Raw genomic sequence first — 1113677 nt, forward strand, 5'->3', positions numbered from 1 at the left:
CAAACAAATGCGGTATTGAAAAGAAAAAAATAATCTTACTCTTCTAGATCACTAACTCCATGGTGGCAATATTTTGTTTGAGTAAAGAATTATATCGTATGTTTTCACGCATATGTGGAACTTGAGAAACTTAACAGAAGACCATGGGGGAAGGGAAGGAGAAAAAATATTTACAAACAGACAGGGAGGGAGGCAAACCATAAGAGACTCTTAAATATAGAGAACAAACTGGGGGTTCATGGGGGAGAGGGGTGGAGGAGAGGGGAAAGTGGGTGATGGGCATTGAGGAGGGGACTTGCTGGGAGGAGCACTGGGTGTTGTATGTAAGGAATGAATCATGGGAATCTACCCCAAAACCAAGAGCACACTGTATACACTGTATGTTACCCAACTTGATAATAAATTACATAAAATAAAATAAAATAAAATAAAATAAAATAAAATAAAATAAGATTACAATAATGTTACTCTTGAGGAAAAAAAAAAAAAGAATTATACAGACAAGTGAATGACGGTTTTGGAGCCAGAAAAACCTGAGCTCAAATCCAGCCTCTCTCATTAGCCTACTGTGTGCTCTTGGGCAAGTTGATTGACTTCTTCGATTTTCAATACTCTCATCTGTAATATGGAGATAATCCTTTACTGTGATTTCTTAGAAGATTAAATAGATGTCTGCATATTAGGATCCAGATTAGTGATTATCAAGTAGTTTTTGCTTAATACATATGAGTTTCTTTCCACCACCTTCCAACAATTAGGGTGGGATTTGTTTTTGTTTTATTATTCAAAAACATTTTTAGGACATAAGGACAAGGGGACAACGACAGTATCACCCAGGAAATAAAAGAAACACTGCAAAAGTATCAATTGATTTCTGTATACTCAGTCATGTTTGAATACCATATATGTGTGTATGTATATGCATATACGGGGTATATATGTGTATGTGGAAAGAAAGAGAGAGAGAGAAAGAGACTAGGAGAGAGAAGAACGAGGAGAAAGGATAGGAGAAGTTATTTCTGTATATTTTAAATGATTTTTAAAAAGGAAACTCAAATTTTAGGACACTATCAAGGTATAGTCACCACAAAATACACTAACCTGTCATTATAAACCTCTAAAGGAATATAGTCATCATAATCATCTTAAAATTGACTCTATGCCTAATTGCAATTGGAGTGTATAAATAATCCAGATAATCCATCATGCCCAGATTCTGTCTGATCTTTCAAGCCTGCCATAATCCTGGTTTCATTTTACTGATGATGATTCCTCAGGTCCTCTAATCAGCATTTTGTACTTTTTACTTCAATGGTTCGACATTCATCATGTGTTAGATTCTTCCTGAATTCTATTTCTTCAAAGATTTCATTCCCCCAACCCAACATGTCTTCTAATCCTTCCTGTTCCCCAAAATCCACTTGGCTTAAGCAATCCAGCTTATTGTATCTATAAACTTATTTTGCGTTACTTCCAAGACCAGTTTTTCAAATGTTGATCCATGAAAAATTTTTCACTAACATACTGAGTGTTAAAGTCCTGAGGAGTAAAATTCCAGTTTTTGTCATTCTTGGTTGCGTTTGAATTTCCAAAATACATTTATATCATGGGTTTTGAGGGACAAATCTAATTTCAAATATGTTTGTTCTCCCCATAAACTCTTAAAACATCCTGAAAATTCCATTATTGTAGCACTTAAACTACTTTTTCCAGACAGTTCCTTATACTCAGTAATGAAACAAAAATAATTTATTGGAACAAGGGTACTGATTTTGGTTTTGTAACATATGGTCATATATTTATACCACACAATACAACACTTAAAAATAGATAGAGCTTGCATAATTTGCATAAACTATCTCACATGTTTGCCAAGGTCTTCAGGATCTTTTTGTACTGTCTCTCTTATATATTAAAATTGTACTGGTTAGGAATCATACCAAGAGTTCATCTGGTGCAGAACAGACATCCAGTAGCTGCGTGCTGTTTAGGTGGGATGCCCCTTCATCTGACTGAATAGAAAAACAAAATGAGATTCCCACTAGAGGAAAGCTTCATAAAGACAATGATGATGAACAGAGAGTTAATAACATGGACCATTCTGAAAACATTGAGCTAAAGTAACAAAATAAAAAGAGATGAAACACCCATTTCTGATGGAAATATTTCCTGAAGATTTATGAGTTACTGAACATCTCTATCAATGTTGAAAACAGTGCTTCTCTGTACAGACTTAGGTGCACTTACTCTCCTTTGCACTAAGAAGTGACCCCTTCGGTTTCTCCAAACGCACATCAAGCTGACAATACACTATATTCCTGGGGAAAAAAAAAAAAACAATCATCCTGCTTTTAGGGTACATCAGAAATCTTTCCTTTTCATTTCAAGAATGGTAAAGACATAGCCTAGAAAACTGCCATAGAGGTGAAATAGCAGGACCTTTGTTTATGAAGAAACAGACCAAGTGTATAACCCTCTTGCCTTGCCCTGGGCCAAACATGTTTAATGTGCTGAAAAGAAAGGGATTTTCTCCTTCTTCGTACATAAAATGTAAGCCTTTGTACATGTGCCCTATTTACTTTCCTCTTGGGTTAGAGCTGCCTGCAAACAGTCAATGTGACTGTTTTTACTCAACTGCCTCCCTTTATTTATATCCTTTTTAACAAAGCTAAACTAAACTAAACTAAAATGCTAATATGTGCACAATGTTAAAGTCTAAGGCAGTATTCATTCTTTTTTTTTACTTGTTTCTTTTTTTAATATGAAACTTATTGTCAAATTGGTTTCCATACAACACCCAGTGCTCATCCCAAAAGATGCCTCTTCAATACCCATCACCCACCCTCCCCTCCCTCCCACCCCCCATCAGCCCTCAGTTTGTTCTCAGTTTTTAAGAGTGTCTTATGCTTTGGCTCTCTCCCACTCTAACCTCTTTTTTTTTCCTTCCCCTCCCCCATGGACTTCTGTTAAGTTCTCAGGATCCATATAAGAGTGAAAACATATGGTATCTGTCTTTCTCTGTATGATTTATTTCACTCATTCTTTATATAATTATAGAAAGATATTTATTGTTTCCTTTATATCAACACTATATTTGTCTAATCATAATTCCCCAAATTTCCAAGAAATCCTCATCTTTATTGAAAAGGAAACTGTTGGACTGACCTAAGACCAGGATGTGAAAGAAAGATCCTTCTGTGGGAAATATTTTGGGAAAGCAGCTTGGCAAATGTTATATCAGGGATGATTCTGTAATGACATTTTCTCTTTAAGATCTATAGTAGCACTTGTCATTTATTTACACTAAGAAAATGATTACTTGACTGCAGCAAAGCTTAAATCTTGCTTATTAAGTTCATGTTTCATATAAATATTACAATTTATACTGTTTCCTTGCGGAGTTTAATAAGAGCTTTATGATTAATATAACAAGGATAGAAGTTAAGTTGTAAACAATATCAATCAATTAAATTGAAGCAATTTATTATGAAAATTTTAATGATCTCTTTCCTTCCTATTGAAGAAACAAAAACTTTGTGAAGTTGTATACTAAGAGAAACAAGCTGTTCCATGTCTTGCCTGACATATAAAGAAGATTCGCATGAAATAATTATTCTCAGTAGATCCAAGTGAAGCACATAGTTTCTAAACTTGGAGGCAAATCTTGAAATACATGATTCATGACATTCAATGGTTGAATTTCACCCTAATTTTATCTGATTTTTTTTAAATGACAATACCAATGAGTTGAAAAGATAACTTCTTATGAAATTATCAATAAATCATGATAGTCAGATTGTCCCAAAATTTAACACAGCAGAAGCAATGATAAAATGCAAGGTTTGAGCTCAATGGACACAAATGACAAGGAAGCAAAAGTGGTGAACTTCAAGAGGTCCCAAGGCTTACAAGATAAAGCTTCTTCAGGAAGCAAAAGAAGGCAACTTCTAATTCTTTTTGCAAAAACAATTTAAGAATAAACTGAGAATATAAAAGAATTAAATTCAACTCTCTTAAAATTAAATCAGCATTTACTTAATATCTACAATGTGCATCTATTAGCTAAACAAAGGGAGTTAAATGATTAGATGGAAGACGAGTAAATTTTATAATGGTATTCAGGGCCTTTTTATCCTCACCCTAAAAATGAGGAAGCTTAATCTTGATTGGCCTTTTCCCAAATAGATAAAAATTGGAACTAGGTGTTCAGAAGTGTTAAAGGAGGAAAAACAAATGCTAGAAATGTTATGGGTTTTTCTTTTTTCTTTCTTTTTTCCTTTCTTCTGTCTTCTATACCTTTTGGGGCTCTAGAAGTTGCCCAAAGATTTTCATTGCCCCACCTAATAAACAACCAATGTTAACAGTGGAATAAAGATATTACCACTACATTTCCCCAGAGTGTGAGATTGATAACATTACTAATACAGACATTTGCAGTTATCTGGACAATATAATCATGTTCCTCAACTGTATCTGAGTAACCCCGTAACAAAAGAAAAATGTTACTAGGGTTACAGAACAAAATATGTTACTAATGTTACAGAATGTAAATTAATGTTAAAGTCGTTTGCATTGGAATTAATTTTCTTGTAAAGTTCTAATTGTATGAACATAGGCTTAGAAAGAAATCCCCAACAAATTACCCACAAGTATAATGAAAATCAACAGAGGTTACATCAAAAATGTATTTGTGAAGGCAGAGAAACTATATTTTACGACCAATGTACGATTGCTCCCTAAAGTGTACAGGGGACAGTGTTTCATTTTATCATTATACCACAAACCAAAATATTCCTCTGAGCTTTTCTGAGATGTAAGGGACATCGCTTGAAGATTTTATTAAAAACAAGTCCAGACAAAAACCTATTCCAATACATACTTCATACCACTGGTCCGTGAGGTCACTGAATATTTTTCAGAACATTTTGAAATAGAAATTCAAAAACAGTCTGCTGGATGCCAAGAAAAATCATGAGTTGCTCACATAGCTTAATAGCTAGAATTGCTATATTCAAAAATTAAATTAAGTCGGTAACACACAAAATTTCTAACCATTTTCCTTGCGTACGTTCACAGTGTCGAAAGTAGCCAAGATTCATGAAATCTATTTTAATATTATTTCATTATTTAGTTATTTTAATTTTTTTATTTGACTATAGTTGACATACATTGTTACATTAGTTTCTGATTACATTACATAGCACAACATAGTTGTTCACCATCTCTATATGTCATGCTACACTCACAAGTATAGCTACCATCGGTCAACATACAATGCTATTACAATGGCATTGACTATATTCCCTAAGTCATACTTTTTATTCCTGTGACTTATTCATTCTATAACTGAAAGCCTGTTTCTTACTCCTTTTCACTCATTTTGCCCATTACCCCACTCCCCTTCCCTCTGTTGACCATCAGTTTTTTTTCTCTTGATTCTGCTTTTTGTCTGTTTATTCCTTTGTTTTTTTCTTAGATTCCATATATGAGTAAAATCATATGGTATTTGTCTTTCTCAGTCTGACTTAATCAAATCTATTTTTAATATGTCTTATTCTTAGAACCCAGATATGTAGGTGCCCATAAGATAATTCCATGAAGTAACATATATGAGGTTGGAATCAAATGGTTCAACATATTTTATTCTCCCTATATGTAAGTGTATCCTCTTTTTAGCCTATATTTTTGCATGCATCAAGTATTACATAATTTTTAAAAATTAAGAATAAATAAATTACATCTAATTCCACTACTTTCAGGTAGGGAAATATTACAGATACTTTATATTCTCAAGAGACCCCAAACCAAATAGTAGAGTAAAATAAAATAAAGCCATAAAACTCCTAGAGAAAAACATAGGAGCAAAGCTTCTGGATACTGGTCTGGGCAGTGATTTCTTGGATATAACACCAAAACCATAGGCAACAAAAGCAAACATAAACAAATGAGACTACATCAAAGTAAAAATCTTCTGCACGGCAAAGGAAACAATCAACACAATGAAAAGGCAACCTGTGGAATGGAGGAAAATACTTACAAACTACATATCTAATAAAGAGTTAATATCCAAAATATAAGAAATTCATACAACCCAACAAATCACCACCACCATCATCATCATCATCATCATCATCATCATCATCATCATCATCTTATTGTAAAGTGATCAAAGGAACTGAAGACATCTCTCCAAAGACATATAAATGGCCAACAGGTAGATGAAAATGTGCTCAACATCACTAATCATCAGAAAAATGCAAATCAAAACCACAATGAGATATCACCTCACACCTGTTGGGATGACTATTGTCAAAAAAAAATCCCTCGAAAGATAATAAATATTGCTGAGGATGTGGAGAAAAAGGAACCCTTGCTAGGAATGTAAATTCATGCAACTATTATGAAAAACAGTATGGAGGTTTCCCTCAAAATTAAAAATAGAACTACCATGTGATCAAGCAACTCTACTTCTTTTTTTTTTTTTTTAATTTCAGTTAACATACAGTACAATATTGGTTTGAGGAGTAGAATTCAGTGATTCGCTTACATACAACACCTAGTGCTCATCATAACAAGTCCCCTCCTTAATACCCATCACCCATCTAGCCCATCCCCCATCCACCTCCCTCCATCAACCCTCAGTTTGTTCTCTATCATTAAGTCTCTTGTGGTTTGTTTTCCTCTTTCTTCTACTCACCTCCCACCCACCATATGTTCATCTGTTTCATTTCTTAAATTCCACATATGAGTAAAATCATATGGTATCTGTCTTTCTCTGATCAACTTATTTCACTTAGCATAATACATTGTAGCTCCATCTGTGTCATTGCAAATGGCAAGATTTCAACCTCTTTGACAGCCCAGTAATATTCCATTATATATATGTGTGTGTGTGTGTGTGTGTGTGTGTGTGTGTGTATCACATCTTTATCCATTCATCAGTCAATGGACATTTGGGCTCTCTCCATAGTTTGGTTATTGTTGATAATGCCAGCAATTCCACTTCTGAGTGTCATTGCCAAAGGAACTGAAATCAGGATCTCGAGCAGATGTCTGCATTACTGTGTTTACTGCGATAGTATTCATGATAGTCATGACATAAAAACAACGTAAATGTTCATCAAAGGATGAATGGATCAAATGTGGTACATGCAATGGAATATTATTCAGCCTTGAAAAAAAGGGAAATTCTGTCACTTGTGACACATGGATGAATTTGAAGGACACTATGGTAAGTGAGATAAGATTTGCACAGAAGGGCAAATGCTACATGATACCACTTACAAGAGGACTCTAAACTAGTCATACAGAAGCAGAGTAGAATGGTGGCTTCCAGGGGCTGGGAAAGGATGGAAATGGGAGATATTAGTCAGATTTTAAAATTTTAGTTATACAACATAAATAGTCATAGATCTACTCTAAAGCATAGAAGCTTCAGGTAAAAATAGCGTATTACGTACTTGAAAATTTGCTAGAGGGTAGATCTACTGCTAAGTGTTAGTAATAATAATAGTAATAAAGTAAAAATTATGGGAGAAAAATTTAAAAATGATGGATATATTAATGGAATAGATTATAATGATGGTTTTGCAGGCATGCACTTATCTTAAAACTCACTAAATTATGTGCATTAAACATTCATACCTTTTTGTATGTCAATCAAACCTCAATAAAGTGGTTTAAAAAAATAACAAACTACACAAACCCCTATTTAAGATCATCACACTGTATATACCTCTTAATCAAATATTATATTTTTATTGGAAGGAACATTTAGTGGTCAAGTTCAAGAGGGGTTTGAGAGGAACAGCTGTGGGTACTGAGGGCATGCAGGGGACAGAGTGGGAAACTTTTAATCCTTCCAGGTCTCTTTCAATTTAAGTATTATAACCCTATTAAGTATAAGTATTTATTGCTTCCATTATATTTGTTTTAAATTATATTTTTATTCTTAAGTCTTTAATAGACTACTACAATCTAGTCAGAAATTTTGATTTCTTATTGGATTTTATTTTTACAGTTTATTGTAATTAAATTAATAATTTTATTATAAACATACTTTTAACTCACCCTGATGGAAAGTTATTTTTTCCCAAAATAATATTTTTATAAAATTGATATGCATTTTATCTATGTCATACACATTAGCAAATTATAGTAGTCAGCTGATACAAAAAAAAATAGGAGTAGTGTGTGTAGAAATTGCACTGTAAGAGCTCAATTATGTGGGTAGTGTGGGGGTATCTGGTTGGCTCAGTCAGTATAGAGGATGTGACTCTTGATCTCAGGGTTGTGAGTTTGAGCCCCATGTTGGGCATAGAACCTACTTAAAAAAGATAAAATGTGGGTAGTGAGGAAGTGGGGGCTGTGTGTAGACATTTATGTTAAGATGTCTGGTGGAGAAGGGAAAAGAGCAGTAACTTAAAGGATCAAATAGGAATGTATTTGTAGAGGGGAGGAGTTTGTTCATATTAGGTGAAAGTGAAAAAAAAGATTGAAAGATTTTTTTGGAGTAATGTCTCATCAGATGTAGGAAGTGATAAGAGCAAGAACATAGACTAAAAATGAAGCAAGCATGTCAGATAAGCTTCATTTCTCAGGAATGCTGTAAGTAATACTATTTGCTAAGGGGGGGGGAAGGGAGAGAATCTTCGGAAAATTGAGGGAATGGAGATTAGCAACAGATGTCCTTAAGAGTCCTCTTGGGAGTCTCACTAGCTCAAGCTGCGCAATGACTGCCAGCTCTGTTAAATCGAGAGCTGATTGAAGTAGACAGTAGGAACCTTTTTATAGTCTAGGAAAATAGTGTGCCAAGCAAATTAATAGTAGTCTAAGCATGAAAACCTCAAACTTGTGAAAGTGAGCTCAAATAGACATTGCAATAGACAATTATACTCATTTCATTTGATTCTTATGTGTTTTAAAATCTATGCAAGTTCCTCAAGATCGTAAGAGATGTGGGAATAGTTCTATCTCCCCCCTATTTCTCTCAAGAGAAAGGCTACATTTCTTGCATGCTTGACAGCTCCCACATACCATTATGCCACATTATTTCCGACCAAACACACTCATGCACACGTGCACACACACACTGATATCTATTATATCTTGGCTTTTGTTTGATAAATGTAAATGGTACAACCTGGTGCATTATGGCTGAGTATGTGTACATCCATTCAGGACAACATATTTAGTAATGCTCTAAAAGCTGAGACAGGGATATTATTCATGAATGTCATAAATACTAGAATGAACAATATCTTACTAAAATTATGAATAGCAGAATACTCGGTTATAAATATAGTGCCAATAGAACACAGAAATATGATTCAATGTAATCACGGTTAATTTTGGAAGTAGTCAAAGTAAAAAAGAATATTTTTCAGAAGAAACAACTATGATGAGAGACTGCCACACATACAGAGAAGAAAATTTGGGGGGAGAGGTGCAAAGCAGATGTGAAATGATTACACCTCATATAAAGTTCTGAGACGCAGAGCTCTTCTTCAGACACTGGGATGAGAAAGAGTAGTGGACTTCCTTTATGGTATCAACATAGCTCATTATGACCCTGTAATTTACCTCCTCAAAAACATGATAGGGAAGCAACTAGGGAATCATGTTTATACTACATAACTTTACCTCTATGTCCAAACTTTATTGAACTCTTGTTGCATACTTGACCCAAACGTCTTCCTCCTGAGTTTCTCTCCCCCTGAGAACATAGATTTTTAAAAAATAAAGAATTCTAGTTCAATGTAAGCTGATTTTCTTCTTTTTATCCTTTAAACATGAATAAGCAAATATAAGCCAGCCATTTTCCACAAAACACATAGGAAAAAGAAAGAAAGAAAGAAAGAAAGAAAGAAAGAAAGAAAGAAAGAAAGAAAGAAAGAAAGAAAGAAAGAAAGAAAGAAAGACAAAAGAAATAGCCTTTAAGGCTAAAATAATACAACAGGTATAGAGAGGTAGGCTATAAGAGTTCTAAAGGTTATCTAATTCCTAATTGCAATCCCTCTTTTTGAAACTTCAGTACTTTTCCACCTTTGGGTTCATGAAGTGTCTCTGTCCTATCTTTCTCATAATAAATTTCTTCCATTAATAATCTTGTTGAAGTTCATTTCTCATATTTGTAATCAACAGCCCTGGCCAATTTAGGGAGAACTGAAAATCTAGAATAGTAGGACGTTTTATCCCATTAAAGACAGCCTTTCAGATAAGTCTCTCCATATGTGTAGGCAATTAAATACAGAAAAGTATGGGATTTGTTTAATATGGTGGCACATAGGTAAAATGCATTATGCTATTTGACTAAATGGTAAACTTATACAATTCTACAAACACATGGCTATGCCATGAGAAGACTCCACTTCAGACCTGTGAAAGATTCAGACTTGGCATTCTCAACGTACACACATACATGTGCACGCGTGCTCACACACACAAAACCATTCTGACTATAAATGTATAAATCTTTCCACAGAGAAATGTGAAACGAATGGGTCACTAAAATGTTTTGAAGGGTGAATCTAATTTCTTGATGATATGATCACCATTTATTGCTTCCACTGAATGTCAAATTGTAGAGACAGAAGCTCAGCAGGCTTAAACACCAAGATAGTCTTCAAGTGAATTTCCTGACATCTCTCTCCTTGGAGGCCATTAAGAAGACTGACAAGTACTTACTTTTGGAAGAAGTTTTCAAAGCTTATGAATAATCAGGGAAGTGGGTAAAGTAGAGCTTTTGCATTTGAGATAATGCAAAAAAGTTAAAAATTTTTTTTTTGCCACAGTTCCTTACAGTTTGTGGTAACTTTCATCTATGAAGTTATTAATAGTATTAGAATTGTCCTCCCTTATCTGTGTCTTTGCTTTCTATGGTCTCAGTTATGCACTGTCAACCACAGTCCGAAGCACATGATCCTCCTTTGACATATCATCAGAAGGTCAGTAGCAGCCTAACGCAACATCACAATACCTACATCATTCACTTACTTCATCTCATCACACAGGCACTTTATCGTCTCATATCATCACAAGAAGAATAAGCACAGCACAGTAAGATATTTTGAGAAACAGACCACATTCACATAACTTTTATTAGAGTATATTGTCATAATCATTCTATTTTATTATTGTTAATTGCTGACTGTGCCTAATATATAAATTAAACTGATCATAGGTATATATATGTATAGGAAAAACATAGTTATACATATATATAATATATATGTATAATATAATATATTTACAATATAATATATAATAGATATATGTATAACATAATATACACATAATATATATGTATAATATATATACATATATAACTATGTTTTTCCTATACATATATATACCCACATATATACCTATCATATATACCTATATATATACCTATATATACACATACCTATATATATACCTCTATATATCTATATATACCTATATCTATCAATATACCTATATATACCTATATCTATATATATATACACACACACCCACACACCTATATATAGGTGTGTATATATATATATATATATATATATATATATATATATATATATATGGTTTGGTACAATCCGTTGTTTTCAGGCATCCACTGGGGGTCTCAAACATAGCCCCCACAGGTAGGAGGAGCCTACTTTAATTTACTATAAAAAATTGGAAAAGTTGAAAATCAGAATTTGCCTACTTCCTATATAACAATCTTTTTGTCTTATAATAATAATAAAAAGTAGCATCTACTAAGAACTTAATATATGCGTGCCAGACATTGCACTGAGTTCTTTCATTTTACTTAATTTTTTAAGTTTTTTTTTTTAATGTTTTGTTTATTTTTCAGAAAGAGAGAGAGAGAGAGACAGAGTATGAGTGGGGGGAGGGGCAAAGAGAGAGGGAGACACAGAATCCATGAAGCAGACTCCAGGCTCTGAGCTGTCAGCACAGAGCCTGCTGCAGGGCTCGAACCCGTGAACTGCGAGATCATGAATTGAGCTGAAGTCTGATGCTTAACCAACTGAGCCACCCAGGCACCCCGAATTTTAATTAATTTTGATGATACCTTATGTACTTCTCACTCTTCATATAATAAGCAATTATCCTGTGACACAGACAAATGTGGGACATAAGACTTAGATTAAGTAATTTGCCAGTACTTAACTAGCAATTGACAGAGTTGGGATTTGAAGCCAGTTTCAGTCTGACCACAAAGCTCATTCTCTTCTAACCACTGTGCTATATTGCCAGGATTCACTTTCATACAGCTGAACAATTAGAATTCATTTTGATAAAAACACATACCACTTTGACCTCTATGCACAGTAGAGTCCCACAAACTTCTACTTCATTGTAACTTAATAAAATGGAACAAATCAGGTTATCCATGTGTTCTATTCAGGATTCATGGCATTCACTTCAGTATCTTAGCTTTGTTTACTCTCTGCTCTTATTGAAATGGCTTCTCATCTTCAGACAGTTTTCGGTAGCAGTAAAATCAGTCCTTCTGAGGTCATTCATAAAGAAACAATTGGGAGTTAAGATACAGAAAGATATATTTAAGTCACATAATATTTTCCATCTTGTCTGTCTGCCTTCAAAGACTCCAACCTTATAGGGATTTTCACCATTTGAAAAAAAAAATCCATTCTGACACAGTTTATGCCAAAGAAATCTTCTTCTAAAATATCCATTCTCCTCTTCTAAAATGTTACTTTGAAATGCCAGCCCATAATTTCCAAGCAGCATAAAGTATTGTAAAAATCAAAGGAAAATGTGGTGTTTTTTATCTGAACAATACATTTAATGTGCAATTTTAGTGCTTCAGTTTTGGATGTTGAGAGTTGGATATTCTTCATATTTCTTCCCTGTAATTCAATACAACATGTCTCACAGCACAAATATTCTCTGTTTTGGATGGAGAGACAAGATGTGGGGGTGGGTGACAATGGTTCTAGTGACAAAGACTATGTGCGGTTAAGAACATTGTGCATAATAGGGGCGCCTGGGTGGCGCAGTCGGTTAAGCGTCCGACTTCAGCCAGGTCACGATCTCGCGGTCCGTGAGTTCGAGCCCCGCGTCAGGCTCTGGGCTGATGGCTCGGAGCCTGGAGCCTGTTTCCGATTCTGTGTCTCCCTCTCTCTCTGCCCCTCCCCCGTTCATGCTCTGTCTCTCTCTGTCCCAAAAAAAAAAAAAACAAAAAAAAAAAACAAAACGTTGAAAAAAAAAAAAAGAAAAGAACATTGTGCATAATAATTCATGAATTCCGGTTTTACTCCGTAAATGTGCCACAAAGTTCCAGTCGGGTATTCATCAGTGCGGGGGGGGGGGGGGGGGGAAGGAAAGGACAAAAAGCTTCAAGATGTATTTTTAATTTTCAAAGAATTCCATTTCAGATCTCTTAAAGCTACATCAATATCTACTTTATTTATTAATGCAGGTCCTATAAAATGCTTCCATTCAGTCAATTGCTTTGGTTGGCTTTAACACTGATTTGACTTTAGGCCTAATTTCCATTTCTTTTTCTTGATGTCCACGATAAAACTCATGCTTTTGCCCTACTCACAGAGCTGACAGGCCATTTATCAATATCATTTCATGCAGCTTCATGTTAAAGAAGTCTTTCACTCTGAGAATAATGCTGTTTATTTAAACTACTGAAAAAAAATGGAGACTCATGTGTTTCAGACAACAATACACATAGGAAACATGGAAAACAAAGAAAAAAATATTTTTTTGGAAATTAGTGAATCATTCCTTATTCCCTCTCCCCAAAACAATGTGATACACAAATAAATACAGGCAAACAATTTAAACAAATGAACTAATGGAGACTGGAAGGATCCGAGTGGACAGGTAGACAAGACAGATGCTCTGGGGGTGAGGAGGAGATCTGTGAACAAATGATAGAATCAAATCCAGATAATGGGAAGAAAATGGTTGCTCAATTTAAAACAAAGGCTCAAGCTAGCGAGAAGCAGTGCACAGGGAACCCAAGAAACAGGTGAGAGCCCTACCCTGAAATGTAAAGCTGTGTCATTTGTGCCAGTGAGGCGTGGAGACAAGACATGTAAGAGACACTGGTTGGCCAAAGGTGAGTGATGCTGAGGAAAAGTCTTGTTAGGATGGCTTGCCTGGCAGGCAGTAGGCTGAGTCAGAACTACCACTTTTCTGAGGGGAGATATATGAGGATAATTAGTGGCAGCAGGAGAAAGCATTCTGCTCCCAAACAACATCAAGTTTGTCAGTTCACTGAGGCTCGCTTCTGGGGTCTAAATCCCCTTCCAAAGAGGAGATGCTTCTTGATGAGGTAGTGTTACCTTGGACCTAAGGATAGTCGCAGTGGTAAAAATATTACCTACACAGGTCAGGCAATATGTGGTTTTCTTGGAAACCACCTGGATTCCCTGAATGGTACATGAATTACTGAGAAAAGCCAGGAAAAACCAATTTAGTCACTTGAGAGCTAGAGATTATACAGGATGGACTGAAAGGAAACGGAAGTTGTGAGACGTCCCTGGTCCTCTCTATACACCTCCACCCACACACATACTTAAAACACACTGCTCTTGAAACAACAGGAGGAAGCTTGAGGAGTCCAGGTTCAAAATAATCTTGTGTTATCAATTTAGGTCTGTACTTTCCCCCCAGGTTAGCACTCATAAGAAATCGCATTATCGTTTCTCCACCTGCACAGAATCTAACATGTTCTAACGACTCAGAAAGTAAACACCCAACTTCTGTATGTAGTGCACAACAGAGAAGCCCTGTCAATTCCTTTCAATGACTCCCAAACCTTCTGGTTGCACATCCAGTTCCTCTAAAGGGGCATTTTAATGTAGCTTGGCCCACTCTTGATGCAGCCAGCCAATCATGCCCTAGGTTAAAAAAAGATGGGTTGTTTTCCAGGCTTTTTTAATTGTCACGGAATCTTGACAAGGGTCAAGGAATCTTGGTGGCCTGATTTTCAAATTTTCAGAGAGATATTCATTCCCAGGCTAATGTCCAATGGAGAGACCATACCTCACCTGCTCTGAGGTTTTTCATCTAAATATCTTTCAACTCTCTCACTGGCAATGGTGTGGGAAGCAACGGGTAGAACTGAAAGTGGAAAGGGCTATTAACAAAATTTTCCAGAGTTCTCGGGGTTAAATCCCTTCTAAACCCACAGGGTTTCAGAAGAATGAGGCAGCATTGATTTGTCTCTTAATGTATAGAGGATTGGGCGTTAGGTTGCAGCTTGTTGAGTCCAAGATGACTCAGGAACCCAATGGTTAACTGTCTCTGTCACAATCGAGAGAAATCATAGGAAGAACAAATAGACTAAAGCAGACTTTTCAGCAGGAAGAATAGAGGGCAGAAGAGAATGGGATACTGATACACACTTCTGAACTGTTCAGAACTGTTAATTTAGAATGATGTATGATCATAAACTTACACCTGGAAAGGAGGTGAAGCGATGACATTTCAGAAAAACAAAAACTGAGCATTTACCACCAATAGACCTTCAATAAGGGAACTTCTGGAAGAAACTGAACCAAAAGGGGAAAAGTACAATGAAAGAAGTAATGGTGATCAAAGAAAATCATAAATGTGTGGGTGAATCTAAGCAAATGATGACTGCTTAATGCAACAACATTAATAACAATCTGGGAGGTGGAAAACAAGATTGATCTAGTGGAACTAAATACTGGAAAATAATACTACGTAAATTGGAAGGAAGTAATGGAAGTCAAAGCATACTGAATTGCTCAGAAGCAGTATAGAGATATTCATTAACTTTAGATTGTGTTAAATATGCATGTTAAATTAAATGTTTAAGGGTGACTGCTAAAGAAAAGAATTGAGGTAAAACTTCCAAATAAACACAGGAACACATATCTGAAATGTTCCAAAGAAAGGCACTCTAATACTTAAAAAAAGGAGAAAAAAGCAGGACAAATTGAAAGCTAGAAGTCACTAATAGAAATAAGGGCAAGTATATTCATAAATACAATAAATATAAAATAATGAAATTTATCAGTGAAAAAATAGGTATGTTCAGTTTGTTAAAATATTCTAGCTATATTGTTTAAAGAGACATATCTAAAACATAAAGACCTATAAATATATTAAAAATTAAAGTTTGTGGGGCGCCTGGGCAGCTCAGTCAGTTGGGTGTCCGACTTTGGCTCAGGTCATGTTCTCACAGTTCATGGTTCGAGCCCTGCGTTGGGCTCTGTGCTGACAGCTCGGAGACTGGAGCCTGCTTCTGATTCTGTATCTCCCTCTCTCTGGCCCTCCCCCGCTCACACTCTGTCTCACTCTCTCTCTCAAAAATAAACAAACATTAAAAATTTTTTTTTTATTTGAAGTTTGTGAAAATTAAGTATAGCTATATTACTATCAAATAAAATAAAGGTAAATAGAAGAAAGGCGTGGTAAAGATAAAGGGGGATACAATATAATGATTAAGAAGTTAAATTCCCCAGGAAGACATAATACCATAATTCTAAATTATTTTACACCTAATAACACAGACTATGAAGGATATAAAGCAAAAATGAAAGAATTACAAGAAGAAATTGACAAAGCTAAGTTAAAGTGAGGAAATTATAAGTATTTGGATGCAGAAAATTTTCAAACATCTCTCTTAGTTGAGAGATCACCAAACAGAATAAATGTGTGGATTTATTTGAACCAAAAGGATAAAAACATGCCCATGTATCATAGGCATGTAGAAAACAGCATTCAAAAATTGGAAAATAGTTGTGTTTCAGGAACAAATGGGACATTTATCCTAATTAATGATATATTAGGTTGAACAATCCACCCTTAACCAGTCAAAGACTTCCACATCAGGAAACTGAGTTTGTCAGTCGCCCCAAATTTTTGTTTGTTTGTTTGTTTGATCGTGGTGGCCTTGAAAGCATTAATATAGAACTCACAGACACATCACGGAGGGGGAAAATTGTAGGACAGATAAACACATATAGTGTCATACCATTCACATAAAACATTAAGTAAAAGTAAAATATATAAAAATATATAAAGACCTGTAAATATATAAAAACCTGTATTTTAACTTTTGAAATTCAAGATGCCCACCTCTTAGACATAGTAGATATGGAGCAGGAGGAGTCTAAGGAAACATTTCTTGTAATGTTTTATTTTTTGGAGCTGCTTACACAACTATTCACGATTTAGTTCTTTATGGTTCTTTACTTGAAAATTTTATAATCAAAAATAAACTAACAAATGAATAAATTCTCTAGATTTCTTATTGTAACAGAATACAATTCATAACAACAAATCTTTCTCGTAAAAAAAGATATATTGGTTCCATCTCTCAAAAATAAAAAGAAAGCAATGCAAGATCATTTTGCATTTGAGGATAGAGATAAATTATGAAAGGTGAACAAAACAATGTGAATGTGAAATTAGAGATAACCAAACACTGAAGAGCATTATGTCCCACTTGAATGTAGCAGCAGACATCTGCCATCATGTTTTTCCCAAAACTGTATTATGCCATGTGTTAATGGGAATTCTTGGTGAGGGTTTAGGAAACATTACAAGTTGTGTCTCCTCCTGGAGAAGCACAAAGCACATTATTACATGAAATGGCTCTGAGAAACTATCTGTAAAATAAGGCTGTTTAATTTTGTTGGAGTTAATTTCCCAGACCAATTGGATTATAAAACCCTTGTTCTAAGGAATGCCTATGAGCAAATTTTCAAGATATTAATGTTTCATTGAACAAGTTTAGGAAATGTTTACCTGAACATTTATTTTCTAGAGTCATAACTAAGTGGGAAATACTTTAGCCATTTATATTTAATTGATATAAAGAGTAAAGGGTACTCAATCATTTTTCAGGTGAAATGCCCCAATGATACTTTTTTCCATCCTAAGCCTGTATGTTGTCATTTCTGTGGCTAAAACTAAAAGAGAGTATTCTAAATACAGGAAAGAACTTGTTAGCTCTCAGGCAGTTATTCTTAACTATTTACCAAACATTAGTTTGTTTTTATTCACGTATTTTTAATTCAATTTTGTTCTTTACTGATTGTAAAAGAAAAACATAGAAAAAAGTTAAATATAAAAATAAAAGGAAAGAAAATAAGAATTCAATAAGAATTCAATAAGCAAACAAGAAAAAAGAATTCAAACCTATTTGAAATCTGGATATAATCACAGTTATGGTCATATAGGTATGGCAGACCTAGATATATATACTGTAATTTTTTTCTTAATATACTTTTCCAAATACCTTGTTCAACGGAAGTATCCTCTTTATCCCCCACCCCCACTTCACTCTCTCAAATAACCTGATTTCTCTTCTAAAAATAATTTATTATCTTCTCTGAAAGCCAGCATTTTCATGACTTAACACATAGCATCCTAGATTTAATCAATTTAAGTTCATCATGTGGGCTCAATATCAAGGCAGAGTTCAAGGGATACATCTTAAGCCAGGCTTTCAGCACCAGGGTTAAATTTTTCCCTTACCAAAAGAGCAATTGAAGAGCTACATTGATCAGTACTGTAGTCCTTTTGTTGACTGTCATAAAAGAATATCCAGCAGTATTTCCATGATTGCTGTATAACCTTCATTCCATTCATGTGTTTATATACTCATTTACTTATCCACTTAACTAGATATGCCATCTACTTAACTAGAAAATGAAGATGTACGTTCCCTCTTCAAACTGAACTGGATTATATAGGCCAGAATATACATGGCAAATACGTAGGGAAAACAAGGAGAGAGAGAGAATTCACTATCCCATGTTGGCATTGGGTCTCAAGTAAAACTTACAGCAATTAGAACCACATACTATTTCATTAATGCTGTATTTAGTCCAGTGAAGTGTTATTTTGTGGAAATAAAGAATATCATTGAATTATACTAAACCACTACAGTCTATGAGCGGTCCTGCTGGCATGGGACTGGTGGGAGACACTCTCTTCTGGGCTAAAGATCTGAAAGAGCTCTACTCCAGCCCTTCCTGGCCCCAGGTCAGGAACGGGTCTGCCAGCCCCAGACGCAGACTTCAGCAACTTCCAGTGTTGCAAAGCCCTCCCAGATACCTGACACGAGCCACATATCTGGTGACAGGTCTGCTGTATAAGGACCCAACTGCAGACTCTGAAGTGGATCCTTGTGCTAGCACCGCCCTATTGTACAAGGTCCTGGAGGTAGTCCCTCCCACCTAGGGGCCAGGCAGGATCCATGTATACCCAACAGCCTAGTAATAAGCCTGCCAAACATTGACCCCACTGCAGACCCAGCAATAGCTTTATATAAGGCAAATATCAATAGAACTGAAGGGAGAAATAAGTAGCAATATAATAATAATAATAATAATAATAATAATAATAGGATTTATTACCCCACTTTTAAAATTAGATATATCATCCAGACAGAAAATCAATAAGGGAATAGCAGACTTGATTAACACTACAGACCAAATGGACCTAATAGACATATACAGAACATTTCATTCCTAAGCATCAGGATACACATTCTTCCCTAGTACATATGGAACATTTTCCAGGATAAATCAGATGTTGGGCCACAAAAAAAGTCTTAACATGTTTAAGAAAATTGATTTTATATCAAGCATCTGCTCAGAACACAATGGCATGAAACCAAAAATCAAGAACAGGAAGAAAATTAGAAATTTCACAAATATGTGAAAATTAAACAACATACTCCTAAATATACAGTGAGCCAAAGAAGAAATCAGAAAATAAATCAGAAAGTATATTGAGACATACAAAAATGGAAACACACCATATCAAACCTTAAGAGATACATAGCAAAAGCAATTTTAAGAAGGAAGTTTACAGCAGTAAATACCTACATTTAAAAAATGAAAAGAAAACTTCAAACAACTTAACTTTACATTTCAAGAAACTAGAAAAAGAAGAAAAAAACGGAGTCTGACATAGCAGAAAAAAGGAAATAACAAAAACCAAAGCAAAATAAATTAGAGAGGAAAAAGACAGTTAAAAAAAACTCAGTGAAACTAGTTGTTTTTTTTTTGAAAAGATAAAACTGACAGAACTATAGATAAACTATCCAACAAAAAAGAGAGAGGAGTCAAGTAAAATGATAAATGAAAGAAAAGACATTACAATTGATGCCATTAAAATATTTGCAAATCATATGTAACTGGTTAAAATCCAAAATATATAAAGAACTCCTACAACTCAATAGGGAAAAAAATAAGAGAGAGAGAGAGAGCAAAGGATCTGAATAGACATTTCTACAAAGAAGACATACACATGTCCAAAAGACATATGAAAAGGTGATCAATATCACTAATCATCAGGGAAATGCAAATCAAAACCACAGTGAGATATCACCTCACAGCTATTAGAATGGCTATTATCAGAGATACAAGAGATAACAAGTGTTGGCAAGGATGCAGAAAAAAGGAAACACTCGTGTACCATGCAAGGGAATGTAAAGTGGTACAGCCATATGGAAAAAAGTATGGAAATTCCTCAAAACATTAAAAACAGAACTACCATATAATCCAGCAATCCCACTTCTAGGATTATTTCCAAAAGAACTGAAATCACTATATCAAAGAGATATGTACACCCCCGTGTTTACTACATTATTATTAATAATAGCCAAGACATGTAAACAACCTAAGTGTTGAATGAATGAATGGATAAAGAATATGGGGATATATATAGATAATGGAACATCACTTGGTTATTAAAAGAAAGGAATATGCCCTTTTGTTGCTGTTTGCAACAAAAAAGGTAGACATTGAGCAGATTATGCTAAGTGTAACAAGTAAGACAGAGAAAGACAAAAACTACATGATCTTACTTACATGTGGAATCTCAAAAAGCTGAAATCATAGATTCAAAGAGTAGAATGGCGGTAGCCAGGAACTAAGGACTGAGGAAAATGGGGAGATGTTGGGCAAAGAGCATACATTTTCAGTTATAAGATGAATAATTTCTGGAGAGCTAATGTGTAACATGGTGACTACAGTTAACAATACTGCATTATATACTTAGAGTTTGCTAGGAGAGTAAATCTCAAATGCTCTTACCACATACACACCAAGTAATTATGTGAGGTGATGGATGTAACTGGTCTTATTGTAATCATTTCATCATATATATGTATCTCAAATAATCATGTTGCCTAGTTTAGACTTACACAATGCTATATGTCAATTACATCCCAGTAAAGTAGGGGGGAGAAATTTATATGAAACAACTATAATTTGGGGTAAAGGAATGCTGGGTTAAAAGCAGTTTAATCTGCAATTTAGAGCTTTTCTTACTACTTAAATATATATCACAAATCAATAATTCTAGCTTCAGAAAGTATTATGTCAGTAATCTTATTAGATAAGCACAGTTTCCAATTACTCTAATACTTTTATAATAAAATACTAATTTAAAATCATTTAAATGGGTATAACGGTGAGTATAAACGAAAATAAGCTGGTGTGGGGCATCTACGTCCCCAAATAGCCTATATTTTTTCAGTATATGTTTATTTAATATATCCTTTTGTTCTCAATTGCTATCTTCATAAGTCATAATGCACATAGTCTACTGCCATCCATAATTAGCAATAATTAATTGCTTAGAATTTGTCTTTTAATTCCTCAAACTCGCAGTCATGAAAAATTTTATGAATTAGAAAAGAATATTTATTTCTCCCTCAAAAGATAACTAAGTCAATCATGATATTGCTTTTAATGGTAGAGATCTACAGATGGGAGAGTTCACATTTGCTTTTGCCAGCATTTCTATAGCAGGGTTGTGTTCAGGCAATTTCAGAAATGTTTTAAAGAGACAAAAAACACCAGATACACATAAATGAAAATCCAAGGAAGAAAAGTACTAAGTGCAGAAGTAATAAACATGCCACTTAAAGCCTTCAGGAAAAAGAAATTGATCTATTTTTAGCAGTTGGGCATTATTTCGTAGCCATTTGCAGAACTAATGAGCTTAAAAATTAATCCTCCAGTTTCTTCCAAATGTTAGCACATTTAACCTAATTCATGAAATGTTCTCAGGTCTGAAGCTATCAACAGATTATTAGAGACTCAGTGACTTTTCTTTCTGCCACTCTGATAGCATTCCTGTAACCTCTGATGTCTTTTATAACACAGAGATTCCATTTTATAGATGAAGTGAAATAAAAAAAAAAAAAAGAACATCAAAGGTTCTCTCTACTGATGAAATATGTGATCAGCTCGGTTTATAATGTATAGGAAACACTGGTAAACAAATTAACTAAAATGATCATTAAGCTACTTCTCTAAACCCAACCACACAATAATCATGTTATATTTTGAAAATTTATGAAAGAGGACTATTTTTGGCAAAATAAAAAAGCAATTTAAGGTGGAAAAATGAGACGCAAGCCACGGTCTATCTTTGACACCAATGGCACTTTGTCCTCTCCACCCTCACTTCCTCATGGCTCCTTCTTTCCCTCCAAGGGCCAAGTGTGGAGTCTCTGCAACCCTTCCTTGACTCCAAGTCAATTTATGTTTCAAGATTTTCTTCATCCTCCCTACTCCACCATCTAAACTTCTGAACTTATTTTTGTTTGAAGTTTGTTTGTTTGTTTGTTCGTTTATTTATTTATCTATTTACTTTTTGAGAGAGGGAGAGAGAGCACAAGCTGGGGCAGGGCAGAGAGAGGAAACAGAGAATCCCTAGCAGGGTCTGCACACTGAAGGCAGTGAGCCCAATGCTGGGCTCAAACTCAGGAAATGAACCGTGAGATCATGACCTGGGCTGAAATCAAGAGTTCATCCTGTAACTGAGCAAGCCACCCAGGTGCCCCAAAGCTTCTCAATTTAAAGTGCCATGTTCTACATGTATTAGTACATGTCTGAGAATCAGTATCATCTCGGTATCTTTAAAAATATACACATTTCTGGGCTCCACCCTAGGTAAATGAATCCAGATGACTGAGATTAAGGTACAATGTTTAAATTTGCCTTCCTGATGATTCTGATTGATAATCAGTTTCGGGAAAGCCTAGGGCTCTAGTGAACCAGCTGAGATAGCTGACAAATTTTTAAAATAAATCCAAAAGACTATGGATTGTTAAATTTGTATTCTTCAGGTTCTTGTTTGCATTTTCACGGGATATTCAGTGGCAAAACTCCTAAAGTGAAGTGGTAGTTTTGGATATTTTGGACATTTACTTATACATACCCATCAAATACAGAAGACCATACCAGGTTTTCCCAGTTACTGTACCAGAAAGTAGAGATAGAAAAATGAATGAGCTGCTGCTTTTGCAATAATGGAGCGGTAAGGAGGGAAGAATAACAAGAAACAGGAATTTTAAGCACAGTGATAGAACTATGAGCAAAAACCTTTGGGAATCAAAGAGAGTAGATAATTCCTCCTTGGAGCATTAGGGAAAATGTTGTTAGAAAAGGTAATATTTGAGCAGGTCAAAAGATGAGTAGTATACCAAGTACACAAAGGGAAACATTATTAAAGGATGGGAAAATGGTAAACAGTGCAGTCTTCCTGAGCGCTGGATGGTACAGCTATTAAGCACAGAGGTGGTCCTGAAAGAGTGATTGGAGCCCCACTGTGAAGGAATTTGACTATTCTGCTAACTTGTTAACACCTCAGCCTAAGGATAGAGCAGTTAGGATCCATTTGGTTGCAAGGGACAGAAACCTCAAATAAAACTGTCTCATGGGAGTAGTTTCAGGGGCTGGCTGAACTAGGAGTTCACACCCTGTCCCCAGGACTCACTCGCTGACATCTTTGCTCTCCTCCATGTTGCTTTTATCTCAGGCTCCATCTGGTGGCAATAAAACTGCCAGAGAGTTAGAGCTACATTCTTGCCAAGTACTAATCCAAAAGAAAACAATGTCAATTTTCCATAGCTCTCTTCTGAATCACAAACAGATCTGTCAGGTGTCCAAACAGCTACCAACTGCACCCGGGCCCCATCGTCCCAGGCTCTAGAGAGTGTTTCTTCTCTAGCTCGACCACATATTCTAAGAACTGATCCGATTGTACCAACTTGGCTTATGGTCCGCCCCTGAACAAATAAATCACTGTGCTGGGGGCTGAGAGGGGATGACAGGCAGAAGTTGACTGGTCAGGAGTGGCTAAATAGCCATCAAAAGCAATCCTGTAGGTAGGGGAATTTGGTGCCCTCATTGAAAAGGAAAAAAAAATGTATATATATATATACATATATATATATATATACATACATATATAGTATTGAATGCTGAGTATCAGAAACAAAAATATATATAACAGAAGTAATTCTGGTAGCAGACTAAAGAATCGAGTGAAAAGAAACTGACAGCAGTCAAAACCAAAGATAATAACCGAAATTAAATTAGATAGAGTTCAGGAGGAGGAACAAAATGTGAAATCATTTATTTAGTAGAATCTATTAGGCCTCTGAATGATTGGGTCTGTGTATGGTGGGGAGACAGAGGAGATGATGCCAACTCGGAAGTTTCTACCTTCCTCGGCCCCTAAAATCACCATTTATACGCACAACTGAGCCTGATGTTAGAGATAGTTTCACACTTTCTCCGGAGAGTCTCTGTATTCATAAGATCCAAGTAAGTAGATGCTAAATCTCTCTGAAATAATTAAAACAACGAACACATTGAGAAACTTGCACTAATATACCCTCATCCAAAGACACAGGCATACATTTTCTTGGACTTTAATCTATGTGCTGTTAATTAATGCAATGTTAATTAAAATTGTGAGTCTGCGATACTGTTATTGCCTTTACAGCTGACTTTTCGGCAGAAACTTTTAAAAAGGTATTCCTAGGAGTCCATGGAAAGGAACATAACTCTGAAATGTTTGTGTTATTTGATTTTAACTGTTCAAAAATACCCTTAATTAAAGCTTGAAAAGAGTTTCGGCAAAAGGCATTTGAAACACATTAGAAGTGTTACATTAGAACTAATGAGAAAACTTTGTTTACTTTTAAGGATACTAAATATAAAAGGTAAATTTCAGATAAGGCTAATCAAAGGATCCCTTGGAAATGAACAGTTTTCAGTCTTGCCTCCTCCATTAGTCTTTCAACTTGTTGCTCACTATTAAAGAAGATAGAATGTTTTATACACAATATGCAAGCAATTTAAATTACCTAAATGGATCCCTTTAAGTAGCTGTCATCTGTACCTGAACATTCCTTGACAGAGTAATTCCAGATCCCATTTAACTATGCTCTTCAGTATTTTACTGACACACCACTTTCATGATTGTCTATACACTTAAAACTTCCGACATCTAGACTTCATCAAACAGCATGGACAACAAAGTCTGCTTTGTACTATTTGTTACATAAAATGTATTATCTTATATTATCTTAAAGAGACCACGTGTTTAAAATGTGTTTTGTGCTACTTTGAGGGCAGCTATAAGGAGTCAGAACAAGGTAGAACAAAGAAGGCAGGTTTTAGTCATATTCTTCAGATTCAGTGACTTAAAAACTAAAGTAAGAAGATGAAACAGCCGGGATTCAGGAAGTCTCTACAAGTCTACACAGAAATAGCCAATACCCATGATATTTTCATGGGGAGTTCCAACTGTTAAGAACCGCTGGTCTATTAAATGGACACTCATTCAGGAGGTAAAGGTGATGGAGGCCACGATCTCCAGAAACAGAGTTCTTGACTCTCAGTAAACAAATGTCTTCTCTTCCATTTGGAATCGGAGAAACAGAGAAGGAAGCTGAGGGAAGCTTTTGTGCTTTAATCGCGTAAATGTCCAGCCAGTTCACAATCAGCTAAAAGAATTATAAGTTGCGTGACCTTGGACTTTCAGTCTTTGAGCCTCATTTTTCTTGCTTGTCAAATGTGACCAATAATGTCTATCTTCAAGGGTGATATTAAAACAGTTAATAAGGCACAAGTTCCAGCCAATCAGCACAGAAGTGTGACCAATAAGGACAGACATAGATAGTGAATGCCACCTTAATATCTGCCCTGCGTCTCCCCACCAAGTTCATGTGGGGATTAAATGAGATGGCTGTAAAAGCTGTAACAACACAGTATCAATAGGAGCTCAAATTATTTATCTTGGTTTTTTCTATTACTTGCCCTTGACTCAGTGCACAAAACTGACTCCATGTACAATCTTTTGTTCGCATGGGCACCATTTCCAGAAAGTTCTTAGATGACGGCTTAATAGGTGTTTGCCCAACTCTAGGAGCTAGAGATAATTTGTTATCTATAAAAAAAGATATGTTACCTCAAAAGTCTGTCATTCAGTCTTATGACTTCTTTCTATGCTCATTCTTTTTAAATTCCTTTAATTTACAACCCGAATACTGGTGATTTCCAATACTGTTTCCAAACCAAATTTCTCCAACTCTATCTCTAATGGTTCTATTTCATTCATTTATTCATTTATTCATTCATCCATGCATGCATTCATTCATTTGTTCATTCAACAAATACTTGTTTAGCAGCTGCTAGGTGCCAGGTCTCTGCTAAGCATTGGTTATTTAGTAGTGAACAAAACAGATATCTCAGACAGAACATGCCCCAGAAAAGCTTACTCTTTCACCAGAATCCATTCATTTTTCTGTCTTTCCTAATTCACTGAATGGCATTGCCAATTAACCGATTGACCAAATCAGTCTTGCCTCACATACTTAATTCTTCCTCCTTATTCTCCAATACCCCACACAAAGTCAACCTCATCAGTCATGAAAGTTGATTCCCTAAAACAGACTGTTTCCATACACTACAAAGCTGTAGTAACCAAAACAGTATGGCAGAGGCACCAAAAGAGACACACAGGTCAATGAAACAGAATAGAAACCCTAGAAATAAATCCACATTTATATAGTCAATTAATCTTCAACAAAGAAGGCAAGAATAATGCTAAGTGAAATAAGTCAGTCAGAGATAGACAAATACTGTGTGATTTCACTCATACGTAGAATTTACAAAACAATACAAAGAAAGAAAAAAGGGACATGCCCCTCAAAAACAAAACAACAACAACAAAAAAACCCAAAGAAATGAAATACCATACTCTTAAATATAGAGAACCGATGGTTACCAGAAGGGAGATGCAGGGGGGAGTAGGGGAAATAGGTGATAGTGATTAAGGAGTGTACTTATTATGGTGAAAACTGACTAATGAATAAAATTGTTGAATTACTATATTGTACACCTGAAACTAATATAAAACACTGTATGTTAACTATACTGGAATTAAGGGTTTTTTAAAATAAAATAAAATAAAATAAAATAAAATAAAATAAAATAAAATAAAATAAAATAAAATAAAATAAAATAAAATAAAATAAAATAGAAAGTTTCCTAATGACTGTTTGTTAGGAACATACTACTTGATAAAAAAAAAAAAGAGTATTTGTATTTCTATACCCATTTTAATAATTTTTATTAAAAAACTTTTTGCAACTGTTAGAGTGTGATGTTTTACATTTGAGGATATTTAAAACAAAAACAAAAACAAAAACAAAAACAAAATAAAAGCACATTTACCTGACCGACAGAAAGCTTTTCCTGCCTCGCCTTTTTTCAGAGTCCTGAAGCATTATTGTTCTGGCCTTCTGTGCCCTCCACAGTACATTTAGTGATCATTTTGATATTGATTCTATCATGAGATGTGTTCCACAGCAATTGTGACCTCTGACTTCCCATTTTCTCATTGAAATGTATATGTTTCATTCCTGCTAAGAAACAACCTCTATGTTTTGTCTTTTGAAGCTCAAGTCTCAGCCTAAAATTTTCTTTGCTATTATACTTTATATTCTACCAGCAAGAGGCAAGGTTCAGGAAAAGAACACTGCTCTTTTGGTCGTGTTATATTCCATCCAAGTTTCCACAACATCTGAAATTGCAGGCTGAAACAGTGGGTCAAATACATAGTAGCAACTGCTGGGCTTTGAAAAGCCTTTTTTCACTTTACTAAAAAATTCTGCAAGGCCCATGCTGTCCTATCACAGTTATGGTCTTTCTTTGAATAACTTATATTCAAACTTTTGCTTTATTTTATGGCTAAGAGAATTTCACACATCAAAGAACTTTCAGACAGGTCAATAGAAGTACCTGAATAAGTGCTAAGATTGTCTTTACAAGGCAAAGAACAGTATGAAAACTAACATAAGCCCCATGATAGCTGGTGAATTTTTTTTAACCCATTATAACACTTCGCAGTTTTTTGCTTTTCAGAGCTTTAAATCAATACATAATCCTATCAGGATTTGGTCATGCATTTAACAAATGTTTACCAAGACTATCCTGTGAGGCTTGAGCCAAGCCCTTTTTTAAGAAAGGGGGAATTGAGGGGTTCCCGGATGGCTCAGTGGGTTTGAGCGTCCAGCTTCGGCTCCTGCTCATGATCTTGTGGTTTGTGGGTTCAATCCCTAGGTCAGGCTTTGTGGTTAAGGGCTCAGAGCCTGGAGCCTGCTTCGGATTCTGTGTCTCCCTCTCTCTCTGCCCCTCCTCCACTCATGCTCTGCCTCTGTTTCTCAGAAATAAACATTTCTTTCTTTTTTTTTTTTTATAAATAAATGTTTAAAAATTAAAAAAAGAAGAAGAAGAAGAGGGGGCTTGAAATGAAGGAGTCAAGCTCATGGTGCCAAATTAAACATGTATTTAAATATACACATAAAGGGCTTCTTAAATTTGTTTCTAGAGAGACTATTACTCACCATCCTTGAATTACAATTTACTCTCAATTTTCTTCAGGCCACTGCCTTGGATATCATAGAACATTCGAAAAGGAATCATACGTGGTCTTCCTTCATAAGGAAAGGCAACACCAGAGAAAGGCAGAGTCATACCGCCTCAAGAGATGCAAGTGAATTTTGCCGTAGTCTTTTGTTTACTCACTGATTTATTCAATAAACATGACCTAAGTGCTTGAAACGTATCAGTCACTGTGTTGCAGGCTAAGGTATTAATGGTAGCTAAAGCAGAAAAAGAGCCTGTCTTCAGACATGTTAAGTTCTGGTAGAAGAGGCAGAAATTAATAAAACAATGCTACAAATATTCCATTGGCAAAATGAGAAGAGTTATATGAAGAGATGACGTACCTAATTTTGAGCTGCATAGCCCATGCTATGCCCTTCAGTTTTTGTCTAGCTGACTATTGCTTTATTCTTCAAAGTAAATATCCATTGAGAAGTTGGGAAACACTCACTTCAGTCAGGAGGCACATCCATATAGAAAACCCAGGAATGACCCACCTTTATTCTATATACCCCTGCATGGACTCACACTCTGAATACATTCCCATGGGAATGGGTGAGCGTTCCCCAAACTTGGAACTTGAATGTTCTTTCTGGTCATCACATTTCATTTCATCCCCGGCTGTACCCCATAACTGCTACTTTCCTTCACTGTTGAGAAGATTATTAAGTGTCATGATGGAAGCCAATTTTATGATGACGAATTCGCCACTCGATAATTATTAATCTTGCTGCATCTCAGGTTCCCTGTTTGTAACATGAGGATATTACTTTCCTTTACAGGGTTATGATGGGGATTAAATAATATAATTCAAGTACGAGTCCATTCTGGTACTTAATAGACTTAAAACACATTACCCTCCTGGGGTGGGGGAGAGTGTGCTCTTTTACCATTACACTCTCTAATTGATCTCCTTTGTCTAGAATTTCATCTCCAAAGCATATACAACTCCATAGCTGACAGGAATGCTGGATTATCCAATATGTATTTCAAACTTAACATATAAAAAAACTGAACTTTGAAATTGTCTCACTACCATTGGGTTGCCCCTACCCCACAGCTGCCCCATTTCCCATCCTGACCCCCACATTCACCTCACTTTGAAATTATACTCATCTTTTTTTCTCTTAGATGCCACATTTAATTGTCAGTAAACCCTGTCAGGTTTACTTTAAAGATATATCTAGAATCTTATTACTTTCCATGATGAACATCTTGATATGTTATTATTGTAGCTTATCATCTCACTGACCTCTGTGCTTCTACTTTTGAGTCTATTGACAGTAGGCAAAGTGATCCTTCTCAAATAGAAAACTCACATGTTCCAAACACTCCAGTGGTTTCCCATCACAATTAGAATAAAAAGCCAAGTCCCAACCACAACTTATGAGCTCTTCTATGATCTGGCGCATCTGGAAGACCTCCATAATTTTTATTTCCCAGAAATTTTATCTTTAATGACTTTGTTTCAGCCACTTCACCCACCCTGCAGTTTCCTAACTGTACTTCCTGTTTCCTCTGCTTAAAATGCTATTCCCAAGATATCCACTTGGTTTATTCCAACTCATTCAGTGCAAACTGCACTCCATCACTTTGTCCTTTTGCCAGCATAACCACTGAATTCTATTTAAAACCTTCTGCTAATCCTTCCCTGACTTCAGAATACAGGTAAATATTTTAGGAACACTGGCATAATCAACTGACATTGGCATAACTCTTTAAACTCACCTTCCACCATCCATCTCACTCAACATTGCTTTTTCTTCTTCCTGTGATAGTTTTCCCATGAAGACTACAAGAAATTCTTCTGGGTTGCAATCACAATGCCTGAATTCAAGACAACTTAATGCCTGTGGTTCTGCCTCTTTTCATCCATTTTTGGACACTTTGATACAAAAAAATAAAGAAAGATTGTGCTCACACTGATCATGTATATTGGCTTACTGAGTACCCTGTTGTTCTCCTCAGAAGATTTCACAGCTATGCTGCATTGCCTCAAGTTATGCCCCTGGATGTCCTAAGGACTGTTTTCCCCCTTCTTATGTATTAGTAACTTCTTCCTGTCATCTGTTCTTTGCCCATATCTAGTTCAGTGAAGTTCAAGGGCAGCAGGCTGGCTTCCCTGATGGTAGACATTGCCATCCAGGAGTCTATCATTGCTGTTCCAGTTTTGCCATATAATGAACCATAGATGACTCTAATGTAACTCATCCAGAAGCCTATTTGCATTCTCTGGCAGTGAACTAAGAAATGTAGATGCAAGAAAACTGATAAAATCATCATGGAAGAATGCATTTCTTTAATTTAGGTTTATTCTTTTTTTAAATGTTTATGTATTTATTTTTGGGAGAGAGAGAGAGTGCAAGCAGGGGAGGAGCAGAAAAAGAAGGATACAGAGAATACAAAGCAGGCTCACACTGTCAGTGCAGAGCCCAACGTGGGGCTCAAACTGGACAACTGTGAGATCATGACCTGAGCCTGACTCAGCCACCCAGGTGCCCCTGGATTTATTCTTTCTACTCAATTTCATGCTGATACTTGGCTATTTCCTCTACATTTATGGCTTCTATTTATTTCATCAACTTGGTTGCCGACAAAATATTTATTATCAATTTCTGTTCAGACACTGCTTGTGCCTGGGGATAAAAAAAAAAAAAAGCATTAATGAAGCACAGTGGTTGATATGTAGTGGGCACTCAACGGAATGCCTGTTGGAAAAAAAAAAAAAAAACCTGATGACTGACACAGTAAATATCTACATGGACATTCTATTTAGCAGAAAAGATAGGAAGGCAAATACAATAGAAGGACATTGCCATCAAAGAAGGTACAAAATGCACCTGTGATATGGTAGGCTACAAATATTTGTGGAACGCGTGAATCTGAGCAAGTAAGGAGGTGCTAATTACTGTGAGTTGACAGAAAATGAAACACCTAATTTCTATCTCTAAGAGATACAAAAGGACTCATTGCACAGGTGACATCCGAGACAGATTTGGAGTTTGCTTAGCTGTTTGCCAGGTATGCCAGGGAAGCCTGGTGTGTTGACCATAGGAACAGTATGTGCTAAGCAGAGCTACGTAATTTATGGAGCCCAGCACAACATGAAAACACGAGATCAGACCTTTGTTCAAAAAGTGGGGAGGAAAGTGGTGTTAAAAGGCATTAAAATACACACCTTTTCCTGTCTCCCATGGCCTTTCCTCCACTTCTTATCATGTTTCTTGTTTGCTACTTAATGTTGCTCTAAGAAAACCATTAAAATTTTAAATTATAGGCATCAATTGTGCCATTCATCTTGAACTTTTTTGCCATATGAGTTTTAAACGAAAATATAAGAGCATTCAACTTGAGTGTGGAATCACAGAATCACACGATTCATATTTCATGGTTCATATGTGTGTATATATTGTTCTTACCAAACTATAAAAGTGCTTCAAAAACCTGTCAATTCTAGCTCACTTTTTTTAACATTTTGTTAAATGTTTATTTATTTTTGAGAGCAAGACAGAGACAGGGGGAGGGGCAGAGAGAGAGGGGGACACAGAATCTGAAGCAGGCTCCAGGTTCTGAGCTGTCAGCACAGGGCCCGGTGCAAGGCTCGAACCCACAAACCACGAGATCATAACCTGAGCCAAAGTCGGATGCTTAACCAATCAAGCCATCCAGGCACCCCTAGTTCACTCTTTGATACCAACACATTCCACCACTCTCTACTTTGCTTACAGAAGAGAAGAACTGAAAGAAAAAGGACCTATGGGCTGTCCCTAACTTTCCCTTTCTTTCTATGTCATTGTTTCCAGTATTAGTAGTTGGCTAATATACAGGGAAATAATACAAGTAACAAGAGATATGATAGTATTCCTTGGTATTTTGAGTTTCCTACAATGCCATTTTCTTCCTTTTGCATTTAAAGCCAGTTCAGTTTCAATAGGAAAGTGAGGCCTTTCCGATTGCCTGCCTGTGCCCCTTCTGCCTCAGTTGTAGACTTAATACATGTACCTTGTTTGGAGTTGCACTGACCTTCAATACACTGTGGGTCCACCATACTTGCTGTACTCATGGGGCATCTCTTGAGCAAATAGAGCAGCAAGCAAAGTCAGACACAGATGATATTTATTCTCTTTCTTCATGTTCATGCTCCCTTGTTCCTTGGAACTTCACCAAATGAACACAAGTTCAAAGATAAAATCATGAAGACTTCTTAGACCACAATGGCACAGCATTCAGTGAAGCAGGGGGCCCTTCTGTGTGTGGCATCCTGTGCAACCACACAGGTTACGTGCTCATGGAGCATGTCCTCGTTCACAGGCACAGAAGCATGAGCAAGAGGTGTGCCTAGGGAAGCTGGCGTGGTCTTGCTGTGAGGGAGCCTAGACTGGGAGGGAGTATAAGTGAAGTCGTAGCCACAAAGGTAGGCAGGGTCAGGCTTTCCTCTTTGCCTTTCGTTCAGGAATTTTTCCCAATTCAGGTCTGTGGGGACAAAGGACAGAGGTCCCAGCTCAGTGCAGGCTGCTGAGTCAGGTGAGACCTGGGGAAAATTACTTATATTCTCTGTGCCTCAGTCTCCTCATTTATAAGAAGTAGAAAATAAGAGTTGCAAAACCATTTCGTACAGTGATGGACCTTTAGTGAGCATACAATACATGTTGAGTATTATTACCTAACCTCTAGAATCATTCATTCAAACACTTACTTTATCACCAGGGACACAATTATTCACCAGGGACTCAGCTAATAGACATTGCAAGAATAGGACTTATATAGAAACTTGAATTGTGGCAATAAAGGACTGCCAGAGTAACTTTAATTGTGGCAAGAGAAGGATCTTAAACCGCACTAAAGTGACACTCATCACAGCAAAAGACACTATTGGAAATGGACCATTAATTACAGCAGGCCAGCCAAATGTTTCATTTATCAAGAAAAGAAATTGGGGGATTTGCCAGCAACATGGACAATAGCGGTGCACTCATAAGGGTTACATAAGCACTGTGAAAATCTGATTCTTTAAGGTTGGCTCCCTGGGCAGTAGATCACACTCTTAAGGGTGGGAATTATATCAGTTTCATATTCTTCCTGGCCCAAACAAAGTGCTTTGCCCAAAGAAGACATCCAACAAATATTTTTAAGTCAGATTTTGACTAGAATCTTGGTGATAGGCTCCAATAAACACTTCACTGAGGTTTCGGTTATGACACACGTAGGTCCACCTCCTGGTACATGTTAATGGCCCAAATGTGCAAATTGGTCCATTTGCCAATATGCAAATTTGTTTGCCAATTGACCAATTCTCTGTACCCCAAAATTCAAGAAAACATTTAGACTCATTTGGAAACATAAAAATCATTACCATTCTTACCCCAGTCATTTGGCACAAAGATTCTACCCATAATAAGAACTAATAATCAACTGCACTAGACTTTTACCTTTGCCCAACTACATTTCATGTTCTACATAACAGCAGAGTTTACAAATTACAAATCAAATATCACTTCACTGCGTGAAACCCTTTAATAAATTCCCAGTGCAATGAGAATGGAGATAAAACTATTAAAAATAATGTTTGTTAAAGATTTATATTTCCTTCTTCCTCAGTTCATAACCATCTCCTCTTTTAGTAAGTATATTCCATTAAGCAAGACTTCTTCCTGATTCTAGAACATACCACCAAGCTCCTTCTCTTATATTTGATATGACCTTAGCCCAGAATTCTCTGGCTCCAAGTTTTCCCATAGCTGACTTCTAATATACATTGAAATCTCAGTGGAAATATCATTTCCTCAGAACAGCCTTCTCTGGCTGTCCTCTTAAAAGTGTTCCTCTCCTAATCTACTCCAAAAGCCAAGGGCACACTATACATACTGTATGTTAGCCAATTTGACAACAAATTATATTTAAAAAAAGAAAGTGTTCCTCTCCTAGTTCACTTACTGTTCCATTACAATAGTTTTGTTTTTTTTTTTATGTTCAGTGCACTTTTATTCTTTAAATTCTTATTTTGTGTTTATGTGTTCTATGTCTTATCTTAGATGTAAGCTCCGGTAATCAAGGATTTCTTAAATTTATTCACTGCTATATCTCCATCATCCAAAACTGTCACTGGCTTCTAATGGAAACTTACCATAAATATTTGCCTGAATAAATGATCAAATGGATGAAGAAACTGCCTCTGGTATTTTATTTTTAGCCCTCTTGTTCTTTCCATTATAGTTTATGATGCTTTTCAGAAGTATAAGCAATTACTCACTTGGTGTTCTAATTGATTTCTGCCAAAGAGAGTTAATACGTTATTTGGTTTGGAAAGCTTTTGGTGTTTTATCTTATTTGGGCAGAAAACATTAGCTTATTCTCTAAAATGCACATCCAGAAAACAATCCAATTCTCACAGAAGAATTGGAACAAATATTACAGCTCCAAACGCTGCCTTAACTAGGGAATATTAGGAACTACAGCTATAAACATATCAGTCTAGGAAGCAGAAATCATTCATTCATGCTTCAGTCCTACAAGGTCCTGGTCAATCTCACAAAACTGTGCCAAATATATCCAGAGTCCTCCATTCTCCTCAGTTAAATTAATCACTACTGGATCTAAATTTCTGTATCTACTTTTTATACCTACCTTTGCTAGAGTGGGGGATTATATTTTACTGTTTAGGTATCTGTCTCTTCTGCCAGACTAAAACTTTTTTGATAATAGGAGTTATATTTATTTATCAGTGTAACCCCAGCGCCTATTGCATAGTAGAAATCAAAAACTTTAATGAATGCATATGGTCAATCAGTCTGAGGCTCACCAGAGTCCTTAGAGACCCATAGATTTGCTAATACTGTACTAATGTCTATAGGAAAAAATATAGCATAAATATGGCTTTGGAAAGTAGAAAGCCCTGTTTCATAATCCAGATCTACCCCTTGCCAGCAGTGTGGCTTTGAGTATGTTATACAACCCATGTAAGACAGTTTCATCACCTCTAAACTGAGAATTGTAAAAGCATTTCTAAAGAGTTTTTGAAAGGATTTTTAAAAAATGACATTTCTGAAGAATTTACCATACTGCCTAGGACAAAGAAAGCACTAAATAGTGAAGACAAGTGTTAGAGGTGGTGAAGGAACTTATGCTTGAAATGAGGGGCATGAATATAAGAAACTGGATATAATTCTCTTTACCTCCTGTAAGAAACATTTACCTCCTGTAAGAAAAGTTGTTAAATGTAGAGAGGAAGAATGTTCCTCTGTACATTAATAGCTAATTCCATGGTCATCAGTGATTAAAGTAATCCACAAAAGGCCAGTTTCGTCTTACCATTGTTTCTATTGGGCCACTAAAAGTTTTAACTTTTGTCAGATTGTCAATAACATAGACTATCCATTCTGCACTTGACTTTTATAAAACACAACAAATATCCAGTTGAGTTTAAAAATGTATCAGATCCAGGGATGCCTGGGTGGTTCAGTCAATTAAGTATCTGACTTCCGCTCAGGTCTTGATATTGTGGTTTATGAGTTCGAGCCCTGCGTCAGGCTCTGTGCTGACAGTTCAGAGCCTGGAGCCTGCTTTGGATTCTGTGTCTCCTCTCTCTCTGCCCCTCCCCCTCTCACGTTCTGTCTCTCTCAAAAATGAATAAACATTAAAAATATGTTTAAAAAATGTATCGGATCCTTTACTAGTTTTTACATGTATCAGTTGTTGCCCTGAGATAGAAGTCAACAACCCATGGCTCATCTTGTGGCCGAATCCTGGGTTTTACACAACCCATGAGCTAAGAATGGGTTGTTCAGTGTTGAATGGCTGAAAAAAAAGGGAGACTTTCTCATGACACCTGAGAATTATATATAAAATACAAGTTTCAATGTCCATAAATGTTTTTTAAATGTTTATTTATTTTGAGAGAGAGAGAGACAGAGAGCAAGCAGGGGAATGGTTAGAGAGAGCAGAGAGAAAGAGAATCCCAAGCAATCTCTGTGTTGTTAGCACAGAATCCAACAAGGGGCTTGATCCCACGAAACGAGAAATCATGACCTGAGCTGAAATCAAGAGTTGGACACTTAACCGACTGAGCTACCCAGGCTCACCAGTCCGTAAATAATGTTCTGTTGAAACACAGCCTTCACAGTATAGTGTTGATAGAGTTGAGTAATTGTGACAGACTCCATGGCCAGCAAAGCTTAAAATATTTACTATTTAACCCCCTACAAAAATAGTTTTACAGCTCTTATTTAAAAACCAAGGACTGTCCTTTTGTTTTCATGTACTAGGAGTAAGAATTGCTCTCCCCAAAACTCCTCCACCTGCCCCACCCTATGCTACCAATCTCATGAGTGTGCAGTCACTTTGTATGCACATACCAGGTGCTCCCACAGGAACGTGAATTTGTTAGCTCAGCACATCAGTCTTATTCTCCAAAGTAACGTCATGTTCTAGGGGCCAAATCCAAAAGTCTACTAACTTACTATACTTGCAGAAACTGCTTCAGATCCACTATAGTTGACTTTAAAATTGAGGACATTCTCTTTATTATTTGACTAACTTCACCTGATTTTTCAAGAAATGGGCTATGCTGTGAAATAGCTTGAAAGAGTGCACTTACTGTTTGTCTCAAACAGTACACTGTTACTCCACTTGATATACATCTTGAAATAAAGTCAATTTTCCTTTTTGCTTTGCCGAGAGAGAGAGAGAGAGATGTTATTTGTTCTTAGGCTTCATGAAACACTGGAATGAGTAAGCTGTTGTTTCCTTTACTCGATGATAAACTTCAAGGAGAATAAAAATGTAATACTCAGAGAAAAAATTAGCATGTCACTTATTGTACCAGATAGTCCTCCTGAGACATGCCTCTGCCTTTAAAAAAAAAAAAAAAAAAATCTTTGACTTCCTTACCTCCACTTACAGTGCCCAACACAAATCTGAAAAAATGCAAGTGCTTATCCACAAACACACCTTCCCAATTCTCATTTTCCAAGTAAATCAACAAATTTGAACAGTTGACAGAGCCAGAGAATTGCTACACAATACCATTGCCCTCAATTAACATTTCCTCTGGGAGATCCACACTGAAATAAAGTTCCCTTTGTCTCCATTCAACATCTTAAGGAAGCAAGGTAGAAGTTGATGAAAGAGGAATCTTTTGGATGGGCTTGTTAGGATAACACCTAAGTGACTATCTTTTTTTTTTTTTCTCTCAGAGCCAACACTTAAAAGAAGAAGCAGAGTCTTTAAAATATTTCCCATTTGTTTTGAAGTAATCATTGTCCAGGATTTCCAATTGGAAATGCCACTCTGTGATGGTTAGTAGACCTTGGATATTTCATAATATGTAAGAAGTGAAGCACATCTCTCTGAACGTAGTTTATACCCTTTCAGGATGAAAACAGCCAAAATGCTCATCCAGGCACTGAAACAATCACTAAGGTCCTAAATGACCAATTCACCAAACATAGGTAGACACACACACACACACACACACACACACACACACACAAACCAAAAGCATTTACACATAACTGTCTAACTGGAGAAAGCTAGGTATTTGCAAACTAGTCCCATGAATGAAGACAATCATTTTAAGTTACTGAAAAATGTAAAAATTAGAATGCCGCATGTGGGTTTCTCCATAGCTTGCTCACTCTATTTTCAGAGGAATAGCATTTAGATACTGTTTTCCTCAGACTTGTAGCCAGAGGAAAAAAACATTTTACAATTTCAAAGCTGAAAAGAAGAGTGACAGTATAGAGATATATCAGCTGATAAAAGTAATGCTGACCAGGAAGCTTTTAAATTATTTTCAAAATCTTTTATCAAACTATATTCTATTATGGAATATGGTGGCTCTTTAAATTGGATTTCCCTCAAGCTGCAAAAGTGAGCTTTTTGCTCTGCTACAATCTCCTTTGAGGGAGCTCAGGGTTATTACCCCTCTAACTTAAGAAATGCAGGCAATATCCCAAAGCCTACTTCTGAGGGGAGGCGGTATCTGCAAACATATAGAGAGCCTGGCAGAGTGTGTGTTCACTTTTTCAACCGTTATTTATTGAGCCCAGTAAATGCCGTGGATATGTGGGGGCCAAGGGCATGCTGCCCCCAAAGGTGCTGCTTTGGCATACAGATTATTTTGAGTTAAAACTACTTAAGAAGAAGCTAGTACAAAAAGAACACTCTGACCCCCTTTGCATCCAGAAAGTAGGAAATAAATCTGCCATGTGAAAGGTGGGTTCCCTGTACCAGGGGGAGAGAGACATCCTTATTGTCAGACATACGAAATTCAGAGCTAAAAGTATGTATAAACAAACCTTGTTTCTTGTTGTTGTTGCTGTTGTTTTTATTTTGGTGGGTTTTTTTGTTTGTTTGTTTAATTTACTACCTCAGCCCAAATTCTAGAATTCCTTTCTAATTGAAGCTCTCAGACATTCATATTTTTCTTTTTCTTGTCAATTGCTCACAGATTTATGTGTCTTTGTCTAAAACGTGTAAAACTGCCTGCATTCATCATTGCTTCGGATCTCAATTTCAATCTTGGGTCTCCATGTGCACATAATAAACTTTGTTTGTTTGTTTCCTTGTTTTCTCCTGTTAATCCATCTTAGGTCAATTTAACTGTTAGACCTGCTAGAAGAATATTGAAGAGTAGAGAAAATCTTTCCTTTCCAACAGATACAGCAACAGACAAAAGAGACCGAAGTCCCCACCAATAGCTTACCTTCCAGTTGAGGGATACAGATAACACACAATACATGTATCACATACGTATATTAAAAATGGTCAGTACGAGGGAAGAAAATAAAGCATGCTAAGAAGGATGGAAGGAGGGAGGGGGGTTACCATTCTGAAAGAAATGGTAAACAATGCAGGCCTCACTGAAAAGGAAACATTTGAATATCTGAGTGGTTCATACCTCAGAGAAGAATGATTCCGGGAGAGGGAATAGCCAGTACAATAGCCCACTGAGTTTAAAAAATATCAAGAAGGCCAGTATGGGAGGGTATGCATAGAATCAGTGAGGATAAAAGCAGTAGGCAATGTGGAAATTAAGGGAGGAAGGAGCAGGTCATGTAAGCATGTAGACTAATAATCTGAACAAAAATGAGAACTCACTGGCTGGTTGGGGAAGATGCATATTGTGCTGTTGAAGTTGTACAGCATATTGCCTTGAGATGGCATGAACATTTTAGCACCTGAAATGTATTCTCAAACACTTGAAGCATGACTGGTCTCATATGAGCTGGGGCACTACAAAGACAGTCCATGGAAAACCTCTTGCTTGGAACACAGGAGAACTGACTAGAACCAGGTTTTTGGTGTGATACGTGAGTCATTTAATTTCTCTATGCCTCCAAAAAGTTGTAAAGAATAACGTTACCTGCCATGGATAGCTCTCAGAATGGTTTGAGGAACTAGGGAGATAATGGAAGAAAGATAAAGTGTCAGATCAATATGGGGTGTCTTATATCTCAAGAGTTGATGACGATCTTGTGTACCTTCTGGTTGTCACAGCGATTATAGTCGTTTCTATCAGGAGTGAGAGCATCTATGCTGAGGCTAAAAAGTCAGATTTTTAGAAGATCGTTATAGTTGTGAGAATGACAGGATGTAAAGTATGTATAAGAGCTTTACAGGGATAATGTAGTGGAGGAACTGACAGGAGGCCACTATGATAGATGTCAGATCAATCCATCAGATGGAAAACACAGAAGTGAATGTAAAATATGGGAGGAGAAGCTCAATTTCAAGTCAAGAATGTCGCCAGCGTTAAGTGACAATCCTTGCTACTAGGAAAGCTAAGAAAGAAAATAATATTTGCCAGTATGAAAATGTCTGACTTGTCTTTTTCCATACCTGCTCAGGCATGAAAGTAGATTTTTGTTAGCTGAAAAATTAAATTGAGTCAGATATTTTTTAATGTCAAAAATGCAAGTGACATGCTTTCTAAGATAACTACATAGGAAAAATACATCAATAGATATAAATAAAAGTGGTAGAATAACACTAGACTCTTGTATAATGTGAGAGAAGATAATGCCTATCCAATCAAAATCTTGCAGGTCCTATGACATAAAATACTGATCGTGGAAAACAAGTTTGCTCCATTAATATATTTCCTCTATGATTTAGAGATTATCAAAAAGTGGTTTTTGATTCATGATTTTTAAAAATCTACTAAGTTAACTGCACCTAGAAACATTAGCTCCCCCATTAGAATAAAATGAATAGGTTTATCAAATATCTTTTCCTAAAAGAAGATACGGTAGGATAGATACATAAAAACGTCAAGATGCCAGAGGAAAAGAGACAGAGGAAAACATTTCCCCAAGTGACTTGCTGATAGATTTTGCTGAAAGGGGTAGCAGGATCTGTAGTCAAATTGATTTGGGAAATACTCGCCAAGAGCATATAATGCTTCAAAACAAGGGAAACTAAATAGGTTAAAATGGTAAGGCACTTTGAAGGAGGGATGTCAGAACAGCAAGAAATCCAATGAGAGCCACAATGAAGAGGGGCATGAAATCTCCAAGAGGAAGTTTCTTACTTTATAGTTTTGCTGAATACATAACTGTCACAGCCTATGAAAAAAAATTATTTTGCGTTCATAGTATTTTTAGAGCCACTGGTTTCCTCTTTTACAGCTATATAAACTGAGTCTCCAAGAGGTTAAGTGATTTACCTCAGGCCATACAGTTGAGATTGGGTCTTAAATTCAAGTCTTCAATCAAAGTAACATTCTTTGACTTCTAAACTTCTAAATATCATGAAAAAATGGAAGATTCTTACAATAAACTAATGATACTCTCTCCTTCTCTTTGGTGGATTATTTCTAATGGCTTTTTGCCATGGGAGCTGAATTTTCCTGTTTTGGAAGACAATCTCCCAGTTCCTATCAAAACAACTTTGTACCTATCAAGTGTTCTATAAATACAGGTGGGCTTCACTTTATTTATGAGAAAATATTTAGTCTATGTTTAAATTTTTTTTTTTGCTTTCTCCTATCTTTCTATCAGTGTTTGTAGATCTGAAATAGTTATAGAGATGATGTTAGAAAGGTACTATGATAATATGTGGCATAAGACATAGATGTATGATAAATTTTGATCTGATATGAGAAATATAGTATGAGGCAATAAATTCAAAGTCAACAATCCTGACAAAAAGATGATACATCTACAGAGATAGACGCATATACATACAAAATTAATTGCATGCGAAAAGCCTATGACAATTGAGTAAATTGTATGATCTAGTTAACATTGTACCAATGTCAGTTTCCTGGTTTTTATATTGTGCTGCAGTCATAAAAGTTGTTGCCACTGTGGAAAGCTGGATGAAACATATACAGATTCCATGCATTATTTTTGGAACTTCCTGATTATTCCTGATTCCTGATTATAATTATTCCAAAATGTAAAGTCAAAAACAGACAAAACACAAAACTAAAAAGAACATAACTCAGAAGAGGGGTCCTTAAGTTTCCTCCAACTACCAAAGGGCTATGTGGCACAAGATAGGTCAAGAACCACTCGCCTAATCCTTGGTAACCACAAGAAGAGGGCAGGCCCAAGGGCAGGCCAAGGCATCCTCTGTAGAACTCCTGCAAATTGACAAGATTCAAACAGATTCATTTGCAGGAATCTTTGAGAGTATTTGTTTCTTCATCTGTACAATGGTTCACTCACAAAGCCTCCTCTGATCCAGAAGGAGAACAAGAGAACCTTTGTAGTGTTTTTGCTGAGTGTCTCCTCACTAACATTTTGGATCGCCCCCCTACTTCCTTCTCTAATTTAGTACGGGGCTAAAAATAAACGGTATCAGGTCAGCAAGAGCTATCTATCCACGTTCAAAAGAAAAAGAAAACAAAAAATGTGATTCATAAAAGAGCTGATCCCCTTTTACTTTTTCCACCTAATTTATTATTATTATTATTATTATTATTATTATTATTATTATTTTGTAAGAGTAAAGACAGAATCAGGAGCATGGCTTGTTATGGAAGATGTAAAAATATTTTTCCTTCACTTTATGAGAAAATATAAGTATTATATTAAAAAAATGAACAGGCTATACATTTTACTCATTACTATGTATCAAATGTTTTGACAATTAAATGTTAAATCTCTTGAAAATTACATTTAATAATTAAGTCTATTACTAAGATAATTGATCCAAAGAATATATTTTTCAAAATTATTTTTGCCAATAAAATAGTCCCAAGTAAATAAAACAAACACAATATTTGGGATAGCTATGCATATCAAAACTGAAACTCTAAAGATATTGACTGTTACTTTATAAGAGGTTGAAAAGGTACTGAAATTTCTTCAAATAATTTTTGCCTAAACTGCAATGAGATATAACTTTGCACCTCAAATATGAAATATAAATTTGCACCTCAAATAAGAACTGAAACTTAACCTACTTGATTTTTGAAAGAAAGAGAACACATTTCAGTATATTCACAATGCGATCTTTCTAGTCTAACAGGTTCATAACCGTTAGTGCAAGTGTTGAATGTAGTTTGAAAAGCATCTTGGAATTTTTCCCCCTAATTATCATTAATGTTGAAGGCAGAATACATTTAGTAAGCTCAGAAAGAGTCTAGGGTGGTTACTCTAGAAATGCCCTAATGCAATGGTATTAGTTTGCTAGAGCTGCTGTAACAAATTACCACAAAGTGGGTAATATGTTTAAAATAACAGAAACTTATTCTGTCACAGTTTTGGATGCCTGAAGCTCAAAATTAAGGTGAGTGAAGAGTTAGCTTCTTTTGAGGCTCTGAGGAAAAGTCTGTTCCATGCTCCGGTTCTAGCTTCTGGCACCTGTCAACAATCCTTGGCGTGTCTTGGTTTGCCACTATGGAACTCCAATCCCTGCTTCCGTATTTCACTTTGTCCTTGTGTGTATCTTTATTTCCAATCTCCCTCCATCTTTCTTTTATAAGGACACCTGTCACTGGATGTAGAGCCCAAACCCAATTCAGGATGATTTCATCTCAAGACCCTTAATTATTTCTAAGAAGACCCTTTTCTAAATAAATTCACATTCATGAATTTTAAAGATTAGGACCTAGACTTACATCTTTTGGGGTGCCTTAGTCAACCCACTATAGCAAGGATCCATTTTAAAAGTAAACAAGAAAAAAAAAAAAGATGGGCAATCACAAATAATATGGGCTTAAGTTTTGGCCATTTGGTAACATAATATCACCCTACACATCTGTAGGTTGTTTGTTTGGTTTTTTTTAATGGTTTAAAAAGAGGTTTCACCTTTACTTCCTCTTCTATATTTATAACCACTATTAAAGATAGTTTTATACTTATTCTCACTTTACAGATGACAAAGCTGAAGCTCAGAACAATTAATGATTTATCAACATTAAAATCAAGAGAAGGTGTTAGGACATGTCAGAATTTAACTCAACTTTGAAACCCAGGTTGCCTGATTACAGGATAAATGCTCTAACCAATGAGAACTTACTCCTTAGCATCTGACATAAAGACAAGACATAAAAAGAAGCTAGTGTCTTAATGAATCAAATACAGTCAAGAAAGTGTTACCAATAATAGAGTTTGAGCAAGATAGACAAAAATCATTCAGACCAACAACAAGATAATATCATGAAAAGGAATTGTTGATTCATGTCAACAAAATTGTTGATAAAGACTCAGTAAAAAGGCTTATTTTATTATTTTCCTTCTTTTTTCTTTTTAATTTTAATGTATACCTAATAGAGCAAATGATCAGTGTCTGGATAATTTAGTTCATAAAGGTTGGATTATACTTTCTCAGAGAAAAGCAGGTCTGTTGACCTCTATTTCTGCCTTTCTGTTATGCTTTGCTGCAGGATTCCTTCCCTACCTCCTGGACAAGGCCAATGCTATATTTATCATGTAAGATTCTGAAAAGAACCACAGATAACATGTATTTGACACCTTACAAGAAGATGTCGGCAGGATAAGATTTCAGTTCTTTGATGTTTTTGGAAATCCTGCATTCTCCATTGCAATCAAAATAATGGCCATGGTGCCTTCTTTATGTTAGGAGTTTTAACGATAAGGGACCTAGAATACCTGATTTCTTAAAGTCTCCTTTTATCTCCCTAGAAATAGTGCCTTACCATCTCCGACTATCTATAAAGTCATATGAACATAAATTGTTCAAATCTTAAATTTGGAGCTCTCTGAATTAGAACATTCCAAATGTAATGAATCTATCTAAACCTGCATTCATCTTGCACACAGCAGGCTGACTGGATGAAAACACCAAAGTGCCTATTAGGTTCTGGTCTAGAAGCATTCTACAATGAAGCGAGTTCACTGGAGTTGATTTCCACAGTCAGCTACATTAATCACTAGGTTCTCAGCTGTTATGTTCTACATGTTTGCTGCCTAATATGTAAAAGAGGCTGGGTAAATCTTACCAACTCTTTGACAAGCAGCTGTAGTTTTTTTATTCTTTATTACAGAATAAGAATCCCACTGGGAAATGATTTTTTTTTTTGAGCACTCAATGTCAAGCAAGTCAGAAAGTATTATTTCATAATGTACCTTTCACTGTTTAACCATTAAAAATGGGGAGGTACAAAGCAATATTGTATACAGAGGATAATGTGGGGAACTTAAAAGGATATAGGTAGAAAATTCGCCTCAACAGCAATGAGAAATTTGCTTTCCTTCCTTTTTCCCTCTTTTCCTTGGAGGGGAATGAGAAATAATTTTCCTTCTACCCTTCTAGGTTCTTGGCTAAGATCCACCCCTCTCTTGTCCCCTGTAATAAAGAGAGATTAACAGGAGAAAAACAAACAAGTTTAATAACATGTATACCTCCTGTATACATGCGAAATACTCAGGAAACAGTAATTCCCCCAAATGGCCCAAATTTAATGAGCTTAAATAACAAGCTCAGTTAATGACAAAAGATGTTGTGGGGGGTGGGAGGCTTGATCATCTGAGGTTATTGGGCAAAGCACTGCAAACAAGGTATGATCATCATGCAAATTTAAGCCAGCAGTCTTCTCCATTGATAGAATTTCTAGAGATTTAGTCATTCTTCTCTTCCTGGTACAGAAAGGGGGACACCCTTACAAAGGAAGATTCTCTTATAAATGTAAATGTCTCTTACAAAAGGGTCACTTCTACCTAGTTTTCAGAGTTTCTCCCATATCCTAGTTTAAAATAACCCTTATATGCTACAGAGATATATTTTGGAGTGGGAAATTCTGCTCTCCTTCACCTCCCTCCCTTTCTCCCTCATTTCCTCCCTCCTTCCCTCCATTCCTTTCTCACTCCTTTTTTTCTTTCTTTCTCTTCTCCCTTTCTTTCTTCTTCCTTTTTTCTTTCATTATTTTTTTCTTCTTCAGAAGTAATGGAAATGCCATGATTTACCTTACACATCTGACTCTAGCCAGGAGACATATGGAAATAAACCTGGATGATTCACATTAGATTGGATGAACCTTTCTAGTTGTAAGAGTGTTATGATAACAGGACACTTTTGATTCTTTTATGCACTCAAGAATGTCTATGAGTACTTACTATGCGTCAAACAGTGAATTAGACACTAAGGATTTAACAGTGAATAAGATATTTAAGGAGATAGGGCTGTATAGAAGACCCAGAAAATAAAGAAGGAAAATAACAAATTAAAAAATCAAATCCACGTATGATTAAACAGTTTGCTATGATAAAGAAACAGTTCATGATCACATAGAATAACAGGATAGAGTAGAATGACCTGAGCTGTATACTACAGTCAAACATATAGAAAATGCAATTTTATAGTCAATTTTATGCTATTTGGCATAAGAGAATAATGAGTCCAGAATAATAAGATATTCTAATAGATGAAATAATTCTTTGAATGTCAGACAATATCAGTATCACTTGCCGAAAGGAATGTAAAACTGTGTTCTGACAAATGTGGATTGAGTATCATTTATATGCAAAGTACTGGCTTCTCACTATAAGTGATACAAAGCTGAGTAAGACCTAGACTCTTTCATTTGTGAATTCCTAATTTGGAAGAGAAGACTTACACACAAATAACCACACTGCAAAAAAAAAATCAGCAATGGTAAATGTCCTATGAACAATAAAGGCTACCAAAGATCAAAGGAACAATTCTTTTATAACATGAGTCAGATTATGTCACTCCTCTGCTGAGCTTTTCTAATGACTTCCCGTCTCACTGAATATAAATGTCAAAGTCCTTGCAATGAGCTTCAAGGTCCTACACAATCTGGCTGCTATTATATCTTTGACCTCATCTACTACAATCCTCCAGCTTGCTCTCTTCAGCCGCAAAGGATCCTTACTGTTTCACAAATCACCAAACTCTATCCCATATTAAGCCTTGGGAACTGGTTCTTTCCTCCATATATCCACATGCCTAACTTTCTCACCTCTCCCAAGACTTACTCAAATCTTACCTTCTAAAGGAGGCCTAATGGCTTTTGTATTTAAAATTAAGGTACTATCTCCAATACATCTTTTTCAAATTCTTTTATCCTACTCTCTTGTTTTCTTTATGGTATTATGCTTATTATCTTCTAGTGTACTGTGAAAGGTACTCAGGTATCATGTCCATTTCTACCAAATAGAATATAAACCCCATCTGGATAGGGACTTTTACCAGTTTAATTCCTTGATTCATTCTAAGCATCACATCAATATCTGAAACATAGTATTCACTCAATAAATACCTACTGAATAAATTGATAAGCGATCAGATTCGAATGGAGAGTAAGGCAGTGGAAGAAAAGCACTCATGACTTAATGCATGAGGTGATAACTTGATGATAAAGAAGAACTTTGACAGGAAGAGATGGTCTTCCTGATTCATCTATCCTACTTCAGATTATTACTCTTCAGCATGTGGAAGATATTTCTCAAACACAGCTAAGTTCATAAAATTTCTCTATGTAACCATATAGTGGGTAAGTATGACTCATAAGATGTGATCATAAAACAAGTTTATTTTTGTTTCACATTGTCCTTGTATTTAGTTGTTTTCTTTCCACTGGATGAAAAATCGGACAGTCTCATGATTTTTTTTGGTCATTCTAAGGAAATGGCCACTTTTAAACAAAGTTACTATCCCAGTTTTATAAGTAAAATACTAAGTACAACTTGATTTAACATAGACATGTATCCTTCCACTGAGGGGGTAAGGGGTGGGGGATTGGTGCAGAGAGGAGAAGGGAGCTCACAATAAAGAGAGGGAGATGGTTGAGTTTATCCTTTCCTCGTTCCAGCTTGAAAACATTAGTTTCTGAACACCACAGAGTTAAGTCCAGGAAGGACAGAGCAGAATGGACGGCATAGCAGAACTTATTGTCCTGAGCTGCATTCAGTGGGCCTGGCAGCTGTTCAGAACAGACTCTCTCCCTCATTAGTGCTTTCATGGGCTCTCTGGAGATTGCTCAATCACTGATGATCTCTCCCTGGCAGTTCCCTAAATCCAAACAAAAGCATCTTTATACTGAGTGCTCAATTATTCCTTCTACATCCCACATAATCCAGATTCCAGAAAGTGATGTCTGTTTGCTCCTGCAGGCAGCCCTTTACACAAGATCTAAGATAATACCCATAGGCTTCCTTTAGTCCCTGACCTATCTGGGGCCCCTGGAAAACACTCAAGCATTCAATCATTTTTGCTACAACAAGAAACAGCTTCTCCTTTAGCTATTAGATTACTTATCCAGTTGTTTTTCTGCTTTTAGAATTTGAAAGTGGGAGTCAGCTATCTGCCCACTCTGTCTATGACCTCTCTCCACATTGCAGAAAGTGCCTATGAAATACTGGAGTGGTCTTAAAACACAACTTTTTGACTTGAGGTGAAGGAAAAGCAACCCCCCCCAACTCTCCTTATCATGGACGGAACGGAGACTCACATAACAGTCTCCACTCAATGAAACTTATGTTTACTTGATATCCTTTCGACCAACTCAAGAGTGGCTAAGCTGGCTTGTGGCCAATTCCTGTTTTTGAAAATTCTATAGGATGGTCTGTCTTACTGCTTAGTTCAGTACCTGGTATGGTACATATATTGTTAAAATGATGGCTGAAACTTTCACTTTAACATTCAATTCCATGTGCAAAAGTCTCTGATTCCCAATTACTCCTAAGATAAAGCCCAAACTTCTGAGCTAGCATTCACCCATTTACAATACAGCTTCATATTTTGTTTCCAATCCTATCTTCCATTATGTACCTTTAATACTTTCGTCTGGCAGTCTTTCATCCATTTATTCAACAAATACCTATTTGAGCACATAATACATTCCTGATCATGTTCTAAACCTTGTAAATACTTCAAAGATGAGTATGCTAGAGTATATATCTTGTCCCAAATATATCATAAATTATACTTTCTTTTTTTTGTTACTCTTCTCACATTATATCTACTTTATGGAATACCATTTAACTCTTCTCTGAATAGTAAACTCAAATTCATGTTTCCTATTACTGCTCTAAAATCACCTTCTCTGTGAAGCCTATCCGAATTCCCTGGAAGCATTCTTCCTTTTATTCTGTGCTCTCGCTGCACTTGATTTGGGCTATCATTATGTTACAGTATGAGCTATATATGTCAGAATTGTCTGTTAGTTAAGATACATTATATTTACGTTTTAATTTCGAATAACTTACCTAGGCCTTCTTACCTCATAATAGAACCTCAATAAGTTCATAGAATAAAATATGAACTGGGAAAGGAATGCCTTTTTTGAGAATGTAGGTGGGTAGCCACAGACATTCTTGCAGACCAGTAGATCAATCTAGAATGTAGTACACATTAACTGGTGGAAGATAGGTCTTTACATGTAGATTGGATCAATATTGACAAGTCTTGACTGCATGGGGAGGAAGGGGTACTTAATTCAGTAAGCAAAAAGAGTTATAAAAAGCTTCTAAAGAATGCACGATTCAAGTTGAATAATTTGATAATATTACACAGGTTGCTTTGAATCAGGACAAAACCAAATAGTTATTAAAATAGTTGTTAATTTGTGACATGAGAAAGAACAGCACAAATATGAAGGAAACACCACACGAACCATTGTAATACAGGAAACCGTCCTTACGAAAGGGCCAAAAAGAAAAGTAAAAGATACTCCAATTAAACCTGAATGACTGGCAGAATGATAGCATAGTTGCTGTGGGAGTTCAGAAGGGGAAGAAGGTGATTCTTAGTCTAGTCTGGGCATGTTAATTTTGTGTGAAAAGTGAGACATTCTATTAAGATTTTCAGGAGGCAGATTAAAACACTGGCAACTTGATGGGGTCCTTTGTGAAGGATTTAGATAGAGAATTGTGAGAATTTGTAATGAAACACAGAGCAATTTATAATTATAAAACTATCTTAAATGTACATTTATTTTTTAAAACAAGAAACCAAAAAGATAAAAAAGAAGAAAAATAACAAAAAGCGTGTAAGAAAGGGTTTCAATGGAAGAAAAGGACAACAGTGCCTGATTCAGTAGGTTCACATTCTTCTTAAGGAGTAGAAAGAAAAACAGAAACAAACAAATCAGTGAAACAATGCCCATATGAAATAGAAACAGATGACAAAGATGAGGAAAAACTGTTGATAAACAGTACACTTATTGAATTAAAAAACACTTTAGTCTGAATCAATAATTAGCAGACTTGACATCACAGAAAACTTAATTAACAATTTACTGGACAAGACTGAGAAGAAACTGAGGAATCCAGAAGAAAAGGGCAGAGAGTACACTGACAGAGAAAATGAGAATAATGGCGAGTCAAATGGAAATGCAGCTAATATAAGATAGAGTTCCAAAAGAAAGCAGAGTAAGTCCGTTGTAACAATAATCAAAGAGGAATTCTAGAAAATTATCCAGTTTTAAAAAATAATCAATATTTGGAGATTGAGAGACTAGTCATGTTCCAAGCAAATTAATAACAGCATTTACACAACAAAAAATAGCTTGCTGACATTAGCGAATTCTAAGCATAAAGAATGCTCCAAACACAAAAAAAGCAAAATGTAAGACTGGCCCAACATTCTTTTCAAACACCAAATGCCAGAGCACAAGGGAACAACACCCCTAGAGGTTGAAAGGAAAGATTGTGACCCATAATTTCCACATTCTGCCTAGGTGCCCTCCAAATGTGAAGACAAGAGCTAGACAAGGTCTCATAAAATAAACTATTTTGAAAAAGTGTGTCTAAAGCAAGTCATAGGTAATTGACAGATGAAACAAACAAGATCAATGATGGTAAATTTGGGGAGGAAAACTAGTGATAGGCATTGAAAAGAGTTAAATGTACAGAAAATACAGAGATATAACTAAAAGTGTGGCAAATGTGTTTGCGAAATATTAACCTTACAGAGTTTTTATTGAATGATATTTTTTAACATTTTTAAAAGCTGGGCGTATAATCTTAAACCAGGCAGAGGATGATGTAGAAGATAACAGAAGCTTTATTCATTCAACATGGAGAATGATAGATGATAGATAGATAGATAGATAGAATTAAGATTATTTTTACAATCTGAATTACAAATAGGATACTAATTTCAAAATATATGCATAATATAAAAAACAAATGAGGGGTGCCTGGGTGGCTCAGTCAGTTGAGCTTTGGCTTAGGTCATGACCTTGTGGGTTGTGAGTTCCAGACCTGCGTTGGGCTCTGTGCGGACAGCTCAGAGCCTACGGCCTGTTTCAGATTCTGTCTCCCTCTTTCCCTGCCCCTTCCCCCCCGCCCCCGCCATGTTCTGTCTTTCTCTGTCTCTCGAAAATAAATAAACATTAAAAAAATAAAAAAAACAAGTGAGTCTTCATAAAGCAAAGATATATAAAAGGAAGTAAAAAATAAAAGGAAGCAATAAAATATAAAATATAGATGGGTGCCTGGGTGGCTCAGTCAGTTAAGCCTCCGACTTCTTCTTGGGTCATGAACTCACAGTTCCTGGGTTCGAACCCCATGGCTGGCTCTGTGCTGACAGATCACAGCCTGGACCCTGCTTTGGATTCTGTCTCTGTCTCTCTCTGCCCCTCCCCCATTCATGCTCTGTCTCTCTCTCTCTCTCTGTCTCTCTCGAAAATAAACATTAAAAAAAATTTAAAAATATATATATTTACTATAGAAAGGGTAAAAATAAAAAATAATAACATTTTTAACATAGAGAGTATTATGTGCCCTGCTTTCTATGTATGTGGCTTATCTTATTTAATCCTCAAATTATCATATGAAATATATAGTAGTAGTATTTTCCTTATTTCATTATCACAGATGAAGAAGCAAAGTTTAAGGAAATGAGGTATCTTGCCCAAAGTCACAAACCTAGTAATAGTGAAGCCAGGATTAGAAACGCATGATCTTATTTATTTATTTTTATTTATTCTTAACTTTCAAGCTATCTGGAACCTACAGACATTTACACATGCAAACACAAGTATATATATTTCTGCCACACACATACATACACCATCATGGATACTTTCATAAATACATTTGTTTATACAGACACAAATGCTCATACATATATGTAAACATATATATACATGGTGGTCCCTCCTTATTTATGGGAGATACGTTCCAAGACCCCTAGTGGATGCCTGAAATCACATATAATACTGAACTCTGTATGTACTATGTTTATTTCCTATACATATATGCCTGTGATAAAGTTTAATTTATAAATTAGGCACAGTAAGATATTAACAGCAATAGCTAATAATGAAATAGAACAATTATAACAATATGCTGTAATAAAAGTTACGTGAATGTGGTCTTTCTCTCTCAAAATATTTTATTGTACTGTACTCATTCTCCATCTTGTGATGATGTGAGATGATAAAATTCCTATATCATGATATGAAGTGAGATGAATGATTTAGGCATTGTGACTACGGCTTAGGCTACTATTGACCTTGTGAGGATTTATAAGAAGGATGATCATTTGCTTCCAGACCCTGGTTGACCTTGAGTAACTGAAACTGCAGATAAGGGGGACTACCTAAATAAAATTAAGACAACATAACAGGTTTGAGAACAATGAAAAATATTTTAAATTTCTCTATAAAAAGGTGGAATCTCTAAGATAAAATGGAAGAGTGAAATTTAATTGCATACATTTTTTATTATTATTTTAGAGAGAGAGCATGTGCTTAGGAGCACACGCGAGTTGGGGAGAGGCAGAGAGAATCTCAAGCAGGCTCCAAACTTAGTGTGGAGCCCAACATGGGGCTCGATCTCAGGATGCTGAGATCATGACCTGAGCTAAAATCAAGAGTCAGACGTTTAACTGACTGAGCCACCCAGGCCCCCCTAATTCTAAACTTTTTGTCACCAAACCTAAAACCCACATATAACTTGATCGCTTTTTTTTCTTCCCTCCAGTTACAGTGAAAGACATGTTACAATTTTTGTCTACAGACAATGCTCATATGTGCTGAGATTCCTTTTCTTCTTTCACAGTGACTTGTTTTATAGATTATACTTTATTTCCCTCTAGTGAATATTTCTCTTCAGTAGTTACATACTCAGGTATTTCCATTTCTGGGATGCACCTCCCTGATTCAATCCTGCCTCGCCTCTCAGCTACCTCATTACCACTCTCCTCTTTTCACAGCCAAATTCTGCCCTCAAATATTTAATCATCTCCCATTAGCTACTCACTCCTTCACTCTCTTCTCCAAACTTCTCTGGCTAAGTTTGTTCTATTGCCTAGCTCTTTAAAACCTACCTACCTCCTGTGTTTAGCCTAAAATTTTCACTTATTATTTTCACTTATTATTTTTAAGAATAATGTTTGAAATGTCAAAAATAAATGAAATATGACTGGAAAGAAGACAAAGGAATAATGTGTTGTTTATTTTAAAACTATAGATTCTCTACTCTTTCCCTGGGCATTCTCTTATCCCTGAGAACCCCCAACTCACCTCACCACTGCCATTCTTTTCTCTGCCTTGAGAATCACTGTCTTAAATCCTGAAATGCTGCCATTCTCTGGGATTTTGTCTTGGAGACTTTATTCTACACACCTTCCTTGGATGAGCTTATCCATCCATCCAGTTAATATCTATCACACAGGTTTATGACTCAAATCTTGATCTCCTACTTAGATCTGTGTCCTGAGCTCCAGACTCATACATTTAGACTCCTCATTTAGATGAAACTTTCCCTCCTAGATGTCTCTCAAATGCTTCAGTTCTCTCTATTCCCAGAGCTACCACCTAACTTAGGTGATAATTACCTCTCTCCTAGATTACTTAAATAGCCTCCTATAGTTTTCCTGACTGCTCCTCTTCCATTTCTTCAAGTCGAACTCCACATTGAGACTAGAATGATCTCTCCTAAAGTGCTGTTTTCATAATTTCATTTATTTGAATGAATCCGTTGATTCATGGTTTTTTGTGTGTTTTTTTGTGGTGTGTGTGTGTGTGTGTGTGTGTGTGTGTGTGTTTAGGATAAAGCCCAACCTTTTCCATACAATTGTAAGGGTCATTTCAACCTGTCTAGTGTTCACTGTTTTATTCCTTACCTGTTGCACTGAGTTCTTCCCCTTGTAACCATTCCAGAAATCTTTCATTAGTCTTTCACTTCTTTTTTTTTTAAGTGTATGTATTTATTTTGAGAAAAACAGAGACAGTGTGAGAGGTGGAGGGGCAGAAAGAGAAGGAGAGAGAAGATCCTAAGAGTCTGATGTGGGGCTCGAACACATGTAACCATGAAACCATGACTAGAGCTGAAACCAAGAGTCGGGTGCTTAACCTACTGAGCCACCCAGGCAGCCCAGTCTTTTACTTCTTTTACTTCTAATTCAGAGACACATTGTATGGTTTCACAGCACACAGCATTTCCCGATTACCATGCTTATCAATTGTGTTATAATCACCCATTTACTTGTTTGTATCACCCACTATGCTATAAGTCCTGTAAAGGCAAGCACAGGGCCTGTCCTATACACAATGATATCTTTAGCGCAACACACAAAATTGACGCAAGAATAAATATTATATAAGGGAATTAATGTATAAGTGGATGAAAGGAAACAATCGAAAATGGCATGTAAAAAGTTAGAATAATGGGAAAATCCACATAAGCAAACAGAATTTTGAAACACCAGGGTAACACCATTCACAATAAACAATGTATAATTTATGATAAGATGCACTAAATGAACAAAGTATTTTATAAATGAAGCATAACATAAATGAAGACAATATGAAAGAATATCCTGTCCTCTTTAAATGACAACAAAATACATAAAATAATATCTGTAGTAGCTCAATGTTACTTTACAGATGTACCATATCATGGGCAGATTTAACACACATTATTATTTCTTATATTAAATAAAAAATGATATGAAGTATTCTAACAATGTACTTGGTAGGATTGAGCTTATATATTTTTACCTTAAAAATAAAAAAAAAAACACAAAATTTTTATAACCAGGGAAACATTTCTGAAAATAGATCATATAAGAGATCACTAAGAAAACCTAAACAATTCATAATAACCTTATCAGTGGTTGTTTTGAAAGTTATGAGTCACTCTAATGACTTTATGTGCATTCCCAAGTTTTTATAGTTAGTAGATACTGTTTCTGTCAATAGGGAAATTAAGCCTACTTTTTAAAAATCTAGGCAAAAAGAATAATGTAAGAAGAATGTGGAATGGCTAAGGCAGATGACGTCTATGCAGATCAGAGCACTTGGGGATTCGATCAGTGGTGATTTTCGGGGAGAGAATGTTGGAAAAGATGCCAGGACACATGGCACTATGTGGAACAGTAAGACAAAAGAAAGTGTTGGAGAAAAGCAGAAGAAACAAAAATGGAGCTACAGAGTAAGGAGGACAAGAGAATTTCCCACCTGAAATGTGATAAAGTAACATTTATTATCTTTTGCTTTCTCTTCCCCTACATTTCCAGCTCTCTAGAATTAACATCATTTGTGTCTCCTTATTCCTCCAAGTAAATCCTCAGAGTATACGCACCACACCCCCGAGCTTTCTACGTCCATCTACAACCTTCCTATAACAGGCACATCTCATCTTACTTGACTTTTCAGTAGCATATGACATTGGCAAATACCTCCTGCTTCTTCTTCTTCTTCTTCTTCTTTTTTTTTTTTCCAAACAGATGCTCCCTTTTTCCTCCTTGACTATTCTTTTGGCATCTTAAATTGGCATCCAGGTAGATAAAGAAGCAAGTCAGTCTACACTAAGCGAGTCTGAGCAGACCGTGCTTGGAAGTATGTTAGAGTATACAAAGACCAATGTGCATAGAAGATCAGAACCAGAGAAGAGATTTTGATATTTTACTTCTTGGAGTACAGAGAATGCTAAGATATGTAGGTGGCTGAGACAGAAAAAGAAATGGTAGTCTTTGGACAGAGGGAATATGCTCTCAGAGATTTCAGCATTATCTTCAAAATGTTTTGTTAGGTTGTGTACAGGCTAAGCTGCTTTTCCAACACATCCCAAAATATACTTGTACAAACAAGTATACTGCTCCCTAAAGTTACAGTTCAAATGTAGGCAGGTGTGGGTAGGCAGTTAGCTCCACAAAGTAATCCAGAAATTCTGCTTCTCTCTGTTTTGTTCTTCTACCATCCCTAGGCTGTTTTCCTTTTCTAAATAGTCTTCAAGAAGTAGTAAAAGGGAAGCGTAGGGTAAGCAGTTGATCTGGAAGCAGTACAGTTCTTATCTCATAGCCCATTGGCCAGACCTTGGTCACATGGCACATTGAGGAAGATGGCAGAAAGGAACAGTTGCAAAGAAGGTTAGATATGTAGTCCCTGGCTGGTTGACAATGCACTATAAATATAATGGGATTCTTTATTCAAAAGAGGAAATGAAGAGTGCATATTGGAAATCTACATAATTGTAAGGTAATTAGTAGTTTCAGATACAGGGTCAAAGTACAGGCTAGAGTAAAGGATTATGAAGCAAAGGTTGAAATCAGTGAGGAAAGAATTAAAACCTTCTCTGGGCAGTAGGCAGGTGACTTCAACATAGCAAAGGAAGTGCTATGAGTCAAGGGCATGAATTTTATTAAAGGAAAGTTCCTAGGTTCTTTCCTGAGAATTGTGAACTCTTTTTATGAGATTGTGAGTTGTAGTGACTTTGTGAAAAGGAAAAGTAAAGAGATACACTTTCTGTGGAGAGTAATGGCACTTATATATATTCATGGAAGAATGTGGACTCCCAGATTTAAAAAGAAGATGTACAGAGGAAATTAGAAGTAAACAGAATTAGGGGCGCCTGGGTGGCTTAGTCCTCTAAGTGTCAGATTCTTGGTTTCAGCTCAGGTCATGATCTTACAGTTTGTGGGTTTGAACCTTGTGTCAGGCTCTGCACTGACAGCATGGAGCCTGCTTGTGATTCTCTCTCTCTCCTTCTTTCTCTTGCCCCTCCCCCACTTGCTCTGTCCCTGTCTCCAAATAAATAAACTTTAAAAAAAATGAAGTAAATAGTAATAAAATACAAACAGATGCCAATCCTAAAGACAAAAATTAGGGGAAATGAGAAGGAAAAAATATCCTTGAAGAAGTCATGTTAATACACAGGATAGGTGAAACAGGGAGGAGTCCATGTATATCGACAAAAAGGTAACTGAAATGACATCTTCTTTTTCACATTTGGTTTATCTTTCATTATGTCTTCATTTTAATAGTTATTTGTAAATTATTATGTGCAAACTTAACTCTTCCTGAATTTGAGTAGAAATTATAAATAAATATAAGCGCATAAGATATAAAAATAACACATTGGGCAAAATTTCAACTATACTGTGCATTTTTAAAACTAACCAGCTTAATCTGGACTCTTGGTATAACAAACGTGCCCTAGAAACTGCTACCCCCCAACTGCTATCCCACATGGTTGGTTCCACCACATCTCTCGTTTGGGGGGGCAGGGGGGGGCAGTGTAGAGGCCAGTGTGGGAGCTAGCATACATTCACTGCCTGCTCATCCAAGTAATTTGCCCTATTCAGTTCACAGCTTCTGGTGTTGGATTTAGCCTCATGGTAATAGTGTTGATAGAAGGATTTGAAGCAGTAGGTGACATGATTTGGATTGCATTTTAAAGAGTGTACTGTGGTGACAGAGAGGAAAATTAATGAAAATGGAATCAAGCTAAAAAAGAGGGGGAACGCTTCAGAAATTAGCACTATAAAACCAAATGAGAGAAGACACAAAAGGAATTACTCTGTCTTGTGGGCTGTTAGGACATTTTGTCAATATACTACAAATGTACAGAAATACAACTTGAATGATAAGGAATAAAGCACATACCTTGTTTCACTGTGGGTGTGCATGAACCTAGAATCACTGAACATCATGGCCCATGCCACCAAGTTTTTTTCTAGATGGTAATGTTTTTTGTAAGCTCAGGGTTTTTTTTGAAACGTCTACAGCGTTGGTTAACTTTTACTAGAAGATGGAGGAACCATGACCACAATAATATGTTCATAAGAATGTATTTTGTTAGTCTTATTTCTGTTAGTGGAGCTTCAATGCTGTGCTCTTAGAAATGTAGTACTTTGGTATGTCCCATCAAATTTTGCATCAGATCACTTGAAAAGTTGGATTTCTGTTATTCAGTGACCTCTTGACTACTAATACTAGTAGATTTCCAATCCACCAAGAAGCAAACCCTCACAGACAATTTTTAGACTTTCAAAGCTATGGTTAAATGTGCCTTTACATCAAAAATCAGTCTTTTTTAAAGCATGCCAGGGATTTTCTCTGCAGCGCAGAGACTAACATGCTAGACAGCCTCTCCCAGACTCAAAATATCCATCTTTCCCCTTGTAGGAAGTCATTGTTCCTGGGGCTGTTAATAGAGGCACATTTTCAAAGGCCCCCAAGCCTCAATTAAAATCATATTAGCTTAAGTACATGCTCTCATTTGTTACAGGATATTCTTGAATTATACAAAAGTTATATACTAAAAATGTAACAATCAGCAATTAGTAGATATACTTTCTTGATACTTTGGTTAGTTACCTAAACAGCATATTATCTTTACTTTTTAGAAACTTTCATGTAATACATATGAGATTTTTTTCAAAAGTTGTTCTATTTCCATAAAGCAAATAAACGTTTGCTCTTTAGAATTGCTGTAATAATAAAATAAAATGTTACAGATGAATTTAGCTAGCATTTATTGAATTCTCCATATATAAGATACATAGATAATTGATTCTATTTAATTTTTTTTTTATTTTAATGGTTTCCTGTGCTCGTTAACCTTTCCTCTCCTAAAAGATATGTAAGCTCCCTTGGGACAGGGGTTCCATCTTCTAATTTTCTTAATTTCCTACCGCATTTAGCATAGTACCAGATGTTCATAGGTAATCCTCAATAGGTACTAACAATGACCCTTTAATACTAGAGCAAGTTGAATAATTCATTTTTACTTTGTGAGGTACAAATATAACCCCAGTCAGTTCAATAAGCAAAACAGTAAGTAGATTGAGATTAACAGGTTCTATTGTCATTGATCTGACATTATTAAATTGTTCACGGGTTTTTGTTGTGGCCAAACTACAATATTGAAGCAGTCAACAAAACCTTTACACCAATTGTCCCAAATGTCATAGTGACTTCTTACAGGCTTTGTGGTATCATTGTCTATTACATTTGCTTCAGTTGTATCATTTTCTTATTTCCTAAACTTTAATTTGTACTATTACTTCTTTATTAAATATCAAGCCTGCATGTGGTTTCCCACCATGTTTTCATGCGGTTTCAATGTTTAATTATTTTGTTAATTTGCTAAATAAAAAAAAAAGTGGAACTGAATTAGCGAAAGAGGTATGCACATGACCACACATTACTTGGCAGAGGCTGACACAATACATGTCAAAGGAGGACAGGTCATTTATCAGTTTGCAAGGAGTAGGTCCTGAAATTTACAGATACTCCGTACAAACACAGAGTAAAAATCCAGAAGAAAGTGACAGTGATTCACATTTCCAATAGAATGATCCAGAGTAACTCAAACTCAACTGAAACTGAACACCACATCTTCTATCTCAAACCTGTTGCGTTCCCAGATTGGTGAACACACCATACATTCTATTCCTCCACACCAGCAACATGACTTCTTTCATTTTCTCACACTCCACATTTCGTCGTTGAATACTATTGATTCTGTCTTCTTGAAGTCTTTCAAATCTCTTTACTTCTTTCCACCTCCCCAAAGGACACCAGTATATGTTGTACCTACCGTTATTCTTTTCCTAGTGTACTTCAAAAGCCTCTTGACACAATTGCCTGCCTCTAGGCTTGCTGTATAATTTCATTCACTGCACTGCCACCACCATTTGCTTTCCAAACTCCACTGTGGTCAAGTTCCTCTTAGGTTAAACATTCCCCAGATTCCCCATGGCCTCCAAGATAAAATCCAAGTTTTCTCGAAGGGCAATCATACCTCTATACAATCTGACATATTATGATATTTCCCCATCTCTCATACGTTACTCTCTTACTTTGTTCCAGTGATCTTCCACTTTGAGCATTTTGTGTATTGGATTATGTTGTGGCACCTGGCTGCCTTGACTCTACTCTGTTTCCCTCCCCTTTATACCTAGATAACGTATACCTTAAAATCTTCCACAGTCTTTATGTTTCACCTCCTCTAAGCTTCACTCCATCTAAAGAGCCCTTGGTAGCCATACCTTCTATTGCCTTTGGCTAAAATAAAATTTGGAAGCCTAAATGTCAAGGAAGACTGAGTTGTTTTGTTTTGTTTTGTTTTGTTTTGCTAATGGCAAGTAAAATGAGCACTGGAATTTGTTAGGATCAAAAAGAAAAAAAAAATACAAGTTCTCTACTTGAAAGTGTCAAGGAGAGGGAAAATTGTGAAAGAGGAATAGTATCAATATCATATGTCAATTGAGACATCAATAAAGCATAATTTTCAAACTGGAAACAGGAAATAAGAGATAATAAAAAGTCAAACAGATGTATTAGTTTCCCATTGCTGCTACAATAAATTGCCACAGGCTTTGTGGCTTAAAGTAATTCAGAAGTATTATCTTACAGTTCTGAAGTTCAGAAGTCCAGAAATGGGTCTCATTGGGCTAAATCAAGGTGTCAACAGGGCTCTGCTCCTTTCTGGAGACTCTAGAGAAGATTCTATTGTCTCATGTTTTCCATCTTCTTGAGGCTGCCTGCATTCCTTGGTTCATATCTTCCTCCAATTTTCAAAGCTAGTAATGGCCAATCAAGTGTTGCTTACATAGAATCACTCTTACATTGACTCCTTTTCTCTCCTTCTTCCTAAAAGACCCTATTAATTACATTGAGCCTACTGAATAATCAAGGATAATCTCTCTATTTTAGGGCCAGTTGATTAGCAAATAATTCCTTCTATGAGCTTAATTTCCCTTTGTCCTGTAATCTTACCCATAGGTTCCTGGAACTAGGATATAGACATCTTGGGGCATAGGGTAGACAGTATTCTAGGTACCACAACAGATACTATCATAAAGGTATACATCTTTTTTTTTTTCTTTTTTAAGGAATCCAGGATTGTTTGTAGTGAGGTCTCATGATTAATTTGGGAGATTCTGTAGCCAGAAATACTTGGCTGTCCTACTTACAAGAGAAATTATGGAACTCCATATCATATATAGGAGTTCCCCACTCTTGAAACCTGGGGACAATTAATGTTTTCTCCAGTAGTGTTAAGATACACATGTTTTTAAAGCATATAGCCTCTTCTCACAATCACTGTATTTTAAAATTTTTTTTTTTCAACATTTTTTATTTAATTTTTGGGACAGAGAGAGACAGAGCATGAACGGGGGAGGGGCAGAGAGAGAGGGAGACACAGAATCGGAAGCAGGCTCCAGGCTCCGAGCCATCAGCCCAGAGCCTGACGCGGGGCTCGAACTCACGGACCGCGAGATCGTGACCTGGCTGAAGTCGGACGCTTAACCGACTGCGCCACCCAGGCGCCCCACAATCACTGTATTTTAAAATGGAATAATAAGGGAGTTATTTTGAAACTTAAATGACTCAAAATATGTAGAGTGTGAAATACATAAAGTGGTCCATAGCATGATTAAAGAGTTCAATAAATAATATTTATCAGCATTTTATGTCTCAATGAAGGGTAGTGGTTATCATTACAAAGCTGGAGGGAAAATTCTAGATAAGAATTACTCTTATCTAGAAAAACATCTAACCAGTGCTTTTAGAATTATGAAAGCTAAGGCCTTGTGGATGTGTTTTAGGAGGATAGCTGAGTGCTGTGCATAATAATAATAATAATAATAATAATAATAAAACATGTCTGGATGCAGGAGAAAATTTTGCAGAGATGGGCAAGGCCACAGAGTGGAGGCCCAGCATCATGACAAAGACCAGAGGCCAGATAAGAATCCTGGTCAAGGATATATTCTCCAACAGAGAGAAAGCTAGTAAGACTCATAAAAACCCTGATTATAACAATGGACATAAGTTGTTCTTTGTTCAGTACTGGGCTACAGACCCCTCTAAAATTTTAGTAGAAGGTGGTTCCTACAGCAGTCTTGGTTTAGCAGTATCATGGGGAATAAGGCAAAAGGGGCCAGTGATCAGCTGGGTGCAAAGCAGCCTGAAAATTCAGTATGCATGGTTAGATCAGGCAACACACAGAAGCAAGGGCCATATGGAGAGTGACTCATCAGGGATATGAGACAAATCTCTTTTTTTCCAAATGTACTAGAGGAAGGAAAACCTTTCTTTTTTCTTTTTTGGGAAAAAGAAAAGCAGAAGGAGTTGTTCATTTCTGAACTCCACATTTTCTGTTAAAGAGATTAGAGCTATTCAGATACCAATTATTATTTTTGTGAATTATTAATGTTATAATGATGATGATAGTTTTTGTTTTATTATTTCCAGGTGATCTACATTATTTCAACATTAATAAATATTTGAAAATGTTTCTCAGAGGCCCCATAAGGAATATTTAGGAAATCTTGGAGTACCCAAGAGGTATAAGAGGAATGAAAAATGTCACATCATAATTTTCTAAAAAGGAAATATTTTATAGTATATAAAGATAAGTTAAAAATCCAAATCTTCACAAAAACCTAAAATTTAGGACTTGACTGATGAATTGTACTTTGAATATTTACTAGGTCACCAGGAACTTGAATAGATTCACTCTACAAAAAGAAAATGATAATAATTTGGAATATTTTTTTCTATTTTGAAGAGATTTCTAGGCTTCTTAAGACAACTGAATTTTCTAAAAAGACAATTTTGTTTAAAGATTTTATTTTTAAGTAATCTGTACACCCAACATGAGGCTTGAATTTACAATCCTGAGATCATTCACCAAAGGAGCCAGCCAGGCACCCCTAAAATGGACAGTATTTGCTACAAAGGTAAGCTGTGGTAGAAAAGTTTATTCCAAAGGATAAACCTTTTCCATGTGATAATGTTTTTTTTGGGAATACAACGTTAACTTGTCCAGATTACGAAGTTACAAACATAGCAACATAACAAGTTCTCTATAAGTCTAAAAGAGGTACCAAAAGCTACAAATATCCAATGTAATTAAGATGCAGTATTTCCCAGCCTGCTTTTATACATTTTATTTCCTATGATAAAAATATTTTAGCCTCCTTCAGTTCCACACTCTACTGTAGATGTTCTAAATGTAGAACATAGGTGGTAATACTTTAAATCATCCTGTACAGTTGCCAAGTACTTAAGAAGTAAGAAACACATTCCCAATTACATCAAAACCTATGATTTTTGGTCCTATGCAGTCCTATGCAGGACTCTAAGATAGTTCCAATCATCCCTGTCTTCTGGTATTCATAACCTTGTACAATCACCTCTCCTTCAGTGTGATGATACTGTAAATTATTTCTAACCAATAGAATATAGCAAAGGGGATGGAAGGTCACTTCTATGATTATCTTACATTAAGTTATGACACCTGTCCAGCTAAGAGTTACCCTCTCTCACTGGCTTTAATAAAGCAAGTGGCCATATTGGCAAGGAACTGAAAGTGGCCTCTAACTGCCAACAAGAAACTGAAGACTTCAGCCTAACAATCCACAAAAAGTGAATGTTGCCAATTACTACCTGAGTTTGAAAGCACATTTATCAATCTTTTATATAAGAATGCAGCCGTGCCTGACAGTTTGACTACGGCCTTGTAGAGGACCAACTTAAGCTATATATAGAGCTCTAACCCACAGAAAATGTAAGATAATTAATGCAAATATTTTTATTAAACTTTCAATTTTGAGACGGTTGTGGATTCCCATGCAGTTGTATGAAGTGCTACAGAGACATCCTTTCCTCAGTTTTCCCTAATGGAAATTTTTGCAAAAACTACAGTATAATATCAAACAGGATACTGACATTGATCAGTCAAGGTACAAAAACTCGCATCACTATAAGGAACCTTATGTTGTCGTCTTGTCCTAGAGTTATATATTAAGTCTTAAAATCTTGTAGGCTGATTCCTCCTCATTATTCACCTTTTACAAAACTGATCACCTGTTTTAGGTCCATTGCCTTTTATATAAATTTAGAATAATCTTGTCTATTTCTATGAAATGTCACTATGGGATTTTTGTAAGTATCACATTAAATCTGTATATCAATTTGGAGAGAACTGACATCTTTATTATGTGAACCTTCTAATCTATGAAGACAATATGCTTCTCCATTTGTTTAGATTCTATGATTTTTTTAATCAGCATTGTGTCATTTTCATCATGAGTCCTGTACATGATTTACACCTAAGTCATTCTTTTTGTTTGTTTGTTTTAGGAATTCTGTCCCTGTGTTTGCTAGCATTTAGAAATAAAATAGAGTTTTGTACATTTATCCTGTATCCTATGGTGTTGATTAAATTGTTGTTGTTTAAGAATTCTTGGAATAATGTATGTAGACTTTGATGTCATTTATAAGGTAAGACAGTTTTAGTTCTTTTTTTTTTTTTTTAATATGCACGTTTTTTAATTTCCTTCTCTTCTTGTACTGGCTAAAATTTCCTGTACTGTGCTAAATAAGAGTGATGAGAACAGACATCTTTGCTTCATTCTTGAAATTAAGAAGAAAGCATTCAGTCTTTCTTTGTGAAGTATAATTTTAGTGCAGGATTTTTGTAGATGTTGTTTATCAAGTTGCGGAAGTTCTCCTTTATTGTTAGTTTTCTGAAAGATTTTATCATAAATTAGTGCTGAATTTTGTCAAATTTTTTTTCTGAAATGACTGATGTGGTCATGTGGCTTTTCCTTTAGCTTGGTAATATGCAGGATTATATTTATTTATTTCCAAGTATTGTAACAGCCTTGCATCCTGTAATAAAGCCAAATGATCATGATGGATAATTATTTATGACTAAATACTACCTGCCAATACTTTCTCAAGGAATTGTATATCTAATTCATGAGGGATATCAGTTTATAATTCCCTTTTCTTATGTGTCATTGTCCAATTTGGTAGCAAAGTAACATTAGCTCACACAATGAATTGGGAATGATCCCTCTTTTTCTATTTTCTGGAAGTTGTTTTGAACTGGTGTTAATTCCTCTTCAATAGTTTGGTAGAATTCTCCAGTGAAACCATTTGGGACTAGATTTTCTTTTTATTTTAAATTGTGAACTAAATTTCCTTAATATTTTTTTTTTAACATTTATTCACTTTTGAGACACAGAGAGAGACAGAGCATGAGTGGGGAAGGGGCAGAGAGAGAGGGAGACACAGAATCCGAAGCAGGCTCCAGGCTCGGAGCTGTCAGCACAGAGCCCCACACGGGGCTCGAACTCATGAACTGCGAGATCGTGACCTGAGCCAAAGTTGAATGATCAACCGACTGAGCCACCCAGGCACTCGATTTTCTTAACATTTATAGGGCTGTTCTAGTTCCATATTTCCTATTGAGTGAATTGTGGCAGTTTTTTTTTTTTTTTAATGTGTCTATTTTCAAATATGTATGTATGGAGTTGTTCGTGGCATTCCCCTATTATTTGTTTAATGTCTTCAGGATCTATAGTGATATACCCTGTTTCATTCCTGATGCCAGTAATTTGTGTCTTCTTTGGTTCCTTGTTTTTTTTTTGTTTTTTGTTTTTTGCTTTTGTTTTGTTTTTGGTTTTTTGTCAGTTTTGCTCAAGATTTGCCTATCTTATTGATCTTTTTAAAGAACCAGTCCTTTGTGTTGTTGATTTTTTCTATTGTTTTGCTCTTTTCAATCCGTTCTATTGATTTCTACTCTCATCTTTATTTCCTTCCTTATGCTTACTTCTGGGTTTATTTTTCTTTTCTTATTTTAGGTTCTATAGGAGGGAAGTTTACCTTCTTGGTTTGGAACTTCTACTCTTTTCTAATATATTTCCTTAATGCTGTAGGTTTCCCTGTTGGCACTGATTTAACTGCACTTTACAAATTTTAATATGCTGTCTTTTCATTTCATTCAGTTCAGTGTATATTTTTAGATTTTCCTTGCGACATTCTCTTCGATCAAAGGATTATTTAGAAATGTGCTATTCAGTTTTTCAGGTGTTGGAAATTTTCCTGTTATTTTTCTGTTGTCAATTTCCAGTTTGATTCCAAATAACATATCCAGTGAAATTCTAGTATTCAGACACATGAAGAACTCTTACAACACAACAAACAAGACAAACAACCAAGTTACAAAAATAGACAAAGAACCTGATTAAAAGTTTTCCCACATATATAGTAATGGGACAACAGGCACATAAAGAATGTTCATCATCAATCATCAGGGAAATAAATATGAAACCAATAAGATAGCACTCACACCAACTAATATAGCTGTAGGAATAATAATACTAACAATAACAGGTAAAAACAAGTGTTGGTGATGATGTGGAGAAGTGGAGCCATAAGTTGTTAGTGAGGATATAAAGTGTATGCTTGCTAGTTCCTCAAAAAAAAATTAAACATCAAATTAGCCTATGACCCAGAAATTCTACTCCTAGGCATATACCACACCCCCCAATTTAAAACATGTGTTCAAATGAAAGCTAATATATGAATGTTCCCAGTAGTCCTGCTCATGTTAGCCAAAGGTGGAAACAATCCAAATGTTAGTCAACAAACAGATGGATAAACATATCCATACAAGGGAATACAATTCAGCCATAAAAAAGAATGAAGTCATGATACATGCCACAACATATATGAACCTTGACAATACAATGCTAAGTGAAGGAAGCCAGGGAAAAAAGTCACTTGTTATATGATTTCATTTATATGAAATACTCAAGCTAGGTAAGTCTGTAGATAAAGAGAGTATAATAATGGTTTCTTAGAACTTAAGAGGTAGGGAAGTTGCGGATGACAGTTAAATTACAATATGGTGTTTCTCTTTGTGGCAATGAAAGTGTTCTAAAATTGTGGTGATGGGTGCCCTTAACTGTGATTATAGTTAAAACCAATGAATTTTACATTTTAAATGGATGAATTGTATGGTAAGTTATATCTCAATAAACTGTTTTTTAAAAATATAAATATGATTAAATTATAAATTTTCATATTAGAAAATAAGTAAGGGCATCTTTAAAAGAGAGAGAGAGGAAAAAAACCCAGAAAAGTCACAACCGTGTCAATTTTTAGGTCCTGAGTTCCCTAGCCAGTCTACCTTCTTCTTTCCATCTTTCAGTTTTCTTCTGTCTGCTTTATATACAATATCCATGATTTTACTTTTACTTAGCAGAAGGGATAGGAAAAGTTACATCTACTCTATCTTCCTGGAAGTAGAATTCCCCAGATGTGTTGTGTTAAGCTGATACATTTGTAGTAAGATTGTTAGACAACAATAAATAATGGGACATGAATTGTATGTGTGTCCATTAACCACCCGGTGGTAAATACTTATAGAGCATCAGTGTCAACATTAAGTTACACAGTGTCAATAAACTGATAATAACATACAAACATGACCTATATCTCAGCTTCACACCATGGTAGAGCATAGATACACGAGAGTTCAAATCCCTACTCCTCCATCTATTAAGTGCCCACTAGTCAGTATTTCCAAACCCTAGTGGCTTGTTAGAATCACCTGAGAAAGTTAAAAAAATTCTAAATACCTCAGGAAAGACTGATTAAATAAGAATATCTAGGCATGGATCCCTTGAGTCAAGTTTTAAAAATGTGCCATTTAATTCTGATGAGTCCGTGAATTTTGGGAACCAGTCCTCAAAACATCTCTGAAATTGTCTCCATTTCTGGAAAGTGATTATTAGAATGGGATAATAATAAGACAGTGATGTCAGTGTCACAACTTGCTGTAAGACATAAATAACGTAATCTAACTCAAGTTCCAAGCACAGTACCAGCATTTTGAAGTTGCCAAAGTACAAGCTTTATAACCAGGTTCATGGTTACCTGAACCACTTCTTCTGTCACTGGCAAAGCCACATGACACTTGAACCTCAGTTTCTTCATTTCTAAGCTGGAGGAAATTGTACTTAACTCATGGAGTTTATGTGTGGTGAAATTAGGTAACATATATAAGAGCACTTCACACATTATAGGTGCATTAGTTCCCATACTTTTTTTCTTACGTGTCTGCAAAGCACAAATAAAATCATTTTTATCATGATATAAAGTTTCATTTGGAGTTTTAAACACTGGGAAGGAAAAACACATCTTATATTGGTCCAGGCATCTGGATGCTACTAATGGTTCTTTGACCTCTTCTAGACTGGCCTCTGGAATAGTATGGTTTTCAATAGTATGGGTAAGAGGTTGCTTAAGTGTGCCTCCCTAAGAAAACTTTAGGCTTATTTTTCAGTCATCAATTTTTGGACTTTGCTTATTACTTCTTCCACACTGCCTATTTTTTCTTCCTTTAACAAGATTTCTGCATATCATCCTTGTCCCAGGAGTTACTGAGTTCAAAGAGCCAAAATATCATCCCCAAGATATCTCCTCTGACATTCTAGAATTGCTGTGCATTTGAAAGAGGTCCTATTGTGTCTGTGGAATTGAGATTGACTCCCTAAAGTTAGCTGCCTTGAAAGATTTCCAGGACATGCAAAGAAGGAATTCCAAGATATTTCTCTGCATCATCTATCCTTCCTCCTAATCTCATGAAATCTGTTCAGAATCCACACAAGTGGGTAATATTGCAGAACATGTGAAACAGACTTCCGGGGATCTGAGAGATGTAATGCAAACCCCAGAACTGCCCTGTTCCAGCTATGTATCGGGATTCACAGATTCAAAATTTTGACTTAATAAACACAATGGTTACTCATACTCCCACCATTGTGAGGGTTTCATTGATTGCAGAAAATCAATCATTTTTTGGAACTTTACAAAATTGTTCTGTCTCTGTTGTAATTAATTAAACTATAAAATATTACTTGACCTGCTGTTGTATCTTTAGACAATTAGGCCAGTGAAAGCATGATTAGATTCTAGAGTCTAACATTTGGGATTATGCTGTACACCACATCAGAAGTTGAAATTACCCATTAAACTCATTACAAGAGCTCTAAAGACAAACCCCTCATTCTGCAATAAATAGACTTAATATAAAATGACAAAAGAAAATATAATGCCCAAAGGAAAACAATTACATTTTCCACTTATGAGTACCATTAGAATAACTATGTCATATTGTGAAAGTAAGATAGTAAAATGGCTTGTTTTTAATAAACTACTGCCAAGGTATTTTAAGAAAAGAATATTTTGCAACAACAGAACTGAGTCATCCATAAGTACACATTATATTTTCTAAACAGATTCTTTTGATCAGGGTCTGGGTTTAATTTCTGGCCAATTTTTAAATGCTTTTGTACAAAAGAGCTATTTTTACCTGAGTCATGATATTCTGTTTATTCTCAGAAGTAGTTTTGAGGAATCAGGGCTGGGGAGGCAGAAAATAGATAGACACTAACTAACAAAAGCATGCACAGTTAGACAAAAATGGCTAGCACTTAGAGCAGTGATTTAGGGTTCCTGGACTTCTGTTGACTTCTTTACTCTGAAAAAGTCAAAGCCTTTTCATTTTCTTGAATCTAAACAGAAGTAAAATGGACTCTCAATGATTCCAGTCCAAACTAAGGTGCTATTTTCCTACTAGAAAGTACTATTAACTTTCTCCTGAGAAAGATAGGTTACATAAGAGCCAAATAAATAAGACTCCTTTTAGAGGACCCTAAGAGTGCATATAATGAACCTAAAAATCAATGTGAGCCCCTTTGACAGCTGAAATTAGATGTCTCATAATATTTTGCCAGCTTCATAGAGCATTGTATATTTTAAAGGTACCCTCTCTGCTTCTGTGATTCTCTATCTTCTTTTGCCTCTCGTTAAAAACACAATTTTGCCCTTTTGCTAGCATTTCATGGGCTTAGGTACTTTCTTTTAAGACCTAGCCACAAAACCGTGAATTGGTGACATCAGCACTGCTAACAGCAAATTAACCTGGGAGAATATGCACCTTGGGGTTTTCCAATAACACATTACCATTGATAATTTTTATTTTGAAGGTTGGCCTTCTTTCCCTTTCATGTCACACAGCATCTAGACAAAAATGAATAAAGACTACAGAGAGTTGCCTGGAAGAAACAAATGCCTTGTGATGTTGCAGTATCAGTGGCATTCTCACATCTAAAGATATGGAACTGAAATGTGAGGCACAGGTTTAAAGTTCGGAGAAGGGAATGGGAAACTAGTTAGCTAGCTAGTTCAAACCAGGTTTCTTAGGGACAATGGAAAACTACAGAAGTAAAGCATTACCATTTATTAAACAGAGGAAGACACACACTATTTAGTAAAATATCTTAAACACTAGACATACTTTGCAAAATTTTTCATACCTTACTCTGAAAGTTGATTCTGTCTTTAAGGATGGAGACTTAATAAAATGATTTGTTTCAGGCACTATTTTTTTCTATCAGAAAATGATCTGACTTACAATAACCTTTGAGTCCTTATCCTGACCACCCATTTAAAATTCAAACCCTCATCCCCAACACAACATCCTGTTAACCTTAACTTTCTCTTCTTTTTCCTTATTGTACGTTCTAAAATAACTATGTAATTTATATATCTTTTTATGTTTGTTTATTGCAGATATTCTCCTACAAAAATATAAAATCTGCAATGATAAAGGTCTTTGTTTTATTCATTGGTGTATCCTAAGAATATAGAATAATGCCTAGCACAACATATTTGGTGAACAATTGAACAGAACCCGTATTAACCAGGATCTTTTTTCCTGTCACATAGAAATGAGCCCACAGGGAGCTGACTTGGTTTTCATTGTTGGTTCTAACATTTTGTCTCTGTATTAGCTATTTGCCATAATTTACAATCCCTGCCTTCATTTTACAAACATAAATTGCATGGTTTGAAAAATACTGCATTTTCTTGTAGTCTCAAAGGAATTATGCAATAAAGCCAGAAACAGACTTAGGACCATACAGCACTATTATGTATAATTTCTTGTGGCAGCATAGTGTTAAATACTGAAAGTATTTATTCACCCACAAGTCTCTGTTCTTTAAGTAAAGAACAAATAAAAGAAGAAAAGGGGGGGAAAGTAGTAGGCTATATCATTTTGCATTGGTTTAATGGATCAGCAGAAAAAAATATTTATTAAAATGCTAAAAATATTATATTTAAATTCAACCCCACAGATTTAGAAAAAAACTTGTGTCTCATTGTGAAGTTCTGAACTTCAATATAGAGAAATGGCAAATTTCTGTTTAGAAAATGATTCTTTGTGACATTTCAGTGAGTTGTCAAATCTATAACCTCCATATTCTGAACTGTTGCTGGAGGACAGATGCCTTTCCTGTGGGGGTTACATCTCTGTGAGTGGTTAAAAAAGGAAGGGCATGCTTTCTGCACACGGTACCACTATTCACTGAAGAAGGTTATTTTTGTGCTAAATCATCTGCGCAAAACCATATGGTTAGAAGAAAATAGACTGCAAGCCAATATAGAGCATCTCCAGAGGGCACTAGACTGGCATTAGATGCCTGCTGATATGTTTGCTATTTGAATAGACACCTTTCTTTCCTTGGATCATTGAAGGAACCTATTTTGTAACAATAATTCCACTTCACCATGTAGAACACAACAGAATATTTTCAAGTAAGAAATATACATATATATGTATATATATATTCATATTTTAATCTGATTTCTAGATCTTATCTAATGCCGTCTGCCGATCTTTGCCACAGAAATTATATAAATTTCTCTCAATCCATCATAATACATGCTATGGGCTGAATTGTGTCCCCTTCCTCAAAAATTATGTGTTGAAGACCTAATCCCAGTGCTTCAGAATGTAACTGTATTTGGAGATAGTGTCTTTAATACCATGATTAATTTAAAATGAGGTCATTGTGGTAGGCTCTTATCCAATTTAGTGTCCTTGTAAGAAGAGAAAATGTGGACATGGATATGTAAGGAGCGAAAACCATGTGAAGACACAGGGAGAAGTTGGCCGTCTACAAGCCATTGAGAGACTCCTTAAATAGATTCTTTCTTCCCAACCCTCAGAAGGAACCAACCCTGCAGACAATTTGATCATGAGAAAATAAAACTTCTGGTAATAAAAATATTACCTAGTCTCCGGTAGTCTGTTATAACAGCCCTAGTAAACTAATATAATACATGAGAATCTAAAAACTGTCTCTTCCAGAGGTAATTGAGAATAACCAGCAAACTGGAGGAGGACAGGTGATTTCTCTCCTGTAAAGAAGACAATACTCAGAGGCCATTACCCATTTGAAAAGTAGACTCCATTTAGGGATAAAAATAAACATAATATTAAATGTACAATAATTTCAGAGAAATAATAATGATAAATACAAAACAACCGATGGTTGCTATGTCCTTTTCTCAACTCTCTTTTGGTTAATGCTGTCAACCTTGTGAACTAGGTTTGTAGATTTCATTGTGCTGATTGACTTGTCTACTGCACACAGTGGGGACTTGAACCCAAGTGCTTTCACTTTAATTCCTACTCTATCACAAATTCACTTCTGTGTGCTAATTTTATTTAGGTTTAATTTCTTTTATGTTAATTGTCCTTAGTGAAGGAAGTTCAAAGAAAAAATTTTTTTCCCCTTGGTAAATACCATGTTCCCTGAAAGCAATGGAAATACTGGCAATCAATATGTGTATTAAGTTATTTTTAATTGACAATAATTTCAAATTATTAATTATTTTGTTCTTATAATGATAAATAATTCAGGTCCTCAAAACACTAAGACCCACTCAAATTTGTGATCTTATTATATTGTCTTAAAATTGAATGGGAAATGTGTTATTTATTATTTTAGAGTACCTAAGATACAATATAGAAATACCTCAATTATCTAAGCAGAACCTAGTTACTCTCGGCATGATTATTGCTACATGTATTGTTATACGGTTACAAATAATTCATTTCACTTTTGTTGCTTTCTATATTGTTGTGTAATGAGGAGTGATATTTAGGAAGAGGAATTGTAAATTTTCCAACGTCAAATAGCCAATAATGTTTAGCAAGGTTTATTTACAAGTCAAGAAAATCTAGCTAATATGTTTTCATCAAAGTTTTGACCAAATACATTGGAATAAGTAGCACTTTGTGTTTTTATATGGTATATATCATTTTATACTTTGTCTATAGTTCGTACGTACATATTTTATCCTCTACTGATTTGTAAATTCTTGAGATCAAGATTCACGTCTAATCCATCTTTGCAACCTCACTGTTTTCTTTATAGTATGTGTTCAGTAAGTAATGATTCACAGATGAATCAATTCAAACCAAAATAGTTTTTTTGTGTATCACTCAGATATTTAAAATATGAATTAAATCAGAAGAATCCACTAATTATTTCATATCGAAGAAAACTTGTGCATCAAAATATGAGTATTTATACCTCAGATTCTAAACACTAACATATGGTAGAGTCCTTTCATCTGGGTTGAACAGATTTTTAATATTTATTTATGAATGGTGTTTATTAAATTTTTATGATATGAAAAAGCATTATTCCTTAAAATTTCTGTAGTCGACCTATGGCTTAAGAAACCAAAGTCCATTGGTCTAGCTTATTCATGTCATTACCTTGGCACACAGGACTCCCCTGGGATATTTGGAAAGTAACCATTCTCTCCTGCTGTTTCAATTAGCGCTCTAGAACACTCATTATCTTCAGTAGAAAGTTTCTTTGAAACCGTAACACTTTTCAGAGTGGAATATGTTTTTTGACTGTTCAGAGGTAAAAGGTTTAGGATTTTTATTAAGAGACTCACATAGGGATGAAAATTACAAGTCGGTGGAAGACCTTAGCCAAGACATTCGAAGAAAGTCATCACCAGTCCCTCCTGCTGCTTAGCAAAATAACGAAGTCCATATATTAGGGCACAGTTGAGGTTAAAATGCTAGGAATACATTTTGTCAGCTCTCCAAATGAAAGAGCCTTTGATTCCTGCCATCTTCCTCATCAGCTAGATTACAAGACCTACCTTCTCACTTTGCCTGCCCTTGAGTTGAGAAGGTAAGAACATTTCTTTAATCTTTCCTCATTTGACTATGTGCCTCCAGTCACCAAATAACAAGATTTATTGAGCTCCTTTTCTAGGGAGAGGCTGTGTTGCCCTGCTGTTTATCAATACAGAAGAATTGGGGGGGTGTGCTTGGGGGTTGGGGGGGTGGGGATTATCTTTACCTTTGAAGATCTCTAAAGGCAAGAAACCTAAGCAAGCTAATTCCTATATCACTTACTTCTTTTATTGGACTATACAGAGAATGACACAGAAATTAATATGAATAAGTGATGACAAAGCCACTTTCTTCCTCTGATTTGGTAATACTGAAATAAGAAAGACAGGTGAGATAATATAAGGATCCTTAGTTCACACCAATTGGCCTTATTTTTAGGCAAGTACCCCCACATGAATTTGAGAACACATGCCATTTACTGAAGGGTGACCTTATTAGGAAAATTAGCAACTACATGCTGTAAAGGCATGAAATGTATGATAAAATGGTTCTAAAAATATCCTAGTACAGCCTTCACTTTTTCAGACAGAGGCTACTTGATTAATGCGGTGAAATCAAGGTTTATCAAGGTTTATCAAAATCTCATCTTCTTTTAAACAAACCATTGTCTTAATATAAAGATTTAGAGGAATTCTTATCAAAGTATTTTATTTCCCATTTAAAGGTTCTTGGGGATGTGTGTGTGTGTGTGTGTGTGTGTGTGTGTGTGTGTGTGTGTTGTATGTACGTGTGTGTGTTTTTTTTTTCTATTTCCTACAATATTATCTGTATTTGGAAGCAGTGTTTCGATAAATGGATAAAGACAATGTACAGCAACTCAAGAGAGCGAAGCCAATTTCTAGAACTATTTGGTGATAACTTTAATCTCTCCTAATATCTTTTTCCTTGCAATGTTCCTTATGATCAATAAATAAGTTTCTCAATGTTCCTGAGATTGATTGGTTTCATCACAGGCAAGGAATTTATTCTACCTAAGATCACTGAGTGCTATGCCCAACACAATTTTTCCTGTCTTCCCCATGCCCCACTCTGTATTTCTCTCTCTCTTTTTCATAAAACATTTTGGTGGAAAGGGAAAAAAACTAAACTAAAGGTGATTAGCTACTACGACAGATAATTCTTTACCAAGTGTTGACCTCTGGAAAATAGGGATATAGTTAAAGTTGAGTTTCTGGCTACACAAAAGTGAAGACCCTTTATAAAAGTGAAAGGTCCATACCTAATATATCTATAGAGTATCAAATAATCAATACACACTATTTAAACTAATTATAAATAGGTCATAATTTTACAAGTTTCTATTTAACAAAGAAAACTCTTGAACTTTTGTCCTTTCTATGTGGAATTATGAGAGGTTAAAATAGCAATGGCTTCCCACTGGCAAGATATTTCTTCTTAATATTCTACAATAGTGTTGCCTGGAACATTTTCTCTTGAAATATTCAGCTAATGCAAACAAAGAGGGTTGGGAATCGAAGTAGATCAGGGAGATGTAGCTTGCAAGGAAGGGAGTGGGTGGTAATTTGATTAGGAAGTCAGGACAGCCAGTTCTGAAACAAAAGTTATTTCACAAAAGACTCATTTTAATGGGCCAAAAGTAAAAGGAGGAAAACAATTATAGGTTCTGTAGTTAATATTAATGGAAGTCTTATTACTTTGAAGGCAAGGTTAACTAACTTTATAAAACATACTCTGATGTCTTTTTTTTTTTTTAGCATGCAAATCTGAATTATCTTAGGACTCTATGTATGTGCAGGCTCAGATGCTGACTTAGGTGCTACATGAATTCCATTATAGTTTCTTCTGAAGGAAAAGGAAATATTTTATTTCTTGAATTTGAATTTTATGTCTTTCATAAAGGACTTACAGTAAGTGCTCACTATAGGATAATATAGATGTATACACATGCTTAGAAAATTAGAGATTTATTTCTGCCTAGGAATGGAGTTGACCAGAATCATTCAGTAATTCCACAAATATATATTCAGGTTCTTCTGGGTTTTAAGCAAACTCAAACCCAAGGAAAATAGCCTAAGATAAATTAAGGGATACACATATATCCTTTTTGTTAAATAAAATATATTCAAAATTATGAGAGGTTACAAAGTGCTATGAAATTGAGAGAATTAAAAAAAAGAAAAAAATAGTTCTTCACAGAGAAATTAGAAAAGGTTTTATTGAGGTAGGAGCCCTTGAATTGGGCCTTAACATGTGGGCAAAATATAGGTAAGAGAAATTGGCAGGATGGATTTTGGACATGGTGGATGCATTAACAAGAACCCAGAGGAGTGAGAAGGCAGATATGGTCCTTGTGATTGAACAATCCAGTCTGACTAGAGAACAGAGTGTGGGAAAAGGAAGCCAGAAAAGGGGGTTTGATAAACATCCTGCATGTTCTTGAATACCAAGCTGAGGAATTTGGAATTTATTCCCCAGGCAATGAATGACATTGAGAACGACTCTGGATTGTGTGTATCATACACCTTCCAAAACCAGTTCTTTACTTATGTTGTATCATCTAATTTCCTCATTGGCCCCATAAGGTAAGCAACCTAAATGCAAGAATCTGCAAATGGCAAATCAGCCCTAAAGTAAGCAACTTACATGCAAGAACCTGCAAATAGGATCCAAACAGTTTTTATGCCAAAGCACTTTCCTCTACAAGACTTCTTCATGGTCATGAACGATTTTGTGAATCTCAACAAAGTTACAAACTTCTTCCCAGAAAAATGCATATTACATATGTGTACAAAATCTTTCTGCACTTTCGTGGTATCCACTAAGACCTGTTTTTATTATCTATTAGAAACTCTTGAACTATCCAAAGATACAATCTAGTGAAGGAATATATTGTCTTCTAATTCCATAATCCAGTAATATTTCACCGTGGGAACATGTCAGAAAATATTAAGGAAGTAAGTTGTTAAATAAATAATTGTTTCTTCCTCTATAAAAATGAAGGGAGTATATAAACAATTAACTAAAACAATGTAATAATTTCACCCCAAATTTAGAAGTGTTCCTCTTTGAAAACAACAGATTGATCTAAATCCATACCACTTTGCCATTTAAATCTCTTTAGTTTTTGTTCTATTTGTCATAATATTTTATCTGATGCTCTCTTATTTTAAGGAACCTAAAAACCATTTAAACTTTACCCATATTTTCCAATTCAAATATGAATATTTTTATCAATTGAGAGCTCTTATATTTCAGTTACTCAGAGGAAAAGGCCTGAGAGACAGAATGTATAAATCTGAGTCCCAAATCTGCACTTCCTAACCATATGAACCTAGATGCAGTACACCTTGGTGAAGCCCATAAAATTCTCTCACATTCTTCATCTGTAAAATGGAGCTAATAATAATTATATTTTGTCCCTGAAAGGTTATTATATCTAGAAAATTGCTAAATTATAGAAGCAGTATCGGTATCGTTTACTATTCAATTCATCAACCACTTTTAAGAACCTGGCTGGTGTAACAGCACTAAATTTGGGAATAATGAATTTTAAAGAGGAAAAAGTTCAAAATAAGAACAAGCTCGCAACACACTAAAAGAGAAAGACACACAAGTAATAAACAGTATAGATAATATAATAAATGCATACATAAAATGCCAGTAGAACACACATGAAAAAACAATAAATTATGGCCAGAGCAATACAGTGATGAGGGAATGTTTGAGCGAAGGCTTCCAGGACAGGTTTTCTACATTAACCGAGCTTATTGTTCAATCAGTTCTCAATGTAAAACTGCAGCTTCCCATTCTCATATAACCTATCAGTCTATGGAACTGTGCTCATGCTTCAGGATAAAAATTTGTAAGCTGGGGTGCCTGGTGGCTCAGTAGGTTAAGCATTCGACTCTTGATTTCGGCTCAGGTCATGATCTCATGGTTTGTGAGTTCGAGCCCTGCATCAGGCCCCATGCTAATAGTGCAGAGCCTGCTTAGGATTCTCTCTCTCTCCCCCCCCTTCTGCTGCTCATGTGCGCATGCTCTCTCTCTCTCTCTGTCTCGCTCTCTCTCTCTCTCTCTCTCAAAAACAAACTTACAAATATATACATTATGTAAGCAAGAGAGAAATGTTAAATCTCAGTTTAAATACTACTTTCTGGTCTATATATTACGATTGTAAAAGTATAATACCTTTTCAGTTATGTGGGGAAATATATTGCCTGCATAAAATTCAGGGAGAGGAAAAAGACATATCATATAAATTGATGCTCATAAAGCAACAAAACAAATGTGAATTCATTTTTTTTTCAAGAATTAGATATTTCTTTACTCATAAGGAAGAGTCAACTGTTCATGTCAACTCATCAACCCATGTTAATCAATTTCCTTTTTTGGGGGTGCCTGGGTGGCTCAGTTGGTTAAGGGTCTGAATCTAGGTTTCTGTTCAAGTCATGATCACACAGTTTTGTGACCATGAAACCCACATTGGGCTCTCTGCTGTTGGTGCAGAGGCTGCTTAGGATTCTCTCTCTGCCCCTCCCCTATTCACACTGTCCCTGTCTCTCTCAAAAATAAAAATAAACTTTAAAAATATATTTATAATTAATTTCCTTTTCTTGAAAAAAATAAACAATTTCAGGACTTTTGTGTTTTACTATCCTTCGGGAAATATTTTTTTCTCTTGTTAATCATGAAGTGATCGCATTTTTGAGTATATTCAAAGACAATTTATATACTCTCTACTGGAAATATAAATGCCTGTACTCTCACATGTGGACATTTCTGTGGGATAGAAAGCATTTGAGTCTACGTAAACTAATATCTTTGCCAGCAATATTTTCCTGAGTCAGTCAAAATACTTTTGTCAGTTTCTGCAACTAGGTGTGCAGTTGTGAAATTCTGCACTCAGTGCTATTATGGGCAGGGCTACAATGCACAGCCACCCAGACCGAGCACTGCCAACTCTGGAAAGGCATCGTTTGCTCGATCCGTAACATGAATGGTGTCTCCTGAAATTATGCAGAGCTAATGCTCTGGCACAGGCACAGTGTGGGAGACCAAGTACCTTCTGTATCATCAGTTTGGAAATTCTTATGACTTAGAGTGATTAACACTAAACCATACAAATGCCATTATTTCTAACTATGTATTCTGACTGAGAATAGGTATCTCTCCCTCAAATGACCTATATCTTATTTTCCTACTTTTCCTGGAATCAGGACCGTATAGCTAACATTTGTTACATCTTTAATCTGTACTAGTCACTGTGTTAAGTAACTGGAAACTTTTACTTTTATTTTCTACCATTTTACAGATGAAAAAAAAAAAAAACAAAAAACAATCTAAGGTTACCAGAAATGAAGAGGCTTGTCCAAAATCACACACCTGGTTAAAAAACAGAACTGGAATTTGAAAGGAGGATATACTGCACTTCCAATTTTTATCCAGGAAATAAATCCTTGGATGCCTACTGGTAAAAGAGTGAGGCATATACAAGGGATCCAATCCAAGTTCTATACATTCCTATGGAAGCCCAAGCTATCTTATATTAATAAATAAATCAGCAAGAATAGCCCCCTCAACCCCATACTAAGCTAGTAAACAGTTTTTTTATGTAGGAGAGAAAGATAATGTGCCTTAGCCAGTTAGAACTAAGGATTAGATTTTAAAGTTCTCTTATCCCTGGGTAGGCTTGAACAGTTAGTGCAGCATCCAGGGTCCAGCCAGTTCAGAGGAGCATCAAATAGCTTCCATCTTAAATTTTTATCATTTTTTTTAATTATTCTTGAAAAGTAACATCGTCACCATGATAATCAATTAACAAGTGCCCTAACGATCAGTTACCTGAAGCCAACAGGATGGTTTTTCTCAATGTGCAATTTCCACAAATGTCACAGGAAATAGGATTTTGCATCCCAGAGTTTTCAAACAGAAAGGTTTTCCACATTACATAAAATCTTTCTAGTCTAGGGTCTTTTTTGCTAGGCAGACCTGGCCATGACCTACTGAAAGTTTCCTTGAGCTTAAACCTAGGATTAGAGGTACAGATCAAAAGTACTAAAATATTACTTGTTTAATGAAAGAATGAATGAATCAGTAGGGTCAAATTCAATATACATCAATGATCACCTATTATAGCATGACTTAAGGTCAAAAATCACATCTAATTTACTTATTCTTGTGTCTCCTAAACCTAAAAGAGTAACATCATACAGCAAGTACTCAATCCACAGTTGTGGGAGAATTCTTAGGCCATTATTCATACAGCATGACCTTGTTTAGACTTCACAATAAAGCTTTGAGACATGCTATTATTATCTTCATATTTTAAATGAGGTGGTTACATCTTTTTCCCAAGAAAATGAAACTGGCAAGTGACCGAGTTGAAATACAAAACCAGAACTTCTGACCCTCAATCTAGTTTTGAAAACGAGTTGAATAACTCAAAAATTCATAACCGATGACAACAGATTTAACGTAATACCTACAAACTGTGAGAAACATCACTAGGCATTGTCAATAGTCATTTAATCCTGATAGCAATCTTGAGAAGTGACCATTAATCCAATTTAATAGATATAAAAAGGAAAGCTCAGAGATGCCAAAACAGTTGCTCAATGACATCACTAGTAAGTGGCTACTTATTATATGTCAAGTGTTTTATACATATTAATTTCTCTGATTAAACCGCTGACTCTTGATTTTGGCTCAGGTCATGATCTCATGGTCCTGAGATCAAGCTCCACATTGGGCTTTGAGCTGGGAATGGAACCTGCTTAGGATTCTCTCTCTGTCTCTCCTTTGCCCATGTGCATGCTCTCTCTCTCTCTCTCAAAAACAAAAAAAAAATTTTTTGGGGGGGACAGCTGGGCAGCTAAGTCAGTTAAACATCAGACTTTGGTTCAGGTCATTATCTCACAGTTCAGGAGTTCAAGCCCTGCATCGAGACTGGAGCCTGCTTCGTAATCTGTGTCCCTTCTCTTTCTCTGCCCCTCCCCTGCCGGGCCTGGAGCATACCTAGGATTCTCTCTCTGTCTCTCCCTCACCCATGTGCATGCTCGCTCTCTCTCTCTCTCTCTCTCTCTCTCTCTCTCTTTCTCTCTCTCTCTCTCACTCTCTCTCAAAAAAAAAAAAATTAGGGGCACATGGGCTGCTAAGTCAGTTAAGCGTCAAACTTCAGGTCAGGTCATGATCTCACGGTTCAAGAGTTTGAGCCCCATATCACAGACCTTGGAGCCTGCTTCAGATTCTGTGTCCCCTCTCTTTCTCTGCTCCTTCCTGCTTGTTCTCTCTCACGCATGCATGCTCTCTCTCAAATTTAAAAAATTTGTCATTACATATATTAACTATTAACTTCTCAAAGAACTAAGGAAGTATTTGAACCTCAAAACTCACACTCATGTCCATACTACATTATGCTTCACATACTTATACAGTGAGATTCATTTTTCATTTCCTGAATTTGATAGTAAAAAATTGGTTTCAAACACAAAGACAAAATACTAATATGCATAACATGAAAATTCCCAAGTCCCTCTGGTAGAGTTAGGGTGGTATCCATAATACTTTATTGCACTCCACAGTCTGAAATCTGTTCTTCATCCTTATCTGCAAGGCCTTCCTCTTTACTTAGCCTGTTTTGAATATTCAACTCTAAACCTTGATTGTGGCATCTCATTTGATCTTGCATTCATATATGAAATGACACAATTCAAACCAAAACACTGAAGATAGCAAAATATTTGCCCATTATATTAAAGACACATTAGCTACTGCAGGTGAGATATTTGTAAACTGGCATGACGGTTTAAAAACTCAGAGTTTTATTTCATGCAAAAGAAGATAAGCAGTAACTGTTCTAATAAAAGTCAATTTCTAAATCTAATATTGAGGATAACAAGATGAGGTCGTGCTTTGATAACCTTGAACATTGTGGAGAAAAGAAACAGTTATCTGTCCTTTCCACAACTCTGCAGTGAAGATAAGCCAGAAAGAAAGCATGACAGCGTATATTTTGCACAGAGATGATTTAATAGAGATTTAAAAGTTAAAAGTAAATAAATACGGGCACCGTTTTCCTCCTACGATACTGCATATTTGCTGGTGTGTTTTGTTTTTAGGAGTTTTTATAGTTTTTGGTTTTTGGTTTCTGAGCTCTTGAGAGTAAAGATTTGTGTTTCATCTATGCTGTTATAAATCACCAAACATCCTAGCCATGCTCCATAAATACATAATAAGATACACAGGAACACAAACATTACAGCCAGAGAATGAAGTCCATGTGATGCAACTTGTCAATTTATGTGTACTCTTCAATTTTTTTTTTTTTTTTGGCTCTGATTCAAATTCTCAGAACCTCTGAGCTTCTCCCCAGGGAGGTGCTCTTTCCATACACCTAAGGAATGACTTTAACCTTCAAGTCTAGCACTTACAAACATTGGCTAATTCTTACCAAGTAATTATGAAATTACCTTTTAATAGTGCTGAATTTCTGAACAAAAGTCCCTACTTCATCAAGTAGTAAAAAATGATTACCTATAGCTAAACTTTAACATGATGCTCTGATTCCAAGAAGATAAAGAAATGAGTGATGATTTAATGAATCCAGAACTAAGGAGGGAGTTTCCCAGGAGTATCCTCATACAGATTGCCTGGGATAAGAATATTAATGCCAAATTACATAACATGATCTCCAGATGCAGAAATAGAGAGTATATGAATATGTTCCTCCAATTGTGAGTAAATTTCTCTAAAAGTTCCCAATGTTGGGCATTGCTGTGTCAAAACATACTGGTGATTTATTAAGAAATGTCTATTAAAGTGTATAAATTCTTCATAGAGCCTTTCACAATTGTTAAACCAAATATTAAGGGCAAAGGATTAGAAACTCCTATGAATTTGTTTCCCTATTTATAGCTCTTCAAAATAAATGTTATTAAATAAATTATCCATATTTTAACCCAAAAGAATATTGAACTACGGCACAGTTCATTAAAAATGAATAATTGTGCCAAACTTTTAGTTTCTCTGGCACAGAAATGTGCCAAGTTTTTATTTGGTAAATTGGCCAATAACAATCTTATTTTAGTTTTAATCCTAATGGAGGGACAGTCAGATCCCATCCCTCCCTTTACCTTACAACTTGCCTTTTTCCTACTCTAAGCATTTGGATATTATGTACACTTTTGTTCTAATTTAGGTTTTACAAATATAAACATGCTGATTTCCTATTGGTACATGCAATTGAGGCAATTAGGTATGTAAGGTGAAAAATTACAAGATAAATTAGTTTGTAAAACCATAAAGGAACCAGCTATTTTTTTTTAATTCCCATTCCCCTCTTTGAGGAAGATATGTAATCTCTGAGGTAGATTTTATTTCTGTCCACACATATTTGGTGCCTCCTCCCAGAACTCTTTCTTGCAGAAGGATGTTCTATCCCCACCCTGCTTAACAAATTGGCCATGTGATTCGTTGGGGCCAATGAAATGTGAGTGGGGTGATGGGTGTCACTTCTGAACCAAACTTTAAGGGTGAGTGCGTGGTTTGTGTGTTCTCTAATGTCTTTGTCAACTCAGTCAGTGGGCAGTGTTCCAAGGAGGGGCTACCTCATCATGGATCCTATAATAAAGACAATATGGAGTGTAGCCACAGCGGTCCTGCAACAGATATGTAGCATGAAAAAGATATACATCTTTTTTGTTTTTTTAAGTCACTAATACTTTGTAATTGTTGCTAGTGCAGAATCACCTAACCTATGCTGTCTGATGTGCCCTCCATTAATATGCCTTGAAAATAGGTGACAATTTATTTCAAGGGAGTAACTAGCCATTTTTCACACATTAGAACCTCTAGAAGAATTTCTTCAATAAGCTAATTTATTATAAGGGATTAATTATAAACAGTGAACAAATCATTGGTATTGTGGTCACGCAACAAGACCTAGAAATCGTTTTGCTTTAAAAATTCCCTTTGTTAGCCAGATTTTATCCAAGGCTGTTAAATAAAATGATCACACCCAAGTTTAAGCCATGACTCTGTAATAACGTGAGCTTTCTCCTTTTAGAATATTTTCATACAGGGAACCAAGAGTGAAGACCATAATTGGTGAAACCACATATAATTATTCCACTTTCTGTAAGAAGCACGTACATTTAATTTTTTTTTCCTACCAACAAAAAAAGCACTGCTCCCCGGTCCAATGAAAAACATTAAACGCAGGCAAAATGTTCTTTGGTTCAAAGCCCAAATTTTCCCACTTCACTTCTCATTTTGTACTTGAAGTGCTGGTACTGAGGCGTGATTTTACAGTGTAAATAGCTGAGTATTCCTTTCATTTCCAGTAGTTGCTAATGGGCTTTTATTGTGACTTATGAGAATTATTTGTTTTATTTATTGCTATATAACATGTCTGATAGATCATATCTAAACTAAAAGGAGGTGACAAGGTACATATGCACAAAGTATGGGAAAGAAATAATATTAGCATCAGTAATCCTGAGAGAGCGGAGGGAAGGAGAGAGGGAGAAAAAAAAAGGAGAGGGAGAGAGAAAGAAAGAGAGAGAGGGAAAGAAGGAGAGAGGAGGGGAGGGGAGGGGAAGGGAGGGGAGGGGGGAGGGGAGGGGAGAGGAGAGGAGAGGAGAGGAGAGGAGAGGAGAGGAGAGGAGAGGAGAGGAGAGGAGAGGAGAGGAGAGGAGAGGAGAGATAATAGTCATAGCAATAAACTTCACAGTAGCCTCAGAAGAGAATTGACATGTTTTACTCTATCACCTTTCCTCTTAAAAATATTATGAATAACTTCAGAATGCACTTTCTGAGAATGATTCAGAGTTAAAAAAATAAGTATTTTTTTAAATAAAATATGGATGGATTTTCCTGCTCACTAGGTGTTAGAAAATGTCAGACAGTAAACCGGCAAATTATACCAGATTAAGAAAATTAAAATATCAAGATATTTTCTCCATTTGAGCCACACTATGGAAGCCTTAATTGTATGCTATGTCTAAAAAGATGGTCTGTCCCACCAATAATTTTTCATCTTCTATTTTTAGATGAAAGATGACCAGCTTTCAAGAAGACTGGTAGATACTCTGCTAACTCGACACCTAATTGTGGCTGCGGGTAGGCTTTGGTTTTCATATCTGTATCAACACAACATCTTTATTTGCAAGGTCTGTCATTCTGACTTGCCTGTGAAAAATGATTTCCTCTTCAAGAGATAGTCCGTGCTCAAATGCCTCAGACAGAAGTCAGCAGCAAATAGAGGAGAGTCCTAACGTCGTGGATACACAAACATCTTGTCCTAGAAAAAGATATTTTTAGTAATTATCATTCTTAGAAGGGGAGGGGGTAGAAATTAGAAAACACTCTCAGTTCAATGAACCATTTCCTACCTTTTCTCCTTCCAGAAAAATAAAATATACATGAATAAAAGATATAAAAGCAGTCAGGTATAACAATGCCGTCCCACTGTTGAGTGATTAACCTTCAGAAGCTCTTCAAAAGCAGGTAGGGTGAAGGAAATCTCTTGGTCTTTGAGGAACTTAGTTGAAATTACAATGATTAGAAGTAAGAAATAGATGCGGAAAAGAAGCTAGGCTTCTCTCCCTCAAAAAACCAGATAAAGACAAAACAGAGAGCTTTGAAGGATGCTGATTAGATACTATTCGGGGGCAGCCACAGAATCCTAAAAGTCCCAGTTTTTTTCAGCATGAAGATGAAACAAAAAAATAAAATAAGAAAGTAGTCTCAACCTTCAAAAATAGAGTATACTATTCTGAACGAAAGGGGCAAAGCTTCCAATTTGGATGATCAATTATAAGATGTCTGGAATACGGATGTTTTCTGAGGGCAAACTTCTAGGTGGCCAAGAAAATATTTTCATATGGCAGTATTATCTTCAATAATATCTGAATTGATAAGTATAACCATTTGATAAGCATGCCTGATTTCAGCCTCGATATCAATCTCAGCTATTCTGGAAAGCTACAGCCCACGTGGAACCATCTGTCTAAATGCATTTTCTTCTGTACTATCTTTAGGGCATCATGACATGCGGATCTTAATCCCTCACCATGAATATGGCATCCAGAAGAAGATGGCCAATGAAACTTGGAACTGGCAGCTTTCGCCTCTGAGATGGGCTGGATGGCCCTGGCCTTTAAATGTCAGAGGCTGCGCAGAAAAGGTCGAGACACTCCTCTTGAAGACCCAGCAGCACCAGGATCCTCCCTGCTGATGAATAAAAAGCAGATCTATCTTTTTTTTCAAAATCCAGAAAACTTATGCTCCCCAAATTACGAGAATGGGCCAACCTTCGTCGCTTTTTTTTCCTTCAACTAAGAGAGGACTATTACACTTAGCAACTCTCCTGAATGTAGTCTTGAATCTCTAAAAGATGTGTCGGAAGCATGTTCCTAAAAGGAGAGAAGTAAAATCTGAGATAAGTGTCCCTCGCGGTGGTTCAGAGGAGACCTTGATTAACGGTAAATGTAAAGAGCTTATATTACTTTTAAATTTTTTTTAATGTTTATTTTTGAGAGAGAGAGAGAGAGAGGAAGAGTGAGCAAGCAAAGGAGGGGCAGAGAGAGAGGGAGACATAGAATCCAAAGCAGGCTCCAGGCTCTGAGCTGTCAGTACAGAGCCCGACATGGGGCTCGAACTCATGAACCATGAGATCATGACCTGAGCCCAAGTTGGACGCTTAACCAACTGAGCCACCCAGGTGCCCCAAAGAGTTTATATTCCTAAGGAAAGTGATATTTTTACTCCTGTTCATCTAACATATGGGTTTCCTTTCATGAAAACTGCTTTGATGTTTAAAGTGGAAAAAATGAAAAAAAATCTACATTTATAGAAAGGAGAACAAATATAGCTCATTAATATTTTTATGGAACAGATATAGCCATTTTTATGAATGTCCATGAAAGTAGGATACAAATGGAAATTATTCCTCTAGAACAACACTGTCCAAAAGAACTTAGAGAGCCACATTGGCAATTTTAACATTTCTAACAGCCATCTTAAAGAAAAAGTCAAAAGAAACAGGAGAAATGAATTTTAATACAATATTTAAACAGGTTTTATTTTAATAAGTAATCAATATTCAAACAGATTTATGCTGCATTTGTTTTGAAATTTGAATTTAAATGAATTAAAATTAAATACAATTTAAAAGGTAGTCTCTCAGTAACTACATGTGAAGAGCTCAAGATACACACGTGGTGGGCGGTTCCAATACCACACCACACAGCCTGGGAACACATCAGGTTCAATTCCCACTCACGGAAAAAGGGAAACAGGCTTTGATGGGGAAAATGAACGCCCCAAGGCTACCTACCTACAGAGTAATGTAACCTCAACTAGAAGCTTTTTTTTTTTTTTTTGCCCCTGGGCTTATTATATTTCTTCTATGTCAAGTTTTGTTGATCTCAAATGAGCAAGGTTTAAATTTTACATACCAAAGTGGAAAACTCTGAGGACTATCTCTAGTTTTTATTATGTAATCACTCTGATACATGAAAATCTCTTCATCGATCATGCTCTATGAAAACTCATTCATTGGTTACGCCATAAAACTCAGAAGTTTCCCAAAGGGGCTCTTTCTGACATATTCGACAGCTCTACAGTCCAGTTAGGAGAAATGAGCACTTTTCAGGCTCACATTTTGCTCTTTTCCGGAATTCAGTCGAATGTCCAAAGATCGTCACAGGTCACCTCCTCATGGTTTTGTTTCTTATTTTAGTTTGCCACTTGGTTACGGGTTTTTACTTCGGTTTACTTAAGGTCTTTATTGGGGGTCAGCCACATTCCAGAAATAAAGTACATGTCACGCCACATCCAGGTTCTTTTTTAAAGTGTGCTTTCAGACAACTGGCCACAGGCAGAGTCACTTCAATTAACTCAAGTGTAGCGGATGATGGATCTCCTTCACTGTGGGACCTCTCATCCATCATCAGGCACACCAGGCCCTCAGCAGAAATGATGCATCATTATAGGGCTCAGGGCCATAAGAGCAAAGAACCACAAAGAATAATATACAAAAGAATGTGTTTTGTCAGCACAGAATAGGGCCACATCAAACAAACAAAAACCTCAAATCCTCTTCAGGTGTGAGCACATTTTCCTTACGAAAATCCTTTTGTCTGATGCCCATTTTTGCCTGCTGCAAACATGTTTTGTTGCTGTGTAAAATCAGGAGCTATCCTTTGCTTCTCAGACCTTATATCTCTTTCATTGAATTATCTTCTACTGCCCTGCCCTGAACTGGGAACTGTCCCAGCGCCTTGTCAAATCCTCTTATTTTTGTTATGAAGCAGGTTTTACCTGAAGGAGATGCCCATTTGTTGCCAAACTTAATTAAGGGAGGTTAGATCTCTTGGAGCAGGGAAGCATATGAGTTGCTAAATAGCAAAGGACATTTTCTGTTTTTCTACCATACTAACACCATGTTCTTTTCCTCTAGGCAAACACTTCTAACCCCTGCTTCCACAGTGCCCCTCATTCGATCATCATTACCCCCATTTAACAGGTGGGTAAATTGAGACAGTGAAAGGTAATTGGAGCTACCTAGTGCTAGGAAACAGAAGCCTCGCTGGAAGTCATTACCTTTGTCAATTTCCACAGCACAGCTGAGGCCCTGTGGTTCTGAAAAAGAACAGATGGTAAGTGAAGGAAGGATGAAGGCGGAGACCTTCCTTTAGTAGCTGGGAACGCTGTCAGGTGCTGTTCTGCGTGCTAAATAGCAAAGAAATTCCAGACATTGAAAGCAAGCCACACTGCCTTATAGGAGGCTGTAAAAATAGTTTTCTTTGTAAAGGGTGGCCTATATTTAAAATACCCTCCGTGTCCTATTTTCAAGGGGTTCAATTCAAACATTTTTTTTAATAGCAGGTGGGCTTCTCAGTGGTCTATTTAAAATGGATTACCCTAAGCAATAGGCTACAACTGCACTTTTTAGATGATTTCTCTCTCTTCTCTCTCTCTCTCTCTCTCTCTCTTTCTCTCTACCACTCATTTCTACAGAGCATTCAGAAAACTCTAAACCACAGATTAAGTCTATCTCCTTTTCCCCTGGCAAAGAGATTCTATCCTACCAAAATTTTATGCCACACTACAGAAACTTTAGGGAAAAAATTCTCTTCTGTTATGCAAACTTGAGAATCAGGTAATCTGGATACTTCGCTTTTAGGATGCTATTTACCATGGGCCCATGATGTTTTGCCTCCCTGATAGGTTAGAGTAGTGCTGCGTTAAGCTATGATGTATGAACTTTGCCTACCATATATATATCAATGATATTTAATTTTAATATTATAATAATTTTTAATCCTGTCCTATAATTAAGGTAAATGATTCAACTTTTAACTACATACTCTAGGGCTGCAAATATGGTAGCCTCCAGCCATATGGGCCTATTAGCACTTGTAATGTGGTGAGGTTCAAATTATGCTGTCCCAGAAGTGGTGAGTTAGAATTATGCTGTCCCAGAAGTATAAAATATGCACTGATTTTTCAGACTTAGCACAAAAAAGGATTGTAAAATATCTCAATAATTTTAATATCGATCATATATTGAGATGATAATGATTGGGATATATGTGACTAAAATATATTTTTAAAATTAATTTTACCTTTTTAAAAACATTTTAAGGTACTTATCATAAAAATTTAAATGACACAGGTGGCTTATTATATTTCCACTGGACAATAGTATGATAGAGCAGAAGTTGGCAATTTTTTTCTTGTGAAGGCCCAGATAGTAAATATTTTAGGTTTTGCAGCCATATGGTCTCTGTTTCAATTACTCATCTTTGTCACTATAGCATGAAAGCAGCCCTAAGACAATATGCAAATGAATGAGCATGGCTGTGTTCCAATAAAACTTTATTTATGGACACTGAAATTTGAATTTCATATAATTTTCACGTGTCATGAAATATTACTCTTCTTCTGATTTTTTCCAACAATTTAAAAGTATGAAAAAGAGTCACTGGTCACATAAAACTGGACGGGGAATGACAGCCTGTCAGAATTTGCCCATGGGACAAAGTTTGCCAACTCCTATGAAGTATGGGTTACAGAAGGTACAATGTAGGGGCAACCCTATCAGCCACCAAAGCCTACTGCCCACGCTAAAGAGATAGGTTACAAAACTAGAATAGAAAAGAAACTCTTAGATGAGATTTGTAGGGATGAACAAAGAGGCAAGACTACCAGATTGATTTTGCATGTAACACAAACCACAGAAGTCCTTTTTTTTTATCCACAGCAATTAACACCATCATTTTTTATTGCAAATGTTCTTATGCTACTAATTTTTTAAGCATATTTACCTTTTAGCAATCTTTACACCCAACATGGGGCTCGAACTCACAACCCCAAGATCAAGAGCCGCATGCTCTTCCCACAGAGCCAGCCAGACACCCTGCTAGTAAATTTTTTCTCATGCAAGTTTTAAAAATGCAAGAGATGATGGAGCTGCGACAGAAGGTGGGAAAGAACTCACAAGTGTTAGCTGATTCTCCTGCAAAGGTTTCAGTTGCCCTGCCTGTTGGGCAATAAGTGAATTAGCCAGCGAGAATGAAAAGAGACGTCTGGGCAGAGCCAAGTCTGTGCCTTGTTAGAGCTGAATAACAGATTAAGTTTGTTACTGACATTTCCCTATCTCATCCATCTTTGCCCACTCATCCCTGACTTCATACAGCTTCTAGTCTAGTGGGCCAAACAGGCTTTAAGCATTAAACAGATGTTACTTAAACATGTGAAAATAGTCCAAAATAAAGGGCAAGTACACCAGAAAAGTATTTCTCAAACTGAAACATCCAGATGTTTGTGTACTCCGAGCATCTCGTTAAAAGGTGGAATATAATCCAGTAGGTCTGGGAAATATCCACATTCTATACTTCATACAAGTTTCCAGGTGACGTCGGCATTCCTGGTCCTTGGAACACACATCACTAAGATGCGAAGTTCACAAGGGTGGTTATGTGTGTCTGTTTTTGTCTCTGATTAAATGATGTATCCAAAGTACCTTGAACAGTGCTTAGCACATAACAGGAACTCGATAAATACATCTTCATTGAATGAAAGTTGATACAAGAGAGAATCCCATGGAGAGACATATCATTTAGATGGAGGTATCTGAGATAATCTCTGATGGAGAAATATTTTAGCTGAGACTAAATAAATAATAATATCCAGAGCCTCTTACCTTCCGAATGTTACCACACTATCCCTATCCACTCTACTGCTTACTCTCAACTCTAAGAATGGGTCACCATAAAATAAATCAAATAAAGATAAAAATTATGGATAATAGTTAAATATGTTGCCTCTCCTTGTGACATTTGCATTCTTAGTGTTGGTGCCTGGAGAAGGAACATTTTCTAACGAATGACTCTCTAATGGTGAAGTCTGATGACTAATGACAACCAAATAGGGAAATATTTGTCCTTTTGTCAATGTCCTTTTGATTATGCCAAGTAACACCCCTTACTACCAGTCTCTACATAAAACTAGTAACACCATCATTCACAAGTATGAGTTACATTGTTTTAAAAAATTAAGGCTAGCACTTATGATTAACATAATTGTTAATGTTGCAAAGGATCTGAGAGATTATCTACTTCAAATACTTTCTTAAGATAGGAATTTTTTATTCCATATCCTGCCTTTGAACAGTCATACAATCTGAACTTCCTCACAAAACAACCCATTCCATGACTACTACCTGGCAAATGATACTGAGTGACTACTTTAATGATTTCTCTCTTCCTAAAACTTTTACATACTAGTTTTGGTTCATCTAGTCAACAGATATTTTGGCTCCAACAAAATGCTAGGATATAGTGGTATAGTCATTCATGGGCCCTGCTTGTATCTTTCTGCCCTCTGGAGCCCATCAGAATACATCTGATTTATCTTCCCCATGACAGCCTCTCATAATTTTGGAAGACAGTTATTCTTAAGGATGTGGAAAGCTGCCCATTCATCTTTTTGAGAAGGTATTTTATTTGGTTGCTCTTTCACAACTGCCATGTGCCAGTTGCTGTCCTAAGCACTAGGGATACTGCTCTGCACAAGACAGACATGGTCCTTGTCCCCATGGAAATTAAAGTTTATTTGGAAGTCTATGTATTCAACAAGTTGATACAATATTGAGAATTATGACAAAGCAAGAAATGATGCTATGACCTAGGTGGTCTGAGGGTAGGGTTCCTACTAAACTGACATTTAAATTGAATTCTAAAGGACTGAGGTTGACCAGTGTGAGGGAAAAGAATATCCCAGACTAGGGAACAGCAAGTGCAAAGACCCCATTAGAGAAAGAGAAGGCCATATTTGGAACAAAGATGGCTACAGTGTAGTATGTGAAGGGAAGGTGTTATTGAGATGAAGCTGGGGTCAGGATGGGAGGAATAATCAGGATCTAGGTCATGAGGGGCTTTATAATTCAATTTGAAGGTTTTGTATTTTAGTCAAAGGACAAGGAGAAGAAATTGAAGGGTTTTAACAAGATACTGACATGATCATATTTAAGTTTTATAATGATTGCTCTGGCTTTGGTATTCAGAATGGAATGAAGATAAATAAAGTCAGAGGAATGAAGATATGTCAGTGTTTCTTAAAATGCACATAGGGGCACTTTGGTGGCTCAGTCAATTAAGCGTCAGACTTGGGCTTGCATCATGATCTCACGGTTTGTGAGTTCAAGCCCCATGTGGGGCTCTGTGCTGACAGCTCAGAGCCTGGAGCCTGCTACGGATTCTGTGTCTCCCTCCCTCTCTGCCCCTCCCTTGCTCTCTCTCTCTCTCTCTCTCTCAAAAATAAATAAGCATTAAAAAATTTAAAAACTTTAAAAAATGTAGCATGCATATAGACTATTTTGGGACTATGCCGAAATGCAGTTAATACATAGGTTCTGGTGGGGGCTGAGATTTCTTATATCTATGCCCCTGAGTGATGCTGAAGCTAATGAACTGAGGTCCTCACTTTGAGTAGCAAGTAGAAGGCTCTTGGGTAAGAAATGTTGGAGACTGGATGAGGTGATAGCAGGACAACTGGAAGAAAAGGTGATTTGTTCAGGTGAGTTTTAGAAAGTAGACTTCGGTAGGCCTTCATAATTGATTGGTAGGGGAGATGAGAAAAGGATGTCTCCCAGGTTCCTGGTTTAGTGAATGGGGAGGTAGGATGTGTGGTGCCTTTAAACATATTGTTTATAATTCCAAACAAACTCGTAATATCAATTTTCAGCCTTGCATCAATGTAACAAGTTGTCTCTAGTCAGGTGTCTCTGGTCTATAAAATCTGATATATTTATTCTAAAATGTGTTAAGTGTCTTAGAAAATGCATAAGCTTAGGCATATTGCCTTGATGTGGAATTTGGATTCTTTAAAGACAATCTAGGGATTAGCTTTCTGTCTACATAGCAACATGTGCATTCAGTAGCTTTAGGCTCACAAGTGTGCAGTTCTATATGCTTCTACAGTGCACTCTGGACTTCAAGAGATTGCATACCATTGGGACCTCTTTTTGGCTTTAGCAGCAGAGATGGGTAACTAGAGACAAAAAGGTTCATTTCCTAAATTTTTACTACTGGTGTGGTAGTAATAGTGAAAATCACATTTCTGCAACATGGTTCTTAACAGCTAGGATTCCTTCTACACTCCCACAGTGCATTCCCTGGCAGATCTGTGTTAAACAGAAGAGGTAATTTAAAGGTTTGATTGTTATAGATTTCTTGAAGTTTAGCACACATAGCAATTGGAGCCAGCCTTGCTAGATTAGTTGGGGGTTGGGAGGGAATCTGATATATTGAAACAACGGAACCTCATTTTGCGAGACAGCTCTGTTCCCTCTGGTCTGAAATATCATACCCATTTTGTGTTCTATGAACAAAGTGTTTGTTGAACTATTCAGGCACAGGATTGATGAGCACTAGGTCCTAAGCTTGTCAGCTGACTTAGAGAGCTGAAATATTCCTGGTTGCAAAGCCTTAAAAAAAAAAGATTGTTGTTTATGGTATATATTCCATAGTTTTCCATCTACGTAAATTGAAGCTGACAGAAATTCAAAGTCAATGCCTTCCTTATAAAGTGATCCTTTGTGATGTAATTACAGAATGAAATCTCTTGGCTGAAATAGGATTTTCTCCCCTCGAGATGACATTAAAAAGAAATAGAGATTACCAATAAACAATCTGAGAACCTAGATGAGTAGCGGTGAAAGGAAGTAAAGTCATTTTTTTAATTCTCTTGAATGCTGTAAGAAAATAACATCATTCGGTTGAAACAAGTAATTCAGACAAGGCTACAGAAACTGAGCAGGCTGACTGAAGCATTGCTGTAGCCCCAGGAAAAGCCAGACAATTGTCTCATAATAGAAGACATCTTTGGGGTATCTGCCCAGCACTGTTTTTCTGACAACTTCCCTGCTGACCAACGAAGATGGGTCCCTGTGGGAAAGATAATTCCATTTCCTTTACTCCTAGACTCATGGTAGACTGAATTTCCCAGCCTCCCTTGCACTTAGATGGGTCCTGTGACTGAGCTCTGGCAATGAAAAGGAGGTGGAAGTGATAAATGTCACTTCCAAGCCTCCGGCCTAAAAGCCCTTCCAGGGGATCCTCTACCTGCTCTCTGTCTTCACTTACTGGTTTTCCCATTGCAGAAGACCCACGGGAGAGCTCTGATACCAGAAAAGAGGCTGACGTCACCAAATCCCTTGATTTATTTTTATGTTTTTTATCATGGCAGTATCACACCATAACTAATATAGTCTCTATGAGCCATGTCTTATGACTCCAGGACCCAAGTTAATTGGCCCAAGGGTGACAGTACCTCACTCTTGTTTAACCAGTTTCCCACCTCTTGCTGCTGACCTCCGGAACTGAGGACATGTCGATTTAGGAACTTGGAGCATACTCCTTTGTTCACATGCAGGTGGAAGTAAATAGAGCCAGTTTGTTGAAGTGGGTAAGCAGACAGATGTCCCAGGAGAGTAACCAAGAGACCACAGAGATAGATCGTGAGCTTGGTTTCCAGAAGGTCTGCTATTTCCTGGTTCTTTTCTCATTGAATAAAACTTTTCTTGTAACTACAGTCTTCTGATCAAAGCTGGGAGTTGGAAAAATTCCTACAGAGAGCTTCATGTGGAGGCCATTTGTGGCTTTTCTTCTTGAGACTTATAATTGAATTCATTCTAGTGAAGATTCAGGAGTTCAAATTATACTGTTTCTACTCAGTAAGTCAGGCAATTCTTCCACGATTGCAACAGGGAGCAAGAACCACTATCCCATCTGGACTGCCTGTTGCTTTATTTCAGATCACAATTTTTGTTCAGAACAATGAGACCCATTAGCCAAATGAAGACCCCTCTGGTCTTAGTGGTGAGAAGAGGGAAAGAGAGGAAAGTTTTCAAATATTTTGATTCAATTTAGGAAGAAGGAAGGGAGGAAAAAAGAAGTTGACGATGGAGGGAAAGAAACAAATCAGAGGCAGGTGGAAAGGGAAAACAAGGCAGAAAAAAATGGGCAAGGCAGACACTGTACGCTCTCCATCTAACACGCCCTCTGCTGGCTGCTCAAGTTTATCAATGATGGCGGCATCAAAAACAATTAAAGGGAGAAAAAAACGTTTGCTCTTATAAGCCTCAACCAGTTCAATCTTCCTGCAAACAAACTGCAATTATGAAGAAAAGATAAGGTTTCTCCTGCGTTTGGGTATAAAGTGTTGGTGGGGCAGGAAGGAGACACCTGTTGATAAATATAGCTAATTCTGCGTACAATTTTTTTTTAATGCTAATTTATTCTAGAGAGACAGAGCACATGTCGGGGAGGGGCAGAGAGAGAGGGAGATACAGAATCTGAAGCAGGCTCCAGGCTCTGAGCTGTCAACACAGAGCCCCACACAGGGCTCGAACCCACCAACTGTGAGATCATAACCTGAGCTGAATTCCAATGCTTAACCAACAGGCTCCAGGCTCTGAGCTGTCAACACAGAGCAGGACAAGAGTCTCCAACCCACAGGCCTTACGTTCATGACCAGCCGGAGCCAAAGTCAGTCGCTTAACTGACTGAGCCACCCAGGGGCCTCTCTATGTAGAATATTTAAACCTGGCATCTGAATGCTATGTGGACAGGAGAAGGGGAGGGAATCTGCATCCTGATGGGAAAAACATGTAAAAATTTGCAGGCTACTAAAGGGCCTTTGTGTAGATCATGCAATTTTTAAATTTGTTGGCAAGCCAACTAATCATTATTTGCAAGCTATGATGATGGCTGCTCCTATTATTCTGGACTGTGTTTCCTTGCTCATCTCTGATCTCCCTGTCTCTAGTTCCTTCTACATTCAACTTCTCTTTCATAGTGCTACCAGAACCCTGTGTTTATAGAATAAATCTGACTGTCCCTGTCTTGTGTAAAAACTCTTCAGTGACATTGCATATTGTTTGATTAAGCAGTATTTCCTAACTAGCCCAGTGTGAAACGTCTTTAACATACATGTTTGGGCCTACATTTTCCTTTTTTCTTGCTTCCCTTCTATTTGGAAAGAAGCCTTCATTGAACCTAAAGGTAAAGGAATCTCCAAAACATACAAATAGGATCATGTTTTACAGCCCATCAAAATGAAATATTTCTTATTTTCAAGATGGTCCTCTATAGCCTTTTTACACTTTGTTTTCCCATCTTTATTTATGCTACTTTCATGGTGTTACCAATGAGCATTGTTTTAGTATTACGAATGTATAATGTTTAATTTCCTCCCTATATACTGGAAACTTAAAGGATTCATGCTAATCTCTTTGGCCATCAGACAAAGGACCAGATATTGTTTCAATCCAATTGATTCCACCAGCTTTTGAATCATAAAACAGAGATAGGGATCTTCCCCTGACTTCTTTCATGCTCACCTTGTGAAGCTATATTGTTTGTTTCTATCTGTCTCCTAAGCAAGTCTTAGCAACTGTCATAGCATAAGCAGCTTGCAGCCGAGGTGATAGAGGATCCTATCCATTTCAATTGTGTCCTTTAAAAGTGATGGCTGAGCAGTTATTTAATCCTATTACATTTAGTAAATATGTTCAAACTCTGATAAAATAACATGTAAAGAAAAATTAAAAATTCAGGTCATTTCTTCAACCTAATATATATATATATATTTTTAACTCCCATCATTTCATTAGTTTACTTTGTGTGATTGTCTTCCGTACTGTTTATCAGAAGTGGAACTACACGAACATGCAATTGGATAGGTGCTGTGTTTGCTTCAAAATGAGCTATTTGTCTCTGATCACTCAAGTCTCCTAACATCAGAATCGTAGCATATTTCCTCCAAAAGGAAGAAACGTGGCACATAAATGTGCCAGAGACAAGCTTGTATTGCCTTTTGCCAGAGCCCTGGACCAGACCATTCTAAACTTAGAATGCTGTGCTGCCATCTGGGGGATAAAATTTTAACAGTCATATGCTGTTGAGTCAAGATGGAGGTGAGACTCCACAACAATCTGAAGAAATCGAGAGCCATGAGAATGTTTCTAAGAGACAATGTGAAGTCCTGTGCTATACTTGGGGTTAACACACATAAAATAAATACATCTAAATCCATTCCTTTCCTTCAAAATCAGTTCTGTTATTATGATGTGTCACTTTCTTTTTTTAATTACATTTTATTTCCTTTAAGTCATAATTTGAACGCAAAGGAGTTGTAGGGCTCATCTAGCATAAGCTCCTCATTGCAGAGATGATGAAATGGAGGTCCAAATATTGCGACAATTTGCCCTTTTATATAACTTAATAGTGGTAGATCCAAGAGACACAAGTCCCTATCTCCCAATGGAATGACTTCATGTTTGCAAGATCCTGTTCCCAATAATATAGCAGAACATACATGGCTTCCCAATCTTGTAAATAGTCACTTAGCCAGTCTCCCAGGAGTAAAACACAAGTACAAGTGAGTCAACAGTATTGACTTTAAGATTCTACATCTCTTTTGTTGTTGGTGGAAGGTAAGTAAATATTAAGGAAAAAGAGTAAGTGAACTGATTGATTTTTGTGCTTATTTTATAAACTACTATACTTATCCTTTATTAGTCTTTGATATCTATCTCCAAAAAGGTCCAGAGCCGCTGCCTTTTAAAAAAAGGAAATTTAAAAAAATATTGGTTGATGTATTGTTAACATTATAATTAAAAAAAGAAAAAGAAAACCTAAACCACATTAATTTGACCTCTGTTTAGTAAGACAGCTAATCATCTGGGTTATATGAGAAATAGAAATAAATCATAAATTATCAAAAAACATAACTTCATGTAGTCACATATTTTTCTTTTTTTCCTGTTGATTTTTACCTTACTTTCTCTTTATATGCATCAGTAACACTGCTCATTTAATTCGTTCATCAATTTTTACATTATTCCTATTCAAAAAGGACTGGGCACTTTATTGATATGAACAAAAATTAAAATTCAAGGGGCACCTGGGTGGCTCAGTCGGTTAAGCATCTGACTTTGGCTCAGGTCATGGTCTCATGGTTTGTGGGTTCAAGCCCTTCACTGGACTCTGCTGACAGCTCAGAGCCCACTACGTATTGTGCATCTCCCTCTCTTTCTGCTCCTCCCCTACTCGCACTCTGTATCTCTCTCTCTCTCAAAAATGAACAAACATTAAAAAAATTTAAATAAATACATAAAATTAAAATTCAAAAGTCCTAAACCTTATTTTTCAATCAACAAGATTCCCAGGATAGGAAACAGCTGAGTCATCCTGTGAATCTTCCCATGGCTCCCTATATCTGTCTAATCTGTCCAATTCTTAGGCATAATAGATAGGATACCTAACTCCCTTAGCCAAACCTTTGGAAATCTGCATACCAGAGAGCTCAAAGCATTTTGCATTTGGAGAAATTGATAAAAGGGAGCAAAATTTACCATGTCAAAATATGCCACTTAGGCATAAGGATTATTTTGAGCTGGTTATTTTTGAGAAACTACAGATACAAGAAAAGCTCCGAAAACTAAGATACCTTTTTGTAAGAGACATTAACGTTTATAAGGGAAATCACCATTTGCAAGGCCTACTTCCTCTCTCAACAAGGAAAAGGAGGACCAAATCTCTAGAAATGCTTTTAATGGAAAAGGCAACTACTTAAATCTGCATAACAACCATACCTTTGTTTACTATGCGTTTCCTGGCAACTCCCCAAAACTGCCCGCTCAGCCCTCACAAAACATCCTCTTTTGTCTGCTGGAGAGGACATATAAGGTGGTGGCTTGGGCCATTTCAGGGAGTTACTCGGTCTTCCTGGGTCTCTCCCATTTATACAGGACGTATACATGTTATTAAACTCCTGTTTTTCTGTTAATCTGCTTTTCATTACAGAGGGTCTCAGCCACGAACCTAGAAGGTTTAAGGAGAAATTATTTTACCTCTCCTACATGACTACAAATGTCATTTCTAGGGGAGGTTGACAGCACAATTACCATAGAGAGGCACTGGGTTTATGAGCCCTTTAACTACTGAGGCGCCATAAAGAAGAGAGGCATAGGAGAAATAAATGGACATCAGATTAAAAGAGTATTCATGTAATTATTAATACAATGGAACAATGTAAATTTTTTAAAACTGCAACCTGCAAAAATAAGTTTTATTGTCAATCATACACATGTATATGCATAAGGTAAGCTATCTGTTCATATGCTGTAGCAGAGAGCCTTCTCATATAACAATGATTTAAATAAGAGAAAAGTTCCTCTCTCATGTGAAATTCCAAACAGGCAACCTAGGCCTACACTGTTTTATCTTGGTGTCCTATCTTCCTGTGTATGATGGGTATTTCACTTCTTTTTAAAATGTTTTCTTTCTTTCTTTCTTTCTTTCTTTCTTTCTTTCTTTCTTTCTTTCTTTCTTTCTTTCTTTCTTTCTTTCTTCCTTTCTTTTAATGTTTATTTATTTTGAGAGAGACAGTGTAAGTGAGGGAGGGGCAGAGAGAAAGGGAGAGAGAGAATCCCAAGCAGGCTCCACACTGTCAGCACAGAGCTCAACACAGTGCTAGATCTCATGAACCATAAGATCATGACCTGAGCCAAAATCAAGGGGCAGATACTTAACAGACTGAACCACCCAGGGGCTCCTGGGTGTTTCACTTCCCATCAGCATGCCCAGACTCTATTAGGGGAAAGAAAAAAATAAAAAGGAAGATATACTTCTTCTCTTAAAGGACATGCCACAGAAGTTACATATACCACTTTAGCTCATGTCCGACTGGCAGAACTTAGTCATGTAGTCACATCCAGATGCAAAAAAGACTGGAAAATACAGACTTGAGCTGGATGGCCATGTGCCGAAGTACTATTACTATTACTATTTTACTACATGTAAAAAGGTATCTTAGGGTAAGACTAGCTGCTACTTAAAAACAAAAAAAGACAGGCCTCTCTAAATGCAAAATAGGTCAAACACAATAAAAATTTCTTCCTCATGTTGTGTTTAGCATTTGTTCAGAAACTCAGGCTGATGCTCTGTCATCTTCAATACATGGATTCTATGGCTGGGGGTGAGGGAAGGATTGTCCTTTCCTTTCCAGTCATGAGATAGTGCATGAGACAGAAGTATTCCTGTGTCTTAAACAACCTGATCAAGAAAGGACAGACTCCACAAGTCAAGTGGACTTGCATTCTTTGGCAAGTAGTTATGTGATCCCATCGGGTATCAGAGGGGCTAGAAAATGTAATCCCTAAATGGACATCCCTTTCCCAAGACCAAGTGTGTACTATGAATGGGAACATGAATTTTGGTGGAAAGTGACTTTTCTCTGCAACAGAAAAGAACAGATAGTGAGTCTACTTCAGTCTTGGCCATCCTAGTCGATCCAGGTCACATTTCCCTTCCCATTCATCTTAGAACATCCTCCTTCCCTTCCACTCTCCAAGACAGACAACCCCAAAGTCTCGTGTAGGTCCTGCATCCTGTTCTAAGTCTGGCATCTCTGGGTGATGTGCACTCCCATCAAAACTGGGAGTGGCTTTGCATGAACTGACAATCTATTAGTCAAAATTGAGTTTCTGCCCCACTTGCCAGACTAATACACAATAGTAAATAGGAACAAGATCAACATACTGAACTCAGTTCTGAAAAGGGAAGAGTAAGGAGAACACCACAGTAACTGAACTCACTATCATGGCAGTAATTTCCTGTGTTAAGCTATCCGGCAGTCTTTGGTTCCATTTTCTGGGGCATACCCTCTTGGTCATTATCTTGCCAATGTTTGACTTGGCTTGTCCATTATTTTCATGGCCACATGAGAGGTACACATCACAGAGTATTCCCAACTTAGGAACTTCAAAATGTCAGAAGGCTGCTTCCTGCCAGTTGGACAGGTTTAGGGAGATAAAGTTTGTTTTAAGGGGTGAACGCTAATAGAATTTCGCAAGCTTGGTCCACAATTCCTTTGGTAACACAACGCAATGAAAAACTTTTAGAAGGTCAACAGATTCTTTATTTCTAGCAGTTCCGGTTGCAAGTAAATAAAGACAAAGTTCTCATCAGTACACTGCTTTTTAGCCTGACAATTCTGGTCTTTTGTTTACTTGCTTCTGTGCCCTGTCAATCACTCTCTTGCTCAATTTAATAGTGACTACCTTCAGGCCAAATAAAACAATTGGCTTCAGTAGGAAGGCAACATCTTTAATCTAATGTTTCCCACTGGGCTGGCTCCCACTGTCTGATAGTCTTAACGGTTTGTCCAGTCTTATCTCCTGCAAAGACTGTTTTCTTGATTTAGAGACTCATTTTATCACTGCCTCAGTTTGGGCACAAATGGCATTGTTTCCTGTCAGAACTGATTTATAAGGCCCTGTATTATAAGACTCTCAATTTAGATTGCAGGCCAAAGAAACAGAAAACCTACCTTCCCAGAGCTTCTTTCTCTTCTTTTTCTCTTTGTAAGTGGCCAATTATAACTTGAGTTCACCTCTCTGGTAGGACCTGTCAAGTGATGAAAAAAAATTTTTTTTAATTTAAAAAATATAAACAGTTATTGGGGAGAAAGACCTTCCTCTGCCCTACAAGGTCCTTCTAGCTGGACTTAGAATTAAATTGACATGATACAGATTAACGGGATAAAATAAAATTTAATAAGAGTACCTGCAGGCAATCTGCACAAACATGAAATTCCAAAGACAATGAGGCAACAGGAAGCTGATATGAGCTAAAGAAGGGGAAAGGGTTTGAGGATACATAAGGGAGAAGGTCCATTAGCAGGAAGGTAAAAGGAGACATTATGAAAAACAAAGTTTGCCCTTTTAGCAGATATGTTTCTCAGGTAAAGGAAAGTCTCTGTTGATTGCCTGGTACAGGCTGTCCTTGCCAATGTAAATTTAGGCAGTTGAGGACCAGGAAAAGAGCTCTTCCTGCATCTACTGGGTTTTTATTACTTTTAGCTCAAAATAATATCCATGCCAAAGTGACCCATGTTGGGGCAGCCTGCCCTTGGGCGCCTACACAGCCTATAAGTAATAAAAGTATTAATGGTTTGGTTGGCACATAGTCTTACATCCAGGATCTCTCCAAGTAATTTGGCAAATGTTTTATTACAATATAGGTATTGTCAACAGCTTTCTAGCCCAACATTTGCATCTTCCCTCCATCCCTCCTAATCACTGAGCCAGTATAATATTTTTAGGTGTTGTTTCTACAGCTCCACTCCCAGACACCATGGTCTGTACTAATTGATACATCAATTCAATCATGGTTAGAATCCAAAATAATAAAAGCTTCAACAAGAGAATTGTTTATCTCTTAATTAGAAGTTAGCTAGAGTCACGGACTGATGTAAAGGCTCCATAATAATCAGGGATCCAGGCTCATTCGATCTTCTTGTCTGGCCATTCTCAGTGTGAGATTTCTATCTAGTGGTTTGGCTTCTCCAGCTGGCATCAATATGTGTGCACTGTAGCTAAAGTGGAGAGAAAGGAGGAGGTTGCTTTTCCTTCCCTCAAAGACACAACCTAAAAGTGGCACACCTCACTTCCATTTATATCCTGTTAGCCACAATTAAGTTGTAGGAGAGGAAAATAATCTTTTTCCTCTATCCACCTTGGGTTTTCCAACTGAAAACCTGTAAATTAGACTGGCCAAAGACAGATGAAGAAAAGAAAGACAAACAGAAGTTTATTAACATACACATTAATGCACATGGAAGCACCCATCAATGTGCAACCCAAGGGGCTGGTTAGAACTCAGGCTTATGCACCACCTTAGCCTAAACAAAGGAAAAGATGTTTGGGGCAGCAGGGGGTTTAAGTTATGGGAAGGTGACAGATAAGCATGGTAAACAAATGATTTATTAAGATTTGGCATACACATTTAAGTGGGCACCTTTTCCATTGATAAATTGTTAACAGTCCTCCACTTCCTGGTATGGGAGAGGGAGACAACTTTTATGAATATAAATACCCTTACAGGGAGAAAATGTGTGCCCCATTTTTAGAGCTTTTCCTGCCTATGCTGATGTTCAATGGCTCTCAGCCCAAAATGCATCCATATGCCAAAGAGTCAATTTTGCAGTGGCTTATTATGGCCTTCAAAACTTTAAGCCCATACAGCTACAGGGTAGCTGGGAAATGCAGTTGAAATGTAGTTTTTTATTATTTAAGAAGAGAAGAATAGGTATCTAGGGAGAATCTAGAAATCTTTTCCATTCGTTTGTATGTATAACTGAAACAGAAATTGAATAACATGAAACCCACCCTATTTGTGTTGCCAGGGGAGCACCTTGAGTCTGAGGCCTCAAACCAGCCCATCTAAAAGATATGGCTAAAGGCTCTTGGTCTTATCATGAGAATGAATTCAAGGGCAGACATAACACAGGGACAAGCAATACAAAAAGGAATGTTGATTAAAGAGAAATTATTCTCTCAAGATGTGAGACCTGGTGAGCTCAAGAAAGAGCTGCCCCCCCTGGAGCTTATCTTTTATTGACAGTTGTTAATAAGCAGATGGAACAGTCATTACTTGAGGCGGGGATTTCTCTGAAGCAGGGGTACAGGTGTTTCTTCCTTATTTGGTCAGGGGTTTCCTGTCAGGGCACCTTAGGGACATAATTTTAGCATGTTAATGTAGTGTAATGAAGGAATAATGTGAACTCTGGCCTACTTTGTCAGCCATCTTGGGTCTGTCTGGTCTGATCCAGTTTCTTGTGGTTTTGTTTCAAAGTGCTGCCAGGACAGGCCTCTCTGACTTCCTTATAGCTGGCCAGGATTTCCTCTTCACTGGCCTCCAGACATCCTTCCAGAACATAACTAACTGCCTACTTTAACATTTGTATTACCCTCTGGTATTTTCTACTAGAGTCCATTCTAGAAAAATGCTAGTCAAACCCACAAAGTTAATTTCTCGATTCATTAATGCATCAAAACCACCAGTTGGAAATCTGGGTCTAGAAGGCAAAGTTAAGCTTCAGACTTTGCATTCTTGATTATTAAAGGAAGCTTACATGTAATAACAGGTGTAGGATGATTTCAGGAACAAAACACAAGCCTACCTCCAGATACAAGATAAAACAACAAGCCCAAAAGAGAAGAAAGGGAAAATGAATCTCTCCCATCAGCCTCTAACTGGAAACTAAGTCTTTCACACTTGAATATAAAAAGCTTAGAAGTGCAAGTACCTGGACATGTAAACACATGGCTGTGAATGAGTTTCTATGGGTTTCACACTCTGCAGGCTAACTACAGTCTACTACATTTGCTATTCAAAATAAATAATACCCCTATTACCATACCTCAAATTCTTAGGATCCCTCTGAGTTCACAATCTCATCCTTTTCAAAATGCATTTATCCCTAGCACATGACTAGGACAGGAAAAAGCAGCTGTTTTGTTTTGTTTTTTTTTTCTTAGAACAGATCTGAGGGTGTACTCCATATGGCTTCACAATACAAAAAATATATATATAAATGTATAATTTTAAAAAGTAATTATTTTCCTTTTGATTTTTTTTAATTTCAATTTTGGATTTATATGAAATCTGGAGGAAAATAAACACTTATTCTGAGTAGATGAAAATTTCAACAGTGAACAAGCTTTTGCAAGTTCAAACATGAATTTTAGGCGAATGAATGAATGAATGGATTTTAGACAAAATTTTGTTTTAAAAATGCAATTTGAAGTAATATATTTACTCTTCAGAGAAGGTGGTAGTACTGAACATTGATGCTTCATTTTTTTTAAATTATTATTGTTATGGTTATTTAAATGAAATTGCTTTTAAAGTAGCATATGTCAAAAAATAAAAATAAAATAGCATATGCCATTAAGATTTTTAGTCAAAGAAGTAACAAATTCAATATCTCATAAGTATTTCCAAAGCAGATCTAAAATAGCAAATCCATTTCAGAGTAATAAGGTGTTATTTTGCCTATCATAACAAGCTAACAAAGAATCTTGGCTTCTCCTCCAGCGGCTCCCACTGTAATGAAGCAGCCCCCCTTCATAGTCATGAAGACTGTATCTTAACATATTTATTGCTTTTCATTCTTCTTCAGTTCAGCCATACTCTGTAATCGACTCTCACCTCTGTACTATTTTCAGTATTTTGGCATAATAAGGTATTATATCTAGAAACTAATTTACCATTGACCATTAGAAGATGCCATTTCATAAAGTGCACATTTTTCTTCTAACACATATAAGAAGACAAGCAGTAATTCGTAACAGATGGCATTTAAGTGATTATATTTCAGAATCACTACTCGTTTATGTTCACTCTCTCCTTTACCCCTAACCCAACTCCCCTTTGGCCACTGAAGAGAGGAGTTAAGCTGACCTGCGTAGTGCGTACACAACCTGCGTAGTGACCCACATTAGTTCCATCTATGCACACAAATGTTACCTTCAAATCCCATCCCTCTTTACCTTGTACTTGAAACTTGAACAATGAGCAATCAACCTAAACATTATAGAGCTCTAGCTCAAACTTTTGTTCACAGCATCTGCTTTAATTGTAATTCGTTTCCTGCTTTCAGTAACCCCACTGCTACTTCCTTCCTGTAAGCGCCCTTAAAATCTCATGCTTCCCTGCAGTTTGCACTTAATGCGCACACTGTAATTGTTTGGGTTCATAACTGCCTTTTTTTTTAAGACCATGAATGAGTTAAGAATGTTGCCTGTACCTAGTTCATCTCATTTATGCCAGCGTCTAGAATAGCACCATACATAATAATGCCTTGATGAAGCCTTCTCCAATGAGCTCATAAACATAAGAATATGAAAGTGCTTGTAACAGACAGAACACACAGTCTCCTGGAGTGGGAAAGGAAGGAGCAGAAGGGGGTGGAGTATGAAGGGGGAGAATGTTTAATACACTGTGTTACAGGAAAGTCACCTTTAAACATTCACATCTCATATTTCTGACTCATAGGCATTTTCTAAACTAAGTTGATTTGGATACAATTACAACCAGATTTATAAAATACAGAAGGGCTGAATTGGGTAAACATGTTTATTAACTTGTAAAGACTGAGATTTTGCCCAAGCCAAGTAACAGGCATCTTTAAGTATCAGATTCTGACGCTAAACCAAGTTTTATCACCTGACATTCCTGGGCTGGCAGCTAGCAGAAAACAGAAGATTTCTGGTGATTAGCATCTATCTTCCAAGCCATCAAAAATCCTTCCAGAAGAGTCTAGAATTGGCCATTATAAAGCTGTGTGGAGAAGTCATCGGAATGGTCCTATGAGTCTTGACAAGGATGTAATGATATAATATTTGGTTGAGTATTGAGTTTACTAATAAAATACATAATAGAGGAAACAATAGGTAAATGAATCAGTTTTTAAAATTTCAATAGAGTTTTACATTTATTTTTATAGCTTCTTTGGCTACAGCTATCATTCATACACAGTTTCCCCTCAGATAGGCTTTAATCCATAAAAACTAAGACTTCTAATGTTTACAATGAAACGGCATATGTCATAGCACATAGCAAAAGTCACTCACATCATTATACATTATATACCAATAATAATAACAGTAATAAGGAACAATAATGGAAAACAATGAAAACTGTTTTGTTCCTGGGAAGATTTGCCTAAGGCCTTCTCTGAACCAGACTGATAAGAGGTAGCATTTCTCTCTTCTGCTATAATATGTCTGATTTCTTTTCCTAATATTAAAGACAGATAATTTGGAACAAACAAACAAACAAACAAACCACGATCCCTTGAGAAAGAACCTGGATTTTAAAATTATTCCACAAAGGGTACCTGGAGGAATTGACTCAGCTACAAAGCTCCTGCCAGGTCTGTATGATGTAAGAAGCCCTAAGGAACTCAGTCCTCCTCATAACCAGTTGCTTTTTCCTGCACCTTGCATTTCCCTACACTATCCTGCAAGGTAGACTCAAACAGAAAGAAGAAAAAAAAAAAAAAAAAAAAGCAAAAACAAAAAACAAAACAGGCTATAATGATCTATCTTAGGATTAATCAGCCAGCAAGATCGAATTGTATTGCTATTTATTTACTTGTTCAGAAAATATTACTATTTGGTATGTACATCACAAAGTACTAACATCTGAGGCCACAGTCCGTCAAAACAAGTTGCCCATAGTCCAGCAGGGGGAAAACATGTGAGGCAATAGATGTAATCCATTTTTTTTTATGTTTATTTATTTTTGAGCGACACACACACACACACACAGAGAAAGAGAGAGAGAGAGAGAGAGAGAGAGAGAGAGAGAGAGAGAGAGAAACAAAGAATCTGAAGCAGGCTCTAGGCTCTGAGCTGTCTGCACAGAGCCCGACGTGGGGCTCGAACTCCCAAACCATGAGTTCATGACCTGAGCGGAAGTCAGTTGCTTAACTGACTGAGCCACCCAGGCGCCCCAGATATAATCCATTTTAAACACTCCCCAATCTCTCGGCATACAGTGGGGACACAAAGAACTCCATCAGCTTATCAAGGAAAGTCTTCATAGAACAAATAATGCATAGAGAAATGTGAAAAAGGCAGAGAAAGGAAAGAGATGGGGGTCAGGAAATAGAAAAGGACATCTGAGGAACTACAAATGTGTTGATATAGCTGGAAGATGTAAGGATGGGCTGAAAGGATTTAAGGTAGGAAAGATGGTAAAGGATGATATCACAAATGCCTCTGCAAATCACACTAGGTGTTGGACTATCATCTTAAAGTCAACAAAGAGCCAGAAAATAAATTGTGAATAGATACAAGAGGGAGACCCCTCAGAGAACTATTCCAGCAGTATAGGAAAAAATAGTAAAGGCTTGAATGAATCAGTGATGGTAAAAATAGATAGGAAGTGGTTAAGTCAAGAGATGTTAATGAGAAAATATATAAAAACACAAGCTTGGGGCCTTGCAAATAGAAATTATTAAATATATATTTGCTATATGTGTTGTATTTATTATCAACAAGCAGATTACTTTTAATAAAGTGGTGGGCTCAGAAAAAGCTCCTGATTGTTTAAGGTCTTGATAAGGATGCTTCTATTTTCCAGGAATAATGGCTCTAGGTCTATGCATGAGAGGCCTATGCCCGAGTACAGCACTTTGAAGAGCCTGAAATGGTTCTTTTTCTGCCACACCCATCTTCAAAGTGTAGGGAATATGGATTCAAGGAGACCTGCCCAGTTGGAGTCTCTCATCCTTTTCTTCTAGATCATCCTCCGGGTACACAGGAACCCAAATTCCATGTCTATGTGGCTTTAACCTGTCCCACACTTTGTGTTGATCATCCTAAGAGCAGATTTAGCAACTGGTATTCATATCACTAGGCTGGAGGGGTGTCTAAGGGAGAGCTGTGAATAGGGTCAGGGATGGAGCCTGGATGCATGGATGCCATGTCAACACATGCCTGAGGGGATTCCCCCATATTATGGGATGGATGCAATTATGGACAGAGAAGGAGAGCAGGACACAGGCCGGGGGCCCTAGGGCCAGAAGATGGCTTTCTTTGTAGCACAGAAAATGAAGAGTCCAAGCATTCTAAATTCAAAACTTGGCCTTTCACATTATTATGAAGGTTTATTTGTTACGACTGGAAGATAGAACTTATTTTATTTAATGACCTATAGTGTTTAAATATGTAGAGGTATAATATATAGGTTTCTATTTGCACACTTGTCTTGAGCCCTGCAAAGATGAACGTTTATGTAAAACTGAATTTTCTTAAAAAACCTTAGCAAACAAATCTGTACCTTAGATACAATTCAACACATACTTACAAATACAGAAATACATTCACAAAAAAAACTAAGAAATATTTTCAAAAATCACAGAAAAATAGAGAGAGATATAAAACAAAGAAGAAAAAACATGAGAGAGAGGATGAGACATGTCTTCCAGTTTAAAGAGCAGAATACAAAGAAACAAGGAAAAACAAAATCTCAAAGAAATAATGTGTGAACACTTTTAGAATTTAAAGAGATATGATTCCTAAGGTACAGGAAGCTCAACCAATCCCAGGCTGAATGCATAAAAATGAATCGAAACCTAAACTTGTTACACTCAAAATTCATTTTAAAAAGGGAAGGATTTCAGGGGCACCGTGGGTGGGTCAGCTGCTTAAGTGTTTGACTTTGGCTCAGGTCATGATCTCACAGTTCATAAGTTCAGTCCCAGCATCCGGCTGGGCGCTGACAGTGCAGAGCCTGCTTCAGATCCTCTATCTCCCCACCTCTCTCTCTCTCTGCCCTTCCCCCATGGTGTCTCTCTCTCTCCCTCCCTTCTTCTCTCTTTCTCTCTCTCTATATATATATATAATAAATATAATATACATAGATAATATATATATTATATAGATAATATATACAGATAATATAGATAATATAGATAATATATAGAAATATATATAATAAACATTTAATTTTTTTTTATTTATTTTTTATTTTTTATTTTTTAATATATGAAATTTACTGTCAAATTGGTTTCCATACAACACCCAGTGCTCATCCCACAAGGTGCCCTCCTCAATACCCATCACCCACCCTGCCCTCCCTCCCACCCCCCATCAACCCTCAGTTTGTTCTCAGTTTTTAACAGTCTCTTATGCTTTGGCTCTCTCCCACTCTAACCTCTTTTTTTTTTTTTTTCCCTTCCCCTCCCCCATGGGTTTCTGTTTAGTTTCTCAGGATCCACATAAGAGTGAAACCATATGGTATCTGTCTTTCTCTGTATGGCTTATTTCACTTAGCATCACACTCTCCAGTTCCATCCACGCTGCTACAAAAGGCCATATTTCATTTTTTCTCATTGCCACGTAGTATTCCATTGTGTATATAAACCACAATTTCTTTATCCATTCATCAGTTGATGGACATTTAGGCTCTTTCCATAATTTGGCTATTGTTGAGAGTGCTGCTATAAACATTGGGGTACAAGTGCCCCTATGCATCAGTACTCCTGTATCCCTTGGATAAATTCCTAGCAGTGCTATTGCTGGGTTATAGGGTAGGTCTATTTTTAATTTTCTGAGGAACCTCCACACTGCTTTCCAGAGCGGCTGCACCAATTTGCATTCCCACCAACAGTGCAAGAGGGTTCCCGTCTCTCCACATCCTCTCCAGCATCTATAGTCTCCTGATTTCTTCATTTTGGCCACTCTGACTGGCGTGAGGTGGTATCTGAGTGTGGTTTTGATTTGTATTTCCCTGATGAGGAGCGACGTTGAACATCTTTTCATGTGCCTGTTGGCCATCCGGATGTCTTCTTTAGAGAAGTGTCTATTCATGTTTTCTGCCCATTTCTTCACTGGGTTATTTGTTTTTCGGGTGTGGAGTTTGATGAGCTCTTTATAGATTTTGGATACTAGCCCTTTGTCCGATGTGTCATTTGCAAATATCTTTTCCCATTCCGTTGGTTGCCTTTTAGTTTTGTTGGTTGTTTCCCTCGCTGTGCAGAAGCTTTTTATCTTCATAAGGTCCCAGTAATTCACTTTTGCTTTTAATTCCCTTGCCTTTGGGGATGTGCCGAGTAAGAGATTGCTACGGCTGAGGTCAGAGAGGTCTTTTCCTGCTTTCTCCTCTAAGGTTTTGATGGTTTCCTGTCTCACATTCAGGTCCTTTATCCATTTTGAGTTTATTTTTGTGAATGGTGTGAGAAAGTGGTCTAGTTTCAACCTTCTGCATGTTGCTGTCCAGTTCTCCCAGCACCATTTGTTAAAGAGACTGTCTTTTTTCCATTGGATGTTCTTTCCTGCTTTGTCAAAAATGAGTTGGCCATACGTTTGTGGGTCTAGTTCTGGGGTTTCTATTCGATTCCATTGGTCTATGTGTCTGTTTTTATGCCAATACCATGCTGTCTTGATGATGACAGCTTTGTAGTAGAGGCTAAAGTCTGGGATTGTGATGCCTCCTGCTTTGGTCTTCTTCTTCAAAATTACTTTGGCTATTCGGGGCCTTTTGTGGTTCCATATGAATTTTAGGATTGCTTGTTCTAGTTTCAAGAAGAATGCTGGTGCAATTTTGATTGGGATTGCATTGAATGTGTAGATAGCTTTGGGTAGTATTGACATTTTGACAATATTTATTCTTCCAATCCATGAGCAGGGAATATCTTTCCATTTCTTTATATCTTCTTCAATTACCTGCATAAGCTTTCTATAGTTTTCAGCATACAGATCTTTTACATCTTTGGTTAGATTTATTCCTAGGTATTTTATGCTTCTTGGTGCAATTGTGAATGGGATCAGTTTCTTTATTTGTCTTTCTGTTGCTTCATTGTTAGTGTATAAGAATGCAACTGATTTCTGTACATTGATTTTGTATCCTGCAACTTTGCTGAATTCATGTATCAGTTCTAGCAGACTTTTGGTGGAGTCTATCGGATTTTCCATGTATAATATCATGTCATCTGCAAAAAGCGAAAGCTTGACTTCATCTTTGCCAATTTTGATGCCTTTGATTTCCTTTTGTTGTCTGATTGCTGATGCTAGAACTTCCAGCACTATATTAAACAACAGCGGTGAGAGTGGGCATCCCTGTCGTGTTCCTGATCTCAGGGAAAAAGCTCTCAGTTTTTCCCCATTGAGGATGATGTTAGCTGTGGGCTTTTCATAAATGGCTTTTATGATCTTTAAGTATGTTCCTTCTATCCCGACTTTCTCAAGGGTTTTTATTAAGAAAGGGTGCTGGATTTTGTCAAAGCCCTTTTCTGCATCGATTGACAGGATCATATGGTTCTTCTCTTTTTTTTTGTTAATGTGATGTATCACGTTGATCGATTTGCGAATGTTGAACCAGCCCTGCATCCCAGGAATGAATCCCACTTGATCATGGTGAATAATTCTTTTTATATGCTGTTGAATTCGATGTGCTAGTATCTTATTGAGAATTTTTGCATCCATATTCATCAGAGATATTGGCCTGTAGTTCTCTTTTTTTACTGGGTCTCTGTCTGGTTTAGGAATCAAAGTAATACTGGCTTCATAGAATGAGTCTGGAAGTTTTCCTTCCCTTTCTATTTCTTGGAATAGCTTGAGAAGGATAGGTATTATCTCTGCTTTAAACGTCTGGTAGAACTCCCCTGGGAAGCCATCTGGTCCTGGACTCTTATTTGTTGGGAGATTTTTGATAACCGATTCAATTTCTTCGCTGGTTATGGGTCTGTTCAAGCTTTCTATTTCCTCCTGATTGAGTTTTGGAACAGTGTGGGTGTTTAGGAATTTGTCCATTTCTTCAAGGTTGTCCAATTTGTTGGCATATAACTTTTCATAGTATTCCCTGATAATTGTTTGTATCTCTGAGGGATTGGTTGTAATCATTCCATTTTCATTCATGATTTTATCTATTTGGGTCATCTCCCTTTTCTTTTTGAGAAGCCTGGCTAGAGGTTTGTCAATTTTGTTTATTTTTTCAAAAAACCAACTCTTGGTGTCGTTGATCTGCTCTACAGTTTTTTTAGATTCTATATTGTTTATTTCTGCTCTGATCTTTATTATTTCTCTTCTTCTGCTGGGTTTAGGCTGCCTTTGCTGTTCTGCTTCTATTTCCTTTAGGTGTGCTGTTAGATTTTGTATTTGGGATTTTTCTTGTTTCTTGAGATAGGCCTGGATTGCAATGTATTTTCCTCTCAGGACTGCCTTCGCTGCGTCCCAAAGCGTTTGGATTTTTGTATTTTCATTTTCGTTTGTTTCCATATATTTTTTAATTTCTTCTCTAATTGCCTGGTTGACCCACTCATTCGTTAGTAGGGTGTTCTTTAACCTCCATGCTTTTGGAGGTTTTCCAGACTTTTTCCTGTGGTTGATTTCAAGCTTCATAGCATTGTGGTCTGAAAGTATGCATGGTATAATTTCAATTCTTGTAAACTTATGAAGGGCTGTTTTGTGACCCAGTATATGATCTATCTTGGAGAATGTTCCATGTGCACTCGAGAAGAAAGTATATTCTGTTGCTTTGGGATGCAGAGTTCTAAATATATCTGTCAAGTCCATCTGATCCAATGTATCATTCAGGGCCCTTGTTTCTTTATTGACTGTGTGTCTAGATGATCTATCCATTTCTGTAAGTGGGGTGTTAAAGTCCCCTGCAATGACCACATTCTTATCAATAAGGTTGCTTATGTTTATGAGTAACTGTTTTATATATCTGGGGGCTCCGGTATTTGGTGCATAGACATTTATAATTGTTAGCTCTTCCTGATGGATAGACCCTGTAATTATTATATAATGCCCTTCTTCATCTCTTGTTACAGCCTTTAATTTAAAGTCTAGTTTGTCTGATATAAGTATGGCTACTCCAGCTTTCTTTTGGCTTCCAGTAGCATGATAAATAGTTCTCCATCCCCTCACTCTCAATCTAAAGGTGTCCTCAGATCTAAAATGAGTCTCTTGTAGACAGCAAATAGATGGGTCTTGTTTTTTTATCCATTCTGATACCCTATGTCTTTTGGTTGGTGCATTTAATCCATTTACATTCAGTGTTATTATAGAAAGATACAGGTTTAGAGTCATTGTGATGTCTGTATGTTTTATGCTTGTAGTGATGACTCTGGTACTTTGTCTCACAGGATCCCCCTTAGGATCTCTTGTAGGGCTGGTTTCGTGGTGACAAATTCTTTCAGTTTTTGTTTGTTTGGGAAGACCTTTATCTCTCCTTCTATTCTAAATGACAGACTTGCTGGATAAAGGATTCTCGGCTGCATATTTTTTCTGTTTAGCACACTGAAGATATCGTGCCAAGCCTTTCTGGCCTGCCAAGTTTCAAAGGAGAGATCAGTCACGAGTCTTATAGGTCTCCCTTTATATGTGAGGGCACGTTTATCCCTTGCTGCTTTCAGAATTTTCTCTTTATCCTTGTATTTTGCCAGTTTCACTATGATATGTCGTGCAGAAGATCGATTCAAGTTACGTCTGAAGGGAGTTCTCTGTGCCTCTTGGATTTCAATGCCTTTTTCCTTCCCCAGTTCAGGGAAGTTCTCAGCTATAATTTCTTCAAGTACCCCTTCAGCACCTTTCCCTCTCTCTTCCTCCTCTGGGATACCAATTATGCGTATATTATTTCTTTTTAGTGTATCACTTAGTTCTCTAATTTTCCCCTCATACTCCTGGATTTTTTTATCTCTCTTTCTTTCAGCTTCCTCTTTCTCCATAACTTTATCTTCTAGTTCACCTATTCTCTCCTCTGCCTCTTCAATCCGAGCCGTCGTGGTTTCCATTTTGTTTTGCATTTCGTTTAAAGCGTTTTTCAGCTCCTCGTGACTGTTCCTTAGTCCCTTGATCTCTGTAGCAAGAGATTCTCTGCTGTCCTGTATACTGTTTTCAAGCCCAGCGATTAATTTTATGACTATTATTCTAAATTCACTTTCTGTTATATTATTTAAATCCTTTTTGATCAGTTCATTAGCTGTTGTTATTTCCTGGAGATTCTTCTGAGGGGAATTCTTCCGTTTGGTCATTTTGGATAGTCCCTGGAGCGGTGAGGACCTGCAGGGCACTTCCCCCATGCTGTGGTGTATAACTGGAGTTGGTGGGCGGGGCCGCAGTCCGACCTGATGTCTGCCCCCAGCCCACCGCTGGGGCCACAGTCAGACTGGTGTGTGCCTTCTCTTCCCCTCTCCTAGGGGCGGGATTCACTGTGGGGTGGTGTGGCCCGTCTGGTCTACTTGCACACTGCCAGGCTTGTGGTGCTGGGGAGCTGGCGTATTAGCTGGGGTGGGTAGGCAAGGTGCACGGGGCGGGAGGGGCAGGCTTAGCTCGCTTCTCCTTAGGTGATCCACTTCAGGAGGGGCCCTGTGGCAGCGGGAGGGAGTCAGATCCACTGCCGGAGGTTTGGCTCCGCAGAAGCACAGAGTTGGGTGTTTGCGCTGAGCGAGCAAGTTCCCTGGCAGGAACTGGTTCTCTTTGGGATTTTGGCTGGGGGATGGGCGGGGGAGATGGCGCTGGCGAGCGCCTTTGTTCCCCGCCAAGCTGAGCTCTGCCGTCCGGGGGCTCAGCAGCTCTCCCTCCCTTTGTCCTCCAGCCTTCCCGCTTTCTGAGCAGAGCTGTTAACTTCTGACCTCCCAGACGCTAAGTCGCGCTTGCTGTCGGAACACAGTCCGTCCGGCCCCTCCGCTTTTGCCAGCCCGACTCGGGGGCTCTGCTTGGCCGGCGAGCCGCCCCTCCGCCCCGGCTCCCTCCCGCCAGTCCGTGGAGTGCGCACCGCCTCGCCGCCCTTCCTACCCTCTTCTGTGGGCCTCTCGTCTGCACTTGGCTCCGGAGACTCCGTTCTGCTAATCCTCTGGCGGTTTTCTGGGTTCTTTAGGCAGGTGTAGGTGGAATCTAAGTGATCAGCAGGACGCGCGGTGAGCCCAGCGTCCTCCTACGCCGCCATCTTCCAGAACTCCCTAAACATTTAATTTTTTAAAAAACATGATAAAAATGGGGGGATTTCCAAGTAATTATGGGGAAAAGATGTAATATGCACATAAGAATAAAAAAGACTTCCCATAGCAACAAAGGAAGCCAAAAGACAAAACAAAACCTTCAAACTTCCAAAATAAATTAACTGTCAACACGGAATCAAGTCCACAAATAAACAATCATTCAAGAGCTAGGGCAAAATACAGACATTTTCAGATAAAGGTGAGTACTTTATTACAAATAAAACCTCATTAAAACCACTTGTTTGGGGGAAAGCAAGGAAACAGATCCAGAAACATCTTAGAATCTAACATTTCATTTTAGAGCAAAGAAAATGACCATGAATAAATTTAAAGAAACATTAACAACAAAAGTTGATCGTTATCATCATGATAATGTCAAATTTGGGTAGTGTTATGGGTTGAACTATGTCCACTAGCATTCACATGTTAAAGTCATTAACCTCTAGTCACTCAGAACTTGACACTACTTTGACATAAGGTCTTTACAGACATAATCAAGGTCATAACGAGCTCATGGGGTGGGCCCTAATCTGACTGGAGTCTTTATAAAAGGGGGAAATTTGGACACAATGACATGCATAGAGGGAAGGTGATACAAAGAAACATAGGGAAAGGATGACCTCTACAAGCCAAGCAGAGTGGCTGAAACAGATCCTCCTCTCCCAGCCCTCAGGAAGAACCAATCCGACCAAGCCCTTGATTCTGGATATCTAGAATCCAAAACTTTGAGACAACAAATTTCTGTTATTTAAGTCACTTAGACTGTGGTAAGAAATGGAAGTTAGGATTATAGTTTTGTAATTAATGATATGTAAGACTGGGGTGACTGTAAAATTTTCTAAGGTCCAAGAATATCATGGAGGTATTAACAGCAGATTTTAAGCATGCATGTGAAAATCAGGATGAATAAATAACAGAAATAGGAAGTGTTTTCCCAAAATTAATTAGGGGGCAAAATAGAATTTAAAACTAAAACCTTGGGGTGCCTGGGTGGCTCAGTCGGCTAAGCATCTGCTTGCAGCTCAGGTCATGATCTCATGGTTTGTCAGTTCGAATCCCGCATTGGGCTCTCTGCTGTCAGCACAGAGCCCGCTTCAGATCCTGTCTACCTCTCTTTCTGCTCCTCTCTTGTTAGTAAGGGTGCACAGTCTTTCTCTGTCTCTCTCTCAAAAATTGTAAATAAACATGAAAAAAAAAATAAAAACAAAAATCTTAATTAAAAAAAAAAGGAAGCAATAAATAAGGAGGGAATGCCTAAATAAAGGGAAAACACACAAGAAGAATCTACACAATGAGATGGAAGAAGTGGTTGCAGGTATTAATATACCATTTATTTTAAAATAAACTAAATTCAGCAGTTGAAAGAGAAAGATAGGATAAGAAAGTAAAATGTAGCAATATCATTTACAAAAGACATATCTAAAATATAAGAGCATGCTCGCATATAACCACATGTCTAAAGCATCAGTCTGGGAAAAGAATTACAAGAAAATCATAAGAGTGGTTATAAGAGTAAAATATCCTTCGGGTAGGTCTTTAAATTCATGGCATATTTTTATAAATTATTTTTTAAGTATCTTACGTAACAGTATTCCCATCCCCGCTAAAAGGTGACATATATTATTTATACAATAATAGGTAGTAAGGGAGAGAATATTAGTTCTTCTTTTCCTTTTGTTTTAATATCTGAAAAACATATTGGTTTTTTAAATAAGAAATTTATCTTCTAAATTAAATCTTTAAGACGCCACAAAGACAAGAAGCTGCTTTCTTAACAGTACATTTTCTGTGCTAATCATAAATGAAAATTATACTGTTATTATAAGAGATAACTGAAGCAACTTTGATAGTCTTTAAATGATTAGTATAGTATTTGTCTAGAGATTGCAAAATGAAATAAAGCTCCAACTAGAAACATCTAAAATACACATTTTCACACTTTTGATAAATCATGTCCTAGGTCAGCTGAAAATCAATATAGTAATTACCTATAACTTGGACAGATAAAAAATTACTACTTATAACTCATCAAGCGAGCAAAGATTAGTGACTCCAAATGTGTGAAAAGATATAATTTTAAAGGTAGCAAATAGCAGTTTTTGATTTGCTAGAAAAATAATCATTATTGACTATCTTCTTCAGGGTTACAGTTTATCTGTTTTCCAAACTTAATTAAAACAAAAAATAGATTTTTTTTCTATATTTTCATGTATGATGTACATAATGTATGTAGTGATTGACACATTAAGAGGTGTTAAAATAAATGAAGAAATTCGAGGAGTGTCTGGCTGCTTCACATTTAAAGTAATATCACTTAACTAGTGAGTTTGAACTGGGTAATTCTTGGTTGTATGTGGGGGCAGGGAAAGAGGCTGTCCTGTACATTGCAGGATGTTTAGCAGCATCCTGTCCTTTATCCATTAGATACCAGTAGCGCCCCCCCACCCCACCCCTTCCCTGTTTCTTCCCACTCATTCCCCAAAGTTGTGATGATCAAAAATGTCTACAGACATTGCAAAATGTCTCCTGGTGGGCAAAGTCATCCTTGGTTGAGAATCACTGATTTGAGTATTTCTAGCTTTTTCTTTTTCTCTTAGTGATGCTCCAATAGTCTCAATTTTATTTAATTCCATTTTAGATTATAAATATGCCCAATATGTATCTAAGACTATGATTGACACTTTAATGGAAACAGTGATATTTATATAAAGCATTACTTTTTGTAGAGTATTTTTAAAATAGAGTGAAACATTTTTTAACTGTTTATTCATTTTTGAGAGAGAGAGAGAGAGCATGAGCAGGGAAGGGGCAGAGGGAGAGGGGGAGGGTAACAGTATTCCCTGTATAGGGGTATAGAGGATCCAAAGCGGGCTCTGTTCTGACAGCAGACAGGCTGATGTGGGACTAGAACTCACAAACCACAAGATCATGACCTGAGCTGAAGTCGGCCGCCTAACCTGTTGAGCCACCCAGGTGCTCCTGGACTGAAACATTTTTAGTTCTCTAATATGATTACTAAGGAAGCTCATGAGCATTCTTTTTGGCTGGCTCAATGTATTCATTAGGGATTCACCAAGGCAAAGAGAACCTGGGTGCAAATTTAATTTCAAGAGACACATTTGAGGATATCTCATGCAACGCAAGGGCAGGAGGCTATCTGGGATATTGTGAAGTCCAGAAATATTCTCACTCCTCTTCTCTTTATATGCCTACTTTGTGTGTTTATTTTAAACTTTTTACTATGAAAATTTTCAAATCTATACAAAATTCGAGGGAACAGTATAATTAGTAACAATTGACCCATAGTTCATCTTCTTCAATTATCATGTTCTGTATTCTTCTCTCCTCTTTTACTTCCCTTTTTCATTCTACACTGTTGGAGCATACAAAGGCATATTCTAAACAATGTAACATTCATTAGTAAATATTTCTGTATGTACTGCTGAAAAATGTACACCTTTTCATAATATAACAATAAACCATTTATATTATTACATGTAAATTCAAAACAAAATTGATTTGTTGATACTATCAAATATCCCATCAGTGTTCAACTGTCCTCAATTGTCTCATAAATGTCTTTTAATAGTTGATTTGTTTAAATTTAGTGTCCACACAAGTTCAACTAAATTTAGCACTTGTTTGATCTGTCACTTAAATTTCTTTCAATCTCTCACAATTCCTAGGTCCTCTTTCTTTTTCCCTACTCCTTTTGATTAGTCAAAGAAAATGGATTATTTGTCCTATAGAATTATCTGAATTGTGGATTTTGCTAACTGTATCTCCTCCTTACCATTTAATATTTCTTTCTCTTGTGTTTCTCCTCTAATTCGGTATTTAGAGCTAGACGCTGATCAGACTCAGGTTCAAACTCGCGGTGAGAATATTTCATAGGTTGTATTGTATAGTTAGTTCTTACTGCATCATGTCAGAAGACCAAAAAAAAAAAAAAAAGTCAAATAGTCTCTTTTATTGTGAAGTTCCCGATCTCTACTTCATTCTTCATTAAATTTCTAATTGTCCAGAATTATGTATTTAGCATTATGTAGCTTTAATGTGTACAATTATGCCATACAGACAACTAGTTTTGTTTAAAGTTGCCGTGGGACCACTATCAATGACTCTCTATTTTTGAACGGATTCTACATCATGTTTGAGGAATAACAGCATCGTTGCAGTAAGTGAATACCTTCCTAAATATTATTTGAAGAGGCAAAAACTCATTGAGATGTATAAGTGCTAGTAAATTTGTTCCAAACAAAAAAGGCCCAGCCATATAATCACCCTACAAAGCTGATGACAGCAGTAATAATAATGATCCCCTAGATGTGGCGAGTGTGTTAGGCCTTACTAAACCGTTTCCCATCCATAATTTCCATCAGTTCTCAAGACGGATGAGAGGCGATTCTGGCAAGCTGGCTCGCTCATTCAGGATGGGTGTGGAGCTGTGTGCCCACCCGAGAGTCCGTCTGTTGTCCTCCAGCAAAAGGGGCTGGATAGTTAATACTGTGATCATTGTTTTAATGAAAACGATGTTTCTATCATGATTGTTTACTCCGTTTTTAATCAACTTTGGAATATGAAAATAAAAGTGGCAAAACTGAACCAGGTCTGGACAGACAATACTACTCGAGCAGGACGCACAGGTTGGAAGGGATCACCTATGTCATATTTCGGAAGAGGAAACTGAGGCCACAATAAGAGACATAAAAAAAATGAGGCAATCATCTGTGGGGAGTGTGTTTACATTTATCAATTTACCTGGCAATTTACTAAGTAATTAATTATTATTAATCACCGATTCTTATGATCCCTGCATTTAAAAATGTAGTATTACTCAATACTACACTAGACTGAGACATTAAAAATTCAAAATGAGATCTCTCTGAGAAAATGTTGACAGAAGGCCTGTCAGTGAGATGTATGTGCTAGTTCCTAGCCAGGCTGCTTCAAAGACAGGAAAAGAGTAAAAAATAAATCAAACATATGGATGCTCATGAAGACAGGAAAGATTATTTAACTTCATTATATTAAATATAACTATATCCTTTCTGATTTGATAAATATTTAAGGGTCTTTTATATTCAAGGATCAAAACTGGCTACGGATGGAAAATAGTCTGGCTTCAAACATGTAGTTTAATGTGAAATGTGATAAGCAATTGAAACAAGCAGTTAAAATGAAATGATGAATGTTGTAAGTGCTATGAAAACACTACAGGTAAAAATTACAGAAAGCTAATTCTAACTAGTGGTAGGGAGGAAGACTGCATGAAAGAGGTGGCCGTTTTATTTATTTATTTTTTAATTTTTTTTTAACATTTATTTATTTTTGAGACAGAGACAGACAGGGCATGAACGGGGGAGGGTCAGAGAGAGAGGGAGACACAGAATCTGAAGCAGGCTCCGGGCTCCGAGCTGTCAGCACAGAGCCCGACAGGGGGCTTGGACTCATGGACCATGAGATCATGACCTGAGCCGAAGTCGGACCTCAACCGACTGAGCCACCCAGGCACCCCTTTAAAAGAGGTGGCCATTTTAAAAGAAGAACAGCATCCACACCTTTTAGTCAGAGAAAACAGCTTGAGCAAAACACCGAGGTTTTCTAAAAAAGTTCAGATCATGTAGAAAGTTCAACACACATCATGATTTGAGGAAAGAGCTAATGCAGAGGAAGGATAAAAGCAAGAGATTAAAGCTCCAGGGAGTGAAACTGGGAGGGCCTGGGTTCCATACCAGGGAATGGGCTTTATTTTACTGACAATGGGGCACCTTCAGAGGATTTTTAGTAGGAACATACATGTTTAGTACACTGATGTAGAAATATTCTCCTATTAGCTATATTAAAGAGTATTAAAAAAGAAAAATGGCAGAGATGGTTGAGAAGAGAGCCAACCAATCTCAAAATTAGGAAGTGAAAGTAGGGAATGAAAAACAAACAAGACAGTTGAAGGGAGAAATAGCTTGGCTGCAACCACCTGTCACACTAATTTGATGTTTCTACTTGACAATCAGTCATTTGTGTTCATACTTGTATTTGAGTTTCTAAGTGATGTAGTTTTATAACACTAACAACCATATCAATTGGATAACAGTATAGATGTACATGGTTTTATTCTTTCTTCCATAAAAGGTTACCTAAAGGAGTGCCTGGGTGGCTCAGTCACTGAAGCACCCAACTCTTGATTTTGGCTCAGGTCATGATCTCAGGGTCTATGAGACCAAGCCCTGCTTCAGGCTCCACATGCTGACAGCAAGATCCTGCTTGGGATTCTCTCTTCCTCTCTCTGCCCCTCCCCTGCTTGTACGCATGCATACTCTCTCTCTCTCTCTGTGTCTCTCTCAAAATAAAATAAACATTTTTAAAAAATGGTATCTAACAAGGCCTACACATTTAATAAATTTTCATTTAATGAATTTTTTTAAAGGTCAAGTATGAAAAATTGTACTCTGTAAACGCCAGATTAACTAAAGAGATAGCAGTAATCGCTTGCCTTGGCTTTAGGTTTTAGTAACCCAGCTGAGAAACCACCAAAGACCACAACCATTAAAAAGCCTATCTGCATATTCATGTATAGAATCACTCAATGTTTATATATAAAATATATGGCTGGAAATAATATGTAAAAATGTATATTTTGGGGGCCAGAATGAGTTCTCAATCTTGGGAAAGATTTGCATGACAAAAGGAGGGAGAATTAATCCAGAAATTAAATTTTATATCTGAATGAAAAAATAAAGAAATCATATGATGATCAATTTGTTGCCACCTAGAAAGAAGAGGAAGTATAACATGGTATACTACCCAGTGTATATGAATATTAGAAAGAAAACATCTGAGTAGTTTATGTTTCTCTATGTGACAGAGAAGCCAGCACCATCTGTGAAAGGAAAGCCCTCAACATACTATGTAGCATCAGAACTTGTGTCAGATTTTTGTTTCTATTTTATGTAACATTTCTGAACATAACTCAATTCAACAGCCTGTTGCAAGATACTGGAACAAATAGAATGCCAGTTAATTTCTAGTGTCTTCATGTCACCTGGGCCCCTTGGGGTCTTACTGAATGCTACCGCCACTCGATCAGCCAGCCAAGGGTAGCCCCAGGGGACTATTTGTCTCCCTTTTTTGCTGTATTTTGTTGGTTTAGTTATTACTTTATCATGGGAATCCTTTTCTATGTAATTAGCTTTTCTCTTTCACTTTTAAATGTATTCAATCTCCTCCCATATTGGATTGAAGCATGTGTTTATCTATGGTTGATGAGGAATAGGGACAAGATGGGATCATTACAGCAGGCATACAGGGACAAGTGTTAATATTTAGTTTCCGATCACTTATTGTTCATAGCGTCTTAAACTGACCTGGAAGTGGCCAGACTCCATTCACTCATTCATTCATTCATTCATTCACCCAACCAATAAATATTTCCTGAAAACCTATTTTATTCCAAATACTGTTCTAGACCCTGGAGATATATTGTGAACATATCTCTTTTCCTCATGGAGCTTATGTTCTGGCTATGTTTCTAGAAAAGCAAATAGGAAATACTTCAGATGACATTTTATGGGAAAACAAAGAATACTAAGGAGGATAGTGTCAACTTAGGGTTGGGGTGGGGTGAAGGGGAAGGGCTATCTTTAAGGGGGACTCAGTGAAGGCCTTGCTGATAAGATGACATTTGAGCAAATCCTGAAAGAAAAGAAGTACTGAACCATGTGAATAAATGTGAGAGGAGAATTCCAGGCAAATGAAAGAGCAGGACAAAGGACCTGAGAAGGGAGAGTGCTTGGTTTATTTGAGGAAGAGTAAAAGATTGCCCAATGAGGCCGGAGGGGAGTAAGTGAGGTAACCATGTGATTTGTGCCTGGGTCTTAATTTATTAAGGTGACCTAGTGATGACACAGATTGGAAAGTATCAGTGAAAGAATGCATTGCTGACAGTTCCAGGGAAAACAACATGCTACACCACACAAAGCCACACTGGGAAGACTAGTGTTGATCAGGAGGTGGAGGCTTGAGTGAGGGGAAAGCACAGAACACAGCTGTCACTGGGATTTCTGTGTGAAAGGCCAGGCAGGGAAGGGTAAACAGCTTAGGATTGGCTAGTTTCAATACTTCTAGCAGATTTTGGAACATTGGGGCTGTCTGTAGTTTTCTGATGTCTGGCCCTCATTTGGTTTGGGGCAGGAGAAATATTGGCTTGCTGTGGAAGTTAGGTATAGGAGGCTCAGAAAATATGGGCTCAGGAATGGCTGGAGGGTTTGCAATACAATTTTCAGGTGCCTGTGAAAACCGGATTACAGAGGGTTATAAGCAGGCTTGGCCATTAATTTGTCCCTGTGATTAGTGGATGCTACACAGACAAATATGAAATTGGGGGAAACACAGTGCATAGTGGTAGGACACGAGGCCAGAAAAGTAAAAGGCAGGAGATGACTGATTCAGGTGTCTATAAGCCACTATAAGTAATCTGGATTTTACTCGAGGTAAGATAAGAAAGCAGTTGAAAAGTCTTGAGCAAAGGAGTGACCTGACCTGACCTACATCTTAAAGGGGCCTCCGCAGCTGCTGAACTGAACGGTAGAAGCAGGTTGGGGGAAGAGAGAAGAACATTAATAGTATGATTTTTCACTTACTAAGTTTGCGGTATCTATTACATATCCAGGTGTTGAAAGGCAAGTAGTTTACATGAATATGTCCCTAAGTATATATATTTGGAAATCTTTGGTGGATTTCAGACTTTTCGAAGGCCATGAGGCTGAATAAGGTCCTTCTAGAGAGTGGGTATAGCTATACAAGTTCAACTGAGCTCTGTGGCATTGTAGCATTGTGGGGTCAGGGTAATGAGAAGAAACCAATAAAAAAGACTCAGAGGAAAAGTTAGCAAGAAAAGAGAACTATAGTGTTTTGAAAGCTGTATGAAAAACCTGTTTTGAGAAGGAAGGGATAATCAAGTGTCAAATTCTCTTCAAGATTTTTCACAAGATGAAGTTGACTGGATTTGGCAATTTGGAGGTCTTTACTAACATTTATGTGTTTTGGAGGAATAGCATGGGTGAGATACTAATTAAAGAAAATTCAAGGAAAAATGTGAGGAGAAAAATTTGACAGACTATAGACCTTTTCATAGAGTTTTGTTGAATAGAATTTTGGAGGATGGCAGGGTAGAGGGATAGTTACAGATAAATACTGTGTCAAGGAAGTTGCTTTGTTTTTAACATGATTGCTATCACAGCATGTTTTATTTCTATGGGACTGACCCCGTAAAATGGGGAAAAAATGAAAATACTGGACAGAGAAAGGGAAATTAATGGAGAAATGTTCTTAGGTAAAGGTGGGGGGGATAAAAATCAAGTGAGAAAACAAGAGAGTTAGTCTTCTATAAGGGCAAGTGCATTTAATCCATGGTAATAGTAGATATGTAATGGCAGATGTGATGGAAATTATTTGCTGATTGCTTTTTATTTTCTTCAGTATAATAAGAAACTGAGATTGCAGAATGGAGAGGAGGTATTGGATCTTTTCTACTTCCCACCCCTGAAATATATACCATCTTTCCATCATGGACAAACAATAGCCAACCTACTTTAATGTGTGCTTTCACTGGGCCACATCTCTGGAGAAGGGTGTATCAGTCTACATGACAGCTAAGGATACCCACCTCCATGTAATTCAGATGTGCCTCTTTGGAGAAGAGTTGCTTTATCCTTCCTCCATTGGGAATGTATTGCTTAAATTGAGTTTTCTCTAAGGATACTCTCTGCCCTTTGCAAATATGTTTTTACTAAATCTCTTACTGCTTGCTAGATGTGTCCAAACTTTTACGATTCCTGGAAATATATTCAAGCCTGGTTCCAATGGAGATAGATAACAATGTTACACAAATATGTGTTTACCAATTCTGTTAAGTGCTGTGAAAAGAGGAGGGGAATGTTGAGCTGAAGTCTGAAAGAGGAGGAGAAGAGGCACAAAGGAAGAGAAGAAAGACCATGCGCAAAGACCCTGAAATAGGCCTTGAAGAAACAGATAACAAGCCAGTGAACCAGGGGCAAAGAAAGGGGAAGAGAGAAGCTTATAGAAACAGGGAGTGATAAGGTTGGGGAGATAGGCAGAATTAGGTCATGCAGAATCTTGTAGGTCCCTTTCCGAATTTCGGTTTTTCTCATAGGACCAATGGAAAGCCAATGCAGTCATTTATGCAAAAATATGACGTGATCCGATTTGTAAACTTGCAAAGTGTGTTCAGATCTAAGGCAGCTAAAGATGAGACATCAGTTTTCCTTTTTATGCAGTGAGCTCCAAGTGTAGGCGTGGTGGTTTAAAGCAGCAACAGAGAATCAGACATACATGCGCAAAGTGCTATAGGCGTTTAAAGGACAAAATAATAAACATATGAAACAAAGCTGGGAAGATAAGACAGATCTTGTCCATCATTTAATGCTTCTATCTTCCAGTTCTATATCACATAGACTTTAACCATCTCAATATTTGTCCCACCAATATGTTCCTTTCCTGAATCTTCCTTTACTCTACTTTCCCCAAATCCAGTACTGATATCTTCTTCTTTCTCACCGAATCTTAACAACTGTCTTCTCTCCAGCTTTCCCAAAGCCTCCATATGCTCAGAACTCATCCTTCCCTCCACTGTACTATTTCTTGCTTCTGAATTTCCACCATTATAGCTACATCAAGGTACTGGTACTTCCTTACTTCCAATAAATTACTCACAGCCTATGAACTAGAGCTCTCTCTTCTACCAATCTGTGAGAAACCCTCAATCTTGGGGCAGCATTCAATAAAGGAAATGAAAATACTTCCCAAGACTAAGCAATCATTTATTTGAAAACAACCAGGTAGAATTAATTCAGTTAACAATTTTATCAATTTGAGAATTTTGTCAAAAGAACAGTGTGCTGAGGAATTACTATTATACCAGATATTGGTTATCAGCTATATCTCCCCATTCTACTCATCCAAAATTTCCTCATGGAGGTGGGAGCTCCAATTATAGAGCAAAGAGGGTAATACAGTTTTTCTTTTAATATGAGCAAATGTTACTGAGTATACTGAGCATTAATCAAGTCAAGGGGTGTTACAAACACTAATGAAGAAGAAAACAGAAAGTTAAAATATTTTTTAAATGGTAAGAGAATAATGTTTTCATATGGCCTACTTAAAAGGTACACATCATTATCCTAAAGCATAAGGCATTATCCTAAAGCATAATGACAATAACACCACCTAGGGTTTGTATTTTTCACATAATATGTGTAGGCTTACATACGTCAGCATGATTTTTAAATTATAGACCTGTTCATAGTGGTGGTGAATTACTAATAAGGACAATATAGTAGCACTAATTCAAAAATCCTTCTTAACCATCTTTGAGACTTGCTTTCTATCTCTGCTTAGAGATTAATTTGATTTAAGGATCTTCTGAGTTAATTCCACGAGTGAGTTCTCATGGGTAGCCTTCAATTTTTCCAGTCAATGGCAATTTTAAATGAAATTTCATCAAAGTTCAGTATAAGAGATAAGCTCTGGGCTAGGAAGATGTTCAGAGTTAAAAAAAAAAAATGACAACAGTCTTGCTCTCTATATTTCACATTAGAAATGACATTTATAAGGTACGGAGGAGGATACTTTTCAGTTGCTTAAATAGACATTCCCTTCTCTGCCCTGTTCTTTGCTGGTAGATCCTACTTTCCACATTATAGAGGTGAAAAATGCCACATAGTCACTCCACATCTCTAAAGTAGACCATGGGCATATGACTCAATCTTCATTAATGAAATTCATGGTTAAGTTTGTTGATAGGTTCCTGAGAAACATTTTTGTTCTTCATAAAAAGAGAATATGGCAGCCTTCTAGTGATCATGAGGAAACAAACTTATGGATAGAAGCCAACACACTGAAATGGCAGAGCAGAAAGGGGTAAAGAACTTGAGTCCCTGATATTATGACAAAGTCCCTGAACCAATTTTGGAGCCATTCTACATTTGTACACACTTATGATCTATTACTTTTTCCCCTTATGTAAAGCCATCTTTATTTGGGAAAAATGACCTGATTAAATCTCTAAATAAGCATTTTAATTAAACATCTTACTAGTAGTTCCAGGTAGAAAGGTAATGGAGAGTTCTTACCTCTAGATGCTTTTAACAGAATCTATCTTGATCATTCAGATTGTTAATGGTAAACAAACCTGGAATTTATGAATTTATGAGGCATGGCCAGCTATAAAATGCCATGCCAGCTACATAATTAACAAAGTATAAAATTAAGAATTTTATGACCATCACATCTCTCTTTGTGTCAGCAATGCCCTACATGCATCATTTAGAATTATACTAAATCTGGGGCAGGGTGGATACTACCGTTTTAAGAAAAGGCATAGAAAACTGCTATTAGTCGCAAACTTCACCGTATTTCACCTCAATTTCCTTTGAGTTATAGAATAGTTTGATACAGGGTCAGATCTCTAGATTTTGTGAATATAATTTGACAATGGAACCCTTAGTGGTATTTCACTGTCAGTCTATATAACTTTCATTTTTTAGAGAAATATAAAGTAGCAACTCAAACAGGACAATAATATTTTCAGAAGATGTCTAAACAGGAACACTTGATGCTTTCTTCCTTCTAATTAACTCTGTGTGGGTTCTTCCTAACAAAAAGCCAGACTCCAAACCACCATGGATGAAATCTTTATTTGAAATTGTGGTGTGAAATCTGAAGAGAAAGACTATACATTCTCAAGAAATCCTGGATTTTGAGCTGAGTTCAATAAATGGTTGTCACATTTGAGGAGGGGTGCAGGGAGCAAGCATAAGATAGAGGGAGGACTATGTGTCTGGATGTTTGAATGTGTTATTGTGGAGACTAATGTGCTCTCAAATCCACTCTTTCCTTCTTACATAATAGTAGGAGTTTTGGTTGGGCACAAATCTGCTTAATGTAAGATAACATTCCCTCACTTCCTTACAGCTCCATGTGGCCTCAAGACTAAGTTTTGGCCAATAAAATGTGAATGGGGTTGTCATGTACAAGTTCCAAATCATGACCAGAAAGGAAGCGAATACACCCTCTGTTTTCCATTTTTATTCTCCTTTTCTCTGACTAGCAAAATCCATATTGTACCATGAGATGGAAGCTGTAAGATGAAAGGGCAACGGAATAGAAGGAGCCTGGATATTTGATATTTGTGGAATTACCATGCTAGCCAGGACTGAGTTCCTAGGCTTTCACATGAAAGAGAAAAAATTCCTTTTTGATCAAGCCACTATTATCTTTGTTCTCTGCTACTGAGCTGAACCAATATTTAAACTATTATATTCATTCACCCCCATAATAATTCAGCATTCATCCTCTCTCTCTCTCTCTCTCTAATATATATATGATATTTGGTCCTTTAAATATATAAAGTTTTCATTTTTTCCCATTCTCTCATTAAAAAAATCTTAATATGCTCAACTATAAGTGTTATTATTATGCAAGAAAAGAATAGATAGTGGGCAACATCTAGCAGTTTCTGACATATGAGTTTATTTTGGTAAATGAAAAAAATACAATTTTTAGTGGCACATGGGCTTAAAATATTATTTAACAAGTGTATTTCTCAATTATCACCATCCACAGATTTTCCTCACCTGTTATTTTAAGAATATGCTAGCATTTGCCTAAAGTTCTCAATATAAACTCTTTCTTGCACCATGAGTCTTCCCAAAATAATGAGGTACTTTAAAACTTGTTCCTAGAAAATTATTTTGGTTGGAAGAATGTCAATACAGAAGCTCCTATACTCATGAACTTTTAAATAAAGAAGTTTTGTGCATGTTAAAAAGCTGCATTCAAGGGCAAAAGTACCAAAACTCTTTATAAGCATTTGGAGGAAGGATAGTATAATTATTTAGGATAGTAAGGATAGTAAAGAAGGATAGTAAAAATTATTTCATTTTCTTCCACCTATTTTGGAGAGCTTTTTCCTGTTTAGAATTGGTTTTACATATTTTATGAACTTATGCTTACCAACTTTGAGAATACAAAAGCAGTGAGAATGTGAAAAGTTCTTGGAAAAGGAGACTTCTGATTTGGAATGAAAATAGAAAAAACTCAGCAATCTGTGAGAAAATAATGTTGCATGTACTGAAAGAAGTAATAGTAGGAAGTATTACCTTTAAAAAAAAAAACGAGTAAATCATGCAATGTATGGAAAGAGCTACCAGCCTTTACAATACATAATAACCAAGCGATGGGAAATGGGAAAACCAGATCTGTGTGGCTAGATCCATAGTTGACAGACTTCACCAGATGTTGAATTCATTGTGAGGGCATTAAAAATATTGATTTCTGCTTGCCCCTCATCAGAGATTCTAATTTAATTAGCCTGTGATGTAGTATGTGGCCTGGCTATCTAGATTTTTTAGATCCCTCCACGTGGTTCTAATGTACTCCCAAGATTGCGGATCACTGAATTAAGGTAATAGCATTAATGCCAGATGCCAATTAGTATAATGTTAAGGCAGGAGAAGGTTGGGAATTCATTCAAAACCTTAAATTTAAGACTGCAGAAGGGTCTGATCATAAAAATGTTTCAAGCCACAGAAGGCCAGAGTCTCTTACTCCATCTATATAGAAGTAGATCTGTAAATTCTGCAAGGGAACATTGGCCAATAGAACTTTCTGCAATGATGGAAATATTCTGTATCTTCGTTGTCTACTACAATAACCACTTGCCATGTGTGACTATTAAGGGTTGTAAATTATGGCTAGGATGACTAAAGAAACTGCTAATTTTAATAGAGTTATAAATATCGAATATTATTTTGCAAATAAATATTTTAAAATATTATTAAATTTTAATTAATTTATGTCTAAATTTAAATAACTATAAGTAGCAAGTGGCTATCTTACTGGATAGCACAACTCTAAGATAAACTTAAAAGAACATCAAGTTTGGGGTGCCTGGGTGGTTTAGGTTTAGTCAGTTAAGCGCCTGACTCTTGATTTCAGCTCAGGTCATGATCTCACAGTTTGTGGATTCAAGCTCCACGTTGGATTCTGTGCTGACAGCTCAGAGCCTGGACCCTGCTTTGGATTCTGTGTCTCTGTCTCTCTCTACCCCTCCCTAGCTCGTGCTCTGTCTCTCTCTCTCAAAAATAAACAAACATTAAAAAAATGTTTTTAAACAAAGAACTATAAGCTTAAATTATCTTTTGTAAATCTTGAGCCACTGTACAAATAGATTTATAAACAGACCTTCAGAACAAAAATCTGGTTGTAAATATATATGGTTTTTATTTTGATGGTTGTTTTATTAAATCAACCACTTAATCTACAACTATAAAAGTATGTCAATAAGTGTCATGTCTAAAATAAATTCTTATGAAGACACACATATGGAGATACAAATCAGGTATCTGTGCCTATAACACAAGCATGCATTCTTTTTTTTCTGTCTTTATTTGAATAACTAGAATTGTGTGCTTCCTATAAACTAGACACTGTATTTCTAGCTTTAGATGCAAATTCTCATTTTATTCCCATAATCATCTAATGAGGTAGGTACTACTATCCATGTTAAACACAGGGAGAAATGAAGGATCATAGCAGTTCATAATTTTTAAAAATCCACTCAACTCATGAATGTTAAAGCTGAATGCTGCATTCTGTATTTCTTATGGTAACAGTTCACAAACACTTTTATAATTACATAGGGACATTTAATAATGTTAATTGTATTGCTATTCAACATTTCAATACCACCACTGAAATAAGTGCTCTATCAACAGAAAATAATTGGCTACTGGCTGAGCAAGGTGTTATTTATGCGTATTTGTGAATGCATTTTCATTTTGTTACTATACCACTTATATTTCAACAGCTCTAGCTCTCCAACAGTAGCTTGAACAAAGCCAAATTCTAGAAGCCACAGTAACAAAAATTCATTACTATTCATAAATTAGAACAATTGTCTGTTTCCTATTGGCTCCTGTAGTCTTGCCAAGGTAGCAAGAACAAAAGAAGGATAATGATTATCACCCGTGCCTTTTGTTTAGGAACTATTCACTAAGTAAAGATAATTTAGCCAAAATACACTTCAAAAAGACTTGCTGATTTGCACATTTCTTACAAATGCATTCAGCAAGTGACAATGGCATTTAAAAATCTAAATGTATAGTAAAAAGATATCACAGGGTTCTGAAGCAGCACAGCCATTTCCAGCTGCTGAAATGCAAGAATGAAGAGACAAAAAAAAAAAAAAAAAAATGAGACCTTGTGAACATGTCTAAAAATGTGACACCAACACACTGAACATCCATCTCAAACTGTCTCCAGAAGGCTTGATGTACACTTAAAATGCACGGCACTGCCATACCAGGGACTTTTTCAAAATTTATCACCTGGTTTTGTATATGTTACTCTAGATTCCACTAGAAAGATGTAGAACTAACTGAATTACTGTCACCAGCCAGTGAGTTCTTGCAGGATATTCTCCAGAAACTTTGAAGACGAGTATCTTCAAGGCCTCATCTAATAGACTAAAGTTGCCATTTTCAATCAGTGATATGAGACAATACACTTGAAAATTTATGTTGTCATATATCCTCAACGCTGCCTTTACTTCGGGTGAACTAAATGTGTATGTTATTAATATTTCCATCTTTTAAAAATATGGAGTCATCTAAAATAAAATGGCTTCAATATCGAATAAGCTATTTATTGAATAATATACGATATGTATATGCCAGGCACTGTACTTGTTTCATCTAATTTAATCCTTTCAGTGCTATGAAGAAGGCATCGTTTTTCCAGAGTTTGCCTATGAGGAAACTGAAGCTAAGAGGTAAATAGCAACTGATGGGGAGATATACCAAGTGTGCTGTGCTTTTGACCATGCTCCTCTAGGCCTCACTGGGAATACACCTGGAGATAATTAAGCACTCTGGGCCTTTCTTGTCTGAAAATAGCCTACCATGTCTTTCCCAGAAAAAACAAAAACAAAATCAAAAACAACCTACTTTGAAAGACAGGAAATGTAGTTATATATATATATATATATATATATATATATATATATATATATTCCAAAGATACCCTTACTTTTTCCACAAGTTGTCCAGAGATGGTCAACAGAAATCATTTGTTTCACTTTTATAATATGTTGGAGTCTTTCTTATTTTTCCAATATTAAATGAATTTAAAACCATAACTGTATTAACTCAAATTCATTTTATTATGTCTGTATTCTACACTATGAACTGACTTCTTATTGAGAACCCAAATTGAGTCAGAAGTAAATTATCACGTTGTTACAGAGCAACAGAACAGATGGTAACCTAAGTCTAGAAGGGAAAACAAGGCCATGTAAATACTAGAAAAAAAATATGGGCACATTTCTTCATAGTCTTGGGGTAGAGAAAACCTTCCAAAGTATGACCTCAATTCCAGAAGTCATTAAAAGCTCTTTTGTATGAAAAACACTATAAGCAAAAGCAAATCACAAACAAAACTTCAAATTATATATCTCACAGAAAGAATAGATAAGAAGTTCCTGGTGGATTAAGAAGTTAAAAAAAACAACACTCATTAGAAAAATGAGCAAAAAATATGAACTTAACATTTATAGGCTAAAAGTCTCTTAAACATAGGAAAGCATCATCAACCTCTCTCATAATTAAAAAAAAAAAACAGCAAACTAAAAACTATACCAAGATATAATTTTAACCTATATAGATAGAGCAAAAATCTAAAATTTATAGCAAAGTCTCTTAGCCAGTTTGTGAGAAAATAATTCCTCTAATATATTGCTAGTGGGAGTAAAATGGTGCAACCCCTGTGGAGGCAACTTGACAATGACTGAAAACAAAAATGCAGATACTGTTCAGTCCATCCCTCCCAACTACTAAAAATGTATTCTGCCAATTTACGTGCATGTGTACAATATGGCATGTCCTTTTAACATTTTTCTGTAATATAGCAAAAGACTGAGAAAGAAAAACAACAATGATCTATCAAAAGGTACATATAGCATAATTGAGTCAGCCACTATCCTATGGTTGGATTTTTTTTTCTTCCTGTTTTCACTGCTCTCCCCCAATATAACATGCCCCAGCCTAGAGGGGAAATGATGTAAATTGGGCTGTGACAACATGGAATTCTGGGAGTCAGCGAGACCCAGATGGAACCAAATTAAAGGTTGCCGAGGAAACAGGGCAACAGAACTCACATGACCTCCCTGCTCTAGAGAGAATCTGGCGTGGCACAGTCACCAAGTCAGAGGGAGGGAGGCAAACTTGAGCCATGTCCCAGGCAGTAATTAGTGTTCAAAAGGAAATATAACTCTAAGGAAGAGGATGGAGGTCCTGGCATTAGAAGAAGAAACAGATGGAAGAGTCATTTGAAAGATACCCAGGTCTTGCAGACGTGATGAGAAAGAATAAGTACTTCAGATAATTTTGCTGAAAAATTTGCCTCATAATTTGAGAGTAATGTCAGAGACCTGAGGAGATAGGAAATACCTCGGGCAAAAACAAATCAAAACAAAACAAAACAAAACAAAAAACAAACAAAACCCACAAATAAGCAAATGCAACCTTCTTTCCTATCCTTACTTAGCCTGGTTAGGATAGATTTACTAAGACGTTGCCTGATAGGATTGTCCTCCAGACACTTTTGCAGTTGGTCTTAACACAGTATAGGAACATTTCAGAACTTGATTCATTACTGGTAAGAAAGCTTTTAACATATTACATATTTAACATATTACATATTACATGACCAAAATATGGTCTTACTTGCCAAGCAGCAGACCTCCAGATCTTGTCGGTAAAAAAGAGACTGATAGGCAATAAATGCCATTTATTAATAGAGTACAAGTTCATCTTCTGCTGATTGATATCCTTAAGCTGAATTACAATTACACAGACAGCAACCAATTATTTTCTATTGATAGGGCATTTATTTGTCACGGTATTGAAATGTTGGATAACAATTATGATGGATGGCAGAGGGAGGGAAAGACAAGAGATAGGCATTAATTATATTTGTTTTTATTTTTTAACATTTATTGATTTTTGAGAGACAGACAGAGACAGAGCACAACCAGGAGTGGGCAGAAAGGGAGACACAGGATCTAATGCAGGCTCCGAGCGTTGAGCTGTCAGCACAGAGCGCATCGCGGGGCTTGAACTCACGAACTGTGAGATCATGACCTGAGCAGAAGTCAGAGGCTTAATCAACTCAGCCACCCAGGCACCCCTAATTATATTTCTTATATGTGGCAGGAAAAGTATCAGCACATGGCTTTCATTTCTCACTTAATGTTTTCATAAACATTAAAAATTAAGCATTTTTATCCTCTATTTTGGAAATGAGGAAATTGGGATTTGGATAGGTTTTATGATTTATCTAGTGGCAGAGATCAAACTTGAATATGGATGGTCTGATTATAAAGTTTAGGCTCCTTCTAAATCACACTGCATTGTCTCTATGCCAAAAGCTAAGAAATGAGATTTCCAAACAAACAGGTTAGACTGCCATAGTTTCATGGATGCTGGCAGAACACACGAAGACTCCTGGATCAGAGACCTAGGATACTTTATTACTCACCAAAATAGAAATACCCAGAATATCATAAATTTTCATGTGTCAGTTCCTCAAGCCCCAGTTCCCTCAGGGTGACATAAAAAAAGGCAGGTAACAGCTACATATGTAATGGGCTGTGTTACAGGAGAGGAACCCTCAGTTTTCTTAATAATCCAAATTTCTTATAATGGCTGATAAGTGCAGCTGCCTTTTGCCTCAGGGGGAGATATTATTTCTATTATACTCAATAGTAAAAAGGCACTATCCCTATCTTCCAAGGCTATTTGCAATAAAACAATCTTAAAAAGATTATCCACAAAAAAAGCCATCTGTGCTTCTGTTCACAAGATGTACAGAAATGAGAGTCCTGTGAAGAACTATCTCCCAATACCAAATGAAGGATCATTTTATAATATTGTCTCACAAAGAAATTGTAAGAATTTGCAAATTCCTTGTGAAGAGTTTATATGTATAACCTTCCCAATAAATTCATCTGTACTTGGATAAAATCATCTTTATAATATTATTAATTTAATAGGTGTAGAATTATTCTCAAGGTTGAATCAACATTTGTTACTATAATTATTTCCATGCAATTATATTTAATATTTGTTTACTCTTCTGTGAAAATTGTTCTATTATTTCCATGTTTCTCACTCAGAATTTTAAAATGTATATTTATGTGAGCTCTTTAAATAATATAGATATTAACTGCTTGTATCTAGTAAAATAGCTTTCCATTTTGTCTTATTTTCATCTTATATCTTATAAAAGGAATTTATAAGCTTTTTTTAATTGTAGAAGGCTCTATCAACATTTTCAATTACGTCATAAGATTGATAATTATTAAATTTTAATTTCAGCTACTTTTTCGAAAAAATTAAGTTTATATTAAATTGCTTCTGTATAACTTGGAACTTGAACTATTAAAATTAAAGACTTAAACTTCTTCCCTCAAAACATAAATTTTTCATAAGTACTTCTATGTTTATTACCTCAGTTATTCTCCAGAAAAATCTTATAAAATATGTAGGATGGATGTTAGAATCTTGGAAAGGATATCATCTACCATTTTATCTTATTTATTTAATAGCTGAACTTCTAAAATTATATATTTACCCAATAGTGGTCTAGCCTATTCTTGAATACGCCCACATTAGGAATCCATTATTCTTCAGTGACTCTATCTTGGCACAGGACAACTCTTTTACAAAATTCACCTTTAAATCAAAGTTAAATCTGTCTAACCCTTGGTTTCCTGTTTATCCCCTTGGAGCCATGTAGAGTAAGCTCCGTCTCTAATCCTGTGACAATGAAGAAAACTTTTTTTTGTCTCTCCTAAATCTTCTCTTCTGTAGCATGAACATCCCTAGTGCCTTCAATCCTTCTTTTTGTCTCTTCACTGTGTGATTTACTATAGGCATACACATAGGAAATCAAGGTCAGCTCAGGTCATGACCTTAGGGCTCCTGAGTTTGAGTCCCCTTCAGGCTCTGTGCTGATGGCTCAGAGCCCGGAGCCTGTTTCAGAATCTGTGTGTGTCCCTCTCTCTGCCCCTCCCTGGCTCACACTTCTCTCTCTCTCTCTCAAATAAACATTAATTTTTTTTTTTTAAAGATACATAGGAAATCAAAATTCTGGTCATAAACTGACTAATTAAAATAGTCATCTTGCCCAGGCTGATTTGAGTTATTATACCAATTTGGATAATTTCACTTAGATTTCAAAGTCTTTTTTGTCATTTTTTGGTTCAGAGCCATATTTCAATCTCAATGTCCTTCTTTCAATGGGGAAAGGGGTGATGTTACAAAAAAGTTGAAGTCCTGGACTTGATTTATTTGATTCAGCTCAAAAAACTGCCATGGCATTTGACATCTTGATATAAAAATACATTGCATTTGGGGCACCTGGGTGGCTCAGTCGGTTGAGCATCCGACTTCGGCTCAGGTCATGATCTCACAGTTTGTGGGTTCAAGCCCCGCATCAGGCTCTGTGCTGACTGCTTGCTCAGAGCCTGGAGCCTGCTTCAGATTCTGTCTCCTTCTCTCTCTGCCCCTCCGCCGCTCACGCTTTGTCTCACTCTGTTTCTCAAAAATAAATAAAATGTAAAAAAAAAAAAAATACATTGCATTTATAAATGTATATCTTGTATCACCACAATTTTATGAATATGCCTATATAAATCCCCTATCTGTAACAATACTGGATCATATATCCTCAAGCCTACCAGTAGATACTTCCTTTCTGATTAGCAATTGTTATAATTTGTTTTCTCATTTAGTAAGTTACTTCTTTTTGCTGATACTCAAAGTTTAAACATGAGGTTTTCATGATAAATCCTCTTAAATGTCCTGTCGTAGTCCAGATGTGGTAGCTTTTCCATACTTCCATTATCTACACTATCATAAACATAAGAACGTAGTTACTTATAATACTCACAGCAATGAAGTTCAACATTAAAATGCCGAATCTTATCCCAATCATACTGGCATTATTCTAGGCAACTGTCAGGAAATCAAAAAGATGGGAAAAAAGTTGATCAGCAATCAGATATTGTAGATACTATAGTAACAGGTTTGAGTCAGTTATTTAGAAATTTGTTATAGTTGCATTAAACAATAGCCAAACAAATTTGAGAAGAATCACTTCAATTGAGCATAAAAGGGCAGGAGGAATTTTTCTCTGTGCATAGGTCTAGCTGTACCTAGTACATTAAGTTTTCTTTTCCTCTGTGATTTAAAATACTTTTGCAAGTGCTAAGGCTATAATTTTGGAATATGTAAAGTTTCAGGAGGCCATATTTTAGCCACAGAAATCTAATTGACTAGATATTGACTATATTTTGTAATATATAATTTAAGTTTCAATTCCTTAAGCTCATGTAAATCATAACTTTATCAGTTAGGAGTTAGTGGAACTGAGACTATAAGATATACTGACTTTTAACTATACACACAATTGATAGGAACATCTTGCTCCAAATGACTACTTGATTATTCAGTCAGTTCAAAAAGTAGTCGAACTAATTTTGTTTGAGTTTACTGGACTTTTTTAAGAAGAGTGATTATTTAACTAAATTAACTGGACATTTCATGCAGAAGAGTCTATTAAGTGAATATATATCTTTAATCACTGTGTTTTAGACATGAACAAATGCGAGTTAAAAATTCGACCTAATAATAAGTATTTGTCCATTTCTCTAATCTAATAACATTAAAAAAATTTTTTTCAAAGAATTCCTGTCTCCAATTATTGTTATAAGATGGAGCCACTGGTAGGACATATATGTCACTCCACAAAAAAAATACAGTACTTACAAGATGATGTAGGATATGATTTATTCTATTTGAAATAATATCTTCTTGTAAATAAATTACAAACAATTTCATTAGAAGGATTTTTGAGAGTCTGGTTTTTTGGATTGATTATTTTAATAGGCTTGCCATGTATTATAAAATTGTTTGTTACAGTGCTTGTGGAATTTGAGCTGTAAGAATTGAACTAAATTAATTCTGAGTCTGACAGTGTTATTAAATCATATGAGACCTTGCCAATGTACTGCCTATGATGTCAGGATCAGATAGGATTTTGAAGAAAATACCCATTTAAACTAAATGCCAAAAAAAAAAATGTAGATGAAGAGTATCCATTGTAGAGAGATTTCAATAAAATTCCGTGCTTGAATTTTATTAGATGTTGAGAGAGAATATGGTGACCCAAATGCTTTGTCTACAAAAGCAGAACAACTTGGTTATAGTCCCCTTCATTGGCTGGGAAAAGAAGGGTCTCTAGGACCAGAAGCCTCATAGCAGGCAGATGAAGAGAGAGATCCAGGACTGAATTCACTCTGGTCATATTTTTCACTCATAGAATTTAAGAAATTTTAGGTATTCTCTACAATTCTATAGACAGAAATCCTCAGAGGCCAAAATGAGTTTAGAAACAAATTGTCAGAAGTGGTCAAAAATAACCCGAACACTTTTACACATAGTAGAGACAAGATCAACTCTGCTTCTGGTATAGGCAGATTGGGACTTCAGGTAAAGTATATCTTAATTATCCAGGAGCATTGTTAGCTGCTCTCCACATGATTTTTAAGAATGGAAATACTGATATGCTAATATTTATGATAATATTTCTTATCTATGGAAAACTGCTTGTTGTTTCCTAACATCCTTTTCTCCTTCTTCCATAATAATAGGATTGTAGCTGAGCATGTGGTTACCCAGCTCGAAACAATATACCCTTGCAAGGTATGGTCATATACCAAAGTCACAACAATGGAATGTGAGCTTACTGGCAACTGCCTCCTCACTTACTTTGAATGAAATTGATGCCACCCATTTGTTGTTTTTATCAACTTCCACGAGTGGGTAGTGACCTAGCTTCAACCACACACTACCTTTGAGGGAGAAGGGATAGAATGGAAGGACATGTTCCCTACCACCTCCTAGGTTGAGTTAGTCTGCCTCACCTAGCTGTGACTGGCTAGATTATGAAGTTTTAAAACATTTGAATCCCAGCATATTTGAATAACAATATTTGAGGATCTCATTGATAAAGCAATTTAGCCTTTACCCTAAGGAATACAACTATTCCCATCCTATATCAGTATAGCATCCTATACTGTGAAATTCTTAAAGGAAAGAAAATGACTTATTTACCTAATCCAGAGCCTGGCACTTGGTAGCTTTCAAAAACTATGTACTGAATAGGTAATAAATTCTCTCCACAGGGTAACCAAGTTTTGTAGTCTACCACAATGTTACACACACACACAAAAACTTCATCTATTTGAAGATAGTAATCATATTACGCCTCTCCAGGCTAAATGCCAATTCTTCTAACCTTTCCATGTAAGACTGACTTTTCAGCCCTTTAATCATTATGTCACTGTCACTCTTGTACAAATCCTGTTTAGTTTCTCAACATGTCTTTGAAATGTAATGATCAAATATGCACATAAACTATACAGTGAAGGAGTTCAGAACGTGTCACCCCAAAATATGCTGCTTTTCATACTGACTACTGTGAGTGAAAGGCACTTGAAAAACACCAAATACAAGACAATCACTCTGGCCTCCCATCTTTTTCTTAAAAGCAGGTGAAATTCCAATATGAAAGATGTCCTGCCTATACCAGAAGCAAAGGGGCATTCTTATTAGGAACAAGAAGTTGAGATAGAGAATTTTATATGCCTGGTTAAAATAATTCTTATCTGCCTTTAGCTTCCTCACAATTATCTTTGTTTGACCTAATATTAAAAGCAAGTAGGTTTTGCCATTTCTTTGTCTTCATTCTTTATGATCACCCCATGTCCCATAAAACTTAATGTAAATGTGTGTGCTTTTCTTCTGTTAATCTGTCATTTGCCAGTTTAATTCTCAGGCCCAGACGAAAAACCCTAAGAGGATCAAGGTAAAAATTCGCTTCCTCTGCAACATAAAGATTTTGACTAATGGAAATTAAAATGGAAGGATTATTTTCCAAGTGTTACATGTGACAATTCAGGCATATTTTAGTAGATTGGTAAAAAGGATTAGGTGTTCACCAGAGAACCACAGTAATAGCTATATTTATGTCGGGATCTAAAAAATATTCTACTCTTTCTCTAAGCTATTTCTTTCCTACTGTAAATTATTATCTTTACTACTAGTACCTACTCACTGATGAAACGTTTCTTCTTTTGAATTCTGTTATATTTTGTGACTACGTCATTATTATATTCTACAAATGTAGTAGCCAGTTTTGATTCATTTCACCAGGTTATCACAAAACTATCAAATTAGAGAAGATTTCTATGAATTGTCACCTGAAATGTGACTCAGGTTGATTCAGAGCCACTGATATTTATCTGTGCTGTGATCTTATTGGGTATCAACTAGTGAATCAGCTCCATGTAATGAAACTTGCTTTAATCAAATGGATTTTAGTTCTCTCATCTAATCATAAGCCCAAGAAGGGAACAAGGGAATAGCTACCATATCTGTCTTTTTAATGTATTGGGAGAGTCCAGATGATAAGAATTAAGCAGAATAAAAAAAATAAAATCAATAATCATGTCTTTATTCACATTAGTCAACACAACTCTGTCTTCACTAACGGTGCTACGACATAACACTAACTTTGGTGATAGCACGATGTTTGATAATCTATTTTGGTATTTATGTTAAGCTATACTTTCTGAAACTCCTGGTTTTACTCCTCATGAAAAAGATTTCAGTATTTCTCCTTAACCAGCCCGTTGGGAATATGAGGCCCATGCTGCCAAGGAACATCAAGAAATACACAAAACCAATGTTTTGAAACTGTTTGGGCCCTCACTTCAAAAAAAAAAAAGTCATGGTGCTCTTCCTTCCTCAAATTAAGTCTCTTGAGAAGAAAATGGATGTGGATTTATTGAGTCTCTGGTCAGTTGTGTCTATTTAAATAGATTAGAACTGCCCTATTTAGTGCGGAGTATTTTCTGTATACAAGATTCTTCAGATACATGCTTGATATTTGGTTGTTTTGCAGGTGGTTTACAGTCATCATCCTGGAGAGAACAAGAATTTTTTTAATTTGTTTATTTTTTAATTTACATCCAAGTTAGTTAGCAGAGGTGCAACAATGATTTCAGGGGTAGATTCCTTAATGCCCCTTACCCATTTAGCCCATCCCTCCTCCCACAACCCCTGCAGCAAACTTCAGTTTGTTCTCTATATTTAAAGTCTCTTATATTTTGTCCCCCTCCTTGTTTTTATATTATTTTTGCTTCCCTTCTCTTATGTTCATCAGTGTTGTGTCTTAAATTCCTCATATGTAAGTGAAGTCATATGATATTTGTCTTTGGCTAATTTTGCTTCACATAACAACTTTCTCGTTCCATCCATGTAGTTGCAAATGGCAAGATTTCATTCTTTTTGATTGCTGAGTAATACTCCATTGTATATATATACCACATCTTCTTTATCCATTCATCCATCGATGGACATTTGGGCTCTTTCCATACTTTGGCTATTGTTGATAGTGCTGCTATAAACATTGGGGTGCATGTGTCCCTTCGAAACAGCACACCTGTATCCCGTGGATAAATGCTAGTAGTGCAGTTGCTGGGTTGTAGGGTAGTTCTATTTGTAATTTTTTTAGGAACTTCCATACTGTTTCCAGAGTGGCTGCACCAGCTTACATTCCCACCAACAGTGCAAAAGAGATCCTCTTTCTCTGCATCCTCGCCAACATCTGTTGTTGCCTGAGTTGTTAATGTTAGCCATTCTGACAGGTGGTTTCGATTTGTATTTCCCTAATGATGAGGAGGACAATAAGCTTTTATGGTGCATATCTTCTATGTTTTAGTGTGACTATTTAATCTGTTCCCAAATTAGTGGATTAAGGGAGAATCTCAATACCTACTACATATTTTTATTCAGGAGCCCTTTGACAATTTAGTAAGCCCTCAGAAGTCTCAGAACATTCTGGCCATAAGGCAAGTATCATGGGAAAATATCTTGACTTTGAAATTAGATATGCCTTGGGTTGAATTCTCTACTTCTTACTGTGGGGTCACCCTCATCAAGTCATTGGAAACTTCAGTCCCTATATCCTTATCTGGGAATAGAATTTATGCTATCTCCCTGCAAGATAGGAATTGCAACGGCCCCACTCCATTTCTGTCAAACCTCATATTCTTTCCCAGAATGTCTTACCAGAGTTAAGATTTCACAGCAATTATTTCCAACTTTGGCAAAACTTTACTATAAGGAACTTAGGAAAAGACATTTTAGCATGCTTTGCACCTCCGAAAGTTGACAGCTTGGGTACACAAAGGCAATTATTGTTCATCCTTCTAGTTCCCAGAATTATAGATCTGTAAGTAAATAGTGGCTCATGTCACTTTTGAGATATGTATGCTATATTGCTAAAATAATGCACTAAATGTTGAAAAACTGACAGCTAAAAAGATACACGCCCAGCATTTACTCATCGTAATTCCATCTGAATCTCTGCCTCAGTAATGTGTTTCTGCCTTCCACTTTGCCTCTCTGTTTACTGTGTTTTTCACATTCTCACTGTCTCCACACTTATTATATAAGTTTGGGTACATTGTGTGTTTACCAAGTTTTACCATAAGAGGAAATTATTATTTCAAAATTCTATAAAGCTTCTATTGTAAGGATGACATACTTTATTCACATTGTCTTGTGGCTATTTTTCAGTTTTTTAATTCACATTTTACCAAAGGAATTTTAATGCCTTTATTCAAAGCAAACCTGTTCTTCAGGTTGTGTGGATTATATGAAGTTTTAAACTTATTCTCGGATGCACAGTATTTACTTTTTAATGAAAAACATGTTTTAAATAATCAGCATGCAATATTTTCCTTTTAACTCATATGCAATAATGGAGCAGCAGAGAGGAAAATCTATGATCTTCCCTGTGAGAAACACAAGGGCTAGTTCAAACTCTATCTGCAGGCTAAAGGATGAGGCTGCATCCTGAATATTTCCGGCTACATAGGGAAGCCATTATGGCTCACAGACATGGTTCTCACTTGGCTTTGTCTCTGTAGATTTCTTCTTATAAGGACACAAGTCATATTGGACTAGAGTCCCATCCTTATGATGTCATTTAACTTTAATTCTCTCTTTAAAGGCCCTATCTCCAAAAACAGTCACATTGAGGGTTAGGGCTTCAACAAAATGGAGTACATGTAAGGCAGGCAGGGGGAAGAGGGGGTACATAACACATGCAATTCAGTTCATAACAACATCGGTGCTATTCATAGTAGAGGAAAATGTGTCCTTTGCAGCTCCTAACCCCAACACCCTCACATAGCTTCATTGGTAAAGAAACAAGAAATTTACATTTCTGGGGTAACTGTTGATGCATGTTGCAGAGGAGATGGGGAAGTAAGAGTATAATTTGGTCCCACCTACACACTATGGGAGAGAAACTCTTTTCCAATGAGGGTTTCAACAAAGGCTTTCATTCTGAGGAATTACAAAAACCTACTTTCTTAGTCACAGTAAGAAAGATCACTTACAGGACACATCTATGCATGCAACAAATATGCTTTGAGTGTCATTACTATGTGATTGCTATGGTGGACACAACTGTAATTAAATCAGATTCAATCTCTGTATTCAGGGCACTTACATTCTGATAGCTCTTAAATACCTGTTAATCGTTTGAAGAAGAAAAAGAGAAAGTAATATTCCCTTTTCTAAAACACGTGAAAAAAAGAGACTAAGGGGCTAGAGGATGATGGGGAGTGATGACTACAGGGTACAGGGTGTCTCTGAAAGGGCTAAAGAAAAGTTTTAAAATTAGACAGTGGTGATGGATACACACTTTTGTGGAAAGATATTGGATTATTAACCTTAAAAAGGTGAATTTTAGTATACATCATTTATATATCTCAAGAAAGTTCCTATTTTTAAAAAAGGCACCAGGCAGATTTCCTATCTTGGCCTTCTCTTTGAGGATGGTTTGAACATTTCCCAACCACTCTCATAGGACCTTCCATTTCCTCTGAATTTTACCACACTGTTAGAGGCTGCCATTTATAAAAATACCCTACTAGCCAGCAACTGCACTATTAGGTATTTATGCAAAAGACACAAAAATACAGATTCAAAGGGGACATGCACCCCAATATTTACAGCAGCGTTATCAATAATAGCCAAACTATGGATAGAGCCCAAATGTCCACCGACTGATGTAAGGATAAAGAAGATGTGGTATGTATGTGTGTGCATACACACACATACATACATAATGGAATATTACTCCGCCATCAAAAAAATGAAATCTTGCCATTTGCAATGACGCGGATGGAGTTGGTATGTATTAAGCTAAGTGAAATAAGTCAGTTAGAGGAAGACAAATAACATATGATTTCACTCATAGGTGGAATTTAAGAAACGAAACAGTTTGCTGTCATATAGCAAACTTGGGAGCTCAAAATGAGTTACTGGTACCAGTCTCAGTATTATAGGTTGAGCAGGCACAGCTGGTAAGTTTTTGTTCAAGGTTTCCTATGCGGCTGTAGACAGATGTTGGTCCAGGGCAGCAGTTATCTGGAGACTTCACTAGGCTAGACGTCCAGCCTGACTTACACACATGGCTGCAGCTGATGTCGGCTGTGGGCAGGGAGCTCAATCAGCGCCGTCTACTGTGGCCACTCCATGGGGCTTCGGTTCTCACAGCATGGACACTGGGTTCCAAGAGGGAGCATCTCAAGCACACTGAGGTGCCAGAAGTCCAGATCAAAACAGTAAGTTTCTAATGAACTAACATTACAAGTCCTTGTATGTCACTTCTGCTGTATTTTATTGATGACTGGGCATTTATTCTACAAATCTCAGGAAGCTGTACCATGTAATGGTTAAACCAGCCTCGAATGCAGCTCCTGGAGCACAGTTCCTCTCAATCTGCAGACCTGTGAACCAACAAGTCTCTTTGCTTATCTGTCCCCCACCAACACTCAACTTACAATGGTGAGGCAAGCATAGGATGAGGGCAAAAGATACTCCCAATCCAAAAGGAAAGGCAGGGAAGGCATGGAACTGTCACTGGTCCACAGCAGTCATTAACATTCTTCAAGGATGACTTAGGTGTCCCACTTACGCCGTCATATAGCATCACAGGCTTACTTTACTATTAAAATTATTATATTCCACATAATTGCTTTTCTTCTCTAGCTTGTCCACTAGATGACAAGAGTCCTCATTCATCATTGTTCTCCCCTACTGTCTACCATGTAAAAGATGCTTAATCAATAGTTGTTGAGTAAATTAAGACCAGAAAATATGGAGTTGCTTTCCCTCTGTTATTGTGTGGCCTTGAATAGTCATTTAATTTCTCCATACTTTCATTTCCTCATCTAAATGTGAGGAGTTCAGATTAGAAGACTTTAAAGACTCTGGCTGTTTCCATGATTCTATTCTATCACATCTGTAGTGACATCCGCGACCTTCAAAGCCAACATGAAATCTCAGAGGGCACAGGTAGTCAGCATTTATTTCAAAGTGCCCTGATGGGTGTTGAACAATGGAAATAAGGTGGCTCTGAACAACTCACGAAACAATGACAAAGGAGACTGAGTTGCACAGCCACATCTGGCAGAATAGCAGAGGAACAGATTTCATCCTCAGGTGAGAGGGCAGTCCTCAGGACCACAGTCCAGCCACATCACAGCACAGACATCTGCAGCGCTAACTCAGAGGCCCCTTGAAAGGGTGTGGAGATAGGAGCAATTTATGCTCATTCCACCGGCTTTGCAATGCTTCCAAGATTCCAAGATTTCTGTTCCTGTTTGCATTAGGAAGAAGAATGTGGGTGCAAGCCTTTTTTGAAATTCTCTTTGTATTTTGAATTATGTCTTTCCATCCTAGTCCTCTGAGTTCCTCCACTACAAGGTGTTGTGAAGGCAAAAGTCTACCTTTGGAGCCCTGAACGTATGTCTAAGTCATTTCCAAAAGACTTTTATAAGAGATGACCTTTCTCTTTGTCTTTCCATCACCCTTTCACATTCTTCCTTAAAAAGAACCTCTGCAGCAGGATTTGTGGATCTCTCTTCATCTCCTTCCCTGCCTTGAAATCCTCATTTGCAATTCTAGGTCAGTGCTTCTCAAATTTTAGCTTGAATCAGAATCTCCTGGAAGGTTTGTTAAAGCACAGATTGCTGGGCCCCACCTCCAGAGTTTCTGATTCTGGAGATGGGTCCGAAAATCTGCAATTCTAACTAGTACCAAGTGATGTTGATGCTGCCTTGGCAGGGGGAACACAGTTTCAGAACCCCACTGCTTTAGGGTATCCACCAAGAACAAGGTTTCAAATTATTTTCTGCACCCTTTAATGGCAAACTATTTTACTGCCTCCCCAAAATGGTAATTTTTGCTAACAGCATAGATTTTGAAAGCCCGAAATCTCTTGCTTCATGTGAAAATGAGACCTTTTGGCCTGCTTGCCTAAATTCCTGAATTACACAAAATAACAGGATATCTGAACAGACATCTGAGATGAGCCTTGATGAGGTAATGTCCCATCCACTGAGTTATTTACATAGGAATTTTAATCCAAGGGAGAGAAGAGGGTTCCTCCTCATCTTCTTTTCCTTCCTGTAGAAGCATATATGGAGTGTTTTCTTCCCCATAATACCACCTAGAATGCTTATAAATAAGTACATTAAGATGACTAAATTCAGGGCATAAAAGAAAGAGAAAGGCCAGTTCTTCCAGGTGAAACTGTCCCCCAGATTTCCTATTCATTATTATCAACTCAACCCTATGCTCTCATAAAGTGGACAGCACTTTTTTTGAAACCACTTATAATCTGAGGATAGGAGGCAGGCAATTTAACCTCTCAATGCCACAATTCCTTCATTTATAAAGAGAATGGAATTTGCCTCCTAGTATTTTTATTAGGAGTACATCTCTAACATGCCCCATCATTGAGTCATGAAATTCTGCTGATTGCTTTTTCTCTTTCCTCTCTTCCTCCTCCTATCTCTGATTATCCTAGTATTTCATAAAAAATAAAGATTAAAAACAGATATTATGGGGAAGTGACATAATTCACTATACTTTTATGTTTTATCTTGGAGTATAACTGTTGTAAAGTTAAGATCTCTGTTGAAAAAGGATTCTTTCATGCTGTTAGCTTTCTAAGTTGACTTTCATTCATTTCCTATTTTTATTTATTAGTGTTTAAATTCATAGTCACTCCATAGACAACTACTCTCTTTCTTTGTGTTTTAGTCAGTCCCCTTTCCAGAGTTTAATGCTTCCTTAAATTAGTGTTAAGACCTTGAGCAGGGCAGAAAATGCTTAACGCATTAATTTACATATTCCATTTCATCTTTTATGCATTTATGTAAGATAGTTGAGAATTTTCAGGGTTTGAGAGAAATAGCAATAATACACATTTTCTGAGCACTTATGACATGACAACCATTGCTCTATTTGCTGCTGCCTCCTTTAATTTCCACCACTCTTTGATGTATTGTACCCAAGGAAAATGTGTAAAAGGAGGCACAAATAAGTCAGATGACACACAAATCTCAAAATCGGTTTCAGAGCCAGAATTTTAATCCTATCTGATTCCAAAGATCATGAGCTTACTTATTACACAGACTCCTGCTTAGACTTAGAATTGCTTTGGGTTATTAATACAATTCCCAACTATTATGTAACAGAACAATTGCGTAAGAATTGCATCATTGATAAATGGGATTTTTACTTGGTACTCCCACGGGAGGCATAATAGTGACATATTCTCATTATCTGCTGACATTTTAACCATCTCTACTCTTTTCTCAATTCTTTTCTCCATCTTTAGCCATCAGTCTCCATGCTCTATACACATCATCAAAAATATATAGTTAGAAAAAGTCAGTTTCATCAGCTACCACATATAAAAGTCTAATCTTTGTCACTACATTTTTATATATCAGATTGTGGTAAAGGATGAAGCCAGAAGAGCTAACAGCTTTGTCCAGCCTTTTAAACCACTGCAGTTACAGTGCTATCTTTGTCCCCTGGCTGTAAAAGCAAATGTGCATAAGCACTCTATCTCGTCTAAGTCAATTATTTTCCAAAATGCTCGGGAAATTTTATTTGTTACTATTAAGACAAGTCAAAAAACTTCTATTATTTATAACCAGAATCTCTCAACATTTTTTGACTTAAAAATGCTGGAAAGAAACAAACTCAGCAGTTACTGTCTAAATCAGTCTGCTATGATTTTTAGGAGGACGGCAGGTACTAGCTTACATATATTACATAAAGGATATTGATAATCACAAGAGGACAAAAAATACACACATCACTAAAAACAGGAGAGCTTACATTTGTCAGCCATCCTTTTTCTGTATATTCCATTTGATTGGCATTCCTCTATGCTATGATCAGTTCTTAAACTAGAATTTTCTCCAGCAAGGGCCAGCAGTTGCAAGAGCTTTGATTAAAAACAACAACAAACAAATAAACAAACAAAAACAACCTTCAGAGGTTTTAACATTTTACTTGGAAGAAAATACATTTTATCAACCTAAATCTGGGATTGATAACGAGAGCAAAGAGGGGAAGGCAGAAGGGAGGATATACGTGAGAAATAAAGCCACTGATGCTGAAGTTGGCGGATTTGGAATGGGATGATGCCTAAGAGCCAAAAGAGAGTGTTTATAGAAGGAAACAAATAATTCAAAGCCAGTGAGATGGCTTCCTCAGTTTCCAACTAGCTCGTGCTCTCTCAGGTCTCTGCACAGGCTGACAAGGGGTATGGGTGAGTGGAGCAATGCTGGCGAAGCCACACCCACCACACACTCAAATATTGCATGTACATCACATATTTCATCCCATGGTCCTCTACGGATTAGTTTCCTGTGGCTGCTGTAACAAATTGCCACAAACTTGGTGTCATCAAACAAGAGAGAAATTTATTCTCTCACCTTTATGGAGGCTATAAGCCTGAAATCAAGGAATCAGCAGGGCTGTGCTCCCTCCAGAGACTCTAAGAAAGACTCTTCTGTTCCTAGCCTCTTTCAGTTTCTGGTGGCACTTGGCATTTCTAGACTTGTGGCTGTATCACTCCAATCTCTGCCTATGTGTCACATCACTTTTTCCCCCCTGTTGGGCTCTCTTAAATCTCCCTCTGTCTTTCTCTTCTATAGACACTTATCGTCGGATTTAGGGCTCACTAGGATAATCTAGGACAATCTCACCTCAAGATCATTAACTTAATCACATGTGCAAAAATCCTTTTTCTAAGCAAGGTAATGTTAATTGTTTCCAAGGGTGTGACAAGTGTGTATCTTTTAGGCAAAGGGCAGGAAGCACCATTCAACCAACTACATCTTGATTGAATACTTCTCATAAATTCAGTCTCTGATGGAAGTGAAATGGTCTCTTTATCTGGGACTAATTTTCTCTCCCTCAGATGAGTTTGAACTTGGTCTTCCCTTAGTGCAAGTGTGGTTGGGGGAGAGAGAAGAAACAGAGTGGGATCCAGTTATACTTTACAAAGATTGGACCTTTTCTCCAGCCCATATAAAATCCCAGCTCTTTGAGAAATGCTCTAAGGATGGCTTCTTAATATTATACTACCAAAAGAAATATGTGAAGAAAAGGAAAAAAAGAAACACACACCCTTTCCATCACCAAAAGCAATTTTCTTAGGACAAGCTGCAAGTTTAGAATAAATCCTCACTCTCTCAGGCCACCAGGGATCTACTGAATGTGTATAATAGTCATAAATCCCAGGCATGAACAAACTAAAAAAGAAATGTCTAATCTGCACTCAGGACCAGAGTAAATCCTGCCCTTGAACATCTGGCTTGATGTGATATTTAAATGTTATTGTCTATGTTTCTGCAATAGGCATCCTCACCAGGGATGTTAGAAGCTTAGTCAATTTCCCAACATTAGAGGTGAAGGACTAATTATTGGTGACGAAACAAAGGGTTGCTTCTCAATTCTTATCTGATAGAATACTTCCCATTTTCTTTCCTAAAGCATATGGCTAAGATCTTCAGAAGGAGTTATGAATACTAATGACAATCAGACCCACTAATTGAGTTTTTAAAATCAAATTACAAATACTAGAATGGACTTCATGAAAGTCATTCCATTTGGCCAACTAATAGTAGATAAATGGACATAAGAACTCGAAGATTTTAACTATTGTCATCTATGTCATACCCAGGAAGAAGCAGAAAAAAAAATCATGCAACAAAAATAGTAACATGATAAAAAAAAAAAAACACCTGAGATCCATTTCAAAAACCTACTGGATGTCTTGCACCTTGTCTTTTTCATCACCCATGTATGTATACACTGAGACAAACAACTGGCAATGGAAAAAAGAAAACAGCACATTGCAGAGTTTTGTTCCCAGCTTAGTTATTTTATTCTGCAGATGCCTTTCCTTTTAATTCAGTATTAATTCCATCACAGAGCACCTTCTCTACTTCGCATTCCCTCCATCACCCTCATCTGTATGCTTCTTTAAAGACAAAGGTAACTTACAAAAACAATCTGCTTCAATGGAGGGAATAATGCAATGCATATTGATGTGGGAAATTTCCATCCCTAACTCAACGGGTTAACAATTGCAAAGGCAACCATAAGCAGATCTCTCACTTTGGTGTGTGTCTCTCTCTCTCTCTCTCTCTCTCTCTCTCCTCCCTCCATCCTCCCTTCCTCTTTCCTTCTCACCCTTTGTGGTTCCCATTTCCCGGGTTCTGTTCCCAGCTTTTAAATGAGGACCCAGCTGTCCACATTGTGCTGTGATGGGAGGGGTGTCAAGGACATTTTGCTAGGCAGTGAACAGGACCATTGATCATTGTTTATCTTCACTGTTTACAGAGAATCTCTGGGCAAAAGAAGTGCTTTTGCCAGTCAGAAAGAATTGAGAGTGTTGCATGGGTTTGGCTTTTTTGAACAACACATGAGGCTTATTAAGTTCAGAATATTCAGCACATTAAAATAGCTGTTTGCTTTTCATCATTGTTGCCTCACTGAAGAAATATATGTACTTACATCTAAAAACATAAATCCAGAGTCTCTGTACAGCAAATATGGGGAGGAAAATCATTACCCCTACATTTCTATATTGAAGCAACGTGAGTGACAAAAAAAACAAAACAGTCAAGCATAACCATTTTAGTCTGATAACTGTGCATTTTGTAGACAAAAAGAACAAAAGTAAAAAACACTCAAATTACCATTTGCAAAATAGCCATGAATTTTTAGCATACAGCATGAACCATGGAAGTGATACAAGTTGTTCTTTAAAAGCTTTGGATAAGCTTTTAAAGTTATGGATCTGCAACACAAACAAATTTAAACCTAAGAAGACATCCTGTTGCCATGACGATATGATATACTAGCTCCCTGTCATCATGAATCGTGGGCTTCTGGAATATGATCATACCCTGTACTTCAGGGCTCTCTGATAACAATGTGCTGCTTTTAAATCTTATTAATTTATTACTCAGATGTTTGTTTTTAGTCTTAAAAAATAGATATAATGTCAGGCAAATGATCTAGCATAAAAAATTTTACATATGATTTCCTTTAAAATGTTTTAATCTAATGCTTGTGTTAACTGTGAACTTCACTGCAAAATCTTTAGAGAAATAGAGTCTATTGTTCAAAAATGATGCGTCGCTTGTCAGAATCACTAGTTTTTAGTGCTTCTACGACAAGCCATTTGCTAATCTGAACCCTCGCAGATATTCATTTGGATATATTATTCATTAGACAATAATGTCTACAAATATGCTTTTTAAAAAAGAGAGAGAGGAACAAAGAACAGGCCCTAACTTGTCACAAACAGCCTGAGCCAAAAAGAATCTCTTTTGAAGCAGGAAACAAACAGGGTAAGAGGCAGCCTACCCTGATTCCTTCGCCTTCTTCCCGAGATTTTCCTTGCCTTCTCCTTATCTTAGTGTTTTGGAAGTGATAAGAAATGAAAAGCTAAACTGCATTGCCATTTTTCATTCTCCCAGTAAACATGTAATGAGCATTTTTATTTTTTAGTAGAGAAAACGATCAGAGAAAAATAAGCTCAGCCTAGAGAGGAAGGCAAATGTGAGAAAAATAATTATATTACAATTGACTTAAGGGCTTTCGTCCTGAAATGTAAAAGAGTCCATAAAATCACAAAGAAGCATAGGCCTCCAAGAGCCTCTTGGCACAGATAAAACTCCAGAGAAGAAGTTATGTTTGAGGCACGCAATCTCCCAGGCAATGAGGGATGAAAAGGAGGGGGACTATTTCAAGGAAAGGACGCATACGCAGATACAAAACTGGGGAATTCATACCCTGTTCTGGAAATCTCACCAGGTCTGGATTCCTAGAGTGAAGTGCAGATGGGAAAACAGTATTAAAAATATTTGCCATAATATGGAATCCGTACTTTGTCCTATACAGTACATGAACCCATCAAGAAATTACAAAGCGTGAGAAAGCAAAGTCAAAGTGTTTTAGAAAGATCACTCCAGCAGAATGGTGGAGGATGCATTTGGCTTGAGGTGAGGAAGCTATTTTAACAGTCGAAGTAGAAGAGACCTGAACACATACAGTGTCTATAAAAAGATTTGGGAAATCTTTGAGAGATAACTTTTTTTTTTCTTTGAGTGGTGACTTTAACAAACCTTGGTAAGTTAAAGAGGAGGAACAATTTCGGGCATGAGTGATTGGATGAATGTTGTTAACAGTTATCCACAATGAGACATACGATTCCGGAGACAGTCAGGGCCAGATGGATTAGTGAATTGCAGAAAATCTCAACCAGTAAGACTACAAGAAGTGAAGACAGGAGATCAAATACTAAATGATGCTTACTTATACAGAGGTATAGAAACAAAAATGATAGCCAGAAATTGGTAGCCTTTCTTTCAACAAAGGCATTTCAAAATATTGAAATGTATTTCATATTGAAATGTATTTAAGTGTTTGTAGTGTGATAAAGATACCCACTGTTATAAGTCATACAGAGAAAGACAGATACGATATGTTTTCACTCTGATGTGGATCCTGAGAAACTTAACAGAGGACCATGGGGGAGGGGAAGGAAAAAAAAAAACAAGGTTAGAGAGGGAAGGAGCCAAAACATAAGAGACTCTTAAAAACTGAGAACAAACTGAGGGTTGATGGGGGATGGGAGGGAGGGGAAGGTGGCTGATGGGCATTGAGGAGGGCACCTGTTGGGAATAGCACTGGGTGTGGAATGGAAACCAAGTTGACAATAAATTTCATATTTAAAAAAAAGTATGTATCATATGTAATACTTTATAGTACATCCACAAACAATGTATAAGCATCATTTGTTCTCTGCCACAAATCTGTGTGACTAGATAAGGTATTATTACTTCTCTTACTTTATGCAAGAGAAAACTGAAGGTCAGAGAGGTAAGCTAACTCCCCCAGGTTACGCAGCTGGTAATCCAGGACTGCTAAATCCATATTCTCCAGATATTTTGTTAAATTCTTTAGTTGTGCCTGCACAGGATATAAAGGTTTATTTCATTAAAGTATATAGAAAATAATTTCATTAATTAAGAAAGTACAGAAATGATTTCTCAAGTACACAAGTACAGAAATGATTCCACATCTTCTCAAGTACAGAAATGATTTAAATAACTAAACATATAATATCGAGATAATTGTCCTCAATATGACTCTAAGCTCATTTTTACTCTGAATTTGTGGAACTGAGATATGACAGTTACAAAGAGAAAGAAGAAGTAGAAGAAATTGTCCTAACATTTTCTGAAGAAGGTATTTTTAATCAAGTCAGAAAATCAATATAATTTTTACTCTCAAGTGAATACTGCTGGCCTTGAGCTGATAATTATTGTCCATTACCTATTACAGATACACAAACAGGATACTCAGTTTTGGACTCACTAAGTAATGTGGCAACTTCTTAACTGAACCAACGAAAATAATCAATAGAAAGGATAAAATTAGTCCAAGTATTACCTCAGAAACCTTTCAAAAATAGCACACATAAGTCTCTTGCATAGATGCTAAAAGGTAAATGGTAAAATGCTTGGGAAATCTGCCCGGTTCCAAAAGAGTGGCACACACAAAAAATTGAAAACATCAGATTAAGAACTAAAACTAAAGCCACATTTTCACAGGAGCGCCTGGGGGACTCATTTGGGTAAGCAACAGACTCTTGATTTCAGCCCAGCTCATGATCTCACATTTCCTGAGATCAAGCTCCACATAGGGCTCTGTGGTGACAGTGCAAACCTGCTTAGGATTCTCTCTCTCCCTCTGTCTCTCTGCCCCTCCTCTGCTCATGCGATATCTCTGCGTCTGTCTCTCTCTCCCAAAATAAATAAATAAACTTTAAAAAAAATCACGTTTGGACAAATATCTTTCAGAACTGTAACAGATTCTGCAAGAGTCATAGAGAAGTCAGCAAGTATCTTAGGAGCCATGTTTACCTTAGTGCGGTCACAGAGAATGTCTCCCTCTTATTAGTCCTTTGTAATAATGAAAATTAGTACTTGTGATGTTTAACCAGCATTTTATATCACTTTACAATTTATTTCTTTTATTTCAGTCCAGAAGTATTTGTGTGTGTGTGTGTGTGTGTGTGTGTGTGTGTGTGTGTGTTAGGTGAGCCGATACTGTTTCCACCATTTAAAGATGAGGAATTGTTGCCTCAGGAAGGTTGATATCTGCCCAGTTTCATCAGAAGGAGAAGAAAGAAAATCAGAATGTGAATTCTTGTGCTCGGACTCTAAGTTTGTAGATCAGATCACAATACCACTCTATGTTTTGTTTTGTTTTTTTTTCTATAAACTTCTAATGTAACACTCCCATGGTAAAGCCTATGGAATAATCTTGTACCAGATAGGAAGAAATCAGATCATATTGAGATGTCAACTGTCTCATGGCAATTATGTTTTATTACGAGATTACTCATCTGGTGCATAGATAGGTAATTCCTTTTTCTTCTCTAAACATAAAGTATGTTCACAATAGCCAAGGGTGTGTCCTAGGTCATATTAAATCTCTTGTGTGTTACTATAGGACACAAAGACTGTATTTTAATTATACACAGTGATTTCATAACTCATTCCCATGGCAAATCATTATAATAAGCACTTCAAAAGAAGCGTTATTTCTTTATGCATAATGCAAGTATCAAACACAATGACCTTTCTCATATTTGCACATTAGTAATTTTATTTTAGTAAGGGTAATAAACTCCTTTGCTTCTGGATTTGATCTTCGGTTTTGTAAAATATTAATAATCTGGCATTCAGAGTCCTTTATAAGCCAAATTTTAATGTCTCTTTGCTATAACCAAAAATATAAACATAGAATTCTCAGATAATAATTATGGATTTCCTAAACCTCTTAACAATATTTCAAGTAGGCCAGCTAAAACATGCCTGCAAACAGAAAAGAAAGTCCCCAAAGCTTTAATCCTGGGACATTCTCAGACAATGAAGCAGCTGTGTTGGGCTTCTTTGGAGAGTCCTATGGATTTGTGCATAGTGCCATCAACGTTGGGCTTCCAGAAGGAGGCAAGTATTTAAGTTACTGGTTAAATTAGGTTTGGGATGCATTTATGAGGTACATGTATGTATGAATTTCTATCCACAAGTCTCCCAGACTAGATAAGACCTGAGTTTGAGCATTGTCAACAGGTATATTGCCCAAAAAAGGAGTACAGATTCACACACTGTAATTATTATTATATTTTAATACTTACGTAATTATTGCAGTTATAGTTAATTATCATGTATTCTTTTCTTCAATACTTGTTGAAGCACCTACCATGTGCCAATCACTCTGCTGGATGTTAGAAACACAAGGAAGAGGAACATAGCTGTTCTCAAGAAGTAAGATAATCTCCATCATCATCATTATCATCATAATAGAAAGTTATTATTATGAAACATTTCGATGTGAATGTAATTTTTAGAAAAATGATTGCACAATGAAAAACAATTTTCCTACACATAAATTGAAGTATTTCCTCCTGAATTTTCAGAATTTTAGGGCCAGAAGAGTGTTCCCACCTATTTTCATCTGTTAAAATTTATATTGTCCAATTAACATCTTGGTGGGAAAAGTCAATCCTTAAGGCTCTATGTGAAAAATAAAAAAAATCCTGGGCATGCTCCCAAATTCAATGCTACCACCAATTCTAACAGGCTAGGAGACCGGCGATACAGAGAAAGAGAAACAAAGGAAAATTGCTGGACAATCTGAAGCAAAAACGATGGGGAGACACAGAGATAGAGGGAGAGAGAGAAAGATTACGTTATAAAAAGAAGGGAGGCAAAAAGGATCACAAAACGTGTATGAAGAAAAAAGGTAACTGAGGTTATTAGAAGGTAAAAAGAGAGTCAAGCAATATTCTTGTCCATGGCAGCAACACCATGATTAATCACATCACTGGTCACTAGTAATTTGTGAGATGTAATGCCTCAACGCCACCTATGCTACATTATTTATACCTGAAATAAAATCTTTGCACAACTATTATTCCACGTATAGTTACTCCCAAATCATTTCAAGAAAAATTTAATAATGTTGCTTGAATTGTTTGTAGGTCCAGTCAACATGCTGAAAGATTAAGATGCATTACCTATTCTCAATATGCAACACTCCACGATTGAGATATATATAAACTATGTCCATTTGTCCCTCCACGGCCTCCCCAAAACTTGACATAATTGCTGGGGTCTAAAAGTAGAGTTCAGATAATTAACTGTAATTTTGCATAAGTTATTTTACCCCTGAGGCCTTAATTTTTCATATATAAAATCAATATAATAAAAGTATACCAGTATCATTATTAGAGTCAAATAAGGTAATTCATATAAAATTATTTTATTTATGGCTGGAACAAAATACTCAATAAAGAAGTTAAAAGAATTATCATCCTTACCATCATCATCTGTGTTAGCAGATTAGAAAGCAATAGTGAGCATCAAGATCGTAGAGTTCCGCTCATGGTTAACTGACCAATATTTTATAATACACCAGGGTGGATATTGGTTTAAAAATAAAAGGTGTCAGTTCTGTATCAGATTACAGATTTCTGAAAAGGTTTCTTTAACAGGTGTCTAGAATATGAGAGCTCAGCTAACACTACTGAGTTTAATGTAATTAGATGGAAATGCATAAATACTGTTAATATTTGGCATTATTAGAAATATCTGAGGGCCTCTGCATTATGGCACATGCCACTTCTGCCCATGGCTCTGAAAAGTGTTGTAGGTGACATGATAGGGTCACAACTCCTGCTGTAGTACACAGGGACCAGTATGCAGTTACATCTCTAATGTCTACCATGCAGGTTATAAGGGGTAGAACAATATTTTTGACATTGTAAATAATTTCCCCCTTGCTAATTTCCTCTTTTGCCCTCTGCTTCTCGGCTCCTGCTCTGCCCTCACACATTGCCTCCCCACGGCCCTTCTATTCATGTGATTGGGCTGTTCAGTTCCTACTCAGGGAGTGGAAAGCAAAGCAAAAGAGAAGTCACTTAGCTGCGATTTGTAAAAGCTTTGTAGTCACTTTAGGGGAAAGGAGAGAATTTTAAGCACAAACAAATTCTTTGAGAAAGGTAGGTTGAAGAGAATAGACACAGAATTAGGAGTAACAAGAAAAAATTAGAAGACTGTCAGATCAGACCTGATGTGGCCAGGTAAACAAGAATAAAGCATGTTTTAAGAGACTTGTGTGGACCAGACGGGTCAATTAAGTGAATACCTGCATACTCAGACAACACATAAGACCATATGCCCCTCCTCTACAGGAATTATTTAGTCCCTTCAGACTGCTGTAACAAAAATACCATAGACTAGGTGACTGTTGCTCATGTTTCTGGAGGCTGGGAAGTCCAAGATCAAGATGCAGTCACATTTAGCATCTGGGGAGAGCCTGCTTCCAAGTTCATAGATGGCCAATTGTTCACCATGTCCTCACACAAAAAGAGCAAGGGAGCTGTCTGGGGTGTCTATATTTTTAAAATAGAAACTGGCAGGCAGACCACACCAGGTGTGGCCCCCAGAAGCCCCTGCTTGCGACATGACCTGCTTCTACCTACCCCAGACCCAGGATTGATCTTAAGGAGCCTGAATGCTGAGTCATCAGGCAGGCACCTACGTAGTTTTCACCCACACACCTGCCTTAATCGGGCCCTCCTGGCCTGTTGGATAGGCCCTGCCCTAGTTTACCAGATCATATTCCTAGAGCCAGAGCTTTCCAGACCTATGTCACTGATGAGGAGATTGAAATGGTGGTTCCCATCAGACTCCTTCTGGTCCTACTGTCCTTATGGGCCTTGGTGCCGGTTTGCCAATCATGATTTCCAGCTGTCTCCCCTCGTATCTCTTTAAATTTTTTTTTTTCAACATTTTTTATTTATTTTTGGGACAGAGAGAGACAGAGCATGAACGGGGGGAGGGGCAGAGAGAGAGGGAGACACAGAATCGGAAACAGGCTCCAGGCTCCGAGCCATCAGCCCAGAGCCTGACGCGGGGCTCAAACTCACAGACCGCGAGATCGTGACCTGGCTGAAGTCGGACGCTTAACCGACTGCGCCACCCAGGCGCCCCTCCCCTCGTATCTCTTTACAGGAGCACTAATCCTATTCATAGGAGCAATGCCCTCATGACCTAATCACATTCCAAAGGCCCCACCTGTGAATACTATCACAGTGGGAATGAGGTTTCTACATAGAAATTTTGGGGAGACACATTGAGTCTATGGCAGAGATAGTACAGAAGCTTCCAGAACTATCCACAACCCTAGTAAAGGGGACAGTGTTCAACCTGTTATTACAGTTCTGTCATGTGAGTAGCATGAAAGCTCAGACTGGAAATCGAATGTTTAGAGGAGGTACAATGTTATTTTGGACTCAGGTTTATTTTTAATTTTTATTTTTTAATTTTTTAAAAATCACTTCTTTTATTTAAATGTAAGAATCATCTGTGGACTCAGGTTTATACCCACTCTACATATCCTAACTCTGTGTCACTTCATAATATGTCTATATGTGTATTTATTTATTTTTTATTTTTTTTTATTTTTTTTTATTTTTTTATTTTTTTTTAAATTTTTTTCAACGTTTTTTTACTTATTTTTGGGACAGAGAGAGACAGAGCATGAATGGGGGAGGGGCAGAGAGAGAGGGAGACACAGAATCGGAAACAGGCTCCAGGCTCCAAGCCATCAGCCCAGAGCCTGACGCGGGGCTCGAACTCACAGACCGCGAGATCGTGACCTGGCTGAAGTCGGACGCTTAACCGACTGCGCCACCCAGGCGCCCCAGTATTTAAATATACATACAGGCATATCAATATAGCCATACATTATGGATTTAATTTCTATAAATTATACATAGTAAATACATATTTTTTCCCCAGGAATCTGTAAACATCTCAAAGCCAAGAATGTTCTTTTATTCATCTTTATATTAGCAAGACCGAACACAATTCCTTAATTTAGTAAGTACTTACCGTATCTCTTTATTAAATAATCATTGAGTTAAATTAAATGACTTAATTAAATGACTACATTAATTAAACTACTACTATTCAGTAGTACTTTTCATGTGTAAGAGTTACATGATTGGAAAATGTGCTTGAATATGTTAATTTGGAAGCCATGAGTAGGATGCCTTGAATAGTTCAAGGCTATTGAACTAATAGTTCAAAGAGCTACTGAAACTTTAGGGAAGAAGGGTGCAAGGATCTGAATGATGTTGATCGCATTGGAAACACAAGTAGGACATGACTCAGATAGCCAAGTGGGAATTGATAAAACTGACAACAGTTCCCTATTTTAGAACTAGACCTTTAGTTGGGTCTAGCCTAACTAATATGGTTTCTATCTCTTGGCCAAGTGCTTGAGGATACAAAGTAAATATTAGCTGTCAGAGATAATGAGGGACTAATAGAGACAACTTGAGAAAGAATTCTGTTTTAGAAAGAATAGTATTCAAGCAGCTCATCTATTTAAATTTTATGCATTTAAATATTCTGTTTATTAAAAAAAGCAAAACACATCCATTAAGACTTTGGAAAAGCCCTATGTAATATAAGATCATTAATGTGGTTCTAAGTACTCATCTTTAATAATAACAGTAACAGCAATTATTACCTGTTTTCAATAAACAATCCACATGAGTAAATTCATATGTGATACAACTTGCTGGACTGTATATATATATATATATATATATATATATATATATATATATATATTTCAAACTGGAATTGGAATTGTTGCCAATTCTACACTTAAAGAAATAATAAGTACTGCAGTGCTTGGGGTCTTTATTACCTTTGAGCTTTGATGAAATAGAATTTATCTCAGAGAAGAAATAAAAAGAAGATATTCAAGTCTCCATGGTCACATCAAGGTGAAAAATACACTTTATCATCACAGTGTGTAAAATTTAACCAGTATACCTTTTAAATAAAAAAAAAATGCAAATACGCTTTTAGCATTTGAATTTTAACTATAAAAAATAAGAAGAAAAACTAGTCAAAAATACCCTGAGTATATATAGAATCTTATAGCATTACATTTGCCAGTAAATTTTATGCTTTATTTAACAGAGTATACCTTAGATGGAGTTGGTAGAAAATTACAATTTCTGGCCTTTTGTGAGTTCCTTTCTAATATTAGACTCAATTTTGATGTTCTTTGATACAAATTCTGAAGGAAACCAATCTCTATTACGGAGAATTCTTTAGAAGTCATATTTGTACAACACAGTTTAATGAAATCCCAATAATTATAATACGTAGTAATGGAGTCGAAAGTTTTTATTATATTTATGTTTTTAGTTAAAACATTATAAAAATTCCCCCAGTGCACACCAAAAAATGTTAGTTACACATTTAGTTAGTTACACATAGTTAGTAAACATAGGGAATCAAACTCAAACTGAAAGGCATGAAATAAAAGAAAAATTTGCAATCATAAAAATGGCAACTTATTAATGATGGAAATTAAATAATCAGAATAAACCGAAGTGCTGTATTTAGAAGCCTTAACCTCTTGGCTGGGGGACTATTATGGAGTTAAGGAAGACCACTGATGAACTGCTAATGATTGAAAAGAATCTGAATGAAAGGAATGTGACTGCACAATAGGACCTCTAAAAAACATCTAGGTAAAAAGAAGAGAAAACCATACGCCTCTAAGGCATGTCTCACTCCAGGAAAAAAAGTCCCATGTTCAGAGCCTACTGGTTCTTCCATCACTAGGGTTTTCTAAGGAATATGTGGTTTCCAAGCTTCCTTGTGCACCTATCACAAAACTGCCTTGTATGCATAGTTGGGCCCTAATTCTTAACAAACTTTACAAACACTTTATTACTGTATTATTAACTTATTTCTAGTCTTGGGAGGAATGGCAAAGGTAGGAGAGAGATAAAAAATAACCAGTGCACTTGTTGATATGGGAAACAAAGGCAAATGAAAAATTAAATTCCCTGTCTACAGCCCATTGATAAGTCCTTGAAAGAGGCAGACTGACCTTCCTCTAGGAGCTCAGCTGCCTCGATGATGACACTTTGCTATGGGCAAAAGGGAATCTTAGCTTAACGTTATCCTGACCCTCCAGGATCCTGTAAATCTACTTTAACATATAAAAATTCCTTCAGAAACTTCCCTTATTTCTATCTGCGCCCCCCCCACCCCCCGCCAAGATATAGACTGGCAATCATATCCCAAGCTTATGGCCCACCAACATACATCTTAAGTGTCTCATGCCTGAGTTTTTACTAAACAAAAACAATAAACAAATTGTTTTCCTAACAATAGCTAGCCCCCTCAAGGTCCTGGAAACCTTGCTTCTAAAACTCCTTGGAGACTTACACTATGCCTAACCCCCTCCCAATCTGAAGGTATATAATCAGTCACCCACTGCAACCCCAGTGCAGCTTCTTCTGCCTATGGGTCCTTTCCCCAGGCTTTAATAAAATCACCTTGTTGCACCAAAGACATTTCCAGAATTCTTGCTTGACCATCAGCTCCAGACCCCCACCACTCCAAAACCACATCACTTGCAGTGCCCACAGGCCATTCTGAAGAAAATGTTCAGGTCCATTGCTGCCTTCTGCTGAAGGTAGTGGCATAGGCAAGTGGCATTCAGGAGTATAGCCTACAATGCTCCCATCTTTTTTTTTTTTTTTTTTTAGAAAAATTTTTAATGTTTGTTTGTTTTTGAGAGAGACAGAGACAGAGATAGAGCTTGAGCACAGGAGGGGCAGAGAGAGAGAGGGAGACACAGAATCTGAAGCAGGCTCCAGGCTCCCAGCTGTCAGCACAGAGACAGACACAGGGCTCGAACTCACTAACTGCAAGATTAGGACCTGAGATGACCCACCCAGACACCCAACCGACCAAGCCACCCAGGCACCCCTACAATGCCCCCATCCTTAATATGAGAAATAAGAATGATGATTCATTTTCAGAAATACCAAATAAAAGCTGTGCTGTCTAGTAAACAGTAGGTTTACAACCTATTGGAAATATGTACGACCCTTTCCACTCCCCCCAACAATGGAGTCCCAAACCCTTAGACACTTCACTTCCTGGTTCTTTTCCTCTTCATTTTTTGGGCTTACTTTCGCGGGATTTGCAATGAGCATGCACCAAAGAACAAATGAAGGAGGGAATGAAAGTCTCTGTGTCACCTCAGGGAATGTACATTTGTTCCAGTCAGACTACTTTTTGCCTTACATGGGCATAGATGACCTCCAGATAGGGCTGTAACCTCTGTAGTACTCAGCCAATGAGGAATCCGGGGATGGACATGCACACTAGGAGATAAATTGTCTGTGGTAACTGCCCTGAGTGTGCCTGTCCATTGGACTCTCACTCTTGCAAGAACATTGATTAAAGCCTTGTTTCACTGTGCTCTGGGTCCCTGTGTCCCTCCTTGATTGGGTTGGTGGGCTTATTTATTCCACTTAACTAAAGGTAACTGCCCAAAAAATTTCCTTCATTTTCTGACCCACAGGATATCTGTAAGTATCTTCTAAGGGGACAGGAATCAATCTGAAATTTCTTCAGAATTATTTGGTATGAATATCCCTCACTGTCCTGTTGCCTACAGTCATGTTGGCTATGTCATTGACTACCAAACTATAGGATGGCCACTGGTCTATGCAGCAAAAAGCCCTGCCCCCAAAGCATTCCTTGAACCAGATGGTCAAGTTGCAGATCAACCAGATTATTCTTTAAGGATGAGGCCTGCAGAGAGATTCTGATGATATTTGCAAAAGCTCTCAGAAAGTCAAAGCTATGAAAAATATAAGCCATAATGATGAATAATTTTTTTATATATTTTTTTTATTTTTATTTTTTTTTGTTTTTTAATATATGAAATTTACTGTCAAATTGGTTTCCATACAACACCCAGTGCTCACCCCAAAAGGTGCCCTCCTCAATAGCCATCACCCACCCTGCCCTCCCTCCCACCCCCCATCAACCCTCAGTTTGTTCTCAGTTTTTAAGAGTCTCTTATGCTTTGGCTCTCTCCCACTCTAACCTCTTTTTTTTTTTTTTTCCTTCCCCTCCCCCATGGGTTTCTGTTAAGTTTCTCAGGATCCACATAAGAGTGAAACCATATGGTATCTGTCTTTCTCTGTATGGCTTATTTCACTTAGCATCACACTCTCCAGTTCCATCCACGTTGCTACAAAAGGCCATATTTCATTCTTTCTCATTGCCACATAGTATTCCATTGTGTATATAAACCACAGTTTCTTTATCCATTCATCAGTTGATGGACATTTAGGCTCTTTCCATAATTTGGCTATTGTTGAGAGTGCTGCTATAAACATGGGGGTACAAGTGTCCCTGTGCATCAGCACTCCTGTATCCCTTGGATAAATTCCTAGCAGTGCTATTGCTGGGTCATAGGGTAGGTCTATTTTTAATTTTCTGAGGAACCTCCACACTGCTTTCCAGAGCGGCTGCACCAATTTGCATTCCCACCAACAGTGCAAGAGGGTTCCTGTTTCTCCACATCCTCTCCAGCATCTATAGTCTCCTGATTTCTAATGATGAATAATTTAAAAGTAATTATAGATCTCAGACATAGGCATAGAACAAAAAAAAAAAAAGTCACTAAAATCAGAACAGTTGGCTCCTGTGTCACTTTGACATACCCCCATCACATTGTGTGTGTGTGGTAATACTGCCTTACTTTCTGGAATTACAAGATGCTCCAGCTCATATGTATTTATTGAGTTGTCCTAGAATCAGTCATGTCTCCCAAGAGCCCTCATAATCAGAATCTATGCACTAGTTGTGCTCACTGCTATGGAGATGATATTAATGTAACTTTGGCCAAAATTGTCCAAGGCTGACAAACTTGGCCTTATCAATGTAAAAGACCATTTACCACTCTTGCTAGTCTACTAAAATCTAGTTCAACCACTAAACTTTTAATCCATCAGATCTATTTTATCCATTAGAACTCAGTTTATTCACTAAAGACAAATATAATGTGTAGCACAAAGTACATGGCTCAGAGTGAAAGGTTGAAAATATCCTCACAGCAATCTTCTGAGGAAAGACAATCACCATCCCAATTTGCCAGTGAAGAAACAGCAACCCAGAGAATTCTAATGGCTTGTTCAAGTCACACAGATTAGATAGACCTAGGTTGGAGTCCTCTTTTTTCCTTTCTCTCTTTCTCTCTTTCTCTTTCTCTCTTTCTCTCTTTCCTTCCTTCCTTCCTTTCTCTTTCTTTTTTTGAGTCTTGTTCTCTTAATCCCCACAGCTAATTGCCTCTTTTTACCCCCTAAAATAATAATTTTCACTAATACTTTAATTCTTAAGGATTTCTCTTCTAAACCAGGCAAGGAAACCTGGTTCGTGTAACTTTCCAGAATGTAGACTGCCAGTTGCAACTTCAACAGAGGGCAAATGCGGGGTGTTTTTGCAGATGGCAGACATCACTGATGGATTTTAGTACTCTGCCAATGAGCTCCTGCTGGCCCTCAAAGCCTTCCTCATCAGGCTCCAGCAGCCACCATGAACAAGTCAATGTCACCATCCCTGTGTACAAAATGTTGGCAATGTCATTCTAAAAAGGTAATTACATGTATATATGAGGTTAAATGGCTCTGACCAAGACAAGTCATAATTGCTGGTTCCCATTTAAAGCACATATAATATGTGGAAAAGTTGGCCTCACAACAGAGATCCTTTGGACCAAGTCAAAATATGAAATGGGCATCACTCCTTATTTTAGAAGTTGGGAATTCAAACCACACATTTATTTCCCCCTCTGTGTTTTTCTCAACACAGAGATTAAAGAGCTTTATAGACCAGAGTCCTGAGGTTGAGAGCTCAAAATTATGACTTCTCTAATGTTATTTATGTCCCCCTTTTCCAGCCCCTGGCATTGATATAGTAGACAATCTTTGGTGATATGTTGTACCATGTCAATAAAGATCATCTGTCCATTCATGTCAAGAATAGCACCAAGCCTTCACCTTTGGCAATCTAAAGACTGTACATGAGATTTTACAGAAGTTTCTACTGAGTAGAAGGTTAAAACAACGTTTCCAAACTCAGATTCCCAAAGGAGGAATAAAAGCTTCAGGATTTTTGTGTTCTATTAGTCAAGTCATTAAATAAACAGATTATTTTTCTTTTCTGCATTCATCTCAGGCAAAACAAAACTGATTTTTTTTTTGTATACATTAAGGCCAGGCCTCAGAAAGTGGAATAAATTGTACCTGAAATTGTGGGAAAATACTACTTGAAAAGAAATATAAACACTGAATCAAAAATCCTCACAGAGGTTTTAGCATGGTTCTGATGGTAGTTGAAAAGAGAAGTTGTCCTTTTTATTCCATGTAGAAAATGTTTATAGAAACTAACCATAAGAAGAGAGTATAATGCAGTCCATGGAATAACCAAGTTCAAATAAAAGAATAACAATATAAACTTCTAACATAAAATATATGCTATAATCTAATGGACTCCAAATTCAAGTAACAAAATCATCTGAAAAATTGAACAAGGCGTTATAAGCAAGAAATCCTGCATATTTAGATCATAAAGATATGTTCCAAAATTCCCTAAAATTATTTTCCATTGCAAGACTGCGTGCTCTTTAAATAATTGATATATAATGAATTAGATTTAAGTAAAATGGTATTATTGTTAATCATAAAATACAACATACTTATTACCAAAAAATGAAATAATACCAAAAGCTTAAAAGGAAAGCAAAAACAAGAAATCTAGCCATTCAGAGATAATAGCTAACATTTGGTTATTTTTTCAGAAAATCCATTATGTTTACACATACTAAGAACATTACATAAATTTTATAAAACAAAAGTTACATACTCTAACTTATTTGTTACAAATAATTATCACTTATGGGCAAATTTTAATATCCATAACCATCAATCAAGAGAATAATTTATAATAATGAAATAATATTTACTATGCAATTGTATCACATTTAACAATCCTATACTGATGCGCGTATTTCAAATGTTTGTTACTATAAAATTGTGAGCACATCTAGTGTATACATCTTTATGTGTATGTCTGATTATTTATGATAAATTCTTAAAAGTAGAGTTGCTTAAAAGTAGAGAGTAAATCTATTCATTTTAAATATGAATGTATTATGCCAAACTACTCAATAGAAAACTAGGTACAAATTTTCAAGGAAAATGCTTAATCGTAGTTGGTTAGACTAAATTTCTCAAGCTTAGGGACTGCTGTTTTCTTGGTTTCTGCCCTATTCTCAATGTCAGAACTGTGTCTAGCAAGTAGTCAGCATACAATAAATATTAGTTGAATAAATTAATAATGATTAGGTTGACTTAAAAACATTAATTTACATCTAATTAGTTTTATATGTGAAACTAAGTGCAATTGTTATTAGTCCCTACTCTTCAACATAACCTTTGAGAAAATTTTGGCTAGGAAATTTAAGGACACATTCTCTCTCCTCACATTGCACATGAATTATGTACTCGTTGGGGTCTGCCATTTGTACGGCAGTATACCAGTATCTATGACCTTGGGCTAATGACCTAATTAATATCTTTGCATCTCCAATTTTTGATCTGTGGGATGAGTATAATAAACCCCACTTTACCAGATTGTGGAGATCGTTGTAAGATCTAAACAATGTAATGTGAGGTAAAAGCACTTGGTACACAATAAAATGGTCTACAAATAAAAGAGATTAACAATTAAAGACAGGTTTAGCTCTGGAATGCATTCCACTAGATTCATGTTAACCTGAAAAGATTTCTGCAAACATCCTAAAGCTCCAGGCTTAGAGTCTACACGTTCCAGTGCCCACCTGCACAGGACGCATCACAATGGCGATTTCTTATAAGATTGAGAAATGGCATTTGTTTTCATTTTTATCTGTCCTACTTAGCCGAACAATGCTTCTTATTGATTTGCAGCAACAAAGTCACTTCCTTTTTCCAGGCATGACATTTGCTATTATCTCTTTGCAAGCACACAAATCTAAAAGCAACACCATAAAAAAATAAAAAAAATAAAACCCTCATAGCTTAAGTATTGATTAAAATCAAGCTTGGTTCATTAAAAACACTGCTGGGATTTGAAGCACTTAGAAGTAATCTTTTCTTTTCCTCAGCATTAAAAAATATAGTGATTTATAGATCTCTGTGGCTATAAATAGTAGTTGTTATTTAAATAAGCTTTAGATTAAGAAAAAAAATTATAAATTAGAGTCCAAATTTTCTTCCTTATTCTATTTGGTACTTAAATATGGGGAAGATAATTTTCTTCTTACAACAATGATAATATATCTCATCAATTTTTCTTTAGCACTTTTTCAATTGTAAGGATCTTTTCTATAGTATATGCTCTGGCTTTGTCTCATTCCTGAATTTCTTAGCCCTCTTCCAAAAGGGACAAGGTCAGGGATGTGGTAGAGGTGAGGCTGAGCAGTCACTAACTGCTGTCTTTAGGGATCCTCTCAGAGAGGGGAAAATCTGTGCTCCTGTCAAAAGGAAATATGTGTCCTGATCTCAACCAAGTGCGCTGTGTTCCGCTTCCAGCCAGGTGTCATCTTGGTGGAAGGAAGAGCGGAGAGTCATAGGACGACCCAGACCCTGTTAGAAGGGCATTCAGCTTATACCCTACTGTAAACAAAGGGAAGAAATAAAAGACATTGAAAAGAATTCTTAAACTTGCTTAAAACTCTTGGAGACTAAATTCTGCCTTACGTTTGTGTGTTTAGTATGTTTTTTTGAACGCTGATGATCCTAGACATCAGTGGTCTTACACTTCAGTATTAACACACATTCATCACCGTTTTTGCCCTCTCCATGTATCAACTCTACTGTTATTGTCTCACTTTCTTTAAAATTGATAATTGTTTACTTAAGATGTATATTAAAGGCAGTTTCAAATCTACCACACTTTCAAACTATACATAGAAAATAGGGGCGCCTGGGTGGCTCAGTCGGTTAAGCGTCCGACTTCAGCTCAGGTCACGATCTCGTGGTCTGTGAGTTCGAGCCCCGCGTCGGGCTCTGGGCTGATGGCTCAGAGCCTGGAGCCTGCTTCTGAATCTGTGCCTCTGTCTCTCTCTGCCCCTCCCCCTTTATGCTCTGTCTCTCTCTGTCTCAAAAATAAATAAACATTAAAAATTAAAAAAAAAATAATTATAAGTAAAAGTGCAATAAAAACAAAACAATGGTTAAAAACCTACTTTGTTATATTTGTCTCTCAAAAGCTATTTCTCCCTTTGTAAAAGAGAGGAGAAAAGCGTTAGGACGAAGTCTCCAAAACGCTTGATCTTAGTTGACCAGAGGATTGAGAGACAACTGGACATGGAGTCATGTTCTCAGTCGCTGCTATGAAACACTGTGTCCAGGGGCGCCTGGGTGGCGCAGTCGGTTGAGCGTCCGACTTCAGCCAGGTCACGATCTCGCGGTCCGTGAGTTTGAGCCCCGCGTCAGGCTCTGGGCTGATGGCTCGGAGCCTGGAGCCTGTTTCTGATTCTGTGTCTCCCTCTCTCTCTGCCCTCCCCCGTTCATGCTCTGTCTCTCTCTGTCCCAAAAATAAATTAAAAACGTTGAAAAAAAAAAAAAAAAAAAAGAAACACTGTGTCCATGTACCACCTCACAGATCTCTCTACATCCAGCACTATCTCTGCATCTCTACATCTACACAGCAACACTGTATGTTTTCATTTGGATCTGTGAAGTCTACAGAACTTCCAATTTTGGTGTCTCTACTTAAGAGGATAAAGCAGAAGCATGACAATCATTTTAGGGTGGGAACAAAATATTCAGGATGAATTTTCTTATATTCATCCAGATTTATTGATATTGCTTGGATGTAACCTCTGACCTTGACTAAAAAATCTTAACAAAAGCCATAGGAACATAAGGCATTCTATGAACCCAGAATTACCTCCACCCAAACGTGTCTTGGATGCAGAAGCAGCGTGCAGTGGGTCTCAAACTTTTGTGTGCATGTAATTTCCCTGAAGATGTAAAAATGCAGGGCTGGGGTAAGCCTAAAATTTTGTATTTCCAAAGAAATTTCAGATGATACCAATGATTCTGGTTAGGGTGTGCAGTTGAGTGGGAATATTAGAGCAGAGGCTCTGGCACTTTTGTTTCCCTTCCCTTATGTTCATCTGTTTTGTCTCTTAAAGTCCTCATATGAGAGAAGTCGTATGATATCTGTCTTTCTCTAATTTTGCTTAGCATAATACCCTCTAGTTCCATCCATGTAGTTGCAAATGGCAAGATTTCATTCTTTTTGATTGCTGAGTAATACTCCATTGTGTGTGTGTGTGTGTGTGTGTGTGTGTATACACACATATATACCACATCTTCTCTATCCATTCATCCATCCAGGCTCTTTCCCTAATTTGGCTATTGTTGATAGTGCTGCTATAAACATTGGGGTATATGTGCCCCTTCAAAACAGCATACCTGTATCCCTTGGATAAATACCTAGTAGTACAATTGCTGGGTCGTATGGTAGTTCTGTTTTTAGTTTTTTGAGGAACTCCATACTGTTTTCCAGAGTGGCTGCACCAGTTTGCATTCCCATCAGCAGTGCAAAAGAGATCCTCTTTTCCCGCATCCTCACCAACATCTTTTGTTGCCTGAGTTGTTAATGTTAGCCATTCTGACAGGTGTGAGGTGGTATCTCATTGTGGTTTTGATATTTATGTCCCTGATGATGAGTCATGTTGAGCGTTTTTTCATGTGTCAGTTGGCCATCTGGATGTCTTCTTTGGAGAAGTGTCTCTTCGAGTCTTTTGTCCATTTCTTCACTGGATTATTTGTTTTTTCGGTGTTGAGTTTGATAAGTTCTTTATAGATTTTGGTATTAACCCTTTATCTGATATGTTGTTTGCAAATATCTTCTCATATTCCGTCGGTTGCCTTTTAGTTTTGCTGATTGTTTCCTTCGCTGTGCAGAAGTTTTTATTTTGATGAGGTCTCAATAGTTCATTTTTGCTTTTGTTTCCCTTGCCTCCAGAGACATGTTGAGTAAGAAATTGCTGTGGTCAAGGTCAAAGAAGTCCTTGCCTGCTTTCTCCTTGAGGATTTTGATGGCTTCCTGTCTTACATTTAAGTCTTTCATCCATTTTGAGCTTATTTTTGTGTATGGTGTAAGAAAGTGGTCCAGGTTCATTTTTTTGCATGTGGCTGTCCAGTTTTCCTGGCACCACTTGCTGAAGACACTGTCTTTATTCCATTGGATATTCTTTCCTGCTTTGTCAAAGATTAGTTGGCCATACGTTTGTGGATCCATTTCTGGGTTCTCTATTCTGTTCCATTGATCTGAATGTCTGTTTTTGTGCCAGTGCTACTTTCTAGCTCTCCATCTTTAGCTAGACTAAAGTATCAGACTAAATAGGTCATGTTTTCTTATATCTCTGTGCCTTCAAGATGCCAACAGCACTGCAAGCCAAGGGTATTTCACCTTCTGGAGAGAACCAGAGTATTTTCTATCATATCCTCACCACCTTATTCTTTTTGCATTATACCCTTTATCCCATAATTTTTTAAATGATACATTTTATGCCCTTGATTCTCTCATTGTGATATGTTATATACCTTGCAATACGAACGCTGCATCAATGTACCTTCAGCACCAGGTAGTATAGGGAGAACTACGATTTTAGTCTTCACTATACTATTTGGCACAGAGGTACTAAATACTTGTTGAATTAATGAAAATCAGAAACTAAAAGGATACATGCATGCTTATAAAGCCTTTCCTCTCACTTATTCAGACAAATTTTCACTCATCAGGGAATATAATAATGTTTAAGTAGCCACCACTCAAAACATGTTAAAAGATCATTATTTTAAATAATTTCTAAAATGATGAAAAATTTACTCATTATTCACAATCAGTAATTCTCAAAGTCTTTTCAAAAGAACTCTATTTACAATCTTTTTGTGCTCTATTACATAATATATATTTGTGTGTTTATTTTAAAACACAAAGATTTTATCTTAATTTTCATAAAGTAATTTTTTAAAAATTTCTTATCTGTTTCATTAAAGATGCTTGCAAGCATATCTATCAACTCCAGAAATAAGACTGAATTAAGAAAAATCCACATTAAGTATCATATTTTTATAATAGGCAATGTTTTCTTTCCTTTTCAATATTTTGAGATCTCATGTTGAATTCTAAAAATGATTTTTCCTCCCATAAGAAACTATATATAGTTTATATTAATATATTGGTATTTTTTTAATATATTGGTATTTTTGAAATTAAGAAGCATTTTAAAATCGTTGACACTTTATGATTATAATTGTTAAAAATTCTTTAAGTTGTGATATATATCATGTAACTTCTTAAAATCAATATATTAAACAATAAAATCTAGTGGACAAAATGGCAAGAAGTTTTAAGCAATTTTTTATTTGCTATTTTTATTAAGTTATTTTATTGTGTTCTATAAACAGTATGTTTCTCTCTTTATCTGTAAAATCTTCTGATGGTTTTTATTGAAATTGTCCACATTATCATTTATATACTACAAAAAGACATAAATTTATATATTTTTTTCTCAGGAGGCTGATTTATTTTCATCTTTGTATTGATATTTTAAGTATTTATTTATTTTGGGAGAGAGTTCGAGCATGAGCAGGGGAGAGGGGCAGAGGGAGAGGGGGAGGGAGAGGGAGAGGGGGAGGGGGAGGGAGAGGGAGAGGGGGAGGGAGAGGGAGAGGGGGAGGGAGAGGGAGAGGGGGAGGGAGAGGGAGAGGGGGAGGGGGAGGGAGAGGGAGAGGGAGAGGGAGAGGGAGAGGGGGAGGGGGAGGGAGAGGGAGGGGGGAGGGAGAGGGAGGGGGGAGGGAGAGAGAGAGAGAGAGAGAGAGAGAGAGAGAGAGAGAGAGAGAGAGATTGAGAATCCTAAGCACGCTCCATGCTCAGCACAGACCCCAATGCAGGACTCGATCCCATGACCAGAGATCATGACCTAAGCCAATACCAAGAGTTGGACATTTAACTGACTGAGCCACCAAAGCACCCCTTTGGTATCCATATTTTAAGTAAACATGTAAACACATCCTACTTTTCATTAATTGTTTATTGCCACTTATCATCATGTCACCTGTTATAACTGGAATGATGATAGCATCTTCTTTGCTGTTGTCTTAAAACTTTAATGTTGCTTTAAACTTATGGTGTTGTTACACATTTTAGCAGATTCATTCTCATACTTCTAAGTTTCTTCAACTTTCTAAATCTCTGAATTATTGTTTTAAGTTAACAGGTTTTAAACAAAGTGTTGTGAATGAAAAATTATGAATGCAACCGAATCACAAGTCGCAGACTATTTGATGCTCTTATTGATGAGAAAGTAGAACAAGCAATACAACATGTGACCAAAAGATCTGACCTACAATCAGGAAGAAGAATGGATTTTTGAGAGTCAACTTGTTTTATTTTTAGGTAGTTAAAACCAAAACTTAAGGTGATCTAAAGGTTTGCACCTTACGAACTTAAGATTTCATAAGGTGATAACATTTACAAAAGAGATTTTCAAGATCACCCTTCTAGCTTTCTCACTTCAGCAAGAAATCTTCCCAGATCATCCCTGCCATACATTAGTAGACTCTGTTTACTCTACACTAGTGCACCCTGTTCACACTGATAACAGCTATACCATAGAATTCCCTACTATCACAAAACCACTCACTGCTAAAAAACATCTATGAGATTGGCTGACACAATAAAGTAGGATTCTACTGACTGCATATGAGCATGTATCAAAATACTTTTAAAGGCTATATGCTCTCAAAACCATTTTTCTCTAAATACTCGTGGAAAATTTGCATTGAAGTGAAATGCATTGTGGTTATACTACAGAAAACAACAGTATCGTGTAGAAACTCATTGTCATGCTTCCATGAGTGTCATCTGGAAGGTACTCTAGTTTGGAAAGCATGAGTCCAAGTGCTCTAAAATCCACCCCTGGTTTAAGCCAGGTCACCAGAGAATTGGCTGCATAGAATAGACTTCTTCAGTCTTCTTTATTCAAACTGTGCTTTGGTATGATGCCTTCCCTGAATAGACAAGGAGGTGTCTTTTCTGGATGTATTCTAGCTGTTATTGCTGCTTGGTAGAAAACTCCTACTACTTTAAGAAAGTCCATTGCAAGATATAGCTAGAACAATAAGAGAGATGAAATACCAGCCAAATCTAAAAATAGTAACTGGGAGGTGTTTGGTGATCAAGAGTGACTTCATTTCTGTATCCCGACTCCCTACCTCCCCCCACCCCAACCTTTGTGCATATAATATGAAATGAATACATCAGATAATTGTATGTAAAATTAGTACATATTGGGTTTTAGTTTAAACCTTTTTTACTGAATTGTAGTTAACATACAATATCACATTAGTTTCGGTGAGGCAACATAGTAACATACTTGATTATTTATATACATTATGAAATGATAACCACAATAAATGTAGCTATCATCTATCACCATACAACGTTGTTACAATATTATTATTTATATTCTCTATGCTGCATATTATATCCTCATGACTTATTTGTGTTATAAGTGGATGTTTTTACCTTTTAATCCCCATAATTGATTTTATCTCAGTAGGATGACTTTAACAGTTGTGAATGTAAGGTACAAATATATCTGTGAAAAATATCTAATGTTAGTTAATATGCTTATTATCTGTAGAAATTATGGTTCCAACAGATAAGAAAGAAAAGTATACACAATTCAGAATTGAATGACTGAGGAAACACATTAGTTATATCCAACTGGTGGCATAGTTTTACCTCACTGAAGTTTAGAGACTCTAATCTGACTTCTAAATTAGACAATATTAAGACTGAAGTCCTCCATTTTGTGCTACCTGACTAACGTTCTCAGTAGCAAATGGCTCTCAAAAGGGGTTTCACTGAAGCAGTCAAGAGAATGCAAAACAACAACAAAAATCCCCTTACTTTTGAGCACCTGGATGATATATCCCTGGATTAGACTCTGGTTGATAAATAATATCAACTAAAAAGGCAACTCTAAAAAAATTGTCCTGTGGAGACACTCCTAAATTATTTGGAATGAATTTATCTCTTAAGACTTATCTCTCAAGATTTGTCTCTCAATCTCTTAGTTGATATTTTAAAGTTTATAATTATAACTTAAAGTATTTTCTTTTTATATTTATTTATTTTGGGGAGAGCACAACCAGGGGAGGGGCAGAGAGAGGGGGACAGAGGATCTGAAGTGGGCTCTGTGCTGACAGGCTAACATCAGCAAGCCAGATGTAGGGCTAGAATTCATGAACTGCAAGATCATGACCTGAGCTGAAGTTAGACACTCAACTGACTGAGCCACCCAGGTGCCTTATAACTTAAAATGTTTAAAAGCATTTAACTTTCCAAGTTTATAAAAGTGATAACATACTAATCAAATGTCTTCTTACAAGTGATTGTTCACAATTACTAGACTTACAAACAAAATAACAATATTTATAAACTAAGATTAAATCCTTAAGGAAGATCTAGCTTCTTTTTTCCCCTAGCTTCTTTATAAATAAAATATAGCTTTTAAAACCAAAATTGACCACTGAATAATCTTTTGTGTCTGAAAAAGCCACTTGGAAGCCATCAAAAATATACTTTAACAATACAAAGTTTAAAAATTGGTGAAATTACTTTTTCATAATCCCAATTTACACTATTGGTAAATTGTAACAGATATTATCAATCATAGCATGGGTCCTATTGTGCCTCTGCAAGGAAACAACTTTTCACATGCAATTGATCAGTCAGTGATCTTCACTGGATATGGTATGACTTCTGAAAACTGTCATGATGCTCATATAAGATATATTCATTAATATGAAATAAAGTGGGGTGCCCGGGTGGCTCAGTTGATTAAGTGCCCAAATGTTGATTTCAGCTCAGGTCATGATCTCATGTTAATGAGTTTAAGCCCCACTTCAGGCTCTGCACTGATTGAGACACTCTTTCTCTTTCAAAATAAATAAACTTAAAAAAAAATAAAGTTATCCAACCCACTGTATAACTGGAGTTCAGATATTTTCAATGGGATCTTTGTCACTATATTTAAATTTCAAATGTTGCATAATACATATCCAAATTTTTATTTTACTCTTTGTTGAGATTTGAATATGAATAAACTGGTGAAGAAAAATTGTCAGTGAACTATACGACCCCAGGGCATACTTTTCATATTATAGTTTATATAAATAGTACGACCTAAGATTGGCAGCTTGGCCAATGATCATCGATAAGCATAATAACTTTTCTAAAAATGGTACATTTTTTCAAGAGAAAAGTCATAAAGTTACTGAATTAAGTGTTTTTTGCTTACTATGGTTCATCTGAAATGTTAATTCACCATCTAGCACATTTTAACTTACAAGACAATATTTTATTTTTCATCTCCCAGCAGCATGCTGTTGTAACGACACATTTTTTTAATGGCAAAGTGAATTGAAGATTATCTAATATTGCTTCGTAATGTTATGAAAGGAATTATAGGCATTGAAGTAATGCACATTACTCCCACATCTTTCACCTCTCTGTTCAGTCAGCCAAATTATATATTTATTAATTTTGTTAAGCTGGCCTCATGAGTCAATAGATTGAATAGAGTCCCTGTTAATTAAGTTTGCTGATGAAATGACTAGAAGCTTGGAGAATAGCTTTGGAATTAAAAATTAGTTTAACCAGCTGGAGGGGATTCATGCATGGATAAGGATTGTACCAGATGACCTCTGTGGTCTTTTTCAACTCTGGGATTCTATAAAAGACTGAGAAATCAATATAACAAGAATTTATATAACATTTGTTCAATATAACAAAATTTTAGATGAAATGCATTCATTAAAAAGTATATATTACATATGATTAAAAGCAGCAATGAATGGTAAACACAGACATGGTTTTGGATTCCAGTTAGCAAGTTAGGTTGATTTAATCATGGCACTAATATACCTTGCTTGCTAAAAATTTTTCTGCAGAATATTTTTCACTACCAGCCAGAGACTGACTAGGTATTCAAACAACTTATAGTCTCTATATCAAGGTTAACCAATAAGGTTATGTTTTTCTGGAACTAATGGTACTCTTGTAGCTAAATTAAAATGTGACCAATGAAATGTGTATAGAAGTGATATACATCAATTTCAGGCCTTCCTTAGAAATGTGTTCTCATGCAATCCTACATTCTCTTTTTCTTTCCTTTTTCTCTTTTTTATTTCTTTTTGACTTTGGTTGTCAGGTCTATTTTTTTAAATATAATTTATTGTCAAATTGGCTTACATACCATACCCAGTGCTCATTCCAACAAGTGCCCTCCTCAATGCCCATCACCCATTTTCCCTTCTCTCCCACTCCCCCCTTTTCTTTCTTTTTTAGATTGACTCTCATGGAGTAACCCCCAGGGCAAATCTGGATGTCCTATATCAAAGATAGGCTCAGATATAAAATGATACATGCACATACACATGTAAATATATATATATATATATATATATATATATATATATATATATATGATTTTTAAATGCACAATTAGAAATAGCAGAAGTCATGAGTAGGTATTTAAAAAGAGACTATCAAAATATACAGTAAGGATATAAAAGGATACTCAACTTCATTAGTCATCAAGAAAGTGCAAGTTAGAACGTCAATGAGATATCAATGTATACTACCAAGATGGTTACAATTTAAAAATAACTTACAATGCCAAGTAGTGGTAAGACTGAAAGAACAGAAATTCTTATGCACTGATAGTGAAAATATAAATTGAGAAAGAGTTTGGTGATACTGCTGAAATTAATCATACGCATAACCTGTGATCCAGCAATCCCACTCCTATGTATTTACCCAATAGAAACACATAGAGAGTTGTACCAAATGACATATACAGGAATGCTCAAAACAACTTTAATCATAGTAGACAAAATGGAAAAATAAATACTCATCCACGATAGGATGGATAAGTAAATTGTGCTATATTCATTTAACAGAATGTCCTAGAACAGTAACAACAAAGCAAATTCCTTCATTCAGGACAGAATTACATTATGTTGAACCAAAAAACCCAGAAACAAAGACTAACAAAAATAATTATATTTACATGAAGTTCAAAAATAGGAAAACTAATTACTAGTGATAGAAATAAAATGGTAGTTACTTTCAGTGTGTTTATATGGGGGAGCTATTGACTTGTACTAGATTCAAGGAGGCTTCTGGAAGGCTGAGAATGTACATGTTTTGATCTGGTTTGTAATTCCACTAGTGTATTCATTTATAAACACTCGTGGAGCTTTAAACATAAAGTATGTGCACTTCACTGCAATTTTTTTTAATTTAACAAAAAAAAAGTTAGTCTGATGAGTTTAGGTTAAATGTCCCAAATACGCATCTGAAATATTAAAAACAGTAGATATCTTGTACCATTTCCTTTCTCGAAGGAGATTCAATCGTTTAAATGCAATCATGCCCAGAGGCAGGCTGAGAGATTAGATGACCTTTCTGGGTCTCTCTCAGCCCTATGATCCTATGATATTTCCTACAATGTGTTGTTTTCTTAAAACCCCCTTCAGTCTTTCTATTTCTCTAGTATCGTGCTGTCCAAGTCTGAATTTAATACTCTAAGGGGTTTCTCACAAGGGCAACCTAAGTAGAAAGCCTGTCACCACCCTAATAGGTAATATGATGGAGTTGTATCCAGTGGGAAACTTCAATGGCATTTTGTGCAGCCCTGCTATACAGTTGGATGGATAATGCAAGGTCATACACTATTCTCTCTCTGCTCTCACCTCTGGATATTTTAACATTTCTTCACAAATTTTCTTTCATGTTGCATGCTTTGTGCAAGACTTATTCACTGCCATTCCCCACCCCCAGAGATACTAAGTTGAATTCCCTTTTGTCATCTTCAGAACAATTTTTTTAATGTTTATTTATTTTGAGAGAGAAAACACAAGCAGGAGATGGGCAGAGAGAGGGACAGAGAATCCTAAAATCAACATGGGGTTCGATCTGAGTAACTGTGAGATCATGACCTGGGCTGAAAATAAGAGTGTGACATTTAACCAACTGAGCTACCCAAGTGCCCCCAAATTTTTAAACATTCTAAGTCTGTGAATATATGGGATGGAGAATATTGGTGATTTTAAAAACTTTTGTGGAAAAAATTAGAATTATTGTCATTATGTAAACAAGATGTAAACAAGGGGATTGATCAAAAAACTTATTTTCTTTTAAACACATGCTACTGAAAGAGAATGCAACCAAAGAGAGAGAGTCTTGAAAAGAGATGAAAAACATTTATGTAAAATACTGTATTGTAACTACAGAGATTTGAGATTTTACTTCTCAATTTTCTTTCATGACAATTATAAATGTTACTATCAATGCTACTAGTAAAATCTTTGATTGACGGAGCTGCAGTTGTTAAATGAACTAATTCACACCAGAGTATGTGGCGATATGAATAAAATTATTACTGCTAAAATTTGGTAAATTTCAAATAAAATTTAACACTAACTTCCTTCTAATTTATGAAATGTGATACATGTATTTTGCATTGGCATTGTTGATTTTCCAAAAAAACAATGAAGAATTGGCTTCCTCTCAACCACAGATATTTTAGGGACATTTTTAGTGGGAGAATTCACTGGGTACTGGAAGCTTATTATTTCTGGAAGTTACCCAAGTAAACCATTTACTCTGGAATAATAAGCTTATGGATTTGAAGACAACTGCATTAATTGACACCACAACATTTGTTCCAGACTTAAAGCTCTACAAAGGCTGTCATTTTAGGACACTTGTTCAAACTTTATGCCACTGAATGGTTTGGGGCAACTACAGAAAAACAGCATTCCATTGGTACTGTGCATCTGTGTATATAGCTATCTCTAAATGCAGCTAATGGAATCTCAGCATGAAACCAGAAAGATTTTTCCAAACTCATTACAGTTGCAGGTTACTCTAGTTGAAAAATTGATTTTGCACAGGAAAGTAAAAATCTAACTTCACAATGTCATCAATCACTGGGAAAACATAACTGAAGCCTGGATGTAAAATGTTTCCTTTCACCGTTCTTAGAAAATCTTTAAGTCAGTTAAATGTAACCAAAATATCAATACAATTTTAAGGAGAACTTATAGGAATGCAAATAGAATATTAGTGTTTATTTTAGAGGAAAAAAAACATTAATACAAAGTCAATTCCTAGATATTGCAGTCCATGGAAAATTTGTAAGAAAGTACAAGACAACATATTTTTTTTTCATTCAAGAAGAACCTCCTTTTTCAGATAACTAATGTCAGAGCTAAGAATCCTAAATGACACCTATCATATCAGCATGTCTGATAGGCAAATGAGTTTCATTTATTCACTCATTCAAGGATTTATTTAACATTTTTTTTTAAGATTTGACTGTTTAAATGGCCTAGAAGGATAGATTTTATAAACCATATTAGCTTCATGTTTCTAAAAGCAGAAAATCAAGAAAGCATTTCTCAACATCCAAGGATTTCAAGGATACCTAATAGAAAAACACTGGCCTAGTTGATTTAAGATAAAAAATGATGTCCTCATAAAGAGCTTTGTGAATGTGGATCCCCCAACCAGGGCCAGAATCCTGTTGCCACCTGTTAAACACACATTTGTATAATTCAGAGAAGAATTTTTATTAATTTCCACTTCCTATATTTATAGACTTGGTGTTTTAGGCATCTTCTGCTTTAAAGTTATACCTAACCTGGGGAAGGCAGCCTCCAAGATGGCTGCCAACAGCCAGCTTCCTGGTATTCACACCCTTGCGTCACTTGAGTATGGGCTAGGCTTACTGACTTCCTTCTAACAAGTAGAATATACTGAAATTAATAAGAATGTCATTTATGAGATAAAGTTGTAGAAAAGACTATGGTCTCCACTTTGTTGCTTGTTCTCTCTTGCTCCCTCACTCATTTTTCCCAGGGGAGCCATTTGCCACATTGTGAGCTGCCCTATGGAGAGGAGATGAAGAAGGTCTCTGCTCAACAAATGTTAAGGAACTAAATCCTGTCAACAACAATGAGGAAATTCTTCTGCCAACAAGCCATCAAACAACTAAATCCTGTGAGGAACTGAATCTTACCAACAACTATATTACTGAGTTTGGAAGTAAATCTTCTCCCACTTGAGCCTTCAGATAAGACCACAACTGACAGCCTAATTAAAACATCAAGAGAGACCTTTAGGAGCGGCACCCAGTGAAGTTGTGCTCAGCTTCTAGAAACAGAGAAATTTTAAGATAATAATTGTGTTCTTTTAAGCCACTAAGCTTTGGGTCAACTTGCTATATGGCAATAGACAACTTACTTTTTTTTTTTTATCCCTAGCAAAGTAGAATTAACTTGTCTTTTCACATCTTGTGATTAGCATTTATATTTAAAAATACTTTGAAAATAATCATTATTAAAATCGGGTTATGGGTATACTGGGGTTTATGATACTCTTTACCTTTTTATGTTTAAAAAACCAACACAACTTCTTAAAATGCTTTATATAATCAGAAAGAGATCCCAAATTTCCTCTTCTCCTTTTTTCCTCAGATTAAATATTCTTCCTTTTACATTTTCTCATAGGAATTATTCCTCATTTTTTAGATTTTTCCACATATTTTAGATTAATTTGATATAATTAGATACATTTGTCCAAAAGCAACTTGACACAAAAAAGAAAGCCTTAAGATATTTTATTAAATGTAGAATCTGTAGGATGAAAAGATTTCTAACTCACAAGTCTGTGCAGTAAGTGTGGACTTTATAATAAAATAAACCTGAGTTCAAAACCATGCAAGAATAGTTATTATTACAAATCTTCAATTTTTAATCTTTATAATCTGTTTAATAAAACTTGCCTCATTGGTCTATGACGGAGTATTAAGATAATACTAGCTCACATTTGGTGAATACTTATTATGTATCTAGCAATTTTTCTTTTTTTCCTTAAATCTCATATAATCCATAAAAGAACTAGTGAGATAAAATCTGTTATTATTTTTCTATTTATCAACAAGGAAACTAGACACTAAAATATTAAGTTAACTTTCCCAAGGACACACAGGTAGTTAAGTGATGAAGCTGAAAAATGAACTGGTATTTTAATCACTAAGCTATACTATTAATAAGATAATTATGTTATGTGTCTAAAACAGTATCTAGGACCGGCTTAATACTTTTCATCATCCTCATACAAAGATATATTTGAGAGGCAGTGAAATAGCTATATGTATTTGTCATGTTTCTGTTGACATACGCTGTATAACTGTCCCCAAATCTCCATGGCTTAGAGCAACAAGCATTTAATTCATGCTTACAGGTCTGTAGGTTGGCTGGGAAAGCTCTATTTCACACTGAAGATTAGATTCAGGACCACATTTTTCTCATTCTAGTCTACTAAATATGTACTCAGGTCAAGTGCTTTTTATTTCAGATGGAAGACTCCAAGAAAAGCAAGCAAAAGTATTTAATGTTTCTTGTGGCTTCAGCTCAGGGTTGGTATATTCTCAATGCACCTTCATTTCATTACCAAATGAAGTCACATGGCCAAGCCAAAGACAATGGCACAAGGAAGTATACTAGGCTCACAATGAATCATGCTAGGGAGGAGGAGAAAGGAGGAATTATAGATAAATAATACAGTTTACTATGGCATTCATGGAAATGTTATAAAATATTGACAACATAGAGTATTTAATGTTTAAACTCTATATACTGAAAGATTCTACAATTTTAGCATAATTGAACAATTGTTTTCTATGTAAGGAAACCATCAATAAAACAAAAAGGCAGCCTACTGAATGGAAGAAAGTATTTGCAAATGAAATATATAAGGGGTTAATATTTTAAAAATATAAAAAAATTATACAACTCAACACCAAAAATAATATTAATTCAATTAAAAACGGGCAGAACTCCTGTATCCCTTGGGTAAATTCCTAGCAGTGCTATTGTGGGTCATAGGGTAGGTCTATTTTTAATTTTTTGAGGAACCTCCACACTGTTTTCCAGAGTGGCTGCACCAATTTGCATTCCCACCAACAGTGCAAGAGGGTTCCCATTTCTCCACATCCTCTCCAGCATCTATAGTCTCCTGATTTGTTCATTTTGGCCACTCTGACTGGCGTGAGGTGATAGCTGAGTGTGGTTTTGATTTGTATTTCCCTGATGAGGAGCGACGTTGAGCATCTTTTCATGGCACTTGTACCCCAATGTTTATAGCAGCACTCTCAACAATAGCCAAATTATGGAAAGAGCCTAAATGTCCATCAACTGATGAATGGATAAAAAAATTGTGGTTTATATACACAATGGAGTACTACGTGGCAATGAGAAAGAATGAAATATGGCCCTTTGTAGCGACATGGATGGAACTGGAGAGTGTTATGCTAAGTGAAATAACCCATACAGAGAAAGACAGATACCATATGGTTTCACTCTTATGTGGATCCTGAGAAACTTAACAGAAACCCATGGGGGAGGGGAAGGAAAAAAAAAAAAAAAGAGGTTAGAGTGGGAGAGAGCCAAAGCATAAGAGACTCTTAAAAACTGAGAACAAACTGAGGGTTGATGGGGGGTGGGAGGGAGGGCAGGGTGGGTGATGGGTATTGAGGAGGGCGCCTTTGGGGATGGGATGAGCACTGGGTGTTGTATGGAAACCAATTTGACAATAAACTTCATATATTGAAAAAAATAAAAAATAAAATAAAATAAAATAAAATAAATAAATAAATAAATAATGGGCAGAGGACCTGAATAGACATTTTTCCAAAGAAGATGTATAGCCAACAGACACTTGAAAAGATGATCAAGGTCATTCATCACCAAGGAAATGTAAATCAAAACCACAATGAGGTATCACCTTTCACCTGTCACAATGACTAGAATCAAAAAGACAATAAATAACAAGGGTTGGCAAAGATATGGAAATAAAGGAACCCTCATTCACTGTTGGTGGGAATGGAAATTGGTACAGTTACTATGGAAAACAGGATGGAGGCCCCTCAAAAAATTAAGAATATAATTACCATGTAATCCAGTAATCTCACTGCTGGGTATTTACACAAATAAAATGAAAACACTAATTTGAAAAGATACATGTACCCCTATGTTTATTGCAGTATTGTTTATAATAGCCAAGATATAGAAGCAGCCCAAGTGTCCATCCATAGATAAATGGATAAAGATGTGAGGTGTGTGTGTGTGTGTATGTGTATATACACATGTACATATGTACATACATATATATCACTATTAATCCTAAGTGAAATAAGTCAGTGAGAGAAAGACAAATACTATACGATTTTACTCATGTGTAATTTAAGAAACAAAATAAACAAACGAGAGAGAGAGAGAGAGAGAGAAAGACAGAGACAAAAGAAAATAGATTCTTAAATAATGAGAACTGGTGGTTGCCAGAGAGAAAATGAGTAGGGGGAGGGGTGAAATAGATAAATGAGTTTAAGAGTACACTTATCGTGGGCACCTGGGTGGTTCAGTGGGTTAAGCAACCAACTTGATTTCAGCTCAGGTCATTATCTCATGGTTTGTGAATTTGAGCTCTGCATTGGGCTCTGTGCTGACAGTGCAGAGCCTGCTTGGGATTCTCTCTCTCTCCCTGTCTCTCTCTGTTCCTTCCCTACTTGTATTCTCAATCGCTTTTTAAAAATAAATAAATAAACTTAAAAAAAAAAGTACTCTTAGCTTGATGGGCGCTAAGATATGTATAGAATTGCTGAATCACTATATTGTACACCTAAAACTAAACTAACACTACATGTTCATTGCACTTCTAGCTGGCTGGATAGCAATTATGTCTGTCCTAATTTTTCATTGGTCACCTCTAGGTCTGTGCCTAGCTAAGTGGGCTTGAGGGTGGGGGTCACCACTCACCAGCTCCCAGCTAGAAGAAAGAGAAGGCCTTGGCCCAGCCTTCCTGGGTCAGGGTTTGAAGGGGCAGATCTAGCCTTTCCTGGGTCAGCAGCGGTATCCACATAGGGGCAGAGGTGGGGGCCTAGAGCCCAAGCTCTCCACCTGTCAGCCTAGCTGTGTTTGGAGAAGTATTACTAGCTGTTGACCACGTCATGATTGATTGTGGTGCTGCCTGGCTTCTATCCAGTGGGACATATTTCCCTATGGTCACCTGAGTACTGAAAGATTCGGGCCAGTCCCAGAACTTTGTCCATGGAACCCCACAGGCAAATCATTGACAGTGATCTGGCCAAGGGCACCCTTGCTGGGGATAATAAAGAGGGCTGGTAGGCAATGCCCTCATCTTCTGTATGCCATAATCTTGGGGTAAGCTTATGGTTATATCTGCCGGCAGAGGCATGTTCAGCAGGCCCAAACCTCCTTCCTTCTCTGAAATGTTTATCCAAGACAGGTGGGTGAATTCAGTAGACAGAAACCCCCAGCACCTCCCAGCCCAGCTCGGAGAAGTCCTCAGCATGCTCTCTGAAAATGATAATCTCCATGATGCAAACAGACAGAAAGAGGACCAATCCCTCTGTAGTTGGAAAGCTTTACCTCCTTGAAGGCGCCATCCACCAAAGAGGTGGTTGGAAGTTTGCAGTGGGCTTTTGGATATGTTGCCAGAGACCTTGACTGAATGCTGTGTGTGCAAGGGCGGGATGTGTGGACCGGCAGACACATGAACACGTATTAAAGGGGCCCATTATACTTCAATTAAAAAAAAATTAAAAAGGAAATAAATGCTTCCTGGCCTATAAGTCATTCTCTTGTTAGTACTGTGTATCTATTAACACAAGCCACTCTTTTATGTTTTTATGCCTTTTTTTATTTTTTTAGTAAGGAACACATGGATCTTGAGTCATTCTTAGGAAACTCTCCCTAACTCCTCTACTTAATGCCTAATGGCTCATAAGTAATATCTATAATAATTATTTTAGAAATTATGTCCACAGTTACTATGATTTTAAATGTTCTGTTTTCTAGATACCTCTGAGTAAAAGCTTTCACAATTGTCTGATTTTCGTGGGTAGAATACAGCTGACATTTGTTTTAACTAATTCTCCACAGCTGACCTCTTTTGCACTAGAGCACTTAACAAGGAAAGACTTAGTGTTTCAATTAAACTCTGTTATGCCTTATCGCTCTTTGACTATCAAGAACACAGAATTTCTACTGTTGCCTTTACCCAGGGATACCTCTCCTCAGTACTTCCATTTTACTCATTGTTTTGTTTGCTTGTTTTAGGATGAATGGTTTATGTGTCTGTCTCCCTCAAGAAAGGGATTGACCCTTACTTACCTCAGTACCATTTGTGCCTTTTCCAGTGCCTAAAACTTAGTAGGTCCCCCAGCATGCAAATTAACATAAGATCGACTGAATACATAGATGAGGTAATTTTCACCATATAGCCTGCCTCTCAAACTTACAGAGTGAAGTTCTATTTTGAAAATAATAGTTTCTGACTGAAAAAAAATATCCAAATTATTTTATGTAGAAGCGAAAAACTTCAATTATCACCAAGTAAGATGGAAAATGACCATCATTTATAAATCTATCATGCAAGGCATGTTGGGGTCAAGACGGTAAAATCAAGGAAATGTACACAGTTGTCATGTGTCTCCACCAGCACACGAAGACGCAACTCTAATCGCGAAGAATACAGGCTACCACACCGTGCAAGATATTAAGCATCCTAGGTATACCCTGGACCTCACAGCCAGGGTTTCTGGTTAGATGGAAAATAAAATCCTAACAGGCATTACTGGGATTAAATTATTATTGTGGTCAGTTTTAAAGGCTGTCAAAGTTCCTGTCCCAGGTTCACCTTTAGTACATCAGGGTTTGTGTTCATGTTGGCAACAGATCTCAACTTCAACCTTAGGAAGGAGAAAAACAAAAGAAGGAAGAAAGAGCATCACTGAATACTATTTTATAGGAATTCCACTGAATGCTCGCATATACATTATTTATTTATTCAATACATGTTTAATGAGTGTGTAGTTGTGCTGTGCATCATTTTATGTGCAAGGAAGAAATAAAGGAGAGTGTGAAGTCCAGTGAAGGAGATGTAGAATTATGTCTAAAATAATAAAGATGGTGTAGGTACAACTTGTTCTATGAGAATACACAAGAACTCCCAACCTGGACATGAGGGTTTTAGGAAAGCTTCCAGTGAAAGGAAGCAAATTCTAAGCTGAGAACTGGAAGGTGAATGAGAGCCAGAAGAACATTTCCAAAGAAACAAAAACATGGGCAGCTCAATTTATTTCTTTTATAAGTCATGTTGTGCAGTTTGGACTGGAGAATTTGAGGACCACTGTTGATTTTCATTTGTCAATTTGACATTGCCTTATATGAACATTCTTCCTTTTGGTAGAATTCCCAAAAGGAAGGCATAGAGATATTCTCTCCTCCAAACCCTGGAAAGTTAGGGTCCTATGAGGGGTTGAACTCAGTCAATCAGAGAAGAATGTGCCTGTAAGATAGTCTTAGCCACAGCTGGTTGCTCTTATTTGCAACAAATTTCCTGACAATTCAGCCTTTAAAGGATTATAAGCAGAAAAGTAGCAGAGATTTGCAGTTTAGGACAATCTGTCTAGTTGTGCCGTTTGTAACATGAAGGAGGGTGGCCAGTCAAGGAGTCTAGTTCTGGGGGCCGGTGATCACCCAAACTAGAGATGTTGTTGGCCACCCATAGTGGTGTCACTGGGCAAGGAGAACAGCCAGTGGCCTTGAGGGACATTGACGGAGAATTTTGATGGAGAACTTACAAATATGGAGTTAGGGAGGAAGAAAAATGGTGGCTTTCTTCTTTCCCATGGAAAACATTTACTGACCAACTTCTGAATGTACATTATGGTATAGAGGCAACTATGTGGAAACTGTAACAAAGATTGCTAAGGGAAAAAAAAAATAGAGGAAAGCTAAAGGACATAACAGAAAAGAAATAATAGAGGTCCAAGAGTTAGGATTTAAATAAACAAAACTTTTTCCAAGTGCCATAAACAGTAAGAAATTTTTTTGCCTCACTTATCTGAAAGCTCAGAGATAGAATTGTTGATTTAATTTAGTAGCTGAATCTAAATCTCCCTGATATTTGCTTGACTATTTCATCCTGTTTCAGTGCCTTTTCTGATTGGGATGATATGAATAGGATTAGAGCGGTTTGGAACCACAAATCTGCCCAAAAATGCTCAGAAGAAACAAGTCACCTCTTTTTGTATCTATCTCTTGAGGGAAAGCCCATATTTTCCAAGGGGTCCAGAAAACCTCTCCCCCTTTGCCACGGTCACATATTAGGGCAGGTGCCCATTCCTGAAATAATTACTATGGCTACAAAATTACATGCATGACAGGCTTAGGCATGGGTTCCAGTAACAACATTGATTACGGAAAAAAAAAAAAAAAAAAAAAAAAAAAAATATATATATATATATATATATAATAGTAATAAAAAAAGAGGGTACAAATAAACAGTATTAGCAATTTCAAGAAACAAAATGGTAATAGTCCATTAGAGATTATTGTTCTATCACAAGATAATATTACAAATAACTTTATGTGAACATATTGGAACAGATAGCTGAAATAGTCAATATTGTATAAAAATAAGTTACTAAAATTGATTTAATAAGTCAAAAAGTGGACTAGACCAGCATCCATGAATAAACTGAACTGGTTGGAAAAAAAAATAATAAACTAAAAACCTTTCTCTAAAATAGGCAGTAGATCCAGAGCAAAACCTGTCAGTTTTGCCAGATATTAAAGTTATTAGTAATCCTTATACTACCAAATTATTTTAGAAACAAAAAATTATGGAAAAATACCTTACCCATTTTATGAATCTAAAATAGAATACATGGGAATTAGGCAAGAGTATAATAGTTAAATCTAACCTTTCAAAATACATGAAGAAATCAAAAGAAAATATAGAAACCAAAGTCAACTCAGTGTGGAATTTAAAAGAACTCAAAAATACCATGAATGTTTATTCCAGGAATGCAAGGTTGGTACATTAAAAAAAAAAAAAAAAAAAAAAAAAAAAGTTCAATATAAAATATGGCTCTGTTAAACTGATAGATCATATGATGGAGAAAAATAGGTGCAGAAAAAAAATCATTTAGAAAATTCAGCACCCATTTATTTAAAAAACAATTTAGGAGTAGAAGGGCACATCTTTACCTAATAAAGTACTATGAAAAATCTTTAGGAATATTATCCCTACAAGTAAAATGTAAGAGTCACTCCTACTAATGTCAGAAATAAAACAAGTGTTTTATCATCATTCAATTATTGAACTTTGCATGGGATGTCCTGGCCAATATTTAATTCAAGAAAAATAAATATGAAGCATACAAATTTTAAAAGGAGTTACAGAAGAGTCATTTATATAGAACATCTAAGACAATCTTAGACAATCTTAGACAATCTGAGTTTAGTAAGTTTGCTGGATATAATATCAACATACCAAAATCATTAGAATTCTTATAATAAGCAATGACAAATTAGTAAGTGCTATACTAGACATGAACATTCACAGTAGCAAAGAAATTTCTATTTACATTTAGTACCTATTAGGAGTAAGTTTAACAAAAATTGTGTGAGATACTCAAAGAAAAAATATATTAAAGTATACAAAAGATGAATAAGTGGATAGAAATCAGATTCATATTTATACAGAAAGCAGAACATGTCCATATTGGCCAATTTTGTGTAGTGGGCATACTGGTTTATGTTATATTACTTACTGTACCTGGCTGTATTTTTTTTTTAACTTTTCAAAACATAAACAAATCAATAAAAGGAGCTTCATGTTTCTGAAGAGAAAAATATATTCTACTACATGACTCAACAACATAAATTTTCTACTAACAATTTTCATAAATACAAGTTGGACACAAGTATTTCATTCCCAGAACCAAGCAGAAATGTTTCGTAGAGTATATGCCCAAAAATATTTGCTTTTGGAAGCCAGAAAATATGAAAGTCTATTTAAAAGCAAGTAGGAAAATATTACAATAGGATTAAAATCTTAAGTAAAAACTACCAAAGCGATTTTCTGTCCCTTTTATTAAAATGACATGTCAATATAGACTCTCAAGTATATGATAAAATTGTGATACTTTTTAACCAATCAGAAAGCAATCAAATAAGCTAATGTGACTGAAAAGTGCTTATGAAGTTAAGTGAGGTAAGTTTTGAGAAAAATAATATTTTTCAAGTTTTCCCAATGTATTTTTTAACAATCTCTATTTTTTTCATAAATATTGCATTCATTTCTGCTAAGACACAGAACCATATATATCTTCTGCCTGAAAGTTGCATTAACACTTTTCAGCATACATAAAACAGGATTATTTTTCCAGAGAATTAGTGACGGATTTTTTTTCTTATCCTAGTTCCAAATTTTATTAGATATTTGACACTTTTAGATGACTTAAATTACTTTCAATGAGCTCAAGATATAGTTTTATCACATTGCTTCCTTGAAGGAGAGAAAACTGCATACTTGTTTTATCTTCTCTCCAAGACCAGACTAAACTAAAATGGGAATAAGCACAATATTTTAAACCAAAAAAAGTATATTTGGGGGTCAAATATTGGCCTGTATGGGAACCTTGAATGTAGTTATTATCCTTATAAAAGCTAGGCGCTTGGAAAATCATTGGTGGTTAAATACAGGATCCAGACAGCTTCATGGCAATGAACTATAAATCCTGAATATATTCCTGACTAAATATGCACCGCTGTTGTCTCAACTATTAAAATTATACACATGATTAAAATCCAATTTAAATTGTATTGTTCCTAAATATTTTCTCAATTGATTAGAATTAGATATGATCTCTGCCTGAAAGCTGATTTTGGGGTTTATGTGAATCATGCTTAGAATTGTACTCTGCTAGAGTTGGAGAGGAACACTCAGATCACCTGGGTCAAGCCTCTTTTCAATGTATGAATGATTTCCTTATATAACAATGCTGCCAAACAGGCCAGCTTCTGCTTTAACACTGCTAAGTACTTACAAACTTCAGTAGATACTTTACATGGTCAATCTAATACCCGATATCACTACCTTTCTTTCTCTCTACTCACCCAAACCAGAAAGCCAAGTGTCATAAAAACAAACCCAGGTTTAGATAAGAAGAGACTTTATTTAGAAGAAAGACTATTCCATTAGAAAAAGCTCCCTGATCTCAGAAATCTAGAAGCATTTCAAAATCAAAAAGAGAAAAGCTTTTCTTATAGAGGGAGGGGTAAGCAGTAAGGAAGCAGTAAGGGGTAAGCAGTAAGGGAGGGGTAAGCAGTAAAGGAGGGAGATTGCCTATTTTGTGCAGTTTGACAGAGTACCTGTCTTGCTGTGGTCAGCTACTTTGCCGCCTAAGCTGATAGGGGGAGTGTGTTCAGCATTTTAGTGCTTGTTTAGGGGCCGAACTGATGTTCAGGGCCCTGTGGAGAAGACAGAAGCCAGACTAAAGTTTGGTCAAAGCAAAGCAGAGATGTAATAATGGTCAATTTGTGAGCACTAGGTGAGAAGCTAGATACTAACGTGTATCTGGAAGATAGTTATGTCATATTGTCTTGGCTCTTGAGATGCAAGAAGATAATTTCTGCTTTTGTTTTCTGGATGAAAAGGAATCCACGTGGCGGGCAAACACCTTCTGCAGTCGTGATGCCTGGAAGTAGAACAGCAATCTGAGGAATATGAGGAAGAAAGCTACAAATGAGGGATGAGAAACAGAAGGACCCAGATCACTCAGCATCACTGAGTTAGCATAAATGTCTAGACTGAGCCGTCTTTTCGCAAAAAATAAATAAAATAAAACGTTGTTAGGTTAAGTAGCGGTAGTCCAATTTCTGTTACTTGCAACCAAACAAAATCTTAGCTGGTAGGAAAAACATTTAATCATCTACTCTAAATTTTTTGCCAAAAATCAACATTAATTTATTCTTCTATAAGATACCTAAAACCTCTACTGTACTATTCTTGAAAAAGTTTTCACATGTACAAATCTCCAGTCCTGTGGATTTTCAATGATTTTTCATAATTATTTTCAAAAATGAAAGTAAATATATGTATATTTTACAAGAAACCAAATGTTAATGTTAGTGTATATGTATATGCATATATATGTTTTCAATCTGCCAATTCCTTTTATATGATAAATACTCCACAAATATTTTTGACTAATTCCACAAAATTTCTAAACCTGACAAATTATAAACATTGAGAGGACTTGGAAAGCTTTCTCAGTTTTCGTGTAATTTCAAAACATTACCACTGTGCTAATAGCTACATGACAAGCATTAACTAAAACTAAATATGGATATCTTTCTGAAAGTCTTTTTTAAAGTTAATTGAATTATTTCAATTGCATTAGAGAAGTACAATATTTAAAGAATTCCTGTGGTGAAACCTTTTACAAATGTAATGTCTCCCTTACCCATAATTTATCTGCTGGATTTTTCTATTACTCTAGGCAAAACTTGGAAGACACTAATGTTTGTTATGGTCTGTTATATAAGAATTAACCCAGATATCAGCAAACAATTTGAAGAGTTGTCAGGGAGACAGGAGAAGCAAAGAGTAGCTCAGACAAAAACAAACAAACAAACAAAACTCTTCCAACCAAGAATAAGAATTCTACTAAATGAGTTGATTTACATCTGGAAGCAGCTTGATTCTACTGACCAGCTTTGCTGCAGGTTGGTCTAGGTGCCACTTTTTGGTCTATGTAATCTTCATCTCCTAAGTAAATCTGCATGTCTCTTGGTTTATTAAGCCCCTCATTGTATCTATGAAGTTTCAAACTTTAAAGTTCACAAATTCCCTTCTATCAGATACATGTGCCTTTGTGGTTGATCAGACAGAGTTCTGGCAGGTAGAAGATCTTATTGAAGGCTTGAGGCTGCCTAAGAGGGAGTCCTCTAGGATCCATATAGTATTATAGGAGAACTAGAAAGCAAAGACCAAGGGGCGCCTGAGTGACTCAGTCGGTTAAGTGTCCGACTTCAGCTCAGGCCATGATCTCATGGTTCATGGGTTTGAGCCCCGCGTCGGGCTCTGTGCTGACAGCTCAGAACCTGGAGCCTGCTTCGGATTCTGTGTCTCATTCTATCTCTTCCCTCCCCCACTTGTGCTCTGTCTCTCTCTGTCTCTCAAAAATAAATAAAAATGTAAAAAAAAATTTAAAAAGAAAGCAAAGACCAATAAAATAAGTAAGTCACAGGGATGAAAATGACAGCAAAAGGAATATAGTCAATAATATTGTAATAACCTTGTATGGTGACAGATGGTAACTGTACTTATCATGGTGAGCATTTTGTGCTGTACATAATTTTCAAATCACTATGTTGTACGCCTGAAACTAATAATATATGTCAACTGCACTTCAATTTAAAAAAAAAAAAAGATGCTCTCTACCCCACATCAGGCCATCTTATTTGTTTTGGCCAATGTAAGTGAAACTGACACATGGCATTTTTGAGCAAAATATTAAGATCCTTCATGAGGCTCTGCCATTTCTCATTTCCGTTGTTTTTTTCTGTCAAATGAGCTTCATGTACTAAGATGTTAAGGTCTGTTGTTCCAACTTTGTCCTGGATTGAAGATGTGAAATAGAGTCACAGCCGAAGTGAAGGCAACATGTCATGTGATTTTAAAAATTATTTATTGTTGTAAGCCTTTGAGATTTGGAGGCTCCTTGTTATCAATCTATGCCAAGCTGACTAATGGAGCATTATTCTAAAATGGTAGGAATAGGGGCGCCTGGGTGGCGCAGTCGGTTAAGCGTCCGACTTCAGCCAGGTCACGATCTCGCGGTCCGTGAGTTCGAGCCCCGCGTCGGGCTCTGGGCTGATGGCTCAGAGCCTGGAGCCTGTTTCCGATTCTGTGTCTCCCTCTCTCTCTGCCCCTCCCCCGTTCATGCTCTGTCTCTCTCTGTCCCAAAAATAAATGAAAAACGTTGAAAAAAAAATTTAAAAAAAAAAAAAAAAAAAAAAAAAAAAAAATAAAATAAAATGGTAGGAATAAAAGAATGTCTAAAAAAATGAAGCAAAGACCAGATAATATATCCTATCACTGTCATAGTTAAACAATTTCCCTCAGGGAAGATAAACATCAAAATAAGTTTTAAATGTGTCTCTCCATAGACTTATTGAATGCTCAATGAGGAAAAAAATTAATCCAAAGAGGGATGCTATGTTACCATGTATCAAAAAATTATCTCCTTCAAACATAATGAATGACTGCAAAAGGTTAACAGTGTCCATTATAGGTATTTAAAATACATTATAAAGGGTTTATAGTTAGGAATTCAATTATTCATAAGTAAATGCATACTTCTATATTTTATGTTTCCAAACACAAAATTCAGTATATTTTAGTTCTTTTAAAACATTTTCTTGGTGGAACATCTGGGTGGCTCAGTCAATTGAGTGTCTGACGCAGGTCATGATCCCAGGATTGTGGGATCGAGCCTCACACTGGACTCCATGCTGAGCGTGGAGCCTACATCAAATTCTCTCTTTCCCTCTGCTCCCTTAAATTTAATGTTTAAAAAAAAATTTAAAGAACACATTGTCTTAACAATTCACTTTGAATAATCCATTTTCTTTAGCAAAACTTCTAATCATAAAATGCAAAAGCAAGCTTCCTATTCGGTGCTAAATGAAAGATGATGCATTCTCAACTAAAATCTCAAATATGTGTAATATTGAGTTTTCTATTAATATAATGCTCTTTATATAAGGACACAAAACAATAGAAATTAGTGATGGCAAAATTTATAACATGAAAACTATCACCAAAGCCTTTAAATAAAACCGTCATATATCAGAAAATGTCTGGTATTATTTGAAAGGCATTCAATTCTGGGCACTTTCCTGGTATTTATAAAGAATTTTTACCTGAAAGAAGAAATGTGTTTCTTTTAAGGCTTTTACAAAGAAAGTGTTGGATTTTTTTTATTGTTTTTGTAAATAATACTCAACTATTATATTGATCGAGTTACAGTGCAATTCTTCCCTATATTTTGGCCAGGATTTCTGACCATAAGAGCTCTGCAAATCAAGTTTATATAATGTTTACTGCAGATTGAGTTCAGGGAGGAATAAGAGAAAGAAGAAAAAATTGGGAAACTAAAAGAATATACCTGTGGTACAATACCTGTATGTTTAATATTGAACAAGTGATAATTATTCTGTCAAATCTGCAACGTTTTTGCAGATCAACTGGCAACTGTTTTAAGGAAAAGGAACATTATTGTACCTTTTGATACACTCGTTGTCTCTTCAATCCCTCTCAGCTGTTGTAACTTTGAGAAATCTATTTGCATTGGATGCTTACATCAGGGGACTTGAAAGTTTAAGCGTTGCTTTCTTTGAAAGCAGAGGGCACACGGAGCCAAACCGGTTACGGTGACTAATCATAACAGTCCCTGTGCCTGGGCTGGCTGCCCTCAGCCGGAGACCTCCACAACACTGTCATTACCGTGGGCTGTCTGCTGGCTGGCTGACCCCAGCTTCCCTCCGCTCCTCCAGAGCCCTTTACCCTCAGTGATTAATGAACTGTAAAATAACAACCAGTCTTAGAGCAAGCCAGAGTTCCTTCCCATGAATACTAAAAGAAATGCACTTTCTTCCCTGAAGTGGTCAAGATTTTATGGGCAAAACTTCCGTTTTCTTTTTCTACACTCTAGCTCTACTGACTGTTTTGTCACCAGTCAATGGAGGAATCAGACATCAAACCAAACACCCAAAGACCACTTCTTTTCTATGGTAACACTAAGGTGCTGGTATAGGTTCTCATCCATTTATTCTGAACTCCTCCGACCATTATGATTCATGATTAGCTCTTTCACAACTTCCGTCTTGGGGCCGGATCCCAAGGCACGAGGGCCCTTGCGAAAAAGAAATAACTAACGCAGCAAGGCAAATACAATTTTAGAGCTGAGAGCAGGCTGACATTCTAAAGCTTGCATAACTGAATCAGGAGGGCTCCATGTGCATACCAGTGTTTCTTCGAACAATAATATTGTTTTCTAAAAACAAAACAAAACAAAACAAAAAAAGTGCGAATGCAGTGAGATCATAAGCCAAGGGGAAAACCACAAGTTTAGGAAAAAAGAAAACAAAATCTCAGGAAAGAGACGAGACCTGATTTAATGCTAGCATATTGATTTCTAGACTTCTCATCTAAACTGCGTTTCCCAGCAAACCCTTCTTGCTTAGGAATCACAATTGCAATTGATCTCAAACATTATTATGGATACTGAGTATGAACAACTAAAAGCTGACTTTAGCTCTCCAGGTACTTGAATTTAGCAAACATTTTGTAATTGAGTGCTTCTATGAATGCAATAAATTCATTCTTTGGAAACCATGCTTTGTCATCTCCCTTTTTATTACAGAAAAATAGTAAATGGTGAAATAACACATTATGCCAATTATAAACACTTGTAATTCCATCACTGGTTCCTAAAATTGCATTGGCCAAAAACACTTTTTTATTTTGTATTTTGTATTATCCTTTATGGTTTTTGAAACATTTAAGCTTCCATGTAGAATTCTTATTTATTATATTCCAAGAATAAATATTTTAGTGTCCTTTGACATAGAAATTAAATTTGAAATTCTTCAGGCATCTTACATTAAAATTTATTTCTTTTTCTTCCAACACTTATTCTTCCTTGCCAATATCTAAGTAACAGATTATACATATAATTACATATATGATATTTTTTTCTGAGGCATGTGAATTCATGCCATGTCATATTAGGATAGTGTAACATTTGGATAGAGCACAAACATTATTTTTGAGAATTTAGAACAATAGTTACCCAATAACCTTGAGTTAATAATCTTCAATTATAGTGGCCAAAAAAAGTTCTAAAAACTTAAGGCATCAGAAAATGTTTTAAAATGACTACTATTTGTTTCCTAAAAATATGCTTTGTTAAAACAGAAACCTTTTTGCGCTTGGCATATATAAAGGTCTTTCCTGATGAAACTTTAGTTTCAAATATTTTTTACTTGTAGCTTCTGAATCACAATTGTCTTCAACTTCTTAGTATAGTGGGAAAAGCAACAGAAAACGATATGATTGGGAATTCATCTATTGAGGATTAGTGTGGGTGTTTGGGCTCTTTTAAACAAATGCTTATTATAGGGGCATCTGCGTGGCTCAGTCAGTTAGGCCACTGGTTCTTGGTTTTGGCTCAGGTCATGATCTCACAGTTGTGAGTTCCAGCCCCGCATCGGTCTCTGTGCTGGCGGTGTAAAGCCTGCGTGGGATTTTCTCTCTCTTCTCTCTCTGCCCCGACCTCACTCATTCCGTCTCTGTCTCTCTCAAAAATAAATGAACTTAAAAATAATGAATGCTTATTATAAAATTCGAAATGACTAACAAAATAGTAAAAAATGCTGGGTTGCTCAGTTTTTTTCAGGTCCATCTGTTTTTGATTGTCTGTTTGTTTTTCCACTTGGAATCGGCCTTACTGTCATAGGAGTTCGGGTACGCAGAGATACGTAACACAGGCCTAAAAGTTCCATTAAAAGGTCTCATGTTTTTCACAACTGTTTCAAGAGATAAGACAGCAGTACAAATTTTTAGAAGGTTCAGCTCAACTTTTTTGTTTATTTGTTGTTACTCTTTTCCTTGAGTTTTATCCACTCTCTGGTATCTTTCTCAGGGGATGATACTCTACAGCAAGGGCACAGGACAGCAGTTATGCCCTAATGAATCAAGGAAATGTGGCCACTTAGAGCAATCACTCGCCTCATTGGTTGCATGGCATCATTGGGAAAGCAACTCATTGGTTGGCTTTTTCTATATCCAGGTGCTTCTTGATATAGCCATCAACCATCAGTTCTTTATATACACTAGGAACTACCTCTGCCAAAGCAAAGCAAGGCTCTGACAGACAAAAACAGGAAAATTACAAAAGAGTGAGAACAATAGAAATGCTTTTTCTTTAACCTTTCTGTTTACTTCAACATCTTTCTTTGAAAACAAAATGAACCATGTAGGATAATTACTCTAAGGATTCATTTTATCCATAAGGATGTATCAAAGATGAACTTACTGCTCCCAAATTAGTCAAGGTGTAGGATTTACACCTGTCAGTTCTGCAAGTAGATGGCCCATTCATACATTCAATCATTTATTCATTCATCCAACAAATATTTATTGATAATATGTTGATTCATAGGCATTCTTCTGTGTGCCAGGAATAAAGTAGTATACAGGGAAATGAAACATTACCTGACCCCAAAGAATTTCTGCATAGAGGAAGAAGACAGAAAAAAAATATTAGTTGATGATGAAAGATGGTAATTTCCCAAGTGCTCTGATTGACAATAAAACATGATGCTGTAACACGGTGTCTAAGATAGGAGGGAAACAACTTCAGAGTATTCAAGGAGGGATTTTCTAATTTTTTTTTCAACGTTTTTTTTATTTATTTTTGGGACAGAGAGAGACAGAGCATGAACGGGGGAGGGGCAGAGAGAGAGGGAGACACAGAATCGGAAACAGGCTCCAGGCTCCGAGCCATCAGCCCAGAGCCTAACGCGGGGCTCGAAATCACGGACCGCGAGATCGTGACCTGGCTGAAGTCGGACGCTTAACCGACTGCGCCACCCAGGCGCCCCTCAAGGAGGGATTTTCTAAGTAAGTATTGTTTGAGTTTTGACATGAATGAGGAATAGGAGGTGGTCATGAAACAGTTAAAGTAAAAGCACTCCAGGCAGAAAGCTAGGGTTTGAGATTGAAACAAAAGTGTGTGTTTGAGAACTGAAGAAAGTTCAATATGGTGTTCTATTTTTCTCATTCTCATCTGCCACAATTTAAAATTTTGCAGAGAGGGACTCAGTATTCTTAGAGCCTTTTGAGGGCACAAAATCTTAACTTTCTGGTTTGAGGATAGTAGACTATTTTAAACTATTTTCACATCAACCATTATTCTGGAAGTGATTTGTGGGTTTGGTCTTTAGCTAAATGATCTGAACCCTAAGTTCATAGGCCACATAATCAATATTTATTTTAAGTAGTGTTACATGCATACACACTTGTGAAATTCAGAACAAACCTATGAGGTAGAAATAATGCCATTTAGAATTGCCATGAAATTTTGTGAGTAGTTCTTAAATAGTTGAATCCAGCAGTATGAAATCCAGCATACCAACATTCTAAAACTCACTCTTATTGTGTGTGCAGATATATATATCTATATATATATAGGTATAGATATATATATACATATATATAATCTTATTCTCCCCATTTCTGTTGCATAACTTATTTTTCTTTCAAAGTGCTTTGCATCCATCTTCTCAACTATTTTTTAATGTTTATTTATTTTTGAGAGATAGAAAGAGTGAGGGAGGGACAGAGAGATAGGTGAACAGTGGATCCAAAGTGGGCTCTGTGCTGACAGAAAAGAGCCTGATGCGGGGTTTGAACTCATGCACCATGATATCATGACCTGAGCTGAAGTAGGATGCTTAACCAACTGAGCCATCCAGGCACCCCTCATCCATCTTTTTTTTTTTTTTAATTCAACTATTGTCTGATTTTTTACTACTTTGTGTTTGTTCCTATTTTTTAATGCCTTTCTGTTCATGTCTTCCTGACTAAATCCTACTTATCTTTCAAAGTCCAGCTTAAAAGCTCTCCCTACCTTGATGTCCCTCTTATGCCAGAAGTAATAACATATGTCTCTTTCACACTTTGCACTTTGGGCCTCAAGTTCCCTTCTATACCAGATTGCTTTAGGGGCAGAGAATCTGAGTTTCCTACCTTCATCTCTCACAACACCTAATAAATTGTCGACTTGGAACACATACTTGGAAGAGGGCAGAGATGAGGAGGTGAAGTCAAGTCTCTATCTCATACTTTTCAGACAAATGAAGGAAAATGTGCACAACTAGTAGAGAAAAAAACATGGAAGCACATGGAGCCCGCGCCTTCCCAAGGAGGATGGTGACACATCTAATTGGTTAATTAGGGGGAAGAAACCGAGCCTGTCAATCCCTGCCCCAAGATTTCTTTCTAGCAGCTTCACCTCAAGATGCACAGTTTCTCTGCTTTCTGAAAGCAGGCTCTGCCTCTGTCAATGAGGCATCTGCCTCTGAGATGTCTGCATTTCTGAGTGTATGGATTTTATTTTGAAGGAAAAATATGAGGAAGTCTGATTGTAGATACATATCTGAAGCACATTTTCTATTTCAACTTATTAGTAATAAGGCTGTGGTATTTTGATCTTGCTCTATCTTAAAACAAAACAAAACAAAACATTCACAACTGCTTGATGAACGAATGAAAGTACAACAAGTAGAGGTTGATAACCCACCCACCTATCTCAGTCTTCTATTTGGGCTTATGAAAAATCACTACTCTTGGAAGAGTGAGGAAAGAAAGCAAGACTCTGAATCAGCATCCTCTTAGCAAAATTACCTCACCTGGCAGCCAAGATAGCACAACAATGCGGCAAAGATATTCTTTGATTTTTTTCACCCAAATAAAGACCCTCTCAACTTTAAAGAATAGAGGTCTGAGCGCTAAATACCTTCTCAACTGACATTAACGAGAAGTTTCATCAGGGAGAATGCTTTCTTTACATACATCAAGAGGCCAGTGTTATGCATTATTAATCAGCCAGGTATCCTCATTTACATCAGTTCAACTTTGTATACCTGAAGACTGATATTTTAGAAACTAGGAATTTTAAATTCTCAAGATAGCAAGATAAACGTAAATATTCCATGATTAGTTTTTACATAGGAGACTAATATCTAATATTCTTTCATATAAACTAGAACCAATGCATAACAGATACTTCCCCAGACCCTCTTGAAATTCTTGAGAGAGCCCCTTCTGGAAAACGTTATTGGGTCCTATTGGAGGCAAAGAAGTCTTTTAAGAAATATTTAACGTCATCAAAATGAAAGTGATTGAAGAAAGTATATAATGATTTTTGATCTCGATGTAGTTGTTAGGAATAGCTCCTCCAAGAAAATTCCCAAGATCCCAACAATATCTAAACAGTACATTTCTAAAACAAAGACCATGAGTCACACCAAAGAACTAGAGTCCTAAATTGATCAGCAAAGGAAAATACAAGTAAAAATCACTTTGTCTTGTTTTAAAAAGTGACATTTTCTTCTAACTCTCTTAAAAATTTAATGTTTTCTAGCAGTATTTCTTTTCTAGAGTGGTCACAACTTCGTCTTTAATAAGTACCAGATAATTTCTGGGAAGCAAACTGTACCCAATTATTCTGTTAGGATACAACAATTACTTAACAATTTTATTGTCACTGAAAAAAAATTTTAAAAAACACAATCTTTGTTTCATACAACTCAACACCCTCAAATCCTGCAGAACATTAATTTAGATTTAAAACCTTTTTAATATTTATTTATTTTTGAGAGAGAGAGGGAGGGGCAGAGAGAGAGGGAGACACAGAATCTGAAGCAGGCTTCAGGCTCTGAGCTGTCAGCACAGAGCCTGACACAGGGCTTGGACTCATGAACTGCAAGATCATGATCTGAGCCAGAGTTTGATGCTTAACTGACTGAGCTACCCAGGTGCCCCTAGATCTTAATTCATCTTTTCCACCCTTTGGGATTTTTTCAATTTCTTCTCCATGAATTTGACATTTGATTTGAATTCACTGGAAGGGAATTGAAACTTAAGCCATTATGGTCAGTATTAACCACCTATGCCAAGATTTGCCTATTAACAATTGCCAAAAACATCTGAGATGGAAACACTACATCACTGAGTTTATTCCATTGAAGCTAGGCTTCCTTCAGATGTGATCTCACCATCTAATCACATTTTCAAAAATTATTAAAAAACAGCATTGGTCAGGTGGAAGAAGCACCAAGCTTCAGTGAATCTAGAAATATCACAATCAAAGAAGCAACTTATACTTGTTAGCCACTTGGCATTGCGTGAATACCAGACTTTACGGAAACATTACCTCTCGATGGTTCTCTCATAAATTTCCACACCACCTGAAGTTTGTGTACAAATTGTTACCCACTCAAAAGTCTGTTAGCACCCATATCTTGGTTGAGTCTTGGCCTTAGAGGAAAGGGATCTTTGGGCAGCTTTTGGTAAGGAAAAGTTGGCCCCAAATTTATCATATTTAGGTGAATTTTCCAAAGGAGGAAAATTCAGAACTGGGGATATCTCTCCAACTTACCCATCTGTACTTTACTACCTATGATCTATCTAGGTTCAGTTCATCCTCTGAAAACTCCATGCATGAGCACAGTGGAACTCAGGAAGACACTCTGGCCTGCTTGCCTATGGGCTTGCCCTCTCCTTCATAATAGACCTTCCCAAGACCATTACGTTTTGACACTCTTTTCTTAAACTTTCCAAAGCCCACATAGCAAAAGCAGTTCTTCTATTCTGCTAGTACCACCACCATCTTTTTGTTTTCTTTCCAAGCAACGATCTACTTTTCTCCTCATTACTTAGTGAATTATGCCTATTTTGAAAATATGAAAAAGAAATTAATACTTTGTTAGACTTAGTCTTTCAGTCTTTATATCTACAAAATAATATGATATATTCTGACAATTGCTCATGTCAAAAATACAAGACAGAGTTAGGACTTATAAAAAAATTATAAGACTAAAACAGAGTAAATAAATGTGTTTTATTTGGGAGAGGGTGGGGAGGATACTTTTTCATTCTTCTGGTGTTCCTATTCTCATGGAGGAGACTCCAATAGGGTAACATTTCTAGCCTTTCTCTGTTCCATGACTCACTTCTCCCAAGGTGTAAATGATGACTTAAAATTATTGTTTATTTTGCAGTTCACTCACTTCACCTTCTCTTTCTCTTTGGAACCATACTTGCTTTGCTTCTCTATGTTCACACCCTAAGCATGAATGCCTGGCCCTAAAGCCAGGGTTGCCTGTGGCTAAGTCTATCTAATTCTCTGGTTCTGTATTAGATATTCCACCTTCCTTCAGTTCTAAGCCACCATCCACAATATCAGTCTTATCAATAATGCTGCTGTACTCTTTCATCCATATACCTCAGTTGTTCAGAACTCAGGTGGAGAATTTACTTTTGTTTCTTAGGCTCCCCAAACCCTAGATTGTTTGAAAAACAATGACAAGTAAAATATAATGATACCACTTACTAAGGTCTATTCTAAGGACACATGGGAAAAAGTAAGAACTAAAGGAAGCAATCCCAGCTGCCATATAGTCAGACCTTATGGAGAACGGAGATGCTGTTCAATGTATAAAAACAACTTCAGCAGCACCTCAATTAACTCAAATATCTCATGCCCTGACATAATGGTGACTCAATAGTTCCATTTCTGTTTCTCTCTCCAATGTGTTTCTTTTTTTTTTTTTCTATTCTGCTACTAACTGCCTTTAATCTTCTCCATGATTTCTGCTTTTCATAGACATCAATTGCCTCATGGCTTTCGTTACATATGAGTCTAACTTAGATCATTGGCTTTCTGACTTGTTCAGAGGCAAGCTATCATAGGTTGATGGATTATTGTTTTCATGCTTTTGACTTCATCCTACTCTAATGCTATATAACAAGCAATTTTCTTCCTAAGGCAGACTTTCTTTTGCTCATCCTGAAACCTCTTCTTTGATGTCTCCCTATGTTTGATCCTAATTATTTCAAAGAAAAGACAATGCCTTTGATGATATCCTTACTTGGTTAAGCGGCATATAGATGTGCTCTAAGACACAGTACATAGCCATTTCATTTACATTCTTTTTTACTTCTGTGTCAGTCCATCAGCTTTTCATTTTGTTTTCTTTTAATTATTATTGATGTTGCTGCCAGTTACCTAGTGTAGCATGCATTGGTATTAACATCCTGCACAGTGATAAAGAGGTAAATATATGTTTTAATCATTATCGTATCATAAAATAGTGCAAGTTGAGCCATCTGTAGTTTTTTTTTTTTCCAGTAGACATCATGTCCCCCCACCCCCATCACTTTCCATAATGATATATTCCACCTTCCTGTTCACAAAGATAAATGTTGGTCATAGTGTCCTTTGCTCCTGACCACAGTAAGTAGCCCAGAAATAGGTTCATGACCCAAACTAAATCAATCAGCCCTTTGCCAGATTTTATGGACCCAAGGCTAGAAGTTCCTCTTTAGAAAAAGTCTCTAATAATATGCTTCCAAAACTATCCCATAATCCCTAATTTTTACAACAAGGAAAACACTTGTCTATGATAGAAAGAAACCATCAAAGAGAGATAGTCAAAGAGAGACCCGGGTTGGTAGAGAGGGAGAAGGGAAAAGTTTTGATTGTGGCCAAGCCCCAGTTTTATTCCTTAAACCTCCAGAAGTGCTCAAGTCCTTAAGTTGTTCCTTCATATTGCGAACCATTCCAGTCCCCTTCCGGTAAATCTTCTTTACTGCTTAAACTAATTTGTGTTAGGTTTCCATCACTTGCAACTGAAAATGTGATTTGGCATCCTTCTTAGACTATCACACATCTGTGCTTCCTAATACAGAAAACCCTGAGTTTGTCTCTCAAACTCTATCTGGTACAAAGCATCTTTGTTTAATAGATTTCTCATCCAAGTCTACTTGAATATGCCTCTAATTCACCATGTGTAACACATATAAGTTCATCCTTTAACCTCTGATTACTTTTCCTATGTAACCTCCTATGTGTCTCTGTGATACTATTTTCCCCCAAAGTTGAAAAGCTTAAAAATCTTACCAAAGTCTCTTCCTTCTTATCTGTTTCACTTTAGTCTTGTCCATTTTCCTCATTATCCCTTTGATTTTTCACTTTTTAAAAAATGTGTATTATTTATTTTTGAGAAAGAGAGAGCCCAGTGGGGGGGGGGGGGCAGAAAAGAGAGAGGAAGATAGAGAATCCAAAGCAGCCTCTGTGCTGTCAGTGCAGAGCCTGGTGTGGGGTTTTGGGGGGGCAGGTGCATGAATTCACAAACCATAAGATCATGACCTGAGCCGAACGCTTAACCCACTAAGCCACTCTGGTACCTCTCAATTCCTCACTTATTATTCATTTTCTCTAGAATAGCAGTCCGGATTTTTATGCAAACCTGTGTCTCTGGTTTTTATCCCTTATGTCTTTTACATGCCATTTGCACAGCAATTTATTTAGATGTCATTGAGCAACACTGCTTAACTTCAGATAAAACTTTTAAATCTACAGGATAAATCTAAACTTTCTAAGTTGAAATTCAAGGCTATTTTGGTGGCCTATACCTACCATTTCTACCTAAGCTCCTAGTGTTCTTTCATAAATACTGCAATTATTCACATAATGTCCTCTAGTCACATATTTATGTTTCTACCTCTGCACCATCCATTTTACCTAGAATGCCTTCCTTATTTTCATCTTATTTTCCAAGCTTTATCAAGCTCTGTTTTTTCCTTGGAGAATGTGTTTGCCCAGAGGCTAGATAAACTAATCAAGAGGAACTGAAACTTAATGTGATGAGGGAGGAGAAAAACATCTAGATAAATATGTAAATCAATTTACTATGGAAAACAGTGGCTATGATATTCAAGGAAGGAAAACAGTGTGGGAGGTGCTAGTGAGTCATATGAGAAACCAATTGGACCAAAAATCATTAATTACACTTATAACCCAGATGCAAATATATATTATTGTGCAGGTCCCAAGTAATGTGAATGTTAAATTTTAAGAAAAAAACAATTAAAATGGATGTGTAGACTTGGTAGAGTTTTGTAAGAGGGGAATACAGTGTTAAAAGGACATACAGACCTACAAAGAATGGAATTGTTTCATGTTCACCTAAAAAACCCAGTGTCTTAAGAAGTAATGATTACTGAAGAACACCTATATGTGTGTGTATGTACATACACACACACACATATACGCATATACATACATTATACATACATACATACATCTAGGAGACATATATATATATGTATATATATGTATATACGTGTATAAATACATATCCATATATGTCCTCCTATATATATATTTATGTATGTATATGTATATATGTGTATGCATATGTATATATATTGGCAATGATTGCCCCAGTGAGGTTTTGCTATGGGGTTAGAGGTTAGATCACAGGGTTAGTCCTGGAGTTAGGGGCAAAATTAAGATTAGGGCCACCAAATGGGGAATAAGAAACTCTCTCAGGAGTAAGATTTAGTAGTATGTTGAAAGAATCATTTGAGTAGAAAAAGAGGGTCTTACAGGTTCTATATTAGCTTTGCTGAAAATTAAAACTCCTGAAGAGAGGAGGACTTATCCAAGGGAGAGTATTTAGAACCTAATTGTGACCAATAAAAATGAATGGTTGGCAAAAAGAGTAAGATACAAAATTTTAAAAAGATGTTAAAATACCGTGAACATATTAGCCTGAAGAGAGCTGGCATGACCTCATTGATGACAAGCACAATATGCTTTAAGATAGAAAGCACAATTAGGAGATAAAAAATGGTCTCTATGTAGTAATAAAAATAATACTTAACTGGTAAATATGACAATTTAAAATCAGCATATACCTAAGAAGAAATCTCAGAATACAGTTGAGATAATTATCTAGAAAAATTAGAAATTCTGCTATCATAGACAGAAATATCTAAATACCTCCTCCAGGAATTGGAATATTCAGTGGATAAACAGTCAATAAGAATATAAAAGATTTGAACATATCTATTAACAAATTTGGTCTGATGACACATATAGAGAACTATCCATGCCAAGAATTAAGGACTCCACAATTTTTGTAAACTCACATGATACATGTACAAAAAAACTTATCATGCACCAAACAATAAAATGATTTTCAAACAAATACCAAAAATAAGTATCATATAGATTAAATTCTTAATGATGAAGAACTTCATTTAGGTATACATTATTTTTAAATAACTTAGGAAACACATTAAAACACACACACACATTTGAAAAGCATCAATAGCTTTTTAAGCAGCTCATAAATTTAATAATAGAAATTAGAATAAATTCAAAATATTCAAATGTGAAAATGCTGCGTGTTTAAAGTTATTAAACAAGCCAGAGCTTTACAAGTATACCCCACTACACAATTTTTCCTGATATGAATATTCAAAACGATAAATTGCAAATTTGTGCCCAAATTTACTACCTGAATTGAAACTCCCTATAAAAAAATCCATATTTGTATACCAGAAAAAGTATTGAATTTATACACTAGGCAAGGCCATAGAAGGCAATGTGGCTTCATTTTATACTGGATTGTCTCCCGAGGATAGTATTTTGATCTCCTATTACATTAAATGGCTCTGCACAATTGCTACATATCCCCATATATTCCCTGGGTACTGTGGTTTGCTTATACTGAGCAACTTAGCACAGTATCAACCTGGATCTGGTTGGAATTAGTTATCTATAACCTACTATTTCGTTGATTATTTATATTATAGAACATACAATGTATGTATGCATTATTAGAATGTATACATTACAAATGTAATTTCCATCTGATATTGAATCATTGTTTAACAGTTAAAATAAAGGAATAAATGGTTTTAGATGCTTTCTATTATACAAAAAGCCTTATATCAAGGTTTTAGTGGTATGTGGAGTAACTTGACTAAGGGCTCTGGGTGGCCTGAGAATGCATTTTGTGTACCATTTAAAAATTGAAATAGAATATGCAAGAATGTTCAGGTTAACATATATCCAGGTACATATTAGACATTGATAACAAAGGATGCCCATATTAACAATCACTGTAGGGGGACAATAAAACCTTAATACAAGTCTAGATACAAACAACTGAGGGAAAAAACAATGCAAGAATTTTATTTATGAGCATAGATAATATAATCCTAAATAAAATATTGTCAAAGAAAATGAAGCAAGGTACATAAAAATCTCATAAAATTTGATTTACCATACACATGCAAAGATTATTTAATATATGAAAATGTAACTAATTATGCTAATAGATGAAAGGAAAAAACATAATTGCAACAGAAATGAGAAAGAGATTTGGAAAAAATTAACTTTTTGAAAACTATGATGAAACGGAACCTTATTTAACCTGTTGGAGGGTACCTGCCAGAAAACTACAGAAAACATTATGCTTAGAAGTAAAACAGGAGAAAGATTTTCTTTAAAGTCACCAGAAGAGAAGAATCTCACCATTACCACCGTAACAGTTACCTGTTCCTGTGAACAAATGGCCCCGCAACTTTGTGCTTTATGAAAACAATGATTTACTCATCTTCAGGGTTCTGTGAATTGACTGGGCAGAGCTCAGGTGGGATGATTTGTCTCCTCCACCTAAGTCCTAGCTGGGCTTGCTAATATGGCTTTAGTCTGGCAGGAGGAACTCAAAATGGTCTCACTCACATGCCAGTTCCTACCCTGGGATAGCAGGGTCCTCTCTCGCTACTTGTAGGCACTTTCTCCCTGGATAGGCTTTCACTCCCTAGTGTCCTTCTCTCCATGTGACCTCTTCAGTGGAATTGCTCAGGCTCCTTTACATCACATCTCAGAAATCTCAGGGGACAAAAGTAGAAACTGCAAGCTTTCAAGTGTAGGCTTTTGAACTCAGATGCCACTGTATCTACGATATTCTATAGCTTAAATTAAGCTGGGATGCCTAGGTGGCTCAGTCTGACTTTGGCTCAGGTCTTGATCTCACAGCTTGTGAGTTCGGGCCACCTCAGGCTCGGTGCTGACAGCTCAGAGCCTGGAGCCTGCTCTGGATTTTGTGTCTCCCTCTCTCTCTGCCCCTCCCACACTCATGCACGCTCTGTCTCTCTCTCTCTCTCTCTCTCTCTCTCTCTCTCTCTCTCTCTGTCTCTGTCAAAAAGTATAAACATTAAAAAAAAAATCTAAATTAAGCTAAATACTAGGCCAGATTCAGTGTGGGAGATTACACAAAGGTGTGAGTACAGAGAAGAATTTGTTCATTGGGGATCATTTTATATCAATCTATCACAGCCATTTCATGTCAAAGTTATATTAGAGATTTTACCCATCATACTAAAATGAGAAGGAGAAGCATGATAAATGTGCTGATGATGATGGTATTAAGGATTGGGAGGAAACTTATTTAAAGATTATATGATTGCATATAAAATTGCATTTAGAGTACAAGATTGCATAGAAAATGTAGAAAGAAAAAAGAAAGTCTAGGAGAATTAACAAAAAATAAAAAATGGAAGAAAAAAACCATTCCTGCCAGTAATCTGAATATAAAATTTGCATATAAAAATAATTTTTATATACCACAAAGAAACCCAAAACTTTTCAATTACTTAAAAAGATATGTACATTAGTAAAAAGTCAACATAAAATATATAAGAATACCCAGCAAAGATGTTTAAGACCTATTTGAGAAAACTGAAAATATTTTATTGACTGACATTTAAGAATACCAAGTAAGTGGAGAGATATTGCAAATGGAGAAGGATTCTCAGTATCATAAAGCAAATAATGTTTCCAATATCAGTCTATAAATTTAATGAAATTATAATCGGAATTACAAGGCTTTCCACAAAACCTAATAAGCTAATTCTAAATTAATGTCAGAGAGTAAAAAGCCAAGAATAGTCAAGACAAATCTGAGAAGGAAAATAAACAAGAGTTGGGGGTCTTGCCCTACTACTTATCAAGACCTAATTAGAGACATTAAGCCAATGTGCCATTGTTGTAGGGATATGGCTAAATGAAAACCAACAGAATAGTCTAGAAACATGTATTCATATTTTCACAAATTATAAATGGTAGAAGTGTCGTTAGTAAGTAGTGAGCCAAGGATGTGTTATGATCTTGACACAATAATTCATCTGTAAGGAAAAAATAGTAATTATATTCCTACATACTGTATAGGAATATAGCTTTAAAATAGAATAAATATTTAATTGTATAAAGTAAAACACTGAAATGTTTCTTTTTGTTTTTTTTTTAATTTTTAAAAATGTTTGTTTATTTTTGAGAAGGAGAGTATAAGTAAGGGACAGAGACGAAGAGATTGGGGGACAGAGGATCCAAAGTGGGCTCTGTGCTGACAGCAGATAGCTCAATGCAGGGCTCGAACTCCCAAACCATGAGATCATGATCTAAGCCAAAGTCAGATGCTTAACTGACTGAGCCATCCAGGTGCCTCAGTTTTTTGTTTGTTTGTTTGCTTTTTGTCTTTTAAAGTGGGCTTCATGCCCAGCATGGAGCCCAACATGGAGCTTAACTCATGTCCCTAAGATGAAGACCTGAGCTGAGATCAAGAGTTGGACACTTAACCAGCTGAGACACCCAGGCACCCCTGAAATGTTTCTGATAAAAGACAAAACATTTTTCAAGCTTTTGAGTAAACAGGAAGCAAAAAGCAGAAGGAATAAAGTAAAAGACTAATAAATTGGATTACATTAACAATGATAAGTCTCTGCACATCCAAGACACTGTAAGAAATGGAAATGACAACAGTACAGGGGAAAGCATATGCAATGATTCATCTGATAATGCATTATTACCAAAAAATGTTTTTAAAACTTTCAAATTAATTAGAAAATGAAGATAAAATAGAGAACTGAGCATATAATATGGACAGACAATAAAGATGGGAAATCCACAATGTTCAATAAGTAAATTAAGGGTTACTCAGTTTTTCTGAAAATGTGAAATAAAAATTTTAAAAGGGTTTAGTAAATTTTAAGCCACCTGAAGATTATACAAGTTTTTAAGAGAGTAGAGACATTTACGTAGTCCTCATAGAGGAGGTATGGATTGGTGCCATTTATTTGGAGAGTAATTTAGCAATAATATAAATTTAAAAATGCCTGTGAAACCCTCACACACTTATCATTGGAATACAGAGACAAGAATGTTTTTTCAGCATTGTTTATAATAGCAGAAAACTGAAGTCCAATCTATCAAAGGAGAAGCATATTTGGAGTACCCATACAATGGGATAGCACATAGTTGTAAAAATTAATAAAGAAGAGCCATCTTAGGGGCGCCTGGGTGGCTCAGTCGGTTGGGCGGCCGACTTCGGCTCAGGTCATGATCTCACGGTCCGTGGGTTCGAGCCCCGCGTCAGGCTCTGTGCTGAAAGCTCAGAGCCTGGAGCCTGTTTCAGATTCTGTGTCTCTCTCTCTCTGACCCTCCCCCATTCATGCTCTGTCTCTCTCTGTCTCAAAAATAAATAAATGTTAAAAAAAAAATTAAAAAAAAATAAAAAAATAAAAAATAAAGTAGAGCCATCTTATAAACACAGATAAATCTCACAAATACAATGTTGAAAGAGAGAAAATAAAAGGAAGTTGCCTGAGGCCTGTATAATTTGATACAAATTATATAAAATTATAAAACATTCAAATCAAACCAAATAACTTATATATGTTTATGTGTTCATATTATTTGGTAAAACTATTTTTAAAAGATGAATTAGATTAAAAAAACATTCAACACAGCGGTTAGTTCAATTTCAAAAATATCTGTAATGTTTTATTTTATCATCTTGACGGTAAGCCCACTGATGTTCATACTGTATGCTTTTGTGTGCATGCCCTTGAAATATTATAAATATTAAAAACTAGAATTACAGAGATTGGGAATGATGCAGGAAATCTGAAATGTGGCAAATGACGATTTTCTATTTTTAAAAAGAAAACAGGGATAGATTTTTCATTCACTTTTCAACAAATATTTGTTGTAATTCCATTCTGTGCCAGACGCTGTCCTAGGTGCTAGAGCAACATCAGTGAGAAGAGAAATGCCCTCACTGCTTACATGGTATCTGTATTCTGAGTATTACCTGACCTACAGTCAGAATTTATGTGGTTCTGATTCAAAAATTTCCTAATTGTTTCAGTGTTGTGACTTGTGAAAAAATGGAACAAGTCATAGCAGGCTAACTTTATTTAAAGCTTACTTCATTTATTTCATTTACGGGATCCCGCCCCCCTCCCCCCCCCCCCCACAGACACTTTTTATGGGGGAATATTGCACAACTCAGTTCTTTACTTTGATCTACTAACATGTTGTTGTGTTTGGGTTTCTTTGTTTTTTGTTTTTCTTCTTTGTGGCTTGGGCAAAGATATAGATGATATGTTTATTTTTATTTTTCCACTTGAAACTTAAAGAAATAAAAAAATGTTCATATGCAAATACCAGTATACCAAGTTAACCAAAATTATGTCAAATTTTTTCTTCTCCAAAACCACATTGCTTGCCATAAGTTTACAAATACTCTTGCAGCATGAATATATATATATATATGTATATGTATATATATATATATGTGTGTGTGATCACAAATTTTATATTATATAGATATAATCACTCTCTAAAATTTGTGATTATCAATTGCAGTGGTTTAACTGCTTTGTCCCAACTAGTTGTGAATTATGTTGATAGTTATATGCCATTAACAAATAATAGATCCTGTTTTCAAACGATTTTTTTTCTAAAAGAGTAGAGTAGATACATGTATCTCAGCAAAGAATTTATTAATAACTGTTACTTTAGAATACATTATATTTCATTGCCACTTTTCATTTTGCTTGGCTTTGGATTGCAGCAGCTTATTAAGAAATACTTTCCAAAGGAGATAATTGGCCCTTTTGGTTACCAAGATTCAATAAAAAGAAAAGATCCATCAGAGCAGAACATTTTGGCAGTGTATACAATGTTAGTGCATATAGGAAAACTACAGACCCCCAAAAAGGATTTGAACTCAGATGATCTAAACTCTACAGTCTACACTCTGACCTATCCACAACCTATAGCTGATCCATCCATCCCAAATTTAAGCAGACAAAAGAATCACTCACAATACTGGTTAAAACACAAATGCAGCCAGCACTGGAGATTCTAGAGGTCAGGTAATTTGCATTTTAAAAAGCTATCAGGTGGAGCTGATACTGCTGATCCTGTCTGTGGTTTAAGGGGTTAAAATTGGCTCCCTGAGCATCTTTAAAGCAGGAGAAACTTTATTAGTCCAGCAGAGTAATTTGAAATCTCACTTCAGGCCAGCATGATGGAATAAATCCCTTTCATTCCTATGATTGCATGAAACCCTTTCCTAAATCAATGTGGTTTATAGCTCAAAGACAACAAAAGCATGGTTTGCATAATAATTTGAAAGCCTGTCAAAATAAAAAAAAAAAAAGGAAGCGCTAGGAAGCACTTTCTTATGATTGTTCTACAGTGAAAGTGAGGGTGACACGGCAGTAAGCGTCCAAATTTCTAAAATCTGTTGGGCTTAAGGGCTAAACCCTGTCCACCGTCAGCTTACAGGTACAAACTCAAGAAATAATATTTCAGCCAAGACTGACTTCAGCTTAGGAAACAAGATGGGCATTTTATATTAGAAGCTTCTCACACACACTTTGGTTTCTAAAAGAGGAAGCTAACTTGGGGAAAACATGCAAATCTCAGCTCCAGAGATAGAGTGGGGGAGGCTGCTTTGAACAAAGCCCGAACATTACATTAGTCAGGTTCTCCCAGGCCCAGCCTATCTGCAGAAAGACAGCTGCTTGAATTTAAGCACCAATTAAAGATTTCGCAGGCTTTAGTCACTTTCTGTTACAAGAACATTTGACTTGTGTGCTTAGAAAGAAAATCAGCGGAATATTCTATTTACGGGGGAAGAAAGCATATGCTGTGAGTCTTTTACCATGAGAAGTAAATATTGGGGATAATAATTTTCAAATACAATGGCAATATAGTTTGGCTATGAAACCTCTTCACTAAGTGTCTGCTGGGCATGTCCTAAAATGACTAATTCGTCGGCTTTCCTGCAGTGAACTCTACTTCAGAACTTGCAGTTTCAGGTCTTAAAGATGTAATTTTCTGGTATGCTTTACCTTGGTTTTATGGTCATATCTTGGTACACAGTGATTTCTCAGAAGTCAAAAAATTTGTTCAGAAATATTGCTAATTGTGGGGCGCCTGGGTGGCTCAGTCCGCTGAGCGTCCGACTTCGGCTCAGGTCACGATCTCGTGGTTCGTGAGTTCGAGCCCCGCGTTGGTCTCTGTGCTGACAGCTCAGAGCCTGCTTCTGATTCTGGGTCTCTCTCTCTCTCTCTCTCTCTCTCTCTCTCTCTCTCTCTCTCTCTCTCTCTCTCTCTGCCCCTCCCCTGCTCACACTCTGTCTCTCCCTCTCTCTCAAAAATAAATAAACATTAAAAAATTAAAAAAAAAAAAAGAAATATTGCTACTTCTGTGTTGGGAAAGAACAACTTTTGAACCCATTTCCCATATTCACGGGAACAGTGAAGAACAATATTTCTTGATAGTTCTTCTCATTAAAAACAAACAGAAATGAGGGGGATGTGGAGAAAGAGGGCATGAGCATTAATTCATGCCAGTTCACACCGTATTTCCAGTGCGTGTTATTAAAAGTGTTTTTGTTAGCAATTAAACCTGAGGAATGGGCTCTTGCTTTGGGAAACAAAATGTAGGCATATCCAAAATTCCCATAAATTATATTACTATTGATTGCTATAAATTCATACTTTACAAGGAGCCTATAAAAAAGTGACTACTAATTATAAAAGGAGCACAATGGAGCCATATACGTAGAGACTCTCAGTCAAGAGTCTCTTTCCACTTGATTCCTTAGACAATTCAGAATGTACCCAGAAGATCCCTTTTTATAACCCAGTGACAAGCCAAGGAGATGCTGTAATGCTACTACGTTAAATCTGTTTTAATTTTTCCCCTGTTCCTGAGCACGTAAGCACTATCAGGAGAACAGAAAATGCCTGTTTAGAAATTATTTGTGCTGACTACCATGTCTTAATTGTTTTTAAACTGCTCTGTTAAAAGGTTTATTTTGACATAAATATAATGATACAAGTTTATATCTGGGCATCCAGTAAATATTTGTTTTGAGGAACCTGCAATATTCAGGACAAATTCTTTGGGGAGTCCGTACAAGAGCTTTATATCTAAGAGGGGAAAGGTTTGAAGGTAGATTTTGAGGGACTCCTTTTATTTTATTTTAAATCATGGCAAAAAATAACCACACTCATATATCCAGTAGGTTTCAAAAATCATCTAAATGCATATTTCTTGCATAAGTCCTAGAGAAGAAAATCATAAGAATTATCCAAGGGCATTGTAGCTGGCAAGGAAGGAAGTTTTTTCTAAGGAACTGACTTTTAACCTATGTTTTTCTCAATTAATATAAATCAGCTAAGTGGGGGCAGTAGGTGGAAAGGGTAAGGAAAATCTTGATCAAGCCATAGGGAACAATGGGTGTGAAAACTGTGAAGAAAGAGGCAGTAGGAAGACCTTGAAAAATGGACTAAAAGCCACTGTGACCAAGCTAGAGAAAGCAATGGCAAAGAAAAGTCTGACATGAGGCTGGGAGGGGCCAGATCAGGAGGGCTTTGTTGGTGGCATTAAGGAGCTCAGACCATACTCTAAGAGTGATAGGGGATCACTGAGGGTTTTAAGCAAGGAGATGTTATCACAGCATTTACCTCTCTAAGAAAACCTCTCTCTATGCTGTGTGGAGAATTGATTGTTAAGAGTGGAAGCAAAGAGACCATGAAGTAGACTTTTGCTTAGTCCAGGAAGATGACGGCACTGTGCACCAATTTAGTGGGAGTGGAGAGGGATAAAAATGCTTATTTATAGAGGAAAATAGATGGAAATGAAGAATAAGGAAGAAGGAAGTAGAAAAGATGAGTCCCACATTTCTGGCTTCAGAAATGGTAAGACAGAGAAGCAGTAACACGGACCAAGAATGAGGAGACAGGAAAAGGAAAACAAATTCAATAGCGTGGAAGTTTTCTGCTGCTGTTCCAATCAATGGAGATTAGTCCTGGAATCAATATAAAGTGAGAAATGTGAATCTCCCATAAATTAGTCAGTCTTGGTTCCCAATTGCCTCCCCAAAACCAGCACTTCTCCCAGAAAAGTGGGTGTGGTTCTTGTGTTAAGGCTCATGCTCCACTTCCCCAATTAGGCTTCATCAGGTATACATATGGAGGAACTAAGGCATCTTACATCACTCGATACTAAGACATCATATATCGCCAAAGTGACACCTTCCAAAGGGACATTGTGCTTCGATTGTGTTGATCCCATTTGTGCTACAGATTTCCATTCTGTTCTCTGTTGTCCTCTACAACTCCCAATGATAGCATCACACACCCCCACTCAGTGCATGTGACTTGCCACATCTTTCCTAGTGGAAGCAATATAGTTCCCACTGTCATCATCTTCATCCTTGGCCATGTGACTTACTGTGGCCAGTGGGACACAAGCAGGGGTGAAATTTTTTATAACTGAATTTAAAGAGTCACCAAATGGGGGCGCCTGGGTGGCGCAGTCGGTTAAGCGTCCGACTTCAGCCAGGTCACGATCTCGCGGTCCGTGAGTTCGAGCCCCGCGTCAGGCTCTGGGCTGATGGCTCGGAGCCTGGAGCCTGTTTCCGATTCTGTGTCTCCCTCTCTCTCTGCCCCTCCCCCGTTCATGCTCTGTCTCTCTCTGTCCCAAAAATAAATTAAAAACGTTGAAAAAAAAAAAATTTAAAAAAAATAAAAAAAATAAAAAAAAAAAAAAGAGTCACCAAATGGTTTCCCCTTGGTTCTTTCGTCTTCTACCATGAAAATAACATGTACCAGAAGTTAGCCGTTCCTGAAATCTGAATCCCAGAATGAAGGAGACCCATAGAATCAACCTGCAAGTAAATCTAACCAATATCTAACATGAAAAAGAAGTAAATCTTTGTGTTTAAATGGTTGAAATTTGGGGGCCACTTATTACTGCAGGACAACATAATCTAAATTGACTGACATAAAAATCCAAAACTACTTTTGCCTAAATTTGGATATATGAGAATTTCACTTTAAATTTAACTTTAGAACCTATCCCACACTAAGATGTAGCTCCAGGTACTTTTAGGGAGTTTCTATTACCTTTCTTAACTACAGATGGGCTCAGATCCCATACCTGAGGCCATTAATAGAAGACCTACAAGCAGGACAGTTTCAACTTCAAAATGATAAACATTGTTTTTGGTCCCTCCAACAAAAGCTAAAGATCTTCAGAGGGGCTGGCCCTGGACCCCCATCTGGCTCTAGTAACTTGTAATGACTTCCCTCATTCTGGTCCTCTGCCTGTAAGATTAACAGCATTAGAAGTTTTGTCATAAAAGCCTTTCTGAAGAAAACGGAATGGCAGTAATGACAAACACATACCCATGTATTTCTTGTCCATTTGTTCTCCCCGATCTTGGTTCAAGATGAACATCTCATTTGTACTTTTACAGACAAATGTCTGGCTGCCTGCCACATTTCTTAGACTGGAAATCTGATTTTGCATTTTTCCAGAGGTAATGAATATTTCCTTTATAAAGTCGGTGCTAATTTGCCATATACACCTTCAAAAACTCAAGGTTCTTATATAAACTCCTGGGTTTTGCTGGATTTTAGTCTTAGTATCAACTAACTTCAAACCTTGTCCATAACTCAATCTCTGTCTCTCTGTCTCTGTCTCTACACACACACACACACACACACACACACACACAAGCAAGTCCACAAGCCATCTATCACTATTTCTGAACATTCTCTTCTATATTTGCTATCTGGCAATGATGAAAGGTGGAAGAGGAAGGGACACAACACACCTGAGAGAGCGGGTCTACATAAACTCAGCATGAATAACCTGAGACGAGAAGAGGAAGACAGACAAGAGTTCATGGAACTTTTCCCCTGAAGACGTATAATTTAGTATAAAAAGATGGCTAGTGAGATGACAATAAGGTCCCTTAATGGGGCTTGAGCACCATTTGTCTCCTCAGTCCTTGATTTTTTTTTTCCATATACAATATCACATAAAGAAATGGTCATGTAAGTTTACCCAAGGAAAGAGGGAATGTGGCCCCAGTAGTACCAATAATTTGAAATTAAACAATAAGCTCTAGGAAATAAGCCCATAGGAAATTATTTTGACTTAAGCTGTGACAAACAGAATTCTGCTCACTTCTTTTCTGGACATTAAATGGAAAGAAAGTGATTCTTTCCTTTAGCATTCTTCTCAGTCTTTGTATGCCAATCTTGCTTATGAGCTGTTTTTTCCTTAAAATTTAAACACCCTTTTCCTCCCACCCACAAGATAGAATGCCAAGTGTTATTCTCTAATCAGCTATTGATTTTGTGCCATCTGTTACCTATGAAGCATGATTTCAAGAAAAGCAATGGTGTGGCATCTCTTAGCTTAAATTGTTCTAGTCAACCTCTTCTTCCAAAGTGCTAGACACAAACCTGTTTATTCCCTGTCTGCCACCCTGATCTCTGATTTTTTATTATTTGTCATTTATATCTAAATGAATTTACAAAATATAATGGAAATTCACATTTAAGTTGCTAGGTTGAACAGAAGCTTTTAAACCATTATTTTCCTCAGTCAGGAAGTTCTCATGGGCATGCCAGTCACCCACATGAACTTTCTAATAAACATCAATTCCTATAAGTTTTCTTCACTTATTTCTGGCACTGCTAATTCTTATACCTCTCCCTCATTGGGATAAGAAAAAAAAAAGATCAATGAAGAAAATCTACACCATTCTTCAATTTGAATGTCACCATTTATTAAAAATAGTGTGGAGTCAAAGGATATTCTTTAACTGCTGTTTAAATGGAAGTTTGATATGATGTTATCATAGGAATCATAATTATACTCATTTTAAACATGTATTAATGAATGAACCAAATATCTCTACTATTTCACATGATGCAATTTCCACTTTCTAAATTTTTGGTCTTTCCCTTCTTTGTTTACCTAATCGCCTATTTATTTTATACACATTTTCTCTAATTATATTTCCTTTGTTTTCAAGAAACAGATATATATTAAGCCAAAACAGAAAGAGAAAGTAGGGTTATTATGATAATCATAAACATTGTAATTTATTGGACACTCAGAAATAGAAACCAAAGTACGATTATATCTAACTGGGACCATGACAAGAAAGTCATGGATTAAGACAACTACCTCATTCTCTCAGGTCATAGTGTCTCCAACACATATATATTGAGTAACCTCTATGTTCCAGGCACTGTCTAAGCAGCAGAAAAATGAGACATTAGCCAGTTATTGAAAATACTTTAAAAGTAGGAAAACTGTACAGAGTAGAAATATTAGATGCAGAGCTCAGTTGATTTTGAGCATATAGTAAAGGCTTCTGAGAAATGAAGCAGAGGTTGGAATCTTGAGAATAAACGGAAGGTAATCATGCAAGTGGTGCTATGAACTTTCAACTAGCACAACTGTGTGTTGTCTAAACCCCTTCTTTTATAGGTGTGTTTCATTCTTCTGCCTAAGAAGTTTCTTTCGGCTATTTATAAGTTTTACATAGACACAAAATACAGATGACTTCAAATCTGGAAATTACACAACCATTAGGCTGTTACAAGGAAGGCTATGGTCTCTCTTGTTAGAATGGACAATCTAAGTGACTTAGCCTGATCTACAGAGGGCTTGGCTAATATTAAGTGCTGCCATAGTCAAATTAGCCTCTGGAGCAGGAGTAGGGCAGAGAGGGTCTTGAAGTAAATGTCTGTGGTTACAGTCGAGGATATGTAAGAAAGAAAAGTAGATTGCAGCAGGTGAACTGATTGACATGTCTAGAATACATATCTTTTGGTGAACACACACATATGCAGTGCCTCATGGGCAGTACTCTAGGTTGTTTCTCACTGGTGGTGAGCAGTTGTGCACACCCTAATCCAGCTTTCTCTGTGATTACTAGGCAGCTTGTGGCATGAGCTGAGGAATAGCCAAAGGCACCAACAGATTGTGGCTACTGAAATAAGTCCAACTTCCTTGGGAAAGGTATTCACGACCTTGGCTTGATTAGCTATGGTCTCTACCCCTGCATAAAGTACTATTACTGGTTTGAAAAGAATGCTGTTGAATTGTCCATGATGTGGGTATTGACATTAAAATTAATTTTATTAATAAAATTAATACTATCAATATTAATCTAGTAGCAAATTGTTGGGTTCTAGAGTCAAACAGACTCTAGTTTGAACCCAAATACTATAAAAGCCTCATAACATGGTTAAGCTATAAGATTCTTCTTCCATAAAACTGAGATAACAATACCTGCATAGCAATTAAGAATCCTGTGGGATAGCATGTAAAAGACTCTCCCAAACAACAATGGCTTAAACATCGATGGTCAAATCTCTCTCGTAAAAGAAGTACAGATATAAACAGTTTACAACTGGTACAATGGCTCCAGAAAGTTATCCAGAACCCAGGATTCTTTGATCTGTCTGTTCACTTATGCTCAGCACTGGCTTCTATCCTCAAGCTACCATGGCCCATACTAGCGACTGAACCATTAGCAATCATCGCTGCATTTCAAAGAGTTAAAAAAAGAGGAAGTGGGGGTAGAGGGTGGGTTCACAAAGAAGGATCTCCCAATGGCCTAAAGTTTCACACAGCAGATCTGTGCACACCCTGCAGGTCAGTACTCATCCATGTGGGTGCGTGAAGGTGCAAGGTGGGCTTGGAAGTTGAGTCCTTTAGCGAGGGATGTGTCACTTAGATAACGTTTGGATGCAAAGGAGAAAAGGAAAAGTAGATTTGTAGGCAACCAGCCTTCTCTACCACAATGTTCCCCACAGGATTGTAGTGCTGATTTGCTCATTAAATGAGTTAATACATGTTAAACTCTGAGCACAGTGCTTGATACATTGTCAGCACTCAGAAGCTGCCATTATTATTGCTAGCCAATTGCCAGGGATAGAAAATTCTATTATTTAAAACTCATTGACAAGGGAATTATCTATAATTCTGGAAAATGTAAATTCCTTTATTCTATTTGTACTGATTAAATGTTAAAGGAAATGATTTTTAAAAGTTACACACAAAATATGTAGGAAAAACAGTTTAAGCCAGTAGTTAAAAATTATGCTTAAACAATTATGCTTTGGAGAGTTCATAAATCAACAAAAATTTATGAAGTAAAAGGTCCAAAAGCTAGGAAACTGCAGAAAACTATATAGGAAAGGAAATGGCTTTCTTGATTTCTATAATAATTCTCAATAAATAACTTAGAAGAGATGATAATAAAATGTGGGTTTTTCCTCAATCCTTCACAGATTTTCACACAGTTCAGCACAAGTGATTCTGTGGGTGGAGACGAAGGGGAAGCAGCATGTTCCTGTTCTTCTTAGACGTTTTCAGTCCCTGCTCACTGACTCTCCTTTTTCTATTTTCTCCATCCTCCTTTCTCTCCTTTTCTCGAAGTCTCCATATTCTTTCCCCCTCCCTTTGCAATTTCCCCTGGGACTGCTCTGTTGTGCTACTTTGCAATGTTTTTGAGGTTTGATGCAAATCCTCATCAACGTTTTTCATTCTTTTTTAGAGTATACATCATTCTGAATCACTGTTTCCAGGCAAGAGATGATGCCAAGTTCTCTTAATGCTAATTTTCTTGTCCAATGCTCCCTCAGAAGTAAAATGGAAATAAACTGCCAGAAACATAGCAGAATGGGTCTCAGCATAACACAGACCTAGGTGTGTGCTCCCTGTGGGAACTGAACTACTTATTCTCAGGCTCAGTTTTCCTTTCCCTGAAACTGATATAATAGCATATATCACGTGAGGACTTTTGTTATGGATTAAATATGATAGTGCATTTAACTTCATATTACAGTAAGAAACACGGAGCAAATAAATGTTAGCCCTGATAATAATGATGATAATAATGAAACTAGATACAGAAATTCTATAGCCAAGCCTCTGGTATCTACAAAATATTGTTGTGAAATAATAGTAACCCTGCTATTAGGTAGATTAATGAGCACTTTCCACATGGAGCCAAACAAATAAACAAAAACTCAAAAACAAATATGCTATGTTTGATTCATCTTTTGGGTAAATTTCATTCCCTGGTAGGATACCACAAATAGCCCAGTCTGTCCTTGTGGCTATAGTCCAATAGCTGATGCTATTATGCACTTTCTGTATAATAATATAGGATGCCTACTGTCAGCCTTCCATCATTTAGTCTAGCTCAGAAATAAATCATCTCTCAGTATTTTTCTTGTATCTTGAAATTATTTCCTCATTGTTCATCATTCTCCAGGCAGAATAATCTAGACTTAATCTGGTAATCTACACAGTATCAGTCCTCACTGATAAACCTTTAGTCTAATTATCGTGGATATATTTATTCTTTGCCTGACCATCTGAAATAAATGCTCCCACTGATTCACTTCCTTCCAAAGCACATATGATGTTTTTCTAATAGTTCTTTTCCCAAGGCACTGACATATCTTGACAGACCTTCCCTACCTCTATCAAAAGCAAAGGTTCTTAAGCTGTTTGGGCTGATGGATGTTTCTGAAAATCTGATGAAAAAGATAGCTATTTTGGAGGGGAAATTTTTACACATGTTGCTTTAGACTGAATATTTGTGTCCCCCACAAAATACCAATGTTAAAATCTTAAACCCCAAAGTGATGGAATTAGGAGGTGGGGCTTTGGGGAGGTGATTAGATCATGAGGGTAAAGCTCTCATGAATGGGATTCTTGCCCTTATAAAAGAGACCCCCGAGAGACAGATGTTACCTCTTCCACCATGAAAGGATAAAACAAGAAGTCTGTGACCTGGAAGAGGGCCCTAACCCAACCAGCTGTCACTCTGAGCTCAGATTTCCAGTCTCCAGAACTATAAATATGAAATGTCTGTTGTGTATAAGCCACCCAGTATATGGGATTTTGTCATAGCAGCCTGAACAAACTAAGACGCCACTTAATCGCCAAGTGGCACTTCTACCTTCCCTTTTGCCTTTTTCTCCCCAGAAGCTATACCTTTCAAAGACTGCTCCCCAAAATCTCACAAATGTTCAAACTCCTTCCTGCGGTCTACACTCGGATCTATTGGGCAAAAGTTTAGTATTTTCAGACCTCTTAGGGGGAAGTGATATTTCCGGCAGTAGCTTTGGATCAACTCTAGGCTAACTCTAGTTCCCATCTTCTCCCTCCATAATGGTTCATGGCCTCCTTTGCTTACCGCAAGGTCTTGGGGTAGGAGGTACTGAATGGCAGTGTTAGAAATCTCAACTTGGATTTACTGTTTTGGCTTTCTTAGAATTTACTTATTATAAATAAGTTTATTATTCTCTGTAAATTATGCTGAAGGTGTTGTTTTGGTATAGTTTTATTCTTCCCTCCTTATTGATCTATATTGTTCTGGAAAGAAACACCAGGACATAGGGACATAGGTAACCACTTGGCAGCCACTTCAACTATTTGAAATTTCTCACAGATAATTCTGCTACAGTGTGAAGGGCAGGTTGGAGGAGAAGCTAAGAAATAAAAAGATTCACTAGGAGCTATTTCAAAAGTTTAAGTAAAATATAACGAGGGCCATGATTAACTCTGTAGACGAAGATGCGGTGGGTTCAGATGGTAATGATTTGACAAGAGTCAAGCAGAATGAAGGAAGTGTGACCCCTAGCTTTCTGGCTTAACCATTGCTATCACTATGGTAGAATCATTTGGAGATAAGGGAGATAGGATTGGGGCAGATTGGGGCAGATGGGGAGTACAGGTAGAAAGAATTTAATGAGTTTAATTTTAAAACTAAGGGTTTGGGATGCCTGAGAATTATCTAGGAGGATGTACTCACTGGGAACTTTAGAAATAGAGAATACACAAAAATTCTACTACTAAAGATAGAAATCTGGAAGTCCACAGCATAAAGCGGATAGAAGAAGCTGTGTTCATGTGTGAGGTTTTCCAAGGAAAGGGGAGCAGGAAAGAGTAGAGAGGAGGAAAGGATGCCAAGATAAAAACTGGGGAGACACTTTCATTGTCATCTCAGACCTAGGGAGAAGAACCAGTGGAGAGAGCTAGAAAAAAGAAGTCAGTAAGCCAGGGGGAAAAACTAGGACAGGCCCAATTTGGAAGCTGAGGGTGAAACCAGTTTATTGATGGAAAGGTTTGTCCATCTTGTAACTACTGACTGAGCAGAAAATAAAAGGAAGAAGTGAAGATATGAATATCAAGTTGCTTGAAGAGTGAAGATCTACTGAAGGTTTTAGCATTAGGAGGTCATTGATGATGTTGGTAAAGAACATTTCTTATGGGTTGGTGAGGGTGAATGTCAGATCACAGTGGGTTGAGGAATCAGTAAAAGGTGAAAAATTGGGGGCAGGAAGCATAGACCTCTTATCTATAGTGCCTTATCCATGGCAGTCCCTAAAGACAAAATAAGGACAGTCATTAAAATAATACACCTAGTGATAGTTTCATAACATTTAACTTCTGACCTGTGGCACTTTTGACTATATGTGTACATACTGTTTCTCTCATTTTGAAATGGAAGTTCCTTTATGTAAGAATATGCATCTAAGTCACGTTTGTATCCTGCAGAAGTGTGTACCTATGATGAATTCAGGAAGAATCTGTTAGCTAAATGAATGAACCAATGAAAGACACAAAAAAACTAAGACCCAGCTGTGTTCCAAATCCTAGGCATAATACTTAGTTCTCATTTCCAGGTGTCACTGCCTTGAAGAATGTTTAGCCTCCAGTTTGAAACAATGAACAGATGCCGACTCTTAGCTTATTTTATGAGATGTGAATGACAGTCCCTGGCAGTCACAGCAGAGGAGCTATTAGGATGCACAGAAGACTCTGACAACCAGCTGAGGTATGTAAATGGCCATTCTGACAGCTCTTCTCCAAAAGGGCCCTTCAAACCCTAATGTGCTTTACCATTTATCTCTCGTTGTACAAGTAAAGAAATATTTTTTTCATCTGTAACTACCCACAGGCATTTATATAATTTTATTACTGCTCTCCAGTGCTGCCAGGCAAATATCCTTTGAGCCTATTTTGATTAATAACATGGTTTGCATTGATTGTTTGATTTCCAAGCACATCTCCAAGTGAGACCCCAATGTGGACTTTCAGATCTTCTCCACGTCAGTTGTTTTGAAAGGAAGGCTCTGACTGATACAAGTTTCAGAGAACACAGCACTGAGCACAAATACAAAAGCAACAGCATGTACACAGAGCCACAGAAAGGGAGAGAAAACAACCCAGAACAAATGTGCCAGAGCTTAGTTTTTAAGAGGAAAGAAAGGAATGGGGACCAAAATACCCCATGCAAGATTTCATAATCCTTTTGACTTTCACCCCAGGTGTGGCTTCCTATATAGGCCAACAATGTTTTTAGAAAGCCAAATAAAGAACTGTGATAGGAATGTTTCTTGTAATATAAACATCTAGAAATGCTTAATTTGTCCAGCTGGTTGTGGTGGTTAGATCCTTAATTATTTGTAGGACATTGGCTTGAATTCCTCAAATCCCTTATGATTATTTGGGTAGAGATGTGGAGGGCAAGATACATTTCTCCAATTATTTCAGCTTGCTTGTCAATATCCATTCCAAATTATGTCTACCATGTATATAATACTTTGTTCTATAACCCACAACCTCTTCTAGTCACAGACTGATTACATTTATTCTCCCCAATTCCTCCAGCCCAAGATGACAAATATTTCAGTTTTTACTTAAGAATTTAGAGACAATAGTGGGAGAAGTAGGTTTACTTAGCTGCACAGGAAAAACAACATTGACTATTAGACATCTCTAGCCCTAAAAGTCATTGAGCTTATCCAGGGAATTTGCAGTGATCATTTTTTTTTTTTACTAGGATTTTAGCTTTGCACCATATTGCCCCCTTTTTCCTCAAACCAAACTCACTCAGCCGTAGCTCCCACCCAATGTTTTAGATAATTTCTGTTGCAGAACAATTTAGCTGGCCCTCTGTTTTATTGCAAAACAGCTGCTCATGCCTAAAGGGCCTCATCCTCATATTTATAACCAAACATGACTCTTCTCTCCCTAGAAGGAGTTCTGCACCAGTTCTGAAAGGAATGCAGTTGTTCCTCTCTCTGCTACTTCAAAAGAGAACTTGCATGCTGGGCTCTTCCGTTACGGAAATTATGTACTTCTCCCATCACATTCTCATAAAAAATAAATGGAGCTACAAGGATTTATTTTGCCTCTTTTGCTTTTGCCCCCAAAGAATGTATCCTAATCCTCCCCATCTGGAGCTAATCTTTCTGTAAGGAGTCCCGACAAAACGGTTAAAGAAGGAAAAGTGGAGACCTTTAGTTTTGAGCACATCCCGTCCCCCACCCCCATCTTAGTCCACTACATTCAGAGAGTTTATTATACCCTGTGATGATTAATATTATGTGTCAACTTACCAAGGCCACTGGATGCCCAGACATTGGGTCAAACACAATTCTGGTGTGTCTGTGAGAGTTCTTGAATGAGATTAGCATTTGAATCAGTAGACTGGGTAAAGCAGATGTAGGACATAGAATAGTTGTATCATGTTAGTCAGATTTATGACCTTGTCATTGTCTCTATTTGAAGATTAAGTATGGTTTAAGGAGATGTGTATGGGTACCAGTTTGAAAAGAGATGAACCTGTGACGGTTAATTTTATGTGTCAACTTTTTTAAAAAGCTTTTCACTAACATGTAATTTTATCCATTTTAATGTAAGCAAATTTTCATCAACCCAAACAAAAATACTGAGTATATTTTGCATCTGTTTTTAAATATATTTCAATTAAATACAAGGTTTTCTGAAACACCCACTTTTAAACCAATCATAGCTTGTACTCCACATAAAGCTGCGTTGAGGTCTTTAGATTTTCTTAATACTGGGAAGATTGTGGTCACAATATCCAATGCTGCATACAATGCACAGTTTTGAATTTTCAAAAAAACAAAGGACAAAAAAAATGGATGCCTGGACACTTGGGCAAACATTCTTCTGAGTATCTCTGTGTGCTTTTTAATAAGATTAACATTTGAGTCAGTAGATAGAGTAAAAGAGATTGCCTTCCCTAAGGTGGATGGCTTTCATCCAATCAGTTGAAGACTTAAATAGAACAAAAAAGCTATGTAAAAAGGTACTACTTTGGCCTGATGGTAGAGATGAGACATTGGTTCTCTTGGTTCTCAGGACTTTGACTCAGATGTAACTTACATGATCAGTCTTCTGGGTCTCCAGCTTGCTAAATACAGATCTTGGGACTTCTCAACCTCAGTCACATGATACAAGTCCTTATCACAGATCTCCTAGATCTATTTTACACCCCCCGCCCTCACACACACACACTCGGGTTCTCCAGAGAAACAGAATTAATAGGATTTATCTATCCATCTAACCATCTCTCCACCCATCCATCCATTCATCCATCCAATCCTCCTATAGGCAAATTCCCTCTTTCATTTTAGGCTATTCAGGACTGCCACACTCTCAAGTTCAGAGTCTACTATATCTTTGATAAATTCTTGATTTGTGTTCCTTTTCTTTTGCACACACCCTGTGCTAAGAGATATATATCTGTTCAATGTAATTTCCTGAATGAAAATTCTATTTCCTAGATACTATTTGGGTGCTGCACGCAAAGCAGTGAACCAAGCAGACCGAAGTCTTCCCTCATATAACATACCTTCATTGGGGAAAGACAGAAACAACCAAAACAACAGGTAAATTATTTAATAGGATGGCAAGGGCTACAGAGAAAATTAAAATCCAGGAAAATGAATAGAGAGGGGGTATGGAGGTTGCAGTTTTCAATTAGGCTGCCAGAGAGGAGCTCAGTGACAAGATGACATTTAAGCAAATACTGGTATATGAGTTTCCTATCGCTGTTGTAACAAATTATCACACATCGAGTGGCTTAAAACAATATACATTTACTCTCTTATATTTCTGATGGTCAGAAGTCTGAAATCAGTTTCACTGGGAGGAAATCATGGTGTCAGTAGGGCCACGCTTCCTCTGGGGCCCCTAAGGAAGAATTTGTTTTCTGACCTTTTCCAGTTTCTAGATTACGTTCCTTGGCTCAGAGCTCCTTCCTCCATCTCTCAAGCCAGAAATACAGTATGTGGCTTTCGTGATCACATTGCTTTTTCTGCATCTCATTTCCCTCTGCATCGTCTTATAAGCACACTCATGATTATACTTAGGACCCATTTGGATAATTCAGGATAATCCTTCCATCTCCAGATCCTGAATTTAATCACATCTGAAAAACTCCATTGCCTTGTAAGAGAACATTTGCATGTCCCAAGGATTAGAAACCACATATCTTTGGGGGTCATTACTGAGCCTACCACAGAGTAAAAAAGCAAGCCATGCTCCTGTGTGTACGGGGGGAGATATCTCCATGAACACAGAATGGCAATTACAAAAGTGCTGAGAAATCCATGTTCCCATGTATTCAATGAATAGACGGGAAGCCAGTATAGCTGGAGTGAAGTGAGTAAGCAGAGTAGCATATGAGGTCGGAGAGATAAGGAAGAGGGTCTAGTGACAGAAGAGATAGGCCAATCCTCCTTGTGAGCTCATTTTAATTTAATCTTTTCCTTAAAGGCCCAAATATTAGAATCACATCTTAAATACTGGAGGTTAGGGCTAAGAAAATAATACACTATCACCAAGTAGGATTCATTCTAGGAATGCGAAGTTGGCTTAATATTAAAAAATCTATTAATTTCAGATATTATATTATTTCTAGGGGAAAATTACGATTATATTCATAAGTGCTACAAATACCTTTGACAAAATTCAACACCCGTTATTTTAAAAAAAAAAAGAAAAAAAGGGGCGCCTGGGTGGCTCAGTCGGTTAAGCGTCCGACTTCAGCTCAGGTCACGATCTCGCGGTCCGTGAGTTCGAGCCGCGCATCGGGCTCTGGGCTGATGGCTCAGAGCCTGGAGCCTGCTTCCGATTCTGTGTCTCCCTCTCTCTCTGCCCCTCCCCTGTTCATGCTCTGTCTCTCTCTATCTCAAAAATAAATAAACGTTAAAAAAAATAAAAAGAAAAAAAAGAAAAAAAAACAAGTAAGAATTTACACATACATGTCTTTTTAAAATGTGTGTGTGTGTGTGTGTGTGTGTGTATACCATACTTAAGCTATTATCTTATTTAAATGGGAAAATACTACATGCATTTCTACTATCTCTTTTGTTAGTTGATATTGTACTAGAATTATTAGCCAAAATAATTAGACAAGAGAAGTCAACAAAAGGATAAAAATAAGAATACTATCTTTACTTGCAGATAAATAGTGCACTTGAAAATCCCTAGAGAATCAGATAAAACTAACTCAAACAATTAGATAATTCAGTGAAGAAACAAAATATTAACATGAAAAATCAATATCCTTCATATACACATGTAATAAAGTTAAGCATAAAGGTGGAGGGAAAATTACATTTAAAAGAGCATCAAATAAAATAGACTACTTAGGAATAGATCTAATACCAAATGTATAAAATTTCTATGAGGAAAACTATAAAATACTCCCAAAAGTCATAAAGTAGATATGAAAAATGAAAAGACATGTCCTGTTCTTGAATAGAATGCCTCAAAATAAAGATGTCAGTTGATTCATAAAATTAATGCAATCCAAATAAAAATGCAAATAAGCTATTTTTGCAGTTAGATAATATGCTATTAAAATTCATATGGAAAAACAAACCTGCAGGAATAATCTGGAAAATATGGCTAAAGAAAATTTATGAGGAGAGGGCTAGCCTAGTAGATAATAAAACATACTCTTATAGAGTCTCTATAATTAAGAGTGTGTTACTGTACATTTCTAGACAAATAGATCAGTAGATTAGAATAGAAAGTCCATAACTGGACACAAACACAAACGGAAACTTAAAATATGACAAAGATAGCGCTGTGAAGCTTGACATTCTGAAATAAATAGTGCTGGGTCAAGTAAGGGGTCATTTGGAAAAAAAATAAAATTAGATCCGTATCTCACACCAGAAACAAGAATAAACAACAAATGAATCAGGAATATAATTAAACAATGAAACCGAAAAAATAATAAGAGAAAACAAAGATGAATTCCTCTTTAACCTCATTATAAGCAAAGGCTTTCTGACTGTGTCTCAAAATCCAGAGGCAATAAGATAGGTAAACTTGACTGTAGTTGTTTTCTTTTTTTTTCTAATTTGCATGAAAAAAACCACCATAAATGAAGTATAAAGAAAACTGAGAGAAATTATTCACAATGTATATCAAACAGCTAATGTCCCTAGCATATAAATAACTCTTAAAATTGAGAGAAAAATTACAACCCAATAAAAATGTCACAAAGATATGAACAGACAACTGTCAACACACACACACACACACACACACACAAATTCTCCTCAAACACAAGGAAAAAAAGTTCAAACTCACACATAATGAAAGAATCGCAAATTAAGACAATGCTAAAATATCATTTTTCATATATCACACTGCAAAAAAAAAAAAATACAAGAGAACATTCTGTCAGTGAGACTGTCACGGGGAATTGCCAGGTAGGAATGCAAATATGTAACAGCCCTTCTGGAGAGAAATTTAGCAATACGCAACACAACTGCATATGCATACAACTTTCAACCTAGCAATCACACGTTTAGAAATCTGCTGTAAAAAGACACCACCAAGAATAAACACATATGCATCAGGTCATTCATTGTTTGTAGGAACAGAATACTTAAACAACATAAACATCCATCCATACATAGGAAAGTGGTTGAGTACACTCTAGCACATCCACATGATGCAAGTCCTGTATAGCTGTAATATAAGCATTAGGAAGACATCTACAAACTGATATGGAATGATTTCAAGGATATGCTGTTAAGTGAAAAACACAAAGCATAAGATAACAGAGGATCTAAGAAAATACACACTTATAAGCTCATTTGTGCAAAATAAGTACTGGAAGGTCAAACCAGAAACTAAGAAGAACTGATTACCTATAAAGAGTGAGGGAAAGGGATGGCAACAAGGGGGGCGGGAAAGCAACAGGGTAGCAGGAACAGGATTAAATCACACTTCTCTGAGGGTATTTTTTGGTATAGCTCTGACGTATAGATCCATAGTAATGTTTCACATACTCAAAAAAGAGACAAATGAAAACCAGTTGGGGAGGAACCCAAAATAGAATAACAACAAATGAACTCTATTATATGAGTCATATGAAGAGCAACCACATTTATTTGCAGTAGGAGAGAGGTAGGAAAAAAACTTACGTATATAACTTGGGATACTTCAAGGCCAAAAAAACTGTGTATAAGTGCTGTGATCCAGTGATAAAAATGTTTCTTACAGAGATATGAGTGAGAAATTCAGAAACAATTCTTAAGTATACTAGATTTAAACAAATAAGTAAACATATGGTAGGTAGTAAGAGCCAGGTTTGTCACTGTTGGAGTACAAAGATAAAAAGCAAAGGATGAAAGCCAAAAATGAAGCTTTTGTTGGATTAAAAATTCAATAGCTCAGTGAAAACTCATGGTTTTTAATATATGTCCAAGTGATAGATACATAAATATTTGAGTGTGCCTGAATTAGTATTCATACATGTGTTCCTTACCTCTGTCTGAAAATAGGTGGAAAGCAATGATATATCAGTAACAATGAGCACACATAATGCCCAGATCTGGTTTCTTTAATTTTTTTTAACGTTTATTTATTTTTGAGACAGAGAGAGACAGAGCATGAATGGGGGAGGGGCAGAGAGAGAGGGAGACACAGAATCGGAAGCAGGCTCCAGGCTCTGAGCCATCAGCCCAGAGCCCGACGCGGGGCTCGAACTCACGGACCGCGAGATTGTGACCTGAGCTGAAGTCGGAAGCTTAACCGACTGAGCCACCCAGGCGCCCCTGGTTTCTTTATTTTTTGGTTTATTTATTTTGAGTGAGAGAGAGAATGCATGCGATCACGGGAAGGAAAGAAAGAGGGAGATGAAGAAAATCCCAAGTAGGCTGTGTGCTGTCAGTGCAAAACCCAACATGGGTCTCAATCTCAGCAACTGTGACATCATGACCTGAGTAGAAATCAAGAGTCTGACTCTTTAACTGACTGAGTCACCCAGATGCCCCACCCAGATCTGGTTTCTAAACACTCCCTTCAATAAAAGGAACCAAGGATCCTTGGAGAAATAGTTGGTTTCAGGACCGGGGCAGTGAAAATATAAGACGAACCTGAAAAATACATGTTAACAGATAGTATGAAAGTGTTTTTTAAAAAAAGATAGAGACTTGTCAAAAACATAGGCACCAATCTAAGTAAGTTTCTGATGGCCTAAGCCCAAATATTTGAGGCCACACACACACATTAGACTATAACCCATAAAAAAATCAATATCCCAAAATGTTAAAAGGAGAACTACCATATGATCCAACAATTCCACTTAAGAATATTTATCTAAAGAAAATGAAACCTCAATTTGAAGACACTTATGCACCCCTATGTTCATTGCAGCATTATTTACAATAGCCAAGATATAGAAGCAACTTAAGTGTCTATTGATGGATGAGTGCATAAAACAAATGTGGTATATATAAAAATTGAAATATTACTCAGCCATAAAAAATAGGAAATCTTCACATTTTTGACAACATGGATGAATCTAGATGATATTATTCTAAGTGAAACACAGCAAACAAAGAAGGACAAACACTATTTGACTTCATTTATATATGGAATCTACAAAACAAAACAAAACAGAAACAGATTCACAGATATTAGAAACAAACTGTTGGTTCCCAGAATAAGAGTTTAGGGAGGTGGGCAAAATAGGTGAAGAGGATTAAGAAGTACAAACTTATAGTTATAATATAAATAGTTATGGGGATATAGTTATAATAAAGTTATGGGGATATAATGTATAGCATAGGAAATATATAGTCGATAGTATCGTAATAATCTTGCATGGTAACAGATGGTGACCAGACTTATCATGGGGATCCTTTAATAATGTGTAAAATATTGAATCACTATTATCAACACCTAAAACTATTACGATATTGCATGTCATATATACTTCAATAAAACAAATATTTGTGGAATAATAAAAAATCCACAAGTCCATATTTATACAAATAAATACAATTAAATAAACACATTAGGAAAAAAGATAGCTCTTGAACACAAAATTTCAATGAGTAACATAGAGAGAAATATGAAATCACCATTGACAGACACCAAAGTAATAACATTTTGCAGATAAGATCAACTGATAGATGCTAAAATTATTGGTCAAAAATTTGAAGAGAAAGTGGATTTGTCTCAGAGTAACTCCTGAAGATATTTATTAATTACAAAGGAAATGACAGTAATTTTACAGTGGAGGAATCTAACGGAAACCACCTTAGGCGACCAATCAAGGTCAGCATCCCTAGTAATCAAACATATCAACATCACGAACTCCATGATACGATGTATTGAGGAGAACACATATCATTTCTGTGGTATACTTCAAAAATATAACTTCAATTCAATTATGAGAAAATTTCAGACATCCATGAATTCAAGAATATTCGACAAATCACTAATTGATAACTTTCAAAAGTGTCAAGATCATGAAGGACAAGGAGAGACTTATAAAAGATAAGAAAAGACAAAGGAACTTATAAACTGGAAGAGACTAAGGAGAAATAAAATGTTATTTTTTTCATTTTAAAATAAAATGGGATTCTGAATGGAATTCTGGAATAGACACACAACATCAGTGGAAAAACCGGTCAAATTCAAATAAGGTATCTCGTTCAGTTAACACTACACCAGTGTTCACTTCCTGGTTTTAATAGTTGCAGTATGGTACAGAGCTATAAAGAAGAGACGTATGGAAATTCTGTCGTATTTTTGCCAATTTTCTAAAATTGTGAGTCTGAAATTACCTCAAATATTATTTTTAAAAATTGTTGAGCTCTGATTTATCTCAACAGCAATGTCCAAAATAATCTTATTGTTTCTTCTTGCAACCCAAAGTATTGGAACTATCCTCTGATCTATTTTTTAAGACTCCTGGTTGTTTGGCTTCTCTTTTGAGTGAATGCCCTGCTGCCCGGTAGCTACCCAATACATTTGTTGTTGCTCAGGATAACCAAAATCAAGTTCTGCTTGCTTGTAATCAAAGAAACATAACTGACACTGGCTAGTTTATAAGAACAACTTTTCAAATCTATTCTTAAGGTTTAGTTTTTCTTTATACAAGTGGAAAATGTATTCAAAGAAAAAAATTTAAAGCGTGTTCTATTTGAGCTCTTTCTCTTTCATGTAATGTAAAATGCTCACATCCTGTTGTCTTAAAAGTTAAAACAAGCTTTAAAATTTAGAGAAGTTCTTCATTCCAAGTACAAGGATTTGGACAGAAGAAATGGTAATAGGAGACGAAGTTGGCTTTTGATAATAATTTTTACTGCTTTCAATTTTAACGTGCCATGACTCAACTTCCTGTGTGACTACACCTGGAAGCCTCTTCTGTACTTAGTTATATAAACCTAACAGTGATATCAAATGGGAGGTGCTTACTCACTGGAAATATCTATTTCCTCATTGTGAATCTTCAACACTAATTTTCTGGCTTATTTCTCTCTTCACTCTTATCTCTGCCTCTCTCTCGCTATCTATTGTGGCTCCCAATCCTCTCTATCTCCACCAGGATTCAACAGCATTAATTTTAAAAAATAAGAGTTAAAATACCTTCTGACTCTCTCAGTTCGCAAGAAAAACTTCCTGATTCTGATGTGGGTCTGTATCAGAATGCAAACATATGTAATGATAGTTAGGACTAGTTCAGAACTAGGCAAATTGTGAAGAAATTGAAATTTATCTACTGTTCTGACCTTCCTTCTCATTTTTTCCACCCAAATGTTCATTTATTTATTTGAAAATTATATACAGAGAGAGAAAGGAGAATACACCCATCAGAATTTCATACTTTTGTAGGAAAACAGAAAAACAAGCAAATATGGTATCATATAAGGGCTTTAATATTTGTATGAATCTTCTTTGATTTAAACACCATCTGAATAAATATGTGATTGTAATTAAAAAGTATGTTTTTTAGCTTAAACCAATAACAACAAACGAAATGATGGTGTAGACCTGGCAACCATTAATTTAAACTCTGGCTATAATTTAATTGTTTTCTTCCCCTGGCACTAATTTTTTTTTACCTTTCTTGTGCTAATCATAGCACTCTACTTTGTCTACAAGTTACCTTCAAATAACCATTTTCTCCGGTACTTTCATGGTATCTTATTTTACTTAAATTTTTTTTTAATATTTATTTTTGAGAGAGACAGAGAGACAGCACGAGAGGCAGAGGGGCAGAGAGAGGAGGAGACACAGAATCTGAAGCAGGCTCCAGGCTCTGAGCTGTCAGCATAGAGCCCGATGTGGGGCTTGAACTCAGAGAGTGCAAGATCATGACCTGAGCTGAAGTCAGTGGCTTAACCAACTGAGCCACCCAGGTGCCCCACTTTTGTGGTATTTTAAAAGTGAGGACTATGCTGTATCTTTCCTCTTGTCTCTTAGCACTTAGGAATATTCCATCTACACTGAGAATTTTTTATTACCCACAAATATTTCAAAACAACAACAACAGCAACAATAAAACAAATCTTATTTGGTAAAATCATTTTGGTGTGATGAATCCAGTAAAGTGAAAACATTGGGTTGGTTCCTATGTTTAATTTCCTGTTTTGTCTAATAACCCATGAAGAGCAGAGAACAAGAAGACCAAGGACTGTTATTTATTTTTAGCCAGCATAACTCACATTGCTGTCAACATGCAATTTAGAGCTGTCTGGAAGTCTAGAGTAACTCCTAAAGTTCTTTCCTTGGGTTCTAGCAGTTCCTTGAAAGCTATAATTTTCCAAGTGCTGGTTTTGCACTCCTGTGCGCTTTCCCACATGGCTGTGTTACCTATTGGACATGTCCTTAAGTGATTACCTTTTGTAGTATCAAAGTGATGAAAGTCATCCTTAGATTGTTAACTAAATAAAGAATTCTCCTCTGATTTTTCTGTGAATTATTGGTCAACTGATTTCTTTGTGTCTAGCCCATATATACACTAGAACCCATATGCTATAGTCATTAGGGCTATGTACTAAACAAGAGAGAAACAAACTTTTGTTGTGTCAAGCTTCTATCATTTGGGAATATTTATTACTGCAGCAAAACCTAGCCTATCTTTACTGGTAGACTGCTGAGCTTACGTGATTAAGTTCAGTGAACACAATGATTTCCTTTCCAGGACTTAAAGATCTGGTGGCAGAAAAGAAGAATAAAGAAACAGTTATATCCTGGATGAAAGCACTCAATCTTTATTCATTCAATGAATATTTGAGTGCCTACTATGTACCAATCAGAAAAATGGAGAGCAAAAAGGTGGTTGCAACCCTGTCTTTATTGAGTCTATGTAAACCATTATCAAGAAGCCTACAATGCTGCTGAAGTATATAATGGCTATGGTGCTATGAAAATACAAAGTGGGGAATTTTAAACTGGTCAGGGAACTCAAGAAAGGCTAACTGAAGTAGTTAGATGTATGCTGAGATGAATAATGAAAATGAATTAACAAGGAGATGTGAAAAGTGTTCTGAACACAGGGATCAGCATGTGCAAAAACCTAGTAAGAAAAAGGTAAGTGGGACAAATACCATATGTTTTACTCATATGTGGAATTTATGAAACAAAACTGATAAACATAGGGGGAAGGGAAAATAAAAAAGAGATTGGGAAGGAAACAGGAAGAGATTCTTAACTATAGAGAACAAACAGAGTTGATGAAGGGAGGTGGGCGGGGGGATAGGCTAAATGGGTGATGGGTACTAAAGAGGGCACTTGTGACGAGTGCTGGGTGTTACATGTAACTGATGAATCACTAAATTCTCCACCTGAAACCAATTTTACCATATACGTTAACTAACTAGAACCTAAATAAAAACTTGAAATTTAAAAAAAGAAAAAGAAAAGGGTGAGTGGGAAAAACTCAAACAAGGCCAGTGGGATGGGAGCTGAGTGAACAAGGAATGAAGTGTGATGAGATAAAGCTAGAGGTATGGGTAGTTCATGTTAAAAAGTTTTGTCTTAATCTTTTTTTTTTTAATTTTTTTTTAACGTTTATTTATTTTTGAGACAGAGAGAGACAGAGCATAAACAGGGGAGGGTCAGAGAGAGAAGGAGACACATAATCTGAAACGGGCTCCGGGCTCTGAGCTGTCAGCACAGAGCCCGATGCGGGGCTTGAACTCACAGACCGCGAGATCATGACCTGAGCCGAAGTCAGATGCTCAACCGACTGAGCCACCCAGGCGCCCCAGTTTTGTCTTAATCTTAAAAGCGCCACAGACTATTGAAGGTTATTGAGGGGGTCACTGGAGATTAGATTTGTATTTCCAAAGAATCGTGTGGAGAACCAATCTGAGGGGCTACCAGTAGAGCAGAGGTTATTACAGCAGTCTAAATGGAAATAGAAATGGTGGATTCATGAGGAATCTAAAAGATAAAATCAACAAGGCTCAGTAATGAATAGGAGTTGAAGATAGAAAGGAGTAGGAATCAAGAATAATTCCTAGGTTATTGTCTTGAGTAACTGCATTGCTTATGGTTCCCTTCACAGAAATATGGCAATAGGGAAAAAGCGCCTGTGGGGGAGGAAAATCTTTTCCCTCGATCCTCCTATGTTCAAAGGCTGGGGCCCATGAATCAAACTCCGAAAAGACAGATTAATAAGAGAAAATATGATCTTAAGTAAATACGCACAAAACTTCACAAGGAAACATGTGGCTCAAGGAGGCAGCCAGATGACTGATGTTTATATTCCACCTAGGCTGAACAAAGGAAGAGGGGATTGGGGGTTTTGGGCAAGGAAGACAAGTTATGGGAAAGGGAAGGGAGGAAAGTATGGTAAGTAAGTGTTGCAAAAAAAAAAAAATAGTATGCAGGTAAGTCTTTCAGGTAATAAAAGTTGTCTCCATGAGTAGCTCCCTTCCTGATAAGCAGATTTTCTTTACAAACAGAAATTATCTTTACAAAGGGGAAAACGTATTCTCTATTCTTAGACAGGGGAAGGTAAAGAGCTTTTTCTGCCTCTCTTCTCAATTGCCTTTAACTGAAAACAATCCAAATGCCAGGAGGCTTATTTTGAGGTAGCATATTCTTGCACCCTTCATGCCCAGTTTAGCAGAGCTGAGGATGAATATGAATTACTGCTGAGATGTGCAAGAGGAAATGTCAATAGTATTCAATACCACTGATGATGTTTTCTTTATAAAATACCTTTGTCTCTTGGTATCTACCTGGAATTCTTCCTATCTTTCTATACTCTCTTATTAAGTATATTTGCCTCTCCTGAACTCTAAATGTGAGCGTGCCCCAGGGCTCTGTCCTTGGACTCCTCTCTTTTCTCCCTTACTCATTCCCAACATGATCTCATCCAGTAGCATGGCTTCCCATACCATCTACACTGTGACAACTTGCCAATTTGGATTTAAATCTCAGATGTCATGTCATCTAGAAGCTGGCATTTACTTCACAAAAATGTTATAGGTTTTCTCTCATGCACAATATCTCCTGTTACCCATCTGCCTCCCACACTGAAACACACTAGGGCTTCCTTTGTGATTCACAGAAGAAGGAGGGCCTTGAACTCACAAATAAACAAACTTTAAAAGGCTATTTGAAAGAGAGCAGTTGTTTGAAAAGCATTCAAATATACATTTGAAGATATGGGGGAAAATCACCTGTTTATTTTAGAAGGTCAAGAAGAAATATGTAACTGAACATTACTTAAAAGTTTAAGATGACCAAGTAAGTAAAACAGATTATCTTTTTGTTATTTTAGTTTCCTTTAATGTTTTGAATTAGTTACACGGAGTCCTATTCATTGAAGAAGGTCTGATTTCATAATATCCAGATGTGATTGATGTGGAGAACAAAGGCAAAAGAAATTAAAAAAACACATAAATTTACTTACGATAACTTACAGGCCACTGACATGTCCTTGAGACAGGTAGAGTGACCTTCCTCTGGGAACTCAACTACATTGATTTTAATACTTTGCTAATGGCAAAAGGCAGTCTTAGCTTAATATTAGCTCTACCTCCAAGATCCTATAAGTCTACTTTAACATATAAAAATTCCTTTGGAAAATTCCTTTTTCACTAACCCCCAAGATATGGGATAACAATCATCCTCCAAGCATATGGCCCCCTGATAAACATCTGAAGAGTCTCATGACTAAGCTTTTAGTAGACAGTGATAAATGACCTTTTCCTAAAAATATCTAGCCCCCTCAAGGTCCTGGAAACCTTGCTTTCAAAATTTAGAGACTTACACTATTCCTAACTCCATCCCAACTTGAAAGTATATAATCAATTGTGTGTTTATCAAAGAGAGAAAGGGGGATGGACAGATGCAGAGGGAGAGAGAGAATCTTAAGCAGGCTCTACACTCAGTGGGGAGCCCAATGCAGAGCTCGAACTCACGACCGTGGGATCATGAAATGAACTGAAATCAAGAATCTGATGCTTAACCAGCTGAACCACCCAGGTATCCCTCAAGAATTCTCTCTCGACCATTCACTCCAAACCCCCACATTTCCACATCATGATTACCCCACAGAACAACATATTGTGTATGGAACGTCTCACCAGGCATCTCTACTAGGATGTCAAACCCATATCTCAAAGTTAATATGTCAAACCTGACCTCCTAATTCTTCCTACCAGCCACCTCCTGCCCTAGTTACCATGGCAGAAACGGTGACATCATTTCAGCTTCACATGGCCAAAATCTTTGGAGCTATAGTCAGAATTCTATGGAGAAGCAGTGCACCAATAGGATCAACAACTTCTAGAAGGGACCTAAGAGTTTATTTGACTGAAATGCAAAGTTCAAGGTGGAGGCAATTAGTGTGGGATGAATTTGGATTAGTTTGCAGGAGCTGAATATAAAATGCCTTATGGGAACTTTATGTACGATAATGGAGAGACATTGGAAATTTTAAGGGAAGCAACAGACCTTATTTTCACTCTAAAAAATAAAATCATCAATTCCAATTTAGACAATGTAGTAGAGGGCTAAAGAGGAACAGTTGTTTATAAAATGATCTTGCCTACAATTAGTTAACTCTCAGAATTATTGTGTCTTCTTAAGGAGAGAGACACAAAAGGGCCAACAACATTATTAAAGATGGGAATCCATCCCCTACATTAAATATAAACAAAAATTATTAGGGAAAAATGATGTGATTATAGGTTTCTAAGTCTGTGTTGCATTGAAAGAAAAAGTCATTTTAAAGTAATAAACAAATATAATTGTAACAATGATTTGGGTACACATGAGAGCTGAGGAACTAATTATTTCCCCCCTCTAAAGTGCCTACTGCTGTTTATCAAGTTTGCAAGATAAATGCTTTAATTCATTACATTTACATAAATCCACTTGCAGAGCCTTCTTTATCAGTGCACTTACAAAATGAATTGATTTTCTAACACTTTCTAACTTTTTTCAATTAGCATACTTACACTTGCACTTTATTAAATTCAGTGTTTCTTCAGTTAAAGTATCTTATCAACTTATCACAAAAAAAGTGTGGATTCCAGAATCAATCAAAATTTGAAAATTTAATTTCCTCCCTTATGAATAGAATCCACCTTGTCTCACCTTCTGTGAGATACCCACTGCTTTCATTAAATCAAAACCAGTGACTTTGCCCTTGGTAGGTTTAGCTGCCATAAAAGAACTGAAAAATTAAATTTCAAGTTGGTACAAAAGCTTGGTATATCATGAAGAAGACTGAATAAATTTTTTTCAAAAAAATTAAACTCTCCAGGCATGAATTATCCTTAATATGAATTGTTCCCCTTTTTCTCAGAACATAGAACTTAGTTCATTTACAATTACACTACAGTCAAGAAACAAATTGGCACCCTTTATAATACTCGCTAAATATATCAGTATCATGACTATCAATATACATTTCTGTTCTTATTCACTTCTCTCAGTACCTCCTAAAAAAGGATGAATGAAGTAGCATTTGAGAAATGGGAGGAAGAAACAGAAGGATATAGTTCTAACTTTAAGCACATTAAAGAATAGAATAGCTCTGAGGTGATCTATTGTACAAAGAACTCTTAGGCACTCCCAAATATTAGCCTGGACAAGAGAACAAGCTGCCTGTTCCTCATTCTTTCTGCCTGGATACAGATTGACTCAGATTTGATTTAGCTCCCGTTTTCATCCATTTCTGAATCTTCTGATTGCAAAACCAATACATCCACCTTAACTAAATTTTAGACAGTTTTCTTCCTAACTATAGGCTCCTGACATCACTTTTCTTAGAGCATTTACTTCATTCTTTCTTTGACTGTTTGAGATATAAATTTTCTACAACCCAGAAATGCCATAAATGCCATTCTCAGACCTGCGAACCACCTTTTTGAAATGTAATCATCAAGAAAGATGGTCTCAAAAAAAAAAAAAAGAAAGAAAGAAAGAAAGAAAGAAAGAAAAGAAAGAAAATAAGGAAGGAAGGAAAGACAGAAAGAAAGAAAGGTCTCAGTCTCCCACTCTCTGTGAGAGGACTGGGGCCTAACTTTATAAGCACCAATTAGCAAATTCAGATGGCCTAATCACATTGACATCTAGGATTCTCCACTACTTTCCCCCTAGCTCACTCCAGTGCTTAAAAACTCTCCCACCTTTTGTTTCAGTGAAATTCAGTTCATTCCCTCTCTCCTATTGCAATAACCCTGACTCCTATTGCAATAGCCTTGAATAATGTCTCCCTTGTCTCTGGAACTCCGTCAGGTTCAATTGTCTTTGACATCACAGGCTGATGTTCTCCACTGATGGAGAAAGTCACAGACCTGTTTAAGAATAATTTTAATGGTTAAGCCCAAAAAGGAACAAGCATACAAAACTGGAGGTTTGGGCAATTGTGTCTGCTGACCAAGTGAGTTAGGGAATGTCTTTCCCTTGGTTTCCCCTTCTCATCTGCAGAAGCTCCAGTAGATAATTCCACTGTCCTGTCCCCTGCCTTCCAGGGGAAGAGGAGTGAATTGTTTATATGGTAACCTTCAGAGTAAGAGATCTGCTGACAGTAAGATCATCTTGGCAGGACAGCCTGAGAGACTAACCATTATATAAAGTGTTTGTTAAATTAATCAACCGAAATATAAACAAATAAGTTTCAAACTCAGGCATGGAGCAGGTAGATCATTTCTGACATCTTCAAATGCTGTTTTTCAGGTCAGTGCTTACAACAAATTGAAGATATTAGGCTTATAAATTCTGTTTAAAATACTTAAGGGAATTTAATTAACTAAGTTGCTCAAGGAATTGATTGTTCAAGAGAGTTTAAATCATAGACTTGAGCTAATCAATTTTAATTAAAGAATAAGCAAAAGAGTAAAGGTGACTGCTCTTTCTCAAACACAATTTTTAGATCTATAAATGACATACAATTTGTGAAAAATAGCTTAAAGGCCAAAGAAAAATGTGGTTTTTGAATTTGTAACTTCGAGAAATTGTCAGTTCAACTGCAAAATGTAAAAGTATATTCATTGCCAAAAGGCATTCTAGAAACTCCCATTAACTATTAACATACCTTACTAATAATTCCAAACTTTCAGAGATTATTTTGAAAAGCATGACCACAGATGTGAATATCACTAAAAGATCAATGAAAGGATTTTGAATATTGACTATGGGCAAATTATCTGTATAAACTTCTTTGGATAGTTTTTTTAAAAAAGAAACCAACAATCAAAAGATATGGCTCTTTAAAATAAAACTTCTGTATTCTAAAATGTCAAGAAAAATATTATTTGCCATTCTTAATTTATATTTATGTTAGTAAGCATATTGTTAAAAACAAGACAACAGGCCAAAAAATGGAGCTCTTTATGCCCCATATCACCATACCAAGGCTTAACTTAATCAGTTTCAGCTCTCCCAGAAATAAAATCTTAAACCAGTCATACCTGAATCACCTGATCAGCACTAGTTAGGTAATCTGCCTCATATACCCCTACAATCCCCTAATGGAAAATGACCTTGCAGTGACCAACTCGCTTCTTTGTCTACCATAACTTCCTTGTTCACACTTACCTTCTGCCTATAGAAGTCTTTCTTTTGTACAGTTCCTTAGAACTCCTTCCTATCTGCTAGATTGGATGCTACCCAGTTCGTGAATCATTGAATGAAGCCAACAAAATCCTTAGGGTTTACTCTGTTGAATTTTAGTTTTTTAACAATATAAAATTTCAATAGGTCCTTCATTACCCAGTGATCCAACTCTACACATGAGTAGAGTTTTAATTTTTAATGTTGTAGAAACAAACTAACAGAGTCATTTATACTGGGAATAAAATGGAGGCAGCCAATGCAGGCATTAAAGAAAATAAAATTTAGCCTTACCTAAGTTGCAGGAATTTACAGCTCTTTTTAGAAATCAGCGGAGGACACCTGCCAGTCCCTGAACGCCAAGTCTGTACCAGCACTGGACGTCCTTATTTCCCAGACGCAACCAGCCTCGTCCATATGAGGAAGAAGACAACTAGGGTAACCAATCAGCTAGAAAAGCCAAACAACTTCCGCATTTGCCCTGTGAAGACTCCAGCTGTAAGCAACTAAGAACTCATTGTTCCCACACCTTGAGTCTTTAGATTGAAACCCTTGCAACAAGCTCATCTTTTGCTTTTGTTTTACTCAGTGTGTGGAGTTTTGTTTTTGACAATGTTTTAAGGGATGGGAGACACCTTTGTACTAGAAATAAGTATGATACAATTGTGCCCATTTAGAGAATTGCCACCTAATTTTATTACTTTAAATTATTATATAGGTAGAAGGCATTATGCTAAGTACCTTAACCTGACCATTGAGTGTCCTAGTGATGAATGTTTGGACACACAGACAAAATAGTTTTATTAAAAAAAAAAACTGAAAGGCGAGAGCTGCTATAGAAAGCACAGTAAGATTTCATTTTTTACTGGAGTTCCCAAAGAATCAGGTATATTTGCTCTAAGTTATAGAATAGGTAGGAACATGACAGTGGCTCTGATGCAAATGTCTTATATGTAACTAAGTGTCCATTGTCACATGTGACATCCCCAGTCATGAAACTGCTGCTATGGGAAATATAATACATTTCAAGGGGATGCAATTTATTCTGTAGCATCAGGAAATAATTTAGTGAGAAAATGGGAACTTCCCCTACTCAAACTTATGAAGCCAGGTCCTGTTTCTTCTTTGAGTAAACCTATCACAAAGATAGCATTACCATGGAAATGGATGACAGTGGAAAGTCAGTAGCACCTACTAAAAAAAGTTAATTGCAACATTCAAGAGGAAAAACCTGGAGAGACTTCTCAGAAGCTAAGTGAAACACAGGTTTGGGTTTTAAGTGTAATTGAAGGGAAATAAACTACACAGGAATGAAAAATAGGGTAATGTGGGGAGCTGAGAAGGCAGAGTGGAAGGAGGTGACAGAGACTTTTGTAAATGGATTTGAGGGAGAAGAGGACAGAGTAAGCAGGAGCAGAGAAATTCAGAACAGCAGTTACTAAAGCAAGTTTGGTTGCTCCCATCAATAACAAAGGGAGGCCATCATTGCACAGGTAGGAAAAAGAGAACACTGGAGAAGACAGCATGTCCCAAGTCCATTCTGTTTTACCCAGCAAGGATTGACCCAGCTCTGTGAGCTATTGGAAAGAATGGCATGTGCATAGCTGAGGGAGAAATTCAGACCTATTTTTCATTCAGTTCAATAAAAACCAAGACACAATCAACATAACAAAAGGTGTGCCGATTACTTAATATAATTCTAGTGCATTCATCAAAAGCCTTTCTCTCTTCAGAGGCCTGTTCTGCATAAGTTTTTAGGTGGCTCACAGAGCTCTTGAAATGCATCATCAAAGAAACACTCATATTTACGTGCATTAGGGAAAGCATAGGCAGGCCACCTACTGGATATGTTGTGAAGTACAAGGAGAAGGTTCCCAATTAAAAATTCCTCCCTCCTGGGCTTGCTACTGTGGGGGTGGGGGGTGGGGGAATCTGCTTTGCAGAGACATTCAGGTTTAGGCAGTCTTTTCCTTGAAGTCCCAGCTTAAAATGTAAGTCTGCTTACTGGAAGGAAAACGAGATTTCTTTTTTTAGGCAGTATCCTCATACCTAATGGTTAATAACCCTGTTGATGGCAATGTGGGACTATCTCCCCAACTTATCTTCTTTGTGAAGAACCCCCATTAATATGAGTTGGCTGGATAGAAATGTTTTATTACTGTGAACCTACTGTCTTGATCATAGCTCACTGGACAAGGGAGGATACATGATTCCAGCTAGGTCAATGAAAATCTTTTGCTTAAGAATTTACACTGAAGTCTTTCATTCATTTCGATTGTATTTTTGTGCATCGTGTAAGGAAGTTTCATTCTTCTGCATGTTGCCATCCAGTTTTCCCAACACCATTTGTTGAAGAGGCTATTGTTTTTCCATTGGATATTCATTCCTGCTTTATGGAAGATGAGTTGACCATATAGTTGTGGGTCCATTTCTGGGTTTTCTATTCTGTTCCATTGATCTATGTGTCTGTTTTTGTGTCTGTACCATACTGTCTTAATGATTACAGGTTTGTAATACAGCTTGAAGTCTGGAATTGTGATGCCTCCAGCTTTGCTATTCTTTTTTTAAAATTGCTTTGGCTATTTAGGGTCTTTTGTGGTTCCACACAAATACCATATGATTTCACTTACACGTGGAATTTAAGAAACAAATTGGATGAACATAGGGGAAGGGGGGAAAAAAGAGAGAAGGAAACAAATCATAAGAGACTCTTAATGATAGAGAACAAACCGAGGATTGATGGAGGAGAGGTGGGGCGGATGAGCTAGATGGGTGATGGGGATTAAGGAGGGCACTTGTGATGAGCATGGAGTGTCATATGTAAGTGATAAACCACTAAAGTCTACTCCTGAAACCACTATGATCCTATTTAACTAACTAGAATTTGAATAAAGAGTTGAAGAAAAATTGAAACTGAGATATGCAGAAATAGGGAATTGCAAACCGAGATAGATAAAATAGCTCTAGGATTTTTCCCCTCAGATCTGAATTATGTAGGCATCACTTTTAAATGAGAAAAATATCATGGAATTCTGGTATGATCATAATAATTTTTTTCTACAATAAGACAAAATAATGGATAAGAATAAAACTATGTATTCATAACCACTATCCAGTTACAAATATAAAAAAACTATATAATCAAGGTAATAAATATCATATGAAGAGAATGTTGTTTTGCTCAAAGTAAATCACTGAATGCTCAAAGTGTTATGACGATGAACCAGTTTTCCCATGACTAACCTTTATTTCAGCATGGTTGACATGATGGGTTAACGTTACCAACATGTTATGCACCCATTGTTATAAAATGGCTTTGACTTAGTTCTTTTATCAATAGCCCTCAACATTTAGAGCAGCACTGCCTGCTTGGAACTCCATTATAAACATTCAAATTCAAGGTCTTAATGAAGCACAGAAATTCATTTACAGTATTTGGTTTTAAGATGGTTGTTTAAATGATTCAGAAGGTGTTTATTTCTTAAAAAATAATCATCATGCCAAACATCTCATATATTTAAATCCAAATAAAAATAACAAAATATATTCAGGTTTTGCTAAGTCTTTGCAGGTTCCAATTTGAGCCTCATTGCTCCAGAGTAACACTATCTAGTAGAACCCTCTGAGCTCATGAAAATTTCCTATATCTGCATTATCTGATACAATAGCCACTGACCACATGTGGCTATAGAGTTACTTAAAATGTAGCTAATGTGACTGGCAAATTGAATATTAAATTTTATTTAATTTTATCTAATTTAAATTTAAATAGCCATATGTGGCTGGCAGCTGCTGTAATAGCCAGCACAGCTGTACCTTTTTTTGTTTTGTTTTGAATACCTGTCAAATGTTGGCTTTCCAAAATATTACTAAAGCAACTTTTTGCATCACAAATTACCCATGAAATTTAGTACCTTAAAACAACAAGCGTTTATTCGCTCACATAGTCAAGAATTTGAAAGTAGCTTAGCTGAATGTCTATATGAAATATTAATATTAATACTGTTAATATAATTGTATAGTATTAATACTTTCATTAATATTTCATATAAATATTAAGACACAGTATAAAAATAGTTTGTCCCGAGTCATTTGAATCCACACAATCTGGCTTCAAAGGCTATGCTGCTGCTGCTGCTGCTATTTCTTTTTTAAATCTAGCATTTATTTATTTGTTTATTATTTACTTGCTTATTTTTAAGTAGGCTCCACATCCAGTGCAGAACCCAACACAGGGCTTGAGCTCACGATCCTGAGATCAAGACCAGAGCTGAGATCAAGAGTTGGATGCTAGGGGCACCTGGGTAGCTCCGTTGTTAGGCATCAGACTTCAGCTCAGGTCATGGTCTCAAGGTTCATGGGTTCAAGCCCCACATCGGGCTCTGTGCTGACAGCTCAGATCCTGGAGCCTGCTTCAGATCCTGTTTCTCTCTCTCTCTCTCTCTCTCTCTCTGTGCCCCTCCGCTGCTCACACTCTGTGTGTGTCTCTCTCTCTCAAAAATAAATACTAAAAAAAAAAAAAAAAAAGAGTTGGACACCTAACCTATTGAGCCACCCAGGTGCCCCCCCAAAGGTTATGCTTCTGCTGTACTGTCCTGGTACTCTAAATGAGATCCCTGTTCACTATAGAATGATTTCCAAACTTCTTACCTTGACATGTCGAACCTCCACAATCTAGCTCACAACAACTGTAGCTAATCCCATTACTTTAATGCTCATTGACCCCAACCTCCCTCCACACTCACCCCCAACTCGCTTTGCACCACCTCTCTCTGCACCTGTACGCCTTCTGAAACCGGAAAATCTGACTGAGGCCGTGATCACAGAGAAACCAGCACATGAGAAGCAGCAGGCCTCCCAACTGCCACGGTTTCATACATCTGAATTCAGAGGCTGTAGAATCCAACTTTGACTAACAATGCGATCTTTCAGACTGTTTCGTAAGTGTTTATTTAGACTCTCAGCTGAAGAACAAGGAAAATGAAATTTAGTGCCGAGCTGTGTGAACATGGTCTGACTCTCAGATAATTTATTTTTTATGACAGATTCCATTTTCTGCTGCTGGCATGATTACACGGGAATACATTTGTCCACTGAGAGTGCATTTGTGTCCTTTGCATGGGCTAACTCAGTGGTAGCACTTCATTTGTGCAATATTATTCACTTATCAGCCCCAAAGACAGAACATGCTCAGAATTACTGAGTTATTGGGATGTTATTACAAGAATCAGTCTTGAGAGGCAAACGGAACATTAGTGTGTAGCTTGAGATGGTCTCATTATCTTTAAAGTGCAGATAGCATTGAGATGATTAGTTTCCTGGATAAATTTAGGCTTGAAGAGGTATGACTATGCACTCTGTCAGAAATGTTGCACTGCAGTGTTACTTATTGTGTAATGCAATTGTTGAAAACTAAAATATGTACAGGGTGAACCAGGTGGACGTGCACTGATAGGGGCTGGTACAATCCATTGGAGAATGCTCCTCTGAAAGACATCGTCACTTATCAAGTGTAGTCAGTCGTAACAGTGGAATGTGGCCCAATGTTGCTAGAAATTACAATTTTAAGGGGAATCAGATATCTGGATATCTATACCCTGATGTTGAAGTTTGGTAAGTGTGGTAGGCATAGTTCTAAGAATGACCCCTGATGATCTTCTTCCACATGTATAATTACATGTGTATAATTTCCCTTAGAATGTGGGTGGTATCCATTACTATGATGAGGTATTATTACTCCCATGACTTTTACATCTTGTGGCAGAAGGCTGATTATCTGGGTAGGCCTAATATCATCACATACTATCCAAGGAAGAAAGCAATAGAAAGATAGCACGGGCTTTTGGTAGCCTTGAAGCTATAGAAGGCTGAACCCAAGGACCGAGAAGCCCGTAGATGCTGAGATTAGTCCCAGGTTGTCAGCCAGGAAGAAAATGGGGACTTTGGTCCTTTAACCACAAGGAACTGAATCCTGCCAGAGACCTGAATAAGCTTGGAAATGAATTCTTCCCTGGAGTTTTCAAGCAAGAGCTCCTTCTAGCCAACACTTTCATTTTGGTCTTGTGAAACCCTGAGCAGAGAACCCAATGGAGCCCGGCTGACTTATGACTTACAGACTGTGAGCTAAAAAATGGGTGATGTTTTAGGTTGCTATCTATGCGGTTATTTATTACCCAGCAACAGGAAAGTAATATAGAAAGCAATTAAAATTATTTTAAAAATTGTTTGTAGATCACTTAGTACACATCAAAGAGTCATTAGTTTGCAAGCTCTGGTGTAACTAAGGTGAGCTGAGCCAGTTCAGATGGAAGGGGGTCTATCTTTCCTCCATCTTCTAATATAACAAACTATGCATGGTGCTTCTCATGCTCATTACTTAAAGGCATTCAAAAGAAATAATCTTTTGACTTGAAATGCAAATAAAATTGTCCACATTTTGGCTAATGGGTGAAAGCATTAGAAGAAATGCATGAGTGCATTAATAGAGACAATTTATGGCTTTGTGGATATTTTCTGTATATTCAGTCATCGAGGTAAATGTTAGGTCACTGAGGTAAATCAAAAGGATGGGAAATTTCCTTAACACTTTTTTTTTCCTAAGAATGAACTGGGGATACTTGTGTCCTTAAAACCCTTTAATGTCCCCCTAAACAAATCAGTTTTATTTATTCTTGATCGAGGATACGAGGATGTATCTTTAAATACATGGAGACCAGGGACACCTGCGTGGTTCAGTCGGTTATGCATCCGATTTCAGCTCAGGCCATGGTCTCATGGTTCATGAGTTCGAGCCCCACATCAGACTCTCTGCTGTCGGCACAAAGGAAAGTCATGCCCTTCCCCCACTCGCATGTGCTCTCTCTCTAAAATAAACACTAAACAATTTTTAATAAAAAAAAATAATAAATAAATGGTTACTATTTGCATCCCTAAAGTTTTCTAGCTTGAATACCAGGTACTGAATATGGGAAAGTTTAGAAACTCCATAGGAGGTAGTTTCTCTTTTGGCAAACAAATTTTGGAAGATTATTCCAAGTGGCTCTGGGAATAAATTTGTTCTCGTTTCATGACCCAGTAACAACATTCTTTGGCTAAACTGTTTCTTAAATGTAAATATGATTAGTCAGTAAGTACCTTCTCTTGCAGCCCTTAGAAGACTCTCATTTATTCAGTGTAGTTAATACCTAGAGTGTTCAAGGCACCGTTCAAGGACGCGAAGGGACAGATACAACTGAAAAGACATGATAGCTATCTAGCTTCAAGTATCTTACTACTTCCTTTTCTTTTCAAATTTTTCTGTTATAGTTAAAAGTGGGCCTATGTGAGTTCTATTAAAGATGCTACCAAGATTTCCCAACTATGCTCCCCCTGACACAACCAACTTGAAGACAAAAGACGGTTGGACTCACTCAGCTGTGGGTGAAAAAGCTGGGGGAGATTCAGCGTCTCCCCAGTATGTGTTCCCCACTGCTTTCAGAGACTGTGCCCAAGGATGCTTACTGCTTGAAAGCTAGTAAACTGGATTTGCACACAAGTGGATTTAAGCGACCGGTCTGCCCTCTGGTAGATAAATGTGAACAGTTGCGTGTCTTATTCACATAAATTACTCTTGCTCTGGGCAAGTTCAAGTGAAGGGTAGGGCTTTTAAGAGCAGGTTAGGGCCTTGGAGAAGTTTTAAGGGTAACCCGAGTCATGATCTTCATGTGAGATTTTTACAAATGCAACTTGGGCTCTGGTTTAGCGCCCCCCCACCCCACCCCCCACCCCCCAGCCCGCCACACCTCACTCTTCCTTTCCAAAATATTAGGACTTTATTTGCACAAGCCCCTCACCCTGGGGGGGGGGGGGAGAGGGGAAGATGCAGTGTCCTTCTACTGCTCTTCCCAGGTGAAATGTCTCTTCCCTATGGCCTAAGGGCAAAATGTGGGGCAAGGAGAAATATTTCCTTTCATTGGCACTTACAGTGCCTTCAAAATTAGCCATTTGTTTATGCAGTGGAGTCATAAGATAATGGATGTTCATTAAATAAAACAAATATCATAACTTTAGAGAACACAGAGGATTCTTGGTATCTGTTTGGAAGCGCTAAAACTTACATAAAATATAACTGTCACACTATCATTGTTGTTTCTTTTGTCATTTTCCTGTTAGCGTCCTATGCATATTAAACAAGGCGTGCATTTAATTAACTTGTTCTCCTTTGATTGCACAATAGAGTTTACTCTAGGATTCCACTTGTTCTTTAGGTTTATTGGAAGAGTTATATAAAGTTATTTAACATAATTTTTTAATACTTTCTAAAAATTGGATACCTTACTTTGTAGGTATATCTCTATGATATTATTATTAACACATCATAACCTTACAGAAGTTACAATTTCTTTGGCCACAAAATCTTTTTTTTTTCCCCCTTCAAATTAACCCCTGGGTTGATTTCTCAATGAAAGGTAACAATGTAAAATCGCTTATGGCATTTTTCTATAGAATGTTCAAACTTATAATGTTCAAACTCCTGTTCCACTTTTGCTTTACTGATGTTAAAATCTGCAACTTGACCTTTCTTTGAAATTAATGGTCACACAGTAACTGCAGGTCGGGTTCTAGCAGTATCAATATTTGCTTGGCTGGAAAAATGTTTTCATCTGTTTGCACATGGTCTATTTTCTAGTTCTCTGAAGGTCCTGCATATCTTTTGCAATTCATTTTGTGAGGAGGAAATTTCCAGAGCAGACTGCAAATCCATGGTGTCCTGCAGGAGCAACCCAGGAATCATTCTCATGCCAGCTGGTCACCCAGAAACTTTCCTCTTCACTCGTGTCTTATGCCAATGGCATTTTATTTTCAGGCTGACAGTTAATACATTAGTACCAGTTATAATTTTATTTGGTAGAATCGTCAATTCATTTTACTTCAACCCCAATGTGTGCTTGGGCTATTAATAATTTCAAATTTCTGGGGGCGCCTGGGTGGCTCAGTCGGTTGAGCGACCGACTTTGGCTCAGGTCATGATCTCGCAGTCCGTGGGTTCGAGCCCCGCGTTGGGCTCTGTGCTGACAGCTCAGAGCCTGGAGCCTGTTTCGGATTCTGTGTCTCCCTCTCTCTGACCCTCCCCCGTTTATGCTCTGTCTCTCTCTGTCTCAAAAATAAATAAATGTTTAAAAATAATTAAAAAATAATAATTTCAAATTTCTGAATGTGCCACCAGTATGACGGACATGTTTTTTTTTTTTCAAGCTCGTTAATAAAACTCTTGGTTGATGCTGAAAAAAAAAGCAAAGAGCTGAAGAGCACACTATTTAAAAAAAGAAAAGGCTAATTACTGTGCTACATTAGCAAGAGGACTACTTGCGGAATGTTCTTTATAGTCTGCTCTGTGGCTTCTGCAGATGAACTAAATTTCTAGGAGCAGAACTTTAAAAAAAATGTAGTGAAGGAAAGAAATAATCACTGAACTTCAATATATAAGGGGAAAAAAGGGGGAAAAAACGCATATTTGAGAAATACTTATACAGGTTTCAGGGTTTCTAGGAAACCAGATTAGCAATTAGAATGTTGTTTGGTGAACAGTGAATGTGAGCAAGGAAAATGAATCGCCCTGAGGGATATTTTATGCAGATCAGGGAAAGCACTGCTTTAATCTGCTTCTCGTTCATATTTAGTACACAAACCCATGTTTCATGTATTTGTAGATATTTCTCTTATTCTGTCTCTAATCTCTTAAAACATTCTCTGCATTTATATATGTCAATATTATTGATAGTTTTGCAGTGAAGTTCGGATCTCACTTTGGGGGCCATTCTACTATTAAAAATGTCTTTGGTTACACTTTCTTTCTTTTTTTGTTTTTATTTAATTTTTTTTTTTTTTAACGTTTATTTCATTTTTGAGACAGAGAGAGACAGAGCATGAATGGGGGAGGGTCAGAGAGAGGGAGACACAGAATCTGAAACAGGCTCCGGGCTGTGAGCTGTCAGCACAGGGGCCCGATGCGGGGCTCGAACTCACGGACCGCGAGATCGTGACCTGAGCTGAAGTCGGCGCTCAACCGACTGAGCCACCCAGGCGCCCCTTTTTTTGTTTGTTTTTAATCTCATGAAGAGAATCATTTCCTCACAGGCCAAAAAAAAAACAAAAAACAAAAACACAAAACACAAAACAAAACAATTTGAGGAAAGTTCCTTCTTTATCCAAATGTAGGATGAGTAGGCATCCTTTATCGTGGGATTACAGAATAAGAAATATATATAGCAATTTGGAACTTAATTTTTTTTTAATTTTTAACTGTTTTTATTTATTTTTGAGAGAGACAGAGAGACAGAGCAAATGGGGGAGGGGCAGAGAGAGAGAGGGAGACACAGAATCCGAAGCAGGCTCCAGGCTCTGAACTGTCAGCGTAGACCCCAGTGTGGGACTTGAACCCACAAGCTGTGCGATCATGACCTGAGCCTAAGTCAGACGCTTAACTGAGCCACCCAGGCACCCCAGAACTTAATTTTTAACTTAATGGTAATTATCAAAAATCTAACCTTAAAACTCACGCTCAATTTATGTTAACTCTGTTTGGAATAAGTTGCCTATGTGAATCTACCTTTTAACTGTACATTTTTGAATTCTAAGTACAAATCCGGTTTTTCTGATAAAGATTGTGTCCAAATTGACATGCGTTATAAGCATAAAATACATGCTGGATTTTGAAGACTTAGTTAAAAAATAAAAGAAAATGCAAAATATATTAAGCATCTTCTTTAAAACATTTCAGCTTGAGGCTGAATGGCTCAACTGGGTGGCTCAATCAGTTGAGCATCTGACTTCCGCTCAGGTCATGATCTCACCATTCCTGAGTTCGAGGCCGCCTTGGGCTCTGTGCTGACATCTCAGAGGCTGGAGCCTGCTTCAGATTCTGTGTCTCCCTCACTCTCTGCACACCCCCCACCCCACTCGCATTGTGGTTTTCTCTCTGTCAAAAATAAACATTTAAATTAAAATAATAAAATAAAATAACATTCAGCTTGATTATATGATGAAATGATAATATTTTTGATATGTTAAGATAATAAAGTACATTGTTATAATCAATTTCACTTTTCTAATATTATATGGCTACTGAAAAATTTTAAATTGTGTGTGTGGCTCTCATATTTCTATCATAGGTGCTGCAAGAGTCCAGAATATGAGGCCTCCCAGCAAACATAGTCCATGTGTATTTCCCTCCTCTGAGAAACCACTGGTATGGAAAACACCCTCCTCTAGCTTCCAGTGGCCAGACTGGAGGATTTATCTCCACACTTTGAGCCTGACTCTGGCTGTTCATTGTGCTTGCTTTTGACCTTCATAGTTCAACCAATACCAGGCTCCTGGTTGCATTTCCCCATCACTCTCAGAGTTTCTAGCCCACCAGAAACCAACTACAGAGATTGCCAGTCTGTACAACCAGCGGTAACTCACAGAAGGGCTAGACAAGGGAATGAAAGCAGTTTACCAGGACAGCCATTTGGGAACTAGGCAACTCACCTTCGGAGAGGTGCTGATGTTAGGCAAATGATCATTCCACCACTTGGGAATTTGGTCCAGCTTCTATACCTTGGACATCTTATACCCAGCTGCCTCAAATTGACACACTGAATACAACTATTGAAAATTCAAGGACTCAAGTGTTCATGGATGGGCTATGACTAGACTTCTAGATTTTCTACTATTCCCTGGGAATATGGTTTTTGGGAACTGATAAATACACATCATTTGTATCACAATGATGTCTAGAATGACTCCTGTTACATTGCGTGTATTTAATTATCTATCACCATCTTTAGGGGATAAAACCTAGATGAACACAGATGATGGGTTAGTTGATTCTTCCTGGACAAATCACAAAACATCACAAGGATACAGATTTCTGACTTCAAATTAATGGTCTTTCCATTACATTATACCCCTTCTTTATAAATGTCACATTAAATGGGCATAGATATATTATGCAAATTGGAAAATAAAGGCCAAGTGAACTATAAAGATGTCCACCACACCTCTCAAGTTTTATTCCCAGTCTTCTTGACTTGGTCAACATCTTTCCTGTGGGAAAACATCCCAGAATGAAATTCACAACTCCACTTCTCATTTCTATGTGAAGAATTCCTATTTTGATCTTTTCAGCCTCCACTTGTCTTCTAGGCTCTAGCACTACACTTCCAACAGTTTTATCCATTTCCCCAAAAACCCACATGCTTAAATTGTACTATATATAACTAAGTCATCTTCAAAGAACTTGAAAAGCAGAAAGAAAAAGAAAACTTGGTAGAAAGTATGGTAGTACATTACATCTAAAGGGAAAACAAATCCTAAGTGGGAGGCAATATTTTGTCTGTACAGGGTTACACACACCCTCAGGTTATCCACTTCCTTCCTTGGTCACAGCTTTTTTAAAAATTTTTTAAAAATGTTTCTATTTATTTTTGAGAGAGAGAAAGAGAAAGAGAAAAGGGGGGAGGGGCAGAGAGAGCAAGGGGAGGGGCAGAGAGAGAGGGAGACACAGAAATGGAAGATGGCTCCAGGCTCTGAGCTGTCAGCACAGAGCCTGACGCAGGGCTTGAACTCACAGAGTGTGAGATCATGACCTGAACTGAAGTCAGACGCCCAACCGACTGAGCCACCCAAGCACCCTGCTTGGTCTGTAGCTTTTATTTATATGGCTTCCCAGGAAGCTCCTCACCTGTAATAGTGGCTCTTCTTGAGTTCAGTGTTTTTGTTTTACAAAAGCTAAAGTTCCATTGCTATCTCCATGTACAGAAATAGTTTTTTTTTCAATATGTATGCATTCAGAATATACTATATTGCTATATTCTAAGCCCAATGAGATTGCATGATAAGTGGCATAAGCATGTAAGATATATATATATATATATGTATATATATATATATATACATATGTATATTATGTAAGATGATTATATATAATTTCTAGAAAAGCAAATAAATCAGACTCGACTTAGTCTGGAGGACCAGAAAGGCTTATCTAAGGTAATGGGATTGGAGACTGTGTAAAGGCCTTGGGGTAAAAGGAAGTAAATTACTGTAAAAGAAATATTGTTTCAAACCTAGTCTGGGACAAAATGTTATCGCTTGATATAATTAGCAATCTCCTTATTTGAATAGCTCAGAACTCTGGTAATTTGTTTTGCAATTTCCATAATTGTTTAATTATTTATGGGATAAATATTGGTCTTGGGAAACCAGTCACTCCTGCCTCCACCGGACAATCAAGGGTGAAGGAGAGAAACTTTTAAATTGGCCCACTAGAGGTTTTTCCCATGTAGCAAGATTATAATAAAACTCTGACACATGCTCATAGGTAAATTGTCTGGAAAGCTGTGGTTATTGTCTCAGTGATTACTTCCACGTCTGCAATTAGGTTACAATAACAGAGAACAGAACCAAAATAGGGGCACTGGATGTGTGAAAAAGGCAGCTCAGGGAGAAGCAAAATCCAAGTTAAGAAAGGAATTGTCCTTTGATATTGGAATCTTATTCGTTAACACGAAATATAAAAGAGAGGGGGTGTGTGATCACGTTTACATTTTATAAAGATCAGTCTTTCAATACTGGTGCTATCCGACAGGAATAGAAATATGTGTGTCACAAATACAGGCAACATATATTTAATGATAAATTTTCTAGCAGCCACGGTAAAAAGGTAAAGAGAATCAGGTGAATTACTTACATTACTATACTTAATACAACCCAATATATTAACAGTATTTTAACATATAATCAATGTAAAAAATCATTTACTCCGTTGTTCATCAACCTAATACCATGCAATTCTAAAATATTAAGGTGAATTGTTAAAAGTTCCAGTGACAAAGGAAAAGTTTATTATTATTTTTTACAATTTTATGGAAAACAGCTTGACAACTTTCATTTTCCTCTACTAAGATCATAGTTCAGAATGTCTTATGTTTAATTTCTATGAATATGTTTTCTTATTGATGAACTCCTACCTAAGAGATAATGGATACTTCACGAAGAAATCCTCTGCATCATTATCCAGATCATTTCCACTAAACTAAAAATAATATTGCACTCTGTAATGAAATAGTTTACTTGTTGGTGCCACCCTACAACCCAATAAAGCAAAACACAACGGAAACTTCTTTTTTAAACATCTTCACTGATCAAAGACATAGAACTAGACATTTTTAAGGTGGCTTATTTCTTATAAAAACATAGGGCCTTTTTAAATGTGAAAATCCAAAAGGCTGAAATGAAGACATTTGAATTTCTCCGAATTCAAATATAATTGATGTGATCATTCATTCTATCAGTGTCTGAAAACAATCTTATGAATAGATACTATAGTTATCCCACTTTATAGGTGAGAAAACTGGATGGAAGACATTTTTAGCAAGACTAAATATTACCAGTTTACAAATTGAATCCTGAGAATATGTTATACTACGGATATAATTCCTATCATGGCTGTGTCATTGCAGCAACTAACATTTATTCCAAGTTTCATGAATGCTAGACATTGTTCTAAGTGCTTTACAGATCTTAACTCAGTCCTCCAACAGCCCTACAGGTTGGTATCCTTACTATCTCTCTTTTCTACATGAGGAAATTAAAAGATAAATTCTTTTCTTTTTAAGTTTATTTTTAGAGAGAGAGAGTAACTGAGAGTGAGATGCGAAGGGGTAGAGAGAGGGAGCGAGGGAGAGAGAGAATTGTGAGATCTCACGAACTGTGAGATCATGACCTGAGCCGAAATCAAGGGTTAGACACTTAACCAACTGAGCCCCTCTGGTGCCCCTCATTAAATCCTCTTTTAAACTTTTAGTTCTAAAATATGTTAAAGCAGAATAATTTTGGGGGGGTGCCTAATTTTTTAATTGAGATTATAAAAACTCCCTTTATATTAGAATTTTTTTTCAAAATACCTTAGGTTCCAACTCCAGTAAATATAATGTATATTTGGATGATATAAGTAGGTTTTTGTAAAAATTTTTAATGTTTATTTTTGAGAGACAGATAGAGACGGGGGGTGGGGTGGGGGGGAAAGGGCAGAGACACACACACACACACAGAATCTGAAGCAGGCTCTAGGCTCTGAGCTATCAGCACAGAGCCTGATGTGGAGCTCGAGCTCATGAACTGCGAGATCATGACCTGAGCCAAAGTGGGACGCTCAACTGACTGAGCCACCCAGGTGCCCCAGTAGAAGTAGGGTTTTGAGTTTCTTAAAGTTTATTTATTGAGAGACAGAGAGAGCGTGAGCAGGGGAGGGGCAGAGAGGAGAGGGAGAATCCCAAGTAGGCTCCACGCGGTCAGTTTGCAAAGCCCGATGCAGGGCTTGAACCCACAAAACCGTAAGATCATGACCCTGAGCCAAAGTCAAGAGTTGGATGCTTTTCTTTTCTTTTTGTTCTTTTTGAGAGTATTTATTTATTTTTTTATCTAAATCAAAATTGGTGAACATACAGTGTAGTAATGATTTCAGCTATAGAATTTAGTGATTCCTCACTTACATACAACACCCAGTGCACGTTCCAAAAAGTGCCCTCTTTAATGCCCATCACCCATTTAGCCCAACGCCCCACCCAACACCTCTCTAGCAACGCTCAGTTTGTTCCCTGAATTTAAGAGTCTCTAATGGTTGGGGCATCTGCGCGGCTCAGTTGGTTAAGTGTCTGACTCTTGATTTTGGCTCAGGTCATGATCTCACAGTTCGTGAGTTGGAGCTCCACAGCCAGCTCCCCGTTGACAGCGCAGAGCCTGTTTTGGATTCTCTGTCTCTCTGTCTCTCTTTCTCCCTCTGCCACCCTCCTCCTCAAAAGTAAACTTAAAAAAAAAAAAAAAAAAAAAAAAGAGTCTCTTAAGGTTTGCCTAAGAATTGGATGCTTAACCAACCAAGCCACCCAGGTGTAGAGAGAGCCACCCTCTCTCTCTGCCCCTTCCACATGCTCTCTCTTTCTCAAAATAAGTATTTTAGAAAATCGAGGATTTAATGAAATATAAACAAAGAAACACTTAAGTTGATTTAGGTAATATCAATATTCTATTTTATATCAATTCTTATTTTATAATCAAACATTTACACTAGTCAGAGTTTTCTAAAAATACTGAATAAATTTCATTAAAAATATTTCTAGTACCCTCGGTTTATTTATTTCTAGTACCGCCAGCTTATTTATTTCTAGTACCCTCGGTTTATTTATTAAAATCTATGTGGTTCTTTCTGTAAGATATAAAAAATGAAAATTTACAGACATCCCTGTTGATGGCGGATTAATAGTATAAGCAATGTTTGAAAGCTTGACACTTTTGGCACATGGTTATTCAGTTTTTCTCCATACACAGACACCACACCTCGTTGTCAATAAATAATTCCACTTTAATGGCAAAGTAATAATTTAGACAGATACAGGGTGCACATTTGCAAAAAAATATATGCAAGCTGGTTTACAAGCTAGAGGAACAATAAACCAATAGAAAATACATCATCCAGTTAAGTCCATTGACACCAAGTACTTATTGTCGGGGCTTTACAAAGACTACAAAACTTTTCAGATGATTTATTTCACTGTTTCTGCCTATTTACATGATATGTTACATCAAAAATGTACAAAATATAAAATGTTTACAGACAAATGTTTCACAAACTAGTTTAAGTTGTAAACTAGGTGAACCTACTGGGATGTATTGCAGGGATTTCTGTTTATGATCATGTTTGGACTGTGTTTCTCGAAATGGCAGGGAAAGATTAGCAATTGTTTTAGATCACGTATTATACAAGGGCAACTAGTCACTCATCCAGCTACATATAGTGATGTTTCAAAACAGCTTTGATCCATGTTTGAGGCTTCAAAGTCAGGGTGACAATTCTATGTGCATAAATTCGGTTCAGATTTCCCTTAGGGCAATAGCACCGGGTAGGACCTAGAGACTTAGAGACACTCTGAAAACTGCACAGATGTCTTGTGTTGTTATTGTTCTAGAGCAACTGACCCACGGGTGGTCACAGAGAGTAGCACCAATCGCACCTCCTGAAAGCAACATATTTTCACGTGCATAGAACAAGTCTACACCATGGCCTAGCCCTTCGGTTCTAAAAACTTAAAGACCCGTCCTGTGTATGGTGGTAACTTCTCCAATGATTCCCATCAGTTTTCATGCACTCTCTTTAAAGCCTGCCACAACAGATGCACTTGTGGACATTTTTCTTTTCCAAATACGTATTGGCTTCATGAACAGTTTTGAAGCATGCTCACTCTAGCACTGATAGCTCCTGCATAGTCATAACAACTGTAAGTACAGGACAAACACGCCGGATAATAACAGCTTCGAGGGTTTGCATTCTGTATTTGTTCGCAATGTACAGGAAATCTCAGCAAGCGAAACACCGCTTAACACCAACGGGAGAAGATACATTTTCGTGTGTGTCTGCTTGGATTTGTGCGAGTTTTTAAAATGATTATTTACAATACCTACCCAGTAGACTGTGCAAATCTAACCTTCTTTTACAGTATAAACGCTTCCTCTTCCACAGTGACTACACTGCTTCAGTGTTCTTTAATGCTGAATTTCTCATGTACGACAATAGCAATCGAAACAACATGCTCAAAACTAAGAGTAACAGTAATAAGAAAAGGAATCGGGGAGGAAAGCCAGACAGTTGTGCTCATGTTGCATCTCCAAATCTCCCTCCTTCTAAAACTCTCTTGCCTATAACTGGATGGAGTTCAGCCACATGTCTTCGCTTTTAAGTGACGGTCAGAGAGGGTTTCCGGGTTACTTGAACATTTTGGAGGAAAGGCAATCTAAATACCCCAGGTAAAAATACTGATTTTTTTTTCTCCTAACCAATTCTTCCAAAAAAAAAAAAAAAAAAAAAAAAAAAAAGATATATAGAGATGAGGCTATTGTATTAACTGGCATTGCTTGGTTGTAAATGAAAAGACAGTGGAAATTACCAGTGGTTTAGGATTTAAACCAGCTGTTAAACTGTTGTAGAAATCTGTTTTAAGGCAGTGAGACAGCACCATAGGAAATGTCCCTTCTTTCACTGAAAAGGCTCAAACGAACGAAGCCCTAAAAAAGCCTTTTGTCAGTGTCGACTATTAATTGGTATAAAACTCTTGTTAAGGGAGTGGGCAGGTGGTTTACAAAGACCACTGTGGTAAAAACAACCTTATAAAACCTGTGACTCATACACGGAAAAGTGGGCGGAGCACATCGTGTGAACGTGGCAGTTAGGAATCACATTGGCACGTATCCAGTTCGCCGCAGTAGTGTTTTCCTGGCGGTAGCACAATTCCCTTAGTGCCGATGGAGGGCTGGCCTCGCGGCTGCATTTTGCAATGGGGTGAGCGCACCACACGAACACTACTGGAGCCCTGGGACCAGCACCATGTGGCACAAGGGAGGCTGGACGGAGAAGGGGCCCTGCCTGGGGAGGACGGCCCGTCAGAGGAAACGAAAGGAGGGGACAAAAAAAGGTCTGCACTGTAAACTTTTAAAGAGGAGAAAAATAAAGTCCAGTTTGGCTATCCCGTGTGCAATCTATTCGGTTGCCCTGTCATTAGGGTCCTTTCCAGTTGAGCAGTGGAGCCGTACGTCACTCCACGGATATAAAAACGCCTAGAAACAAAATAAAGTTAAGCTCCCATCTCAATTTAGCATCTTGGCGGTTCAGACTTGGTTCAGCTGCCTCCTTGGAGACCACAACTCTGGGTCAGGGCCCCTGACAGGGTGCTTTCATACTGGCAGTGGTTTAGTGAAAATACTTTACTTTTTACACATTTCGAAAAAGCATGAGTCTCTTCCCCTAACTTGTTTCACCCTCTAGAGAGTAGACTCGAGAGATGAATCTAAAATGTCTTCTTGGTGGCTGGTGCTATCGCTGTCACAGCTTTGTGTGCCCGAGTAATTGGCTGCTTCTTGGAGTTTCATTAGCATATTCATCTGAAGAAAGAAAAAGAGACATCGATGTAGGCAGTGATGCAGTGAGCGAGCCAGCCCCACAAAACACACGGCCCTGAGCCACACCGAGGCACCGTCTCATCCCGTCCAAGTGAAACGGGAAAACAATCTGAGATTTTTATTAGTTGCCTCCAGCTCCTACACGGTTTCTCCCAAACACGGCTACGCCACCAAACCATAAGGACCAAACAGGGCCTCGAGACAGCTCTTTTATTTGGGGTCGTGAATGAATACTGCTCCAGCAGGGCGACTGGGAAGGAAGCCGTATCACAGCTGGACATCTGGGCTCTTTGCTGGAGAGTTCGCCAAGCTGCCTAGCTTTTTGGCGGGGAGAAGCAGAAAGCATTGAATGGCAACGGAAAGTCGTGAATGTTCATACACACGCAGACGCGCACACAGGCGCCCGCTCACGCTCCCCTGAGAGAAGGAGGGGACGGAGGGGAATGAAGCCAGCTGCCGCACTCAAGCACACCATCTGCTGTTCAGGAGCTGACCTCCAAGGAGGTGAGTGAATGAAGCCGACCATGAGTGTTGGAAGAGGGAGAAGGAAAGAATCCCTGTCAAGTTTCTGACGTTGTTGAAATTTCTGGCTAAAATATGATTGCTACGCCACTGAAAACAAGAGCCGCCTTCTGGAACAGCAGCAGCTGTCTCAGGTCTCCCAGCTTGATAGGACAATGGTAATATGTGTTCCAGTAAAAGGGGCATATGCGTGAAAGCACCTGGGGAGAAAGACAGCTAGCATGTCCATGTCTTACAAAATAAAAGGCAGCCACCTTGCTCGGCTTGTGGTAAGATCTGCAGACCCACTTTGGAGACAAAAGAAAAATTGTTTAAAAGCAAATTGTGGATGGATTGTGCAACCATTTGAGAAAGCGCAGAAAAACTGGCACCTGTCTTCATGAAAGGAGTGGACTTGTTTTCTTGTCGAGGGATTCTATAAATTGTAATCATCTTTCTGTTGTTTAATGCAGACTAATGTATTATTGTATAAAGTCATCAAAGTTGTTCTTTTTTTTTTTTTCCAACCTAGAGAAATAGAGAATCTGATCCAAAAGAAAAAAAAAATCTAAAAAAAGGATTCCTTAGTGATATGTTAGGCTATGCATGCTTGCGGGCTCAGTGTAAAATGTGTGTTCAATAAATGCTTTTGAAATAAATGATAAACTGATAATCACCAATTACAGCAAGTATGCCTTTCTCACCAAGAAGTTCACAGTTTATAGCACATTTTAAAGTCATTTTAATATTCTTCAGGACAATATTTTTCAACATAATTGTTAGTCTAACTCTCTGAATTTATTCAATCAGCTACATACAGATTTGAAAGTAGTGACAATCTCTCAAACCCAATAAGGCAAAAAGCCAAATCTCCATCAACGCTTTCTTTCTCTGTCTCTCTGTCTCTCTCTGTCTCTCTCTCTCTCTCTCTCTCTCTCACCCACACACCCTAACCTCCATTCACATTCATACTGTCTCTCTCCTTTCTGGTGTCAATTCCTCCCACATTAGTCGCCAGCTGTATGTTCAAGCATTTGAGTAAAGAGAATTTGTGAAACGCAATTGTGTGTTGAGCATCCTCCTGATTTACTAAGAGTAGAAATTGTAAATGAAGTCTGTTTAAAGGGTTATTATTCTATCTCACTCATAAATGTTTCAAATCGCTTGAATGCTGAATGCTATAAACGTTTTATGATATAACAGAAGTGTTATTAAAGTCTTAATCTATGAAAATTGTGCCATATAGTAAATACATTTTGTTAGAATAAGTTCCAAGTCTCAGATCCATAATAAATGTACACAAGGGATTTACTTTGCTTTCTCACAGTGCTGCTCTATGAGTTCAGGTCAAAGGAGATTACAAGAGGGGGCAAGGTTACATCTGAACCAATAGTCATTGGGATAAATCATTATTTTCTGCACAAGAATTTCCCTCCTCTCCTCTGCCTTGTCCTTGGTCAGGTCCTTATCACCCCTGCTATTTACAAATCTGCTGGGCTTCCAGCCTCCAGCCTCTCTCTCTTTTAATCTGTCCTCTGTTCTGTTACCAAAGTGATCTTTATAACTTGCAAATCTTGCTAAGGTAAATTAAGTGCCCTGCCCAAACACCTTTGGTAATGCCTCATTATCTGTGTGATAAAGTTCTGAATTCCTTCAAAGATAAAAAAGCCTTGGGCATAATGTAGCAATTGCAGACTTTTGTAGCTTCAATTGTTCTTGCCCCTTTTGTTCTAATCTCACCAATCTGCATATAGCTTCCTAAACTCATCATTTTTATTATACTGTTTCACAGTTCCCCTGCTGCTTCCTTAATCTTGGATGTTCTCCAGCCAACCACAAGATGAACTTCTATTCGTCCTTCCAGACGCAGCTCAAGTATCTCCTTCTCTGTGAAGCTTTCTTCTAATCACTTCCTCGATGGACTCACAACTTCACCTAGCATGTGACTACTATTCTTTAACTATAATTTATATAAGTAGACATCTCTCTACACTAATGGACTGTGAGCTTCTTGGGATCAGAAATGATATTTTATTTATGTCCTGACCTCCAGGTCTTAGCCCTGAGTACATACTTATTAATACTTATGGAACTATGAATGAGTTTATTGATAATGAATCAAATACTGGGAGATGCATCAAAAACCTGAATCCTTGTTCATATCCAAATATGTATTTCTGACATTAAATAGTGGATTTTTTCCCAAATACTTTTTATTTAGATTGGACCGCAAATATATTTTACTTGATGTTAGTAATTATAGAACTACAACAAAATAAAAGCAGATCAAGAGGATATTTATTTTTTTATCAGAATATGCCTGATCCAAAGATTTATTTTTAGATAAGTCTTCTATTTAACATTTCATAATCCCTGTTTCTTAAGATATTTAGTTGAGCAGCTGTTTAAGAATCAGATTTTTTTAACCCTAATTTTCCCTCAGTATGGGAGATTCTGGACCTCTTTTCCACACTAGAAGACAAGAGCATTTAGAGCCAGGGAAGATTGCAGGGTTTAGCTGATGAGGAGTGTGGGAATTGGGAAAGCTGAGGGCATAACTTACTCTACAGTATAATTTCAAAACAAACGCTATAAAACCTCTCCCTACTGCAGACACAGTCTATCAACACTACAAAGGTAAGACTAGAAGTAATAAAAAAAATTCATATGTGATAACCCATACTTGTACTCTAAAGCTTATATTTACTGTTAAATGTTAACCATTCTGTAAGCAATTAATTAGTGTATGCTCACAATTATGTTGCATCCGAACCAATCCCTCCACCACTGTTGATTTCAAGCTATGTACAAGCTAAAGGGCCAGCTACCTGTAATAAAAATACAAGTCTAGGCCCTTAAGGATTTGATGGTCTAGAGCAAAAGTCCAATATAGGAAGTCCTATATAGGAGTTCCCCGGACTCTAAGCAGGTCTATAAGTATACTTCCATGACGCTATGGAAGCCTTTGAAATAGTACGCAAATTTTCCTGTGTGTGAGTGCACTTTGCTGGGGAAAAGATCTTAAAAATCTCTGAGGCTGTTCACATGTAACCCCCAAAATGTTAAGAATGGTCATCTGGGATGAAAACGTTGTATATGTATTGGGGTTGAGGGTATAGGAATATTCCAGAAAATATCAAGTCATTTTATGTTCTTGGGTATAATCATAGGCTATGATTTTTAATCATTTTCTTTTTTGTTCATTTGTTTTAAGTAGCAAAATGGCTTTTTTTTCAGTATCTTTTCTTTCTGTATGGAATGTGCAAGTCCAGTGATTTCTTTAGAATGGTAAGCTAATAAACGCACTACATTTGATACCAATCTATACAAATGCATCTACAAACATAAAAAAAAAAACATAAAGATAAAATATCTTCCTAATAATACCCTTTACTTAATATTTTCAGAGTACTCATACTTTGGAGTTTCACTCATCTTTATGAAGCTACACACAATTGCAAATTCAGCAGGACAGGGAGAATCAGGGAGAATAAGTCCCCTTTGATTTCCAAGTCAGTTTATTCTTTACCACAGGCAACAAAAGACTAATTCTAAATTTAGTCAAACTAGTTGATATATGTAAAATATTCTTTAGTTCTCCAAGTGTATGTTACATTATTTTCTTTTTTACAATTTAAACACAAAATTCAGTGTTCTCTTAAATACCTAGTGAATCGAGTCTGTAATGTTGAAGATTTATTAATTTATTTACACAGTTTTACACCTAGTAAGATAAAAATTAGGGTCAAAGCATACGGCCTAGTTTTAGTGTTTCTTGATTTTTAAGCATTCAAGGTTGGCCTTTAAGAATTTCACCCAATGAAAGCAGACCAAAGGTAAGAGTTAAAACTGAATACCTATATCAGGACAGTACCAAATCCTACCTAAGATAACTATATCCTTGGTACAAATGACTAAATATTGATGACCACACACTGTAATTAAACTTATATTAGAAGGATCACACATCAGTTTCTTACCAGAGGATCCCCTTCCGTGTCACTTTGTGGAATGTGCTTTGAGGTTGTGGCTTCCTTAGTGGCTATGCAGCCTTCGTACCCAACATCTTCTGGTCGCAACTGAAGTAATGCTGGACCATCCTGAGGCAGAGACGCTGAGCTCCATGGGTATGTGTCAAGCACCCACTTTGAGGGGTCTTCCCAAGGTGCCCGTTTCCCATACATCTAAAAAATGGTTACATATTTAATAAATATAAAATATATTTCTATTCAGTAAAACAGGTGACACTAACTTACGGATTCCTTTGCACCCTGAGTTCTTAGGGACCTTTCAAGCGGATTGTGTCTGTATACAACTTTTCAGATTATAAATACACATCTGTGTACATATCTCTCTTGAAACTTGAAGGAGAAACAAAATGAAGCCGACCATTTGGGCTAGGTGGTCACCATTTGGGAGACAGGGTGAGGAAGGTTTATGTAAAACTCATATAAATATCACGGCGCACATTAATCTTTATTAGTAATTTTATTAACCAAAAGAAAACTCACAGCTGAGAAAGAAATGTTCCAGTGAGGGAGAACTGAAACAAGGCATGCTAGACAGTAAACAGAGTTCTCTACTAGAGTGCACTTTGGGAAGATGATAAATCAAATAAGAGACTTTTTCTCTGTCAACCTCATTCTACTCAAACTTTCTTTGAAAATAAGGATCCTTTCTCTGATAGCCATTTTCTTTGGATTAATTTCCCCCAATAATTTCATTGTTCCTTGTAAAAACTCTCTTTAGATATATATTTATAAGGTCAGTGGTAAAAGAAGAGAAAAAGGGGAAATGGAAGGACTCAAGTGTAAGCAGAGTCAGTATGAAAGAGATAATAAAGCCTTGTTAAAGTACTGGCAGTGGATTCGAGGGGAGAAGACGAGTACAAGATATGCTAAAAGTTTTTTAAGCTGGAAGAAAAAATGAAACTATTAAGAAGGGCACAACGAAGAGAAAGAGGTAGAGGGGACTTTGTAAACAATCACAAGGCCGCAGGGGGACAGAAAGACAAGCTAAAATGAAGAGGAGACAGCAGCAACATGGGCAAACTTGTTCTTTGATGTACTTCCCTTTCTCCTTGGCCTGCTCGACTGAGGGCAATCCTGGTTACCAGGTGCATATTTGGTCCCAGATAGCATACTGTGAGCTGTTCTCTATGGCTTATTGTGGTTCAGTTAGACAAGAGCAAAATGGTGGACATTGACACCATAAAAGACACATGGATTGCCTTCGAATTATCTTTTGGGTTTCTCCTGGAGGAACTACGCAGGGTTGTGTCAGCCTTGACTTGAGAGAGAGAGAGAGAGAGAGAGAGAGAGAGAGAGGAGGCCAGGTCCTGATATCTGTGTATTTCCTGGGAGATGATGGCAGGAGTAGCAATACTAGATTTTTTTTTTTTTATATAGTTATCTTGTTTTGGAGCAAAAGTTTTTTCTAGTTAAAAACCTGCTTTATAGATCTGTAAGACAAAGCATGCTATACAAGTTAAGCCAATTGAACGAAAATTTATATTTCTTGGAAAATATATGTTACAAAAAGAATATGAAATTCTAGAATCAACTGATGACAACCTTTTAATGAATCACCAAGGAGAGCAAAATTGGAGGTGGCTAATAAAATGCTAAATATTGGGGTGCCTGGGTGGCTCAGTCGGTTAAGTGTCCGACTTCGGCTCAGGTCATGATTCAGCTGTGCTGACAGCTCAGAGCCTGGAGCCTGCTTTGGATTCTGTGTCTCCTTCTCCCTCTGCCCCTCCCCAACTTGTGCTCTGTCTCTCTCTGTCTCTCAAAAAAAAAAAAAAATGTAAAAAAAAAAAAAAGAAATGTTTTTATATTAAAATAAATAAATAAATAAATAAATAAATAAAATGCTAAATAGGTCCAATTCTATATTTCAGAGTAAAATAGATACTATATAAAAGTAATGGAAAGCAGATATAGTTAAGTATTTAGAATACTATAAGTAGATTGTTCACATTTCAAGAAAGGTAGAATCACCAGAATAAAAATCAGAATCCATTGTTATCACCAGAGGTTTTTTTTTTTTTTTTCCAACTAGAACATCTGGCAGAGAGTATCCCCATATGGTTCCTCATCAAAGGATTCATTTAAAAAGAAATTTTTCCACTCCTCTCAACTCAGATTTTCATCTTTGCAGTCAGGCTTTGTTTTTTCACCTCTTGTTCTAATTCAAGGTTTTGAATCCAAGGAAATGGTTTATAACACACGCGATTCCCTTTCTTCCTGCTCTTACAGAAAACATATATGTGGACCACCCCAGGAATATCATCTGCCAATGGATTTCTGGATTTCTTATCTCTCCATTGTGTTAGATTTCCCCCGTACACTCCCTGCATCATGGTTGATTTAGTATTCACACTAACCTATCACTAAACATCTACACCCACAGCAAGAAACAAGACATTTCTACCCCTCTTCAAAAATAATTTTGAGGGGTGCCTGGGTGGCTCAGTTGGTTAAGTGACCGACTCTTGATTTTGGCTCAGGTCATGATTGAACATAGACTGATGAGTTTAAGCCCACATTGGGCTCTTAACTGACAGTGCTGAGCCTGCTTACGATTCTCTCTCCCTGCCCCTCCCCTACTTGTGCCTATGCACGCTTGTCTCTCTCTCAAAATAAGTGAATTTAAAAAAACAGTAATTTTGAAATATCTCCCAGTTTTAGTCTGGGAAACACATTACTCTAATGGTCATACGTTTGCCTAAATGGAAGCTGTATACAATTATAATTTTCAGAATAGTGTTTTATAAATAATACTGATTAAAATATTAAAAAAAGAACTTATGTACTTTTTTTGAAGTTTATTTATTTTGAGAGAGAGAGAGAGAGAGTGACAGAGAGAGAGAGACACCATGAGTGGGGGAGGGGCAGAGAGAGACAGAGACAGAGAATCCCAAGCAGACTCTGCATTGTCTGCATGGAGCCTAACATGGGGCTTGGATCCATAAACCCTGAGATCATGACCTGAGCAGAAACCAAGAGTCAGATGCTTAACTGATTGAACCACCCAGGCACCCTAGAACTTATGCCCTTTTCAAAAATGATATCTAAGGAAGCTCAGTATTCTTAGGTATTACTGTTTTTGAGTTTGTAAAAGCTTCTTTTTCTTTATATGTATTAGCAAGTACAAAATAAAGAGAATTTTATATATAAAGACTTGGATGATAGCTTATTAATACTGAAACTATCTGAAGAAAACATAATTCATTTAGATATTAGTTTTCATAATTATGAATTCTAGAATATTATACATTTTCAAATAATTTTTTTTGCATAAATGATTGAAATTGAGAGACTCACATCTTAGCCTAATAGTTTTAGAGGAATCCAGAAAAGTGATGTATTAAACTTAAAAAACAGAAACCTTTGGTATAGTCTTTTATTTTGTTGAAACCATTTACTGGGGCTAGATTGGCTCATACTCTTAAAATACAAAAATGGATTATTTAAATCTGCAAACCAGTTGATAGCATTCTCTAGGGTTATTATCTCTGAACATCCTCATCCACATAATATTTATCATGTTCACCAGAACCATCATGATGGTTCCAAATACTGCTAGACTGTTATACTAGGTGAGGAGAGCATGCTGGGAAAGAAAGGGAAAGGACACTGCAAATGGCAAGATTTCATTCTTTTCGATCCTACCATAGTTTTCATTTATTTTACTTTTAATTTTTTTAGTGTTTGTTTACTTTTTGAGAGAGTGAGTGAGCATGAGTGGGGGAGGGGCAGAGAGAGGGAGACACAGAATCTCCTGAAGCAGGCTCCAGGTGCTGAGAGGTCAGCACAGAGCCTGACACAGGGCTTGAACCCATAAACTGTGAGATCAAGACTGAGCCGAAGTCAGACGCTTTACCGACTGAGCCATCCAGGCCCTCCCCTACCATAGGTTTTAAAAAGTCAACTGCCTTAGAATTTAGAGAGCTCCCTCAAGATAGTAAAGGATCTTACAAGTGACGTTAAAGGGCTTCAAAAAATGAAACATGCTAAAAACAGGGAACCTGTAAGCAAAAACTATTTGTTGCAAATTACATGATAAATGAATAAGTGTTCAAGACCCATGTAAACAAGCCTGTCTTATAAGATGTAGCACTGTCCGATTAACTGGCTATCAACTAACTGCTATTATCCATGGCAATAAATTTGGCTTTAAATGGGTGGTTGTTGGAATAAGTGTTTTCTCTTTCTTCTACATATTTATTCTCAGAAGAGAACACATAGATAAATAAAGTGCGATATATTAGCTGATCTTTAGAATTTTCCCAGTATTTTTATGTAGTTCATGCCTTCAGTTTTCTGTATATATACTGAGAGAAAAAAGTGTATTTGGCTTTCAAAAGGATGATATTATTTGTTTGTTTGTTTGTTTTTTTAATTTTTTTTTAACGTTTATTTATTTTTGAGACAGAGAGAGACAGAGCATGAACGGGGGAGGGGCAGAGAGAGAGGGAGACACAGAATCGGAAGCAGGCTCCAGGCTCTGAGCCATTAGCCCAGAGCCCGACGCGGGGCTCGAACTCGCGGACCGCGAGATCGTGACCTGAGCCGAAGTGGGATGCCTAACCGACTGAGCCACCCAGGCGCCCCTGCTTGTTTTTAAACAGTAAAGAAAATTGAGTGCTATACCTGAAGACCTTCTCTCACTGCTTCCAGAATGTAAGGAACCAAAGAATAGTTCCAGAGATCCATGAACCAAACTCTAGAAGCTTCTACATCCATAGGGCAAGGAAGGAAAAGTCGGGGACCTACGAAGAAGAAAACAAACCATTTTTGAGAAGCATTAAATTTAACAACCTGAACACATAAATATTCAGACATCATTTTTTTGGGAAGTAATAATATGCCTTGCAGGATTCTTAAGAAATTATAATCTTGCCCAGCTTGATTATTATCAAAGAACATTTTACTGATGACTCACTCTTCTGAATTCCCCTTCCTTTGACCCTAAAATCTTAATCTAAAATATAATATATTAGAGTTGGAGAAACCTTACATGTGATAATCCAAACCCCATGCCCCATTTTACAGATAATGAAACTGAGCTGAAATAAACTGCCAAATATAAAATATGTCATTATTTGCAGAAACGGGACTCAGCTTTGGTCTTCTGATCTCAAATGTTAAATTCTTCTTCTCATTTACATTGTATCTTATTGACTGCATCTTTATGATCCATCAGTATGGGAAAGAGACTTTTATACATGCAATTAAAGGAGGAATAGAAAAATAAACATCTTTATGTCAACTAACAGGAAGTAATTCAGTTTTATCTCAATGAAAAATATAAAACAACTTCAATTATCCATAAAACACCTAAAGTGTTTCTAACTAAAATCTTCTCTCACAACTATATTTGATGTGAATCACTGATTAAAATTTGTTTTTAGGGGTGGCTTGGTGGCTCAGTCGGTTAAGTGGCTGTCTTCGGCTCGGGTCATGATCTCGTGGTCCGTGAGTTCAAGCCCCATGTCGGGCTCTGTGCTGATAGCTCAGAGCCTGGAGCCTGCTTCTGTTTCTGTGTCTTCCTCTCTTTCTGCCCCTCCCCCATTCATGCTCTGTCTCTCTCTCTCTCTCTGCCTTTCAAAAATGAATAAATGTTTAAAAAATTTTTAAATAAAAAAATAAAATAAAATTTGCTTTTAGCATAAGAAAGGACTTGAAACGGATAACAATTTATTTCAAATGGTTATCTGATTTTTAAATATTTGTCTATGTTAAACTTATTTGATTTCAGTCAAATCTTAGGAAACCATAATTGTCAGCCAAAATGAATGTAATCAGAGATATAAAGCTTAGAAGAAGGCAAACTTTCAGAAGGAAAAGAGAAAACTTCAATCTTTGGAAGCCTGAAAAAATTAGCTTCACTTGTTATTTTCTACCATCCAATCTGGCCATCTTCAGCACCGTACTCTTAGTTCCTGGAAAATGGCATATTGCAATTTTGGAACTCACCAATGGTAACATCAGAAGAACTGTGTGTTTCCAAAAAACTGTTGAGATGATGCCATGTCTTAGGAATCCAATCTATAATTTTGACTAAGTCGTTATTGCGTATATTCCTTTCAATTTCTATCTCTATCAGTTTTCTTCGAAGATATCTGCCTAAAAATCCTTTCACTGGTTCTGTGTGGTTTGCGCATAGCACCCACCTACAAAAAGGAAAAAAAAAATCATAAATCTTTAAATAAATTAAGTTTTAAGCCCACAGCATTCTCTTTCCAATTAAAATTAAGAATGTTCCTATTTTAATTGGTGGCTCACTTTAATGCTCAAAGGGGTTACAGATCCATTAGCATTAGAGGCATATAAAGCAACTAACTTTTCTTTTTGAGCTAAAGGGAAGCTCTTGTGTGTCAGAAGTGAGTGGGAGTATACACGCGGAGTCGTCTTCTGTAGGAGAATCACAAATCCTGAAATAGGAACTCTCTTCACATTCCTCACACTTAGAAGAAAAATGCTCTACTTTAGCTGGTGACAATGCGAGCAGGACAAACATTTCTTTCCTTTTCTTTTCTCTCTCTCTCTCTCTCTCTTGTTTTTAAAGAAACACTTCTGATTATGGTTGAGGATTACAAAACGTCTGCTCGAGAAAGAATGTCAGAAGAAGTGAGAATTATTTTCACACCACAGGTCACCATGGGCAGGAGTTGTCAATGTACAAATGGAAGAACACTAACCGAAAGCAAAGAGAAAGAGATGTTATAAAAAAATAAAATAAATAATAATAATAAAAGTAAAACATTCGGTTTATCTTTACCTGAAATTGTGATGCAGCTCTAGATTTGGTGATGAAGAAACTCCCTGATTCATTGTTCCAATAATATATGGACTGGAAAATAAAATAAAATGTGTGGATGTACTGAAGGTAAAAGAGATTAGTACATTAAAACTGGCTTAAGAAAAAATTTAGCTAAATATGGATTATTCCATTTTAACATTAGGCTTTAAAAGGGTAATACTGTCATGTTAGGTTGAAAAATAACAAAGATCATTGAGTGGAAATTTGGATTTGGGAGTCTAATTTCAGGTCTGGCATCCTAGGAGAATTCTTTTACCTTTCTGAGTCTGAGTTTACTCATCTATAAGATAAAAAGGTTAGACAGAATAATCACAGTAGCCTCATTTCACTATGATATCTTATGGCTCTTACGATTATAATCAAACGCATTAATTTTTCCTTTTTTTTATTATTTCATAGATATTTTAAAGTTTCTTAATAACATGAGAAAATTTGCATTCTTGTTTCAGTGCTTCTTTTATGCTGATCTATTTTTAGCATTTAAAAAATCTCTAGCAGAGATTAATTGGGATATTTGCACCATTAAAACTAATATTTAGCTTGCTCTTGTATACCCTTTCTTCAGAGGCCATACTATAGTGAATCTTTAGTGGGTTTTCAGATTTTTTTATATCCAACTTCAACCTTTTACTTTCATAGTAAATAGTTAAAAATTAGACTCATTAATGGAAAGAGATATATCTGAATGCATTAAATTTATCTTTATGGGAAGGATGAATTGAAACTTTGATATGGAGTAAAAATGAAACCAGAGCCCTAAAGCTTCATTTTAGTTCTTCATTTCCTGGATCCATTCTGTCATGGATACTGGTCTCCCAGACCTTCAGCATATCTGTAGAAGCTAACACTATCAAGTAAAACATGTTTCCATAAAAGTTGCCTGGGACTAAGTGTTGAAGGAATAAACAGACGTTTGAAAAAATGCACAGGGAGTTTTTAAAAATGCGTTATAATATTAATGAAGCTTCTCAAATTAATAGCATCCACTGAAAACCATGGGTTTTAAAAGGTTTAAAGGCATAAGAATGCAAATTTTATTATCATTTCATCATTCAAACCTTTCATAAGCATACCATTTGTTGTATTTACAGTTGAGAAAACCATTGAAGATATCACTCAAAGAGCCCACATGATGAAGATTATCAAGAATTATTACAACAGGGAGTTCTACACCATTATTATCAGCACTGCACTGTTCAGCCAGGTTAGCTAGATACTGTTGCAACTCCTTGAAAAAAAAGAAAAAGAAAACAAATATCAATGATAAATTTGTATCAGTGGTAAGCAATTCATCGTTTAGGAAGAGCACACTTTGTCTTCCATCCAGTATCTTTTAAAAACCCATAGGTCATTCCAGTGATATAAAACTTTATTCTACAAAACAAAAAAACATTATGATGCTGAAAGGATATATTTTATAAAGAAACGAGCAAAGAGAAAAGCCAATACACAACGCCTGCAGCAAATATAAAACTGTAAACACAAAAGCATGTTTCCCAGTTGTTGTCCCCCCTTAAGAAAGAGCAAAATAAATAAATAAATAAACAAACAAACAAACAAATAAATAAGAGTGAGGGAGAGAGAAAGAGAATTCTGGATATGAGCTCTTACAATAAACTACAAACATCAAGACAAATACCATTCTTGCTTTTGGTATTAAAATGATAAAAGTGGATTTAAGCAAACCTTGTAATTTCAAAGCTAGAATAAATCCAAAATGGCACAGCTAAGTTTGTGCTAATACTTCAACTATTTTAATTCCAATTTATTTTGATAGGATGCATGAAAGCACCACCCCAGGACGTAGCCAAAAGTGTGGTTATTTACTTATCTATAATCTGCATGAAACTTCCGTGATTTTAAACAAAGACAAAAATTTTTATATTTCACTGGGTCACTTGACATTAGCATTTCTTGAACTTCTTGAGTTTTTTAACAGGTATTATTCCTTTCTGATAGCTTTTAATCTAAATATGATAACCGGTTTACTGTTTGACTGCTCTCACAGATGAGTAGAACAGGAACATAATTAGTTTTCTTAGAATTATCCTAATCAGTAAGAGCATTTCCATAATATTTGCATATTTACAATGACATTTTCAATTTGTAAATCTTGCTCAGGGTTAAAAAACAATTCCATGATTCTAATTTTTGCCTGCCAGTAAATATCTGAACTCCTCACCCTAGATGCCACCTCTCTCTGTCTGTAATACCATTTTCAGAACTAAAAGCAGAAAAGGATAAGGGCACCCGGGGGGGCTGAGTCAGTTAAGTGTCCAATTCTTGATTTTGGGTCAGGTCTTGATCTTATGGTTTGTAAGTTGAAGGCCCGGATTGGGCTTTGTGCTGACGGTGTGGAGCCTGCTTGGGATTCTGTCTCCCTCTCTCACTGTCCCTCCCCCACTTGCTCTCTATTTCTCTGAAAATAAATAAAAATAAACTTGGAAAGAAAGGAGAAAAGGATAAAAGCAATGGCCAGGATTCTGAGGCATTTAGTAATATATTCATTTAAGTTTAAATATAAAATTTGTTAGGAAAACTAATCCACTATTAATCTTATATTGAGCCAATCACATTGAATAAATATTGCCTAAATCAGAGAATACAGAAAAAAGTGTTCAAACTAATGAATGGTCTGGAGAATTTCATTTACCTTAAAAGACAAAAATGGAATTTATATCAATAATCTAACTATATTAAGTCATTCATTGATTTATAAAATATTGACTGCCTCTCTATTACGTTCTTAGTCCTAGACAAACCCCTGGGGTACACAAAAATAATGAATCACTGCTCAAGTTAGTTTAACATGAATTATGAACTGAATCAAGTACTTTTTTGAGCATAGAGGTTAAAAAAGTCTTCCTTCGTAGGCTTTAAGAATGTCACGTTAGGTACTAAAATTTAAATATGATAAATCATTTGAAAACAAGGTACTAGTGTATTAGGAGCTGTGAGAGGTCAGGGGAGGAGATTTTGCCTAGGTAGTGGGTATCAAGGAAAACCTTCCAGAAGAGGTATGCTGGAACTTGGGAGGGTGGTAGGAACAGCCACAACTAATAAATTCACAAAATGAAATGTAAAAGATCCCATGAGAAAGGTTAAAGGAGGGATGTGGCCTGTAGAAGGAAAAAGGATTAATTCCAACTGGGGGATCCTGGTGGACTCCAGAGCAAGGTAGAATTCGAGATGAATTTTGAACAATGAATGGACTTCCAAATGAAAAGTATGTAGTTAATCTATCCTTTCAAAATAGCTTTAGCAAGCACCTATTATGTTCCAGGTACTCTGGCACTAAGGATTCCAAGATAATCTCTGCATTCCAGGAATTCAGAGTTGATAAGCAGAAAGGCAGGTCAACAAGTAAATCAAAAACACAGTGTGGTTAACGAAATGCACAAAACACTACAGGGACATTTAAGAGAGGCACCTGATCCAGGCTTGTTGTTCGGGAAACAACAGGGTACATGGGGACAAATTATTGAAGTCCAAACAATAAGGAGTGAAAGCTGGACGGTATGAGCATATGATGTGCTTGGGGAAATAAGTGTTCTGTTGTTGCAAGAGAAATGGTACATGGTACTGATGGTTGTAATAAAAAAGAAAATAGAAAAACTTTGAGTCCGTGCAGAAAAATTTGGATCTTACTATATAAACAAATGTGAACCATTGACATGTTCTTTTCAGTAGGGAAAGGGCAGTTTATTTATCAAAGGAAACACAAATATGAAGGAGATGATAATTAATTAGAAATGGGAAAAACATTCAAGAGCCTATTGCCTAGAATAGAGGGTTACACATGTGTGTGTATAAAAACAAAACAAAACAAAACAAAACAAATTCACAGTAAAAATATATCAAAAAAGCATACACATAAGATTTTGTTCAGAGCATGTAAACCTTACTTGTACTGCTAGGAAAGACTTCCTGGTAGTAGTATTATTTGATATTAACCTTTTATTTTTAATATTAGGTAATGTTTTGATACTTAAAAATGGAAGAAGAGCTTTCCAATTAGAGGGAGAAGAATAATCAAAGGCCTAAGCACGCGCGCGCACACACACACACACACACGTACTATCCAAGCAGGAAAGAACTAGTAGAATATGTTTTGCATATATGAATAGTGGTAAGTATATTGGAAAGAAGAGTTTGCAACCCTGAATGATTTGAAAGGTCACCGGACTTTTCCCGTCGGCAACAAAGAAACATTGAATGTTTGTCTGGGGTTCTGAGCAATGTAGCCAGGATCATGATTTCAAAGTATGGTAAGTATAGTGTAAAGGAGGAATAGAAACCAGTCAAAGAGAATAACCAAATTGTTGAAGCCAAGAGACACTATGGGATTCAGTAGGGATAGTAGAAGTGTGGGAAGATTTTTGATCTAGTATGGAAAGCAGTGGAAAAACATTGCAGGATTTTAATGCAGTCAGACTTCAACAGTGGAAAAACATTCTGTTTTCCATGAGGTGAAGGGATAAATGCATAAAGAGAAAAGGAAAATTTAATAGAACTTCTGAATCAAGCAATTAGAAGACAATTGCAGTCATCCAAGTGATAGGGTTAATTTGGGTGGGAGGGTGGTGGTACTGGAGATGGATGGAAAAAGATGGATTTAATATTTTTCAGAGCTGAAACTGGGTTTTCTAAATATGTGTACCTCGTATGCTGATAGAAACATATGTGTAAGCTAAGAGAAAAGGCCTACTATTTGGAAGAGTCGGCATGGCTAACAGTGTCCAATTGGAGTCAATACAAGTTGAAACCAGGAGAGTCATCCAGGGGAAAACAGAAGTGGGAGAGAATAGAATGTTGGGGTATATTTTCATTTACTGGTAGGTGAAGGAAAACAGTCAGCGAATGAGACTTTTAAAGAGCTTACTAGAGGGAAAGAAGAAAACCAGGAGAGAATTATAAATCATGAAAATTAGAGGGATTTCTAGAAAGGGAAGATTACCTATAGCAATTTGCTATACATCAGCAAAAACCAGAGAGAGAGAAAAGATGCCAAGGGCAATGAACTTGGTAATTAAGACATCACTGAGTGATTTTGGAAAAGAAGGGCCATTAGATTCTATTATAATTCTCTCATCTTGAGAAAGGTAGTAGACCTCTTTGGGTACCTAATGAAAGCTGTAGACCAGTTGCAAGTGGAAATATGCATACACAAATAATTTTGTCATATAACTTAAAAGAGTTTTTCTCAGACCCCTTTGAAATCACTTTATGATCCCCGCTGTAGCTTAACTGGCTTTAAACGTTAGGTTGAAGTATTGATGCATTAGCATTAGCATTAAAAGTTTCATGTCCAAGATCTAATTAAGCAAAGGAAAACGGGTGTATCTACCAGATGGACACTGATAATGAGATGAATCTCATACTTTGAAAATACACATGGAAACCTGCAGTTATATAAAAGCTGTTGATCATTGCTTTCTCTGGTTTTGACTCTAGACACATCAAAAATGAATCTGCCAAGTCCAGTTTTCTGATCTTTTCCTACCTAACATTCCAAGTGTTCTCAGCTGGCCACGTATTATTTACTAAATCCATCTCTAGCCTTCTGGGCCCGCTATATCAAATGTCATAAAGTGTAATTGTTTATGTGTACCGCTCTCGATCAAAATATTCCAGCTGGCAGTTTGAGGGAGGGCTGGGACAATGGGAAGAGGACAGAATGTAAGATGCAGAGGTACTGAACACATGAAAAGATTTTTTCCATTTGATGGTTTTATTGTTCGATTTTTTTTTTAATCCGCAAGTGCCCTTTGGCTTTGTCTCTTCTGTGTTATCTGCAGCAAAGCATAATACACATCAGCCATTACACGGCTTCATTTTTCAGAGATGGGGTCTATTATTTCATGCCTCATTCACACGTTACTTTAATAACTCCACACTGCTAGCAGCTGTCCCTCAGTCTCAGCTAGTCATCCCTAGTCCTTTATAGCCTTCCCACCACCCCCACCTCACAAAAAAGCAAAGCAAAGCAAACAAAAACCACTGTGGATTCTCTGGTAACTTGGCAAGAATTGGCTAAATTCTCTAGCAAGAATTGTATCCAGCGCTGCCCACAGCTCATTCATATCTTACAAACAGAAAGAAACAATAAACATTTGTTAGTTGTATTTTGTGCTTTCTTGGTGCCGAATGCCACCTGATTTGTCCACGGGTTTTTCCTATTATTGTTTCCTAGCATCATTCATTCTGTTCCAATGCTCTCGGCAATGATTCTTCATTATATTGTAATGAGAAACATTAAACTGACCCATTAATGACACAAGTGATTTTATTCAGAACAAGAAGAAAACAAGAGTGTTGGTAATATTTGGTCAAATTTTTTTTAAAGATTCATATAATATTATTAAGAACAACTCCAAACACTAAGCCTTTTTTTTTTAACTGAAATAAAAAGAACCTATATATAATAGTGGGTTTGGGTGTGAGGCAAATTTTATAAGTGCAAATTAAGTGTAAGTAATTTTAGAAGCATACATTTTATTAGTATAAATTAACTGACTATATACATGTTAAACTACATCCTAATGAAGCCCAAATCACTCCAGTTGATTAAAAACTTGATTTTAAGTGATCCGCAATTTTATCAAAAGAACTTGTAACTTGTAATAACTCTGTTCTCCTTTTACAACTATTTGTTTGTTTGTTTGCCTTTCATAAAGAAACTTCTCAAGAGTTCTATCACAACTCAAGAGTTCTATCACAACTCAAGAGTTCTATCCAGTTCTATCCGGATTTGGGGGAAATCCAGAGAACACACTGAAGATGGCTAAGGGACATAATCCTTATGGCTGAAATCATATGGCCATAATCATTCTGGCTGAAAAGAAAAATACTGGTGGTAAATGCTTTTTAAGTAAAGTTCTGAGGAGACCCAAGATTCACAGGAAGCATTAAAAACATAGACTGGAGCAAACAAACAACTGAGCTCTTCCTACTTCTGCTGAGAGAAGGGCCAAATATTCTGCCGCAGATTACATGTCTCTCCTTAGTTGAAATGAAAATGGGTGGTTCAACCGTAATTCGAATGGTGCTGAGTTCCAAGGAAATACTCAGAATTCATGTGCTATAACGTTTATTTAACTTTAAGAGATCCCAGCATGTTTTATCTACATCACTGTTCTCTGTGAAAAGTACATACAAGATAATTTTCAACAAAGGTCTCTGTGTGTGTTTGGGGGCTGGTGTCTGTATGGGTCTGTACTTGTGAAAGAAATATTTATTGAAAGCTATTTACATTAATTATATAATTAATAACTGCAGGCAACCCTTATACTGATTGTGTTTGCTACCTGTACTGTTATTTCTCTCTCTCTTCTTCCTTTTGTCCCTCCCCTGCTCTCTCAATCCTTTTCTCCCTTACCCCCTCTCTCTCCCTCCCCTCCACTCTCTCTCTCCTTGCTCCCCTCTTTCTCTCCCTTTTTCTCTCACACACACAGACACACAGACACTTAGCTTTTGCCATGACCATATAACAGTTGGGAAAACCATGCCAAAGGAAATTCAGCAATCTGCTCTATATTCCACAGGTGGTCAGTGATAGGGACTTAAAAAACTACTTCGTTAAGAACATTTTTGTTGAGAAAGAATTAACATACATCACTGTATAAGTTTAAGATGAATAGCACGATGTTTTGGTTTATACATATTGTAAAATGATTACAACAGGTTCAGCTAACATCCACCTTCTCAGATAGATCTGATAAAAAGAAAAGAAAAAAAGAACAAAATTTTTCTTGTGATGAGAATTCTTAGAATTTACTCCCGTAACAACTCTCCTATATATCATACAGCAGGGGTTAGCTGTGGTCATCATGTTGTATATAACAACACTAGTATTTATTTACCCTGTAAGTGGAAGTTTTTACCTTTTAACCCTTTTCCTACAATTTCCATCTCTCCATACTCTACCTCAGGTAATTTTTTTGTTTTGTTTTGAGATTCCACATATAAGTGAGATCATACATATTTGTCTTTCTCTGACTTATTTCACTTAGCATAGTGACTTCAGGGTCCATCTATGTTGTAGCAAATGGTAGAATCGATTTCTTCATTTTTTTATGGATGAATAATATTCCATTATATTATTAGAATTCCATCAAATATACCATTTTTTAAATCCATCTATCCTTCCATGGACACTTGAGTTGTTTCCATGTCTTGGCTATTGTAAATAATGCTGCTACGGACATGGGAAGGTGCAGATACGTTTCTGAGTTGGTGTTTTCATTTCCTTTGCATATATTCCCAGAAGTGGAGCTGCTGGATCATATGGCAGTATTTTTAACTTTTTGAGGATCCTCTGTACTATTTTTCATAGTGACTATACCAATTAACAATCCCACCAAGAGTGTACAAGGGTTCCCTTTTCTCTACTTCCACACTAGTATTTATCACATCTTGTCTTTCTGATGATGTCCATTCTAACAGGCATGAGGTGATACCTTTTTGTGGTTTTAATTTTCATTTCCCTAGCGGTTAGTGATATTGGGCATCTTTTCATGTACCTGTTGGCCTTTTGTATATCTTTTATGGAGAATATCCATTCGGGTCCCTTGTCCTCTTTTTAATTGGGTCAAATGTTTTGTTGCTATTGAGTTGTATGAGTTTTTTCCATATTTTGGATATTAAGCCCTTATCAGATATAGATGGTTTGTAAACATTTTCTCCCATTCTATAGGTTGCCTTTTCACTTTGTTTCTTTTGCTGTACAGACGTTTTGAGCTTGATTTACTGCCAATTGTTTATTTTTTTTATTTTGTTGCTTGTACTTTAGGTGTCTTAACCAAAAAATCATTATCAAGATCCATGTTAAGGAGCTTTATTTCTATGTTTTCTTCCAGGAGTTTCATGGTTTCAGGTCTTACTTTTATATCTTTAATGCACTGCAAGTTAATTTTGTGAGTAATGTAAATATGTGCCCAGTTTCATTCTTTTGCATGTGAATATCTAATTATCCCAGCACCATTTACTGCAGAAACTGTCTTTTCTCCATTGAGTATTCTTGGTTCCCTTATCCAGCATTAGACAATGGTATATGCTTGGATTTATTTTCAGGCTTTTGATTCTGTTTCATTGTGTCTGTCAACTCTACATGTCTGTTGCTGTGCCAGTTCCATACTGTTTTAATGACTATAGAGTAGAGATGAAATTAGGAAGTGTGGTGGTTCCTGCTTTGTTTTTCTTTCTCAGGATTTCTTTGGCTATTCAGAGTCTTTTGTGGTTCCATATACATTTTATGAGTGGGTTTTTTTTTTTACTTCTATAAAAAATGCATTCGAATCTTGAGACTACATTGAATCTATAATGGCTTATGCTACTATTGATACCTTAATAATACTAATTCTTCTAATCCATGAACATGAGATACCTATCCATTAATTTGTGTCTTCTTCAATTTCTTTCATCAATGCATTGTAGTTCTCAGAGCAGAGATATTTTATCTCCTTAAAGTTATTTCTAAGTATTTTATTGTTTTTGATGCTAATATAAATGAGATCAACTTCTTTATTTATTTTTCCGAAAATCCATTGTTAGCATATAGAAACATAACGGATTTCTGTGTGTTAATTTTATATCTTGCAACCACTAAATTCATTGATTAGATCTAACAGTTTTTTTTTGTGTGTCTTTAGGATTTTCTATATATAAAATGTCACCTGCACATAGAGATGATTTACTTCTTCCTTTCCAATTCTGACACCTTTTATTCTTCCCCTTCTTTTTTTGCCTAATTGTTCTAGCTAGGATATCTCGTACTATGTTAAATAGAAGTGATGAGGTTGGGCATCTTTGTCTTGGTCCTGATCTTAAAGGAAAAGCTTTCAAATTTTACCACTGAGTATGAGGGTAACCATTGGCTTGTCTGTATGGCCTTTATTATGTTAAGATGTTTTTCTTTGATGCCTAATTTGTTAAAAGTTTTTATCATGAATGGATGTTGTAATTTGTCATGTGCTTTCTTTGCATCTATTGAGATGATCATATGATCTATTCTCTTTCATTCTATGAATGTGACACATCACATTAATTAATTTCTATATGCTGAACTATCTTTGTATCCTAGGTGTAAATCCCATTGGATCATGGTGAATAATCCTTTTAAGGTGCTACTGAATTTGATTTGCTAGTATTTTTTTAAGTTTATTTACTTATTTTGTGAGAGAGAGAAAAAAGGGGAGAGGCAGAGAGAGAGGGAGAGAAAGATAATTCCAAGCAGGCTCTGCACTGACAGTGGCTTCGACAGGAGGCTCGAACTCATAAATTGTGAGATCATGACCTGAGCCGAAACCAAGAGCTGGACGCTCAGCTGAATGAGCCATCCAGGCGCCCCTGGTTTGCCAGTATTTTTATTGAGAATTTTTACGTTTATATTCATCAGGGATATTGCATGTAGTTTTCTTTTCTAGTGGTGTCATTTTCTAGTTTTGGTATCAGGATAATACTGGCCTCATAGAATGAGTTCTGGAATGTTCCCTCATCTTCAGATTTTCAGCAGAGTTTGAATTGGTGTTCTTTAAATGATTGATAAAATTCACATGTGAAGTCATCTGGTCCTGAGCTTTTCTTCTTTGGGAGATTTTTGATGATTGATTCAATCTCTTTACTAGTAACTGGTCTATTCAGATTTGCCATTTCTTCCTGGTTCAGTTGTAGCAAGTTGTATGTTTCTAAAAGCTTTTCCATTTCTCTTAGGTTGTCCAGTTTGTTAGTATATAGTATTCATACCATTAAGAATGTTTTGTTTACTAAGCTATACGTCTGGTTTATTTCAAGAATCCAATGGGTTTGTGTTGCTTTCATGAGTTGTGTTTATTTCTGAAAATTTGTAGGTCTGAAGCTTCTGAGAGACTGGGTCAGTTTGGATCATCTAACCAGGCTATCTTTGGAAAAATAACATGACCCAATATCATGTGGATTCCATCAAGTTATTGCTTATAACAGATGCAGTTTCCTAAGAGATGCTTAGGTTAAATTGATTGAGGAAGTAATTAATTATTACAGGCAAAAATATTATAATGTCAGGAATATGTTAGACATTAACAATTTTCCATTTAGGATTCCTTATTCTATTCATAATATATGAAATTACAGGCTAGGTTTTATAGCTTCCTCATGCCTATTTAATAGCTGAGAGTGTTCAAGCTGATTATTATGGTACATTAGAACTTAGTTGATGGCAACATGAAATATCGTTCAATTTCCTAAGGTTCCTAAGCAGAAATTCTAATAGAAATATAATGTAAGCAAATTGCTGTTCCCAGAATTTCTGCTTAGACTAGTCTAATCATACCCATATCCCCTTTGTTATAATACCCCAGTTTATTCCCACCTATTTGTTAAGATCCAGGTCAAGTTAACTTTTTATAAAGCTCAAATTCTTACAGAAGAGTCATTCTTCCCTCTTGCTTCTATAGAACTCTGCATGGATCTCTTTCTACTCCAACACCTCTTAAATGGATGTCTAAGAGAAATCGGACAATAGAGACCATCGTTTTCTTCTGTATATTCCCAATGCTTGTAAAGCTGCCTGATAAGTGAATGCTACTGAATATCAGTCTTGCTCGAATTCATGAAACAGGGTTACATCATCCATCAGATTTCAGTTTTAGTCAGAGATAGACATGTTTCCATGTTCAAATTGGGTAATGGGTCTCACACAATCTTATAGCTTAATTGCTTACGACACTTAAATCCATAAGTAAGCAATGAAAGTTCCCTTAGGAGTTTGTGACTTACCTTACTTGACTTGTGGTCCACATTAAAAATGGCAATTGCATCCTCTGTTTTTTTCCTTCCAGATTTGGTTATTACATACTCAGCAAGTTTGTTTGCTAAATAGGTCTTTCCAGTACCACTAGGTCCCGAGAGTATAATTCTGTGATGCTCCATCAACAAGTTAAAGTACCTTTGGGTAATTGGTTTAGGAATCAGTGTATCAAAAACAAAACTGTCCAAACTGTTTTCTTCTACCCCTGAAGGAAGAAACAAAGGGAATAGCATGCCTTATTGTTCTACATAAGCTGGGATTTAAAATGCAGTGCTGACAACAGAGTTATTAGTTTTAGGGATGCAGGCCTTGTAAAATTCTTTCCTTGATATTTCTATCTCACAACCATGTGCTGCCATTTTAGCCCCCCCCAAACAAACAAACAAACAAACAAACAAACAAACACATCAGTAATAAGGCAGAGTGAACATCCAACAGAAAGTTAGCTGTTTCCTTTGGTTCAGGCTTAGCTCTATTGTCTACTTCATATTTCCCAAGTAGGTTTCCAGACAGAAATGGAAGAATTACTATCATTTCTATCATAATATTTTCCTTGCCTTTGAAGGTGATAATTTTGTTAAGAATAAATGTAGATATTAAAGCATATGTGTACATTCTTCCCTTTTCTTTCTATTTTTCCCTTCTCTTTGTTTTCTCCTATCTCTCATTACAAATCCTAGCTGTACAACCACTTAAGCTTTTGAAGAATAGAAATTGTGATATTTGGCAAGGAATTAAGAAGCAGAGCAACAGTATCTCCTTTTACTAACCCAAGCACCTTAATCACAAAATCAAATATTGGCAAATTCCTCTATTAATCCAGTTTATGTAGATGTGCTCTGGCTCTTTAACATATATGAGCAAGGAATTATGGAGACAAGTATACTTTAGATATTCCATTTGCCTATAATTAATCACATCATCCAAAGCAAACAGAATTTCTCATCCCCGATTCTTAACATCTATTCTCTATCCCCAGTGGGTATTTATTGGGTACACACACATATTTTAAAATCAAAGATACAGTGATGAATATATTACTTTGGGACATGCAATGAGTTCTTTGAATCCTCCCTAAATGAAAGATGGTACTGGAGAAAACCTAGAAATTTGAAATTCCCTCATCACATTCCTCTTCTTGAGTCTTAGAGAATCTTCAAAATTTCACATCCCAGAACTCAAAGAATTTCATTTACTTCAATTTTGGTGTTTTTAGTAGGGTTTTAGTGTTTTAGTAAGATTTTAGTGTTTTAAAAATAAGTGTGTCTCGTTTCATATTAAAACCATTGATGTGGTTAAGAGAGCTTTCAAGTAACAAAAACTTGAAGTGAAATTGCAAACAAAGAGGTAGAAAGAAAGAAAGAAAGAAAGAAAGAAGAAAGAAACGTTGGCTAAAAGATACAGTTGTGTTTTTCTTTTCATTTTTCTTTTTACCTTTCAGGTTCACAGTAATGACGTTATTATCTCCAACAAGATATCCACAAGGCAGCAGTTCAGGCACTTCTAGGCTATGGGATCTAATTAAATCTCCTATACAGTAGCTAGCAATGCAGTCCGAGCTCAGACCAAGGCTAGTGGATGTATCAATTCGGAACACATATTCCTAAAATGATACACACAAAAAAGGCAGTCAAAACAGAGATTCAACTCATCTACTACAAATACAAAACTCCTGGGGATATGAAGCTAGCTGTCAAGATTTTTGAAATGGGCAATAAAAGAATTATTAATATCACACAGCACAACGAGAAAGCTTTCCTTACTATTTGAAAGGGAGGTAGGAAAAGCAAAGTCCACGTTATTAAAGCTAAGGAAAGCATGTAAAATAAAACATATGTGAAACTTAGTATCAGGAAATTTTGTACAACTTACCTTAAAGAGACGTCTGATTACACCATCTAAGACATCCCACTTGGTTTTTCCACTAACACCAATGGATCCTATCAAATAGGCCTGAGACTTCTGATCCTAAATAAGAACAAATAGAACGCAATAAAACCCAGTCATATGTCTTATTACTGCATTTCCTACTAAAACATATTAATGTACTACTACTAAGGACTAAAATGTTTATTAAGCCTATAGGTCTTATTGTAACAGACCTGCATGGTATATTATATAAAATAAAACCCACCCCAACAAACTAACTAAACAAACAAACAAAGTAACATCAATAGTAACAAAAACAAGAAAGAAAGAGATGAGATGAAGTGGTATGGAAAACTAATTCATGACCTGTTTGGTAATAGGGAAAATAGTCTTTTGCTTTAATGCAGCGGGTGCATTCTTGAGTAGATGCAGCTTGGTAGAAGGGAAATGGTGATCGAGAGGCAAGAGAACTATTTCATATGACACCTACAACTTCCTCCTACTAATTTTGTGGCCTGATCTTTGTTAAGTCTAAAATTCAGGTTGTTTTCATGTATTGATTTAGATGATATCAAATCCAGCTTTTAAAACTAAGTTATCCACAGTAGCACGGCCTTCACATATTTACAAAACAGTTTCCACTTTGAATTTATCAAAAAATTTACTACAAGAACATGTCAGGGAATCCTACAGGAGCCATTTTATCGAGCAAAGAATGGTCCCAAATTTAGTATCTTCTTTCGAAAAAAAATTTTTAATGTGTATTTATTTTTGACAGAGAGAGAGACAGAACACGAGCAGGGGAGGGGCAGAGAGAGAGGGAGACGCAGAATCCGAAGCAGGCTCCGGGCTCTGAGCTGTCAGCACAGAGCCCGATGCGGGGCTCAAACTCACAGACAGTGAGATCGTGACCTGAGCCTAAGTTGGACACTCAATTGACTGAGCCACCCAGGCGCCCCTATTATCTTTTTTTGTGGGATGGGATTTTGAGGACTTTTTACATATATTGGACAAATAAACAATTCGAGATTTATAGTCTGAGTGGAGCCTCTTTTATGATGACTGGAAATGGTTACATAAAATAGTGATCATGACTTCAGTAGATATAATTAGCTAGTTGCTATGTTACAATCTTGGTTCTAGTCACCGACTGTATTATCCTCAAGAGGTGGTAGAATAACAACTGAATCAGATATTAGAAGATAAGGATTCTACAATGCACAATATCTACCACCTCACTTAAGAAATGTGACTTTAGGTAAGTCACCTAGCCATCTCATCAAGAAGCCTTGATTTCTTCATCTATAACATTTGCCTCTATAAGGGTAAATGATTATTACCATTATTTAGATATAATCCAAGTTAGAAGTCAATACCTTTTTCAGAAAAGGTTAAGAAATTCACAACAAACCATTGTGATTTTTTTTTTTTTTTACTACTCTTATGGACTGAGTGTTTGTGTCTTTCCCAAATCCACATGTTAAAGACACAATCCTGTGTGATATTTGGAAATGAAGCCGTTAGGAGGTAATCAGGTTAAGTCAGTAGAATGGCGCTCTCATGATGGCATTAGTGACCTCATAAGTGGCAGGGGGTGGGGAGAGGGAGACACCCAACTTTCCCTCTTCCCAAGTACACACACTGAGGAAAAGACATGTGAAGACATATTGAGAGATGGCTATCTGCAATGCAAAAGAGTCCTCACTAGAAACCAAATTAGCTAGCCCCTTGGTCTTGGACTTTACCATGGTGTGAAAATAAATTTTTGATCTGTAATACAGCCAGTCTATGGTATTTTGTTATGGCAACCCAAGAAAACTAAAACAATTCCTTTCAATGTTCAAAAACATTGCCTTTTAGAATTATGTTAAAATAGAAAACTTGCTTTCTAGTAGTATTATAACCCAGTCAAAACAAATGTGTTCATACAATGCTTTGTAAGTAGCTGCTTTCAAAGTAGAGATAGCTTAAGCTTCACTGAGACTATTAGAATCTTTCACATGAAGACCCACTTGGGAAAATCAAGCAAAAATCTACAGCTCAAGAAGAAAGTTTATGGCATTGGAATTCTTGGAATATTTTCTCAGTGTAAAAATTCACAAGTGCTATCTTACTTTTTTAACTTCAATATTTCAACTATTTTAAAATTCCAAAGGACTTTTCTGTTTTTCTGTTTGACGGGAACAAATTCAGATATTTGCAGATTTGTATTCTTGGCCACTCGACTACAAACTCAACTTGAAATAATATTTATAGTTTTCAAAAAAGACTTGAGTCACAAGGACATTGTCAATTTGATAGCAATAATTGATTCCAGAAAAATTAAAATATTTGCCTTATCTTCTAAGACTTTGCTTATAAATGACACATAGGTAGCATCAATAGAATTTTCATACTAAGTTCAGTAAATACATCTTTCTAGTGTCTAGAATATTCATCTAGCATATAGTCTCTTCTTTGTACAAAAACTATATTGACAACCCTGGTAATGTGTTACTACACATCATAAATATCCCCTGTATTTTACAGATGACACCAAAAGAATGTTAGACAAGATGTTTATGTCAAAGAAAATGATGATTCTTTTCTGAAGCTATAGAAATGAGAGTGGTTGACAATCACTATTGTCATCAGTGAATGAACATGAGATATTGAGACGTATTTCTACCTATATAATGATGTAATTTCTTTTGAGTCCCTAACTTTCATGCTTTTATGACACATTAAGTGAATGACAAGATACACACTGCTGATAGCATATTTACCAGGACAAATATCCAATATAAGATATATTTGATTCATGGTTCATCCTTTAGGAATATTTAGAATTTAAGATTAAAAACATACCTTTGCTCGGCCGTAGCCCTTGCTTATGGAGACTATAATTTTCACACTGCGGCCATCTTTGTGTCCAGTTGTATCACCAGCATCATCGAGCAAAATATCTACCAAATTTTCAAAGAAGTAAGTAAACGCGCGCACGCACACACACACACACACACACACACACACACACAATAGAGTCACATTAGCTTGGAATTGTTTACTATCATTGTTTTCTCCCTCATTTTTTCTCTCAGTTTTATATCTTTCAGTAGGAATATATGGCCTTTTTGCTTCCCATTCTAGCCTAACTGGTTTCAAAAATCTCAGCTTTCAAGAAGATGAATTACTGTGGTTGGGCTGAAGGTTCAGTCTAAGAATTTATTTCTGCTTCCAAAGATCTTCACTCACATGCTGGGCCATTGCCCTCAGATGGGGAAATGAAGGGTTTCTTTTTCTATTGCACACACGTCTGAGTAATACCTGGGTAATATTCAGTTACCATCATTGCAACTGTGACACACTGAAAAACCATTTGGTTTTTCTATCCAACCTAAAATATCCAAGCTCAATACCCATGTAATTTATGAAAGCTAAGGTGCTGAGATTGCGTGTCAACTAAAATTATTGCCAAGCATTTGGCATATATCCAGCTATATTACTGCTTACCTTATATCTATAATTATTAGGTACTGTTACTGAATTTCAACCACAGCATTACACTTCCCTATAGAAGTATATTAGTTATCACTCTCCTGTACCCTTTATGCTTATGGTTTTAAAACCAAAACAGTATTTCTAGTAATCAGCTAAGACTTACAGAAGCCTGATAAAGCTAGCTAACCTGCAAGCACCAGCCTTTAAATATAAGTGAGGATTAATTTTTAAACTATACCATATGAGATTAACATCCAATTTGGATAATTATTAATGTCAACTATCCCACATATATGTTATTATAGAGCCACATTTAATATGGCTTTGACGATAATGTTATTATAGAGCCATGTTTAATATGAAGATAGTGCTTTGTGCAAAAAGGAACTCAGTTACTTGCTAAAGAGCACATGAGCCTGGTGACAAGGGGAGTCAATTACTGTGACCAAATTTATAGAGAGAAGGGATGTGAATGTACTCTCAGAGAAACAATAATTTAATTAAATAGTTTTTGAAAATAGAATGGTTCTATTATCTTAATAATTAAGAATATGTCATTTCACAAAGGAAAGAGTAAAAAAAATGCCTTAAGATCATAACAATAAAAAAATCCACAGATTTTGAGGAAAATGGATATTTTTGCCAAAAATTTTTAAAATATCAAAGAATCTCCCTACTGGAAATTCAATTCTTTTGCCAGATCAACATCCTCACAATCTCTTACTTTTTTGCTTATCTCAGTCAAAAATAAAACCCTTTTTAAGTGTCATTTAATCTTCTTGCTCTTTTTCTTAGAAGTTTAGAGTGGCTTATGTTGGCTGCATGCATGTAAATTTCTGGTATCCCATAACCAAATTATCTATCTCTTTAGTACTTTGCTCAATTAGTTCTAAATGTTCATAAATATTCAAAAATACTTCTTAAGCCTAAAAGATACCGGGAACTGTGCTGGGTATTGGGAAGGAATACCCATTCAGGTGAAAAGGTGAGAAGGAAAATGAATTTCTTGCTCTTTTGGCATGTGTTAAGTGCCAGAAATAAAGGCATGAGGCAGTGAAATAGAGTAACTGAAGAGAGGCTGCTCTACACAGATAGGGCATCCTAGAAGGCTTCCGTGGGGAGGTGCTATTTAGAGATAAGACCAGGTGGCTGAGAAGTGCTATGCAAGTAAAGACCAAGGAAAAGAGGTCCAGAAAACAAGAACAAATGCAAAATCCTTGATGAAAGAGCTATGTGTGTTCAAGGGTTTGGGTGGTAGGAGGGTGGAGATCAAGGGGTTGGGGGGACTAGTATGGAATGATGTGGAGGTAGCTAAGGGCCAGATCATGAGTGGCCTAGTACTCCACATCAAGGTATTTAATCTGATTTCTGATCTACTTCTCTGCCCAAGTTTGTCTTGGAGCATGTTTCTTATTTCACTTTATGCTCACTCTTAAAAACTGCCAGAACTGTGAAATTCTTCCTGAAGGCAGTGACGTACATGTCTACCAGTAAATGAATGAATGACTGTCCTTGGCTTCTCATACGGCTACTTAAAGGAAAAGAGTATGGGAGTTAAAAGGTCAGATGCTGGATTCATCCAGACCTGGGTTCAAATATTAACTCTACATCTTACTAGTTGCATGATCTCGAACAAATCCTTATAGTTTCTTTCCTAAGTGTTGGTTTCCTCATCTGTAAAATGGGGCTCAAACAGCCCTTACTTAATAGGGTTACTGAGACCATAAGAGATAATGCTTTTACAACACTTTCTCCCCATTGTTTAATACCGCCAGCTGTTGTAACCACTATTCACTTTATGCAGGTGTTTACTGTAATCCCTTCTCCGCACAGTGGGAGGAGTACATCCTGACTCACTCCGTGTCCCCTCCTGTCCTCACCATATCGATAGGATGATCACCTGAAGAAACAACTCCAAGAAAAAAATGAAAACCAGCAAATTTGAGGTAAGGGTTCTCTGTGGGGTTTCCTTAATGGAAAATAAGTTATGGTTCTCTGTCAATATTTTAAGGAAGAATAAAAAGATCTGCCATTTTGGTTATAATCCAATGAAGTTATGACAAAAAAAACTGAAGTCTTTTCAAGTTTATGTCTTTACTAGATGTATGGAATGTGTAGTTATATTTCAGGAAATGAAAGTTTGTCAATTATCCACTCTCCTGCCTACTTCTCTCCTTTTTTAAAAAAATTAATCATGAAGCCTAGAAATTTTTTTTTTTGTTAAAAAGCCACAGCATAAAGGCATTATTGATTTCCAATTCTGAATCCACTAAACAAGAGTGAGGACAATGAAAACAGTATCCTAGTCATGTGATTTAATGTTTTTTTTTTAGTTCAGATACAATTATCACTAATGAAAAACGATTAAAGAAATAAAATAATATAGAACTAAAAATAAAATGTATCCTTAAAAAGTACATCTTTGAAACCCCCTCAAAACATTTGCCCCAAATTCTGATTCACGGACATCAGTATTTTCAGGCTGATGAATACAGAGATTATAAATTTGATTTATTATATTTTATATTTATCGTTATGAGTTTTAGTTTTTCCTAGACATGAATTTTTAGTTTCATTTTTACATGGCTTCTGTTTCTAAACTATCTTTAGTACTAACTGTGCCTCCTTTAAACTTTACTGTATTTCCATGAGATAAAACAATATCACATAACAAGCAGTGAAATCCTACCATTAAGCCATCGTGTAAGGTACCAGCCCTTGCTCGTCTTTCCTTAAGGAGTCCAGCGAGGACACAGACGCTGACTCCCTTTGGCTGTGGACCCTACTTTCACTTCTCTGTTAGGCTCATCACGGACAACATATAGGATTTTGCTCAGGGCCACCAGAATCTATACATTTAAAGTTTTTATTTTTTTTTCTTCGTTGGCATCTTTTGAAGAGTGTGGATGATGACACCTTACAGACAATTTACACATCCAAGTTGCGACCACAGTCCCATAGTTTGATTCCGCTGAATGATTTTTAAGTTCGTTTAATTATAACCTCTCTCTGTTTCTTCTTGGCTACTAACATTGGTTTTACTTGATGCTTAGTCTCAGAATTCATTTCTCTCCCCCAATACCTGCCAAATGTTATATACAGTGTTTTCCTGAATTTCAGGGAGTTCCTACTTGTGTTTTAGTTGCCACTTGCCTCTTCTAAGAAGAAAGCAAGTTATATATTTAAGCCCTTCATTTTACATTATGAACAGCAGATGTAACAGAATTGTTAACATTCTGACTTTTTAGAAGAGGTATGACTTATTACAAATCTTCATCAATATCAGCATGCTGTATCTCTGTTTCTCTTCTTCATCTCTATTTTAGTGTAATTTAAGGCAAGCCGGGAAGAACTATATAGTTGTATAATGGAATCCAAAGTTACCCAGGAACATGCATATCATTGGTTTCCAAGCGTCATCTGGTGGCTATGCTTTGCAATTACCACAGATCTTCATGTAACTCTTTCCTAAACTAAATCTTACGTACATAAAATGATTCACTGTTATATACTTTATAACTGATAGTTCATCAGATACGAAGACAACATTATGTCATATGATTCTATTTGCGATGAAGTAAAACTGTACCCTGGTTCCATCATTAGTACCGCTGCACACAATAACAGAATCCAGTGAATTCTTTACATTTGTTGAAACCTTAATAGAACTGTGATGTACTAGCATTATGTTCTCTCCAGGTAACGTCATGCACGATCATCTGGTCAAATTTAGGAATAGGTCCTGATGCACTCGTAAATGGGCTTTGTACACTTAAAATACTGTACGACTGTGTGGGATTATTAGCATTATATTCATAAATACTAACGATCACCACTGAGAATATCATTTCTTTATTGTGTTTGTAATCACCAAGGAAGTATTTCTCAAGCACAAGTAATTTTTAAAAATGATATGAAAACCATATGTCTTACGTGTGTCACTCTTTCACAGAGCATATTCTTTTAAAAGTATAACAGAGTAGAATACATTTTTAGGAGAAGAAAAGGACTATTTCTGAGAATTCAGAGTGCTAACATTTTTAGGAGAGTGAGTTTAAGAACAGCGGTGGGCATGATTCTCCAATGCCAGCCCCCTCTCCCCTCATGAAATCATAGGCATGATTTCATTCAGGCAGGTGTGTGCACAAAATTACCTGAGGTAACGGACTCTGTGATATTCAGGTTGTTCAGAGAAAGTCCTAGTGACTGGCGTGAAGATGAGGAGGACGAACTACTTGAGGACTCTGATGGTGGACGAGCAGGCTTAGCTGCGTGACCAGTTTCTGCCTTCAGGCGGTCATTTTCGGCCTTCAGTATTTCAATTTCATTCTGTTGTGAAGACGGAAAATACAGGAAAACAAAATCCGGCCAGTTTGTGTGAGAAAGTGGCACCAACTCTTTCATCAGAGGTAATTATTTTGTTTATTAAATAAAGCATGTGGTGATATGTTAAGTAAACAAATATAGATTATGAAAACAGGATTTTCTTCCAAAGAAGGTAAATTGTCAACCTAGTCTCTGTTTCTTACATACATAGATTCATGTATTCACGAATATAGACACACTAACCCTTAGAATTTATATAAATATTTTTTGAATGTATCATATATTTGAGGGGTCTTCTAGGACTTGGTCCCATTTGAATTAAGAGTCATATATTTGAAGAGTTTGCAAAATTTCTCATTTTAAATGCATTGTTAAATCTCACAGGTAAATAATGTCATTTGTAATAGTCTGAACTCACGTAGAGTCGACAACGAGAGCAAAACAGAAACAGTATCAATAAGGTGACTTAACATTACTGCAGAATTCCAGCCAACATCTGAAAAGTTGTTGTTCCTTTAAAATGGAGCACTAAGCTCATAAAAACAACAAAAACCTTTTGATGAATACATATGGTAGCAGATAAATCTGCTCAGCAATGAGTTTTTCTTATTTCAGTCAACTGTGGTACAGAGTGATGACCGGTTTACAATAATAAAATGAAAACTTAGTCTGAGCCCAGTCTGGTTCTGAAATTAGCCTTCAGATGCTTCCCCAAAATACAAAAGCTTTACTTTTACAGATGGCCTTCCACACCACTGTTACTTTGCATATTTAGAAGGCTTGTGTTAAATTTCTGTAGTTTCCTCATTACGTTTTTTTCCCAATAGAAAATAGGTAAAAGTAATTGAAAGTCAGATGTCAAAAGAACGGAAAAAAACCAACACAAAGGCAAATCGTGGACAAGTGTAGACACAAGGGTTGTAGTAGTTCCTTTAAAAACTCGGCCCTCAAGTGAATCCAATCACTAGTACAAGTGTCTTGAATGGCCCTTGAGTGCAACTGGCCAGTCTGTACTCCTCATTCCAGCCTTGGATTTGACAAAATGCTCCATTCAGTATTAAGAAATGAGGTGCAAAGACTGAATAAACACACTGTGTTTCCACAGTGGGTTTAAAAGTGAGATTTGTTTTTATAATAACCAAGAGTGGAAAATAAACAATATTTTAAATCTCTCCTCTTTGTTCCTTGAAGGTGTTTCAGCACTGACCTGCATCCGGTTCATGGCTTCCCGGATCTGGTCAAGGTGATGAGCAGAGCTGAGGGCCTCCAGTCGGATATCTGTTAATTTTAATTCCTTTTCTCTGAGCTCGCTCTTCAGCTGCAGAATTATCTCTGCCTCAGCCTCGGTGCATTCACAGATCCTGAAGAAGGAAACAAACACAAAATCAGCGGTAGGGGAAAGCCGGAGGATTCGGAAAAGCAGTGCTTCTTTTAAGGCTGAGCTGCAATATTATCCAGCAGCTACAGAAGTTATTTGCTACCAGCAACACCTAAAGAGAAGGAGAAAGAGTTTTACAAACGGCAACACATTCACAGGTTCAAAACTGAAAACAGTAGCTGTCTTTTTCCTTTAATCCTTTCTTCCTATTTTCTGAACTTTAAAAACAACCCATTATTACTGAATACCAAGTAATCTTCAAAATTCCCTTGTTGCTCATATTCATGGGGCTGTGGAGTCATAGTATGACACCATTTCATTCTACCATTGTTCAAGGGACTTAAATCTCTATTTGCAGCTTATGAAACATTCTTTTTTTAAAGCAGTTATGATATTCTTAAAACATTGATTTCTTTTTCTTTTTTTTTTTTGTAAACCGCCAAAGAATAACATTATTTGCCACAACACTGTCTTCAAGTTACCATGAAAATCCAATATAGATATTGTAGAAAATAAATCAGAGAGATTAGTTTTGGATATTTAACTCATGGAGGAGGGTTATACAACCCTCCTGGTAGGCTCAGCTGATTTAGGAGATTGGACTGATGAAGCTAAATCACAGGTTTCAACCCATGCAAGCAGGCTAGTCGAGGGCTACCTGAAAGTCATATACATTATTTCCTTATTATTTTGTTATTGTTGTCTAATGGGCAGTTTTGCAGGAAATATGGTGAAAGAACTTGTTTTATATTAACTGATCTCTCTTCCATTTAAAATGCGAGGACTACATTTTTGCTTTGTTTGTTGCTTACCAAAATGATAGTGTTATGTTCCTCCTTCCTATACACGTGATGGAATTATCTAGGATCTACAAATGTCTTAAATGGTCCTACTAGTGGCTCTGTGCTACGTGAGAGTTCTCTGCTAGTCACAGTCAAGAAAATTTGATTCAAATAGTATCTAAAACAAGGAATCACCACATCCGAGTACATGTTCTACATCCAAAGGTTTCATTCATTCTTGTAACAACAAATAGCAACGATAAAAATGCTATGCTAGATTATCTCGTGGAATTAAAGACAAATGGATTACAGCTTGGTTTTAGGAAAACAGCTTTGACTTCAAAAAGAGAAAGACAGAGGTTTTTATCATTGAAATGCATGTGAGTGGTTTTAGAAAGAGCAAAAGCAGACGCTGCTTAGGTTAGAATCTGGGTCTTTGCAAATTTCATGCATCACACGCCATTTTACCGGGATCTATGCTTGTAGATCACAGGGCCATTTTGCCGTTTCTTTGGTGGCCAGACAAGGGGTGACCTGCATTGAATGCACAGTGAGACAGATACACGGACAAACGCAAGTGAAAAGAAGTGAGAATAAATGACTCATAAAAGTGGAGAATGAACTTCAAAAACATGTCAGTTCTAATATGTGAAAAGCAAAGGAGAAACAAATGCTGTCCATAGTTCTAAGGAAGATCTGAAAACAATCGGCACAGATGGTGTTGCCGCTGTGAAAGTACAACCGGACTGCATTTAGAACACAAACACGGGCTTGGCCCGAAGTTGCTTTCGAAAAATACTTCAGCATCCTGCCGACGGAGTGACTTACGCTGAGGCAGATTGTGAGGGCTTCATGGACGCGGACCCACAGTCACCTGCATTATGGGGCAATTTAGGGGATGCTGGAAGGGATGAGTCTGTAAGCTCTTCAATGTCCGAATGTGAGGAAGGAGGCTTGGTGGACTTTTTCTTCCCAAAGGCTTGTTTGAATGAGCTTCGCAGCTGCAAAGAGGACAGAAATTACCTTTCTTGTCTATTTGCACTTGGCAAATTTTGCTTTGGGGCGTTAGTTTGCAGATGCTATCCTAGCCACTGCCTGGGGTCAGTATGTACAAGCAGAGGATTAAGAGTTGCAGCACGGTATCTCTAGAAAAAAATGATACCATGTTTTGTGGTTTGTCTTATTCTTATATTAATCCAGCGCAGCGCAAACACGGAAGGCTTTTCAAATAGTGCAAGGTCAAGGGCATGGCTGTCAGAGCACTCATTTAAAACTAAGTACCTTGAAGGGATCTCCACTCCCAATGCTTCTCTCTTCAAGGCAATTTGTTTTAAATGGCCACTTTAGCGCTACAATCAAGTCATGTCCTGCTGACAGTATAAACTTAAAAAGCAAAATGAAATCAAATTCACCTAACACTTCATTAATTGTGATTTTCTATTCAAATTTTTCAATTCCCGTACTATTCAAAACCAGAATTGGTATCCCCTACAGCGCTATTCAGAAAGTGGTTTTACCTCTTCTCTTGAAAATTTGAGATTAAAATGAAAAGACACAAAGAAAAGACATACAAGGTAATCTGTTTTTAAAAGGTATAAAAAGCCTACTGCCAAAATGAATAGCATTCATGCCAAGGTAGGGTATTTTTTATAGATGCATGCCAAATTGTCCACGGTTTATATTCACCTCACTTCCTCTAGAGTTCACCTTGCAGAAACATGAAAGAGTGTGGAATTACAAATCAAGGGAAGGAAGGCTGATCAGTATTTTAAAATATTACCTGTATAAACATTTTTTTAAACAAAAAAATATATATTTCTTTCATTATTTATAGTAGGCACTCCAGTAAAATCCTCTGATGGTTTAACGTTTTGGATTTCATCAAGAGTTGTACTTCTTTCAAAAATCGACACATTCAAAGAAACCCTTTACTTCGTGGTTTTTAAACATTTTGCTGTGCTAGCATCTTCTCCGTTTTTTTTAGCAAATGCTTTGTGCTATCATAAATTAAATCTCTAGCAAATGTAAGGCAGTGCTCTGTTGAAGCATTTCTCTGTTTCTGCTATATTCTCTTGGTAAAAAAAGATAGAAAGCAGACACTCATGTAGTTCATTTCTCATGAGGCGAAGCTTTATTTACACTATAAACCCCGTGGAAGTGAGAGGTGCGAAGACCGTCAAGGTTTCTTCTGTCCCTACTTTTACAATCTATTTCTTCTCCTCTTCCCCCAGCCCCACCATCACCACCACCACCACCACCACCACCACCACTGCCACCACTCCCACCATCTCTCCTTCTTTCTCGCCTCCACGATAAATCCCTGCCCTGTCATTTACTAGCAGACGTTATCTTATTTTTCCTTACAACAACTCTATAAAGCCAGTGTTGACGATCCTATTGTTACAGATGAGAAAAATGTAGGCCCCCTCAAAGGGTGAAGGAGGCTGCCTACAGTCCCAGTAGTAAGTGGCAGAGTGGGGATTCAAACCCAAGCCTGGTCCTGACTTCAGCACCATGCCACCCTAATTTTGGTGACGAGTCCAGCATTCAAGGGGCCAGTTACCTGAATGACAGTTTTTGTAAACCGCTACAGATTTCTAAATCTCATAAGGAAAAAACAAAAACAAAAACAAAAACAAAAACCTGACTCATTGTGCAACAATATGCTTCTCAATGAGATGAAATGACCACGGCTTACTTACCCAGTTTTTCTTTTTCTTTTTCTTGGAGTCAGCATCATTACCACTACCAATGCTGGAATGGCTTGTGGCACTGTTGATACTAGAAACACTTTCAGAGGAATGTTGTCTTCTGATACGGAGATCTAGCAACAGGTAGACAATATCACATTAGCTCATACACTTTCACTGGGAACAAATAAGACCATTAGGCTTCCTGAGAGGAAGTCTGCTAATAAAAGTCAACATGGCTTTGTGCAAATTGTTTCAGGGCAGCTTTGGTTTTTAAGTGTAATAAAATACAACCTTATTTGCTTTAATTAAATGCGTTATCTTCATTAAGATTCATTGAACATCTCATATAAGTCTGTAGCATTGGTGGTTTAATGAGTCCCGAGTTTTTACCCAAAAATGAAATGCTATGCTACTGATTTCCACTGAATACCTGGATCAAACAGATCTTCCAAGTGATTTATTCCAAATGATTACTCCCATGGAGTAAATGGAAACTCATAACTGCATGAGAATTAATTGTGTCTTTTTAATATTAGTTCTTTGGATACAGCTACCGAAGCCAAGTATATTAATTTTCCATTTCATAGAATCATACCATGATAGAGCCAAAACAAACCTTGGAAGTCATTTAAGCACTTCAATTCACAGATGAGGAAATTGAAGTGCAAAGAAGTAACCTGACCGAGGTCAAAGAGTCAGTGGGCGGAAGACGCTCAAGAGAGAATCTGGGTAGATGACATGTATACACTAAACGGAGCACATATTTAAGACAATGCATCATAATCCCTGCCCATGATGTGGAATAGTAATGGTGACAGTAATAATAACCACAGGTAATAACAAACCTAGCTTTTACTCTGTGTTGACTCTGACCTGGGATTATTTAATTTCATTCTTAAAGCAAAGTGTTGAAATTAGTTTAATTACTAAAAATCATTTGACCAGAGTTACAGAGCTGAAACACAGCAGAGCGAAGCCGAGACCTGGACAGACTGTAATGTCTGTCGTGCTAACTGCCACGTGATACGGGCTTGCTGTGCTTCTACAAAGCATGTAGTGCTTCTCTAGTCACACAAGACGATTTGAGAAAAAAAACTTGTGACATTTATTCACATTTTGAAGATATCCACTTACTCCATAAAATCAGCCTATAAGATTATTTTACAGTTGTTGAAATTGAAATTTTACTGAGAGTTAAATAAGTAATTTTACTTACTGCTTACAGTGAACTAATATTAAGTGTTAGTGGAGACACTACCAATTCATAAAATTACTTTTAAGGCCCAGTCTACTTTAAGGTCAAATCTATTATTATATTTAATTGGCATCAACGCAGATTAGCCGCGCAAAAAATTTCAGTAGAACTTATGTCAAAAATCACTATATAGCTTTCAAAAAGTTTCCATAGAAACAATAGTATAAAATCAAAGCTTTCCGGTTGACAGATGTATTTAACAGTACAATGCCCCATGACAATGGACCTATAACTGGTTCCTTTTAAAACATATAATCAGTGAACATGTGTGTGGGTGTGTAATATATGTATACATATCTCCATCCTTAGTCATATACATATATATCAACATATACCTCAACTTTTTCCCTTAAGATATTAAATACGCTAACAAATTTTATAGGAGCCAAAAATAAAACTATTTTTGAGACTCTGTAGATTGTGGCCTCTTAAAAGTGCTTTAAAAAATAATGATGTGTTTACATGTCCCAAACATTACCAATGTCGCAACTTAAGGCATTTATAGTATCTTTTAATCAACTAATACTAGAAGTTGTATGAATAAAGAAAAGAAGAATATGTTGGTACTTATTTGTGTTTTAAATTTCTGCTGTGCTTGGCTATAAGCTTTTGTGATCAAGATACAGTATTTTTTAGGTTTTTTCCTAGTAATTGACTTTCACAACTAAAGCAATGGTACTGGATGTTAAGGTACTCAAGAGTTTTTATTATATCCAGTATTAATAAATTGTATTTGGCTTTGATTAACCTTCAAAATTTGAGAAGATAGGTAAATTCTTATAATCATAGTCAAAAGTAGTCCTTGTAGGTATTATTTATCTTCAGTTATGAATGCATTCACCAATAAAGAATAAAGAGAGAACCTGGGCATAAAACATACTTGTTGAATTATTATGAACTGAATTCATTATACTGCAAAGCAAATTTCAGTAATATCATGGAATGAAAGGAATTTATTTTATTCATCTCTAACAATTTCTTGCTAGTGTTTGTAAGTATTTGATTCAGTACATGTGACACTACAGAGCTTGGAAAAGAACGGTTGACCAAATGGATGTGAACCTTATGAACGAACGGAGAAGCTTATTTTAAAAGTCTGTATTTCAGTTACGTGTTTGTTCATCCATTCATTCCCACTTCCCACTCTTCTTACCACCGATGCCCCAGCTGAAGCTATTACTAACGCTTCTCTGCTTTACAGCAAGAAGAGCTGTCCAAGTTCAAACCATTCTGTAAACAGTAGCTAGAGAAATCTTTAAAACGAAAATGTCATCATCACTCCCTTACTTCAGACTTTTTAGTAGATTACCATTTTAATAAGAAAGAAAATATTTCAACTCTTAAGAATGGCCTAAAATTCCCTCAGTAATCTGGTCAGTAATTGTCTCTCTAACCTGGTTCTTCTTATTTTACCTCTGCTCATTGTGTCAGCTCCATAAAGGCAATAGTCTGTTTTCTATCTCAAGACTCTTCTGGAATACTCCTCTTTCAATATTTGCCATATACATTGATAATTGTTCCTTGGATCTCCCCTTAAATGTTGCTATCTGGGAAAGGCCTTTCCTGACTATGCACCTCTAGTAGGTTCCCTGCTACCCTTGCTTTCTATAGCACTAATTCTTGTCCATTTTTTAACTTATAACTGTTTTGCCATGCATATTCAGCTATACCTATGATCACAACAATTGCTAATTTTCTGCTCTCCCACAAGATTTAAGGTTTATTTTTTTTAATGTTTATTTTTGAGAGAGAGAGTGCGTGAGAGAGTGGGGTAGGGGCAGAGAGAGAGGGAAACAGGATCCAAAGCAGACTCTGCTCTGATAGCAGAGAGCCGGATGTGGGGCTCAAACTCACAAACAGTGAGATCATGACCTGAGCTGAAGTCAGACGCCCATCTGATGGAGCCATCCAGGTGCCCCAAGTGTAAATGTTTAATGGAGACAAAGATTATATCTGTTTTGTTTACCGTTGTATATCCAGGACCTTGTGCACACTATGGCTTATGGTAGGCAATCAATAAGTGCTTGTGGGCAATATTATTCTTATTCATTCATGCAACTGTTTGCCTAACATTCCTAAAAATGTATTCACTGTTCATAGCAATTTACTACGTGTTTTGTTAAATTGTATTTGGTACATCTCAAGGAAAAACTATTCTATGTTTATATACAGAGGTAGTGACTTAAAAAAAGTATATTTTGAAAAACAAAAGTAAAATTTTCTATTATTTTACCTTTCATATATGGTTATATATATGTATCTCTATATCATTAAATTTACACAGAGATATATTTATAACCTTTTGTGGCAGTGGACTGTGAGTCCTTGAGAGTAGGGGGCTTTGTTTTTTATCTTTGTATTTCAAGATCTAACAGAGCGACTAGTATATATCAGCTACTCAGATAACATTTGTGCATGAATAAATAAATTTATTCTATTATAGACTGCTATTATTTATCAGGCTCTGTTAATAAATGGGATGAACACATAGAAAATAGAAAGTTACATTAATTACGTGATTTTGTCTCAGTTTGACCTGTCTATGAAACTGTTGCCTCACTCCAAATATATATTGTAAGACTACATATTACAAATTTACCTGACATAAATGTGTAAAGCTCTCGAAAACCAAATCTCAATATGATTTCAGACTGTAAGTTCATAGCTTATAGCTTATACAATCACCATAATGACCCATGGACAGATACATAAACAGTCCAACAGACTTTATTTTCTGTATGTGATGCCAATGGTCAAGATAGTAAGAATCAGTTTGTGTTCACTGAATATATATTATAGAAACATAAATATCCTATATACACTTATAATTATTTGTTTTTGTCAGTTTTAAATCTTATAAAATATTTTTTAATCTTTCTTGACCAATTTGAATATTAACTGTTATCATTTTACTCATTTTATGTACCCCTCCCACATTAGTGAGCAGAGGAATTCCTTTTTTCAATTCCAGTAGATACATTAGGGTACCTGTTGCCTAAGATAAAAGGAATCCTTCCAGAAAGTTTTACTTCAGTGACTTGTACTGTGTTAAAGAAAGGATTAAGTCTTTTTCAATCCCTTCTCTGGACCTATTTACAACATGAAGATTCAGAACATAAGCTGCTTTATTATAGCTCTAAGATAAGCTTTAAATATGCAGTAATTTTCCATGTAGCATATAAATCAACTCCCCCGCATGGAAAGTTGCTAAATTCCTAACAGAAGTAGCCCCTAGAGGACTAGTTTGTCCTTCAATTTAAGTATCTCTCAGTTTATAAATTTTTTCTAAAATTCGAATTCTAGTATTTAAAAAATTGCATTTTTTAATTTTATTATTAAACATTTTTTTTAGTATTTATTTATTTTTGAGAAAGAAAGAGAGACAGACTATGAGCAAAGGAGGGGCAGAGAGAGAGAGGGAGACACAGAATCCAAAGCAGGCTCCAGGCTCTCAGCTGTCAGCACAGAGCCTGACGCGGGGCTCGAGCCCATGAACTGTGAGATCATGACCTGAGCCAAAGTTGGATGCTTAATGGACTAAGCCACCCAGGCACACCAAAAATTGTATTTTCTTAAATTAAAATTCAAATAAAGCCCTTTTATATGTACAGCACCCCCACAGTCACTTGGATTGAGAAAACATACCACCCTACCATTGATTAGAAAAGGCAGACCTTACATGAATTAGGGCACCAAAGTACAATGCAAATTTTGATAGAGGAACTACAGTTATCTCCAGAAACATACCACAAGGGGACCTCATTAATTTTAAGGGTCAAGGAGGCATATTTAGGCTAACTCTCTTAGGTCTCAAAACGTTTTTATGCTGAGCACACAAGGCAGAAAATTTTAAGTAGAAATAAACAGAACATACAAAAAACTTTTAGAGAATTAGAAGAAGTCAGGGTAGCTGAAATATACAATGTGACAAAAAAGCAAAGCATAAGGTCTAGACCAGTGTCTAGCAAATAACTGATAATCATTATATATTTGTTGAGTGAACAAAGATGACGAAGAGAAATTATGTCATGTTAAGAAGTTTGTATTTCATCCTAAAGGCAAGGGATACCTATAGATATTTGTTGTTGACTAATGCTCTGGTTTCAGTGTGAAGAATGATACAAAAGTGTTAAGGTGAAGGGCAGGAAGGATTTAGGAGTTTGTGGTCACAGTTCAGGGGAGAGATAAGGGATGGTAATAGTAGGATCTGAGAAAAGGGAACACATCCAAGAGATATTTAAGGGGTGGAATCAATAGAACTTGGTGATTTAATGAATGAGGAGAGGAGGATATATGAATGAACATCTAGGTTTATGGCTGGCTATATGGAAGAATGGTGGTGCCACTTACTGAGGCAAGGAACACTGAAGGCAAAGCAGGTCTGAGCGGGAAGATGACAAGTTCAAATTTGGAGATGTTGAATTTAACGTGACAAAGAGACATCCAAAGATAACCAAGTGGAGCTCTCTCTTATGCATATCGATTTATAGATCTGCAACTCAAGAGATGAGCCTGGCCTGAAGAAATATTTTTGACAGTTATCAATGCATAAATGATAATTATAGCCAGAGTATTAGATGAGTTTATAGATTTTTAGATAGGAGAAGGGAATCACAATGCACAAAATCATAATGGAAGAGAGTTTAGGACTGGGTTCTAAGAAATATCAGCATTTAACAAAACGATACAAATGAGTAAACCTGCAAAAGAAACTTTCAAATAGATTTCAATGCAGCAGGAGAAAAAACTAAGAATGTGAATATTACAAACATTACAAGAAATTAATGTGTCAATTAGGATGGAATGGACATCAGTATACAATGCGGTCTGCATGTTAAATACAGTAAGAATTTTAAATGTGGTACTAGATTTCATGTCGTGTAAATCATTATTGATCCTGGAGAGAACCCTTTTGGGTTGATGGTAAGAGATGCCACACTCCAGGGGTCCGAAGTGTGACTGGCTGCTGGAGACATTAAAAGATTCCATAAAATGTTCCCAGAATTCCCTTGAAAATGGAAACATACATGATAGGGCATTCAAGATTTACAAAAGCATTTGTTTAGCTGGTGAAGAGTTGAGCATGTTGAATGCCATTGAAAAGAGGTAGGGCATGAATAAGTAGAACCTACGCAAAGAAAAAACTGACACGACATTAACACAAAGCATTTCTACAGTGGGAAACTAAGGGGTGGGGGTGATGGCAAAGGAGATTATCTTATTGTTTAGAACTGACAAAGCATAGTAATAATTAAAAGTAGACTTTTAGTCCTTTTTCTTATTGTTTTTAGCATTTTCATAAGAAGTGTCCCTTTTTAATGCCTCCACCCAGAAGGAGCTGTTCCACACATCTTCTCCTTGGAATTTGACCATATTAATTCATTCATTTTCTTTTTTTTAAATTTTTTTTCAACGTTTTTTATTTATTTTTGGGACAGAGAGAGACAGACAGAGCATGAACGGGGGAGGGGCAGAGAGAGGGAGACACAGAATCGGAAACAGGCTCCAGGCTCCGAGCCATCAGCCCAGAGCCCGACGCGGGGCTCGAACTCACAGACTGCGAGATCGTGACCTGGCTGAAGTCGGACGCTTAACCGACTGCGCCACCCAGGCGCCCCAATTCATTCATTTTCTTTACAGATCTAGACTTTGATGGTCTTTACAGGGTTTGTTTTGCTTCAAGTCAGAGATAAATGTATTAGCCAACCTCCCCAGCCCCACTTTCACCAAACCAAATGGAGAGAAAGGTGTGTCCTACTATAGAAGCAAATTCCTTAAACTTAATTAAAAATTTATTTGATGAGGAAAGCTACTGTTCTTAAATTCTGGGATTCTGACTGCCTTAATACCAACTTATTCCTTATAAAGGACAATGCCACTGAGTAAAAGCAGCTTCACTCTAATGAATCAAATAGATATTCATTACATTGAATGAAAAATGGCAATACTTCTAAATATACCTTTGGGAGGGTGGTCTGGACCATTCAGTGCTCCCTGAATAGCTGCCTGGGCAGCAGAGTTCTGGGCCTTCAGCATTTCAATGGTTTCTCTTAGTTCTATAAGTTCAGACTCCTGTGAAACAAATAGAATTTAGAGGTTTTAGTACCTAGAGAGAAAAGTAAAATGTCCTTGCTTATAATTCACTACCAACTGGGTTCAATTGTACGTGGTGCGAACGTCCTGAGAGATTTGGATGCCTGACTAACCTTGTCAAGTTGCATTTAACAACTTCTCATTTAGTTAAATGTAAAGGAGAATAAAAACAAAAAAAATGCCTTGGTTATTTTCTTATGAATGTGACCTGAATGGTCTTTATTCCTTTCAAAGGGTGGCACCTAAAGCTGGACAGTTCAACACAAAGCAAGATGTCACATGGTTCATTTTATACCAAACCTATGAATACCACCAGATTACATCACAGGGTTAGCTATCAGGATTGTACTGGTGAATCAGACTGCATTTTACTGTCAGCCGGAAACCCTGAATGAATGACTTCAGATTTTGTCTCTTTGATTTTGCACTTGGGGAATTGATTCTTCATACCCAAGTATAAAAAGAGGTACTCATCCCTAACTCATTGCTACTAAATATCATATTATTAAATTCTGCTTTGCAAATCATGGTCGTCTTAGATTCTGCTACTTTTTATCCAGTAAGATTTTTAGCATGGAGACCTCAATTTTACCAAGCCAAAACAACACAGGAATTTTTTAAAGTGAATAGAATTATATGCAATGTACATTCCTTAAATAATAGTTCATCAAAAAGAAAAAAAAAGGTAGCTTATAAATCAATTTTTTATACAACATCTGTTTTCTTATTGAACTTAGGGTAACTTTAAGATGTGTCTCAAAGAACATACAAATATGATATTTCACAGTTATCTAAATGAATTATTTAACCACAAGTAACTACGAGGCAGCATCAGGAAGACATGTGCCTCATTGCAAAATGAAGTAGAGTGTGTTTTCTAGCATTGGCAGTATTTCCATCGGAAGCCCCCAAACCAGGAGTATCCAGAGTTCTTGGCCGTGATAGCAACTCTAAAAATTAGAATTTTTGTCAGCCTCTTAGAGGGAGAATTCCTAGGTAATGTAATTGTCATTTATCATTTTCTCTAGCATCGTTGTCAGAAATCCAAAGAATCAGGCTTGGGTTCTTCCCTCCATAGTCAGTAGCTTATTCCTACTCTCTGTCTTCCGAATATACAAAAAAAGGTAAGATCACAACATTGCCTTTGTAGGAAACTGCTTCAGATATGAGAACATCCAGAGACTATTCGAAAGTTAGACACTTAAAAAAAAAAGGGGGGGGGCAATGCTAACTGTAATGATATCCAAGTTTGGAATAGATACCTAGCACATCCTGTAACTATTGTCTCTGGATATCTGACGTATTTCTAATGGACACAGATATTAAAAAAATAAACCCTCTTACAGACTTCTAATAGTTTGTAAGTCAAAGAATTACATAATGAAAATCAGTAACAATCTTGTGGATTCATAGATGGATCCTTAAATACTTGACTGTAATTCATTTGCATGTATTTTTCACAAAAGAAACAGGTTTGTGGAAAAGTTCCACTGTCATAATACAAATTTCGTCATAATTTCTGTCTCTCCAAGTTCTATCTAAATTTTTTCCCTTGCTCAATTAGTAATAGGTAAGTTTACCAAAATTTAACATATTTTCCATTTAAAATAAATTTCCCAGTAGATAAAATGTTTACTGAAAATTCATTCTGCCTTTACCAGAAAATTATTCACAAAAGGAGATCTACTGCACATACTTAATCAATCACATAATTTAAAGAGTAATTTTACAACGTGTAAACTAGAATACAAGTTAAATTTTGATTAAAATCAGATTTTCATCCTTGAATTTAAAATCAACAGTGCCTGTGCCGTGGATTAAAATCTGCTGAAATATGTGGCTTTAAGTTGAAAGAAGTTAAATGGAAATGAGATCTCATACTTAATTTTATGAGTAAGCGGACTTATTTCAGGGTCTAAACTTTAATGTTTTCTACGGAAATCTCTTCTCAAAACTGTTATAACAAAGATTACAAGTGGAATGTTCAGGGAATATTGCTTTTTCAGAAAATAGTTTTTAATGTGAGGTAGAAGAATGCTCACTTTTAAAACTAAGTATCTTCTAAAAAAAACATATTAAGCACGTTAGTTATTATGCAGCATGGCACAGTAGACCCAAAGGAAGAATAACTGGTAACAGATATATTCATTATATAGTTTGGGAAAATCACATACATGAAAAAATTAGTTTAGCCAAATTCATCTTAGTAGTTCTTTAGGGGAACTTCATAAGTACATGCAAGCACCTATAAAATATTCCAGTGTCTTTAATTAAAAAGATAGGTAAATTTGACAGTGATAATCTGTTCAAACCTGAACTAGGTATCTCTGTATATATGCAAAAATTCCTTCCTTCTTTCTTATTTCAGTTGATGAGATCCATCTTCCACATCACTTCAAACTACAGCTATCCTTTTCTTTGAGTCTTCCCATATGATTTTTCCCTTTGCTTTAAATATTTTTCTCACCATTAAAGGCCATGGTAGAATGAGCTTGAAACCTCTTAGTTTGCCTTTCAGAAAAACTAAAGCCCTTCTCTGTGCTTCCAGATTTAAAGCATTCAGCTTATTTAGCTGTTGTAGACTTTATCTTTTCACCTGACTTAGGATCTCAGTAAATGTTGGGGTGATTTTGCTCAAATGTTCTGGTCTATGTTAAACAGGTGTTTATCTCCTAAGAATAATGTAAAGCTTCAATTCTACTTATATTTTAACAAGAGGGTGTATGATCACCTATGGTGCCATATAAAAACATCAGTGACTTTATTATTCATTATAAACAGGAAGTCTGGATATGGCTAAATCAGTGAAATCATTTCCTTGGGATGGCAACAAAGTCAGGGTTATCCTTTCTCTCTTCTCCAGTAGTAAGTATATAAAGATTAATAGAAGGCACTTGAAAGTGAAAACTTGACTGAGACATATAAATTGTTTTTAAATAGTTTATTTCTAGTTTTCCTTTTCTTCTCCTTCATAATTATAATTGATTGTTCACATTTATTTTTAAGCCATATTTTTCTAAGGTGATTATAATGCTTGGAAATTGCAATGCTACTTCCAAGTACAATTATGAATTCCTCTTTTTTTGCCATATAATTAGAAGCAAGTTCTAGAAATAGCCAAATATAAAATCACTTGATACTCTGAAATATTTTCATATAGTGTCTTTATTTTGAAAGTGACCAAATAGAAGATACTTGAGTTTTAAGAATATTACACTTTCAGGAAATAAAAAAAAACTGGAAAATGTATATGTCATCAGGATAAGGATTTAAAGTCTCTTCTAATTCAGTTGTATCCATTTTCCTACTCTCTTCATATATACTAAGGAGAAGATTGAGGCTAGGATAATTCTGTACAGGACCTTGGGAATAGATGGTCAGATCATATTTCACTGATGTTTCTCACTTTTCAAACGTGGTACTTTAAAACTTGGGAACCAAAAATTCATTCACCTACAATAAGCTATTGTAGATAATGATGTCCCAAATACCTGCCATTGATGTAGGATTCCAGTTTTCCATGAAAGTTTCTTGTGTACAAGAAGGTGGATGGAGGCAGTATCTTTTCCAATTGTTTTGTACATGTCTCTGAGGCTAAATAAGTATCAAGGTCAGGCTTGGAATGCTTCAAAATGAGATGATCAAATAGTTTGTCATAATACTTACCTTGCTTGGTATCCTCTCCAACCTAATTTCCTAACTGCATCTGACCTCTTTCCAAGTTTCTCCTGGAAACTTGCAAATTTCCTACAAGCTTGGCAATAAATCTCATTCACCAACTTGACCTTCTAGGCAAGGTTCTTAAAAATTTCTGCTAAACCTGTCTTTGGTTTCATCACACTGACATTCAGTTAATCTTACACTATCTAGCTGTAGTTTCTTTGAACACATCCTACTCCCCATCCCTGTGTGTGTGCCTTGAAATCTTGTAAATTTTTCTACTGAAAGAACCCAGCCAGCCCTGATTCTAAGAAAATACACTAGTTCATCAAATCCCAGTAGTATAAGTAACTTGCATCCATGAAAAATTTATGGATTCAAATTACCCTATGGGAGGGACAGAGAGAGACAGAGAATCCCAAGCAGGGCTTGAACCCACAAACTGCGAGATCACGACCTGAGCCAAAACCAAGAGTCAGATGTTCAACCAGCTGAGCCACCCAGGTGCCCCTTGAAATCCTATATTTTTATCATAATCTGTCACCTACTGGAATATATACTCTTATAACCAGTTATACACAGTTTACATATATAGAATGCATATATTATATATGTACACTATAAAATATATGTCATATACATATAGTTCACTGCTAAATTCTCAGTAGCTAGAGCAGTGTCTTATACAGAGTAGAAATTCAATATAACTTTGGTGAATGATTAAATGGACAAATGAGCCTTGGAACTCCAAGAACAGAGTTTCAAAACCTCTGCTCTATATGCTCTAATCTTTTTCCCAGGATTGTTGGATCACCAGAGAGCAATATACCCTTTTATCTCAGCTCCCTGAAGAAATGACTTTACTGAAATATGATTAAATGTTATGCCCTCAGCTTTTAGAGAAATGTCTATTTGAACAGCGATTTTGTCTTTTGTTATTCCATGACCCCAATTTTAAAAACTTTACAATAATTTGTCCTTGAATTCAGTGCCAAAAAGTTTGTCTCTCCGATCTAAATTATACTCTTCTGGTCAGAAAATGAGAGCTACACATGCCAAGCAATCCCCCTTTGTGTGCTGGCTTCCTTGACATTCAATTCCATTTTGTGCTTTGCAGTAGTGATTACGTAGGCTCAGGCGTCTTGTTATATACATTCTTCTACTGGTTTTCACTAGATTCCGTTACTGAGTTGTGCCATATCGTATTACAATTAATTTTATGATTCTCAAAACCACCTTGGATGTAGGCAAGTTATACATCTCAGATTAATAAAATAAATTACTAACACTGTTGTGTGCATACAGCTTGCAATGAGACAAGCAATCACTTTATTTTCAGTTAAAAAAGGGCAAGGTGATTTCAGACATCATGGCATCTTCTGAGAAAATTTCATAATTTGGCAATGTTACGTTATGGATAATTTTAAAATTCCAGGTACTATGCAGATGTATTTAAAAATATTTGGGCATTATTCATAGGCATTATGAAAAAATTAACAACTGCGTAGTTTTCCAATTTTTGTAAGAAATTTTACTTATAAATATAAAGTAATTAAAGGAAATATGGGGGGGTGAAAAACATTAATTTTGACTTTTTAAAGATATGAGACTTAAATACTAGCTATGATTTCTAGTGATATGCCTGGCATATGGACAATGATAAACTTGGCTTATCCTATATCTCTTAAGGGGAAAAAGGAAAGCAATGTAAGAAAGGTAACATTTTTGACTATCCATTGTATGTAGTGTTATAGAGTACCTTATTTGTTCCTCATAATGCTTCTGTAAGGTAGTTATTATAATCCTGATTTTTAAAATGATGAATTTAAAATAAATAAATAAATAATAAATAAATAAATAAATAAATAAATAAATAAATAAATAAATAAATAAAATGATGAATTTGAGGGTCAGAAAAGGAAAATTCCTCAGCCCTTACAGAGGTTCCACTGATGGGGTGCCTGGATGGCTAAGTTAAGTGCTGACTCTTGATCTCAGCTCAGGTCATGATCTCATAGTTTGTGAGTCTAAGCCCTGCATCTGCTCTGTGCTAAAGGCATGGAGGGAGCCTGCTTGGGATTCTGTCTCTCCTTTCCTCTGTCCCTCCCCAGCTTGTGCATGCTTTCTCTCTCAAAATAAATAAATAAACTTAAAAAAAAAAGAGGTTCCACTGAGATCCACACTCAAGCTTCCTTATATTCTTTCCCACTTGGCTGCCCTAAAAGACCTTTGTAATCCTATTTGCCAAGTTCTTAGGTTACATAGTGAAGTGGTAAACTGTACTGCCCCTCTCCTCTTCAAAAAATATTAAGATAAAATTCCTGTGCTCAAAAGGCATTTGTCATCTTCCCTTACAGAACAGGTTTGACAGGGATGGATAGTGCTCTCTTTCATGGGCAAGAGGGAAATCTGTGAAACAGGAGCATGGAAGACAAGGGCAAATAACGTTACAGTTTGCTAATTACACCAGGCTACAAGAGGAATATTTGATTTTTCCCTTTAGTTTAATTGGGCTGTTCATTCAGGGTTTGTTTGGTTTTTTTTTAATGTAAAAATTGGTAAACGAACACAATGGTAAGCTCACATATGCTAGCTCTCTAAAGCTAATGACATACTTTACGGAACTAAAGACAAAACTGAAGCCATCTCTAGGGACAGATATAGGTACAGATTCTGAAAATAGCCAAAGCTTTTCAGATTTTGGATCTCTGAAAATTAGATGAAAACTGGACATCTGCTCAGATCATGCACATATGCAGGTTTTACAAATGTTTCCATACAATTTTAGAGACTGCATCTGTCTCTGACACCCATCCAAGGACCCAGGTTAGGGCCAAAATAACGGCAGAGAGGTAAGTTACTGGTTACCCCATGGAAAGTGTCCATACTCTTTCTAGGCAACGTGAACCTTTTTGATATGTCTGCCTTGTGACCTAAATTCTCTGTTTCTTTCTTTTTAGAATTCCTTCTCCCACTCTGTAAAAACCCGTCAGGTTTATTTTAAAGCTTTTCATATAAATTAGCTTTACTTTTCAAAGACAGCATCCCCAGATGCCAACTGGTCCTTGTTAGTGCAAATGACCCAAATCTTCATTTAGCATTCCGCATTTCTAAACTTCAGCTCAGGATCAGTGTTTCAGTCTCATCTCACAGATGCTGTACCCTGAGTCCCTTTACTTTGTAGAGTCCTCACTCTCCTCCAGACTTCCTCACACCTATCTCAGATTATAGCCATGGTCCATAACTGGGTTTACAGACCATAAATTTGTGAAAATTCTTGTCAGACTGTAATTCTTGTCAACTGCATAACAAATTGTTCCTGGAATATTCTAACTCTTCCCCTATACAACTGCTTCTCTTTCTTAAAACATTTGGTATTCTTTTAATGGGTCCAGTCAGAAGTGAAATAGATGGCCTAGAAAGAACTTAGCGTGTGCGTGTGTGTGTGTGTGTGTGTGTGTGTGTGTGTGTGTGTATTCTAATATAGATGAATCTGAATCATAAGTCTTTAAAAATTAAAATCTGACAAGAAAATGTGTTATCTTGTCATTGTTTCAATCTAATAAGGAAGGGATCTTCTGAAGCATTATATTTAAGGAGCTGCATCTCAGGCATTGTTTAAACATCCTATGTAACTTGCTGTCTTATTTGAATCCCCTGTGGTGATTCTTGAACATACCTTCTGTTCCGCTGTCATAGTTAGACTTTGCAGTCGACCAGTCATATTCCCTAAACTCTTTTCAAAAGCTGCTACGAGGTGAGCCTGTGAACAAAACGGAAGGAACACATTTTAAATGTCAGGACCTTATGCAGATGGATGAAAACTCTTCATTTTATAAAATGCTGAATTTCAGGTGTTCTAATTCTTTAAATACTATGACCATCTTGGTTAGCTCTCAGTGATGACTCTCCCTTAACATCAATCTTTATTTATATTCCTAAACTTCAGTTTAAATTCAGTGTTTCCATTTCTTGACATTTAATGTGAGTTCAACTTCTGAAAAGGGATGGCATTTTGCAAATAATAACACCTTCCGGCCTGCATCTCACAGAGGATTTGACACCCAAAATGCTGAATAAAGTTCTGAGTTGCCAAGTTTTTAGACTTCAAGCTCAAGGGGAGGTCACTGCAATAGTCAATGGACAAATGTTTCTCCTTTTTATACCTGCATGATGACCTTTGGAGATATTGTTAGTTCCTTTATTGTAATGACACTCTCCTTCAAGTGTCAGACATCTGCTGACAGCTTTAACATTATCTTTCCTTTTTTTGTGCTTACAAAGAATTCAGTCGAAAAGAGTTGTCTTCATTCTCCAAACTCTTTTTAATAAAATGGCTTTTATTTCTACTTTATTCCCTTCAACTAAGGAAGTGCAGGTTGGCCGGCTAGAAATAACACTCAGTCATATTTTATTTAAGTTTTCATGGCTTTCGGGTTTTATTTTAAATCTCCCGGAATTATACATATTGCTGTATAAAACCATAACTCTTATGATTAAGAAGTATTTGACAATCCTACAGCTCTAAAATAGGCCCAATTCTGTCGACATGCCATTATCCAACAGCTTCACCCACAGAATATTAAGCACGAAGAAGAGGTCCTTCAAGCTTTCACGGTAGCTTGAGGAGAGCTATAGGGGTGTTATCTCACACTCATCCAATCTTATTGTGCCCTTACAAAGGTACAATGATGGAATATTTCACAGCCTACGTCTACAATGAACTATGTGTGGGAAGAAATTTGGCAATCCTTGGCAAAAGATTAATTCTTTGAGGGAAGGGAGTAAAAGGACTTCTTAAAATACTTCACCTTGTAACTCTAGCAGAGCTGAAACGCTGAGGTAACTATTATCAGATGAATCACAGGAGTCCAAGGAATTAGGGCACTAGAAACATTCCATTATTGGTAACAGCTAGAGGTTTATTTCATTATTAATAATGACTAGAGGTTTATTCCATTATTGGTAAGAGCTAGAGGTTTATTTCATTGTTGCCAACAGCTAGAATGTACAAGTCCCTTCCATTAGCGTCACGACACAAAGGTGTCTTTGTTCTTAGCTCTGAGCTTATGCTGGGCTGGGCTCGGCTCCCTTTCTTTTCCTGACATTGCTATATACAGAAAGATAATTGGTGGAGAATACTTCTATTAATCTTCAGTCTACCAGAACAACTCTTTATTCTTTTTCCACTCCCTCTTCTCTCTTTCTCCCTCCCCCCAAATTGTCTCTCTCTCTCTCTCTCTCTTTCTCTCTCTCTCTCTCTCTCTCTCTCTCTCTCATACACACACACACACACACACACACACACACACACACACACCCTTGAGAGTTATACTCCAGGGTTCATTAGCAAATTTAATTGGAAAAATAACAGTCTTTTAAAAAAAGGAATAGTAGGGGAGCCTGGGTGGCTCAGTCGGTTAAGCATCATGACCTTGTGGTCCATGAGTACTGGCCCTGTACCGGGCTCTGTGCTGACAGCTCAGAGTCTGGAGTTTGCTTTGGATTCTATCTCCCTCTGTCTCTGCTCTTCCCCCACTCGTTCTCTCTCTCTCTCTCTCAAAAATGAATTTAAATAATTTTTTTAAAAATTAAAAAATAAAAAAGGAATTGTATTTTGTAGTTTAAAATGTTTTCAATGGCAAGGAATATCATTACATCAGACTTAATATTTCAGAAATTAACATAAGGTTATGTTGTATTTTCTCTCACGCGTAAACTTTTTTATTGTGAAAAAACTTCCTGCCATATTAAAAGTGAACAAAGTGAAAATGCAGCTGTAGTTTAAAATGTTTTCAATGGCAAGGAATATCATTACATCAGACTTAATATTTCAGAAATTAACATAAGGTTATGTTGCATTTTCTCTCACGCGTAAACTTTTTTTTTTTTTTTTTTTTTTTTAATTTTTTTTTCAACGTTTATTTTATTTTTTGGGACAGAGAGAGACAGAGCATGAACGGGGGAGGGACAGAGAGAGAGGGAGACACAGAATTGGAAACAGGCTCCAGGCTCTGAGCCATCAGCCCAGAGCCTGACGCGGGGCTCGAACTCACGGACCGTGAGATCGTGACCTGGCTGAAGTCGGACGCTTAACCGACTGCGCCACCCAGGCGCCCCACGCGTAAACTTTTTTAATGTAAAAAAAATTCCTGCCATATTAAAATTGAACAAAGTGAAAATGCAGAGCTCACTGGTTCATCAGTCACCAGCCAAGTCCAGAAATTGGACATTTGAAGATGTTAGAAGTTCTCTCTTACCTCTCCCCTATTACTGTCGCCTCTCCCTGCCCCAAAGATAACTACCATTATCGCAACATTGGTGGTAATTATTGTCTTGCTTCTCTCTATAGTTGCACCACTGAGCTTGCATTCCTAAACACTATGTTTTAGCTTTGTCTATTTTTAAAACTTTCAGAGTGGAATCATATGGCACAATTATTTTGTGACTTTTCTTTTGCTTAACATTGAGTTTCTGAGATTCATCCAGTGGTAAGCAGCAGGAGTTAGATTTTGCTGTAATGCATTGCTCTATGTGATTTATAATGTATTTGCCTATGATTGACCATTTTGTGCTGATTCTAGTTTAGATGATAATCAATAATCATGCTGTGAGCATACAATAGGTTTCTAAATCCTAAAATAAAATTGCTCATTTTCTTTTAAAATAGTGAAAATTCTGGCCGAAAACCATTGTTAACATGTACTAAAAGAAATGTAAGAATGTACTCAATATTGCAGTTTTAATTCTCTCAAACAACTGTAATGCCTAATTATTGGATGTAAAAACTAGAAGAAAATTTATACTTTACCTTCTATGCATATTTTATCAGTTGAACGGGAGTTAAAATGACAAAGAATGTAGGAATGTGAGTAAGCTGAATAAATATATTGTCTGTATTTTGTAGCTATAAATATATTGCCTATAATTTGTAGCTGTTAATTAATACAAAATGTTCACTATAAGAATGTCAGTTTTCAATCTTTGGAACATTGCTACTCATTAATTATTCATAAGAAATGTATAACTGGTTACCAAAGAACATTTTGAGTCACATCGTTCTCCATGAAAAATATGTTAGAGGTTATGTTAGTGAAATACTGCTTTTAAGTTTATTTGTCTTGGCTTACTAACTTTGTTACTTTGAAGGTAATAAAAGGATAAACTTCTCACCAATTGGATTAATGGAAAGACAGTACAAGATACAAATAAAAGAAACTAAAATGGAAAGTAAAACTGATTAAACTATAGGACAATATATCTTGTCTGAAAACCTTAACAAAATTATGACTTTTTAAAAATTGTGGATTTTTAGAGGGACTACTGGTCATGATTTACTTGGGTCTTACTTCTCCATTACCAGCTGCATAATTTGAAAGCCAGAGTAAAATTGTGTCAATATGATAGTGAATACATCCCGATGTGTGTTAGGTGAAGTCTGTCAAGGTAATAAAATAAGCAAGACTGAAGAGTAGTTACGGATGGTATTTCTAATACATACTGACTTCAGTTTTTGAATCCTATAATACAATCTGAATAGACATGTAAAGAGAATTATCGTACTGCTAAACAGTAAGATGAAATATTATGAAAAATGCCTGCATTATATTTGTTCCCCCAGAATTTAGTAATGGTCCACCAACCAAAAAATATACATAGATTTTTGTGGATATATATATCTGTGACTTTACTTTTGAAAATCAATAGATGAACTGAAAATAAATGAAACTATCATAATTAAGGTTTCACATTTCTTTTACACATTATAAAATTGTCCCTTCAGTTTTTGCCATTGTTAGTATATGCAAACTGTTTTCTGTTAAAGGAGATGCAGAAAAGCAAGAGTAACTGCCAGGTTATATAAAAATATTAAATAAAGCAAAAACAAAAACAAAAACAAAAACAGGACACAATCCTAAACAAAATAATATATTTGAGATTTTGGGCTAAAAGACCAATGTGCTGAAAGGAAAAAAAAGTATCTTTTGTTTTGTGACATGTTCATTCAGTGGTACCTTTGAAAAATGGTAATAATAACTAGCCTCAGCACCTACTTCTAGATGATCTAAGAGCTTTGTACAACAAAATATATTAGAACATGAAGAAATGCTTCCCACATGTCTTGGCTGCAGAAAGGTGTGAGTGAAAGGCCAGGGGGCACCTGACTGTAAGATGTGACTATACATTTGCAGCTGCTTGCTTGTGGGGCTTCTGTTTTCTTCCTGTGCATGTGTGGGGTATTGATTTAGCGAAAGTCCGACAACATGCTTTCTTTCCTTTCCTTTTTTTTTTTAATTTTTATTTATTTTTGAGAGAAAGAGAGAGAGAGAGCTTGAGCAGGAGAGGGACAGAGAGGGAGACACAGAATCAGAAGCAGGATCCAGGCACTGAGCTGTCAGCACAGAGCCTGATGCAGGGCTCAAGCCCAGGAACCCTAAGGTCATGACCTTCAGGTGATTTCAGAAGATTTATAAAATGCATTATGAAGTAAAAAAAAAAGGAGCATGAAAAACAGGATATAATTTTAGGCTCCTTTTCATGTGCAACAAGTTTTGCTAATGATAACATAGATGTAGCCAGAGGAAGCTGGATACATTTGGAAATTTTCTCTAAGACTAGCACTTTTTAAACAAAATTATCTATTTGACACTACTTCCTCTAATTCTGTATTCATTCTTTTTTTTTTTCATTATTATTCCTTGAGGAGATATTATAGATGCTTTTTCTTCTAATAGCACCCTTCCTCCATGACATTTTAGCACCAGAGATATGCTGGATACTTTTTTATGCACTCCATGTATATCTGTGTTTCCATGTATATCTGTGCTTTGTGCATAAAAAGAGTAAGTTTTTTTTTTTTTAACCACAGAAAAACAATTTTCACCCTCTGGTGGTCATATCAATGCTCAGCTGAGAATATGTGAGCCAAAGTCATGAAAACACATCAGTGAAAACAGTGTGGTATGCATGATTAAAGGAGAAGTGGTAGGTAGCCAATGGCTGACAACTTTAAAAAATTTTTGCTCCCTTTCTAAACAATGGCACAGAGTCAAATTTCAGGACTGTTCCCTTATGTTAAAATTTGGTTGCTCGTGTGTGTGTGTGTGTGTGTGCGTGTGTACAAGCCTTTGCAGGTGTGTGTTGCATATATGTATTCATGGGAATAAAAAGATCAAAGTTGAAAGGATACATAAGGAACCAACAATCGAATGTTACACAGCCATACAAAAGAATGAAATTTTGCAATTTGAGACAACATGGATAGACTTAGAGGGTGGTATGCTAAGTGAAATAAGTCAGACTGAGAAAGACAAAAACCATATGACTCCACTCATACATGAAATCTTAAAAGAAATGAACAAACAGAAGGCAGAATCAGAACTGTAACTACAGAGAACAAATGGATGGTTGTCAGAGGGGAACGGGGTGTGGGGGTGCTGGGCAAATAGGTGAAGGGGAGAGGGAGATACAGGCCTCCAGCTATAGAAGGAGTAAGTCACAATCATAAAAAGCAGAGCATAAGGAATACAGTCATATAGTCAGTGATATTGTAATAGTGATGTAATGGGACAGATGTAATGGCACTTGTGATGAACACAGAATAATGTATAAACTTGGGAAATCACTATGTATATAGTGATATAGTATATAGTATATATATAATGTATAAACTTGGTAAATCACCTGAAACTAATGGAACATTGTATGTCAACTATACCCTCCCCCAAAAAAGAAACCAACAACCATGTTTAGGAAGGGAGTGTCTGAGGGAAAAAAAAATATACACTTTTTATTGCATCCATTTTTTTAGTTTGAGTTTTCCTTTTTAACAGAATATTAATATAATGCCTTTTAAATGGAAATAGTTTTAAAAATACTGTGTAAAAGCCCAAATTCCATAATGTATAGCAGACATTTATCATCCTAACATCTGAATATATAAACCTATGCAAGAGACATTTATGAAATAAAATAAAATCCTGAGTAATCATTAAAGACATCTGTAAATATCTTGACTCTCCAGTCCATAGGGTCTATCATCGAGCCTTCCTCATTGCAGATAAACACAATTCATGTGTTTCTGGCATTTACATTGTAATATGTTCTCTGGGTGCTGAGTCAGGAACCTAGACTGAGTGTTTTACAGTGTTATTCATCTAGCCTATAGTATAAAATTTATAGTTGCTTCTGAACTATTTCTTTAAGAATTATTCTTAAACATAAAATATAGGTTAAATAATTCTGTCCTCTTTCCGTACTGCCTAAAAATTCTCTAAAACCTGCCATTATTTTTAACAACCCCCTAACAACATCGATAAAAATAAATACAGCCAACCCCAAATTAATTTGATTCTTCCCACGTTGAAAAGATAAAATCAATTCAAATCCAGTGCTGAAATGAATACATGGTGGGTTAAAAAGACTTACTTCTATACTGTGGAAGTTATATTGCACAATAATTTTTATCCTTAAAATCTCTCTTAATCAGCTCGTACCCCATGGGCCTACACCTGCTCTCTCTTGCCCTGTCATGCTTTGTCTAGGAGATAGAAAACCTCAATGGAGAGCAGAGTGGTGAGGCAGAGGAAGGGCCCAGAGCTACACACTTCAACTGAGCAGATTAATGTTGAGTGCAGGTGGCAGGGCGTATGGCAAAACAGTGGGAGCTTCCTTACCCCTCACTGGTGTTTCTAACACTAATGTTCCTTAGGACCAGGCACAATGTCACAGGCTCTCCTTTCTTATTCTGCATCTATTCTGAATATTCCTGGCACATTGAAAGATATTCAATAAATGTTAATATTTATTGATGGTCTCATTGGCATCATTTTTGCCACTCTCAGCTGGTCAAACTGCTATGAGAAGACTGCCCAGGTTTTTTAGGGAACTCTCTCTCATTTCCAATATAGCTTGGATACCCAAATGTAGACCTAATTTTTTTATAATTAATTGGGTGCTTAACTAATTGCCCAATAAATTGTGCTGAAGAATGCAGGCACATAGAATTTTTTATCTTCCAAAGTTAATCGCTGTCAACCACCAACTGTATTGTGGTTTGAAAAATATCTACGGAGAGTAATAAAAATAAGACATAAGAAAAGAAATAGCCCTTGTAACTCTTACTAATGTTTCCAACCTAAGAAGAAACAAAAGCCCTTTAACCACGTCAATTTGGGTTTACATTTTATTACTCAACATGCAGGGAAGTTTACGTTTGTATGAGTGACTGAAGTCTGTTTTATTTTTGGACACTTAAAGTTTGTGAGGCTGTTACTAAAATTATTCCATTTACTATATAAAAATCTATTCTAATACATCAAAAAAATCAAGAGTGACTTACATTTGCTGAAAGTTGAGATGTGAGGGTAGCAACTTTTTCTTGCGATGCAACCAGCTCTCGACGCAGTTTATGGATTTGCTGAATGTAATTAAAAAAAAATCAATTCAATATGCTAGTGGATTTTTACTTAAAACTAAGAATTCAATCCAAGAAAGCAAATACTATATTCCACTCATGCAGCCCCTTAATTAGTGTATCAGCACCAATTCCTGAAAAACCAAAGAAATGTGAACACTAGCTATACAGTAACAGTCAAATACCATGTATAAGAAGAGAAGTAAGTGACTATGTTCAAGGTCAGGACTCAAATTTGCAAATTAAAATTTTTTTAACATTTATTTATTTTTGAGACAGAGAGAGACAGAGCATGAACGGGGGAGGGTCAGAGAGAGGGAGACACAGAATCCAAAGCAGGCTCCAGGCCCTGAGCTGTCAGCACAGAGCCTGACGCGGGGCTCGAACTCACGGACCACGAGATCATGACCTGGCTGAAGTCGGATGCCCAACAGACTGAGCCATCCAGGCACCCCTCAAATTTGCAAATCAAAGGAATGTACTGAAAGTTTTAGCATGGAGGTTAGCATGGAGTTTTAGCAAAGAAAAAAAATACTTTTTTTTTGTTTTTTTTTTAGTATGTGCTTTTAAAAATTTTCTAGTTTGGCAACTTCCCAGCATTAGACTATCCCTTAGCCACTGAAAGTTGGCTCCGATCCAATGTGTAATGATTTCATATTTGAAAATAATTTTATTAGCTGGAGTTTTAATGGCTAACATTCTGAGAGACGCCTTCCCAAAACTTTATTATAATGCCTTTTATTCATTGAGTTACTATTAGCTCAGACTAAAAATGTTTTATAGATTAACCATAGCTTAAGAGGGGGAAAAATCAGTAATGCTGTTCAAATAATGAGATAAACCAATAAAATAAATGTGCTAAAATGTCTACCTCTTTAGCTAAGTTCACACTGTACCAAAACTGAACCAGAGGAAGAGAGTAGTTCATATCACATTTAAATTGTTAATGTAAGCACTTTCTGCAGTTAAAACTGTGTCTCATGTTGCTAAGAAATGTAAACAGCGATTATAAGGGTAAAACATCTACAGTCATCTGAGACTAAGTCTACTGGTCTACTTCTGGTCTCCAGGGATTTTAGTTACTTAGATGCCAAACATTCTACTCTAATTCTTGTCCTTTCTTTAAAAAGAAATCTTCTATTGTTGTGGTTGGACTTTTGGAATACTGTCTCAGTTTGAAAGAGCATTCTTGACACAGTTCAGCGTCTTCTCCCCCACTTTTTGGCAGAAAAGAAATGGTAGTCAATGTTGAGAGACTCTAAAGACCTTGTGAATTTTAAGCTGGAAGCTGGGACGGTGAACATTTATATAATTTCAGCAAATGTGATCCCATTTCACTCCAGTTTTTTTTGGTAATAGATACACTAGCCCCCAATAGCATTGCACTGACTTGCATTCAAATGATGATGACCACAGACAGTCCCAGAAAACAGACCATATACTTTTTCCTAAACCAATACAAACTTAAGGAGCCTTTCTCAAGATAATAGCCTCTATTACATGATCCTTTACAAATTAACCCAGGAAACCTTAAAGGAATGGAAATTATTTTTTAAAAACCATGATCCATTAGGAGGCAGAGATGACAAAAAGGGGAGATGGGTAAGGACTAATCAGGCAAATAGGCAGCATTTGTTTATCTCAGCAGCCATATTACGACCGAATTAGCACTGTCAGGTCCATGCAATGTAAATAAAACACTTTAGGTTTTTTAAAAAAAAAACAAACTAACTTTTTGGTCTAGCAATGATAAAGATCAAATGCTATAATCAATACTATTTCAGTACTTTTAAGCATAGCATAAATTTTCCTTTAAGGGCTAATAAGGGCAGAGATCCTTTGCAAAGGCTATTGCCAAGACATTGATTTTCTCTGTGGTCTGACTGCCTCAGTGTAAACCAATCAAATATCATTACCACACCTTGAATAAAGTCCTAATTAAAGTCCTCCTGCTCTCCTTGGATAGGAAAATTCTTTTACAAAGTGAAATAAAAAGGATACTCTCTCCAGGTTGCAATCTGATTGGAACATGATTGAGACAAAGTGCATTTGTGAAATGTGTGTGATTAGAACAATATACCACACTAGACATGAAGCGATGATTAGAGCGGCAAAGTCCCGGCATGAAACAGATGGACTGTGATGCTGGTAGCTTCTGTTATGGAGGTCTGATGCCTAAGGTTCAACGGTTTCGTTAATCCTATGCAGTTAGTCTCACAGGCTTGGGGAAAAAAGACTACAATGAATTGGAAAGACCACACATTCATTCATTCATCAGATCTAATGAGTGCTTACTACTACAGGCAAATTTTTGGTTGTTGATCTAAAACTCCATTCTAGAATGTAAGAGGTAAGTTTGCTTTTAAAAACTTCCTTTCATTTTCCTTAAGAGTAAATATCCGAGACCATTTATCAACTAGAGGATCACTTCTGTTGGCAGTGCTGGAGAGCTATGCTACTGTATCACACAGCCCTCTAGTGGTACCTTCCTTTCATCACAGATGTAAACAAAGAGTGGAATATGAAAATGCTACAAATTTTACCTCTGAATGAGCTTTTTCTTCAGCCTGTAAAAGACAAAAGGAAAAAAAATTAACTATAAGTGACTAATGTCATTTTGCTCCACAAGTATAAATGTATAATTGTACTGTATTAAAAATATTATGATCCAACCTAAGACTATTTATAAATTATTATTATTATAGTAAAATACATGTTAAAATTTCATAGTATTATACATTATTGTTATATTTATACTATACTTACATGTTATAAATATTAGACTAATATTCTATTATTATAACAGGAACCGTTAAGATTGCAAATGAGTACTTCCTTATATACAAATGATAAAATTTTTTGAAAATGTAGGTTATTTGATTCATGGATACATAATATGCCTTAAAAGCAAAGTTAGAATTAAAAGACAATGTTATTCTAAGATTCAGACCATAAGCAACAAAAACAAAAGTAATCATAACATTTCACTCTAAAAAAGATGGGTGTAGGAAAAAATGAAATATTGGACTTTTTCATACATATTAGAAAATACACTCCATGGTATTATAGACATCATCGGCCACGACTTGGGAGTCAGAATTTTATTCTGTGATTTACAGATCATAAAAATGCCAAATAAAGCTGGAGGGAAAATATTGACCTCTACTGATAACTGGGTAAAATCACTTTATTAGTTTCTGTCTTCTTTCATTGTCGCTAATGATTATTAAGTTTACTGAGCTGCAAGTCAGCAAAACATTAAAATTCCCCACGTCAAGATGGTGATGAAAGTGGCTGACAAACATCTTTGGTCATACACATTATGCAAATAAGGACTGCTTTAGGAAATTGAAGGCTGTTTTGGACTCAGTTGCAGAAAATTCCCAGCTCTGTTTTTCTTCTTTGTGCTGGGCTGCAAAATGCCAGAAAATGAGTTATGTGCACCATTACATTTGGGAAGCTCCCTTATTCTGGAAAAAGGTGGAGAATGAATAATACCTCTGAACAGTACAAATCTGCTCATTGCGCTGATCAATTTCGAAGTTAAAAAATTTTTAAAAAATCTCATTTCCTATCTTTCTTTTGGGGACATTTCCTGGTTGATTGATACAAAAGTACCTGAACCACTTTTTTTTTTTTTTTTTTTTTAGAAAATATACAATAAAACAAAGTAACAACATAAACATCAAGGTATTTTTTTATGCATAAGCATTTTTCAGTTTTCCCTTTCCTGTATTTTCTCTACTCTTAAAAATAATGTACCGTTAGTAATATTGTGTTGGAATAACAGAGTGGTTACATAGTAAAATCCTAATAGCCTTTATAAGAAAACTGTGTTTTAAAAATAAATGCTAACATAAAGCTTGAATATTTTACATCTCAATTTTAATTTTTAAGTGAAGATTTTATTTTTTAATTCTAATAGTTATAAGGTTTCCTCAACAGTTGGCATTTGAATCAGAACTAGGGAACTAATTTTAAGATGGAAATTTCACCTTAAAGAAAGCTGGAAGTTATTTGCCTTAAGATATATGGCACAATTAGCTATGACGATTTGTTTTCCCTAGAACTTGGCATGTTTATTGCCACTATATTTTGCCCAAATCCTGCTTCAAGGCCTGCTAGCATTATATAAAACTAATAATAAATAATTTGTAGCTTAAAAAATGCAATGCATCCTATTTAACAAAAAAGTCAAGAAAGATATTCATCATATTTCTCATTAAAAAAAAACCTTGAATAAGTTATTTATAATACTCATAAGTATAACCATTACATATTAATTCCATATGGATTGTATATAATGATTTTTCTCATTGCTATATTTTCACAACTATCTTTTCCTTTAATCTTTGCCTTCTTTCATACCTCATGGCTATTAGTACTAGGTAGGTGTTACCATAAAGTGGAAGCACTGAGGCAGAATATTAATATTATACTTCTTTCAGCAATTCAGGCACAGAATTAATAACATCATGAAGGAATATGATTACTTGCCATTTTTAAATGATGGTTTTGAACCAAGTTCAATGTCTGGAGAATGGTAGACAGTATAAAACATTTTGCCTAAATAAAATTATATCAGATGATTCTTTACTCCATAAATCATTAATTAGCCTTTCATTCACCCATTCAAATTTACTAAAAAAAAATACTTTAGTATTAGTTGTGTGTTAGGAAATATGCTAAAGGGATCCACAACAAACCAAACATGGCCCCTGCTCTTATTAAATCAATATAAATTAGATTCCAGGTACAAAAAAGATTCAATCAAGTTTTTAATATACAAGTCCAGTCAGAAAAAAAAAAAAAAGCTATTTATTGCAAGGATCAACAATTTCAGTGCTTAAAAGGACCAGGAATATAAAGAATATAAAAGGCTCTGGGAATTAAAAAAAAAATCATACAGCCTCCCTAGGCTTTTATTTTACCCACTTTTCATAAAGATACAGATAGTAAGGAGTATGTCTTTCCTTTGAGAAATTAAACAGCACAATAATAACTAAGAACCCGAACTCAGCTTCAGTGTCAGGAAGAAAAAAGGTTGTGGAGGCGGGAACCAGCCTGAGAACATACTCCAGCATCTAAAGGGATGATGCCGGGGCGCCTGGGTGGCGCAGTCGGTTAAGCGTCCGACTTCAGCCAGGTCACGATCTCGCGGTCTGTGAGTTCGAGCCCCGCGTCAGGCTCTGGGCTGATGGCTCGGAGCCTGGAGCCTGTTTCCGATTCTGTGTCTCCCTCTCTCTCTGCCCCTCCCCCGTTCATGCTCTGTCTCTCTCTGTCCCAAAAATAAATAAAAACCGTTGAAAAAAAAATTTAAAAAAAAAAAAAATAAAAAAAATAAAGGGATGATGCCAAGTGACTGTAAACCTGGAGGAATTCATCTCAGTGTTACTAGATATTCAGGTTACATTAAAAAGAACTTGGAAATTTGAATTTTTAGATAAAAGCTCTGGATTTCACAGTGTTGGCTTGGATTTTAAAAGAAGCACACAAACTCTAAGTGTGCCAAAGGTAAGAACTTGGCAGATCAGATTAGGCCTATGATATTTTTTAATGTTTATTTATTTTTGAGAGAGAGAGAGAGAGAGAACACAAGAAGGGGAGGGGCAGAGAGAGATGGAGGCAGAAGCCGAAGCAGGCTCCAGGCTCTGAGCTGCCAGCACAGAGCCTGATGTGGGGCTCGAACTCACAGACCGTGAGATCATGACCTGAGCTGAAGTTAGTCAGATGCTTAACCGAGCCACCCAGGTGCCCCTAGACCAGGCCTATGATTTCTGATCAATATGCAAATTCCCTTTCTGCTCAGGAATATACTATCAGGTGATAATCCTCAACTTTACAACACAATACTTTTGAAAAATTTACCAAACTGTAAGTTGTAGAAGCGTTAAAAGATCTATAGGTAAAGAATCCTTCCAATGAGACTTGTTAGATTGGTGATTTTATAGGCAAATGTTCTTTGCAACAGGCCATTGTTATTAGTTTGTTTTAATATCTTGAAGTGCAATACATCCAGCAAAATATATAATTCTGTAAGTTGTATAAGCCTTAATGTTATATGGATAATGTTAGAGTAAACATGGTTTATACGCATGGTTGACGAGAGCAGTATTTTGTCTAGTAAGAGCAGATAGTGCCTAATATACTACTTAAAAAAAGAACTTCTTCTCCCCCTAGACACTTGAATTATTTGATGAAGGAAATAACCATGCACAGCTATGTTACTACACTGCGTAAATTCAAAAGATGCAATTCACATCAACTATGATATAAATGGTGCTCCTAGAATCACTGTGTATCAAAAATTTATAATTTTTGTTATTTTTGGTATACAACATTTCTGGTCTTCCCTAATAATTACACAAAACCCTTGAGACAGATGGGATAGATCTGGCTGTTGTTTTCCAATTTGATTTTACAGGTATAGTCCAAAGAAACTTAGCAACTTTTCTGATGTCACACAGTAATTGCTGATAGAGTTAGGCAAGAATGCAAATCAACTGAATCTTGATCTAGAGTCCTTAAGAAGGCATGAAAAATAATGACAAACTGACTTTTTACCTCATGGTTTAAAAAATACTTTCACAGATATTTTCTCATTGTCAGTGGAATCTCGGTGAATGATAATGGGGGACTGAAGTCAGAATGACTCCTCATCATCTTTGATTTTTGGTTTTTCTTTTTATTAGTCCTCCAAATATGCATTTATTTGAATTGTTTATAGGTTATTTGTGAACTCAAGAATATAATTTCCATCATTTTCAGGACAACCATGTACGATCTCTGTGGCTTAAAGACCTAATACATTCTTTTCACACTTAACACAAAGGTATATTTCATTTCCAAGTTTTGGCATATAGGTATATGTATGTAGTCACTTTCGTCTCTGTTCCTATTACATATTGCACTCTTACTACATACTCCTCCTGTATGCTTTCTGATTGTCCTTATCGTACGACATCTACTACTTATCTACAATTATTAAAATGAAGCCCCTTGTTCCTTATGAACCTGCAATACCCAATATAGAAGCTACTAGACATACGTGCCTATTTAAATAATTTAAATTAATTAAACTTAAAAATTCAGTTCCTCTGTTACTCCACACTTCAAACAGTCAATAGCCACATGTGGCCAGAGGTCACTGTACTGGACAGTGCAGCTAGAAAACCTTTTTATTGTCGCATAAAGTTCTACCGGACTCTGGTACATACTGATCAGCCATCTGTTTTCCCTCAAACCAAGCTCCTTTTCTTAAATTTTTTTTTTCAACGTTTTTTTTTTTTAATTTAATTTAATTTTATTTATTTTTGGAACAGAGAGAGACAGAGCATGAACGGGGGGGAGGGGCAGAGAGAGAGGGAGACACAGAATCGGAAACAGGCTCCAGGCTCCGAGCCATCAGCCCAGAGCCTGACGCGGGGCTCGAACTCACGGACCGCGAGATCGTGACCTGGCTGAAGTCAGACGCTTAACCGACTGCGCCACCCAGGCACCCCATCAAGCTCCTTTTCTTCTGGAATCTTTCTCAGGCTGAATGAAGGCAGTTTTATCCAAATGGTGGTTTTGCATATATTTAAAATATTATGATCATGCTGCATCGTTTGATGCTTTGTAGGGACTTCGGCCGCAATGCTTTAGGTCAGAGGTCATCTCCTGAGCACACAGCGGCCCCGGGCCAATGAGGAGGGTTAAGTGTTAACACAGTTCTTTTATGTGTTTTTGCCAAAACATTTCACCTTTCTACTTCTTATCCACTTGCCTAAAGGATTAAATTTAAACAATAATAGTGATTTCTTCATTTACAGAGTATAATTGGCAAATTTAATCATGAAAAGGAGACATGATGAGAAAAATATTGCTTTTCCCAGTAATATTTCTGATCTTGTGTAACTATCCAAAGCAATAAATATGTAAGATGAGCTTATAAAATGAGGGCCCTAACATTTAAGCCTAATGAAATGAGTGAAACAATTAGCGTTGCCCATCAGGCTTAATTGCTCAGTGATGGCCAAGACTGAACTTTTTATGAACCTCAGCTCTGGCTAAGAACTATTTGCACTGCTGAAGTCTCAGTGAGATTCAGTAAATGAAATACACTTCACTTTTACTTAGGCATGAAGGAACCCTCCTATTAAATATAACATCCTATAGATCTTCTTCTTTTTTTTTTTTTTTTTTTGCAAAAAAAAATGAAATTATATTAAGTGGACAGGAAGCTCATCTTGGCAAAAACAGATTATAACTGCACACATCAGGAAAATAAGTTGAAACATCGGCATTTTTCTCTTTGCAGAAATAGTTTTAAAAATCATTCTATTTCAGAAGGTATATATTTTTAAGAGTCTCTAGGCCCTTTACGCCTTTACACTTTGGCACAGAGGAACTTGAAAAATTAAAATAAGAAAATGGAGAAAATACCATTGAAGAATTACCAGTCATGGCTCAGAGAACCAAACAAGGAAAACCAGTCAATATTATAAATTTATGGGAGAGTACATGGTTTCAGCGATTCCTAGTTATACCCCAAGAGGTTTTATGAAACTCAGTTTTTCATGCACTCATTGATTTTAATAAGTACACAAAAGTCCAGTGAAAGCGCATAAAACTGGGCCACAGAAGGTCCGGGAAAGCACCCGCCAGCTATTGGTTATGGTAGCTGAGCGTATGCTCTCATTTCACTGTGCAACTTCTGTGTAAATGTCAACCTATTTAATCACTGTGTGCTTGGCCGAGGCAGAAGCTCCTTGTTAACAACGGATACTTACTGTTGAGTAAAGAGAAGAAGTGCTGGAGACCAGTGATAATGAAGAGCCGTGAACTGGAAAAAGCAAAAACGAACAAGAGGTAAAATAATGAAGCGTGTTCAGAAATACCCGGCCTTTGCTAGAAAGTGGAGACTAGGCAATTAGGGAAATAAAATAATACAGCTAGATACAAAGATCTGAGAACAATTCTCCTGCCATTTCTTGGAGGTCAAAATGTTGAGACATGGGAAGGTCCCATACCTGTTCTCCTAAAATATCTCCCTCATCATGTTACGGAGAGGATTTGGCCAATACAAGCCCTGTAGGCATGCTGTTGACAGATTCAAAGTTACAGTAAACCTCCACATAATAAATTACCAGAAAATCATGGAAACCTAAAGTTGCCATAAATTTATGAACTTAAAAAAAATCTCTTTATTTTATACATTTTCTTTCTTTATTTCATTTCATTTATATACAACAAAAGGTCCATTTTCAATGTTTTTTCTCCATATACTTTCAGGGACATAAGCATTTTATTTAACTTGCTATTTCAACATTATCTGTAACGAGTTGATAATACTCATTTAAATGGAGAATTATTGTTTCTTTTGTAGTTTTAGTAATAGAAAATTACTTATTTCAAGGTGGTGTCTCAATGAAATTAAGAATGGAAATTGGGTACTGGCTTTTATCTAGGTATACCAAAATAACATCGTAGGCAAGTGGTAGACTGCTTTGTATTTCTCGGCAACTAATGTGTTAAGCCCAAAAGGCAGATAAAATTGTGCTTAATTATAGTTATAGAAAAGCCCTTCCTCTTTTCATTGTGGGATAATATAAAGTTATTTCTGCATACTCATCCATTAAATAGTAGTTGGTCCCACCCAATGTGACAGGTCCTTTCTGGATCCTGGGACTATAAAAATTATGACACAATCCTAGGAGCTTGAAAAGAAGTAGAAAGATATTCAACTAAGAAGATAATTATAAAAGAGTAACATAAATACTACTGAGAGCAATACAAGGGGTACAGCAAGGACACAAGGGAGGTGCTCACAACCTGGTCTGGAAAGGCTGGCAAAGCCGTGCAGGATTGTGGCAGTGTGGCTCAAAAGAAAGGGATGAATTTGAGGGACATCAGGAAGAACCTCTTTAAAACTGACTGACTATAAATGCAGGTCAAAGAGGAAAGAAGGACAACCCCAGATCTCCAGCTGGAGCACCTCCTACCACTGTGTGAGATGTGCAAAATGTTAGTCATCTAAAGAATACAAAACAACCAAACAAAATCCCACATTCTTTCAACCTTAATAACACCAGAATGGACTAAGATTTTCAACACGGTGTACAGAAGGCAGGCGGGCAATGAATTGGGAGATCCCATTTTTTGGTCTGTTCCTGCTACTTACTATTTATAGGTCTATGGACTCCTAGTTCGTGGCACGTTCCTGATCTTCACTGTGAGCATTGAGCAGGAAGGGCATCAATAAAGCCCTTCCCATCTCACTAGTTCAATAATCCCTTGATTGCAGACCATATTGTAAGAATAATAATTGTTCAGTGTTCAATGGATGGGCATCAAGAAGCCATCTTGCCCACTCAGGGTGCTATTCAGCCATTTAGATTATTTAATCCTCATACACAGAAGGCCAGACTTTCTCAGCATATGAACAGTATTCTATCTATAAATGAGCACTCTAGAGAGCTATCAGTATGCTTGGCAAATTATTTTCACAGTATTGTAAGATGCCTGTCTGTGAAGAGAGTGATAGAATCATCTCAAAAAAGCTATGACTTTATATTGCCAATTAGGTCAATTCTATCTATTCTGCCACAATCAGCAGACTCTCTGGATATAATCCACTCTCTGTCACAATGAACTCAGTGGTTTGCTTAATATCACAGAAGGTAGTGGCAATGGTGGTCAACGAAATTAGGGCCAGCAAATTAAGCATACAGTGGTGGCCTGAAAACATTACATCAATTTTCACAGCCATCTAAACTTAAAAAAAAATGTTTATTTATTTTTGAGAGGGAGAGAGCACGAGTGAGAGAGGGACAGAGAGAGGGAGACACAGAATCTGAAGCAAGCAAGCTCCATATGGGCTCAAACCCATGAACCATGAGATCATGACCTAAGCCAAAGTCAGATGCTTAACTGACTAAGCACCCAGGTGCCCCCATAACCATCTAAACTTTTAATCAGAAAAGACTCTAAGAAAGCAGGAAGGTGAAAGAGAAAGGAACGAAACTGTTCCCTAACTTTGTTTTCATGACAAACCTGTAAAATTACATCTGCAGGAATTAGGACTGATAAAGTTAAAAATCCTGCACAAGTTCATACCACAAATAAATGGGTGGCCAGAGGCTTAAAACCTGGTATGTTTTAAGATCTGGAGTCCTTCTTTTCTATGTTATTATTAAGGACTAGGATAGTTGTCTGATTTTATGTCTGATTTTATTGTGATCTGTTCAAACTTTTATGTTTACCTGTATGTTATCCATAGCTGATATGCTTTATAATATGTGTGCCACAATTTTCCTTTATGGATACTTTAAAAACTCATTCATTAAATCAAAGAGGAAGTCTCTCAAATATTATCAAATTTCACACTTGAGATTATATAGTTTAGAAAATTATATATGTTTAAATATCAATGAAGCCTTTTTCAAATAGAATTTTTATAAAATATTCACATAGAACCTTATTGCATTGGATAAGGAAATGAAACTTATGAAGCAAAAGTAGACATAATATGAATTCAAATATGATATGATAACAGAAATTAACACCAGAGGGAGTTTCTGAGAATACAAGTTGTCAACGTGTGGTAGTTTCATAAGATAATTTTTCTGGTTTATGTATCTTTATGGTTCTTTAACTGAGATGTCAAACAAAACATTTGCTCTGATATTTGACACACCAGGACAAACAGGCTCTAAAATTATGAAGCTTTCTTTATGAAAACACTGAATTTATTCTGAACTATTCTAGAACCAAGTAATAATCAAAACAATTTTTGGCATATTTGCAAATGCATAGAGAAACAGAAGGTAATTGGGGTGCCCGAGTAGCTCAGTCGGTTGAGCCTCCAACTTCAGCTCAGGTCATGATTTCAGGGTTCGGGAGTTCCAGCCCGGGGCGGGCTCTGTGCTGACAGCTCGGAACCTGGAGCCTGCTTCCGATTCTGTGTTTCCCTCTCTCTCTGCACTTCCACCGCTCTTGCTCTCTCTCTGTCTCAAAAATAAATAAACACTAAAAAAAAAAAAGAAACCGAAGGTAATGCAGACTCAAACTTCTTCAAGCTTCAGGGCTCCCTAAATGAGAGTTATACTTACTCATTTATCTACTCTTCAGAAATCCTTGTGATGTGTCTGATGTGACAGTTTTCATCTCTGAGTTAAATAAAGTTAACTCCGTCTTTATTTCCCCCTTCGCCTACCTTCTTCCATGCTGTCTCGGAACGAGCCTGAATGACTGATGGCACGTGGCCTTTCTTCCAGAGATGTGGCACTCCCACAAAGCTGGGAGTCATCGTAGAGATCGAACGAAGAGTCTTGGGCTGGGATGCTATTTGAGCGCATCATGCTGGGCCCAGGAAGGTTAAATTGAGACAGATTGGTTGGGCTCACTGAAAAACAAAGCACACACAGCCTCATTATTCTGAGACTTGGATAATGAAAATAGTAGGTTGATGGAGAGTGAGAATGTGACCCCAATTCTACAGAAATGTGATTTTAACAGGTGTCTCTATTTAAGGTAGGCTGAGAGTCTGCCTCTGAAATGGTCGATAACAGCTTCAGTGGAGTCCCTCTTTCCTCCTAACACTTTCATGGCAAGCAATATGTCAATTTCTAAAGCAACATTAAACAAAGCCACCAAGCAACCTCTCCTGTTTATGCTAGAAATACAGTAACAAGTATATTCTGCTGGCAATTAAGAAGAAAATACTGCCTTCATAGAGTCATCAGGTTTCTTTTAGAGAAGAATACATCTGGGAAAAACAAAAAGGAAAAGGAAACACAAGGAATCCAAATTTCCCAAGAAGATCCTTTTGAAGTTCCCAACCAAAGACTTTGAGTCATTTTGAGTTCTGAATTTATGTCAGTTCATGGTCAGCTCCATCACTGCTATCAGAGTTAGGTTATAAGAGAAGAAAATAATTTTTTAATGAAATGTAATATACATGGCATTTATAGCTCATCATAAGGCGAATCAATCACTTTTTCTGCTGTGTCTAAGACCACAGTGCCATAGTAAGACTGTCAGAAGTACAAACCTGTTATGTTTCCCAAGCAGTACCTTATGTTCATAATTTGAAATACAAATTTATGTACTTAGTGCCAATTGCCAGAGTTCTAATAACACTCAATTTTTTAGGCCAAATGATGGTCGTGAATTTAAAGAAAGATGTGATTGACTGAATGTACAACTTCTTTTGAAACAATACTAACTTAAATGTGGAGTAAAAGCAAAGCAGAAAATTAAGAAATATATCATAAATGCTCATATTTAAGACAAGCAAACTGTTGTAAGTATCTGAGGAAGCAGGCAGGAACCTCTTAAGCAATCACAAAAGCTGCTGGGTGCTTTCAAAGCCTTAAAGAATTTATGTCATTGGCTTAAAATTCATCTGATATCATTTCAAAATCTCCAGGGTTTTTTTTGTTTTTTTTTTGACACAGGCACTACATTTCTTAATATATAATGACTGGCTTTCAAAACAATGTAAAATAGGAGGCCTATATACTATGAGGTAGACAAAAGGGAATGCATTCTATTTTCCACGCACTATGCTGAATATTTAATAGATATTGATGAATTAATACACAGAACAATCCTCTGATAGAGCAGTTGTGGACTGGATTGAAAAAAGGACAAAAAAGGAAAGAAATACAAGACTTAGAATTATATTGTGAGTGCATATTACATATAATAAAAAGTGAAAGAAACTATGGATTTGCAAAGTGTATAATCTGTAGGAAAGAAGGAAAGAAAGAAGGGGGACCAAGGAGATAGAGGAGAAGGAGTGAGGGGGTGGGAGCGAGGGAGGGAGAGAGGGAGGGAGGAGAGGGAGAGAGAGACAGAGAGACAGAGAGAGACAGAGACAGAGAGATTTTTTAGCCAGCAGTGACTAATTCAATCTGATTGCTGACTGACTGCCAATAGATAACACTGAAGAACATTCTAGACTTGAATATTTATGTTTAAAGTACCTGGATTGGAGTAAATCATCCTATTCTATGTTCACAGTATGAACTGTCTCTTTGCTAAATGAATGAAATATTCAACACATTTATAAATAAATGTATTATGTCAATACATATCTAGAGGTTAGAAAGACATCTTATTCACTATTTGGCTTTGCATAATTCTTACCAAAATGGCTGCAGAGCTAGCCAAGTAAATTGTCCTTCTATAATTTCAAAACATAGGACTTAACTCATTCAAGAAATAGAAATGAGGATTAGAGTGAATTTTAAAGCAACTAATTTGCCTTTACAAACACTTTTGATAGTGTATCCCTTGGAACTATACCCCTATGCTATTTAAGAATGTTCAGTTAATATCTATGACAGGTCTGATTTTTTGGTGCTGTGGTTGCATAGAAAGATCAACATGGCATGGCCCTGAATGCAAGAATGGCCACAGGGGGTGGAGGAGGGGGGCTGGGCATCTGACTGAAAAGTAGAAAAATTAATATGTGAATAAACCAAGAAAAATTATAAAATAGAAGACAAAAATATGATGGAAAAAGAGAATTTCTATAATGGGACACAAACTAGCACAAGCCTTCTAATGGTGGCCTTGCTTCCCAATTGTTTCAGGCAAATATTCCAATCTCTACCCTTCAATTTCTTCACAAATTATAAATTAAAAAAACGGGAGAATAAATGACCTCTAGGACCCATTCAAATCCAGGAGACACATCCAAATTTCTAAATAAGAGAGATGTAGATGTGACAATATATTAGAGAAAAGGGACCCACTGACTTTGCCTTATATTTCAGAGCAAAGCCACTTTTTAAATTAAATTAAATGTTAATTAGTGGTGATTTGAGGAGATAGGAACTAATAGAAATATGGAGTGGGTTTTTAAATACCTCAGAGTCCCTCGACTTGGCTACTATATCTTGACATATTAGTTACTGGGTTTATGATATTATTTTAAAATAAGAATATTCAAATGAACGCTAATTTTAACTTATTTTGTGGAATCTGGGACTCTAAGAACTAGGTAGAGATTCAAGAAAATTTTATTTGGGGCGCCTGGGTGGCTCAGTCGGTTGAGCATCCGACTTCAGCTCGGGTCACGATCTCGCGCTCCGTGAGTTCGAGCCCCCCGTCAGGCTCTGGGCTGATGGCTCGGAGCCTGGAGCCTGTTTCCGATTCTGTGTCTCCCTCTCTCTCTGCCCCTCCCCCGTTCATGCTCTGTCTCTCTCTGTCTCAAAAATAAATAAACGTTAAAAAAAATTTAAAAAAAAAAAGAAAATTTTATTTGATCTTTTAAAGGAAGAACTTCAAAAGTCTAATATATCTCCATTTAGGTAGTTTCTGTTACGGGTGGGTTTAGACAAGAAGCTAGAGATGTCATAAGAATTTAACTAAAAGATGAATAATTGAACCATAGGTAGATGTCTCCCATCTCCAAGATTCTATGCTCTCATGAGTACAGAAGAATGGGGTTAATTCTAAATAGCTTGAAAGGTGAATATGGAGAGGGAAATAGAAACTTCCCACACAAAGTTGTTTATAAACAATCCTCTGTACGCAAAAGGGTCCACAAATACATAGGTGAGAGGCTGATAGTAATGCTCCTACACGCTAAACCTGCAGCAAGGTGAGAAATAAAGCTGAGTAATCGTCACTCACAGCAAGATGACAATGAGTCTCACCAGGTTATGAGATGCCTTGCAAGGACAATGATCAAGAGTAAATAAAGTTTCATCCAAAGATGTATTTTGCTTCCTAAGTTATTCCGATTTGTTCTCTTGAGTGGAACAGTTTCTATTATAGGTAACATACATGCTGGGAATTGCACACAAACCAGTTTACTTTGGCAATAGCTTATGGTAGTCTACATAGAATGCTGTAACTGCAGTTCTCTTAAATTTCTGTTTGTTATATGTGACTTTTTATGGCAATATTTCTAAAAATTTTATCTATTAATATATTTTAATAGGTAGGAATGATAAAGAAACACATTGCAAATGCTGACTGTTAGTAGTAATCAGTTGCTGATCATTCAGAAGAGATAATGTTCAAATTGAAAACAAATGATGACCAAAGCAAAATGCAAGACAATGGAACCCATATTAAAGTTAAAAAATTCCATTTGGTGTATTTTTATAAGTTTAATGATAAAATAATCCTTATTTATGATTATTTTAATAGTACCCACTGTTTTGCCTAATATGTTGGCATGTATGGGAAGGTCTTCCATCATAAGTATCAATGAGTGAAAATATTGAATATGAGAGTAGAGGCAGTAAGATCAATTTGAAATCTACAGCTATTGTCTCTGATAATGTAAGGCATGTTTTCTAATAAAAATGATGAGGTAACAGAGTCTATCAAGTCTTATACTCTCCTCAGTTTTGGTATACATTAAATCAGTCCCTCATAATATAACCTAGGTATTATGGGTCCATTTCACAGTTGAGAAAATTGAGGCTAAATGACTTCGTTGAGGTCAGACATAGTAAGTGGTGAGGGTTTTTTTTTTTTCCAAATAATAATGGAACAGATGGCTTTCATCAGAATAATATAAATGAAAAAATAGTGGGGTAAGGATTCAATTACTCAAATTAACATCAGGTATTAAAAAAGAATTGTAGGAGACATAAGATACCTAGCAAACAGCATTCCAGGTGATTTGGGTTTGTTGCAAATGTTGCATAAAATTAGAGTTTATTTCATATTTCTAGGACTCCATAAAAAACCTTTTCAATCCATTTTTGAAGTTAAAATTTTAAGCTTCTTGCTATGTTTTAGAGTTATAATTCAAAGTAAGTAAAAGCTATACCATTCTTTGCCATTATGAGGCAAAGAAGTCTCATCACCCACCGTGTAAGTATATATGTGTAGCAACTTTGTGTCTAATAGGAATTCATTAGATCATATGGAACCATGACTGAAATAATGGTTTCTCATCGCCAGAGGCTTATTCTGTGTAGCAGGAAGAGTTACAAGAGAAAAGAAATAGCCTTTGTTGTTCTCACAGGACTGAAAATGTTTGTCCTCACAGGACTGAAAAGTCCAAACTACTGAAGAATTTGGACAACCGGTGGGTCCGTTATTAGAAAAAAAAAGTTTTGAAGCAAAAAGAAAAAAAAAATGAGACTATACGTAAATGTATAGAACATAAATCTGTTTTTAAAAGCATTGGCTCTATCAAATTATAGCTGGTACGTTTAGACTTCTTTCTTTATTTTATCATGCTTCCCAATGTTTTCTGTGACATTTACACAAATGATGCTATAGGTCATACAAATGATGCGAAGCACACAAAGTAGCCCAATGGTTAAATTATCATTTTTTTTCATTGTACTTATCCAAAAATGTTCCCATGGAATTCTGTTTATTTAAAGGACAGTTTTAGCTTTAAAATGGTATTAATTTTGACCACTTTTAAAGAAGCGATCTTAGAGTCATGGAGTTATGGGGTTTTTTTTTCTTTTTCTTTATATTTTATGCTTCTCTACAAAAGTATGAGAAATTCTTCTAAGGACTTTAAAAAAACATTTTAAACAAAAAATAAGGAGCTTTTTTTTGGTTTTTAAGAGGACTCTGAGAAAACTCCACAGGCTTGAAGTCAGGTGTTCTGGGATCACTTACTGCTTGAGTGGAGAGACTTTTCTTTTTTTTTTTTTTTTTTTTTTCTCTTTTGCGTAAAATGACCTCTCTGTGCCTCTGGACCTAGGCTGTAAAGTAACAACAGTAGTACCTATGTCACATTGTTGTCATGAGCAATAACCTGCATAACATTTGGGAAGTATTTTGTGAACAGTAAGCCATCAAACAAATAAAAGGTACTGTTGAGGTATCTTTGTCTTGTCTTTAAGTGAAGAATTTTTAAGAGATTCGAGGACTCCTGTGAGGGTAAGTGGTGAAAACAACACGATGAAATTGGGTTTAGGCTATTTTACCCAAGTTGGAAAAGTGGTATTTTCCTGTCGCAGAAGATGACATGGCAGAAGGGGAGAGCAGAGGTGACTGGTTGCCAGCATCCTGCAGCCCTCCAGTGGAATGGGAACGCAGCCACTCTTTGCCCTCTTCTTGGCTGGCCTGCCGAGACGATGGGGTATATCTGCAAAACAGCACAGCTAAGACACGTAAGCACATCTACAAGGGCAAGGCAATACCAGGACAAGAAAACAATTGAGAGGAGCTTACTATTCAGATTGAACAACATTCTCCAACAGATTGAATCTAATTATAATTGCTTAGTTCTTCCAGATGATCTGACACCATCTGTTTGAATCTCACAGGAAAAGAAAAATAAAGGATTTTGAAAGGAAAATTATGCTTCTGTGAGATATGTAGTTGAAAATCATAAGCAATGAGCAGACAGCCAAGTTAATTGAGAAGGACTCAAAAGCACAGTGCTTGGAAGGATGTGAAGAGGGTGAAAGCATGGACTAAATATGACAGACAGTGGTAGGCCAGAAGCCAAGAGAATTGAAGTGATGGATACAGAAAAGCACAGGAAATGGAACACAAACTGACAGAAATTTTTTGGAAAAAAAAAAAAAGAAAAAAATTAAAATAAACATTAATTTCATTAAAATGCCACTTGACATCATGTCCAGATTTTTTTAAAAAAGAAAAAAAATGGGCTCACTTTAGTGGAAAATAGATTTCTGAAGCAAAATATTGAAGTGGAATAATTAATTACAAGCTGTTTGCTATTACTCAGGGACTGAAGAGGGAAAAAAGATAACAGGGGAAGACCTATTTGGCCAGTGCTCATTTTCACCAGAGTAAGTAAGTTCTTAGCATCAAAGAACAGTCAACTCATTGTGTTCATATGTGTTATACCTCTATTCATAGTTCATTTTATATCCTCTCCTCAGATAAGAGTGTACAGTAAAGGATGGCCATGGATTAAATTTTCATTTTAGTTTTTATGATGAACTGAATGATTATTTTGATATTATTACGTAATACTGGAGTAATCCATATCTAAATTGACCAGCACTCCTGAAAAACAGAAATTAAAATTCTTGAGTTTCTACCAAAAGGATTCTGTAAAAATTCATTCCTTAATTACAATAGTTGTCCTCTGATGATGAAAATATATTTTCTTTGATTCAAATTAGAGCATCCTTCAACCTTTCAACATTAACTGGCCACATCTGTAGACTATATGGGTTGAGGTTTTGCAAGCATATGCCTCCAAGATGCTAAAGTTAGGGAAGTCAATTTTTTTTTTTTAATTTACAGAAGTTGGGTTCTGAAATCTACCAAATGTTGCTATCCCCCAAATAATGGTATTTACATTGGATTTAATGAGTCTTGAGCCCTACAGGTATCTCTAACCTGAAGCTTATCCCACCAAATCCTCAGGCCAGAGAAAACATCAGGATGAAAAGTGATGCCATCCTCAATGGCAGATATGTCATTGCAAACAAAGAAAGAAGAGGGAAAGAGACAGCACACAGAGTTTACATAACAACAATGAAAGGCAGCAATTGTGCTGAGAGAAATATATACCTTAGTCCCTTTTTGGGTAGTGTATTTCTGTCAAGCTGCATGCTGTTAAAACAAAGAAAACCCCTAAGGACATAATGTAAACAAAAACCTCAAAATTACACATCCAACAAAAATGATTCACTAAACTACACAAAATAAAATTTCTGTAACACACATTTAATGTTTAACTTACTGGAAAAGGACAACTAAAGGTGACCAGATGTCCTTTGTTGTAACACATTCAATGACAATTTAGTGACAGGATCATGAGCAGGTAGATTAAATGACATGTTAACATTATTCCCCAGTAGATTCTATTTATTTCCTCCTATGGTAGTTTTTGCTTCCCTGTGCAACTGACTAGACTCTCTCACTGTGATTTCATATGTAGGAGAGTCATGTGTGGAAATCAGATAGATCTGCTCTGCCTAAGTTAAAGTGACCACTTCTAATGGACAGAGGAGAGGTAAAACACCATTTGATATTTACTTTTGTATTCAGATTATTTTTATGAAAAACAAAGGCAGATTTATTCTATTTGCATATAAGACAAGAAAAATAATATGTAATAAATATCTGCTTGAAACGTCATGGTTTTTGGCACCATTTATTTAAATACTTAATGAAATTATGCCATCTTTTGGAAATTATGTTAGGTATTTCAAAGGCTATACATTGTATCAGTCAAAGTATTTTAAAGAATCTCAATCGGTCATAGAAAGAGATGAAAGGATGTGTCTGGAGAAAATGAGAAATGGCCTCTCTAAAAATAGAAGAGGGTGTCAACAGCTAAACGGGACAAGTCTAGGGATTTCTGTTATAATCTCTGGCATGTGGATAACCAAAGAATAAAATTAATTTGAATTTGCAGAATAATAGCTCTCTTCCAGTAGAACCCCCAATGATCAAAATTAAATACACAGGATATGCATGATGGGAATGATATAACACAAATGCAAACACATCGACTTGAAAATCAATCACTCAAAATCAAAGCTAAAATGTTTTCTTCTGTGGGTACTCCATTATTTAGCACTGCTGTAGAAAGCCACCAAAGACATTATATGACTTTATTTATAGGGAATGTCCACAAAAGGTAATTACTCAGTTATGTAGAGGCTAGTTCTAGTGTACGTTTTGACTACAGAAGTTTTTTGAATAGTGTGGATAGGCAAACAAAAAGGAATCGTATTGAACAAATATGAAAAACCTGTAAATATGAACTACGGTTGTGCTAAAGCATTAATATGGTCACAAGCCATTTTAAAGATGACCTTTGTCTTGTGTGCAAATTTATTAAAGCTTAACATTGCAGAGGAAATTGAAAAGAGGCATTGTTTGCCAACATTATCAATTGTATAACATGTATATGTTTCTAGCACACAGAGAATTTAATGGAAAAAAAAAAACCTCAGAAAAAATGCATTTAAATTTACCAATATAAGTTAAAACTTGAAGTAGAAACATCTGTTTGAATCTGGATATTAATGGTTTTATAAGTAGACACTTCTCACATATCCCGAAAGGTCACAAATTCACTGCTTGCAGGGCCAGCAGGCAGTGGGAACGAGGGAAGTAAGGCTCTCAGCCAGCAGTCTGAGGAGGTCACGCATTGTCTATTTAAAGGCAATAGATGCTGTGCAGAATTGTGCAGGCAAGTTTGCTCCATGTGATATGTAAAAACAAGCCAGAAATTTCTAAAGGTGGTTACTACTTTCAATTATTTTTTTAATGTTTATTTACTTTTGAGAGAGAGAGAGAGCACAAGCAGGGGAGGGGCACAGAGGATCCAAAGCGGGCTCTGTGCTGTCAGCAGAGAGCCCGATGTGGGGCTTGAACTCACAAACTGTGAGATAACGACCTGAGCCAAAGTCTGATGCTCAACCAACTGAGCCACCCAGGCACCTCAAAATTATTTTTACAGTTTGGTTATTTTATAAAAAAAGAAAGCAAACTAAACAAAATAACTGTAAACTGGTTGTGGCTCCAGGGCCATCAATGATCTGGGGCAGCTAGAGAGAAAATTACTGAAGAGCTTTTGGTTATTATTTATTATTTTATGATATTTTAATGAAGAGGAATTTAAATTAAAAAATGACTGATTCAATAACATTGAGATGTGAATATATCAATAAAATATTTGAAATTGTAGATAAACAGGTAAGGCATGAACTTATACACATCTCTATCATATCATTCTAGTTACTTTGTTTTAAATATTTATACTCTAGCATACTTTCTCTCAGATGGCTCTTTGGTTTCCTTAGTATTCCCAACATACTGCTCCCTGCTTAATTAGAATTAAGCCAGAATGTCTGATAGGATCTAATTTTCTCTTCAATAGATCATAAACTTTCTTGAATGAACTTTAAAGGATTAGAATAAATTGCTACTGCCTGCAGTTTTGTTTCTAAGAAAGGAAAAGTACAACCTATCATATCAAAAATTATTTTGATCCAGTAATTTACTAGGAGGAACTAATTAATATTTATATTACATATTATATATGAAAGTATTTTATTGTTCAAATTTAATATTCATCAGTACATTTCACTGAAAATCCAGGGCAAAATATGCATTTACCTAAAATTAGGCTTTTTGGGGCACCTGGGTGGCTCAGTCGGTTAAACGTTGGACTTCGGTTCAGGTCATGATCTCATGGTTTGTGGATGCAAGCCCTGCATCGGGCTCTGTGCTCACAGCTCAGAGCCTGGAGCCTGCTCCGGATTCTGGGTCTCCCTCTCTCTCTGCCCCTCCCCTGCTTGTGCTCTGCCACTCTCTCTCTCAAAAATAAATAAACATTAAAAAAATTTAAAAAATAAAATTAGTCTATTTAAGATTTATTTTAGAAAAATTATTTATATTTTTAATACTGGGATACTTCCATTGGTAAAACTGGTCTATTTCAAAAACTGAACAACAATAATAACAAAAGATTTGCTTAAGGAAAATAAGTAACTGCATATTTGCTGGTGTATTTCTAAGTGAAAATGTATATTGGCTACTGCTAAAATATAAATCAAAGTAAAATACTAACATTGCATTTATATCTATAAACCTCAATGTTATCATCTGGTTTGATTTGACGGTTACTTGGTTATAAATACTTACTTGACTATTTTTGATATCTGAATGCCAAAGAAATAGGTTGATGGCTCAAAGGTCAACTTGTTGCAGCCATATTTATGATTTAAAAAAATCAGTGTTTTGGAGGGTGATTCGGGTTAATAAAAAATCACCTATTTGCAGTGTGCTTAGTTTGGTTATAAAAGTGTTATTTGGGTTTCTCACATATGAGTACACAATCAAAGATACAAACTATAGACTGTTAACAGATTTTCAATATACAGTAAAACCTTGGATTGTGAATAACTTGTTTTCCAAGTGTTCTGCAAGAGGAGCAAACCTTTCTAATACATTTTAACTTGATAAATAAGTGATGTCTTGCAACATGAGTAGTACGTGATGCCAAACGTCACATGATCAAAACTCAGCCAATGGTTCTTGAAATTCGATTTGATATCTGAGTGCTTTCGATTACAAGCATGTTTCCAGAATGAATTATACTTGCAAACCAAGGCTTTGCTGTAATTTGATTTACTCGTTAAAAGTTTTGAAAATGACATATGAGGATACCCATTCACCTGAAAGGGCAGAAACTCAAATCTAAGATGCTGTAGAAAGCCTAACTTCTGAGATAGAAAATGAAATGAAACAGTACTTACAACCACTGTTTTTGTGTATGCAGCTGGTCTTTATGCCTGCTATCTATCATGAGAAAACTAGAAGGTATATAGATGCAAACACCTACAGTTTAATCTCTATTACCCAGTTCTTTGTCTTGTGTCTCTTGGCCCAGTTATTTATTTATGAAGAAAAATGTTATTTTGTAATTAGCAGCCCACCATAGGAACTATCAAGCATAAATATTTCAGTTCTAAAATTCTTGGATCAGGGGGATGTCTTATGGGCATTGCTGTCCATGTACCATGAGGGGGCAGGGATGTACAGTGGCATGGAAGCAACGCTCAGCATTTTACAAAGGCAAGAGAAACAGAAGAGCAACGGGAAATCCCGGATTAAGGGACAACCAGTGCCATGCGGTAAGAGCTTTAGTTGACCTTTAAAAAAATGATTCTGGGAATAAGGCTGGAAGTCTGGAAAAGAGGTGATATGTCAGAATGACTAACAGACTGAACAAAAGTTTAGGAAATGATCTGAGGCATTTTCATCGGCTAGTGGTGCTTTCCCCAATAACATAATTAAGACATATGGCCAAGACCATTTCTGAAAAGTTGTAGGTGTGTCAAGAAACAAATAACATTAAGTTAATCTGGGAGAAAGTGGCCATTTCAGGGCATTTTCCTGGGGGAAAGAGTCAGTACCAAAGTATCTGAGAAAGGATTTTTGGGGTGAGAGAATCTAAAGGCATTTTGGTCAGCAGTGACACTTTCTGGTAAGTATATTAGGTAAGGAATGCCTTCTTATGTTCTTTTTAAGTTAAAAAAAAATCTCATTAAACCAATGGGAAACACTTTGTAATGTGATTTATTCTCAAGGGGCCTATTTTTTTTTTAATTTTTTTAACATTTATTTATTATGGAAAGACAGAGAGACACAGAGCATGAGCAGGGGAGGGGTAGGGAGAGGGGGAGACATAGAATCTGAAGCAGGCTCCAGGCTCTGAGCTGTCATCACAGAGCCCGACACGGGGCTCGAACCCACAAACTGCGAGATCATGACCTGAGCCGAAGTCGGTCGCTTAACCAACTGAGCCACCCAGGCACCTCAAGGGGTCTATTAAAAATATCACTGCTGCTATTAATTTTCTTTAAGCATTCATACCTGACAGTTGATTTTTTTTTCCAATTCAGCTAGGATTCTCCAGTGATCTTTTTGCTATTTTCCCAGAGAAGTGATAATAAAACAAACTTAACATATTGCTCAGAGCATGATCGTCAAATCCATTTACATTCGGTCTTTAAAAATACTCAAATTATCATAAGGAGCTCTGTTATCTTGGAGCTCAGGCCAAATCGCTAACATGTCTGGAGAAGACATCATTTAATACACAAACACAGGCTTTGAATTTTATTCAAATCGCCTATCTGGTATATATGTACGCATTCATATTAAGAAACTTAATTATGCAACTATCCTATCCGTGATGGCATTTTTTCCCCCTTCTACATACTTGGCAATATGCACAAACAAAAGGCCCGTTAATCTCACATCCCTTGAATCGTCTGTTCCCTTGCGGAGTGGCTCTCCCATGGACCTCAAGGGAATTTAGTGGGGCAGGAGGGTAGGCGCAGGGTAGGGAGGAGGCGGCGAAGACTTCGTCGATGCCTCTAGGAAAGCTCACCTTTCTGAGAGAGTAGATCTCACACTACCCGTTCTCATGAGCAGGCTTTGCACCTCGTGAGCGCCTGTGGTCAGTCCGGACAGGGAGCCATGATGGCTGAGGGGGAGGTCAATAGACTCAGAGCTCGTATGGAGGCTAGTCATGGACTGGTAACTCGGAGTGTCCTTGCTGCCGGCAGAGGAACTGCTCAGATTGGCAGCCCACACGAGACCACCCGAGGTGAAAGAGTGAACCGACGCCGGGCTGGAAGCCAACGAGTGACTTAAGCTTATAACGTCTGTAGTTAAGTCTGAGGGTTTATTGAAGAGAGGGCTGCTGCTGCCACTCAGCCCACCAGCACTGCCCATGCTGCCCGTACCAGACGACGGTGACTCCAGACTGCCTTGCCGCGCTAAAGTGGTACTAGGACTGGGCATTACTGAGGAGGATTTCACACCCTCAGTATTAGGTGCAGGGGCAGATTTGCCACCTGCCTTGGCACCAAACAACCTAAAAGAAAAACAAATAACAACTTCAGTTGTTCCAAGAAACCGACATCCACACTCAATATTTAGGGTTACAGTACACAGAGCCAAGCGTGCTTCGGTGTGCCCAGCCACCAAGCACTTCCCGTCTCCGTGTCAACGAACGTTACGAGCTTGCACTTCTTAATGTCGTGCCAAAAAATGTCTCGTATCACCATAAGGGTCAGTCGGTACTGGGCCGCCGCCCACACGGTGGGGGGAAGCGGGCAGAACAAAAGGAGATCAAACATGAAAGTCCCTGGTTTTCACAGTTTAAGTGATCATGAGAGTTTTTGAAGAAAGAGAGCTTGAGCACATATGCTGGTACCTATTTACAGAGCCATTATAATGAAACAACTTCTACGCATTCGGTATGTAACACTTAAAATCTTCTCTCTCTTTTCTCTCTCTCTCTCTCTCTCTCTTTTTTTTTTTTTTTTTTCTCTCTCATTGTAACAGTCTGTTCAAAATCTAAAAGGAATGCTTAAGGCAAGGTTCGGGAGGTTATGTTATGTGGCTGGTGGCCTGAGTGGCTGTCAGAGAGCAGTTGGTTAGAAACAAGATTGGACACTGTTGGCAACATGTTGGTTTGTGTGCGTTTTCCTCAAGAGAGACCAAAGGGTTTTATGTCAGTTGCCAGTGCTATTCAAATACATATTTATAATAGTGATTTGAAACAGAGTTGGTGCTAACTTGGATGTTGGAGTTCAGTTCAGAAAACATTTTAGTTTTGTAAATGAAGCAGATGATATCATCGAATTTATGTAAATATGGAAATAAAGTGATATGGAGTAATGGCATAATGATTACTAACTAATTAAGTTGCAATGAAATCCATATTTCCTACAGTGAAGTATTTTATGACGAATATGAGAAATTGTTTCATAGGTAATGGGCCACTGGAGGGCACTATTGGCTTTTATTTAAGCAAGAGAAATAATTACTCCCACGATAAGTCATTATTCTTTCGGATGATATTCAACATTTCAAAAAGCCAGTTTTTCAGAATTAATATTGCTACTGAGGAATATAACCTCCAGGTTTTCAAACAATCATGTAACTGAGATTGCTTGAAATGTAAAAGTAAATGTTTCAAGACCCTTTATTTCCCAGTTTGGTCATCATAATAAAAACAAACATTAAACATACTTAACACATAATGAACTATAAATCATACTCTATCATATCATAGATGAGGAAACAGACCCAGAGAGGTTCAACCATTTGTCGCAAGTCTTTAACCACATGTATTTCCCTGCCACTTAAAACACAGTAGTATTTAAAAACAATGATATCTCACAGCAGAATTCCACATATTTAATATCGAAGACAGTCCTCATATAGAAACTAAGTTATGCTGCTTATCAGTCATATAAAGGAAAGCGATGAAGCTAGAAAATCTAGCTCATTCCTTAGTTGTAACCCTGTGTGAAATATCCAAATATCCATGATATCGTGCCTTGATTTTCATTAATCTGTCAAGATCGGGTACTACATCAATCTGTCCAATGTAATCTTTTACAAGAAAAACAATTTCGTCTACGTTCATGATCATTTGACTCATTAAGAGCCAGCAAGATAATAAACACTGGAAACAAATACCAACAGTCATAAAGGCCCATTTTGCTTTATTTGTAATTGTGGAAAGGAGAGATGGAAATCTATGGAAATTTTATAAGCGATCACTTTATTTTATCACTACCCCTAGGTATTGCCATCTGCTCTTAAGTTTCTTATAAATGCTGTTTTTATGTTGCTAATATTAGATGAGAATGGAACTGGGAAGCTTGAGCATTTCTCAAAATGAACTCCATTTTTTATTTTTATTTTTTGCTGGTTATTTACACGACCAGCTTTTTAAAACTCACTGTACTCAGAAACTGAATAAAAGATTCTAAGATTATACATACCTTACAATATATATGTAGGGTATATTTACTCAGGATATAGGATTGTGGACACACATATTTTATAGACGCACGGTTTACATGTCTCCTACGGCAGAGCATACTCTATTTTCCCAGCATCATCTTACACACTCTTACCTTCGGAAGGTAGGTGAGGCAATGTCAGGATACTTGGATCCCGGCTGCCTGAGCCCTTGTGTCCCGCAGGCGCTAGCAGAGGTGGGGCTGGATTTGGGGGACCCTGACAGAGAAACGCTCTCTGAATCTGAGACGGCCACTTTTTCCTTTTCCTTGTCTGTTTGGTTGACAGTGACGGGACTCGAGCGCCCTGATCCAATCTTAGTAGGTTCTCTGAGCTTCGAGGTGGTGGCGCCAGCCGACTTGCTGCTGACATTGGAATCAATACTGCTGGTGCTGGACCTGTGGCCACCTCGGCCGGGGATGCCGCTCGCGCTGGACTTGGAAGGGCGGGGCAGGCTGCGGTACTGCAGGGACGACTTGGAGCTCACGTGCAGCACGCCGTCGTCCTGATTCTGTGAGCCGTCCAGACTGGTTTTCCTCCCGGCGCTGGACTTCCCACCGATGGCAGCCGACTTGGGAATTTTACCCAGTGTTGCCGATCCGCTTGTAATTGTGGCTCCACTGCTCGTGATCATAGTAGATGAGCCTACCCCGCTTGACTTCTTAAACCCAAAAGAGCCGGGAGCAGTAGATCTTCCAATGCCCGAAGGGGGCTTTTTCCCCTCGTCTCCACTGCTTTTTCCTGCATCTGAAGGAGACCTTTGTAGGGATGATCCTTTTAGAGGACTTTTGCCTTTCTCGGAAGCTTTGGCATCATCGGTTTTCCCTAATTAACGAGAAATACACAAATATGCATGCCGGCACGCTTCGATTTCATAATACTCTTTCTCTAAACCATGTGTAAAAAATGTGAACACATCTTTATGTTACTTCAGTTCCGAAATATGGATTAATATATTGAGAGGGTTGAGTACAAAGCTATAAAATTATGGCTTTTAGAGGAAATGTGATAAGTGATGGAGATAAAATGGAAACACATATTTTTGCAATTTATTATTGTCTTTTATCTCACAATTCTCTTCTTTTATCAGGATAGCACTTAATCTTATCAAGCTAAGTGCCAGAAAAAGAATTCACTTGAATATATATAAGATGATTATATTTAGAGTACCCTGGTACATCACTAATTCGGGTGGCAATATTTAAAATTGGGCACCGTTTCCTTTTTTTCTTTCTTCTAACTTTATTTATTTATTTTGAGAGAGACAGAGAGAGAGAGAAAGAGAACATGAACAGGGGAGGGACAGAGAAAGGGAGAGAGAGAATCCCAACCAGACTCTGTGCTCCTAGCACAGAGCCTGACGTGGGGCTTGAACCCACAAACTATGAGATCATGGCCTGAGCAGAAATCAAGAGTCGGACACTTAACCAACTAAGTGCCCATAAAATTAGGCGCCATTTTAAAAACAGGGAGAGAATCTTAAAAAAAAAAGAAAGAAAAGATGGTAAAATTTGGCAGAATTCTTTCACTCTCTTCTTTCATAAAGTGTAATTCACAAATGATGTTTCAAATCTCCAGAATTCCAACCCATTAGATTAGTGTGATTGTTCTTGCCTCTCAGTGGTGGTAGTAAAAATTAGAGGTATGCTTACCATAAATATTCCCAACTTTCATAAGGAAGTCAGAAAGAAAGCAATCTTGTTTTTATTAGGCAGACTTCTTTTATTTGCACACGAACAGAAATGACAGTGGCAGAATAGACACTCAATAGCCCCAAATTATGATGGTGCTCTCTAGAGAATGCCAAATTGTTGTATTCATGTGGACTTCTATGGTAAAGTATGTGAAATTTACATAGGAAAAAAATAACTATACAGAGAAGAATAGGATTTAATTAAAAAATAAAGCTATCATTAAAGAGAACCAAGACTGAATGGAAGCTATAAATTAAAACCTTTTTGCATAACAGCTGTGAAATGACAAGCTTACCAGGGGTCTTGAGTGCACTTGTTCCAGCTTTCTGCCTAGATGACGCTCCCCCTTGGGCAGACATGCCTCTTCTCCAGGAACCTGTCTGGGAGATGGACAGGGAGGCTTTCTGCCCTGTCTTCTCGGGGTCTTCAGGAAGTCCTGAGGAAATAGCCTTCCACTTGCCGCCACTATCCCCATGGCTGTCGAGGTCCTCTTCTGTTTTCTTCAGCTCCTCGGTAGCATCCCATGTCTCATCTGTTGTAGAACGTTTCTCTGAGTCTGTCTTCAGCTATGAGGAAAATATTACAAAGAAACTTTGTGCAGAAAAATCTATGAAGTGTGAATAGGCATTGCAATGTACTTTCAGATAACTGGTTAAAAAAAAAAAAGCAGCACTGATTTTTATTTCAAAAGAATCCCAGAGACTCCTATTTTTATCTCTGCCTTCTTAATTTAAGTTTCATTAATTTTAGTCACATAATTCTCACTTGCACATATTAGAGAATGTCAGAATAAATATGTGCAGAAAACCCCAATTACATACTCCAGAGAGGAAGAAATTTTCTATGTCAAATCTAACAAGGAAAAGTAAGACAAGATAAAACTTAATTATCTAATATCCATTCTTGATTTACGATTCTCAAGAGATGTAGTAATTTATTTCAGAGATCAATACAAAATTAATGAAGAACTATTTAAAGTTAGACTATTAAAATATTTTTTGAGTTAAAAAATATCAATATTATAAAAACAGATATGGTAAAAACAAGTCTTTCTGGGTTGGCTTATAATCAATAGAAAAAAATACATATACACAAGCTGCTTCAGTTTATGCAATTATTTCAGATTAAGGGGTCATGCTATATATATATATATATATATATATATATATATATATACATATATTTAATTTTATTTTAGAGACAGAGAGAAAGAGAATGTGAATGGGGGAGGGGTGCAGAGAGAGAGAGAGAGAGAGAGAGAGAGAGAGAGAGAGAATCTAAAGTAGACTCCATGCTCAGCATGCAGCCTGATGTGGGACTCGATCTTACCACCATGAGATCATGACCTGAGCCAAAATCAAGAGTTGGAGGCTTAACCAACTGAGCCACACAGGTACCCCTGTGCTACATTTTAATCCAATATAAATAGTTGGCAGGGGGGGGGGGGTGGTTGGGGAGAAACCGGCAGAAGCACTGGAAAAAGAAAGAAGGCAATTCTCACCTGCGTGTTCTTCCTGGAAGGGACAGTGATGTTAGAGTAAGAGCTGACTGAGGATGTCGTATTCAAGTCATCTGTGCTGATATTATCGAGGGTGTCACTGAGACCACTGCTCACAGAGCTGCTGTCATCCCAGCTAAAGGCAAGACACACAGCAGCAATGAACTAAACACAGGATGCATAAGGAAGTCACCTATATTTCCATCTAACACTTATCATGTCTTGGAAGGATGATCCTCATTTTTTAAATCTCATGATGAAAAGTTATTGACTTTCCATTTTTCGAGAATCATATTAAATAAGAATTGAACCTCATCTGATATATGCAAAGAATCAGCGCAGATCTGGCCTCCAAGGGAGTGTCTCTAGAATGAATGAAAACACCACAAATACAGCATGGTATTAGGAAAGAATAAAATTAACAATGACTTTTTTTTCCCCCTGGAAAAAGCAACATTGCATATAAGAATTTGTTCTTTGTTCTGAAAATTAAAAAAAAAAAAAAAGAACTGTGCTTTAGTTAGGAATCAAAGTAATTCTTCATTCTTCCTCCTACCTTAGTAACTACTTCTAATGACTCACCAACTTTTGAACATTGAGTTTCACTTCTAGCATATCATTACTCCTGCCATACCTCACAATTTCTGGCCTAGACAATAGACAATACCCTCTTATCTGGCCTTCCTGCCTTTGGTCTTTCTCAATACAACTTGATTGCTAAATTTGGGTCAATGATCAAAAATGATCAAAAATTCACATCTGGCCATGTCACCCCTCCTCTTCACAGACTTCTCTTTACCAAAGCCATAGATTCCAAGATAAAATGCACCTGCCACACAGGATGGACAAAGCAATCCATTGGGGTGTAAGAAAAATATCTGCAATTCTGAATACATTTGTTTTTAATCTAAAGAAGAAAACAATCACATAAGCTATATTAATATTCATGTGCAGGCTAACATGTGCAACCTCATTTAGTCAATGTGCCAGATGATGCAGAAGTAATGTAGGATAAGCAGGGTAACTTGAATGAGAAGAGCAGCTCCACAGTTCCAAGGAGTGGGACATGGTTCTCTTCTTTATTGTCTGTTTCTCAGTCTACTGTGATGTATTGCTGCTTACCTGTGCTCTGTTAAACAAAGTCGTCCACATGGGATACATATGTTAGAGGCAGACAAAAGTTAAGTCTCATTAAATGACAAGTCGCTTTAAAAACCTTCTACAAGTAATCCATATATTAAGAGAATATCCTTTTTAAAGTTTTATTTATTTATTTACTTATTTAGAGGTCAAGCCGGGGAGGGGCAGATAGAGAAGAAGAGAGAATTCCACGCAGGCTCTGGGCTCAGTGCACAGCCTAACACAGGGTTCCAGCTCATGAACCACAAACCTGAGCTGAAATCAAAAGTTGGACACTTAACCGACTGAGCCATCCAGGTGCCCCAAGAGAATATCCTTAATGAAAGTATAAGCAAACCACAGAGGAACTGATACTTTTCCTACTTTGGTATACACACTGTTAATGATGATCCCACCCCTGCTGTATTTTGTTTGCAATATTAGCTACTGATAGCATAAAGCATCATGATTACCAAAGATATTTATAAGTCAGATTGTTATCAATGACCGTATTTTAATTGAGATATAATTGACATGCAACCTTGTATCACTTTTAGGTATACAAATAATGATTTGATATAGGTATATTTTGCAAAATGATTACCACCATAGGTTTAGGGAATATCCATCACCACACTGTTACAAATTTTTGTCTTGTGATGAGAACTTTTTAAGATTTACTCTCCAGGCAACCTGTATATATGTCTATTTATTTATTGTGAGAAAGAGAGAGAGAGCACAAGCAGGAAGGGGCAGCAAGAAAGGGAGAGAGAGAATTGCAAGCAGGCTCTATGCTGTGAGTGTGGAGACTGACATGGGGCTCCATCTCACAAACCATGAGATCATGACCTGATCCTAAACCAAGAGTTGGATGCTCCACCAACTGAGCCACCCAGGTGTGTCCAGAATCAGTATTTCTATTAATAGCCTCTTCCACTGTCAATCTTAGCATCAGTGACTATAAAGTCAAATGCCACAACTCTTATGGTAATCATAACCATCACTTATATTTTGCAACCATTTAAAATCTCAAATGAACACAATAGCTTGGTGGTTTAGATGATATAAGTGACAGAATCCCAAACAATATAAAAACATTGCAATCTAGAAATAGAAAAGTAGGGGCACCTGGGTGGCTCAGTTGGTTAAGCGTCCGACTTTGGCTCAGGTCATGATCCCATGGCTCGTGCGTTGGAGCCTGGCGTCAGGCTCTGTGAGGACAGCTCAGAGCCTGGAGCCTGCTTCAGATTCTGTGACTCTCTCTCTCTGCCCCTCCCCTGCTCATGCTCTGTCTCTCTCTCTCAAAAATAAATAAACATTAAGAAGCATTAAAAAAAATTCTCTTTTTCCCTTTCTTCGACCCCTCCCCTGCTCACACTGCCTCTCTCTCAAAAAAAAAAAGTATAGTAAAATATATCTAATTAATAAGTTAAATATCATAGATTATAAGAACATAAAGAAAAATTTTCCAAATTTAGCTTAGTGTAATAAAAAGACATATAGAGTCATAAAATTAAAGTCTTTATGTTATACACCTAAAACACATATAACTCTATATGTCAATTATGCCCAATAAAAAAATTAAAGTCTTTCATGTGAGCCTTCTTTAGAGGTTCACAGCTAGTATGTTCACTTGCTATTCTGACTTTACTAGCTCATAGGGTTGTGTGAGAAGCAAATGAATCACTTCCATAAACTATTTTATAATACCTTATACTTTTCCATCTCTTCCAAGATCTCAAATTCTGCAATCACTTTTGACCACAATATTCCATATTTCCAGCAAGCTAAAATCTACTGATTCCTAATTTTTATGTCAACTTTATAGAGAGTTCCTCTTACGCATTTTTACCAGCCTTCTTGTGTTGTTGTTGTTTCTTTTTTTTTTTAATTTTAGTGAGCTCTTTACCAAGTGATGCAAGATGCAAAGGTGCTGAAGCAAAAGGAACACTAAAATAATAGTGCAACCATTACTCTTCTAGTTCTTGCCACCCTCATAGTCTTCCATATCTGTCTTGACTTTATATTACTTAAATATATGTTTTCTCCATTCTTTCTTTTTGAAAAATACAAGAAAGTCAGCTAATTATAATGACTAATATAATATGTATTTTATTATATACAATACGTTTGATTATATAAAATAAATCATTGCTATGATTTCTCAGGGCTACTTAGAAATTCTGTTTTATCCTAAAGTAACTTTCCTATAGTTTGGAGGAAGATGGCAGCAAAGTAGGAGGACCCTAGGCTCACCTTGATCCCTGAATACAGCTAGATAACTACCAAATCATGCTAACTACCCCAGAAAATGACCTGAAGACCGACAGAGCAAACTCTACAACCAAAGGCAGAGAAGAGGCCTCATCAATGAAGGTAGAAAGTGCAGAGACATGGGAGAAATCAGTTGTAGCCACTGTGGTGGGAAGGGAGAGCAGTCACAGAGAAGTGGGAGAGACAGAGTAGCACACAGGTGTGTGCACAGGAAAGACAATTCCCCATAACAATTGGCTTGGAAGGCAAGAGTGGCTGAATTTCAGGAGTTCTTGCAACCAGCAGGGCTGAGAGCCTGGAGTTTTAAAGGTCAGTGGGCTTGCCTCAGGGAGAACCCAGAGGGCACTGCACTGCTCTTATGGAGAGGGGAGGGCACACAGCCTGGGGCCGTATAGCATGGAAACAGCAATCTGAAGAGTGCCTGGGGCACACAGCGTGGAGGTCATTTGCTCTTCTTGGAATGTGTCCCAGAGAAGCAGCATTCAAGGAGAGACCCCTTCAGGAGCAAAGGGACTAGCTGGCACCATTTCCTTTTCCTGCTCCTCTGCACAAGCACAGAGCCACCTGTGGAAACCAGTGCAGTGTCCACACTTGCTACCTAACTTCCATACACCAAGCCCCTCTCCCCAGTCCAACTCCCCTGCTCGGTGGAACCACCCCTCACAGTTACACTTGTCTCTGTCCCAACGTGGAAGGCCCCTCTCTCAGAAGACTGGCTGAAACACCTTTCCATACTGTGCCTTTCAACCCTGGAGTTTCGCAGAGCCTCAGTTCCGGCAACAGTGGCAATAGGTCTCCAGCAATAAGCAAAGAGAAACTCTGCAGATGACTGGTCTGAAGGATAAAGTGGCAAGGACATAACAGCAGGGTGCACACAGCACACATTCGAGACACTCCCTAAAGCAACAGGCCCTGAGAGACAGAGAACATCATACTGCAGGGCAATAGAGGACCTCTTCTTCATAAAGCCATTATCTTTATTAGCAGGAGACTAGCTGATTTTTCTAACTCACAGAAGTAGGAAGAGACTTAGATAAAATCAGTAGACAGAGGAATTTGTCCCAAATGAAAAAACAGAACAAAGCCGTGGCCAGAGATTTAAGTGAAACAGATATAAGGAACATGCCTGATAGAGAATTTAAAGTAATGTTCATAAAGATACTCGATGGGCTTGAGAAAAAGAGTAAAAGGCATCAGTGAAGCCATTAACACAGAAATAAGGAATAATAGCAGAGATAAAGGGCTCAATAAGTGAAATCAGAATTAATGATGGAATGAACAGCAGGCTGGAAGAAGCAAAGGAATGAATCAGTAACCTAGAAGAGAGTGATGGAAAGTAATCAAGCTGAACAAAAGAGAGGAAAAAGAATTATGCAAAATGAGAATAGACTTAGAGAATTCAGTAACTCCAACAAATATAATAACATTTGTATTGTAGGAGTCCCAAACGAAGAGAAAGGGGGCAGAAAATTTATCTGTAGAAGTAATAGCTGAAAATTTCCCTAATCTGGGGAAGGAAGCAGATATCCAAATCGAGGAGGCACAGAAAGAACCCACAACAAAATCAACAAAAGCAGATCTACACCAAGACATTGTAATTAAAATGGCAAAATGTAGTGATTAAGAAAACTCCTTAAAAGCAGGAAGAAAAAGGAAGACAGTTACCTGCAAGGAAAATCTCCTAAGGCTACAAGCATATTTTTCAACAGAAACTTTCCAAGCCAGAAGAGACTAGCATGATATATTCAAAGTGCTGAATGGGAAAAATCTGAAGCCAAGAATACTCTACCCAGCAAGGCTGCAATTCAGAATAGAAGGAAAGATAAGTAGTTTCCCAGACAAATAAAAACTAAAGGAGTTCATGATCACGAAACCAGCGTTGCAAGAAATACTAAAGGGGACACTGTCAGTGGAAAGGAAAGACCAAAAATGACAGTATGAAAGTAGGAAACACAAAAGCAGTAAAAATGAATATTTCTATAAAAATACAGTCAAGGAACTCACAAAATGAAAAGGATGCAAAATATAATGCCATGTACCTTAAACATGGGTTCAAACTTAAATGGCCATCAACTTAATAAAGGCTGCTATATGCGGGAGATGTTACATATAAACCTACTAGTAACCACAAATCAAAAACCACTAAGAAATATGCAAAGAATAAAGAGAAAGAAATCCAAATACATCACTAAAGAAAACCAGCAAACCATGAAAGAGAGCAAGAGAAGAAAGGATCAGAGAAAATCTTCAGAAATAACCACAAACAAGTAATAAAATGGCAATAAGCACATATCTATCAATAATCATTTTGAATATAATGAACTAAATGCTCCAATCAAAAGATACTGGGTGACAGAATGGATAAAGAAAACAAGGCCCATCTATATGCTGCCGACAAGAGACTCGTTTTAGAGCTAAAGATACCTGCTTATTTAAAGTGAGGGGATGGAGAAATATTTAACATGCAAATGGATGTTAAAAAAAAAAATAGAACAGCAATACTTCCATTGGACAAACAAGACCTTAAAAAAAGACTGTAACAAGAGACAAAGAAGGGCACAATATAATAGTAAAGGGGATAAGCCAACAAGAAGATATAACAACATAAATCCAATATTTATGCATCCAATATGAAAGCACCTAAATACATAAATCAGTTAATAACAAACATAAAGGAAATAATCGACAATAATACAATAATAGTATTGTATGGGACTTTAACACCCCATTCACATCTATGGACAGTTCATCTAAAAAGAAAATCAACAAGGAAACAATGGCTTTGAATGACACATTGGATGGACCCTATAGATTTAACAGAAATATGTAGAACATTCCACCCTAAAATTGCAGAATCCACATTCTTTTCAAGTGCACATGGAATATTCTCCAGAATAGATCACATATTAGTCCACAAAACAAGTCTCAACAAATTCAAGAAGACTGAAGTCATACAATGCATCTTTTCTGAACATAACTCCATGAAACTAGAAATCAATCACAAGAAAAAATCTGGAAAGACAAAAATACATGGAGTTTAAACAACATGCTACTAAGCAATGAATAGGGCAATCGGGAAATAAAAGAAGAAACAAAAAGAACATGGAAACAAATGAAAATGAAAACACAACAGTCTAAAACCTTTGGGATGCAGAAAAAGCAATTCTAAGAGGGAAGTTTATAGCAACACAGGTCTACCTCCTGAGGCAAGAAAAATCTGATATAAACAACTTAATCTTACACCTAAAGGAGCTAGAAAAAGAACAACAACAAAAAAGCTAAAACCATCAGAAGTAAGGAAATAAGAGAGATTAGAACAGAAATAAATGATATAGAATGTAAAAAAACTCAATAGAACGCATCAATGAAACTGGAAGCTGGTTCTTTGAAAAAAGAAATCAATAAAACTGATAAACCTCTAGCAAGATTTATCAAGAAAAAAAGACAAAGGATCTAAATAAATAAAATTACAAATTAGAAAGAAGAAATAACAATCAACACTACAGAAATACAAATAATTATAAGTGAGTATTATGAAAAACTATATGCCAACAAATTGGACAAGCTAGATGAAATGGATAAATTCCTAGGGACCTATAAACTACCAAAACTGAAACAGGAAGAAATAGAAAATTTGAACAGATCAATTGCCAGCAATGAAATTGCACCAGTAATTAAAAAAAAAAAATTCTAATAAAAAGAATCCATGACCAGATGGCTTCATAGGCAAATTATACTGAACACTTTAAATAAGAGTTAACACCTACTCTTCTCAAACTATTCCAAAAAATAGAAAAGGAAGGAAAACTTTTAAATCCATTCTATGAAGTCAGCATTAACCTGATAACAAAACCAGATAAAGACACTACAAAAAAAAAAAAATTGAACTACAGGCCAATATTTCTTTTTTTTAAGAAATATTTAAGAAATCCCCCTCAGGGGAGGGGCAGAAAGAGAGGGAGAGAGAGAATACCAAGCAGGCTCCACACTGTCAGGAAAAAGCCTGACTTAGGGCTTGATCTCATGAACTATGAGATCATGACCTGAGCTGATATCAAGAGTCAGTTGCCTAATCAACTGAGCCACTCAGGCATACAGGCCAATATTTCTGATGAATATAGATACAAAAATTCTCAAAAAAATACTAGCAAACCAAATCCAAGAATAAATTTAAAAAATAATTCACCACTATCAAGAGGGATTTATTCCTGGGTTGCAAAGGTGGTTCAATATTTGCAAATCAATCATTGTGATACATCACACTAATAAGAGAAAGGATAAGACCCATATGATCATTTTAATAGATGCAGAAAAAGCATTTGACAAACTATCCATTCATGATAAAAACCCTCAACAAAGTGGGTTTAGAGGGGACATACCTCAACATAATAAAGGCCATATATGAAAATCCACAGTTAACACCATACTCAATGGGGGAAAAACTGAGAGCTTTTCTCCTGAGGTCGGGAACAAGACAGGGATGTTGTCTCTCACTACTTTCATTCAACATAGTCCTGGAAGTCCTAGCCACAGCAAGCAGGCAACGGAAAGAAATAAAAGGAATTCACATTGGTAGGAAGAAGTAAAACTTGCACTATTTACAAATGACATTATACTATATACTGGAAACCTAAAAGACTACCAAGAAACTGCCAGAACTGATAAACAAATTCAGGAAAGTCACAGGATACAAAATCAATGTACAGAAATCTGTTGCATTTCTATACACCAATAATGAAGAAGCAGAAAGAGAAAATAAGAAAACAATCCCATTTACAATTGCACCAAAAATAGTAAGATACCTAGAATAGACGTAATGAAAGAGGTGAAAGACCTGTACTCTGAAAACTATAAAACACTGGGAAAAAAACTGAAGATGACACAAAGAAATGGAAAGACATTCCATGCTCATGGATTGGAAGAATATTGTTAAAATGTCTATACTACCCAAAGCAATATGCAGATTTATTTCAATCCCTATCAAAATACCAACAGCACTTTTCAAAGAACAAACAATCCTAAAATTTGTAGGGAACCACAAAAAACCTTGAATAGCCAAAGCAATTTTGAAAAAGCAAAGCAAAGCTGGAGGCCTCACAGTTCCAGACTTAAAGTTATATACAAAGCTGTAGTAATGAAAACAGTATGGTACTGGCACACATATAGACACATACATCAATAGAACAGAATAAAAACCCAGAAATGAATCCACAATTATATGGTCAATTAATCTTTCACAAAATAAGAAAGACTATGCAATTGGAAAAAAGACAGTCTGTTCAACAAATAGTGTTGGAAAAACTGGACAGACACGTGCAAAACAATGAAACTGGACCACTTTCTTACATGACAAACAAAAATAAACTCAAATGGATTAAAGACCTAAATGTGAGACCTGCAACCATAAAAATTCTAGAAGAGAGCACAGCAGTAACTTTTTTGACATTGGCCATAGTAACTTTTTTTCTAGATAGGTCTCCTAAGGCAAGGGAAATAAAAGAAAAAATGAATTATTGGGACTACATGAAAATAAAAAGCTCCTGCACAGTAAAGGAAGCAATCAACAAAACTAAAATAAAAGGCAACCTACAGAAGGGAAAATATACTTGCAAATGACATAATCAATAAAGGGTTACTATCCACAATATATAAAGAACTTATAAAACTCAACTCTCAATAAAGAAATAATCTTATTAAAAATAATCAGAAGACATGAACAGACATGTCTCCCAAGAAGACATCCAGATGGACAAGAGACACATGAAAAGATGCTCATCATCACTTACCATCAGGGAAATGCAAATCAAAGCTACAATGAGATAGCACTTCACACCTATCAGAATGGCTAAAATCAACAACCCAAGAAACAACAAGGGTTGGCAAGGATATGGAAAAAAAAGAACCCACGTGCACTGTTGGTGGGAATGCAAACTGGTGCAGTCACTCAGGAAAACAGTACGGAGGTTCCTCAAAAAATTAAAAATAGAACTACCCTACACAAGCAAATAAGTCAGAGACCATGATTTCATTCATATGTGGAATTTAAGAAACAAAACAAATGAGCAAACGGGGAAAAGAGAGAGAAAGAGAGAAAGAGAGACCAAGAAAAGGATTTTTAACTAGAGAACAAACTGATGGTTATCCAGAAGGAAGATAGGTAGGGGGATGAAACAGGTGATGGGGATTAATGAGTACACTTGTGATGAGCACCAGGTGATGTACAGAATTGTTAAATCACTGTATTGTACACCTGAATCTAATGTAACACTGTATGTGAATTAACTGGAATTAAAATAAAAACTTCAAAAGAAGTCATTCTCCTCAAATTCCAGAAGCATAGTGTTATTTCTCTTCTTCCTTTGTATTCCAAACTCTTTCTCCTAATACTGAGATTGTTTTTACAGAGGTCAATTAATCCATGAATTGAATGCTTACTATGTGTCCCACTCTTCCAATTCCTTTATATTATATAATGCTCAAAACTATGAGACAAGCTTTAAAAAGATTAAGAGGGTCAGGTTGGTTAAATGATGAGCCTAAGAGCCTGTGATGGAACTGGGATTTGAACGCAGGAATTCTGTCCCAAAGTTGATTAGCATTATGCTCCCCTGCCTCCCATCTTTTCACCCCTTCTCTCTTGAAATATATCAATGATGAGTCTTTATAGGCTCTTTGCAAAGTTCACAGATCCCTCCAAACCAGTTACCTTTTCCTCTTATTTGGGATTCTTTTGAATTCCTCAATATTCAGAAACTAATCTTAACTATCTTTTACTTTCTTCCTTGGAAATTCCCTAGTCTTCCACAACTTCAATATCACCTGTATCATTAGGACACTTACATTCACATCTTTAATCAGACTTATTCCTGACTACCAGATCAGCATTTCCAGCCTTCTATTGGACAGTTTGTCATGGATGTCCTGTCAACATTTCAAATCACTCTGCCTAGATTACATAATTTCTCTTTAAAAATTCTTCTCCCTTTCAGTTATTGTCATTACCTATTAACCTTTCTGCCATGAAATATGTGTTATTGCCTCTCTTCTCTCATTTGGCTCCATTCTTAGTTGTCTCTAAACCTTGAAAATCCTCCTGGCCACAGGTGACACCCTTTTGTGCCACCCTTTTGTTCCACGTATCCACTGCCTCTGCTTGTCCTTCCTTCCATAAAGCTATTAGTAAGTATCTGCTCTTATTCATTAAGTGATGAATAAATTATAGCCCCCCTTCTTGAAGAACTCAGTGTTTATTGTTGGAGACAAAAACTTAAACAAGTGATTACAATATAAAATGGTAAGTGTTGTAATAGAAGTGTGTGTTAAATGTATGTATGGCATGTCAAAGCTACTCTCACTTACTTGCAGAGTTGAAGAATTATTTCACAATAGGAATGTCGTAGAGTGATCAGATGAAATCTATGTTAATCACTGTATTGTAGCGTATATTGCCTGTGATACACATTTTTTTTGTACTTTTCTATATTCTTGATCATGATTTGAATTACCTGAAGCCAGGGACTGTATTTGATTTATCTTTACAATCCTAGCACTTACCATGGTGTCTACTATTGAACAGATGACTAGTAGATGCTTGTTAAATGAAGGAAACAATTTTACTTTTGAAAATGCTGCTTCGATCCAGTAATGCTAAATTGAATTGAATCCAATAATAGACGTAGATTTTGAGAAAATGTTGTTTAACATATTTTTTTGGTAAACAAACTTAAAGGAACAAATTTTGATTGATGACAACATTATTTCCAGAATCTATTCTGTGATTTTGACTTTCATCTTTGATTTTGTAGATACCAGAATTCTCCCTAGCCAGGATGCAATTAATCTTGTTTATTATGGCACACTTAATTAAGTTGAAAAGCTTCAAAAAATAGAGTTCTTTTTCCTGAAAAAAATGATAATTTACTCTTATAATTGGCTCTGAGTAGTAGGTCTCAAGCCTCATCAATATATTTTCTCCCTCCTTTCATTTTTAATTTCATTAAGATGTGCTAAGAATTCTTGATGATAGTCCTTATAAAAGGGCAACTTTTTTTCTCCTCCAAGTTACAGATCTGTCACTCTGCTAAATTTTTCTCAACAATCTAGGACAGCTCTATAAATTGCAGATCTGTGGATGTTATCACACAGATTGCATTTACACATTGGATTGTTCCCAGTTCTGAAATACTATGATTGAAGCTGTTAAGAACATTCACATACATTCCAATTATGTGACATTTTATAACAGGCAAAACTATAGATATACAGGATGATCAGTGATGGCCAGTGGTCAGAAGTGTGGAAAGATTTATAGTGGACATACATGATTTGATACATATGTCAAAACTCAGAGCTGTAGGGGAAAAACAAAAAATGTAGCCAATTAGCCTGTTGACAAATTACAATTTAGACATATACAAGATTACTAAGTATTCTAAGAGGAAAATGATTTTTGGCATGCCTTTTACTATATATATTTTATTTTATTTTTTCAAGTTTATTTATTTTGAGATAGACAGCGTGAGCAGGGGAGGGGTTAGAGAGTGAGAGAGAGATTGAGAATCCAAAACAGGCTCCATACCAGCAGCTGTGAGGGGATCAAACTCATGAACTGTGAAATCACGGCCCGAGCTGAAACCAAGAGTCAGCCCCTTACCCTACTGGGCTACCCAAGCACCCCTGCTATGTATATTTTAAATGTTCAATAACTCAGTGGGGCCAGGTATCTATTTTATTTATCTGGTAGTGCATTTGTAGCTCTGAACCTCATGTTCACCTCTGGATTTACACTTAGAAGTAGAACTGTTTGAGGTGCGCCTGGGTGGCTCAGTCGGTTAAGCGTCCGACCCTTGATTTCAGCTCAGGTCAGTCTCATGGTTTGTGAGTCCGAGCCCCACGTCAGGCTCTGCACTGACAATGCTGAGCCTGCTTGGGATTCTTTCACTCTCTGCCTTTCTCTCTCTCTCTCTCTCTCTCTCTCTCTCTCTCTCTCTCTCTCTCTCTCAAAAATAAATAAATAAAATAATAATAATTTAAAAAAGTAGACCTGATTGAAAACAAATGTGTTATACATTCAAGGTCTTTTTTTTTTCTTTCTGCTTTTTACAATGAAGAATTCTGAAATATTAACTGAATAATAGTTAAAATAAGTTTGCAGATTTAAAAATGCTAGTCCTATTTACAGGTAATTTTTCAACACAATCCTATTTTGGGTGTATTAGCAATTCATACAGGAGGTATTTGGTCAGGCTCTTCAACAATTCATATTGCAAGGTCAATTGTCCTACTTATACCTGTACCTGTAAGAAGATTTTATTTCAATAAATAACTAATTCCTATACTTCAGGCATTCAATAGTAACCTCAATCTCAATTTGCTAGCTCATTAAATATTCCATTAATGAAATAAATGAGGGTCCCCTGGTGGCTCAGTCAGAAAGTGTCCAACTTTAAAAAAAAATTTTTTTCCATGTTTATTGATTTTTGAGAGAAAGAGAGGGAGAGAGAGAGAGAGAGAGAGAGAGAGAGAGAGAGAGAGATACTGAGCATGAGTGGGGGAGGGCCAGAGACAGAGGGAGACACAGAATCCAAAGCAGGCTCCAGGCTCTGAGCTGTCAGCACAGAGCCTGATGCAGGGCTCAAACTCACAAACTGTGAGATCATGACCTGAGCCAAAGTTGGATGTTTAACTAACTGAGACACCTAGGTGCCCCAGTGTCTGACTCTTGGTTTCAGCCCAGGTTATGATCTCCTGGCTTGGGGCTGACTGTGCAGAGCTTGTTTGGGATTCTCTCTCTCCTTCTCTCTCTATTCTCTCTCTACCCCTCCCCTGCTCGCTCCCCTTTTCTCAAAATAAACTAAAAACAACAAACAAATGAATAGACAAATAAATAAATGAACATGGGTTCACCAAAAATTCCTGTAGTACTGTGTGCCAACCCCAATTCAATTCCAGTTATGAGAATGCTGTCTACTAAGGTGACATTATTTTTGATTTCTATAAAAACATCTTCTTAGTCCAAATCATTTAACAATATACTTTTTTGTTAGCTTGTTTTATTACAAGTTAAAATAAGAAATAGCCATAAAAACAATGTATATCTTCTTGAGTCTTTGATTACATATATCATGGCTGTTTAGAAAACATAACTGTAGATATTATAAAATTTTGCCAGTATCTGAGTGTTTCTAGGACAATGCTGTTGGAACAACTGCCTGAGGTATGCCATAGCGTTTCAAGAGTATAAATTCTTCCTCCAGGTACCAGCACATCACACTCCCTCATTCATTACTATCCAATGATATCCACCAAGTTCTTATGCTGACAGTAATTGTCCAGTTAGACTCTGGATACACCATGAATAGATTATTATACATGCTTTAGATCCTTGGTGCCACCCCCACTTATGTCTCTCAGTCCCCTAAGACATCACTTTGATTTATTGGACAGGTCTTACACCAAGTTCTAAATCCTTCCCCTACCACAACCTCACTCTGAATTCTAAATTAAATTTCATATACACTTGGTCCCATTTTCAAGAACCTCAAGATTACAAACATTTAAAAAATGTTAATTAAAAAAAAGGTTAAGCAAACTCAACATTTTTATATAGTACTGAAATGCAAATTCTGGAGTCATGTTTGCCACTTGTAATCAATGTAGAAAATGTAAAGTGTTGATCTCAGTGTTGAGACCTGTGAACATTCATATATACAGGATGACACAGTAGATGTATTTAGGCACTGTAAAAACTATCATGCTATAGACATATTGCTCTCTTCCAACCTAAAAATTGGCAAACCTTTTAACAATATATGACAAAGTATAAAATCTAAGTACTTTATTAAATATTTCTTAAGACTAATAACAATTATTGAATGAAGAGAAAAATGAAGTAACCTTAGCTATCCAAGAAATCATTGTGTAAAAACTTCTGGATATGCTTCTTGTTTCTAAGGGAAAACTACATAACATTTGAAAACAAAAGGAAAGCACCACTTTAAAAAATATCCTGTTTCAGGATAGCTTTGTTTTCTATTTCCATTATTTATGGCAATTCGAATAATGCACATAAGGAGATACAGATACCTTTAATATATACTTTGACATAATGACATTTGCAATAATAATTTTAAAAATACTAAGAGTCAGCCGGGTAGGTTTTGCGCTTTGCTATCAATATGTTAAATCAATTAATTTCTCCTCAAAACTAAATAAACACAAAACCATATAGACCTACACCATACTTTTTTTTTTTTTTAATCAACAAACACACTACACTACCTGTCAAGTTTGAGTATGGCAACCACTCAAGTGTAAATTCTGTAGTACTTCAGGGTCATTGACAGAAAGCAATGGAGTGCATTTCAACAAAGATTTATTCAGCATTTCCCTGGAAAAAAATTTATTACCAAGAAAAAAGAACCAGTCTTTAAAGGGACTTCTGAATTGGAAAACCCTAACTATATAACAACATCAACATACTAAAAATAATTTTATAATTTTATGTTAAAATACTCTCTTCCATTTATAAAATATTTATGGTTTTTAATTGCAGAATTTTTTGTTGTTGTTCTAGCTTCTACCTTCAAAAGTGTTTCATCCTACCACTTTTCTTTAATTATGCGATACAGTAGAGTTTGAGTAGTGGGTTTACATTCAGTTGAAATGCCATTTTCTCTATGAAGCCTCCTGTGATTTCCAAGCAAACTTTAATTCTTCTACACTGTGTTTGCTACTGGCGTGCTTCCACTGTACAGCAGTTGATCTGCTTACAAAGCAATTTCAGTCACAAGGTCATGGTTGAGGGCAAGGAGAGTGGCTTGTCTCTTGGAGTCTCCATGCCCAGGTTGGCATCTGGCCCGTGAAAGGTTCCCAATGTTTGTGAAATAAATGTATAAATGATCTAGTCCTACATAGGCACAATCTACAGCCTTAGTCTGTGATTCATTCACTCATCCTAACCCTTAAACAGGCAAATAATCTTAAATCGTGGTTAATGAAAAAAAAAAATCAAGGGGAAAAAGTGAGAGAAAAAACGAGAGGGACCTGCTAAGGTTTGGGTGAAGAAAGAATGAGTACTTTGAGGAGGTCATTTTAAATAAGCATTAAGCAGACAAGTGAAGGGTGAAGAAAGGCCCTCCATCAAAGTGGTGGGGGAGAGAGCATTAAAGGAAGGGGAAACAGCAAGTGTGAAAACCTGGAAGCAACAGAGGTCAAGGTACAGCAGGCAAGGGAAGTTCTGAGATTGAAAAAGTAGGTCTTACACACAGTGCTGAGAAGTAAGACTTCCTTAGAAGGACAATAAAAAGTCATCAAATAGCTTTAAGCAGTAAAATGACACGAGCCGATATATAGTTTTCAACTATTTTAGTCTTTTGAATATATTGGAGGTAAGTAAGATTGGATGCAGGAAGCTCCATGAGGAGGCTCTTGTGACTTTCTTTAGTTTTTGATCACGGGATACAAGTAAATTAACAAAAGGCAGTTTCAAGGTATATTTGGAGGTAGAAATGGTGGGATTTGGTCTCTATATACTTGGTCTCTATCCTGGATTCCTGATACACAGCTCCTAAAACTTTTGTAATTTCTTGAGTGATAAGGTACTAGGATCACCTTTGTTCTAATAGTTGGTCTTTGACTGCAGTACATAATACAGGGCTCCTAAATCTCTTGGAATTCCCTGGGTGATAGGAGCATCTTTTGTTCTAATGAGGGAACACTTGATTGGCTCCTGGATAGCTCACTGATTGTTTTTACCCCAATTCATAATTATTTGCACATTTAAGCGTTAGAATGAGTGAACAGGGGGTGCCTGGGTGGCTCAGTCGGTTAGGTGTCTGACTTTGGCTCAGGTCATGATCTTGCAATTCGTGGGCTTGAGCCCCACGTCGGGCTCTGTGCTGACAGTTCAGAGCCTGGAGCCTGCTTCAGATTCTGTGTCTCCCTCTCTCTGCCCCTCTCCTGCTCATGCTCTGTCCCAAAATTGAATAAACATTAAACAATTTTTTTAAAGAATAAGTGAATAAATCACATATTAGTGCCTTAATGTTGTGACCATATAAGACCAGATCATTTATTGATTTATCCCACACCTCTGTCCTCCAGGATGGGAAAGAGGCGCAAGATTCAGTTAATAATGTATCATGCCTATGTGATAAAGCTTCCATAAAAATCCATGAATTACAAAGTTTGGAGTGCTTCCAGGAAGGTGAACACACGGAGGTGTTGGGAGCATGGCGTGCTGGGAGAAAGCATGGAAATTCTGGGCTCCTTCCCTATATTTTGCCCTATGTACCCATCCAATTGGCTGTTCAGATGATGTTCAGTATCCATTGTCATATCCTTTATAACAAGCCAGTAATTAAAAATAAGTGTTACCCTGAGTTTGTGAACCATTCTAGCAAATTATCAAACCTGTGGAGGGAGACATGGGAACCCCCAACTTATAGTCAGTAAGTCAAAAATACAGGAGGCCTAGACTTGCAACTGGTATTTAAGTGGGGGAAGTCTTAGGGAATGAGCCTTCAACTTATGGGATCTGACACTCATTCCAGGTAGTTTGTGCCAGAACTGACTTGAATTCAACTATAGGACAGTCAGTTGGGGTGAGAGAATTGGTCAGTGTGAGAAAAAAAAATCCCAAACATTTGGTGTCAGAAATATTACACGAACAGAGATTTTTCTTTTAGTTGGAATGTGGTAAAAGAGAGAAAAAAAAAAAAAGAAAAAGAAAAAGACTTTAGATCTTTTGCATACTTTCCACTGGCAATAGAGACATGAGTGATTTTTTTGGAAAAGTAAAGAATCCATCAATAGGATTCAAGACATAATTTTAATCCCAAATTCAGTTTGTACTTAGTGCCACTATTTTTACATACCAAGAGAAACTGATATGAATTTACTATATCATAATTTAAGTGTATAACCCTTGATAAACTGGCAATTCATATAAATATAAAGTCTTTCCATTTTCATTATTTTTAGTATGCACAAAATGCTATGTATTTATCCATGAAATATTTATAGAGACTATATTAATACCATGTGGGTTTTGGGTAAGGAGAGCAATCAATAAACTCTATGCACTGAACTTTTCATCCCCTTTTCTTTCTTCTAGGAAACAAATAATGAAGATTTATTCTATTGTAGCATCAGATAAGGTAAGATAAATGAAAAATGAAAGGCCCTGTTCTTTATAAAAGAAAGCCCTAGGTAGATTTGGTTAAATGATGAATGATGTTAGCTTGAAATGAATTTATGCAGTCAGGCAGATTATGTTTCAATGATATCTGAGGCAGATAAGAAACATCTATTTTTGTTTTTATTATAATATGAGCTGAAATCAAAGAGATAAAATAACCTTACTTAAAATTACTTTGCTGAAACACATTACTGGAACAATGCTTATTGTAATTTTGCTAGCTTCCTCCAGTGTTCATTTGCATGATGCTATTATATGGTTGAAATAGGTACAAGTTTATTTAAAAGCTTCTGTTAGTGATAAGCTGAGAATATAACATATGCGATGAAAGTTAACTCAAGGATTAATTAAGGTCCATTGGTATCCTTTTATTTCTTATATTAATTTAAAAACCAATATGTGTTCATTGTGGAAAACTAGGCAGTTCATAAATAATATGAAAGAGACAAAGTAAATCATCTGCCATCCACCCAGCAGTAGCCACCATTAACATTTTGATGATTTCTATCCATTCATTTCCCGGATGTATTATATGCACAGGTGTAAATTTACCTGGTTGAGACCTTCTGATTATAATATGTGCTCATTATTCATTTGTTTTATGTGACATTGTAATGATTTTAAAGTCCTTAAAATATTTTTGACGTAAGTGTATCATATGAACTATTATATTTTTAATCATTTCTGTTTTAGGAAATATAAAATACTTTATAATTTTCTAACTACTTTAAGTATCATTGCAATGAATACCTTTGAACATTTACGTTGACATATCGGGTTACATTTGTGATTATTTTCCTAGGATAAATTCCTAGAAAGAGAATTACTAATTCATGGGATATGAACATTTGAAACACTGCAGATGCAGCATATCAGTTGAAGAACACATCATTTTCTATTCTTGCCAGTCATATGACACTGATATCCTTACAAAATCCTGGGTAGTTTCAGGTCATGTGGCTTTCTTCAGTAATTTGAAAATTTTCCAATGTGAAATAGTTGATCAGTGTATTTTTAATTTACATTGATCAATTTATGAGCGAGATTACAAAATTTCTATAGGTATGCTGGCTATTTTTATATCCCTAAATTATGTCCTTTCTGTATTCCTTCAACAGAGTTTAAACACCTCATTTGTATTAGATTTTTATGTATTACAAATTGCTTCAAATATTTTCCCCCTCCGTTTCTTGGTTTTTACTTTGATTGATGGTATTTTAATATGTAGCGTTCAAAAATATTATAGGCAACTCTATAAATCTTTGCTTCTATAAGATCTTCTCCCAAGAATTTTTGTGCATATAATTCTATTGCTCTTCCTTCCCCTTCTTTGATATTCCATTTTTATGGTAAGGTGAGAAACTCTGATAAATATTTATTTCAATTTATTATTATGGTTCACTTATGAAGTCTTAATATATGAGATATACTAGAGTATTTTTAATGATTATTAAATATGTTCCACTGACCTAGTTGGTGATTTCTCCAGTAATACCATGCTGCCCTAATTATTATAATGAGTTTTTTTACAGCAGACTATGACTTAAAAATATATACTTAACTAAGGATTCAAACCTTTTAAAAACCTCCAAATTATAGAAGTTAGCTATTATTCTAAAAAAATTATTACCATCCATAGTTCTACTCAGTAATGCATGAAACATTTATTGAATGGTTTCATTATGGCAGATATTGAGAATATAGAAATCAATGTGATAGTACAGAGAAACAACATTTGCTTAAATGTGGAAAATGTGTAATTCTTACTTTTGAGAGTTCAGATTATTTTTTTTTTGATATCTGAACATTTAGTTATAGGCATTTTATTTAATAAATAGCAATCATAGCTATTAACCCTCAGCAAAATTGTCTCCCCTCTCAAAAACCTTTATCACTTGAAATATTTTTGGCATTAGTTATTTCTTTCAGAAGAATAGAAATACCCAAATTACTATAATTTCAAGGTTGCATGAAAAGAGAAACGTTATATAGAAATAAAAGAGCTTAGACAAAGCTCACCAACTTAGCTACAAACCTAACTGCGAACAAGGTTGAAAATGGAAATCTGTTCTGTGTTATCTTGCTTGATAGAGCCTACACTAAAGTAATAAGAATTCATTAAAATATTTTTATTTTAAGATAAAAAATATTAATAATCAGAAATATTTTTGCTTTGAGATATATAAAATATGTAATATAAAAACATCCCAGATTCTTCTATTTTAAAACATTGGGAACACTGCCTTGAACATTCCTTAAAAGAGTCAGTCTAGTTGAGTGAAGATCTCTGGAAGGGGTGAAAGATAGTTCACAATGAGAGAGACATTTGCCAGGAAAATCACATCTCAGCACTGAAGAACAACAGATGGCAGCAGTAACAATGACAACTTACAGCAGATCCTGTCTGGCACACTTTCAAAATGGTCATTTATATTTCCTATCACAAACAGCTAACTGTTGTCTCCTCGTATTGTGTGCATGGATAGAGAAGACAAAAAAAAATGCAAAAAATGACATGTGAACTGCTGTAACAGGGAAAGAATTAAACTGGAAGGGCAAGGCTGAGGTGACAACAAGACCCTGGCCAGGTGTCAGTTTCCTGAGATTTCCCAGGCATCGACCCCGTGCTGATGGTTTGCCTAAACTATCTCCAGGTCTGAAGTGTTGCCAGCCACTCCTGGTCAACCATCACACTTCTCACAGCCTCGGTTGATGTTTCTGAGCTGTGCCTTGACACTCTCATTTGCTTTCTGCTTTCTTCCAGATAGGATTTTGTTGCTAACCCTGAACCATAATGCCTGATCAGATTTATTTGTGTTCTTCCCAGCAGGAAGTGAGGATTCATAAAATATGATGCTTAAAAGAGGAAGCAGGGGTACCTGGATGGCTCAGTCAGTTAAGCATCCAGCTCAATATCAGCTCAGGTCATGATCTCACTGTTTGTGAGTTAGAGCCCTGTGTTGGGCTCTGCGCTGACAGCTCAGGGTCTGCTTGGGATTCTCTTTCTCTCTCCTCCTCTCTCTGCCCCTCCCCTGCTCACTCTTGCTCTCTCTCAAAAATAAATAAATAAACATTAAAAAATGATGAAGCAGTGGTTGGTCAACAGACCATCTCTCACCCCAGGCAGACAAAGTGGAGTCATGACACAGCCAAGAAGAAAGTCGCGGTAGAACAGAAGCAAGAGAGAGGTCATTGGGTCCTAGCACAGTGCAAAATTAGCAGATTTATAGGAGTTGAAAAGACTCAAAACATAAACAGAAGAAAAGATGTGATATCCAGATGTGATTTTTACAAAAAAAAAAAAAAGGCCTTGGCAAATGGAGCATGAAAGATGAAGCATTTATATCACTAGAATAGAAATCAACTTCCCAGGATTTGGTGAAGGCAAACAGAAGGGCTTGGCAGAATGATGTAAAGATGGGGAGGAAAGCAACTTTTTTCCTGGTTGTTTGGGATACAGGGTATGTTCTTATTCTTTGCTCTTCTCAAGAGAGAAGAGCCAGGTTGTATCCTATAAGTATGGGGGAAGTCCATTGGCTGGGCATATCCTATGTGGTGCTGATTCATAGGATTGGTCTTGAGAATTCTATCTCTTTTTTCCAAATAGTGAATTTAATACCACTCTGTGTTATTTCAGTAATAATACATATGAAATACTCTTCTCAAGCAGAAATGAGGTAAAATGTTAGGATCAAACTGAATTTTATCAGTAGGGTTTATACCAATCTATTCTATCTCCTGTTTTTTATATGGGTTCTTTCTAGGGCTGCCCATAGCCTGTGTAGCAAGTACTTTTATATAGTTCCATGGGAACATGGTTTTGAAAGTAGTGTGGTCTAGGTTTCAGCTACACAGTCATTCAGCCATGTGTACTAGGTTGTGTACAACCTGTGCAATCCTGCATGACCGTCCTGGGTACTATCATGGAAGCATTTGCCCAAGACAAGAACCTGCATTTCTCCATCTTGCATAACCTTAATCTATATCCAGTTGGTCCCCAAGCTCAATCTGATCTGTAGTTCCTCCATCTGCACCTCTTCACCCCCACTGCCACTTTCTTAATTAATGATCTAACCACTTCCCAGTAGACTACTGCCACCTCTTAATTGCTATCCCTGCCTTGGGTTCGGGTTTCCAATGTATCCTCCAAAGACCCAGAATAAATTACTTAACATGGTTTGTAAAACTTGGCATGGTACAAAGACTCTTGAAAGTGTATGGTTCATCCTGGTTCCCTATTGCTTCCTTGCATACAGTCATGTTGAGCTACTTTGTACTTCAAGTGTTCTCTCTGTTTGACGAATTCATGCATTCACTAATACATTTCTCTACACATACATTCTTCCCAGACTGGAACATGTCCTCAGTTAAATTGTCTTCCTTCTCAAAAACCTTCAAACACCTCAGACTCTAAATGACCTTCTTATGTATTCTGAGAGTGTCCAATTCAAATACTTTTAATTTTCATTATAGCACTTCTCTCACCAAATTGCTATTGCGTATTTTATTTATATTTTTCATTGGGATGTGATCTGCTCGCAGGTATTTATGGACAGATTTCAGATTACATGATAAATTTTGTAAACCTTTATATGTATTTGCCTATATATGTGTGTGTATTTACATGTATACAAACACCATAACTTATATTAGTAATAGGTTTATACAAGATTGGGGGATTTCAGGCTCAGAAACCTAAAAAATGACAAGTCCTCTAATCCCTGGTTATCTTTTAGAAAAAATTTCTGAAAATAAAATAATTTGTTAATTTTTTCCTCAAATGTGCACACATGAAAGACTCGTTTCAGAGCAGTAAGAATTCAAATGAGGCAAAAGGTAGAGATGTTGGCATTCCTACACCACAGTCTTTCTTCTGATCTTCCTTTCTTTCTCCTACCTCCTCCATAGATGGTCTCATTCAGTCTCATTACAACATATTGCAATTTCTTCAGTTCAGTCTCTATGAAGTAGCTAAGTTTTACCGAGTGGCTGAAATACATGAAGGAAAAGAATCTCCAATACTAGAAGCATTGCTTGTCTCACTCTAAAGAAGACAAGTAGAAACTAAGACTAAGTGAACTACAAATATAACTCTCCCGTCTGTGTTCACTCCAGAGGGTGGGCTCTTTGAGTGAAGTGCTGAAATGAACATCAGGAATACTTCCATTCTGTTTATAAACCAGATTCATTCATGTTCTTTCCCTCACTTTACTCTTCTGTCAAGATTTGAGTTTGAATTCGTTGAGGAAGTTTACAGAAGTTGCTTCCAGAAACTGGATTATCTTCTTATTCCATCTTCATAACTTGCAAGACTTTCTGGAACTGAGGTCTCATGTAGTGTGCAAGGTCTCGACAGAGTAAATGCGTAGCATGACACGCTTTGCTATCGTATCAATTATAACAAATCAAGACATACTTTGTAATATCTCTGATGTGCAAGGCACTATACAAGGTGTTATATGTTTCTAAGTTATAATCTGGCAATTCAAAACACCTTTACTTTTTCTTCAATCTCTTTCTTCAATCTTCACCATATTCCTGAGTTTTCTTAAGAATATAATAGCACACATTTATAGCTGTGTATTTATGAAGTGTTATAATTATGACTTCAAAGAATTAAGTACTTTAGGATATTGATAATGATATGGCAAGGTTAATGTAGTCCTCAAGGTTTAAATGTGCAATTTGCAGTCATTTCAGTAATTGTCTCTAGTCTATCAAGTACAAATTTTTGGTTTGAGGAATTATTTTCTTCTCATTAAGATGTTATTACATCAATTGAATCATTTCAACTAAAAATAAACAGCCCATTACTTAACAACCTGGACAGAATGTTAAATGTAAGGCATTTGAAATTAATATTTTCTAGATTGCTTCTGGGATTAAGGACAAGCCAATTTCATTGTTGCATCTTAGAAGGAAATTCTCAGCTGGCTCAAGACTTCACAAATATCTCTAGTGTCTTTAATAACCTCTTAAATGAAGGGAGACAGCATGAATGACTAATCCTCTCTATTGAAATTGGTACTTTAGAACTTCTTAAAAAATAGGAATAAAATAAAATGATTATTATTCTTAAGACTCATGTCATAAACAACATTTCTTTGAATGTGCTCTGGAATTAATATATCTCCTAATGTAAAAGTAAAGATGATTTTGGGTAGGGGATAATGTTTACTGGGCAAGAAAAAGCTTGTCTATTTTTCCACTTAATGCTCTGCTGTCCTTTTGTTTTTGTTAATCCCTAGAGTCCTTTTGTTTTGCCAAACTGAAGTACAGAGTTTATAGCTTCTAGTCTCCACAGCTTTTCCACTGCTCTGCAAATCTTTATACCATGGTAATGTTTGTTTTATTTCCAAATATGTATGTATGTATGTATGTATGTATGTATGTATGTATGTAAGTACGTATGTGTGTGTGTATGTATGTGTGTGGATTTGTTATATTACTTCCATCACAACTTTGTATACTATTAGAGGTAGAGTACTTTAGAGTTCCTAATCAAAGTAGAAAATGCTCCTTCTGTTCTTTTATTCCATTCTTGATTTATTGTGCACCTACTATATTCCAGACTTGGTACTAACTACGGATTATAAAAGGGTCAATAAAAATTGGATTTTGTCTTTGATGCACATATAGGATGGAGAAAAAGATAGATGGTAAACATCTGTAACTAAGAACCTGAATTTTTGCTTATTTTCAGTCAAATAACAGAAGAATAAGAATGCATTATGTAAAACTTACATCTGAATCTGGTTATTCTCACAAAAAGGCAGTCATTGATTTGGCCACAGAAATTTGAGAATTTTATTCAATGCATCATATTCACTGTTTATTGTTAAATAATTTCTTCTTTCATTTATTTATCCTCCTCCAAGGATTTACTCGGCAGTTACTCAGCCTACAAAGATGAACAGAACAAAATCTAGCCACCTAGGATGTGACCAAATGAAAATTACTACAGGAAGTAGACATGACTAGGCAAGTTTCTTTGGGGGATTTGACCAACCAACCAGCTAATACTTAATCAATATATGAAAGTCAAATACATACCTTCTCTGTGCTATGCAACAGGGAGAAACACAATGTTTGCATCCCCTTAGAAGGAAATAGCCTTAGAATTTGGTTTAAGGTCCACATGAACATGGATGAGACAGTTTGGAAAATAATAAACACTTTCAAAGGGTGAGTTTCTTTCTTGCATTAGAAAAATATTACCATACCAACATGAGCACATATTTAAAGATGTGTTTATTTTATATACTACAATGCTCCTTCAATATAAGCCAACTATCTCATATGGGGCTGACCTCTCCCAGCCTTCTCAACTCCCCATTTACACAGGCTCCATTTGCAATGTTACTTAAAATGGCCTTGAATTTGAATGTGAATTTTCCACAAATTCAGGAAATTCTGCAAAAATCCAGGTGATATGGAATTTGTGCCCCTGGTTCATCCTGTGCGTTACTGTATTCCCGTGCTTTGTATACAGTAGCTTGTGTATTGCTGAGAGAATAATGAATGAATGCTGAAGGCTGAAAAAATATTAGGAAAATCAAAATACCATTTTCTTTTTTTATCATAATTACTGCTCTTTAAGTGAGAGTTAATTTGAGAATGGACTGAGCATGATAGTGCTTCTTTATATGATGCCTGGCTTTAAAAAGAAGTCAAAAGGGGCGCCTGGGTGGCGCAGTCGGTTGAGCGTCCGACTTCAGCCAGGTCACGATCTCGCGGTCCGTGAGTTCGAGCCCCGCGTCAGGCTCTGGGCTGATGTCTCGGAGCCTGGAGCCTGTTTCCGATTCTGTGTCTCCCTCTCTCTCTGCCCCTCCCCCGTTCATGCTCTGTCTCTCTCTGTCCCAAAAATAAATAAAAAAAGTTGAAAAAAAAATTAAAAAAAATAAAATAAAATAAAAAGAAGCCAAAAAGGAAGAAAAGGAGAAACTGAACAAGAAATGTAGCCCATTAACAGATAAATTTCTTGCTGTACTATGATTAATACATTGTTTTAACATTTATTTTGAGTTAATTTTTCGGTCAGTTGAATCTGCTGAGTAACGAGGATTTATCATAGGATCAGTTGCTGAATTAGTAATTTTCAACAGTTTAAGAATTTTCAACATTAATCAAAGAACAATTTATTTTAGCAAGAAAGGGCCAATAACGCACCTCGAAAGAACCCAGCAAAATCATCTCCTGAAGCCAACTTGAAGTTTACAAAATGAAGGCTTTATCATCAAAGAGCTTTTAAATAAACGTCAAAACATCAATAAGAATCAGTAGTTATTATTCCTATGATCTTTAACACTTCAGGCATATATCTTCAGCAGAGTCTCCTTGATTAACTAGGTTAGTAATCAGTTGTATTTCAAAAAGGCATTTTTCAATGTAAACTACACTCTTTTCAATTATTTTATGCCATTTTCCAATATCATAGTTACTTGAGTAAAAGGCCAAATCTCTTTAGATATATTCCCAGAGAGAGAGAGAGAGAGAGAGAGAGAGAGAAGGAAAAATAACTCTGACACTTTGCAAGATACTATTCATCTTTCACTTTTATTGTTAGAGCTTGGAAGTGAAAGGATGGATCCCATGAAAAGATGTAGGGTATTTTCACATCTTTTTAACATTTATCTCTAAAATCAATGAATTTTTGAAAAAGGAAGGCAACTATTACAGGGTCTTCTTTAGCACCTTAATGATAGGTCATAAAGACAGTTGTATGATGTGTCAGCCATAGCAGTTTTTGTTTTAGAGAAAATTTAAAACAAACAAACAAACAAACCCCACATGGTGGTTATTTTAAGAACACACAAAGCAAGAGCCCAGGGTTATTCTAGAATAAAGTTCACAGTATACCAACAACAAAGCTCTGGTTAATGTCAATGGTAGCGTGACCATTGGGAAAATATTCCAAAAAGCTCATTCATCCTATACTTCATATTTTTCTAACAGTTTGGAATCATTTAAGACACAATTTCTATAGTGAGATTTGACAGGCATCTTTAGGTAATGTGGCTAATGTTAGTAGCCGAGGCTTTAATTTCAGACAAGCTTATATTTGAATCTTGGATAAATATCTCAACACCTGTAAATTTTCTATTGCTTAATATGATACCATCTACATTCATTCGCAGTACTAGAAGCAAAGAGCATGGTTGTCAGAACACTTGCAAATTAATTCAACTTTCAAAATATTTGGATGGTTCTGTATACAAAGTACAGTAGCCATCACTTGATGCAGGGGATAGTGGAGATACAAGAGAAGGAGAAACCTATGTTATGATTCTAATTTCGCAAAAAAGTGACAGAGGTGAATTAATAAAATAAGTAAACAAAATCATATAAAAGTCAGGCAGTGGAGAGTAGAGAGAGAGATTATATCAGAGTTTGAGAAGAGGGTCATGTTTAGTAGATGCAGAAGAGAGAGCAAAGGCATAGAGGGACTGTAGACACCAGTCCATCTGGAAATCAAGATGTAAACTGAAAAAGAATAGAAGATGAGGTTGAATATATACACTGGGGCATTTTGGATCTTAAATTATTTTTTATTACATGAGATAGATATAGTGGCTAAGGAAGAATGGTCAAGCAAGATCGATGTATGGTGGGGATCACAGGTATCAACCTACATATGGTAAGGAGGGAGAAGGGAAAAAAAAAACTTCCTAAGGCACTTAGTATCTCATCATAACTCCAAAGTCTTACTTTCTATTTTTAATTCTGTTACTAACTGGAACATTCAAATTGAATATTGAATTGGATAAAAAAAAAATCATTCGTAATGCTAAACCTAAAAACCATCAACCCAGCTAATCAGATAACTGAACTGAAGTTTATTTCATCTAGAAATAAGGGAAGGAAAATAGATAAAGAAAACCTTTGGAAAGCCAAGTATATATTTGAAAAAAAACAAACTGTTCAGGACACTATGGACTACGTTTTGACAAATTAGAAACACCAGTATGTTTGTTCTTTCAATATGTTAAGATGAAGTTTAATATGGTTATAAGTTCATCTGAAGATCTCACCATATGGCTTAGCATTGATTTCTTTCTTGTTTATTTCACCTGTATTAGCTTTATTTCTACTTGAATTGAAAACTCAGAGGGAAGAAATATGAGCTTATAAATGGGTTGAATTCTACACAGTTGTTTTTCTGAGGGCAGTGGTAGGGAACAAAGAAGAGCCGGTGCACTAAATCACAAATATAAATTACTCTCCCTGCCATATTTGCAAAGAGAGTACAACACACAATCATGCCTATTATGCTGATCTCAAAATGTATGGAGGGTAGAGTCCATTCATAATCTCGAATTCTAAAAGATCAATAAGCAGTTACTATCAATGAACTGCACAATTTCTTATGAAAGGTCAAAAGCTAAAAGCACTAATTCAAACACCAGGAGGAGATGTTTAGGAGGTTATAATATGCATAGATGTTTTCTTGGACCCCATCTTTGCTGGTACAGTTTGTCTTTGGTTCCACTATGTAGTGATTTGATCCAGATCATGGTCTCAGATTCTGGGTGACTTTCAAATTCTCTGGGGACCCCAGCAGGTAGTTGCTGTCTAGGAGAAGGAGGACCTTGAGAGATCAGTAGTCAAAAGGGCAATTGCACTTACATGAAGTTCTGAGTTAGAGGACTTCAGTTGCTCCCTGAGCTTCTCTCAAAAGAAGGACAAAAAGAGAAAGAAATGGTATAAAGATCTGATTCTCTCTTCTAGAGAGGACACTATTAGCATCACCTGTGAGTTTATACTCTCGTGCATTTCAACAAACTTCTAAAAGTCTAAAAGGACAGTTGCAAAACTAATGTGATCATTGGGTCTGCCTAGTTGAGAACACCCTGTTTGTAGGGACAATCCATTCACACATTGGATATTAATAGTGTTTTATTTTTTGTTGGAAAGAAAAGAATGATTGAATGAATTTTACCTTTTAATCTGTTATCTTTTGTCTATAATATGCTATACATTTATTTTTCTTCACATACATTTCAGAACCATTAACGAATTGATTTTAATGTATTTTATATATTACATGAATTATATATCTATAATATTATTGCTATCATCATAAAAAGATTTATATAGTAGATGAATAACCAATATATAAAATTTAATGAAGCTTATATACTATATATGTAAAAACAAATTGGGGGGGGACGCCTGGGTGGCTCACTCAGTTAAGATTCTGATTTTTGGTTTCAGCTCAAGTCATGATCTCGTGGTTCGTGGGATCGAGCACTGTGCCTACTTGGGATTCTCTCTCTCTCTCTCTCTCTGCCCCGCCTCTGCTCTTGTGCCTGCTCTCTAAATAAATAAGCAAACAAATAAATAAATAATTTAAAACCCAAATATGCATAGGAAGTAATGTTGGAAACTAAAAGAAAAAGAGTAACATCAACTGTGTTTGAGGAGATGTGTTGTTTTTTTTTAATTGAGCAGAAACTTCCTATGATGTCCTATTACTTTTGCAATAAAAAATAGTTTGTATTAATCATGTTGATCTATAAGTGAATATTCAAATTATTCTTCTATCAGGAGTTCTTATATAAAACTAGAGAAAATAAATATATCCTAATTAAATAAAAAGTATAAGACTATGCAAAATAATCAGCTGGCCATTGTAATTCTAAAATACCTTGCATAATTTACAAGGTAAAAAAATCAAAAGACAACAATTCATTTTAGTGTTTATATGTTATAAACTATTATTTCTAGAAACAGTCAAGAAGGTGAGACCTTCTACTTTATGAAGAATCTTTTTGACCATAGTTAGATTACTTTACCATCCACTATACAGCTGTCATCAAATTAAAAAAAAAAAAATCAAACAATTTAAAACCGCATGCTAAAGCCCACCCAGGTCACCACCACAGTTCCTAAATACCCATTTCTTTGGCTGTGCATTGTAATTTGGAGGGATTACGTTGGTAAAGTATAGATGCTTTGGGGCTCCTTCTGAATACACCAATTACCTTCTAAGCTCATTTGTGCAGGAGAAGATAGAATACACATGTGGATACCAACAACATCCTTAATCCTCCCTGAGGCTGTTGATTTTCAGCTAAAAGTCTGATTTCTAGAATTAGATCATACATGTCAAGGTCTGTTACAAACTCAGCTCTCATAGAAGATTTATGCATCTTGGCAGCTCAGCAAAGAAATCCCCGATTTCAGTGAGATCAAGAGAACCATTTTTAGAAAATCACTGCCAGACCTGAAGCTAATTTCCTCTAATTCTATGACATCTGTAGGCCTCATATGGGAGTCTGGATTTTAATCAGCCCTGCAGTCTAACAAATGGCTAGTGATGCTTCAAGAAAATAAACACCAAAAACCATTTCACAGGAAAACCACAAGATAAAATAAAAGAACAATATGGGCCCCAGGCTCTAGAATACATACTGTATCATTGACAACTTTGAAGACTTTATAGGCATTTAATTCAAAAATAGGAAAAAGTGTTGGTGTCACAAATGGAATGTTCTTCACTAAAGACTATTTTTTTTTTACTAGTATGAGAGATGGCCAAAGAAACCACTATATCCTTAACACACAGATATCTTTCAATGGAAACCATATTTCAATGGAAAGAAATGATGGCAGAGAATGAAATGCAAAAACGAATCTGGGCCACAAGTGGGCTATGGAAATACCGAGCGTGAAATAGATACATCTTTTCAAGTGTTTAATTCTAGCCAACTTTTAAGAGTTGCCTTCATTATTTCTTCAAGCTAAACGGAATAGTCCCTCAATGGGGGACTATAAAATTGTTCATCACCATATGATTTTTCATTAAGCATAAAGCTTAAGAAGGTGAAGGTAAATAGTAACAACATTGTCCAAATTGTCTTTCCTAATTTCACTGTGATAAAAATATCGGTAGCAATAAATATGCATGCTGCACAGTCATACTCCTGCAAGGAACAAGAAGTGAGCATTTGGGTGTAATGAATCTGGAAATAAATATGTTATTACTCAAAGTCCTGCATACATTTTCTAATTGAATTTAATCTTATTTGCATTTTTCACATAATTGGCTAATAATAAAAATCCCAGGCATTCTTGTTAAATTGTCAAATGCATCTTTAACACTAGTAAGTAAAGAACATATGCTTATAGGAAAGACTTCTAGAAACGCAAAGGTAAAATCAGAGTCAATGTTTTCTTTTTGTAATCGTTAACAATACTACTAATACCAATTCAATATTCAAAACAAGCCAGGAGCTGCCTTAACATTTTACAGGCATAATCTCATTTAAGTTTCTCAACAATCCTATAAGGTTAAAGTTATTGTTACTATTTTGTTGAGAAGGAAACAGGTCTAGAGCAATGAAGTAATTTGCCCAATCTGAAAGAGTTATAAGATGGTGGTAGGGGAAGGTAAACTCCTATCTTTGACCCCTGAGCATGTGTTTTCAATTTCTATGCCATATTGTATCTCTGATAAATTCACGTAATTTGGAACATATTGCTGAGCGTGTTGACGTGATTTAATAGTGGATCACCAATCCACATGTCTATTAGGATGCATTTTACTTCACATTGAGCTTGGATTTTTTTAAATTTGTGAACCAGGTTACTCTGTTTCTTATAGTTACACCCTTCATCTTTCTTTGCCAAATGTAGGTGTTCCCCAATGATCTGTTCTTGGCTTTGTTCAAAATCCCCAGCCCTGATCTTTCCCTAAGTGCCAAATTTTCGTTTCAAACTGTCTGCCTGATGTTCCTGGATATTCAACCTGTATAATATATATTTCTTACTGAATTCATCTTCTTCCTTCCCAAATCCATCCTTTCTATTAGATTTTCTATTTCTGCCCATTATTTTGACAATCACTTAGGAGGACAGAAACTAGTGTGAATCACCACAGTCATTATAATAATGGCATTATTATTCATAAATGTTCTATACCCTCTTCCTTTTATGTGGTTTATACATGTCTAGGTTTGACTTTGATCTTTTTTTTTTTAACATTTATTTTATTTTTGAGACAGAGAGCTTGAGTGGGGGAGGGACAGAGAGAGCGGGAGACACAGAATCCAAAGCAGTCTCCAGGCTCCAAGCTGTCAGCATAGAAGCCGATGTGGGGCTCAAACTCAGAAACGGTGAGATCATAACCTGAGCCAAAGCCCACGCTTAACCAACTGAGCCACCCAGGCGCCCCTTGACTTTGATCTTGGCCATGTGATGTGTTCAGCCAATGAAATGGAAGCAGGTATGACATATCCTACATTCTTTAGGGAGCAATGAGCGTTTCTCTCAGCTCTCTTGTTCTTCCTCTCTGTCTTAAAAGATATTGCAAACAGGGGCTACTTGTTTGGTCTAGATCTAGGCGTGAGAAAACAAGTCAGGCCACAGCATTCAACCCACAATTTGGCAAGCATTGAAAACAAGGAGTAAATGCTAGTTATGACAAGCCACTGACATTAGATTATTTCTTGCTACTACCATTAGAGATTTTTGTCTTACTCTCACCTGGATATCAAATCCATTGCAATTTTCTTTAGTTCCACATTTGCAATGTTGCTTCTATATTTATTTATATACTACCATTATCACTACCCCCACTATTCTATACTACCTTACCCATTTCTGATGATTGCAATTCTTTATGCCTTTTTCTCTAATTTCTTGTCTATCAAGATAACTCTTTCTCAAATGAAATTTGATGAGTTGATGTCCCTATTCAAATACCAGAAATGATTCTCCGAGTTTGGGGTGAGGGAGGTCTCACAAAAGACTAAGTAATCATTTTTTCAAATAGTGCTATAGGTCCAATCAGAAGAGGAATGAGACGTAACCACTGGATTTAGCAATATGTGTCTGATGTGAATGAAAATCATTCTAACCTTACTAAGAAAGTCATTTATTACTTTAGTAAGAACACTTTTGGGGTAAAGTGGAGTGGATTTAAGAGACAACAGAAAGAAATTGGAGATAGCAGGATAATTTTTAAAAAATCTCTTTTCAAGAGTTTTGGTTAAAATAAAAAGGACAGAGAAAGAGGGCAGGCTCAAGGGCCATATGGAATTAGGTGAGAGGGCTTTGCTTTGTTTTGCCTTACTTTGTTTGTGGGGACAGAGAAACTTCAACCTTTTGGTGCACTGATGCCAATACCCTAGCAGAAAGAAACGAACACAAATTGATGATAGCAGAAAGCTTAGAAATAATGGAGCTATACCTTTGAACAGAAGAGAGGGGATAGGACCCAGTGCCTAACTGGAGAATTTGGCCTCGTATAGTACCTGAGACAGTTCCTACAGAGCAACAGGAGGCAATATAAGTGAGTTGTAAGCAAGGAGGTCGCAAGGGTGATGAGAGCTGTATTTGAACTGTTTTTTTTTTTTTTTTTTTGTCTTAGAGAAATCTTAAACATGCTAACTGTGAATCAGAATGGAAAGAAGAGATCAGCGGTTTGAGGAGAAAGAACAAGTGTGAATTATTTGTCAAGAGAATGGAAGAATAAGTGGACCAGGGAAATGTAGGATTTCTGGGAACACTAGAAATCCACTTGGGATTACTACCAGTCTGTAAGATTTTCCAAACTTTCTCATCACATTCAGCTGGGAAGGCGAAGAACAGATGAAATGTTGGGCTTAACTAAAGGTTGAAGTTCTGCTAGCCAGTTAAGCAAAGACAGAAAGAGGAAGTGGAGTAGAGGGGTGTCTATATCCAATAAAAAGAGTTTTCTTTATGGACCATGGACTCTAACCTTTACAACGAAGAATTCGAGGGTGCAGTGAAAGTACGGGATTCTGACAAATTTGGAATCGGTGGACTGCAGGTGCTGGTAGACTATTTTTCATGATGCTGGGATAATAAAAGGAGTGAAGGGGAAAAGTAGAAGCGGTTATTGAAAATATGATACTCAAAATCATTTCAGTGGAGAGGGTGAAGCTTTTATTAACAGTGGGAATGTGTGGCTAAGCTCAAGTAGAAGGCAAGATCATTGGAGGATAAGATGTCAAGGTTCCGAGAAGCTAGGCTGTTGCAAAGTATATGTAGCTACTGATATATTATGGCAGGAGCAGTGTTAGAGAAAGTGACCAAAAAGGGGGGCATGGGAGTTAAAATCTTGAATAACTAAGGGAGAGTGGCTTAAGGTTCTTGGAATTACAACACCAAGGAGGGGTGATAGGTAGGTGATGTAGACGGATGGTCTTTTAAAACTCGATGTTTTCAGGGAGGAGAAGGAGGGAAAATGTGTTCAAGGAAGAAGAGTGTTTACCTTTCTTAAAGGAATATCTATTGATCAGAGTCAACAAACATTATTAAGCCTTTTATTGCGCATAGACAGGTACAACTAATGAGCCTATTGGTTCAGCTCTGCAAGGCTCAGGGTGGGCCTAGCACAGAACTCTATCTGAAAGAACATGGTATTCTTAAAACTTGTGCATAGATATTTTCAAAATAGGTCATTAATTTGACAAAACAGTTGAGTGAAAATAATTCATCAGCCCATACATTTATATTTGAAAATGTGCATATGCCAGGGAATGAGCTAAATTAAATAGCACCCAGGGAAATAGCTAATTAAGGTCCCGGCTTTAGGAAGCTTGGCATTTTGAAATGGAAAATTCTCTGTGTAATATAGTCAGAGGTAAAAATACAGTGTGGGTTCCAAAGGGAAAGGGACCAAGAAATGTGGAGGACAGCGTTGAGACGCTGGACTCCAGGGAGGACACACAGTAGCCCTAGGCCCTTCTCCTGGGGCAGGGAAAAACAGTATCCTTTCTACATAAGAAGAACAGCAGAGCACCTCAGACAAGACTCTCTCCTCCTTCAAGATCTGCCCCTCTCAAATACCCGCTATGTATAAATAGGTCTCGGCCAGGGGGGTTCAAAGAGAAAGCAACAAGAGACAAGGAGAGTGAATGATCGCTGACAGTGAGCAAGAGACTGTCAGGAGGACAGACAGCTAAAATAAGCTGAGAGGGGCATTAATGACAGCATACACTTCCCTTATTCATCTCCTGCCATTCACATCCCATAAAGGGTTGCAGTCGGTACCTTGGGGCCCTCGAGCTGTGCTGAGCACCAAGACCTGTGTCTGTGCAAGGCCCACCCTGAGCCTTGCAGAGCTAAACTAACAGGCTCATGAGCTGTGCTTATCTATGCACAATAAAAGGTTTAATAATGTTTGTTGACTGATCAATAGATATTCCTTTAAGAACATGCCTTTGAATCTGAAAAATCAACCTGTCTCTCTTAGCACATTATGGTGTTACACACTTCATAGGATATCAGAGATATTATAACACTTTAAGTAACTGAATGCTTCATATACCCTTTAAACAAAGACTCCTATAACTTGATAGGTTTTTCTCCTGAGGTGGGGGGGGGGGACCAATTGAGACTTTTTTATTTTCTGCCTTATTGCTTTTCCCCTTCAGACCTGCTAGCTTGTCACATACATACAATCTCTAAAATGCGCCAGACTCCATTTATGATTACTAAATTGCCTGTAGTTGACAGGATTTCGAATTAGCCTATTTGTTATTACCGCACGCGTGTGCTCTGCTAAATAAAGTCATAAGACAAACAAGTTTGAGATAATTAGATGGGGCTGATTGTACCTGCAGTATGCACTTGACTTTCATGATTAATTCTGTATTGAAGGCTACACATATTATCGCACTCTGGGAAACAGAGCACCACAGTAGGAGAAAAAAGTCCAGGGTCCCTAGTGACTACCAGCATCAATTTCAACACTATTATCTTACCATGACTCCAGGAGCTTGGAAAAACTCCAAGGCGGCAGCCAATCAAGGGTTATGATCTATTTTAGATAAAAACTAAACTATAGTGGGAAAAAGTAAAATCTAAAATCATAATCAATACAGACACCCACTGGGTTAATGAGTTGCCGTTATTACAATAACAATGGAATCAGAAAGTTAAGGAAAGTATCTCTTCAAAGTGTAGTGATTACGCCTTTAATCCAAAGAGAGCATTTATGCAGGTGAAAATTTATTTTGAAAGCATGTTTCAAGATTTAAAAAAAACATTTAAAAGTTAATTTACAGCTCACTCTATATATCACACGGACGACTTAATTTTACAAAAGCGTTACTACTGATCTTTAGAAAATGAGAGAAAGAGGCCTGTTCTACAATTGATGTCTGCTTGTCAAGTGGATGCGATATTCTTCTCACACTTTCTTTGTACCTTTATACCTCAACCCATACCATTTGAGTATATACTATGGAAAAGATAATTTCAGGTGAGAAAAATCTGAACTATACTACATCCTTAAAGTATTCTAGTCAGAAATGTCAGGAAAGAAAGCCCGTGTGGATACAGTCTGTGATCTATTATCAACAGGGTGTGTGTGTGTGTGTGTGTGTGTGTGTGTGTGTGTGTGTAAGAAGGACCATGTTCATAAGGTATTAAAATATTAAATGAACCCATTTAATATTATAAATATATTCACTCTCAGTGCTTCAGTTACCTTATTTGCAAAATGCAGAATGTAATATTTTTGATTAGTAACATAAAGCACTTAGCACAGCATCTTTTATGTAGTTAGACAAATATAAGTCTCCTTCCCCTTCTTCCATTTATAGGGAATAGCCCTCACTTATCCTTCATGGAACTGACAGAAATTCCACTTGGTGAACAGGCCTAATCACTTCCCGGTGTTCTCTTTGAAGATGGTTCCATTTGAGAGATCCGATCAGTGCACCAGGGTATCTAACCATTCTATAACTGAAGAAGATTCACGTTTGTTTTATTTTTACAGAAGCGAGCATTTTTAAAAATCGATACTTTCTTCTGTGAAGACAGGGAAAAGGGGGCATTGTTCTTGAAATGAGGTAAATACTTTTTGTGTATCTCATGTATTTTCTATAATGGTCCTACTGACCATGGACGTTTTTGAAATGATGAAGCAGATGTTAAACACCAGATGTCAAACAACACATACCAAAAAAACACTGCTTGTTTCTGCAGATAAAAAACTTATCAGTCATGAAAATAACACATAAGTCATTGGTAGGCTTCAAAGGAAGATGATACCATGCTTTGTTTCAAAGCATAGTTCTTTAAAAATTGATCTCCGTGGACTAATTTTTCTCAAGACAGTCTCAGGTATGTGAGCTATCAATCTAGGTCTTTATATTTAAGAAACGCACACAGTATTTTCATTAAAAAAACCCTTTAGAATTCCTGCACTAACCCACCCTTAACCTGGTTGTAAGACTCAATGGCATGTAGGCTGTGCCTGCTGTGACAGCTCTAACGACAAAAGATCTGACACTTCCTAACAACAAGGCATATTCACAGCTGGGGACTTCAAATGACAGATTTATTTTAGGGTCAATTCTGTCTGCTGCTTGGACGCAGGAGGATGTGATTTGTGTGAGTCTTCTTGATAGACTTAGGGAACCAGTGAGTTAAGGCTCTTAACCAGAGGAATATTTATCAGAAATATAATCAAAATTATTTTTTTTTCCTATAATCGATTTTTGTAAATAATTTTAGCCCATTCACTAAAATGGTTAAACACTCAGATGACTGAGACTATGCCCCATTTTCTTCTGGGTGCTTTGTAAGGTTGAGGCAGCAGGTCTCACAGGGTCATCTTTCCATTTTCTGTTTTTAGTCGTCTGTTACCGTGCTGCAGGGTTTCTGAGAAAGAAGCTATGGCTTTAAATTCAAAAGGGCAGAAAGAATGAGACACAACTCATACCTGTTACTTTACCTCCTGGCAATGGGGTTTGATGTAGTACAAAGAGAATGAGAGTGTTAGGGTCAAATGGTATGCCACTCCCTCCCCCAGCCAAAATAATGTGCCTCAGTCCTCACCTACAGAATGTGACATTATTTGGAAATAGGGCCTTTACAAAGTTATTAAGTTAAACTGAGGTTATTAGGGTGTGCAGTAATCTAAGACGACCTGTGTCTTTATAAGAAGGGGACATTTGGACACAGACACACACAGAGGAAGACAACGTAAAGCCAAAGAGAGAAGGCAACAAATACAAGCCGAGGAGGGAGGCCTGGAACAGGTCCTTTCTTACGGCCCAGAAGTGTTAAACCTGCCAACACCTGGGTTTTCTATTTCTAGCCTCCAGAACTGTGAGACAACACATTTCTATTGTTTAAGCTACCCACTTTAGGGTTGTTATAGCAACCCTAGCAATCATACAGAGAATAAATATCAGGCCTAAGAGTGGCTTGGAAGAGGGGTCAGCAATCAATGGCTGCGAACCAAATCCAAATTGTAGACCCCGTGAACTAAGAATGGCCTTTACATTTTGACAGAGCTGAAAATACTTGTACGTTTGTTGTTCCTTTTATCATCCGATTTCTTGATTTTACACCTCACCCTGAAAAGATTAAAATATCTTCTGTCTGATCTTTTCCAGAAAATATTTGCTAATCCTTGGCCTAGATAAGGAACAAGTTGAGCTCACTTTCAACTTACCTTTTAATTATTGCAAGTTCAGTTAACCTCACTGACCCTTCCTAATTTTATTCATAGAGTAAGTCTTTTTAACAACTTTCCTCACTTCGCAGAATTCGTATCAAGAAATAAACAAAAAATGACAACGTGGGATAACTTGAGATATGTAGAAATGTCCATACACATATAATTATAGCTTTTCCCAGAAATATTAATATAAACTATATGTACACCAAATTTCAAAAGTCTGTACTTCTACTCTATAAATTTTCTAAGCTCAGAGATCAGTTCTGTGTTGTTTTAGACAAAATCAAAATATACTTCAGGATTTCTGAGGAAAATCGCCATCAGATAGCCTAGTATTATACTTTGCTATTTAAATTTCTGGTTTGAGTGTCTTGGTCAAAATTTTTAAAAGATCAACAGCCAGAATCAAATAAACACATTGTACACCTTAAACATATACAGTGTTATATGCCACTTATGTCTTTTTTTTTTAAAGAAGAAAATAGCAATGATCTAGATGATATGGTTATGGAAGACATTCACACATAATAAATTATTTTCCATAGTGCCTTCAAGTGTTAACAACCTTAACTACATTTTTCTTTTTAGACCTATGCTTTAAAAAAACAAAACTAAAAAAAAAACCTCTCCACAAAATAAAGCATCAATGCATTCATCTATTCATTCATTTAAATAAATATTTATTGAGATTCAGTAGGGCATCAGGCTCAGTGCTAAATGCCAAAAATATAAAGTCACATAAGGTACGGAAAAATATTTTTGAGATGATGTGTAGGGCATTATATAACACAAAGATGCACATGATGAAATGGGGTTTCAGGACAATGGATGTATATTTGGTAACAAGAACTGCATTTGGATTTGGGGTTACAGGGATGAATGGGACATAGTCCCTATCCTTGGATACATCACAGGCCTCTGGGAGAGACAGAGACATAAACAGAGTCTTCAAAATAGTATAGTAAATGATAAAGTTGAAGTACAACCTAGTTCACAGGGGTGGTGCACCGACACTGCTAAGGTTTTGAGGGGAGTTCACAGAGGAGACAACATCTGAAGTGAATCTTGCAGAATAAGTAAGAGTTATGAAGGAAAACAGAATGAGTATTCCAGATTGAATATGGGATTCCAGGTCTAAGCAAAGGCATAAAACAGAAGAGTTGGTGAGGGGATAAAGAGTTGGATATTTTCTTTTTTATTTTTTTAACGTTTATTTATTTTTGAGAGACAGAGAAAGACACAGCGTGAGCAGGGGAGGGGCAGAGAGAGGGAGGCACAGAATCCAAAGCAGGCTCCAAGCTCTCAGTACAGAGCCCAACATGAGGGTCAAGCCCATGAACCGTGAGATCATGATCTGAGCCAAAGTCAATCACTTAACCCACTGAGCCACCCCAGGCTCCCCAAGAGTTCGATATTTTCAAAGTGTAAACTGTAAGGCCAGGCAAGGCCTGAGACCAAGTAAAGCTGTGAACAGAAGCCAGGATGCCCAGGTTTAGAAGAGAAGGGAGGGAGGAAAAGGGTGCACTGGTAACTGTATAGAGTAAGCATGTTAAGATGTTAAGTAAAGACTTAGGCAGTTAATGTGTGTCTTTGGCTGTGTTCACTGGTTCAAGAATGCACATATGATAGCCTGTCCAATCCTTGTAATTTCTAGGAATCTGGCAGAAGCATGCATTTTCCCCCATTGGACTTGAGCCTTGAATTATGTAAGGACTGACAATAAGCCACGGTAATAAGAGGAGCACTAAGCCTACCCATGCAAAATACCACAGCCCAGCCAACTGATAAAGAAAACTGGATACTTTATTCAGCCACATCTAAACTCAGAACTACTTATAGACATTTCAGTTACCGGAACAATGCATTTTTTTTTTCTTAAACCAGTTTGGGTAGGATTTTTCTGTCAGGTACAATGATGAAAGACCTAATAGTATTTATTACTAGTTGTTACTAGTATTTCACACAATTTGTAAGTATAAAAATGAGGCTGAGAGGCCACTAGCTTAGCTGTGATCAAACCAAGAATCCAAACTCGAAAACCCTTTTAAATAACCAATTACGCTAAATTCTATCTCACAATACTATATTTTCTCCAAATGTATACTGCTTATTTAACGACTTATGGTAAGTACATGGTAGATACGTGGCAAAGGTGGAGGGTAAATGATGGTGCTGATCGAGTGGACTCACACCTGGTTGCCATGATTATAGGGCAAAGGGGGAAAGCTCCATGTTTATCACACAAAATTTATTTAATTATTTCGTGGTCATCCCACCAAGATTCCGTATTTTCCCGCTCCAGAGAATAATCTCATCTTTTGCTATGATATTTGAAAAGGGGCAGTTGCCTAGTTTTTCATGTGTTTGGCTGGGAATCTGGGGGTCTGATTGTTTCTTAAAAACGTTTTAATACAATTCCTTCCATTTTTACTTCACATTCATCCCTACATCCCAAGGTAACCGATCCTAAAATTCCTAAGCTTTTTGGCATGCCTACGATGTGCCTTGCATCGCTCCTTGACCTTACCCACAGTGTTCTACAGTTCACTCAGTGCTTTCCTGGGGCTGCTAAATCAGTCTTCATTCTTCCTCTGTTTTGCCACTTTCACAGTTTTTTGTTTTGTTTTCTTTTGTTTTGTTTTGTTTTTACCATTTTTGCCCTCTGTATTCTGGCCCTTGTGGCTTTATACATTCAAGAAAATCTTTTCACTAAAATATTTGGACAGTTTTTAATAGCATTAGGACTGGCATGCTATTTGAATCTGAAAACATTCCTGCTATAAAATCAACAGCATCAACCTATTCTAAAACTTTAGTGGTTAATTGGAATCAGAACAGCATTTCTATTGGTTTTTACTATGAACAACCTGTTCTAGCCATTAGCTGATCAATCTGGCTTAGAAAAGAAGGTCAGGGGACAATTAAATTACTGAGTCAAACTGATGCTGGAAAAGATTTCAAAATAAAAATATACATTAATGTCATTTTTAATTCCATTTATTTGTTTTACTTCACCTGCCCCAAATTACTTTTAATTTTAGCTAGTATATATCCTGGTTATCAAGTGGACATGGCTGGGACAAATCAGCCGGGGTCAGAGTAGAATATACTGTTAGAGAAACAAATAATAAGGTTTTATTCTGTAAGAAATAAAGTACGCCCCAATATTTAATTAAGTTGAGACTCCTAAATACAAAGAACAAACTGAGGGTTGATGAGGGCGGGGGAAAGGGGAAAATGGGTGGTGGGCATTGAGGAGGGCACTTGTTAGGATAAGCACTGGGTTTGTATGTAAGCCATGGATCATGGGAATCGATCCCCATAACCAAGAGTGCACTGTATACACTGTTGGGCAACTTGACAATAAATTATATTTAAAAATAAATAAATAAATAAAAACATTTAATTAAATTTAAAGAAGAAGCACAGTTTCAGTCAACAGTGTTTCCCTTCTATTTTGTCAGCGGCAAAATCTGGCTGAAAAAAAGAATTTAACTATTTATTATTTTTTTATTTGTTTTTTATTTTAATTTTTCATTTTTTTAATGTTAATTTATTTTAGGGAGACACAGAGCATGAGCGGGGGAAGGGCAGAGAGAGAGGGAGTCACAGAATCAGAAGCAGGTTCTAGGCTGTCAGTGCAGAGCCCAATGTGGAACTCAAACCCACGAGGCGTGAGATCATAACCTAAGCTGAAGTTGCATGCTTAACCGACTGAGCCACCCAGGTGCCCTTGGCTAACAAAATATTTTAAATTTATAACAAACTCATGAATCCTAATAGTGTACAAAGCCCTAAATATATACTTGAAATTAGAAAAAAACTAAAATGAAAATAATTTATATAATCTTAAGGAATGATATTTACACAGAAAAATAAAATAAAATTCCAAATGTTCATATGTGTATGTGTATACACACACACACACACATACATACATACATATACACAAACATGCACATGTAGACATCTTAGGGATCTTCTATAAGTTCAAAATTTAATCTTTTTAGAAAAAAAATACATAGATATAAACATACAATCAGATAGGTAAGATTCTGCTAATGACTCTACCAATTAAACCAGAACTTTGATGAATATCTTAAATTTAATGGTTGACTACACAAACTCCTTAGATATAATTCATTCCATGACAGAATAGCATACCATCACTACAAGTCATAATTTAAAATAATATTTAATACTATGTGTATTGTTTATTATGTAAGTTAAGCAAGCAGGATAATATATGTATAGAAGGTACAACCCAAACTATGTAAATGGAGGGGAGGAACATGCCTGGGAGGAAATCTGTCAAGGCAATTGTTTGGGGGATGGAAGGGTAATGGATTACTTTGGATTCTTCTTTATGCTTATACGTATTCTGTGAATTTTCCTCAGTAATCACAGAAAAGCTTTAAAATAACAAAATAACTATTTAATTCAGAAAATAAGCACTCATTTGTAATGAAAACACTTTCATTTGCAACTTATCTGAAAAAAACATATGGAAGCTCTGTTAATGCTTAAAAAAACCGCAGCTTGCTGCAAATAACTTTAACCATTTCAAACACAAATTAAGTCAAGCAAGGAAAAAGAATATAAACGAAGCACACATGACTATTAAACAAGTTCATGTAGCCCACTCTATACAGCTGGAGTGAGCAAGATGCAGAATTTATCAGCTGCCAGCCGGAAGCTCTCAATTTAATGATCCCAACTTGAATGTCTCACTCCATTAGTTGGTCTATTAAAAAAAGAACTCATCCCTAGTTCTTGCAGGGGGAAAAAAAATACACAAGTGATTCATGTATAGATGCAACCTCTTGAATCAAATTAAACAGTTAAGTTAGCTGATATAGTCTCTCCTATATTTTGCTCTTTATGAAAAAAAAAATTCATGTCCTATAAAATCCCACCTTGCTTTTCCGTTCATATAAGTACTCTTTTAATATTTCCCTGTACATAAGCTGAACATATTTCTCCCTTTTCTATTTTTTCTAATGTTTCCTTGAGCCTGTAGAAATAGATATTTCAACAGACATTGGGATTTAAGACTATGATAGATTATATATATATATATATATATATATATATATATATATATACACACATATATGAACAAAACACTGCTAAATTGCTTTACTCATGTTAACAGACTAGCCAGCATTTTAGAAGCTGTAACACATGTGAAAATATTGTTCTGTCACATTTTAGGTTTTTAGGTTTATCAAAAATTTGCAGTAAAATAGAATAGGATTATAGACTGAGGGAACTTAACCAACATTTATGAAGTTGAGTAAAAACATAAACCTGTTCATATCTTACAGATACGTTTAGACCAAAGGGAAAAAGGAAACAATTTACAAAATCAGAAAATGTATATCCAGGCAAATTAAAACAAACAAACAAACAAAAAACTTTTATCTAGGGGCACCTGGGTGGGTCAAAGTGTCCGGCTTCAGCTCAGGTTATGATCTCGCGGTTCATGACTTTGAGTCCTGTGTCGGGCTCCGTGGTGAGAGCTTAGAGCCTGGAGCCTGCTTCGGATTCTATGTCTTTGTCTTTCTCTCTCTCTCTCTCTCTCTCTCTCTCTCTCCCTCTTTTTCAAATAAATAAACATTTAAAAAATAATTTTTTTTTCTAAATTAATGATACTACAAATAATAGAGCACAGGAACTGGATTCAAATTTTACCACTACAGTTAATTAACGAAGTGTCTATAGGCAAGTTTGTTAATCTAAGAACTCTTAGGCTTATAAAGTGGCAGCAACAAAACAAGACAAAACAAAACTTCATAGGGCTGTTGTGAAGATAAAATGTAACAATGTATCTTTTAATATGAAATTTATTGTCAAATTGGTTTCCATACAACACCCAGTGCTCATCCTAACAGGTGCCCTCCTCAATGTCCATCACCCACTTTCCCCTCCCTCCCACAACCCTGTTTATTCCCAGTTTTTAAGAGTCTCTTAATAAGGTTTGGCTCCTTCCCTCTCTGTAACTTTTTTGTTTGTTTTTTCCCTTCCCCTCCTCCATGGTCTTCTGTTAAGTTTCTCAGGATCCACATAAGAGTGAAAACATATGGTATCTGTCTTTCTCTCTATGGCTTATTTCACTTAGCATAATACTCTCCAGTTCCATCCACGTTGCTACAAAAGGCCATATTTCATTCTTTCTCATTGCCAAGTAGTACTCCATTGTGTATATAAACCACAATTTCTTTATCCATTCATCAGTTGATGGGCATTTACGCTCTTTCCATAATTTGGCTATTGTTGAAAGTGATGTTATAAACATTGGGGTACAAGTGCCCCTGTGCATCAGCACTCCTGTATCCCTTGGGTAAATTCCTAGCAGTGCTATTGCTGAGTCATAGGGTAGATCTATTTTTAATTTTTTGAGGAACCTCCACAATGTTTTCCAGAGTAGCTGCACCAGTTTGCATTCCCACCAACAGTGCAAGAAGGTTCCCGTTTCTCCACATCCTCTCCAGCATCTAGTCTCCTGATTTGTTCATTTGACTGGTGTGAGGTGATATCTCAGTTGTAACAATGTATTTAAGTAACATGGCATGTTGGCTACACATAACTAGTCCACAATGCTGAAAGCTACTACAGCTAAGTTGTATTATAACAACCTTGACTCCTCCCCTTCTTTCTCCTCATTACCATCTTCATAAGATTATTAACAAATTATTTTGGAAGGAGATAAGGTAAAACTACTGCATATATAAGAGTACTGAGGAATACCTCTTCAATGGGAAGAATATTCTATAATGTGAAGTTTAGCTTCAGCCAACTTTAATGTCAGGAGGTGGGAGAGCTTAAAGTCACCTGTATGCATGTTTTGAAAAACATTAAGCAATATTCTAAACAAAAATATCTATAGCCCGGGCTAGTTGTATTGTCCCAGTATCCTTTCAATCTCAATGGCCTTTTAAACTTTAATAATTCGTACTCTAATTCCCTTGAAAACAGGGTCCCCAGGATTGAACACAGTGCTTGGTAGAGGGTAGGGTCTCAATAGTGCTTCCGGTGTGAATTAATTCTGTGAGGGGTATTACTTAAAAGTACTGGAAGTTTATACGATTATTCACAATGAGGTCAGTTAACTCGGAGAATTGGAACCCCAAAAAGAAGTTCAGCAGCAGTTCATAAACCTGCAATGGTGAGCAGGGTGTCAAAGGGAAGTTGAAAGGACAAATCAGACTTTTTCTGCTTCTCTAATATTTTGCACTGGCCTCTTTCTACTTAAGAGTAAAGAAACAAGAGCAAAAAAGGCAGACCATTTGATTATGAAGTGAAGTAATTATATTTACTTTATCTATTTCCATCTCAGCCTATTAATCTTTTTTGTGTTTGCTTTTAATTACAACAGAAAGCTAGTAAGCTAATGAAGGAAATACTTAAGATACGGGACTCTACTGATTCTGAGTATGCTAGGACAAATCAACACAGAATAGAATGAATTATTAGAATGTACACACACTAGTGAGAAGCATCATGAATCTGACCCCTGGAGATATTTGCTTGATGGCTTAGGAGAAATCTCTGTTGCCTTCACTTCTCCTATTTGGACAAGTTGTGGAAATATCAAAGGCCTCCCATTCTTAGAACTAACTCTTCACAGGATTTTGTGAGAATTTGCATGTTGCATGGCTCCCTTTGTAAAGGCAGTACTGTATTCTGCACATTGATACCAACTGTAGATTTAGGGCAAAGGGACCCAGAATATACCACTGTGAAGAGGTTGTTGGATTTTTTTTCCCTAAACTTTTCTTATTGCCTAAAAGTAGAGCCTCCCAAAATAATTCAACTGTCATAAATCCCCTCCCTGGGAGTTCTGTAACCAGAGAAGTTTGAATCCTATCACCTGAGATGAGAAGAAAGGACAATAATCACTTAGACATGGTTATGAAACTACATATCTCTCATCTCTTCTTGTAAGTGTCCATTTATTTTTCCCAGAAGTCATCTGTCTTCCCACAAGTGCCCTTCTCCCTCTCCCCTTGTCCTATCAAGAGAGTAAATCTGAAGAGTACTTTTTTTTCTAATATGAAATTTTTGTCAGATTGGTTTCCATACAACACCCAGTGCTCATCCCAACAGGTGCCCTCCTCAATGCCCATCACCCGAGGAGTTCTTCTCACAAGAATTTTTTTCCTCTTTTCTTTCCTTTTCCTTGTATCCATATGAGAAGATGGATATTAGTTGACCCTAATGTGACAATCATTTCACAGTACATGCAAACCAAACTGTCAGGCTGTATGCCTTAAACATATGTGGCAATGTAGGTCAATTATTTTTTAATAAACTGGGGGGAAAATAGGTGGTACTTAGTCCCAAATTCTAATTTCCTCTTTGAATCACATTTTCTGTCAGTTTCCCACATACATATGCAAATAAAAAATCTGTCTTTTTTTTTTTTTTTTTAATAATCTCCTTTTGTCATTGTATTTGCAGGCCCCAAACTCTAAACCTAAGAGGACAGAGGAAAAAGCCCCTGACTGCCCACAACAAGGGATTCAGTATGACTAGACGTTTCATCCTAGGCTTCCCTTAATATATTGAGTTATAATGACTGATAACCTGAGAGCTATGTAAAATCACGACAGTCCCTTAATGCCTTTTGTAAACTCTCCCATCAGCCATGATTTCAGCATCCGGACTATAGTGTAACAAATAAAACCAATCTGTTAGTGAATATACTACAAAAATAATTTCTATGATGTATTATGCTTTTACTTTTCAAAAGGTCATGGTTCAACAAGCAGAAATCAGTAAAATGTCAATAGTTAAATCGGTTAGCTTACAATTCAAAATAACAATCACTGTATTTAAGAATATACTTTAGACAGTAACATAATAGATAATCCAAAATGGACCTGGAGAATGGTATCTTTGTCATTACAATACATGGGATTTTGTTAATTTTCCAAAAAAGAGTCTGTTACCTGGCGGTTTATCTTCCTCTCCTTTGAGACTCATTCTGTCATTATATGGACTTGACGGTCACATGGATAATCCATCTTAACCAAATTTTGACTTCTATGGACATTTTACTTGAGTAACTCAGGCTATTGCTTATACCTCGCTCAATCATCTCAAATGTTAAGTTTCATACTATTTTATTTTATTCTTTTGCATAAACCTTCTCCAATTAACTTCATTTGCCCATGGAATTTGACATTGTTGCCCATTTCCTCTACTCTCCATTTCAAAAATATCAGAAAACCCCATTTGTTCTTCAGCTTTGTGTTGGAGCTATTTTCTCTCTCTCGCCAATGGTTACTTTCCCTTTCTTCACTCTTTAAATGCCAAGGGTTCATTCTCAGTGCCTGTTTTCCCATTCCACATCACAGATACAAATGTGCTCGTAGCCTGCACAGCGCTCATTCACATAGCGGTTTAAACTAAATTAATTAGTTATCATCATAATAAGCCTCCGGCCAGCTCCATGGAGGGATGCTAAGGCTGGGAAACTGACCTGAGATTGTGCATGCACTACAAACTTGGGAATGTGCTCAGATAGGTTTGCCTCAATTACTTGCCTCTGGTAGGCTGGCTTCTCATGACTGCTGGCATTTTCTTTCCGTACAGCCAATATCATCAAGAGCGTTATCTCTGTGGGAATCTTTAAGGCACTAGGAGTTTACATGACCATACATGAGAACGTTCACTGTCTCTTGCTTTATATAAGCTTCTCTGTAGTTTCCTACATTATCTGCCATTGAAGAAAATGTGTGTCTTTATCGATTTATCTTATAGACCTATTAAGGTTCAGTTACAGATATTTAAAAATTGGAAGGTTTCTCACAAAAGTCCAGAGTCTGACTTCACTTGAAAAATCAAATGGCTTGGCCGTCTCTAGCCCCTCCTTTCCACATTTCTGCATTTCCACAGGCAGCAACCTCTAGAACTAAGGGTGCCTACCTCCTTCAGATTGATCATGTTGAACATAACCCTTCTGCTTTATTCATTTCATGTGATCTTCCTGATCCCTGAGGGATTAGAGATTAATAACAGACATACTATATAGAGTCAGTACTTTAATCCAGCATTTATACAGGGACTAACCTATATCTCCAAGGAGAAAAACACCTCAGAATGATACAGTGTTATGAACTGAATTGTGCCCCATTCCCCCCAGATGCCAATTTTGAAACTCTATTCATCAATGTGACTATATTTGAGGTAGGGCCTTTACAGAGGTAATTAAGGTTAAATGAGGTCATAATGGTAGGGCCCTACTCCGATAGAACTGGTGTCCTTTTAAGAACAAGAAAAGACATGAGAGATCTTCCTCTTTCTCCCTGAGGGAGCACAGGGGAAAGGCGGTATGAGGACATAGTAAGAAGGTAGCCATCTACAAACCAGGAAGAAAGCTCTCACCAGATAATGACTTTTGCAGCACTGCAACCATGGATGTGTCGCCTTCAGAACTGTGTGATATCATATAGCTGTTGTTTAAGCCACCCAGTTGCTATATTTTGTGCATAAGCAGAGTACTGTCCACAGACCAACACGTTTCTTTAGAAATGGTGCCCCTGGGGCATCTGGGTGGCTCAGTCAGTCAAGCGTCCGACTTTGGCTCAGGTCATGATCTCAGGTTCATGAGTTCAAGCCCCACATAGAGCTTTGCACTGACAGTGAGGACCCTGCTTGTGATTCTGTCCCCCTCTCTTTCTGCCCCTCCTCCACTCATGCTTTCTCTCTCAAAATAAATAAATAAAATTTAAAAAAATAAATAAAACAAGAAGAAATGGTGCCCCCATTCCAGCTTCCTAGCTGGGAGCTCATCTTCTTTCACTGGACTCTTGAAGTCACTTCCTGAGCCGTCTGCCTGTCTTTGTACCATCTCTATTCACTATTTGCTGTGGGGAGTTCTTTTTAAAATACAGTAATTATAACATATGCTCTTGCTTTGAAATTTAAAAATAAAATGAATTAAAATAGTAAAATAGCCCCTTATACTTATAGTTCCTCCAGGTCCTTTGTCTCTTGTCACCCTCACCCACATTCCCAATGCACCAGCAAAGTCACATCATTAACGGGTCTGACGAAGACTCTCTTCTTGACCAAACTTTAGTTAATCTCCTGTGAGGTCTCTTCTTGGACTAGGCCTTGACTTTGATCCATTGCTGGGCCTCCAAAGCCCAGTTTTAGCAAGAATACTGCCTACTAGGGCATTTTTGAGAGAATCCTCTGCCTTTGATATCAGAGCACTTGTGATAATCTGATAGTGGTCCTCATCCCCCATGCTCAGGATCTGATCACCCTGGGCTGTCTTCAGCAGGGATCCTAAGTGGGCTTAACAAGAATTCCCCTTCCCTTGATGTCTGCTCTCAGTAATTTTCCACTGACCCATGCCCCGCCATTCTGCTTGTTGGCTATGAATCCCCACTTGTTCCTGTTGTACTCAGAACTGAGCTCAGTTGTATACTAAGATCTCTTTTCCCCTATTAGTAGATTTCCTTGTGAAATCTGTTTTCATTGCTTTAAAAATGGCCCACATCTGGTTTTCTGTAACACGCCCTTACACTAAACTCTTCTATGCTTCTATGCTCTCCACCCCCACATTTCTTCAGCTATCTCCTAGGCCATATGTCAAAAAGTCTTATGTTTGCCCCATTTAAATCACACTGCTTTTTGAAGTCTTTCCTTATTCTCCCAGGTAGGAATAACTACTTCCCTTTGGGGTGCTTCTAAGGTACTTTGTATATACATCTATTACAACTGACTCGATTTTATTATCACTTTTATTTTTTGCTTATATTGCATTGTCTGACCATTAAACTCAGGGTCTCTCATCTTTATTGTTTTGTCCTGTTTTTACCCAAGGTGCTGTTATGCTGTCATGCACTTAGGAGGAAATTATACATTTATTAATCAAATATTTGTTAATGCTAGCAGAAGAACTAGTGTCAGGACAGTAAAAGGAGTTAATAAAAATCCAAACAACAGCTATTCCCCAACTTTCCCCTCAAATTACCTTTCAAATATAGTGCAACCCAATTGTATAAGTGTATATGAATTAGGATTGACTTCATTATAACCAGAGTCAAATGGGTAAAGCCCACACATTTTGTCTACCATGAGTTTATTTGTGAAGTTCCCAAAGCATCTCCAACATGTCTACAAAGATTAGTCCCATTCTGTAATCTTTTTTTTAGTCATCGTAGTGAAGAAATGGGGTTAGTATTGGATTGATATGGAAAATGAACGAACTGCAGTATCTTTGAGTACTAAAATACTTAAAATATACCATAGTTATCTGTTCAAAGCCCTCCTCTTTACTTTGGGGCCATTTCAATTGTTGGGAAGAAGATTTCAGCTGTTGTCTATGGCCCATCAGATTTTAAACAGACGTTGATCAAAGGGGAGCCTTATAACCTTGACTAAAAAAACACAAGCAATTCAAATCCATTGCTATCCTGGCCAGCTGGCTACTTTGCTCTTATGTAAGTGCTTTTTCATTGATATAGCTTACAGAAAAAATACCTAAGAAATTTGAAAACTTAACTGCTGGGTTTATTTTTGCTCTTCAGCTTTCTTACCAGTGAATTATTGCAAGCCTTACATTTGCCAATTTGCTAAAATGAACCAAGCACTAATACTTTTCATATTATTTAAAAGAACCTTGACTAAGATAGCTGGGAAACCATAAATACAGGAGGTAAAAGATCTAAGTCCTTGTGCAATTAGATCCATTAAACGAAGTCATTAAGCAAAAGAGTATTTCTCAAAATATCACAAAAATAAATTGTTATAGAGAAAAAAGCAGGGGAACCAGTGAGTGATAAAAAAAGCTTTTGGGAAGCAATGAGTTAAAAAAAAGTTAAGCAGTTTTTAAGTACAGAACTTCTCAGTATTTTTTTTAAGTAAAACTGAGCAAAGAGGTATCACCTTATAGCTATTCTTGCCTATCTTATTTGGAATGGATATCAGAATTAAGAAAGCTTTATGAAACAACATCCTGTACAAGGAGATTTTTAAATTAAGAGAAGGACTTACACAACTATAATATTTAATACTTTATTTATTTAGTGCAACAGGACTCTTTTATTTATGTATTTATGTATTTATTTATTTATTTACTTACTTACTTATTTATTTTTAGTGTGAACAGGGAAGAGGGTCAGAAGGAGAGAGAGAGAATCCCAAGCAGGCTCCACACTGACCATGGAGCCCAACATGGGCTCCATCCCACAACCCTGCGACCATGACCTGAGCCGAAATCAAGAGCAGGACACTCATATGATATTTGCCATATGAGAAATTTAAGATACAAAACAGGTGAACATAAGGGAAGGGAAGCAAAAATAATATAAAAACAGGGAGGAGGACAAAACATCAGAGACTCTTAGATATGGACAACAAACAGAGGGTTACTGGAGGGGTTGTGGGGGGGGGGGATGGTCTAAATGCATAAGGGGCATTAAGGAATCTACTCCTGAAATCATTGTTGCATCATATGCTAACTTGGAGGGAAATTAAACAATAAATAAATTAAAGGAAATTTCAAATAAAAAAAAAAAGAGTTGGACACTCAACCTATAGAGCCACCCAGGTGCACTTGCATTTTTAAAGTTATATACATCCTGATTCACTTCCTGAACACAGAATTTTAAAAGAGCTTCGGACTTATCTGTAATAAAAGACAAATTCCTATCTCTGTTGATAGCAGGATTTTCCCTAGGACTTTATTGGTATTTAATATATACAAGTGACTAAAGTGGTTTTTGTATTCCTTAAATTATATAATTCTTTCACAAACCTCTTAGGCAATTCTCAGAAGCTGAATCTAATGAATGGAGACAATTTATTTCTGGTGCAACATGTCATTATTTGATCTAATTTAAAGATTAGTGCCATTGTTGTTTTTATGTTGTCTTTCCCTTGACACAGCACAGCTAATGAAGTGAATAAAAACTTCAATATGTCATTTTTAATGTTTAAATGTTTATGTTAAGTGTTCGTGTTTTCATACACCTGGCATCTGTTTGTTAATTTTAGGATAGTGATTCGCTAACTTGAGCACACACAAGAATCTCCTGGAGGGCCTGCTGGAGCTCAGATTGCTGGGCCCACCCCGGTGCTTCCTATTCAGTAAGTCTTTTGGATCAAGCTGATCTGCATTTCTATCAAGTTCCAAGTGCTGCTGATGCTGCTGACGCAGTTACCACACTTTAAGACCTGCTGCTTTCACAGGCCCCAATTTATTAGACACACATCTAATGTTTTTCTGTTGCTCTGAGGCTCCTCAGCCAGGCCCCAATCTGGAGTCTTAAAGGAATAGGAGAGTTATCCCAACTGTCTCCAAAATAAGGCACCTTTGTATTGATCCCACAATCTCATTTCCTAAAGACCAATAGACTTTCCCCTTCCTTTAGTATTCTCCACTGTCTGCTAAGAATGTGCAGGTCATTAGTCTCAAAATGTAGTCCACACTGTAGATTCTTCCCCCTCAAATCACTGCTTCCTGTATTTCCACATAACCCATTCCCTCTCTTATATGATATCCTTGCAGTATGTTGGGTCTTTCCTGGCCTCATTTGCCTGTGTACCTAGTTGGACTCTATTGCTAGTCTATATGAATGTAGAGCTTATATTCATTCCTTGGTTCATTCACTCCATAGCATTTGTTAAAGGCTCAAAGTGTAATGATGACAAAATTCTGCATTCATGCACTTACACTGGAATGGGGAATATATAAGACAAACACGTATACAACTAAGTATGATATAAAGAAGGGATGTGTACACTGAAGAAAATAATATAAGGTCACAGGTAAGAAAGTGACTGGAAATCAAATGTATTCTAGCCTCTGTGGAATCATTTTTCTGAGAAGGAAACATAAAGCTGAACTGAAATGTCGTGATGGAGAAAACAATGTAAAGAATGTAGAAAAGGGCATTCCAGGCGGAGGAAGCATCAATTCAAGGGCAGAAAGAAGTCCAGGGTTGTTGAAGGAGTCAGCAAGGGAAAATGGTTGAGGAGTTCAGGTTAGGGGTAGGGAAACAAAAATTGTTCATAATCCTTTTGTAACCACATGATTCTCTCACACACAGCTGGTATGCAGACTAGGTGACTAGGATATATATATCCTGGTGGAAACTGCCCTCTGGCCAACAGGAGTTAAAATATCAACAGCATCATTTAAAGAGTATTCAGAACCCCAAATCCCCTCCTTGCCTCAGCTCCCTAAATGGCTGCCATGTCGATTCTCACTCCAGCAGATGTCTGAGGGTTTATTCTCTGGAGAGGTCTCTGATCTACGGATGCCAGGCACATATCCAAACCCCTAACTCATACCCCCCAGCCTAACCCTAGCTGTAACCCCCTGGACAGGTCTCTGAACTACAGGATACCAGGCACATACCCTCAACCTCACCCTCACGCAGATCTGAGAAAGCAGCTTTCTGAACACATGGTAAGAAAAGCTGAGAAGCAGCCAACTTAACCCAGAGAAGACCCCAAATATGTAACAAGTGATGGTATTTCTGAAAATGGGTGTGACGGCAGGATTAAAAACAGAAGGACTTGGGGCGCCTGGGTGGCGCAGTCGGTTAAGCGTCCGACTTCAGCCAGGTCACGATCTCGCGGTCCGTGAGTTCGAGCCCCGCGTCAGGCTCTGGGCTGATGGCTCAGAGCCTGGAGCCTGTTTCCGATTCTGTGTCTCCCTCTCTCTCTGCCCCTCCCCGTTCATGCTCTGTCTCTGTCTGTCCCAAAAATAAATAAAAAACGTTGAAAAAAAAATTAAAAAAAAAAACAAAACAGAAGGACCAACTGAATATCTATTTAAAGCGTATTGAGAGCCCTCAATCCATCCCCCGGCCAATATATCAACACCATTTGAGTGAGGAGAAACTGACAACTAATATCAGAATCTAGCCTCTAGAGTTGGCTATGTTGAAATGCACAATGAACTGTACACAGTTCTTATTTCAGAATGCAGATACATGAAGCCACAACCCTTTGTCTTCATAAATGCTGACTTTAGTAAAGAACCACTCTAGGTATTGATATATCATAGTTTTGGAAATGACAATCCCTTCCTGACGAATGAAGTCAAAATTCTGAATGATGAGAGGGAAAAATCAGGTCAGAAGTATGCCTTACAATAGTATTTTACAAGAACAAGATTCTTTAAGAGCAGTGATTGTGATCAAAGTGACAAAACAACTCCTGGCAAAATAATAACTAGCACATGCATCAAACACACACACACACACACACACACACACACACACACACACACACACACACCTTTAAACAATCTGCAACAATTACAACACAGAAATTAGCAAGAGTTTTATGCTTTCAACAAACCCCTCAAGAAAAGCATCCTGTTTATTGTACCTGATAATTTGAATTATGTTTCAATCTTTGTATCATTAGCCTCCAGGTAAATCTGAGAATATCTGAACTGAAAGGAACTTATTAGCCAGGGTTCTTTTCAAGTAAAGAACGTAAGTCTATGTTTACAATTTTGCTTTTACGGATATTAAAATTTGCCACCATGTAAACTGAAATTTGTTCGATATTCTCACCAGTGCAATTGTTTTAAGTACACAGGGCTAAACAAGTCTTGTAAGAAAACCCACCTTAATTTTTAAAATATTCCAAAACGACTATTACATAAATATTAGAAGTCCTTTCATTTATACTGTAAAACTTCTCAGATCTCACTCAGGAAATTGCTTTATGCACTTCTCACCATCACATTACTGACAGCATTACCTGTCAGCATCCACTGTCACATCGTGAACCCCTCTTTGGATGACATCCCTGGAAGTCGCTGTGTCAGGTATTCGGTTCAGACTTCTAGTATATAGGTTGAGCCCTCCATCTGTCATGTACCTGAAAACAAATGTGTCATTAATCAACAGAAAATTAAATGATCTCATCTGTATAATTTAGTTTCATAAAAAGTATTCACAATTTTCAATAATTATGTAAATGTGCCCTATCACAGTTTTTTCTACATAAACATTTTACCCACCAGGAAAAGTTAGAGCATCTTTTCAAGTTTATTAGGAAACCAATCTTACTTGCTACACCAAATAACTAGCCTATGTAAAACCTCCATTTATTTCCCTTTGGTTATCAAAATTTTAAACAAGCTTGGATATAATATAACTCTTAGCAAAGTAAGAGCAAGATCATTTCATCTTGTAAATCTCATTTTTGAAGATTGAAGGTCATAGGAGTAATGTAATATTATTAAACTTAAAATTAGATGAATTTTTTTGATAAGTAAAATGTATGCTACCAATTGGCCACTATGATAAAATAATAGCCTAGATGTATTGTTTAAAATGTTTCCATTAACTGTTCTAAATAGTTTACATGTAATAACATTACGACTGTCCCATTAGAGATAAAACGAGTGAACATGAGAAGGCTAAGTCACCCAGTGTTACTCAACCAGTCGTAGCAGAATTAAGAAATAAATCTAGGAATGATCTGAACCATCATGCATTACTGTCTGAACTGAAGGGCCACACTGCCCCACTTCATACCTTGGAGAGATACTTCCCTGTCATCATGGGACCATCACCATTGCACAGGGATGGTAGACCCAAATTGTCATGTTACTAATGGTCATCTTCCTTCCTTGGCTATGGAGGATTAGAACACATTGTTTATATAGCCTCATGCTGGGCTATATATCAAATTTTTCTTTCTTGAGAACTAGGATTAAAAGATAGGTCATCAGTCTTTCTATGCGAATAGAGGTAATGATCATGAAGACTAAGGAGATGTATTTATTTCCACAAGATGTAAGGAGTCACAGAGAAAGTTGGTCAGCAAAGTAAAAACAATGGCACAGATGCACAAAAGGAAGCAGATACTTGGCCATGTGGTTTCAACTTGTCCTTGGGTTCTAGGAGATATCCTTCTTTACAATCATGTTCCCAATCTGTTTAAGCAAATTGGAGTCAATTTCACTTTTTGGAATAAAAAAAATATTCAATCACGGCTATATTGAAGACTGACCAAATAGTTAAAGCTAGGATTATCAAACTGGCGAATTGCTTCGATGATTATGAATTCTGCCCTTACTAGTTGAAGGGCCTTGAACAAGTTTCTTAACCTATGCCTCAATTTCTTCCACTGAATTTGGGAAGAATAAAATCTGCAGATAGATTTTTAAGAAAATTAAAGGAAGAATACCCAAAGCTCTTAATATGAGAGCCCTATAACTAGTAGCTACTTGTGATTCACAAAGTCTCTCCCACATATTTTGAAAAGGAAATATATGCATTTTATTTACAAAACAACACTAAGTCATTCTGAATTATCCTTATAAGGTAATATAGGTAATAAGGTAAAAGCGTTTAGTTAGGCAAATATTTTTCTCACTCTTTCAAAATTGTGTTGTAAAAGTTTGAGGGAAGGGGCACCTGGGTCGCTCAGTGGTTAAACAGCCAACTCTTAATTTTGGCTCAGGTCATGATCTCACCATCCTGAAATTGAGCCCTGCATCAAGCCTCACATCAGGCTCCTCATGACGCTCTGCACTGGGTGTGGAGCCTGTTTAAGATGCTCTCTGTCTCTCTCTGTCTCTGTCTCTGTCTCTATCTCTCTCTGCCCCATCCCTGCTCTTGGGTGCATGAATGCATGCACACTCTCTCCCTCTTTTTGAAAAATAAAAAATAAATAAAAGGTTGAGGGTAGTAGAAATCTTCTCTCCAGACAAGTGAGACGTTCTTTTTCTTCTTCTTCTTCATTTTCTTTTTTACCAACATGCTTAATCCTAAACTTAGTTTCTGGAGGAAGTTATAACAATGTACACAAGTTATGTTTCATGTATGTCTCACTGGTCTGCTTATTCATTTGTGTATCTCCAACAGTGTTTAACACAATGTTTTGTATATCATTTGGGATCAACAAATATATTGAACATTTGTTCAGCTGAACTTAAAAGGCTTCCATATTGTAAAAAGAAAGCATCATAGCAGATCTTGGGGCAACTTTACCCATGATGGTGATGCATGGAAACAAGAAATAAGATGACAGATCACTTCTATTAGAAACATAACCTTTCAATTATTTAATACTTACAGAAAAGTAAGTTCTATAGACAAAGGTCAACTGCTTTGAAAACTAATTTGCAAAAGGAAAAAACAATGTTTAAAATTTCAATAAATTTAGTAAAATCTTTTTTCAAAAAGTATTTTAAAGGATATTCCTTTTTCTTGGGCTTCTTGATTTTCCAAGTAATATCAAATAGGTTTCCAACAGGTATCAATTAAAACAAAAAATTGAGTCAGTTCTAATTCCTCTGTCTACAGATACTCTCATTTGAATGTTGATAGGGCATCTTCATAATAGAACCATGAGTTTGTTATTTTTTTTTAATGTTTATTTTTGAGAGAGAGAGAGAGAGAGAGAGAGAGAGAGAGAGAGAGAGAGAGAGAGAGAGAGAGGAGGGGCAGACAGAGGGAGACAGAATCCAAAGAAGACTCCAGGCTCTGAGATGTCAGCACAGACCCTGATGCAGGGCTCGAGCCCACGAACTGTGAGATCATAACTTGGCCGAAGTCAGACACTCAATTGGCTGAGCCACCCAGGCATCCCACCATGAGTTTGTCATTTAAAAAACAACATACAGGCACCACACAAGACAAATATCTGATTTAAATTATCTTGGTAATTCTTCCTTCTTTTCATTCTTTCTGGAGGATTTAAAAATCTAAAAGAACATGAATTTTATAGTTCCTCTACAAGAATTATGCTATAGTCTTGGGAGCTATAAATGTTAGGGAATCATTTTGAAAGAATAATGTAAAATTTTAAAAATGATTTCCTAAGAACATTATATCTAAACTGCAAAACTGACAGCCAAGATGCGTTTGAGAAGAGATAACAATCACAGGGAAGATTGTTAGCACAAAAAAACTGCAAAAGAATCGTGAAGGTTACTGACAAAAAAAATAAATTATTTCAAAATGTGAAAGTATTAGAATAATTTTAGTCACATTCAAATTCTATAAGCTATGAGGGGTGCCTGGGTGGCTCAGTCGGTTAAGTGTCAGATTTCAGCTCAGGTCATGATCTCATGACTCATGAGTTCGAGCCCTGTGTCAGACCCTATGCCAACAGCTCAGGGCCTGGAGCCTGAGCTTCGGATTCTGTGCCTCCCTCTCTTCTCTCTCTGCCCCTCCCCTGCTCACACTCATCTCTCTCTCTCTCCCCCCCCCCTCTCTCTCTCCCCCTCACAAATAAATGAATATTAAAAATTTTTTTTAAATAAAAAAATATTCACATGAAAAAATAGTCTCACAAAGCATTTCCTAATTCTTCCTCACTTACACTGCTACTCTGCTTCTTTCTGTACAGGCAAATTTGCATACTTATGGCATATTTGCCTTAGGTGTCTATTACCTAAATTAGTATTTCTAGCCCATATCATTTCACCTTGTTGTAAAATAAGGTATTAAATTGCTTCCAAGGCATGGATAGGTGGATGTCTCATAAGCATCTCAAATCTAGTATAAACTGACCATATGTTATCTTCATCACTAAGGCTCGTGTTCCTTGTGTGTGTGTTAGTATAGTTAAAGGCAAAGACACCGTCTACCCAATCAACAATATAGATACGTGCCGCTCGTCACTCACCACACTCAGCTATTACAAGATGGAGTCTGTTCAAATCTGTGAAGCGGTATCATTATGCTCTAATTATGTCTGGAATTCACTGCAATAGAGAAACTTTGTAAAAATCTTATTTTTCTAAATTTGTTTATTTTGAGAAAGAGAGACAGAACAGGGAAAGGGCAGAGAGAGAGGGAGAGAGAGAGAATTCCAAGTGGGCTCTGCATGGATATCACATAGCATGAGATCATGACCTGAGCCGAAACCGACTCAAACACTTGACTGACTGAGCCACCCAGGTTCCCCTAAAAATCTTATTTTTTATATTGTTTAATCCTACTTTCATTTCTCAATGAACAGAAAGATATACAATTGTACCATCATAGCAATTTCATGCTTTTTGAAAAAAAAATTTAGAGGGAGATATATTTTTTTCAGATATATAAGGTATAAAAATACATATCAAATAATAATAAAAATAATATCAACTTTCATGTACTTACTACCTGGCTTCAGAAAGAGGACATTTACAGTTTTTGCAATCGCCATATAGCCTCCCACCCCTCATATCCCCAAACCTCCCCTTCAGCGATAGCTAATGTTCTGGATTTTGTAAGCACTCCTTTACTTATATCTTTGCCACATAGGCATGTATCCTTAAAACTAAATTGTTTAGCATCTCCTGGATTTGAACTTCCTATAAATTGAGTCACACTACATGTTTTCTTGTGACTTCTTTCCTTCACTCAAAATTACATTTTTATAATCAGCTATTCTCATGTGTATCATTGTCTCATCCATTTTATTTTTAATTTTTTAATGTTTTTTATTTATTTTTTTGGGGGGGGAGAGAGAGAGAGAGACAGAGTATGAGTGGGGGACGGGCAGAGAGAGAGGGAGACACAGAATCAGAATCAGGCTCCAGGCTCTGAGCTGTCAGCACAGAGCCTGATGTGGGGCTCGAACTCACAACACCATGAGATTATGACCTGAACCGAAAACTGAGAGTCTACGCTTAACCGACTGAGCCACCCAGACGCCCCTGTCATCATCTTTTATGTATAAACAATAATTGTGATTCTGCTTTGCTGTTTAGTTGCTTTGTCTGTTTTTGTGGGGGTTTGGCAAGATTCAAAACCGATGCATGTACCACAACTTACTAGAATTCTGTGTTTTTACATTCGAATTTCTTATCAGCGACTGTGACAACGAACTACTTTTTAATGATATGAACATGCGAGGCATCTAAAGTTTTTGGATTTGTTTTTAAACCTCAAAGGCACTCTAGTTCAGCATCTTCCTTTAGCTGAACACAGATAATATTAAGTATTGTCCCCTAGAACAAATATGCTAGCTTAAAAAAAAAAAAAAACTATACCAATAATGAATGCTTGCTGTGAAGCTCTGTTATATTATAAAAAATCAACTCCTAGGAGAGAAATGTGTACATGCAGACATGGAGACAATCTCACAAGGTCAGTATGTCATGATGGCTGAGTACAGACTGGAGCCAAACTGCTTAGGTTCAAGTCCAGCATTGCATGCTTTAAGGAATTTTGAATTCCCAGAAGCCAGTTAACAAATTTTCTGAGTTCTAGCTAAAGTCACTTAAACTATCCAGGCCTCAGTTGTTTCATCTATAAAATGGAGATAGTAATGATAGGCTTCCCTGTGAGAGTTATGGTGAATCATATGTGAGTTAACACATGTAAAATGCATAGAACATTGTCTAGCACTTAGTACGTGCTATGTAAGTGTTGGCTATTATTACCAGCTATTTTTCCATTAGGATCTCCACATTCACTAAACATAACTCTCATATCTTCAATATGCAATTAATTGAAGCATTAGGATTAGGAATCTGTGGTTTGCCATATAAACCCTTTCAACTCACTGCTTTAACCCTGCCCTTTCCAATGTTAGGCATACTTCCTATCACCAAGTTTACTAAGTGTGAATTGAGGGAGGATCCAGAGAGAAGGGTCAAAGCATTCACCTCCCTTTCCAAAAAGTTAATTGCCCAGAATTAAATTACTTTGTGTTTGGGCCATGTGACTTTAAGTAGAATTTCAGGTTATATTCTGGCCCAGCTATTTACACTGTGACATCTGCAGATAACTTCAATTTCCACCCAGTTAAAATATGTAACTTTCTCCCCAATTTTCCAGCATGTTCTTTCTTTGCTTCATAAATGGAGACTTTTTCAGGGCCTCATGATAAGCAAGAGGCTTTCTCTGACTAATTCCTAATTACTGGCAGATTCACATTCCCCAAGTGTTTAAAGTAATTTTAAAAAGAGAAGAAAGAGATAAGTCTTTACATGCTTCAGGAAATTCTGAATTCTCAGAATGCCGATTAACTAGTTTTCAGAGTTCTACTTAAGGTACATGAGAAAATGAAACTCCATTCCCATTCACTTCATGACATTCCTTGTGATTACAGGAGAAAAGAAAAATCCTAAATTAAACACCTTCATTCTTTACTATGTCTTTTGAGCTATTTGTCCCTTTAATCAGTGAAATGTACTTTTTTTAAAAATTGGGAACAGAAAATTAACCTTGTGACTCAATTTCTTCATGAATCGTAGCACAATTTCTATGCCCCTTTTTCTTGCTTACAACATCATCAAATTAAAATTCTCCTGGGATGTCTCTAGTCCTCTCGTCTTCCCACCTTTTAATTCTAGGCGGAAGCATCAGGCTACATCCTAGGGATACCAAATTTTTTTGTGTGTAGACTGGTGAGCAATTAAGTGCAGTACACCGTGGGATGTCCTCCACACAAGACCCCTCAATCCCACTTGAGCTGAAACCAGCCATACCACCGGCTGATCACGGCTAGTCACCTTCTGCCCAGGGCACAGCATTCTGTGTCATGCCTTACATGTCCATGTTCTGTACTCTGCCATGGCAAAGAGAAAATGCATAATGCCAAACAGGTCAACCACACCAGGGGAAGTTTTCATACAGGATTTGTGTTATTTTTAGCCTTTTTTAAATATACTGACTACTGATGACAAAAATATAACATGTGAACCAGTGACGATACTTAAATGGGCCCATTTGTAAAACACTCCCAAGACTTCATTTGAAACACGGACAGGAACAAAAATGAACAGAAGCCTGAAATGGGTTCCACTGAGGTATGAAACAAGTAGGAAGGACAATGGATATGACTTTTTTTGTGTTTCTCAGGAGTGAATTCAGCAGAACCTAGCTAGCCCTCCTCAACCAACTTCCTCTTCCTCTTGGGCACACAGCTAACCCAGATTTCCTGGCCTCCCTCACAGTTAGATGTGGCAACAGAGCCGTTTTGGATAAGGAAGTGTGGGTAGAAGTCATACGCGCAACCTCCAGATCTCGTACGTAGGGAATATTCTCACACCGCAGTTCTTCCTCTCTTTTTCCATCTGCCTGTTGAATATCAATGCTCAGGGTGACACTGGAAGCCTGGTGGGCCAGAAGCAGAATAACTTCCATCCATCTTATTCTCTGAGAGACTATATGGTACACACTCCCAACTGAAGTATGCCTGTAATATGTATTATTACATACAGAACTCAGCTGTTTCAAAAAATTAGCTTAAGGAAAAACTCCTGATCCAAGAATCTATACACACACACTCACACACATGTGTGTATATAGGACACGTTCGTTCACTGAATAAACGAGTGTCTACAAAAATATTTTAAAAACGAAGATGTGGTTTATACATACCATGGAATACTACTTGGCAATGAGAAAGAATGAAATCCTGCCGTTTGCAACAACAGGGATGGAACTGGAGGGTATCGTGCTAAGTGAAATAAGTCAGTTAGAGAAAGACAAGTATCATATGTTTTCACTCATATACGGAACTTGAGAAACTTAACAAGAAGACCATGGGGGAGGGGAAGGGGAAAAACAGTTTCAAACAGGGAGGGAGGCAATTCCATAAGAGACTCTTAAATGCAGAGAACAAACTGAGGGTTGATGGGCGGGGCGGGGGAGGTAAAATGGGTGATGGGCATTGAGGAGGGCACTTGTTGGGAGGAGCACTGGTTGTTATATGTAAGCGATGAATCACAGGAATCTACCCCCGAAACCAAGAGCACACTGTATACGCTGTATGTTAGCTAACTTGACGATAATTAAAAAACAAACAAACAAACAAAAAAGGCCGCACGTAAGTCACATGGCGCTGTGTCTCTATTGCTCACCACTGCACACACGGTCCCAAAATGCTGCTTGGCACATAGGATGAACTTAGAGATATTTTTTGGATACATACACCCGTATTTACTTCAGCTGAAGATCCCTCTTCTGTCTCTCCATTCTTTCCCCAGGAGTCCTCATGCCCACAAGTTCTACTGTCTTCTCTGAGACCACACTCTCCATCATAGCTCTACCCTGAAAACTACTTCTGCATTTTCAACAACAAACTTTTATACCACACTGTCTCCAACTCTACATTGGAAACTCTACACTCAGCATCTCCTCTCTGCTTTCTCAAAAATAAAAATCATTTCTCTCTGTCTGCCTATTTTCTCTAAAGGTATAATTTTCTACCTCCTGTGCTTACAAAATGGGCATCGTATCTGAATTCTCTGCCTCTCTGAAGCCCTCATGAGTAGCCTATCATTAATTCTGTACATTTCTCCTCTCTGGTACCTCCCATTCAAATTCTTTCCTTCTTTCACCCCTGTCAAGGCCACTGTCATGTTTCTGGACTACAAAACTTGGACGTGGACTTTTGCAGTAATGTCTGAAACCTGCCATCAGAGCTGCTCCCCTCAATCCATTTTGCAGATTTACCCTAAAGGGGGTTTTTAAAAATCATCATCATATCTTATTCTGTGACTATTCGATAATCTGCTTTCAATTGTTTAGAGTACACTGTGTAAACTTTTTAGCATAATGTTATTGAGGTCCGGTCACAATAGTCCCTATCTCTCAAAATTAAGTACTCAGATTCCATGAATCTCAGTTGGGGGAAAGGTCAGTGAATATCATCCAATCCAAGTGTCCCTGTGACTTTGAAAATTATTTTTTTAGTGAAGCTTATCAAATGACATTCTTTCTACAATATTTATACTTTTTTTTACAAACATGCTCTTATTACATTTCTCTCCTCTTTAGATATTTATTTATTTATTTTTATTTTTTAGAAAGAGAGACAGAGTACACAAGAGAGAGTGGGGAGGGACCCCATGACTCTGGGATCATAACCTGAGCCCAAATCAAGAGTTGGGTGCTTAACCAACTGAACCAGGTACCCCCATAGCTATTTCAGTGACAGAATGTAGGGGCACTTGCATGGCTCAGTGGTTTAAGCATCAGAGTCTTGGTTTTGGCTTGGGTCATTATCCCAGGATCATGGGATAGAGTCCTGCCTTGGGCTCCAGCTGAGCTTAGAGCCTGCTTGGGATTCTCTCTCTCTCTCTCTCTCTCTCTCTCTCTCTGCACCTCCTTTGCTCTGTCTTTTTTCTAAAATAAAAAATAAAAAAATAAATCAGAGACTATAATTAAACTATTTCCTTGTCTTATCCCCTCCTTTCTATTTCATGCCTGTATTTAGCACTTTCTCCCTACTCTGAACTCTTCAGTTTTTTTTCTGTATGAGACCTTTGAAATGACTCACACATTACATTGTCAATGTCCATTGATTTCTGGTTTAAACTGCTCCCAAGATATGCTTTCCCTCTCCAGATAAACATTTTACTTGTTTATAAATAAATATAGTCAATCCTAATTATTCATAAATACCACATTTGCAAATTTGCTTACTGGCTAAACTTTGAAGCCCCAAATCAATAATTGCAACATATTCATGGTCACTCACGGACAGGCACAGAACAGAGAGAAATTTAAGTTGCTCATGAGGACATTCCAGGCTGAGGTCAAATAAGGTGATATTCTGCCTTCTTGATTCAGCTCTCCTACTGCCAGTGTGTCCTCTTTAGTCTATTTAGAGCCACATTTTTCACATTTTTGTGCTTCCTGTTTGAAATTCTGGTGTTAAGATGGCCCCCAAGTGTAGTGCTGAAGTGCCCTTGTGTTCCCAAGTGTAGGAAGGCTGCGATGTGCCTTATGGAAAAATATGTGTTAGATGAGCTTCATGCAGGCATGGATTATACTGCTTTTAGGCATGAGCTCAATGTTAATGTATCTACAATATGTATTAACAATACAATATGTATTAACAATATCTACAATAATGAATCTACAATATGTATCTCCAATATGTACTAATAAATAAGCTCGCTTTAAATTGAAATACACATACAACAAGACTATATTCTGATGGTTTGATGAAACTATTATGACCAAAAGATCACAGGAACTATATCTGTATTTCCCCTAGGAGCAATGGTTCAGTGTTCACTAATTCAGTGTATGTAGTGATTTTATAGAATGTAACTACTGTAAATAATGAGATAGACGGCTTATGTATGTGTCTGTATATTATATATATACATATATATGTATATGTGTCTCTGTATATATAAATATGCATATACATGTGTGTATAAATATGATATTTATGTGTATAGTTAAATCTTCATCCAGTAGTAAATATAAAAAGTGAATACACACATATGCTCTCATTTAAAGAGACAAAGAAAGAAAAAAGAGGATATAGGAGGGAGAGTGGAAAGAATGGGTGAGAAAGGAGAGAGATGGGAGAAAAAGTTCATGCCTTAGATGTTCCTGCATTGCCATCATGCTCCCTATACTGGGCACTCCCTCCTAGGTGGAATCTAACATGTACAAAAATGATAACAATAGCATCTATAAATCAGTATGAGTGTGAATGATAATAAATGGAATTATGATAGTGACACATTTATTCAACACTCATACTGTGACAGGCTTTGTGGAAGTACAATTTTGTAGATTATTTCCTCGATTCCTAATGGTTTTGGAGAGATTCTGCCATTTTATCCTTATTACAGATAACAAAAAGGAGTTTGGATAACTTAAGGCCCCAAGCGGTCCACAGATAGCTATGGTCAAAAGGAATTTAAATTGCACTCTGACTCCAGTGGCAACTCAACTATTTCCTACCCTAACTGACCACCATCTGTCTCCCTAATTCTAAATTGTTGGAATTTAGCCACCACGAAGGTGGTCACAAGGAAACAGTGGATACAGAGCAGAGCTATAAATCTGATCTAAAGCTTGTCTGAGTTATTTTAAGGTCTTGTCACCTTTCAAATAAGATTTTCTTTTTCTTTTCTTTTCTTTTCTCTTCTTTTTCCTTTCCTTTCCTTTCCTTTCCTTTCCTTTCCTTTCATGAATGAATGAAGTCAGGGTTACTCATACAGGAGAATGATTTCCGTTACTGGTCCTCTCAGATGTCTAAGGACAAAGAATAAGTCAAAACCCAGACTCCCATGAAAATGACAAAATTGATTGGGAAGCTTTTTGTTATATCACAGACCCTAGGTTTTGAAGTCAGATATATCTGAGTTCTAATGCAAGTCCAGCCTTTCTTCAGCATTACACAATTGTGGCCAGCTCAGACCAGTTTTCTCGTCTGTAGGGAATTATAATTAATAGAAGCAGTTTTAATAGAGTTTCCTATTGCCTTCGTTCATGCTCAGATTGAACTAAATATTCCAAACTGCCAAAATCTTTAAAAGTTTTATAATCACAACAGTGTTTTTTTGGAATATGATAGGAAACAGAAAAAAAAAAACAACAACAAAGGCTAAGATTTAAAAAAAAAATCTCATCAAAAGAGATTGAAGCTTTCAATTCGAGGTGCATAACTGAAGAATGCTAGAAAATATTTGTTCCTCCAAGCAGTTATAGGCAGCTTTGATAAGCCAAATTAAAACAAAAAAAAATTGCAGCAGCTCAGCAAAACTCCTCCTGTCCCCTTCCCACGTCTTTCACTACAAAATCTGTTACTTAAGAAGCATGTGAAAATCACTCTGAAAAGCCCAGGGCACATTTGTTTCTCTAAACTAACAATAGAAAAATGTAATGGCTCACAATGAAAAGATTTTATAGAAATTTTAGATATTTTACTTTTCAGGAATGAGCAGATGAGAGGGCCTGATATACCCCCAAATAACCTTTGATTTATTATGTTTTCTAATGACTTTGTGAGCTCACCTATATACCCTTCCTATAGCTAATGCATCTTAGGAGACCACCCTCCCTGTTCACATAATGTTGGTAGAGCCCAGGGCCACTTACCCACTGTTGATGTCATCAGCCCTGAGACTTTTCCCAAGGATATCACCATCACTCATGTATCCACCAACGTCAACTTCAGAAGACATGTCCAGGTCACTGCTTGCTTTCTCACTCATGTCCATCTGTGATAGGTTTCCCAGTCGAGACACAGCTGCTCGACGGAGAGGCGTTGTGTACATGAATCTCGAGGGGTCTGTGTGGATAAGTCGGCTGGTACCACTGCGAGGGTAGCCAGCCCCCAGGGAAGGGGCATCTCCAGCCTGAAGTCGAGGACACGCCTGACCCAACCTCCAGGTCATGGGAGTGGGGCGGCTTGTCAAGTTGGGTATGGTCCTTCCGTTCACTTCTGTTGTCACAGTGCTGTCAAATGTTGTCTCCAGGGTGCTGTCAACAAAGCGAAGAAGTCACTAAACTCTGATTTACTTGGGGTCATAGACCGAGAATGCAATACATGAGGACTGGAAAGGCTAGAGTTTCTTAGAAGCATGCCATTTTCAGGTAAGCCAAATGATGCACTCATCGTGAGATGCTATCTCGGCATTCTTATGAGATGCAAGACACCTCTGCAGAGGTCGAAATGTGGGAGGGGCATTCTGAAGTTTGTTTGTTTTACTTTCGTGCGTTCAAAAGAAAGGTCATCATCACAGTTTAGATAAAGCAAATTTTTGTTCACACTTTCAACAAACCCTGAACCGAACCCCTTACAGCTTCTCAGAACGATTCTGGAAGTTGACCAAAATTATTCTTGAAAGTCTCTCTCCCCTCCCCTCCCCCCTGCCAGATGCATTTCAACTGTCCATGGCACAGGCATGCGAATCTACTTAGTAGTGATGGTGGCAATTTCAGTAGCTAATTCAGTTTGAATGGGGCATTCTATTAAAGAAGAGACGGATAGGAGAAAAAAAGTACCTGGGTTTGTGCTAAGAAGTCACCAGTTGAATGTCATGTAAAATTTAAGTGAGAAAACAGTTAAGGAAAATTAAATTCTTTATCATTAGAAGAAGTTAGTGCTCGGTTGTCATTTGTCTTTATTGGCCCAAAGAAATGTAGAACTGAGAAAAAACAAAAAACAAAACAAAAAAAACCTGTGGCTTATCTGGGTCCCACGAAGACTGGACATAGTCTCCTCTAAATTTTGCCTCAAGTCTGCTATGTTTTTAACTGTTCTCATTCTTCTTGTTTCAGGATCTTCACCTAAAAAAGTAACACAATAATAAACTTGTCAGTCAAGTCATTTCCTGGTCTCAGAATAACTGTATACATAGATAAGTAATACAAATTCCTCTCCTTAAAAATAAAATAAAGGTAGGACATTCCAAATGCCTATTATCTGAAAATTATGATTCTCCTTTCTACAAATAAAATGTGAATAGAAACAAATGTGACATTACAAGTAATAAATTGATGATAAGAAGTGATGATAATCCAATAATACTTTATAGATTTGTGACCTTAATCATTGCAAAGTGACAGTGATTAATTCAGCAATACACTGTAGAGTACTGCATGTTACCGAGCTTAATTTAAAAAAAACTGAAATTATTGGGATTCTAATTATCTCCATAATTACTTACTTCTAGGTATATTCAGAATAGTAAGATAAACTTACCTGGTAGCAATTATACATTTGGACTCTGGGGAGTAAGATAGAGGCCTTTTCTTTTAGAAGCAATACATTTGTAAGTGTTTTATTTTATTAGACTCATGGATCAAAATTCACAACATCGGATAGCTTTATTCTCAATTCCTTCCCCGCTTTCCACAGGGACTCACAGCATCCACATGTGACATTACAGTTCCAGTAAAGTCCTTGGCATCTCAAGTCAGCATGTGTTTAATAGGCACAAGACAAGCAGCTCTGCCAGTGTGACAAATGCTGGCCTTACACAACCACTACCCATCATTTGGAGGTAGAGGTGCCAGAAAACCAGTTTGATTATGCGACGTAACACCTTCCAGGCCAGTGGCCATTTGAAACTTGTCTATCTGGATAATGAGAAGAACATGGGGAGATGGCAGAGGAAGTACAGTTTCTCTTCTGTTCAGTTTGGGCTCAAAAGGATGTTCCGTGATGGGAAATTTTAACAAGAAGGAAAGATGCAGGAGGACAGGGAGGGAGAGAGGGACACTGATAGAGTAAAGGGAGGACAGGAAGGGAGAGCGGGGCACTGATAGAGTAAAGGGAGGGAAGGTATGAGAAGGAGAGGGGAAGAACAGGAAGGCAAAGGAAGGGGATGGTGGGAAGGAGAAGGGAATGGAAGCAAAGGAAAAAGTGGAGGGAAAGTGAAGGTAGAAAATAGCATATATTAAACTCCAGTAGGAAGACTGCCACTATAGACAAGTCAAGATGCATATCTACAATCTGTTTCAAGAATAGAAGTAGATATTTGACATGTTCATTTTCTTCCTCAGAATTTATGCCAGATTAAAAAAAAAGACACATACGCAACAAATACACCCACTTAGCATTTACAGTATAATCATAGAATTGGTAGGGATTCCAGAGAATGCTTCTTCTTAGCTCAGCCAGTGAGGAAACTCATCTATGCCTCACATGATCTATGCCTCACACGGGTGACAGCCATGTGCCTCTGCCTGAAACCTCTAAGACTGGAAAGCCTTCCTCTTCAGGAAGAGACGGCTCCTTCTATTAGAAACTTCTAATTGTGAAAACATTTCTGAGGATGAATAATTTGCCTCCCTTTCATTTCCATCCAGAGGTCCTAGTGGCTCTGAAACTGACAGAACAACTTTATACTACCTTCACCATGGGCAGTTAAATACCAGAAGACACAACTGCTGATTCCTCTGTTTTCTTCTTCACCCAAACATTACTACATTGTTCATTATTCCTCATCCTGGATGGTTGCCAAAACAACCATCATTTTGCTTCCAGTCCGTAAATTTCTACTTTTTAATTTATAAATTATTTGAATGATTAAAATATGTTTAAAAGTAGCATTATTTCAAACTTGAAAGTATAAAAATGGTCCTTAAATATATTTTCAAGAGCTAGAAAAATATATTTTGTACCCTCAGGCACATGGCATCAACTTTTCCTACACTAACTCAAGTTAACACAATCCTTAACCTTATAAACTAACATCACTTTACGACTCAGAACTGTTAATAACCTTTAAGATTCTAATCATGATACTTCTGGAACTTATTCCCATCCTTCTCATAAATATAACATCATATTTTAGAAACGGCTAGAAAGCCTACCTTGTACTTCAAAATAATCTGGTAAAACCCTGAAGACAAAGAAGGATTTTTTTAAGGAAAATCTTAAAGGGCAGAATATAATTACAGCCAAAGGAAAGTCAGAGGTCAAGAAGAGATTTTACTCAAAGTGGGCAAAAGAAATAGTGAAGAATGGGACAAAATCAGAGAAGCACTAAAGCCAATATCAGAATATAAGATTTCATACAGTAATATACCTAAGTTTCTAAGTGATAGTGAGAAATGACAAGTCTTCTTTTTTTAAGTTTATTTATTTTTTTTTGAGAGAAAAAGAGCATGCACAAGTGGGGGAGGGGAAGAAAGAGAGAGGGAGAGAGAGAGAGAGAGAGAGAGAGAGAGAGAGAGAGAGAGAGAGAATCCCAAGCGGGCTCTGCACTCATGACATGGAGTTCGAACTCCCGAATCGCAACATCATGACTTGAGCCCAAGTCAGAAGTTTAACCGAGTGAGCCCCCCAAGCCCCCCAAGAAATGACAAGACTTAAAGGAGGGAGTTGTTGAGATAATCTTTACTGGAAGGAAGAAGGGATGTAGTCATTGACCTTACACGAGGTGGTAGAATATACCTTTACATGTCCCCTGGCCCTGGTCCCCTTCCCTCTGTGAGAACTTCTACACTGGAATCAGGTTGGCTGTCAGCCACTTGTCAACTCATGTAATAACACTGATATCTTAATTTCTTTCAATATCTTTTATTTTTTTAACTTTTTTTAACGTTTATTTATTTTTGAGACAGAGACAGAGCATGAATGGGGGAGGGTCAGAGAGAAGGAGACACAGAATCTGAAACAGGCTGCAGGCTCTGAGCTGTCAGCACAGAGCCTGATGCAGGGCTCGAACTCACGGACCGCGAGATCATGACCTGAGCCGAAGTCGACTGCTTAATCAACTTAGCCACCCAGGCGCCCCTCAATATCTTTTTAATATAAATTATAGAAACACTGTGTTTTCAGACATTCCATTTCACTAAATGTTTTTTTCACATCTTCTTCAGCTCCTTTTATATGTTTTATTTTATTTATATACTTGTTAATTTTTTTAAGTTGATTTTGAGAGAGACAGAGACAGTGCAAGTCAGGGAGGGGTAGAGCGAGAGGGAGACAGAGAATCCCAAGCAGGCTCCACTCTGTCAGCTTAGAGCCCAATGTGGGGCTCGAACCCACAAAACCATGAGATCATGACCTGAGCCAAAACCAAGAGTCAGACACTTAACTGAATGGGCCACCCAGGCACCCCAGCTCCTTTAATTAATTAATTAATTTATTTATTTATTTATCTTTTACTTTTTAAAAAAGTTTATTTATTTTTGGAGGAAGGGGCAGAGAGAGAGGAAGAGAGACCCAGCAAGCTCTGCGCTGTCAGCACAGAGCCCAATGTGGGGCTCGAGCCTATGAACGAAGAGGTCACGACCGGAGCCAAAACCAAGAGTCGGACACTTAACCAACTGAGCCACCCAGGCACCCCCTCAGCTCATTTTAAATGTCCTTCTTCCAATCCAACAGGCATCTTAGATCCTAAATTTTTCCAATTGAATCCATTTTTGTTTATATAGCTTCTCTCATATTACAAAACCACACCTTCTTCCCTCCTTTGGTTTTATTCATTCATAATATTTGCTCATAGGGTACTGCACTGTTCGTGACAATCAGACAAATGGATCTTTTCTCCAGGTCCTTATTGAGCAAAACACAATTTCTGCCTCATTCATGTTAAGAAAGATAACAACCAAATCAACATTTATCACAGTAAATGTTCTCAATGACCCATAAAAGGCAAAATATAATTAAATACACCTAACACTCCCCTTAAGGATTGCACAAATCTTAAAACATCCTATAAATGTGTATCCAAATGATGTCTAGAGGATTGGGGGAGAGAAAGGAAGTTCAGCTGAAAAGGCCAAATGTAAAAGGACAAATAAAGTGAATTATTCAGTAACAACAAAAGTTGGTAGAAAAAATACACGATAAGTTAATTTAGTCTCAAAAGCGTTGTATCCCCTCTCACTTTCATAATCTCTGTTCCACTAAGGCTCAGTTTAGCCCTACTCTTAGCCCCACTTACAAAGGACACTTTATAAGCAATGAGAAAGCAGTTTACAACAATGTTAAAAACTCGAAGATAATCACAGAATATACCATTTGGGAAAATGAGTGTAAGGCCTTACTATCCTGTCTGACACTCAAGAGGCTTCATTCAGGAAAAATAGTGGCTTCTGCATTTTTGCTTAATATGTGGTCCTGCTCTTACATTTTAGGCTTTAATTATATACATTGTAATTAAGACTGTCAGCACTGTCATCTTTTAATAGGAAATCAAATTATATATGAATGAACCTGGTTCACAAAGAATTATATCCTCTACACCAACCACTTTTCAAATGGTATTTAGAGTACAGCTGCCTGATGTATTTTGAGAACCCTAATTTTGTAGATGACCCCAACAATGAGTTGGATGGAAATTTTTCAACTCATCTCAAGCCAGATATTTTGGGCAGAAAATAGCAAAAACATGGCTAGTTATCTTTTAAAATTCCCCTGTAAAGTTATAGCACAGACCTTAGTCTAATCTATTAGGATACACAAGTTTAAAGAGTGGAACTCAAGGAACTCTGTCTAAAAATTCACTTGGAAGAGGCCATTTTGAGTCAGAGACAGAACCCAGTCAAGCACGTGGTAGAAATCTTGAAATTCCCGTGTGCTCTGGGCTTGGATATATTTACCAACTTAACATGCATCATTATTTAGGAAACTGCATTGGAGTGCTTCATTATCCTGACATGATTATTCATGTCACAACTATTTGAATAAACTCTTCCTTACTTTCTCACTTGCATTTTCCAAAACTGGCATAAGTTTGGGTGGGGGGAAGCCTTAAAAAGAATAACCCCATAAATATAATAAGCAGATGTTTGGTTTAAAAACCTTGGAACATACAGAATTCTATTGAGAGATTGCCCTTTGACAGTAATGCTCCAAGTTATTTATGCACAAAAAGGCGAATGTCATATATACACCCACGCGCAGCATGCTATAATTTACCAGAGCAACCAACAAATCCTGCCAGGGGACTGCTCTCTGTTCATTTCTTTGAAAATACTTATGTAAGAGGTACTTAGAACAAGACAAACGCTACTATTTTAAAGGCAAAAGATGAATATTATTTGATTCTACAGTTTCAGAAGATCAAAAAAAAATTAAAAAGATCCTTAAGGAATAATACTCCCTCTCTTGCCTTTGTACTGCATAGAGGTCTTTTATGAGAAACAGTTCATCACAGAAATCACACAATGGTGAAGAAGTAAATCTTCTATGTCTAAGCACCTGGTGTATTCAGATTCAGATTCAGGAATCACTATTCCCACAACTGTGGAAACATTACTCTTTTAAAGCCAAACTGACATGAAAAATTGAGCAATATTTGCCTCTGCTGTCTCTCTAGGCTTTCTTCTTCTAAAGCTGGTTCACTAAGATTCCGGAGAGCCTCATAAAACATCTTGTAATAGGAGGGTCTACATACAGAATAACAACACATCTACATTTAGCATCAGTTGTATGAATCAGAAACAAAGAGATCACTGGTCAGGTTTAATTCTTTTACATGTGAGGAGTCCTATAGGGAGGTGTTTTTTGTTTTTGTTTTGTTTTGTTTTTGTAAACATACATGGTAACCAAATATGACGTAGTCAGTGGTTTAAAACTTATGGATTTTTGAAGAAGGAACTGTGTGATATAAATGTCCTTTGGTAGAGCGCTCAATTTAGACATGACAACTAAAATGTATGCAGTATGGCTATTTAGGCAGGCAGCAAAGTGGAAAGCGAAACAACACTGAAGAAATACTTCAGACATCTCCATATCTAGTTAACTAAAGATTATGTCAGAAGTTATCAGTAAGACCTATGTCATCAAAAAGCCCACTTTGTGGGAACAAACAGTTCATGGTCATCTACATAGCAGTTTCAATCGTTACAATGTACACGCTCAGGAGAATTTTTTGCCAATCACCACCCCCTCCCCCCAAAAAGTGGTGGGTGAGCAAAGCTGTCAAAAGATACCTCTGCATTTCTGGAAGTGTTCCTAGAATACATGGTACTTAGCACTGAGGCACAAACAAGGACCGTCTATGTGGATGCCACTGAGGCAGTAGAAGAAAACCAACTTTACAACAAATTTACCCAAGAGGCCCTTCATTGTTCATTCCATATTTGTGGCGAGGTCACCTTGAGGGAAGTTAAAAAACTAGGCCCTGTTAATTACTAAGTAAAAAAACATGTTGGAATTTTAAGACGTTAGCACTCCTTTACAGATATCTAGAATATCCTGGACATCAGGCCAAGAATGCCCAGGGCAGGTTGCTAATTATTTTCCCCAAATAGACTTTACACCCGGTTCTCACAGCTTAGCTTTACAAAGCCAATAATCACAACAAGTAATTAAAAAAATTTTTTTTGGGTAACGACAGTTTAAAAATCCAGTCAGAAGAATGGAAGCTATTTGGCTAATGCAAATGTGCAGCTTCTTCAAATCCCCTCCTCATCTTAGGAACACACCTGACTTACCTAACAAGTCAGTGTAAAGTGCCTGTTCCAGGTCACCCAGCATCGTAAGGATCACGTCTTCATCCAGATGAGCTGTGCCTTCCCGCAGGCAGCTTTCTCCCTCCTCTTCAGCCCAGCTTCTGCTGATGCTGCTTTGCCTGGAGGACACGTTCTCATCTTCGGACCTGCTGTCTTCATCACTCTCCCCTTCCAAGCCTTTTCTGGAAGACCAGTCCTCCAAGCCCTTACTGCCCGACTGGCCAGCAGGCAGGAGGTTCCAGGCGCCGGGGCCACTGGCGTGGTACAGGGACTGCACAGAGCGCGAGAGAAATCTGGACAGCGAGCGCCTCTCTGCATAGTCGGATTCTCTCTGGCTGGCCTTTGCAGCGTTTCCAAACCAGTTGGAAATGCGCACAGTGGGTCTCCTGTCCCCCTCGCTGGTGAGGGCAAGATTGGTCAGAGACTTCTGTTTCTGAAGGCAGGCTCCCTTTCTCCTTACTTCTTTGCTCCGAAACACAGAGAGTTCAGCCGGCCGCTGCATGGCTCTTCTAGGGGCTTCTTCTTTTCAACTGGACTTCACATTGTCTTTTTACACAGAGATGGCAACCGGCGCTTTTTGGTTTTAATTAACACATGCACTTTAGTAAAAGCCCCAGCAGGCTCCAACATTCACATAAAATTCTAGAGCGACAGTACAATCAGTCAGTTGCCCACGATTTAGCTTGCCACATTCTCCCCCTAATCAGCAGTACTTACAAACATTTTGCTGGAGCGTATCTGAAGCAGAAAAGAGTTCACCAAAGACACGGCTCCAGCTGAAAGTAGCACAGGAAGCCAACTACATTTTCCAGTCTTCATCCAATCACATATCTCAGCAGGACGATGGGTCCACATTTCCCTCTACCACCTCTATGTTCTCAAACGCGAGGTAGTGAAGCACCAGCGATCTCGCTCACGTTTTTTTTTTTTTTTTTTTTTTTTTTTTTTTCCTACCTCTCACCAGCCCTTCACTGATCTAGGTCTGCAGCCCTTGACTCTAGATGAGCTGACACAGCGCAGCATGTACAGCCTCCACAGCAGAGCCCCCTAAGAGCAGAAATTAAGCACTGAAGCCCAGTGCTGCACGAGCGTCTGGTGTTTTAGTATTCCACCTGCATTCTCAGATCTATGGCCCTTCCTTGCTGCTGCAGTGGATGCTGCTGGCTGCCATGGCAGCAAACATCCTGCTAAATTAAAACAGAAGCACTGAAGCGGCTGTCCAGCCCAGAATGCCACAGGTTTCAAAGCCAAGCCTGAATGAGATGCTACACTATTCACCCTATGCACAGTTAAATCACTCCTGGCCACCCAGCCTCAGACACGGACACACACACACACGCTCGCACACACACATTCTCCGACTCTGGAGAATGACAGACTAATTCTCTATAGCTGCAGGCAGCTGAAGCAGGCAGATCTGCCTTCTGAATGTTGGGATTTGTGCTGTAAAAGCACAAATCAAATTCAAGAGTGTAAAGGACCTAAAAAACGTAGCATGACACTCTCCACTGGCTGGCAGATAATGCTTTAAAGGGAAAGACTTCACCTCATCTCTCAAGGGCTTATTCTTCTGAAACTATTTTGTAAAATCCTACCACGACAATAAAAATCAAGATTTCTTTACAGAAAAAATAGCCAAGAAAATAACTCAAGAGGGTTCCCCCCCCCACACACACACACAATATTTTCACTCAAAGCACAAAATTAAAAGTTGTTGGCCAAGTAAGTAGAATATAATGATGTGACAAAAAATATAAATATGGTTTTTGATACTGAGCATTTTTTCTGGTCTATTCTATTAACCTACTGTAGCATCATCAGCTCTTTATTTTTTGATATTTTAATAAAAACAGAAAACCTACAAGATAAATTTATTGTATTTATCTCACACTGCTTATGTATATATACTACACCAGCACCCTGAAATCTGATTTTAGGAAAACTTTTTTTAAGTTCATTTATTTATTTTGAGAGAGAGAGAGAGAGAACGAGAGAGAGAGAGAGAGATTAAGCACGAGCAAGTAGGGTAGGGGCAGAGACAGAGGGAGAGAGAGAGAATCCCAAGCAGGCTCTACACTGTCAGCACAGAGCCCGATGTAGGACTCGAACTCACCTTCTGTGAGCTCATGACCTGAGCTGAAACCTAGAGTCAAACCCTTAACCACATGAGTCACCCAGGTGCCCCAGGAAAACTTTTAAAACACTTATTAGGTGTGGTAGGGACCATGTGTACCATTTAGAGCTAAGAAGAAAAGTACTATCAATTTTCTTTTGAGGTTTTCTGCCCATAAACATTCCATATTAAAAGGAGTAAAATGGAGAAATACGTAGAAATAATTGTGCCATTCCAATTGTTACATAAGTCCCTGCCATTTTCTGAACTAATATGATCTAATTACTTCGGAGTCTGCTTCATACTGCCTACCTCAACTATGGGAAACACCCCAATTTCTTAACTATAGAAATTAGCACTATAATGCACACTAGTTATACCTTTACATATGATAATAATCTACTTTACGAAGTTAATTAATTCTTCTACCCAGGCTCAAGACAGATCATACATAAATCCTCCGTTTTACACACATAAAGGGAATTTAAATGAAAACCACAATTATTTCCAAAAAATTTTTTTGTAATGAAGCAAACACATAAACTTGTGATTGTGAATACTGATTCTCAATACATCTGTCTTTAAAAATAAATGTTTTGGAACACGTGGGTGGCTCAGTCGGTTAAGCTGCCGACTTCAGCTCAGGTCATGATCTCATGGCTTGAAGGCTCATGAGTTCAAGCCCCGCATCAGGGTCTGTGTTGACCGCTCAGAACCTGGAGCCTGCTTCCGATTCTGTGTCTCCCTCCCTCTGCCCCTCCCCTGTTTGCACTCTCTCTCTCTCTCTCTCTCTCTCTCTCTCTCTCTTTCTCTCTCTCTCTCTCTCAAAAATAAACATTATAAAATTTTTTTATAAAATTTATAAATGTTTTTATAAAATGTGCTTAAATGAGGGTACAAATGTCAAATCACAGAAACTGATGATTATCCTTATAAAAACAATCATTTTACAAAGAGTTTTTTAAAAGATCAAAATGCCGCTCCCCTTTTGATTCCTAAGCAAAACATTTCTTTTTATTTGCAATTACTGTGACCTAGTGAATCACCAGGTTATAAGACTACAGTAAATATACTGATGTTATAATACTTCATTTCATTTGACGTGTATTAATTACACTAAAGCACCCATGTAGTATAAGACTTATGAAAGCCTTCTAGATTCACACACACACAAAAAAGGAATTCTTATGCTTTAGACATCAAAATAATGGAAAGCAATAATTATGTCCTCTTTATACAAAGGAGTTTGTGTACCAGTCAGTTTGGACTAGCTCAAACTTTCATGTTCAGAACTCTTGGAAGGCTCATTAAATTATAGCTTGCAGGGCCCCAGACCCATCCTTACTCATTCAGCAGGTCTGAAAGGGGCTTGAAAGTCTACATTTATTACATATTTCCAGGTGATGACGATACTGTTGGCTCTGGGACTCCACTTTGTTAACTCCTAGGCTGATACTAGTGGTTTTCAACTGGTTCCCCCCTAGGGGACATTCAGCAACATCAGGAGACATTTTCTGTTGTCACAACTGGGGAGTGTGGTACTTCTGATACCTAGTAGGTAGAGGCCAATGATGTTTTTATACCCCCTACAATGACAGGACGCCCCCTCCCCCCACAATAGAGAATTATGCAGGTTACAATGTCACAAGTGCCAAGGTGGAGAAATTCTGGCTTAGACTAAGTTATGTTAAATTTGCAAGTGCTCTCGAAATTCCAGTGGCTCACAAACCCAAAGATGCATTTTTGCTCACATCAATGTTCACTTTGTTGGCTGCAGCTCTGATTCAGGGACCCTATATACTAGGACCCATGCTAAAAGCACAATACCAGTCTTCAGACATGTTGATCTTATGACAGAGGGAAAAGACATGAGAGATCTTAGCACTGGCTCTTAAAGCTTCTGCTCAGGAACGGCCCATGTCATTTTTCCACTCGCATTTCATTGGTCAAATCAAATCACATGGGCCCTCCTGATTCAGTGGGTCAGGAAGTAAAATCCTCCAGTAGGGGTGAACCCAGGAAGGGGCTGGTAAGGAGGAGCTAATTATTTTGAAGAAATAACCCTAACAGAAAACCTCAAAAGGGTACTTTTTTTGTTTGTCTAAAAACATTGTTGTCAACTCACAGCTAGAGAAGTTTTTCCCCTGGAACGACATCAGTTTATCAGTTTACCCTGAACAACAATGGGGATCCCACTCATTGCTTCTCTAGAGGCAGCTATACCTGCTTGTTTCGGATGTGCATTCATATATGGGTATAATTATACTTATTTGTATTCACCCTTATAAATGTATGTTACACGAGGTGGAAGAAGCTTCAGTGCATAGGAGATGAATATCCACTATCAGTACTAAAACTCTCTGATTTTGCCAAGACTTAACATAAAGCATAGCTACTGTAATGTTCTAAAAAGGAATGTTTCTCAGTGTTTTAGTAAACATAATTGTAAAGTGACTATTTAAGTAAAAGACCTTAAGTGATTTAAATTACCTGAGCTTGATTTCTTAATTTTTACAAAAATTCAAGAAAAATGTGACTTAGGTGATCATTTACAAAGGTCTGAAATACCAGATATTGACCATTATTCAAGACAAAGTCTGGTAAGTCCGAAAAGAAAACACATGTAACCATTAACTTATCCTTCTGCTTAATTTAAATCCTTATGTCTAAAACGATTTCCTGAATTTGTCAAATTATTTTATTACTTTTTTACATATGGTATGCCAGCTTTGCTAATATTAAGTCAGCCTGGCATCTTTCAATGATTTTCATTTGAATATAAATTCTAGATAAAGATTAAAAAGGGCATTAAACAAATGTTATACATGTTGGTAAAAAGCCTTATGTGTCTGTGCACACATGCGCATACACACACACACACACACACACACACACACAAAAGGGCAAGTGTGAACCTATTTAAAAAAAAAAAAAACAACTAAACTAAAATCTTTCCTGAATGATTCCCGTGGACTAAAAAATAAAGCTCCCTTTATGTTTGGCAGGATCTCTTGGCACTCAATGAATGGGATGGTCTCTGAGGCCAAACTCTTTTTGTCAATGAACGTAAGAATGAAACCCGAGCCAAAACAATAATATCTGAACCATCATTTTGGCTGGACTTACAGTATCAAGGCTGTGGCATGAATCTTAAAGGATAGGCTGGAAGCAAGAAGCTTGTTCACCTGTTGCCACAAATTATTTAATAACATTCCACCTGACTGTAATAATTAATGGGACCACCATTATTAGATTGGGTAAATATCATTAGGTTTTTTCCCTTGAGAAAATGACAAATAATAGGACACTTGAATGATATATGTAAAGACTTCAGAGGGATATAAGGTCTCCAAATTGTAAAAATCTTGAGTTTTCTTCAGTATGCCATTTTATTGTTATTCATTTCTGATACATTTCTTCACACCATAATTTAACCACATTTAACTTCCAGTACCATTTAATCACAAAGACAGTGTTTTATATAGCTTTATGTGAATTACTGTGTAGATCAAAGTGTAAACACCTAAGCTTCCTGACTTAGTGAATGTCTCTAGCAAACCTGCATTTCAGTGTGAACCACTCAAGTTTGCTCCTTAACAGTATCACCAACCTTTATGTGTCATACATCTTGTAGGTCATGCAATAGGGATGTTTTTCACATTGTTTAAGCACAAACGGGGATTTTCCTTTCCCTGGAGGAAGAGTGCAGGGGTGGAGGGAAGGATAGTATCAGGCATGGCTTGTTCACAGAGGCTCAGACATCCCCTACAATGACCTTGAGCTCATTCTCTTCTGTTCTAAGTTCCGTTTTCTCAATGTTTGTTTCACTTGAGGATGAAGGTAACTGCCAGCAGCTACCAGCTTCTTTTGATAGCTTTAGGTCTCGTGGATAAACAGTGTCTCTTTTCTAACAGTGTTAGGGAAAGTTCTGAGATTTATTCTCATTAGTTCTGACTAAACTGAATTGGGTCACATGTCCATTCCTGAAAGAGTTACTGTGGTCAAGGGAAAAGATTGTTTTGATTTGATCTGTTTGGGTCAATTTCACTTGAGCCACTTAGACAGTGATTGATTGATAGAGAAATGGTTTCCCCCACCAAAAAAGAAAAAAAAAATATTAAGGTGCTATTATTAGCAGATGGGGTAAGGGAGGCTGGTCAGGCAAAAGTACACCAGGACATCAAGGTGTATTGATTGTGAAGCCAAAGGTTCTTAAGATACAGAGGTCTAACCAGCTTAAGATACTTCCTAAAATACTACATGTAATTTTATATTTCTATTTTTGCATTTATTTTCAGGTTCCCTCAAATTGCATAGGCTTCAAAAATTCACAAAACCCGGATCTTATCCTGCCAAGACTAAATCCATCAGAGTTCTATACCATTAAGTCTACCTCCCTTGGAGAACAGAACAGAATTTTTCCCCAGGGAGGATGCCACACCAACCATTAGCAGTATGAATTCAACAACAGCAATAGCATTGATATTTTTTATTATAGGAAACCAGCGAGTTACCAAGATTTCAGTCAATTGAGTGCCCAGTTTTACAATAAGAAACTAATGAAAATAATAAGGTAAGTAGAATTTCATTTTTCAAATTGTTTTTACTGAAGTTATTTCTTCCTGGAATATTATTTCAAGCCCTATATAACTCTTTACAGCTAATTTAGTTGTTCCTAGGCATCTAGTAATTTAATTATTTGTGGTGTTAAAGTTTAATTCTTACTCTTCTATAGGAGGACTCATGTCTTAGTCATGTTTGTCTTCCCAACCTTTGGAAAGACTGGCATGTATACGGAACCAGGTGAAGATTACTGAAAATATGGATGGATGAATGAAACTGTATTTTAGAACAATCCTGTGCGTTTATTAAGTATTACAGTCATCTCTCTCTCTCTCACACACATACACAAAGGAAACCAAGGAACAATTCAGCTAAATAATGACAGCGCAGGGGCCAAAATTATTTTCTCTACTTCCTAGAACATTTAATTTCCCCTAATTCATTTTGTCTTCAAAGGAATATTCTGTGGGCTTGGCAATAATTTCCAGTGATTTTGTGGTCTATGGTTTCTCTAGCAGCCAGAATGTAGTAAGTAGCAACAACAGAAATCAGGAAGAGAAGAAAGAAGGAAAGGAGGGGTCAAGAGAAGTTGTTTTTTTGTTTTTCAAAAATTGAAACTGGAGAGATGTCGTATCCTGAGGACTAAAGAGAACGATTTGGTGTAGAGGGAGCTCTTAAGGAGGTAGAAGAGAAAGTAATCCAAGAAAAGGTGGTAAGAATGGGTATAAATGTTGTGTATAGGTAGATGTGATGGCAGGGTTGTATAAAATTCTTTTCTCTCTGCTTTAATTTTTTTTTTTTCAGTGAAGTCAACATCAAGGTCATCAGTTAGAGGATGGGAGAGTTGGTATGGTAAGTTTGAGAAGAAAAGGCATGAAATTATCATCTAAGAACTTGAGAGGGGTCTTAGATGAAAAAAAAAAAAAGAGTGAATGGACTGTGGAAATACAGAATGATTGCTCGGCAGCAACAAATACTCATTTGAGGTTGGTGATCATAAATGTAAAGTGAATCACATCCACATGGGACATGTTTTTTTCTCCAGGTTCATTCACTTCTGGTACGAACTAGTGGAGAGTTTAATGTAACCAGGTCTGTGATTTCATCAAATGAAGTGAGAGAGGAGGAACAGTAAAGAGTATATGCAAAAGTCAAATTGCATTCAGTTACCACAGGGATTCAGCTGATTAAGGGGGGGAGGGTGGTAAGAAAGAATATGAAGAGTTTGGTGAGGGTCAGTAAAAAGCTGTAGGATCAATGAATTTAGAAATTCTGGCAGAACCAGTGGTAGAGTCATGGAACAAAAGGAAGACCACTGAAAAGCTAGGATTTAATCAGTAAGAATGGGGTGCACAGAAGTGAACTGATAGAGAAGCTGAAGATTCTGATGATGCTCAGCTCAAGGGTGTGCCAGTGAAAATAAGTAGCTCAGGAGGGATTAGAAGACAAGATCATTGGAAGAAAGGCCAGGGGATGCTAATCATTCTCTCATCACTGGTCTACCTGTATACTCTCATCTGTGTTCTTCCGATTATAGTACTCAAATTTTTACCCTACTAATCATAAATGAATATCATCTCTGTTCTGGGAAATCCCAAGCTTGCACTGAGATAAATTTTATTATTTTTATTATCATTTTAAACAAATGTTAACAGAAATGACACAATCAGGAAAAGACTCATTTCACCATTTATGCTGTTTTCTTTTATTCCTATCTAAATCACAGACTTGAATCTATTATGCTATAGAAATAATTAATAAAAATGCAAAATAATATTATACCCTGTGATAAATCCATTAAATTATTATATTATGTTAAAGTCTACTTTATATTTCACTTTCAAGTGTTATATTTATTTTTTAATATGTTCATTTACTTTGGGAGAGCGAGTGGGGAAGGCGCACACAGAAAGGGAGAGAGAGAATCCTAAACAGGCTCCACACTCATTGCAGAGCCCCACAGGAGGCTTGACACAGGGCTCAATCTCACGACCTTGAGATCATGACCTGAGCCTAAATAAAGAGTTGACGCTCAACAGACTGAGCCACCCAGGTGCCCCCCACTTCCAAGTGTTATATTTAATTTTTTTTTCAACGTTTATTTATTTTTGGGACAGAGAGAGACAGAGCATGAACGGGGGAAGGGGCAGAGAGAGAGGGAGACACAGAATCGGAAACAGGCTCCAGGCTCCGAGCCGTCAGCCCAGAGCCTGACGCGGGGCTCGAACTCACGGACCGCGAGATCGTGACCTGGCTGAAGTCGGACGCTTGACCCACTGTGCCACCCAGGCGCCCCTCAAGTGTTATATTTCAAAACATCAGAACGTTAAATGGAAATATCAACTAAAAATGTGAAAGAATGATCAAATGATGGACAGAATAAGAAACTGGAGGAAAAATTCACATGTGGATTATTTATTTAAACAGATACTCAGTGATATATTAAATTCAAAGAAACAATGTTCCTTTGTGAAATTCCCATAAAACCTAAAATTCAAACTGTATAAAAGCATTTTATCCTACATATTTGAGCTCTGGTATTTCATAGGCATACTGATACATAACTGAAGACATTCATGAATAAAGAAATGTGTGAAGTATATGCATCTCCATGCCACACCAGGTTTTAAAAATATCTAGTCACAATACAGATATGTATCATCATTCTCATTATGAGACTATCTGGAGCTATGGGAAAGCCAAAACTTCCCCCAAGTACTTGAAAATTCTGTAAATACAATCCCAATAGCTATGTCTTAGCATTACCATATCTACCTCTACCCGGAACTGGCCCATTGCAATCTTCACACAAAACCTCTGATGCCTGATGATACCACTGATGATTCCAAAGGAACCCTCATAATGTTGTGTTGTCAACGGGATCAATATCTCCTGGTGGATATTGCAGGAATGGCTAATGCCTGCCACAGTGTGCAGATCTGCCAAAGAGCTTCTGTCAAACAAGCTCTTTAACCCCCAAATTTGTAATATGTTTATTTTCATGAACTTCAGGACAATATTTTGAATCTTTCAAGCATTAGAGCAATTTTTAAAAAAAATTAAATATTTCTTTCATTTTTTTTTCTTCAGAATATATAATGGCTGACCAGAAACTTATTGGAATAAGAGAATACCTCTACTTCTATGAATTCTTACTCTTAGAATTATAAAAACTGTCCTCAAACTCTCTTTCCCCTTAGTATGTTTTTCTAAAAAATTATTTAGTTGCTCATTAATACAGATTTTTATATATATTAGTATTAATTAATATATATTATATATATTAGATATAATATAATTACACCAAAGGCCTTCCATATATGCCTACACTCATTTGGGTCCTATAAAAACACACTGGACTAAAGCAGAGAAGCTGGTTGGGGCGCCTGGGTGGCGCAGTCGGTTAAGCGTCCGACTTCAGCCAGGTCACGATCTCGCGGTCTGTGAGTTCGAGCCCCGCGTCAGGCTCTGGGCTGATGGCTCGGAGCCTGGAGCCTGTTTCCGGTTCTGTGTCTCCCTCTCTCTCTGCCCCTCCCCCGTTCATGCTATGTCTCTCTCTGTCCCAAAAATAAATAAAAAACGTTGAAAAAAAAAAAATTAAAGCAGAGAAGCTGGTTTTATATACTTACAAACCTAACAAATTGTATATATGTTTTTTCCTTACATTATTTATATGTAATGAAATATTTCCATAATTAGAATTTTTCCTAAATACACATTTGGAGCCATTGTGTAGGAATGTTCTAAAGAGTAGAGAACTGAAGACAGAACAGGGTGGGATTGGCCATGGTACATCTGTATTGACATCTGATCCTTAACATTTTTTAAAATCTCCAAATATATTCAAGAGCTGTCTTATTAACAATGAAGCTTCCCCAGGTTTTCTATGATTATATTGAACTTGACTGAGGGCAACAATGACTTGAAGACCTCAGCCTCTAAAAGCCCTACCATTCTTCACAAAATTCTTCACAGAACAACAAAGAGATCACCCTGAGCAAAGTAGACAAATATCTAAGAATCTCTGATGCATAAGATGCACACAGTCCATTTATGCTTAAGAAAAAACAGTATGGCACAGATATGACTTTTATTAAAAAGACTTATGGAGAGATTGCAAAAATTCTGAGGTCTGTCCTACCCATCAGTCAGGTCACTTACCAGATATCTCCTCTAGGCACTGCTTAGCAGTTTTATTATATGATACATCCATCTTAGTAGGACTGGTACAGGAGTCAGCAGATGGTAAAGAGGTGCCTTCGTTTTCTGAATGTGATCTGAAATTAACCAAAAAGACAGAAACAAATAGCAATTGCTGTCATCAGTGACTCAAAATTCCCTAGCACAAGCAGAAGTCAACATTTCTATTGTTGTAGTACAAGCAGAAGTCAAGTTTTCTATTAAGGTAAGTAAGCACTTCCTTATGACGACGACATTCCTAAACTATCTGTAAGAGAAAATCCTTATTTTCATATACAACCCAAGTAGGAGTGAGATATGAAATCATATTTCTTAGCCTTTTCTACATTTGAAAGCCTGTAATTACCAATAGTTACATTTGGGGGGAAGCACAAAACTTGAAAAGATCCAACTTTTTCTGCAGTTTTAGATAAAGTCTGGCTAAATTGCATTCTTGTGAGAATAACTAATAAAAATACTGAAAGCATCCCTATAGTTTTTTTTCATGAAAATTCTAGAAATATATCCTAAAACAGAAAGTGTAAGTAAAAAATTAATGTTGAATTTGTTCTGAGCCGTAAACATCGCTATAATGTCTCAATTTCAGAAAAGCCAGTCAATCAGAACCAAATTCTCATTATTAAAATTTCATCTACCTTATGTTTTATATTTGTGTGTGTATATGTGCGCGGCTATGTATTTGTGTGTGTGATTAACATGTAGAGAGTAGGTCTCATCAGATAAAAGTACACAACAGATGGACTGCATATATTTTGATATTCTAATCTTCATGCATTACTTCTTTTATGCACAAGCAAATGTTTTAAGAGGCATGATCTTTCCTGATGCAGCTTCAAAATCCACATATATTTGATCCAAACCACCACATCTTTAAAAAAAAACAAAAACTAGAGGATGAACTAAGATACAGGAGGAGGCAACCTTGAAGTCCCATTTGTATTACTGGGTTTGGACCATGGTGAGTGACCACTAAATATTTCTCACTTTTAAAAACTATACAGAATATTCCAAATATGTGAAAGAGGAATTCAGTATGCTTTTTTTTCTGAATCAATTTCTTTAAAATTTATTTATTTATGTATTATTTATTTATTTTTGAGAGAGAGAATGTGCATCTATGCAAGCAGGGGGGAGGGGCGCAGCCAGAGGGAAACAGAGAATCCCAAACCAACTCTGCAGTGTCAACACACAGCCTGATTCAGGGCTGCAACTTAAGAACAGTGAGATTATGACCTGAGCCGAAAAAAAAAAAAAAAAGTCAGACGCTTAACCATGTGAGCTACCCGGGTACCCCTGAATCAAAGTTTAATTAATATGTTACTTTTATTCTAGGTCCTCGTGTTGTTTGAGAGAAAATAAAGTGTAATCACTGATATCCACAATACTTTATATGAAATGACATATCCAGAAACTCTGAAAAGCTCGTTAGGATTTTAAGAAATCGTGGAAAACATTATGCTATATTTATGGAAGAATGTGTATATATAGGAATTAATATACAAAAGAAAAAGCTAAGTGAGAATTCATATAAATGGCCTCTGTTGATTTCTAGCAGACTGTCCTTATTTTATTCTAACTTGAAAATGAATATAAAAAGCACGGCAAAATTAAGAAAGAGGATATACTGTTCAAGTGAAAGGACATAACATAAAGGCCAGTAAAGACCTCAATGTTGCTAAAATCAACGCCTTTTAGTCTTTACCTTCCTTGATGTCTTGGCAGCATTTAGAACAGCAGACCATCATTCCTTTCATGAAGTCATCCTACTCTGGCTTCTATGACAAAAACTTTCCAGTTTGTTCCCCATTCTCTCTGGATGCCACTTTCCCCCTCTTTTGCTCTCTTTTACCCAATCATTAAATGTGGTTCTGGGTAGTGAAAAGAAGGGGATACAGAGGGCAAAACTGTGGGTTCCTCAAAGCAGGATCTTAAGCTTTTTCCAGTTTTCATTGTAGTCTCTTTAGATGATCTCAAGCACATTCACTATATTCATGATTACCTAGCCACACATGAATCCCATATTCTAGCTCTAACCCAGCACTTTCCACTGAATTCCAGATGTATAGCACAGCTATTTAATTGACATAGCTTCTTAATTGTCACAAAGATATCTCAAATCTATCATGTACAGAATTAAACTTGTAATCTTTTGTTGTAATCTAAACTTGTAATGTTCCTTGTTCATGGTATCCTGGATGAAACCTTTAGGGAAACTATAAGGTGGCTTTGTGTGGTCTGATCTCTGTCTGCCTCTCCAGTACCATCTTGCATGTGAGTCTTCTTATCTCTCGTCTCTGTGGTCACACGAATTTTCTACCCACTTCTCATAGCCCCCTGCCTCAACTGGGCTTTTACACTCCATTACTTTCCTTCTCTCTTCATCCAATTAAGTCTCTCCCTTCAGTTCAAGTAACTCTTAAAGAACCATCTCTAATTTTCAGGTAAAGTCCCAAATTGTAAGTACTTATCTACTCTCTGTATCTATCTTGACAGTACTTCGTACACTTCCAATGCAAAATCTAATTATTTGATCAATGTTTATCTCCCAAACTAGACTCCACTGCCCACGTTTAAGCTCGCCGTTGTACCCCAACGCCTAGCTTTGGTCTCGCAATGTATTGCACTGAAAAAATATTAGATAAATAAATGAATAAATCTTATTAGCCATCATCATAAAATAGTATTAGAGTACAGCATATGGAGGGAAGCATGGTATAACGGTATATGCAATGTATAACTTGGGTCTCTAACTAACTAGTTATTAACTCATGTGACCTTGCTAAGTTACTTAGCCTCCCTAAACCTCAGTTTGCTCATGTATGAAAGAAAAATATGTGCCTTCCAAAGTAATTTGAACTCAAGTGTTATTATTACTAATAATAGTAGTTCACTTCTTCTCTTCTCTGGCCTCCAGGTTCTCCTTTATACCCTGTCTTTTGATAGCCCCACCTTCCTCAATGCTAAAGCCCACTACAGTCGGTTCTTCTACTTGGGCTTATTTCTTGTGGGCCACTGCACCTCCTTGACCTGTTCCTTAGCCTGCTGTCCCTGAATGAAGGGTTAAAATCCGCTGAAGTTTTCTAAGGATATTTATTACTTGCTGAAGAGGTTTGAATGGAGAGTATGTGGTGAGATTGGAGACCCCAGGGAAACTTTACTGGCTGTCTGCCAAGAAGCCTCAGAAAGGCAGGGTGCCTTGGTGAACTGGCTGTGAGCCAGGATTGGCCTACAGTCCTGCAGACTCAGTATTCATAGACTGATCTCTCAGAAGCTGAGTCACATTAAGTAGTTCACTTTGATGGCTGGCTATAGTCCAATGCCAATTGGTTCTTACGAGAACAAGATCAGTAGCTGTTACCGGAGCCTGAATGCATGTGCTCATGCTAGTTACAAAGGTTCTAGAAAAATCTGTATCAAGTAAAAATGTATTTTGAATGTGTCTTGAGAGTAGAAATTCTGCTTTGCTCTGAATAAACAGATCTTAAAAAGTTGCTCAGGAGCTGACGGTAGCTATCTTCCTCAGCGTATGAGACTTGGTACTCAATTCCATCAGCTGTCTTCAGGCCCTATTATCTGAGGCTCTTATAAAAAGTATGCACACTACTAGGGGCACCTGGGTGGCTCAGTCAGTTGAGCGTCTGACTCTTGATTTTCGCTCAGGTCATGATCTCACAGTTCATGGAATTGAGCCCCATGTCAGGCTCTGTGCTGACAGTGAGGAGCCTGGCTGGGATTTTCTCTCTCCCTCCTTCTATGCCTTCCCTGCTCACATGTGCTTGCTTTCTCTCAAAAATAAATAAATAAATATACATATATTTTTAAGTATGCACACTTCTGACAGCTCAGTGATCTATTAGAACATTTCATTTTATTTTGGTTTTTAAAAATCTGTCAGTGTGTATTTCTGGCTGATTCCCGCTTTATTATCTTTTTTATTTTAATTTATAGGAGGTGATTTTTTTTAATCCTATTTATTTTTGAGAGAGAGTGAGAGACATGGTGTGAGCAGGGGAGGAACAGAGAGAGAGAGGGAGACACAGAATCTGAAGTAGGCTCCAGACTCTGAGCTATCAGCACAGAGCCCAATGAGAGGCTCAAATTCACGAACCATGAGATCATGACCTGAGCCAAAGTCGGACATTTAACCGACTGGGCCACCCAGGCGCCCTGACAGGATACAATCTTATTTACCTTATTTTCAAGTTCTTTGGTGTATTTTCCATGGTATTACCTATATTATGAACAATAGGGAAGCAGATTGATCAAGGAAAGGAACATGGAAAGGGTTAAATTTTAAATAATTTATAAAAAGGACCTACAAGACATCTCGTTTCATATGTGCATGTAAATGGATCCAGGTCTCTGGTCTACATATGTTACAAACCATCCATTTCTCCAGATTTCCACTCATTGTATTTTAGAGTGGATTCAAATTTTAACTCTAGTCTCCAGAGGGGCAATCACTGCTAACTGGTAAAGATTTAACTTTTATACAAATGATCAAAGAAGTTCAGTTAAATCTCTGAAGACTCCCAACATGTCCTCTCTTTTTGTGCATGTTTCACTCTGATAAAATAAAAGGGTTTGGGGTGATTCATGAAACAATTTATGAAGACTTCAGAATCAATAGTGTTCTCCAATCAAAGGGTTCATTTTGACAGACACAGTGAATAATGCAGTGGCATCATTCACTGTTCCTACATAAACTGATACTACATTTTCCTCATTCTGATTGGAAAAAGGAAAAAAAAATAAGTGTCATGATGTTCCTGTAAAATATTTAAAAGACCTGAATTGTGCAGACTAATTACTGTGTATTTACAACATGGTCAACACGTTGCAAGTACCTACTGAAACTGTCAAATATAGCATTGCAAAAACACCATATTTAGAGTGTTAACAAGCCAGGCTCTCAGGGTTAGTATCTCTTACCAAGAGTGGTAGCGGTGAAAAGTGTAGAGTTCACTGATGATTAACACAAAAGCGATTTCCTGTTTCTGTGCACTTACCATGTGCCAAATACTATGCCTGGTATTTTACTGATGGCATTTCACTTAAATGTCCCAACAATCCTATTGTTATGGAATGAATGTCTGTTTCCTCCCCCAAATCCTTACCTTGAAAACTAATCTCCAATATGATGGTATTAGGAGGTGGAGGCTTTTTGGGCTGATTAGGTGTTGAGAGTGGAACGTTCATGCCTGGGATTAGTGTTGTTTTAAAAGAGACCCCAGAGAACTCCCTCACCCCTTCTGTCATGAGAGGGCAGAGTGAGAAAATGGTCATGTGTGAACCAAGAAGCAGGCTCTCACCAGACTTGGAAATTCCAGCACTTTGATTTTAGACTTCCCCACTTCCAGAACCATGAGAAATAACTGTTTGCTGTTTAAGCCACCAGGTCTATTTTTGTGACAGCAGCCTAAACAGATTAAGACACCTATAATATAGGTGCTGTAGATAGATTCAGGCTTCTAGAGGTTTAATAATTTGCCTTATATAACAAGCTGGTAGATAGTTATCCCATATGTGACCCTGGCTACCCCTAAACACTGTTCTATTAACCACTACCCTCCAGTTTAACACCATTCAAATGCCTCTGGACACTATTTTAGTACACTTGAGGCCTCCTTAGCTGACAGATACTTCAGTCACTAAGTGAATAACACACAGTATTTGAAAATGACAATAGCTACTGATCTACCTTAAATATTATTCTTTACTCTTTACTACCTTAAATTTGTACTCTTACAAAAAAGAAGCTATTATATATACCACTCAAAGGACTTCAGCAGTAAGTCCTAGATACTATCAATTGGAAATTTCAAATATCATAAATATGAGTGTTTGCTCATTAATTTATATTAAAATATATCCTCCCCTGGATTCATCTTAATATGGATATAGTCACACAGGTAAGCACAAATACAGCTGGGTTGAGACAGCAACATTAATAGTCTAATAGTTTGATTTATAAATCAAACAAAGGCAAAGAAAAGTAAATATCTTTCTAAAACCACCATGGTTTTGCTCTCTTCTTTCCTTCCTGTTGGGAAGGCAGACAGGTGACACCTAGGGCCAAGGACAGAAATGAGTCAGGAGGAAGAGTACTAAGTGTGGATGGGAAATTTGTTATTTCAGGATGGGTTGAGCAAATAAGAAGATATATGGAGAATAATGTGAGCCAAGTTTCTCAGTTAACAAAAGGAAATACAAGTATGGAAAGGAAATATGTATGTATGTGTGTGTGTATATACATATACATAAATCATGTATTATGTATATGCATACATATCTATATATTGTCCTTAATTTATGAAGAGGTTACATTCCTATAAACCCGTTGTAAGTTGAAAATATTGTAAGTTGAAAAGGAATCTAATATACCTAACTGACCTACCATCATAGCTTAGCCTAGTCTACTTTAAATGTGTTCAAAACACGTGCATTAACCTACGGTTGGGCAAAACCATCTCATACAAAGCCTATTTTACAATAAGGTGCTGAATACCTCATGTAATTTATTGCATACTGTACTTAAAATGAAAAGCAGAGTGGTCGTATGGAGACACAACGGTTGTCAATGCATTGGTTGCTGACTCTTGTGATTGCCGGCTGACTGAGCTGAGGCTCCGCCTGCTGACGGGCATCACAAGACAGGACAGTGCTGCATATCACTAGCCCCGGCAAAAACCAAATTCAAAAGTATGGTTTCTGCTCAGTGTGTATTTGCTTTCACTCCATTTTAAGTGGAGGACTATCTGTCTGTGTGTATATATATCATAGATAGCTCACAGACACTGAGATAAATAATGATATAAGTGTGTGTGTGTGTGTGTGTGTGTGTGTGTGTGTGTGTGTCTGTGTGTGTGTGTGTGTGTGTGTCTGTGTGTTTGCATGTGTGTGTTACCTACATATATTTTACCATTTAGGAAACCAGGGAGCAGTGAGATCTTGGTTTCTAAATATCACTCTCTACAAAAAGAAATCAGGACTCCTTAGTAAAAGCTGCAGCCAAGAGATAGGGGGAGTACAAGATGAGCCTGAACACCTGGAGCTGAAAAGAAATAAAGTTCTCAAAGAATAATGGGGCAGAAGCCAGCTTGAAGGGGATCCCAGTAGTGAAACCTGAGAAAATTTAAGCATTAAAATAGTCATATCAATGGGTTAAAATCCACTGAATACAATGGGAATCCATTAATCCATACAATTTGAAGAGAGGGGGAGAGGGGGAGGGAGAAGGAAAAGGCAAAGGAGAAGGGGCGTCTCTTAATAAAGAAACCCAAGGCAGAAATGTGGAAGGAGTGATAGGATTAGAAGTCATTTGACCTCCACTCAACTAAAATATTAATTTATGGAAAAAAATCTCAATGGATGCTGAATCCTAGAGGCAAAAGAAGATCCAGGAACAGAATTATTACAAAGAGTCTCAAGATACCTTTCCACAAAAATACTCATTGAATACAAACGGGGAAAACTCTAGAGTGAAAAACTATGGCAAAATTATCTTAATCGAGGGATTAAATTTCACATCACCAAAATGGGAAGTATCAGTGTTGTTCCTATCTGATAGGATGCGATGGGAAGAACACAGCATCACTTCTGTGGCATTCTGAACAAAAATATATAATACACATCTAGTGATGAGCAAATATCAGACAAGCCCAAATTAAGAAACAGTCTACAAATGCTTATTTTCACATCAGCTTCATGCAAGTCAAGCAAAGATCAAAGAACTGCTCCAGACTGAGGGAAAATAGGCAGAAATGCCAACTTGGTACAACAGTCATCCTGAATTGGTCAAAGGGTATCTCTGGGACAATCAGTGAAACTTGAAAAAGTCTCTGGCTGCCGTGAGTGAAGTATGTATGGGAGTTCTTTGTACTATTCTTGCAAATTTTCTGTAAGCTTAACATTTTTCCAAGAGCAAATAAAATATAGAAAGAAGAAACAGCAGTGGTTTGATTGGGCAATCTGGCAGCAAACCTCGTAAGCCAACTACAGAAGGTATTTGATGAAGCTTCTCCGCTGAGAGAATGCCAGCTCCTAGCACTATCCCACACAACAGGCCCTCTTCTAGTGGTGTCTCTATATTCCATCTTAAAAATACTGCTGTGCGAAGGAGTTTAAACTGCTACCCGATGCACATATATATCTCAAACCTAGCAAAAGACAAGCTCTCAAGGCTGGCATTCAATAAACTGCACTTTGTACTGATGACCAATTACGCCCAGTTCACATAAAACCACAATTGCAGCATAATCTGTAATAGTAGCTGCAGGGCTTAGAAAAGCTTTTTCTGCATGATGGTTATCTGCTCTCCATTTCAATCTTGGTATACTCACAGCTCCTCCTACTCAGTTTACTGGTTCAACAAATTAGCCAAACTTAAAACCATGTGTGTAAGCATTTTCAAGATTAATGTTTTGCATTCTTTACCTTTCAGAACGTAGTATATTCAAGTGTCAGTTTTTCTTGTCACTTCCTAGGCAAATCTGAACTCTCACAAAAACTGGCTGCAACAAAAATGTCTCCTGAGAACCCATGATGCTGTTGTATAAGATACATTTTGTGAAGAAAAAAAAAACAAAACCTCTGCATTCAGACTTTACTGACCTAATTTTACAATTCAAGTGTGTACAGAGGGTCTCCTCCTATATTTAATTCATAGGTTTAAGATGCATGATGGTTTTCTTCTCTGTATAACAGTGTCTTGCCTTATCTATGTGTTGGGTTCTTTCTGTGTGTGTGCATGCGTGTGTGTGTGCACAAATGTGGATGCAAGTGCAAACGACCCCCACTCCTGATTCTACGCCCTTTGCCTTAAGATGTTTGCTTTATATCCAATGCACTGTTTTCCTGGCATTTACTACAAGTGGTCAGAAAATAAGGAAAAGAAGGTGGACATTAAAATAGCAAGTTAAGAATCTGGTTACTTGCTCTTTTGAAAATTATTGGAGGCTGCTAAAAAGACTGAGGTTTGGGAAAAATGTACAGGTCTCTCTTTTCTCTTTAATTGACTATTTACTTCACTATTTGACTTAATATGTCTTTACCATCATGAGGAATTATAGCTCTAAAGTGATGAATACACAAGCTATGTAAGAAAAATGACATGTGGGTAGAGGGGAGGCATTTTTTTAAAATAGAGCAAAGGTAGTAACTTTTGAACTCCAGGTGAGGAAAACAAGTTTGAAGAAGACAGCAGAGGGTCAAACCAAGAAAGGATACCAAGAAAGAACAAGAAGAATGAAAAGCTTCTTTTCTGAACAACGCTCTTCTTTCTCCTTCCTTTCCTCCTGTAATTGGGACCTCTAATTCAAATCTTAACAAAGCTACCTCTGAAAGTCAGGAAATTTCTCCCTCATATAGCCATTGAGCATTTTAACCTATGCTGTTGTCTTCCATTAACAATCTAACTTACACAGTGAAGACACAGCAATTTTCATAATCATGCTTCACACACTTGTGCTCTCTCTCTCTTGCACACACACGCACACACACACGCACACACACACACAAGTCTAAGGGCCTGACATTCAATAATTTCTGTTACAATTAGGCTCCAATCAACCTTCATTTTCCAGGAAATCTATTTTACTTGCTGACTGCCCTACACATCTGGTATTCATCCTGTTTATATGGTTCCTTCAGTCTTGCAATTCCTTCCTTGTCCCCTTCATTTCGGCGTGCCTAAATCCCACTTATCTTTCAGAACCCAGTTCAAGTGCCACTTTCTCTGATTCTGACAACTAGCAGTACTTTTCCATGTTTTGAAGTCTCAATGTACCAAATCCAGTTCGCTGTTGGAGAGCTTTAGACATCTCGCTTCATTTTGTAGTGATCTTCGAGTCAGTCTCTTGCCTACTATACTGTGGACAACAGAAAGAAAATGACATTTGGGATGTGTCATGTTTCACTCTATCCTCATGTTTTATACATAATAGATTTTAGTAGGGAGTTACTGGAAGAAGAACAAAATAAGTGAATGAATGTCCTGAAGAGAAGAAATTTCATTCTTTAAATATTTTAAAGCTGTTTATATTTCAGTTAAACCATCTAGCTCATTTATAGGAGGTAAGAGATTTCAGAAGTTTCTCTGTTTCATTATACATTGCTGCTAATTGTACTATTCATCTATAGCAGGTTAGTCTAAACCATGTTGATGGTGTTTCATTCAACAATTTCACATGGTGCCCATGGTAGGTAGGTTCTGTTCTGGGCATTACACTACTAAATAAAAAATATAAGAGCTGGTATCAATGAGCTTGTTATTTATAGCTGGAAGTGGCTGACTTTCTTTTTTTTGAGAGAGGGAGCAAGTGAGCGAGGGGCAGAGAGGGAGAAAAAGAGAAGGGGGGCTCACCTGAAGCAGGGCTCTTGCTCATTGGAAGTGGGTCTCGAGCTCACCCCATGCAGGACTCGAACTCACAAACCGTGACCTGAGCCGAAGTCAGATGTTTAACCGAATGAGCCAACCAGGTGCCATGAAATCATACTTATTAATAAGTTATCAAAGTAATAGCAAGGGTGCCTGGGTGGCTGAGTTGGTTAAGCGTCCAACTCTTGTTTTCGGTCAGGTCATGATCTCAGTGTTCGTGAGATCGAGCCCCACATTGGGCTCTGTGCTGACAGTATGGAGCCTGCTTGGGATTATCTCTCTCCCTCTCCCTCCCCCTCTCCCCTACTTGAGCGTTCTCTCTCTCTTTCACTCTCTCTCACTCTCTCTCAAAATAAATATTTAAAAAATAATAGCAGATAATAATAAACTTTATGAATAAAATATAAGAAGATGATGTCATAGAATTCTGGCAAAAGGCATACTGAATGTTTCTTTGGATTAGATGGCTGGAGATAGCTTGTGTGAAGAGGTAGCATGTAAGCAGAGATCTGATGAGAAGTAGCCTGCTTTGCTCTGGAAGAGGATTGTCACAGGTAGAGAGATCATCTATGACAAAGGCACCAAAGCAGAATAGGTTAGTTTGTTGAGAAACAGAACGAAGGCAGGGGTTTAGTGCCCTACAGGAGAAATGGTATGAGCGTGGCCTGTGGGTTAGATAGAGGGTCAGATTATGTAGGGACTTGTAGGTCTTGGCAAGGTGTCTGGGTTTCATTGTTTTCAAGTGTAGTGAAAATCCAATAGATTGTCTCGTAAATTGGAATGACATATATAATGTACACTTTTAGGAGGTTAGAGCCCCTGCTGTGTGAAGAATGCTGTTGGAAAGGGCCAGAAGTGGAATCTGGAAGACTCACTGGAAACTAGGTAAGTACTGATGGTGACATGACTTGGACCAGGAGAGGGGGGTGGAAATGGAAAGAAATGCCTGATTGAGGGTATGTTTTGGGGGGGGGAAGAGCCAATAGGACTAACTGAAAATAAGATGTGCAGGGAGAGAGTGATGGAAAATCAAGAGTAAAATATGGATTCTTTCCAAATTTTCTTCTGAATTTTCCACTCAATAATCCCACATCCCAAACCTCTACTCTCTTCTACATTATTTCTTATATATACTTCCATAACAGCAATGATTTTTAAATTTTATTATATTTTATCATTATGTCCAATAGACTGAACTCCCTGAGGGCAAGGCAACGTCTTTTTTTTTTAATATATATATGTAATTTATCGTCAAATTGGTTTCCATACAACACCCAGTGCTCATTCCAACAGGTGCCCTCCTCAATGCCCATCACACACTTTCCCCTCTCCCCCCACCCCCCATCAAGCCTCAGTTTGTTCTCAATATTTATGAGTTTCTTATGGTTTGCCTCCTTCCCTCACTGGAACTCAAAGTCTTTTAAAAAAAAATCTTTGTAGTTCTTAATACATAGTATTTGCAAAATGAATGATGAGTACATAAATGAAAACGTATTTGGTGTTTTCCCTTTACCTAAACAATGGCAACCTGTCATTCTACCACTTATTATTTTTCGTTACATTTATTTATTTTTTGAGAGAGAGAGAAAGAGAGAGAGCAAGGGAGGGGCAGAGAGAGGGGAGACAGAAGATCTGAAGTGGGCTCTGTGCTGACAGCAGAGAGCCTGATGCAGGGCTTGAACTCACTCACCATGAGATCATGACCTGAGCCAAAGTTGGAGGTTTAACCGACTGAGCCACCCAGGCACCCATGTTTTTTTTCTCTTTTTTCTTTTCTTTTCTTTTCTTTTTTCTTTTCTTTCTTCCTTCCTTCTTTACTTCCTTCCTTCCTTTCTTTCTTTCTTTTTTTATAGAGAGAGAGAGCACATGAGCGGTAGAGGGAGAGAGAGAATCTTAAGCAAAGTCCACACCCAGCACAAAGCCTGATGTGGGAATCGATGTCACAACCCTGAGATCATGACCTGAGCCAAAATCAGGAGTGGGATGCTTAACTGACTGAGCTACCCAGGCGCCTCATCATTCTACCAAATCTTAAATATCTCTGGTAGCAACCTTAATACAATGGCAGTCTATTCCATTCAAATAGGTTTAAATATTGGGAACTTTTTATTTTAAATTAAAACATTCTTTCTTAAAATTTTCCACTTTTGATTTCAGCTATATCCACTCATTAAATGGATAAAGATATACTAACTTAAAAAACTACTTTTAGGGGCGCCTGGGTGGCGCAGTCGGTTAAGCGTCCGACTTCAGCCAGGTCACGATCTCGCGGTCTGTGAGTTCGAGCCCCGCGTCAGGCTCTGGGCTGATGGCTCGGAGCCTGGAGCCTGTTTCCGATTCTGTGTCTCCCTCTCTCTCTGCCCCTCCCCCGTTCATGCTCTGTCTCTCTCTGTCCCAAAAATAAATTAAAAAAGTTGAAAAAAAAAAAAACAAAACAAAACTACTTTTATCACACTATAGAGATAAATGAGTCACAAAAACTTAATTTAGAACATGCTTGCATTGTATAGGAAGTAGGACTAATATGAAATCCATTAACTTCCAGAACTCAACATTATATTTATAGAACTCTGACATTCAATTTGTAACAAAGAGTATTATGAAGCATATATTAGAGTTCCAGAAGTAATAATTAATAACCTAGCATGACCTAGAATCAGGGTGAAGAAAGGAGAAAAACATCACCCTCAGCCATAAATCTTCCCATTTTATAGAAGTTATTCAATTATCTTTAAATATCAAAACTATATACATTATACACATACACACACACACACAACTTGAAAGCAATTTGGCATTTCCTATCATAAATGGGTTCTGATTAAGAATTCTGCAACCTATGATAGACATTTTTCTGGCCAGAATCTTTCTAATAACTATTTCTTGCAGGAAGAACTGGTGAACAACGAAGGGGATACTACAGGTCCAAGCACATTTGAGTTCAAAGGCAAACCCCTATCAGCCCTGTGACTTTAAATGGCAACTACTATTCTGATTGGAAATCTCCGATTCTTCATCTTTGTGAAATGGAGATAACATTTTTCCTCATCTGTTGATGATAAAGTTTAAATGAGAAAATGAACATAAATCTTGTGAAATACAGACTTGTACTAAGTACTCAAGAACATTATAAAATAGTCAATTATGCCTGTTATCAAATAATTGGCAATCCAGAAAAGTCTGTCAGGCATTTTGCAGGAAGAATTCTTACATGGGGTTGGAACGACAGAGTCAAAAGTAAATCAAGGGTTACCTAATCCAAACAACATGATTCTGTAATATAAATATCTTTCCCTGACAGTTAAAAAGCTTAAGTATTGATTAATCTACCTTGAGGGGATTTACATTATCATTTACAAAATTATTCTGAATTTATAAGAGACTTCCAGCAACTATTGCCTCATACGCAGACTACAACGTGAAATTTTCTAATCAGACGGTTTTATTTTCAACTACCTTATATTATTCATAATAATACCACTAATTGGTGATGTTTATAAGCCATTTACTCTGAATCTGGATCTGCACTAAAATCTTTACATGAGGTTGCCTTATTTCATCTTTAAAACACCCCCGAGTGGACATTCTTACCCACCATACTTCACAGGATTATACACTGAAATTTGGGGAAGACCGTTCACTATGTGGCGGGAACTATCCTAAGCCTTGTATAAATATGAACTCATTTCATCTTCAAAATAGCCTTAGGAGGCAGCTTCTCTCATTATCAGCCCCATTGTACAGATTAGGAAATCAAGGCTCAGAGTCTTTAAATACATTACCCAATGTCACATGGCTAACAAAGGACATTGTCAAGATTTCAACCCAGCCAACTTGGCTCCTGGGGTCATCTACTCACCAACACAAGATGTTGTTTCCGAACAGTGGTAGAAGAGGCAGAATTCACAGCCCATAGTCTTAGCTACTTGGCTGTATTACCTCAGTTTTATCATCTCCATTTTAAAAGGGGCAAACAGGAACTAAGAGGTAGGAGAATGTGGCAAGGTCACACAACTGATCCATACCACAACCCCCAGGCTGTGCTGCTTCCTCTTTTTAACAGTGAGAGTTGCATTTTTCAAATGGAAACCACCAAATTTGTGTCCACTGGCCACGTTATGATAAACAAACAAAAAAACCCAAAAAAAGCCTGCTGCCACTTCTAAAAACATGCTTGCTAACCTGGCAGGCACAATCTTTTCTGCTTAGATTTACGCTTTCCTGTGAAATTCATTTGTGGTGATTTGAGATGACTGATGCTTCTACAGAATATATTTGAGATGCACATGTGTGCTGAGTGTGACATACTTAACACTTGATAATTTTTCTCACATATGTGAAATGTGGATTATGATTTTGACATCTTCAATTCTCATTTGTCACACAGGGACTCTGGAGTTAGAGCTGAGTCCCATCTGATCCAAATACAAAGGTTTTAAATGAATTACTGCTCCTAAAGGCAGAAAAGCAGACTTGAAAAAGAAGCTGAGATATAGTAATTTTAAATTTGCTTCGCTGAGTATATAAAGCACCAGAAAAGCACTCAGGTTTTTCACTGAAGGAAAACAGACCCTCATAATTACTTTCTTTACATAAAAAAACCCATACATTTAATAAATTTAATACATTATTAAGCTATATAATATTGACCCTGACTTAAGTATAGCAGGTACTGCCTCCTATTCAGAAAACGTCTTTCCTGTTATTGAACTGCCAACTTGCCAAAAGGGCAGACGTTATCCCTCCCTAAGCATCTCCTGGCAGAAAAGACCATGAATAAAAATGGAGGCAAAGCAGTGACTGACATATTTCTAATTGATTAAGACAACCCACACAATAGGCAAAACATGCCATTTTTATAACTGTATAGAATAAATATTTTAAGATATAGCACATGTTGGCATATTTCAATACACATAAGTACAATGCAAGAACAAATTAATAAAGCACAAATATAATAATTATATAGATTATTATGTGTGCCTAGAAACTAACGCTTAGCCAGAGAAAAGTAATATAAATTGTATGCTGGGAAACCAATACCTTATAAACAATATTCAACAAACACTTCCAATGTTCCAGAATATAGAGCAAACATAGGAATTTTCCCTATTACTCTTCTCCGCGCTTTAAGGTAGATACTATTATTCCTATTTGACGGTTGAAGAAAATGAGATGAAGAGTCGTAAAGTCACAAAGCTGGTGCGGGCCAGAGCAGGACATTAAAGCCACGTGTGTCTGACTCTAGAGTCTGCCCCTTTAGGCATTTGGGTGTACTTGCTCCCAAGGGTGAAAAGAAAACTATCTGTAAACGTTATAAAACTGAGAATTGTTTTAAAAGACCAATAATAAAAATGGTAATAGACACAGGGAAAAGTCATGGCATCTGGGTTTCATTTCACCTTTGAGAACAAGTAAGTTAACTTCCTAAAGCCTCAAGTTCTTGAAAAGAGGAGACAAGAGGGCAGAAGAAGGGAAGAGGAAGCGGAATAGGACTAGAGAATACGGGTTACGTTTTTCTTAAAAGATGAAATTCAAGGCCTTTATCTTCAGGATGAAACATTGTTCCAAAATGACCACCGCAAAACACAATGCTAGTAACCGTGTTTCTTACACTGTGAGCATGAAGGCCTGCAGGAGATGACAGCTGTGGACCAACAGGGGCCACCTTACCTGTAAATGAATGGAGCCACCGTGGCAGTGTTGGGGTGGCTGTGTTGCTGCTGCTGAGGCAGGTGGACGGCACCGTTCCCCGCAGTCTGCCCACTGCCTTGTGCCCCTAGCACGGCACAGGAACCAGCATGAGAAGCTTGGCCGGCTTCCCTTCCTTCCAAAGGAGCAGGGCAATTGGATGTGCTTGCTTTTTCAGTGGTAACGGGCTTAGGTAAGGACTGGGAAGGGCTTCCCTTGGTAGTCCTGAATTTTTCTGACTCTTTGCTCACTGCACTGCCAGATGAAATGGTTTGCTTTGCTGTTGGCACCTTCGAGCCCGGTTTGGGAATGCCGCTGGAAGAGGGGATTAAGCTTTCTTTCTTGGCTGCTGTCGTCTTGCTACCCTTTGGGATCAAGCTTGCGATTTTAGAGGTCTTTTTTGGAGCCGTCTCTGTCACCTGATCCTTCTCGTCCTTGACTGGTTTTTCAGCGCAAACTTTATTTTTGTCCCTGTTCTTTTCCTCTTTTTCCTTTGGCTGTAGCAAAGACTTTTTATTGCTGAGGTTTTTGCTTCCAGCTTTTGGAGGAGCTAATTTAGGTGACACTTTGGGGCTGCTGTTGGTTGAGCCACCGCTATTCAGACCACTGCTAAAACCTTCCATTTCTCCAGATTCAGAAAAGGCATCGTCATCCTTCCCGCCATCACTGGGTCCTGAACTGGGAGACTGTGGGGGCCGTAAAGCAGTCCGGGCATTGACCAGCTTGAATTTTTCAAGCATGGATTTCTGTCCCGAGGGAGCTGTTTTGACCCCTTCTGACCCAGGCGGCTTCAGTCTGTCTGCAGAGGGTGTGGGAGAGGTGGCTGGGCTTGGCTGCTTCACGGTCAGCATGGTGGAGGTGGCGCTGTGCTTGACGTTCATGGACTTGCTGCGCCAGGGTTTGCTGGCACTTGGGGAAGGGATGGCGGAGGCAGGCGGCTGCCCAGCAGTGCCAGGGGGCTGTGCGTTTCCATTTACACCTGAAGATGGTTGAGGTCCTTTGGAGGAATCTGGACGTGAAGAAAAAAATGAGCAAGAAAAGGCTGATGACTTTTGATCGCTTATTTCACACCACAGAGTACTGCTAACGACAGACACAGGAAAGGATCTCTCCTGTAAGCAGAAAGGAGACATGCTATGGGGCATCGATCACTCTTGTGCTACGGTTGTCTTTGTACCACGTATCACAGATTCAGGATCTGAGAGCCGCTGGTTTTAGAAAACAATTATTTTCCCTTCTAAAATTTTTCTAACCCAAAGGAACTTTGCTAGTCATACACATCCAAAGAGAAAACACTATCCTTTCCTTAAGCAGTTCTTTGTATTTCTCCCAATTATTGCTGTAGTTCATAGCAGTAAATTGATATTCCACATAGTTTTATAAAATACGTTGTATGGTAAGTGTTGAGAAATTACTTTAACCTACAGGAGACTAGCTTTTTGTCATCTGATTGAATGTGCTTATGAATCATGATTTAGCTCTCAGTATTGTTTGTTTTAATCTGAATTTTAAAAAAAGCATGAAATCTATGCTTATATGGGTCAGATAATGTACTGTTACATATATAGACACACACACATTATATATAACATATATAAATATACATCATATGTAACATAAAATATATGTTATATGTTACATATATTATATAATATATCACACATATTACATATCATTTTAATATATACTTAGATATATTACATATAATATATATTACATAAAACATATGTTATATATGCAACATAAATTACATATATACTATATAACAACCCCATAAGGTATGTATTGATATTATTCCTGTTTCACAAATAAAAAACTCGTAACTTGTTCAAAGTCACTCATCCTGGACTTGAACACAGTTCAGAGCTGGTGCCCTTAACTAACATACCTCCTGAAGTGATGTCAACAAACTCTAAAGACTACTAAAAAAATCAAGCTATTTTGAGGGGGGCTATGAAAAAAAAAAGTACTTTATAATGCATGTGTTTACTCACTTTACTTACTTTCCACTCAGAAATCTCATTATGATATGAACTGTTATATGACTGCTTTAACACTGATTAATGCCTGATAAAAAGTCTCATTTTTAAGGATGAAAAACTAAATCAAAAAAGAGATTTTATAACAGGGCATAGAATAGAAAGAACTGAGCTTGGAGTTTAAAGACCTCAGTATAAATGTTATTTAATATTGAGGAACAGTATAATTCTGGTCAAGTCATTTACTCTAAATTTCATCTACCATAAATGCCTCCTTCTTTCATCTTTTTTTTTTTTTGAGACATGAAATGATCAATGATTAAATTAGATATTTATGTAACAGAGGCATCATTTAGCACTGTTAACACACTAGACATTGACAAATAAATGCAGAGCTGTTTTTGATGAAATGTCCAAAGGAAATATTTTATAAATAATATCCTTTTCCTAATATTCAAGAATTAGAGCCCGTTCAATTTCATCAAATATTTACAACTATAAAACTACAATACTTTTATTTTTAAATGTGTTCTTCAAAATGCAGGGAAAATAATATGTAATCAAGCCCATTGGTACCAAAAACTACTTTTAACCATTTTTCAGAAAAGGAAACTAATATAAAAAAGAGAAAATAAAGAAATTAGAGACATAAAAATAGGTTAAATTATTAGTTAAGTATTTGTGTGAGTTAAGCTTTTTAAAAATAAGTGTGCCTAAAATGATATAATAGATTTGTGAAATTTATATTAACAAGAATAGACAAATGCATTTTATAGTTAATATTCATTTTTTATTCCAAATTTTCATTTAAATTAAAGTTAACATACAGCGTAATATTAGTTTCAGATGTAAGATGTAGTGATTCATCACTTATACAAAACACCCACTGCTCATCACAAGTGCCCTCTTTAATATTTCTTTTAAAAATTGGTATACCAACATTAATTCTAACTCTCATTACCTTTCTACATTTCCATATTTCAACTGGCAAAAGTTACTGTAAGACTGTACATGTATACTTTATGTTAAAATGTAATAGTCTACTGAAAAGTCAAAATGCTTACATGGCATATTTAAATTGTACAGCCTATGATGATAAATTGATGTTTTTCAATATTCAGGTAATATCTGTAATTGTGTCCATTTCTAGAATATCTGTAGAAATCCATTAGGTTTGTATATAAACACTAAGGTATTCTGAAAAACAGTAGGAGTATCGACTAATTCAGGACAAACAAATTTAACAAGCTTCAAAATAACCAGTCTCAAATACATTCACTCTCTGTTAATGGATTTCAATCTTTTACTTCAATCTTTTAAGTACAGGTAGTTCCAAATTTATTTCGCTTACATGTTAAGATCCCTTTCAGAGACTGACAACATGTCACCAAAATTTGAATCTACCTGCAGGTAGAAATGCCTACCAAATATTTCTTCAGAATAATTTCTATTTAGTGGTCAGGTCTCAACTTTGACCTCACTTCCTCTGGAAAACAAAACAAAACAAAACAAAACAAAACACAAAAACATTATCCCCACTCCCATTTCTGATCATCCTAGCATCAAGTCTGGGTCGGGTGGCTCCTTTACATTTTTCCATAGCTTATTATTTCCTCCCTTATGACCATTATTACTCGAGTGTAATTGCCTGTGTCCTATACTGCACTTTGCGTTCCATTAAAGCAAAGACCAAGTCTGTTATTATGCATAGAATGTCTAACACCCTAAGTGTTTCCCATAGAGGTTCTCAAACTTTAATGGGCACAGAAGTTATCTGGGGATCCTATTGAGCACACAACACATTGTGATTCCGCAGATCTGCTATGGGCCCTGAGATTCTGCATTTCTAATAAGCTCCAGATGCTCCTGCTGCTGCTGCTGCTGCTGCTGCTGCTGCTGCTGCTGCTGCTGCGTCACAAACCATGTTTTGAGTCACAAAGGTTGAACAGACTCGGAAATCCTGGCAGTTGCTGACATTATCAGTTTTCAAGAATTTTTCTTATGCCAGTACCCAATTTGGTTGAATTTGTCACATGGTCCATAGATGTGCAGTATTAATATTCTTTGCCTTCTGAACTTTCAGAGTTCGGCCAGTTCGATATTCGTGGGATGCTTGGCAATGTGTGGCTAGGGATATGGCAAACAAAAGAAGCCCGTCAGGTTCTCCTGACAGCCATACATATAGCGTGTATCCTCTTTGTATTTGCAACTTGATTAAGAAGTCGGGAGACTCCTGTCCCTGCGTGCCTGGGAGCTTTGGTGGGAATGAGAAGAAAAGGTAGGAAAGAATCCACCAGGATGTTTAAGTGTTCTGCCATTAGCTAGATAGACTGCTACAGCAGTTCAAGTACCAAAGAGGAATTTCAACATCACCACTCTCAAAAATGAGACAGGAGGGACTCCAAATTATGACATCCACATCCAAACCATGGTCACCATCACAGCAACAGCTGTAAAACTGTTCTCAGATGAGTACACACATATAAGACACTTCTCTAAGCTCCACTCTAAATCTGTCCCCAGCCTCTCTCTATAGAGCAGCAGTGAGGTGCTTTGGGTCTCATTAAGAGGGCAAATCATAGGTTGCTGTGCATCAGGAAGGCACTGGAATAATAAGAGTCTCCCCGGACTCCTCACAATAAAGGTTGCACAACAGCAGCCACTGAAATGGGAGGGTCCATAGCTCTGACAGAGCCACAAATTCTAGTCTCTGTGCAATTTCCATGTTCAATATTAAATAGCCTGGTCTCACGGATATATTTCTGAATGTTGATAACTCAGCTTCTGACTATGAACGGGTTGTTATCTGGGTATGAGGAAAGGAACAGCTACCCAATGCACATATTTAAGGGCATTCTTGCAATGGATCTGTCTTGAATCTGCAGGACCTATGTCTACAGCTCTGGTTTCTTGTCTCTAACCTCTAAAGAGACATTTTCTCCCACTTGCTCTCCTTTCTCTCCTCCCCTTCCTCCGCCTCCACCTCCACCATCATCAACCCCACTACAACCAAATAATATTATTTATCAACTGCTTACTTTGTCCAAGTACTCTGAAACTTGCTATCACGTTTAAAGCTCTTCATATGTAGGATCTCACTTACACCCATGATAACCTGTAATATACTTATGATTTCTCGTGTTATAAATGGGAAAACTGAAACTTAAACAGAGAAAGCAACTTGTTCCAATTCACACATATAGTAAAGCTCAGAAAAGAGAGAGGCAAAATTAGAGCTCAGGTTTTTCTGACTCCAAATTTTGGAGGCTCTTCACTCTCTCTTTCTTTTCCCATATGTTCGCTGCACGCCCAGAAATTCTGCTGGTGTGGCTCTCTAGAAAGCCACGTTTGCCACAATAGTGAAGCTAATTGGGTACCTCCTTGAAGCATGGTGTCTTTCTTTCTCAAGAAGCAGAATACAAATGGGGAGAACAGTATAGGAGACACTCTCTACTTGGTACATTATATACTAACTCCTTGGGCACTCTACTTGAACTGAGTTGACATAAGAATAGTATTTAATTCATGCTCAGGAAACACGTACACTGACAGAGTTAATTTTTAGTCATCTCATCTTAAAAAAAAACAACAACAACATTGATGACCTGGAAAAAAGTGCCAATCTAGTTCTAAAATTAATACATGTTGATAAATGTGGCAGTGACAGAGGCATATGGCTAAGTTTAGATAAGACATTTCTCCGTGGAACTTCAGCTAGCTTTAGAGTTTAGTGCCATGTTGCCTGCTGTTACCCTGGGAGAAGACACAGGGACGGTCCTCAACCTATTTACCTCTTCTTCCTCCCTGAAGAGTATGTTGCTTAGATGGAAGCAAACTAGCTTTCGACTTACAAAGCAACACCAAAATAACCAAAATGATGACAATAGCACCATTCGTTGGAAAGTATTCACTGCGTAGCAGACATTGTACTCCTTGAGACACAGGATCCCTGCTAAATACTGGGCAACTTTAACATCACAGGCCATTGGGAAAGGAAGAAAATGATTTATCGGTGTGACCCTGGCAATTAATTCATTTAGACTCGCATTTCACAATAACATATCAAAACACATTTGAACATTTTAAAAAGTAAAAAGAAAAAAAATGTAGAATTCAAATCCAAATATGTCTTGTTACCAACTGGCCCCTTATTCACCTCACCACACTATCTTCCATAAACAATTGCCTGTGCCATGTCTCAATCATCAACTTTATGATGACTTCACAGAAACATGCAATGGTATTACCGGAACCCTAGAGGTGCTATCCATTCTGCACAGGCTCATATCGTACCACTTACAATGTTACAGTGCCACTTTGTGGAGCATTGCGAAATTTAGGGAAACTTCTATTCGCCAGCCACTTTTTTTTAAGTATGCAATTTATGTACTGGCATGAATAACACGTGTACACCTCAATATGGGAGCATTTATACATAAGGAAACAACTTATATTCTCAAGTCTATTGATTCACATCATCTAATACACATACCGAATTATGTTACCTCATGAAAAATCCCTAAGATTAACCTGAAATTTTCATTTAACATTATATTTTAGGCTTCTATAAGTATCAAGGAAATAAAGCAAAAAGTCATGGTGGAACACATTAATAAATCACTAGTAAAGCAATGTAATAAGTAAAAGATAATTGCATTATCTTGAAAAGAAAAAACAACAGTTTAGTTCTTTAATGCTATAGTAATTCAGAGCATTTAAAAAAAAAAAGGAAAAAGTACTTAAGAACCAGATAGTTATGTTTTAGCAGTCAACATTCCATGACTGATGCAACATTCACATTAAGCTTTACAAAAGCTCATTACTTTTCAAAAGTTCATTTCCCATGCTGCCAAATTCTCGGTATCAGTCCTTTTAAATCTATGTTGAGTGTAAATGAAAGTGAACACGTCCACACCAGAAGACACTTCATTAGGATCCAGGAGAACAGAAAGGACATCTCCTTTGTAGATACACAGGTACAACGTAAGAATCACTTGGGAGAAACAATGAAAAGATGGCAAAATGCCCTATGGTACTGTGGCATGTTTCTTAGCAACACAGAAAAACAATTCTCTGCTAACAAACTGTCAAGCAGTAATTGTTTACAGATCATATTTCAGAAACTGAATTCCAAATGAAGCTAGGGATATTTACGTTCCTAATAACATTAAACTGTGTCACCTTTTGCAGATTTAATACCCAGATTTTATACAACAAGAATGATTTCTTAAGATAGTGTGCTTCAAGCATATAGAGTGTGTATCTAAATGAACCAGGGCATCATCTTCACAAGATCACAAGACGGGTATTTAATTTTTTTTACAGCATAGATCTGTGTGTAGTGTATGGGCAAAGTGATAAATGCTGGGGTCGGAACGTATTATTCGATGTCCGTATCTGAATGGCAGGTCGCCAAGGGAAGAAATTTGGACCCTTGGAAGAAATGCTTCTCTACAAACAGAGCTATCTTCATTTTCCCACTTGTTCTGAAAAATTTGTTCCCACTTTCAATTTCAACAGAGGGTGACATGGCATTGCCCCCAGCTGTGACAACGGTTCTCTCCTGCCTTCTCTGCAAGCAAGCATCTATGGCCATGCTCACGGGCATTTAATTCATTTGCTAAAATGGTGAAATGAGCACCCTCTTTTTTGAATTGTTTTATTATTAAAATTATGTTAGATATATCTTTGGAAGTTGGTGACTCTCTACTGATTTCCTTTCATTAGATAAGTCACACAGTTTGCAAGTAAGTTAGTTTTACAGTGCCATACATGTGAAAAGCTGTGCTTTCACAGTATGTTTTTTTAATAGAGAAATGAAACTGTTTTCACTGTCAGTAAATCTTTATTATCGATTACAAATTCTAGAGATTCTTCAAGTGTTCATGTAACTCATCACCCAAGACTTATTAAAGAAAGTAGAAAGTATACTTCCTCTTAGAAGCATTTCAGGGAGCATGTTGTGGATAATGTGGATAATACCTCAAATAAAATGTATTAATTTATTAAACTTAAATATTACAACTTAATAACTAAGAAAGGAAGAGCAATTAATTAGAATATTCAAGTTAGTATTTTCTGAATTCTGTCCTTATAATACTATAACCTTTGAAAAATCTTATTTAATGTTCCCCTTACTTGATCATATTTAGGATATGTACGCAAACTAGTCTGTGATAGAGATAAGCTTGTCAGCAGAAGGAATCTTACATTTTTATATAAACTACACTACCACTATAAATATCCATGACAAAAGGGAAAATAAAACATTCTTACCCAAAAAATATACCACTCTAATAGTCTAAAGAGTAAAGTATAAATGGTTTCATTTGTGATGTTTGTTATTGTTTTGTTTGCTCTTATAACTTAAGACAATATTTTAGAAATATAAAATAGAATGACAATGATTAATTTTGAAACACTGAGGGGTGCTTGGCTGGCTCAGTTGGTAGCGTGCATGATTTCTGATCTCAGTGTTGTGAGTTTGAGTCCCACCTTGGGTGTGATTACTTGAGATAAACGAATGAATGAATGAATGAATGAATAAATAAATAAGCAAAATCTTTTAATAGAAATAAACATTGATATTGGATGTATTCATTAAGTTGTAACTCCGTGTTAATAGAAAATACTATGTAGCAATCATATGATGCAATTTATGTTTCACTCATTTTTGACAGTTTTCAGGCATCTAATGCCTATATTGGGCATATTATAAATATTTGTGAAGGTGTGATCACACACCTTAATGCTTTAGAACTTTTACTTAGTTGGAATCAAAAGTAATGAAAACTCTGATATTTTGCTGCAGTTATGGATCTGAGGAAATCTTGCTTTACATTGTCAAAAACTTCATAATGTATGTCATCTGTCTCCACCTTGTGGTGGTTGTAAATATTGCTACATCCTAATTTTGCATTACTTCCTAGACATATGTAAGAGAGGTTGGTTGAATGGCTATGGAAAAATAGAAATGCTTGTCTACTTTTAGATTTTTACTTTTAGACCCTAGAAATACAGAAAATAATTTCACATGACATAAAACTTCAGATACACCATATCAAAATGTTAGCTCATCCAAAGCATTTCTAAATTTCTTTGCCAATGTTATCAGTCATTTCTTGCAAAAATTTCAGATAATTATATAATCTCATAGTTAAATTAGATATATGAAGAGTTCATTCAACATATCTCTATGTCTAAACAAATTTTCCCTTAGAATTTCATAGCACATTCAGGCTCTGTATGACACTTTCAAGGAAAGTCACAAAACAAAGAAGAAAATTGTTGTCTCCCTTTTCCTCAGGAAAAGTGTAAATCTTCAGTAATATTTCTCAGGTTGCTGAATCAGAAGCTTTCTTCTATACTTTAAAGAAATTCCTAACTTACAATTATACATTATTTTCTTCCTTTGTTCCATTTGATACAAGAACAGAGGGTATTGTAGGGATCCAGGGACATTGCTTTGCCTTCTGGGATTTATGGTCTGTTTTAATTTTTTGTCTGTTTGTTTTTAAATATTTGTGTATTTATTTTGAAAGACAGCGGGGGAGGGGGAGAGGGGTGGACATGCATGACCAGGGAAGGGGGAGCGAGAGGGAGGGAGAGTGAGAATCCCAAACAGGCTACTTGCTGTCAGGGCAGAATCCCCACTTGGGGCTCCATATCACGAATCATGAGACCATGACCTGAACCGAAATCAAGAGTCAGAAACTTACGGACTGAGCCACCCAGGAGCCTCTGTTCCAATTTTGTTTTAATGGCTGGGAAATCTTCACAAAAAATGTCCAATTGACAGATTATCTGTTAGTTCATGTCTAAGCTAGAGAAAGCTGTCTAATCAGATACTCTTATGAAACAATTTGATATGATCTAATCTGAGCGATAAAGTTCCTATCCGGCTGAGTTTGCCTGCTATTCTATTAACTAAGCATATTTTCCACTTATGGACTTCATGTTTTGCTGCATGGAAAGCTAAATACTGTAAAGAGAAGTTAAAATTGTATTGGTTTGTAAAAACTACCACAAAATCCACCCGAAGGCCTTAGTCCCTCACACAGTCACACTGCCTATAACAGTAGAGTTTCTTGATTCCCTCATGGTTTTGATATACATTGAACGTGCTCTCACTTGTGTCCATGCTCCACAGTGCAATGTATCAAGCCAGCACCTAGTTAAATGCACACTGCACAATACAGAGAATTGTGTATCATCTAGTGAGAATATAATTTGTCATTAACACAGACTTCCACTATGCCTCCTTTCTTCCTGATGATTTTGTGATTTGATATTTCCATACTGTACTCTTCAAGAAAATAAAACAAACATGGATAATTTGTCTCTTTAGGGAAAACTAAGGTCACATTATTTCTGTGATAGATTAAATATCTATCCTAATTATGTCTCAATTTCTGATGCCCAAAAGACTTATGGCATTTATGTTAACTGAAGCTAAATATTCAAATAAATTTAATATAAATTTATCAATTTATAATAATTGTTCATAAAACATGAGAAGGCAAAAGAGGAGGAAATATTTTTGGGAGAAAGATTTTAGACTTGGGTATACAATTAACCACTTTAAATTTTTTGTAATGTGTTATTTATTTTTGAGGGAGAGAAAGGGACAGAGTATGAGCAGGGGAGGGACAGAGAAAGAGGGATACACAGAACCTGAAGCAGGCTCCAGGCTCTGAGCTGTCAGCCCAGAGCCCGACGCAGGGCTCAAACCCACTCGAACTGCGAGATCATGACCTGAGCCAAAGTCGGATGCTTAACTGACTGCACCACCCAGGCACCCCTACAATTAAACACTTCAGAATGTATGAGTCTACTTCCTTAAAATGTTCTTTAGAATGAAAAGCCCTGAAGAAAGCTAGAATTCAGGAGGGGGCAGTTTGAAAACATGAAACTGTGCTGGTAAGAACTCCATTCCAAAAGCCATTAACACTGCTCAAATATTGGACTTAGTATGTAATTTACAAGGCTAATACCTTAGCCTTATGCCATAATGATGTAACAGGCAAACACTTACCTTTTTCATTTCCATTTGCATAATTTGGAGGCTTGTTTTTGTCAATGCTGTTAAAGCTCTGACTTCTCCTATTTAAATTAGAGGCTCCCTGGGCTTTACTGCTGCTGCCTGCAGCTGGTACCCTAGAGGGACCTGGAAGCCTGAAATAGTATAAGAAAAATTACATCATTATTGTACATTGCAAAAAGATAGGGGTAAGAGGTTCTGAGCAGGGAAGCCTTAATGGGAAAGGCACAATATAGGATGTTCTAAAATCTATTTAGCAGAAAATTGGTGGCTTAAGTGATAAATAGCTAAACACAAGGATTAAGAATCTTCAGAAAAATCTTCTCACTTTTCACTAAATCTGCCCTCAAATGATATTAACAATGTAGAACAATCAAAAATAATGTAACCTTTAACTTAAAAAGTCATTCTTACCATACCCCTAATAATAATAATAATAATAATAATAATAATAATAATAAAACTTTGACTTAAAAGTACTATAACAATTACATGAAAAGCAAGGGAAATAACAACACAAATTTATTATGTTCTCAGGGTATTAATCACCTATTTGCAGTTATTATTAAGTTGTTCTTTTCAATGTATGGGGCATTTGTTTTTATCCTACATAGCTGTAGCCTAAGTCAACTTGATAATAATGAGAAAAATAAAGGTACTGAAAAAACTGTTAACAGCAAATGCTTATAGTATATCTAAGGTACTAAACATGGTGCAGAGACAAGGTCATGAATTAATTTATATTTCATTGGTCTGCCTCAAAATTTTTTTTTCTGTAACTGTTTTACCAAAAATAAGTACCAAGACTCTACTGGTTATCTTGCAAGTGTGGCCAACTGATCACAGAGGTGATATAACAAGAAAGGATGAAGGTCTCAGAACAAGAAATTCTCTATGAGCAGAATGATAATGTAAAATACACCTACAGTGACAGTAACTTTAGCTATTCTTTGTGTATGGAAGACAGACCACAAGGAAAGTACAGACAGACTGTCTTAAAATTAGGGTAAGTTTCACATTAGGGTGTGATTTAGAGTTATTTTACATGGACTAACACTAAATACCAATGTGGATAATTTATTTCACCGCTAAAGTAGTTTCCACAATAAAATTTCAAGTATCAATTATTTCATGAATTGTGCCTAAAAGATACAATCACTACATTTTATTTTATACTATCAACATACTGTATATATAATAAATAATCTGTATCAATTAAAACTAGTCATTAGGAACCAATGTTGGCGTCCTATGTCATATTTAAAAACACGATCTTAAAGGATGTCAGCATCTTTGCCAGCATTTGCTGCCATCGTGTGAATGTCACTGTGTACTTCTCTGACATTTTCTATTTTAAAAGAAAAACATCCAGAACTTGAAAATGAAGCACTGAAATTTTTACTGTTCTCTCATACTATATTTTTAAAATGAAAGTATAAAATAAAAATAACTGTTATACTGATGCACAATATATCACGATTTCAAGATAAGTTGTTACTATATTCGTATTTTAACTCACCTTTATAATTGATACATTATCTCCATAGATTATTAGGAAATCAAACTCTTAAATACTCTAGGTACCTTTAAAAAATAGCAACAGGTATTGCAACATGGAATGAACATCAGGAAAACTCAAGTACCAGCTTACAAACAGAAGTTCTGCTTTCTTGGAATACTTGGTAATTTCAAAATGTTGATTGTATTTTGGAGTTTAAATACATATGGCTAATAAATAGCTCCTTCAACTGTTTTGCCAATTAGAAATTGCCTCACACATGAGATTGGAACCTTTTCGATGATTCCAGCATTAACTTTTGCTCAAATGGATCCACAGGGTATGTAAGGACACCACAATTAACTACAGACACCAAGAATTTTGAGTACCAGTGACTGCATTCTGCAGAAAGAACTCAATTAATTAATTTGGCCAAATGTCCCAATCATAATAAATCTGAGAACTACTCCTGCAGACACAGCTACAGACTTAGAAAGTTCATTCCAAACTCACATGTATAAACACATTTTGTCACAAAACTTGCCCTGCTTGCAATGAAACTTGACCTGTTTCTAGAAAGCAATTAAAATACATTTTAATCTTTACCGTGACCCATGAAGCCAAATGATCTTCAGTTCTCAGAAGAACAAATTAAAACAAATTAAAAAATCCATTTGCTCTTCTCATTACCCTAATGTGACAGGCAGCCAGAGCTCCAGATCATTCATCAAAGTAATAAAAAGAGAAATAAGAATGAAGCCAAAAAAAGACAAGAGAGAGAGATATTCTATTAAATCAAAGTACTAAAGTATATTTTATATGCATGAGCCTTAGAAGTGGTAATAAAAAATGCTTATTGTACATGGCAGGTCACTGTTCTTTGCACATCTGAATTCATATCATTTTTCTTACTTTTAATTAAATACCCTTTACATTTTTCTCTCCAGAATCGTTTAAATTACTATGGAAATGAACATAACTTAGAAAACCAGGGCAAGAGGAAAAGAACATACCTCAAGTCAAGGCATCAGAAGCAGTCCTTGTGGTCAAACAGTGCATAGTATGTATGATACATTATCAGAGCAGTGATTAGGAAGCCACCCCTGAGATACTCCTCCAGTGAGAGAGGTGGCACATATAATCACATAATAATCAGGGGTGCAAAACACGTTTGCTGTGGCTCCACTCAGCTGCACCATTGTGCCTTTGGTAACTTAACAGTTTTAAAAACACATCACTTTCAGCATCAGTTATAAAGCAATATTTTCCATAATGCAGTCATTTACTATAACAGACTGTCTTTAAAATATGTATGTCATAAAGAAGCAACAATTTAAACTATTATAGATAAAAGAACAGTCCAGGTTAACCTGGTGACCTGGTGCCAACCTACCCACAAATACCTGCCAATATTCCTCAATTCTGCTTCAAAACATGCAGTAATTAATGCATGCCCATTTCAAAAAGCAATCACATTCTTGTGTGACTTCCAGATTCTGTAACCTGGAAAGAATGGGGCCTTCAAAGTCATGTTTTCCTTGACTTTCTCTAAGCCTAGAAGCTAGACTTCAGCCCAGTTATAACACTACATGTAACAGAACCAAAACAGAAGAAGCCAAAACCCATTTAATGATCTAACACAGACATGCTCGTCCCTGAGAATGTGTATGCAAATCCATTTGGAGGAATTCATCCCTCTAAACTTTTCATCCAGAAGTATGTGATTTATGAAAAAAATTTAGAATGATAGGACAAAATATCACTGGGGAGTTACTTTATTATCACTAACAAGCAATAAATTAGAGATATTAACTGACCTAGTAGGCTTTTTTTGACTGGTTGCAATTCCACTGTGATTAGATTGAGTTGCATATCTGGCTGCCAGACTGTATGAGGAGAAACAGAGAAATTGAATTAAAGAGATTCTTTGAACATGGAAAGAAAGCACAAAATTACAAGAAAACTAGGAGTTAATGAAATGCAATTGGAACATGTATAAGCATGTATAAAGAATAAATTAATTAGAAAATTATGATAATGCAACACATATACCATGAACTTTGATTAATGAACACACTATGAAATAATGCCATGCACCCCTTGTCACGGTATCATCAATGACGTTAAAATTATGGCTGTGTGATATCGTTCATATTATCTTAAGTAGTAGTTCATCGCACAAAAAATTCAATGTTTGTAAATGACTATGAAAACTTCAGGAAAGCTAAAGTCTGACTTTACATGGTACAAAGATCTTCTTCTCAAAAAAGTTAAAATGAACAGAAAACATGTAAGAGTCATTATTTTCTTTAACAAGTTCTTCTAATTTGATGCTTTAACCAAAATGCTATCTGGAAAACCAAATGACTAAAACATCTGGTGTCTGACAAATGTAATGTATTGTATCTTGAATGTATCTAGAATGTTTTAAGGAAGTGAACAATACAAGATGTTTCTCTAAAGAGAGAGCTATGCAAAAGTCAAATGGATTAAACTAGAGTTAAATTCTTCAAAAACAAACTCGACAACTGTTAATGACAACTTCTGGGCATTCTTGAACTATAATTCTTCATATTTTTTTTTAAATCAAAATCTTCACTCCAAGACACAAAAGAAAGCATTATTTAAACCGAGCTCTAAACAGCAGTGAATACTTTGCAAACAAAATGAAATTTTGCATTTGAAGTTAAGCTAATTTTGGAATAACCTGAATGTTCCGAAAATTAGTGTTTTGCGGGCTATGGTCAGACCCAATTAGACCTGAAACATGTTCAGATACCCTGTAATGGTCATGCGTTGATGCCTGAGTGGAGAATCACTTTTCAGGTGAACTGTGAGGACCGTACATGATGTGCATGTAGTTTCCAAAGTCTCCGAGGAAACAGGAACAACATGGGGGTGTTAGAATCAGGGTAAAAGGGTCAAAAGAGCCCTGATGCAGTTCATCCAGTTGCTTTGCTGCCAAGCAACAGGGATTTTAGTCAAGGCAAGGATTTCTTACGGTGTTGACATGCTTCCTAAGTTAATTCTCCCTCCACTAGGGAGCAAGAAGACCTTTTAGACACTGCCTGGGTAGAAAAGAATAAAATCCGCATAGCTAAGGAGCTTTTCATAGCACTTATTTTTCACATTTGACAAGTGAATTATTATTATATGCACATAATAACATCTGCATTCTAACTCCCCTGGACACTGAGACAGTTGGCCCCAACTGCTGAAACTACCTCGGGTGACAATGACATCAGAGAAGAATTTAAAAATAAAAACCAAAGTGTGTGAATGAAATGAGATATTAATTTAAAATCTAAATTTAAAATAAGAGCACCCAAAGTGAAGGAATATTTTTTCTGAACTTCTCAGTCTACTTTGTGAATTAAGAGAAAGAAACATGCCTCAAGGTTCACTACTATATCCTATCCTGTACTCACCAAAATTGAACACACATACGAGCTGGAGAAATGACAATGAAACAATAAATCCTCCTTAAGGGAACCGAAGACACCTCATAGGGGTTTTTTCCATGATTTTAGAGAAGTACAATAATTTCTAGGAGGGAAGTGGGTAGGGAGAGAAAATCTAGAGAGGTCAACTGACTTGCTAAAATCAGTTTGGTTTTTATGGCCCAAAAAAACCGGTTTTATGTGTTTTCTAATTCATGATGAGATAATAATATTCTATGTTTGCCTAGATTTTTGCACCAAACCCTCATATTTTAATCCTTTGACCCTTGGCTTCTGTTCTGCTTCCCTTGCACTTGTGAAACTGTTACGTGAAGAACACAGAGTTTTCTTCAGTTCTCACCATACTCTAACATCTTTGTATTTGGCCATATTGCTCACTCTGCCTTTTGGAATCTTTCTCTTTTATAGAGTGTAGCACCAGTGAGCTCACTTGATTTGCCCACCATCATTATTATCCATTTTCTCTTTCCTTCACTGGGTCCTTTTCCTTTATCAAGGCCATAAAGGTATGATTTTTCATATGCCCTCTCTCCTCACACACTTGTATGCATTCTTTCACTTAGCAATTCATTGCTTAGCTAAGATTTTAAATAAAATCTATTATAAAATAGAATTAATGTGTGCATTGCACCCCCAGCCCTCAACAATAACTGAGTAAAAGATGCCCGTTTCCCTGATCTTCAAAGTCACCACATTAAACACCATTTTCCTTCTTTTATCCCCCAGGTCTCAATCAGATCCCTCCTCTAATTTCTTGATTTCTACTCACAAGATCATCATTTTCTTTAGGCCAATGGGCTTGAAACCTCAACAGTTGACTCTTCCCTTTTTCTTTGTAATTATTGAGATATGCATTCAATAGGCTGTCACACTGATTCAGCCTCTATAAGTCCATTTGCACGTATGTTCTCTTTCAATTTCCTTGTTTACTGCATTAACTCAAACCCCCCGTACTTCCCACAATGCCTTCGGCTCCTTATTTTCTCCACAGTGCTTGTAATACGATATCCCAAGTTTCAGATGTACAAACAGTCTAGTAATAGAACAGGTGAGGAGGTACAGCAATTTATTGGTAAAACAAACACAAGGGACATGTAGACACAGCTCTGAGGCAAGATGCAGTAGATAAATACAGTCAGAATATCATTAAACTAGGAATTTTTAAAACATCTGGATTGAAGAGTATGTATTTTTTTCCTGGAAAGATTGTTCAATGAGACTTCTTCTAACTAGTGGATGATAAAAATATCAGAAACAGAAGCACAAAAGAAATATTTTGAGACTCATTGTGGGTTCTACTGAAAGAAGTATCTGCTCATCTAGCTGATAAAGTGAAATATCAAGGGAATGCTTTTTATTTCCCTAACATGGAAGACAACAGGAAGAAACTAGAGGCAGTCAAATTAATTTTTAAAAGAATAATAAAACTCATCTGGTCTTCAACACACAGAAAGATCCAAACTACCAGACCTTTCTAATGTAACTTCAGCGCAAATGCCTGTGTTGAACTAGAATATCCACTTGTTATGAGGATAGAAAGCTTCTCAGAGTAAACAGATCCTGATTGTGACTTACCCATTTTTACTAACTGCTAGTACCTGACCACTCAAAGTGTTGTCCAAAGACCAACAAAACTGGCATCACCTGGGACTTTTTAAAAAATAATGACCCTCAGGTCTCATCTGCATTTTAACAGGATTCTTACGCATAATAAAATTGAAAAGGCTGTGTGCTACAGAATACTCACAAATGTGCAATCTTGCAAAAAAAACCCACAAAAAACAACAAAAAAAACCCCACCTTCCATTCTGCAAAGTCAAACAGCATAATCTAAACATCTCAAGCCATGCCTCATCTTCTATCCTGCAACAGTTTTAGATACTATTGATAGCTTCCTTCTAGAAATCCTTACCTCACATAGCTTTCCTAAAGAAACAGCTACTTCTCCATCTACTCCTCCTTCCCAAATATAGATCGACTCACTATCTCCACCACCTAAATTTTGTACCATTATCATGAATATTTTCAAAATTGTAATCCTAGGCAACAGGCGGTCTATTCTTCTATTCTTTTTACCTCAGGTGTACATTTTATACTCAAATCTCAACCCTAACCTCGATGTCTCTTTCCTTTCCTAAATATCATCTTGACATCCCCTAGATATTATACCTGGATCTATCACCTAGATTTCTCCCAGATATTCCCAAAATGTTCATAACAATTCATTCTCCTTCTTTCATACCATCCTCCCTCTTTGTCATGTAACTTGACTGTCACCATTTTTTCTGTTGAACAGTATGGCATTGCCTCAGTCATTACCTACTACTTGCTTTCTCTGTCAGTCATCTCTCCCACAGAGCCTAATAACAGCTCTTCTTTGTTATCAGTCCATTTTTTGTTTCCAGACAAATGAGATCATTCTTCTCATAATCAACAGAATGAACTTTCCCAAGACAGAATGAATGTCAACCCCTTTTCCTGACGTTGCTATTGACTCCTCATTGCCCACAGGGTAAAATCCAAGCCCTGTGACTTGGTGTATAGCGTTTCTTTCTGCTTTCTCAGATTCTTACAGCTTTGTCTCTTCTGCACATTTCTGCTCCGTTTTCTCCACTGTCACCGCACCTCTGCTCCTTATCTATAACCTCTTCTCCCACGGGCCCATGGCTTTCTTTATGAGGTTTCCTTCATCTGAAAGACCAATCCTTCTCTTCCCTATATTACAAAACCTTACCGCTGCTTCAAAATCCTGCTCAAATGTCACCTTTTGTTGAAGCATCTCTCAAGTTTCCCAAAGTTAGTTTCGTCCTCCCATGGTCCACAGGTCTTAATGCTTCTCTAATTAGTAGGTTAATATGGGAATTTATCACGATATTTGCCTGTGTCCTGAGCAGATGTATCGTTCACTAGGACAGGAATTGTGTTATGTCAACTTTTGCATTCTAATTCCTCTCATGGGAGTGATATGTGTTTAATCACTAAATACTTGACTGATATTAACTGAGTGTTATTTTTGAACAAAGGTATGTTATATCCCCAACTTTTATGCAGGAGGAATCGTTTTAAGAATGGATATATTGGAAGTATATTAAAGGATGGAACAAAAAGACACTCATTTTCATTGTGTCCTTAGTAAGTGATCAGCAGTTCACATTTATTTTCTCACGTGTTCCTTACAATAGTCCTGCAAAGGTGAGACTCTATCCCTGACTGAAACTATGAAACTAAAGATTTTAAACATTTACTTATCTGTATACATTATACATCTTAAAAATAACAGTACTAAAATTTGAACTTTGGTCTATTAGATACTATATAATCTGTGCTATGCTCTATTATACTATATCGTTTTCATGCAAACTGATTACTAATTGCAATATTTTAATGCTTCTTTTTCTATTAATTCATTGCCCTATGGATTTATATCTCCAAGACAACAACAATAACAACAACAACAACAACAACAATTTCATTGCTGCTACAAATAGCAACTCTTCCAGTATCAAAGACATCTACTTTCAAAATATATTCTTTAGCACTCAGATATGTAATATTGATAATTTATTTCAATGGGTCACTTTATATAGAAATCTAGAATAGGCAGTAATACAATTTGAAAGAGAAAGATACTTTGAGTACCGAAGTAACTCTCCTCACAATTCTTCCACGTAAACAATATCATTTAAATTGTTAAGCAACAGGGGCGCCTGGGTGGCTCAGTCAGTTAAGCATCTGATTTTGGCTCAGGTCATGATCTCACAGTTCATGGGTTCGATCCCCACACTGGGCTCAGTGCTGACAGCTCAGAGCCTGGAGCCTGCTTCATGGATTCTGTGTCCCCCTCTCTCTGCCCCTCCCTGCTAGTGTGCTCTCTCTCTCTCAAAAATAAACATTAAAAATTTTTTAAAAATTGTTAAGCAACATTTAATCAGGGCTAGGAAATATGGCATAATAATTATAGCCTCCTGCTCCCATACCCATTGCACAGATGATTAACCAGTCAATCACATAATTCTTTCCTATTGAGCCCTGTGGTAGCTCCAAAATCCTTGGCCATGACTCAGGTAATCTTTTTTGCCTGAATTGAGAGAATTTATTAATTGAGAGAATTAGAATGAGAATAAAAACTTATTTGAATCTCTTTATTGTCTCATCAAAACATTAAGAAGATTTGAGTGGCTCAGTACAGATTTTTATAGAAGATATATTATAGAATATATATATATAGAATATATATATATAGGATATATATATATATATTCTATATATAATATAGAATATTATAGAAGATTCTATTATAGTTATTGGAACAGTAGAACTCCACGCAGAAGTGAAAGTTACATAATCTTAAAAATTATGTAAAATCTTAATGTTTAGTTTTTATTTTCAAAACCAAATTGGACCCATAAAAAAAGAACACATGAATCATTAGAAGTTACCAACACATAATATCTGAGTCTCACACAATCTATCATTCTTTACCTCCATCGGCTATTACGAATTTCTTCTAAAAAAAATCAGTTGAAACAACTGATATTTGAATTGTGTTTAATTATTATGATAATTGAACATATTATGACATTTGAAAATATTTTATTCTTATTTATTGATTCTACAAATATCCTTTTAACACCCATGATTTGCCCAGTTAAGAACCTGGAGAACCACAGCAACTTGTTAAGGAGTTGGGCCTTTGTCCTGAGGCAGTAGGGAATACCAAAAGGTGTTGACTGCAGAATAAAGGATAAATTCTCAGATTAGAGAGACTTTCTCTTAGGTGTGTAAAGGAGGAACTAGAGGAGGAAAAAAGTTGGGGTATTTGTCAAGGCTGGAACCCGGACACCAAATAGGAAATCACTGCTATAATTCAGGCTAGATTTGAAGAGGGTCTGAATGAAGACAGAGGCATAGGAAACAGAAGTAAATGATTAATGAGAGAAGTTAATTGTACCTGGAGGAACTGAAGAAAAGGGAAGAATTTAGGAAGGCTCCTGGTTCTCTGGCTTGAGTTGGACAGGATAGTTACATACATGCAGAGTAGGAAAAGCAGACTGAACATCCCTGGCATAGTGTATGAATGGAAAAAATAAAGACTCGACTTCTCAATCATGTCACTAGTCACAGGGTGAATGAATTAACAGGATATACTGGGAAGATGTATACTCAGTGGTGAATAAACTCACCTTTACAGTGGAGCTAAAGTCAAGATCACTTTAAGAGGAAATTAACTGCACATCCCTCAGAGTTTTTACAGTGGAAGGTAGATACAGATATTATGAAATTTGATTCAGTTTTATGTTGTATTTATTCTAATAAGCATGTATGTATTGATGTAATCAACAGGTTAATTAATCATTAAAGACTTTTATTGACCGCCCATATGTACTGGCACTGGGCTAGAAAAATTCAATTTGGAAAAATAAGATTTACACATGCATGGTTTAGGTTTTACTGTGAGAAGTATAACACTTAAAACCAAATATACTGGGGCGCCTGGGTGGCTCAGTCGGTTAAGCGGCCGACTTCGGCTCAGGTCACGATCTCGCGGTCCGTGAGTTCGAGCCCCGCGTCGGGCTCTGTGCTGACAGCTCAGAGCCTGGAGCCTGTTTCCGATTCTGTGTCTCCCTCTCTCTGACCCTCCCCCGTTCATGCTCTGTCTCTCTCTGTCTCAAAAATCAATAAATGTTAAAAAAAAATTAAAACCAAATATACTAATTCAAACTCCTTTCTAAAAGGTATAATTTGATATTTAATGGAAACTGAATTTACTTCAAGCTTGAAAGGAGCAATATGCAAATATTAGGCAGGTATGTAAAAGTGATACATTAAAATTTTCATTTTCTCTGAATTATTAAACTCCAATGTCAGTAGTAAAATCTAGTATATGGTTTAGTAGCACAGGATTTCGACTCAGGCTGCTCTATCTGAATCCCAGCTTAGCTGTTTCTATTCTCTTTGCCTGTTTCCTCCAACTGTTAAATGAGGATGACAACTTTGCCTACCTCAAGTTTTTATAAGGTTTGAACTGTAAGTCACTTCAAAGGGTGTCTGGCTTACATAAGTGCTATGCCAGTTGAAAAGAAAATTCAGTGGTATTCAGGTGTACATTTGAGAGTCCTTGAATGAACTAAGTCCTCACAGGAACCTCTAAATATTCTGGTGAATTCAGTACAACGTAACTATGTTCCTCGATCCCTACAATTCCTCTGCTCTCTTGTGCTTGGTCTTCCCCATGCCATGCCCTTTGGTTCTCACCTATCACTTCTGAGGTTACTACATTCTTACTCTTAAATCTCACAAGCATGGACCTCTTAGTATAGTAGTTGAGCTTTTAACCCTGGCTCTTGGTCTCCAAATTTATAATTACTTTGGGACCATGATTTGTGGAAAGCAAATTAAGTCCTTTTCTCCCTCCAACATCCCCTGGATCCTACTCACTCTTCTTGTTTCCTGAATTCAACAGTATGAATCCCTGTAGGTCCCCAAAGGACATCCAAGAAACAACATTCCCAAAGTAACATGTACAGGGGGAGACTTTCAGAACCCATAATTCTCAACACTGTACATAATCCAAAAAGTGTGTCAAATACAGAATTTAACAAATGTTAAGTTTGTAATATAGTGGTTAGATGAAAATACAGTTTTGATGTGCTTATAAAATATAGTAAATTTACTTTAATATTTCAACCACAGTTCTGTTTTAGATTTGTACTCTAGGGGCACTTGGGTAGCTCAGTTGGTTAAGCGACGGACTTCGGCTCAGGTCACGATTTCACAGTTTGTGGGTTCGAGCCCCGTGTCGGGCTCTGTGCTGTCAGCTGAGAGCCCGGAGCCTGCTTCTGATTCTGTGCCTCCCACTCCCTCTGCCACTCCCTCTGCTTGCAGTCTGCCCTCCTCTCTCTCAAAAATAAATAAACATTAAAAAAAACAAAAGATTTGTACTCTAGATTTCACAATTTGAAAGACAAGGTTAAAATGTCTCAAAAGCTGAGGCATTCCTCAATAACAACAACAAAAACAATTTGTCTTTAAGAAGATACCAAATAAACTACCATAACTCTAAATGTATTGCAAAACAATCAAAAGGAAGTCTCTCAAATACGGTTGTCCGAAGTTTGCTCTGAGTTTGGTCCCTTTTCCCCCCAGCTTTATCCTTTTTCCCTGAGCAACCTCTTCCACTTCTATTGTTTCAATCAATAAAACATGGTTAAACAAAGTTCCCATGCCTGCATCTCTGGCCCTGACCTCTCTACTGGGCTCCAGAGCCACGCATAAGACACCGCCATCTAGAGGTCCCATTGAAATATCAACTTGAAGGCCAAGGCTGAACTTTTTTCTCTCCATTTCCTTCATCTGTTTTGATGATTGTATTGTTTTTTTCCTTACTGAAATATATCGCTATCCAATGAGTCAGAAGGAAATAAAGAAATAAAGGAAGAAAGAAAGAAAGAAAGAAAGAAAGAAAGAAATATGATAATTTTATTTCACCCTTATCTCCAAACAATCCCCAAGTCCATTTCCTAGTCAGAACCTCATGTCTATTAACATTACACTGTTCATTTTCCTGCCACTATAGCTGCAGGGTCCCTCCCAATCCTCCCCCGAATGTTCATCTTTTCTCTACTCTGTCACCAAGGTCATGTTCCTAAGTTATAAATGGCATCCATTTTTTCTCTGCTAAAAAAAAAAAAATCTCCAAGACAATTGTCCTTTACGTTCAAGAAATGAGTCCCCACTCCTAGACATAACATCCAAAGTGGATGTTATGACCATAAATTGACCTCTGCCTGCTTCTCTAGTCTTATCTTTCATCACACCCTGTGGCAATTTAAACATAGAACTATAATAAATTCTTTGATGCTCTTTTCATTAAGAGGTGAAATCTTTGTTCCACTGACACTCTCCTTGAATTTGGGTGGGCTTGTCACTCCATTGACCAACAGGTCACCATGTGAGAAGCACAATGTCCTTGCGACTGCCGTGCTGGGGGAAGCTTTGTGTAATCACTATTCCCACTAAGCTGCCAGACACATTGAGTGAAAAAGTCACCTTGGAAGTAGGTTCTCCAGCAACAGATGTTCTGCCTCCCAGCAGTCTGTGACACCCCAGCCACTCCACCCTTCCCTGTAGAGGTCCTCAACACTGTGGGGCAGAGACAAGCCATCTCTACTGTGCCCTGTCTGGCTCCTGGGCTCACAAAATTCATGAGTATAATCAAATGGTTATTTCTTTGCACATCTATATTTGGGATATTTTTTTGAACAGCAATGGATACTCAGAACACACTTCTATCTAACTGTTTCCTTGTCCACATACTTGCAGTTTCCTGAATATAAATGGCACTTAATTCATCGGTGACTTCATATGAGCTCTTTCCTCTAACTGCGGTCACAGAATAACTCTGTTGGATTAGTTAGCAAACCCTGATTGAACTATCTGTTTAAATATCTAGGTTTTCTATTACATTGTCAGCAATTTGAATGGTAAAATCATCACCATATCTCAACCACACATCGAACATAATTCTTGGCACACAGTGGGGACTGACTCTTTGTTTGCTAAAAGGTCACAGCTGAAATTTTAAGTCACCAATGAAAAAGAACACTGGGCTCTAATGTAACATATGAAGAATCATTAGGAACAATATCATCTTTCATTAAAATATTTCATTTCATTTCCATACAGCATTCTTTGACTAAGCCCAACTGCACAGTGACGGACTCATTAAAACAAAAATCAAGCACAAAAGAGTTAAAGTGTATGTACTTAATACAAAAGTGATTGAATAAACTAAGTTTTTTAGAGTAAGGTAGAATATAAAGGCAATTTTTCATCTACATACATTCTTATAACTCCTCATCTATATTAAGAAACTTGAGAGAAAATTACTTTGGAAGCACCCTTTATTCCTCTCTTGTCTATTTACCATTAAGTCTTATAGTCACATAAACATATTATGAGTAAAAAATCCCTCTACAGAATCCTTATGTAGTCAGACATTTTGTGCTTTTGATTCTCAAAGAAAGAGAAAAACACACTTAATCATAAAATCACATTTGTCTTTTTAACGGCACTATTCCCAAGGGACCAAGGAGACCTACAAAGAAATCACAAAATAGAAAGTAAGAAATTTCCTGGATATGGGTTTTAGTGGACAATTTATAAATCCCAATTGTACTTCTATTGTTATCATGTTAAAAAGTTAGAAATTATTCCCTTCCAAATACACTGAAAATAGCTTGAGATCTGGAAGAAGTCACCCAACATATATTATAACTAAGTCCATGGGAACAAAGTCTTAAAAGATTTTTAGACAACAATAGGTACAACAAAATAAAAAGTTTTGAAGATAGGAAAGCACATCCACTAACATTTTAAGACTGAAATAGATTAAAATATATATCCTTATATATCCTATAATTGCTAAGAGTAGATAAAAACCCATGCATTCAGAATTAAGATTCAAAGAATTCTCTACACCAAATTCTTTCTTTATTATAAAGATTTTCCCTTTTATAGGATCCTTGTGCAGTGTTATAAAATGGTAACTGACAAGCTATTGGCTCTAAGAAAGATGAAGGTGTTCAACCACTTCTGTAAAAATATCTTTTGCGCCTCAAAACCAAATATGTTCCTTCAGAAATATTTAAGGTATTCTGCAACAACTAAACTCACCATCAGAGTATGTGATAAAAATACTCTGTCCCTATGCTTCAATTTAGCTGAGACATCACTGAAAACAGTTATTGCCTAATCCATAGATGAGTCAGAAACTTAGCTTTCATCCACATGTGTTTCTTTTTAGTAGCTGGGTGGCTGAAATATCATCCTGATTATATGTGAGACAGGTTACTGTGATAACTTATCCCATTAGTGACATATGGTATGTAAATAGATTATAACCTCTGTGTTATCTTAAATTTCAACTGACAGTTAATAAGGCCACCTGCATGGTCTGTTTTTGTGGGATCTCAAAACGGTAACTAGAGAGGGAGATGCCTGTGTAAGATATTACTGCATCAAAGTCTCATGCTTTTTTAGGAACGTAGAACTTCAGGATAAAGGGCAACTCAGGAAACCAGGCTCATATTTCTCTCACAACCTTACCATAAATGAAATTTCCCAACAATGCTTTTACTTACACATAGCTCAAAGCACTATCTTGCTCCATGGATCTTTTCCACTTATAATTTTTAGCATGGAGTAAAATTGTATTACAATAAATTGAATGCTCCATTCCAAAAGTTCATTTTAATGCAACTACACACACACACACACACACACACACACACACACACACACACACGCATACCTGACTACTTTGGTAAAGACTACCCTGATTAGTGGAAAATCTGAATTACTTAATACTTGTAAGACTTAAAAAGTGTTGTAATAAGCACAAAATGTTAACTATTTCTTAGTACATGTTTCTGAAAATGACTTTATTATACTTATAAAATAATTATGTAACTGAATGCTTATACAGTATGAAGATCTAGGAAAAAGTCAATTTTTTAGAGTTCTTATAATTGGACTATTGTCAATTTATTGCAAAACAAATGTAATCATCAATACATTCAGTTTCATGTTATGAAGGAGTGGCTGTGGTCTCAAAATATCTCTGATGGTGAGCTTTGGTCCAGAGTCTACCTGACAGTTCTTGCAGGGAAAGAGGGCTGGTTGTATTTGTACATCTTTTCAGACTAAGAGGTCAGTCAGAAAGGGGGAGACTGTGGGTGTTGTCAGAAGGGGAAGCTCAGGAAATGGAATATGAAGAGGCAAATGTTAACAGTGTGCTTTATGATAAGGAGGGACCCTTGACTAATGGTTGAAGTCTCATAGGCAAGACTGTCTCAGCTACAGAAATGTTTACAAGTCCCCTAAATCTAACTCGGTGCTCACCCTGTCATCCCCTGATTACTATTTGGTTTTCTATGTAGCTCTAACTATGGGAAATTAATTCAATGGTCATACTGGGATGATTATTATAGTTATTATGACAGTTGCATTCTCTATTGTTAAGTCAGTAAGTTGAATGCAGTCTCTAGTGGAAAACAGATTAATATAAAATAATTTCATATGGTATAAAAATCGGAGGTATAATAATTAAGTCTACATTATCAGTGCTCTATTTGAGAAGTGCCCCCATACATACTAAAAATCAAATCGAACCAAACAACATCTAGTGTTTGGGAGACAATGTTTGTAAAATATATAAAAAGGATGTGAAAATGTCCTATGGTAAAATGTTGAAGAAATAAATTACAAGTTATCCTGAGTCACAGGATACGATGATACACAAATCACATTGTTGGTTGTTTTAAGAGCAAACTATAAAACACTGGCTAACTATTGTTTTTACTTATACATTTATGTCAAAAAACACAAGTCTTAAGTTAAACTCGAAATTAGTAGGCAGTCTAATACTTTATATATTATATTCTCCTAACTCCCTCGAAAAAGTATGGTAGAACTACAATATTTTTATTATCCATCTGGAGACTTAGACTCAGTTAATGGATTTTTATTTTTTTTTAAGAAGGAAAAAGAAAGTTATCAGAACCAAAAATGATTCGGCCCATGCCTTCTGAGACTCAAATTCATGTTATTGTTTTCCCTAATGTGATTCCATTAGCACGCTTAAAAGGGAATAATGAAGGTTTAAGTTCACAACATCAAGAATAACAGGATAGAAGACAAGAGCCATCAATGGACAAGAGACTTCAACAGACTTTGAAAAACTGAAAATAAATGGAGTAATGTTAATGGAAAACACATAGGAAGAGAAGCTTCATCCCAGTGTACACATGCAGGGAGGATTCAGTCTAGAAGAATAAGGAGGAAAGCTGGACTAGGAAATTGGAGGTAAAATGAAGAGACTACAAAAAGGAGATTAATCAAATATCCACATCAATCACTATCAATGACCGCTCTATGGCCGGATATAAACAAACCAATTAATTAACCTTCCAAACAAACAAGAAGCAATTTTAACTACCAACAACTGAATAATCCAAGAAAAGGAATGCTGGCATGGAGGGGTTCCTCAATACACCTGGACTCATCCTTCTAAAGCATCATTAAATGAACACTGGCTCATTCTTTCAATTTTTTTTTTTAGTTTATTTATTTGAGAGAGACAGAGACAGGGTGAGTGGGGGAGGGACAGAGAAGAGGGAGACAGAGAATCCCAAGCAGGTTCTGCATTGTCAGCACAGAGCAACCCTGGATCATTCTTAAAATTGTCTATTAGTTAATGACTGCATTCAAACAAATATCAACTTTCAATAGAAACTCAAGACAGCTGTTGAAAAGGAAAGAATCACAGTATATGTTTTGATTCCTCAGAACATATTTCTAATACCCATTATAGAAGTACTCCATTGGTTTGAAAAATCTTGGAATCAATCTGTACAAAATAGAATGTAAATCTTATGAGCCTTAATTTTAAGAGTGCAGATGACAGAGGATGGAAATTGTTAGTGGAGGCGGAGAACTGAATAGAAATGTTAATAGCCATATTTTATAATACAGAACACCCAAAGATATTCTACAGTTGAGTGAGAGAGAAGCAAAGATGTTCATTCATTATATAAAGTTACAAAGTTAACCAATAAAGGAGCTAAAAAGAGTGAAATTTCACTATATTAGTAGCAATCCTAGGAAGACCTGTCCACACACTAATGACCACCTCTAATTCCTCTCTCTCTCCTTTTGCATTAATTGTCCATTTCTCCTTGATTCTCATCAAGTTACCACAGTGACCACTCCACTGAATAGCTCTCATCAGTCTCCAATGAAAAATCCAGGAATCAGATCTCAGTGCTCATCCTGCTTTTGTGCAATTTTTGAGGCAGTTGACATTCTGCAGGTAGGTAGGCAATGGTTAGAACCACAAACTCTGTAGCCAGATTGCCTGGATTAAATATACAGTTTACTAACCATGAAACTTTGTGCAATCTAATTGGTCTTTCGATTTCCAGTTTTGTTTTTAATCTGATAACTACGATTACTTACAATAGCTATATCAGAGGGTCGCTGTGAGGAATGGAATAATTAATAAGTATATAAAGTACTTAGAATGGTGACTGGGGCTACATATAAATTATTATTATTAATCTCCTCCTTCTCCTTAGCCTACTTTCTTCACTTGCTTTCCAGGCAAACAAATTCTGGTTTTCTTCTGACTCTACAGGCTGCCCTTTTTTTAGTTTCCTCTAGCAGGTCTTGCAATCACTCATTGTCTAAATACAGTCTGGCTCTTGGCCCCAGTCGTCATCTTCTCTTCATCTGCATACAGATTTTTGGTGACTTTATTGTATCTAGGCTCACAGTTTTTATAATTTCTATATGTTTGTATTCATAGAATTTTCATACATGGCCTACACCTGTCCCTTAAATACAGTCTTGCAATTCCAATTGCCTTCTTCGTATTTCCTCTTGTATATACCTAGTAGACATCATAAAATTGACATGTCGATAAGTAAATATCTTTCTCCATACCAAATCTGCCCCTCCCACATTCTTTCCCTTTGCTGTAAATGGAATTGCCTTTCCAATGAGAATCTCCTGTTTATCAATCCCACTTGAAATCTGTCAGCTAATTCTGCTGACACTGCCTTCAAAATATATTTTGAACTTAACTTCCTCTCCACTTTCAATATGGTACTCCAAGCTTTTCTCCATGACCTTCTCCCCTTCTTGTTTTTACCTTCTCCCCATTAAAAACTATTTCCAACAAAGCAGCCAGAGTGACCCCTTGATTTTTATATGTGTTTACACCTCTTTATGGAATATGGTGGCTTCCCATTTCTCCTGGAATAAAATCCAATGTCCTTGCAGTGGCAAAAGGGTCACATCACGCTAGTGTTTCCCTGCTCTTCTTCTGAATTAATCCTACTCTTTTCCTGACTCCTTCCCTCTGATCCATCCCAACTGGGTTATTTACTCTTCTTAAAATAAACCAGACAAGCTCCTAACTCAAGGTCTCAGCTCTTGTCTTCTGTCAGCTTGAAACTCTCTCTCCCAAGATAGCCACACTGCTGGTTCTCTTACCTCCTCTGCTCAATGTCATTTGAGTGAGGGCTCCATATTTAAATTTGCAGGAATATGGCTTCTACACAGCATCTTTTTTTCTGGTTTGTTTTTCTCCACCATCAGCTGTCCAGTTAGTGATACATATTTTAATTTTTTATTGTCTCCCATCACTAGGGTAGATATAAGCTTCAAGAGGGCAAGGATTCTTTAATCTCTTTTGTCCTCTGCTGTATCTCAAGTGCCTAGAAGAGTGTCTGAAGAATGCTAAGTGCTTAAAAAATATGTGTTGAACACATTAATGGAGGATGGGAGAGATGGGGAGTGTGTGAATCAAAAGAGAATGACCAAATTAATGAATACAAACTAGTGTAGAAGTATTTTATTTAGCTACATGGGAGTAACTACCAAAGGAAATACCTGAAATAATTAAAGTGTTTACCTCTTTAATAATAACTAAAGGGTTTATCAGACTGGGCATGAGACGGTCTGAGCATCAGGCCGTTGTTTTTAATAATGAGGATGTTATTACTTTGAATTACTTTCACATATTTACATACAAGTTAGAAGTGGAATGGACAGAAGTGATCAGAGAAAGTGAGAAGGGAGACACGAGGCTGACTTGAGGTTTCTAACACGGGTCAATATATTTTATTATACATATGACACGATATTTAAGGGGGAGAAGGTATAGCATCAGTAGCTGAGTTGAGTGTCTATTACATGCCAAGTGTTGTGCTAAGGAGGCACTTTATACATGAATCACTCTCTGAGGACTTCTCAATGCCTTCATGAGGCAGTTACCTCCATTCCAATAGTAGAGGTAAGAACACTGGTATTTGAACAGGTTAAAATCATTTGCTCAATGCCACAACACTGGGAATTGGCAGGCAGAATTTAAACCCATGTTTGCCTGACTCTAAAATAACCAAAACTGTATAGATGCTGCTTCATCTATAACAACAGAAGTATGAGTAGTCGTCAAGCCTTTTAAACAGTGAAATAAAAGCACAACGTAAGCAAACTGTGTATGTGCGTATTATATGCTCTTTTATTGCACTCTCTTGGTTTCCTAAATCAGGCAATTAACAAAAACTCTCTATCCCTTCAATTATTCCTCTCTAGAAAAGAAAAAGTCCCACTTAAAAAATATTCATAAATGTCCTTTGCGTTTCATTTGTTTAAAGTTTAATTGATTCACTGACTTTTTTGAAGAGCACACTATAGGCCACAACACAGAGCTGAGTTAAGAAACTAATTGAAGCCAGGTTCATGAGGGCTTAAATTACCAGAGCCTTCCTGTCATCTTAAATTAAACTTCCTTAATATACTTTGCAAGATTTATAACCCCAGGCTGAAAAGCTGCAAGCCGTCCCAGTTTCTGAGTGAATCCCCCAGAAGGAAATGATGTTTCCTGGAAAAGAGACAGGCAAATGTCCTCAATGGAAAGAGGGTTCCAAGAGCAACGTGTGTGGCGGGGGTCGCGGGAACCTTTTCAAGGGGCTGCACAGGGAATAGATAAGTCACTCAAAGAACACGTGTCCATAGATTTTGCTATTTGGTGTGCGAGTCCTCTGAGAAAGTTCGTATAAATTGCAAGTGGACACATATTTGATTTTCTCCTACAAATGAGAAGCAGAAGGGCGAATGATCAGCTGCGGAAATCATAATCTCCCCAATTCTCAAAATAGCTGTTATGGTAGTTCAGAAAGATATATCTTCGTTGCTGCCTTTCTTACTTCTATGATCTATGTGATTTCTTACTTATTTCTACTTTTACACTTAATTTCTTTTCTTTTTCGCATGTTTTATTTCTATAAAACATGAAATCTCTGTTCATGTGATTCAGTGATCACTATTTGCGAGTTGGTAAAATTTGCTATGTAATAACAGGAAGGAAAGTTATTTAATCATCTGGATAAAAATTAAGCAAAAAGGTCCACATTTCAAGAAAAAAAACCCTCTTTCTTAAAGCTTTTAGCAAATAAAAATCATCATCTTTTACACATAGTATCATGTTAACACTTCATGAATAGCTGGACCAAGACATAAGAAAAATAAATTTTTGTTTTATAATCTTCACTACAATGATTTACCAGATATTCTTAGGAAGATTATCCATTCATGATATGCATTCTGCTCATTCCTGGCTGGTCTCATGTGTCAGACATTGTGTAAGATTTGGGTGAAATTAAACTTCCTGTCATCTTCCATGTCAACTAGAACTCTATGGTCAAAACTCAACACATGGAAAAGTATGATTAGCAGAAATAACCTGAATGCCCAAAACATACCTACTGATCAAATGAATTTTCTGAGTTTGAAAATTAAAGCATTCTTCTCTACTTTTTTTCTAGAAAAAGAAATAATATCTTCTGATCTTCTAGTTCAAATTTATAGAAAAGAACGATGACTTCAACTCTTACTAAAGATTTTTATCAATTTTATTAAAACATTTCTCATATTTTTCCAGTTGGTTTAAGAAAGGGTCTTTACTATTTTCAAAATAAAAAGAAAAGCCAGAAAAATAGGAGGAACTAGTCTTATATTCACATTAAATAAATGCAAATAGGATGTTTTACATTACATAATCCAGCAAGATCTTTAATTTTTACTCATGCAAAGTCCTTCCAAACATCATTGACAAAGATAATTTAATTTTTATGTTAAATATATTCACATTTTTGAGAATTGAAGACTTGATTAATCAAAGCTTTATCACTCCAGATATAACCAAGTATTCCCGGGGAACGTTTAAGAAATTTACAATTCGAGGGGCGCCTGGGTGGCGCAGTCGGTTAAGCGTCCGACTTCAGCCAGGTCACGATCTCGCGGTCCGTGAGTTCGAGCCCCGCGTCAGGCTCTGGGCTGATGGCTCGGAGCCTGGAGCCTGTTTCCGATTCTGTGTCTCCCTCTCTCTCTGCCCCTCCCCCGTTCATGCTCTGTCTCTCTCTGTCCCAAAAATAAAAAATGTTGAAAAAAAAAATTAAAAAAAAAAAAAAAAAAAAAAAAAAAGAAATTTACAATTCGAGTCCCCGCCTTATTTTAATATAGATACTACAAATGGATAATTCCAGGAATAATAAGAATTTCCACGGTACATCATTTTGAAACTAATTGTATTTTAATAACATGACCACCCCAAGTCAAGGATATGTTTAATTATTTTTATTCTACTAATTTTATAAATACACACAATTGTCATTTGGAACTACTTACACTTGCAACTACCCATCTTTCTATTTAAAATTGGAAACAGGTGGAACACAGATTTGTTAATTCTTACATTATCTCATTTCAGAAATAATCGTGGAAAACTACTATGTGTAAGGCCCTGTGCTTACTATTATAATTATTACTATTATTATTACCGTTACGAGTACTACCACACCAGTAATTAAGATATCACAAATCTTGCTGTACTGACAGTGCTTGCCTTTTAGAGGGAAGTGGCAAGAATAAATAACGGATGTAAGAAGTGAGTTGAGGTTAAAGGTTGATTAAGGCTAAGCTAAGGAAAAAAAGAAAAAGTATGGCGAAGTGCAATGGGGAGCGGAGATGGGACGCAGGCAGGGTTAAAAGGGTGGTTAGGGGGGCGCCTGGGTGGCGCAGTCGGTTAAGCGTCCGACTTCAGCCAGGTCACGATCTCGCGGTCCGTGAGTTTGAGCCCCGCGTCAGGCTTTGGGCTGATGGCTCGGAGCCTGGAGCCTGTTTCTGATTCTGTGTCTCCCTCTCTCTGCCCCTCCCCCGTTCATGTTCTGTCTGTCTCTCTCTGTCCCAAAAATAAATAAAAACCGTTGGGAAAAAAAAAAATTAAAAAAAAAAAAAAAAAAAAAGGGTGGTTAGGTAAGCATCAGTGGGAAGGCAACAGATGAGCGGCTGACTTGAGGCAGATGAAAGATTTAGCCAAGCAGCTATCAGAGTATTCCAGGCAAAGGATCAGCAAGAACATATTGCCTAAGGTGGGAGAAAACCTGGGCTATTTGAGACCATTGCAAGGCTTTGAGCAGAGAGTGACCTGTGCCAGATATGTTCACAGTGTCTTATGCTGTACTGATCCAGTGAACCTAAAAACAACTTCATGAGATGGGCACAGAGATGTCAGGCAAGTTGCCCCAGGCCACACAATTAGGCAGTGGGAGAACTGGGATCCAGGTTTGGGCAGCTTGATTCTAGAGGCAAGTTTCTTGTTGCCACCTGAGCAGGATACACACACTTACACACACACACACACACACACAGGTATGCTCTCATGTATGTGAGCCTACATACCCACAAACATGCACACGAAAGGAGAGAAAGAGCTGAGAAACCAAAAAAGGAGACTTTGTTACCCACACTCGATTCCTCTTGGTCCATGTTTTATTTTCTCTCTTGTATACTTATTAACCTTTAGGTCAAAGTGTTTAAATGAAAGATGTTCCAAATGATTGAAAACATTTGGAGCTATTTTTAAAATAGCAAAACCAAGTTACAAATTCTTAATGTATAAAATACTCTGGGAATATATACAGTTACATCAATTTACTTTAAATAAACAAAAAGAATAAAACAAAATAAAACTCTCACTGAACTGAAACAATGTGCCCTTAAAATTTTTTGGAGTTGACAGAGAAAAATGTAAGAACATTTTCTGGCTAAATATCCAGAATACTATAGCAACCAGTTATTTAAGCTATTTACTTGGGAAGAGATTTAGAATCAACAGAAAGGCTTCATAAATCATGACTTATGACTCACACTTCAGGAGAATGAAGATAAATGTGTCACTGGGTTATTTTTTTCTGCATTAATTATCTTGGTTCTACTATAAAGAAATATAGTAGATATCCTTTCTTATGTATATTATCACTACGGGCTTTTGAAAAATACACACAACGATTGTTTTTTTTTTTGTTTTTTTTTTTTTAATTTTTTTTTTCAACGTTTTTTATTTATTTTTGGGACAGAGAGAGACAGAGCATGAACGGGGGAGGGGCAGAGAGAGAGGGAGACACAGAATCGGAAACAGGCTCCAGGCTCCGAGCCATCAGCCCAGAGCCTGACGCGGGGCTCGAACTCACGGACCGCGAGATCGTGACCTGGCTGAAGTCGGACGCTTAACCGACTGCGCCACCCAGGCGCCCCAACACACAACGATTGTTGTACATAAGTCCACATAAATTCTAATTCATAGGCTATTCTCTGACCAAATCTATACAAATGGAAATAAGTATTAATGTTTGAAATAATATTCTTCAAAACATATAATAAATTCTATTAAAATTAAGGCTTGTAGCCCCTCTCCATCAGAGACATAAGTGCTATATTTACTATAGCAAGTACTCCACATTTATAAATTATTGGTCTAAAAAGTAATTAAAAGTAATTAAATTTATCATAAGAAAAAATTATTTAGGAGTGTGCCTCAGTCTTAAAGGATACCGGTGAAAAGAATACTCCTCAAAACCTTTCAGAGAAAAAAATAAGCAGGCTCTCCCCAAAATGGTGTAAAATTACCATGCCTACTATATAGGGTTTTGTATCTAAAAAAAAAAACCACAATTCCATAACAGTCATGCATATCCAGTAAGAATGAGAAAAACAATCTCCCCAAAAGGGTCATAACCACTGAGAACTTCTGGGCAAGAAATTCCACATGGCAGATACAGAAATAGAATGAGGTAAAGCAAAGACAAACGATACTCCATATCACTTCCAGAGGTCACATGTTTTCTACAATACATATACCACTTAACTTCCTATGTTTTTTCCACTACTATTCCTGTCTTTTGTCCGTGGTTTAAGTAACTTACACCAAACTCTAGGAATTATTATTTCTGGCAGTTTTTACAATCTAGATCTCTTTCTACCAACTCCTCCAAATAATAATACATAATAAAAAGCTATTTCCTTCCCCCGCTCCTCTCCATTCTTAAGGAAATCCAAAGAACTTACTCCGTATTTTTTTTCACTTTGACTTTTGCATAATTTCACTTACATCATAAATAGCCCAGACGAGCTTAAAGAACAGAAACATATCTGCATTGAGTAATGAGAAATATCTTTTATCACTCCATGAACTCTGTAGTATACCCTATATCTTTTGATAAAATTCTAATTTTTCTATATCGATTTAATAATTCATTAGTGAATAAAATCTGCCAAAGGGAATAGAGTTTACATGGTTATATAGAGAAAAGAAATATTGCCTAATATGAAGAAAGGGCTAGTTGGCAGGTGAAAGAGAAGAAGATTTCTGAACTGTTGAATATTTGACAATAAGGATGGGGCGTGTGCTTTGTGAATGTAATTTGGACTTTAACTTTTTGAGTCAATACTAAATATCAAAAACAAATTCAAGGTAAACCGAGTGTTACTAAGTTTCAGGTTTGTCTTCTAAGATGGAAAAAGTTAAATATTTACATATGTTTGATATGTATATATACTCTTCAACATGGTGAGTATTTTCATATTGGACATTCTCCCCACTAAGGAAAAACAATCAGCTATTTACGCAATAGAGCTAATGACCTGATACCCTGGTCATTGATGAGGAACAAATGAGCAGTATGCATGAAACTTGTTAACTTAATTTCATTCTGTGATGATTTTTTGATGTGTCAACTCAGTCCCACTTATTCAATCAAACACTAATCTAGGTGCTGCTGTGAAAGTATTTTGTGGATGTGGCTAAAATCCACAGCAGCTGACTTTAAGAGAGATTATCCGAGATAATCTGGGTAGGTCTGATTCCCCACTTGAAAGGTCTTAAGAGCAGGATGGAAGCTTACTTGAGAGAAGAAATTCCACCTGTATATAAAAGTTTTGGCTCATGCTGAGAAGTTCAGCCTGCCTTTCCTGATCAGCTGCCTTTAGGATTTCAGACTTGCCTAGGGAGTCCCCATGATCATGTAAACTAATTCTTCACAATAAATCTCTTAATCCCTTATTGGTTCTGCTTCTCTGGCTGAACCCTGACTGATAGAAAGTCCAAATTGGAAAACGGCAGTAATGGAAGGGTAAGGAAGGTGCCGTGATTTGTCAGCACCTCACCCCAGGCTGTGTCTACAATGAGCCAACGGTATCAAGTCAGACGAACACATACATGTGTGTTTATAAATACACACACACACACACACACACAAAATCATACATTAAAAACAGTATGTCCCCAAACACTCAAATCCCTATGTTTAACAGATCTGAAACTTTTGACAGACTTAATGAATTTATCAAAAGACTAAAAGATAATTGAGTAGAGAGTAGGAGTCCAGAGTAGGACTCAATAGCACATTCTAAGTAATAATTTGCAGAAGGAAATAACCTGCCGCATCGCTGACAAGAAAGACATTTCACACACTTTGATACAAACCACAATCATCTCTAGAAAACAAACACAAATATTTCATCCCCAGAGTGATAAATGTTGCTCATCCAACCAAAAGAAAAGTGGTTTTAACTTGTGTCACATTAGTCAAAAAATATCATAACGCTGATACAACGACATAAATCGGTTTTTCAAACTCACAAACAAAACCTCATTTAAAAACGAGTTGTATCTAGACACGTTGATTTCAAACACATCTCTGCTTCCCTCCTTACCTGGACTGCATATCTTGCTGGCTTTTGGCCTGACTGGCTTCTGCCTGAGGGGAGGCGTGGCTGACTGGCTGCTGAAGCTCCACCAAGGACTGGTAATACTGTTGCTGATGGTGTTGTTGCTGCTTGTAGCGAGACAAACTGAAAAACAGCCCTAGAATGGCTTTTAAGTTTCCATTTCTTATTTCTGTATCAAAGGGAAAATATACAAACAGTAAAAACATACAAATGAATGTGGTTTTCCTTTTTATTATTTGTTTTACAACTGAAATTCTAGTTACCATTGTCTTAGACTAAATCTGTGAAGATGGAAATGCAACTGGAGTCTCTCAGTCACTTGTGAATTTCTGACACGTAGCATTTCCGAATAGCTTGGAGCTTCAGGGACTGAGTCACGGGATGGGGGGGTACAGAGAACAAAACTTGGATGAGCCATGCTCTTTGCTGATCCTTAACTGCAATTTTTCTGGAGTTTGCTTCTTCCTACAAACGGATGGGCTGTCTTGTGCTAATCATTTGATTTAGCATTCTGCTGCCCTCACAAATACACAGCTGTTATCAACATAGTGATGGCTCCGAAGTGGAGAAAAAAAGCCACCTAAATGTTGGTTGTCCTGCATTATAAATCAGGATGGTATGGGTATACTTTGTAATGGCAACTGGATTTATAGCAGTCCTAAATCACCCAACAATAAATTTATTAATATAGCTATCTGTCTATAAATATAGATAGATAGACGTAGGTAGATATATAGTACACACATATATCATAAAGTCAACATCGTATTAATTTTTAATGCTCCAATTCTTTTCTTTATAACTCATGTTATATATTAATAAATAATAAAGACCATGACATTAGATAACATAACCGAATAAATGTAAATGTATAAATCCTAGTAGAAATACATCAAGCTCCTTTATAAATGTTTCTAATATTGAATAAAAAGTTAAATGTACAAAGTAAGCTACAATCTGACTCTAGCTTTTTTTTCTCTTGTAGTTATAACTTAAAACTTAGGAGTAGTGATGGAAGTAGTCTGAAATAAGGCCATGAAACCTATAATCACATTCTAAATAAAACACGCTGTTGGCAATAAAATATACATCCTCCTGTGAGGTCAGGGTTTCATGCCTCCTTTCTGTAGTTTAGGGACATTAACAAACTATTCTGATTTCTTGCTCTCTGATGGTTTATAAATGTCACATGGAGTCCACAGTGGCATTATTCATATGCAATGAGAATGAGAATCCTGCCCCCGCCAAACCTTCTCACAGTGGCCATGATATAGAAGAATTAGTCTGATTGATAAGAGGCTACAGTAAGAAAGTATTAATGTTCCCATGTACCCCTGGATGATCATAGCGGTTTTAAAAAATCTCTGGTTTTATTAATATGCATATTTAATTAATTTAGAAAATCATTTTGAGCATTCATATACTTTTAGAAGATAAATGAAGACCAATGGGTTTGTGTTAATAAAGGATGTCCCATGAAAAGGAAGAGACATAAAAGGAACAAACTGGAGCCTTTCTAACCTGCTTTTAACCACTAAAAAAGTGAAATATTTTCCTGGGGAATTTTATCACTTTTATTCAAAATTATAGAACCATCAGTTAGGTTTGAACCTAAACATGTTGGCCACCAAATGAGTAATTTAATATTATGCAACATATATAAATGTAAAAGATAAAAGAAATTTAAAACAACAAAAATAAATATAGAAGAAAAATTGGGAAAGCTCAATAATTCTACTAAATGTTCACTGTATTTCAGAAGCCACATAATTCCTTTTTCCAATGACAGCAAAAATTTTAAAACAGAGGTGTCTGATATTTCTAGTATGTGTCAGGTAAAAGGCTATTCGCAGAAAATAATCATAGTAGAAACATTAACAGATCTAAATTGTCAGAGTATATACAAGTATTAAGCAGAATTTTTATATATAAATTAACATTCTAATAAGATGGTTTTTGTTAATGCAGATCTCAAAGGATTTGCTATTTCATAATTTTAACTAGATTTCATTAATAACACTTGAAAAGTTTTCCTAAAAATATATGTGAAAGAGAAAGTCTCAGAAAAAAAAAACGACTGTACCAGTTCAGTCTTTTCCCACTTTTCTGTATTTTAATGATGACCTTTTAAGCCTTTAATGACTTTAAAGCTTTTATATATAACAGTTATTAAGTATTGTTAGTGCTAATTATTTAAGACCTCATGATGCGTAATTTTAGCTCACCAAATATTTCAACTAGGACTACCAATTTTATATTATAGAAATTTTATTGACAAAATAATATTTTCAAATTAATTATACTATTTTTACCTGTATTTAGGTCCACTATTACACAGCGTTATCTATGCATACATCTATCCCTCTACTTAAGACTCCAAAAATACTATACACTGGTAATAACATAAAAATTTTTTGTTAATCTACACCTCTCTCATACACTTATGCATGTAAGTAACAGTTTTGGCAAAATATGAAACATATATAAATAATTAAAGCATAGGTTAATAACCACTGCATTTATGTTTCTATTATTTTGGAAACTTTACTGATTTCCTTTATATATTAAGAAACTTTGTGCTCCCACTTTGCATTTCTTGTAATACAAAATTTTTTTTTTTTTTTTTTACAAACTTAGGTGTTATTTGTGACAACTATGCCTTTTCTTACCTTCAGCAGATAGACCTTGAACATTTACTCCTCTGGCTGCTAGAAAACTAAGGCAGACATCAACATTTTCAATCTGTAATATGAAAAGCAGTGAAAAAGCAACTTAGAGGGTTATTTTTAAATAAACAAATGAGCTAAAATGAAACCAGAGAGTAAGATAAAGAAAGAATGAATACTTTACATTCATTTCATACTACAGATCTTTGTACCAGAGTTTAACTAGAATTATTCCGGCTAACTGAAGAACGAATATAAAGCTTGCATTGTCCAGTGTGGTATTTACAAACAATTCATAGAGGCCCGATCAAGAATGGCATTCTTACAAATTAGCAACCCACCTACTTAACATAAATCTGGATTTTGTGCTTCACCAATAAGTCTCAACGAAAGCATCCATAGAAGACTGTTGCTTATGCAAGTTATAGAATGTTCGGATGTAGGTAATTGAGATTCAATCAGTGAGATTTGGTAATATGCCAGAAGCATTGATACAGCATGAAAGAAATAAAGCGAATTTTCATCTTAAATCATAGCAAGTCTTTATTTTTAAAACTGTATTTGTATTTCTACAATTGTATATTCCTCTGATTAAATAAATATAGGTATTGTCTTTGTAATGTAAAATTGTGATGCCAGGGTGCCTAGGTAGCTCAGCTGACTCTTGGTTTCGGCTCACAGTTTATGGGTTCCAGCCCCACGTTGGGCTCTGTGCTGACAGCATGAAGCCTCTTGGGATTCTCTCTTTCCCTCTCACTCTCCCTCTCTCTCTACCCCTCTCCTGCTTGCTCTTTCTTTCCAAATAAATAAATCAACTGAAAAAAAAATGTCATGCCATGGCTTTTAAACAGTTTGTTTTGATATAATTACTAGCTTGTAACCATTTAGAATGATATGCAAACAAAAAACATAAAACAAAACACAAACAAACAAACAAAACCCAAATGACTGATTTATGTTACTTTACAGGTTGACCTCAATACTGACCATCATGTTATACAACAAAGTTAAACAGCTAAGAATTTGTAAAAGAGTATAGGAAACTAGAAAGTCCTGTTTCTTTATGAGTCATCTCCCTGGGTTGTTTTGGTATTCCATAAATCTTGGAATTCTAAAGTAAATAGAAGATTTAAAGTTAATCCTTGGCAAGGTATTGTTTTCTGTCATATTAAATTATCATCCAAATCTATGCATATGGACATACAAAGTTCTGCCAATGTCCTCTCTAGCTTAGCTTCACAGCAAGGTCAAAGTGTCTCTTAGAGAAAAGAAAAAGAAAAAAAAAAGAGATTAAAAATCTGTCCTTATAAAATGGACAACAATTTACATTCCATTTTAAATGTAATTTTATGCAAAACTAAATTAATAACATTCAATTAGATATTCTTTGCTTAAAAATGCAGCCAAGATCTACACATTTGTTTTGTGAAAAGTGATTTTATGGATTTATTTCAAAATAAGTTTTACTAAAAAACAAAAAGTTTTATTTAAATTATTCTATTGAAACAATAGATTTGAAGTCACTAAGTCCAACAGGATCAAACACCTTGTTTGCTCATTAGCATGTGAATATCCAATAACGCTAAGGTGCTGAAATATATTTTACATTCTTTATTTACATTTCACTTTGCTACTATAAAATAAGACTTGGAAGGAAGGAATTGAGGAGGAAGGAAAAGAAATGGGAAAAAGATGATATTCTACTGTATCCATCTAAAATATTCTTTTGAACTTTTTTTCCAGGACCATTACAAACAAGTAAAAAAAACACACTAAATAATTACTGTGGTCTAATACTGAGAAAGAGAATTGAACTGAATATTTTCAAACATTCACCCTAATAGTCTTGCTGTTGTTAACTCCATAGCAATTATATACCTTTTACAGAAAATAGGAAGATTCCTGATCCAAACTTATACGTAATTTACAGCAAAATGTTCACAGGCTATTATTGCCTAAATTTCAGTTATTTTTATTATACCTGAACAGATTAATTCACTGTAAGAACCACAAAAGGTTAACAGATAGAGTCTGTAATTAAGAATGTAAGATAGGTTTTTTGTTTTTGTTTTTTGTTTTTGTTTTTTGGCTACCTTTGAAACCACTTAAAAACAAACTGGTGCCTGGAGTGGGTATCAGAGACCAAGAGCTCTTTCAGCATGCACCATAAATTAGAAAGGAAAATAAAAGGGCCCTAAAAGAGTAGAGGAAAAAAATATTTAAAATACATTCTGTATTCCTTACATAGAGATTTATCAGGGGCATTCAACATTTTGGGATATTCCTTTATAGTTATTCATTATGAGTACCAACAATTCAAGATAGTTAATTCAGTTCTGTATTACTGGTATAGTAGTTAAGTAACAGCAATAGAACAAGTAGTTGAATACTTAATTTCCAGTAGGACTATTAAAGCCTACTTTATTATAATATATTCAATGATATTTGTTTATATATTTAGGCATGGGGTTTTTGAGACTTCAAGCCCCTAGAACATAGGAACTACATTTTGTTGACTCATGTGGTTTCAGCAACCTAAGATGGTGTTTAGTATCTGATAGGTGCTCAGTGCACACTTCAGGAAGAATAGAGGTAAAAAGGAGCAGTGGCCAGCCCATCCCTGTACTTTTGGAAGAAAGGAGTAGAGGGGTGGTGGGGGGAGAGAAAAGGAGGAAATGGGGAGGAAAGGGGAGGGGAGAGACATCATTTGATTCATAGTATACAGGTTCAATTATCTTTGGGATTTTTAAAAATATACTAATTCTCTGTGCCTGACTCCAGACAATATAAATCAGAAATTCTGTGGGTTGGGGCTGAACATCAATTTGTTGTCAAATTTTAGCTCCCAGGGTCAGCCTATCCTCCTCTTTACAGATTAAGCAACTGACCTGCAGAGATCTCATAGAAAGATGAGCAGAGGAAGCCAATAAAAGAGTGTATATTTCTTATCCCCAGTTTACATGAAATCCAAGATGTGTAAAAGTAAATAATGAAAACAAAATCAGAATAGTGATGAACTTTGGAAGGGTAAAGTCTGGAAATCTGCAGGAGGGGACCAGGCATGCTGAAAGTGTCCTTTGTTCTGATCCGAGTGTGACAACACAGGTATATACATTTTAAAAAAGCAATCACCTATATACTTGAGATTGGAGTATTTTTTATACTTTCCATGTTTTTATTAACCTCAATTCATATTAGAGTACTTTACACTCTTTTATGTATGTTTCACTTCAATTAAAAATAAAAATAAAATGATCAGCCCCTATTTTATTGAAAATATAGGCATATAATGGGTGCCTTGTATGAAGGCTTGATGGGTGGCTGTTGCAAGTAATTAAGTGAATGACGATGGTGTTTAAGACAATGGTGGTGGCTGTGAAGGTGAGCCAGATTCTGGACATAAGTTAAAGAAATATGGTGGGAAGATATGGCCTGTAAGAGGAAGTGAGGAGTCAAGGATGACCATGATACTATAGAATTCATGCATTTTACATCTTATGCCTGTGGTATTTTATATAGATCCCTTAGAGCAGGAATACAGAAAAATTCATTCTCAGTTCTGTGGGCACCACCCTTCTCATATGGCTCAAGAAAAAGTCCCATCCTAGTCACTCTAAGACTTTTATTTATTTGCCTACTACTACGTCATGCACAATTTGTTGGGTGTATTTGTGGCTTACGTTTCATTGGCCCAGAACACCCATATTGCCTCCCTCTTCCTATTCAATTTAAGCATGGCTACATAAAATACATAAAAATATTGACTTTGTAATAAAAATAAAACAAAGTTTCTAAGTTATAAATCTACTCAATAACATCCAATTTCTAAGTTCCAAATCCAGTCAATAAGATCTAGTCGGAGGTTTCAAAATGTTTGGGTGCACTGAGCCTTGAGGCTTTGGTTGTATGAAAATATCTGATGTTATCACAATGTCTAAACAAAAAGACAATTTTCCTTGAATAAATACAAAAATGGACTGCTGTATGTTTTCCTTACTGAAGACACAAATTCAATAGAAATTGGTTCATATTTTTACCTCAGTAGTTTCTATTTGTATAATTAATATTAGTATTTTGGAGCACTATCATTTAATTGTGTTTATGTTTTATAAAATCAAACCCTTAACTTATTCATTCATCAAGCATTTATTCAACTTATTTTATGCGTGGAATTATGCTCAGTGTTGCAAACATAAATTTCAAGACATAGCCATGACCCTTGGATCTTTTCTAAAAAGCATTGACTCATTTGCAATATTTTCCACACTCTTGTGAAAAATCAAAGGCATTTTTCAAAAACAAATTTCGCTGATCATCTAATTGTATAAATGTACATTCATCTTGAGCCTTGTGAACTTGCTAAATATGAGCATGCATATTGCTAAATCACAAATTGGGTTTCAAATGAGGAAGAGAAGGGTTTTCATTATTTTCACTTACAAAAGCTGTAGATAGTCATCAGTGTATTTGTGCCTTCAAAATTTTTTAACCCTGAGGGTCAATATATATTTTCAACATTAAACGTAGTGAGAGGATATATTGGAAATATTTATATTTTTTCATAAGCTATTCCAAAAAATGCAGAATTTTAATTACCACATTTCTTTATTGAACTCATACATTTTAAGCTGCATGTTTTATGACACCTAGCCTTTTAGTATTTTTACCATGAAACTGGTATAATCTGTTTTGGAAAGTCTGACTGGAGGCATCTTTCACAATATTAACAAGGTTCTATCCTGTCCATTCACATGTTTCTTTCACTTTTAGTTATCGATACTTAATGAAAAAATATATTTAGGTCCTAAATATCTGGGTATGATTAATATCAACTTTATAGTTTGTCATTATATTTAACATCGGCACCAACGCTTAACAATGAATGAGAAATTCATTCAGCAACGATTGACTGTTTATTACATGCAAAGAGCTCTGCTAGATGGTGAAGGGATATAAAAATGAATTATAAAGTCTTTGCCTTTGTGAGCTTGTAAAATAGCTGGAGACAAAAAAAAAGATTCATATATCATCACAACACAAGGCATAATATGATAAATTCTAAAAAAGGATTGTAAACAATATTTTATGGCAGTAGAGAGAATGGACTTATCAATTTTCACTACAGACCTGGGAAAAGCTTCATAGAAGAACAATCATTTAAACTTGAGGGCTAAGTTTGACTTTGATAAGGTCGACAGGTATCAGAAGGAGGGCCGGTCACGCCCATCAGAGTTCCCAAGAGCAAAATTGCTCCATGAGAAAAGAGCATGCCAGTCTTTACTCTCTGCAGTTATGTTTACAAAGCTGAATTTTAGCTGGAATTGAAAAGCCTCTATTGCCCCTTGGATTCTGAAAACACTGCAGTATAAAAAGTTAAATAACTGTAAACCAGGTAGCAGACATAATCCTTCAAAGTTTGAGTTCTTTCTACAAATGCAATGCATCCCGGTTAGGGCATGTCTGAAGTGCCAGATAATGCTGTTATGAATCATACATAGAGAATGTCTACAAGAATATAGACTAAATTTAACTTTTGTTATCTCTGGATGGTACATTCTCTTGTGACTTGCGCTATTTTTGATTAACGACACATCTTATTTTTTCATTATAAATGTGTACTGGTAGTGTCACTATATAAATGAAATAAATGTGATTTCAACTAAAAAAAAAAAAAGGTAAAATTGCTCAGTGTGAGTGAACTCCTGTCCCATCACGAAATTCAAACAGTAATATAAATTTTAGCCAAAGGTTTTAATCAGATATAAATTCATCTGGAGAATTTTAAAAATGCAGTCATGTTTCTGCATTGATTAAAATTCTTCATGTTTATTTTAATTCATGGATTTAACAATTAACTATTCATTGAGCATGTCTGGGTCCTTAAAAATATATAGTTTTATAGGAGAGAGAAGCAATTCCAATGTAACGCAAGAAATGTTATGGCCAGAAAAACATAGACTCCTGGAGAAGCATGAACAAAGGCCTATTCCTGACCAGAGGTCAAGTAACTAGGGAAGGAGAAAGTTATTAGTAACTAAGACTTAACTAACACTTAGAAAGATATCTTCATCTGAAGTCGCCATTACTATACCATTTTATACTGAGAAAGATGTTGATCAGAGCATTCAATTGACAGCCTCAAAGTTACAAAGAGAGAATATATCAAAACTAGAGCCATGTCATTAACCCCCACATTTTTCTCCTTAAAAGGAAGACTGAGCTAGTCGCTGAAAGGTTAGGAAGAGTTAACCAAATAAGAGGATGTGGTATGAGGTGAATCCAAGGAAGGAACACTGTCTGAACTGGCCATGATTGAGAAACACCGTAAGTTAAAGGGCTGACAAAGAATTCAGAAGAGCTGGGAATACTGAGAGTAAAAGTCACCTAAATCTTTCTTCACTACTTCATTGTTTACCAATGTGAATAAAGGCTACTCCAAAAAGTGATAACCTTCAATCCATTTCAAGATCCAAAGTAGGAGGAAAGATCATGCAGCAGGGACTCCAGGCATAAGCATCTTGAAATCTGGAGAATCTGATGCAAGGAGAGAAGGCCATCGAGATAGACAGAGGTTTACTGGAAAACATGTGCCGTGCCCTGGTGGGAGTCTGGGCTCATCTCAAAGCCCAGGGAGCTAATGGTGTGTTTTATGCAAAAGAAAGAAATGCGCAGTGTTGCTTTGAAGACATGATCACACAGCACATACACAGATTTATTGATAGTAATAAAAGTTTCACACATCATTTTCTATTTATACTCTTTGCAATGCACTCTGATTTTTCAAAATTATACTTTAGTGTATTTCATTTTAAAGTGTCATTTTTAACATATTGCCTTTACAACATACTAGGCAAAAAAGCCCCATTTGGAAAAAACTCTATACTACATGTCACGAATGGAAGCAGGGAAAATGGCTTAGAAGCCACTTTTCTCCACCTCTCAATGACCTAGCACAGGGAGTTCACACAGAGTTTTAAGCACATAGGTTATTTACTCCAAATGCAAAACCCTTTTAATGTTCACCATCAACTCCAGTAAATTTTATACAATTTTTCCTATTCAATAGAGACTTGGAAAGATAACTTACTTTTAATAAATTTAATATTAATATTTAATAAAAATATTTAATAAAATAGCAGAGCCAGAATTCAAATTCAACCCTGTCAGTCTCCAATGAACTTGAGCTTTCTTCCACACTAAGCTTTCTACCACTGTAATTTAGACATTCATTTAAAAGAAATTTTTTTAGGGGTACCTGGGTGGCTCAGTTGGTTAAGCATTCGACGTCAGCTCAGGTCATGATCTCCTGGTTTGTGAGTTCAAGCCCCACGTTGGGCTCTGTGCTGACAGCTCAGAGCCTGGAGCCTGCTTTGGATTCTGTGTCTCCCTCTCTCTCTGCCCCTACCCTGCTCATGCTCTGTCTCGCTCTGTCTCTCAAAAATAAATAAACGGTAAATTTTTTTTTTAAATGTAATGCTCATTTACTTTGAGACAGAGACAGAGAGAGAGAGAGAGAGAGAGAAAAGCATGAATGGGGGAGGGGCAGAGAGAAGGAGACAGAGAACTGAAGCAGACTCCAGGGTCCAAACTATCAGCGCAGAGCCTGATGTGGGGCTCAAACTCACAAACTGCAAGATCATGACCTGAGCTAAAATCAGATGCTAACCCACTGGGCCACCCAGGCACTTCCATGTAATTTAGACATTCTGACTAAGACATTTCCAGCCTCTGACTCAAGCTCTCTGCATGACTGACAGATAGCCAGGACACAGCACCTGGCACAAAATAAGTGCTCAATAAATATCTGGTTGAATGTAAAGATGAAATTGTGTAGTTTGAAGGGAAAGACAGAAATAGTATGCAAAATCCACTCGTTCTGTATAAAGTCTAAGTTCACAAAGTTTAAATGCTTCCAAATTAATTCTCAAATATCCAATGTACTTTTATATGCTGGCATATTGACATATAGAATGACTGATGCGGCCACAAGCCAAAGAATACTGGCAGTCTCCAGAAGTTAGAAGAGACAAGGAATGGATTTCTCCTACAGTTTCAGAAGGGAGCACAGAACTGCTGATACCTTCATTTTGGCCTTGTCATACTGATTGTAGACTTCTGGCCTCCAGAACTGTGTGAGCTTAAATTTCTTTTGCTTTAAGCCACCAAGTTTGTGATAATTTGTAACAGCAACCAGAGGTAATTAAAACAATTTTCTACTCGATAGAGCAGTAGACATAAAGAAACTTTAGCAAGGCTAAGGATGAGCTGGGATCCGTGAGCAGGCACATTTCCAGGCTTTGCCCTCTGAGTTTCGATTTGTTAAGACTTTGGGGAAGGAAGGTAAAACATGCAGTTTGGTTAGTTGCCTCCTGTCACTGCAATGCTAACCCACCCACTTCCCTTTTCCATTTCAAGTTACTTTGTATTGTGGGATAGAGAGAGGCAGAGGGGATAGTAATTTTGTTTCACTCATCCCTTTCTTTTTGTGCTGAGTGGTCCGTGGTTAGATGCAAGGAGTCAGTTTATTAATTAAGCAGTAAGTATAATAATTGAAAGTTTTTCAGTCAAGTAAAACTGGGTTAGCATCCTACTTATGCAACTTATACAAGGTAAAAAATTTGCAAAGTTTTTACTCTCCTGAAGCCTCTGCTTCCTTATCCATGAAATGGGATTAAAAATATTTTTCACATAATATACGAGGATTAAAGATATTTATAAAGAGCCGAGTTCCATACTAGGCATCCGTGTATGTGTGTATATCTACATATACGTGGATATATCTAATATATATTATATTATATCCATAATAGAAATGCTTTATGTAAACATATATATTCTATAAATCTATGTGTGTATGTGTGATTAGACAGATGTATATGTACAGTGTATATATATATATATACATATATATAGGTATGGATATAGATATGGAAAATCCATTAGTATTTTATCAGATAAAAATTATTTTTTCTTTAAAATTCTACTATTCTAACTGGCTTGGTAATTAGAGAATAATAAATATTGTTTAACATTTTTTACAAATATAAAATTATAAATATGACCGCAGTATTTGTTGAGCTGAAGATATATTGTGTGGGTTTTAATGAGTTCTTACTTTTCAGTTTGTTTCAGAAGACAAAACAAAACAAAGAATCTTACTATGAGGTTATACAATTTTTCTAAACTTAAATAATGCATACTTCTATATAGGACTAAAGTTACTTATAACAACTAATTATTTGCCAAATGCATAATGTTACCACAAATCTATACACTCTTATTTAGCTCACATACCCACACCCTCTCCCAAACTAACCAAAGTTTATACTCCTTCCATACATAGGAAAAATAAGTATGGTATTAAAGAAAAATAATGTATATTATAAGCTTGGGGGGGGGAGGGAAGAAAGAGGGACCAAAACATTAAAGAAGGAAGAGAGAGAGAGAGGAGGAAGACAAAGAGGAAGAATAGAAAGAGGAGGAGGAGGGGTGGAGGGGTTGAAAATCCAAAGATTTGAATTCTTCTGTTAAGCTTATTTATTAGTAGGTTTAAGCAATTTGGTCTTGACTCAGATAAACATGAGACCAAACACTGGTTCTTCTCCAGGGAGGCTCAGTGAGACCCCATTCCTTTGTCTGTTTGCTAAAATACTACGTAAAAACTGCAAGCCAATCATCTAGCATAGCACCCAATATACATGACTGACATTTAATCATTCATGTCGATCAGTAAGTGATGCTGATATTGCTGAATGCGGTACAATTTGGTTTCTATGATATGATTTCACAAAATGTTTTGCTAGGTTTGAAACATGGCTAACACAATCAATTGGGCAATATGATTTTTCAGAGGCATTCCATGTATTTTTGTCTTTGTCTATCCACATCTGTCAGTTTAACTGACTTTATATTAAAATCATTTAAATATAATTAATAAAGCAGCTACTTTGGGTGTATCTACTAACTTTCCAATAATTTATCTCATTCAAAATAAACTTTTCAAATGATTATACTGAGATCAGATGAATAAGATTCTCCCTAATTCATTTCCTTTTTCTCTTTTTATAGAAGTAATTTTTAGAGCATCATTTAATCTAATAGGTTTTAACAGATTTAAAAAGAGTTCTTATTTAAAATGGTCTCATATCTTAGTATATTATTTGCCTAACTACCAGTTTTTAAAATTGTTCCACTATTGGGGTGCCTGGATGGCTCAGTCGGTTAAGTGTCCGACTTCAGCTTGGGTCATGATCTCACACTCTGTGAGTTTGAGTCCTGCGTCGGGCTCTGTGCTGACAGCTCAGAGCCTGGAGACCGCTTCAGATTCTGTGTCTTCCCCTCCCTCTGCCCCTCCCCTGCTCATGCTCTGTCTCTCTCTGTCTCAAAAATAAATAAAAACACTAAAAAAAAACCTTTAAAAAAATAAAAAATAAAATTGTTCCACTGTTAGGTATTTTACCACTGATTACTATAAGTGATAATTAAAAAAAAATTTTTTTTGAGAGAGAGAGAGAGAGAGAGAGCATGAGAAAGGGAGGGTCAGAGAGAGAAGGAGGCACAGAATCTGAAGCAGGTTTCAGGTTCTGAGCTGTCAGCACAGAGCTCGACACAGGGCTCGAACCCACGAATGGTGAGATCATGACCTGAACCGAAGTCCAATGCTTAACTGACTGACACACCCAGATGCTCCTGTAAGTGGTAATTTTCTAATAAATTTCAAGAAGGGGATTGAAAAACATGGAGGGGAAAGTCCTTTTAAAAAAGACCAGATTATTGAAGGTAATAAAAACTAAATTTATGAAAGGATTGTTACAAAATATGCTTTCTAACACTAGGTATGATTGTACTTTGTACTTACTGGGATATTGGTCTAGAGGTAGGAAACAATTAACAGCAATTAAGTTAAAAATATCAGGAAAAAGAACATGCTAAATGTTTAAGAAAGTGGTTGATATTCAAATATATAGTTGAAATATTAACTATAGTTCACAATGGTTATTATACATACATATATAAAGCTTACTAATTTTCCTCAAATAAAATTAAAAACATATATTCTCTCCAAAAAGAAAGAAAAACAAATTATACAGAATCCAGAATCCAATTCGGAATTGTTACTTTATTTAAAAAGAATTCTTTGTAAGAAATAAATGGGGTGCCTGGGTAGTTCAGTTGGTTGAGGGTCTGACGCTTGATTTCAGCTCATGTCATGATCCCAGAGTCATGGGATAGAGCTCCAGGTGGGCTCTGTGCTGGGCTGGAGGCTGTGTTAAGATTCTCTCTCCCTCTGCCCTCTCCCCTGCTCACACACTCTAAATCAATCAATCAATCAATCAATCAATCTTTGCAGTTACTTACTTTATTTCAATTCTTTTGTTTTTTAAAGTTTATTTCTTTTTGAGAGAGAAAGAGGGAGCATGCATATGAGTGGAGGAGGGGCAGAGAGAGAGAGGAAGAGAGAGAATCCCACACAGGCTCTGCACTCTCAGCACAGAGCCTGATGTGGGGCTTGATCCCACGAACTGGGAGATCATGACCTGAGCTGAAATCAAGATTTGGATGCCTCACCAACTGAGCTACCCAGGAACCCCACTTTGTTCCAATTTCTATTTGTCCTACTAATAGCACAAACCGATTTAAATATTGATATTCATGAGAACATTTAAAATGTGTATTCCATAATATAAAGTTAATACAGAAAAGCATTCTTGTATTTTCAACATTTATTTAATTTCCTTAATATTTATTTATTTTGGGGCAAGAGCAAGCAGGGGAGGGGCAGAGAGAAGGGGACAGAGGATCCGAAGCAGGCTCCACGCCAACAGGCTGACAGCAGTGAACCTGATGAGCAGCTGGAAGTCATGAGCTGCAAGATTAGGACCTGGGAGCTGAAGTCGGATGTTCAACAGCCTAAGCCACGCAGGTGCCCCAACATTTACTTAATTTAATGGCAGACCAGACAACTCCCATAAAAATATAATTCTCATGCTATTACCGTTTTTCTTTTAAATTGGATTTAATATAATTTAGGAAATATCTTTCTCACCTTACTATGAATATACTTTTAAAAAGCTATAAAGAGCTAAACCCCAAATATACCTCTAAAACACTGAACAGGAGCCATGGTGTTTGCTGTTTTTAAATCAATCTAGCAAGTCAGAGTTCTATTGGTCTAATTTCCTCAATGCAGAAATGACCAGAGACTGAGCATTCACTGGATATTTTTCTTGGTCACAGAGTCACAATTGAATTCCAGTGACTACTGTCCTTTCAGTGTAACACCCCTCCTTTCAATCCTTCAAGTCCTTCGTTTGAACTTTAAATGCTAGTACACAGAGCAACTTCTAGAGACACATTCAGTTTTAAAAATCATCAGGATATTGTAATAACTTAAGTATACATTTCTTAACACTGATAGTTTATTCTTTTGTTCCAAAGTGTGAGCCTATATGAAAATAATGAAATTAAATAGAAAACCTCAAAGTAGAAATTTCCATTTAGCATTTCGTTAGAGATCAGAGCTATATTTGTAGTAAAGCATTTGTCTTCATTAAGCTATCTTTTTCCAGCCATTCCAGAAGATGAACAGTTTCAAAAATGGCAGGGGATCATGTGAATGGACTAACTTAGCAATATTCCACTCCTCTGAGTCATAGTGCGAGAATCCTGCAGTGTGCCATTTATAAGATTTTATTAAACCTTTAAGAGCATTCCAATATTTTATCTCTTCCCTATTTGGTTAGAAACCTCATCTTTCTATCTTACCTAAATAGGTCCTTTATGAGAGAACCAATTACAAGCAGTGGCTAAAATAATTAAAACTTTAAAGGACAGAATACTGATAAAAGCACCAAATATGTTTACTAGGAAGAATAGTTTCACTGTACAGATGAGTGTAAACTCTTGAAATGGAATAAAGATGCCAATAAAATCCATCATGTTATTATTCTGGAAGTCACAACGTTGTGGGACTTGGAACTGGAGAGTTAAGGGAGAATGAACCTATTTTTTGTTTTTTGGTTTTTTTTTTTTTATCTTCTAGGAACAAAAAGGGGTAAGAGGCACAGGGATAAACATTCCCCAAATCACCATCTCAGAAAATTTTAAACAACATGGTATGTTCAAAGGAAGATGGAAAGTTGTGGCTGAAAACAATGGAGCTCTTACGGTGAGATAATGGGGAGGAGCCAGCAAAAAGGAAGGACAGGCTGTGAAGCACATTTGCCACATCCTCAGCTATACCGTAGAATCAGAATTTTGGCTTACTTCACATAAACACAGTTTCTAATCCCTCTACCGCATTTGTGAAGATCCTTAAATGTAACGGTCTATTTTAAACTAAAGGAAAATTTGTCTTCAAAACAACTTTTCCCCAACGTGTCTTACATTTTTGTCTAAGAACCTAGCACTTGTGCCTCAGCATTTCAAATACATGTTGGGCATTTTTCTGCTATTTTTAATCTGCTAGGCATTCTGGACATTCCTAGTATTTATAGTTTACTAATTTATTTCCTCGCGTAATCTCACCAAAGTGTGGCATGCAGCATATATTTTGAATTCTGAAACCACCCACCTAGAAATTACTCAACAGGTGCTATCCATATCAGTAACTTCATCTTTGGATAAGGTTAAATATAGTGTTGAATAAGCTCCTTCAAACTGAGTTCTGTTTTTCAGGATGAGTTTAGTCTCAGCTCATTAAGGAAGATAACTATGACTTTGAGACTTAGAATAAACATGAATCAAAGTCTTCCAAAAATTACACTAATAAATTGGTGCATTGACTAGCTCATATTTCTCTTAAACATATGTTCTTTGGCCCACTTGAAAGAATTACTGTTTTCTTCATCTATTTCAAGACAACATACGTGAGTTTTTCTATAAGGTATTATAATTAGAGAATCCCACGGAAAAGTGCACATTATTATTCTCTAATACTCTGCAGTTATGTTATTGATGAATTCCTTCAATTTCTATTTAATCCATTTTCAGGTACCTTCATTTCATGTAATCATATCCCCTTGTGACATGACACAAAGGAAAATGTACCCTCATTCTTTTCCAACATTAAATCTTCTACCCAGGGGGCACCTGGGTGGCTCAATCGGTTAAGCATTGAACTTTGGCTTAGGTCATGATCTGGAGGTTCACAGGTTCGAGCCCCGTGTCGGGCTCTGTGCTGACAGCTTAGAGCCTGAAGCCTGCTTCAGATTCTGTCTCCCTCTCTCTCTTCCCCTCCCCTGCTAGCACTCTGTCTCTCTCTCTCAAAAATACATAAACATTAAAAAAAAATTTTTAATCTTCTACACAGATTTCAAATTTATTCCTTTGCCACTTGCTTTAGGATTTGGCATCATCTTTTGTCTCCCCAGTCCCCTGGATTCTTCTCTCTCCTTACTGCTTCCTCCTCCTCTGCCTATTTCCCCCCTTCCAAAAGCTCCCCTCACCCTTTCTTCCTCTCAAACTATAGATATATTTTTGTTTTTCTCTTCAACAGGAAATTCCTAGAAAGATTATCCAAATCTCAATAGACGGGGCACCTCTCTTACTCCTTAATTAACACATGGTCACCCTATAGAAGACATTTGCATCAAGGTCATTAATGCCTGCCTAATTGCTAGAACCAACTTCTTTGTTGAGGTACACCAACTAGTTGGCTAAGTAGCATTTGACAACATCCACCGCATTCTGCTCATCTTACTTTGCCCCATCTCACTGGGTTAGTCCAAGTACTCTAGTTGAAGCTACTCTAGCTACCCTAAGGATCAATAATCCCCATCTGTGGATCCATCCTCTTAAAGATGGGCTCACTCTCTCACTACTCTTCCCTATTTCTGATTCCTACACCTTTGCTCATCACATACATATTGATATTCCCCAGTGTGAGAATCTCAAATCTCTCCCCTCCTGACTTTATACAGGCCTTCTGTTGAAATCTCATCCTTTTTCCATGACTTCAATCATTACCTGTGCACTAGCTATATTCTACCTAACACCTTATTGTGACCTTCAGGAACACATGCCTAATTGCCTGAAGTCACCTCCTACTTGATGTTCCAATGGATAGGTCAAACTTTACTTTCAAAGTATGGATTTGTCATCTTCCCCCTTCTACCTTTAGTCTGTTTTCTCCCTCTGTAGTAATCACGTCTAATAGTAACTTCTCAGGAGAAACTGTGGGAACATTCATACTCCCTATATTCGTCATCTCCCACATCCAAATGAAGATTTAACACATATTCTACAATTCCCAGAAAGCATCTAGGATGATTTTTTTTAAATATTTACATCAGATCATGCCACAGCCAGCTTTAAAAGTCCTCAAAAGGCTCCTCAACCAACCCCATACTTTAGCCCTATGTGATCAGACTTCCATCGTCCCATACAAACACCTCACTGCACTCAAGCCACAGTGGACTCCTGTCACAGTACTTCTGTTCTTACCTATGCAACACTGTTGCTATTATTTATTTCAATATTTGCTCCTTTGATCCTCAAGGGTCCCTCAATCTGGTAGCTCAGGTGCTCAGCAAATATTGGCTAAATATGAATTACCTGACTACTATTCATCAAAATATTCATCAATATATTGTAGATTCATACCACAAGAGACTCTGTATTCTTAAAGGTTTAAAACAATCCAATAAAAGTTATCAAATTTGAAATTTAAATAATTTGTGACTATAAACAAGAGCATACCTAGTTTTTACTTTACCTTTCCTTATTCCACACAAACAGCAAGCACCATAAAAAATCAGATATTCAAAAGGATGTGGTCAAAGCAGTTTTGTGAGTAAGGATAGCACTCACTGTTATTAATGTTTCACCTCTTGGTTGTTAAGCAATAAAGAAACAGGCAACATCCTGTTTGGAATAGATATATGCAATTTATAAGAACTTCATAAGCCTAGTCATACTCTGTCATAATTCTCTTTCCCCTAATTTCTTGTCTCAGTTAAAGTCTGGATTTTTATCCATTAATAATATAGTGCCAATGCCAATTCTTAGGAATAGAGGCAAAAGTAATTCAACTAAAAATCTCTATTTTTGTTATATGCATTATTCTGAATCAACACATGGAGGGCATGTCAACTTCAGATTCAAAATTCAACCACATCAGAAAAAAATGAGGATACAAGTCATTCTTAACTCAAAATCCAAAGTGCTTCCAACTAATACTGTTTGGCTGGAAAAACTACCTTTTTCATAGCATCTACATCCCTCAGGCTTTGGTTTTTCTGGTGTGTGTGTGTGTGTGTGTGTGTGTGTGTGTGTGTGTGTGTTAATCAAAAGCAGAAATATCAACACGACATGTATACTAGATGTTACATGACATCTGGGGGCTAATAAGGATTAGGAAGTAATAAAAAAATTAACAGAGTCTAATACTCATGAGAATGTTTTCACAGATTTGTAGAATCTTCGGTACAGATGTTTCAGATAAATATATAAGGACTATATTCCTATCCATAGTTATGAACTTCGTAGTTTTTTTGTTTGTTTGTTTGTTTTGTTTTTTCTGCCATGAAATATTAGCTTGGCTGTTTATTGGATTCTCTGTAATCAGAATCAAACTGGAATGACAACAGAGAAGACCTATTTTACTATCCAACACCTCCTTATAATTGAAATAATGAAAGTAAACCCAAGGGTTGAGTTTAAGAAACATAAAATATGATATTCAGGGACTATACAGATTTTTAATATAAAGCTCTAAAAAACTTTTAACATGTGTTAATTCATGAATATGTCTTAACAAAGTTTATAGCAGCACTATTATATTTCCATATCAGTTTTGGTAGTAAAGAATATCCATAATTGTAGGTCATTATCATATCCTAATTAGGGTTCATTATACAGATGAAAAAGCTGAAACTCAGGTTACATCATTTTCCAATATCACACAGCTATTATTTTAGCAGGGTCTGAAGGTATTATAATTGCTTTCAGTAAAATTATAATTAATTTCCATAGTGCCATGCTTGTGCCCAGAATAATTAGATCAAGAAGTCCCCTTAAAACTGAATTATTTTACAGAAAATTGTTTTTTACCCAGATTTTTTTTCACAACAGTTATGCAGGGTTTATGTATTGTAATAGTGCCTTTGAGTGTTTATTAATCACATACACACACACACAGACACACAGACACACACACACACACACACACACACACACACACACACACAACATGCTAGTTAATCACTCTTTAAGAATAAATTCCTTTTATTATTTTGGATTTCAGTTTTCTGACATTAAGTAAAGCAAGTCAGCACATCAAAAGAGTTCTTTTTTTTCATTCTCCAATCCCTGATAATTGAGAAGTCATTACATTCACTTAAAATGTCTATTTTGTGCTAGAGTTTTGAAGGAAGCCTCATCTGATGGATTTTGGCTATCACTCCTGATTATATCTGCTGATATAACTTTAATGAAGGCATTTGTATTTCAGGTTGTCCTAGAAACTTCAGTTGTGGCTATTTAATAAATAGAGGGGTAAGTTTTTACCTCAGCAGTTTATCAATCTATTTTTTTATTATAAAACTTTAAACTTTACCAGTTGGTAAAGATAAAAAGAGAGATGGGAAAGGCACAGACCTCTAGATCAACAGCTTTCTGAAAAAGGCTATGAATCATATCTCATGATCAGTCACTGTTCAGAAAACGTCCAGCAGCATGCCTTTGGAGCTATTTCCAAAAGTGCTGAAGAGTCTGTGTGTTTACACTGGACTTTGTTATGAACAAGGAAAATACTATTTATGTATTTTTCAGATGCACATGGCCAGCTCTGTTCTTCAAACCAGTTGTTCAGACAAAAAGGCTCCACTTAAAATTGGAAATGGGATTTACTGCCAGCAAAACCAGTATTAAATTATTCAGCCATCAGAACAACAACAACAAAAAGTCAAGGATCTGATAAAACACCTGGAGACATGTTATTCAGGAGTCATACATATTCAGCTGTGCTGATGCTATCATTTGCCCATAAAGTGCACCCAAAGAAATACATATGATAGAATGTGATCGAATGGTTTCTTAAGCAGGAAGGCATGCAAAAGAAATTTCTAGTCCATTTACAAATGTAGTATAATCAAAAGTGAAGGTAAGCATTAAATTTTAAAATAAATTTGATTCTTACCATCTGAGATTGACTCCTAGGACATCCATTGATATCTTCAACTTTTTCATTTGCTAAAGCCAAGAAATAAAATAAAAGAGAGAAAAAAAGAATGACATGCTTAAGCAATGAAGTGAAACACAAAAAAAAAGGAGACTAAGAAAACACAAAAACCAAAACCAAAACAAAAACAAGCACAAAGCTGCTGCTACATTCACTCTGTCTCCCCAGCTGCGTACAAGAGGACACACTTGTTAGCCGCCGCCAATTCCATATGCACAAATCAGGCAAAAAAAAAAAAAAAAAAAAAAAAGTGAGTGAGAAGGAAGTTGCTGCTAATTCTTTAGCCTGTGCCAAATGACTGCTGACATGAAACCTTTCACAATTGTCCCTGCTGGATCAGGATACAGTTTCAAGGAATCTCAGAGTGTATGAGTTGCCCTAGCTAACGAAATGCACACATGGGAGACATATGGTTTAATGAAGCGTTCATTTCTGACAATCCAGTGTATGTAAAGACACAGTTCTAGCCATTTAAAAATATAGCCAAACTGCTTTTTTTCAAACATTCTCACATAAACATTTTTAATTAAATCACGGGAGAGCTACATTAATCTCAGAGACACAGGGACTAAGTTCATATGCATTCAACTTAAATTGTGTTTAACCAAGGCGGGTGGGGGGTAGGGAGAGACTTTCATGGTTTTTCCCAGAGGGCAGGTCTTACCAATGATCTGGATGATTTCGGCTAGCAGCACTCCATCTGCAATGTCTTGTTGCAAATCCTTGATCAGCCGCTTATGGCCTGATTTTGCTAGGTAGTGGTTGGCCCAGTCAGTGTAAATCTGTTGAACAGAGGGAGAGAAGAAGGGAGATGGTGTGAGAGAAAATAGAGACAATAAAAATGCTTAAGACAAATGTTGGATTCAAAGGGAAGCTATTCTGGATCACATTCCAGTTTAAGAAGTCATAGCTCAAAAGGAAATAGTTGTAAAATAATTTTATACAGCTCTCTCTCCCACTTATCTCTTGTTTCAAAGGAGGATGAGTCACTCTCTTTCAAAACCAGGGACTAGTCACTTGTGACACAGCAAAACTCCCTTCCCCAATGACTACCCAGGAAACTCCTGTTTGCAAGTCAGTTGGGTTTTCACTCTTTTGCCTGCTTCTGTCCTATCGAACCTAATCCTGCCTGTCCTTGTAAAAGGAAACCACCTGTACTGATTTATACAGGAACCTATTATAAAAATTTCTGTTTCTCTAACACCTTATTAGATTTGTCATGTGAGATACTGCATGTGACAATATTTTGGCATCGTGTTATAAAATAATTGCAAATGCCAAAGTTATTTTATTTGGACTGCCATCTCCCATTTAAGCCTCTTGAAATGTGTTTATGTAAGAAAATAGAGGAAGCAAATATAGTTATTACAGAGAAATCACAACATAGAGTGTAGGAGTGGATTATAAATCTCAAGATTGGCAATCTGTCATAAAGTAGAAGTGACTGAAAGTAAATTACGATATAAAGAAAAGCTGGAATTGTTCAAAAATTGTCACAAAAATAAAAATCTACTAATTTTTCAAATGTTATGGGACACCCCTAAGGTAATGTAATCTAAGTATAAGGAAATATATAAGCATTAAGATGTTTCAACTTTACAGACGGCTCTTTCAGATACATTAGTCAAGTTTATTACAAGGCAAACCATGGTATGTAATATGTAACAGAAGAACACAGTGTCTGGAATGATAACAGAGGAGGGGAATTGATTGAGAAATATACATATAAAAGTGTGTTAGAGAAGCACTGGAATTAGAACAGGGAACATAATGGAACCTGGGTATAAGAAGGGAAGGGAAGGGCCTTCCCCACAGAGAATACCAGTACAGAAGGGCAGAGTGGCAAAGGAATCAGGCACAGTTGGAAAATCTGTAATTAAGGCAGCAAGCCTTAATGAGGACAATTAGACTGAAGAGGTAACTTGCATCTTTTAGAAGGCCAAGAAAATTGGAAAAAAATACTACTTTTTGCTTCTAACAAAACCAATATACGTGTTTTCATAAAAATAAAACAAAGTAAGTCAGAAGTGTAGAAACTAAGAAGTAAAAGTTTCCTCACAACTTTTCAATAATTTTTCCGCTTTTCAATAATTTGGTATGAATAGGTCTAGAATTTTGTTTTATGCTTACACACTGGACAACATGACACCGTATTACACACACATATATACACACATGATAGGATTTTTAACCAAAAATGTCTCAAATTTCACTTATCGTTCTGCACTTTTCAACTTTCTATGTGACAGTATTTTAGTAACACTGCTATAACCATTTTACATACATATGTCTCGCTATTTTTTAGATATTTTTTAAACGCTTATTTATTTTTGAGAAAGAGAGTGGGGAAGGGACGGGGGGGAGGGGAGAGAATCCCAAGCAGGCTCTATGCTGTCAGTGCAGAATCTGACAGGGGGCTTGAACCCATGAACCATGACATCATGACCTGAGGCAAAGTCAGATGCTTAACTGATGGAGCCACCCAGGTACCCCAATGTCTCACTATTTTTGATATTATATTGTACATATCAATACCCCTGTTGAAAGATATTTAATTTGCTTAAATCTGTCTCTATTACATATAAAGTTATAAGAGAGAGCCTTAAAAATGTATCTTTCACACTTTCATGCTCCTATTTTTATAGGACCCAAACCTAAGTGGGGCTGTTAGGTTTTTTTTTTTTTCTTAATGAATCCTAGGTACAAACATTCCAAAATACAGTATACAGTATAGTCAAAGAAAATGTTTATTTTAGAAAATATAAAGTAGAATCTTAATGCAACACAGTGTTAAGTTTCCTAAAATTAGAGTATAAACAATTGGAAGCATCCAGTTGCATAAGGAAAATAAATGAGACGGCAATGTTACACCTCCTTTCACCATATTCATAATCTTTATACCAAAGATATTAGTATAAGAAAATATACTTGCATAACTGCTCAATTAGAAAGCAAACACACAATTTCTAGATAGACACTTTTTTTTTTTTATTCAGGGGTCATTTTCCTCAAAATTGTATTCTACTTGTATTTACTATTTTGCAATAGGAAAATTTATTTTTACAAGGATGTATACTGTTGAAAATCCAAAACATTGAGGACTTTCCCCTGTACACACCAGGCAAATGATAACATTAATTGCTTGGCCTTCTACTAGAAATTTCAGGTTGAGCCATATTTGATTTGTGCCCTTGTCTCCATCGGCAGTGAGTTACAGGAACGGTTGGCTGACTTTAAAGGATCCCTCAAAGATGAAGAACATGAGTTCTGGAGTCAGTAGACCTGGCTTTGAGGCCCAGGAGACCTCTTACCACCCATGGGACCTTTGGACAAGTTTCTTATCCTCTCTAAACCTCAAATCCCTCATCTGCAAAATAAGCATAATATTAATACCTACATTGGAGGGTTATGGCAGGATTAAATAAGACAGCACTTGTAAAGTATCCACCACAGAATAAGCCCTGAAGAAATGTCTGCTATTATTATCATCATTATGGCATCTCGTTTTCTTTGCTATGATGGCTTTCCAACAAATATTTATTAAGGTTATTATTTTGTAGAGGTTAAAAATTTTAGAGGATTGGCAGACCTGAAAAAATTGTGCTCCTTAGGGTGTCTGGGTGGCTCACTCGGTTAAGAGTCTGACTTCAGCCTAAGTCAAGATCTCACCGTTCCCTGAATTTAAGCCCTGTATCGGGCTCTGTGCTGACAGAGCCTGGAGCCTGTTTCAGATTCTGTGTTTCCCTCCCTTCCCCCCCACCCCTACTCGTGCTCTCTCTCTCTCTCTCTCTCTCTCTCTCTCTCTTTCTCTATCTACTTCAAAAATAAATAAACATTTAAAAAAATTTTTTAAATGTGCCCCTTGCTAATTCTGCCACTACTTGTATCTCTGACACCTCCTGCCTTCTAATTCAATGTGGCCACAGATCTGTCTGCCATCTAAACTCAGAGGAAGGTACCTAGTTTAAGGCTGCCATGTTCGCATTCAGGTTTGCAATGCCTCCATTGTGACACCACCCCCATCAAACTCTAGGTTACATGCATTGTTTTATGATAGCATTACATTAGGCAAAAAAAAAAAACTTATTTAAATATACATAGAATGGGATATATTAGAAATGAAAACAAGAATACTTTCATTCTCCAAATGCATGTCAACAGTGCCTTAGCTTATATCCAACTTGCTCCTGGACTTAGGTAAGGAAACAGATGGGAAGCCAGCTGGTTGCCTTCAAGACTGACTGGAAAAGCCTCTGATTTAGCTCATAAAATGTTTTTCACTTGGTCCAGATTTCTTCCAGAGGAATCCCAAGCCTAAGTGCTTTGACTTGTATACCATGTTTAATATGTGAAACATTGCTCAGACCATAATCTCTGACTTTAGTTGCAATCAGCAAAATCAATTCGGACTATATGAATAAACTAAAAATAAATCTCCATTTAAAAAAAGTCCTTATGCTTTACTTATCTTTCTTAAACATGTGTAAAAGATACTTGAGACCCTGTAAGACCCTACTTGAGACCTTTCCTTTGGAAAGGATGTTATTATCTAGATGAAATATAAAACAATTACAAAGTAACTTATAAGTATATCTTTAATATTACACATAAATTTATTTTTGCCTTTTAAAATTTTATATATGTAAATTGAAGAAATAAGTGGAAATATGAGATGTATCTTTAATGAGACAGTTTTCAAGCAAAGGACACATGGCATTTAAATATATGCAAAACGCATCAATAAACTTCCTGTACTACTCCAGTGAGAGAGGATACCAACAACCTCATCAACTGTCACATTAGAATCTATTGTTCAAATAAATACAACAGAATGGCAAAATCATGTCCAGATTTTGGATCTGAACTCCAAAGTTGCCTTTGGTTCATTACCAGACACAGACACAAAATCACAATATTCAACCACTTAGCTTCACTTGAGATACAAAATGAGTGGTAATGTTTTTTGTAGGATTATGCTATAAAGTAACTATAGGGTTTTAGTGAACACACTGATATGATGGGGAACAATATCAAATTAATCATAAATTAATGTTCAGTCATCTAGGTCTGGCTGAAGCTTTAAATATAACTTATCTCTAAATATGTGGAGTCAATTTTCCTCACCTGTTTTAACTGCAATATTATAAATATAATGTTATCTGATATGGTAATTATATTTTAGAGATTCAGAAAATTAATGAGATTAGACTTAACAAAGGAATACTCAGTTCAGGTAATATTATATATGTATTAATTCATTTACAGTAATTCATTACGATAAAATCAAAGATACCATGACATAATTTATATTTCATATTGATCTGGATGAATTTTAAGGCCCATTATGCAAGACTATGTACTCCTTGAGAAATATTCCATATTGCTGGAATTTCTGCCCCACTCTTTTTTTTTTTTTTTAATTTTTTTTTCAACGTTTTTTATTTATTTTTGGGACAGAGAGAGACAGAGCATGAATGGGGGAGGGGCAGAGAGAGGGAGACACAGAATCAGAAACAGGCTCCAGGCTCTGAGCCATCAGCCCAGAGCCTGACGCGGGGCTTGAACTCACGGACCTCAAGATCATGACCTGGCTGAAGTCGGACGCTTAACCGACTGCGCCACCCAGGCGCCCCTCTGCCCCACTCTTAAAAGCCGTGTGAACATGGGTTGAATGTTTATTTTCTCTCAGTTCCAGAGTATTTCTCTTCTGTAAAATGGCAACAATAGTATTACATATTAATGGGATTATTGTAAGGATTGAATGAATTTATAGTTTTGAAACACAGTCTTTCACTTAATAAGTACTTGTTAAATGTTAAATATTACTATTCACTATTACTATTTTAATGTAAACTACATTTATATTAATTATAATGAGTTTATATTAAATATAATGATTATGAATGATTATCATTTCAAATCCTTAAATCTTAGCTATTTGCCCAAATGTAGTTAACCTAAGGAAAACTTTTGCAAAATGTAATGATCTCTTAGCTTAGCCATTAGCTCTTATATTTCTTTTACAGTGTTTTTTTTTCTCATTATAAAACAATGGGTTCAAATAGAAGGCAATATATGTGACACCATATTGCTTCTGTCCAGTGAACTTGTCATAGAAAAACAACATTGGAAGATCTGATTTTCCAGAGTCCTAAGCTTTTGTTTATAGTAATTTTTTTTTTTACTACAGACAATATAACAAACAGCATCTGTATATCACAGCAAGCTGCCCCTGAACTTTAAAGCCAATATTTAATTTAGCATTTGATGAGTGTATTATAAATAACCTAACTGCAATATAAAAATAATTATGAGTACTTTTGTTATTCCATATACTACTCTGAGATATATAAATATTTCAAAGAGATACAATATTTTAATGAGTATTAAATGATCAAAGACATTAAAGAAGTAGTAGAAGAAAAACAGACTTCATTTAACCCCAGAGGTTGTTTTAATAGAAAGACGCAAGTCTATAACCTGGTTAGAAAATATTATAAATGTAGTCACATGATTTTTACATACTAGCTGAGCTAGTTTTAACCCTGCACATATTTATACACATTAGTTTTTTTCCCAACATTCAAGCAGTAGTTATATATCCCTATAAAATACTACTCTCTGATATGTTCAAATTATCAACTTTGAGAAATCATATAGGATTTTTTAAATCTTTAACAGATAGAAATTGGGTCGAAAACAAAGAAATTCAATGGCAATAACTAGGCTTCTATATCTTAGAAAGCAGTGTGAGACAAATTACATAAAGTTAACAAATAAATAGATCAGGGAAGTGTGACTGTGACATAAGTATTCTTCCCACAAAGATGAAAACTATCATGGTGCTATGATCATTAGTAACCATGCTTACCAACCTGAATCAGTCATTCCAGGGAGAAAAGATGCACAGGGGAAGGGGAAGAATCTGGAACTGAATGAACTTTTTCCTCAAGACTGAACTTTAAACCAGAAGTGACTGAATTATCTTGCATTTGGAGAAATAAATTTTCTACTACTGCACATAAAGAAAGGCTTGGGAGGTGGACCTACATATTTATTATTTTTAAAAGTTGTAATTTTGCACATCTAAGTTTAGTACTCAAAAACTCATGAATGTATGCAATACTGGATAAAGAAGGCTGGAAAATTACAACATGGAATTAAGACATAAGACATGCTATTTTTAGTTTAAAAAGCCAATCACAGACTGAATCTTTCGTTGATGTTACAGAACTAACATGACCACCAGATCCACTGAGTCAAATTTCATGACCCTTACAGACCTAGAATTCTCAATACTGAGGACCACGTGGTATTAGTAGGAAGTGAACCCATTCAAAGCTTTTGGTAATGTTGAGATCATCATAATATATGTAACAGATTCACCAAGTAAATGGTTGAACTCAGCTGATTTATTTCTGTTTTTACATCAAGGTAAATGCTGGCTCTTTATGGAGTTTCTCAATCTCTGTATAATTGCACCAAAAGGAATAAAATATCTAAGAATAAATTTAACCAAGTAAGTGAAAGACTTATACTGTGAAAACTTTAAGACACTGATAAAATAAATTGAAAAAGACACAAACATATGGAATGATATACCATGTTCATGGATTAGAAGAATTAGTATTATTAAAATGTCTGTACTCCCCAAACCAAACTACAGATTCAGTGAAATCTATATCAAAATCACAGGACTAAAACAAATATAGTTTAGTTCTAAACTAAAAAAGTATAGAACCAACAAATGCCTTGAGTAGCCAAAGCAATATTGCAAAGGAATAACAAAGCTGGAGGTATCACAATTCCAGATTTCAAGATATACTATAAAACCATACTAATCAAAACAGTATGGTACTGGGACAAAATAAGACACATAGATCAATGGAACAGGATCCACTTCCCAGAAATAAACCCAGGTGTCTATGGTCAATTAACCTATGACAAAGGGGGCAAGAATATGAAGTGGGGGAAAAGACAGTCTTCAATAAATGGTGCTGGGAAAAATGGACAGCTATCTGCAAAAGAATGAAACTGGACCACCTTCTTACATCATACACAAAAATATACTCAAAATGGATTAAAGACCTAAGTGTGAGACCTGAAACCATAAAACTCCTGGAAGAAAATACAGGCAGTAATCTCTGCCTTTGACACTGGCCTTAACAACATATTTATGGATATGTCTCCTCAGACAAGGGGAACAAAAGCAAAAATAAACTATTGGGATCACACCAAAATAAAAAGCTTCTGCATAGTGAAAAAAATCAACAAAATAAAAAGGCAACCTATTGAACAGGAGAAGACATTTTCAAATTAATTCTGATAAGTGGTTAATATCCAAAATATATAAAGAACGTGTAGGACTCAACATCAAAAAGAAAACAATTTGATTTAAAAATGGGCAGAAGACCTGAATAGACACTTTTCCAAAGGTAAGATCCAGATGGCAAAAGACATAAAAATATCCTTGACATCAGGGAAATGCAAATCAAAAGCACAATGAGATACCACACCAGTCAGGATGGTTAATATCAAAAACACAAAAAATAACAAGTGCTGGCAGAGATGTGGAGAAAAAGGAATCCTCATACACTGTTGGTGGGAATGTAAATTGGCACAGTCACTGTGGAAAACAGTATGGAGGTTTCTCAAAAAATTAAAAATCGAAATACCATATGATCCAGTAATTCCACATAGGTATTTACTCAGAGAAAATGAAAATGTTAATTTCAAAAGATATATGCCCCCTAAGTTTGTTGTAGGATTATTTATAATAGCCAACTCGAGTTTCTGTTGATAGATGGATAGATAAATATGCGGAATATTACTCAGCCATAAAAGAGTATGAGATCTTACTATCTGAGACAACGTGGATGGACCTAGAGGTTATTATGCTAAGTGGAATAAGTCAGACAAAGAAAGATGAACATCTTGTGATTTCACTTATATGCGAAATCTAAAAAAACAAAACAAATGAACAAACAGAAACAAATCCACAAATACAGTGAATAATCTAGTGGTTGCAAGAGGGGAAAACAGTGGGGGGGGGGGTGGTAAAATAAGTGAAAGGGATTAAGAGGTACAAACTTCCAGTTATGAAATAAATAAGTCACAGAGATAAAAAGTATTGCACTAGGAGTATAGTCAATAATTTGTAATAATGTTGTATGGTGTATACTTGTCATGGTGAGCACTAAGTAGTGTATAAATGTGTTGTATCACTATGCTATACACCTGAAACGAATATAACAATGTACATCAGCTATTCTTCAGTAATAAAAATTGTTTTAAAAAATTAAGTTTCTGTATAGTTTAAATAAATTGAATAAAATATATAAAACAACTTCTTAGAGGGGTCATTAAATTTATAACCATTAATTATAACCCCCAAAAGTACTGAAAAGCATTCACTTTTCCATCTAAATCTTTGGGGATTCTGCAAAAAAATAAAACTTTAAGTTTGTGTGAGAAAAAAATTTTTTTTCAAGTTTAAAGGTTGATTTAAAAGTGACTATTAAAGATTCAACAACTCCAGAAAATTCGTGAATGGTCTATAAAGGCAAGAAAACTCTAAAGAAAACATAAAATTGATTCTGATAATTTCCTCTAACTTTTTCTTTATTTCTCATATCCAATCTCTGACCCAGTTCTGTTCATTCTATATCCTGAATGCCTCTTGACCCTTCTGCCCCATTACTGCTATAATCACCCTGGTTCAGCTTTTCATCATCTCTCACCCAAATTGATTTACCAGTCCTAAAAACAGTCTGAATGTAGGCAGGCTAAGCAATAAACTGTTTTATACACTATTGCTAGTGATGACTTTAAAATGCAAATCTGATCAAGTAATTTACCTTCCTACCTAAAAATCACCCAAGAGCTCCATTTACTTTCAGAAAAAGAGCCTCTTTATGAAGCCAATGTATTCTTTTTAAAAGTGAATTGGCTTCAAGAAAAGTGGCAGAAAGAAAGAAAGAAAGAAAAGGAAAAACGAAAAGGAAAGAAAGAAAAGGAAAGAAAGAAAAGGAAAGAAAAGAGGAAGGTACGGCTATGAAGCTTCTAGAAGAATGAAGATTGAGGAAAGCCACACAAAACGATGATCTTTGATAAGCAGAAAGAAGGGGAAAGCATATTCTACCGATAGATACAGGAATAACGAAATCTACAAAGGGTCACAGGTATGAAACAGCATGCAGAATTCACTGAATATTGAATAATTCCATTTGGTCACAGCATGGGGAAGAGGCACATAGAAAGACTAGAAGTAAGAGAATAGGAATCAGGTGGAGTCATATATAAATATAAGAGGGCTGCCTCAATATTTTTAGGTGAATGTTAGCTTATTTATATATAGGGATATAAAAATGATAGCTCTGGCCGAGTTTCTAACTGCTGCTCTGGTGCCGCCATGGAGGATAGTTTCGAGCAGAGAAAAACTGAACAAAGGGAGCCTACTTAAGAGGCTAGTGTAAGACTTCCACTTTCTAGAAGGTGCAGTACTTTTCTGCCCTGTATTTTCTAGAAAATTTCCCTCCAGACAGCCAGAATACAAATAAATAAATAAATTAATTAAATAAGTAAATAAAACTCAAACTCTATTTCCCATGACCACAATACGTGGACACAGAAAACCGATGAAAGAATGATAAATGATTTAGCAAAGAGGAACAAAGGAAGAATAAACCACAGGAGCCTGCAGAGGGAGATATCAGAGCAATGTAAACAGATTTTCCCACAGAACCCCAGAAGAGCTCAGGAAGTGTGGGCATCAGACCAGATGGAAGGTGGGGTGGACCAGAGTGAAGAGGCCTATGGTTACGTGCCTCCCCCTCGCTCCATCAAGAGCCAGTAAATGTTGACCAGGGAAAATCCAGCGTTGACTTACCAGTCAGACAGGAAGGTGGAGACATGGGAATGAAAACCGGAGGTTAAGTGAAATTATGCTTCCTGATATAAAGACTTGAGCAACTGTCTTCCCTTCTAGGCTCCTTCTTTTTCAGAAATGTAGGGTGGTGTATCTCCCACCCTCATTCCAGCCCCAAATGGAAACTCTTTCTCTGACTACAATGATCATACCTAAGACCAATAGGCATTGAAGTTCAAGGTACCCAGTCCATCAACCAGCTGGCCAGTGGGGAGCCTATAGTGAATCCCCCAGGACGTTAAGGATTGTGCGTATATATGAACAGAGTTGCGGGTTACCAAATGCTTTATGAAAGCCTCTGAAATAAACTGTCGGTACTAGATAAACAGATCAAAAAGAAGTCAGAATAAAATGGAGTGAAAGTCAGGGGCAAAAGGAAACTTCAAGAAAATTATTATTTTTAATGTATATTTTAATGAGAAAAGAGTAACTTTTAACACTAGAGAAATCACTCAGTTTACCTGACAGTTGAATATCCTGCGTAAGTGACACAGAACCTCACACCTGCAGGTAGGAGAGAGTGGGCTGGAGAAGCTGATATGGGACAATTACATAAAATGCCACTTGGCAAGCAGAGAAAAAGAATGACCGCACATATTCCCTGCCTGGTAATTTGATCCTGCAGAAGGAGGTAAATACAATTAAAGAGGAAAATTGGGAGGCATATGAGAAAATTATAATCATGGTGTCTCCTACTTAGGCTCCAAAAAAAAGTCTGGCTTCTAGCCTATAATAGGACCATCTTTAGGTGATCCATATTAAGGATACACTTAGAGTTGTACAGTTGTGTGTGGTGATCTTGACAGGTTAATATAATAGTACTCTAAAAATGCCTTCATTTTTAGGTTTTAAGAAAATATAAATAATCTTTTAATGTTTTAATTCTTATTTAATTTTTAAAATATTTATTTATTGAGAGAGAGAGAGAGAGAGCAAGTGAACCTGCATGAGCAGAGGAGAGGAAGAGACAGTGAGAGAGAGAATCCCAAGCAGGCTCCACATGGAGCCCGACATGGGGCTGCATCCCATGAACCGTGAGATCATGACCTGAGCTGAAATCAAGAGTTGGACACTTAACCGGGCTAACTAGGTACCCCAATACCTTTCATATTTTTTTAAAAAAAAGGTTTGATTTCATTTGCAAAGATGAAAACGCCCTAATGCTGATGAATATATTAAAATTCCAGTCCATGTCACATATAGTACTAATAATATATTCCCTGTGAAGGGATTACCAGTCTTAAGTAAACATGACTAAACTTCATTTACATGCGTAAATATCACTTTCCATTATTAGTGCATTTAAGTTTCCCAGTTCTTTGAGTTAATTCCTATCTAAGAATACACCTAAACTGTCTGTTGTACTTATTGTGACCATAAGCCAGATGGAACAAGTAATCAACATCAATATTTTCAACTCTGATGCAGGCAATCCTACCCATCCTCTTCCTTGATATGTGGCTATAAAATGCACCCCTTAATTCAAGTTTCAGATTTTACTGGAACCAAAATTATATTGATATTTATCTGTTTAAATTTATAGCCACAAATTATTAGCTTGGACTATAATGAATAGATGTTAGATGTTAGATCTGTTAGATGAACAGATATAGACCTCAGTGTAAGCTCGTAGGAAAAGAAAGGATGGGGCTTATTGTGCAAACATTGTATGCACAATATATTGTATGTTCTAATCTTTTTCACCTGTGGTTTCTTTACAGAGAAAAATAACTGAGGCCATATATAAACTGTGGCATCCTATTAGCAACTCAAACCAGCCAACAATGATTGAGCAGAGCTATGCTGGCTATTACAGGCAACACTAAAAGGACAAGACACATAGTTTGTCCTTGAGGAGGGAAGGTGGGAGGAGAAAGGGAACAGGTTAGCCAATTTTGAGAACCTACTAGATCTCTGCAATAATGACTGCCTAGTCTTCCCCCATCTCACCTACTGAATGGTACTGCACCCACCGGACTCTTTATCCAAATCATCACTTCCCATATTCTTGCGAAGACTTCTCAGCATTCATTTGAGCCCATGTATGGCACTCTCCCATCCAAGTACTAACCAGGTCCACCCCTGCTTCGCTTAGCTTAGCTTCTGAGATCAGATGAGATCAGGCATGTTCAGGGTGGTATGGCCATAGACATATATGTCACTCTCTAATCCTTACTACTCCAAATGTAACGAATACTTTGGCTCCTGAGTCACTATTTTCTCCCCTAACCTTAAGTGTTAACAAACATCCTGGGCAATTTCATTATCAGTATAGACAATCTATCAAACACGATGCCAGAAATCAAATATATAATGAGGAACCATCTACCCTATCTTAAATGCACAGTGCCTATTAATGACTTTTTCTTCTACAGACAATATGGCATTGTGGGAATTCTTGAAAAAGGAGTTGAATATTGTAATTATGTAGCATGATTCTAGTATTAACTTAGATTTTATTTCATTTAACTTCAGTTGCATTTCTACTGCTACCAGCAGTATGACAAAAAAAGGACTGAGGGGAGGGGCTATACAGAATTCTTTCTCCAAGATGTAGTATCTATTTATAATAGTGTTGAGAGTAAAGCACTGTTTTAAACATGTAAAGTCATTTAACTCACTCAATCCTCAAAGCTCCCTACGAGCTCCATTCCATTTGGAGATGAGGATCTTGAAATAGAGAAGTGAAGTATTTTCCCCACGTCACAACAGTAAGTGCTGCATAGATCCCAGATTTTCTGGCTCAAAAGCCACACTCTCAGCCCAAACAAAAGGTAATATTTCAGTTATGAGCCTTCCTTAATTCCAGCCTCCTACAGTTATTTCCAATGTATCTGACATCTATCTCAAAATATGGTGAAAAACCTCCTTTATCTGACTGCCACACATCTGGCATTTATAGAATGCTCTATGGGGAATGCATCCTAACAGCTTGCAAAATTCTAATAATGCAGGTGACATGAGCTAAAATCTGCATATTAAACTGTACCAAAGAGTATTTTAGAAAAACAGTTAAAAGAATTTTTAGTACTCACACTTTTCTAGGGGGGAAAAGGCATGTTACTTGAGATTCTTTTGTTGTTGTTGCTGTTTTATTTAGGTTTTTTGTTTTAATTTTTTAATGTTTATTTATTTTTCAGAGAGAGAGAGGGAGACAGAGAGAGAGAGACAGAGAGAGAGAGAGAGAGACAGAGTGCGAGTGGGAGAGGGGTAGAGAGAGAGGGAGACACAGAATTGACACAGACCCCAGGCTCCACGCTGTCATCACAGAGCCCGACGTGGGGCTCGAACTTAACAAACCTGAGATCATGACATGAGCTGAAGTCGGATGCTTAACTGACTGAGCCACCCAGGCACCCTGAGCTGCTTTTTCTTTCATTTTATCACACTCTGTAATTGATATAAATTGATAATGCAAATGAATTCAAGGTAAATAGTAACAACCACTCTTCAAACATCAAATAACATGGCAGAAAATATGTGAGCAGATAATGTTAATGAAACATCAAGTTAAGAGAGAATAAATATGTCTAAGTCTTAGCATTTCAGAGTTTCTAGACTTCTGAACTGGGCATTTCTAATCACATACCAATAATTAGCAGTGAGGAATTGACTAATAGAAAAATGCTTAGTGTAAGCCAATGGTTTTCAGTCTTCCCGGACCAACATCATCAGAGTCATGTAGGAACTTGTTAGAAATGCAAATTATCAGCCCTCACCCCAGATCTACTGACTTAGAGACTCTGGAAAGGGGGCCAGTAATTTGAGTTTTAACATGGCCTCCAGGTGATTCTGCTGTGTGTTAGTATTTAAGAACCAAAGGTATAAATGAATGCTGTTCACAAATTTCTAACACTTTAAATTGTATTTTAATGTAAAGAGAATGCTATTTCATTGTAAGGGAAAGATAACAAAAGACTAATGGCTTATATACTATTGCCCCTTACCTCCTAAATGTTTCTTGCTACCAAGAAAAACACATGGAGCCCATAAAACACTGATTATAAATGCTCTTTGCAAAACATTCATCCTCATGTTTTAAATCCTTTAAATTATTAGAGATCGAGGTAGGCATTTATTTCAAAGTTTTTTTTTTTCCAAAGAAAATCATTTCTTTATTTAGAAAGAGGTGAAGAAGGAGCAGTTCACATTTACTTAGGCTGAAAACACAGAACTTGGAAGCCGAGAGAGAACACACTCCCTGCTGTGCTAAAAAGCCACAGTGGAAAGTAATGGAAATACAAATGCAGTACCCTAGGGGTTATAATACATCCATCCAACCATGGAGAGGCAGCAGGAGTAACATTTCTGGGAGGAAAAAAGGAGACCTTTCAAAATATTTGTTTTCTTGACATCTTTCTTTCCTTTTTTGTTACGTAACTCTAAGCAAATGCAACATTAGGTAGAAGATTTTGTTGACCCTTACTAGAACATATTCTATTTCCATAAATAATTTGAAATGCTTGAAGCTATCACAAATTATAATAAAATACACACACATGTACATGCATGACACATGGTGAGATCTGCCATCCAGTTGGCTGTTTTCTAAAGACTCTGAGGGGAAAATAAATTTAAAAAAAATAAATAAATAAAATAAAGACACTTCGATAGATCCAAGTTACACTCCATTCAGACACAATTATCTGTCCGCTTCCTGCAGGTGGTTTCTCTTCCTGCAGTGACATGCTATAGCTCCAAATCACCACGGGTAGGGGCTAGAGAGCCACGTAACTCAAGACCATCAGCCAAGGCTGCGACCGTGCAGCTTTGTCACAGTGCAAAGTAAAACAGCTCACAGAATCAAACAACCACGTTAGTAGTCTCCTGACAACTAAGAGAGCACCAAGACTTTAGAAATCGTCACACTAGCAGCCACCTTAAAAACCTCCGTATTTCTTCCTGAAATTCTTTCATTTTAAATGTACCCCCATTGCCAGATTGCTAAGGATTCCGTTTGAAGCCCTTAGAAATTATTGCACTACATTAAATAAAATGGGAAAAAAGAGAACAAAAACAGTTTTCTCACCATGTGATTTTATATTGTATTTCTATACAAATGCAAGCAAATAACAATGAAAGATTCTAAATCGGCCAGTATTTTAAGTTCAAGCCCATAAACCAAATTTTACAGTCTGTTTTCCTTATAAAACCTATTCCCGTGATTGAAGTTGTTCCTTAAGAGGTATGTGAAAGGCTGTGTGAAACATTCATCCAATATGGATGACTCAGTCAGTTAAACTCACTAAGAAGGGAGGCTGATCTAAGTTGACGTTCTTCAGCTCCTAACCCCTCCAAGAAAAAAGATAAATTGTGAAGGGATTCAGAAGTGGAAAGTATGGAGCCTGGAGTGAGAAATTCTAGGCTCCTTTCCCAGTCTCACCTCTTACTATAGGATCCTGAGTTTCCTCTTTTTTCATGCAAGGATCACATCCTTATCTACTCAGCCTCTCTCATAGGATTGTTATGAGGATTAACTGTGTAGAAAACATTTGCAAAAGCAAAATGTGTTACACATTGCAAGGCATTATTATTATAATCAATAACATGTTACCCATGAATAACATTCAAAACCACATTCCCCCAAAATAAACATACAATAAGTTCAAATAATATTGCACAGGCATAGTGAGGGAGACTACTCTTTGTTTTTAAATCGCCTTAATGAAACACAGAAACTAATTTGTTACCATGAAATAAACTTGTCTTGAACTTCTTCCCTGTCCATTTCTGATGTATTACCTAGTCTATTTCAAGAAAGGTTATAATGCTTCATCTGTGTCTTTTGACAATGGATGATTGTACAACTACTCCTCACTTTTTACAAAGAGTTGATCCAACCAGGAATGCCCCTCCAGCCTCCTTATGACGGGCAGTCCTCTCACAGCCACCCCTTGTCAGAGAACCAATTACACTTCAGCTGCTGTTTGGCAAAATCTGTGCTCTACCTTCCAGGCATAGAACATGTCTAGCAAGGAATTTCTCACACAGGGACTTTTTTTTGTTCCTGAGAGAGAGAGAGAGAGAGAGAGAGAGAAAGCATGAGCAGAGGAGAGAGGCAGAAGGAGAAAGAGAATCTCCACGCTGAGCACGTAGCCTGAGACAGGGCTCAATCCTGAGCCGAAATCAAGAGTCAGATGCTCAACCGACTGAGCCCCCCTGATCCACCCAGGGCCCCGTTCTCAGATAGGGACTTCATTTCTAGCTTTCCTTTCCTTACATTTAAGTGGGGACATGTGGACTAGTTCTCACCAATGGAATGTGAGCTGGAGTGATAGAAATCTCCTCCAAGCCTGACCCATATAATACCCCACACCTTATTCTTCATCCCCTTTGCCCTCGGGCTGGCTGGAAACACATACCTAAACAGGACATAAAAGCCACATAATAAAAATGGCAGTTTTCATCAGTGTGAGTTTCTGAATGACCGTACACAACAGAACATCCCAACTCCACACCCAACAACCAGGAAACACCTTGGACTGTGTGTATGACAAATAAACAGCTATTGTGAGGAACCACTGAAATCTAGGAGTTTGTTACAGACTAGCAATAATTAATTTATTTTTAATATTTTTTTAAGTTTATTTATTTTGAGAGAGAGACAGAGAGAGAGCGAGAGGGGGAGGGGCAGAGAGAGAGAGGGAGAGAGAGGGAGACAGAATCCCAAGCATGCTCCCCACTGTCAGCACAAAGCCAACATGGGGCTTGAGCTCAAGACCTGTGATAACCTGAGCCAAAACCAAGAGTCAGATGCTTAACTGACTGAGCCACCCAGGCACCCCGTGGCTGGCATTAATTTAAATTACAGAGACACTCTCTTTGCCCCCAAAGACTCTTTGAAGAACCACTCCCCTATGTCCAAGCATTCACAATGAGTCCAATAGAGGGCTAACTTCCATTCCCAATATTGCTATTTCCCTTCCAGAGACCAACGTCCTGGAACCACAATCCTTACCAAGGACTTTCTCTTCATTCTTGAAAATCTTCTAATTAATTCATTGAATGTGCATCTTTTGGGCACAAGCTCTTCATCACTAGGAACTCCTCTCTCTTCTTTCTGAAGTTCTAAGATTGGACCCCCACAGCAGTTCTATTCAGTTTGTTACTATTGGTCCTGGGGTGGGGGTGTGGGCATAGATTGGTTAAATTTTCTTATCCAGGATCCCTGAAACTTGGTATAATATTTTGGTGTTTTTCTTGTTTCAACAAATTATGATGAAAACAGGACTAAGTATTAAACATCTAATATCTCTACATCTAATTGTTCTAGAATTTACAAATGGATCACGTCTTTTGTTCCTCACAATACGTTTTTTTTTAACATTTATTCATTATTTGATAGAGAGAGAGAGAGAGAGAGAGAGAGAGAGTGGGGGAGGGGCAGAGAATGAGGGAGACACAGAATCCGAAGCAGGCTCCAGGCTCCGAGCTGTCAGCACAGAGCCTGACTTGGGGCTCAAACTCACGGACCCTGAAATCATGACCTGAGCTGAAGTTGGTCGCCTAACCGACTGAGCCACCCAGGCGCCCCACAATCTTTTGAGTTGAACAGAGTAGGTGTTATAATCATAGTCCTTCTTATTTTTTTTCTTTTTGAAAATGTTTATTTATTTATTTTTAGACAGAGAGAGAATGTATGTGAGCAGGGGAAGGGCAGAGGGAGAGGGAGAGAGACAGAATCACAAGCAGGCTGTCAGCCCAGGCTGTGCACTGTCAGCACAGAGCCTGATGTGGGGCTCAATCTCATGACTGTGAGGTCATGACCTGAGCCAAAATCAAAAGTTGGACACTTAACCAACGGAGCCACCCGGGCACCCCTGGAAGATGATCAATTTCTCAATCCATCGCTGCCTCTCTTCTATTTTAATTCTGACATCTGCATATGAAATTAAATTCAATGGCTTAAAATGTATGTAAACACAAAAAATGGGTTTTAATTTCTTATTATTTTTTATTTTAGAGACACAGAGAACTTGAGTGGGGAGAGAGGCAGAGGGAGAGAGAGAGAATCTCAACCAGGCTCCATGTTCAGTGCAGACTTCGGTGCAGGGCTCAATCCCATGACCCTGGGATCGTTGCCTGAGCTGAAATTAAGTCAGAAGCTCAACCGACTGAGCAACACAGGTGCCCCATAAAGAGTGGCTTTTAAAATTCAGAATTCTTCACTGTCATAGTCCAGTTGGTAGAATTCTGCAGTGATAGAGAATGTATTTTTTAATTTCTCAAACTGGATTTATGTTTGCCCTATCCTCCTGTGACATTCCTTTACTCTCCTCTTTATGTGCATTTTTGTGCCAAGAAAATACCATTGATAAGATTAATCATGGTATTTAAAAACAAAAATGAAATATCCAATAATAGGGAAATTATTACTAAGTATTATTTATTCACACTATGAAATACTGAGTAGCCATGAAAAATAAAACTTATGATATTTGTACAGCAAAATGAAAAAGGAGGATGCAAAAAAAAGTAGACTATAAACCCATCTTCAGATGTGCATATAAAAAATACTAGAAGTAAATGCAGGGCATACCAGTATTTGGAATGAAGGTGATTAGATGGACAGAATTTTTTAAAGATTTTAATTTTATTTTTATTATAAATATATTTATTGTAAGTATATGCTATTTATATTTAATTTGTTATGTGTATCTAATTTATATTTAATTTTATATTTTGAAAATTCTGTAATGCTATATTTCATAAATAAGTAAAACGGATTTCTAAGCATCACCATTCAGGTATTCCAAGAAATCAGTGAGAATATTTTGAGAGTATGTTTTGGCTTTCTAGGGGGAAAAACTATACAGTGAGACTTTGAATTCAAATCAGTAATATGAACTCTATTTACCATCATTCCCATAGAGAGAGCCGCAAGTAACAAGATGGTTTTGGACCACACATAGGTCGAGGTACTCCTGTCAAGCTGACAAGAGATAAGCCAACTCTGGACAAAGGTAGGGGCCAAAGTTGGCACATGGCCTGCAAGGGCAAAGTACTTGGGGGTGGCCCATTGACGTCAAGAAAGTCAGACTGATACTTTTGTAGGATAACAACAGACAGCAGGCACATGGGGACTGCTAAGTGAGAACAAACACGGAGGAGAGATTTTCCCAGAAGCAGAAAGCAGAGGTAGGTGAGTAACTAAAAGATCAAAGGATCGCATGAGAAGCAGGATGTTCACAGGAGCCCAGCGAACAGAAAAGCAATTAGAGAATCAGATGCAAAGCAGTGGTTCACAGCTCAAAGATTTTCAAACACAGTGGCAGTGAGCCATCCCAGAGTAGCTACTCTGGCATCTTCAGGGAAAGCAGGTAATTGGAACTGATGGCTGAATTAAGGAGTGTCTTCAGGGTTAACGGAGGCAGGAGCTTCCTTTAAGCCAAGGACCAGAAGCTCTTGCACTGCAAATGTACTGACACAAAGATTCAGAGATACAGCTTTGATCTAATTGCCACAGTCCCCACTAAGTCATGAAGGGCATCCCACCTCAGTATAGCATTTACTCCCACGTGCTAGGCACTTTACAGGTTTTGTATCATTTATTCTCCAAAGGATCCTATGAGATGGGCATTGCTCTATTCATTTTACATAGGAGATAACTGAAGATCAGATCAGTTTACCAACTGGCCCTAAGTCAATAAACAGTGAGTCAAGGAGCCAGGTTAGAAACAGCTTCTCTCTAACACCCATGCATTTTCAACGACACCATACTATCTTCTCTGTTGGTATAAACAATAAAAAAGGTAACTTTACATTTTCCAAGGTGTTTGTCCTTGCACTGCCCTTTATACGCCTGTGGAATAACTGCTTTCCCTGAGAATATGTCACTCTAACCGTATATTTTTCAGTAGTTTTTTCCATCTTTTCACATTAGAAAGCTTATTAAATTCAAGGTAAATGTATTTAGCTATGAGAAAAAACTCATTATTAGACAATCTTTCTCAAGTCAGTTCCAAGCTGCAGCTCTTAAAAACAGCATTTGTTGGGGCGCCTGGGTGGCGCAGTCGGTTAAGCGTCCGACTTCAGCCAGGTCACGATCTCGCGGTCCGTGAGTTCGAGCCCCGCGTCGGGCTCTGGGCTGATGGCTCGGAGCCTGGAGCCTGTTTCCGATTCTGTGTCTCCCTCTCTCTCTGCCCCTCCCCCGTTCATGCTCTGTCTCTCTCTGTCCCAAAAATAAATAAAAAACGGTGGAAAAAAAAAAAAAAACAGCATTTGTTTTTGTTTTGTTTTGTTTTGTTTTGTTTCTGGCTCTAATATATTTGGGTTAATAGCAGTAACAATTTATTGGTTATTCCACGATGCCAGTCTCTATGACTGGGTACGGAGAGCTAATTCGTGGCTGTAGGATTATAAAGGGCCCTACTGTCCCATGGCTATAGTTCTCCAACAGTTCCGTGCATAATAAAGATGAAATGTTGATCATCATCTCTATGACTCCATAAACGATTTGCAGTTGGTATTAATTTAGCAGAAGAACATTTATTAGTCTCTAAAATCCCAAATTATAATTTGAATAAAAATTAACGTTTATAGAATTCCATATCTTGAAGATACATGTCCTCAGTTACTAAATTCATAATGAGAAAAAAATTCACATCTTTTTTCAAACTTGTCTAAATATAAGGTTAAGCCTCTGTCAAGATGTCTATTGAATATTTCACATAACTCAAGCCTTAAATCTCAGCTTCTTCACTGGCAGTTGAGCCTTGAAAATGGGTATCCTTTTCATGTTTTTATAATAAGATAATTAAAAACCCACTTTTCCTAACAAAAATTCTCTACTCAGAATTACCAACAGCCCTTCCGTTCCCTTTGCGGACCTGGGTGTGGGAAGATAACCCCAAAGAATATAGAATGGTGCTATTTGAAGGTCTCATACTCTTTCCATTCACAAGGAAAAATGGTCATTAATGCCATCTTATTCTCTGATATCTTTTCTTTCCCAAGACAAGTAGCATCTCAAGTATAATTTTTAAAATATAACTTTTTTGACAAACATTGATGGTTAGCATTTGGATTTATGCTTGCAAATCAAGTCTAAAATGATGACGAATATTTGGGTACATGAGCTAAGTGTTTGAGTAATGGGGCATAAAAGTGAGTTCAATTTGTATTTGTCTTTCAGCCAGTTCTAATTTTCACAATAGGACTGACCTCTGAACAACACAGGTTTGAAATGTACGGATCCACTTTTACACAGGTGTTTTATAATAAATACAGTACAGTACTGTAAATGCATTTGCTCTTCTTTATGATTTGCTTAACATTTTTTCTCTAGCTTACTTTACTGTCAGAATACAGTACATAATACATGTAATATGCAAAATATGTATTAATCAACTGTTTCTTTTTGTCCTTGTCTTGCCCTTGTACTACTTCCAGTCAACAGGAGGCTATTAGATTTTTGGAGAGTCAAAAATTATATGTGGATTTCAGAATGTGTATGGGAGGGGGGTGGCCCCTAACTCCCATACTGTTCAAGGGTCAACTGTATACATGTCTGTAAAACTTTAAGTTCCCATAATACCAAGTCAATTGTGTTTCAAGAAAAATTCAGTGAAGTTATTTATTTACTCTATGAAATTTGCAAGTAAAAAGGTCAGTTAGGACTTAATTCATTTTATAGTTTTTGGGCTTTTTATTGTATGATTTTTAATTTTATCAATTCCATTTTCTTCGTGTCCAATATTAAACCATTCTTAAAACAAAATCCAATTTTTTCAGATAAAAGAAAACAGTTTGAGTTGGATGAAGCAATTGAGAAAATTAAGTACACTATGTAGCATGGTATTCTTTATTTAAATATTAATTATGAGTTTAAGAGCATTAATGATATGTGTACATTAGCAATAGTAATAATAACAATAAAGTGTATTCAGCTCTTACCACGTAGAAGTCATTGTGCTATGCTCTAACAGGTACAGTTAATGCAATCCTCAAAACGACAGCATTAAAAACAGTGTTATCACTACTCTTATTTTACAGATGAGGAAACTAAGTTTAGAGATATTAAGCAAGTGGTCGATATATAAGTGGTCAGAAATGGTTGAGCCTAGACTATTAACCAAGTCTAACAAACTCTGGAGCTCTTCCTAATATGTGTTGTTTTAAAGGCATTCGGTGAATATTGCTTTAGATGGTGGTAAGTCCTACACCTGCCATTTTACAGTGTGGTTTCCAAAATAAAACATAAATAATTTTTCCGTCGCCTACAGAAACCATGGGTTGTTCCCTTCAAATTGCAATCACATAGATCCAACAGTGACAAAAGGCCACCAGACAATCAAAGCTCAATTAGGTTTTCATACTGAATTAACAATGGCCCTCTGAGAGCCCGAATTCTGTTGATCTGATCAAATTTAAGCTAAGGGAGTATAACTGCCACTAAGCACAGTGTACATGCAGATTGTCTGGATGGAAACATATCTATTCTTATAAGAAAACAGATGTTTGTTAAATTAACATGATTTATTTTGCCTTGAAATATCCAAAGATATCCTTCAGTGGTTGCTAGGTAACATTTTAGGTTACAAAATAAGCTAAATCATAGATTTTAGAGTATTTTTCTTAATTATATTCATAAAACAGGGGGTTAAAAAATGAGACACAAGGTCATGGCTTAATTTGACATGATATAGTCCTTGCTATCCCCACTGCCACTTAAGCAGATTGGTGATAATGAGGTGTGAGCATTTTCATAAGCTAAGCTGGACCCCAATAGCTGAAGTCTCCTTTTCTACCTGTACCCCAACAGTTGAAGTCTAATTCAGTGACATTCATGTGAGTCTTCTGATACGAAAGTTCTATACAGGCTCATTCATCTATGTTTACACTATTTGGTTTGACCAATGTTTCAATTCATGTGGATGCCTGGTCAAGATAGCATAAAAAGGAAATCTTTGACCACACTTTGAATCTCATCTCAGACTAATCCATGATTAAGATCCTGCTCTCCATGCATCCATTTCTTTTTGCCCATGGGCACCAAATATTTGTTCCGTTTGATCTCTTTCTGTAATGCTCATACTCATTCCAAACCTAAATTCTCTCCCCAGTTCAATCACTGAAGATTCCAATTCTTCTTATTATTATCTGTGAAAATATCCTTTCTCTTACAGTCCCTACAAACCAGCCCTCTGGCTCATTGTTTCTCCTGGCATGAATAAATCACTTGGCTAATTGTATATGTTTTCTTTGGTAATTTTTGCAATAATGGGCACAACTGTCACTTTCCTCATAATGATATGGAGTCTATTTCTCCATCCTTGAATTGAGGCTGGCTATTTGACTGGCTTTGTTCAGTGTGACTTTGGCAACATGACATACACATAACCTGGAAAACCCCTGTGCAATGGGCCCTGCCTGTTTGCTACTCTCAGAACTCTGAGCTGCCATGTGAAGAAGTCTGGACTACTCAAGGAAACACCATGCGGCAAGAAGCCCCAGGCACCCCAGCTCTAGAAGATGAAGCCATCAAACACTACCCTTAGAAACAGTTACCCAGCTGGCTGGTAGCTGACCACAAATATGAATGAGCCCATGGAGCAGAGAGGACCTGCCCTCATGAGGCCGGCACAACTGTAAACTCACAAAGTTGTGAACCAAACAGATGGTTGTTGTCCTAAGATAGGGAGTTGGGGGTCGGTTGGTCTTGTATCAAAAGCTACCTAATACGTTTTCTAATAAGTCAAAATAGGTGTGGATGTACTAACAGAATCAGTAGCTAATAGCTCTGGACTTGCTGGCATAAATGATCTCCATAATATAGACTGTAACCATACTCAGCCAAATGGATTCTGTTTATGGATCACTGGCTAACAGAATGTCAATCTAATAAGCATGCTAATATAGTTCCTAAAATAAAGTAGCCTTGACCATGAAAACTTATCCAAAGGAAGGGTTGCAAAGTGGTGTTTAATATATTCCATTTAGGAAGAATTCTAACAATGAAAGCAAGGGGAATCCCTAGGGTCCAGAGAGAAGACAGAAATATCACAACTGACCATTCCATATGGAAGGACAGATGCCAGAACACTGTTCTTTAGGAATAAGACTCTAATGTTTGATTTTGATGAGTTCAATCTGGACTTTATATAATTTGTTGATCTTCCTGTCTGAAAACAATGCTGTTGACTGCATACAGGTGAATGAAAGCTTTACTAAATGCCATCCCATGCCTTCTGTCTTTAAGAATAGAAAGTATCGGGACACCTGGGTGGCTCAGTTGGTTAAGCATCCGACTTCGGCTCAGGTCATGACCTCACGGTTCGTGGGTTCGAGTCCTGTGTTGGGTTCTGTGCTGACAGCTCAGAGCTGGGAGCCTGTTTCAGATTCTGTGTCTCCCTCTCTCTCTCTGCCCCTCCACCTCTCGTGCTCTCTCTCTCTCACTCTCAAATATAAATGAATATTTAAAAATAATAGACATTATATCAATTGAAAGGATCCATTTGATCACTACCTTTATTTTTATTTTTTTTAAGTATGCTCCACACACAACATGGCGCTCAAACTCACAAATCTAAGATCAAGAGTCACATGCTCTACCAACTGAGCCAGCAAGGCAACCTGGTCCCTGCGTTTAGATGCAAAAAAAAAATATCACTGCATGAGTCAGGGTCCAGTCAGGAAAATAGAATCCACACTAGACATTTTACATAGAAGGAATTAAATTTGTGCCTATTGACAAACGTGATGGAACAGTCATGAAGACAAACAGGGAACGTTTAAGCCAGGTGTTAGCAAGAGCAGGAAGCCATTCAGCAAGAGGGAAATAAAGTGTGGTATTCTGAATCCTAGAAGCAAAATGTAAGTGATGGAAGCTAGAGCTGGCAGGATATTATGAGGTCACAGAAAATGAGACACACCCACTGCATAAGATGCACACCTGCCACCCAAAAGCATTCACTGAGTAAAATAGTTTTTAATACAACAGAAAAAAAGATATGAGGTTGATTTTGTGCTTTTTGTACTTTTGTTGAAATGTATACTAAAATATATGGAAAACCCACCTTCCTCCTATTTCAACTGATGCCTGAACTTATTTACTCTTGTTTCTAATATGGTCTCTACACCATAGGTCCCTCTCTTGGTAGGCTTTTAATAATTTCTTCTTCCTTGCTTCCTGGGCCTTTCAGTTGAAAGCTGGACTCCCACCAGGTGCAATCAGAAAGAGGTTTTAGTCTTCTGCTTCTAAACAGTCCTCTGTATTTGTTCTCTCCTCTTCTCTAAATGAAATATTAAGTCAGTTGTACATATTTTCCAATGACCTTCAAATAGTAGACAGTTCTTTATTTTCTGCATTAAGAAAACCTGTGCAATGGACAACTTCCATAACTCCAGGCTAGCTTCAGGGCATTGATTTCACTGATCCCTCTCTTCCCTCATAATGCTTCCATCAATACATCATTCACGTAACCATTTCATTCACGTCTGTGTTCAGATGTCACAACCTCAGGGAAGCCTTCCTGAAATTCCTGGATAAAATACTTTCCCCACTGCAATTCTATCCCTAACACCATATGTTGCTTTATTTTCTTCATGTGTTTACCATCACCTGATACACTATACACTTGTCTCCCAAATCCCTCCATCCCCTCAAGTAGAATGTAAGCTTCACGTCATTCGTCACTCTGCCTCGTTCATTGCTGTATCTCCAGGGGCTTGAACAAGATGGGATAAACAAATATTGATGGGATAAAATGAATGGATGAGGAATGCATGACACCACAGAGTACACCTAGTAAAGATCTTACCGATCTTATAACGTCCTTATTGTTACAGCTCTACCAGAGAGGACAACATTGCAGTCCAAGTGATTATTTCTTCCAGATAAAGTAATTATCTCCAAAGATCATAGAAAATTTACCTTACTGATCCTGACATTTTCTTGCAGATAAAAAACAGCAATAATTACAGTAAAAGATGCAAAGAATACAGTATTTAGTTGAATTACTTGATTCTGGCTAGAAAACCTTTTCTTTCTTTTAACATGAAAAGACCCAGTGGGAAATGCCTGGATTGCATGTCTGTTTTTGTCAAACATTCAACAGTAACTGATAATCTCTACATCTGTTATTTATTTGACAAGTCTCCAGAGGGCCATACAAGTGGAAATTTCAGAGAAGCCCTAAACAAACTCTGCGTGCAGCTCAATGCAACGCCAGGAAGAAGTTTTAACTGTCATAGACGTGTGAGGTTTAATTCAGTCATCCACACACATGGCAACTTAGTGATGCATTTTTCTGCACAAAGTACGTAATGGGAAATTCTGTGATGTGTCCACCATCGCATTTAAAAATAAAAATCAATTACACATTGAAAGTAAGCTACTTGACTCTGGGAGGAGGCAAGAGTCAAAGAAAATTTGCAGCTGGTCAGGAAGTAAATCCAGGGTGGAGAAATCTTTGTGGAGCTCAGGAAGAGAGAAGGATCGTAAGGCATGAAGGAAGACATTTAGATTTTTTTATAGTGTTTTCAAGATTCTAACAACTGGACTGAAAAAGATGTATCCTAGCTCCTGAACTTATATTACATAACTAAACTCAATGATCTCAGAAATTAATGAACTGTATTTGATTTGGATTTTTTAAAACCTACAAATAATCTATTCTGTAAATAATATGTATGCTACAACACACACATTAGGCATAAAATGGAAAACTCCAGATCATGAAACAAAGACAAAACATTTATGCATTTCCTCACTGGTAACAGGTTTTCATGTATAGTTTTAAGTTAAAAATATCTGTTTTCTGAATGTGAATAGATATCTGAAAATTTCTTTTTACAAGCTATTCACTTCAGTCTGCAACAGACTAGGCAAAACCCCATCTCTGTTTTCATGCAAGGGGATGAGAAACAAGCAAGACACACAGGTTATCCCACTAGGCACCAACAAATCCTTTGAGGAAATTTACTCCATTCCTGGGACCATAATTTATTTTAATGGAATCACAAAACAAGAAGTTGTCCTTCCAGTATAATTTTCAGATCAAGGCAAAATCATTTATCTTGCAATTTCATGACATCAAAAATCTGCAGTAAAACACTAGAGAGCACTCCTCACTAAGGTATCAAAGTAACCGCTAAACTCAGAGGCCAGCTGAAGTACGAGCAGTACAGTCATCTGTGTACCTCCAAAAACATCTTCCACCTTCTCAAATGATTGACTGATTGACTGTTTGATGAGTGAGTAAATGATTGAAGTTCTAGGAATCAAAGGCATGCTGTCTTTACATGCCAATAAGACCAAGTAGTACTAGTCTATAGAAGAGATTGTTAGATGATTCTCCCTTGAAGCAGTTTAAAAAGTTGGCATAGATACAAAATGTAAAAATTATGGGAAGCATTAACCAGCTAAACATCTGCTGAAATTTTCATTCAATTAAAAGCAGAGCATCATAAAACCTCAACTTGGCTTCTTTAACATGTCATGGCTCAGAAGTGGAGGGGAACTTCTGGTCTAGATATGATTAAGAATCACAAAGAATTAAGAAGAAAAAGTCAAAATTCAACGAATCTTTATTATACATTAGGCACAATGCTGAAAAACAAAAAGCTGTATGACAAACCCAAGATCCACATCAGACTCAGAAAGGATATGTACAATCAACAGAAAGAACTGAGGAAACATACTTTTAAAATCTCTATAGAAAGCATGAAGCCCAGTATAAGAAATAGAGATCGATCCAGTTTTCAAAACTGGGGAAAATGTCTTGCAGATCACTAGCTTGATGTGTGGAATATTGAACAACTGATTTGTTATCATTTGCAAATTAAAAGATGTATACAGCAATCAGATTTTGTTTACTAGGAACAAGTCAATTCAAATTAAGACCATATTATTGTACTTGGGTCAGTAAGTGTTCCTTGGCTTGTAGACTCATCACTCCATTCTCTGCCTCCATGGACACACTTTCTTTCCCTGTGTGCCTGTATCCAAATTTCCCTCTTCGCAAAAGGATACAAATCACTGGATAAGGGCCCACTCTAATCCAGTATGATTTCATCTTAACTTGACTACTTTAGCAAAGACCCTATTACCAAACAAGGTCACATTCACAGGTACAATAGGTTAGGACTACAGCATATTCTTTTGGGGGATGCAGCTAAGATTACATTGTCTTTTTTTTTTTTAAGAATGACACAGCAAGTAAAAAGCAGTCTTGATTTAAAAATGGAACTACTTGATTACAAAGTCTATATTTCTGAAACTGGGGAATGAATGCCCTGGAGTTATAAAACATACAGTCATCAGTGGTATAAGAATCTTTTTTGTTAACATGGTCCATCCTCTGTGGAAATCAACTTTATCTACTGACAGGTGACTTAAAACATTACTTTTATATTAAAATTAAAACATTTTGTAATGGAATGAAAAGTTTTCAGGGGGATTATAAATAATTTTCGTTTCAAATACATTTCTCAAGTCCAAAGGACTGATTTTTGGCAAACAATAGAGTGAATACTCACTCCATCAGTCTATAGATGATGTTTAGGTTAAAAAGAAATTAGAGAAGTGTTGTTGGAATGATTATATGTTTTCACATATAGGATGGAACATCATTCTCCAAGCTGTTGTGGACAAAGTCCAGGATAAGATGCAACTCTTTGTATTGAAACTGATAGTAAACCAAAATATCCCATAATCTGTCCTCATTAGTTTATCTTCTAACAGAAACACAGACACAGGCTTGAGATTGGAAATCTTAATTTTGGCAAGATAGTTCAACAGTTTTATAACTATTTGGTGGCAAGATTTCATGATCTCAGTCATCAGTAGATTAGGTACATTTTATGAAAATGACAGATTTTAATCCCATTTCCTCAAGGAAACTCTACATCTTCCAAAAGCTAGGACAGACCATCCATCTGACTTTCTTTTACCATGAAGTATTAAGGGACTGGATCACTTTTCTCATTAAGATGGCTCTTTGCTCTCTCCACAGACACATTGCTACCTCATTATTCTACAGCCAATGTTTGGTTGACAGGACACCACATTGACCTAAGGGTATTCATTTAGTCTTTCACTCACCCACAGTCTCTTTATTATGCCTCTACTATTTCCTAGGTAATATGCTACAGGCTAGTAAAAGTATAAAAAGAGAGCCAGCCACTCACTCACTTCTATCCTAAATACAGATATTTGGGGGATCTTCCTTCTACCTCTTCGGTTGTTTGTCTCTATTTATTAGCATCTATAAGTATCCTCACTGTCTAGCCCTCTAGCTCTCTCTCTCCATGGTTTTTATCATTTCTCATTTTTTCCCCCTTGCCTCAGCTTTCAAGTAAAACAGTTTTGGAGGTATATCACCATCCTATCAGGATGCACACTTTCTCTCTGACCTCCAGGGGACCCTTCTGAACATATTTGTTATAGGGCATGGCCTGTGTGCTTTCAGTTCTATCTTTCCATTGAGGTCACTTGTCTGCGTGCACTGGGCTTTCTGTGCCACTAATTTCAAGTGCAGAGCAAGTCGTTGAAACTATAGTTTCCCTGATAGGAAGATATAATGCTTCTTGTGGCCATACATTAGCAAGTCACTGAAGTTAAGAGCAAACATATATTTAGGCATACACAAGAGAGAGTTTTAGATTATACAAAATTTTTAGCAATCTGTTCAACATAATACCCCAAATGTCCTCTGTAATTGAACTCTCTATGAAGCATAGTTTAAGAATGTGTTAATAATAAAATAGTGGTGTTCTAAAATGAACCTTAAAATAAAAATAGTAAGAACATTGTAAAGATGTCTCAAAAATGACAACAGCAAGGGGCGACTGGGTGGCTTAGCTGGTTAAGCATCCAACTTTGGCTCAGGTCATGATCTCATGGTTTGAGTTTGAGCCCTGAGTCAGGCTCTGTGCTGACAGCTCAGAGCCTGGACCTGCTTCCAATTCTGTGTCTCCCTCTCTTTCTCCCCCTCCCCCATTCACACTCTGTCTCCCTTTCAAAAATAAATAAACATTAAAAAAATTTTTAAGGGGCGCCTGGGTGGCTTAGTTGGTTAAGCAGCCGACTTCGGCTCAGGTCATGATCTCGCGGTCCGTGAGTTCAAGCCCCGCGTCGGGCTCTGTGCTGACAGCTCAGAGCCTGGAGCCTGTTTCAGATTCTGTGTCTCCCTCTCTCTGACCTTCCCCCGTTCATGCTCTGTCTCTCTCTGTCTCAAAAATAAATAAACGTTAAAAAAAAATTTTTTTTTAATTTAAAAAAGAATGACAACAACAAGGCATTTAAATTATTGCTTAAATATGATTATACATCTTTGTCCCTAAAGGTATCTATCCCACCAAGAGAAACATACACTAAACCTATTTTTAGGCATTCATTTTTGTGCGTTTAAAGTAAATTGTGATACCTTTAAACACATACATTGTAACTGTAGATTCTGAGGCTAGTCCAATCATTTCAACAGAATCTGTGATAAGTCATAAAAACTGGTGCAATTATTCCAATTACTACAATTGTATCTAAAGTATTCATGAAAAATTATTTGTACAAGAAAAGTAGAAAATAAATTCTCTGTTTCCACTGAATCATGTTAGATAATGGATGATGCATACAAAAGGTGGCTGAACTTCATGCCAGTAGCTGATTTTTAAAAGAGAAAAGTATGTCATATGTTCCAATAAAATGTTCCAAAAAAGAACAAGTTCTACTTATAAGAGAACTAACAAGCTGGTCTGCTTTTCCTTTTGTGACTACAAGCACCAGCAGGTAGTACCAAAATCTCCTTATAACATGATTTCCCTTTTTACACACTCAGTTGGCATCTCTTGTGATCCTTCCTCCTATCACTATTCATGCTGATCGACCTTGACCAGGGTGAAATAGAGTCATTACATAGATGGAAACATGCCTCTCTGAACTGATGTTCCAGCAAAGCCAAAAAAGAAAAAGGTCCCTGAAAATTTTTCAACCAAATATATTCTGATACATTTACTGATTTTTATTTCCTGTTCTACAATTTATGTCATCTTTAATTATCAAACTATTGCAAAATCGTGCACCTACAAATGTAAATCTTATAATGACAGTATAAGCCCTTGTTAGTATTTATATTAGGAGCTTTATATCTAGTACCTAATTTAATGCTTACAACAAAACTTTAAGGCAAATATTATTATCCAAGTTTTACAGATAAGGAAACAGCAGCTAAGAGAACTTAAGTATCTTGAGTAGTCTCCAACAACAAACGGAAGTGTTGTTATTGAACCCAGTCTGCCATTTTCACATCTATGCTCTTTTCACTGAACTATGGAATTTGGGGTTTGTTTTTACTTTCAAAGTCTTTAAATATAAACTGTTCAATCTATTTTCACGGGCAAGGATAAAGGGCTGTTATTATACATAAGGAGCAATCTGATCTATAAATTATGCAAAGGAGAAAATCTCTTAGAATGATGTGCTGAATGTTTCCCTGAAACACTGTGAATAGTGAGGTGGTGGAAAAAATCCATCCATTAATCAAGATATTTTAGCTATAGCTAAGCCAGTTATCAAGAAAAAGCATACACTTTTATGATGAATACCATTTTCAAAAGACAGTGTAAAATCAAACCATTATTATGAAATGAAAATGATATGATCACCAAAAACTATTTAGATACCATAAGCCAGAAGGTAACAAGAATATATTATTTTTAAGCTGCATTTTCTCGCTCATAAAAATATTTGTTTCATTGTTTCTTTTTCCTCTAACGAACATATTTATGCACATTTTGATAAGTGATGCCCATTTGGAAAACATTTTATATTTCTGAGATAAATAAATACATAAATAAAGATATCTAAGCTTTCAGTGAAGCACAATATATTCAGCCCGTAAGAAGCCATAAAAAATATGTCAGCTTCAATACTTTCTAGATGCATATGCAGTGGTTTTATACTTATAGTATGGCAATTATTTATGTATATTTTCCAATATGTAATTAGTAGTCTATGTGGAAACAAGCAATTCTGAATATAAGTTATTTTGAAACATCCTGCTGACAAATAAACATATAATCTGTGATTGGTACTTACCTACAAAACCTCATTATGTTTTAAAATAAGAATAAAATATAAGAAAATATGCCAGAAACTATGGTTAACCACAATTCTATAGTTTCAACATGGGGGTAGTTTATTTCTGGCTTTCCAGGATATTATGGAAAAAAATTATGTGGCAATCATTGTGTTTAGTACACAGACCACTAACTTTATGTAGCTATTCATCACTGTGAAATCATTATTCTCTTTAAAGTTATATAATGCTAGCTATTTTACTTCCAGTTATTAAAGTGTTATATAGTAATAATAGTTTAATAGCTAACATCTATATTGATTTCCTGTGAGCCAAGTAATCATCTGAACCCTTATATGAATTAAATCATTAAGTCCTCATAACCACTCTGTGAGGTAGGTACTATTTTTATCTCTGTTTTACACAGAGAGGGATGTAAAAAAAAAAAAAAACTGTTGAAATCAGACACCTAATGTATGGTAGAGATGGGATTTGAACCCAGGCTGTTTGGCTCAGAGTTTTAATACTTTGCTACACTGCTACAAGATTATTTTTTAATCCTTTAAACCTAGTCCATTCCCTCAAGTAATCATTCCTTCCTGGCAGTATTGATGGTTGTCCTAATATGTCATTCAAATTACAAACAAAACAAAATACACCACACACACACACACACACACACACACACTTTTTTATATGGATTGCAATAACCGTATACTCATGCAAAGATTTAGCTGAAAAGGGAGTTTATTATGAAGATGCAGAGGTCTGTCCTAAGGTCATTGTGCTGGGTCTGGAAAACCCATAAGCAGGTAAATGAAATTAACTAGAAAGCCCTTGGAAATAATGGTTTGCTCTTTCCTCTCCTCTCCTCTGCTCTCCTCTTTCTCTTTCTGTTTCTCTTTCTCTCTAATATCTTCCCATCTTCATTCTTTGCTGATGGGCCTAAATTGGCTTCTCTACTCTTAACATCCATGGCAAATCCAGGTCTGATATTTCTGAACTAATATACCAGTAACTCTACCTAAATACTTACACTCATGGTCCATAATTTCTAGACAAAAGAAATAGAATGGGCTTGCATCAAAAAGCCACCCTTTATCTAATCAGAAGTTACCAGAGTGGGTAAGGTTGCACAGCATGCTACCTATTCAGTAGACTGTGGGAAAAGCACTCAGAGAAGTCAAGGAAGCAAACAGGCACCCATGACAGGTCTACTCCAGAATTTATCAGCAACCCAAATGTTCCAGTTAGCTCAGAAAGTTTCCTTTGTGAGCAACACACAAAACTACATTACTGTAGGGGCACCTACTGGCTCAGTCAGAAAAGCATTCAACTCTTGATCTTGGATTTGAGCCCCACAATGGGTGTAGAGATTACTTAAATGAATAAATAAATAAAAACTTAAAAAAAAATTTAAGTTAATTACTGTGGTAATATTTGTGCTTACATTTTTATGGGTCTGGGCAGTCACAGATAATATAGCTTTTATTAAACAATAAGTTGTAAATGACAAACTTATTATTTCTAGATTCTGAATTGCATTCTGACTAATTCAAAAACCCCCAAGAGTGAGAAATGCATTAAGTGAGGAAACAGAATCCACTGCATGTAAATATATAACTGAATATGTAAACTTAAAATATAAACTTAGTTTATTTGAAAGTCAATATGAAAAAGGAAAAGAAAATACAAGTAGTTATGGCACCAAACTTGGACAAATCACTCAGGTTTTCTAGGTTCTTGCCATCCTATAATTTGACTTATACATTTTGAAGGCCTCTCTACTTTTAAAATTATATGCCACTTTTTTTTCCCTTCTATAAGTATAGTACTTGAGGAAATGATCTAGAATCTAAAGATAATTTCTTTCAAACAAAATGATTCACTGACTACATAAAAAAAATCTATGGAAAAGAAAAACATATTCCCACTTGTACACTACCAGTAAATAATAGAAATAGAAATGATATATTTTGGGGTTTTTTTCCCAAAGTAATTTCTATAGCTTGTAATACATTTATTCATCTTAAACTGAATTTTGAGATTCCAGTTGGCATTTAAAAAGAACCAGGTCCCTGAAGACATAGATAACATTTTGTTATGCCAAAAGGGGAGTTTTTAATGAGATAATTTCAGATATATCCAAAGGTGTTTAGAGACCAGGGGAAGAGCATACTGGATTTACTATCACCGTAAGTAAGTATGAGAATAACTTTTCATTCCTTGACTTGTGCATTAAATACATAGTTTTTTCAGATCTTTTTCTTAGTATGTTTTTTAAATTGGTGTGGCATTGCTTAAGCATTGGGATTTTAAACGTTTATTTACTTTTGAGAGAAGTGGGGAGAGGGGCAGAGAGCCCTTGACACCAGGCTTGAACTCACAAACCATGAGATCATGACCTGAGTGGAAATCAAGAGTCAGACACTTAACTGACTGAGCCACCCAGGTGCCCCTTTCTTAGTATTTTTAAAACGAAGGTACTTGCTCAAACTAATGCAACCATATGACGATACCAGCACAGAAGGAAAACATACTGACTCTTGGGCAGATAAAGTGTAGAAGAAAAATTTGAGCAGATAGAAGGATAATGAAAAAGTCATGACAACAACTTCTGGCTCTAAGCCCAAAATAAATTAGGAAAAAATTAAGAAAATCTGGCAGCAGGTCTAAAGTAAATCTAATAAGTACTGCCGTGCCTTTCTATTCCCCATTGCTTGGTTTTTGTGACCACCTACATTTTGGAATCATCTTTATTGCATTTTTCATAGCCCCGGTTTCAAAGTCTACACAACATAAAAACAACAAAATAGTTCATTCCATCTAATGGCTGATCCGCTCGTCAAACTACTGGTGTTGTGAAACTGAATTGGTGGAACAATTTCACAGAGTCCGCTCGGTCAGTCCAGAAGCCAATTTCAGTTGTAGCACCATCCTAATTAATGATGAAGTAATAAAGATAATTCAGAGAAGTTTCACTACCAATAAAATATCTATTCAAAGTTCCAGAAGGTAATATTTAGGACAACTAAAATTTAATACAAGAAATAAGAATTAAGAATAGAAATCACTTGTTTCAGAGACAGGACTGAAGGTAAAGACAATTACGATAAGATCACTTATGATGCAGCCCCAGCCCTTCTTCTCCAAGCACCGTATGGACGTCCATATGGTGGACGACGATTGGTGAAGCCAGACGGTGACTCCATGTGCCAAGGAGAAAGACATTACTGGAGAATTTCAGAGCTGCATATTCATGAAAATCCAGGGACTCAAAACAGAAACTAAAGAAAAGAAGCTGCCTCTTTAAGGAACTAGGGTAGCTCAGCTGAGACTGGTAGAAAAGGGCAGCTACAGCTGAGTCTGAATCTGAATCAGAGACAAGGAATATAACAAGAAGAAGAACAGCTCTTGGGCAGATAAAGTATAGAAGGAAAATTTGAGCAGATAAAAGTATAATGAAAGGTCACGACAACAACTTTTGGCTCTAAGCTCAAAATAAGTTAGGGAAGAATTAAGAAAATCTGGCAGTAGTTCTAAAGTAAATCTAATAAGTACTACTGTGTGTATATTTGTTATGTGTGTACACACACATATATATACACATATACATGTACACACATATATATACATATATACATTTGTTTTATATATAGTAAATAATAATAATATTCAAAGGAATCAAGCAATATGACTGCCAGGTTTTCTTTCCATAAAGAAGCAAAGAGGCAGGCACCAGGCCCAACCTGCATGGAAGCCTTAATGAGATTCTAAATTAGAAGAAATTTGATGAGAACAAAATGGGCTCTTGTACTGAGAAGTCCATTTAGCAAATCTGGACGTGAAGGGAGCAAAATGATGGTCAAGATTTCAAGAGAGTAGCCAACGAAAAGAAGGTCAATTACCACATAGCAGAACACAGAGAAGAAAAAGATGTTAGGAACAGAAATTAAGTTAATTAAGTTATGAGTTTCTGGTAGCTAGTAAATGAACAGTTTGTTTTGAAAAAGTATACAAAATTTAAAATTGTGAACACCTAAAATATTCCTCCCTTGGTGATTCAACTATTATGAAAATTTTAGTTTATATGCTTCCCTACTCCAAAACTCATATTAAACCTTCAGGAAGAATCAGTTCAAATCTATTTCCTCAAGAAGCCTTGGACAAGCGATCCTGCATCCCTAGAATTTAATCCTCACAAAACTCTTGCCCGTGCACTTTATGACTCCATGTTCCATCCCTCCCTATCCGCGGCCTTTGTCCAGGTCAGTAATGACTTCCAAGTGTTAAATCTGCTGGCCAGTTCTTATCCACTTGCCTTGTCAGCAGCTTTTGATGTAGCTGATCATTTTCTTCTCCCTGAGCTCCTTCATGACTTGGCTTCCAGGATGACACATTCTTAGGTTTTGCTCCTGCCTCCCAGGCCCCTGCTTCTTAGTCTCCACTGATGTTTTTTCCTCATCTCTCTGACCCCTGCACATTGACATTCCTCTAGTTTCAGTACTTGAACCTGTCCTTTTCTCAATTAACACTCTCTCCCTTGGAGATTTCATCAGGTTGCCTGGCTTTAAATACTACCCGTATATTATTACTCCAAAATGATTAACTATAGTTATCACCCTCCTCCACCCCAAAGTCCAGATGCATATTTCCAATTGCTAACCCAATATTTCTACTCGGATATCCAAAAAGCATATTGTGATGATTAATTTCACGTGATAAATGGATGGAGCCACAAGATGCCCAGATACCTATTAAAACATTACTTCTAGGTGTGTCTGTGAGAATTTTTCCAGAGGGAATTTTGAGTTGATAGCCCTCTCCAATGTGAGTGGGCATCGCCTAATCTTTTGACGAACTGCATAAAACAAAGAGGGGGAGGATGAACTCACTCTATGCATATCTGATTAAGCTGGGACACTGATCTGCTGCCTTTGTGACTCCCGGTTCAGGCCCTCAGACTCAGACTGGAACCTATTCCACTGGCTGGCTGGCTCTCAGACCTTCAAACTATGCCATCAGATTTCTTGGGTCCCCAGCTTTCAGTTGGCAGAGGGGCTTCTCAGCCTGCTAACATCATGAGCCAACACCTTACAACAGATATCATTATAGCCTTTGGATTCTGTTTCTCTCAAGAACCATAACACACGTCTCAGACTTAACATTTCCACAGCTGAGCTGTTGAGCCTTGCTTTAGTCACACTGGCTCCTCATGCATTCTTTCCCATCTCATTTTACAGCAAGTGTACCCTTCCAACTGGTCCATCTAAACCTCAGCAGTCATCCTTGACTACCCTTTACTCTTACATTCTATGTATGATCTGTCAAAAAATTCTAGTAACTTGATGCTTTAATTTATATTTACCACATGTTTTTAACTGAATAAAAAACTGATATTCACTGAGTTTGACTAGTTTGATGACAGATGAAATGAAATGTAAATGTATTATAAGAAACCTTCTTTACCATGCTTGTGAGAGAAAGAGTGATAGGATATGATCCCCTCCCTCACAAGGAAATACCAAGGGCCAGAAACCTAGTGTCAGTTCAAGAGTGTGTGGTCTTAGTCTACTTAGCTAATTTCCATAATCTACATATTCTCTTCTATGAAATGGGAATACAGTTATCCAATCTGTAATGGTTGTTTTAGGAAATAAATGGAATATAAATCTCAAAATCAATAAAATGCCATGTGAAACTAGGTATTTATAATAAAAATCATTGGTGGGCACCTGCGTGGCTCAGTCAGTCGCACGACTGACTCTGGATTTTGGTTCAGGTCACGATCTCACAGTTTGTGGGATTAAGCCCTGCATCGGGCTCTGTGCTGACAGCACAGAGTCTTCTTGGGATTCTCTCTCTCCTTCCCTCTCTGCCCCTCCCCTGCTCATGCATGCTCTCTCTCTCTCTCAAAATAAATAAGTAAACATTTAAAAAAATATTGGTGATTTAAAGCACCCCAGGATTAGGTCAGATGTGGACTACTTGGTGAAAGAGTTATGAAAAAGCAAAGGGGTGTAAAACAGGAAGGTGAGCTCAACAAGAGGAGAATATATAACAAATACATAGATTTCCTCCCCTGAGACTTCATTAGAATTGTACAATTCCCAGTGTTCTCAATAACATGAATACTAATTAACACAGACATTTATACATGCATACCCCACATGCACCTGCCAAATCCCCTCTCCCCCACCAAACACACACATAAATGACAATATAAAGCAAAAATAAGAAATAGGAGCCCAGAATTCACGGATAAAAACTACAGGTACAATTCATGGAGAAATAATGCAAAAGAAGGAGCCACAACAGCCGGATTAGTACTTAGCAGGGCTACAGGCTTACAATTTGAATCGCTGTGACAAAGTAACTTGCAACTGAAATCAACAAAGGTGTAACCAAAGCCTAGCTAGGAAAAGACCCCTTTGTTCCAGGGTATAAGAAATATGAGAAAGCAGAGACGAAGCAAAAAGGCAAGAAAGGACAACAGAGAGAATGAGGTCAGAGCTCTAACACTGCATGAAGAATGTCAGTAAATACTCAAACTTTCTATCAAGTTAAAGGAGGGATGTGATGTGACAGTATGCACTAGTCATTTAATGAAACACCCTGTAATGGCTTCAGATTTATTTCCATGAGAGTTTAGATGAGCTGTTGTCTAGGACAGACCAAGTATCAGTGACAATCAATAATGGGCATGGGTAAAGCACAAGAAGAAAAAGGGAAGGACCTACAATTCAAAGTAACAGCCTTTAGAGAAAAATCAATTTGTTCTTTCTGATGCCTTCCTAGACTGAAACTTGTCAAATATTTATGAGCCTATAAATCATCAGGGGCTTGTTGAAATGCAGAATCTGCATTTCAGATGCAGGTCTTAGAAGGTCTGGGGCTGAGCCTGAGATTCTCTATTTTTATTTTATTTTATTTATTTATTTTTTAAAGTAATCTCTACATCCAACACGGGGCTCGAATTCATGACCATGAGGATCAAGGGCTGCATGGTCCTGTGCCTGAGCCCACCAGGCGCCCCTGAGATTCTGTATTTTTAACAAACTCACAGGTGATGCTCTGGTCAGTGTCCAGTGACCACAGTTTAATCAGTGAGGTTCTGGTGCATAAGCAACTTGAGAGCCTAAAGGGGTTTTCTGTGGCTGTTCATTGGCCTCTTGCAGCTTTCCTCTGTTTGACCCACACAGTTTAAAGTCCACATTTAAAAAGCAGATCTCAGGGGCTCCTGGGTAGCTCAGTCGGGTTGAGCGTCCGACTTCATCTCAGGTCTTGATCTCACAGTTCGTGGGTTTGAGCCCTGCATCGGGCTCTGTGCTGACAGCACTGAACCCACTTTGGATCCTCTGGCCCCCTCTCTGTCTGCCCCTCCCCCACTCTGTGTACATGCACACACACACACTCTCTCTCTCTCTCAAAACTAAATAAATAAACATTGAAAAGTAGTAATAAAAATGAAAAGCAGATTTCACCCAAAGATTGGGTTTCCTGGTTTGTTTAATAGGAGAGATGGCATCACTGGGTCTGAAGTGTTACACGTCAACAATCAGCTGGAACCGAGTGAAAGTCACCCCTTTAGAGAAGGCATGTTCCCCTCCAATCCCCCACAACCCCCTTGGTTACCAAGTACATCTCTGATAGAGGCAGGAGCCATTTGCTAAGCATCATGCAATTGTTAGGTTAATTTTGTTCAGTAGAGAAATATATGTCTCTGTCAAAACTGAGAAAATAAACTTTATCCAAGTTGTATCATGTTGTAGACATTTTCCGTATCAATCATTTATATTATCTGTCAATCCCCTTTAAATTTTTGACTTTGTAACACCTGGTCTATTTCAACTACTGATTTCGAGTACCTAAGACACAGCCCGGCAAACAGTAATGTGAAATGAATTTCTAATGGAAAACAGAGACTCAGTATCAAGGGCATTGTTTTGGAATACTTTAGTGGTGCTCTGTTTTGTTACATTAATGTTTCCACCATAAAACTAGTTTTCCCGTGCAGGCAGATCCATGTACTATATATCTACCTACAGTGAGCCCCTAAGTTCACAATCTTTTAGATGAACTTTGTAAACTGAAGAACTGAAATATTAGATGGGGCTACAGTGAACTGCCTCTTGAAAAGATCATGGTTACTGGCATCAGATATGATAAAATTAAAAGTGCAACCTTACCATATATTGCTTAATTCATTAAGTTTCTAACATTAGCACTTTCTCAGATTTTGACATATTTCCATTGTCCTAAAAAACAGCATAAAAGTGGAACGCCTGGGTGGCTCAGTTGGTTAAGCGTCTGACTTTGGCTCAGGTCATGATCTCACGGTTTGTGGGTTCAAGTCCCACACTGGGCTCTGTGCTGACAGTTCAGAGCCTGGAGGCTGCTTTGGATTCTTTGTCTCCCTCTCTCTCTGCCCCTCCCCTTCTCACGTGCGCGCTCTCTCTCTCTCATAAATAAACAAATAAATGCATAAAAGAGTGTCCTTTTTTCCTTATTTACTGGAAATTGAGATAAAAAAGGAAACCAAATTTGCCTCAAAAGATCAGAATAAAATTAAATCCCACTTTCAGTAGTTGTAAATCATAATTTATACTTTTTATGAGCTCTTTGCAAAGAAAAATGACATATGACTTTTATCAGATCTGTGCATTTTATTTAAAAAGAAACATTTGGGTAAATGTTTCCAGACAGAATTTTACATCTATATATACGTGGTATAGAGTGAAATGGCAATGGAGGAAGGCAGATTTGAAACAAAATCATAATGCCTGCTTACAGCACATACTTTTAAAAAGTTAAGAAAATATGCAACTGTTAATATATTTTATATAAAACTCAAAAGCTCAGAAATAAACTTTTGCATTGAGAATAGAACTGCTGAGAACATTAACAACCACAATCAAACCCAAAATAATATGAAGGCAGGTTCTAATCAAAATGCTTATCTTGTATTCGGAGAGTATATTTTAAGTTTTCTATGCTACAGCATGTTTGAAAATCAAAACAATGTTCCCTTTATTGTTTACCATAAAATGATTGGCAAGTTTTGAAAATTCTACCATCCACAATCTACTTTTCCCTTCCTCCTTCCTTCCCACAAAATGCACGTGCACCACAGTTTCGTTCTTTTTAAAATCTATTTTAAAATCCGGTCAGCCCCAGACAAACCAGCAACTCTCTGTTGACTCTTCACCTATTTTGTTCCTACTACTGGCTTTGTTTGCATTTGTATCTCTATTCCCTTCATTGTACTTTGTGTCTAGGGTCCTAGATATGCAAGGCCCCAGTGGATAAATCTGTGAAAATACATACTTTTCAGGAAATATTGCTATCCTTATCTTGTTTCTATCAGAATTCATGATCTTATTTTATTTCAAATATTTGGTAATACTGTAATGAGTTACTCCTCTACAGGTGGGACATTTGATGGCGAGAAAATAGGAATATGTGAGAACTATCTGCTACTAGACCAGAGGTAGAAAACTGGATTAAGCCCTCCCAAGATGCCATGTTTGACAAACACAGTGTTTTAAAAATATTTGGGCTAGTTTTTAAAACTCAGAATATTTCACATAAGATTCCAGATTTCTGGCTTCTTTTGAGAACCAGGAATTTCTAGGAACACCAGGCCCATATTCTTGAATGTCAATACAGAGCTGGAGCTGCTCTTTTAATATGGAGCCTGCACTTGTCAGCCAATTCTCTTCAACATCCCTGGTTGCTTTCTACACATTTACTCTTCTTGTCTGGTCACTGTAGACATTTCTTTGAGTTTACAATTCCTGTGCTGGATCTTGCCTTGTTCTTTCTAACTCCACTAACTGCAATTGGTAGGGTTGATTAAAATAATGAGGTCCTAAGAATTTTTTTCCCTAATAATAAAGCCCGTTTTTCTAGCAGATTATTGTTCTCCAAACCCAAATTACTGTAATTTTTATCTTAACATGAAATAACACCTAGAGTGAGATTTAAAAATATATAGCAGATGTATATTTTCTATAACTTTTATCTTGGCTTATGAACTTTATTTTAAGTCTTATTTTAGGGATAGAAACCTTTCCAGGTTGTGTTCATAATTGTCATCCTGGAGGGCAGTAACAACACCCTCTTGTTAGTTAATTGGAAAAATACCTGGGCAAAGCTCCAATGTCAACCAGACTACAATTAAGCTGCTGTAGTTTCTGGAAGTAAGGAGGTAAATAGGAAGCTGAAGTTCTGGAATTCAGATCAAATCACATTTTTGAAAGGGGAATCCAGGTAAAGTGTCAAGAAGTTAGAGGAAGAAGGCAGCACTGATGAGCAAAAATAAATTGCCCTGCATCATCCTAGGCACTTTTTGTAGGAAATAAGCAGTTCTTGGTCTATGTTTTTGGTTTTTTTTATTTAACTTTTTAAATGTTTACTTATTTTTTTTTTAACGTTTATTTATTTTTGAGACAGGGAGAGACAGAGCATGAACGGGGGAGGGTCAGAGAGAGAGGGAGACACAGAATCTGAAACAGGCTCCAGGCTCTGAGCTGTCAGCACAGAGCCCGACGCGGGGCTCGAACTCACAGAGTGCGAGATCGTGACCTGAGCCGAAGTCAGCCGCTTAACCGACTGAGCCACCCAGGCGCCCCAAATGTTTACTTATTTTTGAGAGAGAGACAGACAGACAGACAGACAGTGCATGAGTGGGAGGGGAAGAGAGAGAGGGAGACAGAATCCGAAGCAGGCTCCAAGTTTTGAGCTGTCTGCACCGAGCCCGATGTGGGGCTCGAACTCATGAACAGCAAGATCATGACCTGAGCCGAAGAAGTACCGTTAACCAACTGAGCCACCCAGGCACCCCTGGTCTATGGTTTTTTTAAAGAATGCATTAGTGTAACTAGAGGAGACTTATGATTACAGTTGAAGTTTTCATTTTTATACCAACAATTAAAAGCAAGATGCTTCTCTACCTCTGACAAACTCACTGCTTTAAACATCCCTGGGAAACAATCTGATTGAAGTTACCAAAGTCACTATTCAAAAGTATTATCGGAGCAAGGTATCATTCTTGCCCTTTAACTCCATGATCTTGAACCCTAGATTTATCTTTGAGCAAATCTCACCCTTTACAAGTCAGATTAAGCTTGCCTACACAATTTTAATTCTACCCTATTAGACTGATTCTGTGATTGTTTATATTAATAGATTTATTTTTATCAATTCATTTTGGTTAAGATACTTTATTAATATGTAGATAAGACAATGTCATTATAAGTACTCTATGCAATTCAACTCTAATAAAAATGTATTAGTATTATGGACTTCAACTGGGTCTCTTCTTCTTTTTCTTCTTTCTTAACAATCTTAGTCACTCTCCTGAGTTTTATGCTTGAGGAAAAACTTCCTATTGAACAGCAGAGGAAGTATGACTTAATAGTAAACTCCTAAGAAAATATTTAATTTGATAGAGTGGGACCTCTGTAAAATTTGAGAATAGAAAATTTATAAAAAAAATTACTGTATGATTTAGCTCATTCTTGAGTTTTTTAAAGATACTAACTTTCATTGATTAGTGTTCCTTTGAATCCTATTTTATATTTACAAAGACCTTTTCCACACCATGTAAGGAAAACAAACAAAAGAAAAAAAAAAAAACACTACAGTTAAATGTAGAGTAATTTCTTATAACCATGTTGGTATTTCCAAACACTGTTCTTCAGTAAACTAACACCCAGTTTGATATTAATACTCACTGAAAGACAGTAAATGATTACCTTGAAACCCATCACGTAGGAACACTGCTACTTTAGTTACTTAACTAACATTCAAGTTAGTTATCTATCCAATAATTATCACCTCTCTCTCCTTTCCCTTTATAATAGATAACATATATTTTCACATTTTAACTGGTAATGTACTAAGCACCTGACATCTAATTTCTCAATAGTATTCCTATTTTGAAATAAAGAAAATGGGGACTAACAGATTTAAATAATTTTCTCAAATCATACAGATAATGAATTGTAAAGCTGAAATGAATTCAGAGTCTGTTGAGCTTGCCTCCTCTATAACTTAGGGAAATCTTTCACGATCATTTGATGCAACAAGAAATAATTTTCCACCAGCAAGATCTAGACAGCATTACTGAACTCAACTTTGCACTGAATTCTTCTATTTAGTGACTATAGGCTATGTCACTGGCTTACAACTTCCATATCTCTATTGTACATTAAACATAAGTCATATTGTGATAATTTATTAAGCAATTTTTTAATAAGACCATTTTTGCTTTCTATTTTAAGATTAGTTTGGATCATTTCTCCTTATCACCTGCAGGTATATTGTTAATATAATACCCTGACCAAATATTATCATCATTAAAGTGTTCCATGGTCAGATAAGTTTGAAAACCCTTGCATGTAGATCAATTCCTCTAAACCCATGAACCCAACAGAGTGGGCAACTTGCCCTTTCAAAGGCTTCTGCTAGACTACTAGCTAAGAAATCATACCTGCAACCCTGCTGGTCACAGGGCAGCAAAGAGGAGAGAATGATGGGATCAATGACAGCTTTAAGTTGAAGAAAAACAAATGGACTTAAGATACATGGTTCATCCCTGGAAGGCAGCACAGTGTTAACAGCGTGCATTAGATTGGAAGAACTGCATTAGACTTCAATGCCATCTGTACAGCTGTTGACTTTTGGGATTGCACACAGATCCCTCACCTCAACTTGATTCATGGAAGGTAGTAAACTGCTATACCTGTTTGTGATTTACACGAAACAGTGCATCATATTAAATCATTTTAAATTAGGTTGTTACTGTTTCAAAAAAAGTAACAAGTCACAAATAATAAGACTGGAAATTCATTAGAGTCCTCAAAAAAAAAAAAATAGGCCTACATTTGAGAGTGAGATGGCCACTACCGCCAAATAGACATATATTTACCCGTCAAGAATATAAGCAAGGAAATAGGAGACAAGGCACTTTATGGCATATTTTGAGTCCAACAAAATATGCAAACAATGTTCACCACAGAAACAGTTACTGAGTTAATATCAAAATGAACTTTGGCAGTAAATTCATACTGAATCACAACATAGATACACAAGATACCATATCTAAATTACCAGGAAAATATATTTTGTCATTTCACTTGGTTTCACTTACCTATTTTTAAAGCCGTAATACTAAGAAAAAGTTCTAATATTTCATTACAAACACTAACTTAACAAGGAGTCCTACTTATAAAATGGGATAATCTTGCTTAAGAGAGGGTAGAAAATATTTGACTAACCACCCTTGCTTTGGAGAACCATGTTGTGTCTAAATTATTAAATAATTTATTATATTATTAATATAATACATAAAGTACATATGTGTGTGTGTGTGTGTGTGTGTGTGTGTGTGTGTATATATGGTGTTGGGCACCACCACTTCCCTTTGAATTAGTTTCTGAAATGTTACAGGCATTTTAGGTGTTGGTGCGATTTGAAGATACTTTCATAAGAACTTGCAGCTTTCTTTCAAGGTTTACATATAGCTCTTTAAGACACTTTGGGAGGGGCACCTGGGTGGCTCAGTCGGTTAAGCGTCTGACTTCGGCTGAGGTCATGATCTCACGGTCCGTGAGTTCGAGCCCCTCGTCGGGCTCTGTGCTGACAGCTCAGAGCCTGGAGCCTGTTTCAGATTCTGTGTCTCCCTCTCTCTCGGAACCTCCCCTGTTCATACTCTGTCTCTGTCTCAAAAATAAATAAACATTAAAAAAAAATTAAAAAAAAGACAATTTGGGATATATCCAATGAACAGTTATTGTGGAGTACTTTGTGCAAAAAGTCATCTACATGGTTTAAATACTAATCTTCTAGTTCGTATCGTGAGATTTAGGAATATTTTCTAGGTCAAAATAGAGCAGGTTATTTACCCTAAGAAGTACTGTAGAAATGTCAAAGCAAAACAGATATTCTCGAAATTAAAAAGGAAAGGTAAAAAATAGACATTTTTAAAAAAATCCAACCATGGATAGCCAGATATGAAGCAGACATGAGCTAAGGCATAAAACTGTATTTATCTTTATTTTGTAATTTCTTTGAAACTAATGAAATAAAAATAGGCTGCAAATAGCAAAGTTCTCACACAAAAAGTTCATTCATCAAAAAATATTTAGTCAAAGCTGAGATTTGATTGAATTTGAATTATAATTTGTTTAGAACAATAATTCATAAAATGACGCCATATGAGACTAATACACATACAGTTAAAAATTATAAGGATTGTAAAGATTTAGTTATCATTCTTAGCTTTTTCTTCTTATTTTCTCCTCCCACTAGGTATGGTTTCAGTTTTAAATAGCTACCCAAGCCAGGCCTCAGATAGTTACAGGACAAGAGAGGTATCTACTACATGTATTTATACACAATCCAAATTTATAACACCTGTTCTTTGTATATTCTGAAGAAGATACCAGATGCATATGAATGGTATAACTATTAGGCACTATTTCTTATGCTCACGTGAAGACTATAATTTTCTTCCACTACACTATGAGATTTTTTAATTACAATAAGTAAATTACACCTATTGGAAAATTATGAATAAACCACGGTCTCCTATAGTCTACTGTGTTAGACTAAGAGATGGATAATGTATATTCAGTATAACATAAGTCTAGGATAGAGCCACATCCATTGCGATGATAGTAGGGGAAAGTTTGGAAGTTCTGAAGAACTGGGAAGTTTTAACCACTAAACAGCAGGATGTGTGAGAAGCCATTCAGTGTTACTAGAGCAGGTAAATGAGTCTGTAAATGAACACAGGGACCAGATCATGGCGTTCTTGGATGCCATGCTGTGCAGATGGGACTTCACCTGTGGCAAGAGGGAACATTCACATGGATGTGGTATGGTCACATCTACATTTCTCAGGCAGCAGGTGAAAGATTGGCTGGGAGGCAGTAAGATAGAATTGAGATCATCAAAAAGGTGTTTTTAGGGAGTAAAGATGGGAAATGACAATGCCTGGAACTAGGGCAGTGATAATGGAGATAGAAGGCGGAGGGCAGGATTGAAAAAAATACTTAATACTAGGACTTGGTGACTGATTTGATACCAGGAATGAGGACTAGATATTTGGTTTACATAAATACATAAATGATGTTGCTTTTAACTTGGAGGAGGAATTGGCAAAAAAAAAATGGATTGTTTCTTTAAATAAAAGTATTCTTAAATGAAAACATTTCATTGCTTCCATTGTCAGGAAAGGTGAAGAAGATCATGAAATTAGAGCTGTATCTCAGTCTGGATTAAATTTAGTCTTAAGCAACAGGACAGTTAGGGGATGACTCACTTTGCTTCAGCAATGCTCTTTTAGGAATATGGTCCCTCCAATATATTGAAGTTCATGTTAACATGAAGGAAATGGGCATCGGTAGGTAAATTTAGAATGAATACTAGCAGTCACTTTGAAATGAACATCATAGCATAACCTTATATTTTTGATTCATGAAAATACTCTTCTTTTTTTTTAATGTTTATTTATTTATTTTGATAGAGACTATGAGAAGGGGGGGGGCAGAGAGAGAAAGAGGGAGGGAGAGAGACAGAATCCCAAGCAAGCTCCGCACTGTCAACATAGAGCCCCACATGGGGTTTGATCCCACAAACCTGAGCCGAAATCAAGAGCCTGATGCTCAACTGACTGCGTCACTGAGGTGCCCCCATGAAAATACTCTTCTGCGGCAGATACAAACTATAAAAAGCAAGCAACCTCCATGTATAACCAACATGACCATTATTTCTATATACAACAAACTATCACACATTTATTGAGCACTTCTCTGCACCAGGTAGTGTTGTGAACTATCATTTTTTTTCCTGAAAATAAGACACCATATACACATACCTAGCTATATAAAAAAAATACCCCAAAACCAAAAAACAAATAGCAACCTCTGCAAACTTCTTGGTTTTCTTAGACTTCAGATTGACTTTTTTGTATAATCAGATGACTGAATTCTAAGAGAGCTGTTCCAACCCTGTGACATATATGGGGAAACCCAGTCATACTTCACTATAACAAAACACTTACTAACTTCTAGGAAGTTTAATATTATAATTGCTTTTTCTTTCTTAATCTGTATAGGAATCATCTTATATTTTCAGAAACCATGATGAAATACTTAGATGTTTAGACTCCTTTACCTTAAAGCAAAAGACACAAAATTTGACATGATATACTAGTCACGGTAGATGTTGCGTTCTATGAATGCAACTTTTTCCAACAGCAAGGTAAGATTCCATAAATGCTTCATCTATCATCATTCTCATCCTTATCACCATACTTGTGATAAGACATAATTTTTCACAATATCATTTCGGAAAATGGGACCATTTCATAATTATTTGGCGTTGTCAATACTTTTTTCCTCCCTCTAAAGTTTCATTAAACTGATGGTAAATCTGAGAATTGAAGAAATAAGGAAATAATCAGAGCTACCATTTTTTTTAATTTTTTTTTTTTTAGCGTTTATTTATTTTTGAGACAGAGAGAGACAAAGCATGAACGGGGGAGGGTCAGAGAGAGGGAGACACAGAATCTGAAACAGGCTCCAGGCTCTGAGCTGTCAGCACAGAGCCCGATGCGGGGCTCGAACTCACGGACCGCGAGATCATGACCTGGGCCGAAGTCGGCCGCTTAACCGACTGAGCCACCCAGGTGCCCCGAGCTACCATTTATAAAGACGTATAGTTGCTCTTAGGCACCATGCTAAAGGGCACCCAGCTTTAATTGAACTGACTGGTCTTAGAAGGCAGATGTGTCTCCATGACTTGAAGGAGCTATAAAAAAGATCAAGGCTACAGTGAGGGCTGGGCTTCCCAGAAGGTTGCTTTGGACTTTATCTGAAGTTACTATAAAATCACATGAAAAAAAAAAATTTAGGTGGCCAAACGTAATTTGTTTTCTACTTTTTAAATAAAATAATGGCAGGAAAGAATAACCAATCTTTTCTAGGAAATATTTTTAGCTAGACCTGTATTTCTGATTTCCTTGTGATAAATTGAAAGGAGAAACAGAAAAACAAACTGAGCAATATAGGTCACAGCAAAACCGATACCATCTCTGAGAAAAAGAAAAAGGAAATTAATTCTCTTTAATGTGAAATATGCTAGTCCATGCACATGCTCTCTCTTGCATGCTCTCTCCTAGCAAACATGTTAGAATAAAATAGTTTTCAAATGAAATATAATTTCAAATTATTTTGCTGACCAGTGAGAAAGCGGTTAATGACTGACAGCTATATTCAACGAATGCTAATGGATGGTTAAATATGATCCTCAGACTTCATGGAAGAGTCCAGCTGAGCTACTATGTATTTGTAAACACTGTAGTGGCTTGAGGTTTCACCTGGGAATACAGTGCAGTCAACACTAGAGTAGGGTAGGGAGAAAACATAATCTTAAAGCCAGATCCTCAGGTCAAAATCACTACAATAAAAATTCCTTTGAAAAATGTTATGGCCATAATATACTCATATTTATGCACTCATATTTCTACCTGAGATTCACTGAGTTAACCTGAATGAAAGTTGCATGCACAAGTATCTAGGTATTTTGATTTAAAGATAATTATTAAATATCATTAACTGGCAAGGTATGTAATGACAGCATCCAAGAACTGTACGAATCCAGAGGGCGCCTTTCACATGCTGTCTATGTAGATAATATCTACTAAAGTTGTACAGTGATTAGTCTCAGCAATGCTTCATAGAGACTGTAGACAGAGAAGTTTAAAGGATTCCTACTTGCCTTCAGGGTTCTCCTCCTTCTACTTAAAAAAGAGTCTCTATAAAGTAACTGCATTGTCCATTTTCTTCAAAATTGCCCATTTTCTTCACAATTAGGGGGAATTGCATTTTACATGACACGACTCCACTAGGAGACATCTGTTATTTGCTAAAGAAAGGTTTCCTCCCTTAGGCTCCCTGCTGATGTCTTCCCAGAATGAGAAATACAATAAAAGGAACAGAATTATTCCACTTATTACATCTTTATTACTTTGAAATGGAGGTCAGACAGGTTTTTGTGAAGTGCCACTCATTGGGAAGTTGGAAAGGCTTGGGACTCCTAATCACTCTTAACCCATTGCAGATTTATAAAAGGAAAACTCATATTAATAATAACTACTACCATTTATTAGGCACTGAAGCTAGGCACATTTTTACAAACATGATCTCATTTATGTTATCCCTAAAAGGAAGAGATTATCACCATTATGTATCAATGAGGAAACCAAGAACACAGAACTCAAGTAATTTATCCAAGGTCCTGGCTAGTAGGCAAGAAGGCCAGCTTTTGAACCCACACCCATGGGACTTCATTATCACTTGCTTTGTACTACAAATTATGGAAAAGATGACTTTGACTTAACATGAGAAAGTGCTTTTTTTTTTTTTAATTTTTTTTTCAACGTTTTTTAATTTATTTTTGGGACAGAGAGAGACAGAGCATGAACGGGGGAGGGGCAGAGAGAGGGAGACACAGAATCGGAAACAGGCTCCAGGCTCCGAGCCATCAGCCCAGAGCCTGACGCGGGGCTCGAACTCACGGACCGCGAGATCGTGACCTGGCTGAAGTCGGACGCTTAACCGACTGCGCCACCCAGGCGCCCCGAGAAAGTGCTTTTTAAAAAGTTATAGCTAACCAACAGTGAACCAAACTGGCTTGTGAGGCAGTGAACTCTGATAACTACACATAATAATTATGTACGTCTACATACAGGCACTTTATAGTTGTAAAATAACGTTCACATCATGATCTCATTTAGCCTATATAGCTCTGTGGGGCAAATATTATTTTAATTCCCATTTAATATGAATTCTGTGAACATGAATTTTACATCACGTAGAGAGCTGATTTAGATACCTGCTAAAACCCTATGGTTCCCTGAAAGTGTGGAGGAGAAATTTTTGACCCTGGGGACTTTCGAAAGTTACTTGCCTAATCTGAACTGTTATAATTCTCCCTTCCTAACTTATAAATAGTTCCTCTGGCATCAACTGTATATAGTGGGTGGCACAGAACAACTGACCTCGAGGCACTGTTAAATTCTTCGGTTCGAGGGCTGCTCTCTCTTGCAAGAGTCAGTAAAAATGAAGAAAATGCTATCTGGGACAAAGGGTACGTAGGCATAGACACAAATATGCTCAACCAGGAACAGAAATCTACAAATAGGGGTCTCCCTCCTATAAACACCTTATTAAACTGTACGAGGTTAATATAGTTAAATTTTCTCGGCCATTCTCAGAAAGCAATTCAGGTCTTTTCTGACAAAGGCTGTTTCTACAGCAAAGACAATAGAAACAATGGGAATTCTGAAAACCATTATGCAATTAAATATAGTCAGCATGTCTAAGCTCCATCCAACAGAGATATCACAGATCAAATTAACTTTGTTTTTAAAAGACCTTATTTTTAGTACAGTTTTAGTTTTATAGAAAATTGAGAAGATAGTACAGAGAACTCCGATATACCCAGCACCCAATGTTGTCTACTATTAACATCTTAGATTACTATGGATATTTGTTACATTTGATGAATCATCAGTGTTGCTACATTACTATTAACTAAAATCCATATTTCATTCAGATTTCCTTAGCTCTGAATGATTGTCCTTTTTCTGTTCCAGGATCTTATTTGGTACACTATGATACAATTTAGATGGTGTGTCGGCTTAGGCTTCTCTTGGCTCTTCCCAGTTTTTCACACTCCCCTTGATTTTGATGACCTTGACAGTTTTGAGGAGCACTGGTAAGGCATTTTATAGGATATTCATCTATTGAAACTTGTCTGATGTTTTTCTCATAATTACACTGGTATGAAGGTTTGGGAGAGAAAGACCACAAAGATAAAAGTGCTATATTTCTCATATCAAAGGTTAATACTACCAACGTGATTAGGACTTTTGATGTCTTTTGATGTTGACTTTAGTCACCTAACTGAAGTAGTGTTCATCAGGTTTTTCCACTGTTAAGTTTTCCTAAACCTCTTCCCCACCTACTTCCCATACCTTATTCTTTGGGAGGTAGTCACTACATTTAGCCCACAATTAAGAAGGTGGGAGTTATGCTTTCCACTTTAGCGTGGCATACCTATGTAACTTATTTAGAATTCTTATGCATAGAAGAGTTGTCTATTCTCCCCATTTATTTATTTATTCAATTCTTTATATTAGCATTGGCTCATGGGTATTTTATATTGTGCTATAAGCTATCAAACAATAATACTTTATTTTATTCTTCAAATTATTTCAATTTTGGTAATTGGAGGTTCATTTAGTTGACTTTTGTATGTCGCTTTAATGTACTCCCACCAATGATATACTCATTTCGGATTTTGGTGACTTCCTTATTTTATGGCACTACAAGATGCTGTACCATCATCGTATGTGTTTCTTATTCTAAAACCAGCCACTTCACCAATGCTTTGATTAGAGAAAGGTGTGAAAAACCATCTGCATGGTAGGTATGCTCTTTACTACTGGGATGTCCTTGCATTCAGATCTTCTCAACTGACAGAGCAAAGAAATATGTATATGTGTATACTACCCCATGTTTTTATGTGTATCTATAAATATTTCTATATTTAACTATCTGTATTTATGTCAAGTTAAACATGAATTCAAATGGGCATCTCCAATTATAATCCATTACTGTATGGATTATTCTAGCCTCTCCGCTTGTTTATCTAAAAATTCCCACCTGACAAGATCACATTAACTGTGTTTTTAATGTTTATTCACTTTTGAGAGAGAGAGAGAGAGAGAGAGAGAGAGAGAGAGAGAGAGAGAGAAAGCGGGGGAGGGGCAGAGAGAAAGACATGAGAAAGACATAGAATTTGAAGCAGGCTCCAGGCTGTGAGCTGTCGGCACAGAGCCCAACGTGGGGCTCAATGTCGTGCACCGTGAGATCATGACGTGAGCTGAAATCAGACACTTAACCCATTGAGCCACCCAAGAGCCCAAGATCACATTAATTTTTGATTCCCAAATTTTAGTGTCACTGTCACCACCACCAGTATCTAACACGATCATGGAATCTTTGAAAATATATTCAAGGTAACTCTGAAAGTCCCCAGATGCCTACAAATGGATGTGCCAGGTGCAGCCACAACGTGAATGGAATCTGCTCTGTCCTTTCTTTTCTTTCTTAGGTTCTATATGCGAGGAGGCAACTTTTGTAGCCAAGAAATCCATCCCCTTACCATGTTACAAGTCTTATAACAGACGAGTTTTGGCAGGATTTTTAGTCTGGTTTTATAGGATTTAAGGTCATCACAGGTGCCAGGTGTCACAGAGAGTGCTCTGGGACCTATTTTTAATAAATGGAATATTAGATATATCTCACTTATGTTCAGGGGGTAGCAACAACATATGTCACAGTACTACAAGGGGGTTTATTTAAAGTAGCAAAAACAACAGCAACAATGATGGGACATACTCTGGGTTTTCAAAATGTACTAAACACCACATAGGATTGTGAGCATACCTCTAATACAACCCAAATCAAAATAAAATAGTGTTTTAAGCACTGTATGGAAACAATGAAAAGAAACATCAATTTATATAGAAAATATATTTCTAGAGAAAAATGGATTATCTACATAGAAGCATGAAATTCATTGTTACCAGGTTTCTTACCAGCAAATCAGATGTAAGAAAACACCTGGCAATGTCATTAGAGCTCTGAGAAAAAAGTATATAAATCTAGGCTTTTATATCTATCCAACCAAGCTATTAATTACATATAAAGGCAACTCATAATTATTTACAGACATGCAAAGCTAATGAATATACTAACCATATTAGAATAAATTAGTAGAAAATGTATTCTCATATTTTAAAAACGGATTAAAAGAGTTAAAAGAGATACAAGTGACCAAAGACCACTGGAATTATTAAGTTTAACACATTTACTAACTTAAAAATAGTTAACAAGTGGAATTTAAATCCCAAAGCTACTGATGTAGAGATGGAATCAGCAGGAGTAGGGAGAAAATAATAGGGACATATTCATTCATGTGCATAATGTATATACTGTAAACTTTGTACAGCTTAAAATATTCTGGCATTTCTTATGAAGCTTAAAATATAATACAGCAGTAGTTTATGATAAGTAAATGTAAAATACCACCTAAAAGTTTTCAGTGAATTTTCTGCACACTGTTGAGAAAGGGTTGTAGAGGTTCACGGAGCATACTAAATATCTTGTGAGATATCCAAATCAGACAATTTCAAACTAAGACAATTTCTTTTTTTATTTAACTTATTTATTTTAAAATTTTAATTCCAGTTAAGATACAGTGTTATATTAGTTTCAGGTGTATAATATAGTGATTCAACAATTCTATACATTACTCTTAAGGGTACTCTTAATCCCCTTCGTATATTTCATCCATCTACCACTCACCTCCCCTCTGTAATCATCAGTTTGTCCTCTATAGTTAAGAGACTGTTTTTTGGTTTATTTCTTTTTTGTCTTATCTTGCTTGTTTTGTTACCTAAACTTCACATACAAATGAAATCATATGGTATTTGTCTATCTCTCACTTATTTCAGTTAACATTATATCCTCTAGATCCATCCCTATTGTTGAAAATAGCAAGACTTCATTCCTTTTTATGACTAATATTCCATTGTATGTATGTGTGTGTATATATATATATACCACTTCTTTATCCATTCATGTATCAGTGGATACTTGGGATACTTCCATATTTTGGCTATTATAAACAATGCTGTAATAAACATAGGGGTCCATTTACTTTTCAAATTGTTTTAATATTCTCTGGATAAATACATACTAGTGTAATTATTGAATCATATGGTAATTCTATTTTTAATTTTTTGAGGAACATCCATACTCTTCCATAATGGTGGGTTGCACCAGTTTGCATTCCCACCAACAGTGAACAAGGGTTCCTTTTTCTTCACATCCTTGACAACACTTGTTTCTTGAGTTTTTGATTTTAGCCATTCTGACAGGTATGAGCTGATATCTCATTGTAGTTTTGATTTGCATTTCCTTGATGAGTGATGTTGAGCCTCCTTGCATGTGTATGTTGGTCATCTGTATGTCTTCTTTGGAGAAATGTCTGTTTATGTTTTTTGTCCATTTTTTTAACTGGTTTGTGGAGTTTTTTAGGTGTTGAGTTTTATAACTTAATTATAAATTTGGGGTACTAATCAAATATATAATTTGCATCTATCTTCTCACATTCAAAAGCTTGTCTCTTTTTGTTTTGTTGATTGTTTCCTTTGTTGTACAGATTTTTTTATTTTGATATAGTTGCAATATTTTTCCTTTTGTTTCTCTTGCCTCTCATGTCTAGAAAAATAGTGCTACGGCAGATGTCAGAGAAATTACTGCCTGTGCTCCCTTCTAGGATTTTTATGGTTTCAGGTTTCACATTATATCTTTCATCAATTTTGAGTTAATTTTTGTGTATGGTATAAGAAAGTGGTCCACTTTCACATATTACAAGTAGCTGTCCAGTTTTCCCAACACCATTTATTGAAGAGACTATCTTTTTCCCATTGCATATTCCTAACTCCCCTATTAAAGATTTATTAACCATATAATTATGGGTACATTTCTGGGTTCCTTATTCTGTTCTATTGATCTATTTGTCTATTTTTGTGCCAGTATCATACATTTTGATTACTATAAGAGACCCTATGATGCCCTGCAGTGCATTGTCCCCTGTTCACTAGAACCTGACACTTCAGAGTTTCTCCCATGTGGGTTGTGTGCATCCTCCTGCTGTGGCTGAGATACTTTTGCCTTCAGTCCATTTGTCTGCAGTGGTTCTCTTTCCCTGTTGTGGGCAGGGTTTGGTCTCTGGGTTGTTAGTGAGCCAGTCTGGGGCCACGTTGGGTTTAAGTTGAGTCAGATCAGGTGTTTGCCAGAGACATGGTGGCTCTGAACTGCAGGGGAACTTCCCCTGAGAAACTTTAGCTGGTGGGTGGGGCCTGCAGTCAGACCAGACATCTGGCCCCCAATCCTGTGCTGGGGCCCAGACACACCGGTGTGTGTGATTATTTTCCCCTCTTCCTGAGACAGGAGTCACTTTGGAATGCTGTTGGCCCCTGCCAGGGCTGATTGCACACCACCAGGCTTGAGGCTCAGCTTTGGATGGGCTTTGGCCAAGGGCATATTGGAGGGGGGCAGGTCTGCAGGAGAACGTGGGGGCAGGGCATAGTCCCAGCAAAGTCCATGCAGGTACACTGCAGGAGGGGACCTGCTTTCCCTTGAGACCAAGGTGGCCTGAGTTGGATGAGGCAGCTCCACAGAAGCATGAGGGAATATGGTACACATTTTTGGCAAGGTTTGCTTGGGTCTGCTGTGGGAGGCGACCTGGAGCTAAGGCCTGACTGAAAGAGGTATCTCTGCAGAAGAACAAAGGGGGAGAGTGTGCTGTTAGCAACTTAAGTGGGGAATGTGGTATGATACTGGTTTCTGTATGTGTCTGCGTGTCTAGGCTGGGAGGCAGGCAAGGAAATGCACCAGCCACTTCCTTGGTCCAAGAGAAGTCTCCCAAGGATTTCTGCCTTTCCTAAGGAACACTTTGAGATTAATAAAAAAAAAAAAAAAAAAAGGTCTCCCTCCCATATACTCCAGGCACTTTCAAATGGCTACTTCTATGCTATGTCTTTGTGGGCTGTTTGTTGTGGTGTCTCTTTAAGGATGAGGAATCGGTTTCCTTTTGCCCTCCCAGCTCTCCTGAGACCAGCCTGCTGATTTTTAAAGTTCCACTTTTGGTATTAATCCCTGCTGATTATATGAACTCAGAAAATTTGGCCCGTCTGGTTTTCAAAGCTAAATGTTATGGGGATTTGTCTTCCCCATGTGGATTCCCTGTGCCTGGTGTTGAGGGTCTGTTTTCACGCCCTCTCAGCACCCCTGGCATCCCTCCATCCCATGGACAGTCCCATGGGTCAATTCAGTTTCCAAACGTATATCTGCCCTTCCTACCCTCTTTACTGTAGGCTCTTTTCTCAGTTAGCTGTAGAGACTGTTCTTCCAGTCTTCCGGTCGATTTCTGGGTTATTTACACTGATGTGAGTGTCACCTAATTGTATCCAGGGGCAAGTTGAACTCAGGGCCCTCCTCCATCTTCCCAAAGTACCAAATTAAGACAATTCTTAAGCACTGTCATGATGGACACAGAGGATGATTTCTCTTATCTTTCAAAATGCACAGAGAATTCATGATCATTTTCATAGAGAACTGAAGGAAGAAAAAGGACTTTTCATCAGAAACACATAAAGCAGGAAAAAAAAAGTAAGCAGCCAAAACCTACTGTTCTGACAGCCTTGACAAACTGGTTCACCATATTAACTTTTACACTAACCCAAGAGTCAAAAAATGACTTATAAATCATCAATATATTTTTTTAATTTTTTTAAAAAAATTTTTAACATTTATTCATTTTTGAGAGTGAAAGAGACAGAGCATGAGAGGGGAGGGGCAGAGAGAGAGGGAGACACAGAATGTGAAACAGGCTCCAGGCTCTGAGCTGTCAGCACAGAGCCGGACACGGGGCTCAAACTCACCAACCGTGAGATCGTGACCTGAGCTGAAGTCGGACGCCCAACCAACTGAGCCACCCAGGCGCCCCATTTTTTTAATTTTTTAATCTTTATTTATTTTTGAGAGAGAGTCAGAGTGTGAGCAGGGGAGGGGCAGAGACAAAGGGAGACAAAGAATCCGAAGCAGGCTCCAGGCTCTGAGCTGTCAGCACAGAGCCCGATGCGGGGCTGGAACTCAAGAACCAGGAGATCGTGACCCAAGCCGAAGTCGGATGCTCAACTGACTGAACAACTCAGGCACCCCAAATAATCAGTATTTAAATTTGATCACGGGAAATACAGTTAAAAACATATTTGCTTTTAACTATGATTTTTTTTCTTTAGTCTTTAATAGTTTCTGCTAATGGAAAATTATCTTCCTCTTTATATTTAAATGATGTTACAAATAGATTCATCATACTTCGTGACACTTTGCAACTAAGTTAAATGCATGTGTGTATGCATTATTGAAAACCATGAACAACTCTTCAATTTGGTTAAAGGCACACTAATAAAAAATAACTCATTCCTCATGAAACAGGCCATTCATCTCTTTCATGAATAAATTCAAATTATTATCATGTTGATCCCACTTTCCCATCTTCCTGCCCTGACTACCATGAGGGCTCTGAGTGGTCTTTAAATTAGAGCTATATGGATTATTTATTTCCCATTAGCTTTCTTCTATTCCATCAGTGTTAAAGATGGAGAAGGGTAATGGCCAATCTGCATAATCATAAAATATGGTAGGAAGGTCCAACTTCAACTTTGGTGAACTAGTATAACTTTTGTATCCAAAACAATTGACTATGAAACCATTTGTGACACAGTAAAATTATATAATATATGGGGGGCTTGGGTGGCTCAGTCGGTTAAGCATAGGACTTCAGTTCAGGTCATGATCTCACCATCCGTGAGTTCGAGTCCCGCGTCAGGCTCTGTGCTGACAGCTCAGAGCCTGGAACTTGCTTCAGATTCTATGTCTCCCTCTCTCTCTGCCCCTCCCACATTCATGCTCTGTCTCTGTCTCAAAAATAAAATAAAAAAAAAACATTAAAAATTTAAAAAAATAAAAGGGGGGGGGCGCCTGAGTGTCTCAGTCAGTTAAGTGTCTGACTTCGGCTCAGGTCATGATCTCAAGGTTCATGGGTTCGAGCCCCGCATCAGGCTCTGTGCTGACAGCTCGGAGCCTGGAGCCTGCTTCTGATTCTGTGTCTTCCTCTCTCTCTGCCCCTCCCCTGCTCACACTGTCTCTCCCTGTCTCTCAAAAATAAATAACATGTAAAAAAAAAATTATATAACATATAAAACGATGACTATAAAATAATGATAGAACCATAAACCAATTATATTTCCATGTTTGTTTTCATACCTACATTATTTCTTTTAGAATTTGATGGAAAGAAGGCCAATAACAGAACGTGGTGCCATTATGTCCTGGAAAAAGACTAAAACCTGAAATGCCAAGTTGCATCCTCAATACGCCATATTTTTCTAAAAAGATTATGAAGGCAAAGAGGAAATCATATGGATTGCTGTAAGTATTGCTTATTGATACAGGAACACACAAATAGAGGCAGAAGAATATTGTAGGGTACTTATTAATAATGGATTTGGACAAGACTATGAATGGAGACCTAAAAGCACACTGTGGACCACTCATTAATAATGTGTTTGAAATGTATTATCTAGCATGTAATTTGCACACAGCCTAAATATTTCCAGTCAATAAAATATATAACTCCTATGAGCAGGAATATAATAAAATAGTATCTATTTAGATAATCAAATGATACCTGTTTTATTCATTTTTACTAGATTCAATTTATTCATTTATTCATAGATTCATTTAATAAACATCTATTGTGCATGTTCTCTATGCCAGCCAATGTTTTAGGCACTGAGAACACAACAGTGAATGAAACAAACTCCTTGCTCTCACAGAACTAACGTTGTAATTGGAAAATTAATTGATAATTTTAATGTATTTATAAGTGCTATGAAGAACAATAAAGTAGGATAATGAGTTGAAGAGTGATAAGATGTTCTTTTCAGAAGTACACTCAGAGAAGATCTTTTAGAAAAAATGCCATTTGAGCAGAAAACTGTATAAAATAAATAAATTAAATAAATAATAAATAAATAAATTAATAAATAAATAAATTAAATATACAGAAAACAGTACAAAATAAAGAAATGAACCTTGTAAACAGCTAAGGGCAAGACATTTTATTTTTTATTTTTTTAAATTTTTTAATGCTTATTTTTGAAAGAAAGAGTGTGAGCAGGGGAGGGGCGGAGAGAGAGGGAGACACAGAATCCAAAGCAGGCTCCAGGCTCTGAGCTGTCAGCACAGAGCCCGACAGCTAGAACTCACAAAGCAGGAGATCATGACCTGAGCCAAAGTCAGATACTTAACCGACTAAGCCACCCAGGCACCCTGTGGGCAAGATGCTTAAGTCCAAAGGTCCAGACATAATCAGTCCAAAGGTCCAGAGGTGACTATGTATGGAGTGTTCAAGAATAGCAATTCTAATGTTTATAACCTTTTGGCAGTTTAAAGGTGAAGGGGATCTCCAAAAAAATGTTTTTGGAGAAAATATACTTTATAATGTCTTCCTCTATATAAAAACAAACAACCACAAAGAGCTCCCTTTTACCTCTATTGATGGCAGCTAAAATCTTGCCACACAAAAACAAAAAAAAACCCTTACTCTTGTGAAACAACTACTATTTATAAAGTTAAAATAAATGCGTTTTTCCTATAATGAAATATAAATTTGTTGTGTCACTTTGGTGAATTTTCTCTACACATATTTTTGTCATTTTTAAAATATTTTTAAGTTTATTCATTACTTTGAAACAGAGAGAGCAAGGGCGAGGGGTGGGTAGAGAAAGAGGGAAAGAGAAAGAATCCCAAGCAGGCTCTGCACCATAAACGCTGAGCATGCGGTGCTGAAACTCAGGAGCCATGAGATCACAACCCGAACCGAAATCAACACTTAACCAACTGAACCACCCAGGCACCCCTATTTTTGTCTTTTTTTCATGGAAGCTATTAACTCCAAACAGAGCAACAAAATTGATAGAGGGTAAGAATGAAATAATCATTTACTGGGCCGGGTGCCTCCGAATGTATAATTTACTCATTATAATAATATAATACGATAGGCTACTAATATTAGCCTCATTTTATAGATCATACATCTAAAGCCTCACAGGTTAGTGTAACTTGCTTCAGAGTAGCTCCCAAATTATAATTATAGTATGAAGCCATTCTGGAAGATCCCTAAGTTTCTATCTTAGACACAAAGAAGCATTCACTAGGAACTAAAACAATGCAAGTAAACTTAGGTGTTTTTAAAATCTACCCATCCCATTTGCAAAACTTAGAAGTAATGTTAACACCTAGTGTTGACTAGGCTATAAAGAAATGAACACTCTTACACATTTTTACTGAAAGAACAAATTGATACAACAGAGAGAAATTTCACATAATACAGTATGATCTAATATGCTATAATATAATACAATGTAATTTATATGTTTAAAAATGTTAACACGGTGTGCCTCTTCTAGATAGTTACCGTAAAGGAAAAAAAATCCACAATGGTTCTTTACTAAGACATTATACAAAGTTGTAAGCAAAAATTACATATAATAGAAATGTTAAATAATAGCCATGTAATGAAATAAATTTTAACAGATCTATGGAAGAAACACTTTCAATCATTTAAAATCAAGTTCCTCAAAATATGAATGGATATGCAGAAACATTTAAGGAATATTAAAGGACATTATAAGATATATACAAAATATATATCTTCATACATATTACAACTGAAAATACACTAATATGTTAAAACAGATTAGTATCCGATACGTGAGGTTACAGGCCTTTTAAACTTTCTTCCACAGTTTTCAAATTCTTTGAAATGAGCATACATTATACTTACTCGACACAATAGGAGAATTAAAAACATGACATAAAAATCGACTCCACATTGATTAAAACCAGAGCCATAATTACATTATTTAGAGTGTTCTAGAAGTTTCAAAACATATAAAGGAGACATACTAAAATCTTAGCAAACATTATCTAAGATGCAAGTGGCCAAGGCTTCAGCTGGAAACAAATGAAATGTTTCAACTGACTTTTCTCAGTATCTGTGCCTCTATTATACATTTTCTTGTTCAGCAGGAATGTCATGAGCTAATGATTTTATCCCAGAACTTGGCCTGGGGTCCTAGAATCTTCAACCACGGCTTTTCAGAACCTGAGGCCTCTGTCGCAGCACCATGTCCTTTCCCCAAACAACTAACATTTCAAGGTTCTCTCTCAGCTCTAACGTTTGCATTTCCACTAAGTGCTACCCTCACTGGTCTCTTCATTCTCTAAATCTTTTTGTTTTTCCGAAGTTTAGCACATACACTAAAGTCATAATACAGGTAAAGTTAACATATATTCCACTGTAGTTAGGCAGCAACACGTAGGACTCCTTTTTTCCTTATTAGCTGATCTCAAACACAGGCTTACCTTATTTCATATTCAGTTAAAGAAATGGCAATCTGTTCCCATTCTAGAGAAAAAACGTGATCAATAAACTGCAAGCAAACAGAGTACACAAAACTATCATGTGTGCTGTCCTTCAATTTAGGAAAATCTCAAAAGTAATTTTTCTAGAGTTGATTCTCCTCTTGCATGCTGATTTATAAACGTTATTTCTTATATAAAATTCTATCTGCTTAGATCTGTATTGAAATGTATCTCACATACGTAAATGGACTCAAAGCTATTAAGGTTTAGTGAAGCTGGGCATATACACTTCCAATACCCTTGTAAATGCTTAGGTTCAAGAGCTGAAACTATCATAAATGGACCTCTAGCATGGACCACTTGCTTTCGCAGCTAGATTATTTCATCTTTCTCACATCCGTTTGGTGCACATGTGGGCATGCCCATGCACAGGTGTGCAATTTTTTTTTAATCCCTCTTTTCCCCAGAAAACCCTAAGGATAGGACAGAATCCAGAAGCAATGTGAAAATGTTGAAAAGGAAGCCATGTTTACATAGGCTTTCACCTTGGTTCTAAGTAAAAATGATCAATACACTTGAATTTTATGAAAAATGACTGTTGTTTTCAGAATTTAATTTAAACTCTCTTCCTTGCTTGGTTTGTTAGATCCTCATGGATTAGCTTCTTCTTGCCAGGTTTGCCACTGTCTGGCTTTCTCTTCTCAACTCTTTTTAAACACTGGTTATTTTTTTCCAATCTGCTCCCTTCCTTTTCGTGCCCCAGTGTGTGGTACACTCCCTGTCCACATGTTCTCTGGCATCAGTAACAGAAGCACCATGATGAACTTACTGACTTGTTAAAAATGTTAAAAATCTCACTTTCACTCCCAGTATCTCTCCCTATTTCTGATTCCTAATGTCTCACAAATAAGGAGCTAATTGTTTTCTAGAAAATTTTTGGTAGAAATTTCCTTTGAAAATATTTTCTAGGCTTTATTTTGACTTATTTGATCACCTAAAATATATAAATTTTACCTCTATATATTCTTTCCTGAAAAGTACACAGATGTGATGACTATTAGAAGTTTTTATATATACTATTTATATATATTATTTTTCAGTACATATTTGTATATTTTATTAGTAAATTGTCATGGACATAAACTTTGAAGTGGGTAACAAGACTATACGTGTATTTACTTATTTTATATCCATTACAAAAATGATATGCAAAATAGAATTGAAGGCACACATCATGCATTAATGCATTCATCACATTGTATGTCTAGTATGCATTAAACACTAGAAATACATTTTTGGGCAAAAAATCACAAATTTTGCACCCATAAAGCATCCGGCCTAGTGTGAAAAAAAGATACTCAACAAATAATTATATCAGTATGTTATTAAAGATTGTTGCAATGACATGGGCGGAGCTAGAGAGTATCACGGTAAGCAAAATAAGTCAGTCAGAGAAAGACAAATACAGTATCATTTCACTCATATGTGGAATTTAAGAAATAAAACAATCACGGGGGAAAAAGAGAGATAAACCAAGAAACAGACTCTTAACAATAGAGAACAAACTGATGGTTACCAGTGGGGAGGTGAATGGGGGGATGGGTGAAATGGGCGCTAGAGATTAAGGAGTACACTTCCGATGCGCACCAGGTGTTGTACGTAAGTGTTGAATCACTAAGTTGTACACCTGAAACTAATATTATACTGTATGTAAACCACATAGAATTCAAACAAAATTTAAGAAAATGAGATAAGGACTCTGAATGAAAAGAACATGATATCAAAAGAGAGTACAAAGCAAAGGAAACTGATTTGGATTTGGAGGGTGGAGGCAGGTGGTCATGGAAGTTGGCCCTGAGGAAGTAAAGTCTGAACTAAAATCTGAAAATGACTTAGAGTTAACCAAGTCAAAAGCAAGGGATGAAATCTTCAAATAATAATGGCACTTCCAAAAATCATGAGGAAAGAAGTGGGGGCATACTATGTTCAAAATGGCGCACATGACCAGGATCACATCTAATAAGACAAATTTTCATTTATTTAGTAAATGACCATGAATATAAACTGTCATTACATTGGATGATTAGTTTCACCAGAAACATCACCACCATAACATGTTTTTCAATACAATATTGTTTCTACCTGATATTTATGGCCCCAAATAGGGTATTTACTTACTATATGTCAAGAACTTTATATCGTTATTTAATGGAATCCTTTAACAGCTAGGGAACTGATGCTTATAGAGGTTAGGCAATTTGCCCAAGGTCACAGGGCTGATAAGGGGCAACCCTGGTTCAGTCATCCCTGTCCAAAGCCCAGCTTCTTCCCGCTTGACCTCATTTCCCCCATATTAATTAGTATTCCACATTCTCAGCTAATAGAGAAGAACATTCCCTCTCTTCTTAAATGATTGTTTTCAATGGCTTGTACTGACCTGCAAGAGTAGTTTTCACACAGTGATGTTTAAAGCATTCATACAATTATCTAATTGACGAGGATTCATGCAAGAGTTGAAATTTTTAGGAAGACCTATATTTAGTCTAGAGGAATGCCTCCCCTGGCTCTGTTTCTCTCATTATAATTCAGTGATCTCAGCATGCTGTTTATTCTCCTCAAATTCTTCCTAATTTTAATAGCTCTCTGCAAAGTTTGAAGCCTAAAAGAAAATGACTCAAACTTTGGTTACCATCGAACTGATGAACCCACAATGCAGGGTCTGGCTGAGATGAAGGATGGTATCTGGTGTGAACAGACTCCACTGTAGTCTTCTCCAGTGCCTTACCGACACACGTCCGTACTTGAGTGGCCTTAGCACCCTGCAATCTACTAGGTCAGCTTAGTGCAAAATTGCAGACTACATACCTTTTACACTGTTCTTGGCCTAAGAAGTGGGCTCACAATAGTACCTTAGCATTTACTCTATTGTCATTAAAAAAATGTTTGGTGTTTTGTTCTGTTTTGCTACACTACAGTTACTCTAATTGCTTTCGTGTTCATTACACCATTGGATTCTGCTCAAGGGTTTAGTGTCACAGCTCTAGGAATGGGCTGCTACCATGCTTGGAAAGGGTCACATTTTATTCTTATACTCTAGAATATTCCACATGTCTGATCCTGTTTAAAAGCACATCTGTTTCACTCCTTTCCTCACATCCATCTATTCATTACTTTCAAGGGCCATTCAACACTCACCTCCTTGTAACCATCAGGTTCAACTATATGCTGATTTCACTTAGTTTAAATAACTGTAGGACCTTATGTACTAACCTGTTTTTTAATAGCAACTTCTACATATTTTTAACATGACTTAAGCCCTGTGTATGTTTTTCAGCTTAGATATGCCAGACACACTTTTAGAGAAAAGATTAATGGGAACCAACATGTAATAAATACAATGGTCCAGCAGAACAAAGAATAATTATACTATCTTGGATTTCATCCATCTCCACCTTCAATATTTGCATTTGTCATTTCTAAATGTTGGCTATCTTTTAAACTGTTAAAGTTATTACTTGCTTTGAGTGTCACATTACTGAGTTTAATTTACACCAAGTTATTTGCATGTTATAAAGAAAAAGTTTATCTTTTCATAGTTCTATTTGGTTACGTTGAAAAGGAAGCTAAGTATAGGTGAGAGGTTCTCCACAATTTATCTTCATTGGGGGTGGATGTTTCTGGTTACTCGATGGGATAATTTAGCTATAAACGAAAGCATTGATTGGATATAAAGAGAATTTCTTTCCATTTAAAACTATTACAGGAGTTATTCCTAAGTTATTCAGGAATATATAGTACTGATATATCATTTATGCCTCAAACTTACAAGATTTTAAATTCTAATCAAAAGGCAAATTTCTTGAGGTGCCTGGATGGCTCAGTGGTTAAGCATCTGACTTTTGATTTTGGCTCAAGTCATAATCTCATGGTTTGTGAGGTCGAGCCCTACCTCGGGATCTGTGCTGACAGCACGCAGACAGCTTGAGATTCACTCACTCTCTGCCCCTACCCCACTTGTGCACACGTGTATACCCAAGCACTCTCTCAAAACAAATAAACATGAAAAAAAATTTTTTTAAGTACTCTCTTCTTTAAAAAAAAAGGCAAACTTTTTGTAACTAACCAACATAGTAAAACTATCTCAAGTCACTTCTCAACATTTTTCTATGATAGTAATTAAAACTGTATAAAATCTTAGTTATTGGTCTTGATGTGGGATAGAAAAAAAATGTTTGCTTCAGCATCCTGTGGTTGCTGGATCATCTTCCTTCTCTGATTCAAATCAAAGTTCCTCTGTGGCTGCATAGACCAGGAGGCCTGTGGAATTTGCATGAGCCAGTAGCCACTGAAGCTAACTCATTCCTACTGTACCAAGGTCTATAAAAAGACTCCTTTCTTGCATCTGGTATCATTGTATGAATGCTCAAACCCAGACTAATTGAAACTTAAGCCTCATTTGTTCAATTTCAATTCACTACATTCAAAAATTCTTCTTCTTATGGATATAGATTTTTGCTTTTTCTGCCTTCAAACCATATGCTCAGAACTTTGTTACATTATATAAAATCTATTTGGTAAACAATAATAGAAAAAATGTTACCACATATTGTTTTAGTGGTAGGCTGACAAACTTGTATAATGTGAGGTCAATGAGCAACATCCCTAAGAGCAGCGTGTTGTCTTTTTATGCATTTATAAAGGCAAACATTGATCACCTATATTATACACAAGTTAAGAGACATCAAAACTTAGGAAAAAGGGAAAAGTAGGTAGTGGTCGCTAAGCAAACAGATTAGAGTGACAAAAAATATGCATATGGAAGAGAACAGTTGTTTATATATTGTAGGAAGTTATAGAGCAGAAGTTTTGTTCACTTGTTTTTGTTAAATAATTTATCTGGTGTGCCTGGGTGGCTCAGTCGGTTGAGCAACCGACTTTGGCTCAAGTCATGATCTCACATCTCCCGGGTTCAAGTTTCACACTGGGATCTGCACTGACAGCCCGGAGCCTGGAGCCTGCTTCTGATTCTATGTCTCCCTCTCTCTCTCTGCCCCGCCCCCACTCTCACTCTGTCTCTCTCTAAAACAAATAAACATTTAAAAAGTTTTAAAAAATAATTTATCTTACAACTTATAAACATTCCTAAATATTATTATTGAACATTATTTTCTTAAATTTTAATACATGACAAATTTAAACAGAACACAATTGTTATTACTACTACCAAGAGCAGTAACCAAATACATTTTAAGGATCAAACATTAACCAACGAGCACATCTCGGATATACTTCAAAGACAGTCATAGTTCCAAAGTGCAAATTCTCCCTTGTAAAAGATACTGGTAATAATAGAAGATTAGAAAACAAAAACAAGTTCCATTATGCCTGTTGGAAATATTGAAATATTCAGTGGTCACACAGACGTTATGAGGGTAAAGGGAAACATCTATTCTTTCTTATTCATTGGAAATGTCTCACATATCAGAATATCCTTTCACACAAAAGTAAAATACGATAAAAACAGACTCATTCACTTTCACTACAAAAGAGTTTTGAACTGCTGAGTGAATAACTTATCATTTAATCATATTTTTACACAAGAGGCTAATGTAAATAAACATATTCTAGATTTCCTCATCAATGATTCACATTTCATCTAAATTCATCATATGTTAACAATACAAATGCCCTTCTCATAGGTCTTATTATGAGACATTTCATGTCCATTATAAATTAAAACAAATCATAAAATATGCCTGATGCCAGCAACGCTAATCATGGAGAGTAATAAGTGCTCTGAACCTTCATTGGGTTACTCATGGGTTAGCTCATTCATATATTCCTTCATTTATTATTTATTGGAAATTATTGAGCACTGGCTTTGTGCAAGACACTACTTAGGACATAAAGGGGCCAGGGTTGGAAAAGAATAGGACAGGTAAGGCCTCTCCCCCTCATAGTACATACATTCTTCAACAAAATGAATAAGAGAATTATAGACTGAAATACCTACTGTGAAGGAAATTTTAAAAGGGTAACATGATATACACTGGATGGGTAGCGGGGACTTCCGAAAGGAAAGGGTCGCTCAGGAGGTGAGCCGAGACGGTGTTGGAATGTATTTCTGAGAGGAGTCTGCTTTGATTCAGATTAGCCACAGAATTTATATAATCTGTGTTCTCTTGGCCATCTCAGAAATTACAACTCATTACATCTTTGATGCGTTTGGAAACCTACTTTGATGCGTTGGGCCCTACTTCTGAGAAGATGAGGAACTGAAAAGGATAGAAGAAATACTATAACTTGCCAGTCCTTCAGTAAAGGTCTTAAAGTGGAAAGAAAAGAAGATATAATAAGGGGTACATGAAGGAGCTGTAGCAGGATGAAAGCACAAATCAAATTAGAGATGCCCTGATCATGGTATTTAAATAAATATTTCTGTTTACATATCTTCTAAGATGTACCAAAGATGTGTCAGTCCTGTCCCATTTATATCATAGGCTCTGCTATAAGAGGCATCTTATACACATACATAAAGGCATCTTTTTCATATACATAAAAAATGAAATATATATGTATATATAAGTATATATGTATATATATGTGTGTATACACACACACACACACACACACACACACACACACACACACATATATACACAGAGAGAGAGAGAGAGAGAGAGAGAGAGAGAGAGAGTGAGTGTGTTTGGAGATCTGTTGCTATTAACTTGATTGTCCCGCAGGACTCTTTTAAATGATTTTTGTTTCCTGTTCTTATCTTATGGTTTAATAGATCTATTATTTAAAACAAAATCAACACTGAATTGTGAGGAAATGGTCTATAACTGCTTTAACCTTAGCTCTAAATGTCCTTACTTTCAAAGGTCTGCAGATACTTAATATAGCCTTGAAACATGATTTGTTGTGGTTATAGGATTCTTCCTTATACATGCAATTTAAACTTTTTTAACCAAAAGAATATTTTAAAGACTATAGGAACACTGCTAACTAAAATAAACCCTACACGCATTTATGTCAATGAATGCAAAGAATCATAGTAAAAAGAAAACTAAAGAGTTAGATATGTCATGACCCAAACCAACAGATTTTAAATATACCTGATAAAATGTTCGGTAGAATAACTTATGCTATTATTTATGTCAGTAAAAAAACAAAAAAAAAAGCTGAAATACTTAATTTGTCCACTGAACAGCGATTATAAAGAAGGAACTATGAAAGGATCAAAAATAACTGGGTGAAGGTGCCTGGGTGGCTCAGTTGGTTAAGCGTCAGATTCTTGGTTTCAGCTCAGCTCATGATCTACGGTTTGTGAGTTTAAGTCTCACATCCAGGTCTGTACTGACAGTGTGGAGCCTGCTTGGGATTCTCTCTCTGTCTCTCTCTCTCTGTCTGTCTGTCTCTCTCTCTCTCTCTCTCTCTCTCTCTCACACACACACACACACACACACACACACACACACACACACACAATGCCTGGAAGGTTTGCAAAAGTTTAACCAGTACCCAGAGGGTCTTCCACACATATATACTGACACTGGTGAAGAGAACTGAGTTTCTATGACCTTAAATACAGATGAGTCATCGTAACAATCCTTAGGAAAATTACTTAAAAGTTAACCTTGTCAAATAAGCATGTATTCTGATATACCTATCTTGAGCAGAAGTGTTATTTGTTTACACTTTACATTTTGTTTCTCCAGTATTTGGACAGTTCGCACTGCCAGCCCTCCCGTTTTAAATAGAAACCTGTTGTATTTGGTATGAGCAGCTGCAAATAATTTAACAAAGATTTTCAAGATGTCAATTTCTTAAGTATATGCATGCAGTTCATCAAGTCACTGGCAAAAGAGAGTTTTCATTAACAAAGAAGAAAGGGAATTCGGAATGGTAACATGCAGTGTTTAATATGATAGAAACAAAGAAATGGAATACTTCAGTTCAGTTTTTTCTTCAAGATGAGAGAAAAAAAGAAGGCAAAGGTTTCATGACCTTCTAAAATTGAGTGTGACAGTATCCCCTTTCATCCTGCCCCCACTCAAGTTTTAAAATAAATAGTTACTTCATCCAAGAAACTTCTGCCTGATTAATATGGAAACATTAGATAAGCTATTTAATCAAAATAATGTTAAAAAAAAAGGTCACACATCACCCCAATGAAACAATGCTTTCCCTTTGTACTTGCATTTATTTAATGAATTCAAACAGAAAGAGAATAATAATGTCTTTTTTATAACTTTTTACCATTCACTTAGTATACTCATTAGGGCTTGCTAGGAAGGATTACAGAATGGATTATTGATTTAATTAATGTTTTCTCATTTGGTTCCATCTCAAAAACAGAACATCAAGCCAAAGTAAATACTCTCAAATTATTCTACAGATTCTATAGGCTGGCCACAGTGGATCCAGTATCAATTTGAGATGATTCTCCAACTTTCTCTCCACCTCCCCACAAACTCCTTTGGCATCAAAAAACGCTAAACAAATTCGTCTTATTGACAAGCAGAACTGATTCAAGAGGGCAAGATACCTCATTACCTTTGTCATGAAACTAATTAAAATGGCACACCAAATTTTCCTTTGGACCAAAGGCTTGTCAGGGACAACTGATAAATTGCTCCTTTCTTTACAGTTCACTTAAAAGTACTTTAAAAAACATTATTTTAATGATATAGAAAAGAAAATGAATTGTTACTTTATTCAATACTCCTCCAAACACCCATGAAAAGAAATATAATTCATTTTAATGTGTGTCCCACATCTGGAGAAACCTCAACAGAACTACATTTGCCCATTAGTTAAAGTAACAATCATCACAATATTATACACTAGAAAAATTAGAGAACATGTCAGAAATGAGACAGCAGAACACTATCTTTCTCGTGTGTGGAATTCTTTCTTGACCTTTGATTGTATATTTTAAAGGTACTTAGACAGACACAGTTTCTATGTCAGTCGACAAAAATGATTGAAATCCAACCTAATGTTTATTCACATTAATATTAGCCTGGTAAGAGAGGATTATTTTTCTAATGGCTCAAAAGAATGAACTTCATTTTTACAATTACAGAATTTACAGATACTATATGATAGAATATATCATAGTAAACAAGCTTAAGACAATTACTTAAGATCTCAGAAAGTTTCTTTAGAGCCTCCTCCAAGATTCTGGGGTGTTTTTTGTTTCTTTGTTCGTTTTTCCCCATAACCTACTCCCTCCCCAACCATAACAATTTAAAACTCAATAGGCTTATATGATATTGGCTAGGAGGTAATGGGAATCCTAAGACATGCATCCTTTTGCTTACATAGCAGGCTGCAAATGTCAAGGAGATTCCATGGGCCATACTTCATTTATTATTTATCTGCTTTATTTTTCCACAATACAACAAGAAACTCTACTTGCTGAAGCATTTCTGAATGTGCTCTTAAGACAGATATACAAAAAAAAAAAAAAAAAAAAAAAGACAGATATACAAGATGGTTTCATTGGAACTTCCTTCCAGATTCCTTGGTATCTGACCAGAGCATAAATGGCAAGAATTAAACATTGTCCTCTCTAATCATGACTGACACCATATAATAGGAGGACAGGAGAAAAAAGTCACAAAACCTCTAGACAGCCTTGATTAAGTAAGAGAGCTCATGCAGACAGATGTACATAGTTATTTGTACAAAACAGAAGGAAAAAAATAAAAAAAAGAAGAATGTTTCTCTTTTTAAGCTGAAAAATGATGTAATCAGTCACGACCCCAGTAAATACCACAGAGCTATATGATTTTGTGCTCATTGGTTAATTTTATCTCTACTACATAGGAGACAACCATGGTTATGGCATCCAGCTGAACTCTCATGAACTGAGCTCATGAATGCTCAGAACAAATGTCTCCATGATAAAAAAAAAAAAAAAAAGGAATTAATGGGATTTTCCAATGCCATGCTTTTAAATGACTCATCATTTCTTCACAAACATGCTTCAGATGAATATTGTAGAGTAGAGCCAAATAATTCAGATGAAATGATCAAGTTTACCCACTCTGTGAAGGATAGTTTTGATCCTCAAGCCCTTTATTTCCCTTCAATAGGCCAATTAAAACAGCTTGACTAAGGATTACTGAAATACTAAATTCACTGCCATTCAAAATTGTATGAGACACTGCCAGCAATCCTTCGCATTTGATTGTAAACCCACATGGGGCTCTACATAAAAGTTTAAACCTGAGTTTAGGCCTTCACATCTGCACCTAATATTTTGACAGTAAAAACTAACTTTATTTTCTTTAAATGTCAAATACAGACTTGGGAGTGTTGTATTTTATTCAAATAAAAGACTGCCAATTTATTGCAATCTCAGAGTAGTAATGCTTTATTGAATAATTGCAATTTTTGCCCTATATTCAGAAAACATTTAAAAAAAGACAAATATTGCGTAGCAACTAGAAAAATAAACATAAGTATTATTTTGTTTGAATATTTATGATTATCAATTTTGGTGTAGCACTACTTTGGATATGGTTATTTCTAATTCAAGTATAAAAAAGGATGTAAAAGTTATTATTTAAACATCAGCTACATTTTAATTATTTAATTTTAACTAATATATATAATAAAGGTTAACAATACATATTAAATATGTGTATATCTGTTTATATGTATAGTAATATATATACACATTTATATATGTATGTGTTATATGTACAAATATATGTGTATTTTTATGTATGTGTTTGACATATATGTATCTATAGATATATAAAAGTAAAGTAAGCACCCCTCTACCCTTGATCCCTAAGCTTCTCGGTTTCCCTTTCCTCCCTAGAGGTAATCACTGTTATTATATTCTTTTTTTTTTTTTTACACATTTATTTATTTTTGAAAGACAGAGAGAGACACAGCACTAGTCGGGGAGGGATAGAGAGAGAGGGAGACACAGAATCCAAAGCCAGCTCCAAGCTCTGAGCTGTCAGCACAGAGCCCGACACGGGGCTCAAACTCACAAACTGTGAGATCATGTCCTGAGCCATCAGAGGGTTAACTGAGCCACCCGCGTTCCCCGACTATATTCTTTTTTTTTTTTAATTTTATTTTTACATTTTATTTATTTTTGAGAGACAGAGAAAGAGAGAAAGAGACAGAGAGAGAGAGACAAAGACAGAGAGACAGAGGACAAGTGGGGGAGGGGCAGAGACACAGAGGGAGACACAGAATCGGAAGCAGGCTCCAGGCTCTGAGTTATCAACACAAAGCCCAACATGGGGCTTCAACTCACAAATGGTGAGATCATGACCTGAGCTGAAGTCAGATGCTTAACCGGCTGAGCCACCCAGACGCCCCTACTGTTTTCTTAGGTATCTTTCCAAAGCTTGTTTGTACATAAATAAATATATATGTACCTGTACGTATAAATATATTTTTTGTGTATTTGATTACAAAAATGGAAGTATACTACCCACCATGTTCTGAGCTTTACTTTTTCCACTTCAGACCTGAGTCTCATTCATTATTAGTACATGTAGGTCAATCACATTCTTTTTAATGAACAGCAAAACATTTTAAATGTGCTTTATTTATTAATAGAAGTTGATCTAAATTATGACGAAATAGAACTAAGCATAAAATAAATGAAAATGGTGACAGTGTAGGCAAAAGAAGAATAGGATAAATGTAAGAATTATGAGGCGTGTCAAAGTTCAAATTCAAGGCAAAGTTATCATTTTAAACATTTTCTTGAAAAGCAGAAATTATACAGCAAAAAGGTTATCAATATAGTGTTTGCTATCACCAAAAAAACTGTTCTTTCAATAGAGTCACAATGATTTTCTTTAAGACTGAAAAATTACTTGCTCTATCAGACAATCTTCGCCCTGGGGGCCAAAAGCTATATTTCAAGGAACTATGTATTTCTCTTAGACAAAACTGAATAATTCTAAGGCTAGCATTACATGTTAGGTTATTTCTGAGATACGTTTGCAGTAAAACTTTCAGGGATTTACAATATAATTTCTAAGGTGGTAACAAGAGCATAACCGATTCCAAAGGGAAGTTTATTAGTCTGATAAAAATATACAAAGAGTTTCATGAATTAAATATAATGACAACTAAATTGATATTTTTTTCTCCTCTCTCTAAAAGATTGAAGAGAGATCTCGAACAGTTGTGATACTGACTTGTACTTCTCATTCATTGATAGTGTGGCTGAAACTACGTCATTGTGAATGACACACCCTTAACTCATTTAAAAATAGAGTAAAGGTCTACATTTTTTATAATTGTAATGAAAATAAACTAGAAGAAATACTTGTGAACACATAATGCCAGCCAATCAACATAAAGGGTTTATAATCTTAAAACCTTATCTTATAATCATATGGGGTAAAGAAACTTGCATCTCTCTCAGTAGAAAACTGTAACAGAATTTATACAAGGTAAGATATCCTCGCTGAACACTGCACCTGCAATTGTATACTTAATGAGATTTTGTTAGATTTTATTCCAATTGGTTTGGGCTTTGGTAGAGCAGCTATTGTTATATGGATAAGCATGCTTATGGTGCAGGATTTTCCTGTTAAATATTTTCCTGGGGTTTAACATGAGCAAACTTTTGGTTTGTGAACTTTTGCTTTCCCTGAAGAAAAGTGGTCATACTACAGTGAAAGTAGAGAGGCTCCCCTATTTCTGGAAGTCGAATTCCCACAGTGTGAAAAACCACAATGAGATAGTGGTAATAAAATATGGCTGTAAGTTCCCGATCTCTCTTCAACAGAGCTGCTTTCTCACTGACGCTTCTGGTAAATCTCTATTAAAATCATGTATGTAAACAACTGGAGTCTTAGATATTAACATGGAGGGTATAAACAGTATACTTCCTGAGAACCTGAGGTATTGCTGAACCTCTGGAAATCTTAATTAACAGCACAGTCCTCACAAAACATTTCCTGGAACATATGTACTCAGAGTCAAATTCTTCATCCACATGGAATCCAATCCCCCCTAAACCTCCTGTCTCCCATTTTCATTTTCTTTTCATGTTTTCCACCTCCCATGAATAGTGAATTTTTCAAGCCATACTCCAGAGCTTAAAATACTGCAATGTACTTTACAATGTGGATGATGGATAACTTTCTGAAATATTATAAGCTATTGTGTTTTATTTTAGAAGCCACTGCCAAAAGTAAAAATCACAGGCCAGATTCCTAACTCCCTTGGAATTCTCCTATAGAAGTGACCCCTTGAAATTCCTAAGCCCATGAAATAAATATGGATTGTATTTTGTCTCAAATGCAAACTGTATTTTTATTCTTGGCAAATTACGGGGGTAGCATTTGGTATGTAATGTGTATTTTCTTATCACTCATATAATCTTTATCCTTACAAGATATTAAAGACAAATAAACAAACAAAACAACAATAAAAAAACACATCAAGTCTGTGTCATAAAAATGTAACCAACTCCATAGCAAATTTAAGTATGTACATGTGAGGGGTGGTCACTTGTCATCTATATATTTCATCTGTGTAATACAGATTTTTATTATCCCCAGTTTCAAGACATGTTTTTATATATGAGGATTTAATTAAACTTTCTGCAACCCTCAACTATGATTAATTCCTTTGAGGAAAATATTACACAAGGCAGACTTTTTCCCAAAACCTTGTTTCTTCTTGTCCTTGAAAAAAATCCAAGAAGTATCATATATAACTAAAGACAATAGTTTAAAATTCAGAGAAAGGGAACTGTTGGGAACCAAAATGATGAAACCTGAATATTCATCATTACAAGTATTACTGAATATTTGAAAGAAATAGAATTGATTACGCTTTAATTTTAGTAGCTGAATTAATGAGACCTAATATTTTTGAAATGTTTTAGTTTCGACTTTCCTATTTCATGTAACCATCACCACAACAAAACAACAACAACACCAAGAAAAAAAGGAAGGAAAAAGAAACAAAAAACCCTCCATGATTATCATATAATTTCAAAGAAAACTGAAACCACAATCTTGAAGTATATGACAATAGTCACCACTTATTAAAGGGCCACGTTATTCCAGGCCCTGTAAAAAGATATGTAATCCTTACAAAAATTCATAAAAGGCATATTATAAGCTCCATTTTGGAGACAAAGGACAGGCACTCAGAGAGGTTAAAAAATATGTTCAAGATTACTCCCTCAATAAGTGGCAGGGCTGGAATTTGTATATAATACTGTCTGGTTACAACATTCATGCTTGAATTACTCCACAAATTTATCAGAAACAAGTAAGTTTGAATGTCGCAATTGGTATCTCATTTTTCAGGTTATCAAATGAATATATTTGTTTTAAAAACGTTAAAGATTTATTCAAAGCAAAGCCAGAAAAATAGTTTTGAATATTCAACAATGCTAAGTGAAGTCTAAACAATTAGAATTAAATCCTTTTTATCCTTTCATTGTCCAAAGTAAGTAAAAATTTAGAACCACTCAAGATGTGTAAAGCTAATATTCAGAAAATATCACATCTTATTGCCAAATTAAACTATTCAGACCGGGGGCGCCTGGGTGGCTTGGTTGGTTAAGCGTCCGACTTCGGCTCAGGTCATGATCTCACGGTCCGTGAGTTTGAGCCCCGCGTCGAGCTCTGTGCTGACAGCTCAGAGCCTGGAGCCTGTTTCAGATTCTGTGTCTCCCTCTCTCTCTGCTCCTCCCCTGTTCATAATCTGTCTCTCTCTGTCTCAAAAATAAATAAACGTTAAAAAAATTTTTTTTAAATAAAAAATAAACTATTCAGACCATAGAACACGTAATTCCACACAATCTGGGGGAAAATTTTAAAAAGGCATTCCCTAATATTCAATTATTTAATGTTATTCAGAAAAAGGATGTGGATAATTAACTATATTTTCCCTCTTTTCAACCTAACATTTTAATGTTATATATTCCCAAACATTATAAAATAATTTAATCGTGAGAATATTATTTTTATTAATTTACTTTTTGCTACATCAATTCAAAACTGTGACATTTTTCTACTAGACAATATTCCAAGAGAATATTTTTTAATTATTTATGGAGTTAAAAACTTTAATTGAAAGATTACAGTAAGCTGAAAATAAGCCCAATGTAGTCTTAATTCAAATAAATCTAAGCTTCCAAAGTGTATTTTTACACTTTAAAACAAAGGCAAAGAATCCTGTGTGAGAACAAAGCCCTCAAGGCTCAGAGGATGCCAACAGCCAACATTCAGAATTTATGAACAATTTATCAGTATTTCCTCCTAATTTTCACCCTGTCATTATCACCTCATAAAGTGGTATTTTCACTCAGATTTAAATAGCTACATGTTACAAGAACAAATAATAGGAAGAATCCTCTAGTAAATAGAAGACCAAAACCTGTAAGCCCTACCGTTTTCTGAAAGGTAAAAATAACTATATAGTGCTCCTTTCACTCCACAGCACAGGTGCCAGAATAAATCGGATTTCTGAAAAAATTATATTGATATGAAATTAACAATATTCCAAAATTTATGGGAAAGAATTTTAATAATAAAACTTACGTGCAAATAAAGTTCATAGCATTATTATGGAAATCCAGTTCATATCTGTATGTTAGCATTTGCTGTATAATACACTATCAAAAATTTAGTGACTTCAACGATTTTTTTTTTTTCATTTTTTAGCTCATGGTACCATGGGTTGACAATTTGGGCTATAATCATCTCAGATGTCATTCACTTGGTTTTGGCCAATCTCACACAGGTAACTCCAATATGCTGGTATGCTGGGTAGTGGATGATTTTGTCATACGTCTAGCATTAGCTAGCTGTCAGGTAGGGCCCTGGGTCATATGCCATTCATTAGCCAGTGGACTGGCCCAGGCTTACTCACATACAGTTCCCAAGAAAGGCAAGTGGAAAGCTAAAGAATTTAGCTTGAAACCGAGGCTCAGAATTTCCAGTATCTCGTCAGTCAAGTACATTCCATTGCTCAAAGCAAATCCCAAGGCCAGCTCAGGTTCAAGACGCAGATAAAGAGACTCTTGTACCCTGCCTTGAAGGAGGGAGCTGCAAAGTACTGTAGAATGTTTTCTATTACAATGTCATTAAACAAACACTTTATGAGAAATTTTTAAAAAATAATGTAATATTTTTAGGAATATCACAGACTTACTAAGAACAGATTCTAGCAAATTAAACTTCTTTCCTTTTGTGACAGTGTTACAAAGCTGGTAGCCAAAGAAGCGACAAAGACATAAATATTTTGATTTCAGCAAAAATTTTTGATGATGGTATCATTTATTTTTAAACAAAAACATACTAAAATTCAGTCTATACAATATGAGTTGGATAATTTCAAAAATATTTAGATAATTATAATTAAAGAACGATGACTCATAGACCACTGTCTACATAAATATTTTTAGGGAACATTCAAAAGGATGTACTAATTAGTGTTTCTAAATAATAGATGCTTACACTTAAAAGAATTAGATGGCATCCCATTCAGTTTAAATATTAGAAAAGGTAGTAGAAATGGCTAGCACGATTGATAAGTAAACAAAGAGAACTTAGCATACTTGGATTTAAAATCCCATGTTATTATCCAAAGAAAAATGCAATGAATATTTTGGTAATTTAACTTTAATTATTTCAACATAGACAACACATACACGCACACAATTGGGTTACAGTGATCAGACAGCTTTATATCCTTTTTCATTTACCTTTATATTAAAAATATAGTCCTACATCATTAAATATTCTTGGAAAGCAAGGTTTCTAATGACAAGTAACTTTTGTGTATCCATAAATTACCTGAAAATGTCAGGTCAGGTTGACAATAATCATAAGATCTAGGAGATTTTTTTTTAAATTCAATTTAGTATGTACAAATAGTATGAAACACTGCTGAAAAGATGATAAAACTTCTTTAGGTTGAATCAACAGAAACAGGCTGGTTTCCCACACAGGAATCATGGTGTCTTTCTTGGTAAAAAATCCTGGGACTGGAGCTTTCTTTAACTTTTAGTTTTAAATTTAAACATGTCAATAACTAATTAGGCTCTTTCTACAGCAGAATGACCAGGATGGTAAAGAATCCATATAATGTATGGAATAATTAAAGGCTTTTGTCCCAAAAGGAGGAGAAAAAGTTGAGGCATGTTCATATTTCCACCACCCTGTAAAGCTATGAGCTGTAAAAAATGTGTCCTTTCACATGCCTGCTTCCCAAGTCAAAGGCTGCATTCTTCCAGACTTTTATTCACCTTTGTATTCCTGACACCTATAAAGTCTGGGATGCAATATGACTCATATAATATCTGTTGAATAAATAAGTAAACGAAAAAAATATGTTAGTGAAGGAGAACTAGTAAATGAAAATTACAGACAGGCAGTTTTTACCTCAGTATAAGAAAAAATGTACTTTGTGAGACACTAACCCCTCTTCATCAGAAGGATTCTGTCAAATTAACTGAAGGGGTCCTACATTAATATAAGAAATTTCACCAGATTACTTCACGAATTCAGAAATAATATGAGACAAAATAGAATGGACATTAATTTTTAGAAATATGAACAAGATAATCTCAATTCTATACCATGAATAATTCTGCATGTTGTAGTAAATATATGTAAATACATAAAAGTAGCTATCAAATATACTATACATATTCAATTTTCTATCTCAAATGTTTTTTTCAAACATGGAATAGCTTTGTGACCTTTGAATAGGCAGAATCTTAACAAGACGCAGAAAAATTGATACATGGGATTACATTAAGAACTTATGTCCTTCAAAAGAAAACATTCCTAGAGAGTGCAAAGGCAATCCACAAGGTGGGAAAAGATATTGACAAAATGTGTATCCAACAAAGGAGACATATCCAGAAAATATGAAGAAATCTTACAGACCATTAAGGAAAAAGACGCATCACTCATTAGAAAAGTGAGGAAAAAAACCTAAACAGACACTTCACAAAATAGGATATCCAAATGGTCAATTAAATATATGAAAAGATGATCAATGCCATTAGACATCTGGAAAATGTAGATAAAAACTACAATGAGGGGCACCTGGGTGGCTCAGTCGGTTAAGCGCCTGACTCTTGGTTTTGGCTCAGGTCATGATCTCATGGCTTCCTGACTTCGAGCCCACATCAGGCTCCAAGCTGACGGTGCAGAGCCTGCTTGGGATTCTCTCTCTCTCTCTCTCTCTCTCTCTCTCTCTCTCTGTCTCTGTCTCTCTGCTGCTCCCCACTTGCACTGTCTCTGCCTCTTTCAAAATAAATAAATAAAATTTAAAAATTTATATATAAGGGCGCCTGGGTGGCTCGGTCGGTTAAGCGTCCGACTTCAGCTCAGGTCATGATCTCACGGTCCGTGAGTTCGAGCCCTGCGTCGGGCTCTGTGCTGACAGCTCAGAGCCTGGAGCCTGTTTCAGATTCTGTGTCTCCCTCTCTCTCTGCCCCTCCCCTGTTCGTGCTCTGTCTCTCTCTGTCTCAAAAATAAATAAACGTTAAAAAAAATATATATATATATATATATAAAACAACAATGAAATCCCACTACCCAGAAGATACTAAGAATTTGTGGTGTCATAGCCATAAGGATATCGAGTATGAGCAGAGATGTGGAACAATAAGTGGTAATGCAAGGTGGTAAGTAGTATCCATTAAAGTTGAGTATATGCATTGTCTATGACCTTGCAATTTCATTCCTAGGTATTTACCCAACCGACACTGTCTTATATGTTCACAAAAAGTCATGTGCAAGAATTTTCACAGCATTATTCACAAAGCCCAAACTACAAACCACCTAACTGGCTATATTAATGCCAGAATTAAAAAAATAAATTTGGCAGAAACTCACACTCTGGAATAACATGAATCCATTAGCACAAACCATTCAAATCTAGATACAACAATGTGCAAACATATGCGAACATAATGATGGATAAAAGAAGTAAAACAGAATACATATTTCATAATTTTACTTGTATATAAAGGACAAAACAGGCAAAAATTAATATACACTGTTAGAAATTAGGATAGTGGTTTCCATCACTAGAACTCAAGGGATGAGGGGGCTCTGGGATGCTGGCAATGCCTGTTTCCTGTTCTGCACTAGTTGTACAGGTGTGTTCTGTTTCTGAAAATTCAACAACTATATATTTATGATATGCATACGTTTTTTTGGTTTGTGTTTACTGTGCTTCAAATTTATGTGTTTACTATGCTACAAATTTAAAAACAAAAGTTAGCAATGTTTTCTAACAAGCTACGTTGTTTTACCAAGTGCTTTCCATAAACTTACAGTGAATGATATTAGGCTATTATCCTTCTTAAATAGAATATAAAGTTTTAGGACAGTTATTCCATTTTGAAGATCAGTTAGTCTACTGCTAACCTGAATTACGTGATTACCCATACTTTGAAAAATCACCTCTTATTTCCTAAGAGTCGTTTCATTTATCCTCTAGCTCTGATTTCCCAGATGAAGTTTTCACTCAATTCCTGCTTCTACAGTAATAGTTCTTATTCCTCTATACAATCCACAGGAATTACATAAAAGGCAGTAGTAGCTGGGTCATTTGACTCCTGTCACTTGGCTCCTTTGTTCTTTGCTTTCCTTGTCGGTAACACATGCCTAATAGTACACAAAAAGCCTAAATGGAAATGCATTTAAAGTATCCCCAACAGTGTCTAGAGAGAATTATTTAATGAGTGATAGCCAGTATCAGTGGTGTTTCATGAGTTACATATAGATATTGAGACCACTATTAAAAAATGCTTTCAATATTCTACAATGCAAGTTGGGGAAAAATACAGTAAGTTGTGAATGTCACCATATCATGATGTATACGTCCCTATATTTATATAAAAGGGAATATATTTTTGAGACATAAAACAGCATATTCTTGTCCTTATTTATCTTTGTTTTTTAGCTGATCTTTGGTTCCTCCATCCATTGAAAGGATGACATTTATTATTTCAAGAAGACACAATTTAGCCGCTAACAACAACAACAAAACTCATGGCTCAACTTTATATCAAATATTTTTAAGTTTATAGTGACAAAACAGTTTGAAAGTCAGGCTTTTCAACAAATTTCTTTCAACAAGTAAAAATGTTTTCCATATTGCAAAAGTGTAGCCTTTACCTATCAAATGAAAAACCAGAACACAGAGTTGTATGATAAAACAAAACACAGAGGATGCAGGAGGTATTTTCAGAGAAGCTAACTATGAGGGTGAGATAAAGAAAAGTACAAATAGCAGGAAAGAAGACAAGAGATTCAGAAGGCGTATGTCTCATATAAAACAGCTTTAGAATCTGAGAAGGAATCTGATGTCTCCGTACCTGACTATTGAACTACCCCTGACTCCGTCCCATGACTATCGAACAAGAAAAATTCCCAGGTAGGATGAAGATCAGGGAGAAACCTAAGAGTACTTGTATCTTGTTTCCCATCTATAATGCAGCATGCCCTTTGCCCTTTGTGAATAGCCACAGTAAAGGGAAAAATGGCAACAGGAACGGTTAGGCAAGTGGAGCTGCAGAAAGCATTCCTGATATGTATGAATGCAGAAGTTTCTATGTATCCCAATGGGGTTAAGCAAAAGTGTAGCAGACTAGTGTACCCAAAGAGAGCTGACATGAAGACAGGTAGATAGAGAACTTGGGCAATGGTAGCCATCAATGGGTGTCCACACAGTACCCAAAGGCCAAGTCTTAACCAAGAGTAATACAGCATGCCCAGTGACCAGACATACGGGACTATCTCAGCACAGAACAGCAAGGATCCAGATGGTAGCAAGCAAACCAGAGTTTCTCTCTCACTCCAGCACCAATTGCCCTGAGGACATACAGACTTCCCTAAACATACTGCATCCATACATCCACAGATGACCTTTTATAAATAAGAAAAAAGATGAGAAACTTCATGAAGAAATGAAAACAGCACTGACAAGAAGTTTGACCTTCAGATTACTACATATTTACTTTAATGAGGCTTTTTTATCACCCCCCCAAAAAAAAGATCAAATTAGGTTTCTCCCATCCTTACCAATCTCCTTTTCTATCATCATCAGCAAGGATGGAGGTTTGAGAGCAAGAAGAGATATGTTGGAGAAACTACTGAGTTATATTTTCTTGTATATCTAAGAAGTACTGTCTTAAAGCCCTTTAAGTAAAACATATAAATTACAATACACTTGGCTGAATTTACTACAGTACAATGGATTTGTGATTATTTAGAGGAAGACTCAGACCATACATCACCCTAGACAAGGAAAACTCTATTAACATCCATAAACCTACCCTGGCAATAGCACATGGACATTGTTACTGAATAAAGTGATCTCACCATCTATATTCTAACTGAAAAGGATATCAAAGAATGCCAAGATGCTTTTAGGTGTTGAAGCATGACTTGAACACATTCCATCTCCTTAGTGGTTCTTCAGCACAAAGCCATGGCTGGTTTGCTATTGAGACTATGAGTCTCGGATTTGATGTTAAAGTTACATTCGTTTTCCTAAACAGGTTTGTTAGAATAACCTAAGTAATAGTTATCAACAAATAGGACTCTCAGATCATGGCTTTTATATTCACTTTTTAAGATGAAGTTGGTTTAAGACAGTCCATTTCAATTTTTTGGGACTTAATTTTACCAATGGGCAAAAAAGAGATACTTGGATTAGGAGATCCTCTACTCTCCCTTCCACTATTAATATGTAATATTTCGTGAGGCAGATTTAGAGACATAGGAGACCACCATTGAATTAGTGTAGATTTGTTCAAGAAGGACTAGTATAATACACTGAGGCCAAAATTATAAATATTTTGGCCTTGAATCACTGAAATAGCAGAAATACACCAGGATAGAAGAGCCAAAATGTATATCCAAGCCATCATGAAAAAAATCTAGGATAGCTCTTTGTGAAATACAGACATGAGGTAAACCATGGGGTAGAAGAAAAAAATTACAAAAATATCTGTCAATTTTTCCATTCAACAGTTATGTTTAAATTCTTACTGCATGCAGGGCATTGTACTAGATTCCACAAGTGGAACTGGGAAAACTGGACAGCTACATGCAAAATAATGAAACTGGACTACTTTCTTATACCATACACAAAAATAAACTCAAAATGGATTAAAGATCTAAATGTGAAACCTGAAACCACACAGGCAGTAATCTCTTTGACATCAGCCTTAGCAGCATTTCTCTAGGTATGTCTCCTCAGGCAAGGGGAACAAAAGCAAAAATAAGACTACTGGAACTACGCCAAAATAAAAAGCTCTTGCACAGTGAAGGAAACCATCAGGAAACAAAAAGGCAACCTAATGAATGGCAGAAGATATATGCAAATGATATATCTGATAAGTGGTTAATATCCAAAATATATAAAGAACTTACATAATTCAACACCAAAAAAACCCCAAAAACCAAAAAACAATCTGATTAAAAAATGGGCAGAAGACCTGAATAGACATTTTCCCAAAGAGACATACAGATGGCCAACAGACATATGAACAGACGCTCAACATCACTAATTGTCAGGAAAATCCAAATCAAAAGCACAATAAGATATCACCTCATACTAGTAAGAATGGCTAGTATCAAAAAGACAAGAAATAACAAGTGTTGATGGGGATGTGGAGAAAAGGGAACACTCATAAATTGTTGGTAGGAATTCATAGTGGTGCAGCCACTATAGAAAACAGTACAGAGATTCCTCAAAAAATTTAAAAATAGAAAAACAATACAATCCAGTCATTCCATTAGTGGGTATTTACCCAAAGAAAACAAAACCACTAATTCAAAAAGATATCCCTCCCCACATGTTTACTGCATGATTATGTCCATTAGTCAAGAAGCAATCCAAGTGTCCACCAACAAATGAATGGATAAAGAAGATGGATAAAAATTTATATAATGGAATATTACTCAGCCATAAGAATGAAATCTTGCCATTTGTGACAACATGTACAAACTTAGAAGTATTATGTAAAGTGAAATACATCATACAGAGAAAGACAAATGCCATACGATTTCACTTATATGTGCAATCTAGAAAACAAAACAAACAAAGAAACAAACATAAAAAGCAGAAAGATATTCATAAATACGGAGAACAAATTGGTTGGTTGGAAGTGGGAGGAAGTGGGGATATGGGCAAAATGGGTGAAGGGGAGTGGGAGGTATAGGTTTTCAGTTATGGAATGACTAAGTCATGGGGATGAAAGGTACTGCGTAGAGAATAGAGTCCATAGTATTGTAATAGGGTTGTATGGTGACAGATGATGACTACGCTCATGAGCAGAGCATAATGTATAGACTTGTCTAATCACTATGTTATCCATTTGAAACTTCAAGTACAAAAAATACATTGCTTTCGACATCTCAGTGGATGTCAACTTGAATCAAATAGGCCTTTCCTTACAGTAAAGAATTAAATGAGAACATTCATTTCTATCAGATTAGGGAGAACTTTGAAATTACCAAGACTGCAGCTGTGCTAGGAAAGACTAATTTCTCAACAGTATCTAGGAAGGACTGGTATCACTTTCGTAGCCACAAAACTCAAAGAAAATACTACTGTTATACAATCACTGAGAGGTTCAGAACCTATGATCTATAAACCTCAGCTAACTGGCAAACAGAGCACAATCTCTCTTTCGGAGCATATATCCAATTGAATGGAATCATGCTGAGAAGACTAATGTTTTTGGACCTTCTCAAGGAGATTTTTCTCTATTTACCTGGGTTCTGCCCTCTAAATTAAAGAGGCAATAGAATTGAAATCACCTACCGTTCCAGAATATATGAAAAATGTAGGACACATTTTGTTCCACAGATGATAAGGTAGGTACCTCTTTATCCTTTATGCCACTGCCAGGATAAACTGTTCCCAGTGTTTAGTAAATTATGGGCTGTATTAAAAATAGTATGAGCTCATTATTCCTTATTTGTAGTAGAGGACAAAGTTCCTGTGTGTCTCCAACTTGACTACTTCCAACAGAGAAATGGTTTTGATTTATTTGGACTAAAATATTTGGGAGTATAATGGAAGGAGGGTAAGAACTTCTTGCTGATTTTTCCCATTAAACATTCTTGGTCAAACCTGAGAAATTACTCCACAGGATGGATCTTATATTCATTCAGTAGCCTGAGTTTGCAGCAAGAAGCAAAATTCAGAAGCTTAACTCAGAGCAGTCTTGTTATTTCAATATGGCTGTTTCTATTTATAAAGTTACACAACCCAATTGGTTCTTTCTTCCTCCCTGTCTGAGACACAGTTGACAAAAAAAAAAAAAAAGTACACCACAAAAAACCACAGTCATTACATAATTGCACTGCCAGGAAACCCAAGCATTTTCTGGTGGAGAGTAAAAGACCCACACCTTGACTTATGTCTTACTCATCCTAAATTACATCTGCTCTTTGGGACACTTTCTCCTGGCTCAAGAATTTGCTCTGAAGTTTTACTACGTTCATTAGAAGACCGTTTTTGCTATTCTGACTATTCATATTGTGGTTTTACAGATGTCCTGTAAATGAAAGCCTGCTGAACAGGAAGTACCCCGCTGCCAAGTCCTTTGGAGACTAGCAACACATCCACAAGAGGAGCCAGGTGGTAAGACATTTGAACAAAAGTTTTTCACAACCACATTTGAAAAGAAGAAAGCAAAAGACAAGGCAGGCATTGGCACTCACTCTAACTCTATGTTCAACTTAATGGCAGCTGCACTAAATGGATACGTTCACGCAAATCAACGTTGTGACAGGGTGGTGTATATAGGAACTTTCCTCTGGGAAGCAAAATAAGCTACAAAAGGAAAAGCATGAACATGAATAAAATGACAAAGATTTTCTTGCAACTTCTTAAGGTAGTAAATTTGATTTAAATTGAATTACTATTTTTCAAGGCTGGAAAGAAGAAAAGGATATGTCAGTGCTTGTCACATCCACACTCTACTGTGCATCTTTTCTCCTACTGCAAGCAGAATGAATTGTAGGTAAAGTCAGCACCCGGGTTACTCTGCCTGGAAAGACTTCTTTCCCTTTGAATTCTCCCCAGCATTCTCTTTCAGTTGCGTTTTATCTTCTCCCTCCAAATTTGCTCAGCTAGATTCACACAGACCATACATAAGGGCTAAACAAAATGTGTTTCGTGCCTGAGGGAATTAATTTTCTGCCCGGGATAACTAGACAAAATGTGATGCAATTCCTCCCTTGATTTTAAAATGTTTTGTTATCTTGAAGGCAACTCTTCTTGTCCAATAAAAACAGAGAAGGAAAATGGGTGCCCTTAAAAAAACATATTTCTGAAACCTAAGATTCTCACACACACAAATGCTTCTGATAATTCTGGGTGTAGACAGATGCTCTCTTCCTTTTCGAGCTTCCCAAACATTCTGTCAATGGTCTATTGTTAAAGTGGGGACTTTCTTCCAGACCACATCCTGTCTGTCTTACAGAGGAGAAGTATGCTGCTGCAGAAAGATGAAAGTCCTGTTCTTTGTGGTGTAGAAAGAACTAACTGCACATACCTCAAGGTATCACTCTGTTCAACTCAGGACCCATAGGACTCATGTTGGAAATTACGTTGGAAATTCGTTTTACTGACAGCTCTAAGTCTTTCACACAAAACGGAAGAGAGGACATTCGTTATTGTCAACATGAGTTAAAATTGTATGGATAAGGGGCACCTGGGTGGCTCAGTGAGTTAAGCATCCTGCACTTGATTTAGGCGCAGGTCACGATCCCAGGGTCCTGTATTGAGCTGGGATGCTGGCAATGCCTGTTTCCTGTTCTGCACTACTTGCACAGGTGTGTTCTGTTTCTGAAAATTCATGAGCTATACATTTATGATATGTATATCTTTTGGTTCGTGTTTATTATGCTTCACCACAAACTTAAAAATAAAAGTTAAAAATGTTTTCCAACAAGCCAAATATTTTACTAAATGCATTCCACAAACTTACAGTGAATGATATTATGCTATTATGATTCTTAAATATAATAGAAAGTTTTAAGGCTCAGGGCTCCACACTGAGCATGGAGAGTGCTTGGGATTCTCTCTCGGTCTCTCTCTCTGGCCCTCCCCTAATCATGCTTTCCCTCTCTCTCAAAGTAAATAAATAAACATTTTTTAAAAATATTGTATGGATAAGGAAGGAACAGATGTAAACATTTGAACCTCATAAAAAAAATCACTATTCTTTGAAAAGCAGAACTTCCATAGAAATTACTTCTAATCTGAATAATTGCTGTTAAACAAAAGATAGATTGTTCTGTCTGAATAGAAAACTGACAATGTCTGATGATAAATTCTTAATTAAATGAGGCAATATCTTAAAATTGACTAATATAAAATATATTTTCGTCTACAAAATTAAAATTCATAATTAATTCAAAAAAAAAAAAACAGAATAATGGGACACCTGGGTGGCTCCGTTGGTTAAGCGTCCGACTTTGGCTCAGGTCATGATCTCACAGTCTGTGAGTTCGAGCCCCACATCAGGCTCTGTCTGACAGCTCAGAGCCTGGAGATTGCTTCAGATTCTGTATCTCCCTCTCTCTCTCTGCCCCTCCCCTGCTCATGCTCTGTCTCTCTCTGTCTCAAAAATAAATAAAAACGTTAAAACAATTTTTTTAAAAAAACAGAATAAAACAAACAACAACCAAAAAAAAAGAAAAGAAAAAAAGAAAAGAAAATCTGATTCAGAATGAAAGTGACTAACCATCCCAGTTTGTTCTGGGCTGCAATATTCCCAGAACAAGAGACTTGCAATGCTAAAATCAGGACAGTCTTATGAAAACCATTAAAATTGGTCATCCTAAGTGAATTTAATTGAAAATTTTATTTTAATGGTTTTGTATAGAAGGTAGGGATAAATACAGAAAACAATAACTAAAATCTGTAATAAAAATGTTGAGATAATCGTTACCTAAATTACATAAGAATGTCTCTATAGCTATCCATAGGAAACATTTCTTTGTTCACCCAGAAACAAAGATGTGACTCTGCTGAGCAAATATTAGCTCATGCTTTGGGCACTGACTAAAACATCACTTGCTTAACCTTTATGTATCAGCAACTCAAAAGCTAAGATCCAAATGCACAGATGACTTCCAGCAATGATACAACACATCACAGCACAAATTTTATACACCAGCCTCTTCTGTATCATTATCCTTTTCTATTTTTTTCTTCTTGTAATCTCATTTTATTTGCACATGTTTCAAAATCTTTTATGTTACATACATTTTTAAATTCTAGTAAATCCTTTTTCAAACAAGGCAGGATATAAATCAGTGGTTCTAAACTGGGGGCAATTTTTTCTCCCAGGAAAGTCAATGTCTAGAGACATTTTTAATTGTCACAACTGGAAGGGACAAATCTATCCTAAATAAAACAGACATACTCTAAATGTATAATAAAAGTAATGATTATTGAAAATTGGAATTATAATCAATTGATATTTCTAGGTAATATTAATTAAAAATTTAATGTTGCCATAAAAAGAATGAATATACATTTCTAAAAGAGTCCTGGTTGTTGCAAGTATATTTCTCATAAAGCCTATCACGCTAAAATAAGCTCATTTTATACACACACACACACACACACACACACACACACACACACTTTGCCTTCTGCATGACAAGTATGCAATAAATAGGTAATGATGGACAATAAATAGTTGATTGGATGAATGACTAACAAACACAAGAAAAGCCACCTAGAATCCATGAGGTATACCTAGAAGTAGCCATTGAGGGATTTACATTTGTGAAATAGCAGGCTGGTTTTAGAATACAATGGGTCTAGCCTGAATCAGAGGGAAAAAACAGAGAGAACATATTGTTGGAGATGATAAACCTTGTGCTCAATGGAAGAAAGCAACTCACAAGTGTGAATATCAAAAAGTCAACCACAGGAAGGAAGAAACAGCTATAAAAAGCAGATGGTTTAGAGACAAAGGAAATGTGAAATACAATCCAAAAAAATATATGGGTCAAAATAATAACATGAAAGGTTCTGACAAAAATATCACTGTGTAGAAATTCAATAAATTTTCCAAAAAAGAAAGCACAGAAAATTATATTAAAAATGAGAGCATTCAGAGGCAATGAGGAGAAATACACAACCTGTGTATTTCTTAGAGTCTAAAAAAGGAGCAATTTCAATTGACTGTCAACCAGAAACAGAAAACTGAGTAGAGATAGTCCCATATGCAACACTAAATCTAAAGACCGATTAAGTAATTTAGAAATTTATCTTTCATTTGAAAAGAGGTTGTTACAGGTACTGCTTCTTATATTTGCTCACCCTGGTCCGAAAGGATCAGTGAGTTGCTTCTTTCAAGGCTGGTGGTGGGTTTGTCAATGACCCATCCACACATTCCCACAAGGTCCACTTTGGAACCAATTTGCAATGTGCTGACCAAAGCTACATCCTATCTCTAGGCCAAGACAGCAGATCTTCCCTCAGACCACTATGCCGCCACCCACTGGACCATATCTAGAAGTCAGCAAATGCCTCCCTCCTGCTGTGATGCCTGACTCCATTTGGATTCTTTCAAGGTCACTTCTAGAATTCACATCCTACACTGCCTTAGTTTTTCTGGTTTCCAGCACTGATAGAGAGCTTCCAGAACCAGCAAAAGAAGAATGCTAAAAACTGGGTAGTAAAGCAAATAGAAACAAGGGCACAGAACCAAGGTAGAGTTGCTTTCCAGATCTGAGTTTGAAACAGCAGATTAGAACAGGAGAAATTGAAGGCGGTTCACAAAATTGTAAGGTAAGGAACAGTCAGAGGAGTCATGAGAACACAGGGAGATTTGTATTTATTTTTTTAATTTTTTAACATTTATTTATTTTTGAGAGACAGAGAGAGACAGAGTGCAAGCTGGGGAGGGGCAGAGAGAGAGGGAGACACAGAATCTGAAGCAGGTTGCAGGATTCGAACCCACAAACCATGAGATCATGACCTGAGCCGAAGTCAGATGATTAATTGCCTGAGCCACCCAGGCGCCCCCACAGTGAGCTTGTTATATGATACTTCTATCTAGATGTGCCTGGTCTATTTTTTTTTAAGCTGAGTTAACTACAAGATTTTCCTTCTGTACACCTAGTAACCTGAGTGTAATGACGGTCTTCCAGTTACTCAGTGTGCCCTGGACAGCTTGACAATGTGGAAGATAACTGAGTAGAGGTGACATGTGAAATTTCTAAGTCTCTTAAGCAATCTTCTATTTTCTCTCTTTCACTGACGGCTGGCTACAAGTGGGATGATGGAACCAAAAGTTGGAAGGAATCTGGTTTCCTGAATTATCAGATGCATGTGTCAGCAAACGTTTCCTGTAAAGGGCTAGATAGTATATATTTTAGTCTTTGCAGGCCATACAGTCTCTGTTGTAACCATTCAACTCTGCTGTTATAGCACAAAAGCAACCATAGGCCACACACAAACCAATGGCATGGCCGTGTTCCAATAAAACTTGACGTAATAAACTTGGGTGCCAGCCCAGATGTGACCTATGCACCACAGTTCTTCAAGCCCCCACTATATGTAACAGCTAAATGAATGAAAAGTAAATTCCTACTGTGTTGAGCCACTAAGACCTTGAGCTCATGTGTTAGAGCAGTTAGAATTACTTTAACTAACACAATGCTATGTTGATGGTTTATAAAATGTAACACATTTCATGATGGAAAATTGTGAACCTGCCCCCCTCAGGTTTTCAGTTTTACAAAAGAGTTCTTTACAACATCGAAGTATAGAGAAAAGTAATGATTTGTTGTTTTGTTTCTTTTCTTTTATGGAGACTACATCATGCTATTTTATTGGGAAAATGGTAAATGTTTGACAATGCTGTCTCATCTGGTGGCTTTATCTGCAGGCAGAATTGCGACACTTTTTAACAAATCATTCCATTTACTGGGAACAGTGGGGAATTCCTGCCATGTATCCAGTTAATGAACTCTCCCACAGATATTGAATTTCCCTATTGGCCCGAGTGACTAGAAATCCAAAGAAAAGCACATTTTAAAGCCAAAATGGAGCAATGGTGGGTGCTGGGGGGAAAGGAAGAATTAAGAGTGAAACTTGTGAAAGATTAATTCATTACTACTGGCAAGGATCCATAGTTTTCTTTCTTTTTTTCACCCCATATGTGACTCAATATCCACAAAGAGAGAAAAGAATAGCATTGGTTTTTAACTCTAATTTATGAATTTTAATCAGAGAGAAATAGAGAGGGAGACTGACATAGGACTCAAATACACCTACGTTGGAATTCCTGCTACACTTTAGCACCAATCTGAACTCAGTTTCCATATACTTTCAATCATAGTAATAATAAACTGTGTAGAGGATGTGCATGTAGTAGGTACTCAAAAAGTATTAGTGCTTATCATTAGTTTTAACTGTTACTTGCTGCCAAGCTCACAAATTATCATGTCCAAGTACACTGTAAATTTTTGTTTGAAAAAATGCATTTATCCTTCAAGCCTTAAACTTTTGTGAATTGGTGATAATTAATAAATGAATCCAAACATCCGATAGCTTCCTTTACTAGACTTGCCCCTCTCCCAATGCTCTAAGCTCTGTATTTTAGTCAAGATTTTGCTCTAAACGCACTCGTCTCCTCTTCTGTATTTTTGAACTTCTCTCCCTTTAACTGAATCTTCCCAAGTTTCATTTCATCATTATCTTTCTAAAATACAGACTTACTCATTTCATGTTGACACCCTCCTCCCATCTGCTAAAAAGTAAGTTCAAACAGCTTACTGGAACCTAATGGCCATCTTCCTCATGCCTCAACTCAACCTCATCTCTCTTACTTGCATCCTGCATTCTAGGATTGGTGAATAATCTGTAGTGTTCTAAACACAGCACAATATTATACACGTTTGTAAATGCTAGCCTACCTAAAATGTTCTTTTTTCCAAATATATTTGGCTAAACAAACTGACTCAGCAAAATATGGCCGACACATTATTTTCCCTGTGCATGGACAATTAATCACTGCCTCTTTTGTTCTACTACCAATTCTTAACATCATGAATTTTTGTGTGAAACTGCTAGATATTTTTATAACACTATATCATAGGTAATGAATGTTCACCACCAACTACATATTGGGTTCTCTGTTGGAATATAGTTTATATGCAATGTCTCATTTATTCTTCAAAATGATTTTATGAAGCAGTTTATCCTCATTTTATAAATGAAGAAACTAAGACTTCAGTATTAATTGACTCACCAAGGTCCCTGAGCTAGTAAATATTGGAATGTTCCAAAGAAAGAATTGTGCTTAGCATATGTCAAGTGCTGCAAACAGGATGAAAACTAGAGCTAAAATGTTAACATACATATATACATACAAAAGAAATATTAACCAAAAAGAGATGTCTTTCAAAACCTGTTGGATGGGGCACCTGGGTGGCTTGGTCGGTTAAGCGTCCGACTTCGGCTCAGGTCATGATCTCACGGTCCGTGGGTTCGAGCCCCGCGTCAGGCTCTGTGCTGACAGCTCAGAGCCTGGAGCCTGTTTCAGATTCTGTGTCTCCCTTTCACTGTGACCCTCCCCCGTTCATGCTCTATCTCTCTCTGTCTCAAAAATAAATAAACGTTAAAAAATTAAAAAAAACAAAAAAAAACAAAAAAAACCCCTGTTGGTAACCTCTAGGAAAAGAGAAGGGGAGTCAGAAACCAGGAAAGCTTGGCATTGAATATAAACTACCCTTTCAAGAAATATATTTGCAAAGTTGAAAAAAAAGGAGTGACCATCTGCAACAGATTGAAGGAAATAATACTAATATTAAAAAATAGTAGAGACCTGAAACCATAAAACTCCTAGAAGAAAACATAGGCAGTCATCTCTTTGACATTGGCCTTAGCAACACTTCTCCAGTATGTCTCCTCAAGCGAGGGGAACAAAAGCAAAACTAAAACTATTGGGACTACACCAAAATAAAAAGCTTTTGCACAGTGAAGGAAACCATCAATGAAACAAAAAGGAAAACTAATGAATGGCAAAAGATATATGCAAATGATAAACCCAATAAGGGGTTAATATCCAAAATATATAAAGAACTTATACAACTCAACACCATTAAAACATAGGCAGAAGACCCAAATAGACATTTTCCCAAAGAGACATACAGATGGATGGCGAAAAGATACATGATCAAAAGGACAAGAAATAACAAGTGTTGGTGAGGATGTGAAAGGGAACCCTCATGCACTATTGGTGAGAATGCAAATTGGTGCAACCACTGTGGAAAACAGTACAGGGTTTCCTCAAAAAAAGAATAAAATAGGGGCGCCTGGGTAGCTCAGTCGGTTGGGCGTCCGACTTTGACTCAGGTCATGATCTCGCGATCCGTGAGTTCGAGCCCCGCGACGGGCTCTGTGCTGACAGCTCAGAGCCTGGAGCCTGTTTGAGATTCTGTGTCTCCCTCTCTCTCTGACCTTCCTCCATTCATGCTCTGTCTCTCTCTGTCTCAAAAATGAATAAACGTTAAAAAAATGTAAAAAAAAATAAAATAAAATACAAAGACAATATGATCGAGTAATTCCATTAGTGGGTATTTACCCAAAGAAAGCACTATTTCGAAAAGATAGATGCACCCCTGTATTTATTGTAGCATTATTTTATAATAGTGAAGATATGGAAGTAATCCAAGTGCTCATCAACAGTAAATGGATAAAAAGGATGGGGTGTGTGTTTATGTGTATATGTGTGTGTATATACACAGATATATATATATATATATATATATATATATATATATATATATATAATGTATATAATGGAATATTACTCATCCATAAGAAAGAATGGGATCTTGCCATTTGTAACATGAATGGACCTAGAGGGTATCATGCTAAGTGAAATAGGTCAGACAGAGAAAGACAAATACCATATGATTTCACTTATACGTGGAATCTAGAAAACAAAACAAATAAGCAAATAAACAAAAAGGAGAAACAGATGCATAAATACAGGTGGTTGCTAGAGGGAAGGTCAAAACAGGTGAAGGGAACTAGAAGGTACAGGCTTCCATTCATGAAATGAACAAGTCATAGGGATGAAAGATACAGCATAGGGAATATTTTAATGATATCATAATAGCACTGTATGGTGACAGATGACAGCTACACTTGTGGTGAGCATAACATAAAGTATAGAGTTGTTGAAACACTGTGTTGTACATCTGAAATTAATGTAATGTGTCAATCACACTACAGTATTAAACAATGGCAAAAAAGTGACCACATGAGTATTTTTGGAAGCTGACTGTAAAATACTGTTTCCTCAACTGAGTTTGATTTTGTGCCTCTCTCTGGAAACATTTCACAATGTCTGGACACATTTTTGTTGTAACAACTGAAGAATGGTACTGGTATGTAATCACTAATAGCATGGATGCTACTAAATAATCTATAATAGTAAGAATGACCCCCACAACAAAAAATTATCAGGTCCAAAATGTGCCAAGTTTGAAAATCCTGGTCCAAAGGATCCATTGGAGAGGAAGATATTGAAAAAAATAAGAGAAAAGAGATAACAGATAGGACAAAATTGGTAAGAAGGAGAAAGGAAATAGATAAACATGTTACCTTTAAGAAATATTTATCAAGAAATATTAACTTCATTTTAGAGGATACAGAGATTAAAGTTCAGAGAGTTTAAATGACTTATCCTTTCAGGATATCCTGCTATCCTTTCAGGATCTAGCAGAAGTTTCATTCAAATCTTTGAGCACCCAATGTGATGTTCTTTTAACTATGCCACCTTATACATTAAGTTCAAGATTGAGGATAATTCTTGGAGATGTGATAGCATGCAGCCATGAAGCAATTTTGCTTAAAAATTAATGAAATGTCTATTGATTTTATATTTCTACTACAACATACTTAGGGCCTTTATTTATATTAAAGAAGAGAAACATATCTATAGTCCTATAAACATTTAAGTAACTCAGAAGGACATGTTCTGCAAATTGGCATCAAATATATATTCAATATTGACACCTGAAGAACAATGAAAAAAAATTGTATGAGATTTTTAATAACACTTAATCACTTTTAATTTACCCAAGAATATTTAGTAATTTCGTAGGTTAAAGCATGAGATATAATTCTTTAAAGACTGTAAAGCACAAACTAAAATAACAGACAAGAGTATCAAATTGCTACATTTCTACGAATGGTTACTCAAGAGAAATAAATGTACAATATTGAAAAGCTTAGCATTTTTCCAGTAGAGAAAATGTTAAAATTCAAGGATCATTACAACATTCTGCATACCATTGCTACCACAAAGGCAAAAACAATTAAAACGACCATCAACAGTTTAACTGTGAAACTTGGAACATGAGCCATAACTAGAAAAAGAAACAACCATGTTTCTTGAAGTACAAATAAGTAAATGTGCAAGCACAGCAGAAAGAGGCAAGGAAGGCGGAATCATCTAGGGAGCGGAGGGCTGACCTGTGCAGCTGTAGGCCTGGCGAGCTCTGGAAGTGCTACCATGTGAGCCAGCCAACAGGAGTGTCGACAGTCCTCAGCAATCAGGCATCTTCTCCAAGAAGGAAACAGCTGGAGGCCAGAGCCAGATTCGACTCTATTGACATCTGCTGCTATAATCCTATCATGGGCTTTCTTATATTTATTTCTGTTATTGGAGCAATTCGGTAGAGACCATGCGTCAATTTAATTGTCTTCTCCTGATAATTCTAGGCACTTGGGCACACCAATGATGTATTTGCAATTCACTAGCAGTGTTAACCAAATATTTAAAACAAACCTTACTCGTCTATATAGAAATCAAGTCAATCAATAGCCCTTCTTTTATCCCCCTGACACAGCAAAATCTTCACTGTGGCAGTGTTAGTAGTTAAGAGTGATGTCTTCTGGAAGCACACAGCCTTGGTTTGAATCCCTCTTCTACCACACTCTAGCACTGAGATATTGGTAAGTAATATAACTTCTCTCTGCCTCAGTTTCTTTATCTATGATATGAAAATGTCAATAGTGCTTATATCATAAGGCTATTGTGACGACTAACAGGATACTCCATAAAGTGCTTGGCCCACTACCAGGCATATAACAAACCTCTGTAAACATTAATATTAGTCCTTCTCTGTAATGATTTATCCTAAGTATCATTGCCAGCGTAATTCTGTCCCATTCTTACATAAGAGCCTTCCCCAACGTCTACTAATGAAGTCTGCCTCCATGTAAAATTTGACCAGAACCTGCTCCTCTCCATAAACAGTCTCCTCAAGTTATAAAGGTTTATTCACTGGGCCTTCTGTGCAAACATCTTCTCCAACAAATGCTTTTTGCTCCATATATCTGGGTCCTCTCTGCCCATTAAATATCAAATACTTGATGAAGTCTTTGCTGAATGCTCCATCCAAATTGGATTTCTTTCATCCCTTAAATATGACAAACATATTGCCCTCATTAGCAGCAATATTCATATAATATATTTACTTGTCTATATTGCTCTTCATGTTTTTTTTTTAAATTCAATGTAAGGCCTTAAGTATCTTCTGTTTTTAAACCATTAGTGCTAGCACTCTATGAATGAAATGTTAACAATTGTCTACCTTAATTGTCCTTAAAAATGTACATACTAACATGGACATAAAGGCAACTACTCTTTTTAGAATTTCCTTTAGATCTCTCCAACTGGATGTAAACTTTCCTTCCCTTTAACCTCCTCAACAATTTGTTTACTCTTTTCTTTGACGTTTGAACAGACTCAAGAATGGGTGAGATTTGGCAGGTAGGGCATATCTAGAAAAACCACTGCAATTACATCATGAAGAGAGAGCGTAATGCAACAGACAAATGAAATAAAATAAAAAGTAAAAAATAAAACCTTTGTAGAAACAAACCTAGATTCAAATTCTGGATCTTGGTACTAGTTAATCATCTGATCTTATGAATGTCTCCCACTGAGTTTATTTCTCTGTAAATGTGGATAATATATAAGCCTTCTCTGAAATGTCATGAGGGGAAAAAAAAAAAGAAATTTCCCATAAAGCACAAAGTAGGTGTTCAAAAAATTAATTTTGATAGTAATGTAAAGAATCTTGAGTTTGCATAGGTAATTCAAGAGGGAAAAGGTAAGTGAGCCCAGAACTAGAAAGAAACTGAAATGAGAGGAAAAATGAGAGGTAAAAGAGAGGTGGCAGACCAAGGGGGAAGGAGGCTGAAGGAAGTGGTAGGTATGGCCAGGGGACTTTGAAGAACAAGTGTGTGTCTAATCCTTAATTACATGTGATGTGCTAAGCTGTGACAAAAATAGAATCCCCTTTCTCAGCTTTAATCTCTAGATTCTTAAGTAAAATTTCCAAAGCAAAGTGACTCTCTTCCTTATTTGGATGAATGCCCAGGAAGAATGGAAAAACCAATCCATATGAAGGGAGGCACTGGAAAATTCAAAGACGTAAAGAAAGCAGAACAAGAGACATCTAGAGAAAACATAAGTCCTTGAGATATGGTGATGGAGTTTCCAAATTTATGTGGCACGGAATCTGGAATTAATGTTATTTATTTGGTAAAGGATAGTGAGACTAAGCATTCTGAACAACTGGGGACACCCAGGAAGGAGACATCTGGAAAATAGTAGCTAGATGGAACTACAATAGAAGAAGAAGAGGTGTCAACAATTGGAGAATGGAATGCCTGAATGAAAGAATTCTAAGACATCAGAAGTGACAAATTTACCAAGCAGTAAGCAGGATGGTGAATGTGTTGTATGTATGTAGTGGAGAGCCACAAGAAGAGGGGAGATCACTATGGAATTATTGCAATAATCAATAGGAAGTGTAACAAGGGCCAGTAAATGAGACTGTGTATAAAGGAATAAACCCAAGCTCTAATATGGAGATAAACCCCCCAATTTCTAGCAAGTTATAGAATGTATATTGCCAGATATTAGATTAGGAATTCAAGATCAGGTGACTGGAATGGTGGTATTTACACTAATCAGTAACAAGAAGAGGAGAAGGGAGTGCTGGATTGAAGACACATTTCTGACAGTCACATATAGATTTGTTTCCTCTAACCATACCATAAGGTTATTTGGTGCAAGGACTAGCAAAGTGCACCACATAAATATTTCTTAATGATAGCCATCTACTGTGGGTACCGTACAGGGTCTCCTTTTCCTTAGAAATAGAACCCATAATTTTTAGCCGGGCACATGGCTACCTAGAATAAACACTACATTTTTCAGTCTCCACTGCAGCTAGATAAGGCCTGGGAATGGTACACAGGCCAACTGGATGTGGAAGAATCCGTAATGAAACAGTAGGTGTCCTTCTAATTGAACAAAACTCAAATTATCTACCCAAGACTGAGAGATAGACGCCACAAACTGGTGATGGTGGGCAAAAGACAGAGATGGATTCCCTGACAATTGCATGAAGCCACTTTATCAGTTATGGACTGCTTACTTCCAAATATTCTTTACATGAAAAAGAACTAAACTACTATGTTGTTTATCCTATTGTTATGGTTTCTACTCTTTGCAGTCAGATCTAATTATCTCTAATACAACGTCCTTGATCATTTTTGCTCTTTTCTTCAGTTCTATTTTTTCAAGGTTTATAAAATTCTTTAAATATACTTTTTTGTAACATGGAGAAATATTCTGAAATGCTGACAAGTCATTCTTTAAATTTGTTTGAAAAAGTTTTTAATCTGATAAGTAGCATGTTAAAAAACATCCCATAAATACAACACTGCTTACCACAGAGGCTTATTGGAATATCAGATATGTGATTGATATGTGTGTTAACCAAAGAGGTCAACCAAACTGGATTGAAAACAGTACTTACGGTACATAAGTCTTAGGCCAGGGCCATTTAGCAAAGTGGAAGTTTGACGAAACCTGCAGATGATAGCCATGGTCAGCAAAGAAAAAGGGCCTACCTATTCTTTCCATCTAATCCAGAGGAGTCGTTGTGGGTACACAGAACATTAGAACAGGCTTATAGGGTATTTGCTTTTAATTATCTGCATAAAGGTAGATATTTTTAGTCTTTTGTTGATAACTTATACTTCTCTACTTTTACCCTGAATTGCTTATATTGGACTAAGAACTATAAGCCTACAATCAATTATTTTTTAACTGATTTTTCTTGTGTGACTTTCTAATGTTTTCTTAAAACACAGAAGGAATAACATAACTTGAGAGCTACAAATACTTTAAAAATCATTCACTCTAAACCCTATATTTTATAGAGTAAATGATACAAAGAGACGAATGAATTTAACTGAATCTTTCTCAGAAGAATTATTCATTCATTGATTCATCCATTAATGTATTAATCCATTCAAATACTATTGAATTTTAGGCAGAAAGCACTAGGCAGAGGGGGCTGTAGCATAGCATAAATAAGGCCTTGCCATCTACATATTTTCACAGTGGGAATGGAAATAAATTATCCAGATAATTAAACCACAACATAAATAAATGTGCCTTAAGGATTACTACAGGCAAAGAATCACAAGAGAGGAAAGGAGGGTAAGGGGTAGCTAGCAAAGACTTTAGGGAAAAAGTTGCATTTGGCTTTTCCTTAGAGGATTTGAACAGGTGGACGTTTCAGGCAAACGGGATGGCTTTCTTTTTAACTTGTAGATTTTATTTCAATATAAAGTTAGTTTTTTCTGAAGTCATTTGAAAATTACATTTGGGTGGGAAAGTAAAATCAAAGCATCTCCTAAGCCAGAGGTGAGAATGCTGACTTTGATTAACGCTGCATTAAAAAGTGATGTTTATCAAGGTACAAATGAATCCCCCTAAAGTTCAGCAACTGAAAGACCCTGTTACCCCTCAGCATCTGGAGAAAATGTGCAGGATGGCTTACACACCAAGAGCTAGGAGCCACTGCTCCCAAAATATCATAAATTAAATGACTGAAAAAGACGTTAGTAATAAGTAAAACAGTAGGGTTTCAATTTACAAGTGAAAAATCCAGACAAATTTACAGTATCAAGGAAAACAATATTTCATTTTTTCATATTGCAATGAATTAAGCATTCTAAGATACATGACTTTCAAGCAGAAAGTGTTTAAACTGCAAATGACATTGAGAAAAAAGTGATGGCATCTATATGGAATTTTACAGATAAATCCTTCTTTTATACTATAATATGCATGAAAAATAGGTCCCTCTTTTCTCATATTTGTGATTGGTTATGGTTATTAGAAATGAAGAAAAAGATATCTAGGACTAACTAGGGGCTTTATCAAGAAGTACTCAGTGATAACAAACATGCATTTTCAGAGAAATTTGTTCATGACTTTTCTACAACTGTAAGTTATCAATACACTTTTACATATGCTAAATATTTAGCTGTTCAGTCATGCAAACTACTTACTTTCTTACTCCGGATTTCCTCTACCACTCCCCATTTCACAACAGGCTTTATATCCCACCTAAAAGGAAATTTGCATTCAAAAGTCTGCAAGTAACCTTCAGCCACTAACCTTACTGTCTTCTGTCTCCTTAGCTTTCTCTTGGAGGGGTTTCTTCTCTCCAAATTCACAGGTTGCTTTTAATGTGAGCTGACAAGAAAGCATTGAGCTCTCCGGTTCAGTAAGTTCCAAAGGTCTTGAAGAATAGGGCTGTGACCCAGTAGTGCCAAGATTTGGTATCAGAAGAGCAGTATGAGTAGGCTTTGACCCAACAGCTGGCTGTCTCAGTTTTGAGGCAACCCCAAGTACAGGCATGGCTTCTATAAAAGTATCTTCTTGCTGCCAAAGAAAATGCTTCTAACCTCAGTCTGGTAGACTCCAACTTTAGTATTTCCAGAACAAATACTTTAAACAAAACTAGCAGTCATCATGATTTAAAAAAAAAAAAAAAAAAACCTAATAATATAACTTCCAGGAAGAGGCAAAACTTCCCTTCATCTTCAGTTAAGTATCTTTCTTTCTTGCTGGCTTGAATTCTCATATTCTCTCATCTCTCTCTCAACCTCTCTCTCTCTCTCTCTTTCTCTCTCTCTCTGTTCAGTGAGTCAGTGTCTATGTAATATTAAATACTCCTTTGGGGAGTAAACTTTTCTTGAAGGTAACTGCTACAAAGCTCCTTCTCTAGGATTAAAGAGCTCCTGCTTTTTTTCCCTCCTACCACGGCAGTCTGAGTCTGAGCACTGAGAATAAAGAAGTGGAGAGAAACAAAAGGAAACGTCCTCAGTCCAACTGTCAAGGCAGCCAAAAGACCACAATAGTGGAAGGACAGGAGTCCTTCCTGACTTCAGAAATAACCAGCCTATCTTCTCTTTTTAAAGAAAATCATATTTCCCCCAGTTTAAAAAAAAGAATGAACACGATTAATGGCCAAAACAAACAGCTGTTGGAAGAACTTTTAGCCCGGAAACAATCTCAGCAATGAAGCTGTTTGTCTGATTTCCAGCTATTTTTCACTACTGACAGCCATGAACCACGGTGCTCATTCTGTTTTATCCCATGAAATCAAGTTAAATTCATGCAATAGTGCAACTTGCCAAAGCTGTTAAATCAGCAGACTATACCTGCCTAGGTTATGAAAGCACAGTAAATATGGACAGCAATCATATTTGCTATCAGTAATCATTGTTTCTAAATTTAACACCAATAGTGATAAAAAAAAATTCACAGCTATTCCATGTAGGTGGAACGTACTTCAGAGCAGTTACTGAACCAAGTACTTTATGTATTACCACATTTAGCCAATGAAATGACTCAAGAACACACACTTGTCTTCTCCACTACATAGAAAGGATAACCAAGACTCAGATTCTCTTAAATAACCTGACCAAAGTCATAGAATTAGGAACTGGAAGAGCCTTTACTACTTAGAGTAACTTCAAAAAACATCATAGAAACAACTTAAAATAATGTTGTTATTCGAGCTCTTCAGGTCCAAACTAAAATCCTAAGGTAATAAATACCCAAATATATATTCTGTGGCTACGAATAATGCTGCTTCTCTCCATAAAATTATTTTACTATGGTTAGATTATGTTCCATTTCTGGAAAAAAAAAACATGTCAGGAACTATAACAAAAGCAAGGGGTACATTTTTAAGAAAACATCTGTCATGAATGCATTATTGTCTGTAAAGTAGTTGCACTTAGATAAGTTTCTCTGTCATTCCGTAAATATAATATTTATGTGACGGTGTTGAGATTTCAATAGCAATTTCCTATCCAGTAATAGGAATTCACTTAGTTCAGATTCCTCATGTTTCTGTTGAAGAATCTAAAAGACACAGGTGGACTCCTTTTTTCTTTTTTTTTTTAATTTTTTAAATGTTTATTAATTTTTGAGAGCGAGACAGAGTGCAAGTGGGGGAGAAGCAGAGAGAGAGAGGGAGACACAGAATCTGAAGCAGGCTCCAGGCTCTGAGCTGGAGGTCAAACCCACGAACCTCAAGATCTTGACCTGAGCTGAAGTCAGATGCTTAATTGACTGAGCCACCCAGGCACCCCTTCATTTTTTTCTTTATTTAGAAAATCTCTGTTCTATTCATTAAATATATTAAGAATTAGTAATATTGCAAGAGAAGTTCATAGAAAAATGAGTGGACATTTAATGCACATTCAATAAATGGTAGCAATTACAAGAATCATAACTATTACTGTAGAAAACACCTCTTTATAGTCAATTATTTTCTTTCTCTACTGTTTCCAGCTCTATAAAATATTAAATAACTTTAAGTAAGAAGCAGTAATTTACAGATAAAAGCTAATAACTAAAGTTGAATTTATATGTTCTTTTGATATACGCATAGAAGAAATTCAAATACGAGTTAGAAATCTTGCCAACTTTAAAAAAGAAAGTAACTCAAGTGGGATTTAATGGTATAATAAGAAACAAATACAACACTAGTGGGAATGAGAAACGAAGTGATCCCTCTGAGGAAGTAAGTTACTTTATAATTAACAAACCATTTAACACACTGTCCCTTCCAAAGACCATAAAATACTGCAAAGCTGAAGATGTTCATGTTCCTGAAATAGGGGTTTAAAGTAAATAAGAACATATATGTATTGTGGGGCGCTTGTGTGGCTCAGTCAGTTAAGCGTCCAACTTTGGCTCAGGTCATGATCTCCCAGTTCCTGAGTTCAAGCCCTGCATCAGGCTCTGTGTTGACAGCTCCAAGCTTGGAGCCAGCTTCAGATTCTGTGTCTCCACCTCTCTCTCTCTCTCCCTCTCAGAAATAAACATTAAGAAAAAGGTATATGCATCTTGAAATCCCCACATTGCAGACAAAATGGCATAACCAAAATAATAAAACTTGTGGGAAAAATAGGTTCTGGGAAGACCACTAAAACATGCAACTTTGGGAACAGATCACTAGCAAAAATAATATTGGTACCTTGGAAGACAATTTGGACCACCCAAGCAAGCAGTCCAGCCCAGAGTTTAAAAAAAATACAATTGATAAGAAGTGATGATAATACTTTATTAGAATTGGTGGGAAAAATCTAGGTGGAAGGCAAACTCTGAGCCAATAGGCTCGCCCGTGAAACAGGCACAGGGGGCAGTACAGTCTGCAAATATTTGAGAACCACACAAGACGAGGGGTATGTACCTCTGGCCAGGGAGCCCCAAATGCACAGACACTTGTTTTTGTTTGTTTGTTTGTTTTGTTTTTAATTTTCTTAAAACAAAACCAAAAGGAATCCTGTTGACTCTTCAGTATCAAACTTAAGGACTTCTTCTCCTGCCCAAGGTTATAATTTAACTCTATTCTGCCTCCTTTGGACTAGAATAAATCATAGTTAAGGCTATGCAACTTCTACATTATACCAGCATAATTCTATTTACCAACTGCAAATGAGCTCGGTGGTATTTTAGAAACATATGCTGGAGCAGAACATGCTATAATTCCCGATATAATCAAATTGGAAAAAAAGTATTTACATTCAGTAAGATGTCTTTTCACTTTGAAACACCTTTTGCTTATTGGATAATATCATTTCCCTGAAAGACAGGGTTGAAAACAGTTCCCACTGTTGACTAATTCTATGAAATAACACCTACACCAAGAGCAACAAAAGCAAATTAACTTATTCTAGAGAATGAATTGCGTGCCAGGAGTAGTCATCACATTCCATCCTAAAAGAACATCACCTCTAAATAGGAGACAAAGGTCCAGAAAAGTTAGACACTTAGCTTAAAGTCACAGAAAAAGGGGTTTCTCAAACTGGGTTCAACAAACCACCACCTGGAATGCTTGCTAAACATACAGATTACTGGATTCATCCTAAACCCACCAAATAAGAATCATGAGGGCAAGGGAGAAAATCTGACAATAGAATTTAAATAAACTGATTCTCCCAGACACTAAACTTCAAGATCTCTATTTTAGAGGATTAGTAGATTGACAGATTAGTAGATTGACAGGGAAAAGGCTAAAGTTATATCGCCTGGAGTCAAATCCCTGTTTCCTCACCTGCTAGCTATATGAACTTGCAAGTTGCTATGCCTCAGTTTCATCATCTACAAAATGGGAAAAAATAATTTTGCTTCTTTTACAACATAGCTGTGAGACTTAAAAGAAATAAATGTATGAAGTCATTAGAACAGAATCCACCACATAAAAAATGGCCAATAAATGTTGGCCATTAATGTGGTAAGACATATAATGACCCTGAGAATTACTGAGGTAAGGTCAAAAAGCATAAGTAAAAAATTTTGTCAGGATCATAAGGGTCACCAGAACTGAACTCAGGGGGGAAATCTGGAAAATTAAAATGAGATAAATTACTTGTCATTTTCCCAAAACATACGACCTTCCAAAATCAAGGTAGAGTTTTAGGCAATAAGAGAATTCCAACCTGGCTAAATTTTAACATGAGTTATTTTAAAAATAAATAACAAAACCTCATGAATTACAATTTACGAACTACTATTTATTTATAAGAGAGAAAGAAAAAATAACCGACTATCAAACAACATCAAGAAAATTCTTGCTAAAAGAAAAACATAGGACTGGTTAGTCAACTCAGATGTTTGCTAAAATAAGAGAGTCACATTCCTATTTTTAACAGCTTGACTAAAGTAAAAATTACACGTAAAATTCAACAATTCTAAAGAAATAATTCAATTTAACCAGAACCACAGCAAGATTGGAAAATTTCCTTCATCCCCAAAAGGATCTCTCATGTCCCCTTATAGGCAATGCTCCAGTGTCAACTCAAGCAACCAAAGAGATATGCTTGGACACAAGTTTTGTTTTTTATAGGAATCCATTTAATTAAAATTAGGCAGTCTTTTAGTGTCTGGCCTTTTTCACTTTGCATAATGCTTTTGAGATTTATCCATGCTATGTGTATCAATGATCTTTCTTTTGTATGGCAGAGATGTGTTCCATTGTGAAGATATGGCACAGCTTGTTTATGAGATGGGAGACATTGTGAATAAAGCTCTATGAATATTTGAATATGTTTTGCATTTATGTTTATAATGTCTTATGGATATATAATTCAGAGGTGATTGCTGGCTTATTAGATTAGTATATATTAAATGGTATAAAAAACTGCCAAACCGTTTTCCAAAACATGGCATTTTGAACTTCCACTAGCAATGGATAGTTGTCAGTTGTACACATACTCATCAGTACTTCATACTGTAAGTCTCTAAAGTTAGCCATTCTAGTGAGGTGCAGTGGTATATAAGAAGTTTTAATTTAAACTCTTCTAATAACTTATTTCTGTTGAATATATTTTTGTTTTTTTGTCATGTAATCCATATAGCATCTTTCATGAAATGTCTGTTCAAAATGTTTGCTCTTTTTTTTTTATCTTATTATTGAGTTTAAACAGCTCTTTACATATTTTGGATACACATCCTTTCTTAGATATACATTTCAAAAATATTTTCTCCCAGTTTGCAGATTGTCTTGTTTAAGAGAAAATTCTCGGTATATTTCTCACGTTTTTGCAATCGTGTTACCAGAGGCCATAACTAACTGTACTTTTATGCTGAACTATGTTTTCATGAATTTTGCTTGTTTTCAAGCAAATAAGCTTGGAAGATAGACAAAAATAGCCTTGAAAGATAAAGATGATGTTTCCCTCTGGAGCAAAGAACAGGCTTATTTTCTGCCCATTATACTAAACATAATGCCTCCCTCCAGATAAAAATGTCAGGAAGCTTTGCTCATAACTAATCGTAAAAGATTTGTGTTCCCTAGACTCAAAGTTTCTCTTCTATAACCCAGTGCAGTGCAGGTGAGACATCATCTAGTCCTTGTCACATTGTCCTATAGAAACTGGGGCTTGAGGAACCTGTACAAAAAGATGTGATACTCTGGCCACCGCTGTTGCTGTAAGTAATAAATCATCCCTGGTCTCTAAGGGAGGACTTTACTCCCTTCTGCCAAGTAGAGTGTTTCAGGACTCAGTGGCACTTTTTGTGAAGATACACCACATTAACTTACTAGTTTGCAAACAGAGTAAAATCTCAAACCCTTCATAGTTTTTGACATGTTAATATTGTTTTTTTTGACAATGCCATCAGTTTCTGCTTTATGTGTTCTAAAGCTTTATCATTAGCTTTATACTCATTTAAGATTATTATTTCCTTTTGATGAATTGACTCCTTTAACATATATGATGAAAAGTCCTCCTTTATATTTGTTAATATTTCTTATTATAAAGTTTATTTTGGCAATATATGATGTTTCTTTTCATAAGTGTTTGGTATCAATTTTCCATCCTTTGGAAAATTGCTGGATCATAGGGTAGTTCGATTTTTAGTTTCTTGAGGAAACTCCATACTGTTCTCAGAGTGGCTGCACCACTTTGCATTCCTGCCAACAGTGCAATAGGGTTCCCCTTTCTCCTCATTCTCACCAACATCTGCTGTTTCTTGTTTGTTAATTTTAGTTATTCTGACATGTATGAGGTGGTATTGTGGTATTTCCCTGAAGATGAGTGACACTGAGTATCTTTTCATTTGTCTCTAGCCCTCTGGGATGTCTTCTTTGGAAAAGTGTCTATTCATGTTTGCTGCCGATTTCTTCATTGGATTATATGTTTTTGGGGTGTTGGGTTTGATAAGTTCTTTATAGATTTTAGATAATAACCCTTTATCAGATATGCCCCTTGCAAATTTCTCCCATTCTGTAGGCTGACTTTTAGTTTTGCTGATTGTTTCTTTCACTGTGAAGAAGCTTTTTGTCTAGATGAAGTCCAAATAGTTTGTGTTTGCTTTTGTTTCTCTTGCCTTTGGTGATGTCTAGTAAGAAGTTGCTCTGCCTGAGGTCAAAGAGGTTTCTGCCTGTGTTCTCCTCTAGGATTTTGATGGTTTCTGTGTCACATTTAGGTCTTTCATCCATTTTGAGTTTGGTTTTGTATGTGGTATAAGAAAGTGGTCCAGTTTCATTATTCTGCATGTCACCATCCAGTTTTTGCAGCACCATTTGTTGAAGAGATGGGTCTTTTATCCACTGGATATTCTTTCTTACTTTATCAAAGATTAGTTTACCATATCATTGTGGGACAATTTCTGGGTTGGATCAATTTAGTGTTTTAAACTAAGTTAGCAATTTTCCTTCTTCAGTATTTTAAAGATGCCAGTGTATTGTTTTTAACTTGCATAGTTTCCAATGAGAAGTCTGTTGTATTTCTGATCTCTGTTCCTCTCTATGTATTGTGGCTATTTTATCCAGTTTCTGTTAATATTTTTTTCTTTACCTAATTTTTATATATTTCTTCTGTTTTGTGTTCACTGAACTTCTTTATAGTTTTGTCAAATAGGAGAAATTTTTGACAATTATTTCTAAAAATATTGGTCTACTTCCCTCTTCCTTTCTGGGGCTCTAATTACACATGTGTTGGACCATTTGCTTTTCTTCCATAGGTTACTAATATTATGTTTATTCTTTAAACCTTTTTAACGCTCTTTTATTCATTTTGCATTCATTAATTTCTGCTGTTATATTTTCAAGTTCACTTTATTTTCAAATCTCTACTTCTATAATACTTAATCTGTTTTAAGCTTATCTAGTGAATTTTATTTCAGATAATGCATTTTTCAACTCTAGAAGCTCTACACGTGTCTTTTATATTTAACATTTCTCTTCTCATCATATTTATGTTCTCTTCTACCTTCTTGAATTTAGAGGCATATTTATAATATGTGTTTAATTGTCTTGTCCATTGATTTCATCATCTCTTTAATTTTCACACATTTCTATTAATGGATTTTTTCTTTTCTTTCTTTCTTCCTTCCTTCTTTCCTTCCTTCCTTCCTTCCTTTCTTTTTCCCTTTTGGATATGAGTCATTGATACACTGTAATATTTTACTGCATGTTAGGCATTTTTACTGCATGTTCTGTGCTGGATTTCAAGGTGTGTTTGACTTTGTAATAGTACACAATTCAGCCACTATTGAGATCTTCTTATAAGCTATGTTAAAGAAGGCATAGAGGAGCTTATTGTTTAGAGCTAATGTAACTCCACTCCCAAGTAAATATACTTTTTTCAACTCTAACAAATGCCTGAAGACTTAATTGGTCTCTCTACTTTAGCTAGGGGGAAATACCATGTATTCCTAGACTTGTGTGAGTTCTTGGAATGGTTTATCATCTGTTTTTCTGGTGCTTTCTTCCTTGGTCTTCTTATTTTCTCTCAGACATGTACAATTATGTCCTCTATGAAACAGTGGAGGAAACATCTAAGTTTTGAGTGTTCATTCTCATTCTCTCATTCTTTCTCTCTCTCTCCACAGTTCCTTTCTTTCTAGTAATGTGCCTGAAAAAATTTAGACCTCTAGACTACCCTTAACTTTGATTTCAATCTCTATATTCAAGCACAACTCCCGGACTTCATTTAAATTTTCCATCCCTACTGTGTGATCTGGATAGTGTCTCCAGAAATTCAGCTGATACAATAATAGGATTCTCCTTTTATTATCCTTCTCTCATGGATCATAGACCTATGCTATCTTTTGTCCAATGGCTGCATAATGTTGTGTTATATACTTTGGCCAGATGCTAGTTTTTTAATGTATGAGAATATATCAGATCCCTGTTAATCTACAATGGTTAGAAGCATAAGTAAAGAGTTATACTCCTAATTCTTATTTTTCTCCAATCCATCCTGAAAACATTGGGTGTTACTAGTTTTCACTTTAGACCTCAAAAACCTCCATTGGTTTGTTAGTTTCCTTCACCTAGCTAAGAACTTCCCATAAACCTTAGAGAAGAAATATTTTGTACTAACAGCTTGCAAAGTGTTTGACTGACTGAATCAGATAGCCTTCCAAATCTAATGAGAAAATTAAAATTAAAAAAATAATATAAGACATAGTGAGCATGGAGTTAAAACAGTTCTCCAGATTTGTCTTGAAACACTTAAAACACTGAGGTCTATTTTAGAATATCTCTTGCCAGAACCCCCATTGGCATCATTTTTTTTCAGGGATCTGGGAAAAATTTGATACATACAGAAGTATTAGCCATACAGTATATTTAAGGGGGCAATAAGCCAAGATATGCCTTTATTATAGTATTGAGCAGGGGGAAAGAAGGTAAGCCAGCTGTCTAAAACATAAAGGCAGGTGATGAATACAAAGAAGCCAATAATAAAACAGTTAATGGACATTTGGAAATGCACATGATGCCCATTAAAATGAGGAACAATTCAGGAAAGGTGGAAGCTGGTTATATCTGCTCTACAGCATACATTTACCATCTTACAGGCTTCCTTACAATATGCTACTGATGCAGTTAATTGAGCAAATAAAATTCATCAAATTCAGAAGGCCGCTTAACCATGAAGCATAATGAAAAGCAAATGTAGTGAGCTTTGAAATGGCATTGCATGTTATACTCTCTCTTTTAGAATATCATCCCCCAGAGTCAAAAATACATACATCTGGAGAAAGGACAGCTATTTTATTAAAACAAAATCTATTCGATAGTCTTGCCAGATAAATTTCAGGGCCCCAACAAGGCAGTAGATCTTACAAATCTAAAGAAACTCTCAAAAAGGACATTGACAACTTTTAAAATAGTTACACTTGAAGGAACTATTCTTGTTGGCATATATGTACAAAAATACATTGCACTAAAAAGATAAATAAGAGCACCTTAACCCAAATCATGAGAGCTTGGTCCTGGAAAGTGCAGCCAAATAATTTTAGCCATAACAATATATAAAATAGTGTTTTATGAAAGTATCTTTTTCACTACTGTTCCCTTGCCACTTATATTATTTTTAGCTTAGCTTTGAATATTATATATAAATAAGACTTGGTGAAAATAAAAAGGAATGACACACCAAAATATAACTGCTTAAAAGGTAAAAATAAAAGTGTTGGTTGCAAAGGTTGTACCTTATAGTTGTGAAGAATTTTTAGGAAAATCACGTGGAACATTGCACATTCTCACATCCCAAGAACCCTAGGCCAGGCAATATAACCATCACCCTTATTCTTTCAGAGTAAAAATGTTAACTATTCTGTTTCACTTCAGATATACTGACGGTGCCTCAGGTTCCTTTTAGGAACTGAAAAGAAATATTTTCTTAAGTTTTCTTTTTAGGCTATTTATTTTCAAGTTTTAACCCAGGGTAGGAATATAATCACCTGTAATTTCCACCCCAAAGATGAATTAAATGAATTGTTGCCTGTGATCAGAAGATATTTCCCTTAGTTGCAGCAAAGGGAATTTTAGGTTTGCTAACATTCATATCCATTCTACAAGACCACCCAGAAAACCCACTCGAACCAACAGCTTCACAAAGGTGGTCTTTATCAACTCATGCAACATTTTCCTGCGAACTCTGGGGATATTTCGAAATAGCTGTGTGCATGGGGCCAGAAGAGTGGGGAAGGAGGAGGCTATTGAGAGATTCAGCAGGATAACTCCTTATTCAACCTACCTAAGACATGGAAATAAGAATGGGGGATTAGAAAGTGTGAAAAGGAAAGCATGGGGTCTACTAACTAACGTCCTACTATTCTGAGTGTTTTATTCAGCTGCTTGGTCAGCAACATAAAATTACAAATGCATTATAGGCATGTTTATTCCACTGGGCAAAAATAGTGATCCAAGGCCACCACTTGTGGTTCTCGTACCTTCTACATCTGGAGTGGTGCAGGGCACATTATTCTCAGCTGTATACAATGGCCTTATTTTCAATAGCCAGAAAGAAAATGAGACCAATAACTGAGAACCATGCTTCTCTATCAGGAACATTTAATCCATTAGATTTAGAAATATGCAGAAAATAGACCATAAAAAGATGCAAGCTTCAAGTATACCCTTAAAAGAAAAAAAAATCTGAATGAATGAATGAATGAATGAATGAATTCAAAGTTTTCCTCTTACTTTTTATCTGCCTTCACCAGAATAGTTGTCTTTAAAGATTTTTTTTACTGACATTATCATCCTGACCTCGCCATCTGTTTTCTTTGTCAGTTTTTTCACTAAAATGTTGATGTCCACATATATACATTCCCTTCGTTTCCATATTGTGTGAGTCTCAAGGGTTCCTTTTCTTGAAATTTCACAAAGAAAGGATGATTACTGACAGCAGTAGAGACTGCTGTCTCTTCTTATATATACTTTGCTTATTGGTTTTATGAACAACACATATGTTACCCTAAAATATCTTCCTCTTTCCTGTTTTAAATGCTTGAAAAGTAAAAATAACTGAATAGAAAAGAATAATGTTGGAAAATATGAGACATTTCTGTAAAGATGACTTTTAATTGAGGGAAATTTTTATCACTATCAAGGTAAGATATATAGAATGAATACATATATATATATATATATATATATATATATATATATGTGTGTGTGTGTGTATATATATATATATGTATATATATTCAAATATATTCATTCTATATAGAGTTTTTAACAAAGTTGTAATTTTAGGCTAAGACTATGAGTTTTGTTTGTTTGTTTTCTTAATTTTTTACCCTGCACCCATATTTGCTTGCTATATATTTTTACAACATTCTGTTTCTTATTCCCCTACAATGCTTCCACAAATTATTTATAAGCTTTAGAGGGTGGGCAAGGATGAGGATAGAAAAAAAATGGATAACTAAGGTTGGTAATCCAAAATTTCATTCTATTTTTCTTTATTCAATAGCTAAATTTTTTAATGAATTGGAGAGAGTCCACAAACTTACAAGAAATGAGAATGAAGAAAAAAAATGCTGATAATCTGCTATTAAGTAGCTGGTGATAAACTAGATTTTCATCTAATACAAGAGGAAGTTCAACTCTTACTAACCTCAGCTTAAAATTCTCATGATTAGTCAACTCTTGTACTTTCAGGATGAGTAGCATATGTATACCATAGTTTTGTTAGTATTCAGTTCAGGCATGAAGGCAAAAGGAGTGAGGTGAGGGAGAACCACTAAAAATATTTAGAAGATTCCCACTGGCCTCATAAAAAGTTCCCAGATACATCTATAGCTGCCATGAGTCTTCTCTTTGCCAAGTTCTATAATAGCAACAAGAAGCTTTGAAATCAATCAATTCCACTATCACTGACAGATACCGCCTTAGTCACTGGAAAGGCCTGCAATGGATTTTAAGGATATGGAGGAAATTTGCACAGCCAAAATAAAATGAAATAAAGTACCATTCGATTTGCTGAAAATGGGATGGGCTGAAATCTATCAACAATGGGTACAAAACAGATCACATGTGAACTTGGAATATAGATTTAGGAAAATAAGCAATTTGCTAAGTTTGAAAATAATATAGCTTTTCATTAATTAAACTTGGCTACTAATAGGTATATTTATTTTCATACTCTTTATCATAAATAAAATAAAAATATATTTCTGGAATTGACAGGACAAAAGTTTCTTCTTTCAGATGCATGTAGGATGAAAGGTGAAATGTCAAAAATGAAAAATAATCTATTATTTCTCCTCTCCTATCAACACTTGCTGATGGACACCATCAGATACTAACCTACATTCTTGCAAATATAATGATTTATTCCAGACTTTCCTAACAGAAGTGTTAACTTTTACATGAGACCTTTGAAAACAAATGGTGTTAGCATTCATATACTCTTATTCCTGGGGACAACACAGCCAACTTTCCACACTTTCTGACAAAAAACAGGCAAACAAAGCAAAACAAAATTCTTTGAACAAACATAAATGGAAAGTTTCATAATTCTAATTGGATGGGATAGATTCTTCTCCCATAAAGCCAATTTCCCTGTTTCCTATTAAACATTAAAACTGCTCATTAGAAATATATCATTTTCATAGGACAGTTTTAAAAACCATGCCTGAAAGTATGTGCATTCTAGAAGTTTTATATCTGTAATTCTTTCTGAAATAATGGCATATTTGCATTTTCTACTGTACATATTCCAGATTCTCATGAAACAAGATATTTGGGATTTCTCTGAGAATAACATTAGGAAAAATAAATTCAATTGTATGTCTTACTAAGAGTTATTTAAATTATTAAACTCTCATTTCCTTTGAAATTGCCTTTTGTTTATATTCATCAAGAAGGAATCCTTAACTTTCTCCTGCGCTCGCTCTCTCTCTCTCTCTCTCTCTCTCTCACACACACACACACACACACACACCCTAGTTTCTACACATTCATTTCACCACACCTCAGCTTCTAATTCACCTGCTTACTGCATCTTACTTGTACTTTCTCAATAGCCTGAGGCTATTAAATGATAAAATCAGTTTCTACAGATGTAGGCCTCTTCATACTGCTGAGGAAATACACAAAAATACTGCCTGATCACTAAAAGATTCTTAGAAACACATTTACCCAGCTGAATTTCCCTCTGAGGGTTAAAATAAGATAAATGGGAAACCAGTGCTGATTTTTTCCCCACCAGCTTGTATCTCTCAACTGGGTTTTAAGAGCTATCATACATAGCAAGCATGTGGAGACCATAACTGCTACAGTGTACATAAACAAGAAAAATAATGAAAATAACACACCATGAAAACTATAATAAAGGTGAAATGGCCATTTAATTGCACATCTGGCAAAGCTAAGAACTGAAAAGGAGAAAATGCTTTGCTAGAAAAACCTCAGGAGAGGTTAACATTTGCCTCTGCAGTAAAAAGAAAGTACAGTGTGGTCTTGACAGAATCACTAGAACTTTGCAGAGCATTTTAATCAACAAGTAATGTAAAGGGGAAAAAAAGACTTTTTTTTTTATATTAAGTAAACTCAGCAGCTTTTCCTCTTGAGTTCTTCTCTAGAGGATTTGATTTAAACAAAGCATCTCTTGACAAAGAATGAGGCTTATTATTCCTTCACAGAATATTCAGTGTAAGTGTGAAATTACCAGTAAATCTTAAAGGGAGTAGAGCAATTTCAGGCAATGTTAAAACGGTGAGCTCCATTTAGATGAGCTTAAAGTTTGCTTCTTCTCTTTCTCTCCATTTACAGTTTACTGGTGCCATTTTTTCCTACGCATCTGAGCCCCTACAAAAATTCCATAAATGTATCACCAAAGTATATGTGGTAAACTAGGATTAAGGGTCAATAAATAGCCAACAGAAGATGCAAGAATAGTTGAATAAATTGGAAAGGAAGTGAAGAAGATGAAAATAAAAGAAACAAGCACAGTTTGATAGTAGTAGGTAAAATACCAGCTCTGGAGGTCTCCTTTTGCCCGATTTGGTTTGTTAATCAGAAGAATTCAGAGAGTTGTAACACATCCATGAAACTTTCCCACTCTCTCTGAACTTTTAGCTTTAATAGTTCACTTGTAAACAATGAACATTTTCTCCCTCGTTTAGAGATCATAAAGATGTTTACAACTGAGCTGAAACATGAAGCCCTGAACCCACATTACTTATTTCAAACGTTTTTACATATTTGCCTATTAATATAAAATTTATTTTTTTCTCCGATCCTGGCCTAATGAAGGAAGTGGAAGGGTGGTAAATAATAAAACAAAGTGAACATAAAGCAAAGTGGAACAAGATAGCGTGCCTGTAAGCAATGTTCAAAGCCCGCCGTGTGCAGAGGGGTGCAAGAACACAGCTAGGGGACTGCAAGGTCCGCAGTTGGGTACAAGATTGATACAGATAATCATGTTTCTCAGAGGCTACCTGGTGCTTTCACCCTCCATTTTTCTAGTCATTTGTGCTTTCACTGAATAAAGATGTGGGACTCCTGGACAGTCCTAAGTGATACAAACACTCATAGGAAAGGAAGCAAAAGGAAATAAATTCCAACATCTTAGAGCCTATCTGAAAACACAGACCCAGTACCAATTCCTTCCTGAAAATAAGAACAGTGATTTTCTAGTATCTGCACCTTTCAAAAGGCTGACAAATTCCTTTTCTTTGCAAAAGTACACCTTCTTCTCGGATGGAGCTAACGTACTTGTTTACCTATTAATCATAGTAGAGGGTGGTTGACACATCTGAAAACATAGGTGAATACATTAGGTGATATATTGATATTATGATAGATCATAAAATACCAGTCTGTTACCAGACTTTCTGCTTCGAGAATATTTAAGAGCCTTTATCCTTAATCCCTTTCCAAGGACTACCATTTTCATCTCCTCCGTAACGCGTCGTAATTATCCACAAATCTCCAACAATCTATTCTTAATTATTCTTGCCTCAAGTTTCTTCCTGCCTTTGAAATTCTATCTTATATTTCCTCCATACTGCTGCTTTTACTCCCTGTCCTCTAAAATCACTTGATATATGAGACTAGCTCAACATATAATGTAGTGCAGTTCAGCTTCTCACCTCCCTTGGTATATACACTTCTATATTAAGAGGTCCCAAAATGCAAAAAGTCATCATTAGAAAATTATGCAGTTTTCCTTAGCCATCAGATGATTATTTTAGTGGAATATCTACAAATTGCTAAGTACCACACCCAAGTTCTAGTTTTGATAGATCATACTTGGCAATCTAAAAATTACAGTGTACAGTTCAAAAAGGATGTGGAGATGAGATGTACTAAAGAAAAGATCTGATGAATTATGACATCTCAGGAAGCCATGACCACACTTATATTAGAGCATTTTAGTTCTAATATAAAGTGATAATTATATGAGACTATGCCATAATTTTAAGAGCTGCAACTTACTGGCGATGATATTCATGATAATTTGGAAAGCTATTCATTAGGGCATATACCAGGAATTTTTAATGCATTATATTTAACTTAGATAATCATAGTAGAGACCCTTAGCCTCACCAAACATTGAAAAGGCAAGGCAGATATTTACTATATGTTCCAGAAAATACATATACTTTCATCCTAGCAATGAGAAAACAGTAGCATAATCACATAGCCGTATCTTCAGAGAACAAGATTTTTAAGTTTACCACTTGGATTTTTAAAGTAATTGCATCGCTGCCCACTCTAGGATCCTCCTGATCAAGGGATATCTTCATTTGCTTCTAAATAAACAACACAAGTAACTGTAATGCCATAAATAACAAGACTGCAGTGAACTAAATAGTAAGTTATGACTAAAGTTACTGTCTGCCATTTATCTGCCTTTTGCATTATTTATTTATTCAGCCTAAAATTTTACTTTGAAATAATGAAGAACATCTGACTTGCAGTGAATAGAGCCAGAACTAAAATTCAAGAAACGTGTAATCCTTCCAACAGCCGTCCTCACCACCTTGTCTATTACACTGTTATACTCTGATGTTCAGAACGATTCCCCTCCCTGACAGCTTTCAAGGACCCTTCCATTAGCAGCGCCAATGGAAATGACGGCAAAGTCAGTACATCTTACTGCACACATCTCAACTCTTCGGGAAAATAAAAATTGCTCTTCCTCTCCCAAAACTGGGGATGCACACTCAAGAAGGTATTCAAAGTTTTCAACCTCACTGATTGACAGCACCAGCAGCAGAATTATAATCGTGAACAAGTTTAGAAATAGTCTTGTTTTAAAGCTTGTACATCCAGTATTTTACCACTTTGCTGTTGTTGGTTTTTAATCACAGGTGAGTCCCACTCATGGGCAATTCCAGTCTAATGAAGGAGGAAAGCAGGCCTGCTTATTGAGGACTCACTTTTTCAGGTTGCAAACTACTTCCCCACAGTTTTTTAGTCCTTTCCACAAAACCCTGTCTTTTCCCCTTCTTCTGCAACTGCCTCTGCTTACTACACATCAGTTGTTTTTATTGGCTCTAACCCAGCCGATCCTTTTGAATTCAGCCTCCTCTCCCAGTTGTTGTTTTCTTGGTATAACATTTCAAATGAAGATCTCCATTGCTTTGGTGTTGCTTTATTTATTTCTCTTTTAATTTGCATGGTGTAGAGTTTGGCAGAAGCAGAGTTCAATGCCAGACCATGGCAGAGAAAGCAGAATGTCTGAACTGGAGACCACATCTTCCCAAAGGATTATTGAGCAATTCATCATAGGAAGGAAATGTTAAGAGCTGTCGGGATGTTCTCCCAAAATCACATTTCTTTCGACATATGAAAGACCATGAGTCTCCTTAGGCATTGACACATTACTGCCTCTGAAAGATTAGACCTGTGAGTGTCCATGAACCTCTTGCGTGATATTAGGTCCGTGGTTCTCTAATGTTGTCAGGCTTCAGAATCAGCTGGAGGGTTTGCTAAAGCATAGACGGCTGGACCCCACCCCCGGGAGTCTCTGGAATAGTAGATATGGGTGGGTCCTGAGGATTTGCTTTGATAGTAAGTTCCTAAATGCTGCTGATCTCAGGACCTTACTCTGGTTTTCGTGTGCCATAAAGAGAAGAGCAAGAAACAGGATTTACTTTTGACAATAACTTCGATGTATTTACATTAAATGCCAGAAAAAAAAATACTGAAAGATATGAGGACATTGAAGTTTTAGATTTTGCCTCTCTTCAATGAAATATTTTTGATTAGCGCCAGCCTCTAATCTTTTGAGTGTTTGGTATTAGTCATATGAACCAACTAGTACTGGCCATGTGGTTGCTGACCAGTCATATCCTAATACTTCTTTACGAACCAACTCTTAAGATACAAATTTATTTGGTCTTCCCTAAAGCCTTTCATTTGGATGGGGTCTTCTTTCTCCCAGGCTGTTTTCTGTGGGATAGCTGTAGAATTTGCAATAGCCCCTTCATGTGGGAATATAACTATTGCAAGGAGGATGCAGAGTTAGTTGCTAACAAAACTGACAGAAAAAGTAAATCAATCAAGCCTGCTGATATGAGTGGCAGGAACTAATGGGCACTTTCAGGGCCTCCTAAGATCAATTCCAGATTTGTTTTTTACTCTACTCAAAGATCACATTCCTGGGAAAGAAATTTGATTCACGAAACGTGGGTCACATTCCTATCCCTCAGCCAGGAAAGTAGAGTTCCTTGATATATCATCCCACCAAGACAGTATCTAACTGCAATGGCTGGTCTCCAAAAGCGAAATGAGTATACTATCAGCAAAAGAATTAGTAATAAATTCTTTGGGGCAGGTGGAAACAAAAGTTGCTCAATGCACACAGGTTCCTTGCTTATACATAAACTGCCCAGGTGCCAATGGCTGAGAGAATCTCATTACCAATAAGAGGCTGGTAACTTTATTTACAAAGAATTCCCATATCAATTTTTGAGTTTTACTCAGTGATCAAATGTGATTTTTGTTACATCAGAAATAAAGTTCCTTACTACTTTGCGACTGAATCTCTGATCTCTGAAGTGATCACGGAAATCAGGGTAGGAAGAAATGTCATTTATTAAACAGCACTTCACTGTTTATTTATCTTCATGTTTGACTAATTGGTTGGGTTTCCATCAGAATAGATTTCCAGATATTTCCAGTCCAAGGAGGGTATTAAGGAAAGTGGGAGGAATAGAACTGGAAGTTGATGTTTGTTCCAATTAAAGAATTTGAATTGCATGGAGTTTAGCAACAGGATATGAGTTGTTATTTCAGGCTAGGGACAGTAAAAGAAAACAATGGAAAATACACATCTCACGAATGAAAAAATCCAAGGAGAATGGAAAAAAAAATTCTATGCTTATGTTTACCAATTTGCTGAATATTACGAAGAAATTTCAAGGTTGAGGGTAAATAAAAATATAATGACAATGGAATCAGGACTCATAACTGAATTAATCAGCATCTCCTAAGTTAAGAATTACCTTAAGAGACGGCTGATTTAGAGTATTAAGAAAAAAAGCTTAAGGGCTCAAACAAAGCAAGAAGTCAATTCTATTTTAAACTCATATGCAGTAGAAAATAATTACAATGGAATATGTTTATGAAAGAAACAATCATAAACTTGAAACCAAGTTTTCCATTAATGCAAAAATTTAAACTCAATATAGTTTTAACATTCACAAAATAATCTTTTCTTATGATATCAAATAAATATTAGGTCATAATTTGTCCTAAAATCACTATCATGTCATAAGATATGATCCAGCAATTTCACTTCTGGACATATACCCTAAAGAATTAAAAACAGATACTAAAAAATCACATGCACGTGCATGTTCATAACAACACTATTCATAATAGCCAAGAGGTGGAAACAGACCAAAGGTGCATCAATGGATGAATGGAAAAACAAATTGTGGTACATACAAACAGTGAAATATGCAGACATAAAAATGAATGAAACACTGATATATGCTACAATGTGAATGAACCTTGAAAACATTATGGTGAGTGAAAGAAGCCAGACACAATGGTTGTATAGCATAGGATTCCAACTTCTACGAAATATCCAGAATAGGTAAACACATAGAGACAGAATGAAGACTGGTGGTTGCCAGGGGCTAGGGAGAAAGAGGAAATGTGGACTGCTTAAGGAATACAGAGTTTCCTTTTGAGATGATGAAAGTGTTTGAAAATGTTAGATAGAGTTGGTAACACAACATTGTCAGTGTGCTAAATGCCACTGAATTGTTCACTTTAAAATGGTTAACATCGTGTTATCTGATTTTCTACCACCCCAGTGAATGTCTCTCTTCATTCTTTCCATTTATCCATGTCTTTTTCTTCTAGAGCCAATTCAAATGCCACTTACTTATTCAGACCTTCCTTGTCAATTCCAAATCCAAATTGACTTTCACTTGCCTGAGTGTTTATGTTGTATTTTTCACATTCAGTCACTCAGTCAGCAGATATTTATTAAGACCCCACTAGGTGCTGGGCATTGGAAAAACTTTGGTAAACTCATTCTGACAACTGGAAAGAATTATTTACTCAAGCTAAAGAAAGCCTAGTACCAAATCAACAAAAGCACATTAATAAAAATAAACATTACTTGAAGACATAAAACTAAATAAATAACCTGAGACTGGGTACACCATGGTGGTCACGAAAGTCTTCTCTTCATATGTGTTTTATGATATACTCTTTCTCATTTTTTTCTTTAATGCTAGAGAAAGAGAGCATGTACGAGCAGGGGAGAGGGGCAGAGGGAGACAGAATCTTAAGCAGGCTCTGCACCATCAGCGAAAAGCCTGACATGGGGCTTGATCCAATGACTCTGGGACCATGACCTGAGCCAAAATCAAAAATCAGAAACTCAACCGAATGAGTCACCCAGGCAGCCCTATACTCTCTTAATTATTAATAACTATAATTAGTTTTTGTAATTAGATTATAACATCCTATAGGTCAGGAGCTTTTATATACTAGAAAACATGGCCAGAAAATATGTAAATTATCCTGCTCTTAAGTGATACTGAAAGAATGAAGAATAATAAATGATTAATAGATGTTCATGGACAATAAGAACAGAGGATGAAAAACTGTACTCAGAGAAATCTGTAATAGTACCTAATAACTACAATCCTAATTAACACTTTAGTCTTAAAGTTTTAAAAATTTATCTACTATACGTGTTTCACGTCATTTTTTAATTTAATTTTATTTATTTTTGAGAGAGCACAAGCGGGGAAGGGGCAGAGAGAGATAGGGACAGAAGAGCTAAAGCTGGCTTGGGGCTTGTACTTAAAGCTGTGAGATCATGACCTGGGTTGAAGTTGGACACTCAACCAACTGAGCCACCCAGGTGCCCATGTCATTTTTGAGACACATCTTTTAAATTGAAAAGGTTAAATTTTTCCATTTAAGAAATCTAATTGCTTTGGATTTTTCTTATCAGTAGTCATATCAAGAGGATGTGATTATAAAGCTATTTAAATATTAAAACTTTGCATGTTTTAAAGTGAGAGGGTGTTTATGTTTTGTTTTGTTTTGTTTTGTTAAATGAGCAGGTATTTTGAATTAAAATAAGAAAACATAAGAAAACTGGTTTAACATTGGAACACCTAGGTGGCTCAGTCCCTGGAGCAACTGACTTCACATGGCTCAGGTCATGAATTGATGGTTTGTGAGTTTGAGTCCCGCATCAGGCTCTGTGCTGATAGCTCAGAGCCTGGAGCCTGCTTTGGAGTCTGTGTCTCCCTGTCTCTCTGCTCCTCTCCCCTGCTCACTCTCTGTCTCTTTCTCCTTCAAAAATAAATAAATGTTTAAAAACTTCAAAAAACTGATTTAACATAAAGAAATCTTGTAAGTGACAATTAAAAAAAAAAAACAACTAGGGGCGCCTGGGTGGCGCAGTCGGTTAAGCGTCCGACTTCAGCCAGGTCACGATCTCGCGGTCCGTGAGTTCGAGCCCCGCGTCAGGCTCTGGGCTGATGGCTCGGAGCCTGGAGCCTGTTTCCGATTCTGTGTCTCCCTCTCTCTCTGCCCCTCCCCCGTTCATGCTCTGTCTCTCTCTGTCCCAAAAATAAATAAAAAACGTTTAAAAAAAAAAAAAAAAAAAAAAAAAACAACTTAATTGGAATATTGCCCTACTCTTCTTCATAGTGTCTAGGCAGAAATATTTGTTAAGTAAAAAGAATTAAAACATTTTTATGAAGTGCACTGCTGACATTGTACTTGAAATTTCTTAGTTCTACACCAATTAACATTTCTAAAAACTCTTTAATCCTGGAAATGAACATCTGTTCAAACCCTTGTTGGGCTGCCACATTGCCCTAATTTTTAAAATATTTTCTAATTTGAAAACAGTTCTCAGTCTATTAGTGAAATCATGCAATATCCTTTTAAACCGATCACTTATTTCACTAAGAACAGATCAGATTATTGATCAGTATAAAAACATGTAACAGATTTTATTTAAAACATGTATCAAATGACTAATAAATTCAGAAAACAGACCAACAGAAATAAAATCAAGCTGAAAAAGAAGGCAAAACCCAGATCAATCCTGAGCAGAACAGTTTGAACAGTCAGGCATTTCAGAATCTGGTTTTAATAGATCCTTGATTTAATATTTTTACAACAGCAAAGGTGACAAGCCAATAAAAATATTTGGCAATTCAATTTTTGCTGCATTGGAGCAACCAGGAACCCAACCAAAGGCAGATCTGATATAAAAACCAAGTACATATCTGCCAAACATTAAAGCCAAAATGATTTGTAATTCACCGTGGAAAAAGCCACACAACAGTGGTTTTGCTGTGAAATGGAAATTAGCTATTTAACCCAATTTAAATGACAGAGTTTAAATATAAAGAATAAACAACTCACATCAACAAAGTATGTTTTATTCTCAATTTTTTTCATAACTACAAAAACAAGAGAGTAACTAACTCCTCAGGTTCCTTGGCTAAACCATAAAAAATAAAGCAAGGAAGAGAGCTAGCCAGTGTGATATTTGTTATTAAAATGTAATTGAACATAGAATTTTATATAATAAATGTACCCTTTCAAATTATCGTAAGGGGTTTTCAAGTATTGAGTTCAAAAGAAGAATGTAGCTTTTAAAGTTCTTTTTAGGTTTCATTAATGTAGTTTACGTCAAGCACATTTACATTACTCTAGGATCCGTTTCTAGAAACTAATTATTTGAATTTCTCAGAGAAGAGTTCTGTTTTTCTTTTGAATACCCAGGGATAATAGCAAAAACATTTCTTCTTTTTCCATATTTCCTTCCTAAAAAATCACAGATAGCATTCATTGAGCTATAAATGTAAACCACACAATTAATGTAATATAAAATTAATGATACACTTAACTTCTCAAATCTACGTTTCATTTTTCTATTAGCCAATTATTGTGAGATGGCTACATTTGCTATAAAAATTTATGCACGTCTTTTTAGCTGATTCCTGTCCAGTAACTCCTGGACATCTAGGCTAAGTTGGGCAAAGAGAGAAGAAAAAGGTGATATACAGGTAGCATCAAAATATATCCCAAGCCCTATGGGGAAGAATCGTTTCTCATATTCTTATATTTATGCAAAAACTGTAAGTACAGAGGCCTCTTTTAAAAGATGGATTATTGTAAATAATGTTTTAGCCTACTTTTGTATCTCTGTGTTCAATAGGGGGCCATCCATACATTTGCTCATTTATTAAATATTCAGTCTGCAACTATGAACAAAAGTGCCATAAACTGTGAGAGACGTAAAAGATGACATATCTCACTCAGTACCTTACTAACTGAAAAGGAAGTGAAGATAAGGGCCTTTTCATTTAGAAATCATTTGAGAGGAACATGAAGATCTCTGATATGCCAAGGGTGTTAGACACAAAAGGCTGAAGAACGGAGTAACTAGGGCATTAGGGACAGGTCTTAGTTCTACCAGGTAATAACCTGAAGTCATAGGAAGCAACTTACAGTGAGCACACCAAGATGTTGTGTTAGTAAGAACAAAACCCAAGAAAGTAAAATTTAAGTTTTATATACCTAGTTTTCCAATTTGGCTGGAACACATTACTGTTTTAGAGTTTTAGTGTAAAGAAAAAAATATCCCAAGATTAATTTTTATTCGCTAAGGAAATAATAGGAGAAAAAGACAAATTAATGCTTTCTAAGTCTCTGAAAATCCATATTGTATAAGTACATGCTCTCAAAACAGAAATTTCCAGAGATTCTGAGATCGTGGTAAGAACAAATATCCTTCTCATTGTCTGGATGTACATATGTGTGAGAGAAATACAAAGAAATGGTGAAGATGTGGGTTTGCAAAATAGGAGAGGAAATTAAAATTCCCATAATAATTTAATATCCATAACACATCCAAAACTGCTTTCAGTTAAGGTTTAGTTTTGTTCACATTTTGTTTAATGTGTGCTATGTGAGGATAGAAATGATATATACAGTATGTTATGTGATCATATAATTGGGAGAAAAATATTAACACTTACTGAGTAATGTCTATGTGACAGCCACCCTGCCATGTAGCTTTCATGTACTTAGCTCACAGAATCCTCACCACCACACTCTGAGGGAGGTTGTATCAAATATTATATATTTGTCATTGTTGTTGTTGTTGGAACTTAGATTCTGTGAGATTAAGTGGTGTACCCAAGGTCAATCTAGATTAGAATCTGGATTTAAAAGTACATATTTTTCAGATTCTTTTTTAATTTCTTTAATATTTATTTTTGAGTGAGAGAGAGAGAGAGAGAGAGAAAGAGAGAGGGAGAGAAGGAAGGAGAGGAGAGCGTGAGCAGGGGAGGGGCAGAGAGAATCAGAGACACAGAATCTGAAGCAGGCTCCAGGCTCCAAGCTGTCAGCACAGAGCCTGATGTGGGGGCTCGAACCTGTGAACCATGAGATCATGACCTGATCCCAAGTCAGATGCTTAACCAACTGAGCCACCCAGGCACTCCCAGATTCTAATGCTCAGGTACTCTAATGCTCTAATACTCAAAGCAAAGAAACAGGTATCGGGTTGGTGAGAAAAGATGGTTGTCATGTTTTTCCATAATTATCTCTTGAACAAAATCATAGAATAATCTCTGAATAATCATAATGTTCTAAAAAGTGATGAGGAGAATCCTGGATGAATAAAAGGACTTAAGAGTACAGAAAAATCTAGTAAGTGCTAGCATCTAACTTCCATAAAGAGCATAGAAATAAATGAAAAGTTTTCTATTCATGGGTTTTATCTCCTAAATCTGTATTTACTAAAAAGCAGATCTTAAAAATATTCCCCCAATTAACTTTTCACAACTTAATCTGATATAAACTGTAATATATAGGCCAATTCAACACATGTCAAACTGTGTTTTTACTTTATATTTTAAAATTACAGTTACATAATTTTTTCTAAGTAAAATTACAAATTGTTTATAAACCATAGTTCCTCCTATTGCACTTAACCAAAAGACAAAAATGCCTATTTTCTTTGTTAGTAAATATTATAAAACTAAGGTTGATATCAAGCTAATGACTTTGGGAGGAGGGGTGCAAAAGCTCTCAATATTTTATAAATATTTAGAAACCATCATAATTTTCACATTCCCTCAATAGAAACATGAGCCCCAAGAACATCAGACTATTGTACATTCACTAGGACCCATTTACTTCACACCATATTAGAAAACACTTTCCTACAAAAGCAGCCAAACTGAAGTTGGGTGATTTGTAGATGTGAATGCCTCAGTTTATTAGCTTTGGGAGTTGAGTTCCATGTTCCATTTCTGCTTTGGGAACAGTTTCATTTCTAAAGCCCACCCATAAATACAGCTAGTCCCTTCCTGCTTTACCCTTTTCACTTTTGGCTTTTCCATTACTTAGCAAGCCAAATTGAATTTTTGGAGTGGCTGCCAAGTTCAAGGCCTCAAAAGCCATTTCATGACACTGCTGTTGATGTTCCAGAAGACTACAAGTCCATTATTATAAAACTACTATTCACCCATAGTTTGACATATTTTAATTAAGTTATACCTCTCAGAAAGCAAGTGGATGTGATGGTGAGAACAAAACCTATTAGCACATTAATCTGGTTGTGCATTAATTTTTTATGACATTGATTCCCAGTATTTCCTGAGGTTAATGTGGAGATTCTGTGACAAACAATGCAATAGCACTATAATTAATAACTAAAAATAAGGTAAGATATTATAATCATTTAATATTTAAGATACATATATATGCACATTTGTGAGACTGTAGAGTACAATAATCAAAAGTCTGTGTTCTGCAGTTGGGTAGCAAGTGCCCAGCCCCCATGAACCATAGAGGCAGCATGCCCTACCCTAGTCTAGCTGGGGAACACCTAGCCTCAGCATGACACAGCCAGTGGACACAAATAGCCCACACAGGGTATGCCCCTTGACTGCCTGACTGTGGTGGCCAAGGGAGAGTGTATCTCTGTGACCCACATGTCTGAAACAATCAGAGAAAGAGTCCTTGGCAGGATACCACCTCCAGGGCACTGCATAAACAGCAGATTGAAACACATCCCCAGTCTTCCTATGAAAAGAGCCTATATTCTCATCATCATGCCTGAGGGACAACATTCAGGTTTGCCACATATCCCAAGGTTGCAGAGGTGCCCCCAGAAAACATGGGCAGGAAAATATCATATCAGTGCTCTATTATGGCACCACCAAGGCTCACTGATATCTCCAAAAAAGGAGCTTATATACACATCTAAAGCCATAATTTTTGCAACTTTCACTCAGGGCACAGCTCCAGACCCCCTGGTCTGAAAGTCAGCAGGGTTTACAATTGCAATCAACTAGAGACACTTTATATTTACATACATTAAAATCTGCTGCCTAAGAATCTGGTTTACAATTAGCCTGAAAGTAGGCGTTTTCTGAGACCCCTTCCTCTGAAACACAGACAGGTCTTGGAAAACCCTTAACAACTGGGACCTATCAAGATTTAGATAATCACAAAGGTCCAAGAACCAACCAAAAGCTAGGGCAAGTTTGCACATAAAGGTTCATCTATACACAGCTCCTCCTTCAAGACAGGGAGAGGTAGCTGTTTCACCTAATGCACAGAAACAAGTATAGAGAATCAAGCTAAAGGAGGAGACAGGGAAAAACATTCCAAACAAAAAGAACAAGCCTTACAAGAAACCTTAATGAAAGATAAATAAGCAATCAACCTGATAAAGAGTTCAAAGTAATAATCATAAAGATGCTCACCAAACTCAAGAGAAGAATGGATGAACAAAGTGAGAACTTAAACAAAAGAGATGTAAAACATCAGAAAGTACCAAACAGAAATCCAAGAGCTAAAGAAAACAGGAGCTAAACTAAATATATGGGATTCAAAAGCACATTAGATAAAGTAGAAGAATGCATCAGCAACCTGGAAGACAGGGTAGTGGAAATTACTCAGTTCAAGCAGCAAAAAGAAAAAAGAATTTTTAAAAAGTGAAAGTATCTTAAGGCCTACCTCAAGACACAATATCAAATACACAATCTAACTCTACATCTAAAAGATATAGAAAAAGAATATTAGAAGTTTATAGTTAGTAGAAGGAAGGAAACAGTAAATATCAGAGTGGAAATAAATGAAATACAAACTAAAAAGACAATGTTGAAGACCGATGAAACTAAGAATTGGTTCACTGAATAGATAACAAAATTGGCAAATCTATAGCTAGGTTAACCAAGAGAAAAAACAAAAGAGAGAGAGAGAGAGCTCAAATAAATAAAATCTGAAATGAAAGAGACGTTACAACTGATGCTACAGAAATACAAAGGATCATAAGAGAATACTATGACAGTTACATCCCAATAAATAAGGCAACCTAATAAGGAATGGACAAATTCCTAAAAACATATGATCTACCAATACTGAATCATGAAGAAATAGAAAATCTTAACAGATCAATTACTAGAAAAGAGATTAGGGACACCTGGTTGGCTCAGTTGGTTGAACGTCTGACCTTGACTCAGCTCATAATCTCACCGTTGGTGGGTTCAAGCCCCATGTCGGCTCTGAGCTGACAGCCTGGAACCTGCTTCGGATTCTGTGTCTCTCCCTCTCTCTGCCCCTCCCCTACTCATGCTCTGTATGTATATGTGTATCTCTCTCTCAAAAATAAACAATAAAAGAATTCAAAAATAATAATAATTTTTAAAAAAGAGAGATTAAATCAGTAATCAAAAACCTCCCAACAAACAAAAGTCCAGGGACAGATGGCTTCACTGGTGAATCCTACCAAACATTCAAAAACTTAATACCTAAGCTTCTCAAACTCTTCCAAAAAATTGAAAGATGGTAATGCTTCCAAATTCTTTTTATAAGGCCTGCCTTACCTGATACTAAAACAAGACATGGACACCACAAAAAAAGAAATTACAAGTCAATATCCTTAATGAACACAGAGGCAAAAATTCTCAACAAAATATTAGCAAAGCAAATTCAACAATGAATTTAAAAGATGATACACTGTAATCAAGTAGGATTTATTCTAGAGATACAAGGATGGTTTAACATTCACAAATCAATCAATGTGATACACCACATCAACAAAAGATAAAAATCCTATGATCACCTAACATAAATTGGTGCAACCAATGTGGAAAACAGTATGAAAGTGTCTCTAAAAGTTAAAATCAAACTAACATATGATCCAGCAATTCCACTGGGTATTTATATGAAGAATACAAAATAGTAATTGGAAAACATATGCACACCTAATGTTCACTGCATTACAATAGCCAAGATAGAGAAAGAAAATATATCCAATGATGGATCAATGGATAAAGACGATATGAAATATATAGATAGACAATAGATATACACACAATACTACTCAGCCATAAAAAAAGAAGATATCTTGCCATTTGCAACAACATGGATGGACCTCAAAGGTATTATCCTAAGTGAAATAAGAGAAAGGCCAATAACACCAATACTGAATTATTTAACTTATATGTGAAATCTAAAACAAAAACAAACAAAAAAACATGGATTAAAAAGAACATATTGATGATTACCAAAGGGAAAGGGTTTTGGGAGTGGGTAAAATGGGTAAAGGGGCTCAAATGTACGGTGATGGATGGTAACTAGACTTATGGTGATCATCACTTTGCAGTATACACAAGTATCAAATTATAATGTCATATACCTGAAAATTTTATTATGTTATATACCAGTGTTGCTCTCCCAAATTAGATAAATCAAATATATCCTGGTGAACACAAAAAGTGATAAAAATAATTTCTTCTAAGTACATAATAGAGGATAAAAGATTGTCAGAGTTACAGAAATCATTTTAAAAATTGATTGCAAAAATAGATCATATTGGCAGTTGCACAAGGTGAATGTATTAAATGTCTCTGAACTGCATATTTTAAAATGTTTATTTCGCATCTAGTTCATTTGTGCTAGGAATTGTACGTACATAATCTCCACTCTCATAGACAATATGAGAAAGGGCTATTATTTTCATTTTATAGTTGAAAATTTGAACCAAGTTCACACATTATACATGAAAGCAAACCACTACTCAAACCCAAATACCTCTGACCTTGCTGCATTATGCTCTGAAAAATATAAAGGTTGATGTTAAAGAGCATGGTTTTAGATAGATAGCTGGCAAGATCAATCTTCTAGATCAATAGCTGGGTGGCTGATTGATCTTGACTTAGGGACTATTAGAGGTGAAAGGATCTTAAAAACCACTTAATTTACACTTAAGTAACAGTAAGATAATGGAGTTCCTAACAATTTTATTTATTTGCTGAAGATTTTATAGATACTTAGAAAAGAGGACTTGGCTAGTATTACATTCCTGACCTCAAGCTCAATGTTTTTCTTCATATATAAGGTGGAAACTATAACTTTATATGTTAAACAGAAGATATTAAGAAATAATTATCACTTCTTCAAATCTTAAGCAAAATACCACCTTCTCAATAAACCCTTCTTGATTTCAATGCAATATTACACAATATTTTTATTACACTTATATATTTTTTTCTTTCATAAGACTGATTACTAGCTATAACTATTTTACTTATTTGCTCAGTCATTCATTTCATTTTTGTCTGTTTTCTCCCCAGTAAAATATAAGTTCATAGAAGGTAGCCTCATTTGATGTATTGGTGAGGGCAGTTTGGCATTAGCAAAGCTTAAGAAAGGTTTTAACTTCCTAGGGTAACTAGACACAGAAGACCATAGGTAACCTCTCAGAAGATTCTTGCACTGGAATCATGGACTCAAACAGCCAAGAGCCAGCAGATTTGAAGGGCCATGGTAACATGTCCACTGATAGACAGGTCTCTTAGTAGTTTCTGGTAGGAAGGGACGACTTGATAGCGAAATACCATATATTTTAGTATGGTTTTCTTAGAAACAGACCAGATACCAAGACAGGATTAAATATGCCAACATTTTACTATGGGAAACACTTATGAGACAAAATAGGGAGGGAGCCTTAAAGATTATAATTATCTTCAGACAGTAATACAAGTCTTATCTCCCAATGGAGGAAAGACGGAAGGAAGGCTGACAGAAGCAATGCCTTAGCCTGCGGTGTTATGCAAGAATGGTTCAGCAAGATTGTTCGGGTGTCTGTCTGTGAACCAAATCTGGCTATCAAAGAAATCCCATGTCTTCCAGAAATAGGTCTGCCTGAATATCCCTGCTACACTTATTCACTGGCTGGGAGAAGCCCCTGGGAAGCTTGTATAAATGTGTCAGTGGCTTTCAAACCACAGCAGTAGGGGCTTTTGGTCAGTAATGCTCCCTGTAATTTGTAGTCTGAGAGTATATTCTCATGGCCACTATGATCCACATGTAATGCCTTAGACCTACATGTTACTTGGATACCATGGTAGGTAAGTGTACCATGGTGGGGCCCCAAGAAAGGCTGAAAACTATTTCTTTGCAGGCTTGACAGGAGGTTGGTTAAAAGATAAACAAAATTGAATTATAAAATAAAGACTTTTATTTCTTGCCATCCGAGTTTGTAAGCTGAGGTTTATACTTGCTGCATGTAGAAGGAAAAAGAATTCCAAATAGAAGGAACAGCAGATGGTCCAGAAATAATAATAACAATAAAAAAGAAAATAATTAAGACAATTTGGGGGAATAAAAAAAAGTGAGTCTGGCTGTAGCATACAGAATGACACTGAAAATAGTGCTGGATAATACTGATGAAATCATGTAAGCTACCTTGTACTTAGGAGGCTTTTAGAGTACCATACAGGTATTAGGCTCTGGCAATGTGCCTGTGGTGAACCATGGGATACTAATGGCCTTCTATGAGCCTCTGTAAAATAGGAATGATAATAACAATAATAATAATAATAATAGCAGCTATGTCATAGGGAGTCATGAAAACTAAATGAGAAAATATATTTAAAGCACTCAGTAAGTTTCTAAGAGATAAGCATGTTCAATCTTATTGTAGAATCTGTTCCCTAATACAAGAAAACATTCTATTCTTTTTTACCATTAAGCCCTTTCCATAAGAAGGAGTCAAGAAAGAAGGAGTAACAACACAAAAGGAAGACCTTTTTGTTGTCCTAGAGGAACCAAGAAAGCACTATGTTGAGATCAAGGTTGTTGCCTTTTTTCTCTTTGGGAACACACTGAAAGGGTATATGTGGAAAAGGGGGTGGTGGAGAAGAATGCCTTTAAAAACACGAAATAAGTGGAGAAAAACATAAAGTGGGCCATAGTCAGCAGAGGTTTCCCAGAGTGGTGTGGCCAAGTGCAGTAGGCTCTAGTTTGCACTCCTGAATATTCTTGCATTGCCTGGACTCTGAATTAAGTTACTGGGCCTGCTAACGGCCCTCTTGGAGGTAAATCCCATAGACTGGGTAAAAGTCCAGAATCTCAGATCCAGAGAGAGGAGGCTACAAAGCCTCAAAGGCCAGCAAGTCTCTAAGACAAGAAAGCTCTAGCCAACCAGGGTACAAAGGTGGGTCACAAAGCCAGTCTGCAATCTATGCTAGTAGCTGTCCTCACTTGCAAGGCTAGCAACCAGGTGAACAAGGGTACTCCTTCAGGGACCAGAGGAACCAGAAGCCTTAGTACCCAAGAACCCCAATGGTTTACCCATAAGATTATGCAACTCACTCATTCTTCAACACCTTACACCCAGACTAGTTTAGGAAAAATTGCCCCTAAAATAGGGGCAGATGACTGAAATATCCAAGACTGCATACTTTCTCCCAGAGATGTTGAGAATCACTTAAGTAGCCACCGTTATATATCTTACCTACTTGTTTTTCCACTGTGGGCCTTTGCGAAGGAGACGAACCCAACTTAAAAACAAACAAACAAAAAACAACAACAACAAAAGAAACATTGTGTCCACTGTGCATCTCAGCTGTTTTGTGAGTAACTTTGCCATCATTTCTTTTATGGGTATTTCTATTACAAATAACAGCAGAGGCACCAAAGACAAGCTTATTCCTGGTAGCCTGAAATGGTATAGCAGGAAAAGAAGTTTCACAAAGTGTTTGAAATAGCTGAATCTTGAAAAGCTAACTGAGCATTTACACGGCAGATGAAGACAAGTACTCCAGACAGTAGGAACAGGAGGATAAAGCTGGGCAGTAGGTACCAGAAACAAGCAAACAAAAAAGTACTAAAGAAAAGAAAGTAGTTCAGTAATAGCTATCATAGCTAAAGGGGAGAGGGTCAGGGGAAGGGGAGGCTAATGACCAGTAAATCAAGTGACAACTTTGGTAAGAGGCATTCAATGAAGAGCTAGTAAGAAACTAGAAAAGTGTATTAGGGGATGGATATGATAATCAGACATTCATTCCAGGAAATCCCACTCTGGCAGAGAAGTAGAGAATTTATGGGGGCTATCTGAGATCAGAATAAGGGAAATAGGTTAGTTGAAATAATGCACACAAGAAATGATTACAGCATGAGCTAAGGTGGTGGCAACAGAAAGGGAAAGGAGAAGATAATGTATCAGATAAGTTAGGTAACACAGTCATGACTTCTGTTACTGAATTATTGTGGATGCAGCAGGAGGTAAGACGGACGGTTCTCTGATGGCTACCAGAACTCTGGCTGAGATAGATGTAGGAAAGATGTCCATCAGGTAAGGGAAAGTAGGGGAAGGACTGAGTTTGGGGAACGAAGGAACAGAGAAGATAATGAATCACTGAGGAGAAACATTAAATTTTGTGTTTTAAGATTGCTTTAACCTACTATAAGGATTTCATCTCATGGAATCTCAATTACTGTGTCTTAGAAATGGAAATCCTACTATTTCACCATCCTAAAAGCAGTAGTCATGTTTGGAATCTCTACAGATTCTACATAATAGAAGGAAGGAGAAGGAAAAGGGAGGTGGGAAGGAAGAAGAGGAAACACCTGAAAAACTCTTTGTTAAAAAAAAAAAAAAGCTAAATGCTTTCAAGAGTATTCCATGTGTAAAACTCATTATGTCAAAGTATACTGAAAGATTCACAGACTTTTAGAGTGGAAAGCACCTTAGAGATCATGTAATCCAAGGGAGCATTTTTATAGATGAAGCAACAGGAGTAGAGAGGGGTTAAGAACTTGGCCAAGACCACACAAGAGAGACCAGCACGGGACGGGTCTTCCCAGCATGCTCTCTGCTGACCATCCATACTCAGTTTTTACTTCAGGTGAAGACTATTACAGAATGAGAATTGAATGTGGTGCATTTTCACCTGTTGTTTTTCTTTCTGACATTTGGGATTTCTAATTCTATTAAGAACACATCAACATTCTGAACACTATCTAATAACAAAAAAAAAAAAAAGATGTATATATGCTCATGTAATACACCTCCATAAAATCCACATTAAGGACATTATTTGGGTCTACAATTCCATGACAATTATCCATATTTTATATTTTATAGTTGAGGCCAACAAGGCACAAAAACGTTATAGAGCTAATAGCTCTGGGTCACAGAACTAATAACTTGTAAAATCAGGACTTGAACACTGGTAATCTAGCTGCAGAGTCTATATTCTTGAACTCTAATACAATGTCTCTTATATTTTTTTTTTTGCCTCAAAATAACAGCGCTAATAAACATTATTATAATACAGGAAATATTTTCAACATGTTGCCATTTAAACGTAGACCTAAGCATTATCAAGGTAAGTCCATGAATAATTTTAAAATGTGTGCATATGTGGGGCGCCTGGGTGGTTCATTCGGTTGAGCATCCGACCCTTGGTTTCAGCTCTGGTCATGATCTCACAAGTTCATGAGTTCGAGCCCCACATCTAGCTCTGCAGCTAGCAGCGCAAAGCCTGCTTGGGATTCCCTCTCTCCTTCTCTCTCTGGCCCTCCCCCACGCACGCTGTCTCTGTCTCTCCCAAAATAAATAAATAAATTTTAAAAATACTTAAAAAAATAAAATGTGTTGGTGTGTATATATGTGTGAATGTATATATATACATACATATGTAACTATTGAACTGTACACTTGATATTAATATCATGATAATCTACCAAACCAGCTTGGTAAATTACATTTAGATAAATAGTTCCCCAACTATTTTAGACTGTTTCTAAAAACTACTTAACTTAGCTGCAGGAATTGCTACCAGGTGGAGGCTGATGATTTCAGATCCATTAGACAACAAATATGGCGGAAGCAGCAAATGTCAATAAAATATGTTGATCACATCACGGTCTATGGTAAGATATCTTCTGAACATCTATCCAGGTGCTACTGTCTTAAAGGACAGGTGGGACATATGTGCCACACAAATAAGAATTTCTCTCCTCCTTAGTTATCACTGGTGTTCATTGGCTCAGGATGTCATTGTCCAAGCAGATGGGAGGATAAAGGGTGTACAGTAAGATCTTGGTTTGTGAGTATAATTCATTCCAGAAACATGCTTGTAACTGAAAGCACTCATATATCAAAGATAATTTCAAGAACCATTGGCTCAGTTGTGATCATGTGAAATTTGGTGTCATATACTATACGTATTGCAAGACATCACTTATTTATCAAGTTAAACTTTATTAGAGGGGCACCTGGGTGGCTCAGTCGCTTAAGTGTCCAACTTCAGCTCAGGTCATGATCTTGTGGTCTGGGAGATCAAGCCCCATGTCGGGCTCTGCGCTGACAGGTCAGAGCCTGGAGCTTGCTTCGGATTCTGTGCCTTCCTTCCTCTCTGCTTCTCCCCCGCTCACACATGTGCTCTCTCTCTCTCTCTCTCTTTTAAAATAATAAACTTTTAAAAATGTTTAAAAATTATTAGAAATGTTTGCTCATCTTGCAGAATACTTGCAGAACAAGTTACTCACAACCCAAGGTTTTACTATACTTCTTAACCAACCTACAGTAATGAATAGTTCTAAAACTTCAAAGTTCTTCTTGGATATTTGTAAGTAATGAAGTACAACAGGTGGTGACAGAACTGTGGATGATGTGTGCTGAGAGACTGAAGGCCAAGACATCCTTTAGAAGAAAATGTGATTCTCTAAGACCTTAATTCCATCATGGGTAGCATTGGAAAAGACAGACCCTGGGCAGTTAGAAATGATAGAAGCTGGCAGTGTGGGGATAGGAAAGAGGAGAAGGTTAAACATTCAGAGATTTTTTTTCCATATTATCCTCCAATCTGTACTACTAACTCTCAACATCACTTTTAACAGGAACTTTTTCAAGGGTCCTCTCCATCTGAACTGCTTGAAAATGTTAAAAGAAATCACACTTTTTGTTTGAAATATATAGCTGTTGACATGCTGCCCAAATGAACAAAAATATTTTATTTGGCCCAATTTACAATGAAATAAAATGATGCTTCAGAAACATTCTCTTTAAATTATCCTAGTGTTACAAAGACAAAAAGTCACTTCAGCCTTAACAGATGAACAACATTAAAATGACATATGAAGAATATTAAAATACATGTATAAGAGTCACCATTTGGAAATGATAGCAGGCAAAAGGGTATATGACGAACAATCCAAAAACACAAAGCTTCAACTGAGGGGACAAAACAAATAAAATAACATGAGTGTCCTCTCACTTCGTTGTAATCAGAATTATCTTATTCTCTACCACATACTTCTCAAAAAGAAATAAATAGTGCTACATAGCAGTCAGAAGCATAACAAAATAGACATATTCAGTTATTGTTGAGGAATGACTTAAATAGAGATTTTTTTAAGAGGTACTATTTGGCAAAAATCTCAACTGCAATGATTTTTCCTGGAAAGATTTCATGGGCTCCCACAGGTTAGGTGAGAGAATTTGATTCCATACTCCAAGCCCAAATTCTTATAAATCTACACTCATCAAATAAGTCACTCAGCTCCTCCTAAACCTTAAACTGTTTAAGGTTTAATATGACAAACGTCTCTTCATCTCAGTATACACAGGCTCTATTAGTAAGAGATTTGTACCAACGTAAAAGAGGAGGAGAGATGACCACAGGTTTCTTGGGTTTCCAAAGTATGTGCCTTGCAAATTGCCCCTGATAAAAGGCATCCTGAAGGTACTACACCAGCCTACCATTATTCCTTTCATTAGAAAGGCCACAGAGGGGTGCCTGAGTGGCTTGGGCTCAGGTCATGATCTCATGGTCCATGGGTTCGAGGCCGGCACCTGACAGCTCAGAGCCTGGAGCCTGCCTCAGATTCTATGACTCCCTCTCTCTCTGCCCCTCCCCTGCTTGTGCTCTGTCTCTCTCTTTCTTTCTCTCTCTCTCAAAAATAAACAAACATTAAAAAAAGAAAGCAAGAAAGAAAGAAAGAAAAGAAAGAAAAGCCAAAGAGTAAATAGTTCACACATACCCAGCACTCCAAACATACTAATATACTTAGAAACAAGGTAGTAACTGTCATCAGACTGAGCTGCTACTTACACTGGCCCTGCTTTGTGGAATGTCCCCTTTCTTATTTCTCCATTGACCCTTCAGGACCAGCTCAGTTTTTACCTTCTCGTGGAACCCATCTGTAATACAGCGCTGTGTTAACACTACTGAAAACTGTCTCTGAGAAGCTTATCTTCTTTCTTTATCCCTTTATCTTCTTTTGTTCCCCCATCCCCTCCTCGTACTTCTTTACCTCAGTGCCTCTAAGAAGACATCTAACACCCCAACTACGCTTTTCCAATTAGCATCCCAGTCTCTGTTTAAGGGATCTCTTCTCATTTCACATTATTTTGGGAAATGGTACTTACTTCTCGCTAAGGAAGCCAAAACAGTAATATGTTCATTACCTTGCTCAGGACAGGGGCCAGTCAAGAGCAGAGGTCAATCTGAGGTTCTCCCAGGTTTTTAAATGAGTAAGTGATACCATAATTAATATGGGGACAGCTGGAGGTCAGAGTGGAGGCATAAAAACCACATGTCCTTCTGATCACCCCTCTGCTGTGCCTGTGGTTCCTGTTCATTTTCCAAGTCTGGACCTCCAGCTTCCCACTGACTCACTGAACTTGCATTATCCTTATTAATTCCCATTTTGCTTTTGTGAGTTAGCCTCTATGACTTGATTCTAAGATTCCCTGATACCTCTCCCAGTATCAACTGCACCCAAATTGATCCTTCCAACCTACTGCTCCTCCAGCCATACAAAACCATAGATAACATAAGACACTAATTCAAGGAACTGCTTCATGACCAAATTAACTAATTTTGGGCATGAGCTGAGTTCTAGTGTTGACTCTCGTCTTTAACCTCTAACCTTAACATACCCTTAGCAGGTAACTTTCTGCTTTAGATGATACCAGTTATACTGTTCTTCCTTTAAATTTTTTTTAACGTTTATTCATTTTTGAGAGACAGAGCACAAGCAGGGGAGGGGCAGAGAGACAGGAAGACACAGAATCCAAAGCAGGCTCCAGGATCTGAGCTGTCCACACAGAGCCTGACATGAGGCTCGAACTCACGAACTGTGAGATCATGACCTGAGCTGAAGTCAGATGCTTAACCGACTGAGCCACCCAGGTGCCCCTGTTCTTCCTTTAGTTATGGTGTCCTGGCTTTGTGCTCCATGCATAGCCTAACTTCTGACAGTTTTATCTACCCAGCTACCAACACTTTCGGATCCTGACTCTAATCAGTATATAGATTGAGCCTCTATTCATGGTGTGTATCTTAATATGTCAATAAGTTCCTCAATCTTCTGTCATTGCTGATATTCAGAAAGACTATTACAGGTTAACAGAAGAAATGAAGAGCCATCATTCCCTCTGTCCAGACCAGCAAAGTGCCTATTCCCTCCTGAGCAACTCAGAATGGTAGGTACATAAAAATCTCTCTCAGCCTTGTCACTTCAAGGAATTCATTCTAGGCTGAATTCCACAGACTTTCTATCTTCTTTAGTTTCCCTATGCTTCTTGTTGCCTTCTAGATTCTCCCTTTCTTCATTGATAATTCTGTTGCACATTCTATATGACTTTGGCTTGAGTTGCTCTCCATGAGATCATTGGACTCCCTGCTCAGTCCAGTGTTCTCATCCATTTAGCAATAAGCTGGTTTGAGCAGGGTCAGTTCCTACTTATCTGGGAGAGAGGGGATGTTACATTCACATTCACAACTGATGAGGATAGTTGTGTTGAGGTTGTTGCATTGCCATCCTTCTATTTATCAAAATCACAGCTCACAGAGTGTTGAGCAGCAGGTATTAGCCTAAGAATTTGAGGTACAGGATCTTATACGATCCTCAGAATTCCCCTCTTAAATTGACATTACTGTCGTCATTTATTGATGGAAAAAAAAAACACCCTTAAGGTCAGATGCATTATATACTACACAAGTTCCCAAGTTCACATAACCAGTAGATGACAGAATCAGAATAGAAAACCAAGTTACTCTGAACCCAAAATCTGTTATTTTATTTTATTTTTTTTTTAATTTTTTTTTCAACGTTTTTTATTTATTTTTGGGACAGAGAGAGACAGAGCATGAACGGGGGAGGGGCAGAGAGAGAGGGAGACACAGAATCGGAAACAGGCTCCAGGCTCCGAGCCGTCAGCCCAGAGCCCGACGCGGGGCTCGAACCCACGGACCGCGAGATCGTGACCTGGCTGAAGTCGGACGCTTAACCGACTGCGCCACCCAGGCGCCCCCCAAAACCTGTTATTTTAATGACTATAGTAGGACTCCATTCTGCCCCCCCCCGCCCCCCCTCCCACAGCAATGAAAAAGTCAGCAAATCTTAAGCTGGTGATGGAGTCCTCCATAATTTGCCTCTATATGCCTTTGGAGATTCATCCCTCCCTTTGTCCTCACCTCTCTCAGCCACATGGAATCTGAACTCCTGGCAAATTAAAATGCATGTAACTACAAATAAGCTATACACTTAGATGGCAATCATTTTATCAAGGTGATTTCCTCTAATGTAAAATATGCTCACCCTTATAAACTCCATATTCAGTCCTACTCCTTCTATAAGACCCAGATCAAAGGCATACTTTTCCATGCAGCCTGCCACAATCCCTGACTGTGAAATAACTTGCCTCTTATTTTAATTCCTGTATCACTTTATTTTCTTGCTACATAATTTATACCTCTCCAACCCAACTACATGTTGAGCTCCTCAGAGGCTCACATTGTGGTCTTCCCTTCTCCATATGCCCACTGTGTATCAAACACTTCTGTGGGAGGCTCAACTGTTCAACTGCTGGATTCACTTCGGTGCACCCCTGCCTGATCATATTCCCAGCACATCCTGAGGGAAGGGGGTGTGGTTGTCAGATGCTGGCAATCAGAAGCCACCAAATCTGCACTTGCTCTTCTTCCTTCATAATTGCAAGCCTCATGTGCTCCATCTGGGGAGGTTCTCCTACCAGGCCTGGAAAGGTCATGTGTTTATACTTTACAAGTACAAAGGGGAGGATTGGCTCCAAGAGCCCTAAAAAGCAAGATATTAAACAGCAGCTGGAATCTAGAGCCAAAAACTGAAGTTAATATAGCACCATTTCAAATGGTGTTCTTCCTATTACAAATTGAAAAACAGATAAACAATCATATATAGAAAGACTTGATGATATAAATGAATTTAAAAAAATACTTTCCAAGGATAATTTGTGATGGGCTGCCTAACAACATAATGAGAAAAACAATTGCTAAGGAACTGCTTCTTCCCGTGCTCCCTCCCCACCTCCACTTTACCTCCAGAGAGTCTGTAAACACAGCATGGGACATTGCGTCAGCGACTCAGTAAGGACTTCACACTAAGATGGAAAAGATAACTTTGCAAATAAAAAGAGGAAAATATTCAAGTGTGTTCTCAGATGTGGAAAGCTCAACTATGTAATAAATATTCTAGAATGATAGCAACATGTGACTTGGTCTCTTTTCATCTGGATACTCCTTTAAGTGCCACTAGGAGTTTCTTAGGCTTTCCTGTTGCAAATGAGATGATCCCTCTGGAGAAGATACAGCTATGAAAAACTCAAGGGTGTGCAGAGGATAAAAACCGTGCAGAAAAGTTTGACTGAAATGTTTCTATGTGTCTCTGTGCAAAGTAAGCTACCAGGTTACAGGCTGTTCACTCAAGACAGGGAATCTTGAATTCTTTCTAGGATGAATCACATCAAAATTATGGTCAAATTCATGAGGTGAAGCTTTAATTCAATGAAGCAAGTTTTCATTTTAAATTTTATTTGAATCATAACTTTTCCAACTAAGGTGATCATAATTATTATATGGTCTAATGCATTTTTAAGATATATTTTAAGGGAACAGAAAAACTTCATGAAAGAAGGGAAGGGAAGGGAAGACAAGAGTAAGTTCATAAGAAATCTCAACATGCTGCTTAGGCTAGAGTAGGCATAGAGGACCAGAGCTCTAAAACAGAGCTCACCATCCATTGCCAAATTGCTCCAAAAGCAACTTGCAGTACTACTATGGATCTAAAAGTTTGGTGTAAGTGAATTGCTTTGATTTTACAAATGTAGGATGTGGCACATAGACTTAGGCTGGCCTCTTAGGCTTCACATCTTTGTGTAAAAACCTCTCCTGAGTGTGCATGGGACACGTTACTCACTTCTAGCCAACAGACCACAGCAAAGATGTCATTCCTATGATTACAATATACAAAACTTCCTGCTAGCCAATATTCCCTAGTATCTCTCACTCCCCTTTCTCACTTTGAAGAACCAAGATGGTATGAATCCTACAACTACAGAAAACTGCCAAGAATCTTGCCAAGAAACAGGCAAGGAGAGGAAGCAGATGCTTCCCTAGTTCAGGCTTCTAGAAGAAAACACAGTCCTGGTCAACACAGTGATTTCAACAGATCCTAAACAGACCTATGACCCACAAAAACTATGAGATAAATAAATTTATGTTAAGCCACTAAGTGTGTGGCAATTTTTATGCAGTATAAACAACTAATAGAGAAGAACCAACACTCAAAACGTATACCTAAGACAGAGTCAAGGATAAAAGCCAATTCTTATGGTTTAAATTTTCTATCTCCACATTGCTTCCAGAGAAAATGACTATGACCAAGAGGGCCCAAAGGAACCCCATAGCTTGATTAAACTTTAGACATGTTTCTTCTTCTGTCCTCTCTTTTCTTAGAGAATTTACTTCAGAAAATTTACAATTGTAAATTCTTTCTCTGCCCCTTTTAGATGTAACCCTTTTTCGGGCCACTAGCCTAATCTACTACTTAAGAGTGTCTTTCTCAAGGACCTGGGAGCCATACCTTTGAAACATAATCAAGAAGGATTGAGCCTCAATCTCCCAGTCTCTGGGGGAGGGTAGGAATCTAATTTAGATGAGCTGCCATTTAGCAACTATGGTGACCAGCTTCTCCACTAACATCCTCCAGGATTTTTCCACTAGCTCAGATCAGAGCTTAAAAATTCTATCATCTTTTCTTTCAGCAGAATTAAAACAGTCTCTCTCCTCTATTACATAGCCTGTGACCTTATCGCAATAGTCATGTCCCCTATTGAAACAGTTATGGATGAAGTCTTCCTTGTCTGTTTAATTCCATCCAGTGTCTGCCCAATTCCAAGAGGTACCATTCGTATTTATTCACATTGAACTTCATGGAATTGTGATACATGGTGATCCAGCTGTACACAGTTCTTACCAATGAGAAGTTTAAAGTAGTTGAAATTTCTCTTCTTCAGCAGTCCTGGATGATCTGAGTATATACAGGCTATATTGAATTCTATTTCAGAATATGTCCATTTTTTTGGAATGGTTAGTTTTATACCCCTTGAGATGTTATTTTAGTGTTGGTTTCACCCAACTCATGAGTAAAGGCTGAAAACTTAATCCATACCCTCTGGGTGTGATTTTTCAGTGTTGTGACAAAATTTCAACCCCAAACCACAAATTTCAGTGATTGCACAACATTTATCCAAAGCTGACACTTGTAGCAGAAACAATGTAACCAATTGCCATAAAAGTGTCCCTACAAAAACAAACTTTAAGTATGGACTCCAATAATACATTCTCACTTTTACAGAATGACACAGGCTTGTACCTAAGAGACTTTTTTAATTTATATTTTCAAAGCCTATTAACACTACATGTGTTTTATTAATAATTTGAGAAAATTACAAAATCCAACACATATTTTATATCACAACTTAATTTAGTCATTTGAGACATCCGATCTCAATAATTACTAGGAAAATTGACTCTGTCTCCTTCGTCCCAAAGAGGATAGTTGATGCTATATAATCACACACATTTATTAGTGAGGATTCAGAATTCTTTTGCTTAAAGAAAATTTTCTACTTGACTAATACACTTTCCTTGTTCTAGCAAACTACTTACCATAATTTTTATGTGAACTTTGTTTCCCAATTTTAATGTAAAATAATACACATTCATTGTAACCGTGTGGAAAAGTGTATAAATAACAAAAATGATCTATAATTTTACCAAAAATAATCACTAATAGTTTTGGTAATTTTGTTTTTAAGAAAAAAATGTAATCATACTGCTGAAACTCTTATGGAATCAGCTTTATTACCTTAACAGTTTGACAAAGCATTTTTTTTCCCTAGGTGATTACTAATTCTTTTCAAATATCCTTTTAAATGAGCGCATAATATTTCAAGGAATAAATGTATAATGGTTTATTTAATTCTTGCTTTCCTATTAAACATATTGTTAAGCATTAGAATATGCAAAATAGACTCTGAACTACTGGGCCAGATGGATAAGGAAAAGAATCTTCACATTTATTCCTATTAAGTTCTGTTTGAATGGTGTAAAACTCTCTGCTCTTGTTTAGACTTGCACAGAAGCCATATTATATGTGGTGCAATCACACAGCATGGCTTTAATGAGCTTAGGGATTGGTGATTTTGAGGCCTAAGTTCAGAAAGGTGCAGTACCTTCATAAGGAGGTCATCATCACTCTTGTATTGAACAAACAGTTGAATGAATGAAGTTCTCCATTATCAATAGACTGAGTTGGTCTCCTACATTCGATGACTTTCAGAAATTCAATAAAAAGTCTATAAGCTTATACCTTCATGTGTCTTCCTATAGAAGGACCATAGCTTTCATCAGATTTTCAAAAGGTCTGTGATCCACAAAAAGGATTTAGCTATTAAATATAGGAAGAGGTCAATACATATCAAAAAATGTAATTTGTAATATATATGCAACCTATTGCCTAGCTTCCTTTTCTGTGAGCTTAGAGCTGCTTATTTTTGTTTATATGATTATAAAATGTTGCCAAGCTAGAATTTACCCCATCAGCTTTTAGTCTTTGTTTTCCGGGTCAGACACATGGGCACTTGAAATTCACATGTAACACACTAGCAGACCTTTTGTGAATGGTCCAGCAAGTTGTATTTTCCCCAATAATTCCTGGCCAAAGAGAGATGGGGCCTACAATCCTTTTCATGTTCTGAACACAAAGCACAAGTCCTGACCTTCAGCTGTATCCTCTGGGAGGACAAGATGTCCTTTTTTTTTTTTTAATTTTTTTTTAACGTTTATTTATTTTTGAGACAGAGAGAGACAGAGCATGAACAGGGGAGGAGCAGAGAGAGAGGGAGACACAGAATCTGAAACAGGCTCCAGGCTCTGAGCTGTCAGCACAGAGCCCGACGTGGGGCTCGAACTCACGGACCGTGAGATCATGACCTGAGCTGAAGTCGGATGCCTAACCGACCGAGCCACCCAGGCGCCCCAAGATGTCCTTTTTTTAATTCATGCAAAGCTACCACAAGGACTAGTAACCATCAACTGTAAAAGGATTAATTTCTGTTTACATGCAACTCCCAGCATTAGATGTAAATGTACCTCTTCTATCACATTGAAGAAAGTGAACAAGGCTCTTATTAAAGATCTCATTACAAGAACCACCCAATTATCACCAATTAATGTCAAAATGTAAACACCTTCCTCTTGTTTTATTATGTTTGATCACAAAAACATTGGCATTTGTGACCTACCTCATAATACACTACAGTGCAATGCTATTGTGAGAAAGAAATATGTCCACCAACATAGATTTTGGAAGCTGTTTCTGAATTTATTTTTAATCTCATCTGTTCCCAAAATTCTAAGGTGGTCTTTAGACTATGTATATGTATATGTATATATGTATATATATTATATATATGGATATATATGGAATATATATACATATTTATATGTATATTATATGTGTGTGTGTGTATATATATATATATATACACACATATATATATATATAATAAAACAGGATATACATTTCTAAATAAATGAATACAGAAATTAAGTTGAAGGAAAATGAGGATAAGAAAGATAAGGTCAAAAGTGAAGTTAAAGACAAGTATGCACTGCAGTGAGATCTGTTGACTAGAGCTTGATCATGAATTTAGATTAACTTTTGCAAGAGAGCAAATAGACACTTTCAAGGAGAATATCTATGCCTAAAGCCACCAGCTCCTGATATGGAATGGCAGTTTGCAAATCTATTTATTTTATTCACAGTAGAAGCACAACTAATCCTGCTACTAAGACTAGACAGAAATTTCTCCCAGGGGTCCTCATAGGAGGACACTGTGATATATAAATATAGTAAAAAGAACCATATGTTTCATAAATCTTTATCTTTTAACTTCTTCAATGGAGATTTTGGATTCACAATACATTATGTTCGAAAATTATGTTTTAACAGAGATTAGAATACTGTGGTTTGGATATATAGTCTTTTGCCACCCCTCTTAATCAGAGAGAGATTACAGTCTATTGAATGCAGAGTTTCAAAGCAATCATTTGCTTGCAGGAGTCAACCTACAAGACTGTTTTGTGATGGTGAAGAATAACTGTTGCTTAGATTGGCATGTGACCTCCGGCATGCCACAGGTCACATGGTTGCCTTCATTCAATTTTGATACTCCCTTGGTCTTTCTAGTCCTTTTAGTTTGTAATTCTCAATCTAGAGGAGTGGATGACCTGTATCTCTTTCAAGGAATTGTCCATAAATACTTTCTCATTCCAGTTCTGACACGCATTTTGGTGCAGTAGTATCAAAATAATATCCTCTGAGAAGTGCCTTGAATCCAGCTACTGTGTGTTCCTGATTGAGAAGTGATTATACAAAAAGGTAAGCAAGGATAGGACCAGCATCAACTTAGGGAGGCTAAAAAAGTCCACTCTAACTCTTAACGAAAGTGGATCAAAGCAATTATTAGATAACAAAAGGTACTTCCTATTAGTCCTTGTGCAGTTTTTAAGAGTATTACCATCTGAGCATCTGAGTAGATGACAAGTTTATTCTTTCTAGTTTCTGCAGATCAGCAACCGTGCATGCTGTTCACCTGAGCATTAAAATCACAACCGGAATGTGTTACATAACTTTCCAGAAAACCATTTCATTCACAATGATTTGGTAATATTAATATAAACATGTTATGCACATTCAAGCCTTTTTAACCCATGACCCATTTCTTATCATGAGTTCAACAGGCAAGGTAAGTACAGCAAAAACTTAACAGACTTCGTGGCATTAAAATAAAAAAAACTTAATAGTGATTAATAGAACAATCATATCTAATGACAATTAGATTCTAATGTAGAAAAGTAGCCTGTGAATCTACCAAATTCTACTGTCTTTTTTAACTCATTAACATGACAGCAGTGATTGGTTGACATAGATTTTAAAATAAGATACAGTGTAATTACAAAAGTAAATAGGTGGTGCGGGGCACCTGGATGGCTCAGTCCATTAAGCATCCAACTCTTGATTTCGGCTCAGGTCATGACCTCACGGTCATGAGATCAAGCCCTGCATCATGAGATCCAGCCTGGGGTCAGGCTCTGCACTGACAGCATGGAGCCTGCTTGAGATTCTCTCTCTCCCTCTGTCTTTGCCCCTCCTCCGCTCTCTCTCAATCTCTCTCTCTCTCTCCCTCCCTCCCTCCCTCTCTCAAAATAAAAAAAATAATGAAAAAAAATTAAGTAGGAGAAATGTCAAAGCTATATACTGTGTACACTAGGCAAAGTTACATATGAAGTTGTCAAAATACATATTTGAAAACTAACTTGTGAGAGTTCTTCTATTAAAATTGCACCTCCCCATGCCCTCCAGTAGCATTCTCTGTTTGCCTTTCCTGTCTTGTGTTTCTCCATAGCTCTTATCAGCAGCATTTAACATATTATGTATTTTACTTTATTTATCTCATTTATAATCTGACTCCCTTACTAAATTTTAAACTCTATTAGGACAAAGAATTATTTTCCCACTCCACCAAGCCAGAGACTGTGTATATTCAGTGTGTAGAAATGTTCCTAGCACTTAGTAAGTACTTGATAAATATCTGTGAAGCAATGAACAGAACGGTTTGCAGTTAATTTTCTTTAAAATGCATAAAAGATCTTGCAAAAACCAAAGTCAAATGAAAGAGACATTAAATAGATTTTTTCGCAATATAAATGACATTTTCTATGTCACTTTTCTTTTGAAATCTAGGTGCTAATGATCATAGTCTTTTGGCTTTTGTCTACAATAATTTCAATACATTCTTATCTTCGAGCATTATCACTAGAGAAAACAGTACAAAACTGATGGCTGTGGCAAAGGGAATTCTGATAAGATGCCACAGTAAATAATCAACACTTTGGGAAGAAAAGAAATCTCTGATTGTTTTGTTATTGAAGAGCATGCCAACTAGATATATATCACGTAAGGATGTCATCTATTTTATAGGATGCCTTTGTAGCCAATAGGAGCATTCACCTGTTTCTGTCATCAAGGATGATTAAAAATTCAGGATGACAGAGTCTCAGAAACCAGCCTCTTTTTTCACTATTACAATGTCTTCATTTAATATATAAGCTTTTGAAACATACAGATTTATCTGTTGTTCATGAATAGTCATAATGCAAACAACTAAAGGAGACAGGAACAGCTGGTAAGAAAGACTAGCAATCTGTTTAGTGCATTAAGTCAAGTCTGGGTGCTATCATGTAACATGTGTGTCCCATGAGCACATTTTGGCCATCAACAGTCATCCTAAACCTCAGTTAGAATTCAACAGATTCCAACTGCTTGAACCATCAAGGATTTTCCTTTTAAAACAGCTTCTCATGTGACTGTGAGGTTTATCCATTGAAATAGAACCTCTCAAACCAAGAAGTGAAATTTAAGATAAAAGGATAACCAAACCAAAAAGCTCAGTTCAGTTTTCAAGTAATATAAAATTCCCTAACTGCAAGCATCTCCTTACTAATTCTGTTCAGAGAAGTCATTGTCAGTGTTAACACTAGCATTAGGCTTAGCAAGGATCCGCTTCTGAAATTTCCTTATAAAAGACATACATTCATAAAATAAGTGACAAGTAGAGTTGAAATGGAATGAATAAAAAGATTTAGTTTGATCATAAGTCATTGCTTTTTCATAATTAACTAAAAGATTTCAAAACTTTAAAAAATCTCCCCTATTTTTCTTTTGAAATCATCCAGGGGTGCCTGGGTGGCTCAGTTGGTTAAGCGTCCGACTTCGGCTCAGGTCATGATCTCACGGTTCGTGAGTTCGAGCCCCACATCAGACTCTGTGCTGCCAGCTAAGAGCCTGGAGCCTGCTTCGGATCTTGTGTCTCCCTCTCTCTCTGCCTCTCCCAACTCACGCTCTCTCTGTGTCTCTCAAAAATCAAAAATGTTGGGGCGCCTGGGTGTCTCAGTCGGTTAAGCGTCCGACTTCGGCTCAGGTCATGATCTCGCGGTCTGCGGGTTCAAGCCCCGTGTCGGGCTCTGTGCTGACAGCTCAGAGCCTAGAGCCTGTTTCAGATTCTGTGTCTCCCTCTTTCTTTGACCTTCCCCTGTTCACGCTCTCTCTCTCTCTGTCTCAAAAAATAAATAAATGTTAAAAAAAATTAAAAATAAATAAATAAATGAAAAATGTTAAAAAAATTTTTAATAAAAAATAAATCATTCATCATTTTATGATCTGTTGTTCAGAAAGTACAAAGCAGACAAAGTTCTTGAAATATCAGTATAACTTAGAGATCAGACAAACCTAAGTTTGAATACTGGCTTGGTCCAGAATTAGCACTGTCACCTGAAGCAATTCACATACCCTTTCCAAGCCCCAGCATCCCCATGCAGATAGTTAACAATGTTAACCAATTCAAGGCTGATGTTAAGTTCTACATCATGCAAAGTCCTTAGCACAGTATCTGGTACATATTAAAAGGATGATAAATATTAGCTATTATTAATAGACACCAATGTTGAATAAATGGTATGAATTTTTTCATACTTGGTCATATATAATGACTTTTGGGCTAATATAAACCAAATGGTGAAGTCTTAGACTTCAGATAAAAGCAAGGAATGAGCAGACAGGCCCCGGAAGTTGTGTTGTAGGCGTGGCCGCTACACTCTATCGTTAACTACTCAGATCTGAAGCTCTGGGCAACCACTAGGGCAAGGTTCCTCTAAATCAAATTCAACTTTCTCAAGAGTTCTCAAGAGTTCTAGAGCAGTTCAGGCAAAAGTCGCTACTAAATAATACTCTCTTGGTTACCTGGGAGGACAACTCACTGATTGGCCTGATTCCATGACATGCTCAACCACAGTGGCATCTATCTCCAAGGCTACTTTCAGTGGCAAACCTCTGGAGGTCTCTAACTCAGACTTGTCTTCAGTTAGAAGTGCTCCATCTTAAGGCTGTAAACTGACAATCTACTCTATTGCCAGAGGCATTTTAGCGTCCTAATTTCTGATTTCTTCACTATGAATGTTCTCCTCAAGGCCACTATTCTTTGTCAAAAACCAGAGAACACAACCCCCATCCTAAGACTCTTGATATTACCAATGCCCCCCTCCCAAACAAAACAAAGCCAATCTAGAACTCTAGTCCTAACAGATGTTCTGTGTCTTACATTTTCATATGACTACTGCCATCTCAAATACAACATACTCAAATTCAAAGCCATCACTTTCACTAAAAAGGCAACTTCCCTTTCTTATTTATTTCCTTAACTGTTTTAACAGAAAGTAACTCAAGTAACTCAAATATCCTAGTTACTGATCAAACATTCATTTCACTAGACATACATACTGATGATAAGCTACTATTTCAAAATAGGAACTGGCAGGTTTTTTTCTTTAAATTAACAATATTCACTATCAGATTAACTAGAAACAAAATCAATATAGGGTACACTCAATTAATGTCTGGTAAAAATGATGGTAACTATTTTGAAAAATCACTTCCTTGTTGAGTCAGCTGCCTTTCTATAATGGCAGTATATTTAAAACACTAATATCAAAAACATTACTTTAATTACTAAATAAGTTGTTTTAATTGACATTATTACTAAATGATTATAATGATTCAGGTTTTACCTTACTAATTTATAAGAATGCAATATCTATATTTATTATCCCATAATCAGAATGTCTCATCAAGAATTCCTATAACTTTTCTTTGATGTGAATGTACAATATACTCTTTCAGGGCAAGGAAATGTACAGAAAAAGTTTCAGATGTCAAAGCAGTTATCTGACTAACTATACAAAACAGATCAACATTCCTCTTTTCAAATACAGTAACTATTGTACTATCAGAAAATGCTTCTGACAAATGGCATGCCCACTCTGGGAGCTGGGCTCTTCTGTTAGTTATTACTAACAAACTGTGCATTTTACATATGTCTAAAGTTATAGTAGAAATTATATTTGAAAGCTTGGAAGCCATATATATCTGAGCTTTGTATCAAATGTAATTTATATCAAACACAGATTTGACTAAGAATTATTTCATAAATATACAGCAACTATATGTGGTAGTTAAAAACAAAGGTTCTAGAACTGACTTGCCTGAAGTTAAATTGGGGCTCAGTTCTTTACTGTAGGAGTTACCCTGAGCAAATCATTTAACCTCTCTATGCCTGCTTCCTTAACTGTGAGATGGCAATGGAAATAATTGGTTTTTAATGAGGATTAGACATATTAATTCATGTAGAACATATATTAATTCATAGTAAATTTTCATTCCATGTATACTATTAGTATTTTCCTAAATAAAGCAATGTCAATGAGCAAAATGAACTTAAGGAAGATGAGTGTTGCAAATACTATCAGGCACCACAACGTGCCATGTTTATGCTGGCTATTTTACAGAGATCATCTCATGTGGTTCTTATAATAGTCCTGTAAGAAATTATACACCTACTCATTATGGAGAGGCCAAATTAAGATTTAGTGAGTTTAATTAACTTAGATAGGAGTATAAAACCACCACACCAGAAGCCATGATTGGAGCCTACCTCTCTGACTTTCCACCATACCTCTTAATAGTAATTTCTTCCCATTTAATAAAATTCTTAATTTCCAAATTTTAGAATCCTCAAATTTTTAAGCTGGGATACTGCTTAAGTATAATGTAATCAAAATAGTTACTTTTATAGTTGGGGGAGACACCCAACTTACACCCTTCACAAAAATTAAATCAAAATGGATCACAAACACAAATGTAAAACACAAAACTGAAAATTCTTAGAAGATGACCTAGATGACTTTGTCATGGTGATGCTTTCGACACAACACCAAAGACACATCTCATGAAAGAAATCATTGTCACACTAAAAGTCATTGAAATGAAAAACTTCTACTCTGCAGAAGGCAGTACCAAGAAAATAAAAAGGCAAGCTACACACTCAAAGAGAATCTTCAAAAATAATGACAAAAGTCTATTACATAAAACATGCAAAGGTATCTTAAAACTCAACAATAGGAAAACAAAAAACCCAAATAGAAAAATGGGCCAAAGATCTTAATAAACATCTTACCAGGGAAGATATGCAGATGTCAAATACATATAACAACATTCCCCATATTATAGGACATCACAGAAACGCAGAAATGAAAACAATAATGAGGGTCTCAGTCAGTTAAGTGTCTGACTTTTGATCTCGGCTTGGGTCCTGATCCCATGGTTTCTGGGATCGAGCCCTACATTGGGCTCTATGCTGATAGCACGGTGCCTGCTTGGGATTCTCTCACTTCCTCTCTCTCAGGCCCTCCTCTGTTCATGCTTTCCCTCTCTCTTAAAATAAATAAGCTTATAAAAAATAGAAACTAATTTAAAACAATAATGAGATACCGCTACATACTTAGAATGGCCAACATCCAGAACACTGACAACAAATGCAGATGAGGATGTGAAGTGACAAGAACTCTCAACATTGCTGGTGCTGCCCAATGATATGCCACTTTGGAAGACAGTTTGGAAATTTCTTATAAAACTAAACATACAATTGTCATACAATCAGTGATCACTCTTCTCGGTATTTTCCACAGAGGAGTCGGAAATTTATGTCTGCACAAAATCCTATAGGTAGATGTTTATAGTAGCCTTATTCATAACTGCCAAAACTTGGAAGCAACCAAAATGTCCTTCAGAATGTGAATGAAAAAATGAAATTGTGGTATACCCAATGAAATGTTATTCAGCAATAAAAAGAAATGAGCTATCAAGGCATAATGGAAAGTTAAATATATATTACCAAGTGAAAGAAGCCAATCTGAGAAGTCTATATATAATTCCAATTATATAACATTCTGAGAATGCAAAGCCTATGGAACAATAAAAAGATAAAGTGATTTCCAGGGGGCAGAGGTAGGGAAAATGAATAGGCAAGGCATAGAGGGCATTTAATTTTAGGGCAATGATATAATATTGTACATTTTAATGATGGATATATGTCATATATTTTTTCAAGCCCACTGAATGTGCAACACCAAGAGTGAACTTTTAGGCAAACTATGGATTGATTATGGGTGATTATGATGTGTCAATGTAGGTTTATCCTTGGTAAAAAAAAAAAATGTACATTCTGGTGAATGACGTTGATAATGAGGGAGGTTATCAATGTGTGGGGGGCGAGGGGTATATGAGTGATCTCTGTAACCTCCTTAATTTTACTGTAAACCTGAGACAGACCTAAAAACTTATAATAAAGTCAAAAAAAATAGGAGAGGACTGAAGCTTAGTGTGTTCAAGTATCTTGTCTTGAGGCTATGTAGCTCTCCTTTTTTTTCTTTCTTCAGCTATCAATATATTTCTTCATACTAAAATCATCCTTTTTGATGATTAAGTTAAAAGCATTACCTTGGCCATTACCTATAGTAGACAGTAATCAGATGAATATGTATTAGGCTACAATAACAGGGAAATAAAATGGGCCAACCACTAAGCAAAGTGTGAGCCAGGTTCTGAGACTGAGATAAAAGAATAGCTTTGTCGGTGAATTACAGTTGTGTCAAAAGGGGAGTTAAATTTCACTGGGAAAGGAAATGACGAGAGAGAGAAAAGGGTAGTGTTGATGTGTGAAAGGAACTGACAGATTTTCCGCACCTCCTTTAAAAGCAATTATAATTTCTTCTATTTCCTGTGTCTTCACTGTCTTCCGTTCCTCCAGCTCCTTCTCTTCTCTTGTATGATAAATGTGATCTAAATTTTTCTATCTGGGCGGAACAACAACAATACAAGCCTGCCTAGATAAGTGTTCAGTTGCCATTTCCTTTCTTGCCTCCTTCAAGAAATGAGACCACTCAACATCTCTTCTTTCTCACATCTCTTAAATTTCCCACCCTGAAGCAATTTTTCTCTCCCAACCAGTCATCTGGGATAGATCTTGCTCTGAAATTTGACAATCATTTCACATTTTTCATTTGGTTTGATGTCCCTCCTTTAAATTTCACCATTGATTCCTTCCTCCTTTGTTACATTGTTTGTCTTATTTTCTTAATGTTTCTATGTTTTGAGAGAGAGTGCACACCTACGTGTGTGCATGCATGAGTGGGGGAGGGGTAGAAACCGAGAGGGAGAGAGAGAGAATCACCAGCAGGCTCCACATTGTCAGCTGCCAGCCAGTCAACCAACTGGGCCACCCAAGTGCCTCTCTCTTCTTGTTTCTGTGTTATAATTTTCTCTTGATTCTCCTTATCTCATTCTTTGATCTTGATACCCTCATCGCTTCTAGTCAGTTTCCTCAAAGTTTCATCGTCTGCCTTCTTTCTACTCTCAGTCTGCATGACGAACTCGTTTCCTTTTCTTCAACTGTACCGTCTCCACCTCTCCTGACTCAGACCTTACCACCTGACATGTGAACTCTACACTCCAGCCATACTGTTCCTCCAATACCCTGTGTTCCTTTGGAACTGCACATCTTTCTTCCTGCTATTCCTTTTATTCAGATGGCCCTTCTCTTCTTTGGCTTCTTGGCAATTTAGCTTAAAAATCATCCTAACTGAATGTCTGAAACAGTCTCAGCTGCTGCTATTTCTTTGTCCTCATGAGTCTGCAGCACCTACCACATTCTTTTGAATTTGGACTTCTTCTCCAGTAGAATCTCTTCAAAGGCATCTCAAAAGATATCATTTATGGTCATTACCTCAGTAACTGTCATGGTACCTAGAATTCAGAGACCCTCCCACAATCAATTTTTGATAGTGTGATCAGTGAGCAAATTTGCAGTTATGGGAACAAGCAGCCGACACTGATATTGAGAGAGGCAATATAGCACAGAGCTGAGGCCAAAGTGGCTGAAAAAGGGATTTGTGGCTAAGGGCCTCAGGAAGGTCAGAGAACTTTGGGGCCTGAGGAATTCAGGTCTGGCAGCAAGACCGATGTCAGAAAGCTTCCTTCAACCCAGAGTATGAAAATACTATGCTCTTCCAACAAGATTTGAGTAAAGAAGAAAGTTTAAAAGATTAGGATTTCTGGGGATTTCCACTTTCCAAACACCATTTTTAAATTTAATAGCCTTCATAACATTTTATGTTCATGAAAACTTTTAAACAGGTTTCTTAACCTAGCATAACTGACAACACACCATTAACAGATTTTACAAGAGGGCATGAGGAGGACTGGTTTGCTAGTGCATATGCAAACACTTCCTAGATGAGGTATACATTACATGAACTGGGATACCTTCCAACACAATGAGACTTGCTTTTACAAATGTCACTCACACACTGACATGAATATATAGTAATTTATGCACCCAGTGACTCCATTTATAAATGAGAGATCCTGTAGGTAATTCAGAGGCATAGACCTCCCGTGAGAGAGTAAAATAAAGAACAAAATGCAATAATTCTAACAACAATGAAATATTTTATTGGGTTTAAAACCAGTGCAAAACCAATTTAAAAAGAGTCTCTTTTTTTTTAATGCCATGAAGTAATAAAAAAAATTAATGTCATGTTTAAATCACTGAAATATCAACTTAAATGTGGCTAAAGTCTATTTTGGAACTTTATTAAAGTGATCTTCAAATGTTTCAGGGTTAAATTTGTCTTTAAATCCCTAAATAGATAAAAAAAAATAGTAATTTTTATCTTCCTTTCAAAATCTTCAATGACTGTTGTCAATTACCAAATGGCCAGAGTCCTATGAGTGGATCTTAAAGCATGCACCAAAATCTCTACAACTGCCTATGTGATAACATTTGCCTTTGATAAGTGACAATTGGGGTGATTTTATTGACTTTGAATGGATTCTATTACTCTGTACATGAATGCCAAACAAATACATAAACAGCGCAGATGATATTATGTACAACTTAATTAGAAAAGGCAGTGCCTGAGCACAGATGGTCACACATATAAAAGAGCGGCGTCTAAAATGCTGCTACATTTCAGGAGGCGTGCATCCACTCATGGCAATAGTTAAATCAAGGAGGACAAGTTTAGAAAAGATGACTTAGGGAAGAAAGAAAACTACTGTCACATAATTAAACAGCTATAGTGGGTCATACCACCTTTTACAGCTGGACAAGACAGGCCCAAGCCCTCATGGGCTTCCACACTTGAAATTACTTCCTTGAAGTTTTTTTTTTTCTTTTTAAAATACTTTTATCTCATTTTCTGAGATAAAATCAACATATAAAAAAATCTGCACGTATTTAATGTATACAATTTGATGAGTGGGACATATGCACAAACCCATGAAACCATCACCACCACTTATCCATCACTTACCAAAGTTTCCTTCGTGTGTGTGTGTGTGTGTGTGTGTGTGTGTGTGTGTGTGTTTATGTGTGTGTGGTCAGAGCACTTAGCATGATACGTATCATCTTGACAAACTTCTAAATGCAGATATATTATTAACTCTAGATACTATGTACTACAGCAGACCTCTAGAAACTACTCATCTTGCAAAACTAAAACAAATTTTCTAGTTTTAAATTAACCTAAGTTCCTCTCTAGTGCCTTGAACTTAACCAGAGTCTGCAGTATTATCTGGGTATGGCATTCCAAATTCACCCCGGACCACATGGGATGCATTCCTGTTTCTTCTGTTTAAGGTCTTCTCCAACTCTTTATCCCAAGTATGGGGTCAACCAGATGCTCTGAAGAGCTTAGGGACTCACATCTATCTCAGGGCTTAATGATCTTGTGGTAGATATGGGCGAGCAGCCTGGTAAGGGACCCCTCCACTGCTCAGTGTGGTGTTTCTTTCATAGGAGTGTACCAGAATTGTAAATGGGATTGTTTTCTTAATTTATCTGATAGTTCATTAATAGAGTGTAGAAATGCAACAGATTTTTGCATATTGATTTTGTATGCTGTAACTTCAGACTTCTCTTATTAGTTCCAAAAGCTATTTGAGATGGAGTCTTTAGAGTTTTCTATATACGACATTTCTATATGAAATATCCATCTGCAAATTGTGATAGTTTTACTTCTTTCTTTCCAATGTGCTTTTTATTTCATTTTCTTGCCTAATTTTCTAGCTAGAACTTCCAGTACCACATTGAATAAAAAGGTAAGAGTGGGCATCCTTGTCTTATTCCTGATCACAGAGGAAAACCTTTTAGGTTTACACTACTTAAAACGATGTTACCTGTGGGGTTGTCATAATATGGCCCTTATTATGTCAAGGTGTGTTCCCTCAATAATCCATTTAGAGTTTTTACCATTAATGGATATTGACTTTTGTCAAATTGCTTTTTCTGCATCCTTTGTGATTTTTATCTTTCATTTTGTGAATGTGTTGTATGCCATTCACAGATTTGCAGACCATAAATCCCACTTGATCACAGCGTATGATCCTTTTACTATATTGTTGAACTTGATTTACTAATATTTTGCTGAATATTTTTGCATCTATGTTCATCAGGGATACAGGCCTATAATTTTATTTTCTTGTGGTATCTTTGGTTTTGGTATCGGTGTAATGCTGGATTTTTAATTAGAAGAGTTCTCTCCTCTTCCATATTTTGGAAGAGTTTGAGAAGCATTAGTATTAACTCATCTTTGAATGTTTAGCAGAATTCACTCATGAAGCTGTCAGGCCCTGGACTTTTGTCAGATAGGTTTTTGATTACTGATTCAATCTCCTTGCTAATAATTGGTCTGTTCAGATTTTCTATTTCTTCATGTTCAGTCCTGGTGGATTGTATGTTTATGGGAATTTATCCATTTTTTTTTAGGTTTTACAATTTGTTGGCATGTAATTGTTCATTTTAATTTCTTATGATCCTTTTTATTTTTGTGGTATCCGTTATAACAAAGTTACTTTTTGTTATTGTCTTCCATAAACTAACTTTGGGCTTCACTTGCCTTTTTCCTTTAGTGGTTTTACCTTTATTTTATTCCTTTTTTCCTCTAGTAGTTCCTTCAGTTGTAAACTTAGATTGTTTATTTGAGACTTTCCTTGTTTCTTGAGGTAGGCATTTATCATTATGACCTTCCCTCTTATAACTACTTACACTGCATCCCATAAATTTTTGTATGCTATATTTCCATTTTCATTTGCCTAAGGTATTTTTTGATCTTTTGATTTCTTCTTTGGCCCATTGGTTGTTGAGTAGCATGTTGCTTAATTTCCACATATTTGTGAATTCTCCAGTTTTCTTTGTAGAAATGAGTTCTAGCTTCATACCAGTGTGGTCAGAAATGATGCTTGATATCACTTCAATCGTAAATTTATTAAGACTTGATTTATGGGGCGCCTGGGTGGCTTGGTCGGTTAAGCGTCCGACTTCGGCTCAGGTCATGATCTCACGGTCCGTGAGTTCAAGCCCCACGTCGGGCTCTGTGCTGACAGCTCAGAGCCTGGAGCCTGTTTCAGATTCTGTGTCTCCCTCTCTCTCTGCTCCTCCCCTGTTCATGCTCTGTCTCTCTCTGTCTCAAAAATAAATAAATGTTAAAAAAAAATTTAAAAAGACTTGATTTATGACCTTACATGTGATCTATCTTGGAAAATCTTTCACGTGCACTTGAGAAGAAAGTGTATTCTGTTGCCTTTGGATGGAAAGTTTTGTATATTATCTATTAAAATCGTCTGGCCTAACATGTTGTTCAAGGACAATTGTCCCTTATTGATTTTCTGTCTGGATGATCTATCCATTATGTAACTGGGGTATTAAAGACCCTGGTATTATTGTCTCAATGTTTATTTCTCCCATTAGGTCTGTTAATAAGTGCTTTATATATTGAGGTGCTCCTATGTTGGGTGTATATATTTACAAATGTTATATCCTCTTGTTAGACTGACCTTTCCTTCATTATGCAACACCTTTCTTTGTCTGTTACTACAGTATTTGTTTTAAAGTCCGTTTGTTTAGGGGCGCCTGGGTGGCTCAGTCGGTTAAGCAGCCGACTTCAGCTCAGGTCACGATCTCGCGGTCCGTGAGTTCGAGCCCCGTGTCAGGCTCTGGGCTGATGGCTCAGAGCCTGGAGCCTGCTTCCGATTCTGTGTCTCCCTCTCTCTCTGCCCCTCCCCCGTTCATGCTCTGTCTCTCTCTGTCTCAAAAATAAATAAAACGTTAAAAAAAAAATTAAAGTCCGTTTGTTTAATAAAAGTATAGCTGGGTTGTGTGTATGTAATATATAACATATATATATATCGTGTATATATATATATCGTATATATATCGTATATATATCATATATATATATAAAACCCCAGTTATAATTTTATCTGAATAGTAAATGTAACATGACAAGAACACAAATTATGGTTCACCTCTCCCTCCATACTTTGAATAAGACATCCTTTCATGGTTATCACTGTACATGGAAATAACTTCTGAGGGAGCCACTAGAAGCCAATGTTCATAGGAAGAACAATGGATAAAACAGTGTCATGAATAATGATCTAAATATCATTAACTGAATGGCATCATGTGCTGCAGAAGCAAGACTCATACTGTTTCAATACAAATTGGTTCTGAAGATTTGTGGGATTGAAGGTAATAACAGCCTTGCTACCCTTTCTCACAGTGAGAAATAATCAATTAGCCAGAAATTGTGCATTTAACAATAAAGAACATGAAGAGATGGGTAGAATTTGGAGGAAGAGCTCTGTTGAATTAAAAAAAAAAACAAAAAAAAAAAACAAACTTTGTAACAAATATCCCTGTTCATACATAGAATAGTCATCTTTTGAACATTTTCCATGCTAAAAAAGTTCAGGCAACACTGATCAAATATCAACAATGTTGGGATATGACAGCTTCACCATGTAGCAGATTAAAATAGATGATCTTTAAGGTGTTGTTAAATTATAATGGTCTTAGATACCTTCTTCTTCAATGAGAGACAGTGGAATGTCCAAAGTGGTTTCAAAGAGGTTTCTATATAACTCCAGGTTTCTATAAGGCATTGCTTAGTGTTTCTCAAAATCAACATGAAGCTGATAGAAATATATGAATTTCAAATATCAGTATCTGTCAATTTTGAAAAAAAAAAAAAAACTCCTTGAGAGAATTTTTAAAACAGTCTCTGTTCTTTCATTACTGTTATGCTAACTAAACCACATTGCTTCGTGCCAAGATCGTGTGATTCTACTTAACATGAGAAACTATGTTAAATATTGTTTGAAAAATTACTTGGGTTCTATTTCCTTCATTCTTCTCTCCTCTGAAAAAGCCAGTAATTTAATCACTTACAGGTGTAATTATAAGTATTCTGGACAAAACGATTATTATTATCACTAATCTATTACTACCACCACTGCTGCTACTATTAATAAGCCTAAGATATTCTCAATTACTCCATTTCTTCTTTTTTTTTAACTTATGTTTGACTTCTAAGAGAATGTGAATTCAATGGGATTATTAAGAGGGCCACTATATATTATTATTCTCTTGACATACATCAACCTAGTGAAGACCAGAATAGCAAAAGAAAGGAAGGCTAAGTCAACGTGTTAGGCATTGTACTAATATAATCTCTGACAAGCTTTTTTTTTTAATGGTAAATTATTTTTCTTCTTCACATTGTATTTAGGAACAGCCTTAAGGGGTGATCTATAGATATATGTCTTCTGTCTCCCTAATAGGTCTAATGTAGGGCCAATGTATCCTTTATGTCCATAGTAACCAATCATAGCAAATTCACTATTACATCTGTTTTGCAGGTTCTGTGCCTGGGTCAATCTTCGCTCAGATTATCATCACCTCATCAGTACTTGCCTATGGTCCCACGGTCCACTTCCAAGATATAGTGCTCTTTATATCATACAGAGTCCTGAATTGCCCATAGTTTCTTCATTACTCAAGACCTATGCATTGGAAAATAATTTTCCTGGTCTTCCCTATTGCAGTCTGTAAAAAGAACTGGGCTACTGCCCCATTTCCTGTGCTGTTTCCCTGATTCATTACCATTCCTAAGGTTTTAAACCACTCTGGGACAAGGACCTTACTTTGAAATGCATCCAGGGATGGGCACCAAGAAACTCTTCTACTTTACGTAAAGCACTCTCTGTGGAAGACTACTTTGCTTCTGTATGTACCCCATCTTCACTCTACACAGAGTACTTGCCACCTGCTGCATACCTACTTCCTGCTGATGTGCCCAATCGATTGGACCCCTTGTAGAGAGGAGACTAGCAATTTTAGATGCCTGGGGGTGAGCTTAAGTCAGAGAGTCAGCAGTAGAGGGGTGTGTTCAATTTTGCTTTTAAAGTGGTCAGGGCTTGCCACTACATAATCGTTTTCTAAAAGTCCAGTTCTCTGGAGAGTGTGATGCTAAGTGAAATAAGCCATACAGAGAAAGACAGATACCATATGGTTTCACTCTTATGTGGATCCTGAGAAACGTAACAGAAACCCATGGGGGAGGGGAAGGGAAAAAAAAAAAAAAAGAGGTTAGAGTGGGAGAGAGCCAAAGCATAAGAGACTGTTAAAAACTGAGAACAAACTGAGGGTTGATGGGGGGTGGGAGGGAGGGCAGGGTGGGTGATGGGTATTGAGGAGGGCACCTTTTGGGATGAGCACTGGGTGTTGTATGGAAACCAATTTGACAGTAAATTTCATATATTAAAAAATAAATAAATAAATAAATAAATAAATAAATAGTCCAGTTCTCTGGGAAAACCCTGTCACTCTGAACTAATTATGGTCCTACCTCCTAGTACTCACAGTTGCTTGATTCACACTTGAGTTTGGTAAAATTGTGGCACTCTAATGGTCCAGTGCTATGATCATCTACCTTTCTCTCTCTCTCTCTGTATGCTCTATGTTGTCCTGGACTCATACTGTACTAAGATCAACCTATAAGTCAGTACTAAAAAAAAAAAAATCACACAATAAACCTTATTATGATTGATAATGTTTCTTTTGCTTTCACCAAGAATTTCATCTAAAATGGAATTCATTTTCAATACAACTTCTTCATAATGATGTCTTTGAAGTTCTACTTACTGACAGCTCAAGCAATATTAAAAACCAGACTACTAATGCCTTTTCAAGCTCTTCAACTGCTGCTAATACAAGTGACACTAAACAATAGCCAAAATCAACAAAGAAGGCTTAGAGATGCTAATGAAGGTTAACATTTTACTTTGAAATTCACATTTATGGCAAGAAACCCTGTCTCCAAAGCAAACTTGCATGCTGCTCTGTGGTTCCCCAGAAATCCTTCTGCCCACTCCTACTCCATTTGGGACATGGGGAGCAAGGCCAAGATATTTCCTCAGCCTAAAAATTATCTCCACCTGAATGTGTAACTAAAATCCTGACAAAAGGAAAAATATTTTGGAGTAAGATTCAAAAGTTGTCTTTTTTATTTTTTTTACATTGCTACTCAGGACTTAAAAGACACAGCTTTCCTCATAAACATGGATATTTCCTGCCATATCTGGATTTAATACTGATTCTAGTCAAGATTCAAAACATTAAACATATTCTACACCAGAGACCTTCCTGATGTTCACAATGTTCAAAAGTCTAAGATGTTCAAATCAACATTAGAAAGGTTCCAGTTGCCTCGGACATATAACTGATACCAGGAAAAAAACCCATACGCACACACACACACACACACACACACACACACACACAGAAAAAACACTTGCAATTGTGCTTTGGGTATCTGCTACATGCAGAAACCCACTGGATACTGAAACAAAGAAGTAGAAGTTACATGACAGAGCTCCAGATTCCAGAAAAACAGCAATACTGGGCAGACCAACTACTTTACTGAGAATAAAAGGTCCTCTAAGAGTCAGAGGATCATATTCAGAGCCTCACGTATATCTCAGCTAAATAGTTTTATTACCTATCAAATTAAGTTCAATTTATATCTTTCTGGGATTTCAAGACTCCTGGATCTACACACATACCTAAACCAGTCAAAAAGTAAGATATTTCCAAAACTGAATCCCAGCTCCACCATTTTAAAGTATGCAAATTTAGGCAAATTTTACAATGTTTCTGTTCCCCATTTTCATTTTAACACTCATTTTTTTTTGGTGAAGAGCTAGAGGACATTGATAAAGCAACTACTATAATCCTAGTACATAGGGGGTTATAGTTATGATAAATTTTCCTACTAGTCCAAACTGGAATTTAAAAATGATGAAACACTGTTTTTGCCTATAAACTTGTAGGAAAAAAGAACAAGCTGGCAGTGGATTAAAGGTGCCACCCTATAAAAATCATCTTCTATAATGGTAAAGCAGGTTGGATTGGAATTGTGATATTCAATACGGTAGCTACCAGCCGCAAATGGCAACTAATCATTTGGGATGCGGACAATCCAAACTGAGATATGTGGCAAGTATAAATACACATCGGATATCAAAGAACTAGTATTAAAAATACAAATGACTTCATTAACAATTTTTATATTGATGATATATTGAAATGGTGCTTTGGCTTACATGAAAAAGCTTATTAAATAAAAAACCTTAGATTATTAAACTTTTCAAATATCATAAAGTCAACTTTCCTATTATTGAGTTTTTTGCTCTGAATTCAAAATACTATTTGATGTTTTTTTCTCTCATTTGTTTTCCAAGGAAAAAAGCAATTTTCCTCTTATCCTTAGCTCATTGGCTGAAGTGTTGTTTCCATTCCAAACAAATCAGTTTCTATCCTAGGAAAGAACATGTAAAATAAAATCTTATAGAAAGTATTATAATCATTTATATTTTATAGTTCTTTATACTGCAAGCAATTTCTAATTATTTAGACTGCATTTAATTGGTTAGTGATTTGGGACATAAATATATACATTCAATTCGTGTGTCTCAGTGATCTTTTCTAGGCCAGCTTTTGTGCATACAATGATAAAAGGATGTGGAGCTCCTATCTGGCTTTCTTTGGTCAGTTTTATTATATATTCTCTTGAGTGACAGATTGTAAGATACATTTATTTACTGATCATTGGTTAAGCACCTGTTATGGGCCAGGTACCATTGTTGATGCTACAGTGAACAGTAAAAAAAAAAAAAAAAAAAAAAAAAAAAAAAAAAAAAAGTCAGGGGACCTGGGTGGCTCAGTTGGTTAAGTGTTTGACTTCAGGACTGCATCTGTCCTGATGAGTTCGTGAGTCCAAGCCCCGTGTCGGGCTCTGTGCTGACAGCTCAGAGCCTGGAGCCTGCTTCAGATTCTGTGTCTCCCTCTCTCCCTGCCCCTCCCTTGCTTGTGCTCTGTCTCAAAAATAAATAATAAACATTTTTAAAAAAGAAAAAAAAAGTCTCTGTTTTTAAGAAGTTTAAATTTTGTAGGGAGGAAAAATCATAAACCGATAAGCAAACACATATGCATGTCAAAGTGATGAGAAATCAAAATAGAAAAATATGTCCAGGTAAGAGGACCGAGTGATAGAAGAATTGATATCTTATATAGAGTGGTCAGAGGCCTCTCTAATGAGATGGCATTTAAGCAGAATAAAATTATAATATAAGCCTCATACATATTTTTTTAGAAAGGAACATTCCAGTGGGAAGGATCGTGGCAAAGGCACCAAGCCTGGAGCATGTTTTGGGTTATCAAGAAGTCCAAGATATCTGGAGTGAAGTAAGCAAGGGAGAGAGCCATAGAGCCAGATTGTTTCAGAGTGTGTAAAACAAAAGATGGCTTCTGTTTTAATTCTGAGTGAAATCAGACATCTTACAGGGTTCTCATGGAAGTACACAAGATATGACTTGCACAGGGATTTTTAGTGCATCACACATCCCATCAAGTGGTTCATATTTCTTATGTAATTTAATCCCCAAAATTCTAATATCTCCACTCTACTGTTGACCAAACTGAAGGTCAAAGGGAATAAATAACTTGACCAAGATCACATAGCTAATAAATTAAGGGGTAGAATTCCAATCCTATTCTTCTCACTTAAAAACATCCAAGTCATTTGAAATTTGGCATCATAAAATGTGGATGAGATGAAAATTTCAAGGAAAACAAGAAAAATCATTCAGTACGTATGGAAATAACAGAGAATAAGAACTAAGAATGTCGATAGATTTTTCTTTCAGTTTTTGATCCTTCATATTAAAGTTTATACAATTACTATGGGGAAAAGATAGCAGATGATATCTGATATATGTTCACAAAATAAGTACATGACCACTTAGAATTAGAGAGAGGAAGGCACATCTCAACATGTAAAGATAACAATGTTTAGGCGGTTGCCCCCCGACAAGGTCCCCAATTACCATCCCACCAGGCCCATGGCTGCAGGAAGATTATACCTTCCATCACGTTGTCTTCAGGCAATGTGACTGATTTGGGGTAACAAAACATGAGGGAAAGAGCAACGAGACACATGCCTGCTGGGCACATGCCTGCCAGTAAGAGTCAGGATGTAGTCTTACAATCTCCCTTTATTATAATCTGGGCATGGCCCAGATAAGGGACTCAGCGGAAGTCCCAGGATGAAGAGGAACCTCAGACAATATTTAACATGGGCAAGTAATTAAGCTTAGATTTCACTAATTCATTCCCACTCTGTAAACTTGCAAAGTCACCTAATGGAAGTAAAGGGGGGAAGTAAAGTAAGTTGAAAACTAAAAGGTCTTCTTTAGCCTAGCTACAATGTACCAACTAAATATAGATGGGGAGAACCTGTGGATATCGTGTATCTCAAAGACTTCCAAAGTACATCTACATTTTAGTTGGTAGGAACACTTTACTTTCAAACAAGAAAATAAGAATATAATATAATGAGAATAACTCAGAATATCAATTTTAAACCATTACTGAAATACTCAATCCCTAAAAACAGCCAACCAAGAATCTTTACATAATCTTTAGCCAAAACCTAGAGTTATGGATATTTCTTTTCTTTATGGCATTCCAAACTCATAAGCTACACAGCTCCTGAAGAAGCTTGTTTTACTGACATCACTGAATGTAACAAGAGAATGGCCAAGATAATCAAGATATTTCCAAGCACTCCTTTATTCTCACATCCAGAATAATAAGTAGGATGACATACTGGGTGAAAAAATAAAAATACATGCTTCCTGGAGATAGGAGAGAGAACCGAAAGTTCAAAAATAAATTTAACAGTTAAGCATGATATTAATAAACTTCAAAAACCATCTGAGCCAACATTGCACAAGATTATTCTATCCTATGGTTTTCAAATTTTTATAATTTTATTTAATTTCCATAAGCTCTTGTTCTTAATAACATGAATAATAATAAAAGGCCCAATGCATTAGGAACCTACTTTGTGGTAGTCTTTCTGCATATAATTTTACATAGTCCTCACATACCCCCATGAGAATACTTTTGGTACCTCTATATTTCAAAAAGAACAAAATGAGAATAGAAAAATTATGATTTGTCCCTGTTAAGTAATGGTGCTAAGAATCAAAAGTTGATATTTATTTTTTTTAATTTTTTAATGTTTATATATTTTTTGAGAGACAGAGAGAGAGCAAGAGCAGAGGAAGGGCAGAGAGAGAGGGGGAGACACAGAATCAGAAGCAGGCTCCAGGCTCAAAGCTGTCAGCACAGAGCCCTACGCGGCACTGCAACTCCCAAACCATAAGATCATGACCTGAGCTGAAGTCGGACGTTTAACTGACTGAGCCAACTAGGAACCCCAAAAGTTGATATTTGTGTTCCAAAGACCATTCTAAGTATTTTAGACTTTTTCCTATGCTTTCCTATAAACATATGAAGATTTTTTAGGGGCGCCTGGGTGGCTCAGTCGGTTGTGTCCAATTCTTGATTTTGGTTCAGGTCATGATCTCAAGGTTTGTGAGTTTGAGCCCCGCACCAGGCTCTGCACTGATAGGACAGAACCTGCCTGGGATTTTCTCTCTCCCTATCTCTCTGCTTGTCCTCTGCTCTCTCTGTCTCTCAAAACAAATAAACTTAAAAAACATTTTTTTAAGTAAATAAACATATGAAGATTTTTTACATCATTTTATTTTTAAATATTTTATAAAATACTTTCAAATATTGACTATTTAAAACTATTGAAGTTTATTATCCAAGAGTCTCTCAAAGAGGAGACTGTAACTCCCACCAGATATATGTAGAGGGCTTTGTGCCCTTTGTGTGCCCAGCACATAGTTGGCACATAGTAGGTGTGAATGAGCAAAGGGGTCAAAATATCTATAGTAAAGTCTATAGTAAAGTCATACATTTCATTTATATCTTGGGACTTATTAGGAAAATATAAACTGAAAATTATGGATTGTGATATAAGAGGCTGTATCTATGTTAGAAATAGCCTATTAGGAAAAAAAAAAAAAAGAAACTTGGTGAATAGGGTAGATTTCAGGGGGAAAAAAGGAAGAGACTTAAATACATCAAGATGGTGAGGTTCACATCTGTATCAAAAGGTCTACCTTCACAACCAACTGAGAAATGAGGGAAAATTAAATTACAAGATTTTTGTTTGTGAAGTCAGGAAAGAAACTTGCCCTGATATTGATAAAAATCATGCAGGAGGGGTGCCTGGGTGGCTCAGTCAGTTAAGCATCCAACTTCAGCTCAGGTCATGATCTCTCAGTTCATGAGTTCAAGCCCCACATCAGACTCTGTGCTGATAGCTCAGAGCCTGGAGCCTGCTTCAGATTCCGTGTCTCCCTCGCTCTCTCTGCCCTCCCCACTTGTACTCTGTCTCTCTCTCTCTCTCAAAAATAAATAAAGTTTAAAAAAAATTTAAAAAATCATGCAGGATACCATATTTAAGTCTCCTGATAAAAGATTCTCTCTTCATGCCAACAATTATATGTTTTTGTTTGTTTGTTTGTTTGTTTTTTAAGCAACCATTATCTGACTATGTCTTTGGGTTTAGTGTAAAACCAGGAGGAAAACAACAGAAGGAGAAGGAGCATGACTTCAGTAGCACTGCTCTCCAAGGCAGGGGGAAAAAAACCTCATAGAATCATTGGTCTCATGAGCAATTCAGGCAAAGTTTCACATAAACAGCTAATTCATTGGAAGCATAGCCAAAAGGAACATTAACATTTTCCTAGGATTTCACAAAGTCTCACTGATACTAGTCAACAGAGTTGCCTTCCTGCCTGTTTTAGCAGCAGCAAGAAACCAGAAATTATGATTAAGAAACCTGTTTCGGTAGCTGTCCAAGTTTTAGTGGATAAGAATTAGATACTTAATTAACCTCAAAGTCCAGACTATACAAAAATCGAGAGCTACAATTATGTGCTATGAATTGAGACCATGAAAAAGAAAGACTAGGTAAAGTAGTTCTTTAGGAGCAGTGAAGGTCATCATAATAATCCAATGTGGGAAAATGATAACAGCCATAGCTTGTACTGGGGTATAGCTTTAAAAGGACTTTCACATATACTGTTATCCCTTTCCCATGTGAGCATAAATGGGGAATTAGGCCAATGGATAATTCAATTTATTTCTTTGATACTGGTTCCATGTAGACTGTGGGCTTTGTAGACTAATGCTATGTCAACATCTACTTGAGGACAGTGAAGAACCTTTAGTAAATGGCTAAAATAGGAGCTTGAAATGAATAAAATTGACAAAGTTTTGGTGATACTGAAGGAGGAGATGCCGATGTCTATGAGATGCCTTTGGAGAAGCTCATTCAGAAGTATTTATTAAATAATTTCAGTGATAAACCTAAAATCATTGTTTCTGAAACAAACTCAAGTGTACCTAGCCTAATTCTTTTACACACACACACACACACACACACACACACACACACACACTCAAAATCACAGTTACTTATGTGAAATTTAATTGCACTAAATATGGCAGTCTGATCAATGTGTAGAAATTTACATCCTGGTTAGTGATCCATGAGTAGAATGGCAAAACATATTTTACTCAATTCTTCTTTAAATATAATTCAATGCATTATTAGCTTAGTAAATCACTCATTATCTTCATCTGCAAAACAGTTCTTTTAAGTAGGCTCCACACCCAATGTGGGGCTTCAACTCATGACCGTGAGGTCAAGAGTCACATGCTCTACCCCCTGAGCCAGCCAGGTACCCCATCTGTAAAGCAATTTTGCTTTAGACAAGAATTTTTTTATGTAGTGCATACAACTTTGGTGCCTTTTCTTAAAAAGCTATGAGTCTGGTGTTGTAGAACAATGCCAATAGATCTCCCCCTTTTCTCTCCCTTTACTAAACTGTGGTAAAGGATAAAAAAGAATGCAACACTTCATTTTTAATGCTATCATCATTCTCCATATGACCTAACCAGTAAAAACTGCAGAATCAGCAGTAGATCCAGACCTAGGGATTGTCTTTAAAAAGAGAGAGAAGAAACACACATGAGCTGCATCCAAGAAGCTGTCATTAGACTTAGGGATGAAGTTTGCTTTTGGCTACTGCTAAGCTCAGCAATTGCTACTTCTCCACTTCTGACTGGTTATCTACTTTACAAAGAAGAGATTTAGAGAATATTTTAAAAGGAACCTTTACTGTGAAAACCTTGGTCATAAACTTCAGTTGAAAACAAATTTTATTAGGTGCCTACAATGTACAAGGCAGGGAGCTCATGAAAATGATAAGTAGTTTTTTCCACCCCGTAGGTTCTAGACGCTCAATAAATATGAATAAATGGATTGATTTGACAGGTAAAGGTTGACAGCAATTCGTTTTTTACTATTTCTATGTGTTTTCAATTTCTAGCTTCACCATAGCTCTTAAAGATAGTTTTAAAAATTTCCAAAATATGGATGAACTGAGCTTACCAAACCTAACTTATCCCTAAAATGTAATTCAAAGCTTTACATCTTAGAGGTGTATTAGCACTCTGAAGCTACAAGGTCATCATTCAGTTTGCTATAGAAGAAGTAGAAGACTGTGTCAATGAGTTAGGAAGTTAGAGCAGGGTGGTAATGAAGCCAGAAAAGCCAAAGTTAGCTCTCTAAAGACCTTAATCCCAAGTCTTGTCAAAACGGAATGTAGCTCACACATTCAGTTTTGAGAAATGAAGAGGAGGAAGATGATATTCTGTGCCAAGCACTGTGCTAGGTCACTTAATTTATGTAATCCTTACAAAAGTTCCATGAAGTCGAAACTTTTGATACCTCATTTTAGAGTTCACACAACAAAGACTCAAGGAGGTGAAACAACTTGTCTAGGCACAGAAGTGGTAGAACCAGGATTCAAACTCAAGCCGTCTGTATCTGAATCCTATACAATACTGACTCAGTCTTGTGGGATTGCAGCATGGAAAGGCATTGGACTTAAGGGCACTTAGTGTCTTTCCCGCATTGTTGTGCATTCCACTAAACTGAGGCATTTTGCATTTATCTGCTTTTACCTAAACACTAAGGAAAATGGACTCTTGCCTAGATTTCTTTTTTCTTCAATAGCAGTGCCAACCCTTGAATTTGTGCATAACAGCACATTCAGGTAGCAGTTCTGTTCCTGTAAGAGCAACACAAACATCCTGTCTATCTATTCCTTTAGAGAATGTCAAGCAAATAGTTTCCTCCCCAGATTCCATGTCAAAATGGAGTTTGTTTCATGTTTTACACCAAAGAGAGGGTCTATGCCAACTTTAAATTAAGAACAAAAGTCAAAGTAATGGTGCATCAGTTGTGGGTTTGGCAATGGCAAGGAAAGATAGCCTCAAAGAAAACTCATACCTTTTATGGAAACCAAATATTGACCACAATTGGCACACAGAAGACTGCACGGACAAACAAAACTGCTGGATAAACAAATCAAAATTACATAGGAAGCTGACACCCATTCTTTACAGTGGAAAACCAAAGATAAAAATGAGTCACAAATTTTATATTCTTGGAAAGGATAAATGTCCACCCATCTGGTAATATGTTTTTTAAAAAAACTTCCCTGAAGATATCTAATATTTCCAAGATTTTCTTTAATAACAAACTAAGAATAACTGCAATGTGTTAATGTCACAGAACGACTGACTATAAACTCAGTTGTGAAAGGAAAAATAAAACATGAACAATGTGTTATTTGTACTGTGCGATTTAATAATATAACACGTATTCGCAGCTTCTTATAGCATTTCTAGATTATGGAAGTAAAGTATGCATATATCTGTGTGTGTGTCTGGTTGGGGTGGATTTGGATTTGAGAGGGGGGAAAAAGAATCCTCTCAAAGACAGCTCTCTACAAGACTGGTATTTTTGAAGTCGGGAGGCTTATAAGGGCTTAAGACATTAGTCATCTTTGTTGTCAAGCGTCCCATGTTTACTTTCCCCTCCCCCCACACCAAACTCAACTTTCATATGCTTAATAGATTCTAAAGAAATAACACAATCAACTTGCTCAAACTAAGATTTACTGTCTCTTTGGGAAGTTACAAACAACAGAACTCTTTAGCCCATCACCCCTAAAATAAAAAAGAGAATTCCAGACAATTCTTACAATTAGTCTTGAGATTGTAGCAATCACTAAGCAAATTAGAAGGGCGTTCATGTAGCCAGCGGCAGCTTCGTTTTCAATTCTAAGTGAACTATAAAGTAAAAAAACTGCATGCCTGTTAGTTTTCAAAAACCTTCAAAGTGGATATACTATCATTTCTTGTGAGCTTTTGTTTTACCTTTTTTGTTTACCTGATTTGTGATAAAATCCATGTGAAAGTATTTCTGACCCCTTTTTAATGCTAATGGTATACCTTGCGATAGTCTAGTCTATCATTTGTCACTGTGTATCACAATTAGTGAAGGCCATTCCGGTCTTTAACTGGAGACCTGAGGTCCACACAACCTGCTTTACTTAGTACACCCAGAAATCTCACTAAAAATGAGAGCCCCAGTCATACTCATCTCACTACGTAAGCCAGGGCCATCTTTCTTTTTGCGTTCTCCAAATTTTCACCTGTATTAAAATAATCATGGCATCTTTGACTTTTAAGGGGAAAACAGAAGCTATTCCATTTAATCTTCACCAAACCAAAGAATCCAATTTACTGTTATCTCTCAATTGGCAGGGGCCCATGACTTTTGGGAGCATCAAGTTGGCTTCTTGGAGCTTTTATTTGAAAGAAAATATTCCAGCATCTGTTCCACTGGTAATTTGAATATTTGAAAAGAACTGGTCAGCCTCCTTTTGACTAACTGTTTACTGAGGACTCTCTTAAAATGTGGCGAACAGACAACAGTACAACCTTCTGGATGCAGCCTAAATATCATCCAGTGCATTGTGTCCATAACCTCTTCTGATCTTTCCCATGTTTCTATTGTGTCTAAGGTTTTTACTTTTAGCAGCAGCTTCACACTAGTGACTCGTATGAACATTCTGGTCATATAAAAAAGCCCCAGCTTAACCTTTTTAAAAAGCATCATTTGCTAGAAAGCTCTGCCTGTACCATCTTAAAACTGCCCAAATTGATTTTTAAAATAAATATTTATGTTTAAATTTAATCCCATAATTTGATGCAGTCTGTCAATTTAAGCTGTTGACTTTGTGCCCTGATTTTCTCACCCATCATATCAATGCTCCCTTCTATATTTCTATCCTCTGCAGAAGCTGATTAAATATCTTTTATGCCTTTATCTAAATTTTAATAGATTTAAAAAAAAATGAATTTTAAACCCAGTCTCAGGGTGAAGCCTTCACAGTCTGATGTTTAGATATCCCTCAAAATAACAGAACTGTTAGAAATGTAACGTTCCCTTTATATTCCTTCTCTGTTCATCTGACGTCCATCAGCACAGTCTGATGAGAATCACTCTTTAGAAATGGAGTTCACATCAAGTTTTCCTTCATCATGCCTGTCATCATTAAATAATAACATTTCTTTTCAAGAGTTCTGAGTAAGACTGTAGTGGGAGAATCTTTCCCATTTCACTTTGTAACGTAGAATTTGTTGTAAACACGTGGGATGGTTTCTAGCAAACACTCAATATCACAATTATCTCAACTTACAAGGTCAATTTTTGTTTGTTTTTGTCTTTAACGTTTATTACTTATTTTTGAGAGACAGAGCAAGAGTGGGGGAGTGGCATAGACAGAGGGAGACACAGAATCTGAAGCAGCCACCAGGCTCTGTGCTGTGAGCACAGAACCAGATGCAGGGCTTGAACCCACAAACCATGAGATCATGACCTGAGCCTAAATTGGACTCTTAACTGACTGAGCCACCCATGCATCAACTTATAAGGCCAATTTGAATCTTACCCACAATCTTGATATATAATTTTTTTGTCATCTATAACAATAGAAATCTTGGATCTGACAATGAATAAAGGAAAACACAAATGGAGATGGAACGTGTGTATTGATTGTGACAACCAGATTGCTCAGGCAGCTTTGTGGAGACACCACCATGACACTGAATGTTTGATGCTGTAATTTTCCATTAAGAATCACAGATTTGTATTTCCCTGATAAGGAGAGACGTTGAACATCTTTTCATGTGCCTGTTGGCCATCCGGATGTCTTCTTTAGAGAAGTGTCTATTCATGTTTTCTGCCCATTTCTTCACTGGGTTATTTGTTTTTCGGGTGTGGAGTTTGGTGAGCTCTTTATAGATTTTGGATACTAGCCCTTTGTCTGATATGTCATTTGCAAATACCTTTTCCCATTCCGTTGGTTGCCTTTTAGTTTTGTTGGTTGTTTCCTTTGCTGTGCAGAAGCTTTTTATCTTCATAAGGTCCCAAAGCATAGGAGACTGTTAAAAACTGAGAACAAACTGAGGGTTGATGGGGGGTGGGAGGGAGGGGAGGGTGGGTGATGGGTATTGAGGAGGGCACCTTTTGGGATGAGCACTGGGTGTTGTATGGAAACCAATTTGACAATAAATTTCATATATTGAAAAAAAAAAAGAATCACAGATTGTGTTTGACTGAAGAATCACTAGTAAGAAGTGATAGCACTGGAAAATTTATAATACTGTCATTTATTTTTTACATGCTGCTTTCTTTTTTTTCAACTTTTTAAATTTTATTGATTCTCAACTTAGTTAACATACAGTGTAGTCTTGCCCTCAGGAGTAGAACCCAGTGATTCATCCCTTACATATGACACCCAGTGTTCATCCCAACAAGAATGATTTTTCTTTTAATCCAACAAACACTACATGGATTTTATCTACCATCTTTATTTTTCTTAGGCAAAACTTGACAGAATGTAATCAACAGACTTAATCTATTGTCACATAAATGCGTCTCATAATTCAATAAATTTTCATTTTAAAAAAAAGAATAAAAGAGTCTACAATATATAGCAAGACACTACTTTCAAGGCATCAAATGTTTTGGGTGTCAAAGTGCAACTGAGTCTGAAAAGCGTCTATTTAATTTTTAGATTTTTCCAAACTTTAATAACAATTCAAACTATACGGCATTTCACAGAACTAAGCAGTAGAAATAATAATCCTGGAAAAATGAGTCATCATTTCATCTTTCCAAAGCACGAGAGTAACTGAAATGCTGTATGTGAGAAAAAGAGTTCCCAGTTGGCTACTGTCTTAAACTTTAAGTCCAAAAACAGAGAAATCTTCTTCCTGTTTGGTATATATGCACTTTGCACTCAAAGTCATTAGTCACATTTTTTAGCAATAACTCATTGTCCAACTATCTGATATCTTATAATTCTTTCTATTTCCCCAATCTTCTTCTCTCCAACTCCTTCTCCAAATAGATTGACATATCTTGGAAGACAAATCATTCCCTTTATTTCTATGTATTTCTCATAAGGCCTGAAACAGTATTAGGTATGTAATATAATGTACACACACACACACACACACACACAGACACACACACACACTCACACAGTAGTATACATACCTGTTCACAGACTGAAAAAAACATAGGCTAGGAACTGTATTTTTACAAGGATTTACATCACAGCTTACACGGAAATGTCTTTGCATTGATTTCTAATGGGGCTCTCCTAGTGTTTCTGGGCAACCTCCTGCAGTTTTCATGTAAATGCATTTACATATTGACTAAAGCTGTGTTCATGCTCTGATGGCAGATCTGAGCAGTTGTGATAGAAAATATGGCCCACAAAGCCAAAAATATATGCTACCTAGTTCTATAAGAAAATGTTCATCAACCCGTGATGTAGGTAAAATGTACAGAGTAGATCTCAACAAAGAGTAATAGTAGAAGCTGTACTACAGCAGTAGGTTTTCTTTTAATTGCTATTTTACTGTTATTATCAGCTTGCCAATTGGGAATCAGGCTATTGCTCTTTACTAATGGATCCTAGGGTATGTTCCTATATTTTGACCTTAGGTCTTTAGCTAATATTGTGGGGTCTGCATGGATGTCTACTCTAAGTTTTCAGAGTAGGGCTGTCTTGATCTCTAATCCATTTTCCCATATAGATCCGTGTTCTCGTATTCCTTGAGAGTTCATCAAGGCCCCATTTATTTTAGAAGTTTATTTATTTATGTTTTGTTCTTCTATATCAAGGACTACCAGAAAGGTACAATGCTATCCTGTTTGACTTAGAATATGCATGTAACTCCACATAGACCTCATGATTACTCAGCAAGCCTTTGATTCAGTCCTAATGGAGTCTTGATTGCATTCTCCTCCATAGTTGAGCCCAAACTTTCCTATATCCTCAAATCTTCTCAGTCTTCTCCTCCCTAAGTGCCCTCAACTCATTCAAGGATTATTTACTAAGCATACAACTCTCCTTCTTGATTTAGATCATGACTTCTGTAGATAACACCTTGAAAGCTCCTTTCTCCCCACTTGAAGATATAGCTGGCTTCATCTGCACACATCCTTTCATTCAGCTCCTTTCCAAGGAAATATATTTTATCTATGCTCCTAGGCTTAACCCCAGTCTTCTAGGCAATTTGTTCCATCAATTGTACTTTGCTCCTTTATCATCATGTCTTTCTCACCCATCCAACTAACTCATATATTTCCAGCTTTCAAAAGAACCAATGATTGGGGCGCCTGGGTGGCGCAGTCGGTTAAGCGTCCGACTTCAGCCAGGTCACGATCTCGCGGTCTGTGAGTTCGAGCCCCGCATCAGGCTCTGGGCTGATGGCTCGGAGCCTGGAGCCTGTTTCCGATTCTGTGTCTCCCTCTCTGTCTGCCCCTCCCCTGTTCATGCTCTGTCTCTCTCTGTCCCAAAAATAAAAAAAAAAAAAAAAAAAAAAAAAAAAAAAAAGAACCAATGATTTCCACCTGGCTAAGTGGTCCAAACTCCTACTGGGATAATAAGAGGGCAGAAGATAGCCTCAGTTTCATGAAGAATGGATGATACAATACTTACCATTAATAAAGTGGTTGTTTTAATTAGTAACTTGTTTGATAAATTCCACTGATATGAAAATCAGAAAAATTACTGCAACACTTGTTTTTAAACAAAAGACAATACCTTAGTCCTAGACTGCTAGTTTTTTTAAATAAAATATGGTTATACTAGAGAGCTCCTCATCACACTTATTTAACACCTCATTGTCCAAAACAAGATGCAGAGATATAGTTACTGTTCACCCCTTGAAATGCAAATCACACATAGACAGAATAAATTATCTAGCATCAAAGGACATTCTGAGGACTTATTTTAGAACCACTGCACTCTTTTAAGTTCATTATCTTCAAAAATCCATTATGATTTCTGATAATAAATATTTAAATATTTCAAACATTATTATTCATTTTGTGACATACCTTCCCCCCTACTTTTTTTTAAATCAATAAATATACCATTAAAAACACTTGGGGAAAAAAGAACAAAAACAAACAAAAAAATCCCACACCACAATGAAAATCTGAGCATAACAAAGAGATATACAGAATCCTAGGAAGCTCCACTGTTTACAAGCTCCCTGCAAATAGACTCAGGAGAAAGACTCAGTGTCCTGTATATGCTTCCACTTATTAAATAGAGAAGTCCTTTTGCTATACATGAGGATTCTCACTCACTTCTATAGCCCCTTTTGCAGAAACCTAAGATTTTGAAAACCAGGACAAGACAGGCATTTTTGAGAGAGAGATACCAGGGTTTTCAGCTTGGGAAGACTAGGTTCTCTATAAGCAAAGCAAAGCAAAACAAAACAAAAGACTGTACAATTGTTAGAGAAACATTTGTTGAAAACCTTTCCTTATCCCATCAACTGCCTCAGCATATTTGTCAAAAATCAATTCACCATGTGTGGGTCTGTTTCTATATGCTCTATTCCCTTCCACTGATGTATATATCTGTGCTTTCATCCACACCACACCATTTTAATAACAAGAGCTTTATAGCAGGTCTTAAAATCAAAAAGTGTAAATAAATAGTTTCATTTACCTCTTTAAAAAATCCTTTGTTCTAAGTTGTTTGCATTCCTAATAATTATTCTCTATTTCTAAAACACAAACAAAAACAGCTGGAAGACAATTTCTATAAAGGATGCACAGGCAGGTCACTAATCAAAGATTTTTAGGTGTAATGAGTGAAGAAACAATAAAAATAAGCAATTAGATCCTCAATATTTATTGAAGAATAAATGGTAATTTTTAAGGCAAATTTTGTGAGGCTGTATAAGAAAATCAAGAGATCACCATGTTCTTAACAAAGGAATTCAAATTAATTAAATAAGAGCTTATAGCCACTTTTTATATTTTCTATTGTATAAAGATCAATTAATGTCAAAAAGCATGAAGTCATAAAAAATTAGTTATCAATGAAGAAAGACAGACCTTAATTTGCCATCATACTCATCTGCAAAACAAAATTCCTAAATAAAATTCAGCAATGCCAACAATTTGTGTGTGTGTGTGTGTGTGTGTGTGTGTGTGTGTGTTTGTGTGTGTGTGAGAGAGAGAGAGACAGAGACAGAGACAGAGACAGAGACAGAGACAGAGAGCACACGCATGTGCAAGCAGAGATGGGGGTTGGACATTTAACCAAGCCACCCAGATGCCCCAGTGTCTACAATTTTAATAACCAACCAATAATTTTCTATTTAACCACATTTTTATTCATATATAAAGGTAAGATAAAGACATTTTCAGTAATTCAAACTATTTATCAAACTATTAGAACATGTACCTTACTTAGGTGAGTGAATAATGATTCAAATGTAACAGATCTTGAACAAGAAAGAAATGTTAGCAATGAGAATAAAAATAAGTTAAGTAAAAGTTGTCTAAATGTAGTAGGCATGGTAAAAACAAAACTGAAAACAGTACAAAAAGTTAAAAGTACATATGTATAAAATGTATATATATATAATGTAAAAATTAATAGCTGTAACAACCTAAGTCCAAAACTTCAGATTATTATATTTATAACAATAAAAAGTAATGAATAAGTTGATATAGGTGAGCAAAAAAATTAAAACTGCTAAGTGTATCATACTTTATATCTTTTCTGTTTCGTTTCATTTCTCCATTTTTTTCTTTTTCTTCTATGTCTGCCAATTTTATTTTGTTAACGTTATTTCTTTTCTTAAACTTTTTAAACATTTATTGATTTTTGGAGAGAAAGAGAGAGACAGAGCACAAGTGAGGGAGGGGCAGAGAGAAAGAGAGGAAAGGGCAGAGAGAGAGGGAGACAGAGAATCTGAAGCAGGCTTCACGATCTGAGCTGTCAGCACAGAGCTTGACACAGGGCTTGAACCCATGAATGGCAAGATCATGACCTGAGCCAAAGTTGGACGCTTAACCAATTGAGCCACCCACGAGCCCCTGTTAACATTATTTCTAAAATCAACAAATATTAGTTCTAATCTTTATAGCCAGTGAGGAATGACATTTTAAGGAATACTTTTCCCATAAACTATTTTTTAAGTTTATTTATTTAATTTGGGAGAGAGAGACAGAGTGCATGAGTTCGAGGGGGAAAGGGAGAATCCCAAGCAGACTCCTCATAGAGTCCCATGAAGGGCTAGACCCCATGAATCATTACATCATAACCTGAGGCAAAGTCAAAAGCCAGATGTTTAACCTAATGAGTCACCCAGGCACCCCTCCCCACAAACTATCTTTTTTCTTGATACTGGACTCTCTTAATCTAATAACACACAATCCACCTGGCAAACTTCCAGGCACTTCTTTTTATCTGAAAAACCAAGGGCCAGAAAGTTGCTCAGGATTCCTCTGGCCCTTTTCTCCCAACCTTGATCCTCACATCCCTGACACGGCCTCACCCCGCTAAAGTATTCACAGCATTTGGGAGTTCACCTCTTTGCACACAAGCTTGCATCACGGTTGGAGAGTGCCAAAAAGAGCTGAGGCTTCTCTTCCAGGAGCCGAAATTCACCTCCAAGCATTATTGACTCATGTGTTCTACTTCTGCCCTCTGTAGTCTACTGGCTAGCCTTCTCTTTTTCGGGGTAATCAGGGCAGCTTCTCTCCACTGAAGACCATTCAAGACCTCTTACCCTTCCATTTATTCTTTTAGAAAATGTCCCCTGTGAATGCATCCAGTACTATAGATGTGGTCTTAACCTGAGAATGGGATTTAGCAGTATATTATGACAGGTGAAATACTTCCTTTAGCTGGAAATATGCCTTTATTAATGTATGATGAGTTCTAATTCCATTGTTATCCTGTTTTTTTTTCCAAAATGAATTATTTAACATACCCTTTCAAAGTTAACTTATAAAAGAGCAACCCCCTAGCCCAATATATAGCATATACATTTTCCCATAGATTTTTTTTTTTTTGGCAAAATCAGGTTTCTTCCAACCAATAATGTGTTTTTTGACTTCTTTGATGGTCTTTATTCTGTTATATATCATCTTATCACTTTCTAAATGGATATTTTCTTAGTCTTTATTCAGATACTTTGTACCAGTTTTCTACATATTAGAAATGGTACATTAAAGAGGAAAATGTCCACAGATCCAATAAACATATTTAAGCATTAAACTGAGTGCTATGTTAGTTTTCTCATGTCTACATAGAGATAATAACTACATTGTGGAAGTTTTAGAAAGACATGTAAAATCTACCAAGAATAGGAACTGAAAATAATTGGTAGGCAATAATAAAAGATATTTATAAGTTCCCAACCCAAAACTAGAAATAAAGTGGCATCTTTTTCTTGATTGTATAACTGAAAAAATAGATAATGTTATTAATTGATAATATGGTTATTATCAACTTAAATTAATATAAATTTTCTTTTCAGGCATTGATGACATTATTCTAATTCATACAAATGACTCAAACAGCTTTTACACTTTGTGTTAAGATTTGATTAAACAATTTAAAATTATAGTGAAAAAAGTCACTGTGTGAATCATTATAAAACGCTAGGACATTTGTCTTTTAGACTCAATGCTTAAAGCTCCAGAACCATAGCCACTCACTACTTAAGAGAGACAATTATCCGTGTGGATTTGAATTTTCCATCATCTGACATTATTCCAATTTATTATTACTGTAATTTTCTGGGATCTGAAAGGTTGAGTAGAATAGTTGAGGTTAAAATAAAATCTGTTTACTTCTCACAAACTTATTTTTGTATCATTTTTAAATTTGCTGCTAAAGGAGTAGTTATGCTTTGGGTGGATTTGGCTTAAATCACTAAGATACAATTTTTACTACTAGCTAGAAATACCCAATTTAATCAGTTTTTCCAATAAAAACTGTCTTCTTTTTTAATCTGGTACGACCTTAATTGTCAATATCCACTGAGTCAATGAATGCTGAGTTTGCTCTTAGTAAATGTAGCTTCATGCTTCACTGGTGAACATACACAGAGGTAACAAAACAGTATAAAACCTTATTCTCTACATTAAAAAAAGATACTAAGATATGGAATTACACAGAACAAGATACATATTTAGAAATATGCAATGCCCTTGTTTTAAGAAAATATATTAAAAAAAATTAAAAGCTAACATTTCTGTACTATGTAAGATGTGCCAAGCACTACTTTAAATTACCCCCTTTAATGTTTACAGCAAGCCTATCAGACAGGTATTTTTATCAAAATCTAACTAAAGAAGAAACTGAAATATAGAGGCCAATTCCTTGCCTCAAATCACACAATTAGTACCGAAGCCAAGATTTGAACCTAAACCCAGTTCCAGAACCCACAACATGAGCCACTTTGCTATTCTACTTCCAATAACACTTTTTATCCCAAGTAATTTACTGAGGTATAATTACATCTAGAAAATGCATTAAGTCTTGAATATAAAGCTCAGTAACTTTGGCTTATGTACATGCCTGGGTAACCGCCAACCAAATGAAGATATATGTGTGTATGTATATGTGTGTGTGTGTGTGTGTGTGTGTGTGTGTATGTGCACGCTCCCATTCATTGTAACCGCCACCCAAATGAAGATATATGTGTGTATGTATATGTGTGTGTGTGTGTGTGTGTGTATGTGCACCCACTTGCACACTTTTAGGTCCAGCTCCCGTTCATTGTACTTTTGCTAATTTATTTAGAAAAGCTAACAAACTTGGAGAAAAAAAGAAGTGTCAATAGAAGCCAGTGATAACTAATATTTACAGAGTACTTGCTAAGTGACCACCAATGTAGAGGGTGCTCTATACCTAATACTTTCCATAACCCTCCCAACTACCTTGCCAGGGAGACAGTACAACTGTCTCCATTTTGCAGATCAGGATCTAAAGTGCAGAGTTAAAAAAGTAAAAAGTTAAGAAGTTCAAAAGGTAAAGAGGTAGAGGCACCTGGGTGGCTCAGTCAGTTAAGTGTCTGACTCTTGATTTCAGCTCAGGTCGTGATCTCACAGTTCCTGAGGTCTAGTCCCACGTTGGGCTCTGCTCTGAGCATGAAAACGGTTTGAAATCCTCTCCCTCCCTGTCTCTCTCTCTGCCCCTCCCTTTCTCATGCTCTCTCTCTCTCAGAATAAACATTTAAAAGAAAATGTAAAAGGTAAAGACGTAAAAGGAGATGACAAGATTGATGAATACTAAGAGAGATTTTTCAAGCCAAAGAAAGAATTCCATAATCACCAGTTTAAATTTGATTTGCAATCCAGAATCCAAGCAGATGAGACTCCCTATCATGAGAGATTCACTACAGAATAAAGAGAAGGAAGCTAAAATTAAAGCATACATTCAGGAATGTGAGGAGGAAGATTAACTTGAAGACAGGAAATCTTAAAGGATGCCCACATTAAAAGGGATGGGGCAAGGTATCAAGGGAAGACAAGACAGAAAAGGCTCCAGGCTCTGAGCAAAGGCTCAGAGGAGAAGTAGTGAAACTTTCACCCAAAAAGGACTAGAAAATCACGGGAAAGCATGCTTGAACCTTTCTAGAAAATGATCAGATTCAATCATCAAATCAATGGAAAATACTGGAAACACTTCTTTCAGAAAAGCAATGACCGTTGAATTCCTAAAAGACAGAGGGTTTACTAGTAGCTGAAGAGCCCAATTAATCGCTATAAGTCCTTCCCAGAAATAACATGTACAAAGCTTAGCCTTAAATTTGTGACAGTTGCTAATATTCTTTAGTTGTCCCTGCAATCTGTAGATAACGTTACCAAGTCTGGCCTTGTTCCCTTGACTTTTGTTTCCCCAGATGGAATACTCACCCTTCTTCCCTTTTTGTATGCCTTTAGTTTTGGTTCTTAATCCTGGGCATATATCAGAATCTCCTGAAGTGATTTTAAAACAGTATCAATGCCCACATCTCCAGGGAGAGGATAAAATATAAAAGAAGCACCTGGGAGTTTTTTCAAAGTACACATGCTCCTTTCTCCACTCCTGTGATGTTGGGAGACAGGGTAGAGTTTTAGAATGTAGAGCTTATAAATGACCCTTAGTGAATCCTGATATACTTCCCTCCTCCTGTTGTGACAGCTCCTTGGGTGAGCTCAATCTCTCCTGGGCCTTCAAAAAAACATTTCTGTTCTAAGGACTCCTAAGTCTTACCACCATTCTAGATCTCTCTTCTTCCAAACCCACATAGTCATGTGCCTGGTGCATATTTCTGCCTATACCTCCAAAGAAACATCAAAGTCAATAGATTTTAATTTTTTATTTTATTTTTTTAATTTTTGAGAGAGTGAGAGAGAGAACGTGCAAGCACAAGTGAGCGGGGGAGGGGCACAGAGAGAGGGAGACACATAATCCTAAGCAGGGACCAGGTTCTGAGCTGTCAGCACAGAGCCCAACATGGAACTCAAATCCATGAACTGTGAGATCATGACCTGAGCCAGTCAGATGCTTAACCAACTGAGCCACCCAGGCACCCCAAGAGATTTTTTTAATGTTCTCTCTGCCTCCCTGATCTGACTGGATAGTGTTAACACACAGAGAACCATACTAAATTTGTCTTTCACCCCACATCTTTATTTCTTCATCCTCTCCCAGAGTTAAAAGAAGGCTGAAGGAAATTCTAGGAGAAAAAAAAAAGTAGCCTAATTTTGGGCTCAAAGCACATCTTACCCGATTACTGCAATACGTCTGAATTGGCCTCATTGACACTAGTCTTGTTCTAAAATCCATCCTCCACAGCACTGTCCAAGAGACTTACCTGACTATGTCACTCATTGACCTAAATCTTGGGCAAAAGCCAAGACTCTTATAGTGACCTACAGTGCCACCTAGGGGCTGTGTGCATACACACTGCATCTTGAATTTAGTATTCTTTATATTACATTAGTGGACCCCAATGATTCACAAATTCCAGTATTTGTGCTTTTGTCAGAGTTCTCTCCCTGTGAACTTGTGTTTCACTTTAACTATAATCTGTCCTAAGCCTAAATTGCACTCTTGAGAATTCTTAACTGACATGTAAGGAGTATATCTACCTCTTCCAGAAGGACCTCATGGAGAGAAGAGGTATTGAGATTGCATAGAAGAAAGAAAAGCTATGTTGTTTCACCAGTCCAGTGGATCCCAGGTCCCAGTCTGTAAATTGGATAAATCCACATTAGTTACTACCAGCAGGACCAGCAGAAGAACCATTCAGCTGAACCCAACCCAGACTGCAGAATCACGAGCAAATGATTGTTTTCTGAAGATACTAAGTTTTGAGGTATTTATTATATTTCAACAAAAATATAAAACAGCTCCTGGATCTGGGAAGGGTTTTCACATCTATTTGTGGTATATGTTGACCGTCAGTAGGAGAAAACTGATTTTTTTTTTTATTTTTATTTTTTTTTAAATGTATTTTATTTTATTTTTGGGACAGAGAGAGACAGAGCATGAGCGGGTGAGGGGCAGAGAGAGAGGGAGACACAGAATCCGAAACAGGCTCCAGGCTCCGAGCCATCAGCCCAGAGCCTGACGCGGGGCTCGAACTCATGGACCGCGAGATCGTGACCTGGCTGAAGTCGGACGCTTAACCGACTGCGCCACCCAGGTGCCCCAGGAGAAAACTGATTTAATGTTACTTGACTATTTGGTAAGACTGAACAAATAAGGTTTTTTCTTTTTTTTCTTTCTTCCCTTCCCTTTCCTTCCTTCCTTCCTTCCTTCCTTCCTTCCTTCCTTCCTTCCTTCCTTCCTTCCTTCCCTCCTTTCTTTCTGAAATAGCTTCTAATCCATATGACCTGAACAATGTTTACTTGGATCCGTTATACAGAATGTAATAGTGGTCAACTACAAGCATTACAGATTTTCCAGAGTGTCTTTGCAAAATGTAATGAAGATACACTGCAAGAAGACATAGTTAGCTGAACGGCTAACAAGATTGGTAAGTCCATTTTAGAATCTGTCTTTGGGTAGCAGATGGGAATGTAGACATCAGAGGGATGCAGGCATACTAATCAAACCTAGGAATGGTGGTGTTAAAATGTTCTATTGTTATTTTGATAATTCTTTTAAAGATTTTAAAGATTTTGCTTCATTCTTAAGCAAATGCTACATTTTGCTACATTTTTAAGTAGTGGTATTCACTCATTCATTGCACATAGCACCTCCTTTTATGAACAGTTGTGTTTGGAGTTACAACAGCAGATTCAAAGGGCAGGTATGAAAAATCAAACTTTAAAGTAAGGAAGTAGGTTTTTATAATCTGTCTTTCAAAAATCAATATATATATATATATATTTCTGATATTAATGATAAAATAATTTCTAATAGTACAGAAACTACAGAAAAATTTTTACAAGATAAACAATCACCCTGAATACTAAGAAAGTCTTTAATCAACCTAAAACAAAAAAAATGGGCTCCTGCCAGGGGGCATCTTCAGCTTACAGGAGAGTTTAACATGTTTTTCTTCTTATTTTTACATCCTTCAAATTCAGCTAACCATTGTTGAGCTCCTATGGTGAACAGTGACCTGCATTCTCCTTTAGGGTAATTTATTTATTAATAATATTCTTCACACACACTCGCTTGCATTGACATACAAATCCTATTTAAGAATAATTAAAGTGTTTATATTTGAAGGTAAATATCATTTTCTAGCACTCTTATTAAAATGACATTGTAAACAAATCTCCAGCGCACTCATTTTCAATAGGAATAAGACTTTAAAAGACTCTGTCACATTCTGCATAATTTTCCATGTATTTTGTTTAAAATATCTTCTTTATCCTGTTGTGCCTAAATATATGTAGTTAGGTGAATAATCTCATGTTCCTGGTATCTGTGCAAAGGAAGGGTTATGATACCATTCAAGTGCACAAACACAGTGTACTCACTGACATTTAGACATCGATTTGCATACTATTTGCTTTTTCAGAGAGAAAATTGATTCACCTTCATCTTGTCCTTGGTAAAATGAGTTACTTATGCCTCTTCTTATAAAACGTCAAGGCCAGCAGGAAAACAAAACAAAAACAAAAACGTCAGATGTTCAAAGGCAAATGAAGGAAGTAACCTTTCCACTCTCTTCAGTAGTAATTCTGTTGTTTTTGCTTCCTGATGTTTGCTTTTACTTAAAGGAACTGGCCACAGTTGACATATTAGGCAGTCCTGCCTAGCAGAGAATATATTTAATAGTAATTTGCTGGAGGCATGGCTTTGGGTTGTGCAGTGTCCCTGGAACTGGCAGTTTAAAATTCAAGATAGGCTGACTCATCCCTTCCACATTTGGAGGTTAAAAAAAAAAAATAAGGCACATCTTACAATTTACTGCATACAGATCTTTGAGGCCAGGTTGTAGATCATCTGCTCAGGCTGCAAAATTATATCCAAGTACGCAAATTGAAAACCTCAAACTTAGTTACTGTAACTCTGACTTCTATAAGGGTCATCAGAAAATCCTTAAAAATTGTTTCATTCTATGCCAGGTATTTCACATGTATAGATCCAGCTATCAGCAAGATATTCCTTAGAGATTATCAGGCAGGTAGCATACACATGGAATCTAGGGAATTAGAAGGACAAATGGACATGGCCTGTAATTTCAAGTTTATCATGAAGATAAAAAAAAAAAGTATTGCAATCTTGTGATTTATGAGAAATATATATTTGCTCATATGAATGAATACATTTCTCATATGTATTTGGTCTTCATCCATAGCTCCCTAAATCCTTGAAATTTCCAAAGCGTGGAAGGAGAGACTGATAGACTGGTTTCCAATGGGGCCAACCATGTGATTAGAGGTCCTACCTGCTGACTTCTATGGGGGAGAGAGGGAGGTTGAATTAATCATCAATGACCAATCATTTAATCAATCGTGTCTTATGCAATGAAGCCTCCATAAAAACCTAAAAGGAAGCAGTTTGGGGTTGGTAAACACATGGAGATGAGGGAGAATGGCATGCCTGGAGAGGGCTTGCAAAGTTCCATGCCCCTTTCCTCATACCTTGCGTTATGCAACTCTTCCATCGGGCTGTTCCTGAGTTATGTTTTATTATAATAAACCAGTTACCCAGTAAGTGAAAGTTTCTCTGAATTCTATGAGCTGCTCTAGCAAATTACTTAAACCCAAAAAGGAGGTTATGGGAACCTCTAATTTGCAGCCAGTCACGCAGAAGCAGAGATAACAACCTAGACTGGTAACCGGTTTCTGAAGTCTAAGGAGGGGGTCGTGGGAACCTCCAGTCTATAGTGAGTAGGTCAGAAGTACAGGTAAGAGCCTGGGCTCTTGCCTCTGAAGTGTGTGCATGTGGTGGGGTGGTGGGATAGTCTTGTGAGACTTAATTCTTAACCTGTGGAATCTGATGCTATCTCTGGGTAAGTAACATTAGAACTGAGTTGAATTTTTGGACATCCAGCTGGTGTCCTGCTGGGATGCAAGAACTACTTGCTGCAGGTATGTGGAGAATCCTCTACACACATGTTGAAACTGGGTCTCAGAACCAATTTAAGTATGCAGATGAAAACACAAATATAGCAAGAATTCAGAGGGAAAAAAATGACTGGCTCACGGAAGACAGGATGTAAAAAAAGAGAATCTATCAAGTTGACAGATTGCTAGATTTTCTGCACCAAGTTCTGACTTTCATCCTGATGCACTTGTGAACAGTTCTTTCTTTTTAAGTTTACTTATTTATTTATTGTGAGAGACAGAACATGAGTGGGGGAGGGGCAGAGAGAGGGAGAGGAGGAGGAGGAGGAGGAGGAGGAGGAGGAGGAGGAGGAGGAGGAGGAGGAGAGAGAATCCCAAGTAGGCTCCATGCTGTCAATACAGAGCCCAATGCGGGGCTCAAACTCACAAAACTGTGAGATCATGACCTGAGCCAAAATCAAGAGTTGGATACTTAATCGAATGAGCCACCCAGGCACCCCTTTGGTCACATTTCTATCTAGAAGTTTCCCAGGTCACACAGAGTTGATACATTTCAAACTGAACTGATATTTTCCTTATCTCTCATATGCTCTTCTTCCTGGTATTCTTATACAGGTGAATAGTGTTTCACCCACCTAACTACCCAAACCAAAAAAGAAGGAGTCATACCCTTATTCCTCCCCTACCCATTCTTCCACTAAGTCTGATTATATCATTTTCTTGTCACTCATATCCATTCCCTCCTCTTACGCCTACTGGAACTCTACCTCAATCAGTGTCAGTCTCTTCAATGTTCTCATCACTGCATCCCCTCTTTAGATCTTTCCAACAATCTTCTACAATGTCAGAGAACCCTTTCTCCATTCACATTATTTTCTCACTTAAAATCTTTCAGTGGATCCTTCTAGCTATCAGGGTAAAGCCTACAGGTCTTCAATATGACAACAAGGCTCTTTGTGAATCAGTTTCTCTGATGTCTACTGATTTTCTCTACCACTTTCCCACATACATCTTTAACGTGTGCACAATACATCCTATGTTCTCACTCTACATAATTACTTTCAATTCCCCAAGTATACTCTGTTCTTTCACCTTCATGCCCTGTGTGCTTGCTATTCCTCTGTCGACAATGTAATTATAGGTGACATAGATAATGACTAGCCACACTAACCAGGCTGAGGAGTCAGGACACGCAGATTTAAATGTCAACTCCTCCATTCTCTAGCTGGGTGTCATTTTCCAATTAAACCCTGTGTGCCTTGTTCTTCTCATTGGTAAAATGGGGATAAAAACAATTTTTATCTCTGGGCACCTGGATGGATCATCCGACTCTTGATTTTGGCTCAGGTCATGATCCCAGGGTTGTGGGATCAAGCCCTGCATCGGGCTCTGTGCTGAGCAGGGAGCCTGCTTAAGATATTCATTCATTCATTCATTCATTCACTCATTAATTAATTCATTCATTCTCTCTCTCTCTCTCCTCCTTTCTCTCACTAAAAAAATAAAAATAAATCCTAAAAAAAAGCCATTTTTATCTCATAGAGTTGTGGTGAGGATTACATGAGACAATCAATATAAAGCAATGAAAATAAGACCAGAAGTAGCCTCACAGTAAATGTTAGCAATAATCACCAAAATTATATGTATTAATACCTATAGGAAGTGCTGAATTCTACCTAAGTTTGGGGAGTACTTCACAAAAATAATCAAGCAACTTAGATGCAATGTTGAGATCCTATAGCTTAGTACCACTCACTCATGGAAACACCTTCAGCAGCAGTGAAAAGAGTCTCTCCTTAAATCTCCCTCTGTATAGGAATTTCCTCTGTGAGGGCATATTCTTCTCAAGTTCAGTTAATGTCAAGCTTCATAAATCCCTCCCCATCTGTTCTTCTTTCCATTTCAAGGCCATATTTTTTTTCAGGAAATTTTCATCAACTGATATAGCCCTACTTCATCACTCCTGCACATGGCTGCAGAATAGGTTCTTGAATTTGGGATGGGGGAAGCAGGGAGAAGGCACTAGGAACCCTGGTAAAGAGGAAGAAATTTGCAGTGACCCCAATCCTTTTTGGTGGTTCAATGCAAACCTTACTACTTAGGAAATTTAATTTGTGTGTTCTTTTATTTCTTGCTTTGTTTGCATACTCTTCTCTTCACTTCTGTTTCCATCTCTGTATCCTATAAACCAGTTCATACGTCTCCATACTAAAATCAACCTTCCCCTCAATGTTAAATGCAGCAATGGTTTCTCACGTCTCTTTCTTCTGCCCCTCGCAACTTAATTCTAGCTACAGTTGTGCTATATTTGCAGTCTCCACTTCCTCAAGCAGCCATTCTCTAATTTTTAATTATTATAATATAAACATCTTATATTTGGAAATATTACATGCAAACCTTTTAAAAAATTAAGTACTACTTGAAATATTTTAATGACAACAGTCCTCTGTATCGTCACTGAGTTCAGTTCCTTAAAGGTAACTATTTTAATTATTTTTTAATTCTTTTAAGTCATTCTTCTAGAATTTATCTCAAATGTACAAACAATATCCAGGCTATTTACTATTTCAAAGTTCAACCATCTCTTGAATTCCTATATGGAAGATGAGGATGATTCTCTCTCATAGTCCAAATTTTACTCCCTGATGAGCTTTCTCCAATCATAGTTTGGATAGAAATCTATATTCAGTATTTATATTATAGTAACCAAGTAACTGTGTTTACTGCTAGGTCATGTATCACATCATAAAATCATTTACTCTGTTACACACTGTTTCGTTTTTCTTGGAATTAATTGCCTCTTTAAAAAAATCTGCATAGTTTTCTATGTTCCTAATTCTTCTGTAAATCTCTGGGATACAACACACAGGATAGATAACCCAACATTTCCACCTTCTCTTTCCTCTGAAAGACCTTCACCTGGAGCCCTCCCTCCTACTCCAACAATCAAGAGGAGCTAATGCACAAGCCTAGTATGCAGGCATCATCCTTGTCCTGAACTTCCTTTTTCTGGAAATCACCTTCACTCCTCTATTGTGTTAGGACTCCTTATTCATGAACACCATGCTATCTTCATTCTTGACCTAATCCCTTCATTTTATAGACTGTAAATAATGTGAGTGGTAAAGTTTCAATATCATGTTTTTTGAAATACCATTCTTTTTGTTAATGTTTTAATGTTAGTAGTTGACAATGTTACATTAGTTTCAGGTGTACAACAGTGATTTGACAATTCTTTACGCTGTGCTCATCAGTGTAGCTACCATATTCCATACAACACTATTAAAATATCATTGACTATATCCATTAGGCTGTGCCTTTTATTCCTGTGACTTACTCATTCCACAACTGGAATCTTGTATTTCTCACTCCCCTTCATCTATTTTGCCAACCCCCCCACCTCCTTCCCTTGGGCAACCATGTTTGTTATCTTTCTTTATAGATCTGATTCTGCTTTTTGTTTGTTTATTCTTTTTTAGATACCACATAGGAGTGAAATCATATGATATTTGTCTTTCTGTGTCTTACTTATCTCATTTAGCACGATACCCTCTAGATCCATCCAATGTTGCCACAAGCGGCATGATATCATCCTTCTTTATGGCGCATAATATTCTCTTGTATATCTATACCACATCTTCCTTACCCACTTGCCTATCATTGGATACTTAGGTTGATTCCATAATTTGGCTTTTGTAAATAATGCTGTAGGGGTGCATATATCTTTCTGAATTAGTGTTTTCGTATTCTTCAAGTAAGTACCAAGTAGTAGAATCACTGGATCATATGGTGGTTCTATTTTTAACTTTGGGAGGAACATCCATAATGTTTTCCACAGTGGCTGCACTGGTTTGCATTCCTACCAACAGTACACAAGGATTCCTTTTAGTCCGCACCCTTGCCAAAGCTTGTTATTTCTTGTTTTTGATTTTAGCCATTCTAACAGGTGTAAGGTGATATTGATATCTCATTGTAGTTTTGATTTATACTTCCCTGATGATGAGTGATGTTGAGTGTCTTTTCATGTGCCTGATGGCCACCTGTATGTCTTCTTTGAAAAAATGTCTGTTCAGGTCTTCTGCCCATTTTGTAATTGTTTAGTTTTGTTTTTAGTATTGAGTTGTGTAAGTTCTTTATGTATCTTGGATATTAACCCCTTATGGGATTTATTATTTGTAAGTTTTCTTTTGTTTTTAATCCTCATATAATTCAGAAATTAGCATAATATCAAATTCCTTATGAGTACTGCTAGCATTGTTGCTTTTAAGGACATTCTTCTTTGAAAGTTATCCTCCGTTCTGAAAGCTTTTAAGATATTCTCTTTATCCTGATTCTTCAAATCTCATGATGAGGGGCGCCTGGGTGGCGCAGTCGGTTGAGCGTCCGACTTCAGCCAGGTCACGATCTCGCGGTCCGTGGGTTTGAGCCCCGCGTCAGGCTCTGGGCTGATGGCTCGGAGCCTGGAGCCTGTTTCCGAATCTGTGTCTCCCTCTCTCTCTGCCCCTCTCCCGTTCATGCTCTGTCTCTCTCTGTCCCAAAAATAAAAAAAAAAAAAAGTTGAAAAAAAAATTAAAAAAAAAAAAGTTAAAAAAAAAAATCTCATGATGACACGCCTTTTAAAAAATCATTATTCGATGTGCAATTTCAAACTGGAACTTTAATATTTAGGTCAGATTTTTCAATATATAAATTATTTCATTCCTAATTTATTCACTTGTATTTTCTGAATGCCATCTTACTGGGACTCCTGATAATAGGATTTTATTTCATTCACTGAGATGTCCCCAGCATCTAGAACAATAAATGGCACATAATGATGCTTGATAAAAAATGATTAAATATGTTAATTAGGATACTAGACCTTTTAGTTTACTTTTTTTTTTCCCCATTATGATTCTATGTCTTTGAGTTGCTGTTGGGTTTTTTGTTATTTTTTTTAGGTTTTCTAAGTGTCTTCTTCACTTTTAACTACTAAACCTCACATTACTATTTCTTTTTTTTAATTTCCAGAATCATACATTTTTATTTCTAAAAATCTTATTTTTCTCTAAAAGCTCCTTTTAAAATTTTTATTTATTTTTGAGAGAGAGAGCAAGTGGGGGACGGGCAGAGAGAGGGGGAGAGAGAATCCCAAGAAGGCTCTACACTGTCAACATGGAACCCTACATAGCACTTGAACTCACAAACTGTGAAATCATGACCTGAGCCAAAATCAAGAGTTGGATCCTTAACCAACTGAGCTACCCAGGCACCCCTAAATGCTCTTTAAAAAAAATCTCATCCTATTTTCTCATGTATATTCTATTTTTTATCTAAACTTTTTATTTATTTTTGCTATGTGTATTACAAATGTTTTCATTTCTCCGTAACTATTTTTCCTGATTTTTGCCCATATATTTTGTTTCACATTAAAGGAATTTCACAAATACCCGATTCCTTGGCAGTCTATGTTAAAGTGAGGCATATAAAAGTAGATTGAGAGGTCAATATGAATGAGTAGACTTTACTGCTTCATGGGTCTTATAGGAAAGTAAGTGAGCAGAGTCTGTATCTTTTCATCACAGAAGCTCCAGATGTCAACATCTAGAAATCTCTTCTATCCTTCACTCACCTTTCTTGAGAAAAAATTCTATCATTCTTTTCTCTAAGGAGTTAAAACCTTGGATGCTGCATCCTGGAAAAAGAAGGATTTTATGTTTCTCTATTTAGGATCTACCTCATCAATGGATTACCTTCTTTCAGGCCTTGTATTGTGTGTGATATCCTGAAGTCATATTATTTCTGGTTCAATTTCACCTGTGAGTAAACCACCTTCCTTATTTCAGGACTGAAGAGTACTTATCACATCGCTGTGGAGCCAGTCTAGGAGACTAATTGTTCAGTCTGAATTTCAGCTATCTTTCATCCCCTTTTTCAGTGATGCCTGTGACCTGCAATTCCTGAGCCATTTTAGCATCCTAAGGTAAAATGATGTATATTGTTGGCTCTCCCTTCTTCAACGAATTGTATTTCAACTTCTGTACTCTGTTGACCATGTTTCCTTTTCACTTTCCCACATGCCATAGATCTCACTCATACAGTCCCCCCATCTCTTTACCTTGTAGGTTTTTATCTTTGCTAGCACTTTAGCAGAATTTCAGAGGAAGTAAAAGTAAACATATGAACTCAATCTTCCATGTTTAAGTAGAAGACTTCCTCTTCCTTTTCAACGATGAAATCAGGCTTCTATCTCTTTCTTGCCACTAAAACTGTTTTAGCAAGGATCAATAAGGGCATTCTACATTCTAAGACCAATATACTGATAATTGTCCAAACCTATATATATCAAGCCTGGGCCTCTCTTCACATCAGCATATACAAGTGTGTTCTGGATATTATTTACAAAATTGGGCTGTTTCATCCACCCTCAAGCCATCACTGCCTCCAACTCACCACTTAGGCCAAAGATCTATGTATTTCCTCCATGTCCCTTACCCTTCCCAATCTGTAGGTTAACTAATTTGAATTTAAATTAAAATAGAATTCAATAGGTATGACTGAATTAATGAGTTTTATAGATCTGTTTCCTCTCTACCTTCAGTGCTAATGCTTTACTCCATTTTTTCATCAATTTACCTGGGCTACAGAAATAGTCCAATTATATTCTTTCTGTCTCTAGTCTTGCACTTTCCATATTACTACAAGTGTGAGCCATCCCAAACAATTTTTACGTTGTTGCCTGTTGAAAAGTAATGAAACATTTTTGCTCACAAGCCATAGTAACCAACTCATGCAACTTTAGGCATTTTTTTTTTTTAATTCATATGACCCAACTGCTGGAAGGGATGCCTGCCCCCATCATACCGGAATGAATCAGCAGTTCATTCGAAAAAACTTCAATAGACTCTCTAAGATCTCTTCTATGCCTTTCTTGGTGTGTCTTAGGTATTTGAACTATGTCCCCAACACTGGAATGACAGTCACTTGCAAACTGGAGTGCACATTTCACCAGCTTTGCTACTAGGGAAGCAAGGATCTCTACTGCTTTATTTCTAATTTTTAAAATCCTACAGTAAGATACCAATGAGGCCGGCTAGAGTTCATTGCCCATTCTGATAGCCAGTGAGAATGGAAATCATTGCCAGCAGTATAAACAAGGGAGCAGTTTCCCCCAAAAAAGAGTAATTGTAAGAATGCTGGGCAACAGTGGCTGTCTACTATGTAATACAGACTCCCCGGACTTGAGTTCTAGCACAGTAACTCCGCAGCTATACAAGTAGGGCAAGTTAGGGGTGCTTAGGTGGCTCAGTCAGTTAAGTGTCTGACTTCAGCTCAGGTCTTGATCTCACAGTTCCCGAGTTTGAGCCCTGCATCAGGATCTGTGCTGACAGCTCAGAGCCTGGAGCCTGCTTCGGATTCTGTGTCTCCCTCTCTCTCTGCCCCTCCCCCACTCACACTCCGTCTCTTGCTCTCAAAAAATAAATAAAATATTTTAAAAAATAAAAGTAAATTAAAAAAACTAGGGCAAGTTACTTAACTTCTGAGTGCCTTAGTGATCTAAGATATAAGAGTAATGACATTAATTACCTCATAGACTTGTTGATTTAATAAGCAGGAAATTCTTAGAACAAGTTCATCTCCATATAAGTATTAAATAAATATTATTCATGTATATGCAAACTGAATTCTCCTACCATGACCAACAGAACCCATTACAAACAGGCCCGTGTTAAATACTTCAGTATTATTTCTTCTCCCGTTCCTCATATTGAGTCTTCCAAACTCTGCTGAACCATATACATTCTCCATGCCTCGTGGCCTTTGCTTATGCTGTTCTCTCTGGAATGCCTTTCCCTAATTTTATCTGCCTATTGGCCGTGTAAGCTTCAGTTCAATATTGAAACAGTTATACCTTCAATTTGGTAATATTACTTCTAAATGATGCAAAACACAATTATTTTTTGCAAAAAATGTTTTTTGTTCCTCTTAAGAGCTAAAATAGGAAGCAATGTCTTTTCCTCCCTCTCTTAATTTCAGTGCTATGCTTACTGTTGCCTTCTGTAAACTAAAGACTCCCCCAAATGTAGCTCCAGCCCAAAGTGAGCTGTGAGATCTTGAATAAATTCTTAAACTCACCACTGAACCTCCATGCTTACGACTCGAAGGCCTCTCAAACTCCATATATTCAAGGCCGAACCCAATCTTCCTACCACAACTGCTTCTTCCCTGCCTATACTTATTCAAGTAAATGACCTGCTGGTCATTCTTGCCACTGTCACTATCCATTCCATTAACAACCTGGACATTTCTCAACACGGTCCCCTGCTACCCCTTTACTTCTGTTTCCTTAATTCATGATTAGTTAGTGCTGCAGCCAGAGGGATCATTTTGAATGCAGCCTTACTGGATTTCTCCTTTGTTTAAAAGGAATCAATAGCTTTCCCGTCTATAAAACAAAATTCAGTATTCTTACCGTGACGTGTTAAGCCTTATATGATTTGGACTCTGTCTACCTCTCTATCTTTATCTTAAGTCGATCTCGTCCTCACAAGGAGGAGACTTGTCTGACATCTTCGGATTCCTCCAACGTGCCAAGCTACTTCCTGATTTGTGGTCTTTATTCGTGCTTGTATAAATCCATCCGTTCTTCCAGTCCCAGCTTAAATATCACATGAACTCATACCTGACTCCCCACATGAGCAATGTTCTTTCCATTTTTATGGAATCCTATTCTTTATTCTCATGCCTACGTTGGAATTTTAATTAATAATATTTTCATTAATTTCTTACTCTCTTTTCTCCTCCTTTTTCTCATAAATTCCTCAAAGGCAGAGGCTTTTTCGTGTTTATAATTAAACCCACATTTCTTTGCAGAACATCTCTCACATAATTGGAACACGATAGACATTTTTTGAATTGGTGAAATGGCCAACGTTAGGTAAGTGGGCAAATGAATTAGAGTAAATTCTTGTCATGTAGTATTCTGTCGCTGTGAAAAAATATACACTAAAAAGTGTCGATGTGTGAAAATGCAAATCAGAACTACAGGTGAAAAATACAAAAATACAAATTATATACATAGTCCTCTAACAGAAGATAGATGTGGCAGGTAGATAAATGGCTCCTTCCCCAAATCCCTGGAACCTGTAAATATGTTACATTATGTGGGAAAGGGGGAATTAAAGTTGCTAATCAGTTGACTTTAAAATGAGGAGATAATCCTTGATTATTAGGTTGGGCCCCATATAGTCACACGGGTCTTTTAAATCTGGAAGAGGAAGCAGAAGAGTCAGATTGAGAGTCAAGCTGCATGGGAGAAACTCAAGCAGCCACTGCTAGCTTTGAAGACACAAGGGAAGCACGAGCCAAGGATTGTGGACAGCCTATAGATGTTGAAGAAGTCAAGGGCATGAATTCTCCCAGAAACTCCAGGAAATACGTAGCCTTGCATTCTTAATATTACCCCAATGAGACCCATTTTGGATTTCTCACCTCCAGAACTCTAAGAGAAAATACTTTTGGGTTTTAAGACATTAGTCTGCAGTAGCTAATTTGTTACAGCAGCAACAGGAAGCTAACATAAGAGAATATTTGTGAAGAGGAGACTTCTCACGTATTTTTTCCTTTTCAAATTTTATACGGTTTTGCGGACAAGCTCTCCGCAACTTGTATTTTCTCTACCTTTTGTCCTATCTGATCAGTATAGTTTCTAACGCTGTGCTGCAGACTGCCATATTTCTACTCAACACATGAAATAAAAAAAAAAAAATCTGGAGAAACTATCTGGCTCACAAACGCAAGCATTTTTTTCCCTAAAGACATGTTAAGCAAAAATGTAGACAGAACATATCCAGAGAAATTTCATAATTTTTCTTGCTAAAATGATGAATGAATACATTTTCATCAGGTACATTCATATCACAAAAGGACTTTAGGAAATGTCTACACAGCTTGATGACTTTTAGCACTGAAAGACAGAAATAGCTCCCAGGATAATACTATTGTCCTTTTACGGTTTTAACATTTTCTTGCACCTTTAGAGCAGTACTAAAACAAGCAATGGATTTTGGAATCTATGAAGTATGTCACAGTTACTGAATGGGAAAGAAAAGGCAAATCCTCAATGATTTTTAAAAATTTTTTTAATGTTTATTTATTTTTGAGACAGAGAGAGACAGAGCATGAACGGGGGAGGGTCAGAGAGAGAGAGGGAGACACAGAATCCGAAGCAGGCTCCAGGCTCTGAGCCGTCGGCACAGAGCCCGACGCGGGGCTCGAACTCACAGACCGCGAGATCGTGACCTGAGCCGAAGTCAGAAGCTCAACCGGCTGAGCCACCCAGGTGCCCCACAATGATTTTTTTTTAATACACCAGCATCTCCTAGATGCTTAAACTGTCTGAAATATACTGTGTGAATAAAATACACATGGACACCTGATAGTTTATATTTAGGAAAGATGGAAGACAGCAAAATCTTTAAGGATAGTGAATTCACTTAGGAGATTAGGAAACGCACTCCACAATTACACGCTCAGGAATACCATTCTCATCTCCATCATAGTGTGAGTGCGAGACAAATTGACCTTTGAAAGATTTCAAATTTAAATTAGCATGAAACATAAGCTTTCTTCCCAAACTTGACATGCAAGAATTTTTAAGCAGAAGTATAAAATATTATCAATTATGTGAATGTCATGTTCCTAAATAACTCATACAATTTTTTTTCCCCTAAAGACTTTTCTAGTTATTTCCTGGTTAACAGATTAGGAATCTGTTTTTGTTTGTGCGTATGACCAATTCCCTGAAACTTCATAAATATCCTATCAAAACCATATGAAAATCTGCCACTGAGCACAGGAAATTACCTAGAGAGAGAGAGAACACCAAGAACAAAGGGAAAAACCTAGTGCAAAGCATTCATTGAAGCTGGTTTCATTTCCCTCCAGCCCCTTCTGGTGGCAAGCACAGTGTATTGCTGAATCCTGTAGCACTGACAGAAATAATTTACTGCAAATTTTAACACTTAAGGTATTACTCAACATCTTTTTGCTTCTAAATCAGCCTAAATACATTTTTAACTTTTTCTGTAGTCCCAGGTATGCAATCATAATACGAGCATATCACAAAGGATTCCTTTAAAGTCTCCTTCCAAAATTGAACATCTTTGAGCTAATTTACTTGTAGGCATCATGAGTTTTTTCAACTCTGCTCTTAAAAGAAAAAAAGATGGAAAAAAGCAGAATCAAATATTATAAGACTATACACAAATACACAAGTACCCATATATACAGTCTCAGCCTGGGATTATATATAAAAGAAGCATTTTTATAAGAACTGTGCCAAACTTTTCCTCATTAGATTTAGAATGTGGTATTATTTAGTGTCATTAATATATAACATTTCTTGAGATCTTATATGAATACCTGGAATAATGTTAAAATATGTCATACACATGATATTATTTGATTACACAGTAAGATAATGAGATAAGTATTATTATCTCCATTGAATGGATACCAAGATGTAATCATTTGTTTGGCAAATTTTTAAGTAACAAATAGAAAAATTTTAAAGTCAGAGACAACTATGAGCTTTCATATACAATGAATAACTGAATGAATGGACGTATCCATTACTTAAAATCATGTATATATCAAGGACTAAACATTGGGAATTTAGCATGAAAAAGACTCATCACTATATTGAAAGCATTCACTGTATGATTCACTGTATGCAAAAGGCAGAAATGAAACAATCAAACTATCATGGTATCTGTTGTGACTGAAATATAGGTACAAAATGTTAAGTCTACCAAGAAGATAACCCCTAAATGTATATGAAGACACAGAAAGGGCATCAGATGGTTAGTGATCAGAATCTGCCCATTAATCGCATTAATCCTCTATTCCCATGATCATTAAGCAACCAAGGAATTATAATTTGCCTTTGTACTTGGATTTCCTGCTGGGATAAGATGCATGAGCCAGAAGATTCAAGCCCTTCATTGCATCTGTCATAATTTGAAATGTGAAATTTATTTACATAAAGTGGACAGAGATCATCTCTACCTTGTTTATTACTGATTTCCCAACAGCCTACAGAGTACTGGGCACACAGTGTGTGTGACTTGCTAAATATCTGCTCAGTGACTCCACATGGCCGAAGCATCCTGCCAGCCTCTTTAAGGACATCTCTTCGTCACAATCCCTCAGTGCAGCACTATCCTATATGTCCAAACATTTTCAAAACTTCCTGATACCACTAACTGTGACAATTAAATGGCATGAATTCTGTAAAGGCGAAAGGCTAAGGCATACAGCGATTTACCCTTCAGTGTAGTTTACTGATGGGCATTTCAATAAAAGGCAGGGAAAGGAAGGGGACTGAGAAAAGATGGTTTGGTCTATCACACCATCTCCAAGAGGGACAGACCGTGCCACTGTCACCTCTGCATCCTACTACTCTGCGAAGTGTGTGGCACATAGTAGACAATCAGGTATCTGTTGAAGAATGGACAACAATATACATACAAAGCTACATATTTTGCAGAGTGGACCACAAATTAAGAGAATACTGAGTAAGAATCTGAAAGACAGAAACACGGAAAATCACTAGAACCAGTCACACAAAAGCTACGGTAATGTTCGTGTATTCAGTCACAGCAGAAAGACTGTATACATTCATCTGGACCGAGCCTCATTGAGGTCTATGCCAAGTATGCATGGCAAAGCAGTAGAAAAAGCACAATCATTCCTAAAGTCAGAGAACTGAACTTCATGAGTAAGGTTTTGGCTAGAAAATTGCTATCCCCATAAACATTTCATGATTTCCAAGGAACATGACAAAATTTCTATCAATAATGCCATAAGATAAATATTTGGCTTAATTCAAAAATAGTTCAGATCATTCTTTTATTTAAACCATTTCCCCATATAAACAAAGCATGGAAATAGCCTGGATGCTCTTCAAAAGACTCTAAAGAACTCAATGACCCATATAATAGCATTATTTAACAAAATTTCTCCCAGACTATAGCAAAATAGTTTTCATTTTTTTCCATCACTGCAATTTATGTGTAATATGAATACTGCCCATTTAAAACACAGAAAATTCTCATACCCCTCTAGTAATCAAAAGTTATTGCTAAACAGCATTACCAGCATGAGGCTTTGTAGAAGCAAGGTTTAAATATTCTAAATCTGAAAGCTATCACATACCATATCAACATTTTTATACTACCTGGTGCTTTAATATATAAATCCACAGCACACACTTTTCATAAAACGGTACAAGTAAATTAATCACAGGAAGTCTTGAATCCCTTTTTCTGAAGGAAGGATGCTTTATAATTCCTATCAAATGAACTATGTCAGTCACAGGCCAGTAGATAGTGTAGAAAAATACTACCAAACATGACTGAAATAATTGTCATGTCTTTCATTTTCTATAGAAATCCCACTCTTAAAACAAGAGAATACACAAAGACATGCATGTTGAAAGGGTTGTTCGTGGGTTTCATTGTTGTTTTCTTCAGTGCAAACATTTGTCCAACAGAAAATTGAGTTGGGTTTCAGTTCCTTTTCAACACACAGTACACATGGTTTATGGCAATTGTTGCTACAGTGTAAAATCACAATTCTTTCAGGTGTGCTATTCTTCCATGTCTTACCCGCAAAAATCCAGAACAATGCAGTTTTCAGACCTGGTTTGGATTGGTTTTCCTGAATCAGAAAAGCCTCTGAAGAGAATTTTCCTTCAATTAATGGACTTTGCGATCTTAAATAAAGGAAAATGTATGCTACCTCACATGAACCAGATAATAGTCACAATCTGCTTTGCATTCCTTGAGGAAATGTACTAGGTAATTGCTACATTCCTACAGAGCACTTTCCAAAAATGGGTGTGTAGAAGTTAATATGGCTTTCAGCATTCCAGATCCTGAATGTAATACTTAATTATCTTAATATAAAGGAAAAATAATAAGAATTACTGATTTAGCAAAGATAAACAAATAACTAAAGCTACTCTTTTTACTTTTGATTCAATGCTTCATGTTTTTATATCCATGCTTCTTACTTACAGGTAGCACTAATTTAAATGTAAAACATCTACCGAAATTACTGAATTTTAGGATTTAACATATCTGAAGTGGAGATAGATGCATTCATACATGTGAGGGCAGTAAGCCAAACATAAAGAGAAGATACAATGAAATTTCAATTACTCAGAATTTGCAGTAGACTTGAATGTCTTTGCAATGCTAATACTGAGGGGAAAATAGCAGCTGTCAAAATGAACCGTATGAATTAGGTTGGAAAAAAAATCCACATATTCAGGATATATCCTACAGTCATTACACACAATCAGTACAATTCATTTAGTGTTTTATACCCTTACAATGTACTTACAAAAGTAATGGTGAATATTTGACTAGCGTTCAAATTCTACAAATGACAGAACAGAATTTCAGACATGTTGAATGACTGTCCTTAGCTCCCTAGCTTACAGTGAATTCCTTGGGTCAAGTCCTCTAATTTTATTAGAAAAAAAACTAAACAAAACAAAACAATAAACAAACACCAATCTCTAAATCAGACTCAGACCACACTATGAAACTTATATAAATACAGAATATATTGTAATAGTGATACATAAATCACTTTTAACTCTGGTATAGAGAAGTTAAAAGACAAAAGTGTAAAAGATAACTCTAACAACAAACTTATGTTAATGGATATGCAATGTATTAAGATGTAATTTGTGACATAAATAACAAAGTGTGGGTAAAATGAGGAGTAAAAAAAAGCAGCTTTTGTGTGCAATTAAAGTTAAGTTGTTACGCGCTTGAAAAATATGGTTAGAACTATATGATATTTATGGAGTGTCATGGGAATCACAGAGAAAATATCTATAGAAAATACACAAAAAGAAAAAGAAAATGGAATCAAAGCATATCACTTCACAAAACCCAACAAATCAGAAAGGAAGAAAGCAAGAGAGGGAAAATGACACAAAATAATTGTAAGACAGAAAGCAATTGACAAAATGGCAATAACAAATCCATACCAAACAATAATCAAATGTAACAGATTAAACTAGCCAAACAAAAGACACGGAATGGTTGAGTGGATTAAAAAAAAATCCAGTTTTTTGCTATCTACAAGAGACCCGGTTTATTTTTTTCTAATGTATATTTGCAGAAATAGAAAGAAAATCCTAAAATTAATATGAAACCACCAAAGACCCTGAAGAGTCAAAAACAATTTTGAGACAGAAGAACAAAGCTGAAGGCCTCACACCTTCTAATTTCAAAACATATTACAAAGCAAAACTCATCAAGAGTATGGTACTAGCATAAAGACAAATATACAGACCAATGCAAAAGAGTGGAGAACCCAGAAATATACCCACACATATTTGGTCAAATGATCTTTGATAAGGGTGCCAATATAACAATGGGGAAAGGATAGTCTTCAACAAAATGGTAATGGGAAAACGAGACATTCATATGAGAAATAAAACTGGACCCTTATCTTATACCATACATGAAAATGAACTCAAAAATGGATTAATGGCTTAAAAAGAAGACCTAAGGCCATAAAAATCCTAGAATAAAACACAGGAAAAAAAAAGCTTTTAAACACTAGCCTGAACATAACATTGAAATGATTTCTTGGATATGACGTCAAAAGCATAAGCAATTAAAGCAAAAATAGACAAATGGGATTACGTTAAACTAAAAAAGCTTCTGCATAGCAAAGGAAACAACCAACAGATTATAAAGCAATCTATGGAATGGGATAAAATATTTGCAAACTATGTATTTGTCACAGTCTTTAATATCCAAAACATATAAGAAATGCCTACAATAAAACAGTAAATAAACAACCCTACTAAAAATTGGACAAATGACTTGAACAGATATTTCTCCAAAGAAGACATACAAATGACTAACCTGTATATAAAATATGTTCAACATCAGTAATAATCAGGGAAATGCTAACCAAAATCACAAAGAGCTATGACTTCATACCTGTTAGGATGGCCATTATAAAAAATAAAAATAAAACAAAATAAAATAACAAATGTTGATGAAGATATGAAGAAATTAGAACATTGTGCACTGTTTGGAGTAATGCAAAATAGTGTAACCACTATGGAAAACAGTATGGAGCTTCCTTTCAAAAAAAATGGAATTGCCATGCACTCAGCAATCCCACTTACAGGTACTTATCCAAAAAACACATAAAGCAGGCTCTCAAAGAGTTACCTGCACTGTCATATTTATTGCAGCATTATTCAAAATATCCAAGAGATAGAAATCTCCAATCATCCATCAATGGATGAATGGATAAGGAGAATGTGACACGTACATACAATGCAATATCATTCAGCCTTAAACAAAAAGGAAATCTTGACATATGCTACAATATGGAAGGCAGCTATGCTCACCACTATACCACCAACACCTGCTTATGCTACAATATGGATTGACCTTGAAGAAATTATGCTAAATGAAATAAGCCACTCTCAGAATAACATATACTGTATCATTCCAATTACCCGAGGTGTCTAAGGCAGTCAAACTCACAGAAGCAGGAAGTGGATTGGTGGTAGACAGGGGCTAGAGGAAGAGAGTAATCGGAAAGTTGCTGTTCAATGGGTATAGACTTTTAGTCTTTCAAGATGAGAAAGTTCTAGACATCTGCTGTACTATAATGTGCATATAGTTAATAGCATACTGTACCCTTAATATTTTTAAAGGGTAGATTACATGTTATGTGTTTTTACTACAATTAAAAAAAGGAAGCATAAAAAATTAGATGTTCAATAATTCCCCACATTCACACATATGCATACATTCATGCACAAACATGTGTTTAATTTTCAACAAGCTGCATAGCACAGTTATTTTAGTCTTTACTACAATGCTTTCGGTATAATAAACTTAAGAGGCAGTTTCCTAAAAGCTTTGTCCTATAAGATTTCTGCTGTCAGCATAAGTGTCTAATCTGTTTGACACATTAGTTTCCTTCAATCATATCTCATTTAATGTTCATCAAAACCTGGTGTGGTGATAAATTGTATATATACCCATTTTTGCAGGTAAGAAAATTAAGGCACAGAATTCTTAAGTAAGGAGATAGTAAGTAGTGTGGCTTAGAATTAAGTTATATCTGTTGAACTCTGTTAAGTGTAGGATTCTATCCATGATTTCAGTCCATGAGAAGAACTGGGCATTTAGATTCGTTCATTGGTAAATCGATTTGTTACTATGTGATCCTGGGGAAAAAATAATTTCACTTGTACTTTTTCTATATTTACAGCTCATAAAATGTGAGTAATATATAAACTTAGTTATATGATGGTAATAATATAAAAATGAATTTTTAAAACTATTAATCCTTTGAAAAAATATAGAAACACAAGAATTAGTGATTATTATTTTGCACAATATACTTTGCCCAACCCTATATTACTTATAATTAATAATTTCTCCCTAACCATTACACAAATTTCTTGAGAACAATAACATTTCTTGCCCATTCTTTTTCTCTGTGGTACAAGTATAGTGTTACACATAATTTTGTTTTAATGTACTTTTAAATAAATATTTTATATAAAGTACATGTTTCTACAAAGCACAATTTACTGCCCAAATTAAAATTCTCTATCATTGAGAAAGTGATGTATCATTTTCCCAATGACATCCAGCATTTATGAATCTGCCATTTTTTATCTCTGGGAACTTATAAATGAGAAATGATTTCAGTTGCTTAGATAAGGTGTTTATAAATTTTTATGTCATAACTGAAAAATGTGCAGGAAAACTAAAGGTCATGATTATTTCTTCTATTCCTCTAAATCAGTGACTGTATTCTAGATTCGACAAATGCAATTGCTCAGATGTGTAAAGAAAAGAAAATCTTATTATTCCTTTTTGGGAAATGCAATTAGATTTCTTTTTTTTTTTTTTTTAATTTGTTTTTTTTTTTTTCAACGTTTTTTATTTATTTTTGGGACAGAGAGAGACAGAGCATGAACGGGGGAGGGGCAGAGAGAGAGGGAGACACAGAATCGGAAACAGGCTCCAGGCTCCGAGCCATCAGCCCAGAGCCCGACGCGGGGCTCGAACCCACAGACCGCGAGATCGTGACCTGGCTGAAGTCGGACGCTTAACCGACTGCGCCACCCAGGCGCCCCGCAATTAGATTTCTTGAAGTGCAAAACTTATTTTAAAAACCAATAGATATTACAGTATATAAACTCTTATTTAGAAGAAAAAATACTGATGACCTCAAGATTCCATTCTGGAAAGAAACTTGAAAAATGAGATTGTTTGAAATTCATTATAAGTGGGGCGCCTGGGTGGCTCAGTCGGTTAAGCGTCCGACTTCGGCTCAGGTCACAATCTCGCGGTATGTGAGTTCGAGCCCTGCGTCAGGCTCTGTGCTGACTGCTCAGAGCCTGGAGCCTATTTCAGATTCTGTGTCTCCCTCTCTCTCTGACCCTCCCCCGTTCATGCTCTGTCTCTCTCTGTCTCAAAAATAAATAAACGTTAAAAAAAAAATTTAAAAAAAAAAGAGTCTGACAAATTCTAAGAAGTTTAAAGTTACAGTTATAGGTTTGCACCTTGTACATACAACTTGTAAATATACTGTACTTGTGAAATACAATGATTTTCCTTTTGCCTCTAAATCTGGATAATGGCTTCAGCTCTACATCTCTCTGAAAATCTGCAGCATAGGTATAAAGTAGTGCCTATAAATGTACCTAAAAATAAAGACCTCATGCCCGCATAATACAAATAAATGGCATCTGACAACAAGGACTAAAGTCTACCATAATTTTTTCTTCACTCAGAAAAATAGCATACTATGCAGAGAAAATACACAACAAGAAGCAAAATATAGCTGAGTCAGCAAAGCTTTGATATTCAGCCCATATGTGTCTGCTTAATTAATAAGACATCCTGCAGTATAGTAACAAAAGATTGGCAAAAGGACTTTACTGCAAATATCATCAATGGTTTAACGTATCTAAAAAACAGTGTCCTCAGTAATGGCCAATTTCATTTCACTGATATCATTTCATGATAACATCTATGTTATAATAATTTATTAACCCTATTTCTTTTTGGGTAAAAATTATATTTCACCAGCTACAAATTTTAAAAATACTTAATACTGTATGAAATAAATATAAATTTTAAAATAAATATTCTAATAATTTAATAACTACCTTATACAAATAGATATAAATATTTGTTGTTCTAAACATTTCTTAAAATAATGAGCATTTGTATTCAAAAAGTAATAAAAATAGGAAGTAAATACAATATAAAACAAAGAAATAAAAGTTTCAAAGTTAATTTTAATAGCTGAAATGTGGAAATTTTTACTTAGGATTAGATTCCACTCTGTATCAAGGGCGCCTGGGTGGCTCAGTCAGTTAAGCGTCCTACTTCAGCTCAGGTCATGATCTCACAGTTTCTGAGTTCTAGCCCTGCAGTTGGGCTCTCTGCTGACAGCTCAGAGCCTGGAGCCTGCTTCAGATTCTGTGTCTCCCTCTCTCTCTGCCCCTCTCCTGTGCGCGCGCTCTCTCTCTCTCTCTCTCTCTCCTTCAAAAAATAAACATTAAAAAATTTAGATTCCACTCTATATCAACTATATATTGATGAACATTGACTACAGATGTCATTTTCAATGGTGTAATAAAGATAGGGTACATTTTCAGCATAGCAACTTTAGCTAATAATACTGTATTGCATATTTCAAAGGTGTGCAGAGAGTAAATCTTAAAAGTTCCCATTACAACAAAAAAATTTGTTACTATGTATCATAATGGATGTTAACTAGACTAATTCTGGAATCATTCTGCAATATAGACAAATATTGAATTGTTATGTTGCGTGTTTATTTTTTTCAAGTTTTTATTTAAATTCTAATTAGTTAACATACAGTGTACGATTGGTTTCAGGGGTAGAATTTAGTGATTGATCACTTACATATAATACCCAGTGCTCACCACAAGTGCCATCCTTAATACCCATTACCCGTTTAGTCCATCCCCCACCTACCTCCCCTCTGGCAACACTTAGTTTGTTTTCTATAGTTAAAGGTATCTTATGGTTTGTCTCCCTCTCTGTTTTCCTTCCTCTATTTCATCTGTTTGGTTTCTTAAATTCCCCATATGAATGAAATCATATGGTATCTATCTTTATCTGATTTATTTTGCTTACCATAATACATTCTAGCGCCATTTACATCATTGCAAATGGCATGATTTCATTCTTTTTGATGGCTGCATAATATTCTATTGTACATACGTACGATATCTTCTTCATTCATTCATTAGTCAATGGACATTTGGGCTTTTTCCATAATTTGGCTATTGTTGATAATGCTGCTATAAACATCAGAGTGCAAGTGCCCCTTCAAATCAGTACTTGGTATCCTTTGGGTAAATACCTAGTAGCATAGTTGCATTATATGGTACACCTGAAACTAACACAATGTTTTATGTCAATTGTACCTCAATTAAAAAAAAGATACATTTTACTCAAATTTAATCCTCAAATCATAACTTCCTATGATGCTCCCTTTTCTCTTATGGATTTAACATCACAACTGCCAGATTACCAAAACAGTTCTATTGACAAGATTATAATTCATGTCTTCTAGTTGTTGTGGTACAATTTCAGTGGGAGAGCCAAATTACTACCAAGAGTGACTTGCCACCTATCAACACTTATATGGCTCTTAATATAAATTAAATTCTTGTCGGTTAAATCATGAAATTAAATATATTTTTAAGTAAAGATACTTGGGGGATCTGAAAAATCTATATGTTATAAATACAAATATTATTTAATTATTTTAGTTTTTTAAACATTTATTCACCTTTGAGAGACAAAGCACAAGCGGGAGAGGGGCAAAGAGAGAGGGAGACACAGAATCTGAAGCAGGCTCCAGCCTCTGAGCTATCAGCACAGAGCCCAACACAGGGCTTGAATCCACCAACCATGAAATTATGACCTGAGCCGAACTCGGAAGCTTAACCAACTGAGTCAACCCAGTGCCCCAATATTATTCAATTCTTTATGCCAAGTGGAACTTTTAATAACCTTTATATAAACTTAATTCCTATAGTCTATTTCAAATAGTAAAGATTCCCAAATTGTAAGGGATACTTTATAAAAGGAGGGAATTAAATAATTGAAAATTTCCCTCTACACAGCACATAATATATTTGAAAGCAAAATCTTTCAATCCCACAATAAAAATTGGATTCAGAGATGTTTAGAAGTTTTATTATAAACAAAGCCATAGGTAAATGATATTGACACTAATATATTTTAACATTTTCTTCAAAATCTAATGGACCGATGCCTATTACTAATTGTACTACAGTAATGTTCTAAGGTAGCCTTATTCAAATCTATATGGGAGGAATAGGAATGGAATCTAACCCACACATGGGCCTGTGTCTTCAATTCTAAAAAGATTTGAGAGGCTGTAGGACACAAAGTTGAACAAGTTCCAACAGATCAGGAACTAGATCTATCAAGCAGTGATTGTGCAGAGGGCTTATTGGCACGTGTAGCATGCATCTAGCAAGTGAAAAGAACAACAAAATACAGTGTCAACTGATGAATTTCCAAGGGTAAATTTGAATATGGTTTAGGGTTGCATTGAATCTTCTCTACCCATTCATGTGGTATTATTCTGGCTATTTCTTCAGAGCTTCAATTCTCACACTTCTAAGTTACAAAAATTTGACATCTCTATGCCTTCTATCCTCAATTTTTGAGCAAGGTTTTGAGAAGCAGAGCCTGTAACATCAATTTACTTGGAATTTCTCCAAATGTCAATCACAAGCCATGCATTACACATATAACAAACTATATTCCCAGAAGAAAACAGAGAAATACATCTTTTTTATCTCTAGAAAACTGAATGATATTTTCTGCCATGCAGAAAAAGATAAAGTATTTCCTTCATACAAAAATGTTGTAATATATTATTATTATTATTATTATTATTAATAGCAACACCAACTGAGCACTTGATTTTGCTAGGAAATATTACCCTTCTCATTTTAGAAACAATTAAATAAATAAATATAAATAATTATGTAGTCCACAACATCAACTGAACTGGTAAATGTTAGAGGTAGGATTCAGATCCACGGTGTCTGACTGCAAAGACCATGCATGCCGTTAGCCACCACAAGATATTATACACATTTGTTTTATTTCCATTTATGGCTTGTATAAATCCATAATTAATCTTAGGATGGAAAGAGATAAAAAAGTAAGGATGGAACAGGGGAAATAAAAACCTCAAAAGGTCATATAGAAAAGATCTAAGGAAGATCATTAAATGAATCTTTAAAACACGATAAAGAGTAAAACAAAATAAACAGGAGGGCTTCTTAACATTTCATGAGCTTCATATACTCTATATATTTCACTAAACACCACTGACTTTCACCTAAATGTGAAATTAAGAACAGACATATCATTAAAATAAAGTTTCAGACTAATATTTTAGGTTGGCAAACTGTTCACTCTACAAGTTAAAAACAGTATGTAAAATGAACATACATTATAAGCCAAATTTTAAACCTCCATCACTAAAGGAATAGATAGGTGCAGATATACAGCATGGCTAGATAATTTCTGAACACACCTTATTTTTGTAGAAGATATACAATCTTGTAGAAGATTTTTGTTTGAAGATATATGGTTTTTATAAATGAATAGAAAAACAAATGCTTAAAAAAAATCAGAAACCAATGCATACATACATCAACTTCCCTCTTTAAGATGATCAAATTAGTTGTGTTTTTTTACACTTAAATAAGTGTGCAAATATGCATACGTATGTATGGGTAGGCCAACTTAGATGAAATGTAACCAACTGAAAAGGCCATTTCTTGGTCCTAGCACTGTCTTAAATGGAAGAAACAAAGCCCTGCTGGCTGGAGCTAGGACCCTGACTCCAGAGGGGCGGTAGGGCAGTCGATATCTGAACTAAAGGCAGTTGGGGCCACAGCCACAAGCAACTGTGAACTCTGGAACCATCACAGAAACAGACATCCACACAGGATTGAGCCAATTGTTCACTTTGTTGAGAAAACCAGCTATTAGCCATAGAGCATGATTTATGAAATATAACTGTGAGTAATTGTGTTAAGTGATTTCTATCCACTTGCTTGCCTGTTCATCAACATGAGTAATTTGTATGTATGAGTTCGTTTTGTTTCCATGCAAACTCTAGTCCACAGAACCGCAAGGCAATGGTTGCTATCTCAGAGAGATCTGCGTTGTTTGGCCTTTTATGCGAATTAAAATGAGCTCCATTTGAAAAGAAATATCCATAGCTGGGACTCACTACAACCATCAGTGAGTAAGAATTCAACAGGCAAAACTAAGGTTGTAGGGACCTTTGGCTCCTTATAAATATATTCTGGCTAGGACATTAGGTTAATATATACTTTACTGGAGTTTTAATTCTAATTAGAAGCGGCCTTTCACTAAGAACACTTTTTGGATCTCAAAATATGTTGGTTCCTAACTCATCCGTGATTGGCATCTTCCTGTTTCTGGAGTTTTAACGTAAGGGTGGGGCTTTTAGTATATTTCACTTTGAAGGGAGCCTGTGTGCATTTAAACTGGTGTTTTCTGGAAATGATGACTGACTGCTCTCACAAGTGGGACAAATTCATGAGGGACAAACATAGAATGATAGCCCCCTTCTCCTTAACCTCCAATGTCTTTCATTGGTCCAGCATTTTTTTTCTCTCTTGGGTTCCCCTTAGTCTCTGCTGCTTACTTTCACAAGAGTATCTCTTTCTTTCTGAAAAGAAGACTGTAGCTTAAGGAATAGACCGAAGTTAGACATGACAAAATGCAATAATAGAAAATAACACAGGATGGCTAAAACCAGTGTTTGTTTTTACAAGTTACAGGTGGTTTAAATAACCTGGGGGTTTGAAGGACAGATGCAGGCTGACTGAATTCAAAGAACTAAAAGCTTTTTAATAGAGTTGTGGGTTTTGAGGAAAAAAGAGAGAAGACAGACTGAGTTCACTCGACATAGAGGGCTCTAGAAATAGCCCGCCAGAGAAATGGTAAAACCAAATACAGGAGGCAATGAATAGGAAACAGGAAGATCAAACTGAAGGAGAAAGAACCTCAGATCTATTGGTTGGTATAGAGGCTGAGTACAGAAGACTAAGCAGAGAATTTCCTGAGAGCTCATTTAGTGGCTGCCTAGTGGCTATCGGTATGGCAGCTTCCAACCAGCTAAAAGAGGATACTTCAACTGGAAAGAAGGCCTCTCTTCCCAAAGCCCAGGGCTGGAAAAGAGCTTAGTTCAGGAGTAGTGTTCAAGATGAGAGAATTGAGAAAGAGGGAATGAGAGCAGTGTCCCCAAACATATTGTTAAACATTGCATGCCTGCATCTAAGTATAACCAAATAACTGTGTCTGATTTACTACAAGAAAATATAGCTTTCATGCTGTGATGTCTTCCCTCTGTGAGAAGAAAGGTCCAGGGACTTAAAGCATGGACCCCTGGGAGGAAAAGACAGAAAAAAGCACACACAGGCACCAAGAGCATGGAGGGACAGCTGCCTTCTTTCAGCTCCCAGCTGATGGTGATAAAAAAAGTTATCACTAGATTCACACCAATGAGAAAACATCATTCCAGACAAAAGCTTCCAGTTTGTGGATACCTCCCTCCTTTTAAGATCCTCTGTGCCACTGACATCCTGACTCACTTCCTTCAGGCAGCTGAGGAAACAAGACTGGCAAGCCGTCAGGAGCGTCTGTCCCTCCCTCACCTGTCCTTGACAACATACTCGAGGCCACACCCACGAAAGGGCCAGGTCCTAGTTGTAATTCCTTCCAGTATTTAAGCTATAATTTCAAGGTCAAAGTGCTTGCCTCTTCTCCCAGATTTCAGAAGTATGGAGATGAGAAAAGAAAATTGGCACAATACTCTTCCAGTTTTGACCCCTGAAGTCAGGGAGGGAAAATCATAATACAAAACAAAGAAAGACTAGGAACTTCTCTGGAGACTAGTGATGCACAGACAATGAAAGTCTGGGCAGAGGCCAGAGCTTTAAAACAAACAAACAAACAAACAAACAAACAAACACCTTCTACTTCAATCCAGAAGCATGGGGTTAGACCACATTAACAAAAGTGAGTCTCTGTGAGTCCCTATGAGTCTCTGTGGCTCACACTAGCACTTCCAATGCAAAATCACAAAAGGGATGCACATGACTTAGCCATTCTAAGCGGGTGTGATGTTTCACAAAATGCAAAGCACTCAAATAATTTTGTTGTGTACCAAACCGGTTCAACCAGCAATTATTTCCAAAACACACAATTTTCAGTTACTTCATTTCTTTGAGAAAAGCAAAGTGACACAGTATTTGAAAAGTGTTTTAAGTCAGTTTGTAGTTTTATAAGGTCATTGGTTTGGGATGGAATCAAGAAATGTCATGGTACAAAAGTTCTGACCAATAAAAATTGAATAAAAATTCTTAGAAATAATTTTTTTAAACTATGTTTAAAGGCAGCTGCCAAAAAAGGAAAACCCTACTCAAAGAAATTTTGCCAAGCATATTAGATTAGTTCACTTAATCCACTGCCAAGAGCTAGAACAAGGAAAACACTTTGATTGTTTCTAGAAATATAAGTAACATGCAGTGCTATTTTTCTAATATGTCAGTGGAATTCTATGAAGATTCAAGAAAGCAGAAACAAAGAACTCAAGTCCTGTCAGAGATACTCTTTCAGGTCTTTGTTCTCTAAAAAGTACAGAACAACATCTCCTAATTTGTTCATTAAATTACAATTGTGCAATATATTTCCAATCACTTTTAAGTGATTTCTACTGGCACCTATGGGAGCATAAATCACATTAACATCCATTTTCCAGATGTAAAAATTGGTACAGGGGACGAATGAGTTTCAAATTCACAAAGAACATTGGCAAATTCAAACTTGAACTCAGTTTTCCACTTCTGCTCTTAATCCACTGAATTGGTAAAGCACAGGGCATCCAAAATGTTAATTATTTCTCAAGAGCTCCAAACAGGTAACAGGTGCTCAAAATCAAGTCCAGGAAAACTCAAAAGTTTTAGATTCACAAGCTAAATCTATGATCAGATTTGTAATTTGGGGGTCATAATTGAGACAGTCCATACACAAGCATTTCATTTCCTAAGTGATTTTAAGGGTTTTGGAGAGAGCTAAACTTTTAATGATTTGAAGTATGGTACGTTTGGAATACATTAGGATATTTAAAAAGAAAAAATGCACACCCTAATAAGAATAATCACTGGTTGATTTTTTTGTTGTTGTTGCTAGGAACTATTAAATAACTATTGGCTTTCAAAATGCAGCTAACACATGCACTACTATGAAAACAAGTCACTTTAAAGAGTAATGCAAGCTGATATTGGTCTCCACTGATGCCCATAGTAGGTCCTCTAGAAGGTTCAAGATTCTATATAGTTTATCTAGATTCATATCATATAACTCTATCTATAAGGTTTGGCTGAGTCTTCAATACTGGCAAACTGAACAGAGACAGATTAATAGATAGCTTGAAAATATATATGGAAGGAAAACAGAAACCTTGTAAGTAAACAAAATTTATTCAGCGTTTTCTCCATGTCAGCCACAATGCTAATTGCCAGAAATACAAAATCACTTTGAAGGCTGCAATTTAATAAGGAGGTTGGATAAATGCAAGACAGTGTACTTGCATTAAAAAGTCCTTTGCCAGACCAGGACAACGGCATGTTACCTAATTTCTCAATACTTCAGTTTTTTAAATTATCAAAAAGATACATAAGTAACTCATCATTTTTAAGTAAGCAGAAATTTCATACGTAAAGGAGTTTTTATAGCTTAAAACATTATGTTTGATGTGATCCCTTTCTGTACGAAGCAAATATCTTTATGGCACCTAATATACTTCATTGAATCTATACACAAGCCTACTTCATTTTATGACACTTTGCTTTATTGCATTTAACAGATACTGCATTTTTTTTAAATTTGCCTTTAATTTGTGTTTTAAATTTTATTTTTTTTTAATTTTTTTTAACGTTTATTTATTTTTGAGACAGAGAGAGACAGAGCATGAACAGGGGAGGGGCAGAGAGAGAGGGAGACACAGAATCTGAAACAGGCTCCAAGCTCTGAGCTGTCAGCACAGAGCCCGACGCGGGGCTCGAACTCACGGACCGTGAGATTGTGACCTGAGCCGAAGTCGGATGCTTAACCGACAGAGCCACCCAGGCGCCCCTGTTTTAAAATTTACATCCAAGTTAAATACTGTGTTTTTGTTTTTGTTTTTATAAATTGAGGGTTTGTGGCAACCGTGCATTGAGCGAGTCTATCAGTGCCATTTTTTCAACAGCATGTGCTCACTTCCTGTGTCTGTGTCACATTTTGGTAATTCTCGCAAGATTTCAAAGTTTTTCATTGCTCTTATATTCGTTATGGTGATCTGTGATCAGCGATTTTTGATATTACTATTATAACTGTTTTGGAGCATAAGACAATGAACTTAACGTTGCACATGTTATGACTGTTCCACCTCATTCCCTGCATCTCTCCCTTTCTTTGGGCCCCCTATTCCTTGAGACAGAACAAGATATTGAATTAATTCAATTAATAATCCTACAATAGCCTCTAAGTGTTCAGGTGAAAGGAACAGTCACACATATCATTTTCAATCAAAACCTAGCCACGAAGGCACTTAGCGAGGAGGCATGTTGAAAGTCAAACAAGCTGAAAGCTGGGCCTCTTGTGCCAAATAGGCAGCCAAGTTGTGGGTACAAAGGAAACGTTCCTGAAAGAAATTAAAAGTGCTACTCCGATGAACACACAAATGATAAGAAAGCAAAGCAGTCTTCCCGCTGAAACGGAGGAAGTTTGAGTGGTCGGAATATATGATGAAAGCAGCCACGACATTCCCTTAGGCCAGAGCTAACATTGCCTTCAATTGTGTGAAGGCTGAGAGAGGGGAGAGCTGCGGAGGCTGGTACATGAGGTTTCAGTAGAGAAGCCACCTCCGTAACATAAAAGTGCAAAGTCCAGCAGCACTTGCTGCTGCAAGTTATCCAAGATACGCTAAAATAATTGTGAAGGTGGCGCCACTAAACAACAGATTTTCAATGTAGGTGAAACAGCCTTATAATGCCATCTGGGGCTTTCATAACTAAAAGGGGGAAGTCAAAGCCTGACCTTAACGCTTCGAAGGATAGGCTGACTCACTCATAAGGGCCTAATGCAGCTGGTGACTTTAAGTTGAAGACAATGCTCATTTACCATTCTGAAAATCAGAGGGCCCTTAAGAATTACACTAAAGCTACTGTTTGTGCTCTATACATAGAACCATAAAATCTGGATGACAGCACATTTGTTTACAGCATGATTTACAGAATATTTTAAGCCTGCTGTTGAGACCTACTGCTCAGAAAATAAGAGTCTTTTCAAAATATGACTGCTCCTTGACAATACACCTGGTTACTGAAGAGCTCTGGTGGGGATGTACAATAACAGTAACGTTTTTATGCCTGTTAATATAACATCTTTTCTGTAGCCCATGGGTCAAGGAGTCATTTCAACTTTCAAATCTTATTATTTAACAAATCCATTTTGTAAAGCCACATAAGTGCCACAGAGAGTGATTCCTCTAATAGATCTGGGCAAAGTAAAATGATAATTTTCTGGAAAAGATTCACCACTCCAAATGCCATTAAGAACATTTGTGATTCATGGGAAGGTGTCAAAATAACAACGTGAACAGGAGTTTGGAAGAAAGTGATTCCACCCCCCATGGAGAACTTTGAGGGGTCCAAGACTTCAGCGGAAAGTAGATGTAATGGAAAGAGTAAGAGATACAGAATTAGAAACGAAGCCTGAAGATAGGACTAAATTGCTGAACTATCATTATAAGAATTTAACAGATGAGGAGTTGCTTCTTAAGGATGAGCAAAGAGTTTTGTTTTGTTTTTTAATGGAATCTACTCTTGGTGAAGATGCTGTAAAGAATGTAGGAATGACAACAAAGGTTTTAGAATATTACATAAAGTTAGTCAATAAAGCAGCAACAAAGTTTGAGAAGACTGACTCCAATTTTGAAAGAAACTTGACTGGGGGCAAAATGCTATCAAATAGTATCACACGTTAGAGAAAAATCACTAGTATGAAAGAAAGAGTCAGTGTATGTGGCAAACGTCATTGCTGTCTTATTTTAAGAAATTGTCACAGCCACTGCAACCTTCAGCAGCCGCTGCCCTGACCAGTTAGCAGCCATTAGGGTCGAGGCAAGACCCTCCACCAGCAAAAAGATTCTTACTGAAAGCTCAGATGATGTTTAGCATTTCTTTGTAATAAAGTATTTTTCAAATTAAGGTAAAGTACTTTTTCTTCTTCTTCTCTTTTAGTTATAACACTATTGTGTTATATTATTGCATATAACAACTTAACAGATGTTATAGTATAAACTTAACTTTTATATGTAGTGAGTAACCAAAATATTCATTTGACTCACTTTATTGCAAGAATCGCTTTGTTTTGAAGTTTTTTTTTTTAATGTTCATTTATTTTTTTAGAGACAAAGAGAGACACAGCATGAGCAGGGGAGGGGTACAGAGGGAGACACAGAATCTGAAGCAGGCTCTGGACTCTGAGCTGTCAGCACAGAGCCCAACGTGGGGTTCAAACTCAAGAACCGTGAGCTCATGACCAGAGCCGAAGTCAGACACTTAATTGATTGAGTCATCCAGGCGCTCTTGCAATATTCACTTTGTTGTGGTAGTTTGGAACTAAGCCCACAATATCTCTGGTGTCTACCTATAAATACTGTTCCCCTTCCTCTCTTCTGCATGACTCTTAAAGGCGCTTGACGTTTATACACTCAGTGCCTTACAGAGCAGATTCACAGTACACACATAGTGTAAATGAAGGGGCTTGAAGCATGGAGGAAAAGAAAATTAAAACTACTTCACAGTAAAAGAAAAAAGGTAGAATTCAAACTGGTCCCTGAAAAATGGAGTAGGAGTTTAGTAGGTAAACAAAGGAAAGGAAAGCATCCCAAACAGGTAAAACATACATATACAGATCTGCTTAAAATCAGTATGCAAAAAGATCATTCCTTTTCTCTTCCAGGTTTTCTCATTCTGGGTCTATCTTTTGCTTTCTAGGAAAAACTGATCAGGACTAATCAAGATAATCACGGTAACTTATTACTAGCAGGTCTTTGACTCTGCACAGTAAAAGTAGAGGTTCAAAGCAGGTCTCAATAGTGAATGGAGGTCAACATGTTGAGTTGGCCCCTACTTTGAAGAAAGCCTCTTTATGTGTAATAAGAAAAGTATCTCAAATTCTTTGAACAACTTTTGGGAAATATAGTGTGTACTTATAAAGTCACATTATTTTTTTTCAGCATTTGTAATGGAGATCTGTTGTTAATTTAGTTCCCAAAATGATTAACCAGGCTTTCTGGAGTAGTTTGCACACTGATAGGTCTACCTGAAATTTCATTAACTTTTTATTAATTCATATCTCTTAGCTACACTACAGGGTAATCTTCTTTGATTTGAATTATGAATCATAAAAGCTAGAAGTTGTTTAATAATAACTGTCTTGTCTTTATAAAAGAATCATATTTTCTGTTACAGATATCATGGACTGTAAGGCCACCCTCTATTATAATAGCTCTGGAAGGAAAACCCAATCACAGTGGATAAACACAGCAAAGATTCATTCTAATTGAAAAAATAAATACGTGTGAAAAAGTATGCAACTTAAAATCAGAAGTGAGATGGTTATTGTGTCGGAAAATTCATAAGACTAAGGGAAAAAAATAGCAACTCTAATCCAGCTTTAAGAAATTTCTATTATTAATAACAGAGAGCTCTACTTCCTCAATCTGTGGCTAAGACAGAAGCTCTATGATGGCATAAATTTGGACTCTTTGTTCTCAGAATTCAGAATAGTACCCATGATTTCAGAGGGACTAAATCCATCCTTGAATCCAGGGGCACCAAATGACCCAGGTGAAACTAACTAATGAAGTCCATCTGGCTGGAGCTGTGCCCAAGAATGGAACCAGATAGAAAAGTAATCCTAAGATTGGAAAGACAGTATCCTAAAAATTTGTATCCTAAAAATTGGAAAAATTGGAAAGACAGTATCCTAAAAATATAATTTTGGAAATTTGGGTCTAAAGCCATTTCATAATTTTAAATTTCTAAGTTTTGTTAGCTAATATATTCCCTCTCAATTTCAAGCTAGAACGAGCTGTGATTTCTTTCACTATGATGAGAGAAAGGGTCCTATTTAATGCACACTTAAATATGACAAAGATCCATTCACCTTATCTGTATAAGAAATAGGGTCAGAGTAATATCAGGGTAGCAATAAGATTTCTCCACTCTGCTTATCACTATCTCTTGTACCTTAAAAATGACTTACGATTCACTATCAAGTTTCTAAAATAGTATCATAAAATAGTATCATAAAATCTTTTATTTCACAAACATAAACCAGATTTGAGATTCAAATAGAAAAAAGTAATGCTATTCCAGAAACTCACATTGAGTTGAAAATTACTAGATGGGCTAAAAGTCTTTGATCTGGTAGGACAGAATGGAAGCAAGACAGATGAATAAATCTTCAAAATGTAGGAAATAAAAAAGTTCTTATAAATCTTCTTTAGGGCATTAGATTTTTTTTTTTTTTTGGTAATACAGCTTCATCTGGTCTAGTTTACTAATGTACAGTTTGTTAAAGTGGAGTCTAGTTCACTCCACTTCAGCAAATATCAAAGGTTGGATTTTCATTATTATTATTGCCCTTAGTAATTAACAATGATGGGAAAATTCTCATTAACAGGAACAATTTTCCTCTGAAAAAAAGATGATAAGTTTTGCTTTCCATGAGGCAATTTTTGTGGAATGGCATAAAATCTTTAAAGAGTTTAAGAGCAATGATTGCCGGATGACTGTGAGATTTTCAGAGCAGGTGTGCCCAATACTAGTTGGGAAATCAAGCAAATAGGAATCAGGGCTGCTTGACCAAATCGCACGTAAGATACGGCAGCTTTGGGGCGCCTGGGTGGCGCAGTCGGTTAGGCGTCCGACTTCAGCCAGGTCACGATCTCGCGGTCCGTGAGTTCGAGCCCCGCGTCAGGCTCTGGGCTGATGGCCCGGAGCCTGGAGCCTGTTTCCGATTCTGTGTCTCCCTCTCTCTCTGCCCCTCCCCCGTTCATGCTCTGTCTCTCTCTGTCCCAAAAATAAAAAAAATAAAAAAAAAAAAACGTTGGAAAAAAAAAAAAAAAGATACGGCAGCTTTCCTTGGTGCTTCAAAATGGAAGCTCTGTTAACAATATCTTATAAATTCCACATTGGCACTATTGCTACTAATCCAATCTATGAATCACTTGCCAATTACTTTAAAGTATTACACAGGCACACACAGATTTCAAACCTTAGACCTTTTTAATAGCTTCATATATTAAAACTAATAAGAAAAAAGTCCTTTATCCAATTTAAAAGTGACAATGAACCAAAGATATAAAAGTAGAGAAGACCTTCAGCTACGCATTCTTTTAAAGTTGTTCATTCAATACATGTTTAATTCATCTCTATGGCTCAGATTCAGCTCAAAATGGCACTGATCTCATCAACATCATCCATTACATTCCTCTAGTGTCACAAGGGAGAGAAAAGTAACACAGAGAAGTCAAACGTGGTGTGGAAGGTTATGCAAATGATGACTGGGAAGTCTAGGAGTGGTATCAAAGTCAAGTCCAGTGAGCCAACAGTCTACTTCTGTGGCATGTTTCAGGGGCTTACACTGCAGAAAATACCACTATTTTTACCTGCTCAGCAGTCATTCTTCTATTGACAGGATCTTGTTTTCATTGGAGAATTACTGCCTTCTCATTGATTTTAACTTTGTGGAAATGTCGAAAGGGAATTCTACCCTGTCCTGACCAAGGTATGCACATATGGCTGAAAGCAGGCCAAATGGTTCTCTCAAAAATCTGAACCATCAATATTTGTGGAAATAGAAAATGTTACAGATATTTTGCAAAACTGGGGCAGTTTCTTACAAAGTTAAACATGTGTTGCCATGTGACCCACAAAGCTTACTCTTGGTTTGTTATCAAGATAAATGTAAAAACATGTCTACAAAACAACTTGTATAGAAATGCTCATGTAAGCTTTATTCAGAACAGTTAAAAACTCAGAAGCAACCCAAATACCCACAACTGATAAATGGATAAATTATAGTAAATTTAAAAAACTGAATATTATTCCACAAAAAAAGGAAACTACTGATATATGCAATACATGGATGAATCTCAAAAATATGCTAAGTGAAAGAACAGACACATGATCTTATACAGTATATGATTCCATTTACATAACACTGTGGAGCAAAACACAAACGAAACAAAAACAAAAACAAAAACTTCAGGGACAGAAAATATATCAGCCGTTGCCAGGGCCTAGAAGGGGAGAATGGGACTGACTTCAAAGATGCATAAGAAAACTCTTCAGGATTAAGGGATTCTCTATCTGGGTTGTTGTGATAGATATCTGACTATGTATATTAACCAAAACTTATCAAACTATACCGTCGAAAGAATGACTTTTATGTATATAGCAATAAACCTGTTGTTAAAAAGATTTTAAAAGGAAAAAAAAAGAGACATTTTTTTTCATATACACAAAATTGAAGGCATTTGGTCACCAGTAGACCATCACATTATAAGAATTTTGAAAGAAAATCCTCGGGCTGAAGGGAAATAATACCAGATAGAAAACTCAAATTACAGAAAGGCTACAGAGAAAGGGAAATTCCTGATATGCAGGTAAACGTAAATTATTATCTATTCTCTCATTAATTTCTTTGAAAGGCACTTGTTTATTTGAAGCAAAAGCAATAATATTGTATGTGAAATGTTTCATGTTTGTAGAACTAAAATATATGACAACAATAGCACAAAGAACAGGAATAAGTAGAAGTATACTTTTATATGGCTGTTACATTTTATGTGAAGTGATACAATATTGACCATAAGCAGACTGTGACAGATGAGGATGAATATTACAATCCCTGGAGCAACGACTAGAAAAAGAAAATCAGAAAACTATAATTTTAAAAAAGCCAGTAAATGAATTATAATAGTAAAAAGGTATTAAAATTTGATTAATCTGAATGAAACCAGGAAAAGATCTGAGAAAATAAATGTGACAAATAGAAAATAATAGAGATAAGTGGTGCCTGGATGGCTCAGTCGGTTAAGCACCTGTCTCCTGATTTCAGTTCAGGTCATGATCTCACGATTCATGGGTTCAAGCCCTGCATGGGACTCCATGCTGACCGTGCAGAGCCTGCTTAGGATTCTCTCTCCGCCTCTCTCTCTTCTCCACCCCCCCGCCAAAAGAAATAAATAAATTAAAAAAAAAAAAAGAAAATAGAGATAATAAACTTATCTCAGGTGTAAAAATAAATACAATAAAGGTAAATGTACTTAATATTCCAATAAAAGGCAGAAAGTGTCCTACAGGATTAGAAGGCAAAACTAAACTATATTCTTGGCAAGAGACAGTTCTTTTTTAATGTTTATTTATTTACTTTGAGAGAGGGAATACACATGTGCACAAGCAGGTGAGGGTCAGAGAGATGGGGAAAGAGAGAATCTCAAGCAGACTCTGCAGGCTGTTAAAGCAGAGCCTGATGCATGGCTGGATCTCACGAACCATGAGGTCATGACCTGAGCTGAAATCAAGAGTCCAATGCTTAACAACATGAGCCACCCAGGATGCCCCTGCAAGAGACAGACTTTTAATAGAAAAACATCAAGGTAGGAAGTAAAGAAAGAAAAATAAATCGGAAGATTACACTATGCAAATAGTAAGTACATAATATGCAAACTGAAAGCAAGTGTGACTATATTTATGTCAGACAAAGTAATCTTCAAGACAGGATCACTGGAGTTAAAGAAGGATATTTTATATTAATGAATGGGTCAATTAATCAAAAAGACAGAAAATCCTAAATGTTCACGTACCTAATTACAGAACCTCAAAAATGCATAAACCCATCACTGTAAAATAGAGAAATTAAATTCACACTCACACTTGGATACGTTAATACCCCAATCTTCATAATTGACAGAACTAGAAAAAGTCAATAAGGATATAAAAAGAATGAACAACATTATCAACTAGCTTAACTGATACATATAGAACATAATGCCCAATAACTAAAGAATATACATTTTGCTCCACTCACATGGGACATTCACCAGAGTCAACCATATGGTAGGCCATAAAATGTCTTAATAAATTCCAAAAAAAAAAAAAAAATTAAATCTTACAAGATATATTCTCTGGCCACTAACATAAATGAATTTTAAGAATTAATTAACAGTAAGATACATAGAGAAAAACCATTCAAATGTGGAAATTAAACAACATTCTCAAAAAAAACAAACAAAAACAAAAACAAAAAAAAACAGAAAAAAAGATTAGAAATCACAATGGAAACTAGGAAATATTTGGAACTCAAGGATAATGTAAATACTACATAAGAAAAATTGTGAGAGGCAACTCTAATAGTGGTAGAGGGAAATTTATACATTTAAATGCTTATATTGGAAAAAATGAATGGTTTCTAACTGAAGAAGCTAGAAAAAGAAGCAACCTAAAGCAAATTGTTTTCTCTTACTAGACTATCATCTCCACAACTTTTTAACTTCTACATAAATGCCCATCTTACAAGGTCAAGTTCAATGATAGCTTCTTCTGGGAAGGCCTTGGGAATTCCCTGTTAATTGTTCCCATCTCTTCTCAAGCTCTGGCACATGTTTTATTTCTTCTTGCACTCTATATAACTTCATTCCTTTCATTCACTCTGTAACTTTTTTGAGGGCAGGAATAATATCTTACTATTCTTATTATCCATGGTGTTTGTCATAAGATCTGCCATATATAGGCACTTATAAAGAATTATTTAATTCATGAGTGATTAAGGGGATAAGAGTGGAATGCAAGGCCATGAGTATACCTGATTCTGAAACAACAAAAATATGAAATTAATAGGATATTCCTGACAGGTTAAAATGTGGGAAACAGGAACTTGAGTCCAAAAAAACAAAAATAAAACATTATCATCTTCATTTTACAGATGAAAAAGTTGAGAAAGATAGATTAAGCAACACAGCCATGGTCATAAGTGACAAGAAATCAGGATTTATATCTAGGACAGTCTGACTCCGATGTGCCTAATTTTAGCTAATGTGCTTAGTCATTTAGCTGCAGCCATTTCAACCTGTCCATCACTGTCTGGAGATGCCCCAAGACAAGACTGTGGGCAGCTGCAGGGAGAAGGAAGAGGAGTTGGATGATGGTGATGGTGACAATGACACTGATGGTGATCTAGAGGCACAGAGAGGGCTGGGAGAGTACTGGGCTCAAGGAAGCCTTAAGAGAGAGGTAACTGGTAGGTAGGAAGGCTGTGGGAGTTCATTCCATGCTACCCCAGGCCAGGGGAATTACACAAGATACCAACATGTGCTGCTCCTCTGGGATAAGGAAACTGGGTCAGACGCAGAGAGATATAGCTCAGCAAAAGGTGAAAAGCCCAGCTGCTGGAGAGGTAGGGTACCAGCAAGAGGTTTTCAACTATATCACCAAAGATGAAGCTAATGAGCTAAACATATGCTGATTTTGAACTGGTAGTGGTTGGAAATAATTAGAGAATGTGCATGAGCCAAAATCTATAACCAAGGAGGAGTTAGTGATAAAGCACACTCATTTCTAACATGTGTATATTGAAACGGCATTCGATTACAAACAGGTGAACAGATTAAGTGTAAGGAAGCCTTACTCCTTGCCATTATTTACTCATTCAGCAAATTCATTTGTATCTATCACGTCTCAGCCACAAGGACAGTCACTAGAGATAACGGGAAGAAAGCAGCATCACCCTTGCACTAAAGAAGCTCGGCATTTTGCCACATGTCAGAAAGGAGAATGAATAAGAGCATCAATCATGTGCTTCCGAGAGGAAGAAGATTCTTACTCAACAGCAAGAGAGAAAGGCTACTTTAGGTATGTTTAACAATGTTGAAAAATATCTTCAGTACAAGGGCTATGACTTATGAAAAATTCTTACTTAGGATGGAGTCAGTGCTGCTGATTAGGAAGCCAGAGAAGGTTTCTAAACTCAGGAAGCACCTAGCTATGGGGCCCTCTGTGCTGGCCACAGCTCCTACAGAAAGTTCAGAGAGTACCAAATGGCCCTCAAGCCCTCATTTACTATATTAGATACTGAGCTCTTTGATGGAAAGTGTCATGGCTTATGTCGAGGAATATACATGGAATCATCTAAAAATTCCCCTTAGATGGGGTGCTTGTGTGGCTCAGGTACTTAAGTGTCCCACTCTTGATTTTAGCTCAGGTCATGATCTCACGGTTATGAGACAGAGTCCCACATCGGGCTCTATCGGGCCTGCATAAGATTCTCTCTCTCCCTCTCCCTATCCCATGCCCCCTCCCCAGCTCATTCTCTCTCTCTCAAAAATTAAATTAAAAATAAAATAAAAATTCCCCTCAGAGTTCTCATTCTGTGAAAAATATATCAGCTCCATGAGTAACCCTCACTTTCCACTAATACACCTAAAGTTCCAATCCCAGGATGTGATTTAAGACGGCAGCTGCCTAGAAAAGAATTCACTCTAGGGATGAGGAGGCTGTTCCAGCATGTGTTACTCAGAATAATACAGCCATGGAGAATGGCACCTGAGGTAGAGCCACAGCTAGGGGAAAATGTGAGAGAGCAAGTTAAGACAGAGAACTCTATGCTATTTACTTAACCTCCCAATGTTGCCAAAGGCTAACCTGATGTATTCATCATCTCTTGCAACTTAACACATCACCACAGCCTTAGTGACTTAAATTAACACATGTTTAGTATTTCACAATTCCGCTGGGGCAGGAGACCAGGCAGAATTAATTAACCGGGGCCTCTCCTTCAGGGTCTTTCACCAGGCTGCATTGACAGACCTTGCTGTGTTGGCCAAGGGCAGAGTCACATCTGAAGGCTCAATTGGGGAAAAATCTGTTTCTGAACTCACATCGTTGTTGGCAAAATTCAGTTCCTTGTAGGCTGTTACTCTGAGGACCTCATGTTTTGCTGGCTGCCAGCCAGAGGCCTTGCTTACCACATGAGTCTTTCTAACATAGTGGTTTGTTTCATCAAATCCAATGAGGTTTAGCATAGGAGTATCTTAATTCAAAACAGTACCATGAAGGATGGTATATGGGCAAAGGATATCTTTTTAGGCTATAGGCTCAGACTATATGGAGTGGTAGCAAATCTTTTCAGGAGGCAATGGCCAAAGTTTTTCTTCCTTTTAATTTCTATATGGATGAAATGTGAGTTTGTGAGTTTTACATTCATTCATTTCACAAATATTTATTGTTTTAAGGGTGTTGTTTTATGTTTAGGAAATACACTGGCATCCAAATGGACAGAGCCCTGTTCCTAAAAACCTTACATTCAGGAAGAGAGAGAGCTTCTGTGATGATTTGGAGGCTTGATAAAAGGTTACATTTACTGTATGATTACTGCCTGCCAGTCAATGAGCTAAGTGCTTTGCATGCATTTTATCTTTAAATAACTCTTCTAGGGGCGCCTGGGTGGCGCAGTCGGTTAAGCGTCCGACTTCAGCCAGGTCACGATCTCGCGGTCCGTGAGTTCGAGCCCCGCGTCAGGCTCTGGGCTGATGGCTCAGAGCCTGGAGCCTGTTACCGATTCTGTGTCTCCCTCTCTCTCTGACCCTCCCCCGTTCATGCTCTGTCTCTCTCTGTCCCAAAAATAAATAATAAAAAAAAAAAAACGTTGAAAAAAATTAAAAATAAATAAATAAATAAATAAATAACTCTTCTACTGAATACATTATATAATTTAATAACCTTGTATATTAGATACTATTTTATATCCACTTTGCAATAAACTGTCAGTGGTGGAATAAGTGGTGGGTATGTGTTTTGATCACTGGTCTTTCTGATTCCAAAGTCCCCAACTGTAACTAGCTCAGAAAGCTATCAGTTGGGGAATGACAAGAATACAAATAGAAAGGGATGCCTGGGTGGCTCAGTCAGTTAAGTGTCTGACTTCAGCTCAGGTCATGATTTCACAGCTCATGAGTTCAAGCCCCATGTCGGGGTCTGTGCTGACAGCTGGGAGCCTGGAGCCTGCTTCGGATTCTGTGTCTCCCTCTCTCTCGGCCCCTTGTCCCCTCACACTCTTTCTCTCAAAAATAAATAAATAAACAAAAAAAGAATACAAATAGAAAAAAATACCAAGGATTAGACATTGACAAAGACTCCCTTTGACCAAACTTTAGACAGGCTGCTCTGAGCCTGTTGTTCAACTAGGACTCATCCTTGGTGCCTGCCTTCAGTCTGCCTGGTCCAGGTGCAGAAAGAATCCTAAGTCCATTTAACAAGAATCACTGCACCCTTGATGTCTCCTCATAGTCTTTTTCATCCACTGATTCCCTTGCCCTGCTCCTTGGCTGTAAATCCCCAGTTGCCATTGTTACATTGAAAGTTGAACCCTGGGTAGCTCAGTCAATTAAGCGTCTGACTCTTGATCTCAGCTCAGGTCATGATCTCGCAATTTGGGAGTTAGAGACCTGTATTGGGCTCTGTGCTAATGGTGTGGAGACTGCTTAAGATTCTGTCTCTCCTCTCTGTGCCCCCCCCCCCTCCAACCCACTTGTGCTCTCTCTCTCTCTCAAAATGAATAAACTCAAAAAAATTAAAAGAAATAATAAAAGCTAAGCCCTATCTCTGTCCCTTACTGCAACAGTCTTGACACCTACTGCAATAGTCCACACTGAAGTCTTCTGTACCATTTTAAAGTGTCTGAATATTTTTTTCTTTAATAAATATAAACTACAGAGGACATCTTAGCAAAACTGAAGACAACTCAAGGAAAGACCATGCATATTAAAGGTTGCTTGGCAGTTGGCTTTCAACTGTCAACACATGGGCCAGACACTGAAATTAGTTGTAAAGGTTTGAGTGCATGACACATTAGAGCTTCAAAAGACAAAGGGACTCTATTTACAACCATTCCTGCGGTAGAAAATATTGGTCACGACAACATTCAATAAGAAAATTCTATTTCAGGTCCGAGGATTATAGAAAAGAAAATGGGAATATATATATATGAACCATAAAAATCTTGATATTAAGAATGGAATAGGGGATTGTGCTGCTATAGCAAAAGCCCAGGGCCCTGCAAGGTGTCCTAATTATCCTGCTGATAAGAGAGCATCATAAGTATTTCTTAGAAATAGAATTCTAATTTCTTAGAAATTAGAACAATTGTGTCAGTTGGGATTAAAGGTTGTAAGCAGAGGCAGATGCCTTCTTATTTGAAGGACATTAAATTAAAAAGGGCACATAGAAAAAGAAAATGAATGGACTTCTGTGGTCCAAAAAGTCATAGGGAGTGATGACTGAGAGAAGAGTAAGTCTATGAGCCTGGTATCACCAGCGCTAATCAGGTATGTAGCAGATGGTAACAAGTGTTGCATCATGTCAGAAGAAAGGGTGGAATAAGTTGTTCAGTCTCAAGACTCCACCAAAACAGTATGAAGAGCTAACTCTAGTAGGATTTCCCAGAGTTCCCAGCAGGTAACTAGAAAGCATAATAAGTGTCACGTTGTCAATAAAGGCACTCCCACCTAGGGGGATTTCATGTTTAGCATAGAATGGCAGTTTCACAACATAGTCATTCAACTGATGCTAGATAATGATCTTGGTCCAAGTGATTTCTAGATTACAGACTGGATTATATGGGACAGAAGGTTATAGATGGAAAGGAGGACATGATTTTCTCATGGCTTGATATTCGGGCTCCTGGGCTGAGACACTGGTATAGTGTACTTGCTCATAGCATATAGGAATCTAGAAGTCACACCTCAGAATTCTCCATGGCTTGGACCCAGACAACCTCTCCCTACCCTCTCCTTTTCCATGACCTGGACACCCTGCCTTTCGTTCTGTCATTTGGAGGATTTTTGTATCTATTGTTCCTCTAACAAGAATGCCACTAATTTTCTGCCACCATATGTGCTTGGTTAAATTTTATTCTTCAGGTTCTGACTCAGAGAAGCTTTCACTGACCTCCCAGATTAGATCAGGTCTCCCTGTTGCTATGTTCTTAAAATTATGTACTTCTTCTTTATAGGCTTACCATAATTATAAGATAATTTCTATGATTCCTTAATTGACATCTCTTTCTCCCAACAGATTATGAAGCTCCATAAGGGCAGAAACATATTCTTGTCTTTTTAAAAAATCACATATTTTCTCATTTTGCCTTATACCATAATATCATTCATAAACAACCAAAAATGAATAGCTGAATGAGTGAAGGAAATATAATTACTATACCTCGATATAAACAGCTAAACCTGCTTCTTTGTTCTAAGCATTCACTGTAGCTCACAACGATCACTAAATAATGGTGCTGGGTGGTGACGGAAAGGAGTTTTTGGACCCAGTATGAGTAGTATATAGTGCTAGGTTCAAAGAATGTAGTATATCATGCTCAATAAGAGCTTCAATGAGTTCATCTGATGCTTAACACAATCCTGTAAGGATTGGTAATATCATTTCCTTATTACAAATTTGGAACACTAAAGCTTAGACAAGAAATGATTTACTTAATGCCATAAAGCTATTAAATGATGGAGCAGCACCTCTGACTCAAGTTGCTGGAGTCTTAATCCATTCAAAATAGCAATATTTATAAAATAAGTCCTTATACATATAGTACAACCATAAATGTAAAATATTTCATTATGGATTTCTCATGTAACATTAAAAGTTAATCAATGCATCCCCATGAAGCAATATACTCATTGTATGAATGGATATATTTCACCCTTAGTACTCTCAGTACTCCTATCCTTGTCTTTCATTTATTTAGTCCAATGTTTACTGAGACACAATCTTGGGCATAGGAACTTCCCAACTAAATTGTGTACTAGCATCACTGGAGAGAGCTGGATACAGAATAACATTTGGCATCCATGGATAAGCATCTAGAAACACTGCTGAAAGTGACACCATAGCAAGAAAGGTATAGTACCTATTTTTAAACAGGATAAGAGTTTAATTTTAAACTTGACATAGGAAAGTGATATAAGAACCTAAGTGGTTTCAATTCTGACACATATGATTTCAAATCCAGGATCCTGCATTTACTAGCTGTACGATGTGGGGCAAGTTACTTCCTGAGCCTCAATGATCTCATATGTAAATTATGATATAATGATACCAACCTCAGAGTATTATCTAGTATAAAGTAATCCCTCAGGACATCTGGGTGTCTCAGTCAGTTAAGTGTTACACTCTTGATATCGGCTCAGATCATGATCGCAAGGTTCATGATCGAGCCCTAGATTGGGCTCTGTGCTGACAGTGAGGAGCCTGGAACCTACTTAGGATTCTATCTCTCCCCTCTCTCAGAATAATTTTTAAAACAATTTTTAAAAAACCAATCACTCAGAAATGAATATAGTAGTAAAATACAATAAATAATAAAGCTACAGGATTACATGAAAATTCAAAGACAGAAAAATTACATTTGTCATAAAGGGTCAGTTATTAATATCTGGTCATTCATACAAAGTTGTATTAACAAATGAAAACACACAAACATAGGGGTGCCTCAGTGGCTCAGTCGGATGAACATCTGACTCTTAATTTCAGCTCAGGTCATGATCCCAGAGTCATGGGACCCAGTCCCACATGGGGTTCTGTGCTGACCATGGAGACTGGTTGGGATTCTTTCTCTCCCTCTCCCCTTCCCTCTCCTACTCATGCTCGCTATCTGTCTCTCTCTCTCAAAACAATTACATAAACTTTAAAAAACACTCAAAACATAAATATCACATGATTTTTGATTAAATTTATGAGATAAATTATTTATTTTCTTTGGAAACTCACTTTTAGCTTCATAATGGTGCCCTATGTATTCAATCTCATATGTTTTGTAGGTACTTCCTCCTGAAATAGCACTATTAAACCTTTTACAGAGCTGATGCCAGATCCTGCCCTCTAACTTTCCATTGTAATACCTAAATTATTAAAGATGCAGGTTCAAATAAACTAAGCAAAAACAAAGGATTCGATTCATAAGGGAATGTCATACACTAATTGAATTCTGAAACCATAACTCACGGCAATCATGGATTGTTAATGGCTCTAAGGAACTTGCCACAGAATGATCAAATCTCTCTGACTAGCTTTCCCAACTGCTGCTCCATGTTATGATTTCTAACTATTTGGTTTCCTCTGCTACTGTTTTATTTTTACTTCAATATTGTAATTTTGTATTTGTAAGTACTATTTTAAGTGTTCTTGAATTTAAAAAAAGACAAGATAGGAAAGATACTCATTCACGTAATCCTTATCAGGATAGTGTTACTTGTTTCCTTTCAGTACACGCACAGAGTAGTCAACTTTCTACTTCATTAAGTTGAGGTTTCCATTTAATCTGATTTCATTTGTCATTTACCAAGGCTTCACTGACTATTCACTCAAACCATTTATCAAAACAATCTGGTAGGTTCTAGGAAAACAAAGAGTAATGGATTGATCCTACCTTAACTGCATGAAATTTTATCTATTTCTTATTTGTCTGTAAGACAATTGTGATTTAATAATATTTTTTCTGGTATTATTTCATCCAGAATCTTTATTTCTTTAATGATTCTATTATCAACATAAAAATAATGATGTTTAGTTGAGCTTAGAACTGGAAGATTAATATAAGGAAAATAATGGATATAACTTAAAAATAGGACAAAACAAATTTACAAACAATTTATTGATAATATTTAGGCATGGTTTAAGACTTTTGCTTTAATTTTAGTAATCTGAACCTACTAAGCATAAATTCAAGAAATTAACACTGAATGAGTTCTTTTCACACGAGGAAAGAAGGAAAAAGAGGAAATTTTTGAGTGAATATTATTTTAGACACATATATTTTATTATTATTCCCAAACAATTACTGTAATGAAGGAGAAAACTGAGGCTTTACAAAGTTAGAAAACTTGCTTGACATCCTTCAGCCACTGGTGATGAGCACTGGAGTAATGAGTCACTAACTTCTACTCCTGAAACCAGTACTACACTATTTGTTAACTAACTTGAATTTAAATAAAATATTGGAAGGAAGAAAAAATAAGAAATGAAATGCATAGCTATCTGGCCGCATAACCCAGCTTCTTTCCATTACCCCACACTGCCCCATACACAGCAGAATAAGATAAGAATGCCCCTAAGATAGAAAGAAATAAAAATGTAAGTTTCAGGAATTTAAAATATATTTGTATCAGAATGAGGTTTACAAAGGACCAAAACATTTTAAAGGATTTATTGTATTTTAATTACTTTGTTGGTAATGGCAATCAAGCATTATCATTTTTAAACAATGAATTTTCTAAAAATTTTAGTAGTGATTTTATATTCCAAGCTTCACAACATCAACACTAAATTTACCTCCCTCCTGTGAAGTCTCTCATTTGTCAAAGTGACCCAAGACTTCCCTGGGGCATCAAGCTGAGACAGTTTGTTTCTCAAGTGTTATCTAAGAACCATCTGTATCAGAATAACTTGTGAAATCACAAAGTATTCATATTCAGCATCACTGAGTCAGAGTGCTTAAGGACCTGAAAATCTGCATTTTATCAAACACCATAAATCACTCTGGTATAGATGGCCCCTGAAAAACCTACTAAAACTAAATGTTAATATTCCCCTAAGTGTGAGGACCACTTACCTATGACAGGAAAAAAAAGAAAAAAAAACAACTCAGTATTGATAATTGTTCCATTTTATTTCAGAATGGCAAATGGAGAAAAGACCTGCTCATGATCATACTTATTTTCGATGTGATCATCGCTCTTGGAGATGGAGACTGCTACTAATACATAAAACTCTAAAGTCAAAATTGCTGACTTGTTGATAATTAGCCCTCTACTGTGATTTCTGAAAATATTAAAATATTCAATTGTATAATAAAATTCTAATAGTACCAAATAAAGGCATTCCTAAAAATGTTGACTCACCATTTTTTTCTTAAATTAAACAAAAATAGCAAAAAAAAAAAAAAAAGAAGAAGCTCTACTTTAGCAATGGCCACTCGGAAATGTTGACCTTTGTAATAAACCCTCACCTCAGTTTAGGCTATTTCTTTCTTCACTTTACTACATCTGAACACCAGGATAGTGTTTCTGCAATCAGCTCCAGAGAAAAACATCTAAGTATAGTGCACCGCTACAGTTGCTAAGGTAACGACCATCTGCTAGTTCATTAAAAGTTTCAAGTTCACAGACATCTTAACCCACCTTCCTGAAACATATGACATAAAAGTCACTGCCTAGAGAAATTTGGGCTCTCCTGTATTGGTTATACATAGCAGATGACATCATGTACAGCATTGAAAAAGGTTGTTATTTTTAGTTTACAATTTTTATTGCCCTCCAACCACTGGTAGAAGACTAGATATTTTCTAAAACGGACTCTTGGATGAGCTCATCTTGATTCATTCAGAGATTTTAGTGCTGCTTTGACTTGAACACTGGTATATAGCGTTGAGCTTTTAGATTTTTTTCTACTAGCAGCAGATGTTCAAGACATGAGAATAACATATTTTGCTTGGAAAAGAAGCAGCAGCTTCAGCAGGAAATGTTATCTTTTTTAGACTTGTTAATACTTGGAAATAGTCTGCTGTGTGTGTTGAAATCTTCCATATTCAGTCCTATTGATGAGGTCTTTAATAACGCCCTCAACCTCATCGCCTCCTCAACCCTGCTATTCCAGTCTTAAATTCTGGATGACCCCTGTTTTCCACTTTCTCTATTATCCTGGCTTCAGTAGAGCCCTTTTGGAAAAAGCTAGGAAACTATGTAAATTTGGCCCACCAATAATTCAGATTTTCCTATTTCACTTGGTTGCTTATCACTTCTTAGACATTATTGATTATATAACACACTGCTCAGAACACTTCACTACACTTCCTTCCCAGCACCCCATGTTCACAAATCTCAATTTCAGTGACTCTCTCTTTTCCTCTGCTGCCTCTCCTTCTTCATTAACCACCAGTCTTTAATATTCTCCATAATCTAACTTCCATTGACTCCATTCTACAGAAACTTCATTCTCCACAATTATACAACTGCAATAAATTATTTCTTATAATAATTGTGTTTTATTTGACCACTGGTTTTTATAGATACTCTACTTTTCTAGTCACATATCTGACAGCTCTTACTCTGTCTTTCCTTACTGAGTCCTTAATAAAAATCAACTCGACAGTTACCGTGCATCTATCAATATATTAATGTTGTTTTGAACTTTTGTGGACTGATCATAATTGTGTGAGGGGAAGTAGGTTGGAAGGAAAATTTGACAAAGCAAACATAACTTAAAATTTTCATCTGTTAAAATTGAGCTTTTAGATATACTATTTAAGTGATTATCAGTGGGTTTCAATTTGCTACAATATTTATATTCCACTGGAATTACAAGTGTGTAAACAGGTGGCTGGGTGGCTCAGCTGGTTAAGTGTCCAACTTCTGTTCAGATCATGATCTCATGGCTTACGGGTTCAAGCCCCGTGTCGGGCTCTGTGCTGACAGCTCAGAGCCTGGAGCCTGCTTGGGATTCTGTGTCTTCCTCTCTCTCTCTCTGCCCCTCCCCCACTCAAGCACGCACTCGCTCTCACTCGCTCTCTCTCAAAAATAAACATTAAAAAATAATAAAAAGTGTGTAAACATTTCATGTAAAAGCAGTATTTATAATATGCTTAAAATCTGATCCTTCTGGAGATACAAGGAAAAATCAAGATATGGATTGTGGTATACTATATACAGAAATAATTTTGAAGAAATAATCAGTCAAAAATGGGTATGACGTACTGATGTTTTTACAAATTGGTAGTATGCAATAAGGTGATACATGGGACTCTGTCCTGACCTCCAAGTAGCTTATAATCAAGAAAGGCATTACCACGGCTTTAGTAGAGACAGTTCATAGACCCTATCTATATTCATATTACTGTTCAGTGGTAGAGCCTAAGAAGCCAGTTTTTCTCATGATTTTCCCTTTTTACTATGCTAGAATGCTTCCATGTGCTGTTCTTTTTTACTCATACTTGGCCTGTTTGGGGGCAACTAAATAGCCCACTTAAATCTCTGGCAGATATAAACTTGATTAATTAAGTCACTCTTATTACCCCTAGGTATTTCCTGGGTCTATTTCCAAATCCTGGATTGTCTACAAATTCATACATTTGAGGACTTTTTATATATTGGATTCTCAGAAATGCATTTGGTATAGACTCAGAGAAAGGATAAAGTGCACGTTAAAGGACTCACTGATAAATAAGGGTTCTGAAACAGCTTCCCCCCCCACACACACACACACTCTCTCTCTCACATATGAACATGAAGTATATCCAAATAATGAAGAATATCCCTAATAAAAAATCAAATATTAGACCTGGGATGATAAAACGCACCAGCTCACTTTTTTTTCTGTTTTTGAAACTGATTATATGTCATATTAAGAAAGGGAATACTGCATGTCAACGGCTCATGTTCTTCCAGTCTGAAGTTACTGAAGTAGAAAACTAGGCTGACCAAAGACAAGACATGAGAAAATGTCAGTTAGAAAAATCAAATTCTGTACCTGTATCAAATCACTATGTTGTATATGTTAAACTTATACAATGCTATAGGTCAATTATATCTCATTAACTCAAAAAATAAAAATACAATTATGCATATGCTAATATTTTCAGGAAATTATAAACGTAGTTAATGTAAGATGCACAGTGGCTAATGGATAGTGAGGATGTGAAGACTGCTATGGAAGAAGACCCCACTAAGAGGCAGCATTGCGTTTTGGACATGTATACACAACTAGGCTTTTTAAAAATTATTATTCTCCTACAACTCTATGTTTGTATATTACAACATAAATCTTAATTAGAAAAGAACTGAGATTTAAAAACTTCATCAGAGCTTTTATATGGAAAGCTGTTTTAAGAGAATAAATGTCTAAAAAAGAGAAACAGGCAGTATTGTGTTGTAAGGGCTTGTTATGAAGTCAGATGGACCTGATTAAAACACTGGCTTCCCTCTGCCATGTACTTATGATTTGGGATAAGTTACATCAGCCCCATAAGCACTGTGTAATCTCTATAAATGAGGTTAATAATAAAATGAAATAATACATGCAAAGTACTCGGCACTCAGGGACGCTATGTGTAGCTTCATCATTGACTGTGAGTTTTTTTAAATTTTTTTTTAATGTTTATTTATTCTTGAGAGGGTGAGAGAGACAGAGCACAAGTGAGGGAGGGCCACAGCAAGAGAGGGACACAGAATCTGAAACAGGCTCCAGGCTCTGAGCTGTCAGCACAGAGGCCGACGCAGGGCTCAAACTCATGAGCTGTGAGATCATGACCTGAGTCAAAGTCAGAAACTTAACCAACTGAGCCATACAGGCACCCCAACTCTGAGTCTTAAAGTAGCCTTACAATTCAAAATCTGATAATTCAATGATTTTATATATATATATATATATATATATATATATATATATATATGTATGGTATAAAACAATTGTGTTAAGAAAAGACAAAGTACAAAACCAACTTTAGAACAAAGTCTCTAACTTTATGCGATAAACAATCCTTAATAATCACTATGGCTGAGCTTAATCATCATGGTAGACTCTGGATAGTCATATGTCAGGACACTTAGAATCAGGCATGTTGGAGCAAGAGGGATTCCACACCCAGATAGTTAAATCAATATCTTTCTCTCCAATTAAATAGTGACTTTAAAAAACTAGACATTTATATTTAGTTAGCAATGCTAAAACAAAAACAACAACAACAACAAAAACACTACTCTCCTGGTCAGTAATAGCTCCATACCTCTAGTAAACATTGTCAAAGTTTTCTCAAGTCTTTTAAGCATTCTAAATGGCAAGAGTACAGGGAAGAAAAATATATTTGATGTGGTTTACTTTTTCCATTTATAAATTATTATATACAAAAACAATTTGCAAAGTTGTTAATGGATCCTACTCCCCATTAGGCTCAGACTGCATAGAGTAGCTTTAAAAACACTAAAATTAATTCACTTTAATGAGGCTTGGAACAATTGGCAATGACCTGACAAAAAGGCATTTTTAGAGTTCTCTGAAGCTTACTCAGAGGAGATTTGGATCTTCAGGGCCATTCCAAAAGGCTCTTGGGAAGGGAGTGGAAAAAAAAAAGTCTTAAACTTGTATATTGGGTGGAAAAGGTAAAAGAAATTGGAAGCAAAGATAAAAATGAGATATAGAAACAGCAGCAAATTTGTGCAAGTGGGTGTGTGTGCGTGTGTGTTTTTGGAGTGTGATAAATATTGGGCTGGAGAATCTCTCTTTGAAGATGCTGGGTGAACAAAGAGACGAAAGACAGTTAAGAGTTCATCATCAGAGGGGCGCCTGGGTGGCGCAGTCGGTTAAGCGTCCGACTTCAGCCAGGTCACAATCTCGCGGTCTGTGAGTTCGAGCCCCGCGTCAGGCTCTGGGCCAATGGCTCGGAGCCTGGAGCCTGTTTCGGATTCTGTGTCTCCCTCTCTCTCTGCCCCTCCCCCGTTCATGCTCTGTCTCTCTCTGTCCCAAAAATAAATAAAAAACGTTGAAAAAAAATTAAAAAAAAAAAAAGAGTTCATCATCAGATAATGCAGTTGGAAACACTGATCAGCAGATGGCACACATATCAGGAAGCCTGTTTCACTGCACAAAAGAATGGCTCGAAGACACTTTACAAATCTCATGGCATGTCGCATAGTGCTTCTCGGGAACATGGTGAAAAGATGCATACATGTTTACACATGTGTTACCTTCAGTGACACATTCATAAAATTAGAAGAATAACAGGATCTACATTAAGCATAAAAGTGATTCTTAATAAAAATTATAGCTTCAGAATCTTGAAAAGGAATAATGAAACTAGAGGATTAACATTTTCTGATCTTAAGACTCAACATAAAGCTAAAATAATTGTAACAGTGTGGTACCGACACAAGGCCAAACAGATCAATGGAACAGAGTTAAGAGTCCATTAAAATCCAAATGATTTTCGACAAGGGTATCAATTGTAATTCAATGGTGAAAGGAAAGTCTTTCCAACATGTTTTGCTAAACTATATCTGTATGGGGGGTGGAAACTGAACATGATTCATACCTCAGGCCATATGTAAAAATTAATTAAGTCTGGACTATAAACCTAAATGTAAAAGCCAAACCATAAAGCTCATTGAAGAAACCATAGGAAAATATTATCTCTCTCTCCCTCCCTCCCTCTCTCTGTCATATATATATACATATACATATATATACATATACACATATGTATATACATATACATATACACACACACATATATGTGTGTGTATATATGTACACACACACACATATATATACATACATACAGAGAGAGCATGTGTGCATATGGAAGAGAAGGGCAGAAGGAGAAAGAGAATCTTAAGCAGGTTCCATGCTGAGTGAAGAGTACTGGGATCATGACATGAGCCAAAATGACGAACTGGGAGCTCATTCGACTGAACTAACCAGGTGCCCCAAAACTACAGGAAAATATCCTGTGACCAGTCTGAAATGATTTCTTTAGAACAGAAAACTAACCGTTGAAAATGTATAATAAATATGACTTCATCAAAATTCTGCTCAACAAAAGACACCATTAAGAAAACAAAAGAGCAAACCATAAAATAGAAGAAGAGTATCTGCAAATCACACACTTATATTCAGGTTATCTAAATTATACCTGCAAATAAATAATGACGACGATGCTCAAACAAGCCAGTTAAAAATGGGCAAAAGACTTGAGAGTCACTTTAGAAGAAAGTGTATCAGAATGTCAAAAAACATACGCAAACAAGCTCATCACAGTTATCCGAGAAACGTGAATTAAAACCGTAACAAGATATCTTTTCATGCTCATTAGAATGATTAAAATTCAAGAGGGGCATAGCATCTAATGTAGAAGAGAATCCAGAGCAACAGGACCACTCAGATATTATTGGGGGGAGCATAAAACCAATCGACACCTGTGGAAAATCATTCAGCAGGTTTTTTTAATTATGCATATACCTACCTTATGATCCATTATTTCTACTCTTAATGTATTTACCCAAAATAAATAAACAGATGTCTCCCAAATACTGAACACAAATATTCATGGTAATCTTATTCAAAATAACCTAAAACTGGAAACAACTCAGACATACATCAATAGAAAGGACAACTGTAACTTATTTATAAGAGACTATTCAGAAATTAAAAAAATAAACTTCTGATCTACAGCAAATGGATTAATCTCAAAAATATTATTCTTAGAAGAAGCCAAACATAAAAGCATACCTAATGTATAATCCACTGTTGCAATATTCAAGAACAAATAGGGGCACCTGTGTGGCTCAGTCGGTTAAGCGTCCAACTTCGGTTCAGGTCATGATCTCAAAGTTTGTGAGTTCCGGTCCCACATCAGGCTCTGTGCCGACAGCTCAGAGCCTGGAACCTGCTTCAGATTCTATGACTCCCTCTCTCTTTCTCCCTCCCCGACTTGTGCTCTGTCTCTCAAAAATAAATAAGTGTAAAAAAAAAGGAACAAATAAAACCATTCTCTAAAGAAAGAAATCAGAAATGTCACTGCTCTGGGGAGAATGGGATAAACTGGAAAGGCAGCAATGCTCTGTATCTTGATTGAGGTGTTAGTTAGATGGTTTATATATATTTATCAAAACTCATCGAACTATTCCTAGGATCTTGTAAATTTGACTGTCTTAAATTATACCACCAAAAAAAAAAAGGAAAAGAAAAAGAATATCCAGGGGCACATGACACCTTAGGTCAGAAATCTACTTAGGGGGAAAAAAAGCTAATTTTTTAACATGTTATACTGGTCACTCTTACCTCTTCGCAACTGCAAATGCCACTCAAATGTAGGTGATTAAATCCAGGCAAGATTCTCTTTTGAATTAAATTTTTAAACAGACATTTCTGTAATAAAATAAGCATTCACCTTACTGCAAATACACTCTAGTTACTGTCCTTATGCGTTGATGCTCTTTGTCCATTGCACTTACAGGACACAAAAGGAATGTCAAGGACTTCCTGCGCCATTCACAAAAAGGTATTTTTTTGTGATGATATTTGATATCATCAACATAAATGTTACCTGCCTGCCTTTCACCAAAAGGCATCCAAAGTATGTTTACTGAACTTAATGTTATTCTTCATTAGACTTTAAATGTTATTGCGCTGAAGAGAGATGAAGTTGGGAAATATTTTCAAAATTAAATATTAAATATTTTCAAATGAAAAGATGTTTAAAGTAAAGAGCTTGTCAGAGAGCTGATCAGGCTATCCTGGAGCTAATTACAAGAAAGACAGAAATTCCAGGAATATTTAGATATTCAACAAAACTTCAGAAAAAGTTAGAGAAAGGATAGAGAAGATCCCAGTGCCAGAAATCTAGCAATGAATGTCACTTAAAAAACAAAAACAGGGGTGTCAGGGTGGCTCAGTCAGTTGGGCATCTGACTTCAGCTCAGGTCATGATCTCATGGGCCGTGAGTTTGAGCCCCACATCAGGCTCTGTGCTGTCAGTTGAGAGCCTGGAGCCTACTTCGGATTCTGTGTCTCCCTCTCTCTCTGCCCCTCCCCCACTCGCACTCTATCAAAAAATGAATAAACATTAAAAAAAATTAAAAACAAAGAACAAAAAAACATTATCTTATAACCTTGGTCACCCTGGTAAAGAATAAAAGAGAAAACTATTTTAATAAATTTCCTCAGCTGGATGTAAAATGCCGATCAGTACTCTTCCTATGTGTTCACATTTGTCTCACTCTTCAGATTCTACTCCATTTCTGACCCCTCCTCTTAGGAAGGGTCAAGACTTTGTTACCTTTATATATGTATGGAAATATTTTATCTTCAATTATTAACCACTTTCCACACATCTTAAAAGAAAAATTTGTTGATGGTTGTCAGAAGGGAAGAGGATGGGGTAGGGGGGAGAATGGACTCAATGAGTCAAGGGAATTAGGAGATACAGGCTTCCAGTTATAGAATGAATAAATCACAGGAATAAGAGGCATAGCATAAGGAATATAGTCAATGAGGGGTACCTGGGTGGCTCAGTCGGTTAAGTGACTTTGGTTCAGGTCACAATCATGTGGTTCATGAGTTCAAGCCCCAATCGGGCTCTGTGCTGATAACTCAGAGCCTGGAGCCTGCTTCAGATTCTGTCTCCCCCTCTCTCTCTGCCCCTTCTCAACTTGTGTTCTGTCTCTCTCTCAAATATAAATGAACATTAAAAAAGAATATAGTCAATTATACTGTAATAGCAATGTATCAGGACACATGGATGGTATCTGCACGTGAAGTGAACATAGCATAACATATAAACTTGTGAATCAGTTGCATACCTGAAATTAATGTCACATTGTATATCAATTATATTTTTAAAAAATCAATAAGGGGCACCAAGGGATACTTCCAGTCTTAATACTGAGCCAATTGAGAAATAAGATTAAGTCCAATGAAGTCCAAAAATTATCATTTTTCCTATTGCTAACATTGGCAACCATGGCTGAAATGTAAGACTCAAAGTTCTTAATTGAAAGTTCTTACTGAAAAGAAAACCAAAACCAAGCAGTTTTACCAACTTAGGAACAAAGAGAGATTTCACAGTAGCAATGAATGAAGAAAAGTGGGCTATTAACACCCAGTTTTTCCAAAGTCACAAATTAACTAAATTATGCCTCCCACTTTCCCTGAGAAAGTATGGGTAAGAAGGTAGAATGAAGCTTTGTTACTCTAATATTCCTTCCTCATGGAAGAAAATATCACCAATGGACTGAAAGGAGAATATTTTTGTTTCCCACCCCCCTGCCTGCTGCATCCCTCCCCAATAACATAAAAGTATGTGGGGTCTTTTGTTTTTTAATGTTTATTTGAGAGAGAGAGAGAGAGAGAGAGAGAGAGAGAGAGAGAGAAACACACACACACACAAGCTGCGGAGGGACACAGAGGGAAACACAGAATCTGAAGCAGGCTCCAGGCTCTGAGCTGTCAGTACAGAACCCGATGTGGGGCTTGAAGCCATGAACCGTGAGTTTGGCTAAACTGAGCTGAAGTCAGGCGCTTAACCACCTGAGCCAACCAGGCGCCCCTAAAAAGTATGTGTTTTTAATTTTATCAGAAGTTCATCCAGACACTGGATCTCCAGAACCTGTTATTTTCCAGAACCTATATTCTCCCTCCATCAGTTAATCTCTCCTTTCCCTTGTACCTCTGAGCTCCCTTCCTCCTTCAGTATGAGTAGCATATAATCTCTATCGTTAAAAAGGTTTTCCTTCACCCAGGAATCCTCTTATACAAATAAATCCTCTCTTTCCAGTCTCAGTTGAGCTTCTGAAGAGCAAATAGCATGATGTTCACTTCCACACTGCACATTACTTATACGTCCTCTGTAATGTGGCTTTCCTCCTGCTGATATCTGAAATTACTGTATCTAAAGTCAGCAACTGCCTCTGGGTAATCAAAGCTTATGGGCATGCATCACCTCTTATCCCACTTGACTTCAATGTCAGTTGACAATGTTGACCATTCCCTCTTGAGAACGTCTCTTTGTTGTCTTTTCTGATGCTGTCTTTTCCTATTTCCCTCATACCTCTCAGGCTACTGCTTCTCTACTTCTCAGCACTTGGTCCTCTTTTTCCACTGTGGTGTTCCTCACGGTTGCATCTCTACGTTTTTCTTCTCACACTATATACATCTGCTGAGCAGGCTCATTCACCACCCTGGGGTGAACAATCACTTAAACATGGGTAGCTCTTGGGATATTTTGTCTTTTGGGTCTCTCTCCTGAGCTCCAGACTCCTAAGCTTACCTCCTCCAAGTGAAGCCACTCAACATGACCAGAAAGAACTCATCATCCTGTTCACATGTACTATCTCAGTGAATGTCATCAAACTCCACCCATTCAGTTCTCCTGAGGATTCAACCTCTCATTTATCTCATTTACCTCATCACTTCCAGCTAACACCAAGTCCTATCAAGTCTTCCTCATCTCATCCTATCCTTCAGTTTCCTCAGACCCTCTATTAGGGCCCTAACACTAACAGACATCTTCATCATCTCAGACTATTCAATATTCAAATATATCACTTTGGTAACACTGAAATTTAACAGAGCTAAATATAAAGTGCTGAATTCGGTTAAGAAAGGAAGAAAGAAGAAAAGAAAGAAAGAAAAAAAGAAAGAAAGAAAGAAAGAAAGAAAGAAAGAAAGAAAGAAAGAAAGAAAGAAAGAAAGAAAGAAGGGAAGGAAGGAAGGAAAAGATCCAGAGCTAGTGAATTGCAAATTCACATGAGTTAACATTGAATAGTAACTGCTTAGCAGACTAATATAATCACATTTCAGATGCCTTTGGTTCACAGATAAAATAATGCAAATTCAAACTATATGTTTTCTTAAAGTTTGCAATTACTTAAAAGATAATGAGATACTTAAAGAAGCTCAAAGGAAGCAGGACCTTGCAAGGCTCTAGAAACAGAAGCCAGAAAGCCTTCAGGAATCTGGGCACACTCTCTTCATCTCTTCTCTTTCCTCCTTGTCCTTCTGTTTACTTCTGATCTCTCTGGGAGGAGACTTCTCTTTCTTAGGGTACCATATGCTATGAGATGGCTAAGGTACTGCTGCTGCGTTTTCACAACTCTCTTAATTCTAACCCCAGAAAGAGACTGATTAGAATCAAATGTATTTAAAAATCCCGAGAAAGGGAGAAGCAGAAGAAACAGACCCACTTGCATCAATTAAGAGTCATTAGGAAACTATGTGGAATTTAAGAACTTAACACAAAACAAAAACAAACAAACAAAAACAGGCTCTTAACTATAGAGAACTGATGATTGCCAGAAGGTGGGGGAGGGGAGGGGAGAGCGGGGGAGAGGGACTGGGTGAAATAGATGAAGGGGAACAAGAGTACACTTACGATGAGCACTGAGTAATGTATAGAATTACTGAATCACTTATATTGTACACCTGAAGCTAACACTGTATGTTAATATACTTTAAAAAAATAAATAAAACAAAACACTAAAAAAAGGGGAGGGGAGAAAACAGAAGAGAAAACACTTAAAGCATGATATTCCCAGGGCACTTGCATGGCTTAATGTTAAGCACAGACTCTTGGTTTCAGCTCGGGTCATGATCTCACGGTTGGTGAGTTTGAGCCTCACATCAGGCTCTGTGCTAACAGTATGGAGCCTCCTTGGGTTTCTCTCTCTCCCCCTCTCTCTCTCCCCCTCCCCTGCTCGTTCTTTCTGTCTCTCTCTCAAAATAAATAAACTTAAAAATATTTTCTAATAAAAATAAAGCATGATATTCCCAGTGATGACCTTGAGGTAACTCATAAAAGAAACACATTGCTCAACACATTCTATTTTCTGAATCAGATGTCTGCAATACTTAAGATTTCCACAGAAACAATTACTTTCCATTAAAATATGTTAAAGCAAGCATTGCAAGTTTAAATGTTTAAGCTTCAGTGGTGACAAAAGTTCATTTATCCATTCCTCTAGTATCCTGCATGGGTTAAGTATTCTGTTTCTAATCATTTCTCAGTTTACACTTTTTTAAAAGATAGCATTATTGTTTTATGTCTGTTCCTTCCTCCTAATCTACCACTCCAATTTGTCCATTAGTTCTGTCCTTTTCTATTTATAGTTTATGTATAATTTATTTATAAATCTATATTGCATATTAATTACTTAAGATACAAGCAATATTGCCAAACCCTAACAGCAAACCAGTGCTGAGGCCTAATATCAGAGCCTGCTACCTCTCCTTCAAAAAACCATGTTATTTAGCAATCTTAAAGTTGCAAGAAAAACAATTCTAAACTTAATTTAAATCTGTTGGGGGGGGAGGCGAAGGCCTATTACTTGCTATGCAAAAACTAACCAGTGAGCAGTAAATAAAGAGGTTGGCAATATTAGGGTAATACCACGGATGTTTTTTAAAAGACTTTATATTGTTTCTACTTTATTTTTTGTATATTTTTAATGTTTATTTATTCTTGAGAGATAGAAAGAGACAGCATGAGGAGGGGAGGGACAGAGAGAGGGAGACACAGAATCCGAAGCAGGCTCCAGGCTTCGAGCTGTCAGCACAGAGCCTGATGTGGGGCTCGGACCCACAAACCATGAGATCATGACCTGAGCTGAAGTCAGATGCTTAACAGACTGAGTCACCCAGGTGCTCCTATATTGTTTCTACTTTAGAGCAATGAAATTTACTCGTCACTTTAGTAGGTTGTTCAGACCTGAAACGTAGTTTGGCTCCAAAACACATTCATTTATGTATTAGTGACAGTGGTAGCAGCTGCTAAGGTTTACTGCAAGCTTGGTAACCACCGAGCAATGCACGAATCACAGCAGTCACACATTTATCTTCTCAGCAATCCTGAGAAGGTGCTGGTATATCCCCATTTCACAGATGAGGCAATAAGGTTTAGTTTAGCCAAGCAACCTAAGTGCTCACAAGTGTCACCAGGATTAAAAGATCAATCCCTCTGCCCTTGGCAGGCTACACAATATGCTGGGACCAGCACAAAATGATAATGTGGGGACCCTTATTCAAAGATGGAGAACTTTAAGATGGCAGCAGCAGAGCATTAAACCAAGTGTGGTCCCTTCTTTTTATTTTGTATGTATTTATTTTTTTTTTAAGTAAGCTGCATGCCCAGCGTGGAGCCCAAGAGGGCATTTGAACTCATGACCCTGAGATTGAGACGTGAGCCGAAATCAAGAGTCAGTCACCTAACCAACTGAGCAACCCAGGCACAACCCACCTTTTTTTTTTTTTTTTAAGTATGGGCCCATCTAAGTACACCCATGGAGTCAGCCCTGCCTCTGCTCCAACAGATCACAAAATATGTGAAATCCTATCTTTTTCATCTATCTAAATTACATTCTTCAAAGAATAAGTCTTTGTAAAATGGCTAATTAGCCAAATATAAACGAAGACTCAGATTTCATATTATAGGCTGCACCTAGATACACTCAATAAATATTTGTTGAATAAACTTACTTCTTGGCCGCTAACTAAACCCCTCTCTTCAATAACTCAGGCTGAAAATGCCTTTGGTTAAATGTGGGGATGGATTAAGAAAAAAATAAATGAATCATTAGGAATCCATGCGCACCACTGGTAGAAATACTTCACATTCATCTGTGCTGGTTTAGGAATTTTTATGGCTGTGAGAAATCATTTTTACAATCTAATTAACATTTCTATCTAGCTGACATTTAAATGCTGGGGCTCTAAGCAAAGCCTTCAAGAATGCACTCCTCACTCCCCTACTCCCACCTCTAATACATTCAATCCTCATCTCACCTCTACGTACTTAACTTTCCTTAACCCTAATGAACAGTTTACCAACAGACGAAAAATAAGTCCTTTCTCCTCAATCCATCCCCAGGTGAAGGATAACATAATCGATATTTGAATTATGCCTTTCAAAAGACATTAAAAAGTTAGGCTTGCAAGCCACACAAGAACAGTTCTGGAAAAGAGAGAGAGAGAGAGAGAGAGAGAGAGAGAGAGAGCGCGCCCACACCTTTCTAACCCTAGGAGATCGTGGGAAGGAAAAAATAAAATAAAATAAAATAAAAACCAAAATAAGATATGCAGTTGGCTCTGCAGGGGAAAGCACTAAGGATAGCCTATCATCTGCCTAAAAGAGGCCATAGGAGGATACCGCCTTGCTGGCCCCCCTTTGTAGAGGGAGGGAGCAACCATATCAAGGTGGTGCAGTCCCGTCCGACAAAGGATAGTCCTAAAGCCAGCATTCAGAAGCGGCTTCTCACGTGAAGTAGATATTTTGAGAACCAGTTGGTTTACCACTGACCCCTTCTGGTGAGTGAGGGACTATGGAAACTCCCAGACCAAGGGCCAAATGGCAGGTAAAGAGAGGTCTTGAGGTCTACATTACTAGCTTCTGAGAGGAGTCTAGAACCATTGGCCAGGACCCATATACAGGACAGAAGAGCGTGCATCAACCCCATAAACCTGGAACAAGAACCTGGAGGTGACAAACTCCAGCTAGTGTACACATATACACACAGACAAGCATGAGAGGGAACTTCACACCTCTCCCCACACCTCCCCACATCTCATAAGGCACAACCTTCCCAGAACACTCACCCCCTGACACCTGGATGTCACCACAGACACAGAAGTAGGTGAGAGGGAGGTAGTATGAGTACACTTTTTATCTAAATGAGAGGCTGAAATTTACCTAAAAGGACCGTTTAAATGTTCTAATTGGACAAGTTTAAATTGTACTGGTGTGATGGTCAATTTCATGCGTCAATTTGAGCAGGTTAGAGTTCCCAGTTATTCAATTAGACACTAACCTAGGTGTTGCTGTGAAGGTATTTGGGGGATATAATTCAACTCCATAATCAGTAGACTTTAAGTAAGAAGAATTATCCAAGCTATTCTGGGTGAGCCTTTCAGTTGATAGGTCGTAAAAGCAGAGCTGAGGAAAATTCTGCCTTTGAACAGCAGCTTTAACTCCTCTTCAGAGTTTCATTCTGCCCTTTTTGAAAGCCTGCCTTATGGATTTGCCTTACTTACCCAGCCTGTCCCCACAACTGTGTAAGCCAATTACATGCGATAAATCTCTTAATACGTATCTCTGGCTGAACTCAGATTGATATAATCAGATACTCACAAAAAAGACCACAATAATGATGAAAGATATAAAATACTACATTTTTCTTCACATGTGGTTTGTAGCATGAATAATTTAGTATGTGTAAATAAGCCCTACATACCTGGAGGATTTCATGCATACTCCCTCTTTGCCTGGAATGCTCTTCTCCTACTCCCTCTCCTTCCAAGTAGGAGATCTACTTCTGCAGGAACGCTTTCTTGACCACCCATCAAATTCAGGTCCTGCTATTAGATCTGCTCTTGACACCTGTTCTTCTCCTGTAGCTCTTATTACAGTTGAAACGAATGTTTAATTATTCAACATTCATTCGTCTTCCCCTTTAAAGTTTAAGCTCTATGTAGACAGAGGCCAGGTCTGACTTGGTCACCAATGTAGCCTCATTATCAAACATACTGTCTAGGACATACAGTGGATACTCAAAAAATATTAAGTGAACGAATGTGTATGGGCATAAAAGAATATAGATTAAAAAAAACCACATATTCCAAAATTGAATATAATTTGAAAATATCTGCATTTGGTAGTTGACCCTTAGCTGTATTGTCCGAAGAAAACTTGTGTAGGATTTAGAATGTAAAATTGAGAGGTAAGAAATACAGGTATTATTAGCTTTGCCTGTGTCGGCAGCCCACTGAATATCACTGTGTTTGTGAGTTTGGGCTGTTATAACAAAATAACACAGACTGAGTAATTTACAAACAACAGAAATTTATTCCTCATAGTTCTAGAGGCTGGAAGTCTGAGATCAGTGTGCCAGCATAGTCTAGTGAAGACCTTCTTCTGGATTACAGACTTCTTGTATCCTCGGATTGTGGAAGGGGCAAGGGATCTTTCTAGGACCTTTTTCATAAGATTACTAATCCCTTTTAGGAAAGCTACATCCTTCTAATTTAATCATTTCCCACAGGCCCTATCCCCAATATATAACCTTAGAGGTTAGATTTCAACATATGAATTTCGGAGAGCGGGGGGAGAGATACAGTCAGACCATAACAATCGCAAACTCTTTTTTAGTTAATAGGGCCCAAATCACATGAACTAAGATGGCCTAAAGCCAACGCTGCAAGATGAAGACCTAATAAATCTGTTCACCAATTTTACATTTATGTAGAAACATAGATTTTATGGTTCTCTGAGACAGCTAAATGGCACAACATTTTATGACATTCTTAATAGTATTTTAAGATCCCTTTGGAAATAATGATTCATCTCATGACTTGGGATATTAATTTGGATGTTAAAATTAGGTAATGAGAATATAGGGAGTTGTAAATATGTTTAATAAAAACCTATATTCACAATCTAAGGCTAACCAAATTCTTGTTCTTTTGACACAAAAGGTTGAAAATGAACATCAAATACCATTTTAAAGAGCACAATTACATTAGGTACTGACCACAGTATATTAGAAAGAAAAATAGATATGAAAGAGAACTTGCTTAAAATTCTTCCATGAATTTCAGTTTAAGAAATGAGTCTTCCCTGATGAAATCCTTCCCATGAGAAAAGGATCTCCAACTACCTCATCACTTATTTCTAAGTAGCTTAATCTTAGGAGAAGCTGAAAACAAACACACCATACAAAAATACAGGAATAAATATTCACTTCAAAATAAATTTGATGTTGTGTGTGAATCAGATTACTTGGAAGGGTGTTCAATAAATTATTGCATCTTTAATATTCTCTGAGATAAATACCTTCATTGGCTCAAGAAAGATTTCATGCTTAAAAGCTGACACAGGAATGTGAAAATATATGTTATACTTTGGATATAAAAGAAAATCTTAATAGTTATCAGTAGTGTTTATTAATGCTTCTTCTTTCAATGAACATAATAAATTGCTATTACAGCTATTAAACTCTGTTGAATCATTCATCCAGCACACTAATACAAGGCTCTTGCAATGCAATCTGATTATAAGAGTAAATTTTAAATTCAATATATGTATAAACACTGAAACTAAAACTCATTATCGATGGAGTTTTTTTAATCTTGAAGAGAGAAACATCCTTCAACAAAAAGATGAGAAAAAAAAAATTATATTCCCAAGTGTCTGGGTGGCTTAGTTAAGCACGAGATTCTTGATTTTGGCTCAGGTCATCATCTCAAGGTTCGTGCGTTCCAGGGCTGCGTTGGGCTCTGCACTGATAGTCTGGAGCCTGCTTGGTATTTCTGTCTCTTCCTCTCTCTCCGATCCCCCCTAGTGTCTCTCTTTCCCTCTCTCTCTCAAAACAAACAAACAAACAAACAAACAAACAAACAAACAAAATCAAGCTTCCTTTTAAAAACAAATTGATGTTCCTGGGGCACCTGGGTGGCTCAGTCCGCTAAGTGTCAGACTTGGTTTCAGCTCAGGTCATGATCTTATGGTTTGTGAGTTCCAGCCCCACATTAGGCTCTGTGCAGGCAGTGTGGAGCCTGCTTGGGATTCTCTCTCTCCCTCTCTCTCTGCCTCTTTCCCGCTCATTCTGTGTCTCTCTCTCAAAATAAATAAACTTAATTTTTTTAATAGGTCGATAAACTAATATCTGATTTAGTAAGTGTAAAAAATGTTTTTAAAAATAGAATTTATATAGCAAAATATACTTGATTAATACTAAATATAAGAAAACACTTTCAAGTAATAACTACTCTTTGTACAAAACTAAGAATCATTAATGTTCAAATACATATCAATTTTTTTAAAGTGGGGAAAAGAACAGGAAAAAGAAAAGGCATGCATTTTTTGGAAGTCTTTACTTTTTTTATTACCTTTCAAAATAGTCATAAAATTTTTAAATCCATTTTCACACTAACCACAACTAGTATTGCAAAAGTCCTTGTGTCCTCACTTCACATGATCCATGAGAATGGAAACTTAACAAACCCTCTTTGCATTCTGAAAATTAAACTTGAGGTTATTATTTCCAAGTAACTCAGTACTCAATCCTCACAAACTCCATTTTAGTTTACATAATTTGTGCTTAATAAACTCTTCATGTGTAGGATACCCTCATTTTAAGGTGACCATTACATATTTTGACTTCTTTAAGAAATTAACTAGGAAACACCCAGAAAACAAATCTACTTCCACGAGAAACCCACTGTTACCTAACCATGACAGTATAGAATACGTTCAACAGAAGTATAATGAATCAAATCAACCTTACAAGAATTTCTTTCAAACAGAATCTATCCTCCTATCTGATGTGAATATCAAGGCAGAATTCTATATCAAACAAAAATCCTTAATCCAGACAGAATAACTTCACAGAAGTACAATAGATATCTTTAAATAAGAGGATTTAATTCATAATTCAACTTAATGCGTTAGCAGAATATTTAGACTTACTTAGTACAAGCCATTGGGTCTACAATCTTTGAATTCAATCTGAGAATACATTAAATTGAAACTATCATTTTCTTGTGCAGTATATTCCTAACAGACAATATTCAAGACGTTTGGCCTCTTCAACACACAACAGATTAAACTACTGTGCCCCTTCATTTAATGTAAGTAATCTGACTTTTTGTGCAATCTAAGCATTATAAATTCATTCATTAATTGTACAATTATTTGTTCTCTGTCTACTATGTATAAGGCATTTGGTTTAACAGAAGAGTTATTGATGTCACAAATCAAAGACCACTGTTCTGCCAGTAATTTCAAAAGAAATTGTTAATGGGTAGTTTGAAAGACACAATAAAGAAGTCTCTTAAATAAACTAAGCAAGCAGGTGACGGGAGCCACCTGGGGCTGGGTGTGTCTACATGAATATATATGAAAGAATATGGAAATTTGTAGAAAGAGAGATCATTAGAAACAAAAATTGTGCCTATGTTATGAGCAATAAATTATAAACCTAATTTCATAGATTCCTGTTTTTTTTTAACTGTCACGTAAGATAATCCAAAAACTAGCTAAATATTTATTGAATAAATGAATTAAAGTGAAATTACAAGGACTTTGAGATATCATATGATGTGTATTTCTTTTCTGACTTAAGAAATTATGAAAGTAACATCAATTCGGTAATTCTAGGCCAATCAGTTTAGCTTACAATGGAATGTTTACAATCCGGGCCAAAAAAGTCAGACAAACTGGCTGGGATCCCCAACTGTCCTCTGAGTAATTACTGATTGAGTAATCCTGGAATAGTTACTTCAACCTATCCTCGGTTACCTCAACTGCAAAATAGGAATAATCATGTACACTTGTAATAGACTGAATGTTTATCCCCCCTCTCCCTATTCATTTGTTGAATCCTAAACCTCAATGTGATGGTATTAGGAGGTGGGATCTTTGAAAGGTGGTTAGGTCATGTGGGTGGAGCATTCATTAATGGGATTAGTACCTTTATAAAAGACACCCCAAAGAGCTTTCTTCTCCCTTCTGCCATGTAAGGACACAGCAAGATGGCTGTGTATGAGCCAAGAAGCTTGTCTTCACCAGATACTGGAACTGCTGGTTCCTTGATCCTGGACTTACCAGATTTCTGAACTGGGAGAAATAGGTGTTTGTTGTTTAAGTGACCCAAGCTATGACATTTTCATTTTAACAGCATGCACAGACTAAGACAATACTTCCAGGGATTTTATGAAAATGAATGCAATGATGTCAAAAATGTGCCAAGTATAAAAGACTGGCACGCAGTCGATGTGTAATAGTTAAGATTTATTTTACAACTTAATTTCAGAACATAACAGATTTTAAAGATATGTGAACTCTAAACAGTCTTCATTTTCCCAAGATACTGGGATATTTGACCAATAACAAAGACCTCCTCACAACTTCCTGATAGAAAAGCAAATTATTTGCAGATAAGGAAAATATGATTCAGAAAGGATGCTATTCTTTTCCAGAATAATACACAATTTTTTAATAAAAATTTTAATCCTCAGGGGCACCTGGGTGGCTCAGTCGGTTAAGCGTCTGACTTTGGCTCAGGTCATTATCTCACTGTTTGTGGGCTGGAGCCCCTCATTGGGCTCTGTGCTGACAGCTCAGAGCCTGAAGCCTGCTTCGGATTCTGTGTCTCTGTCTCTTTCTGACCCTCCCGTGCTTGTGCTCTCTCAAATATCAACAAGTGTTTGGGTTTTTTTTTTTAATTAAAAAAAATAAAAATTTTAATCTTCAAACAAAAAACTGTAATATGAAATGACACACGTCCATAATGATTTGTTCCATTGTACTAAAAATGTAAAACCAAAAAAGGCAGTAAAATTTCTGCGATACTGACTAAACACAAGAAATTGTGAATTACTGAAAAATGTCTCTGATTTACACAGAAATAGAATTGGGCTTCATAAAGTAGTAAGAAGTATACTATGGAGTATGTCCTTGATTGAGCTTTAAGGGATCCAGTGATGTAAAGTGACGTAAAATTTTATCCGCATGCGTGTCTATGTGCTTGAGAGGAAAAAGTCAAGGGTTTTCACACATTTTTTCACAGATTTTCAAAAGGGTCCACAAACCAACCACAGAACCTCAGGTATCCCCACTCCAGAAGTGCTGACACAAGTTACAACTGTGAAGTACAATACAGCACAGTGTTGAAAACCTGAATTCAGGAACTGTCACTCAATATTTTTCAGGTACAAAGATAATGTGTTATCAGACAAGAATCTACAGAGATTAACAAGATTTCAGGGTGCTTTTTAATTTGTGTTTTTTAACCTAAATAAACATATGTAAGTGGAGACAGTTAAGATATCAAATCTTAACTGATAAATAAGTTTGAAAAAAGATTCATCGAGCAATACAGTGCTTTACTTTTAAAGTTCAACAAAAATTATGAATTAGCAAATACAATAGCACTGTGAGAACAGTGTCATCTGTGACTTTAGCAGAGTACTATTAAAATAATATATCCTCACTAGATCATATTTGTCTTCATTAATGAGACTGTCAAATTACCTATTTCTTTAATATAATTACAAGTGCACATTAAAGGTGTCAAAAAGAAAAAAAGTATTTTAAAATATCCTCAAGAATTGTGAAGAAACACTGGATGCCAATCCACTACTTAGCCAACTCTTCTAAGGAAATAAAAGCAATAATATGTTAAATGGCACTTCATTGTTCACTGAGTATCACAATTATTTGGTGCAAGCCTGGAAAATTACATGTTCAGCAGGATGATTTTCATGGGTATTTAAAAATTTTAAGGCTCTTACATTGCTAAAATAACTTGGATCAAAAACCTTCATTAAACATATTACTAGCTATTGCATGTATGTACTTTACCATTGGCAAGGACCAAAACCTGAATAATTTCATAGCTTGTCTATTTGGTTGACTTCATTTCCCATATGTCTACTATCATCAGACTAGCCAAAGGGTTAATTAAAAAATGGTTTACACAGCAGGAACTCTGAGAGATATTACATCAGAGCAACCAGATTTAATAATATCTAAAATATACTAATCACTTATTATGTACCAGTAATTGCTATTCAAAACAGTATCTATCTACCTATCTATACATATACACACAGATATATAAGCACATGTATTCTGCATATGTATTGTGTCTGTGTGTGCATACATATATACACAGGTATATATATGTATATAGGTATATACACATACGCATACACACATATCACATAGGGCTAAAGTGATAAACACATTTCCATCTTCATACAACCTGAGGAGCTAGGTACTACTATTATCTCCATTTTGCAGATTGGAAACATGGCATTAAACATGGCAGTGTAAATAAACTGCCCATGATTACACAGCCAGTAAGCGACTGAGCCAAAATGTGAACTTAGGTAATACCATCCAAAGTCCTGGCTCTTCTCTGTTGCTTACAGGTGCCTCTGGGAGCAGTGGCAACAAATACGTAAGGCAGGTGGTAAGGAGAAATGGGTTGGGAAGTAATGGTGACATGAAGGGATATGTATCTGGTAAAAGCCCTTAAGTTAATGTTGATTATACACTGGTTATCATATTAGAACACAGAAGGGATTGAGCACAGCTGAAGGTATACACCCATGTACTCATGGTGTAAGCTCATTCCACACACTTGAAAGAGATGTTGCTTCACAGGTAATATAAGCCTTACTTGTAGCTGAAAAAGATAGCTTTGTATGTTTTTTGTTTGTGTTTGTGTACTTTTTCCTTTGTGTCCTTCATTTTCAAATTGATGCAGTTTCAGAGCTGACAAATTGAAAACTCCTTAAACTTGTCTTTGGCTTGAAAAGTGAGGTATATTTTGACATATCTCACATAGTCAGATTATGATGTATGTTAGCATTATACCAACTAATACTGTGTAGAAAACAGATGTTTGTGTTTTATGTAATTAAAAATCTTTAGTTACAACTTAAGGAAAAAAAACGATTATCTTAGTAAAATGTATGATGTTTAAACTGACTCAGGATGTTAGTTTAGGAAAGAAAAAAACCAACTAAGTGAATAAAAAAGATTTGTACCCAATGTATCCTTAAACAGTGTAATTTATAACATTTAAGTGAAAATTCAATAGATACATTGTTGCTATAAATTGCAAATTATGCAATAAACGTGATAAGGCATAAGCATTTTTCGTTCATGAAATCAAAACTTGACAATAAGGAATTCATTCTTAATGCATTTAGTATTGATCACATATGGACTTAAAATGCTCACCTTTTTGGGAAAAAAAAAGTAAAAGGTGGCTCTTATCACCAAAATGCTCTTGGATAAAATAAATCTATCTTATTGCCAACTTGCAGATTTTTTTTTCACATTGTCTCTTTAGCCTAGGAATGAAGTCTAACACAAAAAAACATATGCAATCTAATTGTAATGAAATGTAAATATATAATTATCAAGCTTTTATGTAAATCTCATTTTTATAAAGCTAAAATACCTATTAAATGTAGTTAGAGAAACCTTAATAGTTTGGAGAAACATGCAAAAATCCACTCCATCATGCAGCAAACACATATTCAACAATCACTATGTGACAGACATGGGTATCTGTTCCCAAGGAGCATATACAGGCTATTTCTAGGAGACATTCATATCTTTTAAGGAGTCCTAAGGGTTTGACAAAAAAATCTAGTAGGACATTTGTTCTATAATGTAGCAAATTTATAAGATACAAGATTAATGTAAAAAATCCATTTTTTATAATACAAAGAATCTGAATGTAGTTAAGAAAGCAAATTACTCACAAAAGCATTAAAAGAATAAAGTACTTGGGAATAAACTTAACAAAAATGCAAGACCTGTACCTGAAAACTATAGAACATCACTGAGAAAATTTTAAAAGACCCCTAAGAAAGGGAAGTATGCCATGTTCACGAATCGGAAGAACCAAGATCATGGATGGCAATTCTCCAAGGTGATCTCAGTAAAATTTAACTGAATCTCTATGAAAATCCTAATAACCATTATTGTAGAAATTGACGAGCTAATCTTAAATTTTACATGGAAAGCCAAAGAACTCGGAATAGTTAAAATAATTCTGAAAAAGAAGGTTGAAGTCAAAGGATTTATGCTGTTTGATTTCAAAAGCCAATATAAAGCTAGAGTAATCAAGACAGGATATTATTTTCATAAGATAAACATACACATTGATGGAACCAAATAGAAAGTCCAGAAATATATCCTCTAATTATGTCAATTGATTCTTGATAAAGGCACCAAGGCACCTCAAGGGGCGGAGAAAAATAAAAGCTTTTTCAGTAAATGATACTGGGATGATTGGATATTTATATGAAAAAAATAAACTTAGATTCTAGTTTCATATCATATACAAAAATAAACTAAAAATCTACCATAGGGGTGCCTGGGTGGCTCAGTCAGTTAAGTGTCTTCAGCTCAGGTCATGATTTAGCAGTTCATGAGTTTGAGCCCTGTGTTGGGCTCTGTGCTGACAGCTCAGACCCTGGAGCCAGCTTCGAATTCTGTGTCTCTCCCTCTCTTTGCCCCTCCCTCACTTGCTATCTCTCTCTCTCTCTCTTTCTCTCTCTCAAAAGTAAAAAAAATAAAAAATCAGTCATATATATGAATGTACAACTTAAAACTATAGGGGCACTTGGGTGGCTCAGTCGGTTAAGCGGCCGACTTTGGCTCAAGTCATGATCTCGCGGTCCGTGAGTTCAAGCCCCGCATCGGGCTCTGTGCTGACGGCTCAGAGCCTGGAGCCTGTTTCAGATTCTGTGTCTCCCTCTCTCTGATCCTCCCCTGTTCATGCTCTGTCTCTCCCTGTCTCAAAAATAAATAAAACGTTAAAAAATTTTTTTAAAAAAACTATAAAACATCTGGAAGAAATAGAAGAAAAGAGGACAACTAGGAGAAAATGCCTAGATGTGGGATCAGGCAAACATTTCTTACATGTTATACCAATGGCATGATTCATCCAAGAAATAAATTGTTAAACTTAACTTCAGCAAAATTAAAAACTTTTCCAAAAAACACCATTAGGTAGGTAAAAAGACACAAGCTGAGTCAAAACACTGCAGCTCATATATCTACTAAAATTTTTCTATCTACAATATATAAATAACTCTAATAATTCAATGAATAACTCAAAGGAGGCAAAAGATCTGAATACACCTTTCATTGAATACAACATATAAATGGCTAGTAAGTACATAAAAGCATTCTCAACAGCATTAGTCATTATATAATGCAACTTAAAACTGCAATAAGATACCGCTATTTACAGGAGAATGGCTAAATCAAAGACTTATAACTCTAATTTTGTTGAGGATATGGAGAAATTGGAACTCTCATTCATTGCTGGTTGGAATGTACAATGGTACGCCCACTTTGGAAAATAATTTGCCAGGGATGGGAAGGAGGACTGACTGCAAATGGGCACAGGGGAACCTTAGGTAAAGACAGATGTGCTCTAAAACTGGACAGAGGTAATGGTACATGACTGTATGTATTTCCTCCAAAGGGTCAAGCTGCAGATACAATGGCAAACTTTATAGTATGTAAGTTATTCTTATCAAAGTTGTTTGAAATAAATATCTTTAGAGCATTCACATATAAACCTTACAGTATAAAAGTGAGGAGGGGCGCCTATGTGGCTTAGTTGGTTAAGTAACTGACTCTTTTTTTTAACATTTATTTTTGAGAGAGAAAGAGAGTACGTAGTATACACACACACACACACACACACAAACACACACACACACACACACACACACACACACACACACACACCCCATGCAAGTGGGGGAGGGGCAGAGGGAGGGAGACAGAGGATTCAAAGCCAGCTCTGCACTGAGAGCAGCAAGCTTGTTGTGGGGCTGGAATTCACAAAGGGTGAGATCATGACTTGAGCCAAAGTCCAAAGCTCAAACCAACTGAGCCATCCAAGTGTGTGGAGCCAACTAACTCTGAATCTCAGCTCAGGTCTTGGTCTCATGGTTGGGAGTTCCAGCCCCACAGCTGGGTTCTGAGCTGCTGGTGTGGGCCCTGCTTGGGATTCTGTCTCCCTCTCTATCTGCCCCTCCCCCACTCATGCTTTTTTTTTCTCTCTCTCTCAAAATAAATCAATAAACTTTAAAAATGAGGAAATATCGAGGCGTTGTAGTGGCTCAGTTGGTTGCATGTCAGACATTGACTCAGGTCATGATCTCATCAGGCTCCCTGACAGCCCCCTTCTGATTCTCTGTCCCCTTCTCTCTCCGTCCCTCTCCCACTTGCGAGAGCATGCCCTGCACGTGCAAGCTCTCTCTCCCTACTTCCTCAAAAATAAATAAACATTAAAAAAATCAGGAAATATCTAATCCATTTGAAAAATACAGAACTGGTTCACAGATGTGACTCTTTCCAATTTTCTTCCCAAGTCCCAATATTGTGATATTTATGATATCACAATATTTGACTTAAATTCAAAATGAAAAAATGGGAATCATCTTGGTAAAATTTTTCTATCCCATGCAATAAGCCATATCTTTAAAACTATGGTGATAGCTGACTGTAAAACTTCAATTAGACTTTGTTCCACCCATTATAAGTAATTTCTGATGCATTAATTTTATTTATGTAATTACCATAAAATAAGATGTCTATCAGACATTTCTTGCTTCAGGCGACATTTGCATGGTTTTTCTTCACTCAGAAAACCAAAATTTTTTCCAATATACTTCCCATATAAATGCATATACGTGTTTTCAAACATAAAAATGTATGTATGCATAAAGAGCTATAATGCATTTATGCATATGTATTTTGTACATATATTTTGTACAACAAAATTATGTTTGCAAATATAAAATATAAATATTTTAAGTATTAAATGTTATATAAATATATAATTTTTATAAATATAAAATATATACATTATTTAGTATTCAGACAAAAACACTACACCTATTCTCTGGCAAAAGTGCCTTCTGGAGGCTCCTCCCAGCAATATCCCATGTCAAGAAGAAACTCAAAACAAATGGTGCTATAACTTTTGTTTTACACATATCAATAAGGGTGTATGACTATAAAAAAGTTGGTTCTGAAGATATTTCTAATACATGAAAACATCAAGAAGTTTATACATTTTCAGTTAATCTAAATTTTATTATCAAATATAATTAGAAAATAGACTTTCCATTCTAAAATCTAATAGGACAAAGAGAATAATTTTAATCCAGTTTTTAGTCAGCTTCCTCTTTTCAAATATATGTTAGATCATATCGTCAAGATATTAAGTAGCCCATCATTTTTTTTAGGATGCTATTCAGTATTTATCAGTGATTCATACAGCCAATAAATACACCATGAGTACTCTGTGTGTATTAGATACTAAGCTAGGTATCAGTGATAGAGGAACAGGGACAGCACCTGCCCTAAAGCAGCCAAGGAGTCCAAAACGGAGGGTTTGTATAAGTCCACCTAAGTATTTTGCAAATTTGGTACATAAGATTCTCAAGTCATGGTAGGGTTTGTTTTAGCAATGCTGCATTCTACAACCCTTTTTGAAAATAAACAAAATTAAAGGTTCTGAGTAGTCCTATAGTAAAGAGGACTTTTACCTTTTATGTTCTAGAGTTTCTTAAAATTTGACTATGAATTTTTTCAGCCATTAATCCTAATAACATCCATTGAGCACACTTTAAAAAAATACTAATACCTTGGAATTCCTCGTATAAAATCTGTAACTCTTTCATAAAAGAAAAGCGGAAATTTCTAGCATTGCTTTCATTTCTCAGTGTCAAGCTGATTACAGCATTTGTGGCTTGACAAACACTGATTGCTTGCTAATGGGCTCTACTATTTTGCCAGCTGGTGTGGAAGTTACATTGAACAGTCTATAATCTCACAAATCATTCTTTTATCAAAGATGGACATAACATTTACTTTCTCCTAGCCCTAAGGTTTATTTCTGATTCTTTTCTAAAATTAAAGATTATATTTTTGCCTCACGTATTTGACTAATCTTTTAATACAAGGCCTTGAGCCTATGGTTTTGGGGGCCTTTTGATGGGTATGTGTTTTTTACTTGGTATTCCAGACACACATCTTTTTGGTGTTCTAGTTTGACTTTCAATTACTCCTATTAATTGTTCACATCTTGACTGCTTCTGACAAGACTGAAAAAGAAAAAAAAATTCAGAACTTTGGGATCTGTGGCCTAAAGACATTCATGTATTCAACACCTATTTATTGAGTACCCTGATAAAGTGGTAAACAAATTAGGTAACTGGATTTATCCTCACAGAGCCTACAGGTTTGGCTCCACAACCTACATACTAAATAATCCTGGGGAAGTATCAAAATTAATGTGTTAAGTGTCCCTAGCTGTAAATAAAGATAATTTTAATATGTACCTTATGGCTTTAATGTGTATCTTACGGTGCAAGGATCTAGAATACTGTCTGGAACTTCAAAACACATATCCAAATACTACTTTGCTATAGAAGCTTCCATTCTTCACTGTATGCTGGTTACATATTCTTTTTTGAACAAATGCTCTTTTTATTTAGGTCGTTCTTTGTTAGTCTAAAGGAAAGGACCCTCTTGCACTTTTCTGTTTTCCAGGGTGCAGTAAAGCTGGATCAAAGCAACAGGCTCCGGGATAGGGCAGAGCTCAGCTCAAAACTCAGCTGCCACCATTACTTCCTCTGTGCTGACAGCTCAGAGCCTGGAGCTTACTTCGGATTCTGTGTCTCCTTCTCTCTCTGGCTCTCCCCCACTTGTGCTCTGTCTCTCTCAAAAATAAATAAATTTTTAAAAAATTACAAAAAAAATGACAGCTGTAGGAAGAAATACTACAATAAAAGAGAAAGTTGACCTTACAGGAGTAAGCTCTCTGGACTTCGAAGCAATGTGGCAAGGTGTTGATGAGTAAATTCTCTGGGTGCCTGGGTGGTTCAGTCAGCTGAGCATCTGACTTCAGCTCAGGTCATGATCTTGGGTTTTTGAGTTCAGGCCCCACATAGGGCTCTGTGCTGACAGCTCAGAGCCTAGAGCCTGCTTGGGATTCTATGTGTATCTCTCTCTCTCTCTGCCCCTCCCTCATTTGTGCACTCTCGCTCTCTGTCTCTCCCTCCCCTCTCAAAAATAAACAAACATAAAAAAAAAGAGTGAATTCTCTGTAATAAGATGGTCTGAATGCCACCTCAATCACTCCCTTAGTGTGACTTTAGGCAGGTTATTTAAACCTCTCTGAACCATAATTTCTTACTTATAAAATGGAGATGATAATGAAATCGAGTGCTTATTATTTGTTAAACACTGTTCTAAGTGCTTCTAGTTTCACTACTGTTAGCAACTCGAGAAGTAAGTGGTACTACTCTTCCCATATTAGAGACCAGGACATTCCAGAGAGTTTAATCCCATTAATCAAAGCAGAAAGCTACCGTTTTTGCCTTCCCTGTATCATTCTGCTTTCTTCTGGTCATCACACCCTCATTACTGTTTTGAAAGCCACTCTTTCCATACTAGTACCTGTCCAGCCACAGTTAGAGAGCTGACTGAATACAAGTTAACTAGATTCTCCCTAAAGTTAGATTTGCAAGCCCTGGATGTGAGTTGCTAGATATAAAGCCCAGAGCATCTCTGACCCTTTCTTTTTCAAAGCCTGGATCTTCAGCTATTCCTTTTATTACATGAGCTACCAGACATCCTTTCCACAAATTCAATTTTTGTTTAAATGGCCACACTGTATTCTCTTGTATGTAACTGCAGTAGTCTAAAAAATAAATACCAGCTCAGCTGATACTCCAATTCTAGCCCCTGGAGCCTTAACATATGTAAGGAACACTAGGCAACACTGAAGTGATAGTCACCTGTTCAAATGCACATATACACCGTCTAAGGATGTGGGTTCAGGAGGTTAAGGGCAAAGGCTTTCCTAATCAGAGACCCAGTTTCAGAGGTTTTTCTTTGGTTTGGGGGGGGGGGGTATGTGTATATTTGAAGGTATTTTAAAATCCCTATGGCTATAATATAATCTACTGCAATCATCACCCATAAGCAGCAATAACTATTAAAAGAAAAAGCATGGGAAAATATATTGGGAGTAGCAAACTAATCACCAACACAGAGGAGGAAACCCAAGAATCTATCAGTCAGCACAGGTATGAAAGGATTAAGGGGTCACAGAGAAAAAAGCAGAAATTTTACTTCAATATTTTTTAAAGTCAATATAAATATGATGGGGAATTCCCATGGGTTTTAATGGCCAAAATTTTTTAAAGAAATTGATGGAGCTATGTTTGCCAGTATGTAATTATGCAAACATCTGGGCAGAAAAGTAGAAAGGTCTTATGATTCATTTGACTCTAAGGTACTGTGGTCCTCTCAGGCACTCTTCAGTAAAATGTATCAGCAATGTGCAATATATTTGTACTTTGATGCACCTAAGATGGGACCTGACACTTTTTTTTAAGTTTTTGACTATTTATCTACTTATTTATTTACAGTGAAAGCATGAGCAGGGAGAAAGGCAGAGGGAGAAGCAGAGACAGAATCTTAAGCAGGCTCCATGCTGTCAGCACGGGACCCAACACAGGACTTGGTTCCATGAACCATGAGATCATAACTTGAGCCAAAATAACCTTGGCCACAGCAACTTCTTACTAGACATCTCTCTGGAGGCAAGGAAAATAAAAGCAAAAATGAACTACAGGGACATCATCAAGATAAAAACTTTAGCACAGCAAAGGAAACAATCAATAAAACTTAAAGACAACTGACAGAATGGGAGATATTTGCAAATGACATATCAGATAAAAGGTTAGTATCCAAAATATAGAAAGATCTTATCAAACACAATACCCAAAAAACAAATGATCCAGTAAAAAAAAATGGGCAAAAGCCATGAATAGACACTTTTTGAAAGAAGACATCCACATAGGTAACAGACACATAAAAAGACGCTCAACATCATTCATCATCAGAGGAATACAAATCAAAACCACAATGAGATACCACTTCACAACTGTCACAATGGCTAAAATTAATAACTCAGACAACAACAGATGTCGGTGATGATGTGAAGAAAGGGGAATCCTTTTGCAAGGTTGGTGGGAATGCAAACTGGTGCAGTCACTCTGGAATACAGTATGGAGCTCCCTCAAAAAATTAAAAATAGAACTATCTTATGACACAGCAATGCCACTACTAGGTATTTATCCAAAGGATACAAAAACGCTCATTTGAAGGGGCACATCCACCCAATGTTCACAGCAGCGCTATCAACTAAGTAGCCAAATTAGGAAAGAGCCCAAATGTCCATGGACTGATGGAATGGATAAAGATGTGGTGTATGCATGTATGCATGTATGTATGTGTGTGTGTATGTGTGTATATATACATATATATATATACACACACACACACACATATATATGTATGTGTATATATATACATACATACATAGAATGGAACACTACTCATCCATCAAAAAGAATGAAATCTTGCCATTTGTAACAACATGGATGGAACTCGAGTGTATTATGCTAAGCGAAATAAGTCAGTCAGAGAAAAACAAATATATGATTTCACCCATATATGGAATTTAAAAACACAACACACGAATATAGGGGAAAGAAGGAAAATAAGCTAAAATGAGAGGGAAGCAAACCATAAGAGACTCTTCAATACAGAGAACAAACTGAGGGTTGCTGGATGGGAGGTAGGTGAAGGGTTGGGCTAAATAAGTGATGGGCATTAAGGAGGGCACCTGTTGTGATGGGCACTGGGTGCTATATATAAGTGATGTCTGAAACTAATACTACACTATATGTTAACCAACTTGAATTAAATAGATGATAGATAGATAGATAGATAGATAGATAGATAGATAGATGCAGTCAGACAAGAGTGACTGAGCCACCCAGGCACCCCAGGACCTGCCACTTTTAATAACAGTCTTAGTTATCTGGATGAATTTCGTCTAAATTTACAATGGCTGCTAAAAATTTACAAGAATATAATGTTTTCAATCCTCAGTGCTCTTACTCAATTGGGTCAGATCACTTGAAAACTGGTGGAAACTTTGGAAGCAGTGCATATCATGATCAGTACACTTATTTTGATTTTTAATCCTTTTCACTGGCCTAATCATATGTACTATGAAGTCCATCTCTATGATCTTTATTAGCTTGTTATTAAGCAATACCATAAATTAGAATTTTAAGTCATTAACTAATGCTTACCTATAACTGATATCATCCTCCAAGAATATCTTCAAGCTTATTCTCCCCCTGAAACTAAATATCCTTTTACAAAAGTGAGTCACAATTTATGTAATTTTAACTTGAAGTAATAAGCCACACTAAACAAGTCATATCAAGGACATACAGAAATACATAATAGTTCATAACATATGACAAAATGCTCTTCTCTCCATCGGAGTTTTGCACTTAAATCTTTTCTCTTCAAATCATTCATTAGATTACTTCAGCATCCCCAGTAACAAGGTTTCCAGCTGTACTTGAAACTCAGCATCAAGTGAAGTATCTCCTGACAGCAGAGGAGTGGCAATCAGAGATTCTTCTCATCGGGAGGGTTCTTTATTCTTTCCAATATTCATGGTTCAGCTTAAATGGTTTATCTTCAGAAAAGACTTTCTTGATTCACCCCTTTCTCTACAGCCTAGGGTAAGTTCCCCAATATACCTCTTAATACACTTCATACTTTTTTCAAGATATTAAAACAAGAAATTAGGGGCACCTGGGTGGCTCAGTCGGTTAAGGGCCCGACTTCAGCTCAGGTCATGATCTCACGGTTCGTGAGTTGGAGCCCCGCATCAGGCTCTGTGCTGACAGCTCAGAGCCTGGAGGCTGCTTCAGATTCTGTGTCTCCCTCTCTCTCTGCCCCTCCCCCGCTCATGCTCTGTCTCGGTCTCAAAAAAAAATTAAAAGATACTAAAACAAGAAATTAAATTACTATATGTAATTAGTTATGTAAGGAACATTGCTTTATCATCAAATCCAAGAAGGGTTTGATTAACAGGTTTACTGCTGTATCCCTAGAATCCAACACAAAGCCTGGACTTAGAAAATACCTAAAGAGAGGTAGAAACAGAAGGTTTGACATGAGCCAAATATGGAGGAGACACACTTACAAGACAAAGACAGGGTGGAAGGATACCAGGGCCATGCCACAGAAATTAAACACCATCTCTAATTATATCTGAACAAAAAGATCTTTGTTTTGGCATATTCTGGCTAAATGATTCATGAAGGAGCCCAAAGTGAAATAAAAGAGGAACTCAAGGTCATCTTGGTAAAGAAAATAAAAATACTACAAGGGAAAACAAATGTGTAGACTGTCATTTTTAAAAGAAAGAACTATTAAACCATTCATTTTCAAAGGCATATGTAAAAATCTTTAGTCATACAACATAGAGCAGAGAGAAAATGATATAGGGAAAATGATCTTGTTGTCATACTACAGAACACTGCTCACATTCAGGCTATTGTAACAGTCATTTTTAAATAAGATTATAATAAGATCATATTAATGTATAGTTACAATGCACATGAATTTCGCTTTTATTTTAAAATTCATATTGAAAGTTTGTATGTATATTTCTAATTTACTCTGCCTGTATGTTGAATTGCACTTTGTGAATCAAAGACAATCCAAGAACTCAGCTGATAATTTGATGAAAACACTATGTGCTAATTTATGCCTTTTAATTAAACAAGATAAATTAAAACCTGAAATAATAACAATTGAACAAAAGATAACATAGCATATAGTGTATTACCACACAGAGGTTACATTTAACCAAATATCTCTCTCTTATTACTAACACTCAACATAGAAACTAACATATATAAATATCATCAGATTTTGAACAATCTAAGGTCAACAATAACCTATGTTTTGTTCACTAAATTGTCCTCACTACTTAGAATGCCTCCCATATAGTAGGTGGTCAATAAATATTTGTTGACTGAATGAATGAACAACCTTCTCATTTCCTTTCTCGGTCCACTGTTGTGGCAGTGGTCTCTCTGCAGAGCCACTGGTTTAAACAGGGTCTAATCCAAATTGTATTCTGAAATTTATTTAGGAAATTGAGGATGGAACAGCAAGGAGGAAACCCAGATACTGGGGATAATCTATGATTACAACAGATCATCTGAGCCTGATTCTATCTAGACCACCTCCCTGTAATTTCCTAGTTCCCAAATGGCTTACTCTGTGACTTGCTGGAAGAATTAATGACCTCAGAGACAATTTATGGTGTAATCAGAGGATTTATAATCAACTCCAAAAGAAAAAAAATGTATTTCCCCAGTAGACACCATAACCACTGAACCCCACAGCAAAGGTAGAAAGTTCTGGATGCTCACATCAGAGAAAGTAGAGCAGGTCTCATCAGGTCTACCTTTCATGCATGAGGCAAAGTAAGATAATTACTGAAAACAAACTGTCACCAAAAGTTTATGACATATATTAGGGGCCCTGATGGGTGTAGATTTCTACAGTTTCTTCATAACTGGATGAACAGTAGTGAGTTCAGAAGATATCTCTTCCACTGAGTGCCATGCTCCTACTCAAGAAGCAGAAAGGCTTGAATAATCACGTTGGCCCTGATCCAACTATTACCATTTAATAACCAGTCAGTAATATACTCTAAGACTCCACAAGCTGTGAAATACAAATACTACTATTAAGTTGCTTGTCTGCAGTGTTCACCACCTTTGGTGCTTCTGACTTAAAACACCAACCAAGAGCTCAATTAAGATTAGGGGTGTCTATGTATGTATGGGTGCCTGTGTATATTTCTGAAAAAGTAATAAGGATCAGGTCTCAAACTACAGCTGAATTATAGCATAATTCCAGATCAGATCCTGTTTGATAATAAATTCCAGCAGCTTCTTGGCTTTTATACTGTTCCAAAGAAATTCCTTTGAAATCAGGACTTACTTTTACCGGACAAAGCTGAAACACTTAATGTTATTTAGTATGCCTTTCCAAATAGGCATAATTTTTCAAATAGGCCAAAATCTCTGTTTGGCCAGTGATAGAGAGTCCGACATGAGGGAAAAATCAGGATCTGTTTTCTTCTCTTTGTTATATCATTATTTTTGAACTGCTGCCAGGTTTCTCCTTGGTTGTGGGGGCCCCAAATGTAATATTATTGCATTCTCCCATCTGTTTTAAGAGAAGCTGGGATGTACACTGTAAATTAAGGTACAGAAAACCACATTTCTCTTTTATATGGCATAGGAAAGGTAGAGCTGTGCCTTTAAATCAAGCAATTTCCTGACTGCAGGCTTTATTTTTCTGCAGTAGTAAAACATAATACAGTAGTAATATTAGTAGGAATAGTGGTGTATCTATATTACTTCGTTCCATCCCTTAAAGTTAGTACAGTTTAACAATAGGACGAGCTATAAAATGTTAATAAATCACTTCATTTTATATCAAATATAATAGAATCAGAAACAGCACTAAACAAGCAGTGACTTGATTCTGATCACGTGCCTTTTCAAGTGTTTCTAGAAGGATGGAATAAGGGTAAATGTAGATAAAATCTCATATTCCAAACTTTCTCAAATTTCTGAGATTTAAAAAAAAAAACTGTCTATCCAGTTTCAGCAAAGAAAGACGTGCTACAAGTCTACAGCTGGTTGCAGAACAGAAGACTAATGACTTCAGCTTACTGTGATTTTAGCTGATGCAGACACAGAACAAAATATAATTTGGTGTACCAGCTAAGACATTTAAAGCCTTCCTAATGCATAGAGGCGCCTCTCTCCCTTTACCAAAAAAAAAAAAAAAAAAAAAGTCATTCCCCTAATTCCTTTTTTTTACTGTAAAGATGTTAAAGACTTAGCCTTTTAACTCTTTTTATTGTATGATTATGCCATAATTTATGTATTCTCTTCTTGACAGCATTCAAATTATTTCCAATGTCTTGCTTCCACAATTGTATTTCTTGCCACAATTCATGGATAAATTTCTCTAAGATATATACCTGTATACAGGAACGTGTAATGATTATGTACCTATCAATTAAGCTACAGGAAACTGCCATTTTTGAAGTTTAAAAACAGCTACATATCAGCAGGTTCAGACAGTTCAACTTAATAGAAGTGAAACTCGTGGGCTACTTCAGGATCACTGGGTTTTACCAAACTTCTCTCCAAAATGTTTTTGCAATTTATATTTTCTTCATCAGGAGCACTTTGAAGAAAGTTTTGTTTTACTCTAGTCTCCTTTACAAAATGATTACTCATCTCCCACCAAGGAATTGCTTCTTTCCGTGTGTTGCAAAATAAGTCCTTTTCTTCCTCAGCTCTGTCTCTGAGATTAGCGTTCCAAATACATCTTTTCTTTTGTACAGTGTACTTGGCAATTACAATCATCTGCTTCTCTGGAGCACTTTAATAACATAATGTTTAAAGGAAACAAAGGAAGCATATCTGTACAATGGGGAAGGTGCCTGCTGTAAGAATCATCAACAAACCTTAATCTCTTAAGATGTGGATCTAAGAATTTAGATGATGGTCTGGAAGATGCTATACAAGTACCTTTGCCTGTGCCATTCCTTCAGCCATGGGGGTTACTCTCAACTCGTTTTTATATAATCAGAGCCCCCTTTTGAATGCTTGGGTCAAACGGTTCTCCTGGTCTTTTTTATGCCTCCAGCCAGACTTAGTTTCTGCTTTCTGTCTGACATCTGAGCAACTGTGCATGCGCTGCATTTCTATGTGTGCAACTGAGGCTGTATATGGGGTGTGCAGGTAGGGAAGGAATTAACACTAAACCTAGAGTCTTGGATTTTGAGGCCACTGATTGCTTGTGTCAGTCAGACGTCATTTCCTTTAGGAAGCTATTCTTCACCTCTGACATGGGAGCTTATTATTCCTCCTTTCACTTCTCCAGGCATCTGAGTTATTTGTCTGCCATTGCACTTAACCACCCCTCAGTAAGATGCCTGTTGTCACATTGGCTTTCCTAATCCCTGTGGTTCCTATTCATCTTTACACCTGGCACCGAGCACCCTCATACTTAATAGATAAATAGTGATAGATAAATAGCTAAATAGCAATAGTAATATCATTTTTCTCCTTTGACATTGTCTTCATATCATGAGGCAGCTACTGTTCTAGCAGTGACATTTCAGCAATGAACGAAGTAGACAAATCTTCACCCTCGCTGAATTACAGTCTGGATGGAGGAGACAGTCCACAGACAAACTGGTAAATTTACAATGTATCAGATCATAAAGAATGCTACAGAGAAAAATAAAATGTATTAATTAAATGGATGAATGAATCATTCAGTTTCTGCTTCAATGTTTCACTGTAAATTGCAAAAGAGCAGAGTGGTTCTATCTTGTTCATTTCTGAGTCACTTGTACCTAGACAGGTGCCTGGCATCTAAACTAAGCTGCTTAACGGACTAAATTAATAAATGAAGAAATCTTGCATAGTCCTTTACACATGAAGGTAAACAAAAACTTGTTTACAGATCCTATATCTGCTAGAAATCCACATCCACACAGAGACATGGGATAAAGTTATCCCAAACTTTATCTCAACAGGGGTTTTCGCTGAATCTACCTCAGTGGTTCTAAAGTTTCATTGTGCCATATGCCCACCATGTGAAAAAGTTTTCACATATTTTTCATGTGAAAAAAATTGTTTTCTGAATATTCATACCATTACATCAATGACCTTTAAATAGAACTATGTGGAATATAGTGGAGGTAAAGAATATATATATTTATAGCATTGGTCCAAATCAATATTGTATCCTTTCTAGAGTATGAAAACACAGCCTCATAAGTACATTAAAAAGCAGGTTCAAGGTTAAAAATGGTTCTATTCAAATAGAGACACAAGATTAAACAAGCTCATGATATCTACAATGTAGCCATTGCAGACATTTCTATGGTGATGCACTATAAATATCACTGATTTTGTTGTTCTTTGGAGAGTTTTAATCTATTCAAGTATGGTGGCAAAATTATTAGTATATAAACATGTCTCAAGTTCAAAAAATAGTGTAAGAATCCTCTTAAGTTGCTCTATTTTTCAATCATTATTTTCAGAATACTGAGAAGGTACTTAGTAAATGAGAGAATTGCAGCTCATGCAGTATGGTCTCTAGATTCTGTTTGAAAGACTGAGCACACTCATTACACATGTGAGACCCATAATTTCTTATAGGAAGCAGACTCCCACACTACATGCAACATTAAAGAAAAGGTATGAAGAACAGAATAGGCGTGAGGTGGTAGTGAGCTAAAAATAAGTACACTACATAGATCCCTGGACTTTAAAGAGAATAATGATGTAGTAAAGCAAAGAACTATCCTTTCTTGGGGCTGGCAAGATGTATAAAGCCAAATTCCAAGAAATTGTCCTTTGCTTTCAAACAAAGCAGGAGAAACAATTCCCCATTATTCTTGGCAAGAGACTGCCTTAATGAAGTTTGGCAATTCATAAAAATCATCCAAAGATCCTATTATTTTAATTAATGCATTTAATTGGGACAAGACATTAATTTCTCTCATAAGACTTAGCTCTGCTATGCTTTTCAATTAATGATCAATTGCTAAAGAAATCCCTACAGACAAGAAACATTATGTTCTATGCTCTAGTGCACAAATAAGATGACAAATGGCATCAAAGTATATACCACAAAGGTTGCTTTATGATGCAGCAAATAGTGTCTGTAGACAAACTTTGACTTGTTAATTAAAATGTCAATTCAAACATTTTCTACAACAGTAGTCAAATAAGGAAATACTATTTAAAAAGCTTGATTCTGCCCTATCACAGTATAATTTAAAAAATAATGACATTATTTGAAATTATAACTGGCATACATGAATTTAATAGAACATAGAACACTGTGAAATATATGCAATATATTTAAAATAAAACACTGACTGAACTATTGAATTAGGTGTTTGGAAGACATGTATGAGAGGCAGAATTCAGCACAGATTGTGGAATTAGCCTAGATTTAAATCCAATGGCCATACTTACTAGCCATATGAACATGAGCAAGTTTTTTTTTTTCTCATTTTCTTTTCTTTAAAAGGGGGATAATAATACCTACCTCATTAGGGTGAATAGGAGGATTAAATAAGTTAATATTTATTTTTATTTATTTTAACGTTTATTTATTTTTGAGAGACAGAGAGAGACAGAGCATGAGCAGAGGAGTAGCAGAGAGAGAGACACACACACACAGAATCCAAAGCAGGCTCCAAGCTCTGAGCTGTCAGCACAGAGCCAGACATGGGGCTCAAACACACGAACCGCGAGATCATGACCTGGACCGAAGTCGGACGCTTAACCGACTGAGCCACCCAGGCACCCCATTTTTTTTTTTAATTTTAGCGTTTATTTTTGAGTGAGTGAGACAGAGTGTTAGCAGAGGAGGGGCAGAGACAGAGGGAGACACAGAATCTGAAGCAGGCTCCAGGCTCTGAGCTGTCAGCACAGAGCTTGACGTGGGGCTCGAATTCAGGGACTAGGAGATCATCACCTGAGCTGAAGTCAGACGTTTAACTGACTGAGCCACCCAGGCGCCCCTAAATAAGTTAATATTTTTAAAGTGCTTAGGACAGTCTCTAGACTACAGAAATTGCTCCCTATCCGTATGATAAAAATGACTTAAAGTATCTACATCTCTGAAAAACATTGTATTTCTGTCAATATTGTAAATTGCTTTGATTCTAGACTTGAACATCAAAAACTGAAGAAATGTTACAATTTTCCTGATCATTGGGATGTCTTCCTGCAAAAATTCTAATAAATACTTAATCTTTACAACTGAAAGTAGCATTAATAATTTTTTACATCCTGGTGATGGTTTAAATATTATAATTCTATAGTCAAGTTTTATCACAAGCATAATATCTCAAAGTCAAATGTTTATAGAGTTGATTTATTTTACATATTAAATCTATTATGAGTCCATGCATATTTATAAATTAGTAGAATATTTTTAAAGAAAAAGTATGTCACTCTTTCTGTGGTAATTAAGTAGTAGAATAGAGGGCAAGAGGAAGACCAGATTAAACTAAGATTTGAGTATTGTAGCAGCATTATATTAATTCTGTAACTTTTCAAAGTTTATTTAATTCTCATAGCTTTAATATCTTTATCTTCAAAATAGGGATAGTGATTGTTCCTACTTCACACTGTTTTTGTTGAGAAGATTACATGTGCTTAATTCAAGCATAGTTTTCAATCTCAGAGCCTAGAAAAATTTAAGTGTTCAATAAATGTTAGCTGACAGTATTCGTTTTTACAGTCAAATGCTCTTTAATCAATTTTAAGGTGCCTCTTCAGTAAGTTAGAGAAGTTAATCAATCCCAACTTATTAGGAGGTACTAGGTAAAGTCACTGTTATGAAAGCTTATGGCATCTGAGAACATCCTTCATATTTGTTGTTGTTGTTGCTGTTGTTGTCAATGAACAACTGCTACTAACACAAAGCTGTCATATAAACAACTCAGGAGAAAATTTTATTTACATATATTTTCCCAACTTAAATTATATTTCTCATTCTTATAGAACCATTCCTCTCATTTAGAAGGCAAATTTATCCTTAGAATAATATTTGCTAGGGTTAGATTATGAAGATCACTGCTTATAAGTCTTTAGAGATGAAATATTTTCTCATTTCTTTTTTTAGACGTTTATTGTCTTAGTAAATTTTATCAGTCATAGAGATAATGTGTTCTGTTAATTACTGCTAAAGCCTTAGAATGCATAAGAATAGAATATGGAATTTTCATCATTGACATAAACAGAATATTTTTAAAGCAAGTCTAAGATAGAAAAAAAGGTCACACTTATTACAAAATTTCACACCATGAGATTCATATCTTACATATTAAAACATATTTTTGTGTACTTAAGAAGGCAAAATTTGTCACTGATTAAAGGTGAACAAGCTGCAAAGAAAAGAACATTTCTTTTTCAACATTTTTTATAACCTTCTTAATTACACTAGTTGTGGACCCAAGTCAAGATTACTTTACAGATTGGTCCCCCTCGTAGCAATGTTTATGGTATGACAGTCACTAGAACAAAGGACATACTGCTCGTGTTACTTCATAAAAGTATAAAAATCATCTATGTAAGAGCAATTAGCGTTTAATCACAGATATTCAATAAATGCTATGTAAAATTAAATTGATCAAAACACCGAAATAGCAATGCATGCAACTAATGCTGAACGGGATGTTATATAGATAAGGACCATGCAGACTGAAAGTGGAACCTCAGGTGATGACAACAGCCACTGTTCACTGAGGACTTGCTCTGCACCAAGTACCAGTCAAGCTCTGTAACAATATATCTCATTTTACATCCCTCAAAAAGTCAAGTGATTCTTGTAAAACAAGCTGAATTAATAAGAAGATCTGCCAAGGTGGCTGGAAACAAGACTAAAATACACACAAAAAAGTAAGAAACAGAAGAATATTCCATTTACATAAACAACAAATCCATTAAACACTGAGAAACAAGTTTTATAAGACAGATGGGAATTATATGAAGGAAACATCAAAATAATTTAAAAGGATTTAAAACAAGATCTGGACAATTAGAAATTCATTTTATATTCTGGAATGGGAAGATTTACTATGAAAATGTTATGTTTTCAAAATAAATAAATTTGACATGATTCCAATTAGCACTCCAATAATACTGTTTTACAAATAGAAAAAAAAATAAGCATATTTTACCTTATGTAAACATATCCTTAGAAATACGTAGCAAATGGAAATCGTTATCTTGCAAACGCTTTCATGAATAAAATAATGGTTTATATTTGAAATATTTTTTGACAGAACTTCATGTTTACAAGAACTACCTAACACTTTAAAAATAACTGCTCAATGCTAACTCCACAATTTCCAGCCTCGATAAGAACATGTTATTCTGGGATGCAAATTAATTTATTTAGTTTCTCCTTTAAGTTTTTTAAGCAGGTTATTTAACATGTGGAAAGTGCTTTGAATCTTTTAGATTTTATTTCTAGCATAGTGTCAAGAAAAATATATAGTTACCTTTGATGAACATTTTCTATGAACTTCATCAGAATTATCAATTTTTAAAGGAAAAATGACTTATTTTAATTTCTTCATTAAGAATACTTGATATGCAACAATTATAGATTATCTTTAGAAAACGAAATGCTATTCCTTATTAGGCATATACTGGCTTTAAAAATAAGCATAAAGAAAAAAAGTGTTTAAGAGTCCAATTCCTATAATGGTGACAAATTCTTTGAACCCTTTTCTCTGCTTAAAACATATATACAGTTAAATAGTTTCGGATTCATAGAGTAGTACAATTGGGATCTGGACTTAAGATACTAAATGGAGATAACAATGAAACACAACCTTTAGGAATACAATGAGTTAATATGTGTAAAACATTTAACATACTGCCTAGCATATTATAAAAAATTGATAAAATTCACCTAATAAGTGTGTTTATTCTGATAGAAACATGTTTTCATTTCTCTCTGAATGAACCTCTACATCAAAATTGGAACTCTCTAGAAAAATAATTTTGTTCAAATTAGTATCATTATATAAAAGAAGACCAGTTGCAATGAGCTAACATTTCTGAGTGCTTAGTAGGTTTAATGCTAAATGTTAGTAAAAAATTTTAAATTATGGGATATACATGTTTGTATTTCCCAAGATATATTCAGTATATTATTATCCAAAAACATTTCTATGTGCCTTATTTTAATATATAAGTCCTCTATTAAAGTATAAAACAAGACACACACAAATATAGTTTATATATAAAGCTTTATAGAACAGGGGGAAAGCTTTATATATTGCTCTTAAAACCCTCTTCATTACTGGTAGGATAAGGGATGGACTTTAGATTTTTTTAACGTTTTATTTATTTTTGAAAGAGAGAGCATAAGTGGGGGAGGGGCAGAGAAAGAAGGGGACAGAGGATTCAAAGCAGGCTCTGTGCTGACAGCAGAGAGCCCCAGCGGGGCTCAAACTCATGAGCAGTGAGATCACTACCTGAGCCGAAGCTGGACACTCAACTGACTGAGCCACCCAAGTGCCCCTAGATTTTTTTTCTTTGAAAGAGTCAGTAAAGATAATAGATATAATAATAAACATTTGACAACGATATATATAAATGTACGGAAAATATGCACTTATTATTGACTTTTTTACAAAGAACATCAAAAGATTACAACCCTTTCGAAAAAACACACATATGTTGCCATCCTTATTACAGTTAGATAAATGGAGGAATAACATGGTTAAGCTCCCAGGTGTGTTTCTTAATGGAATGAGTAGGATACGAAACGAATTTCTCGACTCCCAACACAATCTCAGTCCTTCCACAAAGCTCCAAATCACACAGGCAAAGCAAAACAGATCATTACTTGTGCTCTCTTCTACATTCAATTCATGATCCAGCCAATGACTAGAAAAGGACAAAGTGTAACAATTTGGGGGTGACTGCAATGTACCAGGTTATACTGGCTATTTAGACAAACAGGATGTTTTAGTGATTTAGGAGAACAGAATAGGCCCTGGGCCCTGGTATACAATGACTGGCCCTATGACATTAGATGCCTTCCTTACTTGATCTTTCTGTGCCTCAGTGTCTCTCTCCTGTCTATTAAACTGAACTGTATGAAATTACTCTCTTTAAGGTCCAAAATGATCAATTCTGAGGTTCCACCAAATAAAAGCAAGAAGCCAATGGTTCTTAACTCATAATTACTATACCTTGATATAATCATGTACAGGGTGGTATACAGTAAGAAGCTATTCAGGGTTAATATTATTATCCTCACAATGAGGGAAGCTGGTGTTTCCAGTCCCAGCCTTAGCATATGGTTTTAGAATTCTAACTTAGATTTTAGATTCCAAAGTCATTGCTGGCCCTCCTACACCATACTGTCAGCCACAGTGTCTGAGACTCTGCTGAAAATATCTAAGCTGCTTTTCTCTTCAGAAAAATTAACATAATGCAAATCCTGCTTTCCAGGGACATTTAATACATTAAAGCAACACATATTTAATCGCTATGAAATGGCCTTTGTTTCTTTCTTTATTTCTACCCCCCATGATGGATTACTTCCCTGGAGTTGCTATTTGCCAAATGGTACCCTAGTGTCCTGAAAGAGTTAAGGCAGCTTGTATATTTGCATAATTTACAACCAGGGAGTAGCTAGGGACTAGGAGAATCTGATTCAGTAGGCCATTTAGAAACTCATTAAAATTCATTCATTCCTTATGCTTTTTCTGGTTATGACCAGAACCTGAAAACATTAAAAATATGATTCCAAAAGTAAAGCAGAAAATAACATAAAACCAACATGTTTATATCCGTGACTGTAAACTCTTAAATTACCCCATTGTTTGGGGGCTTTTTCCTTAAACACAGAAACTTATTCATATATTCACATTAGGCAGTTAATTGAACAGAATAGAAGTTGCTATGGAAACAGTGTGGTATGCCCTAGTACTTAGTAAGGAAATGAACACTGCTAATTATCACCAAATGTATGATATTTCTGCTTTTGTACTCTATAGTTTTTAATGTACAATCTGTTTAATGAGCAGCAAGTTGTTCACCCAGCATGCATAAGGTGAATGAGGCCTGAAAATGGATGATTAAATCATCAGGTGTGAATGTGCAAATTTTATTGAAATAAAGCAATAAAAGATGTATCTTTCTCCCATATATCTTAGCATGAATGATAGGCTTATTAAAGCCTAAAACCTCAAAGACCAGCAGTTAAGACAATTCGGAAAATGCGGTCAAGAAAAAAATTTGGTTTTTCCTCACTTTATTAAGATATTTCATACACCCAACACACTCAAAAGTCACGTATTAAGTGCTTGCTATGAGCGAGGTACTGGGGAGAAGTGGAGGCCTGATCTGAAGGTACATGGTTTTATTCTATTGCAAAGCCAACTCTACTAAGTACCATAAAAGAGGGGAAAAAAGCATGATCCTGGTAACACAGAAGATAAACAGATGAAATCTAGCCCAGGAGACCGATGCAAACGGTTTTCAGCCGGCATCTTTGAAGCGTGGTAAATCCCCCAGCAGACTGAGGTGCACAGAGCTGCCACAAGTAATGACTCACTCATCCACAGGCACAGCCCCATCCCTGAACTCCACCAATAAGATGGTACAGACACTGAGTGAACAGGCTCCGCCACCATGAGTGAAAGGAATCTGGAGTTGGATGGCCTGCTGTTCACACTCTCAACTTCACAGAGTATTTGAAAGAGAATATGGCATCAGCTTCCCTATCTAACCGTGACCCCCATCAGTTGAGTCCTAGAGTTGTGTCCAGGTTGTGAGTGTTGCTTTTCTCTCATCTAGGTTCCATAACCTCCTATGTGAAACCTACGGGGCTTCCTCCAACAACCCCTTCTGGAACCATTGTTGTCATGAGCTGGTCCCAACACAGACACCCTTGAAAAGACCTTGGTTATGCCAAAATGGAAATTTTTAAGAATACTGGAATTAGTACTATTAGTACTATTAGTACTATTCCTAATTCCTAATAGTACTAAGAATTAGTACTATTGTTTGCAACAATCTGTCAAGGAGTCTACAGTTTAGTTCCTCCTGTGTTCTCCCAAGCAGCTTTGTTCAGCATGGTACTCCTAGCATACCCAAAACTCAGAGTAACAAGCAGAATGTCATTTTAAGCAGAAAGGTGAGCTTTTAACTGACGTACAAAAGTTAATATGGCATATATTTAACAAATATAGTATATAATGACAGTAAAATAGAATATTACTGCATAAATAGCATAATACTTAGAAATGGAAGTTGGTACGTCCTATGGAATACTTAATGTTTGAAAATTTATTCTAGGGAAAAATGAGAGAGAAAGGTATTGTGACAGTCTAAGCAAGGGATCAAGAGAACCAGAGAAGAACCATATTTACCCACAACTTTACAAGTGAAACTCCCAAGGTCCAATCACAACGCACATTAAATAATGTATATGGATAAACATTGGTAGATGATCCCGATGTTGTCAGGTCAGCTTCAAAATGTCAAACTAAAGGCCACTTACTGCAATTACAACTTAAAAGTCACATTACTTTCTGCTGTTTGTGTGATTCATACAGCATTCTCAAAATTTCTATTTTACTTCATTTAGCACATGAAGTTCATAATTAAACATTAATCAAACTGCAAATTTACAAATTTACAATAAACTGCAAATATTTATTGAATACTTCTATCTCAGCCACTTGGAATCTTGTGATAAGACTCTAAAGAAAGACAGTATTTATGAGGTTGAAAATAAGCCAGGCCTCATGTTTCACAACTTTATTATTTCTACGCTAGGATTAAATTATTACTAAGTACTATAGATATTAATAGAGATCTTAAAAACTTGTTTTATGCAATCTTAAGAACTTTCTTTAAAATGATAAAATTATTTTCAAACATATGACCAATTAAGATTTACTTTGTACATTCAATTTAGTACTCCCCATCAATTGAGAATGACACCAGGAAATTTAAAATCCTGGAAAATGCAAAAGGTACATTTAGATTTTGGATTCCTGAAAAGCAATTTTCAAAACAAGGAAAAAAACCCAGCAATGTGTAACATAATAATAGTTTAATGATACAAATAATAATTGAAAATTGTGTCTTTTGCTGATATTGTGTTTCTTTTCTCAGGTTACAAATTTAAACCATGCTGTTAGCACCAATAATCTGATATAATTTCAAACTTTTTGTTTATGAATTTATCTATTGAGTCTGTTTTTTACTACTTTTATGTAGAGCTCTGTTTCAATTTTTCATTTGGCTTTTTCAGCTCATGGATTATTTGTTCCTTTTGTTTCTGAAGCTGCCTTTTTTTTATTTGAATCACTACATATCTGTTCTTGTCAGCAATAGTATTAACAGATAATAAAAAATAATTAACACTTATTAAGAGCTTACTATGTGCCAAGCATTGCTCACAGCATTACATATGTAGGAAAGCACTAAATCCTCACCACAATCGTCCAATATTATTATTTCTAATTTACAGATGATGAAAAAGAGAGTAACTAATTTCCTTAAAGTTGCAAAGCTCATTAACAGTGATGTCAGCATTTAAACCCAGTCTGTTTCTAGAACTCACACTCTTAACAACTTCACTATTATTTATACTTCATTCCCCAATAAAGTATTTCTTACATGCATTTTAAACTTCATCCTACATATTGCCTATTTTACTACCAACCTATGGAAAACCAAAGTCAAAGGTCAGAAAAATCTTCAATCTAGAAGAGGTCACTAAAACAGCCCTGAGGATTAAGGATGACTGCCTTGAGTAATAGCGCAATATTTGGAAAGGCCTGAGGAAGTTCAATCTGATAGATAATGTAACTGAGTTAATCATTTTTATTTTGTAATACAGTGTTTCTCAAGTGAGCATCCCATAAATTGAGGGTAATTCCTAAACCTTCAAGTCTTGATTCTTCTCTTTTTTCTACCAGCCTACATTATAACCATCAACACATCCCAAAAACTCTACCTTCAGCAGTCACCTTACAACTTTGTCCTTCCATCTGGCCCAGGTCAACCTTCATCATTCATCAGCTATGGTCACAGACTCTGCTTCCACTCTGGCCAGACCACAAAAACCACAAAGAGTACAGAGTGATGCATTTGGAAACATTTGTCAGATTGCATCCCTTTTACACTCAAGATACCCCAGTGGCTTTTAAGGTAACTCTGAATAAAAGCTGTTTTATGGGCTACCATGGAGTTCCTGCATATTTGGAGCTTGGCTGCTTCTCCAACTTCATTTCTACAGCTTTCCCCTTGTTCTGTGGTCTCCTAACTGGTCCTCACCATGACCAGCTGTGCTTAGAGCTTTCACTAATCTTTGCTGAACTGTGTTCCCCTCACATATTCATTTGCTGGCATCTGTCCTTTTATTTAGTTTCTACTCAAAGTGTCACCCATTCAGTCCTTTCTTGGCCAGCCCATTTAAAATAATGCTTTCCATCATTGCACTACCTGACATTATTTATTACTGTCTCCCTTATTATTATGTAAGTTCGCAGAAGACATTGCTACCTGCTTCAATCCTAGGGCAGTGCCTGACACAACGGATGCTGAGAACACATCTGTTGAAAGCATGGATGAAGTCAAATACAAAATTTCTTCTCATAATCGTTTTTCTAGTGTAGAAGGGAATCCATCTGATTCGTTGTCTTCATATTTTCTTTAAGGAGAATGATCCTTAAACTTCTGCACTAAGGTTTTTACAGATATTCTTATCTATAATTTTCCTCTGGAAAATGTCGTTGATATTTAAAGGTTTAACTGTCTTAATGTTACTGATAGGAATTATCCTGATTCTCTTCCAACAGAAAACTCAAGGAAAACCCTGGCATTTGAGTATTCTTTAAGGTGAAAACAACTGCATAAGACCCCTTTGTCTATGGAAATGCTAGACCTTAATAATGGTGCACAGAAAAAAGCAAGAGTGTCCTGACCTTTCTCATCCCTAGTTATGCTGCTGAGCAGACCCTCCAAACCCCCACTGACTCTGTTCCGCCATTCACTGTAAGGCAATGCCTGAATTTGGAATGGAAAACTCTCTGTTCTGCAGGTGACCTCTCCTAATGGAAGATGTTTCACTTTCCATATTTCCACAGATTCAATACCAGAGGCATTCCCAGGCATTGTAATAACTAAAAATGTCTCCAAACATTTCCACATGCCCACGGTTAAGAACCTGTGATAGATTACAAGACCTTGAGCTTCACTTTTGGCTTTCTGGAATATTCTCCTCCCAGTCTGACTTAATTCTGTTTCCTTTTAATCTATTGTATATATTATCATCAGATTAACCTCCTGAAGTGATTCTAATCAAGATGTCCCTGGTCCTCTGGTGCCTAAAAGACACTGGGTAAAAACAGACCTTTAGTATCTTTAAATTTATTGTTGTTGTTTTATTTTTGGTCTTACAGAATTTAGAATTAAAAAACAATCGGTTTTCAGTAACAGGAAAGTACTATACTTTAATTTGAAAAGAACATATTCATGCTAATGTGTTCTGGCCTCAAAGCCCATCTTGTACAAAGACATCTAAAGGAGACATGTTGATGAATCATTCCTCTCCCTTCCTCAATGTTTGCCAAGTCACACTTCCATCAATATAGTTTTGTATCCATCACTTTCTATTATGACACTGCCTAACATGAAATTGCATTACAAACATTATTGACTAAAAATCACAGTCGGTAAATCACATTCTCTGGCACATACAAATATGCACTTTTGTACCTATCTAGACGATAATAGAATTGCTACATCTGCATCTAAATCTCAGTATTGTTTATAACACCCAATAATGTGGTGGAAAAATAAATTTTTTAAACTTAATAAATTATAGATACACATGTATATATATATACACACATACATATCATCTAACTTTGTTTCATAAAGTCTCTATCTAAAACTTAATGTGATTAATATAACACAATGTGTCAAAGTCAGGAACTAAAATACAAGAACATTATTGCTTTTCTAAATATTCTGGAACTAGTACAACTAGCTGATGCATCATGTTTTCTCAGTGTTTGCATGATCATCTCTCCTCCAACTTCCAATGAAAAATTCAGATGGTTGAGTATCATACAAAGCACAATGGACCTTGATCAATGTGATTTGGTGGAAAACCACTGAAGGCTTGAAATTGGGTGCAAGGGTCTCCTGCCTCCTCTATTCAATTTCCTGATCTTTATAATGAAATAATAATAATGACTGGGGAAAGCACTATATACTGCAAAGACAAGAGGGCCAAAATATTACTGTCAGCAGACTATGAACCTTAATTCTGAACATGTCTATCCTTCCCCATCCCCATTGAAGCCTGTATATGGTATTCACCCACATCTTATTTCTCTGGTTCTAAGATATAAAGAATAGTAATGGACAGTGAAATGTGTATCATGTGATTGTAATGGGGGGGTCATCTTCTTTTGCTAAGCCTTGTTGAGCTCAAAGGTGGCATATGCATTGGAGCTCTGTGGCGAGAGCAAGAAGTAATGGTGCTGTATTTGCATACTTCTAGCCTCCTCCTTAGGGTTTAAACAAAATGATGATTATACCTGGAGGCTACAGTGGTTCGTTTCTCAGATTTGATTGGTTGTTCTATGTTTTGAATAGGAGGGCATTGCTTATATGTGTGAGTCCATAATCACAGCAACAAAATAGGGCCCAACAGTTGTAGGAAGACTTCTTAACTAACCAACCCCTAGGATTTTGTAGCAATTGATTTATATATATATTAATCATATATATATATATATATACACACACACACACACACACACACACACACACACACACACACACATATGAAACATATGGCGTAATTTTATAAGTGATAAACTTGTAAATGAAAAAGATTATTGTCTGCTAATACATCTCACAGAAAGACTAAGTTTCAGAGTGAACTCAAATACATCAAAAATCCAATCCTTCCAGAACAGCTTATCTATAGAGCCTTGAAAATCTGAGCTATCCATTTCACTCCTCCTCATTTTCTCCAACTTCTCTACCCTTCACGCTGCCACATCTGTGCCTGTTTCAAACTTTTATATGTCACTTATGTCTCTCAACTCTTTTAACTGATTCCAATATTTGATGACTTTAGGTTTTCATAATTTGCTAAATTTTCAACTGTTCAATTCTTTGATATAAATACCAAAATATTTTCTTTTTGTACTCTTTCAACAGCTAGCTACCTTCTCCCTTTTTCACAAAATGGACGTTCAAAATCTGAAGTGTAATTTTGGAGACAGAACACAAGCACAAGTATACCTTTGTGTAAATGGATTCCATTTGTATATCTGCACTTTTGACTCAGCAACACCTGCTAACATTATCATGATTAACAAAAACAACTATATTTATTGAGCAACTAACTACATATGATGTTAACATGTGACAACCAGTCTTCATCAGCCATAATCTTCATAAAACCCCATGACAGAGACCAGAAAGATGAGGCTCAGGGAGATGGGGATGATCAGTAAGTTTTCCAAGGTTTCATAGCCAGGGAGTGGCAAAGCTAGGAACAGGAGGTGAGAAAGGCTGAGTTTCAATTTTGGACTGTAACGTTTGAAGTGTTCCCAAAATTTATACTTTATTTTATGATATGGCCTAAAAGTTACTTCCTGAATGAAAAACACCCTTAATTTTATATTAAAAATTTTAAATTATATTTAAACAATAAAAGTAAATTCAGAATTATCTTTCACATCCTTTAAAAAAAATTCTTTACCCAAAAGGGATGTTTAAACATTTGAAAACTTCCAAACCAGATGAGTGTGTGTGTGTGTGTGTGTGTGTGTGTGTGTGTGTGTGTCTGTGTGCGTGCGCGTGCGTGAGAGAGAGAGAGAGAGAGAGGAAGGAAGAAGCAGAGACAGGCTGACAGACAGACTTAGGACATTTTTCTTATCCAAAAATTGCAATTCCCTTCTTCCCTTAAAAACTCTTCTACTCCAAAGTCATTTTGAGAATGGAATGCCTCGTGTTTCTTTTTAAAAAAGAGGTACACATGAATACAAATGGTGATTTAAAGAAAGTAATTCACACCATGACATCTCTACTTACTCATTTTTTCTTTCCCACGTGTTCCCTGTGATAGCAAAAGCATTTATTCCTTCAATAGTCCAAAAACAATTAATGTCATACATCATGTGTGAATGCAGCTGACAGGACGGACACACCATCTGTAGCAACTGTGGAATGCCCGTTTAGAAGGCTACACACACCTGCAATCAAAGCTCAAGACAAGAATCTATGCTCAGATTCACAGCTATATTTTTAATACACATGCTTTATTTACCACTAGAGGAAATTGTCGAGGAAGAGGAAATAACGAAATGCAACTGCTCTGGTCAGAACAAAGGGCTAGTAGAAAAGACAATCTGATTTTCTGGATCTGTCTGATGTGGTTTATGACCTTCATCAGCAGAAGTGCATAGAATCTAAAAAATATTATTGATCGATGTGCACTATTTTTAAGTATTTCAGGAAGCGTTGTGGCTTTTAATAGCATTCATAAACTTAAAGGGGTGGGGATAAGGACAGCTTTATTTTCTGAGGAAGCATGAAGAATCATGGTTGGCAGTGATCATGTTGTGCCAGTGCCATAAACCACTTTTTCAAAAGATGGCAAAGTATAATAAAACTCTTTTATGAAGGAAGTGTTTCATGCTAAGAGTATTCAATACACTACTAAACTGATTTATAAAAATGTATTTTCAATGATTATGTTAAGATTCTTATTTTGTGAGGCCATCTCCCGAGTAAAAGTTAATATTCCTTAGGTACCAAGAACACAGTTCTTGGTTACATAACACAAAGCTTAGCCTGACAATACAACTTAAAGACAGAAAAGCCTCTTTAACACTAGAAGGTACCTCTTCTAGACTACTGACAATCGGTTTATTTAGACTTGATGTGCTTTCAGTTCTCAATGGGTTGACAAGGGCTGATAATATTTACTGTAGTATCCTTCTTCCTTTTTTCTTCTGCCCGTATTTGTTTTAGGCATTACAAAATTAATGAATAAATTGTATAAAATACTAACATACAAGCAATATTCAACAATTGCAACCATTTTTAAGGGGGGATCTCTTCAAGTTATTTTGTTAATATTATGAGAAATCCTATGAATACATAAAAACACATTACAAGAGTTTAGAAGTGACTTTATTTTGATAGTTTACAATTGTTTAACATTTTTATTGTATAAATGCTTTCCATATATCTCATTTATTTTAAATTTAAAACACTAATGACTAATGACAAAAAAACAATTTATTGAATCATTGTTTATAATATCGAGCACAGATAAACAAAAATCATATTCCATTTCAAAAAGACAAAACAATCTGCAGAGCACTTAATATTCCACCTGTGTTTTAATAGTATCTGACTATCAAGAAGTTTAAAATCCTTCCATAGGAGTACTATTGCTCAATATAACAAATCCCCAAACCTAGTGGCTTAAAACAATAAACATTTATTATTTTGTGGTTTCTGTGGGTTATGACTTTGTTAGCAGGTTAGCTGAGCACTTCTAGCTCAGTATCTGTCATGATGCTACAGTCAAGGTGCAGGCCAGGGTTCACAGTCCCTTGAAGGTCTGACGGTAGCTGGAGGATTCACTTCCTTAATGGTTCACTTACATGGTCTAGACAGTAGGCCTCAGTGTGCTTCTCTCCACAGAGATACCTTGTAAGATGGCAGCTGACCTCCCCCAGAACAAGGGATCCAAAAGGGCAGGATGGAAGCTTATAATGAGTTTTACAACGCAGCATTGTTCTATTGGTTATATGAGTCATCCCTATTCCATATGGGAGGAAACTGCTCAAGGGCCTAAATATCAGGGAGTAGGAATTACTGGGGAATATCTGGAGGCTGGACACCACAATCACCTAATTTACAAGACGGTCAGAATTTTAAAACTATCTGGTCCACTCTGGTAAATTCAGTAGCCAGTTGTCCAAAGAGCTTCTAATAGGTATGGAACTTGGTGAGAGAAACTATGAAATGTGTCAAAAAAGAAAAGTCACAGATGTCCTCAGGAAGCTCACTCGAATGAGCAAGATAAATGATTATTTGGAATTGTGTCAATGTTACAATGGATCCTAACTGTTCTTATTGACTTTATAAAGTAATGAAACTAGTTACAAGCTCAAATAATCAGTAGTTTTAGTCCTTCCATAATAGCCTAGCATTATAAAATATAAAAGAAATGAAGAAGAGATATTGAACTCTTCTGCAGAACATCATTCTATCTTCATAGCTAATAAGAGGTCTTTGAAAACGAGGTATACGAATGCATAGAGCACACTTGAACATAACTGCATATGTAATAGGAATAGCAGGCTTTGGGGTCAAGAAGACCTGGTTTCCCTGCCCAGTTCTGACATTGTATCATCCTAGACAAGTAACATTTATGAGCCCAATTTCCTCACCTGTAAACTTGCCCTCACCTAATCCATGGGTTAGTTATGGGTCACAGAAGCCAACACATATGTTGGAGAGAGCACCATGTCATATAAATGTTAGGATGGGGTATGGCTTGTTTTTGAATATTATCCTTGAATCATGAGGGCAGGTAAGCATTCATCACCAACTGCCCAATGATGATAATGATGAGGGAGCATAAGGCAAACTGAGGGCAAAGTACAGGCTAACAGCACCTTCCCCCTCCCCAGGTGGGATATGTATGATATTGCTCAGACACTTCTGTTGCTCAAGAACAAAGGGAAGGAAAGAAAACAAAATTGTTGACTGATAGAGATCACAGTCATGCAGGACAGGAGTCTCCTTCAGTTTACGGATAACTTAGGAAACTGCAAGAAAAAGGCAATTTTATCCATAGCCTGATCTCCAGAAACCTACAGACTCCATTTTCTGAAGCCCTAATATCACCTTTATCAAGATGTAAAGGGGTTTAAGTGCTTGCCATGGTGATGTGGGAAACAAAGGAAAATGAAAAATTAAATTTCCTTAATGCTTACAGCCCATTGACAAGTCCTTGAAAGAGGCAGAGTGACCTTCCTCTAGGAGCTCAGCTGCCTCGATGATGACACTTTGCTAGGGGCAAAAGGGAACATTGGCTTAACATTATCCTGACCGACCGCCCCCCCCCGCCCAGGATCCTGTGAGTCTCATTAAACACATAAAAATTCCTTTGCAAACCTCCTTTATTTTTAACCCCCAAGTATATGTTGGCAATTATACTCCAAGCATATGGTCCCTAATATATATCTGAAGGATCTCATGACTGAGGTTTTACTAAATGGTAATAAATGACGTTTTCCTAACAGCTGGCTCCCTCAAGGTCCTGGAAACCTTGCTTCCAAAATTCTTTAGAGACTTACGCTGTCCCTAACCCCCTCCCAACCTGAAGGTATATAATCAGCCATTCTTCACAACCCCATTGCAGCTCTTTTTGCCCATGGGTCCTGCCCCCATGCTTCAATAAAATCACCTTTTTGCACCAAAGATGTCTTCAAGAATTCTTTCTTGACTGTAGGCTCTGAACCCCATCATCACCCCAACACCCTCCAATTAGATCCCTTATAGGTTCACAAATAAATAAGGTAGCTAAAAGACAGAAAAACCTCTATCAGATGAAACCTACGCTTTAACATTATTTGTAAAGAAGCAAACAAAAGTAGGAAATAACCAGGCTCTCCTCAGTCTGTAACCCTAGATTCCCCTCAGTCTGAACCTTTAGGATTCAGAAGGAATATTATAATCAGATAAGACTATCATATCATTCTCAAGGAAAAATAAAGGATTCATTTAAAATCAATACTTCACTGGTGTAAAGAACACTTGATAACACTTTTCTAATAGCAAAATAAACTTAGAAAGAGTTGCAAGCTGAGAAATAAAAGTTGAAAGAAATTACTGCATTTTGAAATATTTCAAAGAAACAAATAATACTCACCTGTTTCTATATCAGATTATGCATAAAAGACAATGTAATACTTTTGCGAGCGTGCCCTTCACCCTGTTCTTCACTTCCTAATCTTTTGGCTGACCTAGATCTACAGGGCACACCTCAGGGTTTATCTTTGCCAGGAAGCCTTCTGATGTTGCTACCACCCCTGTACTCAGAATTAGGGGCTGTTCTCTTTAATGAGCACAGCACCCTTGATAATAATGCTGTTGATGCAGATAATGAAAAGGTCTACACAACTAAGATATTTTAAGCACTTACTATGCATCAAGTACTGTTAAGTGATTTATATCTATGTTTTTCTTTAATTTTATTAGCAAGTATATGAAAGTAAATGGTACTACCATTTAATTTACGATTAAATTGAGATACTCATTGTTGAAGATCATATAGCCAGAAATGCTACAACCAGTCTTCGAACTCAGGCAGTCTGACTCTAGAGCTTAAGCTCCTAACTTCTAAATGAACACTGCCTATATATTCATCAGAATACTCATTACATAGGACAGTGCTGATTTACAGAGGAGCTCATATATATACATATATATATATATATATATATATATATATATATATATATACATTAAAAATAACTGATTTGAAATACAGTCTACCGATAGATAATTGTAAATATTAATACAAAGTTGCTTCACACTAGTATACTCAGACTGAGGACAAAAAGTTTCAAGAAGACAAAGGATTGGGGCACCTAGGTGGCTCAGACGGTTGAGAGTCCAACTCTTGATTTTGGCTCAGGTCATGATCCCAGGGTCATGAGATCAAGCCTTGCATTGGGGTCCACACTAAGCATGGAGGCTCTCTCTCTCTCTGCCTCTCTCCTCTGCCAGCACTCTCTCTATCAAAAATAAAAAAAAAAAAAATTAAAAAAAAGACATGGTGTTCCCAACGTCACAATAAAGGATGACACTTGCATAATGACAGGCTATGTGTTTAAGAGGTATATATGCCCAGACTTACTTTCCCTGTTGACTAGTGGTTCTGAACTAAGGGTGATTTTGCTTCCCAAGGGATATTTGGTAATGACTGGAGATATGTTTGGCTGTCACAACTGGAAAGGTGATGCTACTGACATCTAGTGGGTAGAAGCTAGGCATGCTGCTGAACGTTCCATAATGTGGGGAAGAGCCACCCACAACAGCTCATTGCCCAGCCTAATATATCAGCAGTGTTACAAACCAAGTTAGTCTTGACATATTTATCTCCTCCTAAACTTTAATTAATACATTTATTAATATTTAAGGAATCTCCACTAATCTCCAAACTCCATAGTGTTTTACATCCTAAGTAGTAGTAAAACTAAACACAGTTTCAAAGGGCAAGAGAGAGATAGCAATACTTTGGAAAATATGATCCCTGGGAAGATGAACACTGACCCCAGAGAACACTAGAACATAAAAATCAAAGGTTGATTGGAAGGAGAGTTATTTACTGAATACACCTATTTAGTTCAGGCCATTGGTAAGAAATGCAGAAACATCCCAATCAATATACTACAATGTTCTGCCCAAAAAGAAACGGTCTTAGAAAGGCAAAATAGCTTTGCTGAGGTCCCAGGTTCAATAAAGTAGCAAGGCCCTGACTGCAGGAGCCTGGTCCAAAGCCTAGGCTCCCCTTTATAGGATAATACACTTAACTTATACAGAAGAAGCCTACAGCAGGAGGAAGAAAAAAAGAACCAGGCCACTTAGTTCTTTCGGACACCTATCAAGTGAATAAATAGCTATCAAATCAATTTGATTTGCAGTTAAATAAATGGTTTCTTTGAAGAAAAATCCTCAAGTTTCTAACACACAAAAAGACAACCCCACAAAGAAGTATTAAAACTTCAGCAAATTACCATATGAAATATAAAAACAAATGACAGTGTGTGTGGGTTTATACTGTGAAAAGGCCATTTATTTTCCACAAACTACTCTTCCAGCCTCACCCACAAATACCGAAAACAATAATCCTTTTCTAACTTAAAAGTACTGGAAAGATACTGGATGCACTTAATACCAAGAATTTCCCTCTACAATTTTCTGTAAACATCAAATAATAGCAAAAGAAAAAAATGGGAAATGAAATGGCATACTTCAAGAACAGAGAATCCCTTTAAAAATAAAAGGCTGCTTACCCCTTCCTGAGGCTAAAAGTTACTAACTTCATTTTCCAGACTTCTCTCTTTACTGCAGTGTTCCCAATGCTCCCTAATTAGACACCAATTTAATCAATTTCCTTCAACACCAAAAACACCAGTAAAAGGAAATGAAAGTTGTTGAGTTCCTTTTAAACAAAGAACAACTTAAAACAGTAGAAGACTCATATGTGCATAAAATCTACTCATTGCATTCTTTATAACTCTATTCAGAGCAAAGTATGCAAATAACTAACCAATAAACAGATTAATAAAATCTACTTATTCTGCTCCCAAGCAAGGTAAGTCCAGTGGTCAATGAAAGATTGATCATTGCTGCTAAAGAAGACTCCTTCAAATTGCATAGGTGGTACTTTTAAAAATGAAAAGAAAGAAAATATTATTTCTGGAAAACTAATTGTATGAAGTAATAGAGTCGCATCAGAGAAAAATATCTCCTTGCTCTGAAATCTGTTGAGGTACCTTCTGAATCTACAAGTAGCAATAAATTTAAATAAATGCATGTCCACATTAAGCCAAATTACATTGGAAAAGTAACAATGATATAACTAAGGAGATTCCCAGTCTCTCCTACTGCCTCCCACATCCAGGGTGGGTAGGGAAACACTAATTCAGAGGACAAGAGACTGCAAAGGCAAGGGGAACGTGACAAGGTCCTTGACCTGTGAGAAGGCACACACTATGCGCCTTCACATAACCACGTCTACCAGGAAGAAAGGCATAATGACAGACATTACTTGTTTATCCAACAGTGGATCAGATACGTAAGTTTCACTCTATTAAAACTCAAAATTGCATACTTTCTACAAGTGCAGATCGTGATTGGAGGCACTATCCACATGAGTGATTGAAAAGTGATTCTTCCTCAATGAGGGTCAAATATTGGCTGTATAATCACCCAGTTCACATAGTCCTGTATATTTAAAATAATACTGTAATATGAAATGGTTTCTCTATCAATTACGCTTCTAAAAGCCTGTTCATACTTTTTACTATGGGATTATGAAATGATAATGTCTAATCTTTTCTACTATCACCTAAAAATGATTTTTTAATATTTCAATAAGAATCAAAATAGAAATGTACAATGAAATCATATCAATAAATACAATCCAAAATATCTGATATGAAGTTTCTGGGATCATTATCTCCTTAGCTCATTTACACCATTTATGTACCTTTGAAAAGCCATGAGTGGTAGCAAATGTCTTTGAATAAATAAATAAAAGCTTCCTGAATCAACATTTTAAAATACAAAAAGAAGCTCAGTCCCTTTTCTCCCAATGGATAAAGTATTTTTAATCTGTTTGGGGTTAAAAAAAAAAAAAAAAAAAAAAAAAAAAAAGTATACTTGATAAGTGATTCTCAATTATTTATTTTTCCTTTCCTTTAATTATAACAGTTTTGTTGATCATTTTTTAGTATGCATTCTCAAAGTATTTCAGGAAAAATCAAGGTTTTGTATGGCATGATTCAATTTCTGCTGTATGTGTATGTGTGTGTGCGTACTACATAAATTGAAGGGATACAAAAAAAAACCTGTTCACAATGGTTGCTTCTGGAGGCAGAACTGGGGCTTGACAAAGGATTTTTAAAAGACTTTTCATTTTATATAATTTTATGCACTTGCAAATATTTCTTTTAAAATAAAATTTAAACTTCTTTAAAGTAAGAAAACATTTTATAGGAGGATAAATAGCTACTACTTATTTTTAGTATTTCACTTTCTTGCCAGTCTCATCAAACTCAATTGAAATTATAATTCCTTTTTCTCGGAAAGTAAATTATAAAAATCTATACATTGCAACTAATTTTCTCCAACTCAAGAGAAAAGCTTTCTGACACAAGGAAAAGATAAACAAAATGGAACATTAAAATAAACAGAAAATTAGAAGGCAAAATTGCTTGTCAGGAGGGAGACTTCACTGGCAACCATTGCCCTGCAGGATGTTCTGGTTAAAGTATTTTGTGTTCACCCTCTGATGTGGGTTATTAGGTATAAGACAAACGTTTCTCACACTGGCATTTAAAATGAAAAATTATTTTTTTTTAAAAAATGTTTTTAAGGGGCGCCTGGGTGGCGCAGTCGGTTAAGCGTCCGACTTCAGCCAGGTCATGATCTCGCGGTCCGTGAGTTCAAGCCCCGCGTCAGGCTCTGGGCTGATGGCTCGGAGCCTGGAGCCTGTTTCCGATTCTGTGTCTCCCTCTCTCTCTGCCCCTCCCCCGTTCATGCTCTGTCTCTCTCTGTCCCAAAAAAAAAAAAAAAAAAAAAAAACGTTGAAAAAAAAATTTTTTTTAAATAAAAAATAAAAAAAATAAAAAATGTTTTTAAATGTGTATTCATTTTTGGAGAGAGAGAGGGAGACAGTATGAGCAGGGGAGGGGCAGAGAGAAAGGGAAACAGAGAAACTGAAGCAGGCTCCAGGCTTGGAACTCTCAGCATGGAGCCGGATGTGGGGCTCAAACTCACGAATCATGGAGATCATGACCTGAGCCGAAGTCAGATGCTTAACTGACTGAGCCACCCAGGTGCCCCCCAAATATTATTAAAGTACTCGAAATTACCAAACATGAATATTACTACAAAGCAGAGCTAAAAAAATTTAATGACGTTTTTAAAAATCATCTGAGGGGGATCCTGGGAAGATGGCGGCATAGGAGGACGCTGGGCTCACTGGGAGTCCTGCTGATCACTTAGATTCCACCTACACCTGCCTAAATAACCCAGAAAACCGCCAGAAGACTAGCAGAACAGAGTCTCCGGAGCCAAGCGCAGATGAGAGGCCCACGGAAGAGGGTAGGAAGGGCGGAGAAGTGGTGCGCCCTGCACGGACTAGTGGGAGGGAGCCGGGGCAGAGGGGCGGCCCGCCAGCCAAGCAGAGCCCCCGAGTCTGGCTTGCAAAAGCGGAGGGCCGGACAGAGTGTGTTCAGACAGCAAGCGGGACTTAACATCTGGAAGGTTATAAGCTAACAGCTCTGCTCCGAGAACAGGAGGGCTGGAGGACAACGGGAAGGAGAGTTGTTGAGCCCCTGACGACAGAGCGCAGCTTGGCGGGGAACAAAGGTGCTCGCCAGCGCCATCTCCCTCACCCATCCCCCAGCCAAAATCCCAAAGGGAACCAGTTCCTGCCAGGTAACTTGCTTGCACCACCCAAACACTGAACGCTGTGCTTCTGTGGATCCATCCCTCTGGCGGGTCTGACTCCCTCCCGGTGCCGCAGGGCCCCTCCCACAGCAGATCTCTGAAGGAAAAGCGAGCTGAGCCTGACCTTCCCACCCCTGTGCACCCTGCCAATCCACCCCAGCTAATACGCCAGATCCCCAGCACCACAAGCCTGGCAGTATGCAAGAAGTAGCCCAGACGGGCGATGCCACCCCACACTGAATCCCTCCCCTAGGAGAGGGGAAGAGAAGGCACACACCAGTCTGACTGTGGCCCCAGCGGTGGGCTGGGGGCAGACATCAGGTCTGACTGTGGCCTCCCCTACCAAGGCAAGTTATTCAAGACAGCACAGGGGAAGTGCCCCGCAATCCCGCACCACACCAGGGACTATCCAAAATGATGAAATGGAAGAATTCCCCTCAGAAACGTCCAGGAAATAACAACAGCTAATGAACTGATCAAAAACGACTTAAATATTATAACAGAAAGTGAATTTAGAATAATAGTCATAAAATTAGTCGCTGGGCTTGAAAACAGTATAAAGGACAGCAGAGAATCTATTGCTACAGAGATCAAGGGACTAAGGAACAGCCAGGAGGAGCTAAAAAATGCTATCAGTGAGCTGCAAAATAAAATGGAGACAACTACGGCTCGGATTGAAGAGGCAGAGGAAAGAATAGGTGAACTAGAAGATAAAATTATGGAAAAAGAAGAAGCTGAGAAAAAGAGAGATAAAAAAAATCCAGGAGTATGAGAGGAAAATTAGAGAACTAAGTGATGCACTCAAGAGAAATAATCTACGCATAATTGGGATTCCAGAGGAGGAAGAGAGAGGGAAAGGTGCTGAAGGTGTACTTGAAGAAATCAGAGCTGAGAACTTCCCAGATCTGGGGAAGGAAAAAGGCATTGAAATCCAAGAGGCACAGAGAACTCCCTTCAGACGTAACTTGAATCGATCTTCTGAACGACATACCATAGTGAAACTGGCAAAATACAAGGATAAAGAGAAAATTCTGAAAACAGCTAGAGATAAACGTGCTCTAACATATAAAAGGAGACCTATAAGACTCGTGACCAATCTCTCTACTGAAACTTGGCAAGCCGGAAAGGAATGGCAGGAGATCTTCAATGTGATGAACAGAAAAAATATGCAGCCGAGAATCCTTTATCCAGCAAGTCTGTCATTTAGAATAGAAGGAGAGATAAAGGTCTTCCCAAACAAACAAAAACTGAAGGAATGCGTCACCACTAAACCAGCCCTACAAGACATCCTAAGGGGCATCCTGTGAGACAAAGTACCAGAGACATCGCTACAAGCATGAAACCTATGGACATCACAATGACTCTAAACCCATATCTTTCTATAATAACACTGAATGTAAATGGACTAAATGCGCCAACCAAAAGACATAGGGTATCAGAATGGATAAAAAAACAAGACCTATCTATTTGCTGTCTACAAGAGACTCATTTTAGACCTGAGGACACCTTTAGATTGAGAGTGAGGGGATGGAGAACTATTTATCATGCTACTGGAAGCCAAAAGAAAGCTGGAGTAGCCATACTTATATCAGACAAACTAGACTTTAAATTAAAGGCTGTAACAAGAGATGAAGAAGGGCATTATATAATAATCACAGGGTCTATCCATCAGGAAGAGCTAACAATTATAAATGTCTATGCGCCGAATACAGGAGCCCCAAAATATATAAAACAATTACTCACAAACATAAGCAACCTAATTGATAAGAATGTGGTAATTGCAGGGGACTTTAACACTCCACTTACAGAAATGGATAGATCATCTAGACACACGGTCAATAAAGAAACAAGGGCCCTGAATGATACATTGGATCAGATGGACTTGACAGATATATTTAGAACTCTGCATCCCAAAGCAACAGAATATACTTTCTTCTCGAGTGCACATGGAACATTCTCCAAGATAGATCACATACTGGGTCACAAAACAGCCCTTCATAAGTATACACAAATTGAAATCATACCATGCATACTTTCAGACCACAATGCTATGAAGCTTGAAATCAACCACAGGAAAAAGTCTGGAAAACCTCCAAAAGCATGGAGGTTAAAGAACACCCTACTAAAGAATGAATGGGTCAACCAGGCAATTAGAGAAGAAATTAAAAAATATATGGAAACAAATGAAAATGAAAATACAACAATCCAAAAGCTTTGGGATGCAGTGAAGTCAGTCCTGAGAGGAAAATACATGGCAATCCAGGCCTGTCTCAAGAAACAAGAAAAATCCCATATACAAAATTTAATAGCACACCTAAAGGAAATAGAAGCAGAACAGCAAAGACAGCCTAAACCCAGCAGAAGAAGAGAAATAATAAAGATCAGAGCAGAAATAAACAATATAGAATCTAAAAAAACTGTAGAGCAGATCAACGAAACCAAGAGTTGGTTTTTTGAAAAAATAAACAAAATTGATAAACCTCTAGCCAGGCTTCTCAAAAAGAAAAGGGTGATGACCCAAATAGATAATATCATGAATGAAAATGGAATTATTACAACTAATCCCTCAGAGACACAAGCAATTATCTGGGAATACTATGAAAAATTATATGCCAACAAACTGGACAACCTGGAAGAAATGGACAAATTCCTAAACACCCACACGCTTCCAAAACTCAATCAGGAGGAAATAGAAAGCTTGAACAGACCCATAACCACTGAAGAAATTGAAACAGTCACCAAAAGTCTCCCAACAAATAAGAGTCCAGGACCAGACGGCTTCCCAGGGGACTTCTACCAGACGTTTAAAGCTGAGATAATACCTATCCTTCTCAAGCTATTCCAAAAAATAGAAAGGGAAGGAAAACTTCCAGACTCATTCTATGAAGCCAGTATTATTTTGATTCCTAAACCAGACAGAGACCCAGTAAAAAAAGAGAACTACAGGCCAATATCCCTCATGAATATGGATGCAAAAATTCTCAATAAGATACTAGCAAATTGAATTCAACAGCATATAAAAAGAATTATTCACCATGATCAAGTGGGATTCATTCCTGGGATGCAGGGCTGGTTCAACATTCGCAAATCAATCAACGTGATACATCACAGTAATAAAAGAAAAGATAAGAACCATATGATCCTGTCAATCAATGCAGAAAAGACCTTTGACAAAATTCAGCAACCTTTCTTAATAAAAACACTTGAGAAAGTCGGGATAGAAGGAACATACTTAAACATCATAAAAGCCATTTATGAAAAGCCCACAGCTAACATCATCCTCAATGGGGAAAAACTGAGAGCTTTTTCCCTGAGATCAGGAACACGACAGGGATGTCCACTCTCACCGCTGTTTTTTAACATAGTGTTGGAAGTTCTAGCATCAGCAATCAGACAACAAAAGGAAATCAAAGGCATCAAAATTGGCATAGATGAAGTTAAGCTTTCACTTTTTGCAGATGACATGATATTATACATGGAAAATCTGATACACTCGACCAAAAGTCTGCTAGAACTGATACATGAATTCAGCAAAGTTGCAGGATACAAAATCAATGTACAGAAATCAGTTGCATTCTTATACACTAACAATGAAGCAACAGAAAGACAAATAAAGACACTGATCCCATTCACAATTGCACCAAGAAGCATAAAATACCTAGGAATAAATCTAACCAAAGATGTAAAAGATCTGTATGCTGAAAACTATAGAAAGCTTATGAAGGAAACTGAAGAAGATATAAAGAAATGGAAAAACATTCCGTGCTCATGGATTGGAAGAATAAATATTGTCAAAATTTCAATACTCCCCAAAGCTATCTACACATTCAATGCAATCCCAATCAAAATTACACCGGCATTCTTCTCTTAACCAGAACAAGCAATCCTAAAATTTATATGGAACCACAAAAGGCCCGGAATAGCCAAAGTAATTTTGAAGAAGACCAAAGCAGGAGGGATCACAATCCCAGACTTTAGCCTCTACTACAAAGCTGTAACCCTCAAGACAGCATGGTTTTGGCACAAAAACAAACACATAGACCATTGGAATAGAATAGAAACCCCAGAACTAGACCCACAAACGTATGGCCAACTCATCTTTGACAAAGCAGGAAAGAACATCCAATGGAAAAAAGACAGTCTCTTTAACAAATGGTGCTGGGAGAACTGAACAACAACAACATGCAGAAGATTGAAACTAGACCACTTTCTCACACCATTCACAAAAATAAATTCAAAATGGATTAAGGACCTGAATGTGAGACAGGAAACCATCAAAACCCTAGAGGAGAAAGCAGGAAAAGACCTCTCTGACCTCAGCCATAGCAATCTCTTACTTGACACATCCCCAAAGGCAAGGGAATTAAAAGCAAAAATGAACTACTTGGACCTTATGAAGATAAAAAGCTTCTGCACAGCAAAGGAAACAACCAACAAAACTAAAAGGCAACCAACGGAATGGGAAAAGACATTTGCAAATGACATATCGGACAAAGGGCTAGTATCCAAAATCTATAAAGAGCTCACCAAACTCTACACCCAAAAGACAAATAACCCAGTGAAGAAATGGGCAGAAAACATGAATAGACACTTCTCTAAAGAAGACATCCAGATGGCCAACAGGCACATGAAAAGATGCTCAATGTCGCTCCTCATCAGGGAAATACAAATCAAAACCACACTCAGATATCACCTCACGCCAGTCAGAGTGGCCAAAATGAACAAATCAGGAGACTACAGATGATGGAGAGGATGTGGAGAAACAGGAACCCTTTTGCACTGTTGGTGGAAATGCAAACTGGTGCAGCCACTCTGGAAAACAGTGTGGAGGTTCCTCAAAAAATTAAAAATAGACCTACCCTATGACCCAGCAATAGCACTGCTAGGAATTTACCCAACGGATACAGGAGTACTGATGCACAGGGGCACTTGTACCCCAATGTTTATAGCAGCACTCTCAACAATAGCCAAATTATGGAAACAGCCTAAATGTCCATCAACTGATGAATGGATAAAGAAATTGTGGTTTATATACACAATGGAGTACTACATGGCAATGAGAAATAATGAAATATGGCCCTTTGTAGCAACATGGATGGAACTGGAGAGTGTGATGCTAAGTGAAATAAGCCATACAGAGAAAGACAGATACCTTATGTTTTCACTCTTATGTGAAACTTAACAGAAACCCATGGGGGAGGGGAAGGAAAAAAAAAAAGAGGTTAGAGTGGAGAGAGCCAAAGCATAAGAGACTCTTAAAAACTGAGAAGAAACTGAGGGTTGATGGGGGGTGGGAGGGAGGGGAGGGTGGGTGACGGGTATTGAGGAGGGCACCTTTTGGGATGAGCACTGGGTGTTGTATGGAAACCAATTTGACAATAAACTTCATATATTGAAAAAAATAAAATAAAAAAATAAAAAATAAAAATCATCTGAAAATTGGACATCCTCTATTCTCAAGAGTTTAGTCTTTACTTGTCTCTTGTTCTACTTTCTTGTCTATTTCTAAAAGTGTACAGATCACACACATCTTTGATCTAACATACTTGCCTCTTAAAATATTCTACTTTCCAAATAAAAAGCCAACAAGAGGTGCTTTTCTTCTGAGTCCATGGAGACTAGGATCCCATTTCCAGTTCTATCTGCAGAACTTGACAAAGTTTTTCCATGCTGTCAGGAGGGAGGAAGCCTTGGTTCCAAGCACTTAGGAGATGTTCTTTGAAATTTTCCTCTGAGTCTCAATAAATGGAATCCAAGTAATTCCAGAAAGAGTTCTAGGATGAGATCTCAACCACAGAGTTACAGCTTCGTCATCCATTCTATCTGTGACCAGTGCAACTCTTTCCATCTTACCTGGCTTCAGCCTACTTATCTGTAAATGTGAAACGGATTCCATGTCCTGACAGATCTCTTCCAACATTACAATTCTAGCCTTGAGTGAACTGTGTCAGTGATGGCCACTTTCTGTAATTCGTCCAGCAGCAAACAGACTGAACAAAATACCATATAATACCAAAGCTACTTACCTATCCAGATACCTGACAAAGAAAACACAGAGAACAAATGTAAGGTGTAGTTTAAAAGGGAGGGGGGCAGTAGCAGGACCATGCCCAAAAGATAACTTCAAACAAAATGTATTGTAAGTGATGGCACTTGAGGTAAATTAAGAGTGACTAAGAGAAACACTCTTTTTAAAATGTAGGCAATAATTAGTGTATCTTAGAAATCAATAATTCAATGGCATAGTTTATCTTCCTGAAAATAGTATTCAGCAGGGCCTTTTAAAATTTTAAACAGAAATATTACTCTAAGAATGCCTTATTAGATTAAAAAAATAAAGCCATGAGCAAAAGAAGGAAAAAAAAATGTGGAAAAAGAAATTTTCAAGTGGTTGACATTCATTCAAATATGTATATTGAATTTCCCTCTCTTGTGCAAATCATTGAACCACAGATATGGGGTTTTACGGAAATGAGATAAAGTTTCAAGGAGCTTACAATCTAGTATAATCCAAGTATGGTAATAATGAAAATCAAGGCAAGAATTAAGTGTTGGCAGTATATGAGCCAAAGAGATCCCTTCTATCTGGGACTTCAAGAACTGATCTATGAAGGCAGTATCATGACGTTGATGAACATGTTGGTAGGTAAAGATGTTAGTGTTAGAAAGTGGCATTCTAGGGGTGCCTGGGTGGCTCAGTTGGTTAAGTGTCCGACTTCAGCTCAGGTCATGATCTCACGGTTTGTGACTTCAAGCCCCGCATCGGGCTCTGTACTGACAGCTCAGAGCCTGGAGCCTGCTTCGGATTCTGTGTCTCCCTCTCTCTCTCTGCCCCTCCCCTGCCCATGCTCTGTCTGTGTCTCAAAAATAAATAAAACATTTTTAAAAATTTTAAAAAAAGAAAGAAAGAAAGAAAGAAAGAAAGAAAGAAAGAAAGAAAGAAAGAAAGAAAGAAAGAAAGAAAGAAAGAAAGAAAGTAAGTAAATGGCATTCCAGGGCAAGGGACTAGCATAAACCAGTGGTTCCCACAGTGTGGCCCCCAAACCAACACCATCCGCATCATATGGGAAATAATTAGAACTACAAATTCTTGGGCTCCAACCCTAAGTTACTGAGTTCACAAGCCTTACAGTCTAAATTTTAATAATCATCCCAGGTGATTCTGATGTGGACTGAGGTTTGAGAATCATAAGTAAAGGTATAATGAGGCAAAACCAATGTTTTCAAACGTTTAACCGTGGATTCACAATGTCAGAATCATCTAGAATGGATTACAAAAAAAAAAAAGAAAAGAAAGAAAAAGAAAAGAGAAACACCTTTCAGTTCCATATTGAAGTTCTAAATCTGCAGAGAAAACTCTCCAGGTAATATTGCTATGCAGCAAGGTTCGGGAACTACTGAAGTAGTGGAGGCTTAAATGGAAACTTCAGTTGAGGCCAGTTTGCTGACAGACTTAAATTCAAGGTTGAGGTGTCAGACCTTAGCGGGGAGTCACAAAAAGCCATTTCAGTGTTGGGATTCTTTAACCTTTTTGTTGACATATAACATCCAGGTATAGAAATGTGCACAAATCATACTGGTGCCAACTCAATGAATTACTGCAAAATAGCCAGTATTGAAGATTTTGTGAGCAGGTAAGGCAATGCTTCAGAAAGATTTATATGCCATTGGTCAGGAGCCCTGACTTATAGGAGGCAGAGATCTGGGCAAAGGTACCAGATTAAAGGTTACTACCACCTGTAAGTGTAATATAGCAAAAGGACAGGTAGGATGTTTGTAGAGGATTCAGAGAAGGTCAGCTGGAGGGCCTTAAGAGTAGGGAAAATGAGACCAAAAAGTGGTAGACGACTTAACCAAGGTCATACATCTCCCAGGTATATACCTCATCCCCAGTATTTCACACTACACATCAGAAAAGGAGATGGTCAGGATTTTCAAAGAAAGAACTGATGGTACATGGCCAGTAACTCTACGAAGAGAATAAAATAGAGAATTCCAGTTTACTTTGCAATCCATAGGTCTACGTGACTACAGAAATGCTACTACCAGCCAGGACAAATTAAGTCAGAGACCTAGAAAATATCTTTACAACATACAAGAAGGAGTGACCTCAGCTGCTTAGCATTTTGAGACCCAGCAGGGCCAAAGATACTCTTTTTTTTTATACCAGCATCTTGTTATGGCCCAACTCTGCATCTAAAACAAAGCAAGTATTTTGCATATAGTACATAAGAGTCTGTTTAAATTACCCAGAAAAGATAATACTGTCTCAGCTGACACTTGTGATTAATTCTAATAAGGACTTGCTTTAGAAGGTTTTTGGCAGAATATTCTAAGCTGACAGTTCACAAAAGACAAGGACTTCGCAGTTTACAACAAATATGGGAACAATAATGACATTGTACCATCTTTCCTCCTTTCCCTGCATCTGCTTAAGAAAAATGTCTGAATAACATTATAGTCTGTCCATATCTCAACATTTTTACAGATTTATGGAAGCAATATAAATGCATTGACACACCCATAAAATGTCTTCCTTTATTATCTATTTGTTTGAAAGTCATTAGAAACCTGGCATCAGGAAACCAATGAATGTATTTTCAATGGTTCCGTTCCCTTTGAAAGCCTTTCAATAGTCTCCTTTCTTATTGGATCTTTTTCTGTGCATGTCAATATTTAAGTTTTAATCAGAATTTCACAGTGAAAAAAAATGTTAGGCAAACATTTTCACATCACTGTGGTCCAATCATCTTTGCCCCAATCGTTGTGCAATAGATGACATGAGCCAATCCCCACAAGTATTTATTCAGCACCAGTTATTTACAGAGCAACTCTATGAAACGCCAGAGTTAATTCCATAGAAAGACAAGACAAAGTTCTTGTTCTCTGAATGTTTACATTCTGTTTAGGGAGACAAAACACGCAAATGAAAACAGTTAAATGATACCGCAAGGCAATGTGGGAATAAGAGAAAAATGGATCAGACAATAGGATTTGCATGGGGTTGAAACAGAAGAAAGAGGGACTGCCATGGAGGCAAAGGCTTGATAAGCACACAGTCTACAAGAAGATGTGTGTGACTTCAGTTTTATATAAAGTTAGCACTACCACACAATATTGGTTTTGGCTTCCTGGCTACAATCCCCTCTCTTAAACACTTCATTCATTCATCTATCTCCTTCAAAATGTAAATGCTCACACAAAATCATGTTTTTAAGAAATCAGAAATATCTGGCATAGGTCTAGGCAAAAATGTGAGTCTGCAAAGTTTGATTCCCTCAATGTTCCCTGTCCCAGATTTGCCTTCCCTCATCTAGTTATTAAAAAAAAAAAGGGGGCGCCTGGGTGGCGCAGTCGGTTAAGCGTCCGACTTCAGCCAGGTCACGATCTCGCGGTCTGTGAGTTCGAGCCCCGCGTCAGGCTCTGGGCTGATGGCTCGGAGCCTGGAGCCTGTTTCCGATTCTGTGTCTCCCTCTCTCTCTGCCCCTCCCCCGTTCATGCTCTGTCTCTCTCTGTCCCAAAAATAAATAAAAAATGTTGAAAAAAAAAAATTTAAAAAAAAAAAAAAAAAAAAAGCATCCCTTGTTGAAGGCTACAATTCCTCATAGATTCAAGGACATAGACTGACAGGAGTTGGGAGCAGTGAAAGGTTCTTCCTAAATTGCAGCATGAAGACAATTACCCACTCTAACGTTTGCTAAGGTAAGTCTTGGATTTCAGGTAATTATAGGCAGGCAGAAGTATTTTGGACAGACTGAAATATACTTGTCTTAACAAGGGTGCAACTATTTTAAACGATTGAAGGGCGATATTCTTCAGATTTAAAACTTTTAAAAAATGTTCCATTCCCCTATACTTCATTAAAATACACTAGAGACTTGGAAATCCATTAATTAATTGTAGTGAATTTTTTTTTTGATAGCTTTTTTTGCATTCATTTGTCCCCTGACTGCAATCAGTTTTCAGGAGCAGAACACATAATCGTGGCAAAGCCGATCAGTGTATTCTGTATCTGATGATAGTTATTGGTTCAAGGACAGCATGTGACCTAAAAGAGTCCAGTTGGAGTGAGTTTTAGGACTGTTCCTAGCAGTCTGGGGCAGACTATGTCTTGCTCTAAATATGGAAGGTCCCATGTTTCAGTCTTTTCACTCCCTGAGAGAAGCCTGCAGAAGACTGAAGTTTTGGCTTGGAGCTATAAAGGGCTAAATAAACTGCAAAAAGAGGTGGAGGCAGTCTTGATCAAATTGGGCCTCAATTATTAAGTCAAATTATTTTACTGTTCAAGGCATTTTTAGTGGGCTTCCCCTTTCCCTGCAACTAAAAACATATGACTAATGAATTCAGTAAATGTTCACTGAGCACATGCTCTGTGCTAGGTTCTAGGATTGCAGCAAGGAATGAGACATAATTTCTGCCCTGAAGTTGGTGATATTCTAGCAGAAAAGTTAAAAAGATAAAAAGACTAAATCGGTAGTGTTGCAGTGAATTAAGAAGGTAAACACTATAATAGGATAATGGAATGCTAAAAAGGAAGGGCATCCATTCCAGCACTGGTTCAATAAAAACAAGTTTAAAAACTTGATATCCAAACGTCAGACTACACCCCATCACTGGTTTATGGATGACCATCTGCCAGTTAGCAGTGTGGCTAGTTGCTTTGCACTCAATGTGACATGCCTGTGGCTTAAATGCTAAATATTAATATTTTCACCCAATATTAGCCCCTTGAAATCACCAACTCATTCCAGCAACAGATTATCATTTATTGTGTGGCATGAAAGGACACTGCAGTGGACAAAATGCAAAGTACTGACCCTGAGGCCACAACCAGGTAATTTATTTTACCTGTGGTGTGTTTAAGAAGCAATCTCCGAGGACCTGAAAGTCAACAAATTCAGTGAGGCAAAAATTAACTGCTATTTTGAAAAGCGAAGGTGGTAAAATAGTTGGGTGTTAAAATATATTTCTGTATGACAGAAATGTTCCCTGTGGAGTCACATCCAATACAGGATATGAGAGAGAGTTAAAGATTATAAAGCACTCAAGACAAATGCTGGTTATTGCTATTTTTCCAGAGTGTGCACTTTTACAGTAATCAGAGTTTCAGGAAATACAATTATTTCATGCACTTACCTCTAGGAAAAGATTGTATCTTTAAACTTAGAGCACAATATGAACATGTTAAAGAAGTCCCAATACAAATTAATGTGCTACAATAAAGAACTGTAATACCACTCTTCTTATTTGGATTTGTACAAATATAACCAGTTTGGAGTTTTGCTCCCTTGTTTTTTTTTTTTTTTTTTTTTTTTTTTTTTTTGTCATTGAGAAGGGAATATAATGAGAATCGATGGATTGGCTGTCTGAATCTTCTAGCATAACCAGAAAGTGGGGAAGAAAACTAATATTTAGAGGTAATTATCATAGGGTGTTATTAACTATCTTGTTGGAATGATTATTCCCATTTTACAGATGATGAGGAGACTGAGACTAAGCAAGCTCAAATACTTGACCAAATGAATGACTATAAGGCATCTTCCTAGGCAGGATTCTAATTTATCTCATAAATTATTATAATTATTTAGAATTTCTGAATATTAGAATAGCTATAGCTAGGAGACACTTCTACAGCAGAGAAAACTGAACTGTTTTTGAAATGATTCATCATTAGTGATGATACAGACTCTTCTCTCTTTCTCCCCTAAGTATTGAGTCCTCAATCCATCTTTCATAATTTACGTTATAACTTAACTTAAATACTAGGCTCTCAGTAAATGTTGAATAAAGAAGAGCAATATAGGTCAAATCCTAAAGCAAACAACCATTTTTTAAGTGCACAATCTGAAATAGTTAAACAAGTCTTTATTTATAGTTTAAAGGAAGAAAGTTTATGTCTACACATAGTGCACTGTTAATGTAAGAGTCTAGTTCTGTGAGAGATAGTGAGTAAATCTTCTTAATATGCTACTTAAACATCCCCAACCTACTTGGAATTTTACCAATAAGCACCATTTATAGACAGAGTTTAAACCTGTCTATCTAAATAAGGGCAACAGAAACATAAATGAACTGAGGACCATAGCAGCACAAGCTAAACAGCCTAGTAAACACTCAACAGGAAGGAAATGTCATCAAAGAAAAAGCCACACATAATCCAATGCCCAATGTGCATCTCAAATGCATTCTAGAGAGCTATTTTTCTCAAAATGTGTCCCCCCCAAAAAAAAATATATAAGAATAAATTTATGATTCCTAGAGGGAAAAAACAGTCATTTATTTGAAGAATATTTACTTGTGACTTCTCTGTGCCAGGGACTGTTGTAGGTACTGTATTGACACCTCTGTTTATACTTTTACTAAGGTATCAGTAGGTATAGAACCACAAATTTTCCAGCATTCTTGATTCGCTTTCTCTCTTGTCCTTCTGCTACAAACACTGGCCTGCATGCCCTGGAAATTGTTCTGTCCTGAATGCTTGCAATTGAAAGTGTTGCTGGAGATTATCATCTATGCCATTTGGTTGTAGGATGGTTTCTACCTCCATGTGAGCCAAGAGCACTGCTCTGACTCATCACTTCTGTCTGCACTGAGTTCTGCATCTCCTTACAGCCCCTTCACTCTTCTTAGGTTCTCCACTCCAACCGTCCCGTATACTCACTTGATTAGACAGCTTTCTAATTCACAGAGGAAAAAAATATCAAACAGGAACTCTCCCAATTTACCTTTTCAAACTCCATCTCTAAACTTACCCATTACAGATTATTTTCTTATACCCTCTGCTCCTATCTTTCTTATGAAAGACTTCCTCTATATATTAAACATCTCCTTCCTGTACTTTAAGCTGTCCCTTTGCACTGGCTTCTTCCTATCAGCCTGTTAATACATGTAAAACTCCCACACGGGGAAGGAACGCCTGGATGGCTCAGTTGGCTAAGCATCCAACTCTTGATTTCGGCTCAAGTCATGATCTCTCAGTTCATGAGACTGAACTCCACATCAGGCTCTGTGAGGCAGTGTGGAGCCTGCTTGGGTTTCTCTCTCTCCCTCTCTCTCTCTCTGGCCCTCCCCCACTCACACGCACACTCCCTCTCTAAAAATACATAAATAGGGGCGCCTGGGTGGCGCAGTCAGTTAAGCGTCTGACTTCAGCCAGGTCACGATCTCGCGGTCCGTGAGTTCGAGCCCCGCGTCAGGCTCTGGGCTGATGGCTCCGAGCCTGGAGCCTGTTTCCGATTCTGTGTCTCCCTCTCTCTCTGCCCCTCCCCCGTTCATGCTCTGTCTCTCTCTGTCCTAAAAATAAAAAAACAAAACAAACAAACAAAAAAAAACGTTGAAAAAAAATAAAAATACATAAATAAACTTATTAAAAAAAAAACTCTGACTGGAAATAAGTAAGGGAAGGAGGAAGTCAGAAGGAAAAATATAATTCATTATAGATTTGCCCTCGATTCAATGGCCTATCACATCTCGCCCCCTTCATCATGACTATCCCTCCAGCTTCTGTTCATCAGCAAAATCTATGGAAGCATAACCTAAATTTTCTATTATCACTTTTTTTTATTTTCATTAATCCACAGTTCAGTGTGCATTACTCCCAACAATCCTTCAGCTTTTACTAATCCCAATGCACTAGAGTGCCTTTTGCTGAAATCACCAGAGACTTCATGAATGTCATACTCCATTCCATAGTTTTAGCTCTCACCTTATTTGATCTCTCATCAGCACTTCCTACTTCTCAACCACCACTCCATCCTTGCTTTTCACATGCCAATAAGCTCAAATTGTTGTACTTACAGGTGAACCTGAGGGCCAGTGCCAGTGAGTCATACTAAAGTCTACCAGCCTTGGAAACCACCATGTACAGCATCAGGTCTGGGATCTCACAGCATTGATTCTCCCATTTCCTCAATGACAATAAATAGAAATATAACAGAAGGCAATCTCAACATAACATGTACATTCCCTGCTGGGGTTGACTCTGTTTGAGGAAGCTAAATGATAAATTATTGCAAGAAACTGAAAGATATTATATCATTCGATTCTCTGAATTGAGCACTAAGTGCCTCAAAATTTCTTAGAATCCCCTGTTGCAGTGGTCTTTGCTTCCATGAATAAAATAAGCAATAGACTGAGGCCATGGATGAAGGCCACTGTGACTGGACCCTCAGATTTTGAAAGCTGCTTTCTGATAGGTAGGAGGCTACAGCGTAGAATCACTTTTATGGCCACAGTAATATGTGCAGGATATTGCAGATTGCTGTTACAGGAATAGTGAAATGGGTTCCACAACTCTGAAAGAGCATCCTAATGAGAATTCCTAAGAAGAATTCCTATCAGATGGTCTCATAGACACCTAAAATTTCATATATCCAAATGGAACTCATTATTTCCCTAAACCTGTTCTCCCTTGTTCATCTCAGACTGCTATTAGTGTGGTCATCAGATACTCTGTAGATAAACTACTAATTGTACCTCAATATCCATTCTCCCTCTCTTCCTTTAACAATGAAACTCCCAATTTTTAGCTAGGTTCATGGCCATCCAAAATAAAGGCAACCATTCCCAGCCTTCTTTACTTCTAGAAATATGTGACTAATTTGTGGCCAACGGAATATGAGGAGACTTCCTGGCCATGCCACTTCTCCCTTTGCTCCTTCCTACTTCATGAATTATGGAGGTAACTCTTGGCAATGAGACCTCTTCAACCACATGGATGGAGTTTTATCACCCTGAGAAAAGGGAGAGAAACCAACAAAAATATATCTACATCCGTAATACCACAGAAGCCCGTATTATCTCTAGACTGCTAAATCTGTACTGTTTGGCTGAAAGAGAAATAAATGTATGCATTTTTTCCAATAATTCACAATTAAAAGTATATATACTAAAGGTATACAACATAGAAATTTGATATATGTATACACTGTGAAATAATCACCACAATCAAGCTAATTAATATATCTATAACCTCGTATAGTTATTCATTATTTTTGTTGTTGTTGTTATGGTGAGAACACTTAAGATTTACCCTCTTAGCAAACATCAAGTATACAATATAGTATTGGTAACTGTATTGTTGTACGTAAGTTCATCTTGCATCACTGAAATTTTATGCACCTTTACCAACATCGTTCCATTTTCCTCCCCCCCAAACCCTGGCAATCACCATTCTATTCTCTGCTTCTATGAGCTTGAATATTTTAGTTTTTCATATATAGCAGAGATCATACCAGTATTTGTCTTTCTGCAACTGGCTTATTTTACTTAGCATAATGTCTCCTAGGTTCTTCCACATGGCTCCAAATGGCAGGATTTCTTTCTTTCTTAAGGCTAGAAATTTCAAAGGCACTGTTCCTCAATATAGTTCATCCTCTACCTCTAATCATTTATCAAATCTTACTGATTCTATCATAGAAAAATATCTCAAATTCAATTCCTCTTTTCTAACTGCACAGACCTTGCTCAAACTCTAGATATAAAAGGGTCTGGCTTAGAATTTTCTAAGTCTCGTACCTGATACCCTTTACATTGTGGCCTATTCTCCAACAGCCAGTAACATAATCTTCCTATAAAACAAATCTCTTGATATCACTCTTCTGCATCAAAACTTCTGAAGGTTTCCCAATATGTACCAAATACTATCCTAACCTCTTCGCTTGGCATACACAGATCTTTGAAATCCTTCTCACTTGTTACCATTCCTCACGACATACCACATGCTCCTGCCACACAGAAGTCCCCATTATTTCCATAATTATTACAACCCTCCCTATGCCTTTACTCATGGAGTCTCTTCGGCTGAAATGCCCCTTGCCCTTTCTTCTTCGTCATGAAAACACCTACTTAACCCTTATATCCCATTATAAATGTCTTATCTTCAATGAAGACTCTTCGAAATCTCCCAGTAGTGATTGTTGCTCTATTATCTGTGTTCTATTATGTAACAGCAGCAATAAATCATATTTTAATTTACCCGTCTGCGTGTCTGAATCACTATAATTTCTAAAGAAGAGAAAGCATTTCCGACTTACTCTAAATTTCTAAAGAATAGAAAGCATTTCTTATTCATCTTTGTAACTTGGTCACCCTGGCATGTATTGGACAACAATAAATATTTTGGAGTAACTGGATCGATCCTTCAATAGTTCAGTATGTCTGCAAAGATTGATGTAATAAACATAAGGAAGCATCCTACCAGTATAAAAATGTACAGTGGTGAGAGCCTTCCCTTACATTCAGATTGGACTCCTCCCATCATACTCTGTCATTCTGGTGATAAAAGGGAAAAGATTAATTGAGACAGTGGCCTAAAAGTCATAAAGCACATGCATGAGCGTTGAAGCCACAGGGCTTGTTTCCAATCCTAACTCTGCCACAAACCGGTAGCATGTCATTCACCGGGCCACATCACTTTACCTTCTCTGCGCTTCAGTTTCCTCATCTGCAGTCAGAATAATAAGTTTTCTTAATCATATGGTATTTGTGAGGATAACACGACTTTGGATTTGTAGTAAGTTATAAATATGAAAATAGATAATAAGTTTACATACAATGCAGTTAAAACAGAAACCTCCACACTAAGCACTATAAAAGGGCTAGTTGTTGTTACCATTTCAAAAAGAAAAGCGAAAAGAAAGCTAAGGAGGGCCAGGGTGCCTGGGTGGTTCAGTCAGTTGAGCTTTGAGCGTCCAACCTCAGCTCAGGTCATGATCTTGCGGTTTGTGAGTTTGAGCCCTGCATCGGGCTCTGTGCTGACAGCTCGGAGCCTGGAGCCTGGAGCCTGCTTTGGATTCTGTGTCTCCCTCTCTCTGACCTTCCCCCATTCATGCTCTGCCTCTCTCTGTCTCAAAAACATTTTTAAAAAAATTAAAAAAAAGAAAGCTAAAAAGGGTCTTAGGCTACTTGAAGGAACAGCAAAGATGGCTAATTATTTGTATTTTTTTTCTCACTATTATCTGATAGGGATACCTTTCTAAAACTGGGTAATAGTTACAGAAATAATCTATTCAGTTTTAAGGGTTACAGGATGGCTGGCAGAAGTCTGCCACTTTAAGGCCCAGCATATGGAAACCTGTAGAGATACCTGTAAAGATACTGGAAGCCAGAGCCCAATATCTGCTAGATGGATCCTGAACTACACATTCATCCCTATCTAAAGGTAATCTATCACCACGTGTCATGGGATAAACCAGAGTGATCTCCCTGGCCAAATTTCTGTCCTTTTCTCTCCAGCTCTGCCATCCAATGGATGCTTTTCTTTTACCTTTCAGTTTACATACTCATTCCCTGATCTATGATGCTTTTTTCGCCCTTCAGAGATAATGCACCCGCTGGTTGCATTTCTGCTAAATTCTCTGGTCTCTGGTCTGATCTCAAGACCTTATCTACATTATGGCTTCCCCCCATCCCTGAACAGCCCATACCCCATTGTCCTACAAAATTCCTGCTTCACAGGTTGGATCTGAAGCTTGGGAAAGCCTTGAAGGTTGCAGGATTAATTAGAGAGAATAGACAGTTAGGAGGGCAGAAGGACTTGCTTTGGAAACTTCAGTCAAACAGAGAATTGAGATGTACTGGGGCAGCGATCAGTACTAGATCAGAAACAGAGACCCAGTACATCAGGAATCCTACCTAGAAAGCTGAAAGAAGATGAGAATGCCCAAGATAAGCTTTACCGATTCTGCCTAGAGCTGGCCTGGGTACTAAATATTTCAACACAAACATCAAAACTCTAGTTTTGCATTCCCTGGGGTAAACTTACACTTAGGCTGCATTACTTTGACCACATGTATTACACATTTGCTTAAGCATCAATGTTTCTAAATATATTCCGACAGCAAGTACGGCTACAAAGGAGAAGAAAATCTGTGATGTTGTGTAGTTTTTCAAAGATCTGACAGGCTTCTTTAATAATTAAAAAGCTGTTCTACCGGCTTAATGGCAAAATATTTCTGCAAATTGACTTTCTATTCACAGTGCAAAAGGACTGGACTTTAAACTGGATAATCACTAATGTGCCTTCCTGCTCTATATTCCTTAAGGTTTGTTCATATTTGGCTCCTTATAAACTAGAGACTAACCAGATTAAAAATTAAAAATTTCTCTCAAGTGTAAATCACAACATTTTATTAGAGAAGGAAACCTGATCTGAGTCTTTTTAAAAATAATAGTTAATATGTTTAAAGAAATAAGAAAAGCTGAGAAAGGTATGAGATATGGAAAGTGACGATAAAAACAAGTGTTTTAAAAAAACTTTTAATGTTTATTCATTTTTGAAAGACAGAGAGAGACAGAGCACAAGCAGGGGTGGGGCGGAGAGAGAGGGGGACACAGAATCTGAAGCAGGCTCCAGGCTCTGAGCTGTCAGCACAGAGCCCGACACGGGGCTCGAACTCACAAACTCTGAGATCATGACCTGAGCCAAAGTCGAATGCTCAACCAACTGAGCCACCCAGGCACCCCAAAAACAAGTGTTTTAAAATATTTGAACCAATATAGGTCACCATTACCAAAACATTAAATATCCTATCTTGGAATAGTTTTCAGCCTACAAAATTTTGTTTTGTTTTAGACTAATGAAAAATTTGGGGTATGCAAATTGTATTTTAGTAAAAGGAATGAGCATTACCTTATAATTCACCTTACTGGTAAGTATACCAAATGAATTGTCCCATAGTAGAATATGCACAAGTCATGCTTAAATCTCACATCTGGACATATAGCCAAAAGAATTGAAATCAGAATCTTGAAGAACCATCTGCATTCCATGTTCATTGCAGCATTATTCACAATAGCCGAGCCAAGGAAACAACCTTAATGTCCACCGGTGGATGAATGGATAAAGAAATTGTGGTATATACATACAATGGAATATTGTTCACCATTAAAAAAGAAGAAAATCTCACCATATGTGACAACACGGATGAAATTCGAGAACATGATCCTAAGTGAAATAAGCCAGTCACAGAAGGATAAATACTGCATATTTCCAATGATATGAGGTATCTAAAATAATAAAACTCATAGAAGCAGAGAAAAGAATGAAGATTGCCAGGGGCGGGTGGAGAGAAAGGTGTTCAGTGTGTATAAAATTTCAGTTATGGAAGATGAGAAGTTCCAGAGATCAGATGTACAATATTATGCCATAGATAATGAGAATGTATCATGCAATGAAAACATTTGCTAAAATGGGCAGATCTCATATTAAGTGTTCTTAACACATAAAGTGCATGAGTCAACATTGGAGGTATGTTTATTACCTTGATTGTGGCAATAGTTTCATGGGTGTATGAATAGATACAACCTAATTCAAATTGTATACATTAAATATGTACTTTGTATAATATTGCAATAAAGCTAATTTTAAACAAATTAATAAAATGTTATGCTTAAAATTGTTATGCAATTTCTAGAGACTAATTAGGCAAGGATATAGTCCTTCAAATATATGTATGCGTTATCACCTAATGATTCCATTTCTACAAATTTATCCTAAAAACGAAGGATATGTTGAAATACTTAGCAGATGTTTAGTTATGAAAAATGTCAATGGTATAATACATAATTGTCACAAATAAAAATTGAAACCATCAAATTCCAAACAATAATGAAATCGTTATTAGATTGGGATACGTCCATAAAAAGAAGACTATTCAACTATTTAAAATGATACTATAGACTAACACATATATTTTTTAAATGGCCACTTTATCATGAAACAAAAATTTCCACTGACAAAATAGGAGGTAAAATAACATTCTGGAAAAAATGATTTAATTTTCCACAATGTATGTATGTGGCTATGTAACTTACAAAAAAATTAAGCTATTTATAGGAAGATGGCATGATTTTTTATAAAACTGAAAGACAATGGTTACCAGGCATGCATTTCTTCAGTACTTACAGCCTTCCTCATAAATTTATCACATCTGCACCTATCTTGTTCCCACCTTTTCCCTTTCCTTTTCCCTTCTTCTACCTGGTCAGAGATGGGAGGAGGCTTTCTTCTTTGCCAAGCCTAATTCCAACCCAATCTGTCCCCCACATACCCACCTGAAAACTATTATCTTGCTACTAGGTCAAATGTTACATCCTCTGTCAAAGTTTTCTGTTCCTCTCAGGTTAACTTGGACACAGCTTTATCTTACTGCATTTTGAACACACCTGTTTTCTTACTGTATTTCAATTGTTTGCATGTATCAGAAGGCAGAAACTGGAAACTATCTGAGATCAGAAAACATATATTTTCATATTTATATCCTGCCATTCAGGACAGCACCCAATACCCAAAATCTGTTCAGTGACTTTTGAACAAAAGTCATTAAAACTCCTCCTTGAAAATACAACTGAGTAACTCAAGATTCTCTAAAATGTAATCCCATGCATAATGTCTATGCTCGCCAAAATCTTATTCAAGTGATTAAAAGTGATATTTTTCGTAGTATCACTGAAAATTACTAACCCTTGAAGATAAAGAATTTGCATATTTATTACCTGCTCTGTATACTGGAGCTTTCAAAACTTCCTGCCTTAGTGGAAGAGACAGGAATAGAAATAAATCATTTCATATCATATGGCTAGGACTGAACATGAGCCGCTGCAACTTGATATGGGAAAACAGAGAAGTCAACAATAACATACCTCAGAAATGTCAAACTTACCCCATAGAGAACAGGTTGAAGAAAGTTGTCACTTTAGATCTTAAATACCATTAACACGGACTAATTGTCATTTCGGGGTTTTTGTATTTCATGCTACATATCACCATCTATCGTGAGCCCAGCAAATGCTCACCAATTTTAGACTAATGATGGACACAGCATATTGCTCTTTGAGTTGAAAAAGTGTTCATCCTTCCATGTGGTTGAATTACAGAACAGAATCGGTGGTTGCACGGGGAAGTAGCCACGCCCACCTTGTCTGAGAGACCCTTCACGATTTCATTTTTACCAACAACTGTATTTTCTCTCTCTCCACCCCACCTATCATCTTTACTTTCTGGCAAAGTAATACTGCACATGGAGGCACAAACACACCAACCTGGTTCATGTCTCTGCATCTTCAAAAACAACCATGAGCGGGGCACCAGGGTGGCTCAGTCAGTTGGCGTCTGACTTTGGCTCCGGTCATGATCTCACAGTTTGTGAGTTCGAGCCCTGTGTTGGGCTCTATGCTGACAGCTCAGAGCCTGGAGCCTGCTTTGGATCCTGAGTCTCCCTCTCTCTCTGTCCCTCCCCACTTACTTACTAACTAACTTTCTTTCTTTCTTTCTTTCTTTCTTTCTTTCTTTCTTTCTTTCTTTCTCTCTCTCTCTCTCTCCTTCTCCCTCTCCCTCTCCCTCTCCCTCTCTCCCTCCCTCCCCCCCCAGTAATAAACATTAAAAAAAAATTAAAAAAAAAACAAAACCTCTGACTTGTATCCCAACAAAATAGCCACCTATGTCCACCCCTTCAGCAATTAATCACTATTTTCTCTTTGTTACCTCCGTGTATTATATAAGCTTGTCTTGTTTCATTGATTACTCTATTAAATCAGTTTTCTCTCCTCCTCTCTATTTGCCTTGAAAGCTGAGAAAGTGTCAATTGCATCCCCTGCTCTCAACGTCTAGTGCTGTATCTAAAATGACTGCTTCATGAGTAGACTGTTTAATCTTTAATTTGAAAATACAAAGACATGCTAAAATACTCTGACTTGCTCTATAGCCTATGAAACTGTAGTAACATGTAATGTTCAGAAATAAATCTGAGAATAAGATTTTATGCAATTTTACTTGGGATCTAAGCTGTGAATTACATATCTTGGTAGCATTACATTTAAATTTTTATTTTACTATTATTTATAGCATAAAATATTTATGACATAACATACCAATCAATAAATATTAAGAATTATTTGATAAAAGGCTACATTTTGATCAAATGAGGAGTCTTTACAAAATAAAACCAGTTTTTTAATCTGCTCAAGTGATCAAAAATATGATTTTTCAAGATGTTGCCATACATCATGCACTTCTAAAGGCTTAAATGCATTGCCTCATTTATCTAACTAGTAACCATCCACGGATTCTATTATTATGCCCATTGACTGCAAGAGATTCAGAGAGATTAAGCCTCCAGTCTGATGCCAAATAACCAGGAGAGTGGTAGAGCTGGGATTTGAACTCAGACTTGTCTGGCCCCCGAGTCCAACCTTTTAGTCACTAGTTACAGGACTAAAATTACACATTGCTCAGAGATTCCCAGAATGCACCAAGTGAGTAAAACTATACATTCAGTGAATATCCAGTGTTGTTAAAGTAAATTTCCCCCTCCGTGAAACAAATCCTTTTAAAACTCAGTGCATTACCTTCATGTTCCTTATTATTTATCCGCCAAACAAATGTAGCTGTCACAGAGCCAATTAGAGTTATGGGAATATGACAAATATTCAAATTATACATATACCTAGCAAAGCAAATACACTTCACATTTGTAATATGATGGCTTATTTCTTTTTTTCAACGTTTTTTATTTATTTTTGGGACAGAGAGAGACAGAGCATGAACGGGGGAGGGGCAGAGAGAGAGGGAGACACAGAATCGGAAACAGGCTCCAGGCTCCGAGCCATCAGCCCAGAGCCTGACGCGGGGCTCGAACTCAGGGACCGTGAGATCGTGACCTGGCTGAAGTCGGACGCTTAACCGACTGCGCCACCCAGGCGCCCCTGACGGCTTATTTCTTTCACAAACTTTTGTTCGGCATGATAAAAGATGTGCTGAAAATAAATATAAATCATGGAGGAATTTGTTCAATAAGTATTCACTTAATAACTACCATATGTCAGCAACTGGGCTAGAGTATAAAAATTGGTAAGATAACATTCTTACCCACAAGGCAATCTCAATCTACTGGGGAGTCCATCTTAGTAGGTACAATGAATTAACGACTGCAATTTAGAGGAATACAAATAAGGAGGTCATGCCAACATATCCTACGTTTGTGCATAGCACAAGGGACCATTTCCTTGGAAAACATTTTTTATTAATGTCCTAGAAGAATATATATGCTACCACATGATCCTTAGAATTAAATAGACAACAAAAATATCCCTAGCAATATTTTATGGTCTGAAGCACAATCTGTAACTTATAGTCCGCTTAAAGAAATCAGATAGGGTGAGAGAAAACATACTGTGAACTTCTTATGGTTGTCAAAATCATACACTTAGGAGAATAACAACTAAACCACAAAAAGGACAGATACACACGCCAGGCATGTTAGCCAGGAAACAAACCAAATGATGGTGTTTATCATAATCAGTACCATACTGCATTCAACAGTATCTAACATCACAGATGTATTATATTTTGTAAGTATTATATTTTAAGTTTATTTATTTTATCCGTGCTATCAGCGCAGAGCCCAATGCAGGGCTTGATCCCACAGAACAATGAGATCATGACTGAACCAAAATCAAGAGGCAGATGCTTAACCCACTGAGCCACCCAGTTGCCCCACAAAGATTATATTTTAATGATAAATTATTCTTTCCCCCACAATTGGGTTTTCTTTACTGGCGTTTATTAAAGAAACACTCCCATTTAAGAAAATGAATAGCTAATTACAAATCATATGAAGTAAAACAATTATCCTACTATATATTGCCTGGTTTCCATTTTGAACTCTAGTCAGGAAGTCCTGGAAAACATGTCCTCTAACCTTCAGTCCATGTGTGCAAAGTGTTCCTTCTCCTCCTCATTTTCTTCTCCTTATTTCTCTTCTCCTCATTTCTTTTACTGCTTTACTTGCCTGTTGTCGTCTATGTGTTTTATGCCTGGTGCAGCCTGATCTGGCACTTTAGTGCCCTAAAACCCAATAGTGAACTTACTCCGGTTGGGGAACATTCCTTCCAAGTAAATATCCAGGCTGTTCTGCCAGATGTTCAACTAACAAAATCAATTACTCTACAGTATTTCTGTCCAGTCTTGCCGCCAGCAGACCATTATTGTACACAAGGATTTTTGACAAGTCAGTGGAAACTGGTTAAAATAATTGGGCACGTTTATTTAAGCACTGGAAGAAAGGCTAAGCTATTTTTTTTTCTTTCTTCTTAGCACAGAGAGATGATTAGAGAAGATGATTATAAAATTCTGTGTGGCTGTTCTCTTTTCCATGACAATATTTTCAATAGTGTATACCAGCTACTCCCTCCCACCCCCTCTTCCCCTGTGAGCAATAGAAATGATTAAATAAAATGTCTGCAATTGTAAATGTGTGAAACAATACCCATAATTCCTCTTCTCAAAAACAAAATTTACTAGCATCTTTTTATTGTTGTTCCAACAGCAAGGGGACTTACTAAGATTTTCCTTTTATGAATTTGTTAGTCATTGGCATTAAGGACATCTGCTGAAAATGAGAAGAGATAAAAATTATGTAAAATTTGTTAAAAAATTAGTAACTAAACATGCAACAGACGCTGTGCCAGTATATATGTAAGTTTTGTGTCCTCAAGTCTTACAAAGGTAGAAGAATCATGTATCGTTACAGAGAAGGTAATGCTCTTGAGAAAAGAGCATTAAGACATTAGACAATTTAAACAAGCTATAAACGCCTAATTTCTATTCCTCCTGCCCCAAATACTCCATCCCCGCAAAAAAAAAAAAAAAAAAAAAAAAAAAAAAAAAAAATCACACATACAAAAATACCTTTTGGCTTTTTGGGAGAGAGAAAGAGAGGGGAAAAGAGAGATGGGGAAGAGATTAGGAAAGAGGGAAGGGAAGGGAAGGGAAGGGAAGGGAAGGGAAGGGAAGGGAAGGGAAGGGAAGGGAAAGGGGGAGAGAGACAGATTGAGAGAGAGAAGTTAATGTGTTAGAATAAAATATAATCAGCTTTCTACTGTTTAAAACCTAAGGGATAAAAATATACACACATGCATACTCCACAGAGTAATGAGTGTTAATAGCATTGGTGTAACCCTGGCATTCCTTTTCAACAGATCCATTACTTTTAAAACTATAATCATTTCTAGACACCCAAGGGCGATTTGGGTTTCTCTTTTCTCTCAGAGGCACAGTCTTGTCTGAAAGCTGGCTTCCATCCTCTTTGCAGGCTGGAAAAAAGCAGGGCTGTTTGCATGGCACCGCACCAAGCCCTTTAACTCAGAGACTCAGGCCATTTAGAAGCTCAGTTTTTACCACCTCCATCTGCTACCCAGGAAGAATTAGATCCCAATTGTGTAGGCCACTGAGAAAGGGTATTTGTAGAATTCCTCTGGCATTTCCCGAGCCCTCTGGGCTTTCCATTCAAATGTCAGCATTTTCTTTTCATTCAATAGGCTTTGCTACACAACACATAACACTGTATAAAATAGTCTGATAAAAGGAGAACAAATTCACAATACCCAGTATATGGGCAACCTGGCTAATCAACTGCCAGAGGAAATCACTCAGCCAAAATATTTAGAGGAATTTAGAAAAGTGTAGCAATTTAGCATTTGTAAATAAGCACAACATATGTCCTAGCACCAATCAAGATATCAGACCAAAGACTAGAACAACTGTTAGGCTCCAGGGCAAAATCTGATTATCTTCATTAAGGAAGGTCAGAAAATAAATCAGCCCTTAAGGCTACATTACAAAAGACATTGGGTGGGCATGGTGAGAAAGGGAAAGGATAGGGAGATACTTCAATTAAAATTTTAGAGTAACACAAAAGGAATCTGTTGATTCAGCTATAATAATATTTACATGAGATCAAAGAGTGACCACTCTCTCACTCCAAACCTTGTTCAAAATTCTCCAGATATAACATCTATCTACAAAAACAGAACATTCTGAAAACGATCTATTACTCTCTGGGGCTGCTTTAGAGCAGACACATTATGCAGCAAGTCCTAGGCAGCATTAGAAAGTCTTTCTCTGGGTGACCTTCAGTCAGAGTGTGGACAGTGCCCCATCTGCCCCCAGCCAGCCTCCAGTCCCATGTTGACTTTCACTAAGCTTCCTAATGACAGGCAGCAGCTGGCCTTCAGTTTTCTGATCAGAAAACCTGGGAGGAAAGCCCAATGAGCTAGGCAGGATCCAAAGCTGGTTTTAGAGCCAGACACCATGCAAAGCACCTGCAGAGCCTGCCCAACAAGAGGCCCAGAATGTCTACTTTCTAACAACAACACAGCAATCTACCACTGAATCTTATTTCAGAAGACATGCTCCCACAGAATGAAAAATGTATATCATAATTCACAAAACATCTCAGAAATTTGTAACATTCCTTTTATGTTACTAAAAATTGGGGAGACTTTCTTATTAGTATTAATATCAAGTATGATGGTGTATTTATATGCATATGAATACATTTCAATACATACAAACACGCACATACATATAGAAATAGACATATAACACACACACATAAATCCAAACTCATATATATATTTTTTTTAAATATATTTTTTATTTTATATTTAAATAATATATTTTTATATAGGATTTCCTCCTGGTGCACTCAGTTTTAGATATGCAAACCTAGAATAATTTGCTATATGTTTAAATGGTTTTGAAATCAACTGACACATTTGGATATGACTAATCAAATTGTTATGTATAAGGCTTCCTGATCACTCAATTTATCTACACTGGCTGCTTCGAAAAGCTAGTAATTCTCTAAGCATCAGCTTCTTCCATCCGTGTAGAGTTTAATACTATTGACTATACATTTTATACATCTTCCTGGAATATCTTCAACTTCGGAGTTGGCACAAAATAATTAAAGAAGGAACATCACAAGTATTTCCCATGCTGTAAAGTTTCCCACAGGAAATAATCCTAAAAACCTACAGAGGAAATCTGGTGGATAAGACTTATCCCATTGTCCACAAGAGTTAATAAAATAGACAAATATCTTCCAAAGTGCTTGAGATGGATGAAAGTAACAGATTTCTAAATTAATAACCACTTTCCTTTTAAGAAATAAGGTTTCAAATAGAAAATAATTCACTGAGGGACTTTGTTAAGAAGACAGTGATTTAAATGAGCAGCGAGCATCATACAACGGGACTTACATGGCCTGTCACCCTTATTATCACAACCACCTAACGAGGTGGATATTACTAAGCCCCCCTCTTCCAGATGAATAAACTGAGGCTAAAGGAGCTGCGACCACATGGAAAAGATGCAGTAATCTTGACACTCACATCCAGATCTGTAGGACTCTACAACAGGTTGTTAATCACTGCAAAATCTGTCTATTCACAAATTCCATCTAAGCTTCTATATATAAAACCTTGATGATCAATCTCCATAAATGAGCACACTGATGTGAATAATTAAAACCACAAGTCTGAGGTCTTAACTTCATTCCTCCGGCTGAGGAATCTATTGTTGGGTCTTCTCACCTTAATCATGGAGGTCCCAAGCAAAAAGAAGGCCAGGAGCTAACCCTATCACTGTCGAACCATCCATGGTTCTGTCCTCCAGTTTTGCAGGTCCTGCCATCAGTTGACCTAAAATGCCAGATGCAGATTTGGGTACACAACCTCTTCTGGTAATTCCAATAACTGCCCTATAGTTAATGTTATCTTCTCCATAGAGCTTTAAGTTTGTTTTAATCTTGTATCACTCAGGAATTATAGTAGCCAATAAATCTAATCTTTACTAAATGCTTAGTCTTTTTCCAAGTTTATGTGAATTATCTCTGAATGTCCTCAGCAACCATTTGAGGAAAGCCTATTACTGTCCCTATTTTGTAGATGAGGACGCAGAAGCATGAAGAGATTAAGCCACCTGATCGGGTTGATGCAGCTAGGAAAGAGCATAACCGGTGTTCACGTTCGGCCTGTCGGACTCCAAAGCCTGTGCCTTAACCTGTATTCTTTGTAAAACATACGTAGTAGATGACTAAATTCAGGGTCAGTTTAAGATGTCCTCTATTGTGGTTCTTCATACAGTTTCTGTGTAAAAAAAAATAAACTGGGTAAGGCTTCAGCGAAGGACTTTATACGTGTTGATGGTAAACTTCAAACTCATAAACTATGTCAAAACTCTATTCTCCAAAGTCCACTGACCTCTTTGTCAGGGACAGGGTTTTGTGGCTCTTCTCAGTGACCTGTGGACAATTATCCTCTTCCACAATTATGGGACTTCAGCAGCAGCAATCCCTCAACACCCTACACACTATTCAACTAAGAGTCACAAGAGTCCAAAAAATAGGAACAAAATTAAGTTCTCACCATGAGAACACTGGCACATGACTTCAAGAAGAGTATAATTTTCATTTTCGTTTGAACTACGACCCCCATATAAGTTAATACTTTTATATCTTAAGGGAGCAGAGTTTTGTAACATACGATATTTCTCTGATTATAAATTTACCTGTCTTTTTCGGATATTCCCAACTGGACAACTACAGAGTGTATGTATGCGTATGTGTCTGTGCAGTATGTATGATATCTATAAAATGTACTTTCTGGACAATACAGTAAACACCCCTATCCCACACACACTCAAATATTCTGTTGATCCAAGCACGGAGAAATATTATTTGCAAATTTTAAGAGAGTATACTTTTGCAGATTTCTTTTTTCTATGAGGATATTCAATGTATTTGTTGGAACTCCTAATGTCACTTTTGTCATCTATACAATAAAGATAATAAAAGTGATTTAAAAAGAGCATCCACATTTTCCTTATTGAAGATGATGCTTGCTGACTAGTAGTCTCTAAGCAGACTATGTTCTGGAAAGGGGAACTAACATTACAAACCCATTTTTACAGATGAAGAAAGGTGAATCTCACTATGGTTAAGTCGCTGAACTAAATTCACAGATCTGCTAAGTGAGAGAGCCAGGATTTGAACTATTATCTGCCTCTTGTCAAGGCTGATGTTTTTCCTACTATTTCATGCCACTCAGACCTTTCTACAGGGGAAAAATTATAAAAAGTTTCTTCCTAAAGCAATCTTTCTTTCAGTTTTTAGATATTTTATCTCCAGCCTCCTGGTAACCTGGGCTACTTGATTTTGATGGGGCTTGATGCTCCTACACCACCTTGAGACACTCAGATTCCTGGATGCTGGGCTGTTTCCCTTAAAGCGCTGGAGTATCCCCCACATGGACAGTGTCTTTAGCTTGCTCCTACCAATCACCTCTAAGCTTTACTTTGTCGTACGCAATTCTAACTTGTAGCCCAATTCCCACCTCTTCTGCTTAGTGTCCAGAGAGCCAACTACACTCCATTCCAAAAGGGATTTAAAATTTGGAATTTGTTATAGTTGGCTCTCCGGACATTGAGAAGATGAGGAGAGATTTAAAATTTGGAGGGGCGCGCCTGGGTGGCTCAGTTGGTTAAGCGTCCGACTTCGGCTCACTCATGATCTCACGATTTATCACTTCCAGTCCAGCGTCGGGCTCTGTGCTGACAGCTCAGAGCCTGGAGCCGGCTTTGGATTCTATGCCTCCCTCTCTCTCTCTCTGACCCTCCCCTGCTTGCTCGCGCTTGCTCTCTCTCTCTCTCTCTCTCTCTCTCTCTCTCTCTCAAAAATAAATAAACATTAGGGGCACCTGGGTGGCTCAGTCGGTTAAGCGTCCAACTTCGGCTCAGGTCGTGATCTCGCGGTCCGTGAGTTCGAGCCCCGCGTCAGGCTCTGTGCTGACAGCTCAGAACCTGGAGCCTGCTTCTGATTCTGTGTCTCCCTCTCTCTCTGACCCTCCCCCCATTCATGCTCTGTCTCTCTCTGTCTCAAAAGTAAATAAACGTTAAAAAAAATTTAAAAATAAATAAACATTAATTTTTTTTAATTTATAAAATTTGGAAAAAAAATTTTAAGTATCAAAGTTACTTAATTTTGTTTTTCTCATCAAACAGAAAACAATGCTGTGTTAAATCATAATTTTTATTTTATTGATAATACCTATTTTGGAACAGCACTGCCTGAAACACAAATTTAACTAATGATGACCTTTGCTGACTAGGTAATATTTTACTTGGTCCGGTTTTAGTAAAATTTCTGTCCAAGAGGAGCTTAGGAAACATATGGCTCTGTTGATCTTATCTTTTGGCAAGAACACAATAAAATATATATGGCCGATTGAACTACAATATAAATGGACACAATCGTGATGTTAAATCATTTGCTAAAATGATAAAGACTTCTATGCATGTATTTTTGCAAGTACTTTAAGATTCTTTTTGACTTCAGTACTTTTGCCTGGATGCTAATTTGTTGCCTGACAACCTTATCATGTCCTAAGATTTGAAACCATATTCAATTCCCCCCCGGGGTCATGGAAAGCATTTTTGGAAAGTCTTCATGTTGGTTCAGTACTGAAAGTTTACTGTCAAATAATTTATTATGGATACTAACTTGTGATAATTCACATTTTTTCTGTATGTAGAATACAAAACTAATTATCCCACTCATTGCTCAATGTATATTGCTTCTTAAGGTAAGGTGCTTTGAAGCAATCCATCTAAGCAAAAATAAACAAGATAAACAGTTCAAAGATAAACTTGGTAATTGGTCTGACTTTTAAGATCTTTGCAAACACTTTAGTCTACTAAATTTATGGCAAGCAAAAAGGTTTTTGACCCCTTTATCATTGTTCCTTTATCGTGGAACAACAGTGGCTTCCCATTCCAATTTTATGCACTAAAAAGAAGAAAAAATGCCTCCATTACTGCTCTTGTTCCTCTGACAAGAAGTCTAACTCTTGGATTCCCCTAACTTCTTATTCTATGTTACATTCTAACCAGGAAAATATTTCACTAGAAATATTCAACAGAACTTTCTGTAATTATGTAAATATACTTTGTAGTAGGGTAGCCACTAGTCACAAGCAATGACTGAAAACTTGAAATATGGCTAGTGCAACTGAAGAACTGAATTCTTTATTTAATTTTTATTAATTTAAATTGTAATAGTTACAATGGTTACTGGATACTGCACCAGCAAGCACAGACAGAGCATTCAAATAATTTTTAAGCTCTAGTTTCTATTTTGTAGTAGCTGCTCTAACTTTACTTTCTCTTAGAATAATCCTAAATTTATATCAGGTGCTCTCTAAGACTTTTAGAAAAAACTAAACACTTCAGTTAATCAACATTCTATTAGAATTAAGTTCCTCTCCACAAAAGCCTATTTTTTAATTATGTTTGTAAACAAGAGTATGAAAAGCCCATTATCTCTGGAAAAAAAAAAAAAAAACAAACAGTGTGCACTAATGGACTCCCAGTCTTTTTGAATACTGGAAAGAAACTAACCATATAAAACAAGCATAAAAAGGGATAATTATATTTTCTTATCCAGGAAAGTGCTCTCCTAACTGCCGAAAATAAAATCCTTCTTCAAGGAAAGATATTAATACTTCTGGCCAAATGACAGTATAAGAATTTACAGAATAGACTTCATGTACAAGGAGCTGGTGGCCAATATAAATTATAATATTACAGGAAGTTTTGAGAATGGACATGCTTAATACTACAGAGGTAAGTAAATCAACAAACCTATTAACTTGTGTACTTTATATAGTAGCATGGCTAATTAAAGAGTATTTTAATTTAGTTTTTCATATTTGTGTTTTCTCTCCCTTAGCAAGTGAACTGCTGGAAATTACCTTGGAGTCATTGAAACCGACTCCATCTAGGGTCCAAGGAAGTTCTACTAGAACCCAACTACCCAGCTAAAGAGTGCATAATCAAGCAAATTGTGTTTGTTGGTAGGAAAGGAAAATGGTAGCTGATGTCTACGGGTAACTGCCTAGAGAGGAAAGACCCTAGAAACAGATCTGATGCAGGGTCCCGGTGCTGGCTGACACCTGGGAGGTGAGTTTGAATGTGACCTAAAAAGGAGGAACGTCGAATACTACAGCTACAGTAGCAAAAGCACAGTCCAGCTTGGCCCTAGGAAGCAGGATCATATTCTGTCAAAAAACATCCTGAACCACCAAGAGGCAGGCATTACCAGTTAGGCAATGAAGAAACACCTGTCAGCACCATCTGGCAGTAAAACACAAAGCCACAGACTGATGAGACTGGGGTTTATCTCTACTTGGGTGGGTAAGGAGGAGTGCCCCTACCCTCCTCCACTTTCAACTGTGCCATCAGAATTCTCAAATACTACTCAGAAGTTGATAACTAGTGTCTGTGATAATATGATAGATAAGGGCATTTATAATCATTTCAAAACTTAAATAAAATTTGACTATCCTTTTGCCCTATGTTTGTGAGTAAAAACAATCAAACCTTAAATATTAACTAATGTTAGCCTTAATTTTTGATACTGCTTGGAGATTGTCCAAATATCACATAAGTACCTGTATTACCAGTTTTCAGCAATTTTAAATCCTAAAGATGCCATCTCTTTTGCTTACAAAGTATCGTGGATTAACTCATAAACAAATAGCTAGATGATTTGGAATGAAAGTTGTTCAACTTTTAAACCTATCATTTCTTTCATCTTCAAGAGCTAGAAGGCTTCAGAGAGTTAGTAGAAAATAAAGGAACTACACAGAGAGTCATGCTTTGACAATTCCACTCTTCCTTCAGAGAAATAAAGATACAAGGGTGTTTAGGCAAATAATACTCAGAAGCATTTACTCTAACCCAAAAGCCCTTGTCGTGAGTTAAAGTTTTCCTATTTTCTCATTTAACAATATACTAGCCTGAGAGCAATACAGGGATTTATATCTTTCTTCTTTAGCTTTTTATCAAAAATTGCACCCCAATTTGGTAAGTACTCATATAGATTTTTCTTCTTTGTTCCACAGCAACAGTTCTTGAGTTTGTATCACATGCAAGGTTTCCCACACAATGTTGACCAAGACAGACAGTGTCCCTAACCTAATAGAGGCAGATTATAAACAAGCAAGCCATTAAGTGGGTAAGAAGGAAATACTGAAAGGATTACTAGAAAGAAAATCAACAGAACACAGTGATGGAGTGGATGGGAAAGCACTTTCTGGAGGAAATTACATTAATACCCTATGCCTGAATGATGAGAAGTCATTCATGCAAAAAATAGAGCAATGAGTACTTTAGGCAGAAAGAGCTGTCAATGCCAAGGCCTGAGAGTGAGAAAACCCTTGACTGTTCAAAGAACTTACTGACAGATCACCAACACACCTTGGACAGAATGAGGGAGAGAAAAGGTGGCAGAGGATGACTTTGGGGGAAAAATGGAAATATTATGCAGCGCCCTATGGGCCACGTTAAGGAGTTCAGACTGTACTCAAAATGCACCAGAAGGTCACTGGAGGGTATTAGGAAGGTAAGTGATTAATCTAGATGTGTTAAAAAGAAAATCATGGCTATACCCATGGATATTCTTAGTATCGTATATTTAGCTGGAACACGAATTTAGCACCTGATAAGGATATGAAAGACATTTCTAAAATGGTATTACAGAAACATAAAGGCACATTTTTATTTAACGTTATTTTGTACTTTTCCCCCCAAAGCAATGTGGAAATCACTGCATCGGTTCATGATTCTATGAAAATATTTTACAAAGCAAAGCAGATTAAGACATTATGTTGTTTTTCAAGTTTAACCCTAAATCCTTTCCCAGTGTTAATTAGAGAATAACAAGCACATACAAGGTGTTGTTTATCTGTTATTTGCAAGCATTACAATTTGCCAAGACCAGCAACTGTTAAAAGATACAAGCCCTTCTTACCGAGACAGCATGAAGTAAAACTACTACATTGCACCTAACAATATTGTTTAATCAAGCAGCCAGTAAGAGTTTCAGAGGAAACACCTAATTTTAATAAAAACTATAAAGTATAAAGTTAACTATCAGCAGCAAAAAGTGGAAAGTATTCAGGTGAATTCATGTGGTTTCAGTCACATTCTTGCCTCAGAACTAAACGTGCCCATTTGAATTAATACCTTAGAGCCATTAGCATGTGTGAAAACAACAACATTAGGAAAATGTCATAACTGTAGCTGTTGAAAGATATTTATCAAAGTAGAAAGTCAGAAGGGCCATTTGTGTAAAACACTATCCTCATCTTCATTTTGCATCAGATAAATCAAACACACTATAAATTAGATCCAAAGATGGGTAGACAACCTTTTTTTTTTAATATTCTCTCAAAAATGATGTAGATATGGCTTACAATGGCTAGCAGGCGTATGTCTGGGACAGACCCCACTTCCCATTCATTTCCACCCTGGTAACCAGATTCTGAATGTGAATGTGGTCCAACAGAACATCCTGCCTCACTACAGGAGAGCTCGGTGGCTTACATACCTGCGTGTACTCACATGTGTCATTGGCACAGCCAGGGGACCAGGTAGCCAAGCTTTGTGGGTTAGCTGGTGGCTGATGGGCTGGCAAAACTGAGAAGCTGAGAGGGAGTGCGGCCCCACCTGTGTAGACTGGCAATAATTTTTCTCCATGTAGTCTATCAAATTTAAATATGACCTGTGTCCCTTACAACATATTTTCCTAACAATTAAATGAAGCTTCCTAATGTGACTTAATGAAATCAGTCACCTTTAATAAGATAGATGGAGAACCTTGAGTGCAACTTCCCAAACGTGACAAGTCTAACGTGACTAAACCAGGTTAACTGCAGTTCCCAAATCTGGACCCTCATTTTTCACATCTTTTCAAAGTCATTTGGGAGTAGCTCTCAAAAAACATCTGCTTAAAGAAAGTGTATCATACTCACACCCACCTAGAATAAAATTTAACATGAAAACAAAAAGTCTTCATAGATTTATATTTTTCAAACAGATTTTTAACAACCTATTACTAAGTTACATGTTTTTGAGGCACCTGGGTGGCTCCGTCAGTTAAGCGTCCGACTTCAGCTCAGGGTATGATCTCACAGTTCATGAGTTCAAATCCCACATTAGGCTCTCTGCTGTCAGCACAGAGCCTGATTCTGATCCTCTGCCCCCCCCCCCCCAGCCTCTCCCCGGCTTGTGCTGGCTTTCTCTCTCTCTCTCAAAAATAAACATTTCAAAAATCTTTAAAAAATAAAATAAAAATAAATCACTGAGCAAAATAAAAAGATGCAACCAGTGAGTTCTCTCATCTGAGACAAGTTCATTGCTAAAATGAACATAAAATTACTGGACCTACAATTCCACTGAGTTGCGAGGGTGGACAGAAACACAAGTAAAAGTTCTTTGCAAACTACAGATTGCTTGCTATTCAGATATTAGTTAGGAGCCTAACCCACTTTTTTATGCAAAGAGGAGGTGATAGATACAAATGGATACATCCATTCATTAGTAATGCAGTTAACCAAGTAAATTGTATTACTGTTGCCTACCACAGAGAACTAGTAGGCACTCCATAAATACACAAATACACACTGAAGATCGCAAAATATCTCTTAAATCTGTGGTTGATTCTTTAATAATTTCCATCATAAAACAAAATATTATGCTACAATGCAATATATAGTAAAACAAAGAGCAACGTTACTAACCTGAATCCACTAACCTCCATCTCTGTCTCTGAAACAATGACTTCTCAAAACCTGATGAGTTATCAAAACCTGGAAGATAGCAAGCAATATGTAGAACCTTCTACATACACTGTAGAAGTATATCCATTGGGCACTAAGGAACCACTTTACCATTATGCAAAAATGCTCATAAGAAATTGCTTCTAAACAAGCAATGTAACATTGAACATTTTTAATGGCTTTTTAACAAGTACATGCTCTGCTGTAATATGTGTCAAGAAACATGTATAAAGAATAATTTATTCCAGGAGCTGCTGCGTGGCTCAGTCAGTTAAGGATCCGACTTTGGCTCAGGTCATGATCTCACAGTTCATAGGTTCCAGCCCTGCATCGGGCTCTGTGCTGACAGCTCAGAGCCTGGAGCCTGCTTTGGATTCTGTGTCTCCTCTCTCTCTCTCTCTCTCTCTCTCTCTCTCTCTCTCTCTCTCTCTCTCTGCCCCTCCCCTGTTCGTGCTCTCTCTCAAAAATAAATAAACATTTAAAAAAAAGAATTAAAAAAAGCATTTATTCCATGAAATACGAAAAATTGGTCATAAAGAATGATTCTAAAAGCGAGAAAAAGGTATTTATTTTTACTGTACTAATGCTTGGAATGGACATCTCCAGATTCAAATTAAAGCACAATAACTGTGCATGTCTATGAAACATACAAATGATTGAATATACCAAACTTAGTTTTAAGTCAAGGAAAATCAATACATATGGGGATGGATCCTCTAAATGAGTTTTAAGTCAGTTGTTGAAAATTGTGAGTGCATTTCCTATATATATCATGTAAGAAACACTGCTTAGGACCCAGGCCAATTGGAAAAACTACCTAGTGCAGCTGAAAGACTAATAAAATAGCAGTCCTTAGTCTCCCTCTAAAAACCTCTAAGCTCCCTTGATCCCCAAGTTACACAGAGGACGAGAATCAAGCTCAAGGAAGTAAAGCACAGAAACTATACATATGCTACTAGAATGTTAATACCTTGATGGCAAACATCACTTATTAATATATTTGCCCATGTTGTCTTATATGTATCCTCAAACATACAGAAAAGCTTAAACAATTTTACAGTAAACACCTTTATACATACCACTAGTTGGTATGTATGGTTAACATTTTACCATGTTTGCTTCATCACATATCTTCATTATATACAGTTTTACGGGGCACCTGGGTGGCTCAGTCGGTTAAGCGGCCGACTTCAGCTCAGGTCATGATCTCGCAGTCAGTGAGTTCAAGCCCCGCGTCGGGCTCTGTGCTGACAGCTCAGAGCTTGGAGCCTGTTTCAGATTCTGTGTCTCCCTCTCTCTGACCCTCCCCCGTTCATGCTCTGTCTCTCTCTGTCTCAAAAATAAATAAACGTTAAAAAAAATTTATATACATTTTTACACTCTCAATCTCACATTGGTAATGAAAGAAATAAAGCCTGCATCAACTGAGAATTTTCCTCATGTTCAATGTTCTTTATATCCTCTTGAAAACAGAAACAAAACTCATCCTAAATATTTAGGATTTAGAAAATACTTTTTTATTTAAAATGTACCATGAGCTAAGGATAACTCTGTATCAATATGTCATGGCCAGAAAATATTTTGGTTTATCAAACTTGTCATCCTAAGAAAATTAAAGCCTTTGAACTCACAGACGTCTTTTCTGACTGGCTCTAGGGTTGAACTCTAGTCACACGTAGTTAACCTGATATCCATACTTTCAGATGAAATTCCCTCGGTACCAACTATCCTCAGACTCTCTCCAGAAAACAGGCAAACTAAGCCTTGGACTCACATGAACTACTAACACCAAGTTTAATATAAGTCAAGAAACAATGCTCAGACCCACCACCCATCTTAAGCTCTAGTGCATAATCCAGGATTGGTTGGTTCCACTTCGGTGTTTTTGGGAGCAGGGAGGGAGAGTTTGTTCCCACTCCCTAATAAAGAAGCCCTTCACATTTTGGGAAGCCTAATGTTATGAGTGCTTAAATTGTTAAACACAGATGGTAGAGAGAAGTCTAAAATGAGTTGCTGTGATTACAACTAACCAGGAAGTCATTCAGGACCAGCATTTCCGGACCTCATAGGAAGTCAAGTGATGAAAAGGGAGGAACACTTGTGCCCATTAACTCACATTCTGGCCTATGCACATGGGAAAATAAACCATGCCCAACTCTTTAGTTCACCCCAAAAGCTACCAATTATTGAGTGTTTTGTAGGTACAAGGCATTGCTCCAAATGCTTTATATATAATTGTTTTAAATATTCTCATTTTATAAAATAACACAAATGAGAAAACTAGGAGAGGACAGAGTTGAGTAATTTCAGTAAGTGCCAGAAATCAAATTCAAGCATCTTATTCTAGATCCTTTGCTTTTCACTGTTTATTACACTACTTTTTACTAGATCCTCCCAAAGACGTTGCTAGCCTGATGGGTGAGGTCATGAGTGAAATATTGAGCCAAGTTTTATTATTGGGCAGTGTTTCTTTCTACTAAAGGTAAGATCATGGGCATCATCACTTCTTTTTTTTCCACTGTATTGCTCATCTGTGATAAACTCCCCCCACACGGTCCTCCTCTTTGGGTAGGTTCTCTGTCCATCTTCATCCACACAACTAACATAGTTAGTATTTTCAGGTCAGCTCACTGGAGCAGTGATCCAAGTTTTGAGGGTAGTAGGAAACCCACATTGGCTTCTGGAACTGAAGCACCATAGCATCTAAGAGAAGATCTACTTTTAGGAGAGTTTGGGAGCATTTACATGCATGCTCTTTTCATAAAGCTAGTTCTTTGTTCCCACTTAGACATTGTTTTGTGTATATTTAGTTTCCCCAGCAAGGAACCCTAAAGGAAAAGAGGAGTGAATAGGAAGATTTCATATAAAAACCCATGCCAAACAATAGATTCAGTAAATGTCTCATAATTGTGTTTTGGTTTTTAGTGAATAGGTTGAAGAAGGCAAGAGATGGGGAAAGGAGCTCACAGCTCCTTCAACAACTTCTTAGGACAATTTGTGCTGTAGAGGCTGTTGACAATGGGGTGGCAGTGGGAGGTGGCAGCAGCTGTCCTGTGAGTGGGTCATCTCTTAATTGAGTGTTTATAAGTCAGGGCCAGCCATATTGTACAAGTGAGGGCCAGCACACCACCATTATCTGGGTGTGCACTTAGGATATCCAAAAATAAAATAGGAATAAATAAACGAGATAGAAGAATTCCTGAAAAATTTAAATTCCAAATAACTGTGTTAACTTAGAGTCCAACACTAGCTGATGGAAACAAATACACCGTATTGGTCCAGAACCTCAGATACAGAATGTCTTAGTTTAGGCTTCTGCCAGAGTAGAACCTGAAAGAATGATTCAAGTGCAAGTAGTTAACTTAGCTGATGATGCCAGGAAATACTGGGAGAGAAGTCGGGAAGGGAGATAGGAATCAGAACACAGAAAATAAAGGGCATCTTACTCCAAGAGTGGGTAACTAAAGCTTAATCAAATAATCCAGTGAAGAAATGGGCAGAAAACATGAATAGACACTTCTCTAAAGAAGACATCCGGATGGCCAACAGGCACATGAAAAGATGCTCAATGCCGCTCCTCATCAGGGAAATACAAATCAAAACCACACTCAGATATCACCTCATGCCAGTCAGAGTGGCCAAAATGAACAAATCAGGAGACTATAGATGCTGGAGAGGATGTGGAGAAACGGGAACCCTCTTGCACTGTTGGTGGGAATGTAAACTGGTGCAGCCACTCTGGAAAACAGTGTGGAGGTTCCTCAAAAAATTAAAAATAGACCTACCCTATGACCCAGCAGAACTGCTAGGAATTTACCCAAGGGATACAGGAGTACTGATGCATAGGGGCACTTGTACCCCAATGTTTATAGCAGCACCTTCAACAATAGCCAAATTACGGAAAGAGCCTAAATGCCCATCAACTGATGAATGGATAAAGAAATTGTGGTTTATATACACAAAGGAGTACTACATGGCAATGAGAAAGAATGAAATCCGGTCCTTTGTAGCAACGTGGATGGAACTGGAGAGTGTTATGCTAAGTGAAATAAGCCATACAGAGAAAGACAGATACCATATGTTTTCACCCTTATGTGGATCCTGAGAAACTTAACAGGAACCCATGGGGGAAGGGAAGGAAAAAAAAAGAGAGAGGTTAGAGTGGGAGAGAGCCAAAGCATAAGAGACTCTTAAAAACTGAGAACAAACTGAGGGCTGATGGGGGGTGGGAGGGAGGGGAGGGTGGTGATGGGTATTGAAGAGGGCATCTTTTGGGATGAGCACTGGGTGTTGTATGGAAACCAACTTGACAATAAATTTCATATATTAAAAAAAAAGAAAGAAAAATGAGATACCAAAAAAAAAAAAAAAAAGAAAAGAAAAAAGAAATCTTGCCATTTGCAACTACGTGGATGGAACTAGAGGGTATTATGCTAAGCGAAATTAGTCAGAGAAAGACAAATATCATGTGACTTCACTCATATGAGGACTTTAAGATACAAAACAGATGAACATAAGGGAAGCAAAAAGAACACAAAACCAGGGAGGGGGACAAAACAGAAGAGACTCATAAATCTGGAGAACAAACAGAGGGTTATGGGAGGGGAGAGGGGATGGGCTAAATAGGTAAGGGGCACTAAGGAATTTACTCTTGAAATTATTGTTTCACTATATGCTCACTAACTTGGATGTAAATTAAAAATAAATAAATACAATATATTTTTTAAAAAAAAGCTTAGTCCCACTGAGAAGCTCTCAGGCATGATCTCTAGGGCAGTGCTTCTCCAATACTGCTGTGCATTAATAAACCACCTGGATATGTTGTTCAAATGCACATTCTGATTCAGTAGTTCTGGTGTGGGGCCTGAGACTCCGCATTTCTTATATATTTCTGATTAGAATACTGTTACTGTTCCTCAGAACATACTTCAAAGACTTGATGATTTTCTGCTTATTTCTCATAAAAATTGCCCAACTTTGCATATAAAACTGACAGAATTTCTTATGTCCGGTGCTTTTAGAACATATCATTAAATCTGCTTTGCTTCATGTAATTCTTGTCCCAGGCATTTGCGTATTCACTGAATATCATGTCTGGGAGACATCTGGTCAGTCCCCATGTAGGAAAAAAACAAAAAATGCTGCCACCCTGTCCTCGTGTTATTAAATCAGATGGCTCTGCTCACCAGCAAGTAGCCTGCTGTACAAGACACAAACCAGACAAGTCATTGCACTCCCCGTATCATCCCACTCCCAGCTCATGGCATCCCACTCTGACTCTTCTCTGCTTACACATGTTCTTGCTTCCTACTCCATTCTGGTGCCAACGTGTACTCTGATTTCATGATTAATCTCAAATCTTTGACCTGTGGAAATGAGCAAGTCTTCCCCCCCCCGCCCCCGATTTTGATGTTCAGCACTTTTTAATGGTATTTTTATGTGCATTTATAGGTTTTTTGTCCATGTGGCTACCCCAGGGTAAGCTTTGTAGAATTCTCAGTCTACCCTTTTATAATTACCTGGAACCTCGAAGGAGGCAAGTGGACACAGGTGAACTATTGGTTTAGAATGACTGTGCTATGAGGTGCTTGGGGGGCTCAGTCTGTTAAGAGTCAGACTTCGACTCAGGACATGATCTCACACTTCATGAGTTCGAGCTCCGCGTCGGGCTCTGTGCTGACGGCTCAGAGCCTGGGGCCTGCTTCAGATTCTGTGCCTCCCCCTCTCTCTGTCCCTCCCCCACTCACGCTCTGTCTCTGTCTCTCAAAAATGAACAAACGTGGGGTGCCTGAGTGGCTCAGTCGGTTAAGCGTCTGACTTCAGCTCAGGTCATGATCTCGCGGTCCGTGAGTTCGAGCCCCACGTCGGGCTCTGTGCTGACAGCACAGAGCCTGGAGCCTGTTTCATATTCTGTGTCTCCCTCTCTCTGACCCTCCCCTGTTCATGCTCTGTCTCTCCCTGTCTCAAAAATAAATTTAAAAAACGTTAAAAAATTTTTTTTAAATAAATAAATAAACGTTAAAAAAATTTTAAAAAATGAACAAACATTAAAAACTTTAAAAAAATAAAATTAAATTAAAAAATAAAATGACTGTGCTATGTTCAAAAGTATTTATTCATATGGTCAAATGGAGGAAAGTCTCAATCCTTTTAGGAACATAATTTTATTTTATTTTATTTTTTAATTTTTTTTTAACGTTTATTTATTTTTGAGACAGAGAGACAGAGCATGAACGGGGGAGGGTCAGAGAGAGAGGGAGACACAGAATCTGAAACAGGCTCCAGGCTCTGAGCAGTCAGCACAGAGCCCGACGTGGGGCTCGAACTCACGGACCGCGAGATCATGACCTGAGCCGAAGTCGGACACTCAACCGACTGAGCCACCCAGGCACCCCTAGGAACATAATTTTAAAGAGAAACTGACAATGATATGATTGGCCATTCAAAACAGGTCACACAATATTATAATATCTGCTTTAAAAAGTTGTATGTGTATGTATACACACACTAGATATAAACACATAAAAATATAATAATATATGTATCGAAACGTAAGAGCAAGTCAGTCTATTGATATATTCCAAGTTTTTTGTATTGCATGTGGTCACATTTCTCCAATATATTTTAGATGAAAAAATTAGTTTCAGTCATTCCTTTATGGAATGATAAAAGCCAGAATTCACATGTTAATACCAAAACAGAAAAAAGTATTTAAGAATAAACAGGAATTAAAACTTACTAAACTTTATATCTTAGTAATCATTATTATCATTGAGAACATAATTAAGGACAAGTAATAACCAAACAACAACATGTAATTTTGCCTTCAAAATGCTCAAAATGTGTATCACACCACTCAAGTATCATCCATCCATCTTGGGCCTGTTGTATCTGTTTATTCTTATGAATGCAGTCATTCATTATGCATTATGCATTATGTAATGCAGTCATTACACCTGTTGACATCTAAAATTCACCAATCAGGAAACAGAACATGGTCTAGTTTAGAACCAAGGAGCAGAACCATTAAGCATGGTATACAATATTCACTTTTATCTATTACCAATTCTTCCTGTTAGCACAAATACTGTTTACACTGAAAATGTATGTGGTCAGGACCAACAAGGCAAATGGCCATATAAACTTTCAGAAGAGGTCTATTTGAGGACCACCTATGATATGATAGAAGAAGCTTTAAAAGAAGTTTTATCCAAGTTCACATCTGAGAGAGAAGTTTCTAGAATCACTGCTCAGCAGAAAAAGAGCCCACCTTATCTAATTCATTTTAGAGAACTCCAGGTAAAGTGGCTGGGAGACAGCTGTTTGCAGCAGCTTTTTTAAGACACACAACAGGGGCAGAAATTAGGGGCAGTATCACAGAATGCCACAATTCCAGTACCAGTTTCTTTGTGAACGTGGCCTTCTTATTTGTGTCTCCACATGGATTCCAGATTTATATAATATCATTGCCGAATACCTGCTCAATGAATTTCAAAAATTAAAAATTTGGCTAATCAGCAACCAGATGACTCATCAATTTTGTTGAAACCCACAGATAATCGATTCATATTAGCAAGTCATGCTTCACATTGGATGATTAATAAATGATGTGACTTTGTTTCAGAAACCTCGTGCTCCCTTACGGACCTTTTAACGTATCTCAGACATACTAACAAAAAAGAAGTCAGGCAGATTTGTGAAAATAAAGCACCATGTAATGAGTCCATCCTTCAAAAAGATCAAAGAATGAATGAAAAACCTAGATCTATTCTAAGCCTTCTCTAGTGACTTATCTTCATATTTTCTCTTAAGAACACAGATTTTTAATCAGCTTCCAACATCAACAATTTCAAGTAGTTCTCAACACCTGTGAGGATAATACCAATCAGCACACTAAAAGAAAAACAGTAAATGAAAAATTAGGCTAGATTTAAACTGATAAATTATTTTTGCTCTATAAAGCACTGGTAATCATTGTGAGCAAGGTTTTCAGTAAAATTATTGGAGTAGCCTAACGTAGTTGTCTGCAGTTATGAACCTGGACCACACTCTTCTGTTTGATGTCAACTGAAAAACAAACGAAACTAGTCTATGGGGAGAGACACTGATGAAGCCCTCAATGGCACTTGCAGATGATGCTTTTTTTTTTTTTTCAACGTTTTTTTAATTTTATTTTTGGGACAGAGAGAGACAGAGCATAAACGGGGGAGGGGCAGAGAGAGAGGGAGACACAGAATCGGAGACAGGCTCCAGGCTGCGAGCCATCAGCCCAGAGCCTGACGCGGGGCTCGAAATCACGGACCGCGAGATTGTGACCTGGCTGAAGTCGGACGCTTAACCGACTGCGCCACCCAGGCGCCCCTGATGATGCTTTTTCTAACCCCTATCTAAATTTGATTTTAAGTCCACAACATCACTGGAGTTGCCCTTCAAATAGCAACCTTTGTCCATATCAGCATCCCCTTTTCTATTAATTAATACAATCATTTCTCTCATTTTACATGACTTTCCACATCTCAGACTCCCATTCACTACACTCAGATTGTGTTACTTTTTTTTTTTTTTTAATTTTTTTTAACGTTTATTTATTTTTGAGACAGAGAGAGACAGAGCATGAATGGGGGAGGGTCAGAGAGAGAGGGAGACACAGAATCAGAAACAGGCTCCAGGCTCTGAGCGGTCAGCAGAGCCCGACGCGGGGCTCGAACTCACGGACCGTGAGATCATGACCTGAGCCGAAGTCAGCCGCTCAACCGACTGAGCCACCCAGGCGCCCCAGATTGTGTTACTTTTGAAATAATTGCCATCTCTTAAGAAGACATGATGTGTTAGAATTTATCTCGAGCTTTTTGCAAGGCAGAGTGAAAATAATGCTGACTAATATGTAAAAGATATGATTTTAAGCAGTAAAATAATAGGACATCAATCTTAGACATTTCCATAAATGTAAATATCTCTGCATATATTCAGTAATACTCTTCATCCCTTTCTGCTTCAGAGAACAGAAAAACAAAGTTATTCCAACAGGTCACTAAATATTTATTGCATTTCATTGCCATAATTTCAAAATGTGTGTCCCTGTTACCCTTTTCAGCACAACCTAGCAAACTGTTGACTATGACAAATGCTTTTATTTTAATACACAAAATATTCATGGACCAATAAAGCAGTGTCCCAGGGCTGTCTGAACTGCAAACTGCTGCAGTTGAATGACAGTAAAACCTACTGAGCTCTGCTTTTCAGTTCAAGTTCACAATTAATTAAATAGAAGTGACGTTTGTACCTATTGGGCTTTCACTGTTCCAGGGGCTTCTGCAGAAAGAATCCCACAAAGCAATAAAATTAGTGGAAAGCAATATCCCGAACTGACTGGCACAAGGAGCAAACATGGGTCAAAAGGTCAAGTTTTCAAAAATAAAACACCTCATTATGGGCATTCAGGAGCTTTGAGATGCCAGGATCATTTTCCCATCTGGGACATTCCAGAAAGAGAATGCCAAGTGCAGGATAATGGGCCAACGCTAACTGACCATTCTACTGATAAAAATCACAGGAATCAAAAAGAGAATTGAATTCCACCTACCCCTACACTAATTCAGGTTGAGTTGAGATTCTTAGAAGTATTCTCAGCTCCTGTAAGATCCACATCTCTGGTTTATCCATAATGAAGAGTTCTTCAGATAGGACTTGTAGATATGATACCTTTTAACTTTACCTATGTTTTCCAGATTTAGTCAGGTGATGGGGCATTATTTTAAAGAAGCCTAAGGAGTCACACACATTTTGAAAGCTTTAATTTTGAATAATGCTATATATATTATTTTATTTATATTTTTGTATATTGTATATACATATATATCGTATATATACTTTTGAGGAACTTGTCATTAATTTTACAGGACCAAATTTCTTAAGGAGAGACAGAAAAGGTAAAACCACCTTTCATCTTTATAGAAAGACACTTTCTTCATGAACTGGAAAGGACCAAGCATGCTCCTGGTATAGTAAGCACTCCATAAATTACCTCTTCCCTGACATTCCCTACTCACCAGAGTCGCACACATACAAACTCATGTGCCCAGTATCCTAACGGTTTCTATTTGGAAGTAGAGCACACTAAGTACAAATTCAAACATTTTAAATCAAGAACAAAAGCCAGTGGGGTGCCTGGGTAGCTCAGTGGGTTAAGTGTCTGACTCTTGATTTCGGCTCAGTTCAGGATCTCACAGTTCATGAGATCGAGTCCCACATTGGGTTCTGCACTCACAGCATGGAGCCTGCTTGGGATTCTCTCTCCCCCTTTCTGTCCTCCCCCAAAATAAATAAAGAAAAAAAAGAACAAAAATTTAACGAGTTATTTGTAGACTGAACAAAAAAATCAGCGGGGCAGTATTCAAAATAGGAGTCTATACTGAAGTCAGTTCCATGCGTCTTGCTTTAAATATCTACCGCAGGCCACAAACACTGTGAGAAGAACACATTTTTTCAGTAGTATCAAAAAGATGCTTCACCTCTGGATTAAGTCACGAGTTGGAATAAATGTATTTATTTCACGAGTTGAATAAATGTGAAACACTGTGCCTGTTAAATTAATTCATCACAAAGGACTACAAACACTCGAAGTAATTGCATGAACGATTTTATAATCTCTGTTGGCAATTGTGTGGTGGCAGGGCTGTGCCCAGAGTTTAGTCTGCGAAGATTTATGATGTTACGTTTCATTTTTCTCCTCAATGCAAACTCAAAAACCTGTCACTGAGACTAGGGGTTCCTGCTGACACTTCAATCTGAATCTTAAGTCCTTATCAATTAATCGATCAACATCTGAATTTCTAGCTGACTCAATGTGAATGCTCACACAAATCGGACACCCAGGAAATCATTAGTATCCCATTTTCTGTCTTGATAATGCTCACTGAAAATGTTCATGCCTCCTCCCATCTCCCTACCGACTAGAAGGCTACAGTTGAATGGGGATCCTCTTGTCCCACACTACCGCACTGGTCTTTTTAATTTTCCCACAGAGCCATGGCTCTCCATAGTTTGCCTAAACTCTATTACTATTATTCGTGAGCTGAACAGTCCTTTGTGAACTGGCCTGGGAAACTAAGCCTCATTAGAGACCATTGTTTAAAGTTTCATACAAGGAATTTTCAGAATTACTTGAAGAATTCATTCCATTCTTCAGTTTGCAATCCCTTCTGTGTTTGCAGAAAGAATCTCTTATTCAGGAAAGAAAATGATAGCACCTGCAAGGGTGCTTTTCTTTCCTGCCAGAAAAGCAGGACTTCCTCCAAAAGTCAGATTTCTGTATTATTAACCACTTACCTATTACTTGCTTCCCTCTTAACCAATCTAATACTGTAAGCAAATTACCCATCATAGTTAAGGACATTTAAAAAAAAGGTAGATAGAGGGGCGCCTGGGTGGCTCAGTCAACTGAGCGTCCGACTTCGGCTCAGGTCATGATCTCACAGTTCCTGAGTTTGAGCCCCGCGTTGGGCTCTGTGCCCATAGCTTAGAGCACCTGGAGCCTGCGTATGCTGTGCCTCCCTCTTTCTCTGCCCCTCTCCCGCTTGCACTCTCTGCAAACATTGAAAAAAATTTTTAAATAAATAAAAATTATAGATAGAGAAAAATGATAAAACAGCCCCTCCGTAGTTAAGAAATTTCAGAGTGTGGTTTAGATGTAAATTAATCTTGCCATCTATTTGGAATAACACCCTTAGTATCAGCGGAAGAAAAAAATGCTGACCACTTGAAACACCAACAACATTCTTGGTAACACACTTATTTGTGCAGAAATTTATATCCACATTGAAGTCGAAATTGACTCTAGGCATCTTGGATTTTATGCTACTTAGTATTTCCAAGACTTACTTATACTGCAGGTAAACCCAATGAATGAACCAGTTGGGCATAAATAATCCATCCATTTCTGCCCAGATTGATGCACAGCAATCACTGTAGCCCCTCTTCTAGTGGCACTAGTCAAAACGTCAGAACAAATTAACAAGCTATTGTCTACATGGCCTCTTTGAAACTTCCTACCTCCAAAACTGCAAAAGAGCTAGTTGTCTCCTGGGAGTACAAAAGGACTAGTCAACAAATTTCTAAGACAGATGTAAACACAAACTTTAATCATGCCCTTAGATCCAGTTGTAACTAAAAATATCCTTTCTATTATCTCATTATTCCTTGATTTCGTGACTTAGCCACTGGGTCCCCACACACCTCTCCTATACTAATGGAATCAATGAAAGCACCACAAAAGACAATATATTTTATTAAGAGTGGGATTTCTCTCCTGGTACCATCTTTGACCCTTCTAGTAAGTACTCTCTGGATGATTCTCACTATAGCACAGCGGTTTAGCAGGTAAGAATTTCTAAGAAGGTAGAAAAATGAGGTTTAAGTGCAAACCTCAGCATTGAATTCCCAGCTTCTCACTCAGAACCTCTCTAACCCCATTTAAAAATAAATATTAGCACAGCACTATTTTGATATTTTCCATTAGCTCCTTTGACATCACACATGAAGAGTCAAACCAAAGCTCACAGCTTCCTCATGACTCTCTTTCCAGGCCAGCTGTAAAAATGAGAAGGCTTAAGTTGATGTGCCCCAAGGACATGAAATCAGAGAATTTCAAATGCCAACTACACCTTCTATTGGCAGCAAGGCAGGTGTTCTCTTTTAGGAGTGCTCTAACTTGCTCCATTACTCTAGCAATGCCCCATGACTCATACCTAATCCTGGATCTCAGAAAACTGTTCCACGAGGTCAGGCCAGCAGGTCACTAGAACACAGTCAAGAGTGAGAGAACACCACAGAATCCTTTGCCAACCTATTGGATGGATGAATTCAGAAGATTTCAGAAACAAAACCACCAACTGGTAATGAGATCCAGGCCCAAAGCTATACATGGCTATATGGAGGGATTTATTTCCATGAAATAGTATGTTATTTTATCTCCTAAACCACATTCATTTGCAATTCAGAAAATTCTCGCTAAGCATAAACAAAAAGGACCAAGCAAAAAGAAATGTATTGCATTACCTTCTTCTGATCTTCTAGCTTGTGACTCACTGGATTCTTCCCATGTCTGCTCATCTCTGAAGAGACATCCATCACAGTGGGTTCTTGCTTTTCAAAATGGAATCTCTTCAAATAGGCAGCAACCTAATCCAAGATGCAATCACCAGGAAAACACCGGCATGCCACATTTCCCATCACACACTGTCTCCGAACTTCCTCAACTCCAAGGAGTGATTAAAAAGTCCATTTATTGAATGGAAAAGATGAATTTTGCAATGTACTCCCAGGACTTTCCAAATCAGCATATCGTTTTTAAATGTTGATGTCTCAAAAAGCAAAATATTCATCCAGGAATTTTAACTCCAACTGCTACCTTTTTCTTTCTTCACAGTTTTCCATTTTAATAAATAATTACACAGTTCCCCTTAACCTGTGATTTAAAAAAAAAAGTACAGTTAATTCTCACCCCCGTCATTTACAGTATAATTAATGAAAAATTACCTAAAATGTGCAATTTAGAAAAACAATGTAGGCATGGATTATATTTCACATAAAAGCAATAGCTGGTGAAAGGCATTATTCTTTACCCCTCTGGCCTTTAAAATACCAATTCCAACCTGACTCAAAGCAGAATATTAAAACTAGGGATTCACAGCACATCAAAGCTAAAAGTCAATAGGGAATACATATACACTCATCAAACATGTGTATATGCTCCATGGATCCACTCATTAATTTCAGTATTCACAGAACTAAAGAATTTAAAATGAGCCCAATATACTTAGACATGATGTTAGACTGACAGTTCTCATAAATAACTTAAATTTCAAAATGAATTTATAAAGTTGTTATTATTACTCTATTTTAAGATGAGGAGACTGAGATGGTAAGCAAATTTTTTAAGTCTAGTAAGTAGCAACAGGACTAGAATTAGAATTCAGATAACTTTGAACCCAAACCCATTCTTTTTTTTAATTTTTTAAGTTTTTTATTTTAAAGAGCAAGAGAGAGCATGTGAGTGGGGGCAGAGGAAGACAGAGAGAGAGAGACAGAGACAGAGACAGGGACAGAGACAGAATCTTAAGCAGGCTCCACACTCAGCAGGGAGTTCAACTTGGAGCTCAATCCCACGACCCTGGGATCATGACCTGGGCTGAAATCAAGAGTCAGACACTCAACCGACTGAGCCAGCCAGATGTCCCACAAAACCCATTCTTTGTCCTAGACATAGATGTCTCAATTCATATTATATATTTTGTCCACAAGCATACCATAAATTAGTTTTTCAGGTGCCTTGCTGAATTATGAATGCACAATTTTCTCCTTTAAAAAGTCATATGAGCCAGTGGTTTCCAAACCCTGCTAGAAAATGAAATAATCTGGAAATAATCTTAATTACACAGATTTATTGGGTCCACCCAACACGACTAATGTAGAAGCTATAAAGGAGTGCTCGGAAATGTGCATTTTTTTATTCATTTCCTTGAAACACTCCTGATGTAGGAAACCACTGAGGAATTGAGACCTCCCACTACTGTAGGGCTTCCCAAACTTGTCTCCATTTTGGAGTCATAGGGAAGCTTCAAAAATTACTGATTCTTATGTCCCATCCCCAAAGACTCTTAGTCTGTATATGGCCTGAGTCTTCAAACCACTGCCCTAATGTATAAAATCCCTTAACATAATTGACCAACCACTGCCTAAGTACATTACACAAGAGAAAACGGTTATCTTGGGAGGCAGCTCCTTCCATATGGAAGCAGTCTTTAAATTTCTGGCCTTGAAATAAGTCTTCCTAATTTGGAGATCAATTCTGCATTCCTAAATACTTCTGTATATTTGTGGTTATTTATATCCTTGTAGTCATCAATGTACACAAAACATTTTTAATTTCCCCTTGTATCTGACAAGTCTTCAAGTAGCACCTTAGCCAGGTTAACCATCCCTACACCTTCACCAATTCCCCATCACCCTGGTTATTTACTTAAGAGGTTCACTTTTTACATGACTCATTAACTACACTATCAAGAGCTGAGCACCAGGGTTCGGCATGATGTATTCCTTTTAAGAACCTCACTGCCAGGTCCCACAAAACATGCCAGGCCAAGCATAAAATAAATGATAAACTAAATAGATACTGTCTGAAAATCAGCTCCTGACTGCCTTTTGTACCTTTCCATACAGTTTCCTGTCTAGCCATTATTTCCCCAAGTCTTGTTCCTTCCTCAAGTCCCCTGATGCGCTGCAGAGGTATACCTAGTTTATGTACTAATGGGAATGTTACCAGCAAAGAAAACAGCATGGGCCAAGGCTGGGACATGAGAGAACACATGGCCCATATGAGCTCAGAGAAATTCGATGAGGAGTCACTGAAACTTCTTAAGAAGAAATGAAGCATAATAGAATTTGTGGTTTTAAAAGTTCATCTTACCTGCAATAAGCAAGATAGATGGCAGGGAACAAAACCTGTGACAGAAAAACCTTATAGATACTGCTTCAACAATCAAATAAAGAGACAGTAGCATCCTGAACTAGTGCAGGAGCTGATGAAATGGAAAGAATGACAAAACTAAGTAATATGATATTTTAAAGGTACAGTTGATGGAAATAGTACCTGATTAGACATGAGTGTGGGTGTGTGATGTAAGGATGCATTATTCCTATTAGCACAGGAAGGATAATATCATTATCTAAAACAGCAAATCCCCCAAGAGAAGCACTTTGGATGGAAGAAGATAAAATGACTTGTAAAGCACACAAAAGATGCTTGCTAAAATCCAGAAAATTACAAGCCAATCTCACCGATGGACACAGGAGCAAAATTCCTAAAGGAACATGAACTGAATCCAACAATGTACAAGATGGATCATACACCAATTCCAAGTTGGTCCTATGCCAGGAATAAAGATTGGTTTAAGGTTTGAAAATGAATCAGTATAATTCAGATTAATGAAATAAGGAAGAAAAATGATATGCCCATCTCTATTGGTGCAGAAATATAATTTGACAAACTAAACACTGATTCATCACGCAAACACACACACACACACACACATACACACACCATACACACACACCCTTGGCAAAGGAGGACTAGAAAAGGATTTCTATAATCTTCCTTTATCTGATAAAGTGTATTCCCAAAATATCTATAGTAAACATCATACTTGTAAAAAATTAAAGACTTTCCATCTGCTCAGGGACAGCACATAAATAACTACCAATGTAAATTCTCTACAATATTGTAAATACTGTACTTAAAGTCCTACCATGCAGTGATACAAGAAAGTATGAGAGAAATAAAAAGGGAAGGAGAGGGATACAGGCATGCAGTGAAAGCACTGGAAAGGAAGAAATATAATTTTTATTTGGAAATGTTATGATGATGTATACAGAAAATACCAAAGCATCAAGAGTTAAATTACTAGAATTAATAATTGAGTTTGCAAATTTCCTGGATACAAAATCAATGCATAACATCCCTTTATATTCCTTTATAATGGCAACAAATATTCAAAAAGATGAAATTTTAAGAAGATACTATTTACAGTGGCATTAAAAATATCAAATATCTTGGAGTAGATCTCATAAAAGATGGTTGAAAACTTTATAATAAAGCAATAAAACATCAAAAAATCAAAATATAAATAGAGCACTATGCTATATTCATGGACTGTAAGATTTAATACTGCAGAAATGCCAATTAATGCCTAAAAAATTTGTAGACACAGTCCATTACCAAACAAAATTCCCGGTTTTGTTTTTATAACATCAGAAGATGCTTCTAAAATATATATGGGAAAGCAAAATACCAGGAAAATCCAAGACATTATGAAGAACAAGTTTCAACTATCTGCTCTGCCAAATGTTGAGAAATATAAACCAACAGTAAACACAATGGGATATAACTGATGCAAGGATAGACAAGTTAACCAATGGATTCAGAAGCCCAGAAACAAACTCTTAACACATATGGGTCACTTGATTCAGTGCAAAGGTAGGATTGCAAAGTGAAAGGAAGACGTTTTCTCAATAGAGTTCTGGCTCAATTAGACATTCATGTGGGTACAAAGTGAAATTTGACCTCTGCTTCACATCAATAATCAATTCCAGGTGGACTGTACATATACCTGTGACAAGATAATAATGCCTCTGCAAGAATATATTAATGATCTGAAGGAAGAGAAACAAGAGGTCATAAGCACTAAACATAAAGAAAACATGGTAGCTAAGATAATATTAAAATCAAGAACTTTTATTCATCAGATTACACCAATAAGAAAATATAAATGCAACCCAGAGTAGGAAAAGGTACTTGTTATACATATAACTACATATAAAAACGTTTAAAAATTAAGAAAAGACAAAAAAAAAAAAAACCCAGACAAAAATATTTGAATAGGTGCTCCAAAAAGAGAAAAGTAACAGACATGGAGAACAGATTAGTGGTGGGGAGAAGGATGGGGAGAAGGATATGTGATGTGAGGAAGCCCTATATTAATAGAATAATTCTATCTTGATTGTGGAGGTGGTTACATGAATCTATACATGCAATAAATTAATATACACACACACAAAAGAGTGCAAAGCTGGTGAAATATGAATACGTTCTTATAATTGTACCAGTGTCAGTTTACTGGCTTTGATACGGACTATACTTACACACAGTGTTATCAACTGGAGAAACTAGGTACAGAAATAAAACTTCCCTGTACTTTTTTCCCCCACTTCTTATGATTTTGAAATTATTTAAAAATAAAAAGTGGGAAGAAAAGAGGATGCACAAATGCCAACAGCATGAAAAAGTAAACACCCTCATTTATATTAGGAAAATGCTAGTGTAAACCAAGGTCTATAATTTTCAAAAATGGCAATACCCTCAACAAAGGTTTAGAAGAAACATACCTCAACATAATGAAGGCCATATGTGAAAAACCCACAGCTAATGTCATACTGAATGGTGAAAAACTTAAAGGTTTCCTCCTAAGACTAGGAACAAGACACTCTCACCACTTTTATTCAACATAGTACTGGAATCCCGAGCCACAGCAGTTAAGACAAAAAAAAAAAAAAAAAAGGAATAAAAGACATCTGAATTATCACAAAGAAGTAAAACTTTCACTATTTGCAATTGGCATGATACTAAATACAGAAAAACCTAACAATACCAACAACAAACTACTATCAGAACTGATAAATGGATTGAGTAAGGTCCAGGATACAAAATCAATGTACAGAAATTCATTGCATTTCTATACACCAATAATGAAACAACAGAAAGAGAAATTAAGAAAACAACCCCATTTACAGTGGCACCAAAAATAATAAAATACCTAGGAATAAACTTAACCAAGGAGGTGAAAGACCTGTACTTTGAAAACTATAAAACACGGATGATGTAAGAAATTGAGGATCACACAAATGAAAGATATTCCATGCTCATGGATTAGGAGAACAAATATTGTTAAAATGGTAACAGTACCCAAAGCAATCTACACATTTCATGCAATCCCTATCAAAATATCAATAGCATTTTTCACATAACTAGAACAAGTAACACTAAAATTTGTTTGGAACCACAAAAGACCCAAATAGCCAAAACAATGTTGAAAAAGAAAAAGCTGAAAGTATCACGATTTCAAGATAAACTACAAAGCTGTAGCTATCAAAACAGTATAGTACTGGCACATAAAAGAGACACACACATGAACAGAACCCAGAAACACCCCGTGATTCTATGATCAATTAACCTTCAACAAAAAAAGGTAAGAAAATGCAATAGGGAAAAAAGTCTCTTCAACAAATCGTGTTGGTAAAACTGGACAGCTACACGGAAAAGAGTGAAACCGGACCACTTTCTCCCACCATACCCAAAAATAAACTCAAAATGGATCAAAGACCTAAATTTGAGACCTGAAACCATAAAATCCTAGAAGAGAACACAGGCAGTAATTTCGCTGACATCGACTGTAGCAACATTTTTCTAGATCCGTCTCCTGAGGCAAGGGAAATAAAAGCAAAAATAAACTATTGGGACCACAACAAAATAAAAATCTCTGTGCAGCCAAGTAAACCATTAACAAAACTAAAAGGCAACCAACTGAATGGGAGAAGATATTTGTAAATGACATATCCAATGAAGACCTAGTATCCAAAACACATAAAGACCCACACATCCCAACACTAAAAACAAAAACAAACAAAAAACCCACAAATAATCCAATTAAAAATAAGCAGAAGACATAAACAGACATTTCTCCGAAGAAGACTTACAGATGGCCAACAGGCATATGGAAAGATACTCAATATCACTTACCATCAGGGAAATGCAAATCAAAATTACAATGAGAAATCACCTCACACCTGTCAAAACGGCTAAAACCAAAAACACAACAACAAGCATCAGCAAGGATGTGGGGAAAAAGGAACTTTCATGCATTGTTGGTATGAATGTAAACTGCTGCAGCCACCATGGAAAATAGTATGGAGGTTCCTCAAAAAATTAAAATAGAACTACTATACACTACTGGGTACTTTTTTTAATTTTTTAAAAAATCTGTATTTATTTTTGAGAGAGAGAGTGAGAGATTGTGTGAATGGGGGAGGGGCAGAGAGACAGAGGGAGACACAGGATCTGAGGCAGGCTCCAGGCTCTGAGCTGTCAGCACAGAGCTGAACATGGGGCTCAAAGTCACGAACCGTGAGATCATGATCTGAGCTGAAGTCAGACACCCAACCAACTGAGCCACCCAGGCGTCCCAACACTACCGGGTATTTATCCAAAGAATATAAAAATACTAATTCAAAAAGATACATGCACGCTGATGTTTACAGCAGTATTATCTACAATAGCCAAATTATGGAAGTAACCCTAGTGTTCATCAATAGATGAATGGATAAAGAAGAGGTGGGGTGTGTGTGTGTGTGTGTGTGTGTGTGTGTGTGTATAAATATTCCATGTGTCACACACACACACACACACACACACACACACACACACACACACAATGAAACATTATTTAACCATGAACAATGAAATCTTGCCATTTGCAACAACATGGATGGAGCTAGAGAGTCTAATGCTAAGCGGTATAAGTAAGCCAGAGGAAGACAAATGTCCTATGATTTCATTCTTAGGGGGAATTTAAGAAACAAACAAAGGAAAAAAGAGAGAGAGAGACAAACCATGGAACAGACTCTTAACTATAGAAAACAAACTGATGGTTACCAAAGGGGAGGTGGGGGAGGGAATGGGTGAACTAGGTGAAAGGGATTAAGAGTACACTTATCATGATGAGCACTGAGTCATATATAGAATTGTTGTATCACTATATTGTACACCTGAAACTAATATAACATCATATGTTAATTATACTGGAATTGAAACTCAAAACTTAGAAAAAATGTTTTAAAATGACAATACCAACTACTGGCAAAGACATGGAAAAACAAGAACATAAATATGCTGGCCAAAATATAAACTTGTACAGTAATTTCACACACACACACTCAAAAATGGTAACAATTTTTTTTTACCAAAAATTGTTAATTGCAAATCTAACAAGTTTGAAGATACACATATAGTATGGCCCAGCAGTAATACTCTTAGACTTGTAGTTTTCAAAACTGTACACATAGTGCATGAAGAGAAATGTGCAGGACATTCCTTCAGAATGGCCAAAAATATGGAAAGAATACAAAAGTCCAACATTACAATGGGTAAGTAACTTGTGGCACTTTTATACAAGAGATAAACATACATTAAATAAAATGAGAAAACTAGAGACACTTATCAATATAAATATCAAAAATTTTAAGAATTCAAAGTCCAAAAGAATATATACTGCATGATTCCATTCACAGAAGTTCAAAAAATTCGTAAAACTCAACTATGGGGTTAGAAGTCAGGATAGTGGTTACCTTTGGTGAGGGGGATAAAAAGGGTTTTGACTGGAATTTAACTGGAGTTGCTATTAGTGTTCCATTTTGTGACTTGAGGGTGCACTACATGGATGCTACCTTCGTAACAATTCAGTGAGCTGTAAATTTACATTCTGTGCAGTTTTCTTGATGTCTAGTATGTTTTGGGAGAAAAAAAGTACGCTAAGAAAAAAATTCAGATACATCCTGTCTTTAGTATTCCCTTTAACGGTGCTCCCAATAAGGAACAAATAAGTATCCTAGACTCATGGAACCTGTTATTAGTGGGCATCATTCTTTTTTAAGGTTATGACCAACTGTTTGATTATGGCATAGAATTTTGCCTGAGAACAACGTCAACCTTACAAATACATGGTCTATCAAGTGTCAGGAAATGTATTCATCTCTAGACTTCCAACATATCTCCCATTTTCCTTAATGAGTTATTATAGCCTATTGACCATACTTGTTATGCACATTTCTTGAAATTGATATGAAATAATATTGCCAAAGCATCACGAATGCTCTACATTATTCAAATTTATCCACCTTAGCTAGTATCTTCCTTATAGCACTAAAGACATATGAAAGACACATAGCACTGAGTGCCTAATATGCACTCAGCACAGTCAACTTTCAAATTCATCCCTTGTCTTTATGGAAATTACAGTTCAGTAAGGAGTCAGGTATAAATAAAACTAATGAGTATCAGCATACTCTTCAATTTAGTCCAACACCTAAATGATTACTGATGATTTCATATCAAGGATAAAAGTCAATTTCATGTGGATAGAATTAATTAATGGAATACTGTACAAATAAAAATTAATTTTAATATGGCTTTGATTCATTTTAAATGCATAAAGAATATAATATGACCTCTTACTTTTGTGGAATAAAAAACATTTATTAAAAAATTCTAAAGGACTGGAGAGAAAAAGAATGAATTTATGTATATTAAAATGATTCAAAAAGGTTATTCTCTTATATGAAGTTAATGGTCAATATATCATACTAATTCTTTGCCATTCTTAATATAACTCAGTGGTTGGATTCGGTAGTGAAATCAAGTTTCTTAATGCCTAAATATAAATAGTTTTATTTTTCTAGAGAACCTATGAGGTTTCCGTATTGTCCGGAGCAACCGATGTATGTTCCCTGCAGCTGACGAGACAAAGAAGTCCAGTACCTAAGCAAGGTAAAGGTACCTGTGGCAGCAGGCTAGAATAATCATCTGAGAAGTAAACTAAAGTCTTCTCTGATCGTAGATCTAAGATGTACAAATCTTAGAGACAAGATAATGGAATTTGTGGTAGGAATGTTTGCCTGAGTTTTTTTATAAAAGGGGCTCTGCTTGAAAGAATAATTTGCCACGTGAGTGATTCCTCCAAGAGGAAGCTCTAGGCACCACTGGGGAAAGAAACTGAGGAGAGATGTGATTACTCAGGTCAAGGGAGGGAAGATCAAAGGTACCCTACAGTGAAATCTTCAAATATCTCAGGCAAATAACAATGAGTCAGTTTAAATATCCCCCCAGCCTAGAGAATGAAGCCACCTTACCACAGGATCAGCCAATAAGAAAATGTCTCTCTGTACCTCTCCTCTTCCCCATTTCCTACAGAGACCCTATTGAGCCTGGAGGTGGTGAACAAAGGTCCTTTCCAAACAGCAGGAATGTAGTAGTAAGAAGCACTTGTAGTCAGTCTTGGTTTGGGTCAAGAGGAAAAAGCTTTTGAAGAAACATATGTTTATAAATATATTGGAATAAATAGTGTAAATTGTAAGGTGAAGTTTTGTGACATAAAGTGATAAGAAACAACTGAAATTTGCATCCAGGGACAGAAAAACAATTGATTCTGTTAAGGAGTCTGAAGACACAGGAGAGGAGTTTGGAACAGAGATGTAGATTTAGGAATCACTGGTCTACAGAGGAGATGATGCATACACGTTACAGTAAAGAAAAAAGCACCAAAGAAAGAACTCCAGGGAGAGGATCCAAATTGCCAAATACTGCCAAAATTAACCCCAATCACATCACTTAATTAAAATCTTCAATGCTTCCCTACCATCTAAAGCCAAAAAATAATAATAAAAATAAAAATTCCTTAGCATGTCATTCAAAACTTTTCCCATCATGATCCCTTTTTAACTTTCTAATTTCAAGGGTGTCTGGATGGCTCAGTCAGTTGAGTGTCCAACTCCTGATTTCAGCTCAGGTCATGATCCCAGGGTCGTGTGATTGAACCCCTCATTGGGCTCTGCACTGAGCATGTGGCCTGCTTGGGATTCTCTCTCTTTTCCTCTCTGTCCCTCTCCTGCTTTCTCTCTCTCTCTCTCTCTCTCTCTCTCTCTCTCTCAAATAAAAATGAAATTGACTTTCTAATTTAATATATTAACACTTCTCAGGTTCTACATTTTGTTGTGGTTATATCATAAAACTAGAGTCCTGAGGACAAAATGCCATTTCAAAATACCTTTAGCACTAACATATCTATACATGCTACACAATCCACTTTGTCAGACTTCTATTTATCCTTAAAAATTTGACTCAAGTCTATGTCTTCAGAAGGTTTTACTCTGTGCCCCCAAGTCCACTGCAAACAAGTCAGGCACTTTTCCCCTATGTTCTAGGAGGCATTAAATACTTCCCCCTGCTCTCACACATCCCTAATTACTTGTCCCCACTAGATTGTCAGCCCCAATATACTTTCTTAGAATCCCCAAGTTATAACACAACACCTGGAAGCTGCTCACCATTCATTAAAGGATTCATGTGATTCTGAAGAAAACATATGACATGCATACACACATACACACATATTCTACCAATCTCTTATAAACCTAAAAAGGTTATTCCAAAATTGTCTCATCCTATGAAAAAACCTATGTATCACATAGAAGGAACAGTAAGCCCTTTCTGAATTTATGTTAGCCATACTCTTTTTTACTGAGGTTATCACATGCATACAATAAGTCACAAAAATCTTAATTGTAGAGCATATGATATACTGAGTTAATCACCACCTATATGAAGATAGAGAAAATTTCCAGAACTCCAAAAGACCCCTTTATTACTCCCTCCCTTAATAGGTAACAACTACTCTGTTTTATCACTGTGGATTTATTTGGTCTTAAATTATCATATTAAGTGGAATTATACAGCATGTACCTGTACGTTTTTTCCTTTTTTTTTTTTTCAACATTAAATCTGGAAGATCCATCTGTGTAATTTTAAGTAGCACTAGGTAACTCATTCTTTTGCTCTATGGAGGGGATGGTTTCCTTACAGATCCCAATTCATGTAACTGACCAAAATAAAGCCCAATTCTATAGGGGGATTTTTAACTATCTTAAGCTCAATATCCTAATTCAGGATTTCTGGAGTCTTCACTTTTACAAATAGAAAAATAAGAAAGTTTGCTTTATTTCACATATTTTTCCCAGGCTCTGGGACCTCTATTCAAGTCCAAGAGAATGAAAAAGAATCAACAGTTCCCGTGCCAGACTACCGATGAAGTAACAAATCACAGATCCAGAAACCATTCAAAAATGACTAGAAATTGCTTTGGGAATTTTAAGTATTAGAGGTGAATGGTCATTGTTTGCTCTTTAAATTCTGGTATTGAATTGTTGAATATTCTTTACATAGCTAAATCAGTAGATCTAAAGTGTAAAGAAGAGGATCCAGGCCCAAAGAAAAGGATGGATCCTATAACCCTTCAGGGTAAGAAGTTGTTCCAGCAGAAGAAGATGTTGGGGTCAGAAGTTCTCCTTGCCCTTCTGCTAATGTGTCCCAGACCAAAGACTCCAGTGTCACATGTACTAAAGGAATCCAGCACTATAAAAACAGAAACCTATTGGAACAATATGACTCACAAAAAATGTTAATTTTTTGATAAACATCAATTCCCATTCATGATTAATATATAAAAAGAAAATATAAATAGAAAGAAATAGCTCTAACAGAGAATATCATACTTAATGATGAACTATAAGAAGAATACATAGATTACTATTTATATGAAGTTTAAAATTACTAGGTAGTATTTATAAATACAGATAAATATAGTAAAAGTAATTTCATATATTAAATGATAAACCTCTCCAAGTTGCCTGCAGCAATTTCTTACTCAACACGTCTCTAGAGGCAAGAGAAACAAAAGCGAAAATGAACGATTGGGACCTCATCAAAATAAAAAGCTTCTGCACAGTAAAGGAAACAATCAGCAAAACTAAAAGGCAACTGACAGACTGGGAGAAGATATTTGCAAACGACATATCAGATAAAGGGTTAGTATCCAAAATCTACAAAGATCTTATCAAACTCAACACCCAAAAAACAAATAATCCAGTGACAAAATGGGCAAAAGACATGAATAGACACTTCTCCAAGGAAGACATCCAGATGGCCAACTGACACATGAAAAACTGCTCAACATCACTCATCATCAGGGAAATATAAATCAAAACCACAATGAGGTACCACCTTACACCTGTCAGAATGGCTAACATGAACAACTCAGGCAACAACAGATGTTGGCAAGGATGTGGAGAAAGACGATCTCTTTTGCCTTGTTGGTGGGAATGCAAGCTGGTGCAGCCACTCTGGAAAACAGTATGGAGGTTCTCAAAAAACTAAAAATAGAACTACCCTACGACCCAGCAATTGTACTACTAGGTATTTATCCAAGGGATACAGGTGTGCTGTTTCGAAGGGACATATGCACCCCCATATTTATAGCAGCACTATCAACAATAGCCAAAGTATGGAAAGAGCCCAAATGTCCATCGATGGATGAATGGATAAAGATGATGTGGTATATATATATATATATATATATATATATATATATATACATACACACACACACACACACACACACAATGGAGTATATTACTCAGCAATCAAAAAGAATGAAATCTTGCCATTTGCAACTACGTGGATGGAACTGGAGGGTATTATGCTAAGTGAAATTAGTCAGAGAAAGACAAAAATCATATGACTTCACTCATATGAGGACTTTAAGAGAAAAAACAGATGAACATAAGGGAAGGGAAACAAAAATAATATGAAAACAGAGAGGGAGACAAAACAAAAGAGACTCATAAATACGGAGAACAAACTGAGGGTTGCTGGAGGGGGGGCGGGATAGGGGGATGGGCTAAATGGGTAAGGGGCAGTACAGAATCTACTGAAATCATTGCTTCTCTATATACTAATTTGGATGTAAATTTTAAAAAATAAAAAATAAAGTTAAATTACAAAGTTAAAAAAAATAAAATAAAGATAAAAAAATAAGATAAAGATGCCTGCTACCATCATTTCAATAAACTACTATATTATAGGCACTTATTGCCATGGTATGGCAAAAAAAAATCAATAAATATAAGGATAAGAAAGGAGGAAAAAAGTTTGCATATAATATTGACTACAAAGAGCAATTAAGAAAAATTATAAACAAATCATTTACACTAAACAAGATTATTATTCGTAATGCACCAGCAAAAAAAAAAAAAAAAACTTTAGATCAGCAACAATAAAAACAGTGACAGAAAATATAATTTCAAAACAAATTCCGTTAGTAAGAAAAACATACGATACAATGTCCTCAGAGAAACAAACTAGTAAACTATATTTCGATCTTTACATAGAAAATCATTTTAATTTAAAAACATGCAAACTAAATAAATGGAGAGATAATACATGTTAATGTGTAGGAGGATTCAATATCATAAGGATATCAGTTGTCCTCCAATTATTCCATAAGTTTATTTATTTCAGTTCCCAACCTAAATGTCAATATATAACTTTATTATGTAACTTAAAAAGCTGACGTTAACTTCATATGCAAGGACAAAGGGGTAAGACTAGCCAAGACAATTTTAAAAAATGGATGCTTTCAAAGATAACAAAAGTGATTAAAAAAACAATGACAGGGGCGCCTGGGTGGCGCAGTCGGTTAAGCGTCCGACTTCAGCCAGGTCACGATCTCGCGGTCCGTGAGTTCGAGCCCCGCGTCAGGCTCTGGGCTGATGGCTCGGAGCCTGGAGCCTGTTTCCGATTCTGCGTCTCCCTCTCTCTCTGACCCTCCCCCGTTCATGCTCTGTCTCTCTCTGTCCCAAAAATAAATTAAAAAAAAAAAAAAAAAACGTTGAAAAAAAAAACAATGACAAAGTAAGGGACAAGGAAAGTGACAAATAAATTACTGAGATAAAATATATAGCTTAGAAATAGATACACCCACAAATATTAACATGCAATTCAATAAAAAAGACTTGACAATTTTAAAAATGATTTTGGAACAATTGGTTATCCACATGAGGAAAAATAAAGCTAGCATAAAAAAATTTCTTGTTTAATATATAAAAAATATAAACTCTAATAAAGAGGGTGATAAAATTGACTAAAGCCATCTATACAACAAAAAGTGGACATAGAAAAGAAAGGCCAGGGATTGGGAAAATATATTTACAACACATATGTATATGTATGTGTGTGTGTAGAAATGAAAACCAAAATTCTTACTAAAAAACTAAAAATCAAAGAAGACAGCCAACCCAATAGAAAAAAGAACAAAGTATATGAATAGACATTCCCTACAAGAGGAAATATGGATGGCCAATACGCATGAGAAATAGAAAGTGAGAAAATACAATTTTTTAAAAAAGATGCTATGTCCCACGTCACAAATTGTTAAAATTTTTTAAATGTTACCAACCGCAACTGATGGAAAAGATGTGATGATTCTAAAACTTACATGAATTGATGGTGGGTAGGTACCTGGTGTGCTGGTTTAGTGCAAGCACTGTAGTGAGTAATGTGGCAAAATCTAATAAAATTCAACTATGCATCAATTGAATTCCTAGGGAGAAACCCATTCACTAAAAGATGTGTATGAGAATGTTCATTACAGCATCCTTGGCATTGATAATAAATTAAAAATAAACTTAATATCCAGAACCAGAAATTTAGATAAATTATGGCATATAATTGTATAAGGACAAGTCTGTAGCATTTAAAATGAATGAACCAAAGCTCTACATATCCACATAGACAAATCTTGGTAGCATACTTATGCATCAAGTAGGGAAATTATGCAGGAATAGAGCGTGATACCATTTATAAGAAATTTAAAACATAAAGAAATACTAAATACCACTTAGAAATACATGCAAGTATGGTAAAAGCATAAAAACATGTTAAAAGTAATGAAGCCAAAATTAGAACAGCAGGTTTTTTCCTGAGGTGAAGACATGGAAATGAGGTTGGGGAGGATTACAAAGGAAGCTTTAATAATGATGCAGTATTCCATGTACTTAAAAAAAAGTGTCTAAAGCAATATGTTAAAATGAAGTAAAGCTGGATGTTGAGTACACAAGAGTTAATCATTATTATTCATTTTGGTTTTCCTAACACTGAAAACAGTTCACAATAAAAACAAGAAATGTTTTTTTAAAAAGACATTATTATTTATTTATAATAGCTAAATCGATCAACCAAACAAGTAACTATGGGACTATAGCCAGTAAGTTTCTGCAGAACTATGACCTCCTCATACGTGGCATCTGACAATGTGGTCGGGGACAAGGGGTTCCTTTTGGTTGTCCCAAGAGTGCTGCCAGCATTATTGGGAGGAAGAGGAAGAATGATAAATGCTTTACAATGCATTGGTACAATCCAGAGCAAAGAAAAATTGTCCCTACGTCTCCTGTTGACGGTTACCGTCACCATACCAAGTGGCCCTGGAACATGACTGACTTGACCAAGTGTCAGCTCAAGTCCCTTCTCATGAAAAGATGGCCTCCTTCCTTGGTATGCTGGCTTTAATAACATTTTTTTTTTCTTTTCCCAGAGCTTCCTATGTGTCAGAGATTGTTCCTGGACCAGAGAGAGAAAAGATGTGTGAGGTTCTGCCCTAGTCCCAACCCCTAAGCTGAATTCCCAGTCCATCCCCTCAGCCGAGGACCCCATCACATTAACCCCATGAAATCTTTAAGCTCACTTGATTCAGCTACACACAGTTAAACAGACTTGGTGCTACTGATTGTCCCATAAATGCCCCCCACAAATAAATGAATCCCTTTTTGTGGCATCGTAGCGAAACCGGCAACCAGAAAGTCAACACTAATAGAACACAAATTTTGTGGGTTAGTTTTCAAAAAACTGCAACCCAATTATGTAAGACAAAACAAGCTTCTCTCTCGTGTACCAAGTATTCGGGGAAAGTATTTAAAGAAACATAACTGCCTTGCATCCTTCACAAATGAAGTTCTTGTAAAATTCCATCTTTCTCACTTGAAATATGCAGAACAAATAAAAACAGCAGGGGAAAACATTATGTTCCTTGCAACATGGCTTCTCTGCTTCATTTCTGTACTGGAAATGGTAGATTATTTGCTTTATCAGATGAATTGGCTCTGTAGCCCACTTTAAAAGAACATACATGGGTTTTCAGCAGCAGGAAGTTTGGACTTGATTAGTTCAAGATAAAAGTACACAAGGAGGGTTGAATATCATTCTGAGCCAATAAGTATATGTGTAATGGAGATGGAACAGTACAAAACATTCATATTCTTAGGTACTAATGATAAGTAGGAAAAAAGCTTGCATCTTTTAGCTAAATTGTTTACTGTCTGCAAACTCAAAGTAGTAATTCAAGGCCAAGTGACAGGAAATTACAGTTTCCTGGCTGACATCAATTCAATCTTCAGTAATAGTTCTGAAACGGCAGTTTCTAAGCCTTGAAGAGAAAGGAAACACACACACACACACACACACACACACACACACGCAATAATTCAGGTCATAACCCATATGATATGGCACACATTATGTGCATAAAATGATGATGTATGCTTAAAAATCCAGTGCCTTATTTTATAATTTTAATCAAACTTTTTATTTAATCAGGTTCTTACATTTAGTCTGTACATGGACTCGGTTATTTACAGAATACAGGCTTGCCTAAGGGAGATGTGAAACAATGGCTGTTTCTGGTTACAACAGCAAATAGACAAGCATTTTTTTCTAGGTAATCATAAAAGTAAACATACTGAGAATTGGTGAGCTAAAAAAAGTTTTAATTTTTTTTTCCAGTTTTCTTCTTGTGGAAGGTAGTTACCTACATAATTCCCCCTAGGCAAAAGGAGCATTCCTCATCTTTCCCACCCATGCCCATTCCATCGTATACATAATTACCTCAAACTATCTTGAGAGCAAAGACTGCTAACTGTCATCCAAGATCCACTCTCTATTTATCCTCAAGGTTCTAACTGTAGGCAGCATTATAACTTTCTATGCAGAAATGAGAGACTACCTTAACCAGTTTACCTGGTGGCTAGGTCTTGCCATTCTATGATGCTATGGTCAATGGAATGCAAGCAGAAATTGCACATACCAACTTTCAAACACGGACTTGAAAAGGATATTGCTTGTATAGTGATTTTCTCTCTTCTCCTTCCCATGGGCTACAATGTAATGTTGTACCAGTCAGACAGCTTCAGTCATGTGACAAGGACACCACCCTATGGAATGGTAGAGCAATGAAATGGAAGGAATCTGGGTCCCTGGAACAGAACCTCTAACCTGCCCTGGAACACTGACCTACTCTAAATTGTTATGAGAGTGAAAAATAAACATCAATCTTATTTGAACCACAGTACTTTTGTTACAGCAGATTCTCCTTTACCCTAAATTCAGAAATCTTGGCCTTATAGAGAACATGATAGATTGGACTGTTTTCAGTGAATATTCTCTCATCTCCCCTGTCCAAATACTTAGAATTTGTCCAAAGAACTGACTTTGCTCAAGAGAGAGCGAGCGCACACGAAAGAGAGAATTAACACAAGCAGGGGTTTTATGAATTTGCGTGTCACCCTTGCACAGAGGCCATGCTAATCTTCTCTGTATCATTCCAATTTTAGTATAAGTGCTGCCCAAGAGAGCACTGCAAGCAGAGATTTTAAATCAGCTTGCCTTTTTGCCTTTCTGTAATCTTCCATGAGAAGAGCATGCCTCAGGTAGCCACTGGTCCATGAAAAAAGGGGAAATGTAAGGGAGACCCATATCCATGTATCCAGCCATGATGCCAAAACCACACGAGCCCAGATGAGGCATGGCCATTCCATTAACAAGAACACAAATGCTTATTTTTCTAAGCTATTGAATTTGGGAGGAAGGGCATAGGGTGAAGTTGGGCAACATTATTGAAGCAACATGCAATACTGAAAAGAATACTGATGACACAGAAAATAATGTGGACTTCACAAACTGGGAATTAAAAGTTTTCAAAACTTTTATGTGTAACTCATCATGGTTTCAATTCAATTTTCTGATCTTCAGAATAAAAAAGGTACAATATACAATCTTCAAGGACACCTACAACTTTAATATTCTAAGATTTCATACACTGCCTCCTAATTTCTGCCACTTTCTTAGCCAAGGCTATCTTGATCAGTGCATTGCAACTTTTAGGACATTCTCCTTGCTAAGAGGTGTTCTGAGCCCTCCCTGATTTCAGATCATTAAAACCAGATTTGTTACCATTTTATAGCCCAATGGTCTACACTTTAATTTCTATAATATCCTATCTTTGAACACTAGTGCAACACAAAGGAACAGATGCTATCTTATTAAATATCACAAACTGCATGTTAACTAGAGAATCAAAAGTCTACCCAGCCTATAAAACTGTGGAAATTTTCTATTAGAGGGTCCAATGGAATATTTTGAACAGAGTTATCAGAGAAAGACCAGCACTCAATGGAGAGTCACTCCTTTATGTGATGAGATTTATAAAAGGATGGGAGAGAAACCCTTTAGTGAACAGTCAGTAGTATTTGGTGTCTAGTAAAACCACTTCTTTGTGCATATTTTTTCTTGATAACAGCAGAAAATTTTTGTAGCTCACTATTCGCAGTTGTAGAATCTCTACATTCACAGCAGTTTCTTCTTCTGTGATTATAGGAAGACCACATTTCACAGTCACAGGGTTGGGAATACATTGCTTAGTTTTCACCGATGCACAAGTGGGGTTTCACCTCTGGAAGCGGACAGTCCAAGATAAGTGTGAGTTCCGATCACTCTTTCCCATCCGTGCAATTGACACGGGAAGAGTTTGAATCCCTCAGTTTACAGTTGAAGAAAAGTCAACAAGGAAAGTGGCCTGACGCATATCAGACGATGATACAAGTGAGGAAAAACAAACAGACAAACAAACAAACACCTGTGTTTTGTTAAGCCATTTGGAATTTCTGATCACCACATTATCTTGACAGATACAAGAAGGATACCTTGGTTCCATCATCCCATAGCACCACACACTACTCTGCTTCTCTACTGGAATGTCATCACCACACGTTGAAAACCTGTTTTGTTTTCGCATACATCGGTGAAATGTTGTTGAACTGGTAACGTCTGAATAAAGAAAACACAATAAAAGTTTCGGCGCCTGCTGGCATATACAACATGCCACTGCACAAAGTAGTCAATAAACTTTATGTTTTATGCAGTTCATCAATTTTCTTTTTAAGTTTATTTATTTATTTTGAGAGAGAGTGCAAGTGGGGGGGAGGGGCCAAGAGAGAGGGAGAGGGAGAATCCCAAGCAGACTCCGCGCATCACGGACCCCGATGTGGGTCTCTAACCCACAAACTGCGAGATGGTAGCCTGAGCCAAAACCATGAATTGGACACTTAACCAACTGAGCCACCCAGGCACCCCGATTTTCAAACGACTTGTCGATTTTCAAATGGTCTAGTTTTACGTTGACTTCTAATCTCATTATGAAATAGCTTTCAATAAACTCTAATAATTCATTTTAATATACTTATAAACGTTAGGTCTCAAGTCATAAAAAAAACACACGAAGATACACTCTTTTGTGTACAAACATTCATGATCCATTGAAAACGAATATTTTGAGAAACATGAAATATCATCAAATAAGTATATTCACAATCACTGCAGTACCTCTCTAGACAATGAGTCACTTAAGAAACAGTTAACACTACCTTATTTTCACTCTTCAGGAGTAAGTTATCTTAGCACATAGTTTAACAAATGATTGTGGAAATAAGGAAACGGGAAGGGAGAGAGGAAGAATACATTATCCAACAAAAGAAATTTAATAGTTATTTCTTTTGTAAAGGCCTATGCTACGCCTGTGTTTCTGAAAAATATGGCTCTTCATGTAATAGGTCAAGATAATGAACAAGAAAGACTACCTGATAAAGGGGAAACAGAGTGTTTAAAAACTTTTGAATCACCATTAATTCATCCACATGATACAAAATTTGTATTTTAGAAATTAGAATTATACTGGACTTAATTTTTCTTTAATACTTTTAAAAAAGATTTCAGAGCAAATCAACAGTATAAAAAGTATGTTAGTAAGAACTAGCTGCTTCCAAGCACTTCAGCTACATGTAATCTGTTTACAAGTAATAAATGTGTTGATTACAAATGGTTCTTGTTATTCATAAAAGCAAGTCAGGTATTTCTTAATTCAATGAATATGCACTGAGCACCTACTAAATGCCAGGAATTAACTTCACTTTATAAAGGCACAGTAAAATGAAACGTTCTCAAATGTATTCTAGAAAAAAAGAGTTGAAAATGGTGAAATTAATTCTGATCCCGATTATCTGCATTAGTAACATTTTGGCAACACCAGGGTAGTTTCAAATGAGAAGAAACCAAGGGAAAGTGTCCATGAAGACTGATAGACCTACAGCTTAAAGAAAGAAAAAGGACATTAACAAGGCTTTTAAAATGACAGCCTACCCGACCCAAAGGTTAAGTATTAGAGAGTGTGTGTTGAGGGTGTGGGGATGTCAGGAAGGGTGCTATGGTTTTATTTTCTTGCTTTTTTTTAATTGTCACTAGGCAAACCATGCATTCTCAATTTTCCATAAGCCAGCTTATGCCACTTGCTATTGTCTTAAAACTAGTCATCCACACGTTGATTATAATTACTTATTCCCTAAACATGATTGATGCACTTGACATTGCAACCCTTGACACAGAGAGCTAGAGAAAAGGAAAAAAAGTTTCCAGTACAGGGACAGGGGCAGAAGGAATTATTTATTTGGACATCAGTGGTGAACCTGTATTAACTTATGAATAAATTTACATCTACCACTCATTAAAAAATGAAGCCATCACTTCCCTCATTAAATGGCCTGGCTTTAACCCTGACAGTCAAATTGTAGAGAGCAACTAGCATGACACAATGTTTAAACAAAAACAAAACAAAAAAAGAACAACCAAAACCAGGTGACCTTGATGCTATTCTCTGGAGGAAAACACTGGTTCCAATGAGTAGTATATCTAATTGCAAACAAGAAACACTGCAGAAATATCTGCCTAGTTCTGTAAAAACATGAACACACATTCTACTTACATAAATGATTTCAGCAACATTAGCTTACATGGCAGAGTACCATTTTGATTAAAAAATGGTTATATTAAGGTACTACATACATTTTCTTTTGCTGGCCTTTCATAAAGGCAATTTCTCACTCAATTTGTTTAGCAGTACTACACAAAATCTCTTTAGCTTGTCAATAAACATAATTCTGTGATTTGCTTCTAAGGACTAGTTAGTGTTCTTCCAGGACCTAAAAACACATAGTGAGCTCAAAGGAAGAAACATGAATTCTGACTGAAACTGTGCTTCAATGGTGATCCTATAGAAGAATATGTACTGTTGCCACCAGTGGATGAGTTATTTTTCAGCCTTAAGTTCTCCTTCCAAATGGAATGGAGATTATAATAGCTCAAACATACAGCATTTTCTATAAGCCATGCTTTGTACCAGAATCATTACCATCTCACTGAAACCTGCGAATTTGAGATTTTCATTCTCTCCATTTTACAGAGAAGGAAACTGAGGTCTACCAAAGGTCATCTATTTAGTACACGGTACAAACAGGCAGCTTGATTCTGAATTAAAAGTGTGCTTTTATGGAATCGGAGAAGATATGTGAAAATGAAACATCCAATAAAGGATTAGTATCCAAAATATATAAAGAACTTCCAAAATTCAACATCCAAAAAACAAATAATCCAGTTAAAATGGGCAGAAGACATGAGATACACCTACAAAATATTACCTCACACCTGTCAGAATGGCTAAAATCAACAATATAAGAAACAAGAGATGTCAGTGAGGACGTGAAAAAAGGGAAACCCTCTTGCACTGTTGTTAGGAATGCAAACTTGTACAGCTGCTCTGGAAGAAAAGTATGGAAGCATGGAAGTTCCTCAAAAAGTTAAAAATATAACTAACCTATAATCCAGCAATCGCACTACTAGGTATTTGCCCAATAATACTAATTACTAATGCTAATTAGTAATATTAATTCAAAGTGATACATACACCCTGATGTTCAGAGCAGCATTATCTACAATAGCCAAATTATGCAAACAGCCAAATGTCCATCAACTGATGAATGAATAAAGAAGAGATATATACATATACATACACACACACACACACACACACACACACACACACACACACAATGGGATATTAGCCATAAAAAAGAGTTAAATCTTGCCATTTGCAATGATGTGGATGTAGCTAGAGAGTATTATGCTAAGCGAAATAGAGAAAGACAAATACCATATGATTTCACTCATATGTGGAATATAAGAAACAAGTGAGAAAAAAAAAAAAAGAGAGAGAGGGGAGCCTGGGTGGCTCAGTCGGTTGAGCGTCCGACTTCGGCTCGGGTCATGATCTCGTGGTTCATGAGTTCAAGCCCCGCGTCAGGCATCTGTGCTGATGGCTCAGAGCCTGGAGCCTATTTCAGATTCTGTGTCTCCCTCTCTCTCTGACCCTCCCCCGTTCATACTCTGTCTCTCTCTGTGTCAAAAATAAATAAACATTAAAAAAAATTAAAAAAAAAAAAAAGAGAGAGAGGCAAACCAAAAACACAGACTCTTAACTACAGAAAGGAAACTGATGGTTAGCAGAAGGGTGGTGGGGAGCAGGGTATGTGAAATAGGTGATAGGGATTAAGGAGTACACTGGTTGTGATGAGAAGTGGGGGCTGTATGGAAGTGTTGAATCACTACAATGTATACCTGAAATTAGTATTGCACTGTATGCTAACTGAAATTTGAATAAATTTAATTTTTAATTTAATTTAAATTAACTTAAATTTAAAATTTAAATAAAATTTTAAAAAAACTTTTAAAATAATTTACTGAATGGTGACAGACAGTAGCTATACTTGTGGTGAATATAGTATAGAGTTGTTGAATCACTATGTATTATGTACAATGAGACTATTCTAACACTGTTTGTCAACTATATTCCCATTAAAAAAAAATCTTATGGGCGGCTGGGTGGCTCAGTCAGCTGAGTGTCCAACTCTTGACTTTGGCTCTCAGGTCATGATCCCAGGGTCCTGGATTCCTCTGCGCCGAGTACGGAGTCTGCTTGGGATTCTCTATCTCTCTCCCACTTTTAGTCTCACTTTCAAGCAGACGAAGCATGGAAATATAAGTATGTACACCAACAGACATGCACACATATATACATGCATCTATATTTATGTCTGCATTTTTCTAAATACTTATATATTAAAAACCATGAGATCATACTGATAGCTCTGATTCTCACCAAAATCATGGGTTCATATGAGGTGTCTCTTTTCTCTTTTCTATTTTCTTTCTCCAAGAAACCTGGCTCTTATTTATCCACAGTATATTTCTTCACTTACTCAATTCTAATATACACATGAAGTAGTTTAGAATTTCCAACCCAGATGCCTCTGAGAAATGTCTCAATTAACTGCAGTATAATATTTGAATTATGTTCATTTTTGTCTCAAACCCTGCAGTACATAGCCAAATACTGTTTTCCCAATTTGCCTAAATCTTTCCTTCCCCATCATCAGTGTAGTGATGACATTCATCTATAATACACTTATATTCATTTGTTTCTCTTTAAACTCCACTTTGGGTTCTCCCCACGTCCTGTTAATTTTAATTGTTTATCTCAGGGAAGATACATGAAGGATTACCAAGTTTCCAAGACTCACAGCTATATAAAATCTATATTAAGAAATGGATCACTTTCATTTCAACCCTGTTTTCACTCATCTTCGGTGGGTAATAATCTCAGTTTCTGCTTTATCCTTTCTAAATTTATTTGGGACAAATAAACAGACACACTATATTTTCTTATACTCCCTATTTCTGATACAAAGAGTTGCATAGTACAGTCTTTTGCACTTTCTTTTTGTTTTTGTTTTGCTTTCTGCAGTTGTATAGTGTTCCACTGTGCAAATACACCATTGCTTACTCAACCATTCTTGCATTTGTCAACATCTGGGTCATTTCCAGTGTTCTCCAATTCTAATTTAAGTTGCACTGAATAACCTTGTATAGGTATTTCCAAAAAGCTGTAGATGTAGTTACCGGGGAGAGTCCTAAAAGTGCAGTTGCTGGTCAAAAGGTAGTAGCGTATGTAATTTTGCCAACTATTTCTAAATTCTCACTCAGAAGCATTTTACCAGTTTACATTCCCATCAGCAATGTTTGAGAGCACCTACTTACAGTCTCACCAATGGGATAGGTCATCACACTTTTTCATTTTCATTCACCTGATGGCTCAGAAATAGTATCCCAGTACTATTTTACTGGCATTTACCAAATCATCAGTGAATCTGAACCCTTTTTCCTATGCCCAAGGGACATTTTTATATATTCTCTCTGCCCCTCCCTCACTCACACTCTCTCTCTCTCAAAATAAATAAGTAAAAACATTTAAAAAACCACAATGCATTAAATCATGTAAGCACTTGTCACCTTTTCCTTATATAATATCTTTCTTATTACCTTAATAGATATACTTTCATGTGTTCATTTAGTATTTGTGTATTAGTCATAAAAGCTAGGAACCATGTTAAATTTGTATGCACTAATCAGTCAATGCTTTGGATGAGCCCAAACTACTGGCTCTGATATTATTGGGCCTGAGGAATATCATTTTATCATCTGCTATAATTGGCAGATACAGAAAGACTGCAGTCAGTAAAGTGACGGTGTATCATCTTAATGTGGTGACATAGGCCCCATGGGGGATAACAGCAAGTACACGTGCCTCACTAGGTTGTGAGTTTCTTGAGAGTAGATGCTGTTGCTTGTTACTCATTTATGTTTCCCATTTTTTTATAATCCCAAACGTGGTTCCTAGAAACACTCAGCAACATCCCAGTATGAAGTTCTTGCATCTGTCATCAAGAGATGTAGTTTGTCTCATTTTCTAGGTTCTTATAATCCCATATATTTGCTCCAATTCCCCTTCCTGAAACTTCCCGTAGAACACATGTAAATAAAAGAAAATTACAACAAATCCCTGCCTCCCCGAGGAAACTCAAAGTAATTTTATGAAATAAATGGTATACCTTCCATATCCCTGAAAAGACCTTTTCCCAGTACCTGGTCTGAGAAAATTAAGGAGAACTAACTCCAAGCTGATTCTTCAGTAAGTAAGTATGCTCAGTTTTCTAAAAAAAAAAAAAAGTAACAAATGTTTTATTGATTCAAATACAATAAAGTAAAGGAGTTCTTTTAGCCAAGTTGGAGAAATAGAAGGCTTTATTCCTCTATTATTCTGGTTTTCAGATTATCATTTAATCTGGAAAGCAATATTTTCCCCTTGGTAAAGGAAAACCAAATTCAGAAAGGAAGATTATTAAAAGGAAAAGGCCTCAGAAACCAAATTCATGGAAATCAAACACAGAATCCTGAAAAGATGTTTTAGAATTCGACCTTGATTAAACATCAGTCCTTTTGAGAGCTGAGAGAGTAAGATAGCTGCAGAGGAGGACCCTAGGTTCACCTCATCCCTCAAACACAGCTAGATAACTATCAAATCATTCTATACATGAATATCAAATACCCAAGAAATCGACCTGAGGACTCACAGAACAAACTGCACAACTAGAAGGAGAGAAAAGGCCACATCAAAGAAGGTAGAAGGGGAGACCTGGTTTGGAGGAGAAATGGATCACAGGTGCTATGGAGGGAGGAAACCCTGGTCAGGGAGAAAGGTGAGAGCAAGTGTAGGGCACAGGGATACAAATAAGGAGAACACTTACCCAAAAAGCCATTGGCTGGGAAAAGGAGTGGGGCTGATTTTCATGAGATTTTGCAAATAGCAGGGCTCAAAGACTGGAGTTTTAGAGGTCATCAGGCTTGGTTGGCATAAAGCCCTGAGGACGCTGCCCTACACCTGCAAAGAAGGTAATAAAACAACCCCAGGGCAGACACTGCAATCTGAGGATTGCCTAAGGTGCACAAGGAGAGACTGTTCTCTCTTGCATCTGTGAGAGGTGGTTTTTGCAGGGATAAAGGAGTCAGTGGATGCCATTCCCCACCCCCCACCCCCACTCCTGTATAGGATCAGAGACACCTGATGAGGGAGGCTAACCTGGACACCAACTGTTTAGCCCATTTTTTTAAGTTTTTTTTAAATGGTTTATTTATTTTTGAGAGAGAGACAGAATGTGAGCAGGGAGAGAGGAAGACACAGAATCTGAAGCAGGCTCCAGGCTCTGAGTTGTCAGCACAGAGCCCAACGCAGAGTTCGAACTCTTGTACCTAGAGATCATGACCTCAGCTGAAGTTGGACACTTCCCCGACTGAGCCACCCAAGCACCACTAGCCTGCTTTGTTCCAAATCCCATGCCCCTGTGCTCTGGTAGGACTGTCCTTCTTGGTCAAACCTGCATCCATCCCAATGCAGCAAGATACTCTCCCAGAAGACCAGCATAGGGACCCCCACACCAGGTCCTAAAGTTTGGAGTATTAAAAATCAGCAGACCTGGTTGAGACAGAGCCCAAATTGCATTGTGCTGCTCCAGGCAGGGAAGCAACCCAGAGACAGACAGCATGAAAACAGCAATCTGAAAAACGCCTGGGACACACAAATCAACATGGAAACAGTGGCATTGAAAGACACCACTGGACCAGACTTAACAGATATATGCAAAACATCCCAAAGCAGCAGAAAACACATTCATTTCAAGTGCACATGGAACATTCTCCAGAACAGACAATATACTAGGTCACAAGTCAGGCCTCAACAGGTACAAAAACAATGGTATCATACCATGCATATTTTCTGACCACAACACTATGAAACTTGAAGTCAACCACATGAAAAAATTTGGAAAGACTGCAAATATACAGAGTTTAAACAGCATGCTCATAAAGAATGAATGGGTCAACCAGGAAATTAAAGAATAAATAATGAAAATGAAAACACAAAGCTCCAAAGCCTCTGGGATGGAGGAAAAGCAATCATAAGAGGGAAGTATATAGCAGTACGGGTCTACCTCAAGAAGCAAGAAAAATACCTCAAATATACAACTAACCTTACACCTAACAGAGCTAGACAAACAAAGCCTAAATCCAGCAAAAGAAGGGAAATAATAAAGATTAGAGCAAAATAAATAATATAAAAACTGAAAATAAAACCCAGATAGATGAAATAAGGAGCTGGTTCTTTGAAAAAAATAAGATAAAATAAAATAAAATTGGTAAACTCCTAGCCAGACTTATCAAAAAGAAAAAAGAAAGGACCCAAATAAATAAAATCACAGATGAGAGGGAGAAATAACTACCAATACCACAGTAACACAAACAATTGTAAAAGAATATTATGAAAAATTATATGCCACCAAACTTGCAATCTGAAAGAAAGAGAAATCCCTAGAAACATAAACTACCAAAACTGAAACAGAAATAAATAGAAAACTTGAACAGTTCAATAACCAGCAAAGAAATTGAATCAGTAATCAAAAATCTCCCAGCAAACAAAAGTCCAGGGCCAGATGGCTTCACAGTGGAATTCTACCAAACAATAAAAGAAGAGTTAATACCTATTCTTCTTAAATTATTCCAAAAAAATAGAAATGGAAGGAGAATTTCCAAACTCATTCTAAGAGGCCAGCATTATGCTGATTCAAAAACTAGATAAAGACTCCATTAAAAAAGAGAACTACAGGCCAATATCCCTGATGAACATAGACGTAAAAATTCTCAACAACAGTACATTAAAAGAAACACTCACTATGATCAAGTGGAATTTATTTCTGGGCTGCAAAGTAGTTCAATATTCACAAATCAATGTGATATACCACGTTAATAAAAGAAAGGGTAAGAGCCACATGATCCTCTCAATAGATGCAGAAAAAGCATCTGACAAAGTATAATACCCATTCACGATGAAAACCCTCAAGAAAATAGAGACAGAGAGAACATACCTCAACATAATAGAGGTCATATATGAAAAACCCACAGCCGGGAATCAGGAATAAGACAGGGATGTCCATTCTCACCACTTTTATTCAACATAGTACTGGAAGTCCTAGCCTCAGCAATCAGACAACAAAAAGAAATTAAAAGCATCCAAATCAGCAAGGAGAAGTCAAACTTTCACTATTTGCATATGACATGGTGCTCTACAGAAAACCCAAAAGACTCCACCAAAAAATTGCTAGAATTGATATACAAATCCAGTAAAGCTGCAGGATAAAAATCAATGTAGAGAAATCTGTTGCATTTTTATACATCAGTAATGAAGCAGTAAAAAGAGAAATCAAGGAATAGATCACATTGACAAATGCACCAAAAACCTTAGTAAGATACCTAGGAATAAATCTATCCAAAGGTAAAAGATCTGTATTCTGAAAACTATAAAATACTGATGAAAGAAATTGAAGAGGACAAAAGAAATAGAAAAACATTCCATGCTCATGGATTGAAAGAATATTGTTTTTCTTTTAATTTTTTAATGTTTATTTATTTTTGAAAGAGAGACAGAGCGTGAACAGGGGAGAGGCAGAGAGAGAGGGAGACACAGATTGCAAAGCAGGCTCCAGGTTCTGAGCTGTCAACACAGAGCCCGATGCAGGGTTCGAACTCATGAATTGTGAGATCATGACTTGAGTCGAAATTGGACGCTCAACCAACTGAGCGACCAAAGCGCCCCATAAATAACAAATATTGTTAAATGTCTGTACTTCCCAAAGCAATCTACACATTTAATGCAATACCTATCAAAATACTACCAGCATTTTTCACAGAGCTAGAACAAACAACCCTAAAATTTGTATGGGACCACAAAAGACCTCAAATAACTAAAGCAATCTTGAAAAAGAGAATCAAAGCTGGAGTCATCATCACAATTCCAGAATCCAAGTTTTATTACAAAGCTGTAGTGATCAAGATAGTATGGTACTGGCACAAAAACAGACACATAGATCAATGCAACAGAATGAAGAACCCAGAAATGGACCCAAAACTATATGGTAAACTCATCTTCGACCAAGCAAGAAAAAATATCAATTGGAAAAAACAATTGGTTTTGGGAAAACTGGACAGCGACATGCACAAGAATGAAATTGGACCACTTTCTTACACCATACACAAAAATGAATTCAAAATGGATGAAAGACCTAAATGTGAAACAGGAAACCATCAAAATCCTAGAGGAGAACACAAGCAGCAACCTCTCCGACATTGCCCATAGCAACTTCTTACTAGATATATCTCCCAAGGCAAGGGAAACAAAGGCAAAAAGAAACTATTGGGATTTCATCAAAATAAAAAGCTTCTGCACAGCAAAAGAATCAATGAAACCAAAAGGCAATCTATGGAATGGGAGAAGATATTTACAAATGACATATGTGATAAAGGGTTAGTATCCAAAATCTATAATGAACTAATATATTCAACACCCAAAAAACAAGTAATCCAGTTAAAAATTGGGCAGAAGACATGAACAGACATTTTTCCAAAGACATCTAGATGGGTAACACACACATGAAAAGGTGCTCAACATCACTCATGATCAGGGAAATATAAATCAAAACTACAATCAGGTATCACCTCACACCTGTCAGAATGGCTAAAATCGACAACACAGGAAACAAAAGGTGTTGGCGAGGATGCAAGATAGGTGAACCCTCTTACACTGTTGGTGGGAATGCAAACTGGTGCAGCCACTCTGTAAACAGTATGAAGGTTCCTCAAAAATTTTAAAATAGAACTACCCTATAATCCAGCAAGTGTACTTCCAGAAACTTACCCAAAGGATATAAATAAATAAATAAATAAATAAATAAATAAATAAATAAATATTCAAAGGGATACATGCACCCCAATGTTTATAGCAGCATTATCCAACAATAGCCAAATTCCAGAAAAGAACCCTAATGTCCAGTGACTGATGAATGGATAAGAAGACATGATATGTGTGTGTGTGTGTGTGTGTGTGTGTGTGTGTGTGTGTGTGTATACACATATACAATGGAGTATTACTCAGCCATAAAAAATATGAAATCTTGCCATTTTCAATGACATGGATGGAGCTAGAGTATTATCCTAAGCGAAATAAATCAGTCAGAGAAAGACAAATACTAAATGGTTTCACTCATAAGTGGAATTTATGAAACAGAACAGATGAACATACAAGACTCTTAACTACAGAGAAAACACTGATGGTTACTGGAGGTGAGGTGGGCGGGAGATGGGCTAGATGTGTGATGGGCATTAAGGAGGGCACTAGGTGGGATGAGCACTGGGTGTTGTATACAAGTGTTGAATCACTAAATTCTGTACCTGAAACTAATATTACATGATATGTTAGCTAACTGGAATTTAAATAAAAACCTGAAGAAGAAAAAGAAGAAAAAAACCAATCCTTTTGAAGTAATGGAAATTCCTTATTTCCAAGAAGTAATCCAATCAAGCGTTTACTTTTAGTAAGCTACCAGCTTAATGCTGGGACTAGTCCAGGTCTGCTGGCCTCGCAGGATCTGGACAAAAGAATCTGGCAATAATTTAAAAAAAATATTTTGCTACATTTTACTTGGGTCCAGGAATCAGTAAAAATTTTCAACAGAAATTTAGTTATCGTATAACAACTGAAAATTCAAAGTACATGATCATTTTACTAATTTCTTACAGGGTTTCAGTCGGAAAATTAAAATACAAGTAGACAAAACAATGACAACATTAAATGATATTTGGAGGAAACATTAAGATTTTTACTAAATGCTGACATATCTTACTTCAATTACAGCAAAAAATATAAATTATGATAGTATATAACACTACTAAAAAACACTTGGTTTTTAGTTGCCAACCAAGCACAGATTTTTAAAGTAGGCATTAACAAAAAAAATCACTAATCATAAATTCTCATTGTTCACTGATGTCATTTAATAGTCCCAAGCCACAAACCAAACTAACCTGTGAGTATAATTCATAATAAATCCAAATCTAAAAATATAGGGCTTTTAAAACCCAGGTTAGGATTTAAAATATTCTGCTATTACTTAAAATATCCTAAGTTCTGCCCTATGCCATAAACAAACATGGGTCACTGACTTTGTTAAAGACACACAAATCTTGTTTGCTCCAAAATTCTACAATGCAATTCACCAATGCTTTTGCAGTGTAGACTGTTCCCTTAGCATCATATTCCCCGTTTCTCTTGTGTCTTGCCACCAGAGCTCAGTGCCCAGAACTGCTTCACAAGCGCTACATCAAACCTTATTATCACAGTGTAGAAACACACAAATTTAGTAAGGGCAAATGTTTAAAATAAATAGGCATGAGGAGAATTCATGGTATCTGGAATGGTATACTTAGCATGGTGAAAACTTTGTATTTGCCTAATGTACTGAAAAAAGTATTCAAGAACGAGTACTCATGCAGGGGCGCCTGGGTGGCTCAGTCAGTTAAGTGTTCGACTCTTTTAATTTTAGCTCAGGTCATGATATCACAGTCCTGGGATTGAGCCCCATATCAGGCTCTGCTCTGAGTGTAGAGCCTGCTTGGGATATTCTCTCTCTCTCTCTCTCTCTCTCTCTCTCTCTCTCTCTCTCTCTCCTCTCCCTCTCCCTCTCCCTCTCCCTCTCCCTCTCCCTCTCCCTCTCCCTCTCCCTCTCCCTCTCCTACTCATCCTCTGTCTCTCTCTCAAAATAAACATTAAAAAGAAAAAGAAACAAAGACTACCCATGCCTACCCATGCAAAGGAAGGCTAGTCCTAGGAACAGGAGTTCCACTGAGAAAAGGCTTTTAAAATTATGCAGCCATTTGCATCATGAATCAAAATGAATTTCCCATAATCAATGTGATTCTTTTCCACACCTGGACCTAAACCTTCCTCCAGTGTTCTGAAAATTAGCATCGATGAGGGCCAAATATACTGAGAATGCTTCTCACATACCTCCAGAAGATAAAACCATTCATGCAAAGCATGAACTGAATGTGAATATCTTCCAAGGAGCTAAGTTAAGATACTTTAGATACTTTTGAAGCAAATAAAAGATTTATAATTAAATGTCTGTATAGGGATTATCATTTTGGAAGTATCAGTAGCACCTAGAGGATCCCTTGAGTCATGTTACCTAGATCTGTCCTGGAAATGTTATGTTTCAGAAAATACTTTTTTATTGCCTGGGCTATGTAAATGAACTTGTACATATGAACTTGACACATGCTGGGGCTTGGGGTGGAGGATATGGAGGGGCTGGGGAAAGGCGAAGCAGGTGGCAGTCTAGTTCTTTCATACCTTGCTCTCAGAGTTAAACCATTCTAAGGTTCTACTCAGTCTCCCCTCCATTTCTTTCAGAGGAAGAAGGAGTACACAGTACAAAGGAAGAGATGATGAGAATGAGGTAGCCTCCATGCTTTTTAATTTTTTCCCACATATCCTATGGAAAATACTCAAGCTGTCTAAATGCAGTACCAAACACAAGCAAATTCTAAGTTTTTCCAACAGTCCACTGTCAATGTATGTAGCCGTTCATGGTGTTTTAGGGCTGAACCCACAGAACTGAATACACAAGTCACTCGCCAAACCTGACCATCCAATGACAAGTCACAAGCTTCAAATGAATGCTCTGTACACAAGACTGCCAAGAACATTTAAAAAGAGCAACCTGAGGGGCGCCTGGGTGGCGCAGTCGGTTAAGCGTCCGACTTCAGCCAGGTCACGATCTCACGGTCCGTGAGTTCGAGCCCCGCGTCAGGCTCTGGGCTGATGGCTCGGAGCCTGGAGCCTGTTTCCGATTCTGTGTCTCCCTCTCTCTCTGCCCCTCCCCCGTTCATGCTCTGTCTCTCTCTGTCCCAAAAATAAATAAAAAACGTTGAAAAAAAAATTAAAAAAAAAAAAAGAGCAACCTGATCTCTACCAGACTCAGAGTTTCTACTGGAGTCTCTCCTAAATATACCACCCGCTGGGGGAGCAGGAATCCAATTTTGTTTAAATTGCAAACTGTGAATATGTATAATGTGCTTTTATGAATGTGTATATCTGCAGAAGAAGAAACATTTATGTCTGAGAAATGGGACTAGAAGTGCTTTTATTTATAGTAACTTTCAAAGGATACAGAAGTAAAGCAAACAGTATAATGCATCTCTTTGTACCCAAAGTTTATCATGGCCAATACAGTTTCAACTAGATCCCACTTCTTTTCTCATTTAAAATCATTTTGAAGCAAACTTCATCATTTATCATTTTCCTACAAATGCTTTTCATTAATTTTTTCTTGTAAATACTTCCCAAAGTTTTTAACATAACAATTTCTTTTATATTAGCGGAAAAAAACCAGTAAATGCTATCAAAAAAATATGGAATCCAAGGCAGTACCAAGAGACCATTAACAACTAAATAGAAATTGTAAACCAATATTAATAAGAAATATAGCGCATGATTATAATACTTACTGACTTGGCATTAGAGATCTCTTACTAACACTGCTTGTTTCAATTATCTTTCTGTTTTCAACTTGGGAGAATGGACAGGCCTTCCTCTGACAGTAAACAACACATGAAATAAGGATTAAAATACTGATTTCTTCCTCAATACCTGGCTGTTTAGTTTCCTTCTGTCTTCTCGGTTTTCCCTGTTTTGTATCACCATTAGCATCATTAGCACGTCCTTGTGCAATCCAAAAAGAATTCAAATGTTGAAGGAGTTATGATCTAAGGTATTTACGTATTTAAAGACTAATGAAAATTATGTGCAATTCACAGTGTAGCTTCAAAATATGTATTTTGTTAAAAAGTGCTTTTTGTTAATTGAAATATACATTATTTTTTAAAGGTTATAATGCCATGACCCTTTTTTTAATGTTTATTTATTTGAGAGAGACAGAGAACAAGTGGAAGAGGGACAAAAAAGAGAGAGAGAAAGAATCCCAAGCAGACTCTGCACTGCCAGCACAGAGCCTGTCACGGGGTTTGATCTCACAAACTGTGAGATCATGACCTGAGCCAAAATCAAGAGTTCGATGCTTGACTGACTGAGCCACCCAAGCACCCCAGTGCCGTGACCCTTTTCATAATCATGTTAAATTTGTGATCTTAGGGGCGACCGGGTGGTTCAGTCAGTTAAGCATCCAACTTTTGATTTCAGCTCAGATCATTATGTCATGATTCATAGGTTTGAGCCCCATGTCAGGGTCTGTGCTGACATTACGGAGCCTGCTTGGGATTCTCTCAGCCTCTCTCTCTCTACCCCTCCCCCACTCATGCTTACTCACTCTCCTCCAAAATAAACTTAATTTTTTTTTAACTTCAGGTCTTAATCAGAAAGTAAAATGAGCTTTTACTTAAAACCACTACGTAAATCCATTATCAGCCACCTGTTGGAAAACGAAAGGTGATTTGTAGTAAGTAGGGTCCCAGAGAGGCCCATCATTCCAAATGCACCTTTGAAGACATGTGTTTTCACTGTATTCAATGGTATTCTTCCAGCTTGGGCCAACCTGTGTTAAGGGTCAAGTATGAAATATAGTAAACTGAGGTTCTTTTAAGAGTGAAGGATCATGGGGCACCTGGGTGGCTCAGTCAGTTAAGCGTCCCGACTCTTGGTTTCAGCTCAGGTCATGATCTCACAGTTTGTGAGTTCGAGCTCCACATCAGGCTTCATGCTGACAATGCAGAGCCTGCTTGGGATTCTCTTTCTCCCTGTCTCTCTGCCCCTCCCCAACTCGCTGGTTCGTGTGCCCTCTCTCAAAAGTAAATAAACTTAAAAAATAAAATTAAACTAAAAAGTGAAGGACCAAGTGGGATACATTAATAAAAATGCACATATTTTCTCCAAAACTTTGAGAGCTAACAACAAAAATCTGACCCCTAGTTTAATGCAATCAGTGTAATACAAACCACATACCCTTCTCCATAAGCAGCACTCCTTACCTGAAGAAAGGCTTGAGATGGGGCATTAGAAGACCTGACATGGGTGTGGTACCTCCCATTTAAATTCATTTTCATCGGGTAGTTCCAGTGTTCACAGTTTCAAAGAGGAATGAGCTTCATGAAATAACCAAAGATGCTTTCTAATCTAATCCTGACTTCAATTAAATACTCACTGAAATCCTACTATCTGCCATTTTAGAATTGTATCCTCTTCGGGCACTTGGGTGGCTCAGCAGGTTTAGCGTCTGACTGGCTCCGGTCATGACCTCACAATTTGTGTGTTCGTGCCCCACGTTGGGCTCACTGCTTTCAGTGCATAGCCAACTTCAGATTCTCTGTCCCCTCTCTCTCTGCCCCTCCCCCTCTCTCCTCCGCACGTGCCCACGCTCTCTCTCTCTCCCAAAAATAAATAAAACATTAAAAAAAAGAATTTAGAATTGCATCCTTTTGCCTTCTTTTTCAATCCAACTGAAACTATCAAAAAGTGACACTGCTAGGATTTCCAATTAAAACCAAAAGGAACCATTGATGAAATGTATGAAAACCCTCTCTGGAAAGACCTGTCTTGTCACTCGTCTTCTGGATTATGAAAATACAGCTGTGTCACAGCCATGCTCCCTGTTGAATCAAACCATGAAACATGGGTCTCACTTGCAAAGCTGCTTTTACATCTGGTTGCTGTCAGGCCCGGTTACTGATCATCATTCTGAGGTGATTCCATCGATCGGCTACCAGGCATGCACGACAGGCAGAGGTCAGCTACCATCACCACACATCAGCCAGGGACAATACAAGCAGCACATGTCCACAACATGGCCGTCGAGTAAAGGGCATTCAGCTACTGACCCCAGACCACCTTTATTATCAAAACCTGAATTCACATCACATAAAATAATTAAGAAGATCAGTCCTTACAGCTGGTATGCAAAACGACAGAGAAGCCAGAACAGTGGGCTGTAGAAACACCTGTTTTATTTCAAGCCAAACAAATTCTTAGGTGGCACCATGTACAAGAGAGAATGTATTATTTATTGAACACTCATACTACAAGAAAGCAAGAGGGCAAAATGATGTCTTAAATGAAATAACAAATCAATAAAAATTCACTCCATTCTACTTCAATAAGAATCTCAGAGGATTGTTGCCTGATTCTGTAATAAAAAAGGTATATTGCTTTGTGCTAGCACAGCAATAAATAGTTTATCTCTATACTTCTTGCTATTTCGGTGGAAGGCAAAGGTTTCTTAACATTTAAAAATGAAAATGATTCATGTGACGTCTCAGTTGCCAATGCAAATAATATAGCCACATTTCAGTTCATACGCCTCCGTATTTTAATATTAATGTAAAATGGGCATTAGTCCGATCTCGCTATGCCTTTGTAAATCTCATGATGCTTCAAGATAAAGTCTGGTTTTTAAAAACCCTATATTTAAACAATCTTACAATCACATAAAACTTCTAGCATAGCTTAACAGACATAAAAGTAAAACATTCAAAATAATATAGAGGTTGCCTGCACATAGTAATTTTTTTTTTTAATAAAGTGCTGTCTTTGGTCAGAAAAATTCACAACCTACAAGTTTATTTCTGCTAAAGATGAGTACTTACAGACCTCTAGAGGCAAACTTTACTATAAAGAACAATGTTTTTAAGCTGGGAGTTGGGTAGCCTTTCCCCAAGAATGTATGGGTCTGCTGACAAGAATTTTAGTATTTCAGGTATATCAAATGTTCTAATCTCAGATTAGACTTCACATATCACATCAGGTACAATGACAATTCATCTGCCCTGAAAACCAACACCAGAAAGAACAATACTGCCTACATTCACACATGATGTCTTTTTCCTCCAGGGTGAACAAATGTATTTCTTCATGCATAGTATTCTCAAAAACCTCACATATTTCTATCGTGCTCCAGCATTAACATTTTTAATTTTACTTTATTTATACTTAAAAAACCACTAACACAGAATACATATCAGACATTGTACTAAGAGCTTTACTGACCCTTTACCTTTATAATAACCCTATAACATAGATGATATTATCATCCCTATTTCACAGATGAGGAAATTGAGATATAGAGTCTAGTATTCTCCCAAGGTCATATGGCTGTTATGCGGCAAAGCTGAGATTAGAACCTAGGAATCTGACTCCACAAAAGATAATTCTACGACTTTCTACTAATTATGAATATTGATGAGGTGCAGCCACTTCGTGCATCTTTTCAGAAAGCTTAGACTGAGAAAATGATTCTAAAATTCCCCTGAAGGTTAAATATATACAAATAGTAAGAAAACTTCGGGAGAAAAAAGGTAATGCTTTTCCCTACCAGGTGCTTAAAATACATGAGCATTTAGTATACAAAGATGATCATTCAATCCAAATAAGTGAGAAGAAACAACCCAATAAATGGTATAGGGGTGACTGGCTAGTACTCAATCCGGGAAAACAATTTAAGATGTCTGTAATATTTATATCTGTCATTTCTGGGGCGCCTGGGTGGCTCGGTCGGTTAAGCATCCGACTTCAGCTCAGGTCATGATCTCACGGTCCGTGAGTTCGAGCCCCGCGTCAGGCTCTGTGCTGACAGCTCAGAGCCTGGAGCCTGTTTCAGATTCTGTGTCTCCCTCTCTCTCTGCCCCTCCCCTGTTCATGCTCTGTCTCTCTCTGTCTCAAAAATAAATAAACGTTAAAATTAAAAAAAAAATATTTATATCTGTCATTTTAGTATATTAAAATGCATTGATTAAAACATGATATTCTCATATTCTGTATTCTAGATTCTGCCAAAGCAAAGAAGACAATCATACCTCTAAAAAAGTTTTACCATCAGAAACACAAACACAGGTAAGATTTACACACTATCTGCTTTATACACCCAAAACAATTTCTTTTAAATAATCACTGGAGCACCTGGGTGGCTCAGTCGGTTAAGCCTCCAACTCTTGGTTTTGGCTCAGGTCATGATCTCACGGTTTGTGGGTCCAAGCCCCACTTCGGGCTCTGCACTGATAGCACGGAGCCTGCCTGGAATTCTCTCTCCCTCTCTATCTGCTCCTCCCCGCTCATGTGCATGCTCTCTAAACAAACAAACAAACAAACAAACAAACAAACTTTAAAATAGCCATTAATTTCCTAAGTGCTCTAGTTGAGATGTCTAGTGTTACTCACATCTAATTCTCCACTCTTTCCAGGTACATATAGTTTGCTGGGCTAAGTGCCTGCTTCCAGCCAATGAGACAGAAAAACTCAATCACAGTGCTATGACGGAAAATGTAACATATCCCAGATGGTGCGGGTAACTAGCAGTAGGGCTCCATCAGCTTGGGTCATGGAATGGCTGTGTGAAGCACGGCACACTGCCACCTTCAGATAAAGTGCAGCAAGAGAAAAAAAATACACTTTTTATTTTCACTGAGCTACAGACTTACAGGTTTGGTTATTTAGTCCTACTGCATAGGCTAATCCATCCTAATTAGTATAAATGCTAACATGGAAAAATAATGTACTCACAGGGCTAGATAAAAGAATGATGGGTCATTTATAAAGCCACAGTGGAAGTCAAATGAACATTAGAGAAAGTAAGTAATATATGCTGTAAAATTCAAATCAACAACTATCAAATTTGACAGGCTTTCCAAAAGTGTAAAGGAAAATTACAAAAGTTGACTACAACAAAGACTTAATGATAAAATTAAAGATAATTGATTTTTAACATATAGATGAGACTCATTATGGTCTTGATGAAGAGACTAAGACAAATAGAACAAATATAATTACCTAACACATTGTTAAACAAAGCTAACTAATGACCTGCAGGGTCAGCTGAAATGACTCAGCACATACCCGTCAATAATAAAAGACAGAACAATGGGGCTGAGTTGGATAAAAGAATCATTTCAATAAAGGTACATGCAAAGAAAAAACAAGAGCAATCTGGCCACAGACACTGGCTCTGAGATAATACATTCAACAGATAAGAAATAAATAAGAAGGATAGCAAATACGGCCTTGCGGCTCAAAACTTTAAACACTCAGCCAAACGGTATTCATAATGCAAGTTTTTCTAAAAGTGAAAATATTCATAGGATTTATAGGAAAGGAAGAGTTTAATTGCTTTCTTTTTATGTATTTTTTGTCAAAAACATTAAAGACCATAAACTACAGTGGTATCCCAGGTACCTTATAAAAACCTGAACAAAAAAAAGAGATCCTTGAAGGAAAAATGATTGCAAAACTTGAGAACATAAGATTCGAAGGGTTTGAATACTAAATCAGAGCATGGAAGAGCTTGTGTATGTAGGACACAACATTTATGCTCAACTTAGAAAATTGAAAGAATTATCATACATTTTCTTCATAACGTTTTTTTTTTGATGCCACAGTAAAATTTTTCACAGCTGACGAGAAATTTCAAGATCGCCATCAGCAGCATGAAACACCTGAGTGAGATGAGTCTGATTGGCTTGGATTTATTGATAGAGACCTGATTTTATTTCAGAAAGTTCTCTCCATTGCAGTAATGAGAAAGTAATTACTATGCAAAAGCCTTTATCAACAAATACTTCATTCAACAAGTACTTCCAACAAGGTCCTCTGTATATAACTGGTATGTAACAAATAATTACACATGCAATAATTTTCTGATAGCTTCTTTACACATTAATGGGAATAGAAATAATTTCCAGCATATCTCACCTCCCAGGTCTGGAGTATAAGTCTGTTCTAACTTTACGTAATGTTTATCCTTGCCAGAATCCACATTCATATTCTATATTATAGACATTTTAATTGGTCAAAACCTTTACTAAATCAAAACAATCAGGTATCTTAACAAGACACAGAAAGAATACAAGATAAGGCATTCCCAAGCGCTTAATAATGAAGGCAATAAGGACAAATCAAAAACAAAGACACAAGAAAATATAAGCAAAACCCCAACACAATTCAAAACTGACATAGCTATGGGGCAATACACAAGTGCCAAAGAGAAAGTTAATAATTGTTTTTTCAGTGACAGAAATCAGAAGGGCTTCAAGGAAGGTTTGAAAAGATATGTATGAATATTTTTTTAATGTTTGTAATATTTTAGCAATACTGACATAAAACTGGAAACTTAAGAACAAAAAAGATACATAATGCAAAATATATCACTTGGCCCATTCATGTTTATCTTCAAGTCCTAAAGATACCACTGGGCTGGAAAGGATCCATAGGCATCACTCAATTTATGGCCATCACAGTGGCTGGCACCAACAGCTACACAGTTTTCCCTATCAGACACCTGTGCATTAATCCGGCAAGGCTTCCTCTTCCCAAATTACTATATTCACTTAATCACAAAGGCTTGCTGAGTCAGTCTCTTAAATTCCTCTTCAGCCTAACTTCTATATGGCTCTGCTGCCTCAGACTGACCTTAAGCCCCCTTCGTTCCTCACAGGGATCCCTAAGAACTTTCCAAATGGTTTACCTAACCCTTCTGAAATCCACTATTCACAGAGAGTCAGTCACCTTTGAAAGCAGATTCCAGGGGCACCTGGGTAGCTCAGTCGATTGAGTGGCTGACTTGGGCTCAGGTCATGATCTCGTGGTGTAGGAGTTCAAGCCCTGTGTCAGGCTCTGTGCTGACTGCTTGGGGCCTGGAGCCTGCTTTGGTTTGTTTCTTTCTTTCTTTCTTTCTTTCTTTCTTTCTTTCTTTCTTTCTTTCTTTCTTTCTTTTCTTTTCTTTCTTTCTCTCTCAAAAATGAACATTAAAAAAAAAATTAAATACAGATTCCATAACAGCACTTCCCTTTTTAAGTGGCATTCATTGGCTCCCTATTTGCCCCAAGATGAAATCCCCAAGAACCTTCCAAATGGTTTACCTAACCCTTCTGAAATCCACTATTTCAGATGAAATCCCAACTCTGCAGTGTAACTTACAAAGGTTCTTAAGAATCTGGCACTGAGTATCTCTTCACCCTCATCACTGGTTACTCCACACCTTAACCTATTCCATCTCTGCCCCAAACACACTGACATGGTGAAATGTTGAATGCCAAATTCCCTTAACCAAACCATGTTGTTTTTGCCTTTTTACCCCTGGAAACTCCCTATTCTATCCCTTCTTACCTAAATTCTGCTCAAAGGTCAGGCATTGGTTTAAATTCACTCCCTCCAGGTTCCTGACACTGACCTCTCACTCTTGGTGTGGTGTTCCTAATGCAACTTCGACAGCACCTGCTGCTTTCTTCCTATTATAGCAATTACTACATTATACTTCATATGTATTAAATGTGTGTGTCTCCACCCCTCAAATCCATAAATTGAAGTCCCAACTCCCAACATAATGGCTTTTGGAGGTGGAGCCTTTGGGAAGTAATTAGGTTTAGACGAAGTCATGAAGCCCCGATGGTGGGATTAATGCCCTAATAGAAATACTAAAAGACAAGATTTCTCTCTCAGTACATTCCCCAACGAAAAGCTTTGTGAGGATATAACCAAGACGGGGACTTTTACTAAGAACCTGACCATGGCAACCTGATCACAGATTTCCAGACTCTAGAATGGAAATATCTGTTATTTAAGCCACCAAGTCTGTGTTGTTACAGCAGCCTGAACTGAAACAACATTGTAATTACTTGCATACATGTGGGAACCCACAACTGAAAAGCACACTCCATGGGCACAAGGATTTGAAAATCTGGGTTCAACACCATAGTCTTAGTATTGACAAGGTCTCTGCCATATCAATAGAGTCAATAATGAAATTTAATAGGAATAGCAAGCTGGTGTGATATATTAATTAAATTTCCTAATGGAACCTTTGTTAAATACTGTTAAAACTCTCTGGTGCTTTCTTACATATTGAAAACACTTTAAAGTTTGGAGTTTACATTGTTATCCTGGAATAAATTTACCAAGCATAATGTTTGGAAAAGGAACAAGAATGGTAACATTAAAGGTTTCGAGAATAGAGATACACTACTATTCGTATAATTTCAATCAAAAATTAAGTTCAAGAGAATTCTTTCTTTTCTTAAACAAGGCATTATTAGCTTTGAAATGCTACCACATTTATTCCATCTTGGCCCACTGAGTAGTAGGTAAGGGAGATCATGGATCTGACTTCAGCTCCAAGTCTAAGAAAGAATTAGTATACATCAATCATGGTAATTCTATTTCCTCTATCAATAATTATTTTAGAGATGGACCTGGGACCCAGTTCTGGCCAATAAGATGGGAAGTGTCAAGAAAGGTTAAAAGTATCAAAAGAAGTGACTGCTGAATATGAATGAGGAAACATGGCAAATGTACCATCTCGCTCCCTTACGAGAAGCATTGTGAGATGTCACACAGGGAGAAGGAAAAATCTCAGGGACCAAAAAGAATCTGGGCTGGGGCCCTCACTGAACTGCACCTCAAGCTCACTGTACCTTTGAATTTCCCTTTACATGAGACAGCAAAATTTCTTATTGTTTAACCCAGTGGTACATGTGTTTTGCCACCTGCAGCCTTCCTGATAGTCACTTACTTTCCCTAGTCCACAGTTTTCTCTCTTAAGTGCTTGAAAAGATGAGCTCTAAGCTGGTATTTTCTCAATGTGGTCCAACAACCACATGCATCGAAATCAGTTGGGCACATTTAAAAACTGCACACTTTGAGGCGCCTGGGTGGCTTAGTCAGTTAAGCGTCCAACTTCGGCTCAGGTCGTGATCTCGCGGTTCTTGAGTTCAAGCTCCACATAGGATTCTGTGCCGACAGCTCGGAGCCTGGAGTCTGCTTCGGATTCTATGTCTCCCTCTCTCTCTGCCCCTGCCCTGCTCATGTTCTCTCTCTCAAAAATAAATAAACATTTAAAAAAATTAACAAATGCACATTTAGGGGGCACCCGGGTGACTCAGTCAGTTGAGCATCTGACTTTGGCTTAGGTCATGCTCTCACAGTCTGTGAGTTCGAGCCCCGCCTCGGGCTCTGCGCTGACAGCTCACAGCCTACAGCCTGCTTCAGATTCTGTGTCTCCCTCTCTCTCTGCCCCTCCCCTGCTCACACTCTATCTCTCTCTCTGTCTCAAAAATAAATATTAATTTTTTTTTTAATGTAAGTTTAGTAGGCCTCACATTTGACCTACTAAACCAGATTGTTCCAAGATGGGTAAGAACCTCCACTTTAAAGCAGCATCCCGGGCTCGGCACCAAAATTGGAGACTTGCCCAGATCCAGGAGAGGTCTGAGTGCTTTTAACAGTTCTAGGATCTTCTGACTTACAGATCAAAATCATTTCTCTTCCAATTGTTATTCATGCATGAATACACATGCAAAAATAATTGATAATTCAAAGAAACTATAAATTATTCTGATGAAGCAACAATCAAGCTTATACATGCATCTTATAAAATTACTATTATGAGGTTAGCAACAAAAAAAAAATGTAAAACTGGCACTTTCATCTTGCCTAACAGCTGTGGCAAGAGATCATTTTATGCCTGTTACTACTTTAACGTGTCACTGGCAGGACTAATGTTAGCCTAGGGTTACTCCGGCAGACTTAAAAACACTCAGTACACCTGAATCAAATTTTCAGTATTCAATTTTGAGCTTTTTGTACCTCCTTGAAAAACAAATACAATGCTAATGGGGAAGATGTATTAAGTACTTAATAACTACCAAAACTCTGCTGTGTGTGGATGTGTGTGTATATCTAAAATGCAAGGTAATACAGAAAAGCAAATTGATGGTGACAGAACAGTATAACTTTTTATTTAAAAAAAAAACAACACTTACTGCTATTTTATCATCATTCCAATCAAAAAGTATAAAAGCAAAAAAGATCTACACATTGAAGTCTGGTCTTCAACCAACATGCACTTCTTGGTTTTGGGTATTGATATCCTTCTCCTCTCTAACATGTAAGTGATAGGATCAAGGCTAATATCATCTCTGGCAATGAGAAAAGGAGGGAGAAACATGAAAACAAACAAACAAAACCTAACAGTTTTATTTTGCATGTAACATGTTGGAAAAGTTACCTGCTGTCAAACCAAGATTTAAAAATCCTTGGAAATTTCATTTTTATTTCCTGCTTATTTCCAACTTCCATCCTATTTCCTCCCTGATACTTATTCCTTAACCAACCTCCCTCATACACACACACACACACACACACACACACACACACACACACACAAAGTCAGAAATGAAAGATCATTGTATTATACTAGAAACTGATTTTTTTTTAAACTCTCCAAATGTCAGACTCAGCTTGGTTCAATGTGCTCTTGATTTAATGCTGTTATTGAATTTCTTCTTTTTGGTACCTGCCTAGACAATCTCTATGAAACAAGAATTCATCTTCATATCTTTTTATTTTTTAAGGAAAACAGAACTGAGTGCCATTATGTCTTCTAGAGAAGAGTTTATGATATACATTATCAGCCGAAATAGGGAAACTCTCTTTTTAAAATTTCACATCCAATGTAGCTTTATTATATGCAATTTATTCTGGAGATATGTTGCTGTGTTCCTCAAATTGTGTTAATTGCCTGGGTTTCTCAATAAAAGCAGGGTTCCTTGGTCCTTCTCTGGACCACTAATCAGTATGGCCTCAGCAACTTTCAAAGTAGATAAGAAATAGGATTCTTCTCAAGCATAATTTATTGGTACTCAAATTAAGAATATACATACAACAACTATAACTTGAATAATCAAGAGGATTTCTTTAAAGCTTGTGGAAGTATCTTAGAAAAGGTATAAAACTTCTATCCACTGTCAATAGGTTGTTCATACTACTGTTGAGAACTATGTTCCATGAATATTTTCACGTTTCTGCACATTCAGAACCTTTTGAGTAAAAATTATTGGCAGCTAGGCTAAAGGATGCCTGAACAGTAACCACACATTGGAAGTTAGAGATAAATTTTTCTAGAGAGATTTAAGGGCTTATCTCCCTCAGAGCCACTTGCGTACATTTAAAGGGTAATAAAAATCTAGGGACCTTTCCCTCCCCTCCCCAGACAGGACTTATCTCTCTGTGGGGGACTAAGGGCTGATATGCTTGCTGCCCTACATAAACTCTGAGTTTCATAATTTGGGGGGTTCCTTTCCTTTGGTGCAGTCCCTGCATGCACAGATATATCTAGTCTGCATTTCACTGCCCTATGGAGAATTGCAGCATGAGGAGTGGTGTTGCTAAAATGCTCTGTGAGGAAATGGTCTTCTCTCTCATTCAGAGGTATCGTGTTTCTGTTAGCATATATATATGCACACATTACCTCACAGGCAAACCTCTTAGCTTCTAAGGGAGTGACGTCTCAGAACTGTACCATTTTTAGATTCAACAACTTCCCACCAATGCTTTTTATTCAGACTCACGATTTTCCACCTGCATTACTGCTGTAACCTTCCTTTCTTCCAGGGCTTTCTCCACATTATTGCTGCAATACCTTCCCAAAACACATCTCACATTCACCTACATTTCCCCTCTTTAAATACTGCCACAGAAAGCTGTCAAGCATTATATAATTTCAGAACAGAATCTTTGGAATTTGACACGATGTGGCTCCAAACCCGGCTCTCCAAGTCATCTGTTACGTGATATTAAATTACTTAACTTCCGGGAACCTTAGCTTCCTTGTCTACCAAATGGGAATAAGATAATATATGCAAATAACGTAATTCTTTGCCCATGGTTAGCCTTCAGTAAATGGCAGCTATTATAGTCACTGATAGCACAGTTCCTCAACACCTAAAGAGCCAATTATGAAGTGTGCAGGATATCCCATTGGAGGGCACTATGCTCTGGCTCCAAATGTTCTCATTTCTGCACCTCAAACTCTACACACACTGCACTTCTCATCATCCTCAAGGCATGATCTACTTTCATGACTCCAGGGCTTTACCTAAGGGCATTTTTTCCTCCCTACCATGGAAGAGACTGCTCATTCTTTCAATCCCAGCTCTACCATAATGACTCCGTTGCCTGTGCCTTGAGCAGAGTCCATCGCTGCATCCTCTTTGCTCCAGGACTGTATCTCTATCTGAGCTCTCTGTGCCCTTGCTGCGAGCACCATTAATTGCTTCGGCATCTGTTTCCCCACACTAGATGGTGTGTTACCTAAGACAGAGTCAGTCTGGAATTCTGCCTGTCCATCCATATCCAGTGTTTTTAAACATAAAGATATTACCTATTGATCAGACTTTCATAACAGAAAAATTTCCTGGATTAATAAGCATAGCAATTTTTACTTTCTGGCCGTTTCTCTATAAAGTAAAATTTTTCCAGCTCAAAATTTGCAGTTCTAAATTTTCATAATGACGTTTTTACTCATATACCCTTTTTATTGTTTACCTATAAAATATCTCATTTTATCCAAGTTTCCGGAGAAAATATCCCTACCACCCACCATTAGAAAGAAAGACTCTAAATACAATGTCATACCTTTTCTATTGCTCCAGATGTACATTTATTTTAGGAGTTTTTTTTTTGTGGTAAAGAAACACATAAAATTTACCACCTTAACTATTTTTAAGTATAAAATACTTAACTATAGTTAACTATGCTGTTAACTATATGCATATTGTTGTACAACAGATTTCTAGAACTTTTTCATCTTGCAAAACAAACTATGCCCTTTGAATAGCACCCCATTTCTCCCTCTCCTCCAGTCCCTGGTAACCACATTCTACTTTCTATTTATTCGAGTTTGACTACTTTAGGTATCTCGTATAAGTGGAATCATGCAGTATCTTTCCTTCCATGACTAACTTATTCCACTTAGTCCTCCAGGTTCATTCACATTTCAGCATATAAAAAGGCTTCCTTCCAATATTCCATTGTATGTGTGTGTGTGTGTGTGTGTGTGTGTGTGTGTGTGTGTGTGCGCACACACACACACACACACACACACACACACCACATTTTCTTTATCCATTTACCCATTGATGGACACTTCTTGGACATTCTAAATAATGCTGCAAAGAACATGAGTGCACAAATATCTCTTCAAAATTCTGTTTCCAATTCTTTTGCATCTCCAATAAATCTTGATTATATAAACAGTAAAAAAAAAATTATGAATGGGAATTTAGTAATGTATTGTTTGGTAATCAGAAATTTTACAATATCCATGTTTTTACCTGAAAATAGTATGCAAATTGTGCCAAAGATATGCAGTAATCGTGGCATAAGATTTTTCTTTACATTATGCACTTAAATAAGTCATAGTATACCTTCTTTTTCCTACCAATTATTTTCCAATTTCTAGATAAAGCAAATACAAAAGTAGGACTATACTCACCTCCTCTTTCACTTTTATGTTGAGTGTCAGTGAACATAAATATTGCTGAACATAGCTGGTTGGAATAAATTTTTTGGCTTCTACCAAACATCAAAAATTATAGTAAGTTTCTCTTACAGCCACATGTAGAGTAGACATATATTAAACCCAAATGAAGATTTATTAGCAAAATCCGTCTTTCTCCTTTTCCTTCAGTCTCTGCTTCTACATCCTTTCACTCCTATGCATGTGCACTGATGTTGAAAAATATGTTAATTTTTGAGAGAGGGAGAGAGTGGAAGAGGGGCACAGGGACAGAGGGAGAGAATCTCAAGCAAGCTCCACTCTCAGTGCAGAGCCCAATGCAGGGCTTGATCCCACAACCTTGGGATCATGACCTGAGCCAAAATCAAGAGTCAGACACTTAACCGGAAGAGCCACCCAGGCACCCATGACGTTGAAAAAATATTAAGTATTTTTACTTAACTCCTCACTGTAACACTTTTAAATTCAAGTATAGCTGACACACAGCATTACATTTTAACATTTTGTGATACCTTATTGCCATGATTTGAATCCAAGAAATTATACAACACATGAATTAAAAATACAGAATGACATTTACATCCCTCTCAAAATATTCAAATAGATATGCATTCAAACTCTCTTTGAAAAGAATCTCAAGCATGGAGCCTTTATTATTGACTAAACTCACTTTCATATACACTTTTATTAACGTGTAATTCACATACCATAAAATTTTCTCTTTTAAAGCATACAAAAGTCAGTGGTTTTTAGAATATTCATGGAACTGTACAATCATCACCACTACATAATTCGGAACATTTTCATCACTTCAAAAAGACAAAAACAAAACAAAACAAAACCAAAAAAAAAAAACCTTGTAACCATAAGCAGTCATTCATTCCCCATGTCCTCATCCCTCCAGTCTCTGGCATTCACCAATCTACTTTTTGTTTGTGAGCATTTGCCTAACGTGAACATTTCATATAAGTAATCATATAGTATGTGGCCTGTTATGACTGTCTTCTTTCACATAGCATGTTTTCAAGGCTAATCTGCATTGTTGTACATATCACTAATTCATTCCTTAATGCCAAATAAACTTCCATTGTATGGTTCATATAATATTGTGTTATCCATTCATCAATTGATTGATATTTGACTTGTTTCCACTTCTTGGTTACTGTGAATAATGCTCCCATGAATATTCATGTACAGTTTTTTGTGTGGAAAATTCCTTTTCGGTATATACCTAGAAGTGGAATGGCTAGGTCACGTGGTAACCCTTTGCTTAACACTTTGAGGAACTGCTAACCTGTTTTCCAAAGTGACTGCACCATTTTACAATCCCACTCGCAATATATGAAGGTTCTAATATCTCCACATCCTCACAATACTTGTTTTTGTCTATCTTTCTGATTTTAACCATCCTACTGGGCATGAAGTGGTATCTCCTTTTGATTTGCATTTCTCTGATGACTCATAACATATACAGGTGTTTACTGGATGTCTGCATGCCTTCTTTACAAAAATATCAAGTACTTTGCCTGTTCTCAATTGGGATATTTGTCTTATTGAGTTGGAATAGTTCTGTGGGAGAAAATACAGTAAGTAAAACACACTTCAGGTTGTGGATTCACTTTCTTGATGGTGTTTTTTTTTTTTTAAAAAAACACAATTTTTAATCTTGGTAAGTCAAATTTATTTTTCCCTTTGTTACTTATACTTCTGATGTCATATCTAAGAAGCCACCACTTAACCCAAGATCATGGAAATTTACTCCTATGTTTTAAGAGTTTTATAGAAAAAAAAATTGTATAGTTTTCACTTTTACATGTAGGTCTAATGATCCATTTTGAGTTAATATTTGTATATGGCATGAAATAATGTTCAAATTCATTCTTTTATATGTAGATATCCAGTTGTCACTGCGTCATTTCTTGAAAAGGCTCTTCTTTTCTCACTGAATTATCTTGACACCCTTGTTAAACACTATCTTCTTAGAGGCAAATGTATCTCCTTAATAGAGAGAACAAACTGACATTGTAACTGAGTTTTCTAATTATTTTATTAAATATATTTACAATTATAGTTCATTTGTATAAGATTTTTTTGTGGTTCTATCCCTAAATCTTCTATTTAAACTGGTAGGAACCCTAAAACAATTTTCATCTCAAAGGCAAGGCTTGTTTTAAAGTCTAATTTTTTTTGCTAGGTATTGTGCTAACCATAATATATTGACTCTTCACAACACTACTAGAAAGTTCTAAAACACATGTATTCATTTACTTATAGGTTCTAATATGGCGTTGACTCTTTTAAAGGGGATCCATGAGCAAAAGCAGGACTACTTATGCAAAGCCAGATTGCCTTTAAGCCCTCAAATTAAAAACAAACAAAAAATGTCTATTAAGAAGTTGCTGCAGCTGAGGTCACAGAGGTTGCTGCCCGTTTTCTCCTCTAGGATTTTGATGGTTTCTGGTCTCACATTTAGGTTTTTTATCCTTTTTGAATGTAATTTTGTGTATGGTATAGGAAAGTGGTCTCATTTCATTCTTCCGCCTGTCACTGTCCAGTTTTCCCAGCATCGTTTGCTGAAGAGACCCTCTTTTTTCCATTGGATACTCTTTACTGCTTTGTCAAAGATTAGTTGGCCATACATTTGTGGGTCCATACTATGGAAGGAGACCAAATGTCCATCGACTGATGAACGGATAAAGAAGATGTGCCATATATGCGCAACAGAATATTACTCAGTGATCAAAAAGAATGAAATCTTGCCATTTGCAACAACATGGATACCCTAGAGTGTATTATGCTAAGTGAAATAAGTCAGAGAAATACAAATATATGATTTCGCTCAGATGTGGAATTTAAGAAACAAAACAGATGAACACAGGGGAAGAGAAGCAAAAATAAGATACAGAGAGGGAGGCAAACCATAAGAGGCTCCTTAATAGAACAAACTGAGGGTTGCTGGAGGGGAGATGGGTGGGGGATGGGCCAGATGGGTGATGAGCATTAAGGAGGGCACATATTGGGATTAGCACTGGGTGTTATATGTAAGTGATGAATCACTGGCTTCTACTCCTGAAATTAATATGCTGTACGTTAACTAACTTGAATTTAAATAAATAAATTCAAAACAAACAAATGAAACAGTATAGTGAATAGCTCTTGCCTTGAAGCTGTCTGAAAGGCATCTGCTTTGCTAATAGTATCTAGTTCATTTTAGGAAACAAGTTTCCTTCCCTATGTGATATTTCAGTGGAACAATAAATCAAGGTGATTCTTCCACTATGGACTCCCAAGGTATGCCTCAAGGTCTCATCATTGATTCTTTCTTCTTGCCATCTATATACAGGTAAGGTGTCATGCAAACTAAAATTCTGTCTCTTAGACATTCATGTAAGGGAGGGCCACCTAGCTGGCTTAGTCGGTTGAGCTTCCGACTTCAGCTCAGGTCATGATCTTGCAGTTCATGAATTCAAGCCCCACATTGGGCTCACCTCTGTCAGCCTGTCAGGACAGAGCCTGCTTCATAGCATCTCTCTGCCCCTCCCCCACTTGCCCTCTCCCAAAAAAATTTAAATCTTAAAAAAAAAAAAAATTCACATAAGGGAGTACAAGGGCAGGTAAGCAGTTTAAGTTCACCTATACCATAAAGCTGCCAGAGAAAGAGGATTGAAATTTTGCTGTTCCCATGAGCCATATAAGTATGCCTGGTTCTATCTAAAGTCTGGTTTATACTACCACTTTCGATATTGGGAACTATACCCTAAACTTCAAATAAATGCATTTATTTACTGAGTTAACCACAGTAATTCACTGCTTGAAAAAAAAAAAACAAAACGAACCCTCATTTATATAGTTAATTCCAAAGGCATTACCAGCGATTTTGATCTTGTTTTCTAGAATGATTTCTCCATGAATAAAAACTGATCATCTTTGAGAGTCTGTTTAATAGCTGGGTTAAGACAAATTACAGAATTGCTTGATTTAGTGAACCTGTTTAAGCAGGTGGTTTCTAATATCATTAATATCATGACTTATCTCTTTATCTGGGACACACCACCCCACTAACTTTAAGAGAACTCTGTACATGTGTACATTACTTAGACACTTCTGATTGAAGTTAGCCAAACTACTTTTCTAGCCCTTTTCAAGGGAACATTAATCATAGAGGATAACAAAACCAGGGGGACAAATGAATATTGGCATGTGTTTTCAATTTGAAGATAAGAAAAAATTATGAGTTAACAAGTTTTTTTTTTTCCCCGCCCAAATACTGTGAATGGAGGTCCACTATGCAGGAACTACCACATTAACCTGATGAAGTGACCTATTGCCATAAGATTACAAGTTCCAAAGTTATTAAAGATTCAAATTCCTTACTTCCTGGAGCCACATTTCTACAAAAGAAAAAGAAACAATCACCACCATATAGTAAACATATTCTATGATCACCAGTTAATGAAGTCCTCGAAGTTGACTTAATCCTTTAGAAAGTTTAGCTTCAATCTATTCATTTAGTTTTTAAATACAAGTACTAGTCTACTTGGGTTGTCATCACAAAACACCAACAACTGGGTGGCTTAAACAACAGAAATTCATTTTCTCAGTTCTGGAGACTTAGAAGTCCAAGATCAAGGTGCCATCTGTCTTGGCTTCTGGTGAGCCTTCTCTTCCTGGCCTGTAGGTGGCCGCTTTCTTGTTTCGTTCTATGCTCTTTCCTCTGTGCATACAGACAGACATAGCTATTTTCTGATGTTTCTTCCTCTTTTTATAAGAACTCTAGTTCTATCAGATTGGGGTCACCCCTTACACCTCACTTAACCTTAATAACTTCCTCAAAGGCCCTGTCTCCAAATACAGTCACAATGGGGGCTAGTGCTTTAACATACGAATTGGGGGCAGGGGGATAATTCAGCCCATAACATAATTTTAAAACTTCCATAGTGTTTTATGTCCATTTTGGTTCCTCTCTCATTTCATCTTTTCCATAAACTTACACTTGTTATATTTATCATATATTCTCGCTACGTCTTATGTATTTAAGTTTTTTATAGACCAGAGATATCACAACACATAAATGAGCATGCCTCCCTGGGGTGTTCACAATAATAACTCTGACACATCATTGCTTCTCATTACTAGTCACTGAACATACCTGTTTATTTAGAGAGATAACCACTGAAAATCTCTGCATTTCCTTAGATGCACAAATTTGTTTCCTAGTCTTCATAGCTCATTTTTTTTCTGGTACTCCTTCATAAGAATTGACATTATTCAATTCAATCATGATACAAACATTAAGTGCCCTGCATTCATTAAGTACCTATTATCTGTTAAACAATGAAGCAGACTGATGATGAACAAAACATATGTGGTAACTTAAAAATATGGCTACAAATTACTTGACCCTCTTTTTATCAACGAGTGAATCTATATCCTCTTGCCTTAACCAATGGAGGGGAGAATACAGTCTCAGGCTCTGATCTCTTCAGAGCGATGATTCAGTCTCTGTGTGAGTAAGGACTCTGGGTCCATTCATGAGAGGACTTTCTGACCAGTGCCAAGTCTCAAAACCTAGTCCCTGTTGGTAAGAGTCACCTTGAATCTGAGTGGGATTGACTGCAATAGTCCCCAAAGGCGTGCACATTCCAATTGCCAAAACTTATAAATATGTTGTTATATGACAAGGGGAAATTCAAGTTGTTGGTGGATTAAGGTTGACAATCAGCTGGCTTTGAGATTGGTATGCAGCTTCTACTTTCTTCTGACTTGATCCTGGGGCCCTGAGAGGGCATGTAACATATCTGGCATTCTGAAGTTGAATCTCTGAAGATACCAAGAACACACTGAGAGGCCACAGGTAGGCACTCTGGTTGACAACCCTGACTGAACCACATCTTCAAGTCTTCTCAGTCTGGGTACCAGACACATGAGGAAGGAAGCCTTCAGACAATTCCATCCTGTACCCCCTGCCCTTCTAGTCTTTCTCGTTCATGCTTCAGACACTGTGGAGCAGAGACCTGTCATCTCCATAGCTGGACTATGCCCTGTCCAAATTTTTACCCATGTAAGCCATGAACATATGAAATGATGGATGTTGTATACCACTAAGTTTTAAGGGTTTTTTACTTGTTGTAATAGTAACTGGAACAGATTTGGGTTCCCAGAAGTGGGATGCCACCATAACAAAACTAAAACATGTGGCAACAGATAACCAGAACAATAGATATGGTCTCATCTCTTACAGTCTATTGGGAGGTACAGGCAAGTAAAGACGCAACAGCAGTGAAGAATAAAAAGTGCCACAATATGGATGAAATGGTTGCACTGGGTATGCGTAACATGAATACAGAATCTTGTCTGTGTTGCTCAAGGAAAATTTCCTCGGTGCAGTGACACCTACACTGAAGGCCAGAAGGTAGGAAGACAGTAAACCAAAGGAAGATCATGCGTGAAGATGGAGTTGCCACATAGGCATGTAACATTTGAGAACATAAACTAAGTTTCTGTATGCCTGGAGCTTAGAACGTGAGGGAATAAAAAGGGAGTCTGAAGCTGAAGAAACAGGAGGTGGTCAGGCCTCAAAACACTTTATACAACATGTTAAGTAGTTTGTGTCTTCCCCTAAAGGCAACACCACTGATGTTTTAGCAGGGAGATGGCATGATTCTACATCATGCTGTCTAACGGAGAAAGGATCCGTTGAAAAGTAGTGGCAGAGAGAATCCAGAAAGCCGCTGAAACAATGTAGGGCAGAGGCAGAGGGCTGAATTAAGTAGGAGCTATGAAGACAGAGAATCTGAGCAGACTCTAGAATGAGTTAAGTATAGAAGAAAGCAAAGTAGGAGTCAATGATGAAGCCCAGTTTTCCACTTTGGGCAAGGGACTGAATGATGGCACCAGATCCCAAGAAAGGGAATCAAGAAGAGCTGTTAATTCATACGAGATGTGTGGCTCCTTCTAAATATAAAATGGAAAAAAAATGTATTATAAACCTGAGATATTGACAGATTTTTCATACAGAATACAGTTCTTCAGGGGTGTTTTTAAAATAGGTAAAGAAAAAATTTAATAAACATCAAGTATCTATAAAGATTAAAACACTTAAGAAATTCACTATGTAGGTAAGATATCAAGTTCTTCAAAAAAAAATCAATCATGGCTATTTCCAGTTTTAACATTAAATACATAAATATTCACATCAGAAGGAAGAAACCATCCTTTAAGAGACTGCCTCTTCAAAAAGAAAAGATACCCAGATTCAGCTCTCTAGTCTTCCAGGAAATGGGAAATCAATGAAAATCTTCAATCTGGTGTGTTTGAAACTATTTAACAAGCCATCATGTGGCCAGTCGGCCAAATTATCTCTCATCTCACAGCCCAACCACCCTATACTGAGAGGCTAGATTAGTTATACTCATCGACTAAAAATAATCGCTTCCTTCCTTACCACAATTTGCCACTTAACTCAGCTGGGTAAAACAACACAATATTTATTTTGATTGACAAGATACTTTCATATCTAATTATAATTTCCACCAGTTTCTAAATATGTTGTGTTTTCCATATGAATTCCGACACAATGGAATGATTTGGACATCAGTATGATTCTCAGGCACTGGTGATAACAAACGTCTGTATTGTTGCACATGCAGAGTAATAAATCAGTAGGATCAGTTTGTTTATTTTGTTACAGAATAATGTTAATAAGACCAAGGTTAAGAGCATAGGTCCTTTTTAGGGAATTAGGAATTGCTTTCTTTATCTAGCACCCCTAGCAGAAGCTAACACGTCCATAAACGCATACCACTGATTATAAGAGCAGCCTTGCATCGAGGCTGCACTATGAAAAGTCCACTGACACTTTTAGGAAATCAAATCAATGTTTATGCCTGTTGACTGTGTATGAGGTGTTCTCATATTGGCCTACACACTGTTCAATCACCACAATGCAAAAAAAATGGTGTTCTAATACCCCAGCAGTTTTATGTCTTACCACTGAAGCGTTTACCTTAATTTGTTTTTTGCCGCACTTCCTTCTCTACTAATTCTGCAGACTTGTGATTTTCTGATTAGTTTCTGCATTTGAAGCTCCACTTTGACCCTTGTACCCGGCAGTCAGATCCACTTCTGCAGCTACGTCACTCTGCCTCGTTACACAAGGACCATTCAGACCCTCCTTCTCACCACTTGGCCTGCAGCCATCATGATTCCACATGCTATATAATTCAGCCTGGCACATGGGCCACTCAGTCTTGGTTCAAGCCTTCCTCACACTTCCCCATCAGCTCTGAAAGCAAAGGCAGCCAAGATCACTCTAAAATTTAGGGCTGAACTGCCAAGGGCCTATTTAATATGCTACTTGAATGTCTTCCAGGCATCTTAAGTTGGAAACTACATTTGGAGCCTATCCCCCAACTTCCCAACCATCTTGATAAATAATTCCTTCTTCAAAATGGTTGCTTACACAGAAGTATGGGAGACATGCTTGGAACTCTCCTTTCCCTCACCTCATCAAGGTCTGTCCCATCAATAGTACTTCCAAAACCCGGTAAAAGCACTCTTAACTATTCTCCAGTTACTTGTGAGATTTACTGATATTCTCCATTACTTCTATAAAAAGACACTGACAAATGGCCATGGCACATGGAATGTTTGCACCAGTACAAAGTTAATTTCTAGTATCATCCTACATTATTATTCCCTCCAGTCAAATGATATCAATGCCAGAAGTCAGCTATACTTTTTTTCCAAACCTGCTTATATCAGTATGTACTTATTACTGAAATCATATATTCTAATTAAATACTATATAAACTGGTAAAATTTCAATTTTAAAATGTTTAATTCCACAAAAACTATGTAAAATATTTTGAAAAACTTCCAAGAAAAATTATTTTATGAATTGTTTTTAAATCACACACTGGAAAAAAAAATAGAAAGTTCTCTGTTCTCATCCTTGGTTTCTAAAGACATCTACAGATGTCTTTAAATTCTTGCTGGACCATCAGTGAACAACACCAGTAAATCAGAGGATATATCTACGGGTTTGCATCATACAAAACCAAACCAAATGAAATCAACTGAGAACTGCAATTCACAGATTTATATTCAGCAAATGATCCCAACACTACATTCAAAGATTAGCAATGAGTATTTGTATATTTTAAGTTAAAATACAGAACGTGTTTATGTATTATTTACTATTTTCCTTCCTTAGCCAGCTTTTTCAATTAACTAATCAACTAGTAAAATTCCACTGGATAACACAAATAACAACAAAGCTACCACTTACTGAACCTGGAACCCTGTACCAGACACGGCAACTATCCCCACCTTACAGATAATGGAACTGAGGACTTGGTCTGTGTATCTTGGCTCTGTCCACTTATGCCCATCATCACTTTCGCCACCCTTCTGTTACTTCCATAGCCTCCCTGCCAGTCTCTACACTTCCTCACACCTTCTCCAACTTCCATTAATCAATGAATAGCAGAGAAGAAAATTTTTGTTTTTTTTTAAACTCTGATGATGCCATCCCCTTACTTAAGACTCTTCAGTGTCTTTACACTGGGGAAATATTCAAAACCTTTCCAATGGCCTCCAAGGCTCTTCACAACCCATCACTGACACACGTGTCCATCTCTATCTCATAAAGGATACTCTTCCTTGCTCACTGCATTCCAGTTTCCTGGACCTTCTTTCAGATCTCACAATGGGCCAAGCTCTTTCTCATCTCTAAGAGTTTCCCCACACTGCTTCCTCTGTTAGGAGCATTGTTTTTTCTAGTTTCTCTTCACCTGTCAGATACCAACTTGATCACCAACTCATCTCTAAACTGCCAATCTAAATTACCTCTTCTTCTTAATATTTAAGCTCACAGCACCCAATACTTTTATAAGACTTATTACAATTGATAAATATGGATTCTTTTACGTGATTATTTTGCTCCCCTTTTCAGAAGGGCAAGGGCCATATATGTTTTAGTTACCTCTCCAGTACCTCCCACACTACCTTTAATTGAGTAGATAAAATCATGAAAAATCATTGAATAAATCAATCTGTCAATGTTCATATCCAACATAGAGAAAAAAGGCAGAGCCAAAAAGTTTTCAAATAGTCATCTGACCCATAAAGCCTCCACCACCAAAGTGCTAACTAAAAATAACAGACAGTAATTCTTCAGTTATACCGTGAAATATCTCCAGGGAGAGGGACTCCTCCAGAACATGTATTATACCTGTTCCTAGTTTTAGCATAATTATATTTAAGATGTTTAATTTATGAATTCAGAATTCTGTTTCTCTTATTTACAGACTTAGCAAATCTACTCAATATATGTGTAATGTTCACATTTATACTCAAGTTCATCACTTAGCCATCTATTTAAAATATAAATCAGGGGGTGCCTGGGTAGCTCAGCTGCTTAAGCATCCAACTTCAGCTCAGGTCATGATCTTGCAGTTTGTGTGTTCCAGCCTCGCAATGGGCTCCGTGCTGTCAGCACAGAGCCTTATTCGGATCCTCTGTTCCCCCCTCTTTCTGCCCCTCCCCATCGTGCACGCGCTCGCGTTCTCTCTCTCTCTCTCTCTCTCTCAAAAATAAAAAAAACATTTAAATTAATAAATAAAGGTCCTCTGGTTGTATGTTAGATAGCGTGCCAGACATCAAAAGCAGTTTTTCCAGCAGAGCTCTCTAAGGGAGCTAATATCTCCTCTACCTACACTAACACCTCATCCTATGAACTGCACTTGAGGAGAAAACATCAAGTCCTTACTCGAGCTCTATTCTAACGTTATTTTAGACACAATTCCAGATAGCATGGCTTATAGTCAAAACCAACAAATAAAGAGGACTGGCTTTCTAGAAGTTAGCGTATCGCCAATGGTAAGGAAAAACAGTAGACATGAGAATTCACAAAAAGACAGCTGTCTGGACTGATTTAGTACATGGTCAAGCAGAACTACATATTTTAATATATGCTGAGAACAGTGTTTTGTCACTGGGCAGCATAATAATAAAAATTTCTAATGATGACCCTGTATTAAAGGAAAAATTTATATTCACTATACACTGCTTCAGGAGACAAGGAAAACAGGATACATTAAAGGGGAATAAATCACCTTAAAAATATGTGTATCTAGAATACATCATTTCCTAACAACATGTTACAAAATCAAGGTATTACCATTTCGCAGAACTTTATATCATATACCTAAAAATAGACTATATAAGGGGCGCCTGGGTGGCTCAGTCACTTAAGCGTCCAACTTCAGCTCAGGTCATGATCTCATGGCTCATGGGTTCAAACTCTGCATCAGGCTCTGTGCTGACAGCTCGGAGCCTGGAGCCTGCTTCAGATTCTGTGTCTCCCTCTCTCTCTGCTCCTCCCCTTTCACTCTCTCTCTTTCAAAAATAAATAAACATTTAAAAAAATAGACTCTATAGGTTTCAAACGTGCAACTTACTTTCCTAATATTCCTCTAAAGAGCAGGCACAAATATGAAAACATAAATTACCAAAATAAAAGATTAATGATTCTAGTTCAGTGATTTTATCATTGTAAAGTGCCCATCTATTAAGGACATGGCTAAGATTAACAAGGAAAATAAGAAAATAATACAGCATACAGTTTTAACAAGAATGTCCAAGGGAAGCACTTTAACCTGAAAACCTTGCAAAAAGATGAAATAGGCTGAAATAGTTTAACATTTCCAATTAATACAATATGACTAAATGATTTCATGCATGTATATATGTATATTTCTATTTGATATTTGATCTTCATGCACAATACCTTTGGAATTTCTCAAAAAATATTCTTTACAAATTGTTGATATAAGAGCTCAAGTAAGTAAATGAAAACCTGCTAATAAATAATCCAATAGTCTAATTCAAATACTCTGATTACCAGAAATATACTTACCAATCAAAACCAAATAGAAACTATTAAACTTCAAAGACATGTGATTATACAAATAGTGTTTACTATGTGGCAGATATTGTTCTACATAAGCACATTATCAAAAAGATCTCATTTAATCCTCAGAACAAGACTAGTGAGTAGATACTATTATAATCTCGTTACAGTTGAAGAACCTAAGGCACAAAGATGTCTAAGTTGCTTAAAAATCTCACAGCCAGTAAATGATTAAAGTTGTACAAGAATTCTGAAAGCTCAGCTTCAGAACATACATACTTTTAACCGCTTCTAAAACACTATTAATGAGGATCTGATGCCTTTAAAAGACATAGCCTTATTTCATTTTCATAAAGTTATTAAGTTGAATAGACATAAAACTGATACAAAAGAAAATGTGTGAGAACACGTTTTTCATAAAGTGTTTGTTATTACATATAAAGAAAGACACAAAGAAAAGTGTCAATGATTTAATATAAAATAAGGTACATTCAGTGATCTTCAAAAAAAAAAAATCCTCCTTCAGCAATCTCAAATATTTACTGATTTAAACAAGAGGTTATGGAAACAATAGCAGTATACTCTATTCATAAACTGCCTCAAATCCCAGAAGCCAATGGTCTATAAACAGTGAGCTACTGTATAAATTAACAACATAACACAGCATCATAACCAATGCTTTAGAATCAGCACAGTCAAAAGGCATGCATTAGAGATGTAAATGAAGACAGGGTAAATTTAATTTCTTCCAAAATCTCAGATAAATATATGTAAAAGCATTACTGCTTACAACAGACATATTTTGCCTAGCAACTGAAATACTGTATTTCCAGCTAGCCAACTACAATTCTCTAACAAATGGGAAGTAATATTAGACCAACCTTGTTAGCACCAGAACTCTCTTGGGCTGCAAATCTGCAAAAGATTCTCCAAGAGACAAAAGCCTCTCTCACTCAACAAGTCATTCAAAAGCACTCTCAGAGTGTTGGCTACTTTAGTTTTGCTTCCATATTTGATTCCATCTAAATATCTAATATCTTAATTAGGCAAGTTTTCAGACTCAAATATGAATTATTAAACTTCTAGATGATGTATGGCCTTTTCTTCTACTTTCTGGCCAATTTTCCTTAGCAATTTCTAGTAAAATAGCAGAAAGACAAATAGAAGGATCAAAATTTAAAGTTACCCAAGTGTGATAATAAACACATTATTCTCTGCCGGAAATGCCCTTTTCCTGTCCTTGCCTATCTCAGTCTTTTTTTCGGACCTGCCCTATTAAACACCCCCTGACTCCGGTACCTTCCTGGAATTGAATTTAAATAGGCCACTCTTCTTGGAAATTGATGTTTTGATTTGTGAGCTCCCCAGGTTTGGACAGTTAGCCAGATTCTGGGCCAGACAAAGCAAAGAGCAGAATTACTCTTTGGAAGCTGAACTCACAGAGCACCAAGAATGATGTGGGCACCTGACAGAATGACCATTCATTCACCGCCTCCACTACTATCCCTACCCAGTTCCTTGGTGATAAAATATTTCTGAGCACCTTCGGAACATGCTCCCATATCTGAGACACAGAGAGCTCCCATATCTGTAGTTACCTAAGAAGGCTGGCCTCCACAGTATGAGCACATTCCTGGAGTCCAACGGTCCCACTGTTTTTTTGTTTTGTTTTGTTTTGTTTTGTCGTTTTGTTTTTGTCTTTGTCTTTGACCTCCACAGATGCTCTGGATCTTAAGAACACGGAAGCAGAAATCGAAGCCGTCTTCTACACAGTGGCAAGCACAATTCTCTAATTCTAAGCAAAGGTAGCCTAGGGATGGCTGAGTAATAAATACAAATAAATAGGGCTAGAGCAATGTATTCATTCACTCACCCTTCTATTATTTTAACCATCTGCTCGCTTGCCACCATGAAATAGTGCAAACATACCTGGCCTTGAAGCTGTATATAGTTGAGCTCAAATCTGACACTATAATTACTAAGTGAATGGCATTGTGCAAGTTATTTACTTGTAAGCTTCAGTTTCTCCTTCTATACAAGAGAAACTATAATAGACCTGTTCAGGATGGTTCTGAAGGTGAGAAAAAGTTTTGCCTTCTATGTCCCAGTGACTCTGCCAAAAGTGGTGATATAGTGGACATGATCCCTGACGTTAGAGTGTTTGCAAAATGTCTGGGTGACTTTCATAAGCACATGGTCTGGGTTCAATAAATGGCTGTTGACGCTGCTACTATTTTTGATATATATTAGTATTATTCTTGGCCCAGCCACATGCTGACAATACTGAGCTTAGAGCTAAGCACCTCTCTCCAATAGGAATATATAATTCCATTTCTCTCTACAATGTGTCTTGAAATAAAGAAGTTTAAAGAGGGATATAATTATGAGAGAAGAAAGGGAGGTAACCACTGAGCAGACCCACTAGGACCCTGCAAACATAGATACAACTTCACTGTGAAAAGCACCTTGGCTTTATATTAAAGATGCACAAGTTTCCCATTATGAGTCCTTATCTGGGCCTGGAGAAATTTTTATCAACATAAGGGCTGACCAGAGAAAGGCTCTCTAACATTGCTTAAAAACCCTACCCTGTTAGGTCTGGTTACTCTTTATGCTTCTGTGACCTATCTTACTTTACCTCCACTATAAGATCTAGGATACAACTACTGCCTCATTTTTAAGTATTGATGTCTTAGTTCAGGTGACTAACTGAGCCTTCCTAGGAAAGAGAACAAGGGAGCTATTCTGGGAAGAGAATATATAGCTATTCTGGTATACTCTTCCTGGTCCAAAACAAGCACATATTTGCCTTTGGGGACCCAAAGGGGAAAGTGGAAAGTGATATTGTTGTTGGGGACTAACCAAACAGGCCCCAAAGCAGTTACTAAAATTATCAGTGGAGAAAAAAAAGTTCACAATAAGCAAATACACATTGCAAAAGCTGTGACGCTGACTATACCAGATATTCCTGTTTTATTCACATACATGAGTAGGTACCACACAGATATGGGAGAAACTAGTCATTACAAATTAACCAAATGAGGAAAGCACATTTGTGAGAGGTATTTCTATATATACCAATATTTTATGGAGAGTTAGAAGTTCCTTTAACACCCAATCAACTGATATTTATTGAATACACACCTTATGTCAGTAACTGTCAAAGTCCAGTAGGAGAAAGTCCATCTGATTTGGAAATTAGAGATGTCTGGTGGCACAGACAAAATAATTTCAGCAGAGAGAATACAGTACAATTCAGAATGGAAGTGGGTTAGAGATGACAAATAAAGACAAAGAAGAAATAAACGTAACCTCTTGTTGGTTATTTTAGGTTTTAATGTGATACAGCAAAATTTACCCTTTTAACCAATTTCTAAATGTACAATTTAGTGACATGAAGTATAAATGTAACCTCTGAAGAGATTCAGGAGAATGAAAAAAGTAGAGATACGATCAGAGACAGAGACAGACAGAGAAACCATGGGATGTTAAGCCTCAAGAGACGTGTGTGTGTGTGTGTGTTCCCGAGAGTGCAAGAATGCATGTGCGTGCATGCGTGCGCACACACACATACATGGGCACCCGGGCACACATGTTCATTTTAATTTTTTTTAATGTTTATTTATTTTTGAGGAGAGAGACAGAGCATGAGTGGGGGGAGAGCAGAAAGAGGGAGACACAGAATCCGCAACAGTCTCCAGGCTCTAAGCTGTCAGCACAGAGCCCGATGCAGGGCTTGAACCCACAAACTGTGAGATCATGACCTGAGCCGAAGTCAGATGCTCAACCGACTGAGCCACTCAGGCACCCCCACACATGCTCATTTTAAAGCTGAGCCTTCTTGGAGAAGGAAGGAAGGAAGCAAACTAAGAGGAATTAACCTTGTATAGGAGAAGTCCTGCAGGTTTTTAACACAACATGTCTCTGAGAGAAAAAATACAATTTTTTATGCAGGACTTTATATTATAAAGTGCACAGAGTAAATTAAACTGAAACACTCCCATTTTGAAGAACAGAATTCCATAAATGGAATGAAAAAATGTACATGAAAATTAGAGCTACCTATCTACTCAAACACGGTGCAAAATGCCATTTATGGTAGAGTGTTTTTGCCTTAGTGTTTGTATGAAACAGCGCTCACAGAAAAGCTTTTGTATTGGATTGCCCTAAAAATATATTCCTTTTGGTATAGGAATTTTCATCTTATATTAATATCTTCACTGTCACTTGTAAAAAACTACCTAACTTAGAGTGGAAACTTCATGTGTTATGAAAATCAAAATTCACTTGATTAAGAAGCACTGTAATTTGTCACAAAAAGGATAAGATGTTTTAAGTAGAGATTTAAAAAAAAGAACCACCCTACCGCACAGATTCAAAAGACATATTGGGGCCTAAATAAAATACAGGGAAATAAAAATGAAGCAGTCCATTTATCATATAAAACTAGGTTTCTCACTTCCCAAGAATAGGATACGGATAGGGAAAATAGTAACTTTTCAGTGAAGAAACCCTACAAACACTACATTAGCCAAGGGATCAAGATTACTACCACCAGGAGTAAGTCATATTGATGCCATGTATCTCCAGACATGAGGTGACCAGGAAAAAACTTCACCTCTCTGATATTCTTCCCCAACCCTCGTCACTCAGAGCTAATGACGATAAAAAATATGTATCAGACCAAACTAAGTTAAGGAATACTCTAAAAAATAACTGACCACTACCCCTAAAAGATGTCAAGGTCATGCAAAAGACAAGGAGAGACTAAAAAAAATGTCACAAATGAGAGGAGACTAAGAAGACATAATGATTGCAGGCAATGGGGTAACCTAGATTGAAGGAATGGCAGGAAAAAAAAAAAAAGGACTCAGTGGAAAAACACTGAATTCCGAATAAATTCTGGAGTTTAGTTACTATCAGTGTGCTAGTTAATACTAATTTCCTAGTTTTGACCAGCACTTATACCATGGCTAACCTTAAGGGACATCAGTAAGGGTTTAAGGAAACTGTCCACTCTCTTCACAACTTTTCTACAAATATAAAATTACTCCAAAAAAAATGAAGTTTATTTAAAATTAAACTTCCTGTTTTTAATGATACAAAAACCCCAATGTCTTTTTCCAAATTACCTCAGATCGCAGTTAAACTACTGGCAAGACAGAAGCAATCAGTCCCCAGTTAAATTATGAGAACAAAATAAAAAGTTAATTTTGAAGTTATAAAAATCTTGGATCAAAATTAGCAACATGAGATATACTGTCTACATTGTGAAAACAATTCAGATTACAGTTTCTGTCCTTCTGCTCTTGAGCTATTTTTGCCATTTTATTGGAATTAGTTTTAAATATCCTTCTGAAAATATCATTTTTTATTAACTGCCTCTCTTCTTATGCATGCAGATTTTATGCAAACTTGAGCCAAACTGCTATGCTGAATTTTCTCTTTACAATGTGAAGGTACCTTGAACAAGGGCTCTACTATGAAAAACAAGTAGGCAATATTCAAAAACATAAAAACGATCACTTGATTCATCAAATGATACCATTCATTTAATACTTCCACTCAGTTCTAAAACATGTATTTCCTTTTTCAACAGCCTTATTGAAATATAATTCATATACCATAAAATTCACCCATTTAAAATGCACAATTCAGTGGGTTTTGGTCTATTACCAGAGTTGTGCAACCATTACCATGATCTAATTTTAGATCATTTTTGTCATCCAAGACAGAAACCTCATATCCCTTAGCTGCCACTGTTCATGCCCCACCCTACCCTCATCCCTGGCAACCATTAATCCACTTTCTATGTCTATAAATCTGCCTATTCTAGGCATTCCTTGAGAAGGAAATCATACGACATGTGGCCCTTTGTGACTGGCTTCTTTCAGCTGTCATAATTCTTTCAAAAGTCATCCATCTTGCAGCATATGTTACCACTTCCTTTTTTTTTATTGCTGAATAATACTCCATCGAGTGAATATACCACATTTTATTTATCACTTGATGGACATTTGGGTTATTTCCAATTTGGGGCTATTATGAATAATGCTTCTGTGAACATGCATTTGTGAACAAGTTTTTGTGTGGACATATATTTTCATTGCTGTCAATAGTATACCTGGAAGTGGATTTACTGCACCAAATATTAAGTCTACATTGAACCTTTGGAAGAAGTGCTGAGCTGTTTTCCAAAGTGGCTACACTATTTTACATTCCCATCAGCAATATATGAGGTTTCCAATTTCTCAACCTTCTCACCAACACTTCTCTCACTGTCTGTTATAAAACATGCATATTAATACTTATAATTTCTCTTGGTCATTTTACTCCCCATTAAAATTGTTCACTGTGTTTTACCCTCCTTCCCATGGACCTTCCTGTGTTGTCAAACAACTCTACCAAACACATTTTAAATGAAACAAAATATACTAAATCCATAATCCATCTTTAATCCTATTATTTTCTAAGTGTTTTACTTCATTCCCCTCTGACCTAATCATTATCCTTTTTTCTTAATAATCACTTTAATATGACTTTTCAAAATATAAATTCCCACTGAAGTAATTCTTAGCAGAGCAACTAATGTGACATGCATGTATATGGATAATAGGAGCAAAATTAGTAATTGAGCCATGTTCATAGACTTCTCTCTTTCTCCAATAGAAGATAATTGTCTTAAGTGAGTTTCTTACTTCTGCCCATGACCCACTCATGAATCATAAAATCAAGTGGATGGGTCATAACCCAAATTTTTAAATAGGCAGGGCGAAGGGGATAGAGAGCAGGGTAAGGGTGCAGCAGAATGGACTGGAATAACATAGAAGTGTTAAAGCCACTGCACTATTTTCCAACACTTTTCACTTATTATATGCAGTCAACAAAGTTTGCAAGTCACTGCTGAAATCACAAATTTGATTTTCCCTTACTTCTTTCCTAAATATAAGGAATTTTCTCCCAAACTGAAAGAACAAAAACAGAAAAGAGGGAATATTTTTAAAAGGCAGGTTGTGACAAGGAATTTGGGGGATTTGGAGAAAAGAGCTGTAAAAGAAAAGGGAAAGGGGGGGCGCCTGGGTGGCGCAGTCGGTTAAGCGTCCGACTTCAGCCAGGTCACGATCTCGCGGTTCGTGAGTTCGAGCCCCGCGTCGGGCTCTGGGCTGATGGCTCAGAGCCTGGAGCCTGTTTCTGATTCTGTGTCTCCCTCTCTCTCTGCCCTCCCCCGTTCATGCTCTGTCTCTCTCTGTCCCAAAAATAAATAAAAAATGTTGAAAAAAAAAAAAAAAAAAAAAAAAGGGAAAGGGAATAAATTCTATGGGCTGTATCTTTAGGTTCTTTCAATGTCTGTTGAAGATCAGAGCAAGTTAAGCAAGTTAAGAGTAGAATGTATTGTTAATGATCCTGGGCCATATACTTTGTTTTATGCCATGCTGTTCGGATACTAAGGAATGGGTGTCTAAGTTATCAAGGGCCACATAATATGTGCATATTATAAAAATATGCTCACTTATATAAACAAGAATTTATTATGGTTGGAAAAGATGACTTACTAGCTCTCTGTGGGAAAAGAATTGGTCTTTTTCAAAGATGACAGTAGCTTATAGTTAAGAGCATAAACTTTAGAGTCAAGCAGACTTTAGCTAATCTCAACTGTACTTCTAACTATACATGGTACACTAGGAAAATTCTTAAATCTCTATAATACTTAAATTTATTCTGGAAACACAGGCTGTTAATAAAAATTAAAATTAATTAATTATAAGGCATAGTTTTAAAATTAGGTACAATATCATAGGACCAAATAAGGTACAATATCATAGGACCAAGAACATAGTAAGTAATCAATACATTGAAGTTACTTTTATTTAAATAATTGTATCACTCTTAAAAATATTTTAAAGCAGATAATCCAAAGACATAGTCAACTTTAATCAAGAGAAAATAATTGGATACAAAAGAAAATATCACTGGTGTAAGCTGTCAGACAAGGACCAGGAGCATTCAGTAAGTTCATTATTACTGCCAGTTCACATAACTATGTTCATTATAATTTTTTATATTGAGAGGTGACAAATAAAAGAAGCCACATCATTCCTTGTGTTCCAATTTCCAATAATTAAAGGTAATTTAAGCTGTGATCAACTATGTAACAGTCCACTAACAGCACAGAAAAACTCCCAAATGTGTACCAGCCAGGTAAAATTATCTGGCAGCAAAACATATACAGGACTAGGATACTGAAACTCAATTAAAACTTATGCATTTTTATAACACCGATTAAACTACACCTTTGAAAGGTAAGTAGACTGTCATAAACACCATTTGTTAAATGCGGGAAAATTGGGGGAAATGGAGATCAAAAGATTTGATCAAGCATGTCTAGGAAATCAACAGCAAAACCAAAACTTCAAACAACTACTCTGAATTCATGGTCCTGTTTTAACTTGGCTAGATCCTTTATAATAAGCTCATCTAGAAAATGTCACTGACCAAGGTCCTCTAATGCTTGTTCACACAAGGGAATTATATAATGTGAGAAAGATTCCACAGTGACCCACAATCATCCCCCAGAGCTCCCACCAAGGGTATAATTTCTGAGACATCTCTAAATTATGTAGTAAGTTGCACAGTCTAGTGGTATTTGATTGTAAATAATTCACAGATATTATGACCAAAAGTAAATCTGCAACAAAAATAGTATCTAGCCTGTTGTCTAGTACGTGTCAGAGTGTGTCTACTGGATCCAAGAAAACAGGCACAAGATCTACTGTCTTAAGTAACAACTATTTTATTTCATCCCCTAATAAACTCGTACCCAAATTCTAAAACAATGATTATTCCTTTAATTTTCAGGGGAAAAAACCCACAAATATCCATTGCTTATGTACAAAGCTTTGTACTAAATATTAGAGCCCCATGCATTTAAAAAGAGATATAGGCATAAAGGTGCTATTAGTTCATAATAATACTTATGGAAGAAAATAAATAGGAAGGATAAAGAAAAAAACAAATTAAAGTTAATTAGATACCACCAGAGAATGTTAAGGTACTAAATTATTTCTCATAGAATTAATGATTGAAGAGGAAAATTAAAATCTATGCTGCTGATCTTGTTTAAATTCTGTTTCCCAGTAACCACAATGCAGATTCTATATAAAGGAATTTTAACCAATAAATGCAACCAGAATAGAAGAATTAGACTGCCAACATTTTAAAATATCTAATTAACTGATTCACACAATGCTCTTCAGTGAATGGTAAAACCATTAGATGCAAAATTGATAGGAAAGTTTATAAGGAAGATATCAGGTTGTCACCTGTCACCATCCAAACCCAATTTAAGCATCATTAAAGGTGCAGCAACCACACATTGTTTACCACCTATATGATGAACTGTGAAATACACAGCACTAGTTATAAATATAATTGCAAAAAAGATACATAAGTCTAATTAAGCTTTTCTATCTAATATCTAGTTACAAGGGAACATGAAGAATAGAGGAATAAGTTAAGTACCTAGAGAAAGGAGCAGTCAGAAATCTAAACTCCAAAATATGGGACTTTCTATAGGATGACCGATGGCTTCTACAAAACAACAGAGTGGGAGAAAGAGAAGAAGAATGAAATGAAGAGAGAGATGAAGAGGAAGAAGGGAAGAAACGATGGAAGGAAGGAGAGAAAATGAGGGATGATGGAAAGAAATTGGTCTTTAGATTAAAAGAACCCAAAAGACTTACAACAGACAAAGGACATAACCCAATACAAAGAATGGATCTTGTCTGAAACCTGATTTGAAGAAATTAACTGCTTAAAATACACACATTTTTTAAGATAAATAAATGTGATTTTGCTGTGAACAGAGCATGACTTTTATGTCTTGCTCATTTTATCTGAAGTGACAACTCAATTGTATTTAATGGTCTTAATAATGGTAAACTGATAGTTCTAAGTGCTACATAACTCTAAGCTAACTCCAGTAGATACAGATGGGAAGCTCCAAGAGTGAGGGACCACGTTTATTGTATTTACTGCTGTAATCCTCAATGCCTACCATAGCGTCCACACACTGAGCACTCAGTGTTAACCCAAGTACTGTAACTAGGATAGTGTAAGAGGACACCTGAGAAGATTGCTGAGTTTTAACAAATCAACAATAAGAAATACTTGAAAGCTTTCAAGAACATGCAAATTGCTTAAAGTAACTGGAGTTTCACCGCACATATGGCAGAAGAATGAGAGGTGTTGCTGAAGTCCTAAGATGGAAGCAAATTATAATTATACTCTACATGAACTTTGTATTTTACCCTACTGGCAGAGACCAGTCATCAAAAGGGTTTGACTATACATAAATTAGAAAGAAGTTTTAGTAACCTTCTCTAGAATATTGTTTTCCAACATCTGCACTGCTGACATTTTGGCCAGGTAATTCCTCATTTTGGGGCACTGTCTTGTGCATTGTGGGGTGTTTGGCAACATCCATAGCCTCTCTCAACTAGATGCCAGTAGCAAATCCCCAGGTGTGACAACAAAATAGGTCTTGTGACATTGCCCAATCTCACCTGGTGGGCAAAATTTTCCCCAGTTGAGAAGCACCACACTAGAAGCTTCATGAATCAGAAGCTGACTCAAGTCCAGACAACAGATCAGAATGCTACCACAAAAGAGGAAGCACTAAGTGCCAGAATTAATGCAGTAGCATGGGAAATGAAGGAGAGGAGGGACAGATTTGAGTAACATTTGAGAAGTAAACATAACTTGGCCAATCACGGGCAATCAATGAGGATGAGCAACGGATCAAAGATAATCTCCAGCTGTCTTGATTGAGCAACTGGACAGTGAGGCTTATCAATCAAACACGGACCATAGAGGAGAGTGGGCTCATTTACTCATTCATCCGATACCCACTTAACCACTCTCTAGATGCTTATGTGGTGAACAAGAAAACCAATTTCCTTCTCTTGTTGAACTTAGAAGCTAACTGAGGCAGCAGGTGAACAGATGCAGGAATAAGGTAACTTCTGAGAGTGGATTTGTAACTGCTCTGAAGGGCTGAAGCTTGTGGACATGTTTAAGGAAACTGGAAAGGAAATGTTTAAGGAAGCTAGAGACCTAGTTTATTAGCCTCATTTGGTGATTTTATCATGCAGCCTTGGAATTGGAAGATGTGAAATTTGATACCACTTCTGCTTTTAATTGGTTGTGTTATTTGGCCTAAGTCTCAGTGTCCCCAAGCAAGGCAGGACAATAATACATAAAAACAATTATTTAAGATGATTATTATGAGTTGTAAAGAGGAAGTAACATACTTGTATTTCTGGGTCCCTATGTGTGCCCATGTATGTAGGTGTACATATAAGTTAGTGCATTGTCCAGTATATGTAAAGTCTCGGTAATAATAATAATAATTATTATTATTATTATTATTATTATTATTGAGTAGTATGGGGGGAGGCTGACAGATAGTATCTAAAAGCCTTTCCCAAAGCCATTAAGCACTTAGGTTTTTCATGCTTCAGGTCTTCCTTCAACAAGTTTTCATCATGTGCCCACTCTGTGGTTGATACTGTTCTAGAAGCCAGGGACCCCACAGTGAACAAGACAGACCAGGTTCCAGGCTTCGGAACCAAAAGCTGTTACTGGCAGCTTCATCCTCCTCAGCAGCTGGGTCTTTTCACTTCACAGCCTGTCTGGGCGGCTCCTTGATGTAAAATCACCAAAGTTCCCAGCATGACCTCATAGTGGTCCATTTCAAGGGCAATATATAATAGCTAAAAAGCATCAGGGTCTGGGGGTAGAAAGAAATTCAGACAGCTGTTTCATCCTCACCATGCTGCAATGACACTAAGTTTTGAGTTGTTTGAGAGAAAAATGGCTTGGCTCTATCACAAGTCATTCTAGTCAATAATGGCAGCCAAGCTGGAATCTTGCTAAAACTGCATCCTGGGGCCAGTTGTGCTCTAAATAATGACAGTTACATCTTCTAAGTGGGAGCAATGGGAAGAACAGTTGAGAGCAGAGAACAGAATAATGGTGCAGACATTTGTGAACAATGGGTTCCAGGAAATGGACGGTTACTAACTGCCATCCCAGAGCCCCTTGGGAGTGATTCCACTGTCAGGATCTGCCACGTCAGTACTTCCCAACCTTGTCATACATTAGAGTCACCTGGACAAGTGTTAAAAGTAGTCAGGCATAGGGGCGCCTGGGTGGCTCGAGCAGTTCAGCTTCCAACTTCAGCTCAAGTTATCGTCTCACAGTTGTGGGTTTGAGCCCCACATCCGGCTCTGTGCTGACAGCTCAGTCTGGAGCCTGCTTAGAGTTCTGTGTCTCCCTCTCTGTCTGCCCCTCCCCAACTCAAGCCCTGTCTCTGTCTCTAAAAAATATATAAGCGTTAAAAAAAAAAAAAAGTAGCCAGGCCTAGGGGCACATGGATGGTTCAGTTGGTTGAGCATCTGACTTCGGTTCAGGTCATGATCTCACAGTTCGTGGGTTTGAGCCCTGCACAGAGCTCTATGCTGACAGCTCAGAGCCTGGAACCTGTTTCAATTCTGTGTCTCCCTTTCTCTCTGCCCCTCCCTCACTCTTCCTCCTTTCCCTTCCCTGCTCATGCTCTCTCTTGTTCTCAAAAATTAATAAAACAGAAAAAAAAAATTTTAATAAAATAAAATTTAAAAAAGCAACCAGGCCTAACCCCTCAAAGATTCTGATTTAAATAGACTGGGTGAGGGGCACCTGGGTGGCTCAGTCAGTTGAGCATCTGACTTTTATCTCAGGTCACAGTCTCACAGTTCATGAGTTCAAGCCCCATGTCAGTCTCTGTACTGACAGCTTAGAGCCTGGAGCCTTGTGCTCTCTCTCTCACTCTCAAAAATAAATAAAAACATTTTAAAAATTAATATAAATAAATAAATAAATAAATAAATAAATAAATAAATAAATAAATAAAGGACTGGGTGAGGTCTGGGGATTAGAACTTTTATGAAGTTCCCCAGTTGATTCTGAAGTTTTTGTGAACCATGGGTCAGAATAAATACTGATCAAGGTATAATTTAAACTGAAATGTTTGCAACAAGGGCAAGATATAAGAAACACAATTTTATCCAATCCTCCCTGAGTCTTCTTCAAATTGGAGTCTCGACCTAAAAGTATTGATGACTGAACAACCCAAATTCAGTAACAAAAATTCAGAGTAAACTAATAACTATTTTTAAAAAGCTGCCTTATTTTTTGGTATATGTTACAAATAATCTAAATATAAGTAAACTATAATAAATAAATATAATTAACATAAATAAGAAAAGGAAATCCATTTTTTTAAACTTCCTGAAAATAACCTTATCCTTCAAAATTTAATTTCTTTTCTTGATCTCTATCATCCCTTTACCACACTGGTAAACTGGATGCCAGGTTCTAAATTATCTTTTTAAGTTTATTGATTTTGAGATAGAGACACAGAAAGCAAAAGGGAGAGGAGCAGAGAGAGAGTGGGTGAGGGAGGGAGGGAGGGAGGGAGGGAGGGAGGGAGGGAGGGAGATAGAGAGAGAGATAGAGAGAGAGAGAGAGAGAGAGAGAGAGAGAGAGAGACAGAATCCCAAGCAGGCTCCATGCTGTCAGCACAGAGACCAAAGTAGGGCATGAACTGTGAGATCATGACCTGAGCCGAAATCAAGATTTGGACGCTTAACCAACTGAGCCACCCAGGCACCCCAATGCCAGCTTCTAATTTAGTATAGAATAGGTGCTCTGTATTATAGGATAATGTTACCAAAAGCAGTCAATTAAAATATATAAATAAATTTATATTTTAATTAGTGATTAAAAATATTGGGGGGTGGAATAAGGAAAATAAGTCCTATATTTTTAATTGACCAAAAATAAATCAGATATAAATTTCAGAGACATTATTTTTCTGAAAAAAAATGCGTGAAAACATTTATAAAGCATTGTTCATTTCTGATTCACTCAAAAAAAACGATCATTTCCATTCCCAAGAATTCACACTGAATTTGCATTAGATTTCAGCAAGTAACTGCCCACTGTAGAATTTGACACCAGGTATAGGGAAAGATGGCATCATTAAGCATAAGAGATGTTTGAATGGAGACTACTTTTTAAGATAATAATCAGTAAAGAGCTTAATAGTATACCAATTTTTGCTCTCGACCCAACTTTATATATGGATATCAAGCACTCTCTGTGTATTCAGATCATAAAGAAAAATAAGCTGATTAGTCACTGAATCCACAGATGACCAAATTAATGTTACTCCAAAGACCACATTAAAGATGATCTCACATGCAAAATGGCCACCAGCCCTAACATCAATTGCTCTCGAGGTCCAGTATTATTTTGAAATCAATTATTGACCTTAAAATAAAATAGAACATACAGGAGATACAAAGGCTTTTGTTTTACCTAGAAACCTAACATTCTACAGTCCCAGTTGGTGCCAAGTAGTATTAAATGATAATTGTGTGACACTGTGATGCTTTACATAGTGTCGTGCAGTTTATATAAAAATAAAATCTTATTACCTGACTTTACAGACAGTGGAAATAGAGGCTCAGGAGTGCTAAGTAACTCATCTAAGTATGTTTGGTTAGGAAAAGGTAGAGATGAAATTCAAAGCCAGATTTTCAAGGCTCCAAATAGAAAAGTTTTAGTTTTCTAAACAGTGCCACTGTGCCTTTTAAAGAATATCCCTAAGCATTTTTTTTTTTCTTTTAGCAAAAGGCGAAAGAAGTAGCTTTACTTATTTTATGGGTTGGAAACACTTCTAAGTTATGGGACTAGAAAGACAACTTTATTTTCTTTTATTTTCTAAGGGGGAAAAGTGGGCAGATTTGTCATAAAAATGACAGAATCTGCTAAGAAACACCATTTTTAAGCAATTTCATCATGCTTCAGTCACAGCTGTCCATGAAAATTAATATGAGGAGCAAACTCTTCAGAAGCACTCAAAAATATTTCATTATAAAATCCCTATTTTAGCTTCTTTCTTAAGTTTACCTAGTCAGAATCTTACAATTTTTCAGGTCACCCCCCAAACTCCTTGAAACATGTTAGTGACCTTTACACATTAACCACAGTAGAAACCATCATCTACCAATTTAAATTAACCTAGGCCTGGCACAAAGTAGGTGCTTCTATATCTTTCTTAAATCAAGTTATTTCTCATTACATGCCTTTGTGTCTGAGATGTAAGTTCACATTTGTGTGAACGTTTAACCAGTCTTGAAACTAGAAACTCCTAAGGGCAGCACTGCACATTTTTCTGTTAATATTTACATCCTCAGCACAGAATATGCTACTTGGCACACAGCTGGTCCTCAGTCCTGTTATCAAAGATTACTGAATCGGAGTGCCTGGGTGGCTCAGTAGGTTAAGCATCCAACTTTGGCTCAGGTCATGATCTCACAGATCCTGAGTACGAGCCCTGAATTGGGCTCTGTGCTGACAGCTCAGAGACTGGATCCTGCTTCAGATTCTGTGTATCCCTCTCTCTCTGACCCTCCCCTGCTCGCACTCTCTCTATCTCTCAATAAGCATTATTTTTTTTAAAAAAAAAGACTACTGAATATATAGTCCTTAAAGTAGTGGAACAGCTTCAGGCTAAAGCAAGCACCCTAAGCCTTTGCTGTCATGTTGTTTGCTGAAAAATGAGTACATCAGTGGCAACCTTACCACAACCTAATGTGGCAGATAAAGAACTCTGATAGTCTATATTTTACTAGCATCTTTTTAAAAACTTAGAGAAATAATATAAGTTGATCAAAAATACTTGGCAAGGATGTATGCTGTAATGCCATCTCATAGGGATTAAATGAATCAGAGTAGGATCTGATTAAATAAGGGAGACATATCTAATCTTGGCAGTTCCTAAAATATGAATCAGATCAGAAACTTGAGACCATAAGGAGCAGACAAACCAGCCTCCTGGGCGTATCTCAGTCCTGACTAGCATCCAACTCCTTTCTTCAGCTTGGCAGATTGTGTTTTTCAAAGATAGTGGTAACAGTATCTTCCCGCCAGCATGCTTTCCCTGCAATGTGACCTATTCACTCTTAAACCAACAGGTGAAGTCTACTTCCCCTTCCCTTCAATCTGAGCTGGCCTTAGTGATTTTTCTGACTAACAGAATATGGCAGAAGTGAAGTTCTCGAACTTACAAGGCCAGATAAAAAGTCCTGCAGCTTCTACCTGGGCTTCTTGGAACTACCCAGCTGAGCCCAGTCAACTCACAGAACCCTGAGAGCTGATTAATAAAAGGTTAATTATTTGTTAATATGGTTGGGAAAGATTTATGACACAGCAATAGGTAACAGGTAAAACACATGCGACCCCTACAATATGCAGGTACTGTGCTAGCTTATACTGTGTGCTACAAAACTACTTGGGGCAAGGATGGAATTCAGAGCTACCACAACTATTAACTAAAAGTGTCTGATGGCCCATGTAACCGTGATCCTCTTATTCTGGCATCTTGCAACCTACCAGATGTGTTGCTTATTTCCATGTGGCTCTTCTATAACTTATCTGGACCCTCTGGCTGGAATGCTCAGCTCCTCCCACTCCCTTCATTCAGCTGACCACTACTTAGTGTCAGACTTCTTACATGATCATAACATCCTGTCATTCTCCACTACAGCATTCATCACACTTCTAATTAACGAATTATCTATGTGATTATCAGCTTACTAATTTATCCCAATAAACAATGAATTCATTGAGAAAAGAGACCATGCACTTCTTATCACAGTATCTTCAGGATGCTGTAATATGGCACAGTACTCTGCACATAGTTAAGATTTTTTTTTCCTTCCAAATGAAGATAGGAGAGGTCACAGATACAGGTCATTGGGAGAAAGATGCCTTCTCTTAAATCCAAACCTTCCTAACTTTGTTTCTCTCAAAGATGACTAGTATGCTTTCCAAAGAGCTTTGACAGTTCTAATGAGGGCTGGCTGGCTCTGGTAGGTAAGTCTTTATGCAGTGAAGTATGGCTTGGTGCAACAGATCTGTAATACAATAGCCAACATCATCAACTTCCTCCCCGCAAGCTGCCTAAAGGCCTCAGATGTCCAACTCAGCTACCACCTTACTCTAAAGGACAAGTGTGCCGTCTCTGGAATCAGAGGAAATCTGAGAGCTCTACAGTCACATTATAGTTGTAGAAATTCCTAGTTCTGCCTTGTCAGATCAGGCAATTTATTTCTCCAAGCCTCTTTTTCCAACACATAAAAACTAGAGATAATATATTTTCATGAAGTTATGAAAACTAAATAAAATAATTTATGGACAATTCTTGACGGACAATTCCTGACAATTCAGCACATGCAGTACTGAATGAAGTTATTTCCCTCTCTTTCGGAAAGCATAACCACTATTCTAAGTGTTTCCTAATGGATATCGTACTGCAATCCACCGTGAAAATTCAAGGAAAAATGTACATCGGCCTCTCTTAAGATTACAGACAACTTCTCACTGAATTTTTATCTGTTTTACTATAGGTCACCATTAAAAACCTAAAGGAAACACTCGTACGGTCATATGTTTAAGATGCAGGTAGGTGAGGGAACACCAGGCTAGCTGGAGGCTCCCTTCGGTAGTATTCTCAAGACACATCAGTTTTTGCCCATGCATTTTCAAGCTGAACCCAGGATTACTCTTCACGTTTGAAATCACAATTTAGAGAAGCAGCTTAAATTCCAGAGGAGAAAGAAATAATACTTCACACTTCACACTGACTCCAAACCGGAGGAAAAAGAACGACAGCCTCATCATCAATGTCTCAGCACCTGGAATTCACACATACCCCAAGAAGCTAAGTCATCCTCATCTTCCTTCCTTCCTTCTACTAGTTGGCACAACCATATGAGAAAAATGCTAATGACGCAGATACAGGAGGTGCCAGGCAGGAAACGCACGTAACTTTGATTTGAGTATTACCCAAGCTCTACAAGCTCATCAAAATGTTTCTCTAACTCACAGCCCTTGTCAGGCAGTATCTACTATTTTTGGACTACTTACCTAAGTCAACCTAAAGCTTAAGAAGAGGATAGATTTGAAAAATTTTAAATGTCAGAACATTTAAAAAGGAGTAAGAACAGTTAAAATACAAATTTCTGAGAGATCAGAAACCATTTAAAAGAAGTGCAATCAGACAACACAAAGAAATAAAAGGCATCCAAATCGTCCAGGAGGAGGTCAAACTTTCACTCTTCGCAGATGACATGCTACTCTGTATGGAAAACGCTAAATATTCCACCAAAAAACTGCTAGAACTGATTCATGAATTCAGCAAAGTTGCAGCATATAAAATCAATGCACAGAAATCAGTTGGATTCCTACACACCAACAATGAAGCAACAGAAAGAGAACTCAAGGAATCGATCCCATTTACAGTTGCACCAAAAATCATAAAATACCTAGGAATAAATCTAACCAAAGGGGTGAAAAATCTATACAATGAAAACTATAGAAAGCTGATGAAAGAAATTGAAGAACACACAAAGAAATGGAAAAAGATTCCATGCTCCTGGATAGGAAGAACAAATATTGTTAAAATGTCGATACTACCCAAAGCAATCTACATATTCAATGCAATCCCTATCAAAGTAACACCAGCATTCTTCACAGAGCTAGAACAAATCATCCTGAAATTTATATGGAACCAGAAAAGACCCCGAATAGCCAAAGCAATCTTGAAAAAGAAAACCAAAGCAGGAGGCATCACAATCCCAGACCTCAAGCTATACTACAAAGCTGTAATCATCAAGACAGTATGGTACTGGCACAAAAACAGACACTCAGATCAATGGAATAGAATTGAGAACCCAGAAATGGACCCACAAACGTATGGGCAACTAATCTTTGACAAAGCAGGAAAAAATGTCCAATGGAATAAAGACAGTCTCTTCAGCAAGTAGTGCTGGGAAAACTGGACAGCCACATGCAGAGGAATGAACCTGGACCACTTTCTTACACCATACACAAAAATAAACTCAAAATGGATGAAAGACCTCAATGTAAGACAGGAAGCCATCAAAATCCTCGAGGAGAAACCAGGCAAAAACCTCTTTGATCTTGGCCACAGCAACTTCTTACTCAACACGTCTCCGGAGGCATGGGAAACAAAAGCAAAAATGAACTACTGGGACCTCATCAAAATAAAAAGCTTCTTTCTGCACAGCGAAGGAAACAATCAGCAAAACTAAAAAGCAACTGACAGAATGGGAGAAGATATTTGCAAATGACATATCAGATAAAGGGTTAGTATCCAAAATCTACAAAGATTTTATCAAATTCAACACCCAAAAAACAAATAATCCAGTGAAGAAATGGGCAAAAGACATGAATAGACACTTCTCCAAATAAGACATCCCGATGGCCAACTGACACATGAAAACATGCTCCACATCACTCACCATCAGGGAAATACAAATCAAAACCACAATGAGATACCACCTTACACATGTCAGAATGGCTAACATTAACAACTCAGGCAACAACAGATGTTGGTGAGGATGCAGAGAAAGAGGATCTCTTTTGCACTGCTGGTGGGAATGCAAACTGGTGCAGCCACTCTGGAAAACAGTATGGAGGTTCTCAAAAAACTAAAAATAGAACTACCCTATGACCCAGCAATCACACTACTAGGCATTTATCCATGGGATACAGGTGTGCTGTTTCGAAGGGACACATGCATCCCCATGTTTATAGCAGCACTATCAACAATAGCCAAAGTATGGAAAGAGCCCAAATGTCCATCGATGGATGAATGGATAAAGATGATGTGGTATACACACACACACACACACACACACACACACACACACATACATACAATGGAGTATTACCCAGCAATCAAAAAGAATGAAATCTTGCCATTTGCAACCACATGGATGGAACTGGAGGGTATTATGCTAAGTGAAATTAGAGAAAGACAAAAATCATATGACTTCACTCATATGAGGACTTTAAGAGACAAAACAGATGAACATAAGGGAAGGGAAACAAAATATGAAAACAGGGAGGGGGACAAAACAAAAGAGACTCATAAATACGGAGAACAAACTGAGGGTTGCTGGAGGGGTTGTGGGAGGGGGATGGGCTAAATGGGTAAGGAGCACTAAGGAATCTACTGAAATCATTGCTTTGCTATATACTAATTTGGATGTAAATTAAAAAAAATAAAGTTAAATAAAAAAATAAAAAAGATAAACAAAAGAAGTGAAGAAAGATACTAGGAAAATGGTACAAAACGGTTCTGCCATTCACGATCAAATGTAGCACTTGGCTAAAATTTTGTGATGGATTTTATAGTACTCTTTGCAGGCAAGTTCATTTGAGAGGCAGATTTTGTTGGCATTGAGTCCTAGGAAGAATGCATTTTGTGAATCCTTACATGTAAGGGGGATGTTGAAAATGAAATGAAAAAATATCTTTTGAATATGGGATGGGAAAACTACCTTTTTAAGGCCATTTCTTATAAAAGTGTTTGATGAAGACTAAAGACATACAGTAAATAATTTCATAAGTTTCAATAATATATTCCTTAGGATATAACCTGATGAAGAGGTGCCTGGGTGGCTCAGTCAGTTAAGCGTCAGACTTTGGCTCAGGTCATGATCTCGCGGTCTGTGAGTTCAAGCCCCATGTCAGACTCTAGTGCTGACAGCCCGGAGCCTGGACCCTGCTTTGGATTCTGTGTCTCTCTCTCTCTCTGCCCCTCCCTTGCTCATGCTCTGTCTCTCTCTCAAAAATAAGTAAATGTTAAAAAAAATTTTTTTTAAGATATATGATTAAGAGTTTACTGAACGCAAAGAAATATTGTCTGTAGGTACTTTTGACCTGTGATTTCAAGACCCTAGGAATTTCTACTGAGTAAATTCAAAAAAAAGAACACAAGTAGAAGGGGTTTCTGTGTGTTACTTTTGACAGGGATATTTTTATGTCTGTCATGATGACTTTAAAAAGAAAGTCTATTTGAAATGCAAAAAGAAAAAAAGTATGAATATTAAGTCAAAAGTTTAATCCTTTAGTAAATTTTATCAAATGTCTGATCACCAAATTGTTCTAACATGTGTTTTTCCTATTTGCCATAACTTGTAAAAGTTTCGCTACAGAATAGCACCAGAACACAGGTATTTGGGATCACTACCTCAGATAATTTTTCTAAAATCAGGGCCAGCTTCATGGATAAGTAGCCTGTGCAATCTCATAAGAGCCTGCATTCAGAAATACTGCCTAAAATACTGTGGGTATCCTGTATTTTCAAAGTAACCTACCTAGCAGTACATTCAGGATTTAGTTTCTAGTGAGTACCCAAAGAACAAACATAATACTATCCATTGGAAAGAGAGTAAAAGCCTTCAGAAACAAGAGAGGGAAGAGGCGAGCAGGCACTTTACCCCAAAACTGTGGCATCAGATTCCACCCAAATGAAAGGTCACTTCACCTCTCAACAAGCTGTCAAGATGCCTTAGGAGAGAAGGCTCAAGTTTTTCTAAAGGAATAAAAGTAGGAATCACTCAAGTGACGAGCCCAGTACAAAGCTGAGCCTACACAGTTCTGTACCAGAGAACTCAAACAAATCTTGAATTGGGCCAGGAAAACGTTAACATCCTTTATTATCACCCCCCTAGCACACAATACCACCTCTTGAAAGGCTTGCCAGAACGAATTAGCCCCCAAAATGATATTCAAGTTGTCTTCCCAGCTGCACCGTTGAAAAGAATTATTTAATCTTATTCATGTGAATTTGGACAATTTATACGCCAGAAACAATAACCTACACTTGGCACCGTTGAAGTAAAAAATGTTTTTCCTGAAAATAATTAACCAAAGTGTGGTATGGCTTCAGAGCAAATTCAATATGGAATTAAGCCCAGTGGGTTCCACTTATGAGCTATACGACCTCAAGCAAGAAGTCATACTTAATCTCCGTAAACCTCAGGTTTCTCTTCCTATAAAATGGGTATAGAATACCTGTAGTTGTTGAAAGGACAGTTTAATATTATGGCTAAGAGCAGGGACTCGAGTAATCCTGGCCCTACAACTTAATAATTGTGTTACTTTTGTTACTTTATCTCTGTGTCTCAGGGTGCCTACTCATCAGTTTTAAGTCCAAAAAACATGGAAGGTAGCTACCCCACAACTCTCACTAGCTCCCCAGTACTGGGTATATGTCCCAATACTATTATTATTCCAAGGCCATAGGGAACGCCATTGGGTAGTTCTGATCCTTCATTCTTAACCCTTCTTCAGATATTGAATAACATACCTATATCTGCTGATCTCAGTTTTCCCATTCTGCAGCACCCAAATTGCAGAATATCCCTTTAAGACACTAACCATGGACAAATTATTTAGCCCCACACATACACATTCTGATGAAATACGGTGTCCCTGACTTGACCTGGGCTGAGTCAGATGTGTCTGGCATGTGACCTCCTCCTTCACTTCATATAGATCAATAGGCATGGATTAATATTCTTGTGGGACTGAGATGTTACATTTAAATTATCCCTATCTGTCCCCACGAGAGTATAAAATCCTTGAGGGCAAGGGCAGAGGCCTGTTCATCAGCTTTGTTCCACCAGTCCTCATCATACAGCACACCTACCTCTCATGGTCTATAGATTTAATGAAACCGTTTCTAAAAAATTACTAGTAATGAACTCGGCCCAAAATAGATCCTCATATTATATCATTCTTTTCTTTTCCACAAAATAAGGCTGGGCTAAGCTTTTAGCCATTTATTTTGTGTTAAATATTTTACTTGATTTTTGCCTTTGAACATTAAGTCATATATGATACGTGAATACTTCAGTTCTGCAATGTGTTGTTGTTGTTTTGTTTGTTTTTCAATTCTAGCCTAAAAATGGTCACTAGAACAATGGTTTCCAAATTCCAAAATGGTTGCTTGATAAGCAGTTGATGGATAAATGAATGCATGAATGATTAAGGGCTTTTCAATATGCTCTATCATCTCCTCTCCCCACCACTGTAAAAATAGTTAAGAATTTAGAGCATACCAGTAGTTCTAAACTCATAAAGACCGAAGCACATACACACAAATGCTTCATTCCAAGTCTTATTCCCACTCCCAAATACAACATTGAGATTTCGCCTTTATGGTGCAATAAGAGAGGAAACTTTTAGTCTGGCAATATACGAAGTGAAAAGTGTCTGTCATTCCCCCATCTTCATTTAAGAGCTCAGCTTAACAAACCTGTCCATTAGATATATTTCACGTAAAGTAAGTTGTTATGACTCTATAAAGTCCTGATAAATTAAAGTCATATAAACATGAATAAGAATCACATAGAGCTATGCAAAAGTATGCTAATACTAATTTGCTTCTCTGTAAAATGAAAATACTACATAATGGAGAGTAGTTCAAAAAATTTTATATAGCATGGATTATCATGTTTTAGTACAGAGATAAATATTTTCTAAAACATACTTTAACCTCAAATGTCTTTTGTCACAAAGCTCCAACTTCATAATACTTAATAACCTGATAAAATATGATAATGGGTAGTTTTCCACAAACAAAAAAATCCTTTTAATGGACATCAGCTAACCAGAAAATGAATTTCTGTTAGAGATGTTTTGTCTCCCTCCTTTCTTCCTCCTTCTCATCTCTTTCCTCCTCTTAGAATTTTGGATATTGTAAATGAAATATTCAGTAATTCAAAATGAAAAACAGGGCTTACTAAATTGCCTGGAAGAAACAGAACACAATATTTAAGGTGATGTTTCCAACTTACAGGCTTTCCCCAGGCTATGCCTAAAAAGAGGGGAGAGAAACCAAAATGTGTTTTTCCACTTCTACGTTTCCCACAGCCCCAAGACGACCTCCTGGCAAAGCTGTCATATCTCATCTTATCTTACATTCCTGGATGCCCTTTACTAACCTCTTATTTGGTTTTCAGCTGACAATCTGAAAAGCACAGCTGCAGTTTCCAGTTTTGACCGTAATCTTTTTAACTCCAGTCTCCACTACAGACTCTACTGTCTGATCATCTCCTTACCTGAACCCATTTGACACCAAAGTGCATAGCAGCAAGCGGGACCACACATTCACCAACCACCTCCAATCTCTCCCCTCCTTTCCACTCAATGGTCAAGTCCCTCAATACCTTGACAGTTTCAGACAAGGCCCAGGGATACAGAATCAAATTGTCATAGACCTGTATTTTAAGAACACTGAAGCTGGGAGAGAATGTGTACCTTTGCCCAAATCACACACCTTGCAAGTACAAGAAAGAGGATTTGATCCCAAGTCTCTCTGATTCCAGAGGTCCCTACTCTCAACCTTTTGTGCAATACTTCCTCTATCTTTAAACACATGTGAAATAGGAATTACATTTATTTTCTATATCTCTTGAAATTCTGACTTAACAATTAAATTAGTTTTTAGAATATAGTAAATATTTACTCAAGTAGAAGTCACCCAGTCATCTGTTAGAATTTGTTTGGATAAGAGACTAGTATCTTTTTTTTACATTTTATTAATTTTTGATAGAGAGACAGAGCACAAGTGGGGGAGGGGCAGAGAGAGACAGAGACACAGAATCCGAAGCAGGCTCCAGGCTCTGAGCTGCCAGCACCGAGCCCGACGCGGGTCTCGAACTCACAAACCACGAGATCACGACCTGAGCCAAAGTCAGCCGCTTAACCGACTGAGCCACTCAGGTGCCCCAGAGACTAGTATCTTAATCCTGAGAGATACTAGTCTCTTTTAAATATTTCATTCTTTATATTTGCAAATGACATACTTGACAAGGGCTAGTATCCAAAATATATAAAAAACTAAAACAACTCAACATCAAAAAAACAACCCAATTTAAAAATGGGCAGAAGACAAAGAACAGACATTTCTCCAAAGAAGATATGGCCAATAGACACATGAAAAGATGCTCAACATCACACATCATCAGAGAAATGCAAATGAAAACTACAATGAGATGTCACCTCACACCTGTCAGAATGGCTAAAATCAAAACCACAAGAAACAATGAGTATTGGCGAGGATGTGGAGAAAAAGGAATCCTTGTGCACCGTTGGTGGGAATGCAAACTGGTATAGACACTGGAAAACAGTACGGAGGGTCCTCAAAAAGATAAAATAGAACTATCATATGATCTAGTAATTCCACTACTGGGTATTTACCCAAAGAATATAAAAACACTAGAAAAAGATATATGCATCCCCATGTTTATTGTAGCACTATTTACAATAGCCAAACTATGAAAGCAACCCACATGTCCATCAAAAGATTAATGGATAAAGAAGATGGCAAGAGAATGTAACTCAGCCATGAAAAAGAACAAAATCTTGCCATTTGCAACAGCATAGATAATAGTAGAGTATATTATGCTAAGTGAAATAAGTCAGAGAAAGGTAAATACTAGATGATTTCATTAATATGTTGAATTTAAGAAACAAAACACACAAAGAAAGAAGGAGATAAACCAAAAAAACAGACTCGTAACTATAGAGAAAAGCCAATGGTTACCAGAGAGAAGGTGAATGCAGGGACAGGTGAAATAGAAGAGAATTAAGAGAACACTTATCACAATGAGCACTGAGTAATGTATAGAATTGTTGAATCACTATATTGTACACACATCACTGAAACTGATATAATGCTGTATGATAACTACACTGGAATTAAAATTTAAAAATAAATACTTAATTCTTTAAAAATCCATGTCTGAGGTAAATATTTCAGAATCAACCTTAAATGGAAAGTAGGATTCCAAGGCAAAGGAAAAAGTAGGGAAGAGGAGAAAGAAAATACAAGGTGGAAGAGAAGGTATTATATAAAGTTTCTCAAGAAAACACAGCCATGACTCCAGCATGGTAGAGAGATGCCCTCAGATATGGATACTATGTGGAAACACAGCCCCTTAGGTCAATCAGATAGGAGAGCACTTTGTCAACATATTTCTTCCAGTCATTTTTCCCTCATTGGTCTGAGTCATCCCCAAGTCAAAACCCTCTAATATTTCCTGTTTCATTTATCCTGCCCTCTGCATAACTGCTGGAGCAGAAGCCAAAACCTAGGAATTGTTTACATAGCACCTCTTCTAAGCCTGGAAGTTTTATGAGAACCCTCCATGAGTCTTGTTAGCCTGGACCCCGAAGTCGGACCTGAGTGTCAGGACTACTGTGGCCAGGCCTTATCCCAGCAGACTATTATGAGATAAAGTGGTGACAATGTGCTGAGACCTTCCATTAGGCAAGTTAACAAGGCCTGGGGAGGCACAGAGCTGCGTCCAATACGGCTGGTTAGACAAGGATTCTTATGCTCCCTCCAATTCTAATGGCCTCTGATACAAAACATCCCAGGGGGGTTAATAACCTACTGAAGATCAAACAACCAAGTTAGTAGAAGATCAAAATATGAACCCCTGAGAGCTTATCTGGTGTTCTTTCCACTACAGCACAGCCTCCCTAAAACTCCCTAGAATCCACAAAATGTCCTCAGGGTCCCTTAGACGTAGGTAGCAAATGCCCAGAGGGCCCATACAGGAACCACAAATTAATAAATTGTGCCAGCTATCTGGATAGTAAATCACAATGACACATCTTTTTATTTTTGGAAACATGTAGTCTTTTGAATTGTCTTTTATGTTTCCAATTTTGATGGAACAAAGAATAAAGAAGTATTTCTTTACTTTAAGAAAAAATCATCTAAGCATGATACGTGAAAACTACCCATGGTATTGTAGAACCAGCTCATACCAAACTGTATGGCTGTCTTCCCTATTCCTTGTTAAATGACATAGCATTGGTAACCTAAAATCCGCCATGTTGGAAAATCATAAAATGTTATAAATCGGGTTTTTTTTATTTGTGAAGAGCCAAGTAGGACACATCAGCAAGCACACCACTACACACAGTCTCAGTTTTAGAGAAACTACAGAAAGTTATGGGGCATGTTCCCTTTAAAAATGGCAGTAATATTGGGGCGCCTGGGTGGCTCAGTCTGTTAAGCATCCAACTTCAGCTCCGGTCATGGTAGCGCAGTTCGTGAGTTCGAGCCCTGCGTCGGGCTCTGTGCTGACAGCTCAGAGCCTGGAACCTGCTTCAGAGTCTGTGTCTCCCTCTCTCTGCCCTTCCCCTGCTCACACTTCCTCATTCTCTCAAAAATAAACTTTAAAAAAAATTTTTTAAATGAATAAAAATGGCAGTAATACTGAGTTTCAGGAAAATATTGCCATGTAGGAATGCAGGCTCTGCATGGTTCATCTTCCAAGTCTTCTAGGAAGTCAAAAACCCAAGTATTTAAATTAAAACCTCTCATTTTCAACTGTCAGCTTACTTTTTTTCCCTAAGCATCTCTGTAAGACAAGCTGGATCTCTTGGCTTCAAGTTTGCAAATTCTGGTTTAAAACAAGTATGATCCCAAAGGGTGCCATCCTACACATCTTCAACTAAACATCAGTAAGAAAGATTTGGTTAGAATTTTCTTTTTCTGGAAAAGGAGCAAAAGATACTTCTTGGACTCATCCTACATGACATATCCCTTTAACTTAGCAGCAGCATTTGGTATTTACCTGGCTCTCAGATCTGGTGCACCGACCTAATAGGAGGGTGATGGTCTGATGTCTTACAGTTCCTCTTCCAAATTTCTTTGTTGGGCCAACTCTATTCATATTTCTTTACAAAGCTGCAGTTGACTTGCTGGCTGATTTTTTCTTCTTTTAATTTTTTAACATTTATTTATTTTTTTTGAGAGAGACAGAGAGACAGAGAGAGAGAGAGAGAGAGAGAGAGAGAGAGAGACAGAGACAGAGACAGAGACAGAGTGTGAGTAGGGGAGGGGCAGACAGAGAGGGAGACAGAATCTGAAACAGGATCCAGACTCCAAGCTGTCAGCACAGAGCCCGACGCGGGGCTCCAAACCCACAAACGGTGAGAGCATGACCTGAGCCAAAGTCAGACACTTAATGGACTGAGCCACCCAGGCGCACCCCCCACTGCTGCTGATTTTAACATTATCATTTACCTGCATAAGCTGCCTGTAGGGTAATTGGCAAGACATGAAAATATTTCTTTTTAAGGAAATATCTTTATTATCTAAAAATGATAGTAGATGGAAAATACTGGGGGAAAATCTTGTTTCCCAATTTCAAGTGATATTCTATTGGAAATGATGCCATTTGTTAAAAGAACATAATGAAGTCCCAGAATCTCCTATATGATCCACACACATTTAAAGACAGGCCCAGGCGCGTGGTCCCTTGCCTCGTGGCTGGAGCTGCGATTTGTGTAGCTTACTATGGTTTGCAACTTAGCTTCATAGACTCCTGGTGAACTTGAAGTTTGTTTCTTCCTTTAATTTGGCAAGAATCAAAGATTTCACTCTTTAAAAAAAATTAAACTGTATACATTTAAGGTATACAACATGATGTTTTTTGTTTTCTTTTTTAATTTTTTTTTTTCAACGTTTTTTTTTTTTTTTTGGGGGGGGGACAGAGAGAGACAGAGCATGAACGGGGGAGGGGCAGAGAGAGAGGGAGACACAGAATCGGAAACAGGCTCCAGGCTCCGAGCCATCAGCCCAGAGCCTGACGCGGGGCTCGAACTCACGGACCGCGAGATCGTGACCTGGCTGAAGTCGGACGCTTAACCGACTGCGCCATCCAGGCGCCCCTACAACATGATGTTTTGATAGACATAGTGAAAAGATTACTATAGGCAAGCTAATTAACTTATCTACCTGCTTCAATCATTCTTACCTTTTATGTATGTGGTGAGAGCACCTGAATCTACTCTCAGCTAATGTCCAGTGGTGAGTACAGTATTAACTATACTCGTACTGCACATTATGTCTCTAGATTTTTTCATCCTACCTAACTGCAATTTTGTACCCTTTGACCAGTATCTCCCCATTGGCAACTATCCTTCTACTCTCTGCTTCTATAAATTCAACTTTTTTGGATTCCATATACAAGCGACAATGTGCAGCATTTTTCTTTCTGTGTCTGGCTTACTTCGCTTAGCATAATGTCCTCTAGATTTATCTGTTATTGCAAATGATAGAACCACTTTTTTTATGATTAAATTCAAGTTAGTTAACATACAGCATAGTCTTGGCTTCAGGAGTAGAACTCAGTGATTCGTTACTTACACATAACACTCAGTGCTCATCCCAACAAGTGCCCTCCTTAATGCTCCTCACCCATTTGGCCCATCCCCCCACCCACTGCCCCTGCAACAACCTGAGTTTGTTCTTTATATTTTAGAGTCTCTTATGGTTTGCTTCCCTGTTTTTTATCTTATGTTTCCTTCCCTTCCCCTGTGATCATCTGTTCAGTTTCTCAAATTCCACATAGGAGTGAAATCATATGACATCCTTTTCTGACAGACTTATTTCACTTAGCATAATACCCTATAGTTCCATCCACTTTGTTGCAAATGGCAAAATTTGATTCTTTTTCATCACTGAGTAGTATTCCATTGTTCTTATATATACCACATCTTCTTTATAACACCAGCATTCTTCACAGAGCTAGAACAAACAACCCTAAAATCTGTATGGAACCACAAAAGACCCTGAATAGCCAAAGTAATGTTGAAAAAGAAAACCAAAGCTGGAGGCATCACAATGCTGGACTTCAAGCTGTATTACAAAGCTGTAATCACTAAGACAATATGGTACTGGCACAAAAACAGACATACAGAACAATGGAATAGAGAACCCAGAAATTGGCCCACAGATACATGGCTAACTAACCTTCAATAAACCAAGAAAAAGTATCCAATGGAAAAAAAGACAGTCTCTTTAGCAAATGGTGCTGGGAGAACCGGACAGTAACATGAAGAAAAATGAAATTGAACTATTTTCTTATACCATACATAAAAATAAATTCAAAATGGATGAAAAACCTAAATGTGTGATGGGAAGCCATCAAAATCCTGCAGGAGGAAACAGGCAGCAACCTCTTTGACCTAGGCTACAGTGACTTCTTACTTGACATGGCTCCAGAGGCAAGGGAAATAAAAGCAAAAATGAATTATTGGGATATCATCAAGATAAAAAGCTTCTGAACAGCTAAAGAAACAATCACCAAAATAAAAGGCAACTGATGGAATGGAGACAGGATTTCTTTTTTAAGACTAAATAATATTTCATAATATCTTTATTTACATACACACCAATATAGACATTTATATACATTTCTATATCTAATAACATTCTAGATTTATATACATATCTATATATGTCTATTCATATCTATATACTTATATTTATATAGACATATATAAACATTATAGATACAAGACACAATAGACGTATCACAATTTCTTTATCCATTCATTAGATTGATTTCATACATTGGCTCTTGTGAATAATGGAACAATAAACGCAGGAGTGCAGGTATCTCTTCAAGGTACTCATTTCATTTCCTTTGGGTATATCAAAAGAGGCACAAAAAAGCGGCCCTCTCCCTAGAATTTATATTCATGCCCAGAGAGCAGGATGCTCCTTTAATTTCTGACTATACTCTTTTTCTGAATTATCTCTGGCTCCATAAAAGCTACTTTGCTGTCAGATGTTCTATGTACATTTATAGACCAGTGGAATTTCACTAGTAAGTGAAGGGCGGGCCTACGCCGGCCGACTCCATCTTGTTCTGTGTCCTTCACCTAGACCATGCCTCCTCTCCTTGAGTAACTTCCTGCTCACCCGTTCAAACTTCCTGATCAAAACACGCCCAGCGACCTGCGTAACAGGACTCCGACCCTTCCCCAGCCAATCAGCTGAGGCCACAGCCATTACCTCACCAACTGCCCCTAGACCCCTATAAAACCTTTGTGCTTTTGAAACTCGCTCTCTCTCCCTGGTATCTCACCCATGCGTCGGTGCAGGTAGGGGATTGAGCTCGAGCTAGCTCGAATAAAGGCTCTTTTGCTTTTGCATCGGACTCAGCTCCCTGGCAGTATTTGGGGATCACGAATTCTGGGCATAACAGTAAGCACAGCCATGGGGATGTGGAAGCATCGCACTGTAGGGAATTAAATGGTTTTGAGTAGAACACGCAGGAAATATGGATGCAAGTATATGAGCGATTGGATACAGAAGAAATACTCCTTTAGATGCTACCCCAACTTTATTTAACTTAGGTTCAGTCTAAACCTGAATTCTCTTGAAACCACTCTGTCTGCCAATCCACAACCTCTTTGGACCTAAGTTTTTAAGTTTCTATTTATCATTCACACACTATCTAAATCAGTAGCATTCAGTTGTATCTTCCAACTTTGCAGTACCAAGAAACATAGTTGTATTTATGTTCAAGATATATGTTGCATATATGTACAAGTTGTATAAACGTACATATATATAGCTGTATATATGTACGCTTATACATATATACACACATACATATACATGTATATATGTATATATACATACATATATATACATACGTACATATATACATACATATATATGCATACGTATATGTATATACATATACATGTATATACATACATACATATATATATACATATATATATATATACACACACACACACAACATAGTTGTATATATGTAAATGAAGAGTTGGGAACACAGGAAAAAGTTACTTCTAAATTGTTAGTTACTTTTTAAAATATAGTACACTCAATACATTTCAACTCCTAGAATACATTTTGGGTAAGTGTCTCTAAATTTACATCGGCAGGTATGATTGTTAATACACTACGCCACATAAAATATCTGGAAACACACAGGAAAAGGTACTTTTACTTTTTTTCTGATGAGCAATTGTTCAGACCTTGAGTACAATCAATATGTTTTTCCCTTATTCAGTGAAAAGAAGATTGGATAAGTGATCACACAGTTTTCTGTCTCAATTAGAAGGAGAATCCCATCCTTAAAATTCCTTTCAGCCCTTTATCTACAATAGGACATGCAAAAACAGTAGGTCTAAAGCACTGCAAAATGCACACAAATCCAACTGGTTTGAGATACCACATCCAAGACCTTAGCACCATTAATATATTTTTTGACTGAGCTTGTAAGTAACCAAACACAGGAAGAAATAGAAGACAATTAATAAAACAAATGGGCTGTTTCTCAAATGCAAATATTTTGGCTGAAGTTGAAGCATCATATTGTTTCTAGACACACAATATTTTAAGACAACACAGCCAATATTCTCTTAAAATATACCACATGCAGAGGAGAAAATATGTAACCTACTGAAATATTGAGCAGAAGAAAATCCTTTCCCAATGACTACAACCATGTGTATGAGGAAGACTAATAAATATTTTACTGTTGACAAGGTTACTGGAGAGAAATTTTTTCTGTTGGTAAACTTTATTACCCAGAATAAGATACACTGATTACCAATTTTCATTAATCTTATTTATTAAGATTCTTTATATTCTACTAAGATTCCATTTTCCAAGTAACAAGAAACAAACAAATCCCCATGGCATTTACTTAGTATCTTGAAGTAAAGATGACATAGACAGGTTTTGCATTTTATGGCTTAGATCACCATTTAAGTTGATGCACATTACCTGGTGACATCAGACTTTGGGACCAGAGGAAAAAACAGTTTCTGCTATGTCAGAGGTCAGTTATTCCTGTGTGCCAGGAAACGTGAACTTGTATACCTACTTTGTTATAATGTTCTTAAAAACCATAGACTTCATCAGCACACATTTTCCTTCTTGAAAGGCCAGATAGTAGCTAAAAATAAGACACAGCTTTATTATCCCCCTGGGACATTCAGTCAAATATATAAACGGTGGGTGGAATGACTGACATATCCATGTTATAGTAGGCAATTCAACATTGCTCCAACTTCCAGAATATGTGGAGTCTATATTTCAAAAAGAGATATGCAGTTAGAAAAAATATATAAATAAATGACCAAAGAAAGAGCCCCAAATCAAGTCATCTTGTTGTACACCTTAAATTTATACATTGTTCTGTATCAACTGTACCTCAATAAAACTGGAAAGAAAAAAAAAAAAAAGAACTCAAAATGTAATGATGTACTTACTCTAAAACTTATCGGTTACAAATGTCTAGGAAGTTGTAAGAAGCCAGGTCGATTAATGCTAAAAAGGAGCTGTAACAAGTTATCTACTTCTCTTGTCTCTTAGAATCTTACTGCAGTGGTCTTAGAAGTACTACAGGCTAGAGAAGATTCTCATGCTTGTAGCAGGGGGGAAGAAGTTGATCAAAGTTTTGAGAACTTTCAGTGCAGAGCTTCAGAACAATTTATTGAGATCCCGGATGAATTCCTTTATCAAAAGGAAGCAAACCAGTCTTTGCAATGTAAGGGAAAGGCCAATACTACCGAGCTTTTGACAGACAGCAGCCTTCCTTTCTGTCTACTCTGGAGCACAAAGCAATTTCTGACTGCTCTTGCAGGAACTGTCTGGATTCAGACTTTTCTGGCTCTACTTCTAATACATCAATATTTGCTATAAAAATATGAGCATCAGACCTGTTAAACGCCTTCTAACAAATCAACTCTCAAGCAGACTGTCCATATATCTAAATGTTGGCTTAGTTCAAATGTAGCAACACATTCTCCTTTCTGAGCCATTATTTATTCTACATACACCATACACACGCGCACGTGCAAGGAATGGTCAGCAGAAGAAAGACAGTGATGGTGTTAAAGATGTTTAAACTATCAACCAACCCCATCTCCTTGTTAATGATTCTGACCACCTTACAGTTAAATTCCTACCCAGAGCCCCCATTCCATAAACCTATCTGCTTGAGTTACAGGAAAGGCCCTGACACATCAGCTTCTGGACTCCTTTGAAATCTGTCAGATTCAGGCATGGCAGCACTACCAAGGTGATGCGCACCTCCAAGACATTCAACCCCTGAAGATTTTAGTCTTGTGCATGTGAGTGTGCACCCACCTATTCAATATGATTTCCAAACTTAACCCCTGCAGTAGAATCACAAGAAAGAAGGAAATTGCTATAGACCAACAGTGCCCCCCACCCCATTCCTATGTTGAAACCTAATCTCCAATGTCACATTAGGAGGCAGGGCCTAGAGGCGCCTGGGTGGCTCAGTCGGTTAAGCGGCCGACTTCGGCTCAGGTCATGATCTCGCGGTCCGTGAGTTCGAGCCCCGCATCGGGCTCTGTGCTGACAGCTCAGAGCCTGGAGCCTGTTTCGGATTCTGTGTCTCCCTCTCTCTAACCCTCCCCCGTTCATGCTCTGTCTCTCTCTGTCTCAAAAATAAATATACGTTAAAAATTTTTTTTTTTTTTTTTAAAAAGGAGGTAGGGTCTTTTGGAGGTGATGAGATCACAAGGGAGAGCCCTCATGCATGGGATTAGTGCCCTTATAAAAGACCCCAGATTACACTCCCATCTCTTGCACCACATGAAGACACAATGATAAGACAGCCATCTGTGAACCAGGAAGTGGGCCCTCAATAGACATGATATTTGCAGGCACCTTGGTCTTTTACTTCCCAGCCTTCAGGACTGAGTAATACATTTGTTTTATAAGGCACCTATCCTATGGCATTTTGTTATAGCAGCCCAAACAGACCAAGATACAATTACTGTTCCAATTCCGTTTCTCGTAATTACGACCATGACTTCAGCCTCTATCCCTTGGAGGTTTGGAGACAGATGCCACCTGAAGAGAGCCCATCAAAACCTCCTGACAGAGCTCTGCTTCGGGACAGCCAGCTCTGTCAGGTTGTGGGGCTTAGCTCCACTCTTGAATTTTCCCTTTTTTATCCTGTGTAATTTCCTCCTTTCTTCTCTACTACAATGATCTCTACTCCATTCTAATTCTTCCCAAATGGCTTTGTACTAGATTTCACTTCTCATCTTTTGATCTAACTGGCTTGTCACTGTCCTCCACCTCCCTGGCAGTCTGTCCATACAACCTGGACCCTTGTCTCTCTACCCATTCCTCACATTCACACTACCCAATCCTTGGGCTTTGCTTCTTGTGTCTCCTTGCATGGGAGATAAAACCTTTGCTCTTGTTTTGTATTTTCTAGAAAAAAAAAATTGTTACCTCTAATCTCATTTCCAGCTCTTCACATATCTCACATTTTCTTTCATGATTAATTTATGTTAATGCTGGGATTTATTACAGTTCTCTCCAGCCAAGTCACCAGGGAGCTTGTATAATATAAAGGTAATCAATTAATAATTACAGATTGCTAAAAAACCTTTTTCCAGTCTCTGCAATTCAAATGCACTTACAAATGGGGAATTATTCAGAAAAGGAAAAGGGAAATAAAGGGATAAAGACTTTAGCACCTGACACGTCTTGCAGGAAAATGGAATACAGACCTTGCCTCACCCCAAATTCCATCAAGGTGGGACTATAATTCTGATTTATTTAAGTCAAAATAAGAGATTTTGGAACACAGATGATAGAACTAGAGAATGACAATTTTTCTCCCACAGGAAAGTTAGATTGAAAGCATATAGCATACGCTAAATCAGAAATGAAGCATCCTGGACGAGCTGAAGTTACTTTCATCACGCTCTTTGAATAGGTAGCCTTGCCAGAAATGTGTCATTAAAGAACAAAACTGTGGATCCCTCAGATAAGTTATGTTAATTAATGTGTCATTTACAAGTTATGTAAATACCTCATTAAAAACTGTAAAGGATTAAACAATTACTTGTCAAATTTTAATGATGAATACAATATTGTAGAATGTCATAATTTAATTCGTTCATTCTGTGCATCAGACCCATAGACACCTAATTATGTATTTGTTATAATGGGTATAGGAGTCATCATGGCAGGCTTTCTAGCCAGTATCAACCACAGTCCTGATTTTAATTTCACCAACTTCAATTTACTATTTGGTCTCTTTACCTGAAGCAAATAAACACGCAAAAGTTCTTAACTCTTTTTGGTGGGGTGACGGGAGTATAACGATCCCTTTGAGAGACAAATAAAAGGTATAGACCCCCTTCACCAGGAGAAGCGGATGGGAACCTTTGCATGTACATATCATACATCCACATGAAGAATTTCAGCTATAATTTCAGGGATTACCCAGAGCTCCTAATTATTCATGGCCAGGGTAAGACCCCAAGGACACAGTGTGACCTCAATAACACTGGAGCTATTCTGTTAAAATTTATAAACTTCCATCCTATATATGAAAGTATCCTCAGATTTTAAATGGCAACATACAAATGTGAAAAATGCCCAGAAACTGTATACTTCCATTTTTAGAATATAAGAAAGCACATTTTATTTAAAACACACACACATGTACCTTCACTGTCTAGTATAGTCACTACTAGCCGTGTAGAGATACTGAGCACTAGGAATGCGACTAGTCTAAATGGAGATGCGCACTGTTAATTGACCAGATTTCTAAAACTTGGTACAAAAAATATATAAAGGAGTTGACTAATTTTCATTTGATTATATGATGAAATGATGCTTTGGAAATATTGGGTAAAGTAAATTATATGACTAAAATAGTTTCCTCTGTTTCCTTTTGCTTTTAAGACACAGCTACTAGAAGATTTTAAATTAGATATGTAGCTTGTATTATATTTCTCCTAGACAGTGCTGGTCTAGATAATGTAAATCAATAGCTATTCATTATATAGCTAATCCTACAATAGTATTGTATTGTCATAATCTTTCACCTACAGGCAACACGTACCTGACTTAGAGTGCATTTCCGATCTATGGATGTGAAAAACTACTATTACTCACTGCCTTGTTTCCTTCCTCCTCCATTTATGCCACTAATGCTGCCTCTTCTGCTTTCCTGATGTGACCTTTTCTTCCATCACTGCCCCTGTCACTAATGTCCAGCACTGGAGACTGGAATATTCCTACCCCAGAGCCCCTTCATTCTGGGCCATGTGGCCTTTTGAAACAGTGTTGGACTTGGTATTTGTTCTCTCTTTTCCTTTCTTATTCTCTCTCAGCAAGACACAATTTGTATTATTGAGCACTGGCCTCAGAAAAGCTGACAATTATTGGGATTTTCTATGATCCCTGCCCTGAAGAAGTTTACCATCATGTATAAGACATTTAAATATAAAACATAAGACCAAATATAAAGGAAGAATACAATCAAATGATGACATTTGTGAGATGGGCCATAACCACAAACCATAAAATTTCCTTTAAAAACATAGTAAAAATTATTGCCTATCAAGTTTTCCATCCCAAATGTCACTGCTAGAACCAGAGTCAACAAGGTTATCTCTATACTGTTCTAATACATTTGACTAAAATGTGAAAAAAAAATGGGAAAGTAACAGTTTACAGAAAAACAAAAGAAAAATATTTGACTTAACATGTTGATGATTAGAAGCAATGCCTTGAATATCTCGGGTATCATATAATCACATACAAATTCATGATTATTTTTTTATTGCTTGCAAGCAAATGCAATGTTTACATATGAAGAATTTAGATTCCTGAGAACTTAAAAGAATCCTGAGGAAACTTCAAAGCAGGAAACTGGAAACTTTTTATTTGATATTTAGAAGGATACAAGCCAGAGTTCCAACTGTTATCAACCTGAATGGTTGGAATATTTTCCCAGTATTTTGTTTGGTGTATCTTAAAATTGGTCAACTTATGTCAGTTCACAAACTTTTGTCAGTAATATGTATTGATCACCAACTATGTGATTGGTTTTTTTTGGTAATGATTTTTTAACCACCTTGTTTACAATTCAAAGGATAGCATTTAATAAGAAGGTATGTCTGCCTGTTACCACCGATTTTTAATCTTGGTCAAACAAATGTGTTCCACGTAACAGGGCAAAGTTCACAATCTCTCCAAGTCTTCAATCTCCATCCTTTCTGAAAAATCCATATGTCAGACAGTATTCTGAAAGCAATTCACTTTCCAGCTTAACCTTGGCCTTTGCCCATAATTATAAAAGGCCTGCATAACAGCAGTAATTTGGTTTATTCCTGTTCGTGTGGCAGGACAATCGATACTGCTGCAGCATTTCACACATCACCTCCTGTTTTCACTATATTCATTTGGAAGTACCTGCAAGAGTCTGCACAGGATCTATATCTGTGTACTCAGAAATGAAACAGTAGTTGTCAAGAGACATACACTAAAGCAACTGAAATGAAGGCAACAACAAAAACTCTAGACCCTGCAAGATAAATAAAAGCACATAATAAATTATTTCCAGTTTTTGAAGCCTATGTGAAATGTGTAGAGCAATAACAATATCATATATATATATATACGTATATATACGTATATATATATACGTATATATACGTATATATATGTATATATATGTATATGTATACACACACACACACACACACACATATATATATATATATATATATATATATATATATATATATATATGAAAATTGCTGGACAGGAAAATGTGACAGTACCATTGTACTTGTTACTATACACATGAATTCTTTTCTATATTCTGTGTTGCTGTATTCTAATTTCTGTATTTTTTGACATATAGGATATACCTGAAAGTATGTTTCCTGTATTGTACACAAATCTAGAATGGACACACTGAAAAGAGTTTCAAGTAGTTACATTCCATAAACAGGATTTTATCTATGCTATACCTATCTGAACACACGTATTCAGTAATTCCTTGTTGAATGAATGAATGATAAACAAATGCCAAAGTACAGGACTCTGGATTTTTCTTTAAATAGTGTTTATTAAAACTATGAATTATTTGTGCTATAGATTCTCACTGGCCTCTTTGTCCCCAGACAATGAGATGTGAAAATTTCCCAAAATATATTCAATTGAAGATCAATGGGTGAGAAAAGGGAGAAGAGACTGGGAGGGTGGAAAATTCACCAAGTCGGCTTGATAATATCTGTTTCCTGTAGCAACAATCAGCTCACTGGGCAAATCAGCCGTGGGTCTGTTGTTTCATTTTTTTAATTTAATGATTTGGACGGAAAACAAATTTAGCATATGATACTTTCTAGAGACACTACAAACACCAGTGAGGTCACAAAAATAGAAAACTATAGTCAAGTATCAATAAGAAACAGATTGTCCCTCAACTGAAATATGGTTGAGGGGAATCCAAGACAAAGTGTTTGAGTCAACACAAATACATACACATGTGTCCACATACCCACACTCATGGTAGCAAGAGAAAAATTAGAAATAAGTATGTATATAATCATGTAGTAAATCTTTTTTCTAATAGTGGTATTACTAAGGTATTCTCCGCCATTTCATTTAATCTACTATAGTATTACAAAATTAAGAACATGTCTACAACTATCTAATAAAAGAGGAACATTATTTGTGAAGAGTATACGTATCCATAATTGACCAAGTTGAATTTCTTTCCCAAATGTAGCTAAAGAAATATGTGGCAACGCTTCGCGAGCTTTTTCTTCTTCAGACAGCCATAACAAAACGAAACCGTTATTTCCCAAAGCTTCTTGGATTCTCCGCACTGGTAGAAAAATGGACTACTACTGTTTAATGCAGTGGCCTCAAATGATATTCCTAGTGCTTATTCATTCAAGGAAAATGGGTTCTTGTGACCCTTGCCTTTAGAAATTAAAATGACTAATTGGAGAAGTTATTATATAATTGAAAATCGTAGCATGTGTATTGGCAGCTTAACCACAGATAATTTCACCTTTCATTTACACCTCACCAACTCTCTGATGAACATTATGATAAAGTGAATTAGGAACAATGATACAGAGTTTCATAAGATGCTTAATAATGACACTAAGAACTTTCCAGTATGGAAGACAAATTCACAAGGGAATGATTTGAGTACGATGACCTAATGGCTGAACTTCTGGGTTTGCCCTTGTTACAGTCAAAGTTTTACACAGGGAAATAGGCCTAAGTTTCTTCATTTTTATTTAGTTATCAGCAGGAGGAGAACCACATGAAAGGTTTTACCAGGATGGCTTTAGGCTTTAACTGGTCATTAATCAAGAATGTGGATCTGTGAGAATCTGCTTTGCTTCTTCCTCTGGTAGAATAAAGATACTGGCAACCATGTATCATGCTTGCCTTTTACCTCTTCATCTACTATAACTCTTCACATTTTTCTTGCTCTAGTTATTACATATTAAAATACTATCCCTTTTAAAAAAATGTTTAATGTTTATTTTATTTTTGAGAGAGCATGAGTGGGGGAGGGGCAGAGAGAGAAAGAGACACAGAATCGGAAGCAGGCTCCCGGCTCCGAGCTGTCAGCACAGAGCCGGACGCGGGGCCTGAACCCACGATCCATGAGATCATGACCTGAGCCAGAGTCGGACGCTTAACCAACTGACCCACCCAGGCACCCCACTACCCTTTTCTGAAGAAAGCCACGATTGAACACTGGCTCACCAAGACTAATGTTTACAGTTGAACGCATAAACAAATTAATATTCATAATCAAGTGTGAAGAAGTGGAAGGGATCTGGATCATTCTCAGCCATGGATAGGTGGCAGAAAAGAAGAAGGTGTGGTCCACCAAACAGACTGTGCACCCACTGCAGTCTGGCGTACGTCTACATAGATTTCCCATTTGTGGCTCTAATGCTCCTTCACCAAGTGCTACAGTGAGAAGTAGCCTGAAGGACTTGGCAAATCTTGGCAAGAACAGAACTATGAAATATGTTTCTTTCTGGGTTGATGTAACTAGTGACAATTTATTAGGATCACGTCATGTATCAGGGACATAATATTCACTGAATCGGTAAAACCTAGCTACAATCCTATGAAGTAGATACTATTTGTTTTCTTATTTTACAGATTAGAAAACAGTCATAGAGAGGTTAGGGTACCTGATTAAAACCACACAAACTGGAAGTGGCATGAACAACCAAAAAGACCTCCTTTCTTTCAACACATACACGACCATCAAAAATTAAAATTATACCAGTAAAATAATAGCTGAGAAGATTGAGGAAGGCAGCCTCAGGGGTGATAATCCCGTCTGTGAACAAATTATTCTTGTTTTTTTTTTTGTTTTTTTTTTTTAATTTTTTTTTTCAACGTTTTTTATTTATTTTTGGGACAGAGAGAGACATAGCATGAACGGGGAAGGGTCAGAGAGAGAGGGAGACACAGAATCGGAAACGGGCTCCAGGCTCTGGGCCATCAGCCCAGCCCAGAGCCTGACGCGGGGCTCGAACTCACGGACCGCGAGATCGTGACCTGGTTGAAGTCGGACGCTTAACCGACTGCGCCACCCAGGCGCCCCAGATTATTCTTGTTTTTAATGTTTATTTATTTTTGAGAGAAAGAGAGAGTGTGCGTGAGCAGGCAAAGAGTAGAGAGAGGGAGACAGGATCCAAAGAGGGCTCAGCTCCAGCTGACAGCAGCGAGCCCGCTGTGGGGCTCGAACTCACAGGACCACGAGAACATGACCTGAGCTGAAGTCAGATGCTTAACCAACTGAGCCACCCAGGCACTCCCCCAAATTATTTTTTTTTATATACTTCCAACATTCCCAGTGTAAGAATCAAGCATTGAGGTAGATTGGGTCCTTGCTCAAGCCAGACAGCCCTCTCATTCAATAAAGCGAATACAATGTATGACCTGGCATTATCAATACCCCCTCATAAGGACTTAGTAGATAGCGTCAAAAGGTCAAATTCAAATTTCTCAGGAATGAAAAGTGATGCAGATGTAGTATGATATTTTAGCAGGCGTGCAAAACAAAGAGACTTAGCTAGAATGAATGACAGTGGGAACTGGGTCAGGATGTAAGGCCACTTCTGGTAAAGGAGAAACGAGGATCTTATAGTAGCAGCAGCAGTAACAGCAGCAACAACTACTACCACACATGTTCACAGTCACAGGGTGCCTACCATGTGCCAGGCATTGCTCCAACAGATCTAAGTCAATTGACTCACGTCCTTCTCACAACAACTCTATAAATAGGTATTAATATTAGCCCCATTTCTTAAGACACAAAGTCACTGAGCCGGCAAGTCGTTGGAGCGGGGATTAATACCCAGGTAAGGCAGATTCTCTGCATGTGCTCCAAATTACAACGACCATGCCCATATAGCAGTCCCTGAATTGTATGGGATATTTCCAGGTAGAGAACACAGAGGCCTGAGCCTTTTTAGTCTATTCCTCCAAGCACCTCTCATAAGCTGTCTGAAGAAACCAAATGAACCTATTAAATTTCCAGTGAATGAGTCCATTTTTATGTGTTACTGAAGGTTTCTGATGATAATCACTTGAATTATTACCCATGCAAAAACTATAGAGAAGTACAGTGTCTGAAAGTGTGTATATGAAGCAGAAGGGGCACACTTCAAAAAGAAGAGAATCCAGGACTAAGGAAAACACAAGAGAAATTACGAGTATTACTACTGTTTCTGCCTTGCATTTTAAGAAGCCCTTCTCTCCAACTTACCCTAAAATCACTTTTTATGCACAGTATCATCTATTCTTTCATTCTTAGGGCCAGAAATAAAGGAATAAATACAAAGGAGTATACACTCAAGTACAGAATTAGCTTTAATGACACAGTTTTACCAACAGTGAAATTAACTCCAGATCATTTTAAAGAAAAGTGCATGGGTAGTATGATTGTTTGAATGTTTTAAGCTGTGTCCTTAACTTCATCTTCCAAGTTTTTAGAAAACGAAGAGTGAGTCTATATGCAGCTAACTTGAAGGAAAAATAGAGGAAAACTAATAAAATTACTAAGACAGAATTTAGAACTCTTATCCCTCAAAGCCACCATCTGAAAAGCATAATGAAGCATTCACATTTCTCCCAGAAGGCGTTAATCGCTTTAACTTCATTATGTTTAACATTTTTCCAACTCAAATCACAGCCATGAATCTTGCCACGGATCCTGGCTCAATATTCTCCCAGTCGTTCAGTGCTAGTCAGGTTTTGCACCTGCTTTCTGATTGCCTGCACCCATTTCCAAGTTGAAATCAATGAAACCCATTAGCATGTTCTCTACTCGGCACTTCAGTTTTGGATAGAGATGTATTATTAATGTAATCATCCCAGCAAGCCTGGTTTAGCACAGAAGTAAAATTGAAGGGTTTGCAAGAGAGAACGTTAATAAGAATACTTATTAAGTTGTATTGAAATCTAAATAATTGAATGCATATTTGATAGAAATTTTAAATTGAAGTGGAGAGCACCAGAGTAGAGGGTCATCATTAGAGAACAGAGATCCTTTATACCTTTGAAAGACAAAGCATGATTACAACCATGTACCACTGCATTCATGATTTATAGCAAAGATCATTTATTTTTATATTGAAAGATAAAGGCTCCTTTTATGTTTTTACTAGGCTGAGCATTTTCTATGCATAAAGCAACCCTCCTTCTCCAAGTCAGGTAAAGACAGTGTAGAGTCTCTAGTATTTCTACCTCACTTTGGATCACTACATGCCAGGTAACAATTTTAGTCAGTAAAATGTAAAGATCCAGAAGAGGAAAAAATCAGTGAAGGTACTGATGAAATCATGCATTGCCCAAAAAGAGGAGAACTTCAATGTAACACTTAAATTAAAAGATACTTGGTTAAGGGCACTTGGGTGGCTCAGTCTGTCAAGCTTCTGACTCTTGATTTCAGCTCAGGTCATGATCTCACAGTTCGTGGGATGGAGCCCTGTGCCGGGCTCTGAGGTGATGTTGAGAAGCTTGCATGGAATTTTCTCTCTCTCTCTCTCGCTCTCGCTCTCTGCTCCTCCCCCAGCTCATGCACGCATGCACCCTCTCAACATAAATATTGAAAAGAAAAAAAAGAAGATACTTGGTTAATTTGTTACTCAATGTTTCTCACCAAGTACCTTCCACTATTTGAAAATTAACATTTGCTTTTCAGAGTGTTTGCCTTAAGGTTAATATGACATCATCATAATAATGTTTTCAATTTCCAACACACCCCATGTTGTTTAAACAATTCACTTTCAATATTCTAGGCACTTTTAACTTAAGTAGTCACCAAAGCAGACATCATAGAAGAGGAGCAACAGAAAGGTATTAACACAATGGTTGTCGTATACATAAGCAGCTGCCAGTGAGCATGGCAAAGACAAGAGCAAAGCCTACGTAAAAATGTTTGTAAGTTTTGTTGTAAGGGGAAAAAATGCACTCAGAGTCACTTTACTGGGTCATGAGACTGGAGAAACCTGCCTATCTTCTGATTGGATTGGCAATTCGAGGCTAGCGATTAATGATTTGATACAGCAATCCATTCCACATAAAGCACCTGCCTTATAATAGAAGCATGTGCTTCTCCGCTCGCACAGCTATGGCCATCTCTCATAAGCCTCATGGCTTTTGGTTTTCTCAACAGTCTGCCTCTATTGCCTCTCCTATACAAAGCATCAGTCACCGGAGGATATATGAGAGGTACCAAATGGGAAACACACTTGGAATGTTGTTACATAGTTCAGGTAAAAAAAAAAATTATGAGTGCTCAAACCAGGATACATACGGTGAGGATTACAAAGATAGAGTTGAAATGGAATTTTAAGATCTGACTACTTCTGACGGACTTGTTACGGGCATGAGCAAGAAGGTGGAATCCAGTATGACATCAGGTCTCTAGTTTGGGTGAATTAAGACAGTGCATTCCTCCAGCGGACATAAAGAACACTGGAGCATCTGACGACGAAGGTGACAGATTCAGTCTGAGGCCTCTTCAGTTGGCCAGAAGGATACCAGCAGGGTTTTCATGCTTGAAACTCCATCGAGGGGTCTGGACTGGAGACAGAGATTTGGCAGCGATCAGCATCTTCTTGTGCTCTCAGATAGAAATATAATGCATCTCACATATGAAATTTCAAATTTTCTAGTAGCTACATTTTTTTAAAGTTATAACATATTTATAACAAATAAAGTTATATTTTATTTTACCAATGTATCCAAAATATTTTTTCAGCATATGGCACTAGTTATATTTCAACCGCTAAGTAGCCATATGTGACTAGTGGCTACTGTCTTGTACACTACAGAATTGGGGGTGGTTGAAGACGTGAGAAAGTGTGTGTTACATGGAAAGTATAAACTGAATAAGAAGGGAGAACTAGAAGTGGATAATGCCAATAGAGATGATAAGAAAACAGCCTGTATCTCAGATGGGGAGGAACTTTCAACAAACCACACTAACTGGGAAAAATACAAACCAAAGCAAAAGCTTTTCCTGAAAAAGAGATTAATAAATAGTATAAAATACAAGGAAGCCCAGTTAGGTAAAACCTTAAATCCTGTAGTTACTGATAATGTTAGCAACCACGTTTCAGTAGTATTGGCAATAGAACTTGGGGCATATTCAGATCTTGTGGGGCACAAATATTAAGCAATTTTAGAGTCTCCTTTAAATGAAGAAAATTATGGAAGCGCCTGGGTGGCTCAGCCAGTTAAGCGTCCGACTTCGGCTCAGGTCATGATCTCGCAGTGCTGACAGCTCACAGCCTGGACCCTGCTTCAGATTCTGTGTCTCCTGCTCTCTCTGCCTCGCCTGCTCATGGTCTGTCTCTCTCTGTCTCTCAAAAATAAACGTTAATTTTTTTTTTTTTTTAATTCTTAAAAGAAGAAGATTATGGGGCACCTGTGTGGCTCAGTTAAGCGTCTGACTCTTGGTTTCGGCTCAGGTCACGATCTCATGGTTTCATGAGTTTGGGGCCCCTTGTGGGGTCTGCACTGGCAGTGCAGAGCCTGCTTGGGATTCTCTGTCTCTCCCTCTCACTCTCTACCCCTCCCCCGCTCATGTTGTCTCTGTCTCTCTCAAAGTAAATAAATAAACTTACAAAAATAAAAATAAATTGTGAATACACTATTGTGTAGGCCCTTATGAAGGCCTAGGTAAAGGCTCATACAAACAGGAGGCCCTGATGTTTAAGCTTTGGTAGTTTCACGGAAAATCTGCCTTCAAATGGATGCACAGTTTCAGTGAAATTTAAGAATATGGAAACTTTGGGGGCGCCTGGGTGGCTCTATTGGTTAAGCATCCAACTTCAGCTCAGGTCACGATCTCGAGGTTCATGAGTTCGAGCCCCACATCGGGCTCTGTGCTGACAGCTCAGAGCCTGGAACCTGCTTCAGATTCTGTGTCTCCTTCTCTCTCTGCTCCTCTCCCACTCACACTCTCTCTCTCAAAAATAAATAAATGTTAAAAAAAATTAAAAAAAAGAATATGGAAACTTCTTTTAACACATTTTAAACAAACGAAAGAAAAGAAACTGCATGGTAACCACAGGTATATTCTGGTTAAGATGTAAGATCAGATAGAGTACCATTCAGCAAAAAATTTAACATGATCCAAAAGGTAAGGGAGTAGGGATGCCACAGAGGCAAGAACAGAGCTAAAAATATAACAATGTCACTGAAAGGCAGTCCATGCTAGTGCACCTGCAGAATGTACTCCCTCTTGGTTATTCAAAACGTAAAAGAAGTCTGAGTGCTAGCTCCTCTTTCCAAGTAATTTGGATTGTGCTTAGAAGTGTCCTCAAGTTTAAATTTCTTTAATGTCAAATTCTTTAATGTCTCATTTAAAGATTCATTAAAGAAAATGCAGATATCTAAGAATCCGTCAGCCTTGACCCCGGGCTCCTCATCATTTCTAGCCCATGTAACTTTCCTGCCATCCTTTTGCTCTTAGTTTTTCAGAGTTCACAAAAATAAGATGAAATAAAAGAAAATGTTCACTGCTCCTCCAACAGTAAATACAGGCTTACATCATGTAACTCCTCTGCAATAATTCATTCTCAGAATAAAGCCACATATCCTAATTCCGTATAATTGAGAAATCCAGGCAAGCATAACCATCTACAAATTTCTGAGTAAAGCTTCTGGGGACTCACATGAGAAAATGAATGAGAGATTAAAAATGAAGATTCTTTACAGTTTCAAAGATAAAGCTTTCATTTAGAGTGGTCCTTTGCCATATGGGACCACCTGGCTGCTTACAGCAAAATCATGTCACCATGACTACTGAGCTCAAACTCTCCATAATGTCTTTGGGATTCTTATGACATCCCCCAAAATAAACTGTTAAAGCTACACTTCACAATAAACTAGTCCTATCCAAAAATAGAAAAAGCAATTATCAGATTGTCCTTCGATGAACTAGAAGAGTACCAACACAGAGAATAAACATACTCTACAAAGTTCCTCCAGTTGAATCAGAATGGCTATAGACTTCCGGGAAATCTTAATAGTATTCAAACACAAATGGGAGGGTAAAAAAACTATATTGCAAGAAACACTTTAGAAAACATATAACAATTATATGTAAATCAATTTATTCAGGTCTCAGCCACTAAGAGGTAGGAGCCATTTTCTTTATTTTATAAATGAGGAAATAGTGGTTCAGGGAAACAAACAACTTGCCCCAGTTTTAGAATGAGGAGAACAACAGAATAAAAAACCTACTGGCTCGTTCGTTCGTTCACTCATTCATTCATTGGTCCTGAATTTCAATGAAGAGAATAGATTTGTTTTTACAATGCACAGGATTTTACAGCCACCAACACAGATTGGTACTTAAGAATACAAGAGTGATCTTCATTTCCAAAAGTGACCAACTTCCTCATTAAAAAAAAAAAAGTCAAATGATCGCACCACATTTATTTTTAGCTTATTCTTCTTCATGAGCAATTTTCAGGTTGCAGGTTTTCTCACTCTTCCTTTTAATACATTCAGGCATTTGGTCTTCAGACTGTTACAGCTCATTAACACAGAATTTCAGAAATCCTAAGAGAATAATTAATGGGATAGGATCCTTAGCTATCTCATATACATTTTTAATTTGACATTCAATGAACAGTAAAATTATTATAGCCCTACCAGTTGTGACATGTAATACCTATGTAAGCTTAACCAAGAAAAACATATCAAAGTCACTGCGTTGGGTAAATTATAGTATTCAGTCATCAGAGAAGGCCCCAGATCAAAGCAAAATTAATTCCATTCTCATGTGCTTTTCAAAGTGAAATTAGAAATAAGGCTTAAATAACAGTGGAAGCAAGGCAAGAGAATAGTCACAAGTAAACAATGTGACTGATACTAATTCTTACCCAAATGCCAAACACATCTGACAATATTTAGAATGCTGTTAATAAAAAAAAAGGGGGGGGGGAGGAGATATTTTCTCATCAATTGTACATGAATACCAATAAAAAGCCGTCTTTCTAGGTATGTTTTATATGAGTCTATAGCCACCTGGTGCTTATGCTATTATAATGGTCAAATATCTGCCAGCCTTGCCTTTTCAATCCTCTAAATGGGAGAAATTGCTCCTCCAAGGAATGGAATTTCTGAGGAGACCAGAAAGGGTATAGTGGTGCTCTCCTTCCATCTTACCACCCACCTGCTCTATGACACACGTCACTGACTTCTGTGGTTCAGTGTTACTACAGAATGTTTGCCGTTTTGAATTCTTTAGTTGTCTGTTCACTCATGGAAAGGAGGATCAACCAAAGGAATACGGGAGCCACAAAGGCCTTCCCGGTTAAAGAAACATGCTTTCCTTGGTTTGTTCATTGGTGTTTTCGTGCTACCCAATATAACTTCCCTCATGATGAAAACAGGGCTCCTATGTCAAGAGCATTTTTCAAGGCAGTATCTTGAACCCTGTTCTGAACAATTGGGGATAAAAAAACCTACTAAAATCTCCATCCTAGCTATCATGTAGACCTCAGCTTTCTCTTCAAAATGGCTCTTTTGTTATATAAAGTAGGTGGACATAAGACACACTGCTTCCTGGGATTCACTTCCTAGAAGGTGTTCAGTTTACTGTGACAAAATAATCCACTGAAATACTAAATTAGGTGTGTTCTTTGTAATTCCTTATTCTGGAAATACGGATTGGCCCATTGAAAGTAAATGTGAGAAGACCTGAAGTGGGGAAGGAAGATTTCCTGAGACCGAGATGGGGACAGAGGTCTGGTGACTGGCAGCATGTTCTCCGTTAGGGACGTGGCAGGGTTCAGTAGGGGAACTGCTGTGCGGGACATAAGAAGAGAAGAGGTCCTGCATAACACGGCTCCTGGATTCTCAACTTTGCTTAAGATTCCTAAACCCCAAATTACAGTATGGAATTCATGGAGTGAGGATCCCAAGGAAACATGTGCCTAGAAATGCGGGTATCCCTCTAATTACTGCCACTATACTAATAGCCAGTGTCAAGAGGGCCTACATCATTATCTTACTGGAGTACATAACCTTGGGAGCTCTGCACAACTGTGGAGAAAGGAAAGCACATGGAATTTTTAAATGAGCTTGAACTTCCCACCCCACCACTGTATTCCACAAATGGGAATTCTGTTCATTACAGAATATACAGAAATGCAGTATTTTCACCATCTTTACATTTACGAAGGGAGACAGAGGAGCTGCCTACTTTGATGTTTTTCTGAGAGTCCATCCCATACCCGCCATGTTAAGCCCCCTTACCACCCTAATCACAGAATATCAGGGCAGTGATCTTACGGGTCAAATGAAGGTACATTTTCCATTCCACAGTATCGTCCTTATAGACAGCAGGGTGCTGCGACGTATACCTGACACAAACCTGGCAAATGTCTCAATAGTGAGATCTGAGGGATTTTTAACAGAATATATTACCTGTGTTTGGGTTATATATGAAGATCACAGGTAAACTCTTCCTAAAGCTCTTGGCTGAACTCCATTTGACTAAATGTGGGAACAACTAAAAAGCTGCTTCTAACCAGTAAGACCACTACAAGCCTCAAAAAGTACAGGAGCATCTTGTTATGCAAATCATGGATACATGCTAGCAGAAAAATTTTGCCAGCAGACAGAAGACAGAAAACATTTGCTTCAAAATATGCCCCAAACAATAAAAATCACCATTCGCACAGTCTACAAAAGGTTAAGAACGTGGACTGCAGTGTCTATATGGGAACAAAGAGCCACTGTCAGAGACCCTGTCACTCAGTATAACTCAGAATGAAATTCTGAAACTATTATAGCACATCATGCTGCCAAGCATCAAGTATTCTTAATTATTCATATAAAAGCAAAGCTCATAAACTGTGTCATGTTCCAGAGAAAAATGCCTCTGGACCTGAAATATGCAGTTAGCTGCAAAGACTTAACCAGATCCTAGCTTTGCTGCTTACCAGCTACAGGAGCTTTGCCAAGTGGTAGGAACCTTTCCGTTTCTGCTTCCATAAAACAGGAATAATGACGGTGTCTTAATTTTCAGATTATTTTGAGGTTGACATAAGAAAATATAGGTAAGGCACTGTGCTGAGTCATAACGCCTGGCACGCTGCCCTCATAATACATTAGAGAGTGTTGTTGCTAGTGCTATTCATGTTACTCATAAAAAGCTGCAAACGAGGGGCACCTGGCTGGCTCAGTCAGTGGAGCACACAACTCTTGATCTCAGGATCATGGGTTTGAGCCCCATGCTGGATGTGGAGATTACTTGAAAACAAAATCTTTAAAGAAAAGCTACAAATGAAAACCCTGAGGTAGCTCTGTTTTCCTTGTGTCAACAACGCATTCAACAAATATTTTTAAAGCACCTACTATACAAATATATAGGGAACGCAGCACCAACTAGAAAGGCAAGCTCCCTCCTTCTGGATCTTTCATTCTAGTGGTGACATGGAGAATGATAGACAATAGACACACAGTGACAGTGTTCTGCTAAAACATGTTTTGTTACATTTTAACATAAAGCTATATAAAACAGAGCTGAAGTGACAGAGTGACACGGAGAGCCGCTTTTGTCTGGGGCCAGGAGTCTGAAAAGTAAATATTTGATTTCCAAACAGCAGAAAGCTACCTGCCTAGAGAAGATCTGGGTCAGCAGCTTCCGGGGAAGAGAAGATTAAGTTCAGAGGCCCTAAGGCAGAAAGGAGCCCCAGGGGCCTTTGGAATAGCTCCTCCCCCAGAATTATCATAACAGAAGAGTAGGTACCAATAGAAACTATGTTGTTAATATGCGACATGAATCTTCAGGGAGAGGTTTCTGCTTCTCATGGCTGTACGGAAGCTGTAAGGCTCAGTCAAGAACATCCATCACTTAGCACAGGCATCCTTTATTGTGGTGGAGTATAGAAAAATGCGCTGCCATATTTGTTTATTCTCTCAAACCTCCGCAACAATCTCACCTAGCTGACAGTTAATATTTGGGATTTTTCTCATCATGGTATGTAGCTATCACATTTAAGTTTGGAAAATCATCGTTCTGGGACTTTATCCAAGCAAATAATGGGGTGGAAACCACTAAGTTTTCCCCAAGTTCATTGTTAGAGACAGTTGTCAAGAAGACTCCTGAGGTCAACAGCAAAAGCCAACCTGTGAAATTATTTGCAGGGTCACTATATCTGGACATTGTTGTAAAAAAAATAGAAAGGGAGAGAGAAAAAGAGAAAGAGAGAGAGAGAAAGAAAAGCAAGCAAACAAGCAAGCAAGCAAGCCAGCCGGCCAGCCAGATTAACAGAAATAGATTCTACTCTATCTACCCTTTGATCTTCTCCCGGCTTGCCTGCTTATTTTTAACCAGGTAAATTAGTCCTTATTCAAGACTATGGACCCCAACACCAGAGGGTCCCCATCATTAAGGAGTCATAATGAGCCACTGATAAACTCTAAACACATTCTGTAGAGAATGACTGCCTGGATGTAGAACTATTAGATTCATCCTTTCAAGAGTCAGCAGGCACTGTATCTAAATCTGCATCATGCCAGTCTCTGAGTAAGAAGCAACATTCTTTTTGGCCAAAGACAAAGCAGAATGAACTTGGCATCTTGCTGACTACTGACAAAATGGAATCAACTGGGAATCCTTACACACGAATCCCATAACACAGAGAAAGTCACAATAGGGCACCATATTGCTTCAAAGAGAGAGAGATCGGGCATTATATTTGCTAGAAGGAAACTTTCTTTAGTAGCAGGGTCTTCTTTTTTTCCTTTTCCCTTCCTATAGCTGTTTACTGAAAGAATTTTTAAGGAAGATTAGGCAGACCTATTTTGCCTAAAATAGAGACTGACAGAAGAGCAGGATTATTATTAGCCTTTTGTTTAAGATGTTGTGGGTGTTTGTTTGGTTTTTGTTTTTACTGTTTCTCTTTATAATTTTTCTACCCTGGCTTCCTCCATGTAAGATAGTGACATCTCCAGTCACTATATCCTATTGCTATATTTAAATAGAGAGATCCAACCTGCTAAATGGAGTCAAATTTTCAATATTTCATCCCTGCTTCTGACTTTTTTTACAATCCACAATCTCAGTATTAGCATGATTCTGAAGGTCCAAAAACAGCTTCGGTAAACATTATTATTGTTATTATTATATATAATATTAATATATAATTAATATTAATATTAATAATTATATTATAATTGATAATAATGTAACTATTATTATATGAAAGATTAAATTCAAGACCGGCTTGAGCATTGAAAAGGTACTAAAAAACAATGAACCGAATGGAATAAAAGTGAATGTTTAGAAGCCCGGGTTTTGTAAACAAGTCTGGGGTGGGGGGGAATGTAGATATAAGAAGTGATTAATTATCAGATGTCTTCTGATTAAATGGTGTTTTGTTTTAAATTATTCCAATTGCATACAAAGATACATGTTACTGTGTGATTATAGAGAACCAGACAAAATATGTTTCATTATGGTTGCTGCATGTTTGTACACAATGTTAGTTAAATTACATCTTCCAGGGTCCATTTCAAGGCCTTGAAATAACTAGATGCTGTTCCAGTGACGAGAGATCATAAAACATGGACAGCTTGACAAATAGGACCATTTCCTCTCCTTTTTAAAAAATAACTAAGGGCGCCTGGGTGGCTCAGTCGGTTAAGCATCTGACTTGGCTCAGGTCATGATCTTGCAGTTCGTGAGATCGAGCCCCACGTCGGGCTCTGTGCTGACAGCTCAGAACCTGGAGTCTGCTTCAGATCCTGTGTCTCCCTCTCTCTCTGCCCCTCCCCCGCTCATGCTCTGTCTTTCTCTCTCTGTCAAAAATAAACATTAAATAAATAAATAAATAAATAAATAAATAAATAAATAAATAAAATAAAAAATAAAAAACTAAAATAGAGGCATCAAACTACAGTTTGAAAAGTGTGGACTTCAACTGAGTTCTTCCAAATATTAAGGTAAATGAATAAAACCACCTCCTGGTCAAGTATATTTTTGATCCAACAGTGCTCTATTGGGTCTCAGCCTTAGAAAACTCATACTGATGACAGGTACATCCTCTCCTGACAATAGTCACGTCTGGAGCAAAATAGAGTCATTGCTCAAATTCCCTCATGGATACCCACATTCCCAGGAATCCAGGAGTTAAGAAGGATACTCCTTGTCTGCATGGATGAAATGGATGATTTTAGATTCAAAACAAAATACAAACACACCCCTGACATTATCTCAGGTATAAAGCTGAGCTCTAAAATATCAACAATACATTAGACATGGTCAGTCTCCTGAGAAGATTATATGTAATGAAAAAATATATTCATATTGATTATTAAATTAGATAAACTATTGTGAGGGTGGTTAATTTCAGTTTCAACTTGATTAGGCCATGAAGTGCCCATATATTTGATCAAATGCTATCCTGGATGTTTCTATGAGGGTGTTCTTGGGTGAGATTAACATTTAAATGGAAACACCTTAATATTAACATTTTAATCAGAGTAAAGCAGATGGCCTTCTATAACATGAGTGGGCTCATCCAATCAGTCGAAGGTCTGAATAGACTGTAGGCTGAGCCTCCTCCAGGTAAGAGAGATTTCTCCAGCTAATTGCCTTCAAACTTCATCTGCAACATTGACTCTTACTGCCTGACAGCCTTTGAACTGGAGCACTGCCTCTCCCTGAGTGTCCCGTACCACCAGCCCACCTCTGAAGAAATGGGACTTCCCAGCCTCCATAATCACATGAGCCAATTCCTTACAATAAATTTATGCACACATACATGTATTTATTTCCTTCACAATACATTCATATATACATCTTAATTATATTAATCAGTTATAATATATAATATAGAAATATATATCCTATTGGTTCTGTTACTCTGGAGAACCTACTACAACTGTGACCATAATATTAACAGCTAATACTTACTGAGTACATATTTACTGAAAGACACTACTATAAACAAAATCTCATTTAATCCTTACCATATTACTATTACATGAATACTATTATTCTCATTTACCAGTTGAGGAATCAGAGAGTCAGAGTTTCAGTATGTTTGGTTTCCTCATCTACAAAATGGGGAAAATAATAACGCCTACAGGATAGGGTTGGGAGCGACAATTGAAAGAATATATGTTAAAACTTACAACAGTATCTGACACACAGTGGTATGTGTTTGCTCTTAAAATTACTGGTAACATTGGTCATAGTATGCTGATCAACATCCCACAGCTATTACGTAGTAAAACTGAATCTTGAACCCCAGTCTCAAATAGACCAACTCCTAAACTCTCCTCTACACTACCGCTCATTATAAACAAGGGGACAGGGTGTAGGAAGAGTTCATCAAATAAAGTATAGACAGAACCTCCCCACATAGGATATGAGGATGATGGGCCACGATTAATTGTGGTGATGGTATAAAAAGCAGCTGATTTCTGGGGCGAACAAGGCCTAGATTATTTAGGGCTTGATAGAGCATAACCGGCTTCCTGAATTGCACTTGAAAGCAAATTGGCAGCCAGAGCCGAGTGAGTGAAGAGCCTTTATAATGTGCTCCCTGTGGCTCACTCACTTAGCACTTTATACCACCAGAGTTTGTTCTATTTGCTTAGTTTAGAAGTCAATAAAACTGTGCACAAAGCTGCTAAGCACACATAAAACACAAAAATACAACAGTTGAGAAAAAAATAAATCAAAGAAAAACAACACTGCCATTCTTTCTGAATCCTCAGGTTCTAGACAAGGTTTAGAAAGGTCCCACCAACAAAAACATGCCCTTGACATCTTACTGAATAGTGAAAGTTTCCTGCTGATAAACAAACCCCTTTAAGATGATCTTAGTTACACATAGTTGGTTGAAACAGCTCCTGGATGTGGTCACTAAATACAGCTGAATAAAGAGCCACCTGGATACCATGGATATAAAAGCTACAATACTTCAACTTCAGCCCATTTTTAAGAGTTCTTGGGGCGCCTGGGTGGCGCAGTCGGTTAGGCGTCCGACTTCAGCCAGGTCACGATCTCGCGGTCCGTGAGTTCGAGCCCTGCGTCAGGCTCTGGGCTGATGGCTCGGAGCCTGGAGCCTGTTTCCGATTCTGTGTCTCCCTCTCTCTCTGCCCCTCCCCCGTTCATGCTCTGTCTCTCTCTGTCCCAAAAATAAATAAAAAACGTTGAAAAAAAATTAAAAAAAAAAAAAAAAGAGTTCTTGGGACCCAGAATATGAAAGAATATGGCTTAGAGGGAAATATATTCAATCATAAGAGCCTTTAATCCTAATATTATGAATCCTAACACAAAAATATTCACCAGGCACACTGCAGTTTTATGATCTCAACTTAGAGCTCTCTAAAATCAAGGAGGAGAAATTTTAAGGCTTGCACCCAACTCTGGTGTGCTCCTTGCTCCCAGAGCAGAGGTCCCACAGCAGGGGATTACATTCATAAAAGCATGTGTCCCTGAGAGGCAGAAATATTAACATAACCTTATGACCCAGATCTAAGTTTTCTCACATATCACTCTAACTATCAATATATCACATATACTTTTGATGATATATAAGAAAAGCACTTAGTCAGACTCAAAGGTACACTAGCCAGTTGCTACAAATAGTTTCAGTGATTGCAAACGTTCAAGGTGTAGAAGCAAAGTTTCAGTTCCATTATGACTCAGTCTAATGCTGCTGCTTCTCAGTGTTTAGAAAGGAAATGTCCTACTTAAGCTGTCACTGTCCTAGTTGTTTTATATGTTCTTATGATTTGGAGTGTGCAAGTTATTAAATTGCCTTGAGCTTTACGGAGTTGAAATGCATCTGATAATCCCTCAGGTTTAAAAGCAATAAGGAGGACACTCAGCCACTTTTGTTTCTTAGCTTGGGGAATCCAAAACCCTCTTCATCAAATGCAGTAAGAATACAGAGAGAATACAGAACGACTAAAAATAATGCCAACGAGCCTGTGGATGTCAAACTAACATGGTTAAAGGCCTTAGTGTAAGAATTAAGTACCTCTACTTGGTGGAGTGGAGATAGTATCTGACCTGTGGAGCAACAGTTATTGAAAAGTAACTGCTAAAAGCATATACTATAGCTAATAAATAAGACATACCATATATATATATATATATATGGTATATGTACATATGCATATATATATTCCTACCAGATAAAGCTTTAGATTAACTAGAATCTCAAAGTCAAATATGAAGCTGCTAGAGCTTATTAATGTATAAAATGGGATCTGTTGGGGCGCCTGGGTGGCGCAGTCGGTTAAGCGTCCGACTTCAGCCAGGTCACGATCTCGCAGTCCGTGAGTTCGAGCCCCGCGTCAGGCTCTGGGCTGATGGCTCGGAGCCTGGAGCCTGTTTCCGATTCTGTGTCTCCCTCTCTCTCTGCCCCTCCCCCGTTCATGCTCTGTCTCTCTCTGTCCCAAAAATAAATAAAAAATGTTGAAAAAAATAAAAATAAAAAAAAAAAATAAAATGGGATCTGTGTAAAACTATAATCAAAGGAGAATTGAATGGCAAATCAATAGACATCACAAAGATATTTCTCTGCAGCTCTTATGATTTCCAAGACATAAAATGGCTTCAACAATTTCATGGTGCCTGTTTGGAGGCAGGTCCCCTCTTTTTTCTAGCTTTCCTACTGTTTTTCCAGCTGTCAAACTGAATCTGCCCATGGCCAGGACATGGCCATACCAGGCAGTCTGTGAAAACAAATGGAATAAAAACAACAAGAGGAACATCAACAAAACTAGATGACATTCACTAAAAATGATATTACTTCAAGCTAATTATGGATATTTGATGATTATTAATAAAAGCTTGTAGTAGAAGTACAGGGAGTTCCTCGGAGCATTTCCTAGGTACCCAAGACTCCAATCTCCAGTACTCTTGCATCTCCAGGGGGCTCTGTAACTGAACTCTAGCCAAGAGAACATGGGTAGAAGAGAATTCTGTCACTGCTACACTTGGCCCCTACATCAGCCTGCTTAGTCTCTCTCTTCACTCATCAGCCAGCTGCATAGGGGGATGCAGCTAGAATTCCAAGGAGGTTCTAGAGAGTAGACAGAACCATGAGAGAAGATTCTGGTTCCCTGAGTCATCACTTGAAGAAGAACAGCCCAGGTAAGCCTCTCACCTTCCAATTACCACTGCCTGTCCTAACGTAGGTATTAATATTCCAACTGATTTAAGATGCCCAAACTCTGATCAAAATATAGATGTGTGATGCTGTGTTCCTAAAAAATGAAAGCTAGTATTCATCGACCATTAAATATATGTCAGGCACCTTCTAAGTGCTTCTTATACATTATGTCATTCAGTTCTCCCAAGAACCCTCTAAGCTTTATTATCTCCATGAGGAAGCTGAAGCTACGAGAGATTCAGTCAACTTCCATGGCTACACAGCAAGAAGCAGCAGAGCTTGGATGAAACTAGACAGTCTCTCTCTGGAGCCTCCCAGAACACAAGTCCATGGAGTCACTACTCTGTATGTCCTAGGCACTATCCCAGGTAAATGAGACACAGAGAATAAGAGTGCCTGACTTGGAACAGCTTGCAGAGACATGGACAAACAATTGAAAGTAAACATTTTGTTTCACTATCTAATCAATTCCCTAAACTACCTTAATAAAAAAACTAGAAATGCAAGTAAAATGAAAAGAACTTCCAGATAAATTTGGAATGGCAGCTTTGAGTGAACACTATCACTATCGTTCATTTAACAGAACAGATCCAACTCCTAGGCATCACCAGGAGGCCTTCCCTACCCAGAACCCCTTGAGGAACCAGCTTAGGAACAGAATCATCCAACATCCATTTCCTGTACCTGGCAGGACAGGTCTTTAAAGGACTTCTCTATTAACACTTCCAGTAGCCTGGGATTTAGTTAGTATTAGGTCACCTCTTCATTAACTGTTGTCTGCACATTTGGGGAACTGCTGTGGAGTTCAAGGAAGCAAATTCTATACTCTTCAAGCTTAAGCCCTGTTTCCCTAAGTGATGCAAAAGTCTCTTTGGCCCACCTTCATTGTTTCTTTGTTAATCATGCCATCCTGTATTTTACTGGGTGTCTTATGACTGGATCTCCTTTCCTGACCAATCAAGCTACAGCCAACTATGGTGAGCCACGTCTGATGCATGAGCAATTATTGCCCAACAGCTTGACACCAATATCCTTTCCAAATATTTAATTGTGAATTGAAAAAAAAGCACTAATTAACTTAATAGATATTTACTGAATACTAGCCACTTCCCAGACATTGTTCTAGGAAGCTACAGGAATATAAAGATAAGCAACAATAAATGCATTCCCAGCCATCACAGAGCATATAGTTTAGCAATGACTTGACACACAGAATTCTAATAGATGCAAACTGAGACTGTGATAAGCACTATGAAGCAGTACATACATAACACCTCAAAAGTACAAGATCTAGTACAATAGGATAATGGGGATGGGAGAGGATAGAGTTAAGTGGAAACTCACAGCATTTTATATGTAAGGCCTGGCTGGTGCAGGGGCTATGTATGAAGAGAGAGCATGGCAAATACAAGAGAATTAGAGAATACAGAGAGTGAGGGAGAAGCTAGGACAAGATAAAACTGGTAAGTTGGACAAAGGCCAGATCACATAGGATTCAAAGAATCTATTAAATATGGGAAGCCACAGAAGATTCTAAGCAACCCTACAACTGCCTCTAGAAGCATACCATTAGAGGGGTGCCTGGGTGGCTCAGTCGATTAAGTGTCCGACTTCAGCTCAAGTCATGATCTCACAGCCCATGAGTTCGAGCCCCATGTTGGGCTCTGTGCTGACAGCTCAGAGCCTGGAGCCTGCTTCAGATTCTGTGTGTCCCTCTCTCTGCCCCTCCCCTGCTCATTCTCTCTCTCAAAAACAAATTATAAAAAATAAAAAAAAAAAAACCTTCAGGAAACTGCTGAAATCCATATTACCTGGGGGAGTGGCCGAGAGGCATAACTGACATGTTATTTATGCACACTCTGGGGGCAGTTTTCCCAGGAGCCATCTAATTAGAAAAAGTGCTGTGAAATGTATCTTTAACTTGAGCTGAAGTGATCAATGATAACAACTAGGCCCCGGAAAGCATTCAGGTCAGTTTCAGCTCACTGGCCAAGGTTGTTATGGGTGACAGAGCTACCCTAGACTTACTCATTTTGGGCTAAGGCACAGTATATACAATCACTAATACATCCTGCCATGCCTGAATCAATGCTAAATCAAGTGGAAATGTCAATACAGAAATTTAAGGAGAAAGCACAAGGTTTTCATTTACCCTGATATTTTATGGGATTTGTTCAGCTAGCTAGGTTTCAGACCCTGTAGGGTATGGTTGGACCCCTGGACGGTGAGGTTGCCCTACTTGGAATCCTGTTCAGAGCAGACTTAATTAAATACCACATAAGATGAATTAAACAGATTTGCGGCAACTTCTGTTGGCCAGATTAGAATAGCCCATGGTGCAGCATTCTCATGGGTCAAGTCTCCAGAACCTGAGAGAGAGCAGAAAAGCGGGATAGATATTATTGGGAAACAATTTCCCACAGGTCCCTTACATTTACGCATGTTTTGCGAGCAGAGGCACTAACAGCTTTTGTTCTAGACTGTTCTAGCAGCCTTTGTTGTATATACTATGCCTTAGCCCAAAATGAGTAAGTCTAGGGTAGCTCTGTCGTCCCTAACAGCCTTGGTCAGTGAGCTGCAGCTGACCTGAATGTTTTCCAGGGCCTAGTTGGTATCATTGATCATTTCGGCTCAAGTCAGAGATACATTTCACAGCACTTTTTCACAGCATCTTTTCAAGGATGCTTGTATAGAAAACAGCCTTAGAAGACAGAAACATTATCTCTCTGTGGAGCAAAAGGCAGGTTTGTTTACTGTCCAGTATAATAAGGATAATGACTCTGTCCAAGGCAAAGGTCAGGCAGTTTGCTTAGAGAACATAATAAAAGATTCAGTTTCCCTAATTTTGGCTGGGGTGTCCCTTTTATATAATGCAACCCAATGCATGTGCAGGTATCATCTGGCCCTCTTTGCACTGCCCTGTGGGAACAGGGTCTGAGGTAACTCGTGCAAATCCTAAAACTCCTCCACTGCTATCGTTGTAATAAAACCCTTTGTACCTGATTCAGGAGTCTTGTGCCTTTTTCCAGCAAACATGAATTGTAGCAGGCTAACTTATCAGCTGGCCAAGTAGGGTGGAATCTCAGATTGTTCACATTTCTTAACACTCATAACCATCTGAGGTAGACATTTTTCTGATGAGAGTCTACCAAGTAAAGTGTAGGGTCTTAAACTATTCATTTAATTTGATTTCAAATATTCTTTCCCAGACATTCATTGTTAAATATGCTAATTTTACTTATTTATTCAAAGGCAATTGTTTTATTGATGAGCACTAATCCCTTTATAAGCTGACTAGTACATGAGATTTCCTTAACCACAGGGGTTGGCACATAGCCTAAGTCGTTCCAAATAAAATAAATTCTAAGACTTCTATTCCAGGGTTGAGAAAGAGCATTTTGTACTTTTTCAGACTGCATGGTATAGGGTGTAAGGCCCAGAACTAGGTCAGCCATTTTCCTACACAAGAAAGTATTTCAAAGAAGACACTTCAAAAATAAGGATACAGATAAGACAATCACAGATAAATGGTGCTATAGCTGAGATCAAACCATACCCAAGGAGAACATGTTACCAGACTTTTAGTTACGTGAGTAAAAACAAGTGCCCTTAATTAAACCAATCTGCAATGCATTTTCTGAAACTTGCAACTGTCAGGATGCGGATTCATATAGTCCATCTGGCTTTAGAACACATCTTTATTTTTTTTTTTTGAGAGAGACACTGGGTGTGTACAAGGTGGGGAGGGGTGCAGAGGGAGACAGGGAGAGAAATGGAGAGAGAGAGAGAGAGAGAGAGAGAGAGAGAGAGAGAGAGAGAGAGAAAGAGAGAGAGAGAGAGAGAGAGAGAATATCCTAAGCAGGCCCCAAACTCAGCGTGGAGCCCGACACGGGTCTCAATCCCACAAGCTTGGGATCATGATCTGACCGAAATCAAGAGTCAGACACTCAACCAACTGAACCACCCAGGCATCCCTAGAACACATCTTCATAACCACTAACTATACTGGCTCTCACTTTTCCCATTGTCCAGCACACAAAAGTTATGATTTGTGAAGCACTGCAAGAAATCAAGAAATGAGAAGAAAAGAAGAAAGGGAGGGAGGGAGGAAGGAAGACAATGAGCAATAAATAATTATCCCAAAGAGTCTTTTACTTGTTATGAAAGAAACAGTCTTCCATTGCCCAAAGCTGCTGACGTGAAAACTATTCAAATCTAACATACTGATAAATAGCTACTAAGAGTAAAAAGTGAGGAAACAAAATCACTGAAAGCTACGTAAAGCATTTGGCAAAGGCACAAAGTTTTCTACCTATTAATATGGCCATCAGACATCTAGAAATAGCTATCAGGATCCTATAAACTAGTCCAGAGCTAGCTTCAACAGATAAGAACAGAATGTTTGAGGAATTTCAAGTAGTAAAATGTTAATGCAGGATATAGTGGTAGGAAATTGATCTGGAGAGGCAGGAATCTAGGGATCAGATCATAAATGGCATCCCGACAGGATCGTGGGCTAGCCAGTTCCGTTTTTCTCCTTCAAGTCAGATGTTTTAATTTGGGACACACAGACCCTACATGTAGTCTCTGAACACTCTGAGACTATCATTACATTGTGTGTGTGTGGGGGGGGGGGGTGTACACACCCACATATATACACACTGGGAAAGAAGCTACAACTGTTTTTAAATTTTTTATGTTTATTTTTGAGTGAGAGAGAGACAGACAGAGTGTGAGCAGGGGAGGGGCAGAGAGGGAGGGAGACACAGAATCCGAAGCAGGCTCCACGTTCTGAGCTGTCAGCACAGAGCCCAATGCGAGGCTTGAACTCACGACCCGTGAGATCATAACCTGAGCTGAAGTCACACACTCAACCAACTGAACAACCCAGGTGCCCCAGATCTACAACTGTTTTTAAATTCTAAAAGGGTCCATGAATTAAAAAATGTTATGAAATCTGTTTGGGATATCTGCAGGAGGAATTTCTTCAAGGTATGCTTTGGAGACATGACTCTGGCACCAGGACTATGGACAGATTGGGCAGACAGTGCATGACACTAAAGGAAGGGAAATCAGATAAGACACTATGGGAAATGCCAGGCTACAAAAGATACAGACTTCATGTAAGTCAGGCAGCACAGGAAGAGTTCCTGCTGAATAAGACCAATAAGCAACAATGTCCTTACTATAATCATGTATATAACCATAATAGGTCTACGAATGTATATATTTCAAACCACCAAGGAGACACTGACAAACAACAGCATTCTATAAGAAGTAGTTTTCTGGTAAATCTCTGGATTAATTTCAATTTTCATTAAAACTGAGATTGGTTTTATTTTTCATCTTGATGAATGTCTTACTGTTCGCAGATTATGCTAAGTATTTCTGGCTAGTAAACTGTCAATCACAGAAATAACCTGCAAAAAGATTGCACAAGGCTATGTGAGTGCAAAGAAATGTGAGCCAACATTCTTAGCCAAAATATGGGGCACCTTGGCGGCCCAGTCACTTAAGCATCTGATTCTTGATTCTCAACTTGTGATCTCACGGTTCGTGAGTTCAAGCCCCACGGTGGGCTCAGTGCTGACGGCATGAAGCCTGCCTGGTATTCTCTATCTCCCTCTCTCTCTGCTCCTTCCCTGATCATGACTGCTCGCTCTCTCTCTCTCTCTCTCTCTCTCTCAAGAAAACAAAAACAAAAAAACATCTTAGCCAAAATAATTCAAACTATACTTGTAAGATAGTGATTTATAAGAGAAAGATTACACAATATATCACTAACAATAAAGAAAATATAAAGTCTTTTATACCAAAAAGTAATAAAAATATTAAATTCTGATAAGCTAGTTGTTGACAAGGAATGTGACCAATTCTTAAACTGCTAGTGGGAGAAAAACTTAGCTGAACAATTTTCGAGAGCAATGTGTAACACCTAGTAAAGTTAAAGACATGTATTCCCTTGATATCAAGGCAGAATAATGGCCTCCCAATGATATCTACCTCCTAATTCCTGAAAACTGTGAATATATTACATTACATGGCAAAAAAGATTTTCCAGATATGATTAAGGATTGGAGATGGGGAGATTATCCAGATGGCCTGATGTAATTACAAGGGTCCTTACAAGAAGAAAGAAGTAGAACAGAGTCAAACAGCAAATATAGCAAAATGTTGAGATTTGTAAAGTTGAGAGGGGAGTATGCAACATTCTCTTTCCTTTGCTCGTTGTTGACTTGAAGAGTTGCAGATCCAACATTGTGCTAACTCCCCTCCCCATTACAACTCCTGAAACCAGTCAGATATTCCTGGGGATCTATCAGAAAACAGAGCATTGCCTTTCTGATCTTTTTTTTAGATCAGAAAACTACATAAAAGTATCAGACACTAAAGAGAAAATATTTATAAAGCCTCCTATATGCAAGTGCTAGAACTCGAAATAATTCAAGGAAATGCAGGTTTAGGAGGCCTTATGAAAGTGTATAAGGCAGGTCCTTCTCAAATTTTTGGTCTCAGAAGCCTTGTAAACCCTTAAAAATTGTTAAGGACCACAGCAATCTTTTATTTATATGGGTTGTTATCTATCAACATTTGCTATAAATATGAAAAGTGAGAAGCATCTAAATATTTGTTAATGCCCTTTAAATAACAATATTATGCCCACTGCATGTTAAAATGTGGATACATATCTTTTAGGGAAAAGTACATTTTCTAAAACAAAAATAATTAGTGAAAAGAGCTGTTTTGTTCTACATTTTTGTAAATCTTTTTACTGTCTGGCTTTATAAAAGCCAGCTGGATTCTATTAAGATATATTGTTTTCGGGGCGCCTGGGTGGCTCAGTCGGTTAAGCGGCTGACTTCAGCTCAGGTCATGATCTCGCGGTCAGTGAGTTCAAGCCCCGCGTCGGGCTCTGTGCTGACAGCTCAGAGCCTGGAGCCTGTTTCAGATTCTGTGTCTCCCTCTCTCTGACCCTCCCCCGTTCATGCTCTGTCTCTCTCTGTCTCAAAAATAAATAAACGTTAAAAAAAGTTAAAAAAAAAAAAAAAGATATATTGTTTTCATTGAAGTATATGAAGATAATCTAACCTCACAGAGATATGTAGTTGCAAAAGGAAAGCTTTTGTGGAAAAGCTTTCCACAAAAATTTCCAGAAAAATTTGGGGAGGTTGGGGGGGGGGGGGGGGGAAGGGGCCTCCAGGCATCCTCAGGCCAAACTATGAGAACCACTGGGGTAAAGAGGAGTGGTTCTTTATGCTCAAAAACTGAAGAAACATCTGATCAAAAGTGTAATGAATTATCTGGTAACCTGAAGACCACTCAAATCATAGAACACCAGAACTCTAATTTCCACCCGTACTACACATGCATCTTGAAGCTTAAAAGATAAAGGTTTTTGGACAAAAACAAGAAAGTGTTACTTTTATCATTAGATGACAAACTTAAGCTTGAATACACAGAAGGTGAAAAAAATAAACATTTTTAAAGGAATTAGGTAATTTTGATTCAAACGACATTTTGAAATACTAATAGGTGATACATTCATGATGGCTAAGAGAACACAGCAACATTTCAATCCCCATAAATGTTCTGTACCCAAAAGAAGTGAAAATGTTCTGGACAAGTAGCAAAAAATATTTCTTCATTGTACCTACTATTTGCTTTCTATGGAAAAGAAGTCATCCAAGAAAAGGAAAGTCAAAATATCAAATTATTTACAATGCTGTTACAAAACTTTATGATTAGTCATATTTTAGACAATAATCATTTGCCACAGAAGGTATCGTTTAAAGGAGTATTTGTATATCCAAGTAAGGTTATTTCAGTCTAGAAATCAGTCAACAGGTTATTTGAAAAATAGTAACAGGGCGCCTGGGTGGCTCAATCGGTTGAGCGACCAACTTCAGCTCAGGTCATGATCTCAAGGTTTGTGGGTTTGAGCCCTGCATCGGGCTCTGTGCTGACAGCTCAGAGCCGGGAGCCAGCTTCAGATTCTGTCTCCCTCTCTCTCTGCCTCTCCCCCACTCATGCTGTTTCTGTCTCAGAAATAAACATTAAAAAAAAAAAAAGAAAAGAAAAATAGTAACAATAGCAACCATGCCACTATCCCCTTCCCTTAGTACTCTGAGGGGAGGACAGGGAGAACCATAACTAAAACGCAGCAATCATGGAGAATCATAAATAACAAACTACAAGTTCATAGTCCATTCTCATCCTGTAGTGTACCTCATGGTGTGCAAGCAACATTCTCAGGACCAGATCCTAATAAATCCTGATAGAAATACAAGAGCCCGAGGCTTATAGATAACAAAACTAACCCAGAGCTTATCAGATAAAATTCCAGTAAGGATAAGGGTGGGGGCAGGGAATTTTTACATATCAGTGGCCTTTACTCTGGGAGATATTTAACTCTGTGTCAACAGCTCCAACATACAAGATTCTAGGCTTAAATATTAATTGTGTAACACTGCCAGAAAATAAATGCAATTACTTATCCGCAAATTAACAATCTAAAAGTCAGCCAGATTTATTTTTGAATGAGCTTTTCTTAGGCTTTCAAAAATCCAGTGAAGAGGGAAGCCTGGGTAGCTCCGTTGGTTTAAGCGTCCAACTCTTGATTTTGGCTCAGGTCATGATCTCACGGTCATGGGATCTAGCCCCACCTGCTTGAGATTCTCTCTCTCTCTCTCTCTCTCTCTGCCCCTCCTCCAAGTGTGTCTGTGCACTTTCTCTCACTCTCAAAATAGATAAACTTTAAAAAAATAAAAAAAAATATAATAAAAATCAAGTGAAGAAATTAAGTAGATGAAGGGTTAGCAGTAGCTAATACAAGACAAAAGAATAAGCTAAAGAAAAGCATTATTTTCAACATCCTAAATGAAACAATTAGTAAATTAGCAAGACTGCTATATATACACAGTAAATTTTCCCATCACAATTTTTATCTAGCATAGGAGAGGTCCAGTGCATCTTACAGGAATCTACCATGATTAGCACAATCTTCCAACTTTCAGATTCATGTGTGGCTATCAACACTGTAAATTTAAATTCTGGAACAATGCCCGAATTTTTTGTTAACTGAAAATCAAGCGTATCCCTGAAAGATAAAGACCCCCTCCCCTCCATGGTTTATTGCACATTGTGTGCCTCAATAGTTTCTGGCAACAGACTCTTGGAGTATTTCTCTGGCCCGGCTCTGTGGCATTACTTCTCAAAAGCAACATGTGTTATTAGCACAAGGGGTGGGCAATTTTCAGAAGTATGTTAAACAAAACACAAATCTGATTGATTTTAATTTAACACAAGTATCTGAAACCTGGCATCCTAAAGAGGGAAAGAAGGTCCTAACACCACATGGCATTCTGTGGCAACACAGGACTACTGCACCCAATAAGCTGTCATTATCCAAAATGATGGGAGGTCAGATTGTTGTAGAACTCAAAAGTTTTCAGATCTTAGGAAGGTAATATGGTAATATCCTATCTATTACACAAGTCTTGGCAAGGTTAGAGTATCATGCTACAGCCAAACACATTAATATCCTATAGCAACACTTACAACATACATCAACTGGAATAAAGGCTATAAAGAGTGTCACATCTGATTCAGGTTAGATATTACAATTAAATGATATATGAAGAAAAAAAAATCTTTTACCAGCCAAGAGTCCCTTGAATTGCATACAAACACTAAAGGAAAAAAAAAAAAAAGGCAAAGGAATGTGAAAACCAATGTAATAGAGAAAATAAAATGGTTTGAGCAAAAATTTAATGATATGAAGGAGAAAAGAAGAATAAAGAATGAAAGAAGGCAAGTGGAGAGATAGGTCCACACTTTCATGGTGTAAACAATTAGAAGGGACTTTTAAGAGTTCATGGCATAACATACCCATAAGCAAACTGAAAGATCAAGTTCATACAACTGGCTAGTGAAGGAGACTGAAGAGAACCTAAGGTAGTTCTTTGGTTTGTTAGTATGGTCATCCCACTAGGCAGAATGACACTCAAAGAATGCCCACACCCTAATCCCTGGAACCTGTGAATATGTTACATGGCAAAGGAGATTGTGCAGATGTGGTTAAGGTCACATACTTTAAAAGAGAGACATTAAACTGTAACACCCAGGTGAGCCAAATCTAATGATACAAGCTCTTAAAAAACAGAGAACTTTTTCTGGCTAGAGTCAGAGAGATTTGAAGTATGAGACAGACCGGACCCACTGTTGCTAAGAAAAGACACCTGGAACCCAGAAAGCACATGAAAGAATGCTGACAGACTCCAGCAGAAAAGACTGGCCCCTGGATGATGGCCAGCAAGGAAAGAGTAACCTCCATCCTACAATTCTAAGGAGAGCCAGAGTGAGTCTGTAAGTGGACCCATCCCCAGAAAGGAACAGAGCCCACCTGACACACAAGGCCTTGTGAGATCGTAAGCAAAGAACCCAGCTGAGCCATACTGTAACCAGATTTCTATCCCATACACTGTGACATAATAAATGGATCTTGTTTTCAGTCACTCAATCTGTGGTAATGGGGTATGGCATTAATAGAAAACTAGCACAACCATCTCTGTGAAAAGCAACATTGACCATCTCCAATGGGTGGCTGGCCATAGAGAGAGCCATCATGAGTACAGGCATACTCACAGTGAAGTAAACACAAGAAAGCAACAAGGATGATTAAATTTGGCTATAGTAAAGTGCAATTTGAATGTACCAAAATATTTTTTCTTATCTATTACATGCTGGCAGAGAGTACACTAAAATTTATATAAATGATTATTTCTATTATTCGAGGTCAAAGCTCCATTCTTCTAATATCTATGGTATTACCGTCAGTAGGCATTAAAACATCATGATTCTTTTACACAAACTGATTTTTAAAATTAAATAAATGGGGAGAAAATGTCTCAGTGAAAAGCATGTGTTTAAGTATGTATCAAAGCATATATCAAAGATAAACCAATGCAGTATAAAGGCAAAGGGGGTCATTCAAACTGACTTACATTTTAGCAAACATTTAAATATCATTTAGCAAATGATTAGATATTTAAGTATATTATTTATGAAGACTAAGATTATCTAAATGAGATGTTGACAATAATTTGGTCTTCAATGCATAACTAAGTTATGTCTCAACAAGCATGAATTGCCTAAAACTTTGTTTTCATTTAATGAATTTTTTTCAATGTTCATTCATTTTTGAGAGAGATAATATGATCAGGGGAGGGGAAGAGAGAGAGGGAGAGAGACGATCCAAAGCAGACTCTCTGCTATCACCAGGGTTTGAACCCACAAACGTGGGGTTTGAACCCACAAACCTCAAGATCATGACCTGAGCTGAAACGGGACACTCAACTGACTGAGCCACCCAAGTGCCCCTCATTTACTGAATTTTAAAAGACACATAGAAGATGGTGTTGATAATTACCTCATTATGTAATAGCCCCAGATCATATTACTATAATTTAAATTATACAAACCCACACAGTTTAAGAATATTGATCTCTCCTTTGATTCTAGATTTTAGAACCCAAAACCAAAAGAAAAAGGAAAAATATATTTTTTTATACTCCTTTGGCTAATTGTTTTTCTAAAGAAGAGTCTATATGGGAAGGAAAAAAAAAAAAAGAGGTTAGAGTGGGAGAGAGCCAAAGCATAAGAGACTCTTAAAAACTGAGAACAAACTGAGGGTTGGTGGGGGGTGGGAGGGGAGGGAGGGTGGGCGACGGGTATTGAGGAGGGCACCTTTTGGATGAGCACTGGGTGTTGTATGGAAACCAATTTGACAATAAATTTCATATATTGAAGAAAAAAAAAAAGAGTCTATAAGCATCATTTGAGCAAGATGAGTATTACTCTGTAATTGGAGACTGCACTTATGTTCAAGGTTCAAATGCCTTTCTATAGAAATGACAATACTATATTTAACCATTTTCAGTAATATAGAGCATAAAAAATTTCACACAAGTAAAAAATGCAGTACCCAATCCCATTACATATCATTTAATATTACCTGGGTGCTGTTTAACCGCAGTTCTATTTCTCATCAAGTCTAGTGCCGTAAAATTCATACAGGACTCTTCAGCAATATTTTGAAAAGTATATCAAAACAATGTCAGGCCTCTTAAGAAGTTTTAAGACTTTTCCTGGGCATGTTTTACTTTCTTCTAAGTTACAAATTCCCATAGAGCAAACCTACACTGTCCAAATCAAATTATCGTCTTTTTTCAAGCATATTCAAAGTAGGAATGGTCTTCCCAAAACTGACTATGCAATGTACAGAACTCCTGAAGTTTGCCAAGTAGTCATGTGACTGTGAATTTTTAGTTACATTTCTTTTTTATCTAACCCTTTAACTTTTGTTGAAGTAGAAGGTGAGAAAATAAAAATAGAAAATTTAAACCTAACCATAAACCATACAGGCTGAGTGTATTAAAATGTTTTAATATTTATTCAGAACAGGAGAGAACTGTCATAGTCATAATATTAAGGAAAACATTCAATTGGCAATATGTATTGACATTCAAAGGATATTTAATAACTATAGGTGTGTATTCAATAAGAGTGTAATTGATAAAATTCAGCAAGCCATTTTATTCTAATAGCTAAATTTGTGTTAACCTCACATTATCACATGGTGTATGTTTGGCATTTACAATAGATTTCTTCTAAGTTGATGCACCTAAAAAAAGGGTCACCTACTTCACTCCATGCTTTCCTAAGTCATTTGTCCACCTGCATTTGTGATTTTCTTGAGTAAACCTAAAAGGTTTAAAGTATCTTCCTGAGTAATGGTCATATTCTTTTCCCTTAAAGACTGGGTAAAGTCAACCACCTAAAAGTAAATGTACATTCCCCTGCAAATGAGCATTGGTCCAGAGATGAATTTGGCCAGACTTGAAAGAAAGCCACAGAAAACCGAGAATATTAATAAAAGATGATGACCGCACCTCCCCCCCACTCCCACCAGCCCTAGAGCTAATGCATATGCCTCAGGACACAGACATTCTCTGCCTTCTGATTTGGAAACATAAAAATTAAATTTTTGCAGACTGACCTTTCTCTAGGATTAAATTAGTTTAAAGCAATCTATAAAGTTTGGGATTTTCTGGGCCCTCAAGGTGGTTTACAGCTGTAGTAAATGTGTACTTTTGCTTAAAGCAAATGGTAGCCTATCCTCGATAATGGAAAACCCACTGGTTTTAAATTGGGAGAAGTTTGTATCACATAAATCACAGTCTTCCCGGAGAGCAGGCCCAAAGGGGAGTTGCTTAGGTATAGCAACACATTCATTAATCCTGGTATCGAGCACAGCATCAAATGATAACCTGGCATTTATCTTTCATTTCTCGCTATACCATTAAAGCAACAGACACCTTTACATTGTTAGTATATAATTTTTTCCCATGACAATGTCTTATAGAGAAATGCATGTAACAGCAAAGAAGAAAGGAACAAGTTTTGGCATGAAGCTGAATGACAATGAAATCTAGCATTTTGCAAATAAAAAGTAAATGCTGGAAAAGAAACTGGAAGATGATTACAGAAGTAGCAGATGCTTGCCTCTACATTTCATCATGTTGTAGCTCATAGATGTGAAATTTCATGCAGCAGAAGGTTAAAAATGGGGGCTGGGACTGTGAGAAGTCTCACTTGATGAAGCTATTCAGAATCCAGGATGGTTGGATAAATCCAAGATTCTCATGACCCCTGGCAGCATTCACATCTCATCACAACGAGGAATGACCCGTTGATGGTTTGGAGAGCATCGATCACGTCAGCACAGTCTGCCCTTGCTATAAACCATCTCTGTGATTTATAGGCATCGGCAGCCTGATGGTGCCCTTTCAGCTCTGCTGGGCGCGACAGCAGCCTCCCTCGTCGTTTCAGTGAAAGAAACCTACATTGGCTATTCAATCCCATCTTTCTGTGAGCTGAATTCTCATTATCTCACACACCTCGAAAGGATTTGTCTGTAAGGTTTCAGTACTTTTCAAGACCCATCTCTTCCCTGCAAAACATCATAAAATGATTTTGTTGTCTCCTCTGTAGACCTGTGTGCATAAGGAAGTGTAGAGTTTTATTCTTGTCGAAAAACTTAGAAAATCCAATCTATTTCATAGATTACCATTTCTGACTGATTTCCACTAGGTACAGCACTCCCTAGTTAAAACTACAAAAAATTCAATGGCCCCCTAATACATATGGGGTAACTTCTAAGTCGTTGAATGGACATTTTGGTCCTCTGCAATCTAGTTCGGCATTTCTCAGCCTCACTATTGACATTCTGAGCCAAAAGATCATTTGTGATGTGGTTCTGTTCTGTGGACTGCACAATATTTAGGGGCATCTCCATCCACACTAACTAGATGCCAGCAGCCCCACCTCTCCCCTCCAGTTACAACAGCAAAAACCTCTCCAGACACTGCTAACTTTCACCCACAGTTGAAAATCACTGCTCTCGGCCCAAATCACCTTTCTGGAAATCTTCTCTCAACAGGCCCCAAAGTAATGCTTCTGATCTACCTCGACTCACAGCTGTATTCTAGAATATTACTCAGAGTTTCTCATTTTCATATTTTGGCAGAATATCCTACTTGTATCTTCTTCAAGATCCACCTTATATTCCCATTTCTAAAAGTTTTTTTCTGCACATGTCAATCTGAACACTGAAGTTCATTTTTTTAAAGATCTTGAATTGACCCCTGGTACTACATTTAGTAATTATGACTTCATGTACATCTCCTTAATCTCAGGCCTACTTATTTTATTTTATTTTATTCAATATATGAAGTTCATTGTCAAATTGGTTTCCATACAACACCCAGTGCTCATCCCAAAAGGTGCCCTCCTCAATACCCATCACCCACCCTCCCCTCCCTCCCACCCTCCATCAACCCTCAGTTTCTTCTCAGTTTTTAAGAGTCTCTTACGCTTTGGCTCTCTCCCACTCTAACCTCTTTTTTTTTTTTTTTTCCTTCCCCTCCCCCATGGGTTTCTGTTAAGTTTCTCAGGATCCACATAAGAGTGAAACCATATGGTATCTGTCTTTCTCTGTATGGCTTATTTCACTTAGCATCACACTCTCCAGTTCCATCCACGTTGCTACAAAAGGCCATATTTCATTCTTTCTCATTGCCATGTAGTACTCCATTGTGTATATAAACCACAATTTCTTTATCCATTCATCAGTTGATGGACATTTAGGCCTTTCCATAATTTGGCTATTTCTCAGGCCTACTTATTATCTAATGAAGATAACATCTAGCCTGTGTACCTGGTAATTGTGAAAAGCAAACAAGATGACGTACGCGGAAGTAGTCCGACAATTACAAAACACAAAAAGAGATGTAAGGTGTTATCAATAAATCGTAAAACACCTTCTGCTATTTTTCATAGTTCCTGTTATTTAGCTCTTATGTTGTGATTTACATGTTTACATCCCCATCACATCTTCATTATATGAAGACAAAGAGAATGCCCAGATTTTGAGTTTTCAACAATGACCAGGACAATTTCACATTTAATAAATATTTTTTTACTTGTTTAATTACTTTACTTCTTAAATCACAACCATTGCATGAGAGGTTAATTCAGCTTTAGATTCAATATCTTCCTACAGCCATTAATTACACAGAAAAATGTTCTTTTCCCTTAAAGTCTGGGTAGAGTCAACTACCTAAAAATAAATTTACATTCTCCTGCAAATGAGCATTTGTCCAGATGATGAATTTGGTATGAAAGACTGTTTGGCTACTCCATCACTCCCACTTCCCCCCCCCCCGAAATAAAGCCAATCTGGTATTTCATTAGGAGACCTGAGACCAATTCTGAGAATTTAGGCAACACCATTAAGAAATTCAAAAGAAGGAAAGAAAGTGAAAATAATCAGAACAGGGGTAAGGTAACAAGTGCTCAGTCAATATCCCCCTCTCCTATCCTATCCAGCAAAAAGCCAACTTGCACCCTTTCCAAATTTCGGCCTCCTTGAACACTGGCAAAGCTGTTTCTATTTATAAAAGTCTCCAGGGTCATCAATAATTATGGCTCCAAAGCAGAACTGTCTGTAGAATCCATATATCACTGTTGCATGTTTCAAAATGGACTTAACATTTGGTTACAGCCAAGTCATTCAAACAAAAGTTCATGAATGAGATTGGTACCACAGCTTAGTAAAAAGTTAATCAGTTCTATGAAGTTAACTGGTATACTCAAACGCTAGGCAATTCCAAAACACTGACAAAAACATTTGAGATAGCAACATTTGTTGAAAAAGTGTGTGGCCTTCCACGTGATGATTATTTTAAAGCCATATTCATTTGTTTGGTTTTTGACAGTCCATTATAAAAGTAGTTGTATTATATAAAGCCAGAGTTCACAGGGGAAAAGGCAACAAGTCATACGCATCACTTCTGAAATATAAATAAAATGATATGGAATCAATCCAACTGTGTTATGCATTTTATGTATATGTTTATTTCAGAATAAGGTATATTTTAAGTAAAACACAAATATGATTGAGTCATTAATGCTTTTGAAAAAACTTTTAGTAAATACTATCACAGAACATAGATTTTTTTTTTCTAATTTGGACTATGAGCAACCTAAAATACCTGTTGAATTAATTTATTCAGACAAGAACCAATAGAGATTGTAAATAAGCAAAGTGGATTTATTTTAAAATCTTTACTATCTCTAACCTTGAAATGTAGCATTCAAAAAGAAATGCCCACTATAAATATGGTGCCTCTATTTCCTGCTTGCATTAAGCAATGAATACTCATGGGTGGCCCATTGAAAAAACAGACCATGGTTCACTGCAAATTGTACTCCAGAATCATATTGGCAAAGGCTGGGAAACCATCTGAGCTACAGATCAAGTCTGTACATAAATATATAGAGATACTCTTGTGGTTTATAAGTTCTAACTAGGATAAGAGCCTTTTTAAAAAAAATCAATACATTTCCTAATTGATCCACTAGAAGTTTCATTTTGACAGTGAGGAGTAGAGTCAGTGGTTGATTTAATTCAGCACTTCAGAACAGTGGACCATGATTCAGATGTGGTTAGAAAGAAATCTATTGAGATTTAGAGTTGGATTTTAGAGGCTGTTTGATTTCTAAAGCAGCAAACTTGACAGTTAATTGATAACTTGGCATCATAGATGAGTTGTAAAGTTAGGCAGATTTCCCTGGAGTTAAAGAGAAAGGCCATACAAACCCTAGTCCTCATAATGGATCTGAATCAATTCACTTCAAAAATATCAGGATATGAAAACTAAGTCATTTAAAATGTGTGTAGACCCAATGGGGGGAAAAAGGTACTTTTTTAACCTATAAAATCTATTTCTAAAATATTCAACTAATGGTCTACACAGACCCTTAGAAGGCCATGTTTAATGGCTTTCTATAGTGCCTGGCTAAATGTTATCATACTCACTACAGCCAGATGAATTCCTTTATGATACCTCAATATTAAGAATTAAGAAAGATCAAATAGTCTAAAAGTGCTTAAAAAAGAAAAAAGCAGGCTGCAGTGCTCTTCTTGTAGAAAATAAACCATTTTAGCTAAAAAGAAAAACCCCAAACTCCTTTTTCATGAAAGCAACAACAATTCCTAATCTTCAAGTCTAAACTGGTTACATACTAGTATTATCAAGGGTCATATCAACTTATGTTCAATGAAGTGCTGGAAAAACCTGGTGAACATCAGGAATGTTCTGTAATCTAGCCTGTCTCCTCTAAACATAAATATTATTATCCTTCCTGGGAGTTAAATCTTTAGAGAAAAAGGCTTCTGATAAAGAAAGGAACCCAAGGTCAAGGAAATTAAACACACTGCAAAAGACTCTAACTAGTCTAAATAAAAAGGCACTTGCATTTCCAGACAATTTTTCCAATAGCTTATAAAAGTAAATGATGGTCACAAACTCAGCTTTTAAAAGCTACTAATAAAAGCTAACACAGGGGCACCTGAGTGGCTCAGTCAGTTGAGTGTCCAAATCTTTTGGCTCAGGTCATTATCCCAGGGTTGTGGGATCGAGCACTGTGGAGGGCTCCAGGCTTAGCGTGGAACCTTATTGAGATTCTCTCTCTCTCCCTTCCTCCCTCCGCCCCTCTCCCCTGCTCAGGCACTCTCTAAAATAAATAAAATTTAAAGAAAAAATCTTAAAGCTAACACAAATAAAGTCATAATTGTGTACCAGGCTCTTTTCTAAGTTATTTACATCTATTTAGTTATCCCAACAACAGGTTAAGTGCTATTAAGACCTCCAAGGTCATACAGCTAAGTGACAGAAGCAGGATTAGCCTATGTTCTCAGCCACTACTGTATACTGCCTCTGCTAAAACAAGCAACTGACTAACCATAAGGAACGGAGTCCAATCCTTTCGAAATTAGAAAAGGCTAGTAATCACAAGCAAAAGGTTTACACCCCAACAATGGAGGCAGATGGGAACCCCATTTACCACAGAGACCTTAAGAAAAAAGTTCTCTTGGGATTAAATCTAAGTAACAGATATCCCTAATTCCTCTTTGAATAGTCAGAAAGTATAAATGATGAATTAAATACTTCCTGAACACCTACTAAGTGCCCACTACTGCCAGGTATTGTGGGTAATGAAATAGAAATCAAACACATGTTATGTACGCCACAGGACAGTAATAAGGTTTATTCCAAATATCTTGCTAGATGCAAGAGGAAACAAAGCCAGAAATAATCAAGAAATAAGCTCATAGGTAAGGAACTGAAAATAATTGCAGCACAAGCAGCAACTACTCTAAAAAAAAAAAAAAATCTAGCTTCTACTTTGGAAGAGCATGAAACGTTGTCAAAGTTTACATTGACAAGATCTCACACAAACTGCATTAAGATATCAAAATATCTCCTTGAAACCAACGTTAACAGTCCATCACAGAGAATTCCAATCATACGAATCCACAGGAAAAGAACATTCTAAGTTTATTTTAAATGTTTATTAATGCAAGATAACTTAATAATGGTTATTCTCATGGCTTTCCACACCTCTTCCACCCAAACGGGACAAGTAGGGAGTGAGTGCAAAGGATAGTAAGTAGAATTTAGTGAGTACCTTGTTTCTATAAGGAGTCTACAAGCTGCTGGAGGAGGTGGTGAAAATAGAGCTACTTTTTTTTTCTTTCCCCTATTACGCAGACCACTTACAGTTTTGCTATAGAAGAACCATAGAAAAATTAACTCCTGCCTGAACTGTTTCACTTTCCCCATTGAGTCCACAAGCCAGAAAACTCCCACTTATTCTCTATTTCTATCTTACTTAACCCTATCCATTGTCTCTTGGGCCCAGAGAAAAACACAGACTCATGGATTCCTCCTGCCCAAAGTAAATGCCAAATTTACAGTTCTTCACCAGAGCAATTTATAGTGCAATGTTGTGGCCCCAAAGCAATTATGGTGACACAGGAAGCTACAGAGTTTGCATAACTGTGCAATGACTATTGTCAATCCTCAGGTACAACTGTCAATCCTTACCTCACTGCATACTCTTCTCAGTGTGTCAACATCCAAAAACTGGACTTTTGTTTGAAACTCAATCACGAACTCCAGATATGCTGAGTGAAGCTAACAGTTCTGCTGTGAACTTTAGGCAATGATTACCATTCAAAAGTGAACACTTGCAGGGGCGCCTGGGAGGCTCAGTCGGTTAAGCATCCGACCTCGGCTCAGGTCATGATCTCATGGTTCCTGGGCTCATGCCCCCATGTCGGGCTCTGTGCTGACAGCTCAGAGCCTGGAGCTGCTTCATATTCTGTGTCTCCCTCTCTCTCTGCCCTTCTCCTGGTCGTGCTGTCTCTCTCTGTCTCTCTCTGTCTCTCTCTGTCTCTCTCTCTCTCTCTCTCTCTCTCTCTCTAAAATATATAAACATTAAAAATTTTTTTAAGAAGTGAGCACTTGTGGGGCGCCTGGGTGGCGCAGTCGGTTAAGCATCCGACTTCAGCCAGGTCACGATCTCGCAGTCCGGTGAGTTCGAGCCCCGCGTCAGGCTCTGGGCTGATGGCTCGGAGCCTGGAGCCTGTTTCGGATTCTGTGTCTCCCTCTCTCTCTGCCCCTCCCCCGTTCATGCTCTGTCTCTCTCTGTCCCAAAAATAAATAAAAAAACGTTGAAAAAAAATTAAAAAAAAAAAAAAGTGAGCACTTGCAAAATTTATACTGGCTTCATTCTTTTTTTGGACCTACTCTCAGCTCTTACTGATGACACCAGCACTTTGTGCCAGTGTGGAACAATTAACGTATCAGTGCTCCAGAATACGTGGGGTATGAAAACCTTTACATTCATTTCTCCTTCTCAGTCAGTTAAGCATCCAACTCTTGATTTCAGCTCAAGTCATGATCTCACAGTTCGGAAGTTCAAGCCCCAAGTCGTGCTCTGTGCTGATAAAGATTGGGATCTGTCTCTCTCCCTCTCTCTATGCCCCTCCCCCCCACCCCACCTCAAAATAATGAGATAAACTTTAAAAAATTAGGAGCTTTTCAGCAACTTCTTTATGTACTGAACTTATGGCAATGAAACACACATTTCATATAAATATCTATGGTCTTACGTCCCCCCACAGGATGTGACGATATCTATGGGCAACAAGGTTCAAAATGCTTGATGAAAGCAGTAAGCACTGCCCAGGTCTCTTGATTTTCACATAGAAGTCAAAGTACATGCAAGGATTTTTTAAAAATGCAATGCTAAACATCATTTTTTGTCTTTTTAAATTTTAGTGCTATATTTACATTCTACTAAACTACTTTGGTGATGAACAAGGTCTAGCGGAGAATTTCCTGCTAGAATGTAAGAGTTAATTGTCCAACTTCAGCTGCTAGAATTCTAGCCCCCTTTTGTAAGGTGTCTTTCTTTATAGAACCTACAAGCCACTATTACTGAATGGATTAACTAATCAAGATATTAATTGGCTCATCACATTATAGGCAAAAGAGGTACAGTGAACACAACTTCCTAACCTCAAGGACCAAACACTATAGTACTTAAAGCTACCTTGTCTCAAAAAGTTCAGTAAATGAAAAACTAGGACAAAAGAAATGCTGAACTATTTTCAATGAAAAACTAACAGCAACAAAGACTTTGGAAAACTGACTTAGACCCTCTCTTTACAGGGACCACACCCTCAATGAAGAGGACGCGGGTAGGATAGGAAATGAGGTAGGATGCTAAATGCACATCTTGATTACATGTATCCAAACTTGAAGTTTTTTTAAACAACACGTTTGATGTAAACGAACACCTACACAGACTGAGTTCAGTTCATGTGCCCGTCAATTCCTACCTCCTCCTGCAACTAGTCTTATCTCCTAGTTCCTCAGCAAGGTCTTCCCATTTATTCCTTTCCCCCTTAGATCCTGTATTTCAAAAGAATTTGCAGTAATTTCAGCCCGAAGTAAAGGATGTTTAAATAGTGTATGCAGCAGTAACTTTGATAAATACATAGTTCCTCTTAGAGTTTCGAGAATAAAAACGATTTACACACGATTTAGAGAGTGCTTAAAAGCAGGCTCTGGGAGCAGAACCACCTGGATATGAATCTCAGTTCAGCCACAATCACATACCAATCAGGCATATGATCTTGGACCTGTTTCTCGACCTCTCTGTATCTCTGTTTCTTAATCTGTAAAATGGGTGTGACAGCAGCACTTACCTCGTTGGACTGTTGGGAGGGATTAAATGAGCAAATACTTGATAAACCCAGCCCCTGGTGAGTCCTCCACAAAGATGAGCTACTAAAACTATCTGAACACAACAGACTCCTAGAGGTCTGTAGACTGGCTACGGATGAAACCACTACATTGAGGTCTTCCTTAAAAAAAAAAAAAAAAAAAAAAAAAAAATCCCAAACAAAACATCAGATTAAGACATCCTTCCACAAGTCTATTATGAAACAAAGTGCTTCCGTGAAATGGTGTATTAACAGTTGGCAATCCTTTGCAGATATGGGTTCATTTTCATTTATGAAAAATAGGCTAATCAGAGTTTGCTACAATCTTGACAGATGTTGTCTTACATTGACATTGAGCTTTAGTCCTCCATTTGCAGTTACCATGGTATCTTCTTTACTACTTCATTATGGCAACATATGTTTTAAAAGTGTTCTACTGCATTTTATACCACTTTTATTACTTTATGTCTCCACGTGGAAGAGCCCGGGTCCCAGCTCCCGAGATGTAACCTGGACAGTTTCTCCCCAAGCCACAGAACCAGGCCTAGGACACCACTGCTATTACACTTCTCAGGACCAGTATAACCAGATGGACAGAATGGGCATGTTTGGGAGTGAGTGACAGCTAACGTCTAGTTTATTGAACAATCACTGTGTACCAGGCCTGGCAGTAAACACTCCCCATGCATTAATGCTTACAAAACTCCTATAGGATAGACATGATTGCTACCCACATTCTACTAAGAAACTGAAAACAGGGAGTTCCATAACCTGACAGGTCATATGGTCAGAAAATGGCAAGCCTCAGATTCAGATCCAGGCTTGTTCCCAGAGCCTGTGCTCTTGCCATGTGTGTACTAAGAGAACCTGGCTAGAAGCAGTATTTAAGCTCTGCATCTCAAATTATAGTGTATGAGTAGATCGATATCCAACTCAGGTTGTTACAAAGTCTAAATAACATGTATGGACCATATAGTATAATGACTAATACAGAATTGGCATTCAATAATCCTCTTTTTCCTCTACTCTCTAAATAACGATGGGGCTAGGGTATACCCAAAGCTCACCCTCCAGAATATTTCCTCAGAACTTTGCAGAAAACATCTAACAAAAATGCCATGTTAAAAGTTTGTTTTTTCAAAAAAATAGTGCTGAAATAACTGGATATCCACATGCAAAAAATAATAATAATAATCTAGGTATTACATTATACCCATCACCAAAATTAAAGTGGATCACAGACCTAAATGTAAAATACAAAACTATAAAACTCCTAGAAGATAATATAAAAACAATCTAGATGATCTAGGGTTTAGCAGTGACTTTTTAGAATGTACCACCACAGGCATAATCCATGGGGGAAAAAAAGAATTGATAAAGCTGGACTTCATTAAAATCACATTTTTTTTTTTTTTTTTTTTGCAAAAGTCACTGTCCAGAGAATAAAAAACCAAACCAAAGACAGGGCGAAAACACCTGCAAAAGATGTATCTGCTAAAGGACTGGAACTGTTAAAAGTCAAAAATAAGAAAACAACCCAATTAAAAAATGGGTCAAAGATCCTAACGGACACCTCACTGAAGAAGAAATAAGGATCACAAATGAGCCTAAGAAAATGTTCCCCATCACATGCCATCAGGTAAATGCAAACTGAAGCAATGAGATACCATACACACCTGTTGGAGTGGCCAAAATCCAGAAGTGACAACACCAAATGCTAGCAAGGATGTGATGCAACAGGAGCTCTCATCGACTTCCGGTGCGAATGCAAAATGGTACAGCCACTTGGGAAGACCACTGGGTGGTCTATTACAAAACTACACATGCCCTAACCATACGATCCAGCCATCACCTTCCTTAGTATTTACCAAAAGCAGTTGAAAAATTCACATCCACGCAAAAACCTGAACACGAATGTTTATACAAGCTTTAGTCTTAACTGCCAAAAATCAGAAGCAACTAAGATGTCTTTCAATAAGCGAATGGTCAAGGCTTATAAGTGCTGGAAAGAACTGAGCTATAAAGCCATGAATAAGACACAGAGGAAACAAAAATCATATTAGTAAGTGAAAAAAAACAATCTAAAAAGGCTATAAATTATACGATTCCAACTATATGATATTTTGGAAAAGGGTAAACTATGAAGACTGTAAAAAGATCACTGGTTGCCAGGTATGGGGCGGGGGGGATGGGAACAAAGTAGAGCACAGAGATTTTCAGGGCAGAGAAACTATTCTTTATAATATTACAACATGGGTATAGGTCATTATATATTTGTTCAAAACCACAAAATGTGCTACTCCAAGAGTGAATCCTAATGTAAACTGTGGATTTTTCTGTGATAATGATGTGTCAGTGTAGGTTCCTCAACTGCAATAAATCTATCACTCTGATGGGGGATGCCGATGATGGCGGGGGGGGGGGGTGGCTATACATTTATGGATGCGGGAGATATATGGGCAATCTCTACACCTTCCTCTAATTTTGCTGTTCACCTAAACCTTCTCCAAAAAGTAAAGACTGCTTTTAAAATGAAGATGTGTGTGTGTGTGTGTGTGTGTGTGTGTGTGTGATGTTTATTTCTTTTAGAACGTCAGCTCCTCAACAGCAGGGGTAATATTGTCTGTCTGTTCTATTGTGCCTAGTACACTGCAAATGCTTAATAAATATTGATGATGAGAGGCAGTAAGTCTTTAAACGAGCTGTCAGCACAGAGCCTGTGTCAGAGCCGAAACCTACCAAACCTGAGATCATGACCTGAGCTGAAGTCAGCCACCCAACCAACTGAGCCACCCAGGCGCTCTAGAGGCAGGAAGTCTTCATAAGGGTAAAAATATAAATCTCAAGACTACAAATGTAGCTTTTAAATGTGTATATACACATATACGCGTACTATACATGCTATAAAAGTATATAAGCTTTTATATGTTCTTTTTAACTAACTTTACAAAAAAAAAAAAGGTCAGTGAAGGCCCCCTTGCCTCTGGTGATTCTGGGGTATGAGGGAAGATGTTAGAAGGGGGTTGTGGCAGATGGGATTTCTGTTCATCTACATGTTTGCTCTATGGCACCCTCCGTGATGCCCCTTCCTGCAAAAAGGTTTACCAGTTTAACTCATCCACAGTTACATGATCTGATTTGGCCAATGAAATCTAGGCAGAAGTGACAGACACCATCTCTGGCCTTACGAACCAGCGCACACTGAGCATAAACCCTTTCTCTTGCCCCAAGACCACCAATATTCTCCTGCCTTTCAGGCAGGGAATCAATTGAAGACAATGTGGAATCATGTGGCCTCTGAATCACAACAGAAATTTTCCCTAAGAAATAAACTTCTATTTTTTAAAAAAACTAAGATTTGAGGGTTGTTAGTGCAGCATACGGTAGCCTATGCTGATACAGGATGCTTCCATCAGAGCTTAAATTTTGGAGGTTAATAAATATACAAGCATCCTATGGTTCTGTCACCCTCTTCACAACATACACACATGCTCTATAGCCAGAATACTGTAGCAAAGAAGTCTGACTCCATTTCTCTGCTCTTATGTTTTTATTTAACTTTCCTAAGTTTTATTCATGTTATTTATGAGGAGAGGGAAAAATCAAAGAAAAAATAAATCCTATTCAAACTTTCACACCTAAAATCTTGAAAGCTTTCAAATATTTAGGTCCTATATTTTATTTAAAAGGATGATCAAAATTTAAAATTCTAGGATCCATGAAATTATTCAAAGTACTTCAAATGAATCATTCATCACTCCACTTTTACCCCAAGTACCTGGGAGGGAGGCCTTGACTTGGGATGAGAAGGCCTGCAGGTGGATTTTGGTCCTGCTCCAAGCAGCTCTATTGTGACATGCCAATCCTATCCACACTCCCTTATTTGGAATTGACCTCATCTTACTGCCCCTACAGCCATGTTTGTGACAAGTGAATGGTTTACCTTTATTCAAAAAACTTGAGACAATCAGCTACCAGTCTGCAAAGCCAGGCACAGGATCGTCCAAATGGACTTCATTCCCAAGCCTTCAGTGTACATGAGGTTTCATCACCACAAACATCTCTTATGATAGATTGAGAGGGCTTTTTTTTTTTAATTAACGTGGAATCAAAAATACCTTAATTAAAACATATGTGCTGTAAATGAATTACTCTCTGAGCCTGGGTCTCCTGAACGGTCAAAGGGATTAAAACATCCTCACATGGTTGTGAGATTTAAATAATGTGAATACGTGCAACCAAATGGGAGTGACCAATTTTAAAGAAATTTCAAGGAATCAAGTCATATCACTGATCATTCTTCTAAATGCTCAGGCAAGGAAATTATAGGCAATCCATTATTTAACAACTATACCTGCTAATATTTACCTTAAGTATATCAAACTTCATGCATGTATTTAATTTATAATGTATTAAAACTCCCTACACAATAGCAATACGGTTATTTTAAAATCCAAAACACATGCTGAAAAGTGTAATTTTAGAATTTTAGACCATAGTGTTTTAGTTTAAACTCAATGTTATTACATCCTTGTTTGCTACACCTATCTAGCCCTTGTTTAGAAACTCAACACACTTTGAAAGCATTGCTTCTTTGGAAAAGTATAATGTGCTGTAAGTTTCCTCAAACTGTTTAGAGCAAAAATCTAAAACTGCTAGGAATCCACCCTTGGGGAAAAGAGAGGAGTACATGGGGTTTAAGCTTGTCTTTTAAGTGCCTGGAGGAGTTTTATTCTCTTTTCCTCTATGTAGCCTAGAGAACAATGATTACTGGATGAACTGTCATTCTGATTACCTACTTAACGCTGCAAATGTGGTGTTTACGAAGTACCATCCTCGTGCAAACAGTGTTTTCTTTACAGAAAAACATTGACCCTTTTCCCGCAAAATGGCTTGAAGAAACTTAGCGAGCATTTCCAGAAAATTTATTTTAACATAATACATAAATCCTAGCATATGGCTCTGCTTTTAAAAGCAAAGCAAATATTAACTGCTCATTAAACCATAGATCTCATTTTAGACACGATCCTTTTAGTTCCCTAATACTCTCTTCTTCAGGACCCCAAAGGTTGTACTTACCTATCTACATTGTGAACTGCCTGGCCAAAGACACTTTTCAACATAGAACATTATCTTACTCGCCTTTCTCATCTTTTTGCAGATCCAAATTTGTGGAGTTTTGATTTGCTCCATTGGGCCATTTTTAATAAAATTCCTAATCTTAAAAATATTTTCAAGTTATCTGATGCTTCTCTGTGTCTGAAAATTGCTTGATAGTGCAAAAATTGTTTGGATGTCTTCTCTGAAAGGACATTTAATAAAGTGGCATCCACATGTTGTAGTTTAATGACTAAAGTAGCAGTGATTCCAGCTTAAGCTTGATGTATTTCAATGTCAGCTACATAGGGGCAAATAAATAGAAAGCATTTACAACCATTCTTAGAGCCATTTTATTATATCCTAAATGTTATTTACTGCATAGTTTTCTCAGTTGCCTTTTCACATTAAAATGCTCAGCTCACTGCAATTTTCTCAGGAGTCAACCTAAGAAATTTAACCAACCCAATACTGATCAAATGGAAGAAACTAAGTATATGGGATCATTCAAAAGAAACTAGAAAAATCTTTGGCTCAGACTCCAAAAATAAATATGTCATAAAGGTAAAATTCTGTACCAACGGTGAAATATGAATGGCTTCCTATTTCTGTAAACATCCCAGAAAGTAATTCTACTTGCAAATATAGCAGGCAGTTATATAGCTCATTAGAATATTTTTAAATCAAAATTAAATTATTTGTGTCACTTCCAAAGCATTTGAAGTTCTAAACCAGTGATTATCAAAATATGGTCAAAGGATCATTGGTGGTCTATTGATATCCACCAGGTGGTGTTTAAACAGACATGCAATACTATTCATGTTTTGAGTATATTAATGAGTGCATTAAGTAATTTGTTATAATTGCTGCTGATGAGGCATTAAGAAAGAACACTGTCCATCACTCCACTTATAACAGCCAACATCTCTCCTGTCTTTGTTTCATCTCAATTACAAGCAGAAATATATGACATGACTCCCCAGTTCTTTTGTCTGGAGTAGTGAATACTAAAAACATTAACAAAAAGATCAAATATCAAAAGTATCCTTCAAAAAACAAAAGTCCTTCAATGGAAGGACAGTCTGACTTGGGCCAGTGAGGATAAGCAAAGATTTGATCCTCTGGCTAATGGGACAGACTTGCTCTCCTGAAGGAGCCATAGCAAGGTCTACACCCCATTTATGGAGTAGTGCCTATACAAGGTCTGCTCCTGCTTATATGGATTACATGTCGCAATAACTAATTTTAATACTTAATACTTGCACGCACATTAAATTCATATAAATTGGGAGTGTTTTTTAATACATAATGTGGCTTAGTTGTCAAGATATCTCAGCAGTATTTTTAATGGTAGATAGGAGAACTAATTAAATATCTTACAATATTCAACAAGAGGCAATAATTCAAAAGGAAAGATTTACTTCTATTAGTATGGATAAATCTGTCCTTTAGTAATTATGAGGGGAAATATATGTTGGAGAGAAATTAGGAATTTTAAGCATGAGAACACACAGTCATTTTATCTTATAGTTTTCCTACACTTTTGATAAAATTAAAAGACAGAAAAACCAATCTCTGAGCAGCTGTTAATTAAATAAATTACTCACTTTAATAATGAATGATACACACATATCAAGAGAGAAATTATTCACTTCATGTCTAAGTTATCTAATGATGTTTGAACTTTGCCTAGCGCAATATAATAGAATTTTAACTTTATGTTAAAGTTGCAAGATCTTAGACCCTTTTTAATAATTGACTGGAAGAGAGAATTTCATGTTCATGCTTAAGAATGTTGCGTACTCGGTATCAAATGAAGTGCTATTTCAGAAAAAGCAAATACAGGAGTCTTGGCTCCTCTGACCTTGTAATTTTTGAGGCTCCTTGTGTAGAAAAAATAAATAACTCAAATACAGGAATCCCATAGACCTCATAAGACTCCACAGCTTTTACAAATGACTAATATCAGTATAGGCTACGTTCATGCCAGAGTCTTTCTGCCAACCAATTAAACGTTTTAGAGATTCTATTTATAAGGATATAAAGAAAAATATGTATCCTGAGAAAAGAATTGCATGAATTCATGTCTGGAAAAACAGAAAGATTAGCAACTCCTCTTTAAAAAAAAAAAAAAAAACTGAAGTTTTATTATAGGGATCAGTCTATTTGTTCTACCTTCAATATGATCATTTTTCCTTCATATTTCTGTACGTAAGAGTTCTCTGGATCATCAAGAATCTAGAAAATAACACATTAACAATAATAACAATTTCCAATAAAGTATCTACCATATGCTAATCACGATGTTAGGTGATCTATGTGTATTTTCTCTGCTTAAAAAAACTCAATGCAAGTAGCTCTGGCAATCCCGTTTTACAAGCAATGAAATCGCAGGCTTACTAGGTTGAATAGCCTGTCCAAGGCCATTCAGCTAGTAACTACAAGAGCTAGAAATCAAATCAAAGTTAGTTTAAAGCCCTCACCCAAAGACCAAGGGGTTAGACAAGTTTTGATGTGGGCCTAATAGAAGAAGGCAGAAAAAGCAACGAGAAGACAGATCTTCTCTTCCCTGCACTACCTCTGTCCTGATGCTAATATCTCTTCAGCAGCAGCATCGTCTACAACAGGCCCTAATAGCACACTTCTCTGCCACGACTGCCACAGGCATCACTCAATCCTGGTATTAATTAATACCAGCATGCTGGTTAAGAGTGAGAGAAAAATAAAATCTACAGTATAGTGTCACTGCGTGTAAGAAATGCAAGAAATTAAATTACATGAGACTCCGCTTTTGAAAAGGAGCTTCGAGAATCATTAATATCTTTTACCTTTTCTTTTATTTTAATAACTAAGAAAACAATACAAACCCTAAAGACTTTTAAAACACACCTCTTGGAGACACATTCTTACCAGAATAATCTATGCAAGGTGTTAAACCCCATATTTTGCTCTTTATAAAAGTAAGTGTGGGGCGCCTGGGTGGCTCAACCGGTTAAGTGTCCAACTCTTGATTTTGGCTCCGTTCATGATCTCCCACTTCATAAGATCAAGCCCAGTGTGGGGCTCTGCCCTGACAGTCTGGAGCCTAGTTGGGATTCTCTCTCCTCACTTCACTCTGCTCCTCCACCACACTCCCACATGTGTACGTATGCAAATGCTCTCTCTCTCAAAAAAAAAAAAAAACAAAAAAGTAAGCTTATATGTGTTAGAACTAGAACATAAGAGTGTTCATGCTATGAGTGACTGCATATAGTAGGTATTTCTCCCACAGAATTTTTATCATTTTTCTCATGCAAACCAATGTCAGTACAAGGACTTGGTCATTAATGAAGCCAGGACGGTCCCTGGGCACCAGCACTATCCACAGGTACCCAGTATTCCCAGATGCCAACACAGAGTTCACAATCATGTTTAAGTATCAATTCAGATTTCTTTCCCTTAATATTTCTTATAAAGAAAATTTCTCACAGGACATCTTTCATGCCCTAGTCTATTAAGTTTCATTTTTTATCTTTTAATTACCTAAACAGAAGTTACTAGGGATGCTGAACTCAAAATACATAATAATACCAATTAATAATAACTTGACTCCAAAATCACAAACCCTAAAATTAAAAAATTCATAAAATGGACTTAAAGCTAAAAACTTTTTCACTTCAAAAGACACCAGTAAGAAAATGAAAAGACAAACCAGACACTATGAGAAATTATTTGTAAATCATATCTGATTAACAACTTGTATCTGGAGTAGACAAAGAACACTTAAAACTCAGTAAATAGACAATTTAAAAATTGACAAAATAATTCAATGGATAGTTGACCAAAGAAGAATGGCTAATAAGCATATGAAAAGGTGATCAACATCAATATTCATTGGGAAATGCAAATTAAATCCATAGTGAAACACCACCATACATCAACTGAAATAGCTAAAATCAAAGACGGACAATACCAAATGTTGATGAGGATGTGGAAATACTGGAATCACTTGTATGTTTCTGGTGGAAACTGATCTAAATACTTTGGAAAATAGACTGGCAGTTCCTTAAAAGTGCAACAGACATATGATCCAACAATTCTACTCCTAGGAATCCAAGAAGGATGAAAACCCGTGAAGACTTGTACACAAATGCCCATAGCAGCATTACTCGTAATAGCCCCCAAAATGGAAATAACCCAAATGTCCATATGTAAGTGAATGTGACATATCCATAAAATGGAGCAATACTTAATAATAAAATAGGAATAGGGGCGCCTGGGTGGCTCAGTCAGTTAAGCATCCATCTTCAGCTCAGGCCATGATCTCACGGTCTGTGAATTCGAACCCCGTGTTGGGCTCTGTGCTGACAGCTCAGAGCCTGAAGCCTGCTTCGGATTCTGTACCTCCCTCTCTCTCTGCCCCCCCCCCCCATCACACTCTGTCTCTTTCTCTTAAAAATAAACAATTTTTTTTAAATAATAATAAAATAGGAATGAATTACTGATAGCATTATGTTTGAGGTAGCACTAAGTGAAAGAGGCCTGGCACAAAAGATACACACATTCCATGATAACGTTTATATGAGATATCCAGAAAATGCAAATTTATAAAGACAGAAAGTCTATCAGTAATTGGCTAAACTGAGATGGACTACAAGAATGCCCATAGGGATTTGGAGGTTGATGGCAATTTTCTAAAACTGAGTTGTGGTGATAGTGGCCCAATTCTATAGACTTATTAAAAAGCACTGAATTGTACACTGCAATGGATGAATGCATTAGGGTCTAGACAGTTTACCTAACTCAGTTTTTAAAATAATAATGGCTTACATGGCTGTATTTTTTTATTTTCTAATTGGAAAAAAAATAAAAAAATCCAGAGAAGCACAAAAGCTAGTATCAGTGTTCCAATCACCTAGAAATAAACCATGTTGACATGCCTTATATTTTTCCAGTTGTTTTCATACACATTATACCTCACTTACTTCAATTCTGTAAAGGAAGTAGAACTGTCATCCAAATACTTCATAAGTACAAGCAGGCAAAAATATCCAGAGAATTAACTAAATCAATACATAATTAGACTTACCAAAACTGAAACATTTTTAATAAAATTCCTATTTGGTGTCTTTCTACTTTTCCAAGTTTTAATACATTTAAAACCGGTAAGCCACATAGAATTCATTTCTTATAGTTCACAGGTAACTGCAAAGAATTAACGACTGTTGGAAAGTTTATTCTTTTCATAAAGTGTATGAGGTCAATCAGAGTGGTAGATTCTTAGAGGTAAATCCTAGCTGCAGCTTTGAAAATATCACGCACCCTCTTTGTTCCTGTTGCTTTTCTCTTACGAAACACGGAGAGGAAACTTTGTCTTTCTCCTTTCACAGGGTTGTGACTGCCATCGCAGTCAAATTATATTCATACCCCTTCAGTCGTAACTAAGGTTTTAAAGTTGTAATGAATCAGATGTAAAACTTCACTAGTTATTGAGAAAGCCCCTCAAAATTACTGAAGAGGTTGTTCAACCTGAACTACTTGAGTCAGCAACATGAGCAGTCTCTGACATCCCTGTCCTCAAGGAACTCATGGCCTGAAGTGACAACAAATCATTCAGATGTTCTATGGTCAGCTCTTTTTTTTCTATCCCCTTAATATTTATAGGCCACGTCAGAATATTTTTTTTTCTGGTAAAAATTTCTGTATGTGTAAATGGTTTTAGTCCTGCCAAACAAAAGTGTTATCTCACAATTTGGTATGACTTAGAGTACTACCTCTCCACAGAAGTCACTTTGGAATGCTTCAAGACATTCTGGATTGGGCAGAAGACACATCAAGTCGCCCACGCTAAGCATCTTAATTCGTTGCCCAAAATGACAACTGCCTTGGGTAACGATGAGTTACACATACAAAATGGAAGACCTAAAGCTTTGGACATCACCATTTAATGATTTGTGTTCAAAATTACAAGTCTTGATTTAAGGGAAAAGGAGCAATTCCAGTCTTCAATGGGATTCCTAATGAAAAGTTTGCTCTAAGCTTAGCTGAGTGAACAAAATACATTTCCACAGCTGTTCCAATTAAATGAGGATAACTTAAGTAAACAAAAACTTATGCATATGATCTCAATAAAAACAACAGTGTCTTGTGGATTCATGCTCGGGAATGAATCAACTACATGGTCATTCCTCCCAGAAGCTGAATGCACACTACAATGGTATTCTTCAATAAACCCCCAAATCTACCTTCTTTTCCAAAATGTCAGAAAATGCCTGTAATCCATAAGTGTTCCACCCAGTCACTACTGTTTGAACACTAGTCAATGTTGTGCGTTTTTGAAATGAGCTGCATTTCCATTTATCAGCCAGATATTAAGAACAATCTGCTACTGGAGCTCAGTAGAGAGGAAATACTGGTTTGTCACAGTGGAGGGCAGTTTGCATCCATGTCCTCTGCTTTTCCCTAAGAAGCTTTTTAATGAATAGAAAGTTCTTGGTTTTCTCCCTTTACAGGGGGTAGCTTTGAGTAATATGATCATCAATAATAATAAATGTTTTACATTTCTATGCTGTTAATCCAAAGAGACAGACTTAAAAAAATACAGGAGTCTTAGCTCAGGTCAGGCTCTGGCGATTCATGAGATTGAGCCCCACCTGGGGGTGTGCACTAATGGCACAGAGCCTGCATAGGATTCTGTGTCTCTTCCATTTCTCACTCACACTTTCTCTCTCAAAATAAATAAAATAAAACTCTTTAGAAAATTCAGAAGTCTCTACATTCATTTTTGAAACTGAGACATTATTAAGGTGGAACAGAAGAACCCATCAAGCCCTCCAGAATTACTCAGCAACCAAAGAACACCAAAGGCTGGATGACTCAATAGAAGCCCCAAGAAAGCCACCAAGAACCATTGTCTACTACAGTGGCTTTCAATTTCTGGAACACTGTAACCTTTGAAACTGCTGTCTGACTCCACAGAGCATTCACATAGCTTTCCTGGGGGGGGGGGGGGGGCGGAATATATATATATATATATATATGTATATATATATACACACACACACACACACACACACACACACACACACTTCCTCCTCTCTCTCCCTCTCTCTCTCCCTCTCTCTCTCTCTCTCTCCAGGAACTTTTTCACTCAATTCAACCAACACTGTGCCAGCACATAGAATGTTTTGACCATTATGCTGTTGACTACAAAACAAACATCAATGAGGAGGATTTTTTTTATTTAATAGCAATGACGTTCACAAAATTCAAAACAGACACATTTAATGAGATATTGGAGTCTGGAAGTTTGGAAGATCATTACTCTGGGGCTTAGACGTCAAAAGAATTCATGTTTAATCCTGCAGTTATTTGACCCGTGGTTAAAGAGAAGGTATGTTATCTCCTCTTTTGTGGAACCACTGAGGTGGGGTGGCCTCACTAAGCTCTATGCATAGGTATGGAACACTGAAGGTAAAGAATTAGGGGACAGGAAATATGATTAAGAAACCATGCACAGAGCAATTTGGTGATTCTTGGGGGATTCAGTCCCTGGGAAGCCATACAAAATTTTCACCATCAATCCCATATTCTGGGAGAGTAATTAGGTCTCAGAGTCTCCACTATTCCTCAGATTGGCCATAACTTCATGACTCCAAATGGGTTTCCAAAAGGTAGGGGGAAAATTTAATAAAACAATTGTCTCTAAGAGCTAGAAACATCCCAATCCTATCCCATCCATAACTCCTATCCCATCCAAATTGCATAGGGCCAGGCTGCTCACTTAAGCATCTCTCAGCCTATCTGTGGTTCTAATGCTGTTAAGATTACCACTTAGCCAACTCATTTTCCAAAATTATCCTAGTGAATAGGAGTTCAGATATTGTTCCTGCTCTAAGTTGCTAATAGAAGTGTATTTGCTGTAAGATTTTCCTAATATAATTTGGTACACAGCTTCATGTTTCCTCACATTGATATAAACAGTAATGTGGTACTGTCTCAAAAGCATACAAGACATACAGGTTTTCAAGGCTCGGAATAATATTTAAAACATCATTAAAGAAGTGTAGTAATCTAATAGTTACAAATATAATTCAGAGCCCTTGAAACCAGACCAAAGATTTTCACAGAAATCTACAAAATTCTCATGTAAATCTACTCAATTTTTGTGAAGAGAGTGCAAATTCTTTCATGACAGATTCAAGAAAATACTTACTAGTGAACAGAATTCTGTCTTTGATCCAGAAAATTTGATGTATTCCAAAATCCAGTTAAAAGCAAGTGATCTGCTCTCTAAACTAAATTTTGGTTTGACACTAAATTAGTTTCCAGTGTTTTCCTAGGAATTTAATTCCTTGAGATGATTGATAATATAGAGTTATGTGGTCAAGTAAGTTTGAGAAACACTGTACCCTCCTGCTGGATATTCTCAAAGCACAATAGCATAGTCGAGGCTCGGAACAGTCTTTCAGAAAAGAACACTTTGTCACCTATTTAACCCAGCATTCTATAGATTTATTAGGCACTGAAACCTTTTCTCATTTGATACCATTTTTCGTTTGATTAGTTCATGGCACCGGTATTCGTAACACACACACTTCTGCTAACTCTGCTCCTGTTTTAATTTATGTGATTTCTCTATCTTATTTAAATAATTGAATAAATAATGAATAGTAATAGGGATTATTCAGAGGTTTGTTTACAACTACCTGGCTTATCGTCTGTATCCTATAACTTAATTTCAGTAAACAGTTTCTAAATGAATAAACACCATCCACGTTTCTAGCAGCAGATGGTTGAATCATTTCCGCACCCCCCCCCCCCCGCCAAAAAAAGGTATGCTGAAGTCTTAACCTTCCACTATACCTCAGAACCTGACCTTATCTGGAAATAGGATTAAAATGAGGTCACTAGGGTATGCCAGTATGACTGGTGTGCTAACAAAATAAAAAGTTTGGACAAAGAAAAAGACATGCACAGAAAGATGAAGTAAAAACACATAGAAAGGGTGCCTGGGTGGCTCAGTCGGTTAAGCATCTGACTTTGGCTCAGGTCGTGATCTCGTGGACTGTGAGTTCAAGCCCTGCATCAGGCTCTGTGCTGACAGCCCAGAGCCTACAGCCTGCTTGCGATTCTGTGTCTCCCTCTCTCTCTGCCCCTCCCCCATTCATACTCTGTCTCTCTCTCTCTGAAAAATAAATATTAAATTTTTTTTTTAAATCACAAAGAGAAAAGATGGCCACATGACTAGAATGATGCATCTAGAAGCCAAAAACACCAAGGATGGTGGCAAATACCGTAAGCTGGAAGAGTCAATAAAGGATCGTTCCTGGTAGCACTCAGAGATAGCATGGGCCTGCTAAAACCCTCATTTCAGATTTCTACCCTCCAGAATTGCTAGACAATAAATTTCTGGTTTTGGTACTTTGTTTTTGATACTTGCTACTGCAGTCCTAGGAAACTAACACAGATGGTACATCTACACATGGTTTATATCTTTTCTTATATGTTGTTTGATATAATGAACTATGCCAGTAATAAATTACTTTAACAGCATCTTTCATAACAGGATCATTTATATATTGTTTTTACAAGTGGAGTTTTGTTTTGTTTCAGAGAGAGAGAGAGAGAGAGAGAAGGTATGTGCACACACACATGAGCAGGGGAGGGGCACAGGGACAGGGAGAGAGAAAATCTTAAGCAGTCTCCATGCCCAGCACAGAGCCCAACACGGGGCTCAATCTCACGACCATGAGATCATGACCTAAACCAAAATCAAGGGTCAGAAGCTTAAACACCCAGCACTCCTAACAAGTTGAATTTTAGATTTCATTTAGCAAATCCATATCTTTTGGGGAATATATAAAAATCAAGGGACATAATAATGAAAATATATTTATCAATGTCTGATGAGCATTACTCTGAAATGGAAGAACTCTACAGAGAGGATCTCACAACATTCTCATTGGATTTACTATGCTTGATACTCTACACATCTGGAAAACTTACGTACAAGAATTAGTCTTTCCATATTTCACAGTAGCTACTGTAGAATGCTGATAGAATTATCCTTTTCTGAAATCCTAGGTCATGGTCGGCTTGTTTTAAAGCCAACAAATACAGTCACAAGAGTAAAACAATTATATATTGAACCACAAGTGTGCATATGTTTTTTAAAGAGATACTACTCTGTGTTGATTGAGGTTTTTCTTTTCACTTTCTTAATGCACAAAATGCAATTCCTCACAGGGTGAACTAAGGGCATGAGTTATTAAGAAGTCAGAAAGGTACATAGTGGCTGATGGATCCATGGATCCATGTATGTGGACAGAAAAGTTGATTCTACAATTCAGAAATAAAGAGGCCCAGAAGAAAAACTGCTTTTTGAATTTGGTTACCTTTCCATGTAATCAGATATCATCAAAAGGGCAGTATTCCTCTTACCAGTCCTACCTCAGAAGTGGTGACTTCCACCCTTAGGGAGACATAAGTTAACCAGGGGCCTGGTCATCATGGCTATCCAGGGCCCATACCCACTAGGCCAGAAAGTACGCAGATGCCAATGGGGAAGCACACATCTGGTTGAGGAACATAGAGGGTAATTTTCCGAAGAAGATGTTGTACAAATGTCTAGGCCTGGTGGTCACGGTCAAAAGTTAGAGAAGGGATGAACTTTTTTCTTCCAGTTCAATAAAACAAAGTTTAAACTAATTATCTATACCCAACACATTGAAGTTATTACTACTAATACAATTTCATATTGATAAAATTTATTGTACAAAGGCAGTGTCTATGAGTGTATATACATACACATATTATCTCATTATGATATATATCCTACTCGCTCACAAAAATATAAAAACTATGGGGCGTCTGGGTGGCTTGGTCAGTTAAGTGCCTGACTCTTAATTTCGGCTCAGGTCATGATCTCACAGTTCATGTGTTCGAGCTCCATGTCGGGCTCTGCACTGCCTGCTTAGAATTCTTTATCTCTCCCTCTCTCTCTGCACCCCCCCTCACTCGCATGTGCATGTTCTCTTTCTCAGAATAAGAGAAAAAAACTTAAAATCTAACAACTATGTAATTCTTGTTGAATGCCCAACCATCATTGGGTGATAGTGACAACATGAATGTATTTTTTTAAGCAGACATAACCAACCAAAGAACTTTTAAAAACTGCAGAGATTGGGGCACCTGGGTGGCTTAGTAGGTTAAGCATTGGACTTTATTTCAGCTCAGGTCATGAAATCAAGCCCTGCATTGGGCTCTGTGCTGGGCACGGAGTGTGCTTAAGATTCTCTCTCTCTCACTCTCTCTCTGCCCTTCCCCTGCTCACATGCTTGCTAACTCTTAAAAAAAAAAAAAAAAAAAAATGCAGAGATCTAAGGAATAATTATTCCTGAGTGGTTCAAATAGATAAATGAAACATTTACCAGTAAAGAACAGTGGAAAGATATGGCTGATTGGTTAAGACTGTCTTACTATTTACTCCGTATCTTAGTACTGAACTATTTAGAAGAAGAGCATCTTTACTGGTTCCATATAGTCTGTCCCATGAAGAATATACATTTTAGGGCCCACATTTGGATCAGGTCCATATATCAATGGGTCCTACTCTTTAAGTCTTTATTTGTTCATTTAAGTAGCTTCTAAAAACAATGTGGGGCTCAAACTCACAACCTTAACGTCAAGAGTCACATGGTCTTCTGAGCCAGCCACACACCCTTGGTTCTACTCCTTTTAAGTGGGCTGATCAGTCTAAACCCCATAGAGGCTGGCAATGGTTTAAGACTATTAAGACAGGAACTGCTTATTTGGTAAGTATTTGTAAGGCATCAGCCATATTTACAGCTATTTCCTGATGCACTAAGGTGAAGCACAACCTGTATTGAAAAATACTGCACAGTGAAGAATAAAATTCCAATACTCTAGATTCTACATCTCATTATTTATTAGAGATGCATATCTAATGTCTCAGCACCACTGAAAATGCACTAATGCTAATGAAACAAACACTGTGGCTTGTCAGTGGTGGATATTTAAAAACCTAGCTCTGGAAAGTGATTCAGTTCTGTCACCAGCATTGTAATGACCTTATGACCTTGGGCTCAGAAACTACATTTGTAACAGTTCACTTTGTTTAAAAGCCAAGAAATCCCAATCTACTTCTCCAATATCACTGCGTTTGAAAATAATACAAGAACTAGGAAGTGCCAAAATACTTTAAATTTCATGCTGCTATTGGCTTCTCAGGATATTACCACTTCAGACAAAATCAGGAATGTCTGAGTACAGAGAAATCCAAGCAATCTTTGATGTTCCATATCAGACAGGGAAATGCTACAGACTGTCTGCTCGGTAAACATCAAGCTGCATGGCCTGGAACAATGCCAAAGAGAAACAGGCATTAATGAGTTATTTTCTATTGTTACTCACTGTATGGCAGTGCCTTATAATTACGCAAACTACTGAAAGGGCAATTTAAAATCTAATCAGGATTAGGAAAAATCCTTACATTATTGTATTTTTTTGTAAGCCACATTTGTTTTAGCATCTACTTAGCTAAACTCATTCAGAGTATGCCCCTCCTATAATAAATCAATTTGAATTTATTTTGAATTTCCTTTTTCTTTATGCAGTGCAAATAAAATGAGTTAGAAACTGACCTCTGGAAAAATGAAGTCAGGCCTCGTTAGTATATATTACATTGATGGGTGAGGAGAAACTGAATTGATAGGACTTTTTTTAAGGCTGCATTTTTCGCATCCACTTTAATCATGTGAATCCTTGCAAAATACCAAATTAAGTCATTACAAAAACGCTTGAATCACAATGTAGAACACCGGGTTGTTTAATATAAAAGCTCCAGAACAATCACCCCTAGACCAAACTTGACACACTGAATCAACTTCGACAGAGTACACAGGCTTTTGAATTGGTTTTTTAGTTCTTGCACGGCAAAATTGCAAAATTACTCCACTGTAATATTGAGCTCCCTCCCCCAAATTGCCTTTTCATCCAACAATCAGAGTACTTAGCTAGAAGGCAATACATTCCCTATTACAAATATTGATATAAATACTTTGGAAAAGTAATGCCGCTCATAACAAAACTCTCAGACCATACAGAAGGGATAAAATCAAGTCCTCCTCTCTTCTAGACCCCATTTCTATTTCTCAGGGGTGACCCACTTAATAATTGCATATTCTTTTATATATTTTCTGTGCAAAAAAAGAGCATCCTGCAATTTCTTTTCACTTAATAGGTTTTGGACATCTTCCCAAGGGTCTCTGTCATTTGTTGTAATGTCTGTACATCTCACTGTAGGGATCTGCCATAATTTAATCAGTTCCTAATGTACTGGCAGTTCGGTTGTCTACAGTTTTAGACTTGCTATCTAAAACAATCCTATCATGAGCGCCCTTGTTCATAGATCCCAAGAATGTACTCTTCTGCTACACAAGTACATGAATGGCAATACTGCTGTGTCAAAAGACTGTCAAACTGCCTTCGAAAAAGCATGTTCTGGTTAACCTTCTACCAATCCTTGGTATGTGAAAATTCCCATTTCCCTCTCCCTTCCTCAGGAAAAAGCATGGATAACTAATTTCTGTTGGCCCAAGTATCTTAAAACATATTGTTTCATTTACTCCTCTCAGTTTAATCCTGGAAGTTTTGTATTATCCTCCTTTTAACAGATCAGGAAACTGAGATTTTAAAAAGTTGGTTTGATGGAACACCAAGATTAAAACCTGAGATGCCCAGAGTTCCTAGATTCAATCTTTTTCCAATCTGCTACATTTCCATGTGAGTCTACAGCATAGTATGGTTTTTTTTAGGTCTATTTATTTATTTTGAGAGAGAGAGAGCGCGCGCACGCACGCACAGGGTTAGGGGCAGAGAAAGAAACCCAAGCAGGCTCCATGCTGTCAGCATAGAGCCCAACAAAGGGGTCAATAATCACAAACCAGGAGATGAGCACCTGAGCTGAAATCAAGAGTTGGACACATAACTAATTGAGCCACCCAGGTGCCCCCATAGTATGGGTGCTTAATTAAAATCCCACCACCTGTCTTGGGAGATTTCACTGAATAAAGCAAGCAGTAGGTAACAGACGCAAGAGTAGCTGTAGAATTCCTATTTAGAAGGCACACAGAGGGGAGCCTCGGCAGCTCAGTCAGTTAAGCATCTGACTCCTGATTTCAGCTCAGGTCATGAGCTCATGGCGCAGAGCCTTCTTGTGATTCTCTCTTACCCCTCCCTCACTCATGGGCCACCCCCCCCCTCTAAATAAATAAATAAACTTAAAAAAAAGAGGTGCAGAGAGTCGATATTCTGATTTTATGAGCCTCATAAATAGAAGTTAGGGGATAGTACAAGAAATAATTTATATTTTGTCTTGATTCTTTCAGAAACCCAATCAGCACACATAAGGAGAAAATAACTAAGTACTTGTCCTTCATGCTCTTGTGCTTTGAGACCCTGTAATTACCACTCTCACACAACCTGTGGTAATGAATTCTGTAGATAGAGCATCAACCTCAGCATCCTGTGGTTGTTCTGTTCTGTTGTCCAAGGACACTCAGGTTTTCCACCTCCTGGACACCAGGAATCAACCGTATTTTTAATCACACTGGCCCACTCGGTATAGAAAAGTGCTGTGATTTATAGTTCGTTTGACTAGCTGCTTTCAATTTCCAAATCCTTCTCTCCACCAAACTTGGAGAAAGAATTTCTAGAATGGAAAACTATCTGACCAATTTTCCCAAGGTAGATTTAAATTACAAATTGTAACAACAAAAAATATATAGTCAGGGAATTATCACAGGGGCAAAGAAATAATATAAACTCAGTCTTGATTATTTATCTATTTAAAGTTGAACTTCTTCCAGGAAGGATTTAAAACAGACTTATGAACATTTGGGAAAGGGGCACCTGCGTGGCTCAGTCAGTTAAGCATCTGACTCTTGATTTCAGCTCAGGACATGATCTCATGGTTTGTGAGATCTGAGATTGAGCACCGGGTCAGGCCCTGTGCTGAGAACGTGGAGCCTGCTTGGGATTCTCTCTCTCCCTCTCTCCCTCTCCCTACCCTGCTCATGAACAGATGCTTGCTCTCTCACTCTCTCCCAAAAAAAAAAAAAAAAAAAAAAAAAAAAAAAAAACATTATTTTTTAATTCTACTGAAAGCACATAAAGAGACGCACAAAAAAATAAAAGAAAATAAAAATATAAAAGCATTCAAGAGCTAAAGAGAAAGTGGTAAACCAAGGAGTCAGAGACCTGGTTCTAAGTGCTGTTCTGTCAAAACTACTTATCCTACTACACATTATGAGGCAGCAATGCAGCTGGTACATAGCTGGCCTTCAATCAACATTCTCTCCCAACTCCTAAGCAGATATCATGCCAGGTCCTGAGCTGTCCAATACAGATAGCCACGGGCCACATGTAGCCACTGAACACCTGAAATGTGGCCAGCAGGAATTGAGATGTGCTGTAAGTGCAAACACCCAAATTTCAAAGGCATGTTTTGTAAAAATATAGAATATCTTATTGTTACATACAGACATGCTCAACTTAAAATTATTGGTTATCTGTGAGTTAAATGAGATATATGAAAGTTAAAAAAGTAAAAACTATAAAATTAACCAGTATACTAGAAAATTTAAAATTACATATGTGGTTTGCATTCTACTTCTATTAGAGCACAGTTCTAAACTCACGTTTCCCAAATTTTAATGTGCATGGACTCACCTGGGACCTTAAAATGCAGATTCCTGAGTCAACACGTATGGGTGAAGGCCTGAGGTATGGCATTCCAACAAACTCTAGGTGATCCCAATAGGGCAGACCTAACCTTAAGTGAGGCTCTGGACACACACTACTCTAAGTGTACTATGATGACCGGTGCTGGTCTGCAAGTGTGTGTTACCAGTCTAAAATGAGGGAGGTACAGAATTGAGGAAAGTAACAATGAGCATTTAGAAAATATTACTGTGACTTGACATTGTTGTGACATCCAACTGCAGGATCACTGGACTCATCGTATTAAATAGCATATAAGCCAGTTCAAATACTGTCAGACCCACGTGGTAGAAGCTATATATATATATATATATATATATATATATATATATATATATATATATATGTATATACTAGTCATCACCAGTTGTCTACAATGACAGATTAGAATGTTAAAAGTTGACACTTAAACATAGTAGTTTCAGAAGCACTACTCTAGAACTTAAATCATCCCGGCCAAAGAGGGTTCATAGAATACCAGAGTGCAGCATATTAGGAAATGTAAAAACTTCCTAGATAAATAAGTTTAAGAAACATTAAACAAAATTGAAATTGGCCTCTTTACTGCATGACTTCCCAGAGCCTTCAAGGCTTTTATGCTTTTATATCTCCAAGAGAACATAGCATATAGTATTTCCCAATTATTTTTGGTATCAAAACCCCTCACTGTACATCACCACCATTACCACATCTCAAGAAATAGTGCTTTGTGGAATACCAGTGTACGAAATCACTCTCTTAAAGCATTTAATCAAGAGATCTTGCTTTTTCAGCCATTTGAAAAATACCGTTAAGTACTAAGTAAAATTAACCTGCAGTACATTTATTACAACTATTACTGAATAGTTCAAGTAATTTTCATTTGCAAGAAGTTATTTATGTTTCTCTAAGATGAGACTCAGTCTATTAACAGCAGAATGGTTGTTTTGCCATTCAAACACATCAGTATAAGACATAATTTAAATTTAAAAAAAGAAAACATTGACAGGACACCACAGTATTTTAGAGTCTTACAGCAATACCATTTACAATTTTATTATAAAGCTAATTTAGAATTTAATTTAGATAAGTTTTGTGATTGGCGAAGCTCTCCTTCTCACCACTAATGAAATCCATGATGAAATACATCACCAGTCGACTTGGTATACGAAATTACTAATTAGGCTCGGTTCTCTTTTTACAAAATCATACTTCCTTGCTTAAAAGCAATCAGAGATTTTTAAGTGTACACTATGCCTAAGTTAGAGGGTAGGATCTGTATACTCAAGGTCTTGACAAGGTTAACCTCCAGGCCTAAAATTTCAGAAAGGAACAAGGCTGAACTCTACAAATAAAACACTGAAAATAAAAGATGGTTCTCCACACCTTTTAACCACCACTAACAATAGGAATGCCTTTGGCCATAAAAATCACAAGTCTGTAGAAAATACCCATGTTCATTTTGTGAAGACAATAAAAGTAATAGCCTTTTTGCGTGTTCATTAGGGAATGGCTGCTAATCGGTGCAGCAAGTTCACTAGAGTTATATAATGTCGACAGGAAAATCAGCTGTTATTTCACATGCCCTTAGCACCTAGAACAGAATTGGCAGATATGAAGCATTCAATAAATATGTTTTTAAATAATGTGAAGGGCTCTTAAATGAAAAACAACATTTTAATACCAACTGAGTATGCACTTACTGTAAAAAGATTAGAAAAGATAGGGCACTAAAGACAAATGCAAAAAATGCTCATAATCCTCACGGTTCACATGTAATGTCCATTTGTACCTTGGTGCAAGTACTTCAAGATGCTTGTTTTTTCAATAAACATAGAATTATACTCTAGGCTACATTTTCCCTAATGTTAGTGGTATAAATAAGAATACACAGCTTCATAATGAATGGCTATGTGGGCATTCATTTTATAAATATGGAAAAATTAAGAAATGGCTCTACTATTAAAGAGTTAAATTACTCTTCCTTCCCTCTCATTTTCTTCTCTGTCTGGAGAGACATTCTTCTGGTCAAATCTTTGTGCATATTCTTAAAAGTTTAGGAAATATTTCTGAAAAAACCTGGATATTTTAAAGCCTTTCCAAACTATCCTTGAGAAAAGCTACAACCTCTCCTACCCCAAAAGTAGTGTAGAAGACTAATCTACAGACTTTTAACTACAAATCTGAAGTTAGTACTCAAGATTCTCATATTTTTACCTTATACCTCAACATCAACAAATACCATCCATTAAATAACAACCTGGTGCGATGGCTACTGAGAGCGATTTTCAAAATTTAACCTTTCCTTCACAAAACCAACCATATAAAAAAATAACAGACAACAAGGATTTGTTCTCAAGTACCCAGTAAGGTTAAAAAAAAAAAAAAAAAAAAAAAAAAAAAGAATTCCAGAGCTCAATACTAAAGAAAAAACACAATGTGTGAAAAAACTAAGAAGAATGAGTCTCATCAGGTAAAATTTTGGTCTTGTAATTAATACTGTACTAACGACAGTATTAATATGATAATGCACTGAAAAGTTACTCATTTATCTTACTCAGAAGTCAGGTTCTAAGCAATGTTTGAAGGGGTAAAGGTGAGGTGCTTGAGGAAAAAGGCAATATGTTCCTTCTTTTCTGAGGTGGAAGGACCATACAATGGGTAATATTCTTAGCAAAGATTACTAGAGAATATTTCAAGAATATTATTATAAATAAAAACATAGGCAAATCAAAAACAGTCATATCATATTAATTTAATGGGCAACAATCCCAGCACAGTAAACAAGGTTAAGATTCATAAGATCATCAGTTTTTAATGCATAAATGTATACAATGGATGGTGAGCTCATTCATGTCAGTGGAAATGACAGCTCTTTAAGTAAGATATGATAAACAAATTGTCAACAGAGAATCTGTGTATTAGTGCCCACTGTACCTAATGTCAGTCATCATCTAACAGACATGACCTTAGATTCCCCCAAACAACTTGTCCACCCAACTAAGTTACTGACAGTCAATTACATTCTGATTTATAAGATACTTCCAACAGACCCTAGTCTATGTCACGCTCTTGCTAAAAATATAACCGTTTGCAAATCAGGAGGCCAGCAAGGTCTTAAGGGAGAGTCTCAGAGGAATGTGATAAGCTTTTTGGATGGGAGGTGGGAGGGAGGTGAGGGTGGATGATGGGTATTGAAGAGGGCATCTTTTGGGATGAGCACTGGGGGTTGTATGGAAACCAAGTTGACAATAAATTTCATATATTAAAAAAAAAAAAAAAAGAAACTGGATTTCAATGAGACCTTGGTGGTATTAGTCTGCTTGAGCCTAAATGAAAGGCAGGAAAAGGGGGAAGATAGGTACATTTGTCTGTTTTTGTTGGGGTTTTTTTAGTCTAATTATCTTTTCTGCAAAAGTCATGGCCTCTGCCTTGAGAGAATACATCCACTCCTATGACAACATGGTCTAAGGCTCCAAGAGGTTCAGGCTCTGAAACACCCATTTGTGTGAGGACCCTTGCGTAACTGTGACATCTGCAACAGATATAATAGTGGCTGGTTTCAAAAATTTGGGATAAAAAAATGTGGAGGAGAAGGAATGTCAGGAAAATCATCTGCTGATGACTTCTTTCACATAAGTATTCAAAATGCAACAAATTTCAATACGGAGTTTTCGTTTAAACAGTATCTGTAACTCCCACAATAACAAATTCTTCAAGCATTTCTCAAGACATATAACATATGTTTATTTTCCTTTCACTATAATTGGGCCTTTATTTAAAAAAAAAAAAAAAAAAAAAAAAAACATTGGATCACTTCTCTATCTTGGTCAAAGTTCCCAGTCATATGGTTATAATCAAGGGTCAAATTGCTAATGACACCAAAATCAATGAGAGCCCTGAAATTAGAGGGTGGAGTCCACTAGACTCCCACAGCCACCTTAACTCCTCTTTTAGGATAAAAAGAGACTTGAAGCACTCTTGTTTTTTTGTTGATTTATTTAGAACCATGTGACCGGGGCTGGGTTCCCTATTCCATGTTCAAATTTTTCACCACCACCCATTACACACACACACACACACACACACACACACACACATTCACTCAAAAACTCACACACAAACACACAGAGAAGGAAGTGGGGGGAAGGAGAAAGGAGCAGGAGAAAAATATCTGTGACCTCATCATCTAGAAATAAGATATAAATTGGTAGGTTTCATGTAAAAATGTGCCAATTTCACATCGCTCAAACTAACTGCATCATCTTAAAGAGACTTTTCTGAACTGTGTTTTCTTAAGAAAAAAAAAAATCAAGTACATGTTATGTTGCCTCTAACAGCGATTACATAACTAAATTTTGATTTTTTATTACCGTTACCTTTAAAAAATATCTTACCTGAGGGGTGTCTGGGTGGCTCAGTCGGTTAAGCATCCAACTCTTGATTTTGGCTCAGGTCATGATCTCATGGTTCTGCAAGGTCTAGCCCAGCATCCTGCTCCGTGCTGAGGGTGCAGAGCCTGCTTGGGACTCTCCCTCCCTCTGTTCCACTCTGTCCCTTCCCCATGCACTCACATGCGCGTTCTCTCTCTCATCCTCAAAAAATAAACTTAAAAAAATATTTCCTGACAACATTTAGTGAAACAAATAAAAATTATCAGAAAAATGTATAGAGTTCAAAACAATGTTGACATGTGATTTTGAGGACAGAAACAACTCCAAAGTCTGCTGGTTGTGGAAAGCTTAAAAGTTTACTTTAGAGATTGTGTTTTATCCTGGACATATATTTTTTTCTTGATAATAAAAGGGTATCTTCTCTGGTTATTCTGCTACAACTGCCTCTTTGCTTTCTACCATGAAGAAGGTAGGTTGAAAACCTTTGTTGTAACGGTAATCTTTTTGTCTGTATTATAAAATGAATCAATTAATAAATTCAATAAAATTTACTGAGCACTGTTTCTGCCATTTTGAGAACTAGAAGCACAACAGAGGCAAAAATCTCTACCCACACAGAATTTTCATTGTTCAGACGAAATTGTGACTAAAAGTCTTACCGTGTTCAAACACTCAACTACAGCAAATATAGAACATTAAATTCAGAACATTAAACAAATCTCATCCTCAAGTTGCAACTGACTTCTGTTTTTTGTTGTTGTTGTTGTTCCTGATAACTATTTCTGGTTTTTTGTTTTTTTTTTTTACTTTTTATACAAAGTGAGTCCTAGACTATTCAGACCTGAGCTAGCCTAACAAAATAACTTAACAGATAACATGTACTAAATATCAACAATTTCCATTTGTTTAAAAACGTGTTCCCACTTCATTAAGCAAAACTTCAAGGTTATCTAGAAGCAAGTGATAATGTTGATAAATCTGACTCTATTAATTTCTACATGAAATAGTCACCTGAATTTTTAAACTATTTTTGTCAATACCTCTTCCCATTTACCTTCCTACACCCTTTCCCTCACTCACTATCTCTATAGAGGCTGGATCATTGTCAACGTTTCTGGATTTCGATTAGGTGATACTTGAGTTGAACTGCCTCCCTTACCAAGGCCCAAAGTAGATTTTCTTTGATTCCTACTTAGAAACCACATTAAAAGATAAGCCCCAATTAGATTAGATTCAAAATTATGCAAAAAGGGATTTCATTTAATTACATTTTGAGTGTAAATAAGGGTGTATTTAGCATAAGGAGATGAAAGTTGGACTCTAAACAGAGTTACACGTTACCGTGTGACAACTAAGTCATCTCTGCTCGTACCAGAGAATTTGAACACGTAAAAGGATCATATACGCAAAGCACAAACACGAAAACAATGACAAAATTTGAACATGTTGTATAAGAAAAGTAAAGATAAAAGCATGCTGGTATTCCTCTGTTACTATTTTGATGTTAAGATTGTAACACTTAACAAAACTATCTGAAGAAGGTTTTCTCAGAAATTGTGACTAACCAGGAGTGTATTAATCAAGAAGCCTGTTATTTTTATGCTGGCATGTGGACAAAAACTAACAATCCCTTTAAGTTTTATGTTATACTGGGATTTCACAATACCTAATTAGTTTTAATATAAAAGCAAATTAAATGTGCGTATTTTCCATCATAAAGACCTGTCTTTTTATCACGCCACTGTGAGATGCTGAGATGCTGCATCTGAATCCACCAAAAATAAAGAAATCTAACTGCAAATAGACTATCTAGGAAGCCCAAACAATGCTCAATCATGACACAATGATCTTAGTTTGCAGATGTGAACATGTCTTTATTAAAAGGGTTGCTTCTTAAGACGGGTGCAACAACACCAATTACTCTCCATTCCTGAACCTCCATGTGCACAATGAGGGGATCAGGAAATTGAACCGGTGCCATGAGTAAAAGGGAAATGACGGAGAGAAGAAATGGGTCTGGGATTAAAGAGCTGGCATGCACACCACGGCCTTAATGGGCAGCGCTGACAGGGTTCAATTATAGTGGAGCGTGCAGCCTCATTACTGCCAGTGGCTGTCACTTAGGGCACTGGTGCAGAGGAGAATCCAAGGGACTGCACACAAAGGGAAAGAGAAATACATGAAAACAAAAGACATTTACAAAGCATCTTCAGGAGCAAAGACCCTCCCCTCCCCCCAACAGATACACACACCACACACACAGTCAAGGACATACATACACACATATACACGCTCCACCGTTCCACTGATACACAGGCATGTAGAGCACACACAGAGACACGAGCTCTTTGTATTTACACACAGCGAGGTTTCCTCCAGCTTGGCCTGCTAATTGATTATTACATGAAGGGCTTTTAGGCAGAAATATAATTGAATTAAGAGCTAGTGTCAAGGCAGTTTTTAAAGAGGGGACCTTAAATATTCTCTCTCCAAAAAAATAAATCCACATTAAAATCGTTACTCTTTGTACCGGTCACTGGTGCCCTAGAGTTCCATTACTCCACACTATCCTGTTAACAAATTATCACCTTTTGCCACCTAATTTTCATTACAAGGTCAAGTAAGAAATTTTTAAGGAAGTATCCTGATTCCTTGAATAGATATATGTAAATTTTCTAGGCTATTTAAATTCTCTTCATGTCCTAACGTTTAAATGGAGGGATAAATGTGCTAAATGGAAATTTGGTAAGGCTTGACTAATAAAAGTTTCAACAATGTGTCGGATAAAGTCTTGCCACAGAAAATCCATTTCTAAAATGCATTCCATGAATTCACTTACAAAAGACAAAAGGCTGTGTGCCTCTTTCCCATGAACAATCATCTGTCTCTAAAAAACAAATATACATGTAACTAACTGATTCAAAAACAGTGGCTCAAAGCATGAACACCAAAAATAATCAGAGGTATTAATATAAAACAATTGTATATTTATATGCATTTAAACAAATTTAGTCTAGACGTTTTTAACATACAAACATATGTTTAGTATGTAATGTGCAGTATATTCTTAGGATACTTAAACAGCAAATTTAATGCTGACATGTTTTTTTTTTTTCTCTTAGAAAACACCACCAGGTAAAACTTAACAAACCCATCTTTAAATAACAATTGGATTACTTTTCAATTATCTATGACCAGAAACAAAAGCCAATCTTAGTGGAGATAATTTAGGATATGTTTTAGTGTCTTTTAAAAAGAAAAAAACAATTAAAAAAAACCTCTCAGGATTATTCAGAGGATAGTTTCCAGCTCCCCTTCCTGAACCTATAATAAATGTGTACAGTTGAGATAGATTTAAACCTGGGACTGTACCTCCAGATCAGAGGGAATAATAGACAAATGCACAGGGCAAAGAACACTGGCTCAGATGAAGCTAAAACAAGAAACATGCAAGAAGAAAATGTCTTAAATGGATGGGCATTTTTTTTTAATTGTTTTAACATTTATTTATTTTTGAGAGAGAGCGTGAGTCGGGGAGGGGCACAGAAAGAGGGAGACACAGAATCCAAAGCAGGCTCCAGTCTCTGAGCGTCAGCACAGAACATGACACGGGGCTCAAACTCAGGAACCGTGAGATCGTGACCTAAGCCGAAGTCGGATGCTTAACTGAGCCACCAAGCGCCCCTGGGTATTTTTTTCTTTTATCAACCAATCTATCCCTTAAAAAAAGATCAATATCAGGGTGCCTGGGTAGCTCAGTCAGTTGAATGGCTGACTCTTGATTTTGGCTCAGGTCATGATCCCAAGGTCATGGGATCAAGTCCTGCATCAGGCTCCACGCTTCGCATGGAGCCTGCTTAGATGGTTTCTCTCTCCTTCTGCCCCTCTCCCCCACTTGCACATTCTTGCTCTCTAAAGTTAAATTTGTTTTTAAAAAGAAAAAGACCGATATGTTTTCACATTAAAAAAAAATAGCCATTTTCTACAAGGGATTCATATTATGACCTTTTCTGATATAATCAGGTCCCAGAAACAAGGCATAATTATGATTCTGAATGGAAAGCACAATAAAATCAACCGTAAGATGAACATCTCCATTCGTTTTTATATCACCACATGTATTTTCTCATTCTAACACTTACAGGTAATTAGAACACAAACAAGATTCACTTATCTCAACAAAGCATCCTTTACCAGGGATGGTTACACTCCGGTGATAAATTTTCCAATTTTCCAGTTTTCCAATTTGAAACATTAGCTTACCTAAGGCAGCCTCCCAGTCATCCTACATAGTCATAGTCCAAGATCTCCTATGGCCATATTCTACTGTGGCATCCCAAGCAGTGAGCACCAGAGAGGTGGAGCCATCATCTGCCTGGTCACTAATGATGTAAGAGTCAGCCTCCATGTTTGTCTGGAGTCTTACCCACAGTCTCCTCACTTCTCCACATTTCTCTCTCAAACCAGACTCCCTACTCCGGTCAATTGAATGACCTCAGTAGTTGCTCCCTAGCTACACTGTCAACAAGTTGCACCATGGGCACCCAACAAAAGAATTACTCATGTAACACCCACTATATACCTAGAAGAGTGAGAGGTCACTGCCTTGGAGGACTCCATACAGCACCGGGTAGCCCCCTGAACATGAACAAAGGCAAGACACTTAGTCCCATAAATCCACAGGTAGAGAAATTAAGGCAATCTTTACAGAGTTATAATAGGCTATAAAGGCACAAAGAGTGAAATATATCTGAAATTTCTATGTGAAGGGCTTGGCTATTGGGAAATGTTGATTTTCCACCTCCCTATCCTTGATTGTAATGTATGACTTCATTTTGTCTTAAGAACCATAGCCCTTTGTGGCTTACATCCCATCTCAGATCTGCCAAGCTAAACCACAAGAGTGTAGGATAAGGACTGCCACAGCTTAAGTGCTGTGCAACCACTAAAAATATATTTTATATATACCTCTGATCTCATTGACATAATTGGCACGACCAAAATATACTGCAACCCAGCTCCTCATTTCCTGCCGACACTGCTAGAAGTTCATAGAAAGATCTTGACTTCTGGTCCTTATTACAGTTTTAAGAAGTCCTGTACATGTTTTATTCAAAATATTTGTTGTTACTAAAAGATTCTTGTGTTCTCTTTTGAAAATTTCAAATGCTATCATGAATAAGATTCTTTTTCCTCCCCAAATATGGGAAGCTACATACAAAGCCTCAGGTATGGTCACCAATGGAGAGGAAAAGTAAATGAAATTTAAAGGAATGTAGATAAAGAGGTAACAACCCACTAAATATTTTCACACTATAGTACAGACTGATTTAAATTTTTACTGTACTCACTATTCTTTTAATTTCTTTATTAACATGTATGCATTTTTAAGCAAAATTAAAACCAACATAAAAATTACACCTTTATTTTAATTAAAATTTAAAACTATAAAATTAAAAAAAAAATAATTATTGACATTTCTCCAACGAGGAGATGGATGGCTTCCTATTATTTCCGACAGAAAATGTATGTCTTCTTGTTTCTTATGTATCAACTTAGCAAAACCTAATTCGTGCATTACTAGCGTTTCCATCTTTGGACCTGGCCTCAAAGTCCCAGGCTTACTGGCATCTGGTGGGAACACGTGCATGCAATAGTGCCTCAGCTGACCGGAGAGACGGACACAGCTAAGCCAGACTCAGGAAATATCCCACCAGTAAAATGCCTTTTCTCTTGGGAGTAAGATTTGATTGGTTTTCTGCCCCCAAGAGGCTGCCTCACCTTCAGCCAACAGCATTCATTTCCCCAAACTTGACTCAGCTGGGGTCTTCTGCTCTCACTAGACTTCCAAGTCTCTGATCTATTCTGACATTTAATAACTGCCAGACTCCATGGTCATCCAGTGTGTGTTTCACCCCTATCTGTAAACAAGGTCCCTCATGCACACTCCATAAAACCAAATGCCAAGCAATAATGGAGGTTTTAACCATGACAATCACTCAAGATACCATCTTTTCCCTTAACCCACCCTCCCCACCACTAAAACAAACAAATCCAAACACACATACCCTCCCTTTGATCCTGATCCTAGGTTCAAGATGCCCCACTCTGTATACACTCACTTCAGTTTCAATTTAAGGCCCATTCCATCTGAGGGATTCTGTAGATCACTGTTCCTCAAAGTTGAATGTATATATTACCTTAGTCCAGGCTGCTATAACCAAATACCATAGACTGGAAGGCTTATAAATAACAAATTTATTTCTCACAATTCTGGAGGCTGGGAAGTCCAGGATCAAGGCAGCAGATTTAGGGTTTAATGAAGATCTGCTTCCTGATTCATAGACCAGCATCTTCTCACCATAACTTCACACAGCAGCAGGGGCAAGAGAGCCAATTGGGGCCTCTGTTACGAAGGCATTAATCCCAACCATGAAGGACCCACCCTCATAACCTAATTACTTCCAAAGGCTCCCCTTCCAAACACCATGACAAGGGGGGTTAGGTTTCATCATATGAATTTGGTGTGTGGGGGGCAGGTGGCGGGGGGGCATCATTCAGTCTACATAGCACATACCAACAACCTGAGGAGCTAAATATGCAGATTTTGCAGGGCACCTGGATTGCTCAGTCGGTTAAGCATTAGACTTTGGCTCAGGTCATGATCTCACCGCCTATGGGTTCGAGCCTTGCGTCAGGCTCTGTGCTGACAGCTCAGAGCCTGGAGACTGCTTTGGATTCTGTGCCTCTGTCTCTCTCTTCCCCTCCCTCCCTGTCTCAAAAATAAACATTAAAAAACTTTTTAAGTATTTATATATATGTGTGTGTGTGTGTGTGTATATATATATATATATATATATATATATATATATACACATATATATATAAATCTGCATGCATATGTGTGTGTGTGTATGCAGATTTTGAATCACTACGTCTGGGTTGTTCCTCAGATTCTGCATTTCTAACAAGCTCCCAGGTGATGCCCAGGCTACAGGTCTTGCTCATTTGAAGGGCATTTTCCTATACATCCTTTAGTTTCCTGGACCTTAACAGTCCTCTAATTGTTAGGCCTCACTTGCTCTTCTAGTGTCTACTCTTCCGACTAAATGTGAGGTGCCCTTGTCCCTTCCCACATGTTATCAACAACATCCCAATACAAATGTAAGGCTGTTATTATGTAAGATCAAGGCAGCTATTCTCTATGGGAAAAGTTCAGATACTTTAGGTCATGAAGCCCCATTAAAAAATCTTCACTCTACTCATCATCTATAGCTGGGCTATTAGAAAACCTTAAATTGCCCAGTCATTTCAATTAAAGTAATTTATGTTAGGTATATACACTGAGAGATATAATCTGGGTTCCATTCTCATACTATGATCTCATTTATGCCATAATACATCGGTCACATATTTATAGGCATGATTAAGGTTTCTTGCAAATTTCCTAAATGGTACAGCCCTTGGACTTTATGGGAAACATCTCAGTATTACTCCATGGCTGCTTCTTCCTTTAACAATTGCAAAGGTTACATAATAATAAAATAATCCCATATATGAGCAAACCACATGCCTCCTTCACTATCCTTTAAGGGCTCTTTTGCATGAACATAAAAAAATCTGCTCTTTTCAAAGTATTTAAGGGAGAGGAGTATCAGACAATGTTTAACACCACAGTTAGCAGCTCAAACTGCTACCCTTGAAGCACACATAAATAAAGCTAGATTTCATTATGGGCCTGACAGCATTGTATAGCTCTAAATTTTTTTATTTTATTTCAATCCCACACAAAAGCATAGAGGAAGAAAAGAGGTGCTTATGGAATAAAAAAAGTGCATCATGAAATATCATCCTAAGAAATAAAAAGAATGCCATTAAACCAAGAAATATCTTCAAGGAGTTTAACATTTTCTCAAGAATATAGGAACATTGTGTCCAACACACTGCTCTTGATACATTTTAATTTGAGCTCCTAACGTGTACCATATTTGTAAGCAGTGGAAGTCTGATTACCAAAAAAAAAAAAAAAAAAAAAAAAAAAATACATTTCCAATGATACTTTTCAAACCAATGAATTCTCTTTGCCCACAACTCCTCTACATCAAATTATGCCTCCCTTAGTTGCATATTTTCATACCTCATGACATTAGTGACTGCTTCTAGTTACAAACAGCTTACTGTGGTTTACTTCTTGCCAGAACACCTCCAGCATACTCAGCTCAGGACCCAAGAGAATATCTGACCCCTGAAATTTGTATGCTAAAACAACCATTCTATGTACCTCAGATGTGCTTCCAAGAATACCAGATCTTTATCACACCTGGGCAGAATAATGGATACAAGTGATACAAATGTTGCGGCACCTGGGTGGCTCAGTAGGGTAAGCATCCGATTTCAGCTCAGGTCATGGTCTCACAGTTCATGGGTTCAAGCCCCCCGCATAGGGCTCTGGGCTGACAGCTCAGAGCCTGGAGCCTGCTTCAGATTTTGTGTCTCCCTCTCTCTCTGCCCATCCCCAACTCATGCTCTCTGACTCAAAAACAAATAAACATTTAAAAAAAAAAAAAGCCATACAAACGTTAAGGAAATGGGTTATGGGAACATGTTTACCACTTCACTGATAAATGAAAAAACTTTTCCAACTGATCTTGGAAATAATTTTGTCCAAGATAAAATCCTGATACTTTATTAATAGTTTAACTATTGGCCTTTTTTCTAATGCACTACAGTAGTTAACATCTCTCTGGGCCATTGCTACAAATCTTCGTCTTTAGTCCTAATACAAATTTCTCCTGATGTTATGTATGTTCTTTATTATTTAGAAGAATAGATGACATTTACTGTCCTTCTTCCAACTGTTCCTCATAAACTGACAATTTGTATTTAAATCACCATTTATTTATCCACATGTGAAATAATTTTCAATTCCTGTTAACTTTTACTCATAGGTCCTATTTCCCAAACCATTAGTCATATTCCAGATGTTTCCAGCAAAAACTACTGGAGAAGGATTACTCGTGATTACTGGATGCTACATTCCTGTTTAAACATCCCTATTTCCATTTCAGTCATCTGAACAAGGTAGAAGTAAAACTGAGTTTAATCAAGGGCTAAGAGATGTATCTCTTGGGAATGGTTTCAACTACACTAAGTCTGGGAACACTACTATTTTAAAAAAACGATAATGGTTGGCATTCTGATTGCAAGTAAAAAAAAAAAAAAAAAGAAGAATCAAAATATCACAACATGTAAGGTTTCTACTGCCATGAAGAGAATAAAACTCAGATGACCCAATTTTAATTGGTTCCTATGAACTGTACAATTATAACTTTTTCAAGTATGCTTAGCACAAAAGAAAATTCCCACATTTCTAATGTAGAATTAGAAACCTTTCTAATCACTGTTCTGGAAACTCTCATTCTTAAAGTAAATAAGTCATTCATGATCCTCAACTCTGGAATTTTCTTTCTAAAAATGATAGCATTGCATTTATTTTTTTCTAAATAAGAGGGAAACAGAAAAAACTTTACTGAAGTTATAAAATTGGATGTAACTCAAAAAATGACAGATTAGGTGGGGCAACACGTACACTCCCTTCATGATTTTGTTCTTGCTTTTATAAATCAAAATCTGGGATGTAAGTGCCAGTCAGATGTATTCCACCTGGGATCTGAAAATACTGCTATATTCTTCCTGCTTATAATACTGCCACAATAATAGAAGTTCTGCAATCATAATTTACATCACTGACAGCTTTGGAGATAATGCAAGAAAAAAAGATTCCAGCTCTTTAAATTCAGATTGCTTCTTTGATGCCAACAGCAATGTGTACTTATCTTTTATTTTTCCTGTAAAAGAAAAGGTATGCATCAAACATTGGCTGATGACAACTTCAGTCAGAACTTACCACTTATACATAATCATTTCTCTGGACATCCTGGTGTTTTCATCTCGAACCAGTCCTGCATTTTCTCAAGTTGGATACCATTCCCCATTTTTACCCCTTTATTTCCACACAGAAAGAATAACTTGTTGATATCATTTATCATATCATTTATAATCTTGTCACAGTCCCCTTAACGAAGTTAGGTTAGATTTCGGTGAAAATTATTATTCCAGAGTAACTACCCCAGAGGGGGAGCAGGTAACTTTTTACTACACTTAGTATGTAGGGTCCGGAACTGCGTGCAAGTGAGGTGTGCCAGCAGTGTGGAAATTTAACCGAATTTAAAGAAAACCAAAAAAAGACGAATGCACAAACTTGCTGCTGCTTAGATCACTGCAGCTTCTAGAACCCACTTTCTTTTACGGATTTAAGAACAAAAAAAAAAAAAAAGAAAAAAATAATAAAGTTGTGCCTGAAAAAAAAATTTATCTCTAACACCTCTTATCCTAGCTGCATTTTCTTCACAGTTCTGGCAACAATGACAAGACAGTAATAAATGGTATCCAGGAACTCTGAAGCCATACTCCTCTGTCTGCTCAAGCAGCAATAATAATTACCCAATTCATTCTTTCCCATTTCATTGCCACTATTCTGGATGCCAGTGATAAGAAGAATCAGTGAAGAGTCAAGAAGAATCAAGAAGAATCTTGCTCTTTGCAGTAGAAACTGATTGATGTACCTTATGGGTGCTCGTTCTCATCCTGAAAGGCTACCCTCTTTAGTGCAAACAAGTAAAACTTTTACAAGCAAGATTCAGTATAGGGTTCTAGGAGACAGCTTTAGATCCATTCCTATCCTTTCAAAAGAGAACTACCAACAAGACATAGAATTAGAGGTACTTCTCCTTTGATCAACTTTAGAAATTTTCCTACTCTAGCTCCCTTATTTTATAGATGTGAAAACAGTCCTGGAGAGGAAGTGTGACTTGCCCAAGGTCACAGAGAGGCTGCAAGACCGAGAAAGAAATCAATCCCTTTGCCATTTAGACATTTTGCTACCAGGTTAAAGATTGACTATATTAAACCATCATTAACAACTGCATCTAACCCTCCTGTCCTGAGCCCCTCTCCCAACCTTGGCCCATATGGGATTGCCAGAACTTCCTTGAAGATTGAGAAGGGTGGACTTCGGCCTGAAAAACTCATAAGAGCAAAAGCATGCAGGTGAACCACTAGTCGGTAGGAGGACACTCTAGGACAGCAAAGCCTGCCCCAGAATTTTCATCTGTTTTTGTTAATTCCCACATTCCAGAGAAGATCCAAAAACCACACCCCTCGCATATGGCACTTGAACCCCAAATCAAGCTTTCTGAAAAGCTTAAATGGGGCAGGGTTCCAAGAATCTATCCAGAACAACATAAAATGAATCCAGAGGCATTCGAGGCCACATGGACATAGCAGTTTCCGCTTCTCCTGCCCTCAGTAACTTCCTCTGCAGCTGACCCAATGTGGAGAGATGTCCAGAGCAAAGGGCCCTCACGAGCATTTGTATTCCAAGCCTCAGGGTTTCTAGTATTGTGCGTTGGTTCTATTCTAATCACCATGCTTTTGCAAACTGAGAAAAGCAAACTATAATTTGGAAATCGTTGCTGTTGTGTTTGTTTGATTGTTTGTTTCCTCTTTTACAGCCCCAGCACATAGCAAAATGCATCGCATGTTGTATGCACTTAACAGAGGGTTTTTGAAGAATTATTTTTTTTATTTTTTTTGAAGAATTATTTTTTTAATGTAATGTTCCATTTGTGATTGTAGGCCATTCTGACTGTCTCTGTACCCACTCTGTTGCCATGTTCCTGAAGATAGTCCTATACAAATTTCAGAAATAATGAAAGGCAATATTGATCCTAAATGTGGCTATATTATTATAGGATACTTTAGGACATCCAGAAATAAAGCAAGACCTAAGAAACCTCATTAACCCATGAAAACACTGTAAGTGACAGATTCACTTTTGAATTTAACTCGGATATGTGCAAGTCTCAAGTCTATGAGCACAGAATATACTCAAGCATAGACCATACCCAAGGAGAGGAGGAAGTAGGCCCAGGTTTTTGTCTAAGGCAACTCTCATTCTGCAGTTCTCTCTGCTACATAATTGTTGTTGTAATGAGGTACAGAGAGGAGAGAGCTCCTACTGCATTTTGGGTATTAAATGGCAAACACTGCCCCTTTCCCAGCTCTTCAAGAATGTCATCTAGTAATAACAGAGTTCTAGACTCAGAGGGAAGCAGGCCAATACTCTCCTTCTACAGATAATACATAAATCTTCATAGCCCTCTTCTTATACGCAAGGCAGCAAATGTTTGTCTAGTCTGTCTACCCCAAACTTCTTCCTTATAATGTCCTCCACTCGGCCACATATATTTTTCCAGCTGTCTTTTCTCCTCTAGAGTTATTTATATCTTCAGAATAAATTCACGCATTCCCAGAACCAGAACTGTACCCCTACCCTCTACAAAGCCTGCCACATCGTTTACATACAATTTTAAAATTTGGTTTTCTATCTTCCAGCAGCTTGCATGGATATACAACGTGTCCCTCCGCTCAACATCCTTATCTACTCACAGACCATGAACATGGAAGAGCATTCCACCACCAAGAGCAAAAAAAATACTCCCAAGAAGTTACAGGGATAGCCAGAAAGTGGGACAACTTCTATCTGAAAACTCTTGAAACGTATGTTGTCTGTATATAGAAAAAAAACTGTGGTTGAGGAGACGACTAAGTAAGTGCAGGGAAGACTCATATCTGAAAATATCGTCCGCTGACAATTCTTCGTTTTATTATAGCAAAGCCCATGAGACTTAAGTTAGCAAGCTATACTTTTAAGAAAATGCAAATGTTAAGAGGCCCAATACAGTGACTCCTATGAATTATTTCCAATTTCAAACAAATTTGACTGATAATCTGGCTCTCCTAATCATTAACTGATTTCCAATACATATGGAACTCCTTATATACTGAAGATGGACAGTAAAAGGTTGTACACTACAAGAAGTAAGTAGGATTAAGTTTGAAGTTTTGGAAAGGGAGCACTGGGAAATAAAAGAAAGAGCAGAAAGCAAGACAAAAGTCACTTGCCTCCATGTTGACAAAATGTTATCCTTCCTTCAAAAGGACAATATCCTTTGCTAAAGAGAAGCAGAAATACTTAATACTTTTACTTTCTGGGAAACATGGCCCTTGAGACTTATAATCACTGAGCATTTGTGAATTTAAAACCTTTGCACTCACAGAGAGTACTTTAGTAATTCCCTGAACCTAAGCAAATCGGTACTCTCAGAGGGAAAAGAAGTGAGCTGAGAATGAATGACAGGAAGAAGGAAAAAATTAAAGGAGAAAAGTCAGTCATTAGTTGAAAGGAGACAGTATCTGGCAAGACACTAACATAGAAAGGTTTACATATGGGGTTCTCAAACCAGGCTGATTTTTGTTCCCTGGGAGATATTTGGACAATGTGAAGATGTTTTTGGTTGTCACAACAGGGAGGGGAGGAATGCTTCTGGCACCTAGCAGATGGGGCTAGAGACGCTGCTAATCATCCTACAGCACACAGAACAGCCACCCACAATAAAGAATTATCCAGCTCAGGGGCGCCTGGGTGGCGCAGTCGGTTAAGCGTCCGACTTCAGCCAGGTCACGATCTCGCGGTCCGTGAGTTCGAGCCCCGTGTCGGGCTCTGGGCTGATGGCTCAGAGCCTGGAACCTGTTTCCGATTCTGTGTCTCCCTCTCTCTCTGCCCCTCCCCTGTTCATGCTCTGTCTCTCTCTGTCCCAAAAATAAATTAAAAAAAAAAAAAAAAAAGTTGAAAAAAAAAAAAGAATTATCCAGCTCAGAACACCAGCAATACTGAGGTTGAGTAACTCTGGTCTAGACTTTCTGTAAGATACGGAAAATGATTGCAGGAACAATCAAACAAGGTTCTCTTACCAGGTACAAAAAGGTTTACCAGAGATTTCACTTTGCTTCTGCTCATCTGCACAGCCCAGAATCGGGCCTATGTTTTCCCCAAAATTTTGTCAGTACAAAAATGGAGATACTAGTGTGAAAGGCTCTAGTTGATATCCAAGGCTTCATCCTCAACTGACCAAAGAAAATGAGCATGAGTCAGTACAGTGGCACTCAAACATGCAAAGCAATTTGACACAATGAATAATGATGGGTTGGACTGATACTAAAATCTTAAGAACCATATTTAGAGATGTAATAAAAGCGAACATTATAACCTTGGAATCTTTAGCCCGTTCTATGAGAAGTATGGAAGTCCAAATGAATTCAGATGATTATGACAATATCAACTAGCCTTGATTTAAAACTTACTGTGTACCAAGTATGTGCCAAATTCTTTACATGCACAGTACTATGTGGTCATTATAAACTATCCATTCTACAATTAAGAAACCCAAGGCTCAAATTTGTGACAACACAGGTGAACCTCAAGGGTATGAAGCCAAGTGAAATAAGTCAGAGAATGTCAATTACCCAATGTTTTCACTTATATGTGGAATCTACACAACAAAACAAATGAACAAACAAACAGAAAGCAAAAACAAACCCATACACACAGAGAACAAAGTGATGGTTGCTGGAGGGGAGAATCAAGATGGGCAAAGAAGCAACATGGGTGAAGGGGAGTGGGAGATACAGTCTTCCAGTTATGAAATAAATAAGTCACGAGGATGAAAGGTGCAGCATAGACACTATTGTCAATAGTATTATAATGGCATTGTATGGAAATAGAGGATAGTTACGCTGTGGTGAGCAGAGCATTATGTATATAGTTGTCAAATCACCATGTTACACAACTGAAGCTAATGTAGCATTGTATGTCAGCTGTACTTCATTCGAAAAACCTGAGAGAGATAGGTACTAATCAGAAGGACCACAGTTAGGAATCAAATCAAATCTAAGTATGTCTGACTCCAGAGTCTAGCTTCAACTCTTGTGCCCCACTAACTTCCTAATGAATCAGAGCACTGATCCAAGAGAAAGAAAACAATCAAAGTTCCTTCATGTGTCACTCAATTATTTGAGTGCCTCCTAAATGCTGAGAACACAGCAACCAACAGGACCCATAGATGCCCTGATCTCAGTCAACTAAGAAACTAGTGGGGATACAGAATCTGCAGTATAAGACTTTCTTAAGACTCCAACCAACGCCTGAAGTCCACAAGGCTGAAACAGAAACAAAAGCCCAGTGCAAAGCATGGTTTCATCACATGCTGAGTCCTCTGCTCTGTCAAAAATCAAGATGAAACCTCTCTCTCCCTTTCAGATAGAAAGGGCTTTCCTCTCCCTGCTAAAAATCATTGCCTGGCAAATTCTAAACAAAGATTCTGTATATTTAAGGACTTGTCACTTTCTATGCATCTAACTCTAAAAACAGATTTAGGACCTTCTTGACAAGAATTTGAAGCCCTCAGATCTCAGACCTCCAGTAATACAGAAAATAATGAAGGCATCAAAATACTACAAAATAATAAGGAAAAGAAGCTTCAAAAGCAATTGTCTGAAGCAGCCACTGCCTGCACATACAACAGTCTCACGCATTATGAAAAACACAGTACAACAGGAAAATCCCCTAGATTAGGACACAAAAGATTGTATATCAAGTCACAGCTTTATCACTTACTGGTTGTGACCCTGGGCAAGTCAATTAACCCATTTCCTCACCTATTAAGTAAGAATAATAGCTTCCCTGCCTACCTTACAGATATGCAATAAATAAAATAATACATATAGAAGGGCACTATAAACTGTCAAGGTTACCCAGTATGCTTGATATCTAATTTCATCATCTCTAACTCTTAGAAGCCCAACATTTGGTTAGAAACATAGGTGCTCAGCACAGGCATGCCACGACATCCCCATCCACGTGGTAACAGCACCCCATCACCACACTCCACCAGCAGAAGCACAGGCAAAGGGGCAGAACCTGACTGCAGTGATCTCTCCACAAGATGGCGCTAGAACTTCCTTGTTTTCAGTTTCCATCTTTATTATTTTGCTTAACAACACAGAACCAAGTAGTTGATTTAGTTCTAGTTATGAACTCCCCTATTTCATATCTGAGCACATTTCTTATGATTATTTTGCACACATGCCCCCAACCCCACCTCAGCATGTACATTAGGACTTTACGCTTTGATACATGAAAGGGCTCTATAACCCATAATAGGAAAGAGGTCATGTTTCTCCCCTCACCATCTATGTTACCACTACAAACTGAGTTTAGTTAACAACAACAACAAAAATGCTATAAAAAATGCAGGTGAAAAATTTAGCCAATAACTATTGAAGTACTATTAAAATATTCTAATGAATGCCCAACATATAAAGTGATGAACGATCCATCTATGTAACTGAGGGCAGAGACTTAGCTGCTAGTAGATCTGATTTGTAAACTATCCAAGTATCATGGTCCTTTACATTGAGGTAGGCCTTCTTCCCAGTACAAGCTCAAGGTGCCTACAGTAGTGTTTGACAGAAACTAAGTCAATTACACAATGATGGTTTAAAGCGTAGGGTCTAGATCAAACTATCCAGGTTCGTATAGGCACTCTACCATGTGACCTTGAACAAGTATCTGTGTGACCTTGGATAATTCACTTAACTTTCTGCGTCTCAGTAGCTTTATGTGTAAAAAAGAAGATAATAGGACCTACGTCCTAAGACCACTGTGAGGATGAAAGAAAAGCATCCAGGTAAACTATGTGACGCTGTGCCTGTCTTTACACTATACATTCAGGAAAGGTTTGCAACTACTTATTGAAAATTAAATGATCATCAGCTGAGAGAGATGCAAGGTTTCACTTTTTCTACATAGGTATATGATCTAAAAGAACTCCTAATTCCCCTCAGGTCCACTGTAATTGCTAAGCACAGCTTCAAGCGGTGAGCACATGAGGGTAAATTTTCAAAAAGCACGAAACATACCAGCAGCGACGTATTAAGTACAAGTAACCAATCTGCACAGAAACCAAACCACAGCAAAGTGGTCACTCAGGGGAAAGCAGGGTCTGGGTGGTGGTTGTAGGACAGAACTAAATTCCCAGCAGCCCTTGCACTAATGTAAAAAAGGCCTGACATGAGATGATGGAAGGCCAAGGAAAAAGCTCAGCCACTGACAACAAAGTGGGCCACTCTCAGGAGCGACAAGGGTCAGAAACAGATAATATGATCACAGTAAAAATTCCCAGTGGGGTGCAAGGAAGATACTGAAGAGAAAAGAATGGACAGGAAAGCCAGTAACATCATGAAAGATCATATGATGAATTTGCTAGAGATTTAAAGAAACCACAACAATCTTCAACGGCAAATATTAAAAAGATGCCGCACACAGAGATGGGAGCCCTATGCCAGAGCCACACCCTACCTTTCTGGCCACTGCAGACATCTGTTGTTACCCTCCCCCAGTACAAGCCAGTCACTTCTGCAACAGCACTGGCTTTGAAAACACGGATTTGTCCCAACATGACAGATTATATTAGGAAATAATTTAGCATAACCAAATTTTGCATTTGCTTCCGTGCAATTTCGTCTTTGGGAAAGACTGGGTGAACAAAGAGAAGGGTACCCAATTAAACCAAGCCACGCAGGAATACAATAAATAAAAAACCAACCCCCCCCCCATACACACGCACACTTTGACACCCACCACCCCTTAGCTGCCGTCTCACGAGCCACTTGTCTGGTATTACAATTCTCACTCCCGGGCAGAAGCCCTCTTGCCGCGGCCTCACCATCATTCCCAAGCTGCGGCTCTTCTCAGGCCAGCTTCAAAAGGCAAATTTCAGATCTTTCAGATCTTCTGCAAGGCACTGCACCAGGTTTGTTGAAGTATTCATACAATTCTGAACCATTTAACGTGTAAAACTGTGCTCAGGTTTATTAGGTTCTAGCTTTTTTTCTTCCGTGACACAAGGTTTTTTAGTGCTTTGTCCCTGACCCCTTTTTTCCTCATAAGACCTTGGGGGCTTTTCACTGTCTAATTTTGCAACAGTGATTTTTAAGAATGCATAGGTCCCATTATAGCAGAAATAACTGCATCCTGTAGTGACCACATATATACTCTCATGTTTTACACAACTATGTAAAATCATTCCCACTGACTAGAGTTCTGTCCTACATCTTAGGCTCAGGCTCATTGCTTCTCTCTAGTTAAATCCTAGTCCTCCTTAAGACTTAGCTTATCCAGGCAAGCCTTTCCTGGCTGACCAAGCTGGCTACATGCGCGACCTTCCTCTGAGCTCATAGAGCACTTGTCACATGTTTCCATCGTTATAATTACCATTGTGTACAGAAATTCTACCTTTACAGAGATCTCCACCACGGTTTTGAACCTCAAAAGCAGGGACCTGTCTTTTGTATTTAGGTAACCTGGCACAGCATAGGCACTTAATAAATGTTTGCTGAGGTAAATGAAACAGCAAAACAAAGCACTTCCGTGTTTAACAACCCATTTGATATCTCACAACTCAGCAACAATATCTATACAGAATCTCAGGAAGGAAAAAAAAAATACTAGAAGAACCAAGGATCATTCAAAATAAGCTGAGTGTGTTCAAAGCTGCCAGATCAATAAAAAAGGTATAAAATTAAGGGGACTCAACAGAAAAAGTCCATACCAAGGGACGCATATAAGAATATACTTATGTGGAACGGGCCAGTATCTGAAAACATTGGAGAAATGAGTTTATAAATAAACTGTGAGTTCCATTATATACAGAAAAAATGAGACTGTATTGTACCTACATAATGAACCCTTACCAAAATTTTCTTACTAGCTGCTACAGAATGTTGTCCCTTACTAAGAATCCTTTTAAGTAAGATTTTCCATATATGCCATGGGAAGGACATCATAGGGAAAGCTTAATAACTTTGATCTGAGGTGTGTTTAAGCCAACCATAAGGGCATATTTCTTGGTCTCCCCTGAATAGAGACCAAAATGACACATAATAAAAAGTTCCTTTTAGTTTAGGCAATGTATATAATGAGACATGGACATTAAAAATTTTATCATAGGGGTGCCTGGGTGGCTCAGTCAGTTAAACATCTGACTTCAGCTCAGGTCATGATCATGCAGTTCATGAGTTCAAGCCCCATTGTCAGGCTCTGTGCTGACAGCATGGAGCCTGGATCCTTCTTCAGATTCTTTGTCTCCCTCTCTCTACCCCTCCTCCATTCACGGTCTGTCTCTCTCTTTCAAAAATAAATAAACATTAAAAAATTACAAATTACAAAAACATTTATCATACATTCAGAACCCATATATAGAACAAAGCACTCAGTAAAGAACCTAACCTGGTGATTTTAAAGAACTTTTGTAGTGATGAGGACTACAGTCAAATTTCACCAAATGGCAATTATGCTTTATACTGCTTTCAAAGCTGCACACCACATGCAATGCAACAATTGTCCTTGAACCTGAACTTCACTCACTGCTCACATGCGAACACAAGAACAAGACAATGTAAAAACCAAATTACGTTCACTTCAAGACTCATTTTATTACTGAGAGAAAAAATGTTCCTCCAATTGGTAAAGGAATGAGACAGGAAAAACTCGAAGGACAAAATGCATCACAAGGCAAGGTTATAAACAAAGGGAGAACTTCAATTCACAAAACATACTTCAAGCAAAAAGAAGAAGGCACTCCAAAGAAATTACAGAGTAAGTACATAAATAACATGCAGGAGAGGGCAAACAAACACTCTGCAACAAGCTTTATTTTATAAAGCCTGTTTTAAGAGGAGACTCTTCCAGAAAGGCTGCCACAGGCTACTGCTGGACAAACACCTCAAAGGTGATTCCAATTAATTTATATGATTACTAACGGTGATAAAGGAATGAGCTATTTCCAAGGGACAAAAATGCTTCCTTGGATATGGAGCAAAGGAGGCTTACGTGAAAAACCAGAATGATAGCGGAGGATAAAGAAACTGCTCTCAGACTCTGGTATTTTTTCAGCACATGTATACAATGCCTCCCACAAAGCAACCCTGAATGGCTCTGCAGATCTTTATCACAAAACCCTAAGCATTCCCACTGCTCTTCATTCCCTGATGCCATATAATTCAGTGTTCGTTAATTTTTAATGATTTCTAATGGCACTTGAGCACTTTTCCAGGCCAGGTAATATTTTAAGTGCTTTATATATTCATGTATTTAATTCTTACAAGAAGTCATTATTACTGTTCCCACCTTACACATGAGTAAAATAATGGACTTATCAAGGATACACAGAGCCAGAATGTGAACCCAGATAATGTAGATCTACAGTCTACACTACCACTGACTATACCAAATTATGAACAGATTACAACTGTCTAAATGTACCCCCAAAAAAAATTATACTTAAGAATCCTTTTTAGAAGCGATCTACACGGCCAACATACCCTAGCTTGTTTAGTGATGTCAATTCTTATCGTACTTGTACGGTTCAAGGGGAGAATGTGTGGTCAATATGGCACTTGCAGCTAGCCAGCTAGAACCATGGGAATGGATCTAAAAGCCTCACCCCAATTTGCTGGAGTGCTACAGAGTGTCATTCACCCAGCGAGGAAGGAAAAATATACACAGCTACTAGGACCAGCTCCAAAATGAAAAACAGCATGCTTTAAATTGTAATTTCTCTAGAGGCAACACTTCCTCCTGTATTCAAAACTGCTGACAAAAGTTCCCTCTTTTCCCCCTGAGTAATTTAAACTACAACTTGTCAATAGCCAAAGAGTTAGCTGGGCCTCACATAACCTCACCTTAACAACAAGCCCCCTGCAATATTCCTCCTGGCAATTGCACTTGGCAAACACTGATGGCAATACTGTTCCCACTAGGCCTAAAAATACAGCGAGGGAGGGATAAAGCTAGGTGCCCTGCATAAATGCGCCTTATGGATTTCGTTACTTGTTCCAAGAAGAGTTCTTCGGATGCTCCATCGTGTTAAAGATACAATGCCAGGAAGAGAGAGAGGACAGATTGGTAGAGTAGTAAGGTACAGACTAATAAGGACATACTTGGAAACCCAGTGCTAAGAGCTAAACACCCATATCCAAAAGCACAGAAGGATTTTTTTTTTTATATCCCAAATTATAACTCAGTAACATCAACATTTAGTTCTCACTGCCTCCAAGAAATTATTCCTGATCCACCAAAGTTACTCTAGATGCACTCAAAGAACCTTCCATTCACTCTTCTGCCAGTACATTGTACATTACAGCGTCATCTACAATTGCCCGTTGATTTGGTCACTTCATCACTGGGCTGCTTCCCATGTGAGCTCCCTAAGAGCAGACCCTGTGCCTTTTCACCATGTAAAACAGTAATGGACACTTTGTGTGTGTGTGTGTGTGAATGAATGAATAATACAGACCAAACCAGCTGGTGGATGCTAAATCTAACCTCACCTTGGGGTCCAAAGATAACAGGAGCTGGAGTCCACACCTAAAGAACTCAGGACCACCTAACACCAATTCCAAGCTCACATAATATATTTTAGGAAGTGGGCAAAGAAAACAGTACATGTCTGTCCCATGTTGGTGTTTCTGGAAGGATGTGGAAGGATAATTATCAATAGGGGAAAATGACAAACAATACCAGAAAAAAAGGAATAGTGAAAATGACAATTCCGACTTTTACCCTACAGTCCATATTAAGGGGTTAAGATCCAAAGAAAATGCACGTACTGGGACAGTCAGGTGAGATTTGTTCTCACTTTATTCCTGCTTTATATTTTGCTTTATCTAATTGCCTACATTTCATTTTATAGGATGTTTACCTTAAACTGAATACCTATTTGAAGGTATGAAAATCTGTATTGAATGGAGTTTGGGTGGGTCCTAGTGAACTAAGGAGAGAGAAAAAAATCAGAAAGCCTAAGTAATATTTTTACACGTAAATAATTTTACAGTCTCAAACACCCTTCCCTAAATAACCACTTACACATTTTATAATTTTTAATCTGTTTTTACTTTGCAAGAGTGAAACCAAATGGTTCTCATAGCTCTTTAACAGACTAGTTCTAAAATAATTTTAACCATACATCCTGAAGTTTTCACAGACACAAAATATAGAACTTGAAGGAGGGGGAGTGTGGAGAAAAAAAGAGAAAAACAAAAAGCATTTACTCCATGGCACACAACATCAGTTAACACAAAATATACAAAGATTTGTGTCCTGCTGCCATATTCCAGAGCCATAAGTGCTCAAGAATCAGTCTCCATTTGAACTTGTGAATCAAGAACTATGTTCACAATGGGGCAATGCTGAGAGGGCTGTCCTCATGTCACTGACCATCATCGCCAGTAACAAATATTCACACCTGAGAACCAAAACAACAACAAGATGTTCTTCTAAAGCACTAAATAAATGTGAAAAATGAACAAAAGTAAGGATATTTCAGAGCTATTCATTCATTCATGCATGCATATATGCATTCATTCAACTAATCAGTGTTTCTTAAAGTCCTAGCATCCATCAGGTATTGTGCTGGGTTTTGATAGTATTAAAAAAAAAAAAAGTCTCTAGTTTACAGGGTTCATGATATACTGAAGAGGAAAAAAATCTATAGGCAAATAATTTGAATACAGCTTAAACAAACATATATACGAATGTAGTGAGTGGAGTGGAACAGAGGTTTGTTCAGGAAAAAAAAACACTCTGAAGAAAGAAGTGACACCCCAACTAAGTTATACAAGACAAAGGAACTTGCAAGTGTGTGTGTGTCTGCTTCTATTTGTGTGGGATCAGAATCATGTGGCAGGGGTAGGGGAACGAAGAAGGTGGCAGGACATGGGAACAAAGACCATGAATAAAGATACAAAGGCAAGAAAGAACATACGAACAAACAGTTGAGTATGTCTCAAACCAAACTTGTGATGCAAGAATGGTAAGAAATGGAGCATCACAAATAAACAAGGCTGATAGTGAAATGCTTTCTGTGCCATGTTAAGAAACTTGGACTTTTTCCCATCGGCAACAGAGGACTAATAGGTTTTAAAAAAGAAAGTGAGGTGATTACAGTTGAGCTTCTCTAGTGACTGTCTCAAATAGCACAAGTCTTGCATAAGTCATTATGGCACCAGGGCAACATGTGATAAAGTTTTAAGGCACAGCAGTAAGACAGTGTTCAGAATAGGAGTGTTCGGGGGCGCCTGGGTGGCTCAGTCGGTTGGGTGTCTGACGTCGGCTCAGGTCATGATCTCACAGTCCGTGAGTTCGAGCCCCATGACGGGCTCTGTGCTGACAGCTCGGAGCCTGGAGCCTGCTTCGGATTCTGTGTCTGCCTCTCTCTCTGCCCCTCCCCTGCTCACACTCTGTCTCTATCAAAAAATGAATAAATGTTAAAAAAAAAAAAAAAAAAAAAAGATGGAATAGGAGTGTTCCGGATAGTGAATGGGGTCTTGATTAAGTCCATAAGGTTCAAGGAAATGGACAGAGCCCCAGTAAAGACTTGTAGAAGATATGTGGGGCTATCTCAATTGCCAGGAATTAGGCACTCTTAAATACTGCCAGCGGGATAGTTAGTATTGTACAATTTACAATTAGGTAACAAATCCCTCAAAGACATTCATATCCTATGAGTTTTTAATTATACATCCAAAAAGCCAACCTAAAGAATGATCTCAATTTAGGGAAATATTTATACACAAAGATGTTAATCACAGCAATTTTACGGTAGCAAATACTTCAAAAACAAATGTCTAACAATTGGGGAAAAAATTGAATAAACTATAAGGGATTTATTCAATGAACTCATTGTAAACTCACTGTAATTTTCATAACATTTAAAATCTTCCTTTGTAATAAGTGAAAAAAAGATACACAAGTGTATAGAATATAGTCGCTTTTGAAAAACAGCTACCTATACATTAAAAGTGAGCAGACAGGGTATACATAAAAATGCTAGGAGTACTTAATTTTAAGTTGTGAGATTATGGGTAGTTTAATTTTGTATTTCCCAGATTTCCCATATTGTTACTGTAATTTGTTATTTGATGATTGGCAAATAAAATAACATTTAATATTAAAAACATTTTTTGGGCTCCTGATACCAGCTAAGATAGAGTAAGTCCACTATACTCTCTCTCTCCCCGCCATTGATTATAACTAAAAACTCTGGACAATACACAAAATGCTACCTGACAACTCTGAAAAATTAACAAGAGCAAATGATTTAAGGAGCGAAGTCAAAACTTAAGAAATGACCAGTACAATGATGGTTTCTAGATCTTCTATGTTCTGGCTTTGACCCAAGGCTGGGCCTGAGTCCCTGAAATATACAGTGGATACAGATGGCAGAGAACTTCAAGAGAAAGCCTCTCTTTTTCTCTCCAGAGGACTGGAAAAGGGACCCCTGGGAACAGAAGAATGTAGAGGGAATCCTTCCTTTTCCCTCCCCCAGTCCTGCTTAGAGACCACTTGCAGCCATGATGTTGCACTACTGCCACACCTTTGACACACGTTTTCTTTCCAGATTCTAAATGCCTATCTCTTGATTCTAAGGAATGGAGCTAATGAACCCAACCAAGTGATCTTAAGAATGTGAGAATGTCAGCATCTCTCTTCTGGTCCCTGTCTTGCCCCAAACTTCCCACCACACCCCCATTGCTCAATCCCAAAGGCAGCCCAGATAGTCAGAACTGTACAACAGCAAAGGGTGGTAAACTGAGAGAAACACTAGCCTTTTTTAGCCAAAGAAACAGAGATCCTAGGAGTCCGAAAGTACTGGAGAAGTCCAATGAAGAAAGAACTGGAGAGGAGATCCCCTAATGCGGTATGTAAATACGAGTCCCAGGTCCACCCCAACCAGTGCTTTCGTGACACAGACACAAGGAAACCTAACAAAGGTTTTGAGAATTAAGCTAAGATTAAAATTACCACCCACATCCCAAAAGAATGGGAAATGCACAAAATGGATCCAAAACAGTACAGAAAAGGCTTAGAAAATGAAACATAGAGCAAATCGCCCAATGAAGTGGTACAACTTTAGCAGGATTGACTTCCTGCTAAAACAAAGAAACAAAAGAAGTCACCAATCTCAGGAGGATTTTAACAAGATGCTGAGTCTCATCAAATATTCTGAAATCCAAGATTTAATCCAAACATATTCAACATATAAAAAACCAGGAAACTCTGACCAATTAACAAGGAAATGAATGAACAACAGGGGTCAGCCCAAGATGATCCTGATCTTAAAATTAATGAAGATTTTAAAGAGGCAATTACAACTGTGGTATCTATGAACATACTCTTGAAATGAAATTGAAAGAAACCATAAAAAAGAGAGCATATTTACTAGTTTTGTTTTTCCTTCTTTATCTCCTTATGTTGACCCAAGAGCCCTGAAATATAAAATTTTGAAATTCAAAAATTCAGTGGATTTTATCAAGAGTAGAATCAAGATGAAAAAGGAAATGGTCAGTGAACTTGAAGACAAAGCAATAGAAATTATCTTCTCTGTTCTTCAGACTGGATTTTTTTTTTAATGAACAGATCTCAAAGACATGTGGGACAACACCAAAAGGGCAAACATTTGTGTCACTGGACTCCTGGAGGGAGAGGAGAATGATAATGATGCAGAAAAAAATATTGGAAGAAATAATGGCCAAAAGCATCCCAAATTTAGTAAAATGCATTGATTTGCAGATTCACTATGCCCAGTGAACCTCAAATAAGACAAATTCTAATAAAAACAAAAATGAGATGGATAATTCCTTGAAAGACAAACTATCAAACTGAAAATGATAACCTGAAGAGATCTGAAACTATTTTTAAAATTCGATTCATAATCATAATCCTTCCAACAAAGAAAACTCCAGGCCCAGATGGTTTTACTGGAAAATTCTACCAAATATTCCAGGAAGAAGTCCTAACAACTCCACAAATTTCTTTTAGAAAATGAAAGAGGAAAGAACACCTCCCATCTCATTACAGGAATCTGACATTACACAGAGACTGAAACCAGACAAAAACATGGAAAAAAAGTACAGATATTCTTCAGATGCAAAAATTCTCAAGCAAATATAAGATTATATGTGTGCGTATCTGCACACACACATACCCCATATGCGTGTGTGTATGTATGTATGTATGTATGTATGTATGTATATACATTACTTCATAATTACTTCATAATTAGGGCTTCTTCCAACAATACAAGCCTACTTCAACATTCTAAAAATAAGTAATTTACCTTATTAGCAGACTAGTAAAGAAAAACCATTATTACATCAGCAGATACAGAAAAAAAAATTGACAAAATTTAACACCCACTTGCAATTAAGAAAAAAAATCATATTAGCAGAATATGAAAAAAGGGAATTCTCTTAATCTAACAAAGAGCATCCACAAAATAAATATACAGCTAGCATCAATCTTTCTAAGAGACTGGATGCTTTCCTCTAAAACTGAGAAAAATATAGAGATACTGGCTCTCACCATTTGTGCTCAACATCTCATTCAGAGTCCTAATAAGTGCAATAAGATGGAAATAAAAGAAAAGGCATACAGATTGGAAAGGAAGAGGTAAAACTATTCCTATCTGTAAACAACATGATTGTCTATGTAGAAAAAATCTCAAAAAAATCCTCATAAGAAGCTTCTATAATTAGTGAGTTTTCATAAGGTCACCTGAAACAACGTAAAAATGCAAAATTCAATAATATTGGTATTACTGATAGCCTAAGTGACAATGAGTAACTAGAATCAAAAAAATTTTAAGTACCATATATAACAGCACCCTCCACAATATTTAGACTAATGAAAGTTTAACAAAATATAGAGTATCTATGTGCAGAAAATTATAGAACACTGATGAAAGAAAAATAAAACATTTTTAATGAGATACAACATGTTCGTGGATTGAAAGATTCAATGTTGGGGCGCCGGGGTGGCTTAGTCGGTTAAGTGCCCGACTTCAGCTCAGGTCATGATGTCACAGTTCGTGGGTTCGAGCCCCACATCGGGCTCTGCACTGACAGCTCGGAGCCTGGAGCCTGCTTCAGATTCTGTGTCTCCCTCTCTCTCTGTCCCTCCCCTGCTCATGCTCTGTCTCTCTCAAATAAATAAATAAATAAATAAATAAATAAATAAATAAATAAATAAATAAATAAAAATTAAAAAGATTCAATGTTATTTACATGTAGACTATCCCAAATTTATCTATAGAAATTGCATTATAGAGTCAATGTAATTCCTATAAAAATGTCAGGAGGAATTTTTTTTTAATTTTTAATGTTTATTTATTTTTGAAAGAAAGACAGAGACAGAGTGCAAGTGGGGGAGGGACAGAGAGAGAGACACAGAATCCTAAGCAGGCTCCAGGCTCTGAGCTCTCAGCACAGAGCCCGACACAGGGCTCGAGCTCACAAACTGTGAGATCATGACTTGAGCCGAGTCGGACGCTTAACTGACTGAGCCACCCAGGAGCCCCAGGAGGAATTTTTTTATAACTGTCTAGAAGGTGATTCTAAAATTTCTATGAGAAGACAAAGGAACCAAAATAACAAGAACAATTTTGAAAAACAAAGTTGGAGGACTCATAGCACCGGATTCATAGGCTTTCTCTAAAGCTATAGTAATAAAGAGAATATCATACTGCAAAAACAGACACATTTAGGTGGAACAATGTAAAGACACCAGAAGTAAAACCACACAAATACAATCAATGTTGATCAGGATGCAAAGGCAATTCAAAGAAAGAAGAGCCTTTTTGACAATTGGTGCTGGAACAAGTGAACATCTACATCCAAAACAAAAACAAAAATAAATTTAAAAAGCCTTCCCAAAAACTTGACACCTTATACAAAACTTAACTCATAATGGATGATCAGACCTAAATGTAATTTATAAAACTATAAAACACTTTTAGAAGAAAACATGGGAGGAGTTTGTTTTTGTTTTTTTTTTTTTTTTGACCCCAGGTTAGGCAAACCGTCCTTACATACACCATCAAAAGTACAATTTAAAAGAGAAAATATGGTTAAAATGGACTTCAAATTTAAAACTTATCTCTGCAAAAGCCTCTGTTAAAAGAATTAAAAGACAAGTCAAGACCGAGAAAAAAGTATTTTCAAGTCACATAACTGATAGAGGACTTATATCCAGGGTATATAGGAGCAGCACTTGTTAAGAAAATAACTTTGTTGTTTTCAAATGTACAGAAGGTTTGCACAAACAATTCACTGAGGATATACAGATAAGAAGCACAAGTAAAGCACAAATGTAGATTAAAACTACAATGAGACACTACATTCCCAGTGGAATTGCGAAACTGGAAGAGAGGAAAGGAAGGGAAGGGAGGGCGGGAGAAAGGAAAGGAGGGAAGAAGGGAGGGAAGAAGGGAAGGAGGACCAAGTGCTGACAAGGAGGCAGAGAAACTGAGAAGTTCATTACTTTGCTGGTTTGAGTAGTTCAAAATGTTACAGCCACTTTGAAAAAAAAAAGTGTCAATTTCTTACAAAGGTAAATATACACTTACCATATGATCCAACGATCACACTCCTAGGTATTTTTTTTTTTTTAATTTATTTTTGGGACAGAGAGAGACAGAGCATGAACGGGGGAGGGGCAGAGAGAGAGGGAGACACAGAATCGGAAACAGGCTCCAGGCTCCTAGCCATCAGCCCAGAGCCTGATGCGGGGCTCGAACTCACGGACCGCGAGATCGTGACCTGGCTGAAGTCGGACGCTCAACCGACTGCGCCACCCAGGCGCCCCTCCTAGGTATTTATTCAAGAGAGATACCACTTACATTTACATACAAATTTATATGCAAATGTTTACAGCTGCCTTATTCATAACTGCCCCAAACTGGAAACATCCTAGAAGTCTCTACTGATAAATGAGTGAACAAACTATAGTACACCCATATAGTGGAATATTACTCAACAATAAAAAAGGAACCATTGATACAACAGCTTAGATGAATCTCAAATGCATCATGCCGAATGAAAAAAAGCTCTAACTTGAAAGACTACATATTAGTCCATTTATGTATCACATTCTGAGAAAGGCAAAAAACTATAGGGAAGAACAAATCTATAGTTACCAGGGATTAGGAGCAGGAGAAGGGTTTAACTACAAAGGGAATTTGGGGACAGCATAAGGGAGTTTGGCGAAGCCAGGAGCTGTTCTGAACCTTGACTGTGCTGATGCCATTTGTCATAATTCATAGATCAACACATTAAAAAAGTGACTTTTAATATATAGAAGTTTCAAAACTAAGTAGCTTTTATATCCTAAGCCTCCTGTTGCCTTTCATTTAAGCTACAGTTCTCCCAAATCTTATAAGGAAATGTAGTAATTACATTTGAAACAAGGAAGCCAATAGGCAAGCACACACACATCAAGCACTTAATCACAATTCCCTAGGTCATCAATTATGTATATTTCTGTTTCAACTTCTTAGAAAGCAGGGAAGCAAAATGTATGTATTAGTATAACAAGCATCGAGATGCCTAAATGTAAAAGGCCTGTTTTAATCTTAGTCTGGCTCTGCAAACAGTAATGCTTATTTGTTTACCACTGGAAAGGCAAAGCCAAGGTAAATCAAACATTTCAGAAAAAGGGCGAGTTCTCATCTAACAGAGAACAAGAATTTCAAGCTACTGCCTGTTCTTGAGAGTCGAATAGGGATGACAGAGGAAAAGTCAATGTCATCAGAATTTCTACCCAAACATGACTTACCATGGCAATTCTGTTTTAAGCATTACCTGAGATAACAAAACCTACAGAATTTTATCTGCTTTCTACACACATCCAGAAGCCTTTGAAATAAAAAGCACACACACAAAAAACCAAAACAGTCAACTGACAGCACTGAACAAATAAGAGTTATTGCAAAATTGAAACCTTTTAAATATTGTTGTAAAAAAAAGAAGCCACTATTGACAGTATTGAACAAATAAAAGTTAATACAAGATTGAAACATTTTAATATGCTTTTTGGAAAAAAAACTAATCCTTTATTACGAGAATGATCTTTCAGTTAATCAAATGATTGCCATTATTGCAAAAGAACACTGAACAGTCTGGCAATGACATGATTGTAACCGTAACACCTCCATGTAGCGGCTCTCAGGAGTATGCTGGCTGCGTCTGTCCACACCAGGGGAGAGCTAAGCCCGTATCTACAGGCTTCCCGAATTGCACCAGGAGCTGGGCTGGACAAATCAGGAGGCTGCCATTTAAAAGGCCAATGTAACAGTACCAAACCAGATGAAATGACACAAGTGCCCCTCCCTGGATAGCAAGGTTTATACTGCATTATTGTGACAGAAGGTAGAAAGTACAAATCTTAGGATGTTGCTCTGCAGAGTGAGAGTGACAGGAAAACAAAGGCAAGCAAATCAACGAAAGCAGACACAGAGGTATGACCAATTCCTGGAGAAATACTAGAGATTAGCGTGTTAGCCTCTGTCTTCCTGACTCTGATCAGCAGGATTCTCTTCTGCACGGACACCAGGATCGATGGTGAAAGACCCTCAGGGCTCTAGCACAGATTTAGATTTGGGGAGAATAGTGCATTCTCATTTTCTTTTCCATATTTGCATCCAATGGTCAAAGTAATAGCTCAGTTTTAAATGCATAAATGAAGACAGCAATTAATCTCTAATAGGAAAGAAGATAGAAATATCATTAGTATGAGTGTCACCTACACTATCACTGAATATATTATATACATGAAGGTGCATGAAAATGAATACTAACCTTCATCTAAAATTTTTTGGCTTACGAGGCACCTGGGTGGCTCAGTCAGTTGAGTGCCTGACTTTGGCTCAGGTCATGATCTTCTTACCCCAGTCTGAGTCCATTAAAGTACAGAGGACTCAATTTGGACAGATTTTTCTAGCACCAGACACAATGTGTGAATGTAATTCTAAGAACTGATGAACAGCAGAAACATCCAAATACACACTAACAAAGCTAAAAGAAGTTTTTCCATTTATTCTTGTCTTCTTCAATATCTTTCAGTTATGCAGTTTCAGTGTATAAGCCTTTAATCTCCTTAAGTTTATTCCTAAGTATTTCATTCTTTATGGCACTACCTTAGATTGTTTTCTCAATTTCCTTTTTGGATAGTTCATTTTTAGTGTATAGAAACCCAACTGATTTTTATATGCTGATTTAGTATCCTGCAACTTTATTGAATTAATTTAACACTTTTTTGTAGAATCTTTGGGGATTTCAACATACATATAAGATCATGTGATTTGTAAGTAGAGATAATTTTACTACTTCCTTTGGCTTTGGATGCCTTTTATTTTTCTCATGTTCTTGAATTAGAAGACTTCATATTGTTGAAGTGTCTATACTACACAAAGTGATCTACAATCCTTATCAAAATCCCAATGACTTTTTTTTCTTTACAGAAATAGAAAAAACAATTCTAAAATTCATATGGAACCACAAGTGATTCTGAATAGCCAAAACAATCTTGGCTATGAAGTATGAAAACATCATACTTTGAAAGTATGAAAGTATGAAAACATCATACTTTCTGATTTCAAAATATATTACAAGGCCATAGTAATCAAAACAGTATGACACTGGCACAAAAACAAACACATAGACCAATTGAAGAGGAGACAGAACCTAGAAATAAACTCAGGCATACTTATCAACCGATCTTCAACTAGAGTACTAAGAATACACAATGGGGAGAGGACAGTTTCCTCAACAAACAGTGCTGGCAAAACTGGACATCTTCAAGCAAAGGGATAAAAGTGGATCCTTATCTTACACCATACACACACACACACACACACACACACACACACACATGCAATTTACTTAAAATAGATTAAGGATTTAAACAAACTGAAACTGTAGAATTCTTAGAAGAAAATATATGGCAAAAACTTTATGACATTGGTCTAGGTAGTAATTTCTTGGATAGGACCAAAAACAAGCAATGAAAGCTAAAACACACAGTGGGACTACATCAAATTAAACAGCTGCTTCAGGGGTGCCTGGGTGGCTCAGTCAGTTACGGGTCTGACTTCAGCTTATGTCATGATCTCATGGTTCAAGCCCCACGTTAGGCTCTGTGCTGACAGCTTGGAGCCTGGATCCTGCTTTGGATTCTGGGTCTCCCTCTCTCTGTCCCTCCCCCACTCATATTCTGTCTCTGTTTCTCTGCCAAAAATAAATAAGCATTAAAAAAAATCTTTTAAAATAAATAAATAAAAAGCTGCTGCATAGCAAAAGAAACAATCAACATAGTGAAAAGACAACCTATGGGAGAAGAGAAAATAATTGCAAACCACATATTGGGTAAGAGGTTAATATCCAAAATAGATAAAGAATGCCAACAACCAAATAGCAATCAATCAATGACCCAATTAAAAATGGCCAAACACTTGAACAGACATTTCCCTAAAGATGACATACAAATGGCCAACAGACACATGAAAACATGCTCAACATCACTAATTTTCAGGGAAATGCAAATCACAACCACAATGAGATATCATCTCTCACATCTGTTACGATGGCTATTATCAAACCAATAAATAAGATTTTTTTGGCAAGGGCATGGAGATACTGGAACCTTTGTGTGCTGCTGATGGGAATGCAAATGGTGTAGCCATATGGGAAACCATATGGAGGTTGCTCAAAAAATTAAAAAACAGAACTACCCTATGATCAGCAATCTCATTTCTTGGTATACCTCTAAAGGAATTTAAATCAGGATCTTGGAAAAAAAAAAAACTGCAGTCCCACATTCACTGCAGTACCATTCACAATAGCCAAGACTTGCAAGCAACTTGAGTTTCTGTTGAGAGATGAATGGATCAAGAAAATGTGATACGTACATACAATGGAATAATATTCAGCCTTTAAAAAAAAAAAAAAAAAAAGGAAAGTTTTCCACAGAGAACAACATTAATGACCCTGAAGACATTATGCTGAATGAAATAAGCCAGTCACAGCACTACAATTCCACTTATTTGAGGTATCTGAAGTAGTCAAACTCCTAGAAGCAGAGAGTAGAACGGTGGTTGCCAGGGACTAGGGGAAGATTGGAACGGGGAGTTGCTATTCAACGGTTATAAATTTCCAGGTGTACAAAATAATGAACTTCTAGAGATCTGGCATACAATATGGTACCTGTAGGTAACAGTACTGTAATGCATACTTAAAAAACTGTTAAAATGGTAGATTTCATATTAAGTGCTCTTGCCACAATAACAAAAAGGATATAAAAAAGCAATTGGAAGAAGTTATGCCTTCTTGAACATTCATGCAAACAGGACAGGAAAAATAGAAGGAACATAGACTCTGGCACCAAAGAATATCGTGTTGAAAATCCAGCTCCGCCACTTCCCACACATTTAACCTTTCTTAGGCCCAACCCTCTTATCACTAAAACCGGGAACTGTAACACTTCTTAAGGTTGCTCTCAGGATTAAAGTGTGGATGCAAATACCTACCATGGTACCTAGCACACGGCAAGGGAGAAGTGTTAGTCTTCTTCCTTTACGGTGTGTAATTTTCCTGGACTTCTTCAAAATGTATAAAAATGCTAGAGCAAGTGCTTCTGAGTACCTAATGTAATAATGTAATAAGAATAATGGACACGGAGACCAGGAAAAGCAAACTCAGTGAAGATAACAAATAGGACATAACTGCTGCCTTTATAAACACTTTCAGACAGAGCTTCAGAAGCTAGCCGACTGGCCCTAAGTCTTTCCTCTCCAGCCTACTACTCTAACTCCAGCCCATAAATGGTGCAAAGTAGTTCCTATCTGCCAGCTGCTCAGCATCCCACATGAAACAGCAGCACTCATGATCTAGTTCACACTCTACTGCACAGGCCATATCACCGAGTTGCACTACATTTCAGCAGCAACAGGCCCCTGCCGTAGGCTGCCGTTCATATAAAAAGGACAGCAGGAAAAAAATCTTTTTTTTTTTGAAAACTGCTAAATATCTGCAGTGCCTCGTCCTCTACTAGTCACTAAATGCAGTGATTCCAAACTCCTGCACTGTGCAGCAAAGGAGACAGGAAATGTTCAATGTCCCTTCCCTCTGTCCTTCATTTCCTCCTGCCTTCCAACACAGAGAGCTAAGTACTATCCTCAGAACAAACTTTACAATGTGTATCCTTGGATAGGGAAGTTGGATAGGAGGCTTTCAACATGTCATGATGGATATGTGCCTACCAACTTCATGTTCGATCACTCTTTTAAAACAAAGCAGAAGGAAGAAAATTCAAAACCTTCTGAGGAATGTGTAGAAGTGACTACCTTATTATGATCTTAATGAGTTTTTGTCTTTCTCACAAGGGAATTACCATAGTTACTGCCTTTAACATTTAGTAATGCCCTTTTGGTTCAATTTGAAGAAAGATGTTCAAATGCAGTAATAATTATGAAAATACTAACAACTTTATTATAATAATGCATGTGAGCCCCCCCCCCCGGCAACTCTGATTAGTTCTAAATCTATGTTCTTAAATAAAATGCTAAAAAATTTTATGGTAAAACTATTTTGAGGAATCACCTTCTATTATAAGTAAATGTAATTGAAAAATACTACTACTCACTAAATTCATATAAAATATATTGGATACATGAACTCTGCTCTTAGAGAATGTATGTATTTACTTAAAGCTGTCATGATTTCAGGAATGCACAGTTCTTATAAACAAAAATAATTACCTTTCAGGAATATTGGCCTTGTATTCTAATGGCTCCCAACAAGTTCATCAAGATGCTACCTATATCTAAATGTCATGTTATAAAATTTTAAAACACAATTATGTGCATGAATTTAAAAATAAAGCATAAATCATTATCACAAGATCTCATGTTTATAAATTCCGAAAATTATGATAAAGAAATTGTGTCAAATAACAGTGTTGAATATTGTTTAAAATGTTCGAATTAAGTGATTTGAATCAATGTGGATACATAATTACATAGGTCTACAGGTTCAGCTCAGCATGAATGGTCTCATTAGAAAAAAAACATTTAGTTCCACAATGTTGAAAAACTAGGTTTTACCTTTAAAAACTACATACTATGGTATTAAACCAATTGGCATTGACAACCAGATTCAAATCTACAGTCATAAAATGTTACCTTAAATATGATAGCAGTCCCTTTCAATTCACAAAGACAATAATATGGTCATATCAAATCTATAGTGTCAATAGGTTTATGATCACAAACACTTGATGAGCTGAACATTGAACCTACCCTTCAATAATGCCTGCAGTGTGACAGGGCCTGACGGTTACCATAGTGATCAAGTGGCAGCCTCTGATTTATTACCTTGTTCTCCAAGACTGTGATGGCTCTTCGGGTATACCTTCAGCAGCAATTTCAGATTTGAGAGCTACACTATGATAAATGTCCACTATCTGAAATATATACTCAACAGAATGTAACCTTGGAGAGCAGTGCTTTAAATGCAAATTGCCAGTTCTGCCTTCCCCTTAGAATATGAAAGAGTGATTCCAAAGCCATGAAACAGAGAGACCTCTGCCCTCTGACACGCAGATTCTGATCCTTAGGGACTGTCATTTTCACGGATACCACCCAGTGAATAGTTAAGCAGTCTGAAACAGAAAATGAGGCAATAAATCTGCTGAGGTTAGCCCAAGTAGCGCATTGATTACGAAAGCAGGCATGCATCTGAGCAATTAGCAAGGCATTCAGTTATATGGCGCCAAATGTTCAATGTATTTAGGAAGTTATCACCACAGGTCAATAAATTATGTCATTTCATCTCAACTAATTGACACAGCTAACGCTTTCACATGGAACTCTGAAAAGAGCATTTCAGGAAATGAATCTCATAGTGTCTATTTGCCAATGCTTTCCAATTATACATGCCAAAGAATGAGGAGTTCTTATAAAAAAAAAAAACTACCAGGTTTTATCTGATTTTTGCTTTAGGAAAACACATCACACGTTATACCAGTGATTTGTCTCAAGAGTTTGCCATGCAACTAGCTAGTACAAAGATATCAGCTGTCGTCACTACACATGTGAATTAACATCCCTCAAAGATTATGATACATATCGTTTCATTCCCTTACATTGTTTCTAATGTTTCATTTGACTGCATGGCAATAAAGGACCAAGAGAATATGGCCTTTCAAGCTTATCAAGTTCATGAGCATCATACATTAATTTGTGTATAAGCAAGTCCCATACGGCAGCCAAGTTATTGATTCTGCCGTCTAAATCCTTTGCTCTAACAGGAAGAATATTGCTTTTAGGGATAAATAAAACAATCTCCACAATCACTTATGTTCAGTTCTTAGAACTCTGTTTGCAGAAATCTTTTCTAAGGATGAAAATGCACACAGTATTTTCACAGCATAATAGATTAGCGCAAGTGAAAATCTGTTTCTTTTTTGTAGGACTGATATTAAAGCATGACCATGGCCAAGGATACATTCTTCCTCACTTAAAAATTCAGGAGTGGAATGTATTTTCCATTTTCTGCTTTGTTGATTCATCAAATCTGTATAAGTCCTGTCTGTGCAGTACGTTAATGAGCTCCCCATAAATCACTGCTAACTTAATCAAATGCTTACTTGATATTAAGTTTCATTTTTTTATTGGTGAATGGGACAGAGAGGAAGATCAAATAAACCAAAAGACTTTTCATTTTTAATAACTGGAATAGAAATATTTCCAGAATAGTTTCAGGAAGTATTTTCAAATTTCAAATCATATATCCTAATCAAGTATTTGGAGGGGGAAGGGGCAGAGGGACAGAAATTGATTACTTATTTGATTTTTTGCTGGATAAAAAACTCATTGATTACGGAAAACTACCTACTTACCCACTATGCTCCCAGTTCTTTATAGAAAATGGTTACCTATTGGGGCACCTGGGTGGCTCAGTCTGTTAAGTGTCTGACTTTGGCTCCGGTCATGACCTCGCAGTTCACGAGTTCAGGCCCCACATCAGGCTCTGTGCTGACAGCTCAGAGCCTGGAGCCTGCTTCAGATTCTTTGTCTCCCTCTCTCTGCCCCTCCCTCCCTCCTTCTCTGCCCCTCCCTCCCTCTCTGCCCCTCCCTCCCTCTCTCTCTCTCTCTCTCAAAAATAAATAAAAACATTAAAAAAAAAAAAAAAAGAAAATGGTTATCTATCAGTAAGCAGTATTTAACTGATTCTGGTCTGCCTGTTGCCACAACTAGGAATTCACAGGTACCTTGTAGGACAGCTTGTAGTAGCTTTTTATTTTGAATCAGGTACACAAGAGAGAGAATTCATATTATAAGGTATTAAGAAGTCACAAGATATCAGCCTCTAGAATGGAATCTTTAATTTAAAAAAACTGTATCCATATATTTGGTAGTAAGAATTCCCAAAGTTAGAAATTTTGGTATGCCTCATAGCAGGTTCTACTGTCAACGGGACTAAGTTAGGGAAATACATAATTTGCAAAGCTGGCTTAACTTTACTCGTGCAAACAGTGAACTCGTATTTTCTTAAAGGTCTCCACTCTGCTCATGTCCTTGAAGTTATGGCCTCAGCCCCAACACTCCCAGAACCAGGTCATCCAAACCCACCCTCCAGGTCCCAATTCTCATCACTAATATAGCAGCTCCACCTCCACACCCAAAACCAGAAACCTTTCTCCAAAGACAGAACAAGAAAAACACAAATGGTTTTTCAGCACCTCTTTATCCTGTTCTCGTTCCTTTTTACCACATGTAAGGCCTTGAGTGTAGTGAAGACATGTGATTAAAAGCAAGATGGAAGGCACATCTACCGATCCCTTCCTGTTATTTAATTCTGAACGAATTACATCACCACCCACCCAGACCCAGTGCTAAAAAAAGAAAAAAAAAAAAAAAGTGTTGACAGAGGTCCCCTGTCTTCAACACCTTCTGTTTCAGCAGCTCCTGTGAATTCTATCACTTCGCTTTTCTTACCTACATAGCCCACTAGGAGTTAACAACTGTCATCCAGGCAAGAGTCATTGTGGCCCGGAGGTCAGCAATCTTATTAAATCCCTATGCCACCACTGGGACAAAGTAATACCCACACTGCTCAGTGCAAGGCAGGGGGAAAAAAAAGATTGAAGGGAAAGTTAGAAAAGCCAGAGGGAAAATGAAAGAAGACTGGGAACTAGATGCCAGCAAGTGGTAGAGAGAAAACCACCAAATACTTCCCCACCTAAACTGTTCCTATCTTTCTTCTAAGAATTCACCAACCAAGAATGCATTTGCTATCATCAAATAAACTTCCCATCGGGGAAACTCCTTTAAGGCCAAGCACAAGCTTACATTTTTGTAATCGAGGTCATTCCTCTGTGAATACACTGCCCACACCCAGAAGTACTGGTGTAGTCATCCTTTGGCATTTTGTAGACAAGTGCTAAAACTCTGCAAGTACGCAACATATTGACATTTATTTTTATAATGGCAATGCTCCAAAATAGACTGAACCATTTTTCATTTTAACAAACAAGAATTGGGCTGGAGCAAACGCAAAGCATACAGCTTCTCATTTTTAATCTCATTTATGTATGCTAAATACATTATTAAACAATCTTTCTAGCACTAAGTCTCAGCTATGCAATTTCAGGTTTATGTCCCTTCTGTTTGTAAATGTTTATATTTGAGGGAAAACCCATGATCACGGAATTGTTGTAAAGATCATAAGAGTAGATACAGACAGAGGCCTAGAGACCATTTTCAAACACACTACAAATTGAAGAAAAGGGATGTTTGCCTCATTTGTTAAGAGAAAATTTTTACTTCATGACACACAAAATTTCACTTATTTCAAGAAAAAGCCTTATGATTATATCCAAGAACATAATGACTCTGTGCTCATGTCGTCCTTTTTTTTTAATCTCTCAAAAATAAATAACAGAAGAGATATACCTATAACAGAAGTGATATACCTAATCTAAAGATACTAAGAAATTAAGGGGGTCCAGCGAATGAATGTGAGAAGTAGCTGAAGGTCTGTAGTTGGCTTCTCCAGAAACCAAGAAACTCAAGGAAGGAGCTATATGTGAGGGGAATTAGACAAGCTCTTGATAGCACCAGACATCAGACTAGTAACAATGGGTAAGAGATTTATGCAAACAAATGACAATGAAAATAAGGGAAATTTTTATTTTGAAAAATTAGCATTATTTAAAGACAGAGAAAGCTTTGCAAGTTAGTATAGAAGGATCATCTAGAAAGAACACCTGAGAAGAAGGTTATAGAGAAAATTCAAGCTTAAGAGAAATGACTCCATAACACTGCAGGTGTTTCTGGACCAGAGAGACTGTATTTCATCACTGGAAATGTCATTAACCAAGAATAGAAAAATGATATACTCTACTCTCAAACACTCTAAGGACTAATTAGCTACCCTGTTACTTGGTGCCAATGCCAACTGGTCAACTACAAAAGTTATTAGTATTTATTTCCTTTTTTCTAGAAATATGGTTTTAATCAAAATAGGGCTGAGCAAACGAACAAAGCAAATAAATGCTCCAAATATTCAATATGGCACCAAACACAGCTCAAATGTTTCATATCCCTTTCCTTCTCCTAATCCTGAGGCCATTTTCCACTGGCAGAAAAGATGGAACAGAAACAGAATAAACACAACAGAAGAACTGCTTCTGATCTCTCAAATCAGCAACAAGCCACTTTTGTGCACCTTTAGCGGACATCACAAATCGCTTTAATATAATGTAATTTTCTGTAGTCCCCATATAAACAATCCTTTAAGTGGGGGGCACAGGGGCAAAGTGCTTGAGGAATTGGTCTTTCCTCACTAGTGTCACAGTCCTAGGTTTCCAGTAACAATTTCTGAACTAAATATTCTACTTACTGACATGTATGATACTCACTTGTTAGCTGATCCACAGTAGAGAAGCTGGACTATATATAGCTTTAAGTTCCCTTCCAAACCTAAGAGTCTATAAACTCATACAACCTGGAAATTAAAGCTGAATCAAATTGTAAGCAATATATGAAATCTGAAGAATTTTCGAACACTGATTGTTTCCTCTCAGGAAAGCAGAGATTATTATAATTATTTATTCACAATTTATGGGCCACCTACTAGTCAATAGTTGAGTACCTAGGTATTATTCCAGGAACTGAGCATGTAGAAATAAACTAAAAAAGCCACTGCCCTCATAAGCTTATATTCTAGTGACACATTTAAAAGGTACTTAAAGGGACACTTGGGTGGCTCAGTCAGTTGAGCGTCTGACTTCGGCTCAGATCATGATCTAACAGTTGATGGGTTCCAGCCCCATGTCGGGCTCTGTGCTGACAGCTCAGAGCCTGGAACCTGCTTGGGATTCTGTGTCTCCCTCTCTCTCTGTCCCTCCCCCACTTGCACTCTGTCTCTCTCCCTCTCTCTCTCTCAAAAATAAACATTAAAAAAATTTTAATAAAAAAAATAAAAGGTTCTTAAAGTAAACTCTGAAAAGCTTAAATCATTTTAAACATGCATTTATATAGAAAGGCTATATAACATATATACTTCATGTGTAAATCATAGGTAAAATATGACCTCAAAAGTTGAAAAAAACCAACCAAACTCTATTGAAAGTTAATAAATTATACACTAGATGGATCAAAAATAAGCAAATACTTAAAATCCAAAGAGCACCGTTCCAAAATCCAGACATATGGCCCCATAAAAGCACAGATCATGTGATCAAGGACCACTTGCTATGAATGCTTTTCTGTTTATTACAAGCTTTTAGTCATCAGGTAAACATTGGGTGCCCAACAGTCATTAACTCTACCCTTTACTCATTCTGCTTACTACTACATGCAAGGTACTATGGGGGGATCTTTTTTATCTTTTATATATAAAAGACATGGTCCTGTGTTCAAGGGGCTCAGAGTATACTAGACAAATTTAGACAAATGTACAAACACAAAAATCATAATACAGTAAAAACAAATTACTGTAAAGAAGTTTGATAGTGCTGGGTAGTGCAAACTGTTGGAAAGAAAAGTGAGGGACAGATTTTGGAAAACCTTGAATAACTAAGACGGATCTATGTAGTATTCAAGGCATGGTCTCGGATATCTGAATCAGAGCCCAGGGTAGGTAATAGAGAGAACAGAGACCCAGACCCCATCCAGGGCCAGGTAATCCCAGAGGGGCTCCCTAGGCAATTTCCCAAAGAAAGGCAGAATACGGATCCAAGTATTCAACATTAGACAGCAGGTCTAGATACAGGAGACACAGCCCTTAGTCAGGGAGGATCAAGGCAGGCAGGCCCTGGATCCTGGAAGATTCAGGCAAAGAACCATTACAGAGGCTCCAGCATAATGAGAAAATGTAGACTCAAGCTACTTATACTAGGTTTAAAGTCTGTTCACAAGAGAATCCAGTGAACAGAACACAGCCACTGTAAACAGCAAGACCAGAATCATGATTAATTTTATGCTAAGCCAAACAAGATAATTGCCTAGGTTTCTGAAATTCCCTCTAAGAAAGAGAATCCCCTCAGAGACTGGGAAGAAAATATCTTACATACAAGAGCTGAGGAGTCCCAGCTATGGAATTTTTTTTTCTTTTTTCTTTTTTTTTTTTTTTTTGAGAGAGCAAGAGAGATTGAGAGAGCATGTACACACGGGCAATCGGGGAAGAGGGAGTGAGACTGAGAATCTTAAACAGCATGGAGCCTGACATGGGGCTCGATCCCAGGACTCTGGGATCATGACCTGAATCAAAAATCAACAGTCGATTAATCAACAGCTGTTAATCAAAAGCTTAATCGACTGAGCCATTCACCACCCCCCACTCCAGCTATGGAATTAAGATTGGAATTGGAGGAAGCCAGGGTCCAGGGCTGTCAATCCAGCTGTCCTGAAAGAACTCTTCATCTTCTAATAGAGTTGAAGGACAAGACTACTACATTGTATTGTGTGTGGAACATCTGCAAATACAAACAAGGAGATAGAATTTCCCCCCGGAAAACTACATCGTTTAAATTCATATGAAATTCAGAGCAAAACTCATCAATATTTTCCTTTAAAGTATGCAGTCTTGGAGAATTACTAGAAGATTTGTGATCTTGCTAAGAAAAAAACTGTATATATTTCATGAAGAAAATAATGTAAACCACTAAAGAAAAAAATGACCTTCAACAAGTAACTTAATATCACCAAATCCTCTATAAATTAAACACAATTCATAAGGTCATTGTAAACATTAAATGAGATAGTAAGAAAACAGCTCATTCAGGTACATATTAGTCTAGCTTTTACAATTGTATTTCAATGAATATTCGGTGTCAACCATAAAATGTACTATAATATTATAAGAAAAGAGGAAACAATATAAAAGAAATAAAATACTCTAACAGGAAAGAAAAAAGTGCCAATTAAGATGCATCATTGAGTGTAATATACATCTTGATTTCAGAGATCTTAAAATGTGGGAAAATGTGTTTTGGCATTAAAGAAAAATTATACTAACAAACTACTTAAATTAACAGCTTCCTTTAAATTTAGGGCCACACCTGAAGGGAAATTATCCATTCCTGTAGTGAAGATTAACTCCATCATTACTTGAATCACAGGACACAACTATAGCATGACACAATATCATTTTTAGCAGCACATAAAGTACCATATTGGCCTTGAAAACGATCTCCAGAGAATAACCTTCTTGCCAAGATCCTGATGTTGTACCTTCTCTGATTCCCACCCCCTAAGAGACAATTACTCCCATAACAATCGGCACATTTGTTTGTTTCCTTCCAGTTAAGAAACTACAGCTGTGCTTTAAAAGCTTTTAAGGGAAAAATTATCTTACTGACTTCTGAATCCTAGCTCTATAACTATCTGATGAATGGCTAATGAATGACTCTTTAAGACATCTTAAACAGCCAACACAACCAGCTTTAAGACAATCATCAAGGCAAATCTGTAAAAGGTAGAAATAAGGCATAAGAGTTCCAAACACCCTAGTTCACATTTCTGAATCCCAGTTGCTATGAACCGAACTGTGTCCCCCCCCCAATATCTGTACATTGAAGACCTACCCCCCACAACATAATGGTATTTGTAAATAGGACTTTTGGAAGGCCTAATTAAGGTTAGATGAAGTCGTGACGGTGGGGCCCTCATGAAGGGATAATAAAAAGAAGAGAGCACCGTCCTCCATGTGAGGACACAGGGAAAAGGCAGCTGTCTGCAAGCAAGGAAGAGAGTCGTCACCAGGAACAGAATCCCTGGATACCTTGATCTTGGACTTCACTGGGACTTCCTACCTCCAGAACTGTACAAAAGAAGTTTTTGTTGTATAAGCCAGTCCATGGTATTTTGTTATGGCAGCCCAATTACACTAATTCACTAGTTTTACACCAAAAACATCCTATCAAAGAATTATTCGCCATAACTACCAACAGAGTTATGAATAACTTCATCTCCTAACTTACTAAACTGGAAGAAACCTATCTGAAATAAGAATGAAAATATAACTCTGAAGACATGAAGGGAAAGAAAGTACTTTCGGGATAAAACCTCAGACAAATAGGGGCGCCTGGGTGGCGCAGTCGGTTAAGCGTCCGACTTCAGCCAGGTCACGATCTCGTGGTCCGTGAGTTTGAGCCCCGCGTCGGGCTCTGGGCTGATGGCTCGGAGCCTGGAGCCTGTTTCCGATTCTGTGTCTCCCTCTCTCTGCCCCTCCCCCGTTCATGTTCTGTCTGTCTCTCTCTGTCCCAAAAATAAATAAAAACCGTTGGGGAAAAAAAAAATTTAAAAAAAAAAAAAAAAAAAAAACCTCAGACAAATAATCAAATAGGACTGGGGGATTGGGCCTTTCTCCCTTAATGACAGCATAAAGGTAAACAGATGTGCTCCACAGTCGAGCTGGATTTCAAGCATGCACCAGTATTACTGCCAGGTCATCAGGTAAAGTGAATACAATGTGGCCACAGTCTCGCTAACAAGCAAAAAATAAGAGTATGAAATCTGCTAGCGTGCATATTTGGAGACGGGACTATACGGAGTAGAAGCCCTGTATTATTGTTACTAGTAACAGGAACCTTCAACAGGTTTCTTATTTTCTGTGTTGATAACAGAATTGCAAGTTCTCATTTCCTGTGTGCTTCCCATGTGCCAGGTACTGTGTTAAATACATGAAAAATATATATTATCTCATTTAATTCACACCACAATCTTTCACTCCCCCTTTCTAATACATCACGAAGTCTTTAGAATCACAGCACCCAAATTTCTCAGTAGCCATTCCCTCCCTCTCCATTTCCACTGCTACGACCTTAACTTAGACCCCCATCTCCTTATGTCATTACTAAACCCCTACTCTCAAACCTCAGCCCTCTTTGGATTCATCTCCCAAATTTATCTTTATGAAATGCAGGCCTATCACTCTCTCTCCTATGCTACAGACCCTAAATCCTTAGCACAGCAGATGAGACCCTGCATTGTGTGGTCCCTGTCTGCCCTTGGAGACTTCAACTATTGTCCTTTCCAACCATGTGCTCTAGGCTCCAACAATTTAGCACTCCCAACACAATTTTAGTACCCCACACATGCCTTCCTCTTCACCTCTGCTTGCCTCCTGAAAACTCTGACAAATCCTACAAGAGTCAAGTATCTCTGAAAACTACTATGGCCCTTACCCACACCCTAGAAACCACCACCTATCAAGAAATGACAGTCAAAATGTAGGCTTTTTTTTCCCTCCTCTTCAGGCCCCCACAGTGCATACCCTTTCTCTGGAAGTTATTGGGAGAGTATGGAGTGTTGAAAAGGAGAGGTGGCTACCCACCCAAAGGGCATACTTTAAAACTCAGTGAATTTCACCACAATCCAGGGTATGATTCTTACTAGCTCAATTCTATCAGTGACAAAAAATGTTGATCAGACTGGAAAAGCTAAATCATATTCCTACTAACCAAAGATTAAATGACAAAGATTCAATGACATACACACAAAGATGTAATGACATACATCAGATGCTTTCTCCCAGCATCTAATCAGGAAAGACAAAAATAAAAATAAAGTATGTGAAATGACAATGTAACAAATTCTTTCTTGACTTTATTACATCTAACTGACTCTCTTTGGGTTCTGATCCTACTCATGCCCACAGCAAGTCTTATTTTTATAGCTTCATTGAAGCAACATAGAGAATTTCTTTGTCTCCCGTGCCTTGGGAGATAATTTCCAAGAAGCCCAATCCTTAGATCTCTTTTCCTTCTCATTTTAATCTTCATGAAGACATACTTGCGCCACATCATGCCAGGAAATGAGTAACCCTGCTAACAGCACCTAAAAAAATATGCAAACTACTAACATTCCTGAAGCCAAGAAAGATTTTTAACACATTGTCTTTAACTGATTTCCCTCCTAAAAATAAAAATTGAGTGACTGTATCAGGAAGTATATTTTGGTGGGTAAATATATAGGTCTTATGTACATTCCACTTTACTTCAGCTCTTCCAAATTTCTTCCAAGAAATTATGTACTCATATGAAACTAGTTATTATGTTTATTGAGAATAAACAAGGTCAGCATTTTAGCAGTCACACACATGAATGGCTATTTCTTTTCCCTGAGCTGTGTATAATAACCCAAATATTTCAAAACATCTCGGGTTAACACTTTGGGTTATCATCCGTTGATTGTCACTAGCTCTAATTTTGTATCACCAAAGGAGAAATTACTTGAAATTTTTCAATGAAAGTATACATTTGGGTGCTCTATTATCAAGTTACTCTAATGTACAATTCTTCTGGCTAACAATATAGACAGTGCTGGATGAATCCAACCCTCTTGCTTAGAACCACAGCCATTTTTCTAACCAAAATGCAAATGCAAAAATCAATTACCTAAAAATGCCAGACAATGCTGTTGTTGAAAAAAAAAATTAAAAAGGAACAAAGAAGCATATTAAATTCAAACAAATGAGACATAGGGAAGCTTCATCAGACAGAGATTACCAATTGCCTCAAAATCATGGTGTGGCATTGTTATTTGGATAATGTGAACCATGGGTAGACAACACAGTACACAAAAGCTGTTCTGAATTAGAAAAGCTACTGACTCTGCTAAATCACATACAATACACTGACCACTAGCACTCATGGGATTGTGGTCAATTAATCCAGCAAGCCAGCTGGGCCAGGAATGGATCTCAGAACATCTATGAAGTAAATAGTAGACAACAACTTTGTTCCTGCATACCCAGTTACTCAAATATGCTTTTTTCCAATCTTTTGGATTGAAACAAAAAAAACCTAACACTTGGATAGGCATATACACTGAAAATCATCTTAAAAACTCCATTCCTCAATAAAAGATATCTTAAACAGTCAACATATTAAAGAACCAACATCGGGGTGCCTGGGTGGCTCAGTCGGTTAAGCGTCCGACTTCAGCTCAGGTCACGATCTCACGTTCCGTGAGTTCAAGCCCCGCGACGGGCTCTGGGCTGATGGCTCAGAGCCTGGAGCCTGCTTCCGGTTCTGTGTCTCCCTCTCTCTGCCCCTCCCCCATTCATGCTCTGTCTCTCTCTGTCTCAAAATAAATAAACGTTAAAAAAAAATTAAAAAAAAAAAAAAAAAGAACCAACATCAAGGAGGACACAGACCTTTCCACCCTGTCTCTTCAAGAAAGGATGCCATCAAGAGGGTTTTCATGTCTTCACTAAGTATTTTTGCTTAGTTCAATTGCTGAAAATTACCAACAACAAAACAAGGAAACGCACTCCTCAGAAATCAAGAGTTCCAAGTTCTACAGCCAGTCTTCCTACTTGATGACACTGAAGAACTCCGGTTTTTAGGTAATGAGGTTTTTGCAACATTAGAAGACAGATATTAACTAACTTATTGAGATTCTCTCCAAAGCACAGAAAGCTTAGGATTTATTACTAACCATTAGATTTCCAGGTTTTTACATGAAATCATTAGGATAAAAATACAGATTTCAGTAGATGTATTACTTGTTTCTTAGAAGCCTCAACTCTAACCATCCCAAAAAAATGGTCAGTACTTTTTCTTAGAATTCTCCCAAGGAAACCTCATAATCTTCCTTAACAATAAACCTGCACATTTAGAGAAAGAAAAGGTGAACAGGATGTTACACAAATTGCTCAAAATCAATGCATATATGGAATCCTGAAAGGCACAAACCACAGGAAAGGCCATTTTAAACATGTGGAGAGGGGAGTAGACAACACATCAGCTCATAATGAAGAATAAAAGTATTGAGTCTGCCCCATAGCTGAATCACTACAGAAATGGTTAAGAACACAAGGTGAAATCCTGGCTTTGGTTTCCTCTTTATCATTATTGTTCTAAAGCACCATTTTCCCCGTGCTCTAGGAGATATTCACAGATGCTCTGCTGGAAAGGGGGCCCCTACAGCCCCCACAGCTGAATAAAACAGTTAATTAAATAGGTTTCTCTGCTGCTGGACTTTTCAGAGCCTTGGAATGTGAATATAGATTCTGTATCTCCCAGAGAGGAATAAAGAATGCATCATTACCCTGCCTTTTCCTCCCCACCTCTCCAAGGAATACCTATTAATCCTTCCTGAAACAGAGAACACTCTCCTACCTACTAGAATACAAGACAAAATCCTTATGTCTGCTTCCCCTCAAATTCCCCCAGCCCATCTATTTCTCCTATGCAAAATTTAAATTCTGCTACAGGTTACTGATTATCAAGGCAATACTAGACATGAATGGTTTAGTGCATACGAAATGCTTGAATGAAAGAAATGAACCCTCTCTTTGATTGTATTGCCCACACCTTTTCCAGAGGACATCAAATTTACTGCATAAAGAATGAGATTAAATTGAACATTATTTCAAGCTTTTTTCTTTTTGGCAGATGACATAAAGACACTGCTATGATTCTACGACAGTCTGCTCCAAGAATATGAACACAATCATCTACTTATCTCACTCCTTATCCCCCTCCCCCACCACACGGACATAGGATTTTGTGAGAAAATAGCTCAGGAACAAAAAAGCAGCACAATCATGGTGTGACTCCAGCAGCTTCTCTTTATACAACCTGAAGCTTAAAGGGAAGGTCAGCAACATAAAAAAAAAAAAAAAAAAAAAAAAAGTGATGACTTTGAAATGTGTCATGAAACAGAGCTATTTATCAATATGCCTGACAAGAATAAGGTGAGAGCCCATTTCAGCTGGCCAGAATGACTGCTGTACATCACACTCTGAGGCAGTAAGCCAAGACAGAAGGAGTATTACCAAGTTGTTATGGTAACTAAATTGGGGCTGGTTCCATAAAACATTAGCTTTCCATTGCAGAGACGGTGTTTAAAATTCAATGGAAGTCAGGGTCTCTGCTCCAAATGAGGCAGCAGTGGTCACCTCAACCTATAAGCCAGTCCGAGAATTCCACTTGAAGAGAGCAGGCGGCAGCCACAAACCAGGATAGCTCAGCGGCTTCAGGCCAAAGGCCTTTGCCCAGTAACTGTCAACACCATGACATCATGACCTAAGTGACAACCTTCTCCACCTGACTTCACCGATAAATAAGCACAATCCGGAAAGGAAAAAACAAACAACAAAACAAAGGTCATGGGAACCACAGCTAAAAGCAAAAATCTCGGTAGAACAAAGGTATAATATCAGCACATGCCAACAGCATTTCAGACTGAGGCTTTGGAATCCAAGAGATCCAGTCTGAATAGTGACCCTGTTTATCGACTACCTGGGTGAGCCAGAGAAAACACCGTTTTCACTTACGCCTGTCTGTACCGAAAGGTAATAAACGTGGAATAGCCGAGTGGTTAAGAGGATGCACACCGGTATCAAAGAGCCTGGACCACAATCCTTTGCCTGCAGCCATGTGGTAAGTGGCAAGACTTTAGACAAGTCACTTAACCTCACCAAGCCTCGGTGCCTTACCATAAGATACCATCCTCCCATGGCTGTGATGAAAATTAAGTAAGATCCTTCTCCTGACTGGAGCAGAGTAGGAACTTCATACTTGTAAACTACTGCTCCTGTTCCAGTGGTAGGAACTCTTTCCACCTGTGAGAAACAGTATAATGGTCCCCCAAAAAGGGCCACATTCTAATCCTGTGGTCATTTATACATCAAAAGGGACTTTGCAGATGTGATTAAATAAAGGATCCAGAGACGGGAGGATTATCCAGGATTATCCAGGTGGACTCACAAGCGTCCTTCTAAGAGAAGGAGGGGGAAGGAGAACCAGAATCAGAGAAAAAGAGGTGAAGACAAATGCAGGGGTCAGAGGAGAGATTTGAAGATGACCCACTTCTGGCTTACAAGATGGAGGAGGGGCCATGAGCCAAAGGAATGTGGGCAGCCTCCAGAAGCTGGAAAAGGCAGGCACACACTCTCCCCTAGAGCCTCCAGGAGGAACAAAGCCCTGCGGACACCTTGATTTTAGGACTTTTGACCTTCATAACTAGAAGAAATTTGTGACCTTTTCAATTCCTAACTGTGACATATTATGGTTGTTTTAAACTACTATATTGGTAGTATTTGTTACAGCAGCAACAGGATACTAACAACGACTGATATCGATATATTAAGTGGGAAAGTATGTGAATAACGCATGGCACACATTAGACACGGGATAAATGATGGCTGCTGAATTATTGTGGAGAGATGTCCATAACCAGGGCAATCTCATGCCTCTCCAAGAAACCAGTTATCTAATTTTCCACCGCAGATCATGTCTGTTACCTGTAGCAATACAGATGCCTCCTACCACATATCAAACAGTTATAGATAGGGATCATCCTCTAGCCGTTCATTCTCAGATAATCGCACCTGCAATAGTCCAGACAACTAAATGCACTGGAAAGGGAGGGAACATCAACCAAGAAGCAGCTGAATTCCAAAGATGAGCAAACCTAGATGGGAATATTATTAGCCCAAGGCAGTGCTAGAACTTAAGTCAGGAAAAAAAAAAAACCCATAGTACATTAAAAAGAAATAACAGAAAAAAAAAAAAAATGTCCACTTGCCTCAGGTCAGGTCTAAGACCACTGAGCCTAAGAATCTGATGACATTCATGTGAAGGAACCTCTCAATGATCACTGAGAAGGGAGGACACACAAAAATGCAAGAGCCTGCCCCAGTCAATAATGAGGGAATACAAATACAGGAGTGATCAGAAGCTGGTTTCTGCTCCCCTTTGTTACAGCTAACGTCCAGTGTGGATGGAGTGTTACATTCATTCTCAGCCGCTTGTCTGCTAGTACAACAGTGATGAGGTGGCGGGGGGGGGGGGACTTAATTCCCCACCCTTCGCAAGGACCTTGGATTCCTACTGTCTGGATGTCACAGGCATAGAGGAGAGGCAGCTTTAATTGAGAGAACTGTTGAGACACAGCGATTAGGGTGATCTTAAGAACAACACTCCAAATGATGTTCAGGAAGATGGAGGAGATGTCTGCAATAAAGAGACTGGGAAGGGAAAAGAATACAGCAGAGAAACAAGGAGATAAAGAGCAAATGATAGAATTAACTCATTAGTTGCACTGGGGAAATTAGTAGGCAAGTCAAGGTTATTACTTTTCTTGTGTACCTTCATACACCTCCCTGAAAATAGCCTTATGGTTACATTGTGTCTGACCTGTGGTGTCAGCACTGGAATGTTCTTCTTCATGAGTGTGGAGGATCAGGGAATGGCCCGATCACTTTCCTACACACACAGAAGAATTCCTCATTTAATATTTGTTTTTAAAGGCTTTATCTATGTCTCCACCCCTAAAATTACATTTTGAAGGTTCAGGTCTTTCCAACAAAAAACAGTAAGTTTAGAAGAAACAAAATTCGCCCAAGCTCCTACCCCTGAGAAAAGCAAATAGTTAAGGGGAAGCAGAAAGAAGACGATGAAGCCCAAAAGGAATACCTTGTTGCCTCAGGTGAGATTACATCCTTTCTCTTCCTAGGATTTGCACTGGCCCAATACTTAGATTTGGCGTTTGCCTTCCTGTCCTGAAGATGGGGCACAGGAAACCAGCGAGAGGCAAATGATGGGTGGGATACACTGGAGTGTGAGAGTTTTCAAACTGCTCCAGGGATCCCTCAGGATCTTCGGGTGGAGTATGCAGGGGCGGGAGGGTGGGGAACTGGAGCCCTGCCCCCTGCCCATGCTTCAAATTGAACTTGCCTCTTATTTGTTTTATAATTGGGCTTCTTGAAGGAAAAACTGCTTAAAAACATCTAACCTAATCCACCCATCTCATTTCACCAACAAACATAAAAAAACTGAAGCAAGGGTAATCAGTTTGCCCAGGACAGTCCTGGTTCAGGTCTGATGACTCACTGTAATTTTGAAAAGCACCTCCACAAAGGGACAACAAATGATGCAGTCACCCACAACAGAAAGGTCACAGATCTGCCCAAGACCCCACATTTTCACATGGTTCAGCCAGTATCAGAACGTAGCTCATAAAAGTCTTCCTCCTGTATGGTACTATTCTCTTATCAAATAAATGTTTTATTTGCTTTTTGTTTTAATATGTTTCACCAACAGGGGAAATGATTCCATTATAACCTAATAATGGGCATAGAAAAAATTTAAATGGAAATTTTCCCTTATAACACACAGACTCTTCACCCTGGGTATTAACCAAACACCATAGAGCCTGCATGTATGGTCCTTTCGAAAAGTTATGCCAGGTGTTGGATTTTTTTTTTTCAGTAGAGTTAGGACTTAAGGTATAAAAACTGTCTGAAGATGATCCAGAAACATGCACCAAAGGATAGGAGAATTCCAGTAGCAACAGTTCTTATGTCTACATTTTCAATTTTATGTTTTTGAGTAATGTAACCAATAACACAAAAATCATGAAGTTGAATGCAAAATCTGCATTCAGATTTTGGATGACAGGTGAGATTTCATAGCACTTTCCTACCGGTTTCCATGAACCTCGGGGCACACATTTACTACAGTCTTCTCCCATCTTTAAAAGTACTGTGAGTTGATAAATGTTTCTGCAGGTGCACCACTCTTTATGGCTGATAGTCCTGACATGCCACATGGTCACTATCCTTGCCTTTCAGAACGTGACCTCATATGTGTATGGGGCTTCCCTTATTTTGTGCCTCCCTGAAAAGGGATCAGTTTTTACACCCAATCCTTAGGAACAAGTCCTATGTGGGCCATTAACATCCCAACAGGACTTCTTGCTAGCTAGGGGAAAGAGACTTCTGAACCTCAGTCAGGATGAAATCATGCAGTACCCTGGAAATGCTGACCCAGCCATATCACCTCAGCATAGCCCTGCTACCTCCAGAGGCCTGCCTAGAAAACAGAAATGCAGAGAGAATTGGACAAGGGTTACAAGCCCCTTACCAATATACTCCCAATACCATACACTCTCAGGTTCCCAGCAATACTCTAACATGCTGATGTGAAAAAATTTTGTCAATCTCTACTCATCTCCTAATATTCACCTGAAACCTTACTAGTGACAGAAGAAAAACTCAGCAGTAGAAGTAGGCAATAAGCAATGGAGCAGTGATGAGAAAAGCTCTGGCATGTTTTTCAATAGTCCCTGCAGTGGAACAATAGGTTTCTTTCTCAACTCTTGCAGCTTCAGAAAATATTTATTGCATGTGCTCAGGGTAATAGATGCTGGAGACAGGACTTCCTATTGTAACCGAGACCACACTGTAACAAGGAAGATGAATAGGTTATTTCACCCTGGCAATTGTTCTACCTTTGAATTTCCTAGTTTAAATGCTAAGATCAGACCAGCACTCCTATCTCCACTCCAAAATGGCTTCTGCAAATCTCTTAGCCTCACTGGGCCTCAATGAGGTGAACATACATATGACTAACTGTGTAAACTGCATAAGGTTTTGTGAATATCTAAAGCCCTATGCAAGCATATGGCTTCGAAAAAAAGAACCACAGGAAGTTGAAAACGGTTTTCTAGGAGACACAGGATACTGTCCCTATGACAAACTGATGTTGTCACCAAGGAGAAGGTTGTGTTCTTGGCCTTCGGAGCCTAAGGACACCTGGAAGAATTGGAGAGGAAAGGTTAATACAGAAAGGGAAACATGGAGACTCGAGAATTTAATGGCAGGGATGGTGGGAGAGAAGGGTCAGAATGCCAAACTAATTTTCTTTCCTAAATACAATAAAATGTTCCCATGGTCCTTCTAAAGTAATGAGCATTCCAAAATTTAAGGCATATACAACTTTAACCTTGTGAGCCTTGTTTCCTCAAAAAACTATTTTGTTTGGGGGAGGGGGGGCATTCAGGACTGTACGCTTACAGAATTATTCCTCCCCAGTCATTTGTTTGGCAGGAAAACCTGATCTCCTTTATGTAATTAAATGATTAAAAGTGATATTTGACTGAGCCCTAGCTATACAAAGTGATCTTGAGTTGACTGAAGGACACATTCAAACTCTTTCATTGACAATGTTTATGTTTGGGATAATATAGTTTCACTCAAGGAGGGGATAAATATTTCCTATTTAAACAATTTCAACACCTATAATAATGTATTTATTCATCCCAGAGGCAGGTTTTATTAGCTCCTTTCAAGAACGAAAAAAAATGATAATATTAAGTCATATACTCTTGGGGAAATTGAGCAAAGTATCCACAATGATCATTTTCAGCAAGAATGGAAACAAAAATTGTCAAATTTGATCGATTTATGATGTTTAGAAGAAAGAGACTGCATTGTGTAACTATAATTCACCATTCATTCAAACTACTGACTTTACAGAAGCCTATGTCACAAATGAGACACACTGATCCCAAAACACAAACAGAAAAGTGTTTTAAAAGAAGAGCTCCTTCCGTTTGTGCCTAGTACAATAAGCAGATCAGGCTTCTTGTTTTCCTCCTTCCACTGTCATTACTGATTTTAAAATATGTTTGGCTTCCCTCAGTGCTGCAGAGGCATAACTAAAGACCTATCATGGTTGAGAAGGCCCCAGAAATAATTTGTAATAGAATCTCTGCGCCATTGCCTGAGCAACTAACTACATGCCTTGCTTCATCACAGTCGCGAATTCAAAAGTCTAGACGTTTGTGAAACAGGGTTCTAATTCCACTGTAATCACTTCTGTGATTTCAAATAAACCACTGAATTTTATTCTGAGCCTCAGTTTAGTTGCCTATAAATTGGGAGCAAATACAGCAAATCCTTCCAAACTTTAAACTATTATATGCCAAACTAACCATATAAATGCAACAATGCAACAAATACAAACTAGGTGATTTTGTGGTAACATTAAACCGCCATGGGAACATATTTTTTTGTATACTTCCTAAAGATTTTTTCTAAACCAATTTGTAGAAAGAGGAAACAATTTATTGTCACATACTTTAAAGGCTACCATTTTTAAAATTGTTTTTAACCAGAGTAGAAAATAGAATTTGAGCACTTTGAGTCACCAGGCCTAAGGGACTCTTCTATTACCTCTCAGAGATAGTCTGACCTGGCCATAGGCTATTTTAATTTACCCCCCATTGCCAACAGCTAGCTATCATGAAGGTGCAGTCCTTGGTCAAATCAATCAGGCCCTCGTGAAGAATAAAACCAATTTGAACAGACAGCAAATGAATCTGGTTTAAAAGTCAGATAAACTTAACAACAACAACAATTAAAAAAATAAAAAACCCACAGTTGGCTGCAATTGCATGTAATTGCACACCCTTATACCTAAAGCTCATCAATTAGCAGTAAATTGTTAGAACCTGCTATTTGGTTTGATCCTTTTGAAGCTTCCAAAGCCTCCCCTTCTAGCATACAGCCATGAACCGTGTTTCTGCTAGAAAAAGACACGGGCAGTTCCACTCTTCCATCCCCCTCTATTTTATCCTCTCTCAGTCCTGCAAAGCTTCAATGCCTGAGCAAAACACCAGACTTTACACTACTTGGCTACACACACAAGAAATAAAAATCCATATAACCAGCATTCTAACCATAAAACCATTTGCCCGTATGGTATTCCCATCATGCCCAAACAAAGATGTTTGGAGGCTGAAATGTAAATAGAATTATTTGCTGAGAATGACAGGAGGGAAAATGAAATGCAGTACTACAATCTTCACAATTAGAACTCAGTCAATTTATTGTCCACTGCCTGGGTGCTGAATTTCCATCTATTCTTTTGATGTAACACACACACACACACACACACACACACACACACGAAAGGTTTAAGCATGAGGCACACAACACAAATTCTAATATAGTGGAAGCAGGGAAGACATGTAATGAAATCTTTTTCTGTCTACAAGGTCATCCTTCTAATTCATGGAATTCATTTAATCCTAAATCCAATTCAATGTGTCCTCCTCTACAAATAAATCTATACCAGCTCCAAACAAGAGCCCTAAGAGGGGGTTAAGAATGCAAATGAGAAAAACAACCATAACATGGCCACTGGTAAATTGCTCCTTTTGGGTAAGCAACACAAAAGAAGTATTTTTCTAATTTAAATATGTTTTAGAGGGCAATAAATGGCTTTATCAAAAAAATTAAACTGTAGCTCTAGGCAAAAAATCCAACTAATAACACGAGCGAGAGGTTAATTTTCAAGGGCTTGGATCTATAATTTACCACCCACTTCTTTTTCATTAATGGCACCAACTCATCATTAAAAACTTCTCTAGACTGTGCCTTCCTTGGGTACTGGTGATTCACATGACCGAGAGAGTAACAATCATTCATCATTTAATCTTTAGTAACTGCTCAACAAAAAAGACCAAGGTCTGACTTCACCTTTCTATTAGATTATATAAGAAGTTACAAACACTTAAAATTAAAAAAAAAAAAAGTCCTGCTGTTTAGAAACAGAATGTTTCAACATCATTTGGAAAGTCAGTGAAATAAAACCACACTCAGCCAAAGAAATTATCATGGTAATTACGTTAAAAATCTTGCTATGGTAATAGGGAGATAATTCAAAACACTTTTTAAAATAGCAAGGAAAATATAATTATCAATTAATAAAACCATAGATTGATACTCCATAGCCTATCTTGTAAAAATATCATTTGGTATTTTACTAACAGAAAGACCAATGATATATATATATAATACATCTTGGTATACAAGAGTACTGATATTGTGAGAATGTTTTTGTTTATGAAATACTTTGTACTCACTGATACACACATTTTTACCAACAGAACCACTAAATCTATGTCTTACTCTTTCCTAAATATTTTTTATTACATTTAAAAATGGTTACTATCTGCTGACCCATAATGTGAATGATTTTCAAGTGAATATTCAAACACAGTTTTGTGGTTATCCACAAGTCACTGACAATTATTCAGCCTTAAAAGGCCAGCAGAAGCCATGACCAACCTTTATACCATTTTGGTGCCCTAGGCTTCAGCTCACATTTTTCTGGACCAACTGAGTCATGGCAGAGGAAACTCTTTCAACCTTAAACATCCCCTGTTTTTTGTAGATTGCCTCATGAAATGACTCTACATTACTGATACAGGGACACAATAATGCTGATTATGGGATGAGATTGCAATACCCTCACTCAAATTTGACTAATTCCAGTCAGGGTTCCACACACCGTTGGCCACATTAGCGATTCCTTTTTAATTTATGCCACATCTCATTTTCCAATGCTCTTTCCTCAGGCAGGTAAACAGGACAATCTCAGATTTCAAAAAATATTTAAAATTCAGCTTATGGATTTTGGCCTTTGTTGTGAGGTTAAAATAATACACACTGCATTTGACTTCTAATGAAGCATTCTGTTTCTACATTGCCAACCTCTCGCTGGACACCTATTCACTATTCTTAATAAAATCAAAATGCATAATAAATGTAATTTAATTATTATACACTTACTATGTAGTTGGGTTATTCAGCAACAATAGTCCACCTAATTGCCACCTCAATTCTTAGACAAGTGCTATTATCATTCCCACTTACAGATGAAGAAACTAAGATCTGGAGAAACTGAATCACTTGTCCACATGCACAAAGGCTCTAAGAAGTGTTATCATATTGAAAGACTAGGCTTTTTATATGGTACTGCTCTGCACTAAACAATTTTACCATCTTGTAATTGTGATATCCCCTCTCAAACAGAATTCTATACATGGCATCCCTGTTCAATACTCTTCAATGATCGCTTCTACCTCAGAATAAAGTAGAAACTCCTTCATCTAGAATTATACACTTTCTGGGCTGCCTCCCCTTCCAGCTTCACCATGTTGCACCTGACCCATGCGCGCATTTTTGCTCCTGGGGACTGACTGTTCCCAAACTTCTCATGTTCCCCTAGGTCTTTCTCCACTTGTGGAGTCACATGCTGAAACATCCTACTCCCTTTTGTCCATCTGGTAGGTTCCCACTCATCTCTCATGACTCAGTTCAAGCATCTCTGCTCTGGGCATCCTTCCCTGACGCCCTGCCATCAGGAGGAATGGTCACTCCCACTTGTGATTTCCCCTGCATCTTCTTCACACATCTAGATTGGCTATGAAAGTTTCACATTAAAACTACTGTTCAGGGTCTTGCCAGCAGTGAGATCCTTAAGAGCAGCTACTTTGCCATCGGTGCCTTTTCAGCAATAGACGAGCTTCAGGAAAAAACAAAGGAACAAATACATAAAAGGCACTAGTGGTGTTCAACAACAAACATCCCTTACTACGAACTCTGGAACTCTTAAACTTTGTAGCTGGCAAGACTGAACAACTATCAAGATGTGATTTACAGGGAGTAATGCCTACATCTTAAGGGGAGTTCTTTAAAAAAAAAAAAAAAAACTCAATATGGAAAGCTCACTGTACAGCAACTGTACCTGTTAGCACAGATCCAAAGTGGAAAGAGCAGGACACTTACAGGAAATTGCAAATAGCTCAACACGCCTTCAATGGGAGATAAAGATGACCCGACGCAAGAGGAGGCAGGGCCAAATCCCAGGGATCCGTATGCCATGGAGCAGACTCAAGTTTACTTGCATACTTTACTACCCCATTTCCCAATGACAATATCCATCATTGTACTTCTGCATGTGTTCATGGGTCAAAAGCCACTTAATCCATCAAGCATACTGCATTTTCCCCATCCAGAAGCAGCCTTCCCCTCCTTTATCTGTTCCCCTCCATGGATCCTTATACTTGTCTACAGAACTTGCCACGTTTTCCTTTCCACAAGTCTTCCCTTCCCTTAAGGGCAAAGGCTACATCCTTCGCTCCCCAATCATCTCTAGCACATAGCCCAGAGCCCAATACATCGTGGCATGAAGAATAAGGCACTCTCTAGGTTCTGAAACTACTTTAAATATACACTTGAATTAAAATTCAGTATTCAGTAAGTGTTGAAACAAACTTATGATTATGTATCACAGCAATTACAGGATAGATTTCAAGGGACAAAATTTCTCTCCAGAGTTCCCAATGTGCCGGATTTTCACTTAGGCCCTGATCTAAATAAAACTATTTAAAATTGTGCATAAATAGCAAAATCTTATTATTGATTACAAAGACATGAGGTCTCAAAACAGGTACTTGTCTAGAGCAAGTTGCAAAGTTGTATTTGAATCGCAATCACTTTTGCCAAAAGCTAAGAAAAGATTTTAAATGTCCTACTGAAAATGTTGATGAAGAAAAGTCTTGTGTTATTGATAAGGGCAATGTAGGCACTGGGGCAAAAAGGAGATATGTCTTTACTAAGGAATAAAGTTTGGATTCACACATCTGATCATTAAGTACAGCTCAAAACCTACCAATTTACTGAAAATGAAGATCAAACAGGAACACAACCTCACACAACCACACACATACACCAGGCACCTAACAAAGTAAGACTCACTCACTCTCCCAGCACTTGGACATCAAAAGAATCAATAGGACAACTGATGATCCTAAAGATTCAGCTACAAATCAAGGACACTGCAAGGGACATGCTCGAAGTTAAGCATCTTAATTTGACTCAGATCATTATTAGTATCATTTTTTATTAGTATCATTAGTATCAATTATCAGTATCATTATTCTGAAAGATTTCATGGAATAACCTTCAAACATGAATCCGACAACTACAATCGTTTCATAATAATGGGATATAATACAACAGCACAACATCATAAGAAAATAAACAACGTATTTTTAGCATAAACTGCTGCCCCATGTTCTAAAATGCACTTTATATACCTCGTGGGAGATTTTCTAGAAACCATCTACACATAGACTTTGCCCTGGATTCTGCCATGAGAAGCAGCAGAATATGGAGAGTTCTTCTACTTAAAATTTTAATGTAATTAAAGGTAAATGGCTGACAATGAGGTACATGGATGAGCCCAAGGGTATCCACCCTTTCTGTGATAAGACATTCATTCCAGGTGCCGCCTACCTTGTAGCCACACACACTGTAAGCAACTTGAGGTACAGTAGAGGGGAGAGGATTTCTGGCAGCCCAGAGGAAGAGACAGTGCTGCTGCCACATTCACAAAATCATCCTGCCGTATTTCTTCCCCTCTAACCCCCAACCAGGCTAGAAGGAAGGAAGGACAGGAGGCAGCTGCTCAATAATAATGAACACAATCAACAAGGACCAATGTGCATTTGCATAGTACCTTGGAGTTTGAGTTCCTTCACCTACATTACCTTGATCTGATTGACAGTGAACCAGAGCCATCATCAACCATCAACCATTGTAAGATCCAGGAAGGCAATAGAAATGAATACAAAGAAATCAGCAAAGGCTCAAAGATTAGGATGGTAACAATTAAAAGGCTTTCTTCTAAGAAGCTCTTCTTCCCACTGCTAAAAATTCAAACACCATTAAGTCATCCAGTGGAAACCTCAAAGTCAAGTCATCCAGTAAAAACATCAAGATTCCTGGTTCTCTCTACCTGTCCACAATCCCTAAATCCAATTCATATAGTGAAAGCTCTGAAAATCAACAAGGTTTTTATAACCCATTTCACTTTGGAAAGTAAAATAAGGCTATATAGTCTCTCTCACCACATTCATTTTCTATCACTGCTATAATTAATTACCATAGTTTTAGCAGCTTAAAACAACATAAATGTATTGTCTTTAGGTTCTGGAGTTCAAGTCCAACCAGGGTCTCACTGAGCTAACTGCATTCCTTTCTAGAGGCTCTAGGTGAGAATCTGTTTCCTTGCCCTATTCAGATTCTACAGGCCACCTGTGTTTCTTCACCCATGCTCCTCTTCCCCATTTTCAAAGACAGGTCACACCTCTCTGACCCTGTTCTCATCATCACATCTCCTCTGACCACAGTTGGGAAAGGTTCTCTGCTTTCTTAAGGACCCATGTCATTAGATTGGGCCCACAAACACCTTAAACCTTAATTACAGGTGCAAAGTCCCCTTTGCCATGAAAAGGGACATATCCACAGGTTCTGGGGATTGGGATGTGGTATTTTGGGAGAGGGGCATTCTTCTGTCTACTGTTCCCACTTATTCTGATTACTTATGGATTTCCTTACAAAAATAGTCATTTATTGAACCAAGAGACACTGCCCCAGGCCATGGTCAGATTGTTACATAATGCACTGTGTGTGTGTGTGTGTGTGTGTGTGTGTGTGTGTGTACGCGTGTGTGTGTGTACACTACACACACACACAGACACACACTATTTTCTTTCTAAAATACAAGAAAGCCCACATTCTGAAATACTTATCCCTAGGGTTTCAGTAAGAGATTCTGACCTGTGCCATAATTTATCCATACTGTTTGTTCTCTCCTTCCTCAGCAGAGCCACCTCTGACCACTCCCTTCAAAGGAGGAATTGCTCTTCTATTAGGAAAGATCCAAAAACAGCGACTTAACTTTAATTATTAGTGGGCAGAGTGATTATGCTTTAAAGAGCACAAAACCAAGGTCTACTCCCTCTCACTCTCCTTTGACTTCTGGGTTTTATATGGCTATTGAGTTAAATTAGGATCCCTCTTTCTCTTTTTGACTTCCACTCCCTAAACTGTGTTGAGACCAGAGCATATCAAGACTAAATACATACACATATATGGATTCAAGACTAAAGTATGTATTCTAAACCATCTTCCAAAGAAGCCTGCATCAAGGGAAAATTGCACCATCTCAAGGCGTTAATAAAATGGTATTCTGATTACCATTCGGCTGCTATTGCATGCAAAGATCTTCCCTGGCGTCCTTGCACAGGGATGGAGGGAAGGGCAAGGACGATTCAGATATTTCTGGGACCCTAACATACTACCAAAGAAATCCCACCTCAATTCTTAAACTCTACATTTAACAAGCACTAACATCAGGAAGTTTAAAAGTTCATGAGATGTATTTTTTCCCTACCAGAGTGGAAATGCATTTCCAAAGTATGATACAGACATTTGCCCTATAGGGAATACCCTGAAGAGACATTATTAGTTAGTTCGCAAAAAAGGAAAAAGCTATAGGTAATGGCTTAATTTCTAATGCAACTTCCTGTGACATTATTGAGAGTTTATCTGCTGGAGGCAGAAAAGCCTTTGTGGTTACTGAGGCCATATATAGAAGACCTTCAAAAGAGCATTAGCATTCATTAACAGTGTAGAACTCAGGATAACTCTCAATTATGGTAACATAATTCAACCTGATCTTAGGTTGAGTGCGGCTTCACCATTATAAATTGTAAAGTCTAGCTATAAATAAGCAGCTAAACACTCTGAAAAATAAAAAAATAAAATAAATTCAAATTAAGCACATTCAACTGCCTCTAAGGCAGGACCGGACCTTGTCTTACTCATTTCTGTACCCCTGATATCCTCATCACAGCATAGAAGCCAATTAACGTATATCTATAAACTTTACTTTTGTTTAAACATCATGTTTACATCATGGGGTAGGGTAAATTAATGCAATGCCACATGTGCATAGCACATAAAACAAGCACACAAGATGGGACACATTATCCATCAAATACACAAAAGCACACTTATCAAAAGACATCTAAGAAAACACTCCCAGACTTTATACACATCTGCTGTAGATCCTTTTTACTGGCAACATGGAGTGGTTGAATTTCTACACATTTCACAAAGAACAAAAAAATCAGATCTGTTTGTTTATTCTCAATTCTAAAGGTAGTTCTTACTGCACACTGTGCTCAAACATAAAAAACTAGTAACTTCATTAACTTTCTCCTGAGGCTGGTGATGCAACTTATTTCCGAGGGCCTAAAAACTAATTTCTGAATGGCTGCTTAGTGGTTTTCTGAGTCCTCCCAGGTGAGGTTTGTTCAAATAGCCAAGGAACCCCCCCCAAAAAAATCAATTTCAATTCCCAGAGAGCATGATATTGGTGTAGGTCAGTGAACACCATTACTGTTTCATCCCAAGATAACCATGGATCTGAAAAATTCTCAGGAGCAAGAATCCTATTAATTACACTACCTAACAAATCACACAGCAAAAGTACTAACACCTGATGCTCCAGACCATAAGACTGGTGGCTCATTTATGAAAAGAGCCTAATACTCACACCAATCTAAAGTCTTAAAAACTTTACTTCCTAGTATTTATTCTCCAAGGTTCCTAGCACCAACTTATACATATTAAGGATTCAGTCACCTTTTAAATTTTTATGGATGGTAATTTACATAGATAAAACAGATTAAGTAAAAAGTGATGGAATTGTCTTTTCTTGGTTCTCTAATCCATACATTTTCAGATATATCAAAACCTTGCACTTACATAGAACCTATTCTACCTATGATAAATATCCAAGTTTTAGAGTTCATTAAACTTTTAATGAGATAAACAATGAGAAGAACAGATCGTTACATATGATCCAGAACCACACTTAAGAAGGGAAGGAAACCCAAGGGCGCCTGGGTGGCTCAGTGGGTTAAGCTTAAGCGTCTGACTTAGGCTCAGGTGATGATCTCACGGTTCATGGGCTCAAGTCCTGTGTCCGGCTCTGGGCTGACAGCTCAAAGCCTGAAGCCTGCTTCAGACTCTGTATTTCTCTCACTCTGCCCTTCCCCCACTTGCTCTCTCTCTCAAAAATCAACGTTAAAGAAAAAAAAATTTTTTTTTTAAAAAGGGAAATCCAGCAATACACACAAAAGCCTGAAATACAAATTCATAAAGAATGGCTACAAGAGACAATGTTACCAGGGTCTCATTTGGGGCATATTATAGTTTGGGCACTTTAATCTTACCTTATTTAGTAGGCAACAGAAAAAAAGTCTGTAGGACAATGAAAGCTTACATCATTAAGGACTTCGTGTGTGCTGGGGGTAACCTGAAGGTAGACTATGATAGTATCTCAAAATTTACCTAAATATAAGCTAAAACATGTCCCAGTACTCAACCCCCAGCCCTGATTTCTTTCAAAATTCCACAACAGTAGAATTGTTAACATATACGATTGCCAAAAGGAAGGGCTGGGATTAAGTTCCAGGTTAGCAACTAATGAAAGAAGAAACATCGTGTCTTCTCCTTTAATTATGGATAATGTCCACAAAAGAGTCACTCTGAGGAGTTAAAGTATAAAAGGGTAAGATGCCAATAACTCACTGTGGTAAGTGTAGACTTTAAACAGCATTCTGTCGGCCAGAACTCTATTAGCTGTATCTATAAAACAGTAACTAGTATTTATAAGAATAATCCTAAGGCAGTTTAAGGTTTTTATATTGCTGCTGCATAACAAATTACTCCAAAATTTAGCCATTACAAATAGTAAACATTTAATAACTCATGCAGCTCCTGTGAGTTACAAATTCAGAAGTGCCTTGGTTTGTGGTCTTTCAAGAGTATACAGTGTGTTACCCAGCACTGCAGTTATCTGGTACTTCCCCAGGGTTAAAGGACCCCTTTCAGATGGCTGGTAAACTGAAAAACTGCTGGCAATTAGCAAAAGGCCTCACTTCTACATAATTCTCTATGGACTGCTTGAATGTCATCACCACACGGCAGGTGGTTTCTCCCAAAGTGAGTTATCCAAGAGAACAAGGCAAAAGTGGCAATGGCTTTTATGACTTTGCCTCACAATTCAAATGCCATCACTTCCGTCATATCCTATAGATCACACATAACAACCCTGGTACAATGTAGGAGGAAACTTCAGAAAGGCATGAATAGCAACAACCAATGACCACCGGGGACCATCTGCAGGCTGGCTATTATTGCAATCTTGAAATAAGCTTCCAAATGAAAGATAACACTCAATATAGTTTCAGACTGGTTTTATATAGCCCAATTCCTTAATAACTATTCTTAAATATGATATGTCTATTATTTTGACTTGCCATGAAATGCTCAGTCCTGTAATCTAGTAACTTTTATCTCAGAATTCATATTATTGATAGTAGTAACAATATTATTTTAAAATCAAATATTCTAGATTCTCAAAACCTGAGTAAGTTAGTTTCCATGGTCAGAGAATCAGGAAGGATCTTAAGAGGTCACCTACTTTGTTGAAGCTGAATGACAGGTCCTTGGAAATCCAGTACACCATCCTTTCCACTTTTGTGTTTATTCAAAACAGTCCATAATAATAAAAAAAAAAAAAAAACTTAAGCATACTAATCCAATACATTCATTTTACAGATGAAGACATTCCCTTAATATATAAAGAAACTTACCCATTCAATGCAGCTCTTAATATTGGAACTCACAAAAGATAAAAAGCCAAGATGAAACATGACATCTTTAAACAAGTGACATCTTCTCATCCATAAGACTTTAAATAACTTCACACACAAAAACTGTCCAGCAACTCTCTTTAGCAAAAGCTTGTTGCTTTAGGATTACATTAGGGTAACAGTAGTCTGTTGTCGTTGTGACTAAAAAGCACTGTATACCAAAGGTAGGAATTTTATGCTTGTTAAGTTGTTTAGCAGACATACTACTACTGGAGCTAATCCTGATTTCAAGTTTCAAGTACTGAATTTAAAAAAACCCATGGATAATCTTGATACTACATATAAAAAAAAAAAGAATAGGGGGCGCCTGGGTGGCGCAGTCGGTTAAGCGTCCGACTTCAGCCAGGTCACGATCTCGCGGTCCGTGAGTTCGAGCCCCGCGTCAGGCTCTGGGCTGATGGCTCGGAGCCTGGAGCCTGTTTCCGATTCTGTGTCTCCCTCTCTCTCTGCCCCTCCCCCGTTCATGCTCTGTCTGTCTCTCTCTGTCCCAAAAATAAATTTAAAAAAAAAAAAACGAAAAAAAAAAAAAAAAAAAAAAGAATAGGATAAACTTTTCTGGAAACTAGAAGAATGGGTAAAAAAAAAAAAAAAAAAAAACTTGTATTATTTTCTCCCAGGCACCTGGTCAGTATTTTCAGCTTAAGACTATGGGGAAAAGCGAAGTTGGGGTTGGAGAGAAGAGGGAAAGAAACAGAGTGGCACAGCTCCTATGTGGATAAGTGTTCTGTATGTGTCATATCAGACTTGGAAAGAAAAATAAATCTAATAAAAATAACTACAGCCTTCTGATACATTTCAGCCACAGCAGCAGCAACACCAATAATGATAGTGAATGTGCAATGAAGACTTACTACATGCCAGGAACACTCCTAAATATTAAATTAATAGAGGCTCTCGTTCAATCTTCACAAAAATCCTTCTAAACAACTATTTTACAAATGGGGAAACAGATTCAGATTAAGAAAATTACCAGTGACAACCTACACAGTAAGTGGCAGAGCTGAGATTCGAACTCAAGCAGTTGACTCCAGAAGCTACATCTTTAAAGTGCTGTGCAGTGCTGCCTTAAAATGGGGCAATAAAATCAAGTAGCCATCATGTTTGGTTCCCTATAATAAGGTAATGTAAGAAAGTGTTCGATAACAATGCTTCTTTTGATTGAAAAAGCTCCTCATGGTCCGACTTTGAGGTCTCATTTGTATTTGCAATATTAGCATATAAAAAGGTACCATTTCTTCCTCAGTGCTACCCCTACAAACCTACCAAAAGGTACCAAGTAAGGTTAGAGACTTTGATGTTCCCCAGTAGAGAAAACTAAAAGCTGGACAGGAGGCCCATGGTTCAACATATGAAGGGACTACATAAAAATATATACAAATCAAGACTAAAGAAATATACGAGTCTGTTTCAAATCCTCCCGACTGCACCTGAAGTGTTACAAATTACTTCTTGTCAAAACACGGATTTTCCCTTCTTTTCTCAAAAAAACTTTGGCCCTGTGCATTGGCAGCGTTTCCAGATCGTGAAATCTCGAGGTCCCCATTCTGTCAAGTACTTATCCAAACAAGCACAACTAGCAATTGTCCCAACCGCTATGCTCTTATGAAAACGTTGCATAGTTTAACAAAAAGTATCATTGTACGAACGCTGTTTAATCTAATGACATGAACAAGCAGCTTTTGAATCCCTACAGGGACCAGGGTTATTTTCTCTGAACACTGTAAAAATCATTTTAAGATAAGAGAATAGTAAACACGTATAATTTTTAAAGACTTGGAGTTTTTTTTTTTTTGTTTTGTTTTGTTTTAACAAGACTGCTGAGTTACATAACCACCTTGAATGATGCATTAAATTCAGAATCTATGCTACTACATTGCTTGTCCTGAGACTTCATCTGGGACAGAGAAGGATGATGACCTACGGAAATATCACCACCAGAGGCTCATATCAGATATTATTGTTGACAGTCAGACTTGGGAGGAAAAATGAAGTCTGGGCAGAAAGATACCTCTGGGGATTTTTTTCCTACCCTGAGGTCCACTTAACCTTACAGAAAATTACTTTTCCTTACAAAATGGGAGGGTGGGGGTTGGTGTTGGAAGAGGAGATCTTACACTGTTTTTGTTTTAAAGTGGGAGAAATTTATTACTTACTTGCATTGAAGTAAAAGGGTGGTACCTGCTAGGATTGTTCAGTTCTGGATACCACGTTATGTGATTAGCCATTAACCATCTACTACCCATATCCATAGAATATAGAGAATAATCACCTTCTCCTGAATGGAAAGAAATATTCAGCATCATTACCCATCTGTCAATGGCAAAAGTAAAGATTTCCTTTATTCAGAACACTTGTCTGCTGCCTCTCAATGTGTGCAGTGTGTATCTTCTAGCATCCACCAGGCTACAAAGGTACACCTGTGTATATATGTCATATACGCATATATTGAAGAATTCAAAAAAAGGAAAAAAAGATTATTGTGCCCATTTTTCCCCTGGATAAAACAAAACTAAGTGATATCTGTGAATAAGGAGACGATCCCAAGAGTAACTGTGATCCAGTGACAAGTAGGAATATATAACCTTGGTCTCTTGGCTCCTACTTCATGCATAGCTCCCTGACTCCCAGCATTTCTAAGGTTCACAGACTCTCATTTGATTTGGTGATATTCTCACCCTAATGATCCCAGTTACACACAAAGTCAGACATATATGCACATGTCTCCATAAATTCTTTTCTCTTATAAAAATAACAGTAAACTCAGGTGTTTTCTGAGAATTTTAGAACACTCCTCAAGTAAATAAGGAGCTAAGGAGAACTGCAAACCTAGGCCTGGGAATCAGTGTTCTGAGTGAAGTCAGAAAGTTTACATCAGACTATTCATAGGAGCCAACACACTTTTCCTATCAAGTCCCTGAATGATCACAAAGTGTGGATTTCTGTCCACACTTCGGCTTGCACCCAGGACAACCACTTCCTGTTGCCATGGGTAACAAGGATGAGTCACTTGGAGCCCTCCAGACAACTTGAAAGATGTCTTATCTTGTACCATTTTCAGAATTAACAAAATATATTCTTGGTAATTAGCAGTGCTCAGCAATACAGTCTATTAAAATATCAGATCAAAAACATCTGTTAATCCCTCTGCAGGAAAATGGGGACTTGAAGTAAGTAAACTTGAGGGATTCTCCCCCTTTCATAAAACAGGTAACTCATTATTACTAACCTTTCATTAAATGATTCACATATAGATGCAATCACAAGGAGGAAAGACGGTTTGGGGATCAATGTATTCAAAATAAGTAAATAATTTATGATGTGTCCCTAATACACCATTTAACTTCAAATCATGCAAGGATTAATCAGAACAGACTTCACGTTAAATCCTTCGTGTACACATACAAAAAGAGGAGCGGTCACATGAAAATATTAAATGTACAAGAGGGCATGGCATCTCTTAAACCAAAGGCAAGAAAAATGAACATTTCATTGAATCTATAATTAACTGTGCATTCAAGTGCCATGCAGTCCGCCAGGAACATCTTGTACATACGTCAAGAGAATCCACTCAACCAGGAAACACCAAACATCAGAAGTCAGGTGAAAACAACAACGTAGGACCATTAATTACTACTATCACTGCTCACTAGAAGGAAGAAGAAAATGTTGAAAGAAAAATCATGCTTTTTTGGATTTCACTGGCAAGGGAATTTTAAGTCTTCTGTAAATATTCATCTGAACTGGATAAATATGACCTACGGTATGAAAAGTATTAGATGTAGAATTAAGAAGATGAAAATACATTTAAAACCTACAGCTTCTTAATTGGGTAAAAACAAAGCCAACAGTGTGGAGTGGCATGGCAGTAATGATCTTTTCTTGATTAGAATTATTGGTTATATTTCCCAATATATCAGTAGTTTCTCTTCTTCCTGATCCATTCTCTGCCCCAAGATCCAATGATAGTTGAATTTAAAAACAAATGTGCAGACAAAGGAAAGGAGGCAAGGGGACCTCACTAAAACAGAGACCTTTTTCTATATGAACTATATACCACTGAAACAGACCAGGGGAAAACCACTGATTAGCATTGTTTTCACCCATGAAATATTTTGACCTCAGGAAAACTTGAGAGCGTAACAACTAGATCTTTCGGGAAACAAAAATCCACAAAATTTCTATTTCTGGTTAAAAGGAAGCAGTCCTGTCTTATCCCTTTGTTTCCACATGATACAGACATCTCATGTTTCAAGGAGAAATAAAACCATAGTGAGGAAGTACCTCAAACATAAACAAGGCAGAACGGGTTCCATACTAGAGCGGCTCCACTTTTAAATAAGTTTTAACTTAGACCTGCATAGTACAGCTCTACACATGCTAAGAACCAAAGCAAAAGTCGGGTTGTATTGTACTATCATGTCCTCAGGACTAAAGTCTGAATCTAGTCTTTAGGTCTTATGTCTTTCACACAGGAGTTGCTATGCCTTCTCTATTCCTTGGCATGGTCTGTCTGAACCCTCCTACCCGCTTGACTGTTACACCTTCTACCAGAGGATGCCTTTTCAGCCAGCTGGGACTTTAGGAAGCAAGGTTCTAAACCTTAATTATGATCCACTCATTCATGTAACTGGAACGTGTAAAACTGAATGAGGGTTAAAGAGGAGATAATTAAGGCAACAGAAGTTGCATGTTCCTCATAAACTGGGGGAGGGGGAGGGGGGTATCTCTCAAGTGCCCTAAAATTAAAATTCAAAGAAGAGTACGTATAGATCAATAATTTGAGACTTTCTGTAGAAGATCGTATTTTTAAAAACGTAAGATTTCTTTACATCCATGGCTTAGGAGGATTTGAAAACATATTCAGCCCTTACAATACATGTCATACTTGGAGCACGGAAGCGAGCTGCAGAACTCTGATTCTGACATACAGCCCAGCTTAGAATGCATTTCTGCAGAATCGAGGGAGATCAATAGACTCAGGAAACAAATATGTTGATGGATGAGGACAAGTCTGAAAACGACCTGGTTGAGGTGGCCACGCTGCAGGTTTCACGGCTCTTCCCATGTTGGCAGAAGGGAAGGGTTACCAACGATTCCCTTTCTTTTAAGAGGGAGACGAAAAAAGGAACCGAGGGGAGGAAAAACAGGGAAGGGAGGGAACAGAATGGAGCTGATGATGAGAAAAGGAAGAAAGAAACGAGAACGGGGAAAGAGAAAGAGAGAAACCCGAAGAGGGGCGGGGGAGTAGGAAGGAAAGCTATGATGTTTGGACGCTCGCCAGCCACCCAGCCGAGCGCTCCATCGCCCCCAAGCCTGCCTCCCTCGCTCTCTCGTCTGGAGCCGTGGGGTTCCCCCGGTGCGCCGCCCTGGTGCGGACAGCCCTCCCCGCGACCCCAGCCCGGCGCAGGCCACGCCGAGATGCCCCAAGTAGCCCCCAGCAGCCCGCCCAGCCGAGCCCGCCACTCCCTGGACCGCGCTAGCCACCCCCGCCCCGACTGCTCCCGGCGCCCCCATCACTAGTCTAGGGAAAAGCCGAGAGATGGGAAAATCAAAAAGGGGAGGGAGACGACCAAAAAAAAAAAAAAAATTTTTTTTTAATAATGTGGTCATAGGTCCTGGGGGAGCACAGGGAAGGAGACCCGTGGCAGGCACCTGGGAAGGAACACGCTGTTGCAAATACCCCGGGCTGCGTCGGGCTGGGCGATTTTCCACAAAAGGAAGTTTGGAAGGAGCGCAGCGGTTTGCAATGGAAGAGAACGGGAGCCCAGCGTTACCTGACTGAGGTCAAGCCGGCGGGCCGCGGAAATCCTCAGGTTTGCGATACTGAGCCACTTGATCAGGTTACTATGGAAATCGTCTTGAGAAGGAAAAAAAAAAAAAAAACGCAGCCCAGGCACATCCTCGTCACCCCGAAGGAAACTGCTGGAGCCGCGGAGCGTGGGCGCGGGACCGGGCGCGGCGCCTCTCCCGGCCCGGCTCGCTCTTTCTTCCCTCCTCGGCCGGGCCGCGCCTCCCCGCCCCGCGCCGCCGCCGCCGCCGCCGAGCAGCCCGCGGGCCGAGCGAGCCCTCCGCGGCGCGCAGCCGGGAGCGAGAGCGCGAGCGAGCTCGCAGCCACCAGCCGGCCTGGGCGCCGAGTGGCGCTGTTTCCCGACCGCGCAGCTGGAATTTAAAGAGACAGACGCCTCTCGGGGTCTGGGGCCCGCGCCCTCAGAGGGGCACGCAGGGCTCCCACCGTCTCTGCCCGGGCGGGAGGGACAGAGCAGGCCGGGAGAGAAAAGTTTCGTGCGGGGACGGCGGCGGGAGTGCGTGAAGACCTGCCTCGGCCTCCTCTCCAGAATGCAGAACACAGGCTGCAAGGAGAGAGTAAGAGGGTTTTTTCCCCCCTCCCTTGGAGACTAAAGGGGGAAATGATTTGTATGCTCAACAAGTCATGCACCTATTTTCAGCTGCGCTCGTTTTCGTCCTTGTGCACCGACTTTTTTTCATTGAAAGCACAGAGACAAATGCGGGTTCATTCCTTGTTTTATGTCAGACACCAAGCAGAGAGACACATGGGTTTGGAGCGAAGGTGGTGGCGGGAAGATACAGCTGTCAACTGTCTTGAAAAATCTTTCTCTCTCTCTCTCTCTCTCTCTCTCTTCCTCTCTCAACCAAGGAAGCCTCTCCTTTTCTCTTCCCTCTCAGCCCTGGAGAACAGGCTTGAATGTATATTCCAGCCTCTAGTTAAGCGTCCTCCGACAGATCACCCTCCAGTTGGCACCTTTTCTCTACAGCCATGAATGCAAGCTTGCTTCTGTTGCTGCGAATAAGCAAGAATCTAGCAGAAAGAAGCATCGAGTCTGGCCCTTTGCTATCCCTAGCTACACCAGCTTTCAGTGGCCACTTCTCTCACTGCCGTTGCAAATGCGGCTCACATTTGTGCTGTTCCCCACATACAGCCCAAAGAATGTGTTTATAAATGTACACGGTTTAATGCCACCACATATTTATTTGGAGTATCAAATTATAATCCAATCAATTTATTTTGCTGTTCAAACAATCACCTTTCACTGCTTCATATACTAAACAGCCTTTTTTGGTACCAGTTCAACACAAATTTCCTGGGGGGAGGGGGGCAATAAGGAGGCTCTCCCTGTGGTGTCAATAAATGTGAATGACACTCTTTGGGGTTGATAGAAAGTATTCTCAGAAGGAATAAATCGAAGTCTAAATTACCAACATCCTGTGGGCAGGAGTCATATATTATTCCTATATCTTAGACCTTATATATTTTTATGAGCCCTACACAAACACAGAGGCTACATTCTAACTCAAGTGTCTTAAATTTCTTCTTTACCTCTCCAGACGATCTTACCCCCAGGACTCACACCTGCTCCATACATGCATCTTGTCTTTTACCTGACTTCCAGAGCAAGCCTTCAAAATATAGTAGCCCTATCTAAAATTATAAAATTCTTCTATACTTCGCCATTTCCTCAAGGAAAATGGCCATTTTTTTATTATGGAATAGAAGAGTGTTTCTCAAGTTTTTGCATGCATCAGAATCACCTAGAGGCCTTATTAAAAGATTTCTAGGCCCCATACTCATGCTCAACTTTTCCCTTTCAATAAGGAATAGGGTGAGGCATAAGAATGTGTAAACCTAACAAGATCCTAGGTGATGTTGATGCTGTCAGTCTGGGACCCACACTTTGAGAACCACTGGCAGAGATCTTTGATGATCTGGCCCCTGCTTATTTCTCCTGCTTCATCCCTCACACCTGCCCCACAGTTCCCAAGCAAGGTGAACTTACTAACTTATGCTATGCTTTCCCAAATAGCACCTACTCAGCCCCACCTTGCATAGGCTGTTCTCTGCCAGGAATGTTCTCCCCTCCACTCTCCCCCATGCCCCCAGTACAGCATCTGGGTAACTTGCTCAACCCCTAAAACTAAACAACTTCAGGGTGCCTCCCCAAACACTCCAGGGTCCCACATCTGAGTTTAGGTCTCACTCTTTGTGCTGCCTCTGTACCCACTTTTCACACCTTAAGTATAATACATATTTATTTGTCTCCTTCCTCATTAGACTGGGTAAGCTAAGGGCAGGGACTGTAGCTTATTTATCCCTGTATCCCCAAGTGCCTAGCACATTGGTCAGAAAGTTGCAGCTCAATACATGGGGGCAGGGGAGAGAAGGAGAGATGACATTTTTCATCACTGATGATTCTAATGATGTTCAAAGACAAAAGAGTGACATAAGGGAAGTAGTAATAATATTAGAACAGAGGGGAAGAGAGAATTAATATTTATTGCATGTATCAGATACTAGGTTAAACGCTTTGCATGCTTGCTATAGACTGAATGTTTGTGTCCCTAGAGAGATGTTTGTTTTCCTTGAGTGTTGTGTCCTTTACATAGGACTATGCTAACATCATGAAATTCTGACAGTTGGAGGGTATCTTTAAGGGATGTGGTTCCTAATTTTAGCTGCATACTAGGACCACCTGGGGACTTCTCAAAACTTTCAGTGCCCAGGTTGCATCTCAAAACAACTGTATCAGAACCTCCAGGATTGGCATCTAGATGTCGGAATTTTTTTTTTAAGTTTGTTTGTTTGTTTGTTTGTTTATTGAAAGAGAGAGAGAGAGAATCCCCAGCAGGCTTCGCACCAGCAGCGCAGAACCCAACACGGAACTTGAACTCACGAAATTCAAGATCATGACCTGAGCTGAAACCAAGAGTCATTTAACTGAATGAGCTACCCAGGTCCCCCTATGTGTCAGGATTTTTTTAAAGACTTCCAGATGGTTCTCATGGGCAACCAGTACCGAGAACCACTTATTCTGAGATGATGTGCAGTGGGACGTAAGGCTGGCTGTTCATTAGATCACCTGAGAAATTTTAATGGCTACCACGCCCACACTCACTGCAGAGGTTCTTATTGAGGAAAACCTGTCTCAGAGCAATGGTTCTCAAAGCAAAGTCCCCACAACAGCAGCACCATCTGGGGGCCTGTTAGAAACGCAGATTCTGACTCCCTCCCACCTCAGACCCACTGAACGAGAAATGTTTGTGGTGAGTTCCAGAACTCTGTATTTCAACAAGTCTTCCTAATTATTCTAATACACACTGAACTTTGGGACCCACTGCCTTATAACACGGTATTAGTGGCATCATTCTCCTTTAGATTTAAGAATTCAGCATCACCTTTAGCAAACTTCTATTGAGCTCTTAAATATGGTGGTCCTGACCGTCACTCCTAGTTTCTAGTGATGAGGATGCCGTGGTTCCAGGGATCACACTCTGAGAACCACTGTCCCATTATGAGCCAATCCCTATAATTATTAGGAATCTTGAAATTTGTTTCATTTTTTTTTTTGTTTTCAAAAGGGACTGCAGGGGTGGAAAACTTCCTTTCTTTCCTTCTGGCTTCTTAGGTGGGTCTAATAATTAAATCGACCCAAGACAGATTAACAAGAAAAAAACAAATTTCGTATGTATGGGAGCCCCAAAGGTATAAGACCCCAAAGACAGGCACTAGCTAAGGAGAAGCGGTTAGGGATCTGGGGCTTCAAAGGGGAAGAAGACAATTCACAGGAAGATGAGAAGAGCAAATGTTTGGTAAACAAATGTTTGCCATGCCACACAGATAAATATTTCTAATGTAAAAAGTTATCTTTCATATCTAGTCCTGGTACAAGCTCTCTATCTAAATTATTTTCAATTAAAAAAGAGAAGCAAAAAAAAAAGTTTTCCTTGAGTCTGCTCGGTCTTAATTACCTTCAGCTCAAAATCCTCCACATGCCAAAGTGGCACATTTTGGGGGCATGTATTCTGCTCTCCCTGAGAACTTATCCCAAAATGAAACCAATGTGTTGGGGCCGCACCAAGCTTATTAAAAGAAATTTCTTGTACCTAATTCCCCAAAGTATAAAGTTATGGGACGATTGTGTATGCAACATGTTTTGTTTTGTTTTGTTTTGTTTTGACCTACTCTTACTGGGTAAAAAAAAAAAAAATCAGTATTCAGAACTAAAAGGTACAGGCACCACAGTTATAGATACGGCTGTGAAGAATTCAGTGATTGTACTAAATTGCACAAAAACTTTAGGGAAAAAAAAAAACCATGATCCCTTCTCTCCTCAAACCAAACCACCAGATCTAGAGCATAAAAGCCGATGAAGAGTTTGCCCTCTCTGGCTACACCAATCAGCCCATTTACCTTCCCCAAAGAGGCTACTCTTCCTGTAGTAGCTTTAAGAAGAAAGAAAACCCTGGTCATTCTCAAAAAGTAAATACTGTTTCTTCTTGGTGCCTTGGTGTGAATGTAGCTATGTAAATCCTGTCCATCCTAACCTACAAATGTTAAAAGCACCCCCGTTCCCACAGCCTGGGCTTCCTTCCAGGGAAAAGCAGAGAAGCACAGATCACTGAAAGCAAGCACTGTGTCACTAATCTTTGCCTCTAGTCAGGCAGCCAAAGAAAACCCCCAACCAGAGACTCAAAAGAAGACACCCCAGACCATGAAATCTCCTTTCATCCTTTTAGCTGCTTGAATTGATTTCAGGCTACTAACCTGGATCCTTTAGGAGAGACTCTTTTGGGGATAAGCTCTTTTTTAGAGTAGGAGACCCTGCCTCTCTGCTTGGCAATTGCTTTTGAAAAGTTCTGAAATAGACTGTTAAACTGCATTTTCTTTCTGAGACTTCTTTAGGATCAGTGGCATTTCTGTATTTAACTGATGAGAGCTCCTGGGAGAGGGTCCTGAAAGAGCTGCCAGCCACAACATCAGGTGCCGAGTTGCTGACAAGAGAAAAGGCTTTCTAAGGGTGATCTACCAGCCTGTATTTGCCTGTGCTTTTTCAAATAGCCACAATGTTAATTACTACATCAGCTACTGAACTGCTTACTCTGGAAAGCTCTTAAAGTTTGAAGTCTCCTCCTACCCAGGCTGAAGGAAATAATAGTCACCGCCAAACTGCAAAATGTCACATAGATTTCTTTTTATAGGCATATACACTTAAATAAGCAAGGCAGTTCCAAGAAATGTAATTAAGTTGCTTAGGTGAATGGAGAATAGCAGTAAGTAGCCTTTAAAAATATCAATTGTGATGAGGAAATGTAGAAGGAAAAAAAAGTAGATAAAGATGATGACAAGAAAAGGCATGTAGGAATATTGGGGAAAGAGATTGCTGTGCATGACAAGGTGGGCTTCATTTGGACAGTGTCATTTATAGACACCTGGGGTTGTTTCATTTTTGAGTTGATCTCCTTGGAAAAGGTAATAAAAAGCTAAATTTTCAAATCAGACGACTCTTAAAAATAGAATTTGAAAGTAGCAGTGAGAACATAAGAAAGTGTTCCTGTTCTTAAGAGAAGTCAGTTGAGGGGCGCCTGGGTGGCGCAGTCGGTTAAGCGTCCGACTTCAGCCAGGTCACAATCTCGCGGTCCGTGAGTTCGAGCCCCGCGTCAGGCTCTGGGCTGACGGCTCGGAGCCTGGAGCCTGTTTCCGATTCTGTGTCTCCCTCTCTCTCTGCCCCTCCCCCGTTCATGCTCTGTCTCTCTCTGTCCCAAAAATAAATTAAAAATGTTGAAAAAAAAAATTAAAAAGAGAAGTCAGTTGAACTTACACGGACATGGCCACAACAACAAATATTTAAGAATAAGAAGGTTTGTTTCTTATTTGTACATGAAAATAAGAAAGTGTCTCACCATATAGATAGATAGATAGATAGATAGATAGATATAGATATATAGATTGGATATACATATAATCAGGAGAGAAAATGCAAATGTGACAAACGTTAATGAAAGGTGACATAGGGGAATAGATGCGAGTTGTAATAGACGTCACATTTCCGTGGGTTTAAAATTTTTTCAAACTAAAAAGCTTATTTGAAAAAGAATTGATTAACAAAAGTGCTGCAAAATACGTCTCCCAAAGTCACAATAGAAAAAGAGCTCAAAATGAAGGTCCTGAAAATAGGTTTCAGTCTGTTCTGAAGAACCATTAACAGGAGATTGGCGACATGTCCCCCTCTTGTGTAACAATTATTGTCGTTAAAGATGTGGCACACACGTCTAGCCCATCATATCTTCCAAGTATTGCAGCATATTTCTCTGCACCATGGTGACCTTTTTAATATTCCACAAATTGATTTCCAGGCCACTCCCACTCCCCCTTGTTTATAGCCTTGGTTGCCCAGAAGAAAATGAGCAAGACTGGCCAGCTGTGAGTCCTGCATTTCTGTGCTCATCAGTGCTCAGAATCACATTTCTCTTTCCCAGAGGCCTCGTAACAACCTTTATTGTTGGTCTGGAGACGAGCAGCACCAAGAACCTTCTTTAAGGACAGGTTTAAGAGCTATCGGCAGTTGTGTGAGTTTCTCAGAGGTACTCAGTTGAATACCAGTATCAGATTTATACTTTTCTGCACTGCCAACTATGACAGTAAAATTATCAACCTTTCGAAAATGTAGAGTGTACACAACCCTTAAAACCATGTTATGTCCACGGTATTAATGTATTTTTCCATCATTAAGTCACCTTTACTTGTTCTCACGAATTTTTTGACCCACAAAAATGTCCTTCCTAATGCTACATTTGCATGGATGCTGATCCTACTAACCCATGGTAAGGTTTCCTCTAAAAAGCCCTGCGACAATCAATCCCTACCCCTGAGTCACACCCAGATCATGAATAAGAGGAAGTTGGCACCTGCCTTAAGCTTTATGACTTAGAATTCCCTAGCAGACCCACATTCCCATAAATAACAAATAAAAAATGGAAGCAAAATAAACCGGGTGTATTCAATTTCTTCAAGGCACCTGCTCTGTTTCTGTTAGATTTTCTAAGTAGGAGGGAGAAAAAAAAAAAAGAGATTCTGATTTCCAGTATTTGGTCAACCCTGACTTGCACACATTTCTTATCTTTTGGAGGAAACAAGCAAAAATGGAAGAATTAGGTAGCATGAAAATCAAATGGAACAGAGAGTGATTTTTTTTCTACATGCCAGAGGATATAGAGAAAAGATAAAGTTAGAAAAAGTTCCCTACTTCTTGCCTCACACTAACAGTGCAAATCAAATCTCAAGATGTGTTTGCAAGGTAGACACACCAAGAGAAGAGTGTTCTCTTTTCCTTTCAGAAACAATCAGGTAAGGGAATTTCTGTTTGAGTAGTTCAATATATAGGGAGAGGAATCATACATTGAATTGCACTTATCAGTGAATAGAGCCGCATTCTCAAGAAAAGCTCAATAAGTACAAAATAAGTCATAAATGAAAAGGTTGTGTCACCCCTTAATTATTCAGCCCTGTAGAGAATCTAGTTGAATATGTCAAAAGCTCAGAAACATGAGAGTGCTGCCCTTCAAATCAACAGATCTTTTGCAAAATTCGTCTCCCCTAATGGGAACCCTGTTTATTTCTATGTCTTTAGAGTTCCAAGTCCTACTGGAAGTTATATGGAATGGGGGCGTGGGGGGTGGGGGGTGGGGGAAGAGTCCTGAACCTTTGTAGTAACTGAGTATGGACAGATATTAGTAAAATTGTACTCAGTTTTATTCCACCAAGCATGGTGACAAGAGTATAACTTTTTCTAATACCAAGGGATTGACTAAGGCCAGTATGGGGAGGAATTTCATTAGCTTTCATTTATGGGTTATTGGTTTTTTTCTGATATTTTTGGAAAGGTGCCTTTAGGAACTAAAACACCAGCACAGACCAGCATATTGATTTGCTCCTTCCACTCACAAAATGCCCTCTTAACCATAGCTGTTAGGAATTCAAACATAGGAAAATTAACTTATAAAAAAAATATGAATAACAGACAAATAGAGGATACAGCCCTCAGGCAAAATAATAAGTTAAATATAAGATGAAGACATCTTGTTTCCTTAACTTCATCTACTCCACAGCTACCTGTCACTACATGCAATCCCAAAATAGTCAACCTACATGTTACATTTTATATAGTATAGATTAGATATAAATCTGACTTACTGAATGAAAAACTTTTAAACCTGAGTTCTAATATATTACATGTGGAGTTCAGTCTACATGGTTGATGAGAATGAGCTATATTTCTGGTTTATATATTTCATTAAAATCCACTATTTAAGTGCTTCCTTATTGACCCCCAAATAGGATCATAAGCATGTGTATGAGAGAATGTATGTACACATGGGCTTTGACTTCCTGTTCTCAAAAAATTCTCAAATATTTCCTCTTTCTTAAAAGGAACATATTATTTAACTTAATAAGTACCCCACTTCTGCTTATGACAAACCCGGATACTTCATTTTGAAACCCCGGACACTTTACTCACAGCATAGCTCTTCTGCACAAACACTTGGTTCAAGTCACAATCTGCAATCCGAGATCCTAAAAGGATGGATAGGGACTGAGTCACGTGACAGGGAATGAGGAGTCATATCTCAGCTCCTGTAATAACTGTCATAGGAGAGCAGATGTGAAATGCTAATGTCTGTCTCCTTGATGTTTTGCAGACTAGTGAGGTTTTTCTAGTAATTTATAAACTTGAAGTCATAAGCACTTATGAAGCCAGTTTTATTCCCAGCTTAATCAGGAGTCTTACCTAAGAAGGTGGCAGTTACTCCTGTCAAACAACTATGTTTGTTCTGTGTTAATACCAGTTATCAACAATCTGCATAAGAATCAAAGTTTATTCAAGTCTCCCACCTTTAATTGTATACAGTATCCAGTTAGAATGATGGCTTCTGGTGCTGGTGAAGATAAATGATTATCTCCTTTACAATAAATCTGTACTAATATATCCGAAAACATCTAGAAAAGAACCAGTTCTTTCTTACCAATGCTACAAACAGGGCTCGAGTGCAGAAATATAAATGGACTGCTGGCGATTCTTATGCCAAAGAATATTTGGCACATGCCCAAGGAATATTCATTAATTTAAAAATGAAGCAAAATTGAACAAAAATCTCATAGAGTGTGCTGTATAAATGATAAGAAAATATGTCGTTCTTCCAATTTATTTCCTGAACTCTGAGATCCTTAAGAAGTGATGAGGAAAAGCTTAAAGTTATCACAGACAGATATTTGTTCTACTGAAGGCAAGTGTAAACCCTTGGCAAAGCACTTATTTTGAAACACATATATCCATAAAATTTACTCAAGAGCATCTGACTACCTTTGAGAGTTATAGGAAATGACTCAATCAATATATTCATTTGAAAACTGAGATCCAAAGTCTGTAGTCAGGATTTATGACCATTTTATCACTTTTTTCTTTTTCCCTAAACTTTTCACCAGCCCTTCTACAGGCTGTTATATCCTGATGTCTGTGGGAGGTTTCCAACTCTGTTTCAAATTCTAAAAAGAAGAGTTTACATGTTATTTCTGTAGACCATCTAACTATTGAAATCCTTCAAAACTCTTTAACAGGAACTCCATAAGGATGTGATCTACCCACACAAGTTGATCATATTTGTGTCTAAGAATCAGTTAAAATAATTTTGGAAATAATCATCAAGATTATAACCTATAATTTCATGATTTGTGAGTTTTCCAGAGTACATATCAAGTAATCAAAGCAATAATACATTAATGCATACTTTCCCCTAACCTTGTCCATAAAGCCTATTTGTTTGTTTTGGTTTTGTTTTTAAAGTTTATTTATTTATTTTGAGAGGGAGAGAGAGTATGTGAGTGAGGGGGAGAGAGCATCCCAAGCAGGCTCTGCACTGTTAGTGCAGAGTCCAACGTGGGGCTCGATCTCAGGACCACGAAATCATGACCTGAGCAGAGATCAAGAGTCAAGTAATCAACTGAGCCGCCCGGGCGTCCTGTTTAAAGCCTATTTGGACTTATATTATCTTTAATATAACAAAGGCCTTTACTTCTTGCATAAGCATTGTAATTTAATAATTCAAATACACATTTTCTTCTGTATTCTGAGATTTCCTCATTTGCTATAGTTTATAATTTTGCTTTAAACATTTTTTGTTGCCAAAGTGTAAATTTAAATATATCTCAGGAGTTCTCACGGGATGGAATGGTAAGAAGCCATCCCTTAAGGATGATTAATCAATCAGCAAATCTGTTGTGGACCTACTATGTGGGAGTGTGACCCCCACTAGAAGAGATTGCCAAAGTTACAGAGAACAATTCTTGCTGTAAAGAAACTTTTTGTCTACCGGGGGTGACAGCATGTGAAAATGAAGCACTTAAATAGTAATACTTGAGAAGATATACTACAAATGAGTAGTCTGCCATTAAGAACAACCAAAGACAATTTTGCAACACTTAATTTGAATGTTCTGAGGAAATGGGCTTAAAATGAGCTTTTAATTGGGCTATATACGGCCTTGATACTCCAAATGTAGTACAGAGGACCAAGAGCAAATTCATTACCTGGAAACTAGATACGAACGCAGAATCTCAGGCCTCAAGCCAGACCCATGAATCAGAATCTTCATTTTCACCAGATCCCAAGCTCAATTCCATGCCCATGAAATTTGAGACTGTACTGGTAGGAAAAAAGCAATCTTTGATCAGGGCCTATAATAACAAGATAGGTGAGATTATGGTCATAGAGTCTAAATAGTAGAGAGCCCTGAAAGTTCAACTGAATTCATTTTTACATTTGCAGTGATTAAGCATAGACTATATCAGAAAAGAGATATATGGGGAACAAGGACACCAACAGGAAACCACAGCCTGAAGAACATACGCCATGTATTTGGGGGACTGTCCATAAAATTTCCTCCTGTGAGGAAAAAGAGCTAAAGGCAACATTCTTACATGTACCCAAAAAAGAGAGAGGTGAATCCAGTTGATGAGAGCCTGAGATTCATTGAGCTGTGTCTTGCTAGTGGGCCTTAACTCTGTTTTTCAAAAGCATGAATTATCCTGCCCACCCCTTCACTACAGAACTATCCTATACTTCTTGTTTTTGTGAAATAAACACCTCAGAGCAGAGTTCACACATCCCACCCATTGGGTGGGATGGAAGAAGCTGGAAACCTGCTTTCCTTCTTTGCCTTGCCTAAAAATGGACATGTGAGGCAGCCACCTGGTCCTTGGTGGGAAGCTTGTTAATTAGGTAGGTTTTTGTTGGTCAAGTATAACTTTTTCATCATGCATGCAGACTCAAAATATACAAGACAATTTTTGTCTGAGGACTGAAGTCCCAAGATCTAGAGACTTTATGGGATGTAAAAAGCCACTTCTCAACCCAAGCCCACAGAATTGGAGATTTTTAGAGAGAGTAACACTATATCTTGCAATGTAGGAAAACTTTGAAGGTAAAAGAGAAAATTATTCAAAACTACACCAGTTTAACTGTTGTAAACTAAGACCATCCTGAGCAAACCTGTATTCCTGATAAATTATAGTGTGCTTGCACAAGAAACTAATATAAAATGCCCTAAAAACTTGGAATGTAAATACAATAAAATCTTATCCATTTTTCCAAATAATATCTTGAGCCCTTAATGTCTTTATTTATAGGTAGTCATGTACCTTCTTTAGAACTCTCCCTTGCCCCATCAACCATAACCCCCAGTGTTCATACAACCCAATGTGCACACCCGAACAGGAAGAACACTAAAGTCATGTGCATTGCTTCTTGCTGCTATATGGTTGGCCCAGTTGAAACTAGATTCTACAAAATTCCAGAGTTAATGCCAATCCACCACTGAATTAATGACAATCCAGATCCAAGTGCAAGCCACTGTGGTTCTGCAAGGAAGCAGGAACCTACCCCCTCAATGCTACGCGAGAATAAAGTGCCCTCACTTGAGTTCCCACTGCATGTAGCTTTCATTTCAACATTTTGGTGTCCAGATTGGCTCAATGTCAGCCACCCAGAGACCACTTCAGTTTCCCTCCCCAGGTGTCAGGCAGTTTTTCATCTTATATTCTCCAAACACAAAGCTAATACTCTTCTGAGGAAGGTAACACTGTGAATCAAAGGTGGTTTTACCCTACTACTGAAGAACCCTTATGTCTTTGTAGGAAGATGAAGCCTGTTGACACCTTTTATGATTCCAAGGCAAAATTTTGGCACCTCTCTTGAAAGAGATTTAATGAAAAAGTAAAATATGATATTCTATTCTGCACATATTAACATAATTGAAAGGTGTCTCCTATTTGTCAAGTAAGTGTCTTGTGATTTAACAAATACTAGAGAAAGTATTAACGTTGGTGTTGGGGGTGGAAACGATGGTATATCGACTCTAGTTGATATAGAGTCATTTCTCAAGAAAAGCTTTACTGAACCTAAAAATGTATTAGACTTCTTAATAGACCAAAAAATAAAAACAAGGAAAGAAAAAAATAAAGTCAAGTGTGAAATAAAATTTTAAGTCTGAGCGATGAGAGTAATGCTGAGTGGGAGTTAAGTAAATGTAGCTGATTTAGGATAAGAAATTATTAATTCAGTTGGAGAAATACTAGTTTTGAGTTAACAGTAGAACTTGCAAGTGGGAATATCTAATAGACAGTTTTAGAGCATGGTTGAGGATTAGAAGTTACTACACAGAATTGGGAGTATTTCACTTTTAGAGGATTATAGCCTCATGGATGAGCTTATTTAGGGGTAAAGAGTAGGATGAAAAAGATGGGTCATCAAAGAGGTCAAAGAAAGTATGGGCGAAAAGACAGGGCAGTGTTGACTTGGAAATGGAAATGAATGCCAGTTAAACACAGAAATCTGAAAAGAGAGACAACATGGAAAACCTAAAGAGAAATTCAACCAGATGGAAGTCAATAGCATTGAATGTCGTGGGGGGATCAGAGAATACAGAGTCTGAAAGTAAACCCTTGGATTTTATGCAAAGGAAAAGGTACAAATGTTTGAGTGCCAACTATGTGCTAGGTGTTTTTACTTACATGAAATGTTTCAAGAAAAATTTCCGGCAGTGTCCTAGGGTGTGGAAACCAGACAAAGAAATTTGGCAGGGAAAGAACTGAGCAGTATAAAGCGGTACCTCAGGAAACAGTAGGGTCAAGCTAGGGTTTTTTTTTAATTTTGTTTTATTCTATTGTAACAAGGTGGAGCAATGTACTTACTTAAAAGTGGGAAGAAACCTAGAAAGAGAGAGAGATTGGAGGGGTTATGATAGAACCTGAGTGATTACAATGGTAAGTGTTAAAAAGTTGAAGTTTTGGGGCACCTAGGTGGCATAGTCGGTTGAGCATCCAACTTCGGCTCAGGTCATGATCTCACAGTACCTGAGTTCGAGCCCCGCATCGGGCTCTGTGCCAATGGCTCACAGCCTGGAGCCTGCTTCAGATTCTGTGTCTCCCTCTCTCTCTGCCCCTTCCCCGCTCATGCTCTGTCTCTCTCTGTCTCTCAAAAATGAATAAACGTTAAAAAAAAAAGTTGAAATTTTAACATTAATTAAAAATAATTTGCAATTTTATATTGTCTCTCAAAGAGTTAATTTCATATAATTATGCATGGAATGAGTCTATGGTCTTTATCAGCTCTCCTTGTCTCCCTGCCCTTTGCTTTTATAGCTTTGCATTTGTAAATCATAGTCTCTTTCATTCCATTATACCCTTGTGAACAGTTAACTGGTTTTACAAAGAAATATAAATTCTGAGTAATCAGCCTAATTGTTGACCCATTTCTATGTGTATAAATTATTTTAAAAAATCCACCAGGGAATTTCAAATCTTCTCTAAAAAACAACCAGATGTTGTTCACATCATTTATTATAATAAAACATTTTTAAAGGTTTGGTCTCATAGCAGCGATACTCCTACTCCCCCAAAATCATTTTGCCTCAAACCACACTGATGTATACTAAACAGTATAAAAATCTATCTGTGAAGTAGAATAGCTACCAACAAGTAATTTCCTCATTGCTTGCATTACTAAGCTCTTCTAAATACCAAGTATTATAATGCAATATTCTAATTTTTGTTTACATTTATTCATTTTTGAGAGACAGAGACAGAGCACAAGTGAGGGAGGGGCAGAGAGAGAGGGAGACACAGAATCCAAAGCAGGCTCCAGGCTCGGAGCTGTCAGCATAGAGCCCAACGCGGGGCTTGAAATCACAAACCATGAGATCATGACCTGAGCCAAAGTCGCTTAAACCGACTGAGCCACCCCGGTACCCCAATAATGCAACATTCTAAACTGGCAGATTATTTCCTGTATGCAGAGGAAAATACTGCCTTACCTAAACCAAGACAAGTACCTTCTCATCCTTGTCATCCCCCTAAACACGAGGAGCCCAATTCCGTAGGACAGGGAACCAGTCTCAGCTGCATCAGCCGCTCCCTGGCATCCCTGGGTAACCTCCTGAGCCTAAATGTCCCGTGGGCAAGATAAAATTACAGTGTGACAGGCTATGATTTGCTCTTACAACTAAATCCTATCCTAGACGTACAGATACAACAGCAACTTCATCTCTGCCCAATAGCCAGTCACTTTTGGGTGATAATTACTAAGTATAGTTACTTCCCCAGAAACCAGAAGCAGAGATGCCACTGAATCACACGTGGATATATCCCTATTGCACACCGAAAGGAGACAGGTAGACTGAAAAGGAAGGCAGCAATTCTTGGTTTCGTTGCCACATTAAATATAAAGCAGAGTAGAATTCACTCAACAACAACAAGCCAGTCTACTCTTGGTGGGCCGCAGAACTAAAAAGAATTGAAAATAATAAAATTATTCAAACAGTGTCAATAAATATTTATGATGCTTAAATTCAAGCTGACCTTTCTGACTTAAAAAGATGAAAATACAAGTGAAGGAATAATTGTAAAAGTATTTCAGAAGAAATACCCTATAGCTATTCCACAAGTTTACGGAAAGAATCTCTTGGGCTATTGATGTATGTGAAGCTGATTTAAAAACAATAGAGTGCTGTATGAGTGTTATTCTTAGCATTGGAAAATTCAAGATATTATTATTAAATGGTCATGACTATTGGCCACACGTCATCATAGGCCAGTTATGAAATCTACTCTAAATAAATGTTAAAACGTTTGGAGGTGCTTAGGCTAATATCTGTAAGGTTTCTTTGTAAAACAAATTTCAGACATCTTCTTGTTAATCCTTAAAGACAAGCAGGTGTCCATTGCAGTGTATTATTATTTCAAAACTGATAAATCTAGAAATTTTCTAAGAATAAAAAATCAGAGATCATTTTTTAATGTTTATTAGTTTATCTTGAGAGAAAGAACAAGAGAGCGAGCAAGCTTGAGTGGGGGAGAGGCACAGAGAAAGGGAGGAAGAATCCCAAACAGGCTCCACACTGTCAGCACAGAGCCCAACATGGGGCTCGAACCCACAATCTGTGAGATCATGACCTGACCCAAAATCAAGAGTCGGACTGTTAACTGACTGAGCCACCCAGGCGACCCTCGAAGATAATCTTTTTCTTTTTTGTCATTGCAAAACTGTTCATCAAATCTTATGCAGAATTCTTTAAAAAAAATATTCTTGTGTTACAATCCCCCTATTATGTCTCTCCTGAAGTATTAATGTCAAATAATTATAAGGTTCTTTTGTACTCTTCTTCAGTAACACAAATTATAGGCAAGACTTAAAAATATTCTAAAGAAGTGCTTCTCACATTTAATGTGCATACAGATCATCTGGGGATCATGTCAAAATGCAGACTCTACTTCACTGGGTCTGGGACGGGGCCTGAGGGCCTGAGATTCTGCATTTCTAGTAAGCTCCCAAAGATGTCAATGCTAATCCAGGGCCAATCTTTGAGTAGCAGGAACATATATTATATATATAAACATTATATTATATATATAAACATATATATATATATATATATAAGCAGCAATTCTTGGTTATTTATATATGTAAACATATATATATAACATATAATCATATATATATAATATATAATCATATATATGTTATATATATGGGTTATATATAACATATATATAACATATATATTCTTGGTTATATATATATAAACATATATATAACATATATATATAACATATATATAAACATATATGATATATCGTGTATATAAACATATATATGTTATATATCATATATACATACATATATATGAGATATATATAAGAAAGAGTGAGAGATAGGTTATAAGAAATTGGCTCACATGATTATGGAGGCTGAGAAGTCCCAAGATCTGCAGTTAGCAAGTTGGAGACCAAAAGCACCAGTGGTATAGCTCCAATCTGAAAGCCAGCAGGCTCAAGACCCAAGAAGAAGGTCTTCTTTCAGTTTGGGTCCCAAGTCAAGAAAAGACTGATGTCCAAGCTCATGTGGTCAGGCAGCAGGAGCCTTTGTACTTGTGGGAGGGTCAGCCTTTTCATTCTATTCAGCCCTTCCACTGATTGGATGAGGGCCACCCACATTAAGGAAGGCAATCTGTTTAACTCATTCCACCTATCCGAAGGTTAATCTCATTCAAAAACATTCTCACAAACCCAGAAGAATCTTTGACCAAATATCTGGGTGCCCATGGCCCAGTCAACTTGACACATAACATTAAACATCACAAGTGCTATTGCTACTCTAATATATATGTTCTTTTATTTCGGCCAGGTATTAATAATCTAATTAAAATAATTTCAAATAACTTACTTCAAACTCCTAATTTATTACAAGCCTGACCCATAATAAATTAAGGAGACAAATAGCATTGATTGATTTTAGTACTTGCCTTTAAAGTTAATAAAAATACTCCTTCTTACTTAAAGAAGGCAATATTTATCTCAAAAACACAGTTTTAAGGGGCACCAGGATGGCTCAGTCAGTTAAGCATCCAACTCGTAATTTCGGATAAGGTCACGATCTCACAGTTTGTGTGATCAAGGCCCGCATCAGACTCTGTGCTGACAGTGTGGAGGCTGCTTGGGGTTCTCCCTCTTCCTCTCTCTGTGCCCCTCCCCTGCGCACTCTCTCTCTCTCTCTCACAAAAATAAATAAACATTTTTTTAAAAATCCGGTTTTAAAAGTTAGGTAGGTGTGTTTTTCAAAGTTGTATTACAACCTGATAGGAAAACACAAAATTAAGTCATCCAAGATGTAAGTTTTATAGAAAAAGGAGAGGTATCATAAAATATATGTGAAAATTAATTTTCTACTATAAAACTTCTTAGAGTCTTTAATATACTAATCATTAGCATCTCTGTATGCTAATATGTAGAAGTATATACCCTTCTATATATTCCAAGAAGGAAATACATCACATTTCACTGAATCTAAATGCCATCTAATGCTAACACGTATCACTTTAGGTACAACTAGACAGGTAATAATAATGCCAAGTAAATAGGAAATGATGTTTTTTGAGTCACTTATGATTTTTAAAATACTGACTGAGTTTTTCTAGATTTATAGGTAGCCTTGTCATATATCATTCACATGCATATATAAAAAGGAAAGTATAAGGAAAAGTCACTGATCACATTATTAACAAATTTCTTCACATTCAAAGTCTGACTTTTCTGAAGCACTTTTCAACTGAGTTTCACTATCATTTTTCCAGACAACATTTTCTCCTAATGCAATATTTCCTAAAAGTGTTTCACTATTATCTCTAGAATATGCTTCTAAGACACTTATACCTATTTTGGAAGTTTTTAAGTTGGCATGTTCTTTATTAGATGTCAAAGAAATTTTTAGGAAACAGCCAAGAATTCAAATATATTGCATATCTAGAACCTGCTAGTCAGCTGATTGTATTTGTAAGACACATCTTGAATTCAGAGATGTTAAAACTGAAAACATACAAACACACACATACACATGCACACACATTTCCTCTTAGGATCAAGGGCAATATATTTAGTCCCAAATTTGTCTAACCAAAGAAGAATCCTTCACTTTTTAAAGAACTATATCTCAAAATGTAAGTCTCACGAATCTTATTTTTGAAAAATACCACCTTAAATGTATTCATTCTCTATATCCCATTCCCTTTTGGCCTAAGTTGATCTAAATGATTTTTTTTTGTTAGTATATAACCCTTCTGAATAAAAAATTGTGCCTATTTCTTCTCCCTTCTGCCCTTCCACTGTGTCTGAGATACTATGCATTACACTTTAGGTGTTCACTAAACGTTCTGCTAAGAAGGTCCAGAACTGGTCATCACAGAAATTTTCCTAGCCTGCTTTCAAAACAAGGTTAATTATTTTTCTGTCTGTCTTAATGACTAAATCTTTCTTCCTAGAAATGTCTATCAAATAATTTCTTGCCTTTTATTCTCAGGTAAATATCCACTTTTCTGGACACACTTCAGTGATCATTATCATAACCGTATTCTCAAGGGCTGGTGTTTACAGATACTCTGTAGTGGAGTCAGGATGAAAAAACCTGAGTTCTAATTATAACTCTGCCATTTGCTGACTATGCACATTACTCCCCCAATCCTCAGTTTTCTCATAAGTCAGATGAAGATAACTCTTGTCCAACTAGCTTTGCAGGACTGTTGTAATAATCATTATTAGAAAGAAATATACCAAAAAGCACTAAAAGCTACATAGTGCTATCTCTGCTTTTATTATATGCATTACATTAAAATTCTGTCCAACCCTCGATTTGGCTTTGCTTTTGTTATTCATCTGACATAAACTATAAGCTCCCCAGAGAAACTTTATGAGCACTTCCAGAGTATCTTTTCCACTGAAAAACATCATTAAACAGTAATAGTCATGAAATTTCTGAGAACTACTCTCTTTGAGATAATAACCATAAACATATAAAAGTGAGTCCCCTGAGGCCCAGTGAATCCATTCATTGTGGTCTTCCTAGCTATATTAATTAAAAATCAAAGGTTTATTTTTGTTAGTTCGAAAGATATATAGGAACAATAATGAAATCCTCTCCATTACTATTAAAGACTTGACATTATTTCATTGGCACTTGATACAACACTGTCAAGTATCAATATCACAGTGTTTCACAGATGAGAAAAACAAAGCTCCAAAAGGTCTACTACCCGGAGTAAATCATCTTGCTCACATATTCAGAGCAGAACTAAGGTTTGAATCTCAGAATGCTAGGCTTTCTCATACGTGAGGATTTCTCAGTCTTAGCACCCTGCACATTGTAGGCTGAGTGATTACTTGGGGAAGGGGCTGTCTTGTGCATTTCAGAATGTTTAGCTGCATTCTGGCTCTCCCCACTAGATACCAGCAGTGCCCCTCCCCCACCATAACAACAAAAATGTCTTTAGATGTTGCCAGATGTCTTTTAGGGGCAAAATCAACCCCGACTGAAAACCTGTCATACATCATACCACCTTTATAATAGCACTTGTATAGTTTTTCCAATAATTTTCACATGCTTAATCATCACTATATGTCAGATAACAATGATAACTTAGGACCAGAGGGTATTGGTTTCCTGTGTCTACCATAAAAACTACCACAAACTTGATGGCTTAGAGTAAGAGATTTATTCTCTCACAGTTCTGGAAATAAGTAATCCAAAATCAAGGTGTCAATAGACCTACACTCCCTCTGAGGATTCGGGAGAATCCTTCCTGGCCTTTCCCCAATTCTGGTGGTTCCAGGTGTTCCTTGGCTTATGGTTGCAGAACTCCAATCTCTGCCTTTATCTTCACAGTCTTCTCTGTGTTCTCTTCTTTTTTTTCAAGTTTACTTATTTATTTATTTTGAGAGAGAGAGAGAAAGAGAGAGAGAGAACAAGTGGGAGAGGAGCAGAGAAAGAGAGAGGGAGTCCCAGGCAAGCTCTGCAAACACAGGGCTTGAACTCCTGAACCATGAGATCATGACCTTGGCCAAAGTCAGTCACTCAACCAACTGAACCACCCAAGCACTCCTCCTCTTCTGTCTTTTATAAGAACACTTGTCATTAGATTTAAGGCTCACGGGAGAATCCAGGATGATCTCAAGATCCTTCATTACATCTGCAAAAATCCTTTTTAAAAATAAAGTCTCAGGGCACCTGGGTGGCTCAATTGGTTGAGAGTCTGACTTTGGCTCAGGTCATGACCTCACAGTTCATGGATTTGAGCCCCATATCAGGCTCTGAGCCTAGAGCATGCTTCACATTCTGTGTGTCTCTCTCTGCCACTCCCCACTTGTGCGTGCTCTCTCTCTGTCTCTCTCGCTCTCAAAAATAAATAAGCATTTAAATTTAAAAAATTAAAAAATTAAATCTATTCATAGGTTCTGGGTGTGGATGCATCCTTTGCGGGGCTACCATTCTACTCACTTCACAGATCAGACCCTTTTCCTAAGAATGTAAAACACTTCCTGGATAATCTGTCACCTCATTAGTTTCACAAATGCTCTGGAAAGGGCAGGGAAGAAAATGAGGCATCAGGAGATTAGGTTGCGAGTTACAGATTTACTAAAATAATCTTCTAGTCCCTGTCCAGGGCCTTCCCCGCTGGGTCTATAGCAGGCTGGTGGAAAGATCCAGCTGAATCACATCCTGCTTTAGGAACCATACAATTCACAGTTGAGTTCTGGTGGAAAATTGAAAAGCAAAAAGGAACACAGCTGGATATTCGGATCCTTTTGTTGATTTAAAAAAAATCAACTGTAGATTTCTAAAATCAAGATTTTCTGGAACCTAGTGAAAGAAAACAAACATGACACCCATTTAATAAAGTTGCTCCCGAATGTGTAAGTGTTCTTTGAAATTTATCCCTGTATATGTGTTGCATGTTAATTTTTTTTAAATCTGTGGTTATAGAGTCATGAGCATTAGAGATACACAGCATTAGCTTTCATAATGCATGATATTAATCACGCTCATACATACTGAGACTGATTCCACAGAAAACTATGAGATCATGCTCACTTAACAGAGCTTGGTCACAGAGTAATGGTCTGCTGGTTTCCCCAAAATATTGCAGTTCTCTTTTTGGTACCACTGCATTTTCATTCTAAGCAGTGTTGACATTTTAACCAGAGTATCCAGTAAGTTATGAATCACCACTAGACACCAAATGACTCAGTTATAGAATTACAACCATGATTTGTGTAAAAAGCCTTTTTAAATATAATATATCATAAATGAACAATCCCCTTCTTGATTTCTCTAGCAATAGTCATACTCTTTCTTCTAAAGGTTAGCATGAAGATGTCTAGTCACTTATTCATTTTCCTGATCTCCATTTACAACTGTAAACGGAATTCACCAAAATTATATCCTTACTACATCCTTTGTTGCATGTCTTAGATTTTATTTGAATAGTTTTTTTTATTTAAAAAGATATTCACATGGTTTCTGTTTTTTCTTTTCTTTCTTTCTTTCTTTTTCTTTTCTTTTCGTTTTTAACAGCAAACAGGAGTGTAGGATGCAAAGTATAAATTTCTTCCCAAGCCCAGGTCTCTGTTTCAGTCCTCAGAAGCACTCAGCATTAATAGCTTTGAGGGTACCTTTTCAGAAATATTTTACATAACCTCAAGTCTCCTTTTAAAGAAAGCCCTTTCTATTAAAGCACAAATCATTCATACTTAATAGGAGAGTTCTCCCATTTTTCTTTTAGACTATGGTCTCCAACAGGATTAACCCTAACCTGCTCCAAATCTTCTGAGTGGATTTAATCAAGTCATTTGACTCATGTAGGTATCATCTCACAGCTTGGAAAAAGAAGCATATTTTTAAAAATAGCTTACTAATGAATAATCTTCAGCAAGCCCTACTCTTAATGTTCTGTGTACCATAATCAGCTCACTCAAACTTTATCTTATGAGGGCCTTTTAAATTTTATTCTTGGAGAGAAATAATGTATCTTATTATATATATATATATATATATATATATATATACTATAATTATAAAAATAATTATCTTTTAAGGAAAAAATCTAGAGGTATGCATAAGCCAGATTTAGATTTATCTTATGAGGGCCTTTTAAATTTTATTCTCAGAGAGAAATAATGTATCTTATTATATATGTACACTATAATTATAAAAATAATTATCTTTTAAGGAAAAAATATAGAGGAATACATAAGCCAGATTTAGATTTACACCAGCACATAATAAAAGTACACAATACAACTACATATGCTAACACAGGACCTGAAAGAAAGCAGGCAAAATTTAAAACAGGTGAAAATTTAGCTTTAATTAAATATTATGAATGGCCTAAGAACTGTTTTTTAGCTGTAGCTTCTCTTGGCCTTCTGCTACAGATTTATTGTAAGAAGGAGCATGAGAGGGCTTAGTGAATGTTTTACAATATTGTCACAGTGTCTGAAATTGAACGATTCTGTAACCTGTGGGTATCCAACAGAAATGGGCCAGGAGGTTGGGAATGGCTAGAAGATACCACAAGATTTTGATTCCCTCCCTCCACCCATACACACACATAACACACATGCTTTTGTCAGACCTTTCAAGAAGCAGACACCATGACAGAATGGCATATTTAAGAAATTTATTAGGGACCCACCTGTAAGAGAAAATGGGGAGAGGCTGAGAGGGCAGTGAGACGTTGACATAGGTGTGCCCTGGTGGAAAGAGAGCAGAGAGAAAGAAGGGAGGAGGGTAGGATGTGTCTTAGCAGGACATTCAAAAAGAAGTTTGGAAAGGTCATGGGAGATGGGTGGGAAGGTCCTCAAGCCAAAGTTGCCTATCAGAGGAGACCCATCGCTCCCAGGGAGAGACCTGCCTTAACATCCCAGGTGTGCTTAGTTATTGGCTGAGCACAGCCTGTGGGAGGCATGGCCTCAGCACAAACTTGGTGGTGAATATCAGAGCCTGACACCTGCGACCCTCAGTTAATTATACTCCCTGTAATTGGCGATCCAAAAAGCTCACATGCTTCTAACCTATACGCACCATCTCAGGTGAGACCTGTCGCTCCAAACATACCTTAGGATGATCATTAGAGCCATATACATATAAAATTGAAAATATTTGTTTTCAGAGTTTCAGCATAACTCACCAACTCCAAGCTTACTCTCAACAGAAGTGTTTCAAGTTCTAAACTTTCTCTTGGTCAACAAAACCAATAAAACTAATAAAAGCAATAAACTAATAACAATAATAATAAAAAGCAATAAACAATAACAAAAACAATAAACTAACCCACACTTGGAAGGGAACGATTCACTCTGCTTCTTGCTTCCTGCCTCCTCTTCTTTAACTCGCCAAGTTGAATGGATCTTTACTGGTGGATACATTTTTATTGAGTAAATTTTACATGCAGCAAAATACACAAGTCTTAAATGCAAAATATGAAGAGTTTGGTATTAACTATATTCATGTGACTACCATCCCACTCAAGATTTAGACTACCCCAGAGTTTCCTCAGGTTACCTCTCAATCAATTCTAACCTTCCTTTAAACGACCACTGTTCTAATTTCTATCACCAGAGATTAATTGCAGCTATTCCTGAAGTTTGTATAAATGAAATCGTACAAGATATATTTTTTGTGCATCTGACCTTTTTACACTTTGCATAGTATTTTTGAGATTTATGCATGCTGTTGCAAATGCATTCAGTAGTTCATTCCTTTTTATTGCTGAATAGTATTCCATTGCATGGAATTACCATAGTTTATCCATTCACTTGTTGATGGACATTTGGCTCTTTCCAGTTTGGGGCTTTTATGAATAAAACTGCTTTGAATTTTCATGCAGAAATTTCTGTGTGGACACATGTTTTCTTTTGGGGGATCAATCTGGGCCATAAGGTAGGTGTATATTTACTTTCTAGTAAAACAGTTTTCCAATGTTTGTACCATTTTATATTCCCTAACTTGTGGAAGTTTGAGAAATATCAGATGATATTTAAACATTTTTAAAATATTTATTCATTTTTGAGAGAGAGAGCATGAGCAGGAGGACAAAGAGAGAGGGGGACAGAGGATTTGAAGCAGGCTCTGCACTGACAGCCGCAAGCCCAATACAGGGCTCAAACTCACAAACCATGAGATCATGACCTGAGCCAAAGTCGGATGCTCAACCAACAGAGCCACCCAAGGGCCCCTCAGATATTTTAGACCTTCTCCCAAATCATACTACCAACTAACTTTACCTAATAAAAGATTAACCCCAGCAGAGGTAAGAGAAAGAAATCTTTTTTTTTTAATTTTTTTAAATGTTTATTTATTTTTGAAAGAACCAGAGCATGAGCAGAGGAGGGGCAGAGAGAGAGAGAGAGAGACACAGAATCTGAAGCAGGCTCCAGGCTCCAAGCTGTCAGCACAGAGCCCAACGCAGGGCTTAAACCCACAAACCGTGAGATCATGACCTGAGCTGAAGTCAGAAGCTTAACTGACTGAGCCATCCAGGTGCCCTGAGAAAGAAAGCATTTCTATATCTCTTTGCTTTAGCTAAAGCATACAGATGTTCTAAAACCCCATTATAGTGATGGGAAAACAAAGTTCAAGAAATATTGAAGCTTGCTCAAGGTCAAACAGCTGATAGGTACAACCAAAATTCAAACTCAGCTCCACTCCTTTTATAGTAAAACCAATAGTCCTTCCCCCAAATAAACTTCCAAAGTTTGGAAGAAACTAGAGAAACCTCAGCTTTAGCCAGAGGACAGAGGCTAAGAGATGCAGTTGCAAACTCTTCTCTACTTACTGCAGAAAGGAGGGTAGAAACCACCAGCTCTTTTTTATCAACCTTGCCCTGGGTCTCTGTCAGTGCCATCCACTGTTTCAGAAACATAGGGGATTTGCAAAGGACCTTTTGTCCACCTTGTTTGTTTTTCCCTCCGACCCAATCTGGCCACAAGGGATTATTATTGTTATTGCCAATTAAAAGATAAAGAAACAGAGTCTCTGTTTACATAATTTGTCTGAGATTACACAGATTAGTGGGTCTTCCCATAGTATGCTTACTGC

General features: G+C 36.9%; 1 protein-coding gene, 1 non-coding gene and 1 pseudogene across 8 annotated transcripts; all 3 read right to left on the bottom strand.

Annotated features, from left to right (window-relative positions):
• Positions 1 to 185724: 185724 nt before the first annotated feature.
• LOC131483799 (peroxiredoxin-2-like) lies at positions 185725 to 186334 on the bottom strand (annotated as a pseudogene).
• A 73665-nt stretch (positions 186335 to 259999) lies between these two features.
• On the bottom strand, positions 260000 to 855127 carry NAV3 (neuron navigator 3). Of its 7 annotated transcripts, XM_058741948.1 has the most exons (40): positions 615795 to 616489; positions 513829 to 513946; positions 513123 to 513175; positions 494987 to 495059; positions 492303 to 492486; positions 469041 to 469109; positions 465720 to 465859; positions 454689 to 455715; positions 438599 to 438714; positions 421026 to 421134; positions 419941 to 420324; positions 407894 to 408013; positions 353115 to 353247; positions 351909 to 352179; positions 350036 to 350744; positions 347488 to 347976; positions 342144 to 342185; positions 340577 to 340737; positions 334870 to 335058; positions 331445 to 331497; positions 325217 to 325240; positions 322599 to 322676; positions 314937 to 315020; positions 307465 to 307576; positions 300259 to 300380; positions 299243 to 299263; positions 298385 to 298557; positions 298025 to 298090; positions 296604 to 296757; positions 295225 to 295399; positions 290438 to 290535; positions 287594 to 287689; positions 287156 to 287324; positions 285691 to 285926; positions 275010 to 275164; positions 273895 to 273966; positions 273090 to 273286; positions 271764 to 271882; positions 267090 to 267293; positions 260000 to 262590 (listed from the first exon to the last, which is right to left on the bottom strand). In XM_058741948.1, exons 1-40 carry the CDS (start codon positions 616035 to 616037, stop codon positions 262471 to 262473), a joined length of 7158 nt encoding a protein of 2385 aa, XP_058597931.1. In that variant the 5' UTR covers positions 616038 to 616489; the 3' UTR covers positions 260000 to 262470. The 7 variants fall into 7 exon arrangements, with proteins under 7 accessions (XP_058597931.1, XP_058597928.1, XP_058597925.1 ...); XM_058741945.1 differs by lacking the exons at positions 298025 to 298090; positions 615795 to 616489 and adding an exon at positions 854794 to 855127; XM_058741942.1 differs by lacking the exon at positions 298025 to 298090 and having other exon boundaries at positions 615795 to 616486.
• A 17406-nt stretch (positions 855128 to 872533) lies between these two features.
• Positions 872534 to 872640, bottom strand: LOC131484138 (U6 spliceosomal RNA). The gene has a single exon (XR_009248049.1). It is a non-coding gene; the product is annotated as a U6 spliceosomal RNA (small nuclear RNA).
• Between the last annotated feature and the right edge of the window lie 241037 nt (positions 872641 to 1113677).

Source organism: Neofelis nebulosa, chromosome 8 (assembly GCF_028018385.1).
Source record: "Neofelis nebulosa isolate mNeoNeb1 chromosome 8, mNeoNeb1.pri, whole genome shotgun sequence".
Classification (NCBI taxonomy): Eukaryota; Metazoa; Chordata; class Mammalia; order Carnivora; family Felidae; genus Neofelis; species Neofelis nebulosa.

What these genes read in the sequence shown, in the direction of transcription:
- NAV3 (XM_058741948.1), bottom strand. Translation starts at nt 616,037, where the DNA reads ATGCCTGTACTTGGGGTTGCCTCAAAACTGAGACAGCCAGCTGTTGGG. An exon ending in GTGCCTAGAGGAGATATCTG is followed by an intron (nt 421,135 to 438,598) that starts GTAAGTGACCTG and finishes TTACTTTTTTAG; the next exon opens with GTGAAGATCCTGAAACAAGA. An exon ending in CATCTCAACTTTCAGCAAAT is followed by an intron (nt 315,021 to 322,598) that starts GTAAGTCACTCT and finishes TTTTGTTCACAG; the next exon opens with GCTCACCTCGTAGCAGCTTT.